Raw genomic sequence first — 1,141,837 nt, 5'->3', positions numbered from 1 at the left:
ATGAGTGATTTGGATTCTAGGGTCCCTTCCAGCAATAAAACGTAGTTATTCTATGCTTCCAAAGCTATATAACTTTAGCCACATTCATTGTCTCCCTGAATATGGCAACCCAGATGCTCAACCTTCTTGCCTACATGGCTCTCTTTCTTCCCATCTTCCTCGGTCAGATGCTGCTCACTCTTTAAGGCTGAGTATAAATGCTGCCTCGTGTACTAATTGGTTCCTGAGCCAGAATGAACCTCTCTCCCCACACTTCTTACATCACTGCTCATTGCATTCACTTCATTGTTTTCTATTAGTCATTTGCCCAATGCTTTGGCTCTCAGCCATATTTACTGTTCCTTGAAACAGAACAGTGTTTTATTCTTCCTTAACTACTCCCTGCTTCTAGTACTGCTCTCTGCATACAGGAAGGAGCACATACATACTGACTGCATTGAAATGAACGGGGTTGAGGGCTCTCAAGAGAATTTGGATAAGATGAGTCATGACTGGCTTTTCAAATACAGCAAGCAAGCATAGCATTCCAAACCAGTCAACAAGAGCACAGATATCATGGGTCTAATGAGGGTGACTCTGTTCCAAAGATTGATTTCAAAATAGGTCTAAGTCACATTGTCAATTGAAATCTATAAAAAGAAATTATATCACATTTTACAGTGGTTTGGCACCGATTAGTCACTCCTTAATTATTTAGTTGGATAAATTTTTGGATGAATATTGATAGAAAATTTTCTAGAAAAAAAAAGCTCTAGAAAACTAAGAATGTTTTCATTTCTACCATATATATGTATGTATATGATATCCTTTATTTAAATTTAATTTGGCTTAACCTTCTGCCAGATACACTACAAACTTCATCTTATAATCTTCATAATCCTAAGAGGGAGACAGTTTTATTCCCCCTTCTCTGGGCAAACTCACGCTCTAGGAGGTTAAATAACTTTCTCAAGGGCATCTGGCTAGAGAAAAGGCAGGATAAGGACCCACACTTAGACCTTGCAAGTCCAGAACTTTTACTCTCTCCAGCACATAAAGATGCTTGGTATTGCAAAGATTTCAAGAGATTTATTCATCTGTCTGTAGACTGTGTCTACTTCTCCTTTTTATATCTGTCATTACTATATACATTTGGATGGTAAGGTAACCAATAGAACTACATGGAAATGATTTCTAATGAGCCCTTTTTGAAGGAGAAATTAAAGCAGAGAGAAAAAAGGAGATGAGAACGAGGAGGAGCCTGGCCCATGTTCTAAGTACAGAGTGATGCATCTGCATTTGTTTGTCTGCTCTTTCTCTAAGAATATTATAGAAAGAGTATTTAAACTGCCTCTGGTGAAGTAACTCGCACACGCAGGCATCAACAACCTACGGCCACATGCCAAGGGCAAAGAGCAGAGGCTTCACAGTGATCTGCTGCAGGTGCTGCCACTGATGTGCTAAAGAAATCTGCAAGATATGTGAATTTTGCTCCCCTACCTCCCTTCATCAGCAGCACCACCAGCTCATATAGAGTGCTGTCTCATCTGCTCAGGCTCTGGGACCCTTACGTTTTTGGGATGTCTCCCTACAGAATCATTTTCTTCTTGTCTCTCTGTATTCCACATTTAAAAATGACCTGGCTTCTCCTCAATCTCCCATATTTATCCAGGACTTCCAATTTGTCATTTATACTAAAAGGTGAATGACTGATAGGCATTCCCTATTAGGGAATGTATCTGGAAAAAAAAAGACACATGATCTTAAATGAGTTTTCAATTGGTTAAACATGCAGAATTATTTTGAAAGGTAACCTTATAAGTGTATATTTTCTCGGAGGGTGGAATTCCCCAGATTCTTTCTTATCTAATCCTCGTTTTCCAGGGTAGAAAATTAATGGCCACCACTTCTACAAGGCAGGAGACTTTTGATCTGACTCAGTTCTCTGTGATAGGAATTTTGTTCTTAGGTAAACCAGAGAGAATCAGAATTAAATTCATCAATAAGTAAACTGAACTCAGAGAAACTGAGGTCAAAGTTAAGCATAACATAAGAACAGAGAGGAACCAGGGATGTTTAGGAAGGAAGAGCTCAGTGCCACAAAGGAGAGATGAAATGGAGCGCTGGAGTCAACCTCACCACAAACAGAAGTTGTCATGGAAACCCCTGTTGGAAAGCAGGCGGTTGGATTTTGGAAACTGGATGAAGCAAGACTTGATGGCAAGAGAGAGGGGGAAGTCTGAAGCCCCAGAATGAAGTCAGACATTGAAGAGGAAAGGGGTCATCGTGCTGCCGCTGTGCCTGTGAAAATACACACCACGGATCCGAGACTGGAGCATGACGGAGCTGAACAGCCGGTCCATCCGGCCAGGAGGTCTCTGCGTAAATGTGTTAGAATCTTTCCTTTGTGGCATTACAGTGCTCATGACTCATCCTGCAGAACAATGCGATAGGTGGGAGGAATCTCTTTTAAAAGATTTCCAAGAAGAATACGTGATGTGTCCATATCTAATTTTCAGCAAAAATTGTTTCTCCACTTAAATATTAAGAGTACAGGCAGGTAAAACAATTGGTGCTATGATTTCTTGGACTAAGTATTCCCTTTTGAATATGGACATGAGGATTGCGCAGGCATTCCAAAGATTGATTTCCCTGTTTTCTGGCTGAAACAAAATCCAAAATTATATGATTACATGGACTTATAACATTGGCACTTGTAATGCACATGGATTGGTTTTCCATAAATTACCTCTTAAAGAAGAGTCTGTAGTACTAAATGCACACATGTGGTTACAAAAATTTTCCAGAGAGGAAAAGCAGAGAGTGTGCCAGAGAAAAGAAAGAACTCTTTCAGCAACACATAGCAACTACAGAAGGCTGATTCAAAAGCAGACTATATGTGTATGTTTTGATACCTGAAAATGGAATAAGAGATTCTTCAGGACAGCAAATAGTATATATGAAGAAAAAGTAAGACCAGTTGTCATAATGTCATACATAGGAAAAATAGAGCAGGTGACTTCAGCATAATGAAGATCTGTTATGGGTGGGTCTGACCAGACTAACTGGTCTGTGCTACTGTGTTAAATAACATAACATCCATTCATTATGACCCTAGTGAATTCCTTTCGTATTGTGAATTATACTCGAACTTAAAGTTGAGTACAACAGAGACTTGAAGTGGAATGATAGGGATGGAAAAATTCTATACTTTTAAGTAACTGGTATGTTATTACTAATACTATACCCATGACAGGCTTGATTGAAGGACATGCTGGGACTGCAAGGTTAGACTAGCAGTAGAAGGAAATAAACTAGGACGAAACAGGGATAGTGTAAGGCCCAAGCCGTGGAAGCAAACCTGACTGTATAATGTGTCACCTGGAGAGATGGGGCAAGCATCCAGTGGTTAACCAACATTGATCGGAGTCAAGAAGTAAGTAAAGAATGACAGAAGTTTTCAGGCAGTAGTGAATATCAGAGCTGGGTGATGGCAGTCCTTTGAGTCCAGATGTTGTCTAATTTGGAGCATAAGTTCAACAGATAGAGTAGATAAGGGGCCAGAGTTAAGTTCCCAGATACAGAACCCAGCAAAATTTAGGAAATACCGGCAAGATGGGCTGGGATCCACAGCAAGGGTTTAATTCTTGCAGAAGATTCAGAATACAGCCCCGGAACTGCAGCAGAAGTGGCAACCACAGATGGGACAGAAGGTTGTAGCTCAGTGAGCTCCAAGCTGAGGCTTAAACACATTTCCAGATCATTGGCTACCTGATTTGTGTTTGTCAAGGTTTGATCAGGAAAACAGAACCTACTCCAGATATTTCCAGGAGAAAAAATTTCACGCAGGGGGTCAAAGGTTTACAAAACCTCTGGGAGGCTAAGGGAACAAAAGGCAGTGAAAATTGCCTTTGGGATTTAGGCAACGAGGAAGTGCAGGAATTTCAGGAAACGCTGATCAACAGTCTCAGATGCCTGCACTAGGGGACCTGCACGACAGGTGATCCACAGAAGCAGTCCTGGACACCTCACCGAGGTCCTCTGGTGATGCCTCTAAACCTGCCCGTCACTGCTACAGGAGGTGTTAAGGTCAAGTTGTCGCCTACCTTTTAATCTTGCTTGAGATTTTCTTTTTGGAAAAACCTATCTGGGAAACCTCTGGAAAGGCTTCTGGGAAACAGAGTTTCTGGATTTCATGGCCTGTGTGATTCAGGGAGCACAAAGAGTGGGGAGAGATGACCTGGCACGAGGCCTACGTGAGGGACACTAATGGTACCCCACTTGCTAATGGGATGTGATCCTGAAAGGGTTCCCTGCAATGGGTCAGATTGACCCAGGGACCGGGTAGGGCTGGGTCTGGGTGGGACTGATGCTGGGCGGCACAGTCCAGAAGCTTCTGCAGATGGAGCCAAATGCTGTGGGAGCGGTTGGGAGGGCGACCTGAAGAGGGTGCAGGGCCACCAGGGGAGGGATGAGCCAGGCCAGGGGTACACGGCAGGTCCAACAGGACAATCTCCCAGAGTGACACGCTCCAGGTTCTGTTTGAGGACTTTGCCTGGAGGACGGAGCATAAAGGGGAGACAGAAAGCACAACTGACTGGGGGCAGCCAAGTCAGGAGCAGCGTCTAGAGTAATCCAGCCACTCAACCGACAGTTCCTGGAAGTGCCCTATGAATAAAACATTATTCCCGATGAGGCAAAATTAAAATGGCCTGAATTAGGGCAACGGTGCTGGAACTGGAAAGAAAGAGGCAGAAATGTGAGACCTTGAAAAGAAAGTTGATAGGACATGACAACTCAGTGCAGAGTAGAGAGGAAGAGGCCAAAGAGGACTCCCTGCTTTGTGGTCTGGGTAACCTCGTGAATGGCACCACGAGCTGAGATACAGAGCACAGTCTACAGCTTGGATTTGAGTCGTTCTGTTTGGGGTCTGCTTACTGTGAAGCATGTTAGAATGTCTAAATGGAGAGGCCCGGTAACTCCCTGAAGATGGGGATGTGGTCCTAGTGGACTGACAAGGTAGGGGTGCAGGTAGCAATAACCTACATGTGTGACTTTGGCTATCCCCTAGTCCTATTCCCTAACCCAGTCTGATGTCTGAAATCCAACTATGAGCATTTCACACCATTAGCTTAAAGCCCTTTAAGCTTCTGCACACGTGTGCCCCCAGCAGGGTGGGAGCCTGGGATTGCCACCTCATCACCATTTAGCCCGAAGACAGTCCTGAGCGTTTATATGTCCCAGTTACTGCTGCTCTCAGATCGAAGAGTATGTCCAGGAAGGACCAGAAATAAAGGAACCTTTCAATCCTACACAACGCAGTGACACTCAGACACGTAAGTTTCTGTAGATAGAACATCCCTGCGATTTCTTTTGTCTTCAGAGGCTCCTTTCCTGCTTTAGAATTTTTCTTTCTTTATTAATAACTGGAATGCTGAAATCGCAGGAAATTCCAAGCCTATTTCTCCCAACAAAATGAAAGGAACTCATCAGATAGAATCATGAGTCCATTAAGGTTGAATGGTGCATCTCCATTAAACCATGATTTACATTGTAAAACAGATGAATAAAAATAGAGGCTCTCTCTTGGAAGAAAAATAGATAAAAGAATCTTCTAGGGCTATCTAAATTACATGAAATAACACTGTGAGAAAACCCAGAGAGAGAGAGAGAGAAAATAAAAGAAAGGTATTCACTGAGAAAAAAGCAGAACTGAAAACCCACAAGCCCATTACGTGGTATGACTCACAGCTCCCAGTTCTGGGTGGAGAACGCCCAGCCCTGCACACAAGCACTGAAGTCAGGTGTCCCGGTAGAGCACGGGCTCCCGCTGCAAAGGCCTCTCCTGCAGCTCATAGCGGTCATTTCTTGTATGTTGATTAACAGAGACCCCAAGAGCCCCTCCCAGCCAAAAGCAATGGATTTTACAAATGGCTCCAGGTGGACCAGAAACATTGCTCATTTCAATCTATTCCAAAGAGTTCAAGAAAACAATCACATGTCAAGAACTATGTCATACTTTCCATAGAATTCTGGTTGTTTCAAATCATTCAAAAGCGGGAAGAAACTGAAAGCAGTGATTCCTAGTGTTCCCCATAGTTACAGGATGGTATGGGGCCTTCCCTAGTCCCTCCATCCGGCCGGGGTTATTTTTATGTACCTCATTCATTTATATAAACAGGAAAACCTTTGACCAAATAACAGTTTGGAAACCACTGGCTTAAAGGATTGGTATGTCTGACAGAATTAGATGTTAGGTAGAAACAAGATACAGAAACAGACATGAAAAAGGTCAGTGGTCATATTTCTCCAAAAAGGGACCGTGTCCAGGATGTTCCAGAGCCAGCTCGTGTGAGGTAGCTCGTGTGAGGCAGCTCGTGTGGGGCGGCTTGTGTGAGGCGGCTCGTGAGGGGCGGCTCGTGTGGGGCAGCTCACAAGAAACAATCATGCGCACACATCTCTTCCCAACTCGACATCCAGCAGCTTGACATTGCCACAGCGGAAGTATTTACACCATCAAAACTGGCAAATGCCCCAAATCAGGGCCTTCTCTTTCCGTTTTCTCTCTAGAGAACCAGTTATACAGTATTTATCAGCATGCCACTGCAACTTAATCCAAAGATAATTTGGCCAGCAAAACAGCCACAATGCTGTGAAGCTCTGACCAATGGCCCTCGGGGTCTAGTCGAGTTAGGGACTATACGGAAGTCTGTAGAATCTGGGAAGAGGGAGGGAGTTCTTGGAAAACACACCTTTGTTAAGTAGTCATAGACATGGCCAGACAAGGGGTCTGGGAGTTGCTGTGGAAAGGACAGTGTGGCAGGCACTGCCCAGGTGTGGCCCAGGTGTGGAGTGGGGAACCTTTCTCACCAGATGAATGACCAAGCTGGGAAAACCAAGGAAGCTGGGCCTCAGATGGGTAAATGCAGAGGGCATCCTGACAGTCAACCTCTGCTTCTGCCAGACCCCAAACCAAAGAAAAGTGGGCTCCAACAACATGTTCCTTAGGTATCACAGAGAACACTCCTAGAGCGAGGATCAGCAAGCCGTGGGCCGAGGAACCGAGTGACGTGGCAGTAAGAGGCGCTGGGTGGGTCTCTTCTGTCTGAGACGTCTGCGGTTCCTGCCTGGCTGAAGCAAAGGCTGGCAAATCTCTTCTGCCCCCTTCCTAGGTCCTAAGACTCCCCTGGCAAGACGTGTCATGAACCATGAAGTGGCTTCCAGAGGGTGGAAGAAGAGCAGACGCTGTCAAACACAGGAAAAAAGACCCTGGAGGACCAGTGGAGGGAAGTTTGTTCACTCTGAGGGAGAAGCTGGTTTGTCTGAACAAGTCTGAGAGAGGCCTGCCTTTTGAGCCATCATCCCAGGCAATCAACACACACGGCACTGTGGGGCCACGGAGGGAGCTTCCCGTCTTAACCAGCTGCCTGGCAGTTGTGTGCCGTTGTCACTGGGCAGCCAAGCATAAGACTGCAGGCCACTGTGCCCGCTCATCTCAATCTTATGACCCAAGTTCAAAGGCAGTGTCTTCCCCAGGAAGGCTGAGCACAGGAACACCTCCCTGATGGCTTTATCTGGGAGAGTAAACTTTGCTGCCTCAAGAAAATACTGAATTATTTATGAAAAGGATTGGCGTACGTTGAGAGCAGCGTAAAGGGCTGATATTCAAAATAGTTCCGCTCTGGACACAGACCAATCAGCACAGATGCTCACCTCCGTGCCGGGCTCCTGGAGGCCCTGCCTGCCAGCTGTGACCCCTTAGGTGCAGGACTGTGGGGAGGCCTGAGGGTCCTGGAGCTGGAGCCTGGAGACAGCAGCAGGAGGACACTCTGGGAGCGAGGGGGAACACCAGGCGCTAGAGAAACACCGCAGTGTCTTTGCAACCAGTCCAGCTGTGCCTGTACATCTGGCTGTGAAATTCTGACCAACCAGGACTACACAGGTCAGAAGGGAAAAGTCACTTCTGGTTGTGTTTCAGTTTGTGTGGTTGATAATTAAGTGCCTGGCCGTGTGAGATCTGAGTTGAAGAGAGGAGGAGTCTGGAATTTGTATTCCTCATATACATGTTGGATTTCAGGTAGGTTCTTTATTTTCATATCTCTCTGACACTTTTCCATTTTTTTAAGAATACCCTTTGATGTCACTTTGATGACATTTATTTATTGTCTTCTCCAAACCTGCTATGACACTGGTACCTTTAGTCACAATACTGATTCATGCTCCTCCTTCTATATTTAGCAACTACCTGAGAGGATCTGAGTCTGCATTCAGCCCTAAATAGCTACAAATAAGGGAGCAGCAGCAGCAGCCCTTCAAAAGCCTTGGAGGAAGTGTGGTGCCAGGGCTGGTGTGACACCCAGGGAGCCACAGGTGTGCAGAACAGCGCTAGGGAAGTCCAGGTATGAGCTGACTACAGAAACCCAGTTGTGTACTATGAAGCAGATCCCCTCTTTGAGCTGGGTTGTAAGGGAACATTTCAGCCTGTTTGTCTGTCTGCCCAAGCCTATTTAGCGAAAAATGATTGCTCTTTGCTTCTTGCTCCCATGCTCAGATGATACTATGGCAACCAGGCTGCATAAAAGGGAAGGGGGGGAGGGAGATGCTGCTTAGCAACTTGAAGATTTTTAAAAGGCAAGTACTCATTTTAACAGCAACAGTTTTTAAAATGCCAGTTTTGAGGAGAGAAGAGAGAAGAACATTAGAGAATGGGAATGACACAGGAGAGGAATTAAAATAAAAAAGAAAGGGAGAGAGAGACATCTGCATGACACCTTTTCACGTGCATCCCCACAGGGTCTCTGCTCGCTGATGGGGAAACTGAGGCTCACCGGAATGAGTGGCGTCTTGGGGTCAGCCAGCTAGTCAGGGGCAGGGCTAGAACTAAACTGCAGACAAACCTGATTCCAAATTCTATACTGTTTATCACAAAAGGTTTAAAAAAAGATTCAGACAATCTGAGAAGAGGAAAAAATACAACTACAGGAAACTGTCAACAATGTGGAAAGAGACAGGCATCTGCTACTCAGGTAGAAACTCAAAGAAAGGATAAAAATACACTTAAATATATTTACAGAATTCAGTTCAAACTAAGGGGTGCCATGTATTTACTTACGAATTTAGGGTACAAAGTAGTGATAAGCAGGCAGTATTGAATTCCGGCATCCCTGGAAAGAACTGGTTGCTGCCTGTTTCTGGAAAACAGAGCATCTGGAGGAATTTCTGGACCTTGCAAGGATTCAACGCAGAGATGGGGGAGAGGAAGGGAAGGGAGGGTGGGAGGCAGGAAGACTTGCTCTGACTTAGGAGGAAACTGTCCCAGTGGAAAAACAAGGCCTGAAAATAGATGAGCAGGTTGCTTGGACCAGGACCACGTGCCAGAGGGGATGCAAGCTCCTACCCCCTTCCTCATTGCCCAGCATTACAAGTCACAGCTTCTCGGCCACTCCAGCCTCCACTCTTGAAAACAAAATACCAGACGACTTAAAAATCAAATAGGCCTCCAACATGGAGTGACTGTGGTGGGAAGCCTGATCTCAGCATCCAACAACAGGTGACAAGGACAACGTTAAGAAAACGTTCTCCAAGGCAGAACCTGACAGGAGCAGTTTCTATATATTTCGCTCTTTCCTTAGTATTGTAGGCTTTAGAGATGTCATCCAAGATCGAAGAGCTAAATCAGGACCAGTGGGTGGCAGTTTTGCCCCATCCTGGGTGCTCTGTGGGGTATGCAGATGCGGGTGAAGCCAGATGTGGGCTGAGTTTCCTGCTTGTCAGTCGTTCCTCCACGAGCATTTCTGGAGGCCTGCCGTGTGCCGGCCCCAGCACAGCCCCCCTGCCGGTTCTCTTCACCCTTGCACCTTTGGCTGCCCTGCGAGGGCTGGACCCACAGCTCTGAGGGCCTCAGGCCTCCTAGAAGAGGCCACCATGTCCTTCCTGCTCAATAACACAGTGCTGACAAGACAAGTGCTACTTTGGGTTCCAGCGGTCACAACCAAGTGATGCACTAGCTCTTCTTGGCACTGTTTCCACTTGCTCTTAATTGAATGGATGCAGAGGCAGCAAGAAGCAGTAAACAGACTGCTTTCTCCTGTACTCGTGGTCAAGTCAAAGGGCCTGGGTGATTCGTAAGGCTTCTAACAAGCAGATGCTACCTAGGATCCGTTAGTTCTAAAGAGCCAAGGGTTTGAAGGGGATGGGGTTGGAGGCACAGGGCTGATCTCCCTCAGGACACAACACAGGTGGGATGAGTCAGCTTCTAGGTTCCAGTTCCAATTTTGCCATTGGCTCTCCCGTCCAGCTTTTCATCACCCCCAACCCCAAACTGAATTTCTAAAGGGCCTCAATCATCCTTCCTTGCACCCCTTCACACTGTCCATCAGCCCACGCTGAGGGCTTTCCCCACAGGGCAACAGTCACTCCATCTTGGACACTGCAAATAGTAACAGTTAGAACTGACATTTGTACAGTATTTTCAAATGTACAACTCATTTTCAAATTCATTATCTCATTTCTAGAAGAACAGCTTTAGCCGTCTGGACAGCGACATCCCCATTTTAGAGATAATGAGAATCAGAGAGAGTGGGTTAGCTGGGCTTCTCTAGTTTCAGCTCAGCCGGGTGACTACTAGGGAGCTAGTAAGATTTGGGATAAGGTCCAACTCCAAATCCCCTGCTCTTTAAGGATTTGGAAAACTCCTTCTCTTGTGGCTTACATTAATTAAACCTAAACCTGCCTTTTAGAGCAAAGCAAAACAAATGCACTCTTTTTCAAATATTGGCCTTCCAAATATTTGAAGGCAGCTACTGGCTGCCCTCCAGGGCATTGTGTCTCACACTTGAAAGTGCACAGAAGTCACCTGGGAAGCCGTGAAGCTGCAGGTTCTGATCCAGCAGTTCTGGGCTGGGGCCTGTGATTCCCCTTCCTGGCAAGTCCTACCTCCTCCCAAATCAGTTGCTCAGAGGAGAAGCAAAAATCGTATAAAGTTAAGAAAAAGACTCCCCGTATTCTTGTTTCCTGTTTCCCTGCATTTATAAAAGCGCCTACCTTACATCAGGCACTTAATTGATGACCAATATGCTTAGCCAGAAGGGAGGCAGACATAGAAAAATGAAATACTTCCCCGTCCTTCATCCCAGCCTCATTCTTGGTTTAGAAAGAGCCTTTCTTTGCCTCTTACACGTTACGGAACTTACACAGCTTTCGTCTCTAAGCAGGGAATGACTGGTAATGACTATTAGGTGCCCCGCAGGTGCACGGGAGGAAGATGCCTGGTAAACCTAGTGATGATCCCTCAAACAAAACCGAACCAAAGAAAGCAGAAACTTTAAAAAATTGCCAAAATATTGTGTCCTCACTGAAATGAGACGGGAAAAACGCTTCCACTGAAAAGAACACGCTGCAGGAAAGCTCGTTAGGCCTCTCCCGAAGGGGAACCTCGCGGCTCGCGGTGCGCAAATCAGGCTGCGGAGGAGCTCGGGCCGTGCTCTGCTGCCCTCTGCTGGACGGAACGCCCGCCCGCGCCGGCGTGTCTGGGCGCATCGCCGCGGCTCCCAGGGGACCTCTATCCTCAGCCAGCAGGTTATGCAACACCAGACTGCAGTCAGAGCACGCTGGAGAAAAGGAAATCACTGACCTCTTGGCGTTTCGATTAAAGCGAAAACATAAGGGAAGGCAAGTGCCTTCCCAACAAAGAAGGTACTGAGCAATGTACTTGAACGTGGGTAGTCTGCACAGGAACCCCAGGAAGCAGGGGGCTCGCTTCTGTTTTGTAGACAAGGACCCTGAGGCTCAGAGGAGACTGGGGACATTACTGAGAAGAGCATGACTAGGGAGAGACGCAGCCAGGTTTGGAATGAGGTTCTTTCTTCAGGATACCCAGGACTTCAGGACACCCGGTTTCTACACCTGGCTCTTTCATTCCTTAGCTGTGGGGCTGTACCAAGTACTCAGTCATGCTGAGTCTCGGTGCTCTCCATTCTGAGTACAAGCCTTTGTTACTAATTGCTCTTGTTGCAGAGAAATAGATTATGGGGGGAGGTGCCCAGGGGGACCATGCGTTTCTCATCATCAAAGCTGCTAGGATCAGATCCCATCCCTACCCTGTAGCTCTCAGCATGCTGGGTCCCCTGGCATACTCTCCAGAGGTGACCTGGCTTCCCTCCTTCTCCAAGTTATGTCAAAATCTTAGAGCTGTGTTCTCAAAAACGAACCTTCAAGTTTTAAAAATCTGACCAAGATACACAGTTTATGCTGTTGAGAAAGGAATACCACCGACTGAGCAGGTCGTCCCAAGCCTGCCAGGGTCCAGGAGACGTGACCATTTTTACACTCTCTGGGGTGGGTCCCCAAGGTCCCACTTAATGAGCTGGTGGGACCATGTATATTTTTTTAAACTGCTTTACTGAGGTATGCTCAACATACAACAAGCAGTAGATATTTAATGTATACAACTTTGTATGTTTGGAGTAAGCATACACCTATGAAACCATCATTACAATCAATGCCATAAACTTATCCATCACCTCCAAAAATTTCCTCCTGCCCTGTTTTTTTGTTTGTTTTGTTTCTTTTCTTTTTTTCTCATTTGCCATTTGCTTCAGGCATACTTGTTTTCAGTCTGAATCATTCTTCAAGGAGTTTTAGTCTGGTTCTTTACTGGTGTGAAGTGGGTGGACATTTCAGTTCTGTCTGGTTTGGATATTGACTTATGACAGTCTTCTAGTTCATTGTGATCTTCAGCTCATAAAATATTTTAAAGATCTGTTTGTCCACATGGGGGTGTGAAGCATCCCTGCCTCTCAGACAGTTTAATGGAAAAATTCAAAATCCAAAAACAAACAAACTGGAAGACACCTTAGAGATTATTTGATCCCATTCTCTTATTTTATGGATGACAGTCTGAGCTATTTGTCCAAATAAGGAGAGTTCTCTGGAAACAATAAAAAGAGATAGACCAAGAATCTTTTCCAGGACTTCGGATGGCCCCTGCATACATTGGAGGAAGGCACCAGGAAAGCTGAGTCAGTACAGAACCAGGGCAGCCATCAGAAAGTTAGGATTCAGCCTGATTATTATATTCACCAGCTCAGAAAGTCAGGTCTAGTGCCAAAAATAAATTAGCCTCTTTTCCAGAACTCTCTCTCTCTGAACATGGCATCTGGAGGGCTAATCCAGTTTCATGAAAACACTGTACCTCACATTACCTAAGAAGGCCCAAATGATGTCCACTCTTGAACTGATGATAAAATACCAATCAAACCCTAATCAAACCCGCTTAGTCGGAGGGAGCCAAGCTGCAGTCAGAGATGGTATCTGGCCGAGTTTCCAGAGCGAGAGCACATGCCAAGTGTAATTGAATGTGAGTGTGATAAACAATGATTGGCCCCTGACAGACTGTGATGCTGTCAGGACAAGGTTCCCAGCCGCTCTGGAGTTACAGTGAGATGCAGCGAGGTCCAGCTGCATGCCCCAAATGCTGCCATCCCAGCTTAGAGAAAACGTCTACTCCTCGTCCCTTAAACAAATTCATTCTGGTTTTCTGTTTGTTTGTTGGGTGCTTTTTGGTTCCATACACTATTTTCCCTATTAACATGGAATTTCTGTGGCTTGTCTTTTATTTCATTCCATCTGGAGAAATAAAACTACGCAGGAATGCACAGCCCCCCAGGGTGACTGGAAGTGAGGGAGTGGGGCAGAGGGTTCTTGGAGCCCCAGGATGAACTTGGCCCATGTTCCTGGAACATATGTATAACTCACAGCTTTTATTTTTGTGGGGGAAGGAGGAAGAGATGGCACTGACATATTACGGAGTAGCTAGCAAATTTTGCAAGGATTTTAAAGATACAGCACAAGATTTTAAGGAAATTCCTTGTTTGTAGCTGACGGCTTCTAGCTATTGACCCCTGAGCCACTGGGGGCCCACATATGAAAAATGTAAGATTGGACATTTCATTCCACCTAAAATTTTTGCCTTAGAAATATGATTACAGCACGGCTACCATGACGAGTACTGCAGACACTGCTTACCACTCTTACTGTTAGTGCGATTAATACCCCTGCTATTACTGCCGCTCATAATAACATGCACTCCCATTTCCTTCTTTTTTTAAAAAAGTTGGAGAAATCCCAGGACTCCAGGGGGCTAGGACTGCTGCTAAGTTCTGCAGAGACTGAAAATATGATGCTTCCTTGGACTTCCCACCTGAAGACATATCTACATGAGAACTAATTAAGGCTAAAAATAAGAAGTACTACAGGGCATTCTGCCAACATGGTGGCCATCAGTGTCTGCAAGTGTGTCTGGACCCACCGTGGATGTCCCACGTTAACGTCTGTGTGACACACCGGGGTAGGGGGAAGAGGCTGTGCAAGGCCAGCGGCCTCGGGCAGGGGCCCAGCTACCCCCAGGCCTTCTCACGCTGAACGGAACGGGCCGCCACCACACCTATACCCCATCTGTGGCACACCAGAGCAAGATCTAATTTAGCTGCCTCACGGCTGCAAACAATTTTAACAGTTTTTCAGTTAAGAAAACAGAAGACGTCTCTTTGGACTGATTAATCACAGATGTGAAGGAGCTTTTATTGTGAGAAGGCTGCACGTGGCAGCCATCACACAGAGGTCTGCTGTTTTCTCTTCTGGGTTCTGAGATGCCACCTGCTGGTGTTTCCAAAAGGTTTGAGGCTGGGTCTGCTCTTCACTGGAAAAGAACATCATTCGTTCATTTGTTCATTCATTCATTCAACAAATACTTACTGAGTTCCCCCCACGTGCCGTGCACTCTACTCAGCACTGAGGCTACGAGTGAACAGCCAGGACATGTTTCCTCCTGCTGTTCAGAGAAGGACACGGATGAAGAAGCAAATTTGAAGCAAGAGAACAAAAAGAGAGTGCTACATGGCACATGAAAGCAGAGTCTGGGCCTGACTTGGGGGACCAGACAAGACCTCGTTAGGATGTGTGGTACCCCAGCCCAAGCTAAGAGCTGGCGGAATTAGGCAAGTTAGATGGCGGTGATGGTGAGGAGGCTGCAGGTAAAGCCGGCAGGGACTCGAAACCACAGAGAGAGGCTGACAGTGGAAGATGAGGATGGCAGCATCAGAAGGGGGATTCTGGCAAGAGCAGGAACTAGAATGTCACTGCCAGTGTCATCCTGGCCCAGAGCAGGGCCACCCCAGAGCAGTGCCCCTCCTCACCCTCACCATTGTCGGCTGGATAGATCAGGCCCGCCTCTCTGCTGTCTCCTAACTTAATTTGGGGCTGTCCTGCAGATCCACGCCCAGTTGCTGGGAGTAGGAGACTTTGTGTGAATAAACACAAGTATCCTGGTAGCTGGATTCACGTTGGCCACGTTCCTCCCAATCCAGCCGTCCAGGTGGGGCCCTGGCCCCGTATCTCAGGGCCCCTTTTCTGCCCTTCTCCCAGGACTCCATACTAAGACCTCTACTCTCCCTGAAGTGTCTTTCTTCTGGCCCGACCTGAGGCGTTAGGATCTTGGGAAGTCGCGGTTTACACAGGGCTTCCCTGGGAGGAAGTGCGGAAGGCCACGTGAAGGGAAGACCCTGGTCTCACTGACTCTGGGAATGGGGCAGGAATGGACAGGGAGATCATTTCTGGCGCAGAAACATGGATACACTCCGAGGTGAAGTGCAGCGTGACCCAGTGCTTTCGGAGACCCATGTCCTGGAATTACAAGAGAACACGTTCAAGATGGGGAGGCCACTTGCTCTTCCAACCGCACTTTCCGCTCTTCAGCTGCTCTCAGGGTCTGTTTTGCACATAAAAAACTCGTCCGGTTGCTTCAGAGGCAGGGACTGCAGGAGGCTTAAACTAATCCTGCCTTGAATCCTAACAGTTTGAATCTTCACTTAGCACTGAGATAAATCCACATCACCTCATAATGGAAGTTGCTGAGGTATATAAGAAATTGGAACACTTCCCCTTTCTCCATCTTTGATCTTGATGTCATTTTGCAGTGTTTTTCAAATATTTAAATAAATTTATTTTTAGTTACTTGAAGCACATCTTAAGGAATTCCTTTAATTTTTAAAAACTTTTTTTTTAAGTATTGCAGAAGTTAAAGAATTAAAGAAATTCGATTGTGTAGATCAGCGGTTCTCAATCGGGAGAGAACGCGTGCCCCAGGGAACACTAGCAGGCTTTGGGAACAATTCTGGCGGCCCCACTGGAAAAGGGACGCTACTGGCATCTAATGAGTGGGGGCTGGAGACGCTGCTAAACATCCTTCAACGCACAGAACAGCTCCGCACGAGAAGGCTCTTCATACCCCAAATGTCAGGAGGGCAGAAGCTGAGAATCCCTGGGGTTGGTAGAGCTGATGGGTGGGCATACCTTTTATTCGTTTTGAACATCAAAGTCTGTGGTTCAGACCGTGCACGCCAGTGTTCTGGCTTCCTCCCAGATAACAGGCATTGTGTTGTGGCTGTAGTTACTCAACTGGGTCTAGGCTATGTTTCTCAACAGTCAAGCATCTCTACCTAGCAGAATGCTCTATTTGAGAACTTTCAGGTTCATCCTACACTGCTTCACCTGTTAGCTTAGCTGGGTAACCAACTTTAGCTGCATTTACTCTCCAGGAGTCACTGAGCTAGATGTTTCACTTTATATCACTGATAAAATCTGTTACAGAGATGGAGTGTAATATCCACGTGCCTTTGATTAAGGATTTCACTTTTTCCCTTCAAAATCTAAACGTTTCTATTTTCTGAAGCAATCATAGTTGTGTTAATTTTGGATAATGGATGAAAATTATTCTAATTAAAAATAACCCCAAATCCATGTCTGGGCTAGTTCTCAGGCTATAAGTAAACTAATCAGAGACCACAGCAGCTTTGTAAAAACAGTTACACTCTACATAGCCTAAAAATTGATTCTTTTATTTTAATTAACTCTTTTAGAGGGGCTGGTAGATTGTTCACCTGGGTCTCAGTGAGTTGAATACTGCGGATCATGGAAAATGCCACCAGAAGAACTTTAAAGCATTGTTTTGTACAGCAGCCTCCACATTAAGACCTCTGGCTGGGCAATCCTAATAAAAAATATTACACAAAAGATTCATGGGACAGCTTTTTAAGACAATGCAGATTTCCAGGCTTCGCTTTCAGAGGCTCTGATTAGTAGGTCTGGGATGGGAGCCCAGAATCGGTAACAAGCCCCCCGAGGTGACCCAGAGCAGATTGAGAAGCCATGGGGTAGGACAGCATGCTTAGACTTCCTCGCTTGCCCTGTCAGTAACTTATTAAAGGGATTTCTTTTCCGTGGCTTTCACCGTCCCTTAGTGCAGAGATAAGTAATAATGATTTAAAAGAAGTAACCTTGACTAACCACTGCTGTGGAAACGTTTGGCCTTGGCACCACCTTTTCTTGCCAAGGCAAAATAAAATTAGATGTTACATGTGAAAATGCTTTATAAATTGTAAGTGGGAAAATAAGCCTATTTTCATGCACTCAGCAAATAGCTTATATGTTGCCTCTCACAGGACAAGGTGCTTAGTGGCATGACTAAGCAGAGACAAGCTACAGAATATCAGAATGTGACTCTGCATTGTCCTCTCTCATTTAAACGTTCGAAAACAAGGAAGGGTCACTAGAGACAGACTGCTGACGTTCAGGAGGATGTAAGGAACCCCCAATTCAAAGAAGTTTTGAATCCCGGCAGTCCATCAAAGTGGAAGGTCATCATTCTGAAGAAGACTCAAAAGGAAAGAGTACGTTAGCAGACTTTTTCAGGAAGACTCACACACTTGGATTTAGAATCTTCTGGGAGGCTTGGGAGCCTGGCCTGGCCACTTACTATCTTCAGTTCCACTCAAAAACTTACTACATGTCTGACCTTGACAAGATCCTTAAAGTCTCAAGATTACTTCCCCCTCTGTGGCAATGAGAACACTTGTTTTCACCTGAGACAGTTGCTGTGAATTAAAAGAAATAATGTGTGTTAAGAAACATCTGCACAATACAGCACCTGTCGCCCTCTGCTTGAGACCTACGTACCACATCGCAGGGTCCAGCAAGGCTCCAAAAGGACCAAGAAAAGCCACGTAGTACCTCAAATCCAATTTATTTTTATATACCATAGCAGCCAACTATGATGGGAGTTTGACAGATGGGTACTGAATATATGCAGTGCTGAAGGTCTAAATATTGGTACTTGAAGTCATATTCAATCTATCTGGTCCTCCTACTCTACCCTTCAACACATACAAGAGCACACGCAGATGCACGTGTGTGCACACACACACGGGGTGGGGGGGAGTTTTGCAGTAGTGTTCCTTCTATCTCTGAAGTCTTGATTATCATCTTTCCCCATCTTTTAGCTTCACTGAGAGGTCACTGCATCCTAAAACTTGTCAGTAAAAACCTGAACAGGGCTGCACCAGCAGTCAACTCTCACACAGTCACTCAATTATCACGGCTGCCCTGGAATTAGCAAGGCTTCGTAGGTGTTGCAAAGTACACATTTTTTTTTTTTTGCTCGAGAGTATGCTTTACTGGAGAAGGGTAGTTGAAGAGAAGAGTAGCACAAAGCAGAAGATTTCTATAGAAATCTTGTCTTAGCCAATTAATATGTGTCTGTGAGCTCTGCCTGTGTAGGATGGGGGCGCTTTCCATTGGGAATCAGAACGCTAGCATTTATTTAAAACCACCTTCAGAAATCGTTTAAAATCAATAGGAAAAGTGAGTCTCTTGATTCTACTTATACCTCTTTTAAAAACCATTTATGATACTACCCAGCTTCACCCATCTTAATCCTCTGACATGGCTCCAAATGCCAGTTTAAGAAGCCAAGTTCACCTTCACAGAATTAAGATTTGTAAGCTTTGAATATATTAAAAGAATGTGCCACAGGCTCGCAAAGAAATTCTTTAAAAGGAGTATTAGATAAGTTTTAAAATCAGGGTATGCGTGGACTCTTCAAGTTAACTGCTTTGAAATGTAACATTTATGTGGAAGGGATTTTGATTTGCTTGCTTAAAGGTGTTAGTTACATACCTTTTTTTCATAGAAGAATCATAGTTATATTTCTCCAAAGACATAACATCAATGATTCTTTAAGCAGCACAAAGACATGGAGTATCTTCTAGGGACTGTTTTTGGCGGGTTCAGGTGATGAAAGGGCACTTCAACATGGCTTCTTTCTTCCCAGAGAATAAAAATGTTCAGTATTGGACGGTGTCTGTTAAGAGTGCAGGGGAGTTCAAAGAAGGGAAAGAATGTGCCCGGGAGGAGTATGGAAGGCTTCAAGGAGATCGAGATGGACCTGGAAAGACGGCTTGAGTTGATATCAGCAAAGGGATGGAGGAGGACAGACCCACAAACATACGGGGGTGGGGCTCATGAATTGGCCCACCTGCTGGTGTGGTGTTTGCATGCTGGGGGTTGGTGAGAAATAAAGGTAGGATTGGGTCAAATTGTAAAATGCTTTGAAAGGTGGGAAGAGGAACTGAGCATTTAATACCTTAGGGAAGAAAAAGTCAATATGGGCACTGGAGAACTATCAGGATAAGAGAAATGTTTTCAGAAAATGAAACTAAAATGACATACTGGGTTTAGAGCATGAAATAGAGGAATCTGTTTTTAGCAATATAGGTATGAGAAGCCTAGAATAGAGTAACAAGCAAATTGCTCACAGGCTCCAAATTTTTATATTTATCCTATTTTCCTCAGAATTTCTGTAACATTTATCTCTACTATTTATGTGCCTCTTATGTACTACCTGTGTGATGGTCATCTTTTTTGGCATTTCAAGAGATTACATACTTCTGCTAGATTACACGTTGGGACTGTATTAAATGCTTATACTTTTTACTGTACTGATATACCCTTAAAATTGTTTACCCACAGTTGGAAAAGAAGAAAGCAATAATTATTTATGTTGACTAAATTAGAGAAATTTTTGAAAATCTTCGTAAGAGAGAAGTTAGGGGAGATGGTTAAAGTTTCTCTCCAAATTTTCTACCCTAGGAGATTAAGATAATAATGATATACTTAGAAAATGATTTGTTGTAGGAAAAGGTGGTGAGTTAAGTTTTAGCTTTGTTGATGTCCAAGTAGAAATTTCACCTCAGCTTTTGGAAACAAAGAATATAAGTGAGAAATTATTCATACTTTTACTTATCACTTATTACTATCTCTTCTTATGACATCATCCTATTGTGACATTATTAATTACCTATTCTGTTTTTTTTTTTTTGGTGGGGTAGGTCATTAGGTCTATTTATTTGTTATTGTTATTTTTAATGGGGATACTGGGAATTGAACCCAGGACCTCGTGCATACTAAGCATGCACTCTACCATTCGAGCTATACCCTTCCCCCTACCTATTCTGTTTTAAACAAATGTTTTATCTCTAAAAATGGTGAATGCAGGATCCACATCTATCTTATCTTCGTCAAATATTTAGCATAGTGAATTATCCGTAGTAAGTTATCAATAAACGTTTGTTACATCAGTGAGCAGATTGACAAATGTTTATCAGGGTTTCTCAGCTGTGCTCACATTCTGGGCTGGGGAGTTCTTTGTCGTTGGGGTGGACCTGTGTCTTGTAGGATGTTTTGCACCATCTCTGGCTCCCATCCACTAGATGCCAGTAGTGTCCTCACTCCCCAGGTTGTGACAACTAAAAATGTACCCAGACACTGACAAAGTGTGTCCCCTGGTGGGTGACAATGGCCCTGGTTGGAGAACCACTGGTGGAGATAGATGCTGGATTGGGGATATCAGTTTAAGAGTCATTTGATTAAAGATTATGTTTCAAGTCTCAGTTCCTGTAAGAAATGGAACATAGAGAAGAAACAGCTGGTGGCCAAGTACAGAGCTTTGTGTAATGAGTGTGAAATTAGAGTTGGGGGGCGGGGTGAAGCTAGTTACGGAGTTTCCAAACGAACTGCTAATTCCATGACACATCTACCTGCACCTCGTACTCAGTGCCAGCCAGCACCGTCCAAGAGAAATATGCGAGCCACAAATGTAAGTTTCACTTTCTTAGCAGTCCTATTTTAAAAAGTAAAAATAAATGAATGAAAGTGATTTTAAGAATAATTTCACTTATATACACAAAATGTTATGATAACTCATGGAGAAAAAAATGTGACAATGAGGGTGTATATGTCCACGAATGACTGAAAAATTGTGCTGAACACTGGAATTTGACACAACACTGTAAAATGATTATAAATCAATAAAAATGTTAAAAAAAGAATAATTTCACTTATTTAAATATATGTGAAACATAACCACCTCAAGATGTAATCAATATGTAAAAGTGATTAATGAGCTATTTCACATCCTTTTTTGTATGAAATCTTTGGGATGTGGTGCATATTTTACTCATACAGCACATAATTTGGTTACCTATTTCAAGTGCTCTCAAGCCACGAGTGACTAGGGGCTATCATAGTGGATGGACAGGGACAATTCAGTCAACTTAAACATTTTCTTGTCCCTTTAATTTACATTATTATCCTTTTCACAGAAAAGGTTACAAGGGCCAGTGATGTGACTGAAAATTTTTATAAGTTTACTTTGTACTTTATCAACAACAGATGTCACTTTTTTTGGCATAGAGTTCTGTGAGTTTTGATAAACGTGGGGGCATGTAACCATCACCACAGTCACAGTGCAGAACAGCTCTCTCACCCCCAGATTCCCTGTGCTGTTCTTTTGTAGTCAGATTCTCCCCAACCTGTACCTCCAGTCTTTTTTCTTTCCTTTTTTGGGGGAGTAATATTCTCCCCTTTACACACACACACACACATATACGCATACATATGGAAAAAAGATAGAGGGGAAACAGAAGCACAGAAAAGCGGACAGAGCCCCACAACCCATGATGCTGAAAGCCTGTTCTTTTCCAAAGCTCAGAGGGCAATGAGCCCTGCTTTACTTGGAGCCTCAGGAGCCCACTCAGCCTGGGGACCATGTGCGCTCCCTACCCCCACATTCATCTGTCATTCCTCCGCAGGCTGGTTACAGGAATAGGAAGGCTTCTCCCGGAACGCTCTGCGTGACAGATGGCCGATTACACCAGGAGAGACCCGGAAGAGGAATGCAGGCAAGCCCTCCACAGGTGGGAGCTTTCCGCAGCTAGGAGGAGGCCCCTATTGCCTGCTGGATATTCCTTGCGCTCCAGTTTATGGATTCTCCACTGTCCCCATCTTCTCATGGCCTCTCTGCTTTACTAACGAGAGAAACTCATGAAAAAATTGCCCGTTAGTGCACGTGCAGCTCATTAGTGGACAGGCCTGGACCGCTGCTCTCATCAAAGTGTAGATGCCCTGGGTCGTGCCAAACACCATGAGGGCAGGTAACCTCGGCCAACTGACAGCAGTGGCTCTGGCTCCACCGTGCCTCTCAGCATTCCGTTCTGCTCACAAAGCCCAGGAAGCAGATGGGAAGAGGCATGTGGAAGCACCTCCCTCACATACATGTCACCATTGGCACCCAGGTTGGGAAGGGGACAGTTGCCTGTTGGCTTGATGTCATTCCAGGAGCACTCGCCTCCTGCACTGTCCTTAGGATCATGCTCAAGAAATGGAGTTCTGCAAGTCACTCACACACCCACAAACACACACAGACACACAATACACACATGCAAGCACATTACCCTTAGTTCACACGGTTGAACATTTGTCTGCAATTTGCAGTTGTGACAACGCACTTACGGTTTATAGGGTGTCTATTCTTGGACATCCCCTTAGTGTTCTCCACATTTGATATACTTCTCCTGATACTTCTTTTTATCTCCCAGCCTCCCTCATATAAACATAAAGTTCGGGGGGAAAAACTCAGGAGGTTGCAATAACACAAAGGAAGGCGCTGACCAAAATATATATGCATTAATTGGCCAAGTTCTTTGAGTAATTACATTGCAAAATTAGAGTAGGAAAGCAATTCTATTAGAGCCAGAAAACCCTTCTAACCTCATATCTCATGCCTCCCACAGTCTTCCAGCAACATGCTTATACTGGAAAACCTGGGGGCCATCTGAAAGCCTGCTTGTCTACAGTGGGTGGCTATCAACTGGTTTATCCAAGTCATTTCAGGTTTACCATGTAGTTCAACAAAATCAAGTATCCTGATTGACATGAATTTTAAAAGAGGGAAATGACCTGTGGTCACTGGGACTTGGCAGGCAAACAAGAAAAAGAGGGAAGTAGTGGCAGAGGTAACACTATGTTTTGAATTTCCATTTCATTTTCCTCCTGGGCATGTGGGAAGGCCCCCTTTTTCCAGTCTCCCCTGCCAACTGAATTCTGCCTAGGAGATGTGGACTGGAAGTGTTGCATGCCCTTTCCAGACCCAGCCCAGAAAACCACCCACCAAAACCGCTGTGAACTCTCCTTGTGGGCCAACCAGACACAAGACATCCCATGAGGACCCAGAGGCCCCTGGAGATGGTGGAGCCATTCAGTGAAAGGAGCAGGGGTGTCTGCTTGAGCAGAGCCTCTACCTCCAATCCTCAAACCACATTGGACTGTGAGATGAGCAAGCAATCAAATTCTGTGAGTCACTGAGCTTCTGGAGATGTCTGTAACAGAATTTTTCATTTCCTAATCAACACAGGTACCAAACATGTGACTCCCAACTTTCCTCACCTTTGGTCTCAGGATAGGCAAATCATACCGGGTGCTCCTTTTCTTGGATGCAGCTATGAAGGACATGATGCTTTTGACTCTCTGGGGACCAGGGCTTGTCTACTGTTCTGTCCAATTTTACTACTGTTCCGTTTACTACTGTCTACTGTCCAATTTTCATTTGCTTGGTTTGGTGGTCTACAGGGGAAATCACCAGCGACAGGTTGGGTCTCCTAACATCACTGGGGCAAACCGTGGTTACACACTTGCTGAAGCCCCATTGGTGGTGTGCTGCTAAATGTTTAACAATCGGTTCTCTGGGAAGAATCATAGGCATATACATAAATACGTTAGTCTATTATTAATTTTACTGACAGTAAAAATTTTTAGTGTATAATTGACAAATAATAAAAATGTACAATACTTTTTATTGTACATTTTATGTAGCCAATTGATTCTCATGAAATGCTTTCATTGATTTTTGCCAAACTCTTGTATCCACGGCAACCTACTACTGCAATTCAACCATGATTTGACAAAGTTGCATCCTGGTCTGCTAATTCTTTCCCCAATACATTTATTGTTATTAAATCTGACACACAATCTATTTCTCAGCTTCAAATAAATTATATTTACTAAAATGAAACTTCTTTTAATTTCAGCACTACTTTTATGGGAACTTTGCTCATTTGTCAATTACGTGAGCAACTTTTTTTTTTTTTTGCTGAATTTGATAATACTTTTTGACATCTAACTGAATAGTTTTACAAGTTTTTATGCTAGTCACAATGCAATGGCTACATGTTTGACCTGTATTATTAACACTGTCTCCATTTGTTTCTTAAATCTAGATCACGGCTTGGCAAAAATTTTCTGTAAAGGGCCAGATAGTAAAAAAATTTTAGGATTTGTGGGCCAGATGTCACTCACCACTACTCAACTCTGCTGTTGTACAAAAGCAGGCTGTAGACAACACGAACAAATGGGCATGGCTGTTTTCCAATAAAACTTTACTGAAGACAGACCACAGGTTGAATTTGGCCCACTGCTTGCCAAACCCTGTCCAGGTAATCAACCAAACAATAAATCAAGGCTTGATATGTAGGGCTTGCCAATTTGTTTGGAGTAAATACTCCCACCTTGGTCAATTTCAGACTACTGCTGTGACATCATTGAATGCAGAGTTGTAAAGAGAGGTGCAGTAGCAGAGCATTGTATAGTATTTCCATAGAGATGCAGCAGAAATAACTGTAAGGCCATTGATAATACAAAGGTGTAATAAAATAATTAGGAAGTAACACTGAGTATTTATCACCTTTGTTTCTAATGTAATTTAATTGTAAGATTATGTAATTTAATTTTTAATAACACTGCATTTAACAACTCACTCAGAAAATTCCTGAACATTTATTAATCAGCTCTCACAAGACAACACGAAATGTTTCTAACACAGCACTTCATTCTGAACATTTTCTCTTCTCCATGGCTGCTGTATCAGAGCAGGGGCATATTTCCCATTGATTTATTTTCTTCTGAGGCACAGTTCGAGTTGTTAAAAGGTAAATATTATTGAAACAGTTATCTTGCTCAAAAGATAACTTTGTCAACACTTAAAATAAGTCTCAAAAATAATTTTTCACATGCAGTGTAATACACAGCTCAAGATAACTGGATCCCTGAGAAAATCAGTTTCAAATTCACCCTTCAGTATAAGCTCCTCCATCCCTCCTCTCTCGTTTTACACTAGAGGTCAGTGTTCCAGAAGGTGGCATGAAATGGTAAGGGTTGCCTAATCCACATTGAACTTTAAGGGATTAAGCTATGAGCCATTACCATTTTAAGCCTCTAAGATTTAAGGGTTTGTCTGTTGTAGCAGCAAATATTAATCATCACAGCTAATACCCGTATATATAGAAAGAACCTGTACTCCAATGTGCTAAAATGTTAATTGATTATTTTTGAGTGAAAAATTATATGTGAATTTTCATTTTTCTTTCTCTTAACTATTGTTTTTTTAAAACCTCTTTGAGTGATCTTTCCTTGTAGATTTGGGATTTAAAAAATAATACAGTGGTAAAATTAAAAAAAATTAAAATAAACAAAAAAAAATACAGGTGTTCAGTGGTATATTTTTATAACCAAATAGATGCAAAGGTCATATTAAGTACTTTAAGTTCAAGTAATATGTATGTTTGCATCAAAAATCTAAGTGGATCAGAGGTAACTTCACATTGATAAGCAAGAGAGACTATTACTGTCAGTCAGTAACTGTATCTCTAAGTAAGAAAGAGTAGTTGAGTCAAAATCAAGGATAGCTAATATTTATCCAACATTTACTATGAGTCAGGCACATCTGTTAACCCATTTACTGCTCACAATCATCTGTAAGACATATACTATTGTTATCTCCAGTTTCCAGAGGAGATTGAAGGACAGAAAGGTGCAGTCACTTGCCCAAGATCTCAGCCTGTAAAAGCTGCAGTGAGGACTACAGACCTGGTGGTCTGGGTCAGTCCTCACGTCCTTTCTCCCTTGCTACGTTAGACCCTACTTACAATGCACTTTTCTAAAGGAATCTCAAGAGAAAATATGTCTTAAGAGGTAAATCCTTCCTGTGGATACACTATCCTTGGGGAAAACAGTCCAGCATGAAGCAGGTCTGTTTCTGATTGACCAAAGTGATATTAAAGAGGGCAGGGAGGCTAAAGGTGTGGGGCAAGGTGCACAGAGCTGCCAGGTCACCAAGTCCTGATGAGAAGAAATGGTTTCTGCAGCTTTCCTAAGTGCGATAGCTAATATATATATCAGCTTGATTTGGCAAAGGGAACGCCCAGATATCTGATTAAACATCATCATTTCTGGGTGTTTCTTGAAGAGATTAGCATTTGAACTGGTGGACTGAGTAAAGCAGATGGGCCTCCCAGAAGTGGATCAGCATCATCCAATCCAGCGGGGACCTGAATAGAACAAAAAGATGGAAGGCAGTTGAATCCACCTTCTCTCCACCTGACTGATTTTTCTGAGACATCATCTCCTGCTCTTGGCAACTCCTGGTTCTCAGATCTTCAGACTTGGACTGGAATCTGCACCCTTAACTCTCTGGCTCTTAAGCCTTCCTTTGAATCATACTAGTGGTTTTCCTGGGTCTCCAGATGGCAGACTGTGGGACTTCTCAGCTTCTATGATTTCATGAGCCGATACTTTATAACAATTCTCCTTATGCACATATAAACACACAACATATATATCTTCTATTGGTTCTGTTTCTGGAGAACCCTAATAAACTATGCATATCTTGTTTATTTCCATAATGTGACCAGCCCAAGATGGTTGCAAAGACGCCCCACATAAATGTCAAGTCTAACAACGGACAAAATGGGGCTTAGATGTAGCTGGAGGAAGAGAATTCAGGGAGGGTCCATGTGACTTCCACCCTAGGAACAAGTGCCCCTGTTGTCAAAGTTGGCTACTTTGGGAGCGAGAAGAAAGGGCTGGGGTCAAGGGATGAAGAGAGTGATACTAGGTCTGTTCTCTAACATTTAGGACTCTTCATTTGATAAATAATTGGTATTAAGAGAGCTATCAGGATAATTCAGTCATGAGAGGGAACTAATAAGTATTACAATATGGACTGTTGGTAATATTTTAATTAATCCAGTGATTCTGCACAAAGCAGGCCCCAGGTGCGCTAAAGACTCTCAGGAGAAGCCTTGACAGCCCTTGACTAAATAAATCCCCGCTGCTTCTGAGCTGTTACACGAGTTGCCCACATGAAGCTGCTCAGTTCCAAGTGCTGTCACCTCCACCCACGACTCTGATTTAGGGCCTGTGTCTGAAGATGCATTCGTTTGGTTGGTCCATGGCCTTTCTGATGACTCTGACTTGCCCAACTGGTAGTCACAGCACTTGCTTTTGGCCTCATATCAATTGCTCTGGAGAACAACTGAAAATCTCTCTAAGATGCCCCACCCTACCCCCAAACTCTAACAAAGTGAATTTTGAATATATTCACAACCTATATTTTAAGTTAAACCATCCCATTGCTATCTCTTAATTTTTATAAAATTTGGTAACAAGTAGAAAATTGTATTTATAGATTTTTTTCCATTTAACATGTTTCTCCATTAAACATTTTGAAAAGACTGAAAAGAAATACCCCTAACATAATAAAACTGGTAATATCTGAGTGATAGAATTACAGATGGTTACCCTAGATTTTATGAAATGTTAGGTTACTTTAGTAATGGTAAGGTTGATTAAATAAGAAAGCAATCTGTTTCTTTCTTTATAACAGTTAACAGATGAATTCTTAAGATTATATATAAGTATAGGCGTATACACAAAAAAGTGCTACAAGTGTATGTGTATGTATATGTCTGCAAGTGTGTGTGTATATATATATATATATACACACACATATATATGTTTATAAACATATACACATATACATATCAACTCTCAGAGCTAGAAGGGCCTTAAGAAAATCTTACTTCCTTCACAAAATCTCGAATTATCAGTTGTGGTCTGTGGTCATTTTAAACCTATTTATACTTTAATTTTTTATATTAATCAGCTGGTTTGCTGGGAATTGCAGAGAAGCAGGGAATCATTGGATATTAGAGCCAGAGGAAACTTAACAGTCTCAATTTAAGCCCCTGCCAGGAAAATGATGAATTTATAATCATAATGAGAGGTGACTATGGAAATCAAGACCAATTTTATTAACAGGTGTATCTTGGGAGTAATTATGACTGGGCCAGAAGCCAATTTCAAAATACTCTCTTCTTCTAAGTAGAGTTTCATGTTCAGTCCCTTTGCTACGTTTTTGCAATGTCAAATTGGCAACTGAACCATTTCAGTCAAAATGCCAAAATATCATTTATTTAGTTGGTCAACATGATATCAAACCATCATATTAATAGATTTTTTTTACCCTAAATTGAACAGATGTTTTGGTATCTACTGGCATAGTCTTTCTACAATGTACGTTTAGGACTTTCACCTTCAGATGTCCTACACTCCAAAGTATTTCCCAAGTCAGTTCAGTTTTAACTCACATATACACCACACTCAGAAATCAATTAGTCAATTTCAGATAGCATGAAGACTGACTTAATTGTAAGAGATAAAAGAATAAAACTTTAAAAGATAATATGGAGGAATATTTTCATGACTCTAAGACAGGTGAAGATTTCTTGACAGTACCGAACAAGGCACTAATCAGAAAGGTAAAGATCAATAAACTGTAAATTTCTCATCTAAAGACATCATTTAGAGTAAAAAGGCAAACCACAAGCAGATAATTATTTTCAGTGACAGAGAGCTCATATCCAAAACATTTAAACCACTTCTACCTATTAATAAGAAACGAACAGATGACTTCAACAAAATATGGTAAAAAGATCTGAATAGGCACCATACAAAAAAGGATATCTAAAGGCCAGTAAATGGGAAAAGTTATTCAATATCTTTAATTATCAGGAAAATACAAGTTAAAACTAAAACAAGGTAGCACTGTATACCTAGCAGACTGGCTATAATAATTGGCTGACCTGACATTACCAAGTGTTGGTAAGAACGTGGAACAACAGGAATTCAAGTATGCTGTGCATGATGAGGGTATAAAAGATCCAGAGCTTTTTAGCAGTCCCTAGTAAAGTGGAACACAGGCATACCCTATAAGCCAGAAATTCCACTCCTATATACGCTGACATATATACAAAAAAAGAGACACTTACAAAAACCCCTATAACAACAATATTCATAATAACCCCAAATAGGAACTAACATAAATGTCCAGGAGTAGCAAAATGGACAGATAAATAGTGGTGTATTCATATAATGGAATACTACAAGGCAATGAATGAATAGATGATGGCTATACACAACATCTGGATAAATCTCACAAAAATGTTGAGGAAATAAACCAAATGCACACAAAAATACAGTATCGTTCCATTTATATAAAGTTCAATTCTGCGTTATACATCAATAAGAAATATTTACAAACACATACAAGCAATTTACCCAGGTACGTTCTATGATTGGTTACAATACAAACCACTTAAAAAGCATGAATCTCATGCAAATACAGAACCAACATGTAACTTAGATTTATAACTCATTAATGAGGGAACCGGTTAAAAGCGAAAGCTGGCTCAAACAAGAATTAGAGGAACAGGGTTATAAAATCCACCAGGAAAGACATACTGAAATAATTTTGAGTTAGAGACAAAATCACTGTCCAACAGGGACAACAAAATTAACTTTCATGATTATCAGCTCTATCAGACTGAAATATGCTCCAGCATGACACTGAAAGCACCCTGAGCTATCATTTGTGGGTATCAATGCTATTAGGAATTTGACTGATCATCTTGAAGGACTGTACGAAAGGAAGTGAACACTGAATAAGTAAATACGTCAATACTTGGAACTACTATAGATAATCAAAAACAAAGTTGAAATTTTGTAAACATGGCTTCACATTCCAAATTGTCTACAATACCTACTGGGCCATTAGCTGGTATATCTGAATGAATGATAAACCATTAAAACAAGAAATGGTACTTGATAAGAGGGTAGGGAAGAACATGGGCTTCTTGCTTTGCTAAGAAATAAAGAAACTGAGTGGGCCGTGAGATTGCTGCAGAAACAAGCCGCTGATATAGTAAAAACCACACAGCTCCCTCACCTTTCTGCATCCGCAGTAACCTTCATGAAATGTCTGATGATGTCATGTCACTTAAAATTTTTTTAATTTATAAAATTATAAGTTACCCCTTCTATGTGGTCTTAAGTCATTTAGTACTCAACAGTCACAGAAACTTTTCGGTGTGGCAGGCACAGTTCAAAAGCTGCGTGGTAGGAGTCAATGTGCAAGAAGTGATTGGATACATTTTGGATATAGTTTGATGGTAGAGGATGATTTTCTAATGGATTGAAAATGGATGGATAGGAGCAGAGACATGGATCGGGGGTGATCCTGGGGTTTTCTCCTGAGAAATTATAAGGATGGTGTCACAGTTTACCAAGATGGTAGAGAAACGTGGGAAGATCAGGCTTACCAGTTGAGAAAACTAGAAGCTCCCATTTGGACTTGTTAGGTTGAAAATGCTTACTAGATATCCATTGTGGTGAAGTTGATCAAGTATGAGCCTCAAATTTAGGAAGTGGTCCAGCCTGAACATATAGATATAGGTGGTTTTAAAGGACTGGATGAGATCACCACGCAGGTGTATATGGACAGAGAAAAGGACTTCGGAGTCAAACTTGAGGCACTTCAAAGCTTAGGCATCTGGACCATGAGGAGAAACAAGGCAAAGGAAACAGAAAAGGGACCAGAGAGGTAGCAAGAGAACCATGATAGAGTGAGTCCCGGAATAGGAACAGCAGGGCAGGCAGAGTTTTAAGACCCAGCTGTGAGCGGGTTGATTGAGGCCAGGTCAAAGTTCTCTCCCGCCTGCTTCTAGTTTTCAGTAAAATAGGAAGAAGAGCTATGTGCTAAGAGTTAGGGGAGGAGGGAGCAGGCGAGCCTCTGGGCTCCTCTTCACTCTGCCCAAGGCAGGCATGGAGGCTGATGCAGCAGTCGAGTTAGAGGAATCGATTACCGATCATCACTGCCTCTACAGAGAAGAAAAAAAGGCCTACGAAATTTTTGAAGTAAGTGCTAAAAGCTGGGAAACAGGAAGACCGTATCTGTCCCAAACCTTCCTGCACCACTGTACCACTGTCACTAACATTTCTAGTTCAGGTGGAAGTTTAGTCAGCTCGCAGCACAACAAGCCCGTGTGGTCTCTGATTAGAATGGCCATCGGGCAATAGAAGAAGACAAGACTCCTTTCTGCAGGGGGCTGAGACTAGGGATGGGAATTTAAAACCTTCTGTCCTGTTTGTATGAAAAATCAGGGTGCTGCCGAATAGGACTTTGGACACTGACCACTTGTCAAGGGGAGCCCACTGGTAAATGGATCCACCTGTTGTTTTTTCAACTCATTAGAAACCATGTGGATTTACAATTAATTAAAATTAATATCCTGCGTATCCAGAAGCAAGGCAGCTTTTACAGATGGCGAAGAGAGGACACCAAGTTCAGATGTGCCTATGGCTGCTACTACAGAAAGTAAAACACTTTGAAATATAGTGGGAAGTGGAGGAAAATGGAAACTCAGCCAAGAACAGAAAACTGCACTTTAAGTGGATAATGGATAATGGAGACCACTACTGTCCTAAGATGCTCTTTTCCAAAAAGAGTCACCTTTTAAGTGATTTGATTTCACCACTAAATTGTTTGCCCATGAGATAAGTGCTCAATTAAGGCAGAGAGGGAGTTGCATTTGAAGAGATTAATGTTTCAGGCTTTTAGATCCCATGCAGAAGAGAGAAAAACTAGGAATCAACTGTTTCTTTAACCTGACAGAATTATGCTTCCCTTCCTCCAAGTAATTGCTGCTGGGAGAGTCCAGCCTTCCTGAATTAACATCTAACCTGGACCACTTTCCTTAAAGCTGATACGGATAGGCATCAAAGGGCAGCTTTGGAGAAGGACTGAAATGGATTCACAGTGTTGCCTGACAGAGGTGGCACACTTTGCCCCAGAAAAAATAAGAGGGTAATTTGTCATTAATACTCCATGGCGGGCTGGAAATGTTTACTTGGTTTTTAAACCCTAGGTCAGGTTCCCTAGGGTTCTGGCATCTCATCTTTGGAAAGCAAGGTCAGTTTTATTGGTGGAAATTAGAATGAAGGAGAGAGGATGAGCTTCAAGGTGACGGGAAGTTTAAACATTCAGTGTTTACCTTCCCCTGATGGCTACCCATGCATTCCTGCTTATTCTGGGGAGTGGGCTGGAAGAAGTCCCATCAGTGGGGGGGGGGGAATCGGAAGACACCACTGCACACCAGTGCAGACATTAAATTTCACTTAAGCACTGGGTGCATTAGTCTCCAAATTGTTCTGGGCACAGCTACTCCTGCTCCCCTGCCTGGGGAGCTCATTACGTGGAAGCTCCCAAAGAACCACTGACTTGTGGTGGCTTTCCTTGTGCTCGCCCCTTATCAGGCTGAGAGGCCAAAAGCAAACTAGACATTAGTGACGCTATGCACCACCCATCGGGTTTCTACAACACCGGAGCAGGGTGAGATGGCATGATGATCATATGTTCTGAGAACTGTCCAGATGATAAATGAATAGATGATTTATTGCTGTGGAAAGCCAAGAGATGACTAACGGGAGCAGGACCTGGGAGATCAGTGACCAAACGACTTCCTAATGGCCTGAGAGAGTCACAGTGCCTCCGTCTGTACCTAATGTAACAGCAAAGGATGCCCTTTGGACCACGGAGAGAATCTGGATCATTAACCCTAGCTGGATGATTTTTAAGACAAGAAGAAAGAGGACTGAAGCTATGGGGTACTGCAGATAGTGGGAACTTTTTTTAACTGGTTGGGATGTATCACTGATTTATATTTGTGGATTCCTGAATCACGGAACACCTCCCTGCAAAACATAAAGTTCTGGACTCTTACACTCCAGGTGTCCATATACACATCAGATTTTACGTGCAATTCCAAAGAATTTTTTGTGCTTATAAATGACCCATTAAGCCCTGTTTAGAAAATTCTGCACTATGTAGATTATGAGGGAAATGCTTTACCTAAGAACAAAATTCCCACTTTCAGAAAGTTTGAAAATATTTAATTAAAGGGGGGGGGGTGAATATTCCTCATTAAAACAAATAAGCAAATATGAGTTTTTATCTCCAACTGAAGTTAAATTCCTCAGTATTTGTCTTTTGTTTCTCTTCCAGGCTTCCTTTTTCAATTTGTCACTTCCATAATTAAATATGGGTAAAACTTAGTCATCTATTAACAAAATGTGTATTTAGCATTCATAATGTACAAACAAATATGCTAAGAGCCCTGCCAAGTAGGCAGAGATGAACAAGACATGTTCTAGATGCTCAGAGAGAGTCTGAACGTGCTGTAAAAATGAGATATTTAGAAAGCAGCTCTGACACTACACAGAATGTGGCTTCAAGACAGGAATCCAAGAAGATCAAAGGGGCAAACTTAATTTCTGGATGACATAATCTGGGAAGGTTTCATAAATGTCATGCAATTTAAACTGATGTTAAAAGTGTTTTTCAAACTATTTCATCCTGAACCTTCAATGAGAAATACATTTCATGTCACAGTGTAGCATATATGTGAACTAAAAACTTCACAAAGAAATGTTTTCTTTTATTGTGGGTCAGTATAAGCTGTTATGTCCTATTCTCCTCTATTCTACTGTTCTCATTTATTTTCATTTAGCCAAAAACCATGATTGGAACTGTGAAGCTTATTTCACTACCCAATTATTGTATAAAATTTGATAAACACTGCCTTAATGGATGGCAGGGGTCGGGGTACTCTGCATGAGTAATGTCAGTTGATACTTTCAGAAATCCTATGCCATAGGTACCATCATTATTCCTGATGGGGAAACTGGGACTTGGAGAGATTAAGCAATGTGTCAGAGATTGTGCAGCTCTTAGACAGTGCAGTAGAAATTGAATCCAGCTCAGAGTGACTATGCAAAGTTCCAAGACCCTGAAAAGGCACAGAAGGAGAAAACAGTGTTTGGGAAATGTGCAGTTTGGCTGCAGTGCAGGGAGTAAGTAGGAAAACTGGGAGAGATGATTATAAAAGGAATCACAATTTTTCAAAAAATAATTTAAGTAAACTTCTTCATTGTCTTTAATCCCTTGTCTTTCTCAAAAATTTCCAGGAAAATCTCCTTGGACCTTTAGTCTAATTCTCCCATACTTGATTTTTAGTTTTATCCAGTAAGAAATACAATTGACTCATAGGAAATAGTTGCAAATTTATGTATTTTAATGCTCAGGAAAACAGATGAAGAAAACATGACAAGAAGCCTATTCTCAAAAAATCTTACTGGGCAGGCAGAACTTACAGGGTAAAAGAACTATAGGTATATGAAACACACATGCACATATAAAGAGAAATGTAATTTTTTAAAATAAAATGTATAGGACAAATTTCAGGTACAATTTGGTAGTCAAGAAAGGGAAGACATTTTCAATTGGCTCCTGGAATGCTTTAAGCAGTAGATGGGGTTAAGAAGGGCAATATGGGAGGAAGGCATTCCAGGTAAGGCAGTAAGTGAAGCCCGGAGGACACCTGGGCAATGGGCGGAGGTGGGAGGTAGAGACAGAGAGGGGTGTGAGAGGTGGGAGCAACTGGAAGATATTACAAGGATGTAAAGAGAGTCAAGGCTGGGCCCAGACTGCAGAGGGCCATTGATGTTGTCTTCGTTAAATGATCATCTTCTAGAACTGACAGTAAATGTAGACTATATGTCTGATATATCTAAACTGAGAATTTCATTCGTATACTAGCAGAGGGGAAAAGTCTAAGAATAAAAACAAACCCCAAACCAAGCTTGTGTTTATCATTTGAAAAGTTATTTATTGCAGCCTTTAAGTTAGAATTATTGCGATGGGAGCGCCCGCATTTTGAACTGCCCTGGGGAAACTTCAGAGTTAATATGCAGTGACTGTTGTACTCACATTACTAAGAAATAATGAAACACTCTCATTTTCATTAAATGCCTTCTAAAGTAATGGGAGGCATATACTTTCAAAAGAAAGGAAAGGACTTTGGATAGCTGTGTTCAGGTTCTTACTTATGATTATTACTGCAATGTTCATGATCCCCAGATAACAATCCTCTTCCTACTTCAAAAGTAAGCACTTTATTCTGTGTTAACTTGCTGGATTATTTGCCTTTTAAAAACTATATTGCCTGCTCAATAGAAAATAGATCTCAAAAGATCCCTTTTCATTATTTGTGCTTTACATTCAAATTCAGTATCATAGAACAAGTAATTCATGAAATAGATCCACTTTGGCTGGCTATTTGCAGAAAGCAAAGACATTTAAAAAGATACCTTTAACAACTTCCAAATTCTAAGACAACTGTCTTCACAGTTTCATTTGGAAATACACCTCCAATACCCCTATACTCTCCTTCCAGAATTGGTCCAGTAGAAAAGAGGCAGAGGGTTCTAAGCTAATATTAAAGCAACAATTTGGTTACTAGTTGGGGAGTGTGTGTGTGTGTGTGTGTGTGTGTGTGTGTGTGTGTGTGATTTTGAAGACAGTGTGTGTGTGTGTGTGTGTGTGTGATTTTGAAGACAGTGTGTGTGTGTGTGTGTGTGTGTGTGTGTGATTTTGAAGACAGTAACTACCCAGACCTTATTTTATATATTTTGTATGAATATACCTAGAAATGGGTTGACTGTCAAACATTTGTTCTCAAAATCTGCACCTGTTCGAAATACAGTTGATTCTTGTTTTTATGGTAGTTATGCTTTACAAAGTCACTGTGAATCCTGAATTAGTGAATACTGAATCAATGCTCCTAGGAGAAAAACAGGGTTGAGTTCCTCTGAGCCTCTGGCCACATTTTTATTAAGTGATTAATACATAAATGTTTTATGTGTGTTTAAAGACACATTATTTTAATATATATTACTGATACATTAACATTGAATTTAGCCAATAGAACTATCACTCATGCCTGAATAAAGCTTACTAACTTGAAAGGGTGTCCAATATACCTAAATATTGAAAACTAGAAGATAAAGAGTAATATGTTTAGTGTATCTTTTTCTTGTAAAAACAAAAAGCAAACAAAAAATGTGTATGCATGTGTTTGTGTTTGCATAAGCATGCAGAACATAGTTGAAATATAGAAATATCAGGCTGTTAGCATTACCCCAGGGCAGTAAAGAGGGGCATGAGGAGAAGCGTATTAACTTTTTTGCATCTTGTATTTTTTTACATGAAACATAAAATAAATATGTTTTATTAATGTGTTTAAAATAAATTGTGTTTTATAAAATTTAATTTCAACTTACTTATTTATAAAGAATACAGGTGCCAATAAAATTAATAAATTACTGGCTCTCTTTAATTAGGCAGAAGAAACCATAAATTAAACTGAGGAAGGAGGGGTTTTAAATTATTTAAATTAAATTAGAATTAAACTAATATAATGCTAATAGATTTGCAAATCTTGGTAAAAGTTCAGTTTTATAGAAATATAAATAATCAAAATGACTTGAGAAAAAAATAGAAAACCTGGAAAAATAATAACTTACAAAATGTAGAAGTTATCAAAGAATTACTACTCCAAAGAGACTAAGGCCTGATGATTTTAGCAGCCAGTGCTTTTAGATAGATTATTTTAATGCCATAAAAACAGTCGAGAGAAGGAAAAAATCTATAAAACTACTTTATTCATTCCACTGAAATAGAAATATATATATATATATGTATGTGTCAAACACACACACACAAATACACACATACCATAAAAAAGAATGCATCTATCACCTTGCTGGGAAAGAAGTATGAAACTAGAGAACCAGAAACTTCGAAAAATGTGTGGAAGAAAAAGCAGACTGGATCGGAAGGGCATAGAAACCAGAGAAAGAAAAATATCACACATGGAAAAGACATGTACAGACTAAAACCACACTTTCCCCTGTTGAAGCCCTTCGGTCACTTAAAGTTGGAAGGGCTCATGCAATTCATAGAGCAAAAGCTGACTTTGAGTTCCAACCTGAAAAATGCAACAATTTTAATCTTGTATGCATTGAATAATATATACTAATAAAATTTACAGGACTAATAATAAATAATAAAATGAATAACAATAAAAATGAAAGAACTGTAAGGAGAAGTTGATAACCCTGTTGAAACAATGGGAAACTTTTGAACTCTTGAATAATTGATAGACCGCATACAAAAAAATCAGAAAAGATATGCAGGATTTAAACAACACAACTAATAAGTGCAATCTAATGGATATTTTGATATTACTAAACTACTCACCCACATATCTGTTAGTCAGGAGCCAACCGAGAAAAGCGAAACCACATTGTCTTTAAAACAGGGGTGAGATTTAGTGCAAGAAATTGGTAACACGTGTGATGGAAGAGTTGCAGTGACAGATGGGTGTTGTTGAGCCAAGAGATTAGCAACAGCAGGAAGCCACTACCATGCCAAAGCTGGGATCAGCAATAATAGACAGCTTTGTAAAGCAGTTTTACCATAATTATTTGAAGAGGGATTTGGGGTCAGGGTTTGGTTTGCTTTTGCTTTTTTAAGGGATCTCTCCTCTTAAAAATCTCGCTCCTGGAGGAAGAGGTTCTGAGGCTCCTCTTTACTGCTGCTGGAGGTTGGGGTCCAAGGGGAGAACAACTTAAAAAAGAGCATATGGTCATCCAGGTCTGCTTCCTTAATTTCTTAAAAAAAAAAAACACTAAATATTTTCTATAAGGATCATTCTATGAAACAAATCTGCAGATTGAAGCAGGAGTATACTGTGTTGCAAAAAACTAATGCAGAAAGCTTAACACAGAGGCATATCCTGGTGAAGTGGCTGAACTTCAAAGATGAAGGATTTCTTCAGACATCCAGACAACAGTATCACATCATCCAAACAGAGGAAGCTGTCAGGCTGGCCTCCAACTCTCTACAGTGATGTTGAACGCCAGGAGGCATTGGTGCTGTGTTCTCAAGAAAAGAGTGACTAAGAGCTAGCATCCCCAACACCTTGTCTTTCAGGCAACCAGCTACATAATTTGGGGAGGGGGGCAAGGCAAAACAAAAATGTGAGGCTCCTCATTCAAAAGAATATTAAGAATTTCAAGACCGTGACAGCAGAGCACTAAGCCAAGCATGGGTCCTTCCCAGTGCAGAACCGTTCCAGGGGCACAAGCTGTACACGGATGAGGCCGGCTAGAGGAAACACTCAGGCATACATACAAAGTACAGTGAGAACCTTCTTCAGCAAATTATTTGATGACAAAAATCCAGAGATGAAGTAAAACAAAGAATTTAGAAATGAAGAGACTGCACTGGTGGTTAGCACTGAATTTATCTCTATGTAAAACAAATACTAAACAACTTCGGGAATTATGGTTACAGAATATAAATATTTGACAATTAGAGGAAGAAGGAAATTGCTAATGCACTTATCTAGCCCTGCAGGTAATCAGCTGATACTGCCTAAAATTGAATTATGTATTTAATGAGACATAATGACTCCACACTCTTAAGGTTTTATTTAGTATGTTTCCTTAATTTTAGAGGGATCTTTTGTTGGGAAATATCTCATGGGAAGAAGAAATATTTATGTGATTGTTAAGGGATCTCACTGGTTTTACTCAGTTTATTTTTCTTCCTTAAATTCAGATAAATTATGCTTAATACTGTTTATTGAAAAATATATGACTCTTTTATGAAAGTGCAAATGTTAATGATTATTCATAGATGATGGCATATGAGTATTTTACTTTCATCTCTGAAGTCTTTATAAGTCTTTATAAGTGTGTAAACAAAGGCTAAATTTATTTTTATTTTATTTAAAAAATTTAGTCAAGTATTCTCCCAACAAAAGGCTCAAAGCCAGAGGATTTTATTGGTGAAGTCTAAAACTTCAAGAAGCAGAGTTTCTATATTTAGGTTGTTTTAAAGCACAGAGTTAGAAATTTCTAATTCATCTACATCACTGACACCAAGACAAGACAATTTACAAATTTCCAATTCATCTACCTCACTGACACCAAGACAAGACAAAAAACTATATACCAATCATTTTGAATATAAATATAAATTGCTTTGAATATAAGTGAATACAACTATGCTAAATAAAATATTTCCAGCAGGCTGGACCCCTTCTTATCTGTGTGTGCGTGTGTATAACTGATAGCTATGTCACTGAGAAGTTGGACATTGAGACCCTAAGCCTCCTTTTGCCTGGAAATGCTGGAGGTGTTCCCTGCCCCAATCCCTGACACCTTGAAGAACCTGTGTTGGACCAAGGGATATGGAGAACCACAAGCAACAAAGAAGCTTCAGAGATGGGCGGAGCCTAGATTGGACTGATAGGATTCAAATTGTGGGGTCTTAATGATCACAACGCTCCTTCAGAGAGGGGATACCACCCTGGGTTCCCAGAGATGGCATAGCAAGTGGTCCCCGCAGAGTGCAGGCAAATAAGAGAGTGCATTGCCTGTAGACAGTTTTAAAAACTATAACAAAAACAGCTACAGCTACAGGTTAGTCTGCTTTTTATTATCACCATGTGTTTTCAGTTCTATGCAATGTCAGTGATAAAATGCTCCTTTGTGAAAAAATCAGTTCCTTTTGGAATTAATTTTATACATATGTACATTTTAATTAGCCTTCATTTAATAAACATGGCATTTTACATGGAATTTAACTCACACAGCTCCAAGTTATATAGGCAGCCATTAACATGAGGAATTAGCTACCTAGATTTTTTCAAGAGTAAGTTTGTCATGGTTTGGAAATTCTGAGCTTGTTTCAGGAACAATTTGTATCAGCAACCTAAGTGGTGCTACATAGCCCTATGTTTAAACAGTAAATTATAAATAAATAATGATAACACAATTATTATAATGAGAAAGAAACAAAGTATATTATTTCAATTCTATCAATCATGTGATCTCTTGGATCTTTTTTTTTTGGATTTAAAACTGTGTGAAACAGACAGCTCAATGAAAGGTGTATTATCTTTGGTAAGTGAACATTTTAATTCGCATATGAAATACACATATTTTTCTTCATAGTTATTACTAAAGATCATTTTGTAGTACAGAGATGGGGTGGTAAAAAGCATCCATCTCAGGTGTGAAACACTTCCCTAATCCTGAAACCCCTGTTACAATGGTGACATGATGAAGCAATTATAGCAGCAGCAGAGGAACAGAGAGAAGAAAAAAAGTCTTCAAGACATTGAGCACTATCTTCCTATCTCAGGTGACAGAAATCAGCACTGAGCCCTCTGGACTAAGAGCCCCAAACTATTATAAGGATCCCCTAGGGAAGAAAGAATGGCTTTCTCTACATTAGTTGGATAGAGTCTGGTATTCTTACTAATTTGGATTTTCTGTAATGACTTCTGTCTCAGCCATAGTAGGGTAACTGGAGGTGAATTTACTTTCCCACCACAACCAAACAGAAAATCAGACAAAATGAACAAGGCAATTATGTTGAAAGATTGGACAACAGGCAGTGTGGGACCGTGATTCCTGCGATTAGGGAAACAAATGAGGCGAGTCTCATCTTTCTTCTTAGAAAGACTTCCTGGATAACAAAGTGGGGAGCAGGGATGGGGGGATGGGAGATGTCTAAACAAGAGCACAGGGGTCTCCCTGAGGTGAGGCAACAGAGATGGGAGTTTGGGAAGGATGAAACATCTGGAATTTGTGGGGCAAAGTATGGAGTGGAGAGTGGTACACAGAATAAAATCCTACACACAGGCTTCCCCCAGAGTCTGAGGATGTATATGAAGTTTTAGATGTGCAGGAAATGCTATGGATTAACCAAAGAACTACCAGGGAACTTTAATGTGAACAAGCCTCAGAGCTCACAGAGTGAGAGAACTTCCAGTTCCAACCAGCTAGAGTGAAAAGCTGCATACCCGGCATTTGACAGACATCAGAGGAGCCAAGCTTTAGTGGTGGGACTTAGCTAGATGTAGAGTGAAGAGTGTTTTAAATCATCCTAAGAAAACACAAAAGTAAGCCTCAAAATCATCAGCTGGGTTCACAAGTAACTTAAACAAAGTCCAAAATCCTTTATAGGAAGATAACAAAACCCAGAATGCAGCAATATAAAATCCACTATGCCCAACATCCAATACAAAAGTACTTTATAATTAAATTTTTCCCATAGAAAAATGGCTTTACTGTTGAATTCTAATAATCATTTAAGAAAAAAATGATACCAACACTTCACAGACTCTTCAGAAAAAGACCCATTTTATGAGGCATCCTGGCATGAAACTGAAAAGCTTATAAGAAAACTGCAGACTGATATTACTCATGAAAATACTCACAAAAGCCTGAATAGTAGAAAATCAAATCCAGCAGTAAATTATATTAGCAGAATATATATGCATATATATTATACATATACACACATATACATATATATACATGCATACATATATAACTGACACACCATTTTTATATATTAATTTTTATATATTAATTGAGCTATACTGGTATATATTATGTCTCACTTACAATTATAAAAATATAAAGAGAATAAATTAATTGCAAAAAATTACAAATTCTTTATCTGTTAAGGGATTTCTATCTCGATTATATAAAGAACTCATGACTCAATAAATAAAAAGACAACCCAACTAAAGAATGGGAAAAGGATCTGAACAGCCATTTCTCCAAAGAAAAAAACACAAAAAGCCAATAAACATATGAAAAATGTCCAGCATTATTAGTCATTAGGAAAAAGCAAAGCAAAACCATATTGGGATACCACTTCACACCCTCTGGGATGGATATAATTAAAAAGTTAAATAATAACAAATGTTGGTGAGGATGCAGAGAAATCAGAACAAAACTTATAAACTTATACCTCATACATTGCTTGCAGGAATGTGAAATGGTGTAGACACTTTGAAATAGTCTGGCAGTTCCCTAAAAGGGTAAACACAGCCAAGCACTTGACCTAGTGATTCCATTCCTAGAGATATACTCAAAAGAAATGAAAGCATATGTTCACACAAAATCTTGTACACAAATGTTCATAGCATTATTCGTAATATCCAAGAAGGTAGAAGCACCCAAACATCCATCAACTAATGAATAAGTAAACAAAATGTGGTATACTCACACAACAGAATACTTTGTGTGTGTGCACTAATGTTTATAGCAGTGTTATTCACAACAATCAAAAGATGGAAACAATCCAAACATCCATCAGTGGACGCAAGAATAAATAAAATGTGGTATGTTCATACAATGGATTTGGCCATAAAAAGAAATGAAGTACTTATGTGCTACTACTTGGATGAACCCTGAAAACATGCTAGCCACAGAAAACTACATATTATGATTTTGTTCATAGAAAAAAAAAAAGTCCAGAATAGGGAAATCTAAGAGAAGGCAGATTAGTAGTTACTTAGGGCTGAGGGAGGTATGAGGGGATGGTGGGTTGCGGGAGTGACAGTTAAAAACAGTATGGGGTTTCTTTTCCAGGTGATGAAAATGTTATAAAATTGACTGTGGTCCTGGTTGCGAATCTGGAATATACTAAAAATCACTGAATTGTACACTGTAAATAGGTGAACTGTATAGTATATGAAATTATACCTGAGTAAGTTTTTTTAAAAGTCTGTTTTCTGAAGGCTCTTATTGAAACTAGGGCCAATAAGGTTCCTAGGCGACCTGCAAAGAACTCTTTGGGCCAGAAACACCTGTGCTCCTGAGAAGCCAATTTCCGGGCCAAGAACTGCCCTAAACCGCAGCCTAAATCCTTGTTTTTATGAGAAAACATGTGAGGTCAGAAGTCAAGAAACTGGGGACACTCTGACTTAGCCTCCTCTACAGGATGCAGCTGCCAGGACAGGCAGGCACTGGGGGCTGCAGGTGCCGGAGGAGCTCGGCCCCATGCCAGAGGTCTGGGGGAACCCTGGGCCTGTGGTGACCCCCTCCCCGCTGGACAGACTCCCAGAGGCCAGAACCAGGAGCCTCAGGGGCATCTCCCATGATGTGGCTGGGCCCCAACTGACCTCTGGACGCCACACAGCGAGGTCCAGGTGGGTGGAGACCTCAGGGCGGGCAGCAAGCACTTGCACTTTCAGCTCCTGCAGGGGCGCCCCCGCCGCTGGATGGGAACCACCTCCGGGTCGTTGTCCAAGTCCATCCCCAGTGTCCGGCCTCCTGGCCCTTGACGAGGAAGCTTCTCGGCAATGTGCTCAAAGCCCAGGAGACTGGCATCCCCTCCACAGGCTCTCACCCCACATCCACACGTGGTCCCTGTGACTGGGCACGTTTTGGACAGAAGGGGAACCCCGCTGGTGAACTTGCACTTCATCTCCATTTAGAGATCAGCGGCCTGGCGGAGGATGGTGAGCAAGTCTGGAATTCCAGCCAGCCTCTGTGCGATCCTCTGAGTACCATTACTGGAGCACCAGAGGCAGCATCTCAGGGTCCGCAGGGCTGACCACCTCTTGCAGGACTGCCCAGTCACACTGGCCCTGGGCAGATCACACCGGTAATCCTCAGTGAAATCCACCATGTCGCCAGAAAAGTCCACTGGGGTCCCTGGGAAAAATAAAATGGACCCTAAGCGATAAGGTCTAACTCCTTTTTCGGTGCTTAGTCTAGTTTCACTTGCCTATAGCGGGCCGTGTACAGAGGCACCTGAGGCCTCAGGTTAGAGTTCCCAGCACCGCGGGGCAGGTCCCCTCAGCTCACGGGGCCACGTCCAGGAGCGCGGGCGGGACGCCTCAATTCAAAATGGCGGCGGCGGCCGGCGTGCGCAGAGGTGCGGCGCCCGGTCTGCAGCAACGGGACTGCCCCGCCCCCTCCCCGCAGACGAGACCCCCGTGAGGCAGCCCCAGTTCCGCCCTTTGGGAGAATGTGGACTCTGGAGCGAGAGCTTGCACCTCTCACACCTCTCCATTCTTTGGCCCAAAAATAAAACTTTCCTTTGCTTCTGAACTGAACTTGGGCTATTTCTATCGGAGTGAGTGACACCGGGCAGGAGGACGCTTATCGGCACCCGACTCAGGAGGGTCGGAAACAGTTATACTTAACCTGCCTTCACTGATCAAGCTCGCTTTAATTGCTGCTACAGAAGTTTTGCAAGTCCTCCAAGCTCATGCAGCCTAACAGTAAGATGATGCACAAGCTGTTTTCCAGGAACTTGGAGTCTTCTGCATCTAGTTTGAGCTGGAGCCCGACAAGACGGAGCAGCACCACCAACTCTCTAACTGGGCATGCGCGAGTGGCCGGGACCCTTCTGACGTCAGAGGGCGCCAAATTCCACCCGCCTGCTCTCCCGCCTCCTCCCTTGGCTGCCTCCAGAATGAAGCTTTTCTCGGCTTCAGGAGTCTCAGCGTTTGGCTTGCGGCAAGTCGGGCAGGGCAACCTAGCTCGGTAACAGAAGGAGGACTCTTCTGGACCCCAGGATCCCCAGGACACGGCAAGCTCCAGGGAGGTAGGTCCCCGGAGGTCCTCAAGTTCAGTGTCGTGCTCGTGGCTGTGCAGGGCCACCTCCAGCTCACGGTGCCCGTTCACCCAGAGCAGCAGGTGCAGCGGGAAGGCCGACAGGCCAGGCCCACATCCTGGGTGGGTGGGCAGGGGAAGCTCAGCTCCCAGTAGAATATTATTTGACCATAAAAAGGAGTGAGGTAGTGACACATATTGCAACATAAATGACTCTTGAAGATGTTGCTGCACTAAGTGAAAGAAGGCAGTGGCAAAACACAACCTATTCTATGATTCTGTGTATGTGAAATATCCAGAAAAGGCAAATCTGTAAAGACAGAAAGTAGATCAGGGGTTGCCTAGGAGTTGAGGGATGGGAGGGTTAGAGTGGGAGGTAATAGCTAAAGTGTATGGGTTTTTTGGGGGTGGTGATATATGCATAACTCTGGGAATATAGTAAAAACTATTGACTTGTATAGTTTAAGTGGGTGAATTGTAGGATATGTGAATTATATCTTAATAAAGCTGTAATAAACAGATATCCAAAGAGTGGGTCAGAATGTGGAAAAAATTCGAAGTTTCAGGTACTATGCATGAGTAAATTGGGACAATCACGATGGAAAGCAGTTTAGCAGCACATAGTAAAATGAAAAATCACATACTCTGTGACTCAGCAGTTCCACTTTTACATGTGTGGTCTGGGGAAGTACAATTCAACCCATGATTCGATAAAGTGCTTGCACCAGAATGTAAATCAGTGCATCACTTCCTCGAAAAAAGCCCTGCTGTGAAATGTCAAGTGAACTAAAAAGTGTGCTTTGTGACACAGTTGACTTTTTCTGTCACAGACTCCCCATCTCACCAAGGACTATAATAATTTGTAGATGAATGGCCAGTTGGTGGACACACTTTTAAGTGGCACCAGTCTAGAGAAACTTGCCCATATGCAGAAAGGAAATGATAAACAATTTCAGCAGTTACAACGGTGACAAACTAGAAACCATCTAATAATAGTGAATGAATAAATAAATTGTGGAATATTGATTCAATAGAATACCAAATAGTCACTGAGAGGAATTTTATATATATTATATACAAACAGGTCTCAAAGTGTGTCATTTTGCACATAAAAAAGAATATAGTATCATTTATTTTTCTTTTTCTTTTTTTTCTTTTTAACATTTTTTATTGATTTATAATCATTTTACAATGTTGTGTCAAATTCCAGTGTTCAGCACAATTTTTCAATCATACATGGACATATACACACTCATTGTCACATTTTTTTCTCTGTGAGCTACCGTAAGATTTTGTGTGTATTTCCCTGTGCTATACAGTATAATCTTGTTTATCTATTCTACAATTTTGAAATCCCAATCTATCCCTTCCCACCCCCCGCCCCCTTGGCAACCACAAGTTTGTATTCTATGTCTAGGAGTCTATTTCTCTTTTGTATTTATGCTTTGTTATTTTGTTTTTGGTTTTGTTTTTTTTAGATTCCACATACTAGCGATCTCATATGGTATTTTTCTTTCTCTTTCTGGCTTACTTCACTTAGAATGACATTCTCCAGGAGCATCCATGTTGCTGCAAATGGTGTTATGTTGTTGGTTTTTATGGCTGAGTAGTATTCCACAGTAATTAATGATAGATGTGTGTTTATTGCCATTTAGAACTTCTCTTTGCAGTTGATTTGGTATTTCTGCTTTGTTCTTTTCTTCTTCCTTTTGTGGTTTGGTAATTTTCCTTTGTATTATCATGGATTTTATTTAATTTTTGTGACTCCCTTGTCATTTATATTAATTAAAAAATCCCACACAAATCAGTGCTTATTTATGCCCCTGGAAGCTTAAAAGTATTTTTTTTTTTTGATAGACTAGGAGATATATACTAAATTCATGACAAAGGCTACCTTTGGAGAGGAAAGGAGAGAATTCAGACTGGGAATAGAGAGCAGAGTGACTTCAATTTTATCCTTAATGTCTTATTATATTTACTTAAAAATTTGAATCAAATGTGTCAAAAATGTTAACAACTTTCAGTGCTGGGGGCTAGGTTCATGGATTATTGATATGTGTTATTTGTACTTTTCCATATTTTTAAATTTCTCAAGAAAAACAACACAATAAGGTGGCTGTACTTTTAGTAAATTATGACTGCATGCTACCCAGATATCTGCTCCAGTTATATTGAGAGACTGGAAGTGTGAAACTCCACCATCTGTTAAGGAAAGCTTGACATCCTTGAAAAGCATGGAGACATCAAAGACTGACGTTTAAACCAGATGACAGAGCAGATACAGCTGAGGACATTTGAATAACTGAAACCATTTGGGCAACAAATCCTGGAAACAAAAATCAGATTCCATCACAGAGCTAGGGAGGAGCATCTAGATCTGCAAGATGAAATTATCAATGATATTGATTAAGGTTTGGTTTGTGACTTCTCATTGTTTTCTTCTGCTGAGTGGGACTGAAAAGCTTTTTTAGTGGAATTAAACTTGTTAAAAGTGCAAGCTGTTCCAAGGAATCCTTATGTCTATTCCAGTCTGTTATTACAGGATTAAAGTGTTAAGTGTGGGGAGGAACCCCACACCATTTGAAGATTCGCAGCTTGAGCCCACCACCCCCCTCTCCACTAGAACTGAATTGTTTCTCTGACTCATCTTTGTGCAGACAAATGCATTAAAAGGCACTTGCATGACTGTGAGGTTATTTCCTTGCTGAACTTTTGAGCTGGAGACGTGCTGAGTACTGACTATGGTGCAAATTTCTGAAAGTAGGTGCTTGCTGGGTAAATACTTCCTTTGGTAAATAATGCCCCAAGTAACAAGTAATCATGCACTCATGCAGTCATTTTTTTCCGTTTAAAAAGTCAGATATACTTATGGTCCAATTCCATCCACTGGTTTAAGTCAGACAAATCTACGAACTTTAAGTCACTTTATTGATCTCTATGAGCTTGTAGATTGTAGAAATTTTAGATAAAATTAAGTTTTGGGCTTTATTTATTAATTCAGTTCAACCAACTTTATTTAGTCTTTACCAAGACCCAGATATTTTACAAAGCACTGAAAATACAAAAATGGAAATTACAATCCCTACCTTATACTAGTTGTCAAATAGTAAGGAAAACAGGAATGTAAGCATATATAGTTCAATGAGATGCTAAAAGATAAGTGTGAACACTTTTAAGCACCTTGAGGACCATGTTTTTCTTTTTCACAGCTGTATTCTCAGAACTTAGCCTAATGCCTAAAACATTGAATATACTGAATGAATGCCTTTTTATTAATGAGCAAAAGTACTACAGAAGAGAAAGTGATTATGATAGAAGCTCTTTTTATCAGATGTTATCAAGGACAGCCAGTTAATCAGAAAGTTTGGATGAAGTGGGTTCTTTCAGAAAAGAATATTTAACAAAACTTAGGCATTTTATTTGAAATAAAACATCATTTGGAGGTTTCTTTGTTTTGTTTTGTTTGTTTGATTGTCAATCCTCTGAGAAAGGGTCAAGCCTTTCTGCGTGTCTAAGCCCACAGTTTGGAAAACTGAGGCCTCCTTCTTTTGTAAACTATGTTCTTAATGAATCTTCAGTGATTTCTAGTTTCAGTGTATTTGCAGAGCAGTGAACCCAAAGGAACTCGTATGAAGCACTACCCTTCAAAAGAATGGGGCCGTGTCAGGGATAGGTTAAGAGGAGACCAGGGCAAAGGGGAAGGCTCACTCTATGGAAGATTCTGTAAGGACAAGAGAAGGGAGTGGGATTGAGAAACATTTAGAAGACAGTCCACAAGAGTTAGTCATTCAGGGTGAAGGTTAGGAAGTTAAGATCCCTGGGCAACTGGATGGCTTGTAGGACCACTCACTGAAATAGGGCAGTGAAGGAAGAGGCTGGGGTGAGGATGTGATATGGAGTTCAGTTGTAAACATGATGCTTATAGGATATCCAGTTGGAGATGGTTTGGACAGATAGATAAATGCAATATTTGCTGTAGAAGTTTCTATAAACAGATGGATAAAAATTGCCACATACATACACACACAGTACATCCACATTCTTAGCCATAGCTACATGCATGAAAATACGTGAAGATGCAGTTTTATCTTACATTCCTATATATAGATCCATTTATCAGTATTATTTATATAACCTTATATGAGAATTGAGTGCATGTTTAAATATTGAATTCATGCATATGAAAACAGAAATAACTGTATCCATAGCTTTATTTGTGTGTCAATATTTCAGATATAACCCATACATATTGATACTCTATAAAGACTGTAATATTTGCCAGTATATCCTAGATGGTTAATTCTGAGAAACCACAGTGGTAAAAAAATTGTTACATAATATTATTAAATGCTTAAATTCAGTATTCTGCAGAACTCTTAGATTAAATGTAAATATTAAAGATGAGAAATTGATGCAAAAAAGAGGGAAGGAAAGGATGGAGGAGGACTTTATTTGATACGGTGACTAGGTTGGATAACATGAGAATGCTAACCAGGGGCTAAAGCTTCTAAAGGGTTACTCCAGGGCTTCCCCCAGAACACAGTGACTCCAGGTTTCTAGTCTTGACCTGGGTGAGACTGAGAAGCAAATTTTAGTTGCCATATTGTGCCAATTATTTTTAGTGAGTGATTTTTAAAAATATGTGCTTTCTTTAATAAGCACGTTTTCTGGCTGGATATAGAGTCAAAGTTAACATTAAATTCTAAGGGAAGACAGGAAGGAAACCTCTTATGAGCCTAGAAACAGAGTCACTTTGCTTTAAAACCTGCTCTTTTTCAAGTTTTCTGCTTGTCAGCAGCTTGAGAATGGAAGATTATGTTGTATCCCCACCTTGTGGCTATAATGTGTACCATTACATATAAAGAGCTAAATCCACATTGGAAATAGATACATATAATTTCATTGACTTAATCTAAAATTTGTTATCCAAATGATCCCCCTTCACCAGACCCCTCACCTGGCATGCACTACACCACACACACATTAAAAACTAAAAGCCTTAATTTTGTTGACCTCACTTATTTATAGCTTTTCCAATTTTCAGTGGGCAACCTGCTTCAAGCAGATTGCAATGGAATATAAAATTCAGAAGTTTACCATAAGTAACTCCTTTTCTCCCCAAGTTTTTTTTTCCATATCCCCCACCCCCATCAAAAAATCTCCCCTTTAAAAAAATAGATATTTATTCATTCATTTTAGTGGGGGTACTGGGGATTGAACCCAGGACCTCATACATGCTAAGCATACACTCTACCACTGAGCTATATACCCTCCCCCTAAAATGTCTTCCTTCTTTGAAAGCTTAAGATTTAACCGGTTGGGTTTTGGAGTATTTGAAACTTTCACCTTCTCAAAAGCTGAATCTCCAACTTATTTGACGTTTCCGTATAGGTAGCCATGCACAGGAAAAATAAATGTAAATCTTCAATCTTTAGCACTGATGAACTGTGAAAATCAGGAAAACTTCACTCAATCTTTGTCATCCCAGAGCTTCACACCATCACCAGGGTGAGGATGGAAACAGCAGGGTAGTCAGGCACCATCTGGCAGACAAGTCATCAAGGCTGTAGTCATGTGTCTCCTAAGCCCACTGACCAATACACTAAATAAAAATAAACATAGCATAAACCGTGTTTTTTGAGAGAGACATCAGAGATTGATTTTGAGATGCATATCAATCACGGTACCCAAGAATGTGCAGATTATTTTGCGTAGAATCATTCATAGTACCTTCTGAGATCAGCAAGAGCAAACATATCTGTAGCTAATGAAACATAATTTTAAATCAATATGACTGACATGCCTTGGGTTGTGTGGCAGTGAAGAGAGTCGGGGTGGGAAAGGTGACAAGCAGTACAATTTTATATGAAAAAGGAAATTATTGATGTGTCAAAGTAGAGACCATAAAGCTTGAAATGAACTCTTTCTGGGTGCAGCTGTGAATCTCTAGAAGGGAGCAAAGATGCTGAGATTTTCCTGTTTATCAAAATGGGCCAGAAATTAAAAATATCATGAAATACTTGCCTAAGCATGGGAAACTTTCTGCTTACTTTAGGTTCCCTGTTTAAAACCTTCATTAGATTGGATAGATATTAGAAAGCTGGTTGGTGCCAGGTCCAAAGGGAATAATTGGACAATAAAAATGATCCCTTATTCTTATTTCCAAACTGCACAAGAAATCATTTAGTGTTTATTATGGTTTCCTCTGTGTTACGACATGTTGTTATTTTAAGTCTTAAAACTGCTCTGTGGCAGTGGTTTTGTGGGACAGACCTCCTTAAGACCAAAGCTGTTATAAAAGTTATTTTAAAAAATACTATCCATTTTATTTTATTCACAATGAAGGTAATAAATACTTAGCATAAACAAATAAATCCAAACATTTGATAAAGAGGAAAATGGATTTCCTCTTTCTGTTGGGTGAAGATTAGACATGGAATGAGGCACATGGCCTGGTGATGAAAACTCCCAGGAGTTTCACACTCTGGACCATTTTGTGGCAGCTCCATCAGAAAGCCTGTTATAAATATTGACAGGGCCTGCCACTAGGGGGCAGACAGGCTTACTTTCATGACTGAGTTTTATGGAAATGGGATTGAGGTTTCAAATAATTATTTGGAGATCTGATGAGGAAGCAGAAAAACATAAAACAAACCAAAAAGCCTTGTCATTTTATTAAAATAAAAAATAAACAAAGGAAAGCTCGACTTTGTATTTTTGCTCAGTTCAATTAAAAACACTGACAGCTATGCATTTTTATGTGCGCACATTAGTGAAAACCACACTAGTGAAATAGTGCCTAAGGGTGGAGATCCCAGGACAGTTGTCCCTAGGTATTGCAGGGGGTTGGTTCCTGGACCTCCGTGGATACCACATTTGAGGATGCTCAAGTCCCTTATGTAAAATGTGGTAGTATTTGCATATAACTTATACACATCCTCCTGCATATTCTTAATCATCTCTAGATTACTTATAATACCTAATACTATGTAAATTCTATGTAAATGATTGTAAATACAATGTAAATGTCGTGTAGACAGTTGCTAGTGTGCAGCAGCAAATTCAAGTTGTGCTCTTTGGAATTATCTGGAATTTTTTTCTCAAATATTTTTGATCCATGGTTGGTTGAATCCAAGGATGGGTAAGGAGGGCTGACCTTACAGCATGAGTGAGGTGAAAGAGCCAGGCAGCAGGGCACTGTGCCACAGCCTTATGTCTGAAGCCAGTGTGGCTGGAGGGCAGTGTCTCAGAGGTGAGTGGCCACATGAGGTTGGAGAGGTAGGCGAGGTCATGTCTTGCAAGATCTTGTAATCCAGTGTGAGTAGTAGTCCCTGGATGTCCAGGTAGCCCCCTTTCCTGCTGAGGAATACCTTTGTAAATGGCAGTAGGCTACTTTGGGAAGGGACAGGGCACTATTGATATGGACAGGAAGCATTATTGCAGACCCTGTTGGAGTGAGAACACATAGGGCGACTTAAATAAAGTCCTGGTCAAGGGCCAGCTCTCAGTGGGTCCATGGATCACACAGTGGCAGTTTCCTCAGTCCCAGATGTACAATGGAAGTGGACACAGGTAGGCTGAAAGAAGAAAGATGGGGAAAGTCATACCATGAAAATGCTAAGAATAAGAAAGCCGGTGTGACTAAGTTAATGCCAGATAAAGTAGACTTTGAGCCAAGGAGTCTTTCCAGAGGTATGCAGGGAAGTGTCATGATGATAAAAGAGTCATTTCATCAGGAGAACATAAAATGATAAATGTATATGCGCCAATAACAGAGCTTCAAAATACATGAAACAAAAACTGACATAAGTAAGAGAATAGAGACCATACAACCAAATTTCGAGACATAACACCATCTCTCAGAAATTGATAGAACCAGATGAGAAAAATTGGTGAAGGATGTTGAAGATTTTAACAATATTACTAACCTTGCCTTACACTCACAATGGCAGACTATTCAGTCTTTACAAGACAGCATAAAATGTTCACCAAAATAGAGCTCATGGTGGTCTATTAAATAAATTTTAATAAATTTCAGAAGATTACAGAGTATGTTCTCTGATCACAATGCAACTAAATTAAAAATCAATAACAATAATATACATTAAAAAGTCCCACATATTTGGACTCCATTGGTCAAAGAAGAAATTGGAACATATTTCAAACTGAATAATAATAAAAATACAGTATATAAAAGAATTGAAGGAGGCAACTAAAGTAGCACTAAGTGGGAAATGCTTATATTAGGAAAGGAGATAAGTTTAAAATCAATGATTTAAATGCTACTTCCAGGACTAGAAACAATAGCATCTTAAAGCTGAAGTATTAGAAATGAAATAGTAAAGATAAGAAATCATTGAAGAAAAAAAGGGCAACAATAGAGAAAATTAAAGCCAGAAGTTGGTTTTCTGAAAAGCTTAATGAAGTTGACAAAGAGTAATACCCAGAGAAAAAAAAAGAAAGAAAACAAAAACTTACAAACATCAAGAATGAAAGAGCTTATCACTGCAGATTCTACAATAATTAAAAAGATGGAAAGGAAATAGTATGAATAACTTTATGTCAATACATTTGAAAAACTCAGATGGAAAATAGTATCTCCCAAACCTAATACAAAAGAAAAAAAGTCTTTATTAAGGAGATTGAATTTGCTATCAAAAACTTTCTTACAAAGAATACTTCAAGTTCAGAACTGACTGTATAAGTAAACCATTTGGAGAAGCAGAAATTTTTAAAGTTGCAAATAACTGATCCATCTGTAGACAATTATAATGTAACAAGTATCCTATTCTTTGATTATCAAATCATTCAATTCATTAATGATTTTATCCTAAGGCTACTGAAAGCAATGATCGTGGCAGTTTTTTAGAGCAATAGGATATCTTACGGAAAAAAACGTACAAAGGTCACAGCCATATTTCCTGGTTTGCTCGGGTTGTTTGTGCCTTCCTGCTGCCTCAGGGTGAAGGCTAGGTCCAGAGCAGTGTTTGTTTCCTTCTGCTTTCCCAGACCCAGCAGAGCTGCTCAGGATGCCTTTGTTTGAGCTTCATTTCCATTGATTTTGGTCCCACCTGCCAATCCAGGACCTTCAGCCTCTGCAAATTCTCTCCCAGTTGTTTCCAGCCATTGCTAGAGCATGCTGTGTGTGTGCTCACCAGCAAGTTTTGTTCACTACTGCCCTGTAGCTCTGGCTTTCTGTTTTCCAGCACTTGTGCTCCGCCTGAGTCCTGCAAGGCACTTGGAAGGAGAATGGCTCTGGGCAAATTGCACAGGAAATTTTCCCCAGTCTCCCCCCAGGTGCTGCTGCCTGAAATCCACTGTGTGCTCTGTACAAGTAGGGAGACAGATTCTCTCCATCTTTTGCATAATTCTTTGTCTTCATGCCAAAGCAATGTGGCTTGTACCCAAAGACTTAACAGAGATTTTAGTAACATAGCTCTCATCTCTCCATCATCTTTGTTTCCAGTAGCTGATAGGTGTTCTGTGCTAAGAGGCAGTAGCGACATCTGCTGGCGAAGGGAAACATTTTCAATCACATCTAATTATTATTACTATTATTTTCTTTTTCAGTTTTTAAAACTTTGTAGTCAGGTTAAGATAACACTGACCAATAAGAACAGATCTAATCCCTGTTTCGCCAGAATTATTTTATTTTTAAAATGTTGTGTTGTATATTTTCACTGCCAAGTATATGATATTTGAGTAATTATAGGAGATTCTAACCTAAATGAGTGAGCAAGTCAGGGAACAGTCTGGAAGACCTCACATTTCTAGGATTTTTTAATGTTGAAAAATACTAATTTACCAGCTTCTTTGGTACTCTGTAGAGGAACTTTCCACCTCCAGTTCTACAAAGACACAAAATAAACAAAGGGCCAACAAACTTGTATCATATTCAACCGCTGTGATATAGAATTGTGATTAGACATGTGACCTTTAGAGCTATAGAGCTGGGTTCGAATCTGATCTCTGCCACCAACAGCTATAACCTTGGGCGAGTAACTGAATTTCTCTGTGGCTCAGTTTTCTCAACTACAAAGTGCGAATAAAGATTATAATACCTATCTCATTGGATTGTGATGAGCTAGTCTGTGCAAATATGAGTAAATAGGGTCCCTAGAATATTATAGTAAGCACTCTGTGAGTTTCAGGATTAGCATACTATTTAAGTCATGTTATTAAATGCTTCATATGAATCCTGAATGATTATCTGGAGAAGAGTTGAGAGTGAAATAAATAAAACAAAGAAATTCAGACACGTCAGATATTCATCATAATCACCATAAAAGCAAAAGAAATCTTGTCAGGTAATCCTAAAGCTTACAAACCTTGCAAATTTAAAACTAGAAATTTTTTGCTGTTTTCAAAGTTTTACAAATTGTTTTATTTTCACTAGCCATTGAATATACTGGGGCAAAAAGAAAAAATAGAAAATCGCTTTTTGCATTAAGATAGAATTTTTTTCCTTTCAGAATTCCAAATGAAAGTTTTTATTTTATAATTTAAAGAGTTTTATATTTTAAGTGTTCACGGGTATTACATCCTAGATTAAATATAAGCAGATCCCCAAGACTAGCTTATTACATGGCATTATTGGAGTAGCATTAATTGAAATTTTACCTAATACAATCACTACAAGAATGTTTTTTGATTAAGACTATTTTATCCCTTACATTAAGACACAAAACAAACAAACGGAAAGCCCAACCCAATGACCACAGTACCCACAGCACCAACAGAAAGAGTTGCCCTGTGGTCAGTACAGATTCAACCCCCACCTCTTTACTGTTTTACTGAGGTTTGCACACCTTTCAGGGTCAGAACTATGCTGAAGTACAGACTCACAGGAAAACAAAGTGACATCCGTCAACACTTCTTTTTAAATCAACAACATGGGAAATTTTTTTCTTTGTATTTTTAAGTTTTTATGAAACCTATGCACATGTAAAATTAGCAGAATTCCACAGCTCTGCATTTTCTAATGGAGTAATTCAGGTCAGTTTCAGAATTACTTTGCAAAACTGATGAAAGCTTGTACTAAAGTGCCTTTGAATCTGGTTCAGGTCAAAAAGAAGCAATCTATCAAAAAACCAAACAAACAAAAAAAAAACTTGTCCCATTAAAAAACTTGAACTGCAAATTTTAATGTGCTTCCAGGACGTACTTGAACATCTGATTGATAAACATGACCTCAAATCCAATTTTTACAATATTTGGATGAAAGCATGGAAATGAAGTACTGAGTGCTTTCCTGGTTTTTGTTTTAAATATGAAACAATTTTGATCCATTTGTAAGGGATTTTATGGTAAAACATCAAAATATGTGAGTTTGTTGCCTGTTTCTGATTAAGCTCATTTTCAAATGAGAAAAAGGAAAGAGATATTTGCAGATAGGGTCCATCAATGGCAGCAAAGCCTACATCAAAACACTCTACCAATCACTGCTTCATCCATCAGAAAATGTGTCTCTTGATTTTTTGGTATGTTCAATGGCTGGTAGAAATAGAACAACTTGTAAAACTTTTTGAAAGCAAGCAAAATTATCTCTGGATGAGATGCTCAAATGAGCACAGGCTGTGAGTTTCCCTGCACATTCAGACCAGCCCTGAAGATGTCAGAAGAGAGATGGAAGATTGAAGATATAGCCACACGAAATGCAGAATCAAAGAGAGAAATAACCTGAAGTATAACAGAAACTTTCTCCCCCCACCGCCATACACAGATACAGAGACACACACACACACACACATATCACAACAAAATTGCTATAACCTTGAAAATCAAGATGAAAAAGATAAATTTCTAGCAAAGATGATTCTCTAAAATTGGCATAAGAAGAAATAGAAATAGAAAATACAAATGGACTGAAAACCATGTTAACTGTTGATGCTGTGATAACCAAAAGCACCAGGCCAAAAAGGTGGTGCAGGTGCACCCCACCAACTTCTAAGAGGCAGATTGTCACCATCTTCTACAAGTAGAAGTCAGATGTTCTTTTCACTGTGCCATGCAGCCACCTTTGAATCTCTCTAGAAATAACAAACGATATAAATTACAATTTATATTGAAAGATTATACCAATTTTCTCTATAACTAGGCTCTTAGTGTCTGACTGATCTACTCTGTCCGAGGACCTACCATCAGCCTGGGAATATGTCTCCTTTACTCAGACCTGGTCCATTTGAAGGAGTGTGTGCTTGGCCACGCCCCGAGTTGAGCTGCTGACCCAACTAAAGCCTGTAGATGAGACCCCAGCCTTCTTCATCTGTCAGGTTTTATACAGGCACAGTTATTGATCTGCAGGCAGACACACAGAGAAGTTTCTTAGTGGGAGGATTTTTATGGCATCCTAATTATTTCAATAAACTGCAGTTATGTACTCTACCAGCTCAGCCTAATTTTCAAAATACACTCGTGAAACCTTGAAACTGTGGGCTGAGTTCTTAACTAATTCATAGGTGGATCAGTTCAGACAGTTTTCAAGTCGTCTTTGAGATAAAACACATCAGCTAAACTACTTACAGCTGTGGCCCATGAAAGCTGTGTGCTAAAATACTGTCTGAACCAGGCAGTTTTCTTATTGCTGAAGTGTCCTTGGCCCTAATTCATCTAGATATGTAAGATAGTACTGTGCTATCCATTAAAATGCTTTTGAAGTTATAAACATTTACTCATTCACTCCACAATCTTTTATTTGGCCAGCTGTAGACTAGATGGAGTTCAGGATGCCAGGGAGAAACTGATGAACAAAACAGAAAAGGTCCTTGCTTTTCTGGAATGTGTATTATACTGGAAGAAGATCAAAAAGTACAAATAACATAGTTTTATATAACAAATAAAATGTAAAAAAGAAACAGGATAATGAGATTTATTGGGCTCAGGAGGAAGGTTAGGTAGAGTGATATAAGAAGACTTCTTGGAGACGATGGCATTTGAATCAAAACAGAATGTGTGGTACTTGAGAGTCATTGGAAGATCAGGCCAAACCCATTTCAGGCAGAACGATCAACAAGCCTAAAGTACCTAAATTTGGAATGAGCTTACTGTGTTCTAGAAACATCCACAAGGCAGGAGGGCCTGGAGAGAGTGAATGAGGAAACAGGAAGAGAGTACAGGAAGTAGTTGGTGGTCCAATCACATAGGGCCTTGTGAGCCATGGTAAGTACTATAAAATATTGAGACACTAAGTCATGTGTTTTAATGCAAATTTATTTTTAAACAGTTTATCTTTATTTACAAATTATTGCAAGGAAGATATGGTTCTTAGATTTCTTCTTAGGTGTAAAAGAACCTGCAGTAGTCCTTTGCTAGGGGTTGATTTAATTACAGATAGCTGAGGGAGGTCAGAGTGAGGTAATGATCCCAAGGTTGGTGGGCAAAAGTCAATCACCCATGACAAAATTAGCTAACTTTAGGTGAACTTTTTTTTTTTTAAACAACAAAACAATGTTATAAATGTGATATCCTGTAGTAGGCTTTTTTAATCTCAAGGATACACACCAACAGTCTTGGAACTTTTAACCTTCCCAGCAAATAGACAAATGCAAATTCACCCAGGAAGACAGAAGAATAAGCAGAAATTTTAGTTAAATGTGTGGGTAACTCGTATGTATATATAGTAGCTGCATTTTCCTTGTACTTGTCTGACAACGAGAAATGCTAGTTGAGCAGTTTGTCTTCTCAAGCGCCCAAGTCAACAGCTTTCCGTTCTTTCAGGATTTCTTACTAAACTCTGAAAGTGGAGGCCTGTAGCTTCTAACTTCCATTACATTTTGTAAATGAACAACTATGTGGTTTATAATTTACTCTTTCTACAGAAGTTTGACTTTATGCTAAGTGTAGCAGAAAGCCACTGGAGGGCGCCAGAGTAGGAGAGCAACATGATGTAATTCTTATGTAAAAAGAACACCATAGCTGCTGTCTGGGAAAGGGATGTTGGGGTCTAAGAGAGAAAGCAGAAAGATCAGTTAAGAGGTGATGGCAGTTCACCAGGTCTCAGACCGGTGACTGACTGTGGGAGAGAAGTGGCAATAAGTGGTCAGGTTTGGTAAATGTTTTGAAACTGGAGCCAGTAGGACCTAGTGATGGACTGAATGGGGACCTGGGAGAGGTGGTAGAAAGAATAGAATCATGAATGACTTCCAGGTTTGGGATTTGAGCAACTGGCTGAATATGCTGGTGTTCTTTTTTTTGGCGGGGGGCGAGGTAATTAGGTTTACTTACTTGTTCTTAGAGGAGGTGCTGGGGATTGAACCCAGGACCTTGTGTATGCTGAGCATGTGCTCTACCACTTGAGCTATACCCTCTCTGCCCCCTGAATGCTGGTGTTCTTATATGAGATGGAGAAAATTTTCTGCAGGTGTGGAGCAGAATCAAACTTTCTGCTAGGTATCTGAGATTTAAAATGGTCCATGAGATATCAAGATGGAGGTGATTACTAGGTAGTTCATTATGTGTGTTTGGGAATTAGGGCCTATTTGGGGGCAGATATAAATTTATTTTATGGGATGGAAAGAGATTTTCTAGGGAGAGAGTGGAAATAGAAGAAAAGAGGACTGAAAATTTAGCCATGATTCTGTTCTGCATTTCCAGAACAGAATGGCAAAAGGGTCCAGTAAATCTGCAAAAAAGGAGACACCAATTGGGGTGAAGGAATACCAGGAAAGAACAAAGTCCCAGGAGGCAAATGAATAAACTATTAAAAATGTACGAGCTTGAGAGATTGCCTCTAGACACGGGAGTCTGTGTGGGCTAAACAGGACAGGCTCTGATAGGCTGCAGGAACAAATGGTCCAACAAGCACCTGTGCCCGCTCATGCTGTGTGTGCAGCTGGGTGCTTTGTTCATGGTAGTCACTCAGGGACACGGGCTGGTGGAAGTTCTGTTTTCCACAGAGCTGGAAATGGTTCTGTGATTGACAGGGCAGGAGAGAGGAACATGGTGCTCACACATTGGCTCCTAAAGCTCAACTTGGAAATGACATAGGCACCTTTCCTTCACATGTCATTGGCCAAAGGAAGTCACGGCCACAGCTAACACCAAAAGAGGTAAGCAAGGGCAATATCATCATGTTCCCAGAAGTGGGATGCAAATGGGGTACCTGTGAGCAGCCCTTGTGGTATGCAACGGGTAGCTTGTCATAGGAGGGGAGCAGTGGTGGTGTTCACCGCCATGGACATTTAGAGATGAGAGAAGAGTTTAAAGAAGGTTCTAAGATTTCTTTGCCCTTTCCCTGGCTTCAAAACTGACTAGGATCAGTGGCTTTCATCCATGACCTTTCACAATGACAGTAGAAAATTGAGGATTGGTGAAAAGTTCCAGTGTTCCCTCCTAAGACATAGGAGATGCAACACCGCCCTGGCTTAAGTATATGAGTTTCCAGTCTGTAACCCGTGTGTCAGGGTCCAGTCAGGAGTCTAGTATTTGAACAGAGAGAATTTAATGGAAAGACTTGTTGCCTGGGTGTAAGGCAGTTAACTACCAGAAGGAGTGAAAGAGGACTTGAAGGTTTAACAAGGGTAGCAACCATGGATGGCGGTTAGGAACACGAAAGCTGAGAAACAGTGACTGAGGAAGGATTTGGAAGCACTGAGGAGGTCTCAGCAGGGCTGAAGTTCAGGCTTCTGGGCTAAAGGAATGGTGGGTGGAGGGACATGCTGCCTGCTCCTAAGAGACAAAATTAAGTTCCTGGAGACGACATGCTGTAGAACGCTGAGAGCCACGGCCCCTGCAGTGAACTCTGCTGTTCTGCGGGGCCCGCCACCTGCCTTGGGAGCGAATCCCACAGGGAAGATGAAAGCAGAGAAGCCTCGTCTTGTGGGCAAAATTGTACCCCCCCCTAAAAAAAGACGTATCGAAGTCCTCACCCCTGGCACCTGTGAATATGACTTTATTGGGATATAGAGTTTCTGCAGGTTAATTAAGATGTAAGATTAGTTGAGGTCTTACTGGGTGGGGCTGGGTCCTTAATCCAATAGGACGGGTGACCTTAGAGAAGAGAAGAGACAGAGTCTGAGGCAGACAAGAAGGTGATGTGAAGACGCAGACATGCCGAGGGATGATGGGGTGACATGCAGTGATGGAGACAGAAACGGGTGATGCAGCTACAAGCCCAGAAATGCCAAGGACTGCTGGCGACACCAGAAGCCAAGAGAAAGGCATGGGACAGATGGTCTTACAGAGCCTTTGGTGAGGCGCGGCCCTGCCGACACCTTCATTTCAGACTTCCAGGCTTTGCAACTGCAAGAGACTACTATTCTGTTGTCTTAAGCCACCCAGTTTGTGGGACTTGGTTAAGACAGTCCTATGTAACGAATACAAGTCCCTTCTTCTTCCAGCCTTTCTGCCTCCTGCCAGGGCTACCTATTGGCAGGCAAAGAGGAAGTGACGTTTGTGGAGACCCCAGCTCACAGAGCAGGATAAAAAAGTGTGAATGTGGCGCTAAAAGACACTAAAATAATAACTGCTACAGCTTCTGAGACCTTGGACAATTTGAGAAACTTCTATGATGCTCAGTTTCCCCACGCATAAGCTGGGGAGAAAGGTACCATGAGGCCTCACAGGGGTGTCGTAAAAATAAATGCATAGCTGACTCAGGTTAGTACCTGCAAAAAGAAAACACATGATAAGATGCTTTTTTATGTGCTTAATATTTTCAGTAGCTGAAACTGAAGGAGAAATTGCTTGATTTCCTAAGGGAATTAATGGCATGGCCACCCTCCTTTGGGGAGATAACAGCATGGTAAAATTTCAACTTTCATGACAGCTTAAAACTCCTGCACACATTTGTAGCCCCTAAAAATTCATCCAGGCAAAGAATGCTACCTTTCAAGTAACTTCCCAAATATTTAAATCGACATAAATCCTCAGTCCTTTCAGTATCCCTGCTAACAAACTGAACCTGAGGAAGAAAACAGAGCAGTCAATTGAAAAAAAAGAATGTTACATAACAAACAGCAACAATACCAACACCCAAAACACTAGGCTGCTTTAGTTCTTCAAGAAAGTGCCTTCTGCTGCCTCTAACTTGTCTGGGTTGGAAATTTTTATTGCTCCCTGGTCATGTAGCACATTTCCCACAAAGCTGAGGGCCATTGCTGAATCTAGTTCATTCTCTTCCATTTATGTTAACAAGACAAGTTTTAAAATGGAAAAAAAAAGGTGAAAACACATTTGGACACATTCCAGGAAACATCTGGAGCAAATTTGCTCAAGAAAATAACTTCAAGGAGGGTGCAGAAATAGATTCCTCTGTGTTTTCCTTTAGCACGTTCATGCTCAGAATTCACAAAGTTGGACCCCAAAGAGAAGGGCAGCATGAAAATTCAGTGTCTGATAACATACTGTGTACATTACAGGGCCATTGCTGGGTCCTGATGACGCCCCACTAGGTCAGGTCCCATAGCTTGGTCCCTGAGACCTCAGCCCCCAAAATAATGACTCTTGCTTGTTCAGGGGCTGCTGTGCACCTGACTCTGACTAGGCATAGGGAAACCAGTGGTGAACACGAACTTACAGCCTCGTCGGGAAGACAGACCCTGACTAATAATTGCGTGTGTGATGATTCTTTGGGGCTTCAGGAAAGGACTTGTGTTCAGGTCATCCTGGGACTAGCCTTTGGTTCCTTGTTCGATCTTTAAAGGGTTCGCCTTTGTCCAGACTTCTTCCTGAGGAGCACGAACATCCAAGGCCCAGCGTGCACAGCTTAGATGCACACTGCGGACTGTCTGACTTCTCCTGACCTCAAAGCGCTCTTTGGCTAAATCACTGGTCAGATGTCAAATGTCCGGTTGCTCCAAATCTATTATAAATTCATCTAAGAAAGTGCTCTGCAAACACTTGCTTTTGAATCACTCCGCTGTGATTCCTGGGGTTCTGAAGGAGCGCTTTGCCAGAGGCAAACACCTCTTAGAGATCTCTTAGAAGTCTAATGGTGAATGTCCACCAACCCATGGCCACACAAACGCCAAGTTCAGCTGCACAGGATAAAAAGTGCTGGGAGCCTGACTGAACACACCACTCACTCTTCAACACTTAAACATTAAAAGGAAACTCATGAGCAAACTCACAAAAACAGCCATTCAGAGAAAAGTACCCCATTTTCTAATATCAAGAGGAGATGTGTAGGGTGTCAGCATTACCATCTCAAGCTCTTAGAATATGGCCCCCATGTTGCAGGAGGCAGTGTGGGGAGACAAAGCCCAAATGGGTACAAGATAGTCATTAGCAGAGTCAGAGGCAGGGGCAGGCAGGTCAAGATTCTATTTTTGGAAGGAGGCACCAAAGGACATGAGTGAAAATTCAGGAACCAGTGAGTCCTGTCAGACATTTGCAGAAGGAATGTTTGTCATTTTCTTCTCCAGAACAGCCTTCTCACTAAGAGCTCTCCTTTTTTCTCTGTTGTGCTACCCCTGGGTATGTTCAAATTGCTCTTTATCTTCTGACATATACTTTTGACCTTTCTCCCCAAGAGCCAGAAACGCTATTAAATTCTATTTCATTATGCATGGGGCCAGCATTGTTTCAAAGAAATGATGCGATAGATCAGTCCATTAGAGCAAGGAGGCATGATAAGAGAGACATAATAAAACACGCTAGTAAATATGGCGTCCTTGGCAGAACCAGCCCCAGGGGTGGGCAGAAATACTGGCATCCGAAAGACAAGCTTTGAGATCTGAAAGGCATCTGCCCCACCAGACGTCCAGGTCTCCAGTCCTGAGGGTTCCATAGAGAGCTCTACATTCTAAACAGGCTGACAGATTTGGAGAACTTCAGAGGGACAGCACAGTAAGAAGGCTTAGTTATGTTTAGGCTATCACTGTGGCTTATTGTAAAGCTGAAAATAGGGCTCTGAGGGAAAGATATCCACATAAGGTCTTTGAGAGGATTACTATATTGATCTCTTCCATAACTAATTCCAACTAATTATTGTCTGCATTACACATTTGGTACCAATAAAAGGAGATGACACATGTCAAGGTGAAGTTTGGGCTCTCGTTAGATGTCGTGACTTTCCTATTTTGGACCTGCCATTTTCCTACAGCTACGCAACCTGTAAAATTACTCATGATCACTGCATCTCATTACCTCATACGTAAATTGGGAAGATTTATAGGGCAAAGTGTTACTAGTTATTAACAATATATGATGTGGGATCTCAAAGCATATTTGTGCCACACGTAGAGCCTTTTCTCCTAACAAGACTGCGAACTTATTTCGGACAGGCATGAAATCTTAGATATTGTGATTCCATATTGCCTGGCATGGGATTAGGCACCTTGCAATGCCTGCCTTTTCCATATCCCTTCACAGTTTCCTTTATGGCATATTATTATATGTACAGTCTTAAAACTTGCTCAATCTTCCCACCAACCATGGGGTGTCAAGGAGGTATATGCATCTTTAATTTACCAGTGAGAAGATAGAATCCTCCAGAATTAAGTAACTTGTCTAAGCTCATCTGGTTAGAAATATCCAGAGCCAGACACTGAACCGTAGTGGTTGTTATTTCAGACTCAGGGGCTGCCCCGTCCGCATCACCAGGATGTTCTTTAGGAGGTGCCCCGTTAATATCTGTGGCCTTGTTTGGTTGACTGATGGAGACACGAGTCATGGGTGCCTGGGGAGGTCCCGCAAAGAGGATTTGCGAGACACTGAGGGTTCAGTACCTGACTTACTCCGGTGTTCTCCACTCAGCCTTGCCCACCGGACTCAGCTTCCAGCACCATGTCCCTGGCACCTGCTGCAGCCCAAGGGAGGGTAGGCAGCCCAGAGGGACTGACAGCAGGAGTGGAGGCAGATCCAGACTGGCCTTTGTTTGCCCTAGCACACGGGTGTGCTGAGGTCAGCGCCAAGGATGAGGAGGGGAGGGATGGCCCCTACTGTTCGGACCTCGGAACCCAACACACCGATCTCCTGAATGCAACAGCCTCGCTCTCATTCCTTGCTGCTGGAAAAATGGCAGTGGAGGGCAGTGAGGATTTGCTTCTGAAGCCCTCCACAGTACACAGAGAGAAAACTGTGGCTGGAATGCTGCTCACTAGAGAAACGTGTGCATTTGGCCCCAGGGTTATTTCTCTTGATATATCAGTTCATTCTCCAAAATAAAGTTAAAGAAGTAAGAAGTGATTGGCAACTTTCCTGTTATGTCTGAGGGGTCCAGATTATTTGCCAAGTCCTCATCTCTGGTCGTTTATAAGACAAAAGCTTGAATTGTGCATAGAGCTAGCTTAGAAAATGTCACTGATGAACAGACAACTTGCTATCTCAGTCCCTGAGGAAGGAAACCATGTTACTGCTTCCTCCTCCTGTGTGTGTGTGGTGTGTGTGTGTACTCAGTGCTGCAGAATGGCTCCTTTTGGGCAGATCTGCAAAGGTCTTTCTCTACGGTTCCCCTTTTGTCTCTCGAGGCATTATTATCTACGTATTCTCACCTTTGCGGATGGAAGGCCATCCACTGAAAGCCTCTAATAATCACACACATACAAATGCCATGTCCAAAAGACAGCATCACTCTGAGCTAAAATGGCCCAGGATAAATCAAAGGTGGTGGTTCTGCAACCTGAGACTCAGTGAGCTGAGAAGCTTAGGTGTGCACAGTCATTCAGAGATAAAACTCTACCAGAAGCTAGAGATAATTCAGCTCATTCATAGTTTATAAATTTGTTTTGCAACACAGAACAGGGAAGAGCGCATCCCGATTAGCTCAATCAAAGAAACCAAATTCGAAGTCTCCCATGACTTACAAACACAAGAAATAATAGCTTTCATGTTTCTTCCCAGCTGACTCTTCTGAAAACTTCTGATAACTTTTCCAAGGTTAAATCTGAGTCAGTCAAGCAAGTGATTTCCTAATTCAAGACCAGGGCTGAATTTATGGGCACGTGACTTCTGCAGTAGCCCAGAGCCCATGCTTCAAATGGTCACTCGTTTGACTGCGTGTTCTGCTCTTGCCATCTTGAAAATCTTAATAATGTTACCTTTGAACTTGTGCTTTGTAAGTGAAACATGATGGACCACGGAACAGGTGTATAAGCAGAGGAGTTATGTGTGACACATGCCCATTGCCATTCCCTGCAGCCCATGAAACAGCATCCAAGATGCTCAACAAGCAAAGAACACTGGGGGACCCACGGGACATGGGAGGTCAGTGATTCAAGGCAAGTACAAGGTCATTGTTAGGTCTGTGACTAAGTAAGAGGGGGCATTGACAGCCCCCAGAGGCCATGCTTTCTGTTTGAGCCAGAACTTGCTTTGGACCCAGAGAGAAGGCTCTGATGCTCAAATAAACATTAATGAGCATAAAAATGATATGTTAGTCTAAATAACACTAATATACCAATTTTTACTTGCTACTTCCCTAAATAAGCCAATGGCTTATACTGAAAGCAACAGCATCAAAAGAAAGGAAAAGATGGGGCAATTCATGATTATATTCCTTTCAGTCTTCCCTGACTTATCAGTGAGCTGAAGACAGAGTTCATAGAATGTGTGTGTGAAAGAGTAAAATAAAACAGCTGGGTTAGTTTTGTCATGCTTCCACTGTTACGGTAAAACTAAAATATACACACATGCATGAGCTTTGGAATGTGGCTTGTGTAATTTTGAGGATGCTTCACGTAAGTTGAACGCTTTTATATTTGCATTTAAAACTAATCTTGCATCATAAAAAGAGGAATGGTAAATTTCATGCTAATAATTTGAAACATGAATTTTTTCTCTACTTAGAATGACCTTAAATAGCAAAACAAAACAAACAACAGCAACAAAAAACACCATGACATTAAGAGAGACTGTGGAAGAAAGGAAAAAGCTTTATATTTGAATGCCTGTAAAGGCACTCTTCTCCTGCTATTTCCAGCAAGGAGCCCCACATTTTCACTTTGTAATGGCCCTACAAATTATACAGCTGGCCCTGCTCAAGGCCTAGTAGTGCAGAGGTCCCCAGTGCAAAAAGAGACTGCATTAAGTGTCCACTCCAGGTAATGATGTAAGGAAGGGACACTGTTCAAGAGCTCAGCTTAAAGGGCAAGTGGCTACAACTCCTGGGAACACGTACGGTAAAATCTAGGCTTCCCTGGGGCTGTTCTTCAGGCGTGCTTGGTCTGCAAGGTTGCTTTGAGGAGGAAAGTCTATCAGCATTCACTTCCATCCTCTCACACGCCCACCCCTGCTGCTCTCCACGCACCCGGCCAGCACTGTGATGTGACCACAGAGACCAAAGAAAATCAGGTTGGAAAGCAGTTGTGAGGGAATGAAGTGGCAATATTTTTCAAATAAATATGTAATAAAATAACCAAATATGGCGGTATTTCTTCACAGAATATCACTTTGAGATTTTGGCAACCTACTTGCCCCTAGTTAAAAATAAACTAAAACAGAAAACTCAGATATAAGGACTCAAAGGACGTCTAAAATGACCTAACCAGCGATCAGCGTGTTTCGATGTGGGGTGGGGGGTTGGGGGAGTTAAGGGAGGTTTGCAAAGGCCGGGAATAAACCACCTTTGAAGACGAGGTAGAGGTGAGTGAGTCCTTTTTCTCAAAGTGTAGATTACCCAAAGGGAGCTTCCATTGTCCCTTCAGTTATTACTGGACAATTGTAAGAATTTCACAAAAGTCTGGGTACAGTTAAACTCACAATTGGGATTAAAGCAGGATTTGCAATTAAAGAGGACCAAAAAATGTCCAATTTAATGAAATATCAATTTGGTGTAACTAGGAAGGGAAGAACAATAAACAGCTTAACAATTTTAACTAAAATTGTGGGTTAGGCACAAAGCAGAAAGGACAGACTCTTGTCTATGGAGAACGGAAGAAAAATTGCTATAATTAAATTACTTCCTTTTTTTTTTAAGTGAGCATGAAGTCAAGCCACTCTAAGATTAAACAGGGTGCTATCTTTACATCTGAGTTGCTTTGCATTCCATTTCAACCTCCTCTTATTCGCACCAACTCCTCCGCCTGCAGAGCCTGTCCATCATGGAGATGGACTTGTCTGACTTACTGTTCACAGAGCCCAGGCTAGTTGAAAACTATTTTGGTTTCCTTACTCAAATCAGATTTCAACTTTGATTTTTCAAAGGTTAATAGGTTAGTACAGTGGTCTGTTGTATCAACAGGGCTCTGGGAAAAAAATTAATCATGAAAGCAATACCAAAAGGTCAAAAGGAAGGAACTGAAAATGCTATAAGAAAGAAATTCCACAGCCTGTTATGGTTGTTTCTGAGGCATTTTAATTCAAACACAGAAGCATGACAAGTAAAATAAGAGAGTATTACTCAGTGTGGTTGCTGAAAGGGAAAAGTGACAAAAGACACTAGCAGGGTAGGGAAACAATTTCAATAGTTCATGATGGTCTAATGTTCTCTAATGAATCTAATGAAAGAGAAAGAATCCTAACAGAGGGAGGAAGGGAAAAGGATCTCCGGTAACAGATTATTTTTTTTACGTGTTAGGTGAAGTGTATACAATCAGCATTGGCTGCTGTGGAAAATGTAAACAATCATTACTTCACCACCAAAGAATCTGAATCTCTGAACCTCCATCAGGGTGTAGGAGTGCTTAATGTTCTGTTCACATGGTGAATAGAACCAGTTAGGGTACAGAAGCTGACAGCAATACTGGAACAATTTTCTTCTTTTTGCTTCAGACTTAATCATCCTGTGCTGTCGTTAGTAATGCCACTGGGGTTCACAAAAGTCATAAGTTTCATTACGGGTACCTCAGCAAAGGAGAGAGTGTGGAGGTGGTTTTACAAGATGAATGTCCATGTGTGTGCACGGTTGGGACGGGGTAGGGAGGGGGGCGGTGCATTCCCTCATGGTCCTACGAGGTTAAGACAAAGGTAATGTTTGTATGACATGCTGGTATAGTAAAGTTTCCCTTATTTGCTGAGTCATACTTCCCAACTAGTATTGTCCTGTCCTTTGTCCATGAATTATACCTCTTCAATCTTTTCTCCTCTCTTGGCTTTTTTTTTCCCCTCAGTCTACAATAATGCTTTCTCTATTCTAAGGGAAAAAAAGAATAAATAAAACTTTCCTTTAAACACGCCAGCCTTCAGGCTACACCCTTCTTTCTTTCTTCCCGTCACTCCTAACCACTTGTAACTTCCCACTTTACTCTTGCACTCGTTGCACAAACTGTCTGCAGCCCCTACCACGTGACTGAAGTGTTCTCAGGTCAGCAATGGTTTCCCAACTGCCCCATTCAGTCTTTCAGCTTAGTTTTCATTCAACTCTTGACTACTCTTTCCCTATGTCTTTTTCCGATGCTCAACTGATTGGATAGAGGCTAGTGGGGGACGGCTTGGTCTCAACTAGTAATTAAACCTAAAAGAACTTAGTATTAATCAAGGTCAAATGAGGAATCAGATCCATGGTTATAGTAATAATTGCCTAACAACAGCAGGCAATTGTGATAGCCTACTATGTACCTATCGATGGTGCTGTGCAAGATCCAAAGAGGCGAATATAAACTCCCTTCTCTTGGGCTATAGACAATTTCGTTGATTAGACACAACTCAAGTTTTAAAACCACTGTTGTTTATAACACTATCAAACAGTTTCAAAATGAATAAATGATGGACTGTATGGTGTAGACCACAAATATTCAGAGGAGATAAAAATATTTCTGGGCAAAGATAATCATCACAATCATCACAATCACAAGTCAGTATTTTGTTAAGCCTTGAAGAAATTGTAAGATTCAAGCCAGAAAGATGGGATGAGAAGGATGGTCCAAGCAGGAGACCCTGCACCAGTAAAGGCAAAGTGCTCATTTTCTTGATGATGGTTTTGTTTATTCTCTGGCTTTTCCATATCACATTTCCTCTAGTCTCCAATCTCCACTTCTCCCTGCTTCCATTGGTCACCATACTTCACATTAAAACTGCTCCCACACAGACTGAAAACCCCATCCTTAGCTGTGCCCACCCACTCTAGCCCTACTAACTGCATGGCTCTTTGCCCACCTAGAATACCTGTGCCACCTCCCAGATTATGCTGGAACTGGATCTCAGAATGGGCAGTCTAGTCAATCCTGTCCTAACAGTTCTCTAAATTCCCTAGGAAAGCCCCTTTAAGAAGTGGTCACAACACCACATCATTATGAAAACATTTAAATGTCATCGAACGATGTTCACGTAGAAGCATAGCCGGCGACTCACATTGGTACAGCAACACCATACTCACTCTTCTAAGAAACAAAGCTTTGAGTTTCTCTTAAGTTTTCACAACTAAGATCCCTTTAATCTGGAATTGACCTTAGAGAGTGTCTTGTCCAACCTCTGCTTTTCCTAGATAGAGGAAGGCCTAGAAACGGAATTTCCTTCCCCAGCTAATTGAGTCACTTTCCAAACACTAAAATTCAGGCCTCAAACTTCTGAGACTCTCTCTGCTATCCCATAATGTCTTCCTCCTCATTGAAGAAATGTGGTAGGAATCTGGAGGCATTGCAATAGCTGAATTTGTTGCCTAGTAGAGTATAGATCAAAAACTTGCTTTAATTAAACAGTTAATCTTCACTAAGCAATCTGTTTTAAGGCATTAGAAAAAAGTTAACTTTATTTTTTCTTTAAATCAAGACAATTCATTTCATGAGAGTCCTGCTGTCATAACAAGATATATCGTATGGTGGCCAAAGTTACCAAAAAGCCTGACAAAGCCATAAATGGTATTTCAAAATAGAGATTTTATTGTCATTCAGGTATGGTGAGGCCAACACATCAGGAGACGACAGCCATTGAAAAGGTGGTTTGTTATACTCACAGATCCCAGAGGAGGGGGCACACCACACCTCAGGAGATCACATGGGGAAGCATCAGTGTTGGTCAGGAGGCAGAAGGAGAGGGGAAACTGTGGTAGGATCCTTTATTGTGGTTTCTGTGGGAAGGACCAGCCAAAGCAGGGAATCAGGCTTAGGACTGGCTAGTTTGATCATTTCAGCAGGCCCTGGGACATTAAGGGCTGATCCTGTTTGTCTGGTACCTGGTCCTGGGATGATTAGGGGAGGTGGATGGTGGGCCGGAGTGTGAGATCCCAATAAAGAAGATGGCTGGGGATATGGGCTCTGGATTGGTTGGTTTGCATTTGACAGTATGCTCTCCAATGAGTTTAGTATCTCTAGGAATTGGCTTACTCGGAAAAAAGCAGTCTTTCCTGGGTCAGCAAGATGCCAGATATCAAAGCATCCGAATACAGAAAAGAATAGAGATGGTTAATACCATCTCATCAGGGATGACGGGGAATGATAACTGGGGTGGCAGGGGGAGGCAGAAATAGAATGGCCACATTGTCACAATGATTTGTTCCTTTCTCACTCAACCCTGAGTAAGAACTAAGACTAGTTTTACTATGTTACTCCTTCTTCCTCCTGCCCTTGGAGGATGCTGCTTGAATCTGCCTTCTCTGCAGTCTTACAGGGCTTTTTGGAGCTGGATGCTTTAAGATGTCAGTGCTTCCTAATTAAAGAAATTCTAAGTATCCAGATTATCAGGGAGCTAAATCCCACTCCCTGCTTCAGAGGAGCAATTGCAGCACATTGCAGGTGGCACCTGTGAATTTAAATGCTGGAATCCTGTTCTATTGGTTGCTCATTTTAAAAAAGAAAATGCATTTCTGAATCTGGGCAAGAGACCAATTTTAAATGGAAGTTAAAATTTACCCTTCTATAAGTCTTTGACTTAGGTTTGGTAAAAGACTACTTCAAGTTTCTAAATTTGAAGGTTAAAACATAGTGTAAATTAGTGACATCATTTTCTAAGGCAAGTTGTTTTCAAGATGTATAAATTATATTATTCTCTTTAATCAGAGATGTTTAAGATCGGTAGATTAGTTTTGTTTTTTGTTTTCCCCTGCAAATGACTACCCTATTGGTGAGGGTTTCAAGTTGTAGTAAGAAGCGATATTTACAGATAAACATTAAAAAATAAAAAAGACAATAGCGCATAAAAGTCATCTTGTTGATGGAGCCAATTCAGAGTGTTGGATTATAGCACATGGGTTTTTCATAGAGCAATGACTTCAATCAAGTGGCCCAGCTCCCCTTGGCCTGGTGTAGTCTGAACAGTGGGCAGATGCCTTGGTCTTACACAGGCCTCCCTGGCCTTGTGCTCAGGCTTGTCACTTGGACTGCTGTAACTCTCAGTGACCTCTTTTGTAAATTTGAGGCCATAGCAGTGGGGTTTTTTTTTAATAGAATTTTTAAAATTGTGGTAAGATACACATGACATAAAGTTTACCATCTTAACCATTTTTAAGTGTACTGTTGAGTGGCATTAAGTCCATTCATACTGTTGTGCTACCATCATCATCGTCCACCCACAGAAGTGTTTTCATCTTGCAAAACTTAACTCTGTACCTGTTAAACAAACACTTCCCACTCCTTCTTCCAGCCCCTGGCAATTACCATTCTATTTTCTGTCTCTGTGAATTTGACTTCTCTCAGTATCTCATATAAGCAGAATCACACAGTAGTTGTCCTTTTGTGACTGGCTTATTTCCCAGAGCAGTATGTCCTCAAGGTGCATCCACACTGTTGCATGTGTCAGAATTTCATTCCACTCTAAGGCTGAATAATAGTTCATTGTATGTACATACTTCATTTTATTTATCTATTCATCCACCTATGGACACTTGGGTTGCTTCCACATTTTAACTATTGTGAATCATGTTGTTATGAACTTGGGTGTACAAATATCTCTTTGAATCCTGGTCTTTGATTCTTTTGGGTATATACCCAGAGTGGAATTGCTGGATCATATGGAAATTCTGATTTTTTTGAGCAAACATCATACCATTTTCCATAGCAGCCGCACCATTTTACATTCCCAGGACTGGATATTTGTAAATGCCTCTTCCACACCTAAAATTCTAGGACCCAATACTTGTTTTTACATAAGCCGTTTAAGCTGTTTCCTCTTTATCTGGACATCTTGATCACCAAGGGAAAAATACTCAACTGTCTTTTCCTCCAGGAAGCTTTTTCTGACCTCTCTTTCTCTTACAATTGAGTTACGTTCCCTCACAGCACCCGTATTTACCAGGGTCAAACTCTAATGACTTTTTAAATGAATTGTTTTATCTTTCTCAGGGATATGAGTTCCAGGAAGGCAGAGATCAAGTCTCATTCTTCTTTCTCCTCAGTGCCTGATACAGAAAAATTGAGTAGCAAATGTCTGCTGAATGAATGTGTGGATGGATTAGAACAAAATAGAATCCAGTCATTCCAAATGAGGAATTGAGGAAGTGAGCAAAAATTGTAAAATTGGAGAGTAATTTTTCTCTGACTGAAGAATATTTCCGGGGAGAGGCTGGGACTCAACAGTAAGCAGGCATAAAAGTACCTGAGATAGTGCTGTGCCCGCTGGCAGCAAGGAGGATCTTCTCACCTGGGCTCTGGGATGCCAGGTTTAACACTCTTAACGTGCAGGCTGACATGGCCAGAGGGTGGACTGGTGGTTTTAATGGCCATCAAACATGGTAGTGCAGAAGGGGCATTTAATGCCCAACCACGGTGGGATGGAGAAAGGGCTTTCTCCACGTGTCCCCATTTGGCAAAACAGAAAACTCGGCTTTCAACCTGTCAGGGAACTCAGAGTCCAATGATTCAGAGCCCAGTTGTCTTAGATGATATCGCTGAGTTTCAGAGAAGGGAAGAGGCTGTTCCCAAATTATGGCAAGAGGGCTGCGTCCTACCTAGATCTGCAGATTCAGGCAAGTGCAAGAACACCTTTTGGGCAGTTTCGCGCAAAACCGGCATGGAGAGTATACAGAGATCCCAGGAGAGGCAGCTGCTGCCCCTGAGTTGACTGTGAAAGTGGGCGAGGGAGGATGCCGCCCTCCGCCTGCGGGGCGGGACCCGGGCCCTCACCAGCTCCGTGGGCTCCAAGCGGTGGGAGGGGCAGGGGCGGCGCGCGGGGCCTCGGCTGGGACCGTCCTGCCGCCAGGGCGCAGCCGCGCTCCGACGGCCGCTCAGGGCGCACGGCGGCCGCGCCTGGGGTGCCAGGTGAGCCACCAGCTGGGGGACCGGGCCCCGCCGGCGGGAGGGAGCCAGGTGCGGGGGGCCTGCGCTGATCAGGGAGTGCGCACGCAGGGCGCCCCGAGCCTGGGGGAACTGAGCCCCCGGCATGTCTTTGCAGCAGGACCCCGCGGAGGCCACAGCCAGGGCCTCCCCACTTCTTCTCTCGTGGGGAGCAGCAACACCCTGCATTCTGGTAGGGGGCGAGGGCGCATTTGGGGAAACTAAAAGCCCAGAATGACCGTAGATTTGTCTCAGTGAGCCTGGAGAAGTTCCAGACTGTTGACTTGATTTCATAACTTTTTCACGATCAAGCCTGAGGTTTTTGGGGGGACTTTGGGGACAGTCCCAAAGACTTACACGGATTGATTTATCTCTGACACGGATTGATTCCACCCTCGGGATGTGCTTTTTGCTCACACTGTGTGATTCTGAGCTTTATAATGTTAGCAATGTCCAAAGACACTGCCCCACAACCCCCTCAGCAAGCAAACCGACAAAACCTTTCCCCCTGAAATGCCTTTATTTTGTCTTGTTTTGTTTTGTTTCCTTGCTATAGACGAAGTCAACTAGTTCAGGATTGTCTCTAAGCCTCCAAATTGTACATAAAATTCTTGTGTGTCCATATGTGCATTTCCATAGATTTTATTCAGTTGGAGAACATCAAAGAGCCAATAGCTAAAATCATAGCTTTGGACCCCATCAACATGTCGTGTCCTAACAGTCGTCAGGGCACCTGAGTTGCAGATTCTTATTTGAAATTTGGGTTTGAAGGAAGAGTTGGGGAGAGGGATTCCTTCAGGGTTCAGGGAGGGGAACACTCACCCTCATCACAAACCTGTCTGGGTTAAGATTTGGTCTGCTTTCCACTGTGCAAAATCAGCTTAGTGTACAAGTATGTGGATGAGGAACCCAAGATGAATCATTGTGAATGAAAGGTCTATCGGAGCCTCTTTTTGGTAACGGCATGGAACCCCAGCTGCAGAGTTTCTAAGGACTCTGAGGGGTGGTGAGAGGAGCAGTCTTCCTAGTTTATACCTCCCTGGTCCAATGGCAACTTGGGAAAAGGAGGAGAGGATGAATGTTAACTTGGCCTTGGAGCAGCACCAGAAAAACCCAGGGTGCGTGTGGGAGGAGCTGCAGTGGAGCTGGGGATGGGGGTGGGGGGGGTTGTTGGATTAGGAGTTTACTACAAAATTATCAGATTTTTCTAGAAAAATAACTTCACATCATTCCTCCCACTTGACTTGTTCCCACCAAGTGGGCAAGAATCCACTATGGATGCAAAGTAGTATATGCTGCCCCTCGAGTAGATACCATGTGTGGTCCTGCTTTCTTTATCCACAGACGTTTGGAAACCCAGTCCATGAGGTTCCTGAGCAGAATGGCCTCAAAGTAGCAGTCCCTGAGCTTTGCGTTCCCCAAACCCTGACATCCTGCAGCTACAATCACAACCTCTTCCCAATTTCAGAGAGGAAAAGTAGAGGCTAAAGTTACAAGTTTTTTCCCTATAAAAATATTCCCCAATCTTTGGTGCTTGCTCTTACTCATGTGGCATCTAGCTTAGTTCAAACCTATCTCTATGTTGAAGCTTGACAGATCATCATTCCTAGTTCATAAGGAGTCCGGTAGTCCTGGGGGGTCTCTAACTGCCCTACGATTGAGATCCACTGTTGTAGCAAAGAGTGGGGAATACACCCCATTAGTCCGCAATGTCCTTTGTGTAAATGGCCCCTTTGTGGACATCTGGGCTCCACAAAGTGGAGCGGGAATTGGTTGCATGGGGCTCTGGGACTGTCGAGGAAACAGACTGCCTCATTCTGCGTGGCTCACAGCGCTGACCAGTTTTTGTCTCCCATTCTTAGCTTCACACGTGTTTTGTAAACTCAAACCTTTCTTTCAGTGAGGTTTGGGGAGAGGGGTCTGTTTCGTAGTTAACCCCTCCTGCCTTACAGCTGGTCCGTCACTCTTCAGTAAATCCCAAGTCACCCTGTTGTTTTTCAAAACAATAAGGTGGTTGTTTCTACCTACAGCCTGCCTTTCCCTGATATGACTGGTGTTTAAAATGGCCTTATAACATGGCAGGGGTTTATTTGCAATGACAGAAATTAATTTTGCTCCTTACTGTAAAAGTCATTAAAGAACCAAACTTTTTTTTTTAATAACGGTTGCTGCTTCACTGGCTCTTAATCAATTTTGCTGATGTTACTCATGATTCTCTTACTCAACAAATATTTATTGAGACCCTGTGTGTGTCAGCCCCTGGGGTCCAAGGTGACTTCATGTTTCTGCTTTCAAGGATCTGACAGATAGGCGATGTGATCTTGAATGTTGACTTGCTAAGAACAGACTTCAGGAAGTGCTTCTTCAGCGATTCCCTGACCTTGATCTTTTTCTTTTAGGTTTAAGTGACTGCCTTCTACCCAGGCATGAGCCCACTATGGTATTGGCCATGGGAAAAGCTGTCCACTGTGGTTTCCTGGCCTCACAGCACCCTGGCTAGTCAGTAGTGCCTGAATCCTCTCATCTCTCATGCTGTGTCAGTGGTAGTTCTATGAATAGCTTTGCCAGTGAGAGTAAATTACCTGGACGAGGAGAGAAACATTTGCTTTTGATCAGTAATACATGGTCCCAGGGTGCACTGGCCTCTCATGTGAGGATCCTAACATCTGCCCTCTTGAAATCCATCAGATCTCAGTGCCTTTGTGCATTCTGTTCCCTTTGCCTGGAATGCCTTTCCGCTCCTCTTATTAGTTTCAGCTTAAATGTTCCCTCCTAGATGATGTTCCTTCAGTGCCCTCTCTTGTTCTCCAAGTAGCTGTTCCCTCCCTTCTTTGGAATATCAGGAGCCTTGTACTATGTATCCATCAAAGGACTTAGTGATTAACTACCTAACATTTATTGAGCATGTATTATGTGCCAGTAGTGTTCCAAGTGTTTTTCTTGTCTTTTTTGTTTGTTTGTTTCTTTGTTTGGATACATTGACAGTTCCATGAAGTAGGCTTGTATTTGTGAAAATAATTTCTATGTCCGTCTCCCCGAGTAGACTGTGATAGTGGCTTGTACATCTGTGCGTGCTATTCATTTTGTATCTCTAGGACCTGGCAGAGTGCCTAATGAACACACAGTGGGCACTCCATAAATATGCAAGTGGATGCATTTTACCAACAGCTATTTACATCTGAATAATAAGCTAATTGTAAGTAATTCTGCTTTTATGATCTTCATGCAAAAAATTCACAGTCAAAATTTTAGACAACACTGATAAGCAAGAAGAAGAAAGTTAAAACCCCACTCCTCCCAGCTCTAGAAAAGTGCAAGCAACTTGCTTAGGGACATACAGCTACTCATTGGCTAAACAGAATCAAGGTCAGGCTGTCTGGCGATTGCACCCTAGCTCTCAACACTGCAGGGAGCTGCTGCTCCTCCTCCCCCTGCAAACACAACCCCTGCAGCATGAACAAATTACGTTAGCAGTTAAAATGGGTTGCAAGAGCTGAAATTTAAAAATGAAACCTACCAGACCTATAATGTTGGAATGCATGAACTCTATGTTTTAAAAATGTCTGGTATTAAATCTTTCTGTGCCTTCCCACTTCCTATTCCATCCATCATTTAGACTCATCCAGACTGAGAGGCAGCCGAGTGAGGCAGGTTAAAAAGAGAATGGATTCTAAGTCAGGAAAACACAGGTTCAAATCCTGGCTGTGCCACTAGGTGTGTTAGCAGGGACAAGTGACAGCTTTAGTCTCTTCTGTAAAACAGAGATAATGAGAAATACCTCTCAGCGTTTTGTCGGGTTTAGAGGTACCACAGTGGTGACGTGCCCAAACAGCAACCGTGCCAAATCGTGACCCACAGCTACACGTGGGGGTCTTCCCCCCACCCCAGTCCTTCATTTTAATTCTCATGGTAATTTCGCTTTTATCTTATTGTTACATGTCTTTCATAACTTGCCTTACAGTCATTTTCTTAGAAATTCAACTTCTCCTTTACAGGGTCTCTTTGGAGATTAAAGAGAAAGAAGTGGCAAATTTAGGATGTTAGAGCGATTTCCTTTCAAAGGAGATCATTGTTTTCATTACCCCATCATTAATGTTTTCTATTTTCCTTTATCGGCGAGTTACTTTCTCTCGATCGGTATTGCCAAACTGAACTCTCTTGTTTTCTTGCAAGATGAAAGGAGACAGCCATGAATGAGCCACTAGACGATTTTGCAAATGCTTCTGAGTTCCCCGATTATGCAGATGCTCTTGGAAATTGCACTGATGAAAAAATCGCACTCAAGAGGCACTACCTCCCTGTTATTTATAGCATCGTCTTCCTGGTGGGCTTTCCCGGCAATGCAGTAGCTATTTCCACGTACATCTTCAAAATGCGGCCCTGGAGAAGCAGCACCATCATCATGCTGAACCTGGCCTGCACAGACCTTCTGTACCTCACCAGCCTCCCTTTCCTCATTCACTACTACGCTAGTGGCGAAAACTGGATCTTTGGCGATTTCATGTGCAAGTTTATCCGCTTCGGCTTCCATTTCAACCTGTACAGCAGCATCCTCTTCCTCACCTGTTTCAGCATCTTCCGCTACTTTGTCGTCATTCACCCGATGAGCTGCTTCTCCATTCACAAAACTCGATGGGCGGTGGTGGCCTGTGCGGTCGTGTGGATCATTTCTCTGGTGGCCGTCATTCCCATATCCTTCCTGATCACGTCAACCACCAGGACCAACAGATCCTCCTGCCTTGACCTCACCAGTTCGGATGACCTCACAACTATCAAATGGTACAATCTAATTTTGACCGCGACCACTTTCTGCCTCCCCTTGGTGATCGTTACACTTTGCTATACAATGATTATCTACACTCTGACCCAAGGACCTCGGACTCACAGCTGCCTGAAGCAGAAAGCTCGAAGGCTCACCATTCTGCTGCTCCTTGTGTTTTATATATGCTTTCTACCTTTCCATATCTTGAGGCTCATTCGGATTGAATCTCGCCTGCTTTCAATCAGCTGCTCCGTTGAGAATCAGATCCATGGGGCATACATCGTTTCTAAACCGTTAGCTGCCCTGAACACCTTTGGTAACCTGTTGCTGTATGTGGTGGTCAGCAACAACTTTCAGCAGGCCGTCAGCTCCATGGTGAGGTGCAAAGCAAGTGCGGACCTAGAGCAAGGAAAGAAAGTCAGCCACTCAAACAAGCCTTAAAATACTCCATGTTCTCAGCCAGAAAGAAATGCTGGTACCTTTCCTATAACTTCTAAGAAGTCCAGACTATCTCCCTCAGTGGAACTCTTGCTAAATATTGTGCCAAAGCCAGGGCAGGGCTGCTGGGGGCTCTTTCCAGTCTGTTTATTGAGGTCCTCCCTTGGGTGAATATAAGAATGGATACATGCTTTTCAGTGAAGTAATCAGATGTAGAATTGGAACTACTGGAACTCAGGGCCACCTGGGAGAGCACCTAGTCTCACCAACTTTTATATATATATATATATATATATATAATGTATAATTTATAAAATTATATGTATGTAGATATTTAGATTGAAGTTCACCAGCTTGTCTAGATCTCTCAGTAAGTTAATGCCAAGATAAGAGACAGCCAATCTTTTTATTCATAGTTTCTTGCTTCTTTATTCTCAGGTCTGTTCCAGAGATTGAGCCCCTAAAGTACTCAAGGCATTATTTGTATATTTTTCAATATTCGAATTTTAAAAATTTTTATATCTTCAAAATTTTTTCCGACTTTGCTTTGAGATTATTAAACTGTGTTTTTCACTAGGCTTTAGTCAGTTTTGTTGATTAAAGCAAGCCAGTATGATACACTTGAGACAATTCAAACATGTCCACACAAATAGCCAAAATTAATACCTGCAAGATATTTGGAGTATTATGTCTTTATTGTTGTAAATTGTTTTAAAAATTGTTATTGGATTTATAAAAATTGTCAAGTTGTACTAGTAATTATCAACATGTCCTAGGGAAGGAGAGAGCACTTTTTGGGGGAACAGAAGTACTTTTAAATATAATGTGTAGATTGGATATTAAATAAAATCTAACATTGTTTTGATTTCTGTGAGAAAATATTCCAGGAAGCACTGATTCTCTTTCGATACCTTCTCTTTTGTGCCTCTCTTGGAAATACGTTCTCTATTGTAACAGCTAAAGCAGTTTTTGAACTGTGTATTTAATTATCAGTAAATGTAAATATTTGAGAAAATTCCTAGTCTGGATATTCAAAACCGTGGTAAATGTGTTGATACAGTTAATAAACTAATTTAAAGTCACTGAAGGGGCTGGTAATCGTTCTCCACGAAAATGTAGCTTTGCCATTATTATGTTTATATGCAGCTTACATTCTTCATGTTTACAGAGCAAAAATAATTTTAAGAATCAGTTATGGAATAAGGCTGGAATAGGTGATTTAAACAAAGAAAGGGGCACCAAAGGAACGCTTCGCGATTTTCAGGCTCTTCTAGGCCTTTCCATGTGACTCAGACCTAAGGGAGGCTGCTCCTCGGGGAAGTCCAGGCACGTGGGGGAGAAAGGGGAAAGGCAGTGGCCCTGCACGTGAACTTTTCTCCACCCACTGCCTTCTGAGCCGTCTTCTCCTGGGTCTCTCTGTGGCATATGGAATGAGCTATTTCACTAGAGGACCGGACTTGCCCATCGGTGCAGCTGCGTCATGTGGAATTACATTCACTGGTCCACTTGCAGCCTGGAAGCTGGGTGGTTGTCCTCTCTCCCCTCCCTAATGCCCAGCCCACCTCCTGGGCCATCGCCCAAGTGTGGCCAGGTTAGCCTTTGTACCCTTGTTGTTATTCTAGCCCTGGGCACAAAAATCCCTTTCCTTTCTCTCTCTCTCTCTATTTCTTATTCCAAAGATTTCACCCACCAGAGAAAAGCCAGCTCAGTCTCCTTCATCTCAATCTCAACTTGTCTCTGTAGCTTCTTTTACCTCTTCCTTCTTCTCACGAATGTACAGAACAACCAATCATCTCTCTTTCTGATGCTAATTCTTCCCCCTTGTTCTGCTCTCTTAGGGAATCGCTCCAACACTCAATTCCACTTTCTCAAATTTTTAGCATTTCTATCACTGTAGATGGTTGACCTTAGCTTGGGAACTGCATAATTTTCCTTTATCCTCGGAATACCTTCCTTTGAGTCAGCAGTTGGCTCATGTTCTTATCTGACCTGTTCCCTGCAGTTTTGGGTCAGGTGCAGATGACTGCCCTCCAGGGTTCTGACAGAATATAATCACAAAGATCCAAGCTAAATTGGATTCAAAGGGTCAGCTTTCTTTACCAGAGTCAAGAGTTCTGGGCTAATTGTGTTGGAGGATGCAGTTTGGAACTGTGGCCAAAAAAGAGATTGGTGATACTTCTGTGAGTAGAATGGGACCCGAATGCCCTTTGCCCCGTTCGCCTAGTTGTAGGCAGAGGAAGTATCAGAACAGAAGAGTAGAGCTGGGACTGCCTGCCAGCCTTGGTCTGTTCGCAGTCTCAGGACTGGATGTGAATCAGGTTGGACACACCTGCGGGCAGGGAGTCCTGACAACCCTGCCTGGAACTTTGGACACATTAACCCCTCCAGTTCATTTTTAACTTTATATTATGGAAATTTTCAAATACTCACCAAATTAAGGAAATTAGCAAGTGATCTCACATATCCACGCCTTAATTTCACCAATAATCAACATCCTACCATTCTTGTTTCATCTATCCCTTCCCACAGTTTTTTTGCTAGAATATTCAAAAGCAAATCCTAAAAAGCATAGTAGTTTCATGTATAAATACTTCCACATTGATCTCTTTCAAAATATATGAAACCAAAACAAAATTTTAAAAAGTAGTTCCTTCATATTGTCTACTATCTAACCCATATTTCCTTTCCCCTGGTTGCCTCCAAAGTGTCTTTTTGCAGTTGTTTTTTGTTTGTTTTGTCATTTGTTTTCAAATCAGGAGCCAAACAAGGTCTATGTATTACCTTTGGCTGATATCTCTGTTAAATTTCTTTTAAATCTGTTAGAGCCTCCCCTCTATTTATTGCCATTTATTTACTGAAGAAATCGAGCTGTTTGTCCTGTGAAATTTTCCACAGTGTGTGTTTGGCTGTTAGAATTCCATTTCATTGTTTATCATGGTCCTTCATGTTTCGTATTTGCTGTAAAGTGGAAGGTAGAGCCAGAGGTGAGATTAGGTACAGAGTTCTCCCTCTCTTCCTCCCTCCTTCTCTCCTTCCTCCTTCCCTTTCTTTTTCAGATGCACTAATCCACCCAAGGAGGTGCACAGTATCTGACTACCTTCTGCTGAGTGACTGAGCAGGGTTTCAGAGCATATCATCCTGATCCTTCTGTTATAAAACTTTCCAACCTCCTTTATCTTCGTAGCTTACCAGGCATTGCTCATTGTTGTCATGCCCCACTAGCCTTTCACAATCACCACTTAAAAAATTCTAACAGTCTTCTTTTTTCACTAGTCATGGCTTCTCTAAGAGATAGTTGACAAGTGGAAGATCTTTACCCCTTCCACTCTGTACAGAGCTCCCACTGATCAGATTTAGCTACTCCTCCACCTTTTCTTTATGATTACTTTGAAACATCTACTTACATCCATTTTAATGAGGAATTAAAGGATACAATGTGTTAAAGACATATTTGAAAGACTAGTTGTGGAATAAGACAGATAAATCAAATTTTATTTGGATAATTATAAGAGACTTTGGAAATGTAATGTAATTCATATTTTTTTGTTTCTTTACATTTCTTGTGTCTTCCCCCAAAACAAGAAGATATAGAAAAAAGCGATTTGGAAGAAATAGGAAAATAGAAGACATGGGAAAAAAAGATACAGAAGCTGCCTCTCCAGTATTTCCTCCGTGAGAGTGTAAGTACTGACAAATTTTAACAGAATTTCCTTTCAATATGAACCAAATTTTTGTTCTTTAATTCCACCGGGTAAGAGCTGCCCCGTTGGGAAAGGCAGTCGTCCGTCAGAGGGCCCCGCCTTCCTGCCGCCATGCTGCTCCTCCAAACCCACCTCAGTGCCTTTGTGTGTCCTCTCAGACCAGTGCAGGCCATTTTGTTTTTCCCCCAGAAGTTCGGAGAAGGGGTAGAACACGACATTAATATCTAGAAGGCCATGTAACACTTGAGGCCAAACACCATTCCCTGTTCTAACCTTATTCTTAAATTCAGCCCAGCAACACCATTCAACATAATCTACGTGATATTATACAGTTAGCCCAGATGCTACCAAATGATACAGGGACAGCAGCATAAAAATGCTTGAAGGGTGAGAGTCCCTTCTGTTAATTGAGTTCCCAGGAAGAAATTAAATCATAATATGCACTGATCTTTTTTTCTTTTTTCAATTTTCTTTTCTTTTCTGTGCTTCTATCTGAATATTTTCTATGGTTCCTGCCTTGACTGTATGCAATTTGCTATGAAAGCAACCCATCAGATTCCTAATGTCAGATATTACATTTTTTCATTTGTAGAAGTATGTTGGTTCTCTTTATTAATTCTACCATCTCAGTGAATTTCATTGTCTTTTAATTTATTTTGTCCACCGTTTCCCATGTTTTCTAGCCCTGAATAGTCATAGCTATTTTAAAGTCCTTACCTCCCCACTTCGGTGTCTGGATTACCTTTGGGTCTGCTTCCGTTGACCACCATTGTCTTCATGTTTATTGGTCACATGGTCCTGTTCCCTTGCTTATCTGTTAATTGTTGATTGAAGGACAGAAACTGCATGTGGTAGAATCAAAGAGGCTTTCCTGACAGTTTTTTTTTCCCCAGTTATTTTAGTTTTCAGCTGTAAGATTTCTATTTATCTCCACTTCTCTCTGAAGTCTCACTGCTCTCTTAGTCACCAAATAAATCATTTTTAAACTCTTTAGACATATTTCAATAGCTTCATTAACAACTGTATCTATTAGATCCAGCATCTGGCTTGTATTACTTTCCTCTGGACGCTGTAAGAGTTACCACAAACTCAGTGGCTTACAGCACAAACTTACTGTCTTTCAGAGGTCAGAAGTCTGAAACCAGTTTCACTGGGCCAACGTCAAGGAGTTGGCAGTCCTGCCTACTGGGGACTTTAGAGAAGAAGCCTTTCCCTTGCATTTTCCAGCTTCTATAATCCACCTGCAACCCTTGGCTCATGGCCGCTCTTTCCTCTTCAAAGTCAACAGCATAACATCTTCAAATCTCTCTGACCTGTGCTTCTAACTGCGTATCACTTCTTTCTGTCGCTGATTCTCCTGCCTTCCTTTTATTGTAATTCTTGCGATTACATTGGGCTCACCCAGATAATTCAGGATAATTTCCTTTTCTCAAAATCTGTAATTTTATCACATCTGCAAAGTCCATTTTACTCTGTAATGTAACACATTCACAGGTTCTGGGGATTAGGATGAGGGTCATTTTTGGAAGGCTATCATGCAGCCTTTCACAGTGGTTTCTTAAAGGACAACCAGCTTAAGTAACAATAATAACAATATAAAGTGACCTAGGGGTCAGTTTCTAATTGCCTTTTTTCTTTTGACTGTGGGACACATTTTTCTGTTCTGTGTGTCTAATGATGTTTACTTTATTGGAAACTGGGTTTTGTGAATAAATCATTGTAGAGACTCTAGATTCTGTTATTGTCCTTTGAAGACTGTTGACTTTTTCTCTAGCAGACACATCAATTACATGCTAAGCACCTTGAAATAGTGTTGACTAGGTTTTACAAATTTTTAAGAAAATGTTTATTAAAAGCCCAAGATGTTTTCCAAGCTCTTCTAACAAGCAGAACTCAACTGCCAAATTCTTTTTCTCCTATGGTTTTGTCTCAACTTGCTTTTAGGACTTCTTTCAAAGCCTATCTAAAATAGACTTACTCTAGGACATGGTCTTTACTGCCGTGGTACAGTTTTCTGTTGTCCTTGCAAATTAATGGTGTGTTAAAGAGATTCTTCCTCTCTTGTTGGACGTGAACACCAATGTTGACCACTCGTAGTATCTCTGATGCCATAACAGCCTCTTTTGGTTAATTGCAAGTAGTCTCTTTCTGCTAACATGGCCCTGGGCCAAGGAGTCACAGGGAATCTCCATATATTTCTGTCTTTACTCTCCCCATGCTATTCCTTCATCGTTGGTGCTCTGCATGAATATTTGAAATATTTCAAACTCTGACCTCTGCCTTCTCGGCTCAATGGGACTTCTGTGCTCTGGTTAGACTCCAGATCTCTGCACTACAGTTAGGACATTACACCTAGACTGTGAGCTGGGTTGATAGTGGGGCTCACAGTATTGTTTGATCTGCTGTCTCATGCCTGAAAACACTAGATTCAAAATTTTGTCCAGTTTTACTGTTGTTAACAGTAGGAGAGCCTCTTCCTTATGTTCTACTATAGTCTACGGCAGGTGCAGGGGTAGGACCTATGTAGAGTGCTTCCTGCCTTTTCCACACCAAGAGAATGCTAAGCTTTCATTTGGGTGAGGTTAACTCAGAAAGATTCTTGACATGAGGGCAGTAAATACAATTAAAGGCAGTGCAACAGTGAGGTCCTAAATAGTGGATAGAGATGTTTGGCTCCGACGACACAGGCAGCTCATGCTCACATTTCCTAGCAGAATATTGGTGGATTCTTTTCTAGGGAAATGGAAAATACAGCAATAACAGATACCATTTATACACCACGAGCCATGTGCTAGGCTCTGTGTCGACGATTTCTTCATGAACCCAGCCAGTCTGACTTCAGAACCCACGTGCAGAACCACTACACTATGCTGACTTACACAAAAGGAAAGAAGATTCTACATCCTTGTAGCCGGGGAGCGGCTCAGCCTGCTCACTCACAGTGGTGCCCACTAGCTGACTTGCCGTGTCAACTCAGATCCTTAGTGCCACTCTCTTCAAAATGAGCAGATGGCCACGAAAAAGGAGGCAACTGAGGAAAGCCTAGAGTAGGAATCAGAGACTCCAAAATGAACAAACAGGGAAGAACACTTGGAAACATGGGAAATATTATAGAGAGTATAAGAAAATCCCACCCCCCAAACTATAATTAATGCTCTGAGAAACATCCTTGAAACAGACCAGGAGAGTCTAAAGGAATGATAGCTCAAAGAACAAAAAAGAGCTGTTAGATGCTAAGCGGGGGGAGATCAGTGGGATTCCTCCAAAGGCCCTCCACTAACTGCCTCCAACTTGACACGGGCTTTGCACTGGGGAGTTGGGAGTACTCCTGGCATCTTCTTTCAATTTGTTTTACCTGTTTGGTATCTAGAAGAAAGTCTTAGAGTACCTGGTAGTATGAGGCCAGAGTTGCTTCCTGATTTTAGCGCAGGTGAGGAAGCATTCTCTGATTTTTGTTATTTTGTGTGCATTTGAGGTTTTACAGAAGTGGGATTTTTGAAAGTGTACCTAAGTCACTGCCTTTCTTGGAGTTGCTCTGTCTCCTTATTCTTATGTTGTCTCCATGATTACGTATTATACGATATAGGAGTATATATAGTTATATGGTAACACAATAATGTATCATTTGTTTCCCATGACTTAGAAATATGCCCATAGCCTGAACACATTGTTTTTCTTTTTGGAAATGCTCACTAACACTACATTAGTGCTTCTAAATGGTGCTTTTTGGATTAATCATGATACCTTCCACAAACATTAGAAGAATAAAATATAGACGCATAAAATATTCTTTCTTCAGTTTATATCTTTGCTTGTTGAACACAGGGATTTAGGGAACAGAGAAATGCATGGCCTACATGCTTATGATTACAATGTCAGTTTTAATTTCTATTCAGGTTAACTCACACCAACATCTTCTAAACCCCTACTATGTGCAAAGTACTGTGCTATGCCCTGGAGATATAAAAGGATTGTTATTAGTAATAAACAATTCTGCTTTCAAAGATACTACAATCATATTAATACAATCTTGTGTTATTTATATGTGTCTCTTAGGTTGAGTATTTATCTTGTGCTGCAATCAAATCTCAATGAAATGTTTATCAAGATCTTTTCGCCATTTATAGTTCATCATTATTCTAGTTGTATCTAAAGAGCTCAATCCACGGGGAGCAGTTCCAGAATATATATAATTATCTAAATCCCTTTCACCAATAACCCTAAACTGTATTCCAAGTGGTAAATCCACAGAAATTTCCTAGGGTGCTAATTGTACGTGATTAAATGCCCCATTTATCTACTTAAATCCATCTAGGAGATGAACACCACCACAGTATTTTTGTATTAATTACTTCATTTTATCCCATTATCAGAGGCAACATTATAAATATCTGAATCTTACATCATGAAAGCCAAGAAGAAAAATCTACATGTGTACCACAAATGATGCTCTTTGTATCAAATAATGAACTACCTCCCTCTGGCAACATTTTCTGGTCACATGGCCCATGGAAAAGTTTAATAACAGTGCTGTTTTCTTTTTTCTCAAAACTCAGGGGGCAAATCCAGATATTATTCATATTCAAGAATTAAAACACGGCCATTGTTAAAGGTCGTATCCAAACTTTAGCCATTCATGAAAGCACTTAAAGTTCAGCTTTTGTGAATTTGTCTTTAACCACCCAGCCCCATATCTTTCTTCTTATTCATGAAGCACACTGGGCACCTTATCTTATAGGACTTGGATTCTCTCTCTTCCATATCCATGTGTTCTTTTCTCCCCGGTGAGATTATTAACTCTTCCAGCCCATGGTCCCATTGTGTTTCCAGCACTTAACAATATGCTAGAAGTATAATATATAAAACAACAAACAAAAATGAACCTCCTTTAGAATGAGAAATACCTGCTTTTAACCTCAATTCTTACTCGCCAATTTCTAGATTTGGAAAATTCATGCTTAAATTGAGTCTTTGGCCTGCCTTTGAAGATGAGGGAAAAGACTTCTGTTTCTGGTAACATGCTAGATTAAATCTACTGCACAACCTTCCAGTTGGAAACAATGAAAATGGCAAAATAAAACACTTGCATAAACCTATAAAAATGCTCACTGAGCAGGTGAGAAACTAAAGAATCCACAAAGGGAAAAATTAAATATAAAGACGGGAAGCTCGAAGTCAGCAGGCAGAAAAAGCAGCAATTTTCCAAATAGTATCAGCAAAATCCTGGTGCTCTTGAGGCTACGTTTTTGAGCCTAAGGTATCTGCGTTGGGATGAGGAGGGTGATCACACTTCCTGGTTTACCCATGACAGTACTAGTTAACGTCTATTGCCCTGGTGTAATTATTAATTGCAACCACTTTTATCCTTAAGAGCGTATGGAATGATGTATGCTAAGTTCAAGAGATGAGACATAATGTGTGAAACTCAAAAAGGAAGGGGGTTCTAATAGGAGATCTTTACAAAATTCTGCACGTCAGTGTTAGGGGGAATGTTAAATAAGGATACAGAAGAATAAGAAGCAGAAGGAAACAGCATGTAAAATAGCCCACATTTACTCTGACACTGGATAGAAGGAAAATGAATTTGCCCCTGAGAAATGAGTGTCAGCATCAAGCTCTCATGCAAATTTGTTGTTACCTGCACGTTAAAATTGAAGTTCAGGTGGAGAATTGAATTTAAAGTGATTTCCAGATGGGCAGTACTACCAGGCAACAGGCAGAAACAGATGCCAAACCTCTCTGAGGCAACGCAACTTGAAACTTGATCTCCAAGAATTTCTGTTGGGAAAATTTCTAAGGAAAATGATAAACATGTTTAAAGCTAAATCACAAGAAGTGCCATCAAAAAGGCTCAATGGGCAAGATAGATCAGAATCAGAGAGAAGAATCAGACTGTCAAAGATTTCATATGAGAGAAATATCAGACACTGATTACAAAATAGAATGTTTATTTTCTTTAAAAAATTGAGTCTTGAGAAGAAGAGTGATGAGAGATTATAAAATTGTTAAGCAAAAAAACAGAAACAAAAACAAAAACAAAAACCAAAAAACCCTGACTTCTAAAAATAACAAATGTGATAATTTGAAATCAACATTTTAATGAACAGGTAAGACAGAAGATTTGACAGAGAAAAAGAAGATGAATAAATTGGAAATGAAATAATAAAAAATTGTCTAAAATACAACCCAAAGAAAGAAAAAAAAAAAAAAGAAAAATTTGGAAGGGTTAGGCCTGAGTAGTAGAAAATGAGAAGGCCCAATGTGTATCTGAGCCAATTTTCAGAAGCAGATTTAAAAAAAGAAGGGGGAAAAACCAAAAACATTTAGGTAATTAGATTACAAGTGCTAATTGTATTAACAAGCAAACAAATGGATTATAGAAAGGAAGGCTTTGAATAGAACAATGATGAAGATCTGTCCTAAAGCAAGGATATGATTAATTCAGTTTGGTTAACCTGGAAGTTATGACAGACAGACAGACAAATATCAGTTAATCCAAATGAAGTCAAGAAAGAAGAGGGTAAACGAAATAAAAAAGGGGGACAAACAAGACCATAAAATAAGATGGAAGAGCAGACACAAGTATGTCGGTAATCACAATAAACGTGAAAAAACTACATATTCCAATTTTGAGAAGATTTTCAGACTACACATGAAAGTAGTATAATCTATGTTCTTTTAAAGAGACACTTCTAAGAAGTAAAATAACTCTTAATTTATGAAAAAACAAAAAATGAAACACACTTGTAACAATGAAAGCAATAGATATTGTCTCAACACAATAGAAGTTTATTACTCATTTAAAAAAATCAGTGTAGATGTTCTTGGTCAGAAAGTGGCTGTTGTCCACACTGTGATTTAGGGACCCAAATGCCTTTCAAGTCGTAACTTCTGCACTGCTTAGGGCCGTGGAGCCGTCTTCTTAATCCCTCTCTTCTTAACCAGCTTTCTCACATTCCACTGGCAGTAACTGATCACAGTTCTTGCCAAATGGTCTGGTTGTAGGTCCTCATTATCTTCCTTTCTACTGTTCCCCACTGTCTAGGAGTTTCTTTCTCCTCTAAGGCAGTGGTTTCAAACATTAGTAAGGATCAGAACCCCCTGGAGGTCTTGTTACAACCCAGATTGATGGACACCATCTCTAAAATTTCTGATAGAATTTCTAGATAGTTTGCATTTCTAACAACTCCCTGGGTGATGGTGAGGCTGCTGGTTTGGGGACCACACTTTGGGAGAACCGTTGCCCTGAGGGTCTATTTGAAATGGGCTGGAGGGATATGTCCTCTTTGCAGGAAGGCAGAGGGGGTGGTGTGTGACCATTTTTACTGCCAGCTTTCTGCTGGGCCAAGTTTGGAGGCATGAGGGCTATTTTATAGTGACAGGCTTTCTAAGCCAGACTGCTGTTTAGCAAGACAATTCTCACAGATACTTATTAGGTTTCTCATCTGCTTGCTTGGGGAGGGAAAGGATTTTTCAATAAGTAAATCCCATGACTGGATACCCACATTAGTGCTTCCCCAGACATAATTCTTACCCTGATTCATATCTCAAGACTCAATATTTTAAAGAAAATAAACTTTCTGTTTTGCAATCAGTGTCTGCGCCCCACCTCCCACAGTTGCCTCTCTCGATTCAACGGCAGGTACCTTGAGGCCGTCTCGTAAAATAACCTTGAGTTGGAAAAAAGTAACCTTAATCTGATCTTTGGCACTGGGTCTAATCCCTTCATGTACCTGAGAATTCTTAATGGACTTGTGTTGCCCAAAGTCCTTTTCACTCTAATTTTTAAATCCTGATTTAGAATGCAGAAACAATCAGCTGTGCCAATCCTTGAAACTCTGAATTTCTGGACTCTTCCCATTCCTTTCCTTCTCTGCTCTCAATCCAGACACTTCTTGATGGGACTCGCCTTTTTCTTTTTGCACCTTGCTCAGTGCAGTGAATAGAAAACAACACACAGGAACAGTTCTAGCTCCTTCCAACCACTTCTTGCAGAGCCACACATCTGCTAGGCACTTGATCTGCTTTGAGAAAGACAGCAGGCAAGCTCTCGTGCTGCCCTATAACAAAGCTCTCTGGACTTCTGTCTTGCTTTATTTTTCCTTGCTGCCTGCCACCCATCCACCATGCCAGTGTTGCATATTTTAGAATTTGTTATGGCAGCTTCTCACTTCAAGATACCTATTTCCATTTTGGTCAAGGTTGTAATAGCTGATGAAATTTTTAAAAACCCCAGATATAGTGACTAACACAATAGAGGTCATTTTCTTGCTCAAGTGATGGCCCAGCATAGGGGTTCCTGGTGGGCAGCCTGTTTACCTCCATGCTGTGATCCAAACATCTCTGTTCCTTCCGTCTGTGGCTTCACCAAATTCAGAATTCTTTTTTTTTTTTGCTTTATATCTTTAATTTTTAGAAACAAAACATTACAGATCCAGCTGAATACCCTTTGTACCCCTTCTTTTTTTAACTGAAGTATAGTCACTTTACAATGTGTCAATTTCTGGTGTACAGCATAATGTTTCAGTCATACATATACAGACATATATTTCTTTTCATATTCTTTTTCATTATAGGTTACTACAAGATATTGAATATAGTTCCCTATGCTATATAGTAGAACCTTGTTGTTAATCTATTTTATATATAGTAGTGTGTATCTGCAAATCCCAAACTCCCAATTTATCCCTTCCCACCCCTTTTCCCCCCAGGAACCATAAGTTTGTTCTGTGTATCCAAATCCAGAGTTCTTGAATCTTTGTGAATGAGGAAAAAGAGAAGGCATATATTTCCTGTATAAATCTCACATCACTTCTACACATACTCCATCGGCAAGAACTAGTCATATGGCTTCAACTAGATGCAGAGATGGATTAACTGATGGCTGACTAAGCGGCTGCTTCCCAACAATAACTGTCCTCTGAAAAGGGACAGGGGCGTGAGAACTTGGCTGACAGCTTTCTTTGCCACCCACATGAAAGACAATACAGTAACACTTTAGAAGGTATAGGAGCCTATCTTTAAAATTTGGGGGAGGAAAGGACTTTTCAATAAGCTACCAACAATACAAACCATAAATAAAATATCGATAAATTCAATTCCATAAAAATTAAGAGCTTCTATTCATCAAAATAAAGAGAGCAACAAGCCAAGTCTCCAACTGCCTTTGAAGGCTTTGGCTTTCTTGTAAAGAACTTTGCTCTGTAAACAGCTGACCCTACGGATCCAGAATATATTAAAAACTCTTACAAGTAAATAAAGAAGATAATTCAGTAGAAGCAATAAGTAAAAATACAAAGATTGATAGTTCCAGAAGAAGTAGCATGAATGGCCAACAGATATATGGAAAAGTGTTTAAGTCGTTAGAATTCAGGGAAGTGCAACATTGAACGGCAGGGAGCAGCCACTTCACGTCTATCAGATTGGTGTTTAAAAGCTGGATGGCACAAAGCATCCAGGCAGCAGTAAGGAGATGCAGCGAGCTGAATTCTCTTACAGCACCGTTAGGAAAGGACATTCACACACTAATTTGTAAAACAGCTTGGCATTACCTCTCAAAGGTAGTAGATGTAAGGGTGTTTGTTGTTTCATTATTCAATAGTAAGCGCTGTGTGTGTGTGTGTGTGTGTGTGATCTTGTAATAAGGAAGAACAAATCTGACTCCGTATGGGATCTGTTTCTTTTTAACCTTTGTATTCTACTGTGTTTGCTACAAGTTAATCACTAAAAGGATGTTGCCTATCAGCTTAAATTATACACACTGGCCCATCTCTGGGAACCCTCCCTCCCAGATAATGAGCATTAAGCTAAAATACCTTTGTTTAGTTCACAAGAAACATTCTGCCCAGGCCCACCTGTGAATGAATGCAGGAAGGAAGAAATGAACACATCCCCTCTAGAGGCTGACAGGAGCCAGGAAATGCTTGCTTTACTCCCTTCACTTTTAGTGTAAAAGAAGCCTGAATTCCAACGCAGGCAAGGTGCTTCTTTGGGACACCATCTTCTTGGTCTGCTGGCTTTCCCGATAAAGTCAGTATTGCCTGCCTCAACAACTCATCTCTCAGTGTATTGGCCTGCCGTGCGGGAACAATCTATTTCACAATTAAACATTTAAGACAATAATCTTTTGAAAATATGATGCAAGAATCACGGAAAGGATGGTCTTGGTGGTCCCACTGTAACTGCATTGCACACATTTTGTAGTGTTTTATACTGCTTCTTCATCCTGCCCACCTATTTAGAACTGGTCCTCTGTTCCATCACTGTATGAGCAATGGATAGCATCCCTTCTCAGATTACTGTGAAATGCCAATCTGAACAAATCCACCTCATCATTTTAATCCTTCGGGGGTTGGTGAATAAAAGGGTGAGAGGGCAGAGCAATGAAATCTTTTCCAGCCCTGCACGCCGTCCTCTGGAGGAAACTCACAGACGAAGCGCACCTTCTGTTTGTGTCAGAGGGGTTAATTAAGAAGAGTTGGTGTCATTTCCAATAATTACTAGGGATCAAAATTTACAGAAGGCACAACGAGGGCCTGGCAGCTGTACCAAAATAAATCTGCCTCTAACCACGCAGCCGCAGCTGTTACATCTCAGAACATATTTTTCAAATCACCTTGGCTCTTTGAAACCTGAGCATGAGAATAGCTTGATTTTTACCGAGTTCACTGGACTTGAAAACAGGAAGAAGGGCCCTACGAAATGCCACAGGGCTCGACTTACTGGCCTTAAAAACTGACACGACTCTATCTACTTCTCAGAGGAGAGAATTTGGAAGCTGCTTCTCCAGGAGCCAGAATTTAAGGACAGAAACAGATTCTTCTCTGTTAACTTTTAAATGGAAATGATCAGTTCTTACCATAAACTATTAAATGTAGTCTAAATGAGATGGGATTTCAAACAGCCCTGTGTTGGGGAGCACAGGACAACAGGATGGAAAAATAAAGCCAAGTCTGCAGTTGTCCTTGTGGAATGGGAGGGGAAGTCATCCTAGAGTCGCCCCCTCAGAGAAGACTCCAGAAACGACTTCAAATACTACAGTGTGTGCACAGCCGGTCCCACTGGGTGAAAGTTTGCTCCCTAACTGTACATGGCCTTGCTTCCAATGCCAGAAACAAAACAACCACTAGAGGGCATAGAAAACCTTGTTAGAGATCAAGGTGTCTTGGAGAAAACCGTCTGTACCTGAAGAAATCAGACGCTTGAAATTCTCTCTTAGGCAAATACAGCCGGGAAAGGCAAAGTGAGGATGCTTTTGAAAAATGGGATCCCTTTCTAGGAAATCTAATTCTTCTTTTGGAATATGAATTAAATAGGCAAAATTAGTAAATACACCTATTTTCCCATTGATGTGAAGCAATTTCCAACTACTTTACAATTTAAATTAGCCCTCGGGTATCAGTGGTTTTTTTTTTTTTTTTTTTGAATTTTCATCCAGAAAGGTCCTTTATAAAAAGTAACATATTGGCTATTAAAGATTACAGCATTATTGGCTTACAAAACCAACACTTTCCTAACTTACTCTGCTTAGAAAAGATTCCAAGGGGGCCCTGAATTAGAAGACACAGGGTCTAGAGTGTGGAGATTTGTCTGGGAAATAGTCTGGTTCTCTTTTTCAGAAATTTGATGATGCCTGGCTCACTGGGCTGTAAGGTAATGATCGCATGTGGTGGACGAATCCTTCAGCTGGCTGGTTTCTGGCCCTGGTTTGCCCTGATGCAGGTGGTGGTACTTGTCGGTGATGTTCACCTCGTCTGTGTGTATCTCTCCAGAAGGTAAAAAATGCCTATCAGTTTTGGAATCCTGCTTTGTGATAAAAATGAATGGTTAGGTGACACTACGACTTCACTTGCCAACCACATGCTTCCTGTATCTGCTGAGGTACCAGATATCTCCATGTTACCTAAACCACTGTGCGCTGCAAGCTAACTCTTAATAAGCATCGATGCAGAAAGAAGATGGGAACCTACCCTGGGCCTGCACCTGCCTGGGAAAGGATGGAGCAGAGTATGTGGGCTGGAAGGAGACGTGGAGGGAAGTTTTGTTTATTCCAACAATCATTAGTTTGAAACCTGCAGGAGGAATAGGAATCAAGGGAGAAATTGTCAAGAAAGAGTGAAAAATCATCTTGTGTGTTATTTGGTTAAATGGGGCTCATGGCAGATTAGAAGGAAAAAGAAGAGTGAGAAGTGAACCAAATGAGACAACTCCTGGTAACAGAGCATATGTTGATACCATTTCTTTTTTGTCTTTGGGAAGAGAAACATGGACAAAGGGCAGATGGAAATATTAGGTGAGACCCTCATTCCCAGCAACGTACAGTCTCCAGACCAAAGAATTCAGTGGAATCTCATTTAAAATTCCCTTGGGTGTCAGAGGTAACGCCAAGTGAGCAGAAATCATGAGGACTAAGTTCTCTCCTAAAAAGGCAGCCTCTGTGCTTAATTATTTCCTGAATCCTTGGCTTGGCCTGTGCTACCGGGGAGGCATTTCAAATCACAATTCAGAGGAACATTAAACCATGTAATAATGAGGATGGCAGTGGCTAAGATGACGGTGGTGATGAGAGCAGATTCTTTATAGTGCTTGGTTGTAATCACCTTACGTATATTAATCATTTAATCCTTACAGGAACCCCAGGAATGAGTAATCATTATCACTGTCCCATTTTATAGGTGGAACTGAAGCACAGAGAGATCGGGGACTCACCCAAGTTTCCAGGAAGAGTAAATGGTGGAAATGGAGTTCAACTCAAATAATTTATCTCAGAATCTACAATTTTAACCACTGCTCAAACTGCTCTCTAAGGGATAAATGTACTTTGCTCGCATTTTTATTGTCCACTATTTTATTTTATGATATTATTATGTTTAATTACATTATTATATCCCATTATTATCCATTAGCACCTATGACTGTGTGAATGAAATGCGGAAATGTAGTCATCTGTAAACCCTGTGGTCAGGTGTCCCATACTGGCTACTTGGGCCCCTGCACTGGTTAAGAAAATGCCTCATATCAGGGTGAGTGCTATATGCATGTTAGTTCTTGTTATCCGTTCATGTGTGTATCTTAAAATATACAAGTAGTAGCTCACATAGTTACTTTTAGGGAAACAGATCTCAGTAGTGTCTTTCCTGTTATAAGGAACTGCTCCATAATTTTTCAGATTCCCGGTAACCGGGCAGGAGGTGTTTGGAACCATAGAAAGATGGCAAGTTTATTCACTGATGTTACCAACCTAACATCTCACCTCCTCCCTTCTCTCCTCCTCACTTCTTTCTTTTCCTTTTTTAGGCCTTTCATCATCCTCACGATTGTATAAGATTGCTCTTGTCAGGAAGTTCAGAAGCTGTAACAGGACTGATACCATGATATGTTGAGTCTTTCTCTGAAGATAAGTTTTCCTCTCATTAATAACTTTTTATTCGAGCTTTTACTTTAAATTTTAACTGCATCTCAGAATGTTAGAATAGATACACCACAAGGTCCTACTATATAGCCCAGGGAACTACATTCAATATCCTGTAATAACCTGTAATGAAAAAGAATATACACATGTATATAAATGAATCACTATACTGTACACCAGAAATTATCACATTATAAATCAACTATACTTTAATAATAACAATAATTACTTCTCAGAATGTCAGAAAGCTTGTATGAGTTGCCACAGGTAACGTGCCCAGCTCAGTGTCTGGAATACAGTGGGCAAGAAATATGTCATAGAAATATGTCTCTGTTTACCCAGGTGCCCTGTGTCCACTCTACTGTTACATCATATTGTCTTCAAATCTTTCATTTTTCTCCCAGTAGTGTAACAAAGAACTCTTGCTTATCTCTTTCCCAACTAAGAATCTTTCTAATGTCACACTGATGATGAACGTTGAGGGTAGGGGAGTATATATGTGTGGGTGGGAGGGCTATGTGCAAACTCTGTATTTTCTGCTCAATTCTGTTGTGAATCTGAAACTGCTCTAAAATAATAAGGACTATTTAAAAAAAAAGTCTTTCTAAATCTCTCCTCCTGACAAAATCTTCTAGCAAAAATTATAGCTTATATATATGTAGTGCTTGCTATGTGCTATAGATCTACAGACGTCATCTGTGTTAATTTATTTACTCCCCACAACAAATCCAGGAATTAGGAGCCATTATATTATATACAAATTATATATTATATATATACAATTTTTCACATTAATAAGCTGAAATTCAGAGAGCAGCTCAGATCGCACAACCAATAAAAGTTGGACTGAGGACTTGAACCTAGATTTTGTGGGTTTAACTTCTCATGGTACCGAAGATTCTATGATGGTTCCTAAGGAACTCTGTCCAGGACTCCACTGGTTCTGTGTGCACCCAGTTAATATATGACTGATGGCAGATTGACCTAATCACATCAATATTTTCTCATTTTAGAAATGACAACAGAGCCTTCTCTCCCCTTGCGTCAGTCTCCCCACTGCAAAACAGACAGACCTGCCATTGTTTAAACAGGCTCAAACCAACCAACCCACTCCTGTTTTTCCCAATGAAAGCTCTTCCCGACTGGAGTTTCTTAAACACAATCAGCTAATTGCTTCCGGCAGATAAACAGAAGCAATTTAATATTTTCCTTCCAAATAATTGCATTTTAATCAATTGCTTGCCCTGAGCCCTGATCATCAGCTGCTACTTGACAGCTTGTGTTGTCCATCTTTAAATTGCCGGGTGTAGAGAATGGGTCGTTGATATTTTTGCTTATATCAGCATGTTTGTATCCACTGATACTGGAACCTTTTTTTTTTTTAATAACATAGTTATGTAAATGTCAGATACACATTGTATATACACCCAAATAGCCATTTCAAAACACACCATAATTTTTAGAACAGAGGCAACACAAGTGCCAGATGAATCTGAACAAGCCATGGTTTGGTGCGGTGAGCACACGTGTCTCTGAATTTGCTTTTTTTTCCCACCTCAGTGTTAAACGGCTGTCATTATTTGAGTCATCTCCAGAGCCAAATCAAGTTCATTCATGGGATGAAATATTTTTCTGCAATAGGACATAACTTTCATTAGTTTCCCTAAGCCCAGGGAAAAGCTTTGATTCATAGAATAGGAAGGCGGTGAGGGGCCCGGTGGGATCATCTAGTTCATCCTGTAATTTTACAGGTGGGGAAGTTCCAGGTGTAGGGTTCACCGTGGGGCAGGGAGGCAGCAATCTGGAGTCCGGGAAGGATGGTATTTCTGTTCCTATTTCTTATTCTAAACTTCTTTGCCAGTTCTGATAACCCAGTTTCTTCGGGATTCTTTCTCCTTTGTTCTGTTTTCTTTGATCTCCGCCCCTTTCTCCCAGTCCTGGTGTCAACTGAAACAGGGTTCCTAGATCTGTCTCCTTCATACTTGAAAAGCTCCAGTCACGTGATGTTGCCACCACAGGGAGGAGATTTTGACTGGGGAGGAGTCGGGGACGGCATGGCCGGGGTGCATCTCCCGACTGCATGGTAGATGGATTTAAACTGAAGACAAGGTTCCTCTTTTTCATAAGTCTCTGCCGATCCTGGCCGCGTGCATTTCCACCTTCCACCGTGCTGCCTTTCGTCTGCGTAGCCCATCCTCCAGCCTCCCTCCCCGCTGTGCTCTCCCACCTCCATACGCCTGTGTGTTGTGTTGTTCTTGCTAACCCATCCTCTGGGGGCCTTACTTTCTGTTAGCTTCAGCTTTTCAGTGTGCTCTCCTAAACAAAAACAGTTCTTTCCCTAACAGAAACCCTGGTGCCAACAACAAAGCAGTAATCTTTTTTTAATCCAATTATATCATAACTGAAATATATGTAAAGGGCCTTTTGAACAACTAGGCGAAAGTGCCTAATTCTACGAAGGAAGATTGGGTGAGGGAGGCAGCAATGGCCCTGGAAAATAAAGGAGGCAAGACTGGGGAGGAAAGTGTATCTGACAAATAGAGTGACCTGGAGGTGAATAGGCATAGAGCAAGCCGCAAGCCGCGGGGCGCGGAGGGTGCCTGACGTTCACAGTTCCCATGGCAGTGGGAGAAGGTGATGTAGGAGCAGGTAGCAAAGGGTCTTGTAGAACCTCGTACAGTATTTAGATGGGGAGCACAAGGTTCCAGGATCGGTTCCCCTGGTTCTCTCACCCCTTTCCTAATCATACTTACTCCCTGCCCACTCTGGTACCATCTTAGTCCAGGCTGCTGGATCTTTTTCTTGGATTGCTTTGCACTGTTCTGAGGTACATAGACAAATAAGAAGCCAATATATTAGGAAAATGGATTGTAAACTCAGGACAGAGTAAAAATGTGTGGAGGAGCGATAGGAGATATGCTGAGGAGATAAGGAGGCACCAAGACTATTTCCAAGGTCGATCCTGCACCCACTCAACTCTCTTTCAGATCCCAGCTAACTAACGATCTACCCAGATCTATTTATTCAACCTCTGGAAGGGAGCATTCCACCAAGTCCTTTCTCCCATGCCCCTCTGAAAACAACATGAATGAATTAAGAGTCAAGCAAATTTCCAGTGTAACATAAAGTTTATTACAAAAATGAATATCAAAATAACAATATTGTGTTGATAGAGATCAAAGAAATTAGTAGAGACCGCTCCACATTTACAAGATCTGGTTATAATAACGTTTAGTTAATCCTGGCCATCTGTGCGAACATGGAAATAGCCTCGTTATATGTAAACACATAATAATAGTAGTTATTAAAATTTGATTCTCTTTGTAGTGTACTCAAACGAAATGAGAAGCAGAGAAGCTAAGGTACACTTTCTATGAATGTGGAATCAGGGAAATCATTAGGTGAAAAAAACCCCCTTGAGTTTGAAAATTCTTTCTAGGAGGCCTGAAATTTTTATTAGAATATCCAAGATACTCCGAGATTGACCTAACCGTTGTCTTAACCTGCATCACCCAGAGATGACAGTATCCCGGACAAAGAGGTCCGCTGTCACTGACGTCGGCAGGCAGCCTGTGGTCACGCCACGCCTTCTAGGCTGTGGTACTGAGTGTGTCTGTCAGAGTCCCTGACGATTACTCAGCCCCTAGTATGTGGTAGCTGCCTGCCCTGGACTGGGTGGGGAAAGAACTCTACTACCTCCATTTTAAAAGGATTTTTAAATTTACAAGTTACATTTTGACTCTCATTGTGGTTGTATAAAATACAGCAACAGTTTGTTGGGTCCCTAGTCTCTGCCAGGCACAATATTTTTGCATCTTCAGGTTCAATAACCTCAGCTGTGGGATGAGTGCTCGAGACTCTAGAATTAATAAGCTAAATAGCCAGTATTTAGCTCAGCTTCTTGGTTCTCCAAAGCGAGCCGCCTTCTTGCGTCTTCCGGTTCTTATGCCATGAGGGTTTCCCTGTGGGACGTGTACGCTGGTTAAAGCGCCTGAAAGCCTTTACTTGGACATACCATGAGGAAAAGACGTCCATCACTTTGAATCACCGAAGTTTGGCTCTCATAGTTGAAGCACACTTACTACTCACTTGTTCACACTTGAAATTCCTTTGAATACAGGTAGCCCTCATTTTGCAAATGCAAACTGAATCCGTGAAAAGTGATTTTAAGATTCCATGAGAGAAATGATGATGGCGTCTTGATCTTTAAAATTTTTGTTGAAACATTAAAAACTCTCTGTGTTGGTTGTAAACATAAAGGGAAATAACGAAAATAGTAAAATAATATGTATTTAATATACTGTAATTTAAAGCATTAGAAACATTGAAAATGAAAGGGTTTCACTTCTTTATGAAAAAAAATGTTTCCGGAGTAGTTTGGACAGAGCTTCCTTTCTTCTCATTGTGGACCTTACAACACGCACGGAGGAAGCACCTGTCCTTGCCTGGTTGAATTGTCAGACTCACGGCTAAGCTTGGAGCAGCTTTCAGCCTTGTGCTCCTTGTGCCTCTGATGTCATGAAATATCTCCAGGTATTCCTTTAATGTGAAGGGCTTTGGCCAGCATCCCTTCCTCTGGGACATCTTTATCTTCAAAAAGTTAAAACATAGAACTACCGTACGAGCCAGCATCCCATTTAGGGTATATACCCCTAAATAATTGAAGTCAGGACCTCTAAGCAGTATCTGCATTCTCGTGTCATTGCTGTTCTGTCTACAAGAGCCAAGTTATGGAAATAACTGACATTTCCCCCGACATACGAGTGGATACAAACATGCAGTATATACACACACAATGGAATATTTTTTAGCCTTAGAAAGGAGAAAATCCTGCCAGTTGTGACGACATGGATGAACCTGGAGTGAAGCAAGGCAGTAACAGAAGGATGCACACTGTGTGATTCCACTTCTGTGAAGTTCTAGATAGTCTAATTCAAAGAAGCAGAGAGTCGAAGGGTGGTTACCAGGGGCCAGAGGGAAAGGGAAATGAGGAGTAGTTGTTCAGTAGGGGTAAAGTTTCAGTTATGCAAGATGAATAGTTCTAGAGATCTGCTACACAGCATAGCGCTTATAGTCAACAACACTGTATCATACACTTAACAGTTTGCCAAGTAGATAGATTTTATGTAAGTGTTCTCACCAAAAAAAAAAAACAAATCCCCAAAGGGACATGAGGAAACTTTGGGGGTGTTGGATATGTCTATTACCTTGATTGTAGTGATGTTTTCATAGGTATATACGTGTATCCAAACTCATCAAGTTGTACACATTAAATATGTATGGTTTATTGTATATCAATTATACAATTAAAAATGTTTTTAATAAAACCTGTTAAATTCAGAAAAGGGAAAGTGAATTTCCTGGAGAACCTCAGAGCTCTGCTGCTGCTTTCGGTACCACATGAAAGAGTCGCTTTTAGTCCCTTTCTCAACACAAATCTTTAAATCTGTTCTTCAGGGAGTTATTCCCATGATCAAGTATTTGCCCAGTTCTTGAAGTCAATGAAAACACTGCTTTCACTAATATTTACTTACTGCTGCTAACAGATCTAAATGTTGAGTGGCAGCTGGCCACCTCAGCATCCACTGGGAGTTTTTATCTTCTTTTAGAAATGAGTTTGTTTGACTATGTCATCCCAGACTTTCTTTATGATAAGTCAAGATATTTGCTCATATAAATATTTTAGGAAGCAATACAAGGAGCCTTGGAAAGAATTCTCGAAGAGGAGGTAGATTTAAGTCCAGATTCTCCCCTTAAATTCTTTCTTCCTGTCCTTTAAACACAGTTCCCAAAGTACTTCATTGGTGCAATCTCTCCAGATTTGAAGTGTCTTCTAGAGGGGCCTAAAATGGGCCCTCCCAGGGGCTGACAGAGCAGCCACCCTTTGTGTAGAATGCGGCACGTGAAAGGACATCTCACTTCCATTGTTGTGCAGGGCTGTGTTGTGATGGAGCGTGGGAGGAGGCATTCAAAATGATCCTCTTGGGATTTTGAAGAACCTTAATTATGACAAAAGTGGTATTTTAACAATTCTTTCAACAATGTGGGAGAAAAAGGAGGCTTTGTGCTCAAATGACTTATTTCCTTGATTATTCTAAAGGTTCACTGCATGTGGAGAGGGTCTCTCCCCATGTGAAGCAGAGCACTTGGGCACTCGGGGGAAGGAGGCAGTTCTGTGTCCCCAAAGGCAGATTAGCCACAAGGTTGTGGTTTAATGAGAGGAACAATGCACAGGAGATCAAACTGCGTAGTCGTGATTGTAAACTTTATGCTTCCAAATTCCCCCACGCTTTGGAGTAGATGAAGTTCAGCGCTTGCCATCTGTAGAACAAACAGTAACGGTTCCAGCTGTGTCCTCTCCTATACAACCTACCTATTCGTCCAAAGAGCTGAGCATAGAAGGTGTCAAATTCAAATAAAAAGCACATGTCCTCTTTTGACAGATCAGGGGACATCTTGGTGAGGTGGATGGGCTGTGTGCCTTCCCTGATGAAGTTACACAGCAAGTCTGAATTCGTTGATTGGAAAAGGGGCAGTGCCATCAACTTCAGGGAATTTAATTCTTAAAGGATGCTCTAAAATTCTGAAAAGAAAATGTAAAGGAAAAAGAGGATTAGCAATAAAGCTATTAGTAAGTAAATGTCAAAACCAGGAATCATTAAAATGAATTCAACAGATATTTAATAAGCAAATACTTTGTGCTGGGCAGGGCTGCTCTGGATGTTTGTGCAGAGTGTAAACTGCACAAAAGCACCTGGCTACCTGCAAAGAAACTAGAGACAAGAAAGGTTTTTGGCTCTGAGGGTAAAATGGTGACCCCCAGAAGACAAAGTCTCTTTCCTATCAGAGCTCACTTTTCAGTGGGGGAGGCAGACACATTAATAGATGTATATAACAGTGTATTGGTTGTTACATGTGTGGAGAGCCCTGAAAGATTCTTTTAGGAAAACACATTCAGTCCATAACACACAGTAAATATTCATAATGATACCAAAAAAAAACCCTGATACACAAACAGACAAAACAAAATCATCATTGGTGAGTATTGGAAGATAAGAATGGATGCCTAATGGTAAAAGGTTCTTGAAGGCTTTAACCATATCTTAACTCTTTTTTCTGTATATATTTATTTTTTATTTGAAATATAGTCAGTTTACAGTGTTGTATCAATTTCTTGTGTACAGCATAGTGCTTCAGTCATACATGAGCATACCTATGTTTGTTTTCATATTCTTTTTTACCATAAGTTACTACAAGATACTGAATATAGTTCCCTGTGCTATACAGTATGAACTTGTTGTTTATCTATTTTATGTATATTAGTTAGTATCTGCAAATCTCAAACTCCCAATTTATCCCTTCCCACCCCCTTCCCCCACCGATAACCATAAGTTTGTTTTCTATGTCTTGAGTCTATTTCTGTTTTGTAAATAAGTTTGTCTGTCTTTTTTTTTTTTTAGATTCCACACATAAGCAATATCATGTGGTATTTTACTTTCTCTTTCTGGCTTACTTCACTTAGAATAACATTCTCCAGGTCCATCAATGTTGCTGCAAATCGCATTATTTAACTCTTTTTTGTGGCTGAGTAGTATTCCATTGTATAAATATACTGCATCTTCTTTATCCAGTCATCTGTTGATGAACATTTAAGTTGTTTCCATGTCTTGGCTATTGTAAATAGTGCTGCTATGAATATTGGAGTGTAGGTGTCGTTTTGAATTAAGGTTCCCTCTGGTTATATGACCAGGAGTGGGATTGCTGGATCATATGATAAGTCTATTTTCAGTCTTTTGAAGAATGTCCATACTGTTTTCCATAACAGATGCGTAAAACTACATTCCCACCAGCAGTATAGGAGGGTTTCCTTTTCTCCACAGCCTCTCCAGCATTTACCATTTGTAGACTTTTGAATGATGACTATTCTGACTGGTATGAGGTGATACCTCATTATAGTTTTGATTTGCGTTTCTCTGATAATTAGCGATATTGCACATTTTTTCATGTGCCTATTGGCCATTTGTATGTCTTCACTGGAGAATTGCTTGTTTAGGTCTTCTGCCCATTTTTGGATGGGTTTTTTTTTTTTAAGTTGTATAAGCTGTTTATTCTGGAAATTAAGACCTTGTCAGTCTCATCTGTTGCAAATATTTTCTTTTATTCTGTAGGTTATGTTTTTGTTTTGCTTATGGTTTCCTTTGTTTTGCAAAAGCTTATATACATTTAATTAAGTCCCATTTGTTTATTTTTGCTTTTATTTCTATTGCCTGGGTAGACTACCCTAGGAGAACATTGCTAAGATTTATGTCAGATAATGTTTTGCCTATGTTTTCTTCTAAGAGACCTATAGTGTATTATCTTATGTTTAAGTCTTTAAGCCATTTTGAGTTTATTTTTGTGTATGGTGTTAGGGAGTGTTCTAACTTCATTGACTTACATGCAGCTGTCCAGTTATCCCAACACCATTCGCTGAAGAGACTGTCTTTCTTAGAGCAATACAGCCAGTCCCTGGACACAGGGTCAGACCTCAGATTTAAGTAGTGTAACACATGTTCATGTGGTTTCTGTCTTGCAGTGCTTAGAAATCCCATTTACACTATGGGCTTGAGAGAAAGCTCTTTATTGCTTAAAGCAATAGGTCTCATTCATCAACATGCTACCACTTTTCCCATTTTAAATGAAACTGTAGCTCTCTTTGTGTACCAAAAATTTCCTAAGAAACTTCCATTATGTAAATAAGATTTCCCAATCCTTTAAGTGCATTGGACTTTCCAGTGTTCTAGAGAAACTGATTTCTCCAAGTTTAAATTTAAAAAGTGTGTCTTTCAAGATACAAACAGTGACAGCTACAGAAGTATACATCAAACATAAAAAGGCATTTCTTCCATTATGTAATTTTCAGAAATGGTCATTTTCTTACAGGCAAAAAAAAAAAAAAGACTAATACAGATTTTAGCTGACTGGGAAAATCTTGAATTTTGCTAATTTATGTCACCATTGTTCCTTTTCTTCTCTCTAAAAATGGCAGCAAAAATTAATAAAATTGTGAAGCTCTGCAAGATAAAATAAGGTTACCATGGGGAAACATATACAGAGTTGCTAATCCTATGCATTTAATTGGTTAATTGATTGCTTTCATTATATTTTTAAATGCAAGAAGAATGACATTAACTTCGGGATACCACAAGAAGCGGGAAACCTCAGAAGTGACCCTATTTGTATCCAGAAGCTCACATCTCCCATTAGCCTTTGCTCTCTCTGGTTTAAGAGAGTTAGCTGCTTGCAAACTAAACAGAAAAAGAACATCAACTTGCATTCTCAGTGCTCTTAATTAGTGTGTCTTACAAATCAATAAGGAAAAACAAATAAATAGGAAATATGTGCAAGGGCTATGAAGCGGCAGTTTGCAGAACAGGAAAGCCAATGGTAAATAAGCACATCTCACTTATGAAGGGAGAAAGAAGGACTAAACAGTCATGTGATGCTGTCTCACACTTTCCTAACAGACTGGCAAAGAATTAGAGGTCTGACAACAGAGACCGGGTGAGGACGTGGTGGGAGCCCCACTCACCGCTTGTCAGATTAGAAACCGGCATGTGTACTTTTAAGGAGAACTTGGCATCGTCTAAAAGAGGTGAATATTTTTTCTTTCTTATTACAACATATTTCGAGTATGTAAAAAAGCAGGAAACTATAATGAACATCTATGTATCTACCACCCAGCATGAAAAATCCACACTGAAAAAGTCCTGAGTGTTTCTCCTTCCCATTCTTCTTCTCCTCCTCCAGGCTGAATTTGGTGTTTGCCATTCTAAGGATTATGTTACTATTTATGCATGTGTCTACACACCAAGTCTTTGAACTTTATATAAGTGATTTTATATTATACATTCCTACCTAGAACTTGGTCGTTTTATTTTGTTTTGTTTGGGCTCACCATTATCTTTTTAAGATTTATCTGTATATTCATGATATACATGACTATAGTTTGTTCATTTTTAACTTCTTACAGTGTTCCTTTGATAAATACACTGTAACTTATTTTTCAGTTCCCTACAGATGATCAAGTAGTTTCATTTTTTCCAGTTTTTTAATCTATTATAAATAATACTGCAATAAGTTCTCCCATGTAGAAAGTTCCTATGAAAATGTGGGTGAGTTTTCTGAGTGTGTACTAGACTCTAGTGTGGCATAGACTAGCTCAGACCTTCTCAGCCTTTAATGTGCACTTGAATCTCTCTTAAAATGCATATTTTGATTCAGTAGGTCCGGAGTAGGGATAGGAATTCCGCATTTCTAGCAAGTCCCAAGGCGATGCCAACGTGGCTGATCTGTGGACCACCTAGGGGATTTATAGGATCTTATAGCTGTTTGCTTTCCCAGACAGCTCCTTAGTACATCAGAGTGCCCACCCATCCATCCGTAAGCCAGTAGTCTCCTCATACACACCATCAATGGAATTGGCCTCCTTTACTTTTTAATACTGAATGGACCATTTACCATAATATACCCTCCCCAATCAACTAAATTTACCATTGCAATGTTTTTCAGAGATGCAATGAGTTTCTCTACAGTCTTAAAGTTTCCATAAGACGCACCTTGATTTTCGTGTATAGATACATTATATGGAAGCCTTGGCCAGGCACTGCCGCTGGGCTGTCACTGAGCACATGCAGTGCTGCAGTAAGAGGTTATGATGACAATCATCAAGTGAACAAAATGCTTTGTCCCCTGTCTTATATTTTATTCTCTTCACTGTTTAGTGACATTTTGTTGTTGTTCTTGTTGTTGTTTTGTGTGTATGTGTGATAATAATAAAAAAGTAATTTGTGCACTTGGCAAAAAAAAAATTAAACTGAAAAATAATGAAAAGTCAATCTCCTCCTCGTTGTATATATGAGATTGTAGCACTCTTCTGTTTGAGTTTCTTGCCCTCTTGCCTGGCTTTGAGGAAGCAAACAGCCATGCTAGGGAACCCCATGTGACAAAAAAAATGCAGGCAGCTTCTAGGAGTTGCGAGTGGCTCCCCCAAGCCCCCAATAGTTGGTGAGAAGGGAAAACCCTCAGTCTTACAACCACAAGAAAGTAAATTCTGCCAACAACCATGTGAATTTGAAAGCAGATCCTTCTCCAGTCAGAACTTCAGATGAGAACGCAGTCCTGCCTGCCACCTTGGTCCTAGCTTTGTACAGAGCCTAGCAAAGCCTGATTCCTGACCCACGGAAACTGTTAGATGATAAATGTGCATTGTTCTTATTACCAAGTATGTGATAACATTGTTACACAGCAACAGACAATTAATAGTACCCTTCCGTAAATGGTGTACGTATGCAAAAGACTTAGACTTTATTTTCCTCCAATCTTGGAAAGTATTCAACATGGTCATATATACATCTGCCCTCAGTTTTAAAGTCTGTCTTATATTCCAGTGAATGAGTTTCCAAATTTTATTTAACCAGTCCCCACTGAATAGGCTTTTAGGTTGCTCTGGGCCTTCAAAAGATCCCATTCTGCAACCAAAAAATAAGTGGCTTCAAATGCTTAGGGACAATGAATCAATTTTTAACAAACTTCTGCTTGAGATACTGTTTACCAGCCCTTTTTGTCTTTCTATCATTTCTTCCAGCTGAGACTTTAATTAGGGTTACTAATCTTTCACTTTGCTCAGAATTGATTTTTTTTTCCCCTGGAATGCAGGACTTTCAGTGCTAATACCGGGATGGATCCAGGAAAAAAAAAAAAAAAAAGGGACAGTCAATCACCCTGATAGCCCTTTAAAAGTTCAAATAAAAGGAAAAGGAACCAGTCTCGACAATTGCAGGTGACTTCCTCAGACTCAACCAATGGTGAAGGGCCAACCATCCCTGAGGGTCTGGCCTCTGCTTGGAAAATGGGCCCGCTCATCACAGCTTGGAATTCCCTCTAAGGCCTCCACCAAAAAGTGAGTATGCAGAGTCTTTAATGCAAGAATGAAAGGAAAACTTTGGATTTTCAGAACAATAATCTACCTCTTATTATCAGAGCCATAAACCACTCAACCTAAAAGAACAAGACCCACACAGGGCTTGGATTATCCCCTCACAAAATAGCAGGGTTGTTCTGTTACCACCTGAATAAGGCTGCCATCAAGCTGGAACAGGCCAGGCAGAGAGAGTCTGAGAAGCAAGGGGCTGTGAATTTTAAAGGCTTCAGAAATGTGCTGCAGAGTGTTTGGAGCCAGACAGGCTAGAGGCCCTGAGCGGGTTGTTTCATGTCTCTGAAGCTCAGTTTTCTTATCTGTAGAGCCTCGTGTATGGTGGGTGTTTAATCCATGTGGGTCCCAGCCCTCTCCACCTCCTCAGAGAGGACAGGTGGGTCACGCTGGACAGACAGAGGGGGATGCACATTCCAAGAGGTCAGACCAGCACGCGTCCCTTGATGCTGCCCCAGGTATTAAGTGCCCTGGGAAAGAGAAGAGGTTGGAGAGAGCAGGTGACCATGCTCCCTGTACTCAGAAAGGTGAGGACAAGCCTCGCCGAACACCTGTGTCCTGTAGATCCAGAGGCAGAGCATTGCCAGTCTGTTCAGGAGCACATTTGAGTGTTTCTACAAGGGAGAATGGTTGGGAGACGCTTTCTCACGCCCAGTGGAAAGATTTCCTGCTCTGAGTTAACTACATCGTGCTTTGTTGGAGGCATTCAGAGCTCTCATTCTCCTTAGGAGGGAACAAACAAACAAAAAAACACTTTCGTATACTTGAAGACTGCAAATTAAAGCACCTTTAGCCTTCCCTTTCTTGGATTGGAAAAACCCAATTCACATACCATTTCCTCAGGAACAGCAGACGTATTTATGTGGCAGTTTGGGCCCTCGAACCACAGCTGTCATTACACTGTCACGGCGTTCAGAGGCTCGGGGAAAAAGAAAGCTGTTACCTGCGCTCGCCAGTCCAGCAGTCAGGCTAAGTGGAATGAAAAGGGGCCCCGGGCAGTGAGCACCCTCCTTTCGCCCATGTTGCTTCTAAATAGAGACACAGATGCCTGTGTGTTTGCTGTTTTTATTTCGGAGGGTCCTGTCTGCAGAAGGGTGTTTTAAAACCAACAAACATCTGTTGAGGAAGGAAAACAAAATTATCAGTTGAGGGTAATGATAACTTCCTGATAATTCTGAGAATCGACAGGAATCCGGAGTGTCACTCGTTTCACACAAGAAGGAGTTAGCAAAAGGAGAGCTGTGGTGAAACCACGGTTCCTGGGCCCTGGGGCTGAGGAAAGGAGCCAGAGAGATTGGGAAGAGCAGCAGACAGACTTCTCTTTGGAGGTTCAGACAGCAGGAGGAAACAGGGTACTGCGGGGTAGTCCTTTGTGATTCTTTCTGTATATTTTGTTCCTTCACCTGCCTCATTGCCCACTCTCACGCTCTGGCTCTGAGACTTTTTAGTGATGGGCTTCCTTGACCCCCGCAGACCTATAATTTATAAAGCCATTTTAGGAAGAAGCTAGGGTTGCATCCCTGAAAATGTCATTCGAGGTTTTTGCAAGAATCATTTTGGTCTCCTTGGTTACTTCAACCCAGCCAGATGACGTGCGCATCTTTCACAAGTACGTGCAGAGAGGGGGCAGTTGAGAACTCCAAGCTTCAGGCAAACAGGGTGAAAACTACCCACATTCAACAGCAATAGCAGGAGAAAAGTCAAATTTCCGCCGAGTTGATGAGTAACTCAAGAATGGTGCATGTTTCCACTTTTGAAATTGTCGCTGTCACTCATTTGCCAGACATTTCTTTAGCTTCGGCCATCACCCCTCTCATGTTCGCACTTTCTTTGCAAACACCTTCAATTCCCTTCCCCCTCTGTATCAGCCTGGTCAATACCAATCCTGGAGAAACCAAATATCCATTTATGTCACTCCTGCAGCTAAGTAGCCAAACATTGGCTTAGCAAACACACAATTTCACATGTTTGTCTCCCTTTAATGCATGTTCATACATTTCCAATGGGCATACAATGCTGCCTGCTAATCTCATTACAGATCCCTAGCATTCTCTTTCCCACTCCCTAAAGTGACTTTTTAACACATTGCCCTTGCTACGCAAACATCTTGCTTCCTCTATACCCCGCTCACTCTCAATAAAAGACCTTGCCCTAAAATTCTAAGAGAAATTAGATACAGTGAGATAGGAAATCCTGCCCCTCCCCTGCACTAAATTCCCAACCTACAGAACCCGAACCTTAACTCTTTCCCTTCCCTTCACCTGGAGTGAATAAGCCATCCCTGCTTCTATCAGTCACGAATCAACCATCTTCTCCTTCCTTCTCAAGGACCTCGCTCACGTAAGTGTCCCTTCTCTCTCCTGCATCATTGGTTCCAGCTGTGTATCAGATTATTCCAACTGTAAATAAAAATCCTCCAATCTTTAAACCAATACAAAACAGAACCGCAAACACCTCTCTTGACAATCTCCCAGCACTACCAATCCGTGACTCTTCCTTACCCTCCCCAAGCACACATAACTGGAGAGTTGTCCTGAGTTCCTGTCCTCAGTGCAGGTGGCACCTGGTAACACTGCTCATCAGAGACCCTCCCTTTGCCACATTCCTTTTCTATTTTTGCCTCATCCAATTTCTAGGTAGTATTTGGTACAGATGGACATTCTTTTCCTCTTCTTCAAACACTTTTTCTCCTTGGCTTCTGTGATATCACTGTCTCCTGATTTTCCCTTTATTTCATTGTGGCCACTCAGTCACACTCATTCACTCTTAGTCTCTTTTGTTAATTCTTGCTCGTCTGTTTGTCCCTTAAGTTTTGGAATATTCCCAGGGATATGTCCTGGGACCCCTTCTCCTCCCAGTCTATACTCTCCCTAGGTAGTTCTTTACGTCCCATTTAAATGTCATTTATAGGATGAAAAGTCTCACATTTGTGAATATTCAGCTCTTTCAAATGCCGGACCCTTATATCTGATTACTAGATACTTTTACTTAGAGACATACCTTCTAGTCTTTTCCACATCAGTAAGTGACACTTAGAACTGAAAGTCAAAAGCAGGGTGAGTCCTTTTTGTTTTCTTTCTTTCCCTTATCCCTCACATCTCATCCATTAGAAGGTCTGGGACTCTCCCTCCAGGAAGACATCCTGAATCAATCTGCTTCTCTGAACGCAAGCCACCGTCATGACTCCTCAGGGTTATTCCATCAGCCCCCTCAGTGGTCTTCCTTCTTCCATGGAGGTATCACCTGTGTTTTATGCATGAGGAAACTAAAGCTCAAAGTGGGTGAAATGACTTTATATGTTTATTCAAAAATCTTCCTGAGCACCTGCTTTGTGCTGCTGGATACGTGCCTAATTTGCATAATAAATAAGTGACAGCTCTTGTTCTGTCTGACACTAAAGCCCTGTTCTCAGTCTGACACCCTGCACTGCTATCAGGAATGTTCCAGAACATTCCCTCCAGTGCAAGAGAGAAATACATAGAACACAATGCCAGTACATTGTATATAAATATACTGGTGTATAAATATATCACGTGCTTCCTAAAAATTAGAACAGACTAACTCAGCCTGAGGGCTTTGGGATGGTTTCTCAAAGGAGCCAAACTGATCTATGGAGATTTCTCCCAAGGACCTTGAGCTCTTTTCCTTTACAAATGTGGCTTCCTCTACCTGGAATACCTTGCAGTTCTCATGCCTGCCTAACAGCAACTCAACTTTGCAAAAGCATCACCTTATCTGAGAAGTCTTCCTTAACCTCTCCGTGTCAACAGAGATCCCCTTCCTCTGTGGTCCTTGGTTGTCTGAGTTCACTTTTATCATGATACTTATTACTGTATCACCATGTTGGTTTTATACCTACAAATGACTTGGTCAAATGCTTTTAAAAATATGGGTACAAATGATAAATCTAGATATAGATACTCGAAAAATCCATAGGATAATCAGTCACCATACCAGCATGGAAAACAAGGACAATCACTTTCCTTCGATTTTTCCGATGAATCACTGAAGACTCGTTTGCCCTTCTTAGCAAAATGGTGGTAGGATGGTGGTGATGACATCCCCTTGGGCAAAACATAAGTTTGAAACAATTCTTCCCTCCCCTCCAGGAAGTGGAGACCCTGTAACTGTGTTGCTAAAGACTGAGCCATCCCAGCCCTCAGAGGATATGGGAACTCGGTGTTCTGCTCTTATACATATATAAGAACGGGAGTCTAGGGCCAAATGCAGATAAACATAGTCTTGCATGTGGTGTACTGGAAGGGTGATTTTTCCACGCATCTTTCTTTCAAATGTGTGCTTTGACACACAAACAATAGACCCCAGTAAAGCCTGCAAAACTAGCACAATGTTCCTATTTTAAGAAAGGCCAGCTTCCAATTCCAGGGAGGGGCTTGCGCAGCAAGCGTGAACGCTGTACATCACAAGGAGGGGCTCCACACACACTGACTCCTTGCTTATGAGCTTTAATGTCTTCTTCCGTCACTGAGGAGCATGCTGTTTACTCTCTGCCAGAGCTCTGGCTTCTGCCCTTCCACTGACCATAAAAGTAATAGCCAGTGTTTGTGCACGATGACAAATCAGACAAGGCAAATATTAGACCTGTGGAGTACAAATCCACCTGAACTCCTTTCGATCTCTTATCACAAGGTTATTTGGATGTGTCAGAGTAAGAGGATTTGGTTCTGTTTCCTTATCAGTGCAAATCTTACAGGCTAGCAGAGCAAATAGGCAAATATGGAGTTTGATTTGAGGGGTGCAGAGAATAGCCTCGGTCCCACTCCCCATCCTCCACAAATTCTGTCTCCGTTGGTCAATTGCCTGGTTTCAAATGCCATCCTTTAGGGATATTTGCATTTCAGGTCATGGCAAAAGTTTAGGTTGAAGGACTACATTCTTGGTTGTATAATTCGACATCATTTAGCCTGTGGTGGAGGTACTTGCTTCAGTGTGGCTGGTCAAAGTCCAAGCGTATTGAGTTACAGTTTACTATGCGTGTGATAATAGGTTAGGGCCCACTTGGATCTAACAATATAGACAATTCCTTTTAGACCATGTGCCCCACTGTGGCCACTAAATTCTGCTTTAGCTCTGTCGCTGGTTTATGATTCTATATTAGGAGCAAAGAGCTGCCAACATGGATCACGATGAAAAGAACTTAATTAGCAGCTTGATAGAAAGTCAGAAATTCTAACATCCCACCTCCTAAGAACCTATGCTTAGTTTTTAGGAGCACATTCCCAAATGGGTAAAATATCTCAGAGCTTGGAGATGCCTTTCCTAGGGCTGTGTTCTAAGGGAAGCCCATGCTCTGGCCTTGGGAGGTGACGAAATCCCATGTAGTTGCTCAGGGGTCACCTCTCCTTCCATAGGGTGAAGGCCATTACATAAACCACTGATGAACCTTGGACGTTGAGTTCTTAGATTTGACGGCAGAGAACAGATCCCCAGGAGGGACAGCTCCTCTGGCTTCTCCACCCCTCCTGAAGCTGCATCTGCTTCCCTCTCTACCCTTTGCTTTATGAGCTGACTCAAAGGGAAAGCACGGGTTGGACCTCAGCCGGTAAGTGGGTGTGTGCGTGCAGAGCCATTTTTGGTTGAGATCAGCGTCCCTTGTCTGCAGTTGCCAGGGAGCCTTGTCTTCTCGCTTGGGCACCCCCAGGAGAAGCTACCATGACCTTCCAGGGCTTGTGGTAACATGCAACATTCCAAACACACTTCACAAATCTTGCTGAGAGCCTTGGAAGCCCAAGTCAGCAGACAAATCTAACAGTGTGGGGAGGTCAGCAGCTATCTCGTTTTCTTAGTGATCATCTCTTTTGCTGAGAAAGTCTTCCAGCAGCTTTCCAAAAGAGGGAGCATGAGAGGGAAATTAGAAACATTGCTTGTGACTCATTCTTGTTGCCTTTTTTTCCCACTTAACAGAGGCACTGGGGATTGAACCCAGGACCTAACACATGCCAAGCACAAGCTCCTCCACTAAGCCAGACCTCCCTCCCACCCACTCACTCTTTATTGATCACCTGGTTCGTATAGAATTCTGGATTGAAAACCGTTTTCTGTTAGAATTTTCAAGGGGATGCTCCACTATGTACTGGCTCATAACAGTAGTGTTGAGAGTCTAAAGCCATTCTGACCCCTCGCCCTTTGCTTTTTGTCATTGGAGCATTTTGGGATATTGAATTACATGGTGGTGTTTTGAAATTTGACAAAGATATATGATGGTGTCCTTGTTTCAATTATGCTGGATACTCATTTTCTTCATTTCTTGGAAATTTATCATGTTTCATTGATAACGTTTCCATTTTCTGTAACCTCCCTTTCTAAAAGGCGTTTGCAGTTGGGTGTCATTATATCCTACATTGATTATCTAATCGGCTTATGTTTTTTCTTCCATCTTTTTGTTCCAACTTTTTGTTGTTTGATGTTTTATCAAGAGTATGTTTGCAATAATTTTTATCATGTTTTCATGCTCCTCGAAATGTCTCATTTTAGAGTTTACCCCTCACTTTTCACCTCAGCCTCTGTATGTTTCTTTTCAGTAGCATCTTTTCAGTCAAAAGATTCTTCAGTAGGATAAACAAACTAACCAAGCAGACAAAACCCACAAGACTACAAAAGTGTCTTAAAACTCTTGAAGTCAACACGACACTCTTCTGCTTCAATCTCCCCTTTGTGGCCACGTGGGTTGAGGTATTCTTGTGGCTCTAATGGTCCATGTTCAAGATTTTTGCCTACCTCTACAATTCTGATTCAACCAGAAGTTTCAGGAAAGAACCAAATTGTCACTGAATCCTTAAATGGAAGGAGTACACAATCCTTGTAACCAAATCAGTGAGCAAAGCCTGATAGTCCCACCTTCGAAGCGTAGATTCAGAATATAGATAATCAGCATTCCAGGGACGGGGAAAGTGTACTGTCATGACCCTTCTGCTCAATTCCAGAATTGTAAGCCAGGATGCTTCACTTTCACCAACTCCAGGGGATCAGAAAGACCATTTGGAAGTATCATTGCTACAGAAGACTTTCTGGCAACGCAAGCTTACAGTCGAATTGTTCACATATCTATGTACCTGTACTCTGTTGAGATTGTCATAAGGGAATTTTTTTTTCTGTTTTTTGTGTTCCTTTTGGGTATTAAGATCTGAAATTCCAAAGCCGTAGAGCTGGCAATGCTAATGCTTTTTCAGCACAGGCTGGCCCCTATTTAAAAGATACATCCCTAGTTGGCATTTATATCCAGTTGCAGAGTTGAGGGGTGAGTAGCAGAATGTAAGTGCCTCCCCGACAAAGACAAAGGGTTCCTTGGGTCAAGGAGACCAGGAGAAATCAAGGACAGAGGTTAGCAGTTTGGCTGGATTTATGGAGATTTAAATATGCACTTCTCTGTCCCCACAGATGCAATGGTAAAAGAAGAAGTGTTGAAAAAGCCCTATTGTCCCTGAGTAGGAGGACTCCTCTGTGTTGTGAGTCTGTCCACTGGGAAATCTGACTTCAGCAGGTAAATCAAGTAGGAGGTGTCTTGACAACTCTCATCTATCCCTTAACTTTACCCCAAAGATACAAACTTTTTAATTCCATCAAGACCAAATAGCTCCATCAGGATGATAATCTTCAGATCCCATAAATGTGTTACCACACTTCTGGGAATTTATTCTAAGGAAATAATTCTAGACAAGAAAACACAATTTTACCTATTGAGGCAAATTATTTATAATTGCAGGACCATTGGGCTCACCCTTAGCATCACACAAGGGGCATGGTAGGTAGATGATGATGCTTTGATGCATCATTGACAATAATTATTAAAACCAAGTAACAGTAAGAAAAAGGATTTACAGTTAAATTTTGGTGAGAAAACAAGAACATAAAATACCACCTCTTATGACTGCAAATTTTAAAATGTACTAATATGGATCAAGATGAGGGAAAAAAGCCAAAACAAAAATATTTATTTGAAGTTGCTGTTGGATGTTTGTTGACCTTCCTTTGTTTTTTGTTTGTCCTATGTGGTTACCGTGTAGTCTAATTCTGCAATGGCCGCCCTTCAGAGAAGCCATTGAGAATCCATGGTCTCTGACAGTCCTTCTAAGGTGTGTTTCGTGGTACCCTAGTTAGGTCTAGGATCTTTAGACATTCCATGAAAACAACACAAAACAAAATGAAAAAGACTTTTGACCAAATGCATGTTAAATCCATTTGTTCTCAAAATTGTCACCATAGGGCTCCTTAGAGCCTTCAATATGCTAATAAAAAACGTGTCTCTCCCAGAAGGGAAATAAATATACAGCTTTTTTCAAGACACCTCAGGTCACAGATGACATCCCTCCCGGCAACCCCACAGCGCGCACAGGACGTTTCCTGTATGACTGGCGTCCTGTTGAGCAAACTGCAGATAATTTCTGGTTCTGACTAGCATCGTCACTTTGCTCTGGCGGAACTAAGCAGACGCTTCTCCATTGAGTGTTCATAGTGTACTGTGATAGTTGAGCAATTTCTTTTCGTCGTTCAAGGTCTCTCAGGTGTCACATCCTCTGTGAAAACCTACCCAACCCTCCAGGCAGAGCTAACTCTACTTCTGCTTTGCTCACATCCCACGCTGCCTTTTGTTAGAGCGCATTGCCCTCTCTGACAATTACTTGCATCCGCTCTTCAGCTAGGAGAATGATTTTCAGTCCTCATTGTGCTTCAGAATCAACTGGCAACACAACCGTGTGCAGAATTTCAGTTTCACTGGGTCTGGGGCGAGACCTCCGCGAGGTCTGTTTGGGACCAGAGAGAGCATCAGCTCCTCAAGGCCAGCTGCGAGTTTTACTTAGTTTCGCGTTACTAGTGCCTGTCACGAGTGGGAAGCCACAGACTTTTGCTAAACTAACAGGCCACAGAGAGAAAAAAGAGATGCCTGCTTAAGCACTGATGGCCTAACTCCTCCTAGTGAGTGAGACTCCTTCACCCGCCATTTTGGTGGTGGAAACATGGCTGCCAAAGCATCCATGAGACCAGGGCAGAAAGGACGCAGAAAAGCCAGCATGTGGGAGACCAGGAAGAGCGAGACATTCTCTCATGAGAACCAAGATGTTTGATATTCAGTATTAAGTTTTCTGTTTTGCTTCAATGCCATACCTCACAGTTACTGTCAAACCTTAAGGGGTGAGTGCTCCAGCCTGCAGTTCAGCTGGTCCGGGCTTGCGATGGGTTGGCCCTTGAGTTACTACCCAAAAGGAAGATAGACCAGAGCTTGGATTAGGGCAATGTGAGTGTGATACTTCCCTTGGGTGCCAAAAACTCAGTAATCAAGATTAATACTATTTTAATGCATTAAAAAAATGAAAGCCAAAAAGCTGTAGGATCAAAAAAAAAAATCAACATTTTTTAACCATACCAGAACCTGAGGCAAGAGGAAAAATCAGTAATGCTGATCTTTCTTTTATTTAAAACTTTAATATTAGGTTCATCATGAATTTTTGCATTAATTTTGATTGTTTAATATGCTGCCTTAAATAGCACTTACCAAAACCGTTATTTATGTTGATCACTGAAATGTTTGGTGTCCACTTTGATTTTGTGCCTGGAGCAAGCACCTCACTTTTCACCTTAGTCCCTACCCTGAGATGGACACTTGGGAAGTTCTCTGAAATTGATCTTCCAACTTGGCAGAGCATGCTGTGTTTCAGAACATAATATGCCCAATTAAATCTCAAGGAAAGAAGCTAAATAGCAAATTCCTCCTATGTGGTGGTATAAACAAGCATTGATAACTACAGAATTTCTAACAGAAGTAAAAAGATTATTTTCTGAGAGTAGAAGGCTCCAGATGAATCTGAAATAGGATCCCCACTGGACTAGCCCACTTCATACAGACCACATCCATCCCCTATCTGGGCATCGCCTTGGGAGTGGCAGAAATTGGAAAAGAGGACATTGAAACATGGCAGGAGCAAAGCAAGGATCTGCTACAACACTAGCACATTGGCACATCTCTGAGACAGAAAAACGAAGAGCCCCTTTGCTGGGAAGCAACGTCTTAGAACTTTCGATGCTTCAGTGCGAGGAGTCATTTGCCTCCTGGCCCATGAATGTTTGTGAGTGTGAAATATAACCAGGACTTGTAATGTGCAAATTTGGACTGCATGACCAGAAGTAAGAAGAAAAAATCCACTGCTGCTTACTCATATCAGAGAGATCATTGCAAAGGGAACTACAACAGGGCTGTCAGATACAGAAGTGGACTTTTGAGACTAGTTTATGTGAAGCCTTTCGAACTAAAACAAACTGAGGTGGCATAAGAGATATACAGGAATTCCTGAAGTATTCTTGCCAGGGAAGTTAAACCAGGATAAGGGAGTTTGAGAAGCAGCCTTGGCTGCTTTTAGGAAAAATCCAGAACAGCAGAGTCAGCACTAAAAGTCCAAAGCAGCCGTCGGGAGTGGGAGTCATTGTAAGCAACATTCAGCGACGGGAGACTGTGTTCCTGTCACTGGGGGATGAGGTGCTGTGACAATCCTGTTCTCCAGTCATGGCGCTGCCCACTCTCTGCTAGAGCTGTGAGGCCAAGACATAGGACTGTAACTCACCGGGCCATCCTCCTCTCCTATTTAGGAGCCCAAGTCTGCTTGGAGTAGAAAAATGTAGAGCAGCTTGTGGACAGGGCCACTCAAAGCCTGGGGACTCAGTGAGGTCCCGGAGCCGGCTGGGTAAGGCTCCGGGTGTGGCAAGAGCATGCGGAGCTCTGAATGAGGGACGCTGGCCGGACAGAGCATCCAGAGAACCAAGAAAATTGTCAGTGGGAGGCAAGGAGAACTTCCGGTAAAGAAGGAGCCAGCCACGCTCCATGTGAGGAGTGCTCCTGGCTGCGAGCCCCACCTCCACGTGGAGGACCAGTGTCCCACCTTCCTTTGTAGAAAACCTGCTGGAAACTCACATTCAGTATGAAACAGGAACTCCTCAGAAAGAAAGAGAGTAAGAATTGGGACAGAAGAGCTAGTGTTTGGGGAGTGTGAGAAATTCACTTCATAGTTATGCTTAAATGCACTGCTCACCATCTGCAAAATTGGGGTGAAACATACACATTTTCTCTTAGGTATCAATGTGAACAATTTACTCAGGCTTCCCAAATAAATGTTTCTTTCTCTCCTCTGTTCCCAGGCATCATTTCATGTTGAAAATTTGAAGGTTAGGTGTCCTTGCAGGGGCTGCAAATTTATTGGTGAGAGGAGTATGTTTATGAAAAAAAAAAAACCTAACAACTAAACAATATTGTTGGTGTGTTGCCTAGTGGCAGACTTCCTGTTGGGATGAGGAAAGTTTTGTTTGTTTGTTTGTATCAGGATACCTTGACAAGCTGTTCATGGCCTCAACAGTCAGGGCAAACCAGAGGGACCTACTTTGCTCTGCCTTCTTAAGTGGGAGGTGCTGTGAGTCTCAGGAAGTCACCATGATGGATGAGATGCACTTGCTGGAGAATGAAAATGAAAGGAGATGTGATAGGGAAGGTTGAAAACAGGATGAGTGCCTGCGGGGCTTGGGGACAGAAATCTGCCAGGCAGAAACTCACTCTAGAATCTGACTGTCCAATGCCCCGTTTACAGTTATCTGCTGCACTGTGCTTTGTTGTCACCTCCAGCCTCACCCTCACTCTTCCACCGCCAACGGCATCAGTAAAAATCTCTCCAAACACAAGTGGCTTTTGTAAATTGTGCTTTGAAGGGAAAGCACAACAAACTCCGGAAAGGATTAGTATTCTGTGTTTGGGCTGACAGGGGGGTGAAAGGGAAGTGAAATGAACAGTCACTGAATGGGAGAGCCAGGGAAAATTGAGAATGAAACAGAAAAAAGAGAGAAGAAACAAAAGCCCTTGTAACTCCTTGGCCCATGGCAGTTGAGGGATGGAGGAACTGGGGACGATGTTCCTTCCTCCTGTGAGGCTGGAGGTCTGGCCATCTCGTTTCACCATTACAGTGAAAGGTGCCCCCCCAAGGCTGGCTAAAGCGAGGACTCTCAGGTGACTGACATAGACACAAGAGGTTAAACACCATCATGTGTCTCGTAATGGCAGAATAGTTTCTTCTCCCAGAATAATAATAATGCCCTTGACGAAAGGCTCTTACATGAGTAAAGAGAACATAATTTCTGAATATTTAATGCAAAATTACCATAGAATAAAATGATCATTAAATATGTAAATGCTATTTACACGTGCTTATTACTCCCATAACTCATCTCATATAATACGATCTCTGCGCTTTTATTTGTCATTTGGTCATGGGCTCCACAAATCAAAATCTGGGGCAGCCTCTCACAAAGAAGCAAGTAGATGAAATGCACAAAAAAACTTTCACCAATAACTGGAGGTTTCTGCGTTTGGCCCTGTTGGTCTTGATCAGAGGAAGAAAGTTGGCGATCAGCCCCCTGCAGAGGATGGATATGATGCCAAGTGGTACAGAGCCATTTGGATCAAAGATAAGCCCAAATATCCAATCTCAAGTGGAGACCAGTGGTCTCCATAGGCTCCTTTAATGTGGTGCTAAAAAAAGATTAAGAAACATTTTTAAATTACCCTTTGTTCATCACAAGTGAGCCAATTTTCTACTTTCTCGTGAGGGCTGCTCAGGTGGTATTTATTACTTTAAAAAGAAAATAAAATGAAGCTGGCAAGAGCAGCTCCCCCAATTCTGACCCTCATTGCTGTGCTTTTATTTTTTCCCTCACTTTCATTAGAAGAACCAAGGCCTGCTACCAGAAGCACAGTCTGCTGACTCACGGCAATCGCATCACACAGAGCGTGTTCAAAATGCAGACTCTCTGGCCCCACTCAGAGCTACTGCATCAGAATCTACACTTTAACAGCTTCTCCAGGTGGGTTGTATGCACATCTGTGCTGGTTTTATAAGTGTCCATTTGGATGAGCTAGAACGGCATTTCTCCATTTCCTGGAGGGCCCCAAAGTAGAGGTGGCCCCAAGAGAAATGCGCATGAGATTGACCAGGTGGAAGTGGAGCAGCATCCGTTGTTCTCTGAGGGTCCTTGTCGCTGCAGTGAGATCCACAAATGCCCGTCGCTGGGTCCAGTGTTTCCTCACTCTTTCCCACTCCACACCCAGGTCTCCTTTCTGACTGTCATCCCTGCCAATCAGAGGAACTCCAAGTCATTATCCCAACACAGAGGAAACAGGCCAAAGTATCAGGAAGTTTCCTTAGTGACTTTTCTCTGATTCTTCAGTTCCATTTACTGGACCTTACTTCCCAGCTCCTCCCGCAATTATAATAGCTCCAGTTCCCAGAAAAAACCTCTTGCTCCATGTTATTCATGGTGGTTCTGCTTCCTTGATGGAACCCTCACTAACAATACTTAAAGTTTGGGAAGCATTGGTCCAGGTTGCCTGCACGATTAACAAGAAACACTGCAAGTTATCCATTTTCAGCAAGGGCACTAATTCCATCCCTTATTAGGTTTATCTGAATGAAGTCTGTGCTTTTCAAGCAGGGGTGTAGGGAGCTTTGGGGTCTCTGGTAACTTTCAGTGAGAGCCCTTTACTGACATGATTAGAGTTAGTTAAGTGGGGGCAGTGCAGCCTGGGAAACCTTCCGACGTCCCTTCAGGTCGGTTGGATGTTTCAGCTCAGACGAGATAGAAGGCAGAAGTGAGCAGGTCTCACTTTGGACACCTCCTTTTTTGATCCTTATACATTTTCCTGGCACATTTCTGAGTGGTCAGCTGGGAGCTCTTTGAGTTCCGTGTTGATTTGGTCTCTTTCATTTGCAAGGGATAGAAACCAGCTCCAAACGAGCCTAAAATGGTTAAAAGCACTGTTTTTTTGCTCACTTAAATGATTTGTTTTGTTTTGTTTTGTTTTGTTTTGTTTGGGGAGAGATCAATTGAATTTCAGGCGTAACTTAATCCAGGACTTAGTGATGTCATGAGGACTGAGTTTCTTTTCATCTCTCTGCTCTGTATCCTCCTGTGTCAGCCTCATTTTTGACAGGATTTCTTTCTGTGGCTGCTGGAGACAGTCCACAGCTCTAAGTCCAATGGTACAAAAAGGGAACACTTTCTTTCTGGTCACCCAGGCAAAAATTCTAGGATCAGCCTGATAGGACCTGAAGAAATGGCTTGTGTTCCCTGTTTACACGTTTACCAGGAGAAGGGATGCTCTGACGGTCCAGGCCTAGGTCATAGGCCTCGGTCCACCCTAGCAGCTGCAATTGGGATGTCTCACCTGCAGGCGTGGGGACTGAGCACCAGTACAACAGACGGCGGTTCTTTACAAGAAGAACAGGGAGTAGCTGTAGGCAGGCACGAACAACCACCACTCCCGTAACCAAACCAATAGACAGCGACTTCAGGTTCATACTGTAAAGCACGTTGGATTTTCCTGTCTTAGGTTTCTAGAAAGCAAACATAACAGGACATCATGGTTTCCAAATTTTAAACTCACTAAACGTTCATTGTTGAAATTTCAGAAAGTGCAGGAACCATAAAAAAAGAGAAAAAAATTATGGTAATCTTACCACAGAGAGAAAACCATCGTAATCATGCAGTTGTGTAAACTTTTTTCCAGGTAATTTACTAGAGTATTTTCCATGTCATTAAATGTACTTCTACACTGTGCTCTTCAAGAGTTGCATAGTTTTCCATTGTATGTTTGCGTTACTCATCCAGTCTCATACTGAGAGACCTTTTTTATTGTTTCTAAATTATGAACACTGTTTCAAATACACATAAATCTTTGTGAATATCTATAATTATTTCCATGGGATAAATGCCAAGCAGAGAACTTGCTGGGTTAAAAGACATGGACATTTTCCAAATTTATGTTCCTATCAGATGTTCACTTTGCCGTGTCCCCATGATGATTATTTAAAGTATATTTTAAGCTTGCCAGTTAGATAAGCAAAAATAATGTCACCGTTTCCATGGAATTGCTTCATGAAGTTAACATACTTTTTAATATGAATATTGGTGCTTTTATATTTTTGTGTGTGAACAGCCTCTTCTGGTTTCTTACCTATTCTAAAAATTAGAGTATTTGTATTTTCCTCATTGTTCTAGGGACAGGAAATCTTTATATGTTAGAAATACTTTTCCCAGTTTAAGATGTACTTTTTAGTTATTTTTAATGGAAATTCATATTTTTCTTTTTTTTTATAGACCAAACAATCTTTCCAATTATACAACTTGCCTTTAATACCATCCTTAAAAATGTCTCCTTCACTCCGATAAAGGGCAAAAACAGAAGGGAAAGAAAATGGAAATTCCGAAGTCTCTTCAAGGCATCCTGTGCTGTTAAATAGATATTTTGTTACCCACTGGTGAATTACACCAGTTATGCTGCTGTTCCTCCCAATCTCCATAGTCACAAAGGCATAAGTTGTTGACAGTTATTTCTGATGTAAAATAATGTTATTTTACATTGCATTTCCCTTATGAATCTGGGTTTCTTTTCATTTGGATCTTTCATTTCCAGTGATATGTGTGTCTGTTCTAGGCTCAGAAACACAATGTTTGATAACCGCTCCTTGGTAGTGTATTTTATTTTCTGCAAGTGCAAGTCACATCTTATTATTTTGATTAAGTGAAATTTGACTCCTGCTTTATCATTTTTTTTTTGGATACACTGTAGGATAGTTTTGTCAAGCTACAAAGAGATTTTTATTGGAATTGCTTTAAATTGATGAATTAACTTAGGGAAAAATATTTCTTTCCATTGAATAGAATTTCATAGCCTTTTTTTTCCTCCAAGAGCGTCACCCCCTCCCCCCAGTTGAATGTGCTCTCAGCCCCTCAAAATCAGGACACCCCTTCCTCCGACATTTGGAAATCTCAGGCCTGGGGCTGACAGCAGTCAAGCAGCTCATCTTTCTTCTTCCTGGACGACCCAGTGATTTTTCTGGCATTGCCAAGGCTTTCCAGCTCTCTGTAAAAGTCTTCACAGCCAAATGAGATCCGAACTTGGAACTCCAGCCCTGCCGTGAGAAGGAGCGAGAATGAATAGGCCCCTCCCATGGTCTTTGCTCTTAAAGGGAAGAAGAGGATCTGCAGACACAGCCCACAGCCTGCTCCTCAGGGAAAACTGGCCAGAGCTCGCGGCGGCAGCACCGGTCATTTTCTTCTACCTCAACGCAAATTCTTTTCGAGCAGCAGGAAATGAAATGGTATTCACACTATCAATTACCCCAGCTGTTTACCTAATGAACTCAGCTGCAGAGACAGCCATTTTCAAGACCAAAAGAATATAATAAGCCCACAGTAACCCTGCAGTAACAGGCACCTTGGCAAACTCAGGGACTGAATTCACGCGATTACAGTCTTGCTGCCAGGAAGATGCCATCTCATTATTGACTTATAATGCTATGTTATTTATTGGGATAATTATGCTTTTCTAACCCTCAGGGGCCCAGAATCAGAGAAAGTAGGCAATTTATTCCTATTCATTCAGCATGTGAACAAATTTCAAATTAGAATAGACCCCTCCAAGACCTATTATACTATGAGGAGTCACCCTGCAGGCTGGGGTCCCTGCCCCTGCAGATCACAGGGGCTTAGATGGCATTGTGTGGCTCAGTGGGAAGTTGGTTTTTCTAACTTCAGTGCAACAAATTTCTGTTTTGTCAGAGCAATTTTGCCCGGAAGTCGCACTCCCCACTCGCAAATGTTAGCATCTTGTGCCTGCTCTCTGAGCTTCTTTATAATATTGTACGCACTAGAATGAAATTTAAAAAAGCGTTGCATATATTCCACATAACCCTGCAAAGACGTTATTGCAGGTGAGGAAATGGAGGCTCAAAGTAGTTAAATGACTTCTCTGGTGGACACAAGTTAATCATTTTCTCCTCACTGAACATAATTCATTGGTTTATTTATCTCATTTCCTCCCAGGCTCCCATGTCCTTGGAATCAGACATCTTCTAGTTAGATCTCGAATGCCCCAGGCTCTGACATAGGTCCTGATATATACTGGGAGTTTAATAATGGTCTGTTGAATAGTGAGAAAATATTGGGCTAGAAGTCAGTAGAATCAGGGGATCCAATCTCACTTCTAATAATTATTAGCCTTGTGAACGTGGGTCTGTCACTTTTCTCTGACCTTCATTTTCCTCATCTCTGAAGTGGAGGTAATAATACCAAACACTACTAAACTTTTCTTCCTCTTTCTTATAGGTTTGTTGTAAGAATTAAATGAAATAGAGTGTAGGAGAGGGTTTGAAATAAGTTAGGAAGTATAAATAAAATGAGGTCCATCTTCTTAAATACTTGTTAATGGAAACTGACTGGATCAGAAGAGACCATTATGAATCATGGCTCTCGTCCTCTTAACATGCAGATCAAAGTTGTGTTCATGACATCAGGGTTTATGGAGCCTGTTCCTGTGAATTCTTCTTTCTGATTGGCTGGTCTCTAGATTCTGGACCCTTTTGAGTGATGGGATAGAAAGACCTGTGCATACAGAGGCAAAATGTTCAGGTTTAGTACTTGTTTTGCCAGTACGAAACCATGCGGTCATGTTACTTAAACCCTGGACTTCAGCTGTTCTTCTCTAGGAAAGAGTGATGGCAGTAGAGTCAGTGATAGTATGTATGGCGGGAGGGAGTGGGGTGGGAGGCCCTTGTCCAGATTATCTCTAAATAATGCTACTGCTGTTTTATTCTGTGATTCTGTGTGTGCCTCTGCAGTCTCATCCTTATGGTCAAACTAGAGTTTAGAGAGAGTGGCGTGAATAAGATGAGGTGTTCAGAGTGTGAGTCATATGTATGCACACACTGGGTCACCGATAAAGAATGAACCTGGAATACCATCTCACCGTCTGCCTGGAAAAGAATGTATTTTACTTATGGCAGTAAGAAGTAAATCTGGACCCAGGCTTGGACCTACTTTCCCCGGTGTTAGACTCTGATTCTATCACCAAATACGGCTTCCTCCCTTATGAGCCACTGGCGATTGGGCAGCCAGACCAGACTGTCAGGACCTGAGATGTTGGCTTCTTCATTGGGGGAGGGTCCTCATGGAGATGTCGTCACCGGCATCCAGCGGGACCTTCTGAGGCCAGCACAAACTGTCAGCCCACTGCACGCCGTCCTGCTCTGACCATTACTCCTGTTCCTTCTCTTCCTGGAGGTGTCCCCGGCTCCAACCTTCTCCTCCATTTCCCTAATGAATACTGCCCAGACGTTGCAGTTCTCCTGCAACAGCTCTGAGAAATCCATCGCCCTTTCTGGCAGGCTTTGAACTTTGCTGCTTACTCAGAGGATGGGATCTGAAATAAAAACTGGCTCACTTAGCACAGTGGGAATAATACAAATTTCATAAAAAGCAAAGTCCCATTTTCTCTGTTGTATTTCACATGAGTTTCATGTGATTGACATGAGCTGCCGTACTTTACCCTAAGAAATGGATGCCTCGTGTGGGAATAAAAAATGTGCACGCACAAGGTTTTCAGTGGAAGCTTTTCCTACATCGACCGTGTTCCTGCACTTGCTCAGGACTGGTTAGTTGCAGACCGCGCTGAGGCCTGATTCATATTCATGGAAAGAGAAAACAAGCCTCTTAAGACATCCTTGAACTTAAGAGTGAAGGAAAAATGCTTTGAGGGGACATTTCGGCTCCAGAGTGCAGCTCAGAGGCACCAAATCTATGAGAAGGCTGATGATGAAAGACAAAAACATTTTTTAGTCATGGATTTTATAAGCTGAGCCTTGGGGATTGGTTCTTGGTGATGGAAGACTGGGAGAGGCCCGTGGGCAAACAGCCTGATGAGTAATTTTAATGACCTTTCCCACGAATAAAATAGTTTTATTACTTTGGACCTTTGCTAAGGACTAAGGCCTAAGAAAAGGCAGAAAGGGCAGGGAGAGCTAGTTAACTGTGACTTCGGTGGTGGAAATACATTTCCAAAATGATCGCACCAGACTGTGGCATGCCGCTGGGAGGACTGTTTTTTTTTAAATTGTGAATTACTGAGATCAAAACTCAACTGGGGTCTCAGGACTGCCCAGTGGCCTTCTGTGTCCTTTTAGACTGCTGTCTGCCATTGTTCAGACTGGTTATGTTAAGGCTTCTCCATTTATGTCCAAGCACCCCATGCCACCTCCCCAACAGATGCCCAAAAGATGACGCTGCGTCCAAGTTCATAGTAAAAGTAACAGCCATCATGTCAGAACTCCCTCAACTTCTTGCCTGTCAAGTGCAGGTTTTCTGTCACTGGTACCCTAATAGCCAGCCAGGGCTCCTGTAACAAAGCACCATAGACCGAGTGGCTTCAACAACAGAAATGTACTGTCTCTCAGTGCTGGAGGCCAGAAGTCCAAGGTCAAGGGTTGGTTCCTTCTGAAGCTGCTGGCGCAGGATCTGTTCCAGGCTTTGCTCCTAACTCCTGGTGGTTTGCTGGCCACCTTTGATGGCTTCTGCAGCATCTCTCTGATCTCTGCCTTCATCTTCAAATAGTGTCTTTCCTGTACGTGTGTGTCTGGGTCCAGATGTCCCCTTTTGTTAAGGACACCAGAAATATTGGGTTAGGGGCCTGCTGTGCTCCAGTATGACCTCAGCTTAACTAATTACATCTGTAATAACCTATCTCCAAATTATGTCACATTCTGAGGTATTGATGCGTTAGGATTTCAACATGTGGTTTTTCGGGAGATACAGTTTAACCCGTAACAGGTACTCATGCTTCATCATTTCAGAAGGTCTTTTCCTCTTCAGTGTGGCCACTCCCTCCACAGCTGTGCTGGTGTCCAACCATCCCTGTCTCTTCAGAAACACTACCCAATCAGGCGCCATTTCTGTTTTCAGTAGCTACAACTGCTCCTTCTATACCAACTCTTTCTCATCGACATTTAAACAAGATCATTTCTCTCCCATCTCAAGAAACAGGTGCAGCCCCATGGTGCTCCCAACGGCCCCACACCCCATGTCAGCTTTGGCCCTGTACTGTCTTCCCCTGCCGCCTCCAGCCTACATCTGCCCTCTCCACTGCTATCCGCTAGTCACTCAACTCACTGCAAATCAGCCTCCTTTTTCATCACTTCACTGAAACTATTCTTGCTGAGGATGGTGGATGACTTCCTTCCGTTTTCACTGGAGGCAGTGGCCTCAGCAAGCATCATCTCACTTGACTCTTCATCATGGCTTAACATCGGTGACCTACCCTGACTCCTGGAAGTGTTTACCTGTTTCAGCTGCCACAGCTCCCCATCCTTCTGACACCGTGTTGTCTTGGTTTTCTTCCTATCACACTAGCCGCTACACCACCATCTCCTTGGCTGGTTTCTCTTCCTTTGTTAATCCCTTAAAAATGCTAATATTTCTCAGAACCCCATCTTGAATACTCTAGACTCCAAAGCTCCCCAAAACTCCAATGACAATCTGAATGTGGTGACTTTCCAATATATTTCACCCTGGCTCTTCTGAGCTCCAGACTCACATAGCTCATTATTTAGGGGCATCTTCAGGTGGATATCCACAGCCAGCTTAAACTCAGCTCCAAACTGAGTTCATCACAGATTATTCAAATCCATTTCTCTATCTACGCCCAATCTCTCTATCAGTGGTCCTGCAATTTCCCACAGTGTTTAAATTGGAAGCTGGAATTTTTCTTCATTCTTTTCTTTCCCACATACCACATCCAGCCACACCCATTCTTTAGATGCTCTCTTGTCATCTCTTGGAATTCCCCACTTCTGCTTCGGAGCTTATTTCTGTTAACCTCAGCCTCCCTGGCAGCAGCCTACCAACTGGGTTCTCCCCTCTGATCCTGTGGTATTCTGTTCCAGTCTCCATACCAGTGCCCTAGTGGCCTTTAACAGTGTAATTCCCCCACCTGCTGAAAGATTTTCAATTGCTCTCCAGTTAGGATGTAAACTCCTTGGTGTGAAGTTTCACCATCTGTCCTGTGCCTGACACCTCAGTATCAGTTCCCTGTGTTCTAATGGAGAGCTCCCGCCATTCGGAAGTGTTTGCAGATCCCCAATGTGCTGTGATTTCACTCATCTTACAGCCTTTATGTGTATTGCTGCTACTGCCTGAAACATGTACTGCTCTCTCCTTTCCCCCTGCACTACCAGCCTTATAACTGGGAAATACACGCCCAAAGCTGGCAAAAAAATTTCTCCTCAATCTTCTTATACCAGCAGGTTCCTACCAGCCTTCCTAATTTTTCTCACGTTCTATATTATGTATTGCATACATGTTAATATATTTCTTGAGGACTAGGACTTTGCAATTTATGGATAAGAAACAGCCAGTCTCTGAGCACATAACACAGGGTCTGGCATGTCATTGTTTTTTGTCCTATGTTTATTTAAATGAAAAGAATGGCTCAAGCCTTCAGAGATATTCCTGAAACAAGCTGTATTTGACTTAGATAGCAAAACCAGAGACAGTACCTTAATCATATCAGTTAATCCCAAATCAGATATTCTCAAGTGCAGGTGAATTAAAAAAAAGAATTAGAAAGACCTCCCAAAGCTAAAGTGTGTTAATAACTTTTAAGAACCTGTTTTGTTGACAGTTTTAGATATTTGTCATGAATACCCAAGGTTTAATTTAAAAGAAAATATGAACTCCTCTTCCTCTGCACGTTGGCTAAAGTCCTCCTACTGTTCTAGGTAGTCAAAAGCACCACCAAACAGGCTTGTTGGGATCCGTGTGTCATGAAAATGAAGCCAACAGCAGATATACACTGCAAGAAGCACATTAAAAGCTGCTTCTGTCGCTGTCTCTGAAGCAAGTGTCTAGATTCTCCCAGAAGGTTTAGCCTAGCATAATTAAATAGCGGGACAAGTGTGACCTTATAATTCTTCTATTTATAACATACAGGGAAAGATTGTAATTGGGGGATTGCTTAAATCTGTAACTGCATAATAACCGATTCTGTCAGCTCTACCACCAGACTATGCCCCCAGTCTAGCTATTTCCCACTACCTCTTCTGCTACTCCTTTGGGTCTAATCACCGTCATGTGTTGCCTGGATTGTTTTAGAAAGGCTTCCTGACACCTTCCCCTGAACCATTAATGTGTATTCTTAATATAAAAAGATCCCGCTAAAACAGAAATGGGAACATGTCACTCCTCCGTATGACTCAGAGTAAAACCTAAATTGCACATAATGGGCTTCTATATCTGCAAGATCAACCTCTCTCACCTCCAGCCACAGCCCCTCTGACCGCCTCTCCTCCTGCCCCTCCTCCACTCTCCACACTCCAGCCATGCTAACCTCTTTGTTGTTCTTCAAACACCCCAAACACGCTCCTGCCCCAGGGCTTCTGCACTGCTTGGTTCCTGGTCTGGAGCACTTTCTCCAAACATCTCCCTGACTTGCTCATTTGCCTCCCGAGGTCTTTGCTGTAATCATTTCCTTTCAGTGGTTTCTCGTCTGTCCACTCTATTTTAAAATTACATTACCTTCTCACCATCAGCCCTCCCACTTTACCTTTCCTGCCTTAATTTGCTCTGTCGCACACAGTTCCATGGGCCATTCCATCTGCTTATTTGTTTATTGCTTGATTTGCCACATTATAAGCTCTTTAGGCGTTTTATCTGTTCTTGTGCACTGATGCATCCCCCAGATTGAAAACAGTACCTGGTACATGGTAGTTACTCAATAAATATACATTGGATGAAAATAGAGAATTCAGTTTGAAGACTTCTACTTTGGCCATAATGGAATGAGAACGACCAGGTTAATCTTCCCACTTAAAATAAATTAAGGTGGGCAAAGCATATGGAATAATGTTTTCAGACATTGAATAATGGGCAACACAGGGCAGTTAACTCTGAGAGAAGGACAAGAAACAAAGTGACCTTTGAAATTGCCCCCATTTACTGCCTCGAGAGAATTCACAGTGTGTGATGCGGGAAGGGTCCCACGGTATCTCGAGGAGACAGAATTTGGGGCGTCCAAGGCAGTTAGAACTTCCAGGGCAGAGCAATAGAGAGGAGAGAGAACTCTGGAAATTTACAGAGGATGCCCTTTGAACCTTCAGCTGAGTACTGGTCAGCGCACGCATGTGAAGGAACTATATGAGGCCACGGAAATATAGCAGGAAGGGTTAGATGAAAAAGTCGGCAAATTATACCTAAGCAAGCAGAAAAAATTGAAATAACGAATATAAGGAAATAAACTAATAAAATAGAAACCAATTTTAAAAAATCAGTGAAACCAGAAGTTGGCTGCTTGGGGAAGAAAAAAAAATTGATAAACCTCTAGCCAGACTGCTCAGAAAAAAATAGAAAAAGTGTCCATTATGATTATCAGGAATTAGAGTGGAGACTTCACTACTGATCGTACATTCATTAGAGCGATAATATGGAAATAATGTAAATCATTTTATGGCAATAAATTTGGCAAGTTAAATGAAATAAACACAGTTCTTGAAAGCCACAAACTTTATTCAAAAAAGTAGCCTAAGCAGCTGAGTACCTATATTATAGAGTTTGAATTCATAGTTTAAAACCTTTCTACAAAGAAAACTATGGGGCCACATGGTTTCACTGGTAAATCCTACAGAGCGTTTCACTGAGAGAATAATATCAGTTCTACATAAACTTCCCAGAAAATTGAAGAGAGAGAAAACACTTCCAGACTTATTCCAGGAGACCAGTATTATCCTATAAAACCTATCAAAGCCATTATAAGCAAACTAGAGACCAAGATTTCTCTTGAATGTGGATGAAAAATTAACTAATAAAATTTTTGCACATGGTAGTCAACAATGTATAAACGTATAGGACATAACGACCTAGTTGATTTTATCCTAGGAACGCAAGTTTGGTTTAACATTTGAAAATCAAAGTATTTAACCTCATTAAGAGAACAAAGGAGTAAAATCACATCATCAGCTCAACTGGAACAGAAAAGCATCTGGCAAAATTCAACACCCATTTATAAATTTTTAAAAATGATCAGAAACCTAAGAAGAGAGGAAATTTCCTCAATATATTAAAGGAGATTTTAAAAAATTGTACAGCTAACATCATCATATAAACCCAATGTAAACCTAAGCTAGGGTATAGAAATTCCATGCCTAGATATTTACTGAAAAGAAATGAGTTGTAGGAATTCTTTGTATATTCTTGATATGAGTCCTTTGTAGTATTGAAACGCTGCAGCATGCATTTTCTTTAATATGCCTTTGGATCAACAGGAATTCTTAATTTGAAAGTAGCCCTATCTACCAGTCTTTTCTATTTAGTGTTTTTTATGTCATGATGGAAAGCATATCTCCACAGAATGATACAATAGGCAAAAACCAGAAACAACCCAAATTCCTATCAACAGTTTACAAGATAAACAAGTTGTGGAATTTCCCATGCCTACTACTAAGCAATTAGTGAAATACCGATGCATGAGACAACACAGATTAATTCTCAAAAGCATTATAGCGAGTAAAAGAAACCAAGCACAAAAGAATTCATATGATTCTATTTATATGAAGTTCTAGAACAATCCAAACCATGCTCCTAGAAATCAGAAGGGTGGCGAGGATTGAGAGAAACTGACTCGAAAGGGCATGAAGGAAAATTCTGGGGTGACGGAAAGGTTCTCTGTCTTGATTGGAGTGGTGGTTTAGGGGAGCAAAATTGGTCACCCCAAAATGTGTCTCTTTGGCATGAGGATTATTTTAAACTGATGATTTTTGAGAAACAGAAGACTCAGGAAAGACTTCTTTTTACCCCCTTTAACTGCTTAAGGAATTTGGATAAATGGTCTGATTTAGGGAGGAAGCCCTATCTCCATAGATACTGACAAAGAATGTGGGCAAGGTCAGGGGCGGGGTGGGGGGACTCGGCAGGGCCTGAGACTGAAATCATCTCTGGGTCCCATTGTCTCTGCAGGGATGGCATAGCAAGTATTTGTTTACCTTTTTTTTTTTTTCATCTCCATGTGAATTGTCTTTTTCACCTCTGAAGTCCCAAACCCCTACCCCCTTCTCCTTCTCTCAATGACAAATAAGCCTCAATTGTCTAACTTGTCCTTGGGTCTTATTTTTCTTATGGGGTCCCCATACATACATAGTTCAGTTTGATTTTCTGTTAATCCATCTCATCATGTCAATTTAATTCTTCGACCCACCAGAAGAACCTAGAAAGGGTAGAGGAAAATTTTTTCCTTTGCCAACAACAGTTACACAGATATAAGCATTTGTCAAAATTCTTCAAAGTACAATTCAAATCTGTGCATTTTATTGTATGCCTCTTGTATACCTCTATAATTTAAAAAACGTTTTTTAAAGAAATGCCCCCTCTCCCCCATCAAGAACTTGAAGCCCTGGCTTAAGAGGAACACGATCAGTGTGAATGAGGCTCATAGAAGTGAGACAGGCAATTGTCTTGTCTAGCTGTTTAGGGCATGTGAGCCTCCTCCCTCTGGTACGTATAAGAAAATGCACACAAGTTGTGAAGATGACTAATTATTGCTCAATGGGGAACACTGTTTTTTTTAAAGTTTCTAGAGGTTCTTGTATATAGATTCTATACTTTGTGTCCAAGAAAGAAGTGCTTGTGACTGGGCAGACACTTGCCCAGCCGAGGATTTGATGAGAAATTAAGTGTCAGGCACTCCTTCGATGAAGTATATATTCTGCAGCCATTGTACACAAGTATTGGCCAAATGAGTAGCCTCCTCTCTTGGGAGAAAGGGTAAGATTTCCTTGAAGTGAAATAGAAATGGGTAGGATTTTGTCCTCCTTGCAGCAGGGTGGTTACACGGTTCTGCAATTAGCCTTACATGTGTCCTGCCTTAAGTGCAAACAAGAGCATTGGTCACAAATTTTCAATAGTTCTCTGGAGGTTAATGCTCTGGCTTTCAGCAAGTTCTGACCCCCCCACAGAACAAGGTGCTGGGTTATTAATGACTCGAGAATCACCAATAGGTTTATGGTGGAACAGATCTGATTTGGAAACTATGTAAAATGAAATGATCTGTAACCCATGTTAAAAAAAAATGACACAAATGAACATATTTACAAAACAGAAGTAGATTCACAGACGTAGAAAACAAACGTAAGGTTACCAGCGGGGAAAAGGAGGTAGGAAGGCATAAATTGGGAGTCTAAAATTTGCAGATATTGACTACTATCTGTAAAATAGAGAAACAGTAAATTTCTAATGTATAGCACAGGGAACTACAGTCAATATCTTGTAGTAATCTATAATAAAAAATATGAAAAGGAATATATGTATGTACAAGTATGACTGAAACATTATACTGTACACCAGAAATTGACGCAATGTAGTAAACTGACTCTTCTTCAATTAAAAACCAATGAAGTAAAATTTTAAAAAGACAGATATTAAGAAAACACTGCTTTGCCTACAGCCTTTGTCCTAAGGGGCAAATGGATCAAATCCTCATTATTCTAGCTTTCTCTCTGAGACCCTTCTGTAGTCTGAGTTTCTTAAGTCCTGGAGTTGATGAGAGTCAGACACAAGCAGAGTTAAGATGGAGAAATGAGATGCAGAACAGAGGGAAATCTTCGGACCCCCCTGATGAGGGGCGATGGTCAGTCCTTCCCCAGGGGGCATGGCTTTTACACAGAGCACAGTCCCCGAAGCTCCTCCCCTGCTGATAGCTACTTTTCTTATTCTTGCAGTTCTCCATTCTCACCATCTGATGCTCCTCCTCACTCCCCTAAGACAAGCCCCAAACGACTTCGTCTTTTCAAAAATTAGAGCTATCACTGATACGCCACAGGTAAAAGAAGCAACGTGACATATACACTATTTCTATGAACTCCTGTGAATCAACAATAGAACACAGATAATTTAGATAAACTAGGCAAAGGGCACATATGGATAATTTACAAAAGAAGAAATGCACATCTCAACTCACGTTAAATGGATCCGAGCGTCACCAGTGAATAACTTAAAACAAGCTGAGCGCGAGCTTTTCAGGTCTCAGTTTGGTGATTTGGGAAATAGTCATGAATGTCTGGTGAGACAGTCCTTGCAGGACATCTGGTCCGGTCCAAAATGTCCACATGTTGTTTGGCTCATGCCAAAAAGTCCTTGATGTTGGGTCCAGGCCAAAAGGTCCATGAGCACCTGTGGCCCACATCAAGTCGTAGAAACAGACAGTGGTGATGATTGGGCATTTTGAATATAATCAATGCCACTAAATGATACACTTAAAATGGTTAAAATGGCTAATTTTATGTTATATATATTTTACCACAATAAAAATATTTTAAGTATGTAGACAAAATATCTAGAAAAGGGTGTTACAAATTAGTGTCAGGGAGTTAATGTCAAGATTGCTTTTTTTTCCCCTGTTTTTTGGGATGGTTGAGGTAAATTTAACTTTTATATTTTGTAGTTTGTTGTGATTTCTTTTTTCATTTTGAATACATTTTCATATTGTTAAAAAAAAACTGGGTAAAGTCAATGAGTAGCTGAGATAGTAGTTACCCAAATGGTTCTCTTGAAGAAAAGCTGTTTGACGTCCCTGCATCTTGTTTAACCCTGTAGCATCCTTGGGCCTTAGGTACCAGTCTCCTCTTTTCACAGATGAGGAAAGTGAGCCCAGGAGGTGGAGGGACTTGCACTCAGTCCTAATCAGAAGGTCCCTCTGATTCAGAAGCCTGTGCCTAGAGTCCCTGCATGACATTGTTTCTCCTTTGAAAACTACTTTGGACCATAACACGGTTGAAAGAAATAATCACTGTGGACATCCCAGAGTTTCATTTTAAGCAAATATATGCAAATAACTGAACATTTCAGACTGAAAATAATGAGCTTTCCCTCAGAAAGAAAAAACTACCATCCAGTTCTGACTGAACCCCTGACAAGTCGCGGAGCACTGGTGAAGCCGTTTAGCTGCTCGGGGCCGCAGCGACAGCGTCTGTAAAAGCCACGTCGATAATATTTACTGAGTGGCCACAAGGCTCAAGACCTCGAGTGAGGCTCCGAAGGCCGCGGAGGCAGCGTCAGCAGCTCTGCTCCCGGTGAACTCGGGATCTAGCTGAGAGACGGGATCTAGTTGAGCAGAACAGAGAGACAGACCCTGAAAGCTGGCGGCAGCCAGAGGACAGAGCCATCAGTTCTGCCGGGGGAGGCCACGCTTGATGAAGTGTGAGACGGAAATCCATAGACGTGTAACTGAGTCCCCAGCCTTTGTTTCTTTAGGGCTCGGGTGAGGGCTTCCAGAGGCAGTCAGTGAAATCAGTTTTTCTGGTGAGCTGTTTGGGTGACACCCCCGACCCCCCGCCCACCGGCTTTGCTCTGTTTAGTGCTCATTGTCTGCACTGAATGATCTCACGTGCCCTAGGTGATTTATAGGGGATGCGAGAGGAGGTGATCCATTCTCCGTCCTTTGCACAGTACACGGTGCGGTGCACACATGCACGCACGTGGACTCCTGCAAAGGTGAGGTGCTTTGCGTTCAGTTCTCAGTAGTAGAGCGGCACTGCACAGAGCAGGAGAAGAGTAGGAGGCTGGCGGCGAGGTCCTCATGCACGCCCGGGGCGGCGCAAGTCTTCATCCGGGGCCTCCCTGCCCCGACTGCCCTGCTGCCTCCACCAGCAGACCAGCGCGTGGACTTCCTCTCACTTCCAGGCTCTGAGAAGTAACCATCAGACTGTCCCTCTCTCTCTCTTTCTCTCTCCCTCATGGCTCCATCCCTAAAAGCTGCTTTCTTTCTTTCTTTCAACCCCCCATCCCTTGGAGCCTTGACCTCCAGCCTTCTCTGGCTGGCCTGCCCTCACTGTTTCTCCTTGGTCTCACAAACCTTACAGTGAAGTGTGAGTCACTCTATCTGCCTTTCCCTTTGTTTCTGCTGTTGCTTCCATGGAGGTGGTTGAGAGGGAACGTTGGGTCCTAGGAATGCAGGAAGATAAAGGGGTCATTTTTAAAGACAGGGATTCCAAATGGCAGCATTTTGGTCTTTTCCTAACCTTTAATTATACCCCAAGCTATATTAAATTTATGTGCCTGTTAATTCTTGACCTGTTTTCAAACTTGACCCCTCAAAGAACCACAGATAAAAAAGAACACCCCAGCTCAGACACAAAGGAGAGAAGGGTTTTTTGGGCAGAAAGAACAGACAGAACAAAGACAAAGAGCTGAGGATGTACATGATACATTAAAGGCTTGGAGATAGTCTAGTCTCTGCGGCGAGCAGGGTCCTGGCAGACAGTGAAAGAAATGCATTCTTAGAATTAAGGTAGGGGCACTCTGTGAAAGATTTTGAGTGTTTCAATTAGACATGATGGTTTTCATTATGTAGCATATGGGAGGTGACCATGAAAGTTTCTGGACAATTGATTGTGTCTTTGTTGGGTTAATTCTGATGGTTGTGTAGAATGAATTAAAGGGGAGAGAATCTAGGAAAGTAATGTTTTCACTAATTCAGTATTTAAGAATTACCTACAATGTGCCAGTACAGTACTTGAGTACTGAAAGAGACAGAGAATAAAATGGACAAAAATTTCTGTCCTCATGGAGTTGAAGGTCTAGAGGTTAGACTGCTGTGAGGTTGCTGTGGTCCTCAATGGAGCGGTGACAGGAGGAATACACAGGAAAGAGAAAATAGTATTTTGGAAGTGCAATTAACAGGATGTCCAAACTTGGGGTATGAGAGAAGGTGGTAATATACCTGACAGATTTAACCTAAGTAAGATTCAGAGAATAAGAAAGTTTTCCACAAATGTATGTTGTAGACATTCCAAGTCTGAGTATTTTATAAGGTGTCCCTTGGTGGTGTCCAGAAGGCAGTTGGAAAGGCGCCCAGAGTGTGAGAGACAGGCGAGAACTACAGAGTTGAGAGACACCAGAATATAGGTGATAATGAAAGCCATGGGTAGGACGGAATTATCCAGAAGGAATATCTAGAGTGAGGAGAAGAGAAAATGAAGCTCAGACCTTTGGAGGAAATATACCTTCAGCGTCTAAAGACAAAAAATTAATGAGGGACTGAGAAAGAGTAATCAAAGAAGTAACAGGAGAAGTAGAGGAGATGGGTGCTTTGGAAGTCAAAGCAGGCAAGTGTTTCAGGAAGGGGCGAGTAGAGTTAAGTGCAAGAGGAAGCTCATGGTGGCTCAAGAGAAGGTGGAGCCAGGATAGAAGCCCTGAGGTGCAGCTTCATCAGAGGAGAAAGGGGCAGTGGGGATGCCTGATTTTATGAAAGGAGTAAAATAAAACAAAGAAAAAGAAGTACTAAAAGGCATTCTCCACTCTGTATTTCTTAACTTGTGTCTAGAGATATTAAAAGAAGGAGTTTAGGTGTTCTGGGACTTCCTCTGTGACACTTAATTGACAAAGTTCCTTTTCTGTAATTTGCCCTATGAATCCCGAGAGATTAGATGTAGGGAGTGGAAAAGAAGCAAGCATCGTCCCAAGGCCGACAGGAAATGTTTGAGCAAGGTCTTCTTCTCACTCCTCCCAGAGCTGAGCCTGGATCTCCCGCATTGTCCCTTGGAAGGATTTGAGAACTGCGGTTGACTGCATGCTGTCCCAGCATTTCCGGATGTGGCATGGATGTGTTTCCCTCTCCCACAGCAGTACAAGGAAGTGGCCTCAGATTAAAGACAGCATCCCAGTGAAGGCTTCATTGTGGTCAAGACGTCAAGGGGCTTTTTGACTATAAGGCTCTTGAACATCCTACAGAAAAAAAGGTCCCTTCAACATTTCAACATCAGTATTTCTGGGGCATCATAAATCAGTAAATAATCATCTCTGGATCAGAATAAACTGAGTGAACCTCAGCTGAAAGCTCTTACCTGGACAAGGTATGTAGGAGATTTAAGGGATTAATAACTCAAACTTCCTCCAGTCCACACGATGACACAGCTTGATGCTGTCATGGGGATACCCAGTCCCCTCTGTGTTTATTGGAGTCAAATTGCCTCTTCTTTCCTCCTGTGGCAGTTTTCAGTGGGTTTTGTGGCCAGCTCACATAAATGTATTTGTTCAAGTCTGCCCCCTTCAGCTTTCACAGAGGTTACAAAATTAAAAATTGTCAGTACCCATAACTTCCTGACCTTTTCAATTGGAAAAGTTCAGAGACTGGCCTGTAATTCTGCCAGGAGCAGCTGTGGCCTCAAAGAGTCAATCTAAATATTTCAACAGGTAAATAATCAGTCAGAGAGCTTGGGCCAAGTAAACTATAAATGTGGAGCAAGACACAGGATGTCACAGGTAGAGTAAATTTAAAAGGAAAGCTACAGAAGTGGTATTTCATTAGAATAAAATCTTGTTAGAAGAGGAGCTTTGAAATAGAATAATCCAAGTCCCAATAAATGGCCATTTTCAAGGCAACTCAGGAGAACAAATGGAAGAATGTGTGAGGGTCTCCCTTCATCCTGGACTTCGCACTGTAAGGGCCACATCATCACAATGGCCAAATTTATTATTTAAAAATTATGCAAAGGTTATTTTTCAGTCTTGTTGGACTGTTGGGTAGCACCAGTAGAAAAGAGGCCAAGACATGCTCTAGTGAATGAGAGAGGAATAATAAAGTTATGATTATGTGGCTTGAAGATCCCTCAAAAGTCTAGTATCCAAGAGAAAGAGACAAAATGGAACTGTTTGCAGCTGAAATATTCATCATGAAAGTGCTGTAAGTATAGAAGGGTATGAGAGTAGACAGTGCAAAAATATAACCACGCATCCATAGCCAGTTGATTTCAACAAGGGTGCCAAGACCATCCAATAAAGAAAAAGTAGTCTCTTCGACAAATGGTGCGGAGACAACAGAGTATCCACACGGGAAAAAATGAAGCTGAATATGTCCCTCGCATTGTGTGCAAGAGTTAGCTTTAAATGGACCAGTGACCCAAGTAGAATAGATAAAACTCAAACTCCTTAAAAAACACAGGGGTAAATTTTTGTGACCTTGGATTTGACAATGGATTCTTAAATATGACACCGAAAGCACAGGAAACAAAAGAAAAAATAGGAAAATTGAACTTCATCAAAATTGAAAACTTTTCACATCAAAAGGCATTATCAAGAAAGCGAAAAGATAACCTACACGTGGGAGAAAATATTTGCAAATCGTGTATGTGATGAAGGTTATGCAGAATAGCTAAAGAAACTTTACAACTCAACAGTAAGAAGATAAACAACCCCATTTTTTAAATGGCCAAAGGCCTTAAATAGACATTTCTCAAAAGAAGGAATCAAATGGCCAATCAGCACATGAAAAACTGCTCACCGTCACTGGTCACTAGGTAAATCCAAATCCAAACCACACTGAGATGCCACTTTTCATTCCCGAGGATGGCTATCATCAAAGTCAAGAAAATAACAATTGTTAATGAAGACATGGAGACGTTGGGACCTTTGTGCATTGCTGATGGGAATGTAAAATGGCACAGCTGCTGTGGAAGGCAGTTGGGTGGTTCCTCAGAAAGCTGAACATAGAATTATCATGAGACCCAGCAATTTCACTCTGAGGTATGTACCGAAAAGAATTAAAAACGGGTACTCAAACAAATACATGTACATGCACTTTCACAGCAGTGCTATTCATGGTAGCCAAAAGTAGCCCCAAGTTTGGGAAACAACCCAGATGTCCATCAGTGGATGAGTGGATAAACAAATTGTGATATATGCATATAATGGAATATTTTTCAGCCATTAAAAGGAATGAGATACGAACACAGGGTACAACATGAATGAACCTTGAAAACACTATGCTAAGTGAAAGAAGTCAGGCATGAAATGTTACATATTGTATGATTCCATTTATGTGAAATGTTCAGAACAGGTGAATCCACAGAGGCAGAAAATCGTTGAATAGTTGCCTGGGGCCTAGGGGAGGGGAGACTGGGGACTGTTTACTGGGCGCGAGGTTTCCTTTTGGGTGATGAAAAGGTTTTGGAACCAGATAGAGTTGGTGGACCACATTGTGAATGTATTAAATGCCACTGAATTGCTCCCTTTAAAATGGTTAATTTTATTTTATGTGAACTTCACCTCAAAAAAAGTATTTTTTAAAATAGAGAGGCATGATTTATTAAATGGAAGTCATGAATTCTCTACAGAACGACTCGGACTTTCTCTTTCAGGAAGCGTTCAAGCCTTGTCATGTAGAGAAACATGTTTCCATAAAGCTTGGCCCAAGGAAATACGTGAAGTGACTGTGGAGACTGGCTCGTCCCCGTTCCATCCCGCAGAGGCTGCGGTTGGACAGAGGCAGGCCTTTCCCCCCATTTCATCCCCTCCATAGTTCTCGCTGTCTTGTGTGCTTTCACTTGGACCTCCGCAGAGTGACAGCGGAGCGTAAGGGGCCCATCAGGTACACGAGGAGACTCATTCCCACGGCGGCCGTGCGTGTCTTCTAGGAGGTAATTCTGACCCCTCCTTCCAGGCTCTGTTACCTCTCTGGGAAGCTGCCCCGGTGTCCTTGGGCAGAATTTCTCCTTCTCTGTGCTAGTTGAGCTTGTTTGAGCTGCTAGTCTCACTGCTGTAGGCCATCTGTCAAAGCCCAGTGCCTAGCAGATTGCCTGCTGTATAAGGCACGTCAACGCAATGCACTTAGCCGGGAACGCCCCTGCCAGGGAACAGCATGTCTCAAACTCAGTACAGACGTACTTGTTCCTTAATAGTATATTCATCTGTGTGTGTGTGTGTGTGTGTGTGTGTGTGTGTGTGTGTTGGACAGAATAAATTAGCTTGTGGAAGCCTCTTCGTGAACATGGGTCAGACCATCTCACCAGGTGACCTCTTGTCAATGCCCGTGGGTGGCTCAGTCTTGCTGCCACAGAATTTCTGTCCTTCGAAGAGTTAATTTATCATTCAGAAACCAATACATTTAACTTCATTCTGCCTTCAAAGTAAAAGGGGAACTGAGGCTGGCTCTCTGAGATGGAGGCGGGGAGGGGCTGGAGAAAGGTGTTTGAGGAGCAGCCGGTTACCGGTTTCTGGAGGGCTGAGGCCCCCAGGAGTCGGTGGGGGGGGGGGGGAACTACCGACTGCTCGGCACCCGGCTGTGAGTCCGTCACCCCAGATGGGCTTTGGAGGGCCTGGGGAGCCATCGGCCTCTGGCAGCATCCTTCTGAGAGGAATCCAGGAGACAGAGAGCGGGGAAATGCAAGAGAGGAAATGCAGTCACTAAAGCAAAAACACCGTCCCCCAATTACTTCCATGTTTTTTCATTGTATATACAAACTCTTTGAAAAATGTCTGATTGTTCTGAGGGTGAATGACGGTGAATTGAGGACCTTGTGTGGAATGTAGCTGCTGGTGGTGGGAGGGTGAAGTCTGGGGAATGGTCTGGGTTCCTACAGCACCCGGACATGGGGCTCCACAGAGCAGAGTGAGGGCCAATTTATTTCATCTAAAATTTGAAATGTGGTGTTTTCCCATTTCACCTATCATTACTGTTGCGGCTGTTGCCCACAGAATGAATGCTTTAGTTCTACGGCCTTCCAGAATCATTGTAGTTCATCTCTTGCATAGTTCATCTCTTGCACTAACCCTAAGAGGATGAGTTACCCTGTGTGTGTGTTTTGCTAATAGGTTTTGGCATTGTTTTCACTGGATATTTATTTTTTCTAATTGAACAAAAATATCTTTATATAAACTGTTAATAGATCCTAAAACACAGTATGTTTTTAAATGCAACCATGTGTATATAATTGTATTCATAAAGTAAACTAATCCAAACTATACAACAACATTGACAGCAAATCCAAATATAAATGAAGATATTCCTCTGAATTCCACGTTTCATAGAGCATCAAAACCTACCAATATTTAGTCCTTTTCTTGTACATTATTCTGTATCCACATTCTCTGCATCAGATTGAATCTCTGGATTTTATTTCATTTTCTGTGTAACATTCTCCACAGATATACATCATTGGCTGCTGCTTTGGGGGTTGGATGTCTGGGTATGCATTGTCAAGCTCACGTAGCTCGGAGAACTCACTGAATCCTTGCAATGGGCCTTACCAGCTCAGACTACTGGAAATCATTTCATTATATGGCTTCCTCTTCCCTCATCTCGTCGACACTTCAGAAGAAAGCCTTTATGCAAAAACTTGAACCAAGTTTGTGGTATTGATATGAAAAGATAAGAAGAAGCTGGAGTATAGAGTGTGGGAGGAGTGTGAGCTACCAGAAAGAGGGTACATTGTCACTGCACAATTTTAAAACTATATAGGAAAACCAACATAAAGTCAGTCATTTTCGTATCACCATGTAGCTGCAATTCTGAGCCATGTCAGTGTTAACATCCTTCTCCCTGCCAGGGCAAATCAAACCATTGGCTTCAGTATATGACTGTGTTTAGCACGTTCCGGAATTGCTCACTGTAAAGTATTTTTGAATGTAGAAACATAGACCAAAAAGCAACTTAGATGCTCTCTTCATTCTTCCTTCCTTAGCCTCTTTCATTAACAAAATCTAAGTGTCTGAAGCGAGAGAGCATGTTTACCAAGTCACATTCCTGCCCTTGAGAAGCTTCTAAGTCAGAGAAAGAGCAGTTAATGACTTTCTCAAGGTCACCCGAATGCTGAGAGGCTGAATCAAAGCAGGATCCATGATATTTTCAAATGACCTTCCTTTCCTGAGAGGTTTAGAGAAGGTAGAACCACAGAAATGGCAGGGCCTTGAAACACCTTCCAAAAAAGTTTAAAATTCTTGGTATTTTTAATGGAAAATGTGTTCTCGGTTTTGCTTTTCCCCTTGTGTGCAGATATTTCCTGGGGCTTTGCAATGGCTTCTCCCATCCCCCACCACTTAGTATAGGGGTATTTTTCCAACAGCACAGTTGCATTTTGAATACAATTTCTGCTTCAAAGTTAAGACTAACACATGTCGCCCCAGGTGCCTGAACTGAGGCAACCCACACCCCACCCCCGCCTCACATCTACCCCCAAGACCTGCCCAGCACCACCTCAAATGACTTTTAATTACATCAAACTCAGTTGTTACTTATGCTCTGTGCTTCTGTTTTCTACATCTGAGGTTCTATTTATAAATCATCTAGTCATGCGGGCCGCTGGATTGGGAGCCTGACTAGAGCTGTGTATCATGGTATGGTAGCCCCAGACGTGGGCATAATTTCCTATGAGGCAGGCTAATTAATTGCTTGTGAAGGACCAACTGCACTTTCCTCCCCAGATTTGTTGAATCCATCTCAGAATGCATTTCCTCCAAAATTTCTCCAAACCACACACCACTCCGTGGCCATTTCCCTTTGCTTAGTGGTCGAGGTGTGTGTTGCAATCCAGGTAGGTTACAACAGCTGCTGCACGCCAGCCAGCGGCCAGCCGCCACTCTGGGTGGACTCACGTGCCTTGGGAAGGTCCCAGTCACTGCCCCAGGCTCTAAGACCCTTACAGCCTGCCAACGGTAACAGTCTTCAAGGTTAAGGCCCATCTCCTCCCATTTTGGGTAGAGGCCAGGATTTAAATAAAAGAAAGAATAAGAAAAGGAAGTCAAATAGAAATTCAACCACAGGAGTCAAGGGCAAGTGAAATTGATTTTAAAGGGCTGGCTTCAAGCCACAGAAACAAAGAGACCTGAGGTGAAACTGTGCTCCAAGCTCTTGGTTAAATCAGAGCCACTGCTGAGGGAGAGGGCTGCAATGAGAACATGGACAAAAAAGCTTCATTTTCAGCATGATCGGTGTCCTGAAGACTAAGGCAGTGACACGCTCTTTGAAATTAAAGAAAAATTGCTCCCAGAGTAGTTCTGTCTGCCTGAAACGTAAGCAAGAGGCAGTAAAATAGGGGGAAACTGGACGGTGGTGAGAAGAAGAGCACATCTTGAATCCTGCAACTCCACATTGCTCTTTATTATTTGACTTCTCTAAAGTCATATAATTTGCACTGTGTAAATAGGATATTTGAATTTAGCCATTATAACCCCACTTACAAAACTGATTACAAGCAATGTAAGATTTACCAAGAGGTGACATTGCCTTGTGGTTAGGGAAGCTGGTTCTAAAGCCAGAATGCCTGAGTTCAAGTGTTGGCTTTGCCACTTAACTAGCTGTGTGACATCAGACAAATTGCTTGACCTCTCTGAGTGTGTGTTCGTTAATCTGTACAATGGGAATTGTAATAATAGATCTAAGTTATAGTACATAAAATGACTGACATCCATAAAAGGTTTAGGGCAATATGAGCACATAATATGTGCTCTATAAAATGTTTTCTATTTTTGTTATTAAATATTAATATTTGCTGCTGCCTCTCTTAGTTTTCTATTTAATTTTCCTCAAAAACCATCAACACAAAATGTGGCATGTGGGAAAAAAATGAATTTTGACCCATACTAATATTAAATACAAAAATTAATTCCAGGTAAATTGTAGATATAAATACTAAAGTTTTCACATAAATCTTCTAGAGGAAAGTGAAAATAAACATCTTCAGGATTGTTGTAAGGCAAAAATAATTTTAAACAGGCCATAAAAAGTGCTAACTTAAAAAAAAAAACACCAAAAATTAGACTGTTTTAAAATGAAGAATTTCTGTTGCTCAAAAAACACATTGAGAGAGGAAACTGAAAGCTGCAGTGTGAAAAGAGAAAGGAGTCATATCCAGAATATATAAAGAATTCCCACAATTCAACAACAAAATACCAGAAACAATGCAACAGAAAATTGGACAAAAGACTTGAAGAGACACCTCACAAAACATAACATCAAAATGTCCCAAATAAAAACATATTCACCTTCTCTAGTCACCAAATTTAAATGTTAACCACATTAAAATCCTTTATATACTCACCTAGAATAGCTAAAAATAAAAAGGATGCAAAACACCAAGTAGTGGTGAGGATATAGGACAACTGGAACTCTATAGACTACTGATAGGAGGGTACCTGGGAACAACCATTTTGGGAAACTGTTCAGCAGTGTCTACTAAACATGACCCTTTGTGTACCCTATGACACAGAAATTTCACTTCTAGATTTTTTTATTGAACACAAATATGCCTCCAAAAGTATGTATAAGAATATTTTTATCAGTATTATTATTAATAGCCTCAAACTGGAAACAACTCAAATTCCAACAACAGAATGAATAAGTAAATTATGATAAATTATGATATAGTCCTACAATGAAATACTACACAGCAACAAAATTGAACACACTGTTGTTATCCACAGCAGTAGGGAGAAATCTCCAAAAAAATCACATTGGAATGAAAAAAGCCAGACACATCAAAAGGTAGCACTTATTGTATGGTTCAATAGCTACAAAGCACAAAAAAGACAAACTGATGTATGGTGTTAGAAGTCAGGATGGTGGATACCCGTAGGGAAAGAGGTTGGTTATCAGAGGAGCAAACACTAGGGCAGGACTGGGAGGCTGGTTGTAGTGATTTCAGTGATGGTGTCAGTGATGTGTTCTTGAGAAAATTCGTTGAACTATCCATTTATAATTTGTGTATTTCTTTAAAACTATGTTATATTTCATTGAAGAAATTTTTACTTGAAATGATTAAGGCTATGGAAGTTTAACAAATAAATGTGTTAAATAACACATTTAACTCCTTAGGTCTTAACATTTGGTTATAATCTAATGACATCTGAATTGAACTGAGCATATGTAAGTGTGTGTGTTTGTGTTGCTAGAATGTAAGTTCCATGAAGCCAGGAATTTTTGACTGTCTGATCTGCTGTTCCTGTCTCTGGCTGCTTCAATAGTGTCCGGTACATAGTGGGCACTCAGTAAATATTTGTTGGATGCATGAATGAAAAAAAAACCTTGCATTTGACAAATTAAAGGAAAGTTAATTTTATACTGGATTTGTGGGCCAGGAAAATAGAATGGGTTTCTTCCCGGGAGGTATAAATATTATGACTGATCTACTTTTATGTTTCCTCCAGCCAGTTTTTCTCAAGCAGGGTTCATAATTGGAGAGAGTGATATATGGGTAACAATCAACCGTGGGAACCAGTGTGCAAGGCCATGAAACATAAAAGAAATTAATTTCTGAGCCCACCAAGATATCTCAGTATCTATCACTTAACAGAATACATACATTCCAGGAAAGACAACTCTAAAGCAATTTCTTTGGTGAAAGGAAATCTATTTTCCTATAGGAACTTTCAAAAGAAGTTGAATGGGGGTTTTCACAGGAAAAAGTCCTGCAATAAATGAGAGTTAACACAAGTCTTTCTGTGGGAAAGGGTACAAGGTGGCAGTCAACTCCAGGAATGCTGGGCATTACAGTACCTAGGACAACCAGAGCGTGCCTGCTGGCTGTTGTAGTTTCCACCTTGTTTATTATTTGTTTGCATAGATTTCTCAGCCTGAACATTCTCTGTATCCAATCAGGGAACACGTTTCTGTGAAATTCTGGCTTCTTTCTCTCCTCTTTGGGCTTGGGTATTGCCTACATATAAGGAGGCTGGGGTGTAATAGCATGTCTCCCCTGTATCAGTTACGATGTCACATTCTAGCTTGAAAATCCCTCAAGTTTGAACTTAAAGGTTGCGTGAAAAAAAAAAATGAGCATGGTAAATTCAACAATCGGGTAAGTCGACCTTAATTTTCCTAACGGATGACAGATGAACTTGTACAATTTGCACACATAGATTCTAAAGCAACTAAGTCAGAGTGCCTAAGGGACCCTCCCACTCCCAGTCCGCAGTGGTCCTAGCCTCTTAGGAAAGTGGGTCAGTCCGGCTGGAGTCTGAATCCACGTCTGCTACTCTTGGTTAGGGAGTGACCATGAGCTTCATTTGTATAGCAGAGATTAAAGTTCCTAGCTTGACGTTTTAATGAGTTAGTGTATGTGCACCACAGATTAGAAGCTCAGTAAATGTATCACCATCATCATCACCATTTACATTCCAGACAGCCAGAAAGCAGCCAAGTGCTGTGAACCCAGTGAATCAACAGTTCCTGCTGGCTGCAGTCTGGATGGCAGGGAGCTTGACTTGAGCTTAATTCTAGCTGAGTTAGTGTCGCGCCCGGCCTGAGGCATTAATCAGTTGAAGGCACTGCTATTACAAATGCTGTTTCTGTTTCTGTCCTTGAAGGATTCTTCACTGTGCTTCGTATTTCCTTTTTCAAAATTTTTTTTATTGAAGTATAGTTGGTTTACAATGTTGTGTTAACTTCTGGTGTATATAGCACAGTGATTCAGTTATACACATATATATATGTATATTCCTTTTCATGTTCTTTTTCCTCACAGGCTATTACAAGGCATTGAATGTAGTTCCCTGTGCGAGACAGTAGGACACTGCTGTTTATTTCATATATAGTAGATAGCATCTACAAATCTCAAACTCCCACTTTATCCCTCCTCACCCCTCTTTCCCTCCTGGTAACCATAAGTTTGTTTTCTATGTCTGTGAGTCTGTTTCTGTTTTGTAAATAAGTTCATTTGTATCATTTTTTTTTAGATTTTACATATAAGTGATATCATATGGTATTTTTCTTTCTCCTTTTGGCTTACTTCACTTAGAATGACAAACTCCAGGTCATCCATGTTGCTGAAAATGGCATTATTTTATCCTTTTTGTGGCTGCATAGTATTCCATTGTGTGTGTGTATGTGTGTATGTATGTATGTGTGTGTGTATGAAATATATATATATATATATATATATATATAATAATTTCTTTATCTAATCATCTGTCGATGGGCATTTAGGTTGCTTCCACATCTTGACTATTGTAAATAGTTACTATACGAAGCAGCAATCCCACTCCTGGACGTGTATCTGGAGAAAATTCTAATTCGAAAAGATACATGTGCTTCATATTTTCATCTGCAAAATGAGAATGAACACCCACAGCCACTCACATCAGCAGTCATTTTAGCACCACTCATCTTGGAAACTGGCCGTGGAGTAAGCAGAATTAGCAAGGCAGGCAGCAGGGAGGTAGGAAGGCCCCTGGGTTGCTGGTTGGAAGCTGAGAGCTGGAAATAATTCTCTCTGATCTATTGCCTGGAGAACATCATGAGCCAGCTGGCCTGAGAAGATAAGAGAACTGTTCTTCTCCAGCCTGGGCGGTGCCATTACCTAACAAGGAGTTGGGCAAGATGCGTAGGGAGCAGTATTTAACTGTGTGCCAAACTCTACCCATGTTTCATCTGGATTCCAATTTTTATCCTTTGCCGCACTTTAAAAATTATTTTAGATCTTCCCTGGAGGAAGAAACCACAATTTCTCCAGCTCTTCTCAGACATTTTGTTCTAAATGTAAAGGATTGGAGGTGGGGATGGGAACAGACATTGAGTTAGCCTAATTTGAGAATGAAAAAAGTGCTTATATTTTAAAAAGTAACTTGGAATCACTTTAGAAATAACAGTAGCTTTGCGTAAATGCCATAATGCCCTGCGTCCCCTCCTGGGTTTCTGAATGTGTGCTTGTTCTTGCAGTCAGACTCTGCCTGAACAGAAGCAGAAGCTGGAAACCTAAGAGGAAGAAGAGGAAGCAATTGGTTTTCACCTCCGCTGGACGGTGGCATGAGAATGTAATTGAGCATTGTGATGGGTAATTCTGTGTTAACTTGACTAGGGTGTGGAGTCCATTTGTTTGGTCCAAGACCAATCCAGATGTTGCTGTGAAGATATTTTTTTAGACGGGATTAACATTTAAATCAGATGTAATTCTGACACTAATTCCAATGTATGGGTCTACCAACAATACTAAGGAATTCTTTGATCCTAGCTGGGTGTCCTACAGTTTAACTCAATTCTTGTATTATTTACCTGGAGCCAGCATCAGATGCTACACATTAAGGGCTCAATCCCACAAGACTGCTCCTCCCTGACACATGCCCATTGCTAGTCCAGGTTGTTACCTGTGCTTCTGACTTACTGGTTATAGACTGAAAATTCCCATGACCCACTCTTTAATACATTTGCTAGAGCAGCTCACAGAACTCAGAGAAACATTTTACTTACTAGATTACCAGTATATTATAAAAGGATATAATTCAGGAACAGACAGATGGGAGAGATGCATAGGACAAGGCATGGAAGAGAGTGAGGCGCTTCCATGTCCCCTGGTTGTGCACCACTCTCCCCAAATCTCCATGAGCTCACCCACTTAGCAGCTGTCAGCACCACATCCTTTCTGGTTTTTATGGAGGCTTTTTCATGCAGGCAGGATTGATTAAATCATTGGCCATTAGTGGTTGAATGCATCAATCTCCAATCCCTCTCGCCTCCCGAAGAGGTCAGAGGATGGGATTGAAATTCCAAGCCCCTAATCACAGGATTGGTTCCTCTGGAGACAAGACCCCATCCTTTGCTGGCACTGAAAAAGTCACCTCATCCACATAACAAAAGACATCTGATTGCTCTCATTACTTAAGGAAGTCCCAAGGGTTTTAGGATCTCTGTGCCAGGAAGGGGTCGAAGACCAAATATATATTTCTTCTTAGAAATCACAGTATCACAGTTGACTTTGAATAAAATAGATCATCCTCCATAATGTAGATGGGCCTCAACCATTCAGTTGGAGGCCTTAAGAGCAAAGACGGTCTTCCTGAAGAGAAAGGATTTCTCTCTAAGACGGCAGCATAGAAACCCTGCCTGAGTTTCCAGCCTGCTCCCCTGCAGATTTCAGCCTCAAGATTGTAACATCAACACTTATAGGTCATCTCGTACTGGTTCTGTTTTTCTGGAGAATCCTGACTATTACAAGCCTCTCACTCTTAGAGCAAAGGGTGGGGCACGATGGTCCCCATGTCACTGAACTCAGGTCCGGCTGCTCGCTGCTCTGAAGTCAATACAAGAGTTAAGTCTTGGTAGGAACGGAGTAAGTTGCTTTAACCAGAAAGCTAACAATCTGGGGAGAAGGAGGATTTGTGTCCCAAATCCAGCTTCATGGATTCTGCTTGGCCATGAACGTTTTTAAGGGAAGAGGAGCAAGTGAGCTCAGTTAATCATGGAGACAGAAGGTCACACTCGTCACCATCTCCCATTGCGTGCAGGCTTGCCGACTCCTTGTGATCTTTTTTAGATGCCATCTTGTTCACACAGTTTGTTCGCGAGATTACCGAAGGGAAAGCTGGGGAAAAGATCTGGTTACCTGGTAATTATTTCTTCTTCATTTCTGTTACTTTGATTTAAGGAAAGAACCAACAGGTTAGGCAAAGCTTTGTGTGATCATAAGATGTGAAAGATGTGCTCAGGCCGGAGGTTAGTTAGAATACAGCTTGGCTAAAGTAATAAGACAAAAGGGGCCTCCTGCAGAGAGCTCTTTTCCTACAAAGAGCTCTTTCCTGCAAAAATCTGCTTACACCCTGGAGCTATGACTGTGTGACTGCCAAAAGATGGCCCACCCCCAACATCCCTCTCCTCTCTTTACCCCCCAGCCTTTGCAGTTAGCCTGCAAATTCATCCTGGAAAGTCACCAAGAGGGACAACATTACCTACAGAAAAGGCCGGAGAAGTATCCTTACCCATTAGGCCATTATCTTGGCAAACTGCTCAGATTAGTTAGCTGGGCCTCAGACCCTGAAAAGAGGGACATGCTGCTGACTCCCAAAAATGGAGTTATATTCTGATAGTGACAAGCCCTGAGGGTCTGGGGCAGATGAGGACAGTCTAAACTGAGGGGACAGGAGCTGGAAGCGATGTGGAGAAGGAAGGTGATGAGGTCCAAGGAACACAGTTTGTTATGTTTAGTAATATTATGCATAATCAGGGTAACAGTACTGATAAACCCCAACCTGGCCATCCTGTCGCTGGGAGAAAAGTCTCAACTCACACACTTTTTGTAGCATTTGCAGCAGTGGTGAGCTGGGGCCAGAATGCCGCAGCGAAGCCCTGCGTTCCTGACCGCGTCCAGCCCCCTCCGCTCACCTAAGCTAGGAGCCCGACAAGCCCGTCCTGGTCCTGTCAGGAACACTCAGGGACTCTGCCGTCTCGCTCTGGGAAAAAGACAGCTCAGAATCTTTCAACTCATCCAATTTCTCCTCCTCCAAATCTCATCCCCGGAAACCTAGACGCTATCCTGCAGTGGGTTCTTGGCTCGGCGGTGAAACTTTTCCACTCCGCACCCCATCTTTTCTCTCTTAACATTCTTTTTCTCTTTAACAATAATTATCATTGATTTAGCTCCTGTTCTCTTACCCTCACTCATAGCCCTTTGGATTAAATATTACTCCATTTAGCAAATGAGACAACTGAGGCTGAAAGAGCTTTCCCAAATGTCAGAGGGCAGACAGGAGCCCAGCTTGGCTGAGGGCTGATATTCAAGCTGACCCACGAGAGATTCCAGAAAAGATAGAGAAATGCTGCCGCTAAGGCACCTTGGACCCGAGAAAGATTCCATGGTGGGGCTCTGTGCACAATAGGAAACAAGAGGAGAAAGGAGTTATTTAAAATGAAAACCAAGGGCTCTTTATTCTGCGAATTTAAATGCAGACATGACATTAACGACATGATAATCTAGGAATCCTCACGCGTTGCTCGTAATTAGACCTTGCGTGTCTTTCCTCTTTGACAGATGCAGAGAATTTCAAAATATAATTAAACCTTCCAATACCCTTGTGAGGAGGCGGCATCATATTCATTTTACAGATGGGTGAACTGAGGCCAACAGAGGACAAGTCTCTGAAAGTTAACTGAAGAAATTTGTAAGCAAACATTAAGGAAGCCCCGTGGCTCTCTGCTCCTCTGTGCTTCAGTTCCAACCAGCCCAGAGCAGTGGTCTAAAATTTTTAAGGAATGAATCAAGATTAAATGTCCTTAGGAAAACTTTTCACCTGTACTTATCCATTAAAATATCTAAAGCAACTCAGTGAGGCAGTAGACTAAAAGTCAGTTCGCATATGCTTTAAGCCATTGTGTAAGTTGCTGTGGGTTTATCCACGGCTTCAGCAGACTTCCTTGTCATAGGATTCCCTCGTGGTATTTGTTAATGATCTAGGTTTTCTGGCTTCTCCTCTAAAGATTCTGATTTGATATGTCTGGGTGGCTCCTAGGAGTCTACATTTTGACATGTTTCCAGGTAACTTTTTATAATGAGGGGAGTGTGGGAAACATTGGACTAATCATTCTGTAAGTCCTTTTGAAGGCTATAATTTGTGTGCCTAGGACTGTCTTAGGTACTGTCACGTATATTCAGAGTATAAGAAATGACCTCAAAAGCTCCTTCCTTCCCCTTACTCAATGTAATGGAGAATGCAACAAACGTTCATTGCACAGCTCTTCTGCCGAAAGCCTTAGCTCTTGGGTGGCGTGCTACGGCAGTCACAAAGATGAAGCTGGAAGAGACAGACAGCTAAACGCTAACTGTAATAACGGGCAATTATTATAACAATAATAATAATTAAACTAGAGGTTTGTACAAAGCATTCTGATAAGGGAGACAAGGGAGCTAGTAAATCTGGCTGAAAGGAAGACTGGGGAAAATGCAAGCAAGTGGAAGATCGATGAACTGGGTTTTGAAGGATGAACAGGAGTTTGTCCATTGGGAGCACATTACAGGGCAAACACAATAGCATAAGCAAAGGAATATATGTATACAGGTTAATGTATACACGTGTATTTTGATCACAACCTTTTGGAGGAGGGGCAGGTGATACAGCATGATGAGAGGGTGAGTCTATAAGAAGGCGTGGCAAGAGCTGATCTGCTAAGGGGTTTTTAATGTCCTTGTATGTCCTTTTCCTCCATTTAACAAATAGGTATTGAGTACCTGTTGGGTGTCAGGTGAAGTTTTATGTTCTGGTGATTGATTAGTTGTAAACTAATTTTTCAAAACACCTTTCCTTGTGAGTTTACATTCTAGTCGGGGGAGAAACTCAACAGACAAATAAATAATATGGGATGTCAGATGATAATAAATGTGGAGGAGGAATGTCAGCTAGAGGGAGAGGAATGGGGGTGTCTGGGCAAGACTCTGTTGACAAGATAGGTGATATTTGATCCTTGATCTGAAGGAGGTGAGGGAGGGAGCCAAGTGGGGGAAGAAGGTTCCAGAGTGAAAAGCAAATGGAAGGGCCTCAGGGGTGGGGTTTGCCTGGTGCCTCTGAGATTCAGAGAGGAGGCTGGTATGCTGGAGGGCGGTGGATGGGGGAGAGTGCAGGAGCCAAGCTTAATGAGGCGATGGCAGGCGGAGAGGCGGGGGTCCTTACTGTGAAGGGCTTGCTAGGCCATCTTACAGAGTTTGGGCTTTTATCTGAGTGAGAAGGTTCTAAGTAGGAATGACATGATCTAATTTTTGTTTTAAAAGCTGTCACTCTGAGTGCTGTGATGAGAACAGCATGTGGGCGCCACGAGCAGATGAGATGGAACCAGAGAGGAGATCACTGCAATGATCTTGGCACAAGACAATGGGACGGGGTGCAGGCGGTGGGGATGGTAAAAAATGGTAGAATTCTTGATGTCTTTTGAGTTTGTTAAAAGGGTGGAAATGGGGCATGAAGGAAGGAAGGAAGTTGAAGCTCTTGAGCCTCTTTCTAGAAACTATTGCAATGACATTATCTGATCTACAGCTTTGTGAAATCTTTCTGGTGTTACTTTGGATGGCAGGCAGGAAGCTATTATAACAAGCCAGGCAAGAAATAAGAGAAGTTGACTAAGACTGAGTCTATGAATCCTGAAGAAAGAATCATGGTGAGAGAAGTTTTAGAGGAAAAAGCTGCAGAATTTGGTGACAAATTTGGTGTTGGGTGTGACTGGTGCATGATGGACTGAGAGAGTGAAATTCACATTCATGGTAGGAGATAGGATGAGTTTGGCCTTGTTTGGTTGCGTTGATCTTGAGATGTCATTGATCTTTGGAAGATTGTGAGCAATTTAGCTCTGACACTTGGGAAGGAGGATATGGCTAGAGAGTTGTGAAGACAACTAGTCATTTTGGATATCGCATGCTAATTTTAAAATGAAAATTTTTAGATCTGGCCCAAAATAGTGATTTCTGCAATATATGTTGCTCAGATTTCTAACTTTATACACCTGGGGAGCTTAGGAAACACTTGGAGATGGACTAGTCCAGCAGGAATGAGCATGTATGTTGGGAATAGTGTGAGAAATTCCCCAGCCTCCTCAAAATGGCCCTACACTACAAGCAGACTTCATAACCCGAGTTTGTCTTTCCTTATGTGTAATAAACACGCGATCATAAACTGTCTTTGCATTTTTAAAGCTTAAAGTGGGGCTCCTCAGAGACATCTCCAAATGGGCCTTGAGGTCCTAACATGGTCCATATGGCATTATTTTTTTCCCATTGTTCTTATGGAATTGAAGGTTATTAATATTATAAATGTTTTCTTTTTTTAAATTCACAGACATTAAAAAAAATGGTTATACATGTTTTTTTGATCAAGGTAGGCTAAAAGTCAGTGCCCCTTTTCCTATAAGATGCCTGTGAGTTTACACTGGAGATAAATGAATAATTTATTCCTATTCTTTCTTTGAAGTTCCTTTGTTTGGGAAGTTTGTCTCCTTAATTTGCATACAGAGATTTGTCCCTTGTTCCCAGATGAACTAGAAGAAACATCTAATGGAAATTTGCTATGAGCCTTACAGGATTAAGCCATGGGGGAGGTTATTAATAGATTTCATTGTGGGCAGCAATCTTTGCCCCAGGAAAGGTTATTAAAAAAGATCAGGACATCCCCTCAGTTTGTGAGAAGAATTCCCCATTGGCACTCACAGTGGGGTGATTGTTGATTGGAGGTAAAATCCCTTTGTGTCCACTCCATCATTTAGCTATACCAGCTCTGGAGCTCAGATCAGTTCAAAATATCCATGAATTTCCCTTTTGTTAGAGAGCTGAAAAACGGCCCATCATATCTAAATATTAAAATTTCAATCACAGTGCAATTAAAAGAACCAAAGCCACTCTAGCCCAGAAAGGGGAGAGAGCTTCAATTTTGGTAGCCCTAAAAACCATCATTACCACCTGTTTGGAAGCTTTCGTGGCACTGGCCCATGTGGTCCCCCGAGAGCCTAAAGCAGGACAGTTGGTATGACTGTGTTCTGGTGGTCTGAGGCTCCTGAAGAAGGAAATGGAATGTGGGCATCAGTCCTGGCTCTGTCACCAGTGGCCTCAGGCAAAATCATCTCCACGGAGCCTGTAAGCAATAAGGGTCACCCTGCCTCACTCACAGGATTAGAGTCAAGGGAAAGTGAGAACACAGATCCAAAATCATTCGAAAAGGGACAGAGTCCTTTGATGTTTTCTTGAAGGGAGAAAGAAGAAAATTTTGCTGATAGTATTTGGAAGCTAAGGGTGGAATTAGCTGAAGAATTGGGGAAGTTTTGGGCCCAGAGGGAAACACAGAGTCAAAGAAAGAGCTGGCTTGGCTAATTATGAAGGGGGCCATCTAAAAATGGCTTCCAGTTGGGAGCCTTCTGGTCTTCACCCCTTGTGTAATCTCCTCGCCGTGACTGTTGATTGGATGGTGACTTGCTTCTAATGATGAAAGATGGCCAAAGCGATGAAATGTCACTTCTGAGATTAGGCTATAAAAGACTGTGACTTCATCAGCCTGCCTGCTCACTTTGATGAAGTCATCTGCCATTTTGTGAGCTGCCCGATGGAGAGGTTCATGCAGCAAGAACCAGGGGCGGCCTCTGGCCAATGGCCCAGGTGGGGCTCATAAGAAACTGAAGCCTGCCTACAATTACTGAGTGGGCTTAGAGGCACAGCCTGCCCCAGCTAAGCCTCGAGATAATTACAGCTCCAGGAGAGACCTTGACGGCAGCCTTGTGAGAGACTTGGGGCAGAGGCACCCAGATCAGCCATGCCCGATTTCTGACCCACAGAAATAGTAAGATAGTAAGTGAGTAATTCACTGAGCTGCTAAAAGTTAGAATAATTGTTTTACAGACTTGGTAAGTAATTCACCAATTAACCTTGGATAACCTGGAATGGTTCTGGAGGAAAAGAAACGAAAGGTCTTAACATAATGAACCTGCAAAGTTGTTAAACATGTGACGCTGACATGGAAGCTGCCAGTTGTGGGTCAGTGTTCTATTTTTATGTACGGGCTGGCCACTGTCCACTTGTATATTCAGTCTCTCAGAAGGTTATGAGGAAATGGGGTGCTTGGACTAAATTAAGGGGATTCCACAAATGGACTTAAGACAGCCCTAGTCACAGAAGGGAAAGGGATCGGGGCAACCTGCTGCTTTTTCACAGACTTGTAGATAAACCCACGATGAGTACCACAGAGAAAGGTTTTCCATAACATGTTCAGGAATCCGGACCCACGACAAATCACTGGTCCAATTCGAATTCCTTGCGACCAAGTGTTGGCCACACCTGTTTTTCCTTCCATCACCTGGACCTGAAAGCAGGTCTGCAAGGCTGTTTCTACAGTGCGCTTTATAGCCTTTCACACAGTTGGCTTTGCTCTGCCAAAACGCTTCTCTCCGTGGAGCCCCAGTATTCAAGTGGACTCTTCGCACTCCAGGTTTTTACTTTCAAACCAGTCCCCAGAGAGCCTTTACCTCCATGATCCTGAGCTGCAGTGGAACGGTCTTTACTGGACTCCGTTTAATACAACCTTTTTTCACAGTCAGACATTGGAGAGGCTTTTTTTTTTTTTTTTTTTTTTGCTTTTTGCTTTGCCTTTTTACCTGCTGCTTAACTGGAGAATTACCCTCCAAGTAGGAAAGGTAAACGCTATCTTCTCCTGTTGGTAGAATAAAAAATTATCTTGTAGTTTGCTCTGTCGGGCGAAACTCTACATCAGATCAACACTCCCTCTTAACAAGCGGTGACTTGCAGAAGGGGGACCGGGGCCTGGTTAATAACACCAGGGCTTGTAATCTTCCCTGGGCTAATGAGGGTCGCATCCTACCTGACTTGCAGGCCTTCTGCAGAAGTTCAAGCTTCTCCTGTTCTAATTAGCAAGGGCTGATGGAGGGGGAAACCCGCACCTTTAAAGGTATCCATCTGAGTGATTTGAACAATGCAGAGAACCATTATCTGCAGGCCCAATGGCAAAGATGGTTAATTAAAATAGTGATGATGCCGATAAGAGGCATGACAAACGGGCCCGTCATTAATGAGAATGGTCACAGTCTCTGCTCCCTTCTCCCCTCGCTCATCAAGAAATAGCGGAGCGGAGCCCCTGGGAGACTCCCGCTCAATTAGGCCCCGCTGCCAGAGGCTCTGTGAAGAGAACATTTCACCACCTAATTTGGGAGGGAAGAGAGAGGGCACAGACTTTAATGGAATCTGCTGCTGGCCCACCGCTGATGGGGCAGCCACTTGAAGCTGTTCTTGAAAAGGCAGAAGTGTGGCGTGAGGGAGAGACAGCGGTTTTGAAGTCACACAGGCCTGCACTGGGGTCCTGGCTCTAGTGATGTCACTCCACCACTCAAAGCCTGTTTTCTCCTTGTAAAACATAAAGATAACGACAGTGACCCCCATCCGGAAATGCTGTATGAGACGATCCGTGTGTGTACAGGAGGAAGAGGGGATGGGGTGAGAGCGCAGGGATCACACAGATAAAAATCGACAGCCTCCCTTCCCACCTTCCCATGGCCCAGAACACCTGCCCAGATGGACTTTAGCCCTCTCGGCCGTCTCTTTCTCCACCTGCCCCTCACAGCGGATAGGAACTCTTTACAGTGGTCCACACTTTGCCCCATTCAGTGTTACCTGGAAGATGATCCCAAAGGCCTTTCTTGGGCAGGATGTGTTATTCCTTCTAAGGACAGGCCCTGTTCCTTCTCTGTCTCTCCTCTTCCTGCCATCAATGCTCAGCCGACCCCCAGGGGTCACATGTGAGTTGGACACCACCCCTCGCCAACTGCTCCTATCAAGGGAGGGTCCTGGAAGGGACTCAGGGAGCTAAAGAACCCAACTTCTTGCTCTTTAAGGTTGGGGGGAACCCTCATTGGTGCTAACACCTACCTTTATAAAGCAGGATCACCTTGCTATCTCAATTTTGTTCTTTCTAGTAACCCCATGAGATGGACAGGCAGTTGGACAATTCCCAAAGCTGAATTGACTTAACAAAAATCTAACCTTTTAGGAAGAGGCAGAACTAAAAGTCAGGTAGTCCAAGGAAGAGAACTTTCACTTCTGGAATTAACCACCATTAGATTCTGTATCACTCAGGAAAGGTTATGAAAATCTCAGTGGCTCCAAACAACCCAGGTGGATTTTTCCCTCCAGCTCCATGTCTATCACAGGTCAGTTGAGGCTCTCCTGGCTAAGTCACCCCCTGTAACTGTCTGCTCTCTGAGGCCCAGGCTGATGGGGCGGGCACCCCTTGGTGCATTGCTGACTGTGGGGGCAGAGGGAGAGTCAGGTGTGCTTAGGTACATGCTTGCCTCTAAAGCATCAGCCTGGAAGTGACCTCCTTCACTGCACACACATCTCAGTGACCAGGCCTGAGTTCAGCAGGGCAGGGATGTGTGGCCCTAGCAGAGTGAGGGGCCGGGGCACTGGTGACAGTAACACAGCCTACCATCCACCTCATTGCTCTTGTCTCAGTTCCTGGGTGCTGTTGAAATGAGTGGAGGCTGGTCATGCTAGCACCCTGGGTAGTGACTGTACATCTAGATAGAGAATGTGGACCCCTCTTTGTGCCTGTTTTTGGCAGCAGAGCCCCAGGAAAGATATTCACAGTAGTGTTTACCTTGGAGGAGATAATTTAGAAGGCGATGTTTGACCTTGGCCATCAATAACATGTTTAAATCCTGGACCACAAGTTAACGTCGTAGCAACTACAAAAGCTACCTGGACTGTGTTCCCACCTCGAGCCTGTTGCCACAGAGAGTAAACCACTGTTCCAGGTGTGAGAGTGGTTCAAAGCCACATGCAAATGCTTTAAAGGTCTTTAGTAGGAAGAATATAAGATGTCCCACATTTTTGTTTATTTGTTTGCTCAAAAAAAAAGAGACCTAAGTAACTTGCTGGTGGCAGAAAAACACATATCCCCCCTAAGAAAAACAGAATCAGCCTTTCTGGCGTGTTCAGTGTTGACCCACAGAAGACGGCCAGGGGACTCAAGCAAAGGACCCAGTGACCGGGTTCTCCCAGGACTGGAGCGCTCCTCGCACAGGTCACGTGACCTCTCCATTTGTATTTGCAGTGTGTGGTTCATCTTCATCCTATAACACTGGCTTGTTTGCAAAAACATAAAAAATAAGAAACCACGGAGTCTCCTTCCTGTTCCTGCAGCCTGTTCCAGAAGGAAAAACATCAAATATATTTACTTACTGACTTAGACCTTGTACTTCACCTACTTCTGGGAGTATTTGCGGCAGGGTCTGCTTTAAACTTCATGTGAGATAGGACAGCTGCAGCTGACACCAGAGCAGGGACTGTGTGGTGGGAACAGAGTGATGGGAAGCAGCTAGTGGCCTGCTGTGCACTGACTTGCCTCCATGGGTCTGGGTGCTGAGACATAAAAGGACCATGCTGGCCTCCTTGGGAGTGTCATGCAGCTGCAGCCCAGGTGACTATGCAGGTGAAGTGTCACTTTGAGGGCTGTCCTCTCCTGCTTTGCTGGGATTACCTGTCCGCTGTCTAGGGGCTTAGGAAAAGCTGATTTATCAAGGATAGGGGGCCATGAAATCTGTAGCACCAGCCTAGCCACCAACAGTGTACACAGCCCTCTCTCCATTCTGGCCCCTCATTTCCTCCTAGCTGTCTTTCTCAGGAAGAAAAGGAGCTGACCCATCTTTATGTTCAGATGTTAGCCGAGAAGACCTTAAGACATGACCTGATGCAGGAATCTTTTTTTCAATTACGTTTATGTAACATTTATTTATTGACTGCATATCAGAGCCAGGGAATACAGAGAGAAAGAGGTCAGAGGGTCTGAGCATGAATACCCTTTGGACCCAGGCAAGCAGGGCCCACTTAGAGGGCCCACTCCGATCTTCCTCCAATCATGCCCCTCCCTAGGAGAAAGGATCCTGCAGGGCCTGGAGGAATGTGCCAGCTGACCCTCCCTCCTTCTACTCCATGTTCTGGGTATCCAGCACTCCAGAATCCCCTGCCCAAACAATCCATAGCAGCCTCTGGGACCTGCACAAACCCCTCCCCAAGGCCCCCCCTGGCCTGGTGGGAGTTCATCCAAGGAGGGGCATTGTGGGGAGAGGTGATCACAGCTTGGACTTTTGACTTGAGGTTTCCACAGGCTTGAGACCTTCCCCCTCACAGTATGGGACAGAACAAAGGCTGGGAGGTGGAGTGGGATGTCAGCAGGTCAGGGTCTCTATTGGAATGTTTGTCCTGGTCCTGTAAATGTGGAGATGACCCAGGATTGAGCAATCTGGTAGGTGATAGTAGAGAAGGTTAGAGATGGGCGGATCCCAAACCTAGAACAGGTTTCTTTCTGCCAGCAAGGGGTTAATCCACCCCCGTTACCTACTTCTGCTTGTTTACGGGAAGATTTGATCATGAAAGGCCAATGAAAGTGTTCAAGAGTCTGATTCTTCTTGTCTATCTAAATTACTATCTCAGGAGGTAAAGCAAACCAATTTACCTGGAGGCTTTCATCAAAGAAATCCGTACACAGTCCAGGAACCACACGTTAACAAGATAGTCCTAAAGTAGGAAAGCAAACTAAAAAGCCAAACTCAAAGTAAAAGATGCTGCTCCGTGATAAACTCCCACTTGTTCAGGCTAAAGCATCCAAGGGTAGTGGTATCATGGGAAATACAACTGAACCTTAAGCTAGGATTATCTATCCTCACAGAGTTAAATTGGGAAATATTTAAACGATACTAAATATATCCCTTCTTTTTTTGTCACCAACTCAGTGAATTTTGAAAGATTGCCTTCCCCATTCCCCACCCCACCCCCAGATTTCTGTTCTTTTTAAAGTTGCCAGTGTGTACTCAGGGTCTCTCTTCTAGAGATTGGCTAAGAAGAAGCAGGCCAAGAGGGTCCCAGTGGCCCCCTCCTTGTTATGACCAGGGACAGGCCAACAAGAACTTTTCATGAGGGAGAGTCAGAAATGGCCCTCCAGTGATGGCCTCCTGCATATAATTTGTGGCTTCATTGTTGTGGTAGTGCCTCAATATCAGCTTGGACTCTTCTCAGCCATTGTCATTCTAGAATGTGGAGCCCACCAAAGGATTCCCTTTCATTAGAGAAGTTCAGTCTTCTCCTATCTCCCTTCCACACTGGGGGCAGTATAACAGTTGCCCACTCAGCCAACATGGTCATGATGCTATTTGAGGTCCGCCACCTAAAGATTGTCCAGGTCCCTGTTATCTTTTAACATCTTCCCTTATCTTCTCAATTACCTCCATCCTTACGCACCTGATGATCCCCTTAGGCATTTTTTTCCCCCAGTCCATCTGGGAGAATTCTCCAGGAATTCTGTGTGACTGGTAGAATATAGGATGGATTTAGTAGAGAGAAGATAACATCAGAGAGTGTGTGTGGTGGGGATGATGGGTCCTAAATGCCACACTCAAGTATTTACTTGATCCTAAGGTCAACAGATCACCATTAACAAGGTTGAGCAGGGAAGTGACATGACCAGGTCTTTGAAAAGGCAGAGTCAGGCTGAGAGGAAAGGTTTTGGAGGTGGGGAGAACAATTCTTGCATGTAGACCTTGGGCTTTGGGTTGAAGCAAAGCTGACTTCAAATCCTATTTCCAATACTTATCAATTTTGTATCCATTAGGTACTTCTTATTCACTTTCTCGGATCCCCAGTGTCCAAATTAGACAAAGTCATAGTGCCTTGAAGTATTGTTATGAAGATTAAATAGTTACAAGAAGCTTTTACTGGCAAATGGGAATGTGACACGAAGCAAGTGTAAGCTAGGGCAGTTGTGGCAGGCATAGAGAGGAGGGGATGGGTGTTGGAGACAGTGTCACCAGGATGGGGAAGAGGAATGGAGGGTAACCAGATGTTTGACCTTGAGTGACCCCATGGCTCGTAGAGCTCATGGTCGAGCGGGGGTTAAGGAAGTGGAGAAGAAGAACAGATTTTATTCACATGGAAAAAGGGCAGATAATGAGTTCCATTTTGGATAAATTGAGGGAATGAGTGGAAGACATTTAGGTGCAGGTGGTGATTAGTTCACTAAAAATAGGGCTATCTAGAGAGCACTGCCTATTTCAGACTCATCAGCATGTGGGTCTTTGTGGGCACTGTGGGACTGCTGGATTCATTCTCTCACTGATTCTTTCATCTGCCAGTTCATTCATCAAATATACACTGAGTATCTACTATGTGCCACACTCAGTGCTATTGAACAATGGAGAACAGGCAGAAGTGGTCCCTGGCACTCAGAACTTATCCCATCCTGGGGTAGATGATTGAAGACAGCCACAGATGCCCCTGCCCTTTAAACCTGGGTGGCCAGGACCCCAAGCCTGTGTGTGGATGGAATGCCAGGGAGCTGAGCGGGACGTGGAGTGGGATATCGCTGGTCTGTGGTTGTGGATCATGGCACAAGGAGGAGGGAAGACCGTCTAGGCTGAGAGTGAGAACAGAGCAAAATGCCTTTCTGGAATAAACAACACAGGACCAGAAAGGTGGAATGTGCAGGTTCAGATGGGTGAAGGTGGGGAGATGCCCTGAGGTATTTCTGAGGGGCACAGGCAAGAATCTTTTCTGGAAAACCCGTCACTTGGCCTGTGGGTGCTAAAGAGGTTGCTGAAAACATTAGTATTTTGGATCAGAAGGATCATATTGTTTTAACTTCAGTACTAGCATCATGCTGGGTAGAACGTGTTCAGTTAATGTTTTGTAGAATGGAAAGAAAAAGGAATAATAAAATGGAAGAAAGTAAGGAAACTTGAAAAGTGCTAAATTATCATTCTGGGCTATAGACTTAGAAGGTAATAAAGATCTTGTAGAATCTCTACTGACATGATACTGAGTCATAGCCATTATTATGGGGGATAAAAAGCTTGGTAATCTGAGTTTTGGGACTGTTGAAAATTAATGAAATCATGCTCCAATGACTTTGAGTAAAATTGGTCGTTAATAACTCCAGGATGGGCCACGACATAGTACTATGAGTTAACTGTGTACCTTTTCTAAATTCCAGAGTCTCACCTAGGGGTTGATTTCTCTCCTAGAGAGCAAAGAAAGTGACATCAGCAGAAGATCACAACTTTTCATCTGAGACTGAGCCAACACATTGTCCTTGGTGGCTTCTGCCATCTCATGGGGAGTCCTATGGGGGCGGTTGGGGGATCACTGGCTGTGACCTGCAGCCGCACATGTGAACACTAACTTTCAGCAGTGGCTCCTTAGAAGGACAGTAATGTACATGCTTCTGCTTACAACTTAATTTTTAGGCTTCCTGGCAGAGCTTGTGGGAGTGATGCTCTGGTTTGCAAGGACTTAATGACTTCTTTTCGTCTAGCACCTGTAGGTATAGAGACAAGAGAGGAGGGTATTAGCACATGCCTGTGTCCCAGGTAGAGTGAGTACCATGGATTTGTGAAGGCACTATCTTTTCTTTCCAGAAAAAAAGTTCCTTATGTTATATGTATTTAATAGCTGTTACTTTGATATTAAGATTCAGTGTTCTTACTAAAAAATATTCAAAATTATATCCTTAAATTTAAAAAAGTCTGCTATTTACTACAGATTGTTTCATTCCCTCTCCCCTCCTTTGCGTATATTATGATGGGTTTAGTTAATCATAAATTAAACTTGAAAACAATTGTATTTCTAGAGTTCTGAGCAAATTTTCACTCCTTTAATATTTTTTTCTCATTGAATCAACATATTATTCACAGGAACTGATGATATCTTGAAAGCTAGCTGTCCCCATGGCTTTCCAACACCAATATGTGAGGTCCCAATTTCCTCTTAATCTTCGTATCTTCTTATTTCATGTGCAACTAAACTGTTTGAATAATTTAAATGATCAGATATGCAAGCATCACCCAGAAGTGTGAGGACTTCGAGTTTGAAATAGCTCAGTATTTCCAGAATAGGGTAAGAATAGCAGTGTGCCTAATTTTTACTCTTATCTCTTTTTGATATAGTTATAGTGCTAACAATAATAACAGTAGAACAGCAGCAATAACAATATAAATCTCAAGTCCCAGATTCCTTCTCATCCCGGGTTCTCACACAATTGGAAGTAGGGTGAGGGGAGCATTTAAATGAAAAACAGGTTCAAATTGCACAAAGGAAAGTCAAATAAATACGGTTGCAGTTTTAACACTGGTTCCAAAGAAATCATAGCTTATCAGGACAACAGAACAGAAAACAAAAAAGAAGCATACGTAGAGGAAATAAGAAAACAAGAAAACAATAGAAGATAGCAACCTTTAAGTCATAACAATTCTCACACTAAAAGACAAAGACTCAGACCATGTAAAGAAAAATGAAATTGCAAGTTAAAAATAGTTGAAAATGATATTAAAATGAAAGGAGAATTGAAAGCAAGAAGTATTAAATGATACAAAGGGGTCATTTCATGTGGAAAATGGTAGCTTAATCAATAAAAAATATGGAAGCCATATACCTTAACAGGTCACCAAAATATGTGAACTAAAAACTGTTATGAAATGATACAAGCACAGTTATAGTGGGAGATTTTAGCATGCATGCTGTCTTTGATAAATTAAATATATATATATGAACTTATGTGTGTATATACACATACATTATAATTTAAATGATTATATACAGGGATATATATGCAACATATAATTACACTATACTTTATATATATTTATGTTCTATATAGAGGTATCTCGATAGGTATATAATTTAATAATGCAATATATATTCTTTTGGTGTCCATGAAATTTTTATAAAAATTGAGCACATATGAAGTCCCCAAAGAACCTCAGTATAGTTCAGAAAATAGAAGTTATGCAGGCAGTATTCCCTGACCACATATTGATTAAAAATAGCAGGAATAAAATAAGATTTAAAATAAAGAAAAGGGATCGTTATAACCAACAGTGAGAAATTGAAATCAACTTTGATAGAAAACTTGAGTATAAACTGTCAATAAAAATGAAAGGTTAAGCATTAAGAAAGAGATAAAATTGGTGAGATTGAAAATAAAGATAAAAAATTAGACCAATGACATAAAGGCTTGAAAGCAGTAAACTTTTTAAAAAGATGAAGAAAATTAAAATAAAAAATCCAAACATAAATGTAAGATTCAAAATTGAAAACAGAATTTAAGAAGTGGAAGGGTAAAGTGAAATATACAAAATGTAAGTGTTAAGTGGGAAAATAAAAATATTATTGCACAGAATGAATACAAATAAACAGGTTTTGGAAGAGCTAAGCAAACAGGAAAAAATCCCCCAAAGAGGAAAAAAAATGAAACTTAATTGTGAAAATCTGCAGTCTCAAAATAGAAAAAAAATGTGACAAAGGGTGGAATAATGAAAAAGCAATAGAATCACAGAATCAAAGGAGACTAAAAAATTTAAGAGCAGACTTGTTTCTAGGAACCTGACAGACTGAGCTAACACAGATTCCTCTTTCAGCCACAAACAAGTAGAAATGTTGGACAAAATATGCCAAAATAACTTCTCAAAACATAGCCGAGCTCAAAAGACAGGAAGAGAAGCCTGCAGGTGCTAGAACAAAGAAGAAACACAGCAGAAGGTTGTGGAGGCTGGAACTCGGGGTTCCATGGCAAGTCTAGGTCCCTGGAGAGCAGGTTCTGTGGTGGAGAGGCGCATGCGGAAAACTGACTGGGGACACACCTGTTGTGGGGGGAGGGCTGCAGGATGGGGTGGGAGCAGAATGTGAACTGAGATGCTTAGCGGTGAAGTCCTCAGCTGAGTCTACAGGGTGCTTTAGAGTTGAGAAATTACCAGTCCAAAGACCTGACTTTAACCTCCACAGCAGAGTCATTCTACATGACCTGTCCCCAAAAGGTGGCATGACCCTAGGGGAGGACAGGTCCTTGAGAGACTCAGCTGGGAGCTGTCAGCCTGTAGCCAACATCCCCGGCATCTTGGGGAATGAGCGCTTCCATCCTGGGCCTAGGTGGCGGTTCTGGAGACACACGTGTAATTTTCTTTGATTACATGGATAACTTTTATTTCAATTTTTTAAAAGTTCATTTAGCTCCCTCTATGTAATTTTAACAATCTTGAATATTTTTTCTTTCCAACTTGTTGGGAAGATACAATGAAATGGTCCACTGTCCGCTCTTCAGTGGGTATACAAAGACACTTAACTAGATGCTACTTATGTATGAATATATTCATTTCAGTGTCATTTATATTCGTGGAAAAATTGAAAATGATCAGAATGCCCTTAAAATATGGGAATAATAAAATTACATTCAGTTATTAAAATTATGTTTTCAAGGAATGGGTGTTAAGATCTTAATGAATGTATTTACATTGCATAGATTGTGTGACTCTAATTTCCTAAAACATTTTTTATTTAAAATGTTATTCTAATTGCTAAGGCATAAAAAATATGAAAGGAAATAGATCAAAATAATGTCAGAGTTTGGTTCTATAATTTATAGACCTTTTAATGCCTTGTATTTTCCAAATTATCTAAGATCATGTATTACTTTGTAATCATAGAAAACAAAATGTTTATAAAATAAAGAAATACGCTGAGACTCCATTAATTTTCAAATATGTGTTTGATATGAAAACTCATCTGTGAGAGTGAAAGAGTATATTGAGAGCAGATTTTCAATATATTGTCAACATTTTTTTCAATCTTATTTTCAAGGGGAAGGAGGGAAAGAAGTAAGTGTGACTTACTTCTTGAGTGTGAATTAGTCCTTCTCTTAATTTGCTTGAAGTTTTTCCGGGAAGGTGAAAGTCCCCAGAATGTGTGTGTGTGTGTGTTTAACTTCTATCTTTTTGAGCCTTTCTCATGGATGCTTCAGTTACCCTCAAGTTAAGTTCTCTTTGCATATGATTCTCACAAGCCAGAGGGTCGGGGCTGAATGACCTTTTTTTAAGACTCCAATTTCACTAACCCTCAAGCAAGGCAGGAGTCCACAATTTCCCCTTGTACAGAACAAGAAGAAAATGATAAATTGTGTCATTCATTTTTGAATGAAGGAACATTTTATCTCTTAGAAGTTAATTTTGTTTCTTTGCTCATATTTTAGGAACCAGTCATTTAAAAAAATCTGACGAACCACACCTACTGAAACTACAGAGAGCCCCAGGTTAGATTCCATTGTTGTTTGTGTTTCTTTTCTTCCGTTCTCTGTCTCTTTTCCCTTTCCTCCTTTCCTCCCTTTCTCCTTTCTTTCTTTCAGACTGAATTCCAAACTCCCTTCTTCTAATTCTTGCTGTCTCCCATCACTCTTTCTCAAACCCCTTCCTCCTCCGTCATCTCCAGGTTGTTTTCTGCGTTTCACAGTGGATTTCCACGTGCTGGGGGGGCAGCGAGCAGGGAGTCTCACTGAGAACCATGGTTTTAGAAGCTTGTGTATTTGAGAGCCTGTGACATCTTCCCTGGCCTCAGAGATTTTAAATTGTTTCAAATCTATATTTTCTTTGTCTTTACTGCTTTTAAAGTTTCACATCCAACAACCACATTTCTAAGGCATGGCTTTTTAGAATTTGACAAAGCTGAATCCGTGGATTCAATTTCCATAAATCCCTTAAAGTCTTTAACCAACTTTTCTCATTTTGTAAACATGTCTAACAAAATCACAGGGGAAAACAGTGGTTCTTGACATCACAACAGTTTAATATGTTAACTTATTCATTAAATTGTGCTTCACATCAATGGAAATCCTCAGTTCTACAAACTATCATTTTTAAATAGCAATAAAGGTTGATAATCTCACAATACAATCTCCTAGTACCCGAGTTCATACATATTATTGCACAGAAACAAAAGGAAATACCTCTCAGGAGAAATAATTTACTATCTATTGGGTAACTATCTTTACATTTAAAATGGGACACCTGATAAAAGTCCAGTTTTCTTTCCAACATTTTTCATCTTTGATGTGTTCAATGAAAAATAATGCAAGCAAAACCCAGCAGGTGCTTCTGGGGGTGGGGGAAGAAGGAAGGAGAAGATGGCCATGATTAAAAAAAAAATGACAGGTCTGTGGAAGACAAATGTGGCAATGACTACATCACACACACTCTGCTCTGTCCTACGCTGCTTTCCCCGGCAAGAACTGAGGTTTTTCAGCTCTGACATCTGGCCCTTCGACGAGTTCCCGGAGAGCAACAGCACGTGTAACTCACAGAGGTTCCACTCAGTGTGCCAAAGGATGACAGTCGCAGTCTTTCCCATAAACGGCTTAGAACACAAGCTCAAGAAACATCTGTGCTTCCGTGTTCTCAGATCCGTCATTCTGTTAGGTTGCCTCAAGCCCTTGTTTGGAAGTTCAGGGGCTTTTGTTTTGCAGATGTTGCTGGTGTGCACGGTGAGGCCAGTGCTTGGAAATCTCAGCACCTCTGCAGGGTAGGTTGGTCCTATCAGTGTGTTGTGACGATGGGTCCATGTGCATTCCATCCATTAGGCTACAAAACGCACAGGCCTCAGAGCCTGCCCACTGGCCCAGAGGGGCTACTTCAGAGTTCCAGGGCATTCGTTTGGCTGTGTCCAGGTGAATGTGGTTAAGTGAACAGCAGGCTATGTCCAGTAGGGATGGAAGGAGGGGGTTAGAAGGAAAGTTGGAAGTGCCTTGGAGAAAGAACCTTTGCAGGCTCCCCGGAGGCGGCCCAAATGGGCAGAGTCATCAGACTCAGCCAGCCTGATACGACCTGCAGACTTTCAGCTGGAGCTCTTGTGACCAGTAGAGGCACAAGGACTATGGAAAAGAAAAGCCTTAGAGACACAGCTGTGGTCAGATCAGAGTGTTCTTTGCCTAAGTCTGACCCAGCTTTCTCTTTGACCCAACCCCAGTTCAGTCCCTAAACCCATCCCAGCGCTCTGGTCCTGTCTCATGAGCTTCGTGCCTTTTCCTGCTCTTTTCAACGGCCAAAAGAATCACAGTCTGCTGTCTCCAGAGGGCCCTTGTTCTTGAGGACAGAAACTGTATGACTCACTCTTCTATTTTCAGTATTCCCTGGCACATATTTAATTCCTCATCTTTCCACCTTTGAAAGACCCGCTTCCATTTTAGAAGTCCTACTTTCCTCCATCGCTTCCCTTCCTCTCCCCGCCCCACCTCTGCAGGACCCCGTGACACGGGCACTGCTTCTCCCCTGGGGGTCAGGGTTGCAGAGGAATCAGATAAACCCTCTGTGTGGAGATGCTAGCCTATGACAACTTAGAGCAATTCCTCTCCCTGGCAAATGTAGAAAGGGATCCATTTAACACCAAATCAAACTTTTAAGAACCAAAGCAGTAAGTTGATGATAAAATTCCAGGGACCTGGGGAAGAAGTGGAGAAGGAAGGAATTTTTTTTTTGTAGCAGGGGTTCTATTAACCCCCCTTTTAAGCTCCTCTATTTAGGCTGCTACTGATTCTAAATATTTCCACCACTGAGCTGCCCTAAGGAATTGTGAAACAGTGTTTGGATTGGGTGGGGTGAACCTCCAAGCAGAGGTGTTTGAGTGCTTGTGTTTCCTGGACACTTCACTCCTAATAAGAGGCTCCCTTCCTGGAGGCAGGGAGTCCAGAATCAACTCTCCCTGTCTTCTTGGCATTTTCTAAGTCACTGCAGTTCCATGGGAAGGTAAGGGGAGATACACACCAATAAGGAATTAGATTTCATATTCTTGCAAATCCCAGTCCCAGTACTAATGATGGGCAATAAAAAGTAGTAGAAAGTATGAAGTCAAAAGACTGGGGCTCTGAGCAACTGTCTTGTTAATAAACTAGACTCTTTGGGAAATCTTTCAACATCTGAATCTCCGCATCAAACTATCGAATGGGATTAATGAATAGAGGTCCTATTTAACATACAAGAATGTAGCGAAGATCAGGTGAGACACTAGATGTAAAAATGTTTTGAAAAGCATTAAATCCTATACAAAGTTATGAATTTTCATTTTAGCCTTTGCAAAATAGATGACGAAATAGATGACATTGAAAAGCACTTGAAATATTTTTCAACTCCCTTTTGTGTCAAAGACTGATAGTTTTGATCTGTACTAATTTTCACATTGTTTCTTTAGTAATAGAACCCTTACATTTATCAAGGCACATGGCAACCAATAATGATGACATTTCCAGGCCTTCTCTGCAGCTAGATGTGTCTAGTGGCTAGGTTCTAGCCCATGAGATGTGACTGGAAGGGCTATGTGCAGCCTCCCTCCACTTCCTCTCGGGTGTCTTAGATGAAAATGAGATGGCAGGAACTGCAGCAGTCATCTTGGAGCATGAGATGGTAGCTGCATATTAGGACTGAAGAGCAAGGAGAGAGGTCCTGGGATTCTGGTAATGTCACATACCAGACCAGTGTGTCTTTTAAGTAGGAAGGCAATTGCTTCAGTCTTTTGAAGTCACTGTTGTTTCGAGTTGCTCTGTTGAAACAGCCTAATGGGAATCCTACCTAATGGACTTCATTTTTGAATGATCTTTGTTAACCTCCTTGCTTAGTCTGTGGAGTAGATCATCTTCCCCATATTCATATTATCTCTCGTCAGACTTTTGTACTCATATTTCAAACCTTTGATCAAACTATTTCTGACAAAGTGACCTCCTTTAGATGATAAGGAACAGATTTTTATAATTTTTAAATAACATATATGATATCCTTAACTGTTGCCTAACACTGATTGCTAATGTTATCAATGATTAGAAAGAGTATTCAAATACTGCTCAGGGCAGGTTTTTCTCTATTTTCCAAGAGCAGATTGCCAAAAAATTAAAAGGAAACATAATATATAGTATGTATCTTAGTCCTTAATAATAATTTGAACAGACAGACAGATACCTCATCTCAGTCTGGTTACTGGAGCTGCGACTGCCAAGAAAAGGAAAGGAAGGTCTACCTGGGAGTCGTAGGAGTAAACAGGATGTAGAATCCTTAGGGATTTAAAAATTGGGGGGGGGGGCTCTTCTTGGATTTCACACTAATGTATCTGCAACTGATTTGGCTTTGGGTATTAAGGCTACTGGCTTCCTGATCCTTAGGTCCAGATGCCTTCTGCTGACATCACTTCCCCAAACATCACTTGGCATGGAAGTGTGCAGTCAATTTTCAGAGAACAAACTGTACCCCCACCTCTTCATTTCTATCAACACAGGACCCCAGGGGATAGGACGAACGAGCTGCTTTAGAATGAAATGATACCAGGGCGGAAGCCCGTGTAGGTCTTTTTAATTTGCTCAGCACTGGCCTCAGGCCAATACCAAGAGATGGTTTCTTCTCTGAACATCCTGATGTCGGGTCTCAAGTGGAGCCCCATACATCACGCCTTCAGCAGCAAGGCTGCAGAAAGCCTTTTGATATAAATCCCGAGGTGCCCAAGGAACAGTGTGAAGTTAGCAGAGGCTGCCTCCAAGTCTCAGCTATGCATGAATTCCCTGCCAAAAATGTAAAGTGAGTTTAAAAGAAACAATCTGAACGCTTTCGAACTTGTTTTGATTTTCCACATGACAAAACACTGGATTGCTATTGTGCGTGCGTGTGTGTATGTGTGTGTGAGCGTGCGTGCGTGTTTCACAGTGGCAGGCAGAAAGATAATTTGCAGCCCTGCCATTCTAGGCAGCGTTAGATCCTACCGTCAAAACGAGAAGACAGAGAGAATTCCGCTCATTAATTCCAGCTGCAATCCTCCTTCCTTCTCTACCTCAGAAACAAATCGCCAGGAAGGGGAACACTGATGTTTTGTGAACCTAATCTCTACCAACTAAGAAGCAATGTTTACCTGGCCCCTTTAACTCACTCCGTATATGACTCAAAAATTACAACTGCCTATGAAGTCATCAATCTCTCAGCTCCTTGCTGGGTCAGTGATCTGGAGGAGGCTGGGCTGAGCCAGGGTAACATGGCTCTGGGTCCCTGCTCGCTCGGTGTTGTCACAGTTGTGTCACCCACGTGGTTAGAGACAAATCCTTCTGGGCAATAACAGGTGGCTTCTTGCATGATTGGCAGGAAGCGTTTATCCCATATGGAAAACATGATGGAGGAAAAAGAGCTTGCACTTTGCAGTCAGCCAGACCTAACTCACACCCCTGAGGAAGCTACTGAGTGTCTGCAGGTTTCACTTTCCTTATCTATGAAATTGGGGCTAACAATATCTACCTTTTTGTGAATAGATTTGAGGTATGAAAAGGGTCTCCCCAAGTTCCTGCCACAAAGAACGTCCCAGTAACGCCTTTCCTCCCGGGACAGCGGAAGCCAAGGGTAGTGTAAGAGTCATCTGAGCCTCTTCTCCAGATCTCTCTTTGATGGAGACACCAGGCTCCCCTCTGTACAGACAAGCACTCCACGAATGCTAGTGGGTTGATTAACTCTCAACCCCAGAGAGAGTATTCTGGAGGCTGAGACGTGGCTTATGTAAAGCTGGCTTAAACATCAAACATGCTGGATATCAATGAAATAGGCTTTTCAATCTGATTTACGGGTTTTACTCATTTTGCCTTCAGCTTCTCGAAGGGATTGATCAGATCAATCTGTTGTGAAACTTTCTACTCACTCTGATCTCCTACTAAATGCTTGGCAAGGGCTCTCTATCCCCCTCTACCGTACTTCTTCCTTTATTATTCAAAAACTTTTGTGTTACTGTAGCTGTGACTGGGAAATGGTGAGAGTAAGAAGCACTTGGCAACGCAGCACATTTTCTGGTTCTGTTTTATATGCTCTCTAGCCTGAGGTAGTGGCGGTGGCCACAGCCTGACAACAGGAGAGATCAAAAAAAGTTATCAGGCGAGAGATATTTAACATGTTGGGAGGTAGGGTCTTTCTAAGCACCCGGGATAACCACCCCGCTGTGTTCCATGTCTCATGGCCCCAATCAGACCTATTTTGGGGGGAGTGTAATCAGGTTTGTGTATTTATTTATTTATTTATTTATTTATTTATTTATTTATTTATTTATTTATTTATTAGATATACTGAGGCTGGAACCCAGGGCCTCATGCATGCTAGGCATGTGCTCTACTACTGAGCTATCCCCTTCCCCAGAGCTGTATTTTTATTTAGTGATCTTGACTATGGTTTGTATACATGCTGGCCAAACTCCTATTCTTCAGACCAAATTATTTTTAAACGTCTTTTCCTCTGTGATAGCAGAGTTTCAAACTTGGCATAACCGTATCAAAGAAGATGACTGTTCCAAAGAGGTAAAGCTCTGAAATAGTCCTCAGAAACTAAGGTTCTGTAGCCAGACTGGAAAGGTTAGGCATATAGTAATCCTCCTGCTTTTTTTCCTCTTGATTTATCATTCATTCCTTGCACTGAAAATAAAATGGTAAAGGCTGATTTCTCTAGGCATTCATTGATAAGGACGGTTTCTCCTGAATGTCCCTACCAATGTTAATTTCCCTGGGGCCACAGGCACCCCTGTCCTCAATCCAATAGCTGTTCCCTAAAAGATAGGGGAGAAGGCATGACTTAGAGCTAAGATGCATGGGATGTGAGTCTCCAGTGACGGCCAGTAGTAGGGTCATCTTGTTGAAAAACAACCTTAGCAACAAAACACGTTACACTACTTATGATTAAAACCACATTGAAATAGAGTTCAAAGATGAGAGCCAACGGCCAAGCAACAGCTGGCGTTAAACCTCATCTAAGGGCTGAAAAAGCCTTCTTTTCCTTTCTCTTTACACAGCAGTATCTCCATTACAGACACAGTACCAACAGACCAGTTTCAGCAGAACATCCAGGCCATAATTAGGCTTTTCATGTGTGCCCTGGTGGGTTCCAGCTGCCCAAACTCTAACCTATGCTGCTGCAAAAGAGATTCCAAGGACTCTTTTCTTTGTGCTGCGTCTCCCCTTGACCTTCTAAAGTGGTCTATTATTGAACACATTCTGACCCTACTTAACATCGCGGATTGAAAAGCGTCAGGGAAAAAAGAACAAGACGGATCATCTCCAGCTGGATAAAGGTGACGACAAAGAGGAAGCAGGTGTCCAAATCAAGCCACCTACAGCCAGATGTCCTCAGCTTGGGCCAGCATTCTCCAAGGTAGGCCAGTGCACCTGCTCGTCCTCCCCGTCCCGGGGGAGGAGAGGGCAGGGGGTCACCATCTCACCACCTGGCTGTTGTAGTCCTCCGTGACCGCCCCCTCTGGGTTCCCCTCCCGTTTGGGCCACCGGTGGCCGCGGTGCTCCCGCTGCAGCCTCCGCTCCTCCCGTCTCTTCTGCCGGTCCCTCTGGTGCTCTAGCTGCTTGGTGCGGTGGTAGCGCTGCTGGAAGAGGTCCTTCGCGTACTCGTACAGCTGCATGTCCAGGAAGTTCAGCTCCTCGATGCGCTGGCGGGCGCCCTCGTTGATTTCCACGTTGGAAGCCCGCGTGATGTTGAACTGCGTGAAGGGGGAGATGAACTTGAGGTTGAATGTCCTCTCAAAGAGAAACTGTGTCTTCCTCTGGAATTCCGTGAGCCCGAAGAAAGCCATGTTCTTCAGGTTGCTTTTGGCGCTCTGCAGCAGGATGGCGCTCCTCTCGCTCTCGTTCATGAAAGTCAAGTTGTAGCAGCCCACCAGGCTGAGGTCCGCCAGCATGCGCACCTGGCGGTTGTTGGCCAGGTTGTAGGTGCAGTCCATGAACTCCCGCAGGCTGACCCCGGACCAGTCGTCCCCAGGGTAGCAGGTCGGCAGCTCATCGGGGGTGGGGCTTCTCCCATCACACATGTGGAGGGAAGTTTTCCACGTGGCCCCTCTCTGGACGTGTTTCCACTCGCTCAGGTATCGAGACACTGGATCCCGCAACATGGTGATGTAATAGAAATTCCTGCAAGAAATTAGAGGAAGAGCGTCAGTCCTCAACAACGATAACTCTGGTTTATAAACCTCTGTAGGTTGATAACAGCACTGAACCAATGGGCTCTTCTGTCAAATGGTTACATGACAATGTTTGCCTGGGTTTGCACCTGTCATTCCCCTGTGTGCATGTTTCCATAAATTCTCATGAACTGGTTTTCAGGACCATTTGTTGGGCTTTTCCTTTCTGCTGCAATGTGGGGAGGGTTGGGGTGGAGGGGATAGATCCTCCTTTCATTCAGCAATTATTCATTGGTAAATTACTACCAGCATTAACAATACCTTACATTAAGAGCACCCACCATGATTATTGAAAGTTATTACCCATTCAATGGTTTATCTGATCCTTAAAATGAACTTCTGTGGTAGACCCGGGACTATTTGACAGGGAAATAGGCAAGGAGGTTAAAATGAGTTATCCAAAGTCATGGGACCAGAAAGAGCACAGCTGGAAGCCAAGGCGCCTTAATCTTTCTGTTTACTCTGGTATTCTGGGTTGCGAGGTGGGCGGGATTGGGGAAGGGTGTGTTGTGCGTGGAGACTAATATTTGCTGAGCACTGGAAACTCTGCTAGGCACTTTATGGATTCTGGCACAGATAACTCTCGACATAACTTTGTAAAATAGGTTGTATCATGACTTAAAAAAAAAAAAAAGCTGAGAACACAAAAGCTAAGAAAGGTGAAAAATTCAGCCCAAGATCCTAGAGCAAGTTGCCGGTTGAACTGCAGTCGAATTTAGACCTATTTGATTTCAAAGCCTCTGTGCTTCCTTGGGCACTGTATTGATATTTTAAAAACAAAAATGTAACTACTATTTAGTGAATGCCTATTCATTGTCAGGTGCTGTGGCTATTATAGTCACAGGTCTCACCTCATCTAATGACCTCTAGTGTAAAGTTGGAAGAGATATATTTTATAAATGGTTAGCTTCAGAATGATCACGTGAAGGACAGGGTACCTCTAGCTTAGAAGGGCAAGAGAGGTGTGAAGAGGCCAGAAGAGATCCGGAAAAGTCAACAGATAAAGACATGGCACTAGCCATTAGAGGAAAGCAAATATTGATTCAAAGTAAGGACAGTGCTTCTCATCCTTTGAGCAGCTGTCCACCCCACCTCTGTCACCAGAAGTAACAGAGCTCCCCATGGGCAGACAAAAACGGTCCTGGAAAGTTCTGAAAAGAACACCAGGCTTTTCTTGACAACCTAAACTGGACTGAAAGATGCACAGCTAGTAAAAGCAATCACAAAAATAAGGAATTGAAAGGTACACTGTTTTTCATGCTGCTTTTAAAAAGAAATGGATGAACTCAAATATTTAAAACTGCATATTTACCGTATTCAATTATTTTTGAATGTCTAGCCGGACAGTTTGAAACGTGCTTGAGAAATTTCAAAATTTTATGTAACACTCGCTTCCCTTTAAATCAGGAGGAAAAAAGTACAGAAACCACCCCAGACAAGGCAGCCTGAGCTGTTGCTTTTCCAATCACCATTTCACATTGCTCTGTTGTCTTTCCCTGTGACAGGATGACAATTCCATCAGTAGAAGAAAATTTCCCAAAAGGTCAGTAGGAGAAACAGAAAATGACAGAGTTTCTGGGCTCCACATGGAAATGCTGACAGTAAAGTTTTTCTCAGAGTGGATATTACTATGGTTGAATATTATATGATACATCATTATTAATCCTGCTTTGGTCCTATGCTGAAGCTCATTTCAATTCTACAAGCAGAGACTGATTTTTATTGGACAAAACAATGGCATAATAAAGTATATAAACACAATGATGATGGTGGTAACTTAGGCGGGTTAAGGATAACAAACACGCCAGGACAGGGTACTCTAAATCAGAGAGATCTTTGATTGGTCAAATAAGACCGCAAAGGGGAAATTTATCATTTCCCTGTTAATTGGGCAAAAGTGAAAACACAAAAAAGGATTTAAACAAAAAAGATGATGACAATCAATCGATAAGGCTCAACCCCATTTATGTGTCTCAAATGTAGACACAGTCCAGATTCTTAAAATAATCAAAAGAGCTAGAGGATTTTAGGGCTGGGAATTACAATGGTTTGTAGTATGGAGTTTTCCTGGAACCTGCTGCTGGTATCTGAAGGCTTTTGTCTTACTTGGGAAAACTAATTGGCCATAGAGTTCCCAGTGCCTTCCTTCCACTGGAATTCACATGGTCTCAAAGCTGACTGAAACTGGCTTACACTGAAAATGGTCTTGGTTTCAAATTTAACTTTATTCAATGTAATGCTCCATTTAACAAAGACTAGCCAAATTTTAGGGTGATGTTTACATAAGTAAGATAAGTCCCAAATGTCTGCAATTTCTACTGGCTAAATAGGTCAGAGGTCCATTGGTAACTAAAGCTAACTCTGACATCAAGACACAAAAACATCCTGGTGCAATATTCTCTCTGAGGACGTACAAAGTTGTCCCATCTTATAGTTCTGGAACCAAGTGCCTAATAGCATTGAGGTCTTTCTTTCATCAGCCATATTCTCATATATGTTTCATTTGTTTGTCTGAATCCTGCAAAGCAGTCAAAACAGAAAGTTAGAATAATAGTAAAAATAAAACAGTAGTGTTGAAGAACACCTAACTATTGAAGAACAACACTTATAATTTGATTCATTAAGTCATTTTTTTCTCACCTCTATTTTTTCCCTCTACTTTCATTTGCTTCTCTCCTATCAGACGGAAGACTGCCAAAATTATTGATGAAATGATGCCTACCTCCAGGCCACACACCCAGTGTACAAGTTCACTCCAGGTTCAGGAATCTCTTCCCAGCTCCCAGACAACAGAAACCATCTTCTTCTGATCCCATAACTCTCAACTCAGTTTGTAAGGAAAATTCTCAAAACGGCTCAGTGCTACTGAAATCTGTAGCTTTCCTTCTCAAGCTTTATTAGTTCGACAGCACAACGGAGGGGCAACACAGAGACTGGAGAAGAAGGACAAGCAAAGGCCACTGTGGCCACATGCAGAGACCCTCGTCAACACCTGTGCCTTTTAACTCAGTCTCCTAAGCTGAGACAGAATCGCATCTGTTCAAATACCTGTCCTTGCGGTTAACTGAAACTCTCTCCAGACTTTGGAAACATAAATAAGCAAACTGTTATTTCCCCTTTTCATCCATCCATTCATTCACCTGTTAATTCTCCAAATATTAATCGAGCCCCCCGTATTGGCCAGATACTGAGGCTAGGCAGTGGGGACTCTGAGATCACCAAGACATTGTCCTCAAGGAGATCTCAGGCACCCACTGATTTTGGTAAAGTGGAAGAAATGCTAACCACCAAGTTAAGGGACTGTTCTGTCAGTCTCCCTGGACCAGCACAATCCCCAAGATAACTTTATGTCAATGACAGCATGCTGCCAGCAGGTCCTCCATTTGCGACCAGTTTCATTGAGAGTTTGGACTTACTCCTTTAAGAGTATCTGTAAAACAATTGCAGCTCGTTAGAATTGTGATTCTTGTGGCCCCAGGGTAATGATGGCAAAGACCTGTGTTCTCAGGAACAGTAGAGGACGGGGTGCCTTGGTTAGTTCAGTGATCATTTTAACTGATGATTATCATAGGGACCACCACGGCTTACTAAAGTGCAAAGACACAGAACACACACTTTTCAGTATCTTGCTTGGCTGTAAGGTGATCTTATTACAAAATTCTAAACCCAGCACAAGGACATGACTGCCTTCACTCAGCCTTTGCCTTTGCCTTTGCCTTTGCTCATTTGCATCCTACTCATCTTCCCTGGTCCGGCTCAAGCTTCGTCTCCATCTTCCCTGGGTTTACTACATGACTTATACTGCACTTTTAACTGCACATGGAAGTCTTGGTCACATCTACCCTTTAAGTTCCTTTTTGATAACTGGACCTTGGGCTTCATGGCCCACAGTACCTCACACAAAGTCCTGCTCACTGCAGGTATTCAATAAATGATGCTATGGAAAAGAAATGACCTTCATAGGCAATAAATGTATTTTAATAACAAAGTTGAATATTGCCTTTGATAAATAGGCCTTTCTTTTCTCCCCTAAAAACCGATCTGAATTTTTTGATTGTCCAAAATGTGTAAAAAGAGTAAATAAGACATATAATCTTCTAATACATCCATCATTTGACTGTGATGGTTGATATGCAGAAAGAGGCAGTCAATGTAGACTTTGGGTAAAAAGCAGAATATTTCATACAACAGATAATTAATAGTAATGAGGCTTTCTTTTTAATGTTGTACTTAGTAGTTTTCTTCCCCACTGTTTCAAGAACCTGTATTTCACTAAGCAGTTTATTGTACAATTGCTCATTTCTTTCATTAGCTAGTCATTTAATTAACACATGCTTATTGAGGGTTTATTATGTGTAAGGAGCAGCTACAGGAAATGTGAAGAACAAAAACAACAAGAAAAGAATAAAATGTCCTCAAGTAGTGTAGGTGGAAGGGTGGTGGATTAGAAAAAGAGGCATTGATTAGCAAGTTATGGAGGTAAGGAGTAGACAGAGAAGATTTAAGAAGGTACAGAGAACAGAATGGCCTAACGGACCAGGAAGTTCATGTTGTGCATCTCACTACATGTTTGCTTGATAAAGGAATGAAAGACGTAAGTAGAACAGGATGCTGAGGCCAAATGGTCGTGGACTCTGAAGGCACTTGTAAATTGCAAACTTAGGAAAAATGTTGATTTGGGAAGATTCATGTAGCCACAGAGTTTAGGATGGATCAAAGTAGGCAGGGACCAGGGGAGACAATTGTGGTGACAGACCAGCAGCGAAGAACCCAGAAAACTGTGGGTGCTGATGAGAAAGAATCAGGGATGGATTCTGGAAATATCCTACCCCCAGCTGACATTGCTTCCTCCCCTTCCTCACTGTCAGCTTCCTCTGAACCACCCTTTCCTCCTCGGTATTCCCTTCTTCCCTTCCATCTAACCCTTCTCTTTCAATCTTGTGATGCAAAAGAGGTAGCACTGATCTATGCATCAAAATGATGATATGAGGAGTTTAAGTCCCTGGAATCACTCTGCCTGCAGTGATTAAAAAATACTCATTGCATGAGGCTATGACGGGCCTACCGAATGAGAACACATGTGAAAGAACCTACAAAATGCTAAGTTCACAGGGAGGTTTAATAAGTACATTCCTTCCATCAGCAGCTTAACCCTTGTAAAATCAAGGCACACAATTAATATCTCCATACTCTGCAGTTCTAACTAACATTCATAAAAATCAGCTCAACTAGGAACTTCTCCCATCAGCCTTCTGTGATGTCCTCAGCAGCCCACCCCACCCCAAAACAGGTGCTGCTCCTTCTTTTATCTTCATTCCAGGGACCAGTGAACGTCTTATCCCTGAAACTGGCTTTATGCCTTACTCACCCTTCATCCTCCAGAGCACATGGTATGTGACCTTACACATCATGGATGCTCAATTCCTCCATGTTCGTGGCATTAGTAAATATACACATTTTATCAGCCGTTGTTTCAGGGATTCTTATGGTGATTGTCCCCGGAAACTGAACTTGCTGGTGCCTTAGCCAAGAGAAGTAGCCGAGGCTAATGATGTCCCTTAGTCTAGACCTTGTGACATGTATGGAAAGTAATCAGTTTCTCCTGCTTCCTCTTGCCCTATAGATTTTGAAATGAGTTTGCCCTACATATAATCAAGTTTTGCCAAAGCTCAGCGTCTTACAAAGAGCACCATGAGTGATTGTAAGGTGGACTTGGGGGCATGTGGAGGAGCTCTTTGGTCCTCACCAGGGAGTAGGCACAGATGACTGGTCCACCTTAAACATAAGCGGATGTGTGCATTTTTAAAAAGCAAAACTTAGCACTCCCTCCACCCTGCTGTACTGTGTGCAGGAGTCATTTTCCAAATGCTCAGGATGGAATTAATTTCTTGACTCTCTTTAGCGCACTCATTATGGGCTGCCCATTCTTCATTATCTCAGTAGAGTATTATCTGCACTATACTGTATCTGATAGGGGAACCGCAGCACTTAGAGCTTGGCAATCAGACTGCCCTCTGACACAGTGATGAAAAGGCCTTTTATTCGAGCCTTGAAAACAAATTAAGGAATTTAAGAATGATGTTAAGCAAATGGGAAATTGGGAACGATGATTGTTAAGTATTGTAATAAAGAACTTTAGGGGCTGACAATGGTGTGCGTCAGAGCAATTGGTTGCAAGGATGTCCAGTATTGTGATGAGAAAACGGAAACATTCACATGTCATTATCTTACCTCACACGTTATCTTACCATGCATCCCCCACCAACCTGCCTCCCTGACAGTGACTCATTACAAAGCAGCGAGACCCTTTTTGACTAAGGCATTTTCAATCTTACTTATTACCCAGAGATCTTGACTCTTTTCAGTTGGCAAGATAATGGGGAGAGGAAAGCCCACAGTGCTTTGCTCAGGAGAGGGTACCTGTATCCCTTTTCTTACCTGTGTACCTGTTAACGTTAAACGGAGAACACTTTGGAGGTAGCTGGTCTTTCTTGTTTGTCTTTTAATCATTGACTACACTGATCAGTGACTGCTTGTGGGGACTACATCGACACCACCAACCCCCGCTAGAAATGCCATTATGGGAAATAGGAGCAAAGTAGGACCGTAAAAAAGAAGAAGATAAAAATTACATAGAATCACTTCACTCAGCTATAACCACAGGTAAATATATATTTCTTTCTTTTACAGATTTGAGATCATAATGTATATTATAGTTTTAAAGTGTCTTTTAAACTTAAAAATACAAGGTACACATTTTTTTCCACTTTATTTAATATCCTTCCATAAGAGCATAATATTCCAATTATAGATGTACCATAATTTATATGACCAGTCTCTCAGATTCGGACAATTAAGCTGATTCTATTTGCGAGGGGCTAGTAAAAACAATAATATGGTGAACATCCTAAGCCATAAATATTAGTGCAGAGAATAAATTACTAGAGTTGAATTTCTGAGTCAAGAGAATTGCCCTCATTTCATTGTTAAAATCCTGAAATAGAGTGGATTATGGTCAGTATCGGCGAGGACAGAGCCCTTCCATGAGGCCTGACATCATCTGGTGTCAGGGGACAAGTCCACCTGGAAGTTAAGGGAAGGCCATGAAACAGGTTCCCGGCTCTGCTCCCTCCTGGCTGGACCAGGAAGATGCCCTGTTCAGATCGTGAGACTAAGATGGATGTTCCAGGACAGCCAGGTGGGGTTTGTGACATGGGGCTGAGGAAATGTTCTTCCAAAAACATTTGTTTATTTTGCACTTAATGAGCAGCTGGAATATCAAATTAGAGACTAAACGTTTGTGGAATCCAATCCCACTCATCAATGCGGTAGCAATATTAAAGCCGACATCTAGATGGGAAAGAGGGTAGATTCTCACCCGATTATACTCAGTGCAGTCCTCACAGAGACAGCCTCTTGAGATGCAGTTTTTCTGCAAGTCTAGGTATCAGCTAACTTTAATTCTAGGAAACCACACATGACACTAAACCAACCAAACAAAAGCATGACATGAGGTTTCCAGACGGTACTGGTCATTTCTCAGTAAGGATCAGTCTACCCCCCAGTTCCCCCAAGGAAGAGGTGGTATTTATCAATAAGATAAACATTTTAAATCCTGTCACATTGGTTCTTTATACTGACACGAAACCCCAGAGCCTCAGACTCACTAAAATGCCATGATTTTCAGGTGGTTGTCATATTTGCTTTCCGTTTCCCCCAAGTGGCTGCGGCAAGAATACATTTCAGGCATTGCGTGTTCCAGGGACTTGTTTCTGCTATCTTGCTGAGAACAGTTCCTCCCAGTACAGTTTCAAATGTGCCAGGGAGGGTCCTGCTCTCATGCATTATTCAGGGACGTCTGTGATGATTTGGTTCAGAGGCGCCCTGCTTTGCGCGGCCGCGCTGGGATTTGGGCACGCGGACGTCTTGAGGCGCTCTGCTCTGCAAAGCTGTAGTTTATGCATGCGGGCATCCACCTGGAGCCTGGAGCCACCCCGGAGTGAGATAAGGCCCAATTCAATCTCACTTGCAGCTCTAATCCCAGCCGAGCAAAGCCGAACACCAGATCGTACACTCAGATTGTGTTATTAGGCCATGCGTGTTCAGTCGTGCTCGCTCGTTAGCTAATCTCTCAGGCACTGCTTTTAGGGAATGTGAAAATTTGCAGGGTTCCAGTGAGCTGGTGTCTCCATTGCGATTGTTTCGTGGTAGCCAGTTTGGAAAGGAAAAGAAGTAAATCAGGGAATGCAAGAGCGAGGCACGTGTTCTGATATTCAGGTTTGTATCTGACAGCTTTGCTGCAGATTTTCCTGAAACATCACAAGAACTGAGGGAAATAAACCATCTGTGTCCAGATTTTGCCATGTTCTTTCATGAAGGATTCTTTCGGGTTAGAGTTTTCCTAGATTCTGCTATCAGGACTGGGCAATCATTTTAGCATATTTAACTGAATACTTGAGAGAGTCCACTTGACTCCCTCCCTTGTCAGTTTTCAAAGAAAAAGTACCTTGAAGACCACCTCCCAGGCAATGACTAAGGAGCAAGCTAACTTAAAGTACGGAATGTTCCACGTGAAATGAAAATTGATATTAATAGCAATAATAATAATGGCTGACATTTATTGAGAGCACACCATGTCCAAATACAGTTCTCAGCACCTCCACTAGCCAATTTAGTCACCAAAACACCCTTTGAGTTACGTAGGTTTTTAGGTGATGTCTGTAATTTTGCAAAGTAGTGCGAGTTCTGACAGTCTCCTCTATCATCTTGCAAATGTCAGGCTGTCTTAGAGGCACAGTTTGTGACTCAGTGCTGCAGCGGCCCAGGGTTTGTGGAAGTCTAAGCTCCAGGAGCAAAATGAGCCTCTCAGGACAAGGGATCCGTGCTTGCCTGTGGGAGGCAGCAGGCGATGGGAGTGAGGCAGCACGTTGCAGGGCCGGGGGGAATCCGGGGGCCTTCGGCTCCTCTTGGCCTCAGGAGTGTATGGGTCCAGAGGGCCCCTTCGATACTGACATCCTAGAAGATGCCCTAGAAGCAGTTTTCCTGAGCTCAGCACACCCCGACAACTGCATAACAAATTTACACTTGAGGAAGCAGCAGCAGGGACAAGGGGGAATTACTGCAGTTCCATTAGTTCTGAACACTCTCAAGCAACCTGGAATCGAAAAGCTGTGGTAATCTCAGGACAATGAAGGATGGTTAGAAATAGCTCGGCAGGAGAATTCAGATAAAGCCAAAGCTCACGCAATGCCATAATTCATTTTCTGGTTTTAAAATAGATTCCTTTTTTCTAACACAATGCTACAAGGACTCAGAAATGAGTTCAGAGGAGGTTATGGGATCCTGAAGTTGACTGTTTCTGATGCCCTTCATTCAGGAAGAGAAGAGTCAAGAAAAATACAAGCCAGGCTCTGCTCATCTGGATGGAACATGGGCACATAATTTCAAACATGTTGGGAACATCACCTGAGGTGCTGTGGAAAGAAAGTAAATCTGAAGTTAGAAAGTTGCGGATTTCAATGTCAGGTCTACCTCCTGTTCGGTGTGAGCTGGTTAGCTTGCGACCTCTGGGACCCTTAGCCAGAGTGTAAATGCTTACTTCGTAAGGTTGTGGGAATTAATGACTGAAATAATGACCATAAAGGGTCCAGCAGTAGCTGACGCCTAGCAGACCCTCAACATAAGGGCACACCCTCTACTTCAAAAGCTTCCCTTCCTCCTTGAAGATCAGAGCCTCAGAAACTACCCAACACAGTGAAATAGTTAAATATCACACACAGTTAAATAATAAACAAGCTATGTTAATAATTTTAAAAAACGATCGCTTTTCTATTTGTATAACTTATTTACAGTTTCCAGACACTTTGCTCATCCATTATTCCACTTGAGCCTCAGTGCAAAATTATCATCAGAGGCAGAATTTTACTGATGAGGAAACTGCTGCTTATACACGTGAAAGGATGCTCCCAAGATCAAACAACTGTGGGGCTACTATACTCATTTGTTTATTTTAAAATGTTTGTTGATTACGTATTTGATGCCGAACACCGTGTTAGATTCTTGGGATATCATGATACACACGACGCAGCCTGACCTCAAGAGCTGACCGTGTAGTCATCTTATTTGGCTCTAATGTAGTTCAGAGTTAGAAACAGAACATGGCACCAGCTCATTATTCTAAGTTTGGAGGTTCTACTGATTTGTGCATTAGCTCATTTTCTCTTTGAAACCCACTGAAAAGGGGAACCCAGAAGAACCAGCCAGAAATGCCAAGATATGGATACGTCTTCAGGTAATACTTAAAGCTGTGGAAGAAAGTCATTCTGACATAATGGACTTGTTTCTCTGTCGGCAGTGTTGTGGGCTTCAGTCTGGAGCACCCGATACCTGGTGGTTTCTCTTTTCGTGGTGTCAGGCCACTGATGACCTTGGAGGACTGCAAAGTGGTGATAGTCTAATTCCATCCTTTCGTCTTCAGTTATTAGCCATGTGCTTCTATAGGGACAAACTTCTCCCATCAACTGTTTGATACCCCAAGGTAGATGAATGTGTGACTCATTCTGTTAACTGGTTTTCAAAGTAACAGTTTGCTTCCCGAAAATCTGCAGGGTTTTTTTTTTTTTTGATGTTGTTTGTTTGTTTGTTTTTACATCATTATGAGCTCATGAATCTACATATTGAAGGAGTTTCAATACATTGCAGTTGTTATCCTTACTGATGGTCAGATTATCTAATCTTTGGCCAGTAGGAGTTTATTCAAGATGGAACCTGAGTTCTTGTGATGCAGCTCTTGTAGCTATTTATGCATATTCTTCAAGGATGATGCACCAAAGATCAAGAAAGATGGTGTTAGAGTTTGAAATGTTGTACAGGTCCTTCAGAACAAAGTGATTTCTGCTCAGAATCTTGCCCTGGCCAGCATGACCTGCACACCACAGTCTTCTCTCTCACTCCCTGCCAAGCCGTATAGCTGCAGCGTGTGCTAATTCCACCTGTGCATTGAAGGGGAAATAGACCAGGCACCATCTTTAAGTTTCATATGTTCCATTGAGGCCCAAGCATCAGGGGTTTTCTCTTTCATTTTCCTTTTTCTTTTTCTTCTTGAGCTCACATGCATGATATTTTCCTTTGTGCTAGGAACAAAAGGCAGGGCTAGTGATTCATTTGTGACCAGATGCCAATGTCACTCCACAAACTAATCTAGGGGAAACCAAATTATGCTGGAAGTAACGCAGAGCCCTAATCAAGTTCTCTCCAAAATCCACTTATTCACACTAAAACCCCGAGTTCCTTCCAGAATCCTAGTTTACCACACAGACACGCAGTGGAATCTTTCAACTGCAGTTGGTTCCAAAGCCTGGCTCTAATTCTGCCTAATTAATAACGCAATAAAAGAAATTTAGAAAAATACATGCATGATAATTTAAATCTCTCAGAAAAAAAATCAATTCGTTCTGTCTAAACTTTGCCTTGGGTGCTCCCTTCATCAATTCAAGTGCGGAGCACAGCGACCTTAAGTTGCAAATATTTTTCTTCAGGCATGGTTGGAGCATGAGAGAGGTAACAGCTTTCAATATCCATTTCTTAGAGATTTTGAAAATACCCAAATCAGGATACTTATCTTCTCACTTCCCTCTGCTATGTGTAAATCAGGGATAATAATCTTTAAGATGCTCAAAATAATGTAGCTTGGGGCTGTGCTAGACGGGGCTTTTACCTTTGTGCAAACAATACCTGGATTCAAATGCGAGGCATCATCCCTTAAGAAACAGAATAATGCATCTGCCATTCTGTGGTTCTGTGAACTTTCCCAAACACGCCCCCTCGGCATTTATTAGTCCCCTTGGTGATAAGAATCTGGGTTTAATAATCATACAAAACGAAGTCGCCTGTCCTTTTACAATTGACACGTGGCCACCACCTCTGAGTCTGCTGTTGAAATGATGTGGACTATGCTTACATTAATCTAAAATGAAAAACAATTCAAAACCCTAAATCAAGCAAACAAATGTAACTGAAAAGAGAGAGGAGAAGAAAAAAATCAACAAAAAACAGCAACAAATAAAACCAGCTGGAAGCTTTTCATCAGTTTTCAGGTTAGGTTTATTAGAGCCACAAGGGGGCTCTCAAATCTTTCCAAATGCAAGGTAAGTGCTGAGAGCTGTTTTCCTAGTAATTAATTTCCACAAATCAATATTACCTATTAATGTGCATCACAGAGACAAGCTACCGACTTTTGACACTTTACACTCAAGTTAAAGAGAGAATTTCCTATAAAAATTCTAGGGGCCCACAGTGATTGTAAGTCAAAGCCAAAATGAGTTGCACCTGTGATTTCCTGTGTCTGCTCTAGCATAAAAATTCCCAACACTGCAAATTTCATCAAAGGTTAAAACTGAATGGGAAGCATGGTGTATATAATGGGATACATTGACCTCCAGTGTGTTTTAAAGGCTGTCCACCTCCATCTGCCCCACCACGCACCCCCAAAACAGCCACGGACGCTGACACACAAAAGTTAAAACGCACTGACCCTTTCCTGGGGCAGTGGGAAGCTGCTGGAACCATTAGTTCTGGAGGTTTCCTACTCCTGCTGAGAGCTTGACGGTGCTGATGGTGTTTACAGCCTGCACCACAAAAGCCACTTGGAAGAAAGAGTGTGCTGTAATTTTCTGCTGCAGCTAGGGGACAGGGGCGGCATCTGGTGCTGCACACGGCGGAATGGGAGGCATCAGCAAATAAGGACAGACCGGAAACACAGCTTTCTCCCAAGCTCCGGCACAAGAGAGAATCTACCTGTCACCCCCACCACAGGTAACTATGGGACCAGACCAGAAGTGCTCCCAGAACATTCTGTCCGGCTAGTTAAAATATCAAAATCGCCTTTGTCCAAACTCAGAAAGCCCCTCTGAGCTTTGACATGGAATGACTCTGATGACATGGAATGACTCTGATGACTTCTCCACTGGCAAAATAATCCCGGAGAAAGGTACGGGCTGTTAGCAGTTCTGTTGCCACCGGGCAGGAGTACTTTCCTGGCATTCGGGGGACGTGGCTCTGGACAGCTTGCTCTCCTACAACCGGCACCACGAGCAGGGCTGAGGGAGGGAGGGACACCCCCTCCGGCAGCTCAGTTGTCCCTCCTGAACCGAGTCCCCACACCTCACGCTCTCACGTTCACTCATTCCTGAAGTTAAGAATGAGCAGAGTAAATTCCTGGTTTGGGAAAGGCTAGTGCTCTGCCTCTGACTCAGGCACCCAAGAGAGGCATTCTGGGAAAACAAAGTTCTCTTTCATGAACTCCTACATGGCGTGGCATGTGGCTCCGGTAGAGATGGCACTACACCTTGGTGTAGACTGTGTGGCTCTTCAGCTAACACTTTTTAGAGCTGGTGGTACCCCCAAGTTTGAATAGCAGTCATCCCTCTTAATTTGCCTTCATTATTCTTTTTTAGAATTTCAAATGGTGCCTTCTAGAAAGCATCATGTATGCTAAGCACGCGCTCTACCACTGCACTCTACCCTCCCCCTAGCATCATGTTTTTAGTTTTGGTTTTTGGGTGGTTCTAATCCAGATTTCCATTTCCATCCTTCCTCTTCAACACTTTGCAGGTTACTTCTCTGCTCTCCCACATTCATCCACTCTGTCCCACATCCTTTCTCTCACTCATGCACCCTCAGAATATTGCCCTTCTAGGGGGACAACCCTCATTAAATCATTCCAGCCATGACCTGGGATTCATGTTTAGTCTAAGGATTCTGTGTACAGACAAGAGCTGTCAGCTCGGTCCTGGCTCAGAGTCCTGCCCCTCCAGAAGGGCAGCAAGGACTGAGGCAGACCCTGGGGAGGAGGGGGGACTCCAGCATCAAGCAGGTAGAAACATCCAGATCCTTAACAGATCACAGGGCATTTTGGTTTTGGACAGAGCACATCGAGTCAAGTTTAAGTATGTGTCTTTGAAATATATTTTGATCTGTGTACTTAAAACACCTCAAGGTCGTAAAGAGAAGGAATTTCCCACCTCTAAGAGGAAGACAAGAGTTATAGGTTGCATGTTTTTGTCCCCCCAAAATTTGTATGTTGAACTCTAATCTCTAATCGGTGATATTAGGAGGCAATTAGGTTTAGATGAGGTCTTGAGAGTGAAGCCCGGGTTTTCATAAGAAAAAAAAGAGACCAGAGCTTCCTCTCTCTGTCATGTGGAGACAGAAGACAGCCGTCTGCACCCAGGAAGACGGTCCTCCCCAGACACGAATCTACTGGCCCCCTGATCTTAAGCTTCCCAGACTCCAGAACTATGAGAAACAAATTCTTATTGTTTAGTTACCCAGTATGTGGCATCTTGCTATGACACCTGAATTGATTGTGACAGCAAAGTGAGTGTTTTTAAGAAAATAGGGGAACCCTTTCTCCACCATCCTTCCCTTCTCACCGAGCATCTGGTTATAATAGTATGTGACCATGCTAACATGTGCTAGCTAAAGAAATTACATGACTAAACAATCCACTGTGATGGGTGAGGTTGGAGGACTAGTCTTTCTCAATTTAGAATTCACCAGCCCAAATGCTGGCCTTTACTAATCAACACAAAACCCATTAATGTTCTCCCTGAAGATTATGTTTTCCCCAGAGATGCTGAAGTCTCAACTCTCAGGACCTGTGAATGTGACTTCATTTAGAAATTGGATCTTTGTAGAGAATCAGGTTAAGAAGAGGTCATTAGAGTGGGCTCTAATCCCTTACGACTGGAGGGGAAATTTGGACACAGAGACAGACAGTGTGAAGACACAAGGAGAAGATGCCTGTCCTCAAGCCAAGGAATGTCTGCGGCTACCAATAGCCAGGGAAGAGGCAGGGACAGATTCTCCCTCACAGCCCTCGGAAGAGCCAACCTTGCCTGCATCTTGTTTTGGACTTCTAGACTCCAGAACTGTGAGGGAACAAATTTCTGTTGTTGAAGCCCCCCAGCCTGTTTCACTTTAGCTACTGCAGCCCTGGGAGACTAACGCAAAGGGAGGTATTTATTGGAGAAAAAGATGAACGTGGTGGCAGAGGAATTCTCATTAGCTCCCTGCATTAATAAGACTAGTTTCTGTCCATAAATATGAATGGATCATTAAGGATTATTAAACATTTGAGAAAAAAATGAATAAACAGAATAACTGCCTGGAAGATGTAGGCAATTTAGGAAAAAAAATATTATTATGACTATCCTGAGAAGTTACTGCATCTATTAAATAAGAATGGATAGTAGGAAACAAAACAAGAAGGAATCCTTAGAAATTAATTTATATCCCTATACATGTTTGGCTTGAAAAAAATCCGTAGATGTGATGAATGATAGAATCTAGGAAACTTGCCAGATGTGAGGGGGGAGGGGGAAGATGTGGGAAATATGAGAAATTCAATTAAGAGACAAGGAGATGGATTCGATAGGTCTAATGCCCATCTAGAAAAAGTTCCCACTAGATAGTAGAAAAATAAGAGACCACAAGGGAAAAATAATAAAAGTAAAACCAGAATATTTTCTAAGCCCCCCAGAACATGAAAAACTGAAAAGTTCTGTGGAATTCAAGGGGTGTGAGTGAAACTTTAGAACCGCAAAGATAAAAAGGGGGTCCAAAAAACTTCCAGAGAGGAGGGAACCTACGAAGAGTTAAGATGGAGTAAAAATCAAATTGCCAACAATTTTCCTGTAAGAACTCTGACAGCTGGAAACATTGGACCAGTGACTTCAAACTTCTGAGGGAGAATGATTTTAAACACTGAATGTTCTACTTAGTCAAGCTATCAATTAATGTAAAACAAAAAATACTGATATGCTTAGAAAATTTGCCTCCTCATCATTTTCTAGAAAAAGAGAATTGTGTTCAAGAAAACATCCCAACAGAAGTGAAAAGGAATCCATGAAACAGAAGTGGGATCTAAGACACTGGTATTAATGTCTGCAAGGGAAAGATTCACAAGGATAACAAGTCAAGAGACCTCCAAGAGGGGCACATGTGAGAAAAAGAGGTTCGTCCCCCTTCAACAAATACCAGAATTCATAAATCGAATGTTTGGGATAATAATGATGAAAGAGGTTTAGAATTCTTCACTCCACAAGATAAAAGAAAGACAGCAATTCCAAGAAAAACAAAAAGCTGAAAGTCACAACCAGATGTGAAACAAGCTAAAACACAGCAATATTTCAAGGACCAAATGAAATGCATGAGTGGCGAATCCAGCTGACTTTGGTGGAAGTTGGAGGAACCAGTGTCCATTTCCCTTTTTGTGAATCACACCACTTGCGAATATTTACATGGTCACATGATGCATTTGTTTATGGGCTTTTTAATTTTTTGTTTTTAGAATCATCCAACAGGACAAGTCCAGAAGCCTATGTCATCAAAGGCCAGAGTGCAAATGTTCAAAGCCTTACAGAATGAAGATGAGGCCAACAGATGCTAAGGGTGGAGTGAATTGAGGGAGGACAGAGGGAACAAAGTGCACATGAATTTCCTTTTTCCATACTGGAGAGTCAAGACAGCTCCGGATGATAAGAGAAAGAAGTAAAGATTTTACTTGTTGAGTCCAAATACTTTTTGAGCCATACAAAGCTGAGGCAGGCGTAGAAGCACACTAGTAAACAGACAGTGGTCCAGGGGTCTCATTCCTTACTGGGCAGTGACAGTATCGGTGACAGAGTCTAGATGGAGTAGAGCCTTCTCAAGATGGAAAGTTGCAGGTCGATGCCTTTTACTACCTTTACATTCAGCCCCAATTACATTACACGGGACAGCGTCTCCTAAAGTTGGATGTAGAGTACATACCAAACCCTTTTTTTCTCCATTTTTAACACTTTCTTTCCTATTTTTGCTTTCATTCCTTTTTTTTCCCCTCCAGATCCTAGAATAGCTGTGGGGCAGGCAAACCTGCACTTACATTCCTATCTTCCTGGAAGTAAATTGCAAAATTTATCTTGATACCTAACTAGCCTCAGAAGCAAAGGATTTATATATAGCAACTCTGCCAGACCAGAAATAAGATAAGAGAGGAGGCAGAGCTGATCTCACAGGTACTGAGATCAGAGAAGAGGAACAGAAGGAAGCAGGCCCTGCCATCCCCTGAATCGTAAGAAGCTGATAACCCTGTATCAGATTCCTTCAGGCTCAAATCTGCAGGAGTCACTGACAACATGGAACCTTCCAGCACACCCTAAGTCAGGTATCAAAGATACGTCTCCAGTGTCCAACACCAATGCCTTATGGGTCTGTGTGTGTGTGTTCATTTTTAAATACAAAGAAAATTCCTCATATTCAAAAGGAGGAAAGACACCATGATTGGTTGACAACTTTATAATGATCAGCGCTTCACCTAATTGTTGGAGTAACCAAAACCTCAAAGCCTGAAGAATAAAAGGTAATGGTTAGCAAGCTAACAATTTTAGTGGGAAAACTGCCCTCCTGTGTAGAACTTCCTTGTCCTCATGTGCTAGTTAGGAAGGAAAAAAACAATGCCAAAAGGCTAAGTTACGCATTGATTTTAGAATTATTTTCCGGAGAAGACCTGAATTTGCTGAGTAACTTACCTGCATCGGTGTGTGTTTTTATGTACCAGAGGCTCTGTGTTCAGCATGGAGGGACGGGGGCCAGAGAAAGTGAGGACTCAGACACTTTCTAGAAGAAGCTAACTTGAACTTGGAGTGAGGGGAAGGAGGAAGGAATGGTAAGTTTCAAGAATGAGAAAGACAGGGATGCAGCAACCATCACTGTGGAGGCATGCGGGGAAAGTTCGGCTGCAGGAAGCTTCTGGTGGCAGGGTGGTTGAAAGATTCGAAAACTAGAGATGACTAATATTAACTTTTAAATTTATTTCTGTGTGATTCTGTCTTGTAAGTCCTCTTGGCCACCCCAAATGATCAGTAAAGTCTGCTATACTAACACCTTGTGTGCCTGGTAGATTGGGGCCATCAAGGAAAAGAGGCTGAATTTCTCTGATCTGGGCCAGAGGTGGGATGTCACTGAATTCAGGCTGTCAGCCAAAGGAGACCTCGAAAAGGAATGAAGTCCTCACAGGGCATAGAAAATCTGGAGAAGGATATGTGTACCCCTGCCTGTCCCCCAGGCCTTGACTCCAGCTCTAAGACCCCATCCCATCTAACCCCCAGCTTCACTGCCCAAGCACACGCGCTCTCTGGCCCAGCCTCCTCCATTACCTAAGTCTGTTCCGAGCATGTTTTTTCTGATCTAATAACCATTGAATTTGCTAGCTTAGCTGTGACTTGGGCTTGAGACCCAGATAATTCTCAGTTCTTTCATATCTCCATCTTTAATTTCAAGCCTCAATATTCTTTGTATTTTAAAGGCTTTCTTTTGGTGGTAAAAGACTAAATTACAAAGGTAGGTACAAAGGGTTATTTATTATCTGTGTTCGGCTTTCTAATTTGTTTTTAATGAGGTCTCCTACTCTTTTTTTTTAAACCTATTAATTCATTCAATAGACACTTACAAACCTACTATGCTGCGGCCCCTGTATGTTCTATTCTAAGAAGTAAGTCCACCTTTTTGTACATTGTAATAAACGTCTTTGCTTCCCAGGATTGCAAAAGTTGAATAATATTAAGCTTTTCTTTGATATCATTTTTTACAAATAACTGCATTTTTCCTATTTACATAGAGCTCAAGACATTTACTGAACATTTTCCAAAGATTTTTTAACACTCCAGCCAAGTGGGAGAAAAAGAATTGCTATTCTGATTCAAAGATGATTTAGGAAAATGTCCAAGTCGTATCAGAAGTAGAAAAGCCCTTTAAAAATAGGACTATTTCTTCATGGTCTCTCTGCCAAAGCGGTGCAGGGCACGTCTCCTGATGGGACCTCATCACTTCCTCGCTGACACACTGAATGGGTATTTCCTTTGCAGCCCCGAGGTAAGTAACAGGGATGGCTTTTCATTCCTGCTGTTGGTTTTATATCAGTAAAAATGTTCACTTTACTTCATTAACGAGAAAAAGATTCACTCTGTCTAGGAGCCCGCTGCTCCTTCCTATAGAACATTGTTTTCTTATCACTCGTCCTAAACAGACCCGACTGAGTTGGGAGGTCCTTAGAGAATTTGTTTTTGGATGGTGCCTGTTATTAATACTTAGCATATCATTCACAGCACGGAGGCCTATAATTAAGCTGCAGGAAAACGTGAATTATAATTTCTTATTTTTGACTAACACAAGTCATAGAAAAATAAGCTATTCAGCGGCATTTTTGGTGGTCTTTTTGTTTTGCATTTCATGGGCAGTTTTTTTGTTAGATGAAGGCAAAGGAGATTCTCTCACCCCACAATATACACCCAAGGTTTCAGTTGGGAGCAAGTTCCCCAAACTCTGGGCAAATCATGTTTTCTCTCTATTTCAAGTTAATCCATTTTTAACATTGTCCTAAATTTGCTCATTAGACAGAATCTTAAGCTTTGACGCCACTTACCTGAACAAATTACTTAACCTTTCTAAGGCTTTCCTTTCCTTGTGTCTAAATGGTGATAAAAATAGTACCAACCTCACAGGGCTTCCTGCGAGGACTGGGTGAGACACAACATGAATAAATCTCAGCACAGAGTCGACCACATCGTTGCCACTGAATGAAGATCAGCTACTCACATCAGTCACAAAGCTTTACGATACTACTAATAATAAATGGTAAGAAGCCAAACAATGCCTTTCGTGGGGCCCTTCCGTGATGCCTGGTGAGGGCAGGAAGTAAGGCTGCTTTCTCCTTTCTTCCACCTCCTTGTCTCCCTCCCTCACTGAAGGATGAAGAAGGGATTTCTGATAATACTGACCAGAGTCCAGAACACGATGGAGCCACAGTTTTCTGAGAGGAAGGGCTACCATGCCTTCAGAGTAAGCCACCATAGTGAGACCACCCTGTACTTTCTTCTTAGGCAGCCAGGATGCCTCCCTGGGTCCTCCAGGTCTACACCACGTTCTCCAAATTAGCCTTTACCTGACTTCAGCCTTGCGGTGTACTGCCATCTCAGCCCTTAATCGAGAGGAATTTTGATTGTATTTGGCAGTTCTTCCTTGGTCAGGAATGTGGCAATTTTGTGTGCTGGTCGGAATACCATCATTACAGTACCAAGAGCTCACTCCAGATCCCTAGCCCCCGGCGCTGTGCCAAGCTCTATGGAAACCTAACCTCATTTAAGCTCCATATTCCTCAGGGAGGAAGGTGTCATTATATTCAACTTTCAGAGGACAAAGCCAGGCCTAGAAAGGTTACAGTCCTTATTCCAGAGCCAATAAATCTTGCAGCCAGCATGTAAATCCAGGTCTGTCTGACTGCAAAGCCAGTGTCTGTAAGTCTTACATAGCTTTGCCCCGAATATGCTAGGAATTACATTAAGTTTAGGGATACCAAGTAATTAAAACCCAGCCCTGCCTTCACAGAGCTCATGGTAGAGTCTAGAAGTGCAGGGTCAACACTGTGTCTCTCCAAGTGGGGTCTGCAGACACACTGCACGCAAGGCCTGAGCTACTTCTTAATGTGGAGGCTCCTAACCTCCTTGTCTTAGACCGTTAGAGCTGCTGCAACAGAAATACCATAGACTGGATGGCTTAAACAACAAACATTTATTTCTCACAGTTCTGGAGGCTGGGAGTCCAAGGTGAAGGCACTGGCAGATTTGGTGTCTGGTGAGGACCCCACTTCCCTGCTTGTAGATGGCTGAGTACTCCCGTGGTGGAAGGGGTGAGACAACTCTTTGAGGTCTCTCTTGTAAGGGCACTAATCCCATTCACGCGTGCTCCACCCTCATGACCTAATCACCTCCCAAAGCCTCCACCTTTCAATACCATCCCATGCAGGGTTAAGATTTCAACAAATGAATTTGGGGGGGGCACTCAGACATTTAGTCCATTAACACCCCTCCTCCCTTACTCATGCTGAATCAGTATCCTTCTGAGGTGGGCCTGAGGATCCTGCATTTTTTAATGTGTCCCCAAGTGATCCTAAAGTAATTAAAAGTTGAAAACTACTAGTTTCAAGTTTAAAAGTGAAAGACAAGACAGAATAAGAAATAACATATTCTTAGCAAACCCTCCTAAAACATTAATCCCTAAGGGTGTTCTTTTCACCAAACGTATCTGTCTAAAATCTTAGCCTGCATATTTTCTGGGGTTGCTTAAATCCACCAAACATAATTCTTAGGAAGAATCATGTTAGCACTGGATTACAATAAAAATTTTATTACTAGGCTTCACTTTAAAAAAAAGAGGACATTATTACAGGGCTAACAAGAACCATTACTCAAACATGATGAACGTGAAATCAGACGTCCAAGAGTTTTTTTCTTGTGTCTAAAATATTAGGCCAATAGCTCAAAAGATTAGAAGTGAATCTATAAATTCTCCCCAGATTAGCAGGTACTTTGTTTTGCTCTTTTTTGTGGTTTAAAGGAGAGTAATGCCACCAATTTAGGAAAACTTTTAACGTCTCCCATCTCTTCTGCATCCTGCAGTAGTCCTACTGGGCCCCCTCCTGTAATTCCCACGGACCATTGCCTTCCTATGAATCATCAAATTAACTTCTCACATCTAGGCTCTACTCAAAATCAGTAATAGACTGCTGAGAGAGGTCCCACTTCTTACTCCGACGTGCAAAATTCTCTACAATCTGGGCTCCCTCCTCTTTTTTTTTTTTCCCCAGAATCTACTGCTTTTCAAAATTAAGTTTTTTCAAAGAGTTGACCTACTCAAGATTCTCCATTCCCATATCTATGCTTTATCTTTTGCCTTTTCTCCTACAAGCGCTGAATCAGTAAGAACAGGCTGGGTTATCTGCGGTAACAAAACAACCTCTAACCCTCAGTGGCTTCACACAACAAAGGCTTATTTTTTTTGCTTACGTCACACGTGTGTTGTAAGTTAGCACAGGGCCGGCCTCGTCTTATGCACTACAGACTCAGCAGATGGAGTCGCTGTTTTGAACATCACTGGTTGCCATATCAGAGAATGAAGACAGCTCAGAGAGACTCAGACTGGCAATTAAACGCTTGGACCTGGAAGTGACACATGTCACTTCTGCTGTTCATCAGAACTAGCCACATGCTCCTGCCCAACTACAATAGAATCAGGATGTACAATCCCACCAGTGGCTCAAATGGGAAAAAATAGTGGTAAACAGCATTCATGAACATACCGGTTCAAATCCTAACAGTCCTGAAGGCCAAGCTCAAATCCCTCCTCTCTTGCTTTTCCCACAGAGCCCAGCTGGATGGCAGTGGTGTCTTTCCCCCTTCACTCTTAAAACCTTTATTTTTTGTTCCATTTATTTAGCACAGTCATATTTAAACATATTTTAACTTATTATTTCAAGCACATATGTCTTATCTCCTCTGAGACCAGAAACTGTGTCACTTTGGAAATCATTCACCTGATCTACCACAGTTAAGAGCACATAATAGATGTCTAATAGCATAGCTAGGCATTGATTACCTTTCCAAATTACATTTAAAATATGGCATCTATCACACTGTACTTTGATTTCATACCACTGTGCATTAGAGCTTTTAACTCCTTGTTTAACCAGTTTAATTTTTATGATAATCATTTCAAATACTACTTCCCTAGTGGTTGGATTTTTCAAGCACTTACAGTTTATCAAACATTTATTAAGTATTTTTTAGTGTTTTACATTGTATCCCAAATATACAGGATACTGCGTGAGAAATAATAATCACCCAATAAATATAATTATTTAGATATTTATTGAGTGAATATTGAATTATTCACTCTGTGTTGAAAGTGACCGTATAAGAAACTAATTTCATTTTACAGATAAAGAAATTGACTGAGGCTTAGGGAAGTCTGACAGACAATGCGGGATAGTATTCTTATACAAAGTAAAGGTCCTTTTATCAAGATGAATAAAAAGATGTTGTTTCCATTTAGGGTAGAGTTAATCTTTTTGAAACCTTTAAACTATAATTTGAGCTGGGTCCTTGATAGCAATCAGGAGAAGCCAATTTAGCTAACTTAGGCAGAATATGAATTTTTGGGGGGGATGAGGTGGGGAGAAGAGGTAAAAGAGAGCTTGTAGAGTTGATGAACTGGCTGAAGAATAGGTTCAGAAGGGAAAAGTAGGATTTAAGAGCAGCAAGGCCCCGCTGCAGTCCCACAGCAGGAAGTCTGTTGAGGACGCCAGCCCTGGTGCCCCTCCCACTGGCCCCTGGCACCACTGCTGCTGGACTTGACACTCTGCTGTCACACTCTGACCATCTTCAACTCACCTTGGACCTGCAAGCCACCTCAAGAACTGAAGGGCTGGTGCAAGCCTGGTTGAGATTTCTACATGTTTGTATCATAGATGCTCAATTAAGTGAGACAGGCCCTGCCTCTCTCCCATTTTGAAGATTCCCAAAATTAGAAGAGCAGTAAATAAACCAAACGGCAAATTTCCAATGCAGTTATGTGGGGTTAATTAGATCCCATGAGCTGAACTGGCATTCCTGATCTCAAATCAAAAAAACCATGATCATCACACTACTGTATATAAAATAGATAAACAACAAAGGCCTACTGTGTAGCACAGGAAAATAGAACATAATCTGAAAAAGAATATATATATTTATACTGAATCACTTTGCTGTGCACCTGAAACTAACATAATATTGTAAATTGGCTACACTGCAATTTAAACACACACACACACACACACACACACACAAAACCCCAATCAACTCATGTATCAGACATGAGTGTGTAGAAAGCGTTTACACATAAATGATCCCTTAGGGGTAGGGAGAACTGTTATTCTTATTTCACCATGGGAAAACCGAGTCTTGGTTAGGTTACCTGACCAGAACAGTAACACAGAGTACGTTAGTGGAGGCAGAGCCTAAACTTAACGTCTTCCTTTCTGCAGACACTGTGTTCATTTTACCACCTAAGACTACATGTCAACCTATGTTGGAATTCAGGGAAGATGAAACGTTAGAACCAAGTTTTGTTTAGTGAGAGCAATGCTTCCCAAATTCTTTCATGTAGTGGCACACGTAGAAAATGGTCATTATTATACAGCTCTGTGGGCTAAATGGATAAGGCGGCTTCAGTTACATCCAGACAGACCCTATCAGTCTCCCGCTGAAGGCACCAATATTTGAGATCATACAGTGTGGGAAGCTCCGATATATAAAACAGCTACATGAAAACCAGTACATTTTCCAACCAATGTGTCTGGTATATTGAGTGACAGTGTATGTTAAGTGACATAGCCCATGACCAGGGACAATCCCACAAACACTGATTTCATATCTGCTATGGGCCAAACTGAGTGGTCAGGGCAGAGAAGTCAGGTCCACGCAAATGAAGAGCTCAGATTTTCACAGGAGACACAAAAAGTAAGCAGAAAACTACTGTGCAGTGTGGTGCAACCACAGGTCAAGGAATGCTGACGGCCACCAGAAGCTGGAAGCGCCAAGGAACAGATCCTCCCCTAGAGGCTCCAGACAGAGCACGGCCCTGCCAACCTTGGTTTTGGCCCAGGGATACTGATTTCGGACTTCTGGCCTCCGGATCTGCCAGAAAACACACTTCTGTTGTTTTAAGCTACCAAGCGTGATAATTTGTTACAGCTCTAGTGTTTTATGGTCAATTTGGGAACTGCATTGCTCAGAATCTGTTTTTCTATATGGCCCCAGGTTAGCATTCCTAAAAGTGAAGTTATGTGGGATTTGGGGGTCTGGGAGTGGGGTAGCATCCCTTACACTCTGAAGGTCATCTGATGACAAGCTGAGACACGTCAGAGACCTGGTTCTCCCCTGGGCTCCCTCTTACCCACTCTGCACCCACTACTTCTCAGTCCCGACAGCTGGCCCCCTGACCGACAGTGCCTCCAGACGCCCCTCACCCTGTGCCAGGAACCCACACAGCTGACAAGCCGCGAGCAGTCAAGAACCTTCCATAGGCTTCCACACCAAACACCTCACGCCCCACTGTGTCTGTGGCTTGTGCCTGCCTTCAAGACCTCCTTTGCAAACTGTGAGTCATGCATCCATACCAGGGCTGAGCTGTGATGTTTCTTTGATTTAAAGTTTCTCCTTTTCAGATCTATACATTCCTGCTCTTCCCATAATTGTGAAAGCTCTTATTCCTGCAGTGTGTTCCTTAGTATGCATAGTAGCTTTGCCTCCCTGATTGAATCTTGATTGATCCGTATGCCTGAGCTGAGCTAGGCCTTAGCCAAATGCACTTGGAAGGAGGGGAGATATCAGCAAAGGTAGAAGGTAAGAGATCGGGGGACGGCAGGGCGTGGCCACCAGATGTGCTGGTTGAGCAAAGAGGGAGAGAAGAGGGCAGCCGACCCCCAGCTTCCTGTCTCGGGAGGGCATATGTTGGTTTCCCAGGAATGCTTTAACAAGGTATCCCACCCTGCGAGCCTTAAGCAACAGAAATTTGTCATCTCCCAGTCTGTAGGCCAGAGTGTGAGATCAAGGTATCAGCTGGCCGTACCCCCTCTGAAGGTGCTGGGGAAGGATCTGTTCCAGACCTCTCTCCTACCTGCTGGACGCATCACCTCCATATCTGCCTTCAGTTCACGTGGCATCCTCCTTGTGTGCGTGTTTGTGTCCAAATTTCTTCTTTTTGTAAGGACACCTTTTACATTGAATCAGGAGCCTCCTCTACTCCAGCTTGGCTTCCTTTTAACTAATTACGTGGGCAAAGAATCTATTTCCAACCAAGTTACCTTCTGAGGTTTTGGGGTTAGGATTTCAATAGATGAATCTTTAGGGGACACAATTCAATCTGTAACATGAGGATCGTGGTTCAATGAGGAATTTAGGAAAACAGGTAGGGGAAGACAGCAAGTTCATTGTCATTGTAATACTAGCCATCATCTTTTTGAGAGCTTGCTATGTACCAAGAACTGTGCTCATTGCTTCACTGATTCTTCACAAGGGATTCTTAATAGACGATAAAAATGAACATTTCCACTTCCTAGAGGCTTAGAAATGAAGCCATAGAGAGTTTAATTCACTTGAACAAAATCACACAGCTTATCAGGAGCAGAGATAGACTTTGAATCCAGATATTTCTGATCCAGAACCCTTGCTCTTGACCTTAATGACATTCCTTCTGTGGGGAAGCCCACGGAAGAGGGGATCTAATAGGCAGCCGTATCAGGTGAAGATACAGATTTAGCAAATATCAGCTTAGAAAAAGCTTGGACATTCTAGAACCTGTTCAAATCTAAGACTATGTGAATCTCACCTGCAATTGAACAGTCAACATTAAACTGATTCATAGTTATTTTCATTTCATAGTTATTCTGACTCGGTTAGCTAAGGCTACACTTCCCAATCTGATAACCAGGCAGACTGAAGGTGCAGTGCGTGCTTTACTGGCACTGATTATTTTTTTTAGTGACCCAGCTAAAGATTTTGTAATATTTACTTAATATGTTTTTTTCCTGAACTGAGGAATGGGCCCATAAACTGACTAAATCTTAATATTCTATTTTCAGCTTAAATGCCATTTCCTCAGGAAAGTCTTCTCTCACCTGCTCCCATAATAAAGCAGACACCTGTTAAGGATGCTCCCCATTTATGTACCACAAATCTATCTGATCATGGTTCTCCTGTGCTTTATTTTAGCTGCTTATTTAGTTGTCGGTATCTATTAGTAGATTGTACCCTCACTGATGAGAGGGGCTGGATCTGTTTTGTTTCCATTATGTCTCTAATACCTGGCACATCTCAATACAGTTTCTGTGAGTGCATGAATATATAAATTAATTGAACTTTGATTATTCATTATTCTGGGACTTGGAAACATTTCAGATCATCTCAATTTTTATGATGTCTGTTTTGGTTCCACCACGGATGTTCTCTGGGTGAATTTACAGTGACCTGTTTGCTTATGTGCCCTTGTCAATCTCCTCCACATTTACAAGATGGAACCTATCCCACCTCTATCTCTGAGCTGTATTTAACAAGTGACAGAGACATCTACAATTCCAGGTATTTGTCAGGGAGCATACTAAGAAAAAAAAAAAAAAGCTCTGAATTAGAATTTGATGATAGGATTGCTCATGCCTCTAGATATCCTAAAATATATCCTTGGACTAAAGCATTAGAGCCCTGCATACCTGGAAGAAAATTGTATAGCTTCTTATAGAAATTCTCTAACAAATTTCACTTGGATAAATGTAACCTTGTAGTGACTTTATGGTTTTTCTAATGCTGTCTAACTCAGTTGGAGTCACCAGGAGAATAGATTTGAGGGAACTGATCACTCTATTGCATTGTGACCTCTTGTCAGTGACCCACAGAGCAATATCAAGTTCCATATTATAATTTCTTTGGGAAATCTGTTTATTTCTGTCATATCATCCGGTCTTAGCTTCCTTATCTGAAAGGTAACAGTATCGACCTCGGAGAGTTTTGGATGAGATAAAATGGGATAACACCAACAAAATGCGTACTTAGCCCTGTGCTCAGCACACGGCAAGCAATTAATAAATCACAGAGAAAAAAATGTGACAATGAGTGTGTGTATGTCCATGAATGACTGAAAAATTGTGCTGAACACTGGAATTTGACACAACACTGTAAAATGATTATGAATCAATAAAAAATGTAAAAAAAAAAAAGTATTGTCACCATCACCATCATTACCACTCTCTTGGCATTTATGATTGGAAAGCACCAAGGCGTGTTCCCAACCACCTCTACCAAGCGAAATTACTTTATGGACAAAGCAACTTTTTCAATTTTTCCTACTCTTACTTTTCCCTTGAACTAATTTTCTCATTGATATATGTCTAGGTACATTTTCGTTCATACTTTTAGATGCTGGCTTACAATCTTTGTGGGACAACATGAGTTATTAGTATATGTAGATGTATACACGTTGATTTTCAGAGGGCAAAGATGGACCACAGAGAGGTGATGTGACTTGATTCAAAGCAGCAAAGCAGGGAGAATCCCTGTGTTCTAAATCGTAGCTTTCGCCCTTTTTGTCCAGAAGGCCACAGAAGCCTCCCTTTGGCTGAATTTCTATGCAGCCCCTTCAAAGAGTTTGATGTGATTTTTGCCACATTCCATGCTGCTTATGGTTGAAATGAAAGCTTTCCTTCTTATTTGGCACAGAAACTTCATTGAGGGAAGAGGGAAGGACCCTGAGAGAACAGATCACAGTAGCTGGAAAGGAAAAAAGGGACTCCGGGAGTGCTGTGTACTGCCTACGAAACCCAAATATCACACGGTGAACCGGTATAAATGGGGATTTTCATATTACTAATGCTAATCCAGGCAGACACAGAGCCCTAAGGATTTACGGCTCTGTGCATGTAATAAGCATACATTTATCAATACATTTGTAAGCCCCAGGCTCAACTCTTAACACTCAAGGCATTGCCCGCTTCCATCTTTATACCACGTGACCTTGAAAGTCACAGAAAGGACACTGGAGGTGCCACGTGCCCTGCATGCCTCTACAGAGACTGACCTTTCTCTGTTCTGACCACTTCAGCTGCATGTCTCTCCCCCCTTCACCATTACGCCTCCCATCTCTGCTTTCTGCTCATGTTTTCTCCGTTCGGATCTGGGAACTTGACTGAACAAAGTGTTCGCCTTGGCGCAGAGAACCGGAAACCCCACGTGCAACGCTGACACAAGCAACTGTTGCGCTGCTCAGCCTTCACGTTTACAATTCCAGGTTCTCAGGATTTGCCAGTAGGCATGCCCAGCCTCCTTCAGAGTCAGAGGGAGAGATGGGTCCTAGATATGTTTCCTTCGGATTGGCCGCAGCCTTTTGAAGGTGGGACCCACTTCACTCTCACAATCTGAGATTCTGTGGAGCAGAGATCTTGTTAAAAGTGTCTTTTTTGGGTACATTCTCCCCTACCCAAAGCCATCTAGAGTTATATTCCACATGACTTAATAAGTATTAAGCAGATTATTTTAAGCAGATTATAGAACAGAAACAAAATCATAATTTTCCTCTCTTGCTGTCAAAGACTCAGGATACTAGAATTACCACCCCTTCCAACCCCAGCACAAAACTTCTTTTCTACCCACTGTCCATATTGGTTCTAAAACTGTAAACAGATAAACAAATTCTGGCAAGCATTCAAATTTGAATATAGGCAGTATGCCAGGAAATAAGAGTTCCAGTCTTGGCTTTAACTCAGAGTCCTTTTTGGCCTTACAAGAGAAACAAAACAAAACAAAACAAAACACATTTTCTCATCAATTTGTGCAAAGTCATTCTCACCTGCCCCTCTGGGTACAGTGAGGATAAATGACTTCTATTTCCTAACGATACCCCAGTCCCTCTCTGGTAGTAAGTTAGGAATATGGGCCCATTAACTGCAAATGTTGCTCTAGTGGCCTTAAAGGATTAATATACCTCCCAAAGCCCTTAACTTACTGGGATAAATCTGGCTCAATGAGTTAATGGGCTAATTAGTTAATTGTCAACTCTGCAAAGATGAGAAGTATTGTTATTTTGCACTTTATTAAATTTTCGAGGATTAACAACTGTAGGGAGTAGATGCTAAGAGGATTTGAAAGAGGCTGGAATGATGGGGACACACAACAAACTATTGTCCAGCCTCTGCTGGGGGAGTGATGTGATGACTCCATGAATTAAATGCCATGGGTAACTCTGACCACCAGAGTGGTTGGAAAGAGATCGGAATCCCACCATGTAAAAATCGTTTTAATGTGAGAGTGCCCGTCCTAAAGTAAAACGAAGTGTCAGGGTGGTAGAATAATTGTCAGCTCCTGAGAGAGATGACGTAGTCATGTGTCAGCTGAGGCAAGGTCTGCCCTGCAGCACAACTGGATATGCAGAATGGCCAGGTACTTCATTGCGAGGCTTCACAATGCCACTTGAAAATATGGTGCACTTTAGAGCCAAAAAAAAAAAAAAAAGCATGGGGAAAATACTTGAAAATGTGAATATTCTATAAACAAGAATGAGACAAGACCAGTAACAGGGCATCTGGGCCACAGATACTGTGAACAAAGGGAAGTCACTAGAAGATGTTCAAATTGTTAGTTGCCATCAGAGCTTATCTAGCTTGGACAACTTGTTTCTAAGGTGAAAACCTGAAAATTGCATAAGCCTCTGGATGATTTGGGAATGTGTTCAATCCCTTTGCATACCAGTACATTCTGAAAAATTGGAAATTCTACACAGAATAGTCACACACCAAATGATGGATAATTAAGCATTCCTGGTTCCACGGGAAGCATGTTTTATTTAAGACTCTTGCCAATAAAGTAGCTCATTAGACTTTTGGAACAAAAGTAGGTACAAAGAACAGCTGAAAACTTTCTTCTTAACAAAGTGAAGTTTTATTCAAAGGGAAAAAGGCTTCAAAACGGAACAGACACAAACACAAATGTGCAGTCACAGATATTGTGCTTGATACAGCCCTTGAGAGATGGAGTAGACGTTTTGGTGGTCTGTTCAAGAGCCATCTTCCCTTCTTTCATGATGCCCAAGCTCTGATCTTCTGGTTTGCAGTCCTCTCTCCTTATCCATGAATCAGGCAAATTTTGATAATTCTTAGCCATTAGTGATGGTTCCATTGCTGCCAAGGTGGGTAGTTTATAGATGGACGTGTAGCCAGTTTTGTCAATGAGATGTGAGAGGATGGATACTGGAGAGCTTCTGAAAGTTCTCCTTCCTAATGAGTTTCATAGGTAAGAAGTATCTCCCTTTCTATTGCTGGATGATGTTCTGTGTTGGTGTGCTTCTGTAACTGCTTCAACCATCTTGCAATGAGAAGGAAAAAGAGTCGTTAGATGAAGCTAATACAGAGAGCAGCAAAACAGAGAGCTGGAAGGAGCCTGGATGTGTGATGACCTTCTTGAGCTTCTGATGTTACTGTATCATTAACTCTGGAGTCCCTTTCATTGAGATGATAAATTTGTTCCAGTTGACCTGAGTTCTCTTGCAGCCAAAGTCACTCTACAAATCCAAAAGAAATGGGGCCATATCCTGACCCTAAATTCCTGTTTGCTCTAGAAATGGTAAATATAACAGTGTACCTGTATTAAGAACACCAGTAATACAGCCAGACACAGGGGTGGATGCTGACTCTGCCAATGACTGTATGAACTTGGATAAGTCACTTAAATTCTCTAAGTGTCAAGTTTCTGTCAATAAAGGGATAATAACCACACTTTCATAAAGCATTTGTAAAGATTATGTAAGAGAAGGCATATAACGTGCACTCAGTAAATAATAACCAAAATACAAACACACATACATGCCAAAGGCAACTCTGACAGCTGTTTTCAAAAAGGAAACAAACCAAGTGAGAAAATAAACACCACTGAAGCAGCAGGATAAATAAAATGAGAAAGGCATATGGTATATCGGACAGCATCTGAGGATAGGACTTAAAGCCTATTTTTGTTTTACACCTCATCCAGGATGAAGTACAAAATATTTGTTTTTTTCTGATCTCTTAGGAACCTAGAATCTGAGGGGAGGATCCCTTAGGAAACTGGGATCTGAGAAGTACTTGATGTTTCAGGGCCATGGGATTGTCAGAGAAGGATCACACAATGAGACTGAGATGGAGTAGCCAGTGATATAAGTAGGGCAGGAAAAAATTGAACATGCTGATGTAGAAGCCAAGAGAAGAAAGTGTTCCTGAAGGATGGAGCAGACAACAGTGTCCAATGATGCTAAGAGACCAAGTACTGTAAGAGCAGAGAAGGGAACAGAGATTTCAGTGGAGGAAGGTGACAAAAAGATGACTGGAGTGGGTTGAGGAGTCAATGAGAGTTGAGATATTGGAGACAATGACTATAGATAACTCTTATATTTTACTAGGGCAGGATGAAAAGAAACAGGGCAGTAACTAGCAGGCCACCCAAGGTGTCTTTTCCCTTTTTTCTTTTAATATGAGCGATGCTAGAACACTTCTGTATGCTGATATGAACGATGCACTAAAGAGGGAGAAACTGACAGAGCAGAGGGAAGGGAGCTGATCACAAGAGTCAAGTTCTCAAGGAGAGATAATGATGATAAAACTAGCTTTGGGCAGAAGCTGGGTAACCGTATTCATTATAATAAGATGGGAGGTACTGTGTGTGCAGATGGACGCAGATACTTTGGTGAATTTGGTAAGATGAATGGATTTCTATCTGTTGGCTTCTATCTTGGACAACGGACACCATGACATAAAAGTCAAAAGAGAAAGAATTTCCCAGAAATGGAAAAGTCTTACACATTTACTTTGTTCTAGATTTCAAAGTTTTGATCTTGGGTTAAAAGTTCAGAATTCTGAGAAAGAAGAGCAGAATTTGCTTCTAACTAGAGACCACTCTACTGGCTCACTGAGCTGCTAGGATGAATATCTCTTTGGAGTAGATGCAGTGCAAATGCTTTGGCACAGGGCGGTCATGAATTTAACAGGAAAATGATTTCTTTGATGATTGGCCAACGACTTAGTGGCAGCACAATGAAACAGAACAAGTTGGCGCCAGAAGAAGTGAGGTGCACTCCTGGCTTTAAATCTGACACACACCGCATGATATTGGGTGAATATTTTACCTTCTCTGCATTTCAGTTTCCTGAACTATGTAGAAAATTATTCTGATAATAATTTGCATCTAACATATTTGATATGAGAATCAAATTCTATGAGAATAAGAATGTCCCTGATAGTAATAAGGACTATTCCTTATTGAGTGCCTGCTATGGTGCAGTAGTTCTAAACTCTGCTCTCTCTGTATACTGTTATGGCCCCTCAGATTCATTTGTTGAGGATCTAATGTCCAATGTCTCACGCAGATACTTTGGTGAATTTGGGAAGATGAATGGATTTCTCTCTGTTGGCTTCTATCTTGGACAATGTGACTGTATTTGGACATAGGGCCTTTATGGAGGTGATTAAGTTAAAATGAGGTTGTTAGGATGGGCACTAATCCAGTCTGTCCAATCTGACTGGTGTTCTTATAAGAAGAGAAAATTTGGAGACACAGAGATACACTGGGGTGGACACACACAGGAGGAAAGCCATGTGAGGCACAGTGAGAGGGTGGCCATCTGTAAGCCAAGGAGGGAGGCCTCAGAGGAAAGCAGTCCTGCCAGCACACTGATCTTGAACTTCCAGCCTCCACAACTGTGAGAAAATAAACTTATGTTGTTAAGCCACCCACTCTGGTATTTTGTTATAGCATCTCTAGGAAACTAATACATAGTCTACATATTATGTATAATCTCTTATCCTTACCTTAACTCTGCAAGACAGGCATTGTTATCCTCATGTATGGATGAAGACACTAAGACTTAGAGACATTAGGTAACTTCCTCAAGGTCACATATGACAGGAAAATTCTTACAAAGTGTATATTGACTACAGGATCCCTCTTAAAGATAATTGTAGAAAATTGAAGTCATAGAAACAGAAATTTGTAAAAAATCCTTTAATTTGTCTGTTTCCCCTTAAGCACACTCTAGATTTCTAGCTTACATGCCACAATTTCATAGCTTTGTTCCCTGTTGTTATTCTCAGAGGTCCAACACCACTGTATCTTCAAAGTTTATTAGAATTTTTTAAACATCCTTCTTATTAACGCAACTTTTGCTGGCCCCTTGTTGCCATTCTCTTACTCCAGCTCAATTAACCAGATTGTTTATTCCCTCAGCCTTTGTTCCCAGCTCAGCTGGGGTCACTCCAGGGGGTTGCAGCTTGCCAATTCTGCAATGAGGTGCTTAGGTCAGAGCGCTGAGTGGGACCCCATTTTCTGGGACAGCACTGCAGTCAGATGGTGTCTACGTCAGCGCAGCCTGGGACTTCACAGCTTTGCAAACATCTGCGCTCTCTGCTTTCCCCTGCAGCACTTTACTCCCATTAAAAATGGAGCTTCAAATCTCCCTTGTGTATCCATGCCTGGGCACTGGGTGACTTCCAGTAAAAGGGTCAATAAATCTAATTAAAAGGCTCATCCAACTGGATCTCATGCTCTGACTATCTCCCTTTGGAGGGCCAACTCTCTCGCTTTTATAAACAGATTTTTTTAAACATGAGGGCTGGGAAAGGTTGCAGATGTCCTCAGCCTATTGATTTGCATGGCTTAATGTCTGGCAAGTTGCATTCAGAGTCCTCAGACTCACAAGGGCACACCCTTATATGCAGAGAGTTAACGGATAATGTTTACTGCATTACTGCCTGTTCAGTGGTTCCCCTACTGAAGAAATGGTTTTCCACACAGATCTTCCTATAGATAGACAGGTAATAATTCCATGACCCATCAGGAAATAACAATGGGAGGAAAAACAGTGTCAGCCAGTTTCTTGAGCAACTAATATATGACAGAGCATTTCTTTGTATTCTTACACACTTTATTCCTATTTCTTCCCATAACCCGGCAAGCTGCCAATTATTAGGTCTGTCACTATTAAGGAGACCAAAGCTTGTTGAATTTAAGTAAGGTATCCAAGGTCTCATAATTATAAAATGCCTGACATTGTCCCTCCAAAGCTCATGTCTTTTCATTCTATTAAATTTTCTCTCAGCCAATCATCACGAACAGTCCTTCAAAATATGAGCTTTCTTTAGAAAGTTACTCTTTGAAAGTTCATTAGGTTGAATGGTGCTTTCTTATACTAACAGTTAGAGCTGCTCTCCTGCTTTTTAGAAGGCTAGATGTTCAGTGATCCTTTGAATTATTGGTTTATTGCCATATCATTCAAAAGAAATGACAGTATGGTTCATTTTGAAGATTTCTTTTGCATCTGAGGTTTTGCCAAGATCTGTTTATTGCTGTCATGTGGAAAAGGAAAATATGATGAGGCTTGAAATGTTCAAATGTGAAGTTTCCCTTTTCCCATTAAAATAAGGGCCAGCAACAAGTCAAAAGGCAAGATTTCATTTTCAGTGATTGACTTAGATGAACTAAAGGCTGAATAAACGCCAGATAAATTAGATGTGGTGACTTCTGCTTAAAACACATGGATTCTGATGCTTCTGAAAGGTAACAGAGAGATTAGAAACAGGTCTATCAATACTAATAGTAACATCAAGGATTCCTGATGGTGGTGATTTGGGTTTGTGTTGCTTTTCCCTTCCCACCATCTCAGAGCTATCAATCGATATGTCAGGAGCAAAGATACATACAATGAGCACAATTGGGCTGGACCACTATGCTTCATCTCCGGTGAGCAACAGCCCCACTAGGATATACAGCTCCTTGCCATTTGATGGAGATTGCAAAGAAAAATTCAGTCAGATGCTTGTTGCCATGGGGATAAGAGTCAGGAAAAGAGTCGTCTAATGAAAAGTGGTCTCCCATCAAAAAACCCTTCCCTTTAGATATGATTCTCTTTGGGTTCCCTAGGGGCCAAGTTGGAAATAATTTGCAAAAAAAGTCAGAAACTTGAATGAGTAAGAGCATAACATTTAAAAATATTTCTTATGGTTACACTTCTATTGCATTTTTATTTGAAAAATATAAGGCAGATATTAATGAATGAGCAACAGATTCATCAAGTTTACACAGTTTTGATAGCTTAACAGAAAGAGAATGAGAGTGGAATCCAGAGAGACTAGCTTCAAGTCCTGCTTTTACAACTCATTACCTATGTGGCTTTGGAGAATTTCGTTAACTCTTTTTGACTTTAGTCTCTTCAACCATGTGATGGAAATAATGTTCTACCTATAGAGCCTTTGGAAAAATTAAGAGTCATAAAGCATATCAGGTACCGAGCACAAAGACAATATTAAAAATGGGAGATTTTAATATTAAAATTGATTATTAGTATCATTATAGTATTGTGATGACAAGACTGGGTAATAGTGTCATCAGTCAGTTAACAATGTAGGTTTATAATACGCGCTTCCAAAGCAAACAAAGAGAATGAAAAAGAGTGAAGGATTTGAGATATAATAAAAGGACCTGTGCTGGAATGACTTTACTATAAATAGGCTTTTTGGAGGGTGGGGCATTTTAGAAGAAACTAAGCTGAACATTTTTTAAAAAAACCACACAGTAGGGAGCTAAGATGGAAATCACAGATGAAAATCAATATGCTTCACCAAAAATATAAATAAGAAAACTCATCAGCTGGAAGAAGCATTGCTACAATGTGCATGTTGCTTCCATCTGGAAGAAAAATGCCCGAAAGAAACTTAATATTCATGACTGACACATTTTCTTTGTACTGTCAGTCAGCTGGAACCAAAATACACAGCTGGTTAGAAAGCCCGTCTCTGCCTCATGTTTCATCTGCTGACCTTATACATCAAATCAAGACTTGGGGGCTGAAGCAACACTCTTCATCCTGGTTTCTTTCTTTCAGAGGGTGGTACAGTGACCAAAATCTGCCACAAGGTAGCCTGTTTCCTTTCACCTTTCAAGTTCTTATCAGAAATCAGCACCAGAATTCAAAAATAGATGTCCACTTATCAGCTCCCAAAAATACGAGAGGAAAAACAAGACACACTTGGTCAAATATCTTCTTTGCAGGGAAAGCAATTTGTCAAATAGAAGATTCATTTTTGTTTTCAGAACACTGAAGTTATGTAGAGATACCTTAAAATACATTTTTCAGGGAAAGTTGGCCATAAATATTTGAGAAATCTAAATGTTGGAAAGATCTTCATTGTTTAAATATGTCTGTTTTTTAATAGATTCTAAGTTTCTGGTATTGTATCTGATGTTTTATTACAGAATTTCCTGGAATTGTAATCTGTGCAGATTATTTATCTGACAGTTTTTCACAAAGTATGAAGAACTCATTTACCAAATTATAAGTTCAGGGCTATACAGTTTTACATCGAAGGGGATGTCAAAAGTTTTACTGTTTAATCTGTCATCAGAGATTGAAATAAACAAATTGACACATAAAGGATGACACTGAAGTGTCTGGTCTCAGAAAAAAGATAATCAGTGGCCATTGCCACTTGTCTGAGTGGAAAGTGTCATAATTGCAAAATCAGTAGAAATAAAAGTAGTCAGATAAATGCATATCTAAATCCTCCTCGAGAATTCCACTCTTTCTTAGTATGTCATGGTATCCAATCAATAAGAAAATGTTTGGGTGATGATGAAAAACTAAAATGAAATGCAATACTATCTTTAAACAATATTTTATGAGAGAAGTACTTCTTAGAACCATAATAATATTCTTATTCCCTCTGAAGGGATTACTTAAAACTAGCATGGACGTCCCAGAGCATTGTAGTGGAAATAAATTTCCAGCACTCTGTTCTTCCGAGAATTGATGGCAGATTTATGTGTCTTTGCTCGCTATGGTATGGAGCGGACTGCAGACATCCCCGGATGACGGAGTGTGGTTGTGATTCTGCGGTACGAGAGATTTAATTAGACATCAAATGCACATTGCCTAATGATGGTTGCTGAAATTATCAAGACACACACCACAATTCTCCAGCCCGCATGCTGGAAGGAAGCATGGGGTAAAAATCCAGTAAATTCCCTTTTGACATAATGGGATGCGGGGAAATACCATGTTACCACTGGCAGGCTCACAACTCACCACCTCTCCTTCCCTAATGCCTGGGCTGTTTTGTGTTTCACAGATGATTGCTGCTTATTCTCTGTCTCCCAACTACCCGCTCTGCTCTGCTCACCGTCACATAGAGTGATTTAATACTTTGACTAAATTCACCCCAGAATAATGTTTCTGTTTATAGAAGCCTAGCCGCCATGGCAAGGCACACACATCCAGGAGTTTCCAGGGAAGCAATGATAACGGATGCTGGAATGATGAAGAGAGGCCCCCCCAATCAAAAACCAGCCCCCACTTCCATGTGTGTCAGTGCTCACCATCCATCGGGAAGTGGTGATTAGGACCCTGCTGTGTGCAGCTGTACCTCTCCATACTGCTTGCTGGAGTCGGGGTACGGAGAGGCACCTCATTACCACGACTTTCAGACTGTAAGGTAACAGATACTGTGAAATGAGTCCTTTCAGTTAAAGGTCAGGGCTACTTGAGGGTGTCGGCGAGACACAAACTCACTTACTTCTCGGGACTAAGCAATGTGTTTCCTTCCCCTCCGTCCCTCTTCTGTACCAGGCATGGACCACGTGTAACGAAAGAGAAGCAATTCTTGGTCATCTTGACAAATGAATGTGGTGCCAGGAGGGAAAGAAAATCTGCTGATTAGAGAAGGATTGATGACTGCAAGTGTTTTCCAGCTATCAACCATCTAGGCAGGTGTCTTTTAACTAAGATTAATAAACATATGTCACTGCAAGTTTCTCATCACAAGATGCATGATAATGGAGAATCAAAGTTTTCGAGTCCAATTGCTAGGCTGCCACAGAGCAAAATCTATCCAGATAAACAAAGCCGTGCCAGCTGGGATAGGAAAAACTGCCCTTTCTGCATCTGAATAGTTTATGCCCAGGGTAAACTTTCTTTCTGGAAAAGTGAACATGGACCAGAGGTCTCTCTGTCCAGGCCAAAACACAGGTTATAAAATTTCCTCTCAACTGGCAGTCAGTGCTCAGATAGACCACAGCAACAGCCTGGCCTCCAAGTTAATGCCTGAAGCCAAGTAAGGGACTGTTTTAGAGATTCTCACCAGAGATTGGTAGCCAGGGGGCTGGAGAGATCAACAACTTGACAGGGCAACTACACAAAATTTGAAGATGATGGTGACAGATGTAGGAAGTGTTCCATGGTACACCAGAGGGGAACACACATGGTCAATTCAAAATTTACTTTCTCCCAGAATGTCAAAATGGGCCAGGGCTGTGAGCTCCCAGGAAACCATCTGAGCCATGGTTTATGTTTCAAATTCAGGATCAAAGTGTATTTCCATTCTACAGCTCATGTCTGTGCATCTATCACTGAACATTAGTTTGAGTCTTGCTGTGAAACTGAGGAAGCTCTTTTCACAAAGATGGTTGAGTGCTCAGAAAATAGAATATCTAATCTCCTTGTCCACAAAAGATAATTTTTAATTTTGCCATTTCCTTGAACTTGTTGGAGAATGGCAATTCATTTTTCACTTTAGACTTAGGGTAGTGTATGTGTATACAATATATATTATGTTATGTAATATATAATAATATTGATATATTATATACAAATGCATATGTGTATATAAGATATATGCATACATATGCATGTACATATACATAATGCAATATATATGTTACCATGTGCTTATGTATACTATTTATATATAAAAATATATATAGACATAGTGAAATAATAACCATATTATTTTGTTCCATAAAACTATTATGTTGATGAAAAGTAGACAGGCAAATCCTTAACAAAAACTTACAGGAAGTCATCATTAATTTCAAAATTATCTGGTTATTTTCCCAGGTTATACACATTATTGCCTTTTATGGCCTGGCATAGTTACATCAACTAAATTTCATTCCATGTATCAAGTCTGATGGCTTAATATGGCTGCCTGGACCCCCTGTGTTGAGAAGGATTCTGAGGCTGTATCTGGGCTCAAGGAGACTAAGCATGATCTACAAATAATGACTGCTCTGGCTGTAAGACTGGCAGATGGTGATTACACGACATATACTTGTCATGATTCACTCTGTACCTAAGAGGCGCTTATTAAATGTTTATTATTCATAATAAAAACTGGGAGAAAATATTTGCAAATTACATGTCACTCAATGACCTTGATTATAAAATATACAAAGAGCTCTTACAATGCAATAACAAGACAAGTAACTCAATTTTTAAATGGTCAAAAAATATTCAAACAGATATTTTAGTGAAGAAGATATACAGATGAAAATAAGCATGTGAAAAGTTTCTCACATTATTACTCACTGAGGAAATGCAGGTTAAAATTAAATGAGATACCACTACACACCTATTATAGTGGCTAAACAAGTAAGTGTGGATAGCCATCCATCCATGCATAAATGATAAAACTAAGAGCTGGTAAGAATGAGGAACAACTGTAATTCTCATACGTTGCTGGTGGTACAGCCACTCTGGGAAACACTTTCACAGTTTCTTAAGCTAAACATGCATTTTCCATTTCTATGGTAAGAATGACCTGACCCAGCCAATCTGCTCTGTGCCAGAGAAATGAAACTTTAAGTTCACACAGAAACCCGTATCCAAGGTTTATAGCTGATCAATCTATAATTGTCAAAAATTGGAAGCAACCCAAATGCCATCAACAAGTGAGGAGACAAACTGTGCTACAGTCATACAATGGAATATTACTCATTAATAACACAACAAACAATGGGCGCACACAGTAAATTGGATGGCTCTCCACAGAGCAAGGTTAAGTGTATAAAAGCCCATGTCAGAGGGTTAGATGGTGTGACTCCATGTGTGACATTCTGAAAAGACAAAACTGCAGTGATGGAGAACAAATGAGTGGTCACCAGTGGTTGGAGTAGGGGAGAATTTGACTGAAAAAGAGCAGCATGAGGAAGATTGTTTTTTTGTGGTTATGGAACTGCTCTGTGTCTTAGCGTAGAGAGCGTTACAAGAGTTACACATGTGCTAAAACCCAAAGAATTGCACATCTAAAAAAAGGCAATTGTATTGTATATAAGTTTTTTTAATTAAAAAAATTAAAAGTCTCTTCTAATCATATGTCAAACGTTCCTGTTTGCAATGTTTTCATGCAAATGTGTGTGTTTTATTGTGTGTGTTTTGCCTCTGTATGTAACTTTATTTATCTACATACCCACCAATAGGAGATCCTTATAGTCTAATGGAAGAAACACATGCTTTGGGAGCAAATCTGAATTTAAATTCTTGCCCCCAAACTTCATCCATATATACTGAGCACTTATGATATGCCAGGTATATGCTAGGTTCTTGGAACTAAAGGATAAATACAACAGAGATACAGACATCCAGGATCTTATAATCTGGTGAGTGAAATAAACAGTAAATGGATAAAGACTAGAACAGGTAACTAAAGATGATTGCAGACTGTAGTAAGCATGAGCCAGAAAATAAACAGGGCGGTGAGCTACGGCAGAATGAAGGAGGGCTGAGGGGACATTTGAGATCTGAAGGACGACAATGAACCATTCATGCAGAGAGCTCGGAAGAGGCATTCCTGCTGCAGGGAAGAGCAAGCGTGAGGGAGCAGAGGTAAGAAAGGGTCTGGTGCGTTCTGGGAACAATAGAGACGCTGATGGGGCTGGAGTGACGTGAGGGGCAGGAGGAAAGAGATGAAGTAGCCACATCAGAGCCCCATCAGCCATGGCATAAAGTCTGGTTGATTTTAAGAGCAATAGGGAGCCACTGATTTTTGTTGTTTTTCATCTTTTGTTTGTGTTCTAAGCAAGGGGATGACCATTATCTTGTTTATATTATCAAGGTGACTTTTGAAAAATTCTTTTAACTTTGATTCTCAGTCTCCACATATGCCAAGTGGGGATAATAATGCATTGAGCAAAATTTTTGGAGATTTAGATATAATTGTATATATTTATATTAATTATATATAATATCTAGAATTGTGCAGGTTATAGCAGGTGCTCAACAAAATTTGGGCTTCCCTTCTTCCATTGTGTGTGTGTGTTTATGTGTGTGTGTCCTTTTATTGCTTTTCTGTTTGTGTGAGCCCCTCAGCTCTGTCTGTTTTTTCTGCCATTCCATCCTTTGCTATTCTGTCTGATCTCCAGCACAAGCACAGCCAAAGCCTCTGGTTTCTGCAGTCGCTGCCCACCACAGTGGGCTGGAAGACAGGCAGCTCAGATTCTATTTGGTTGAACCATATGAAATGGCTATTTTGGTAGACCTCAACTGATTGAATGAGGTTGAACCAATTTCCCTTGATTCAGCTTCGTAGCACAACAAAACGTGACCATCACTGTTCTGAGTTGTTTCTTCATCTGCTAGAGATTAAATGATTTTTGAACCCCCTTATGGCTCTAAATTCTGCAAGCCTAGTCAAGTTCATGTTCATGAAAGACACACCTTTTCTCACTAGTGTAAGTGAGCATCTGTCTCTCTGGCTCACTGCCTCAGTGACCAACAGATTGCTGGGTTCTCTTTACAGAGTCCCAACATTAATATACAAAAGAGCTTTTCCAAACATCGCATTCTATATTAGTAGCGTTCAATCCTTGCTATTTTTTATTAGGCAAACTTTATGGTTTCATTGCATGAAACTCTATTTCTATCCTTGAGGATGGTCCTGATAGAAGGTACAATGAAATTAGAAAATCAAGTCTAACTAATATGGTCAGTTGATGAAGTTCTAGTTTGCATGTTCAATTTGAGGCACCCAATTTATAATTCCTTGAGGATAATATGTAACATCTGTAAAATGTATTTCGTACGATGCTTTTGAAGCTAATTTTTGTTTGAAGTAGAAATCCATTCTCCACCGCTTTTTAAGCAAAGCCAAGGCATGTTATCTGTCCACAAGCAAGAATAACATTATCACCCTTTACCTGAACACTGCCCTACACCATTGTGGAGGTATATATCATATTATATTTTAGCATATGCTATTTTATTCAGCTTTTTGCCTACCCCTTGACCAAAATACACAGATGAAAATTTAAAACTTACAAATCCTACAAGCTCATTTTCTGGAGAGCAGGTTGCAACTCCTTCCCTTTGTCCCTTTGTTTGCTGCATTTGCTAACTTCACTCTTTGAAGCACCAGCTTTCACCAGACTGGTCAGTTACCCAAGTCATACTCATTTCCGGAAGGGTTTTCATTCCCACCATTCATTTTCCCCCAGATCCTCATGAGGAGATAAAGCAGGTACTGATGCCGATAAACATGCAACTTATTTATTCATATCAAAGCTCCTTTCTTCTCAGCAGGAAGTGAATTTCAGCCTCAGTCCTCAATCTCCCAATAGTGATGAATCAAAAGTTTACGGCTGGAAGAGCTTGAAAATATTAAGATGAAGAGAGGCCTTCAGGGTCTAGCTGTCCTCGGCTCTTTCTACTGAGTCTTTCTTTCTTCAGGGTGTTGTCATTAAGCTCATTGGTAAGTGCTGGGAAGCAGCATGGTGGGAGTTTCTGAAGATCAATGAGGCATCAAGTATGATGGTTTTAAGGCACCTTCTCAGTGCAATCAATAACAGCTTTGATGTGATCTGGTGATGCAAATTTCTTACACTGCTGCCAGGCTCCTTCTAATCACGTCTCATCTTCCCGGTCAAGAGTTCCCACTGCTGAAAACTGCATTGCTCATTCCCCAGTAAAAGGAATTGGTTTATGTTGTCTCAGATTGCCTGACACAGCCTCATTGGTTCCATCCTGTCCATAAACTGAGGTTTCAATCTCTAAGTCTCTGGAGGACTATTTCCTTCCCTTCACAAGACAGAATAAATATCTTTATTTTTCTAATACCCCATAGTTTTGGGTGGTGGTGGTGGGATTCACAATTTTCTTATAAAAATATAAACCATTTTGAATTTCCAACTCAGAGACAGAAAGGAAGACAAAGTGGAAAATGTCAGAGCTTGCTACAGCCTGTAGAACACTAAAACACTGGATTAAAAAAAAAAAGAAAAATTCAGCCAGCCTTCTTGACGTTTAGCTGGTAGGATGTCTATGCCCTAATGGGATGAGAGGTAAAGAAAGCAGAGTCCTGACCCAATATGGGGACAAATCCGCCCAAGTCAGCAGTACAAAGGCTGGCGAAAGCTGTTGATTCCTAAGGAATGGTTCCCAACACAGCCTCCGTGCACCGAGGTGAGAGCTCACCAGTGCCATACATTCAGTTTCTTTATTTTTGGGGTCATAGCCATGTGTCCATCTACGATGCTAAATTCCTAAGACTCTTTGTTCCTTCAATAAATAATATGCTGTTCTGCCTTCATTTGATCACATGGCTTGACCTAACTTACTCAGCTATGAGCCACCAAAATAGCCATTTCACATGGTTCCACCACGTAGACTCTGAGCTGGTCTGGTACCTCTGCCTGTTGTTACTGGCGAGAATTCCTGGCCACTTAGAGTTCGTCTTTCCAGCCATAGACAGTATCACCCCATTTCTTCTCTCCCTTCTTAATAGAGATCCAGAAATTCCAGCTTGAGTTCTTTGGAGGGCTTCTCCTCTCTCTCCTTAGAATGACTGATTTTAAGCAAACATTGGATGAGACTGTTAAAAAAGCCTTCCAAATTCCAATTCCCTTTGTATGTTCACCATCGTAGAGCTGGACCGTGGCCACTCAGCAGTTCACTGCCACACATCCACGTGCAAGGAAAGACACGGAAACTCAGTAGGAACAAAGAAAATTCATTCCAACTGGCAATGATGCGATGTGTTCATGGAAACCATTTTGAAGAATATGGAGAAAACTAGCAATTCTTAACTCTGGGATAATTTTACTGCCTTCAGTTTCCTAAATAATTCAACGGCTTTCTTTGCTTAAACATTAACGTATATAAACCAGTGGAAATTGGGGGCAGCATGAGGGCTAGATTGAATTGATTGTGTTCTCTGAAGAAAAGTGTTGGGCTCTGGGGTGAGAACACTGGATCTGAGACAAGCTTGAAATTTCATAATCAATATGGATGCTAATACATCACAAAGTATGCCTTATCAGTCCTATTCATTTTCCTAACAGATTTCTAAGTTATCTACAACCATTCCTGTTTCACATGAGAAGTTTATATTAAGGCTAAGTAGATATTAGACACAAGATAATTATTTGGGAACATATTTATGAAAATAAGATTACTTTTTCAGGGTTTTAGTCCGTGATTTTCTCTTCAAGGTTTGACAGCTAACTAATAATAATGCCAATAAACACCAACAATAACATATTTGTCATTCCACTATAATAGCTTAGTGGAAGCAATTTTAGCTAAACATGATCATCTCTTAAGAACAAGATTTAGATTTGCGAGAAATGAAAAAGGAGTTCACAGTTTCCCTAATAATGGGAAAGAGATTATTTTTGAGGCCCAAAGACAACATAAGTTGTTTTGAATTGGGCTTCATCTCATTATTGATATATTTTCATTTGCTGAACAGAGTTATGATCTGCCCTGGTTTCCTGTTGAGATTTTTATCTTTCCATTTTTATAGTACATGCTTTTTCAAAAGAGTGAACTTCCAGAGCAATTTGTTTAAGATACAGCTTCTGAATATCAAGATCATGAAGAAACTGTCATGAATACACTACAGCTTTTCCTGAGAACAAAGCTTTGTCCTTGGCTCTTCACCTCTGATAGCATTTTGAAAAATTTGGCTCAAGGCAGCTATGTAGGGTTGGGCAGGTTGTTCACTGCACAAGAGCATCTAGCCAAGGGGTGAGGGGACTGAAATCCATCCCATGCTCTGCTTGCTCAGCTGTGTCCCCTGACATTGGGCTGCATCCACCTGGAAGAAGGAGGGCCTTTTACTAATTGTCACACAGGCATTTATGTGCTAGTGCTTATTTAGCTGGGCAGCTGACATCAAATAGGAAAACTCCAAAATGTTAAGATTAATATTTTCTTGGAGAAGGGCACAAGCAAGAATAGGAACTGGAGATATGGAAACGAGAATTCCTCAGTCAGAAAGATACAGTTATCTGCCTCTGGATAAGTCAAAAGTAACTCTTTCTAGACTTGGTTTCCTCGTCAGTCAAGTAGGTGTAATAATGTAGACGCAGCAAGGTAAAGTGTACCGTGTAGTGGCTGGTACTTAACAGGCCTGCAATGCTTGGAGGTAGCTGTTTCTTCTACTCCTGCTTCATTGCACTATGATTACTACCCCTGCCATCCCCCACCCCCTAGTAAGATTGTCACTCTTTCAAGATCAGCTCAGCCACTCACACGTGCAGCTAGGGATAATCAAGGGGTGAGGACACCGGGTCAGCTCCACTGTCTTCTGCCTGCTCTGCACATATAAGGGGGAGGCAGGAAGCTCGGATGTGCTTCAGGAGAACTGACTTATTCTCATCCTGGACTAGTGTTCTCCACGGAGGGCCGAGAGGAGTCTGCACATCCCTATTATTATAGGAAACATTTGAGGGTCCATGAGTCTTGGCAAGTCTCTGATGAGTGAGTCTCTGGCATTCACTCAATTCTGAAAGTGCCTTTCACCCAAAGATTAAGAACTGCGGCTCTAAACTAAGGAATGAGAGAGGGAAAGAATTAAGGATGATTACGTCTCCCTTACTCCAGGAAATAAAGTTCTTATCTGGAATGAATGTGTCAAGAACTCCCTTTGCCAGCTCTTTGCCCCTAACTTGGGCTGAAGCAAACACCTGGCACAGTATTGAGTCTTGCCTATTGCCTTCCATGGTGCTGTCAGTCTCTGTGTGTGGACATTTAATCCCTACTCTCCACTTCTCTTCCCAGCTCCTTACTTCTTGATGCCTATTTATGTTTTCCTTTTGGTGTATCCTTCTCCCTAGTTCTTATTTTCATGGTTCCAGATCGGAGCCCTGCGGTAGGAATTGAGCTCCATGCCTGCTGCTGGGGCCAGTCTCCTTCATGGTTGCCTTCTGCCTGCCCTGCATTCTGATCTCTTGGCTTGAGTCCCTTGCCCTCGTCTTCTGCTCTGCTCACCCTGATAGGACCAAGCACAGACTTTTAAAATTAATCATGTTATTCAGCAACACATTCCAATAACTGCACTCTGGGACTGGACAACAGGTCACTGAGGTCTGCAGTTTATGACTCATCTTGGCTTCTTTCCAGTCCCTCAACTTGAATCATAATCTTGGTGAGCTAGACAGAAAGGATTCAAATGCTTTTGCAAAAAAAAAAAAAAAACAGTGTAAGATCAGAAGTTTTAATTAAGCAAATACACCTGCTTGATCTTGGGGCAAGGCTGAAAGTCAAACAGTCATTAATTCTCTTACCTGTGCTCATTGATTGGATCACATGCTTACTCTTGCACAGTGTGTAGCCCACTCCACACCTTTATATTTCCTTTTTACAGCCTATATTTTCAACAACAATCACACCACTATGGATGTTCTGCTAGCTCCTCTGTATCAAAATGTCCAAATCCTCAATCTGCTATTTTCCCCCCAAGTGACCTCCAAACTCAGAAGCATTTTTCAGAGTATAGTCATAGTGATCTTTCCAATATGCTGCTCTGATGTAGTTTTTGGCTACCTCAAAAAGTTGCAATAACATCCCATTCCCATAGAATTAATACATGAGAAGCTCTCAAAGAACAAATTCCAAATGTCTTCCTTTCCTATAGAACAAATCCCAAACTTTTCAAGATGGCATTCAAGACTAATAATCATTCCTCCTTGAGGGCGAAGGACCATGTTTAGCCACAACAACTTGAAAGTGATGCTCTTCTTATTGAATGTTCATTCTACACCCATTCATAAACATTGATGTACCTACTCATCTGATGTACCTGAAAACTTGGTGCCCCTGACACCGTCTCTGGCTCATAGGTGATGCTTAATAAATATCATTTTATTTCCTCATACTTGTCCCCTTAGGACAAGGAATATTTAGCCATGATATTTCTCCCTATTTACATGTATTATAAATATATTTATATCATAATATTCTGAGTATTTGGTGACTATGCCCCCACAACCATGTGACTTTTTTGTTCTGGGGTCTGTTTTCTCCTCTGTCCAACATAACTCTAGGAGTTATTCACTTAGAGTATAAAATAGTGCTGGGATCTACCAACCATGTTCTCATATGCACTGAAATTAAGCGTATCACATACCACATGAACATAAGGCCTCTGGAAATTGAATCTTCGTACTGGGTACTGACAGGGAGCCAGTGACTGCTGGTCTAAGCAGCACCAATTCTGACAGCCTTGCTGAGTTTTACCCCCCCCCCCCCCGCCATGGGTCTCTCCCACCTTGATTAGTATGGACTGCCTGATGTGTGCTGTTGTCCAAATTAAAATTCTGGCCTATGCATGAACCCGAATATCTTCCCTCATTATCCCTTAGCAAACCTGAATCGCATGGATTTTTTTTAAAAAAGACTTCACCAAATATAAAAGGAAAATAAAAATATAACAAAGAAAGAACAGGAAGCATTAACTCGGTCATGACTGTTCCACACAGATTTGTAAAATTCCCCAGCTAGCATGTCAGCAGCAATACCCGTTGCACATCCTTGTTAGAACTAGAAGCTAGGGGAAGATGGCCCCCTTGAAAAACACTGTATATGTTTACTACTTCCTGGTACTGACTGTTGGAGGATTTGTTTTCTGTCAGGTTGTGACTATGAGTATCAAAAGCAGTCGTTCCAAGATCTTCTCTAACTGCCTGGGAGAGAAGGGAATGCCTGCTGTGTAACAGGGCAAAGCTGCCAAAACATTGGAAGGCTTGGCACCTGAGTGGAGGAGACAATGAACGTTTGTTTACTGCAACTTTCCGAAAATGCACATATGCTCTAATGATTTGGTTTCTCCTCCCCTAACCTTGATCTGCTCATGTTATGCTTCTATGAACAGCTGAGCAATTACATCATTTGAAAGCTTATCTGTGTTTCCCAAATTCTTTCAAAAGATGACTCTTGCTTTCGATATCTCATTCAATTTACTGATCCAACAAGAGCCAGTCTGCCAATGGATGAACTACCTACTACAGCACTACCCTCCTTTCAGAGACAATAACTGATTAACCTCATTGAGACTAGTTTTGATAGGGTGGCCTGAACACCGAAAAAGTCCCCTAAAGAATGGACACAGTTCTTAGATCCCTACTGAGACTTGGTAAAAGTGAGTACTGTTTCAAATTCTTCTATCGACTTCTGACAATTACTCTCCAATAATGAATCAATCTGTAATGTAACACCAATCTACTGAGAACTCATTGTGCCATATAGTCAACTAGGTTTTTTCCCCCCAACATCTCCTCTATTTCTCTTCCACCAAGAAAATCAAGTACTCTTTCTTTTGCACCAGTTTTCCATATATTACAGCAAGCATGTTTTTGCCTTACAAAACTCCTATTCATATATGTGTGTGTGTGTATATATGTGTGTATATATATATATATATATATTCAATTAAGAATTCCTTGGTTCTGTAAGCAGGCATGTAAGTATAACATGAAAGTGTTAAATCTCACTTATATTTGCCTAAATTTCTGGTCATTCGAAAAATGAGAACATGTCAACATTAAAATTACACTCAAGAGAAATTATTTGAGAATTGCTAAATGGCAAAAAACACCATCAGGATCCATTTTCAATTAAGTTCATCCACTGGAGCTCCAGTCTGGCTTCTACAAATAACTGAACTGCATTGGGCAGGGAAGCCAATATTTAGAGCCAATAGCTGTGCGCACATATAGTTCTGAACAATTTATTATTCTGTACAGTAAATGGCTGGCCCATAATTCACAAGCTGAGAGTTAATGAGAATATCTGTCCCTAATACCCATAAGAAAGATAAGGACTGGTACAATAAGGTTTATCCAGGACTCCTGAGCCTTTCAAGGGCAGGAGTGAGAGCCTCTGACAGCAAAATGCAACAAGAAATATTGCACTGACCTACAGACTTGCCTGTTCTCCCATCAAACCAATCCATGTGTACAAGCATTAAGGAGCCATTCATTCTGCATAACTGTCCCCAAATAACTAGATCCTTTTTAATCACTGCTGTAATTAACTTCGGGATATAATTGTGTGGCTCCAAATAAGAAAGGGGTAGAGTAGGGATGGTAATTTATTTCTTCCTCATAACTTAGCAAAACTGGAATATTTATATGCACATATATATTCAAAACTATATATAAAATAAATACATTCTATATGTATTCAAAACTAAATATCTACCAGTATATCTCTATCTATCTATCTATCTATCTAAGGATAGGAGTGAGACAAATTAAATAGGGGGAAAGTCCCCTAAATGACTTATTGTTTATCAGTCTAAGAGCTTTTAATACCAATCTTTACAAATTAAATATATGCTGGGGGTTTCATCAGAGTAGTAATAAATATTAATAATTACCAATTGACTAGAGGTTTTAAGTGGTCCTTCTCAAGCAATGTGTCAGCGATGCTGTGTTCCTGGTAAGCAAGGAATGGATGTCTGCATTGATGGTTTCTCCTCTGTTTGGGGTTTTAAAGTCAGGGATGTTCTCAGTGGTCTATCCTAATGGCCCTCTAACTCTCTCTGCTATTTCCTTGAAGGTAGTTGCAATGTCTTGTAAAGAAGATGTGTTACCACTATATCCTGAAATGAATCCACCAAATCCCCCGCCTTAAATAAAAGCAGAGAGAGTGTGTGTGTGTGTGTATGTGTGTGTGTGTGTGTGTGTGTGTGTTGTCTTAGGTACCGAACAGTAAGGGGCTCTCAGTGTGGGCCCTTCAGTCAGAAGCAGTGCTCCTCCAAGTGGCTCACAGGCCAACAGCATCAACGCCTCAGAATTTATTTGAGCTGAAAATTCTCAGGTCCCTCCCACTGCCGACCCACCACGTTTCTGGAGCAGAATCTGTGTTTAAAAGTTCCACAGGTGATGTGTTTACTCCCTAGAGTTTCTAAAGATTGGTCTAGAATTTTCCTGTGCTGTGAATAAAGTAGGTATAAGCAAGCAGATAATAGAGACTAAATAATGTGACTGCCGGCATTTTAGATTTTATATATAAATGGCTCATAGGATCAGTGGCATTGCTCATACACTAACCGAAGAGTTTGAATATTGCTTTTTATGAAGGGCAAGTTCATGGGATCCAAAAAAGTGGTATTAAGAATCTTTCTTCCCTGCACCTGCATTGCGGCTTACGGGGCAGGAAAGGATTCATTTTACTCTGAGTTTAATCATATTTCAGTAAGAATACAAAAAATGCAGTTTGAGTATCCATGTTAAAATTCTATCCCCTCGAACAACTGTGTCTGAGGAGACATGAAGGAAAAGCCAGATAAGAATGCAAAACGGACATAGTTGGAGTTTGTGATCATTTGCTAAGAAAGGTTTATGTATGTCCTTAAATGTCCTGTCTGCAGAACGCAGGCCCCAAATCACTGTTGGCAATTACTTCTCTACACGGTCAACTAGCTGAGGGAGTGATGCTCGCATAGACAGTGTTCACCCCCCTTTCCCTTAATCGGTTGCCTCAAAGGCGTTTAAGAGTGGTGTCTGCATGCAGAGCAAGTGTGACCTCCCTTCTAAGCATCAGCAAGATAAACAAAGAGAGGAGGCAGTTGCAGCTAGTGACTGGAAAAATAATGAAAGCATTCTTCTTCCCTGGCCCTTGGAAAAGACTGGGAGTCTTTAAGACTCTACTTTGTCCGCCTGAATGAGAAGACAGAAAAGAAAACAAGGGATAGAAGGCCCTCCAGGATGTTTTCCTCTCCAGTCCCCTCCCTCTTTCTTCTTGGCTAAAACAGGAAAGCAAAACTATTATGGCTTTTGATGGGGGGGGGGGGGCGGGGGCAGAAGAATGAGGAAGTTACCTGATGTTAATCTTAGTTCCATCCAAGGACTCAAGACTTTCCTGATCCTCAACCAGGCCAAGGTGATGGGTATCTCATTCGAAGAAGTTGGGTGCATGCTTTTTTTCCCCCCACTTTTAATTCAGGGCATGTACAATTTTTTTGACCACTTAATAATTAATTTCTAGGCTGATTGAGATTTGGGCAATATGTGAATGTGGCTGGCTCCCTGCCTCAGCCTGCAGTCCTCAATTCCCAGACTAATTTCTACATCCTGATCCATTTCATATGGCTTCAGGCACCATTTATCACCCACTACCACCCAGACCTCCCATGAGCAGAAATTTAGTCAAAATCCTATTTGCCTCAATGTGCATACATCCAGCTTTATCCCAGGGTTGCAATTCAAGGGTTTCTCAGACACACTTGGAAGCAGTGTACAGAGTATGTATCAGGTTACACACTTGACAACATTTTTTCCTGTTTTTGCATTCACACCCCCTTTCCCCAAGGAAGCCATAGTTTCCTAACTGCTCAATATCACACAAAGATTGAGACAAAGACGACCTTACCTTCATTTCCTTAAACTTTAAGGATGGGGAGCACGTGTGTTAGTGTGCCTGTGTGTTAGTCATAGAGCGTCACATAGAGGTATTTGGTAAATGTTTGTTGAATGAATTATTGAAAATATTTGCTGAATACTTGCCATATAACTAGCATTGTCCTGTAGTAGATGTGAAACAAGAAGGCCATGGAGAAGATTTTGATGGGAGTCTGAAGGCTCCAGGCCTGATGGCATCACCGCACTCTTATAATTAACAGTTACTTTTTAACTATAACGTAGTAAAGGAGCTCAAAGCCTTTGATGAATAGATTGTCCAAAAAATAGGGTAATAATTATACTCTGGATAAAAATACACTAAGCTTACAAATGCTTGAGGTACTCGACTCATACACTGGCTCCATCCAAAAGGCAGAGATCCACTGCACAACACTGTGCCTGAAATAAACAATATTGCATTGTACAATTAATTTGCTAAGACCGTAGATCTTATGTGTCTTACCACAATAAATAAAAATAAATACATAAGTAAATGTATGGTATTCGTAACAATAATTTTTTTAAAGAGCAAACTACCCCCGGAGTGAGGTAGTTAATCCTCTCAGATCCTTTCAGATCAGTGGGGTTCTAACGGGACCAAATTAGTACAAAATTTCTCGCATGAACCAGAAGAGGTCTCAAATAATCTTGTCGAAGGGCAAACATCCTAGTGGGGATGGCCTTGTAGCTATAAATTGCATTTTGGTGACAAAGAGGGGATTATTTTCATCAGAAAATAAAAAGACTGAAGCTTGTGCAAGGTTACCGCAGAAATATTTCTCTGTGACACCCCAAAGGAAGCTTATCCTTAGAGAAAAGTGCAGTCCTCTTGCTGGATTGCAAGTAAAAGGATTTCCCTTAAAGATGCCAGAGACTTTCCAGGTCCCGCAAACCATTAGCAGCCATCATGGAATCAGTCATCTCCAAATGTTATCCCTCCTAGGCTCATAAAACATCTGTTTAATGATTTTCTCAGGCAAATTCCACCCCCACCCCCCGGCCAGGGAATCTCTGCCTGAAGAAAGTAGGGGGAAGACAGACATCTGCTAAGAATCTCCCCCGTGAAGGGGTTGACATAACAGGCAAAAGACAATTAGCACATATAATCAGCACGTTGGAAATTTTCTGCGTTCAAGGTTTTAAAATTCCCCCTTTTAAGATGATTAACACCATATTGTCACATTTACTTTTCAAAGGGATGCAAATAAAAATTTTGCATTATGAGTTTTTTTTTAATCATTTGTTTTAGTTTGTAAACTGAGGTTCATAAATATTTCTCACTGGCTAATGAATTATTGTCCTGTCCTGTACGTAGTGGGAAAAGAAAGGGATATTCTAGCCTCCACTGTTTGAACCTTTATTTTTCTTGCTCTTTTTTCTTACTACCTCAGGGTGACAAAGAAGAATGGAGCAGAGACCAATTTGGAGTTCTGATTGATTGACAACAGGCTCTCCTGCCATTTATGCTCAGAATGTATACATGGAAATTTGGAAGAATTCGCCTCATACAATCAAATAAAACTCTGCTGCTATTCTGATTTCATTAACTGTAATAGCATTTATTACAGTGTCATTTCTACATCTCAGATGAAGCTTTTATCTCAAAATAGAATGTGTCCTCATCTCTTTCTGAGACCTGTTTCGTAGTAAAACAGCTGCCAACACTCGTAAAAGAAAAAAAAATGCTCTTTAAAACTCTGAGGCTATATTTAGTACACAAAGCTTTTGTTGAATACATTACCATATTCTTTGTCAAGCCCTTGGTTCCAACATACAAGGTGAATATTAGAGAGATACATTTTCACTGGAGGAAAAGAAAGAGAGAACCAGCTTGGGAGAGAGAGCCCCTGCTCACAGAATCCAAGGTAACTGCCAAATCCAGGAACAGTCCCTGGAAAAATCACAGAATGCTGGTGCCAGAGGTATCTCACAGTCACTTAATCCAGATGGGTAGGATGAGGCTGAAGCTGAAAGAGATAACATGTGGTTCTTGAGAGTTTGAAATAAAGCTAGTGCAACTCAAGGACTGAATTTTTAATTTTGGTTACTCTGAGTTCCAGCTTCGATTTCAACAGGTTCACACGGCTAGTGGCTACCCTACTGGACAACCCCATGGTGGCTATTCCTATATCCTCTATGACTAGGTTTAAAGACATGGCCAATGGTTTAAAACTCAAAAGAATTAGAAAAGGTCACTCACAATGCATGGAATCCCCAAAGCTTTCTGAAATCAACCACACGCATAGGCATTGAACGTGAAAGTGGTCTGTAAAACAAAGACCTAAAAAACCCAGAACACTTGCTTGGGTTTAAATTCTTCCTTGGGAGCTGAAAGGATGAGGAAGAGTGAAAGTGGCACAAAAGAACAAGCAGGGAACAGGCTTGTCATCCTGACCTCTCAACCAGCAAGAATCCTGCCTGAACAGAAACGACGTGAAGGAAGGCTCGTGGAGATGCAATCGATGATTAATAAAAGGGGAGCCAGTGAGCAAGATGGCGGGGTGGGAGAGATGGAGAAGATAATCCTGCCCATCTCCTCTCCTCACCATGCACACAATTGATGCCGAGAAGAGGAGTAGGCAGCAGACACTAATCAAGGATATTGGATTTTTATCGCTATGTTAGCAAGTTGGAGTATGACCTTGGGAAGCACACTTAACTGGCTATCTCACTTGCTTCATCTATTTAAAGAAATGATAATGAGACTTAGTTTCAGGTGCTTTGGGAAGCCTAAGATGAAAGTGTAAGATATAACGATTGCTTCTTCCTTTTTTCCTTTTCCATCAGGCCATACTTCTCTCTCCAGTTAATAAGACCAATCACTTTCAAACCACGGTCTAGTTTCTTGGTATAGAAGCATTCTTTGAAAACAGTCAGGCTTAACACTTTTTTTCAGCTTCTTTCAAAATATAACAATTGGATCTAAAATTAGTGTTGTTCCTGGAAAATATTTAAGGAAGGAGAAAGACTGTGAGGAAGTCCCTAGAACCTAACGAAGTGAATGTGGGTAAACATTGAATTAAGAACACTACGAACTATTCTTAAAGTAAAAATGCTTGTGATTCTGTAGGTATAATCGCAAGTCATTGTAATTTTGTTCATTTCTACTATTTCTCTGCACATGTTTTTCTTTGAAAATCAGCTTATGTTCTAATTTCAAGTTTATCCAAGAATAATTGTCTTTGAAAGCTTTTTGTTGCAATACGACCTGTAACTTACTTTCTTGACCAATTTTTCCCATTTATTTATTATTTTCTCTATTTAGGAAAATATGTAGTGCTTGATATGTGTCCAGCATTACTCTAAGTACTTTACAAATACCACTTCATTTAATCAACAATGTTTGAAGGTAGGGACCACTATTACCTCCCATTTCTAGAGGAGACAAATGATGCAAAAAGAGGTTGAGAATCTTGTCCAAGCCCTGCAACTCCTAAAGGTGAAGCCAGTTTTGAATCCAACCAGCCTGGGTCTCTCAATCTTAAGCCACGCTACCTCATTTTAGATAAACCCTCAGGTCAAATTTTAAAATAACCTAAGTAAGATGAACTGATTTGGAACTTCTCAGTAGGCCACTTTTCTTTTTTTCCTCCAACGCTGCTTCCCCACACCCTCTTTCCCTATTTACATTCTATTTCCAAAGAATCGAAATGGGTAATATACTACATCATCTGACATTTGCAAGTCATTTTTCTCAAAAAGAGCTAAATCACCACTTGGATAAGGGCCATATTAGGAGAGAAATTGGATTCCTATCTCTGTTTTGTTTTTTAAATGTTATTGTATTGTTTCTAAAACTTAAAAGGACCAAAACAGAGAGAAGGCAGACTAATAAAAAAGACAGAGGTGGAGGGGATAACTAAAAGAGGAGAAAGAAGAGTGGGAGGAATAAGGGGACATAGGAAAGATGCAACACCCCTCAGCTTTACAAAGCCTTGTGAAATGTTCGGCTCTCACAAGATAAATTTAGTAAGTGCTAATTATTTAGAATCAGTGACTTGAGTGGTTAAAGAACAGGTTGGGCTTTTAAATAAATATGCCTTATTCTCCCCAAAAGAAGCAGTCTTGAATAAAGTCATTGAGCCAATGAATAATTCTTTGTTAATTTTATTCGCAGAGTGGCAAGGGCAGCCTGAAGAGAGAGAATAAGGTTCCACGCGGAGTTTACACAGAACTAGCCTGCAAGAGGGCTCAGGACAACTGCAAACATCACCTGCTATCGGTGAGCAAATGCAATGTGACAGCTTTCGAGTTTGTGTTCTAACAATATTTAGAATATTTTTAAATAACTCCTCCATTCTGATTTGATGGTATATATCTAAATATCTACATAGTTCAACTGCAAGCAATGTGCCTTTAATCTTAGGTATTTATATACATACCTTATTATTGTCCAGTTTTATTGAGCTCTAACTGATATGCATCACTGTATAAGTTTAAGGTGTACGGCATAATGGTTAACTTACATACATTGTGAAATGATTACCACAATAAATTTAGTTAGCATCTATCATCTCATATAGATACAAAAAAAAAAAAGAAAAAGAAACAAACATTTTTTCCTTGTGATGAGCATTCTTAGGATTTATTATCTTAACAAATTCCTGTACATCACACAGCAGTGTTAACTATAATCATTATGTTTTACATTACACCCCTAGTACTTATTTCTCTTATAACTGGAAGTTTGTATCTTTTGACCACCTTCCTCCAATTCCCCAATTCTCCTTTTCCCATCTTCCACCTCTGGTAACCGCAAATCCGATCTTTTTCTATGAGTCTGGTTTTTCGTTGCTGTTGTTGCTTTTTGTTTTGTTTTTGTTTTAGATTCCATGAATAAATGATAGTGACTCCACAATATAGAAAAAAAGATAACACATCCTGGACAAAGACAGTTTGTCAGGGAATGGAAGATTTGTTTACATTTGAAAATGAATCAGTATAATTCAGTTTATTCATTAAATAAAGGAGAAAAAATATTATCTCAATAGATGGACAAAAATTACAGTATTTAATACCATTTATCATTAAAAAATTTCCCAAGATTACAAAGGTGGTTTGCAGTAGAAGTCTATACATACAATTCACCACATTAATATGTAAAAGGAGAAAAAAATCATATATCCTCGCAATAGATGAAGAAAAATTCGTGATAAAATTGATTAGCTCCTGATAAATATCATTAGTAAGCCAGAAAGAAAAGGAAATGTCCTGAATCCAATAAAGTATGGTTCCAAAACCCTAAATCAAAAATATCCTTCACAGTAAAACATTTGAAGAATCACTTTAAACTCAAAAGGAGTACGGCCACTATCTGCTTCTATTCAAGTTGTATTACATATAGGTTCCTGCTTGTGTAGTAACACATGAAAACTAAATTTAAAAATATAAGAACTAGAGTGGGAAAAACAAAAATGTCATTTTTCACAGATGATATAATCATCTACACAGAAAATCCAAATTAATTATTAAGTTAATGAGAAGTTAGCAATCCAGCTAGAACTAAGATTAATATACAATTGATATACCATCAATAACAATTGAAAAAAAGTAGGTCCTTTTTAAAAATAGCATTTAAAATAGCAACAGAAATACGAAGTATCTAAAAATCTAACAAGAGTTGCAGAAGACCATGATGGACGCAATTTTATGACTTTATTGAAAGACATTCAAGTCATAACTAAATGAAGAGATATAGCATGTTCAGGGGAGGAAGGCTTACAATCATAAGAGGTATATTTCTCTCCAAGTTTATCTAAAGCTCCAAATCCCATCAGAGTTGGCTTTTTTGTTCTTTTAAGAAACTTACCCAGGTGATTCTAACACGTATGTTAAAAAGCAAAATGGCAGAGGATACTGATAAAGATGAATAGGTTGTGAAGACTTTCCCTACAAGATCAATTTCAGTCTCCAACAATTAAAACACCGTAAGATAATTACAGGGATAGATTGAAAAAAATCAGTAAAACGGAACAGACAGGACAGATTTATGACAGAGAAGGAATGCAAATCTCTAGGAAAACAAATGCCTCTTCAAGAACGTGCCTTGGGACAACTGGTGAGTGACATGAGAAAGAAATTAAATTTGAACACTACCTCTTACACCATTCACAAAAATCAATTTTGCATGTTTTAACTAGAAAAGGCAAACTTTTCCAGCATTTAGAAGAAAATGTAGGAAAATATCCTTATACTCCAGGAGGTTGGAAACAGTTTTAAAAAGACACAAATGAAAATTTTAAAATTGATAAATTTAATTACATTACACTGAAACTTCTATCATCAAGAGATATTATAAAGATGGTGAAAGACAAACGAGGAGCAGATATTTAGAACATATGTAACTGACAAGATATCTAGAATATGTAGAAATCTTAAATATCAATATGAAAAGACGAATGATTCAGTAGAAAAATGAGCAAAAGACATGAATAAATATCTCAAACAGTGGGAAGCAAATGATCTAAAAACTTACTTGAAAATGCTCAACTCAGTTATCAATAAGAAGAATGCAAAATAAGATCTTAACAAGATTCCACTTTGCACTTACGAGATTGGCAAAATAAAGGAGTCTTACACTACCAAGTTTTGGAGCGTACGTGGAGCAACAGAAAATGTTCCTACATTGCTGATGGGACTGTTCATTGGTGTCAACACATTGGAAAAACAATTTGGCATCACTTTCTATACCTAGACTTGTGCATACCCTGAGAATGTGCAAGTCCAATACATAATGGTAGATGCATAAGCATGTTAGTCAACATCAAATAGCGAATGCTGCAAATAGCTCCAATATTCATTAACAGAAGAACAGATACATAAGCCGTGAATGCAGCACATGGATCAATCTTTAAAACGTTCATTGAATGATAAAAGCATCTCTGAAATGAAGACATTGACTACAATACCATTACATAAACTCAAAAGAAAAGCAATATAGTATTTAGGGAAACCTAGTTTTAAAAGTCTTAAAGAACAAGGAATTATTTTTTGAAAGTCAGAGTAGTTACATCTGAAGGCTATTCAAGGGCATGCGGGAACAAGACGACCACAGCAGTAGGTTCATCAGCATTAGCAGTAAACCTGCTCTTAAATTTGGTAGTCAGTTTGTGAGTCTCTGCTTTTAAATTATTTGCTTACATTTTTTTCGATTTCCAAATTATGCAAATAATTTTATATTTCTATAATCTAAATAATTTTATATAATTCTATATCTAAGATTATGTGTGTATATATATAATATATGCTTATATTATATGTATTATCATATAATCTTGTATATCACACATACTTTTTTTAAAGAGGGGAGTTACAGTATACTCTGTATACAATGTACAATATATATATATCTCTGTCTTGGAAATCAGCTTTTGTTCTTTTAAACTGAATATTCAAGAAAAAAAGCATTGCATTAGCTATGATTAGTTATACACTTACCTTTTTTCGAACATATGGGAAATCCAGGCTCCACTTACACATAGATCCACATGTGTCAATTTCTGTATGTATACAGGTGTTTAGTCTTCTAGGGCTGATATAATAAATTACTACAAACTTGGTGGCTTAAAACAGCAGAAATTTGTTCCCTCACAGTTCTGGAGGCCAGAGCCCCAAATCAAGATGGTGTTGCGTCTGTGTTCTCTCCAGAGACTCCAGGCCAGGTTCTGTCCCTTTCCTCCACAGCTTCTAGGGGCTGTCAGCTTTTCTGGGCTACATCACTCCAATTTTTGCCTCTCTCTCACCCAGCCCTCTCCTCTGTGCCTTTTTCATTTCCCTCAGCCTTTCTAGTATAATGACAAAATTGGATCTATGCCCCCCCTTCCCCAGACAGTCTAGGATGATCTCGACCTCTTTAGCTTACTTACATCTGCAAAGACCTTATTTCCAAATAAAGTCATAGTCATAGGTTCCAATGGACATATCTTATAGGGAGAGGCATCCTTCAACCCATGACAGTAGGTATATCTACACATATTTTATTTTAAATATTGTTTTTAAATCTGGGATAATATTCACAACATATAATGAGAGGGAAAAAAACAAACAGTTGTATGATTTCCTTAATACAAATATACATAGATAGATGTCTGAGAAGGGTATGGGCCAGGTTATGATTCTCTCTGGGTGGGAGAAAAATAGATCATTTTAATTTTACATTTTTCTATATTGTTTGAAGAGGTGCTTCAATGAGCCTATCATTTGTTATAAACGAAAAAAAGTAAGCTCTTTTCACTTTGGAACTAAAATGCTATTGACGTGTTTCTTTTGTATATTTTAAAATCTTCACCTACATTTCAACCTAGGTTGAGAGAATTTTAAAGGAAGCTAATGATATTTCACAGTATGCTATGTCATGGCTGGTCTCCCACCTGTTGGGCAAAGTTTCCAGTCTCTCTTGATTGTCTTTATGGCTAATCGCTTCCTCTCAACAGAAAGCAGAGGGGTCAGACTCAGATCTGAGTTCAAGGCCAGTGGAGCAATTCTTCTTTTAAAAATAGCTTCTTCTTCTTCCTTTATTTTTCTTTTTTTTGGTCAAAGACATACAAAGCATTTGAAAGCATTATCTCATTAACAATAACACTCCTGTTGATATAGTGAAAGAGTAAGGAGGAGGAGGCATGTGGCATGTGTCTTTATCTTCACTTCACTGTCAAAGACAGACAGATGTACTGAAGAAGAGATGTGGCTTCCAGTGAGGAAGGGGAGGCCCAGGACTGGACCCAAGGGCATGGCACCGGTCCTGTGTAGGCTGCAGCTGTGGGACACTGCTTCGCTTATAATCCTTATAATCCCAGGGCTTGTGCAGAACCAGGCTGCATGTACAGAAGTGATGTCGAAAGATGGTAGTTTCAGTTGGACCATGTAACTATTACTTTGTTGTTGTTGTTATTATATTATTATTATTATTATTATTATTTATTGTTATTATTATTACCAGCTGCCTGCCTTGCAATGCATGGTAACTGGTACGAGGTCTCTTCAATGGTACGGGGGTAATTTAAATATTTAAATAAGGAATTTGGAATGGCTGATTATTATGTCTTCTATTTATTACAGGCAAAATGCTTGTGGGATATCCCTGTGTTACTAAAAACTCTTTACACAAAATAATATCTTCTTAAATTTAATTATAGGAGACTGAGAACCAGGAATTTTAAGTTTGATTTGTTCTTATGCCCAAGGAGTAGGGTGATTGATAAATCAGTTTACTTATTAACTCGGGATTATGATACATAGAAATATTTTGAATTAAATGATAAATTAAATGCAGCAAAATAAAGCTAAAGAGAGAACAGAGGTAAACTTATGAAAGACAAAAGTAGAAACTGATTAACTAGAAGACTAAAAGACAAAAGAGGTGAGTAAATAAAAGTGTGAAACACACAAAGTTTTAAACAATCTGATAAAAAGGGAAATACAAATAAAATGATAAAAGTGGCATTTCTTCAGACACAAAGATGATTTTAAAAGTTATGGGAGGAAACTAAGTACAAACTTCTGCAACTACATTTGAAAATACACATGAAAGGGATAATTTTTAAGGAAAATATAAATTACCAAAATTGACTCAAAAAGATTTAAAATGCTTCAATGGACAAATGGCCATAGGTGCAATTAAAATTTAGTTAAATCTCTATTCCTAATTTAAAGGACCAACCCAGATAATTTTACAAGGGAATATCAAAAATAAAGAAAAGAGGGCAATGAAGAATACCTACCTTGCTTAAACTATTCCAGAGCTTAGACAAAGAGGGGACGTTTCATACTTATTCTACAATGTTCATATAATATTGACCCCAAAACTGGACAAGGGGAGTACTCATGCACAGCCTCCCCAAACACACACCTAAAAGTAACCTCATTTGTGAATTAAATGCAAGAATCTTAAAATATTAACAAATTATATCTAGTAGTGTATTAGAAAATTGATATACACATGCATTTATACATTTATTTACATATATGTGTAATTATATATATAATTATGTATATAAATAACAAGACTTATTAGGCTATATATTGTGCTTTTTTTCACTTAAAATGTGAAAAAAAATCTTGACTTATCATCTTCAACAATGGTATTTTATTAATTGTGTAGTATCCCATCGAAATTAACCACTTTAGGGCAAAGTAAAGACATAGTTTACTCCTGTTAATCACAGAGCATATTAGCAGTGATATCAGGGGGAAAAAAAACACTTGACAGTTATTCATTTTATGCTAATTTCAGTAACTCCCCAAGCAACTGCAGAATCAACGGTTAATTTCCTATCTTAGTGAGAGACTAACAGGGCAGAAAGACAAGGTGGGCAGTGAGAGGTAATTCTAAAGATCTGGTGAAATAAAAGTATTTCAATGTCTGGGCTATTTGTTTCCTAAACTAAAGAGCGATAAGAGAGACAGGGGGTAGGAGAGACCAGGAATTTGAGGGAGGATACCATATGCCAACTGAAACAAAGACAATTAAAACGGCAAGAACTTACACTGTCACAGAGCACCTAGCGCCAGACAGACTCTACCAGCTACTCCACACTGGGGAATAAAAGCATGATTATTATTATTCACTTCGCAGACATTTTTGAGGTTCTACTATACGCTAGGCAGTGCAATAGGCAAGACACAGTCACTTAACGAAGCTTGAAAATGTACATCGTAATGGATGAGACCAAGCCAAGCATTTCTGAAAAGAAGGCACTCAAGGAGGTATGTAAGTGTTGCATGGGAGACCCTTGCAAACTAGCTTAGTTTTGAGTAGCTAAATATAACAGCATGAGTTAGACTCATCGATTCTGCACAGGACTAGCTGTGATTAATTAATTCGGCAGGACCAAAAGCTTTTCTTCCATATTAATTGAGGATTTCCCTTTTAAGTTGTGGTCTTCCTTTCCAACCATATTAGAAGGTTTTGCCCCAATAATTCCCCTTTTCATAGGACCAAGAACCCCCAGGTTGCAGGGGTTGCACAGCCCTGACCCAAGTCTGTCAAGAAGCATTGGATCTCTGTTTCTCCATCTATAATGATTGGTCCAAGAGAGGACACAGGATCTGAGCAGGGCTACAGAGAATCTTGTCCTGAGAGATGTATGTTACTCTGGCTTTGTAAGACGTAAGTTCTCTTTATATTTCTTTGCTAAACAAGGAAGCTGGAAATCTGGGGATACCCTTGGCCATCTTTCATGCCATATGGAGAGCACTTGTTTGCAAAAGAAGTGGATGAAATGAACACAAGAGTGAAAGAGACAAGCTAAAGAGGGATCAAGAAAAATGACCTACATCCTGTTTGAAGTGGGATTCACTTCCAGCCCTCCCCTTATATGAGCTAACGAATTTGCTTTTTACATTAGTTAAAATTTCTGACGCTTGCAATCAAATGCCTCCTGAATATATCTTCCTGGTATCTAACGTGCTCCTGAGAGATTTCCATATGTGACTGATTTATGTAACACCCTAGCATCACCATTTTTCGATCGTATCGTCTCCATGGTCCTGAATCTCAATCTACTTCAAACACCACTGGACCCTTGTCACTACTCAGAACCACACTATAAAGTGCTATTCTTGAATAATTAGAGAGATACATGTATTCATTAGGAGCTGGATTATGAAAAATCAACAGTGACAGATAGCTTAATGTAATTAGGTATTATAAAGTTTTTAAAAGATTCTTTCTTATTTGGGGCAGTAATATTGAAAAAAGCTCAAGCGTTCTATATAATTTCTAGCTAAGCATATGGCACAAAAAAGAACAGCTCTTGTTAATGAGTTTCATTGCCCTTATTTTAAAACACACTGTATTCTTATATATTGATTAGTCTTTAACTAAAATAGACAAAAAGGGAAAACTGTAGTATCATTCCAGTCCTGTTGAAAGCTAAATATAATTGATCTTTTTTTCTTCACATTTCTTTTAAGCTTACACTGCATTTTTCGGAAGCATATAGAATTAACTGAATGTGATGAATGACTGAAGTGTTCTGAGATAGTATTGGGACAATAGAGAGGTAAAGAACTGGGCCACTGTTAATCATAACAACATCCCACTTAAAAGCTGGAATGCGTCAGCAATCTGCTGTTGCCATATTGATTCACTTAGCCCTTCTGGATGGACTATCAGGGAGATTTTCCAATGTAGAATCAAGACAGATGGTAGGGAGGTTGGGGGAAAATAGTCTCGCGGTATAATGGGAGTCAAAGCAAAGCATTTTGAAAAATATTATTATAATTCCTTGACAAACAACTGACATCAAACCAAAAACATCTATTAGCACCATGGCAAGAATCAATGGCATAAGAACCTTCCAGTCTTCAGTGATGCTCACTAGCTCTATACTTTTTCTCAGAGGCTAGACCTTGCAGGATTGTTGGTATGACTCTCTTATAGGTGGGTTCCTCAAATCACTTTAAAAATCAAGTGATATATTGCCAGTAATTAGATTGGAGTTTCAGGGGAAATCTTGACCTGAAAATGGAATTTTCAAAGTGACATTTAATTACAGAGCAAGTATTTAAACGTTATCTCTTTAATGAAAAAATAAATGATCACATTCATGAACCAAACATTTATGTTGATGCCTCATGATTTCCTCTGAGATTAATATAGAAGCGAAAATCCTGCATTCTTGTGCTAGAAAGAAAGAAAGGAAAGAAGGAAGGAAGGAAGGAAGGAAGGAAGAAAGGAAGGAAGAAATAAAGGAAGAAAGAAAGGAAAAAAGTCCAGTCTTACATAGGAAGCATCCATAGTTTTCTTTATTCTACCCAAAGCATTGGAAGTGACTAGTTTAAACTAGTTACCTCTGGGTAGTTACTACACTCTTTTTTTGATCTTTAGAATTTGAGAGGAACCAAAGTAATTGTTATTCTATGTACTTGCAAAAAGAGATAGTCCCGTGAAAAAAAATAGAATTTTGAGGGTAAGGGTTTTAATCCAATTCTACCACATATTAAGCCTTTGACCTTAGACAGTTTACTTAACCTTTTAAACCTTCCATTCCTCAATGCAAAATTAGAATTATATCAAATAATGCAAACATTATTAAGAAGATTAGACACATAATTACATAAAAGTGCCTGGCTTAGTCCCCTTTCTTTCCCCCAGTCTTGGCAAGAAGTACACTCTCTCTTTAAAGTGGAAGTGGGGTTGGATCATTTTCAAGTGAAGATTTTTGCCTCTTCAATGAATCTATGCATTGCTTGAGTCTAGTCCTGATCCTGGGGGATTGACTCCCTACTTTTTTTCCTACAGCTGACAATTTATGCCTGCGAGGAAAGCTGGTTCAACCAGAAATTGCTGCTCCAACACATTGCCTGGGCTTTGTATTTCTGAAGCAATGGAAAAACCTGGTGATGACAGTGAGGCACCAGAGACAAGGCCAAAGGCGCAGATGCAGAGTTTCAGGGGAAGATTGCTTCTGCATCAGGCCAGCAGCCAGACGACTGCAAGAGCAATCCTGGAATCAAAGCAGAACATTCCAGGCAGTGGGATCCAACTACCTCAAGAGTGGGTCAAGCCAGAGACCTAACTTAATGCACTGACATCAGTTCTGAGATATGAAATATGCACTAACTATAACTAGCCCACACTGGGAACTCTTTGCTCTCCACAAAGAGGTGGCCTTGTCCTCTGCCTCCAGGCTGAAGCCAGTTCACTGAGGGAACTGAGGTTACTTTCACAACCTTTGGTGCATGACCAACACTTTGTCTCCAGCTCTGCTCTGACACAGCTCCCAGCGAGCCTGGACTCAGCTCTTTTAAATGCACATGGACTCACGGATGTCCAGTGAGGCGAAGTCATCACTTTCACAACTTGGAAGGGTACTGCCTTAAATCCTAGCACATTTTGGCACCACCATTGTTTTGCCCTTTATTTGTCTGATCTCCTGCTTCCTCTAGAGGTAGGCATGCAGGTTCAAGTAAGTTAATTTAGGCCACACGTTTGAGCTGGAAGGTGCATTAGAAAACATTTATTTAAATCTCCTCATTTTTACAAAGGCTGAGAGGTCAGGTGACTGGCAGTGGTCAAATGACAGGAGCAGAACTCAGATGTTTTGAGTGATCTTTTGTCCCAGTGAAACAACGTGTCTTCTCTTGGGTTGAATCATGCAATTGGCCAGGCACTTAGTAGGCCTTCAACTATAAATTGTTCAGCAAGCAATTGTCATGTAAGACATTTGATCAGCAAGAATTTGGATTCCTCCGTGAAGTTGACATAAAGTAGAAAACAATCTGATTTATGTGTCATCATTTTCTTCCTGTTTCTTTAGAACTGAGAATTGTAAAACAAGCACACGCGAGTGGAAAGAGCTTAAGGAAAATGCATGGCAAATGCATGGGCAACAGATTTGGGTTTTCTTTCTCTCTTTCTTTCTTTCTCCCATTCTCCCTTTCTTTCTTTCTTTCTTCCTTCCTTCCTTCCTTCCTTTCTTTTAAAGATTAAGTATAGTCAGTTACAACATGTCAATTTCTGATGTACCAGATTTGGTTTTGATGGGCAAATACAGTCATGTTTTCCCCCTTTCTTCTTGGCTACCTTGCTGCCTGAGAAAGTTCTGCCTGCTGGATTACAGTGCATTTGCTTATGTGAAGTTGATATTAAAAATCTGGTTCATCAGAAGAAGGAAAATGATGATTGTCACAAGGGGGAGGCTTTTTAGAACTGAAGACAAGCTGCTCCTTTCCAACTGAAAATGTCAAACATTTATTCATACAGTTCTTACCAGACTTGATTTATATGAGCAACTGCCAATCCTCAACCTCCCCCTCCTGCCAGTGCAAATGGGAAGGCTGTTCTCTCTGCCATTAATATCACGTTTGTTTTGTTTGATATCCTGAATAGAAAATCATTCTTTCCTTTATATGGGAGTTATTGATTTACCCCGTCATTCACTTTAAAACTCTCCGAGTTTCTAAATATGTTTGTTGTTTACCTACAGTGTTGTAAAAAAAAAAAGGAGTATTTTCTTTATGGCTTTTGAGAAGTTTGGCATTAAAAAAATAAACATGGCTTATAACCTGACTTGTAATTTGAGTTCATATTTTCCAAGCCCCATGAAAATGACACTCTGCAGAAAGAGAAAAAAAAATCAAAATAAGAGAACATTTCATTTATACCATGTTTCTCGGCAATGATATGGAATCTCTGCATTTTCCTAAGGCCTCAAGGGTTTTCATTTTTTTAATTCTTGTATTTCTTAGATGACACGTGACTTTTACAGAGATAGTCTTTAAACGAGCATTCCCAGATAGTGAGAGAATTAAGAGGAAAAATGACAAGTACATGATTGGGACAGATGAAAACACGGCTTTCAGTGAAAAATTTTAAAAAGGAATAAAAGAAAAAGGGGCAAGTTTGGCCCAACCAGAATGAGCCACTTATTTCAGAAAGAGAAGAGGGGATCAGAAAGCATGATTTATAGTACCACGGTCCAATAAATCATAGCCAGGAAAAAGAGTTGTAAGGTACAAAACATTTCCTGTGATATGCTTCTTCAAGCACCAGATTGATAAATCTTCAAAAATTAGTCCCTACCCCCAAACGTATATTACAACCGAGAGCTGTCTTGAAATCTCCCGATTCACAACACCCTCATTGTCAAACTAACAAAGAAAAGACCGCAAGCTGTGTTCTGGTTTTATTTCACACAACACAAGGACCAGGAGTTCTAGAAAAACTATAAAGAAACATGCCCCCATTTCCCCACTTCAAAAAGAATAGAAAGATCAGTTATTCACTAAGCAGGATTTCCACTGTCATTATGGGATTTCACTCACAGTGTGTAGCACTCCTAAAGGGAAGAACAGAGGATGTTTAATGGCCGTGTTCTCCAGGGAAAGCTAGGTCATCGCAGTAGCTTTCCCTCCCAGTACAAATGCTCAGTCCAAAGACGGCCGGAAAGGCCAGTCAGTATCGGGAACACCTGAATGACTGTTCAATCTGTTCCGTGTCTTTAAGGCACAAATTTTGAACCTCTCCATTTTTAATTCAAACTCATTTTTTTCACCTTAAATGACTTTAGAGACATGCCTGATGAATAACTCAGAACAAAGAACTGGCTTGAGGCAGCATAGCTTAACCACGGGTTTGACCATAAGGAAACAAGCCACCTCCTCCAGGATTAATACAATCAGACCTGATTGGCCAAGGCTGGCAGTGAGAAGTATGGAAAGACTGAAGTCTCTTCAGAGATCTCACACTGGCTACCACAGCCATACGAGGAAATGTATTACCACTTAGAAAACCAGCAAGGTTTCACTGTAAGACTTGGAGGGTAAGAGAAAGGCCAAGGGGGACACTCCCTATTTCCTGGGAAGATTCTCCCTCCTCTCCAACACTGGCAACCTGAACTGGGTTTTATCAAGGAAGTTGCCAGTCCTCAGTTTTCCCTCTATTAGTGAAACAGGAAGCAATTTCCTACTGAAATATGTTTCATATAGAATGTGTTTCTTCATCTATAGCATTTTAATAAGAAAATGAAGTTAATATCTCTAGTCATAGGAATATAACTCTATTTTATGAAAGTAAACTTCGAAGTTGGCATTTTCTAGGAAAAAAACTAACCTCAGAATTTAAAACAAGCCTGACTACTCAGCTGAAATATCAGGCACCTGAAATGCTGGTATTTAATTATGTGTTCTTTCTTTTTCCTTTAAAATGTGTGGGAGCTGGAAATCCTGCAGCTTCGGGTAACAGAACAATACAACTACAGTGGACTCAAGTACATGTATGGTTAACATCATCTGGTATACCTTATTTCCTTCTTTCACTTTCAGTTTGTCTCTTTCCTCATGATTTTCTGTGTCATTTTATGTGTGTCACTTATAAACAGAACTTAGGTGAATTTTGGTTTTCTTTTATTCAAATTAATTTCTCCGTATTTCAAACTGGAGGGTTTGTTCCTCTTATACCCATTGAGATTATTGAAACATATTTAGAATTATTTTTAATCATCTTATTTTATTGTTCCCATTTGTTCTGATTTTATCTAGGTTTATCTTTTTTCTCTTTTTCTGCCATATTTTAGCTGTTTGTTTTTTTTTTTAATGGAGGTACTGGGGACAGAACCCAGGACCTCATGTATGCTAAGCATACACTCTACCACTGAGCTATTTCCCTCCCCTCTGCCATATTTTAGGTTCAGATTTTTAAATTCCACCCTTCTGCTTCCTGCCACTGGGTTAAGACATGACACACTCTATTTCTATTCTTAAGTAGCCATCTATATTAACTAGGATTTGTTCAGAGTAAGGAAGCCCTCCGTATTTTTTAACATCATCATAGCTACTGGCTCCACACATCCTCTTTCAGTGGGATGCTGGTGTAGCTTCAAAGGTGGCAAGGCCCAATCTTCTTTCAGAGACATGGGATATTTTGTCGGCCTTGTGAAACCACAGAATCACCTGAAGGCAAAGCAGCATAGGAGAGAAGGAAGTATGTCCCCCTTGCTTCATACTAATTCTGTGCTGAATTCATTCATCCAGCCATAGGGTCAAAGGGTAGATCTCTGTTGACCACCTTCATGCTGTCGGTATATTGCTTGTTAATAAAACCAAATTGCTTTATATATAAGGAGTTTGTCTTCCCTGACTATATTGTGCATTTCAAAGGAACAAAGGAATTGTCTCCTGTTTATTTTCCATCTTCTCATTCAGTAGTTCTCAAACTTCACTGAGCATCCGAACTATGGGGGAAGTTTGACAATCATGGGGGAGGCCTGGGGGACCAGCATTTTTAACAAGCACTCTCTCCGATGAAGACGCAACACCATCACATGCACATAGTCTGTCAAGACAATTCTGCACTTGAGGGTGCTCCACAAATATTCATCACAGTGAGGTAGATCGCTGCAGGAGAATGGGGGGAGTTTGGGGTCCACATTTCTGTAAACTGATAGCTTATTTATCAGTTGACAAGGCCTTCCTTGATAGTGTGGTGTGCAGAATAAAAGTTAATCAAAAGTAATAATAACCATGGTTACATTTTATCTTTATATTATTCTGACCCATTTAATCCTATAATTTTGGACCAAGAACGTGACTCTTTCAAAATCATCTCTGGCTGAGAAGCTCTCAAAATAGATCAGGCCAGGTAAGATGGCAAAGGAATCTTTGGGATTGTGAAAATCTTGCTCAATATCAAGGAAAGAAAAAATGCACGTGAAGAGAATTTCAAGACTTTAATAATGCTATGTAATATCAAATGGCAGCCAATCATACACTTTTTGAGAAGAAGACATATTTCTAGTGGCAGTAAGTTGTTTTCCACACAGAAAGCTACCTTGAAAAGTAACACAGAATGGGCTGTCCACCTTGTAAGTTTGTATTTCAGTTGAAGGGGAAAATACCTAATGTTAACAAGGTGCCTTTGCTTAGCAACCTCACAACTGCTACTTCTAACTTTTCACAATTACGTGCTAGCTGGTATCCAGCACTTGATTAATCAAGTGTTGTTTCTGCCCCAGTCTTGTTGCCAAGACACTGGGTGAGTCTGTTTTGTGAGCAGTTCCCCTTGTGCTCACCTGAGGTTGGCCTTTGTCTCCCCCTTAGAAGAGAAGAAGAAATCATTTTGCTGTGGCTCCAGAGATAATCTGACTTTTATCTCAAGAGCCCTGGCCATCTGGACACTACTCCTCTGCAAATTCTCTTAAGAAGTGGGGAAATGGAATGAGAAAGAAGGAATGAATGATGGAGAGTATCCCCAACTCTACTCCTATTGACATATTAAATTACCATATGACTAACAGAGACCTGTCCAGAGCAAAGAAAGTGATGAGTGACCCCAAATGGTAGGAAATATTTCACACATTTGGTTCAAAACCTGTTACTCCATCCCAACTTGCAGTTAAGAGTACAGCCTTTATCTAATATTTTTAAATTGTTTGTAAATGAGCTAATTTGATTATTTTAAATAGGTAATGCAGCATAAAAATCAAAGTTTGAAAATAGATTGCCCATTTGTCTTCCAGAAATCTGGTTCCCCTCCACAGAGAAACCTTTGTCATCATCTTCTTGGTGATCCTTCCAGAACTATGCTATGACCATATAAGGAATTAATAACACTTTCAGCAACTATTTATAGAGCATTCAACATATGTCAGGCATTGAACATGGTACATATATCAATGAACAAAAGAGTAAATATTCCTTGCCTTCAAGGAGTCTACATTCTAGTGTGGGGAGACAGACAATAGATAAGATAAATGTGCTGATTTTGTAGTCTATTAGAAGATGATCATTGCTATGGAGATATTCAAACAGGGGATGGGGAAAAAAGTCTTGGGAAGATGTAGAAATGGTGGCAACATTTAAGAGTGGTCAGAAAAAAGCTTTCCAAAGTGATACTTGAGCAGACTTGAAGGAGGACAGATAGTGAATTCTGTGGATATCAGGGAAGAGCATCCAGGAGGAGTGAGTTTGGGAGCAAAGAACAGGAAATGAGGTCAAGGTACATAGTGAAACAAATATAATGAAGTACATTAAACACAGCTTTATAATATAATAATAAACTATAATAAACTTGGCTTTGAATCCAAAAGACACAGAGAGCATTTGAGGGATTCCACGCAAAGAGTGACATGATCTGAGTTACATTTCAGCAGGATACCCTGGGTGCTCTGTTGAGAATTGGCCGAAGAGGAGCATGACTTGGGAGAGGAGGAAAGGACTGAGAACATTGCAAGAATATAGTCAAAAGATGAAGGCTGATAGCTTGGACTAGAAGGCAGCAACGGAGGTGGTTAGAAATGGTCAGATACACTTTGAAGGCAGAGTCAACAAGAATAGACTATGATTTGGAAGTGGGCTGAGAAAGGAAGTAAGGAATCAAGTGACTCTTGGGATTTTAGCCGGAACAACTGAAAGAACGGATCTGTCGTTACCTGAGACAGGAAGCCACAAGGGAGAAGGCTTTGAGGGAAAAATGAGAAGTTCCATCTTAGCTACCCTAAGCCTGCAATGCTTATTAGACATCAAATTGCAGATGCTAAGCAAAGAGTTGGATATATGGGTATGAAATCACAGAACAGACCTGAGCTCGAGATAAAATTTGAGTGAAAGGCAAATCAATGGTATTTGAAGCTGTGCGTTTGGAGGAGGCCCTGACAGAAGTGAACAAATGCGGAGAAGAGGAAGGAAGCGGGACAGGATGGAGCCCTGGGATCCCCGCACAGTTAGCAGTGAAAGCGATCATGAGTAAAAAGCAAACAGACTGAGAAGGAGCAGCAACGAGGAACACAGTGTGAGATGTCCTGGAAGCCAAGGAAAGGAACATATTTCAAGAAGGAGCCATGACAATTGTATCTAATGCTGCTAAACGATTTACCAAGACCAAGGTCAATGGTTATATTGATGAGAGGCATTTTAGTGGGACAAAAACGAATTAGAATGGATTTAGGAGTTAGAAGTAGAAGCGAAACTGGAGAAAATGTATATAGATTAAGTCTCTTGAGATTTGCTGTAGAAGGAAGACAAGAAGAGAGGTAATAACTAGAGGGAGATAACAGGCTCAAAAGTAGATTTTTTTTTTTAAATAGGAGAAATATAAAGCTTGTTTGAATGCTGATGGTAATGATCTAATAATGAGGGGAAATGTGTTTGCTTACACATACTCATTTTGTTATCCATGTGATATTTGGTTACACATTAATCTGAACTTTTTTTTCCAGTTAAGGACAGTATTCCATCAAGTTCAAGTTCTCACTGACCAGAAGACACACCATTATTTTACTGCTCTGAAAGAAAAAAATATTCTGCCATTTAAATTTGACAGGCCATTATCTGAAAGACACATCCTGATTTCAGAAATGTTAAAATGTAAAACAAAACAAAACAAAACAAAAAAACCAAAAAAAAGCAAAAACAAAAAAAGCACCTCTCCTAAACAATGACATCTTGATGATTTTTTCCATCTCAATACAAAGAGAAAAGCATCTTTCATGGAAGCCTGCAGCATATTCCATTTTATTGGTCTGCTGTAACTTATTTAACCAGTTCCTTTGGGGGGGGATAATTTACTTATTTTCAATTTGTTGATGTTACAAAAAGGCTGCAGTGAATACCCCATTATGTACACAATCATTTTTACCCTGTTTAGGTGAATCTATACCAGAAATTCCTGAAAGTGCAATTGTCATTTTACGGATAATCCAAATGGCTGTGCATCGAGGCTTCCCCAGTCCACAGCAATGTCTGAGCCTGCCTTTTGACCTGCCCTCAGCCAACATATGGTGCTGTCAGATTAATATTAATCTTCGGTAATATGGCATGGGAGGCAGAATAGTGGCCTCTCAAAGTCTCCCACACCCTAATCCACAGAACCTATGACTGCATTACCTTACTGGGCAAAGGGAGTCTTCATGATCAATTTGAAGATCTTAAAATGGGGAGATTATCCTGGATTATTCAGATGGGCCCCTTCTAAACATAGGGGTTCTTATAAGTGAAGGAAGGAGGCAGGAGAGTCAGAGAGAGGGATGGAAGAGAAGAGATGTCAGGAAAGCAGAGGCGAATGATGCGATTGGTGGCTTTGAAGACAGAAGGGACCACTAGACAAAAATGAATTCCTCTGGAAACTGGAAAGGCAAGGAAACAGGTTCTCCTCTAGAGATGAGAGCTTCATTAAAATCACATAGAAACTTTCCTCCATTTTTATCTACTCTGAAACAGTTAGAACAGCATTGGAGTTATCTATTATTTAACATTTCAGTAGAATTGTGCTTTGAAATCATCTCTGTTGCTGAAGTTGGTCTGTATATGTTTTCTATATATCCTATGTTTATTTACAAATTCATCCTCTGCATCCATATTCTTTATTATGCTTATATAGAGTTGAGCAACATAGAATCTTAGGATTCTTTTAGTTTGTACTGCGTTTGCACTCACTGTCAGGTTTTTGTTTTTTTTTATTTTCCTTACTCCCTTTTCTCTGATTAAGTCAGCTAATAATTTATCCTTTTTTTTTCTGTTACCCAACTTCAGATTTACTTCTTAGTCCTATAATTTTTCAATTTTCCCATTCATTACAATCTGTTTTTATCATTCTTAACTATTCCTTTGCTTTTCTAAGTTAGAAATTTATTTTTCTTGTTTATTAGTAAATTATTTAGTGCTAGGACTCTTTTGAGGGTGACTTTAGGTGCATGTTATAGGTTCTGGCATAGCATGCTTTCATCAGTCCTTCTAAAGGTATTACAATTTGGGGTTTGATTTCCTTATTCTCACAAGAATTAAGAGAAAAACTTTAAATTTCCACATGGCTGTGTTTTTTGTTGTTGTTTTTAAATAGCTATATTTTCAAATTTCTCCTTTTATTGCAATTGATCAAAAAATGTTTTTGGTCCTATTTTGGCTTTGGTGAATTTGCTGAAGTTATGTTGATGGCTAATACATTAATTTTTGCAAAATTAATTAATTATATTTCTTGAGCATGTAAAAAAGAGGTACCCTTCATTTTCAGGGTAGTGGGTTTAAAATACACACACACACACACACACACACACACATATATTCCATCTTATTAATTGTTACTTAGGCTTTCTATACCCTTAATTATTTTTTGTCCATTTGGTCTATTGACGACTGTAGTAAGTAGCTTAAAGTCTCCAATTTTGCCTTATAGTTCTGGTGATTTTTATAATGCTCTTGATGTTATATCATTTGGTGACTGGGTAGTCCCATTGCTTGAGCTTCATGGTGAGCTGTCCTCTATATCCTTATAAAGTGCCATTCTTTGCCAGATTTACCCTGGATTCAAATTCATCTGTATCAGCATCACAGTCAGTGCTTCGTGTTCGACTCCGCCTGGGCTGTCCTTGCTGATCCTGTGACTTCCTTCCCCTTGGCCACTCGGTTACAAGGGTCTGCCTTTCGTACAGAATATAGGTAGGTTTGGTGTTGTATGTTCGAGGAGTCTTTCTCTTAGTTGAGTTTAATCAGTTGAAACTTAATTAATGGTAGATATAATTATTTCATCTTGTAGCCCATCTACATTAAAAGAAATTACTCAGTATGTGGTAGGAGAGTGCACAGGCTCCATTTATTTGGCACAGGGAACTTAGGAGGTCTGGGGAAAGGGAGACTGGGCCACTCAAGCTCCAGAAATGAAGGTCCTGGCGCCCTCTACTGTTTGTTCCTCAGGATACAACATAGTGTTCAACGCACTATCCTTTCTATGTGTTGAACAAGTTTCACATTTTGTGTTTAATATACTTCATATATGCCACTGCTTCTTTTACACTGAATGCTTATAATAAGTCAGAATTATTTTATTGGCAATAAGAAGAGGTAACACCTATGGTGAGTCATTGACGTGCTTCCTGATAACTTTCCAATGATTCTCAGCATTTCTATACCTGCATGATTTCCTTCCGACGACCCTGACCCACGCCCAATACACAGAACACATCAGTGCTTCTCAGATTTTTAAAATAAATATAATTTTTCCTTTAGAGAGTCTTTGTGTTCCTCTGTGGGGTTTTTTTGTTTGTTTGCTTTGTTTTGTTTTTGTTTTGTTTTGTTTTCCTGTAGATGATGATTTTCATCATGCATCACCCAGGCTCTTAAATATATATATATATATAATATATATATGAATGTGCAAGTAGACAGCAATTAGAACTTTTTGGATAGTAAAATACACGCAGCTGAGCAGTCTACTGAGATGCACAATTGAAAGGTTGATGACTTTACTTTCTAATATATTATGTTTCTAATTTGAGGGAGTATAAATGTCAAAATCCTGCACCCAAAATAGTCCAGCAGCATCTCAACCTTCAGGTTTTAGGGAGAATGCCGGAGTTTGTTCTCTAAGATGCATCTTAACTGCTAATGATTAGCACCTCAAAGCGGGGAGGCACTCATGACTCCTCAGCAGGGAAAAAAAAATACCCATTAGCAGAAGCTACACTGGTGTGTGTGAGTCAAGGAAAAGAAATTTCTCCAGACACCGGGTCCTGGAGAGAGGATCAGATGGTGGGTGAGCTGTCACGTGATCATCCCCTGCGTTAATGCTGCTTCAGGCACTGCACATTTCAGTTTTCCATTAGCAAATAATCTTATTAAAATGATGGTCATGATAACGCTGATTGATGGAGAGGAAGTATGCCTGGTTTAAAACACTCATAATTTATAATCAACTGTGCTTTAACAATGTAAAAATGTCATTTAAAATGCTGTGTATATTTAATCTATTTCTGAGGGAGCAATTACGTCTATATGAAATTCTAATGATTTGAATGTAACGTTCATCAAAGGATTCTTCATTTTCATTCCAGTCCCCTCCTCTTTAACAAATAGTTACTTTCATCTACAAGAACTGCATTCTTGAACACTCAATGATTATTAAATGTCAGCGTCTGGAAAATGAAGGTGGGGAACCAACATAGGAGCAGTCATAGGCCCACTATTTCTCCCTGCTGGGTGCCTTTGAGCAGTCCATTTTAGAATGCTGACTTAGAAGGGGAGCATACGATCAAGTTGAGAGAAAAGTCTTTTTCCGTTGCAGCAACAATGCAGAGGATCCCCTTCATCCGGCAAATATTTGTGAGCGCCCCCTGGGTATTAGGCGATGTGCCAGATATGCTAGGTGTGGGTTGCACTGATGGATTGGTCCCTGTCCTCTCAGAGCTTGCGGTCTGAGGGAAGCAGCCTGATCACAAGTAAATAAGGGGGTTGGGTTTTATTTCAAGTCAGTGAAAAGTCCCTGCGAGGTTTAAGCAATGGAGTGTCAGGATCTGATTTGCGCTTATAAAAGGTTATCAGGCTGTTCTGTAGGCAATGAGCTGAAGGAAGTCTGGGTTGAAGCAGGGAGACTTCAAGTCCATTGCAGCAACCAGAGACCAGGGGCATGATACCGAGGTAGCAGTGGGTAAATGGAAGAAGGTGGCAGTGGGACTTGTTACTGTTTGCACGTGGAGGTGAAAGATGAAGCCAATCACAGATCTGTTCTAAATTTTACGCTTGCACAATGGGGTGAAGGGAACCATTTCCAGCAATCAGGGAAAGGGGACAGGGCTAGGTCCAGAGTCCACCATATCCCAAGAGTTTTCCTGGTGCATACGTACACTATGATATTTACAAATCCTCATATGGTTAAATGTGATCATCGTCATCATATGATCATATTGTTGATGAAGAAACTGAGGCTGAAAGGGGTGAGTTACATAACTTACTTGAAGCCCTTTGTCTCATGAGTAATAGTCAGAATTCAACCTTACTCTAGCTTCTAAACACAGACTATTCTCTTTTCCTTCCTGCCACTCTTGATATAATTTAGAACTTTAAAAACATGTTTTTTCCCTTTCTTTCTCTTTTAATTGTGTTCTCTTTTGTCCTATGCTAATTTGTTTTCTTACTGTAAATACAGATTTGTTATAAGAGATCTCAAATGCTATTAGGAAATTGGTAGGGGCTACAAGGATAATCTTTAAAACTGATTAACATTAAAGTTGCTATAGAATATATATATATATATTTATATATGGTATACATGGTATTTAGAGACCTTCCTCATTTACTATCTATTTCAGTGCCTGGATTAAGATAGTATCTAAACTATAAAAAGAAATAGAGCATCCTTAATTATTTAAAAGGATTAGAAATAAAATGCTAAAAGCTGTTTTTAAGCCTTTCAAAAGAAGATTTACTTATTTATTTATTTTTTGGTAAGGGTTGGGAAACCCAACACACTGAATAAAGCAAATAGCTGGCCTAGTGACCCAAGTTAGTTCTACTAATGTTTATCTTGTGCTTGTTATATGCAAGGGCCTCTACTAGATTCTGAAACACAGTCACAAAATTAATTTAAAGTGACTGAGTGTGGGCTGTATCTGGAGGATTGGAGAGTGGCTGGCAAATCCTCAAAAAGAACACCAAACCAAAAAAGAAAAAAAGCAAAAAAAAGCTGTGATAAAGGACAACGTGATGAACTAAGTGACCAGAGGGCACCGGGGAATGAATGTCAGCTGCAGTTTGAGCTACAACTTTATTAATGATCTGGAAGGAGATGCACATTAATGAAATTTCCAGATGATACTAAATAGGGAGTTGTCAAGCACACCAGTGAAAACAGAGAGAGACTGTTATGTGCAAAGGCTAATAATAGCAAGGAATAAAGGTGAGGTGTTCAGAAAAGATGTAACCGTGTGACAGTCTACATTAAAAACCACTGTATTTTACATAAAGAACAAAGACTCAAAAAATAAATAAACTCTAATTGAATTAAGAATGTACCAGAGGTGAGAGAAACAAGTAAAACAATAAAACCCAAAGAGACCAAGGTGTTACATACACAGAAAATGAAGAGGATGTTGGAAAACCAATTGCTAACCAAACAGACTAAAAATATTTTCTGATGTTTTGCATACAGAATGTACAAACCATTTTCAAAACCTCAAACAAGCAGAGAAACCAAAGGCAAGATCGAGAGTTTACTAATTAAGCATCTTCCACAGCGCAGGCTCAGCCTCCATCTCCTTTCTCCCAGTTCAGGTTGCAGAACGACCCATGCCTTCTCTCTGTGACTTGGAGGGCAGAGCCTCTTTTTTCACCCCTATCAGCTGAGATGATGGAAGGACAGCACTACTGTTTAAAGTCAGTGAAGGTTCTGCGTTCAACACCCCGCTGGAGGTTGAGATTCCAGCCCAGAGTGGGCATTCTGCTCTTCTCCCTAGAGGAGAGACGCCCTCCCCACATCCCACCCCAACTACGGGCACTGTCATCAGCCAGTAAAATCGGAAATCTCTTTTTTTCCCCCTCTTTCTCTTTCTCAGATATGCTAATGTTATCTAAGGCTGTCTTTGGAGTAGACAGAGAAAGGAGACTTCGGGCTTTGTTCCCCAAGCACCTTCTGTGTGTTCTCAGAGATGATTCACGGTGCTTGGTAAGGCATGTATTACTCACCTAAAGATGATAACTTGAAATTTGATATTAAGCAAATGACTGGCTCTTTTACTCACTCTCTTTCCCACTTACACCAATGGAGGAGGTAATTTCCATTACGCTGCTACTCTCTTTTATAGTTCGGTTGTAGGTTGAATGGTCCAAAATACCTTTTTTTTCTGAAAGCAGAACTAGCTTTCATTTGGCAACAATTATATGCCAGGCCTCTGGCACATATTAGCTCCTTTATGCCCCATAACAATCCTATGACATAAAGATCACCAATTCCATTTTTTGAAATCACTTTTTAAAACAAGATCCAGGAAAAAAAATGTGGCTCTTCTTTGAACATGATTGTTTTTCATGTATTGGAACAGGAATAGTTGATTTAAATGATGATTGTGGGAAGGTGCCACATTCATTGCATTTCCAGATAAAGCTTTTCAACATTTGAGCCTGTCATACTATGAGAATGGTGACAAAAAATAAGGTGAAGTCACTGACCCTCTAACACTGAAAAGGACTCACTATTATATTCATATTTAGCATAGTTTAACAGCTAGAAAAATATTCAAGTAGTGGTGGCCTCCTCTTTCCAGAGGACAATGTTAAATATTAGAAAAAAGAACACAGTCTTTATAAATATTAAGGCATTCCCTGAGTTATGTTTAATCTCAATTCTAGGGTATCTCTCTGTTTTATATTTTAGGAATACAGGATGATGCCATGGAAACCTGAATCCTGAATTTTAGACATGAGTCTGACACAAATTTGGTAAGTGAATATAATACTTGGGCTTCTTTACTCATTCAGTAAGTATTTATTGAGCACCAATTGGAACTCATCTCTCTCATTCCTGAACTTATATACTGAAAGTACATCTCCCTTATTTTTCCTGTATTTTCAGTATTTATATTCTGTCCTTTTTACTTTATTTTATTTATTTATTCAACAAATATTTATTGAGTGGGTACATTTTGTTAGGCTGTGTGCTATGTGGGACTGTTTTGGCCTTCAAGAAGTTTCATCATGATCAGTGGAGAAGACACATAAAAAAATAGATAATTACAACCAGTAAAACTGGAGTTATGGAGAGGACAATACATGTAAAGAAAAAACTATTCTAAAAGATTAGAGAAAACATCACTTGGCTTCTCTCTCAGGGCTGGGAATTGTACCTGTTCCCCTTAGTTAAACTGGATAAACTCAACATTCACAGGCTACTGAATAAAGTCCTATTTTCTGGTCCCCAACTACAAAAAATTAGATGTAAGAATTCCAAGTAACTTAACTGAAACAAGGTAGAAACTTTAAGAATATTTATAGGAATACAAAAATATCTGGCCCATCAAAGCAGAAATGACAATGCCTGGAAGCCACTCAAAAATTATCAGATTTTCAAAGAAGTGACAAAATGCCACCTATAATAAGAAAAATCAATCAAAATGGAACCAATACTGACCCAGATACTAGAGTCAGCAGACAAGTATACTAAAACTCTACTCAGGACACTGTAACTGTATTCAACATGTTCAAACACATAAGCAGAGACATTGAAAATATAAGAATGACCCCAAATGATCTTTTAGACATGAAAACAATTTACTGGATGAGATTAATCACAGACGAAAAAATATACCGGAAGAGATTAACCACAGATTAGAGACTTTGGGGGTTGGGGGCAGAAGGGTTAACAAATGGGAAGATATAGTAATAGGAACTCTCCAAATAAAGAGAGAAATCCTTTTTTAAAAAAAATCATGACTAATCTCAGTTTGTTTAGCATTTGGAGATACAGCCTATATTTCCAGAACAAAACTGTTTCCTGAGGAATTTCCCCTGGAAGATATGCCTTTAGCTTGTCCCCATCTCTCTCCAGTTCTTCTTCTTCTTTTTTTTTTTTTTCCACTTTAGGTAACTTAATTTATCTTTTATTTAAAAAAATTTTTATCAAAGTCAATTTTTATTGTTTGATTTAGAATTTTAGTTTTAGGTGTACAGCAAAGTGACTCAGTTATACATACACATATATGTATATATTTTTTCTTTTCAGATTCTTATTCATTATATGTCACCAAAAGAAATTGAACATAGTTCCCTGTGCTATACAGAAGGTCCCTGTGGTTTATCTATTTTATACATAGTAATGTGTGTCTGTTAATCTTCAACCCCTAATTTATCCCTCCCTGCTCTTTCCCCTTTGGTAACCATAGTATGTTAAGATTTTTTTTTTTAAGTGAAAAGTGTACCATTGAGCTACGAGACCTCTTTAAGAGGCTTCACATGTATGTAACTATAGTGCCTCCAGGATAAGGTGGAGAAGGGGAAACAGAAAATATATTTGAAGAAATATTGGTAGAAAATTTAAACACACAGATCCAAGAAGCTCAAGGAATACCAAACCAATCAAACCAAACAAAAACAAAATGAAGAAAACTACACCAAAGCATGTCATAATCAAATTGCTCAAAACAAGTGATAAAGAAGATATCTTAAAAGGAAAAAAGCACATAAAACATACAGAGGGAAAACGATTCTTTGTAAATTATACAGATGAGAATGCAATGAAGCAACAACCCTAAAGAACTGAAAGAAAAAAAAAACTAGCTACAGTGAAAATATACCTTTCAAAAATAAAAGTGAAAACTTGTTTTCAGTTATACTAAAGGTGAAGTAATTCATCACTAGCAGCCCCTCACTCCAAGAAATGTTTTAAAAGGTAACTTCCAGGCATAAGGATAATGATACTAGAAAGCAATATGAATTAAGAATTAGAACTGAAGAAGTAAAGTTGCCGGACATTACTGTCTATGCAGAAAACATAATGGATTTTCTAATGGATCCAATGGAATCTACAAGAAAAACCACTAGAATAATTGAGTTTAGCAAGGTCACATGATAAAAGATCTAATATTCAAAAATTCATTACTCTCCATATATTAGCAATAAGCACTGAGGATTTGAAATTTAAAAACAGTATCATTTATAATAATATTAAAAATATAAAATACTTGGGTATAAATCTGACCAAAGATGTGCAAGACTAGTACCCTGACAAATGCCAAATATTTGTGAGAGAAATTAAACAGAGACTTATGCCATGTTCACGAATAGGAATAATCAATATTATTATGATTTCAGTTCTTCCCCAATTGATCTATAGACTTCAAGTTATTTCAATTTAAATCCCAGTGGGCATTTTTGTAGAAATTTTAAAGTTGTTCTAAAATTTATATGGAAATGCACTAGACCTAGAATGGCCAAAGCAACTTTGGGTTAAAAAAAAGTTGAAAGACTTAACATTATTTGAACTAAAGATTTATTATAAGGCTACAATAATCAAGACAGTGAGGTATTGGCTTAAAGATAAAAAATACATCAATAGAATAAGAGAGAGTCCAGAAATTTCTCTCTCTTATAACACACACACACACATGCACACAGAAATTCAGCGGAGAAAGGACTGTCTTATCAACAAATGATGCAAGAAAAATTGAATATCCCTCTGCAAAGAAAATAAAAAAATTTTAAATTAACTTTTATCTACATCTTGCACCTGTACAAAAATTAACTTGAAATGGTTCATAGTCCTAAATGTAAAATCTAACTCAAAATTAAAAGAAAAAAGCAAAGGAGAAATTCTTTGTAGCCATAGGTTAAGTAATGATTTCATAAATATGACACCAAAATCACAATCTGTAAAAGAAAAAAATGATAACTTTTGCTCACTTAAAGTTTTTAAATTCTGATCTTCAGATACTGCTAACGGAAATAAAAGACAACCAAATACTTGGAGTAAGTCTTAGCAAATCACATATCTGACAAAGGATTTGCATCCAGAACATTTAAAGAACATGTAAAACTCAATAATAACAAAACAAATAATTCAATAAAAATAGGCAAAAGATTTGAAGAGGTACTTTATTAAGGGAGATTTATGGATAGCAAATAAGCATATGAAAAGATACTCATTAGTCATTAGGGAAATGCAAAATAAAACCATAATCATCTATTAGATACTATACATCTCTAATAGCAAACGTTAGGGCCAGTGTGGCATTAGTATAACTCTCACAAGCTACTGATTGGAACATAAAGTGGTACACCTGTTTCAGAAGACAGGGTTGGCTGTTTTTTTAAAAAATTCAAGCATATGCCCACTATATGATCTAGACATGCCAGGCTAATGTATTTATTCAAAATAAATAAAAATAAATGTTCATTTAGGACTTGCATAAAATATTCCTAGCAGCTTTATTTACAATAATTCCAAGACTGGAAACAACCAAATAGTCTACCAATAGTTGAACAGATAAATATATTATGACATTTCAATACAATGAACTACCACTCAAATAAAAATGAATCAACTATTAAATGAAACCAATAAAGGCTTGATCTCCAGAATATATAAGAAGCTCATATGACTTAATAAGAAAAAAACAAACAACCCAATCCAAAAATGGGCAGGAGACCTAAACAAGCAATTCTCCAAGGAAGACATACAAATGATCAATAGGCACATGAAAAAATGCTCAATATCACTAATTATCAGAGAAATGCAAATTAAAACTACAATGAGGTATCACCTCACACCAGTCAGAACAGCCATCATTCAAAAGTCCACAAATGACAAGTGCTGGAGAGGCTGTGGAGAAAAGGGAACCCTCCTACACTGCTGGTGGGAATGCAGTTTGGTGCAGCCACTGTGGAAAACAGGATGGAGATTCCTCAAAAGACTAGGCATAGACTTAACATATGACCCAGGAATCCAGCTCCTGGGTATATATCCAGAAGGAACCCTACTTCAAAAAGACACCTGCACCCCAATGTTCATAGCAGCACTATTTACAATATCCAAGACATGGAAACAGCCTAAATGTCTATCAACAGATGACTGGATAAAGAAGAAGTGGTATATTTATACAACGGAATACTATTCAGCCATAAAAACCGACAACATAACGCCATTTGCAGAAATATGGATGTTCCTGGAGAATGTCATTCTGAGTGAAGTAAGCCAGAAAGAGAAAGAAAAATATCATATGAGATCGTTCATATGTGAAATCTAAAAAAAAGAAAAAAAACCACAAATACAAAATAGAAACAGACTCATAGACATAGAATACAAAATTGTGGTTGCCAAGGAGGCGGGGGGTGGGAAGAGACAGACTGGGATTTCAAAATGTAGAATAGATAAACAAGATTATACTGAATAGCACAGGGAAATATATACAAGATCTTGTGGTAGCTCACAGCAGATAAAAAAATGTGACAATGTATATGTATGTTCATGTATAACTAAAAAATTATGCTCTACACTGGAATTTGACACAACATTGTAAAGTGACTTTAACTTAATAAAAAATGTTTAAAAAATGAATCAACTATTAATGCACAGAAATATGAATGAATCTCAAAATAATTATGCTCAGTGATAGAAGCCAACCCCCAAAAAAGAAAAATTGGAATGATGGGAATGATTAACCCACAGTTACAGATAGCAGATCAGTGCTGGCCTGGATGAGAGAGGCAGGGAGGGGTGGAAGTGGAGCCAATGGAAGAAACTACGAAAGGTGACAAAGAGACTCTTCGAGGGTGACAGATATGTTCACTGTCTTGATTGTGGTGATGGTTTCATGGTGCATGCATACACCAAAATTTATCAAATCATATACTTTAAATATGTATAATTTATTTTATGTCAACTATATCTCAATAAAGCAGCTGAAAAGCTACAGACAGAACCAAAGACTCCTCTTCTACCCCACTTCCCTCCCTACTTCCATTACATAGTCACCATTAAAGTCGATAATGTACTCAGTGCATTTTTCCTTACTTTTTCTACACTGTTGTGTACTCATACAATATATACTACTGTTGGGTGTTTTCAGTGTACATAAACGTTAAGTAACGTGCACATTACTTTTTATTGACTTTAATCTCTCCGGAGTGTGTTGAAGGATATATAAGCTTCACTTCTGAGGACTACCCTCACACTACCTCCTAGGAAGAAGCCAGTATAATCCCAAGAGAGGGATAAAGCAATGAAGAGAACATTTTTTCTGAAATGGAAAAATGAGACTTAAAAAAAAAAAGGAAAGAAAGAAAAGACATGATGAAAAAGTCAGAAGAGGAGGCAAAGAGAAAGTCTAAAAAAAATTTCACAATGAAGCATCAAAAAGAGTTCTAGAATTATAAAATAGGAATTAAAGGAATTTAAGATGAGACCTTCAAAAAGATCTTTAAGAGGCTGCAGAAAATGAAAGTAGGATAAAGCAGAAATGTAATGGAAAATGCCTTATGTAACAAACTGCTGGTTAAACCAAGATCATGTTGAAGGGCTGAGAGAAAGAAGACATCTGCCAGGCCAGGATATGGGGAAAAGGTACCCACAGCACACCGTAGGAATTAACCAGTAAGCCCAAACTGGAGGGTTCTAAAGACCTGCAAAGAGAGTCTATGAAGTCCAATAAGAAACGGATTGTGAGTACAGCTCAAGAGAACCATCATCTATTGAAAGCCTTATCAGTTAGAATTAGATTCAGCTGCAAGCATCAGAAAGTCCAAAATAACAGTGACTTAACAAGATGGACCTTGGCTTTTCTCTTGCATAAAAAAAATCCAAAAGTAGGCAGTAAAAGGCTGGAAGGTGGCTCCATATAGTTACAAGAGCTGTCCAGGTGTTTTCTGCTCATTACACCACCATCTCTAGGATGGAGTCCTCCATCATGGTCCAGGGATGCCTGCTGGAGGCACCTTGTGGGGATTCCAGGGTAGAGGAAGCAAGAAAGGGTAAACATCCACTGTTTCCTCAATTTTCCTGGATCGTTCCACCCAGCACTTCTGCTTTCATTTCATTGGCTGCAGTTTTGTGTCACGGTCATTCTCAGCTCCAAGGAAGGCTGAGGGATGGAGTCCTTATTTATAGTGATGATGAACCAGTGAAAAGTTAAGGTCTTGCCATTAAGCAAGAAGAGAACGGGGATATTGGGTACACAATTAGCAGTCTTTATCACAAACTACTTTAGGTAATTAAGCACTTTTATACACATATATTCTTTAACTCTCAAGTAAACCCTACAAGATACATATTATCACTCCCACTTTAGAGGTGAATACAATAAGGTATCAAGAGTTCAAGTAAATTATAGAAAGTCATAAGAGGATTAAAATCTAGACCTTTCTAGCTGCAAAACATATATTCTTTTCACTGTTAAAAATGGGAAATTTAAGAGTTATGACCCTGAGGGAAAGATTTTTGAGAAGAGCATAAATGTAAATGCAAAAACGAGGTGTAACAACATGGATGGAACTAGAGATTATCATATTAAGTGAAGTAAGTCAGACAGAGAAAGACAAATATCATATGTTGTTGCTTACACGTGGAATCTAAAAAAATACAAACTTTATTTACAAACCAGAAATAGACACATGAACATAGAAAACAAACTGTGGTTACTGGCGGTGGGGAGGAAGGGCTAGATTAGGAGCTTGGGATTAATAGATACACATTACTATACATAAAATAGATTTAAAAAACAAGGATTACTGTATAGCACAGGGAACTATATTCAGTTTGTTGAAACGAGCTGTAATGAAAAAGAATCTTTAAAAAATGTATGTGTATGTATACATATAACTGAATTGCTTTGTTATACACATGAAACTAACAATGTACATTGACTACACTTCAAAAATAAAGAATTACTTTTAATTTATTTTAAAGTTATAATTTATTAAAAAATAGTAATTTTAAAAAATGAGGCAGGAGAACCAAACAGAATGATTACATTTTATTAAAAATAGGACGTTATACTGATCATCTTATGAGGTTGATTTTTAATTAAGAAATTGATAAGTGATGTCTATGGAACACTTTTGGCTTTTGCTCGCGAAAATCTGGGCTTTTAATATATATTTTGTATAGAGTCACAATCTCTTATTTATATGACAAATCCCCAATCTCTGGGAACCAATTTTTCTTCCCTAAGTCATTCATTGCAGCAGCATCAGTGAGCGTGACTATGGGGACCGCTGTACACCCCTGGATGTCACGTAGTAATGGTGTATGTACTGTACTACCTCTAAAAGTCTGAAACCTTTTGTTTCAGAAATATACCCAGCCCCCAGGGTTCAGAGAAGGTAGTGCAGACTCTGTAAGAGCCTTTCTCACTATTGAAAATCAGATAAGGCAATATCTATGAAAGTGCATGGGAATGACTTGAAAAATTCACAAACGTGTAATGTATTCTTATTAGTTCACGGCCAGATTGGCTCATTCGCTTTTGGCTCAGCAAGTCAATACCTGAGGTATATTTTCTTCCATAAAAAAGAATGTGTCTGCAAATTTACCCTGAATATAAATTTCGTAGACATTATTATTATTAGATAAATATTGTGATTTATGCTAACATTCTAATTAGCCCCGTTCAATTTGGTTGTAGAAAAACCCTCCTCAGAGACAACACTTCATGTGTGGTTAATCCCTGAAGGCTCCCAACTAGAACACAAATCAGCCACAAAGGCAAATATGAGGTCATTAAGTCGATAAAGGTATAAAAGTGCTGTGTCTTGTTCTAAAATACTGCGTCTGAGCACCTCACACTCAGGTGAAAGGCACCATAAAAAGACACGAACATCTTGTTCTTCAACCAGAGGAATTACTATGAGCCTCAGAATATAGGCAATTGGCATGAGGGGGTTTTAAAGAATTTAAAACTTTGCTGCAGTCTGCTTATTAATTCAGTTTCTAGGTCTCCATGATCTGCTCATCATGTGTCTTTTTACAAATGGTATGAGTTTTCTTCATTTCCCGCAGTGGTTATCATTATGTTGTCTTTAATTGAGCATTTATAAAGAGATGCAGTGAGGAGAGAACAGGAAGATGTGTTTATGTGGATTGTTCTTTTAATGACACCCCTAAACGTGCGATACAAACGACATAAAACACTACTTACTAAGTGAGCAGCGAGCTTCCAGTGACTACAAGGCACATTTATGCCATCATCTTGGGAGCCAGAGGCCCATCAAGATGCAGGGATTATACACAAAAGGAGAAAATCTTTATGTCCATGTGGCTTTTCATCAATAGAAGAGATTCCTTTTACAGCAAAGGAATTTTTTTTCCTTTTTTTTTTAATCGTTTCAGGAGGCGGATATAAGCAAAGAATAGTGAAACAGTAACAAAACAAGATAGCAGTGGCTTAATCAGGTTCAACAACCATAGCGGACCCCCTACGTTAGCTCACCTAAAAGTCAGTGAGACCACAGGAGACCGCTAGCCTGTGACTGAAAGCTCTCTTGGTTCATTCTTTTCCTGATCCCCACCCCTACCGCCACCAAACTCCAAGAGGCAAAAGAAAGCTAGTGTCAAATTCTCGGATGGTAAGAGGATGGACAGGTGCCTCTCCAAGCATCCTGCAGGGTTAGAGCCTCTCTCTGTATTTCGTTACCACCTACTGTATACAATGAATAATATAAAAGGGAGGAAGATCACTGTGACCTCGTGGAGCTTATAATGTATTTTTCTGAGATAAAATACAAGAATAAAACAAATTCTATCGAAAGCAGTACCCATGAGCGACGAGCGACGAGCGACGACTGGGTCTTAGAACCACTGTACACTCTAGGCATTTAGAGGAGAGAGAGATTATTTAGGACTTCTCCAGAGGCCAAGTGACTTCTTTTATCACTGTCTCCAGTGTCCCAAAAGCCTAAAGAGGGAAGGAGGAGGGTTGGGGAGAAACAGGGGATCCAGAATGGATGCTTTGGCATCTGGGGGCCCAAAGACCACACCTCCAATTTCTCAGCACCTTGTCATTGAGGGTAAGAGGGTCCCCCTGCATCCAGGGAGAAATGGGGCTGCCTGTGAAGGTATGAGGTCTGCAGCAGACAGGGGAGAGGGTGGTAGGGGGACTGGGATCTCCAGACTGATATCTCCAGGGATATCCAGACTGGATACCCAGGTGTGGGCATTCTTGTTCTGGGCTTAACTCAAAGAATCTCTAGGACAACTTGATGGAAGTCAGATTCACAGCTATAGGTAACGGCATAGGTGCTAAATTATTTAACTACATTTTCTTTAGTCTTGCAGGCAAGAGCACTGTAAACCTGCAGAAAGACTGATTCACCGAAAAAGCCGAGTGCAGATCACATAATGTAAAACAGTAATTATGCTGGCAATTACTCATTTTAAAGTCTAAGCAAGCTGGCTTTAATAAACCACAAACCACATATCACCAATACTCTCCTTTTTATTACAATAAAATAGCACTTTCAAGCTTGTAATTGCTTTATAGACCTAGAAATAGAATGCTGATGAGATTATTTCTGCAGGGTTCAAATATTTATGAAAATCCTAATAATTTTTAAAGTCAAACCACAAACATTACCAAAAAAAATTCCCATAAAATAAAACAGCCTCTCTGTTGCTTTTTCTGTTGTCTTTAAATCAAGAATTAACACTTGTCTCACGTCGTCTGGCTTCTTCAAGTAGGAGCTTCTGAGCTGCCATTTCAAAGGAAAGATTTCATAGAGAAATGTGGATAGTATATGTCTGGGTTATTTCTAAAGGAATAAGCTTCCTTACAAAGGTGCACCTTTACTAAAGCTTTTCACTAAAAAGCTTTATTACTTAAAGGAAGATGTTATAGGTGAGAGTAGAGAGGAGGTAAAAAGTGAAAGAGAGGATGGACAGGGATGACTGATGAATGAAACGGAAAATAGTGGCCACAGTGGCTAATGAAGGCATTTTACCAAATGCTTAGTCTGTTCCGGCTCTGATAAGATACCATAGATTGGGTGGCTTATAAGCAATAGATATTTCTTTCTCATAGAACTGGAGGCTGGAAGTTCGAGATCAGGGTCAAGTCTGGTGAGTCTTCTTCTAAGTTGCAGCCTGCTGACCTCTCCTTGTGTCCTCACGTGGTGGAGAGCAGAGAGGAAATAAGTTCTCTCCTTACTCTTAAAGGGCACTCATCAAATTCATTAGGGCTCCATCCTCATGACCTCATCAAACTCTAATTACCTCCCAAAGGGCCCACCTCCCAATGCCATCACCCTAGAAGATGAGTTGCAACATTTGAATTTTAGAGGGTATACAAATATTCAGTCCATAACACCAAATATAGCATTAATTCATTCATTCATACATTCTCTCACTTAACAGATTTTAATTAGGGCCTCTTCTGTTACCAACATGATTTTTTGGAAGTTGTATCAGTAGTTACTCAATTCTTTTTCAAATTAAGTCTCACATTACATCTCATTCTATAAAATAGATTAGAGGTATGCCATGAAGCTAGATTGTATGTCATGAACTCAAGTTTATAATCTCTCTTTTCTATGGTCAGTCACCAAACAATATGGCTATTTTGATGGACCCCCAAATTTGACATTGGTAGTTAGAGCTGTCAGCATCCAATTTATTTTTTGCCCTTCCCTTTTTGTTGTTGTTGGTTCCATTAAAAATCTTGATTCATGCTGAAAAGAAGTCACAGTTGGTAACAGTTTCCTAACAGCATGACAGCATGTCCTGTAATCTCAGGATAGTCTTCAATTCAATAGAAACAAAAAAGGGCTTTGATCTGAGGTCTGCACAAAAATGATTTAATCTGGTGTTTATTTATAGACACAGTAAGTCACTGCTCGAGAGATGGTGGTAAGAAACTCTCTTTGTGAAATTTAAATCTGGCAGGGGAGATAGATATTAAACTAAATTAATTGGATGAATCATTATTTAATAATCATGATAATAAATGAGACCGAGTGCTATTTGAGTGTGCAGCTGGGATGCTGACTCAGACTGGGAGTCAGGAAATCTCTGTATTGGGTGACTGGTTGGAAGTGGAAGGCTGCAAAGAGGGAGGTGCCAAGGACTGTTGAGTGAAATCTGAGTCAGGGAACTCTGGGGTGGAGCGGGTTTGTGACCCTTATTTTATTTTGCAGGGTGAGGGGAGTCATATGTGGTGATCGCCAATGTGTTAAAGTTTGGATCTCACCCCTCCAAGTGTATTTTATTATATTTTTAATCTATGGTTAGATAGCACATTTAAAAATGAACTCTGCCCCCATACATGTGGAACCTCTAGAGCACCCCCCTGGGGTCCTCATGGCTCCCTCCTGTTAGAGAAGTTTTGGGGACACATGTCAGGATTAAGTCCCAGTTCATCTCCTCTAGCTTGACGCCCGGCAAGTTCTGTCTCATTTCTGAGTGCTGAATTCCTCACTTGGGAAATGAAAGCCATAGGCCTGCCTCATGGACTTGTGAGGAATAAATAAAAGTAAATACAAAAGGCCCCTCCCTCGCACAGTCCTTAATAACTAAGAGCCCCATAATATATGTTCATTTCCATTTCTTTCTCTCTTTCTCCTTTATCCCTCTGCAAAACAGGAATGAGGATACACACCTGCCAGGATTAATGTGAGGATTAAGTGCTGTGTTCCGTGTGGAAGCATGCAGTATATGGCATACTTTCAAGAAGTATTAGGAGGGAAAAAAAATTGGAAAAAGCATGAGAAATGTGGTACTTCACCCTTACTTGGGACCAGACACTGTTATTCTTCCCAGAACCTGCTCCCTCTCAACACATAACTTATCAGGTACAGAAGGGTCACTATGCTGCCCATCACCTACCTAATCACTGCTCACTGGGATGCATCGTTGGAGAACTGCTTCACGCAAGTGGACGGCAGAATCCTACGATCTGCCACCAGCATGTCCCTAGTCTATTAAACTCTACTCTCTTTCCTTTTCTTGACTACACCTTTTTTCAGATTTTTGGGTTAAAAAAAAACTGAGTGATGTACACTGTTCACAAATTACTCCTGGAAGTTTACTGACCTCCCAGACACAAGGACTAGAGATTTGCGTGCTCCCTGGCATCCATGCAATTTCCCATCAGAGCTCCACGCTTCAGACTTCGTGATTTGCTGCTGGACTCCAACGTCAGGCTCACCCAGGTGGAGGAAAGTGACACCAGTATTCTGTCACAGTCTGGTGTTAGCTCACTACCTTGGTGGTTACTGTTTGCTCTTCTATGTGGCCCACTCACCTGCACTAAATGGAGGGGTCATATTTTTCTTCTCCTTTTGCTTTACTTTGACTCCATGATGTCTTTTTTTTTTAACTGAAGTATATCCTTGGTTTATTACCAGATACAGAATTTACACTGTGCTCTTTGTTGCTATTTCTTCCAGAAAGATTTTAACCCCAGTTTAATAGAAAGCCAAAGACTCAAAAGTCCATTTAACATGTCATTTAATAATGATGGCTTTTGCTTTCAAGGAGTCAGACTTCTGGTAGGCTATTTTAGTTACCTGTACAAGATTCACTTTTACTTAAAAAAGAATCTTTCCTAATCATATCAGCCCCTCAAATGGGATGATTGGTATTATGGGATATCTGAATAATTTGCAGAAACAATAAAGGTAGCTAATTCAAAAAATAAAAGCAATTAAAATTTCCAGGAAAAGCAAGAAGTAATATGAGAAAAGAAAGAAAACCATGATTCACTGTTTGCATCTATTTTAAACCACATAAAATAATCGCAATGATATAAATATTCCTTACTGGTTTTGATATTTTAGAATTAGCTCAGAGACAAAGCACAGAGACTTAATTATGATCATGAGATAGAATGCAGATGCTATCAATCTGAAAAATGTATAAAGCACAAAAGAAAAGATCTCAAAGGTGGAAGGGAAGAAAAACTGTAAGAAGAACCCAGCTTAGAAAGTAGGGGAGCAAGAAACACGATCTATAATTGATATGACAAGAAATGAAGACAAGTAAAACATGTTTCTGAAAACTCAGTATGAGCCAATAAAAGAACTTAAAATCTTGATATAATTATGTTTAAAAATTGTGGAGGAAAGGTAGGAAGTGGTATAAGTAAGTACAATCATTGACTTTCATTATGGGTAATAGGTAATGTTTCAACTGGTAGGATTTTCACCTTAACTAGAGATAGAACAGTAACTGCTAGAAGAAATATCTAAACATGTTTAGTGATGGTTGCCTCTGGGAAATGGTACAAGGAATGGAAGGGAATCTGGAAGAGAACCATTGTGTGTGTGCGTGCATGTGTGTATGTGTATGCATGGATTTTTAAATTAGAAACATTTCAATATTCAAAAAGGAACAGGTAACAACAGAATAAACATCAAAGTACACCCAGCTTTATCAAATTTAGTATTTTCCCACATTTGCTCTGGATATTTTTCTAATTTAAAAAGTGTTTTAAAATGTTTTAATTAAAAACAAAAATAACACACAATCAAAGAACCCACTGTACCTATCTAATCCATCATCTACCCTCCATCCCCAGAGTTAAAAACTAGTTGAAGGTCAATGTCTTATTCCCTTGAATGTTTTGTTTTTCCCTTTGTATGTATAAATCCATAGCTTGCACAGTCTTCTTTTGTATGTTTTTAAACTTTAAATTTCCAGTTTGCCAATTTTTTCTTCAACATTACTTCTGGAAGATTTATCCATGTTTTATCCACACTCTAGTCCATTCAGGATGTTAGTTTGTACCATTTAGTGTATTTAGCAAAATGTTATTTGCATCTTATGACTATTCTACCATTTCTTTATTAATCCTTCCATCAGTGGAGAGTTAGGCTGTTTCCAAATCCTCACCATTATAAACAATCATGAATGTCTTTATCTACTTGTGTGTTGATGTTGATGCACACCTACAAGAGCTGTTCCAGGCTATGTAGTTGGCAGTGAGTCCCTAGAGAGACGGGATGCACACCTAAGGTGTTATCACATCTCGCCAAATTAATGCATCTAAAGTAGTGGTGCCAATTAAAATTCCTACCAGCAACATATGACTGTTCCTGTTGCTTCACCACCTTTCCAACTGTTGGCATTCTCAAACAGTTTAATTTTGCATGCTTGATGTGGTAAAATGTGGTAAAAACAGTTTAATTTTGCATGCTTGCTTCATTCTGCCTTTACTTGGTCATTAGTGAGAGAGAGCATCTTTTGACACGTTTGTTGGACTTTTGGGTTTCCCCCTTTGTGATGATCCTGCTTTACCCTTTGCCTACTTTTCAATTTCATTGTTTGTTTTTTCCTTAGTAATATGTGGAAGTGATCTATATACTCAGGATACTAATCCTCTGTTATAATTTACATGACAGACATCCTTTTCTTTATTGTTTTTCCACTTGGTACATAATTCATCTCATATAGATGTTATATATTTTAATATAGCCTAATTTATCTATATTTTCTCTTAAAGTTTGTGTAGGTTTGTACCTTAAGAAATCTACTCAGAGGTCATAAAATACCTCCTAGATTTTCTTCTATAATCTTAAAGTTTTTCCTTCTCCACATTTAATTCTTTAGTCCACATGGAAGCTATCTGGGGCCCAGTGTAAGGTAAGGGTACAATTTTGACCTTGTGGATGACCAGTTGTCCCAGTATCACTTACTGACTTGCCCATTCTTTCTCCACTGGTTTATATGCTACTCCTGTTACACCAAGTTTCCGCACATGTGAAGGAGCTTACTAGGAGCTTTGTTCTGTTCCAAGAATCATTTATATTTTAACATCAGGTCTTCGAAAATATGTATTTTAACCATGTATGTATATTAACTTCAAATTAACAAATATTAATAAAATAGAAAAAGATTTTTACAGCACAAGTAAAATTTTTTTTCCCTTTTCTTTTGAGCCTCTATTTTTTTTTAAAGTGATTTCAGTAAAACCATGGCTGGCTGCTTCTACCAAAGCAGCTTCCAAAGCAAATTACTTTTACAAATAGTCAAAAAATTGTTGAATGTGCATGGTTTGGAAAATATATTTTGTTCAAAATATTGGGTAAATTACTCAATAGCATAATCTCCTCCCTTGGTATAAAATAAAATTCATATACAGGAGGTGTGCAAGATCTATTCTTGGAGAGGAGTTATAAGTGGGCTCTAATGCATCTTTTTGGAGCCATTAAGCCCTGCCAGGTAAATAATGTGCATTTTAAACATCCTTGAATCTATATTTACAGTCATATGATAAATGGTAATGGCTCCAAAGAGAAACCTTAAGATCTAATGGACATTTAAAACAGCCCCTCAATATGTATTTATGCAAGGGGTCCAAAGAGACTCAAAAGCAGTTTAGTTCTATTTGATCAATGGCAATCAATGGTTTTGAAAGATGCAGAATATTTAGAGTTCATATTTAAAACTTCTGTAACAAGCAGGCCTACAAGCTTATGGTTATAAATGCTTCTTTGTAGCTTGGGGAAGATGTGGCATTTTGAAAATATCCCATTAACATCACACCAAAAAAAAAGGCCAAGAAAATTTAGCACAGAAAAAGATGACATTTCACAACAGTGAAGTTGTGGTACCAAACAAGAAAAGCTGGCTCATCCTTTTTATATCCTCAATTGGATTTTCATTTCATGTTACTCGGTAGGAGTCATTTTGAAGACAATTTCTTCTGAAAATAAGCTTTGAAGCTTTACTGTTTTTAAAAATCTCATTTGATTCAGCTTGCACAGGCCCTGGTTTTCTGTACCCATTCTTTTCTCCCTTTAGAATCGCTTACATTTCCATTGTATTGTTTGAATGAAAGAATCGAATCACACCTACTGTATCCTTTCAATGCACTGGGTGTGTGAGGAGGCAGAGGATGTCCCAGAACCAGAATTTGCATCAGATTCTTGGAAAGCCTTTTTTGGCTAAATAATGTCAGGAAAATATGGTGGACATTTGGGAAGCTTTCCAACAGTTGCTTATCAACCTATGAAATGCTTATCAACATACCAACCTCGATTGATTTGAACGGTAAGCCAATGCTTCTTACTCTGGAATAATGGCTATTTGACATTCCCAAAGCTATCAGGTGCAGTCCTTGTATCTAGCTCATTCTTTCCCTGGCCAGCGACACACCACCACCTTCATCCCCCATACTGGAATAAAAGAAACTGTGTGCTTTTGCTTAGGTAGGCCTGATATCTCAGTGAGTTCAACATATGGAATTCCAACCTAACAGGGTCTGTCACCGTGAAACTCAGATTTCCATAGCTCCATCAAGAGATGCCCAATCCACCTGCTCCCTCCTTTACCGGTGTTCTAAGATCTTACAAAGCTCTCACATTGGGAACTATCTGCGGAGCTACTGTTGTCAAGAAAGATGAATCTGTGTCTCTTAGTGTTCATGCCCTCAAACTCTTGTTTAATTCTATCATTTACCTTAGTTCAATTTAGTTCAATTTAGCCATTTTTTCATGAATTAAGCAGGCCTTACACAATCCCTAGTCTCTAGGTCACTGAAGAAAACTCTGGACTGATTCACCCAATAGACAAGAAATGAAATCAGCCCATTCCTGGCTTATACCTTTGGACAAATGTGCCATATTAGAGTGAAGCATCTGCTACCCCAGAAAACTAGAGTTCTACACAATTTATTTATTTTATATTCTACTGGGGCAGAGAATCATAATAAGAAATCCTAACTTCACAGATAGAACACTAACTGATCTACTCAATCTATTGCAATTATATTCGACGACATTCTTTATATAGGACACTCCAGAGATTATAAAACAAATTCAAAATGATCACAATCTAGATTATAAAATTACAAGGCATATAAATAAGTATGAAGTCATAAAGAAAACCCACAGAGAGAGTGTGGTACAAAATATATTGGGAAACACATGGAGAATCTGGAACGAGACATGCAATGACACATAAATAGAAAATATGTGGGAAGGCAGCCCCTGAAAAAGTCTTATGGATATGCAGGTGCTTAATTGATGCTTTAAGTGGTGGCTTAATAAAGAGACATCCTTAGAAGTTAGGAGGAAAAAAATATGTATGCAAAGTAGAAACTAAGAGGTTCATAGAAGGACGTGAAGTAACAAAAGCCAGAGAGAGTGAAGATAAGCAAAGATGAGAACCATCTTCTCATAGTTGCTCCTGTTCTATTTCCATATAGAATTCATACATAAAATTGCTTAATAAATTTGTATATTTCCCACATAAAAATGATTCACCTCGATGTTAAAATATTTATTTCTTCTTCTTATGTTATTACCACTTATTACTTTATTCATAAATTATACATCTATTTGGGAATTGATGTGTATGCATCATTAGCATGCCAAGTTACTTTATCTTCACCAGTAATTATATGACTGATGGGTGTTCTGGCTGGCCAGGCTCTGAGAAACTGAGAGAGTGAGTCATTCAGTATGCGTTCCGAGGGGATATAGGCTGAGGTGTGGCCAACCAGGGGGCAGACAAGTCAGCCTGAGGTTACTGGCCAGTGCAGGTAAAGGTCTAAGAAAGATGCTCAAGCTGAGTATGGAGCACAGTTGCTCCCCTCCCTTTGGACTGAGCAGGTTACACACAAGGCAGGTCTAGATGGAGGACAGACTTAAGATAAAAGGTACATTTTTTTTGTTGGTGAGCCCACAACATGGAATCAGTGAGAAGCCTGAGAGAGATGTGCTGTTCTGATACCAGCGTGGTTCATCCAGGGCCAGCTGGCTATATTCACTCCGAAATAGCTCCCACTTCATCTTCAAGGGTGGGGACAGTTCCTTAGGGCTGGTTTCCCAGGACACAGGGAGACTCAGCTTCCACCCAGAATTCTCCATGAGGTCCTCCTCATCACTGGGGGAAGCAGTTCTCTGCACACAGAGAACTTCTTAGGCCTCATCAGGGGTCTTTCAGTTTGGATTTGGGAGGGGCGGTTGCCTGGGAGGCAGCACCTGTCAGGAAGTGGAAGGATGCTGTGGGTACCACTGCAGTGGGGTTTGCCTGCTTCTCTTCATAGCAAGTGGAGGCTGGGGTTGGGACTCTGCCTGGCTTAGTAGGGATTTAATAAACATTTGTTGAGTAAACAGATGAAAGAATGAGTTATCTGCCTAATCTGGGCAGTTACTACAGAATCTCCCCTGTTATTTGCACTCACCTACAAAAGGCAAAGGCCCCATTTGGCCCAGTTTTATTACTTCAGTCTCTGGGACCTGAAGCAGCCAGCTCTGGGTGGGCTGTGCTCAGGAAGCCTTGCTGGCGGGTGTGGAGTTAGGGGTAACCCAGAGCCAGCTGCCTGGCTGAGTCAGGCTCCCCAGTGAGCATGGCCAGTGCAGGTTGGGACCTGCACTATGGTTTAATTTCTAAATTTACTGTTAAATGATGCTGCTTAATACTTCATCCTATTTCGTTTTGCTGTCTTTTCACCCTTTTTCAAAATCTTAAGTTGTGCATTTAGAAGGCTAATTATATGTAGCAGGAACATTAGAATAATAGTCATTGCAATAGACATTAATAGCACAAAGTGATATTACTCTGCACCAGAATTGTTTCAGCTACCATACCTACCTTAGCTTTCCCGGTGATTGAGAAGGGGTGCAGAGTTGCACTTAAGGACAGGGACGGCAGGCTCAAGTTCAAATATAACTGTGCCACCTAAAGTCCTGTGTTTGAATTATAAATTATTTTCTTTACATCTTCTCCAAGTTACAAAATGGTAATTATAATAAAGAAGATGGAGCTTTCAATGTCAATTTACCACTTCACATAGATATTAAAATTAAACAGCATCTTAAAATGTTTCACCTTGAGTAATCTGTTTGACATTTATTGATTGCTTACTGTCTTAGCTCAGGCTGCTATAACAATGTAACATAGACTGCGAGGCTTTGACAACCTTTACTTCTTACAGATCTGGAGGCGGGAAGTCTGAGATCACGGTGCCAGTATGGGCAGGTTCTCTTCCTAGTTTACAAATAGCCACCTTCCTGCTGTATCCTTACATGAAATTCATCTCTCCCCTTTCTCTTCTTATAAGGGCATGAATCCCATTCTAGAGGGCTCCACCTTCAAGACCTAATTAATTCCCACAGGCCCGACCTCTAAATACCACTGGGGCTTAAAGCTTCAACAGATGTATCTGGGGGGAATCAGAAACATTAGTCTGTAGCACTTATCTTTGGCAAAAGCTCCAATGATATAAAGATGAGTAAGACACAATTTCTGCACTGAAAGAAATTGTAGCCATGTGCATATGTGCTCATATGTGAGAGTCTGAGCAAGAAAAAGTGAAAGGGAGACATGCAGAGGAGAGGGGGGTGGTTAGGAATGGGGGGGAGGATGGGGAGCCACTGTTTTATCTCCTATCATTTCTTTCATCCTGTCAACAACTGAACAGCATCTACCTTGTAACATTGCCTTCATTGATAGGCTTATCATTTTGCATCTTCTCCCATGACTTATTTATTTTTTCCCTCCCCCTCTCTTCTTCTCCCATGATTTGTCACACTGGAGAACTATTCCACAGATGAGCTGAAAGAGTACACACATTCAAGTCAACTCCAGCTCAGCCCGTGTGGTCTGACCAGGATCCTTGCGTCCTTCACCACTGGGCTCTTCCCTTGGAAACCCACATCCCTCTGGAGAGACTCAGTCTCTGGGCTGTGTATGACAGCTGCTTAGTTAAACAAAAGCCTGGCCTACGTGTATGGAGAGGGCAGGGGCCAACTGAAGAACTAAAAGAGAGAAGATAGAATTATTGGTGATAAGACAATAAGTGAGGGATGTATTAGCAAACTGAGTATTATTGATATCATGCATCAGTATCTTCCGATCTTCCTCAGTGAGACAATTAGCCTAACAGAGGCTCAAGAAAGAGACTGGTGTCTCTTTAAATTGGACCGACCACGCCTTGGGAAGTCAGAATACTATTAGTGAAAATTTCACATTACCTGCTGCAAATACAAGGTCCAGACTTTCATATGGCCTCTTGTTTTTTTCAGAGACTTAATCCAGTCACTAGTTACTCTCAGATAATTATGGAAAAAAGGTAAAGTGACTTCAAAGGGCAATGTTTATTTATTTTCCACAAACATACTGTGAAAGCAGACGGGTAAACAAGAATCCGGGAATGATTTCTGGCCGCTGTTTCCTTGAACTCATGACACCAGCACTTAGTGTTTTTCTGCAGGCTGGCTGAAGGGTTCACACATCCAATATCCCCAGGAGTTACTTCATTAGATTGCCTAACTTGAAAGCCCATCCGGGATGCCTTTATTCCTCTGCAACTCTTATTGACTGACGCTGATTATGCCATCAGCAAACCTCACTAACTCCACTCCTTCATTTAGATCATTAATGGTCAATAGAGGGCCTGAGACGGTTCACTATTAACTGCTGTGCATTCAGAGGACCTTTCATTCAGAGGACTCTCCTTTGTGCTTCACTGACGGCTTAGCTTGGCTCTCTATGGAGATGAGTGTGAGATAAACAAATCCTGGATCCTCCCCTACACGCTTCGGGGACACGGGCCCTGGGATTGTCAGGGCACCTCTACGGGAGCTGAGTGCACAGAGTGGATCTCTGGAGGAAGGAGGAAGCATCCAGTGTGCCCGGCTCCAAGTGCATGCGCGTGGAAGCCAGAGGGGACACAGCCAACGTGAACCACCACCAAAACTGGCCACCGCACTTCTCCAGTGTCAGCTCTTTGGCTCAGGCCTGGTTGGAGGCATCACCATGTCATGGGGAGGCTTGAAACATGCAGATTCCAGGGTCCCACCTCTAGAGATACTGTAACAGTAGAAGTGTTACAATTCAGTAGAACTGAAGTGGAGCTCAGGAATCAATTTTTTTTAGCCCCCTCTGGTGATTTTAATGCAAGGTCAAGCTTGAGAACTGCTGTTCAAGGAAGTTTTCAACCTCTCTCTGCTGCCTAACAGCGGCAGGGGTGGGAGAGAGAAGGAAGATTATCTGTTGGTGCAGCCAGAACTACTCAGCCATGTGGGCCCTCTGAGCAGGTTAATAATTTGTCACTCCTCTAAACTAGTAGCTTCCCTAAACTGACAGCCTTGAAACAGTTTTTAAAAAATATTTGTTTGTGGAGAGGCAGAATGTTGCACAGGGGATGGCAGGAGATGATGGCTTCTTGGGGACAGCAGTCAGCCTAACCATCCTTGTCCAGATGCTTCAACTCTGGTCCCAAACTCAGCGCCTACCGCCTCCTGCCCTTAGAAAACAAAGCCCTCCAATCAAATGGACCCACTGTCCTGAGAAGAAATTTACTGGACCACTCGTTGTTACCAAAGCCTGTCTCCCAAGAGCCTCAATATCACCCCATTTATCCCAGCACCTACACTTTTCATCCTATCCAGTACTCTGCCTGGTATATATAAGACTTCTTCCTTGCTGTTACATTTGCACTGATGTTCTAGCTTCCAGATTTTTTTCATGCTTTTTGTTTGTTTGTTTGTTTGAAGACCCAGCTCTGCCTGCCCCTCAGTCCATCTGTGGGTGTAACACACCATGGCGAACACAGCTTCCAGGGTCTACCTGCTCATTTAGCATTGGGGATGATCCTGAGCAAAGAGAAATGTGGTCATTTCCTTTCTGCTCTTTGCAAACATACGTACTGAAAAGAAGTCACTTTCCTTACTTTGCAAAGAGTAAAAAAGACAACTCAACATTATATTTTGTGGAAAGTGTCACGAGGAAAGGAACCAGTGGATTTACTCTGAAAGAAAAGATTCCTGGATGAGATTGGATTTGGCAAAATCTCATACTAAGCAGAGAACTAGCTGGATCGTAGGAATAAAAGAGGACAAGAGAGTGAGAGCCAGTGCAAAGTGTCTGTTGCTGTCAACTTCCTTTGGGTGAAGTGAGCATGAGTTTAATGACGGGATGTCCAACTGGAGATCTGATGAGACCACGGTCATCTGTGTAGGTGTGCAGAGTGCTAGTGGAAGGAGAGACAGGCTGGAGTGAATCACTGGGGCCTGAGCTGTTCCACCTGCCTGTTAGGATTCTCATGCGCTTCAGGCAAAGGCTTGCTTTGGGGAAAAAATGCACAAACCAGCTCCCTGAGGATGTGAGTCATGGAGAGGATTATGCGGTTTAGCTGGAAGCCACCCACCTTCGAGTTTCACACATCCATGGAAGGGCCATCAACATCTGGGTGTGCGCGAGGAACTTTGAGAGTTTGGGATGCCCGAGTGGGTTCTGGTGTCTTTTTGTAGCACCCTTATGTAATTTCTGATCCCAGACAAGAAAAATCTGCTAAAACACAGTATTCCGTGAATGACATCATCTGGAGAATTTGAGTAAAAATCACACTGACAGAAGAGTTAACATGAATCATTATTTTGGCTACCTTTGCCCTTCTAAAAGTTATACTTACATTGGTCCAAATACAATTTAAAAAATCCCAAGAAGCTAGGGGGTGAAGGAGGGATAAACAGGTGAAGAACAAAGGATTTTTGGGGCAGTGAAACTATTCTGTGTGATACTGAAATGGTGGATACATGAAATTATGCATTTGTATAAACTTATACAATGTATAACACCAAGAATGAACCCTAATTAAACTATGGACTTTGGGAGATAATGACATGGCAGTGTATGTACATCAACTGTAATAAATGTACCTCCATGGTGGGAGATGCTGATAATAGAGGCGGCTATGCATGAACTGGGGGCAGGGGGCAAATGGTATATGGCAAATCTCTGTACTTTCCACTCCATTTTTCTGTGACCCTAAAATTTCTTTAAAAAATATGTTGCTAACCACAAAACACTGATAAAGGAAATTCAAACAAATGGAAAGATATCCTATGCTCCTGGATTGGAAGAATCAATATTGTTAAAATGGGCATACTACCCAAAGCAATCTACAGATTTAATTCAGTCTCTATCAAATTACTCATATTTTTTGCAGAACTAAAACAAATAGTCATAAAATATATAGGGAACCACAAAAGACCCAGAATCACCAAAGCAATCCTGAGGATAAAGAATGAAGCTGGAGGGATAATCCTCCCAGACTTCAGACAATACTATAAAACTACAGTAATCAAAACAGCATGATATTGGCACAAAACCAGACAAATGGATCAACAGAACAAAACAGAGAGCCCAGAAATAAATCCATGTACCTAGGAATTAATCTTCAACAAAGGAGGCGAGAATATATAATGGAGAAAAGACAGTCTCTTCAGCAAGTAGTGCTGGAAAAAGCTGGACAGCTGCATGTAAATCAATGACGTTAGAACACTCCACATTATACACAAAAATAAACTCAAAATGGCTTAAAGACTTAAATTTAAGACATGACACCATAAAACTCTTAGAAGATAACATAGGTAAAACATCCTCTGACATAAATCGTACCAATGTTTTCTTAGGTCAGGCTCTTAAGGCAAAATAAATAAAAGCAAAAATAACAAATGGGACCTAGTCAAACTTACAAGCTTTTGCACAGCAAAGGAAACCATAAACAAAACAAAAAGATGACCTACAGAATAAGAGAAGATATTTGCAAAAGATGTGACTGACAAGGGCTTAATTTCCAAAATATACAAATAGCTCATACAGCTCAATATTAAAAAAAAAAAGGAAACAAAACAATGCAATCATAAAATGGGCAGAAGACCTAAACAGTCATTTCTCCCAAAGGAGACATACAGATGGCCAACTGGTACATGAAAAGATGCTCAACATCACTAGTTATTAGAGAAATGCAAGGACCATAATCAAAAAGTCTATGAATAATAAATACTAGAGAGGGTGTAGAGAAAGGGGAACCCTCCTACAATGTTGGTGGGGATGTAAATTGGTCCAGCCACTGTGGAGAACAGTATGGGGGTTCCTTATAGAGTAACCATATGATCCATCAATCCCACTCCTGGGCTTGTATCCAGAGAAAATGCTAATTAGACAAAATCCATGCACCCCAATGTTCATAGCAGCACTATTTACAATAGCCAAGATATGGAAGCAACCTAAGTGCCCATCAACAGAAGAATGGAGAAAGAAGTTGTGGTAAATATATACAATGGAATATTACTCAGCCATAAAAACAATGTTAATTGAAGCAAAATGGATAGACCTAGAGATTATCATACTAAGTGAAGTAAGTCAGACAGAGAAAGACAAATATATGATATCACTTATATGTGGAATCTAAAAAATGATATAAATGAATTTATTTACAAAACAGAAACAGACACAGGGAAATGTACTTAATATCTTGTAATAACTTATAATGGAAGAGAATCTGAAAAATATATATAAACACACACACACACACACACACACACATATATGTATATGTATAATTGAATCACTTTGCTGTTCACCAGAATCTAACACAAAATTGTAAACCAACTACACTTCAATTTAAAAAAATGTTTTAAAATAATGTCCATTTTTCATGCCCTAACAGAGTCCTTTAACAAATTACTGTGAGGCTGACTTTTCAGATGGCTTCAACCTGATTTCCTACTCAGCCTGCTCTTTAGCCCAGGCCCTAGAGGACTCAACTCAAGAGCAACATCTTAATTCCGATTTTAGACATACTGCTTCTAGATGGATGTAATAATTTTAATTTTCAATCTTGACCTTGATCAAATGATTACCTTTCCACTTGAGGCTTCCACATCCATTTGGCCAATATAACTACTGATATTTGTCCTCAGCAAGATGTTAGGGCAGGGGTAGTTTGGGAATGAGTCCTGTAAACCATCCAGACAAGATCCAGATCATCTATAGAGAACTAAAAGACTTGGGATTTAGTCTGGAAAATATCTAGTGCAGAATCCCATCTGATATGTGGAAGGCTGAGCTTTCTGTCTGCTAATATTATAACCCACTGACCTCTATTTGCTTCAGGGCAGATTGTGGAGCTGCCTGAGATATTTGAGGCTGATTAGAAGTGACTTCTTAGAACTACTTTGAGAACAAGGACTGATACCAACATATTTAAATCAAGTTGGTTTTTTTTTTTAAATAACAGAAGACATCTAACATCCTTTGTTAAGTGCCCCAGTAGTGAAGTAAGTAATCCCAGCAAATCCAGCAAACAGAGTATAATGGAGCGATTATCAGTAAGTAGTGGTAACACTGATGCCTATGAATTTGCTGCATTTTCTTTGTTATCACCACGTTAGACGTGTGGAAATATTTGCAGCAATTTTGTGCTGAACAAAAAGCAAGCGCTCAATCAGGCTAAGTGCCTGTGATGAGAGCAGAGCATTATTTTCATTCTCCATTTTTAATTAGGATGCACCAGAAAATTACAGGTTGGTTACTCTTCTCACAACCTTAACAAATGCAGATGAGCGGAGCTGCTTCGCGGGTTAAAGCTAAAAGTTCTCAATGCCGTTTGTTAAATACAGTTCTTAAGCTAGCCTAGTGAAAGCATCCGTGATGGGCAATGCCAACATCAAACATCAACACATCATTTAGGAAAGTTGGTCTTTAGTGGAAGCTATCTCATAGATATCCATGGCTTGCTGTTTGGAAGCAGAAACCCTTCCTACAATAGAGCTTATGCCCAGCATTAGAATTTGATTTTAACATTAATGGAAGCAATTCAGAGAGCAAATATATCCAATAGACATGAATGTTTTAAACCTGGAAGAGACTGGGCCTTAGAAATCCTCTAGTTCAACCGTTTTATTAGAAAGAAGCCTCAGACCAGTTGAATGAGGTAGCTGTAAGTTACGGGGCAGAAAAGAATAATATCGCACCTAATGCTTTATTAAATTTTATACTTTAAAAACACTTTCCAGTATACCTTTCCTACGGTGAAGACTGAGGCTCAGAGAATTTAATTGATTTTCCCAGATCACTTACTCCCTTCATCTCTCACTCCCTTTGCTTCATGTCCAGCTAATAGGTCATGTGAACTCAAATATTCATGGTATTTCATGGGAGAGATCAAAAAAAAAAAAACCCTTAAAGAGATATAAATCCAGTGAACTTAGTTTATTTTCTCTTGGACACTTCCTGAAATTAAAAGACTGAACCCTCCAAAGTTTGTTTTTTTCCCTATATATACAAGCAAGAGATTTGTTTTGAAGGTTTTCAGTAGAGAAAGGGACAGAAGGCTTGATACAGTTATGCCGATGCCCCAGCTGATATTAGCAAGAAAGGAGTGGGCAATCCTCATTGGTGGCTTCAACATTAGACTTTAAAAGTAAGGTAGGAATATGTCTTACTGGTTAATATTATTGATGTGGCTCATTTGTACACTTATGGACAGTATTTCCTTTAAAAAGTGCCAACTGAACTACATGGAAATACTGTCCTCAAAGGGCCATTCTGAACCATGGAACCACCAGAACGGTTTGTCTGAAAGACCCTATAGACTATGAAAAAAGGCAGAAAGACTCCTGTTAAATGCCTTTTGCATCATCTTACTGGCACAACTGCAGACAGCTTTTGACTTGAGAAGAATGGATTACATGTTCTTTAAGGGTTTCAACTGCATCTGTGATTCTTCCCCACAAACTAACACGAAGTGAACAACCAATATTGCTTCTAATTGACTTCACCTAGATGTTGAATTCCGTAGACGCCGCACAGACATACTAACTGCACCTCCTATTCCCTCTTCACATTCTCCATCCCCTGTGAATTCCAGTGATCACCTTGATCCAGCCTCCACCCTTACATCCATTGTCCAGGCTACATATTGCTGTTTCCCCCTCCCTTTGCTTATAGGTAATTCTTACATCTTTTTTTGCCTTCCTCATTAAAGTATAAGCAATTTGATCATGGAGACACCTTTTTAAGTCCACCAAGTGCCCAGAATATAGTAACGTGCTCTGAGTATCAAATTTTGACTGACTTTTCTTCTGTGAGTTCTGTATTGTAAGATTTTATTTTCGTGCCCAGAAAAAAAAATTGATTTAACCACTTCCAAGTTATTTAAAATCCAGCCTTGTCTAATTTTATTCTTAAATACCATAATTAGGATCTATCTATACATAATGTAGAATCTCAATGAGCTTCCACATTATTCAATTAGTCATTCTCTACATCTTCAGACCAGTAATTAACACTTCACCTGTCTCAAATTGCGCACAGTGTCTTCGATGAAATGAAAACAAAGTGAAAGGCTGGTTTTAATAATACACCATGCCAGTTGTCATACAGAAATGTTGTGACTTCGGTAACTGAGGCTCACAGAATTTAACTGACAAAAGAAGTATAGCACTTCTTTTGTTAGATGCTAATTTTGATTGATAGACCAACCCAACTTTTTAAAATAGCTGATTATTACCCAATGTGTTTCTTCTCCCCAAATCAGCTAAAATACAATTGTTCTGCTTATGATGATAATCAAAACAACTCTGTGAACAAACTGTCCACCTTTAAAACGTGACCATGTCATCCCAGAAGGTGAGTTTACACTAGTGGGATTGTTTCTTTGGAAGAACAAAGTGAGACCCAGATGCCCCAGCGCCCTGGCCACACACAGGTAAGGAGTGTACACTCAGTTAAGTCGTTATCTTGCCTAATGATTAAACCCAATGAAATGAAAGTGAATCATTTGCTCTAGGGGAAATGTGTCATCTATTTTAGTCCAAAAAGAAACGATTCTGCAAATGACCTTTTCCAGTGTGACAAGCCATCCCTTTGGAGCCAGGAGGAATTAAGACCTCTTCTTCCTTATGGTGGATAACTTTTCCTCTCTCCTACACAGACCCAGATACAGTAGGATGACAAAACAAACAAAAGGTTCAAGTTGTTTCTTTAGCTTTAAGAAAAACAGGTTGATTAGTTTAGGTTTCATGTATTAAGATAAAAATCAGCATCCACAAAAACGTTGACAACATACACGATCGGCTATTCAAATAAAAATAATTGAAAAGGGATAATGCAAAGCTTTGGCCCTAACTACAAACAAACAAACAGGAAATAAACGCTGAGGTACTGAGCAAGAGAGACATGCCTTAGGGACAGTCAGATGAAAAATAGTTTGAGGGCCTAAATTGTCAGTCAGTTCAATAGGATTCAGCAAAAAGGCTAATGCAATCTTAGTCTACTGCTCAGTAGAAATAAAGTATTTAAAAGGAGTTATGCAATAAGCCTGCCCTATTAATCATTGACTAGGCTTTATATGGCATTTTTTGTTTGCCTCTGTGTATCATATTGAAAAAATATAAAAACATATTATACCAGTCTCTAGAGAATATTAGAGCAAAAATCTAAAACTACTCCAAAAACAAATAAAATAACCCATCACTCCATGATCCAAAAATAACCACCAGCTAGTAGAATTTTGTGATCAATATCATATCCTGTTATAGTTTTAGGTTCAAGGCTTTGTACCATTGTCTTCAAGCATGCATTACTGCTGATGAGACCTCCTTCAGAGGTGGCTTTATTTTGTTTAAATTTTCTCTCTGTGGAAACTTTCAGGGTATTTTCTTTATTTTTCTGGTCTAAAATTTCACATTGAGATGTCTAACTCTGGCGTTATCTCATTCGTCCTGTTCAATACTCAGTGGAAACTTTTAAATGGAAGAATTTTGTCTTCCTTCTGCTCTAAAAATGTTCTTACAGGGTCTCTTTTCTAGTTTCCGTGGCTATATTTTCTCTTCTCTTTCTGTGGAACTTTTCATTGTCAAATGTTGGAATGCACAGGTTGATTTTAATGTCTCTAACATTTTATCTCATATTTCCCTATTAATATTACTTTTACTATTGTTGCAATACATTTTCCTCTTTTTTACACACATGTACATATTAATTTCTGAGGGACTTTCTTGGGGGCTTCTCCATCTTGTTCATGGCATCCTGTTCTTATTTTATGAATGTACTATCTTCTCAAATCTCCCTAAATATAGTAGTTACAGTCATTGTACGTTACCTTTTGTTCCTTGAATATCTTTTTTTCCCTGGGGTGGTTTGTCCTTTTTTTTCTTCTTCTTCTTTCTTTCTTTCTTTCTTTCTTTCTTTCTTTCTTTCTTTCTTTCTTTCTTTCTTTCTTTCTTTCTTTCTTTCTTTCTCTCTTTCTCTCTTTCTCTCTTTCTCTCTTTCTCTCTTTCTCTCTTTCTCCCTTTTTCTTTCTTTCTCTCTTTCTTTCTTCCTCTCTCTCTCTTTCTTTAATGCTGCATTTGTCCTCAAGTGCTTAAAGATTCTGATTGGCCATTTATATTTGGACACGGAAGTAGAGGGGCTGCCTGAGAGGTGTGTCTGTGTCAGTGGACTGCACTTAATCAGTATGTTTTGCTTTGATGTGACCAGACCTGGAGCTCAATGTCAAACTAGGGGTCTCTTCTAAATGCCAAGTGACACAGGCTTTATTCACATCTGTCAACACTCCTGTTGCCCATCCTAACTCTTCCCAGATGTTGGCTCTGCTTCCTTTGAGAAAATCTCTCTAGTTTTTTCACTCCAGTTAAAAGGTTAGTTGTATGATATTGTACAAGGGCACAAAGAGAAAGCTGTGAGGAAATCAATAGACCTTCAGTAAATACCAACTTCTCTGCCCCACTTCCCAGTCCTGCCTAAAAGCTGTCCCTAGGGTTCTGCCAGGCTCCCTCCTCTGCTGTGGCCCCATCATTAAAGTATATACGTTGGGACTTCCTCCTCTCTGACTGATCAGAACACCTTCTTCCATGCATTTTCCATCTTCTGGGATGATAGGCAGTGTTATGGGTCAATTTGGCTTGGCTACACTTCCCAGTTATTCATCAAACATTAATCTAGCAGTTGCTGTGAAGGTATTTGTAGATGAGATTTCAAATCTCCAAACAATTGATTTTAAATAAGGGAGATTATCCTAGGTAATCTGGACGGCCCTGATTCAATTAGTTGAAGGGCCTTAGGGCAGAGCTGGGGCTTCTTTGAGAAAGAAGGTATTCTACCTGCTGACAGCTGCCTGCCTGAGAATTCCATCTGCCTTTCCTGACAGCCTGGCCTGTGGACTTTGGAGCTGCCTAGCAAGCCAGGACTGTCACGTAAGCCAACTCCTTGTACGACATCTCTTTCTATATGTATCTCCTATTATTTCTCTGGTTGGACCCTGACAGATATATTTAGAAATTTGTTGAGCTCTCTCAACCATGCAGAGATACCTCCCCAGGTGTATTTCTGTTTATTGCTATGGATTTATACTACTATATTTTAATAAGTTATGATAAAAGAAGATATGAACATATATTCTCAATCTACCACTTGGTTCCAGAAGCCACTGATTATTTAATTCACTCATTAGTTTTGGATAATTCAGTTTTTCCACGTTTTCATCATTATTATTAATGTTGTGCTGCAGCCAAGTGCCTGGACCTCAATATTTTTCTATACTAAGTTCCTATAAGAGGAACCGCTGAATCAAAGAGTAAGCGCATGTTAAAATCCTTTGTTATATATTGTCTAATTGTCCTCCAGGAATATAATGCCTATTTCCCAACCCCGCCTGCAGAGTGTGAGAGTGACTATCAAACTTTCCAAGGGGCCATGGAAATGGAAAACCTTCAGATGAGATTGTCCGTTACAAAGCAGAGAGTCAGAAGTTGTCCCATAGTCAGAAGAGCTAGGGCTGGTTGACCTAGAGAAGACAGATTCAGGTGGTACATGAGAACAGTCTTCAATATTTTGCTTCAGAGGAGTAAACTAGGACCATTGAACAGAATCTAAAAAGAGATGTTCTCTCTGGCCAACATAAGAAAGAATATTAAACTAAAAAAAATAATAATAATTAAAAATAATTTTTTGAAAACTATAATAATACCCTTAGATGAAATGGGTTTTCTCATCACCTGTCCTGTTCAAGAACTTAGCTGTATGTTATCAATCATCACATAGCTGGGACTTTGGACCAAAATGTTTTTAAGGATACCTCCAACTCGGAGTTTCTAGAGGTCTGTGTGTCTGGGCAGACTTTGTGTGTGTGTGTGTGTGTGTGTGTGTGTGTGTCTTATTTTGATACATTAAGTTGGTTTCATTCCCAGAAGATTCAATACTATAGACAGGGAGAGAATCTATGACCGCCTACAGAGGTGAGAGGGGTATTACTACTGCTTAAGATCAGTAGCTTTTAGACTTTTAGGTCTGTAGGTTGTAAATGGCTGTTGAGAGCAGCATGAATTTAAGGGTCAAATCTGGGCCTGTGTTACTTTAATCTAAAGAGGAGTCTCTGTGACAGGGTAGAGCCAATTTCCAAAATGAAAGACGGTCAGAGATTGAGAATGTGAACATGAAAGCAGCCCCTTCTGGTTTTAACCTTTGTGAGGGATGGTCTCACTCTAGCTGTGCTTAACCTCCCCCAAGTTGTGCCTATAGCCAATCATCATTTTACCATGAGAATGAACAGCTGAAACAATTTGGATTATGCAGTAACTCCAATGCAACTCTAAAGAATCTAGCTAATTTTTTTTAATGTCATAATGAAGTCACATATATCTGACATTAGAGAAAGGGGCTGTATATTCAATCATGAGGTTGGGATCTATTTTCATATTTTTTATTAAAAACAGGTGAAAGTGGACAATAAGCTTTCTTGTCTGTCACCTGTAGAGAATGCAGCCTTACCTACATAAAAGTAGGTAACAGATGAAGGATGAATTCCATCTTAGAAAACTAAAACAAAATTGTAAATTAGGATCGTAGGTGGACATCAACTCTTGGGAGCCATTGCAGCTGGGTGTGAAACTTTATTTTTTTTAATGGGGATTATCATTTGACCACAAACCTCCTTTTTGAGCAAAAATCCTAAGATGAGCTTGGTAAAACATAGACCGTACAATGTTCCTTAATTAGCACATTAAAAAATGCACCAAAAACAACATATTTGCTTTGACACAGTAATTTTTGAGACTAGTAGTTGTATTTGTATAATTCTGAATACAAGACATCAGATAAAACACAAAAGAATTAATAGGGGGACCAAAATTAGTAAACAAGCCAATGGGAAAATATACATTTTGTTTACTAGTTTGACCAATAATAGCTACGCCAGAAAAAGAAAAGACGTGAAAAATTAACATCTGCTATTCCATGAAACATTACTAATATTCACATAGAAATAGATGCTGCTGAATCATTCAGTATGGAATCTTAATGTAGTTTAATTATCTTCATCTTCAGGATTTGTACAAGCTTCCTGAAAGTAATCTATGAACAGAGATCCCAACAGATTTAGGAATCTGTAGCTGCCCTGATAGTGGCAAGTGTCCTTGAACAGACTGTGAAATTGGTGAGGCCCCCAAGGCTACGGAATTCTGCAGAAATGAAGAAATTATTTCTTTCCCAGCAATATTTGTTATTTGACTGAATCTGAAAATGTCAGTCTGAGCTGATTGCTGAATGATCAGTCTTCAGCATTCTAAGTATTAGTCCTTTGCTCATACCCCATATGATTTAGCTCAGTTAGGACAGTTGTAGTAAACGTACACTGTATTTAGGCTTGGGCTCAAGTTGGAATGCGGTTTCTCTCACTTGCAAGTGGTGCGACCTTGAATGTACATTGTTTACCTTCTGCCTTTGTTTTCTTTCTTCTGTAGAGTTGGAATATTAATATGTACATAATGGTGATTAATTGGGGTGAGAGATAAATGAGTTGAAATAGTGCCTTGATTAAGAATTAGTTAATAAATAATAAGGTCCTACTGTATAGCACAGGGAACTATATCCAATATCTTGTAATAACCTATAATAAAAAGAATATGAAAAAGAATAACTGAATCACTATGCTATATACCAGAAACTAACACAACATTGTAAACCAACTATACTTCAATAAAGAAAGTAAAAAATAATTTAAAAAAAAAGAATTAGTTAAGAGTAGATATTCATGCAAGGGTTAATTTCTTTAGGGCACATACCCACCAAATGTGCTATTGTTTTTTAAACTCATCTCTCTGCTGAGTTAATGTTCACATTGTTCCAGTAACATAGGATGCCAAAAAAAAAAAAGGACAAAAAAGAAAAGAAAATGAAAGAACTAAAAAGCATAAAAGGAAAAGAAAGAAAGATAAAAAGAAAATAAAGGAAAGAAAAGAAAAGGAAAAAAAAAAGGAAAAAGAGTTGCCTGAGCTGGCTAACAAACTCTCAAAAGACCAAATTTGCCATCTCACAGAGTTAAAAACTTAAATTATAATATGTTTATTTAAATTCCAACCAATTGTTCCTTTGGCCAGTTCTCTATATATGACCACCAGTAGTAAGAAAAGAGATGATGGGCTTTTTTTATTGGCCAACAATTTGAGAGATTATGATGATCAAATGAGTGGCACAGGCAAGCTGGCTACCAGTCTTACATTTAACAGCCCACTCTAAGTCCCTTATCTTCAGTAGCCTGTCACCAGAGCAATCATTTACACATGGCCCTCTGACAACTTATCAATCATGAGACAGCTGCAAATTAAATATTTTGGCTGAAAACACCCCCTCCTTATGTCAGGACACATTAATTTGAAATAAACATTTTGCTGAGATGTGAAGCGAAGCAGATCCACTAAAGGCTACAAGTCATGTGTTTTGATTTATTACTTTCTGATGTAGTATCTGCTGTTGGGCAGACACAGTAACAGTTGACCAACATGATGGATTTTCCATGGGCTGGGAGGGGAACTGTGAATTATAGAAGGCCAGCTGTGTGCCAAGGACTGCATTTAGATTTCCCTATAATAATCTATTAGGTGGGGCATTTATTCCCAATTTAGGAGTTGAAAGATTTGAAACCTATCATAGCTGAGCAGTGACAAAAAGAATGAAAACACCTTATTCAGATGTTTTTCTTATATCTCTTGGGGGTGTTCATTTCACAAGGAATAAGATCTTTTCCTGTATTCTGAATGGATTTTCTGGTTTCTCAATCCCCAGATAGTTTCCATGCAGAGTAATGATCTCTGCACAGAGGCGCTTTGAAATGTGATCCAAAAATGCATTTCCACAATTTCAGAAGTCCTTGACAGTGCTTGAAGGGTAATCTCTATCCAGGTAAATGGAGGTAAACATTACAAGATGCCAAAGCCAAGAGCACTTCTTCAGTATTCCCTTCTGGCCTGGGAGATGATTTTCATTTCAGATGATCCATGAAGGTCCTAGGGAGCACACTGGAGATGTCTGTGTTGTATTTATAAGCTATCCTGCTATCTGCTTTCAAATACCAAGTCGGAAGGGAGCCATGCAATAGTGTCTAGAAAAGCTTTTGTTATGAAAACTCAAAATACCAATCTATCAAACAAAGATGACTTGATTGCATTTTGAATAGTAAACCATACATAGCATACTTTCTGCATACGAATTACAGCCTAAGTAATGAAACCAAATGCTCTAGCATTCTTATAGTTTTGTCTAATGTTTGGAATTCGTCTATTCTTTGTTTCCAGGTTTTTTTAAGGATAATTCTCTCCTTTAAGTCTCTATTTCATTTAATTCAAAGGTTCATTCATGCTTTCAAATCTAATATCTTAAAATGAGATGGTATGAACCCCCACTGTAAGGACTGAGTCAAATATTTCAAATCTACAATGTAGCAAAGAGGGGATTTCTGTGCACAGTATTCATCAAAGGTTTTCTTCACTGTAATTCAAAACATAAACAATTAAAGGACACCCAGGGTCTTTCTCAAAATGGATCAATTTCCCTGCTTACACCCCCTCTCCTGGGAATCTTTAACCCAGTAGCCAGTCTATGGTGTAGCTAAATTTTGACGCTGAAACAAAATCAAAACTGGAAGACACATAATAAAAAAAGAGAAGGTAACTGTGGCCAGCACGATCTGAAGTTAATATTACATTTTTTGATAAATATCTGTTGACCAACAAACTTCTGGATGCTGAATAAAGAATAATCAAGGAAGCAGCCTTCTTCTTTCTAGGAGGAATATGAACCAAAATTTGTATTGCATTTTCTTCCTGCTTATAAAGTAGGTGTACTTATTTCCACATGTCAATCAGACACACAATCAATTTCCCCCCAAAATAAATAAATAAAAATAAAATCCAAAAACACAATCAATGATCCCAATGACAAAGCAACAAATTAATCCATTTTTGGAGATCCTTTTACTACATATAAGCTATGAAATTGTGCCTATTCTTACATCACTGGCAATAGAGTTGGAGACCTAGGGCATATACATAAATTACACCAGAATATAGCTAGTAAGGAAGACAAATTTGCTACAGATCAGTATTTTAGGACCTTAGAGGAGGGAAAGATACAGGAAACAACAAAGAGCCTGGATTTTATTGTCCCAATAATTTGAGTCTAAATTCCAGTTCCTCTACTTACTGGCTGCCAAAGAGACCAGTGATTCCTACCTTCCAGGACTCCTGTGAGGATTGGGAGTGATGATCATCTGCTTGGTGCTGACTATGTCCACTGGGCTGACCCTGATAGATGCCATTTTAGTTAGCCCTCAGAACAACTCAGAAAGGTTGTAGGTTGCACTTTGATGATCTCTGTTTTACATAAGATGAAGCTAAGAGTCAGAAAAATTAAATAAATTGCCCAGATGGGATTGTTAAGTAGCAGAACACAGTCAAAGTCTAAAGCATGAATCAATATCCATGGCTCTACACTGTCTTATCACCAGCTTTCTTGAACAAAATACAAGGACCTGGAACAGGTGAAGGTAACAGCTACTCTCTAAATGGTGGCCCTTCGACCAGGGTCAAAGGAAAGGCTTCAAGAAGGACAGGATTTCAGCTGGACTTTAAAGCATAAGTAGGATTTAAATAAACAGGCAGCAATAGGAGGATGCTTAAAATGGGGGTGGGGGGAGACTTAGTTAGATAAGGACTGACAAACTATCCTTGATATGTCCTAAGCTGACCACAGTGGCTGAGTGAAGGATATATTCCAGAGATTAGTGGGGCCCTTTGCATGGGGATGGGCAGCTTATTTAATGATGATTATAAATATATTTCATCACACTAAATAGGTCATCATAGAGGAAAGAGAGTTCATATACAACTGACAGATTCATAGGGTCAAGAAAAACTCATTAAGAGAAACACACTTAAACTCCAAGGCTGTGAGCTTGACAGCTGATAGAGTTAGAATAAACCTCTCTATCAAGTGACCATCTCCTCTATACTATTTCTTCAGCAATATCCTTCAAGACCTGAAAAAGATGGGGGCAGCAATTAAAAGCAGAAGGAAGGTGACACCTTTGATCTACTATCCTTTGGATCCACACCAAACTAATCCTACGTCTTCATGCCACTAGCTGGAGGAAGTCACATTAATCACAAAGAACGAAATCCATTAAAAAATAAAGCAAATTTTATTTGCACATAAAAGCATCGTATCCAGCTGAGCTCCACAGCTTAGCATAATACCACCGGGGAGAGGTTTGAAAGGTTTTGGTTGACAAAATTGGACCTAGAGAGAGTAGATATCTTTCAGGGATCCATTATCCAAACGATGCATATGAGGACTAAACTGGTGTTTGACTGTCTCATTCAATGCTTTAGCCAGTTTTTAGTGAGAAATTGCACTGTGTCAGTCATTGTGTCTCACCAGCTTTTTCTTCTTCATCCATTGCCAGTGCCCCTACAAAGACCCAGGGTCTCAATCTTTGCCATCTTTCTTAACCTTTTTCTACTTCATTCCCAGTGCCACCAATCAACACGCCCGCCCTCCCCCAGGATAATATTTAGATAAATCCAGCCCCTTGTGGGAACTGCTTCTTAGATTGACATGCACCCTACCGGATCATTTTAGAGATGGAAAGTGCTTCAGATTTCTCAGAGACTGGCTATATGTGAGTTGGAAATATATGATCATTTCTGCCCTTCATTTCCTACAAATCTAAAATACCAAAGTGAGCTCAACTGTGAGCATGGTTAGAGACATTCTGCATATTGTAGTCATTCTTTAAATTCACCCTGTCTAGCTGTGTTACAAACATAAGTTGCGCAAATTCAAAGTAATTGACTTTCAGCCAACTGTGACCAAATCACACAAAAAAAGAACATGCCGTGTGTTACAGCACCGACACCCACCCCACACTCAGAACTTTCCACCCCAGAGGAAACTTTTAATAGGCTGCCTTGAAATCACCCACATTTTCTGTCATGGATAAAAATAATGTTTTCACTGGGGGTGGAGGGTGTAAATTTGTCTCACTGCACAGATGATTTTGTAACAGAATTATTTTGTCTATTTGCTCTACGGAAAATGTTCACCAAAAAGGAACATTTTCCCATCATATGTGCAAAATAAATAAATAAATAAATAAATAAATAAATAAATAAATAAAGCCAGCCAGCCTCCTCTGGCTGTTTCAGAATGTATGTGGTATTTGCTCAGTGCTTTCTTTAACGCAAAGAAGAAAAGAGCCTGGAGGAAAGGGAGCGGCAAGCTCGCATAAATTAAATTGCACTTTTATCTCTCGTGACTATTAAATACCAAACCCCACATTTTAATATATCTGATTATCTCATGCACTGGACCCCACCAGGGGGGATGGAGTAAAAAGTAACTACAGACAATAGATGCCAAATAAAATGTATCTGTAACATATGGCTATGAATCCCGTTCTACACCACCAATGCTATATACAGAGCTATCTTCTAAGTCTGTTTCCACAATGGAAGCATTAAGCACCAAGCTATAATTTTACTTCGGGACAACGATTAGAGGACTGGAACAAACATATGGCATTTTAACTTTACTTGACTGTAAGCGTGCTTGCTTTATCAAGGAGCCTTTTCTATTTTACTATTTAGTTGCACAGATCATGAGCTTCTTGATGGAAGGGGCCGTCTTGTGCATTCAGTGTCTCAGGAATGGAAGTTATTAGATGTACTAAATTAAAACAACAACAACAGCAATAAAAAAATGACTATCAATCCTTCTCAGACGTGCCTAGCCAACATAAGACAGAACATTAAACCCGAATAGGTTCAGTTACCTTGCATTCAGTTGAAAACTACAATAACTCAGGACGTTTTTTAGATGGCTTTGGCCTCTGAGCCGTATGTACTAAGCACCATTTCAGCACTATTTACACAGGTAATAAACTATAATTATTAAAGGGGAATAAACGCAGTGCCGTGGGCTAAACCACAATCTGGTCTGCGCATCAATAAAAATACCTTTTCACTTGTGACCGTTATTTTCTTGGCTCGAAAGGTCATCATTTGCTTGAATAAATAGGCGAAGAGGAGACCTTTCAAGCTGTGTTTGTAAGGAAAATGAGACCCCAAACTGGAGGAGACGTGTATGGTAATGAGAAGGTGTGATGATGAGTTGTGTGTAACTGCAAGCAAACACCTTCTTCTTTGTATGAAAATTTAATGATGGGTTACTTTTCCAATGGGAAAGTAATAACTTAGGTGCGTACAGTTGCATACTCCCAAAATGAAACTCTTTCCAGTTTTAAAATATATGCCCAATGCCATCTACCTGTCTATCTGCCACTGTCATTAACCAAGTGCCTAAAATGAACATCTCATCTCTGAATTACGCTGGCCCTTATGAATTGGCAGGGAGTTTAGGCAGCTCGACCTGGACATGGGTCCCGTTTCTCGGCTCCTTGGAAGTTCTGGGAATTATTCTGGGCAAATGAGGGAAAACAGGAACGAACTGCAGTGGTTACCACCTTTCCCATGGTTTATCTGTGTTTAAGAGGTGATATTTTATCTCCGCGAGGTATAATTCTACTTCATTTCCCTCTTAACCCTGTCATGAAATAGGTGCCCTGTAAGATGAGGGGGGCATAACCCCTACATGTCACACACCTATAGAATGGACGATTTCAACTGCATGATGCCTCAAATACTGTTGATGCTTAGCAGAGGCTGATTGAATTAGTGAACGAATGTCATGTTTGTTCCCTACGCAGTAGCAAGCACACTCAGCATGTGCTGGTGGTGTGTGTGGAACTCACTACATAAATGATTAGAAACATAAATTTGTGCTTCTGGCGTAAACTTGAGTAAAGGCATAAAACACAATATGGCCCTTGTTCCAGCATAGTCCCAAGCCAGATATCTAAGAATTAGCACTTCTTCCACCACCACAATGAGTTGTCCTATTTCCATCTTTTCAGGACCCAAAAAAAAGAAAGAAAGAATGAGGTTATGAGAAGCAAATGATCAGCATATAAATCCTATTGACCTAAGTAAAATAGTCAGTTTCTGGTGAGCTTGGTGTCAGAATGACTGGTTTGATCTGCATTAGCACTTCTGATTGGTTTGCTTTGGAATCATGGCAAAGAGAAGAATAGCTAAATGGTATTTAGCCATTAAAAATAGAAGACTGTTGGATTAAGAGGACTAGCCCCTGCCAAACAGATCGCTTCTGTGTGCTGTATGCTGAATGCTCGTTTTATGTACTGGTCATTTCTTTTTCACCCGTATGTTTTTGCTGCAAGCTAAAGCAGCAAATAAAAATGCTGTATAAATATGTCTGTGTTGTGTGTGTGCAGAATACATATACAGCACATACATGTACACACGCACATATATACATACACACACAGCATGTTTCTACTGTGACTGTCCTGGTAAGCAGCTCTTAAATGCAGCCAGTAACTCCTCGCTTGGATGGGTCTTCTGCTGGCATCCTTGCTGTCATATGTCACTTGGAGTGCATGGTAATTAGCTGTACATTTCATGTCAGGGAGTGGCACTATCGAGTGATAACAGGTTAGGGCTGTCAGTTCAAGTGTCAAGTGTATGAAAGGATATTAAGTGCAGAGATGACAGCCCAATGGAAATACTTCAAATCCAGGAGTCGCTCAAAGTTTGGGCCTCGATCAAGCAACAGGCTACCTTTGCAAGAGAATCTATTTCTAGGATTAACTGGCCCTCCTCACACCCTTTGCTAATATGTGCACACTGAGAATTTCGTTCTCAGGCTTGAGTTTTGGAAAAGCCTCTAAAATTATACACACAGGTCCCCCAGTCCTACTTCCACTTATATTTCAGACTGCAAGTGAAGACTTCATTTCAAAAGTTTTGGCTGGTATCAAATATTAATGGTAATATTTAATTCAGCTGCTTAAAACAGCTCAAGAATTAGACATCTGTTGGCCCTGCATATGGTGTCTCAATATACAGAAATGCAGTTTTAAGGCAGAGCACCTTTTGGAGCATCCACGTAGAAACCAATGAAAAGTTGCATTACGGGAAAAAAAAATCAAAATATGAGAGAGAGATGAAAAGATGATTATTGTACACAGGTTCCTAGAAATTTTACATCAGAAAATACAGAAATTTTTACTCTGAGTGAAACAGTTTATTGGGACAACAGGTGTTTGTGTGAATTCAGTGTCTAATCTGTGCCACCCAGACCTGCTATCTCCAAAAGTTCAGCTGCTTAACTATTTCTAGGTAAGTGAGTATTAATGGACTTGTAGAAAGGGACTTCGCTCCCCACTTAACCTTTTAGGTTTCCCAGTACGCAAAGATCATTTCAGTTAGAGAGGTATGTGGAGTACTGTGCCTACTTCTATAAAAAAACAAACACTACACTTCAAATTCACCCACCCACATTTCGGTGGTTTTCAGATTCTGTGTGGTTGGTAATTCCCACACTACAAAGTTGCTATAAACTGAAGGTAGCAGTAATTGTCTTTATGCTAAACGACTTGAGAATTGTTTAGGTTTTGTTGTTATTATTACTGAAGGTTTTTTTTCCCCAACAGAAAAATGTAAGACTCTTTCTTGTGCAAGCAAGTAATAGTCCAGTAACACCAACAGAAATTAAACATATTATCAGAGGGTATTTCCCCCAAACTGAAGCTTGTTTAACAGCAATGCAATGACGTAGCCAAATAAACCAAATTCTGTTAGTACGAATGGCTACCAATCTTGTTTCCACAGTGCTTTGGCTGGCACTTGCTTAGGACTAAGTGACAACAATAAAGGAATTATGAATGCATTAAACTCATGATGAAATAATACCTTCCAGGATTCATGCTCTTACAATGTCTTAATGAACAGACAATAAAAAGGAGACTACTTTAGAGAACTGTCTCCATCAGTAAAAATTCTGCCAAAGCACAGCAAGGTTTAATTAAAACATCAAAATGTGGAGGAGAAACACAATTTGACAGATAAATGTGACTATCATGGCATTGTCACTGAGTTTTTCTAATGAGATTGGATTCCTTCTTTAATTGACATTTCCAACTGAGGCACAGATAAGACAGATTTAATGGCAGTGGTTATATATAGCTGGACTCTAGCTGGATGAACAAGCGCTTGACATTTAAATATCGTAAACGATATATGATAGGCTCCCCTCACTAAGGCACTGTCAATATTAAGAAGGATAAGGAGATATTTTAAATACACAAGGCACGGAGAATAGCACAAGTGATGCGATAAACCTTAGGACAACACCACCGCATCAGACGAACTTTCAGGAAATCAATTTCATTCAATGCATGTAGAGTCCTCTATAAAACAGGAGAAAGTCTCACATAGCATCCCTAAAGGTAATTTAATTTCGGGTTTATAAAAAGGAATGGGAGGATATAAAATTTTTTCTGAGAGCATGTCAAGGATTTTTTTCAAAAACTAATGTCAATAAGGTGCTTTTCTGGAATTATTTTCCTTTAGTACTAACAAAAGGCCTGGAGAAATCCATTAACTAATGAAAGGTTGCATCGCGATCAAGACAAAAGAAAGAAACCCATCATTTATTTTAAAATATCAATTCAAGAGCTTCTTTGTTTATTGGCCTTAACTGAGGTTTCCCCATGAATTCACCTTTAGCACTTTAGCTTAATGAATGAAATGTGCTATTATGAAGTCTCTTTGGTATCGGGTCTAGCATCCAGGTACTGCAGCTCCAGGATCCATGCGTGATCCACTGCCTTCAGTTCCCTTAAGAATCACTGGTGGCCTCTGGGGCCAAAGTCATTCTCCTCCATTTGCCCAATTTCTGGCTAGAGTTCCTCTGATAATTCAGCATGTATCAAAGGATCGCTGTGTTTCTACATATCTTTAACATAACTACATAAGAACAAAGGATGGACTAAACATCGAAGAGGAATAAAATATTCAGCTTCAGGAGGTAAGGCTCTACTGTGCATGGTGAATATAAAGAGAACAGAAACGATATGAAGATTGCACGCTCTGAAAAGCTGTTATTATGTCACCTAAATATTTATGCACAAGCACTTGTTCAGTGAGCTTGATACTTATTTGTGACTACGAAGAGGTCCTATATTCACGTAAAAAGACATTTATATCTGCATATGGACGGGTATCTTTAACATCTAGGCTAAGCCCTGTGTATTAATGAACATTTTTGGAGAGGAAAACAATAATAAAGTTTATGAATTTTGGTTTTTTAGTTCCCTAAATATTTATGAAGCACCCACTACGGTCCAGACACAAAGATAAGGAATATACATCACTCATCTCCGGCAGCTCAGTGTACGGAGGAGATAAGACTATATGCAAACAATCACACTTTGATTTTGCGCAGAGAGTCAGCGCAGGCTGTGCACGGGGGTACTGCTGAACTAAATTCCTGTACTTCTGATGAGAAGTGTTTTCCCATGGTTAGTGTGGAAGAGAAAAGAGAAAAACAGATTTCTAGATGGGGCATGAGAGAAAGAATTATTCAGTAAACGGCCACAGTCAGCAAATCTAGACTAGACAGTGGTTTAAAACGTGGGCGACATGGAGCTTCTTGGTGTAGGAAGAAAGGGAGAGGGGAGGAAACAGAAGAACTGGTGTGGGGGGCTCCTGACCCCCAGCCCACAGCTTAACTGGAACAGCTCCATTTCATTCATCTTTCACATCAGGGTTTAAACTGGATTTCCTTTTAGGCTGTGAAGAAAATGTATTTGAAAATTATTTCATTACAAGTACACAGTCCCCAGTGGGGTGTACTGGGGGTAATGAATAAAAAGAACCTAAGTTAATTAAGGGCCTTTCATGCCCATCCAAGGGGTTTGGACTTTGATCTGGGACAATGAGGCCAACAAATGGTGTAATCAGGTTAGTGATATGATCAGTTTTGATTGTTTGGAAGGTAAAAGTAGTAGCAGCAGGGTGAAGAATAGTTCTTAACCGAGGGTAGAATGACAGAAGCTATGAGATCATGAGAATCTCCTGCAAAGGAAATTGGGATGGACAAAAAGCATTTTCCAGCATCTGAACATGAGGAGGGAAGAACAGTCTACCCCAATTTCCCAGGTTTGACAAAGGTGACTGGTTGAAAACAGATGTCAGAATTTCTTATTTCACAAAATATTCTTCTCTTGAACAGCATAAAACATACTTTTTGTGCCTAGTTTTATTTCTAATATTCACGCATCTGATTGGTCCAGACAAAATTTATACAGTCAATTGTTTTTATTCCTGTTGGAGCAAAAATTGTGGAGACCCCTGTAAAGCAGAGCCCACTATCCCAAATAGGCAAAGGAGGGAACTGCCTATATGGCACATTTTGATGATTTTAAGGAAAAAAAAAAAAAAACTAATGATGGTAAGTAGTTTTCGCCAATTTTGCAGATTTTTAAACCAAAGCCCAGAATACTTAAATATCTTACCCGAAGTCATGTAGTGAGTTAGCGGTGAAGCCAGCTTTCCAAATCATGGTTATGTGACTCCAAATTCGTCACATACTTTGTCTCTACCTTTTCCCACCCTACATGCTCCCAACTCTGCCCTAGTATTTTTTATGGTGCCTGGGATTCCAGCAATGACTTTTATGAAGTACAGGGTCTTCTAGAAATTTAAATATCCCTAGAGTGGGAAGAAAAATATGCCCAGGGCTGGAGAAGGGGACAGCTGGACCAAGACGACAGCTCAGCCCCTGGTGCAACAGCCTTCTTCAGTGCTGACCATGGCTGCCCTCGCAGATACGACCAAGAGCTGCTGTCTAACTTCCTAGGAGTATGGTGGTGCTGGAAGCTTCCTTAGCTCTGCTAGCAGACGGTCTATCCCTCTGTGGAAAGATATTATACTGCACTTGTGCAATGGAAGTGTCCTCTTCTCTGTGTCCCCAGATGGGGGTGTACTAAAGGGTCTTATTACATAACAGTGTAAAGGCCCCTAAGAGCCCCACCACCTGGCTTCTAATAACATCCAGTCTAAATGCACTCTCCCTACCCTCTCACAGACCATACAGACGAGCAGGAGAATTGCCAGGTTACATTTATCCAGGCTGAAGGGGTTCTAATGTGGTACAGTACCTCCTGGGTTCAGGGAGAGGTTGCTGACCCAGTGTGATGATGAGATGATAAGATTCAGGGATCAAGAAGTGCAGAAATCATGAGGAGAACTCAGACTGCATGGTGGCCTGCTGGGATCCACTGTCCCCCAGAAAGTGATGTTAAGATGAGCCCAGGGCCTTTCACAGCCATTTCTCCCATCCATAGACACTGGCATCTCCCAGGCATCATACCCATCATGGAGGGCTGTGCTGGGATGGGCTCAGGGTGCCTCTCTTCACAACCCAGAACTGTAGCACATTTCCCTTTCTTGTACTCCTTCCCCATGCTTCTACCACCTCTGCTTTTAAGCTAAGAATAGGGCCTTTGGGGTCTCAGGAACCCCATTTCTTATTATGCCCAAAGTCTTCCAATGAATTTGAATGCTCTCAAGGCCAGGACCTAGTCTCTTGGGCATTTTGATCCCATTATTGGAACCCAGCAAATTCCAGATCCTTAAATGTTGGATGAATGATGTCTACCTCAAAGAAAGAAATGGCAGAAAACAATCTACTGCATACAGCACGGTTGCCACAGTAACCAGTGGGTGACCTCCGTGAAAGAAGGTGTCTGTGGGGGCAGAAAACTAGGGAAAAACACATTTCAAGTGAGTTCCTTACAGGAAAACAAAAAGAAAGCACACTCCAGAGACTAGTGAGCCCCGTCAGCTAAAGGATAAACTGTCTCTGGCTCTGCCTTGCAGTGATTGCTGAGGAAGGCTGGGGTTTGAAGGTTCCAGTGGGTGTGGGTGGGAGGAAGGATGGGCGTGGTAAGCAAAGGTTCCCTGGTCCTGTCTCTTGGGGTGAGGCAGGTGGCGATGCTGCAGTGGACTTTAAACAAGCCTCCTCAGAGCTTTGTAAGATGCTCATGTTTCTCATCATTAATTAATTAGTTAGTTAACTAGCTCAGCCATTGGTCAACTTTTGACTATTGTATTAAGATGCTGGGATGTGAGCATCCTGTACATACTATTAAGATACTGAGAACCCAGAGCCAAGTGCTGGTCCTCTCCAACAGCCTGATACTGGAACAGGTTGATAACTGAAGATTATATTCACATGGACGTGAAATCACAAGCACAGAAGAACTTGCCAGATGGGTGAGGGTGTGGCACGGACTCCCTTGGTCCCTCCAGGAGTGACTTCTCTGTCCTATGACCAGTGGAGAAAATAGATGTAATTTTCCACACTCAGGGTGAGTTTGGGGTTGACGTTTTAATAAATTGTTTTATAAATAACAAAAGCATCCATCTGAAATTGTTTTCTTCATTCCCTCTTCCTAAGGCTGTGAAGGCTGCATGAGTAGCTGAATTGATAAGAAAAATAAATAAATGATGAAGTGCACAGTGTGGTAATTAGTAGGTGCACAGCTAATGAGGTAAATCAGAATCTGAATCAAAGCAACTCGATTCTGAATTGTCGTCAATTCTTCACGTTGCTTTTGAGTTCAGAAGGCCAGACTTGCTTTTATCTCCAGTATAGCCAGAAAGTAACAATACTATATTATAAATAGGAGTACTACCAAATACTGTAGGCCTAAGTCCTAAAAAAAACTTCTCTACATTAGAGAACTCAGTGTGAAACAATAAATATTTTGACCAAGTACAATATTCACTTAAATTTGAAATGAGATTTATGTGAGTCTAGTATGACTCAACTTCTCAAGGAGAGAAAAGAGATGTGATCAAATATTTACAACACAAACTCGTACGACATACAAGAGAACGGAGTGCAAAGTGATATGGGCACCGACTTGCTAATAATATCCTGAAAATAAATATCTTTTGAAAAGATATGCAGCACAGAGAATGAAAATGACATGTAACCTCTCTCACTTTAATTTTTCTTGAACAACAACAAAACAGTGTGCTATAGATGCACACACACATACACCCACACGTATATACACATACATGCCTAAATGAAATTTGAAATGCCAGGGAAGACTCATAACCATGGTAGGAAAACCAGCCATTTACATCTTATTTAACAGAGGGGCTTTCGATCCAGCCCAATGCCACATCTGCTGACAAAAAGTAGGGGAGACACAAAGCCAATTAAAATGTAATCAACAGAAATCCGACTCATTCATCTCCCCTTTTAATGCTATTTCTCATCTTACATTTTATTTTATCTTTATTGATAGAGAACAGATATACTATCACAATGCAAACCAACTCAAACAACCTGCTTTAATACAGAAAATTCTGACCCTCAAAAGACAACATAGATGTTCTTGTACTTTACTTCCATATAATGTCATCTAAGACCCAACTGATGCGATGAGCAACTTTGTCCTTTAATCTGAAAATTTCCCCAACCATCCATACAGATGACCCATGTCCTAGCTCGCAGATCTCCTGCATGCGTCAGGATGCAGGATTTGACAAAAGGCAAGTATAAAGCCATCTCGTCTCTACCGCCTGTGACCTGGACCCCCCTTCCATTTCTAGTTCACTTGGAAAGATTTTCTAAGGAAGAAAATCTGCTGAATGCCACACCTAAGGAGAGGGTGCTGGAAGAACCAAAATAACTTCTTGAAGAACAAATCACCGTCATCTAAATTACTCCTCTGACAGCGTAAGGGATCTGACAGATGAAAGGGAAGAGAGGGTGTCATTTATCTTGACTTCACAAGACTTGTCAACTTTTCTTGGTCTTTTCTGAAGAACACAATCATAAATAATTTAGAAAATTATGACTTAGACCTCAAAAACGTTCAGGTAGACAACCACAACCTGGGAATGGGGACTTGATAAAAACATAGTTCTCTGAGTTTCTTAGGGGAGGAATGAGAGTCATAAAGCAATTTATCAGGGAAATTTACTGAGCCTGGCACTACCTACCATTGATAGGAGGAATTCACGTTTTGCATAATTTGACTTTAATTCAGGAAGCACACGTTTGTTTGGTGGAACTGTCATGAGGTTGAATATTGCACTGGGCATGTCACTAGGGTGTCTGCACCCTAAGAGCTGGTTTCTGGCTCAAACAGCTCTGCCCCTACAGAGCCTCTGAGAGTTGAATTCTGTCCCTCTCCAAAGATTAGAAGTTGAATTTCTAACCCCCAGTAGCTAACCCCTGTCTCCACTGCATTTTGGAGACAAGAGTCTTTAAAGAGGTAATTAAAGTAAAATGAGGTGGGCTCTCAACCAATATGACTGGTGTCCTTCTAGGAAATTCAAACACAGGCACATACAAGTGGATGAAAATGTGAAACGCAGGGAGAAGATGGCCATCGATCAGCCAAGGAGAGAGGCCTGCAATGGATCCTTCCCTTACAGTTCTCTGAAGGAACTAACCCTACCAACACCTTGATCTTGGACTTCTAGCCTCTACAACTGTGAGGAAATGAATTTCTGTCATTTAAGCCACCCAGTCTGTGGTACTTTTGTTACAGCAGCCCTAGCAAACTCACACAAGGCCCTTGGTGCACAGGTGGCTCTTACTGGACTGGGAATTACAGCAAGTGACACAAGGGTCTCTCGCGGTTAAGCTAACCTGAGCCCGTGTGGTGGCCAAGAGCACAGCTCTCTGCCCAGATAGACAATGATAGCGAGCTACCCAACCAGGCTGGCTTGCAACAGCATTCACCTGGTGGATACAGAGGACTGAAAGTCAAAATCTAAAGAGGGTGAAGATGCACACAGACAACAGTGATAGCCCTGGGAGAGACCACGTGAGCTATCAGTGAAAACCAGAAAGAAGTCACTCCTTCCAGGGGCTTCAGACTGATTTCCAAATCTGATTCCAATCCTCATTTAGTTGTACAATGACCTCTCCTGACTCACTTTTTCTTTGCTTTCCCCCTTTTTTCACTTTCCATATTTTATTTATTTATGGTGAGAATATTTAAGCTCTACTCTCTTAGCAAAATTTAATTATACAATACAGTGTGATCAACTATAGCCACCATGTTGTACCTTAGATCCTCAGGCTTTATGCATCTTATAGGTGAAAATTTGCACTCTTTTCCCCACCTCTCCCTCCTCCCAGAACTTGGCAACCATCATTCTACTCTATTTCCACGAGTCTGATGGTTTTTCAAAATTTTACATATAAATAAGATTATATAGTATTTTTCTTTCACTATCTGACTCATTTCACTTAGCATAATGCCATCCATGCTGTCACCAATGGCAGGATCTCCTTCAGTATGGCTGAATAATACTCCAGTGGGTATAAATACACCACATTCTCCTTGTCCGTCTATCTGACAGTGTGCACTGAGGTGGTTTCCAGGTCTGGGCTACTGTGAATAATACTGCTGCAATGAACATGAGAGTGCAGATGTCCTTTGAAGATAGTGATTTCATTTCCTTTGGATATATACCTAAACATGGGATTGATTGCTGGTTCATAGGGTCATTCTGTTTTATATTTGGCGGAACCTCCGTAATGTTTTCCACAGTGGCTGCACCAGTTTACATTCCCACCAGTAGTGCACCAGGGTTCCCATTTTCCCACATCCTTGCCAACATCTGTTATCTCTTGTCTGTGTGACAATGCCAACCCTGACAGCTGTAAGGTGATATTTCAGTGTGGTTTTAATTTGCATCTCCCTGATGGTTAGTGATGTCGAGCACCTTTTCTTAAAACACTTTTGTGTAACTAGATGTCCTGAGACACTTGATCTGACATTGTTTTGAAATGGGAAAAAAAAATTGTTATTCCAAATGATAGAAGGACAAACTTACAAAATGGAAATGAAATTTACTTTAGGGAGAGACCATTCTTTATTTGAAAAGAAATCTTTTTTCTCTTCAGAAAAGTGGGACCTTTCCTTCTGCAAATATGAAACAGTTCCTGCCCATTTTACCATTTTATTCTTGAGGAAGCCCCATACTCAGTGAAATAACCCAAATGTCCCCACTTTTTTTCAGAATGTAATAAAAAATACACCTTTTAGTATTGGAAATTGAGTATAAAAATATATTTATTTATTTATTATAGCATATATATTTATAATATAGTGATGAATTATTCCCCCTAAAATTTGGAAAATATAGTTCTTGATTTTCTCAAATCTGGATTTAGCTTCAGATTTAGGAAGATCTAAGATTATATAATTACATTTAAACCTAAGATTTCAATTTCTACTAGTGTGTATCTGTGTGTATGTTGATCTTTTGTTTGCATTCGTGTCCAAGCATTGGCTTCCCAGGTACCAGGAGTGGAGACTGAACTCCTGCCATAAAGGCGTGTAGCCCTGGACTTTTCTTCATCTTACCCGGAAGAAAGGCTAGACATGGTGCAGCCAAAGTTGGAATGGATTATTCAGATGCTACGTTTACTGTTATTTCAGACTAAGGTTAAGCATGGCAAGTTGAATCCATGCTTTTATCTCTGTCTTCTCCTGGAACATTACATTTGGCAGGGGGCGGTGATTAGGTTTGTTTATTTACTAACTTTCTAAATGGAGACACTGGGGATTGAACCCAGGACATCGTACAAATATAGAAATAGAACAGTTCAGTATTTTATTTAATGAACCAGATCTCTCAGCCTCCTCCCTCTGTACCCGTATGTGTGACTTCTGTCCAATAACCATAGATGAACTCTCCCTGGATGGATCTAGGATCAACACTCATATTGGATACAATCTCCTCCCTGGCAGTGCCTTGTTCTCTAGTGTCACCATTTCTCTCTTCTACGGAATTATTTCCACTAGTATACATTCTTGCTGTAGATGGCATTCTTTAAAAAAATTTATTCTTGATCTCCCATTCCCTTCTGCTATCATCCTGTTCTCTGTTCCTCTTTATATTAAATACCCTGAAAAGGATGTCTGTATTCAGTAGCTTTGCTTTTCATCCACTGCTCTGTCTTGGATTTACCTCAAATAGACTTTGCCCCTATTACTCCTCTAAAAATGGCTTTGCCAAGGCCAGCAAGGACCAACTCTTACTCAACCCCCTGGGCAGCATTAAACATAGCAGGCTGCTCCCATCTTCTGAAAGCATTTTCCTTATATGGTTTCTGGGACACTTCATTCTTCCAATTTTTCTGTTTCATCTCTGGCCTCACTTCTTCTGAGTCCTCTCTGCTGGCTCATCCCCCTCTTTTCAGACCTCAAAAAGCCAAAGTGCCCCAGGGGCTCAGTTTTTTTCTATATTAACTTCATCTTCTACATTTACTTCCTCAGTTGATCTCATATAGTCCCACAGCTTTGAGAATAACCTAAAAAGTGATGGCTATAAAATTTAAATCTCTAGCCTCAGTTTGCCTTCCCAATCCCACATTGGTGTATTCTGTGCTACTTAAGGCTCAGTTTTCTGCTCCTCCTCCCAACCCCACTGCTCTCCCCTGTCTTTGGGAACTGCAGCACCATTGGCTAAGTCAGTGTAACAGGTACGATGACAATTTTCTACTACTTTTGCCTTAAAACAGTCTTTGCTATGTACTTCTTATATTAGAGAATTTTCAATATTTTCAGATAATATCCCTTTCAGAGCAGGATCCAGAGCAAAAACAGTGATATGAATATAATTCTTTAAGCGTTAAAGAGAATAAAAAAAGGTTACTTCTACCCAAGTATAGGAGTCGAAGAACCATCAAATCAGGCATGTCCTCCAGTTCCCAACTCTTCAGAAACTAAATAAGAAGATACAGACTCAAACCATTGCTGGAGAGACTAAGAGCGGCATGGGAGAGTTTTCTGGATGTGAGTCCAGATGGGTCTTAACTAGAAATGGGCCACTAGGAAGGGGAGTCACATTGTCCCTCCAAGCACTTACAAGACCTGGGTGGGGAACAATCTGTTGCGGAAGATTTTAAGACAACACGTCTTCAGGGCAGAGAGAAAGAAGATCCAATGACCTCCTGAGGGCCCAAGTAACGCCTAGATTCACGTGCACCATTACCACCGCGCTTTGGCGACACAGTGCAGTAAACATATAACATTAAATCAGTCACCGTCTGGAGCTTTCTTGGCCTAGGCAAACCCAGTAGCCATACAGGGTTTATACCCAAAGAATTATTCACATACATGTGTGCCCCCAGCATAGTATTTTATTTTATTTTATTTTATTTTATTTTATTTTATTTTATTTTATTATTTTAATATATAGTGCCCTTCAAGTTTCCTTTTAAGTCTACCACAAATAACAGGTTTTAGCACATCAGGTGATATTTTGCTTCCTGAAGCATTTAAATTAATTTTCTATTACCAATGCAAATGTGTACTTTCCAATTTACCCAGTGCACAATAAAACCTAATTTAAAGCAATTAATGTTCATTAATGGCCCCATCTGCATGTTTATCGCTTTATCTTTAAATACTTCAGACATGGTATCCATATTTTATAGCTCACTTCTTATCAGCAAGAATTCTTATCCTGAAGGGTAAGTGTAAGACTAATGTGCCAGTATCTCATATCTCTGTAAGAAAACTACGTTGCTTTTTAAGTTTTTTTTGGAAAAATCTAGATGAACAGGTTGCATCTGCATTATACCAAATGAAAGTAATACAAAAAAAAAAAGTTTGTACCGTGTGCTCAGCTTCCTTCATCGTCTTTTTTACCCCCCGGAATTGGTGTGGCTGAGCAGTGACTGTGCACTGGCCAGTCCTGCAGCCCCTGACAGGATTTCTCCAGGCATGGATGAAGTGCAGCACCAGCAGCACCATGAGGTTTTCCCACCCTGCCCCCTTCAGTAGATCCATGACTTGTAGGCGACTGAGGGGGTAGGCGGCAGGTCTTATGTCACAGAGCATTCTGAGCATGCGCCTTATCATCAAACAGGCATCGCTTTGCAATTTATTAGTGTTAGTTGTGTGCACTTGAGGACACTGTCTAACCTCTCTAAGTGTCTGTTTTCTCATTCTGCCTGATCAGGTTTTTCTCTGGACTGAATAGTTGTCATGATTAAGAGAGTAGTCTCCCCTGGTCCAAGCTTCCTGGGTTCAAATTCTGACTTCCCCTTTCCCCTGCTGGGGGAGTGTGTGAGACCTCTCTGTGTCTCAGGTTTCTCACCTGCAAAATGGGCATCATGACAGTATCTGCAAAATGGGCATCTAAGGGTTCTTGTGAAAATTTAAGTGAATTAATACCTATAAAGAGCTTAAAACAGAGCTTAGCAAATAGTAAAGACTTGGTGAACATTAGGAAAAAATTAAAAACAGTAGGTACTTTGGAAACAACTGCTACTTTTTTTTTTTTTATTAAAGGCTTTTCCCTAAAGTCACAGTCTGTGGTGCAAAAATGTGGCTTCTGGGCTGAGAGACAAGAATCCTGGCACATGGGCACATCCAGGTGGCTGGTCTCACCGTCCCTGCCCCATCCTAGAGGAAGGCACAATAAGTACCTCTTCTGTGACACTATTATGTCAAAAACCCTGACAGCTAAATGCATATATAATTCTTGAAAGAGAGAGAGAAGGAAAAAAAAACAGAAAAAAATGTTAGAAGTAAATAATATGTTTACACCATTGTCAGAAGAAGAGCAAATGAATTTGGATGGGATGTTTTATAATGTTGCTTAACCACGATAACCCATCTGATTTCTCTATTCCTAAAAAAAGAAGTTAATAAATGTTTCCACACGTGTGATTTCAATGAAATTTACATTTATAAGTCATTATCATTTTGGTGGAAGGCAAAATGATGTTCAGCCTGTCATTGGAGGGGCAGATGGAGATGGAGTTTAGGACGTTGACACACTAACTAACAGAAATGAGTAAAATTTACGTTCCAACCAACATAATGGCAAGCAATTATCTCTGAACTAGGATAACAAATGTGCTTTTTTATCCTCAGAAAGTTGACATGCATTATAGAAGTTTCCAGAAGGCATATTTTCTGCAAAGAAGCAACTGCTTCTGTATTCAACATTTAGTTCAAGAATTTTAGTTGGATACTGACCCTTTCAGAAGATTTTGTTACAAATTGAAGTTAGACATTAAGAGAATAGAAAAATCTACCTGAAGTTGCCCACTACTTTCTGTTATCTGTTTCTCTGTTTAAATAGTGCCTTACAAATGTACTTTGACTTCACATTCAATACCGTTAACAGATTTTGGCTTTAACAAAATATAAATTGCTTTACGCACAATCCATAGTCATACTATTTTATGAGTGTCATAAATAAAACAAATAAAAGTGAGAATTTAGTGTTTATCATGGTTCAAAAGACTATCTTAGCATGAGAAAGACGTTTTTGATTCCATGATTAAGTGACATCCTACATAACAAAAAAATTGGTAAACACACCGGTATAATTCATCACAGATGATGTTATATAATTAAAATGTATTAATATAAAAATTAAAAGACAATTTAAACATCTTATAGTGTGAATTTTGAATGTTTTGACTCATAAATTTATTCTGCATAAAAAAGCAACCAAACTAGATGTACTGTCCTATCGACAAATTAGATATCTTGAAACATGATAAAATATTTATGCCAATGACTTTCACTTATCTTCATGAAGGTATAAAATATAACTACAATTTGAAAAAAAGTAAAATTTTGAAAATTAAATTACACAGAAAGTCCAGAAATATGCATACACAGCCTGTTAGAAATGGAAATGATCATAGTTATTTAGTTCAAATCTCTTATTTTAGAAATAAAGAAGCTAAAAGTGTTGCTACAATATTCTAACGGTGGCATTAAATAACAGCAAAGGTAAAGAAAAAAATGAAACTATCTTCAGCCCTTTGAAAAATTAACTGTAACTATTTTAATAGTATTAAAATCTTAATTTAACAAAAATACTGGAAGAAGGGCACACCAGAAAACAAATCAGCATGAATGTGATGTAGTTCAATGAAATGATGATAGCCCTGTCAGATCAAAGGGAAGAACCAAAGAAAGGTATAAGAAGAAAAGACATGACATTGATCACTTGCTATATACCAACATCACAGTAACATCACTTATTCAAAAAGACTCAGTCTAGAATCTGTCTTAAGAGAGTGTTATGTAAAGTATTAAATTATCCATGTGGTTTAGTAAGACCCTGCTGTACTCTCAGATCTTCAGAATGGTCCTATCACTTACTGTTGACAACCACACCATAGCATGAAGTCAGTGGCAGAACTGGGATTCAAATCAGACCTGTCTGGTCCAAAACTCAAGCAACTCTCATACATTTGGCCTCAAGATAGTTGTACATTTCTCTGCTGGGAATTCTTTCCCCACTCCCTTATCCTAAATCTTCAACTGCCTATTGACTCCTATTCGTCCTTCACAACTAATTTTAACTGCAACTTTTTTGGTGAACTATGCCTGGAGCTTCTATTATATGTTCTCTTAGTAGTCTCTTATTTTTTCCTTTGTTCACTTATTAAAGTTATTAATTCATCTTCCAGTTATTTTTAACTACTGTTTCTCTACCAGACTGTACACTCAAGCGGGGGTCATTTCTTTCTTGTTGACCTTCATGTCTACAACCCCTAGGAGAGTACACGGCACATTGCAGGCGTTCAATAAAAACTTGTTGATTACATCAATTAATGCAAGAATGGATAACTGAAGATTGAAAAGGAGCTTTGGATTGGCGAATATTTTTGTTCAGTTTTGTTTATTAATGATAGAATGTAATGAGATCCCTAAGGATTTCAAAGAATTTGATCCAGAGAACAGAAGCAAGAGTTGCCCAAGAAAAGGAAAAGGAACAATTTTGATGCTGTGGTAGGAAATCTGATGGTAAGATTATTGTAGATGCAGAAATCTTTTCAAAGGAGATCCCTTCATAGACGTTCTAGTCTCTGTAAAGTGGGAGGTGGTAGTCACATGTGAGAATGAGTGACTGGACGGAGATGGGGTTTGAAGAGCTTAGTGAAGAGAATGGGAGAAGGTTACTGAGAGACACAACTGCCAGGAAGCATCAAACATTCAGCCAGAGTTAGAGACCATGCATTTTTAATGTCACCAATCTACACTGGCTTGGGTAGTATTTCCTGCCGCACGGTTCTGCAACAAGGATCTTGAAGACAGATGGTTAGACTTAGTATAAAGAAGATGACGGTGGTGATGATGATGATGACGACACTGATTCACTGTTACTCTGCCAAGCATTGTGAAAAGCAGTTTTCATGAATTGCTTCATTTCTTACAGATGCATAAAATGTTGTGCATACCCATTTTTCACAGATGAGAATACTGAGGCTGCTTTTGTACACAGCTTTATTAATGTACATTTTACATAGCATAAAATTCACCCATTGCATGTGTAGAATGGAATAATTTTTAATAAATTTATGGAGTTGGCAACCATCACCACAAGGCAGTTTTAGAACATAGATGCAAACTCCTTGGCAAATATTAACAAAACAAATTCAGTAGCATGTAAAAGGGATTACGTACCATGAGCATGTGGGATTTATCTTAGGAAAGCAAAACTGGTTTTATATCTGAAAATCAGCCAATATAATAACCACATAAATAGAATAAGGAACAGAATCATATGACTATCTCGATAGACACAGAAAACACATTTGACATATACATTTCTGGTGGGGATATGTACTAGTACATCTACTTAAGAAAACATTTTGGCAGTTTCCTAAAAACTTACGTAAACTTACCACACAGTTTTGCAATTCCAAATTCTACTTCTAGAAATCTACTCAAGAAAAGTAAAAATGTCCACACAAAGAACTGTACGTGAATGTTCACAGCAGCATTATTCATAATAGTCCAAAACTGGAAACAATTAAAATGTCATGAATTTCAAAATGTGGTGTAGCCATATAATTAAATGCTACTCAGCAATAAAAAGGAACGAAATACCGATACATACTACAGCGTGAATGGACCACAAAATCATTATCCTAAGTGAAAGAAGCCACACACACAAAAAAAACAAGCCTCTATATTCTTTGATTCCAATTATATGAGATGTCCAGAAAAGGCAAATTTATTGAGACAGATAGTGCATCAGTGGTTGCCTGGGTTGGGGGTTAAAGCAGGATTGAGTGCAAACAGACCCAAGGGAATGTTGTGGAGTAACGGAAATGTTCTAAAACTGCCTTGTGGTGATGGTTGCCAACTCCATAAATTTATTAAAAATTATTCCATTCTACACATGCAATGGGTGAATTTTATGCTATGTAAAATGTACATTAATAAAGCTGTGTACAAAAGCAGCCTCAGTATTCTCATCTGTGAAAAATGGGTATGCACAACATTTTATGCATCTGTAAGAAATGAAGCAATTCATGAAAACTGCTTTTCACAATGCTTGGCAGAGTAACAGTGAATCAGTGTCGTCATCATCATCATCACCACCGTCATCTTCTTTATACTAAGTCTAACCATCTGTCTTCAAGATCCTTGTTGCAGAACCGTGCGGCAGGAAATACTACCCAAGCCAGTGTAGATTGGTGACATTAAAAATGCATGGTCTCTAACTCTGGCTGAATGTTTGATGCTTCCTGGCAGTTGTGTCTCTCAGTAACCTTCTCCCATTCTCTTCACTAAGCTCTTCAAACCCCATCTCCGTCCAGTCACTCATTCTCACATGTGACTACCACCTCCTACTTTACAGAGACTAGAACGTCTATGAAGGGATCTCCTTTGAAAAGATTTCTGCATCTACAATAATCTTACCATCAGATTTCCTACCACAGCTTCAAAAATTGTTCCTTCTCCTTTTCTTGGGGGGTCTATAGTTTTCTCTTCTTGTGATGTTTCATCTGGCTTTGGTATCAGAGCAATTCTGGGCTGAAAAAAATGAGCTGGGAAGTGTTCCTTTTCCATCCATTTTCTCAGTTGTAAAAACTGATATTTCATCTGTAAATATTTGATGGCATGCCTTAATTAAGACATGAGAGCCTGGGCTTTTGTTTGTAGGAAGATTTTAAATTACTAATTAAATTTCTTTACTTGTTCTGGTCTTTTCTGATTTTCTATTTCTTCTTGAATCCACTTTGGTAATTTGTAAACAAAATTATTTCCTTCCTTCTGCTTACTTTGGATTTAGTTTGCTCTTTTCTCCCCCCAGATTTTAAAGGTGAAAACTTAGGTTGTTGGGATTGGAAACTTTCTTTTTTGGTGTCATAAATATTTAAAGTCATAAATTTCCCTGTACACATTACTTTATTTGTATTCTATAATTTTCATCTGTTTTATTTTAGTTTTTATTCAACTCAAAACAACTTTTGATTCTCCTTTGATTTCTTCTTTGACTCATGGATTATTTAGAAGTGCATTAGTACCCAAGTATTAGGTGCAGATTTCTTTCTCTTGTGGATCTCCAATTTAATTTTGTTGTGTTTAGAAAACATATGTTGCATGATTTCAGTTTTTTAAAAATGTATTGAGAATTATTGCATGGCCCAGCATGTAATCCATTGTGAAGAATATTTCATTCTAAAGATGTCTATTCTGCAGTCCTTGAGTGAAATGTGCAATAATATCAATTAAGTATCATTGGTTGATAATGTTGTTCAGCCTTTTAAATGCTTGCTGATTTTTTATTGAGTTACTTATTATATCAGTTATTGAAATGGAGAATTGAAATCCCCATTATTTCTTTGTCTATTTCTCCTTTCAATTCTGTTAGTTTTTGCTTCAAGCATTTGGGTTTCTGTTATTAGGTGCATATACATTTATAATTGTTATGTCTTTCTAATGGATTGACACTTTTAATATTATGAAATGTCTTTGTTTCTAATAATATTAAGTTTTATTTTGTTTGATATTATCCAGATCCATTATTGTTACTGTCTCATGGTGTATCTTTTTCCAACCTATACTTTCAAGCTCTTTGTGTCTTTGCATCTAAGTCGCATCTCTTCTAGGCAGCATAGACATCACAAAACACCAAGAAAACTGATTTTTCCTCCTTAATTAGCACCTTGGGGTTTAAATTACAAAGCTAATAAAGACAACATCTACCCTAACCAAGCAATTGTAAGAGTAGGTAATGAGATACAGAAGTTTTAACAGTGTATTGTTAGGAAAATTTGCATACTTTTTCTTTTGGGTTGCTCTACAATTTGGAATTAAATGTTTAAACGGTTCTGGGGGACCACAGATGGATGATTTTGAGTTTCTCAGTCACTTTTTGTCTTCTTTGATTGTGGTTTTGATGGCTTCAGATACCCTATTATTTCTAAAAATGCAAGGAAAACTTAAAAACATTTCAATATTTCTAGCTTAATACTCCTTCACTGAAACTGAAGGAGAATGCACTTTTTTTTCATATTGCTTACTATATTATCAACCAAGTAAGTGACTAATGCCAATAGAGCAGGTGTTTGACGTCACCCTTAACAATTTCATGACTCTGTTGGGCACTGCACCTGTGAGTTATGACTCATTGCTTCTTTCCAGCCACAACATGTAGACACTTTGTCTTCTTCTTGCTCCCAATAACATATATTCTTCCAAAGTCTATGCTTTCAAAACACAAGTAATAATATACTGCATTGTCTGTGAATCCAATGGCATACAACTCCAATCATTAAAGTATTAGAAAATACACTGTTCCCATATCACTTACCTTGTTATTCTATCACTGGCTGACATATACTAACAGGACACTGTTTTGACCAAAACGGTAGGACTGAGAACTAATCAGTCGGCAAAGTCTGAGGATCAACATCTTGGAATGAGCAAAGGTATACACATCTTTGTTGATCTCCACCTTGGGCAAGCTGAAGATGTCAATGTTATCATGTGTCCTACAGACCTTTCTAAAATGTCTAAGAGGACCATCCTTCTGCAATGTCATTGTTGAAATTGCTAGTGTCCGGGCAATGCATAATTATCAGACTACAACTATGGTAAATTTATGAACTGTTTTATTCTCATCATTTTCCCAGTCTTTGAATTTATGTCTGAGACACCTTCATTGCTTTTTGCAATCTAGGCAAGCAAGTCTACCTGCCATGCCTAATCAGGTGATGACAAGGAGCACTGGGGAAGTTCCTCTTAAAGCTTCAAAATCATTTATTTGATTAACCCAACAATTACAATTTAGGAAGGCTCCAAATTTGGAGCTAGGGCAACTACTTAATACTTAAAAGGTTACTACAATTTAAAGTTACTGAAGACTGGAGGTCTCTTCTGAATTAGAGGCTTATCCTAGATAAGATTTAAAAGATTTTATGTTTGTCTAGATCTAAAATGATTTTATGTCTATCACATAAGCTAAAATGATTTTATGTTTGTCAAACATTATTTATCAATAACAAAAATGATGTATAACAATTTACGTTTTTGAAGGCATCCCCATGTTCATTAATATGCTTTATTTTTACAATAATTCTGGGAGGTAAGTGTTATTAAGCCCAAATTACAGCTGAGTTTTATTCTGTACAGTTAACAAGTGGCAGAATCTTGATTCGAATTCAGTTCTTCTGAAGCTGTATTAATATACTTCACACTATACAACAGAGGTTCTCTTCATTAAAAATTTAATTGTCTTACTATTCTTACAACATTTGAATGGAACAAACATACATAATGTTTCAGTATATGTGAGAGAAAAAATAAATTTAATAATTGAGTTCAAAAGCCATAAGGGATTAAGTAAATTTTAGTGCATCTATAAATTAAATCCTGTCTATTAAAAGGTATTCTATTTAATATCTATTATCATGAGACTGTAACCATAGTATACAAGCAGAAAAAAATTTACAAGACTGTGTATGAACAGAATAGACAGTCCAGAAATAGATACACACATAGAGAGTAAATTGCTTTATGACAAAGATGCCAAAAATTCAGTAGGGAAGGATTATTTTCAAAAAATGATTCTGGAACAAATGGATATCTACACGAGAAAAAAATGAACTTTGCCCCATTATTTCATATCACATTTAAAAATTAACATAAAATGAACCATGAAATTTAGCATGAAAGAAAAAACCCATAAAATTTCTAGAAGAAAACAGAATATCTTCATACCTTAGGATAGAAAATTATTTCTTAATTACAACAAAAATTAATATACATCAAAGAAAAAATGATAAATTGTATTTCATTAAATTTAAGGATAAGTTTCTAAAAAGACACAAAAAGAATGAAAAAAAATCCAAGAATGAGAGAAGATATTTATACAGTTGTTCCTCGGTATTTGCAGAGGACCCTCCATAGACACCAAAGTTCACAAATGCTCAAGTCCCTTAAATTAAATTGCCAGAGTACAGTCAACACTCCATATTGCATGGATACAGAGGGCCAACTCTAATAGGTATAGCCAACAAAATGCTTATATATAGTATATCTCAGCAATTCCTACAAATTATTAAGGAAAGAACTAACAAACCAATTTTTAAAAATTGGACAAAAAATTTAAACAGGCACTGTACAAAAGAGAATATCCAAATGACACGTTAGGAAAAAATCAATACAATTATCAGTAAAATGCAAATTAAAATAACTATGCAATAACAATATACTCCCTTTAGAATAGCTAAATCCAAAAGACTGAAGATACCACTTGCTGTCAAGAATGTGGAGAAACTGGAATATTCATATCTTGCTGGAGGAAGAAGAAATTGGTGCAACTACTTTGGAAAACTGTTTGCATTATCTATTAAAGCTACATGTATACCTTTACCCTGTGGTCCAGCAATCACATGCCTAAGCATATACCCAAGAGAAACAAGTGCATATATCCACCAAAGGACATATGCAAGAATATTCACAGAAGTCTTATTCATAATAGCCAGAGACTGGAAACAACCCAAATATTTATCAATAGAAGAATAGATAAATTGTGGTGTAGCATAGAGCAGTAGACAGGATTAAAATGTAACAAGTTAATGATAGATGAAATAATGAGAATAAATCTCATAGACATTATGTTGAGAAGCCAAAAAATAGTTCACATGTTATGATTCCATTTACATGAATGTCAAGAAGAGGGATAATTTTCATAGTCCTGATATTGATGCGGGTGACAGTTATGCGTAACTGCAAAGTCAGGTGTTGTTTCAGTTTCCATGTGCTTCCTTATGGCCAGTGCCTCTTAATTTTTATTCTGTTAAAGTCTGACTTCAGCTACTAACTATGGTGCGCTGCTTTTTGTTGACAGTTTTCTGGATGGTAATTTCGAATACTGAATTTCCACTGATTGAAACAAAGTTTTAGAACAGATACTCTCTCATCTTCCTCCCTTCACCTCTGTTCCCACATCTATGGCCAGGTGAGATTCTGAAAGACTGCACTGAACACTTTCTGGCATGACCATTGCTAGGCAGCTTCTTTCATGAGAGCTCTTTCTGCAAAAGTCACCAATAGCATCTTTAAACCAGCACTCACATCAGGGCACTTTATCCTTATTACGTTTATAACTTTGCTTTGCAATAAATAAAGGCAAAGAAAGAATATGTCTCTTTTTGTTTGTGCTGATTAAGTATTAGAGCTGGTTGGGGTTTACTTTTCTTCTTTTCTTGCTTGGCCATTGGAGGCACATCTTAGAAGAAAAAGAAAACCACACAGAGACACATGTATTTCTCTCTCTCTCTCTCTCTCTCTCTCTTTCTTTCACACACACACACACACACACACACACACACACACACACACACACACATTCATACACACACAATTAAAAGAGGTCAGAATAGTCCACTTGACCATGACACATTAAGGTTTTGACCACCTGTACCCAGTGAAGAGGCATCCCAAATGTGGCTTTAAAGCAACCATGAGACTGTTTTATGCATAATACACATAAAACCAGCCAGTCTGCTATGAAATTTAAGGTTTAGAACCCACCTAAAGCTTGGAGCTCAGGAACATCAGCCCTAGTTTCTCAGTACAGTCAACTTGTTGGAGAATCCAATAAGGATCCCTCTGCCACCCTTTCTGTCCCCTCCTCCCCTTCCCCCATTCCACTACAGAGGGGCTCGGAGTGGAGCACCAGCTCAACCAAATGAAAAGGCTGTATTGCAGCCCTGTCCTTGAGCTCAAAACCGTGGCCCCAAACACACCTCTTCCATAGAACATCTTCTGGTTTCAATGCCTCTCCAGTCCTAGCCCTTCTCCTAGCTGCAAAGTGAGTAGAAGTTTGACATATGGTCAGAACTAGTTCCAACAATGTATTTCGAGTCTATCTCTTCGAAGATGAGTTTACTATCTATTAACTTCTGGACCTGGACTTTTGATTTGTGGTAGGAATAAAATGAGGTTTCCCCTAATAAAAAAAAAGGTATGAGACATAATTGGGATACTGTAAAACAGCCTGAGAAATCATGGGTGGAAAATATTACTGGAGAATAAATTACTAAATGCATCAGGGTTCTGCTCTGCTCAGCTTAGCACGTAGCTTTAAACTATACCTGGCATCTAGGTCCATGACCATAATTTATTTTTCTTGCATTAAAAAAAATCACATGAATTATTTTTAACATTTTTTAAAGATTCAAAGACGATCTTTGTAATTATCTTAGTTTATGAACAAAGATACAGAAAATATTAGTCTAATATGGAAGTTCTTGAGGGGATTATATCTATTGCTATGTTTTATACATTATCTAATTGTCTCTTGGCAACTGAAGATCCTGAATTATGATTGTGGTCATCATCATAACAATGAAAATGAGTGATATCTTTTACTACCATAAACTATGCTCAGCTTCTTGAGATCCAGGATCTCCTTTCAGAAGATGTAGAGAATGAGGTATCACCTCACACCAGTCAGAATGGCCATCATTAAAAAGTCCACAAATGATAAATGCTGGAGATAGTGTGGAGAAAAAGGAACCCTCCCACGTTGTTGGTGAGAATGTAGTTTGGTGCAGCCATTACAGAAAACAGTATGGAGATTCCTCAAAAAACTAAAAATAGACTTACCATATGACCCAGCAATCCCACTCTTGGGCATATATCTGAAGGGAACTCTAATTTGAAAAGATACATGCACCCCAGTGTTCATAGTAGCACTATTTACAATAGCCAAGATATGGAAACAGCCTACATATCCATCAACAGCTGACTGGATAAAGAAGCTGTGGTATATTTACACAGTGGAATACTACTCAACAATAAAAAAGAATAAAATAATGCCATTTGCAGCAATATGGATGGACCTGGAGATTGTCATTCTAAGTGAAGTAAGCCAGAAAGAGAGAGAAAAATAGCATATGATATCACTTATACAAGAAATAAAAAAAAAGAAAGAAAAAAAGGAAAAAGAGGACACTAATGAACTCATCTACAAAATCTACAAAACAGAAACAGACTCGCAGACATAGTAATAATTTTATGGTTACTGAGGAAAGGGGGTGGGAAGGGATAAATTTGGGAGTTTGAGGTTTGCAAATGTTAACCACTGTATATAAAAAGAGATAAAAAACAAATTTCTTCTGTATAGCACAGGGAACTATATTTAATACTTTGTAATAATCTATAATGAAAAAATATGAAAATGAATATATGTATATATATGCATGACTGGGACACTATGCTGTACACCAGGAATGGACACATTATAACTGACTATACTTCAATAAAAATAAAGAAAGAAAGAAGATGTAGAGAGCCTTGAGCAGCCTGACTGAAGGTGAGACAAGTAGACAAGTTTGGGAGACACATCTCCACTGTCTACTACACTGTGGCCTGACTGTCTTGTCTTTTTCCAGCCAGCCCCACCCAATTTCCAGGGGCAAAATGTGCATCGGGTTGTCTGGAAGGGATAAGATCTGTGGGTGTTTGGTCAAGTTTCATTTTGCTCTTTATCACCCATGTCTGGCTTTCCATAGCACTAGCTGTAGTACTCTTCGTCAGCACACAATCAGAATTTTCTTCTTAGAGGTGGCTCATCACAGATACATCAGCTGTAACAATCTTGTAAATGAAAGGAGTAGTTCTTTTACAAGGCTTCCAAGAAGACTAACTACTGGGGGATAGAGATGAACGGAAAAAACCTCAGCAGAAATCAGCAGTCGGAGGACAGCTCATTCACCAGTTTTGAGTAAGAATTCAAATGATGATGACATTTTCTATCCTATCCACCCTCCTGGAGATAAATCATAATTGTGTGCATTCCAAACACTTCCATATTCCCTATTGAATGAGATTTAGCCTCCTTAGGGCAAGCTGGCCACCCACCCACTGTCAGGGATGGGGTCACAGTTTCTGGAGTCCCTGCCATCTTGACTGTGTTAGACGGAGAAATTCTGTTGAGCTGAAAAGCAGGAAATAAGGAACTAAGATGCTCATTTTGCTCTCCCCTGACAGATACTGGCAGAGAGAAAATATAAACTTAATAATGTCCTGAGGGCTCAGGTAATCCTTCCCCCTACACTGATAGACACCTTAAAAATAACAAAAATTGCTGGTAAGCCAGCCAAGACAGCCAAAAAATTCCTTCAACTCTTGACAGGGAAAAAAGTGATATTGCCCTTGTCAAATTAAATAATCACTTCAGACAGGTTAACTCTAGGTTTTTTCCTGATAAAGATGGCCTTAGAAATAGGCACATCTACCGTGTGTAAAAGAGATAAAGATGAGGCGTATGTTCTCACATCAATAATTAAAAATAAACCACAGAGGGGCTGGTTCACTACAGATTTCATTTGTTTCAACCAGGATATTTATTCTGTGTAGGTGGTCATTTTAAAAACAAAATTTGCAAAAGATTTTATACATTGCCTACTATCCAGCCTCTGTTTTTTTAGGGGGGTGGGGGGTAGAAGATAAAACTCACATGTACAGTGAACAGACGATGGGGTTTTCTAATCCTCTTGGTTCAAGATCAGTACGATTAAAAAAGTGAAGCTCTCCTGCCTTTACATTCACCTCAGAAAAGCAAACGCAAGACCCAAACAGTACAGACATTAAAAGAAAATTGTTTAAAGCATTTCTATTTTCTGGCAGAGCAAACAGTCGACTATAGGAGTTTGGGCATCAAATCACTGATGACTGCCATGATGTAATTGGAATTCTGTGACACCGTAGGAAGGTCCTCCCAGTTTCCTCTATCAGTGCTGCTTTTTTTCAATGATGCTTCTAAAAAGCAACCAAATATGAGGGCAAAGATGGCCCAGCAATGCCTTTTTAAATTTGCAGTTCTAGAGTAATTACGAGTCCTACTGTTGACTGCGTCAATATTTTCAGAAACGGTACCCCCAACAAACTCCCTCAAAGACTGGAGGCATATTTCACGCCAAAGGCGATGAAGCACCTGTTTGACTGTACTCAGTCTTCCCTGCAAAGAAACACACAAAGCAGTTTGTTCAAATGCACTGCGCAATCAAGAACAAATAGGTGAGATGCTTTCAAACCATAAGCCTGTATATCAACAACTCAGTACAGGCTGATGATGGTTATTTTAACCATCAGCTCCTCTTACTGTATGTGCCAAGCAAATCAAAGCAGTCATATCTTAAAAATCAAGAATGAGAAAGCAAGAGATAGACAAGCAGTAAGGGGAAGGAAGGGAGAGGAGGGCAGGAGGGAAGGGAGGGAGAGAGAAGACAGGGTAGAGAAGAGAAGAGATGGAATGGAAAGGGAAAGGAAGGGAAAGGAGAGGAAGCAAAACATGTGTTTGAGCATCTCTTCCTAAGCCTCAGACCACCTGATGACTGCCAGGGAGTGTATTATCCACGTTTGAATGAGGGGGATTCGATTTACGCTCAGGAAGTCGGTTTCTCACACAGAAAGGCCATCTGGCATGCCCCAGAACTCCCTTCCCCAGTGCTCCAGAGGGCCTGATCCCTTCCTGGACAGACAGTTGCTTCCCAGGATGAAAAAAGAGTCAGGAATTAACAAGAGGGCTGGTCCCACGAGCACATTGCCAGAACGTGTGTGACACAGCAATGAGGGCAATAACTGGAAAAACGCCACGTTTCTGGTCCCCATGGGGAGGCCTTTGGGATGCTCTCACAGCTCACAGCACGTGCCCTGTGCCAAGAGGCGTCCAAGGGGCCTGGGCCGACACCACTCACATGTCACTGCTTTCGTACACATGGCCCATGTCCTGCACTCAACAGCCATGACACCGTCTTGTCTGTACTTCCTATTAGTTAATGAGAGAATGTTCTCGATACATTTAGCCCAAGGGAAGGTGATGGTATTAAGCTTCTATTATGTACTAATGGCAGCATATAAAATTTTATACCTTTATATATATATATATATATATATATATACACACACACACATATATATACACTCACGTGCATATATATGTATACCAGTTATATACACACAGATGTGTTTATATATAGAGAGAGACTGTAACATATGGGTGCATTATACATAATAGAAGGATTTAATTATGTGTGTGTGTATATAATATATACACACACATATATATATATATGCCTGAGACTATATCCTAAGTGTTAAGCTTCTACATATCTGATATATGTCATGACAGTAATATACAGAGCCAAATATAAATGGATTCATTCATTGCACAAAAATTTACTAAAGACATTATGAACAAAGAATCAGACCATAAGAGAGCCAAGAAGAATATGGCTTCTGTAGTCCAAATGAGTTTCAAGCTGCACAGGGGGAAGGTATGTGCTTTTATTTATGTCAATAAATCACTGAATACCAGATAGTATGAAGCAAGTGCCCAGATCGAGATGAAACCAGATGCTGAGAAGCACTGAAGGAAGGAGGGATTATTATTGGATGGTCTGAGGGTGGATGGAGACAAGGAAATGTTTCTTCAAAGAGACGCTTTTGAGTTGATCTTAACAGCTGGAGGAGGAGTAAGAGTTCTGCAGGCAATAGAGAAAGGTGAGCTGAGCCTGCCACAAGAGAGGCTGAGGAATCACGAGGGTCACTCACCTGGAGAGGAAGGTGCAGCAGGGAGGAAGCCAAAACAGGGAGAGCAAAAGGGCCAGGGCTGTCTCACGTGGGCTAAGTCAGAAGACGGGGAAATTACGAACATGGTCAGGGATGACAACGTGGAACACAAGGCATTTTAACTAAGTACCGAATGATTAATACGATGGCTATAGCTAGAAGTGGGAAGAAAAACGATATTCCAGAGAAAGAGGGTGCGTTAAGAAAGGGGTGGAGACAAGAACATTGTCTCTACAATGTGGATTTAGGGAATGGTGGATCTACAACTAGGATAAAAAACTTTTGCTCATTCCTGGTTCATGCTAGGAGCTCAATAAATATTTGTCGAATGAGTTAAGAAATGATTGATCATCGGGAAGAAAGGGAGAAAGAGGTTTCAAAAACGGGGTTGGAGTCAAACCTTGAATTCTAAACTAAAGAGTCAGGGCTTAATCCAGTAGCCAAAGGGGAGATGCTAAGGATTTTAAAAGGAAAGAGTGACAGGCTCAACACTGTGAATCCGGTATTGAGATAAAGGATGGATTAGACGGAAAGAACAGCCTCGCCCTGTATCACAGACTCAAGTTAACAGGGATTTAGGCAATAGGAGGAACTGAATGAACAGAATGAGTGGGAGAAACATCAGAGAGGCCGCACTATCTACTGCTATTACGTAGCTTTCCCAGACTTACCCGCCCGCCACAGCACGGCTTCGTAGGCCAGTAGCGATACCCCACGAGCCCTCCAGGCTTGTTTTCGCCATGGTGTGGGCCTCTTCACCTTGACTCGCCTCTTGCATCGTTTGTATATTTCACTGTCCTGCCCCATTAGCTCAAGCCTGTTTCCCCACAAGTTTCCACACCCCCCTTAGACTTTAAGTTCTGCTTCCCTGATTTGTGATTCAGCTTTCATTCCTGTACTCTTTCTGTTTCTGGTAGTTTCAGGTAAACATTTCCTTCATCCCAGCCTCAGCCTTTGGACCAAAACCCCAAAGGTGACCCACTTGCTCAGAACCTACCCTATTTCTTGGGCCCCTTGGAGGTAGCTCCAACAAGGAAAAATTTAGTAGAAGAGGATTTCAGTCTAGATTGGATGTGGGAAGGAATAAAAGTCAAAGATAAACTACTTTCCAAGGCAGATCATTCATTCAGAGATATTTAGAGATTCCATCATATGCCAGTCAGAGCTCTTCCTGCTTGATACAAATCAGGGAGCAAAAGAGCCAACATTCCTTCTCTTGTGTAGCTCGACTTCTGGGTGGAGGAGAGAAACAATTAACAAGGGATGTGTCAAATATATAAATGATGGAGCCTATTTGAAGATGTTAAGTGCTATGGAAAAAGGTTGAGCAGGGTATGGGAGAATCAGCACCGAGGGAAGAAGAAGTGGGGCAGGATGCAACATTAAATGAGGCTGTCAGATGATTAGGAGGGCACCTGAGGACATGTTGAGTTCAAGATGTCCATTAGATATCCAAGTGGATGTTGAAAATGCAGTTGGATGTAGGGGTCCACAGAGAGGTCTGAGATGGAGATATAAACTGGGAAGTGCTCAGCACATAACCTGTATGTAAAGTCATTCCAGTGTGATGCCTTGTAGCATATGTCAAATGACCTTAAAAAATATTTTTGAGTATGTCTAGGAAACCGTATTGACCAGTTGGAAAATCCAAATGGTGTATGTGTTGGAGTATTTAGATATGCTAGTGACATTTTATTTTAGGGAAAGCTGAAAGTGGTAAATTTTTTCTTAAACAAGTTCAAACTGAAATCCTTATATAGATATGGTAAAGAACTTGTGTCTATTCTCTGAGATACTAAAAAGAAAAATTCTTATCTGAATCTGATATACTTTTACCCACCAGGAAAAAAGTAGAAAAAAAGGAAAGAGCTACTTTGCGACAGTAGCAAGGCGATCCTAGCTAGAAAAATTATTCTGGAATTTTTCTTCTTAGTTTGCTTTCTTCACTTGGAAATCTTCCCTGAGCCCTTTAACATGGACATTCATCCACATCTTGCCTTTTGTTTTCTCCTGTTTATCACAACGTATCCTCTAAAGATTTCATCCTTTCCTATGATTCTAATTATCTTCTCCCTAGAGATGACTTCTCAAAAATTTAATAAATGTTTGAGACTTCATCCTGTGTCTCTGGCTGCACGAAATGCTGTGACTTCAAGTTGGTAGCTCAAAATTGTCCATGATGGGAATATTTACTCTGGAGAAATTGGCAGATGCTACAAGCTACATCCCCTCCCCTGGAGTCAGCTGTTAAATATTTATCAGCACACTATTAACCGTCACCTCAATTTTGAAGTTCACCTTAAACACAGCATGCGTAAAATAAAACTCATTTATGGAACCAGCCATCTCTTACCACACTCAGATTTCCTCTTATTTTGTTTAATTTCTTAATGTCGAGTGTCTCTGGACCTGATCTTTGGTCCTCTACTTTTCTCTGCTACATGTACACATACTCTGGTAATTTCATCATATCTCAGCCTGTTACATGGATTAATACTAAGAAAAGCCACTAGAAGAAATTTGTATCTAGATAATTTCCTTTTTTGGTGTGCAATTAACCTCATTACTGAAGAATAGAATCAAAACAGTATGGTTAATTCTTAATTATTTAGATACAAATCATGCTATGGATGACTAGATGTACGTTAGAAAAATCAGACCCATGATATGACTTTTTAAAGGCCCAGTTTGTCTTTGAGGTTCAGCAGATGTGTACTAATCCTGTTTCTAAAATTTCTCAGGACTGTCTCACTGTCCTCCTAAATGTATTTGTCATTGTCAAACCATATATTCTTATTTGTTTCATTTGAAAGACATGAACACTGTTAGCAGATTTGCTTTGGGCATAATTAAATTTAGATTCCACCCCCAGTGTCTGCCGGATGATGGCCAGAAGAAGACCTGAGTCTAAGAATTCCACTATGTAGCGGGAAACACAGCAGAAGCTTAACCCACACGTGCTTTGGGTCTGCACTGTTAGGAAAGCTCAGCTAGTCCCAGCTGGCTTTAAGGCTAAACGTCTTCTCAAATTGCAGTAGAATGTTCGCCTTAGTTCTTAACAGTAGCTCTGGTTCAAAAGAGTTCTGTTCTTAGGACATTGGAATTATGACTTGAAAAGAAAAAAACAAAGCCCATTATTGCATTTCCTTGGATTGACAAACCAAGTGGAAGAGAGTAGCCCTCTTTCAAAAGGCAAGGGCGCCGCCCCACAGTTTGGGGTCCTTGCCAACAATGTCCCTCGGGGCCCACACATGAAATGAGGACAATACGGAGACCCGCGTGTTCACATAATTTATCCACTTTCATCCGCATAAAGGGATGAGAAAGTCTCAAATTTTTAACAGTCCAGTGCTTTTACAGCTCCCACCTACCACTCACTTACTGCTCTCAGATCTCTCCTAATTGAATTACTGAGAGCAGACCAAATGACCTTAGTTGTCCAAGCACTATTTATCACATTTTATTTTAAATGAATTACATTATTTAAAGAAAATATTCCCTTAAATCCATTTTCCACCTTATAGTGATTATATCCGTGATGTCCTAATTTCTCTGTGAACTTTCTTTTCAAGAAACAACTATTAATGTTCAACGGAGTGGGTGACCTTGTTTGGATGACTCTGCCCCTCCTGTGACCTTGAGGCAAAAATTACAGAAGCATCAATTGGCAAGTTCGCCTACATTCAGCAAAGTATGAAAAGGGTAAGAGCTCTTTACTTCCCATCACTGGTATTCATCATGGAAAGACACATAAAAAGAAAGGGCAAATTCCAATGACATGCATCCAATAAACTGGAGGCTCTTGTCACAGTAAACGCCAATTCAGCAGTTTATAATCACAATGCATAACATGGCTACATTACTTATTTTTTAACCCTCTAAACTGGGCATTTTATTACTGGTCCTCTGTGTCACCCTTTGCATAATTGAAAATCCTAAGTGAGTCTGCTATGAGATCATCTATCCGAGTCTGTTGAATTTCACCTTGGCTATTAGTAACGAGTCCTTTTGGCAATGGCATCCAATCAAGAATCATAGATTTTGTAGAAATCTGAAAGGTCACTTAGTTCCAAGTAGACCACTGTACAAACAGAACTAGAAGGGAAATAAACTATTAAATTGTTTCTAAGCTATTTGCAAATACAACAAACTCCAGAACTTCTCTTAGCAATTTGCAGGGCATTTCATCCCTTTCAAGCAGGTAAATGGGGTCCAAATTCTCTTGCCTGACCTGGAGTTAACTTCAAAACCAACAATCAATCAAGATGAATCATCATTCCTAAATATATTTATTTATGAACCAAGGGAGTGTAGTTCAACACAGGTTGCAGCGGTGTAACAGAGCGTCTACACTAAGTGATGTTCTCCATTACATGCGCTTGGGTTTTTTTTAACTTAGTATGTACCCTATAACCATAAGTGCATGTAATAAAGTCAAACACCCTTGTGGAGATTTCCACACCTGTTCACATACTCTCATTTTGATATTCTATTTGACTTAAGTGGAACATGTTGGGTAGGGCAGTAACATGGAACAAACAGTGGACCAAAAGGAATCACCTAAGGTTAAGGTCCAGCTCTCTGACTCATGAATTCCATGAGACAGTCACTCAGACTCCCTGGACCTGGTTTTCTCATTTACAAAACTGTTTCTGAAGTCATATGATCCAACAGGTCTATTTAAAGAAATTAACAGCAGGCTTTTGCCCATCCCCACTTCTCCTAAAATAAAACAAAGCAGAGTAAAAAGACAAGGACAAAAACAAAAACAGAAAAGGCAATGGGAACACAACTGGCTTTAGTTTCCACCTGAGATGGTGCTGAATTTCCCATCTTTGCAGTATTACCACCCCCACCCCCACCCCAAGCACTGTGAGAGTATTTAGCAGCAGCGAGAAGCACTACGGGGTTATTAACCCACAATCAGATGTTCTGATGATGCTTGAATCCCATTAAACAATACATTCCTCAAAAAAAAAAAAGAGTCGAGTTTCTGAATCTCTTTGTGGTTTATCTCTACTCACTGAAGCACAGATATTAGAATTGAACAGTTAGTGTTTCTGGTACAGGACTGATCCAGGTCATAAGGCAGACTATTTCCTCTACCTAAAACAGAATCTTCTTTGAGATCATCCTTCAAATAACTGCCAATTGTGGAAGTATGCCATCTCTGCAGAAAGAACCATAGAGGAAAACCAATTCTTGAGATTCATTTTCTGACGCATGGCTTGTCGATTTGCTATACCAGCAAGCAAACAAGACAGTCTGACAATTTTGTTTTCTTGGGTAAGATGCTCCTATGACATTACTGATCCTAAGGTATAGCCATTGGTTTCTGCTATTGATTTTCACACCCTATTCGGAGTTTGCTAGCCACATGTTAAAAAGCCAGTCTTCACCACATCCCACCAAGAATGTCAATCAGTTTTCCAGGCTACTTCTACTCTCTGCACACCACCCTCTGAGGCAGTGTCTTAAATCATCCCACATCAGCCCTGGCAGATCTCCAGGCCCACGGGCAACGGTGAACTCCAAACTAGACCCACTGAAAAACTAACATCTCCTGCTCATTTGATGCTATTTCAGGCATCTCAAGGCCTTCCCTGCTTTAAAATCAAAATTTCACTTTTCTCACTGCTGCTTCAAATACCTGTAACATGCTTTGGCCCCATGTACATTTTCCTGGGAGAGGAAACATATGACCTGAAATCCACACAATTGATTAATCTGACATAACTGATTAACATAAAATCCCTTTCTGAGGACAAACATTGATGAGGAGTTCCAATGGCAGGCGAGTAAAAGAAGGTGGAAGGCACTAAATATTTTGCTTTCTTTTTGCTCTATTTCATTTGCAATATAATAATGATGATGTTCATCTCATGAGGTTGCTGAGCTAATTGATAAGAGTAAACACCACTTACTGAGTCTTCCAATAGTGAGAGGTAGCATCAGTGAAAATGCTGGTAAGGACTTCTGCAAAGTTTCTCTGTAAAAGCAATGAGAACACTGGCAAAAACTGTCAGAATTGATATTTTTATAACTCTGAAGATTAGCTAAATGCTTGCAGCAATTCATACAGCATTTTTTTCAAAAGGATAAATTTCATTAAGAGCAAGTTTCATGGTGTTTTAACTTGCCCTATTCCCACCCCCACCCCCAGATTAGCAGTACCCTTGAAAACAGATACCCACAACCACAGCTAAAGCCAACAGTCTGGCAGCCACTGGAAGGGGCAGAGTGGGACTGGAGCATCTTCAAAGCCCTATTCCTAGAGAATTGGCCATTGTTTGACCTGTCTTACGGTTCCCTGAAAGATGCCACTTGCAAGGCTGTCTTTAAATGACATGACTCGAAGCTCATCCTATGTAAAAAGCCTTTTTCCCGGGGGTGTTTGAAAAAAATCAAAGACAATTATTTAACACTGCAAATACCTGAAGCAGCGGGTAACAGCTGAGACAACAGGTTAAACATAAGTTGAAAAAGAAAAGATGGAGAATGAGATGTCCATAGGAGGATCTGAAAATCCCCAACAGACCCCCGGGAATCCAGAAGCCTATGTGCATGTGTAGGGCTGTGCATCTGGCACCTTCTCAGTCACCATGAAAACACCAAGAAGAAACCAAAGACGGGATTTAAATCCAGGCTTTGGGGGAAAAAAAAAAGACTCTCCAAGAAGGCACCACCATTTTAGAAGGAAGGGAGAATGCATTATTATTTGTTTCCTTGTCTATTCTGTTTCTTCCCAGAAGGTATTTACTCCATAAGAGCAGGACATTTTTGTTCACCATTGAACATTCAGCATCTAGCAAATGCCTAGCATCTGGCAGGTACTGAATAAATATTTGAACCAATGACCATGTAACGTCTAAGGTCTTGCTCTTAATCACTATCTATTACCTGCCTCGATTTAACACTTTAATTTTCCTGCCTTCATAGCAATAATGAGTTATTCACAATATCGTAGGCATGATGTTATCCTAATTAATTGACAGAACAAGCTTTTGAGGTAATTATCCCCATTTTCCAGATGAAGAAACTGAGGATGGGAGAGATGGAGGAACTTGTCCAAGACCTCAAAGTTAATTCTGTATTTGTTCCACAAATGTGCACTGTAAATCCTTGACTCTATCATCCTTGTGGTACAAGATATCAGATGTTTGACAAATGCTCCTTGTAGAGATCGCTTCTCCATGCTTCCAACATTGTTCATCACCCAATCTGGCAAGCTAAGTATTTTTCTCATCTGACATAAAGACAGTCCCAGCTGGGCCCCTCTCCAATTGACAAAGTTCAAATTAACACAAAGTTACATTAAGGCTACAGTAGTTGTAATAATAACCTCAGAACCCATTAAGCACTGGCAGATTTTAGTCCACAATCACATCTTGCCAAAAGTTTTTTTCCAATTCCTAAGAGGCAACCAAAAAACCCACTTTCACCATTATTTTCTTTCTTATTTTATTTTATCGCTCATAATCAATATGGCTCTAAAACCTATCCTTTCTTCTTCTTTTTTTAAAAGAGAATCCTCAGGTGTACATGCATGATATTTAAACTAAGCTCCCTAAAGCTGAATACAATTTATCTTCAAACAGCAGGGAGGGAGGAGGAGGGCAGACATCTTCAAATGTATATAAAGTCATGGCTAGCTTCTCCCAAACTCCTGCTCTTGTCAACTTGTTTAGAACACAATTTTCCAAATGCCACTGCTTTCTGGGATTCAGGAGAGGGTAAGAGAGCTCTTTCATTTCATTAGATTTCTGTCAACTCCATTCTGAGTTTCTAGAAATAAGGGACTATTAGAAAAATATGCTGAGCTTCCCTTTGGGGCTGGGCTGCCATGGCTCTGGCACCACAAAGCAACAAAAGTAAATAAAATGGCTCACACTGTGTTCCAGGAACGAGGGGGCCCAAGAGATAGGATGAGAAATCCAGTGGATGCGCCCAAGACCCTACCTCCAATCACATGCTGCTGTGTTCTCAATCTTCAGAGCTGCAGCTACAGCCAAATTGCACGCCGGGAGCCAAATCCCCCCCTCAACTCTGTGTGGGCACCTCCATCCAAAGTCAGGAGGTGTACAGTGCGTATCTAAAAGTGACATTTGGTAAGAGTGCCATTTAGTTCTCTATCGGCCACGTGGCCACATCCTTCTATGCAGTAAGTGCCTTTTTACCAGCTTCTGCACAAACGTGAGCCTGTTTGCCACTCTCAGATGGCAGGCAGCGCTGGCTGTCCAATTTCCTCACTTTCTAAAGCTCTTTGTGTTGTTCCCGTCAGGAGCACATTTTGCAAGTCCCTGGCAAACACAAGTGTACTTTCTTCTTGGCTTCAGCACCGGCAGGAGCCAGATGAAAGACACAGCTCTCAGGGAAAGCTTCGGATTCCATCACCTCGTGGACGAAGGAGCCCTCTGCCTCTCAGTCAGGCTGTTAAGGGACTGTGTTTCCTTAATTGAAGAAGTAAAAGTGCCAACGAGGGTCAGCGAGGAAGAGTGAAGAGTTTGCCTCTTTTGAGGACTGTATTGGGAACCTCCCCTCCACTCTTCTCCCTCAGGCGAAGCTGGCCATTTCTGCCTCCCATGTGTATCTCCTGTCTCATCGTGGGGAGGTGGGATTTGCCAGGTACTGTCCAGGGGGGCTCTCCGAGGCAGAGCCAACGTGACGTTTATCTCCGTATTTCTGGCAGAGGGCAAGCAGTCTGGCAGTCAGGTCCAGAAACATTTGCTGTCTACTCTGGTGTGGGTGCCGCGCCTCCTCCCAGGGGTAGGATGGAGTTGCATACATCCTCCCCTTGAGGAACTTAGCATCTAGTCAGGACGTGATGCATAAGCACAACATTCATGCACAAGGGACTAGAGGTCACAGAGAGTACGATCAAGATGCCAAAGGGAACACGGCAGATGAGTTCGTAGTCCTGGTGGCACCATCAGGAAGGCCACTGGGAGAAGACTATGCCAGAGCCGAGTCCTGAAAATAAACAGGGCGTAAGTCAGGAATGAACAGGGACGGGAGGGGGTTCCAGGCACGGGCAGCAGCATGAACAAGGGCAAGAGGGCCTGGAACAATGTGCAGTTTGTCCTGCAAGGGCCAGGCTGGGAAGAGCAGGCCATTGAGACTGGAGAGGTGGGCACTGCCCAGGTAACCAAAGATTTTTTTTTTTAACAGTATCATTTTTGAGAAAGACAGACATTGGAAGATTTCAACACTAAGGCAAACAGGCTCATATCTGTGTTTTAAATGGTTCCAATTGTGAACTTCATTAAGGCGGTGGCTTTTATTAGTGTAGGATGTACAACAAGGAGCCCAACTGGGAAGCGATTTTAATCGTCTTGGGGGAAGACCATGGGAGCCTGTATTAGGGGTGTCATTAGGGCTGGGAGTGAGGCTATGCAAGAAATATTGACCAGGCAGAGTGGGAAGGACATTGCCCTGAGTCAGAGGCAGGCAGTGAGTGGCTGGAGGTGCTCATTAGGCCTTAGGCTACGTAAACTTGAAGCTCAGAGGAGTGTGAGAGAATAAGATTAAACTACTTGACTCCTAAATTTACAGGAATCGAAATTATCCTCGAGAGTAGATGAGATTTCCCATGAAGAATCTGTTAAAAGAGGAAAGCAGTAGCTGAGAATCTTTGGGGGAAAATATCATGTAGGGGGTGATTTGGGGAGCAGGTGCCTCTGAAGGCGATGAGGAGACATTTCAAAGACCACATGTGAGACAGAGTGGGAGGTCCTGAAGTCTCAGGAACTTGCAAAAGGTGTAAAGATTTTCATAGAGAAGACAGAAAACAGTGTCAATGCCTCACTGTGGTTAAGTCGATATAAATTAATGTCCAATAGCTTTGACAAGAAGGAAGCCTTCGAAGACCTTTCTCTGTAGCAGAGACACACATCCATATTGTTTGATAAATATATGAATGAATGAATGAGACCAAGTTTTCAGAGACTCTCTAACATTAGGATATAAAAAGTGAGGCTTAATTTGTTGGGTGAAGGTTGAGTTTCAAAGGACCCCAAATTTCTAACCTTATCAACCCGTATTATTATTGGTGGCACAACACAAGTCATTCTGTCTCAAGCCTTTTCTTATTGACTTTTCCTTCTCCATACCCCTTGCCACGCATATTAATAATGACAGATGAGGCAAGTCCTAAGGTGGAAATGCAGAATCCAGGGATATGCTTCCTTCATCACTTGTCACAAATAGGAGCCACTTCCACATTTACAAGTACATCCGGGGTCACAGGTCAGCAGACGTGTTTGGAAACATGGAGAATCAGATGCCTCTAGGGTCAGAGTTTTAGCACCAGCTCTTTCACAGAGCAGCCCAGGGATGTGAATTGAAGTAATAGATTAAAGGACTTCTAACTTTTCTTCCACTTTAAATTTTTTCTAATGTCTTCACTCTGTAATGCATTTGCAACATCCTATGTTCACTCAGCAAGTGCTCAACAAAGATTTCAGTCTCAGTCCTTTAAGACCAAAACTTTTATTCTTAAGCAAACAGAACTGTTTTGCTATTTGTCCCTGAACCAAGCTGGGATGGATTTTTGCTTTTTGCAGTTGCTCTTCACGTCTGCTTTCCCTGTTGTGTTGGTACATATGCCTTCACTTTATACTCCTGCCTTTCTCTCTGGAAGCCTGAGAAACACTGGTCCCTGCCAACGCGTTACACCCATGCTGACTGAACCATGGAATGGTACCAAAATCCGCTCCTCCATATTTTGACTCACTGCAGGGAAGAGGCATGCTGCCAATTTTGCAGTCTCCAGTGTTAGAAGAGTGACAGGAAAGCAAGATGAAAGAATAAGAAAAGAATTAGAAGAGGTTCTGATTACAAGTGTGGCTTGCAGCACATTGAGAGGAGAAACACAAATGACCTGCCTGATTTCACTGTCAACAGGCACATCCCGTTCATGTATTCCCAGATTTTTACATCTACTAATGTCTTGCCTGGTGTAGTCAGACGATGTGCCATATGGACAGAGGCAATGTTTTCCTTAATCCTTAGCGTAGTGTACAGCCTGAACTATCAAAGTTCCACCACCAACACGAACAATAAAAAGAAATGGTATTGCCTCTGAAAAGCAGCAATTCGCTTTCAGTATGAATCTGCTAAGGGCAGGAATTATGTTTATGTTATATACTGTTTTCAGAGCTCACCAGGCAGTGACAGAATGGCAAAACCAGCGAGCCCATCTTCTTTCACTGATATGCTACATTTAAGCCTTTACTGATCACCTAAGTCCCCTGTGTTTCCAAGGGTTAGTGTTTTGGAACTGCTTTACAAAGGTCTTTTAAAAGACTAAATTGCAGAAAACAAGCAATGTTCTCATGCTCAGAAATCAAGTTTTATTAACTGAAATTCTGGACCTCCAGGGCAACAACAGCCCACCAGCTGATATCCTTGAATTAAAAGAGCTCTCTAATAGGTTCAATCAATGGAACAGCCCACTTACTCCTATCTCAATGAACCTGAGCTACAACTGCTGTGGATTTTCAGATACATTTCCATTGGATTTGCCAAATGGCAGCGCCTCCCACTCTGCTTTTGCAAGCAAAGTCCCTTGGCTTTCTTTAAAGGAGATTTTCATGAGTACCAGACACCGCTTGTGACATCCTATTACTGCTAGAAATAGTTAAGAAATATATGACATCTCTACCAAACTGAACTGAAATTAATTGGCTTTTTGAGAAACGTGCAGTATTATCTGGATATATCTAAAATAAAAACATCAGCTGATGTTTGAGAAATATGACAAACAACCCAAGAATACAGAAGTTAATTGCATTTTAGGAATTTTGCAATATGCCTGGGATATCAGGAGATAAGTACAAGATGGTACAGACTGGGGCTGAGGAACAGTCCTTAACGATAACCAAATCTCCCAATATAATTACTGGTAGTAAGGGTTGGTGCAGAGAAAAAGAAAAATGGAATATGTAGCTATTTCTCTTTCCAAAGAAACAACATTACTTACTCTTAGAATTTCCTTGTTTACCTCATTAAGTTTTCAGATTGTTGGACAAAGTCACTGTCTTATGTTATTGGTCTTTTGAGGACGAAATTTATGGCATTCATAGCTATTATTTCATGATAAAACCATTCATTATTGCTATGCCCTTTGATCTAAACAGGGCCAGGAGCTGCTAAACTTTTATTTTTAGAAACAGAGAAAAATTGATAGATGATTCCCAGGCACAAAGGAGAGGACAGGTTCATAATCCATGCCTGAATAAAACCACTCTGAAGAAATGCTTAGGGAAAGATGAGCTGCTTTGTATATGCTTGACCTTGCCCTTGGAACTAAAGGGGCCTGCCTAAAATATTACCTCCACCTCCACAGCTCATTTGATTACAACCCAATTCTGTAGACCTTTATTTCCTCGTAGGAAATGAGCAAAAATCTTAATCTCATATGCATTTGTGCTCTCACACTGAGAATGCTTCTGCCTCGAATCTACATTTAACAGTGCTGAGAACCATTGATTTCTAATTATAATGGCGAACTGCATTTCTAAAAAATGTAAAAGTCAATAACATGAATTTCATTCATATCCTTTATTCCAATGGGCACTATAAAAAAAATTTTAAAAGCCCATTTAGAGAGAACTTCCCATTTCTAAAAGTATGGCAGGCTGAATTTTCTGTTTCCCTTTGAAAGCTCCCAAAACGAATGAATAAAATCATTTTTAAAGCATAGCTTTTTAAAGTCATCTTAGAACTCATGAGGGAAAAAAGAATTCCAGATGAACTGAATCCCTACAATGAAGTAAAAGCCAGACCCCTGAGAGGTAAGCTAGCATCAAAACCTCGACTGCCCTGAGGGCATTGGCCAAATCATGGGCCCTGAATTGTCAGGGCATAGCAGGTAAGAGATAAGAGTCAGGGTCTGCTCAGAGTCAGAGACTTCATGGAGTTTTAAATAAAGCTGAGATTCTAAAGTGGAAGGGTAAATAATAAATAATCCTTATCCCAGGAAAGGAGAGTAAGGGAAGTTACATGGCAATGACTATAATAAACTAGACATTAGGTATGGGAAAAAAATAAATCTCCCTGAGAATAAGTAATCATAAGTCAATCATTACGGACACTATGGAGTGTGTGACCCACATTAATGCTTTTTGTATGTATTGAAAAACCATGAGCATAGACAATATTTAAATATGCATCCAGATTAGTAGTAAGCTTGGGCATCTTCTCTAGAGGAACTCAGCGTCAAGCTGGAGCTCTAATAGTTTTCACAGATAATCCCAAGAAAAGTCAATCATAATCTTAAAAAAGATCACCACACACAACAAAAAGCGCATCAAGAATGAGAGATGGCAGAATTATCTACAAAGATCTTAGACACTGAATATATAATAGTCTTACTATAAAATAATTATGTTTAATATGATCCAAGAAATAAGTCTCAGAAGCATGGCAAAATAAGATACTTTAAAAATAATTTTTAAAGAATTACATTGGATTTATTAATTTTTAATGAAATTTAAAACTCAGTGAGATAAATTAGTACATTCAACATGGCTGAAGAGAGAATTAATAAACTTAAAGATAAATCTGAAGTAATCAATACAGAGAGTAAAATATCAAAAGTAGAGAAGCGTTGAATATAGAGAGAGAGGACAGGCCGAGAAAGTTTGGAGTACTTCTAAATGGAGTTTCAGAGGGAGCTAATGAATAAAATTGGGAAAAGGAACAATTGAAAAAATAAGAAGTAATACTTTCAACAATTTTTAAAAGATACTAAACTCACATCCAAAAAGCTCAATGACTTCAAAGTAGGCTAAATCAAAAGAAATCCACACCTAGACATTCTGAAAGTAAAAGTATGTAACAATAAAAATAAAGATGAGCTATTTAAAGAAAGCAGAGGGAAAAAGGAATATCATTTAAAAAGGAACAATTATACTGATGGCTGACTTCTCAGCACAGCAATAGATACCAGAATATAGACCACAATACACTGAGACAAAGCAACCAGAACCCTAGAATTTCATGCCCTATATAATGAACCTTTAAGAACAAAGACAAGATGAGGACATTTTAGAAAAGTAAAACCTGTGAGTGTTCATCAGATACATACAATTCTTAACTGTAAAGAAAAAATTTCCATTTGGAAGGTCTAAATGCAAGACAGGATTCTGAGCAAAGATATTAGTAAATGTATAATAAATAAAAACAATAATGTATAGAACAGTTTAATTTGTGAAGTTTAAACAATATAGAACATAATAAGTGGAAAAGAATAGTATATAGGTTGAAAGTGTAGTGATTAAATCTAAAGCATTCTAACGTTTTTCACCATTTGAGATTAGAGTAAAGTTATGATTAAACTATGCTAATTATGTATACTACAATATCTACAGTAACCACTAAAAAATTCAATAAAATAAAATAAAATAACCTATCCAGGATTTTTTACATATGTGTATGCCTCCTCTAATTATCTATCAATCTATCTGTCTATCTATCTATCTATCTACACACACAAACACACACACACACACACACACACACTCTCTCTCTTACAGGTGAGGTTGCAAAAGGATCACTTCTGTCAAACAACTACTATTACTAACGCAAAATATCACAAAGGGAATAGACTTTAAGGTGAAAAACATGTGTAAGCAGAGTTAAATAAAGTCTCTTCCTAATGATGAAAAGTTTAACTTACTTGTTAGGCATAACAATTTTAGACTTATATGAAACAATCTAATGTAGCTTTGAATTACAGACACTGAAAAATTACAGATACCCAAGGAGAAACTGAAAAATTTACCCACGATATTGAAAACCTTCAATATAACCACTTATATAGTGGTATAGTGATATAGTGATATATATAGTGATATAGTCTTATATATATATATAGTGATATATATATATATAGTGATAGATCCAGTAAACAAACAAACAAACAAAATCTCCAGTAAGGAGATGAAGATTTTTGGACAGCATAAACTTGATTTAAATGGACAAATATATTATAGAACACTGCATCAAACAACTTCAGAACATACTTTTCTTTTAAGAATACAGAAAATAGTTTTAAAAATTGTCCACATAAGAAACCATAAAATACATCCCAATATATCTCAAAAGTTAGTATCATTTAGGTAATAGCCTATAATATAAAATAATTAAGATGAAAATCAAAAACAAAAAGATATCTAGAACAAGAACTGTATATTTGGAAAATTTTTTCTTAAAAAACATGCTTCTAAAAAAACACATGGATCAAAGAAGAAACCATGATGGAAAGTTTTAAATGAATTGCTGAATAATAATTAAAGTACTGCATATTAAAACTTATGAAATTCAGCTAATAAGTACTGATGGAAATTTAGAGAATTATATGAATATATGAAAAGAAATAAAATATTTAAATTAATGAGATAAGTACCAAACAAAAAATTAGAGAAGGAACAACTGAATAAATTCAAGTAAAGCATGACATAGGAATGAATAAAGAGCAATAATTAAAAACTAGACAACAAACATAAAACAGAGGGGACCAAATGTCAAAAGTAATTTCTCTGAAAATACCAAGGAAATAAAAAAAATAACTGCTGGTAATATTAATTTAGAAAAAGAGAAATAGTACAAATAAAAAGTAGTTGGAATAAAAAAATACATAATTTGTTTTATGTAAATTGCTTTTTCATGCCCCTTGCCTTTTTGCATATAAGGCTTTTTGTTTGTTTTTAAACTATCAGTTTGTATAAGCTCCTTATGAAATATTCCCTTCTGAAAACTTTTTGGGAATGAGGCCGAGTATAAATAAATAAAAAATAACAATAACATTTTATCTCCCTTATTTGCTGTCAATATTTCTCTCCACTTGCCCCCTTTCAGTCTTTTTTTTTTAAATCCAGAAGATGTATATTTTTTTGTAGTCAAACCTGCTAATCTTTCCTTTTGATTTCACCAATGATTTCCAAGTTTAATAAAAGACATTCTCCCTTCAAAAATGAAGAAGAGGAAGAGGCAGAAGAAGAAGAAGGAGGAGGAGGAGGTGGAAGAAAAAGAAGTCAAGAAAGAAGACACAGTTTCAGGTGTGGAAGAGATTTAAATGACAGTGAAAGGATATTACAAACAAATTTATGCCAAAACATTTGAAATCACAGACAAAACTGATAAGCTTTTAGAGGACATAACTTATCACAACTGGCTCAAGAGAATTTAGAAAACCCAAAGTTATATAACCATTAATTCAATTAAACCCATAGTTTAAAATCTTTTCACAAAGAAAATGCCAGGCCCAAATCACTTTACAGAATTGTTTATTAAACACTCAAAGAATTTTGGGTCTGTCTCCTAAAGGAAAGAAAATAAAAGCAAAAATAAACAAATGGGATCTAATTCAGCATAAAAGCCATTTCCACAGTAAAGGAAACCATTGGCAAAACAAAAAGAATTTACTGAATAGGAGATGATATTTTTAATTACGTTACTGATAGGGGGTTAATATCCAAAATATGTAAACAGCTCCCACAACTCAACAGCACAAAAACAAACATTCTGATTAAAAATGGGCAGAAGATCTGAATAGACATTTTTCCAATGAGATACCACTTCACACCTGTCAGTATGGCTATTATCAAAAAGAAGACAAATATATGTTGGTTAAGATGTGAAGAAAAGGGAACCCTCATACACTTTTGGTGGGAATGTAAACTGGGGTAGCCACTGTGGAAAACAGTATGGAGGCTTCTCAAAAAACCAAAAATAGAACTACCACATGTCCCAGCAATTCTACTCTTGAGTATATAGCAAAAAAGAAAAAAATCCAAAAAACAAAAAACAAAGACCCAAAAAACACTAATTCAAAAAGATACATACACTCCAATGTTTATAGCAGTATTATTTACAATTGCCAAGGTATGGAAGCAACCTAAGTGTCCATTGACAGATGAATGGATAAAGAAGATGTGGTATATGTATACAATGGAATATTACTCAACCATAAAAAGAATAAAATTTTGCTATCTGCAAGAACATGAATGGACTTGGAGGGTATTATGCTAAGTGAAATAAGTCAGACCAAAAAAGACACATACTTTAAGATATCACTTGTATATGGAAACAAAAAAGTAAAACACACTAGTAAATATAACAACAACAAAAAAAGACTCACAAGATATAGAGAACAAACTAGTGGTTACCAGTGAGGCAAAGGAAGTGGGGAGGGTGCAATACTGGGGTAAGGGTTTAAGAGGTACAAACTATTATGTATAAAACAAGCTACTAGGATATATTGTACAACAGAGGGAGTATAGCCAATATTTTATAATAACTATAAATTTTGAATCACTCTATTGTACACTTGTAATTTATAGTGGAGTTAAGGTATTCCTGAGTTAAAAAGAAAAAAGATAATTATGGAATCTCCACAAGCCTGTGGCTGTTCCCTATCATGGAACAAACAGCACTAAATAAATGTTTGTTGAGTTGAACTTAATTAAAATTTGTATGCTACAAAGGGCAAATGTGTGACATTAGCTATTTTTTAATTTATATATATTTTAATTGATGTATAGTCTGTTTACAATGTGTCAATTTCTGGAGTATAGCATAATGCTTTAGTCATACATGAATATACATATATATGTTTTCATATTCTTTTTCACCATAGGTTACTACAAGATATTGAATATAGTTCCCTTTGCTATACAGTATGAACTTGTTGTTTATCTATTTTGTATAGATATATTAGTTAGTATCTGCAAATCTTGAACTCCCAATTTATCCCTTCCCACCCACTTTCCCCCCCGGTAACCGTAAGTTTGTTTTGATTGTCCATCTCAGCCCTGCATTCTTAACAGGATTCCAATTTTCATTGTATATTTATCCCTCACTCACACAATCTATATGCTACTGGGGAAGGTGACCCCACTCTTAGCAACTGAGTGGACTCTGACTGGGTTAAGCCTTCCAATTCTTAGCAACAGCATTTGATTCAAAACAGTTGATGAAACATGAGCCAATGAGATACAAGGAAATATTTACAGCAGGTTTGGGTTGTGTGTGTGTGTGTGTGTGTGTGTGTGTGTGTGTGTGTGTGCGGTGGAGGAAGTGAGGAATCCTCTTAAGTCTTCTGAAAGATACTCAGAGAGGTATTCGCCATGTTTATTAAACCTATGAACAAGACCGGCAACTGACACCTGCCCTAGAAGCTGCTGGAGCCACCTTTGTGACACCTGAGGGGCTAACTTTAAATTGAGCCCCAGGTAGGTCAGGGCCAGCCCTTCTGGTAATATGATTGACTAGGTAACCTAGAAACCCATTTGCTACAGACCACTTAGAAATGTCAAATAAAACATACCAAACATCCTTTTAAGTGTGTAGCTGAGCCCAAAAAAAGTAAGGGAAATCTCTCAGCCAAGCCAGTTGATGAGAGTGGAGTCACCTTCCCCAGAAGTATGTAGGTTGCACAGGTGAGGGATGAGCATCCAAATGAAAAATAAAATAAAGAAGGAACTGAAGACCAGAGCAGGAAGGGTAGGCTAGGCAAAGGGCAGACATGGTTGCCAGTCTCTATAACCAAGAAGCTTGCATTTTATAGCACATGTGGGTACAGGAGATGATGTCTTAAATCTGCAAAAAAGTCAGAGAGCTACACTTGGGACTGTAAGTGAAGTTTAATGCTTAACCCTCTGAAAAATGGTGGATTGATGGATTAAATATATATGTGTCCTCACCTCATGTAAATATGCGTACGTATATTATATAAACATATAATAGATATACACATACACAAATACACACACATCCCAGCAGCACAGGTGATATACTGATGCATAAAAGTTTATGCAGGGTTTATAAAAGTTTCCCCGGGAATATATACTCACATATATGCTCTCACATAGATATGGAGTATGAATCTTTACTACAGCATGATACAGGAACCTGTAACCTGGTAATTTAGCACACAATGTTCTTCCCAGTAATACTCCTGAGGTCCCCGCCTCCTACCCCAACCCTCATGTTCACCCAGGCTGCATGAGATTCCCATGAATAAAGCCCCAAGAAAAATAAGTTAACAATCCAAAATTACCAAACAAAACCAAAAAAGAAATCCATCATGTAAAAGTCAACAGATAACTAAGAACAGGTACCTGAAAAGAGATTTCAGATAACAGAACTACAAGACACAGATTAAAAACTAAGTATATTTTAAATGATTGAGGACATAAAAAGAGAAACTAAAAATGTCTAAAAATCATGAGCACAATCACAGAGCCAGAGATACTTGAAAAATAACCACCTGGGATTTCCAGGAATAAAATAGTTGAAATATGAAACCCAAGAGGCAGATTAACAGCTAAATAGGACCTTGATGAAGACAGAATTAGTGAACTAAAATATAGAGGTAATAAAATTATTAAGAAAGCAGGACTGAAAAAAGTATGAAATATGGAAGAGTCATGAAGGATGGAATATGAAGGCCAACACTTATTCACTACAAGTTCCAAAAGAGCTACATATATTTAAGATGTGGTCAAGCTAAACATTATAGAGACCCATAGGAAGAGAGAAATAAATATTTAGTGAGTTTTAAAAGTTGTTTGATCAAACCTTGCCTGAAGCCCTTTCAATTCCTCAGATTTTATGTTGTTAACCTATGTATTTTCTTAACTATTTAACCCCATTTATATTGAGCATTTTGCCCTTTGCAAGCTAAGTTTTCCGAACTGATACTGGAAGCAACAAAATAAAAATTAGACAAAGAATTTTTTTTAAAAAGTAGCTGGTCATTAAGCAGCTGGATTAAAAATGCAGATAAAGCCAGCTGAAAATTACCAGGAAACAGTACTTCTAAGTACATACTCCAGCTGTAAAATATCATAAAAATCTCCTTCTTTGGGAGATGACTGCTTTTTTACTCACTAAGGTGCTCTGTTTTCTAAAATCATTAACTATTAAAAACTTAAATTATATCAGTAAAAATGAAATATCCCACCCACTCTTGCCCCACTTTGACACAGAGGCAGCCTCTATCTCCAGCCCAGATGCAAAGCTTCGAAAGAGGGGTTTCTGGACAACACATCCCACATCTATCCTAACTGTAGTTTCCAAGGAAACAGGACCTTAGATCCACTTCACATTCCAGGCTTGATGTTAAAACCTTTGCACACAGCCTGGCTTTCCTCTGAGCCTATCCAAACACTACTTTATTTGAATTCAAGCTAAACTCTATTATCCCTCAAGATCCTATAATAACCTCTATCTCTTCTCTTGTTTGGTGAGCTGCCCCATGGTTCCCCATACAGTCTCCCCCATTGCAATGGCATCATAAACCCGACTTTGCTGAATCAAAGCTCATTTCTGGTGATCTTAGGCTGATGAAGCTAAGATAGAGACAGGGTAAAGCAAATCAAATAAACCAAAATATAACATTATATTTTTTAGAATTTGCCTAAAGAGAGTCATAGGGAAAGGAAGATAAAAAAGGTAAATGCTAGTTAGAACCATTCGATTGGACTGAAACCAGAGAAGATTTTCATTGATGATAGCTTCTCAGAGAAGGCTCGTCTTGAAGAAAGTTCCTTTATGCCCCATTAAGAACAGGGAACTAGCAGCAGAAGTGCTTAAAGTTAAAAAAAACAAAAAAACCAAAAAAAACCCCTTTGCTTCCATTTGCAGCCGCACGTACACTTTCAGACAGGGACAGTTCCTTGTTCAATGCAGGCGGCCCACGGGGCTCCCAGAAGATTGAGAGCAGGCTAAAACAAGTGCCAAAACACACTCTGGGATCCAGCTGCCTCCCAGGTCTGGGGCTGAGCTCCTGGGCTGTATTTTCCACAGTGAACTGGCAGTCATAAATGTCAAGCCCTGATCAGCATAATCCCTTTAGCTCTTCCAGCTTAGTTCACGGCGACTAAGGGTGGTATCAGGAAGATTTCTGATTTTGGAAAAAATAAATAAATTGCTGAATTTGGACTGGCATAATAATTACTAGTGTTAGCATTCTATATGGCTTTTATCTCCAGCAGGTTCAAGATTACTTAAGCATTGGTGGGAATTAGATTTCTTTGTAATCAAGACAAAACACAATATTTCCGTGCCTTCTCTGACTGCTAAGTATGGTTATTTATCAGGTGGGGGAACTAACGAGAACGTATCTGGTAATAATGCCACAGGAAAAATAAATGAAAAAGTGAAACATCATGAAGACAGAGCTCTCTGGAAGCCTCTGTTTCAAAACCCCCTGCTACCTCTCTTGCCTCCATCAGGTCCTATGGCTTCAACCTTGAATAAAGGTCAGACCCATAATGCCTAGGTAGGATGCTCAGAGTCTCCAGAACTCAGAGAATTTATTTTTATAAATGAACATGGAGGAAAACTACACATAAACGAAGCACAACTGCATTTTTTAATAGCTTGAAAACTGTTCTAACCCTAACTAGTTCAGCTTTAGGTCATCATAGCTTCCTGGGCTCTCCCAATCCATGTGTATGCTTTCCTAAGCAAATTTTAGTGCCAAATATGTCGATTTTCTTAACTAAAATCATACTGAATAAAAAGCATTAAAGTGTGTGTGTATCTGTGTGTTGAAAGGGAGAGGAACGATTCTAAAGCAAACATTGAGAGATTGTTCGAGGACACAGCTTTCTTTGATAGCAACAGTTTTTGGTGCTTAAATAACTCAGGTAGGTCATACATGGACACCCTCTATCACCAAACTCCATCAACTTTGCAGAAGATGCAAAGCGCCCCTCACCTGCCAATCTCTACAGGTGTCAGCCTTGCACAAAAACATGACAACCAGCATCTCAGAAAGGAAAGAGAGCTGCCAATTCACCTACCTTGTATATTTCACAGACAGGAAATTTGAAAAGGCTGCAAGTCCCGAAGTTTGGTTGTTTATACCAATCCTGCCACTGATATGTTGCTGGGGCCTGCCACCTGTCAACTTTGTCCAACCTACCCAAAAAGGAAGCTGTAAGGGTGCATGGCCATTACAGTAGAATGTGGGATATTAAAATAAAAAATATTCCAGCTCTTTGATTTCCTCTGATTTTGTGGGTAATACAATAACCAGAATGAGATAGCTGAAACCAATAAAATCTGATTTATAGCATTAAAGGCAATCTTTATAGCACTTATTTATGGTACATTACATCTAAAATCCAATTTCACAGGCTGCTGTTTGAAACTTTCTGTTCAATCATAAATACACTACATACACTGTACCTCAGTGCCATAGAGTTAGATTACATAAATGTCTGTATCCCCAGAAGGTATTAAAATTCGGTTACTATGGTGGTGAGTGAGCTTGACAGTAATTTTCCTAACCAACTCTTCAACCAAAAAGATCCAGTCAGCACTTGATAAATACTGAAACTGCTAGCACTCCTATCATTAAACCAAAAAAAAAAATCATTGCTCTGATAAAATGGGATAATTGGCGGTGCTGAAGGATACTTGCGTTCACGTCGTGGGGTGCATTTTCAAGCCAATGAGCAAAAGTACTTTCTTGCACGACACAATCGGTATTAAGAAGAGACACATGGCTAAGTCTATACACGCTACTTTGGAAATATAACCTTAAGTGTCTACATTCATACACTTCAATGGAGAAGACTATATTCTGTTCAATTACTATAATCATTGTCAAAGAAGGGCAAAGAATACAATCTGACTTCCAGAGAACTGTCATTTGAACCTTAAGCAACTTCCCATTGGTTTAAAAAGGTTTTTATCTTAAAAAAAAAAATCAACTCTCCTTACACTTTGCTTGCCATGCATTAGATAAATGTAAACCGAGAGGCTGGAATATTTGCCTGACCTGACAAGCAAGCAAACTCTTGTTCTGTGATAGACTACATCTCTCAGCACTTAAATGTTGTTTCCTAAATATATTTCAACCTCATTGTCATCCAGAAATATGTACCACACATCCATCCCCTGGCTTATATGCTATGCTGGTAAGTCATTCTAGAATGCAATTCAGGATTCAAATGCAGATAACAAAAAATGGCAGAAACAGTGAATACCAAACAGCATAATACCAAATGACATACACCTATTAAGCCTCCGGCACATGCCAAACGTTGCCCGAAGTCAGGAGTGCACTGGGATACAGATGGGCTTGAAGCTAATAAAATTTGAGGTCCTCCTTTAAAAAAAGAATACAGACTTCAAAACTTAATATTATTTAGAAGGGACTTGCACAGTGAAGGCCAGATACGTAAGCCTCATTGGCAACACGGTATAAGTATTTCTGGATCTTGATTTCCCCATATCATTTCTGATCCTCACAAAAGCTCGGCAAGGTCAGCATCATTCTTTAGATGAGGAGCCTGAGGGTTGGATGGCTCGCTCCAGATGACTGAGTTAGGAATCCGTTCATTGGCGTGCAGGCCCAAGTTTGTCTACCTTGAAACCCATGCACACTGTTCACACTGTCGCATTTCAGTTTAAGTTAATTGAGGCTTAGGCTGTGTCACCTGGAGTTCCCTGAGATGGGGTAGTGTTCTTTGTTGTTACAGCCCCCAGAGAATTCTCCAGCGCAAGGGAGGGAGTCAGCATAAATTAGAGTCACCTGGAGGGCTCATGAGCCACAGATTGTAGCCCCAGTCCAGAGTTTCTCATTCAGTAGGTCTGGGTAGGGTCTGAGAATTCCCTAGGTGATGTTGACGCTGCTGGTCCAGCACCATACTTTAAGCCACTGATGTAGTGAAACTGAGTTAACTCCAGCATTCAATTCATCCATTGCCTTCCTCCAGTGAAACCACAATGACTGTAGTTCAAGGGTACTTGAACCAACTCAGCTAAAATGGAGCTAAACCCCATCCCTTCATGAAAGACGTGGGCTGGAGAAACATAGCTGGAATCTAACAGATGAGAAGGAAAAACATTAGAGAAGAATTATGTTGGAAGAACAGATTGATTATTAAAATGCAATTCAACAAAGATAAACTCAATATATTTAAGTTAGCCTCAATGTAGCACAATTTAAAATTCTTAAGTAGCTGTAGTTAATGTAAACTCATATAAAGACTCTATTTTTTCTGTAAACTAATAGAAAAATAGAATCAATGAATACGGTGAGAAGCCAAGGAAAGAGAATCTCCAGGTAGGGGAGGAAAAAAAGGAAAACTAAGAGACTAAGGGCATGAAATGTCATTTGAAATTGAGTTAGTAGGGTTTAATCAAGGTATTTAAATGCATTCTACAATAGAGTACAACTTACATTCCGTATTTAAGCGAAATTCAATATAATAATGATGGACTTTTATTACAGGAAAGCTATTCAGTGATGCTTATGAAATGATTGTAGACAAATTATCTCTATGACATACTACAAAAGTCACATCCATAAATTAGATTAAGATGTCAGCACTAAGTATATTAAGGTTCAAAAGACTTCAGTTCACTCTGAACTCTTATGTCTCTTGAACATGTTTACGGGAAGAAGAGATGATCCTTTTGCCATTAGTATCTTGTGAATTATTCCATAGTAAGCATCCTGGGTACTTGTTCTTTGGTTGAAGTCTATGAGGATCTTTGTTTATTCAACAAAGAATTACTGACACTGACTAGGTGCCTAGGATACACAAACCAATAAGACACTGATTCAAAGAATTAGCCAACTACATTATTCTCTTTTTACTTTACTTAAAGAAAGGAAATAGAATTACTACAACTATTCAACAAGTCATCTCAAAGAAAAATAATTTGAGATTTGGGTTCATGGGATTTTTCTTCTGATGGGCGTGTGATCTATAGGAACAGATGGTCGGAGACCCATAGTTTTCTTACATAGTGATCTTTATATTGGAAAAAAGACTAACTTCTAAGAAATAATGTGAATATGGGCCCCTTGTTATAATAGATCTTTGCTTCCAGTTCTTAGGCAGGGCTTGTGCACACTGGCATTTACATAGGAATTGATTAGAGAATGGGAATTGGTGGCAATGCTGATAATGAGAAGAAATTAAGAGTTTTTCCAAATTAGAACACAGATTTTCAGAAAAGGAATCAGTGATTTTTCTGAGAAACTGATAATAAAATCTAGCCTTTGATCTAAGATGATATAAAAGAAAGTTCTACATTTTCCTAGAAAATGTACCGTCAGTGGCAATAAATCTTAGTTCCAACTTCTGTCAATTATCTAGTTTGTGGATCAGTGCACAAGAAAACAATGAATTCCCAACAATTATCATAGGATACTGATACCTTCACATACAAGAGATTCCATAAGAAAATAAATATATGCTCTACAATATCAACACTCGAAACCATTCTTGCTTTCTAAAAATGCCTTCTGTAAATTTATTTTTCACTCCACATTTCATAGGCAGATGGTTTAAAAAATACTCTTTAGCTAAATAAAATAAAATAAAATAAACCCCAAAACAAAAAAAGCTACTTTTTCTCACCAGGTCAACTGTATTTCGATTAATCCACAATATCTGGAAATAATTAATTTGATTCCCTCTTAAAGTTGTTAGCAGAAAAGTTTTATTCAGTATAATTGAGGGAAATTTCAAAATTCCTAACAGAAGCAGATCATTTAAATGATGCAACTGCCTTTTCCAAGTAAACTTCAGGTCACATATATCAAAAGGTGTCAATGTAGGGGCGGGTATAGCTCAGTGGTAGAGTGTGTGTTTAGCATACACGGGGTCCTGGGTTCAATCCCCAGTACCTCCTTTAAACAAACAAACAAACCTAATTATCTCCCCCCACGAAAAAGAAAGGCACCAGTGCCGATAGGACCCTAGCTTTTAGTAAGAGATGTTGGCCACCTGCAGAGTGCCTAGGATCCCCAAATAAGCTTCCCAGGTGTTATAAGGTCTTAAGACCTTCATGCTTCACCAAAACCTTCTAATGGATTCCTCTCATGGTTGCCTCTATTCTGTTTCATCTACTTTCAAGTTCACATCAAGTCTCAGTACTTTTAACTAGAAGAGGCCTTGGAGATGATTTAGTCTCTTCCCTTCCAAATTATTTTCAGGTATGATTAACTGAGACCCCTAGAAACGTCTTGTGATACGTCCAGGGTCTACATCCAAGTGATGAAAGGGCCAAGATTAATTGAAACCCTGGTCACATGACTCACTATCCATCAATGCTGCTCTCACTGTGCCACCTGATCAATGATCTTCCCTGTGTCCTGACACCTTCTCTGGAATTACATGCTCTCAACAGCTCTCTTAGTGCCTTGCATCAGGTCATTTGAAGAGCCGGTAAAAAGAGAAACAGGAATTTGTACGTGAAATTCTGAACTAGCTACCCTTTGTCTAACCTGCAGAACTCGTGTTAGGATCAACTAATACAATGCAGATAAAGTGATAAAGCACCAGGCCTTGTGCACTGTAAAATGTCATACAGATACAAGGAATTTTCAAGAACATAACACCTAAGATGTAGTTATATGAAAGTTTAGTAAAAAAAAAAATAAAAAAGAAAGAAAAAAGAAAAAAAAACCTAGACGTCTTGCCAAAGATGTATGGAATACCACAATGCCACATTTTACCCACAAATAAAATGATTGGATACATTTTAGAGACATAAATAAATGTTAAGAATAATCTTAGAGATGGAAACAATTCGGTCGCTTTGCAAAACTGTACCAAAGTGTCAATTCTAAGAGAAAGAAGTTAAATAAAACCATAATTCCACATTTTCATAATTAAAAGGAAATACATTTTAAGCCACCTTTAAATGATAACATTATTTCCTGTCAGCAATTTTATACATATGCAGTTCTGAGCCTTCAGTAGTCTTACAGCTATTTGCAGAGCTCATAAAAAATTGGATTCTCACAAATTAATAGACTTTTCTCCTCCCTGAAAGGCCAATTTGAACAAAGATTCACAACATGGAAAGTTTTTGTTATTCATGCTTTTTTTCTGTCTGGAAAGACTTCACCCCACCATTACCACCAATACCCCTGCCTTTACGTTGACCCCTAGCCCTGAGTTAGCCTTGCAAATACTACCTCTTAAAACGCCTGACATCCTCTCCTCCACCGAGCCTTTCCTGTCACCTCTCCCTCTTTACCCAGTTCTCTGAACACACAGCTCTCTGCTCCTGCTGTACTCTGGTAATACATGTTTTACTTATTTACAAGTCTATCACAGCCCTGGACTTTGAACTCTGTAGACATAGGAGTACCTTACAGGTCTTTCTGCCCACAGCACCGCACAGTTCTTGGCACTTGTGATGGTCAATATAAGCTTGCTCCGTCTGATAAAGCTAACATTCCTCAGCATATATCTTTTTATTGACTGTTTCCCAGAGTGCAGTTAAAAGGAGGAAGTTTTAGAGACAAGCTTTCTTTTGATTAATTTGCTCCACTCAGCACATGACCATAAAAAAGCAGTCAAGTATTTAGGATTTAGTATTTACTGCTGAGTTTACAATAACAGTGTTTTAATAGAAAACGGAATCATGTAGGCAGATAAAAAAATACAGAGAGTACTGAAAAAAAAAGTGATATTCTCAAAAGAAATAGTATACGGTTGGTGAACAAAAACAAACTTTCTGATTTTTATCTTTCTCTATTTCCACTGGTTTCTGTACTACTATCTGCAAGTAATACAGCCAAAGGTGATTTATTCACTAATACTGAGCCCGGCCACATCCGAGGTGCCAGGGAAGCAGCACAACAGCAAACAAAATGAGGTCCCCGCTTTCAAAAGACAGCACGACTTCACAGTGGGGAGGGTTTGAGTCCAAGCTCCAGCACATACGAGCTGTGACATCTTATGTAATTCACTTAACCTCTCTGGGCTGCAAGTTCTTAGATTATAAAATGGAAATAATATTATCTATGTCATGGGTTGTTCTGAGTATTCAATGTGTTTATGTTTGTAAAGCTCTTTAAAGAGTGCCTGGAAAGTAGAAGTGCTTGGCAACATTTCAAGGTGTAAAATTCTATCAAAAAGAGAGACACAAAACACATACATATGTAATTGGTCGCGTGATAATGAGACAGGAGAAAAGGGGGAAGGGCACAACTGTTGAAGGAATGACACAGCCATTGAGGGCAGGACAAACTGGTTAGAACCAAGATGGCAGGAGATTCGACTTCCAGTAGCCCTTGAGCCTCATGGCGCACCCGCGGGCGCCATGTCAGTCCCTAGGCTGACTATAAGAGGTTAAAAGGCAGGCGGAGGGCCCAATTTCTGTAAATCCCTGCCCCTTCCCCCAAATAGTTGGAATAAACCTCCTACTCATTAGCATATGAAATTACCAAGCCTATACAAACTAACAACCCCACACCTCCCGGTCGCTCTCTCTTTCGCCTTCCGAGACGGCCCCCACTCTGTCTAGGGAATGTGTATCTGTCTAAATAAACTTGCTTTCACTTTACTATGCCTCGTTCTTGAATTCTTTCCTGCGTGAGGCAAGAACCTATTCGCTGGCAACAGTGATAACTGCTGTGAAGAAATTAAGGAGGGGAGAGAATAGAGGATGGAGGTCATTGCTCTCCCAGAATGTCTCTCTGATAAAGTAACTTTTGAGCAGAAATATGAATAAGTGAAGAAGGAGCTCTGAAAATTCTGGATCAGTATTTTGGGCAGAAGAACCAGGAAATGAATGGCCTCTGAGGAGGAAGACCGTTAGGGGCACTGAGGGAACCTCAGGGGACTGAGGAGAGGGGCTGAAGCAAAACCAGGGAGGAGACTGGCCAGAGCAGGAACAGAGGGAGTAAACCCGGAGGGCCCCGCAGCCCATAGGAAGGCCCACACACAGCAACCTCTGTGAAATGGGAAACCCCTGGATGGTTTAGAATGGAAGGGCGATGGCACTGGATTTTTGTGGTAAAGGGATGTCTGCGGCTGCAGGTGGAGACAAGACCCTAAGGGGAGGGGTCAAGGGTAAAAACAGGAAGATCAGTGAGGAAGCAACAGACTAGGTGAGAGATGATACGTCTTCAGTGAAGCTGGAGGAGAACATAAGAAGTGGCCAGGTTTGGGTTATTTCCTAGGTCAGTCCCCAGGATGTCCTGACTGAGAGATGCTAGTGGCAGAGAGGAGTCCAGGATGACTCCAAGGTTTGGGGTCCAAGCCTCTGCAACGATGAAGCTGCCATCAACTGAGAGAAAGTTTTATCCGACACAGGTCAGATCATTTTCCTTCTCAGAAACCCTCAATGCTTAACCTGTGAAGTAAGCCCAGTCCCCTGGGCCTTCCACTCAAGGTCCCGTCGACACCACAGTCTTGTCTCCATCATCCTTGTCCGTGTTCTTTCTGCTCCAGCCAAGCCCAATCCATTGCCGGTCCCCACACTTTCACAATTTGATGACTTTTTCATGATATTCTCTTTCCTGGGAGCACTTCCTCCTCTTGTGTGCCTAAGAAAAGGTTGCTTAATCCTTCAGTGATTACCTTTCATTTCCAGTTCTCTGATGAAGCCTCTGATATTTCTTGGCAGAAGGTTTTGGGTTTTGTACTTTTGTCACACATATTTCATTTCACCTTAAATTATTCTATGCAGTTGTTTGTTTTATCAAATAGACTGAAAGCTCTTTGAAGGTAGAGTTCATAACTTATCTAGGTCAGTAGATCTACAGTTCCTAACGCAGTACTCCCATTAAATAAACACGTTTATATCGAAATAAAACTAACATGCATATCTCTTCAAATACCAACCAAACATTCTCTTTAAAATATGTTAACTTTATAACGTTATTTTTTTATTCCATGAAATAAATATCTATGTAAAATCTTTTCTTCATTTATAAAATGTTGATAGGTAAATTGGAGCAGAAAAGAGAAGAAAGTTGTAATGAAAGGGAGACTTGATGTGTCTCTGGTTTTTTTGCCTTTGTTTTTAAGCCTGGTACATTTCTTTGGCTGATCCTGAAGGTAATACCCTTGAGCTTAACATGATAAGGTTAAAAATGCTTCTATGGTATCCCGGTATATGGCTCAGGCAAAATGCCTCAAGTTTTTATTTTTTCTTTTTCTTTTTTTCCTTTCCTTTTTTTTTTTTTTTTTTTTTTTTTTTAGCACAGCTACAAACTTCTCTGGGGAACTGGCTATAACACAAAGATTTGGTACTATCTGTCTCTTTCATTTCAGAAAACTACAAATTATGTGCTTTGAGACATGAGGAAGTAAAACATTGATTGTACAGAACATTTCAGTAAAGTAGAAGGTATTCTAATTAACATGATCATCAACACAGGCCTTTTCATTGGAACAGATTATGTAATCGAACATTTTTATGGATTTTGATAAACATACTTTACTCTCTGTGGGATTTCAAGCTTCTGGTGTTAGTTCTCTTTTTTGGACACCGTGGTACATAATTAAAGCAAAGGAACAAAGGAGGAGCCCAACATTAACTTATCAGTCAGTTACTAGTGATTGATTGCATAAAGCAGTAACACCAATCCCTGACATTTCTGAGTGCTAATTAGACTAAATCATATGGGGGGCACTGGAAACCACTAAATGGCCTGAGAAATTTTCTAGCATTTTTGATAGTCATGCGTAAGCCTCATTCTCCATCCAAGATCTTTGCTTAAAAATTAGTAACTCTTCCTGAGGCAGGAAGAGCACAAACTTTAGTGTATGAAAACAGTTACCATTTATTTTGCCAGTGCCAGGCATGGAATTGAACACTTTGTATATAAAATCTTAATTTGCACAATAGCCCTCAGGGTAGCCAATTTTATCCCCAAATGCGTAAACTGAAACCTGGAGACATTAAGCATTTTCCTCCAGGCTACAGAAGCCATTAACTGAAGGAGCTGGGATTTGAACCCAAGCTCTGAGGCCAGAATCCATGCCCAGACTCACTTCCTTATGTTACTGCATTTCCTGAGATCTGCCTGTTGTCACTAGGGACACGGTGGTGAAGAAGAGAACAAACACTGGCCTCATGCAGCTCACCTGATCGCTCTGTAAGAGGGAGAGGGAAATGGCTTCTATCATGCATGCTTTCTTGAAGATTTAAGGAGAAGACTGTATTGCCCTTCCTAGAACATTTTCCTTCATCATATTTTATTAGAAACAGTTAAGTATTATATATTTCAAATTAAAGTATGTTTTAATGGAATTATTTCCATTAAATTCACAGAGAAATTTTCGCAGATTCTCCCCCTGTTATATTCCTGCTTTGTAATTGAAGAGAATGTCCCTATGATCTTGAAAATACGTATCTGGATCTCAGAGGACCTACTGATGAATCCCCTGGTACACACTGGGAGGCAGTGTCAGCTGAGTTCTGGTCCTGGCATCGCAACGAGGGACTCCGTTCTCTACTCTAAGATGTGCATTATATGCATTTGCATTAAAATGGGTTGTTGTCAATAAACACCCATCTATTATTTAAGCTTTGTAGCTCATGGACATATTTTGCAGAGTCATCTCTCTGACCACAGCCTCTCAAAAATATCCATATAGTCTATTTTGAAACTAAATTTTACCAGTATGTAAAAAATGAAAAATAAAAATCCTCTAAGGTAAAACCCACAGAGAAATCCTCTGTTTAGTTTGGTGCTATCCATCCAGACATTTTTATATTCATATTCCATCCAAACAGAAATCCTTGACTTCTCATATTGGACCATTTAAAGTATTGGCTTGCTTCATCTTTGTTTCTTTTTGGCCTGGCCTTTAAATTTCAATGGAAACTTCTCTTGAAAAAATTCATAATATAACATATAATTTATGCATTAGGATGGAATAATGCCGATTTTACTAGATATTCTGGTTAGTAATATGGGGAAAATTGGTTGTGGGAGAACCTATAAGCAATAATGTGAAGCCCAAGAGACTTAGGAAAACGTTAAGGATGTCCTATTTCATAGACAAATCCTAAGGAGTAAATAAAAATCTGTGGCTTTAGTTCATTCCATGCAACAGGAAGAAGATACATGAAATACGATGAGATGAAAATGTGTGCTTCTAAGATGGCTCATCTGCTTTAGATCTGACGATCAGTGCATTGTCATATTTTTCAGACTTTAGTCATAATTTCAAAATAATATTTATGTGGAAGAGGCTCCTAGAATCCACAGGAACATTGTTACTAATTATTTTCCATTCCCTCTGCACAACATACCCCTTATCTTTAAAGGGAATAATGTATCTCTAGTGATAGGTAAGAATACCCTCAGGTCCAAAAATCTGTAAGAACTGGAGAGGAGGCTTTTAAAAATCTGTTGATAAATTATTTAAAACTGACTGGGCTAGAAAACCACCAGAAGAGAAAATATTTGCTAAATGATGTAGAAATCTTAAAAATCAGCAATACTGGAATATGTTAAAGCCTCCTCCCTGTTCTTCTCCACTTCTCACCTCATCCGTCAGTTCTCCAAATGTCAGCTTGAACCCTCTGGCCAGATCCTGTTTCAGGGCATCTAACTTGTGGCTGTGTCACAGCAGGCATTAAAGATGCCATTAAACTGACACCTGCTCCTGGACACGTGAACTTTAAATGGCCTGAAAGCATATAATGTGCCATGCTAACTTATGAGAAATAAAAACAAAAAAGCAAAAAAAAAAAAGAAACAAATTTAAAATATACTTAAATGAAATTTTAATTTAAATGTGTGCACTTGTGTGCATGCACACACACATATACACACATTAGTGTGTTCAACTTGCTTAAGATTCATAGAACTGAGTATAGAATTGGAATACCATAAGCTCCATTCTGATAGTGGCATTTGTTTTGCGTTATTTTTAAAGGACTAACCCTTACACTCTCTTTGCCAAAGCGTTATATTATCATCGATGCCATTTACATCTCTGCAAACTTTGGTCAGCCAGAGAAAGGTGCTCTTCTTGTTTTTTTTTTCAAATAAGCCCAAACATACATATCTTACAAACAAAGATACACATCTTCTATATGCATTGTCATTCCAAAGAACTGGAATTCTTTTCCCAGTGCCTTGACCCAAAAGATGCTCTCGGTATCTCCGTCTCTAAAATGCACTTGGAATTAATGGAAAGCTGAATTACACCCACTGCCTCTATTTTTAAAAATATTTTTACAAAGTAGCAAATTGTTTCCACTCAGTAAAAATGATGGATTATTGTATAGTTAGAAAAAAATTAATGAACAGATGGAATTCCAACCCATTATTCATTAAAATATTTCACTGGGTTAATTCAGCAAATAAAAATGGAGAAGAGAGCAGATGGCCATTTATAGTTCTCTTGATTTCTTAAACTACTTCTTTACAGCCAGAACTGCTCCTATATTTAACTTGAAATGCACAGCTCTCACCATATGCACAGTAAGCAAGCATTCATGTGACCTCATAAACTTTTCATATAACACAGCAATGATTTTTATTATTTAGTTAAAGGAACACTGTACACTTACAAAGTAAGTTATTCCCATATCCCTAATATTCCAGGGATGATTTGAATTTCCTAGACTCAGTAGATCCTTGCCATCATTATCTGGCCTGAAGTAGGTTCAAGTAGGCACATGGGTAACATTTCACAAAAGGAAGTGATCAGCTTTGTTATAAACGCTGAAGTATGCCAAGCATGCATAAAATTATTTCACAGTAGGCAGTGTTTCTCTTAAGGCAATACTTCTTTTTTTTCCCATCATATCCTAATTGTATAAGTTACTGCCTTTAAAAAAAAATTCTATCTTCATGTAGAACAAATGGGACTCTGCCATAAGTAAATGGAATCAACATCTCTGGAAAACTGCTTGACTCTATCTATTACAGCTGAACATACACACACTCCATGGCCCAGCAATTCCAGTCCTAGGTATGTACCCCATAGGAATGCATACACATACCCACAAAAGACATTGATATGAATATTCATAGAAGCACTATCTGTAAAAGCTCAAACCAGAAAAAAAACCCGGATAAAATCAATCAATCAATTGTGACATATTCACACAATGGTATAATATAAGCAATGAAAATCAGCAGACTCCTACCACACAAACAATATATGGGAGTGTCACAAAATTGAGCAAAAGAAGGCAAACACAAGAGCATATACCATGTAATTCCATTTATGTAAATGTCAAAGGTTGGCAAAATCACTCCGGGATGATAGAAAGCAGCATAGTGGTTGCTTTGGGGGAAAGTGGGAAACGGTGACTGCGTCAGGCAGGGGGTGGGCTGGGCTGCTGGCTGTGCTCTTTTTCCTGAGCTGGGTGGTTGTTACATGGGTAGTGAAAGTGTATTGAGCTGCGCACTTACGGCTGGTAAATCTCTTAGTAGGTATGACAAACTTTAATTTTTTTAAAGTTTACTTTGGAAGAGAAACACTATGAATAAAGAAAAAAGCCCTCTTTATCAGTGCCAGGTGTAGAAAGAAATTATACCATCATTAATACAAGAATTATATTTCATCAGAGTTAACCCAAGTGATATAACACATGTTATCTAAATATTCTTTTCATAAAATGCTCCTACCTCCCTATTCAAATGAAGTCCTCAGTAATCATCTGTTGATACCATTCCCCTGCTACAGAAGACGTGCGTTGTGTTGTCTCCCAAGCTCCAGACCTTCCTCCTTCCGTTGAGTATCCTTTCACTTGTGAAACTCCTTTCCCCAATCCTCCTCCATGTGGTCTGTGCCCAGGGATGCTCTCCCCAGCTCTGTGAGTGAGCCATGGATGGCTCAACCTCGAGTTTCTCTTGGGCACAATGTTCTCATTGGGACAGGACAATTCTTTGTGCATGGAATTGACCCAGGCACTGTTCCATGGTTAGCTTCCCTGAACCTGAACCCAAAGATGCCTATAAGCTGTAAGGTCTGTAATTGTTATTACATTTAGTGTGGAGTTCATGACTGGGCTTCTCTCTAAGACATCAGAGACATGAGACGAGGCATAATGTCCTGTTCATTGTTATTCCACCTAAGCCTAACAGTGCCCGGGCACGTTACCTTTTCAATAAAGGTCATCTGAAGTTATTTGGCATGTATTCAATAAAAGTTTATTGAGTACCTTTATGTGCCAGGCATGGTTCTTGACAATAGGGGTATGGCAATGAATAAAACAGACCAAATCTTGCACACTGTTTGTCTTCTAGTGAGAGAGAAAGAGATGATAAACAAGTAACAGATAAATACAAACAGAAAAACTGCAGATAGTGTTAAGTGCAAGGAAGTTAGGGGAAAAGGATAATGTGATATAAATCAAGAAGAAGGGGGCTGGTTGCTTCATTGGTTCTCAACCAGGGGTGATTTTGCCCCTGGGGACATTGAATAAGACACAACTGAGGGGCTCTAGTGGGCAGGGGCCAAGGATGTTGCTGAGCATCTTACAATGCACAAGACAACCCCTCTCCACAAAGAACTGTCCAGCCCCAAATGTCAATCATGCAGAGACTGAGAAACTCTATTCTACATAGAGATGGGGGGAGGCCTCTCTGAGGAGGTCCCTTTGGAGCCAAGAACTTGAATGATGACAGAAAAAGTCAGGTGAGCAAAGTTCTGGAGAAAGAGCATTCCATGCCAAGGGGACAGTAAGTGTAAAAGTGCCAAGGTGCAAATCAGTCTGGATGGTTTGAAGAAAATAAAGAAGAGTAAAGGGGCTCAACTTAGCTAGGGGGAAGGCTAGTACCTTCAAGTCAAGTTTGGGCAGGTAATGTACATTCAAGATAACACTAGGCAGATATAGATCAGTGGAACAGAACAGAGAGCCCAGAAATAAACCCACACGCCTACGGTCAATTAATTTTTGATGAAGGAGGCAAGAATATACTGGAGAAAATACAGTATCTTCAGCAAGTAGTGTTGGGAAAGCTGGACAGCCACATATAAATTATTGAGCTTAGAACACTCTCTCACACCATACAGAAAAACAAATTTAAAGTGGCTTAAAGACTTAAATATAAGGCATAACACCATTAAACTCCTAGAAGAGAATATAAGCAAAACATTCTATGACATAAATCATAGCAATACTTTCTTAGATCAATCATCCAAGGCAAAAGAAATAAAAGCAAAAATAAACAAATGGGAACAAATCAAACTTATAAGCTTTTGCACAGCAAAAGAAACCAAACCAAACAAAAAGACAATCTTTTTGAAAGATTTGCTACTGATGCTACTGACAAGAGATTAATTTCCAAAAATACAAACACCTCATACAATTCAATATCAAAAAAACAAACAATCCAATCAAAAAATTGGCAGAAGACCTATATAGATATTTTTCCAAAGAAGACATATAGGTGGCCAATAGGCACATGAAAAGATGCTCAGTATCACTAGTTATAAGAGAAATGCAAATCAAAACTACAATGAGGTATCACCTCACACTGGTCAGAATGACCATCATCAAAAAATCTACAAATAATAAATCCTGGACAGGGTGTGGAGAAAAGGGAATCCTCTTATACTGTTAGTAAGAATGTAAATTGATGCAGCCACTATGGAGAAATGGAGCATAGAGTTTCCTTAAAAAACTAAAAATAGAGTTACCACATTATCTATCCCATTCCTGGGCATATATCCAGAAAAGACAAAAATTCTAATTCAAAAAGATACATATACCTCAGTGTTCATAGTAGCACTATTTACAGTAGCCAAAGTATGAAAACAATGTAAGCGTCCATCAACAGTGAATGAATAAAGATGTGGTATATATATATACACACACACACACACACACACACACACATACATATATATATACACACACACACATATATGCATATATACACACACACATATATACATATACACACACACACAATGGAACATTACTCAGGTGTAAAAAAGAACGGAATGAAATATTGCCATTTGCAGCAACATGGATGTACCTAGAGATTTTCATACTAAATGAAGTAAGTCAGACAGAGAAAGACAAATATCATATGATATCACTTACATGTGGAATCTAAAAAATAATATAAATTAATTTATTTACAAAACAGAAACAGATGCACAGACATAGGAAGCAAATGTATGGTTACCAAAGGGGAAAGTGGGGATAGGGATAAATTAGAAGTATGATATTAACAAATAGAGACTACTATCTATAAAATAGACTAACAACAAGGATTTACTATATAGCACAGGGAACTATACACAGTATCTTGTAATAACCTATAATGGAAAATGATCTGAAGAAAAATATATATATATTCTGAATCACTTTTGTGTGTACCTGAAATATTTCTGAATGCCCTTGCAATATTTGGGACATACTTAGACAAAAAATATTTGTCATTTTTATGAAATCCAAATTTAACTGGGCATCCTTTACTTTTATTTGTAAAATCTGGCAATTCTATGCATGCATGAATGGACAGGCATTTGCATAGGTAAACACAGAATAATATATATTTGGAAAATGAGTCAACCTGCTCTGTTTCTCAAATGCAAAAATAAAAGGTTCTGCATAAATAGTTTCTGTATGTGAAAGAGGGATGTGTTCAAATATATATTGTTTATACAGGAGAACAACTAAGTACCTAATCAATGTTGACATTTATAACTCCCTCTCATTAGTTTAAAATCTCCAGCCAGCTTCAGGTTATCCCTCCAGTATCTTAGTGGAAGCGGGATCATGTATATTAAATTGGTTCTCGTCACTCCCTAAGCTGTTTTCTGTCCCCATCAACCTAGAGCCCCACGTTCAAAACCTTGGGCTGGGCTTCTTGCATGACTCTTATTTTCATATGTGAACTAACAAAATATCCAAGTTCCTTCAATTCTTTTGTAAATTCTCTTAGATTTGATCCTCTTTTCCAGAGTCCACAGATCCAGTTTTGTCTAGATCTGATTCCTGCTCATTTCTTGCATTGTTACCAAGATCTTCTCTTTTATTCACTATTACCATCATGACCCTCTCAGATTTAAGCCTTCCAGTGTTCCTATCATTGTAAAGAATTGTAAGTTGGTAATTCTTAAGCTGTCTCAGGGCTAAGATGTCTTTAATGTGGCTCACCTAGTAGAAAAAACAGTCAATATTTAGGATTAAGAGCATTTTCTTTAAAATCTGGATGTCTGGCTGCACTGGAAAGATCTGGAGATTTGGCCACACCAGATCTGCAATTACTCTTGGTTCTAATGGGTAGAGTTGAATAGAAACTGTCTTCTTCAGACAGAACATGTAAGTCCTCACCTGCTTAGATGACCCAGCTGGCATCAGACACTGTGACTGGAAGTGGATTACATTCAAACACTTCTAAAGCAGGCATCGGAGACCTAAGCCCCTTCCCTGTTCCCCACTTCAGTCCAAGCTACCAGTTAGGCCAATAGCCCCCAAAGTCTCATTTTTGTCTCTTGCTCCTTCACCTCCAACAGCCACAAGAGCCTGAATCCACATTTTCTCTTTTTCAATCTCGAGTGTTTTTCCTTTAATTTGACTTTCAATTTAAAATTGTTTCTGTATATCTATCTCACCATTATTGTTCATTACCTTGATGAATTTCTTCCAGAAAGTGAACATCCATATATTTTTGAGGTGTTTCTTAGGTGCTTGTCTCATTGCATCAAGACTACTGTGTCAGCTCCCTGAGGAAGAGCCTTCCCTGCTACCTCCTTTAGCAGTTTGGGGAGTCCCAAAAGCACTCAAAAATAGAGGCTGTATGAAATGACTATAGAAAGGAAACCGTAAGAAAAACAAAATGAAAACCTACAGAATAGGAGAAAATTTTTTCAAACAATGAAACTGACAAAGGCTCAATCTCCAGAATATATAAGCAGCTCATCAGACTTAATAAGAAAAAAAAAACCTCAATCCAAAAATGGGCAGGAGACCTAAACAAGCAGTTCTCCAAGGAAGAAATACAAATGATCAATAGGCACATGAAAAAATGCTCAATATCACTAATTATCAAAGAAATGAAAATCAAAACTATGATGAGGTATCATCTCACACCAGCCAGAATGGCCATCTTTCAAAAGTCCACAAATGACAAATGTTAGAGAGGCTGTGGAGAAAAGGGAACCCTCCTACACTGCTGGTGGGAATGCAGTTTGGTGCAGCCACTGTGGAAAACAGGATGGAGATTCCTCAAAAGACTAGGCATAGACTTAACATATGACCCAGGAATCCCACTCCTGGGCATATATCCAGAAGGAACCCTACTTCAGGATGACACCTGCACCCTAATGTTCATAGCAGCACTATTTACAATAGCCAAGACATGGAGACAGCCTAAATGTCCATCAACAGGTGACTGGATAAAGAAGAAGTGGTATATTTATACAATGGAATACTATTCAGCCATAAAAAACAACAACATAACACCATTTGCAGCAACATGGATGTTCCTGGAGAATGTCATTCTAAGTGAAGTAAGCTAGAAAGAGAAAGAAAAATACCATATGAAATCGCTCATATGTGGAATTTAAAAGAAAAAAAAGAACATAAATACAAAACAGAAACGGACTCATAGACAGAGAATACAAACTTGTGGTTGCCAAGGGGGTGGGGGATAGGAAGGGACAGACTGGGATTTCAAAATTTGTAGATACTGAAAGGCATATATAGAATAGATAAACAAGATTATACTGTATAGCACAGGGAAACATATACAACATCTTGTGGTAGCTCACAGTGGGAAAAAAATGTGACAATGAATATATGTATGTTCATGTATAACTGAAAAATTGTGCTCTACACTGGAATTTGACACAACATTGTAAAATGACTATAACTCAATAAAAAAATTATTTCTTGTGAAAAAAAGAGAATAAAAGAATATACACAGAGGAAAGTGAGCCTGAACTTACTCCTTTTTTGAATGGTATACTTGTATAGCTTGAAACTGGTTATTTTTCCCAAAATCTATTATTTAAAAAAATAGCATGTAAGAAATGGAAACTAAATAAGCTCTTTGAAAGTTCTACTTAAAGTAATTTAATAAAGCTCTTCTATTAAACCACAGTATCTTATTTTATTCTATAGATATACTTGATTCTATGACCACTAAAAACTAAAAATTTCACTCATTTTGTTCTTAGTTCTTATGAGGTTATTAAAACTCAAAGACTGAATTTTCCTTCATTTTAAGAAGGCTGATTATTTAAATCTTAAAGGCTTAAGATGAGGAAATAAAACATTCTCTGGGTTTGTATGTATCTATTAAAACCTCAGGAATAGATAAGGAGCCTGAATTCCAAGAAAAAATTTCTAACTGTATTAGCAGATACCAGTATCTATTTAAACTTCTTTGTAAAAAACAGTGAGTTTTAAATAATTTATTTTAGCCATATACCTTTTCTTTAAAAGTTTAAAGGAATAAGATTTAAAGAGAGAGGTCCAAAAAATCACAGTATTTCCTCAATTAAAAATTATTTCCACACAGTAATTACCTTTAAAGAAAATTTTAGGAAGGTTCAAAGTAAAAAAATAATTAGTAAGAAATCCAGTCACAGTAGGAATTAGCAAACGATTTGTGTTTTCCTAAATCAGCCCCTCTTGATGTGTTGTCAGGATCACAAGGCATGACAAATTTTAAATGGGCTTACTGCCGAGAACTAATCCATAAGGTACAACCATTTCACTTCCACACACACACACACACACACACAACACACACACAATTCAAAGTGGTGAATAAAGTAGCAAACATAGATCAGCTGCTTCTATTATAGTCAGTTAGCCAAGATGAAAATAACATTATAGACAAAGCTTTCAGGAAAGGCTCTTATGTTAATATGCTTTGTGAAATATGTTTGCATTGTTCATAAATGCATATATATGTATACATATATATGAATATGCATCTTCCAAGCCATATGTATATGTTATTCATTAACAAATAAGAAAAAAATTGCTCAGTCAAATTGAATCTTTGGAAGCTGCCTAGAAGAATTTGGAAGGAAAAACATACATATATATATATATATATATAAAGAGTTTAGTTTCTGATTTAATTAAATCCTAAGATAACATATAGTGAATAAAAATCAGAGAAAATGTGAAGAATCACTAGACAGAGAAAATTAATTATCAACTCAAATATAAGATAGCAGTCCTCAATTATACAAAGGAGATTATATGGTTCATAACTCAGCCCGTAACTTACTGATACCAGAGAATTTGCACTGAATCATATCATATCAGATTAGCACTTGGAAGGAATCTTAATGAGTATCTAAGACCTGCCACCCTAGAAATACCACCAGGGAAACCCGAGAGAGTGACTTGCTCAAGGTCACTCAATCTGTCAGTGACAGAGGAAAGGCTAAAACTCGGGCTTCCTGCTTTAGGGAAAAATACTGATATTTTTCAAATTAGCTGAGTTAATTATTTGCCCTGCTGACATCTTGCTTGTTGTTAGATTGTTGGTTTCCTTGTTTGTTTACTTAAATGAGAGATTGCATATTCCACCAGTTGTAAGATCGCTGGAGAGAGGTGTAAACGGCTCTTTGGTCAGGGATATAAAAACACTGTTCTCATCAAGAGTAGACTGGGAGATACTGAGCAGAGAAAAGATTGGAAAGTGACTCCAAGAGATTCTCACTTTCATCCTTACCTAAACATCTATGAGCAAAGCGAGGTCTAAAGAGGTGACACTCCATGTTACACAGCTAGCTGGTGGCAGGAAGGGGACCAAACTCAGTATACCCTCATAATCTAGGGTTTTTTCCTCTGTACCTTGTCCTTGAGCTGTGTCTTCGGGGTGAGGCTTCACTGTGTCATTGAAAAGGAATTCTTTGAATAAGACAATCATATTAAATGTAATTGCAAACATTATACTCCAAAATCTGACATAGATGACTTTTTGATTATTTGGTGTTGTACAATGTGTCTATTACTGCTCCTTGTAATTAGAATGGATAAACAGCCATTGCTCACGTGTCTGTAATATTCCTCACAGGCTAACAGACCCAGGCAGCACCAACTCACAGAATTAAGAGATCTGTCAAGCACTGGCTGAACCTGTGCACTAAAGTTTCATTGATTCAGATCATTTGGGGGAAATCGAGTACAAGGTAGGGGCAAGCAAATTGGTTAAAAAAAAAAGAAATGAAATATTTCTGAAGAAATACATACCAATTATTTTGAAGTAAGTTAAAGTAACCATTTAAATACTGCCAAACATAAGTCCTGTAGGACTTATTTTAATAAATGAATAACTCATCTGTAATTAGCAGATAAATTGCTTATATGCAAACGGAATTACAAATCATTTGAAAATAATTTCACATATCAAAAATGCACCATCGAATCTTATTTATTCCAAATTGGGCATGAAAAACGTTTTCCTATGGAGAGTGGAGAGGTAAATTTTAGTCTAGTTCTAGTTAAATGGTTAACTCTCATAGTCATAATGCTCTTACTACCTTACGAAGCAATAATGATAGTAATGATCATTCATTTCCACTTCTCATAGGGAGTCCGTATGTATTTTTTAATTTGTGCCCTGTCAGAGCTCTGTGCACCAACTTGTGTTTTTTTGTTTTTTTTGGTGGGGGGGGTAATTAGGTTTAGTTATCTATTTATCTTAAAGGAAGGACCAGGGATTGAACCTAGGACCTCATGCATGCTAAGCATGTGCTCTACCACTGAGCTATACCCTCCCTCCAACTTGTTTGAGATTTAGAATCAACTAAATTCTACATCCTAGATCAGAACCCAGGGGGCCTCTGACCCCTGCTAAGCACCTTTCACTTTCCCACATGCTCTCCACATTCTTGGGTAAGCTAGATGAATGTCTAGCCTAACGTCATTTTTCTTTCGCTCCAGGGTCTATATTTTTATAGTTTTATATGCACTATGATCTCAGGTCACATTACACCTATGGGCAGTTGGGGCTTAAACTCACTGGATTCCAGGGACTCTGGATGTCCCTTCAGTGGGTTGTTTCCAGTGGTTTCATGGATCAGTACCTGTGTTCAATCCTTGCTGACATGAGATGGACATAAATATTCAAACTGTCTTTGGTTCCTCTGACTCTTTTTCCTAAACACTAGGTTTAATTTACAAATGAAACTGAATCAAACATCCCTTAGTCATTCTAATGGCAAGGAAAAAATGATAGCTCCTTATTTATCATTAACATTACCAAGACCTCAACTCATGGATAATCTCTCCTCAGGCAGAGATCACTGTGAGCCTCACTTTGGCAGGGATAGCAGAGACACCAAAAGAAAGAATCTTGGAGATTAATCATGTGCATTATAAAAAAAAAGTCTTAATCCTATTAACTTATTAATAAAAAGGAAGCGGAAATAAACAGGCACTTACGTCCAACCGCAGCGTCTCCTTCACCTTATCCTACGTGTATGCCGGTATCACATTTATTATCGACCTTACATGGCTATAAACATGAGCTTACACATGGCTCAGTTTGGTGTTTCTTAATAGTAAAATGTCACCTCTCAGCCTTTGTATATGCTAGAAGGGAGATCTGTTTTGACTGATGTGTGTGCACATGTGTAACTGCCCCGTGACAGCAGACTAGGATGACCAGATTGACTTAAAACTGATCAACATGTAGAGTTGAGATGCATACACAGGGAGGAGGAAAGAAGCCTTGAGCTTTTAATAACACTGTGCATGGATTAAGTGAGCATTCTTGACATCGCTCCACCAGTCCTTTAACATCTCGAGTTTTCAGTTTGATTTTTCACCATGCATATCTGCACCCCCAGGCCTCCCGAGCTGTTTACTCATGGTTGCTTCAACAGTTTTCCTACCAGAATTCCACTGCCAATCATGTTTTCCTGCCTGAAGTCATCCCTTCCTCCCTTCTCTTCTCCACCTACAGAATTCTTCTCATCTGTAAATACCCAGCTTATAGGTTCCTTTCTTAAAGTAAACGTATAGTTGTCCCTTGATATCGCAAGGGGACTGGTTCAAGGAACTCCGACAATACCCAAACCCACAGATGCTCACATTCCTCATATAAAATGGCACAGTATTTTCATATAACCTATGCACATCTTCCTGTATACTTTAAATCATCTCTAGATTATTCATAATGCCTAATACAATACAAATGCTGTGTAAACAGTTGCCAGCGTGCTGGCAAGTTCAAGGTTTGCTTTTTCAAACTTTCTGAATTTTTTTTCAATCTGCAGTTGGTTGAATCCACAGATATGGTACTGGCATATACAGAGGGCCAACTCTACACGCATCTGTATTCAAAAGCACTATGGTCAACGCTTTGCTGTACACCTGAAACTTAACACTGTGAATCAACTACACTTCAATAAAAAATAAAATTAAAAAAGTTTTAAGTGCTTTGGTCACGACATTACTATATTACAGACCACATGTGCCATAATTACTTGATTAGCTACTTCATCCATTAGACTGCACATGCCTTGTGGCTTGGGTCATCATGTCATTTCTTATTGTATTTCAGCTACTCCTTGGTCACCTGCGCCTCAAATTTTTACCCCTGCTGATACGTTCCCCTATGTCTTGCACACTGTTGGGCACAGAGAAAGTTCTATAAATGTTTATTGGCTGAACTAGAGTGGGAGCAGCCAATGGATAGTCAGGATCAAGTGGGAAGTTAGATCTGTGTGTTATGAAAATCCTCCTAAACATAATGTGTTGACCCAAAGTCTCAACTCCCCAGCCTTTCATTTAGGCTGCAAATCAGAGTGCACGAATCTTTGTTCATCCTTTTAATGTGCTATCCACTTAGATTTCAGCCTTACATTAATCTGGGATATTAATTCCACCAGCACTTTTGATGGACGCTATAATTTATATCACCGAGAAACCTTTCAGTAGCTTAATGTCCAGAGGTGTAAGAATACAAATGACATTAAACATTAACGAGGCAAAGAGGTATGAGTGCAGAAACTGTGCTGCGTGAAAAGTCAGGACCAAATGAAGGCTCAAACATTTCACAATTAAAACAGGGTGAAATGAACAAGTGTCACAGATCCGGCATTAATCAGAAAGGATATAAACCAAACCAGAGGCGCATTTATTGCTTAAAAAAAAATCCTCAACTCCCTGAAGCACCTGTAATTATTAATTATGTATAAACAACACTTGAAGTGTTGACACTGTATATCCCTATAAAATGAAACATAAAATAATAATGCCTCAACCTTATACCATCCCTTCACGTTACTGATAAGTTGGAAAGGAATCCTGTGAAGTTTTAGGTGGGTCAGCACGGAAGACCACTCAGAAATGGAATCTATTGTGTGATGACCAGCTCAGTCTCCACTCTTACTAAACACTCGTTCCCTCTGACACTAACACCACATAGAGTTAGTACAAAGTGGCCAATCCCACCCTGAGATCTAATCCTGACATGCCACAAACTTGATGAGTGACTCTGGGCAAGGTTTGAATTTCTTTGGGCCTAAAATTCCCAATTAAAAAAAAAAGGCTAGAATACTGTATCTTTATGTCCTTTCAATATGAATATTCAATCATTCATATTTCTAAGGTTTATCTGATTTGTTATCCCTGCTCTTACGCCTCATTCAGATGAAAATGTTGGTGGTCTGATAAAAACATACGCAATTTTTAGCATATTTGATAGCTGCAAAGTCAGTTTATTTTAAAATGTTATCCATTGTGATGCTTCCGGCCTCAAGTAACAGGAAGTCTTACTTCACGGAGAAGTATTATCTCATAAACAGGAAATCCAGAGTGTGGATGGGCTCAGGGCTGGATGAAAGATGTCATCAAGGACCCAGGTTCTCCTCATCTCTCTGCTCTGACATCCTGGGTGTCCGTCTCCTCTTCACACTTGTAGCAAGATGGTTGTCTTAGGTCCACGGGTCCAGTGGGGAATATGAAGACTAGACTCATAACATCAAGTCTCCTGGGACGATGTCATCATTCTCCTCCAAGCTAACAGCCAAGAGCTCAGCAAATCATCTTCTCCTCTTTCTCATATTATTAAAGTAGTTTGGGAAGTAGCTACTGAACACCAGTATGATGCTAGGAATTGTTAGTGATGCAGTAAAACGAAGTATAAAGAAAAACCCATTCAGTCTTTCATTGTGGAACCATGACTAATTCAAAAAATGAAGTACTGTTGGCCCTCAGTATCTACGGGGGATTGGTTCCAGGGCCCTGGCTTGGATACCAAAATCTGAGAATGCACAGTCCCTTACATAAAATGACACAGTATTTGCATGTAACATATACACACCCTCCCTATACTTTAAATCATCTCTAGATTACTTGTAATATCTAATAAATATAATTGCTATGTAAATAGTTGCCATCACATGACAAATCCAAGTTTTGCTTTTGGGAAACTTTTGAAAGTTTTTTTTTTTTTTGCATATTTTCCATCCAAGGTTGGTTGAATTCATGGACATGGAACCTGTAGATATAGAGAATCAACTGTAAATATGCTTCAGAACCTTAAAGCAGGACAAAAAAACTCTTTCCATGAGGTTAACCCAGCCCTAGCTGAATCTCCAGGAATGGTTAGACAGCATGACCTTTTTCTTACTTCTAGAAGAGAACAAATTCCATACTTATAAATTCAATACTGTAGTATAATTTTTCAAAGGAATATATTATCATAGACTACGCTGACCTTATTTTTGAAATGACTACAGCTCAGTAATGCAGAATGCATTTCAGACTGTAGTGGACTGCAACCAAGGGTTTTTTGAGATGTCTAGAATAAGATTTTCAGCAAGATAAGCATTATGTAACACTAAACCATAATCATAGCTGCTATAGATTCAAATATATGGTATATGGTATGTACAGTCCATTCCCAAACCCACTCTTCTCAGCTATAACCTGTTTTTGTATTGGTAAATATTATATTATGGTCAAAAATTGGACTATGTGATAAAATAATACTCATAATATCCAGGCAACTGAATGTAAAGATTCACAGAGTCAAATGACAGTATTTGTTAAAAGCACTGTAGTATGAATATATTAGAGAATACCTAAGCATGTCTCCATCTTATACTTCCAACAACACTGTAGTAACACTCACATACATGCCTTCTGGAGCATATGAGTGACAGTTTCTCCGCGTTGGAGACCTGGTAGTGGAACTCCTCCCGGGTCATAGAGTATGCACATTTTTCATTTTCATGAATGTTGCCAAATTACTTCTTAAATGGTTGTACTAATTCCCACCAGCTGCATATGAGAGTTTTTGTTTCACTACATTCTCATAAACACACGATGTGATAAGACATTTTAATTTTTACCAATCTGGTGGGTGAGAAGTGGCATCTCATTTTTCTCTTCATTTGCACGTCTCAGATTCCCAGTGAGATTAAACTTAAATACTTTCTTCCATGTTCATTAGTCACAATAAGCCTTTCTTCTTCTGAAAAATGCCTATTTGTTCTGCTTGCTCATTTTTCTATTGGGGTGTTTGCTATTCCATACTGACTTTGTACGTTTTTTTCATATACATGTTGGCTCCTGTGGATTAATGCTTCTTTTATTCCTTTACTCTCATTTTATTTTTTCCAGCTTTCTTGAGGCATGATTGACAAATAAAAATCGCATATGTATTTAGGATGTATTACCTGATTTTTAAAGGAATACAACATGATGATTTAATATATGTATATATTGTGAAATGACTACCACAGCTCACACACCCATTGTCTCACATAGGAGAATGGAAATTCCTTTGAGATACTTATTTCATTCCTTTTAGATATAGACCCAGAAGTGGGATTGCTGAATCATATAGTAGCTTGATTTTTTTTTATTAATTTGGTGGGGAACCGCCATACTGTTTTTCATAATGGCTGTACCCATTTACATTTCCACCAAAGATATACAAGGGCTCCCCTTTCTCCACACCTTCACCAATACTTGTTATCTCTTGTCTTGTTGATGATAAGCACCTAACAGGTGTGAGTTGATATTTCATTGTGGTTCTGCTTTGCATTTCACTGAAGACTAGTGATTTTGAGCACATTTTCATATACCTGTTGACCATCTGAATATCTCTTTTGGAAAAATGTCTGTTCAGGTCCTTGCTCAATTTTAACTCAGGTTATTTGGGGTTTTGCTATTGATTTTTATTTCCTTATATATTTTGCTTATATATTTTGGATATGAACCTTTTGTCCGATACATGGATTGTAAATATTTTCTCCCATTCTGCAGGCTGCACTTCCACTCTGTTGATTGTTTCCTTTGCTGTGCAGAAACTCTTTAGTTTGATGCAGTCTCACTTACTTATTTTTGCTTTTGTTGCCTATGCTTTTACAATATTGGCCAAAAGAAATCATCACCACCATCAAGGAGCTTTTCCTGTATGTTTTCTTCTATAAGTTTTACATTTCCAAGTCTCAATTTTAATCTTTAATCCATTTGTGTGTATAGTGTAAAATAGTGATCTAATTTCATTCTTTTGCATGTGATCTAAAAGTTGTCCCAATTCCATTTTGAAGAGACCATTCTGTCTCCATTGTGCGTCTTGGCACCATTGACCAAAATTAGTTGTCCATATATGTATGGATTTATTTCTGGGCCCTCTATTCTGCTCCATTGGTTTAGGTGTCTGTTTCTATACCAGTACTCTACTGTTCTGATAGCTAGTTTTATAATAAAAAAGGCATCCAAATAAAAAAGGAAGAAGTTAACTCATGCTCAATATAAGTGCTCAATCTTATATATAGAAAACTCTAAATACTCCACCAAAAAACTATTAGAACTAATAAATGAATTCAGTAAGGTTGCAAGATACAAAATCAATATACAAAAATTAGTTGTGTTTCCATAAACTAACAATGAACCACCTGAAAAATAAATTAAGAAAGCAATCCCACTTACAATAGCAACAACAAGAAAATACACCTAGGAATAAAGTTAATCAAAGAGGTGAAAGATCTATACACGGAAAACTATAGGACATTGATAAAAGCGACTGAAGGAGACACAAACAGTGGAATGAAATCTCACATTCATGGACTGGAAGAATTGAAATAGTTAAAATGTCCATTGTACTAAAAGTAGTCCATGGATTCAAGACAATCTCTGTCAAAATTCCAATGGCATTTTTCACAGAAATAGAAAAAATAATCCTAAAATTCACATGGAACCGCCAAAGACCCCGAATAGTCAAAGCAATAGTCTTCAGACAGAAGAACAAAGCTGGAGGCATCGTGCTTCCTGATTTCCCTTATTCTCATTTGACATGGGTTTTGGAAGGGGAGAGGAGGCCAATGTATGTGGCCAACCCACTATGTCGACCAGAAGTCCTGAGCTCTGGAAACTTACTCTTTTCACTCCATTATACATGCCAGTTAAGCGACTGTAGCTGCAGCTGGAATGTCACCATGGCCTTCGACCTTGTCCTTCTCATACAGCACCCACCACAGCACTTCTAATTTCTTCTCTCATCAAAGAGACAGGTGGAGAGAATGTTTCTACTCCACAAGTACACGTGAGAAATGGTTATTTTCCCATGGATTTAGCAGGAAGTTCAGTTACTATGAGTTTGTTAAGTAATTCGGGTTCTGTGTTTGTTCTATTCTTGGTATGTTTAAGCAATATCCCAGAAGTTAATTGAGTAATTACTTAGGGTCATGAGGAATAGCTTGCTTGCTTTAAAACTAGAGATGGGGGTGAGGGAAGATTCAGTGTAATGAGATAAGTCTGTCACTTCTGTAAATTTAATTATGGGCTCTTTATTTTAGATTTGCCCAGATCTTTCCATGGAAAAAGCATCCCCACGCTAATTCTCATGACCTTGTGCTTTCTTTTCTTTTTATTTTCATGTGAATATTGCTATGGTTTTAAAGAGTCACTCCAAGTCAAACAGAGAATTTCTTCTGCTTTTGTGACTAAATGATGCTTAAGCAGTGTGCCATTGAGACATTCATTATGCAAGGTGCTAAGGCAAAGCATCCAATGATCTGTGAAGGAAACAGAACTTCATCTTTGGTATTTTAAAAGTACTTTCCAAGACAGATTATAGCAGTTCACCACAAAGGGGAAAAAAAAGATAGTCACAAGTAATTTTTTAAGACAAAAGAATAGCAAGTATGTACTTTCTTCACTTAAAAAACACATAAACTGCATGCAGTCTGAGTTTTTCCCAAACAAAGAGTTCCTGAATAGGTAGAAGAAAAGTTCTACAAAATGCATCAGCCAGAGTCCTGAGCTAAATTGCCCAATTACTCATGCTCTAAAGAAACTTTCAAAATGCAATTCACCCCACTTGCTGAACTTGTTAGTGCATTTCCAATTGCAAGAAACAACAAACTAGTTTCTTTTTCCTATTTCTGGGCGGTGAAAAATGAGTAGGGTCATAAACTAGATACGTATCATTATCATTTATATCTGAAGAGGCTACAGCCAATTATATTATGTTTTATGTTATCTGCAGGGCAACAAATAGAGGCAGGAGAAAAGTCAAGATGATACTGGCACACAGGCTGGCTGTAGGGATGTGCAGCAGAGCTCAGGCTTGGGACCAAAGCAGTGGGAAGGGGAGGAGGGAGGTGTGCATGGAAGGACTCACTCCTTTTACAGAAGCCCATCATCCCAGAAGGAAGCTGCACCATCAAGGAAGGTGATGAATTTTGGCATCAGGCTCTCCAAAACATGGCATTAGCAAGTCACTTAACATTATAAGAACAAAAGAGTATGAGAATGCATACTTCAGAGGGACTCCATGAGGACTAAGAGATGCAACCCATGTCACATAGGCAGCACAATGTGCTGCACTTAATAGGTGTACAATCCCTCCTTTCATATTCCCTAGTGGGTCGCAGTCATTAAACTGGTGCCATCACCATGCTGGGATGCCACACCAAAGAGCCGGGCACATTTTCAAAACCTTTGAGCAGCTCCATAAAGTGACACGATTCTGTGGGGCTATCGCAGGCCCCGGATACCTGTAAACCCCATAGAGCACCTGCTGGACAGGTCTGTGGATTGTGACCTGCCCCCCACCTCCCTTTCTCATATGCTTCAGTTTCTTCCTCCCAAATGTAACTTGAAGTGTTTTCTTCCCACTGCTCTAAGGCTTCTTCAAGCATAAAAGTAAATATCTGAAAATGGAGCAGCTTTTAAAAAAATTTTTTTAAGACTAATGGGTGTTCATTCTACAGGAGCAGAATCAAAAATAATAATAACTTTCAAAGCAAAACAAATGCTCTTGCTGTGTTACCATCTAAGACACCTGGGGTTTGATTTCCTTTTCAGGTTTTCTTCAGTTCTTTATAATACACAGAAGTGTGGCGGGTCCACCATTTAATCAGGGATGGGCCTAAAACAACATGGAAGAAAGAAAGCCATTGCCAGACCGATGTCATGGGATTCTTTTTATTAAAATCTCTACGTAAGATTTGATTAGAAAGTTTGATTTATTGGAAAAATTAAATCCCAGTCACACTGTTCACCTACCTGTTACATGTACACAAGGACACACAACGGATTATTTTACTGAAATTCAATTGCTAGGTAAGTTTTTGTTGTTGTTGTTATTGTTATAATTCTGAAAGGGATTCTGTTTGTTTGGTCAGATCTTTGACTCTGACTTTAAAAAGTTTTGAGTGTCAAGAATGATGTAATAAAGACTATTTAGAAATTATGTGGGAAATAAGTCTAAATTCACTGGGGAAACATTGTCTCTGATGTTCAGCATCGAATTTTTAAAGAGCTACCATTTACTGAGCACTTGCTAAGGGTTCGGTGCTAAGGGTTTACTTAATATCAATCATGTCATTTAATTCTCATAAGGTCACATTATTCTCAGAGATGATTAAGAAACATGCCCAACATATAGTCACTATTAAGTGCACTGCTCGCTTTTGAACTTAAGCCAGCACACTCCAGCACCCTCATTCAAACCCACAGGCCAGCACCTTCTACAGTGAACAATTTATCCGTCCTTCATTTACTAGGTTAGATAAGCTTCAGGGTTGTTTCCAACTGTAAGCCTGTGGAGGGCCTGCGCTGAAACCCTCATAGATCTCAACTCAGGAATATGCACAAATAAATCTTGAATACATGCTTTTTGATTAGGATGATAATAATTAAAAATAAAATTATATGAATGATCGTAGGGAATACTGATTAGGCCAATTTAATAAAACCCGCATCACCACTCCACTAAAGATACATTTTAGCATCTCAATGATTTAATAGAAGATTGCTATATTGCAATTCCCAGCTGCACAAAACCTATTCTCAAGCATGATCATTATAATCTCGTGCTTTATTAAACATCTGAAAGGAATAGCATAATGGTCCTTCAAGGACAGCTCCATTAGGGGAAAAAAAAAATAGAATAATCTACAGTATAATGTGTTTAAAATGCTTTTTAAAATAGTGTTGTCATTAAGGTGATCAGCACCTGGGTTATTCTCATTGAAACAGCCTGAGGTCTGCTGATTAAAGAGAGAGCTACACTCGCCTTTCCTGGCCCATTAAATGAACCAAAGATATATCTACACACATCTTTCTACGGTCTAGTTTCATTAAGATGAAAATCTTCAAAAATCAGTTAGGTATCAGTGCAATAAACTAGGTTGGGAAAAGAATGGGATGACACAAAGCTTTATTGACCAATAAAATTTAATTGACTATCTATATACTCACTTAGAAATTGGTCAAAATGGCCCCTCAATTCAGCTGGATGCTAATAGAGCTTCCTTTTAAAGTCAGAACAGGATTTTCAAAAAGCACAAACCTACCATTCTTTATCTTTTCTTGGCCAAAATTATATCAGGCATTCTGAATGCATCTTGCCCAAGAGTAAAATAATATTCCCCAATCCGCATCTTCAATTACAGGTGGAAATCCACTGATCTAGTAAATGACAATAAGCTTCGTAGAACTTGCATTTCTATGGTGACATGAAATCTACACACAATTTTCCTGTTTCCATTTTCAAATTCTCACATGAACAATAGTGACTCCTATTTTTCAGATGAGGAAAATGAGGCTCCAAAAGATCACACAACTTGCCTGAGATGACACCGATCTTCCGTGGCTTAACGAGGATCCCAAGCCAGAACTACAAACTGGCCCAGGGCTCCTTCTATCCTTTTTAAGTTAAAAATTTCCCCTTACCTGGCACTTCCTATACTTCCCAAATTCTCCGGAACATTATTACATGCTTTGTAAATGAATCTGTAAATGGTTTGTGAAAAATGAACCTCTTACGCTCAGCAGGCAGCAGGCAGTGATAACTGTTATCTGCCTGCTGTGAGACTTAAGGCAAGTTAGTAAATCTCTCTGAAACTTAACTTTCTCTTCTTAATATCAAAATAATAACATACTTTCCTTTGAGAGAAATTAATGAAATAGCATGTCAGAGGAACTCTCTCAGAACTTGGCACGGAGTATGAGTTTGCAAAACAGCCTGTTTAATATGCATCTCAGCTTAAGCATTATCAGAACCTACATGATAATTAAAACTGTGAATGTAGGTTTTTTTTTTCAAAGACGGGATTGTTGTAGGTAAAATAAGTGGAGAGTGGATTTGATGGCTTGCTCAGTTGCAAAATAGGAAATAAAAGAACATTGGAGGAGATAGAAATAGGAAAAGAGCAAAAAAGTAAAGGCTGAGGGAAATAAAAAAAGAATTTAAAGAAAAATGGTATCTACACATACAGACGTATCAGCCTATGGATAACAGAATGACCCAAAGCAGAGAGAGCATTTATATACATATTATATCCTCCCACTAATAAGATGAGATATGAGATGATAATAATTATTATTGTCCCCATTTTACAGAAGAGTAAAGGTTAGGTAACTTGACCAAAGTCAGACAGCAAGTAGGTGAGAGAGCTGAGATTCAAACCCTGGCTCTCTGACTCCAAAGTCTGTGCTCTTATTCTGTGCTATTCTGCTCCTGGTCTGAGCTAAGAGTCAAAAGCAGCAGGGCAGTAGAGTGGATATTGAAAATACTCAACTATTCAAGTAGAGGACACCTGTCTTGAAGGCAAAAATGCACCTGAGTGTGCTATGTTTGGACAGACCCAGCCCGGTGCAGCAGGTCACTAGGATCTTGGAAGATGAGACAAAATGCAGACCCTGTCCTTCATGCACTTGCCAAGATTGTTGAGGGATCATTTAAGCTAAGTGGCTGTGGCTGAAAGTAGCTAAATTTTTCCCAGCAGTCCATTCCAGACGCTGGCTTGTGAGGACTGTCCTTTCACTGAGCACGTCTGGGAGAGCCGGCTGAATGGTTTCCCAGGCTTCTGCCTTGGCGTGGCATCCTGTGGGGCTTCTCTTAGGCTGTCCCCTGCCCTCCTTACTCATAAGCATGGCCACTTCAACTCATCCATCCCTCGCTGCTTAAGCGTCTCACTACTTGCCTTTGCCACATGGACCCCATCGGCTGAAGCCCTTCGGTACCAGCTCTGCCATTGGAACCAGTTCAGACCAGGCTGTACCACTGCAAGTTGCGTGATCTTTACACTGCTTGACATTTAACCTCCTTGAGTCTATCTCCATGTATAAAAGTTGGTACAACATGATCTAACTCCCCAGGTAGCTGCAGAGGTACAACAAGATTATACCTGGGAAAATAATCTGGTGCTCTATAAATATTTATTGACTGTAGATGTCAGTAGCAAATATTACTCCTGAACCCCTGGACTGACTGTTTCTAGACCCTCATTGTTGGTGAATCCATCTCAACTTTAAAGATGTCCTATAAATCACTAGGATTAAATAGTTGAAGCAATTGGATGTGACATCAGATCCAGGGCCACCTCTTCCCAGCACACCCAACAATGGTGCTTTGCTGGAGCTGCTACTGCTAACAAAAATGAGTGCAGCCAAAATATCCTGAGCCATTTTTATATCTCATTAATGTCACTTTTAGCATTGGAAAACTGCTTTTCTGTCATTTCTATGAGTTATGACTTAATCGTGCCTGGGACACAGTTACTACTGTTTGCTCTTCTCATTGAAGTGGCTGGTTGGGAACACACAAAAGCGTTGGTATCAAAATCAGGATAGACTCTGCCTGACGTGAGTTGCATAGTCCAGTCCTCAATGACCAGGATTAAAATACATTCACACTTTCAAAGCAAAGAACACTCTCAATTAGCCCCAAAGTGTGCCCCCAGCAGAAGTTTGTTTGTTTTTTAAATATGGCAATTCCAGTCGACAAATGTAGGGATAATGAGTTCTGGCCAAATCTAAGAGTGATTATGGACATTCAAAGATGCCCATTTAGATATCAGTTTCCAGGAAGGGACACATAAGAAAAATGGTAAAAACCTAAATGAAATATTGTCTATGCTGGAAAGGAACTTTATTTGAAAGCTAAGGAAGTGGAGTCCATAACTCAAATGACCTAGTTACACATATAGCTAGTTACACATATACACATATAGCTTTAAAACCAAGTCCAGTGTTATTTTTTTTTAAGCATCATAAATACAGGGGCGTGGAAATCTAAGGCATTCCTATTACTTTATGAGTAACCAGGCCCCTCCTATTCTAACACCAGGGAAAGCCCAGATGTATCTCTCTCTAAAATTAAGAATAGCCTAGGGAGAGCACAGGGTCAGCAGGGGATGATCAAAAATCCATTTCCATTGTACTAAGAATGGTCTAGATTCAAGGGGTGAAAGCATTCAGCCACCTCGACCTTCAGCCCCTTCCTGAAATTTTCCATTTCCCCTTAATTCATATGTACAGGAGATCAAGATATAATAATCTGTGGTACTAACTTAAGGTGGCTGAGCTTCTGGGCAAATAAATTGTTTGAAGGAATTTTCCCGCTAAAAAATCGAGAATTTATTGTTTCTGTCTGGCGTTTATTGTCACTGACATCTGTGAAGGTTTTCACACAAGAATGCGTTGTCTTCCACATCCCACTTCAGTTCAGTGCACTGTATTCCATTCAGGTTTTTTTTTTAAAGAACCATCTGTTTACAATGACTTTATTAATTCCTTTTGGTGTATTTTTTGACATGTCTACAAATTACAGATCATAAATTTTCTAATAACAAATCCTTCATAGAACTCTAGGCAGAACCTAACATGAGACTCTAAATATAGACGTGGTATTTACTTATGCACCCACATAACTCATGTACAACAGAAGCCATGTTTGCTAACACCAAGATCACCAGTAGACAAACCCGGATACCATGGAATATGATGCAGCTGGACAGTTTCTGTCAGGTCTTGTAAACTCTGCAGGAAGGCTACAATTTTATTCTCATTATACATCTCTATCTTATCTCATTGTTTTCTTTAAAAATATCATATTTGACTTGAAGCTTAAGGCATATATTTTCTGGGAAGTTTGCACTCAGCCCACTATTCTGTCACTGTGAACAACGGGATCATTCGCCAAAAGAGCAGAAAGAGAATTAGGTCTAATATTGTTTGTTTACAAATAACCACACAGCATCTCACTTTAGTCTGCAGACTGTAAAACTTTCCAGCTACCACCTCCATTAAATCCCACAGTGCCTTTTCCTAGCTCATGACCGGAAGTCCCTAAGGGAGGCTGGGACTGTACCGCTGGGCTACGTGTCTGGAGGAGGGCCTGGGCTGCTGATAATAGATGTGGGGGCTCCCATGCCTAGCAGCTGATGAAATGAGCTTCGCTGCCACCCTGCAGGGTTCCTTCCTTGATCCAAGACCCACATACAAGGAGACTGTGCCCTGACTCTTCACCAAAGAACACAAATAAGAAGTAATTTATGCAGTGAACACTGGTTTTGCTGTAGCAGACAGGCTATTTTTTTTTAGGTATTTACACTCTGAAAATGGATATTAATGGATGTCACATACTTGTTTGGCTATGATGCTCTTAATTCATCTTAATTGTTGACTTTTACTGTCCTATCTACAACCCATTGTAGTTAATTTACCCAAACATGTCTGTTACACTTTTTTTTTTAATTTTTCTTTTAACAGAGAGCAAGATATGATACCTTCTCCATGAAACTCTTATCCCTTGGCTTGGTGCCACTTACGCTTTCCTGTTCTCATCTATTCTTAATGGTCCTTTCTCTGTTTCTTATCTCCCTCATTTTTCTTCTGTCCCTTAAATCAGTATGAACTCCAAGGTTCTGACCTCTCTTCTGTCTTAATCCCTAACACATCCCCTGAGCTGTGACACTACATTCTAATTACCTGAACGTGTTCACATCTATTTCCAGCTAACTGCCTAATCAAGCTATTTGCATTTCAGTCCCGGGCATGCATTCCCCAGCCGAGTAAAGTGCACGCACACGCATGCTCACACGCAGGACCAACTCCTTCTCATTTCCCCAATGCTCTTTGTTGTACCAATATTCTCTGAATCAATCAGATTCAAACCTGCAGCCATTCTTGATTCTTTTCTCTCCATCATGAAATTGTTACCATCACGGGCACTTCATGACGGGGGTCAGAGTTGCACAAGCTTTCTGACATGGCTTTCTTCTTTGAAAGATCATTTAACTTACTCTGGATAAAACCAAGCATCTTTTTGATTGTATTAATCTTCTGCACAAAACACTCTGGAGCTACCCCACGAAGTTTCAATGTAATTTAGCGAAATTACATGCAGACCTCATTTTATTGCACTTTCCCTTAATGCGCTTTGCAGATACTGAGTTTTTTATTTTTTTTTAACAAATCGAAGTTTTGTGGCCACCCTGTGTTGAGCAAGTCTATCAGCATCATTTTTCCAACAGCATTTGATCACTTTGTGTCTCTCTGTCACATTTTGGTAATTCTGGCAATATTTCAAACTTTTTCATGATTATATTTGTTATGACAATCTGTGAGCAGTGATCTCCGAAGTTACTTCTGTAATTGTTTGGAGGCACCACAGACCGTGCCCGTACAAGGCGGCAAACTTAATGGAGGAATGTTGCATGCTTTCTGACTGTTCCACCAACAGGCTGCTCCCCCATCTCTCTCCCTCTCCTAGGGCCTCTCTACTCCCTGAGACACAACAATATTGAAATTAAGCCAATTACTAACCTGACAATGGCCTCTATGTGTTCAAATGAAAGGAAGGGTCAATCGATACAGAAATGCAGTTGTCTTACTTTAATAAATAACCTTTATTAAGTCATCAGCCATCAAGATAAAGCCAAGACCCTCCACCAGCCAAAAGATCACAACTCACTGAAGGCTCAGATGATGGTTAGCACTTTTCAGCAACATTTTTTAATTAAGCCATGGATTTTTTTTAGACATAACGCTACTACAGGCCTAAAAGACTACAGTATAGTGTCAACACAACTTTTATATGTCCTGGGAAGCCCCAAGATTTCTCTTTATTGCCACATTCACTTCATTGTGGTGGCCTGGAAGCAAACCCACAATATCTCAGGGTCTGACACTTAAGACTTTAGCATAGGTACGCATGAGGCACGTCTGTGCCAGGCTACCTTTCCATTCTAGCCTGTTGGGTCCTGTTCTCCTAAACACCAACAAGTCTAGGGAATGCCTTCCTATCTGTACACATGCTCTCTCCTCAGTCTTCTCTCCTTCATCTACAGGTACTGAAATTTTACCCTCCTCTAAGGTTCAGCTCAAACAAGATTTCCTTTGAGAAAACTCTGTATCTACTCCTGGGAACCTCTTTTCTGTCCCTAAACTGCTGTGGCCCTGCACGTCAGAGAGGACTCACTGATCCCTATCATCAGGCTGTCCTTTCCCAGCCTCCGCCTCACTCCAGTCCCTGCAGCTGGGCAACTCAAACCCCTCCCAGACTCCTAGGGTCTCTGCTGCAAGCTCTACTCTGAGTCTTTATTCTAGCCATTAAACCTGGCCTTATCTTTCCTAATGCTCCAGTTTGGCAGCTGGCTTGCTTTGCTTTATGCCATGGCTACATCTTACTCATCTTCCCTGTCCCCAGTCCCCTGAGTTTTGGATTCTAGTTTGTGTCTCTCAGTACCGTCCTCACACCTCCTTCGACATGAACTCCTACACTTGAACCTCAGCCAGGTGCCATCTACCTGCTGAAGTAGCTCTTGATACCAAAACCTGCCTCCTTTAAAGCCAAGGCCAAGCTCCAACCAGCCACGTGTCCAGCTACCCTTACTGGTCCTTATGTGAAGTCCCTTTTGTCCTGGCTCTTGCTGGCCTGGATGTTTCCTCTGGCAGCCGCACTGGATTTGCTCCAAGAGCAGGCAGCTGGATTTACATCCACAGGGCCCATAGCACCCAGGTGAGGAGCTCCGAATTAGGCCCTTAGACCCTTGCTCTGGTTGACCTGGCTATGACCACAGATGTGACAAGCTGACAGGAGGTCAGCTGTAGAAAACCCAGAAACACACAGCACAGGCATCGTGTCACCGTCAGAGCAGCGGGATCAGCCGTTGCCTCTGGCTGCTCCTGCCCTCAGGTGACCCTGTAAGGCTGTGGTCAGAAAAACACAAAGGAACCTACTTCAGAAAAATGGGCCATTTTTAAGAGGAAAGACATTGCAAGTATCACCGGAAGCTGCTGTACTTCCGTAATAGGTGTATAACATGCATCTAAGCAATAAATACAAGCACTTTGAATTGCTCCAAAACCACTGAAATAGACCAAATTTCATTTTTAATGCAGGCAATAAACTTTTTCCCTAGGATATCAGTTAAGATTGCTCTAAGTTTAAAAAAAAACTGACTTATTTTGTATTCCTATGACTCAGAATAAATAGATCAACTAACTTTAAAGTTGGCAGCTTTACAGCTCTCACAGAGAAGAGAAATTAAAGCCAAACTGAAGATAAAAAAGTAAGTATTTTTTTATATTTATGAAGTCTTAAAATTACAGAGCTGAACACACAAGGTCAATTCAGAGCTGGCAGAGAGCGGCAGTTAGACGACTCCTACATTAGCTCTTTTCCCCTAAAGTGAGGAACTGTGATCTAGGGGGTGGAAGGCAGCTAACAGGCCTGGGGTGGATGCTCCTGGCATCCTATTCGTCCTCTTCATCCTGAGTAAACAGCAAACATTTACAGGTAATCCTCCAACTCGAAGCTCTGGCTAAATCCTTTTCCAAAGATGTGTCAAAATGTGAATTGTGAAATATGATGCTCTCTTGAGTATTTGCAAATTATCATGTCTTTATTTTGTAGTTATTTTGTGTTTATTTTCCTAAGTGTTTGCATTTCTTCATCCACCAGCGGTAAGTTCCACGGGACAAGATTTCTGAGTGTCGAGAATACTGCTTGACACGTGGCCGTTAGATGAATACATTTTTATTCTTACTATGACCCCCTCAAAAGAGCTCACCAACCTTACCACCTATCTGATGCCCCCCCCAAAAAAGGAAAAAAATTTGCTTGTTCACTAAATACATAAGGACCACTGAAGCACTGTAATTTAAGGTGTCACTTTCAAAGGTAACATTTTGTTTTATCACTTTAAGAGCCTGTCTCTAAAGCATGAGAAAGAATATTAATCTTCCATGTATTTATCTCTCTGATCACTAGGAATTTATTAACATTTAATTGTCTTGAATTTGAATCTGGATTCTAGGAAGCTTCAAAGAATTAGCACACTCTGAGTAAATCCTTGTAAGATATTAGTTTTTGATCTCAAAGGATAGTTAATTTAGCTTGTTTACATGACAGATTTGGACAGAGTTAAAGGTTAAATTTCACCTTGGAAGTCTAAATATAACTGACAGTTGATATTAATAATTTTATAATTACTGAAACCATGATTAGAATTGTCTAAATATCCTGTGTTTGTAACCAGTGTCGTATGATTCTAACTCATTCTCCTGGGAGATGACCTGACTTTTGAATTTTCATTACCCCTAAAATTATCAGCTTCAAAACAGCATTTATGAAAAGAAATTAACATAAACCTTTAAATGAGGTTTTTCTGAAAAGCTCCTTGTTCATATCAAATTGAAAGTCAACAATGAAATTACTTAAATTAATCATCCCTTCATTCACTCAACACATAATTATTGAGTGCCTGGTGTGTGTTGTTCACTATGCTAAGTTCTGGGGAATGCAAGACAAAAGCAAAACCAAACACAAACCCATAAGATACTGTCCCTATCCTTATGGAGTCTAGTGGGGTAATTGTTTTTTGTTTGTTGACTTAATAAGTATTTGTATTTACAAAGGCAACATGACTTGGATTCAATTAGACTTGAAGCTCCATGAGGGTAGGAGCTAGTCTGTGCTGCTCACCACTGAATCTCTAATGTCAGGAATCTCTAATGTCAATAAGGATGAATTTCTGTGTGGCATTTTCCAAGGTGTGGGTGCAGTAGAAAGACAGATGTGAAAACAGAGAACAACATACAATGTGTCACTTAATGAGAGAATGCACAAGGAGCTTTATTCCCTAGGTAGAATGCCTCGTTGGCCTGCAGAAGCCCGAGAAACAGACACCACTGGGATGATGCATTATCATGGTGGACATGAAAGGGTGGTCCGGGCAGACAGAACCACAAGTGCCAAGGCATGGAAGCATGAAAGTACATGACAAACTCTAAACCCACAAAAGTTTTGTTACAGCCAGCAAGGAAATGTGAAGAGTGCTGTGGCCATAATCAGGATTTTTCTCGGGGTTCCTTATAAACTGTTACCTAAGCAAAAACAATGCTTTTGCAGGTAATCAAAGTGAAAAATTATTATTGGACTAAAGTTGACTTCTTATAATTATTTAATCAAAGGATAAAGAAATGTTCACTATTATCACTTGCAAAGTTGAAGAGTTTTCTTTTCAAATATTAGTACTTTTTGATTACTCTCAGAAAAACAGTTTAATGATTTTTATATAAGCCTGGAACCAAATCAGAACTGCAGCTGTTTCTGACATGATGAGGATTTAATAGTCTAATCTCCAATACTCTGAAGAAGCCAGCATGAAAAACTCCAAACCCCAAGCCACCATTTCCCCCAGTTTGATAAACTATCTCACCTGTGTGTTGAAAAACACCAATAAATTAATACGCACATCCCACCACCAAATAAATGGTGATTCTTAAGAGGTGGAAGAATTTCTTTATTTTGTGTGCACACCTGGGAATAACTTCTCCCGAGTGCCTTGGGAGAATAAAACTGAAAATGCAAGTGAGGCTGGTCACCTTTGGAAAAAATGGAAGAGAAAAAACAGCCCTGGTCCTTAGGGGTGGGACTGTGGAAATGAGGGATGGTGGGCACAAGGGATGGTTGGAACACGGTGCAGTGCAATTCACAGGAGGGTCACCAGAGTGCTCATGTGTCTGAAACTCAGCTGTACGAGGAATGACTGAAAGTCTAGGCTGTTTAGGCTGAAGAACTCTGTGTTGAAGGGAATAATGATAACTGTCTTTAAATGTTGTAGGGAAAGTGTGATGGTTGATTTTATGTGTTAGGTTCACTGGGCCATAGGGAGCTCAGACATTTATTTGCTCAAATATCATTCTGGGTGTTTCTGTAAAGGTATTTTGGATAGATTAAGATTTAAATCTGTAGACTGAGTAAAGCAGATTGCCCTCTCTCCATGGGTGGGCCTTATTCAATAAGTTGAAGGTCTGAATAGAAAAGAATGCTGACTTTTCCCCAGTTAAGAGAGGGCTTCTCCTGCCTGACAGTCTTCAGACTGAAAATATGCTCCCCCTGGTTCTACAGCAGCTTCCAACTTTTGGACTTGGGCTGGGACATCAGCTCTGCAGATTTTAGACATGCCAGCCTCCATAATCATGTAAGCCAATTCCTTAGAATAAATCTGGATAGATAGGTAGATGGATGGATGGATAGATAGATAGATAGATAGATAGATAGATACAGAGAGATAGCTGTATCTCCTACTGGTTCACTTTCTCTGGAGAACTCTGACTAATACAGAAAGTAATAATGAAGCGGGGACATGAGACAACATTAAGAGTTGAGAAAGTATAAGATATTTTGGGATGACAGTGGATAGGCCGGTTTACATGAGAAGAGTTCTTTCTTCTAGGGGCATTGTGGAGAAGATGGAACAGTTAAATTGGAGCTACAAAGTTGATTCCTGTAGATGTCCATATCATTGGATGTCTTTTGAGCAGGGTGGGGATATAATTAGTACAATGTTTTAGGAAGCTGTGTTTGGATGCAGTATATAGCCTCCTGGAGGAGGGAGAGTCTGGAGGCACTGGGTCCAGTCACATGCTGAGGAAGAGTGAGCTCCTCTATAGGAACCCAATTCTGAACCAAAAAAAGAAAAATATTTTCAGTTAAAAATTGGGTTGGACAGAGTGGAGAAGGGGAGCAACATTTCAATTAAAACAAAATCACTGAACAAAATTTAAGAAGACTGGATTTGTCCTTCACTAAACATTATAATTTTGCAATGTTTCTCTGCCTTTCTCCTAAATAAAGCTTCATAGTGGAAGAGAATTGTCATGGCTTCCTTGGGTGCCTCTGTGACAGCTTCATCTTTCAAACAAATCTCTAGGATAAAAAAAAGGATCTGCAGGCTTTAAACACCCTGTGGTACTGTAAGTCTTTTAAACCAAAAGCGAACTACTGACCAAGCAACACTAAGACCTGAAACTGGAACCTCCCTCATTACAGCAGGTAAACACACTACTCATAGGAAACACTGGCCAAATCCCAAACAGCTTAGACTATAAATGAAGATGAAGCACAAACCGTCAAGATGGCAGATAACGCATTAAGACTGCACAAAGGGCAGAATTGACGAAATTGAATTCTCTTTCTCTCCTCCTCCTCCTTCTTTCTCTCTGCCTTTCACTTTTTTGACAACAAGGGAACCTCTAAGGTTAATCTTAAGGAAAACTATTCTGTTCTATTTGTTTCTAAAGCAATACTAAGAAAGTAAAAAGTATTTCATTAATAGAGTACCCCCAGTTTGTCTCTAATGAAAGATTTCTACTGATGGTAGAGCTCTGTGACCAGTGGCTTTTAAGGAATAAAAAGCACTAGATGGAGAGGCTGGGCAAACCCAAAAAGGAAGAAAGAGATGCTAGAATGGCTGGTGGATTTGCTATGAGCTGATTTTGGCACCAAGCTGACAGCCTGATGTTAATAGATGCCTGAGCCACACCTGAGCTTGCCTTAACCTTTACCCATGCCCTGAATCCCCCAGCTCTTCTCTCCAGGTTTAATTTTTTCTAGAGGTTATTTCTTGTACCCCTACTGAGAGGAGCTCTCCCCAGAACCTCCTCACTTCTACTCTGCCCTACAGTGCTTGTTAGTAACAGCAAGCATTCACCTACCTTACTCCCATAAAACAGCCCAACTGTTGCCAGGGATGGCATTGCCAAAGGCTTTAAGAACCCAGATCACTATATCTTTTCACTTCTGTAATGTATCATTTTCTCTCTGGCATCAGCAGTGTGCTACCCAGATGATATCCTCCTTCCACGATTACTTGTAAAGGGCCACACAGCTAGAACAACTGTGGACACTGCTGGCCCTCTACGAATTTTCCTTACATGGTGCCAGGGTGATGCTGAAATATGTGTTTGAGGGTAAATGCCCATTGTGACTTGGGAGTTTACTTTAAATCGAATCCTTAATATGCAAATGTGAGATTCACCTGGGGCACTGTAAGAATGCAATCTATCTTCCATCCTGTCCTGTGCTCTTACATTAAAGGGAAGAGTAATTTTTAACACACCCCTACGATGGTTTTATGCAAATTCTTCAAGCTAGGCAAATTATTTTTGTGTTAAAATTTTTCAACCCCATAAAAACAGGAGTGAATTTATGTGGCATTTTAAAACGATGTTAGGCACATTGTAAAGCTATTCCATCTCATTTATAAAGAAGAGTGAACATAAAAACAGGCCACGGTGTAATTAATAGTGAAATGATTTATAGCACCAACTCCTTCTCCATACATATTTATGCATTTTCTGTAGTTTGGTGCAAGTTCCTCGCCTCCAGACCCCAATCCCTGCCCCTGCCACAGGAGAGAAATGGTATCGGGCAAAACTCACACTGTGGAGCTGAAACTCACTAACCTACCTGCACACACACATGCACCATACTCCTACAATGATTTTCAAACTTGGCTGCACGCTAGAATTTTCTGGAAGGCCCTGAAAAATACTGATATCCTGCTCCCACCTCGAGGGTCTCCTTTAATTGATTTGGGGCCTTGAGCTTTTTTAAAAGATCCCCAGTGAGGCTAATGTATAGTCCAGATTGAGATTTACTACATTCAAGTATTTTAAGATTATTAGGCAAAGCTACAACATGGAATTTAAATTCCCCTTTGAAATAACTTGAAGAGTGAATTCAGAGGCCATGCCATGAGGCTGTTCCATATCTGATTCATCCTGCAATTTATTATAGCAAGTTCAACAAATATTTCTTGAGCACCTACTATGTGTCAGGCATTGCAGAAGGTCCTGAAGAGTAAACAAGACAGACGTGCCCTGTCTTCACAGGGTGTAGAGTTCAGTAGATATTTGTGGGCAGCGTTCCCTACTCTCTGTATTCCAGTTAATATTCTATATGTTCTTAATATGTAAACTGTATCAGGTGGTCCTTGAAGCACGTATTGGATTTTTCTGTTTGGAACTTCTGTTTTTAAATTGCTTACGAATACAGATGAAAACCAATGAACTCATATATCTTCAAAACAGCAATAAGAACACAGGTAATAAAGTGATTTTGAAACTAATTAACATTTCAAAGAATCACCGGAAAGATAAATAGGAAACATGATCTCTTTATGAAGATTTGATCCTCTGGTGTGACACTTATGAGAAAAATAAAAGTTCGGCGCAAACTGTCCTTGCCACTCTTAGGATAATAATAGTCCGATCTCCATCAGAAGTACTAGTTGCATCACTCTTCTCCTTGTCATGATTATGGGTGTGGGTTTGAGTATAATTTTAAATAAGCTCTAAAATATTTCCTAAGCTTTTCAAGGGTAGTTTGGGCTGTAAAGAAAGCATGGAACAGTAATTATGCCAGCATCATTTGTAGAACATCATTTAATTTCTCTTGACTGTGGCTGAAAAGTCTGCTCACAATGGTTTGATGAGGTAAATTGAAGTAACTGCTTCATTCTTACATGGACACACTGAGCGAAGTTATCAAACTCACAATAAAAATACGTAGCAGAAATTTGGGCAGGAACTGATTCAAAAGAAAAACAAAATTTAGTCCTGCGCAGAGCCTACCACAGCTTTCTCCTGGCTACCCCAGGCTGCATAAATAATTCCAGCGAGACTTCGATAGCCGTATCCAGAGATGTTCTCAAACATTTCTATTACATATTCACCAGGCAAGGAGTGCATTTTCCATTTTTTAATTATCAAAGACTCATTTGATTCTCTCTAGAATACCAATTTTGAAAGAAGTTTCTTCATTGTTATCATTTCCAAACATTCCTTCTAGTACAAGCTTCGTTTCAAAGCAATACACGTGTGAATTTCTAACGAGGTTCATTTTTAAGTAGCATAATGAGCCTAAGTCACTCCCTGAGCCTTCCAGGCCAGTAGGGGCCCACTTACCACATCCCATCAGCCATCCACCAGCAAAGACGGCACCGCGGGGACATTATACATGCACAAGAAGGTAGAAAGATGAGGGATTCAAAGCTGGAAAACTTTCCCATTTTGGTTTTTTTCCATCTTGTGGGTCAAGAAGGAAGACTAACAAAGAATTGTCTCAAAGATCATAACTAACTAAAACAAAATAAAGATGACTAACAGCGATTTCCATCTGCTCCAGCTCCTGCTTGATCACTGTCAGTGACAGAGCGCTCAGCATTTCATCAGGGAGCTTGTTCCACGATTAGAGCACTCCAGTGAGGAACTCCCATCTCTCCACCATCCGTGCTCTACACAGCTTCTATCTACCTGTTCTTCCATGTGCTAGCCATGTAAATATTCCAAGAAACTTACTATGTTTACTATGAGCGTCTCTTTCTGAGTTCAATGCCTCAGTTCCAGAAACAGTTCACTGTATTACAGTTTTCAGATGTCCTTCCACTGGATTCAACCTATTTTGAATGCTCTGTGATTTGTAATTATCCCTGTCAGTGACTTTGCCTCCAAATTAGACACAATATCCCAGATTTGAGTTTACCAGGGCAGACACCTGTGGGACTATATCCTCCTCTGTGCTAGGCATTTGACCTTTTGTTGCTTGGCTACATTGTGGACATAGGGTAAGTTCACGGTCTACTGAAGCCCTCAGGGTCTATTTTAACACTAATCATTGTCAAGTCATGTCAAGTCTCCTTAGCTCTGAACTAATGCAGGTAAGGTTTAGAATTTAGTACTTTATATTTATTCTTGTCATATTTCATATCCATTTGAAACACATCATTCCATCCTGTTAAGAAAACATTTTTGATTCTGTCATCAATTCTTGGTCTTGGCCTGTTCAACTTTTTTTTCCCAAATAACTCATATGAAGACATGTTTTAAAATACATTTGCCATCCTTCATAGTTTGTGTCTTACACAAAACTCAGAACTGTGTTTTCTACATGTAACTGAAACACAATTTACCCACACTTCCCTGAAATGTTGCTTGGACAGAATAAGAATAGATTCTGAAACTGATTTTTTTAATGTGAAAATTTGAGGAGAATATCCTGGTCAAGAAATTGGCTTGGCTCTAGCATTAAGGGAAAATATATTAATTACAAAATTTCTGCTCAATGTTTATGTAGCTAAGAGTTGGTCCATATGTAACAGGTGGGTCATTTTTAAATACCATTACAGGTTGCAGTATAAAGAACAAACATGTACAAATCAATAATGTTCTCTCACGGGCAAAGGCAATGGTGAAGGTTGTTTCTCTTCCACAGCATGTGTTTTGCTTTGTCTTAGAATTGTTCTTGAGGCTGAGTGCCTATTTTGATTCTGTAACTACACAATGGATGACTACCAAGATGAGAAGACCTATTGTACTGCATGCTGGCAAGGAGATAGAACCACCAGACCTGGGGCAGGAGGGTGGCTAAGATGTCCTGGGTTGGGGTGGGAGATGGAGGGTTTGTTATTCTAGACTGAATAAATCAGGTATTGAGTATTGCACTGCTGATTATGCTGTGTTCCAGATTGTCTGGAGGAGAGATGGGAAGAGAGAATCCCGTCTGTGAGCAGGGGTTGCCTTCCCCATAGGGAGCCACGCGATGGATATGTGAAGATACGGATTCAGACATGTGAAGAATCAAAACACGTAGTCTTTATAAAATGTCCCTCTTTATCTTTCTTTATGGCCTTTGTTTTAAAGTCTATTTTGTCCGAAATCAGTACTGCAACACCTGCTTTTTTGGCTTTTCCATTTGCATGGAATATCCTTTTCCATCCTTTCACTCTCAATCTATATGTGTCCTTCTCCCTAAAGTGGGTCTCTTGTATGTAGCATATTGAAGGTTCTTGCTTTATTATCCACTCTGCCACTCTATGTCTTTTGACTGGAGCATTTAGTCCATTAACATTTACAGTAATTAATGATAGATGTGTGTTTATTGCCATTTTGAACTTATCTTTGCAGTTGAATTGGTATATCCTCTTTGTTCCTTTCTTCTTCCTTTTGTGGTTTGGTAATTTTCCTTTGTATTATCATGGATTTTATTTAATTTTTGTGACTCCCTTGTAAATTTTTGACTTGTGGTTACCCTTTTTTGTAAATCTATTAACCTATACCCGTTTTTAATAAACTGATAATAACATGATCTCAAACCCATCCTACTGTTAAAAAAATTTTAGAAAAGAAAGAAAAAAAATTCTATATTTCCCTGCCTCCTTCTCCCACTCTCAGTGATTTGTCTTCTTTTATAATTTCGTGTTTTCTTTATTTGTAATTCATGAGTTATCACCTTTCCAGCTGTACGTTTCTCATTTGTGTAGCATCCTGCTGCTTTTCTATTTAGAATAGCCCTTTCAATATTTCTTTTAGCATGGGTTTAGTGTTGCTAAACTCCTGCAGCTTTTTTTTGTCTGTGAAACTCTTTATTTCTCCTTCTATCCTAAAGGATAGCCTTGCTGGATAAAGTATCCTAGGCTGCATCTTTTTTCATTCAGGGCTTTGAATATATCTTGCCACTCCCTTCTGGCCTGTAGTGTTTGTGTAGAGAAATCAGCTGAGAGCCTTATGGGGGTTCCCTTGTAGTTCACTCTTTGCTTTTCTCTTGCTGCCTTTAGAATCATTTCTTTATCCTTGACTCTGGCCATCTTGATTATGATATGTCTTGGTGTGGGTCTATTTACATTTCAAAAATTTTCTCCTAGAAGAAATAAAAGCAAGAATAAACAAATGGGACCTAATGAAACTTACAAGCTTCTGCAGAGCAAAGGAAACCAGAAATAAAACAAGAAGAAAACCTACGGAATGGGAGAAAATTTTTGCAAGTGAAACTGACAAAGGCTTGATCTCCAAAATATATAAGCAGCTTATATGACTCAATAAGAAAAAAATAAACAACCCAATCCAAAAATGGGCAGAAGACCTAAACAAGCAACTCTCCAAGGAAGACATACAAATGATCAAAAAGCACATGAAAAAATGTTCAATATCACTAATTATCAGAGAAATGCAAATCAAAACTACAGTGAGGTATCACCTCACACCAGTCTGAATGGCCGTCATTCAAAAATCCAAAAATGACAAATGCTGGAGAGGCTGTGGAGAAAGGGGAACCCTCCTACACTGCTGGTGGGAATGCAGTTTGGTGCAGCCACTATGGAAAACAGTGTGGAGATTCCTCAAAAGACTAGGAATAGACTTACCATATGACCCAGGAATCCCACTCCTGGGCTTGTACCCAGAAGGAAATCTACTTCAGGATGACACCTGCACCCCAATGTTCATAGCAGCACTATTTGCAATAGCCAAAACATGGAAACAACCTAAATGTCCATCAACAGGTGACTGGATAAAGAAGATGTGGTATATTTATACAGTGGAATAATACTCAGCCATAAAAACCGACAACATAATGCCATTTGCAGCAACATGGCTGATCCTAGAGAATGTCATTCTAAGTGAAGTAAGCCAGAAAGAGAAAGAAAAATACCATATGAGATCGCTCATATGTGGAATCTAAAAAACAAAAACAAACAAAAACAAAGCATAAATACAGGACAGAAATAGACTCATGGACAGAGAATACAGACTTGTGGTTACCGGGGGGGGGGGGGAGAGGGTGGGAAGGGATAGAATGGGATTTCAAAATTGTAGAATAGATAAACAAGATTACACTGTATAGCACAGGGAAATATACACAAAATGTTATGATAAATCACAGAGAAAAAAATGTGACAATGAGTGTGTATATGTCCATGAATGAGTGAAAAATTGTGCTGAACACTGGAATTTGACACAACACTGTAAAACGATTATGAATCAATAAAAAATGTAAAAAAAAAACCACATAGTCTTCTTTTTCATAGCACTAGATTCTAACTGAAATCATCTTGTTTATTTGATATTTTTTGAGCAGGGTTACCCATCACATTTTTTTTTCTCTTGTGTCTTGGCATCCAGAACAGTACCTAGAGGGGCTCCCAATTACTATGTGAGACTATAAGGACCTGTTGAAAGACAGACTGAGACAGGGTGGGACTTTAAATTAGGAGAGCAATGACCTAGATATGTCCCTGAAGGAAAATCCCTGTTAAATATTGAAACTTATTAGTCCTTTTCCCTTTAGTGCACACCTGAACAGCCTGGAGTGATGTCATGTGAGCAGTAAAGGGATAGAGTGGTAGAGGGGAGTGCAGGCACCTCCTCATTACCACTCTGCTAAGTTCATGAGAAGAAGGATACAGCAAATATAGGGAACTATGGTCAGGAGGCGTCGGAAAGGGGCCAGGAATGAGGTGAATGTCCCTGATGATCGCATTAGGAATATGAGACCAAGTTCTCCTTTTCCAAATATGCCAGAAGAGGTTGACTCTTGAAATAGTGGGATGCTGTTACTTTGTTTAATCATGTATTTACACTATCATGAATAAAGATACCAAATGGGGCTACAGATGACCTTGCAGGTGACATGAATTGAATACTTTACATATAGGTATTCAATCACAGTCCATCTGACTCTATTATCATGCAATCCAATTTCTCCCTATTCACCACTAGTGCATCCACACCAGTAGAAAAGCAGTTGGATATCTTAATAAAATAAAGATACACTGTATCTATGGTTTATGAGTTCTCCCTTGAGCTGCCAGTCCAGTAATCCTGTCTACAAATGTGAGGAAGTAACTTTGTCTGTCTTGTTCTTAATGAGGCAGGAACCATCTTTTCCCTATGGAATTGTTCAAACATAATTTGTTATGTATTTGTTCCAGAAGTTGTATGCCCCTGGGGATCCTCGAATCAAAAAGGTTTTAGATCTACAAATAGGCATAACTAATCTGCAGGAGGTAAAAATATTTTGATCCAATAAGACTAAGGAAAAAGTAAAAAGAAAAAAATCCTCAGGAAATGTACACCGTGTCAAACCTCATTCCTATGGCATTATACTGCACTGCAATTGACATAAGAATAGACTTGGTAAATTGTGGAGCTGCCTCTAAATCAGGTAATACAATGGGTTCTAGTCTACCAAGAAAATCGCTTCATGAATAACTCAGCACTGATGATACCTTACGTGTTGGGCCCTTGGGTGACTATTTTGGGCATCAGAGTTGCACGTCATGACTAACGGGCAAACACTCCTATAGGTTCCATGAGGTCACACAGCATCGGTTGATGTGAAGCGGCACCTGCCAGCTGGCTCTGGGCAGACATCACATGATCCCATTTTCAGAGTTTTCTCCGTAAAGTTATCATTCTCTTTACATTGTGCATTTTCACAGACCCTGTAATCGCAGCTCCCAGGCATTATCCATTGTTAATTTATTACAGTCATTTCAGTTTCGCCAATTAACTCTCAGGCCTCCTTATGTGTGAAGCCCTAAAATTGGTAGGAAGAAGGGAAACTCTTAAGCACTCAAACCAGAGAACATTCTCAGGAGCCAGGGGCCCTGGGTTCTAACACCCGGTTTTCCACTAATGGTGTCTGTGACTCAGGGAAGTCATTTCTTATTTCTAGACCTCAGTCTTCTCATGGGGAAAATATCAGGGTTGGACTAAATGGCTTCTGATGTCCTCGTCAGCTCTAAGATTTTCTAGTTTTGTATATCAGCGCTCTCAGGAAGATGTGTCTGACATATGTCTGAGCATAGATATGGATTAATTAATCTGGTCCTGAGGTCACTCTTACTCCCCACTCTTTTAAGTGCGCCATCCATCCTGGTGCCTGTCAGCTGACAGCTCCCCGTGGAGGACTCCACGTCAGCTCTAATTCCTTAAGGTCCTCAGAACCAGAAATAAACAGGAATGCCTAGGGCTAATTTAGATGTCCCAAGCTAAGCAAAGAGAAGTGATTCCTTCCTGAGATTTATTTTAGAACAAAAATGGCTTGCAGAGCACAGTGAAGGAAATGGCATTAAGTTACAGGAGCATGTTAGTAACTAATGGTGGGGCTTAAAATGTCAATTTAGGAGATTATCCTCAGAGAAGAATCCATTAACTGAATTCAAACAACACTGACTAGGTCCCTTTGGCTAAGGAGGAATCGGGGACACTGGATTAGATAGTGGGGGTCAGAAAATGTCCCTAAATACTTCTTGCCTTTCACATGCTTATAATTTAGCAGATACAATAAGTCCAACATTTAAGAGAAGGGACAAGTTAACAAAAAAAAAAAAAAGAGAGAGAGAGAGAGAAAAGTACAAACTGACAGCACATGATAAATAGTTAGGAAATCTTGAATAAGTTTTATACTCAGTGCTCTGACAACCTTAGACTAAGCATTCAGAGAAAGTTAAAATTTGTTTTGGAAAGTGGCTTAGAAGAATACACACAAAATTATATAGTGAAAAGTATCTTGAAAGAAATGCTATCGGGTAGAACTTGCCTAGGGAACTGGGTATTAAAGTCTAGGGCAATGCTCACCATACGGCAAGACTCAACCTACTGGAAGATTTCAGAACTCTGCCTGGTCATCTTGAAGTTAGTTTTCCATGTTATGCCACCATAAAGGAATAGTCCACAGCCCCTGGGTTTTAGGCAGCAGCCACTGCGCCCTTGTCTGGCCTGTCAGTGATCTATACTCAACTCTTAACTCCTGTTATCCATCAGAGAGCCCCTGAGAGTGAAGGGATAAGGTAGATTCTCACAGAGAGAAAGTCCAGTCCCTGGGCGAAGGGGAAATACACCGAGCACATTTATGGGGTAGGCCACAAGGCAGAGGGCATGGTGGAGTAACAGGTGGGAAACGAACTCCCAGCAGCAGGTCAGGATGCTGCCCAGGGGACCGGTGGAGCAGGTGGATGTGTCAAGATTCCACCTGGAGCCACTGTGAACCTAGGAGTCCTCACAGGAAGAAACTCAGTATCTCTTATTCATCAGCCAATTATCCATTAGAGTGTTTCCCTTTTCAATTCCAGGAAGATATTAAAATGGAAGGAAAACCAGGAAGAACCACCTGAAGATAAATGGACTTCGAAATGGGAGCACCCAAAACGAGTTGTGCAAACGCCTACATTGGGTTGGATTTTACAGTCTTTGTAGTCATGTGATAGGTACAAATCTGGGCTCAGATTAAAGTTTGCAGAGAATACTAGTAACACAGTGAATGCTAGAAGAGGACATAAACTGATAGGGACATTTTTCAGTGTGTAATTTCCCTATTTCCCAACCAGTCTGCCAAAGTATAAAGCACCTACGGTGTGTCAATCAGTCTTTTTTTCTGGATGGCCTGGGCATTATTCTCTGCTGAGAAACACCCTGCTGAGAAACCTTGGAGGAATAAGCCACTCTCATGCCCTGATGGCATCACACCTACAGAGGAGCTGGAGCAGGCAAAATGTTGAGATCATGTGAAAAACACAGAACAGACCTGCCCAAATAGAACTTACAGACCAGCTGGAGATGCAGCTGGATCTCCTCTGTCCCAAGTCCTCTGTAACCTACCTGAACTGAGAAACAGTAAACTGGCTAAAAAAAAAAATTGACTGAAAATGTGGAACCAGTGAAAACTGAGATAAGATTTTTGATAATTTATAAGTCTTTAGCTTTCTATGTGGTCTAAATATTGCTGAAATCAATTTCCACGTACTCAAATATTTCACTGGGACATCTCGTAGTATTTTAAAACAAAACTATTTTCCTCTCAAATTGTTAATAAATTTATAATGCAAATGATCTCTATAATTAATATATAAGGCATGAGGCATGCAGAGAGGAGAGAGACACGGCCATTGTCTTTTTTTTCCCTCCAAAGTTGTGATTAGAATTACTTCATAAATTATTCACATGTTCTGCTAGAATAATAAAACAGCATCTCTTTCTACATAAATCATACCACTTATTTGGAGTGCGTAGTAAAATTCTCTCGAAATGTTGTTTTGATAACACAAGGTAAGACAAGGCACCTCAAGCTATGATTAGCGTTTGGTTCTTCCTATTTTGAAGTATACACTGTGGGCATCACATCCTCATTAGCATATGTTTCATCTGCATCTATTATATGCAAAGCATAACCTTTAAGGTATGCCAAGCCTTCGGCAGAAATGGGAGGTTGAAGGGAAGAGTCTCTTTATCTCACTCCCTCCACTTTTTCTGGTACCCTCTTTCCCATTTGAAAGCATCACTCCCCACCCACACCTCACACCCTGCCATACCTGTGTCTCACCATGAGCCTCTGAAACAGAGGCAGACCCTCTTTCTCTCTTGCTCATTTATAAAACAGATATCTGACATCTAACCTACCATCAAAAACGGATCAGTCCTAGCATTGGTTTATTTATGTGTCTCAAGCCAGAGTGAAATTAGCTGATCCAGACTAAGATGAGTTTTTTCCGTTGTATTATAATTAACATTTAACTATGTGATTAGCTCCCTACCGGTCATTAGATAAGTCAGTGATACAAGAGTGTACAAAACATGCTCTCTGTCCTAAGAAAAGCTTATGATCTTAAGATCTATAGGGAAAGAAATGCATGTATGTAAGTAATGGAATGAATGGTCTGAATGAAGAAGTAGCACAGAGAAATAAATGCTCAATATAGGATGAACGTGAAACAGGGAATGGAGACCTCTTTTCATCACAGTTTGTAATACAGAGTCTTCTTTGGGTCTTAGAGACAAGACAGAAGTTCTTTCGTCTAACTTTCAAACTGTAAGTTTCTCAGTAGCTTCTCACATCTCATCCAGAGCCAATGGGCTACAGATGTTTAAAGAATAATTTTTTGTAATGAGAAGAAGCTAAAAGGGAGGAGCATCAAGTATAGGTAAGTAGAAGAGTCTCGCCCCAAAAAGTAGGCCATTGGCATCCTGAAACCACACAACTTAGGTAGCATCCACATGGGATGGACCTTTTATTTTTTGCATACTCATTCGTGGAGAAAGCATTGCTCATCACAGACTTTTTGAGAGTCTCTAGGACCACATTCTACCTGGTTGTTTCCAATTACCCTAAAAAGAAGATGGTGAGTATCAACTTGTCCCTTGGGGACGATAGTTTTCCACATTGCTCGGCCAACCCAAGTCAGCCCTGCAAACATCACTTTGCCTCTCCCTTCCCCAAGCACAGATGGAGAAGAGCCATAATTTCCAGCTGTCTAGAAAGAAACTAACACCCTCAGCTAAGAATGCCCTTTATATTTGATCATTCAAGATCTTCTGTACAGAGTTTTTCTCTAAGCATCCCTGTGTGTGTGATGCATGTGGAGAGAGAGCATCTTGTTTTTATGTTGTCTATAATAAATTATAAGTGTAACAGCGGGAGCTTTTTCAATACTATTTGTAAATGCAGCCAGAGGCTATTAAGTGATTGGTGTATCAAATAAATATAATTAGTAAATAGCAAAATAACATGTTTGTAAACTGCCTTTGGAAATATGTGATTAGACCAAAGACGACAATTTTTTGCCAAAGCTTCCAAGTGTTTCTAAGAGATACCAAAAAAATGCTTTAACAATTTCATAACAACTTCAAAAAATTTCTATGTAAATCTAAGAAGGTAGACAGTATATTTACTTAGTCCAAACACTTTTTTAACGCTCGTGTTGAAAATTTAAGTGCAAGGGTATACTTAAGTGCATCATAATCTTTTCAGGGGAGTTAAGACGTGCTTGATTATTGACTATAAGTTTTTAAATTGGCATTTGATGAGGTTAAAAAGAGTTATAAATATACCTCCATGCACTGAGTGCTCTCATGCTGTAGAGTTTTTCTCAATTACTAACACTTAAAATTATTCCAGCAAGTCAGTCAGCTTGGAGTGAGGGGAGCTCATCCTGCCCTTCTCTCTTACAGGCATCATGAAAGGGAGTTTGCTCTTTACAGTGAGGGGCTTCTTCTTGCCAGGCAATGGGAACTGAAAAGTCACCCAAACCTGCTGATTCTTCCTCTGAGAAATGCAGGAAGATGCTCCTGTCTGTCCCTGCCTCACCTTCCCTTGTCTCAGACCTGGCTGCTGCTGCAACCCCTGCTTCACTCACTTCTCACTTGCAGCCTCTCACCCCTAATCCACATTCATTTCTCTTTCAAGAACCTCATTGTCCTATGTGACCTCCTGGTTAAAAAAAAAAAAACCTGAAATGGACCTCTGTGCACACATATCAAGCCACATGTTTAAACCCTACCACGCTGTCAGGGTTCTCCAACATTTAGCTACCCCCATATCTATACAATTTAATTTTCTGCTAACTCCTAATCAAACCTTCCACTCAGATTAGGCTGGTCTCCTTCATATCCCCTGGGGCTCACCCACTCCAAGGACACGTCCATTCCCCACGTCATTTGGGGCTTTAAGACCTGCATACTTCCCTGCTAACTCAGATTTCTCCATACACACCTGGGTAGGCCCTACTTTGAAATTCTGGGTACTTATGGTCTGTTCTGCATTCCATTTCCAACAACAGGTCTGTTGTTCCTGTATGAGCGTTGTTTATTTATTTATTTATTTATTTATTTATTTATTTATTTAGTCTTCCCAGGCACTTAGAAATTCCTTCTAGGTAAAGAGCAAATTTCATATGTGTCTTACCTCCTCTATGATGCCCAGACTGGTGCTGAGCAAAGAGCATGCAAATGATGACAATTGTGATGGTGATGACTTTGACTCTGATGGTAACTAATTTATACTGATTCTCTGTTTTTGTGGCAGGCCCTAGAAATCTTTACTTGATCTTTGCTTTTCCAGAACTTCCTATGACAGCTCTCCCAGTCACTTACCCAATCTGTCTTTTCCTCATACACCTCTTTCCTTTCTCATTATTCATTTTCCCATCAGGCTTTGATCATCTAGGCTCTAAAATGACTACGAGACCTTGATTGCTTTTAAAATGCTCCTTCTCTGGTGTGTCACGGTATCGCTACCCAATGTTAATAAATTACTGCATTTAAATCTTATAACAACCATATGGGTCAGATATGGTTAAATACATCATTTAAAACACGAGAAAATGGAGGCATATAAAGGTCACTTTGATTAGCTAGTCAGTCAATCAAACTGAGTTTCCAAGAGGCAAGTATACATAATTTTTCTTGAGACATTTGATAATATAGTCAGTGTATACACTTGGATCGAGTTCAGAAATTATTGCCTCTTAATCCTACGATCAGAATATGCGACTGACTTTCATAAGCATTCACTGACCCACTCATTCACTCAACAGACATTAATCAAGTCACTTTCCTGTGCCATGTGCTAATTTCTAAGTTCTGGGGGTTAAAAAAAATCAATAAAATATAGTTCCTGCCCTCAAACAGCTCACAGTTTTGGCATTCCGCAAAATGACACTGATAGTCTCATTTCTCATGAGTTGGAGCCTAGGGGAGAATATGGTGACACGCCAGAGAAGGAGCATTTTAAAAGCAATCAAGGTCCAACACTCATTTTAGGGCCTAGATGAATCAGTGCCTGATGGGGAAAGAACAGTGAGAAACCAAAGAGGTATATAAGGAAAAGACGGATTGGGTAAGTGATTGGGAGAGCTGTCATAGAAACTTCTGGAAAAGCAAAGACCAAGTAAAGATGTCTAAAAAAAATAATCTCTGGACCCCTGGGGCAGCGTGCTAAACCCATATTTATCTGTTCACAGCAGGGGTGTGAATGTGGGCAAAGACCTCAAGGCCAGATCAAATGAGACTGTGCTTCTTTCTAGCTTGGGGGCCTCTGGGGATGACTTTACTACTGAGCACTTAGTCATCATGTTTGATGGCTTCGGCGGCCTCATTTATCAAGGATCCATAGTTAAATTTAATTTTCCTGTGAGTAGAGGACAGCCATGGCAGCCAGGCTCCTTGCTGCTGATCTGTCCCTGCTGATGCCTTCTGAAGTGGAAATGATGGATGCCACGTGTTCTGCCTGTGATTAAATTTGCTTTGACAAAGCAGCATGGAAATCTGATTTTCAATAGACTTCTGCATTTCACCTAGTGCTGAGTAAACAGATACAGAACATAATGCTTACATGGCTGTCAGGCCGATAGCTAATTCATTGGGCCCATCTAATCAGGCTGTCCATTAAATTATTATTTGTCAATAACATGCAGGATCATTTTTGAAACTCTGAGGAATGGGAAGCTTGTTTTTAAGTAAATAAACATGGAGGGCTTGACGACGTCTGGGGATTTTCCTGGGCAGGGCCAAACAACCCATCAGTCTCCAGGTCCCCTCTCCCCTGAAGAACCAAAGCACCATTTAAGAAGTTTTCAGTTTCACTTCACTTGGCTCCCATTTCAAATGCAAACAACATCATCCAATTACAACAGAGAATGAAGCTACAAACATTGACACTTTAGCTCCCCAGTTTATCTTTAAAGGAGAATGAAGCAGAAAATCACATTAAGTATGCACCTTATGTTAGAGCTTTTAACCTCCTGCCTAGCAGTGCTGCGTGCCGACCACCTCCTGGAAGAAGCTCCTACTCTGGGGGAAGCACGAGAGCTGTCTCATCAGGCGAACACGAGCAGCAGAGAGAGTGACTGTCCACGCTTCTTCCCTTCTCTGATCAGTGGGGTAAGTAGGAAATCTGGTTCCCTGTCATATTAGGAAAGGCCTCTTTGTTATTCTAGCACAAGTTTCCCCCTCCACCCCTGTTCCCACTCAGACCTCTGTACTTTCAGTACTTTTTTACGTACTAAAATTCAGGCCAAGCATTTTCTCTCTCTTCTGTGAGTTCTTCTAAGGACAGCTGGGCCTCCATCAACACTCCCCTTTTAAACTGACTCCTGGCCATCCACACCCATCATCCTGAAATATATTTGCTGCTGGAACCCTCAGACCTCATACCTTTCATGTCACTCAGGGGCTGAGAGTCTGCAGCACACTTGCAAATCCTCACAAGCTGGAAGGACTTGAGCAAGTTTCCCAAGCTCTCTAAGCTGTTTATTTCTCACTGGAAAGATCGTATGTATACCAAAGTGCAGTGACAGGGAATTCGGTATGTGTCGAAGAAATCCTTTTTCCACTTGTTGGTTACCCCTTGTGACCCATCCAATAGGAATTTCCCTCTCTCACAAGTCCTGGGAGACCAGCTCTCAGTCTTCTTGTTGCCTTTCCGCTGAGAAGGGGTGACTGCACAGTGAGGCCTGGCTGTTCTTTGGATCTGGCTGGGGCGGGTCCTACCTCATAGGGCTGGGGTGTCTGGAATGGCTGGCAGTCACCTGTCTGGCTCACGGGCTTTCGAAGGTAGGCATGCTTAATTTAGGGGAGAAGGAGAAAGGATGAAATACTGGACTCAAGTCCAAGTTGTGTTTTTCCACTCAGCTTGGCCTGTCATAAAGCTGACATCCACCAGTTGTGTTTATTTCTCAAAGGAGAAAGGACTCAGGACAGAGGCAGCACTAATTATGTTTTACACATATTGCCCCGACAATGATGACTGGCGTACAGCGGCTGCTCCATTTCTAGTGGCTTTAGTAATAAACAAGTAATTCTGCGCTACACAGAATGGTGGTGATGCTTCTTGTCTCATTTAGCCTTCAGGACACCCTGGGGAAGGCAGGTTGGGCTAATAAAACCTCCATTTCGCATGTGAGGAAACTGAGTTTCATAGATATTTGGTGATTTGCTCAAGGTCACAAAAGTAGTAGAATCTGGGACAAGAAAAACCAAGCTTCCTAATGCATGCTCTAGGGCACTGTTCAGAAGCACACCGCTTTCTTATTTTCTGTATGTCCAAGAGGGGCAGGGTCCTGGCAGCAGTCCTCTGGGTTCTGAGAGTCCCTCGGCTCTTCCAGAATAAGCTTTCTTACAGCTTCCATGACCTCAGGCCACTGTGCAACCTTCCACACTCAAAAGCATTTTGTTGCCAAAATAGTTGCACCCTCTAGGAATCTGGCATTTCCATACTGCCTGCAGTAAAGATGGCCAGGGATTAGCTGATGACCTTGTCATGGCCAGAAGGTTGGTTTTAGCTGCAACAGCACTAGCAGATCACAGTCTACCCTCTGCCCTGCTGACCTGCACAATAAACATAACAGTTCAAAACTTGATGTGATTATCATGAATTGAAATTTATGCTAATTAACACCCAGCCAGCACTGAGGTGTTCCCATAATTCTCCTCTTCTAAAGTTTGGGCTTGTCACAGCAACTAATTGAAAAAAAAATCAAATCCCACAGTTTGTCTGAAAGGCAATGAAGGGACATCTGTAAAACACAGTTTAATCCAAGTAAAATCTTATTTTTCCAAATATCAACTTGTCACCAAGCCAGGAGAATTTGAATCTCTCAGAGCCTGGCTGTGCGGACAAGGTTGGAAGAAGGGGAGTTTGCAAACTTTAACTTTGTCGTAAATAAACTCATTGTTTATTAGAAGAATAACTAGAATAATAACGAGGGCAGAGAGGAGGGGGACAGTGAGAAGAGATATGGTTAGCGACAGAGATTGGAGAGTTTCTGATCAGCACTAAATGTAACTATGAAGATGAGGCATTCGTAAGCCATGTGGAGTGATCTAAAACCCTAGCTACTCAGTGAGGTCAATAAACAAGTAGCATAAGATTCATGTGAAAGTTATTAAAAATGCAGAATCATCAGATCTGCTAGATCAGAATCTGCATTTTCACAAGACCCTAGGTGATTCTAACACACATTAAAATTTAAGAAGTGCCCACTGGTTGTGGCTTTATGGATTTCAAAATAGTAATTGATAGTATCTATTCTCTTCTTCAAATCATGGGAGACCAACAAAAGGAGGGGGATAAATTATCATATTTTTCTTAATTATCTTACAAATTTTTGAACCATATCATTTGAAGCTCAGTCCCAACCTAATGTCTGGATTGTATTCTTGGATTCATGTTACTTCTTGAGGTATGGAGACAGACAAAACTTGGACACATACGGCCTTACTATTGGCAATTTCCATAATAATGGAGGGGAGAAGTGAGCATTGCTTAACATAAGGTAATTTGCTCCTATTAACTTGATAACTAAAAAGTAATGGTAATAGGGTGGCCCTATCTGAATTTAGCCTAAAGAAATAATTTGATAGAAGAAAGCAATTATAAATGTAAATGTATAGAATGTGATTTATCTATAATATTAAAAAAATAAAATCACTTAAGTCTCTTAAAGCAAAAATCATAAGTTATGAGTATCAGGCCTCCACATGGAAGAAAGTTTATGATAAAAAGATAACTAAACATTGAAGAATATAAATGTAAGATCACTATGGTTCCAATTACATAAACTCACGTGTGCATATGATTAGCAGGTAGAAAGGCATATGGATAAGAAAGAATGAGGTAGAGTATTACAGATATCTAAATCACCAGTAAATGTCACAGGCTCTACCTTCAGAGTATATTCTGAATCCAATGTATCCTAACCACACCTACCACCACTATTCAGATTTTAGACTCCATCTCTCCCAACTGGCTTCCATACCCTCTCTTGTAATCTATTCTGATCTCCAGTACCTACAGTAATATTTTGCATATAAATTAGATCTTGTCATATCCTAAATTCTACCTATGACGTCCTATTATACTTCGAATACAATCCAAATTTCTAACTCTGGATCAGCAGTCCTCATGTTAGTTTCAGCTCAAAATCTATCATTAGCAGCAATTAAATTTCTAAAAGTTATTGAGGACCCCAAAGAGCTTCTGCTATATGTTGGCTATATCTACTGCTATCCACTGTATTTCACATAACAACTGAGAAATATTAAAAATATTAATTTACTAAATAGCAATAACAAATCCATTACATGTTAACATAAATAACATATTTGGAAAAAAAAAACTATACTAACTTCTCCCACTAAAAAATCAGTGAGAAGAATGGCACTGTTTCATATTTTGCAAATCTCTTTAATGTCTGAATTAAAAGAAAACAGCTAGATTATCATAATTTCTTCTGCATTCGATCTGTTTTGATATGTTATTTTGGTTGAAGGATATGAGAAAATTTGGTTTCCCACAAATATGCAGTTGGAAAAGGGAGGAATATTTTAATGTCATTTTCAGATAATTCTGGACATTTGTCTTTGGTACTACATGCAACATGCAGATAAGGGATAGTGTCTTCATGGCTAGTTACAGTGTGGAATCTGAAGCTTAATCAGTGAAGTTTGTAAAATATCATGGCCAAATGCATGGGTTTGTCTTGCACTTTGAATGAATCTTCTACTCAGGCATGATTTTTGACATTGTACATTGGTTATTGGAAACTATCAGTTCATTGAGTTATTTAGAACCTCAAAATGTCAACATATTTCACTACATAATATTTAAAAAATCACATTTGTTAATATTACTACCAATCTCATCAGTAAAGTCTTGAAAGCCTACAAATATTGAGCACCTGCCTTGGAGATTGATACAGGTTTTCCAAAAATTCTAATTTTCTCTTGAGATCTCAAATTTTGTCATTAGCAACATATAATAGCCTTTGTTTGTTTTGAAATGATATACTCACCTTCAAAATAATAGATTAATTTTTGAGAAATTGTCTACCAGCTACCCAAGTCAGAATAGCAGCCATAATTTGTAAGACATCATTTCAAGTAAAAAATGACGTTCCATGAAAAACATTGCCAGTTTAGCTCAAAATCAATTGCACTTGGGACAACCATCGTATTTGGATCCGTGGCAGAGTTGTTTAAAGTGCACTTCCCATTTCATTACAAAGAACGTTAAAAAGATGTGTACTCACAGCTCAAGATTTAATGCAATTAATAACTGCACTGCTTTAGCAAGGTCATTCTTAAGTGAACTTGATACTACATGTACTGGTCTTGAATGGCAATGAAGAATACAGTGACTAGCACAGTTTAGTGCTCCCGCCTTGGTAGACACTAGGGTACCTCCATTGCTTTTCCATCGGGAGTGCAAACATTAACACAGTAAAATAGTTTTGACCTTGCAGAGGCCTCTGAAAGGTCTTGGGATCCCTAGGGGTCTATGAATCGCACTTTGAGAACAACCCAGCCTGCTTCTCCAAGGTATCTCTTAACCACTCTCCCACCTCACTTGGCCCCAGTCACACAGGCTTTCTTGCTGTTTCTTGAACAAACTGAGCTCATTCCTGCCTCAGGGCTTCTACATTTGCAATTTCTTCTGCTGCTGGTGCTCCTACCTGTGAAGTTTACCCAGCTGGCATCTCCTCATCACTTCTGGTTTCTGGTTAAGTGGTATCTCCTCCAAAATGCTTTTCTGGACCCCCCTATCCACACAGGTGCCATCTTCCCCAAAGAGCCTCAGGAAATTCTTGCAGCCCCTTACCTGCTAGTTCTCCATAGCACTCATCACCAACTACAATTCCAAGATGCATTCACTTGCTTATCTTTTGATTGTCTGCCTCCTCCTATAAATTATAAGCTCATGAGAGCTAGGACTTTGTTTTATTCACCACTACAACCTTAATACCTGGAAAAGTGTTTGACTAATCATACTCAACAAATACTTGCTTTATGAATAAATTAATTTACATTTTAAGAAGTTCTTTAAATGCTCTTCCTGTGTTATTTTTCAGTGAACAAACTCTTCTGAGTCAGTGCTGTCCAAAAAAAATATATAATGCGAGCCACAGATACAATTTTATATTTTCTGGAGGCCACATTAGAAAAAGTAAAAACAAAAAAAAGATGAAAGTAATTTAGTAATCTATTTTATTTAACCTAATATATTAAAATATTATGATTTAAACATGTAATCAATACAAAAATTATTACTATGTTATACTTTCTTATTTTTCCCACTAAATCTTTGAAACCTGGTGTATATTTTACATTTACAGAACATTTCCACTCAGATTAGCAGCATTTCAAGTGCTTAATAGCCACTTGTGACCAGAGGCTACTGTATTGAGGAACACAACCTAAAGAAAGATGGGCAGAAATGAAATCAAAGAATTTTCTTTCTCGCAAACCTAATGGAATGAAAAAAATATATTACAAACTGTAGTAAATAATAATTACCAGAAGCAATCAAATAAAGAATCCAACTTCATACCGTGAGTTTCACAAAACTGGTGGCCATGAATGAGGTGAAAATTTTGTCATTGCTCCACATTTATAACCATCCCCCACCTCAATTCTAAGAAATGGTACTGGGAAAGAAGAGAAGTTACCAATTTGTTGAGAATGTTCACTAATGCCTCCCAATTTGGAGAGTATTAGAAAGAGGACGTGAGCAGGCAGGCCAGCCCCTAACTATCACGGCTGGATCTCAGGAGAAATAAAACAAATCCTCCAGGACACCACACTGATTCAAGGCGAGAATGCTAAGTCTCCACACAGCATCCAGAGCGTCCTTTCTAAAGCACAAATCTGACCATGACACTCACCCATTTCAAATCCTTCACTTGTGCACCTCACTCCCGGGAGAAATTCCCAGTGGGTCAGCACATCTCACAGGCTCGTTGTGGTCAAGCTCCCGTGTCCTCCCAGGTTCTTCATCTTAACCTTCCCATCTGCATCACACGCTTTCACAACACCAAACAAGATGCAGTTTTTCAAATCAGGAAACAAGGTCACTTTGGCGGAGCTACTCCATTTGCCCACTGTGTATTCTACCTTCCCTTTTCCTGGCTAGCTCCCAAACTCCTCCAAATCCAACTCAGCAACTTACCGTAAGCCCTTCCTCATCCCCCTGGATTATCTAATCATGAGTCTCTGTCTACACAGCATCCGAGGAAACCTCTGCATTAGTGCACACACAGCACTGTAATTGTTGGCTCTGCTTGTACATCTTGCTGACTGAAGTACAAAATCCTTGAGATCAGGAATGATGTCTTTCACCGCTTTGAGCCTAACATAACGCTCGGTCCATGGCTTACACAATACATAGTTGTAGAACAAGGGAATTTATATGTTTAGATTTGTCATTTGCTGGTTCTCATCACATTTATAATAGGTACCTTACAAAAGAAAATTGATAATGAAACAAAAACGTTCTAACGAAGCAGAATAATAATTCCAATAAAGTTCTTTCAAAGTGACAGATTACATATGAAGTCACTGATGGAAAAACAGATCATGAAGGACCCAAAACTGAGTTTGGGGTGTGTGGGTGTGTGTGCGTGTGCGTGTCTGTATGTGTGTGTGTTTAGTACTGAAATATTAGTAATCTGTTTAAAGCTTTTGCATCAGTGTATTTTCAGTAGCTGGTGTGCCCTGTTGGCTGTAGAGGCAAGAGCCAATCTTCCTAGTGAAGCCCTAGAGGGACCACAAATTTCAGTGTCCACTGGTAACCACGAGGGGTGGGGAGTGAAACAGAAAATGATACAGGTAATTAAAAAAATACATTAGTCCCTAATCTCCCATCTCTACCCCTAGCAGGTGCTGACAGTGAGCAGCTCAGAAATCACCTCAAAGCAAAACAAACTAAAGACCTCTTTTTTTTTCCAGAAATTAAATAATTTGCCTGTGGAAAACTAGTATGAGTTGAGAGCGAGATTGATGGTAAATTTGCTAGCCTATTTCACACCTAAACACTCTCAATTTAATTGATGCTGGAAGAAACATAACTGAGACAACAAAAGACAACTTTCAAAAAAATGAACATTATTCTTGTAGATATTTAAGAAGATATTGTCACTATAAAATAAAAATAGGATGCTATGAGAAAGAATTGTATGTGAAAAGCAAAAGAATATAATTATGTTTTATAATTATAATATGTAATTATCAAAATAAAAATCCAAATAAAGCATTACAAATATTGTGTAGGAAATTTTCCAGAACAAAGAAAAAAAGAGCAGAAAACAATGAGATAAAATTTAAGAGAGAAGGAAATTCAATCTAGGAGAGTCAATATTGAACCAACAAGAGAGCCAAAAAGTTAGAACACACAAAATGGAGGGAAGGATACAATCAAATAACAGGGAAAAAATTGTAAAGTCCAGAATTAAAATTAAAAGATTCTGAATCTTGGCACATTCTTGTGAAGTTTCAGAACAATCAAGATTAGCAGAAAATCCTGAGTGTCCAGAGGGAAAGAAAACACAAAAATTATCTACAAAGTAATGAGTGTTAGACTTTTCACTATCCACAGTAGATGCTAAAAGGCAATGGAACAGGGCATCCAAAACACTGAAGGGACATTCCATTATCCTGGAGTGCTGTGCCAACCCAAGTCATCGGTCAAGGGTGTAAATAAAACACTAACGTACTCAGGCACTCAAGGGCCCAGAAAATCTCCCTCCCCAGCATCTTTTCCTAAGAAATTGTTAGCGTACATGCTCCAGCCAAGTGACCTACAGTTCTTGCCTGATTAAAATCACCATCCTCAATAAAAAATAAATGAAATATCAAGCTCCAAAAAGACATGGAGGAAACTTAAATGCATATTTCTAACTGAAAGAAGCCAGTCTGAAAAGGCTACATACTGTATGATTCCAACTACATGAAATTCTGGAAAAGGCAAAGCTGACAGTAGAGACAGCAGAAAGATCAGTAGTCTCCGTGGGTTCCAGACAAGTCAGGAAGGATGAACAGGAGCACGGGGGATTTTTTGAGGAGTGAAAGTGTGTGATGTTGTAATGATGAATATAGGACAATATATGTTTATCAAAATCCATAGAATGTTCACCAGGAAGAATGAACCCTTTCAATAGCTTGTAATAATCTATAATGAAAAAGAAGATGAAAAGGAATCTATTTGTATGTATAACTGAATCACTATGCTGTACACCAGGAACTCACACAACGTTGTAAATCAGCTATACTTCAGCTTAAAAAAATTTTTAAAAAAAGAATGAACCTTAACATAAACTGAGGACTTTAGTTAATCATATGTAAATATTCATTCATCAACACTAATTAATGCAAGATAATAGTAATAAGGAAAACTGCAGTGGGTGATGGTCTATGGGAATTCTCTGTACTTTCTACTCAGTTTTTCTATAAACCTAAAACTGTTCTAAAAATACAGTCTGTTAATTAAAACAATAAATTGTAGCCCTGCTGGTCTCCTTTACCCTGAGCCTCACTGTCTATTTTTTTTCCTGTATTACTCATCACCTCCTAGGATATCTATATAATTTACTTTTATTTTTCACTGTTTATTTTCTGTTTTTCTAGCTTCAGTGAAAGTTCCACAAAGGTAGGGATCTTGTCTGTTTACTACACAAGGGTATCAAAAGTACCTGGAAGAGAGCCTGGCATGGAGAAAGTGATCAAAAAATACTTGAATAAATGTAGAAACGACACAAAACCACCAAAAATGTAGAGAAAAATAAGAGCAGGGATTCCTGGGAACAGGAGACATTACCCCACGTATCAGTGAAAGCTATCCCCTGTAAGACTGCGGGCTGCAGGCCTGGAGAGAACACTGTCCACACAGAGGCTGCAGGTAGGTAGGCCTTGGAAGAATGTCTTAAGATATAAAGCAGATTCAGGGAGATGCTTAAAGTTTCACAGCCAATAACTCACCTAAACTCATTTGGCCTGACTCCAAAGCTGGTGCCTGTATTCATTATACCATACTGCCTCCTAAGCTATAAATCGACAAATCACTGTTGTCTCCCCAAGCAAGTTTAAACTGCCCAAGGGTAGAATTATTTGTTACTCACCTTTATATACCCCTCCGTGGCCAGCTCACTACTGATCACATCATCAGAACTCGATGAACGTCCACTGGTGGGACCCTGCCCAGAAACATTGATTCATTTGCCCCTCTGTCCCCAGTGGTAGGTCAGCACCAGTAAGAGTTCAGTTTAGACGCAGTCATTCAAGGTGTAGGGACAAGAGCTACCTCAAAATAGCCAATCTCTGTCCTATGATTTTCGTGGAGTATGTAGGTCTGAAGCCACAGTTCTTATCTGGCAGACAGACTATCAAACAGTACCGATTTCCCACCAGCCAACTGGGAACAGTCATTATCACCAACAGCTCAGTGAGAACTGAGACCACCAGTCATTAACAACATGATTCAAATGCAGCATTCACCATGCTTAGGACCCAGAAGATTCCCCCTGCCCTGCCCACTAAAAACACATCTTTGAAAAGCCAGGCAGAATGAACTCCATTACCTTGTGCTAAGTAAATAGCTTTTAAACAAGTGTTTTATCATTTCAGACAACTTACCAATAAAAAATAAAACAGAATGCACATATTTGGATCATAAACTCTCCATCTATTTTAAAGTCATTTTCAGCCAAAATGTGAAAATAAATGTTTTCTAAAGGCTTGTACATAGGAAGGATAGGGATAATGTTTCAGAACACAAAATACTTGTCCTTTTTAGAAACCAGTGAAATGATCTGAGCATAAAGGCTGCTTCATAAAACAACCTGAAAACTGTAAGATGACTTTGAATGAAGGATAGGCAGTATAAAGCACAGCCTAATAAATAAGAAGTTCAAAAATGTTATTAGACATTCCCTTTTCACAAGACGGTTTTTTTTCATAGGAACACAATATAGATGAGTAACTGTATTATTGCTGCCTGAATGCAGACATTCTAATTTCTGCAGCTTAAATATCTAGTTAACTACTCATTTAAGATAAACAGCTACTTACACCAAGCCAGTAATACTAAAGAAGGTTCGCAGAATTTATTTTACCACCTGAGAGGGAGGAGAGGTTTGGTGATGTACACAGGATAATATTCTTTTGTGGTATTTTTTAATAGTTTCAAAGTTGCTATAAAACATACCTAATATACTACATAGATTAAACAAATAGTACTGCTTTTCTGAACATCATGCTCTAAGCAACTGAATTAACTAGTTCTCTAACTTCTTCCCATAAAAGGGGAAATCAGCATTAATTTGCAGTCATGCCCACTACCTGATCTAAGACATATTTAATTAATATTTGAATGGCCTTAATCAGAAAGAAATTCATAATGGTCTAGGTCTCATTGTTTTTCCTTTAATAAAAGTCTGTTTAGGAAAAGGAAGCATTTCAAGGAAACCCAAACGGACCAGAGGCAGGAGAAGCTTTAATAAAGGTGCAGGGGTCACAACAATTATCTAAGCTTCTATGTCAAGAAAAATGCAAAAGCCCAAGGTGATAGATTGGATTTTTGTCCCTCTGTTCTGGCCCCCGACCCCGGCCCTAACCTCTGTGGGAGGCATACACTTCTCTGCCTCACTATTGTTGGGTTGGCCATATGATCTGCTTTGGCCAATGGCCAGTGGCACTAGCTCAGTGCCTCAAATGATGGTCTGATCCCCACAACTGGGGACGAAGGGAATCCTCTTACCGGGCTGCATACTGATCAGTCAGTATAATTGCCTTCTTCAGCTCTTATAAGAACAAGAAATTCAACGGATCTTATTTTTATCAGAGCTGCAAGTTAGTGATTTATTCAAGTTTACCAATATTTGGTATTCATAAACAAACGCTCTATTATTCCTGCAGTTAATGGGAACGCAAATGAAGGAGCAGAGCAAGGAGATCAGCTGCCACACCGACTGCAAAGCTCCTTCCTCCGAGGCGAAGGTGCGCAGAAAGATAGATGGAATTCTCGCCAATTTCAGAAATGACACTTTGTTTTTTGTGTACAATCAGTGTTGCCTTGAGGTAGCTCTGACTCTCAACTGCTATTCTAGGTTTTTTTTAATTATTATAAATTACTGTTAGTTTACCTTCATCATTATGAAGACTTTTTCCCTGCACTGCTTGCCACCAGACAACATCGCTTGCATGTCTAATAGAATCTCAAATTTACCTCGTCAAAAATCGAACCCTTTGATTAATCACACCACCTCAAAATACCTACATAAATTAATGAAAGGGACTTTATTCAGCATTACCTTATTAGTCTGCTCGGGCTGCCATAACAAAAATACCACAGATTGGGTGGCTTAAAAATGAGAAATTTACGTCCCACAGTTCTGGAGTCTGGGAGCCCAAAATCAAGGTGCCAGAAAGGTTGGTTTCATTCTGAGGACTCTTCTCTTGGCTTGTCAGCGGCCACCACATGTTTCTGTGCTCACATGACCCCATGTTTATATTCAGTAGAAAGAGGTCTCTTCCTCTTCCTCTTCCTCTTCCAATCTTGTCATATAAAGGCCCCACTCTTAGACCTCATTTGACTTTATTTATCTCCTAAAGGCTCCATCTCAAAAATACAGTCCCATTCAGGGTTAGGGTTTCAGTATGTGAAACTGGGGAGACACAATTCCATCCATAGCAACTGCCTATGGTAAACTGCATCACAATTCACTCCAATGATTGGGGCAAGAAAAACCTTGAAATTGGACTCCTTTCAAACTTTTTATATCTCACACTGAATTTATCACCAAATCCTGCTGGCTCTACCTTCAATATAAAGCCTAAATCCAGTAAGTTCTTCCCTGCTCCAGTCTCATCAAGCTAGTGAACTAGGTGTTACTGAGTGTCAGAATTATTACAATTGCTTCCTATGTGTACCCCCCATCAGATCCCCCCACTAGTCTCCCCAAATCTACTCTCTACACAGGAGCCAGAGTGATCCTTTGAAAAACAAATTATGTCCTATTACTCCCTTACTCAGATCCACATTGCCTTTCCATCCTGCTGAGAATGGAATCCAAATCCTCACCACATCCCACAGGCTCGTAGGCAGACTCCTGATCACCGTTCCAACTGCATCTCCTCCCACTGTCCACTCGCTCAGCTAAGCACAACCATGCCACCCTCCTTCCAGTCCCTACACACTTCAAGAACGTTCCGTCTCACAGCCTGTGTACTTACTGGTCCTTCTGCTTAGGAATCTTTCCCCCAGAGAGTCACGTGGCTTTGTTTCTCATTTTATCTCACTCAGTTCAGGTCTCTACTCAAAGATTTCCTCCTAAGAGATCACGTCCCTCTTCACCCTGTTTAAAATACTTGCATACCTTCGTTTTTTCCCAAAGTACTTTTCACACGCCAAGATATTTACATGTATGTGTGTATTTGTGTATTATTTAATCTGTCCCCAAGAGAACGAAAGTTTTATAAGGCATGAAGTTTCTCCTTCCTCCTTCCTTCCACCTCTTCCTCTGCTTCCTCCTTTTTCCCCACTATATTCACTTTACCCAGAAGAGTATCTAGTACTGTCTATTTAAGTAATATATATACGTATAGGACAAATGAATGGATTTGGTTGATTGTGTTTCTTAATTAGCCTTACAATGTGTAGTGATACATACTGCATCAGCATTATTTTAACCTATAATCTTTTAGTAACTAGACTTTAAGGTATCTGTGCACTATGATTCAAATGTAAACCATCCAATTCCTCAAAACTAAACTAAAGATGCTAACCTAATACTCCAAATTTGTTCATACCTTTTCACTGTATTTTTATTATTTTTCCATCAGAAAATAGAACCTGAGAGCATGGACCACAGATAAAACGTATGAGAACCACTGTGCTAACTGGTAACAAGAAAACTCTCAGCAAAAAAATATGCGTGAATAATCCTTGATAGTTGCATATAAGTGTATCCTTATTTGCACACATGTAGTCTGTGTAGACAATGCACGTATGCAGGATACTTCACAAATACATCTACACTGTGAAACCCTGACCAAGATGCAGATGCGTGCCTCCTCAGACCTCACGCAGGACACAGATGTTCTCCAGTTTACGTGTATAGTCCTGAAAGAAATATTCAAGAATCCTTGGATTAGAGTAATGAGATTGAGAGTTACGGCCACATACTTGAAAGGTGGGGGTAGATTCTGCAAATCACAATTAAAGATGGTCTGGAAAATCAGGGAAAGATTGCTGAAGGAGAAACCATGACACACAACTGTTTCTATTGCTTACCACCTAGCTTTTCCTCACGAAGGCTGTGGCACACAAAGCAGAGGGAACAAGAGAGAGGAACGCGAGAGTCACGTGACAGTAGTAAGATATCATTACCTAAAGAAGGCTGCTCTGACCCATGGCAGCCTCTTGAACGCCCAGCCTGAGAAAAGCAGCCCTCGTGAGACTGGGTGACAAGAGTCTTCAGATTGTTTCAGCTCCCTAAAGCCCCTGCTTTCATCGTCTGCATGTGTTTTCCTCCAGTGAACAGCAGTCCCTACTACATCAGCAATCACTTAAAACGATCCAGTAACACAATTATGCACAAAATCTGAGAGAAGAAAGGAATAAAGTAACACCAGCACACATTACAAGAGGCAACACCCAAGGAAACGGAGGCAAAGTTCAGCTAGCTCTCTGTTGCCTCAAAGCAATTATTGACAGTACAATGGCTCTAAAGGAAAGAGCTCAAGAAAGAGATACAGAGTTCAAAGAATAGTTAAGACAATGTAAGAAAATAAAAAGTGAGCTGGCAGAGCTCAGACAAGAAGCGGAAGGAAAAGAAACATAAAAATTCTAACACAAAAATTAGGACTCATATACATTGAAAAAGTCAGGATCATGGTGAAAATCATACACATACACACAAAAATAAAGTAAGCAAAGCTATTTAAATGTTTATAGCAATGAGCATAGACATGAAAACAAATAACATTCCAAATGAGTATTATTGGTATTCAGAAAGAACAAGGCAAAAGAAAAGAAGAAAAGAAAAAAGAAAAAGAAAAGAAAAAAGAAAAAACAAGTGTTCAGTAATGCAACAGAAAAAAAAAATTCCTAAAATAAAAAGTTGAATCCTTAGATCTTAGGGGGAAAAACACAGAGAAAGATCAAGGTCAAAATACACTGTGCAAAGTCACCGAACTTCAAGAATAAGGAGAGATACTATATAGATATCCAATAAGGGGTGGGAGAGGTACATTTAAAAGGGAGAAAATACAGTTTGATCTTAGATTTATTCAAAGCAACACACACTACTATATAATAATGAGGCAGACCACAGCGTTTCAAGGGGAAAAAAAGGTTTTACAATAATGTTAGAATCATCCAATTGGAGTAGCAGAAAGATAGTTTAAAGCATACAAGAACAAAGGGGAGACAACTTCCATGAAGCTTTTCTTAAAACCACTGAGCAGTACCATCACTGCTTCTAGTGGAAGACTGACCCACCCTCTAAGAAACCAAAAAAGGAAATGAGAGGTTAAAGATCAGAAAAACTGAGAGAAAGAGAAGAGGACACATCATTTACAGACGATGTAATTGGCTACAGATCAAACCAACAGAATCAACAAACTGCTGGAATTAATTAAGAGGGTTCTGTGAAGTTGACAGATCTAAGGCCAACTTTACAAAACCAGTAGCATTTTTCTACAACAACAATGAACTACTGGAAAATACAGTTAAGCATCAAGATATTCACAATAACAATAAGCTTATGAAGTGTCTAGGAATTTTAAAAGAATTCATAAATCCTTTATATAGAAAAATGTTAAACCTATTGAAGGACTTAAAGAAGACAAAAAATGGACAGTTTATACCCCCGAGTGAGAACACAATATTAACAAGAAGTCAGACTTTTCCCAATCAATCTGAAATGTAGTGCAATGAAAATAAAAGTTTCAGCTGAAATTTTGGAAGATTTTGATAAACTCAATCTAAAGCTTTCTTTTTTTTTTAAATTTCAATCGAAGTTCCAAGAATAGGCAGTTCAAAATAGCAAAAGAAAAGCAGGGATGAGGGCCCTAAGAGATATTTTTAAACTACATGAAAGTCACTGTAGTAAGTACGATATGATACTGGGGCAAGAAAAAGAGACGAAGTGTTTAACCATTTATCTTTGTATGTGATAAAGTTGGTACCTTAAATCAATTGATGAATAGTAGCAATGTTGAGAAAACTATCTGGAGAAAAAAAGAAAATTGTATTCCCATCTAACTGTGTGCAAAAGTAGATTTCAAGCCAAAATGTGGGGATTAAAGCAATAAAGCTAACAGTCAATGAAGTAGAAGGAAACTGTCACAACCTAGGGCTGCAGAAGGACTTCTCAGATATATGCCTCAAAGCACTGACATAAAGCAACACTGACGGATTTGATTAAATAAAAAAAAGGAGAATTTCTGTTCAACTAAGGACACCATGTACAAAGGCAACAACCACAAAATGACAGACTGGGAGATGTCTGCAATCGAACATCAGTAAGGGAATCATGTCAAGACTGCCCAGCAAATCAAAATCAAGCAAAGTATATCAAAAAACATACTAAGAAACGGACTATGCAGATGTACAGGCAATTCAATGAGGAAGAAACTCAAAGGTTATCAAGCTCAACTTCATTTGTGCTTAGAGAAATTCAAAATAAAATAACATTGAGCCACTATCAGATTGACAAAAACTGGAAAGCTGCAAATGTCAGCTGTTGGAGGGATGCGGGACTCTGAGAATCCTCCTGCACCGCCGATAAAGTTTACACAGCTGCAGCCATCCTGGAGGACAAGCTGAAGCTGAGCACATCAATAACAGGGATACCTCTGACCCAGCAACCCCTAGGTATAAATTCCTGAGAAACTCCTACATGGTTGCACGGGGGACATATACAACCATATCCATTGCAGCATGGTTTGTGGTGGCAGACAGCTGGACACAATCTAAGTTTCCATGCATACAGCTCTGAAAATACAAAATGTGGAGAAGGTACACTAAGGATAAAGTGACCACGCATCCTGGTGCCTGGATCAACCCCACTGTATGTCTACTATCTTGGGATAATTATTAATAGAGGCCCTTTTTAGCCTCAAAAGTATCCCATTTTGAACAATAAATTACACATGATACTATGCAGGGTTAAAAGCAACTAGCCAGATTATACACATACAGAAACATGTATAAAACCTAAAAATTTCATATTGAGTGAAGGAGCAAGAAATTCAATGAAGTTAGCACAGTAGCACTTACATAAAATGCAACAAGACACGTTTGACAAGGAAGCAAACTCATAGGCATCAAACACATTAGAATGATTATCTCTGGGGTAGAGTGAGCAGAATGAAATTAGGGAATGAGAGAGAATAAACAATAATGACAGAGTAAATGATAACAATTTTTAAAAAGAGGGATTTTGTCACACGAACTAAGGAACAGGATTAACTCATCCTCTACCATGAAGTTCAAGATGACAGCAGTCAGGGGATGTTACTGCTTAACAAATCCAGCCAATTACAGAATGGATCAAAGCAAAACATTAAAAATGGAAACCAGGAGTAGAAAGGCTTGAGTTGAGCATTCTATTAATTTCAACCTCCCATTACAATTATGAAACTATGGGGGTTACTATTACCCAGCAAAAGGTAAATGTTATAAACCTCAATAATGTAAAACCTAATCATGTAACTAATAAAAACAGTGGGTGGTGAGGGTGAAAGGGCAAACATACACTAACTTCCTCATCTTTCATAGCAGGGAGTGTACAGATAAAGTCCAAATTTCAAGCATGTCAGTCTAATAAGCATTGCAGTTTCAACTTTTAAAGATCTTCATTAACTCTGATTCTTAACTTTGGATTCCTTCCGTTTCCAACGTTCCTTGTGAAGAATGTGCCTGAATTTCAATTCCTTTAGGTTCATTCAGCTTCTTTCATTAACCTGACATAAAATTCAACTGAAGGGTTAATAGTAAAATAGTTTATACAGTATAATACATTCTAAAGTTATTTTAATTTTATTTTTTTAGCAATCTATCTGTTTAGGGCAACATCGGGAATGATGTAGATCTGAGCGTTTATGTTCATTTCCCTACTTTTTTTTAATTGCTTACATTTTTAAGATTTTTGTAGATTTTAAGATAACAAAAAATTATTAACATTTTTATAGAAACAATAAAGGTATTCTTAATAAAATAGAGGAAAATAGTAATGAGGAAGTGGTGACGCTGACTAGAACCTTTCTTATTAGCTACTAGGTTATGGAAGCAAGTAGATACAGAGGGAATGAGAAGTAGGCTCTATGTGCCAAGATTTTCTGGCATCATATATTAATTGCAGAAAACTGAAAGCAAATGTTTTATTTTGAGTGAGATCTCAGTCGTAAAACTCTACTCCCCTTCCAAGATCAGATCCATCTTCTTAGGATCTCAGAAAGGCACAGCCCAACCCGGGTCTGGCTTTACTTTTAGTGTTCATACTGGAATGGCAAAACCACAAGGGAGAATGAACAGAAACGGTGTCGGATTTGTCACTGACAACCAACCACTCTCTATTCTGCTCAGGATACACATCATTACACTTGTACATTAAAAGGTTAACCAAAACAGTGCCCAGGACTGATGCACCAACTTGCCACACAGAATTCTCCAACAGAGGCTGCAGTGCAGTCGTCCTTTAATATCCATAGTTATTTGAGTTAAATGAAGTCTGACATTTTCCCACATGGAAATAGTAAGGAGGAACATATTTTTTCAGTCTGCTAAATTTAATTCATTGTGTATGTTTCCCTTCCTTATCAGCAGTTCAAATTAATTTTTCTTATTGTCAACAGGCTGACAGTCTCTCACATCTTTAAATCCAAGCACACAACATTCGCCAGGACGATCTATACCCACGGGTGTGGGAAACAACATGTTCATTCCATTAGGTCTTAGCAAGGCTCTAACAATTACACAAAATAATTTATCCCTGGACGATCAGGTACAGCGGTATCTAACTCCTCCTGTCAATTTCTATTTCAGCAGCAGAAATTGTGATGTTCTCGGGAGAGGAGTGATTGGTTTTCAGTTACACACTGCCACAGGTGGAAGTCATCTGAAAACCGTAAGGCCCGCATATGGATAACCTGTGCAGCAGCATAATGATATTTGGACGTACTTCACAAGGGCTTAGCCAGGACTATAACAATGTAATCAGTTGTTGCCCAGGGGGCAGAAATAACCCAGATCGCGCTATTCACTGATTGCACTAAGCACTGGAGAAAAATGAACACCATCTAAATGGAAGGGTAGCATTCAATAGGAAAATAAGTGATGACTGCAGAGAAAGATTTCTTATCCCATTGCAGAGATGAATTAATGGTGGACACAACGTGCAGGGACAGGCTTCATGAGAAGTTTCCTCACTCCCCTAGAGCGTGCAGTTTGCCCTTGTAAGGTCCGGAAAAGCTCCTGGAATCAGAAACGCTGTTTCTGAAAATCAGTACTCATGCCAACACCTGTCTGATCCATCTTTTCACCTGCAAAATGAGAAAGCTGATACTTTCTCATTCTTGCCTCTTACGGGTATTTTGAGGACAAATGGAATAATAATATCACAGTGGTTTGGAGCTTTCGGAAGAAAAGTTCTCTGTTAATCCAAGCTATTACTATTATCACCGCCGACTACAGAGTGGTTTCAAATCCTAAATCTAAAAGCTTTTTCAGACATCTATTATTCAAATCTTATTTAAAAAAAAAACCTGCATTATTTAGCTCCTGATTAGAGGTGGGTAAACTGAGACCTGAAAAGAATAAGAAACTTTCTCAAGGTCACATGGTGGCAGAGCAGGTAAAGAAAGAAATATTGATTCTATGCACAACATCCCACAAAGACACAGCGGCAAGGTGAAACTTAGAACCATTAATATCAGAAAGAGCCTGAACCAGCAGCTTTTAAATTAAAAAAAAAAATCCAATTAAAAGCACTAATCCAGCAAAACTCTTAGAGAAGCCTTTGCAAAAAGAGTACGTAAAACCACTTTTCCCCCTGCCATTTCCTTGGTTATGTTTCTTGATGTGACATACATCTCATTGAGAGTAAACAAGAGAGATGCACTTCTCTGCATGTAGTTTTTCTGTGTGCTTATGAAAGGATCTTTTTTTAAAGAACTCCCAAAATTTCTTCCTTGAATAACTCGAGGTCTAACCACGTAAAGTTGTCTTGATTTGAAATGTGTATTTAGATGAACGCAAGTAAATGTCTCCCTGCAAATGTCTTTCCCGCAATTCATTTCAATCCAAGTGTTTCCAGAATGCTTTGCATATGGCAGTATTCTCTGGGTGATGGAGAATATAGGCAGATGCACGGCCGAAAGGCGTGTTGAAGCTGGGCAGCCCCAAGACACGAACTAGACGACACTCAATCCTATCCCATGCGACGTTCCAACTTACAGCATGTGTTCTTCTGCAAGAAGTCTTAGAAATGCCTTCCAAAGGCAGAACTCCCTCTAAAAGGGCTTATTCCTGGGAGGCGTGTGAGATGAGCAGTCCTACAAAGGGGCCCCTTCCATGATCCAGTGGCTGTTTTTACCGTGCTTTCTCATTTTAATGGAGGTCTGCCTGTTCATATTTTCTTGCATATTTTGATGGATAGAAACTGTAGCCTGCCCATCTTTGGGGAGTTCTCCCACATGGTTATACGAGCTGTAAAGTAGCAATTACAAAGGAATAAATTTGTCCCACATTAAAGATATTTTCAGTGGCTTGGGGAGATAATTTAGAAAAATTTAGAAATGTTTCCATCATGTTGCACACGCATTACTTACACCCTCATTGGGAGAACATCACTGGAATTTAGTATTTGAGTGTAGAATATAATACTTTGGGTCAGAGTTTTCTCATTTGGGGAAATATTTCCCCAAAGCGGCAGGCAGAGAAGTTGGACTTTCAGTCATTTATTATTTTGAATTTTATTTGTACATTTTGCAGTTTCACCTTGAAGTTCTAGTATTATTTTATTACTGTTGCATAAGAATTATAGAACAGAATTTTATACACACCGTGCATTTTTCTACACCAATCTATCATCACTGAATTTCTTTGTAGTTGTGGTCTGCTGTTCCAACATGCTCATAAGAAACATATTGAAAGCAAAACAAAAAATGAGCCCCATTTTCTTTTTTTCATTGAAATATAGTTGACGTACAATATTATTTAAGTTACAGATGAACAATATAGTGATTCACAATTTTTAAAGGTTATATTCCATTTATAGTTACTACCAAATATGGGCTATATTCCCCATGTTGTACAATATATCCTTGTAGCTTATTTTCTACATAACAGTTTGAACCTCTTACTCCCCTATCCCTACATTGCCCGCCCCCCCACCACCACTGGCAACCATTCATTTGTTCTCTATATCTGTGAGTCTGTTTCTTTTTTGTTATATTCACTAGTTTGTTGTATTTTTAGATTCCACATATAAATGATGTCATGCAGTATTTGTCTTTCCCTGACTTATTTCACTAAGCATAATACCCTCCACGTCCATCTCTATTGTTGCAAATTGAGCCCCACTTTCTAAGGAGGAAAGGTCGTATTTAGTTATGTTAGGTACTTTGGGACTAGATCAAAGCAACGGAGAACAAGGATGCCACTGAATGTGACAGAGGTGAAGGTCTGTGCCACCCCATCAGCCAGTAGTGTAACCACCCTTCCCCCTTTTTCCCTCCCTGTCAACCTATTTTCTTTGTGTGCCTCCTTATTTCTGACTCTGTCCCTGGATGTCGCCTTCTCTGTCTACATCCTATGCCTTGCTGAACTCTGCTGGCAACATGTATCGCTAAGCATTTGCCAACACATGTTCAGAACCTGCTTCAAATATCTGCTATTGCCAAGACTCCTTGCAACAGCACCAGCTAACCCCAGCCACTGGCCACCAGAGGGGCAAAATGGGGTAGCAGTTACAGGTGTGAGTGCTTGGAGCCATGGCTGCTTGGGTTCAAATCCCACCTCTGTCACTTATCAGCTATGTGACCGTTGGGCAAGTTACTTAACTTCGTTCATCTCCTGTAAAGTGGGAATAACTATAGCAACTACTTCATAAAGTTTTTGGAATCATTAAGTGTATTCAGAGATCTAGTATTCAGCACATGGCTTGACATACAGTAAGGGCTCAATAAATGTGAGCTATTATTATTAGTCCAATCCCTCTTTACTCTACTATTCCATTCAGGTTGGTTTCTCTGCTGTTCTAGAACACACCATGTTTATACACACACCCTCCCCAAGAGTGAACACTTACCCCACCAGACTGGAATGCCTTCCAACAGTCTTCCTCTAGGTTGTAAACCCTGCCCTTCTTGTGAGCTCACCTCCGCCATGAGCTGTTCTTGGGATATGTCCAATCATTCACCTCCCCCTCCTTCTCCTGTATCATTCACATTCTCATATCCTTTAATTGTTAATTAGACACTCTCCTGCATGTTTATCTTATTATTTTCCATGTATTCTCGCTGTCTTCATAGCTAACCGCCGGCATGGGCACATCCTGACCTAGGGCTCATGCAGCACATGCTGACCAGTGCACAGTTCCAAACAGGTGTCAGTCTGCTCCTTTGGGAACATCCTAGGGGGTAGTTGCTGTTCATTTAACAACAAGAAACAAAGCTTTCCAAATTTTCTTTTTCTTTTCATTTCATTCTGTCTTAGCATTTAGAAAACAAGCTACAAATGCAGGAGGGGTTTTCATCATCACACAAAATATGCACAAAGTGAAGCTCACTGAAAGCACATTTACCATGAAAAAAAAAAAAACTCTTTTGTGAACAGCGTAGATACAGCAGGTAGATAGAAGGTATGATTTAAAGTTATACTCAGTTGTAGTCAATTGGGGGATTCTAGCCCCAGGGATGGTAGCTCCCACCAGTCTGATCACCCCACAGAGGAGATTGTTATCCCTGCCTGAATCAAAGAAGCTTTGCTAAGTAGTCAAAATGGGTCAGAAATGGGTTTGCGCTGGTAAAATTCATGGTTAAGTCATCCATACTGAGAATGTTAGAACTGACTTCTCATTGATGTTTAAGATATGGGTTTGGCTAAGATATTTTAGAAATACAGTTGACCTTTGAACAACAGCAGTTAATCTTCATATGATTTACAGTTAGCCCTCCATATTCCAATTCCTTACATCCTCAAATTCAAAAATGTGGACTGTGTAGTGCTGGAATAATTACTGTTGAAAAATATCCACATGTAAGTGAACCCAGGCAGTTCGAGGGTCAACTGTATTCCCATCCTTAACTGAACAAAGTATAAAAAGCCATGAGGCCTCTAGTCTGCCCTATGAGGATCAGTGCCTGTTTCTGTTTCCAGACCTGGAATTGGAAGAACTCCAGCTGCTTAAAGGCACCTACAGAAACGTCTAGAGAATCCTTACTCTGGAATATTGGATATCTGATACCCGAAACTATTTTTGGCAAGGTCATGGTTGCTGCCCTTCAAAAACTGGAGAGTTGGGCCTTCACCAAACTTGCAGAGAAGGCTGTGTGTCTGCTTCATCCCTTCTTGCTAATAAATAGATTCTTTAATTAATAACGTTTTAAAAGCTCATTTGAGAGAAAATGTCAAGAAGAAACTAGTACTTTGAACCACTTTGCTCCACATGTTGAAATTTTGGATCCAAAACAGCCACATGAAAGAAAAGAATGTGATATAAACGTGCACACATACGGACAATGTAGGATGCGCTGGCACTTTCCTAACCAGAAAGCTGTGGAAACCAAGTCAGTCAATCAATTAATATTGACTGGGTGCCTGCGAGGTGCCCAGGACTGTGAAACTACAAGATATCAGAGACTGGCATTTCTGATATCACCTGAAATAAATCTCCCATCTGGTCAGGAACAGTAAGCCAACTGAATGCTGCAGTCCACACAGTGAGCTTAGGGTACCTGAGGGCTGCTGCAACACTGTTATTTATTAGTCCAGCTTTCCTTGGGGGGGAGAAGTTAGATATCTGTCATACAGAGCCTTAGCAAACAGTCATGATTTATGGTCCATATATTTGGTTATAGCTCCAAGGAGAGAAGAAAGGGGTACAACAAATGTAAGTAAGAGTATAAGGAGAAGCAGGAATTAAGTCTCATTTTCCCTGAAATCTTGCTTCCTTCACCATTACAATTTTATGCTGGATTACAAAAGTTTTGTGGTATATGTCAAAGGTCAAGTTCACAAACTGGCTAATTGGCAAACAAATCCAAATGGACTCAGTTGATGCTTTATAGACTATAGGTTCCTACATTCATCAGGATTTCTCAGCATATCAGGAGTGTAATAGATAAATTAGGAAAGCAATAAATCACGTGGAATGTGTTGTTCTTAGATGTGCTGCAGAGAAGCAGCATGCAAGGCGGATAGAAAGAACGCGGGCTCTCGGGCAGAACTTTGTTCATATACCGGTCCATGGAGCACTCACTATGGTCCAGGTCCTGCTCCAAGTGCTTTGAACGTATTAATCCTCACGACTGCCCCGTGTGGCAGGTTACTAGTATTATCCCCATTATAGGTAAGAAAACAGAGCACAGCACACTAACACAATGTGCGCAAGGACAGTGCCTATTAAATGGAATTTGAAACTAGGGAGTTTGGTCCCAGAATCCTTTCTTTTAACCACAGCATCTGCTCAGAGGATGGAATGAAAGTTAACGTGAAAAAAAAAAAAGTTTATAAAGTAGTAGGCACTCAATACATTTTACTCCACTTTCCCTTATTTAGAAGCCATTTCTATATGCTGTTGGGTGCTCAAGGAAGAAACACCCTTCTGTTAAGCAGACTATTAGGTTCTAAACAGCAGTATAGGCAGAATATATTAAAGAGCCACCAACCTTGGCCATCAGAACTCAACAGATGTGGGTTGGGACACCTCTCTCTCTCTCTCATCACCTCCAGAAGACATTTTATATCAGAAGATGTGTTGCCTCTATTTTTCCCTCTCTCTCTCCATCTCCTCCCATAATTCCTTCCACTCAAACTTTCACATTGCCAAAGAAAAAGAGAGATTGCCAAGACATGTCATAAGTTGCAGTGCATTTCCTAGCTGAAGAAGCCTACAACTGTTGAAAGCATGTAAAGAATGGCCACACATTGACTCTTTGCAAGTCAACTACAGTTACGTTTTATGGCTCTAATAATATTGAACAACAGTATTTTAATACATTTCATGTTGCTCCCGTACCATATCATTGGATTTGTGAATAGAAAATCTCTTTAGAAAACTATAGTGCTAACCCATTAAACATGGGGCTTTTCCTACCATTTCCAGGATGGCATTCATCCTGGGCAGTGGCTGTCACCAGGGGCCCATGGTTCAGTCATATCCTTGGGCTTGTGGCTGGTCAACACCACTTTATCTTGCAGTCACCATCCCTTCATCTAGATTACTGCAATAGCCTCTGCCTTTGACTCCCTTCAGTCCATTCTCAACACAGTAGACAGACTGATACTGTTAAAAACAGAAGTCACTCAGCTCACAGTTATATACCCAAGAAAACTGAAAGCATACATTCATAGGAAAACTTGCACATGAGTGTTCACACCATTATTCATAATAATCAAAAGGTTGAAATAACCCAAATGTTCACCAACTGATGAATGGCCAAACTATGGTATATCCTTATGATGAAATATTACTTGACAATAAAAGAAATGAAGTGCTGACATATGCTGCAACATGAATGGACCTTGAAAACTTACAACATGGATGCTAAGTGAAAGAATCCAGTCACATGGGACTGCATATTATATGATTCCGTTTCTATTGAACATCCAGAGTAGGCAAACCTACTGAGACATTCAATCCCAGAAGATCCCACATGAGCAGAAAATGCACAACCCAGTTTAGTCCATCCTAGATTTTCATTCACATGTCTGGTATCTCAGCTGGGATGGTTGGAAAAGTTGGAGAAGGGGTTGGAGCAGGCATATCTCTTTCTGCCTGACCTCTCCATGAGGCTCATTTGGGCATCATAGTCTCAAGTGGTCAGATCTTTTACTTGACAGCTAGCTTTCAAGAGGGAAGAAAATCCAGAATGTCACATTCTACTGGTCAAAGCCAGTCAGAAGGCTAGTCCACTCAAGGAGAGGGAATACAGACTCCCCCTCTTGTTGGGTAAGGCGGTGTGAGTGTACAAGGATGGAAGGAATGATGGTCACATCTTTGCAAACAAGCTCCCAAAGCTTCACAGAGTAATTTCTAGGAATTTCAGACAACCTCTCCTCACAGTCCCCAAATCTATTCCCAGGAAGAATGAAATCTGCCCAAAATCAAAGATGAAATGAATGCCAGGAATAAAACATGGCTACTGGAATCAGCGGTGGAACATTTAGGAGTGGGATGAGATGGCTTTTAGGTGAAATTCAGTTAGAGCCCAGCACCATCGTTGGAACCTTCTTTGGAAAGTTTCTTTGGAACTCACTGTGGAGTTGTCTTTGACTCACTGCCCTTTCTTCTCACCCTCGTCCTGCTATGGCCACCTCCCACTTAGGAGTCCTTCTGCCTCTACCCATTGCCCTCGGACAACCCAGTTACCAGGGGGGCTCAGCCAAGGATGTCTCGCACTCGGATCAGATCACTCATGCACACCCTGTGTCCAGGCCTCCTGCTGAAAGGGTGAGAGGAACCACTGTCTCTTCCTGAGGGTAGCAGGTATATGAGAAGTCCAAACTTTAATGAATTAAAAAAAAAGGCATGCTCTATTGTATATGTGTATTTTTCACAAATCTAGTATCAGTTGGATACAAAGTGATGTATTCAAAATTATGAAGATTCAAGTCTGGCCGCACATACACAATTAACAATTTGTGGCCCTATGAAGTCATATCAATTGTACTCTTCCTGCCCCAGGGCTAGAATATTAGCATCTTCATTAAATGATTCTTTAAGTAAAGAGGCAATATGCTCTCTTCATTAAGCTCTTAATAATCTTAGCTTGAGCAGAACTAAAGGAATCACTAAAAGAAGCCATCAACAAAACAAAAAGAATCTCTCCACTTACTCTGTGGCTATTTTCCTCATCAACTCTTTCCACCTAAGATGGAAACCACAAGCTCTCAATGTTTAAGGCACTGTTAAAATTCTAAGGATGTAATGGTAAAGTAAAGGCATTTTCTCTTAATGAAGCCTATTATAAAATATTGGCAATAGGGGAACTGCTAACCAGCCAAAAAAATACAAATAAAAACAAGAAAAGAGGGAGATTTCTTACAAGTGACAACCACTCTCAAGACAAAAATTCTCATGATAGAGCATCCTGGATGCTAGTACTGAAAGAGAGGGAATTTCTCATTCCATTAACAAATTCTGCACCAATAAATTCCTAAATCCATTTAACAAGAACTGGGTGTTATAAATGGGAGGTGGAAAAACATAAAAATCTCCCTCAGGGTGACTGTGGAAAACGAAACAGTATAACATCAGGCAGGAGGAGAGAAAGAGATATCAACACAGAATAAGGAAGAAAAGCAGGAGGCCAGCTGGGAGAAGGGAAGAAGGAGAATGAAGCTATGAGAAATGGAAGAGTTGGAGGAAAGTAACCAGCCCCACCACCATATGCAATCAAACTCCATTTGTCCTCATGGCAAAAATATTTCTAATTCTTCTTCTTATTGCTGTATTCCTTAGCACGTATCCAAGAGAGGTCTCAAAGAAAGGTTTCCCAACAATACGAGCCATATTGATGCACAGATGATTCGTGGGACCAGTAGCAACACAGCAGTCAGTTTTATGCCATTACCTCCTTGTTAATACCCCATGCTAATGGGATGCATCCAGGATATGTGCTGGGACATGTGCTCAAAAGCATACTTTCTCTTTTTCTTACCCCTTTCCTTGTGGGTGTGTATGTTTTGGTGTTTCCGAAACTCGATGTTGCAAAATCTCCAATGGCATTTGATGAAAGTACTAATTCCTGGACCTTACCTTCAGAGGTTGTGATTTAGTAAATATGTGACAATTTCAGGCATCTCTAACGACAATAAATTCCAGAGGGTATTCTGATACACCACGAAGACTAAAAATCTTTGGCACAGTAGAAAGACTTGAACAAAGATTAAGGATATTATGTTTGAGTCCTGACTCTAAACTAACAGCTTTTAAGTAATGACCATGAGATCTTAGGTAATTAATTATTATGCAAAAATTATAATAATAATTAGTCCTTATATTTGTTTAAAAATATGAGACATTGATATTCATATTTTAATAAATCATAATATTTCTCTCATAACTTTGTAAACCTGTCTCTTTTTATCTTTCTACTACTCTGTCATTTCCAGCACATGTCATTTGGAGTTTAAAAGACATAATCATAAGAGAAAAAAAAAACAACAGCAAAGAGAAAACTTACCCTTTTTTCAGAGCTTTTTGGCAAAGCAAAACCAGAACACATTTCATATTTTGCACTGACTGTTGACTGAAATAAAATGCACAACCAAAAAATGAGAGTTACGTTTTATTTGGTGAACATTTCCGAGGACTCAAGCCTGGGATGATGGCCTCTCAGATCCATCTGGGGGACTGCTCCGAAGAGGTAGGGGAGACAACAGGATATATAGGAGTTTTTACAACAAAAACCAGATAGTCAAAACATCAAAAGTTTACTATTAATTAAAGAAAATCAAGTTAAAGAATTTACCACTTTTCTTTGTATGGGAAGATGCAAAGGTCTGGGCTCATTGAAATCATTCCTTTGATATGCACCTAGTTATCTAGGGCCAGTATCCTGTTTTTTTCACATCCTGAATCCCCTTGGGGTACACTGTTAGGCGTGGCTGCAGAGGCCAGGCTGCCAGCTTGTCTGCATCCGGAGTTCCCTCCCCTCACTGTTGGGGGGTGGCTGTAGCAGCTGATGACTTGATGGCCACAGCATCCTTTGTTTACTGATACGGTTTGCAGTATTTTTCATTCATATGAGGAAACATGTTGTTCAGTTCATATGTTGGGATGTTAACTTTTTCCCCATCATATAGAAGAGAAAAGAGGGTAACATTAATGTATTTAAACTATTGTGACAGCAAGAAAAATCACCCCACACTGTGCCATATACTGTCACAAAGAAATATGATAGCACTGATCTTTAGAATGGTTATGAAGGATAAAATAATGAGTCCTAATTTAATAATGTTAAGCTCTGTAAAACATTCTGAAACCCAAACAGAAAGAGAAAAGCTGCTCAACCTCTAGGTACAGATCTCCAGAGGCAGTGAGAAAACAGTGGTTCCAGTTCTGACAAGGGATGAAGTTAACTGAAGAGCAAGAACCATGACCTTGGGAAGCCAAGTAAAGGGCAACTTTGTCTGAGCATGGCTCTGAGAAATTAAAGTTGTCCTCGCTCAAAAGTCAACACTGGCAGAGTGCCCTTGGCCAGTGTAGAGATGTGAATTAGCAGCATCTGTCAGAGCAGGGAGCATGATTTTGTCAACAGCCACCCAACTTGGCAGCCGCAAGCAACAGCATTAGCAAACTGAAGAGGGTTCAATCTCTCCTCTCTTATAATGGAAATTGAACTGAACTTTCAGGCTCCATTTGGACTGGATAAGCCCTCAGGTTTCATGGAAATGTTAAGAGAGGGAGGATCCCCAAAAGAGTAGCTACTATACTTCCTGTCAATATATAAGAAGACTCAGATCAATTGTAATTTGCAGGGAAAAGTCATGGAGGAGTTCAAACTCAGTTGTATACCTACATATATGTATTTGGGTCTCAGTAAAGGCATTCTTTTTTAAAAAATCCTGTTGGAAATGGTGAGGATACCTTAGGACTGATAATCTATCTGTGGACACCAGGAGTAAAACTCTCTGAGGAAGAAGAGAGATATAGAATGCCTAGAAAGACAAAGTACTCAACTTACTAAGGAGGAATTGAAGGACATGCATGCTAACATAGGGCTAGGTCAAGATCAAGGAGGAAGAGGAACCTCTGGCACAGAGTGGTATCACACATCAGCCTTAAGCCCAGCCTTTGGACAGCTGGTATCCATTCCTTAATAGAACAAGTTTCGAAGTGAAATGAGAAGCTAATCTCTCTAAGATTGGCTGAAAGAATTGAGATCCTGTCCAGAAACTGCAGAAAGAGTGTCACTTCCTGGGAACATGTGGATTTAGCAGGAAAAGCAGTGAGAGTGAGCCAAGCTCCTGGAGAATGTGGACTAACAACAAAATATCAGCATCTGTGAAGTAGGAGTTGGGATGTAGTGGCAGTACTGGGCAGAACACCACCATCAAAAGCAACCTGACCTATGTATGATCTACAGGAAACTGGGGAAGAGGGGAATCAGGAGGTTTTATCCTCTAGAATATAAATAGACCTTTGAGAAGGAGAAATGTAGAAACCCCAGAAACCTCTCTCTTAAGGGGAGGCAGAATTAGAGTCCCAGTAACAAAATGTGGGTTGAGACTAGGTCTGCCTACTCATTCTTACACCAGCTTTTAGTTTTTCCTAAGTCTGGTATAGTCTTTGGAAATCAGAGTTTAATAATAAATCTGTTTTGCCTGGGAGAAATAAATCACTGGTGAGGATGATGCCTACTGAGTTACTGAGAAAAGGAACATAAATGGCCCCAAAGACAGTAGCCTTCATTCTCAAGCCAGGCCTTCACAATATTAGGAAGCCAAGATGATCCAATGAAACACTTACTAAATATGAGATCTTTACTCAAAATGAACCATCAAGCCTATATACACATTAACAATGAGGGAAGTGAAAGAACAGTACAAGAATATCCAGCTACAATTATCGAGAGGAGTGAGATTTCTGCTGCTGAACGAGGAAATGTATGAGATTTTCAAATCAGTTGAACTCGCTTGGAAGTCCTTTAATTTCCATGTGCCAGGCACAACTAACCATGGACCAAGCACTTCCAAAGGAGGCACAGACAAAGAAGAAAGTTAAGGTGAGAATATCATTCGGGTGAATGTTGAACGCGATAGCCGAGCACTGGATAGAAGTTAGAATGAGGCATGACTCCAGGGAAATGGAAGATGTGTATTTGTTTATCTTGATGACCTAGGTAAGGAGAATAGTTGAGGGAGTAGTGTGGAAGGATTTACTAGTAAACATTAGTTATGATTCATATGGTACCACAAATTAATTATCTGGGTGGGAGACAACTAACAAATGATAACAAAGTTGTCCGGGAGATCTCAAGACACATTGATGAACAGGAGTGGATGAAACTGAAAGGTTTGGAAGTGAGAGCCAAACGAGCACAAGCATCGTGACCACGGTCTCACCGAAGGCTTTAGCATGTGACTGAGTCTGGAAGAGACCATGTGTATAACATGGGTTGGCTAATAGGAAACAGAGCTAACAGCTAAGGTATAACTTATTGCCAGAATACCCCACCCTCCCTCCAAGGGGCTCACATGCTTATGAATACGCAAGTAGATGGTGGCAGATAATCCATTTACAAAAGATGTCATATTCAGGGACAGTCAACAGGGAACCCCTAGTTTTACCATGCTTCTTTCAAAGTCTCATAACCATGTATCTGCATTGTTCTGGGTGTTTCACACACATTAAACTATAATTATAAAGTTACTGATAACTCTGTGCTAGGACAATTCCCTTCCTCCCTTTGAAAACACAGTATTCCTATGCTTTTTCTGCTCTTTTATTAATTGTATCCAGAATTGTGTCCCTGAGTCCCTGCATCTCACCACAGAGTACTAAAACAATAACCACGGGAAGAAACGCCAGATGGTATGCGCACGACTTTGGGAACAACTTTTAGCATCGGTCACTTTGGGTTTTTGGGTTTCAAACTGTGTTTAGTTAGCAAAAAAATAATAGGATAATTCCATCAAATAAATGAACTCTCCCTTGAACTTAATTAGCTGAAGTATAATACTCAGATTAACATGGCTCTTCTTCGAAACTGGTCCAAGGAAGTAAATTATGTTAAGAACTAACTTATATCCTGTGGTCCCCCAGCCTGATTATCAAGGAAGTCATCATGGCAAGTATTCAGAATGGCCTGCAAGCAGTCACAAGTTACACACTCATGTCTTAAACACACAGTAAGGGCCCTTGTGTGGTTCACCATAGATGGCTCACCCAGGCTGTCCAGATGTGATTCAATATTGATTGTGAGGACAATAAATGGCACAATATGCTCCAAGATTTGGAGCAGCACCGCCTGGCTGTGTTAGTACAATAACAGAAACAGCCTGCAGTTATCACCGAGTTTGCCTACCACCCTGAGAATGCTGTGAAAAGACCTATATTTAATGGGTTACCACTCTGTAGATATTCTGGGGAGTTCTATTTATAGACCGGATGATACAGGCGAGCCAATAAAATATGTCTCTCAAGTGACATCATAACCATGAAGTGCAATTGTTTGGTATTTGGAAAGACAGAGTCTGTAACCATGTCATTTAAATATCGTCAGCATTTCCAGCACTGAAATGCACGTATTAATATTTCAAATGCATCTGTAGTCTGGTCAATGCAAAATAGTCATCTCATAAATCTTTCAGCATTATACTACTGTTTTCATTTTAATCATTTTAATACCCTTAAAATTCTGCCCTGCCCATTTATTTTATTTATGGCCCTTAAAAAGACATTGAGCATATTTCTTTATAGTTGAACTACTTGGGACAGTTCAGACTTCGGTTCATCCTCTGAGGCTGAGATTCCCGTGCACGTGCTCTACTTTGTGCTTTAGGATCCCACAATAAAAACAAGGGTCAGACGCCCTTATTCTGTTGTACATCATACACGTGTAACAGGTCTAGAATTAAGCTAATTATGGGTGTTTTCCTGTTGAATTAAGCTCAGCTGTGGCTGAATCCAAGTATGTGTTAAAGAATCGAACTCCATGAAATTGTATGAATGATTCTAATTACTACTTATGTAACTGAAAGAACTACTCCTCAGAAATTTAATACATTTGACTCTGTAAGAAGCTATTGAATGCATTGCTGGGTTTCTTTACTGTACAAAGGGAGGCTCAGAGCTGAGTATGAGTGGAAGGGCTGGATGGAACTGATTTGCTCTACATCAGAAATGGAACGAAACGTTGCTGTTCATGTGAAGGAAGCAGCAGATGTGAGAAGAGAGAAAAAAGACTGGCCGAGCTACATGGAGGAGGACATTTTCAGAAGAGTATTATTTGATATGCTATGATATAAATGTACTTTCCCCCAGAATGTCAACAAAATCTGCTCTAAACAGACAAGTACAGGAGTACATGTGTGTGCATGCATGAATGAATGATTTAAAGAAATTAACATCAGTGCCTGGCACTTGGGAAACTCTTAAAGAATGTTAACTCTTATTATAAGTCCTATTAGTATTATTTACCATTTACCATATTGCCTAAATATAGAGGCTTAAATATTACAACATATATAAGCAGTGCTATTATATAAATGGATGGGTTTTTAGAAAACATGAAAAATCATTGGGAGAAAAAAAGAAGAATTTCACAAGGAATTACAATGAGCTAGTTACTGTAATTAAGAATAAAATTTAACTCTAAGTTTCTTAGTTGGTAGTCAAGAGTAGAAACACATCGTTTTTGTTTATATTTTTTACTAAGCTGAGGAAAAAATGTTTATTCATACAGAAAAAAAATCCCTGCCACAAAATCTTGTGAGTTTATTATGTGTCTAGATGAATTAAGAGCCATTGAGTAATATGAAAAGTTATTTACTAACTGTAGTTTGTTCCATAAGTAGTCATTTTGCTATAAAAAGCCTGGATAAAAGCTGAAGACATAACATTAAATCATAACTTCAAAGGCAGTTCTTCGGGGACAAAAAGCTAATAGAAGCTAGAAATACTATTTCCTCTTACTTTGATAATACAAAGATATATCTTAGAGAATGCAAAAAATGGTTTGGTTAACATGCCTCGTGTAATATAATTTACTATTTTTCATGAATATTTCTGAGTATAACATACTTTGCTAATCTGTCTCCTCAGTAAATAAACCATATAACCCCACCAAAGACGACGCATACTGTATTAGACGTATAGTACCATTATGCATATTTTCTTGAAAATTTTTGGTATCTATTTTCTCCAAGAAGTAAAGAAAACAAAAAAAGAGATGCTTTATAAGGATTCCAAAATTTGGAGGGGAGGTATGAAATATATTCATATCTACCAAAAGTAAGACTGATATAGAAACATTCAAAGTGATCAAGAATATTTTAATTACATGTGTCCTCTACCTGAAAAACAAAAACTACCATACAGATGGTAGGGATTATTCACTATATAAAAGACAATTTGATCGACAAAAGGTTTCATGATCACGTCCTTACTTACCCAGCACATTTTCCTGACCTTTATAAATAGCCACTACTTGATAAAGATGGAAGCCAGAAAACAAAGAAAGCTCAACTTGGAAACCATAAGAAAACATTGCCAACGTACATTCAGGCAGACGTTACAAGAGAAGTCAATGGGGAATGATGAATCAACTCCCAGTCTAATTTTCAGGAACCCAGCCCTCTTACTAAAATGCCTTGATATACAAATACCACACATGATCTAAATAACTCTGGATAGTGTATATCATCAATAATTTAAAGATTTCATCTTAGCAGCATCCTAAGAGGTCTCAGTTTTCAAGTTCAGGAAGATAGTCTCAGCATATTAAAGCACAGCAATGGAAAGGATAAGTAATGTTTCTCGCTAAATAAAAATGAAGCATAGAAGAAACTATAAACAGCAAAATTGTCCTTTCTTACCTGTTACAGGAGAGATGCAGCCAAGTTCACAGGGTCCATACACATCCAAAGAGAGGAAGCCGAAGGGGGAGAAAAAAGATTAAGAAGGATCATTTGGGGGTAAAAACTAAAAGGTAACAATAAAAATGAAACATTTTGCACAGAAAATCATTTTCCTCCTATACAAAGAGCATCTGATTGCATAGATTTGTCCAGTTAAATCATTTTTTTCCAGCCAAGTAAACTTGAATTAATTTGCCTGTAATGTGGCTGATCTTTTACATGGGACACTCTCAAATGGTATACAGCTGTGTCTGCTTACAACGAGAGATGTCCAAAACCAGTCTCACGCTTGCAACATAATTTGACAACATAGAAAATCCTAGCAAAAACACGAAACGTGCCTTATGATATCAATGTGCACACATTCAGCTGCAGAAACTCTGCAGTCATGTTCCAAAGCACATTGAAAAGGGATTATGAGTCAAGTGTGAATACAGTCATATGTCAGAGGCGTTGCATGTTAGGTTTCAGACCACAGCAATAGAATGAATATTGCAGCAAATCAAGTCACAAGTTTTTTAGTTTCCCAGTGCATACAAAAGCTATTTTTACACTACCTTGTAGTCTATTAAGTGTGCAGTAGCATTATATCTAAAAAAAATGTACCTACCTTAATTAAACAAAATCTTCATTGATAAAAAATGCTCAGTTATTTGAGCTTCAGTGAGCCACAATCTTTTTGTGATAATATCAAAGATCACTGATCACAACACATTATAACAAATAGAATAATATGGAAAAAGTTGGAAATAATGCAAGAATTACCAAAATGTGACACAGAGACACAAAGTAAGCAAATGCTGTTGGAAAGACAGTGCCAACAGACTTGCTCAACACCAGTTGCCTTTCATTTTTAATAAACAAACACACACAATTATCTGCAAAGATAAAGCGAAGTGCAATAAAACAAAGTACACCTGTTGTCTGATTTAATTACTGTTGTCAGGATTTAATTATTTGCTCCACTTTTTAAAAATACTGATTGTACCTCTAAAATATTCTGGAAGCCAAGGCTAGGAACCATGATATATAGACTCCAAACATAACCCTTTGTCCCTTAACAGTTAATACTCTACATGAACATGACACTCATATCATATAAGCAGGAGTAACTGGAGACCATCAAGGAGTTCTGGATTTGACATCACCAAAAGGGTACCCCGATATCAGCCCTGCCAATAAGCATTAGTCCATGGTAAAATTCATTTTTTTTTTAATTTGCAAGGATATTACATTTAGAAAAGAATTAAAGCACACAGTATATTCTAAGATTACTTAGAAGTTACCTATCAAACCTCTTAGGCAATGAAGCACCACTCACAACCCCAAGCCAACACAAGATCAATGTTGCTCTAGGAAACCTCAGGCATCCCCAATCAATTTTACGTTTCTAAATAACATAGCTGTATTAGAATTTTCTATTTTTTTCATATTCTTAATTATCTTATGTTATTTGGGGAGAGAATAGGAAAATTCACATGAAAGAAGTCAGATCTCCCTTTAAGAATAAACAGAAGTCAGCTCTGGTGGGTTTGAGATACTTCACAACAAACTGACCTTAATTAACAGGGTACAACCTTTCCACCTTATCCCTGTTCACCTTACATGGATCCTTTCCAAAGAAAGTTCTCAGTCCACCCTGTCCCTTTATCCAACTTTTGCCAGAGTTTGCATTCCCTAAACTGGAGATTCTGTCCACTTGTGGAGTCTGATCCAGTGGCATCTTTGCTACTGAAAAATACCAGTCATCCCGGTTGTATGGTCTATCAGTCCTCAGATGCCCTGGCATGCCCACCTCTCCCACCTCAACTCCCACTGCACCCGTGTTCTCTGATCTCTAAACACGCTGTCCAGCTTTCAGTTCCTCAAAGATGCCAGCCTCTTTCCACCACTGGGCCTTGGCACCTGCTGTTCCCTCTTAGTGGAACACTCTCCTCACCAGCTCCATTTTTCATCTGGGTAAGTCCTATTCACCCTTCAGATCTCTGGAATTATGTACTTGATTGTCATATCCTCGAAATCTGGTAACTTCCATGGTTAAATGCATTCATAAAATCATATTCCTTTCCTTCAGAACCCAGATCTCAGTTTGCTTTCATATTTTCATTAGTGTGATTAACTCATTAATGACTAAGTTCTGTGAAATGGTGACTAATCTGCTTTTGCTTAGTAATGCTATATTCAGTGCTTTGTACCTGGCATGATGTAAGTGTTCAAAAGACATTGCTTAATATCAGTTCTGTTGATAAATTAAGAAACTCTTTTAGTCTATGACATACTTAAAGTAATTCTAGGGAAAAAATAAACATTTGGGGGGAATACATCATAGAAGCCAGAAAAAAGTAATCAGTATTTAAGGCATGGTCATAACTGTAAATTTTGTTCTATTTAACAATTTTGATTAAGGTCTCCTTTGGATGCAATGAAATCAACAACCAAAAGGAATATATCCATGCAGACGAATCTCTCTGTTTAGTTTTATCCTTTCCTACAGATTTCTATTTTATCCACTTCCTTGGATGGAATGTTTGATTGAACCTGAAGTGGGGCAAGACAATTGCTATTCAGGACTGAAGGAAAGTCATTTTGAAAGCTGCTCAGGATCTAGACAGATTAAGCTGCCCCAGCGCAGGAAATGACCTTAATCAAGTCATTTGATTGTTACGGGCTTCTAACAGCGTTGGCAAGGAGACCAAATAGAAAGCTAGTCCCCACAGGACAGACAATGCTATATCCAAAGCTGAGCTTTATGGGGGTTAAAAAAAAAAAAGGCAGGAATGTGAATCCTGAGATATTGAAAAATATTGTCATATGAACAGAAAATACATTCTGTTTGGTTTCCAGGAGCCAGATTTGAAAGCTAATGATCTCAATATCATAACCAGCCTCCCAATCACTCTCCCCTGAGAGGTAAGTCGAAGAAAGCAGGTTGACAGAACATGGTCGTGAGCCTGCGTTTGCCCCAGGAGAAAGGACCCTGAAGATCCGAGTTATGGGTAACCAGTAAATATCACCGCTAGTGTAGAAATGGATAACTCTCTGGGTTATTATAAATAGGAATATTTATAAAGCGTCCGCAGCGTATGAGAAGCATTGCAAATAATATACTTGAAGACAAGAAGGGAAACAGAGAAAAGAGCATTCTGCTGAAACGTTCCACGGTGGCAACAGATTTTTCCCCATTTGTCTTCTTTCACTAGGGGAGTTGATGAAGCGCAGCGGGGGAAGATCTAAGAGCGAGGCGGTGAGCCTGCGGGGCAGAGGACAGAGGTGAGTAGGACACAGAGAAAAGAGAAAGGAAGAAAGAAACAAAGGTGAGCAAGATGACAGCGTGGCCAGAGAATTTTGAAAAACAATTAGTTTCCCTTTAGAGCTTGTCACAGAGTACTTTCCAGTTTCCAAAGCACTCTCCGCACACGACTTTATCCCTCCTCACCTCAAGCCTGTGAGACAGACAGGGCAGGGAGCATCACCCTCCTTCTCTTTTAGCTGATTACCTGAGGCTCTGAGAGGATGCAAGCTACCCAAGGTCTCAGAATTAGGGAGCAGAGGAGCGGGATGGATCTGCTTGGTGTTTCTGACAGCAGAATGCATCTGGGTTGGGGGGAGACAAAGAAACTCCACATTTTGCGATTGGTAGAGCATGAGTTTGTAAACTACTGGTTTACTATACTTTCATATTTTCATTAGTGTGATTAACTCATTAATGACTGTAAGTCCGGGGGTTAAGCAGAGATACTTCCGGAAAAGGAGAAATCCTTTATGTCTTGCTTTTCTACTCTTAACTCATTCTACAGAATGGTAACTCCACACCTACTCTAGAGAAAAGTTGACCCTGAACCCTCCCCGGAAGGCACACCCCACTTCCTTCTCTGTTCCCGCAAAAGGAAAAGCAAGAAGCACAGTTCTTGTTGTGATTGCTTTTTGTTATCAACAAACACATTTAAATTCTCATTTTACATCATAAGGTTTTGTCAACAGCCTCAACAAGAATTCTAGACCATGCGCTCTTGGATTTCAGAAAGTTTATCTGACTTTGACTGAACTGATGTCTAAGCACAGGGCAGAGATGTCTATGATATACTTGGTTGACTCAGATCCTGAAGTTCATTATTCAAAGGAAATAAAGAAATTCTAATTCCTACTAAAATGCTAAATCCCGTGTTATAAAATAGAAAGAAAGGGTTTCTAAGGTGGAGAAGATGTTTTTGTGATTCATCAATCTTATGTACGATTTGGAATGAATGCAAACAAAAGGCATCCAAATCAGTTGGTTCCTCTTTCAAGGGCATGAAAACATTTGACAAGCACTGGGCACTGTGGACCCCAGGGTACAGGGGGACCTCACTCAGATGAATCCACAATGTGGGGCAGTTCACACAAGGACTGAGGATTGCTGTTGAGTCACTGCTCAGTACTGCACTAAACTTCCCCATAAACCATTTTTAAAGGGAGACTTACATCAAGATGGCAGAAGGTGAGCAGGAGTGGAGTTCGGTGTAGCAAGATGGAGAGCACGAGTCCCAGAAGCCTAAAGACCCCAGCAGTGGGCCCTCTAATGACCATCGATTGTCTTGAAAACAAAGCAGCCAAATTTGGGGAAGCCGTCAAGATCTGCATGCCCTCCCCTGTCTTGGGAATCAGCCCCTTACTTAGAAAGTTAATCCACTGCTGCCACATAAACTTTACTTTCTTTCCATGTTCTTATTTTTAAAGTGCAGAATTTGCTAGTCCTTTTGGTAGATGATGCTAGTGCCTTCTTACATTGAGTGGACCCATGTGACTAGTTCTAGCCAATGAGATGGAAGCAGAAGAAACTGGGTCACTTCTGGGCTAAGGCAGTGGTGGGCTCATGCACTGCACCCGGTCCTCCTCTCCCCTGTCTGGTGGCTGCAGAGGAGCTCTTGTGTTGAGATGGAGCTAACACAAGACGGAAACAACTACATCGCTGAGCACATAGGACAATTACCTGTGTTGCCTAGACCTACAAGAAGCTCTGTGTGAGAAAGAAATCAGCTTTTGTTAGGCTAAGGAGAGTTGTGTACTGCTTTCTATAGCAGTGTAACTTAGTTTAACCTGACTAATTCAGTCCACTTGTCCATAAAATTAATCACCAAGTTCTCTTAATTCCATCTCATCAATATTTCTCAAATCCATCTAATTCTAACCATTGTCACTATCTTAAATCAGGTTAACATTCCCTCTTGGCTGTATTAATGGGATAGGTCTCTCTGCCTCTGGTCTTGATCCATTTTAATCCATTTCCTGTACAGCCAGGGTCATCATTCTAAAGAGCTGGAGCTTTTGTTCCTTTGTCTAAAACCATTCACTGGTTTCCCACTGATCCCAGGATGAAATAAGAACTCCTCCAAAGCCCTTCGTCATCAGACCCCCATTTGCTTCTCCATTCTCATCTCTTAACATTTCACTCATTTGCTTCGGTCCCATAACCATCTTATCTCCCTGGAAGTGCCAAGGTACAGACTCATTGCTGCTTCTTCAGAGAACCCTGTTGTTCACCCCGCTCAACTTTTTCTAGATAATTCCTTAGAAACCTGTTCAGGTAAAACCTCCTTTCCTGACATCTTAAGGTTAAATGGAATGTTCCAGGGTCAACCTCTGCTCACCCTTGTTAGTGGTCACTTCTTCAGGATATATAATTGTCTGTCCTCTTGACACTCTTCTGCTAGAGTAAGAGCTCCTTGACACAGGAACTGTTTTCTAGTCATCATTCCATCCTCAGGGCTTAGCACACAGTAGAGCTTTAACAAGTACTTGTCAAATGAAAAATAAATGAATGAAGGCTTAAATCCAAGATGCCTCTCACCCACCTTCCCTTCCCAGGTATCTCAGGCATAGAACAAAAGAAAAGAAAACAGATTTCAAATCTGATCAATCTGGCTTCAAGTTCTTCCTCTACCACCTGGAAACCATGTGACCTCAGACAAATAACTTAATCTTTCTTAGCCTCAAATCTCCATTTGAGAAAGGGGAGTAATCACATCTCCATCAGGGAGTTGTAAAAATCAGAGTTAGGAACTTAAGACAGCCACAGCATGAGAAGCACAGAGCAAATGCTAAATATAAATGGTAGGTATAATACTATTCTTGTTATTATTATTATTGATCACACAAAAACTAGTCCAATGACAGCAATGGAAATGCACTTACTTGGAAGTGAGATCAGCTTTCATTTCAAGCAGGAACAAAGAGTTAAACAATTAGACTGGAAATGAGTCCCAGGAACTGTATGGGGGATAATGGACTTCTACTCAACCCCCCTGCCAGCCTCCTCTCTCCTCCTCATCCTTTATATTTTCCTAAATACATAAATTTTTAAGCTACTCCCAGTGGCCCTTTCTTTTTCGTCTCTTAGATGTCTGCCATGACTCCTTGCATTCTCCAAGTTCTCTTTCTCCGTCATCCTTAAAACTCTCTGCAAATTTCCCTTCTTATATGCCTGGCCAAGAAGAAGCAGGCTGTTAGTAAGCACAAGTAAGACTGAGTAATCACTTAAAATACTAAGTCTTAATTCCAGGTCTTCAAAAATCCACATCAGGCATTCAGTCAACACCCGTGGAGGGCATAACTGAGCTAGGTGTTATTTTTTTTTCTCTAAACAAACATTAATTAGTTACAAACTAATGGCCATATCTAATTAGAATAAAATTTCTTGGAGAAAAGCCAGTCCCCTTCCACACAGGGGCCTCCTTGGTACACAGGCAGAGAGTGGGGGTTTATTTTGTCATTATTGTTTTTGTTTTTGTTAATAAAGCATGTAGCAAACTGGTAGTCCATCCAGTATTCCGTTTTCAGCATATACGAGAACTGGTAGTTAGTCATGAATTATAGGCACTCCTCTGATTGAACCAAAGATGTTAGGACATGCATGCACAGATATCAGTACTGCTACTCTAAGAACTTGAACTTCTCAATACATAAATGCATGTATCTCTTTAACCTAAAAATCTCATAGGTGTCAGTAAAGCATAGAGCACTGTCATATATTAAAGGACACGGTGATTTTTAAACTTTTTGTTTTGTGTAACTTGAGGTCATCACTGCTAAAAAGGTCTGATGACCAAAATAAAAAGCCAGTTTATAACCCTCTCTCTTCCCCATCCCATCCCCCAACACTGCCTTCTGTACAAACTAGATGAGGCAGTAGCTTCGTGGAGGGTATGTGAGTCAGGAATTCCAAAGGCTTACCTTCCCATACTGCCAGTTAGAGCGTGATATGTGGGGGGAAACTGGACTCCGTTAGTCTCAGGGTCCTCATGAGAAAAATGAAAAGAAATGCTACACGACCAATGGTTTACTAAAAGAGGTTGATTTTAAACAACAACAACACACACCCAAAGCTGAGGAGTTACCAACCTTTCTCAGTAACTCATGTACAATATGAAACAGCCCTGACTTTCAGGAAATTCCTCCTTACAACTTACTCCAACCCTCATTATGTGGGAAACGTTCCAAATTATTTAGAAGATGCTACCAAAGCCAGGTGTTGTCATTGTCAGCTGCCATCCACCATCCTTTGATATGAACTCTTCCTCAGAAAATGGTTTCCCAACATTAATTATGTGAATATATTTCTCTTTCTATGACTCAAGATAATACACCACAAATACAGCCCATCCCAGTGAGCCACGTTTGGCAACATTCACAAGATCTAATGTCACCACAGATAGGAAATGATCTCAAGGAATGATTCAAGTCAGTTCTCTGTCTCCTTGGGCAATTCATCCATCAGATTTATCTAAGGATCCTAAGTATCCTTGGAAGGAAATTAACCTAATTATCTTGGTTCTTGGAGTGTTAAGACTCCCGCAAGGATGAAGATAGTCTCTTCGTATCATGTCCATGTCAGATTTATTCCTAAATTTAAGAGTTTTCACTGGTTATGAAGAAGCACCATTCATCCCTTTCAACGAAAGAATAGTCATCTGTTATTTTCAGATGGTGGTTGTTTTCTTAGAGTAAAAATCTGCCAGCTGCCAAGGTCACTGTGCATCTCAGCAGGTGAGGTTGTGTTCTTCAAAGCAGTTTGAATATGAGGGATGAAGAACCAGAGTGGGGTCTCTTTGTTTGTTTTTGTTTCATTTCATGGTTCTTCCTGCCTTTATGCCTTTTGGCCATTTTTGGATGAGGATTTTTTAGATGAGGGTAAGCTAATTATCACTAAGTTCCATTTCAACTTCCGGATTCCTCATTTTGGAATATGACCACAGATGTCCTTATGTCCTACCAGGTTTACCAAGGGACAAAGTTATAATGATTTCATCTAATTTTTTTTTCCTGTGACTGTTGTAGGATGAGTAAAGTCCCTAATTAACCAGTACCTACCATCAGCAAAAAAAAAAATTTCAGAACAGTTCAGGAGTTTTTTTTTCCTTTGTTACACTGATTGATGGGTAATGCCAGTATTTTCTCAGGGCGAGATTCTAGCCAAATTGTTTCTGCTGACATGTGCCTTAACAGACTGCTGATGGTCAAGGAGCCGGCAGAGGTTTCCACGGAAATAAAAGATAACTTGTGAAAACTAGCTTGAAAAATATATTACACATTTATTATCAAGCAACTAAAATATGAGGTTTGTATTAGTGCCCAGGGCCTTAAGGAAAACGTGCCTTCATGGAACCCATTTTAATAACTGCCATCCACCTCCATCACCCCTGTTCCGTGTGCCCAGAGCTACATTAGTACAGGCTATCCTGCTAAAAGGCATTGCTTAGACCAGGGAGCAGACTTTTAAGTCATTGCCCACCTTCTTGGTCTAAAAGCAAAAAAGTAGAAAACTGAAGAGTAATGGTGGCTCAGAGAATTAAATACATTTTAAACCCAGGAGTATTCAGGACTCTTTGGTATTGAATACTGGACCAAGAGTTTCCAAATGCAAACTACAAATTAAAAGATCTATTTAGGAACAAGATAAATAGCCTTACTGGTAAGAAGATAAAGCTGCATTTTAGCCTTGAACCTTGCCTTTCCCTACTTGGGAAAATTCCAATATCTGTCAACCGCTTCCCTAGAAGGTAATGTGATTCAATAGTCAATCAATAGACAAAACATTTAGGATTCTGAGTTCTCATCCAAGCTTTGCATGTAGCTTCTATTTGATATTATGCAATTTTAAAATATATCCTGTGCTTAGTTTCTCATCTGAGAGTTTAAATTATGAAGGGCAATCCAATGATTATTTAAAAGAAATAACTGAAATAAGTTCTAGCTAGAGACAATAACTGTTGCACTTACTAAAATTTTCTTTTCATCCTTTTTGCATTAATTTGAACAAGCCTCCCTTGGGCAAATGGTCCAGAGAAGTCATGATCGCTGGGTTTCCAATTCCTCTTCATTACGGGCAAATTATTCTTTCACGTAGTATGGTGACCAAAACCATGTCAAGAAATCCAAATGATTAACTCATTATATTAAACCTATATTACTATGGATTAAATGCTATTTTTTTTATATTCTCACAAAAACATCAATGCAATAATTTTGTGTTAAGCCAAACATACCTTCTAAGCCCTATAATTAGTCCCACCCAGATTTGACGCTACTCACTTCTCTGGACCCTGTACTTACTCTTCACCTACAGAATCTGTCCCCTGACCTTTTTTCTTTTTTTAAAGTGGTTCCTATACATTTGAACATAATCACTCCAGTCTCTAAGCAAACCTACTCAATCCTAATACCAAGGCCCCCCCACCCATTTTCGTATCAAACAGTCTCTAATAAGAGGAGCAAGCATCATCTTTCCCAAGCCTCAGTCTCATCTCGCTGTGCTCCTCACCAAACCCGGCACACTGCCGTCACTAACAACCTCCGGTGAGTCAAGTAACTGTCACTCTCAGGACCAAGTCTGCCGCAGGGCAGTAACATTAAGATGTGCACAACCAGGGAAAAAAAAATTGAAGGGTGGGGGGGTATATAAAATGAAGAGGATTCACTGACTTTTGCTAGTCAGTGAAGCAGAAATGAACCATTTTCCTTGCATTGACTGTCACCGCTCGTTGTAGGTTGACAAGCGTAGCTGCAACTTTCCACTCGTCTTCTAGTTCCTGGGGAGGCCACGCAATGACACGGGAATGCTCACACACTTGGCCAGGCCCTTCCTGCTCCACTGGTTTATAACAACACACTGGAAAGAAACTCACACTGAGGAGCAATCGCAGTTCCTCATTTAAGAGTAACCTGCAGCCAGCACTCTGGTGAGCAATGTTGTCCTCACTAGATTCTGATGAAATCACACCAGGGCCTTTGCTCAGTGGCCTCTTGACTTTGTCTGGCCATGTTCTCAGTTATGCTATTCCTGCGAGAACAAAGACCTACCCCCTTCTGGACTCAGCCTCCTAGGATTCTAGAGAAATTGCATTTACAAAAAGTGTCATCCATCATCTGTGAAAGCCAGCAAGTTTAAGTCCCTGCCAAGAGCAGGGGCAGATATTCTGAGTAATTGGACGCTGCCTCAGTAGCTTCACTGCCGCCAGCAGCTGGAGACAAGAGGTGAGGTGAGGAGAAAGCTTCCCGGAAGAGGCTGCAAGGCCAGACACTTCAAATCCCATCTTGGAGGCACTCAGGTGTCAAACTCCCTACCTATTTTTAAACAGCACATGCATCCTAGGACAAGTCAGCGTCTACTTTTTTAAGGAATTATTTACCCTGATGTGCCATGCAGTCACTTAAGACTCTAGAGAAACTCAGGTAAAGATAAACTCCTTTGGATACCTGCCTAGAATATGGAGGAACTCATTCTTGGCTACATTCATCGTGCTTTCTTTTTCCAACAGCAAAATGATCTAAGAACAACTAAGTGCCCATTTCCTTATTAGCATCCCACCAGGGGTACCCAAGACTCTGCATTCAACTATTTATCAGTCAATAGCAGGGCAAGAGTGCTCCCATGTACCTAAACTCACTCACGTTCGGGCAGACATTGAGAGCAAGGTAGAAGCCATATAATACTTATAGGGAAGTGGGGAGGGCACAAACTTGGCTTTGGGAAGACACTGGCAGTTTAAGTATGTGCTTATAGTACTAAATATCGAAATATGCTCAATGAAAGAATAATGCCCACAAAATTGAGCTAACAATACCACATTGGTTAAAGTCCAGCATCTCTCAAATATAAACATCAGGTGCTTCTAACATAAGCTTACTGAATGAACTCAGTGGGTGAGCTGTGCCCCAGCTGACCAGCCATCACCTTCCCTTCCTTTCGTCTTTACTCTCCCTTCCCCAGCCTCGCCTCTCCCACCTTCTGGCCTTTTCATTCTTACTCTTTCCTTCCCAAACACTGATTGATTGCCTTTAGGTGCCAGGCACTGCGTTAGTTCCCAGGGACACACACTGATCAAGGTGCTGCCATAGTCTTGGAGGAACTTTCAGTTCTGTCTGGAGGAACAGAGTGCTAAAGCAACAACATGGCCCAGGAGGGTAAGTGCAATGAGAGAGGGAAACACCGGATGCTCCGAAACACAGAGCAGGACCACCAAGGTCAGCTTAAGGGAATCATGGGAGGCTTCTCGGAGGAAGTCTTTCCTTGGCCTTCATTTTAAAGGTTAAGTAGCAGTTAACTGGTTAAAGAAGGGGAGGAAAGTCCAAAAGAACAGCATGTGAAAAGGCAGGCAACAAGCCAGGTTCATCTAGATCAGCTTGGGTCACACTGTGCATCTGTGAGAACCCACGAGAGATGAATGAGGCTGGTGACATCAGCCGGGGCAGTTACAAACAGCCATCCAGCACATCAAGCAAAGGATTTCGAACTCTACCTTAAAAACTGAAAATCCACTGAAATCGTTTTGGCAGTTTAGGACTACAATAGTAGTTTGTGCTGTCTCTGGCTTTAAACAAGAGGACAGTTGCCATGTCTGAGCCCAGACTTGCAGAACCATCCCCTACTTCTACTCAGGATTCTGCCCATCAGCCCAGGTCCTGGGTTGATTGGACCCAAACCTGGTCACACCAAGTTCAACCACCCTCAGCCAGACCTCAGCTCCTACAGATCAACGAGCAAGAAAAAGAAATGCGTGGTACTGTAGGCTCCTGAGATTTGGGGCATTGTTCATCACACTGCATTATTGTAGCAATGACTGACTCATATAAGTGTTGAGTCCATTATCCCCACTTTTTAAACCAAAATAATAAGGTGACAGTCAACTCAGACTCCATAAGGAACTCATTTTAGATAAAAATAGCTCTTTTGATAAGGACAATATATCCCATTGTGGGAATAAAAGGAGTGTAGAGGAAGGTTGAAGCTCTGCTGGATAAAATCACCTCCTTGTCAGTGAGAAATATTAGTGTTTGGAGAGTTTAGATCGCTTAAGGAAATGAGAGAATACCAGGAGAGAGATTTTCAATCATTCACAGGATTTTTAAGTGAGTGTTGAAATGGACAGATATTGGAGTGCCTGCACTGCTCATGGGCACAACCCCAGACCCTGGTGGTGGGGGTGGTCTACCACTAGTGCCGGGTCCCCTGGCACAGAAGACAGGGATGGAGGATGCATCAACTCAGAGGAGGGCAAAGGAAGCTAATAAGCTGGGAAAGCTGGTCTGCAGAGGGAAAATAAAATGGGACCAAAACAGAGAAGGAAGCAGACACTCATAGTTATTTGGCCCTGGAGGGCAGAGTATGTCCAAGATAAATTGCCTTGGTTCCTACCATTGTCTCTTCCTGTTCTCAGTCCCCACAAGGTCTGGTGGCACTTCCTGCTTTTTGACCTAAGGTGTAACACTGAATCACAGCAATAAATCCTCTGTTTGCTTGAGCTCAAGATGTGCTCCTAGAAACCAAAAGAAACTTGAGGAAAATAGGTGTCTACTATGGTTCATACATGTGTGAGGCATGAGGGGTACAGAGGACGTAGGGCAGATAAATGAATAGACTTTTTCAAACAGTTCCTACCTTATAATGGAAATGCAGATGCTAGGGAAGTGTTTTCTCAGACTCGGAAGGGTCCAGAAAGTAAAATTGGAGGAACTGATATTTAAGCTGTGTATGAGTTGAATAGTTTACCAGAGAGGGTGTAATCAGCAAGGTCAAATGCCATCTAAGTAGCCAGTAAGAGTCTGAGAAATGGGCTCTCGGTTGAGCTAATAAGGTCATTGGCTAATCTGGACAGAACTTTTGCAGCGTGGTCAGGACAGAAGCCAGACTGCTGTGGGTGGAAGAGAAGAATGAGGAAGTAGAAAGGGAAGACGACTTCTACAACAGTTTGCAGAACCGTGACAATGGAAGAGGCAGGGCGTGAGGTGGAAGGGAACACGGGATGGATTGAGAAGCTGCATGTTGTTTTAGTCTAGGCGGGAAAGGCTTCCCATTCCAGACATGAGGAGCAGGCGAAACAGACTGACAGATCTAGAAGAGGAAATCTTCCATGGGAAATGATGAGCAGAAGGAACAATAGAATAAAATTGGAAAACGACATGTCAAGACGATAAAGGCAGTCCGCTCCGAATGAGCAAGTTTAGTCAAACTAAACTGTTCTTATTATAAACCAACTGTTTAGGAGGAAATTATTTGGGGGAGGGAAATGCATTGCCCTCCTCAAATGGAATGCCTGAAAACTAATTACGGTTCCCAACTTATTCATCCCCAGTGCCTCACCAACATGATCTTTCTGTAATAGATTCATATTTCAAAGTGTGGAATGAAAAAAAATGTGCCAACTAGCAATGACAGAGACAATACTCTCAGGTATAATAGCGACTGGAAAAATGAATATAGGGAAATTTTTAACACTACTAAACTTACAGAGTCGGCTTCCTTTTTACAACTCTTACTCCCCAAAGGTGCTAAATGTGTTCCGAACACAATAAATTGAAAATTTATTTTGTTGACTTTGAAGAATCTTCTATATGTATGTGGCATATTTGATAAAGACTTCTCTTGTCGAAATTAATTGTATTTTTAAATACAGAAAAATACTAGCATAGAAAGTGATCCACTCGTTGTGAAAGTGAGCAGAGCATAGAAATAAACTGTTGCACCAACCACATTTCTTAGAACCTTAATTGGAATGCTTTTAAGCCATGGCCATACCCTTGCCACCACCACCATCACTGCCATTGCGGTCAACACCACCATCACCATCATCACCATTACCATCACCACCATCACTACCATCCCCATCAATATCACCGTTACCACACCACTATCACCACCATCACTAACATCACCACCACCACCACTGCCATCACCACCTCCACCATCACCACCACTACCACTAGCCATCTCAACCAGCATTCCTACCACTGTCTCCATCACCCTCACCACCATCACCTCTACCAACATCATCACCATCAGCTAGCTTCCTGATATGATTTCTGAACTATGAATTGCTCTTTGAATCAGTAACTTTAGATATGGCTCATTCACCTACACAAAGTTCTGTGCCACTTTTTCTGCTGCAACTCCTTTCCTTCTCTATTTGTATAAAAGATATAAAAAACAGACAAATGCAGGCCAGTGGCAAGGGCAGAAGTGGAGAAGTAAGCCTCAGGGTGAGAAGCGGAGGAGCAAGATACCAGGTAACCTGGCAGCAAGGATGACCTGGCTCTCGACACACGCTGACCTGCTGCAAGATGGATTTTTGATAGGAACTTACAAAAACAGCATGTGCAGCCAGGGCTTTATTTTTAATGTCCCAGCATTGATCAAAATAAAAAAGGGATTCAACTAAGCCAATGATGGAGAAAACTAATTTCATGGTAAAATAATTCTAAAATGTATTTAAGGTGCACTGGCAGGACCATTTTCAAAGAAATCTGCATCACAAAACATGCATGTGAATTGAAGACTCCATTCAGACAACCTCCAGCTGCTAAAGAAAAACTGTTATTCTCTGGCTGTTTCCCACTGTTTCATGTAAACAGTTTTATGAGGGAGCAAAAGCTTCCTTACCACATCTGCCCTTATCAAAAGAAAGGCACAGGATGGTGTAAATATTGTGTTTTGTCTCTTCCATTAGCAAATATTTCTTTTGTCTAGTAAAGATGTGAATAAACAAGAAGAAAACAAGGGTGCTAAAATTATTTACTAGCTTCCTTGAAGGAGATCAATATGGAAAAAGTATTCGAAAATGGTCTTGTTTAGGTCTGGCCAAAGAGAGGAGCGCAGTGAAGGCATATCTTCCTGTGAACTGTTGTGTTTTCCATTTTACGCCCAAAGAAACAAGATAAATATTTTACTTCTTAAAAATACCTAAAATTCTAAATTATGGCTTCCACAGCCTTTATAAACAAGGCTTCATAGTGAATGCACAGTAGACTTTTCTTGTTGTTTAAGATGATAACACCTTGACCCAGCAGGTAGGTATTGGGTGAACTTAAACTTTCAGTGGGAACTATCACTCAAACACAGCTTTGTATTAGCGTGTCTTTTACTTTCAGTTTTCCTATTTGACTTGCAGAAAAAGGAGATGTGGTTGACTGCATAATGATGTGTGTGTGTGCGCGCACGCGCATACAGCCTGTTAAAATTCAAATGGTCACACAAAATCACTCAGTTAAATGATCACATCACTAAATAAATGTTCCATCAGTTCAATGTCTGTGTTCTTCTTCATACTTATTTCAAGTTAAAGACATCCAATTTCTTGCTTTCTGTTCTTTCTCAGAATTTATGAGAAATGCCCGCTCAAGATGCCTAGCAAGTCACACCATACATTGTTTGTCCATTTGTTTCTAAGCCTGATTTGTCATTTTCTTAAACTTAAGGCATAGGGTTTTCATTTAGGAATGTGCACCGCAATTTCTGACATCTTGAAGTGCAAATAGTTGCTGGGGAAAAAGTCAACATTAAGGTACGTTTCAAGAAAATAGATGTTTTAAATCACTAGGAAGACATAGGCCTTGGATGTCAGCATAAAGAACCACAGGACAGAATAACACCCACTATAGCACTTCAGGAATGGGTCTCTAATGAAGTCAGTTCCAAATTCCTGGGTTTCCGCTGGAAACTTGGCATTGACTACAGCTGTTCTCAGTCCTTATCCAGCTCTTGCACCAACCTTTTTCTTTGCTTTATTTCTCAGTGAACTTGAACACCGTCTGTCTGATGGGTACAAACAGTGAGTGGGTCTACAGTCAGGTTACCCAGTTTTAAAATTCAGACTGTACCCTTGAGTAGTTGTATAACTTTGGGCACGTGATTTGATGGCCCTGTCTCAATTTCCTTATCTGCAAAATGATACCAAATGGCAACCATGTGATGTAGTTGTTTGAAGATTAGATGACTAAATATATGAAGATGCCTTATAAGGAAAATGCTAAATAAATTCTGTGGTTGTCCTTATTATCATTCATTATAATAGTAATTATTATTATTTTAAATGAATATTATATATATTTAAGATACACAACATGATGGTTTGATACATATATTTAGTGAAATGATCAGTATAGTCAAACTAATTAACATATCCATCTCCTCCCACAGTTATCTTTTTTGTCTTTGTGTAGTAAGGGAACCTGAAATCTACTCTCTTAGCTACCAGTGTACAATGCGGTATTATTAACTATCGCCATCATGGTATACGTTAGATTGCTAGACTTATTTATCCTACGTAACTGCAACTTTGTACCCTTTGACCAACATCTCCCTATTTCCCCCACCTCTGATAACCACCATCCCACTCTCTGCTTCTACACGTTCAACTTTTTTGGATCCCACACATTAGTGAGATCATGCAGTGTTTTTCTTCATGAGTCTGACATTTAACTTAACATAATGCCCTCCAGTTTCATCTGGGTTGTCACAAATGGCATGATCTCCTTTTGTAAGGCTGAGTAGTATTTTACTGTGTGTATGTGTGTGTGTGTGTATCATGATTAATTTATCCTTTCATCTCTCAACACTTAGCTGTCCCTTATCTTGGCTATTGTGAATAATGCTGCAATGGCACCAAAAGCTCAGACAACAAAAGCAAAAGTAAACAAGTAAGACTATGTTACCCTGAAAAGCTTCTGCACAGCAAAGGAAATAATCAACAAAGTGAAAAACCAATGTATGAATTGGGGGGAAATATTTGCAAACCTAACATCTGATTAAAGGTTAATTCAAATATAAATATGTATGTGTATATACATATATATATCCAAAATATAGAATGAACTTCTGTAAGTCAATAGCCAAAAAAAAAACTCAATTAAAAAATGGACAAAGTTTCTAAATAAACATTTTTCCAATGAAGACATACAAATGACCAACAAGTACATGCAAAGGTGCTCAACGTCACTAATCATCAAGGAAATACAAATCAAAACCACAATGAGATACCACCTCACACCTCTTAAAATGGCTATTATCAAAAAGATAACAGATGACTAATGCTGGTTCTCGCAAAGCTGTGAAGAAAAGGGAACCGTCGCACACTGCTGGTGGGGGTGTAAACTGGTATGGCTATTGTGTAAAATAGTATGGAGGTTCCTCAAAAATTTAAGATTAGGATTACCAAGTGATCCAGCAATCCCACTTCTGGTAGATACCCAAAGGAAATGAAATCAACACCTCAAAGTGATATCCGTGCTCCCAAGTTCATTGCAGCATTATTCACATTAATTATTATTATTAACATGGCTGCCTGTCCCTTCTCATCATAGGTTCCTTGAGGAAAAGGAGTAGGCCCCGCATATTGGTGTAGTCTGAACAATCCCTTGTATATGGTAGGTGCTCTGTGACCTGTCTAGTCTCTGGTTTTTGCTAGAGGTAAAGATAATAAAAAAGACCACAGGCACAATTATAAAAGAATAATGAGAATTCCAAAAATATCCCATTGTGCAGCACGATCTGGCTTCTCTTTCCCCATGAGACTAATTAAAGAGAAACGGGACTAAAGACAGATTAAAGCAGAGGATGGTGCCAACTGCTAACACGGCATCCCTGCGAGTAGTTCTGCAGTTTTCCTTCACGTCGTATCAAATGACAATGCTTGAGAAAGACCTTTCCATTTAAAGGCAAACAGAACACAAGGAGACTTGGAAAGCACAATCACATTTGACACGTCCCATCAACAACAAAGGTGAGGCGAATTCCAACCAGCAGAGTTGGAAAAGTTGGTAAGTACAATCACTAATGTACAAAACAAGCCCCTAAACAGATCACCTAATGTCAACCCATACTGTGCCCCTTTCTGCAGCCAGAATGAAGCAGGGCATGGTGGCAATCTGAGTGGGAGAAAAAACCAAAAATGCAGAAAACAATCGCATTCCAAGTCCCATAAACTTGTCTTCTGTTCAACTTGCAAATGAGATTAAGAAAAAAGAAACGAAAATACACATGTAAAGGCGAAATCACTGAAACAAAAGAAACTAGCCTCCAGCGACACTGCATATTTTTTCAAAATTTTTTCCATAACATGTCTTGCTATGAAGGATGGAAAAATCAAATTCTACTAAGGGGGGGCAGGTGGACACAACCCTTTTTTCCCTATGACCTGGAAGTTTTTATATGTGATATATGTGCCCCTTCCCATTAAAGATTTTTTTTCCAGTTTAAAAAATAACATGCTGGGTGTCATTTCTTTTCAATTATCATTTTCATTTGAAAAACATACCAGAAAAACTCAAAGAAAAAAAAATCAAAATTATCTGTAATTCTATGGCTCCAAGAGACTGTTAATATTTTGGTTGTTTCATTTTTTTAATTTTTATTATTGTAAAACTGACCACACTGTACAGATCACAATACAGAGAGAACATATGATGATTTTTAAAAATTGTAACAAAGTAAACACCTGTGTAAGCAGATTCAAAAGTAGAAAATTGTACCATTCTTTAGAAGTTCCTTGTTGTGCCAACCCCAGTTACATCTCTCTTCCCCATCACCCGCCATTCTCTCTCCCTGAGCCTAACGTTTGTTTTGCCACCTGTGTTTCTGCATCCCTAAATAACGTATTAAAAGTTTTGTTTGTTAAGGATAAATTGTATGGCACAGAGAATTATAGCCATTATCTTGTAGTAAGATTTACCAGAGTATAATCTGTAAATACACTGAATCACTATACTGTACACCTGAAGCTAATATAACATTGTAAATCACCATAGCTCAATAAACAAATAAAAATAAAATAAAATTTCTGTTTGCTAACTTGACAGAAATAACGCTATGTATTATCAGAGGCTTCTTTTCTTTCAGCATTAGTTCTGTGCAACAGTCATCCACCTAAAGGCACAAGCTATGCTTCACTTATTTTCATTGCTCTGTACTGTCACACTGAATGGGTGAGCCCCCGTGTAGATTCCGATTCTACTACTGATGGCCACTTGGATTGTTGTGATGTTTTGCTGCTAAGAATATCTTATGCATGTTTCCTGGTGAAAATATGCAAGTGTGCTTGAGGGTTTCCACTTAATTATGAATTTGCTGGGTGAAATGGGTTATGTGCAAGTTCAGCTTTACTAATATCAAAATGTTATCAGAGTAGTTCTACCAATTTCTACTCCCAAATAAAGTGGATGAGAGTTCCCATCTCCAACCTGACACTTAGTGTTATCCAGCCTCTTGATTTTGGCCAAGCTGGTGGATGTGCGTCATTTAAATACTTGAAACTACAGAATTGGAGGATCTTTCTCTATCAGCTTTGCCACTTGAGTTTCTCTGGATGTGTGTGTGTATGTGTGCATGAGTGAAGTGTCTTGCCAATATCATAGTGTATTCATTATGGATAGTATGGATAACTACACACTGTTTTCAAATTAATCAAGAGAGATAGGAAGCACTTGAAAGGACACTTATGCCTTTAAAATTTTAAATAAATATAGAAATGATTAGAAAAAGTTTCATGGTCAATGGCACCACTATTGACATAACTGCTCAAATTAGAACTAGAAACCGCTCCTCCCAAGTACTCTACTTTCTAGAAGGTACATTCTCCGTTACCTTCTAGTAGGTGATCAAATTCTACTGAGACTGTTTCTTAATCCCATAAGCAGTTCTAGAAAACCTACAGTTCCTTTCCTTCCATGACATAAACATGTAAGTACTTATTTATAAGTTCTACTCTTGTCTCTCAAGTAGCTGTTACAGTCGATGATGCTATGAACATTTTTGTACAACAGTGTGTAAGTATTTCTCTAGAATATATATTAAACAGTGATATTTAGAATTATGAGAGTGTGTGAATGTTTAAAATTACTAAGAAATCCCAAAAGTGAATAAGGGTTCTTCACTGCCATCACAACCTCACACTGCTTTTCAGTTTGAAAGCTTTAGTGAGTGGGTAATGCTATGTCATTTCATCATGTTTTTAATTTTCATTTCCCTGAATAATGACGTTATTTCAAGTCCTGGCATACGTTGTGAGTCATCTTATTTTCTCTTCTTTTTTAATCTCTCTTTTTCTGTTTTGTGTTGGATTGTCTTTTTCTTACTGATTTGAAAAAAGTTCTCTTATGTTATCCAGATATTACTCCTTTGCCAGTTGTATGTGTTGCCAGTTTGTGGCTTGGTTTTTCACTCTGTTTACCAGCATCTTTTGATAAAGAGTATCTTAATTTTAATATGGTCAAATTAAATCCTTCCTTAATGGTTTTCATTTTTGTGCCTTGCATTCTTTGTGTCTTTATTTAAGAAATCTTTTTCTGCCTCGTGATAATAAAAGCACTTCTAGATTCTCTTCTAGACATTTTATAGTTTCCTCTTTCATGTCTAGAATTTTAGTCACCTTATTTTTTTGTAAGGAGATGGGCAACCAATTTCAGCCTTACTCTATGATTAACTAATTCTTTGCCCTATTATCATTTATATTTACCCCCATTCTGCAATGCTGTCTCTATAAATGAAGTCTTCACATATGCCTGAGTCTGCTGGGCACTCTGCATTTTACAGCATAGTTCTACGTATCCCACCCTGTACGTTGTCTAAATACGGTCAATGGGATATAGACGTAGATAAGCCTGATTATTTGGAAGAAGATGCCTCACCTTCTTCTTCTTCATGGGTGTCTTGGATGTTCCTTGAATTTTATTTTTTCAAATAATTTTTAAGTTTATCTAGCTATACAAATACACACAATTCTGTTGATGTTTTTATTAAACTGATGTTGAATCTCTAAATCAACTAGGGAAAATTAACATCTTCTGATGTAGGGCTCTGACATATGGCTCTCTATTTATTGAGATTTTCTTAAATTTTTTGCAATAAAATTTATAATCTTTCATATTTGTTCCCCCAGTTCTATTTGCTAACCTCACACATTGTTTAAATAGGAATATCGTATTACGAAACTACTATTAGATTTCTTATTACTCTATATATGTTGTTTTTTATCCAATTTTTCTTATTTTTTATTGAAGTGTAGTTGATTTAATATATGTTGTTATACTAACTTCTCAGCGTCAGCATGTAGGAATGCAACTCACTTTTATACATTGATTTTATATCCAGCAACTGGCAAAAAATGTCTTATTAATTCTGGTAATTTATTTATATATCTTTTTGAAGTTCCTACATGGATAAGCTTTGAACAATGACAGTTTTGCTTCTTCTTTCCAATTCTTATTTCTCCTTTGTCTTATTACATCAGCTAAAATCTCCAGAACAATATTAAACAGAATTGGTGACAGTGGGCATTCTTACCTTGTTCTTGATATTAAAAAGGGAGCTTTCAGTGTGTCACCATTAGGTGGGTATTTGCTGTAGGTTTTATATAGATTCCTTTTACCAAACTAATGAAGCTTCATTATTCTCTTAGTTTGCCAAGAATTATTCTTTCAAAGTCATAAATAGATGCTAAAGTTTACAAAATTCTTTCTTTTCCAGAATCCACTGGGAGTTTAAAAAGATTCTTTATTGGGTTTTGTGTGCTATATGACATGAATCAGCTTGCCAATATTAAATACACTTTGCTTTCCTGAGATAATATTATACACTACCTTTTTTAGATGTGTCTGGATTTCGTGCACTGCTACTTTAGATAGTTGCATCTATTTTCATGAGGAGAGTAGCCTATAACTTTTTTTCTAATCCACTTGTCCCTTCACCAGGTTTCTGTATCAAGGTTATGCTTGCTTCATATACTAAGTTTGGGATCGCTCTCTCTTCCTTCTTCTCAGAAAGAATTTATGTAACACTGGCATTACCTGTTCTCAGTATCTGGTAGAGACACTTGGCCCTGACATGAGAAAGTTTAAGGTCTCACAGATTTAGCAGAAACCCCTGGGGTGGAAGCCAGTTTTGGAGATCACCCAACTTGCAGAATTCCAGCTTTTGCTTGAGTTTTGGTCTCTTCAGATTTTTTCCTATTGTGTTAGCTCAGCAATGCATTTTTTTTTAATTCTTAAATTATTTTTCTCCAGCTTGGGATTATTTTAATCAGGCGGTCTTCCATAACATCAGAAATGGACATGCCAGTGGGTGTGCTCTGCTAATAACATGGGACTGTCCTTACTTCTGAGACCAGGTCTACTCAAGCCCTCCGACCCGTGCCTACCCGGGCATGTAGCAGAAGCTCATGTAACATTTATTAAATGAGCCAATGAATATTACAACTATGTTCAACATATTTTGTCACTGTCCTTATCCCAATACATTATAATTTTTACTTGAATGTTTATCACCCAGGCGGAACTGCCAAGCTTTTGAAGAATATGAAGCTGTTTATATCTGTTTATACGTCTTCTTATCCACAATGTCTAGCACATAAATTTACTGAATAGACGAGTGAATAAATACACAGATAAATCAGTTATTGTAGTTAATTTGAATATATGTAGGTTAAATTTTACCCAGATGCTTTTTAATCTGCTACCAAATAGGTAATTAATGCAGTACAGAAAAACCAAGAGGTAAATTATTGAATTCTGCAGCAAAGTAAATTTACTGTCATTTAATTGGGTGTATCTCCCATTTTTAGCGTTGCTTATGCAAATCTAAGATAATTAAAAGCCTCCAGTGTGTTGTTCAATAGCACTCATGATGCTTTTTTTTTTGTTTTTGCCCCCAGGCAGCTTGTTTTTGGCAGTAGATGTCCAGCCCACATGCATTATTTGAACATAAGCTATGCTTCTGGACAAGATGCTCTGAACCCCACCATTGAAAGAGAGGGGATAGAAGTAGATGGGGCCGGACAAGCACACTGCCAGACCTATTTCCTTAACCGAAAACTACCTGCAGGGAGAATTCAGACTCACGTGAGCTATCTAATTCTTAAAGCCTCTGCTATGTGATGTAGCGGCTTCCTCCCATTTACTGCTCAGTATAAAGACATGAAAAATCAACACCAGTGCACATGTGGTTTCCTGAAGAAAGGCAAGTGCATCTGCAATAACTTACAGCATCTTGTCTTATTATCTTATCTGTCTTCATCTTACCCATCTATCTTATCTAGTCTTATCGTGTAGAGCCCAGGCCAATGGCTGGTTAACCCTGCTGTCTTCAGAGTTGGAAAATAGCAACCTGTTTTCTAAAACTGAGAGCTCAGAGAACATAAACCAACTAAATATACATTTACAAAACATTATGGAGTCCTACAGAAAATTGATGAGCCCTAAGAAGGAAAATGTTCCAGAATGAGGCTTTGTTAAATTTTTTTTTAATTAATTAAAAGAAACTTCTTTCCTATATATAAAACCATCAACAACAGAAATAACAGGTGGAAGAATTCCAAACAAAAAATTTTACCAACTCCTTTCATTTGTTTAAACTCCTGGTAAATGTCTGATAGCTTGAAGCCAGACTACTCTGTCCATTGTTGGATTTGCTTTCTGCACCCCAGAAACACAGTGACTGGGTTAAAAACACACAGAACAATGGTTCAATCCTGGGGAAAACAACACCCTTTCACAGAAATTGTTTTTTGGCTGTTGTGTCATGAACAATATCTTGGCTCTACTTTGAGCTCAAAGGAAAAGAATCTAATGAAACTCTTGCCTTTAATAACTGCAATGTAGTGAATTTAGCTACTCAAAAGTATTTAAACTAAACCAATTTGCTCATTAATCATCATTACAGCTACAAACAGAATCAAGCAAATAACTTTTCAAAATGTTTCTCAGGTCAAACTTCAAGTCACTCCTGCAATTTTCAAACACTGAATTATAAAAGGCGGTTGACAAATATGTGCATATATTGTAATCAGTTAATTAAAGCAAGTCTTAATTATGCCATTATCAATTTGTCATTTTTAAGTTACAAAAGCAAATGTGAACCTGGTCAATCCCTTTACAGCTTGGAAGGCATCATTCTTGGGAAGAAGTTATAGTCATCTTGTTTGTGCGCTTAAAGCTAGGATTATGCAATCTTACCAAGAATTGTTGAAAATAAGAAGAAAATCAAAATCACCCTTTTATCCCAGTTAATATGCAGGAATGAACACATTGCAGTACTACAACGATGGAAACATCAGGGGCCACCTTTATTCCAAACTACATGCCTAGTCCTGATGTCAGGGATGTAAACTGACCTACTTAGAATTGTACCTGTATTTTGAGATATTCTCAGCGTTTCTCCTTATTGCTTTATACGCTACCCTGAAAGCAGTATGACTTTCACAGTTTGTTGGGCTTTTCCAATGCAATGACCAAGATGATCTTCATTACAACCAACTCATGATAATCTTGACATCTCTTTTTTGAAGTCATTCATGTCTATCAGGTTGGGAACAAGATAAAACGTACATATTTTTCTTCCTTTGCTTGATGACTACTAGAGAAATTTGTTTTTTCTTCCTTATTTATGATAAAATTGATAAAAATCGAATGAGTCTGAATTATAACCTCAGAAGAGCACTGACCACCAGGTTCCAGTGTCTCTCCTGTCAAGATCAATTACAAACTGTGAGTACTCTCCCCTTTTCACAGAAACTCTTTCTTACAAACTTCTTCATTTTTATTGGTTTCTACTGCAGTCTCTACTTCCCTGATTATTTTAATACTGTCCCAGCTCCCTCAGAATATGTATAGCAGGAAATAGAAATATGATCTGGGGATTTTAAACCTCAAACTGCAATTCAAAGATTTTTTTTTTTTTGTCTTGAGAACCTCACAAATGCAACAAATGGGGAAGGACTGTCTCTTAGAATCTACTCTAAACATTTTTTTTTAAAAAGTCAAATCAAAGCTAGAGCACCTTGAGTCTGAGATGCAGCTGCTTGCCAAAGCTTTGCCCCTCCTTGATTACTCTCCTGCTTCTTTGAGTGAGTCTGAACTCGAACTCAGCACTCATAGACATGGATGCATTAGAAGAACTAACTGAGCAGAAGACATCTAAAAAAACTTCCTTGGGTGTTTTGCCATAAGACGGAAGTATCATAAAGCAGACGTCACATAACCAATACATACACCTTACATAATTTTGTTACTGCAAGTACAATTATACGAATAAATGCTTACAATAGAAAAATATAACTTGGCATGCCTAATATGTAATGTATTCTTGATTCCAAGTTATCAACCAGTTACCCTTGAGTTAGTAAGGCTCAGTAAATGGGTTTTGAATGAATAGAGGTAAGATGCAAGAACAATACAGGATACAAAACAGAAGTGTGTTGACCTGGATAACAGTGAAAGAAAAAATTATCGTGCTATTAGCTAAAACAGTTCTTTTTTTAAATTCTATTTTCCTCCAGTTCCTAAAACTATATGAGAATACTACAGAGAAAAAACCACAGAGAAAAAAAAATGCTTCCACCCTAGCAGAACATGGTGGAATCGGGGTGCTCTCCGCTAGCTAATGCTATCCTCTTAGCATTCTTATTAAGAAAAAAACAAAAAAACAAGAAGAAACACCTGACATGTTAAAAAAAAAAAAGATAAAAAACTTTACTGTTAAAAATGCCTACATGCAATTTATATCTTAACTAAAACATTTTAAATCTTCTTACTCCAGAGTATCTAACGATGAGATTTCCAGGCCTAAATTAACAAAGCCACTTCTCCTTGATACAGAAATAGGTTCCTATTGATCAAATTCAGCAGAGGGCAAACTAAGCAGTCTTGTCTGCCCATCTGTATGTGTTTTGCCAGCTCAGAATATCCCTAAAGAGGAACAGAAGTGCTTGGAATCAATACTGTCCAATCCAATTTTTTTTCATGGCTATCAAAAAGAGTTCGGTAATTAAGAAGCAATTCCATTAAAATGTCTAGCACCTCCACTACACTCAACAGGGACTTCGATGATTCTCTGTTTCTGAAATACTATTTATGTGTTCACGTTGTACATCACATTTATAGAACTGCCACACTGTCACCAAGCAAATGACTGTTTTCTCCTTCTATCACCTACGCTACCAGAAGTTGCAAGTTAAGGGAATCATTTTATACTGTTTAAAATTTGAGACTCTTTGAAAGAGCCCTATTCTGGGATTCTAAAGCTTGTAATGTTAAGCATTTTTGCAACTTATGCTAAGTGTTTCCACTAAGTGTTTTAAAGATAAATATCAAACTGTCCACATTGACAGAAATTTTCTACATAAAGGATAAATAAGTGTTTGACCCCTGAAATATACTTCAGAACAAGGACAAAACAAGAAGACAGATTCTAACCAGGGCCATTAAATGAACTATAATCAGCCTCCACGTGAATGTTAGAATTTAAAGTTATACCCATCAACATTTTTTGCCTGTTATTTTTCTACTTTATTAAAATATTGCAATTATAAACTCCAGCAATTAAAAATTATTTGTATGTACTAGGGAGAGCTATGGTAATAATTCAAAAAGATTAATTTATTTCATAAATATGCAATCATTATAACAATATACAGTGGCTACATTTTCCAAAGAAAAACTCTACATAGCAACCAAATACTTAACCTGAGACTGAAAAAAATATCAAAAATAAGGACTGCATGGTAAAATCCATGACTTACACCAAAAAATTAGTTGTAAATGTAAGTAAAGTTTTATAATTTGATATAAATGAAGTTATAGGGAAAAGCAGATTCGTCCAAGAAAAACTCAGTTTAAGTACTACCATCGCTAGAGGGAAGAAAAGCTTTTGCAAAATCCCTAATTGTCATTTTTTTCAGATGACTTTAAAATAAATTAGAAGTGAAACTGTCCTCTAGGAACTTAAAATCTGAGACCACCAGAGCTGACAAAATTAAGGACATGTGTAATAGATATACATAATAAATAGGTACAGAATGTATAAACAAGATTAAATATTGAATAATTCATCACTAAGAAAAACACACTTGCTTATCATTTAGAAAAATGCATTTACACATCAGTAATTGGTGTAATTGGAGTGGAGGGCTACTGAACATTTGATTCTGGATACAGTGGGCTACTTGCCTCATCTATAAACTGATTACAAATGGATAATGCATGTCCTAACTAATCTGCTTGTCTTTTTTTTTTACACAGCAGAATTGATTATAACAAAGGGTCAAAATGCTGATTATATAGCGACATCCATCTGTCGTCTTCAGTTTTACAGCAGTAATCATAACAAAAGGATCAAAACACTGACTATACAGTCACTCCAAATATGTTATACTTACTGTATTCATTCCACCAAGTCCAGATAGTAGGACAGAAAATGAATTTGTTCTTTCAGAAATTTACCTAGAACAGTCAAGGTTTTATAACTCCATCCAAGTCTCAGAATCCAACTAAACAAACACATAATAAAAAGCATTCAGAGAAGTTGACTCTTCCACAAAAGATAACACAGCCTTGGTGCTCTGCCAGGAACAACTCCGAGATTACACTTAACTCATGAGGCCAAGTTCTAGTCACCAGCTTTTTAAAAGACATTTTGCCACACTTTTCTACAGCAATTGCACTGGCCTTTCTGTTTCCACTATACAACCAGCATTAAAGAGTTTTAAACTGACCTAAAATTCAAGAGATAACTTGACCGTGGATAAATAGTTCATGTTGGTTTATAATAAAGATAAAGTTCAAAATGATCTAACCACTAAAATTTTATTTCAAAACTATACTGAAAGGACTGAAAATAGCCAGTTATATGAGTTCAAGCACTACAAGCATCCAACTTCTTTCAATCTCGTTTCATCTGTCTAGTGCTAGGGACTTCAATGTATCCCCCGTACAGTCGACACTCAGTAAGTGTTTCAGAGGCTGATGTTCAGTCATTCCCCTTGCAAGGGTGAAAATACTAGTCTTTGAAGCCAGTACTCATCGTGGATCCTCCTACCCTGTTAAGATGCCTTGCTTCGTTTTACTTCATTCTAACATTATGCCAAATTAATAAAGTGATCTTTTCAAAGCAAAGTGATCTTAGTTAATATACATTGGGAAAATTAGTAGTCAGACCGACAGACAGAAATGTAAAGGAAAAAGGTCAGTCCTGCCTCAGGAAGCAGGAAAAGGAGGAATTTCTATCACTCATCCTCGCACACACAATTAATTCCTTGAACTTCAGTTTATTTCAGCGTATCAAGAATATCGTGTACTCCTCTGCTCGGCCGGCATGAAGGTAGACATCATATTTTTAAGGGTTCAATAATATCATTCCTCAGTAATAACAGAAGTGGCAGAAATAAAACAAGAGACAGACTAGATAATTAGCTACGAGACTCAAAGTTTTAAAATGCCAGGGCTCCTGCTGTTCCTAACCACGGTCCTCAAGGTATGAGGATTTTACTCTCCACGGCGATCCACAGTCAAACTGCCTACAGACATTTTTTTCCAATGCAAATGAGCCTCTCCATCCATTAAAAAACCCCAAATATTTTAAGTCGTAGGCAGAAAGCCCTGCTACTTTAGCAGACACCCATCCAAATGATGACGGAGCATCACACAGAGTGGATTTTAGTGTCAAAATCAATGCAACTTAAAAACATCGATCTGACGCATACTTAGTATTATGAATAATCATTGTGCTGCCTGGTAATTAGGAATAAATGCTAAGTTGTTCACATAAATGACTAAAATTAATGTTAGGTTTACACAGCAAAATCAAATTTTCCTAGTACTACACTTTTCATTAAATTACCCCCAAAATCAATGTCTGCTATCATATACAGTAACTCTCATACTCACACTGAAAGGGCAGGGGTCTCAAATCCTACTTCCTCATCTATGGTGGACGCTTACCCTGTATCTCCACAGACCCCACTATGAGGCCCTTTATGACCCAAAGCTGAGGCACATTTATTCCCTAACACACACCCTAGTCTCCAGACCCTTGATCCACCTTTAAAGTACCTAATATAACACAGTTAACTCTTGACAGTACCTACTGGCTCAAGACCCAAAAATATGGTGTCTGTCCAGGAGCCATGAGGAATCAAGGCAGAAACCCGGGCCCAGAAGACCACAGGAAAGCTTGCTGGAGGTCGGAGAGTAGGGCTGAGAGTAAGGGAGAGACTCTTCCCCTTTTCTGTCACCTTCTTTCAAAGATCTTATACAATTCCTTCCAATAATACCCAAAAGTAAGGGGAGGAGACCCAGAAAGGGAAGTGTAGTTATCCTTAAGACACATTTCTATATCAGTGTTTCAACCCAGCCTGACTCAACAATAGCCAGCAAAAGTTGGCCGAGAGATGTTTAAGACTACTCAGAGGAGAGAAAAGGAGGAGTTTTCTGTGCTAGGAGGTGCTGTGATACGATCCTAGTTTCCTGTCGTTCAGTTCCAGGTGCGTGATGACTTTGGCAGCCTTTCAAATGAGCAAAGTAACCAGTGGCCAATGAGATGACTTGCAGCTGCAATGAAAATATTATACTAGAACCAGTTTTCTTCTACCTCTATTTGCCACTGAAAGAACTCTGTTGATACACTATTTGTGGGGAAGCGGACACGGGTAGGACCCAGGCATTTTTCACTTGGTAGTGTTGAGAGACAATTCTCCAAGGTGTTTCTGCACATCTTGTCCCAGCTTTTGTTTGGCCTTCACTTTTCAAGGGTGTTTGTATGGCAAACAGCCCAAGAAGATAAAAAATAGTGTTTCCCTCCAGGGCAAAGGCTGGTCAGGTTTACACACAGTCTATCATAAAATATTGGATTTCCTATGCTCAAGGGGTGCTCGGTGGTGCCAAAAACCCACTGTGTACACAGCATCTACCTGGGCTGCTCCTCATCACCCCCATGGGACTTGGGGCAGAAGAAGTGGGTAGGAGGAAAGGGAAGCAGGCAAGAAGGGAAACCAAAGCAGCCATGAAGCTCATGCCCCTTGTTACGCTGTGAGTAATAAAGCCCTTTGTCTCTGAACCAAGGGTCTCATATCTTTTGTCAGCATCCACGAAATTGTGGCAGGCTCACTTTTTAGCTTGCAAAAGGAGTAGAATTTCCTCCCTAGAGGAATAAAGTCCTTTCCCTGGGAAGATAAGATTATCCTCCGAGGTACCAGGGTAGGAAATTGCTGTGGATTCTCCAAACCCCCTGGGAAAAAAATATAGGAGTACGTCTTATCTCAGCATAGGTCGTTCTGGTGCTGAAGGAAGAATAAATAGCCAAGTGAAAAAAAAAAAAAACTTCTCAAAGACCTGTCACATATATTGCTTGTCCCAAATAACTGAATAATTCCCTTTATTGTGCATTAGAAAAAATTGATATTATTTTAAGATGCAAGACTCCTTTTTTGATTCCTGATAGAATTAGAATAGGAGATAGTTCAAGTCAAATTCAGACCCATGCAGAAAACTAAGGTAATCTTCTTAAAAGTCATTTTTGAAAAGAAGGCTACAAAGATCAGATTTTTTTAATGCTCTATATTAATTTGCAGCCTGCCCACAAAATATTTACACTAAGTTCAATCATCTTCCTGTCTTTGTTTTCTGTCAATCTCTTGAAGTGAAAGGGAGGGACCTTTATAACTCCCTGGAGGATTAAAAAAAGGCTCCTTCAACATTTGGTTTCTGCTGCTCAACTGTGTCCTTCGGTTGGAGCACAAATTCAATGATAACTGTTTCAAAAGATGGCTATTTTACCCTCAAGTCCTGAGCCTCTATGAATTTCACAGGTTTACTATACAGATTCTGCTGACGATTATGGTTCTTCTTGGTTAATTAACGCTCTGCAACATTTAATTTTGCATTACATAAATACCAGTAAAGAGATTGAAAAAATAAAACTAGATGCAAATTTTATGCTCATTGCAATGCACAAATTAGGCCATAGAAAAATCCCTGGCTGGATTCAGAGTTTTCTTGTGCCAGCTCGAGCCTCGAAAAAAATGTGAAATTCTTTTTCGCCAATTCAACAGAGGTAAAAATGATCTCATAAAAACCAGACTAAACAAAAACAAGTCAATGAGGCTGCTACACATAAAGCTTTATACAAATGAAGTACTGTCAAAACATTTCAAAATGTCAGAAATTCACTTAGAAATTTATCATAGAAAGAAAAAAATAAAATAAAACCTCCTGGTATAAATTTGCTTTTCTGTAAATTTAGTTCCAACCTCTCATTATCACAAAAATATCTGTCTTTCAATCTCTAGAACTGCATCTATAATGTTAATTCGCAGAGTACAAGCAGTCTGCCAGTGTTAGGTCCCAAAGGTAGCCTCCTTGATCAGAGTGTTTGAAGAAGATGGCCTAGAAAGACAAGATCGTACACAAAAACAATACGCCCTGCACAGGGTGGCTTTTCAGAATCATTTTTAGACATGCATAAATCAGAGCTGCATTTGTGCTAGCTAATCACTACTAATGAAGCTTGAGCAGAGAATTCAAACTTCAATATTTAGCTAAAATTTCAAAATGTGGCATCTGAATTAAACTAATACCCTTACTTGGAAAGCAAAGACAAGGTTATTTTCACATTTTCTAGTTTTGATACAAATACACGGGGCTGGATAACAGGACCATGTGTGTTACTCCTTAGACTAGAACAAAACTAAAACACAAACAGATATAAAACTATCATTGCTTAATTTGGAAATTCAAACTAAAAGGGTATTTTCAGGTTCTTTTTTAATTAAGGATAAAATTATGTTACCTATGTCAACATCACTGAGGTTTTTTCTTTCTAATTGTAGAGAAATGGGTAATGTCACTATCATCTACCTCCTTTCTTTCCCCTCTAACATCAGGTGATTTTTAATCTGTTGAAGGAAATAAGGTTCTAGGAAACATGAAAAAGAGCCAGAAATAAAATGGCATAAGTGTAGTTGCAGCCATAAGAAACTAAATTTGCTTCCATAATGTTGGTGGGTCTTTTGACATGGCAAAAACTGGCTGTTGGTTCCAGCTGGGACCTTCACATGGGGCTGTGAAGAGTCCCCATTATGACTTTACAAGCCACAGCCGAGAGTATGTCTAGCGCCAGCATACTGGATACCCACCCAGACTGTTTTGCCAATAACATAATTCTACCTCTTTAGCAGAAACGCCAAATGCTCTGACAGGCTACAACTGCATTTTCAGCCACATCTATTTCACAATGAGCAAGAACAATCACTGCTTTTCCCTCAGGAGAAAATATTGCTAGAGTAAAATTTCTTATTAATATAGGCACTGTTTCTAAGGACAAGTTAGCCAGAAACTTCTCGGGAAATGCATATGCTCAAGACAATCATCTCAACTTCTTGTACGACTGGTAAATATTTGTACTGAAGAATGAAAGATAGATAGCCAGCCTCCAGGGTATGGACAAAAATACTCAATAGTCATTCCAATCCAGCCAGAAAAAAGAAAAGAAAAGCTTAGTGGTAGGCAAGCAGGGGTCTCTAGTCAACACAACATGTTTAAAAGACATCTTTATCTAAAAATAAACAGATCTCACAGTAATTCTGTAAACAGGTAGCTATGGTGAGACAGCCCACAAACATCAATGTTCTGAGATGAGCAGACAAGTTTTTTAATGTCTCAGAACAAATCATAAAAGTTCCTACGGCAAATACCAGTGGGGAAACAAGAAAGTAACACTCTATCAAAAAGGCTCATAAAATTGATAAAAAGCCAATCGCACACCCCCCAAAATGTGATTTTGTTCAAGCCAACACATTTACTGGCACTGCCTATCTCTCGGAGAGTGAAGCCCACTTTAAGGCAGTTGGGAGTGCCAAGTATGCTTTTTTTCAGAGGGAGGTCACACCACAGACCTTGTCAATCGTGTTCCCTTATCATTATGAAAGGAGAAAAATACTTCCACTTATAACCCTGGATCGGACTTGCCTTACATGGAGAATGCTTTCGTTATGAAACAACATCTATTCAAGGACAGTGTACGTCTCTGAAGGTGTTACTGTCGGGCAGGTCGATACACAGAGAGAGATGCTGCTGATTTAATTTGGCCTCAGTTCACTGGTCTAAAAAGAAATCCTATACGTTAAAAAAATAATAATTAACTTCCTCTGGAACTCAATTTTTATAAAAGGTATGGATGTTAAGATTGACAGCCATCTCACATGAATTCTGTAAACAAAATATTTGTATTTGAAAAATCTAACATCGTAATTTTAAACTATTATTTCTACCAAAGTGATATGAAGGAAAATATACAATACAGAGTACTCTCTAAGGGCTCATTTGAATCTTTAATAAGTAACGTTTTGGTAATACTGGATTTTAGTAGCTCTTTAAAAAAGGCATTTTAGGTTTACCCAAATAGGATCTACAAGACTTCAAATTATTTTTAAAAAAAAAATAAATGTTAAATATAAGCAAACAAAACTCACTTGGTTGTCATATGCTCTGGTTACTAACATTGATGTGAAGCATCCCTCTGACACACTTTTTGCCCAACTGATTGTTTTATTTCATAAAAAGCATAATAGCTTCAGCATTTTCTTCTTCGGTAAACACTGGGTGATACCTGGTTCAATGCTTTTCAGCACAAAATTACGCTGAAGAAAGGCCAATGTAATAGGCTTGACCTATTATTTTTAACCTATTTTTTTTCCAATTTCCACAACCTATTGTAGCATCCAGCATCTCTCATGCAGGGTGATTCATTTCTGACTCCACAATCAACCCCTAACTATGCTGAGGTCATTCATTGCACTTGATACCCATTTTCTTTACAACTTCTCTCTATATTTAGATTATGCTTTTATTTAGATGGAGTACAGTATACTCTAAATCTGATCTTCAAAGAACATGTTTACAAGCTTCAAGTACAGTTTGAAGTGAGGGGGAAAAAAATCTTTAAAAACGCTGTTTCTGCAGACACTGTCCATTCAGTCTATTTATAAGAAATTACCAGATAAAACCCTCGGTCTCACATCACTATTCTGAGAGATGTCACATATATAAACAGTAGAGTAACAATATCTGTTTTATATACTGTAAAACTGTATACTTGATCATGTTCAAATTCTTATATTGCCCATAAAAAGGTGAAGTCTACTAAATATATCCCAATAGAAGGAGCCGTATCATTCAGGTATTATACTGAACCCAGAAAGTACAGTATGAAATGTCACTTACATACAAATCCATCTGTATTCTATATGAAAATTTAAATTTCAAGATTTCAGCGTTAAGAAATTACTATTGATTACTTCATCATTAGGCTGTTCTTGATACTTAAATCCTGTGCAGCTCACAGAAACAGGAGTGAGACCTCACTGTTTAAGTCAATTTTAATTAAACATGTAATGTCCATTAGTGGGAAGCCCTCATTATAATAAAACTTCCTTTTTGGCTTATTTCCATATCAGGGTTTGTTTCAGAATATCTGGCTAGTGTTTTGAAATCTTCACGTCTTGTGATATAGGTTATCCCTCTGGTCATGCCCAGGAAGCCATGTGGTCCAATGGCATCAAACTGTATAGAGCACCCCAACCCTGTGCACCCACTGCATTAGGTAATTTTTTTTAAATTTGGATCAAAGTGCACATGCCTCTGATTTAAAAAGCAAGTAGCCCCAAAAGCTCAATAACTAAAAGCCCCACACTCTGTACTTATCTCCACCTCTCCTCATCAGTTTCTTCCAGCTGCGACCGAAATCTGTAATGTGGGAATAATCACAGTGCGACTAGTTCATAGTGAGGGGTAAATGAGTTTCTATATGTAAATATTTAGAGCAGTGTCAGGATCGTAGTATACACTGTGTCTAAATATGTCTGTGACGAGGATGACTTTTACAGCATCCGGACTGACAGTATCAAGATCTACAGTGGTTATACTCTGTCCTATAACTGGAATTACGTTTTGCCTACAGGTCAACTCGAGAAGCTGAACACTAGTAAAGAGCTCTTACTTTATTATAACTGTGGGGAAATTGTTTATTTCTCCATTCAAGCTACTTATATTTACTGACTGCCTGCTTTGGGCCAGACACTCTTCTACGTGCCAGGGAGAGAGTGGGGAACTAGACCAACCCGGTGCTTGCATTCTAGTAAGGAAGAACAAAAAATAAGTAGCCAAATAAATAACACAATTTTAAATAGAAATTAATGTTATGGGTCCCCTGTCGTGCCATGTGACTTTTGAAGGAAGACATTCAAAGAATTTTTCCTTTTTTTTTTTACAGTCCATGATGGCTCAAAATTAGCCAACATTCTAGTTTGCTTCTCATTTGCACAAAGCTTTCTTCTATGTTTTTCCTTCCTTTGTCCTTGTTTTTTTTTTTTAACAACTGGATTATCAATTTATTTAAAAGGTTGATTTAAGCATCTGCAATGGTGGCTTCAACCCCGACTCCTGGCTCAACACTGATGGAAGTAATCTTAACAATCTCACAAGGACTGTGTGAGTCAATGAGTTGCTTGTGGCTCCTCATCTGAAAACCACCCCAAGTCTTAGAACCTTCCCCTCACCCTCTCCTCTTATAGTCTTTAAGGCTACAGTCTTGAAGGGGCTCCTTAGGTCAAATCACTGCCACCTCCACTACTCTAGAGGCCACATATAATCGTAATATTTTATATTAGGAAAGGCATCAGAATTTTAACCACCGGACCACACAGATGATTTCTCAAGATTCTTGAGGAGTTTCATTAGAATCACCTACAGGCATTACCTGTCTGGAATAATGGTGAGGTCTTTGAAAGGAGTCAATATATTTTTATTGAAGTGGTGTCCATGGTAAGCCAACTCCTCTGATTAAGAAATGGGAATTGAAAACAGACATCAGTCCCTCGACACAATGGAGTATATACTGAACAAATGAACAAGTGACAGGAAATAGACGTTTAGAGCAGTGAAACTCTTAAAAGATGAATGTTGCTGGCATTTGTAAAGAGTAAAAAGTCATGACATCATAACAGAGAGTCCCCCAGCGAGTTCACTGTTAAAAGTGTTACTCCTCCCTGAGACAGGATAGAGAGTTCCAATAACATTTGTCTGTGTCTCTGACTGTCAAAGGAATTTATTGTGCATTTACACAAGCAAGAAAGAAAAATTAGAAAAGAGACCAATTCTCATACTTTTTAACATGAGAAGTATCCCCAGTAGAATTACTGGGAAAACAAAAGTTCCCCTTAAATAATTTAAGCACCTCTTCACCAGATGTATTGAACCATCAATATCAGTTCTCTTTTCCCTGGCAGATCATGAACTGACTACAGTAAGAAAAGACAAAGTTTTAGTCTAGCACAAAAAATCTATCTTTACATTCAAACATTCCATTCATTTCTTAGATGTTGGTGGTTATACCAGCCCTGTTTCTGATCACTTGTTTCCACCCCCAAACAGTCATCAGGAATCAGAATTGTCAAATCCTCTGAATTTGATTCAGTAAGTAAGCATCCAGGTGTGCTCAGTGGTGCACCAGCTCCTCTGGGATGGAGACATGGGCAGAGATGGTGGGGAAGGGGAGAAATGAGAAAGAGGTGATTGCACTCTCCTTGCCTCCAGAAAATATAAAATCTTCAAAGCAAAGAAGACATAACATTGAAGACGAGTAACAAAATGAAACTGAAAATGATATTCAGCCACATGAACAAGGGACTGAGGATGAGAAGAAAGAGATCGGTGCAGACTGGGTAGTCAGTGTGATCTCCAGGAAAGAGGATAAATTAGTGCCCTGCAGGAGAACAAGCCTGGTTTGCATGGGTGTGAAGAAGTGGGGAGGCAACTTGAGTTGGTAAACTCAGCACTCAAAGAGCAGAACTAAGGTTAGGTTAGTGAAGGGACAAAGAGGGAATGGATCTCAAGATGGGTTAAGTTGTTTGAGGAACATTCATGACATATTTGGTACCTACCATGGCCTTCTAGACCACTGCCATTGCCCTGAAGACTGTTCCTATGAAGAATTTGTGAGGATAACAAGAAGAACTAAAAGAGAAAAAGAGGAAGAAGATGAGGCCCTTCCCCTCCTTTAATATCCTCTACTTGGAACTTTATCAATAAATATATTTGAGTGTTTACTTTTGCTGCTGGATTGTTATTAGTTTGCTGGAGCTTCCATAACACAGTGCCACAGACTCGGGGGCTTAAACAGCAGAAACTTATCTCCCCACAGCTCTGGAGGCGGGAAGTCCAAGATCAAAGTGTCATCAGGTTAGTTTCTCCTGAGGGCTTTCTCCTTGGCTTGCAGATGGCCACCTTCTCACTGGGTCCTCACATGGCCTTTCCTCCCCACACCCACATCCCTAGGATCTCTTTGTGTGTCCCAATTTCCTCTTCTTATAAGGACTCCAGTCTGATTGAACTGGGGACTGCCCTAAAGGACTCATTCTGACTAATAAGCTCTTTGAAGACCTTATCTCCAAATACAGCCACATTCTAAATTATATGAATTTTGGGAAAAACAACTCAGCCAGTAATGTGTAGAACTTACAAATATCCTTCTAAGCTTTTTAAGCATAAGATAAACAACGCTGATAACTATATACAGCACCATAAACACAGTATATAAAACGGACAGAGTTGAAAATGTGAAATGTAATTTTAAAGCACAAATTTATACAAAAGTACAGATGAATACATTATAATTTGAATAATGAAATTCCCAAATCTTGCACAGCATGGGAGTTCCAAAGTAGACCAGGAAATGATAATGCTGATCTTTGATTACCTTTCCTTTGGACTGATGAATATCTCAATAGATACCTTTGGTGGTAAGAATTTTTGATAAAACAAATGGTGGTGTCCTAGAAAAAGATAGGGCAGGAGCAAGTAATGTAGTAGAAAGAGCTACAGATTAGGATTTGGGCATTCTGGATTCTAGTTCGAAACAGAAGAGGCATCCAAAGAGGATGAGAAAGAGAAAAGAGAGAAATTAAGAAAGAACTACATTTCAGAAGCAAAGAAAATAGAAATTCTAAGAGATCAGGAGTCCACTACTGTGAACATATCAGATAAATAAAGCCTGACAAAACCCTATTGACATTGCACTTTGGAGTTCACTCATGACCCTCGGAAGAGCAATGCTGGTAAAGTCGAAATGGTTAAAGGCAGATTTCATTGGCTGAGAAGTGAATGGGAAAGAAAATGTAGAAAATTTGTGATTTTTTCTTTTCTTTTTTTACATCCAGCCTTTTTTTTTTTTTTTAAGTCTGACCACTGGAGAAATATGGTGGTGGTTTAGGGGAAGAATAGATAAAATGAGTTTTTCCTTTTCTTCTTCCTTCTAGCCTTCCTTTTTTCTTTTCTTCTTTTCCTTCTTTATTTTTTTTTTAAAGATGAGACTAGAGTTTGTTTACAAGTTTAAGAAAGGACTCTGCCTAGAAGTTGGGTTTGAGGGTCAAAGAAGTGAAGGATTCTCTGTATATTCCTCTAACCCATGCATGAGAAATCCCAGCACTCTATCACTCCCCGTCTTCCCATCCACCCAGAGGTTTATAGATTAGTTGGGATACAGACAGTTACCCAGAGTTATGTGTTTTAATGGCTATATGTGCAACTGAAGAGACCACACAGGGAAAGGAGCACTTAAGTGTCATCAAGGAGTCTGAGAAGGCCTCTTAAAGATATTGGAGCTGATGCTTTCAGGACGGGCAGTGTATCAGGCTAACACAAGAGAGAGGGCATTTCATACAGAAAAGTCTATGCAAAATTAGAGTCATGGAAAATATAGACAGACTCCCTGGAGGGGTTCATCTTGGAAAGGAATGGAGACAGTTTTCTCTTGGAAGGTAAGAAAAAAAGGGAACATGTAAAGCTATATGGTCAGGTTTTAAGAATGAATGGAGGGAAAATTAGGGGAATTTATGTCTAAGGTCTTTTATTTTCTCAGTTGTCTTCTTAAATAACATTAGCTATTGGTCAAGTTTAACCACTTCATTTTGAATTTTCATTTTTTAAACTACCAAAGTGCTTCAAGGCATTGTTTAGCATCAAATATTGACACCCTCAGAAACAGAGAAAATAAATGGATTGGGCTTGAGGGTAGGTTTGAGAATTTACCTAGAGAGAAAGGCAGAAAATTCAAAGCAGGCAAACAACACTGGTTCTGTCCACCAAGACAAACAGCTCAGTTGTAGGTGTAAAAAGGCATTATTTAATCAAGAAGTGAGGCGTCAAATCTAGCATACTTTCAATAAACCTTTTTTTATAACTTATGAAGAAAATTAGTTAAGGGACTAATCATCTTCAGGGGAGGTAGAACACAAGCAAAAAAATTAGTGTACAAATTAGAACATGATAAGTATATAAAAGATAAGGAATGTTCAGTCCTCATAAAAGCAACCAATGTAAAGTTAGTTCTGTCTAGAGATTAGGTCACCCAAAAAAGCACAAGAGGAAGTGTAGGAAGCCTGGGGAGAGAATCATCCAACTTGGTAGAGATGGTAAGGTCAAGATCTTGTAAGATTAGAGGCAGAGCCACCAGCAACAGAAGGGACTGTGATATGGAGCCATCTGTCACCTTCCTGATATCCTTCAGAACTAGTCTTCAAGTCTGGGCAAACTTGACCTGAATTTGGAGGCCAGTAAGTCATCTGACTAGACGTCAAGGGTGCTTGAGGGAGCCATTCAGACAACTAAGTCCAAGGCTGAGGCAACCATTGGTCAACGAAGGCAAGGAACTGAGGCAATCGTAATGGTTAGGGTTGGTATGTAGCACATGAGAAGAAAGAAAACCCTGGGTGTTGTATTATTGTGTTAGAGTTTCCATAATGAATCCCATAGATTGGGTATCCTAAACAACAGAAATTCACATTCTCACAATTCTGAAGTCTAGAAGGCAGGGATCAAAGTGTTGGTAGGGATGGTTTCTTCTGAGACATCACTCCCCGGACTATAGATAACCATTTTCTCCCTGTACCTTCACATCATCTTCCCTCTGTGTATGTCTGTGTGTTCAAATTCTTTCTTTTTTATAAGTATACCAGTCACATTGGATTAGGACCCACCCTAATGACCTCATTTGAATATAATTATCTATTCAAAGACTCGATCTTCAATCACATTCTGAGGTGTCTGCAATTAGGACTTCAACAAATGGATATGGGAGGAACACAACTTAGCCCACAACCAGTGTTAATTATAAGACTCTTAAAAATGCACCAGTAGGGGGAGGTATAGCTCAGGGGTAGAGTGTATGCTTACCATGCAAGAGGTCCTGGGTTCAATCCCCAGTACCTCCATTTAAATAAATAAACAAATAAATAAACAACCTAGTTACCTAGCCCCTACCAAAAAAAAAAATGCACCAGGTACTCAATCTCCTGGTCTAAATTTAGTCATAGGCATACTTGCCTAGCATTGGAAAATATAGCAATATTCTGATGACATTCTCCACTATATAAAGATGTCACCCTTGCTCAGTTAAGGAACTAGAACACTAAGTACAACATTCTTATCAGAACTGAGAATTTTACTATCATCCAGTTATTTTACCCTGAATAAAAACAGAACACAGAATTGATGGAAAATACTTTTCAAAGAATTTAAATAGTCTGTGGCTTTGGCTAGTTCCCAGATTCATTTTTCTTACCATTTATTAGCCAAATAAGCCTCCTTAGGATTTAAAGTAAAAAAAAAAGGAAGGAAAATTGCCACACATTCTTCACTGATGATTTTCAATATTTTAAAAAGAGCTTAAAGACCTTTTATTTTATACAATTGCCAGTAATTGTCTTCATAGTTTTATTGGTATTAATTTCATACAGCTCATTTAGAATGTCAAGCCACATATGCAACACAGTAATAAAGTTATTATTACTGCATAGAGATATAATTATAAGTAATTTTGATTCTCTCATTTTTGTCCTCTCACTTTCTTCTCATTTCTGCCCACATTTTATAACAATGAAGATGAGTTTGCTGACCTTTTGTTAAAGAACATTTAGTGTGAAGAACCTGATGATTTCATCCTGACGGAGGCTGGTGAAACTTCTTTTCTAGTTCCATTAGCTTTCTCAGAGTAAGTCTGATTATAATATTACTGCATTACAAATAAACTTCTAAACTCGGAGAAGAATGCAAATGATACAAAACAGTAAATAATTCGAATAATATGGAGCCTTTTAACCAATGAACCATTATTCAGCACAATGGTTTTCTTCTTTATTAACAATATACTACAGAAGATATTATGTAAAAGAAAAGATCAAAGCACTAAGAGGAAAAATAAAATTTCTCATTATTTGTTAAAGATGTGATAACGTACATCATTAAATACAATATAATAAAGTTTCCCAGGATTAGGTCAGCAATTTAAAATATGTAATAAATGTAATCTATGCCCACTAAGGCAATTTGCATATTTCTACAGGCCTCATTAGCCATAATTCTGAAGGACTTTGTGACTCTATTAATTCTTCCGTAAGAGAGCACACTAGTGGGCCCAGAGTAGGGATAAGGTATCATTTGGGCAAATATTTTAGTCCCAAGTAGAAAGGGAAAAAGGCAAAAATAAGTGGGAAGTTCTATTTCCAGGACAAGTACTGGAGACGGAAGACACCAATGCTCCCTTCTGGGTAGAGGGATTAGAACCTGGAATCTTAAGAGGCGGAAAAACTCATTCATTTCAAAGCTTGTACCATGAAGGCATGAAATGGGATGAGAAGAAGGTACTTTAGTGTTGACCATGCTTTTGTTCTGAGAAAGATGCAGCTATAGACCATTCAGTTATGCAAATGTAAAACAAAGAACATATTGTACAGTGGAAAATTTGAGACGCTGGGGCTTTGAGGAACTAAGTTGTTCTATAAGAGATGGTTATGCAATAGGCAAGAGTTGCATCTCCACACAGGGTCTTCTATTTGGAGAATCAGCGCTTGCCAACCATTCCTTGTCCTTGTGGCATGTACATGTTTTAGCCCAGCTGTCTGCTCACGGGTAAGCAGAGCCTGAGAACACTCAGATGGTGGAAGATCTTTGAAAAGGAACTCAACTAGGCTGGATAAAACTCAACCTAGAAGTGCAACACGTGGCATTATGTAAAAGTGAAATCCACAGACACTGAGAAATTTCTAAATTAAAGGATCTCTGTTTGCTCTTATAATCAAGAAGGAGAAGATGTAAGGAAGAAGTTCAGTGTCATAGGACTACAGCTTTCAGGAGTGTGACTGTCTTTAAAACTACACCCCTGTGAGTAGAGGGTGGCATCTGAAGGAACTGGGCATTCCCACTGTCAATCACCTTGGAGATACAGCCAGTGAGACTTGGAGGGTGGGACTAAACTGGGGGGAAAAGGGGAACTCCATCCTCTCTCTTGGTATTGTTTTCTTAGGCCTGGACCCCAAGGAATCTACCTCAAGGGTAGACACAAATAGTGGAGGTAATATGCCTTTGAAAGATGGAGACAGGTTGGGGGTGCTGGAAAAAGAGCACGCTGTGATCAAGCAGGACAATATTATGTGGCTGAGCAGGGAAGCAGCACCAGATGGAATGGCTGAAGGGACCTGTAACCTATGAGAGGAGCCACAGCAAGTGGCCAGTGAGAATGCAGTCCAGATGGCGCACGTCCCCTGAGCCATCTCCGAGCTGCTGCTGTAAGTCCAAGGTGGCAGAGAGAAGAGCAGAGCCCTCTGAGACCAGCATAGAGGACAGCAGTCCAGGAGCAGGAGCCCAGGTGCCAACACAAGCAGATACTTTGGATGGAGGCTCTAATCATGGCACCAGTAAGGACCCCAGCCTTGGGAGAGCCTGAAGTCAACTCTGCTGTGGAGCAAAGGGCCGGACAGTGCCCAGCCTGGCATCACAGGCTCACGGAGGCACCATCCTGGAAAAAATACTAGACAAAGGAGGTAATTCTGAAGGATCCAGAAGGGAGGGATTTCACCTCCGACAGTTTCCCAGGCAAAGGGAGCAGTTAGAATTTAACTTACATGTGACATCATTTGTATTCCTCATGCCGGTGAGACCTGGGAGACACCTGCATACACTTAAAATTAATAAGCCCTATGAAGCCAGAAATTAGGGTTATTCTAATTTCATACACGGGAAATTGAAAGACTGTGAGATTTTCTCAAACTCAGAAGTGTAAGACCCAAATTAGAGCCCAAAGCTCTGCTGAGACGCCAGTGCAATGCTGTCCCAGAGAGTGAACACACAGCAGGCCAGCTGCATCACATTGTGAAGGCATAGTGCTCAATGTCAATTTGGATTCTATGAATGAGCCCCTAGATTTGCCTTTCGGTCAGGGTTTCTTATCTGTTAAGGGGTTTAGATCTACAATAGAAAAATATTTCTGTGAAATCCAATCATACACAGCAGTTAACCATAGCTGAATTTTATAAACTACGATTTGTCAAATAATTCATGCTTTTTCCCAAACACAAGCCCCTGCATTATTCTGATAGCAAAGAGTTTACCTAGTCCCTATAATTTTGCACTGAGCCGACAGCATATCTGCTTTACCTGGATTCTTAGAGGGTTAGGCTTTTAAGCCTCAAATCACTTTGTGATAGAAAATGTAAAGTCTTAGAGCTCAAAGCACTGGACTTCAAATAATACCGTATATACTAGTTTAGACTGAGCAGAGAAAACTGACTGTACTCTTTAGATTCATCTAAGAAAAGAAATCATACAGGGTAGTAGCAATCAATCAAACTAACAATTATTTGGTGGCAAGCTCTCTTCTCCATCTGCTAAATTTACATTAGTAAATCTGCTAAAATTACTTATAGAAGCTCATTCCGTTCTTAAAAACAATAATCCAATAGTGTTATCATTAAAGGATTAAGTTCTTTGTCCAAAATCGTACAGCTGAATGGTAGAGCTAGTATTTAAAACCGAGGTATCTAACTCCAGCACTAATGTTCTTTTTAACAATACCATGCTTCTTCCATCTGTAACCTGTCTGGTATTTAACCACCATTTCTGTCAGAAAATTTTTCTTCGATTCAAATCTAAATCTCATCCATTGCCATTTGAGCCTGTTTACTTGAAATCTGTTCTTGTGAAGTTTTGAAACAGCTGGTCACTGTCCTTGGTTTAAGAACTCCCTCACATACAGCACTCAGAGATAATTAAATCCCTCATCAGCAATTTCTTTTTTTGGCTGAATAAGCTCTTCCCAATGTTTCCTTAAAAAGATTTCTGGCCCTTTAAATATCTTGCAGCATCCCCGTATCATGTTGACTTTTATGGCCAGAACACTGGCACGAGATTTTTTTTTTCTAAGAGTCATTTATAACTCCAAGTACCAGCTCTTCCTCCCCTCCCCATCATGTTCTTGAATCAACTGTTTTCCATCTAATGCTTAAGCAGCTTGGTTCTCCCTTTGTGCATTTTGTCCGCACTGAGTTTCACTACGTGTGCTGTGACCATTTTCTCCAATTTGCTAAGAAGCTGCTTCTATTTCTAAGAAGTACTGCAGACCTGCAGTACCTAGCAGGTATCCTGGCATCCTGGCAAAATCCTTTGCCTCTTCTATGTCAGTGTATGTCCCTGCTTGAGAGGCACCTGTTATGGGCTAAATTGTGTCATTCTCTCCCTCCGAAAAAAACTGTATGTTGAAGTCCTAACCCCTCAGTCCCTCAGAATGTGACTGTGTTTGGATTTGAACATTTAAAGGTAATTAAGGTTAAATGAAGTCGTTGGGATGGGCTCTAAGCCAGTATGACTGGTGTTCTCATAAGAAGAGGTTAAGACCCAGACATGCACAGAGTTAAGATCGCGTGAAGACAATAAAGAAAGCCACCTACAAGTCAAGGAGAAGGGCCTCAAAAGAAACCGATGCTACCAACACCTTGATCTCAGACTTCTAGGCTCCAGAATTATGAGAAAATAGATTTCTGCTGTGTAAGCCCCCCTGTCTATGGTACTTACTATGACTAGCTCTAGGAAACCAATATAGCTCTCTTTAATGTCTCATTTCACTAACTCTACCACTAATTATGTAAAAAGCCCCACACTACCAATATCATGCACCCAATACTGAATAGGATGCATCGCTTCGGTGGTATTCATGCCAAAACGGCATCAACTCTACCCATAAGTAGGCATAAGACAATGCTAAATTATGAGACAGTCTCGAAAATAACTGACCAGTGCTCTTCAAAATGTCAAAGTCATGAAAGCAAGGAAAGAGCAGGAACTACCACAGAATATCACAGAATGGGAAAAACTAAGGAAATATGACAACTGAATACAATGTGGGAGCCTGGGTTGGATCCTGGAACAGAAATAGGACGTTAGTGGAAAACTAGTGAAATCTCACTGAAGTCTATTTTTTAGTTAACGTCATTGTACCAATGTTGATTTCTTACTCTTGATAAAGGTATTATCGTTATGCAAAATGTTAACATTAGGGAAAGCTGGGCAAAGGGTATATGGAAACTTTCAGTTCTATCTTTGTAATGTTTTTTCCTAAAATTGTTTCAAAATAAAAAGTAAAATAATAATAAACACATAACAGTAAGAGAAAATCATATAAATAACGCAAATCATAGATCATATAAATAATATTTTATAAAAATTATATATCATAAATATATATTATACAATAATATATGTTATATGTAGTAATATAAATAAATAAATAAATAAATAAACGAACAAACAAATAAAACATATGAACCTCTAAATAACCACCAGGGAAGAAAAATCACATATTTAATCACTGAAGTATCCTCTGAAATAAACTCTATATTAAAGAAGGTAGGAAAGAAAGAAGGAGCTAATATTACTGAGGTCTACTGGATGATATACCCAGGCATTTAATCCTCACAACAACACTGTCATCTGTAAAATGTAACAACTGATGAAACAGAAGCTCGGAAATATTTAAGTAACTCATCCAAGGTCACATACCAAGTGAGAGACCTGAATTTCAGACCCAAGTCCTTCCAAATCCAATACACCATGCTTGCTTTATGGGTTAAGTGATAATTTAGACACGTCCCCACCCACTAAACATTTTTTTCATTGTATCTGTTCAAACTCCGTGGTTCCCCTTCTCGGTAACACGTTGGAATCCCCTAGAGGGCTTTAGGGAGCTGTGAAAACCGCTGGGGCACTGATCCCACCCCAGGAGATTCTGATGTAATCGTTTGGGCATTCACCTGATCTCAGGATTTTAAAATCTCCCTAGGTGATTCAACGAGTAGAGAATAGTAACTCTACCAGTTTATCAGTCTTAAGGTCATACAGAACAGAACTAAAACCTTCCCAAAGACAGGGCAGTCATATTTATCTTTTGTCCGGGAATAAGCACGTATCATCAAAATAATTCAATTCAACCCGTGACACGTATTCCTTATGGGAACAAGAGAAGAAGAAATTCTTTAAAAGATACATGGAGAATAGGGACCAGCTGTAGAAGGCTGTCATCAGCTAACTGCACATAGTACCAGGAATTTAGAGGCAGCTGACTTAAGAAAGAAATCCCGGCACTCCTCCAAAACAGAAAGACAGCAGCAATCTCCTAACTGGTGGAAGTCAAATGACTTATGTCTTCGATTTTAACTATCAAGCTATGTAAGACTCTAATTGAAAACAAACATTTTCCTACTTTTGAGTGGAATCAAAGCTGGGGAAAAACTGAATAGCTTCAAGGTGAGGAATGGAACAGAAAACACCATCAAGAAGGCTGCAATGAGGGTATTTGGAAACTGTTCCGTTTGCTGAATTGTCAGCCATGCAAGCGCTTACAGACAATTACAACCCCAGAAAACAAATAAAAAGTGTGTAAGTAGGCACTTTGATACTTCTTCCTAATTATAGGGTTTACGAGCTGGATTCTAAAAACACAAATAGAGGCAATGCGAATACTAACCCTGAAATGAGGTTATGAAGTGTATTAGCTGTACTTAATTACACAGCTGTGACCAGCTGCAGAGACCCCAGCCTGAAGTCTAGGGCTTCCCTTCACTACTGGGTTTTAGAGCAAAGATGCCTCCTTTTTATTTTAGCAGAATTTTTGTCTTTTTAAAAACTACAGTTGAGGTTGAATCAGATGGAAATGCCCATATCTGACCTACGAAAATGGCGATTCCATATTTTGAGTGACGGTATGAAGATCTCCTTCCTCTCCCTTGGCTTTCTCAGAGGCACAGACATTTTTCTAGAGCCTTTGAAACATCCCCAGCACCAACCAGCCACAGAGCTGTGACTACTAGGGCGTGCTTACTTGGGGAAGGCATATGCAATAAATGAAAGAAGCTCACCTACCTGTAGAGAGAAGCTGTCTTTTCTACAACCTCATCGACTGAAAAGCCTTAGGAACCACTATTTGTGATATGCATAGCAAATGAAATTTCATCCTGGTAATTGGCCCAAATCTAGTAATACCAAATTGCACTGGCAAATCAGCTGACTGTCTGGGGTTGATAAAGAATGGTTATTTACTGGCCCTCCTAATTTTTTTGTTTTTTGTACAGAGTTTTGGAAAGCTGGTAGGTTACAGTTTCTCTCTCTCTCTCTCTCTCTGTCTGTCTCTCCCTCACTTGCAGGCACACACACACCCACAGGAAGGCTTGTAATGAACTATTTTACACATCTATGACTTACAAAGACTAATATTTGACTTCTCTTTTTTTTTTTAGCTATAAGAAAAAAAGTCTATAAAAAAAGAGCAATCCACAAAAAGGCACAAACTAATTCTTAGTCATTTATATTTTTTAAGTAGTGAAAACCTGGGTATGAACTCCTATGTCACACACGCATTTTGTCTTCAAAAAGTCAAATATGGACTTCGCAGATTTTTCTCACTAATGCCAAAGAGAGATTTCTCTAGGAAGTTTCAGTCGAAGAACTGCAAAGTTCTTCAAGGCTTCAGGCAGCAAACTGCAGGATATTATAATAAAAGCTCGCATTTATTTCATGCTTGCCATGTTTGCTGTTCTAGTGCTTTAAACATATTACCTATTTAATCCTCACAATGATTTTAAGAGGCTAGTACTATGTTTATTCCATTTACTGGAGAAGCGAGAGGCATCAATGGGTTGTTTGTCCCAAACCACATGCTTCTTCAAAGACACAGCCTGGGCTCGGTCCCAGGGTGGCCTCTCTGTGCGACATGTGCTCAACTCACCACTCCCCTGACTCACTTGGGTAGCTCTTGCCAGCCAACCTCCAACAATTCATCCACAATGAAATGCCAGAATCACATAACCCAGTTGTGCATTATTTTGATGTGTACAGTAAGTTATTAGGACCTATATAAAGTACTACTCATTGAAAAAAAAAGAGAGGCATTAATTTTCCAAAGAGGTATCCATCGTAAGTTTCTTTGATTATGTTTCTCACTCCAGGGCTTAATGCAAGTTCATGGTGTGAAAGAATGCGTGCCCAAAAAAACCCGAGCAAGTGCCCATTGCATTTGTACTGTGTTTCTAAATGAAGAGCTAGCAAACGACTTCAGAGTTGGTAATTCTTTTAATTATAAGTGATTTTATTGTTTTGTTTTCAGAAACTGACTAACTGAAAATCATTTACAGGTATAATCATTACATAAGAATTGGTTGGACTCATATTTTATCAAAATAAGAGTGAATACAAATTGAGATGTCTTCATCTTAATTGGAAATATTCCATTGTTCTGAAATTCACTTGTTGGGTAATGTCAACAGTGGGGAAAAAAATTTATCTGTAATAAATGTGGTCCGTGTAATCGGATTTCATGATACTGAACTAGCTGGAGAATGATGACACTTTATGGGAAACATGCTCTTGTAATATGAAGATGACTTGTCCCTGAGGTAGTTTTGAATCCAGTCTGTCTGAAGTGTGAAGTTGGGATAACAGGCTCAGAGTATTCAACGCACGTGAAGAACCTGGATTCTGGCAGCCAAGATACGATTGCGTGTTTGGGGAACGAGGTCAGTCTAGGGGGCCACAGCTTCTGTCATCACGCAGCTGGTCACCTGGAGGGCTGCAGCGGCCTCATAACGGGTCTCCCTAATTCCACACTGTTCGCCCGCTACGGTCTACTTTCAACACAACCGCCAGTAAAAGGCAAGTGACTCTCCTGAAGTGTACTGTCACAGGAAGAATAAAATACAAAATCCTCACCACGGCCAACAAAGTCCAGCCTCCTTTCTGCACCGGCCACACTGGCCTTTTTGTTATTGGTCCTTACACTGGCCACGCGGGCTCCCGTCACAGAGCTGTTCCTTCTGCCTGGAATGCTTTTTCCAAAGAATTCCAAATGGCTGGACTCCCGCTTCATCTGGGTGCTCAAATGCCCCATCCTCAGAGGTGGTGGTGTCCATCCACTTCATCTGAGTCACCTGCACCCCAGCCTAGCATATTTTCCAGACAGTTACCCTATTTTATTTCTCACTTTTCACTACCTACAGGCATATGCCATTTGTTTGTTTCCTATCTTCCCACTAGAAAATACATTCACTAAGAGCAAGGAATTGTTTTTTCTGGAACAATATGTAACAGGCATTCTCTAACAGTTTTTTAATAAACAAATTAATCTGAAAAATTCAGTGAAAGCCTACGAATGAATCACTCATTTTGACTTAAAGGGAAATATCAGAATTAGAGCAAAGATGGGCCCCTCAGCCTTCAAAGAAAGCAGAGTTTGTAAGTTCATAGATTCTTCGTGGATGATCACTTTCCAAAAACCTTTTGCCTTAGGGGAAAAAAAATATGTGTTCCTAGAATGTAAGCATGGGAGATTTTTTGTATTTTGTCTATTATCCATTGATGATTTTTGTTTCAGTTGTACATACATTTCATTTAAGTGCTATTTTTTAGTGTAAATACGTATGCATTTCTTAATATCCACATGAGAAGTAATTTACCTATGATGTTATGTCATATAAGCTAAGAGGTAGGGCTGGATGCTTAAGAAACCAAGCAAAAAGGAGAAAACATGCTTTCAAAATAAAAGATAAATTGAAATGCTACTTTCTGTTATTACTTCTTGCTAGTTTGTTATTTGGGGTCTGTCCTATCACATGCTTTACTAGCTTGCATGGGATGTGAAGAGCATACACGCACCTGATTTAGAAGTGGGAGTGGGGGATGGTGGGTGCGCTCCTGGAAATGGGCACTGAGAGAACTGGCACTAATGCAAGTCACATGAGATGAAGTCCCCACGGAGACCACACAGTGGCAGTTGCTCCTTCACCCTCCCCAAAATCCTCCTGGAATCACGACACACTTTCCTCTCTGGTTTCTTCCAGATGCCATTCGTAACTGCTGAACATCGTGCCCAGTCTACAGTGATGTATCTGTACCCTTCATAATGTCAGAGGACTTCCACCAGGCAAATATTATCTTCCATTTTCCAGAACATCATTTGGAAGACCCTTACACCACTTTATAAAGCCCACATTTCAACATTCAAAAGGAAACTCTTGCCCTGCAGAAAAGCTCACCAGAGTACAACACACTTGACAAAGAAAGAGAGCACTGCAGACCAAAGTTGCAGAACCCACTCAACTCAGAACTGCACATGGGCTCACTGGCTGGGAGCGTCTGTAGAACGATGTGCTAACGCAGCCTGGCCAGGAGTGCACGGTACGGTCCCCGGAGCTGTCAGTGGCTGAGAGCACACGGCAAAGAGCACATGTTAACAGTGTGCTGCAGTTTTGTTTTAATTACAAAAATAATTCTAAGATAAATGATGCTAAAAGAAATCAGTGTTGTGCAGGGAAGCATGAAACGTGCAATATATTCAGAAGAAGGTGATAATTATTTCACAGATGATGAAACAAATTATGTAAAGATCTGGAAAACTGAATTGTGGAGAAAATGAGCCAAGGCATGAAAACATGCATTCATTCAACAAACATTTACTTATCTACATGCCAGAAGGGGGCACTCAACCAATACCTGAATTTATAAACTAGATAGAGAAATTAGAAGACATGGTTCTTGACCTCAAAGAGCTTGCAATCTAGCACATTAAGACAGATTTGCAAACAAACAATATGTTAATTGTGTTACCTGAGCTGTTTGCTAAATACCACAGGAACATGGAGGTGGAAGACATCGAATTCCCTTTGGTGAGTCAAGAACACCTTTACAAAAGATTACTAAGCCAGAACCTAAGGAGATGAGTGCATGCAATTGGGCAAATCAGACACAGGGGGCTTCTCAGGCAGAAGAAACAGCATGTACCAAGGTGAGAAGGAAAATGGCACAGTCAGGTGACTGCACATCATTGAATACAGCAGATGTCAGATCATAAAAGGCCTTATATGCTATGCTAAGGAAGAGCTTGGTCTTTATCTTGAGTAAAATGGAGAGCTATTAAAATAGTTTACATAAAGGGGTATTATGATCAGATTTTCAGTCCAGCAGTCTGTCCTTTTCCTTTCACTGAGAATTTGAGACACTGACAATACCCTGAAGTTTTCCCCCAAGGAAAGAGGAAGTTGTGAATGAACGACTTACCAGTTTTACAAATCTCTCTTTTCCTCTCTTCTATCTGTGGTAACAAAGCAATACTAATTTTACAGCTAAACTATACAAAGGATGTTTCAGTGCAACAATCCCAAAAAATGAGGTATGAATAATCCAGTGGTATTAACACCTGTTATTAGCTTTGTGATGCAACTCTAATTTCTGCCCATAAATAACCTCCAGCAGTCAATATAGCAGAGTCTAGTACTGGTCAGGAACTGTCAATAAACCATCACAAAGGGTAAGTTACATGTGACTAAATTTTTTCAAAATGGCAGAAAAACAGGGTTAAATTGCATGAAAGGTGATAGTGGTGTAGAAAAGAAGGCCAAACCAGAACTAAGATCACCGAGGTTCAGGGCACGTCCTCATTCACTCACTTAGCCTGGGGTTCACACTGATGGGATTTCATTCCATCCAGCCAAAGTGGGAGTAACGACACTGCTCCCTGACTGCGTGGAACTGCTTCCCAAACCAAATGAAAAACATGCTGAGTAGAAAAGCACCAAATATCCATCGACGTGGCCTTCCTAGTATAGATTGTGAAGACCTGCTTATCACATCCATGTGTACAACATGTGCCAGAAGAGAAGGGCCAAACATGGACTCTCTCGTGAAGCAACAGTCGTAAACTCACTGCTAGTGCCTACTTGATCATCAAGAAGGAGCTATTTTTAAGTATTTAGGATGGATATTTGTTGGCTTAAGATAGCTCTTTCTCCGATATTCACCTACTGGCAAAAGAAACAAAATTTTCAAATAAAATTCCTTACCCAGTAGAGTCCTTCTAAGTGTTATATTACAGTTCGTTCAGCAAATTTATCATCAATCTGATAAAGAGACAGGATGGCTTAAAGGATAGGGGGCAAGGAAAGACCCCCAGGAAAGCAGACATAATACAGGGAATCTTTCAAACACAAAAATTTGACTTTCTTTTTTCCCACTGAACGATGTATCATACATCCCTTTATATAAATGCAAGTACTCATCAGATAATTCCCGGCACCCTTCCCCCCGCCCAGACAGAATGAAGTTGGTGAGAGTATAAAGCTCCAGGGAAGGCAAGTGGCAGCTGAGTGTGGATTGCTGCTGTTGGTGGAGAACTTGAGGGAAACCCTCAGCAGGAGGAGGATGGAGAAGCTGTGACCACAAGGTAAGTTATACACAAGATTCTCACGAAGGATACACCAATCGCCCCCTGTTACAGGGTGAACTGTGTCCCCCCAAAGATATGTCAACATCCTCCCCCCGGTACCTGTGAATGTGGCCTCATTTGGAAACAGAGTCTTTGCAGATGTAATCAAGTGAAGACAAGATCGTTAGAGGGGGCCTTAACTCAATACAACTGGTGTCCCAAGAAGAGGGAAGTGCCACGTGGGCACAGAGGCACAGGAGGTGGAGACAGCCGCGTGGCCATGGAGGCAGAGATTGGGGTGATGCCTTTACAGGCCAAGGATGCCAAGGATTGTTAGCAGACACCAGGGGCAAGGAAGGATTCTCCTTACAGGTTTCAGAGGAAGCCTGGCCCTGCTGACACCTTGACTTCGGACATCTGTCCTCGAGGCCTGTGAGACAACAAACTTACTTTGTTTTCTGTCACCCAGCTTGCAGTGCTTTGTTAGAGCAGCCTTAGAAAATTAAAACAGCCTCTTGTACAAACTCATCTGTCTCCTGACCTTCTATCTCTCTATGTATTTATCCATCTCCATCATCAAAATAATATGCCAAGTAGAGCTGGTGCTTTTTGTAAACACTACACCACAGCGTCCAGCCATTCTCTGTCCAGGGCCAATCCAATCCAAACTGGTCAAATTTACTTTTTTTTTAATTGGTTGTTCCATTTTCTCCCTATGCTTTGATGCCATTTTAGTATTAAGGTCTCCTCTTGCTATAAACACTTGAAGGATGGTTTCACATCAAACTAGAAAAAGAATTCAAAATTAGTAATTTACTTTTGTTGATTAATTATATTTTAACTGAAAAGCATTCACACTAAATTGTTATAAATGAATATTTTTATGATCTTTTCCTTGCCTCCATAATTACAGAATGAAAGGCTTTTCTCCTCAGTAAAGGAATTTCAGCATCTGCCTATTCAATTGACACTTGAAAAAAAAGTCTGATTTAAAGTCTGCAAAAAGCCTCAAGACAGTTAATCCATCAAGAAGGCATTTACGGAGGCTCTCCATTCTCTGGTGCTGCGCTTCAGGCTTCCAGAGATGCAGGCGTGGGTCAGATCACTCCTGCTTGGAAAGGACTGCAGGTCAGCTGGGAAGGGCTTGGTCTCCAGGAGGCTGGGCCAGCAGCTTCTGAAGTGGGCAGTGACTCAGTGAATCCTGGAGTTGCAGCTGAGAGACAGGAATCTGGCCCAAAACCTAGAGCAAGGCCCTGCTGCCACCTGAAAGTTCAGACAGTATATCTTCTTGAGTTTCCATACACGGTCACTGCTTGCATCCTCCCTTCCAGACATTTCTTCTCCAGTTTAGTATTCAGGGCTCCTGGGAAGTCGTTGGACCTTCATGGGGGGCTGATGGAGTCACTGAACCATTTGCATCTCTTGTGGTGCCTCCAGGGATACAGGCAGAGAGGGGAGGTCTGGATTGCTGAGCCCCGTGCTTGGAGAGAGGAGCTTATCTTGCCTCCTTGCTCTGAGCTTGAAACAGTATTCCCAGTTTTGGATTACAATTCGTCCAGAGCCAAATCCACTGCTCAGAACTCACTGAGTCAGACAGAAGATGCAATTTAATGTATATCTCTATATACAATCAATCCTCATTATCTGCAGATTCCATATTTACAAAATCACCCACTCACTAAAATGTATCTGTAATGCCAAAATCAATACTCCGGGTGCCTTTGTGATCATTCAGACCGGCTGCTCAGAGTGGCAAAAATTCTGAGTCACCCGATGGGCACATTCCCAGCTGAGGTTGAACCGGGCGACATTCTGCCTTTTTGTTTCAGCTCTCATACTGCAGACAAGCGTCTTTTTCGTGCTCTATTTATCGTCATGTTTTTTACATTTTTGTGGTTTTTTGTCGGTAATTTTGCTGCTTAAAATGGCCCCCAAGTGGAGAGCTGCAATGCCATGTGGTGTTCCTAAGCCCAAGAAGACTGTGATGTGCTTTATGGAGAAAATGTGTGTATTAGATAAACTTCCTTTCAGGTGTGAGTTATAGTGCCATTGGCTACGAGTTCCATGTTAATGAATCGACAATAGTTATAAAAGAAGTTGTCTTTGAACAGAAACATACATAAAACAAGGTTGTGTATTGATCAGTTGATGAAAATGCTGTGACCAGAGGCTGGCAGGAATCTAAACTTGCAATTAGCATTCACCAATTCAGTGTCCACAGCAACTTTATAGAACATAACTCCCACAAATGATGAGAAGAGACTCTCTCTCTCTCTCTCTCTATGTATATATATACACACACACATGTATATATGTGAAATTGACTCTATATACACATACAAATATACTTATATGTGATCATATTTATATTGTTATATATTATATTATATATATATGCTATGCTATGCTATGCTACGCTATGCTATGTTATGTTATATGATTTTTTTCCACCATGCTGGGCCCTATATAGATGGTGGTCAACAAAAGAGATAGATAGGGCTCTAAGTCTCATGGACCGTTAAGTCTAGTAAGGGAGTAACATATTAATTAGCAAGGCCCTTTGAGCTGCCAAATTGAAAGACATTCACTCATCAGCTTCATCAGGAGTAAAAGTTGATGTGTTTGTCCTCACTGTTAGATGCCTCTCTCTCGCTCTCTCACAACTGTCTGTGAGGTAGGGTGAGTTCAAGTGTGCATCAGGATGTAAGCTCAGTGTGGCAGGGCTCTTTGTTCATGTTGCTCTGAACCCCCAGCTCCTAACACAGGCATCTTGTCCACAGTGGTCACTCCATAAATGAATAAATTATGGGTCCACTGCACACACCAACAACTGGTCCCTGTGAGGAGGAGGAGCAGATGCAAACTGCAAAATAAAAACTAAAAAACCTATTCACTCATTTGATACTAGTTCTACTAATTCCTGTCTCGTTGCTAAGAACATATGAGTGTAAACTGGCAGCAGAAAAGTTCCCCTCATGCCTCTGCTAAAGCAAGCAAGCGGCCCTCTAAGGGATGGTGGAAATTAATAAATGAGCTATACAGAAACACGCTTGGCGAGTTTACTGTTCTCAAGGAGGATTCTTCTTTGTGACTACCTAATACCTTTATGTTCTCCAATCAATTTATTGAGCTCAGTTGCTCAATAAACTTGGCCTGTATAACCAGCAATGAAAATATTTTAAGTACTTCAGAGATGATCAATAATAGGAAATGCCATTAATGAAAAAATTATCTAGAAGTTGTCTGTTTTTTTTTATTCATAACCCTATGCTTACTGACTGTAAAACTTATACCCTTCCCACTATGAGTCTTAGTATTAGCTAAATGAGTATCATCCAGTCCAACTCTGCAAATGATTAAAAAATTTAAACAGAAAAAAATTTTTTTTTCAATTGATGGCAAGTGTATTTCAGTGCTTGCATCCCAAGATATTGGCAACACCAACTGGATGAGAAGAGGCAATCTGGCCAGGTGCCACTTTGCCACTAACTAAAAAAGCTAAGGACGGCTCTGCAAATCTCCTAAATAAAAAAGCAATCTAGTTTCTGGCAAGAAGATCAGCAATGGCCATTTCATATAAATGAATCTGTCATGATTTCATTTGCGCACAAGCTCGATCATCCAAAATAGCAGAAACAGCAGGCTGTGGTGTGGCTTTTCTTTATCTGTTTTTGATAGACTGCTTCTCCCTTTCCTGCCCCAAGTGATGGCTGCCCTCAATGAAAAACTGCCCTGTGAAATTACAAGAAAATTATTCTCCATTTTAATAGTCAACTGACTTAGCAAAGAGAAATTGTACCTTTTATTTTGTTAGGGCTTTACAGATTCCTAACACGAGATCAAGTACAAATGCGATCTTCCCTTTATATATCTTCATCAAAGTAAGATAAGCAGAGTATGACAGACTATAAAGCACAATCTTTGCTTATTGGTATGCCCACCTGTTCCAGATCATTTGCAGGGCTGCCAGTAACAGAAGGAAGTGGCATAAATGAAACATGTCTTTTTTTCAGTAAGATTCTCTTGCAAGATCCACACAGAACATCAACCAGTATTTTCTAAAGCCAATCAAAGGTCATCTGTGCCCATATGCACATCTTGACAGGGTCGCAAGCCGGTCTCATTTGCCCCAACTCTGGCTATTCCAGGCACGTGGTGCCTAAGCTGCTTCATTAGGCAGAACCAGCAAAGACAGGGTTCGGAAATCGTGTGCCCTTCATTCCAAATAAAAGCAGAGCACTTGTTTCTTTCTTTCCTTTAAAAGGCAATGAAAATTGCTGTAGCTTAGCAAGAGGGTAATGGAAGAGCATAACTGGGCTAGGAGAGGCTTAAGAGTTGTATTAAACTGTGTCCTTTTCATCAACGCGACTTGGGGGCTCCTCACAGATTTCTGAGATTTCCCAGGCGAAGGAGTCAGATGACTCTACCTCCCCACCTCTCCTCATCTGCTCCCACCCCATCTGCACCGAACATCATGTTCCCAGACAACTCCCCTCGGGAACTGTAATTTTCTGATTAATGTTACATGTGACAAGACTCAGAATGGTTGAGCAGGTCACCCCATTCCCTAAAGAACCATAATTGCAAAGGCAGAAATATCCCAGCCTGAATTTTCTCAGTTATGTATAAAGTATTCTATTGATAAACCTGCCTTTTTGAGTAGTTAATTATTATAACTATGAAGGCTCAGCTAAGAAAAATAAAATTTGTTGAATCCTCAAGAAATGTTTTGGGTTGTGTGCATACTTTTCATTTTTCTAAGGAAGGGGGAGTTTGTAATTTCATGCTCCAATATCATGGGGTTCTAAGAACGGCTCCGTCACTTTTTATAAAATATACTTTTTTTTGGAACAACTAAGAGTCAGTTTGGTGCAAAATGAAAACAAGCCCATATTTACTTAGCAAGAAGCAGCACTGGATTAAGAAAGAGCACTGTAACATAAATCAAGGGATCTAAGTTGAAGCTGAAATCACAAAACTACCTAAAATTTGGCTTTGGGTAAATATACATTTTGGGGCCCCATACCTTGTATATGTAAATTAAAAGGCCAGACTAAATGATGTTAAGATCCCTTCAAACTCTAAAATTCTGCTATTCTAATCAACTAAAAATCACATTTTAATTTGTTTTAACACTGAGTAAACCACAATGAAATAAATTTTCTCTCTGAAAAAAATGGTCTATGTGAAAATTTATTTTTTTAATTTATCTCCTTAGTACATATTATTAAAATATCTTATTTCTTAAAGGTGGATGAGAATTAAACAAGGCCATTAGTGGAGAATTCTAGAAGAAATGTAACCAAATAAGCAAAACTCACCACGTGGGTTTAAAGAGACATTGAAGAGCCTCTTATTTTTTGACTTCACCAACCTCCATCCTCTGAAGGAAATTTGGCTATTGTCCAGTTTAATTTACATAATACGTTGTTGCTGTGTTTAACATAATTGCAAACATAATATGCATTCATAATTGAAACCTAAACTCTAACAGTCTATTTTTCATCTCATCAAAAGCTAGCTATTAGAAGAAAGGAATTTCACCATGGATTTTGCTAAGTCAAATGCTAGCCAGCAGCAGTATCCAAAATTATTCAAGGGACAACTATGTGAGGCATCATTAGCTGGTAAGGTTCTAGAATGTTGATGAATCTTAAGAGATGGATTTAGACCCAAAACACAAATCATAACGATTATCCCATGATATATATTCAGACCTTCAACACACACCAAATACTTTATCATTTGCACAACTGTAAGCTTCATAAGCCAATTCAAGAAGAATTTGAGAAGTGAAATAAAGCCAAACATGTTGTGAATACCTGAGTGCTGTTGAAATTAAATTGTAAAGATTCCTTCTGAAAATTAAGTTTTGCTGCAGTATCCTCTATAAATTCTCAAACTAAAAATTCCGTAAGTATTAATGGCTGATTTGTAAAGTCTTACATGATATTGCATAAGGTAATGCACTGGTTTTTCTATCTCTTTCACCCCCAATTTTCTCTGACCTCATCCTTCATGACACAGAGTACTATGTTTTTTCTGCTCATTCTAAAGCTACAATTGTGTGCTTTCATCTATTATTATTAAAGTTCTTTCACCTATTAAACTATTAAAGTTTATACAGTGTATACTCATTCTCTTCACTTCCAGATGACTTTCCCTTCAGAAGTGCTCAAGGTCTTAGTAATCATAAACTTAAGAAACACTTTGTCCAATCGATGAAAAATATTCATGCAGAGATGAAGCAATATTGAGTCCAAGGATGGAATCTCAAATTCCAATTAAAAACAGTGTCCGCTGATAATGAAAGTGAAACACAGAGAACATCCCTTCAAATAACAGTTGGCTCATATAACGTGCCCATGTGTCCATGTGACCACAGTTGACGGACATGTTCTCCAGGCCAGAAACAAAGGCAGTCCACTTTCACTCCCAGGAGTAGATGGAAAGTAACAGAGGGAGAGAGGGATTTGGGAAAAGGTGGGAAGAGGGGATACTGCGTGAGGAGTCTATATATTTCATTCTTTCTACCTTCTTCAATTGTTCATTCAGTATATCTTCATTAAACACTATAGGGAACACTCCTACACTGTTGGTGGGAATATAGTTTGGTGCAGCCATTGTGGAAAACAGTTTGGAGATTCCTCAAAAACCTAAAAATAAACTTACCACGTAATCCAGCAATCCCACTCCTGGGCATGTATCTGGAAGGAACTCTAATTGGAAAAGATACCTGCACCCCAGTGTTCATAACAGCAGTATTTACAATAGCCAAGACATGGAAGCAACCTAAATGTCCACTGACAGATGACTGGATAAAGGAGTTGTGGTGTATTTATACAATGGAATACTACTCAGCCATAAAATAAGAATAAAATAATGCCATTTGCAGCAACAAGGATGGACCCGGAGAGCATCATTCTAAGTGAAGTAAGCCAGAAAGAAAAAGAAAAATACCATATGATATCACTCATATCTGGAATCTTAAAAAAAGAAAGAAAGAGAAATGAATCTGTTTACAAAACAGAAACAGACTCACAGACATAGTAAACAAACTTACGGCTACCAGGGGAAAAGAGGGTAGGAAGGGATAAATCCAAATTTCCAAATATTAACTACTATAAATAAAATAGATTAAAAAAGAAATTTCTTCTGTATAGCACAGGGAACTATATCTAATATTTTGTAGTAACCTATAATAAAAAAGAATATGAAAACAAATATATGTGTGTGTATATATATATGTATATATATATATATGACTAAAACATTATGCTGTACACCAGAAATCAACACATTGTAACTGACTATAATTAAATTTTTTAAAACATGAAAAAAACCCATGCTATATCTAAGGCTTATGTTTATATATATATATACACACATCATTTCCATATGAAAACATTCTGAAATGGAAATTTATAGAATTTAACAGAATTTATTTCCTATAAAAACCCCATTTCAAATTGAGCTGGACATGTTTCTACTGAATGCCTATAAATTACTGGAAGCAAGAGATCCATTCAAAACAATATTTTTCTCACTCACCTTCTCTGTGGCTTTTCATACTCTTGTAAAAATTCTCTTTCTTACCACTTCTATAATAGATTCTCTTAAATGCCCCTCTTAGCCCTCTGGCCATTAAGCCTGACCATTTTTATCCAACAACCTTCTTAATCCATCTTACGCTCTAAATGTCAACTGTTTCTGATAATTATATCAGCCACCCTCTTTTCTACAGAAACTCTCCCTAGGATGTGCTCTCATTCTTACCGTTGACTTGGAATCTTTATCACCAATCTAGATTTTCTTCCTGGGTCCTAAAGGTATTTTCAGTCCACTGCTAAACCTCTCTTAGAATTCCTCATGCCCGCACCATGTCCACTATCATTCTCTGTTCCCTAGTCTGTTTCTTCTTCCACATTTTCTGTCTGTAGGAAGAGCTCTACCTCACTCCCAACCCCTCTCCTGTAACCTAATCCTGAAACTTCAAGTCATCTTCTTCCCTCCTCCCACTCACCCCCCACTTCTTCATCCACCATCTAGCCTTGTTGATTCTACCACTTTTTATATTTCAAATCCATCTTCGGTCCATCCCCATTGCCACCTAATTTGTTTATGTCATTATTTCTCATTGGAATTTATGAAATATCTAACCAATAGTCTTGCCTCCAATCAATGTCCCACCCATCCCTCTTCCAGGTTGGTAGTGAAGCAGTCTTTCTAAAACATAAAGCTGAGTGTGTCCCTCCTGTCCTATGAAACCTAAATTGGCTCTTGTACTTTGCAAGATGAAATCTAGGCTCCACACAGGAATCAGATCTGGTTCACTTCTTTGACTCATTGCCTACCATCCCCCCCAACTCCAACTTCTTGGCTGCAGCCCCACCAAAATTCTTGCATTCCTAGAATTTGCCCTATCACCTCACCCATCTGAGCCTTTGCAAATATCTTTCCTTTGCTTAGGATGTTTTTCTTCCCAGTTCAGCCTTTTTAAATCCTAAAATATTTTCCATGAAAACTTTTCTGATTCCTGTGTCTGGTTTAAAAGCATTTTTCTCTGCAACCACCTGCTCCCTATGTGGTAGTGGAGGTACTGGAGCAGCAGCTTCCTCACTGCTCCAGAAAACTACATGATAATCTTCCATGAATGTTGGGGGAATTTGTATTCTATTCTTCCCCAAATGAAATCATTTGCCTTTCATTAGATTTTGAAACTGGCTAAGATCTTCAAGATGTAGACTGTCATTTTTAAAAATAAGTTTTATTTGATTGTCTGAGAATAACCTATCATGCCTCTCAGTTTTAGTCTTGAACTCTAGTTGACTTCACTTGGTTGCTTTTGTGCCTACATCTCACCAACAATGGTTTGTGTTCTCTGGCAGTGACGTTGAAGAAATTTAATCTAGAAATTCAATATCTTTGTTCATAGCTTTGAGCTCCAAGGTTCACATAAAATTTCAAATTGTGCAGCGAAGCATTTCTCAATACTTATTTTTTAAGACTTACTGTTTTATTCTCCTGTTATTTCTTAATTGTAGTGAATTTGAAAAATGTGCCCTTCATATTGTAACTAAAGTTAGACTACCATGGTTAGCATTTCCATATATTTGCTTTCAGTCTTTTTATTTATCTGTATTCCTATTTTAATAAGGTGATATTATTCCTGTGTATGTGCTATTTGTTTAATATTACATGGCATTTTCTGCATCATTAAATATTATATCTAAATGTGGCTAACTAGTATTCCATTGGATATAGTTGAAATGATAAGCAATAATTACGATTAAGAAACTATAATTTAACACTATCCTATTAAAGACATTTAACTTTTTTCTTTTTCACTCTTGGAGGTAACATTCCAACAAATATCCAAACACTTATTAGAGTGGCTTTTTTTTTTTTTCACAATTTCTCCCCAAAACAAGGTGTTAGGTGTTTTTTAAAATCTTTATCAATTTGGTGGATAATATGAGGCATCTCCTTATGGCTTTAATTTTTGTTTCTTGGAGTATCAGTGAGATTTACATATTCTTACACATATATTGTCAATATTATCATAGGCTATTTTATTTTGTGTAATGAATCCTTTCAGGAGTTTTCTGTTTCTGGGCTTATTTTCAGGTCTTACTGATTTTGTGTCCTTGAGTAAGTCAGTTCACTTCTTGATGTCTAATTCCATTATCCGAAAAACAGAGAGAGATCTACTTGCAAATTATTTTAAAGATTAGAGATGATTCGTATGAAATGCTTATCACAGCATATGGAAAGTTAGAGCTCCATAAATAGTGCCAACTTATGATTATTTTTTAATTGATCTATATCTCATTTTGTGCCAGTCACAGAATGACAAACACATTTTGAAATTTACCATATGCTCTAACACATCAGCCATGGGAAAACTCTGACATGTTTATTTACCATATCAGCCTAATTATCAACATCCTCTACCCAAGAGTCATAAATTTAACAAATATTTGGGCACTTACAATGTGCAAGACACTGTATTAGGCACTGGAGGGGATACAGAAATAAATGAGAAATAGGAATGCCCTTCAGCATTTTTCCAACCCCAGTGTGCTTCTGTTATGCACAATGTATTTATTCAACCAAATATTTATCAGCCCCTGCTATGATCAGATGTAGTACTGAACAAATATCCCCCATTTGGGGAATTCATTGAGATAATTTTCCAACAATATTCTACTCAAATACCTTCTCCTTCATGAAGCCTTTCCTGATTTCCCCATTAGAGGTCATCATTGTTGACTCAGAATCCTCTTGCTACTTCTCTTTGTTTCCTCTTTTTATAGAAACCCATGTATCACTGAATTCCTCTGGTCTCCCAGAGTGTTTGTACAAAGTTCTCTTTGAGAATTCTTCGTCAATACTGTGTCTACCTGTATGCCTATCTGGCACTTACCCTCCTTTGGACTCTGTCCTCCTCAAGGTCAGAACTGTATCTTTTCACCTTGGTAGCCCTAGCAAGCACACTGCCCATTCAATAATGAGCATGTACAAATGATGCTGAGTTTCTTTCATCATTTAGTATTTGTTAGTTGAATGAACTTATCATATTGCATCTCATACTTAAGTTATGTATTTATTTTTACAATGTGCTCCAGGTTAGGGAATATTTTTAATTCACTTTTGTGTGTCCAATATGCCATGTTGGTCCTCATTTAGTGAAACATATATACTTTATTTATAAACTATCTACTTTGAAATATGAAAATTGGAGGAGGGAAGGAGAATAGAACATAATTACCATGATCAGTATTAAAAATCCATAAAATCCCAAATATTATCAAGATTGAAGTTTGAGTTGTAACTAAATCTTCCCTGAATTCTGAGGCTTGAAATTTCACTTGGCTCCTAAGATCATTTTATCTCCATCACTTACTAGAATCTACTTTTTTAATCGTTTTCTTTAATCATTTCGCCTGTTATCTAAATTCAATATAATTCTTGAACTTTTCAAATGTTCAGGTCTTATCCCCCCCGACCAATAAAGTAATAAAAGTTCCTTCAAAAGAAGAATGATTTCTTACCTGCTTCACGTGGCCCACAGTGTCTCGATCCTGCTAGGTCATCAAACCTCCTAGTTACGATTTCAGTAATTAGCACTTCACTCAGGAATACATTTAAAAGATTACCAAAGTGGAACACCTATCCAGCTAGGTGTTTCAGAATCAATTTCGTTCTCAGAACCCCAAAGGACTGACCTATTTATTCAATAAGTAATTTTGAGCATGTGCTAGGTCTGGGACATAAAAGATGAATGCCTATTGAGCTCCTAATATGTGCATAGTATTAAGATTCCCTTTCTACCAGTATAAGAAAAACAGAAAGGTTTAATAAAGCTGCCTAAATTTAAACAGGTAGTGATGTGCTGAGCAAAGATATGATCCCAATCTATCCAAGAACCAAGATTAATGTCTTAACCACTGCCCTACACTGCCTGCAGAAGTATATAAGAATTTATCCCTGAAGAGATAATTATGGTTTATCTTTCATCACATGAAACTGATAGAAACTTTATAAATAGCTCTCCCCTTTTAAGCTTAAAATTTCTCAGAGAATATTTTAAGTTTCAATATTAACAAATTATTGCGGGGGGGAGGGTAAGTAAACTTAATTACCTCCCTGCCAAAAAACAAAAATAAAAATAAATTATTGCAGTAAGTTTCAATATTAACCAACATATCCATTTCAAAGACATTCCCTAGATTTAAGTCAAATACTTTAAAGTAATGTCACTTTTAATATTCAATACACTGTAGAATGTTAATACAAAAATCTAGAGGCTGAAGTGGAGAATAATTACCAGGATGCAACTTCCATTATTTGCATATGGATCTCATCTACAGAAAAGGCTTAATAAATGTTGACCTAATGAGTCAATATGAGAACACAGGGGACTTTCTGTCCATTTTTGCCTCTCCTCCACAACATCCCAAGAAAACAGGATGGACTGTGCCAAATCAAACGCCTATTTAGAGTCAACTTCTGACAACAAAGATTCTAAATACCTGAGATGCACCGTTATCTGACTTAAAAGATCTGCACTGTGCCCATCTCCTGAGGCAGGAAGACGCCCTAGGCTTAAATAAGTTGCAGTGTTGCTCTCTTACATTTCACAGTTCTTCTACCTGAAAAGAACACATGGCAAAACTCAAGCCATTCAAAAAAAAATTGAGACTAAATATAGAGTCAGTTTCTACCTTCTTGTTAGATCCCTGTAGGCTGAACATCTCGCTGGCTGTGAAGTGCGAATCATAACTAAAACTGGCTAATTCCAAAGTTCCAAAGCCAGACGGAGCCACATCGCACTTTCGTGCTTCAGTTTATAGCTAAGGAACAGCACTGGTATTTTAACAGATACGAAAACAAAGAGCTATCATTTCATGAACCTAAGTAAAATGTACAGAAATAAGTAATGGTCGTACTCTCTAATACTTGAGAATAAGGAAATCACTATCAATGAGTCAGAATTATGGTACAGAGGAGTCTTAAACTCTTCAAAGTACTAGTTGGATGTTTTCTCTCTCTCTCTCTCTTTTTTTTTTCATATTAAGAAGCTGTCATAATTATCTCTGTGTGATACCAGATTATTGTCTGAATAAAAATATAAAACGATTAGAAAAGGCTGAGATTATAATTAAACTGAACTAATCCAAAATAAACACAACAGTTTAATGCCATTAGTATTCCAGCTCTTTAAACAGTCGTGGAACCTAGCTTAAACGGATTACACATTTCAAGAAACTAAATTAACCACATAGCTGAAAAGCGAAGTGGAAAAAAATATTTCCCAGAGTCTTATTCAGCAGGCTTGAGAATTTTATTTTCTATTGCTTTAAGTTTCCCAAGTTGGAAAGTTCATTTTCTTGCTGGAAAAGTAAATCGGTTCAAACTTCACCCCTGCGAGTTTATGAATGTGAATGACCCTTTGAAAAGTAACTAAAGACCACACCAAAGGCACTTGCAGGAAAATGTAAACGGACTCTGAAATCCTATTGTTCTTCCTAACTTGCCCCTTTCCGTACTGCCAGGCCTTTTAACACCTGTGAGTGGAAACAGGCATTGCAAAGAGTCTTGCCTTCCTTTGCCCCGGGTAATCTTTTTGCATTAGAAAGGCAATTTACAGCAGCAGAGGAGCTAGAAAATGTAGCAACCCTGTGGACTTATTATTTCAGTAAAAGGGTTTATTGCACTCTATCAAGAAAGATCATTCTTAACAATAATTATAATTATGTCATAATTATTATTATAAATATTGTTATAATTATAATATAAATATAATCATTATAATCAAATATAATAATAATGACTATTATAAATACTAGAGATATAATGTACAACACGATTAAAATAATTAACGCTGCTGTATGTTATATACAAAAATTAAGAGAGTATATCCTAAGAGTTCTCATCACAATGAAAAAATATTTTTTCTTTTTCTTTTATTTTGTATCTATATGAGATGATGGATGTTCATTAAACTTACTGGGACAATCATTTCATGATGTATGTAGATCAAATCATTACACTGTGCACCTTGAACCTATATAGTGGTGTATGTCAGTTACATCTCAATAAAATAAAAAAGCAGTAAAAAAAAATGAAAGAAAGATCATTATGAAGAAGTACCCAAGTTAGGTAGAAAGCTCCTGTTTCTGATTTTATTTTATCAACTGATGTTCTTCGTGTATCTAGAAGCAAGGATGGTGTCAGACCCAGAAGGTACAAAAATGAAGATGAAAGGAAGCAGAACCCTGTGGGCCCCCAGTCTCCCAAACCCTGCCTCTAGTTTATAGAAAAGCTGCCATCTCCCAGGCCTCCCTGCGTCACAGAAGAGCAGGCTTAAGCAGTTGATTAGGACAAGCCTGCAGGCACTAGGGGATAGCAGTGATTCTGACCACCCATCTCAACGATTAACTGAGATTATTCCTTCATTTCCCTATAAAACTTTCCTGGCTGAACAGAATCTTTGGAGATGGTTTTTTAGGGGTGATGCTGGGTCCACTAGATTGCAGGCATTCTGATTAAAAGCAACTTTCCTTTCTGTTACCAAGGCTGTTGCCCCCAGGATCATACCCCTGCCCCTCCCTCAAACAGAAACTAATTACTCTTATCTAAGTCTCAGGAGGCAGCTGCAGAGAGGAAACTAGAACCGGTTAGAACTGCCAAGTCCAAGATGATGGAGGATCTGACTTCCAGTGGACCCTGAGCCCCATTATATACTCACTGTAATATATTAGCATGCTAAATGGAACACCTACCAGCGCCATGACAGTTGACGATTGCCATGACAACTGGTAAAGTCCACACAAGGACTGAAAAACTCAAACAAGGACTGATTGGCTCCATCACACCTGGAATGGGGACATGATGGTGGAAGCAACTTGTAAATTCCAACCCAAGGGGGAGCTGTCCCTACCGCCCACCTTGGGTGACGGCTCCTGGCGCGTGCACCTCTTCCTCACTCAAGTGCTTCTCTTCCCTTCTACCTGCTAGAGCGCTTTCCTTCTTTTCCCCTTCTGAGCAATAAAGCAGCTGTTCTCTTCGTCCCTCTGCCTCTGCTGTGCGAATTCTTTCACAGCCGACGGCAAGAACCCACACTTTGGTGGGCCTCCTAACTTAGGGGTCCCTCCATCTGCCAGCAAAGAGATATGGATCCTTCCTCCAAGGAGCTCTTATCAACCATGATCTAACACGGTCACATCATTTTTCTACATAAAATAGATAAAATCCACTCAAAATAGAACATGAACACTTGTTAACATACAAGTGCTAATCAATTAAAAACTTACACTGCTGTTTGTCTGAACTAAGTTTTCAAATGTTTGGGTAAGTGAGGTATATATATATGGACATAAAATATAGAGAAAGAGCCTGTGGACAAAGGATGGTAACTGCCACATCTGTGAACAAAGGGTGTTTTGGCCATCAAGACCATCAAGCCATCAGCCTCTGCAGCCATGCCCAACGGTGTGTCAGAATGGAGGAAAACAGGGTACTGACCCTAGGTAGTTACGGTGCATATCAAAGGAATGATTTCAATGAGCCCAGACTCTTGCATCTTCCCATACACGGAAAAGCGCTAAATTCATTAACTTCAGATGTCTGTTTTTTCTTTAATTAGCAGTAATCTTCTGATGTTTGACTACCTGGTGCTTTGCTTTGTTTTGTTGCAAAAACTCCCATTTATACTGGCTCATCCCCTACCTCTTCAGAGCAGTCCCTCAGCTGCTATCTGAGAGGCTGTTTTCTGAGCTTAAGTCCTCAGGAAGTCCACCGAATAAAATGGAATTCTCAATCTTTAGACTGTGCATTTTTTTTTTTCAGTTGACAGGTCTAAACTTGGGGGGGAAATGCATAGACATAATTAGGATACTCAGATGTTCCCTGTCCTTGGGTCCCTCTGGACATGGTACCGCATTTTATGACCTGACCTCCTTTCCCCAGCCGTCCCCACTATCCTTCACTGCTTTACTGTGGCGTTAGTGTGAGGGATTGGCTGCACTGTCACTGTTTTTAGGATGCTGACCTTTTGCGAGCTTCTTGGCTTGATGTTGGCCCCATTTGGCACTGAAGAACTCCCCAACCTTTTCCCAAACTTTCCTTCCTATACAGCTGTATCAAATGTCTCCCATGACTCTCATGCCACAATTCTCACTTGCTCTAAATTTTTTTTCCTAATCCTTCATCACACTGACAGATGAGAGACAGCAACAAAAGATTCAGAAATACATCAGCCCACTCTTTAAAATGTTAAGTAATGTCTCTCACTGCTGTCAAGTAAAGAGAAATATTGAGCTGGGTCTTTCCAGGACAGGTGCTGCCTCCTGAGAGCATATTAGGCTCTTCTGGAAACTACCTTAAAATTTCTGGGTCACAGTATAACACTAAATTGTATCCTGGGGGCATATAAGACACAGAGCAGCCTCCAAAGTAATTCATCTTTCTAGGGAATAGTTTTTTTTTCCCTTAAAAAATTAATGTTATTTAAAATGAAATCATCGGAGGATGACTTCTCCAGTCCTTCCTATGGGATTTGGAAAGAGAGTTGAGTGTTAAAAGTTATAGACTTTTTAAAAATGTTTCATAATTGTAACCCTTCTCATATGAACAACAGATGCTGAAAAAAAAATCACTATTCTACAGGAACAGTTTATTTTAAAATAAATTAATTAGAAGACATTACTGAAGACAAATAAAAATATCAGGATATTTCTCATTTATATTCAAAGCTAAGGATTAGGAGAATATCCCAATTACTCATCCAATCTGCCCATTTAAGCACCTGTCAACTAGAGGGATTAATACGCCTTATGTTTATGGAATTAGGGGCAGCTCTGTCACAGTCTTTGCCTGAGAACCATTAACAAATACATTTTCTAAGTATGTATTAACATTTCTTAGCTGTCACTACTGTAATGACCCTGATACAAGCTAATGAAAGCATTCAAATTTCACAGCTACATTATTATACATAGAAGGTAATGCTCTCCGCAAAAAAAAAAAAGGCGACAGTTGCTCCCCCCACCTAAAAAAAAAGGTAAGTTTCAAATACCCAATTCATGGAAACTAATTGTTCTCCTATTCTCACAGGGATTTTTTTCCCCCCTTGAACAGACAAATTAAAACAAGTATAGGAAGAGAATGATTAAGTCACAAAAGTGTAAAAATGTAGAGCGCTACGTTATGTAGAATCTGAGTTACTAGAGATACCATATGTAGCATCTGCAAATGATTATCACTCTCAGATGGTAGCAACACCTGCTTTGGCTCTGGTTTTGGTGTGAAACTCTGCAATAAAGGTATTGATACTTGACTGAGTCTATTTGAGGATAAGTAACCCACTCTGGCAGCGATCTCCTTCCACTGACAAAAGGAATAAATACATAATGTATGTGCTGTATGCACACAAAGAATTTGATTTTTATATAAGTATTCAAATTACATAAAAGTAACAATAAAAACGAATTAAAAATTGGCAAAAGAGTGGAATAGATGCTTCACAAAGGCAGATGCATGAATGGCTAATAAGCACATGAAAAGAAATTCCTCATCACATGTCAACAGGGAAACGGAATGGAAAACTATAATGAGATCTTCCCCGCATCCGCAAGAAATGACAGACAGAGGTCAGTGAAGACATGGAGTGACTGGGAATCTCACACACTGTTGGTAAGAGGAGGAAATGGTGAAACCGTTTTAGAAAAAGTTAGGTAGTCTTTAAAAGCTGACATGTACCTATACTATGATCCAGAATTCCACTCTTAGGTGTTACCCAAAAGAAATGGAAGTATATGCCACAAAGGAGGACTATAAGAATATACGCTGCAGTTTCATTCACAAGAGCCCCCAAACTGAAAACAACCCATACATCCACCAATAGAAGAATGGATAAGAGAATTATATACTCATAAAATGAAATGGCACTCAACACATGTAACAAACAACATGGGTGGATGTCAAAAATTTAATGCAGAAAAACAGACACAAAGAGTACACATTCTATGATTCCATTCACCTAAAATTCTGTGACAGACAAAATAAACCTTTGATAATAGAAATCAGAATGATTTTGTGTTCTGGGAGATGGGATTGACTACAAATGAACTACACAAGGAACTTTCTGGGGTGATATAAATTACATATCTTAACTGAAATGTGAATTACATGAGTGTCTATGGTTTTTGAAAGTCATAAAACTACACACATAAAATTACCCTTTTTATTCTATGTAAATTATGCCTCAAGAAAAAGATCTAATAATGATCACTGCATTTATATTGACCATTTTAAGTCACCTGATGATAAATCCATATCTTATATAGACAGTTAATATATCTGAACATACCTTGCATCAACTTTCAAGAGTCCTGAGTAGGGTTCAGAGTTTGGGTTGATGAGCTCTTTAATTTCAAAACTACTGAATTATCATTATATAAGGTTACATGGTAAATAAAAAGGTCATTATAGAGTATTTCTGATTCATGAATGTGTGTGCTTATGACAACTGTAACACTTAATAAATAAACATATAGGAAACTGAGAAAGGGTAAGTTTTTACCAAGATTCACTGAGTACATTCAGGCACTTTCAACCTGTACGGACAGGACAGATGGGTGTAGCTCTGGGGAGGTTATCAATATACTAAGGGACCTCAGCAAGGGGATTCTGGGGTCTGATATAGCTGGCATTTTGAACGATGACTTGGATGATGAGAAAACAAAGAATGCTTATTAAGTGTGTACTGGCATCCAGCTTGAGGGCTTAGAGTGTCAAACGCAGTTTTAAACAACTCCTACAAGTTGGAGTTAAAATAGAATGATGTTCAACAGCAACAAAGATAGGTCTTTTCGGCACTGGGCTTACCATCTAAAACACTAGAAGCTAGTATTTGGTGGACTAATACCTACAGACCTTTTAAAAGCAAGGGCTGCAATCTAGGACTTTTACACCTGGGTGAGGTACCATTCACCTGCACAGATTTAAGAATGCAGAAAATCAACTCTCACATGGGAGGTACCGTAGCTGAAGAACAGACTATAACCAAACTGCCAGTGAGTCAGAACAGGGACATCACAATGAAGATGAAAGCAGGAGAATACATGGTATACAATTGATCTTATAAAACATACAGTTAAATCCAAATAATGACACAGTGGGGAATATATAACTGATAAACAGGTTGTTATGACTTAAAATAGTAGCATGTGAAAAAATAATAATAATAAAATAAAATAAAATAGTAGCATGTGAAAAAAAAAAGATAGGTCTTTTCAATTAGGGAAAGAAAGAAAAAAGGTTCAAAAGATTAAAGATTTTCAGTCATAGGAGGGTGTAGCCTCTTGCGTATTCTCCCAGTGTCCACACCATTTTAATCACTTTGATGTCTTCCCTATACTTGCTTAAAATCAACATTTGATAATCAACATATTTTAAATTAGAGATACTTGGTTTACATTTCAAGAATTTTATTTCAGAAGGTATGCTTTAAGATGATTTTTTCCTGGATTTTAGCCCTTTACAGTATCCATTTCTACCTTCGTTATCTTCAAATTAACACTCTGAGTCTGGAAAATGGGGGTAAGGTTACTCTTAGGAGGACAAAAAGAAAATGCTCTATCATCTTGATGGAGTATATCTCAAGGATATTACAGTGACAGATAGATACATACACATACATATAGATAAAAGAGAGGGAAGAAACAAATCATATATAAACCACAACATATTTTTCTGCTCCCAGGATTATCAGAGAATTAGGCTACTCTCCCAATTCCAAAACCACAAAGCCCTGCGCCAACGGTGGGACTTTTCTTCAGCCTCCAGCCTCAATGCCTCTTCCCTTGTCAGCTCTTCCCCAGCCTCACCTAATGTGCTAGTCTTAGTAGGTCTCTAATTACAAATATTACCAACTTCCCACTTCCCACCAACTGTGAGATGTTCCTGTTATCAGCCCTCTAATTATACCCATTACCCACTTCCTATCCACACTAACCAATTAATTAATTAATCAGTTAACAAACATCAAATTAAAACCTATCAAGGCATATTACTGGATACTGTGGGGGATAAAAATTGGTATATGACACTCTTCCCTAAACTAAAGGAATTTGCAGTCTATTTAGGAAGCCAAGAGTAAGACTGTGTGTGTGTGTGTGTGTGTGTGTGTGTGTGTGTGTGTGTGTGTGTGTTTGATTTCAGCACTACCACATCAAATGGAGCATCTCAGTGTGTTGAAAACAGCAGAGGCAGCGATGAAAGACTTGAGCTTCCCTGTCTGAAGGTAGAATAGAGTTTAAAGTTGTAGTGAGTTGTGTGCACAAAACCCAGAGGTGGAAATGATAAGGCCAATCTTCCTTGGAAAGAAAGTTGGAGTCCTGCAGCAGAGGGTCAGGGAGCTGAAGCAGTAAATTAGGCCAGATCACTGAGAAAAGACCTTAAACAGCAAGCTGTAGAGTTATTACTTACTCTACAGGCATTGTGAGTCAATGATTCAACTAAATATTGCATCCTCTACAGTACACACACAAATAAACTTATTAAACTTGAGTCTCCTGATCCTAAATCAAGAGCCAATCTATTGATAGCCCATGAGAAGAAAGGTGACATGACTGATGGCACCAGCCAGTGAATACAGATGACTCTTAGGGACTTCCATGCGTGTCTCCACTCTGGTAATTATCAGTGATGCTCTATAATGGATAGGGCTCTGGCTAACATTAAATACTTTCTTAGTATTTGTACAAAGCAACTTTGGGCATTTCCTCACTTCTATAAATAATCATATAAAGGGTATTTATATAAATTAAGGACCTCTTTCATGCAGTTTTACAACAATCTCAGTGAAAATTTCATCAAGCACAGAGGCCATGGAATGTAGATAAAGATGATTCAATTTTTGTATCTATAAAATAAAAGGATTAAGCTAACTCCAACATCTCTTTGAGTTTAAAAGGGTGTTTTAGCTGTGTAAGCTCACATTTAAAATTTGTAACTAAAAATTATCACTGGCTCTTTAAAAACTAAAAAAACTAGCTTGTAAATGAAACTTAAGATGTACAAACAAAATGTAAGATGTACGTTAATGTCTAAAATCAATGTGGTGAAAATGAATCAGTTAGACATGTATGTATTCAGAAACTTGAACAGATGCATGTATTTTTTATTGACTGCTGCTTAACAAAGTACCACAAATGTAATAAACGTGGCTTAAAAAAACACACTTTTTTTTTTTAATCTGGCAGTTTCTGGGGGTCAGAATTGAGTATGTTAAGTAAATAAGTAAATACTTTAAAAATCCTGTCTTCAAGGAGTCAACACTAATTGAGACTGGGAGAGAGCAGGGGTCAAGACAGCCAAAAAATACAGTTTTAATGAGATCAGTACACTGGGGTAAAGCACAGGAAGTGAGGGTCACTACCTAAGTCAGCTTCCAAAGTCTGCTCTTTGAATGCTTTCTGTTAATGTGATGCTAAGGACAGTTTCACACACTGGGAGGAAAGAGCCTCTTAGGACCCAAAAGAGACAGAGAAAACATTCATATTCTAAGAGCAGACTTAGCAACAGACTACCTACTTAGAACTGAAAATAATATCTAGTCTGCTATTAGAGATAAATTTGACTTAACTAGTATTTTTGTTTTTGTTTTTTACAAAATAGGAACGGTTACAGTTGCTAGAAACTTCATGGGAATGCTGGAACACTAGTAAACATCCCTCTTTGATGCTCTCCAAAAGTACTATCAAAATTTTGCAATAGTATTATTATAACAAAAACATAATTTATCTTTCAATTCAGATGCTAGAAAAAGAAATAGAATCTCTCCAACATCATCTAAAGCAAACAGAAATCTTCCAAATAGTATAAATGCATTAGCCAAAGGCTTTCCTTTTGAGAAGACCACAAAGCAGTAAATGAACAAATAAAGATTTAATAGAAAGATTTTCTTGGTATAAGTAGGAAGACACAGTAGTATTTTAATGTTTTAGTCACCCTCACCACTTAATTTTTTCCCGAGTTAATAAAATAAAATAATAAAATATATCCATTAGTTTTCACACAGTGTATAAAGCTGAGTGATTCTAAGTATTTGCTATCACAATCCTCTCACATTTGTGTACATTTTTTTCTTTAAAATATCTAAGCTTCACTTGGTACAAAAATTAGTTTGAATTTGCAGTATTCTTGTACAATTCTTAGCATAGTACTAAACAATCTACCATAAGGCAGGGAAAATTCAAATAATAGGATCATATTCTAAGCTCTTTATTACAAAGATTAATGGCAAAAAGCTGTGTTCATACATTACTTTGTGTTCAGCACAATGAGGATTAAGCAATTTTATACAAAACATACTTCTACCAGATGTGCACGGCATCACCTCTAAAGTTAATTTAGCAAACTTTGGGCATAGCTTTACAAAAATGATACCATGCTGATGTAAAACTGAAACTAGAAAAGATAGAAGAGCTCCTACCTTGTCAAGAGAGTTAAAATGAAATCAGGACAGACTGGAGGAGAAGCGTAATCCCTTGTCAGAGCCTGAAAGAAGGGCTATATCCCCTTATCCCAAGATGCATTAGAGCCCTAAATAGCGCTGAACTCCTCATTACCAGCTGTGGCCATTCCATTTTAGAACAAATCAGGAAAACTGGCTGAGCCTGCCTCCAACTAAAGCACTCCTCTCAGTGGGCCTTAAGGGCCACAAGAACAGCTGTGGGGAAGTTTCAAGCCATAAAGGAACCTCAAGTACAAACAGACATCTGGTCTACCCCGCTTCCACTGCACAGACAGTAGGGAGAGGAAGCTGAGAGAGCAGAGATTACAATCTGCCAAGAGAGGTTGAGAATACTGGGGAAAAAGCATATTTCAGCTTCTCTACATTTGTCTAATCATTTAAAATGATTACCTTAGAAAGGTGTTCATAGGACATAGGACTAAGACCATTCCTTCCCCACAATTACTTCCATTATTCAACAATTTCCTGGCATCACAGGCTAGGAACAGTTACCAGCATCTGGGATGCTAACCTGCTGGCCTCCTGCACGAAGCAGAAATTTTGACTTGTTTAAACTCTGGCTGGTTCATTTTCCTCACTCCAACCCTAAAATTTTAGTTTTGACTTGGAAGAGCACTACTATTTTATAAGGATGACAAGAAATTGTTTTCTTGCTGTCTCTAAACAAGCCCATCGCTCTTCCTTGTCACAGCTTCTGCAGGCTGAGTTCTTTTTCTAAAAGAGTAACTTAGATTATTCACTACCACAACTAAAAGGAACCCCAAAATTTAAACTCTTAAGTGATTAACTTTTCCTTCTTCAAAAGTTGGAATTATCAAGAATTTAACTGGTAAGCAAGCAACCTTTTTATACTCTTCAGGTATTACCAAACACACATACTTGTCTATGAGCATTATTTCAGATAGCATAAGTTCTGAAGGTAACAGTTATAAACTCAGCCTTTCAAATTAAAGGGAAGACATTTAACTTTATTTAAAACGTTCACTTCCTAAGTAGTTGCAAATTTTATAGCAAATCTTCACACATTTAGTAGTTTCCTGGATGATTACAATAGCCTTCTATTTGGGGCCTCCCTAGGTCACCTCTAGGTTTCTCCCACCCCTCGAAGACCCATTCTAAATACTGGAGGCTGGGTGATCCTTTCAGAACCCAAATACGCTTCTGTAACTCCCATCCTTATAACCCTGAATGTGTTCCTACTGCTTGTATGGTATTGACCAAAACTATCAACATTGACTTCAGGAACTTGAGAGTCTGCTTCCTCCTATATCTTTAGCCTCTACATCTATCAGTCTCCCACTTATTGACTGCTCTTGGCCATATCAGTTATTTTCTATTCCTTAAATGCCCCATGTTCCATCCCACCATCAGGGCTTTGCAAGGGCTGTGCACCCATCTGGTATACCCAAAACTCTCTCGTCCCCTCATTCCAACTTCATTCACCAAGTTAGTCCCCACCTAATCCTTCAGATCTCAGATCACAAGTCACTTCTTCAGGACACCATCACTTCCTTCAAATCCACCCTCTAGATAAGTTATCTTTCCTCTCCTTTACTTCCTATTTGTTTCATTAGCATGGCTAATTATTGAGAGTCCACCCCTACTGTGGATTAGGATGAGGGCTTCATTCTCTCCCTGCTTATCACTGCATCTCCATCACTGACTATCATGCCTGGTACAGTAACTATTTCTTGAATAGATTAGTGAACCAACCAGTCATTCCCTGTGCAGTTGGACCCAGGTCAAAGGATAAGGTAACAGTGGAGCCCCTCTGCAAATCTGTAAGGCAGTCAGTCTGTAAGTATGAACTGAAGTAAATTGTTTATACCACATACAAAATGCTTAAGGAAGTATTGTTTCTGTGAGGGTAGTCTTTCTTCTTTAGTAGAGAGTGTGAATAAAGATGTCAGAAAGAGAATGATGAAGGGAGAGGAATGGGCAAAGTTGGACAAAGAGTTGCTGCAGCACAGACTAGGGCTTACTCAGACCACTCAAGCTGTAAATATGCAGGAATAATGTATTTTCACGTTTGTGCAACATGGTTCAAGTTACACATCGGTTATTTCACTCTTCACTCTTTCTCCTCAACAATTGGGTGAGCAAGGCAGGGTCGGTATTATTCCCATCCATTTTATGAATGATCAAATAATCTTAAAGAACAATTTCACCAAGGAAGGAAATGCAGGGCTCGAGCCAGATCTTCTTCCAAGCCTGGTTCCCTTCTCTTCCCATGCACTATGCTAACTCATAAGTGTGTTGCGTTACTTCATTTGAGAAACATGTAAAACGACTATCCATATTTGCAGAAAGGAGTGTTAGCAGGTTTCTTCAGTGAGATTGTTTGAATGCAACTTGTCCTCTCATGAACCATTAAACATGGAAGGAGGAGAGCTATGGATGTGACACATTTATTCATTTGGCCCTCCATCAAATATTTACAGTAAATTCTCATTATGCACGGTAGTTCTCTGAAATAGTGAATACTGAATCATTGCTCCTAGGAAAAAAATGCAAGGTTAAGTTCCTCTGAGTCCCCGGGCACAGTATTTTCATCAACTAATCAACACAAATCTTTGTTTTATGTGTGTTTCTGTTTAAAAGTTCCTCATTTTAATATACCTTGATTTGTTAACATATGAATTCACAACCAACAGTATTATATATCCTGCCTTATTTTACACACATATTTTCTCCATAAGACACATCACAGCCTTCTTGTGCTTAGAAACACTAGACGGCACTTCAGCATCATGTTTGGGGGCCATTTTAAAAAGCAAAATCTCCAACAAAATGGACAAAATGTGAAAAGGTGGCACTAAAGAGACAGTTAAAAGGACATTTATTTACAGTATGCAAGCTGGGGAAAAAAAAGGCAGAATGTCACCTTGTTCAAACCCAGCTGGGGATGTGCACTTCAGGCAACTCAAGTTTTTGCCACTCTGTGCATGTCTGTGAATGACCGTGAAAGCACCATGAGTATTTGTCTTGCAGTTTCCAATAAATTCTAGCGAGTAGGCAAATTCTCAAATGTGGAATACACATATAATGAAGCTCAACTGCATCTGAGCTCCTCAAAATACAAGACAATGATGATATATAGCCAAAAAAGTAAGTTCCTGAATTTATATATACAGAGAGTAAAACATCATTAAGAATGCAATTCTAAGTGAGCATAGAGGAAAATGTGCATCTTAACGATGAAGGTGTTTGCTGGCCTCCTTGGTCGAAGTAAGGAGGAGGGGAATTGGAGAGAAAGTCCAAAAGATCACAGGAACAGAGATACGGGGTGTGGCTGGAGTGCTACGTATCAAGGATCAGGTTGGGGGAAAAGGTAGAACGTGGAGTTAAAGAAGCAAAGACTGTGGTGAGTGGATGCAATGGAGCTAGGACTTTAGCCTCTCAATGATGGGAACAAATGACAGATTTTAAGCCATGCAGTGAGTGAAAGATATAAAAAATAACTTGGTTATGTGAAGAAAGCTGAACTGCATGGAATTAAGAGAAGAGGACAGAGATTGGTGGCCAGTTACAGGCTGTTGCAAAAGTCATCCCAGGAGTGATACAGCCTGAATTAGAGCAGTTTGGGGAAAAGGGTAAGGAAGGGGGCATATATTGCCATATACTTAAAGAGGTAAAAACTGACAGAGTTTGGCGACAGGCTAAGCATGGTCGATGAGAGTAAGGGAAGAATGATGTAAACATACCGCATGGTACCTTTAATAATTGACAAAAATTTTTTACATCTATGAGCCCTTATATATAGATTGCGAGCTTCTCTTGGAGGAAGATCATTCAAATTCATCCTTATTGGACTGAATTAAATATCCTATGCAGTATTTTGAGTAATATGAAAGTTACAGATAACTTTAAATAAACCTTTAAGTAGTTTGTAATTAAAATGACAAAGGAAAATAAATTATTTCAGCCCTGAAGAAATACTGTCATCAATACAATCATAATGGGTGAAAAGCAAGAAAAGATATTATAAGCCAAGTTCAAAAGTGACAGCTTGGTTTTAGTGACCTGTCTCTTGGTTAAGTTGATCCTTAGAGAGCATACGATTATTTAAAATGTTCTGTTTCTCTCCTGGAATGTGGAAAGAATAATGGCTTCAGAGACAGGAAACCAGAGTTCAAATCTGGACTCTGTCACTGTTAAAATCTTGGGCAAGTCCCTTCAGCCACACAGTACTGAGTTTCCTCACCTATAAAATAAAGGGTTCCAGCCAGATGGTTCTTAAGATCCCTTCTATTTTTACCAATTTTCCATCCATTGTGCTACTTCAGAGCTTAAATATTATACACTCAATCTCATACATAGTGCTTTTTGTAGAGAAAAGATGAGTTTAGAGGAATAAAATTCCCTAATTAACTTACTAGATAAATGCTTGAAAAATAAAACCATATATATATTTAATGCTAGACCTCTGTATCAGCTTGTTCCGCATAGAGGAAAAAAATCTTTTATATATATCCCCTGGGACAGGTTTTTTAAATAACAATTATTTATATCAATTTAGTATACATGTTTATTTTTAACCTACAAGTTTATTGGATATTCAACAAATCTATAAGATTTCTACAAATCTTTCCCAGGTACATTAGGTTAAGGATGTAGCCAGTTGGAAAAAGAGTTCAAATTTGTGGTTATCAGAGGTGGGAAGGTATGAGGGAGGGGGAATTGGAGGAAGGTGGTCAAGAGGTACAAATTTTCAATTATATGATAAATAAGTACAAGAGATCTAATGTACTACATGATAACCATAGTTACCACTGCTGTTGATGAAAGTTGTTAAGAGAGTAAATCCAAACAGTTCTCATTACAAGGAGAATTTTTTTCCTTCTTTAAAAAATTTCTTTTTATTATATTTTTAGAGATAATGTTAACCAAATTCATTGGGATTATCATTTCACAATGTATTAGGTCAAACCTTTATGCTGTACACTTGAAACTCAGTGGATGTATGTCAACTTTATCTCAATAAAACTGGGGGAAAAAGGATTGTAGTCAATGGTAAGAAGTTTTAGAAACTTTTAAAACGTATAGGGTAAATGACATTTTTTTCTTTTTCTATGGTCAGAAATTATAGCCATGATAACATTTTTCATCAGCTCTAGTGGGCCCATTCTAATTCAAAAGTTTGTTTACACAACTTGCTTTGTTTGCAGAGGCATTTGAAATCATTTTAGTTAATTATTCCTTATAACCACCATATTGTTCAGTAAATTAATATTGCTTTAGCATATTTAGGAGGAATATATTTATTAGGTATCATTGTGATGGCAATCTTTCAGAAATTCCATGACACACCTCCCTTGTGAATATTAAACTCTTCTGATTACAATCTGTGGACTCACTGCTCTTAGAACCCAGTCCAACTTATTACTCAAATAACTCAACATGGCTATTTGGATTCGTTCTGGATATTCACATAGAATTTTTTCACACTTGCTCCATGATTAAGCTCCACAAATGCAAATGTAACACACATTGTTTGGATGTAACCAAAAGTATATGATTAAATACCTTAAGGTTGTTTTTCTAGCAAACAAACCACAGATAAAATCTGTGGCAGTTAAGGAGGACCAGAGGAGAGTTTTCAGTTTAAAGACCATCAAAGTTGGCCAAATGGTTGTTTTATATCAGAATGGCTGGTAAATCCATGGCTGGGGTCTCTATGGCTGTAAGACTTAGAGGCCAAGGCTGTACCAGATGGCCAGCCATCAAGAGACCTGGCACAGTCACCTGCAAATGGCCTCTAATGCATAAAGTGGGAGAAAAGATAGGCTGCTTGGAAGTCCCTGTTCAGAGCATCACGCAGAGCTTCTGTGGGTGGGTGGATCCAAAATAAACAAATAAACGGATGAATAAACAAACAAGCAAACACACAGAGCAGAGCAAGCAAGTTTCACTTTTAGTAACTGACTGATTCTGCATGGGGCGGACAATATTGGGGCCCTAGGGTAACTGGAGTGATCCAACTGGTCCATGACTATAAACATGCTTTCCCCCCAATGTAGAATAATAAAGTACAATGCAAAATTTAAGAATCCTTTATAAAATACCAGCCTCCCCACTGGATTCTATTCATCATGGGTTTTGGCCATATTATAATTCTCTGCATTCTGAGCCATCTTTTTGATTTCCAAAAGAAAATGTGTTAACCAACGTGTACAGACGGATGATAAATAGCTCCACAAGAAGAATGATTCCTGTATAGAACAGCATAACGGTTCAACCATCTAATCTTACATGTAGACGAAGGGTTTAAATGATTAATTTTGTACGTGTGGATTATTTGCTTTGATGATCACCCACAGTTAATTTAAAAATCTGAATCACTCAACAGACTCCTGATTATCTTTCCACAGTGTTCAAGTTTATACTCGAGGAACTGATCATGGTCTTAGGCAAACATAATGAGGGTGATACAAAAGGATGATTTTTCAAGAGTCATGTAATGCATTCCAAAGCTATATATTAATGTATTATCTATGCCACGGCTTCTTTCCAATGCAGAGGACTTTCAAGAATTACCTTCATTTGAAAAAGAGGCAAAAGGCTTTCAAATGAGGAAGGCATTACAAAAACAGAAACAACTCGGAAACATTTCTGAACAGTGCTGAGTTCTGTAACTGACAAAGAAAAACGTGAAAAGGCATATATCGGCCTTAAGAGAACTTCAGAGTCTTATTGGACAGTAAGGCTTGTTCAATACATTAACATACAATTTTAAAATTATAGCATATTACAAGGCTGAACATTAGTAATCAAAGTAAATTTACAATTCATAGACTATAGTGCTATAGAAATTCAGGAAAGGTAAGATCACTGCAAATAGGATGAATCAAAGATTCCCTGGAGGCTGTGGATCATAAGGCTTCCCTGGAAAAAGATTCTTCTGCTTCCTCCATACCCCCAGATCACCTAGCACAATACAAGGACCACATAACCATCTTCTGAATTTAACTGGAGTATGGGGTTTGCCATAACGAAATGGAAGTGAGAGAACTTGAGCCAAGAGAGCAACGTAAGGAAAGAAGAAATGAAAAAAAGTAATGTTAGTATCACCTATATAGTATTTTCACCAAAATGTTTAACCAGAACATAATCATAAGGAAACCATCAGACTAATCAAAATAGCGGGTCATTCTACAAAGCATTCCATGTATACTTTTCAAAAATGCCAAAGTCACAAAGCATCATCCAGGAGTGTTCTAGATTAAAGGATTCTAAAAAGACACAACAACCTAAGGCAATGCAATTCCTTGATTAGGTCCTGGAGAGGGAGAAAAAGAGCTATATAGGGCTTTTTTTTTTCCCCTAAAATTGGGGAAATATGACTATAGACTGCATTTTTCATGATATTATGGATCAGTGCTGAATTCTTGGATGTGATAATGGTTTTGCAGGAGAACCACCGCTTTCTTAAGAGATGCAGCTGAAGTATTTAGGGGTGATATATCGTGTCTGCAACTTAGTCTCAAACGGTTCAGTTAAAAAAAGAAACAGATCTATAAATAAACACACACCCATGAAGAGAGAGAGAAAGCAAATGTGGCCTTGGCGAATCTCAGTGAAATAAATAGTTGTGGGGAGAGAAATAATGAGTCAGATGGGACTAGATTAGGCAGATGGATGACACTAAGAAGTGATGGGACCGGGGCTGAGATCTGTGAATAGGGAAAGAGTAAACAGCTGATAGAGATCTTTGAATTATTAAATGAGGAACTTGGCTTTGACTTGAAAAACAACAGGGACACAGAATATAAAATCAGCTTTGACTTAGAAGTAAAACAATGACTTTTACATGTCAAGAGAATAAATACGGCAGCATTTGGCAGAAAGCACTAGAAAAAGGAATGATTTAAAGGCCACTTAGGAGAGCCTCTTACAATAACCAAAAGAAATAATGACAGCTTGGATTCCATGCAAGCAGATGAATCAAAAGGTAAGGACAGATTCAAGAACCAGTAGGAAACAGTGGTTGTGGACGGATCGCTTACATAGATGATGAATTCATCTAGGATTGATTCCCTTACCATCCTCCCCCAAAACCTCCAGGTAGTCCTCATCATCTCTCCTGATTCCGCTAGAATCTGACAATAGCAAGACCCTACTCTGGCTAAGATCATCTTTGCAGGATTCAAAGCCTCAGCTAAAATGAGCCCCCAGTAAACAGCAAGCTAAGGAGACAAGGTCTGTGTCTACCTGGTTCAACACTGATGCCCAGAATCTACACCAGAATAAAAAGGAAAGTGACCAACAGGAATCAAAGGCAGGAAGGAAGTCAGAAATGCCTATGAGATTTCCAACATGAAAGCTGGGAGAAATGGAGACACTTGGAAGGAGAGCGTGCCTGGGGAGAAGATGTCATTCTCCATGTTATTTCAGAGGTGAGAGTGTCTCTGTGGATGGAGAAGACCCAAGTTAAATCAGAAACTACCTGCAGTAATAGTTTTCTTTCCAGATTGTTTTTGGTGCTGCTTTGCTTAAAATACAGTAGATATACTTACTCACATAATTAGTTTGTCTGACTTCTGTCAAATCAATATTTATTCATGCAAATCAATTTTGTTGCTTTGTCCCTGAAGGCATTTGGTCAATCTGTGTCACAATAAAGCAACTTTCCAGGGTTTTTTTTTTTTCCTATAAATCTTTTTTCTTTTATTTTCTATGTAATTTATTCCTTTTCTTCTCTTTTCTTATTACCTAATTCAGTTTTGCTTAGATTTCAGTTTCTTTACAGCTAAATCATGCTAGAAATTTGATTTGTATACTTTTCTGCATGTACTATATGTAGGTAAAAAGAGCCCAGATGTAAATGGGCTCCCTACTAGATAAATGACTTAATTTACTTAGTCTCCTGTGAAGAACAAGTGACTTAACTTCTATAAAATGATATATTAACACATATCTCATAACATCTTAATTAAACAAGATAATTCATGCAAATTACAGTACCTGAAAAATAGGAAACATTGAAAAAATTATTATTACTATTATAGTTGTCATTAGTATTAATTCTACTTCACCACATAAGACAATAATCCTGTGACCAATGATAGCATTACCATACACTTACAAATTAAGAGATGGACAAAGAACTTCAAAGAATAAATTTTGAGGACCATTGTTCAAACCCTCTAATTCCATGAATGTCCATAGAGATTAAGTAACTCCTCTGTAGTCACACATCTTATAAGTGGTAGGATTCAGCCTACCCAGGGTCATCTGTCTTCCACGCCAAGGAACGCTTCATCCACTTTCTCATGATGCTATCTGGCTGGGAAAGAGCTAGAATTACTACCAATGTCCACTGTGATTGTAACACATTTCCACACCCAACGTTGTGCTGCAGGGAGAACAAGATAGCAAAGGGGGATGTTCACTGAGGTCTCACAGACATGAAATAGGTGCTGGAGCAGAAGATGACTTTATTTTTTAAGGGCAGTGAAATGTCTTTTGACAAATATTGACACAGATTGTTTTCTGGAGCTAGAACTTCTCCTTAAGGAAAACATTTTAATCTTGAAAGAACCACTTTAAGAGCCCTTTTTAATTATACAAATCCAAAGCAAGTTCTCAATGCTTTATCTTTGGGGTCGACAACAGGAGTTAACTAGAATCTGGGCTTGAGTTAGTAAGTGGATGGAATCACTTTGTCCCTCACCCATGGCTTTTGGGATATGAAGATCAGAGGTTGTTGGAAAGGAGCTGTACACACTTGCGTCTTAGAGGTCTTCTGGGATGGAAGGTGCTGAGCCTTCTCTCTGATGCTAAATGTTGTTGAACTCTGTAGAATTAGCCCTGACTAAGTTCGAGAAGTCCCTAAGATCAAATTCACCATAAGACAGAGGAGCACTCTGGCTAGACCCAATACCAGAGAAGGGAAGGAACACTCTCACCCACAGCCATGGCCCCAGTAATGAACAGGGCTACTTAGCAAGGGCAAAAATTCTCATTGGCAAAAGAAGAAAGACTCCCAACTTCCCAGACTTAGTATAAGACAAGACTGTTGAGGACTAGCCTTTTCAGTAACCGCCCTTGACAGTCTTGGATGTAACATAGAAGATCCTGAGCAGGAGCAAAATTAGACTTACTGCAAGTAAGGTAGGAGCTCAGAGTTATCATTTGAATATTAAAATAAATATATAGCTTTACTTGTAGTCACAGGCTGAGAGACTCAGGAGAACTCACTGTAATACCATATGAGATTATATTATTAAACCTAATGATGGCTCAGTCAGAGAACCCTTTCCACAATACAACTTCTGGGTCTCAAATAGCCTCCACTTTTCATGGTTCTCTTCTGCCTCTGGTAGCTTAAGAAGTTCTCAAGAGGTGTCCCCCATTTGGTCCGAGTCCCCCAGGAGCTCAGTGCCACCTTTTGCCCTGGACTGTCTTTCTTTCTCCAGTGTTTCTTCCCAGGATGCTCTGGGGCAAGGGAACCTCTTCCCAGATTGCTGATGCCCTCTCAGCCTCCACTGACCTTCCTTATGAGGCTCTTGAACTTCATCCTGACCTCAGATCTCCCTCAGACTAGTGCACTATCTGTCCACGAACATTCACCCTGCAGCCAATGTGCTTTACTTTGTGTTCTTGGCCAGCTGGCAACTGCTCCCCTTCCTCCCTGTTCTCCTCTCTTTGAGAGATTACACTGCAGAGATGTTTGGCCCCCAGGATTTGGCCATTTTAGGATTTTGATCAATAGGTATTCACCTCGCAGGTTGTACACAAACTATCAAATGCCTGGCAAAGAGCAGGATCAATAAAACAACCCCACACCTGACCCAGAAACACAGCTCCCCTCTGAGCTTCAAATTCAGTTGCCAACTACGACTCACCATACCAGAAAATTCTTCTCCCAGAATGGATTCTCGAAACCTCTTTGTAGTTGGGTTCCCTTGAGTCCCTTTCTCCCATCCGCACTCCCATTCATCACTTCTCTGACTTGCTCTGTGTGGGCCCCATAGTCCCATACAAGTCAGTTGGTACTCATTTACATCACGATGTGGGGGTGGAATGTTGGCCTTTCAGACCTAGTCTGCAGATTCAGCAAGGATTTGCTATTCATATGCATACTCGGACACACAAACATACACAGCAAAAAAAAATTTTAAATATACATGTGTATTCTTTCACTTTTGTCTGATTATTCATTTTCATTAATAGAATGTACCAAAAAAAGAAAAAAAATCGAATTATAAATTAATCCTAGTTTGAGGGCAGTAGGTAAGTAGAGAGGAAAAATGTCCTTAATTACATGCTCTTCATAATTTTGACATTATTTGTCAGATACAAATACTGATCTGAGAAGTAAACCCACATGATCAGCCAGAAACATTAAGTGATGTCTGCTGTCTACAAGGTAAATTTTGTTAGCTTCACCCTTTTCTAGAAGTTCTTAGCCCTGGGGCTGCAATTACTAAAGTGATACGACTAAGTTTGACAGTTGTGTTCGTTGTATTATCACAAATCTTACTAAAACTCATTAATTTTCTATATTGAAACATAATCCTTGACTCTAAAAGAAAGAAAAGAAGTTTCAGTAAGAATGTGAGAAAAACCTTGACTTATGCCGTGGAGTTTAACAAAATATTTTTTTCAGAACATTATAATCAGAATGCAGTAATACTTTGTAAACATATTCTGTAATAGCTTATTTAATAACACTGCGTATTTGTGGAGTAGGTAGATAATCAGACACATTCAGTTTAAGTCATATCTCTCTTACAGAGGAAGAAACACATGCACAATGAAATGAAAGTGAATTTCTCAGAATGAGAGTGTGGTGTAAGACCTAAAATTAAGGTGCAATATTATGTGCTGCCTTGACACCCGGTAAAATCAGGAGGGCCCTGAATGGCCTCACAGCAAGTTCCCCTCCCTTCTCTGCATCCACAGAAAACTTCTTTTAGCCAAACAGCCCTCCTTATCAAAGGGACCAGGCACAGTTCTTGCTTCTCCCTGAGTAGCGGGTTTCAGTCCCTTCCCATCCACAAAATTATTCAAACAAGCCAATCACTTCCTCTCACGGGAGCCAGGAGGCACCCCACCGACTTGATACTACAAAGCCTGCCTCCCTCCCGGAGCCCCTGGCTGTTCATTCTGTTCCTGAGTGCAGCCCCATGTAACCCTGCATGGTGCTCTCCCTCCTCCTCCTTGGGCTGTGAGTATATGTAACTAAGAAACTGCTCTCCACCTCATGTGTTTGGTGTTTGCCACCCCAATAACCCTGGGCGAGGGATCCTCCACTCATCAAGGGTGAAGAGAAGGTGTTCAAAACACAGAGCTGGGCACATGGCAGAGAGGATGCTCCAAGCCAGGCTTTCTGACTCCACAACCACTGCCCCTCCACCCCCTCAGAGCTATCCTCATCATGTGATGACAGTCAGCACTTAAGGAGAAATTTCTATGTGCCACACTCTCGCTGAGCTCTTTACATGAATTATCTCATCTAAGCCTCACAGCTACTCTGGGAGGAAGGCACCATTGTTTTTCCCATTTTACAGATAATGAGACTGAAGCATAAAGAAGGTGGGGAACCAGCTAGTGTGTGAGAGAGCTGAGGTCCCCTAGCCTGCCCCTGCCAAACCCCACTGCCAAAAGGAACTACTGGCCTCAGAGTGAATGAATCCTCCAGTAAATACATTTTACAGAAACACTCTGTCCCCAAATAGAAAGAGATGAATGCAAAGTTGGATTTACAAAGGTCCCTCTGATTTCAGTTCTGCTAACTACCACTAAGTAAACAGTGGTGTCTATTGTATGCACAAACTGAAGGACCGGCTTGCCTCAAGCATGGTTAAGGAAGAGCAGCACGTAACCCAGACATTATTATCCTCTACAGTCATAATTTTTATTAAATATTTGAAAATAGCCTAGTGTATTTGAGGTCCTTTCTTTTCCTAAACTATACTCATTTTCAAACACAGATATAATTACACACAATGACATCTCTAGCTCAAGCTACACCTGCTCAGATTTCTTGAATCCAGTTTCTGTGCTTACATCCATCTGCTGAACATCTCAGGATAATTTAGCATATTTCATTATGTCCATGCCTTTCTCCCTAAACTAGACTATGATCAGCTTGTAGAAAGTAACCAGGTTTAACTCACTTCTTTTTCACATTGCCAAAATCTAGCTCAGTCCCTCAATGTTTTTTTGAAAACAAACAGATAAATAAATGTAAAAGTAAACACAGACAAGCAAGGAACCATTTATTTTTAACAGTGTCAAGATAGTAGCTACTTGATGTTGTTGAAAACTAGTTCTTCATTTAAAGGTCAGATTTTTTTTTCTGAACACTTTGACAAATCTTTTGAAGAGAATTTAATTTTCATTCAAAGCGATAAAGCAGTTCCCTAAAAATAATTTTTTGAAAATGTGTCATCTTAAAAAAAAAGTGTGACAATTTGGAACCAATATTTGATATACAATTCATAAGCCATTTATCAACACAAACACACACACACGCACATGCACATGTAAGGTCAACCAACCCAAACTGCTGATGACCAACATTAAGACAGAAATCTTCTAGGAAGCAGTGCGCTCCTCACTGAAAATAAAGCACTTGACGATCACTCATCAAGGATGCGGAAAAGAAAATTTCTGCCCAAGTAAGGGTTGAATCAAAGCTCTCTCTCTAAGCAGTTTTAATTATAAGACTATGGTTTTAAAGAAACCACAAACACCTCATTATTCTAATATAAACTGATTTTGGAATATTTTCCTACTTTCCCCTTGACTCTGTTCAGCCAAAAAATTGTTCCTTTATGTACGAGGCTGTACCCTAATTCTAGAAACTTTGCTTGTAGGAAACTTTTTAATAAAGACAGATCCATTTTAGGCAACAATTAACCTAAGTTTGTAAGAATCCCCTAGGGAAGTTATTAAAGCGCAGATCCTAAATCCCACTACAGCCCCCACATACCTCATACCAGAGACTAATTCAGTAGATCTGGAACGTGGCTAAGAACTCTACATTTTTATCCAGAATTGCCTTATTGAGGAAGATGTAAGAACTACACTTTGAAAAACTATTGCTTTAGAAAATGTGAAGTCAGTTTGAACAGCAAAGTGAAATTTCAGATTCTTCAAGACTATGTGGTGATGCAGAGAATGATTTCAGGGGAAAGAGGCTGCAGTCAAGAAAATCTGTTACAAAAATCCAGATGAAAGTTTATGTGGGGTTGAAAAAGAACACAGAATGGATAGGATAGTAAGAAAAATATTTAAGAGGTTCAATATTCACAAATTAAATCAGCAAGACTGGGTGATTCAATAGTTAGGCAAAGTTGGGTAGAGAGAGATGGAGTGAGAGGCCAGGAGTAATGAAAGACAAATTAACTTCCAGAATTTCAACTCTGGAGATGGAAGAGCTGGAGGTGCCACTGAGACAGTTTCTTAGTATCAGGTTATCAGTCAAGTTTGGGACCTGTGCAAGCTGGCAGGGACACTGCCTATTCATACAGTATCTTTGTAAAAACTAGAAAATGTCATTACCTTTTATGTAGAAGTACACCTCTGGGTGCAGCTTGGTAAGTGGAAAACTCCTTTGAGTAAATTAGAAAATGCTCCTATCTGAGCAGACACAGCCCTGTGCCAGGACCCACAGCTGGGAAACCAAAACAACGGCTGGATTTAAGCCCCCACTTACCCCTCAACTAAGGGCCCAGATCAGAATGTGCCCAGTGAGGTACTAACAAGACTCGGGATGCAGCCTCGGGAATGGATGGTAAAGTCACTGGATGGAACAGTTCCTAGGAATCATAAGATTAATTGAGGATGGGTTGACTACATGCATGATGAATTCTTCTAGGATTGTTCCTAAAAGGTCCCTTAAAGTCTCACAGAAGCCCTCATTACCTCTCCTGATACTATGTCAGATATTACTGAAGCAAGGACCCATTTGGGAGGAAGGGTCTTTGCTGCGGGATTCACAGGAGTAGCACAGGTAACTTCCATTAGACAGCAAGATGGAAGAGGGCAGGGATGGTGTCTCACTCACTGCTGTATGCCCAGAACCTTGGACAGCACCTAGCACATGGTAATCATGATGCCTAAAATCCATTCCTCAATAATATTCTTCCCCTCATTTGTGGAAACATGATTTGAGGCTCTCTCTTCTTGTTCTAATCTTTCCCAACACTGTAAAATGGCATGAACAAGACTAACTTTATAAGTGATAATTCAGTCTATCAAGCCCATCAAAACTCAGCAAATAAAGTAAAATAGGCTTCCTTCAGAGATTTCCCAATTGTAAGGGAAGAAAAATTCTGCAGGCATCTTATTGTGTGTCTCTTCCTGTTTACCCAAGTTGCATGTTACTCTGTAATAAATCGTTTGTCCAATTTTGACTACCTCTGGTCCTGAGACACATTGCTTTGTATACCTGCTCTGGATCTCCTCTTGCTCTTTAATAGTGTCACTTTTTTTGTCACAGTCATTTAATTTCCTTGTTCTTTTTATAACAATACTTAAATTGTTTTGACTGAAGATGTGCATCAGACCGAAACAGCACAGATGTCAGCACCTGTATGCTAAGTCTGTGCATTGATCTATCATTTGGTTCATCATTTTACAGACTGTATATCCATGGTAGGAACTGTCACTTCTTTACTGGAAGAAAATATCTCAAGAACTATTGTTTTCATTTCTTTTATAGGACTCCTACTATCTGTTAGTGTTCATAACTCCATACCTAGGAGATCTCATTAAGTATAGCAAAAATACTTGAGAACTATCACCAATAATTATATATTATGTGTGCACACATTTTCTTTTTTTAGCTTTTAAAATTAAGCTCCATTTTCTTAAGAAGAACAAACCCTTAGCTTTCAAAAGTCAAGGTTTCTAGGGAAAGGTAAACAAGAAAATAGGGAACAAATAAGTATTTATGTACTATATTTCAGGAATTTATAATACTTCTCAAAACATCCTCACAATAATTCTGTGATGTTCTCCCCATTTTATAAATGAGGAACTGCATAAAGGCTAAGAAATTTGCTGAAGATCATAGATAATGTCATAAACAATAAATGTCGAAGATGCTGGAAAAACGTAGACAAAGAATTCAGTCCCTGATACATCAGGATCTTGCTGTGCTACAAGGCTTGGACATTTTCAAAGCAATGCAATTTTGCCTAACAAAATATTACAGTCCATTTTGAAAATGCGATATATCAGTGTCACGTGACTGTAACACTAAAGAACAAATTTACCCCAGGATTGAATCACTCTGTTATCTGATCCTTGACATGAAGGAAAACACAATGGTTCTCAAGCATTTGTCTATCTATCAAGCATATCTTACAGGACATAACAGTAATATACTAGCATGGGTAGACTAATAACTCAAAAGCAGTTTTAGATATCAATCCATAAAAAGCACAAATGATACTTGTAGCATATTTCCACATATGTTCTATAAAAGATAAAACACACTTTTATCTTAGTTAGGCCACGGAGGCAAGTTTTTTTTGGTGTTTTTTTTTTTACTTAATTAGTCTCTAGGATATTATTATCCACTCTTTTTAACTCCATCTGCTCTTATGACTCAAGTCACATCACTACTTGGTGGAAGCCTAGATTATGTTGATCATTCAGGGTTCCATACGCTTCTGAGGGCATGGTTACCATATTGCCTGACTTGTAAAGCTCAGAAAACAGATTATTAAGGAAATGAAATGCCAGGAACTCAAAACGCAGAAGACAAAATATGTAAGTAAGTCCAGAGAGAAATGTTGGCTGGAATTACCATAGAAATGTAGCCTTAAAACATACACAAACAGAGAAGCTTTTATCTTCCCAGGACCTCTGTCATGACTAATTAGGTGCTAGGACAACAAACAGTAATAGTCATTAAAAAAATCTTCACCAGTAACATCTAAGTTGTTTAAGTCCACGGGATATATTTTCCACATCAAGTAAATACCAGCATTCAATTTTCATTCAAGGTCAAGTGTAGTTAGTATATTCCAATTTTCTAGTGTTTCAGTGGCACATGTTAATTGGCTTTTATCTTGTGTTGAGAGATATTAATAAGCAATAAAGACAAATAATTGAGAATCAAAATAAGCACCCTGCTATACACACTGACCCAGGTCACAGGCTTGAAGATAGAGATTCTTAGAGAGATCATGTGTTTTACTCAAGAGCAATTTGATTATTCAGGAAAATTACTGCAGTCAATGAATATTTTGGGGGGCTATCTATCTATATACTCTTCTAGGCATTGGAATACAGCAGAAATAACCTGGAGGAGATTTCTACCATTAAAGTATTTATATGCTGTGATGCAGAGTGGAGTTAGACCATTAAAAGGAAACAATGAAGCAAGATTATTACAGACCATGATGAAGGGTGTAAAGAAAATTAGCAAAGTGGTAGGAAGCAACTAGAAGTTGGAGGTAAGTGGATGAAGAGGCAGGTCTTTACAGAGTGGTCAAGCAATGCCTACTGAGAAGGTGGTATATTTGCCAAGTCTCCTAAAAGGAGAAGAAAAGAGGCAAGATAACAGCCAAAGAATGGTGTGTTGAGCAGAGGGAACAGCAAGTACAAAGACGGAAGCAAGAAAGAGCTCTCTATGTTAAAAGAAAGGAAAGGGTATCAGTGGGGTTAGAGTGTGACAACCAAGGAGGAGTTTGGCCTGTGATGAAGTTGAAGAGATGGGCAGTGGCAGAGCTTCCTGGTGTGATATGAAAGACTTGGAAATAATAAAGATAAGTAAACGGTCCATGTAACTTGGTTCATATATAAATTTAATGCAGTCTATCTGGGCCAACCTAGTGAATTAGAAGAAAATGATAATAATATTTTAGAATTGGAGGGGAATTTATAGATTATCTGTTCCATTCCTTGTTTCATAGATATTGACCATAAGACCAAGAGGGGTCAGTGTGGACACGGGTCAGAACTCCAGGTTCTCTGACCTCTAGTGACATTTTCATGATGCCCACAGGTTGATGGTTTTTACTGTTTGAGACTCTAATGGCTTTGTCCTAGTCCTTGTCCCACAGCAAACATCTAGTGAAGTAGAAAGCTACTTGAATTCTTCTCTGAAGATGGAAATTAAAAAGAACAAGAGAGCAGTTCCGCTTGCCTACAGGAGGGATGTCTTGAAGGCCCTTGTGATTTGCTCTTTCTTAGACAAACTACAGCTTTGAATAAGATCTATAGAAAGAGACAAAGATTTTATGAAATTACAGAGAATGAGAAATCCCACAAGGTGAAATAGCCTTTAGTAGTAGATACTAAAGTCAAAGTTGAAAACGACATGAGTTTGCAAGAGAAATAAAATAAACATAAAAAAACACATTAAAAACAACCTTGAAAACTCAATATTAAAAAAATCTCTAATTATGGATTATCAACTGGGTCAGATTCTCTTTCCAATGCATTTTAAAATTCTTTTCAGTTCTCTTTTTGACTAATCAATATAATAAACAAAAATACTATAGAGAGTAAAAGCATAATATATTAATATAAGGACACATGGTAGGATACTCGCTTGAAGAATAGACTCATAACCCTGTCTTCTGGAGAGACAGAACTTGGATGGTCAAGGTGTTTGCCTGCTTGGGGACAGAAAGCTAGACTAAGTAATTTTGTAATTAATGCTCCCCTAACAAAACTGAATCATTATGTTCTCCCTGAATGCAGAGCATGACTAACAGGGTCAAAATTCTGTAAGACTTGGAGAAAAGGGAACCCTTCATACACTACACTGTTGGTGGGAATGTAAATTGATTCAGTCACTATGGAGAACGGTATGAGCACTCCTCAAAAAATCAAGAATAGAACTACCATACGATCCAGCTATTCTACTTCTAGGCATTTATCTGAATATGAAAACACTAAGTTGAAAAGACATATGCACCCCTATGTTCATTACAGCATTATTAACAGTAGCTAAGAAATGGAAACAACTCAAGTGCCCATCAATGGATGAGCGAATAAAGAGAATATGGTATACACACACACACACACACACACACAAACACAACACACATACAATGCAATACTACTCATCCATAAAAATAGATGAAATCTTGTCACTTGTGACAACATGGATGGACCTTGAGGGTATTATGCTAAGTGAAATAAGTCATGGAGAAAGCAAACACTGCATGATTTCAGTTATATGTAGAATATAAAAAACAAACTCAAAAACAAAATAAATAAACAAACCAAATCAAAGAAAAACAAACACTTAGATACAGAGAACAGAATAATGGTTACCAGAGGGGAAGCGGTGTGGGGAGGGTGAAATAGGTAAAGGGGGTCAACTGTATGGAGATGGATGGAAACTAAGCTTTTGGTGGTGAGCACGTCGTAGTGTATACAGAGATAGAAATATAACCTTGTGCACATTAAATTTAAATAAGGTTACAAATCAGCGTTACCTCAATAAATTCAGACACTTTTAATTCTGTAAGAGAGAAGGAGAGCAGACTTAAACTAACATCATGACAAAATAAAATAACTACAACTTAGAAGTTGTGATAGACAGTGGTGTCTTTAAAGTCGTTAACGGTGTGTCGGGCAAACAGTGATTTTTATCCCCCAGGGATTACATTGGGGAAAACCTCGCCACTTATTCCAATCAAACTGATGAGAAGAGACATGATTGAAATAAGCAGAGAATGCTTGAGGAAGATTCTACTTAACATTCACAGATTCACATAAAAGAGTCCTCTTCCATCTCCTTAAATCACATATTTGTTAACAACATGAACGAAAATCTAAACGGCCCCATTTCCAAATTGGTGAGGAAGGCAAGTATGAGATACAGAAAACAGAAAACTTAGCCTTCAAAAAGCTTCGTATCAAAGTTGGACTTATAAATTATTTAAGCCACAATCACCATTTTTACCCATTCTTATCCTTTTAACAAAACAATACATAGCCAAAGCCCACTTAAATATGTTGTTTTAAATGTATATATGGTGCTGTTCAATTTATGTGTACATTATCCATGGTCTGAAAATACTGGAATATTTGAAGATACTGTACTGTAGTTTCAGGAAAGTATGTGCCTTTAGTGGTTTGAGTGGTGGCCCTCAAAATGATATGGGCACATCCTAACCTCCCAGGGATCTGCAAATGTGATCTTATTTGGAAAAAAATGATCTTTGCGGACATAATTAAGGATCTCAGGATGAGATCATCTTGGACTATCCTAAATCCAGTAACAAGTGTCCTTATAAACACAAACACACACACACTCACACACAGAGGTAAAATATGGGGGGATGAGAAGGCCATGTGAAGAAGGAGGCAGAGACTGGAGTGATGCAGCCACAAGCCAAGGAATGCCTGGAGCCATCAGAAGTTGGAAGGAGCAGGAAGGGACTGCCCACCACCACCCCGAGCCTTCAGAGGGAACTCAGCTCTACTGACACCTTGATTTTGGACTTCCAGCCTCCAGAACTGTGAGAGAATAAGTTCTCTTATTGTGAGCCACCAAATTTGTGGTAATTTATTACAGTAGCTCTAGAAAAATAATACAGCTTCTTTCTGCTCTTTTTTTTTTAATGCTTCTATAAGCACTATTGCAGCATTAAGAAAGGTTTGACCAGAAAATCAACATAATCATCTATATAAGCAATAATCTAATGAACAGGTATTTTAATTTTGGTACAGTCCTGTGGACTCTGTCCAGGTATGTGCACTGTTGTACCCAAACTGAGCACATGATATTTTATTGTCATTTATTCACTAAACATTATGTCATAGGATTTTCATTGTGTCTTTAATGGCCTTCAAATGTATTATAATTTATGTATAATTTTCACTGAATTGATACACCATCAATACACCACATATTACTTAAACATTTTGCAAGTTTTAAAGATCTGAACTAATTCTTACAGTAATAATAAATGACCTTCTGTTATAGTCAGACACAGTCGTAGATATTTTTTATATAAAAAATATAGATATGGCTTGAATCATGCATAGAAAAACCATCAGTCAACCATTCAAAAAATATTTCTTGAGCACCTTCTAAGTATCAGGCACTGTTTCAAGTTTTAGGAATGCTGAGGTAAACATGAAGAAAGTATATGGACTTTTGGTTTACATCACAGCCAAAAGGTAAACTGATAAAACATGGTCAACATGTTTTATAAATATTATAAAGTAATAAATCTGATTAACAAAGAAGGAACAGAACTCTTAACAAACTAGAAATGGAAAGGAACTTCCTTAATTTAATAGAAGGCATATCTCAAAACTCTACAGCAAATACCATGTTTCATTGGTGAAATGTTAGGAGCTTTTCCTTTAAAATTGGTGACAAGAAAAGGATGCCATATATCACCACTTCCACTTAACATGGTACCTGCAGTCCTAAAAGCACTAAAAGACAAGGAAAAGAAAATACAGGGGGGAAAAAAAGACTATCATAATTTGCAAATGATATGACTATCTACACAGAAAAACCCCAAAATATATTCAGATAAATTATTAGAATTAATGAATCTAGCAAGATGGCTGGATATAGGATATGAGGGTACAGAACAACTTCTTGAAGTACAGAAAGCATAGTTAGAAAAGATTGATGATTCTGACTATGTTAAAATGAATCATTTCTCATCAAGACACCATAGAATGATATTAGCAACATATAAAATTGATGTTTCAAAATATATGGCTTGCTAGGACTTAATATTAGAAATGGATAAAGATGTACTACATGCTGATAAGGAAATAAAAACAACCATTAGAAAAATGGGCAAAAACTTGAACTGGCCTTTCATGGAAGTGAAAACTCAAATAGCAAAAAAAACATGGTAAAAGACGTTTAGTAATCAGAGAAATGTCAATTAAGACCACCATGAAGTATCAGTTTATACATATTAGATTGACAAAAATTCTAAAAGCTTACAATAGCATGTGTCCATGATATGGTATGGAATAGAGTTTATCCAATTTTCATTGCCAGGTGGATGACTTATCAAAATGTGATATGGTCACACAAATGAAGTATTACACAGCAATGAAAATGAATGAAATACAGCTATGCACAGCAAGAATGACTCAAAGACAATTTCAAGTGAAAAAAAATTGCATAACAGAGTATATTATTTTTATAATGCTCAAAATCCAGCAATAGCCAACAATACAGATAGTGTTTAGAAATACATGCATAGAGTAATAATGATAAATATTTTAAAAACAGAAATGATAAAGACAGAATCCATAATGCTGATTACCCTTGAGGGAATCAGGAGATACGGTGGGACTCTAGTTCTTAAGTTGGATGATTTGTTCATGGGTTTTCATAGTATTATATTTCATAACTTACATATATGTTACATAAATTTTTCATATATTTGCAAAAATTACAAAGAAAAAATTTTAAAGGAAAAGTAGGAATAAGCAAAAGAATTGACAAAATTTCATTATTCTAAGGGAAGGAAGAAAAAAGTTGCAAATAAACAATTGCAAAATATTTCAGCTGAGAATATCTTTAACTCTACATCTCTGGTTTCCAACCCTAGCTGTATATTAGCACCTCTTGGGTGGTGGAAAGTTTTAAAAAGAGCAATGCCTGGACCTGACATGAATCAAATAAATCAAAATTTACATGGCTGGAAGCCAGTCATCAATTTGTTTGTTGGTTTTCTTTGGCGTTTGCCTTCACCGTTTGCCAGATGATTTCTAAGGTGCAGGCAGGATGATAGATCATCACTGCACTGCACTGATCTAGACATAGCCCCCACTTTCCTATTGAGAAACTGAGGCCAGGGAGAAGTGGATTGCTAAATTAGTATTAGTGGAAACCCCAAGTCTTCAACCATTCATTAACTCATCAACATAATTATACTATCAGGAAATTTCATCAAATTCTATTTTTTTTTTAAGAGGTGGAAAGAGGACAACATTTTTTAAAAAATCCTTTTCTGAAAATAATCCCCAGTGCCTGGCATTCTTGCTCTCCCCACACATTTTCTCCACGCAAAAATTATATAAAGCTTCATCTTTTTTTCCTCCCTTTTGTGAGTGGGCAGGGGGAACTCACCCTGCTGTATATCCTTTGCTCCACTCTGTACTTATTGAAGTGCAGCGAAGCCCTAGAAATCACCTTGGAGAGGGGTCTAACAGCCTCCTCTCTGGGCTCATCAGTCTTTTTGTGCATCCGCTGCCCTGATGACAGAGGCCAGTGAGGTGCTGACAGATGTGCAAGGCTGGCTGGAAGGAGCACAGATTAAAAATATAACTTTCAGCATCTTCTTTCCCCGGGCTTTGCCCAGAAAGGCTTCCGTGGCAGCTCAAACGATGGCCATATCGCAGGATCCCAGATTATACTCTTGCGGAGTCATCAGACATCTGTTAACAATCCCTAAGGCAATTGGGTATGTTAAGGCGTCTGCTTTCTGCTTCACTGTGCAGAAAACTGGGCAAGGAGGGGGTGATCTTTCGATTCAATAGCCAAATATCTTTCTGCTCGCTCTCCTGCAGTTGGTTCTGACCGGGAATCAGCCAGTCCCTGCTTGGTAGTTTTGCTCAGAGAACTTTCAGTCCCTTTCTCTAATATGCTGCAAGACCGTAAGCCCCCAATAACGGAGGGTTTGGTTTTTGCTCTAGGAGAAGGGATAACCTTGGTGAAATGCACTGGGTCCTTATCCTTCCATGATTATGAGTACACACACTCCCACCTGCCAGCTCCAACTGCACAACTTCAAGGAGGCACCATTTTTCTTTTACAGACTTAATTCTCCTAAGTCCAAGCACAGTAGACCGTGATGAAACTAGATGCCTCTTCTAGGTCTCAGTGATATCACGATAAATGTTTCCTGGGAGTGAAACATGTCCTTTACACATTTACACCACGAAATAGGAATTAGGAAGTTTATGAAGACTTGGATCATTAGTAATGATAAACATTGGCATTTGCCAACAGTTTCAAAGCATCCTACAATTGAGCTTTGATACAACCCTTACAATATCATAACTGACTTATTATTTAGTCTCTTTTCATTTCTCTGGAGAATCCAGAATGTTCTGTCTAACCTCAAAAATAAAACAGAAAGATGTAAATGGATAAAATAATGCCCAACACAGACAAATTCTAAATAATTGACAGTTGACTAAGAAGAGAAAATGTATAAATGTGACTGGCAAAAATTGAATTTTTACTCCATTTTATTACGTTTCTGTTAAAATGAAGAATTATACTGTGGATCCTGAATTATACCATGTAATTGAAGACAAAAGAGAAAATGATGGTTTTTTAAAAGCTCTAAACATCATCAAGCTTTCTGGCTAGAGTCTAGATTAATGCTTATGGTGGGAGAAGCCCTTTTTTCATGGAACATGCCTACCACCTGGACAGAAAGCCTAGCTTCTTCAGATACAGTAAAGCTTAACATAATAGGCATTCATATACAACATTCTTTGATACAAAGCAGCCATTCTTTTATTACTGGGTTCTGAAAATTTTGTTAATTATAACCCCACCTTTGATACAAAAAGGGTGGCCTTATAACCGGAGAGCCCTGTATTTTGGAGTGAGTAGCGGGTTTCCACCTGCAGGTGTAGAAGGAGAACCTGGATTTAACGAACTATTATGCATAATAACAGAGAGAAACCTGAGTGTGTCAGAGGAAAACAGAAAAGAAGTAGCAAGCAGTGTCGGGGAGGGTGGGCTGGGCTGGGCATGGAAGGGGTGTTGAACAAAACCACGTGAGAAATGTAGGTTTTTGGAGTGAAATATTGTGCTCAGTGAACTCTCTTTGACCTCACACATTTACAGGGGGAAACAACTAAAGATCATGACATGAGTTTTTAATGAATTATCAACAGAAAGTTGCTTAGTAATGGATGTAGAGCCAGACCAATTATTGGGGGGGCGAGGGGGGACATAAAAAAAGAAGAAGAAGAAAGTGGGCCCCTGGTAAAGGGATCAGGTTACAAAACAAGATCTCCAGACAAGAGATATTACCAGCTGCTTCTGTCTGTAACTTCAGTGTAACTGAGTTCTAGAACATTCCAAGTTGTCTGCATCAACAACAATAATGAGTGATGTGGTTTTGTTCTTATACTTTGCAAGGAGCTTTAATATTACTTCATTTTCATCATTGTTAACATCTAAGAAGTGAACTGGTCATAAAGAACAGGAAAAAGAGCCAGTAAGAGCTGAGAAGCAGGAAATTAGGAGTTTATCTCAGAAAATAAGCATAGTAAGGTTGTACCAGCATCACAGTCAACACCTATGACTTAAGTAAAGTGTGGATCAATATTTAATTAAATACATTAAGCACAGGGAGCAAACTATGCAGCCATCAGATTTGAAAAAGTACATTTGAACCCTATAATGCTGTAACCAAAAGATTTTAAAATTCAAATCTTTTTATCATTCCTCAATAAATATTGCTTTTATAATATCATTGTGTAAGAATATAATCTTAGAGTTTTATAAAGTTTTACCTTACAGAATTAGAATATTTATTTTATTTCAGCTTTTGTTTAAAAAATATTTTTAAATGTTGCTATTAAATCTGTGTTATAACAAGTATCTTCCCTTGCACAACAGGAAAATACAAATTGCAATTATTTGAAGCTCATTTTAACAACTTACTATGAGTATGGTAAGGTGGAAAACTTGAGGGTTAGTAAGGAGGAGTTGTGGGTTCCAGCCCCAGCAAACTACATCTAAAATATCTCTGCCCAGACTTCTGTCATTTGACACATGTACATTCTGATCCAAAATTTGACCTAAACTTCACCTAGCCAAAGAGAGAGCCTAATCCTAAATCACTTCGGAAGGAAAGGACGAATCTGTTTCAAAGTACTTGAAGCATGTCCCTTTAAAAAGGTACTTATAAATTTTTTAAAAAAATAACTTTTCAGCCCTTGGCAATTCTGCATTCTGCAGTGTTTACTACTTAGAATGAAGATTATGAATGACTTTTAACCTATTCTTTCCTCTTGGTCTGACAAAATTCTGTGTTATATCTAGGATGAGCACAAACAGCCATTGAATTAAAGTCTTAAAATACTTTTCTTCTGGTATTTTTCATACATACTTCTTTTTAATTGTGATAAAATATACATAACATAAAATTTACCATTGTAACCATTTTTTAAGAGTACAATTCAGTGGCATTAAGTATATTCACAATGTTGTACAACCATTACCTTATCCATTTCCAGAGCCTGTTTATCATCTCAAGTGAGAAACTCTACTAAGCATTAATGCTCAGCCCACTCTCCCTCAACACCTCGTAACTTCTATTCTACTTCCTGTCTCTATGAATTTGCTTATTCCAGAGACCTCGTATAAGCAGAATCATACAATAGTTGTCCTTTTGTATCTGACTTCTTTTACTTAGCATACTGTTTTCAAGGTTCACCCATGGTGTAGCATTTTTCAGAATTTCCTTCCTTTTTAAGGCTGAATCATATTCCATATATATACCACATTTTGTTTATTCATTCATTTATAGATAGACATTTGAGTTTTTTCCACCTTTTGGCTACTATGAATAATGTTATTAGGAACATTAGGTATACAAGTATCTTTATGAGTTCCTAAATTCAGTTGTTTTGGTCATATGCCTAGAAGTGGAACTACTGGCTCATATGGCAGTTCTGTGTTCAATTTTTTTTTGAGGAGTCACCAAACTGTTTTCCATGGAGGCTACAGGATATTACATTTCCACCAGTGATGCACTCACATTCCAATTTCTCCACATCCTTGCCAACATTTATTTTTCTTTTTTAAATAATAGCCATCTTATATTTTTATAAACTATTTTCTCATTTCAAGCATATTGAGTAAAATAAATTCTTGGCTCACTTAACTTTTCCAATATTCACCAAAATAAAAATTTCAAAAGATATTTTATGAGGGTGGATATTTTTTCATATATTTTTCTTTTATGTTACAGTTTTTAACAATAATGCCAATGGAGGAGGAGAATTTCAAATGGTATCTTTTTCCATTTCCAAAAATATATAAAAGTTGATTATGTAATATTTATTAAGCTCTAAAATTTGCTGAATGGACCACATGCAAATAAATATATATGTCATCTATAACTTGACAAAGTATCATGATAAAAAAATACCTTAATCTTTTGACTTTTGCATTCCTTCTGAACTTTATGATGAAAGGATATGTCATGGTGATGTTCTCAAAAGGTTGATAGCTGATGTTGGATACATGTAACCACACAAATGCTTAGAAGATAAGGCTTTAGGAGGAATACACAATAAAGGGAATGTCATATAGACTGGGGAGAATGCCTTTGGATTTAGCAATCTGTTTTCCCTGGGAAATTAGTATTTTTTGTTGTTGCAGAGAAGGCTCGCTGCCTGCCAAAATCCTTTCCCTCTTCCATATTTCACAGCTGCCCTTGCCGCTATGTAGAGCCATACAATTAGTCCTTGTGAATTAAGTCTGAGGGAATGATGTGTGCTGCTTCTGGGTCAAGTTTCTTTTCCTTAAACTTTTACTTTTGAAAGAACTATAGATTCACAAGAAATTGCAAAAAAAAAAATGTACAGGAAGATTCCATGCCTCCTTCACTCAGCTTTTCCTAGCGGTAACATTCTGCATAACTCTAGTGTAATATTAAAAGCTGGAAATTTATACTTGCTCTTCATATTTGTGAGCAGACCTTTGTAGGGGGAGGAGTTCTATGCAATATTATCACCCACGTAGCTTCCTGTAATGGAAGGGGTACCACCCCAATCAAGTCACGGAACTGTTCAGTCACCCAAGGTATAACTTTATAGTCACACCCTCCCTCGCTGATCCTTAACCCCTCCCAACTACTAATCCATTCTCCACATCTATCATTTTGCTATTTCAAGAATGCCTTATAAATAGAGTCACACAGTATGTGATCTTTTAGGACCAGCTTTTTTCACGCAGCATTATGCCTTTGAGATTCATCAGATCTGTTGCATATAGATCAACAGCTTAGTAGTTTTTCTGGCTGAGTAGTAGCCCATAGTGTGAACATATCAGTTTAACTATTAACCCATTGGAGAACATGAGGGTCTTCTCCAAATGCTGGCTATTGTGAATAATAAAAATGCTATGAACATTCACCTGCATGTTTTGACATGCACGTGTGTTTTCATTTCTCTGGGATAGATGGCCATGAGCTAAGCATTTTGATAAGTGAGTGTGCCCCCTCCACTCTCTCCTTCCCTTCTACCAGTGCCTCACAAATGACAACAGGGCACTGAGGATGACAGAGAGAGAGAGTCACAAAACGAAAGGAGCCTGGTTTCCAAATCACCAAGTGGAGCAGAGTCTCGCATTGCTCAGGAATACCCACAGTGAATTGTGCAATGAGCCAACTTCTGTTGTGTTTGGGTCTCTGTTACAGTAGCTTCTCATCTAAACAACTAGTAAACTAAATGAATCCCAACGAATATAATGCATTCTAACCCAAGAATTAAATATATTTTCTGCAAATAAATTACACTGAAAACTTTTTAAAAATGTTAACTGTTTTGCTAGAATCTTTATAAAGCTTTTATGTATGTATTTATTTACTTTATATTTTATTTATTTATAGAGTAAAATTGCTACTGCACTAGCACAGCAGTAATATGGATTGTGTAGGTAATCCCTGTATTAAATGATTCCTCATCTGAGGATTCAACCTCAGATCATATAGCACAATAATCTTTTTTTCTTTTTTTTTAAATTGAAGTATAGTTGATTTACAATGTTATGTTAGTTTCAGGTGTACAGCAGAGTGATTCAGTTATACACATATATACAGATTCTTTTTCAGATTCTTTTTTATCAAAAGTTATTATAATATATTGAATATAGATCCCTGTGCTATACTGTAGGTCCTTGTTGTTTATCTATTTTTCTTACAGTAGTTAGTATATTTAAATATTGAATTTCCAATTTATTTCTTCCCCCCTCCCCACCCCCATAACCACAAGTTTGTTTTCTATGTCTGTGAGTCTGTTTCTGTTTTCTAAATAAGTTCATTTTTTAGATTCCACATGTATGTGTCATCATGATATGTGTCTTTCTCGGCCTGATTTCACTTATTATGATAATCTCTAGATCCATCCATGTTGCTGCAAATGGCACTATTTCATTCTTTTTTTTTAATGGCTTAGTATCTACTTTTGAAAAAAAAATCCCTGCATAAATGTACCCTCAAAGCTCTAACCCCTGTTGTTCAAGGTTCAACTGCAGCTGAAGTTAGATGGGAAAAGGGTAGTTAGGTGTTACTTTAAAATGGTACAGCTTAGGGTCCAAATTCACACATGGGAGGATGAAGCCATGTTAGCTTTCCCTAACAGCTTTTTTAAAGGAATATTTAAAAATTTCTTACTCGTGTTTATTTTCTATTCCACATTATTCAAAGAATAAGAGGAAATAAAGAAAGTCATTTCAAAAGAGCCAAAAACATTTTTTATAGTAGGATCATCAGAGCCTTGTGATAAAGTAAGGCATCAGGAGATTAGGCTAGAATCATAGTCTTCTACTGATGAATCATGACATTTCGTTATTGTTAGCCCGCACCTCTTCATTTGCAACATGGAGACAAAAGTGTACCCCTTACTACTCACAGTAATGTGCACCACATCCAAAAATGTACAACAAAGCACTCTCTAAACTGGGATAATCAACTCATCAGCTATGAACAGCCTAATTATTCATGTTATCTACTTTTCTTTAACTAATATACCATTCTTACATAGTGTTTCCAATAATACTTTATAGTTTCTTGGCTAAGCACTCATAAATATATGGTATATAAATGCCCTTTTGGATCCTCTTGCATTTTTTTAATTATACAAAAACATCATAAATCAAGGCTGTCTCTGTGTTCTGAGGATTTCCAAATAACAGAACATTCTCTACCTCTTTTAACCTCTCTATAGCTGTCCATAATGATGGCTGCCCCAGTCTGAAGCCTACCTTAATATCTATAGAAGCTGAGCCTGACAGGATGTTAGCAGCTTCCTTTCTGACAGAGGGTGATTGGCATTTTCTCAGTGCCTTCGCTGGCTCCTCCTGCTTGTATTAGTATTAGAGATTTGCCTCACTTCTCTGCTTCTTTCCCACAATCAGCTTGAAGGTCTGACCTTTCCCAAAGCCCTAGAGAGATTCAACACTAATCCCATTTGTCCTGCATCCCAACCGAAGAGCACTCAGTGAGATGATTCCCCCCTCCCCTACTTTCGTCAGTTTGTCCTAAAAAATACCTATCTTTTGGTCCCTATGACAAGGTACCCTGGGTCTTTTTGTTCCCTCCCTACAAAGTGGAGTCTCTTTTAACCTGAAACATCAAGCTTCTTTTAACTTCAAAGTGTAGTCTCTTTTAACCTCCCCAGGAAGGTCCCTAGATGCTTCTTCCTTTGAATTGTGCCAGCACCCAATCCTTCGACAATGGGTCCAGCTCCTCCTCTCCCAGACTGCTTAGGAGCAGCTCTGAGCTGACCAGGCACACTGTTCGCTTCATATCTGCCCTGCCTTCCTGAAGTGTGTCCTCATATTCGATCAACCACCCAGACTAGGTCCCTTTCCAGAGCTGCCCTTGGACCTTCAGCCCTACCTAGTGGTGGCATGAGATGGCTGTGGTGTGTCCCTGTTCCTCCATCCCACACCCACTTCTACTTTTCTGCTAGCTACTCCTCTGCCAAGTCTTCCCTGGCCCACGTTGGAGGGGCTTTACCAAACTCTGCTGGGGCTAATATAATGGGTAGAATTGTTTGGCAATCTATTATCTTTAGAGGTATTAATCCACATTCTGCTGTCCTACGATATTATGCTGTCTCCCAAAAGTTTTCCAGCATGTTCAGACCAATGGTATAAAGAAATCCACAATCTGTGTGATGTCCCCCCTCCCTCTCCACAGCAGCAGGAGCACTGCTGGTCATTCCTGACATCCTGTGTGTCAGTGAGGGGAACCTGTCGATTTCATTCATCCAAGGCCTTTTGAAGCCAGATTGCAGGACCCCACTCCCAATTTCCAACGCATTTGCCTTTCTAACAAATTTCCCAGGTGATACTGAAGCTGCTGGTCTGAGAAGCACATTTTTAGAACCAGTTCATGGTTGGAAGAAAAACTCTGATGAGGAACCAAGGTTTTCTCAAAGTGCACTAATTAATTTGCCCACGTAACTAGATCATTTTCCACATTCCTACACAGAAATCCAATGCAAAACTTTTAAAAGCAAATGTGTTTATGATAAGCTGTTCAGTACTCTGACTGCCAGTCAATTAAGGAGCCCAGATAACCCATCAAATGTATAAACAGTTTTAGGAGGAAAAAGTGACCATGGGTAGAGCTGCCGCAGAAACACATTCATTCACACTAACAATCGTAATTTGTTTCTAGTGAAAATAAGAGCCCCATTCAGCTCTCGTAGTTAGGTCCTTCCCGAGTATCCTCCCCAAACGTTGTAATTTCACCCTGAAGGCAAAGATGAAGTCAGCATCAAGGACCTACTAACACATCCATCAGAAATGTGCAAGTAATTAACCCATATTTAATATTTTTCCTTTCATTTTTCAAAATTTATAACCTAGAGAATATTATAGTAAACACCTTAAAGTACCTTCCCTTAGATTCCTCAATTACCATTTTGCCACATTTGCTTACCTCCCCCTACCTCCATACACAGCTTACCCGTGAACAACTGGAGTTTGAGCTGAGCAGATCCACTTACACACAGATATTTTTCAATAGTAAATACTACAATACTACATGGTCTGTAGTTGGTTGAATCTGCAGATGGGGAAGAACCACAGATACTGAGGGCCAACTATAAATTATATTTGAATTAACCCCTGCATTGTTCAAAGGTCAACTCTATGTTTTTTTTTCCTTTCTATTGCAATTTCTAAGAATAACAATATTTTCATAACTACAAAACCATTATTATACCTAAGAAAACTAACATTAATTTAATTATGATCCATTATATAGCCTGCATTCAAACTGTCCCAGTTGCTCTCAAAGCCCCAAAATGTTTTTTGCAGATATCTTTTTTTTTGGAGTTTTTTATACTGAAGTATAGTTAATTTACAATGTTGTGTTAGTTTCTGGTATATAGCATAATAATTCGTGTGTGTGTGTGTGTGTGTGTGTGTGTGTGTGCACGTATACATATATACATACTCCTTTTCATATCCTTTTTCAATACAGGCCATTACAAGATAATGGATATAGTTCCCTGTGCTATACAGTAGAATCTTGCTGTTTATCTATTTTGTATATAGTAGTTAGTACCTGCAAATCTCAAACTCCCAATTTATTTCCCCACTGGTAACTGTAATTTTGTTTTCTATGTCTGTTGAGTCTGTCTCTGTTTTGTAGATAAGTTCATTTATGTCCCTTTTTTTTTTTTTAGATTCCACATATGTGATATCATATGGCATTTTTCTTTCTCTTTCTGGCTTACTTCACTTAGTATGATGATCTCCAGGTCCATCCCCATCCCCATTGCTGTAAATGGCATTATTTTATTATTTTTTAATAGCTGAGTAGTGTTCTAATATATACACACACAATAACTTCTTTTTCCAGTCATCTGTCAATGGACATTTAAGTTGTTCCTATGTCTTGGCTGTTGTAAATAGTGCTGCTATGAACACTGGGGTACATGTATCTTTTCAAATTAGTTTCCTCCAGATATATGCCCAGGAGTGGGATCGCTGCATCATAGGATAAGTCTATTTTCAGTTTTTTTAGGGAATCTCCATACTATTTTCCATAATGGTTGCACCAAACTACATTCCCACCAACAGTGTTCCAGGGTTCCCTTTTCTCCACACACCCTCCAGCATTTACCATTTGTGGACTTTTTACTGATGGCCATTCTGACCAGTGTGAGGTGATACCTTATTGTAGTCTTGATTTGCATTTCTTTTTTATAAATAGAAATGAGCATTTTTCTTGTTTATAAACCCTCAATATTTCTTGCCCATCACAGTTTCTGTGATTCTTCATTGAATTATGTCTTTCCTTTTTTATTTTGCAAGAACTCATTATAAATAAGGAAACTAGAGCTATGTAAGTTGCATAAGTGAAGATGTATCTCTCTCCCCAGTTTGTTATTTATCTTTTGATTGCTTACAGTAAATTTTGCCTGTGTAGTCAAATTGATCACTATGTTGTTATGTGACTTATTGGTTTGGAGAGTTTTTCCTACTTCTTACTGAAAACAGTTTGGTAATGTTTTCTTCCAGTACTTTTAAGTTTCCATATTTTTATATTATAATACTTTATCCTTGGAAGTTTTATATGAAGAATGATTAAAGTTAGTTTTATTTTTTCCCCAAATGGCTGGCCGGGCTATGATGATATCATTTACTGAATTTTCCCTGTTAATCTGAAATGTCACCCATATTGCACACTAAATTCTCACATGTATTTGGACCTGTGTCTGCACTCTGTTGGGTTCCAATTTCTCTTTCTGTTGCCATACCAGAACTATTTTATTATAGTAGATTTAAATCTGTACTGAGTCTAGAAGGTACTCCCACCCTTTCCACTTAGAGTTGGGCTCTAGAGCCATACTTGCTTGGGTTCAAATCCTGCTTCTTCCACTTACTGTGAGACCTTGAGCAAGTTATTTAAATCTCTCTGTGCTTCCATGTCCTCATCTGTAATGAAGATAATAATAAAAACTACCCCATAAGGATGTTAGGAGGCATAACTGCTATAGTTCATACAGAATGCTTATAATTGTTCTGGTAAAGAATGATTTTTAAGTAACTATTAACTTTTTTATTCCAAAAAATTCTCAGATTTTTACTTCTCTACATGACCATGAGGACTGATATTCTAATTTTCAAACCTTCTGTGGTAGCCAGCCTCCAAGATGGTCCCCAATGATCCATGACTCCTAGAATTCATGCCCTTAGGTAGTCCCTTCTCACAGTAAGTAGGAATGACCTGTGTAACCAACAAGTTTTGCAGAAGTGACACTGTGGCATTCAGAGCTAGGTTACAAAAGACTTTGATACCTCTATCCTAACCTCTCTCTTGGATCATTCACTCTAGAAGGAGCCAGCTAGCATGTTGTGAAGACATTTAAGGAGCCTCTGGAGAGACTCAAATTGGAGGAACTGAGGCTTTCTACCAACAACCGGGGCCATGAGAGTGAACCATCTTAGAAGCAAAGCTTCTAGCCCTCGTCAAGCCTTCAAATGACTATTCCCTTAACTGCAACCTCATGAGAGACTCCAATACAGAATCATCCAACTATCTGCTCCCAAATTCCTGACACATCGAAACTCAGTGAATTAATAAACATTTATTGTTGTTTTAAGACACCAAGTTTCGGCTAATTGGTTATGTGGCAATGTATAACTAATACATCGTCAATCTGGCAATTTTATTGAGAAGGCATTGAACTTATAGACTCATTTATAGAGAAAAGAACTGAATATTGAACATTTCTATCCAAGTAGAACTTCTTTTTTTTCCATTGAGTTGAGTTTTTTTTAAAAAAAGGTAGATATTTCGATATTTTAAGTCTTGATCATCTATGCCTGGCACATTTCTCATATTATTTTTGTTGCCATTCTTCTATTTTATTCTCTAAATTGTGTGATACTATCAATTTTAATGCTATTACTTTTTAATTAATTTTATAACCAGCCAACCTGCTGAATTTTATCATTTCTCTAGTAGCCAGACAACTGATTGTTTTGGATTTTTCAGGGATATAATCATATCATCTACAAATAATGATCATTTTGCCTCATATTTTCCTTTTTATAGGTATGATTTCTTTATAGCTATTGTTATTTTACAGCTATTATTTTGCAATTGCATTGGCTGCAGTAATAAATTTTAGCTCCAAAAATGTATGATGGCTGAAGACGTTGTAAACAATCAGTATTTATCAGTTTGACTTCTTTCATTATTCTGAATATTCTTGTAGTTAAAGACTGCCAGCTTCCCCAATTTGGCTGAAATGGTTAAAATTTTTATTTTGCAACATCTCATTTTTAATAGAAATATAAACAGTTAAGTTTTTTAAATTATACCAAATCAAATCTTGTTTTCAAGTTTTTAGTAATATGACAAAAATGCAAAAAGATGACTAAAATTGACAGTCACCGTTTTCACAGTTCACTCTTTCATTCACTATCCTTAATCCTACTTGATCTTTAATCAAAAGATTTATCTCTCTAACCCAAGGAAAGTAGAAATCAGAAATAAGTAAAAACATGCTTCCAAATGAAAAAGGTTAAAATGGAAAGGAAACAACATCTTGACATTGCTTAGGAAACTAAAGTCTCCCCAAATAAATTTGCCTTTTAATAACTTTCAAAAGTAATGCAGGTTTCAAAATATTTAAGGTTGGTAAACAACTTCAGGATGAAAGAGGATAGGGAGGAAGCAATGAGGAGCATTTCTGAGACCCAGGAAAATGAGAGCACTACAAGGTAACTGATAAATTGATTTTTAATAATATTAGAAGCTTGCAAACCCTCTCTCTCCACTGTGCTGCACTAAGAGAATGCACTAGCAGGTGTTTAAACGCCCTCCAAGGATTTTCAGTTTCATTATTATACCCACGTAAAGGAAAGCCTAAATAACACCGAGGTAAGTAAAAGTTCATTATTACCTAGAGTTGTTCAGTATCTATCTTTTTTCCCTTATCTATGTCTAACAGAAGAAAATCTAGCACTTTATTCAGTAGGCAAAATTAACATGTAAGTTTAGAGTTGGAGAGCTTTCATTTTATAGATTCTAATTCTAGGAACATTATCTTGCATGTAAATGATAATTCTGCTCCAGAAGACCCTTTTCTGTGCTTTTCAGATGAATGTTATGCCAAGACTTTCAAAGTGACTTATCACAATGCCAGATTGATAAGCAGGTTTGATCAACACTAGCAGAATCATCTCACACCAAACATTACAGGATTTACGAGAGTACAGACCGTGACGGCAACATGTAAGCTGGCTTTTTCTGTGCTTAACTTGGAACGGCAGACGTGTTCGGCTCAAACCTTTTCAAGTCTTAACATCTGTTATGAGCATGATGAAAAACAATAGACTTGGGAAATTGGATTTATTTCAATACTGATTTCAATAGCCTGACTCAATGTCGCTACAGGATTGACATGAATAATGGCAAGAACAAGAAAGACTATTTAATCCGGGCAAGGAGATCTGGGGTTCCTAGGACTCTGCAGATTTGAAGTCCACACTGAGGACAATGCAGAATAGTCTTTTCAAATATTCAGCTATTCCCTTTAGAAGCCCAGGGTAAACTCTGTTGCAGCACCTTAGTCAACAACTAAGAAGAAAGGGTTTCATCTTTACTTCCTGTACCATCTGAATTGGGGTTATATGATTTCCCTTGAAATAAATACTTTGTTGATTTTCTCTAGCCCCCACCACAACTCCAGTCAACATTTACACCAACATTATTTGATTTTCATATTAATAGATTACCCTCAGCCTTTGCTGAACAAACATATCAAGGTCTTGGTACAATTCAACCACGTTTTCCTTGTAAAATTTTCTCTTCCTCTGTTGCTTCTGCTGAACTGAAATGAACAAGGTGGTTTAAACTTTTGTCTTATGTTGCAATAAAATCCAACAACACATATTCGAAAACTAAACTTGCTTTGAAGGAAGATGACTGGCAAGCTAAAACTTGCACTAAGCTGTGCCATCAATATACACTCAGAAGTGGAGTGAATCTCAATCTTCATGGGGTTGAAATATAATACCCCTGGATATTTCTTTTTTCAGGAGGTGTGACATTCCATTTAAATTTTTGAAAATGCGATACAGCACTTTTGGAGAGAGCTATTTGGAAAGGGAGAGAAATAAACTTATTCACAGAAAAATATGACTTGAAAACAAACAGATAGAAAGCCATCACAATAACATCCTTAAAAATCTAATATAGAATACTCAAGCATACCTGACTCTTGATTTATTTATTTCAAATATGGAGAAAAGCCAAAAACCTGAGGATGAATTGTTTCCCTTTTTTAACTTAGCAGATCAATCCCTAGCAATAACAGAAAACAACTGAATATTGTACTAGTACTTTAAGATTATTGCAAATTTAGAGGAAAATTAAAATCAAGCATTGGACTGAATATGAAATCAGATCCTTCATTTAAGTTGACAAATTTCTATTTTCGGGAAGCGTAACATTTAGGGTATCAGTAATCAGTCAAGGACAGAGTGTTCCAGGATATAAATTGTTCTGAAATTTTAATTTGTAAACCCTAAAGCTGTTGCATTTCTTTCCCTGTTGGTTGTCTGTATTCAAAATATCCCTGACTTTTATCTATGACATAATCAGTAAAAACCAACTGCCACACGTGACAAAGGACATTTTGGTTACTTATCAGTGTTTTCTTCGCGTTTATTCCTCTCTGAGCAAAAACTGCAGTCTTCCAGAGCATGTGGGGCCAAAATGGATCTGGACATAAAGAGATTGGCTGGTCCCGGAAGTACCCACCACTTTGAAGAGTGCCTTGGGAAATCAGCTAAGCCCTTTCTAAAGCTGGGCTATTCTAACCACCCTGGATGCCTGTTCTCTGGGTGGCAAAATAGACGTCTGCGGTCCTTGTGAAGACAAGCTGAAGTCCCTCTGTGAGAAAGCCTTTCACAACACAAGTACACATGCTGGTTTCAGTAACCTTGACAAATAGTTCTTTGGGAAAAATGCCATGGAAGGCATATTTGCCAATTATGTCACATTCAGAGTCACGTTTCATCTTACATTGTGAGTCATTGATTAGTACTATTTCAAAAGCTGAAGTACTTTGAGGCACATTCCTCAGATCCTCTAAATAGGATACAACCCACGGCTTTCAGTGATATGTGAATAGCCAACACCTCCTGATGCTGAAGTAATTGGAACTACAATGATAGGTCCTCAGTCTGACTCTAATGGATCCTGAATGTTACACTTCCCTAGGTGGCTTTCTCTTTGCAGAGTCTATATCCAGCATTCTCGAATTTTCCAATAGAGTGCTGCTGTAATACTACAGAAAAGCAAGTGTTAGTGGTGCTCCATGATCTGGAGATTTTCCCAGGCAAGCACCTCCTCCCATATTTTTGCTAATCCCACTGGCAAGAATTCTTTGATTGTGTATTACAGACATTTAAGTTTATTTCTTCAACAAATACTTACTGAATGCTTACTCTATATCAGAGAGTATGCCAGGTGCTAGAGATATGGGATGGATAAGAGATGTCAGCTCCTTGCCTTCAGGGACCAGAAGACTATAGGGAAATACCAATAATTAAACAATATCTCTTCAGCATAAGCACTCTAGAGTAGAAAGCACATCGTGGGGGCACCCGGCCCAGTCACGGGGAAGGGGCAGTGAAGAATGGAGTCAGGGAAAGTATCTGGAAAGAGTGCCACTTAATTGGGATCTAAAGGATGATTGGAAAAAAAGAGATAGCAGAAGATAGGAGTGGAATTTTTCCTTATCACAGAACATGTACAATATGTTCCTCTGAATCCTAAGGCCAAAAACAATGTGGTATCACTGCCCAGCATCTATTCTGATTGTGCTATTAATTTCTACTAATGTTACCTGTGGCCTACTCAGAAGGAAGAAATGTAGTATAGATTCCAAATATTAGGAAATTCTGCAGTACAAAGTTTTAAAATCCCCCCAGATTGCAAAGTTGGACTATATACATAGGGATACTTTGATCAGGCTACTGGTTTTATTTATGAAATTAAATTTTCTGAACAATGACTGATGAAACAAAGATAATTTCCTCAAGCTGGTGTTGTAAGTGCTAAAGAGGCAGCAAAAGAATGCAATGAGGCATGAATATGGTTGGGATGTATGGTCAACCATTACATGCTCGTATTGGCATGACCATCAGATGTTTCACAACAGAATGGAAGTATGGGCAGATAAATCCAGAGTAGCAGGGTATATTAGTTACCTATTTCTGCACACACCAAAAAATCACAAAGCTTAGCAGCTGAAAATAATGCACACTTATTATCTCATAGCTTCTGAGGTCAGAAATTCAGGCACAGCTTCTCTGGGTCCTAGGGTTAAGGGTCCCTCACAGGCTGTAATGAAGGCATCAAAGTTGGGTCTCTTCTGTAGCCTTGACTTAAGAAGAACCCAATTCAAGCTTATGTAGTTGTTTGCAGGACTGAGTTCCTTGCTGGTTGTTGACTGGAAGCCACCCTCAGTTCCTTGTCATAGAGGCCTCTCCAACATGACCAGTTGTTTCATCAAAGCATACAAGCAGAGAAGCCAACAGAGTACATTATAAGATAGAAGTCATGATCTCTTGAAAGTGACATTGCTTCAGTGTTACCATATTCTATATGTTAGAAGTAAGTTACCCAAAGGGAGAAGATTATTGAAGGCCACTAATACCTGGAGGCTAGGGTCACTGGGGACCATCTAAAAGACTATCTGCCTTACAGGCTGCTGACTGATGGTCCATGCTTAATGTGTCCCCAAGTACTCAAGTTTTAGCACATTTCCAATTTTCTAGCAATAATATACCAACAAGCATCTGTTTTTCTTGGCTTTGTTTTTTAAAGTAATATTTAGTATGGTCACAAGTGCAGCTGGTTCCAACAGGAAATTTATTATAGATAAGAAATCAAAAATAGCTTACTCTTTCCATATAGGATACAAATGAATAACATGATAAACACTGTCCTCTAGTAGACATAAAGGAAATAATAGGAAATGCAAATGGTAAATATGGGTGTAGCCCAAATGGATTCTACTGGCCAAATAAAATCCTGCACACCTAGTGGTTTTTGAAATCCATTGGCCACATAACCTCCTCAGACTGTTCCAATAAATAATACTGGGCACTAGATATATGCACCAACACTTAAAAATTAATCTAGTTACCAAGACAAACATTCTTGAGAAAAAAGCTGTCCAGCCTGATAACAACAAAGCTCTGAAACAACAATATGAATAGGAATATTTCAGGTAAATTGCTAGAGGCTATATTTTGTTTTCTAAGTAATTGCATTTCTCAAGGATTGATGATAGCCTTATGAAAAACAAGGCACTGTGAGCTCACTTTAAGATTTCTCCCAAAGGCTGCCTAATTCCATGCAAATATATCTCTAAACCAGAACAAACAGCAAAATGTCTCTCAGCATCCCTCCTTCTAGTATATTTCTCAAATTCTGCCTTAATTCATGCTGCAGGGTGAGATTATTACTAACCCAAATGTTTCTTCAACATGAAACCTAAAGATAATTTTATGAGAAAACCTGACTGGGTTCTATTACTTTTGTTCAAATCTGATCCTCACACAATTGAAAAAGAGTTTCCTGTTCTGTCCTTATTACATGTGGACAAGCAAATAATAAGAGAGAAAGCCAAGAGATCATGTCATAAGATTCCTCATCCATCTACAGGCAAACAGGCATTTGAATAAGACCTCAATCAGCAGGCTCAGCACGCTGTTTCTTAGGTTGGTGTTCTAGAAGACCAAGGTCATTGTTCACAAGCAATGACCTTCATTAAGCAGAAACATCCAGTGTGAAAGTAACATCAAAAGGAGGGCGTGAACAAACCAAACACTTCTTTATAATAGAGCACAGTTCAAGGTCAGTGTAAGTTACTAACCACCACAGGAGAGGGCACAAATTCAGTAAACATACCAAAATGCAATATGCCTCCTCACCATGTTTAAAAAGTAGCCAATCAACAACAAAGAGAAAGAGCAATGCATAACCAAATCTATAAATATTCATCAGGCAGCACAGTCTCATCTGATACAAAGATAAGTTTGGCATCCCAAGTATTATCAACAACCAGCAGCCTGACCTTGGGCAAGTCTTCTTAATTTTGAGACTCATTCTAGGAAATGACAACTATACTTACCTCTCAGAATACTGAAATAAGCATCCTTTCTTCCTGATTATTTCTATGATTTTTTTCCCAGTTTCTTTTCATCATAAGTAAAATGTATGAGTAAGAAAGGATTATATTGATTATTGAAGAATTATTTTGACAAATAGATATTTCCCTTGAGCCCTAGTTTCTTCATCTGTAAAATGAGGATGAAAGTAGTGCCCATCTTAGGACAACTTTGTAGAGTTTTTACGAAGATTGAAATGTTAATATTTTTTTAAAAGCTTCATCTGGCACCTACATATCCAGCACTTATAAAACATATACTATATAGGTGTAGGTTAAATAAAGCAAAATAAATAAAACATAATAGATGGATCAATAAAGGCCTCTATGAATAAGGAGTAGCAGGGAAGAAGGGAAGTGGAAGGATAATTAAAAGTTTAAGAGTTAGAACAAAAAGGGAATGGGAGGCATGGTCATGATGCAAATAACCTTGTCCCCCTCCCCAGCAAAGTTGCCACTGTCCTAGCTCCAGAACCTATGAATATGTTATGTGATATAGTGAGGGAGAATCAAGGTTGCTAATCAGCTGACCTTAAAACAGAGATTTTCCTGGACTGTCTAGATGGGTCTGATGTAATCTCAAGGGCCCTTAAAAACTGGAAGACAGAGGCATTAGAGGAGGTCAGAGTCATGCAGCGTGAGAAGGACTGGACCTTCCATTGCTGGCTTTGAAGATGGAAGGGAGCCACAAGTCGAGGAGTGTGGGCAATTTCTAGAAGCTGGAAAAAAAACAAGAAAATGAATTCTCTCCCTGAGCTCCAAGAAGAGAATGCAGACTTGCCGAAACCTTGATTTAGCCCATGAAACAAGTGTTGGCCTTTTGATCTACAAATAATACATCTGTTTTGTTTCAAGCCATTAAGTCGGCAGTAATTCTGTACAGCAGCAATAGGAAACTAATACAGGAAGGGTGAGGAATAGCAAAACAGCATATCTCTCGGGCAGAAAAGGAACAGACTAATGAGTCTGGTTGTTATTGATGCTGATGAGCAGGAAACTCCTGCTATTAGGATACAGTTCCTTTCAGATGAAAGGGAAGTTTCCATGGCTCTCTGGTTAGTTTGGCTGCTATGATGTGACTCTTTAAGAGAAGAGGGAAGCAGTACAATACTGAGTATAGAATATAGATGTGGAGTTTGTAGACATGGCATTTAGCAAGGAAATACTTAGAAACCCTTTCTGAAATATATCAGTTATCTCTAAATTAGAGTCCCAGATGGAAGCATTCCTTCCTGAATAACACAAAGCCCAACAATAGTGAGAAGAACAGAAATGTGCCCAGATAAATGATCTGTACTTGACACAGCATGGCTTCTCTCTAGATAGGGTAAAAATTTTAGCTGATAATTAAGCACCAAATGAGCCATTTGGAAAATTTCAGTGCCATGAGCAGAGGAAAATTAAATTAAATCAGAATTAACATATTAGGTCTGGGTTGAATAAAGACAGATTATTGCTTTGTCTGGATTCTGTCTTGTTAAGGAGAAGCTATTCTTCAAAACATCCAACTCTAAAACATAATTGATAGGATGGCATTAGCAAGTAAACATGATAATTGAATCATTTAAGTTCAAATTAATGTGCAACAGAATGTTCTATTGGTTACAAGGGCAATGCTTCAGGGTAACTATAGGAATGTGTTTGTTATTCAGTTCAACTCAACACCTACTGTTGAGCCAGGCGTGGTATTAGACGTTTAGACTTTAACGCAAATAAGACACAATCCTTACCCTTCATGGAATTCATAGTCTAGAGGAAGGAGCTCTCAATAAGTCAAAATGTAAAAAGTGACCACTTGCTTGTTATGGAGTCCCCATTCTGTGAATGACAAAGTTTAAAATTTTTAATCAATAAGTTCTTAATTCAGGATGTTCATCTGAATTCCTGACTTAGAACAATCTATATCAACCAAGATCTGTAAATTACAAATCCCCTGTAGGACATTTGATCCTGCCCAAAATGTCCATAAGACATTAGGTCCACACTAAAAGGTCCTTGATATTCTCAGGACCATTTGGTCCTGTCCAAAACATCCATAGAACATTTGGTCCACTCCAAAAGGTCCTCGATATTTGGTCCCGTCCCAAACATCCATGGAAACATTTGGTCAACACTGAAACGTCTTTGATATTCAGTCCTGTCCAAAACCATCTGGCACGAACCAAATATGCTCATGGATGTTTTGGATAAGATCAAATATCAAAGGCTCTTTGGCATGAAGCAAATGTCTCATGGACATTTTGGACAGGACCAAATATCTGCTAACCTACAAATCACTTCTACATAGAGTAATTAAAATAGGCATATTAAATACTCAGTTTAGCAAAGTTTATTTAAAATGTTACAGTAATGGTAGAGGAGAATGAAAATACATCTCACAGAGGTTCAGAACCCTACTCTTAAGCAAGACCTATTTTCTAAGTCTCCATTTTCAATTTTTAAAGTCCATAGAATTTTTATCTAATTACATAATATATCTAGTTTTTTACTATAAAAATATTTTAATTACTTACCGTTTAAGAAATAGTTAATATAGCCCTTCAATCTCCATTTTTCAGACCCCATATCTCTCAAAAAACAAAAAATTCTGGTAAAGTTGACACCCCTGGTGGATAGCCGAAGGGTCATATTCACCTGAAGGCCTCAGAATAACCCAGGGTACCTTACTGTATATCCCCAGGGTACGAGTTTCTCAGTTTGAAAAGCACCACATAGAATTTGCTAGAGTTATCTTTTCATGGAAAGGAATCTGTACATAATATAATTTATAAAATACAATAAATTTATATATAAACTGCATCTGATATACTGAAAACTATCCACGTATATATATATAGGTATATTTATAAAGTCCTTCAAGATTCATATAGTTCAAGGTTGCCCACACTGGAGAAAAACTAGCCCTGCAAATTGAAATTAGAGTATGCTCAAGAAAGTATGCCTCAAGTTTAAAATAAAGTGATTTTTTTAATTGAATTACATTTAAAATTTTTTTTCATTGTTTGAATCTGTATGTTGAAAATGTGATTTAAAAATTAGCACCATTAATATTTTAAACCATTTTTTAAACCTAGTAAATGCTTTTCAAAGCAGAGCATCACATTTTCTCTTCCCCATTTGAAAACAGACCAAATTCTGCACACAGATCTAAATTAAAAAGAATGTTTTGACTGAAAAATTGTGCTGAACACTGGAATTTGACACAACACTGTAAAATGATTATGAATCAATAAAAAATGTAAAAAAAAAAAAAGAATGTTTTATAGATTATTTTTATTCCACAGACAGTGAATGCCATTTTTCCCCATTACTGTAGAAGCTTACTTGGGAATAAATGGCTGATTTTTCCCAGAAAATCATGTAACCAGGAAAGACAATTTCAAAGACCTTTTTTCTTTCTTAGTTTAGCCAGTACTTCAGAATAAAACATCCAACACTTCTCTTAAAAAGTAAGCTGGAAGCTAAATTCAAAACTTTTTTTTTTGCAAATATTGATTCAAGAATGGAATTAGTGATAAGTAGATATTCATTCAAAAACCATTTACTGAGCATCTGTTATACAGCACTGTATTAGGCTCTGAGACTAGAGCTGTAAAATGCATGGGATGCGCAGGCAGAGGGTTTGACAGGAGAAACAGACTTGGAGAGGAGAGGACAACGTGGGAGAAGTGCTGGCCTGCTTCGGACACTCTAGCCTGATTCTGAGGGCCCCCAAGCGCGCCCCTAGTTCTGCGTATCTCCGTACCTGCCTCTGCAGTGCGATCGCGGTCACAGTCGGATGGACATAGCTAACAGGGACTGCATGCTCCTCTAAGCCAGGCGCTCTGCTAAGTGCTTCACATACACTGCTTCGTGGACTCTTCACATCAACCCTGTGAGATAGGGATTACTATCATCCCCCTTATATTTGAGGAAAACGCAACTTAGACGGGTTAAGCGTGCACAGTGTAAACAACAGAGCTTAGATTTGCACCCCGGTCCGTGTATCTCCAAATTACCCGCCCTGAATCAACCACAACTGCCCCTGATATGCAGGGTACCTTTTGGATTGTGGTGTTATTTGTTTTCCTACACTGACTTCATTTCTGTAACCAACTCCAAGTCCAGGAACTCTGGGTGACACGCTGCCCACTTCTTAGATCATGATAGAGTTTTCTACAATTCAGCAACACACGGCTAAAGGATAAATGATCTATTTCCAACACACCTCATATACAATAGTCAGTAAGGGTCCAATAACAGCAATTTTAAAAACATAATTCAGAAGAGGGGAGACTGGGAAACACCACACAGGGCTCCCTGGTTCACATTATAAATCATACCCAGCTGGACAGAAAAAAAAAAAAAAGAGCCAGGGCTTTCTGTCCTGGATGTGAGAGTTCCTTCTTCATCAGCGAACTTGTCTGCTCTCTGGAAAGGCTTCTGGGAACCCTGGCTTTCAGAGTCTGTGGTTATACCACAGGAACATCATCATTTTCCACTGTCCCCCACACCAAAACACAGATGGTGATCAAGAAACCTCTTCTCGAGATTTAGTTCACAGTAGTAACCCACTGACAGTTCAGTTTTGAGGGCTTGTGAGGACAGGGTTAAGGATTGTTTTAGGAGATGAGCAGTCATAGGCTATTTGTAATCTACTAATTTGCGTTTCTTTAGCAATCAATCTACTTCTTCAATTACTTAATAAACTTGTGGTCTCTGATTCCTGGATAGTCTTTGCTTCCGGAAACTGCAGTCTCCCTGCCCCCAGACCTCAGCCCCTCCCTTGGCTTTCCATGTAAAAGCCTCTGCCTTGAGGCCGTTAGAAACCAGAGCCTTGGGCAAGGAAGCACCCCCCATACTGCATCCTTTCCTCTCGGGCGTGATCACTTTGCAGGGCCAGATGCTTAAGAGGAATCTGGGAGATCCTGACAGCTCAGGTTCATTTTTTGGCCCATTTCATCTTCTGTTAAGCATCCACGTCCCTGCCTCTGCTTGCTTTAGGGAGAAAATTTGGCTTTTTAATCAACTGACACAGATTTCAGGCCCTAGCCAAGGACAGTATCTTTTAGAAAAACGAATTATTCTTGTGCATCTTTTTTGTTGTTGCTAAATAGACCATTTACATCTCAGTCTTTTGTCTTTCTTGCAGGATATCACACTAACGGCTACACAGAGGAGCCAGCACACTCCACAGTCTGAATTTTCCCTACTTTTCCTCTAACACTTTACTTTTGATAGACACAGCATCATTATCCCCAGGTGGAGCAGGCAGTAGTTTGACTGACTGGTGCAAACATAACCAAGACCACTAATTTTTGAACCCAGAATTAGAGGGCTATTCCTTACCCTTGACTATCCCGAAAGCAAGGAACTTAATTTTGAAAGAGAATTTCAGTGTATTGTAGTTCCTCTGGAAATGTGACAAATGGAACTGCAGTGGGTACCACCAGTCTCTCCTGAATCCCACAAATGACAAGAAAGAGATACCAGTGGTGGAGCCTTGCAGCCACAGAGCATGGAGGAGAAACATTCTGGTGTAACTGACACTTGAGGAGGTTGACACCTAAGATGGCAGGAGGCAGCCCCGAAGCTGGAGCTGTCATATCATCTGGAATTAGAGGGACCAGAGTCCCTGAAAGCAGGGGACCATGTGGACAGCTGACAGCCATTGGTAATATTGGTTGAAACACTCAGGTCTCCAGATCATCTCTTCAACTCATCCCAGCCAAGTGACTATCTCTCTCATCCTCTAGCAGAAAACTGGAAGATTACTCTGGGGTACTGAAAGAGAAGGACTCTGAGCTCAGATAAGTATTGTCCCCTGAAACCAGCAATGTGTGGAAGCGCTACAGAGATCTCTGAGCAGCCCCAGAGTCCTCTTTCCTCACTGGCTCCCAGAACACTGCAGCCAGGCGTAGACCTCCCCTGTGAACTGACAACCGAGAGAAAAAGACCTACACATCCTGAAAGTCGAAGTCCCCCCCAACAGGGCTCATCAATCACTTCTAAAATTTTCAATTAGCTTTTCACGCCTCGCCCTTAGATAGCAATTTCAGAGACCATCAAACATCTGAGGAATGCCTCTAGAAAAACTGAGGCCCAAAGACATCAGAATAAAATAGGAACCTATAGGTGGCAGAGACAATGGAGAATAAATCTTTTAAATTCTATTATAAATACCCTCAGAGAGATAAGAAAAAGTATCACATCTAAAAAATAGAAAAAAAGAGGTTTTAAAAATATTTGGGAAACAAGTGCTCCCGGAGTCCTGATGTCCACAACAGAAAAGAATTCTTCAAATTAAAATGTGAGAGCACAAATGGAAAAATTACTTAAAGGATTGGAGGATAAAGTTGAGAAACAAGGAGTTCTAGTCAAAAAGTTGGAAAATAGGGGAGAAATGATAAAGAAATTAGGTTATCAATGCAGGAATTCTACTGCCAAATGATAGTGGCTCCAGAAAAAAAGAAAAAAAAGAAAAAAGAAGAGAGAAAATGGAGAGGGAGAAATTAATAATAACAACAACAAAATTTTCTAAATTGTTCCAGATTTTAGAAGATGAATTTCCAAAGTGGGAGAACTCATCACATGCCCAGCTAAAATGATGAAAAAATACCTACCTCAACACACATGGTCTACTGCACATGACTATGAAATAGTAGAACGCTGAAGACTACAATTCAAGTGAGAAGATACAGGCAAGGGCATACATAGAATCAGAAATGAGAATCTCCTCACATACCTCAATAGCCACCATAGAAACCTGCTTTCTAAGCCAGAATCAACTGTAAGAGTAGAAGAAAATTTTCCGTACCGTGAACCCTTTCTCAGGTTGATACTAGAGGATTTGTTCCACCAAAATGAAGAAGTAAGTTTTAGACAAAGTAAGCCCAGAAAATAGGGGATTCAAGATAAGCAGTAGGTCATGGGAAGTGCTGGTACAATAGAGAACAAGGACTCTAGAATGAAGCTGGCAGCAAAATCCAGTAATTGATCATGAAACTGTTCAATTACTTCACGTATCTGGATGTGTTGAGGGAAAATTCATATTTGTGTCAGAGAATGAAGTAGTGCCTGGTCATAGAAAACTGCTCAAATAAGAAATGAGGCACTTACTAATTTCAGGAAGAACAAAATGTTACATAATTATAATATACTTCTTGGTTGACCTGTGAGTAGTAGTTTTTATAATCCCAAAGACTGACTTAATAATATTATAATAATATAATAATTTGGTTTGTTTATCTACATTCAGAATGGGGATATAATGCTTAAATCTTATCTTGCTTCCATATCAGTATATTGATTTCCTAGGGCTATGCGAAATAATAATAAGAAATATATATATACACACACATATATATATATATATACACACATACATTGGTCTCTGCACCTGGTCCTGCCAGAACTCCTAAAATCTTTGTAATTTCCTAAGTGTTAAGAGCATGAGGAGCATCCTTTGGTCTCTGACTCTGGTTCCTGATGCAGAGCTCCTAAATCCCTTGGAATTCCCTGGGTGATGGCTGAGTCTTTTGTTCTCATGAGCTTCAGAATGAAGGCTGGTCACCAGAAAGACCAAGCTATGGTTAGAAACTTAGAACTTTCCATCCCACCCTTCATCCTCCAGGAAAGAGAGAGGGAGTGGAGATTGAGTTGACAATCAATCATGCCTGTGCCATAAAGTCTGTATAGAAATCCCAAAAGTATGGGGTTCAGAGAACTTCCAGGTTGGTGAACACATCCACCTGCTAGGAGGATGACACACCCCCAACCACTGGGACAGGAGCTCCTGCTTTCTGGACCCTTCCAGACCTCACTCCATGTATCTCTTCCTTTGGCTGTTCACCTGTATCCTTGATCATATCCTTTATTATATAATAAACTGATAAATGTAAGTAAGTGTTTCCCTGAGTTCTGGGAACTGTTCTAACAAATAACTGAATCCAAGGAGGGGTTCAAACCTCTGATTTGTAGCACAGAGGAGTATGTCCTTCCTACCCAGGCTGCTTTCACCAATTCCACAGACTCGGGGGGCTTAAACAACAGAAACATATTCCCTCACAGTTCTGGAGGCTGGAAGCCCAAGACCAAGATGCTGGCAGGGATGGTTTCATTCTGAAGCCTCTCTCCTCACCTTGGAGATGGCCATCTTCTTCCAGTGTCTTCACAAGATCTTCACCCTGTGAATGTTCACGCCCGAATCTCTTCTTATAAGGACACCAGTCAGATTGAATTATAGCCCATCCTAATGGCCTCGTTTTAACTTAATTACCTCTTTAAAGACCCTATCTCTAAATAAAGTCACATTCTGAGGTATTAGGGGTTAGATTTCAGTATGTGAATTCTGGAAGGACATAATTCATCCCATAATATCCTACAGGTCAGTAGATAATAATCTAAAACTGAAAAATCATGGTATGAGAAACATGAAAGTTAATTAGAAGAAGCTCAAAGAATTCAAATTGTCTCTGCAGAGTGGGTTGGAACAGGGACTGGTAGGGAACTTTTTTAAGTCTTATAGAACTAGTTGTCTTTTTTTAAAGCACTATTTAAATACAATAAAAATAAATGACTCAGAATATTTCAATATAAAAATAATTATAAGAATAATAAAGAATATCATTACCAATTAGTCAAAACTTTCAGTTTATTGCCAGATGCTTGAGGGTGCAAAAATTTATGACATTTAAAGCCTAAACAACTAAGGAAAATGGCGAGAAACTAACCAGAATTCACGGTGTTTTAAAATGTCAAACACTTAGGTTTATTACTTCCCAGGCACCAATAATTTAAAGAAAGGCTGTGCTTATAAGACATCATGAGCACGATCAAAGAAGAGATTATTTTACCACTGACACCTACACAAGGAGTATCTTTCTTTGTTTTCTATACACCTTTTGAAAAAAAAAAGAGTGAATTATGCAAGCCATTAACACTGTATTAAAGAGGACTCTATCCAAGAGGCTGGAGGAAATAAATCTAGAAAAGAGCATTATCCCCATCTGATTTATAAACCTATGCTCCATAGGAGCAACTTGGTCAACTGGGGCCACGTGGACCGGTTCAAACTGCCCCTCAAAGATGCCTTAGTTCAGAAGTCAGAATCACTATGGAAACCTCCACCCCAGCTAGAGCTAAAGGAGAGCTGGTGTGGGTAGTAAGTAGAGTCCTATTTACAGTGGTACCAGAGAACCAAGCATGTCACTAGGGCCACACTAGCACCCAGGCTGATCACTGAGGTCTGTTCAAACCACTGAATGACAGGTATAGCACTGATGCTGAAGATGCCATCACTTGGGACATGCCCTTGGTCAAAACAGGCTTGGGTGAAGCCAGGGACTTTTCAGCCCCTTTCAACCCACAAGTTTTCCAACAACCGCTTACCCTGAATACGTTTCTATATGATCCACTGGCATGGTCCCAAGGCTCTCCTGCTCATGGGGATGGCCCTCAATAAGCACAAGACACCTCCTGCACCAGCCACTCCCAATTAGCAACAACCAATACCCTCCCATGTCAACAAGATCCTCAGGCTCCATGGGATGGCAAGATGCCCAACACCCAACCTACATGCAAGTATTGAGTGGTGTTGGGTGGTGCTCTCTATAGTTGTTGAGTTCCCTAAATATCTGTCCTCCTCACCACCCTCCAATCACGGCAGAGCCAAAAAGTATCAACTAGGTATTCAAACAATTATAAAAAACTAATGTATCTAATATAATATAATTTTTGTTTGTTTGGTTCGTTTTTTTGGTTTGTTTGTTTCATTTTGTTTTGTTTTCTACTGCTGTCTTGATCCACTTTTAAGGTCCTAGCTAGAGGCCAGTCAGCTCCTCTTCTTGCCCAGCTAATGAAGCCCACACCCCAACCATTTCCCTCACTGGGCTCTCACATCCTGAGCTACAATTGCCCCAGGGCCAGGTACCAGACAACTAAAGACAGACCCTATGCCCTGGAGCCTACAAAATGATTCAGATTATCAAATCCACAGAGAATCCATAATACCTAGCTAATACTATCCGACTCATCCTAGTAGGCTGCCTCCTGCAGCTCAACTTGCTCTTATCCTGTCCCTGCGAACAACCTCTCTTGAAGCCCCACCTGGCAGCCTAAGCCTGCGCTTGTTGGGAGCTGTAAGCAACAGAGTTCTGCTTTCATCTACCTGAGGGTCAATGTCCTATGTCCCACCACCAAAAGAAACTATAAATCTTATAAAGCACCTACTCCCAAATCCACATCTTGAAGAATTTGCTTATAATAACATACTGCATCCTTCTACCCTGGACACAACTAGGGCTTCCAACCATCCAATTTCTCCTGCAAATCTCAGAACCACTGTTACTCTAAAACCTTATGAGCAGCTGGGAGAAGATACAAGTACCATCCAGCACTGCAGACCTGCAAACAGAGAAGAGGGACTTGATGCCCAGACTGCACTCTGTAACCCGTCCCCATCACCTTTCCTTTGCTGGTACCTGATGTTTACAAGTCCTAATAGGAAACAATTCTAAAGAGTTGTCTAGGTTAATGATCTGCCAAGAAAGGACACAAGCATTCTGTGGAAGCCACCCTGCACCCTGGACCCCGAAATATAAACATGGAATCTTTGCAGAGAGCTTTCTCCGCTTTGTTTCTGAGCTCAACTGTCATGCACACAGTGACGGTCCTAAATATCGACCAATGACCCAAAATAAGTACCAGCAATGTGCCTGCACTTCCATTTCCTTTCCAAGCAGATGTTGGCAAATGCATGCTTACCTCTGTGTTACTGATGGGACATTTAAACAGGCACTTTGCAAGTCAATGCATAGTTTCAACACAAAGCAACCCCCTGTGCAAATGTGAAGGGTCTTCAAGTCTGTTTCATTGCCATCCTTAAGTCATGGCAGCATTCTCCAGATTCTCATGGATCAAGCCGTACTTTTTCAAATGAGATCTCCTAAGAGAGCCTGTGCTGATGAAGGGACACTAAAGCCAGTAGCAGAGCAGGACAGAATGTCCACCTGAACCGAGAGAACATTCAAACGGTGCCTCGCAAACTCTTAACTCATCGGGAGACAGAACCACATATCTAAACTTTGTCAGGCTGCACAAAGACATGGAGAGGCCAATGAAACAGACTTAGAGTTTTAGAGGTGATGAAAATGAAATCCAAAAGGTGAAGAGACTCTCTCAAGGTCACCAGTTAGTTGGTAGTAAAACTAAAGCTAGAACTGAGATCCAAACTGCTTACAAGAGTCACATATACTCAGACCCTCGGTGCTTTAATGTATTACACAAAACTGCCATGTATCAAAAAAAAAAAAAAAACTGCCATGTATCTTTAAGTGAAACAAAATTTAAAACTATGATATAAAAATTGGAGAAGAGTAACCTGGAACGTGAAAGAAAGTAATCGAATACATCAGGTATGTTTAAAATGATGGATCTTCAAAAAGAGAGCCAGCTGGATGATGTTTGATGTTATCACTTGGGTACAATTTTCCCATTGTCTCTAGTCGACAATTCACTTAGTATGCAAGGTTCCCTCCAAGTTCATTATCACTATGGAATTCTCAGCCACCGTTCTCTTCTTAGATCTTTCCTTTCTTACAATAATTTCAAACTAAATTAAGTATTTAAAAATATAGTCTGTGTATATTTTACCATATCTTAAGATGCATAATGAATACAGGAGGGAAAAAATTATAACATAAAAAACCATTTCTACTAACATTAAAGTCTGTCAATTTAAACGAATTTCACAATGTCTTGAAAACTCTCTCCACCAATTTAAATGACCAAATTTAGCCCCTCGAAGAGTAACACTTACTTCCAGACTCTATTCAGAGTCCCAATAGTTAGTGTTAGATGTTTAAAATTATGTACAACATTACCTTACCTCAGAAAACCCTGAAGGGGTATCATTTTTATGGATTGCACTTATAAAGCAGTATTTACTAAAAATATTTCTTAATGTCTAGCATTAAATAGTTAAACAGAATTTGCCCTTTAATTTGTAAAGTCAGCCCTCTAAGGAATGCATTTAAAAAGCAGTAAAATTATATTCCTTTTCATTACATGTTTGAGAATGTTACCATACACCCTATGATTTTATTAGTGAATAAGTGATAGATGGAAATTTTCTCTAGATAATTAAAATCTAGAGCTTTGGGAATTAAATAAACCATCAGCCCTAAAATAATATGTCCAAGCATAGGCAGTAATAAAACAAAAATAAAGTGATGTACTAGTTTCCTAGGGCTGCCGGAACAAAGAACCACAAACTGGGCGGCTTAAACAACAGAAATTCACTGTCTCATTGAGTGTAGAAATCTGAAGGCAAGGTGTTGGCAGGGTAAGTTCCTACCGCGGGCTTACAGGATGCGCTGAAGCCTCGTCTCCCGCCTTCCGGCAGCCTCAGCCATTCCGCTGCTTGTGGGTGATGCTCTGCCCGTGTCTTCACTTCATCCTCCCTCTGCCCGTGTCTGTGCTCAAATGTCCCCTTTCCAGAAAGACACAGTCCTTGTTAGATTAGGGCCCAGCCTAAAGCTTCATCTTAACCTGATCACTTGCAAAAAACACCAGTATTTCCGAATACCAGTATTTCCTGCCACACTCACAGGAACCAGGGGTTAGGACTCCAATATATCTTTTGGGAGGGAACACAATTCGACCCCTAAGAGGTATTATCGTGAAGTCCCTCAGCATTGGCAAGCATTTACCTTAGAGTCTTTTACTTTACTAAAATTAAAATTTTAATTTATTAAAATTAAATTAAGAAGAAGAGTACTTTATGCCCCTATCCTGAAATTTTTTATGAGGCCATCGATCCTACTGGTGAAGCCGTCAGCCACACGATACAGCCTTTGAAGACGTCGAGAGAAGGAGTTTCTGAAACTTCTCTCAGTCCATCTGTGCTCCATCCATTTCCTCCTGGGGTCCAGTTTTCTACCTTCTATTGCTGCGAATCTTCGTGGTCAGCATGGAGGCACAGGGAATGGATAAGGCAGCCTTCAGTTTCTCAGTGTGGTTCACTTAAAGGAGACTTGTCACTTCATCTTGTTTGTGAAAAGAAGTAGGTTATAATAAGAAAGAAGGTCCAATTTAAATTTACCTGGTATTCATACAGAAAATACTTCCTGAGTCCTTTCTGTGCCCAGCACTTTTCCCGGCATTAATGAAATGGACAAAAATCCCTGTCCATAAGAAGCTTATTTTCTGCTGTGGGAGCAGGTAGAAAGTCAACAAAATGTAAACCACCTAGCTTGTTAGAGGTTATAAATGTTGTACAAAATAAAGAAGAAAGGAAAATAGAAAGTGCCAGAAGGAAGCAGATTGCAACTTTAAATAGGTTCTTCAGAGAAGACGATGCCATGTAAGGAGGTATGGGAGTGAACACTCCAGGCAGAAGGAACAGGAAGAGAGACGTTCCTGAGGAGGGTTTGTGTTCCAGAAACAGCAAGGAGGCCTGTGTGGCTGAAGTACAGGGAAGGGGCCACTAAAAACCCCAGGCAGAACAGCGCTACAGTGTGTGGGACCGTGCTGCCCTGCGGTGAGTAAATTATAGGGAAGTGAATGTGGAAGTGGTGAGACCACTTAGGGCGCTATTGGCTTAGACTCGGCGGTAGTGGTCCAGGTGGTGAGAAGTAGTTGTATCTAGAAACGTTTGGATGCCCGAGTCACAGGTTTGCTTAAAAGTGGAATCTGAGGTATCAGAGGAAGAAAGGGTTGAAGCTGACTCAAGAATTTTAACCTGAGCAACTGGAAGATAAAGTTTCCATTTACTAAGACAGGAGAGACTGTGGGAAGGGTCGATCTGGAGGGCGGCCCAGATGTTCGATTTGGACATGAGATCATCCCTCGGTTAACAAAGTGAAGATACGATATATGCAATTAGATATATGAGGAGTGGTGGAAAGATATGCAGGCTGAAGATGCTGATTTGGAAGCATAAAACACAGATGGTATTTAAAGTCATGAGCCTGGATGAGACCACCATCAATGGGAGAAAGAGGGGAGGGGTCCTAGCACCGAGTCTTGTGATGCACCAATAAAAGGAGGCTGAAGAGGTGAAGGGGGACCAGCAGGCGAGTCTGAGAAGAATTAACTGGTAGGAGGAAAGTCAGGAGAGTGTGGTGCCCAGAAGTGAAGACAGTGCTTCCAAATGGAGGAAGTGATTGGCTGTGTCAAATGCGCTGATATGGCCAGATGAGAACCGGCAACTGTCTGCTGGGTCTAGCTATATATTGAAGTCATCAGTGGCCTTAACCAAGCAATTTTAATGGAGTGGCAGAAAGGAAGCCTGACTAAAGTGGCTTCATGAAAGACCAGAAGGAGTGGAAGGGAGACAGTAAATTCAGACAATTCTTTTTAGGAGTTTCGCTATAAAGCGGAAAAGAGAAGAAGAGCAGAAGCTCGAAAGAGATATTGAGGCAAGGGTTGGTTTCCTTTTCAAAACAGGGAAAATAAACAGCGTTTTTATATGTTGATGGAGATGACCAAATAGAGAGGGAAAACTACTTATGCAAGTCAGGAATTCCTGGACTTCTTGAATAGACAAAGCGGTAGAAATAACTGGGTTGAGAGATTGGCTGGGTTTAGGTGCTAAAATGTTTGTTTATAGTAGTTCTTATAAAAGCAGACTATGTAGATAGTAGATAGAGGGGTATGTGGGACTCTGGAAGTTCTTTTCTGATTGCTTTGTCTTCTTTCAGTTAAGTAGAAATAAAATCATCAGCTGATAATGAGGATGGGAGAAAAGGTATTAGGGGTTTTGGGGGAAAAGTATGAAAGTGAGTAGAACAGTAGAAATTGAATGGACTAGACGCATGGTACAGGCACATCTGAGGTTCACGGTCATGACTTAAAGTGAAACTGATCTACCTATTTTTTACATGCACCTGCATGGGTACAGGTGCAGAGAACTGAGTATATCCAGGATAGTGGCTTTACCAACCAAGTCCAATGAAGTAACACAGAAGCCAGACACTGGGGCAAAGGGTAAGAGAAAAAATACAATGATTGGTCATGAAATTTACCCAGCATACTGGAGGGAAGGAAGGGCATGAGGTGGGTGAGAGACAGTGAAAAGGTTGTGGTCAATGGATTTTAGTTCCAGAGAAGTTCTCTGGAGCCATGTTACAGAAAAAATAAGTTGGAAACATAAGACATGGTGATCAGAAAATGGGATTCTTGAAATTAAAGATGTGAAGGAGTTGAAATTAACAGTAAGAATGAGAACAAGGCTGGACCAGCTGAGGAAGACAAGAGGAGAAAACTGTCAGAGGAGGAGAAAGAGTAGTGATCAAGGAAATGAGAGGCAAGAATATAGAAAGAATCATCCTCATGGACACAGAAATCACCAAAAAAATATGACAGGAATAGTGTTGTAAAGATAGACAATGAGGTAGAGGCTCAATCTTCGAGGACTGAGAAGAAATGATCTGAGGATAGGGAGACAACTTCAACATGGAAAGATCATGAACGATTTAGTTTAAAAGCATGAGATTCAAAGTAGAGGGACTAAAGAATATTTTTTCCTTAGTAGTCTATGTATTAAATAAGAAAGCTCAAAGAAGATAAACCTATGTTTCTGTTTTTTAACCTGAATTTATTAGAAAGAGTCAAAAAGAAAGCATGCTGATTATTCATCATAGCCAGGAAAGGATGGAAAAGAGTAACTATGGGAAAAATAGGATCTGTACTAGGGAAATCAGCCTTAGAAATAGCCAGGCTCTAGGCAGGGGTCAGAAATGCACATTATAAAATTCAAAGACATGAGGCAAATATCAGTCTGATCTGGACCAGCATCAGTACCCAACTGAGCTGCCATCATGGACCTGGCACAGAGGCAGCAGTCTCTGCAAAGAAGCAGGCTCACCAAGGCATCAAAGGCTATAGACCAAAGATTGACCCAAGATCCCACCCCCTGTGAGAAATGGGGTCCCAGCTTCTGTTCCCTAATGCAGGGATGCTGAAGGCCACCCTGCAGCCCTTCAGCCAACTGCTGGGCCAGGCTGGGGCTGGTGGCTGCTGACAGTGTTGAAGTCAGCTAAAATGCTGTCCTGAACAGAAATAAATAAGACAGAAAAAACTTGAAATGGGAATCAGCATTGTGGCGTATCTCACCCCAACCTCAAAGACAACACGGCTCATTTTCAAACCTTCTGTGTTTCTTTGTCAGCTTTCTGCACACATTGATGCCTCAACGCAGTCTATTTCCATAACGACACTGCTATGCACAATTGTGAAAAGTGAGTAAAACTTATTAGAACTGAATGTTCTCACATCTCAATGAGAACCTCAGGGTGGGAGACACTATAACGCCAGGCGCTGTGAAGGTTTGAGATCTCTTCCTCCAACAGTTCAATTTTGGGTCAAGAAACACATTCAAACCTACTTGGAGCTGTGAATGAGAAGTAAACAACAATTTCAGAATCCAAAGCATCTTGCTAAGAAAACAGTGAGTAAAAGATCAAAGTGTTCACTTACGCATGAGAATGACTTTTCAAGACAAAAGGAGTTGCATATTCATTCTCCAATGCACAGCCTCAAGACACTATGTCAGGGAGTTCTCTGATAGATTGTTGTTTTGTTTTGTTTTTGAAAGGAGTCATTTGAGGAATGACCAGAGAACCCCACTGTCCCTGAAGCACTCATGGCAAACCTCATCAGAAGCCATAACCACAGACTCATATCTGATGTCCTCATAGAACAAAGGAATGCAATCTGTGGGGCAGCAATCTTGTTTTCCAGTGTTCAAAGAGCTCTAGTACTGGTAAATTTTCTGACTCCTAGCAAAGAGCTCTAGAAAGACCATTCTCAAGTGCAATATTTCCAAATCTTAAAATGCACCAGCAAAAGTAGTAACAAGTTTGATGGACATTGGTTCTGGTGCTGACATTGTAATATCGAGGCTAAGTACAGACTTTTATTCCAATGTGGCTCAATGACAAAAACCCAATTAAAGCTAAGGACAAGGAGCCACTGGAACCTACATACACTGCTGGTGGGAATGGAAAATGCTACAACAACTTGGGGAAACAGTTTGGCAGTTCCTCTAAAGGTTACACATCGAGTTACCATGTGACTCAGTAATCCCACTCCTAGGTAGAGACCCAAGGGTTGTGAAAACATACAAGACCTTGTACATAAATGCTCATGGCAGCATTATTCATAATAGCCAGAACATGGAAATACTCTAAATGTCCATCATCTGATAATGGATAAATAAACTGTGGTACATCCATACGGAGGAATCTTATTTAGCAACAAAATAAAGCATCAATATATGCTACAACACGATGAACCTTGAAGACACTGATAAAGAAGCTAGTTACAAAAAATTACATTTTTTATTCCATGTATATGAAATGTGCAGAATTGGCAAATCCTTAAAGACACAAAGTAAGTAGATTGGCAAATCCATAGAGACACAAAGTAAGAGACACTGGTATTATGTGGTCTGCTGGGTGCTGGGGAAGGTTGGAGGGAAATAGAGGTTTCTTTTGGGGCTGATGAAAATGTTCTCTTTGCAGTGATCCTTGTAAAACTCTGAATATACTAAAAATCATTGAACTATAAACCTTAAGTGGATGAAATGTATGATGGATGAATTATATCTCATTAAAATGTTATTTTAAAAAAGCTAAGGACAAATACTAAGCCAGAATTAACATTTACCTTCATGAATATCTATATGCCAAGTATTGTTTTTCTTTGAATGTCATCTTTAGAATTTGGACTTAACAGGTGACCAACATCTAAAGAACAATTGTTTGTGATTTAAGAACGCCTGTCCATTTTCTCCATGTTGCTGTATAGATAAGATAGAAAATTGTGAAAAACGAGAAGGGGGATAGGCATGTTTGTTCCTATGAGGAGAAGAAATGTCCAGAAGCCAGAAAAGTAGCATCTGCTCCTGCTGGCTGTGACTAAAATTAAGCTCTAATTTAGCATTCAGCTAAAATTATCATAATTGAAATAAAACTAACAAACTAGATGTGACTTGCAATTTTCTCATCATTTAGGAGAGGAGAGGCCCAATGGGAGCTTCAGACGACTGGGCTTCTCCCCTGCAGGGGGACCCTGTGATTCCGGATGAACAAAGGCCATTGATGGAAGTATCCTTCTTCCCAGATCCTCCAAATCCAGGATAAATTAGTTGTATTTGGAGACAACCCAAGGAGGCAATGGAGATGAGCATCTTGGGATTGCTTGGAACTTAGGGAAATTATGGGATTTTTTTTTCTTTATTTGACTGTTTTCTCTTAAAGAGAGACTTCCACCTACTTGGAATCATACTCACACCCCCATATGGGTGTATGTTTTCTGTGTGTGTGTGTGTAACCTTATACCTGTCGTGGATCACACATACTGATTTAAGAAAACAAAAGAGCACTTACTATAAATATATGCACCAAATATGTGTTCAATACAAACTGTAAATATTAACACAATAATGGTAACTTAAAAAAAAAAATACAACCAGTAGCAAGTGCCCCAGGGCTCTGGAAAGAAGCCAAATGCTGAAGTGTGTCTAGCTTGCTCCACAATGACGTCAACTCCTGTTTTTCTCACAAAAGGAAAAAAGGGACCATGGTCTTATTCTAAAGAAAACCCACTGACTTCAGCCGCAACTTGGAGAAAGTCACATCTCTCCTGGGTATCTGTTTTACCTATTCAAAGGACTAGCAAGCTTGCTACTGAAAATGCAGAGGAGCAGAAATGTCCTCAGCTGAAAGGTACCAAGTCTGTGAAAATACATATGATTAGCACAACCAGTCCTTCGTAAACAAAATGGCATTTTCGTTTGTTATACTGGCTGACAAGGAGAATCAAGTAGAAAGAAAAGAAATTAGTGCATACAAATGGGGAAATTACATTCTACATTATAGAAAGCTGCAATTTCATCATGAGCTTTGACACATTCTGTATAAGAAGACGTGTTGGGTTTTTCTCATTTTTGATCTCTGAAAGCATATCCTAACAAAAACCCAAAGGTAAATGGTGGCAGTTGTTGGACTGAGTGTAAAGAACATGTTTAAAAGCATATTCTTGCACTTCAAGGAATAGATCCCTAGCTCTTAGGTTAAATCATGTGTCATGTTTATTCTTATTTATTCCGCATTAATAATAATTGGCTATAGTTTAACTTTCCAATTCCCACATAAATGATGATGGTCTGTTTCTTTCCATTTCTTTGTAATGGGCTGGGTCACAACAAACCACTATCAGTTGTTAAGATCTTAGAGAAATATGTCTGAACCTCCCACGAATAATTAATCTAAATCCTTTGTGCAGACACTGGGTGTAGTAGGATATGAGTCACTGAGTTTCTCCTCTACAGTTGATATATTCAGCAAGAAGGAAGATTTTTTGTTTAGCAGCAATTGTACTTTATTTTTTTCCCAAGGTCAAATACATTTAGGTAAGATTTCTTCATCCACAGACAGATCTAATGCCAGACTTTGGAAATTTAAGAGTTTCCAACAGTCTGCTTTGTTGATATTGGTGTGTTAGTGTTATTTTATTTGTGTTTTGCTTTTGTTGCCTAATTTTTTTTTATTACACTCTGAAGTATAGCCTTCGTACAAAAGAGTATATGCAATGTATAAAAGTAATTGTCGAGTTTAAGGAACAGTAATAAAATAAAATACTTGCATCTGACTCTCAGGCCAATAAGTAGAACATTCCTGTACATCCCCAAATTACTTTTTTACTACTTTTGTAGGTAACCTTAAATAATTCATAGTTTGGTTTTACCTGTTTTTATACTTAAAGTGAATACTACTAACTATATTCTCTTCTGAGATTTGTCTCCTTCACAGTATGTTTTTGAAATTCATCCATGGTGATGAATGCAGCTATTGTTCATGATGTTGGTTTATTTCTCACACAAAATATATGCCCCTTGCAAAGACGTATAAACTGATTTGCGTCTTGGGAATAGAACAAGCATTAGATGAATGGGCCCAGTCTGCTGAGTTACATGATTTCAAAGACATGAAGTATGTAATTCTCCATGTCTGTCTTTCTCTTTCTCTGCACCCCACCCTCACATCCCTGCTCCAATAAAAAAGCCATTCTTTGCAGACCTATTCCAGTTTTTCTTATTTTGGAAGGCTTAGAACAAAGAAAGGAACAGCGCCAGGATTCAGAAAACAGGTAGTGCCAACTGAGAAAATGCTGAAAGCATTTTTGCCGTGTAGTTCTTTTCTCCCGCTCAATCACGCCGCCAGAAATAGCGAGCAACAGCTGCGTGTGGCCACCTGGGTTCTCACCTCCTAGTGACCACCCTGCTATGGGAGGGCTGGCAGGAAAGCACGGAGCTAGCGGCAGGCTGCTCAAAGAAGATGTCTCTGGGTGAGGCCAGAAGTGAATGAAAATGCTCTCCTCTGAACAGCTGCCCCAGAGATTTGGGTTTAGGAAAATACCTTGAGAGGTTACTTGAAGGATTAGTTAGAGCCTGAGATGACAGAAAACAACTCAAAGTGGATTAAAGAAAAATCCACTGATGGATCCACTAGTGGCTGATGAAGAAGAAAAAGCTAACAGATTACTGAGGAGTTCAAACAATGTCCCCAGAACCCTCTGTCTTGAAGCCTACCTTTCTCCACATGGATTGTACTCTAAGTTCTACTTAGTGGCTAGACAGTTGCCAGGAACCACAGGCCCACATCTCCTTGAGATTTACCCAGCCCCAGAAAGATCTCCTTGCATTTCCTGTGCCATCTCTGAATCAATTTCTCCACACAGGACATTGCAAAATGTCCTATTTGTGCAGGCCTAAATCACATCCACCTCAAATATATGATATATGTACAGAAGAGTATGGTTTCTCAAAGGAAATTCAGTTTACTGTTACCAGATGGGGGAGGGATACCTTCCAGCCAAAACATGAACAGCCATTTCGACCTGCGCTCAGCCCACGTTTTCTGGGACAACTCTGGTGGTACAAAGAAGGGGTGCAGCGGTGGCCTCCTCGTCCTAACTCTCTCTCTGACCTTGCCCTCTTCGTTCAAGACTTCTGCAAAGTGTCCCTCCTGCCAACTGCCAAAGTTCACATTTTACGTGTTTTGATGACTTCAGAGATACCTATGTATATCTAGACTGCCGCTGCACAGTCACAGAGGCTGCGGGTGGTGAAATGAGAGGACAGAAAAAAAAAAACACATGGGCTATCAATGTTACCGAGGTGCTTCTTTAAACCTGACAACCCGGTCTTCCCTGACAATACCGTGGCTATGGGTGCAGTTCCACTGAGGGCTTACATGGCCATGTAGACACTTGATTCCTTTCATAAATATGGTATCTAATGTGGTGGGATTTTACAGTTTCATGCCAAATATGAAAACTAGTTATCAAATTCACTCATCAGGATAATTTTTGTTCACCTGTCCCCTTGGTTTCATTAGCGTTATCTGGACCTGGGATAAAAATATTTTTGAATTTCCATTTATAAATCTGATTCCATGATCTTGAGAGGGTTTTATTTATTTTTTTTTTTAGTGGGCAGCGGTCATTCAATGTATACTGGGAAGGGTCGGTACAGCACAAAGCAACATAATATTTGCTAGGAACTGTCTAGCTTCCAAAAAACCAAAACTACATTTTTATAAGTCAAATACAATGAAATGAATATCAAGGGTAACCCTGTAAGGGAAAAAGACAGAAAGAACTTTAAAAAATGTTCATGCAATATTGAAGGCTATGGAGAGTGTCCTTGCTAATTGTACGGATAATACAGGAATCTCCGATTTCATCCTTGGCTGGTAAAGTTAACGTATGTTTTCCATCCTACCTATTTTCTGAATCCTTGCAACTTCCAACCTGTGCCCAGAAGGCTGAGACATCCCTCATCCCACTGCAAACCTAGTACTTTGAAACAAAGGATAAATTCATTGACACTGGAAGCATAAGGTCCTCAAAACACAGGGATAAAATTTTCTCTACCAGTGTTCCTCTCATTTAAAGTCTCAGTATAGCACAGGGAAATATACACAAAATGTTATGATAAATCACAGAGAAAAAAATGTGACAATGAGTGTGTATATGTCCATGAATGACTGAAAAATTGTGCTGAACACTGGAATTTGACACAACACTGTAAAATGATTATGAATCAATAAAAAATGTAAAAAATAAATAAATAAATAAAGTCTCAGTATAGTTAAAAGTAGGGATATGAACGTGTTTTTAAACTTTGAAACATTGAATGGTGTTGAACAGGAACATATGTTCTTATTTAATTTTTTATCAAAATTTAATTCAAATGATAAAGCAGAGAGAACATATGATAACTGACAAAATCTGGACTGTTCACCAAAACAACTACTCTCTGACTCAGTCATTTTTAATCTTGCTTAAGTCACAGACTTCTTTAACAATCTAAAAAAAGCTTTGATCCTCTCTGCAGAAAAATGCACACGAATGCAATATTTGCAAATCATCTCAAAGCGTTTGTGTTAATAATAAAACCCACCTGGGGTGCCCCAGTGGACTCTAGAACTTGGTTTAAGTTACCCTGAAACATGTGAAACATTTGCTGCTAAACAAACTAACATTACTCAGAACAGGAATTCAATAACATACTTCAAATAAACAAGTTAGCACCAACCCCTTAAAATGTTGTATTTACATTCTTATCACAGTAAAACTGAAGCCGCCTATCATTTTGATTATCATTAATGCTATCAACCTTCAATTTAACAACATTTTTTGAGCACCAGCTATGTGCCATGCTCAGCATGGAACCAAGCAGATGCTAAAATAAATGCCCCCCTCCCTCCAAAATGTATGACTAAGTGAGAAAAACAATAAAAATCACGAGGTTATAAATGCTAAGAGTAGATCACAGTACTAAGGCATCTCAATGCTTCACTTAGAACAATATTAGAATAAAAAATGAGGAAAATAAATATTTGCAAACTATGCCAAGTATATATATATTTGATCAGAAAACTCACTTAGAAAATATTTTAAATTAGTTTTTTTCACAATGGAAGACTGAGCAAATATTTTGTACAAATACAGGAGAAACATGCCAAATAGAGTTTTTTTTTTTCCTTTCCCTCTAGGCAAAGGTTAATTTTCATAATCTTCTCAGGAAATTCCTTAATTTCCCATCAGTAAAACTCTCTTCAGTCAACATGTGCATGCAATTGCCCACTGTAACAGGCTATATCATGTGTGCCACAAAACAGCAAATTGTCATGGGCAGAATCTTTGCTTTCCAGAATAGCACACATATTTATGAAGCTGTGAACTTGAAAAGAACAAGCTAATCTTAACCAAACATGGCTGTTGAGAGGGGCTCTTGCTGGCTCCCAAACATAAGAGTGCACAGGAAGAAAGGATTAAGAATGGAATGGAAATGGAAACAAGAATGAAAATGGCACCTCAGAAATTACCTCTACCCATGACTTCCCCGAGTAATAACACAGATTTAAATGTCTTGCTCTCTTTTTACATAAGCCTGATGTAAACCTACTAATTAATTATAGACAAGTGAAAACCATGTTGACTCTTCTAATGACTTTTCTATCTAATTTTTAAACTGCCTACAACTCAGGTGGCTTGTTTTGGATGTTGTGTTGCCTGTATTTTCTGTTTTTCTAATGCCTCACATCTACAGCATTGTCTTGGTACCAGCAGTAAATATTTTCTGTCTCATTATGATTATTTGACTAAGAAGAACTGAAATGAATCTCAATTACTCTTTGAAGTAGGATAATGAATACCATATTCAAAGATCATCACAAATGCTTTCAAGGAAGCAGTAAAAGGAATCAATTGTGTTCCTTTTAATGTAACGTCTAACATTGTCAGTTACATAAAATGAAATTATCTAAGAAACCAGTCCTCTAAATATAAGAATAACTATTTTCTTAAAGATTGAAAAGTATCTACAAAGTGCGACACTAACATTTTAACACTTTCTTTCATCTTGCTGATCACCATATTAAAGTAGCAGTTAAATGTCATTACTTCTTGCTATATTGATACCCCCGATTTTTCATCTTATCTCTCTCTAAAATAAATGAGTTCTTCATTTCTCAACAACTGATGGAAGTAATGTAAATCCCAAAAACAGCAATTATGCAAAAACTAAAGTCAAAACCATTTTCTTTTTTTCCCCCCTCTCTAACAGCTTGTAAGCATAATTAATCAAATCAAGCTTCCCTCTCATCGTGGAGAGCTGTAATTTCAAAAAGCAAATTACAGCATTCTTGCAGTAGCACACATAAAGTATATTAAGAATATATGTATATGAAGTAGGAGTTTGTTCTTGGTGATAAATTTTATTTTATTAAATCTCATTCTGTATCATGAATCCATATTCATCTGATATATACTGCCCATTGAAGGAGCTATCTTATTAGTAGGAATTTTGAATAATTCAATACATAATAAATTAAAATATTTCCTATGCCACAATAAATCAGTCAAAAGAACAAAATTAATGGACACTTCATCCTCAAGAATAATCTCAAACACATCTATCGAATTATGTTAATAAGTATACCTTGGCAGTTTTTTTTTTAAACAGACTCATCACACACATGTAGAAAATTTAAAAGTAGTATATTTTAAAAGCTGTCTATAATATTCCAAAATGTCCACAATCAGAGTATTACCAACTTCCAGTGAGATAAGGGTTTTTTTTTCAATTTTTACAGGAAACAACATTTAATAATTACTGCTATTATTTGCAGAAATCTTTGGATATTAGTCCCCTGGTTTTGAAGATTCATGTCTATGCGTCTAAATAATTGCCCACGCCTATGAATGCGAGCAAAACACTGAAATAGTAATTTGCTGTTGAAGATATATTAGCAAGAGCATGTTCTTTCACCAAAACATATCTTTTTTTTTCTTTTTTGGGGGGGAGGGGTTGTTTATTTATTTATTTTTAGAGGAGGTACTGGGTATTGAACCCAGGACCTTGTGCATGCTAAGCATGCGTTTTGCCACTAGAGTTATATCCTCCCCCAAATTTATTTATTTTTATTTATTATTTTGGAGGGGGTAATTAGGTTTACTTATTTACGAAATATATCTTAAAAGCTCTCCTCTTCCTTAAGGTTTCCCTAGACTAATTGAATGTTGGAAACTAAAAGAAATTTCATGGCTTACCACCACCTTTTCCTATATAATCATTCCCCTGGGAGTTATAATGCTATTAAATCATCTATTTGATATACACATTTTTTATTTAAACATTGACTGAGCTGTCTGCATCTTCCTTGTATTTATTTCAATCAATGTTGCCCATCGACTTTGCACCCAACCCAGGACCAACTCCAGATAAGGCACTTTCAAAGGCTGCCTGGTATAAATGATGATGACAAAAATTATTTGCTAAAATCAAGATTTCTTATCATCTAGAATCCAGTTTTACAGGGAAGTAAATACGTTTTCTCTGAAAAGTTAAAAGCTTATTTATTTACTATAAACACTTCTTGATGGAACTTCTGGAACATGAAAAGGAGCTATAGACTTGCACACTGAAGCAAGAAGGGCATTTTTGCACAGAGCAAGCACACAGGCAGGCTTCCTGAACTGAACAGAGACTGACTCCGTCAGTGGGACTCCTCTGGTCCTCCTGGAAAAGAAAAACTACCAACTAGCACTTTCATTCTAAGAGGAACAGTATTTAATTTACCTTCATACAGATCATCCAAAGCCAAAATACTGTGGGCTCATTTTAACTAAGGGGTATCAGTAAACCATGAACCCAACAACAATTCATATGAAGACAAGAGACAAACCAATCTTGAACCACTTGTGTATGTCCAAGGTATATTATATACATTCTTGTGAGATACATGTAGATCGCAGTACAAATCACTGATAATTATTTTATGTATAAAAATTGCTAAAGATAGTTAACTATTTATTTTTTAACATTTTTTAATGATTTATAATCATTTTACAATGTTGTGTCAAATTCCAGTGTTCAGCACAATTTTTCAGTCATTCATGGACATATACACACTCATTGTCACATTTTTTTCTGTGAGTTATCATAACATTTTGTGTATATTTCCCTGTGCTATACAGTGTAATGATAGTTAACTATTTATAATTTACATGGGACTTCATATTAGAGGCTAAAATTAGTTATATATCATTTTACATAAATATAATAATATAAAGGAACTTACTTTAAAATTTTTCATGTATATTGGAAATTCTGTATGCAATATGTATATTTACACAGGATCTGAATAGATCTTAAAGCATAAATTGTATCATTTGTGTAAATACTGAGCTGTCTAAAATTTGACAAGAAGAATAAAGAATAATGCAAGTTAGAAAACTCCATAAATGATGCATTTTATATGTTCTTTGTAGTTCAAGAAAAACTTGCTATCAAAGTATACTATCCATCAAAGAATATAAAAATTAAAACATTCATGAAGTACTTTAAAACTAAATATTTACTTAGGCAATAAATATGGAAATATTTATGACTATCTCAAGCAAATATGGATGATAATATTTGACAATCAAGTTTATCATTGTCAATAGTGTTCTCATAAATTTATTTTTTCCAAATAAAAAAGCCATTAAGTTTTCCAGCCATAATAAGATCCAGGTACACATGCCTGCAATGTAGAGATGGTTATGAATTTCAAAGGAATTATCAGAAATCTCTGTTCTCTTGATGAGTAAGTAAACATGGAAGGATGGAAATATGGAATACTAAGAGCAGGAAAATCATTAGAAAAATATCCAGTAGTGACTCTCATGTGGTTGAGCTTTGAAGCCTTCCAAAATATATACTGTATAGATGTTATTCTCTCTCCTCTTGCCCAGGCCATCAGTAAGTTCACAGTGCCCTCCAAAGACATCTCCAGCTCCAAAATGATCAACCCTCCACCCTCCCACCATCAGCGTTCCCAACAACTAAGGCAGAACTCCATTAGATGGTCACTTGGTAAGATATTGGCACTAATGTGTAACAAATAATTCAATGCTCCTTAGGTCTAATCACATTTTAAATCAAATAAACATCTAAATGGAGATGAGAAGAGTTCATATTGTTAAAATGGCCATACTATCAAAAGCAATCTACAGATTTAATGCAATCCCTATCAAAATATCCATGACATTTTTCATGAAACTAGAACAGTCTAAAATTTATATGGAGCCATTAAAAGACACTAAATTGCCAAGGCAATCTTGAGGGAAAAAACAAAGCCAAAAAAACAAAGTTGGAGGTATAACCCTGCCAGACTTCAGACTATACTACAAAGATACAGTAATCAAGACAGCATGGTACTGGCACTGGACCAGACACATAGATCAATGGAAAAGGATACAGATCCCAGAAGTAAACCCACACACCTATGGTCAATTAATCTATGAAAAAGGAGGCAAGAATATACAATGGAAAAAAGACCGTCTCTTCAACAAAAGGTGCCAGGAAAACCGGTCCACTCCACTTAAAACAGTGAAATTAGAACATTATCTTACACCATATACAAAAATAAACTCAAAATTGATTAAAAGTCTAATTGTAAGACCTGAAACCATAAACTCCTAGGAGAAAACATAGGCAGAATACTCTTTGACATAAATTGCAGCAATGTTTTTTTCAATCTGTCTCCTAAAGCAAAGAAGGCCCCCCCTCAACTCTTCAATGTAAGAGTCAGTTGAATCTTGATCTTTCCTGACCTAGTGAATTTGATATTCACAAAATTATTTAAATAATATGTAGATCTCTATAAAACTTCAGGTATCAAAATTTATCTGAAATAATAATATTAAACTATATTTTAACTGAGTTTGGTTTTTTTAATGATGGAAATTTCAGATTCAACATCGTAGAAAAGGGGTCAGAAAACTTTACTCTGTAAAGCGCCAGATAGTGAATATTTTAGGCTTTGTCAGTCATATAGTCTCTAACACAACTATTCACCTCTACCATTGTAGCAGGAAAAGAGCCAAAAGTAATATGCAAGTGACTGGGCATGGTCATGTTCCAAAAAAATTTCATTTACAAAATCAAGTGGTAAGTCTGAGGGCAGAGTGTCACAACACCTGTTCTAAAATAAATTTATAGGATCGCAGAACCTTAGAACAAGAGCTAGCACTGTTAATTATCTAGTTTAGAAACTTCTTGTACTCAAAATTATTATATAACAATTATTGTCCTTTGTAAAATACATAAACAACAGTTCACTGAAGAAAATTTCTAAATGAAAGGATTAAAGAAGAAAGCAAGTCACGTCTACTCTCACACACTGAGATAGTTACTGTTAACATTTTGGTACAGATTCTTCTAGTCATTATGTAGAAATCTCATATGTATAAGTTTCACATTTTTTCATATTATATATGTACTTTCTTGCAAAGTAATTACCATACTACACATGCAATTTTGTGAACCATTTATCTATTCAATAACTTTACATTAGCTTTTACTCACGTCCTTAAATAATCTTCAAGAGTATAATTTGAAAAGGCTACATACTTTTATCATCAGCTGCATATGCCATAAGTCATTTAATCAGTCCCTTAATACTAGATATTTCTTTCCAGTTGCTATGCTATTATAAATAACTAGACAATGGATCTTATTGTGCATAAATCTCTGTATGACAGTCTGTTTACTTCCCTATGGCACATTCATAGAAAGCAAATTCTGAATCAAAAAGCATGAAAATTTTTCTTTTTATTTAGTGACTCTTGATACACATTGTCAGAATGCCCTCCTGGGTGGATTTATCCATTTATACCTCCATCATCAGTAAACAGCAATAACCCTTACCACGCAATCTTGTGATAGCCTCTCTTTTTCTTCCACGTGCCACTTTGATGAGCTTAAAATAATATCAATAGTTAAACATGCATTTCTCTCATTAATGAAAAGGCTGGGCATTTTTCCTAATTTTGGAAAACTATTTTCTTACTTTGAGAAATTTTAGAACTCATTTGAAAGGAGGATACTGCGGTTTAGAGAGGTTATGTATTGTCTCATGATCACAAAGTTAGGAGAGAGTCCTTTCCACTGACTGTGCTATTCCCACATTACCCATCTATAACTTGCACATTTGGATCAGTCTAATAGGACTCAAAAAATTGCTTCTAGTTCATTTCACTACTTAGAGGGCTTAAGTGCAAGAAAACAAATAAGCTTTCTTTTTCCTTTGTTCTTTCCTCTCGCCCAAGTGTTTCAGATCGAGGACTGCTGTAAAGGCAAATTTTATAGTGTGTTGTTTAATATTTTGTTTTGTTTAATATGTATATTGGAGAAGGATTAAAACTAATACTGTGAATAACAAATTTATCAATTAAATGTATATTTCCAATGCTATCTGGGTTGTTCTTAGAGATGAGCATACGTCTTGGTTTAGCCAGGAACCTCCTCAGTTAACACCTCTTATCCAGTATAATAATTAATAGGACCCTGTTTCATTCTCAAAAGGTTTCTCATTTGGAAAAGAATGCTAATCAAAGGTGTACTTGGCAATCATTGCATAGAAACAGCTAGTATCTCTTTCTTCTAGAACACTAGACTTTAATGACTTCTTTCTAATGATGCTTCTGGTATTTTTCCACGTCTATGCAAACTGTAGTCCAATAAACATTCTAAAAGTTATTTCTCATGAAGTCATTACAGTCTTACTATTATTGAAAATCTTTCAAAGTAAATTAAATTATGTAGTGTTACCATTAATTTTTAGTTTTACAAACTAATAAAGAAAATATGACAATTTTGTGAACATATTGAGGTGTATGTGTGTATATATATTTTTTATATATAAAACCCTAAAGTAACTTGTTTAAAAAGACCCTAGATAAATAGTCAGTAAGTATTTCTTTTCCCTAAGATTTTCTTTCATGAAAGAAAGACTAATCTGATCCACTGATTAAGGAGTTCTGGAAATTTTATCTCTGTAGGTGAGGCTTCTCTCACAATTGGCAGTATTTTACTTGTCTGGTCTACATTATCCCATTATCACCTTCTTTCAAAATATCAATGTCCCAGTGACTTTTTTCTTCAGTGCAAACCTGAGTATGCCACTCTGCTAAGTACTCCATGGACCCTGGTAGCCTTCATACTAAAGTGCAATTTCTAGCTTATCCCCCAAGTTCTTCCATAATTTGGACTTGCTGCCTCTACAGTCTGACCCTTGGACACTCCATCCAGTACAACCATTGCATGCCTTCTCATGCTATTGTTTTCCCATTCTGTTCTGTCATCCTGGAGTGCCCTAAAAAATCAGTCCCATCTGGTGGCCATTTTTTCTAAGCATGGTGACATTTACATATCTTTCCAGTGCTCGCTTCGGCAGCACATATACCACATATCTTTCCAGACTTCATTCAGGTGGCACCACCTGGGGGAAGCCTTCTATGAACTGGGTCAAGCACCATTTCTCCAATTTCTATCTCTGCAAAATCACCCAAAAGTATCTAACACATTTATTCAGCTTCTGCCACATACAAGTCACTGTGCTAGATGCCAAGTAATGCAGCAGTGAATGAGATACAGTTCTGCCTTCATGGAGTTTTACATCCAAAACTTAAATTACGTCATCGTATTCTCATTACTGCTCTGCTTGCTTACCTTAGCCAATAGATTGCAAATTCCATGCAAGTGGAGATTGTCTTGTTTGTCTTTAAATTTTCCAAGGTCTGGATTTAGTAGGAGTTTAACCTACCATGAGAAATAGCCCAAAGAAACAAAACACCTGGATTTTTAGTTTTTCTAGGGTAACAGATTCAGAAACAGTTATTTAAACAGGAGAGTTCGATGAATTAAGTTTATTTAAACTTCTAGCTTACTTAAAACATTAAATGTTCCAAAATATATCTTTCTCTACCACTATTGGATTTACAGGTTGTAAAGGTATATTGTTTTTCCCTCATCTCCAATAGGTATTCCTAATCTCCATTTTTCCCCTGCGATATGAGATTTCTTCGACTTAATTTCAGGTGTTTGATAGAAGTGAAAGCTGCCATGACAAAGAATAGGTATTCAGCTTCACTTCTGCTGAGCTGTTAGTTCCTGCCCTTAAAATAGGCAGAAGACACAAAGGTCAATCACCATCACGTCGTTCCTTGTGACAGGTCAACTAATATCTATAAAGTTGAAATGGAGTTCAGTAATAAAAAAAATTTTTGCAATCACTGTAGCACAATTTGGGTGCTGCTTTATCTTGATTTAGGTAGCAGACTATTAGAGACGTCTCTGGATTCAAAGTAAGTGCACAAGAAGAGAGCAAAGCGCCCAGCCTTACAGGACCCTCTGGGAAATGAACAAATACAAACCAGTGTGTTTGATCTCAGAGCTAGTGTTCTTTGCCAGGGAGCCTAAGGAGATAACTTACCTCGTTTTAATACTCATCTTAGCACCAAGCCTTCTAACAACCTGTAACTATAGTTTTTTATTGTCTTTCCCATTTTCCATTTCTCCATTTCCTTCCTCCCATCATGCACTATGTGTTTTGGATGTGCACATGCAAAACCATGGTCATATAAGTGCCAGCACACCTCTGTTTACTTCATTATAAATCCTGACATCTTAGCGCTTAAGCACACCAAAGAATCCATGAAATAACCACTGGTAAACAAGATATCACCCTATATTTAAATCTGACAAACATGAGCATTTCTGCAATTGTCTAAACACACCATATCTAACTAGTTAAAATAAGAAATTAATCGCTCCCTATCCTAATCCAGAGATTGGTAATGGAGCAGCCAAAATAGTAGGTTTCTCTAAACTTTTTCATTTAAAATAGGTGTAGTTTTGTAAATAACACTTACAATGTTTACACTTGGAAATAAGTGATTTCATTCATTTATTCATCCAAAAGACATTTTTGAGCATGTACTGAATACAAGGTTATGTGGTGAGCATTATGGGGAAGAGAAAAAGCTGAATTAGCAGTAAATTGTTACCAAGAGCTCCCCTTCTAGGATACGAGATGATGAACACCAGTGGAAGTGATGATCAAGTGTTCTAGGAGTGCAGACAGGTATGAGCCTTGCACACCAGGGGAATCAGAAATGCCTTCATCTGCGACACAGCTCTTTTCTGGATGCTCAAAAATCATCATAGATGAGGGAGAAGAACATGACATTTAGAAGAAAGACCATCAGACAAAGCAAGAGAGTAAGCAAAGCCAGGCACAGAGAATTAATTCCATCTGTGTGGACGCTGAAGGAAGGAACACTGTGAGGACTAACCCTGGTAAAGTCAGTTTGGGCCAAATCATGGGGCACCTTGAATGCTAAGCAAAGAGCTTTATTTACTTTGAACTATCCTCTATGGGGAAACTACTGAAGTAAGAATGCAGAGTTTGATTTTAGTTCACTTAATTTGATAGAAGAAGAGATATTTCTTCCTCTGAGAAGAGTGGGAGGAGGGGAGAAAGCAGGCAAAATATAGAGAAATTTAAAGCTAGAAAATCAGGAAGTCAAGAAAATCACCTCAATTTTTACAGTAAAATTAGAAGTTCATTGCAGAGAGCAAGTAGATACGGAAGAGGTCAGGAACCTATGCAGAATGGAAAAAGCTGATTATAAAGACCTTTGGATGTAATAAAATTATGTTAGAATAAGAGGGAAGGTAGCAAAAAGGGTTTGTTGGAAATGTAATCGGTAGATGAGAGCCAGGCTGTGCTCCGCCATTGGACAAATGCTAATGACTCTGACTCTAACTCAGTAAGTCATGGGGATATAGCAGAACATGACAGAAGATGCATTTTAGGAAGATAATCCTAGTGGCAGCACTGGGGATACCTGGCACAGGAGATAAACAGGAAACAACAAAGCACTTGGTAGGCTAATGCAATAAAGGAAGTGAGAAGTGGGGATAGTTAATTAATTGCGTCAATAAACCAAAGCATAATCAATCCAGAAGTTGGAGAAGGGTAGATCCAGCGAATGGAGCAAAAGTGTTCCTTGTCAAACATTTGAATGCAACTATGTAACCTGAAAAGGTATTTCACGTTCGTTATAAGGGAGACGCAAATTGGAAAACTGGAAAATACTTGAGCCCATTCACTCAAAGTAGGCAAAGAAAGGGATTTCAGGGTAAATTAATCACAATCTCATCCATTTAGAGTCATTTTAACAGTACGTAAATAGGAAATTATTTTATTAATTAAATAGCATACCAGAAATAATAGCCTGGAACATGCTGGTATTTTCTAAATACCAGGAACTTCGTGCCAGCTTTTCTCCCCATAGTTCTGCAGTTCACACAGATATGCAGACCGCCATCACCTTCTCAGAGGTCTCTTGCTAAGGGTTATCCAACTATCTACTCCAAAAAGTCGTTCTTAAATCTCTTAGTATAAACTGTCACCCAAGGACTCAAACATTAAACTAAAAGAAATGGGAGCGGATCACTCCTCTAGGGAAAAGCTGATACTTCTGATTTTAATACTGTAAATTTAAAGGAATTGCAAACCCACTGAAGAAATTTTTTTAAGGATATAGAGTACAAATGGAAATTCTGCAGCATACGGGTTAGTCAGGAATTTAAAGATCAGAGCAATACTGTCCAGGAGAATTTTCTGCAATGATGGGAGTGTTCCATGTTGGCGTCATCCAATTCAGCAGTCACTTACCATATGGAGCTACTAGGTACTTAAAATGTGATCGGTGTGACTAAGAAACTGAAATTTGAATTTTATTTAATTTTCATTTAAATTTAAATAACTGCTTTTGGCTAGTGGGTCCCCCATTGATGACTCAGATGTATACCAGAGTATGGACACCCAGTTGGAAACCCAATCCCAACAACTTGATAATAGCAGAAAATTCTATGAACAGGCCTCCAAAGGAAGCAAAGTAGGTCCTTCATTAGCAACTTGTTTATGGGAAATCAGAGCCCTTCTTAGTTGTGTAACTACAGTCGTTCTTTAATGACAATCAGCTAATCAAACCACAGTGGTTCCCATTTCAAACTCAAGTCAGCAGCGAACATCAGACATCCTCGTCAGTGTGCGCTAATGCTTCCCACTTTATACGTACTAGACACCAAAACTGTCCATAGAAACGCAAAGTATAAACACAAGGTTCAATAAAGCCTGGCAAGCTTTTAATAAGACACACGGGAACATACTAATCCAGATTTCTGTAGGCGGATGCTTCATAAAAGGTTAGTCGAAGTGCCGGGCAATATGGGAACATCTGTATCAGGCTCAGCTCTATTTTTTTTTTTTAAAGAGAACCCAACATCTGCAGCAGGCCAGGATCACTCCTTGGGGACAACCCTGAGCCTTAAAGCAGAAAGATTTGCAACTCCATCAACTGTTGTTACGAAAACATGGCTTCTCTTCAGCAATTATTTCTAAATCATAGTGACACTTGGGGGGAAAAAAAAGAAAACATTTCTACGTTCTTACATTGAATATTTATCTTTGTAAGAATAATAACTTCAGTGGGCATAATCCACTAAATACTAAAGATATATTATCACTGTTCAAAACCAAAAAAGGAAAGTATCTGATATCATCAGGTTAATAAGATTTAAGTGGAAGTATTTTCATTCTGTTATGTGTAACCTGTTTAAATGGTACAAAATACCTGGCTATGGCCATCTGGTGAGACAGCTGGGGAGTAAAACCTGTCCATTGATCACCCTCTGGTGATAGTTATCACAGCTCTGGTTTTAACCACATACCAGTTACTGAAAAACAAAAAGCCACTGATTATAAAAATCCAGTTGTTTTGTTTCTTGCTATGACTCCATTAAAATAACTTTCATTCTATTTGCACAACCAACACAGGAAATTTTAAATGAGGGAGCATTACAGAAATGCTATTAAGAACCAGGTAGGACTTCTATCACATGCTTTCATTCTATGTGGTATTTATATAAATTTACACTCCTCATTCAGAATAAAAGCCCATTTTCCTTACCAACATCCATATTTTTACAACCTAAAACATACAATATACATTCAAAGAATCTGTAGAGTAACCCTACAAATGGTCACAGAATAAAACAGCCTTATTTAGGCTATTTTACATAAGAATCTAAGCTTATAATTGCAGTATTTTTTCGCAAATTGTAATTTGAATGCTACTTCCACCAATTTTTTTCACCCAATCTGTATTATTCTGTTTAGGTTAACTCCACTGGGACAAGGAATCATCATTTTTTTTCCTTTTAACTTAAGGTATTGCTTATGAACCAAGAAATAATAGTGTAGTAACTAAAGCCACGTTGAATTATTACTTTATGCCATAAATTAGGAATATAAAAGCACAGATGAATTCCCTGAAATATTAACAGAAGGGGCTCAAGATACACAGCACTGTCCTGAAACTCACCAAAATGTTGAATTAGTAACAAATAACGATGGTAATATCAGTTCCCTAAATAACCATGCACATTAAAACAATGCAAGTATGTAAGTAATTCCCTGCATAGAATTCTCACTGTACAGAATCTTGTCTATAGACAAGAAGGTTAAAGTGCCAAAACAGCGTTACCAAATCCATCTAAGTTTGAAAACCCAAGAAAGGTAATGTCACTCCTCTGACATTACTTGTCCCATAATTGGCTCCATAAGCCACAGTAGATCTTCTATCTTGAACTATAATTTAAAGGTACTGCCCCAGCAAGACTCCTGAAAATGCCAAAAAAAAAAAAGTGTATAGACAACTAATATCCTCTGTCATCCCATTTTCCTTAATTTGGGGAATTTCTAATGGAGATGATATGAGCATCATTTTCCTGTGAACCAGTTACATCTCAGCACCCCCCCCCCTTTCTGCATCATGGAGACAGTGGTTTCTGGACCATTTCCAGTTTATTTTATTACCAGTATTCTCCAGGGATGATCCCAGAATTAACCCTAAACTGCTAAAGATTTGGTTGTGACATAAATATCTGAGAATCAAGTTTCCATAATCTTGTTAAAGGAAAAACATTAAATGTTTATTAAATATTACATGAATGATGAAATAGTGATCCTGGATAAATGCTTCTACATAGGCAAACACGTGAGTGGGGAGTGGATAGATAGATAGATAGATAGATAGATAGATAGATAGATAGATAGATATAGATATGTGTGTGTGTTGCGTGTTATTAGCTGATGTGAGCTTATGAGCATTATATATGTATATGTACTGTGCATGCATGTGGAGAGCTGTTATGATAGTCACCTAGAGATCAGTTTACCTAAAATCTCTATATGAAAATATGATGCACTCTGTCTCTACCTGAAGGAGTCCCTGAAAAGGTAAGGTAAGTTCGATAGACCCAACTGTTAAGTGCTGAAATCTACAATGACCCTTACTTTGAGCTTCAAAAAATAAGGCATAAAATTATAGACAAGCTCTAAAAGCACCAGTGCTGGAGTAGAAGACCATCAGTAGCCCTGACCTTTAGAAACCATCTAATAACAGAGTTGCTATTTTTTTCTGAAAAAAATATCAAAAAGTTGTTGGATAAAATCCCGTAAACATATTGAACGGTTTAGCTCCTAACTGAACTTAATTGTTTAATTTTTTTTTGTTCTTGCTCCATTTCAAGGCACTGTTGCTTCATAAATACCTGTATTGCCTTTAATTAATAACATAAATGTTGATTGGAGGGAACAGTTTTCATACTTTCTTAATAGCTCTACATTATCTCAGTTTTAGAGAGAAACTGCAGGATTTATTATCACTGAAAGTCATCATCCAGTAGTTGTAAAATAAATCTGACTTGAAAATTAGAACATGATAATACAACACATAAAAGCAGTAATCTGTGTTTGGCATAAATTACCTTGTCTAAGAAATATTTTAAGTAATTTAGAATTTTCATTTTAAAATTTGAAATCATTTGAAATGGAACAAAACAGAAAACTTTTTTCCATTATAGTTAATAATTAGGAGGAAAATTAAAGTTATTCTAATAATCTTGCTATTTATTCACCAGGATGATTCTGCACTAGAATGAATTCACCTTGGATACAGAGATGTTCTCTCTCCTGGTCCCCAGTGCCTATAAGACCCCTGGCACAGTGGTAAACTCACTAAATATTTGCCAATCTGTTGACTATTTAGCAGAAGTACTGCAGATATACTTTGTATTTTTAACATAAATTTAACTAAAATTAAGAATTTTAAATATATCCATTTCTTTCTGTAAATTAAAAAAAAGTCCTGAATAATCAAAAGTGGTTTGGCTTTAATAAAACACTTTTAATAACAAACATTTGGACAGATATACCCCCCACCCACCCCCCAAATCCATGATGAATCATTCTGTCACTTGGAGGAGGATGAAAATTAAAATTACTTTACCAAAACTTAGCTTGCTAAAATAAAATAAACAGATTACCCCTGTCTTCTAGGTAGAATCGTCCTAAATTAACTTTCATAGAACACCATTCTCAAATAAGTTATCAAGTACTGCATAATAAAAGTGTATCATGATATGGGAGCTGTAACATTTCAAAACTCCTCCTGGATATTCAATCTCCTAAGTCAAGGTTTTCTAAACATACATAGTCACAAAATTTTTTTGTGCAGCATAACTCTTAGCAATCCTGCAATATCACTTTCCACGGAACACCAGTTTGACAAATGCGGCAAAGGATATGTACTCAATCCTCAATGGTAGGAACAAGAATGTGCTTTCTGCCCAAAAAGCCCAAAACAAAACAAAAAACACTGGCATCTTCCTGGATACTGAATCAGATCATTACTTTATATTGATTTCATTTGAATGGAATTCTGCCTAGATAAGCTTTTCAAAATCAGTCATGTTTTTGTTTCGGTTTTGCTAGGAGCACTTCTCTTCCCAGTTTTAAGCCATTAACAGAGGCTCCATCACAGCACAGAACGATATTTCAATAACTCTTCATATGATCAGATCAAGAAATTTTTTCTCTTCTGAGAATATAATTTTTGTAATAAACACAGTTATCTTATTCACTTGTCAGGACCATCAATATTTTATTGAAAACAGAAGGTTATTATCAAGCTAAATCCAAAAAAGAGACTTTATTTTCCCATCAAGACTTTCCCCACCTTCTCCCAACACACAGATTTTCCTTATTCCCTCACACACATCCAAGAAGATAATAGTTCCTATCATATTACAAAACATGGCCACATCAGGGATGCTGAGGAATCAGGAGTGCCCCTTTCCAGCTTCTCACACAACCACCAACCCTCACCACCATCGCCTTGTCAGACTTCTTTGATTATTATTATGATTATTGGTTACATTTCATAACATTGGAAATAACTAGCTAATGTCAGCCTATTGTCTTCATAGCATCTACAATACTCAAATTTTTCATCTTTATTTAGCCAAAAGTTCTTCAATAGCTTCTAGATTTCTTGTCCTAGTAAAAAAAAGTCTTTGTTACTACATGAACTATTAATTTTTTCTAGAATTTTATTTTTAAATTTTAAGTCTTTCATTCAACTGAAATTAATTTATGTGTATATGAAGTAGTGGTAGCCATTTCATGTGATTCCCAGTTGTGAGAGCACAATTTATTAAATAAAACATGTTTCATAGTGAAATAAAATGTCAGCTTTATCATGTATTAAGTTTTCTCATATGCTGAGATCTATTTCAGGGTACTTATTCTAGACTACCCATATATTCCTACCCCATATTTTTGTTATTATGTCTGTTTTATAGTATGTTTTGGTATCTGATAAGAAAAAAAGCTCTTCGTTATTCTTCTTTTTCATATTCTAAATTTTTTCTCTGATAGTCATTATTCCTAACCTAGAATTTTTAAACTAAATTCCAAAAATAACTTGAGATTTTGAATGAAATTGCACCAAGTTCATGTATTAGGAATAGAATATTAGTCCTTCTATTTGTTCATGTTTTGTCTTATGTCCTTCAATACTACTTTGTAATTTCACTCAGATCCTAATTATGTGATTTTGTTAAAAATTATACCTAAGTGTTTTACATTTTTTTGTCATTCCTGTGACTGAGATACTTTTACTATTTCTATTTTAAGTGGTTATTAAGAGTATAAAAAATTTTATTTTTTTTTTATAACCGGACTCTTTATAAAGTTCCCTTATCAATTTTAGTCACCTTTTACTAGCGTATCTTGGGATTTCCATGCATTAAAAAAAAAATCTTCAGCAAAAAAAGACATTACTTTTTTCTTTATATTTATACTATTATTTTATTTTCCTGACTTTCTGCAATAAAACAATGCTAATAATAACAACAGTAGAAGACATCTTTTCTTTAACCTGATTTCAGGGGATGTGGATTTAGTGTTTTTCTATTTAGGATGATGCCTGCTATTGGTCTCAGCAAATAGTCTTCATCATACTGTAGTGTTTTCCTTTTATTCCCATTTTGCTTAATTTTTTATGAGGGATGGCTGCTAAATTTGTCAAAAACTTTTTCACTGCATGTATGAGTTTTTCTCCTTTCATTTGTTAATGCAGTGAATTAATATTTTTCTAGATACTGACTCATCCTTATAGTCCTCAAATTAACCATAGCTGGTCACAGTACATATTCTTTAAAATACACTACTGCATTGCCGGATTCTAGCCAGTAATATTTTTGAGTAATTTATCTAAAAATACAATATATTCTTTAAAAATCACAGGAATAAATAAGAAACCTATTTAAACCTAAGGGTGTTCAATAATTTATTAAGAGGTAAAAAAGTGTAAAACAACCTACAAGAACAAATTCACATGTGTATACTTATAACACAGAGAAAAGTCAAGAACAAAATTTTCAGGTGGAGTTGAGAGAAGAATGATGTCAGCGGTTCGCAAACTTAGCGTGGATCAAAATCACTCGAAGGACTTATTAAAACACAGATTGGCAGGCCCCACCTCCCCCAAAGCTCCTCATTCTGTAAATCTGGGATGATGCCTAAGAATCTACGTCTCTAACAAGTCCCTGAGTGGTGCTGATGCTGCCGGTCCAGAGAGTGCACTTGGAGAACCTCTGCAGCAGAGCACACGGGGCTTTCGACTTTGAAGCTTCCACCTCAACATCTGACAATCATCGCTCGTCATAGGATTACTGTGAGAATTAAATACTCTAGGGTATGCAAAGGATTTAAATGAAGCCCAGCGCATAGTAAACATTAAAATAAAGGTCAGTTGTTGTTATTTTTCACTAAGAAAGAATGAAAGAACAGAGAGAGGGAAGAAATAAGAGCTAAGAAGAAGGAAGACAAACACAACACTCCACATCTGTTAAATATTGCCATTTTATGTTGCCATCTAACATATGAAATTAACGGCAAAGAATTAAATTAAGAAGAAGAGTAGGAACACTCATGTATGAAGTGAGGGTAAGAAAATATTGCAATGATTTTCAGTCACTGACTCTTAAATTCTCTGATAAGAAAAAATAAATCATCAATGTTACTTTAAATTTGATGTTAGGTATTATTCCATTTTGAAATATTCACTAAATTACTTTCCACACATAGCTCAATATTAAGTAATGACATATTGAGCTATACGTGGATAATGCTCTTTAATGATCTTAAAATATCTCTAAAGAGATAATGCTCCTTAAGAATCTTAAAATAGCCAAATATTCAAAATTTCAAGGTATTATATAAAATTTTCCTGTGTATTTTTCTGGTTGGAAGGACTTGAAACGAGGTAACTCAGATTTATTTCACAGACATTAAACATTTGGAAATACACCTTAATAAAAAAGATTCATTCAGATTCTTAATTAGGAATTGGAAAGGGACTTGTAGGGTGTTATACAGAAGCTCATTAGATTTACTTTTATGAGAAAAACATTGGGGACTAGGGAATATGACTGTTGGGGTCAATTTCTACTATGTTGTGCCTTGGTCACAAAGACCTCTTTGTGTTCCAAGGTCCTCCAGAGTAGAGGCTCTGCCCTGGGGGTGTTGTCACAGGGGCTGGGGATTCACTTTCTCTACCAGATCTCTTCCCCTGCTTTGCACAGCTCAGCCTGGCACTTTCTCCCCACAACACACACACACACACACACACACACACACACTCCACACACAAGTGCACGTGCATACACCCCATCTGCACACATGCATACACCCCATCTCTCCTGAGGCATAGTTAAAGGCAGGAATCTGTACCATCCTTAAACGAGGAGCATTAAGTGAACATTTACATACCCAGTATTAAAGCTCCCAGTCTTCCTCTCCACTCATCTCCTAGGGTCATGGAGCCAAGCATACACAAGCATATCTCCCTAAAAGAGAGTGAAGGGGTCTCTTCTGGGGAATGTGAACTGTTCCAGAGAAAAGACCTAAGGAAACTAAGCCAAATGTTTGGAATTAACATTTTCTTGACTATAATCAATATTAATTCTTGAGCATTCTCTAGAGTTACCTACTGGCTCTCTTTTCTGTTACCTATGTATCATTATGCCTATAAATCTAGATATTTTACTTGTGTTTTAAAAGATATCACAGTCTGTAACTATTTTAGGATCAGCTTTTTTTTGCGGGGGTTGCTGAGGGAGGTAATTAGGTTTATTTATTTTTTAGAGGAGGTACTGGGGATTGAACCTAGGACCTTGCACATGCAAAGCATGCACTCTACTGCTTGAGCTGCCCTCTTTCCCTTAGGATCAGCTTTTATACTTAGTAAATTGTGACTATTTTTACATGATGTTAACCATTTAATAGTGTTTTAAATGGCTACATCAACAAACACTACCTCTTCCCTATGCACACACATCCAGAGCTTTTAATCATCTTAAGTACACAGAGAAAGAGAGGGAGTAATTAAGGAAAGAAATAGGAAGACATTCTAAATGAGAGTGATTTAAGAGTTAAAGAATTAAAAGCTAAATAGTTAAAGGACAAGAAGAGAAGAGGTTAAAATAAAAGATAAGAAATAAAGCACTAGCTGGTAAGCTGCTCAGAAAGCAGTTCACTCTCCTGAGACAGGCACTCAGTAGACAGTGTCAGCCCGAAGCTGCAGATGGCCAACTTAGCCACTGTCTGGGAGGAGTGAAGCCAAAACCAAGGAAAGAAGAACTAAGCTGCAGAGAGAGAGTTAATAACTTGAGTAAGCCCTGGATCTAGCCATGCCTGAAGCTGGAAAACCAGAATATGTCAGTCATATGAGCATAGACATTCCTCTTTCAGCTTTTGATTTGAGATGCATTTCTATCACTTGTCCTTTAATTAAACTTCAACTCTTCTATCTCTAAACAAACCAGAATGACCCTCAAATCCGTAACACACCTATCAAATTCATCATTATTTACAATAATGGTAACTATTGTGTGATAGTTCTGCCTTTTTCTTCAGAACACATTTCTCTCACTAAGGCAGACACCCATCAGAGCCAAAGAGCCCAATTCCTTATTCTAAACCACTTCATTAAATAACATGTAATATGTGGCTGTATTTTCCATTTCTTAAAGGCTGAATGGCTCTTCTGAAAGTGGAAGCTGATTGTGGAATTTCACAGCCTAACATTATGAATTCAGAAGTAGAATAAATAGCACAAGTATCTTTTAATCTCTCTGACAGTAAAATTATTGCTAAATAGTGTATCTTTAAGAAGATCAGACATGTCAGCTGCTCCTCGAAATTTACGCACTGGGGAACACAAGGATGATAAATCACCCACCTATCGGTGCTAGGATCTTTCGGCTGAATCACACTGAAGAGGGACTGAATGTTCAGGCACCCGGCTTCCTGTTCCTCCCTTCCAGGTTGAGTATCTTTCACTATTAAGACCTCACCGAAGTCGAAGATTCATGAAATGAGAAAGTATGTGAATAACAAGTGGAAACACACCTTCAGTCCTACAGCCCTCATATATCAAGGCATCCAGAGTCAACAGACATTATCATTGCCTGAAAGCCCTAGTCTTCCAGAAGAAGATGACCAGTATTCTCACTCCAGGAACTGTGCTAGAAAAGCACCCGACCAAGCACCCACAGGAGGAAGCTTGGTTTAATATTACCCAAGTGGTCTATAAACAAAGACACGGCTCATCATTGTTCTCAGATCAAAAGGAGCCAGCCCCAGGATTCTTTCCACAATCTCCATCTTTCCAGTAAGGTTTGGGGGAGAAATAAGTGTAATGAAAATGTATGCTTTCAGGAAGGTACGCCTGCACTTCTTTATTTGGGAGCAAGGCACCATCTATTAATTGTGAATATTCCATTCCCTCTATAACTTTGTTGGTCAAAGTGTGATACAAACCAGAAGCACCAAAAAGACCTTGGGGCCTTTTAGAAATGCAGGGCCTCAGGTCCCACCTGAACGTACTGAATCAGAATTCAGATTTTAACAAGCTCCCAAGGTGATCTGTGCGCACGTTAAAGTTTTAAAAGCACTGCTCCAATAAGGAGCAAATCACGGAAGTTTCTCAGAAACATTATTTTGTCTAAAAAAAATAAGAAAATCGTAGAAAATCATATGCATCGATATCCATTTTGGTATTACAAAACAAATGAAACTAAATGGTATATTGTTTAAAGATTCAGACTTATGCAAGAAAAATAAATAAATTATAAAGTAATTTAGGATACTGGCTACCTCTGGAGGTAGAGGAGGTACAGAGATAGAGTAGGAAGGGAAGACAAGTTAAGACAAAACAGTATCTTTCTAGTTCGTAGTAGCCAGGGTGGATCTACAGGTGTTTTTTTATTATTATGCTACATATAGTAGGTATATTCAAATGTTATTTGTAGTCATAAAATAACAGCTTTTGCACAGGCCACGTATATGGAGAACTGAAAAGGACTTACTTAGCAACCTTGCAGGGCATTACTAAGCAAGAAGATAGGTAATAAAAATGCTTTATTACTTAATAAATAACAAATATGTAAATAAACTGATAGATCGAAAATTTGTTTGTATTTATCTTCAACTTTTTTAAAAAGAAGCCCACCCTGCATCACTAACATTTCTCTGAGACATGAGAAGCAAATGGTGCATCTGGGACAGCAGATGCTTGGAACCAGAGAGGAAGAGACATTCAGGAGACGCTGAGCCAGGTTATCCATCAGGCGCTTTGGAACTAGGGACAGCTGTGGAGTGAATGGATTTTCCAGCCAACAGTGATGCCCTCAGGTAACCAGGCATGTGTTCCTTATTTGCAATTTTGCATTAAACAATAACACATTTTTAAAAATTCATGCTCATAACAGCCCTTCGTGCACACCCTGAATTCTAACACTCTGCTTACAAGGAAAGCAGCCTGAGTAAGCAAGCATGCAGCCTCAGGTTTCCATGCTACACATCCTAACCTGCAGACCTCTCCACAAACTTGCTTTCAGGTCTGGTGCTTCGTGAGAAAGTGAGTCTTCCAACCATGGATCCCTTGTTCCTCATAAAAACTTTACATGAGAATTAACATATTCTTTAACATACATAGAGTGCCTTGATCCTGAAACTGAGAGGTAGAGAAGAAATGAAATAGACATTGTACTCAAAAGATGTAGGTTTAATTCTTGGCATCCCATTGTGTGGGGAACAACCTTGGGTAAGCTGTTGACCCTACTAACCCTCATGTGTTCGTCACTGATTACCTGAGTAAAGCACGCTTTTCCTGAACATGTGGACCCCACATTCAATAGGCATAGATGTATCTCCTGAAACATCTTCTCTGATCTTGACCTGCTTCACTACTTCTTGATCTCTTGGATATTGACCTTCACCTGTTGTTTGTGCTTCTGCCAAAGCACATGCAGCTGGACTCCTCCTGGTCATCTGACCTTGGCTGGACATCCTGACCACTGATCTTCTTTCTCTCCATGGGATACTGACTCCAGAAGAGTCACTTCCCCCTTCATCCCTATTCAGAGCCCCCATGCTTGGGTATGATTGGCTCCAGATGAGAACTCATTGCATCCTCTATTTCCAGGCTCATTTTTGTAGACAGAATTAGACACTAGGTGTGAAGGCATTTTGAAAAACAGAACAATTAGGAGATGAAAATACAGCAGAAGCTAACCTATCTATGGTATTCTTAAAATTTATTTAAATGGACGATTTTCCCAACTATGACAGAATTTTAGGACTTCACATAAGTATTTTCACGACCAGAGGTCCTAAGTCCAGCTATGTCACTAGGTGGAAGGTTCTTACTGCAAATTTTCTTAAGCTTTTCCTGGAGCATTGATGAGATATAATCTTAATTGCATGAGGACAACACACAGTTATGCTAAATACAATGACCATAGTTATTTGAGGCTTCATGAGGGAAGTCCAAAAGAACTTATGGGTCTAATAAACCTTGGAGAGAATCCAATATAACTCCCTTGTTTTCCAGTTTGGGAAATATACCTATGATCATGTAATCACTACCAGAACCAGAACTAGAATCTAAGTCTCAGTCCAAAAATGATTCCAGTAAATATGACGTCTAATAAGGACTTCTGAATGCAGGTCATTTAACCACTGGTGACACCATGCTACTTTTAATGCCATCAGGACCAAACTTGCATGGCGGCCCTCAGAACCGCTGTAGTGCTAGAGCGATGAGAGGACTGCTGGCCTTTCCCCTCACAGCGCTCTAAATCACTCTTACTGTCACTTTACTTATTTTCTTTTGTTAACACTAAAAACAAGGCACACATCTTTGTTTTTACTCCTCACCAGTGTAATACTCAGATTTATAAGAAACTGGCCAGAACTCAAGGTATTAACCACCTGTAACGATATAAATCCCTGTTGCTTCCCAGGAGTATACTAACCAGAGCTGCCCTCAAGAGAAGCAGCCCACTATCAGAAACCAGTATCTACAGTTCAGGAACATTAGTCCTTCTTTCTTTGATTTGAATCTAATACTGAAACCACCACTTGTTTTATAAAGATATGGTGTCTGAATATGTGTTTTGTTCCTCTGGAATGTCACTCACATGGACCTCTTATTCTATCTCAATATTTAGCCGTTGCTTCAGAAAATGACTATCATATTGAAGTGCACCAGCATACATTTTGCTTAGGACACAAAGCTTCTTTTAAGGCAGACTATACTAGACCTATCCTCTAGATTACATTTCAGCTAAAAATACGTCCAGCGGGCTTTGCAGTATATGATACAAGACAGACAAAAACAATTCATTTTATATTGATTACAAAATACATACTCTTCCACAACTCTCTGATTGTTCAAACAATTTAGTAGAAATCCACTTTCTATTTCATTTGGTGTTGAATGGAACACATCCTGAATTTGTCATCTCTTCTTTCTCTACAGTGAGTCCCTCATGTTGGAGGTAATCGGTCAGTCGGTTTACAATATAATGCCTGACTGACTGCAGCGACACATCACTTCGCTGATAGAAATAATAAACCTAGAATGGAGAAATGGTAGATATTTTTTAAATGAACAGAAAAAAAATAGAAGGTTTCATTGGCAGTATTTTGGCAAATATATCATCAAAGACTAGAATATATGTCAAAGAAGAAATGGTTCATTTCTTGAAAAAAAAAATATTTCATCACAGCCATTAACCAACAGGTAAGAAACATGTCAAAAAAGAAAATTCCAGTGGCACATCATTTTGCAGAACCATCCACAAGCTAATACGGTGCACTAAACGAGCTGTGTGTTGACAGACAATAAGAACCAGCTGGTGTAACATGCTGCTGAGTTATTGAACACACAAAGGCAAAGAACCAACAAACCCGGAAGCTATGTCTACATACAACTGCAGCTACAAGAGCGAAAATTCACATTTTAGGGAGTTGTAATTCCCTGTCTTTTTTTTTTAAATATAATTTCACCATTTTCCAAAACCTATTAGATCTCTTATAAAACTGAAATATGAAAAATCTTTAAAAATTAAAATTAAAGTAGCACAAGAATACTGTTTTATGAGGTGACACTGAGAAGAAACCCCTAAGCACCAAACTTCTGGAGACACAGTTGAGACACAACTGGAGACACAATTTCCAGCCACTGACAAATTATGCCCAACACAGAATGAGAGAAACATACTGATTGAATGCTATGACTATCCTTTTCTAAAACTGAAGTATAATTGACATACAATATTATGTTCATTTCAGGTGTACAACATAGTGATTCAACATTTAAATACATCACCACAAGTCTAATAACCATCTGTCACCATATATTATTACAGTATTACTGATTATATTTCTTATGCTGTATATTACATCCCCATGACTTATTTTATAACTGCAAGTTTGTACCACTTAATCCCATTCACCCATTTTGCCCAATCCTCCACGCTCCCTTCCCTCTGGAGGCCACCAGTTTGTTCTCTGTATCTGTGAGTCTGTTTCTGTTTGTTTCACTCATTGAAGCATATTTACAATGGCCAAGATATGGGAGTAACCTAAGTGTCCATCAATGGATGAATGGATAAAGAAGATGTGGTATACATATATGATGGAATATTACTCAGCCATAAAAAATAATGAAATGTTGCCATTTGTGACAACATGGTTGGATATAGAGGGTATTAGACTAAGAAAAATAAATCAGACAAAGACAAATGACTACCATTTTATATGACACTCAAAAGACAGTTGAGAAGCTATGAGATAAAGAGGACAAGAAAAGAAAGGGAAATAAAGTAGTGAAGGAAGAAGACTGGCAGCTAACAGAAGCAGCAGAATTCACTGGCAGGATTTGCCATATATGGGGTCTAGACAAATCCTACTTGGCTTTTAGTTCTCAATTTGGCAATTTACTTTCTGAAACAAACCCTTTCTCGTCTCTCTAGGTGAGATTAAATGTTCCTCATAACACTTTCATGGTGCTCTCATATAACCTGAAACTTACCTTTGTATCACTTGTAATTTGTATAATTATTTGCTTAATGTTTATACTGTCAATCCATCAATTATAAAAGCCATAATGGTAGAGACCATATCTATCTACAAATCCATAGTACCTAGCATCTAGTATACATGCTCAATAAATATTAGAATAAATGAACTAAATATAATCATTAATGTAACTATTTAGAGAGGTAGCATAGCATGATGATTAAAAGCAAAAACTCAGAAGCCTGACTGCCTGGATTTGAATTCTGTTTCTGCCATTCACTATCTACATGAACTTTGGCAAGTTTCTTAACCTACCTATGACTTTATTTCCTTAGTGTGAATTAAGGTTAATAACAGTATTTTCCTTACAGGGTATGGGAATTAAAGACATCAATATGTGTCAAGTGGTTAGAACAGTAAATAGCCATATGGATCATCATATGTATATTAGTTAAATAATTATATTTGAATGTTAATAAGACCTATTTGTTTGTAAACAATAAGAAGTGAATTTTTAAATATGTTAACTTTGAATCCAAATTTGGTATTCCCAAGCATAGCAGACTACTATGTTCTGCCCAATATAATTGTAAAGAGTAAAAGTAAAATTTTCCACTGTGATTTCAAATACCTTGTTAAAAATTACCTCAAAGTGCCCAAACAATAATAAGTAATACCTAGAAAAAGCCATAAAAGTGGATGAGAGGGTGACTGCAGCAAAAATGGCAAAATAAAGACCTCTGAAAATTTTCTTCCATGAAAGTAATGAGAAAATTGGCAAAAATGCCAAAAACAACTTTTTCAGAACTCTGCAAATTACCCAAATGCTTCTAAGAATGTAGAAAATGTTTCTTCGAGGAGAACAATAAGAACTTTGTGGCATTACTTGCCATCCCCTGCCCTCCAGGTCATTTTTGGGTTGAAAATCAGTAACCTGGCAGCCACCAAAGGAAAGCTGGAGCGCTTTCAACACCACATTCCCACAGATTGTCATTATTTGACTGGCGTGATACTTTCCTGGAAAACCCACTTTAAAGGCTGTCTTCAGTGCTTGACCTGACTTAATGCTCACACAGAGCAAAAACTTCTCCCCCATCCTTTACTTTTGAGGGTGTTTTTCAATAGCAATTACAGAAAATTGTTCAACTCTGTGGTTGCCTGAGGTGGTGGACAATAACTGGGGCAAAAAATAGGCTAGTTAAAAGGTTTAAGAGGATAACCTGGGGAATAAGATGTCCATAGGGGCTTTGAAAAGCTCCAACATATCCCTGGGAAACTAAATGGGCATGTACATTTGTAGGGCTGTGCATATGTCCTGGGCTGAATGTGAGCTCAGGAAACACACATGAAGCTCTCACTTCTGGCTGATCTTGAGGCTCTAAGCAAGCAGGAACTGAAGACTAAGGCAGAGTTGTAAACTGCTTAGCTGAGTGGTGAAGGCAGGCCCCAACACACACACAGACCACCTAGGCAAAAACTGGGAGATGCACTGGTTCCAGGGATTTAAGGAACTCTCTAACCAATCATTTGCTGATGGCTAAGCTAACTAGGCAGACTTTACATGACAAAAAAAATACAGAATTTATATAATTCCTTCAAAAAAGATCACTAAATAAACAAACAACCACCACAACAAACAGTAAGAACAACAAATCCTGGGAGGGGGAAGGAATTTGATTTCTTGATTTGCCACATTATATTACTTAAGTTGTTAAATTTTCAGCAAAAAAAAAATGTGAGACATGCAGAGAAATAAGAAAGTAAGTTGCATACACAGGAAAAAAATCAATCAATAGAAACTGTCTCTGAGGGAGACCAGATTTTGGACTTACTACAAAGATTTTACATAAGCTGTTATAAAGATGTTCAAAGAATCAAAGGAAACCATGTCTAAAGAATTTTTAAAAGTATAAGAATGATGTCTCACCAGGTAGGGTGAGATAGAAATTATAAAAATGAACACACAGACATTCTGGAGGTTGAAAACTACAAAAATTGAAATGAAAAACAAAAATCACTAGAAGGGCTCAGCATTACATTTCAACAGAAGAAGAACAAATCAGCAAATGTGAAGATAGGTCACTTGAAATTATCCAGTCTGAGTAACAGATAGAAAAAGAATGGAAAAAAATGAACTAGAGCCTCAGAGACCTGTGGGACACCATCAAGCATACCAACATATGCATATGGCATGACCCAAAAGGAAAGGGGAGGGAGAAAGATGAAGAAAGAATATTTGAAAAAACAGTTATTCAAAACTTCCCAAATTCCATGAAAAACATTAATCTACACATGCAAGAAACTGAACAAATTCCAAGTAGGATAAATGCAAAAGGACTCACATCTATACATATTATAACCAGACATTTGAAAGACAAAGACAGAATCTTGATAGCATTGAGAAAGAAGCAATTCATCACATACAAAAGAGCCTCAATAAGATTAACAGCAAATTCCTCATCAGAAACCATGAAGTCTAAAAGAGAGTGGAATGACATATTCACTGTAGTACAAGATGAAAAAAAAAAAACTATCAAACAATCGATATCCAACAAAACTTCCTTCAAAACTGAAGTTGAAATTTAGACATTCACAGATATACAAAAATGAGAGGACTCATCACTAGCAGATTTGTCTTACAGGAAATACTAAACATTTTAGGCTGAAATGAAAGTATAACTCACATTTATATAAAGAAAGAAAACTAGTAAAGGAAACTGCATAAGTAAATATAAAGACATAAATGTATTTTTGTTGGTGACATGTCATTTTTTTCTTATCTGATTTAAAAGACAACAAAGCATAAAGCAATGATTATAAATGGGTACAAAATGTATGTTTGTATATATGTATATATATGGAGAACTGCACAAAAAAGGGAGTGGGAAATGGAGCTATATAGGAATAATAGGAATAAAGTTGTTTTACAATATTGAAGTTAAGTTGCATTAATCCAGACTAGATTGTTATAAACTATGATTTTATCATTGTAATCCCCAGGCCAACCACTAATTAAATAACTCAAAGATATATAGTAAAAAATATGACAAGGGAATTAAAATGGTACACTAGATAAAATACTTATTTAGCATAAAAGAAGGCAGTAATGGAGGAAGAGAGGAACAAAATGGTAAGACATATAGAAAACTAAAAACTAGAAATAATCTTTGCCTTTATTTGGAGTATTCAGTCCACTTACATTTAATGTAATTACCCATGGTAGGATTTAAATCAAAAAAGCTAGAATGACTATATTAATATTAGATAAAATAGGTTTAGGACAAAAATTATTACTAGAAACAATGAATGACATTTTATAATTTCAAAAGGGTCAATTCATCAACAAAATATATGAAATATAAGATATTATAATATATGAAAATATGAGGAATTATAATCGTACACTAACTTAACAGAGCCTCAAAATACATGAAGCAAAACTCAACAGAAGCGATTGGAGAAACAGACAATTCAGCAATAATAGTTGGAGACTTCAGTATCCCACTTTCAATAATGGATAGAACAACTAGACAAAAGATAAAGAAACAGAAATTTTTGAAAAATACTGTAAACAAACAGACATCTATAGAACACTCCACACAGTAACAGTAGACTACACATTCTTCCCCAGTACACCAGGATAGACCATACGTTAGAACGCAAAGCAAATCTCAAGTTTTAAAGGATTCAAAACATACAAAGTGTATTTTCTGACCACAATGAAGATAAATAAGTAATTCCTATAATTTTATTCACTGTTTAATATAAGTGGAGACACTCTGAGGTAGAAACTAATCCACATCCAGGGCCTCTGTTCCTGCTGTTCCCTTACATGAAAGGGGTCCCTCTACTCCTCTGCTGATCTAAATTCCATCTACCTATATTGGGACACAGAGTTGGTTACTCTAACAGGAAGACTCAAAATAATAATGGCTTAAGCAAGATATTCATTTATTTCTCTTACATATAAAGTCCTCAGCTGTCATGACAGCTCTGTTGGATAAGGGTGACAGGGGCTCAGGCTCCTCCTATCTTGTTCTCTGACATATTCACCTGACTCTACCATTATGTCCCAAGAGGGCTGCTCTAGCTCCTAGCTATGTTATCTGTGTCCCTCCCAGGAAAAAGGACAAAAAGTAGTAAGGGATGAATATACTTCTTGCCTTAATGGTTTGATCTGGAAGTTACAATCTATTGTATAGAACTTGGACCTATGGCCACAAGTAGATGCAGAAAGCTTGAGAGGTGTAGCCTGTAGCTGGACAGCTAGATTCTATTCCTATGTAAAAGGGGAAAACAGATATTGGGAAAAACTAGCAGTCTCAGCCACACGATCCCTCAAGTATCCATGCAAGTTCTGTGTCCTCTAAGGAGCTCAAAGTCTACTCCAGCTTTCTTATTTTTCTGAAATTACTTTATCTACAGTCACTTAACATCACAGTTTGAAAGTCAGTTATCCTCTGATTGTTTTGTATATGCCCAGTCTGTCTCTTCCTCCATTTATACTGTAAGGTCTTTGAGAATAGGATCTGTGCCCTATGCTGCTTTTGAATCACTTCTCTGCCTTTATGGTGCCTGGGAATATACTGGGTATTACTATGTTATTATTTGATGGTTAAAATAAAACAAGTAAAATATCTGAAGAACATAAAATTACATTAACATTTCAATCAATGTGTTCTGCAAAGGTATTGAAAATGTGATTGCTGAAACTCCTGAGTAAATTGATAAGTTGTAGTCCCTCCAAAATACAGCTAAAATCATTGACAAGGCTTTGAATAAGTTTAGATAACCCATTACTTATATAATTTTAGCTATTAAAAAAAACTAAGGTTAAAATTACAGTTGATTCATTTTATTCACTGCTGATTAATTACAAGACTTGATCAAAAATAAGCAGTTGATGTGAAACTTCAAAAGAAATTATTGATTCTTCTCATGAGCAACAGCCAATTAAAACGGTATGGTGCAAGACAGCTCTAGTTCTTAGTGTTCTAATTTTGGATTTTTTCTCTTCATTTTTTTAAACAAAGAACATTATATAAAGACTTCAAATTAGCTCTTGGCTTTTCCTATTCAATATTAACCACTTACTGTGAGCCAATCATCTTCCTGAATCTTCTGTTAAAAAAAGAGTTTTGCCAGTGGCACCGCACATAAAAGCAGATGATGAGATAATCATAGCAAAATCTTACTCCAGTGTGCTGCCTTTTCTTCCCTGATGAAAACCTCACAGGACATTGTTATGTGGGGAAAAAACATGATGATTCAAACATCGGAAACTGTTTCTAGTCACATAAACAAAATACAAAAGCCCCCAAAAGATGCAGATCTTGAACAAAAGAAGGTGAAGGTATTAAGATTGTCACTGGTCTTGAATTTCAGATATCCTGCTGGCAGTTCTACTTTGGGGGGGAAATTGAATTGGAGCTTACTATATAAGTGGCAGGATTCCAAGACTGATCTCCTAAGACATGGTAGCTGTGTCTTTAAAGTATCTCTTATATTGAGTGAGTGTTCATCGTTGTTTAACATAAAAACTAAAGCACAAAGCTATCAGAATTAGTTCATGCACTGAAGGCTCTTGAAATCTCTGTATAATTCATTTTATTCTCCATTTCTGGAAGCTTAGTACCTTTTTTCCATGGCTGACCACAGTCCAAACTGTCTATCACTGTATGTTTTTCAATTATTATGAAAAGAATATCTTCATATTAAAATTAAGTAATTTACCCATTAATCTATCACCAAAATATAACTCTTTTCATATCTGCATTTTCTCCCAGCCACTGACATCTACCTCTATAAAGCACCCCAGATGATTCTGATATTAAGCTAAAAAGCATAGGAACTTTCTACATGACGTAATGTTATGTCAAACATTAAACGTATAAGACCGGCATAGAATTTCCTAAGAGAAATTAGCTAAAGAAGATTATAGAGACTATTTTTCAACAGAAACCTAGATGTAAACCTCCAATGAAATGAAATAACTAACCTCTACACAGCAACTTATACAAGATGCTTTCACATGATTTACTGTTTTGAGTCTGTACAACAAGTGTTGTGAGGTAGATAAGGTGAATGTTTGTACTAGTCCCATTTTCTAAATGTGGAAACTAAGGTTCAACTTGCTGAGCATCACTCAGCGAGTTAAAGTGCTGAGCTAGAGCTCCCAGCCAGGTTTGGGTTCATGCTGAATAAATGTTTGCTGGGAGCTGAAGGTCAAAGCTACTCAGTGGGGAAAATTAGGTGGTGGGATCAGAGAGTGGCAATATGGTTCCTGATAACTGGCTTATTGGGAGTAGGGTACCAGTGAGGTCTGGGTCCTGCCAGCAACTGAGGGCACCAAGGCATGATGGGAACAGTGGGCTGATTCTAACAAAACCAGTCCAACTCACTCTTACCCTACATCCGCAAGGCTATAGCTAGGCTGCGTTTAACAGGGACAAAGAGACCTTGCAGATCTAATTTTATGTGGGGAAGTAATTCAGAACTACCACCAAAAAAAAAAAAAAAAGAAGAAGAAGAAGAAGAAGAAGAAGAAGAATGTTACTGGCATTTAGATTACTTAACTTCACAGCTACTGACATTTCAGAAAAGCCATGATTGTCACCTTGAGCCTTACATACAAGCTAGGGAAAACAAAGGAACACAACTGCAGTAAACAAAGACTTCAAAGAAGAATGCTTTTAACCAAAATGATAGCTTGTGGATGTGTGTTTCGGTCCCTTTACATATTGAAATTTTACTCTTGATAACATATCCATTCTTAACATCATGTAGATAACCAGAGAAAGTAGGATGTCATACTTTTACTTGAGAAACATTATTTTATTGGTTAGGAATTTTAATAGGAATAGGGGGAAATGAATACACAAAAATACTCTGGAAATGAGAATGGAAATGCATTGCCTATTGTTGTATGACTCAAATTCCCCAAATAATTATCGGTAGGGTCCATTGCCATCTAGTTGTATAAACATAAATGAGCCCAAGATAACACCCAAAGCTCAAAGAGTAATGACAAAGGTGGAAGAGATGGTCTAGTCAGGCATGAAATTGATTTTATAATAACAAATATCTGTTGCCTTCCATGTGCTTAAGTAAATAATTCTGAAGCAGGGGGTAAAGATAATAAAAACAAAATCATTAACTGCTTCCACTAAATCAAACACAGAAAGAAACCTATTGTCATGCTGACCCTGAAGTCGGTTTAATGGCTAATTAAAGCAATTATTTTCATCACGACGCAGACCTTAATCATAGGTACCTTCAGAGCTGTAGGAGAGTTTGGCTGGCAACTTTCTTGGGAGGAGGTCTTCTCCTATACCTCCGAAATTTACATTGAAAATGTGAATGTCACTGCTCAGGTGAGGGAGGAGAGAAGAACAGTAGGGCATGAACCCAGGGCTGGAGCCTGCAACCTAATCATAAGCCCCATAATCTAACCTTTGAAGGCAGATTTAAGATGATGTAATCTAACTCTTCCGTTGTTTCTTTTTTTTTTTTTTAAAGGACTAAGTTAACTAATTGCAGATAATGGAAGTTTATGATCAGCTTTAAAAAGTCACTTTGAATGTCATAATGTCATTTATGTTCCCACAGCTCAGCTCGGTTGATTAGAATATAATTCTATGGAGAGCAGAATTTCTGGTTCAATGCCCAGGTGGGTCAGTTAGCTTTACTCGGTTCCTTGGCCCCATAACTCATCATTTTTCCACCCAGCTATTTTCAAATATGAGGCTTTTATCTAAAAGGAATCATAAAAGAGAGTGGGGGGTGGAATTTTTTACAAATGCCAGCAATAGCTTAAGAAAAACTCTAAGCAAGTGCCTTATGAATGGTGTCTGCCCACATCCATGAGTGCACATGAGGTTAACATCCACTGTGTTTTGTCTTCCTAGCACCCACTTTTCTTCTAGAAGCCGTTCCTCTCCTTTTCTCAATACAGTTCCCAGGGACACTGCCCTGGTCCTAAATGACTTCAACTTCCTGGTCTCAGCCTGGCTAAGAGGTTGACATCTTTCCAAATCTAAGCCAAGCAGAAATCCTTTCCTGGGATTTTTAAAATTGGATTCAGAGAACATCCTTAAGTCAGTCCTTCTTGATAATGGGAGCAGTCAGATTTAGAATTTAGGAGCTGTTGGCGGCCATCGTTTGCCCCGCTGTGGAGGAAATTTGGCTTTAATGAGAAGCAGGTAGGCTCCACATAGAGGGAAGCAGAGACAGAGGGTGGAAGAGAAAGGTCTGACAGCATTCGCTCCCATCTCCTACTCCGTGTGTGCCTGAGGCTCAGCTCCATCTGTGCACTAATACTGTTTCATTTTTTAGCCTTTCTTGGATTCCAAGTGCTGCAAAATTCCTTTGTTTTTGCTCAATGAGCTTGAGTTGAGGTTCTGTCACCTGAAATCCAAATAATACAAATATACTCATTTAAAGGCAATAAATCAAATATGAGAATGTCATTTTCAGTTCTGGCATTGACTCCATATATCAGTCTGGATAGGAGGTTATGCTGCAGTAACAAACAGCCCCAATTTCAGGAGCTTAAAATAACAAAAAATTCTAAGTGATGATACGTCCCAGTTTGCTTAGGAAAGTTCTGGTGTGTGTGTCTTGCCTCAGCCAAATTATTAATAGAGCCTCCTCTAAATCTCAAAAGTGATCTAGTTTGAATGAAAAATCATACAGTCACAACATTTATTTCTCACTTATCTTACCTATCCAGCACACAAGGCCCAGGCTGAGAGAATGGTCATTATCTGGAACGTTGCCAGTGAAAACAGTAGAGGGAAAAGAAATTTCTAGTGTCTTACACTAGCAATTAAATGCCCCAGATCAGAAGCACATCTAGAAACATCTTGTCTCATAACAACTCACTGGCCAGAGCTGGTCACAGCCCCACTTCTTGGCCTAGGGCCAAGAATTCAAATTATTTGGTGAAGAGTATGAATGACTTCCAAACTCTAACTCTGTCTTCTTGTATATCAGTTTTCCTATTTGTAAATCTACAATTCTTATTTTCTCGAATGTAATATCATGTGGGTGCTTAGGTTAGATTATTTTAGTTTGAGCTTCCTTTTCTAAATTTCTCTCTTTGACAACCGCATTATTTCATTTGACAGTCATTGGATGCCTGTTTGTTAAACACAGTGCTAACTCTTGAAAGATGACACAATGAATAAGACATGATCCCTGCCCCCTGAAACTTAAAGCCCTTTTTAGTATTCTTTGGAGTATCTTTTAGTTCATTGTACCAGTAATTTACTAAGTGATTCCTTTAAGAACTGTCAGAGTTAATATCCCCACGGTATGGTTCACTCACCTGGTAAGACCTACTACAGAAGATCTCTATGCAAATTTGACATAGCTTATTCTCCTAATTTAATTTTAACTGTATAACTTATATATTTTTGCAATGAAAACTCTGATCTTAATTAAATAAGTATAATACAGAAAATGTTAATATAAAGCACTTGCTTTATTCTGTGTAATATCATAGATTCTATGTAACATCCCTTATGTAGAATTTACTTTTCCATTATAGCCACTAGAACTCCTTCCCCTACACAGAATTTACTATCTACTACTACTAGGAAACTCAGAACTTAACATCCTTTGTCATGACTAAAGCTGAATCTGCACCAAGATATTCTATTCCTATTGCTTAAAGTCTAAACAGGCATTGGAGAGGAGGAATTCATACACTTGTTGCCAGAGATGCAAAAGCAAAAAATGTGGGTTTGGGCACCACAACTGGAACTTGAAGTATATTTTCTAACAGAATATTCTGTAAGGTGGTGAGCTATTATATTATTAGTGCTATATTTCAGCAACATTGTGAATGAAAGGGGCTTTTATGGACCCATCTAGGGACCTCACCACCATTTATAGGCAGAAATATGTTTTAAATTCCAAGCAACTAAGTTACAAATTAACTTTGAGAATACTATATCATAAGCTGGTTTATATGAATGCTACAGGTACTAGGGGAGGATAATTGAATGAGATGTCCCAATAAATCCTCTGCTTTCAAGTTGAATATTCTTTATCATGGCTGTGTTAGATATTCTCAACACCTGGGAGTCAATCATTTAACCAACATATACTGAGCCCATCCTATGCACAGTGAGCAAGAAAGAGAGAGAGAGCAACTTGGTATCATCCCTGCTCCCTTGTGCAGATTCCCTGTATTGCAAAGGAAAACATTAAAACCAGATCTTCAGAGTAGTCTTCCAACATGGCGCCAGGTGAGCATCATCCAGTGAGAGGTGCCCACATGGAATTTGGACATCTCTGGTGGAAGTTGCAGGAGGACTCATGGGCAAAAGCCTAGTTCTTGAGAATCCCTAAGACCAGTAGTATCAGTTCCCATGAAGACTGGGAGAAGCTGAGATAGCTTCTATGTCGGTTCCTAAGAGTCAACTGCACCCAACCATCTGCTTCCATGACCTTTCAAGGTGGTATAAGGTTCCAGTTCCTTGTATAAAGCCCTTTCCTATTTGGATTATCTAGGTGGCTTTTGTTGTCCCCACTCAAAATGACTGATAAAGCAAGGCAAACACAGTCCCTGCCTTTCCATGCTCACATTTTCATGGAGAAGGCAGATGTTAAACAACCAAGTACACACATAATTACATATCAGTGGTGTGCAGGAGCCAGTTTCTACCAGTTGTCAAAGCTGTTTGCTAAATTTTCAGAATTTTGCAAGCCAGCCATTAAACACAGTCAATATCAAAAATTAAATTATATAAACTTTCAATTAATTATATGAAAGACAAAAGGAATACCTTAGGCTCACCATTTCCTAACTAATTTACTGCTTTCTATGTTCTTGAAGTTACTTAAATACATATTTGCACCTTTCTAGTGGAAATTCTATATAAATGGTTTGCTACTGTGCATCTTCTCAACTCTGCTTTCAATGGCATCACAGTGGTAGCTTGATTATCACTGTGCTGGGACTAGGTAGACCACTGAAATCAGCAAACACCCCAAACCAAAGCATCTCCTATCCAGTAGAACTGGCTGTTAAACATTTACCAAAATACCACTAGTAATGGTGATAAATACCAGAAATATAAGTACATACACACATAGAATAGGAAGACTCCACCATAATCAGGGGTGTCAAGGAAACTTCCACAAGGAAGTGATACTTGAGTTGAACTCTGCCAGGCGGTCGGGTGAAGGGGTAGGGGAAGAGCTTTCCAGGGAAATGAAATCATATGTGAGCTCTGTGAGGAAGGAAAGATCTTAGTCCTGGCAAACAACTGAAAAGCTGATGGGGAGAGAATGCAAAGGCAGAGGGTCTGTCATTTAGCTCCATTCTGTCCAAACTTCCTTTCTTGATCGGCACCATGGTCTGCCTTCCAGTGTTGTTATTTGTGCACTTCCTTTCCTTTTCACCCAGCAGACAATTTTGTTGAAGACAGAGACCATGTGTTCTTCATCTTCCCTTTGCCAGATGCCTACCTCAGCTTCTTACATCCTCTGAGCATATTTCTAAATGAGTGATTGAATGAATCCTCGTAACACTTAAACTCCGTAAACATGAATATTTAAATCCCCAGAAATGAAGATAAAATTCATTATTCAACTTTTTAAATTAACAAAAGCAATATATTTTAAGTAAAAAGAGATCATTGAATGTGTATAACTACTAACTATAGATTGGAAAATAAAAACTGAAATCATAACTGAAACATATTCAATATTAAAGGATGATATATGCATGAATCTTCTTGGGCTACCATAACAAAATACCACAGACCAGAGGGGCTTAAACAACAGAAATTCTCACAATTCTGGAGGCTGGGAAGTCCACGGTCAAGGCGCTGGAAGGTAGGTTTCATTCTGAAGCCTCTTCTCTTGCCTTATAGGCAGCTGCCTTCTCACCATGTGCTCACATGACTTCTTCTTTGTGCACAAGTAGAGAGACAGAGAGCTCTGGTTTCTCACTCTCTTTTGTAAAGACACCAGCCCTGTCTGTTGGATCATGGCTTCATCTCATGATCTCATTTAATCTCAATCATCTTCTTAAAGGCATTAATTACAAAACAAACACATGGGGGAGTTAGGATGTCAACGTGCGAATATTGCAGGGTGGTAAGACATGCTATAAAGAACATAACAGAACATATCATATAAGAATAAATATATCAGATATTTGGTTTGAGAATAGAAAATAAATGCTTTCTAAAATTACATCAATAATCATGAGATCCATTACTGGATATAGATATGACATTCTCTATGACGCAGAACTGAAATACACCAACTTAAAATGGTATAATTTAGTTTTTAGATTGTATATACTACATCTGGTAAATTACATGTAATTTAACATGAAAAATTCGAAGTAACACAACCCTATACATGCATGCACACACACATACTTTAAAAACCATCCACGAATCACATCTCTTCAAAGCTGGCAGTTGAGTAGGCTGACCACAAAGAGCATCTTTTTCATTCCCACAAGGCAGCAGCAGTTTGTCTGATAAGCAGAAATATCAGAAATATAAGTATCTCATGTACCACACTTGAATTTATAGCCTGAGAACATTCCTGGATTTATTTTGTGACTATTGTACTATTCTTTTAATGTTCAGTGCTATTCTAATTTATAATTGTTTTTATATACCATAACAGTAGCCCAGAATGCCTGGAATGGTGACGCTGTTAAATGCACCTCTCAAATCAAAACCCATGGTGTGAAATTAGATGTGATAAAAAGCTATGAAAAGGGTCAAGTTCTTATGGTTTATTTATTCGTGTGTTATTTTTATGTTATTTGATATACATAAAAAGTATATTTAAAAGTAAAATTATACTCCCAACGTGGTAGATTTATGAAGTCTGGGAACGCATCCCCCTGCATTACAATTTATTACAATAGGAAAATTAGTGTTGAATTATGTGAGTTTTGAAAAATGCAAGGTCTTTATAAACCTATTCCTCACATAAAATGTGACTGCCTCATGCATACAACTGAGAAGCATGGACATCTTGTCAACCCAGAGACAGGGTGGGGGTGACCACTGTGCCTCATTCCATGAAACATTTGTTCCTGCCTGTTAAGAAATGTATATCTCTGTGATTATTTAAATAATCTATAATAGAAAAACTGTCTATTTCCTTGAAGTAGCACCAGGATAGAATTGAAAAAATAATAGGGGAAATATTAGACCCAAAGGAAAGTTGTCTTCAACTCTAGCTGAGCCTTCCTTCTAAAGTCATTGAATATGTGAGACACACCTCTCTCCAGAATCATTCATGTGCAATTTTGCCAAGAAGCAAGAGGATAAGCAAGATGATCTGATGTCCTTTGCAGCCTGATAAATGTAGGTAATTCTTGGCAGTTCAAAACATAGCTATGTTAGATTTTATCTTCTGTTGAGACAGCCTCTGCTGTTCTAATCAACTACCTCAGCCACTCAGAGAATCATTTGATAAGCCTTGTTGGTCTCTGGCTCCCTGCGCACAATCCCTTCCTCCCAGCAAGACTTATGAAAATGCAGCCAAGGGCAACCAGACTCTGTTCCTGGGTCAGGGGTGGGAGCCCAGCTATATCTGATTATCTGTCTTAGAGCCTCATTCTTCTCTGCTCCCAATTTGTCCTTTGATAAGCCCATTCCCTTGGGCTCTTTCATGACCTAAAATGCCCAGAATCTACTTCATAGCAATTCCTTCCTATCAGTAAGGTCCTCACATGATCACTGTAAAAGTAACCAATCCCCCAGCAGGGATAATGTGCCTCCCTGCCATCCCCACCCTGACACACACACACACACAATTTCTGATGTTTCCGCCTACACAATTTCTCACCCTAAGTGGAACCATCTTGCAAATGTTACAATATAGCACTCACAAAACCAATCTCATACTCTAAATTTTACAGAACAGTTTATATTAGCATGAAGAAAATTAAAAGATGTAACCTAACAGTTGAGTTCATAATGGTACTTAAGGTAATCACATGGTATTACACTTTGCAGTGTCTTCACAAAGCCTGACAGATTTTTTACTAACATAAAAGATATTCATGTAGTCAGAAGGGCAGATTTTCTCCTTCCCCACTGAGAAAAAAAGCAGAAGGGAAAATGCTTAAGTGGAAACCAGAGGAGGTTGAGTTAGATTTAAAGATTTATAAATTGTTGTATAGGATTAGGTGAACAAATCTAAAATATCTTGTTGATGGATGAGAAGAGAGATGCTCGTCTATCAGGAATGCTTAGTCAATATAACTCAGGACAGCCAGATTGACAATTCCATTGAGGCAGGCTCCATATTTATTGTGTTCACTTTTGATTCATCAATAACTGGAATGTATGTGGCAGACGGACATTGATCGAACAGAGATACAATAAATATCTGTTGAATGAATAAAGACCTCATCGAAAATCTGAAGTCAAATATGTTAGTTAGACTGTATCCATTTCAGCCAGTCCTCGTGACTATTCAAAGTAAGAGAGCTCTTAGAAATCTCAAGTGACATGCCCACAGTCAAACAGGGAAATAGAGGCAGAATGAAACTTGGATCTCCTAAGTTCTGTAAATTAAACAACCACGGAACTCTGTCCAAAGAAGAATTAAGAACTTACATTTTCCCTAGAACATCAGATGAATCAACATATGAGTGCCCTGAGTCCCAGTAATTGGCAGTAGATTCTGACCAACCAAATGAGAACACTTTGGGTCCAGCACTAGCCAAGCATCACTGTGGTGCTCCTGCATACCTGCTTGTGATGCAAATGTCTGGACTATTCTGTGAGGTAGGGATTGTTATCTCCATTTTAGAGATAAAGAAAAAGCCACAGAGAAGCAAATGGCTTCATGTTCCTCAGTTAGCAGAGACAGGATGTCAAATGGTTTGATTCCACTTCACCTGCCCTTCTACCGCATCTTGAGAAGCCATGGAATTCATTGCACAATTAAATGGGCTGACCATCTATTTCATCACCCACATGAGGACAGTTTTTGAAAGAGCTATGACAGTAAGCATAAGCTGGCTCTGTACTGGGCAAAACTGGAGGGAGATGCACCTGGTCCTATCCCTGGATCCCTCCCTCCCACAGAGCATGTCAGCAAGTTCACTGTAATCCTACGTTGCTCCATCGCTTTACTGCTTCTGGATCAGCCTATATGTCTGTGGTTCTTAAGATTTCCAAGTAGAAATTTTCACATTGTGTACCATAAAAGTAGCTAGAGTGTGTCAATGGACTCTAAGTGAATTAGAGTCAATAGTGTTGTGGTGTAGTAATTAAACTAGAATCGCTAAAAGTCGAATTCTATTCAAAATTTCCAAGGAACAGCAAATCCTTCTTCTATTTAGGGTGATATCAATAGTGCTTAGCGGGCGGACTGAGAGAGGGGTGGGAAGAGGTTGGATGCTCAGACCCCAATTTCCTACATAGCACCACAATGTCATTCTATAGTTATATAGTGGCTTTGGGTTGGGAATTTGAAAAGAGGGGGTTATCAGCTGGGTAACTTCTCAGTGAATGGTAGAAAATGTCAATTCCCACTTATTATTGCTTAATTAGAACTTTTTAAAAGTTATTTTCAAATTTCAGCGTTTCGAAATGTCAGCCTGTAACACTTGCAAATAATTTTTTTGAAGCTGTGCGAACAAAGCCTTACACCTTCGCCTTTTAGAAATAACCTGTGGTGACACCGGGTGGCTTCGGAGAACAGGAAAGCCTCTCATCTCCCCAGAGCTCACTTCCCTGTACTGTAAAATAAAGCTGAGAAAAAGGGCTTGAACTGGAGTTCCATAGGTTTGAGCTCAGAGTCAATCAGTTTACTTTCTGTTTTCAGCCATCCGTGAGGGTCAAGCTCCACTTTACGGTCAGGGCATCTTTAGAGAGACTGGGTTGTTCATTATTTGGGGGGACCGGAAACAGAAGTAATCTAATTGGCTATGCTCCATGTTCTGTGTGAATTGCCCCTCAGGTGTGGACACACCAGGACCAATCAAAACACTTCCCTAGAAATCCGAGGGTTTTCTGTAGTAAGGGAGAAGTTGGCACTTTAATATACAGTGGAGTGCCTTTCAGTGCAAGAGACTTAAAAAAATGGCTGTGCAGGAACAAAAGGCATATTTCCTTCCCGTGATCTTTGTTCTGGAGATCTCACCCATCTCCTCACCTCCATACCTCTTCCAGTACTTCCACAGTCAGTTCAAGAAGCCACAGTGATATATGTATGGATGTGGAAGATGAATTCTTAACATTCTTTACTGCAAGAAACTGCATTATTTGACATTTAAAAAAAATCACAGGCATAGGTTTGTGTTCCAGGTATGATGTCTACCCAACTGCACCCCATCTGAACACCTAGATGCAGCCACTAACTCCCTAACATTCTCATACAGCTAGAAGTAGGGAGAATGAAGGTGCATCCTCCTCTCTGGCCAGCTCCCAGAACCTTGAGGGGGACCACAAAATGGCTCTCACTCCTCAAGAGACCAGGCTTTATCTTGAGACCAGACATGGGGCTGTCACCACACGGAATTTCTTGAACCTCCTACCGACTAGGAGCTCTTTGTCAAAGAAGCTGTTTTTCCCCTTGGGAATGCATTAATCAAGCAAGGTTGTAAATCAGCATGAAATATCCAGACCTGGACCTGGGTCAGTGGCTGCTCTGTTCTTGTCCAGATCTGTTGTTTATAAGCCAATAGTCTACTCATGTAATAAATGTCTGAATCTTGGCTCCTGCCATCCATAATCTATACCAAATCTTTTGTGAGTCATTAAATACTTAAGAACTATCCATTAAGTGGATGAAAAATTCTAATTTTCTGAAAGTTTGTTCACAGTTTTTTAATAACCCAAGCTATATTAATGGTCTTATAGCTTAAGGAGAAAGCTAGGGCTAGAGAGGTATACACACCAACATTTTCTATCACGATCTAGTGTTCTGATTATAGTAACTATTACAGGATTGATTTATTTTCCATGTATTGCATTAATGAGGGCATTTATTTCCATTTTCCCTTCCTCTGCGAAAGTTAAGCCAGCTGTAGAGTACAGATCAGGAAAAACTTCTAGGTGAATAGTTCTTAACTTGGGATCCTTGAACAATCAAGGGGTCCCGCTATTTAAACCAGGAAGTTCACTGATATGGGTAAGAAAAAAAAGTATATCTTTATTTTCTCTACCTCAGGTAGAAATTTAACATTTCCTTCAGTTATGAATGTAGGCAACACATCATCACAGTATTAGTCATTCCTGTGATTGTGTCACCAATAGAATTTACATATATTTTCATAACATGTTCAGTTGTCACAGCTGTCTCACTATACCAATTATATTCACCAGTACTTCAAAATCATGGTCACTAAAAGAGATCTACCCCCATCACATTTTTATTTTGTACAGTGTATTTTCAATGTACAATAATTTTTTAGTTTATAATTTTTCATTAATTTATAAAAATAATTTTTGAAATCTGTATTTTTACTAAGGTATAATTGTCATATAACATTGCATTAGTTTCAGGTATATAATGATTTCATAGTTGTTTGTATTGTGAAATGCTCACCACAGTAAGTCTAGTTAACCTCCATCACCACACCTAGTTACAAACTTTTCTTCTTGGGATGACAACTTTTGAGATCTACTCTCTTAGTAACTTTCAAATATGCACTATAGTATTTATTAACTATAGTTGCCTATTTTGTATAACTTTGAAAACAGTATTTTAATATAAGTGATTTCTTTTGTTAGTCTGTGTATTTTATTTTATGCACTGAAAACATTATTCTGAGAAGTCACCATAGGCTTCTGCAGACCAACACAGAGGCCCAAGGGACAGAAGAAGTTAAGAATCACTCTTAGGTACTCATATTTAAAAATATAAATAATATTATATTAATATAAATAAATGCAGGGAGATCACACACAAAAAAGTTTCTGTATGTTCAAGTGCTTAAATAAACAATATTTGATATCATGGGACCTATTTTGAGTTAACTACAAGTTACAAGTCCCATTATTTCTAGTTCTTTTAAGAGCTATCCTCTGTTGAAAGTTGAAGAGAAGGGGACCCTCCCTGCTCTCTGGTAGATACATGGTACAATAGTTAGGTGGGCTGGATAAGGATAAACTTCTTAATTTATCCTGTGATAAACCCAAAATGGGTGAATGAATACGTAACTGACCATCTTGCTCATAAACACTTTGCAGAGGATCTTCCTCTTGTATTTTCTGCTGCCTGATTTTTCATTTCATTAAAGCTGGTTAAGAACCAAATCATTTATTGTGTAAAGGAACAATTGGAATCAAGGTTTGGTCATAATTTCATTGATTCTTCCCCAAGAAAGCACCTGCTATCCTCAGACACGTTAGTCACAAAGGGCAGAAATATGTACCTAGGCTCCTCGTGGGTTTCAGATTTACTCAGACACTTAAAAGCCTCTGTGACTGTCCAGCCAAAAGTCCAGACTAGAACAAAAAGTCCCTCTGCCCTAACAGTTTAAAAAAAAAAAAACAGAAAACATTTGCCTTCTATTTATCCTATTTTTCTTTATATTTTTCATCTGCTAATAACTATCCTTTTTTCCCCACCTTCATTTCAGTAGAGCCAAATATTTTAAATGGCCCTTAATATCCTGGGAATGAAGGTACCTAGTTGTGATGTTGTTGACATCTTACTTCTGAAACTTGCTTGAATGACAGCTGTGTTTCATCATTCTGATGACCTCCACTCACCCTAAACATACACCACAAGGGATAATAAATCTTTCCCTGTCATGGTAATGTACACTTACTTTCTAAGATGATTCTAGGACGTTCAATAAAGCTTTTGAAAGTGCTGTTGATCTTTCTCTCAGTTTCTACAAGAAACTTGGTTCAGGTGACCCATGTACTTGCTGTAAAATCCTAACACATTCACCAGACCTCGCTGACGGGGATTAGTGTAGTACCATAAGGTATCTTTTTTTCATATTTCAATGTCAAAGAAAAAAAAAAACCAGGAACCATTTTCCCCACAGGTCCACACCTCTATGTATTTCTATGTTATCAAGCTTTGAAGAATAACATTCTGAAAGACCCTAAAATTCAACAGTTTCATCCTCCTGACTTCAGAGACAAGAAAGGCAGCCCCGGACAGCTTGGGTGACTCGTGCAAAACCACTCAGCTGCCAGAGCTGAAGAAAACACGTTTCTGTGCTTTTCCAATGTCAGTATGCCATCTCCCCGCCCTCAACTTGGAGCTGCTGTATTGTCTTGTACACATGCATGTTTAACACAGAAAAATACTATCATCAAGGATATTTACTAACATTTTAAAACAGCAGTGTATAGCCAATTTTCCCTCTTCACTCACAGGTCCTAGCCCCCTTTTTCAACTAGTATATTCCTATATCTTATTTTAGCCCATTAGTTTGAAGCCTACCATTATTTATAAATATATACATAAAAAATGTACTACTTTAAAGTGTATCTACTAGCTTTCCAAACTACTAAGCAAGAAATCAATTCCTGTTACATTTTATTAAAACTCATTGGTATTTACTACTGAATTTCTGTGAAAGAAACTAAATATAAAACTTTTAGGATACAACTCAAATGACATTTTGATAGTGATAGATTTGTTCAAGAAAACAATCTTCAAAACATAAGGGAACTTGACAATAAGATGACCTTGTTCAGACCACTGTGAAGCAATGATTCTCATACCACTCTATCCAGGATTTAGAAGCAGTCAACCGCCAGATTCTGTGCTGTGCTGTCAATTCTATGAATGTTCAAAAAACTAAAAACAGACTTACACTATGATCCAGCAATCCCACTTTTGGGTATATAACCAGAGAGAACTCTAATTCAAAAAGATACATGCAACCCAATGTTCATAGCAGCACTATTTACAATAACCAAGATATGGAAGCAACCTAAATGTCCATTGACAGATGACTGGATAAAGAAGCTGTGGTATATTTATACAATGGAGTACTACTCTGCCATAAAAAAGAATAAAATAATGCCATTTGCAGCAACATGGATGGGCTTGGAGATCATCATTCTAAGTGAAGTTAGCCAGAAAGAGAAAGAAAAATATCGTATGACATCACTCATACGTGGAACCTAAAAAAAAAAAGAAAGAAAAAAAGGATACTATGAACTCATCTACAAAATAGAAACAGACCCACAGACATAGTAAACAATCTTATGGTTACTGGGTAAAGGAGGTGTGAAGGGATAAATTTGGGAGTTTAAGATTTGCAAATGTTAGCCACTATATATAAAAATATATTTTTAAAAAGTTTCTTCTGTATAGCACAGGGAACTATATTCACTATCTTGTAATAACCTTTAATGAAAAAGAATATGAAAGCAAATATATGTATATATATGTATGACTGGGACATTGTGCTGTACACTAGAAATTGACCCATTAACTGTTTAAAAAATTAACTTAAAAAGTTCTATGAATGTTTCTACTTTCCTGTTTCATGCAGAGAACTCAACAAGAGACATACTAAATTCACTATGGTCTCATCCCAGATTTCAATAAACAACTATCCTTTCAACACCTCTAAGTCCTAAGGCTGGACCACTGTATTTAAATGACATAATGAGTTGCCAAAATCAAATAAAGTTTAATATTTTACAATAATGATTAAAGTATTGATGATAGAGATGATAATACTAACAATAACAAAAAAGATCACAGCGGCTTCCCTGCAAAACTCAATGACACTCGAAGCATAAAGCAAAGGAAAAATTACATTTGTCTCTTGGGTTCATCAGACCCGATAAAATACTGGATCTTCCAGGAGAGAGATTTCCATCCCTAAATCTTCTGAGGAATGTATTTCTTCCTTCTCTTGATTGCCCCAGTGCTGTCTAAGGCCCTCACTTTTCTTTTGTTCTTTCTTTTACTGTTACATTTATGCCTGTGAGCATTTCAGGCTTAATATCACCAGCACCAGATTATATGTAGAAGCTTTACTTACATTTTTGCTTACAAACACTTTTATAGTTCTTGCTAAGGGTCACACACTGTTATACGCATTTTACAAGTATTCGTGTAATCCTTACAACATTGCTATGAAGTAGGTACTATTATCATCCCTGTATTAATAAGGAGGAAACTGAAGGGGAAGAAAGTAACTTGCCAAGAGTCAGAAAATTGATGTGGGCAGAGCAAGGGTTCAAACCCAGGCCATCTGGCAGCTAGTCTTGGCTCTAACCAACAGACTAGGCTGTCTCTCAGAGAAATATGATTATCCATCTAGCAATCCTGGAAAGGTATACTAATGGGGATAATTGGAAAACTCTAAATAATATTTGAAAAGTCTTTGGCTTTGAATCAGACGCTTATATTCCAGGTGCTACTGTGAGAGGGATTAATCACCTCCCGTGGATACACAGTCAGTAGATGGAGAAGGTGCTTCTCGGGGCAGAGGTAATAGGATTAGGAGAGAGGAATCTTCTGATCTCCTGATAAACCCATTAATCTCAAGGTCCTGGTACCATTGCTCAATGAAGGACAGGCAGGCAGTGCTAAACACCTGCCTCCAGAAGGATCCTGTCCTCAGGAAGGAGTCCATTCATACTTAGAATCCAACAGAAACAGGAAGCCCTTTTGAGAACTGCTCCACCTAAAATTAAACCAGATCCCAAATGAAGAGCATCAGCCACAAACAGGATGACCATCCAGCTCTGTTGGCCTGGGACAATTCCAGATTTCAACTGTGTTCCGGGAAGAAACATCCAGAGAACACTCCTCCACTTTCCGAAGCACGCTAGTTCGGGTGACAAATTGTGTTGCAACCCTCACCAAGGATAACCAAGGGTTGGATGTAATTCAATACATCAGGCAAGCATTATGTCTGCAGAGGAGCAGGTACAACTTACCTAAAAATCTCTAAAATTACCATAACTTTTCCACAACTCTTTATCTAAAATCCAATTCAATTGCTAAATCATCTTCAACATCCTGACCAGGGAAAATAATCATTAAAAATACTTCTTAACTATGTAACACGTGTACAAAACCCCACAGAGGAAGGATACACATGGTACCTGCTCACCAGGTATGCACCACCCACTGGCTGAGAAGACCCTGAAGTCCCACTGCTGGTTCCCCCCGTGTAGCCAGCACTGTGCTAAACCCTGTAAGCATAGAGCTTAATCCTCACAGCAATCCTGTGAGATAGGAATCAGTGCTCTCTTTTTAGAAAAAAGAGAAAAACTGAGGCTTAGAGGTCACTGTGGAACTGATAAGGTAAATTAATAATTCAGACACAGCCGAAATAATATGGAATTTTTAGCTCCCATCCCTACTGACTTTTGACATGATAGAATGTTTTAATATACAGATGACAAGAGTCTTTAAGATTCATACAACGTTCATCTTTACATTCATCTATTATACAGTGAAACTCCATCCCTCTCTAGTACCAACTCCATGGACATAGATCACCTGATAAAACACCAGGCTAGGATATGGCCTGACGGCACCACCACCGTCTGTACAGCAGCGTTCGTGTACTTGAATATTTAGTCGCTTTATTCTTTTCTGTTTTTATTCAGCAGAGTAGAAGGCAGAAAAGTGAAAATGCTGATCCTGGCACTAATACAATTTAGGAAATGCGTGTTATCATTAAGCAAGCCAGAAGCAAGACATCAGAAGCTCATGGGACATGAGCTGTTCAATTATGAGTTTATTTGTGAAGGAAATAGCAATTATTCAATGACATACATGAAATGATGGAAGTCAGGTCAAACACTGTGTCTACAATTTGAGGTACGGGGGTAGAGAAAATGGAAAGATTTGTAAATTTGTGAATTAAGAATTGATATTAGAAAAGCATTTAAGTGATTCAGACGCAAAGAGAAGTGCAGAAATCACTAGAGCTGGTGGTGTGGATAAAATTTTCCAGAGATTTCTTATCAAGAGAAGACAAAGGCTGGTTTCAACTTTCTCTGAGAAAATTTTGTCTGAAAGTCAGTAAGTCCCCAGTAAAGGCAGCATCATAAATACCTGCTGAATCCCCTAACAAAATATAACCCAAAAGCCCGCCCCACTGTTAAAAACACTTCTCCAATCTTCTAAAAATCATGCCAAGTAAGTTGAGAGACCCAAAACCTTAGGTAAGAAGTTATTTTTTTAATAAGTTCACATTACACGTATTCAATATGAATACAATTTTTAGGGTACTAGATAAACACATATACATTGTAAAATTTAAAATGAAAAACCTAGGGCCCATATTCCATACTTGAGGCATGATTAGGGATTTTATAGCATTTTCGCTTCCGTGAGATTGTTCTCCATATCTGCTTACTCGTAACCTGCCAGTCTGTGTCACTGAGCTTTTCCACATGATTTCCATCCTCGTTTTCAGGAGGATATTCTGCAATAAACTAGGATAAAATGAAAATGACTTGCTTTCACAGTAATCCTGCGGTAGAGGAGGTCCCATTGCCCTCATATGGACCATAAACCCGTGTGGGGGAAGGTTCTTTTATCTCTCGGTCTGCAGTGCCTCGTCTTGTTCCAGCTAGGTGGCAGGTATTAATTGCTTGTTGAATGAATTTTTAAGAGAGTCGGGAAAGTTAAGAATCTTTACAAAAGTAAGAAAAATAGAATGTCTTTTCCAACCTAACTTTCACCACTTACTTTAACTCACTCCTTTTGCAGTTGGGTTTTTAAACAGCTGAAATCCACTTATAATTCTGGCTGAAAGTTGGCTTTCTATTCACTGTGTGGAGAAAGCTACAAGGTCAGGAATCAACCTAGTCAGCTTTTTTCTTTAGGTCTTTAGAACATGCAGCCGTTGCTTTTCTAGAACAACTTGAAGTCCCTTCTTCTAAGGCAAATTTTCTTTTCCTTTGAGGCAAAAAGTCTCCTTTCTTTGGTTCCTCTGAGCTAGACAGTTTCTGAGCTTCTCTCTGGAGTCTGTCCATCCCTTTGAGCTTATCCACATCTTTATACCTTAGAGGCCGAAAATGATATCACTTTCTTAGGCAGATTCCAACTGAGCTTTTTCCGGTAGACACTGTGAAGATTAACTACCAATTGTCTTTGTAAAGCGCCAGGCTTTTTGGAAATCGTAAGGCTGATCGCTAGGACTAATCAGGAGGGCTGTCCATGATGTATTTGAAAGGAAAAAGTACACTGCAGAGCAATATGCCTTTTTGTGGAAAAAATCTATTTATAATAATCTACACACATCCAGAAAAATGCAAGTATACATTCCAAACGTTGGAATTAAGGTCAAGACTTGTCCTTTTCACTTTCTATACTTATGCAATGTTTGAAATTTTAATAATCAACACATAGTTCTTTTGTAATTAAAACAATAAAGAAGAATGGTTAGGTTTTTTCAGCATGCGATGTCTTCTTTATGAAGGCCGTGCCCTAGAGACCAGAGATAGAGGGATAAATTAAATGTGAGCCCCCCGGGAGGAGTTCATGATCTCAGAGAAATGGACACACACACAGTTAGCAACACAATCATCATTTTGCTCTGGAACCAAAACAGCAAATAAATATTAGCTATTTAATACTTAGAAAGGAAATAATTTGTTCACTGATGTCACTGAATCCTATAAAACAATTTAGAGTGAAAACAAAGTCAGCTGGTTTTTGGTAGAAAGAATACAAGCTTTCTAGACAAGCTTTCAAACCCTCGCTGCATGTTTCACCCACCATTAGACATCACGCTGATCACCTAGCTCTCTTAGAGCAGTCCTTCTGGAAATCTAATATGTATGAGTATTACAGGAAAATGATTATAAAAAATGCAGATTCCTGGAAAATATCCCTCAAGTTTCTGATTCATTAGGTCTTGGACAGGACTCAGGAGACTGCATTTCAACAAACTTCTGGTACAGATGGTCCCCGGATCACACTCCGATAAGACACTGACAGGGAGCCTCAGTTTCCCCATCTGAAACCACGTATGTTGATGCCTACCATCTCTGGGTTTCTGTGACACGTGAATCAGGACTAATAAATGTGGTTTTATTTTTTTTCTTTAACCCAGAAGTCAGTGGATGCCTTCCAGATGCTGATGGATTCAGCTGAAAGCCAATCCTCTCTGCCATGGGAACTCTTGCAACTGCCTGATGACTGCTCAGACCTTCCAGAGCACAGAGGGGTTGAAGGTTGTATCAGTTTCCTGGAGCTGCTGTAACAAAGTGTTTATACACTTGGTGGCTTAAAACAACAGAAATTTATTCCCTCACAGTTCTGGAGGCTGGAAGTTCGAAATCAAGGTGTTGGCGGGGCCACATTCCTCTGAAGGCTCTAGAGAACTCCTGCCTCTTCCAGGTTCCAGTGGCTCCAGGCACTGCTTGCCATCACTCCAGTGTCAGCCTACATCTTTACATGGCCTTCTCCTCCCAATCTTCTCTTCTGTCTCTTAAAAGGACACTTGTCATTGGATTTAGGGCCCACTCAGGTAATCTTGTGATCCCATCTCGAGATCCTGAATTACATCTGCAAAGACCCTTTTTCCAAATAAGGTCACATCTGCAGGCTCCAGAGATTAGGACATGGAGGTATCTATCTTTCAGGGGTACCATTCAACCCACTCCAGGGGTTCTACAACTCAACCTCTGCTGAAGTAATTCCGTTTCTAGATCATCTTTCATCTAGAGCCCAAGGCATAGCATACAGCCCTTATCTCCATATTTTAAAATGTCCTTATTGTGGTAAAATATTCATAGCATAAAATTTACCATTTTAACCATTTTCAAGTTACAGTTCAGTGGCATTAAGTACACACACATTGTTCTGCAACCATCACCACCATCCATCTCCAGAATGTTTCCATCCTCCCAAACTGAACTCTTTAAATATCCATACCTCTGAAACAATAACTCCCCATTTCACCCTCCTTTCACCTCCTGGTAACCTATAATCTATTTTCTGTCTCTACGAATCTGACTACTTTAGGTATTTCATATAAGTAGAATCATACAATATTTGTCCTTTTGTTTCTGGCTCCTTTCTTAGTATAATGTCTTCAAGATCCACCATGCTGTAACATGTACAAGAATTTCATTCCTTTACAAGCTGAGAAATGTTCCACTGTACGACTATAGCACATTTTGTTTATTCATTCATCTGCTGATGGACAATCTGGGTTGTTTCCACCTTTTGGCTATTGTGAATAACACTGCTCTAATCTAATTATCTCTAGATTTTGACGTGGAAAAATTCATGCATAGAAGGCCACTGTGTATGCAGCAGATTGTGCGGAAGAGAGGAAGACATTTATACTGCAAAGAATATAAATAAACTAAATTTGTCTATCGAACTAACCTGTTGCAAAGTTTTTTTCTACTTCTCTGTAACTTTTCCAGCCGCTTTCTTCCTTCCCTCTCTTTCCTCTCTCTTTCTACTCCTTTTCTCTCCTTCGTGTCTAACTTCAAATCCCCATTTACTATGTATTCAGGGTGATTCAGTTACCTTTTCTCACCTTGTCATCAGTCAACCTTTTCTTTCAGGGTCTCAATTTGCAGCATCAATTGGCTTCCGGGGCATTTTTCTAGACAAAGTCCACTGCCTCCCAAATGGGATTTCTGGGGCCCACTGTTAAGATCATATATTTCCTCCCTGCTATGTTATATTTGAAATGGCACTGGGGCACAAATGTAGAAAAGCCGTTAGATGAAAATGGGAGACAGGAGGATAAGAAAGAGAACAGGGTTCAAGATGAAGATTTCATCAGAGGAATGAGATCAAAAGTTGACTTCAGGGAAGAGAGGAAAGAGAAAACCTCAGGGCACTGACCCTGGGGAAGACAGGTGGAGGGAATGCAGCCAGAAATCAAGAAAATTTTTAAGAAGTACGCAAAAGGTTATAAATGTACAGTTTGATAGAATCAGTTGCCGCATCAGTTACACTAGATGACAAAAGCGAGGGTTAGTCACGCAAACAATTTCAAGATGACTACAATAAGCACCTAAAGAAATTATGCGTGTGTGTTCAGAACAGAAACATAGGCATCCCTCATCTGAATTCAGTTCTTTTCTGAAAATACGTTACAGAGCAGTTTTCAGAAGGGTGCGAGTCTACCACCCTATTATTTTAATGGGGAAAGTTAATACATTCCCAACCCACCCAAACACTCATCCAGTTTCCCCAAATATCAATAAAATGGTTGCAAGCATCTATCTAGCAATCCAGATCCAGCCAGGATTTCTGAATGATATAAATTAAATCATTTGAAACACCAATTACCCAATTCTTTAACACATAATGAAGTGTTTGGAGGGTATGTTTGTATACAGTACCCAATATGAATTATATTTTCCTTTTACAAGTGCAAAGAATATATACCATAGCTTCAGTAAATACTGACGTAGCATGTTAGGTACTAAAGATCCTGTCTAAATTAGACCTTGGTTGGAATTTGCTTTCAGATCCTTGCCGAAAGGAACTAAGAGTCAGGAAGGAGCCAATACTCAGGGGGAAAAAATGAGGATGATCATTAGAGACAAGGCAAACACTTTGAAACCTCCTGAGCAAAGGACTTAAGACTGCAGCCCACTCACTCGACATCCTCTTGCCTGATTTCAGCAACAAATGGTTTTTGTTGTACACACGTGCATATCGATTATGGTGAGATGTTGATTCTGACAGTGAGCTTAGGGTAAAAATGTCTACAAATCCTTATGGCAAATGTCTGAATGATGAGAGTTTACATACACATGTATACCTTAAAGGGGAAACAAACCTCTAGGGAATTAGGGGGCTAATCTTAACTATTCTCACGTTATATCTATTCTGGGTTAAATCCCAATTTGAGGTTCTGTCTCTAAGAGATTAATGTTATGGAGTTGATATAGAGTGAGAACATGGCTGGAAGGTATATTGGAAACACAATTAACATTATTATAACCTTAAGAGATCACATAAAATTAACAAGTTCCCTCAAATTAGTTGAATATACTGAAATATGAAGCTGCAGTATATATTTTCGATTCCCAAATTCAATAAAACTATGTACTTTAGATTACCAGATTCAACCATATTGAAAACAGTCTATTACAGATGAATAAAGAAAATGTGATACACACAGAGAGAAACTGGAGTGTTATTCAACCATAAAAAAGAAGGAAATCTTGGCATTTGGAATAACCATGGAAGGACCTTGAGGGCATTACGCTAAGTGAAATAAGTCAGACAGAGAGAGTCAAATACTGTATGATCTCATCACTTATATGCAGGATCTAAAAAAAAAAGCCAAACTCATAGAAACAGGGAGTAGAATGGTGGTTGCCATGGGCTAGGAGGGTGGGGGAAATGGAGGTGATGTTGGTCAATGGGTAGTAGCTTCCAGTTATGAGATGAGTAAGTTCTGGGATGTAATACACAACCTGGTAACTGCAGTTAACAATACTCTATTGTATACTTGAAAGTTGCTAAGAGAGCAAATCTTAAATGTTCTCACCATGAAAAACAGTAATGATGTGAGTTGATGTGTGATGTATGGGTTAAGTCACCTTATTTTGCAGTAAATATGGGCATCAAATCATCACAGTGTACGCCTTAAACTTACACAATGTTACATGTCATTTATATCTCAATAAAGCTGGGGAGGGGAATAGGTTGTATTATGTTATCTTGTTATTTGATGTTGGCAGTTCAAAGTCATTCACTTCAAAATAGGAGGGGAAGGAGTGAGGGAAAGAGGGAGGGAGGGAGGGACTGAATTCAAGCAGGTGTTTCCCCCAACCCCCAAAATATCCTGTTAAAGACACAGTGCCCCCAAAAAGAAAGGACCCAAGGATGAGGAGGTGCCCCTGGTGTGCAGTACGGGAAGGATAAGTCCTTCTGGACAATTTTACCTGAAAGCTAAGATTTTACATATTACCATAGGAAAAGGAAATGCCTGCTAGGCTTTCCAAAACGTAGCTCTCACCGCCCGGGAGTAATGAAAGACAAAATAATCTCTCCAAAATCTATCTAAAATGTGTAGACATCCTCACAAAAACATGAATACTTTACTCTTTTATACAACACGGTCCTCCAGGTTTGTTTTCAGCAGACACCAAGCGAAATCAATGACCATTGCCAAGAAATAGTCCCACTGAAAAATTATTCCTGAAGCCTGCCACATCTTTCACACTATCTGGACCATGAAGTTATAAATCCTCCCCCAATAGAAATCTACCCCATCAGGAAAAAGAAGCTAAAGTTCTATACACCCCAATCTTCTCCAGGGATCCGAAGACAATCTCACTCGCCTGTTTTTAAACATCTTGAAAAATCCTTACTCTTGCTTGAAAGGGCAGATTGATGTTCCCTAAACACACACACACACACACACACACACACACACACACACACATACACAGAGGAAATAAACAGTTGAGTTTAGAGCAGCTACAGGGGAAGCTTCTGTAAATATTTCAGTCAAGTCTATATTTGTAAACCTTTTTCTGAAGCATCTGCCTTAAAATCATGTAATCTAAAAACCAGGGTAAAGAAACTGACATCAGTAAGCCATATCATCCCTGATCCCAGAGGACTGCCCCCAGGCCAGAGCAAAAAAATGTAGCTGCCAAACCATTTTGTTTTAAATCACCACTGCAAATGTCCTTGATAATGAACTTCACTGTTTCAGCGTATTAATATCAAAAAGTTCATCCTGATAGCTAACCCAATTCCCTTCAATTGCAAAATAATATTCTCAAGCAAGAGGGAAAGAAATGAGCAAAGATTTTGAGTCAGAGAACCTGGCTTCACATCCTGTATATGCCGTGTGGCTTCACGCTTGTATGGGTCTCTCTTTCCTAACTGTGAAAAGAAATGACTGGACTAGGCGGTATTTATAGGTATGGTTCTGCTCTAAGAGAGAGCAACTAACTGGTTAGCACAAGTCCAACAACACTCATTCATATATGTATTATGACAAATACAACTGGTATTTTAGATAGCTTTCTTCTACTCAGACTGACCAACCCTCATCTTCTTTAACGTTTCCAAAACTATTCAGTTTGTTTGTTCTTGCAGAAAACATAGTTTTGACATATCAACTGATGCAGTTCTTCCCTCTATTCAACCACGTGGGTTTGAACTGCATGGGACCACTTACAGGCGAATTTCTTTCAAGAGTAAATACTACAGCACTACACAGTCCCCCAATGGTTGGGAATCAAGGATGTAGATACACAGGAACCATGGATAAGGAGACCGACAGTAAGTTATATGTGGGTTTTCGACTGGGCGGAGGGTCAGCACCTCTAAATACCCCTCCTTCATCTTCAAGGTTTAACTGTATTTCCTACTAGCCCAGGACACTTCCCGCCTCCCACGTTATTGCAGTCTAGCAGACAGCTAGGCATTTGGGAGTTTCTATTTCAGAGAAGAATCAAAGCAGCAAATTCTCAACTTTTGCATCTGAAAAGCCAAGGACCTAGCGTGGACTAGAGGCTTACTATGGCAGCCTGCACGGGGCGTCTGGGATCCCTCGATATGCTCAAGGAGTACCAGATGGGTGTGAAGTGGGAGAACTAGACTCTGCAGACCTTATAATCAGAACAAAGAAGGCTTGCAGCCAACTGTACAGACCAACACAGAGGGTCCACAGGGAAGACCAGAATGGATCCTTATGTCTTGGCACCTTCAAGGTTCCTAGAAATTATCTGGCACATATGAGAACATGGAAGCCACAGACTGACTTAGGAAACTCTGAATTGACAGCTATTACCTTGAATTGTCAAAAAACTTCAAATGGAAAAAAAAAATTAAGTCACATCTATTGGAGACCCTAAGGTTGTGGTCTTAATGCCATCCATACCTCCTGCACTTTTCTCTGATTGATTCAATTATCTGAATCTTGTACAGGCAGGAAGCTCCAAAACAGACACGATGACCAAGGGGCCGGCTTTAAGTCAAGTCCAAGAATCGCTTCATTGTTTGCAATGTCATGTGTTGATTCCAAATCAGCACTGAAAGCCTGATTTCAATCATCTGAGATAATTTAGCAATAGCACACAGAATTAGCGCCACAGTAGCCAATCTCATTCATCTAAGTGGCTTACGGAGTAAAATTTCACTGCTGCTGGAAGAGATTAAAATTAATGTTCAGTACATGCTGTGACTTCCTAGCATAGACAAGTGAATAACATTTAAAGTTAATAGGTATTAGCAGCAACGACAATTTTATTTTCAAACACAGTTATACCTACCTTAGAGAGAAAATGCACTATATCCATATTTCCCTTGAGGGAAACTGACAACAGTTCATTATCTATGTATGGAATATATCATATTTTCAGACTTATGTTACAGGCCACCCATAGGCTTCAACCCCTAGCAGAATGCACCTCATAATTAGCACCAGAGGCTCCAAATTTCAATTCTGTTTCTTCTGGTAAAAGTTTAAAACTAGCTTGCATAATTCTCTTCCCATCTGTGAATTACCTAGAACTAGATGAAGAACACAGTTGTTTTTTTCCCGTTTGATTAATATCAAAATAGATAGAACGCATGACTACTCTATTTGCTTTGTATTGTGATAGGGTTAAACATTTCTGATTCATCACAATGACATCTCCTATTCCCCTGTAAACCTTTTAGGAAATCAACTGCATCAGTTAGGAGCAAATTAGCACATCTTCTTGACTACTTTAACATCGTGGTCATCATCACAAAAAAAAAGAAATTTCCCTTTCATGAAGAAGATGTTCACTCTGCAGTTACTACAAGGATTTCTATTACAAAACTGATTTGGATACCATAAGTTTATTTTGGCATCAAGTTATTAGGACAAAGTGATCACTTTATCAACCCTCCTTTCTACTCAATACGCCTCAAAGGTTTTCTAATGTCATAGAGCTGCAATTCAAGAATTTACATAATTGAATCCATATCACTGCAATCACAACGGTGGAGGCTAAAAAAAAAAATTCCTACCACTTGGAATAATTACTGTTTTTTTAACTGACCTTGCATGTAAGGGTGATGTAATTTCCCCAAAGGATTGGTTAAAATACTGTGCGAACATTCAGACCAGCTTTTTAAAACAGCTTTATTATCCTCCTACATTCATTTCAGTTTGAACAAATTAAGATTCTCAAGAGGTCCCTTTTCAGTTTGTTTATCCTTGAAGGCCATAGCTCTCAATATAAAGACTTATTGAAAGGAGATAATGTTACATTTCCAGAATCTAGGTGAATCCTTCCCCTCCACCTCCCCTAAAAAAAAGAAAGAAAACTTTCTAAGGGACTAGTTGGTACAGCTCAACCAACTTATTTTTAACCTAGGTTCTCAGATAAGTCAAATATAAGCATGATAATACTAACCAACTTGACAAGTACCCCAGGGAAAATTTACACTCATGATTTTTTTAAAGCGCATCTAATAACTTCCGAAGAACTATCAATTTGTATGTGAAGATGTTCATACTTAAAATAAAAGCTGTTGTGACTGGATGTAGCTGAAAAGACACCACAGTCCCGCCCCCAGGATGCTCACAAAATTAAATGATTGTCTAATTACACAAGCAACAGCTATTAGCAGCCTTGTCAATTATTTAAAACTGACAGCTTTGTTGTTCCAAAAAGAGCTATCCTATTCTCGAAAGGCCAGTCAACAGACTGCTATCGTCAAAGTGGTTTAACAGAAAGTTTCATTAGTCAAAATAATTCAACAAATATAGTGCACAGAGATAGCTTACCATGGCTGAGCATTAACAGCTGAGCACCTTAAGAATATCCAAGAAATTTAAAATAAGATCCCTGCCCTTAAGCATCTTACAGTCCTGCTAAGGAAACCAAGAACACTCAAGAAACAATCAGCAAATAAACTGAAATTTTTAGCACTAACATTTGTCATATAGACTTTCACTGTCCAATACAGAAGCCACTAGCTTAGCACTTGAAATGTGCCTGGTTCAAAGTGAGATGTACTATAAATGTAAAACACACGCTGGGTTTTGAAGACAGTACCAAAAAAAAAAAAAAGGTTATAAAAGACCTCATTAGTAATTTTTGTACTGATCACATATTAAAGTGACAATACTTCAGATATATTGGGTTAAATAAAGCATATTGAAATTAATTCCAACTGTTTATTTTTACTTCTGTAAACGCAGCTACTAAAAAAATGAAAATTGCACTTGCGACTTGCATTTGTCATTTGTATTCTCTTTCTCCTAGACAGGGCTGGTATAGAAAAATTTTATAAATTTTTCAAAAAATCAACAAAGGGACTGGTCTTTAAAGGATGCAGAGGATTTTGATAGGTGGAGTTAGGAGGGAGGCATGTGCCAGGCAGAAGCTGGAATATTAAATTCTAGGGGCAGAGGAGAGATTTGCCTGGAAGTGCATACAGGGTTGAGGGGGGTTTGGACATTTGGATTGAGATCAAGTTCTGAGGTCAGGCAGAGGGGCACACACACACATTTTTCCTAACCTCTCATCTCACGTCTGGTGTGCTTTATAAGCAATCTCAGTGTAAGAGATACCAAAAGGAAATACAAAGTTAAGTTTATAAAATCTTCAGTGGGAAAGCAAGAAGCTGAGATTCTATTTGCCATTCCCAAAGGTAATCCTTATGGTCCTTTAATATAATGTAATTTCTAGTATTTTTTAGTGTCTATGTTATCTATTGACTTTAAGAATTCCTGCCAACAAGCACATAAAGAGCATCACATACCAAAGAGATTGATATTACTCGAGGATCATGGTCAGCCAACCTCGAGACTAGGTTCTCAGCCATCAGTGGAAGCTCCCATTCTCCACAACTGCGAGTTCAAACATTCAACTCTTTGGATTGGTTTCCTTCCTGTTAGTGGGACAAATTTCCCCACCCTGCTGCACTCTCATAGAAGGTTTAATCTCCAGTCCTATAGAGACAACCTACAAACGGACATCCAGCAAGCCTTCTCTTGCTTCCTTTCCTTGTTACATTGGTGAAGGTAGAAGGATCTTTGAATAATGATGCTTCTGGAGACTTAACCTCTTTTCCCTTTTCACCCTACACCCTCCCTAGACCTGTGATCCTCAAACTTTTATTCTTATATACCCACTAAAATGATTCTGAAAAAACCCTATCATATTTTTAAGTTGACATCCAACAATTACCATCTAATTCGGTATAGGATATTACTGGCAAAGGATCTACTTGCCTCCGCTTTGTAAATTTTGTAATGATTTTTTTAAAAATAACTGTTACTTCATTCTTTTAAACAAGTCCCATGTTTACAATGTGTGAAATCACTACAGTGATTTTATTCCCACCTTCCTCCAGTTAAAAATTGCATGAATAAGCTTTTCTTTAATGTTAGAAAAATGTTAGATCATTCCTTTTACTCTTGAAACTCATTATTCTGTTCTATTACTCCAACAAAATTTCAACCTAATGTGATATATTGTATGCTTGAAAGTCTTTTATTGATCACCTTATCATGCATCTTGGCAAAAAAATACATTGGGAAATTTAATTTTTTTAATCTCCTGCAACCATAAGCTTCTAAGTGATAACATTTTCCTTCCAGGTAGAGTTCTCATTAAATTACCATTATATACAATTGATAAACATAATGTAACATAATTTACATTTTGACAGATATTTATTCATTATATCAAACAGAGTTTAAATGGAACTATTAATTAATTAAAATCATTTTTTATTTTTTCTCAATTATGGGTCCATGGATAATACAAATTATTTCCAGAATGAGGCAAGATTCTGCATCACGTTTATTTCTGTTTTTCACTTTTTATGTAAGTGCATAGAACATTTTTTACATAAATAGGTAGACAGAAAACAAGTTTATTATCGCAATGTCATTCAATTCCTTAAACTCCTGAGTTATATGACAAAAATCCAATAGTTATCTAGCAAGCAAAATTATTTTTAATGATCTATCAGCTGACAGTTCTATTAGGTATTCCTTTCATTTCATAAAAAAAAAAGTACCTGAATTGCAAAAGGATTTATAACCTTTATTGCTCATTTGGGTCATTCACTGTCTCCATATAAATGTTATTGCTTTTGTGTGGGGTCCAGGGAGGCATCGTAGCAAGTAAGAATAAAATTCAAGTCTACCCCTTAGGAAAAGAACTCTGTGGAAGGAAGAAGAACCTACATGACCACAGAAAGATTCTCAGGAAGTTGATCTTAGGAAGACAACATGTGGAACTTGTGGACCTAGCAAGGGGAGTCCCTTAAAATTATGTTATTTCGATGCCCACATAAACCTTGGAGTCTTTGTGAACCCCCACAAGAGCATGGACCTCAGTTTGCAGACCACAGATGTAGGACTTTATTGATTCCCATGACTCCCATTAGAATATGTCTAAATGCTGAAAACTCAAACATACAAGTCAGTCCACTCTCCTGAGATTTAGAACCACCTATCTAACAAGCTACTGACCATTCTAACTCATCAACATTTCCTGAATTGATCCGCTTGTCTCTTACCACCTCCCACCCTTGTCCAAGAAAGTCTCCAGGCTTTCTTGTCTGGAATGTTGTATTAACATCCTCCCTCACTCAACTCCCTGCATCCAGTCTTATTTCCTTCCGGACCATTCTCCACACTATAGCTAGACTGGTTAAAAGGATAAAATAAAATTGGACCACATTCTGACTCTCCTTAAAATCTTTACTGGCACCTCAAAATTTAGGTTAAGGTAAAAACTCCTTCATTATGACTCACAAGGCAGTCCAAACCTTTTCTCAATCCATCTCCTGGGTGTATCTCTGTCACTTTTCTTAACACTCTAACACTCCAGCCAGTCTAGATTTCTTTCCATATTTCAAAGGCTCCCAGACCTAAACCTACATACATGATCTTTCCTCTGACCTCTCTGCCTAACTTCTCCTTAAATGAAGGGCTTAGTTCAACTGTTACTTCCTCCAAGAAGCCTTCCCTGATCACTGTGAGGTTACAACTTCACAGATGAATGCTCTTGTGGTCTTCTTAATTTCTCTATCACAGCATAAATCACATGTCACTGGAGCAATCTGTCTAATCATTTGTTTCACCTTGAGAGTATTAACTTTATACTGCAAGGACTATATCTATCTTAAACATCTAATACTGAACCTGAAATATTGTAACTGCTACATAAATGGTTAGTAAATAAAAAACATCTTCTTATTAATTCATACTATAATTTTATCACAGGTATAGTCATCATTCCCTGAACCAAAATTTGTTTGAAATATGTCATTCTCAATTATCACTTGAGGGCAAGTTCAGAATTCCGTTCTGATGACTTGTGAAAGCACCAAATACTCCCAAGTGGCTAAATATAGAGATCTAAGCACCAAGAGTTTGCTTGTCTATTGTGTTAAAGATGCTGTTAAGGAAAAAGCCAGTTCTCTTCAGAGGACACTGATTGTAACTTTCACCACTATTCCATTTCGACAGAATCACGTCCGCCATCTGCGTGGACCCAGGTAGGAATTCCATGACTTAAAGGTTTTCCTTTCCTGAAAGCTCTAAGGAGACTTAAAATAGAAGTTATTAATTTCTGACAAATTTCCATATGCTATATTCATGTCTGCCTTGTCTCTTATATATAAACTCTTTGTGTGATAACATTCATTATTTTTATCTGCATGCTCACAGTTAATTGACTATTAAGCATTTCAAGTTCCTTTCGTACAATAAAAATTAGCAAAAACAAATGTATAATTGGCTTTAATAAAATAAATGAATGCACGGCAAAAAGTATTGTATTTGCTAAGAACACAGTTAAATTGTATTCTTTTAATAGTGCTTGCCTTATTAAACCACTCATTACAAGTGCCTTTATGGATAGTATCTTTCATATAGAGTAGTGCAATATGATAAGCCAACAGCCGCTGAATGATTGATTTCATTTATGTAGCCAGATGAAGGGTATGTCTTTCATACCAACACTCTAAGGCATAAGACAATCACCAAGGGAATTCTCTGATAATCAATAAGCATCAGTCATGAAAATAACCTTCCCTTTAACCATTTCCTTGGTATGCGTTCATGTACTGACTGGCACACACGTCGATACTGAGGACCTAATACCTGCACAACCTTTCTCAACTCTAATGTCTTCATGATTTCTGTTCTGTATCCTATCCTGAGTGGTTTTATGAATTCTATTTTTGAGTCAGATTGCCGGGAGATATTTCTTTAAGTATAAGGTCTCCCACAAAAGGTAGAGAATACTGAGCTCCCAGCATTTTTTTCCTCAGACCTTTCCACTGCCCTATTTCCTCATCCCAGCAAAGATATAATCATCTTGTCATTTTTCAAGCTTTAAACCTTGCTGTTATGTTTTTCATTTCCCCACGTTGTGCCGCCAATCCTTACCACTTATCCTGTGTCACCCAGGCACCACGGTAATCATCTTACAATCTGGATCACTTTTATCCTTTCTCTTCGCATCAGCACCAGATAGAATCAACACTTGGCAAACATTCATCTATTCATTCAGTTCACAAATACCTCTTGAAAGCATACTATCTACCATGCACAAGCACTGCGCTAGTTTACTGGGGTAAAACAGGGACCAGAGGAGACTTCAGCTTGGACCTCAGGGGGTTTTCCAGCCTAGCAGAGGAGACACACAAGAAACATGTAAATATATATATATAGTTGGAGATCATCAGTGTTATTAAGAAAACTAAAATAGCTCTGTGCTAGAGAATAATCATGGCAAGAAGATCTACTTTCACCAGGAAGTTGAAGAAAGTCTCCGGGAATTAATTACATTTAATCTGAGATGTAAAAAATAAGGACTCAGTAGCAAAGAGATATCACAGAGGTGCAAAATGAGGCGGGAATGACAGACCAAAGAGCCTTGTAGCACATGGTAAGAAACCCATAGTTTATCTAAGAAGCAAAGTCAGATTTAACTTAAAAAAAGAAAGCATTTTGGCTGAAGAACGGGTGAAAGGTGGCAAGGCTGGGAACAGGCAGAGAGGAGACCAGTGGTGATCCAAGTAAGGGACTATGTGGTGTGGCTTAAGAAGCTGATGATAGACATGGACAGCGGTAGAAGGTTTTGAGATATATAGAAGGAGACAGCTATAGATTTTGGTGATAAATTGGATGTGAAAGGTAAAAGGGACAAATTAAGGCTGACTCCTAGTGCTTTTCTCAAACAGCTGGGTAGATGCTGGTAGTCTTTATGGAGATAAGAAAGACACAAGAGGGACAGATTTGGAGAAGGATGGAATCCAGGATTCCATTTCAGACATGATAAGCTTGACAAGACTGTAAGACAATCAACTGGAGACTTTAAGGTGGCAGTTGGAGACAATATTAAATTCATGGGCAGAGAGTGAGACCTGTAAAGGGGAAAATAGAGAGACAAAGGAGAGGGTAGAGGCCCAGATTTAGCTACAGAAACACCAAAACTTTGAGGTGGAAGAGTGAAAAATCATCAAGTGAGATAAGAGTAAACCAGTAAAAAAAAAAAAAAAAAAAAAAAAAAAAAAAAAAACCCGAGGTTAAAGAAACCAGCATGAGATAGTATTTCAAGAAGGAAGTGGTCAATGGAATCTAGTGCTGAGTGAAGTCTTATAAGAAGAGCAAAGATGTGGCCACTGAATTAGGCCAGGCAAAGGTCATCCGTGACCTTGACAAGAGCAGTTCCGATGCACGGAAAGGAAAAGATCCATCTAAAAACAGTTGGAGAGAATGGGATGGGAGCAGGGTATACAGCTCAGTGGTAGAGTGCGTGCTTAACATATACGAGGTCCTGGGTTCAATCCCCACTACCTCCATTAATAAATAAATAAAAAACCTACTTACCACCCCCAAAAAAGACCTGATGAAAGAACAGGGGAAAACATAACCCATGCCTCCTCATACTCTTTTTTGTTTTTTCACATGTTATTGAAAAAAATCTGGGGGCCTTTGCATAAATACAGGAATTTGTTTGCCACAAACGGTGATCTCACCATCGCCCTGCTGGAACCAGCACATGGTTTCCTCTTTCCTGATTCTGTGTTTGGTCCCAAAGCAGCCTGTCCCGCCTTTGAGGTACTTGGGTTATGAGTGAAAAAGCACCTTCTCAGCTTCTGCTATGGAGAAGTCCACCTTCCAAAGTGAATTTGACTGCCTACCCTACATAGTACTAATCCTTGTTATCTTGTAGCTCAACCACAGGACTCCTGAAAAGTCAGATTTTCAGAGAGTCCTCTAATATACCTTTTTCTATTGGTAACCATAATGACAAAATACTCAGTGTCCATCCATACATTCAGATGTATATTTTTTGCCATATTGTACAAATGGTTTGAGAAACTACTTTTTCCACTTAACAATGTATCATAAAGATTTTCCAACAACATCAAATATTCTTCTACAACATGATATTAATAAATGCATTGTATTACATTGGATAAATCAGCAGAGACTTAAAGTAACATGATGTTGTTGTCTGTCTAGGTTGCTCAGGTTTGGGGGACACTATAAATAATGGGAATGAGATGTCCTCAAAGAGTTATGCCTATGGATGTTCATTACAGAATCATTCCTATTCTCACTGTCTATTTCACTTCACATCTCTTTTCACATGGATTTAAACAATGGATTCTTTAACTTGTTTCCCTTACCTACAGGATTAAGTTCAAACTCCTAAATATGACAGGAAAGATCTTTCAAAATCCTAATCCTCTTCCCTGGTTCCTCCTCCTCCTTCCTGGGGTGGCTAGAGAATTAATGTGGTTTGGGGTTTAGTTTTTAATTAAATTCTGTTTATAATATTGATATGGATTTGAGCAGTTGACTTTTCCTCCATCTGAATGAGAAGTTCCTTGAAGGCAAGGACAACACTGAATATTTTCTGTGTCCACTCCAGTGCTAATGACATAGCACAGAGTTTCATGAAATGCATTAGAACTGGGTGGACCATATGGGACTCACAGGCCAAAACTGGCCCACTGCTTGTTTTAGTAGGACCCCAAGCTGAGAAAATTTTTTACATTTCTCACTGGTAGAAGAAAAAGGAGGAGGAGGAGGAGAATATTCATGGCTTATGGAAATTATATGAAATTCAAACTTCAATATCCATAAATAAAATCATATTGGAACCCAGCCATGCTTATTCACGTACATACTATCTGTGATTGCTTTCACATCACAACAGCAGTATGTAGTTGAGACAAGGACCATATGGCCCACAGATCCTGAAATATTTATTATTTGATCCTTTACAGAAAAGATTTGCTGATCTCTGCATTAGAAAGTTGAAGCAACTGAATGAAGTTCACTGGATTATTGAAATATTCCCCCAAAACACCTCCCCCTCCAAAAAAAACTTCAAAAAATGAGTAAGTAAAGGGGAAAAAGAATCACAAGTCTTCTCTTGGAGTCCCCAGTTGCAAAACTGTCCACAGCATAATCTGGTACCGTGAGATCACAAAGCAACATGACTTCAGGGGAGAAGGTCATGTCCCTGTATCATTTTGCACCAAAAGTCCTTCTAAATGGGAAGCAGTGAGCAGTGAGGGCATCCTGCATATTCATTACCTAGACTGTCTATACTGAAATTCACGTAAGAGGACATAAAAGAGCTTTGTTTCCAGCTGTTTAAACCCACGTTGTGCAGAAGGAATATGAATCATGGATTGGAAACAATGAGTTTTCTTGTCTAATTAATCATTTTTATGCACTGGTCTCTCACGGCAGGATAGGGATCAGTGGGGAAAAAAATGACCCGAAAGAGCTGAAACTTCCATAGCTGCCTTTGCCTCCTGCGACACCAGGAACAAATGAAAGTTAAAGCCAGCGGTGTCGCAGCACAGAGATACTTTGATCAAACGATGGGAAATGCAAAACTTGGAGACCTGACTAAGTTAATAAAGTGCTGCCTTTACCCAGTTGTAACATCTGTACTTGTCCGGCCATGGCCAGATAGGTGCCAATGCATTAACTCAATCGGCTTTCTACCTGAAGTCTCAGCTTAATTAGGACCATTTATCAAAATGACACCTGCTTTAGAGGCCAGATCAAATTGATTACCACTGTTCTGCTGGATCTCCACAAATGCTGTTAAGTACCTATTTTCAGAGCAGAGGGTGGGCAAATATTCATCCCAAAGACAGCAGTAAATACAGTATGTTGACAAGAAGAAATATATCTGATACGTGAAGAACATTCACACTTAAAAAGTAAAAATCCTACTTTCACTTTTGCAGGGAACCTGCAAAATATGAGATTCTGCAAAATCAATGTTTTCGGGCTTTTCTTTCAAAGAGATTGGCTAAAAACACTGCTGGCTTGTATCAAGGTAAAGGGACTGATCTCAACAGCTAGGGAATTAACTAGATACAGCTTTAAATACAATAAAAATATTTATGCAGAACACTAGCCAGATGAAGTCACCATGGAGCACAGAGAAGTTACTGACTGCCTGAAGGTTAGTCAATTAATACAGATGACGTCAAGATGAGTTGGCTCCTACCAATAACATCCATTGTTAAATCGCTTTGCCTGTGATGTACTTGGCAAAAATATCCTTTCAGATCGTGGTTTAATGTTTCATTTTACTCTATGTATGTGCCACCAACGTGCATTCACGCCAAGGTGTCTAACGTAGGTTAAGGCCTCCAAGGATATAATTGTGCCGTTATATTTCTTTAAAGAGAAAAACACTGTACTATGTATGGCAGATATTGAAACTGTAGAATATGTTGTTCCATTTAAAAGGTATGTGTTTAGAAGAGAGTTCCCGTTTTTTGACAAAAATATAAATAGCAACAAAATAAAAGATAACGTAATGTCTTCATTTCGTCATGTAATTCCTGAAGTTGTTCAAGGTACTTCTGACTTGAAATAGATACAAATCCAGCTGTGTGTTGTTTTTAAAGGCTCTAAATTCTTTAAGCTAGTCCACAAATCCGTCCTTAAGAGTGCCATCCCCTCTCCAGAACTGGTCCTCCTATGCCAACGTGGTACTTCTGGTTGCGTCTTCAGTTAAACATTCTTTCCATGACCAGTGAGGGGACAACAGAAGTTCAGAGTCTCAACAAAAAGCACTTACCAAGATCAGTCAGGTAGTGACAAGACAACAAACCAAAGTGTCTAACATGTTATCCCAGGTTTTGCCACAATTAATGATTACATGCTTATAAGGTACTTTTCTACAAAGTCTCCTTGCTCTTCTCATTCTCCCCCCAGCTCAAGTACATTTTCTCTTCTTTCTCATATCCTAAGAGAGTTAATACTCATTTAATATTCAATAGTAGTATTAGCATGATCATATGTAAGTGAAATATACATAAATAATTAAGTAGAATAATAAAAAAGTAACTATATAAGTAAAAATAATATGTAAGTAAAAAAGACACTTAATAATTTTGGTTGTTCACCAAGGCAAAATATAGACATGAAAACCAAAAAATCTGGGTAAAAAGAGCTAACATGAAAGAAAAGTACTAATCAATTTGTACACTGAGCACTTACTAAAATAAGACTTATTTAAATGAAATGCTGTATCAATGATATCCTGATATTGTTATAAGAACCTTAAGATGCACTGCTTTATCTGTTCCAGTATTGCCTCTTCCGTTAAAAAATGGGAAAAAGGAACACATCCACCATAATTACCTAAAATAATCCTATCTATGCAATGAGGAAAGATATTAAAAAGTGTTGATCTTCATTTCCAGTTAAATATGTTCCACTTTTGGAAGAAACATAACTTTTAGAATATTGAAGTCGGCTGTTTCTTAATTTGTGGATTTGGGAAATTATCTGATAATTCATGAAGAGGTTTCCAAGAGGACTAGTCCTGGAATAACTCATGTTTGCACCTCCTAGCAGAGATAATTTGTAATAACAGCATCAGCATCTCCACACGTCCCCTGGATAATTTAATTAGGTCAAACTCGATTTTATACACATTTACTTGTTAAATGGCCTTGCATATGGGTATACCTGTCAGGTACGAGCAATTAAATCTCCTGTCTACATAGGATGTTTGTGATCAAAATTCACATTTAAACTCCCAAAATACTTATGATGCTTGGTGGAAATGTTTTATTCTTAGTGACTCCCTCAACTGCCAACTTACAAGCTAATATATTGCTGTGCATAAAGTATGCATTCAACTTCAGAATAATTCAATTACCCTTTGGAAAAATTAAATGCACTCCCAGTAATAATGCAAACATGCTCTACTTAAACAAACATAAAAGTCTGCCCAAATTATTTAAGAATGGCCTAAAGGAAATCTAAGTAATGGCTGATGGAGAAGATGTTTATTTTTAGAGTGTGTAAGATTCTTACCAGAAGAACCCTGTAGAAGGATCACTAGGGAATCAGGAAATCATTAGCTGGCCCTGTAACCTTGGGCCAAGCTAGCCCTATCCTGGCTATTTCTAACCCTCTATTCTTTTTTTAATCAAAATATAGTTGATTTACAATGTTGTGTTAGTTTCAGGTGTACAGCAAAGTGATTTGGTTGTACACATATATACATGTATATTCTCTTTCAGATTCTTTTCTATTATCGGTAACTGCAAGATATTGAATATAGTTCAATGTTATACAGTAGGTCCTTATTGTTTTATCTATTTTATATATAGTAGTGTGTATGCGTTCTTTCATCCTAAAACAAAGATAATTTATATTCTGCCTAGAACATGAGACTGTGAACATATACAAAAACACAAGATTGTTTTGTTAATTTCTAATAGATGCCAAACAGCTATCCTTAAATTTCTCATGTTAGAATTTGGTACAAGCTTCAAGGTTTTACTCTTCCTTGTCCAAACCAGCAGTGCTCACAGCGATGCGGCCCTGGAGTCTCATTTGCAATCATTAGCCTTATGAACCACGGGATAACTGAAAGCACCAGAGAAGCTAATAACCTGACATAGAAATTAGAACATCTTGAAAGCCCACCGGTAACATGTAAGAAGAGTTATGTATATCACTAGGACGAGCAGCTTGCTGCTCCTGGGCTGAGTCATGCTCTTACATACTCAGTTAATTTATATTCTGCACAAAAGGAGAAGAAGAAAGGGGAAGAGAGGTGAGGGGAGGGGAGAAGAAAGAATGAAAGTGACTGGAAGATTCTGCCTGACATTATATGGAGAACTAGCTTCATCAGAAAGAAGCTGCCATGGCTTGGAAAGAGAGAGTGGAGTCTCTGGACCAGATATCCAAGGATGGCATTTTTTACCTTCTATGGTAGTGACTATTAGGGTCTGTTACATAGCTATTATCAAAAATTGTAGTGTATATGTTATTGCAACGTGAGCCATCTTCTCCCTTCTCTTTCCAGCCCCAAGTTAGACACAAATGAAAGAATAACCTAAAGAAATGAAAAACAGAAAGGTTTTGTTTCCCCTGAATTCATTCCAGAAAGAACATTCAAGGGGTTATTTTGTGTCACCGCAAAGTATAGGTGTTTTGTTTTGAAAGCAATTGATCTGGTCCCATTCGTGAATGTCAGTACTAGAGACAGTTCTTGGGTTCAGGCCGAACTGGGGTTCTGTGTACCTCAACACTGTCCACACCACGGTGGAATTGGCTGAATGGTGTCAGTGGCAGGTTGGAGCCACTGTGGGGGCAGCCATATTGGGAGGGGCACTGGAGCAGGCTGTTTTGTTCTCAAGCTGGGGGCTGCGCTGCCCAGTGCCACAAGAATGCCTGTGTGTCATCACCTGGGCAACGGGCATTGGCTAAACAGCCACTGTCACATTTCTGATGGCAAAAGAAGGGTGACTCCTCTCCATTTCTACTTCCTTCCTCCAACTTAACTCATGATTTAATCCCATTCATGTCCTGATTGGATTTCACAAGTAACATACTAACACTAAACATTGAAGCAGGAGAAAAAAAAATTTTTTTCTTTGCTGAAATCAAATATTTCAAAACAAGCATGGTTTACAACAATAAGGGGTATACTTAACACACAAAAGCATCCTACACATCATAAACAAACACTAGGGCATGTTACATGGTTACACTCCATTTCTAAACAAAACCACATCACACCTTCAGTTTTGCCGTTTCAAGATGTAACAGTGCCACGGAAGCTCCTGGTTTGACACCTTTCACCAAGTTTGTATCCATAAACCCTGTGAAATAGATATACAGGAAGAACCACAGCAAGAGTTGTCCCTCCACCAAAAAAAAAAAAAAAAAAGAGTCCTACCATTAAATTGTATGAGCGAAAACATGTTTTTGGATAAAAAAGAAATTTCTGAAAGGAAGGGAGGGAAATCTAAGAAATTAATGGCATTGAGGTCCCAAGTTTTAAGCTGCCTAATTATTCATGTAAAATCCAGTAGCAAACACAATAATTCTCTATGAATACACTGATTTTGATTATTCCATTACTGGTTCTGCCATGGGAGCAATTATGAGTTGGTAAGTCTGAATAATACATATACTCCTATTCTTTAGGTTATGCTTTCATTTGTGTCTAAGTGGGGAGTGGAAAGAGAAGGGAGAAATAGGAGTATATATATGCTCCAAGAGGGAACTCCTCCGGGAATGAGGTAAAATGAGTAAGCCCATTTGCCTGGTAGTTCAGTGGGCAACCTTCACTAAAAAAAGAACAAAACTTGGGCGCTGGTGTTAGCTCTCACTGATCTTGTTAACTCCTTGCTTAGATATTGACCTCACTCCAGCTATTTTGCCTTTGGTTTTCTCTGAGCTTTACTACATTCTTTGATTTCCTGTGTGATTAATCTTCAGCCCAGGGAAAACGAAGCTGAGGTACCCTAAGAAATGTTGCTCATCACCTTTCCACGCAGACATCTGCAGCACCTTCTAAGGCTTGGAAATTATTAAAATCCATTTTTAAGGCCGTTACTCCTTTGTCTTAGGTGATTCGTGCCTTATTAGAAAGGAAATCAATTTATTACCTGTTATGTCATAAAGTGGCTAAGAGGAAACTCATATTTATTTCAGCATCTCTAGATTGTCTTAGAAAGTTTTAAATAAGGAATTGAGAGTGGTGTTTTATGGTTGCCCACGGAAAAGTAACCTTGATTTTATCCCATCATACTGTCAATTTCACCATCTGTATTTTAGAGTTTGAGCAATTTTAAACTCAACATGCTACAGTTTATCATGCAACCATCCAGAATCAATTATAAAATTAAAAATAAAAATTCACTCTCCTAAAAGGAATTTAATATTATAACTAAAGTTGATTTTTTTTTCCCACTTGGAGGGAGAGAAACAGGGTTGAACTGCATGGGTACAGAGAGACGTGGATTTTTTTCAATACCATAGTTTTTCAATACTGCACAGTCCCATGGTTGCTTGAATCTGTGGATGAGGAACTACAGATATGGAGGAACCACAGTTACGGAAACCCAAATATACGTTACACTTAGATTTCTGACTGCCTGGAGAGTCAGCATCCCTAACCCCTCATCGGTCAAGGGTCAACTTTAACCATTTTTTTTCAGTCATTTATGCTCAAGAGACAAATAACTGAATGTAAGGGGCTATGTCTTATAACCGATGAATCCCGTCACCCCAGGACGTGTAATCTCCCAGGTTGCTTACATCCTACAACCTGTTGATAGACATTCCAACTGCCTAGAGTTCCAGGGGACCAAGTGTCTATGACCTCTTTCTCTCTGACCCATGAGATTTTGGGAACCATCTCTTACCTTGCTAGGCTCTGGAGGCCACAGTTTGCCCATGCCACTCCTTCCTGCCTGCACCAGCTCTCTCCTCTTCTGTTTGCTGTCTGCTGAGTGAACTTGATTTAGGGCATTCACCTGAGTCTGTTCCCCTTAATCCCACCTCCCCTCACAATCCTGAAGTTCAGAAGAACCTGGATAACAAGTTCACTTGATAAATACTTATTAGAAGCTATCATGAGCACTGCTCTCTGGGCCTGGAACACTATACTGTTTAAGACAATCACAATCCCTAGCTTGAACTCTCCAGATGGGAATAGTTAAGCAGTGAAGTTAATAAATAAGTGACAATTTCAGGGAGTCGTGATCACCTAGCAATGTTCCAGGATTGATACTGCTTTTCCCTCACCAGTGATTTGAGTAATAGTCATATGTGCCCCACACAGAGAGATAGTAATTTGATTATTATTTCCCCAGAAGACCTTCCCTGACCCTAACTGCTTTCCAATCAATCATAAGGGAAGGGTGTCACAAACCAGTTTCACATCAACAAAGTGGCACCTATTTTCCCCCATTAAAAAAAAAAAAAGTTTTGGCTTGGTTTGGTTTTATGGTGAAGGGAAGGCAGGAGAATTATCTGAGACACAGAGAAGGTAGATTTTCTTCTTTATTAGCTCTTTCTGTCCATTTCAACCTAATGTGTACTAATATTTAGGATGTTCAAATATTAACATATTTTAAATTAAGTGTATCAGTCAGAATTTTAGCAGGGAATCTAAGAAACACTCAGGGCAAGTGATGCGAGGGAAGTTGGGGAAAGGGGTCTCTTACAAAGACGAGTTGGGGTGCAGGGCAAACAGAGAACGCACAGGGATTGCAGTACCTGATACCAGCAACAGCAAGGCTGTCCCCACCCATAGGCCTGAAGGGAAAGAGATGCAGTGGTTATGGGAACCTGGGGTGAAAGGATGCGGGGAGAGGGCTGACTGACAGGCCACGTGACTTTGGGTCAAGGGGCACAGCCAGCCCATGACAACTAACGCTTGACTTCATTTGTCTCCCTCTCTCCATCTTCTACTAATGCTCCCCATTGGCCAAACTCAACAGTAAGCCAGAGGCAAAGAATGCCTCCATATGATCTCTACAGGTCAGCTGCCCAAGTGTTATGGACTAAATGTTTGTGTCAAGAAGGCTGCCGTCTGCAAGCTAAGAACAGAGCCCTTACCAGATGCCAAACCCTGGTGGACCCTGATCTGGGACTTTCCAGACTCCAGAACTGTGAGAAAATAAATCTCCACTGTTTGCACCATCCAGTCTATGTTATTTTGTTATGTAGCCCCAGATGACTAATACACCAGGAGACAAAGCAGGTGGAGAAGGGCAGAAAGTGGACCTCGAGAGGCAAGCAGACAATACTTAGCATGCTCAGATGGGTTTTATAAATTAAAAGTTATCAATAGTATTGTTCAAAGAATGGGCTGGTGGACTAGACTATTAACCCAGTCAGATAACATGTTATTGCTAATATGTTATGGACTGAGTTTCTTTCAGCCACCTAAGGACAGAAGACCTCCTCAAAAAAAAATTTTTTTGCCAGATTGCAAATATCACTAATAGTCAAGAAAAATTTTTTAAAGAAGTTGGAAAAACAAATGTTCATTTGTGCTCTAGTATTATTAGAGTTTTAAGAATACTTTTTCATATTTAATTTCTTAATGAGATTATTGTTTTACAGTAGACTGTCAGGGTTCCAGTCACCATGCATTTATCCTGAACAGAAGGCTTCAACCCTGAGGCATAAAAAATCGGAAAATTATGACATTGTCAGACCACATTAATCAACAACTACAGAATGAAATTCACAAAGCCCATGGAACAGCCTTAAATTTTTACATCATATGGCTTAGTTATCTAATCCGTGAATTTATAGAATCCCTGGGCCAGATAAAATGTCACAGATTTATTAGGGGTATAAAATTATGAGAAGGGAAAGAAGTTAAAGTTTCATTAAAGTTTTTCTTTTTAAGATAAAGTCTCTGTATGGAGCAGATCGTCACAAACAAACTAGCTGGCTTGGATAAACTGATAGTTAAGAAGAAAAAAAAAGTCACCACCATTTCTAATTAAAGCTCTTTAAATATCAGGGGAAAAAAATAGATGACTTTAGATGTCTGTGAGATAATTCCTCTATTTGACACTATTAAAAATGTGCCTGGCTTTATAACTTACAAGCCAAGAAAACAAATCAGAAAATTTAAAGCTTTAGAAGATGCTTTAAAACTGTCTATTTACAAAGGTGTTTCAAAAATATTTTCCATCCAGATGATCTTTTGCAAGAATCTTATAAATGTATCTAATACTATTATTACTATCTGCAGGGAAAGGATGACAAGATTTATTAAGCAACTACTATGTGCCAAATTCTATGTTATTTGCTTCACATATATCATCTCATCTCATCCTAAAAATCACCCTCCAACACAGACGTTATCTTCATGATCTCATAAAGGTATCTGCAGTCTACTTTGTGCATCACCAATTTGCCAGAGCCTAAAAAAGTGCATGGTACTTAAGAGGCATTCAATAAATGTCCTTGGAATGAATGAACGATGCTACCGGAGCTTAAGAATCCTATCTATACTAATGTGAGCTCAGGTCTATCTAACTTCACTGTCCATGCTTTTATCCACATGCCATGTTGAAAGAATCAGGTTCAAGATAGAGTCACAGATCCAAATAATCACCACAAAATAGTGTTCTCAGGAACCTCTATCATACAGAGCAAGTCGTTCATGTTATTTAGATGATGTTCTTTTAAAATATGTTCACAAGGATGGTAAGACTATACTGGCAGTTAAAATGGACGAGAGAGAAGGAAATAAAAATGCCAAGAATCTGACAGAGCCATTATCTAAGGTAGGACCTTTAAGCAGAGGTGAAAGAGAGTAAGCCATCTGAGATCTGAAAACATATACTTGTATTAAAGGGCCTTAATTTAGGCAGACTATTCAGGGGGAAGATGTATAGGAAGCTACCACAGGTCAGAGCTGGTCCCCAGGGCATTTTCATGGAAAAAGATGCAGCCCTGAAAGGGGAAAGTTTGGGGAGTCATTGGTGTCTCTGTGGGAACAAGAAAATGGCAGACCAGACTCAACCATGAGCAGGAGCTCCGGGCTCTTGTCTAAAAACGTCCCCTGAGAAGTAGTGTGAGCCGGGGACCAGAGGGAAAAACAAAATTGATGATGAAGACTGTCCCTGCCAAGAGCAGCCGGAGCCGTGATGGAGGAGGAATGGTGCATATTCAGACTTGATTCAGCACCAGGAAAGCCCATCTGTTAAGTGATGGACAGCAGCAAATAACATCAGGGAGCACAAGACAAAAACACTCAGAAGCTCCTTACGCCACAGCCCTTTCTTGAACAGATGGCTTCCTAATTTGGAGAGACCGTGCGGCATTTCTTCCTCGCAGTCTCCATCTCTGGCCAGTTCCTGACTTAGGCTTTTAAACATCCCCCTAATGCTTGTCTTCTCCCCAAAAGGCAGCAAGAGACATGAACAGCTGACGTTCGGTAACGGGTCTGTTCCCGGAGGAAACACGAGGTTGTAGAAACAGCCAGATTAGCAGCGGGAGAAGGACACGGTCCACAGTCAGTCTCTGCCAAATCCCATCCCTGGGCCCGTCCAGCTCTTTCCCCGGCTCTCCGCACTGCTGCCTGTCCCGGAGGCTCACCTGTGTGGACTACAGCAAGGGGCCCCCTCTCCTCGGCTTCCACTTGGGTTTTGCAGATGCGGAGCCCTGGCGGGACACTAGAGAAAGGGAGAAGAGCAAGGCCCAGGGGTGTGTTCTCCTGACTCCTTCCCTGTGGGGCCCCCTCTAGCTGGGGGTCCCTCACTGGACAGTCCTGGTCCTCTCAAGCTGGCCTGCCCTATGCAGCTCCCTCTCCTCCGGTTTCAGTAAACCCTTTCCTCCCACCCCTCACCCTCCCACCCTGGCCTCTTAGCTCTGCAGACACAGAGATGGTGAAGAGGACGGCTGCTGCCAGTCCTGAACCTCCAAGTCATCCGTGGATCTTCCCTCCTGCATCTTTATAGTGAGTCATTTCACAAATGAATTCACCTTGAGTTATTTTAATTTGAGAGCACCATCCCCTTCATAGCCTTCCTACTGGGACTCTGACTTATATACATGTATTCATTCAGTAAGTAAGTATTTATTAAATGCCTACTGTGTGGCAGGCATTATTGTATGTGTTGGAAATTCAGCAGTAAATTAGATGGACAAAGATATTTATATACATAGACATGTATATACATATTCATATACACACACATACACAAACATAGTTACACACATACACAGTCACACACAGACATGCGTACACACTGCTTCACCACAATATAACACAGCTATTAGCAGTACAGACCCTAAAGTTAAATTACCTGTTTTCACACCTCTGCCCTAGTCTTGACTAACTGTAAGAGTCTGTGAGAATCTGCTTAACCTCTCTGTGCCTCAGTTTATTTGTGTGTAAAATAAAAGATAGATAGACGGATGGGTGGACAGACAGACAGATAGATAATAGGACCTATCTCCTTAGACTGCTGAGAAGATTGAGTAAGATAACACAGGTCCTTAGTGATAAGCATTCAATAAGCCGGGGATGAAAGCCAACGTTTTTATTGTCTCCTGGAGCTTCCATTCTGACGGAGAAGGGTAAATGAGTAGAAGTAGTCTTGGCTATGCTGTAAACGGGTAATGGTGACCCTGAGCTCAGTGCTCTAATTCTCCAAGATTCAGTTTTCTCATCCATCTAGTGAGGAAAATAAACCCCATCTTGCAGTTTGGGTACGAATTCAATTAAACTATATAAATAAACCACCTAGTAAACAGTACATCACTCAATAAATGCTCTTCTTCTATGTCTTTACTTCTTAATCAGATGTCTCGCATCTTAGGCTGGATATGATGTTCAAAACCAGCTTCTCCAACACTGACCCCTGAAAATTGCTGCCTGCAGTCTCGTTCCCTGATATCTCACAACTGCACCAGAGGAGTAGGGCTCCAGAAACATCCTGGAGTTGCAGGGGAGCCCAGAATTACAGAGAAGACAGAGCAGAGACACAAGTGACTCTGTAGGCAGAAGGACCCAGGGGAGTCAGGGCCCAGGGGCAGGAGCCCAGAGGTCAGGAAACACAAGGCAAGCATTGACAGAAAATTAGGATGTTTATGCTTCTTGTGTTTTCTTTTCCTTCCCCTTTTGTTTTCCCTTTAATTTTAGAAAACTCCCTTTGAAAATGATAAGCTGTTTTAGTGTGCTGAGAAAAAACAGGAAATGGCAGACCATCCATGCCCAGGCCAGGATAACAAACAGTGAGAGGGGGAGGCGGGAGGAGGCTGGGATGGAGGCAGCCTTCAACTCCTTCTAAAATAAGCTGTTGCCAGATTGTGTCCCTCCCCCACTTCCATCTCCCTCTCCATGCCATAACGACATATCCCTCCTGAGCAAAGGAAAAATCTACAGTAAACATGGTAACACATTAATTTGCACTCATGCTTGCTGAGTCATGAATGTCTAATATTATTTTCTATACTCATTTGTATATACGAAATACTGTAAAAATTAAGATGAAATCTACCCTAGGAAAAGAACCAGAATTGTCAACAAAGGGTAAGCATAATAATATGTCTCTATTACTTGTCAGTAAGGAAAAAGGAAAGGAAAGAAATCTTTAGGGATCAACACTGAGGCTTAGTGAATCCAGGTGTGCCCATTCGGTGGAATATTACGCAGTCATTGAAAGGATTAAGCTTACAGTGTGGATTATGTGGAAAAGCAGAGCAAGAAAATTTATATGCAATACAAACAGATAAAATGTGTTAAATGTCAGCACTGATTGCCCAGAAATTGCACAATAATGATAATAGCTAACATTTACTTAGTACATATATAGTAGATTTTATTTCACTTTGTTTACGTATGTTTAACTTATATAATTCTCAGAACAACTTTATGATTAAATACTACTATTATCTCCATTTTATGAGAGAGGAAATTGCAAAGTTAAAGAACTTGACAAAGGTTATACAGGTAGCAAGCAGCAGAAATGGGAGTTGAGCCCAGGCAGCTAGCTCTGGAAACATGCTCTTAGCTGCTAGACTACATATACCACCTCCCAGAAATAGACTGATAATAAAAATGGCTTCCAATTGTTAAAGGCAATGATCATCTCAGCTAATCCTCACAACAATCCTGTGTGTAGACATTATTAAACTCATTTAAAAAATGGAGAATTCAGCATTAGAGAGGACTTTACCCAAAACACAAAGCTAGAACTAAGAAATCAAATTTCTCTCCATAGCTCACATCCTAATGGTGACACTATACGTTCATTCTTCTTAGCACTATTTGCTAAATCTTCTATAATAAGTATAGCTTACTTTGATAAGAAAAAAAAATAAAGGAAGAAAAAAGAGCAAATGAAGTCCAAGAGAAAAGCTAATTTTAACAACAAAAACAACTTAAACTACAAAGTAATAAAACATTTTAGATAAAAAATGAAATTTAAATGCCTATTTTATAGCTCCCCTTTAAGTCTTTTTAATATTCATTTCTCACATTACTCTCAAAGAGTACATACAATTTTATATCACCAAGACATCATTTTGACTGGTAACACTTGGGAAAGGCAAGATTTCTTTATATGATCGGTTGGCTAAAGGCACTGCCATCGTCAGTTCACATCTAGAATTCAATTTAATGGAATGACCGATGATTTTCTCTCCAAGCTATCCAAGTTGTGTCTCATTACCCACTAACAACCAAGAATTACTTGGTTGTTAATTACGGGGTGAGTGGAAAGCCATATGTAGGCACAGGACACATCACAAAACAGAGCCCTGCGTCTTTGGAGAACACTGCTTTCATGCAGCATCACAAACTGGATGAAACAGGTCCCAGCTATTTAGAAACTGCTGTTGCGATGCAGTCAGAAAGTAATGCAGGGTCTGAAAGGGAAACTGCCATCACCACCATCCTCACCGCATCCTGAAACCTTGCTCCACCTCTGAACACCCCCTCCCTCCCTCGCCAGTAAAATGGGCCTTGAGGTGGAGTGGAGGGAAGCGAAGAGATGGCGATTAGGTATAATTTGTCCAACAAACTACATCCTGTCTGGCACCAGACGGCTGCCTCTGTCCTGCTCATATTCTAAGCAGCATGTCTTTCTTTCTCAGAATTCAGTTGTATTTCAATAGTCTAAACCTCAAATCCTTAACTTTATCCCTAAAGTTGTAATGCTCTTCTTCATTACTTTCATATAATAAACCTCTTTGCCTGATTTCCTGTTTAAGATTTTAGAGATGGATATTGCTGCTATGTGTAGGTCTCCTAACAATGCTAGCTGGAGAGCGATTCAGGTCACAACAAGGTTACCCACTCACAGCTCCAGGCTCTAGTCATAGTTAGACCAGTTCCGTGCTCTCAGTAATGTACGTCCGCAGTATTTAATAAACTCCTTTAAAGTGATGGTTTTGGGGGCTAGGTAGTCCATCCTTAGAGGCAATCCAATTAACATAGACTCCATAAGCAATAAAGCTTTTTTTAAATTGTAATAATACGGTCAATTTTATTTACCAGAACTTCAGGGGGTGGGAGGAAACAGACCACTGTGGCAGGGCTACTTCTCAAGAGAGACATAGTCAGAGATGAGGTGAGCTTCTACTTCCTGGGGCCTTAGTGGGGTCCATGAGCAGCTATACCTCCATGTAATTCCTCCCTACCAGAGCCCCCACCCACTCCATCTCCAAAATGAAATCTCGCAAAAGTTATTACTCACAAAAACACTGACTGTGAGTAGATTTCCTGAAGAAATGGCCAACAGGTAGAATTCTGGAGCCCGACCTGACTGGTGCAGACTTACACACTTGTGACACACAGTTTACGAGATTATAAAAGTGGAACACCATCACAGAAATACGAAGTAAGGAAATGAAAGAGCAGAGAGTAAATGTCTAGGAAAATTCCTTAATGACTTTGAATTAGGGAATGATATCTTAAACAAGGAACTAAAAAGACTGATGAAATAGATTAACAAAATGTAAAAATTTCAGTTCCTTTTTTCTAATCATTCGCTTGACTGGATAAAACTGCAATGGCCTGACTCCACGCTAGCGAGCCGGGCTTCGCATCCATCCAAAGTCTGGGAACACGTTGAGATCATTTTGGCCGCAAGACCTCTAACATAGTTCTTTTTTTTTTTTTTAATACACTTCATTTTTTTAAAGTGAATAGAGAAGCTACAGATTAGGCACAAGATCTTTGCCATATATGTAACTAAGGATTAGAAACCAAAATGTATAAAGAATTCTTACCAACTGGTAAGAGAAAAATCACCTGACTGGACTGACTATGTGTACACCCCCCCCCTAAAAAAAATTTCGTATGTTGAAATCCTAACCCCCAAAGTGATAGTGGTGGGCGGTGGAGACTTTAGGAGGTAATTTGGTTAAGAAGGTGGAGGCTTCCTGAATGGGATTAGGGTCCTTTATAAGGTTCCCTAGCTCTCTCACCATCATGTGAGGATGAAATGAGAAACCCCAAGTCTGCAACCCAGAAGAGGGTCCTTACCAGAACCTCACCATGCTGGCACCCTGACCTCAAGACATCCAGCCTCCAGAACTGTAAGAAATTAATTGCCATTGTTTCTAAGCCACCGAGACTACGGTATATTTGTCACAGAAAGCTGAACCAAGACAATCACCAAAAAAGGCAAAGGCTATTTTAAAAAAAACTCATTGAAGAAAAGACTTTAAATGGCCAATAATCACATGGAAACATGCATGGTCTTATTAATTACTAGGGAAGAGCAAATAAAAAAATAAAATGAAATACTATTTCATGTGCACCAAACTGACAATTGAAATTAAAATTTAAAAGTCTAACAATACCATTGCTGGTGAGGATATGGGGTGACTGAATTCTGACACACTGCTGACGCAAGCGTAAATGGGAGAGGAATATATAGTAAAGTCAGAGATGTGTATGCCCTACGACGTGAAAATTCCACTCCTTAGATGGATGCCCTAGAGAAAATCTCAGACTCGTGCACATGGAAATGTGCACCAACTGCCTGTACTGGGAAAATCTAAATGCTCATCAACAAGAGAAAGGATAAATAAAATCTGGTAAATTCGCACGATGCAAGTGTACGGTGTAATAAACACAAATAAACTATACCTATACGTAGTAATGTGATCGATCTCTAAAACACAATGTTAAGCTAGAAGGCAGATTGTGAAAGTATAACAGGCATCGTGACATCTTTTCTATAAAGTTTTTAAAATATGTAAAACAATCGTTATCATTTTTGTTTAGATGTGCACACTTACACAGTAAAAATATTTTAAAATGCAGAAAATGATCACACCACACTGAAGTTAGCGACTGCAGCTGGGGGAAAAGATCATGAGAACTGGGAGGATCCAAATGGGATCTACAACTGTAGTTGTGGGGTTTAATTTCTTAAACTGGGGATTTAAGAATGTTATATTACCCTCTTTACTTTTTTATAAGTATAAAATATTTCACAACAAAAATCAGAGAGCAAAAGAGCCCCACCCATCAGGGTAGGTATAATGGGTGAAACAAGGACACAGAAGTCTATGACACACAAATCCTGTAATCATATTTCAGTGTCAAAATATCCAAACTTAGTTTTTGAGACCCATTTGCAAAAGTGAGTACATTTTGCTTATTTAGGAAAATAACTAAATGTACGTCACTTGAACACATATGCACTAGATCCCCATACAAAAGCTATTCCAGGAATTTTCTCAAGTTTCTCTTCTTTTTTAGAACGGCAATGTTTTGGGGTGAGACAGACATACGCTGAGATTCACTATTCACTTGCATCAAGATGTCCTGCACTTAGCCAGAAGTCAGTTACAGACCACAGAGCAGGGGACACTCATTCACTTACCATGGTCTCCACTTCAACTGTCTCAAGTAGGAAAAAGGAGACCCCACAGAGGCACAATGCACAAAATCTTTAGGTCTGGACAGAAAAAAATGGATAAGAATTCATCCCCAGCAAACTCACAGAAAAGAGCAAAGGAATACAAGGACCACAGAAAGAGTACTGTAGGGGGACAGAGCAGTGGTGGATTCCAATACTGAACTGTCCCCCTCTTACGGCTACATGATGGGAAATAAATGACAAGTACATGTATACAAGGTGGCCAAAATTTTAAGGAAAGTGTGGCTGTGTTGTGAAAACCCCAATGCATTAAATTAGATTTTTTTTCCCTTTGAAACGTCAGTATTTGGATTTGTAAAGTCCAAGATAAGCCAGGACAAAATAGCATAAAAATCCCTTGACCCAACTCACAGTTTATACAGTAAGTCAAACTGAAAATAAGTTATCAGCTGCTCTGTCAGTATAGAAAAATCAATATTTTCCTATCATACCATCTGCTTTAGTGGTACAAGTTAATAAATTTAGCTGGTGAAATTTTCTTCTCTCTTTGGATTCTAGAGAGAGAAAATATATTTTCAATAGTTAATCTAGTCACTTACTATATAGAGCAATGAAAAATGAAATACTATTATTCGAACATGTGGGTTTGCCATGTTCAGTAATAGAATTCTTCGCCACTGAAATTCCTCACCTGTGTTACAGCTACGATGCAGTGCACTCCACCTGGGTCCTCCTGCCTCCTAGCTTCTTGACTTCCTTGCCCTCAAAATGCATCTCAACCAATCAAGAGAATAAAATAATCTAAACTCTAGAAAGTAACTTCGCATTTGGGACCCATTTTCAAACCTGAATATATTTCAGGTTTTCTCTGAAAACGTAAAATTGGCTACATTTATGTAACTTGAATGCACATGGACTAGATCTGCAAACAGATTCAGAGAATTCTTCTAAGGTTCTCAAATTTTGTAAGGAGACATTGTTACCGAAAGACACACACACACCCTGAGATTCATCAGACCCTAGTAGTAGATACCTTTTGAAGGAAAGAAGCTAAATATGACTTTAACTTTTAAATGAGAGGCAGATACTGCACAATGGAAGTAGACTTTCAAAGGGATTTTCAAAACAATGGAACACAAACTGAGTACCTACTACATGCCTAGGAGATACAATGACTTCCTGGGTTTTTTTGCATATACTGCTACGATACCCAGGCATCAAAACTGACGCATTCAATTCCTCTTTCATAATAGTTCAAAAATTCTGCAAAAAGCTTTCTTTTAATTTGCACCCTGGAGATATTTCCCTATTAATGTGCCTGGCAGCAACTGACCAGTCAGATAAAAGCTCCTTTTGATGTGGGTTTTTAAATTAGTAGGACATCTCCCGATTGGTAGAAATACTCCTCAGGAAATGGTCTGTTTTGAGAAATGGTGAAGTTAACAAAACTCGCTCGCTTCTGGTGTACTCTGCTGTCAAGAGCATTGTCTATCTGTTTGTAACTTTCTGCCCAGTTACCATTTATCCCATCCTCTGGGGTTGTTGAGAATTAATATCTAAGAAAGGTTTTGTGTTTCCTTGACCAAAAGAGGGTAAGTGAAAGAAAAGCAGCAGTGTATCGCTGCAATGTGTAAACATTTAGGTGAGTTCCATGCAACATGGATGTAAGATTTTGTTTCCCAGAAACATAATATAAAGACTGTCACCCACAATGCCATACTTCCACAAGTAAACAGCATTCTTTTTATTATCTCTTTTTTTTCTCCTACAGGAGAAGAAAATAAAGATTTTTGGAGTAAGAAAGTATCTAATAAAATAACAGAAAACAATATATTTAAAGGGTATCAACATTCTCACAATATAATAGACATTTAGACCATGCATAAATCTGGTCTCTGGAAACTGGAGTAGCTAATTCAGTCCTGCAAAGTATGGAACTGGGATTCAACAAGCCTGTTGGACATCTATTTATGTAAACATAAAAAAGCAAACTGAGAATTGTAGCCGTGGTATAATCACTAGGAGTGGACGCTGGTGACCCACTTCAGATGTACCACGGATCATGTTTGACGCGGGGTAAGCAGGGAACACAGGACTGGCTGAGGTTTAAGAGTGGGAAGATTTCCAGAAGCCTAAGGGCCAGAAGGTTATCTCACCAACCAGATAATAACCATAATAATAAACGTAGACATAATAACAACAATAATGATAATGATGATATAGACAGACAATTAAGTTGGTGTCATAGGAGAAGACAGTATTTGTTTACTCTGACTTCTACTAAGGCTACGGATATGCGAGCAAGGGGATTGGTGAACAGTCCAGGGACCCAAGAGCACACTTCAGGACATGCCAAAGATGGCAAAGTTGACTGTGACTCCACAGTGGCTATCAGGGAGGTGCCCTCCCTGGGAAAGCTCTAAGGAAAAAATTCCTTCTCTCCCTGGCGACCACAAGCTGGGTGAAGGACAGTCAACTTCCGAAATTTTATCAACATGAAAATACTTCAAAATAGAAACAGTCCAGCTTACATTTGTCATTTCCTTAATTCTTAATATAAATGCCTTTCTGCCTTTCTCTGAAAACTCGTCCTGAGTATTAGCAAGCATTTGGGCAGGTCATGTGTGACCTGCATAGAGAAACAGTACACGTGGAAGAAGAGAGCTACCCCAACCAAAGCAGCATTCCGTTAAGACCATTCAACACTGGCTAGTGTGTTTTGAGTAAAACATTCAATGAAAATTGCATACTATCCTTATAAGGTGGTTCTCTCCAAACGCAACCACATTAAATTTTAAAACGTTAATTACTAATTCTTAGGCCTCAACAATAATCAACCTAATCATTAAAAGGAAAGAAAACATTTCCTAAAATACTTGACACTATTTAGTCCCTAAAGAGTCAGCTGAACCTTAGGAAATTAGGCGGGATATTAAAAAGTTAAATGTACTTCTATAGCAAGCTCATTTCTGATCATTCATCTCACAGAAACAGTTGTTTAGATATGTACACAGCTACACACAGTGATGCGCAGTGCAGCATTGAAAGTGCCAGCAAAAATCTAAATACAGCCTGAAAGTCCACCAACAGTAAAATGATTCAGTAAAGTGTGGCATATACATATAATAGCTTCTTCGCAGCCATGAAAAGAATGTTTTTTTACATGAAAATGTCTATGATATACTAAATGAAAAATGCAAGTTGAAGACCAGTATATCTAGCATGACTGAATGTTGGAGGGAAATGAAGAATATGTAAAAGATGGTGCTTCAATATGTTATTATTTTAGAATTATAAAATTAATGCATGCTTTTGAAATATTCAAAAAATAAAGCAACAGATAAAACTATAGAAGTGGTATGGTATGTATCATCTATTCTTTTTCATTTTTAAATGATTTTCCATTACATATACATTTTAACCAAAATTAAACCTTATGATTCATACTAATCTGAAACTTGCTTTTAAGCCTCAATACCACCCTCTTTTTTGCCATTTTTATTGAAGTATAATTGATTTACAATATTGTGTTCGTTCAGGTGTACAGCAAAGTGATTCAGTTATTTTTTTTCAGATTACTTTCCAATATAGGTCATTACTATATTGAATATTATTCCCTGCATTATACAGTAAATCCTTATTGCTTATCTATTTATGTATAGAAATTATGTCCCTTATTTATTAATTTATAGTAGTTTGTCTAATACCACCCTGTCCATAGTCACGTAACAGTTTATAGTATGAATGTTCTCAAACTTGCTCAACTGGTCTCCTTTTGATAGATATGAATATCTAGCTTGCTTCCTTTTTTATACCTTACAAGCATATGTATTCTTTTAAGATATGGGTATGAATATAAATACTATACAGACAGTAATCTCTGAGATGTGAGATTAGAGGGATGTATAGAGACTCTGGCTTATTTCATTTCTTTATATAATACCAAAAAAGAAGTGGAATTCTGAGTAGTATTTCCTACTTTTGTGTATTTTTCAGGTACTTTAAATTTTAACCCTACTTTGAACTCATCGTCACTAGGAAGGTATACAAAAGTAAACCCACTGCCCCTGTGTTCCTCTAAGCTTCATCCAAGGTATTTGATGTACAGTATATGGCTTCTTACTAGAAGCCCTTCTCAGATCAGTAAGTTCTCTCTCAAGAAAGGAGTCCCAGTAAGAAGGCGGGATGAGGCTCTAATTTGGAAATACAGAAAGCAGATGGTAGAAATAAATTAATTTTAAAACAGACTAAATCTACTCTAAGATCGTTCAATAGGATTGGAGTTTACATTAAAAGAAAGGATCAAACCCAAAATCCTGGATCAGGAGAAATGTGGCTGGCACCATAAAGAAAGAGACAGTAAAATGAATGAATAAATAAATGAATGAGATGAATGAATTGGGTGGAAGAATTGAATGAATCGGATGAATGGGAGGAGACCTTTATCACTGATCAGTCTCTTGAATTTTCTCCATAACCTACAATGAATTTGCCTCCAAATTCATCTTGGAGCTTATCACACGCCAAAAAAGATCTCAGAAAAGTCAGAGGCACAACAATAAAGAACAGAACTAAGAATTTTCCAGAAACTGTTCCAGGCTTTCTGTTCCAGTGAACTGTGTAATCCCCATAACAAGCAAGTCGGTTCTAAATCCCCAGCAATTCAAGCAGGATTGGACTATCTAACCTTTGAGGTTGGTTCCTAAAGTTGTGAAAGGTGAAGATTTCTTGAGAGATCTTGGGAATGGTAAAGATGATGGAAAGAAAGTAACACAGATCAGAGTTGTCTGCCTGTTAGAGGAATCCTGGAAGGAGCAGCTGTAGGTGGTGGGACTGGCTGTTCCAACTCAGTACACAGGGTTGTATCAGGGATGCTGAAGCACAAATGATAAGGCAGTGAGCAAGGCACCACAGCACCACGGGATGGAAAGGATGACATGCGACGTCATTTAGAGATGGGACACCGGTGTTGACGGCTGTAGGTGATTAGGGTAGGGAAAAAGGAGTGAAGCATTTGAGGGAATTCATGCAGTGAATTACAGAGGTGATAGCAGGTAGAAAGCATTAAACACTTTGATCAAAAATCTCAGATTTGTGAAATCATAAACTTTACAGTGACACCTTTCACTACATTTTTCTTGTATACAGATATAAACACAAAAAGAAAGAGGCAAGAAAAATTACCATTAGACAAGAATGGAGAAAATGACATTTTAGTTACAACCCCCCCCTCTGACAACTCCCCCTCCCCCAACCGACACTGACTGGATAACTGACCAATCCAGGATGTCAGCTGCTGGTTGGGTTCCAGGTGGAATGTTGGGGTGTTCCCTGGGGCTTGTTGTGGCTGGTGGCTCCACGGTGACTGGGCAGAGCCCTGCAGTGGATCAGTGCCATGGAGGGGCTGCTGTCTTCTGTGGCACTTGGCTTTGGGCTGATCCTGAGGAAGCTGAGTGCAGTCCTGGTTTCTCTGCTGCCCAATGGCCTGTGTTCTCAGTTCATGTTCCAGAGCCTCCACTGGGAGACAGCGTTGGGTCTTTCTGTTCTCACCTTGTTGGTGGCTGTGTTATTTACTTTCAGACTTATTCAGTCTGTTAGAAGTCGACTTAATAGAAGACATGAAAAGCAACTGGCAAAAATACTGGCTGCACAGATCGAACAGAAGTGCCACCTCATTGACAAGCTTTATGTGGCTAAACAGGAGTGTGCCAGGATGGAGACAACTCTAAAGAATGCCAGGCTAGAGAAGGAGCCAGTAAGTGCACCCAGCCTTGCTGACGCTTACAGGGAGTTGATGATGGTCAACCTGAGCTTGAGGAAGGAAGTCGATTTTCTTGTCCGAGAACTGAAGAGAGAGAGATCCCTGCAGTCTATACGAGAAGAGATGGCAGAGATGCTAACAGTGCTCAAGTTCCTGGAGGAGGTCACGAGAACCAGCACATCACAAGGGGCTTTTACAAACCAGCCAGGGGACCACGCACCAAGTCCTGATGGCCTCTTTCCCAGGAATGGGCCCTTGTGTTAAGGCTGTGCTGTTCCCTCCCCTTCACTCAGGCCTCCCAAACTGCCAGGCTGCATTCACTCACTGAGTCAGGTCTCCGCCTGAGCTGCACTGAGGCCAGTGGGTGGAGGGCAGTCCCCTCCTCTGGACCAGAGTTCCTCCAACTTGACCAGTGAGCACAGCAGTGAGCTCCTTCGTGGTCAGCATCTCTCATCTAAAACATACTGGGATTCCCAGAACACACCACGAAGCATGGGACTTTTTCTATATTCAGCAAATGTTTGGATTATCTCTTATTAGTTGTGAAAGAAATGTTGTAATTGAGACTGAACTTCTACTTAGTTTGAATCCATATTAAGCCTCATTTCTCAAGACAGTTCGGGTAACTATTATAGATCAGCAATGTGAGTGAAGTGCATATATAGTTATTCTGTGTACAAATATTGCATTATAATTTTAAAATGTATGCAATTTGTCAGTACAAACTTTTAGATGGCCATAACATTTATTTCTAGAGTTTAATTCTGAAGTCATAAGTTTAAGTCAGAGTCTTTTTTTACCTGAATATGTATAGTTTAAAAAAAAAAGATGAACTTTTTTAAGATGAAGTTCAATTGTACCCTTAGAAGAAAATTTTATCATTTAGTTTTTATATTCTGCTATAACAATATCCATAATAAAAAATTAATTTGATAAACAAAAAAAGAATTTTGATTAAAAATTTCAAATGGACTTAAGGACTACTTTAATAAGGAATACACACTTCCCCTTCACCCCCTCCAATAGTTTCATGGGGCATCAAGGCATCAAAATGCTATTCTCTGGTGTGATTCATTATAACAAGTTTCATTAGTGTCAGATCAATTCATATTTAAAAAGACATTAAAAAGAGGATTTAGGGATGAAATAATCTTTTATAGCCCCTGCAATGTGTCATGGTACTCAGTAATATGCAGGTGTTACTCAAAACAGATCTATATTGAGATGGTTTGGATGTTTAAACTCATCGCAATTTTAATTTTAACTAAATGCTTCATTTTATTTCATGATATACAAATTCTTTGATTTGAAGGTCACAATTCTTTTGACACAAGCATCCAGTATTTAGCAAAAATAATCTATTTTATAGATAGATAGTTGACAGATGGATGGATGGATAGATAGATATGGAATATGTATACATACATATTTATACAAACAAGTATTTTTGTGCACTTACAGTTCAATGAATTTATAGATGGAAATCTATTCTGCATTGAAACCTGAGATGAAACTGTGCCACTCTTATTCTCAAATAAATATTAAATACCCACCCTCATCAATTTCATGAAAAAGCATTCATATAGTTTCCACATGGTGCTTGCCAAGTGCTATAAAAGCAAGTGATACAGAGAGTCCTCAGCTCATTATTCAGTATCTTTCCATTGATATATGAAGCTTACACCCTAGGAAGAGGGCGAACACCTACATATGGTTCACAGAGCCATGAACCCTGAGCACTGGAGGGAGGGATCCTGTGGGACAGGGATCAAAAGTTAACATAGCATTATTCATGCAATGGCACCAAAATATGACTCTCCATAAAAATGAAGGATGATCACTTTCTCTATCAACTTCTAAATTTTTCTATTTTGTTAAATTTCTTGTGGATTTCACAAGTAAAGACCAATATTAGTCACAGAAACCTGGGGTGGAAGACATCATTATTCCAACCAGCCTAATCTGGGATGGCTTCCTCCATGCGAGGGATTTAGAAATTTGAAATGGAAACTAACTGGAAAGCAGATCAGCTCTCATCTGAAATTCTGATGATGCCATTTTACAGGCCAAGCTTCCTTTTAGACAAGGAATTCTGCCCCTTCCATCAGGTCCCACATCGCTCCATCTATTTAGCCGCCATCATCAGAAATTCTGAGACACGCCAGAGCTCGGAGTGAAACAGGTGCATCTGCATAGAGCTGTCTGAGGATGCACACCCAGTCCCATGCACAGCTGGGATGTGGTAATAGATGCTTGGCAGGCTGTCATTCATCAAGTGTGTCTCTCATCTCAGAGATAACCAGGCAGAATACCATGGCCACCTGCCATGAACTCACAGCCTTAAGTTTCCTGGCCTGAGCTGTGTCCTTGCAGACTCACAGGTAGCCCCTGAAAACACACAAAAAGGGGATCATGGGATCAAGCTAGGAATGAATGAAAGTCACAGCCCAAGGCAAAGTCAGATCACATAGCAAAGAAAAGGTAACTTGTGAGGAATTCAAAATGAGAGGCATCCCGGATGGCACGTAAAGAACGCTCTGCAGTCACCCACTCAATACATACGTCCAGGTGCCGTTCTGGGTACTTGAGATACATTAGTGAGCAAAACAAAGAACTGTGCCCTCACGGAGCTTGGAGAAGACATACAAAAGAAGATATGATAAACAGGAAAACAATCTACTTATAACATGGTAAGTAATACGGCAAAATGAAGCAATAAAGCAGAATGAGATTTGGGTGTGGTAGGCTGGGCTGGAGAGGAAGACGGAAAGTTGTAACTTGAAATAGGAGAGTCAAGGGCAGGATAGACCTTACTGTGAGAATGTGATATCTGAGCACAGACTTAAGGAGGACTTAAGGGAATTAGCCTTGCGACTATCAAGGGGGAAAGTTTTCCAGGTGGAGGGAGCTACTGGTGCAAAGTCCTAAGACAGAAGAATGGCAGGCCTGTTGAAAGAAAGAAGGAGGCCTGGGTGGTGTAGTCTACACAGTAGTGGGGGAGAGAGGTAGAAGATGAGGGCCCAAGCAAACAGGAGTCAGATCATGTGGGCCTTCAGAACCATTGGAGGGGTGTGGGATTTTACTGGGAGGGCAATGGGCAGTCTTTACAAGTTGACTCTATACCATGTTTCAATGGTTAAGTTCACTTGTTGGCTCCACCCTCAATATGGAGACATTTTGGGGACACTGGGGCACAGAGATGAAACATCTTTGCAAATTTCTGGTCTCATCCTTTATCTCAAGGGAAGTGATTTTTAAGTGAGGTTATGGAACTAAGCATGATCTGTAGTTCTTGAAGATGTTTTATTTGGAGACTTGAAACACACGGATGTAAGTCATTATCAGTGTCAGAAATGTGTTTGCATATGTTTGTCCTAGGTGTGACACAGACGTCTGCTACTCTGAGGAAGTTTAATTGTAATCCTATTCTCATTTGACCTGCTAACAAGCTATTCCAATAATCACATGAAACCAGAATCTGCATATCCTTTGATTCCAACACAGACTAACAGAGACCCACACGCTTTCCCTACCAAAAATGAATACAGTTGTCAATGGGTTGTTTCCTGGTAGGCCTAGCTTCTCCATTTCAGGGCTAACTTTAAAAGAACGTATATCGTAGCTTGCAAGAGCTTCAGCCTTGTCTTAGAACAAGTCCTAGTCCAGCTTTTAAAATTAAACATAAAGTGATATACACAGAAGCAACGCAGAAATCAGAACTGAAAAAAAAAATCAATAGATGTTTAATGATTCTCATTTCTTTATAGCTAATATTCAGTTATTAAAATGAATTAATGATGACTAGGCACTTGGCTACATAATAGCATACTAATTCCAATCCAGTGAGCTTATAATTAATTTTTAAAATTATATAATTGAGATCCCAGGGAAAATATGTAACTCTCAAGAGATCCTTTGTGGCTGTTCCTTTTTTAACTAAAGCAATCTCTACCCTATATACAAAAATCTCACCTTCACTGTAATTGTTCAGCAATATACATGAATACATTTTTGTGTTGCCAAAGCTCTATTTTAACTCAGTGAAGCAAATTAATTTATATATTGTTCATGCTTAGATATACTTTAGCCTTAGAAGCCAAAGACAATTTCTATCATCTTCTTATCAAATATATGTAAATCACCTGTCATAGTGTTGTCAACGAATCAGTCCTGCATGAATCATATAGATCCATTTGGAGGTCACCCATAGAAACAGTAACAGAGCCAGTGACATGAGCCTTAGGATGGTGCACAATCGCTGGTCAGAAAGTTGTATTTCAGAACAAGGAAGGCACTTCCTACCCTGAGAAATAAAGGCGGTGAGGTGATTGGCAGCTGCCCATTAAGAGGGCTGCAGAGAAGCCACATCCTTGGGGCCCAGCCAGGCTTCAGTTCAAGTCAAGCAGATGAGGAAACTATCTGGAGAAGGAAAAGTAATAAGGAGAAAGAAGAGCAAAGGGTTGATTCATGAAGACAATAGCCTGGTCGTGGTGAGTGACCAGAAGGCCTAGTGCTTGTACCACTGATCAAAGGAAAACAGGACTGTGGAGCATGCGTAAGCTTAGCCCCGTGGTACCCGGGAGTGCTGAACAATCAAGTTTGAGGGGGCCGCACCACGGCCCACGCTGGGTCCTAGCCAGCGGCTGCAGCACAAGGCCAGGCTTTGGCGTCCGCAGTATCTACCGCAGCAGTGGTGGCTGGCAGCAGTGAACAAATACAGGCCACGTGGGCCTTCACCCATATGGCAGGTTGTTGGCAAATCCGGCGGGCAAAGCCCAAAGCTGGGCCCACTGCTGTCACTCTCAGCGGCCTCAGGGGTGAGACAGAGATTGGCTCAGCCTCCGCTAGCCTAGCGCTGATTCCTACATCCTGAACCCAGTGGCGGCCGGTACAGGAAGTCACGCCTATTTCCTTTCTACCTTGAATTCCCGAGTGCCCACGGTTCCTCTGTCCTTTCCTCAGGACCTGTGGTCCTTGGGTAGATTTTCTGGTGGGGTTTTTTTGGGAGGGGGATGGCCTTTCTGCCTGTTGGCACTGTCCCTTGTGCCTTTTCTCTCCTATCTTACATTTTTATAGTTTTCGTATAGTTGTCATTTTGAGTAACTGTAGACTTAACGTAGACTTAACCATGCTTCATTATGTGTATTTAGTGACAAGACAGAAGCTTCCTAAGACATAAAAGTAGTCCAGGGGTATGACAGCTTTGCTGTCCCTGGGGTCCCATTTCCCAGTGCGTGGCAAGATCATCATGTCTGAGTTGCAGGTCAGAAGGAGGGAAGTCAGGATGGAGAAGGGCATCCTACTGAGTCAGGTCCCTTTAGGCAACGTTCCCAAGAGCCTCACACAGCACTTCACTCAAAACTGGCCAACCAGAATCATGACATGGCCACGTTCAGCTGCAAGGGAGGCTGAGAAAAGCCGTCCATCTCAGCTGGCAGTGTGGGGCGCTGGCAGCGGGGGTCCTGTAACAGAGAAAGAAGGGGAAATGACCACTGGGTAGAAAGCAGCTGTGTCTGGCACATCTGTGGAGCTCTGCTTCACTTGTGATCGTCTTGAGAAAGAGTCCTGCAAGATCTCTGGTGTCCGCCTAGGACAGCTCTCCTGCAGGCGGCACCACCACGTCTGGGAAGGAGCGTTCACAGCACTGTCCACCTACGTCCCTGCTCTGACTCACCAACCACCGTCAGCACCATTCTCAAGACCCAGCGCATGTCATTCATCGGCCCTATGGGCCCCCGGGAAGGTATTTATCTTCTCTGTGCCATTTACCACCAGCTGCACACGAGGATAATCAATTCTGTCAAGGCAATACCTTTCCCCTTCCTGTCTGATTCACCTTCCAGACAGGAGACAGTCAAGAGGACGTTCTAAGAGGAGGCTTTTAGGGAGAAGCCAACCAAAAACCCAACAGACAGTATGTGTATACGTGGGTCATAATCCAAACAAGTGAGGCAAAGAGGGACAGAGCAGCTAAGAAACCAGAGCCACGAGGACAGCAGAGAGCAGAAAAGAGAGCAGATTTGAGCAGAAGGGTGAGAGGTGGCCCTGGCAATTCTGTGGGCCGCTAGTAGTGGCTTTCACAGCCTCTTACAGGGGCTGCAGAGAGGAAGCAGTTAATGGGCTGACCCAGCGTGACATTCATACTACATGGCTCTTCACTTTCACTCACATCTATGCTCTCGGAAATGTACGGGAAGTCTCCTAAATTACGCCTTGTTCTTCAGGAAAAAGCACCCAAGTAAAAGCAGATCTAAAATAGAAAGAAATCATTTAGTTTCTGAGATTGATGAACTCAAGCCCATTCTTAAGAGCAAAAAAAAAATGCTTTCAACCAACATTTGAGAGCATATTTTATTATGTGTCATGCTCAAGACGTTCTGGGTGCTTTACTTCATTTAATCTCATAATAACTTTATGTGAGAGATACAATAATACCCTTGTTTGGCAAATGAGGAAACGAGACCCAGAGAGGTTAAATTATTTTAAGTCATCTATATACACTTGGAGTCATTGTGGGGTGGATGAGAATTTATGGAAATGGACCAAGCGATGCTCTGCAGGCACCAGCTCTACAACAAATGTTCAGTGATGTTCACCAGCGTGGCGAGGAGTTCACATCCAACCTTATAACCCTAAAAAACTAAGTGCAAAGTGATCGTCTGGGGCCAGGTTTTACATCAAGCAGTCAGAGCCCCACACACAATGCTGCCTGCAGTTATTCACAACGAGGTCGAAGTCCTTTCCCGACAGAATTTATGCACACACTTGAAGAAATGTAGGACTGTGAAGATGGATTAAGCATGCCACTGGGAGTGCACTTATGCACAGAGACGAGAAGATGCTCTGGAAAGGATAAACTATTTCTGCAAAGAGTGTTTTTTTTTAAACCTTCGAAGCTATAGAGTAGTTCTTTTTATCAAGCGAAAGCTCAAAGATGGCATTAAAGATTTTCTCTGTTATTCATTGCTATTTTCAGGAAGCAGGGATGTCTGCAAAAAAACATGTTCCATCTTCCAATTTGACATCCTCAAATAATATAATTTCCTACGTGGGTCTGTTAATGTTGTTTTTGTTTCCCTTTTTAGTTTTGACATTTCAAAAAGAAAATCCTTGAAACCAGCAGACAAATCTTGAACTAGTAACAGTGAAGGCATCATTTTTCACCCAGCTACTGCTCTCTTGAAGGAAGTAATGCTTTTATATCTGAAATCAATAAAATTGCATTTTAAAAGAACCATTACACATAATATTCACATTAATTCCATGAGTAGCACATGACCTCTAAGTTTAATCAATAACAAAATGTTAATTAAAGTTTGGAAATGGGATCAATTTACCTAATGGGAATGACAGATAACTGTTATAAGAAAGGCTAAGGGGAATTAAAAGAAATAAGAGGAACATAATAAGATTAATTTTCTGGGCAAAAGATAAGTATAGAAAATAAAGATCTCCATGCTTCCCTGGGTTTATAATTGACAAAATACATCAGAGGGATTATATGAAAAAATTTAGAGAACAGGACTAAATATCTTCAAATGTATTCTGTCTTTTTTATGTCTCATTTTTTGGTTTGGTTTCATGGCCATCAGGTTTAGGCAGACACAATATATTTCCTGCGAGCAGATTTCCGGGTCCTCTTCGTTTTACAATTTCATGTACATAATGAGATGAGGACGCCAGAGAAACCGTTGCAATATGTTTGCAGCAAAAATGGCAGCAAATAAGGGGAACCAGACTTTGGCAACGGGCTGGGGAAAATCCTCCAAATAGGATTGTCGTGCGGATTAAAGGGGAATTGTATGGAGCTCTGAGCACAGTGCCTAGCACATTGTAAACGTCCATAGCTCGTCTATTGTTATTATGACTGAAAAGCAATAAAATTATTCCTGAAATACACATTTTGAAGCTTCAGGGGCTCCTCAAGGATTTCCACTTAATGAAGTAGCAGATTACCAAGTGTATTAATTAGCTCCAGTGTCCTGAAAGAGTTTATTCAATTTCCAAAATAATAAGATGGCTAGGAAGGGGTTTGTTGAAATCCCATAAGAAATTCCACTACTCCTCTTTCTAAATGCCCTGTGCACTCAACACAATGCATGCCCAAGTAGTACCAAGGCAACTGCCAACTTGAAGACATGGGCTTGGTCATTACTGCATTACTGTTTTCAGCTTTCCTCTCTTCTCTCCTCTCCCCTCCTCTTTTTAAAGTCATAACATCTTCTCCAATTTCAGAGTATGCCCATAATCACATCAGCCTACATACATTCAGGACACATCCGCGACACAGTCTCTGGCCTCTTTAAATCGATTGCCATTTGGAGAGTTGAGCACTTTGTTTATCCTTGGTTTCCCCATCACCTGTTTCATGGCTCTCTTAGAAAACTTACACCAAAGCTCTCTTCACTCTCTATATCCTCTGCTTCTACACAACCACATATTCCCTCTAGTGCTTTAGTTGTTTACGCTACTTCACTGACATCCTCAAGACATACAGAATCGAGTACCCAATGGGAACTTGAAAATGTTGGAATGGAACTGAACTGTCAAGCAATGTTCCTTCTGATTTCTTTAAGCTTTGAGTAGATTTCTACTCCAGCAATAAAACTATGAGCAGCTTGGTTAGGGACAGATAGAGGTTGGAAAATCCATGGGGTTCACCTAAAACTTGGGCCATAACAACCTTGATTACTCTTATTTGGCTCAAAACAGAAACCTGGAGCCAAAGGCATCAGAAGAACCAGGGGAAGTACTAGACACAGGGCTGGAGTGGAGGAAGTAATGGACTTGGCATTTCTGCAATCTGCTGGAGAGAGAAGCAGCAATGAAGGAGGCAGAAGGATGCTCCCAGACCTCCCAGCAGACTCATGAGGGCCATACTACTTCTGGCAGAGCTGAGAAAAATTTTCCTTCAGCCTTGCCACATGTTGTCCCATTCTTCACTTCTCCCAAACCTTATACTCATTCTAATTGAGTATTTCTATACTAACTTACTATCAATATTGCCTTTTAAAAATGGAGAATGTCATTCTAAGTGAAGTAAGCCAGAAAGAGAAAGAAAAATACCATATGAGATCGCTCATATGTGGAATCTAAAAAACAAAAACAAACAAACAAAAACAAAGCGTAAATACAGGACAGAAATAGACTCATAGACAGAGAATACAGACTTGTGGTTGCCAGGGGAGCGGAGGGTGGGAAGGGATAGACTAGGACTTCAAAACTGTAGAATAGATAAACAAGATTATACTGTATAGCACAGGGAAATATACACAAAATGTTATGGTAGCTCACAGAGAAAAAAATGTGATCATGAGTGTGTATATGTCCATGTATGACTGAAAAATTGTGCTGAACACTGGAATTTGACACTACATTGTAAAATGATTATAAATCAATAAAAATGTTTAAAAATAAATAAATAAATTAATTAATTAATAAAAATCATATTTGGTAGACAATATAACCCTTGATGAAGATATTCAAATCTATATTTTCACTAATGATAATGGTAGTAATATTGGTCAGACACTTTTCTAAATACTTTCACTACTTCATTTACTCCTCACAGCAGTGTCAATGCTAAGTGAAATAAGCCAAAGAAAGGCAAACACTACATGGCATCATTAATATGTAAAATCTAAAAAAAGAAAAAAAAGTCAGATTCATAGAAACAGAGAGTAGAAAAGTGGTTGCCAGGGGCTGGGGTGGGGAAATTGGAAGATGGTAAAGGGTTCAAAGTTTCAGCTATAAGATGAACAAGGTCTGAGGATCTCACGTGACCATGGTGACCATAGTTGAAAGCACTATACTGTGGAGCTGAAATTCGCTAAGAGGGTGGAACTTAAATGTTTCCAACAAAATAAATAAATAAATAAAAACGTGAGCGATGCTCAAATGGAAAGGAACAATACAAAAGGCAATAAGGACGCATACAAGAGATAATAAACCCAGATTAAGTTGTCAGGGAAACATACTAGGAGTTGGAGGGTGAATCGAAGTCATTCAGGTGTGGGAACACAGAGGGAACAGAACGCACAGGGACTACCCCTACCTAATCGTGGAGGTAGGAGAGGCTGTGATACCTTTAGAGAAGGCGTAGGTAGCCCAGTAGGGCTGAAAGATACAGCTCCTGTGCGTCTGTGCGAGGTGGGGGTGGGGGTGGAACGTAAGACAAGTGGAAGCACCAGAAGCCTTTGTGCTGGGATTGACTTGATCAAAGTTCTGTTTCAGAAAGACGACTCTGGCAGTCAGGGAGGATGGAGGGCGAACTCTCAAGAGCTGTTTGATACAAAATTTGTCTAGGAAGTCCTTGTCTTTGAGGTCCATACTTCTTCGCTTTCTCAGATGCATACATATTCCCTTTCATTAACTATATCTAAATAAGAATCATGTATGTTATTTCTGTTTCAATTATGGGGAAAATGACTCAAAAAAAGATTTAGAAATTTGACTAAAGTTTTACTTAATTTTCCAGAAACTTTATTTTGATTTTGAAACAAAAACATTATATATAAATTATAATGAAGGCTGATACTCACTTTATCTGAAAATTACTAAGAACACTGTACTTACTAGACTATAGCCCTATATAACATACCAGGTGATGTTCTCTGAAGTTTGTTCAGTGAAACAGAATCTGTGGTGAGCAACACTTGTGACAGAGGATCATTCCAGGGATGTGGGCCAGATGCAACTCCCATGACCCAGTGCTGCAGAGGGAAAGGGGGCACACCAGAAAACAGGCATATGCTTGTTTTCTACCATATATACGGTAAGTAGTTCGCTGTCTAACCAGCAGCACTCTACAAATGAAATGATTAGAACTTGAATGCTGAAAGCCGGCAGTTGCTAGAGGAGAATCAACACAGACACCAACCTCTGCTTAGAAGAATGTAAACTCATTTACAGGTGATCATTATCAACGGAAAGAAAGACATCGTCCCTGAATTCTGCTACCTGGGGAACAAGCACTTTGACAGCAGCTTGACAGATAAAGAAGTCGCCAGCCAAATCAGAAAAGTCAACATGTCCTTCAGCAGCCTGGTAGACAGAACAGGACACCAACATGCCATTGATCTACCAATCAAAGGGCACTTCCTGGTGTCAAATCCACAGTGTGTCAAGGTGGTGGAGATCCTCCATAAATAACACACTTAGAGCCTTGCAGACTGCTCGTAGGGATGACTGAGCCATGCTCAACTACAGAGAGTCCTATCGCCAACAACCAAGTGCCAGAACCTATCATGTAACCCATGAGCCATGGGGCTCTGCCGTTGCATCATGGAGTCTGATAGGCCTGGGTCCTGAACTGGCTCTGTAGGTGCAAATGTACTAACTGGAAAATATCAAGCTGACATTCTGAGCCTCAGCTTCCTCATCTATAAAATGGGGACAATGCCTTGCCTTTTTGGCAAAAAATAACTGAGACAGCATAGGTAAGAGGCCTGGCATTTAGAAGGTACTCAGTGGATGACAGTTACTCATGTCATGAATCATTTGATCAGCTGGAAAGTGGTGTTCTCAGCAGTATCCTTCCTCTTAACCAGATATGGGCTAGAAATGTGGTATCACAAAAGTTGCTGCAGGGTGAACAGAATTCAGGCACATACAAAGACAGCAGAAAAGTGTTTTAAAAGCACGCTGAAGCACAACCTCAAAGAGTATGCTTTTCCCTGCAAACTGCTGATAAGCAGCTACAGCCGCTGCCACCAAGCCAGAGAGCGTGTTAGGATGCCTCCCTCGTAGCGGGGGTGCTGGGTAGACGGTGAGAATGAAAGCGGGGCTCCCAGTACGTCAGATCTGATCATAGCCCAGAGAGTCCTGTGCCACAAACCAAGAAACAGTTTTCATAGCAAATTACATCGCAGAAACTGTTAATCACAGTGGCCTCTTCAATCACATCCATGCACACTGCAAGCATCATCACCGACAGCAGCATCTTTGAACCTGAAGGACAATGAAATAAAAAATGTTCCATCGGTCCATTGTGAGTAAAGGTGAAGAACACACGCAGAGCGGTATGAGTATTCACCCTCAGACCTACAAAAACAGGAAAAGGGACTTATCTATCAGACAGGCTGATTAGAAACAGATATTTGAAGAAACATTCAAAGGGGGGGGAATGTAGCTTTTCTCAGAAAAGTGTTTTACACATTGGCCTACAGAGTCAAAAATAATAGAAAATAGTGACTGTAATGTGCACAATTTACTTGGATTTTTCCAATACCTTTAGATAAGCTGTAAGTCGTCGGGCATTTTATACCCACACACAAAGGCCTCTGGAGTGAGAGGCATACAGGCATTATCTTGAATTACATCAAACTTTCAAGACCCACCCACATAAGAACCACCAGGTGCGTGATAATGTAAAGTCAAACTTTAAACTTGCGGACGTGGGCCACGAGGCTCCCCAGGAGGAAGGTCACTAGGCACGAGTCAGAGAAACATTCAGTCATCGTCTACAGTCCCATGGGCCTTCTCTCTCAGGCTTCCTGCTGGTCTGGGAGACCTGGGAGGGCAGGTTCTGATGAAATCCCCAAAGCTCCACCCTTCTCAGACCGTGCACCTGCGATGATGGAGCTTGGATGCTTTGTGCTCTAAGCCATCTTACTTTTCTTCTTTCTTTTCTCACAAAAGGAACACACTTTGGACGACCTTGTCTGTTTTCACTGCACATATGAAAGGTGATACCTCAAGAAAAATAGCAAGACTACTTTGTTCAGTGTCAGGAAGAAAAAAATTATATATGCACATATATATGTGCATGTGTGTACACACATACATATACACACCTGTATGCTCTGTGTATATACATACAGATATGATATACATATATACACACAAAACATATATGCACACATATGCAAATATGTATTTCTGTATACACATTATATACATTTATACAATATATGCACATAAATATATACATACGTGCATATACACCCACTCATACACATAGACACACATATACATACATATGCACCCACATACACATCCAGGATATGACTTCATTTAGACCTACTCCACTCTTTTTTAGCATCTCTGCCCATTTGGGGAAGAGCAGATGGACTCCATATGTGTGAATAGATGTTTCCAATCGCAAACATCACTTGGTAAATACCCTCATACGGCCAAAAGCATGTTCAGCAAAAACAAACAGAGAGAGGCACAGAGTCAAATGCAGGAAGTTAAATGACTTCAAATGTCTGTATTTTCTCCATCTCTAAATTCAAGCCCAATACACAATTTTGCAGTTGAATAACTGCTGTTAAAAAAAAATGAGGTGGAGCATATATGTGTGTGTTTTGAATATTTCACAGGTGCTTAATCAGTCTTCATAATAATTTATACATAACGTTTTTATTTCAAAATCAAAGTAAAATTTCTAGAAAATTAAGTAAAACTTTAGTCAATGTTCTTAATTTTTTTTTTAGTCATTTTCCTCATAATTGCAGCAAATGTATACAGGTAAAACTTACCACTATTAGAATTCTAATGATACAAATAAGTGTTTTTATAGCCCTTTCAAATGGCCTCTGTCCCTCAGCTGGGGTACAGGAAGTAAGCAGCTGTCAAGCCAAAGACAGAATAACAGACACGCAGCCAAGGAGCCTTGGTTTTAGTCCACCCTTGCCCCTCTCTAGCTCTGGAATTTCAGAAATGCAGCTCCTCTTCTGTAAAAGACTGATAATCATACCCACTTTGCCGAGCTGCTATGAGGCATAAATAAGAAAACACTTTGTAAATGTTAAAACTCTACAAATAAGAAACAGAAAAACATAATCTTTATAACTACCCTAAAGTGGAGGGGACAGGTACCATCAGCCAAATTTCACAGTGAAGAAACTCAGTCTGGTCGGTCAGGTGACAAACTCAATGTTCTGCAACATCCAAATTGCTTCTCTGAAAGCACAAGTTTTCATTTTGATTATTAGCTATTAAGAGCATATGTTTTGAAATACATTTGAAGCAAACTACAAACACATGATTTCTTCAAATCTATGTTTTTATAATTCATGAGGAACTACATATCTCAAACATTTAAGGAAATTATTTTTAAACTGTGAAGGTGAGAAAAGTTGTACAAATGTATTTTTTTTGTTCCCTCATTCAATAAATTCACTGAATATCTGCCATGTTCTGTACCCCGTCCTGGGGCTCTGGGAGTTTAGCAGAGAAGATGAGATCCCTGCCCTCGTGAAGCTTGTACTCTCCTGGAAAAGACAGTCAATAATCAACCAAACAAACAAGAAAAGGACATCATGTGATAAGTGTGCAGAAGAAAACACATAGGGGTTGAGAGAACAACGCACCTGAAGCTAGGGTAGCAGGGCAGGGAGGAAGACGTATTAGAACCGGAGAGGCCACCTGGGAGATGTGAGATAGAACATCTGGGAGATGTGACCTTTGCAGGGAGACCTGAAAGGCCAGCCTAGTGAAGTAATGGAGAAAGAACGTTTCAAGCAAGAGGAGCTCCCACAAAAAGGTTGGAAAAGACTTAGTTGGAGACCAGCCAGGAAGTTGCTGCTGGAGCCCAGGGGAAAGAGGATGGCCACCTAGTACAGGATCCCTGTGGCACAGCAGTTGACGGAACAGAGCTAGATATATTTCAGGAGTAAAGTCACCTGGACTTGGGGATAAACTGGGTGCGTGGCAGGAGAGAAAGGGAGGGAACAAACTCTGCATTTGAGTACCTGGGGGAATGTTTTGTAGGTAACAATTAGACAAGGTGAGTTTATGTAGCTGAGTGGGGAAATTCTAGATACAATAGATGGCATAATTGAAGAATTTTTTTTAATTATTTTTAACTGTGGCAAAATACACATAACATAAAATTTACATCTTAACCATTTTTAAGTGTACGGGTCACTGGCATTAAGTACATTCACACTGTTGTGCAACCATCACCCTCCATCTCCAAAACTCTTCTCATCTTGCAAAAAATGAACTCTATCCATTAAACAATAACTTCCCATCTCCCTTCCACAGCCCCTGGCAACCACCATTTTACCTTCTGTCTCTACCCATTTGACTACTCTAGGACCTCATATAAGTGGAGTCATACAGTATTTGTCCTTGTGTGATGGGCTTATTTCACTGAGAATAATGTCCTCAAGGTTCATCTATGTGGTAGCATGTGTCAGAATTTCCTTTAGAAGAGATTTTCACAATGTGGCCATGGAAAGAGTAGTGGAGCCTGAATCGCAGTCTATCAGGGCCTCAAACTGGGAATTTAATAGAAGGAGGATGGGGGCTAACACATAACCCTTAGGACAGGGGAGAAGAAGTGAAAAACATCTCCAGGTATCCACAGTGATTGCTTCTAAGACACACTGAGTCAGGTGAAGATCACGTGAAGATTTTTCCCACCTGAAGCATCTAAGTCTCTCTGGGTCACCGGCACTGGGGTGGGACCCTGTGGAAATCAACATGCTTCACCTGAAGTCTCTCCCACCAAGCAAGAAGCTAGACCCAGACAGTACCAAAAGTGAAGAGAAATCAGCCTCTCAGCAAGTTTTTCTCCCCCCACCCCCAAAGGCTTTAACATAGCACTCTATAATTTCCAAGCTTATATTTCCAATTCAATCATTTTCCAAGAAAGTGGAGGTTATCAAAATGATCGTTATTATCCACAACATTCCATAACAGGGCCGTGTCCCATATCGGTCTCTGTTGCCATCTAGAATCAGCGCTCAGGCAATTTCTATCACTTCTTTAACTCACCCAGGAAGAGCCTCCTGACAACAGCTCTCCTCCAACAGAATGGAAATCCTTAATCTCCAAATACTGGATAAAGAAAGAAATTGCAAAATACTTTGAGAGGAAGCTAATAATTTAGGTTTGAATGACTGGGCTGGCTATTTTTCTGCTATTCTATTTTATTTGATTCCTAATCTCGCAGAGGTCTGTGGTTCCGACGAGAGCCTTCAGAGATAAAGAAGGGAAGACTGTGACATTATTTTGCAACTAAGTACTGGTACGAGGAATTTTGTTAAGGACTTTATTTTGCTTATGCACAACAGGTATTTGATGTTACGTCTGCTGCATAGTGCAAAGAATTCTGTGCCTTTATTCACAACAGCTACTGAACAAGAAGAAAAGGCAAAGCAAAATATCAAGTGCTTTGCAACCTGCAGCAGATATAACAGCAAGTGTAGTAAAATTAAAGTAAAATAAAAAATCAATACTCCTCCTCATTAACATTCTACTTCACAAACTTTAGAATATTACCCATGAATATCTAATTGCGGTTTTCCCTCACGAAGTTCTATTTTGAAACCTCGGTCAAACTGAAATTGAGCTCCCTGATCACATTAGTGAGCAGAATTATTTTAGGAATAAAGGATTCTTGTCTTAAGTCATTAAGACATTGTCTTTATGGCCAAGCATACTTTTAGAAACTGTTGGAATCACTGTGCCCTGGAAGTCATAATGAATTGCAGGGTTCGACACCATTTTAGCAGAAGTCAAGGGGCTGACGATACACCAAAGCCTCAGAAACTCAAATTAATTGAAGGCATCAATTCACAAAAAGTTGTTATTTTGAAAATGGTTTATATCCACAGCGTGGGCTAGTCTCAAGACCAATGGTTACAATTCTAAGTCTGATGTTCTGATTCCTTTGCCAACCAGCTGTGTCGTTACATGAGTCCCCAAACTTCTTCCGGGTTAGTTTCTGGTCTAATAGAGTTTCTTCTTCTAATTCATAGGCTCATGGAGCAGAAAAAACAAAAGAGGCTAGGCGGAAGTGCTTTTAAAACCAGAAATTACTAAACCTACAAGGTATTATTAAGTTAAAAATAACCACTTGGTAAAAATCATCAGTAAAAACCATATGCTAGCCTGCAGTAAGAATAAATAGATAAACTGAAACAAACCAGGACAGAGGTGTGGGTATAAATCCAGAGATTGTTTTTAGTCTAGAGAAACAGCTTTCAAGGAGTGTGAGTTCTAACCAACCCTCAGCCATTCTGTCTGAAGGAACCCAAGGTCAGCTTAGAGGCATGGATTCTGTTCCAGGAGAGTGTCGGGTGGGCACAGGAGCTCTGAAATGGAAGTGAACATCTCCCTCTAGGATCAGCCTTCCAGGATACACCACACCTCCTGGGTCAGGGATGGCCAGCAAGAGGTTCTGAAAAGCAGACTGTCTGCAAGGGAAGGTCTGTGAGGAGTCTGGAGGACAGCTGGATAACCTGGAAGCTTCTGACTCCTGAGCTCAAATAAGGCAGAAAAAAAGTCTCGTCTTTCGTGAGGAAAATATTTGGAGGGAAGTTTTTCCAGTCACTGCTAACTATGATAATTGCATTTGACATTTTAGGAGCACGACTCAATAGCTAAAACATGGAAATGCAAATGACTTGCAGTGAGAAATATAAATGGGCACATATTCAAAGACGAACTGCTCCTCCTCTGAGGAAATGTGCCTCCAAAGTTTCTCACAGTTGCAAGTTTCTAAAAAAAAAAAAAAGTTCTATAATATATCATGAATTTTGAGTAGGAATTTTTTTGAATTTTATAAAAAAAATTATAGAAAATAAAATCTCTACATTCGAGTAACTTATGTAATAGGATAATGACATATTTCTCTACTACATGCAGAATAAAATTTAGCAACTGATATCCAGTCAGCCACTACTGTTCACTGAATAATAAATGCACATGGTAACAGGACATTAATATTATTACCTTAAGCTGAATTTTTTTAAATTAAGTGTATCATGGTAAATATACTCTCTTCACAGCACCAGAAGGAAGGAAGGGAGGGAGGGAGGAAAGAAGGAAGGAAGGAAGGAAGGAACGAAGGAAGGAACGAACGAACGAACGAACGAAGGAACGAAGGAAGGAATGAAGGAAGGAACGAAGGAAGGAAGGAACAAAGGAAGGAAGGAAGGGAGAGACGGAGGAAGGATTATATGTGACACTTTGATACAACCGTTACGGTTAGTTTAAACGTTGGACTACCACTTAATCGCTATGACCGTATTACTTAATGTCTTTAAACCACAGAGTCTTAATCTGCAGTAAAATAGAGGTAAGAAAGGTACCTGCCCCACAGAATTGCTGTGAGGACTAAGTAAGTTACTCCTTATAAAAGACTTGGCTCAGTGCCAGGTACATACACATATTCAATCACTCTTACTGTTCATATGTCAAATGCCTGCTACAAAGCAATTAATATCACGGTTTTCAAGATACTACTGATACCATTTAGAACAGTTAAAAAGGTTTTTTAAATAAATATTTATTAACCCTTTCTTGTTTCTGTCTTTCCAGAAGGAACTCCTAACATTTTATGAATAGAAGCATTCAAAAGCAAAAGAAAAAAATTAATCACTGTATTTGAGGTGGGAGTGTTCTAACAATAACATTCAATATCAGAGAAGGGACAGGGAAGCAGACATAATTTTCACTCTCCTCTGGCAGGAAGCTGACAAATATGGAGGAAGGTCATCAAGTCGCCAGCTGAGAGACCCACAAAGTAGCATAAGGCACCTGGTCACCAGCTTTGGAGCCCCTCACTACTGCACATGAAGGGGGTTCTGTTGGTTGGCTGGCTTGGGTTGTGTGCGGGTGAGTGTGTAGTTAAGTCTTACAATTGCATCCTAAAACCAGGACACATAAAACATATAAATAAGGGTTTGGAAGGTGACAAAGAGTAATGCATAATAAATGAATTCTGTTCCTAACCTAATGGAAGAGAGAGACACCTAACTATAATCTAAGACAGACTTCGGTAAGGACTATTTTAGAGATGCCAGGTAAAAGGTGATAACATGGGGAGAGAATGACTTAGTGGGAGTCCCCTGCATATTGGCTCAAGAGAGAAAAGGCCATGGGTGATCTCTGCAAGACTCCATGGGTGCAGACACCTGGTTTATCTCATTTATCACAGTGTCCCAGCACCTAGCATAGAGCCTGGTAGATGCAGACAGTGATAAATGTGTTGAACAAGTGACTGGATATATAAATTATGTCAAGATTATGAGCCCAAGTAGTGGAAAGACAGCATTATAGGAACGTCAGTGGAAAAACACAAACATGATGCTAGTTTGCAGCAGGGGGATTGGAAAGGACAGAGTTTAGTTCTTGATGCAGTAAATTTGCTGATGTTTTTGCAGAATGCAGAGCTAATGGGATCTTTAACAATACCGTCTCATTAGTGTGGTGACAAAATCCAAGGTAAATGGGATTCAGACTATTAAAAATATAATCTAGATTTATCTTTTTAAGGATACTTTCCCTAGGGCACAGTCACCCTCAACTCATACTTTTCTATTCACTCACATAAAGACTTTCTCCATTTAGCCCGACCATCTTACCTTTTTACTACTTAGTGGAGTCTGTCATTTTCCAGTCTGAAAATTTCACTGTTCAAACCTGTTTCTTGATTACCTTTGCGAAAATCTGAGAATCTCTGCACTCATATTTTATTAATCTGCTGACTTCATCCATGGAAACACTCGTTTATCACCTTAGTGTTACCCAATATCACCATTTCTTAGTATTTGGCCCAAAGTCAATATAATTCAGCTTTTCAAATATTTCTTTATATAAAACCTAGCCAATAACTCCTAGAAATCTAAATAAAAGATCCTGCTTTAGTTTTAAATTCATCAGACATGGACTTCATGAGGCAATAGTGTCTTTTCCCAGAGGAGAATTCCAACCTTCCCTGTTCTCTATTCCCGCCTGTAGAGAATTCCTGGTCTGCAGAAGGGCAACAGCAAAGCCATTTCCTGTGTGTCTGACAGAAATGATGCTTGGAAACAGAAAGATTTACTCCAAACTAACAGATCTCAAAGTAGAATGCATCCCCAGTGGGCTAACTAATGGTAATCAGACTAACTTAAGATGACTTACTTTCAGAACACTCTCATCCTCATACAGAGACCTATAGCCAAGACATTTGCCCCAAAATGAAACCTAAGATCCTTGATGCAAAAAATTTACCAAGGCGGATTATAATTCCAGGGCTGGAATGGGGGCACCCAAAGCAAAGCCCTCCTTCTTTTGGCCTTTGCACATGTTAAACACCCTTGAGTAAAGTCTGCCAGTTAAAACTCCTATCTACCTACATGGAGCTCAAAGCTTCACAGGGAAGAGGTCTGATGGCGAAAAAGTCCCACTGAATCACCAAAGAAATCCATGCTGGTTACTTATTTTTAACCAAAACAGTTTTTTCATTCTTTATTCCTTTATACTTGTAATTACGAAAATTTCCAAACATACAAAAGTATAGTATAATACACCCCCATGTACCCAACACCCAGCTTCAAAAGTATTAATTCATGAATTCAAGAACAATCTTATTCTCTGCATACCCCAACCTATTTCCCCAGTCCACACAATTGTTTAGAAATTCCCAGACATTATGCTACTCCATCATTGAATGTTTAGGTATATATCTCTAAAAGACAAAGATTCCCCTTTCAAATCATAACCATAATATCTAAATTACAACCTCCAAAAAACAATTCCTTCATGTCATCATTCAGTGTTCAAATACTTGATTGTTCAATAAATGATCTTTTTAAAAATGCAATTTGTTTATTTGAATCAGTACCAAAACACAGAGTAAACGTGACTGGTGGTAAGTCTCTTGATTTCTTTCCTATTGGCTGATAAGGCTCATGGGTGATTTGGGACAGTTTATCCTCATGTGATTATATTGCCAACTGAATATACAATCAGATTCGATTATCTGGTTTTATTACTGATTCAGGGGGATTACCTTGTAACATTTAACTTTTAATTATATAATCATGCAAAACACGTACATGGTTCCAAAGTCAAATTTACAAAATAGCATAACCTTATTCCCTCTCTGCCCAAAAGCTAAGTTTTTTAATATATTTCACAGTTTATCCTTCCATATCTTAAAATATAAGCATGTGTGTACATTTATATTTACATCACCTCTTTCACAGTAAATAGTATCAGGCTATACATATTTTTCTTCACTGTGCCTTTTTTTTTTAACATAACAGTGTATCCTAAAGCTCACTCCATAAATATATATAGATCTTTCTAATATCTTCTTTTTGGTATCAGATAGTATCCATTCTGAAGATGTTTCATAGCTTATTCTACCAGTCCCCTATTTACAGAAAGACATTTGGATTATTTCCAATGTTTTCCTACTACAAAAAGTACTGTGAATGACAGCCTTGATAGTATATATTTCCATACTCCTGTCATTTCCAACAAGTGGGTAGCCCTCTGCTTTAAAAGGTAAACAGAGAAATCAATGTCATCAAAAAATTGAAAATAAAACGCAAAACACAAGAAGACTGAGAGAAAGGGAGAAAAACTGGCTCCAGAGGAAGTGAAAATAATTTAAATTAATTAATATCCTCAGAGAAAATCAAGTGAATATTGCAGTCAGAAAAGAAGAATAAAACGTTTCAAAAATGTGAGAAATGAGAGAAAAGAGTAAAATACTACCTGAAAGATCTGTAAGATCAATTCCTCTTTCATGATCGGGATTCAACAGACACTGTCTCAAGTTGATAAACGAGGGGAGAAACATGTAACCCATAATATACATACAATATTAACGTATAAACAGAAAGATCTGGAAGGGATTGCCTCTGGGGAATAGTACTAGAATTAGGAATCACTGTGTACTTTTTGTTTAATACCACTCTGTGTGCTTAGAATTTTTTCATAATAACATTTTAATTAAACATAAAATACAAGAATGAATAAATAAATGTGAACTGACATTTATGCGCTTTCATTTGTAACGTGTTTCCCGGAGCACTGAGGAACTGAAGACTATTCTTATCTGCTGAAAATCTTCCAAGAGTACTGTTAACAGGTGATAATTTACTCTGATGCCCAAAACACAGTGTGACAAGCGTGATTTACTTATAGCTAACACATTTTCCCGTGGAGCTTCTTCAGACTCCTCCTATCCATCACTCTCTTGCTCTTTTCCATTTTACCAGTCCTAATAATGATAAATAAAGTCTATAACTATCCCTTATATGTTGGCTTTCATATATGACCCTTTTTCTGTACTTAAAAATTCAGAGAATACAGACTTGTGGTTACCGGGGGGGGGGGGGGGGCGGGGTAGAGGGTGGGAAGGGATAGACTGGGATTTCAAAATTGTAGAACAGATAAACAAGATTACACTGTATAGCACAGGGAAATATACACAAAATGTTATGATAAATCACAGAGAAAAAAATGTGACAATGAGTGTGTATATGTCCATGTATGACTGAAAAATTGTACTGAACACTGGAATTTGACACAACACTGTAAAATGATTATGAATCAATAAAAATGTAAAAAAAAAAAATTCAGGTGAATGGAATATTCTACTTTTCTTCCACAGAAAGTGAAATTAAGTTGTTTAATTTGGAATGTGATTCCCAATTAATGATTCATATTAATGTGAATGAAAACACTCTCTCTTTCTTGAATTAAATAAATACATTTTCCTCCAGATCCCATTTTTTCCCCAACCTGAGAGTTTGCCTCTTCAAAGAAGCCAAGTCTTGTTTGTCCTCAGAGAAATCATTGTGCAACTACCCCACCAGATAACATTTGCTTATGTATTCAGTGATCCCACCCTCATGATAATAGGTTGTCCCTCCTTAATAAGTATGTAAATGAGACTGATCTTTCTGCAGTTCTCAGTTCTTTATAGATGTGAGTTAATGTCAGAAAGTCTCAGGTACTCGCAACGATATATCAACGCATAGATCTTCACAAGCATGTTAATAATTTTATCTTTGAATTCAGCCAAGACTCTTGGTTGCATTGCTTCAATTCCTTGATTAGAGTTACCTGAATCTCAGCTGAAGTCTCTATAACTGTGCTACCATAGTCAAGACCCTTAACCTCGGTACGAGTCAGCCACTTTCTCCTAAAATGAGGATACCACCACCTATTTCACAGTTACATCCCTGAGCACTCTGCCTAAAACAGCATCTCCATCATGCTCTTTCCCCTTTATCTGATTTATTTTTCTTAATCATTGCCCTTCTCTCCATTTGCTATTACTCTATACTATTACTCTATACTCTGTTCTTTCCTTTGTTCATACCTGTCTGCCACACAAGAGTATGTTTCTTGAGGCCAGGGCTCCACCTGCTTCTATTAATATCCGCAGCCCTTAAAACAACACTTAGCACATGGCAGCTGCTCAATAAATGTTCTTGAATGAAGTGTATTGCTGAGTGATTCAACTGAAATAACGTATGTGAGATGTATGGTTGGTGCCTTGGCAAAAAGTAAGCACCTAAGGAAAGGTAATATTCACCTTATAAACAGCCACACTTGACAGAACATAAATACTCATTAAACTGTCAGAACCTAACTATTTAATAAGTAGAACCATTAAAGTGTGTGTGTGTGTGTGTGTGTGTGTGTGTGTGTGTGTGTTGGTGGGGTTGGTGTTTGCCTAAGAGCTCTAGCAACCAGTGAACTTTGGGAACCTTGGCTATATGAGTGAATGAGCAAACCACATTATGGCACGTAGAAAGCAAAACGTGTAACATGCCACGAAGTTCTGATACGTTGTGAGATTGGCTAGAAACCCACTGAGAGAAGAAAGCTGTCAAAGAAAAGACATTCAAGAAACCAGAGAGCCTGAGCAAGCGTCCTGGATGCTGAATCAAAGGGTGTGCAAATGAGAGTATCAGGTTCCATAAGAACAGCCCATGCAGCTCGGATCTGGCCTCCCTGTGACCACAGAAAGAAAGGAAAAACATCTGAACACAAATGCCAGCTCTGAACGGTGAAACCACCCATGCAGGACAGACGCAGGAGGTGAGAGACGAGATGAGGTAAAGGGATGGAGGGGCCGACAATAAATGTGCGGAAATTCAGGATTTCCCGTTCATTGCTACTTTGCCCTCGGCCACCTTTAGTAAGGTTTCACATTAATGAAATAATATTGGGCCTTCAATTTGACATCTGGGCATTTCCTGTCATTTTCGATCCTAGAACGATGTGATTTAGTGGTCTTAACTGAAAAATCGAAGTTCTACATTTCTTCATTAAAAAGTATTCATCTAATCTATACTTAAGTCCCTCTTATTACAGCCTGGCCTCAGATTAAATCTCTCACCATCTGTTTTTTAATAATTTCAGTACAATCTCATTGCCTCTGTGTGGTATGTGTACGTGTGCACACGCATGACTTTTAAATAATATAAACTTTTCTATCATTCCTATTTTCAGAAATTCAACAGGGATCCCTCAGCTAGTTTCTGTGCTACACCAAGGCCTTACTTTCTGACAATTGCCGGACAAGTCGTTTTGGGTTTTTTAAGCTTCCGGAATACAAAACCCTTCCTGCCACTTCCCACACTTATCAGACACGCAGTTCAGTGGGTTCACTGGTTGCTCCTGCCCCTTTTCCTCCAGAGCATTGCGTTCCCCGGGACAGTACCAGTGAGGCCTTTATCAGTCTGTGTCTTCAGTTTTTCCTTACTCATCGGCTTTTCTCCAGCTGTTAGCTTTTTTATAAAAGCCATTCTCCCACCATTTTTAAACTGTAAGAGATCCAAAACTTTAAGAAAATTCCTGGGCTGCTTCTTTGCTTGGGCAGGAACAGCTCACATGAAGTGACTTACCTTTAGGCAAGAGGAAGAAAATTTAAGTAGGCTGAACTGCCCTGGTACCCAGTTGCTCTTCTCTGTTTGACGTTTGATGTCTTCTCTTCCCTTGGAGGCGGCAGACCAGGCTGAAATCCGGCCATCACCATTTATTAACCCTGTCACCTTAAGAAGGACATGAAACTTCCTGATTACCTGTGTCCTCATCTGTAACATGGTGACAATAATATCTTTTTCCCCTGATGGTAAAGATTGAATATAAATGACCGACAGGTTGAACACAGGTCACAGTAGCATATTCCCCTTTTTCCTTCTTAGGTTGTTTACTGTTACTATTGTTAACGAACTGCTCATCAATTCAACACTTAAGTTATCAGGATATGGATTTTGTGATGGATCATGTGAAACAATGAAAGTGGACTGACTAAGACAAATCAGGTCGTTTTATTTTTTACCATAAGCAAGTTCTAATTTTTCCTCCTTCAACAATACTGTAGGCAATCATTCTAAGTAGGCAGGTTAACAAAAATAGGATAAGTAAGCAAAAGGGGCTTCTTTACACAGATACCTTTGCTTCCGAGCTCTGCTCTCCTCGCACACTGTAAGAGCTCATCATCGGCAGCAGATAGCAGAGAGCATGTGTGTTATTAAAAGCACTCCTGCTGGAGCCTGGGGCCAGCATGATGGATTACACACTCGCTCAAGGTTCCTTTCCACTCTGTGATTCCATAACTCTAACAAGACAACTTTAAAAATTCCAACGCTACCAAACAATTTTCCTACAGGGGTGTTATTTAAATAAGGACTTTGATTTACATGGAAGAGGCAGGATTGTCTCCAGTCCAAACCAGAATGATGAGAAAAACACTACAGTTGGAAATCAGAATCTTGGAATTGAAATCTCCCTTCTCTGATCATCGGTCACCTGATCTGAAAAATGTGGGCTGAGCTCAGCACACTCTTATGTTTCATTTCAACTTTGAAATTCTGATTCTGGGATAAGGCTGCAGCCCATGGCGGCGGTAGGTACAGCGGCAGGCCATGAATAAACATGTGTGAACTGCTCCCTTTTCGGAAGTGATCTGGGACCACTACCACTTTCAGCACCGGTTACCTCTGAGAAAGGGGTGAGGGTGGAGAATAAAATGAAAGAAAAATATTAACAGACATGGGTGAGGATCATTGGGTGCTCCCTATTCTAAAAGAGTAACTTTAAATAACTGGTCAAAGATGTGCCTTTGTGCGCCAGAAACGTTCAGAAAAGGACTTGGGTATGACTTAAAGATAATGATCCTCCTTATCAGTGATGGTATTGGCTTTTGGTCTCGGAAATTAACCACACTGCTGGCTGGCATAGCCATCCTTTCTTCCAGACAGCACGTACATTTCCTCCTCCCATGCCCTGGAGAGCAGCTAATTAGCACCATCATGGGCCCAAAATAAGTAGGAGACTAGTCCTCACTGTCTAAAGGCCCAGATTATTTTAATATTCCCAGAGTAACCACGGCAACCAAAGTTTAAGAAACAGAATATTACTGCCAATAAAACTTTCTGATGCATTCGATTTTGTAAAACAGTTATTCTTTAAAACAACAACAAAAAAAATGGTGTTAAGTTTTAATGACACTTGGAAAAATTTTCCGTATTAACTTCCAGCTTTATAATCTAACTAAGCCTACACCAATAAAATCTTAATCATCATCAAGCACTTCACACACACACACACCCAGTATATTTATCTATCGGAGATACCGTATCTTTAAGCATACATTTATAAATAGGCCCAAAGAGAAATTTTCATTGAAATGTTCATAATTTCCAGAAAAATCTTCACATAGCATGACACTTGCATGTAACGTTTTAATTAATTTCCTATTCATGAAACACTTGGGTACTTGCACAGTTCAGATGATTAATGAGCAGGAGTGTGAGGACGCAGTAAAGATTGTCTAATAAACTCTTCCTCAAGATGCTTCATATGTGCAAAGCACTGCAGTTCAGTAAATGACACAGTGGCCTGGCAGAAATGCTCCAAGCTGTTCTGCCCAAGATCCGGCCTCTTTTGGCCCTGTGTGATTCAGGCCAGGCAAGTGGCATGGAAGATCCTCGGGCTATGAGGAAAGACAGAGCAAGAGCATGTGGCCCTCTGCAGCCCCCAGAAGCCAATTTAAAAATAGACCAGTGTCCTTCCTCCTAAACAAATACTGGAAATGTGATTGCTGTGGAGAAATCACTGTGGCAGAGGGGAAAGACAAGGAGTAAAAGATGTTCCTTTCCGAAGAATTGTTCCCATTTACTCGTCCCTACTACAGACATTATCTTACACAGACTCCAAAACTCTCTGCAAAGTATGTATGGAAACTCCATTTATCTGATGGGAACCTGGAGCTCAGGTAGACAAGGGGCAGGGACCTGAGCCCTAGTTTTCACAACTTCAAAGACCTCTCCTGTAAAAGAACTGTTAGCAAATCTGTACTCTTAAGAGAGATTTTTATATCCCTAGTTATAGATACGAGAGGTTTTGAGAGCCTCACTCGACCATTCACTCCCCCTGACACTAGGTTTGGCCCATGAACTTGGTCTGATCAATGAAGAGCTGAAGGGATGTGCCACCCCAGGCAGAAGCTCTGGGACCTAACCTGCAGTTGGCCCCGTCTACTCTTTCCCAGACAGAGGCTGATCCGTCCACTTGAATTCGAAGTGAAGACAACAGGAACACAATCAGTGCTGACCCATATGTGCAGGATGACCAAGAAATACATCTTGGCCGTTGTAAGCCGCTAAGAGGGTATCATTTATTACCACAGCACAACCAGCAGTCTTGACTAGTCACAGCTCCTTTCTGACATTCACCTGGAATGAACCAACTGTCTCCAAGAAGCCTGCCCTCTGACATTGCCTTTCATCAGCGAGCAGTGAGCTTCAGAAGTCCCTCTGGATGAGCTACCCCAGAGGAAACACAGGGGAAACAGTCGGGCTTTAAAAGCAGCAAGTACACTCCACCAAAGGAGGTAAATCTGTATGAATAAGGGGCCAGCCAAGGCCTCTGGACAATTCCTGGTAATATTCAAGGAGGCCTTTTTTTCAGTGTTATTCAAAATGCTCTACTCACCTTCCCCCACATGAATTCTGAAAAAAAACGCAGCCCCTTTACATATATTTAAGTTGTCACCCTGAAATTTTCATCATAAGTTTTAAAGTTATTTTTTGTTAGTAGGAGATATGAAATATTAAATATTTTATAAGACAAAATAAGATGAGGATTGACTTTGAAATCAATATTTCATGACATGCTTTGATAAAATAGGTTTTAACTATCATATTGAAAACTGCCCTGAATCCAAAAGGAAACACATGAAATATGTATTTGTGGTTTTATCCAATATATCTCTAAAACTTTGGTAGTCCTGGAAAACATTGCTAATTTTAACAGAACCAGCCCCGCTAACCTACATTGCAATGCCCAGTTTATCCTTATCAGAATTATACTTAAGATGCAGAAAGGCAAGAAACCATCAGGTTTAAATTTCTTTGATGAATCATTAAAGGAGCCCTCCTCCAAAACAAGTATTTCTAATCATCCTTTCTTTTTTTTTGATGCATGGGAGATTTCTAACTCCGGAGCAAATGTGCTAACACATCAGATGGGTGAAGAAAGGCCTTCACTGAGGGAAGAAGTGTGCAAAGCAGACACTTTTTCTCAGGCAGTTTTAGAAAAGAGTAAGTATGGAAGTTGAGAATCTTGAAAGCAGCATGTTATTTTAAGCCCTTAAAACTATCTGTGCATTCGTACCCCTGGAAAGGGTGCACACCTCTATTGCAAGAACATGTTTTACACACATATAAAACACGGTTGGTGTGTATGTGACGAAGAAGCCAAGGAGCAGGCTAACCTCCTGGGTGCTTTCTGGATTCAAAAAACAAGTCTGAGCAGAAAGCCTAAACTCAGTTGCAATTACTCGCCCCCCAAGACCAGGGGACAAGGCCTCACTGTGATGGCACCAGCAGCAGCTCCAGTAAAGCACCGGGAATCGCTCCTGGGGCCCCACTGAAGACCGAGAATTGTGTTCCCAGCACTCAAATCGTGTATCTTAGAATGCCAACAAGACCATAAAGTGTTTTCCAGTTTTATACATATTTAAGAACTCGTGGGTAATATATCTAAACTCTTCTTCTAAAAAGACCCCTGCTAGCAACAACACTTTTGAATAAAGAACTGTCAACACTGGCAGATTCAGAACTTCTGCTGAGAAGAATTTACCACAGCAGAGCGATCTAAGTACATCATGCCATGCAGTGGTGGTTTCATAACGATATATTCCCAGGCTGGGGGATGGGAGGGTTTTTATTAAGCTATGGATACATTAAATATCATTATAAAGTAATCCTCTACTATTATTTCAATGGCATTTTCTGAACACAGCATTATAGTTCAACAAGCCACCTGGGCAGGCACCAAAAAAAAAAAAATACTGTGTACTGGTCTTATTAAAAAAAAAACTGTCTCAAAAAGACTTGCACACCAAATGTATTGAAGTGGCACAGAACAAAATATTACACTTATACACCCACTGTCCCATGAAAGCCGCATGTTACTCCAAACACAAAAGAGCAATTTTATAAAAATCAATCTCTTTCCTCCTCTCTTAAAAATTGATGACTATGATGATTCTAGCCTTGTTAGAAGTGTGGGTTTGGATCCTACAATAAGGTTGTGTATATGTTAACATCAGACTTTGGCAGGGAACTCTTATTTGAGCAATGTAGTAGCCATGATCATTTTAACATATTTCTTTTCGGAAGGCGGTGGGGAGACAAAAAATAAATCCGTATTATGGTGTATATGGAAAAACATTAAAAATAATCTAACATAATGGTTAATTAACAGATCAAGCATAAACAACATAATCCAAACACAAACATGAAAAAGAACCGCCAGATAACAAAACACATTGCCTTTCATCTTCACTGTGACACATTTTTAATGAGGCAGACCTCTCTGTATCACAATCAACTTTGATTTAATAAAGTTAAACCACACAATATAACAATTGTATATCAAATAGAATTCTTCACACCACATTTTATCGCATTTTCCATCATATTATGCACTTGAATTCCTTCAAGTACTGCCTCTGTGATCTCTTCCCTACCTCTCCTCTGAGCTTCCAGAATCAGTGTCTAGTACTGGCTAAGAATGTCCACATGGTTATTTCTCCTGCATTGTCAAACCCCTCCCCCCAAAAAATCCAAAACCAAATTAAAACACTTTGCCCACAGCTTTCTTTTTCTTCCTAAATCCAGTAGCATCATCACCTATTTACTCCCTTAGGATCCTCTTCAAATCTTCCATCTTCACACTCTGTATCCAAACACTTGATGGGTGCTCCAAGTTTCTCATATGTTCAACCACTCAATGCAACAATTCAGTTCATTCTTTTGTATTCCCATTACTCCATTCTTCCTCCCTTCTTGTCATTTTTACCTTCTGTACTTTCATATCGTTAGACGGATGTTGGAATTTATGAATCCATCTTCCACGTCTCTTAAATTTTACATTTTCCATCACTTTTTCCATATCTTTGTCCCTGCACATGCTGGGAAACTTGCTTAGGCTGATCTTCTAAATCACTGGCTCACTACTAAGCTGTTTCCAGGCTACTGTGTACTCTATCAGTTATGTTTTTATTTTAATAATTTATTGTTTATTTCCAAGACCTCTAAATGTCTATTCTTATTCTGCAAACCCTTGTTTTGATTTTATTAATGTCAAGACATTTATCACCCTGAAGATATTAAATATTTTCATTTTACAGTCTTTTTCAGACTACTTGATTACCTCTATTTCCTCGGGAGCTAATCGTTGTGTTTGTTAAAGAATTGTGACCTCTTTCAGGATGGCATCCTTTCTCGGGTCTCTGTAATTCCCTACTGACTTTCTCTTTTATGTGAGATAATTTTCCCTTGTGTTCTTTTGCTTAACCTCATCTACTTTAATTTTTTTTTAGAAGATATGTAATCATTGGTTTTTTAATCACCTTATCTTTTATGTATTTCTCTGAGTTTTCTGTGGGAAGGGAAGATTTTCATGCATGCTTTCTTCATCACTCTTGAACTCAAGGTCTCTGATCACCAGTCCAGGGGATTTGGGCACCAGCCCCCTAACTCATCTCTCCTCCCCAGCCTCTTACGTCACACTGCAACCAATACCATCCTCAGAGGACCTGATCATTGAGTTTGGTGTTATTCTTTTCTCTAAAGTGTGGTAAAACACATTTTTTAGATCCTTCACTCTCAAGAGGAAAAAGAACTCTATAGTAGAGATCTTAGCAGAGATTACAAAGGGTAAAACCCCTAAATTTTAGCTCCATCCCCTATTCCAATCTACTTCCCCACTTCATCTTTTAAAAATCACTACCCTCTAGCCATTCCAACCACTCAGAGAATCTATGCAATTTCATGCTTCCCTGCCTGTGCTGAAGCTCACTTCACTTCCATGTCCCTTCCACTCACAAACATCCAGATAGAATCCTACTCTCTGGTCTAGAAACCCTCGCATACACTATGGACATTTCACTATGTGGCACTCATATACATATTACCCATATCCCTGTTGGTGTACTAGATCATTCTGCCCTAATGCGTTAGAATCCCTAACTAGGTCATAAATTCCTGAGGACAAAGGTTATTTATTATTTCTTTCCATACTTCAGGCAGCACCTAGCATAATGTTCAGCCTATACTAGGATACACTCAACAACATTTTGGAAATGAAAGATGACATGACCCCTGTTCCAGTGACTAGCTGTGCTATTTGGCAAATATATATTCATAAAATTAAGTTCAAGGAATTAAGGAATTAAAGGAAGTGAAGTCATTCAAAGTAGGATTCAGTATCATAGCTTTAGATGGTAGGAAAAAGAAACTTCGGCTTCTTGAAACTCTGAACCTACACCAGCCTCAAGTACCATTTTCCTTTCTAAAAAGCCCCCAGTGATAGCCCGATCCTCTGGGTTCTACTGCCTGCCTGCCTCTTTGATTGCATTTACTACAGAAAGTGCAACTGTCCGTGTCTCCGTCTACCCTACTAGATTATACCTGCTGAGAGCAGAAATCAGATACAGTGTTTATCAGAATAAATAAAAAAGGCGTTGACTATGTAAATGTTTAAATACCACATTTTCCCTTATTTGTCCACAGAATAGTCTAAAGCAATAAGGAAAGCTGTTATTCTCATTTTCCAATAACTAACTAGAGTAAATAAATGTTAAATGGTCACGGGGAAAGGAACCTGGTAGTAGAATTTAGGTCTTCTTGAAATTCATCACCGCATTTCTAAATACTCCTACATACCAGGAAGCATCCATAGTCAGGAATATAAGAATGGGACAATTTGGAGCTCTTCAAATAAAGGAAATAGTCCTTACAATAACATAGTGGACAAAACCAACCTTTAAAAAAAAAAAAGCAGAGCTCTGTTCTAAGAGCTTCTAGCACATAATTAATATTACAAACAAAATCATCATCCACACACTGATCAGCCCAGCATCACCATTTCTACATGCCCAGGGTGACCGTATTAATTTATCCTGTTCAGAAGGACTTTAAGCAGCCATGAACATCGCCAGATTTAGCATATGTTAATTTCTACCAATACAGCATTTTCATTACGCACAACCCCCTCTACTACCAACAAGATGCTTCCACTAAAATCTCATAGAACTACAGAGATTTTAAGTTATTATTGCTCTTACTATTCATTTTATTAGCTATTTACTGAGTGGTTACTACATGCCAGGCATGTTGCTAAGAGCTACATAAATGATCTCATTTACTCCTCATAAAAAGATTACAAATTAAGTAGTATCACTACCAGATTTTTAAAATGAGAACAAGGGCTCAAAGACAGGAAGCAAAGCACCCCAGGTCATGCAGTTAGTAAGGGGTGGAGAGGGGAATAGCTCCTAGTCCTTTCTGGTGCCACAGTCCCGGCTCCTCCCACGACGGACACTGACCCACGTTAGTGTCCACTGGAAGGATGTGTTTGCTCAGATATTCTCATAAGTTTGACATTATCATCACACTGAATTGCATGAAATTGCTATATTTGTAGGTTCAACCTAATAGAATGTTAATATTCTATTCTAATATTAGTATCTGTAGCTTTTGCTTCCTTGAAAATGTACTGTTTTCTTTTTATTTTGTATAGTACATATATTTCACAACTCCAACAATTATTATTATTACAAATTATAGTATAGCCAATAAGATAAAAACACCAGTCAGTACCTTAAGTACTTCCCCAATTCTGATCGCAGGTTGATTATATGAGAAACACACTGAAAAGAAGCAGCCAGGAATCCTCCCCCTAAGAAAACCATTTCCAGATCAGCACAGTCTAGAGCTATGGACAATGACTGGTTTCTGCAAACCCGCAATGACTTAATGGTATGAGATCTCTATTTCCTTTAAAATGTAAATTTTTTTAATTAACAATTCCAAGAGGAGAGAATAAAATAAAATAAATGCTAGCATTTGGGAGTAAATGCTCCCTTTGGTAAGAGAGTTTAGAAACTAGGGCATTTGCACAATCCACTCTCCTCTTTTTCACCTCCATCCATCTCTGTGTCTTTCCTTCTGGTCTTAGAGAAAAAAGTGTCCCGTTTCTTCAAGAACCAGTCCTCCCATTCATGCTCTTTATCCCAACCTCTGCGACTTCCTCTGGAAACTTCCTCTGTAGATCTTCCCCTCTCTGTATCCTCAACTGCTCCCTCCCTCCTGGCTGCAGCTCTCAGAACAAATACAAACGTGCTCAAGTCTTCTGTATCTACATACGCTCAACACTGTCCCTCAGAACACCCTTCCCTTTCTTTCTCTCCTCCTCCCTGCCAAGGATTAAGGAAGTGATGTGTTCCACCTACACTCCCTCACCTCCCACCCACTCATCATTCCAAAGTAGCTTGGCTTTTGCTCTCACTTCTCTGAAATCATCTCAACAATGTCACTAGTGACCCCCTACCTACTGGACTCTCAGTTCTCATTCCACTTGACCTCTCCCTAGTTTGTGTTAATGCTGTCCCCTCCCTCCTCAAACGCTGTCTCTGGGATTCATTAATGCTAAACTTTCCTGGTTTTCTTCCTACCTCTATGACTGTTCCTCTCCAGCCCTTCCTACTTTCTCGATCTTATTCCTTTGTTTCTTCCTTGGCCTTTCTTTCCAAGAATTTTTCTTCTTGTTCTAGTCTCTCCAATATACGCTTCAAACTACTCAAAGCTACGTTAGCTTTTCTCTCCTCAAACCCACTCCTTCTTCCTTGGCCCCACCCTAGATCCATTCCATTTCCCAGGCAGAAAGCACCCAGTCATTGCAAAATCCTTTCCCAGCCTTCTTCTGCAGCAATCATGGAGGGGCACCAGAGTCCTAGTCCTCGTGCTGGATGGCCAATAGCTTTTTTTTTTTAAAGGAAATTATTATTATTTTCATAGACTGCAATATTCTACAAAATCAGGGAAATTAAAGAGAATTCAGAGAAGATGGCCAAAGCCCTTGTACATTCTCCCACAGCTCCAGGAACATCCAGACTTGATTAAACACAGAGAAGACGGAGAAAGAACTAAGAGTTACATGATGATTCTTTATAAAGGTTTGTAAGAAAAATAGCGCCCACATTTGTCAAGAACCAATGTAAAGAAAATGAATTTAAGCTTTAGCCAACTCTTCACCTTTCACTCCTTGACAATTAGGGCAGTGACAGTTGGGGGAACCAAAAGATTGGTTCTGGACTTCTTTACAAAGAGGACAGTAAATAGAGCAGATACTGTTCTGGTCTTTTGATATCATCACCTGCCTGAGGAAAAAAAAAAAAGATGCACCAAATTTTTGCTACTCTTGCTATGTGAGTCTCAATTTTTTATTCTCTGATAGTTTTATACCCTCACACATATTGTTTCCTTCACTTGACAAAGCCCTTAACCTTCAGACTTCTGCTCAAATGTCACATACTTCGGGAAACTTTCTCTACCTTTCCTAAGAATATTCAGTTCCTCCTCAGTGATCCCAAAGCACTTTGTATACACCAGTAATTTATAGCATTTACCACTCTGGTAAATGTATTGTGTAGTCCTGCCCCCTTCACTCTTGTTTCTGTCTTCACTGTTCCTTGAAGGAAAAGTCTGTGTTGTTTTCCCCTCCATACCTCGTGTAATATGCTGATTAAATGCCTGGCTCCTAGTAGGTCTTCAAAGATGTCTGTTTCCTTAAGTTGATCGATCCATCCCTCTGGTCAGGTTCATCTATAATCCTGTTCAGAGGTAAGGGCTTTTATTAAGTGATTTTTTTTGAGTCCCTCTGAATGCTAATAATTCATTATGTAAGACACCAAAAGAAAATTCAAGATGTAATGAACGTTTTTTTTTCCTCCTGAAATAAATACGTTGTCACAAAACATGATCCTTTAAGGTTCTTATTCAGAGAAGGTTACCTGCACTGAACAAGGCAAACAGATTCTCTTGACAGCACCAATCAGTTTTCCATGTCAGCCAACTGCTCACTTGTGCTTTCTTAACTCCCACTTTAAAAGTCCAAAATGACAAATTATCTCACAGTTCCCTGGGCAAATACTTCATTGCTTTTTCCAAAATGTCAGTGCTGATTCCTATTCCTACTCAGTTTTGCCTCATTTTAAACCAATAAAAATATTTCTTCCTGCCAGCTTACATTTTGTTTTATAATCCTTTTTTCTCCTCTCTTATTTTTCAGGATATAATTTCTTTTTTATGTTTATTTTTTCTATATATATTTTTTATTGAAGTATAGTCAGTTTACAATGTTGTGTCAGTTTCTGGTGTATAGCATAATGCTTCAGTCATACATGAACATACAGATATATAATTTCTTTGATAAACTGCCCCTAATTTCTAAACTTTGGGAAATTAAAAACTCTATAATTTCATAATCCCACTGAACGGGAGAAAAAAGAAACTGAGTTTCAGGTAAGCCATACAATGAAAACTGGGAAAATCATAGCCAAAGAATTTTCCATTGGTGTCCTTTACTAAATGGCGTCAAGTACTAAAGAAAAAAGAAAGTAAGTTAGCAATTAAAGACATTATTATCTGGCTTTAATCTTCCTCAAAGTAAATGTCATTATCCTTGTTTAACAGATCAATACACTGAGATTCAGAGGGGTTCAATAATTGTCCAAGGTTACCCAGAATAAATGGTAGTCTTTTGCCATATGTTGGAGTGACCTGCGGGAATTTTCTTGGGAAAAACTGACCTGCCTGAAGGTCACTGACTCTGCTCACCGATAGGCAGTTCCTGGTCAGTCACCATTATTCCCATAAGAGAACATCAATCCTATACTTGGCCTGCATTTACACCGAACACTGTGCTAAGAGCCTTCACAAGCTTTCTCACTTAAGTACTGAATGAATTATGAATGGGGCAGTGTGATGTATCACCTTACAGAGAAGCAAGAGGCTCAGGACCTGAAGTTCAGAAAAAACTCAGCATCTCCCAGTTAGTGAGGCTGCCTAACTATGTTCTCAAAACCAACTCTCCTGCCTCCATTGACTGTCAACATGGCCAGTGCTGCCCTAAATCAGCAGGACCCCGCTTGAGAATTTCACCTGGAATTCAGAGCTAAATTCTGAAATTTTGCTGTAACAAGTCATACTTGATCTTATTGGTCTTCCGGGTGCTCTAAAATATATCCGCTTATCATGCCCCCTACTCAGAGAGCTGTGTGCCTTTCACTCTCTGGGCTTCTCATAGCAATGCCTGCCCTCGCTGAGCCACCTCCGAGTTTTCAGCCACTGTTTGCACTGAGGGGCACTGTAAGAAACAGGAGGGTGCAATGGTAAAGCACCAGCCTCTAAAACCAGGCTGCCAGGTTCCCATTCCAGATCTCCCATTTACTGTGTGACTTTGGGTGAGTCACTTAGCCTCTCTGTGTCTCAATGTACTCATCTGTAAAATGGGGACAATGACCCTACCTACCTCAAAGGGCTTCTGTGATTAATTAGCGAGTTAATACCTACTGAGTGCTTACAATAATGCCTTCTACATCATAAAGTTCATTAAATGCCCACTAGATCTTTTACAGTTTGTTAGATGACTCCAAATATTGTGAGAAGAGAGAAACAGAAGGAAAATCATGAGAATGTAGCTTCATGGAAGCTGAAGGGATGGCATCTCTTAAAGAGAGAGAAATTATGTGCCCGATCCTTTCAAAGGTCTGCTTGGGCTGCCATAACAAAATACCCCAGACTACGTGGCTTAGATAACAGAAGTTTATTTTCTCAAAGTTCTGGAGGCTGGAAAATCCAAGATCAAGGTGCCAGCAGAGTTGGTGTCTGGTGAGAGCACCCCCCTTGGGATGAAGATGGCCACCTTCTCTAAGTGCTCCCATGGCCTTTCCTGGGCGCATGAGTGCAGGGAGAGAGGGTTCCAACTCTCCCCTTATACCACTAGTCCTATCAGATCAGGGCCCTATCCTTAAGTACTTCCTCAGCACCTCCATCTCCCAATACAGTCACACCAAGAATTAGAGCTTCAATTTATGAATTTTGGGAGAACACAAACATTCAGTCCATAACAGTAACTGAAAAAGTGACCTTTGGATTTGGCATAGAGGAGGTTTTTGGTGAGTTTAAAAAAAAAATAAAAGTTTTCATGACTCTGTGACTTATCCACCCAACAATGTAGCATGTTTACAATTCTTCTTTCTTCTAATTCTTCTTCTTCAGGGAAACATTTCTGGAAGATTAAACACAATCCTAAATCTCCTATGTTTTGACAGAAAAGTAGTATTAAATTGCAGACCAAGATAAACTAACTTCACTTATGTTCTTGGCCATGGAAGACAGAAGCACTTGGCATATGCAGAAACCTTTTTTCTGTTGTCAGTTATTTATTATTAAAAATTACTGACATTCTTAGCTTTAAAAAAAACCCTCAAACTTTTTTAGAGGAAAAGCTGCCACAATAGCATGGACATGAATTTTCATTGTATAAATCACCCTAATCAAAATCTGTATTAACCTCTGACATCTTCATCCTCCCCTAGTGCTGAATCTAGGGCTAATTAATACCTATTTAAGCATTTGACTTTTGCTTTGACCTGGAGGTCAAGATAAACCTGTCCACAAGGGCAAGAATATATTTGGTCAAGTCAATCTCAACGAGAAGAGAATCTTTTTTTTTATTTCATAAAACATTTTGTATAAAATGTAAGTAGTACAGCAATGAAAATTTGGGGAATGTACAAAGGGAAAAAATTCATGACACCACAACCACTAGGTAATCACAACCATTATTTGGGTTTTCCCTTCAAGTTTTTTTTTCCATGCATATTTTTATAAAACTTTAACTATGGTGTACTTATAACTTTTCAGAATAATATATTCTGTTTTTCTCAATTAACGCTACTACTGGAATATATAGATATACGTATGTAAGTGACACGTGTTGACTACACAGTATACAACTGAAAAATTGACTTAACCATTTCCATGGTAGCGGCCACTCCCATTGCTCTAGTCTTCATAATTTTAAATAACAAGATGATGAATATTTCCTGCATATACTTTTTTCTATCCTTCTGTTGTTTTCTAGGTTTAATTTCCAAAGGTAAAACTAGGGGTCTACAAGTTTAAATATGTATAAGGCTCTTGATAAGGGAGGAAATGGTTGCACCAATTTTACTGCCAACCGTAGTCTAGGTGAGTAATCAGTGTCACTAGACCCCAATTCTCTGTAGCAAAAACTTTTCCTATCACAATAGATGAGAAATAAAATAGTCACTTTGCTGTATTCATTTCTACTTCCCTCATTAGAGAACGTTATTCTTCTCGTGGTTATTTTGCAGTTTTGCTTTTCCTTTGTGAGCCATTTATTCATTATCTTTATCTGTTTGTTCATCTATTAGTACCTTCATTTTTTTCATTGATTTGTGTGAGGCTATCTCCTTTACTCATAAAATTATTTAATACTGAAAGTAAGAATACCAGAAGGATCCTTGACATTTTGCTGATGTTACACGAAGTTGAATAGTGAAATCACAGTCACTAATATATGAAAATTGAAGTATTTTAGGCACCATTTGCCATCAAGTTCCTACATTATTTGAGGGACAATTTGGAGGTTTTAAAAGTCTTTAATTTCACTGACACTCACCTGTTATAATTACACTTATGTTTTGAAATTAAAATAAAGGGTTTGTTCCCAAACATGGCATACCAGCCAATTAAAGATAAATTTTCTCATTCTCTATCTTTCCCCTGACCTTTTAGTGCATTGTTGAAACAATTCAATGAATGCAAATAAAATGGATGATTATGCCACTGCAAAACTGACGCTTACACTAAATCTCAAATTACCTGACATTATTTAATACTAGCATTATTATTAATCACCTCCATTCACTGAAAAATTACTAAGCACCAGATAGTATACAAAATGTTTTAGATAAATTGTCTCATTTTATCCTTACAACAAACTTTTGAGGTGGGTATTAGCCTCTCCACTTTACCACTGAGAAACGTAGGTTCAGAATGGCTAACCACCTGGCCAAGCAGGTCCGCTGGCAGGTGATGGAGTGGAATGCAGCCCCGCGACCTGTGCCCCTCACCACTAGGCATCTGGCCTTATATTCATAAAGCCCTTGCCGTGGCAGTATTCTGCACTCACTAATACGAACAGAAAGAAACTTAGAAAACAGATATTTTATCAAGTGCATTTAGTATAGATATATATATTCTACTTGGAAATTCCTCAAATGATACTCCATTAATAAGAGTCAGCACCACTGATTACATTTGTGAAGTTTAGTCCGCGTAACCTACTAAAATTTAAAACAGAATTTTTTAATACTGGTGGTTTTAATAGCAGAATATAGCACTTATGTAAATATTATAAAATTCTCAAATTAACTACTTTGCTTGCTTTTGACATATTTTGCATACAGCACATTAGGTTGATGCAGGTAAACGATATGTCCTGGAAATTGACCCAAATGCCACATGTTCTAACCATTTTTAGAGGAAGCACAACCCACCCCCCACACAGTACGGGGAAAGGACGGGCACAAGAAGCCCCGCCCAGCTGGGGGGGAGATGTCCCAAATGAAAACCAAGGTGCAGTCCCCTGCAGGGCTTCTCAAGGCCTCCTCAGCAGAATAACCCTGGCAGCCAGTGGACTTAACAGGTTATTCACCACGTTTGGTAATTTACACTTCAATTTCTGTGATTGAATTAGTGCTTCTGAACTCTACCTCATCCTCCTGTGTGCTCTCATCAGTAACAACTCAACACCTGTGATGAAGGCTAACAGGGCCAAGACAGCATCTCCAGCCACTGTGGGGAGACAGCCAGGACGTCCTGCCTTCAAGGGCTTTGCAGTTTAGGGATTGGTGGGACCATGTGTGTCCACGAGCTCACCTTGGGCAGGGATGTGAATAGAGTGAGACTTGTTACAAGATAAATGTCTCAAGTCAAGTACCCCAGTGCACCTGCGCTCTCAGATGAAGGTGGGAGAGCATAACTGGTAGAAGTGGGAGAAGCTTCGAGAGGTGACGGTGGTTCACGTACCAGGGAAGAGTGGTCGATAGTGTAACAGGCAGTGAAGAGAGAGAGGGAGGCAATGAAAGCAGCCAGTACGATTTAAACTGAGGATGCAGAAAAGTGCAGAGTGTGCTTTAAGAATTGTAAGCAGTCGTGCCATGCTAGACCACAGCATATATATGTGAGAATTATGAGAGGCCGAGGCTGGAAAGGGAGGGAAGAGACAGGTCATGCATAATCTTGACTGCAGAGGTGAGCTCTGGAGAGTCAACTGAGAGGAGCCATTGGAGAAGCCACTAGGGGTGTTTCAACAAGGGAGCATTAAGGACAGAGATGCACCTTAGAAATGGAATAGATCACCCTGGGAATCACACAGAATAGACTAGTGCTATGGGAATGTAGAAAAAGACGGAAGGTCCAATTAGAAATATACTCTAATATCTCAGCTAGGAAGAGCAAGAGTCTGAACTGAACAGGGCAGTAATAACAAAAAGGAGATTTAAGAAACATTTTATCCCATCAAGTCTTGGTGATGTGAGGCTACCTGGATATAAGGGGAAAAGGAAGAGTCAAAGAAACCTGATGATGATCGAGAGATGGAAAGAGAGTATTCAAGAGCAGACTGTTTTGTGATAATTGCTGGAGAGGGTGTGGAGAAGAGGGAACCTACCTACACTGTTGGTGGGAATGCAGTTTCATGCAGCTGTTATAGAAAACAGTATGGAGATTCCTCAAAAAACTAAAAATAGACTTACCCTACGATCCAGAAATCCCACTCCTGGGCATATATCCAGAGGGAACTCTAATTCGAAAAGACACCTGCACCCCAATGTTTACAGCAGCACTATATACAATAGCCAAGACATGGAAACAACATCAATGTCCATCAACAGATGACTAGATAGAGAAGTTGTGGTATATTTACACAATGGAATACTACTCAGCCACAAATGAGAATTAAGTAATGCCATTTGCAGCATATTAATATGGATGGACCCGGAGATTGTCATTCTAAGTGAAGTAAGCCAGAAAGAGAAAGAAAACGTCTATATCACTCATATGTGGAATCTAAAACAGAAAGAAAAAAGAAGACAGTGATGAACTTATCTACAAAACAAAAAACAGACTCACAGACACGGTAAACAAACTTACAGTTACCCGGCAGAAAGGGGATGGGAAGGGATAAATTGGGAGTTCGAGATTTGCAAATATTAACTACTGCATATAAAATAGGTAAACAACAAGTTTCTACTGTACAGCAAGGGAACTATATTCAATATCTTATAGTAACCTAGAATGAAAAAGAATAGGAAAGGAATATATGTATGTATACATATGACTGAAACAGTATGCTCTACACCAGAATTGACACAGTTATCTGACTATACTTCAATTTAAAAAAGAGTAGATTGTTTCAGAGACAAACAGATGGTTAGATAAAATGTGAATATGGTTATTGCTATGGGTTGAACTGTGCCTCCCCCACCAAAAAAAAGATATGTTGAAGTCAGAACCCCCACTTCCTCAGATTGTGACTTTATTTGGAAATAAGGTCATTGCAGATGTAATTAGTTAAGATGAGGCCACACTGGAGTAGGATGAACCCTTAATCCAGTATGACTGCCGTCCTTGTAAGTCGAGAAGAGAAACACTCTGGGAAGGGAAAGCCATGTGGAGACAGAGACCCACGGAGGAAGAGGGCCGTGCGCAGCAGAAACTGGAGAGATGCAGCTGTAAATCAAGGGTCCCCCAGGATAGCTGGCCAACCCCGGAAGCCAGAAACAGCAAAGCAGGGTTCTCCAGTATAGGTTCCAGAGAAGAGCACAGCACTGGGACACTCTGATTTCAGACTTTTGACCTCAAGAACTGTGAGACAATACAGTTCTGGTGTTTTAAACCACCCACTTTGTAGTACTTTGTTACAGTAGCCTAAGAAACTAATAGGGGATTTTTTTTTTTAATATTTACTGGGGGTTTTTTTCCTAAGTGCAAAACAGTCACCTGTCATCCCTCCATCAAAGGATAGCCACTATTGGCACCGGGTGTAAACCTATCCAGACCATGTGTGTAAATCTATCCGGACCGCGTGTGTGTGATTTTAAACATGGCAAGTACGTTGCTCATATTATTTTACATCCAGCTATTCTTATTTAGCAGATGGCTATCACACGGATGTCCTATAACTTAATCAATTTCCTATAGATGGACATCTCTAGTGTCTATGAGGCATCTACTTAGAAATATGTTCAAGCCATTAACCTACATGCCAAAAAGAAATGGTAATAGAGTTGTTATCCACATTTCCTCATTCCACTTCCCCTTAAAAAGATGGAGAGAGATTATATACATACAGACACACACACACACATAGACACACACACACACAAGGTTTGGTACATTCAGATCTTTTATGTAGATTTTTTATCACAAAATTTCAAAAAGAGAATTCAAAAAAGAATCAGAGTGTCTGAGAGGGTCCCTCATAGGCACCTAGCCTAGGGCAACACAAAGGCAGAAAATGGGAGTGTCCTGCGCAAAGTCACAGGGAGAACCACCCGGACGGGAATGCAAGCTCAGGTCCAGTGCGGTTACTACTCGTTGTGCCGATTTCACGGCACAGGAGCTACTTTCAAAAACCGTGTGGAGCTCTCTCTAGAGCTTCCAGATGAAGTGTAGAACTTTACCAGAAATTTATTTCTGTTTTACTAATTTAAAAAAAACTGAACATATGCAATCAAACTGCCAGTGAAAATAGTTGCCTTCAGATAACTAGTTGCCTTTAGACAACTAGTTGCCTTCAGATAGCATGGCTTATCCTCCATGGGATTGATTCATGCTCAGACATCTTAAGAGAAAATGCATATTAAATTATGTGTATTACTGATGAGTAATCTTTGCAGCTCTTCATAGAAGTTTGCCAGGTTCTTCAAATCCCTGTAATTGTAAAATATAAAGTTGTACATTGTATTTTGTCGTGGGCATGATAAAAAGTTGTCTTTACAGGGAAGGATTATATAATTTTTAAAATAGCATACATTATATATTTTCTTTAATCAATCCAAATAAGATGTTGGCTTTTTAAAAATAAGACGGGAGTGTAAGCCATTATCTTTAATAATTAATTACCTTGTAATAATATAACAGAGTATAATCAGCAAAAATACTGAATTACTACGCTATACATCAGAAACTAATACAATATTATAAATCAATTATACTTAAATAAAAATATTTTTAAAGACTGGGGTGCTGTCATGAGTTTATCTTTTGTTTCACTGTTCCCTGATGCCCTGGCAGCTTTGGGACACAGACTGGTTCTTCTCACTTGAGATATTTCTGTAATTCTTATTGTGAATGCAAATCACTTTAAAATGAGATGAGATTTTTCCCATAGTATCCTGATACAGGAAAATGGGGAGTCACACTAGGTTACAAAGAAAAAAGCTATAAAAATGAAGGCACTTTAAAAAAAGAAAAGATCATGAACTACTTTCATAATAAAAAATAAAACTTCATTTTATGTCCTTTGACATAAAGCATAATGAGGCAGGCACTAACAGTTCACAGTGATCTAAAAATCACTAAGAACAGTTTTCTACTGTAGCAAAAAGGTGTTATTTTTAGCACCTCCGAGCCAGAGTCATCAATAATTGGCATTCTAATTTGAATGTCATCAGGATCTGTTTGTTTAAATGATCTTTGATCAATTCCCTGCCAAGTCTAGTTTGTTTCCCTGCCCTTCAACCACATTATTTCCTGTTCCATTTCCCAAATTACACACTATGTTTTATCACAAAGGCTAAATTTTCTTAAAGAACAACTGACTTCTGCTTTCTGTTTTGGCACCAAATCTCTTTTTCTTTGCATCTAATAGAGGAGATGTTTTGTCAGCTTTCCTTGCATCTCATACGTACTTAAAGATTTTTTTTTTTTGTGGTCATTTTGGGTGCATTTCACATTCTATTCAACATACGCTTCCTAGTTTTATTCTTATGTGCCATCACTCATATGTGTTCTTTCTGGTCTAACAGTCCTTTCTAATCCTTACTCTTTGAGGCCTTTTAAATCTACAGCTCTGCATAGCTACCCAGTTTCATCCTTTCCTATCGTTCCCTTGCTACCCTGACCCGTGTTGCTTTAAGAAACAACCCAGTTTGCCTGGATTCCTTCACTTACAGGTCCTTTTCTCATAATTTATTTAGGCTTACTGAAGTTGACTTTCCTGAAATTCATTTTCTTTACATTGCTGTTTTCACTTCTTTGAAGTTTGCACAAAGACTAAAACCAACCTTTAAATTGAGTTTCTTAATTAACTGAGATGTTCATTAAAGAAATAGCTTTAGTATGCAGGGCAAAAGTCAAGAGAAGCCAAATACAGCACTATCTCAACTTTTTTCTCTTCTCACTCCCCAGAGCCTTCCCAGCAGTGTTTCTACCCGACCATGTTCCAGACATACCCTTCCATCATTAACCCATTAACCGTGCTGTAACTCTCTTGTTAAATAAATAGTTATGTCCAATAAGCATTCAGGATGATGGTTAGTGAGCCTTCAGTCTCATTATGACTTATCCATGCAGCTGAAACTTGGCCACATTCGTAAAAGATAGTTAATAAACTAAACAATGGATCAACAAGGGATTTTTTTTTAATAACCTGACAGAGTAAAATGGGAAAAACACATAGCTTTCACCAATTAGTGAAAGTGGATTTTTTATGAGTGACACTCCCTACAGTGATTAATAATTTAGCTAATCCTTCATTACATGCTCCATCGATCACTACCAAGAATGACAATAAACTGTTGTGCCCTTTTTTCAATTACAAAAAGGGATGTATGTACAGAAATTTGGGAAAACAAAAGTTTGACTTTTAAAAGGTCCCTCAACCACACTGAATCACTCCGTTGGCTTTTCTGTGTCTCTCGGCATCTCAATTCCTTATCTGGAAAATACAAGGACCTTTCCTTGTACTGCTGATGATCGATGGTACAGCAACCCTCTTCTGCAGCACGATTCTCCCAGTCAACACCACCTCCTGCCTGATTGATGGCTCAACTCCATTTAACAAGTCAACACAAGCGAATGCAATTGTCTCCTATTAAAGGAACTAAGCCTTGTGTTCTTTGAATTTTTTAAAATAACTTTCAATAAACTATAATATATTTGAAAAACAATTTTTTCAAGAAAGTGTCTATACCTGGATATGAATTAGTTTATGAAACTGCTTCCATCCCAGGCTAGCATGAGAGCCCTGGGAAGCAGAGCCAGGCAGGAATAAGAAGAATGAGACATAATCCCTGTGACATGATTTATAACTATATCTTGAAGAAATCCAAAAATATACTAGGATACATCTATCAGAAGATTCTGTCTGATTTCTTTGAGCATCAAGGTTTTCTAATATATTTAAATTTCTACTTTTTAAAAAGAATTTTATATATAACCAGTTCCAGGATCACATCTAGTGCATAAGGTACATAAATTGAGATCTTCTTCTACATAACTACTTGACAGTGAACACAACCTGAAGGAAACCTAAGGTCTCCAGAGTTCTCCCTTTGAGCTTTCTCTTCTGTGTTTGTCCCCTAATTCGTGGAAATCTGCTATACATTAAATAAACCTGATGCGTGCTTTTCTATGATTTAGAATTGCCATCTTCATAGGATTATCTGAATAATGGTTCATTACATTTATGTATTAAAACATTAAAACTTTGGCCACTGATATTTCTGATAACTGCTTTTCACAATATACTTAACAGCTTTAATATAACCAAGCAATGGGTCTCTGGTATTGAATATGTTCTAATAAACTGAGAAACAAATCAGGTAAAAATTGTGACTATGCCCTATACCAAGTTTTAGCATACATTATTTTAATTATCAAGATAACTCTGTATAACTGATATTCTCCACGAACTGATGAAGAAATAAAGGCTAATAAATTAAAACTATCTTGCCAAAGTCATATGGTTAGTAATGGCAGTGCTGGGATTTGAACCCCACTGTGTCTGATTTTAAAGCTTTTCACTAAATCATGCTGCCGTTACTTTTCAATTAAGTTTAGGATTCCCTAAGTTACTGCAAGACACACACACCATAAACTAAAGTCAACAGTACATTGAAAACCTGATTTTAACTAACAGCTTTTGGGCAAAACGTTTTGCTAACGTTAATAAGAAAAACACTGACTCATCTAACTTCTATTTCTTTATGCCTTTCGCCTCTATCACCCAACCCCGTTCGGATGGTGTAAGCAGTAATACGAACAGAAGGAAGACAGCAGCTAGAAGACGATGAGAAATAGAGGGTCTGAATAATCTACAAATGGGGCAGGCAACTCACAAGCAATCAGGAGTAAACTTCATTAAATGGTTTGTTTAGAGTATGTCTAGAAAGGGAAAGCAATCCATTTCAGTTACAAAGCAGTCTTCATTATTTTTTCAGTAAAGTGTATTCATTATAAAAAGTGAAAAATGATCTCAAATTCTTTTTTTTTCTGAGTATTTAAAATATTCCCATTCAAAGAGGTAAATTTTTTTAACATTTTTTATTGATTTATAATCATTTTACAATGTTGTGTCAAATTCCAGTGTTCAGCACAATTTTTCAGTCATTCATGGACATATACACACTCATTGTCACATTTTTTTCTCTGTGATTTATCATAACATTTTGTGTATATTTCCCTGTGCTATACAGTGTAATCTTGTTTATCTATTCTACAATTTTGAAATCCCAGTCTATCCCTTCCCACCCTCTACCCCCCTGGTAACCACAAGTCTGTATTCTCTGTCCATGAGTCTTTAGATTCCACATATGAGCGATCTCATATGGTATTTTTCTTTCTCTTTCTGGCTTACTTCACTTAGAATGACATTCTCTAGGAGCATCCATGTTGCTGCAAATGGCGTTATGTTGTTGGTTTTTATGGCTGAGTAGTATTCCATTGTATAAATATACCACCTCTTGTTTGTCCAGTCATCTGTTGATGGACATTTAGGCTGTTTCCATGTTTTGGCTATTGTAAATAGTGCTGCTATGAACATTGGGGTGCAGGTGTCATCCTGAAGTAGATTTCCTCTGGATACAAGCCCAGGAGTGGGATTCCTGGGTCATATGGTAAGTCTATTCCTAGTCTTTTGAGGAATCTCCACACTGTTTTCCATAGTGGCTGCACCAAACTGCATTCCCACCAGCAGTGTAGGAGGGTTCCCCTTTCTCCACAGCCTCTCCAGCATTTGTCATTTTTGGATTTTTGAATGACGGCCATTCTGCCTGGTGTGAGGTGATACCTCATTGTAGTTTTGATTTGCATTTCTCTGATAATTAGTGATATTGAGCATTTTTTCATGTGCTTTTTGATCATTTGTATGTCTTCCTTGGAGAATTGCTTGTTTAGGTCTTCTGCCCATTTTTGGATTGGGTTGTTTATTTTTTTCTTATTGAGTCGTATGAGCTGCTTATATATTTTGGAGATCAAGCCTTTGTTGGTTTCACTTGCAAAAATTTTCTCCCATTCCGTAGGTTTTCTTCTTGTTTTATTTCTGGTTTCCTTTGCTCTGCAGAAGCTTGTAAGTTTCCTTAGGTCCCATTTGTTTATTCTTGCTTTTATTTCTTCTAGGAGAAAATTTTTGAAATGTATGTCAGATAATGTTTTGCCTATGTTTTCCTCTAGGAGGTTTATTGTATCTTGTCTTATGTTTAAGTCTTTAACCCATTTTGAGTTGATTTTTGTATATGGTGTAAGGGTGTGTTCTAGCTTCATTGTTTTACATGCTGCTGTCCAGTTTTCCCAACACCATTTGCTGAAGAGACTGTCTTTATTCCATTGTATATTCTTGCCTCCTTTGTCGAAGATTAGTTGACCAAAGGTTTGTGGGTTCATTTCTGGGCTCTCTGTTCTGTTCCATTGGTCCATATGTCTGTTTTGGTACCAATACCATGCTGTCTTGATGACTGTAGCTCTATAGTATTGTCTGAAGTCTGGGAGAGTTATTCCTCCAGCCTCTTTCTTTCTCTTCAGTAATGCTTTAGCAATTCTCGGTCTTTGATGGTTCCATATAAATTTTATTATGATTTGTTCTAGTTCTGTGAAATATGTCCTGGGTAATTGGATAGGGATTGCATTAAATCTGTAGATTGCCTTGGGCAGTGTGACCATTTTAACAATATTGATTCTTCCAATCCAAGAGCATGGAATATCTTTCCATTTTTTAAAGTCTTCTTTAATTTCCTTCATCAATGGTTTATAGTTTTCTGTGTATAATTCTTTCACCTCCTTGGTTAGATTTATTCCCAGATATTTTATTACTTTGGGTGCTATTTTAAAGGGGATCTCAAATTCTTAAACCCTACTTTTTTAACATATCTCTTCAACTTAAATAATTTAGGGAATCAATTCTAGTCACTTGCCATAAACCACATCCCAGTATTTAAAGGTTATTCTTGAAACTACCCTATTAATATATACATATAGAATTATTTGCTTAAAGATAAAGCGGTTAAGGAATTCATTTATGTATCACTATTTTTACTCCAAGTTTTTGTTTTGACCTGTGAAAAGTTTAGGGGAGCTCTGTGCATTTTGAGAGCTCATTATCTTATTTCATGGTGAGATTAGCTCCCTTATGCAATGAGAATGAGGCATTCAATCACTGCTATCAATAGGTTCTGTGTTCAACCACACAGACATTCCAAATGAAGTGAAAAACATTTGCAGGCCACATTATGTTATGATAGTGAATGATTTTAAAAGATGTCAAGTTCTACTTAAGGAGTTTTATATGAAATAGCATTTACATTAGAGAAAGGTTTGAGGGGAGGTGAAAGATGTAAGTCATCAGACTTTCACTTATTTTTAAATACAATTAAGCTCTCAGAGAGCATCAGCACTTTAACTTTGAAATACCTTTTTTTAAAGACATTACTGAAATATCGTATTACTGTTTCTTGATCTACTAATGCATCCCTGAAAATGAGTTCGCTTTAGTCAGTGGGAGGATTAGTGAAGAAAACTGGACTAGAGGCACAAAGGGAGGATAAATGTTTAATTGCATTAGCTGTACTTTCGTGACTTGCCTCTGTTTCTGACATATATATTTACCACATTAATAACCTTCCAGAACAGGACTATGGTAAGACGTGGTCATGTGCATCAGAAATGCCCATGGTCACGATTCATACACCTTTTTGCCACAGGTAAGGGGAAGTACAATATATACCCTTCCAACTGTGCAAACTGTCAGTCATTTCCTTGTGCATATTATATTGTATGCAATACTGGTTTACACTTTGGTTGAGGACTGAAATAACTGCCTTAGGAGTTGTTGACCTGATCCCAGAATCAGTCTCATTTTACCTACACTAATCTGGAATTTGGATGCAAAATAATAAATCATTACTTCTTTGGAAAAAAATATTTTGTGGAGAATGACTTAACCAAAAGTAGGAAATAACAACAGTACTAAAAATAAGTGAGAGAAAAGTTTTTTGTGATTTTCATTTTTTTTAATAGAATACAACCTTTTTTAAAATGACCTAAACACTAAACTTTAATGGAAATTGACAACTATATTGATCTATGCTGTCACTTGCATTTCCTTCTGGTAAACTAATGGATGCAAATAAGACTTGCAAATACTCACTTCTTCAGGCTTAAATAGTTAAGCCTGATACTTGGTTTAAAGTCTAAGTACCACCAAAAGAATGCACTAAACTTTTATGTGCCTTGTGACCAGAGATACCAGTTGTTCATTTTTGTCATTTTTATAGCACTGAGCAGAAGCCTACGGACACATGATAGGTGATCACTATTTTGTTAAGTAAAGAAGTAAAAATAAATATATAAACTTTATAATTCTTCTTTATGTTACACATGCTGTAAGTCCCATGCAAAACTCAAGGAGAAAAATTACTCTTTATTATGAATATTATTTATAAGAAAATGATAATTTGCTTAGGTCTAACAACTTAATTGATATGTGATTTTTGCTGAATCTTGCAGGATTTCAGGAAAAAAAGTTTTTATTCTCAACCGACAATAGGAAACAGCAGCTCATCCTTAATTCATTAAATGCCATTTTTTACGCACTTACATTTGTCAAATTGTAGGATTCATTATAACAGGGATGTAGAGTTATGGCTTTAGCTCTTTTTGTTCTAATCCTTTTTCATATATTCTTTCTTTTGATTTGTGACCTTCATTACCCAGGAGAGCTCACTTAATGCTTTCAGTTCAGTTCCAGGAGGATAAGCAGTTAGATACTGTAGGAATTATTCTACATACCATAGTTATTAACGTGATTACTCGGAGAAATTATATTAATATGCAAGGCACTCCATACTTCCAGGAAAAGAAAAATGCTTTTTATTAGAATTTTTCCTTTAGCACAGAGCACACATTCTTAACTATTTACCATTAAAATCCCCAAGTGATAGCTTCCTTAGCTGAGCAGAAATGCATTATAAAGAGTTCATTGCAGAAACAGATCCCCTAGTTCACAGATTTCCTTATTTTGATTTTTTTCACATTGTAAAATAATGTATTCCGATTATACGAAATTTAGAAAGTAGAAAACAGTATCGATTAAATAAAATCACCTGTAATACCACTTACCCAGAAATAACCATATCATTTTAATGTTTCTTTCATCTTTTTTCTAGTCATGTTAAAGGTATTTTGCATGTGTAAATTTAAGATTATTCTGCATTTATAATTTTGTATCATTTTCTACCTATCTTATGATTATTTCCCCTGTAATTAAATATTCTTCAAAAGCATTATTTTGACAGAATATAAATGTACCATAATTTATTTTAACAACCTCTTACTAAAACTCAATCAAAGGCAAACTAGTACTTAGTGACAAAGCTAACCAGTGGTTACTGAGGGTAGGAGAAAGGGCAGAAGAGAAAAATTTTAAAGGAGCACAAAGAAACCTATGGAGATTACGGATATGTTCATTATTTTTGTTGTGGTGATGGTTTCATGGTGCAAACATATGTCAAAATGTATCACATTTTATAAACTAAATATTCACAGTTATTGTATGTTAACCATGCTTCAGTAAAGCCAACAAAAATAATTTTTAAAAATTTTCTTATCACACAGTAGGTTGGTTCCAATGTTTAGCGACTATAAAGTAGCAACAAATATAATTCACCACTTTATTTCAAAGAGAATATAACTTTGTACATTTAAATCTTTTTCATAGATTTGATAAAGAGATTTCAATGTACTGTGCAACTCGCAACAGGTTTTTCTGAAATTCATTTTACTAACATATTTACATACCAATAAGTTTAGAACTAAAAAGTATTTGGGGCAAAATTAGGTAAACTGCTGATTGCTGTCACTAGAGCTCATGTTCTTTGAAGACCTTCCATGAACTAGACACTGTATTTGCATTTTATATTGTACAACAATTATCTTCTTACTTCTTTCTTTCAATAAAAATAGGGAAAATGGAGTGAAAATATAACTACTAAGTAATAAGGTCAGGAGAAAGCTTACCTGCAGAGCACAAAGCTCTTCGGAAATGTTCGACATTGTTCCCCTAGGTTTCAAAAAACAAAATCTCCAGAGGACTGAATGGACAATGAAGCACAATAAAAAGGAACCAATTACTGATCCTGCAATGACACAAATGATGAACCCACAGAACATTACAGTGAGGGAAGAAAGCCAGACTCAAATGGCTGAAGGTTGCATGATTTCACTTACACGAAGCCCTAGAAGAGGCAAAATTATAGCCACTGAAATCAGACAGTGGTTGATCTATGGGGGTGAGGATGTGGAAGAAATCACTCTAACAGGGGCATGAGGAACCGCCAGGAAGTGAATACACAGGTGTACAAAACTGTCAAAACTCATCCCACTAAACGTATAAAATTGTGCATTTTATTATCCATGCTTTACCCTTCTAAAAGAAAACTGAGATAAAACCAACCTCCAGATAGCTAGGGATTAGCTCTAACATGATTCCAATCCAGCGCTCGTATCTTTTGTCTAGCATGACCCAAACTTACATTCAGTGGATCCTACTGGATACCAGGACAATGGCCACCACACGGAGGACATGTAACCACTGATGATGCTAGGAGAAAGGATTTCCTTCTCACTAACAAAATAATCAAAATTAGATGAGAAAGCCTATTTCCAACTCAAATGCCCTATTTGAAATAAGCTAATCAGATCATTTAAAATCCGACGTAAGGCCAGAGGTAAAAATGAACATAAGGCTAAAGAGTCACAGAAGCTTCTAACTTCCCTCTCAAATTAGCCCACCGTGGTCCATTCTGAAGCAGTATGGTAGGTGGTTGAACAGTTTTCATATTTGAATTGTTTTTCTTCCACAAACACAGCCAAAGCTGGCTCCCTGTAAATGTCACCCATTGCATCTAGTTCTGCCCTAGTTAGCGACCCCCTCTTCCGTGGCAGCCTGAGGGATAGCCGCCAATAGCAAGCAAATTTCCTTTAAGTTCCTGTTACAATTAAACAAAACAATTCCCTCAACTGTTTCTCACGTAGAATGATTTTTAAGTCACCTCACCACTCTATTTTGAAAATATATGTTCAAGACCAGATTCGTGATTACCTATGTGGTCTAATCAGAACAAAGAGCAGCTGAATTCTGCTTTCATTCACCCATACTTCTATTTGACGTTTTTAAAAAGGAAAAGAAAAGGAAACCTCTTAGTGAGAATCACAGCCCCTGTGTTCCTCAAAATGTGAAAATGGAGGAAACAGACACACCCAGGAGTCTCCCACAAACCTGCTCTCAAGAGGGGTGGTCGGTCAAACTCAACACACAAAGCAGACTGAGGTAGACCAGATTCCAGGAGCGCGACAGTGGTCTCACTATAAAGCCTCCTTCCAGAGTGGTCTTTTGAAAGGTTTCGCAGCTAAGCCAGGCCTCAGAGGTGCCCTTGCCCTGCTGTCTTCTGTTTTGAGTAGTGGATACACAGTTTAGCAACTGCCAGTCTGAATGCTTGTGTCAGAGAGAATGGTTGTGAGAATATCCAGGTCCTTAGTAGAAAACTGGCCAATGTGAGATTCAAGGAAAGAAAAACTTACTAATTTTAAAATGTGCCCCTTCCATGAAGAGGATCATTAGTACCATTGGATGATAAATTTAACACATGTAACTCTGCAGGTATCAATGATGATACTATCTTTCCTGGTACATCAACCCTGAAGGGAAATATAGAGATATCCTACAAGCCCAGAGGAGCAACTGCTAGGGACAGTCAGGAGAAAAACATCCAAGCTCTGATTACTGAGAAGAATTTCTTATTAGAGTCCTCATCCCTAACAAAATGCTTATCTGTCTGTAACTTTTTTAGATAATAATAATGAATTAAAGGACTATAACAGAAAACAAGAAATAGACAAGATGAAAAGATTTGGAAGATTATAATGCAAAGAATTAGTGAAATTAAAACCTGTAAAACAGGTCAAATCAAAACCTCAAAACCTGCTGCTGTCCAGTTCTCCCAGCACCATTTGCTGAAGAGACTGTCTTTATTCCATTGTATATTCTTGCCTCCTTTGTCGAAGATGAGCTGACCAAAAGTTTGTGGGTTCATTTCTGGGCTCTCTGTTCTGTTCCATTGGTCCATATGTCTGTTTTTGTACCAATACCATGCTGTCTTGATGACTGTAGCTCTATAGTATTGTCTGAAGTCTGGGAGAGTTATTCCTCCACACTCTTTCTTTTTCTTCAGTAATGCTTTGGCAATTCTAGGTCTTTTGTGGTTCCATATAAATTTTATTATGATTTGTTCTAGTTCTGTGAAATATGTCCAGGGTAATTGGATAGGGATTGCATTAAATCTGTAGATTGCCTTGGGCAGACAGCAGCATGTAAATCAATGCAGCTAGAACACTCCCTTATACCATACACAAAAATAAACTCAAAATGGATCAAAGACTTAAACATAAGACAAGATACAACAAACTTCCTAGAAGAAAATATAGGCAAAACATTATCTGACATACATCTCAAAAAATGCTCTCCTAGGGCAGTCTACCCAAGCAATAGAAATAAAAGCAAGAATAAACAAATGGGACCTAATTAAACTTAGAAACTTCTGCACAGCAAAGGAAATCATAAGTAAAACAAAATGACAACCTATGGAATGGGAGAAAATTTTTGCAAACGAGACCAACAAAGGCTTGATCTCCAGAATATATAAGCAGCTCACACGACTTAATAAGAAAAAAACAAACAACCCAATCCAAAAATGGGCAGAAGACCTAAACAAGCAATTCTCCAAGGAAGACATACAAATGATCAATAGGCACATGAAAAAATGCTCAATATCACTAACTGTCAGAGAAATGCAAATAAAAACTACTATGAGGTACACCTCACACCAGTCAGAATGGCCATCATTCAGAAGTCCACAAATGACAAATGCTGGAGAGGCTGTGGAGAAAGGGGAACCCTCCTACACTGCTGGTGGGAATGCAGTTTGGTGCAGCCACTGTGGAAAACAGTATGGAGATTCCTCAAAAGACTAGGAATAGACTTACCATATGACCCAGGAATCCCACTCCTGGGCATATATCCAGAAGGAACCCTACTTCAGGATGACACCTGCACCCCAATGTTCATAGCAGCACTATTTACAATAGCCAAAACATGGAAACAGCCTAAATGTCCATCAACAGATGACTGGACAAACAAGAGGTGGTATATTTATACAATGGAATACTATTCAGCCATAAAAACCAAAAACATAACACCATTTGCAGCAACACGGATGCTCCTGGAGAATGTCATTCTGAGTGAAGTAAGCCAGAAAAACAAAAATACCATATGAGATTGCTCATATGCAGAATCTAAAATAAATAAATAAATAAACACAAAACAGAAATAGACTCATAGACATAGAATACAAACTTGTGGTTTCCAGGGGGATGGGGCGTGGGAAGGGACAGACTTGGATTTCAAAATGTAGAATAGATAAACAAGATTGTACTGTGTAGCACAGGGAAATATATACAGGATCTTGTGGTGGGCTCACAGCGAAAGAGAATGTGACAATGAATATATGTATGTTCATATACAACTGAAAAATTGTGCTCTACACTGGAATTTGACACAACATTGTAAAATGACTATAACTCAATAAAAAAATGTTTAAAAAATACAAAAAAATTATAAAGAATTGTATATCTTTTGTTCAAAAAAAAAACTTCAAAACTAAAAGAGAAAAAATACTACACTGATAAAAATATGAATGGGTAAAATAATAATCAGGAAAAAAAGAAAAAGAAAAATAGCAAAGATACAAAATTAAAGGAAGATAAATGAAGGAAAAGCCAGAGCATCAAAAAAAAAAGAGGGGTATTAAAAGAATACAAAATTATGTATTAAAAATACATAAAACCATAAGCTGAGACATTTGAGTGTAAATGTAGTAAGATACTTCTGTATAAGAGATATGTATATTAAGAATTTGACTTTTAAAAATTAATATAATAAAACTCTCAACAAACTAAGTATAGAAAGAATGCACCTCAGCATAATAAAGGCCATAGGTGACAGCCCACAGCTAACATTATACTCAATGGTAAAACATAGGAAAGTTTTCCTCTTATCAGGAATAAGGCAAGGATGCTCATTCTCACTATGTCTATTCAACATAGTACTGGAAGTCCTAGCCACAGCTATTAGGCAAGAAAAAAAAACAATAAGAGGCATTTAAATTGAAAAAGAAGTAAAATTGTAAGAAGTTAATATATATATAAAAAATATGATATGATGTACATATATAATACATGTAATGGAATACTATTCAGCCTTTAAAAAGGAGGAAAGTCTGCTATATGTGAGGATATGGATGAACCTTGAGGACAGCATGCTAAGTGAAAATAAACCAATCACAGAAAGACAAATACTGCATGATCCACTTACATGAAGTATCCAAAATAGTCAAATTTATAGAATCAAGGGAGGGAAAACAGGGAGTTACTAATCAACAGGCATAGTTTCAGTCAAACAAGATGAATAAGCTCCAGAGATCTGCTGTACAACACTGTACCTGTAAGTCAACAATAATATATTGTATACATAAAATCTGTTAAGAGGGTGTATCCCATAAGTGTTCTTTCCATAATAAAATAAAATAACAAAAAACTAATATAATAAAAAATAAAAGAATAACAAAAATAAATGGAAAGATTTTTTTAACTTAAACTAGAAAGTTTTTTTTTATTTTTAAAGAGAAAATATCCTAAGCATTAAGTGGATTAATAAACAAAAACAAACAACCCTAAGGAGAATAAACGGAAATAGTTCAAATGAATAGAAGAGATTCTTTAATTAGTAAAGTAAGATACATGCTTCTTTTAATTTTTTTTTAATGGAGGTACTGGGGCTTAAACCCAGGACCTCATGCATGCTAAGCATGTGCTCTACCACTGACCTATACCCTCCCCCTAGGATTCATGTTTCTCTTCAATGCAGTTAAGAACTTGTTTTGAGTTCAATGCAAAGGCAGTAGATTGTCTACATATTTAACCTTCCAAGACTTATAGTCCCTGGCAAAGGATTTCAAGATGGTTTTAATGGAAATGCAGGCAGTGAGCTGCCTAGAAAGACCAGAATCAGGACTCTTCTCAGAGCAGATGCTCATCCAACCCTGATATCAACTGTCCCTCAAATACCCAGCTTGGGGGTAAGAAGAGGGAAATGAGGGAATGACTTTAAAAATTCAGGGAACTGAGATGGGCTGCAGGGCCATTAGAAGGTGTGCTGGGGTTTGGTAAACTGGGTAAAGCCAGAACATTTCGAGTAACTACAGGGAATAAGGCACCAGAGAGGAGAAGGTTGCAAATCTGAGAGCAGTGATAATTGAAGGAAGTTCCAGACTAGATAGGATAGGATAAAGAGCTCAGAGAAAGCTGCAGAGAAATTCATTAAATGTAAATCCTTTTATAAGCAGTTTTTAATGCAATACTACAGAGCTCACTGAAAAGCCCAAGGCTTAACCAGCAGGGCCAATGATGAAAGCAAATTTGGGGACAGAGTTGCTCCTGGCATGACTTCAAGAAAAAGGAATCAGGGAATGACACAATAATTGGTTAGTTATCTCTCCCCATGATATTCACCTCATGTTTCATGGACCCTAAAACCTTCCCCCACTAGGACCTGATAACCCCTCCCCCATTATAGCATATATAATTAATCACTTTCCTACAAGTAGTATTTTGCCTATAGGACCACGTAACTTATTACAACGGTAGCAACTCCTAACTCATGCAGAATCTAATTAACCCACCAGGCATGGTTCTTTCTGGGTCAATTCATAGTAGTAGCCCATTGTCTCTGTTTGGTTTTTTTTTTTTTTGTATGTATATTTTTTAATTAAAGTATAGTCAGTTTATAATGCTGTGTCAATTTCTGGTGTACAGCACAATGCTTCAGTCATACATGAACATACGTATGTTCATTTTCATATTATTTTTCACAAGAAGTTACTATAAGATATTGAAGATAGTTCCCTGTGCTATACAGTATAAACTTGTTGTTTATCTATTTTATGTATGTGTGTGTGTGTGTGTGTGTGTGTATATATATAATATATATATATTAGTTAGTATCTGCAAATCACGAACTCCCAGTTTATCCCAAACGCCCAGAGTTCCAGGCCACCTAAAGGGAACGGAGGACTCCAAGGAGGGACCACAACCAACCAGTCCCCTCCTCATATCACACATGCCCTTTCAACCAAAGAAAAACATTTCTGCTATTATCTCCTTTCAAACTCTTAAAAAAAAATTCCCTGCCAAATAAACTTTAGAAAATCCTAGGATAAGTTACTAAATTTACCAAAAGTTTTCCATCCTTCTCCCATAAATTACATACCCTTCATTTTTGGTGGAAATACCTTTGAAACTCTTTGTTTTTATTTTCCCTCTCAAACTACAGAGCTAGATTAGGCAGTCTAACATTCTGCGTAAGGAACTGTAATTTAAGACATATTGTATTAGTTTGGTAGGGCTGTCATAACAAGGTACCACAAACCAGGTGGCTTAAACAACAGAAATCTATTGTCTCACAGATCCAGAGGCTCTACGTCTGAGATCAAGGTATTGGCAGAGGCGGTTCCTTCTGAGGACTGCGAAGGAAGGATCTGGTCAGGTTTGGCTTGTACACGGCTGTCTTCATGTTCACATGGTGTTCCTCCTGTATCCACGTCTATCTCCAAATTTCCCCTAGTTTTGAGAACATCAATCTTACTGGATTAAGGTACACCATAAAATAACCTCACTTTAACTTGGAAAAGATGCTATCTCCAAATAAGGTCACTTTCTGAGTCCTAACTGGGGGTTAGACTTGCAATATCTGAATTTTGGGGAGACACAACTCAACACATATTACTGTATATGTAACTACTACTATTCGTTAAGATATTAATTCAGATACATTTTTAAAGACAGGAATAAATGCTCCAAATTAACTCTGATGCTTGGTTCCCAGTCATTTTTGGCTTCATACAAACTAACACAGATACAGATCTCAGGGACTTTAAATGACTTCACTGTAATATAACCACAAGAATCAGAATACACTATATGTCAACAAATCAAACTCCAAATTATGTAAAGAAAAACTTTAAGCTGCAGCTTCCACCCTCTGTAATTTAGTCATTAGATTATCTGAATGCAGGCTTGCCTGCCATAGCATCCTCCCTGAGAAGTAAGAAATGAACTTCTTGCAGAAATGGAACAATCATGGCCAGAAGAAACCACTCACAGTCTTGGCTGTACCATCACCAAAGTTGTCATGTTTAAGAAACAGCTTTGAAGGAGACATCTTAGAAAGTGAAACAGAGAAAATGGTATTTCCCAAACTGCTCTTAGGAAGAGGACAGTAAAATAAAAAAAAAAAAAACTTTGAAAAACCTTTTAGGATGAAGGGAAAGTTTCAAGCACACTCAGATTTTAAAATCACCATAATTAAGCTCTCTGCATCAAATGAGGAGGGGAATGTGTGTAGCTCTTAGTAGACAGAGGAGATAAGAATGAGGGGAAGACAGAGAAAGGAGAGAAGCAAGGAAAGGGGAGAATCTGGAGACACAGAGATGCTGCAAGGCACAAGATGGAATTTCCACTTGAACGTCCAAATCGCCAGGAAACTAATGAGCAGAAGTGGGGACTCTGGTGCCTTTGGATGGCTTACAAAGTTATAAAAAAATGGCATAATATGATAAATTTAAAGTAGGCAACAGAGGTGGAGCAATGGGTTAATAAAGCTAAGCAAGCAAGATGGAACTGGAATTGAGATTGGTTTATGAAGCTTAATGCTCTTTAAGATCAATGCAATAAACTTCTTAGAATTTGGTGCCAGATGAAAGTTTTCTCCTAACACACTGTATATTTCCTACTTTTAAACAAGAACTATTTAATTCATTACATTTCCTTTTAGATCTTGATACTAGGAAACGTTAAAGTAAATCCTTTTTCCAGTTGTAGTTACTATCCTTAATCCAGATTTTTCTATTTGGACCAATACCTTCCTTCATTATTTATATCTTCATTTATCTTTGATTTAATAGATTTTTGTGGAATTTTTAATTGCGTGCTACCTCAAATACCACTGGCGTAGGTGCAACATAATTAAAAGTATATATTCAGAAATCTTATTGCTAATTATGATCCTCACCTTTGTCTAGCCACTGGACCTTTATTTAAAACTTCCAGCTCCATAATTAACTTCAAACCCTAAAAATCATTTCTCAACATATCCCATCATAAAATCTATTTTCTTACTTTTCTACATAGTGGCAGAATGTGACACGGTGAAACATCCTCCATGAGTCTGGCATATCACTACATTTATCAGTTTATTTTCAGAAGTGGGGGATCATTGATAACACACTGTACTTAGACCTACCGTAAGTTGTACTTGCTTACCAGCACTCTAGACTACCTGCCACTATTTATCTGTATCCTGTCATCAAAAGCAAGAATCTGTAATAGCTGGTAGTAAGACAGGTGGGGTTAGGAAAGGAAACTGCTTATTTATACCATCTCTTAATATGGATGATTCATTAGATCAGCAAAATATGTCTTTTCCTGGTGATGCCCCTGGCATGCAATCCATGGGCCTCTGGCTCAAGAGTAGAAATTCAAAGTAACCCCAAATACCATATCAAAGGATTATCCATCGCCACTGCCATTAGATGCTTATCGGACTTTTAGGTCAAGGTTGCTTACACATTCCATTATTGAAAGGGAATGAAACAATATCTACTTTTGTTCTCTGTCTAACTTTACTTATTTATTTTATTTTAGTAATTTTAATAAGTCCATAACAAATGACCCCACTAAGTGATCCTGCATTTGTTACAAAAGCTGCAAGTAAAAAGCCTACCATCATGTGGCTTATCTTCATTTTGTTTACACTGCACCTTTATACTATGGAGGATCTAGATGGGTTTGACATATATTCAATTAAACAAGAAATGGGAAATGCCAAAGTTAGGAAGCTGACTGGTGGGACCCGTCTGCCAAAGTAGCTTGGCTAAATGATATTGTCCACTGGGACCCTTAATGCCTGGAATCAGCTCTCCAATTCAAGTCCCTAGCGGTCTCCTTGTCCTAAAGGATAGCCCTCTTGAGATGGTTAATAACTTCACAACTAAAATCGCTGTTCCTGGCAATTCAGTGGAACAATGGGCTAGAAATTGCCATCAAGAGAGCAATAAGCTCCACTTCTAAAAACTATTAAGGAAAGCTCCTGGACGTTTTACTTTCTTTTCGTTTTAATATCTGGTATGATTCAGTCCCTCTGTGACAAATATGAGAGCTTAAATCCAGGATCTTCAACAAGCTTAACCTTAACGCTTTTGGCCAAACCTCCTAGTCAGCCCAGGCACGCAACAACTAACATTTTGATAAGCTCTGCATTTTTAATTTTCTAAAACAACCAGGCAGTCCTTTTCTATAATGTTTGCAAGAGGGAAGCACAATAAAGGATCCTTATCCACACAATTTTGAATTCTCAGCAAACCACCTTTTCCCGAATAAGCTTCAAAAGGACTTTCCATCATATAAATCTTTTATCTGCATTCTTCATTCATGAAAATTAAGAGATAGCTGGGTATAAAGGCAATCAAAGCCTTGGCTTTGCCCTTTTCACAAAAGCTATCATGCCAAAATTCCTTTGGTCATAAACATAGTGGATAATTCCAGACCCCTTCAAGGGAAGAGAATTTCTATGTACTCTAGTTATATTTAATGCCAGCTTTCCAGGAATGTTTTTCCTCTGCAAAAAAAAAAAACTAATTGAATAAAATAGATTAACAACAAGGTCCTACTGTATAGCACAGGGAACTACGAATATATATGTATATATGTGTATATATATATATATAACTCAATCACTATGCTGTACACCAGAAACTAACACATCGTAAATCAACTATAGTTCAATCAAAAATAAAAATTGAAATAAAAGCAGTTGAGAAATTTCTTTACCAGTTGTACAGCTTTTATAAGGAGGACAGGTCTTCCCGAGTTGACATGAAGCGGTTCCAAACAAACTAACAGCATGGAGAACCTGAGCATTGGTTCAATTCTCGTTTTCCAAAACTTTCACCAAAAAATGTCATTCATTCACAAGACCGTTTGTCTAATGCTCACTCTGTTCAATCTAAATACTTTTTGCTCACCAGCTGATGATAGGCGAGAAAATCTACTGCTCTTGAATAATATGTATGTCCCCTATTAGTTAATACTACTCAATTCTTCTAAAAAAAAAAAAGGCAAAACAGGCAAAACAAACAGAATATATGGAACTCAAAAATGTTATGCGTAGAAATTAAGTAAGCTAATAGCATTAAGTGAAGAGGCAAAATTCAGAAGATGCATTAAATACAGATAATGAGTAGCTTGTAAGACATAGGCATATGATGATTTCAACAGTAAGTTAATAACCTGTAAGACGCGTTCAAGACAGAATAAGTGGAATGGGTGATGGAAAAAGTAAGAGTGTTACTTTTGGATTGGAAGATTCAGAAAAACTAAGTCTTAAGGTAAAATCACACCATTCTGGGCTGACAACCACATTATCCTTAAATCAGCCGTCTAATTGGTTCATTTCTGGCCCCACAAGTGTTCTCTTCAGAAGAACACAGAAAAAACCCAGAGCTGTTCAGCAGGCTAACTGGCAAGCGAAAGCTATTGGCAGGTACATTTGCCCTTGCGTCTCTTTGATAGAGCAAGTGTGTGCCCCAAGACACCTTCCTCCCATCTGTCTATTGGGGCCCCTTCCTCAAAGCACACTCTGAGCCTCATAACACCACCACCAGTCTGGAGACTGACTCAGCAAAGAAAGAGACAAGATACATGAACATTATATAACCCAGAATTCAGGTTGTGGGTTTCCCTTCACCCCAATTGAATACAATCCTAAGTGCATTAACTTACCCCATCTTTTCCCTCTTGATTCTTATTACATGTTTTAAATTTATTTAATAAACCACGTGATTGCATCATCTTAATTCTATCCATAAGCCTTTCTGTTCAGTGGTCTCTGGTAGTGTATTGGGAGGCTACCATTGCATCGGTGTAATTTCCCATACAACAATGTGAGTATGGAATTATATTAGGTTAAGCAGAAAATATATATATTTGGTTACAGGGTTTGTAAAAGTATAATCATGAGATCATGTTATTAGAAATATAATATACTATAATAACAGATTTAGAAGAACATGTCTTTGTATCTTGTAACACCTGAAGATGATGGTCAAAGACATAACTGGAAAGAAACAAATGCATATAGCTAAGTTTCTGGGCTATTAAGATCAAATGAAAATACATGTGGGTAAATGCATAGGCTCCTGAGATCAAATCCTGGCTTCACCACTTCCTATCTTTGTGACTTTAGGAAAATTTCCTCTCTGTGCCTCAATGTCCTCATCTGCAAAATGGGATAATAATAGTAATAAAATAAATAACAGTAAAGCTACCTGAAAGGGTTATTTTGATGATTAAAGGAATTAATAGCATATAACTCTCTTACAATAGCCAGATCAGAGGAAATGCTTTACATTCTTTAGCTATTGAAAACAAAAGGGTGAAAGTTAGAGTATGACCACAAGGAACAAAATCTTGGGTGAAAATGGGTTCCACAAACATTACTTCTCATTGACAAGACTCTTTTCTTATGCTAATGCCATTATTAATGAGTACAAATCACAGCATATAAAGCAATAGTAAGTCATCAATATACAGTATTATGTAGTCTTTTGAGAGTTTCTCTTCAGGGCTGGGATGAATTTGGAGAAAGCTGGAGTACTGGACAAAGAGTAAGCGCATTTGGGGGAGAGCTTGGTTGGTAAATGAAAGGTGATTCAGGGAGTCCAGCATCTGGAAAAATTGGGAAGTAATTTTAATGAACTGGGGGAGAACTGAGCTCCCTCTTTAGGTGGCTGTTATGAACAGGCCCGGGCCATTAGCAGTTGTGGCCACCGGCTGCCTCATTTGCTTTCTTCACTCCTTGGTGGCATCAGAGAGGCTTTAGCTACCCAGAGGGAAGGAGAATGGCCACAGATGTCTATATATATTGTAACTGAATAATAGCAATGAGAGTGTACCTTTTCTACAGACAGCTCCATTCTGCACCTCTCAGGCTGACACTCACCTCAAATATCCTAGCCTCACTGTGCATTTGCTTGACTCCTTAATAAACCTCTTATAAACTATGCCAAGAAGCCCGTAAAACCACTCACTTGGGTATATCTCAATTCAGCTAAATTAAATTGGTCCAAATTCAAAATATTAGTAAATCAGTATAACTCTGAAATGGCATACTGTTAAAACCCCAAAGGGAAATGAAGGCATTTTTAAAACCTTAGGGTGGTCGGGAACACACTTACAAATAACCAAAAATATTCTTTAGATAGGTGTGCAAATGAATTTAAATCCCCTGTGACCAATTTTAACAGTATCTATTTTAGAGGGTCTGGGATTTGGAAAATGAAATTCTTGGTGCCCAAGTTTTATTAGGCACTTTTCCTATCCAACCCAGGCCAGGTCATTTCATTACAGGCCAATGAATCTCCATTAGTTTCAGAAATCCCCACATTCATCCCAAAGCTTATCCAGTTTCCAGATGAGACTGACCTGATATGTTTTAACATACAACTTTCCAACTTTTTTTGTAGGACATGTCCTTTAGATATTTTATACATTCTAAATGATTTGTTAGTGTTGGGCCCTTTGCATGCCAGAGCTGGTAATGGTTCTGCCAAGCTCCATGCACAGAAATTTAAATTTCAAAAACTGCTTATAATTATGTATTTTTCATAAGAGAGCATAATTGCCTAAGTCACAGGAAGATAATGCCAAGTAAAGTATATTTTTCTTCAAAGAATTAACGTGTATCAATTTTTATCTCCTTATAAAATTTGAAAAATTCAGAAAAATATAATGAAAAAATATAAATTGTCCAAAATGCCCCTTATCAGAGAAGACAAGTTTTAACAATATGGTGTAGGGAAGATAAATTGGAGGAATCTACATAGGTCCATTTATGTATTTTTTAGATAATAGGAGTCAGAGCATACAGAATAGTTTATAAATTGCCTTTTCAGTGATTAATATGTTGCATTTTTCCATATCCTTAAGATAATCAAGAATATGCTTTAAATGACGTCAAAAACTGCATAGTCCTTGAATTAGTTTCCCAGGGCTGCTGGAACAAAGTATCACAAACCAAGGTGGCTTAAAACAACAATGTCTTCTCTCAGTTCTGGACACTGGAAATCTGAAATCAAGGTATCAGCAAGGCCAGGCTCTCTCTGATATCTGCAGCGGAACCCTTCCTCACCCTATTCCTAGCTTCTGGTGTTGCTGGAAATCTTCACCATCCCTTGGCCTGTAGCAGCATAACTTGTCTTTCCCTTTGCTGTGATATGTGTGTCTCTCTGTCTTCACACAGCCACCCTCTCATAGGGACATCAGTTACATTGGATTAGGGTCCCACCCCGCTCCAGCACAACCTCATCTTAGCTAATTGCATCTGCAACCACCATATTTCCAAATAAGGTCACATTTTGAGGTACTAGGGGTTAGTACTTCAACACATGTTCCATGAGAGAGGACACAATTCAAACTTTAATTTTTAAAGTCCCCTTTGGTAAAGCATAATTTCCTCTTTTTTTTTTGGCTATTATATTTAATGCAGCAAATAGTCTGTGAAAGTAATTTTAATCATGATATAATATTTCAAGACTCTTCAGGCCTCGCAACAACCTCATCCCCATTTCATAGAGTGAAACTGAACAGAAATATTAAATAACTGCCCAAGGGCATTCAGATAATACATGAAAGAGCTGCCAGGCCCTCTGTTTCCACAGACTTTGAGATTAACCATACTATACAATAGGGAATGGAACACAGATCCAATGCAAATTTCATTTAATTGAGGAGTCAAAATAATTGATCACTGAGCAAACAGGCATTCTTTGTTGATCTCAATCCTTAAGTGAGTATTTTAGACTATCTTAAAATCTACTTTCCCCTAAAAGTTATCTTAAGTCTCTAACTTTGCTATCCTAAACTCTAATGATAAGAGAATATCTAGCATCTAAATTGTTTATAATTTATAAAGTACATCAATATCTACTATTATATTTAATTCTATTTAATAAAGAGATACTGTAATCATTAGCATATTTAGTAAGATCATTCTGGAGTAAAATATTTCTCTTTTCACAGTGTTTTTAATGTTTCCCATTATTTTAAATTTCCTTAAATAGTTTTCATATCCTGCATAAAACTGACAGTTATTTAATACAAATTTCTATTTATAAAGAAGCTGATTCTTACCACATTTCATAGGTGTATGAAGCACTAGAGACTACAGATTTATTTTATATTATAATTGTGCTGAATTCTTATTACTATAATGGTTTTTAGTTGATTTTTCAGTTGATTTTTATGATGTCTGTATTTAGTAACATACGTTATTCATTGGGTCCTTCATATTTTTTTCCACTCATAGTCCTATGGCAAGCATTTCTAATACTGTTAATAAAGAGTATTGATAGAAGGCATTTCAACATTTTTCCTAGTTCTCCTTTCATAATTTCTCCTTTTCCAGGCTAGAGGAAGTTTCTACTTCCTCCCTATGGTTTTCATCAACACTTTTTCTTTTGGTGTCTGGATTGGTTTGCCAGGGCTGCCATAACAAAGTACCACAGACTCAGTGAACTAAACAACACAAATTTATTTCTTTGCAGACCCGGAGGCTAGAAGTCCAAGATCAAGATGTTGGCAAGGTTGATTTCATTTTAAAGCCTTTCTCTTTAGTTTGTAGATGGCTGTCTTCTCCCTGTATCTTCACATGGTCTTCCCTCTGCATGTATCTATGTTCTAACCACAAGGACACTAGTCATATTGAGTTAGGGTCCCCCTAGAGACCTCATTTAACATTAACTACGTTTTTAAAGGCCCTATCTCCAAATACAATCACATTTTGAGGTTACCAGGATTTGGACTTCAACATATGAATTTTGGGGTGACACAATGCAGCCCATATCAGTATCCCTACTCGTTACAGATTTATCTCAATCTATTTTCTAAATGCATGCAGTCTATTATATATTTTTAATCTAATCATTTAGTGTTACAGTTTAGAATTTATGTAATCTTCAATCCAGTGCTCTAAGCCTATCCTTTGCTTCCTGTCTTGCTTTTTGGTATTTCTGCAGCATTTCCATGTGCTACAGTCATTCAACATCACTGCATGTTTTTATAGATATTATGCCTTTTTTCCCCTGTCTTCTCAATTGAATATCATCATTCAATCTCACCTCTTTGTGATTCTTAGCATTTCTTTTCCCCCTTACCAGGGCAAATACCTGGTCCTGCAAATGCATTTTTCTTTGGTGTTACACTACTTTCACAGTGAGATCTGGTTTTTTAATTTTATTTTAAATTTTCATGTATTGTTTTCAAAGGTTATTTTCCCCTTTTGGTACTTATTATGATTTTTGTAATTCTCTTGCTATTATTTTGATATGTTTACACCACAGGGGGCATCTTACCATATTAATCCTTTACGCATTTTCCTGGAATTCCTTGTCTTATGAAATATTCAGGCCAAAACAGTCTCTTTCATGCTACATAAGTCAAGACTCTTAGGACTCCATTCAGAAGAACTCTCAAAGCACTTAAGGAGGTAAGAAGCAAGGAAAGAGAAAAGGAAGGCAATTAGATTACTAATACCTACTACATCCTAAAAAACTCATTTCACAATCTTATGTAATACTCAATCCTAAAAATAGGATTAAATTATCTGTCTCATTTTGCAGATGAGTAAATTGAGGCTCAGAGAACTTAGGGACTTTCTCAAGCTCACATATGTATAAATGATAAAGCTCAGGGGCAAAATTAATTTGTGTGCTCCAAAACCCATGCTTTTCCCATAACTTCATATAAACTCCCTTTGATCCCTAAGTACATTTTTACCTACCTTCCAGTTCTCCTAAGCCTGTCTGCATAAGTGGGATGATCAGAACACAAGTCAGTTGTGCCAAAATCACAACAGGACAGTGATTCTGCCACCTGCACCTCTCTAGCCTTCCCCTTTAATCAACAGTTTAAAATAGTGGTGTGCAGGTGTTCATTGGAAAATTTAGTGCAATTTAGCACTTGCTATGATGAATGAACTAGGAGATATTTGAAAGTTCAGTTCAATAAATATACACTGAGCACTTTCTGCCAGCCAGATGCCACACCTGTAGCTTAGAATATGTGGATGGATAAGACACCCATTTGCCGTTGAAACACTTGTGGCTTGGGAACTGAGTGGGAAGAGGAGAATGCTATCCATTAAACATGTTTGGAGAAGTTTGTCGTGCTGTTGTTCCCTTCTCAAAGAACCTGCCCCAGCTACTTCTCTGCTGATTAGGAAACAGCTATGTGCACCACCATACTCCTTCTCACCACTCTCACACCCCAGCTGGGTCAGGTGAAGTGGGCCAGATTTCTCAGCTGCAAATTTATAATTAGGCCTATGACAAGCAAGTCAGGTAGCAGCAATATAAAAGAAGCCAACAAATGAAGAGAAAATGTAGTCACATCAATGAAGGAGAACTAGGGTTAATGCATTCCTGCTGCCCAGTTCCTGAACTTGACCACATTCTTAAGACTCTTCCTGACACCTGTTGTTTTACTGACCACTTTCCAGAGATGTTGCTGTGGTCTGCCAGCAACTTAGATACTGCTTTTCATGTGAGCTAGTTTGACTGATTTCTGTCACTTGGAAGTAGGTAAGCTCCAACTAATGCAAAGTGAGTAGAACGGAGTTATGTACATAGAAATCAGAGAATGCACATTTTAAACCAACATTCTACACTGTGTTTAATAATAATAAAGAAAAAAAGAAATGAAATTAAAATTCCCTGCCCTTAAACATTATTTTTATTTTATAATGTTCCCTTATAGAACTTGACAATAGAGCTACAAAGCTGGTCACTGAATAGATAACTATTTTGTGTTCTCCTTAATCTAACAATGCCTCAAATCTTCCTAATGTGCTGATGTTCATAATTATCGTTTTAATGGGCATCACAGTCCATCAGCTGGTTGTCCATAGTTTAACCATCCCCAAACCATCCAAAGTCCTAGGTGCTCCCTGGTTTTCCATTTTTCTGCCACTATAAATAATGGTGGCATGAATATCTTACTGCACATATGTTTTTTCTTCTTTTAAATTATAGTCTTAGGATAAATTCCCAGAGGTGATATCCCTGGTATAAATATCCACGGGCAGTTTTTTGATTCCTGATAAACAGACTACTTTCTAAAAATCAGCAATGGAAGGTTGCAAACTTGCAAATGAACACATAATGTGGGTGTAAGGTGTGTTATTTTTTCAGTTTATATTTTAGTTGCATTGCTTACTAATGAGGCTAGTATTTTCCTAGTTGTTTACTTACTAACAGGTTCTTAATGAGAAAATTGTACATAAGTTTTACCCAATTATCTATTGAGAATAGAATAGTTTTTCTACCCATTTGAATGTCTTTAAGAAAGTCATTAATCCTTTCCTGTCATACTTTAGATGTTTTTCCTCGGTCTGTTTATGAAGAGTGAGCTTTCTAAGGTCCTGGAAAGCCAGGCACTAAGACACTGCTGACCACAGGGCTCTGAGTTGGCTTTTTCCTCACAGACAAGGCTATGATGTTGAGGAGGTTGAGTTTGGCTCAAGAACCAGGAAGGACTGATATTTGGAAATCCCTCCTTAAATTTTAGAGAATCAATTTTAGTGCAATTTATCCCTGGATGGCGATTTAATCCCTGATTTTAAAAGAACTGAGGGGAAGCAGGACTGGAGCTTCTCAGATCTGGGGAGACCCCATGGGGCCACCAGTGCCACCAGCAACAGCCCAACACCTGGACCTCACCAGAAGCTCTGAAGACAGAGGAGAGCTGTTGGAATCCACTGCACCTGCTCCTGCTCTGTGTGCCCTCCTCATTCCCAAAAAATACCCTGTATCCTTGGCTAAATAAAAATCTAATCTTCCAGTGCGTATGTGTATCTGTGGTATTTCTACCAACCCCATCTGGTATTTCCTCAGGAAACCCAGCTTTCTTTTCCATTTTATTTCAATTCTGTTGTTTTCACTGTACACATTTCACATTTTTAATATAGATAAATTTTTCAGACTTTCTTTTGGTGCTTTCCTTCCTCCCTTCATCTTTTGGAAGGGATCACTCTTTCCAAGGCACTCAAACATGCTCAATTTCATATTATCCCAAAGCCTATAATATATTACTTTTTTATGTTTAACTATTGCGTTCACCTGGAAAACATGATATGTAATACGTAACATGAATCTAAAAGAGTTTGCTGTGTTTCTAAATGTTGCCAGGAAGCTGGTTATGAAATGAGTATTCCTTTCCCTATGGTTCTGTGATAACTACTACATTACACACTAAATTCATAAATATAATCATATCAATTTCTGGGGCTTTCCATCCTATTTATGTATATTTCTAGCTATGCATCAGGAGAGGCAGTTTTAATTACTGTTCCTAACATGATTTATATCTGGGACTAACTCCACCTCATCACTCTTCTTTTATAATATTTCTGTTATCCTGTGATTTGTTTTTTGCCACAATGTTTTAGAGTGCTTTTTATCAAGAAAAGTTCCCTAGTAGATTTTTTATTCTTAAATTTATAAATTAACCTGATAAAAATTTACAATCTTTATAATATTTGTTCTTCCATTCAGGAAACACTTCTCTATTCATTCATGCTTCAAGTATATTTCCAATGAAATGCCATAGTTTTTTTACATAGTTCACAGTGATCTCTAATAAGTCTAATTCCTAAGTATTTTATATCTCTGTTACTCTAGCAAATGAGATTTTTTCATTATACTCTTCAGTCATTTATTGCTGATATACCAAAATCTTTGTTTCTACAGAGTTGATGTAAGTAACGGCCTTTTGAAGAACGTTCTGTTTCTCCCACAAAACTATTGTGAAAACGTTCTTCTTGATATCATCCCAAGCCCTCCTTTAAGCAATAAATTCCTTCCGGAAGTCAGAAAGGTATTTTTCCTCTGAGACAAACTTAACCCAATGACAAGGGCTCTTTAAGTGCTTTGTTTTTCTTCTTAGCAGCCAAGATATTAAAAGCTTAAGTTCACATTTAACTGCACAAGTAAACTAAACTTACATGTCTGGCACACACATTTTTCTGTTCCTTTTAAATGGTTTCGGTTTTACTCATCCTTTAATTGTCCTATTTTAATTCTGTAATCCACCTTAAATTGTCTTTGGAGAGAGGCAGTTAGCCTAGGAAGGTTATGTACCTGAATATGCACATTCACAAGTAATTAAGCTATATGATAATTGAATAGTATTGTTCATCTGTTCCTAATTATATATGCTAAAAACGGAGTAATCAACCTTTTCCTTTCAGGACACATTGTAAATCTACCCCTTTATATCCCACTCAAGAAAGTATTACAGAACATAAGAGTTAATCCCTCGAGTCACCCTGGGTCCTCTTTAACTTAAAAGAAAAATACAATCATTTTTCATAAACATGAACCTAAAAGATTCATGCACTTCCAATTATTTTTGGTAATAAATCACTTATGGTACAATTTAGTAATTGGTCAAAGTGCAGCAAGCAGCATGTCATCCAGACATAAATGGATGAGGAATGGTGAGAAAATGATTTTGGAGAAGCTCCTTGACGAGGTTAAGTCAGTCATGCATGGCTGTGAGTCCTCACCACACCCTTCAGGCAGAATCACTCACGCTGTATTCTAAATTCTGACAACTCTTTATAATTACTCCATTCCCTCCAGGGAAGCCTTTCCTGCCACTGCAGGCTCTGCCTTTTCCCTCTTCTGTGCTTGCACTGAACCTATGTTGCAGCACATCACTTGCTACGTGACAAACTACCCCCTTTTTAGTCTGTCCACTGTAAGGTCCTTGAGAACAGGGACAATGTCTCAGTCACCTTTTCTCTGCAGTGCCCAGCACAGTACCTAGCACTTGGAACATCCTTGCGCTGTATCCCAGCTCATATTGTTACCTCCCTCCCCCATCACCCCATCAAGAAAAAGAGCTTTTCTAACCAGTAGGGCCTCAGCCACCTCTGCACGCCCAAACATCAAGGGTAAGGGCTCAGCCATTAACTGACTGTTGTGCACCTCAGCCATCTGTACCTTCCTATTCCAGCTTGCTTGGGCCATTTTTGGATCTTATTCCTAGACCCCTCCTTGGTCCCTCTCAACATGTCCGATACCTCAAAGTCACTAACACCAGTGTAAATTATTGCACTGCCTCCATCCCTTCTGCAGAACAAGGGGATATCAGGTTCTGAATAAATGTAAGTAAGCTCTCCAAATGTGGAAAGAATTGAGCTTTAGATAAAACACAGCCCAATCCATCTACGGACAAAGCCCCTTCCACACAGAAGCAGTGCATAACCTTTTGGAAACCCAAGTAATTATCCCCTAATGCATCCTTCTCCCAGTGCCTCTATCAAAACCACAAGTGGTTTGAAATAGTCTAACCCTCCTTTATGAATGTGAGTTGTCTCCTCGAGAAACCTTTTTTCTCAGAAAACCTATCTACTACTCAGATACTGACATATGATCTGCTGAGTCATAGTTTCTTTCCGGATTCTAGGGTCCAGCTCACATCCATGCTCAGATTTTATTTCCTGCGAGGTCATCTGTCCACTGGAAAATCTCACGCATCCAGCAATACAGGGACGGAACTGTCTTTCACGAGGGAAGCTTTCACATAACAGAATCTCAGTCCCTTTGGCACGGAGGCTAAAAATAAAAACTGCTTTGAGATAGAAAACTTCACAGGTATTATTCACATTTCTGCTCATAAAGGGAGAATGCCAAACAAAACGTAACAGTTTTTTGATAACTGTGATTAAGTGATATTTATAAAGGTAGTGGAAATTATAAGACTTCACCTCTCATGAAATGCTGCTCTCTGATCTTACTATCCTGGAGTTTCTAAGTCCCTAATGGACATGGAAGGAGGAGGAGCTTCTGCCCTTCTCTGCAGAGTAATATTTGGGTTCTTCTACTTCTTATTTAATTTGTTATCACTACTTTTCTCTCTTTTTTTTTGCACTTAAGTATAGTCAGTTTACAATGTTGTGTCAGTTTCTGGTGTACAGCATCATGTTTCAGTCATACATATATGTACATAGACTCCTTTTCGTATTCTTTTTCATTATAAGTTACTACAAGATATTGAATATAGTTCCCTGGGCTATACAGCAGAAACTTGATGTTTATCTATTTTACATATAGCAGTTAGTATCTGCACATCTTGCACTCCTAATTTAGCCCTTCCCACCTCCTTTCCCCTCAGTAACCATAAGTTTGTTTTCTATGTCTGTGAGGCTATTTCTATTTTATAAATAAGTTCACTTGTGTCATTTTTTTAGATTGCATATATAAATGAGATCATAGGGTATTTTTCTATCTCTTATTTCACTTAGAATAACAATCTCAAGGTCCATCCATGTTGCTGCAAATGGCATTTTATGGTTGAGTAGTATTCCATTGTATAAATAATATCACAACTTCTTTATCTAATCATCTATTATTGCTACTTCTTATCTCTCTTCTTTCTATTTTCTGCTCCCTTCTCTCCTCTTTGTCCCTTTCCTTCTTGGTTCATCACAGTCCTGAGAAACTCAACAACTTAGAAGTCTGACTTGCGGATTACATGCCCACATGTCATTCTTTGTCACGTTTTCCCACAATGCTGTCACCGTGAACCTCCAGACCTCCCTGCCAGGCTCCCTACTTTCCTCTTCAGCTTGGTTTTTATCACCATTCTTGATTTCAACATTCACATGAATAATCCATCCAATGTCTTGTCTCCACCATTCTTTGACCTTCTTAGCTCCAAAGACCACTTCCTGCCCTACTTCAGGCTCCCACTCACGTGGATCACACAAGTTACAGCCCTCACTCCAGCATCTCAACTTCAAACACCCTGCTCTCTGCACACCATCTGCCATCTGTCCAGCACACTTACACCAGCACTCCAGTTCTCCTACCCAACTCCCCACATAGATCTCGACCAGCAACCCTGACACACACTACTGGTCCTACCACTTTCCTCTCATCCATCACCAACCCTTGTATCCTCACTTTTCTCCTGACCAACCTACATTACATGATCTGTTGCTATAAATGCTTCCAGGCAAACAGCCATAACTCTCCTGCTCCTCCCTTGTAAACCCCAATCCTGGTTAAACTCAGCTGTGTATTAACTCCAAGCCTCCACCAGAGCAGCTTAATGTCGCTGAAGAAAACCACAGAATCATGCCAAATGGACTGGTTTCAAATTTATAATCCCAGGTCTCAAAACAGAATTCAATACTGCCACACAGCTTACTTCCCTAGGAAATTTGTTTTTCCAACTTCTGAGATAATTATTCACACCTTCTCTGCTCTCCTCAAATTTCCAACATTCCTTCCTCTCCTCCCCGCTCTCAGCTAATGATCTTGCTTCACGCTTCATACTTAAGAGATTCAATCACACTAGAACCACCACATCCTTCAACTGTCAATTCACCAACCTTCCCAGATTTGTACTCAAATGTTCTCCCTTTCCTCCCATTAAAAAGGGAAGACAGATGAGATCCTGTGTTCCGGGATCAGATCATCTCTCATCTTCTTAAAAACATCTCTCCTACCATCACCCCTCTTTGCTTTATCATTCCTGTGAACATCAAACCTGGCTCAGGGTCTCCCCCAAGGCTGCAGTCTCTGAAGACTAGACAGGGCGGAAGGACCCCTGCCAAGCTCATTCACAGGAGGCTTCAGTTCCTTCCCACATGGGCCTCTCCATAACGCTGCTGAGAACACAGCTTCACCCAGGACAAGGGATCCGAAAGAGAGAGAGAGAAAAACACCTTACAGAAGCCACAGTCCTTCTATAGTCTCACCTCATCCCTTTGATTGTATCTGATTCATTAGAGTCAAGTTCCTGAAGTCAATACTGAGGGTGGAGAGAGGAATTAAGCTTCACCTCTTGAGAAGAGTATCAGAGAATTTATGGACATATTTGTAAAACCACCACTGTGTAAGAATTTAAAGTTATTCTAAGTTATTCCAAGTTTGATACTGAATCAAAGTCATCTCTTCAGTCCAGCATACACTCAGGGATCTCTCTAAACATGCATCCTAGCACCCACCCCAGTATCACTCAATTTCTTCAGCCAGTTCAAACCCTTTATCACATGCCTTCTTCACTCCTGCAAACATTCACACTCCTTCTTTCTTTTAGCACACCTTCTTCAGAACTTTTATATCTAGTTCTGATTACAATACTATGAATTGACTTAAATGCTGTGATGTAAATACATCTGATTCATTTTGTCTATGACTTACATACTGTGATTTTATTCCTTGAGAGTCACGACCATGTCTTCTCCTCAATCTGTGTCTTCCACAGTGCCTGGTATTGGGCGATGTACAATCACGAATGACTCAATCCTTCTAGCTAGCTAGCTATAGAAAGAAAGGGACCTCAAAATAAAACTGGGTATTTTATATCTCTCTTGTTAATCAATGTTTTTACAACATTGTTTACATTATAAGGAACTGGCTGTCTCAGGTTTTGCTTGGTGTTGCAGCTCAGCCCTGCCTTTTCTCTCTGCCTTCACTACATCCATGTCCTCCTACAGCTTAGAAGCAACTGGCATGAAGACTTGGTCCCACTCTCATCTCTGGAACCAATCCACAATCCTGACCTTGGATGTGAGGGCACTGATTAGTCTAACCCTGGACTCAGACTCAATCTGACCTTGCACCTGTACTCTGACAGTTGGCTTCTACACTATTTTAGCATCCACTTTTTATCACCTTTGTGCTTCTGATTAACTAGATTCTTTGTCCTACGTTTGCGTTCCATTCTTGGTGACCATTTTAAGGATACGTGGGATTTGTTTTAATCAAGTACGGTAAGACAAGTAGACACAGAAATGACGGCCATGAAGGAAGGAGTTTTATATATTCACAGATACCTAGAAATAGGAAAAAGAGCAAGCCACAAAGGGCCATACACGGAAGCACCAGGGTCCTCCAGGAGCCAGAGGAAGCAACGGGGAATCATGGGTAAGAGGTTTCCAAAGGAAAGAACAAGTGAGGCAGGGTAAGTGGGTTCAGGACTTGCTAGTGTGAGTAATTCCAGTGGGCTTTGGGGAATAAGGGCTGTCCCAGGTTGTCCGGTACCGGCCCTGGGGTGATTTAGGGCAGGGGAGGTAGTGACCTGGAGTAGACGAGCTTGAAAAAGTAAGTAGTGGGGGGATCAGGGCTCTGGATTGGTTGGTTTGCATGTGAAGACACGCTCACAGCCATGTTCATTCACTATCTCAAAAAATTAGCTAACCCTGGGAGAAGTGAGCCCTCCAGGGTCAGCACGGCCCCGGATGTCAAAGCATGAAATATAAAAACTAGAAAACAGGACTATTACAGTAACCCACGTCAGTCTGCCTTGGTCCTGCTTTCCCCCTGCTGGTTCGACTTACTCAGATAGCCGTCAAATTTACACAACATCAGCACAACCTCGGGAGGAGAGAGCTGGTTCTGAAACCAGATACACCTGGGTTAAAATACCTAACTGCTCCACCAATGACTCCTTCTGCAACTATGGACAAGTCCCTAAATATCCCCGAACGTCATTTTCTCATCTGTACAATGGAGATGATAACCGTGCCTACTTACTGCAGGTACTAACATCCATAAAGCTCTCTGCCTAGGGCAGAGTAAGCAGTCAAAATGTGTCAGCCCTAATTACTATTCCTTCTCCTGCTCATTTCCCTGAAACTGTACTGTATGTGATTGATACACAGCAGACATTAATAAATATATGTTGAAAATGACTGAACCAACAAAAGAGAGAATAAAAAAAAAAAGTCAGTGAATAGTTCCAGTTCTTTGACTAATCATAGAAATGCAACAATTTTCAGGCATAGGTGAGAATATCTGACAGGCTGGACCTTGGAAGTGAGGCCTGGGTTTGAAGCCCAGCTTTACAATTTAATCCCACGTCACTCTCTAAAACAGGACGGAGAGGTTATTGGTACCCTCTCCACATCCATCCCTCCTTCCCCTTGCTGGGCGAGCCCCCATTTTGTTCTGCTGTCCAAATGTGACTCAGGGGAGGGCAATCCTACCTCTATCTTCAGGGACAAATCCTGGAGGGCCCATTCCCATTGCCAGTGACTGGCTTACAAATGGGAACGTGACCCCTTCTGCTCTAGTTGTTGTTCATTTGGCCGGGAAAGTCTCCCTGTACAGCCGCAGCCTTCTTGCAACCATGAGGGAGGCAGCCTATGGCCCAAGTTAGCAAGCTCAGGGCGGCAGAGTAAACACGTGGAAAAGCACCTGGGTCCTCTGTACAATAACAATGGCTAACATTTAATAGGCGCTTACTCTGCTTTAGGTATTCTTCTAAATGTTTGTGCACATTAACTCATACGATCCTCATCACTAATACCTGGTGGGGATGTTTTTATCACTGTTTTACAGGTTGGGAAACTAAAGCCTGAAGAATTTATGCAATTTGTGCAAAGTCTCAGAGTAACACGTGTTAGACTCAGGATTTTAACCTACAGTTGGGTTTCAGAACTTATGTTCTTTGCCTCCTTGCTTTACTGGATCTGGAAAACGCTACTGAGACAGAATCAACCAATTCCCTCTGGGCTTGTGATGAGATTTAAAATGTCTTATTAAGCCAACACGAACTTGAGTTTTCGCTAAATGCAGCTGATGGCATCCTAATACACATACTCGGATCCTTCATCTTTAAAACACGGATACTTCTCCATGCCTCCTGGGGTTACTGCTGAGATTAAAAGTTCAATTAATGATAATGCTCCCCCCAGTTCTTCTGGATCACCTCCTACTGTCAGTCATCACACCTCTCAGGGTTTTCCATCAGCTTCCTGAACTTCTTCCAAGACTCCACCCAGCCCAGGAGTGATGTGTGCCTCCAGTCTCTGCCCAAGCAAATGTGTATAACCTCCTGGAAGCGACCAGGCATTGCCTCATGCATAAAAACCAACTCATTACTAAGCAAAATTATTCTCCTAATAGATACTTATTATAATGCAAACTTGACTCTGGAAGATTTTATTTTCTATTCTTGCTTTCTTCGTAATTAGCTGCAAAACCCAGTTGTGCAGTGAAGAGCTCAGTGGATTCTCACATCCTAAATCAGCTCAAATGAAGGACAGTTACATTCTCAGCTCACTTTCAGGACATATTAACCGACAGCTCTAATTTATAGCTGTCATGTGAAAATAATGGAAAAATTATGAATACAAAATTTAAAATATCAACTTTAGGCTAACTTCCCCACAAGGGTAAAACAATGGGAAAGAAAAAAAATTTTGTACCTTGATCTGTGCCAAATTCCTGGAAGAGAAGGTTTCTTGATGGTCTAAGGAAAAGACTAATGCCTTCTGACAAGACTTTTAAGATATATTACATCCTGTTTTAAAAGAAAGTGCTCATTACTTTAACAAGTTGTTGAGCTGAATGTGTATTTTGCATATTTTCCAACTGCATTTTTGTCATTTCCGATTTTTAAAGCTCTCTATAAAAGCTAAATGATATATGCATTGCACTTCCAAAATCCAACTTTCCTTGCTTTCCATTGTATAACAAAAGGCTTCTTACTGTCAGTGTAAATTTAAATTCCTACAGTACTTTATACTTTACAAAGTGCATTCCTAGTCATTTCCTTAATCCACAACAATTCTAAAAGGAGATAGGACATATATTCTTATCCAGATTGTCCAATAAATTTGTAAACTTATTTATGCTTGTTTTCTTTCATTTTTTCATTTATTCAGACATTATTTATTTGATAGCCATTATGTACCAGGCACTGTTTTAGGCACTGAGGATGCACAAGGGAATAAGTCACCATCTTCAGGAAACTTAAATTTTGGCAGAAAGGCCACACAATAAATAAGTACACAAATCAATGAGGAAGCCTAGATTCAACTTTAGAGCTTTTTCAGGACACCACTTTGGTCCAAATTCGCTGATGCAAACATTTCCTTTACCACGAATTTTGGCAGTTTGATTTCTTGGACGCGAATCTCTTTTGGGTTTCCACAAAGTCTCCTACTTTTTCATTCCCCTGAAGTAATCCAATGGACAACCATCAAAACGATATTTAATAACCAGCACATTCAGAGCACTATTACATTCCTCCAAAACAAAAGAACTGTGGACTTAAATATTGACTTAAGGAAGACACATATGCACAGGTAAGGGTTTATGTGCATTAACTCATATGATCTTCATCACTAACTGACACAAAAACTGGACCCAGCAATCAGAGGCCCCTCCCTGACTCCCCTGTCCTTGGAAACGATGTTCCATCCACTCCCACCATTCCCTAGAAGCCGTTTCAAGGATGTAGCCTTGAGAGAGCAGGTGTTGTTGGGACCATCTGGACGGCCTACATGCCTGAACCCCATTAAGGTCTCTGCATGAATTCTTAAGATTCTGGCAGGTGGGTGCAGAGATCTACTTATCTTGCGGCCACCGAAGACAAACCTCTTGTGTAAGTTCCCTTGCTTATTACACTGGCCACCTACCCATCCAGAGTGATCTGCCTCTTTCTTCAGGCTCTCCCTGCCCTCTGTGCATAGCACCAGCTTCAGATTTCACCCGAGAAGTACCCTAGGTTGCGAACCCACACTAACACCAGGCAGGAATGTTTTCATCACTGTTTGACAGATGGAGAAACTGAGGTCTGGAAAACTTGTGCAATCTGTGCATGGCCACATAGTAATCAGTGGTAGAGTCAGGACTTCAACCCACAGCTGGGCTTCAGAACTTCTGTTCTTTGCCTCTTTGCTCTACTGGATCCAGAAAACGCTGTTGAGACAGAATCAGCCAATGCTAAGACCTTTTTTTCTTTTAACCTGGAAAAATACATTTCACATTAAATTTTGAAGTACAAATTAATATCCTGCAAGAGTCTACCCATTTAGTTACCAGCAGTTGTCTGGCTACACAGGGTTTCTATAGGACAGCATCTCAAATGACTGCCCTCGCCTGTTTTCCGTCTCACAGCGCTCACTAGCTGGTTAACTTGTTCCATGTGTCATTAGTAATCCATGACTTATTTGTGAAAGTGCAGGGACAGCACTACTACAGACCTAACACAATGAATATCTTATTAGGAAGAAATTAACAAATGAATTGCTGCCGATCAATAGGTGTTGAAGAGAAAATTACAACGATAGTAAAGCTTAAATAATTTATACACAACATTGATTTTTTCATTACATTAATTATTTCTTTATAGCACACATAGGGAACTTGGAGAATAAAACTTTCAAAGCAAAGAAATTTATCTGTGGTGGTACTGTAGGCTTAGGGCTGAACTTAAAAGACAAAGAATGGACCGTGATCGTTGACGAATATTTTTAAGATTAAAAATGCGTCAGGTAATAAATTTGATACTTCCAGTGTAGCTAAGTTCCTTCATGTTGCCCGACGTTTTTAATACATAATACTTTACTTATTTATTTATCAAGAGAAGTACCGATAGAAATGTTTATAAATAGAACGATCCATTAATCCATCCCTTCCATCACTTATGGGGAAGGCACAATGACAAACTTGATGAAGCTATATGGGAAACATCACATTCTCTGAAACCTCTCCCAGAGTCTTTCAGTTAACTGGACTTAAATCCAGTAGAACAGAGTAGAGGTTCCTTATTGCTAATAACTTTCATGGCTGCTAGAAAACAATCCCCTAAGGCCATTTTATCACGGCAAGTAGCTTTCCTACAGATGTCAGGGCCTGAAGATGATCCTCGTGATTACAGACCATTGCTGACTCCAGCCACACCGCAAAATGGTGTCCCAGAGAACAGCAAAAAGGTGTTGTGCATAAAGGGGGCTGTGAAAAGAGGGTGGAGGTAGATGTGTTCTTCGTGGATGTTGGTGCTCCCAGCAGCTCCAGATCCCCTCCCACAGATGGGAGAAATGACACACGTGCATCGGTCCCAATCAATGTGCTAGGTACAGACACTGCACTGAAAATGGCTTTGTCATCTACAAATACATACGTTGAAGAGCATTCTGCTCATGGCATTTTGACTCTGGAAGTTAAAAAGGTGAATTAATGGTTCTTTTTTTAATCTTCTCTGAGTTTTCTCAGATACCAACTTCATTTAACAATTTTTCAGCATCTAATATTGGGCTCCAGGTTCCTAATATATCATACAGAGTTGCACGAATGTATACTTTCAGGCACATCCTATCTTCTCCCAACAAATAAATACAGAAGTAGGGTTTCAAAAGTCCTATAAAATTAAAACTAAAAACATTTGAATAGTTTCAAGTGTGATATAAATATTTTTCTTCCCTCACCTGTTACCTTCAGAGACTTAGAGCCGCATTAATATTATTCTTAATGTTCTGGAAAGTACATCTAAGCAACAGAAAATATCTCATCTCATATATGTGCTTTTGCAAACTATTGCCAGTTCTGCAAATTATTTTGTCGTGTCTTAACTAATACTGTTATGTAACTTCAAATCTACGAAATACCACACAGATACAATATAAAATGTATTGCCCACTCTGCATCATAATACAGATCTAACTCCCAATATGTCACAATCACCCACAGACCCTGAGGCACTAGGGTGACCAAACACCTGAATTTAGGATCATTTTTATTACTCAGTGAAAAGTCACCTCTTCACGGTCATGGTTCCATTGCTGAGGGTCCTTTATTGCATCCACCATTCTTTGGGTGGAGACTGATTCCATACAGAAAACAGTAATTCCATACAGAAAATATATGTACAGGTACTAAAATGTTTGAAAAGGAGGGGGGGGGATTTGTTCTCAGTCTCATTTGTAGAATTGAATGCAGCATTCATAAAATGAATTAGAAGAAATTTCAAACTGTTTTAAGTCCCTGTACAGGTTACTCTCCATTTTCATCCCCTCTGTCCTCCCCCGCCCCCCCCCCCATATCCATTCTCCACCTCTCTCTGCCTCGGTGAAGTACGGGGAATGAGTAGCTTCGGGTAAATTCAGCCACAGGAAGACAATGGAAGGAGGCAAACAGTTGGGAGAAAGAAGTCAAGCTGTTTCCTCCCCACCCTTCCTCTTGGTCTCAGCTCCAAACTTCCAGCCATGCTGCTTTCTAGGAACAGCTCCAGGGATGGGGGAGCCCTTCCTACCACTGAGACCGTAGCTCCTGTCAGGCTCCTGCAGACAATGGATGCTGATGCTGCCTGCCTGCCTCTGCCCCTTCAGCCCAGGGTGGTTAATTGTTTCCCCTTGTTACCAGCTGCAAAGAACCTCACGTCCAGTGTGGGTACCCTGACCCAGTCCATCCCTCTGTAACTAGCCCCGTGGCAATCCCAGACGGTGCCCCTGTTTGCTGCCAGGACCTACAATACAGCTACCAGCGTTTTAAAGCAGCAACTGGATACAGAAAAAGAATGCACAAGTGAATAAAAGAACATCAGCAGCATTCGACTACACCAGCACTGCGAGTCGGATCGCCTCCTAGACAGAGGATTACGTCCCATAAATGCACTAATGAGACAAACCATGGCATACGAGGCGCATTTCTGACCTCCATGCTCACTATCACCTTCTTCCTGATTCAGTTCTTTAAGGGATTCATTCTTCACTTTGATGACTTTTCCTCTCCTTTTCTCCTCCTCTGTAGCATCCTTCTAATTCACACTCCACGCCATCGCTGTCTGTTCTCCCTTCTTTACATGCCACCTGGTTCTTTACCGTATTACACGGGTCCCACCTGCAGATTTCCACACACAGGCTGTTACCCCACACCTATGGGTAAGTCACTTTTACTCTTCCTCCTGGGTCTATGTTTTCATCTTTGAACTAAATCTATAAAATTCTACAAGTTTCTAATTAGAGCCCACAGAATATAGGAGCTATCATCCAGGTTGACAGTCATATATCCATAACCCTGAGTTCTTTGGAAGAAATATTCTGTAAAATCTAATAAATAAACATGGTGGACAGCAACATGGTTAGCTTTCCTACCCTCTTATGTTTATAAAGAAACTAGAATTCAGGGGCAACCGTGAACACATGGTGTTAAATGCAAGGTTCTGACAATAAATGACCCAGTACTTACCAATAAAAGCATGGTACACTATTCGTAATAGCAATGAACTACAAATATTTATGTGCCCACAGGCAACTAATTCAATTTCACTGCAGGATTGCTTCATTTATGAATTTAATTGTATGTGTTTAAACATTTTTTGTTGCTGTTTCATTAATATCCCATAAAAAAATAAAATGATACGCTGAAGAAAAGAAAGAAAGTGAGTTTCCATTCAACTAGCATTCATTAAATGCCCACTGAGTGTCCATGGTATCCTAAGAATTAACATTTACTTTTATCATTTATGGCTTTTCTTCTGCACCACAGCTGGCAAATTCATTTTTGCATCGTGAACGATGAAAAGTTCCAGATTCAAAAGGGGTAGAACAGGTTTAAGTATCATTTTATTTTTTCACACAAAACAGCACAGATGTATGAGACGAGTCCCATGAGACAATAAAAATGGTGACTTTTTCTGTGTCAGGCTCTGTTTAAAGAATGCCACGTGCATTGTTAGCACTCACCATGAGATAGTACTATTATTTCTCCCATTTTCCAGACAAGGAAATTGAAGCACAGAGCAGTAACTGACTTAGTCAGGGTTAAGTGACAGCAAGTGGCTGAGCCAGATTAAAATCCAGCTGGTTTGGCTTTGCAGCCCATGCTCTAAACACCACCCTAATTACATCCACACGTTGGCATCAGTACAATTTTCAGTGGCTAATACATTTGTCATTGACTTCCTTCCACTTCTCTTGAGCACTTTTTTCCTGACTCAGGGTCTCCTCCCACTGCTCTGCAACATCACAACCTCTAACCAGAACCACCTCAACCATCTGGCTTTAACCAGCAGTAATCCAGAGTCTACGTTATGTTTCCTTTGCTCATCCTCCCATTCTACATCAGAGCTCCAGTGCTCTCCATTTAGGCTGGTATTTTTTCCATAAGTGAGAATGAACGATGAGATTAACCTTTCCAAGAGGCAAGAACATCTGTTTGTACCCAGATAAATTTCTGATTTGTGGCATACTCTAATAGGAGAAACCTTCTAGAATGTTCCAATAAGCCCTGGCCTCTACATTTATGTTTACTCCTCTTCTAGAGAATAAGGGGAATTGACATCTTGCTAATTATGGAAGGCAACTACTAACAATCAGAATGTACATGACACAAAATAAGAGAGGGAGGACACAAAATGTTTGAAAATTTCGTCTTTTAAAGAACCATAGCCTTGTCAAGTTATACGGATATGTTTACAAGGTAATCTAGAGCATGGAGTATTACTTTTAGCTGACATTGATTGAACATCTTCTATAGGTCAGTCTCTGTGCTGGGAACTTTACATATGTTTTGCTGAGCAACTGTATTTGCGAGAGGAACATATAACAAGTAACGCCGTCGAGGTTAACAAGTGTTTAGGATACTTCCCAAAACATAGTTAAATACTTAGCTATAATTAAAACAAAGTTATATTAGCCGATTAAAATCAACAGAGAATTTATATATGATATCCATAATTTAATAAACTCAAAAATAAGATAATTAATTACTATAAAATATTAATTTGGGCTCCCCCTTTACTTGTTTTCATACTAAATCTATTTCTTGGCCCAATAATTTATTTCATGACTCTTAAAATCACATTAGGATTTGCCAGTCTCAATTAAACCTGTTTAATTCATTATCAAGCATAAACAACTTTCAAATGGCATACACTTCTGATTGTCCTTAGTCAAGATGAGATGATAATAATTAGCTTTGGGGAATAATAATATAAAAGTCTAAGATTAAGCAAATCCACACTGCTACTGCCTAAATTTACCATTTTCCATGAAAACGTATATTTCTCTGAAACCAGCTCTTTCAAAAATCCCAAGGTAGCCAGCAAGAAAAAAGGTAGAAAAATAAATCATCTCTTACCATTTACCATTTCCAGTTTTACCTTCATAACTCAAAAAGGGAAAAAAAAAACCTGAATAGGTTTAATTCAATCGCTCTCTGATTTATAACAAATACTGGTGGTTTGAACCAGAAGCAATACTTTAAGAGGCCTTGTAATGAACATACAAGTGGATATGGCATTCAGACAGAACAATCTCTGATCTTCTTGGTTTTATACTGAACACAAACCTGGTGGTGAAAATTAACCTTCTGTGCAGTTCAACATTTCTAATTAGAAGAGACATCAAAAAGATTATCCCTTAGAAAGCAGTAGGGCCCTAATATTCCAGTCTTTGAAACAGAGCTCTGCTGCCTCCTTATATATTGTAGCCTGCTGTCTAAAGGAAGAGCAATAATCAGATGATGTGTCAAAGTGGTTATGGCTTTTTGTGGCAAGTTGTGTTATATTTTCTCATCTTACCTTTTTATACTTATTATTAAGAACCAGGCATTCTACTACACAGGAACTGTTTATTGCTTTTGACTCTGATGTGTAAAATGCTTTACCAAAAGTTTCCTTGGTAGAAATGTTTGCAAATCTTTGAGAATTGACTGGTAAAGTTCACTTATAATCCTTGTGTGTGTGTGTGTGTGTGTGTGTGTGTGTGCGCGTGTGTGCGGTGGAGGTTGTTTTGTTTCCTCTGTATGGGGCAAGAAAGCGCAAAAGAAAGATACTCTGAGCTCAGCTTAGACTAGAACACAGAACCTTAAAATGAAAGGCCGTACAGCCTAAGCCCTTGCTCAGGAAGAAATTCCTTTTACAGAATCAGTGATTAATTAGCTACGTCTAAAATGTTCACTGCAGTGGGGGGGGGGAGGGAGCGCCACTTCACAAGGGTTAGTTCTCATGGTGGGCAGTGATCAATTTTATATTCTTTCTTACTTTGAGCTGAAATCCTTATCCCATCACTTCTGTCCTACTTATCCTAGTTCTGTCCTTAGGAGAAATACAGAACAAGTCTCCTGCACCTTCCAAATCTCCCTGCCTTGAATATTTGAGGGCAATTTCTATGTATTTCCTGTATTTTCTATCTCCATATTAAATACTACCAGTTGCTTCAATTATTCGTCATGTGACATGATTTCCAGATGCTGTGAGTAAACGGGAGTCGTAGCCTGACTCAAAATTTTTCCCAAAATTTAAAAAAAAAAAGATCTGAAGGCTTATTTCTCATTTATTTACAACTGTAATTGACATAAGTAGAAGGACTGTCCAGAACCCAGTAGTCCTCCCAGGAGCTGTATCAGTGCTAGCTCCGCTTCATGTGATAACACATACACACACACACACACCACGCATGGGACGGGTCTGTGACACAGAGTGGGTCAGAGAACCTCATTTCCCTGGCCACACTGATTGGCAGAAAGAATGGTCCCAAGTTTCAAGCCTGACAAATCAGGCATCCCCACAAGGTTTTAGACAAACTCAGAGAAGTCTTGCTTTCCCTCTCAGCTTGTAGAGCTATTAGATCTGACAGCCATTTACTCATTTTACGGAATAAATCAATTTGATATAATCAGTTCGATACACAAAGGGGAATGGGGAGAAAGTTTGCAAATCTCCAGTTCCAACCATTCTTGAAACCAACTCAACCCCCATCTTTCCTGTGGTCTGGCAATTAAGCCAGTTATTCCCCTCTGCCTGAATTGAGTTTGAGTCAGGTTTGTATCATCTGCAACACAGAGGATCCCAACTAATACAACATTCCTAAGGCTCCAACCACTCTAACAGGATCAACAGAATGGGGGTCATAAAAGAAAACAATTGCCATCCCACTCTACAAAAGGCATGGCTGGAATCTCTTTCCATCATTATTTAAGAATGAGAACATACTCACTTACTGGAGAAGATCAAGGTCTATCTTTCCTAATAGCCTAAGCTCTTTGGGCTGACACTATTTACTTAAAACTGTATTTCTTGAACTGTCACAGTGCCTGGCCCATGGTAGGTGCTTAAGACACACTCCATTATACCTGTCATAGTAAAACAGAAGACACAGTAGGCAAACCATCAACGATAAACCACCAAAATGATGACATGAGTTCCCTGGGGAAAACGTAGACATATCATTTCACCTCCTTAGTATTACATTACCCACTTGCCATGTAAATTATGGGACTAGATTATCTCTTCAGTCTTTTTTACCCATAAAATGCTATCCATACTCAATTATGGTAAAGAAGAGTCTTCTAAAGACCTGGGCATACAGATCAAAAAGGGGAAACACACTGTAACAATGAAGGAAGCACAAAGACAATGAGAAAGAATAACCTACCAAAGAAATAACAGAGAAAAGACAGGAAAAGAAAAAGAATGGGAAGAAGTCCTTACTAATATGATAAATACGTCATGCAGATAAACCATCTTCCTGTTAGCTTTCAGTCTCATTCTAACCAAATTCTGTGGTCAGAAATGCCCTCTGCACTGGATCCAAACTTCCAGCCCAGAGCCTTGCCCCTCTCTGGGCCTGGATAACCCAAAGGATGGCTCCTTCCACTCCACCAGTCTCCTTTGAGAGCCAGCTCCCTGCTTCTGCCTGTGATGTTAGAGGTTCCAAACTCCTCTGTCACCAGTCCAAACTGTTTCTCTCGTCACCAACAGAATGTACACTCCATTATACTGTGTGCCTCCCATCCCTGTTTCTCATCCTGTCCCCTGCAATGACTGATGCCCAAATGTCCACAGCTTTCAATTTATTGCCAAAAGTTTAGAACTCAGGATTCTGTCTCCATACAAACAATCATAAAATGGCATCTGTATTAATTAAGGTGGCCCATTTATACTGGGCTGCTCTAAGGAATTGACCACATTCCTTTTGTGAAAGAAGGCCTCGATTAGGGCAAACATTGTTATTGCAATTGACAACTAATATTTAGTATTACTACACACCTGCATATCAAGTATTGAGCACTATGTACCAGCATACTACACTATGCGCAGACACTATGCCAAGCAGTTCACATGCATTTGCTCATTTCGTTCTCAAAACACCTCTAAGAGGGAAATACCAATTATTATCCACATTTAAAGATGGAGACTCTGAGGTTCAGAAAGAGTCACTTACTAACTTACACAACTAATAAGCACAAGAGACTTGTCCATCTGACTCCAGAATCCTCACTCTTACGCCTTGCATGGCCAACAAGGACATTGATCCCTGTGAGAAATGGGGAGGGGGGACCTTGGGAGAACCAAAAGCAAAGAGAATAGGGAACCAAAATCAACGAGACTAGGGAACCAAAATCAACATGATCTGCTTCTCGGTTTGGCACAGAGTCAGCCCTATTTGAAGTAGAACCTTGTTTCCATTATGTAGCCAAAGATTATCTGCCATTTTGCATTGTGGAAATGTACCCTCTATTATTCAGGCTAATCTAGTTGACTGTAGAATGCTGTACACAGACATTCTAAAGACAGACAACTAATTCAATCTTCTCTGCAGGGAAGATGCTACTGAACATCTCTTCAACTTTTTCCCTATTGCTTTTGATGCAGGGCACTTCACATAAGCCACAACTATTTCTTCCTAAGGCATCTAGAGGAGAAAAGTAATTGAGAATACCAGGAAAAGAAGAGAAGGTGAGGATGAAGAGGAAGAAGGATTACCAAAGATGGTACCCAAAAAAAAATGACAAAAATTTTAAAACAATGTTTAAAAAAGGGAAACCAGTGCAGGTTATTATCTGACAACTTGCAATTCTGAGAGAAATGAATGTTCATGGTCCATCACCAAACAAAGAAAGGCATTTGACTGTGCAACAGAAACCGCATGTTCAGATAGCCAAGAGGTGGCATTATCCTAAATCAGAGAGTAGAGAGATGCTGAGTATTTCCTATAGAAGGAAGACCTCATTGCTGTAATCTATGCAGGGTCTGTTGTAGCAACAGCATTTCATCACTAAGCTAAAATCCAGTTTTCGATTCCATAATCTCTAATTCCTCCAAAATCTTCATCTACTCACGAAGACTTTCATATTGGTAGAAAATAATGCCAATCCCTACTGAAGAATCACTAGATATTTCTACGTAATACTTAGTCTTTAGTTTTAGTGAGATAGAAGCTGGGAACCAGATTAGCAAACTCTCTGGGGTCATTCAGGAATTAATACATAAAGGTGTAAATGCAAAAAAGTACCATTTGGGGTGAAATATAACAGAGACTGTCTCTCATTGAAATAATAGTCTTGTTTGGTAGGAAGCTTGAGAGTTAATTATTCATTGAAAAACTGCTTTAAACAAAAACAGAGGGGCAGGATCTAAAATACTACACAATTAGAAATCTTTAAAAGTAAAATGTCCTTAAAATATACTAAGGAGCTTACTGCTTTCAATCCAAGTCCAACCAGTTTCTTATTCTAACTAATTTCCATTAAACAGGGAAAGGAGCAGGGAGGAGAGAAAGTATTTGAAAAACTGCCAGAGTAAAAAATCCCATAATGAAATTTTGCTCATTCTTGAAGAAATGAGGTAGAATTAGATGCTTCAGTGGTGGTGAATTCCAGAATCTGGGCAGCTTCCAGTAAATGAAGCTTTTCCATAATGTCAAATGCAAAAGCTATCTGATATCAACATATTGAGCTCGAGTTTTTAAATTCCTATTTCCTTACACCAAATTGTTTGAAACCTTTGAGATAAAAACCTCAATAAACTACTGTTCCAAGCTTTTAATATTTTAGTCCCTTGAGCAAGCATGTCAGATTAATCTTCAAATTACAATGGGCAGAAAGAACATTCAACCAAATTCTTAAGCCTATGCCTCTCTCGAAGGATGTTAATAAGGTAAGCAGTTTCACTGGCTATTAAAATTTCAAACTTTTCCTGATTCTCAGCAACATTACTATTTAAAAGTGGGGGTGGGGTGGGAAAGGAAGCCATTCTGTCCTGGAAGGAAGAAGTTTCACTTACTATCTTCGTATTCACTTAGCATTTAGCACACTGACAGGCACACAGTAGGCATTTAACAAATACTTTCAGAATGAGATGATGGATTGGGCTGGGGAGGGGGGTGGAAATCTTGCTGAGAACAGAGTGAGTCCAAATCCTGGCATTGCTCAGCAACAAAGCCCACTTGCAGAATTAGGGTTATCGAGGTGAGCAGGAATTTGAACGGGTATCTTCAAAGCGGCATCAAGAGAAGTGCTTCCTGAGCAGGAGAGCAGTCACCCTACTAGAGCCACTTAAAGACGGAGTAAACTCATCTCTGGCTTCTCCATGACCGGAAAACTCCTGCCCTGCCTCCGTGCAGCTCCCCCTGCCTTTTACCTGGTTTGAGTTTCCCCTCATAGAACTTAGGGACAGGATTCGACCTCTCTGATCTAACCCAAGCCTCGCCGTTCCACGGTGTTCCGCGCGTCTGCTAAGAGAGAGGCCACACCGTACTAGGCACATGGAAGGACACACACAGGACGACTGCTACCGAAACCTTTGCGGGCGGGGGGACGGCGCGGGAAGCGATGGGGGCGAGGGGAGGAGCGAGTTCAAGACCGGGCACTATCCAAAGGTTTCTTATCTCTCTCCCAAAGCCTCGGCCCAAACCGCTGGAAGATGCTGGGGAGCCACCTGCACGCCGAGGGAGAGCGGGATCGGGACTAGGGGGAGAGGGCGGGGAGGTGGCAAGAAGCGAGACGGGGCAAGGGACAGTACCTGGTGTGGCTGTGGTTGCGGGGACAGTCTTTCTTCTCCATAATGGCCGGCACGCAGTTGGTGAGCTCCGTCCAGTCGGCATGCAGTCCGCAGCTCCAGCCGGTGGAGAAGCGAGAGAAAAGCCACGTCTCCTTCTTGCCCGGCCGGTGGCAGGTGCACTTCTTCTGGCCGGCTTTGCAGCTACACGGCTGCTCCAGCCGGATGTTCTTCACCAGGTGCCGACCGAACGTGGTGCCCCCGGTCTTCTGGATGTGCAGGAACACGATCACGTCGCGCCCTTTGATGTTGAAATCCACGAAGCGGGTCAGGTCCTTCAGGGTGAAGTTAAAGCGCGGCACGAACCGGGGCAGGGAACCGTTCTCGGGGGCCTCCGGGTCCGGCTCCTCTTCCTCCTCCTCAACCTCCTCCTCCTCCTCCTCCTCAGGGTCCCCCGGCTCCTCGTCCTCGTCCTCCGGCGCCGCGGCCCCCCGAGACCCCTCGGGCGGCCCCCGAGGTGGCGGGGGCAGCTGGGGCCGTCGCTCCCACTCCTCGAGCGGCGCCTGTGCCCGGCGGGCGGGACTTGGGGCGGCAGGCTGGCCGGCCTCCCCGGCGCGGGGCTGCTCCCCGAAGTTGGCGCAGGAGCTGGTGCAGGAGGGGGACACGTACTGGTACATGATGACCACGAAGAGGAGAGTGAGCACCGGCGTCAGCAGCCACCTGTTGAACCTTTCATCCATGGTCCCGCTCTCAGGCCGGCAGGCAAAGCGGCGGCGGCGGCGACGCGGACTGGCGCCCGCTCGGAAGTTTCGCGGACTCCGGGGCGCGGCTCCGAGCCCGCCGCTCCTCCATGCCCCTGACGCCGAGGCGTGCGGCTGGCTGGTGGCCCCGCGGCACTCCGGCGCTCCGGGGCTGGCAGAGCCGGGCCTGCGAATCGAGAGGGGAGGCAGGCGGCGGCGGCGGCGGCGTGGGGCGCCCTGCGCTCCCGGGGGCGCCCGGCTCGGCCGGCTCCCTGCTCCGGCCCCGGCGCGGCGAGGCCCTCAGGCGGCGCGGGGCATCCCGCCGCCGGCGCTCAGGCGCTGGGGAGCGCGGCTCGGGTCCTGGACCTGCCTCGGGCAGCCGGGCAGCTGCGGCCGCGAGCGAGGGGGCTGCATGAGGCTCCACAGGGCGCCGGCCAAGGGCGAAGGCGCGGCCCGGCCCCGCCGCCCGGGCCGCACGCGGGCCCCACGCCCCGCACGCGCGCCCCGTGCCTCTGCCCTCAGGTCACGAGGCGCGGGAGCCGCGAGGGCGGACGGCGCTCGCCGCAAGTTTGCAGAGGAGCCCCCGCAGCGGCTGCGGGCGAGGCGCCGGTGCGGAGCCGCCTCCCCGGGCGAGGCGCACTGCTGCTGCGGGTCGGTCCGCCCAGGCGCGAGCACGCAGACACACTCGCACACACTGGCTGGCACCGCCACAACCCGCCAGCCGGTGTGACAGGAGCCCTGCTACCCGCAGCAAAAACCTGCCCTAGGTACGGAGCATGCGCCAAAGCTTTCCACAGCCCCGGAGGAGTTTCCAGGGGAGGAGTCCGCTGCTCCGCGGGGCTCGGAGGAGGCAGCCGGGGGTGAGAATCCCTTCAGCCTAGAGCCAGGAGAGATCTGGGGGAAAGGCAAAGGCGGAGCGAGGAGAGGACGCCAGGAGATCTTCGCTGGCGCTGGCCCGAGACCTCCAAATCGGCAGCTTTCTCAATCTGAGAGCGGACAGAAATCTGGCCAGCCTATTCGCAGGGATAACACCTGCCTATCGCTGGGCAGACTCACCTAGACTGGACTTTACAGGAGTTGGCTAGCCTCTTGGTGGCAGCGGGTATTGGCTCTAGACTGCTTTTAATGTCTACCCAAGACATTCTGACTGGCGCTTAAGTTTTTTGGTCCTTCCTTAACTACAAACTTGGGGTGTTCAACTCTTCGACTTCATTCAACCAGCTCCATTCATCAATTACCCATTAGGCGCCTACAGTGTATGAGGCACTGTGTTCAATGCACACTTCATTTCTTCCAGCACCAGACAGTTCAGCCCACAACCATGCAGCACTTAGAACATAAGAGGAGTTTAGAGGTCACCTCCTAAAATTCATCCTACTAATACACAGTGAGCCCCTAGATGTGCAAGATTCATCCCTTCCCCCCAGTGTGGAGGATAAGACCTACACTGAGCTGTATTTCATAAGCTAGAAAACTGTTGTTTGGGTGCGGATCTTTTTAACTTTATTTTCCAAACATCTGAATTTTGCATTTATCTGAGAACCAAATCTTTGTTTAGTAACAGTTTCTGTTTTTCAGGTAATGAAATCATCAAATTGGAGTAACTGCCCCTCTACAATCCCTGGACTTGCTTGACTCAAACGGAGAGTGGCAGTGTACTGAAGGCAGACACCATGCAGTTTGATTCCCTCCTGGCTGCTCTGCCAGTCCTGGTCTCCTACACCTGACATCCATACCTTCATAACTTCCAGGCTTCCTTCTTGGCCTGTTTATGGATCTATGAGGTAATTGTCTCTTCCTGAGATACTGTGCTGATTTCTATCATTTGTCAGACTGTCCCCTTCACAGCCATCAGTTAAGATCCAGATTTCTTTCAGGATGCTAACGCTGGCTCGTAAGAAATTATTTTTATTGTTCTATACAGATTGGATTCTTCACTTAGTATGATCAACAAAACTTCCCTCCCCTGCTTCCTTTCCTCTTTTCAACTCTATAAACAACCACAGTGTCCTTCCTGGTACTGTATGAGACTATGTTAGTAAAGAAGGTGAGATGATTCAGTTTCTTTAAAGCTTACTTGATTCTATTTCTTTTTCTCTCACTGAAAGTTTAAAATCTTATTAGTGGCATCACACTACTCTCCAAAGCAAGAAATTGTGATAGAACAAAAACCCAGTAAAACCCAACGATTATTTCCTGAGTTCATCTAGTTAATGGTGTTACTTATTTTTTTAAATATGCTTTTGCTTTAGCAAAGTTAAAATCTATTATACCTTTTCATATTACTTTACTTGAGAAGTTTGTCATTTTCTATAAAATCACTTGATATCACATGGATAAATATAACCTCATTAGCTACCCAAATGTATAACCTGAGTGCTGGTGGCAATTCGTATACTGGGAAGCACTTTCCTAGCCATTATCTCATTTGCTTCTCAGAACAACACTCTAAGGAGATGAGAGAATTACAGTCCTCTCACTCTATGATTGGGGGGGAGGGGATTGGTTTTAAGATCCCTCTCCAAAATCCTGGGTTACTCAAGTCCCTTATTTAAAATGGTGTAGTAGTTGCATTTAACCTATGCATATATTTTGGTTTTTTTAACTGAAGTATAGTTGATTTATAATATTGTGTTAGTGTCTGGTGTACAACAGTGATTCAGTCATACATATATATACATATTCTTTTCTATTATAGATTATTATAAGATGTTGAATATACTTCCCTGTGCTATACCATAGAACCTTGTTGTGTGTCTATTATATATATGATAGTTTGTATCTGCTAATCCCAAACTCCTAATTTATCCCTTCCTCCCTTCTCCCTTTGGTAACAATAAGTTTGTTTTCTATGTCTGTAAGTCTGTTTCTGTTTTGTAAATAAGTTCATTTGTCTCATTTTTTTAGATTCCACATGTAAGTGATATCATGTGATACAGCTGTCTTTCTCTATCTGACTTAACTTCACTTAGTATGATCATCTCCAGGTCCATCCATGTTGCTGCAAATGGCACTATTTCATTCTTTTTTATGGCTGAGTAGTCCCGTATACTTTAAATCACTCTAAATTACTTATAGTACCTCTTACAATGTAAATACTACGTAATAGCTGCCAGCACACAAAAAATTCAAGTTTTGCTTTTTGGAACTTTGTGCAACTTTTTAAAAAATATTTTCAATCCTCTGTTGGTGGAATCTGCAAATGCAAAACTGCACTATAGAGAGCCAAATGTATAATATCCCATTTGAGAGATGAGGAAACTTAACCAAGGAAAACTAGATGAAAGCAGAGGCAGGATTAGAAACCACTTACACCACTGAATGTATTCAAATCACCATTGAAAAAATCCCATGAACAGCAACAACAGAGCCCATAGTTTCCTCTCTCCGCTCTTGAGGTCCTTGGAGCTGAGGCAGAAAGAATCGCAACAGAACAATTAAATCATTTTTCCTGTCCCTCCGGCTTTACAGGCAAAGCTGAGCGATCTCTACACCCTGTGTTATTTTGGAGCCTAGCCTGTTACTTTCCAGACAAACAAGGGAAAGACAAGACAATCTTCCCATGATTGTATCATTGTTAAATTATTTAAGAGAATTCCAGAAGAAGATGTTATAGCAAACAAATGTAACAGCTTCTGTTGCTAACAAAATGTATGTTTCCATAAATAAGTGCACCTTTCGCCTTTTTCAAAGAATGTTATCCCAGAAGATCTATTTTTTTGCTTTCAGTAAAATCACAACTCATGGAGTGCCATCATTTCCTTGAGGTAAACACAAGGAAAGCAATTCATAGAATCAAGCAATTACATAGATAATCCAGACATAGACCCAAGTGTTCATTTTCGATGATAGGTAGCTTTGGCTGTGTAAACAGTCTGTCTCAGGTGTGGTCTTCCTATTCTAGTTGTGGAATTTGGTGTGAACTAATCAAAGCTCTTAAATCACATGCAATAAACAGGCTTCCTTATCTACAAGGGCAGACTTCACATTCAGGCGAAAATGAATAGAAAATTTCTAAAATTGAATGCTCTCCAGGTAAAAAGGAAAAACATGTTTGCATTCAGCCTACTATAGTTACTCCACCATGACACCAGCTGGCAATTGTTTCTGGCGAACAGATTGCAGCTACTATGATTCCTACACAAATTATTAAAATAATAAAAATAATGTTTTCAAAGAGCTTTCTTCCACTTCCTTTACCAGTCTAGCGATGAGCTTGACGCTATCTGAAGCAATTTGTTCACCTAATTTTATGCCTTAATAAGCTTTACTACAATTATTTTCTTGCCTGATTCCTTCTCTGCCCTAACTTTAGTACACTTCCTCCCTGTTCTCAAATATTCCCCAACCCGTGAACAACATTGCACTCCCCTAGGATTTAAACTTTTGATTAGAACAGTCCCCATTTAATCAAGTTCAATTGGGAGATAAAATTGCATCTCAACTTCTCCATTTTCCCTTTGGTGCCAGAAACTGCCTTTGAGATTGTTGAGGAAACCCTGGAGAGATTAACAGTCCAAACAATCACAGAGAATACTTTCAGATCCCCTACATTTGCACACAGGAGTATATGGATATGAATGCCCTTCAATACAGATGAAAAACAAACTAGACTGTGTAAGTCATTGACAGCGTAAATCTCTCCTTCAAGAATTCAGTGTTCATACACACTGAAATGTCTTCCTTTTTTTTCATTTTTGTAAACAAACCAAAAAAAAAAAGCCCCCCAGAGTGAGCAGTTTTGCAAATAAGCAGCAAAGCAGTAGCTTTATTTTTCCGGAGGAAGTTAAGCAGAAGAGTTCGAATAGACATTGAATAGACCGGGCAAACTGCAGAAAGAATAGTGATGTATACCGAATGTATTCCAGTTCACTACATGATTGTAACTTTGGGGCAACTATAACCCTCTATACTGCTTCCCATAAAGTTCTATTTGTGTGAACAGTTCATTCTTCGCTTTATTGTATAATACTCTTCATCCACCGTTGCCAGCTGCCAGCGAGTGATGAATGGAACTATGCTACCTGTATGCACAATGTATTCATTAACTTCGTATTGTGTAAGCAGATGCAATAGTCTTTTCAGAGGAGATGTTCATTTATTTCTTTAACAAGAATTTGTTAAGCTCTTTCTATGCACCAGGTGCCCTTCTGAGCGCTTTGGATACTGCATTAAACAAACAAGACCAATAGGGACCCTGCCTTCATGTAGCTTATATTCTAACCATGGAAAAATGAACGATGAATAAGTAAACAAAATTCATTCATTTAATCCAAAGGTATTTATTAGGACCCTGCTATGTTACCAGGTACTTTGAGGTACTTGGGATAATTAAAGAAATAATTTTTCCCCTCAAGGGTTTAAATGCAAGCAGGGTAAAATAGTTGGGCCTTGCCGGCCACTGTAAGACATTTACCCTGAAAGAAATGGGGAGCCACTGGAGGATTTAAACAGTTTTTAAAGGACAGTTTTGTTGAGAAGAGACTGTAGGAGGGCCAGTGTAGAAGCAGGAAAAGCAGCTAAGTGGTATTCGGCAACCAAAAGAGGTAACAGGGCTCAGCCCAAGACAGGGTGGTAGCAGAGGGGGCGGAGGGAAGTGGTCAGATTGCCTGCGTTTTCAAGACAAGAGCTGTCAGTGTTGGTGGGTTGAATGCGAAGTATAAGAAGAAGAGGGAGCCAAGGATGAAGCCAAGGTTTGAGGCCCTCGTAATTGGAAGGATGGAGCTCCCATCAGCTGAACTGAGGCCCTTTCTGTCTGCCAACCCCTTTGGTTCTTCTACGACCTTCTCTCAGGGGCATCTTTGCATCTAAGCCAGTGGTTTTTCAACCCTTAACAGACCCAGCAATCATTTTTGTTGAACAAATATTTTTAAGTAATCCCTTTAATAATCCCAACTTAAATATCATAAATAATAGACTCTACATACCCACATAATTTGCCAGACTAACAAAAAATGTTTTAATTGTAATGTTAAGGAAATACAAAAAGAAAGTAATTAATAATGGAGCACTATATATTTCAACATGTAAATGCTCAGACCTGACTACAGTAGACAACATTAAAATGTAATTGGATGCCTGTGTCTCTTAAATATCTTGTGTGGATATAAGAGAATTAAGATCAGAAGCCATCTCTTTCAAAATTGAAAAAGCAGAAGTGTTAGTGGATACTAGAATTAAAAATAATGTTAGGATAAGTAAGAATAGTCTTGACTTATAAATAAACATATGATAAGAAGAAGAAGCAAAGATCATGCACCAAGATAAACTAGATTTTTAGAGTGAAGAAAACAGGAAAATATGATTCTCATAAATGAGCTAGGTTTTCTTTTTAAATGTTGGGTCAAAATGCTTCTCTGTAATATAAAATATCTCAAGATAACAGACTTTCTGTCTTGAAATACTACTACACATCAAGGCCAATCTGATTTCTGAAAGTAGTGGAATATTTGAAAGTCACATGGAGCCAGACAATTCTATCATTGCAACCACCAAATAAACGCAGTAGGGTCTCCCCATCATTGTGAGAAGCCCAAACGCCCCTAGGCATTGATACCACTCCCACTCCCCTGTCTTTCCCTTGTCAACGTAAGTCAGTATGAGGAGATAAAGAGACTGAAACAGCACACATTTTTTCCACGTTCAGTCAGACTTTGGTTCTTAATGGGTAAAGACACACTTCCAGAATTTTTTTTTCCATGATACCTATTTTTTCTTCAAAAAGTCTGGTTTTGCATTTGAAACCAAAACTTGCAGATACTAATTACTGAAGGTCGCATAGTTAGTAAGTAATGCTACTTGGATTTAAACCAGGTGGTTAGCTTTCACAGATGGAGAAAGTGACTGGATTCCAGACAGATGTTGGAAGCCAAATCAACAGGACTTGCTGAAAGATTGGATAAGGGGGAGTGGACAAGAGATGAATCAGGGATAGTTCTGAGGTTTGTCATTGGAGCTGCTGGAAGGCTGACAGTTCTATTTACTGACAAGGGGGACGTGAAAGAGAAACCAGTTGGGAGGCTGAGGATTCAGGAAGGGTGAATTCTGAGTTCAGCTTTGGATAAGTTAAGTGTAAAATACTAATGAGACTGTAAAATGGAGATATTAAATATATGGTTGTATCTAGAATTTTGAGCTTAGCTATGACTGGAGAGGAAATAAAACTGTGGTGGTTTTAATAACATAGGTAGCATATAGCAATGAGTGCTCTATAAATATTTGTTAAAGGAATCAGTGAAAGACTCAGTAAGCAGTTACTATAATCCAAGAGAGAAATGAGACACAAACAAAAGGAATGGCAGGGGAACTAAAGAGCAGAAATTTGAGAAATATTCCACAGGTAGAACCAACAGGACCTAGTGACTAAGTATGAAGGTGTGAGAGAAGGGGAAATTGAGGATGACTCAAGGTGTCCCAGATTGAAAGTTACATGATGGTAATACCATGAATATGGGAGGAGAAACAGAATAAGGTTGGGAGTGAAATCAGTATAATCATTCATTCAGCAAATTTAAATGTTTGCATTTTTCAAAAAGGTTTAAGCTTCAAAATATTTCCATTTCATTTTAAGGACGAAAGCTTTGAAAATATACTTTCATTTTTCAGCAGTGAGACAGATAAACTTAGTTTAATTATTAGCTTTGGAAAGAAAAGTCTAGGTAGAAGTATATTTTGTAAAGACTGTTTCCAGGGGGGAGGGTGTAGCTCAAGTGGTGAAGCACATGCTCAGCATGTGCAAGGCTGTGTGTGGGTTCAATCCCCAGCACCTCCTCTAAAAGATAAATAAATAAACCTAGTTACCTCCCCCCAAAATAATAATAACTAAAAAAGAGAGTTGTTTGTAAAGACTGTTTCCTCTTTCCTAATATTTCATATGATACATCAGAATGCAATGCTCCTTTTTTCCACATTGGCAATGAATTTTATCTTCTCTCTCTGGCACGCTCTCTCTCTCTCTCTCTCTCTCTAAGAGATCTTAAATGCACCTCTATCTCTCATAAGAAATCAAATATCTGAAGCAGCTCTAAAAGATACTGTAGGTAGTTGTTCTTTGCTCTGTTAGGATGGGATTTTTCCAACAACACAGAAAGGTGGATGATCGGAAATCCCCCTGAGCGTAGACTTTAAGTAACACTCTTTTTAAACCACATTGCACAGTATTTTACACTTAATAAGTAATAATACACTGAATATTTTACAATTAATACACTTACACTTATTTACACTTAAATCTTCTTTAAATAAGTTACAAAATAAATATGCTCCCCTTTTAGATTGCCAGATGAGTTTCCACAAACCGGTTTGCTAACATGTGCCTAGGCTCAAGTCCCTGACAGGTCTTGTTCAAGTCTTAGGTGGGGTGAAATAAGCATCTATCCTTTTGACAAATCATTCACCTTTGTTCCTTCTATGGTTGGCCCTTGGTGTCTGCAGGTTTCCTATCCAGGACTAAACAAAATTTCAGTTGGTTGAATCCCCAAATGTGAAACCACAGATACGGAGGGCCAAATGTACTGATAACAGTCTTTTTAGTATGACCTTTTGCCACCATTTTGATTGATGGTCTGATGAATTTTACCATACAAGAGCCAAGTTCTATTACATATGTATATATACATACATATGTATGTATGTATTCATCTATCAAAAAGACTGGTCACCTTAACCACAGCAGCATATTAGTTATTGGGCAAAATTATTTTTACCACCTTCTAATAGTTGTTATATAGAGTCTTATTATCTACAGAACTTTAGTAATTATCTCTTTTTTTCCCCTGAGCAGTTAGTAAACACTTACTGTCCTCAGAGGATTTTCTTAAATCTTTCAGTTCCACTCATTATTGTTCTAGTTTTCTATTTTGTCAAGAAAGCATATTCTAACTGTAAAAAAGAAAAGAAAAAACCCAGTTTAAAATAGCTATAAACCTGCCTACCCAAACCCTAGCCAAGGTCCTACATACAACCTCAGAAGTGCATATCTATCTTTATTCAATTAAAAAGATAAGTATTTGTTTTAAAAAATCATGCTTTGAAATACATGGGGTTTTATCCAATTAATTCTTAATTGTGCTCCAGATATCCAAATTCATTATACTTTATTTTGCAGCAAAAGTCATTTCAAAACAGTTGTTCTTTATTCCTCAAAAGATTAAAAATAGACTTACCCTATGATCCAGCAATCCCATTCCTGGGCATATATCCAGAGGGAACCTTAATCCAAAAAGATACCTGCACCTCAGTGTTCATAGCAGCACTATTTACAATAGCCAAGACATAGAAACAACCTAAATGTCCATTGACAGATGATTGTATAAAGAAGTTGTGGTGTATTTATAAAGTGGAATACCACTCAGCCATAAAAAAGAATAAAATAATGCCATTTGCAGCAACATGGATGGCCCTGGAGAACATCATTCTAAATGAAGTAAGCCAGAAAGAGAAAGAAAAATACCATATGATATCATTCATATATGGAATCTAAAAAAAAAAAGGCAAATGAACTTATTTACAAAACAGAAACAGACTCATAGACATAGAAAACAGCTTATGGTTACCAAGGGGGAAGGGATAAATTGGGCGTTCGAGATTTGCAGATTCAGACTGATATATACAGTATATACAGTGCAGATATATACAGTATATACAAAATAGATAAACAAGCTTATACTGTATAGCACAGGGAACTATATTCTATATCTTATAGTAACTTACAGTGAAAAAGAATATGAAAATGAATATATGTATTCTCACGTATGACTGAAGCACTGTGCTGTACACCAGAAATTGACACAAAATTGTGAACTGACTATACTTCAATTAAAAAAAATTTTTTTTAAACAGATGCTCTTTCATTTTCCTCTTTCCATGGAGTGTAGCTGTCTACTGATAATTCTTCCTAGTGAATTGCTCTTCAGCATTTACTGCTAATTCTTCCCAACTATTGTTATTGAAATGTTGTCCTTGTGATTTTATAAGGCAATGATACACCATTTAAGTGACTAACACTAACATGCTGTTCTGTGTCCTAATGTAGCAAATGCAGAAACATCCCATCCCCCTGGAAAAAAAAATTGAAACATCTGTCTTTCTGGGCTTTTGTTATAAAAACTTCTCTTTGCTAAAAGCACAAATTGGCAGAGCAAGATAAAATGATCATGTGCTTCACATGATGACTACTTATCTAAACCACGTTGCGTCACCCATGCTTGGGGAGGAGTGGGTTGGAGAGGTTTGTTCACTTGTGGAGAATTAAAACAAACACTAGACCTTGACTACTGCTCTTCCCTGAGTCTACTTTACCAGCTTCTGTTCCATCACTTACCTGTAGAGATGAGTCTGTCTAGACTCTATCAGCTCCCTCGTCTCACTCCACCACACTCCAGTGGCAAAGACCCGTATCTCCCACCACCTACACGCACTCACGCACGCACACAATCCCCGGCAACCGTCCAACAGGAATACTCTTCCAGCTCATGATCGATCTTGTCACTCATGACCTCGTGATCCACTCAGCTGAGACATCTCTTCTGTAAAGCGATTGGGATACTCCGTAAGCCTTCTGATACAGGTGAAGTTGTTTCTCCTTCCTCTGTTCTGCCTCACTACAATTATGTAGCTCTATTACCATTCTGTGTTTAAATGATGTTTACATGACTGATTATTAAAGTGAGACGGTGAACTCCTTGTAGGCAGGCTCTATTGATTACTGATTTCTCCATCCATCTAGCTGAGGTAGGCAGAATTCCAACGTGACTCCCAATGACCCTTGCCCTTGTATTGTCCCATCCATCCTGTTGTGTGTGGGCAGAAGCTGTGATTCTGTTATGTTATATGGCAAAGGGAGATAATGCAGGTTAGATCTCAGGCCTTTAAAGGCAGAAGGTTTTCTCCAGCCAGTTGCAGGGGAAGAAGTCTGAGAGATTCATTCCCACTGACCTGGAAGAAGCAGCAGTAATCATGTTGTGAACAGGTTAGGAGGGACCGCAAGGCAAGGAGTTGCAGGCAGCCTCTAGGAGCTGAGAGCAGGCCCTGACCAATAGCCAGCAAGAAAACAGGGACCTCAATCACACAGCCTCTAGAACCTGAATTCTGTCAAAACCTGAATGAGCTAGAAAGCAGGTTCTTCCTCAACAACCCCAGGCAGGAAGTCAGCCCAGCGGACACCTTGACTTTAGCATGGTGAGACTCCAAGTGGGGAGCCCAGCCTGGACTTACTACTTACAGAGCTATGACCTACAAACTGTCTTGTTTTAGGCCACTATGTTTGTGATGATTTGTTACATTGCAATAGAGAAATTATACACTTGCCCAGTGCCTGGTTCATAATGAAATATTGGCTGGTTAGTTATTGAGTGGATGGTTTGAATTAATGAATGAGGTTATGGAGGGAAGGAAGGAAGAAAGGAAGGAAGGGAAAAAAGGAAAAAGGGAAGGTAGGAGGGATTAAGAAATATACTAATTAGAAAAAAAGTTTGTATTGTGGTCCATTCAAGGACAAATGAATTTTCAGAGAATGAATAAAGAATTTGTTACAGTGATTGATGGGCCTTTCTGAGCTGAACAAGTGTGGCAGACATATTATGTCTGTTTAGATTAGTTTTTTTTTCTACTCATGTTTCCTGAGTTTCATCCCATTCCTCATCCCTAATCTATCCTTGACCATTTTGTCATCCCTCCCCTGACCTGACCACAATTTGTCCGGTGAGAAAGGAAAACACAGCCCTGACAACTGTCCGCTAGTAGCTGGCTTTGTTGCTACCAGCCAGGCCACAGTGTTTACCTGTTTTATATAAACAGCTTTCCGTAATATCAGCATCAGGTGAGGACTCCATGATTATAAACAAAACAAAAACGGGAACACTCTGTAAACAAGCCTGAACAGAGATCAAAACAAAGACACCATGCAACCACAACATGATCAAACCTCTCCTTCTCCCAGAAGATATGAATAACAGCATCTTTTCCAATGACAGCGCTCGCTCTGCCCCAATCCTGCTGCCCTCTGAGTAACAACTATTGAGTTATTCGTTCACCTAATCATTCTGCTTTCTGAAATACTCCGACCCAGACCTCTGCTTTTTTGCGTTCTCCCCCAAATCACTTAACACATGCCTAAGTCTCATAATAAACTCCTCCTGACTCCCCCTTCTCAGGATAATTCCAGCTTCCCCATGATGTGTGTGGTCTCCTTAGCTACCCCAAGCAAGAAACTCATCTTTGTTTTATTCCAGGGGTGTTCCTGGCGGTCTCTAGTTGGCGGGCCTCCGTAGAGATGAGGATATCTCTGTTAGAACTTCTTAGATGCAAGTCAATGAACATTTAATGATTTCTTGTTGGGGCGTGTCAAAGCCAGAACAGCTGAACCAAAAAGTTTGCATCAAATAGTCAAGAATCCCCATCGCTAAAGCTGAGGGCAATTGAGACTTACCTGTAGATACAGGCTGTCAGGGGCTTCGTTTCCCCTGTTTGACAGTAACCAGTGGCAGGGATGACTATCATAATGGTGCCTCAACATCAAATTAGAATTGCAGGTAATCTGCCCAAATTCTGAGCCTTCTGCTTTCCTGAGCCCCCAAAACTCTCTACCCACTAAAGCTCCAGAACACAATCATCCTTGACTCTGCTTTGATACCCATTCCCAGATGCTGAGAGTGGCAGGAATTCCCTGAGTAAACTTCAGAGTACATAAATTGCAGAAATACAGCTGCTGTTATTTTTAGTTAAGGAGAAACTTAGATTGTAACTATGGGCTTTGCTAAGAAGGAAGGCTTCTGAGAAGAGTCAAATAGACAAAAATGTGATGAACAGAACAGTAGCTAGGTGACCTACTACCTACTCAGATTTGATGGACAATTAAAGCTCTGTTCCAAGTAAGCATATAAGGAAAAAGCTGGTAGGGATGGGGGATAGTAAATTTTGAGTTTTGATTGCTCTAAACCAGAGTTTCTCAACCTTGGAGGAACAGTATAGAATCATATTGGGAGTTCTTAAAAAAAAAATCTTAATATTCAGGCTGGACCAACTAAGTCAGGATCTGGGCATCAGAATTTTTTCTCAACATTTCTATTTGGTTGTTTTACTAATCTCTCCAACTCAAATGTCTATAAACAAAGTCATGATCTTTCCCTTATATATGCCCTAAGTCAGTGGCATAACCATCTTAAGCCAGAAACCTGACAGTCATCTCTGCCAATTATTCTTCCTCACCCTTCATATTTGATCCATTATCAAGTCCTATAGATTTTACCTTCTAAATACTTCTCAGAACATTTTTCTTTCCATTAGCATAACAAGCTAAGGCATAGTTATTCACTGCTTTCTTTGGCCCACAATTTATCCTAACTGCTCTGTTTCTGCATCTTTCAATCTATTCTTCACCCTGAAATCATAATATTCTCTTCATATATCTGACTGTATCATTCCCCTGTGTACAATGTTTCAATGGCTTCTCACTGCTTTTAAGATAAGAGCCTAAATCCTTAACATGGCTCTCAAGGCCCATCTCATGCCTATCTCACCCCTCTCATTCTCTCCACTATAATCATGCCAGTCTTTTTTTATTTTCTAGAATGTACCATGGATATTGCATCTTGCCTCAGGACCTTTGCATATACTATTTCTCTCCTCAACCACAACACCCACCCCCCACAATTCAGTAAGTTAATTTCCGTTATCCTTCAGATCTCAGTTCAAATGTCAATTCTGCAGAGAAGTTCTTGATCCATTCCACCACCATATCTAATCTTTCTTTTATATAGCACCTCCTCTTCTTGCACTGTGTACCTTCATTCCATAGCATTTTAGTTGTTTTTAATTGTACATTTATTTCTGTGTCATTTGATTAATTTCCCTCTTCTTTACTAGACGTATGTCCCAAAGAGCAGTAGTGATGCTTTTACTCATCATCGTTACTCCGTTGGCCAGCACAGTGCCTGGCACAGAGTGGATACTGAATAAATATTTGCAGAATGAATGAATCTAGACTTTCTGAATATCCTTACCCTGCTCATCTAGAGAGACAGCTTTTCCTGTCTTGATGTACACATAGTATGAAGGCTGACATTCCTTTTTTGACAAGAGACTGCTCAATTCATATTTGGATGAAGGACATTAAGAAAGTCTCTGCATTTTAAGGATGTCTGTTTGTTGTGCTCTGAAGTCTCCTAGTCTTTGTTGATAGCTCTTGTGTTGTAGGTGTGTTACCTGCCCTGTAAACTCCCCAGAATTCCTCACCCCTTCTTCTATATCTTCTATGGTACAAATGCCACTTGAGAATCAGACTAATTTATTACTGTATCCCCAAGAACCTCTAGGGGGCACCAAAAACAATAGCTATTTCAGCATAGCCCTCTAGGAGTTTGCTCAGTGTTCTCTAAAACAGCAAAAAGGAGGCAAGCTTATATAGTACCACACGCTACAGGTTATATTATAAATACCCCTTTGCTGTGTTCGGAGATAAGGCATGAGTCTACTCTCCCTGTTGGTTCAGGCTACACACCTCTCTGCCTCCTTGGGACTTGCCAGATTCTTTCTCTGTACCATCCATTGCTGCAGAGGACAATGAATGAGCATCTCGTGTGGTGTGGGGTCAAGTTTAAAACGGCCCCTGCAAACAATAACTTTCTTGGCAAGATTTGTATTTTATCTTAGAAACCTCATCCAGATGCTTTGTTTTATTCCATAAAATAATCCAGTATGCTTTCATTTTCAAAGGTTTTGCCCATAGCACTTTGACTAAAAATGCTATGTCTATCTTGTAGTCTTGTATAACCTTTGACACAAGCTGTTATATACACACCAGTTTTGCAACAGGGCTGTGAAGTCACAGTATGTATTTACTTTTAAACATTAATTATATCCTATACACAGAAGTGTATATGACAGGTACAATTTAAAAAATCCACTCCCCAACTTGAGAAATAAAACATCATTTGTATCTTTGAAGACTCTCTTTATTCCTCCCTAAATTTACCTTCCCTTCTACCTCTTCAAAGTATGAAGATCAGTTATTCAACTGTGCATTAACATTCCCTCTCTTCTTTATGTTTTAACACTATACACGTATCTCTCCACAACATATTGTTTTGTTTTATCTGCTTTTTAACTTTACGGAAGGGGGCTCACCCTGCCCATTTTCTTCTCTGATTTGCTTTTCCACTAATCAATGTGTTTTTGAAACTCATCTGTGTTGATAGATATAGCTGTATGCTTTCATTTTCTCTGGGATCTCATTATTTCTTTCAAGCAGTGTCTCAAGGCAGAACTCCTCTTCTTACTTGCCAGAGGGCACAGGGACAATATAAAACTGAGAAATGCGCACAGCCATACGTTTCCATTCTTTCCACGAGGGAAATATGAAAACCACCTCTAATTATCACCTCGAGTTACTTACGTTTTCTGACTCTGGAATGTTTTGCATTTTGCAGTTCTTCTTTTAATTTAAGACAAAGATAGATAACAGCATGCACCCCCTTCCGTTCTCATAAAAAAATCTTCAGAATGACAGTTTTGCTGCCTTTCACTTCCACACAATTTTAGTTTGTAAATACATTTCCCAAATGGATGAGCACCTATCATAACTCAGTTATTGGAATACAAATGGTACCCTCTACAGGATTTCTTGATTATCTTTTCATCTTGTCTGTTTTAGAGCTATATTGATTTGTTATTGTTGCAATTTGTTATTGTTGCAATTTGTTATTGTTGATGCTACCTTTCAATGTTGTACCATGGGAAGGAAATTTTACCCACAAAAGAGCTTTTTAAAAAAAATTACCCATAAATGACAAAAGAAGATGCAGGCAAAAAACTATAGTTGGTGAACCAAGCACAGTATTGTTCCATAGATGTTTACCAAGCACCTATTAAGGATACTGATCCAGGATTTAGGTGGGACACAGGGACGCACAGAACAGAATACCTTCACAGGAGCAACTCACATGCTCAGTAGACAGACACACCCATGTGGCTGTAATACAAGGCGGTGGGTGATGAGGGACTTGAAAGAGCTGCGGACAAAGAATAAGAAGTAAAGATAATTTCCAGCCAGGGAGTCAGAGAAAGCTTCAAGGGAAAGATGGTATATAAACTTTGTAAGTTTAGTAGGATTTTGACGGCCGAGTGGAACGGAAGTGATGCAGGCTCTTAAGGCTGAGAGGCCAGGCACAAAAGTGAAGAGGTTAAGAAGGGGCACAAAATTCAGGAAGCACTGAGTAGTCTCATTTGACTCTAGTAGATAATTTAGAGGACAGTAAAGGAAGGGATTCTTGGTTTTAAATAATTTTTCCATACTATTTCTTCCATGGGCCATAACAGGTCAGCTCTGCTTTTACCTAACACCCAGACATAACAGATCTACAAACACAGAGAGAGAGAGAGACGGGGGGGGGGGGGCAAAATTCATTAGTTTGGCTGGAAATGTAGACACAGAGATTACATCATGCACCCATAGCAATAAATATTTATGATACATTTCCTTTCCCCCAGAAGTCCCATCTGCCATTAAGCTCCACACTTCTGTAGACCTCTCCACCTGAACCTACCTTTCGCTGTCCTCTCCCTCCCTCCTGCTGGCCGTCACAACTGCAGCCTTCAACCACTTAGCTAGGAGTGGAAGATTTTTCCCTCTGAAGGTCTCCTTCCCTGTTCATCATGAACACTCATCTGGCTTTAATTTTTTTTCCAGTTTTTCTTCCTATCCAGCAGCAAAGAAGGCCTAGTAGCTTCAGAAAAAAAGAAGAGGAGGGATGTAAGGAGAGAAAAAGTAGGTGGAGGTGGAGAAGGAAAAGAAAAGGAAGGAAGGAAAGAGAGGAAAGAAAGGTAAGTAATTTCTTCCCTAGAAAGGTGGTCGAGCAAGGATATGAAAACTTTAAGACTTTGAATTTTCTCTGAACAGTCACAAAGCTTGGTTTAATTTCCAGCACTGAGACAATTTAGATGAATCAGAGGTCATCAGGGTCCTCCAGGTATCCAAGGGCATTCACTGATATTATAACTTCGGCACTGGAATCAAGTTTTCATTTTGTAAAATCCTCCGCTAATTCTCTCTGCCATCTTTCTGGTTTGTTTATCCTTTATTCCTACCACTGCATTTGCAGTAGGCTTTGCTGCCCATGACTTTCTATCACATACATTGCTTCTTGTTGATTTTTCCCATGGGTGGCGTAGTCAGGCAGACCATGTTTTGAATATTCATGGCTCAACCTGTGCAATGAAAACATAGAGCAAGTAAAACAGCTGTCAAGAACTTCAGAAAATTCTGTTTCTTGGATTAAGACCATAGGATGCACCTGCAGATAAATGTTATTACATCTTTTTTTCCGTTGCGTACACCTATTAAGCAAAGAGATATTGTGCTCATTGATTCCCACAAACTCTGTTAATAACCGACAGCATCAGGTGCACGCAAGTCGAAAGTAGTTAAGCACAACCTGCTACTGCCAAGAACAGTCCCCTGGAGCCTCTCTTACCTAATCGTTTACTCTTACAAATACACCAGACAAGAAAGTCAGTTGCAGAACTAATGTAAAACCCAGGGGGCAGAAAGTAATAGGAAACTCAACTACTTAAGCTTCCTGGATCTCTGGAGAAAATCACTTCTAAACAATTACAGTATATTTTGTTAGCATCATCTCCTCCAAGCCAAGAAACAGAATAGTTTTGATTAATGAGCAAAAGAGAAAGCAGACACAGTGAAATTAAAATAGCAAAGTTTGCGTTGTATTTGTGGATTAAATTAAGTAGATCATGGTCTGTTCCTTTTTCTAAGATCAGCTTACTAGAGATTTTCCAAATTCAGAGAGTGCTTTATGTAATACCAAATTTTTGACAGCTTCAGTGGGAGCCTGATCATTATTGGTTATCATCGTTTCAAAATACGTATTATCCAGCTGCTATGCTGAAAAAGGCATTCACTGGCGTAAGCTGACTTATTTAAGAATATCAAAGACACCTAGGAAACCTGGGAAACACCAATTAGCAGACTGTTATCACTTTTATGACTTGGGGGGTGGTGTTTGTACACGCACGTATCCCTGTACTATCCTAAGAAAAGGAGTCTTAGCTGTTGCCGGATCTGAAGGAAACAATATTTATGGAAATTGTTAAACAAAAATCACTTTATCCCTGAATAAATATTCTCTTAATATGAGAGGCTCTGTGAGGTACTAGAGAAAGCACCTGGCTTGGAGTCAGACAGAACCAAGCTCTGTCACTGACTGAGTGATCTTGACTGAGTGAATAAACACTTTTGCTTCCTGAAACGTGGAGATAGCTCTCCCTGCACCACAGCAGGATTGGAAGGATTAGAAGAGTTGACCTTTGAATAGTGTCTGTTCCCCTCTTTCCCTCTCTTGCCTATCCTTGACCGGTTACCATGTTCCAAACATGTGCATTTTCTTGGTGAAGAGTGGAAAACTTGTCTCCAGAGTGGGAGTAACCTCTGTGTCGTTAGAAGATTCTCAGAGAAACACAGGAGCTGTTAGTGCAAGAATGTATTTGCCAGCTTGTTTGTTGGTTTGTTTGATTATGGGGGCAAAGGAGAGAGGTTACAGGTTGGTGTGGTTTTTATTCGGCCTAAAGAAAACCAGAAGATACTTTATCTTCCCTTCTCCTCATCAGGAATCAATCTTAGGTCTAATATTCAATTATATTTAATCACCCAGAGAATAGGACGAAGACAGTGGGGGACAACACAGAGGGTTTCCACCTTTGTTTCGAACCCTCTATTTAAGGAGCGGACTGGCACCAGGGATACATAAGAAATACATATCAGCTAGAAAAGTTAGATTTTCCTTTCACATTTCAGGTAAACTGACTGCATATTTCAGGTAAACATTATGGAACTGAATTCTGTGAGTTCTTTCAGGCAAAGTATTGAAAAGTAAGTACTTGATCACTATCTCCTTATGTCTTTTATAATTTAATTTCCCCCAATATTTCCAAAGTATTAAATGCAGTAAGACCCTCTCCATTTTTTGAGCCATTCTGTAAATATCATAAAAATTAGATTATCCTAAATTTTTGTCCCGTTCCCTAGTAGGACATTTCAGCAAAACATTCATGCTAAATTAATAAAACCTCTCTAGGGACAAGTCCTTCAGTGGTTTCATTGGTCCAACAGATCACATTCAGTGGAGGGTACAAGGCCATTGACATAGATCTTGTTCCAACTTCAGCCTTAAAATGTTCACACATCAAATCCTCAGTACACCCTTTTGCATTTCAAATAATTAATTTTTCTTTATTTTTTGTTGCCTTACTCACAATAACCTAAGTGCTTTTATTTACTTTTTTATATTGCAGTAAAATGCACGTAACATAAAATTGATGTGACCTTGAGTGAGTCACTTAACCTCTCCCATTTCTCAGATTTTCTCATTTGGATTCCAAACTCGGCCACTTATGTATGCCTTCAATTATTACATGGAGAGATGGGCTAAGCAGGAATTCAGCTGACCTTGCAGGCCTTATGGACCTAGTCTATAAGTTACAAAAGCCCTCAAAGACTTGCCTTTGGTGGAGATTTTATCTAAGTATCTGGAGACAACAGGTTATGGCTTCATTATTCTTCCATCATTACAAAGCACAGGCCAGCATCACTTCACCCATGGTAAAGAGGGAATTCTCACTGCCCATTCCCCTGCCCCATCACCACAATCAATTCCACGTGTCCTCTGTTGTGTACTCCCTGCTCCTGGTTCCAACTGATACTCATATTTTGGTTGCAAGGAACACAGAGTCCATTCACTTTATATTTGATGGAATCCAGAAGCCAGACAACCAGTCTTCATGAGAGGATAGGATGGACACGTGGTCGAGGTGACTCAGAGACAGATCAGTGTCCGAGGGCTTCCAGAACAAAGTACCATAAAGTGAGTGGTTTAAAGCAACGGAAATGTATTATCTCCTGGTTCTGGAGGCTGGAAGTCAGAAATCAAGGTGTCTGAAACCTGCAAGGGAGAAACCTTCCCTGCCTCTTCCCAGCTCCCGGCCGTTCGCTGGCCATTCCTGGCGTCCGCTGGCTTACAGCTGCAGCACTTCAAGCTCTGCCTCCATCATCACAGGCCGTTCTTCCCTTCCTAAGAGGACACTGGTCATATTAGCTTAGGGCCCGCTCTAACCATCCCATCTTAACTTGATTACATCTGCAAAGACCTTTTTTCCAAATAAGGTCACAATCAGAGGTACCAGGTGTTAGGACTTCAACATTTGTTTTGAGGGGGACACGATTCAACCTGTAACAGAGTCTGACCTAGAAGGTTGCATAGGACCAGCTCTAGCAACTGGCTTACCTCACTGCCACCTCAGGGAACAAGGCTTTATGAATCCTTGTTACATAGTCCCCTATCGACATGTTTCAGCTTCTTTCTCCTCATCTTTTTAATTATTTTATCCTATCTACCAACTGCTCAGCTCTCTCTGAATCTCACATTCCAAATCAATGAGAGAATATGATTATTCTATGATTTACCTGCTCTTCTCTTGTGCAAAACCCTCAATTCTGATCACCTTTCAGGCCCTTGACAAGTCCATCTGTTGCGGAAAGCTGGGTAGGGTGTCCACCTACTCTTTACCTCAGCTGTGCTCAAAGGAACAGGATCGTGAGATGTCATCATAGCCACTTACACTTGTGTAATCATCTTGGGCTACTTTGCTTGGCAGGGAACCCTGTGCAGGGGATGATTGCCTGTCTAGGACAGAAAGAAAGCCTTTAAATATAGAATAGAATTATTAAACATAGAAATCTATGCCTAATACTTAAAGAATGTAAGTTATGAAATTTAAAGAATTCACCACATATACCATAAATCCACCTTGCCATAGAGATGGATTGTGATATAAATTTAACATACAATGCAGTGATTCATAACTATCTGTATGTTAATGCTGCCTAGGGAACCGTAATTTTTAATTACCTGAATTTTACACATTTAAATTTGCATATATATTGTTATATTATTTCAGCTTTAAAGACTATATATGCATTATATGTATAGGTGAAACATTATAATGTGTATGTGTATAATTATAATTGAACTCAAGGGATCCCCATAATGATTCAGTAACAGAGAGGAAAAAAAATCAAAGCCAAAAGCAATAAATCCATTTTAATTACATGTTTAATAGCTTGTGGCTGCAGTTTTTTTATACTTACTCATTCATGTGTACCTTTTATATTTGGCATCGATTTTAAAGTTGTTTCTTAGATGTTTTATAATTATGACCCCATGTAAATCAACTCAGTTGAAAATTTTACATATTCACATTAATGGGAAAAGATATAAGATGTTCATTTTCCATATTCAAATTAATGGGAAAAAATATAAGATGTTCATTTGCATTATTGAGAAGTAATTTTTACATGTTCACCATAGTTATGCTCAGTATAAGCAATTGCATGGACTCAATGACTAAATGGCTGTAACTTAAATGCTGTGTTTAAAATCATGAAAATGATAAGTTGTTATATAGACTCAATGTTTTTGAGATGAAAGTATTTAATTCATAAGGGACTCTTTAGTCTACCAATTTGAAATGCTGTAATCAGAGTGTGACTTACTGTGTTTCTCAAAGCATGAATCAGATATCCTGACTGCCTGATAATGTTTTGGTCTTAGTTATCAGCATGTTTTTTGGTTTTGTTTTACTGCATTTGAAATATATGAGGATTTGATTTTAATAGGGGTATGAGTTTCAATCCTCATTTGGTTAAAGCCGAATATAATCCTAGAACTTGGGCAATACATCTTTCCTGTACTCGCTGGAAATTCAGCACCCAGAAATTGCAGTGTTGCATTGAATAGCAGCAAATGGAGAATAATGTTACTGCTTGTTTTTGCTTGAGTCTGGTGTAGTCTCCATTTATACATGGCATGAGAGAGCCATCTACAGAAAGTTAAGAAAAGAACTGTCTCCTACAATAAGACCAGAAAGGCTGAGGATGTCTGTTAAGAGACATTACTTTGTGGTGACGTGTTAAACATCCTGCCATCACACAGTGGACACAGAATTGGAGCCTGAAAGAGGCTCAGATAATATTAGGTGACTTTTGGAGGGACTTAAAACCACCTTGTCATAGTAATACAGGCCAACATTCGCACTCATCTAAATCCAGAAATACCTGATGTCAGGCCAGAGAGAGCAGGCAGGCACCAAGAGTCGGGGTGCAGAGGGGTGTAAAATCAGGGAGCAAAGCAAAGGACATAGGAAGCCCTGAGGTTGCATGAAGAGGATTGTTTAAGACTCCAGCTTATCTTTGATGCAGTCTCCCTCCCAATATAGGAAAGCCTAACATTCTGTGGTGGTGCCACTTTGGGTGGAAATGTGAGTACAACTTTCTCAGAATTCTGGTAGTGTCTCTCTTCTGTTGCCTGGGGTCAGCAGCTCTCTCCTGGTTCCCTGGTGCTTTCAGTGGAGTCTTGGAGAAGTGGCTCTGTGACTACATTTACTTCATCAGTTATTTTTATCATTGGCTGTTAATCTTTTACCCCAACTAGACTGAATTCCTTGAAGGGAAGGGGTTTGTGTTTGTTTTTTGTTTGGTTTGGTTGTTAGCTTGTTTGTTTATATATTTGCTTGGTTGGTTGGTTGGTCATTGAATCCCCATGGGTTTGCTCAGGGCTTGTAGTAAGGGTTCAATAAGTGTTGAATGAATGAATCCTTGCAGTGTGGGTATGGAGGTGGCCCCCTATCATGCCTAAATCCAGAGTGATCCAGGACCTAGACTTGACTGACGGCAGGAAGACAGCAGTGCCAGATAAACTAAAAGCCAAACACAAACAATGCTTGGGGTGCAAATACATCAAGTCCCCTAGTTCTGCTTCCAACCAGATTCCTGTCCCTCTCCCCCTTCTTTTTTTTTAATTGAAGCACCATCAGTTGCAATGTGTCAATTTCTGCCTCTGCCCTTTCTATGTAGAAACTCCAGAGGGGCAGAAATCATCAAAATGATGCCCTTTATTATAAATGAGCGTGAACACTTGCTGAGGGTTATGTTCTTGAGGCAGCAATGTTATTTTGCCTATTCTACAGACTCATTCATTTGAAAAGTATTATTTGGTGTAGATTATGCATTTTTCAACATTATTCACCTGGTTTTGATCCTCGTGTTATGGTTATATAAGAGGTTAACATTTCATGATGCTGGGTGAAGGGTAAATGGAACTCTATTATCTTTGCAACTTTTTTGTACGTCTGAAATTTTTTCAAAATTAGAAGTTTTTTTTTAAAGTACTATTTGAGCACTCTCTGTTGTCCAGGTGTCTAAACCCTGAAGACACAGTAGTGAAAAGAACAAAGTCCTTGTTCATGGAATTTAGAACAGAAACAGAGTACTTACTCCAGAGCCTGTATACGTCATCATTAAGCTATGGTGTACTCATAATACCATATAAGAAAAATTAAGTATGCCTGTGCTGGAAAATTAAATTATGCAAATAGAATTCAAGAAATAACTGAAATGGATAGAGATTATGGTTCATTTATAAATATTATGAGACAAAAATGGCACAAGATGATTTGTTAGGCTCAAATACCATTTTAAGCTCTCTCCTAGCTTATAATATTTTTACATCTTTATTTTGAAAATTTCCAATCATACAAAAAACTTGAAAGAATAGTGCAAGGAATGCCTATAAACCCTCAATTTAGTTTTTACAATTTTGCCAAATATATACACCTTTTTTGTTGAATCATTTGAAAATGTGCCACTGACATTTTAAACTTCAAGTACCTCCAAAGAATACATCTATTCTCCTAAATACCCACAGTTTCCTTATCACAGCTAAGAAGATTAACAATTGTACAGTATAACTAAATATCCAGTTTACATTCAAATTTCCTCCCAGTTTTCCCCCAAAACGTCCTTAATAACGATTTGGTTTTTTAATAGGGACTCAGTCAAGGCTCACACATTGTGTTTTGTCCTTACCTCTCTTGACTCTTTTAATGTAGGACAGCCCCACCATTTTTTTCCCATAAAGCGCTATTAACCTTCAAAAGTCCAGGCCAGTTTTATTGCAGAATGCCCCGCCTCCCGAACTTGATTGTTTCTTATAATGTTGTTTAACTTGTTCCTCTCTTCCCCGTAGTTCCTGTAAAGTGGAAATTGGGTTTGGAAATTGAATAGATTCAGGTTTAATATTTCGGCCAAAAACACTTCCAGAGTGATGGTGTATACATCTGATTGCACTTCCTCAGAAGGCACGACTCACTCTAGGAGATTCTAAACTAGATTGCTCGGTTCAGGCAGTGTCCCCAGACCAGTCCGTTGTAAAGATACACTTTTCCCTTTGTAACTAGTAAGTAAACTCCGGGGTGGTACTTTGGCACTGTTCAAATATCACGTTCTCCAGAATCGTTTGACCCAGTGGTTTTAGCTTCTGTTCATGAGTCGTGTCTGAATCAAGGATTATCAGAGGTTTCAAATGTTGATTTTTTTTCTGATGTTGTCATTCCCTCTACATGTAATAGCTTTCCATCTTCCAACCACCTCCACTCCTATTTCTTCTCTCCCTCTCTCTTTCTCGAGTATCACTATGGATCTGAGGATGTTTTTCACTCCATCTACTATAATTAATTACTGTCATCTTTCATCTCAAATTATCATAAATTTGGCTAACGGGAGCCTCTCCAAGTTTTCTTGCCTGTTTGAAATCCAACTCACCCTGTACTCTAATTTCATACTATTTTATCTGTGACAGATTCTCTACTGGGAGTATTAAGTGCCTTCTTCCTCTATTCTCTTACTGTGTGCTGCTTATATCTCCTTTATCATAATTAATATTTTTCATGATAATTATTTACAGGTTTTTCTCTCCACTAATGTATAAAGACCCTGAAAGAAGAGGCATATTTATACTTGGTGACCCCAGTACTCAGCATAGTCTTGGTGAGTATGTATTCTGACTGGTGGAATGAATCAGTGGTTTCTCTTGTCCAGTTTATCATTCCTCTTCAAGTTTGTTCTTTTTTTACTTTTCTTTTCTTTTCATTTTCTTTTACTTTAGTTTTATTGAGGTATAATTGGCACATAAAACTATAAGGTATTTAAACTGTACATTATGATTGTTATACGTACACATTGTCAAGGAATTCCTCCCATCTACTTAATTAACACATTGATCACCACACATATTTATCTCTCTTTCGTTTTTATTATTTGGTGAGAACATTTAAGTTCTACTCTCTTAGCAAATTGCAATTATACAGTACACTGTTAAGCTATAGTCATCATGTTATACAGTAGATCCTCAGACCTTATTCATCTTATAGCTGAAAGTTGGTACCTTTTTACCAAATTCTCCCTGTTTTCCCCATCCCATATCCCCTGGCAACTACTTTTCTACCCTCTGTTTCTATGAGTTTGATTTTCTTTTTCTTTTTTCTTTTATTTCTTAAGAATCCACATATAAGTGATACGATGCAGTATTTGTTTTTCTCTATCTGGCTTATCTCACTTAGCCTAATGCTGTCAAGGTCCACCCATGTTTCTGTGTTGTTACAAATGGCAGGATTTCCTTCTTTCTCATGACCGAATTTTATTTATTTATATATATATATGTATGTGTGTGTGTGTGTGTATTTATATATATATATATATAAACCTTACATATACATATGGGACTTGTCTAAAACATCCAGTGATGTTCTTACAGAGCTTTTTCAGATTTTTCTACTTAGTCTAAGAACTTCAAACTCAAGCACTACACTACTTTCTTATTGATGCCTCCCTGGTTCCCAGGTGAATCACCAGGATCAGAAAATGAAGGTGATGTCAGTGTCCTCTTCCTAGTTTTCAGTGACGGAGCAAAAAAAAATTCCTGATAACAGGGCTTTTTACTCTGGAGTATAGAAGAATCCTCAGTTCCAACCAATTACTGACCCAACTAAAAGCAATTTTTTTGTGCAACAATTGATAGTAACCAATTTTAAAGAATAAATTAACATCCCTTTCTTACAGAATTGAATTGCCTCACAGTTACAATTTAGGTGCATAATTTCTGATGAACACCAGCTGAAATGGCTTCTAAGACTGGCACGATGCCATTGTTATCAGTGACACAATGCTGGTGTCTTCTTTTACCTCCACAAAACCGCAAATGATGTTTCTCTTCCAGCAATTAATCATGGGCTAGTTGGCTATCACTATCAGGGCTTTTCAAACTGAGTCAACAAAAAATAATAGCTAATAGCAGTCTGTGGAACACTCTATACTTTCCAGGGTGGTCTAAAATATCTTATTTTAGTCTTCTTCTTCTTCAAAATATCCATATTTTGAGACCAGACCCATCATATATCCAATTACTCATAACCTATCTCTGTTCAGATTCCTCACCAGTTCCTCAGGCTCAATGTGTCCAAAACTCATGAGCTCTCCTGGCTCAGTGATTGTCAACTTGCCCAAGCCAGAGGCCTGAGGATCATCACTCACCTGGTTATTTCTTTAATGTGTCCTTCCCCCACACATGGAATCAATGAAGACATTGTATTCTAACTTCCTAATATCTTGAATACTACCTATCTCCTTGCCACATTGCACCTCACAGTATGTCAGTATCTCCATATTCTCAGTTTGTCCAGTAGTGAACTCATTTATTTTCCCCCTAAAACAGGCTCCGTCTTCTTGGTGAATGGAACCACCTCCATTCCCAGTTATCAAAGCTAGAAAACTGTTTGTCAGTCTGGACCCTTCCTACTCCATACAAACCAGACACACTTGTGCTTCTTCTTTTCCAGGTCTACTCTGCTGCCTGTAAATTCTTTATCCTGCTCTACATGAACTATTTCAATCATCTTTCTCCTGGTTTTGGGGGCTCAAGTTGTTCTTCCTGCTGCTGCAGGATAACCTTTCTAAAACATACATCTGATAACCCACTCTCAAAACTGGCCTAAAATTATGTTCAAACCCAAATACAACTTCCACAAATGACAAATGCTGGAGAGGCTGTGGAGAAAAGGGAACCCTCCTACACTGCTGGTGGGAATGCAGTATGGTGCAGCCACTATGGAAAACAGTATGGAGATTCCTCAAAAGACTAGGAATAGACTTACTATATGACCCAGGAATCCCGCTCCTGGGCATATATCCAGAAGGAACCCTACTTCAGGATGACACCTGCACCCCAATGTTCATAGCAGCACTATTTACAATAGCCACAACATGGAAACAACCTAAATATCCATCAACAGATAACTGGATGAAGAAGTCGTGGTATATTTATACAATGGAATACCATTCAGTCATAAAAACTGACAACATAACGCCATTTGCAGCAACATGGATGTTCCTGGAGAATGTCATTTTAAGTGAAGTAAGCCAGAAAGAGAAAGAAAAATACCATATGAGATCACTCATATGCAGAAACTTAAAAAAAAAGACAAATGAACTTATATATAAAACAGAAACAGACTCATAGACATAGAACACAAACTTGTGGTTGCCAAGGGGGTGGGGGGTGGGAAGGGACAGACTGGGATTTCAAAATGTAGAATAGATAAACAAGATTATACTGTACAGCACAGGGAAACATATACAAGATCTTGTAGTAGCTCACAGCGAAAAAAAAAATGTGACAATGAATATATGTACATTCAGGTATAAGTGAAAAATTGTGTTCTACACTGGAATTTGACACAACATTGTAAAATGACTATAACTCAGTAAAAAAATGTAAAAAAAAAAAAACCCAAATACAACTAATGTACTGTGTAAGAATTCAGGTTAGTGATTATCTTTGGAGAGAAAGCTATGGGTAACGACTGTCAGGAGGCAGGAGGAATACTGCCAGTATGTACTATATTTTGATCCTGGTGGATGTTACAGGAGTGAGATAGACGTATGAAAATTCATTGAGCTGGATGGGTATGATGGAGCACTTTTCTGTATATGTTTTCCTTCAATTAAAAAGTTAATTTTAAAAAGTCAACTAAGTACAAAAAGTAATGAATTAGCTAGTTACCTTCCCATTAGGATTGAGCAATAGTTTCAGGATTTTTTTCATAAACACCTTCATCACAGTCAGTTTTGGTTTTAATCACACTCAAAATCAAAAGTGTTCTGCTCTCAATAGTTTAGCATCAATGACCAGTCACATACTCATTTATTACAAACGGCTGGTTTGATTTGTTTCACGTCCTTGTGATACCGCACCACCTCACTGTGAAACATCCTCTCTTCGAATGGGCAGCCATGCATCCACTCTACGCGGTCATTTCTACCCGCTCCCTTGTGTCCCCATGCTGTTTAATGCCAATGTGCAGCAGTTTTGTGAGACAGAGAGACATTTTGGTGTTGCTAGCATCAATATGCTGATGCAGGAACATCGATATGCTGATACAGGCTCTGCTCTATGCCAGCTGGTATTACTATTCTACTCTTCCAGCCTGGCTGAACTTGAGATAAAAATGAAAGCCAAATGCTTAAATATAAATCCAGACAAAACAGCAGAGAAACTGGGAGGCCAAGAGACACCCCCTGACTCAATGACAGAAATTATTCTGACATTTTGAATTATAGGAACTTGGAATATTAATTTTAGGTATAGATATGACTTCTTATTCTCAGCAGGATTTAATAAAAACCCAACTAATGTACCCACCGGTTAGGGAAATGTATGAATAGAAAACTGTTGTAGAGGAACACAAGTCATAACAATAAGAAACTTAAAGATAATCTCATAAAGCACCTGTTAATGATAAAGTGGTATAACGCATTATAATATGGTGTAATTATAACACAATAAGTGTATAAAAAGTTAATATAATTATACATTTGCATTTTAGTGACTTCCATGTACTAGGCATGCATGAGACATTTTATAGGTATTATTTTATTTAACATACTTTCATACCTACTTCTTGTGATGCATTCCAAGGAAGTAAAAAACAGTGAGTTCTCCTAAATCAGTGCCATTGTTCTTGAGTTTTTATCCTCTCTTTGTTTTTTTTTTTTTGAGTATCCATAAAGTGATCATAGTGGCAGTCATTATATATATATATATATATGTAAATACATATATAACATATAGTCACATATGTTAATATATTAACAGAATGCACTAAAATACCCAAGTCCTGAATCCAGCCCCCTAGTAGGCAACTGTCAAGAAATTTTGCCTGCTTCTCCCCACCCAGTCATGATGTACCCTCTGATCCATATTTACCTATTGTCTAGTCCCCTTTGAGCTATTTCTGAGAATTACATTCTTATGCATTCCACCTATCTTTAGAAGCTCCAGCCCCATGTATTCTGGATGTCAAATTATTCAAAAACAAACAAACAAACAAACAAACAAAAAACTCTGGGGCAAAAGACCAAAGTGCTATTCTACTGAGAGCTCACACAGTCGGGGAAGAGAAAGCAGGATGCTGAGCTGAAGGTGTCGATGTGACGCTCTCACATCATCCCTGAACTACAGGGGAAAGAGTGTAGAAACCAAGGATGGGTAAAGCAGGGACCTTGTAAAGCAGAGTAACCTGTATCCTCTCAGGTCATGTCCAGGTCCCTTTTCTTCCAGTGTAGCTGTCAGTAGGAGCAGTGAATGACCTCTGAACAGACCAGACAGCTTTCCCAGATAGCACTCTGGCAACTCTAGCTTACGTTCGGAAATGCATTCACACTAAATTAAAAATGAATGATATCAGATTAACAGTGGAAGGAAGATGAAAAGAGGAAGAGATGGGAAGAAAAGGCAGTGGAACCCAAAGTATAATGGAAGCATAATGAAAATAAATAAAAAGGTTTATCAGGTTTTACATTGTAAAACCTCCTCTCACTTTCTCTCCGTCTCTCTGCCCTCTCAGTATCTCCATCTGACACAATATACACAAAAAATAAATTCTCTATTTGATGTGCTACTTGAAATGCCTCTATGTTTCTTTATATTCCAGAATCCTCCTTTCTAATTCTAGAGCCGAATTATGCATTCAGATCAGATGGGGAGAGTGAATGTCTCTGATCTTCCATTAGCTGGGCAAGAATAATCAAATTTTGGTTTTGAAATGAAACAAATTGTTGTTTGATTATATCAAGATCAGTTGCTGGGTCAGGAGGATTTTTAAGCCAAAATAACACAAATGACGTAAGTTTTCTTGGCTCATGATACTTGATAGAACTAATTTTAGACTTTTTAGCACTTGCAGCTGCAAATATAACAGATTCAAGATAATAATCAACACTAAATTTTGATATTTTTGTAATTTTTGAATTATGGTATTTTTAAAATAAAGGCGTATCCTGACTTACTGCCATTTGACTTTCGAGTGATTCTGCAACCAATTAAACCCACATTACGGTACTTACGTTAGGCTGAAAGATACTTACTTATGGTAGACAGTGCATTAGTCCTTTTCCTACTGCTGCCTTACAAGCTGTCCTTTGGCTTCTAGAATCTAACTCTCCCTGTTTTCCAGGCTAATTCCTTTCCTCAGAATGAAACACTGAAAATAGAAGGGATACATGATACAGCAAACAGAGCCAGTTGTCTACACAATACACATGACTTTCTGATTTTTAGTAACAGAATCCCAATTTTGTTGGAAGAAATAGGGAAAATGTGCCAAGCATTTCCCAGACCAAGGGGCGGCCAGGTGGCAGAGAACTAGTTAATGAGAGGTCAGAGGAAGTCATTTGCTAGGCCTTCTGCGAAAGTTTATTAAATTTAGCCAGTTCAGTTGGCATCCAGATTTTGCCTTTTATCCTTTCTCTTTCCTCTTCCTCCTGCCAAGAAAATATAAATGATGCCAGGAGCATAGGAGTCATCGATGATGAGGTTAAAATCCACACAAATAAAGAGGGCAGAACAAAAAGTCACAAAAGATTCGGCAGCTTTGAATTGTCAGATAGCTCCAGATTGCATATTTCCAGTATCATGAGAAAAAAATACTACCTCTTACTAGCTCAAGCTACTCTGTTGGGGGTGTTGATAACTGTCAGCCTAATTCAATCTTTTAGGTGATACATTGAGAGATAATCTGAGTAGAGCATTGACAAAGGGACAAAAACAAAGGAGAGCGTTTTGTGCACCCACAATTATGGAATTTACTTACTTGAGTAGCTCTAAAGTTAACGTTAAAACTTGTTTCAAAAATATTTTTGACCAGTTTATGAAATGCCAGTCCAAACCTCAATGAGATATCACCTCATCCCCATTAGGATGCCTACCATATATATTAAAAAAACAAACAAACAGAAAAACCAGAAACCCTTATGCACTGTTGGTGGGAATGTAAAATGGTGCAGCCACTATGGAAAACACTATGTCAGTTCCTAAAAAAATTTTAAATAGAATGTCCATATGATCCAATAATTCCACTTCTGGATATATATACACACATATATATATACATACAATATTGAAAGCAGAGTGTCCAAGAGACATTCATATTCATAGCAGCACTAGTCACAATAGCCAGAAGAGGAAAGCCACTCAAGCATTCAACAGATGAAAGGATAAACAAATGTATATAAATCCAATGTCATATTATTCAGCCTTAAAAAGGTAGGAAACTTTGACACATACTACAACATGGATGAATCTTGAGAACATTATGCTAAATGAAGTAAGCCAGCCATAAAAAGACAATTATGCACGATTCTTATGTGCGGTGTCTAGAGACAGAAAGTAGAATGGTACTTGCCAGGGCCTGGGATGGGGGAGAAATGATGAACTGCGGCTTAATAGGTACAGAGCTTCAGTTCTGCACGATGAAAAAGTTCTGGAGATGGGCTGCCCAACAATGTGAATGAATAGTCTTACTACTGAACTGTACACTTAAAAATGGTTGAGGTGCTAAATTGTATGTATGTGTATTTTACCACAATTTAAAAAGTACTCTTACCAGCTGTAGCATTTGATAAAGTACATAACCACTGGAGTGGGACTTTCTAGGATATTTGTTTCAATAGGTAAACTCTAGAATGTGTGCTTAAAAAATTAACTTCATTGTTTAGCGTTATTTTGTATATTCATTTCATTGACAGCACTGAAAAATAATTGACAAAAAGAAAACTGAAATATTCTAGAGAAGTTACCATTCTATTCCATTTCTCACCTAATATTCAGGATATGTTAGTTGAGCACTAACTATGAGCTAAACCCCATGCCAGGAACTGAAGATAGGTGGTGGCTAAAACATTATCTCTATATCCTGGTATAATAGAAAAGGTAAGGGCCTTGCTGCCAGACCAGATGGAAAAGAATGAAAGTGAATTCTAGCTAAAAGACATAACACCCACATCCACAGCATACACAAAAGGGCCTGGTAAGTTAAGGAAAGGGGAACTAATTTTAAGAATAAGTAACATGGTCACGAGATTGAGGACAAAGATGTATGGGTGTGGCAGGTTCAGAGTATCAGATTTTTTTTAATGTTTGTCTTTTTTAAACACGAAGAAAATAAAATATCTATGGAAAGATTCACTAAAATTTTAGATATTCCAGGAGAGGGGATTTCTTTATTTTATTTCACTTTTAAATTTTATTTTATTTTTTATTTTTTGTGGGGGAGGTAATTAGGTTTATTTATTTATTTATTTAAAACAGAGGTACTGGGGATTGAACCCAGGACCTTGTGTATGGTAAGCACTCCAGGAGAGGGGATTTCTAAACTGCATTGCAGAATTTAGAACACCAGCAGAGGGTCTTCCAGGAAATGAAGGAACCGTAATCAGTATTCAATGAAACATTTAAAATCTAAAATGTTTCAAACAGTATATATGTATATATATACAAGGAATTTCACCTTAATCCTGTAGGCGATGGAGGAGTGTCAGGGGTTTTTATGCAAGTTGTTGACATAATTGGTTTTGTGATTTTTTATTTCTCTTTGTAAAAATTATGAACCATATCACCAATGAGTAAAATCCATGTACCTACCACTTTTCTTAAGACTTAGACTATTACCAATATATTTTTCCCCCAATATCTTTAGAGCTTTCTGTGGGTCCATCTTTGATCACCTTTTTTTTTTCTTCTCACCCAGAGATCATAAATATACTGAGTTTTGTGTTAATTGTTCCCTTACTTTCATTACAGAATGCATGTATCTCTTAAGTTTATATTGTTTGGTACTGTCTCTTTTTGAACCCTGTGTAATAGATTCTTGGTATATGTATTTTTTTCACGACTTGCTTTTTCACTGACCTGTTTTTGAGATTTTGTTTATCTATATAGCTGTGACTCTTTCTTGTCACTGCTGTTAGTATTCCATTGAATGAATAAACCACAGTTTATTTTGTCAGTCTACTTCAATGGACTTTTGAGCTGTGTCCAGTTTTTTGTTGTTGTTACAAACAACAATTCTATGAGCTTTCTCGCACAGGTTTTCTGAAATGTTTTCTTTAAAGCAAAGGCTGGCATACTATGGCCCATGGGCCAAATATATATGGCCTGTGAGTTAGGAATGATTTTTACATTTTTTAACTTTAAAAAAGGCAAAAGAAGAGTATTTCATGATATGTGAAAATAGGAAATCTGGTGTTCGTAAGTAAAGTTCTTGGGAGCATATCCACATCCATTTGTTTACATATTGTCTATGGCTGCATTCAGGCTACAATGGCAGAGCTGATCTCTGAGTCATCTGTGCCCTCCTCAAAGTGTAGTCACACCACCTATTCCGTGAGGCTTTTCCTGAGCCAGCCTTTTTCTTTCATTTCTGCCACAGTTATTGGAATATGCCAAACGTTCAGATCTTGTCACATAAAACTTCTTATTTTTATTTTTTATGTATTGTACTACCTTCCCAACCAAATGACAGTGTCACTGAGGGTTTGAGACCATGTTTCATGACATAAATGTAAAGTAGCTATTCTACAATGCTTATTTTTGTCCTTGATAATCATGACAGTATTTTTTAGATGCTTCCCCAGGGATTGAAAGAATTTGTGCAGTTTTTCAAAGTGCTATATTTCAATTCAGGGAATAGTGAGAAAATTTGCTAAAGCTGTTAGTTCATTTGTTTATTGGTTCAACAAGATGTCTTAAAAATGTGTCTTCTTCTGGACTTTCATAGAATTTTAGTAACTTTTCTCTATAATAATTAATTGACATATATTCTTACTACACTGTAAACCCTCTGAAGATATTGAACATTTTGTTTATCTCAATATTTTTCCCAATTTTGATACAGTCACCTTCCCACGATGATATACAACATATTTTAAGAAAATAATGAGTTTGTGCACGTAACTATACAAACTTCTACTAGAAGATGTAAAAGCAGAATATATGTCTCTTTGTCTTCCACCAACACAATTCACTCCCATGTGTTTCACTGAAGAAATAAAATAAATAATTTAAGCAACAGATAGTGACTTAGCAAATTTTGAATGCATAATTATAAAATACTGACCATGTATATAAGTATAGGAAGTTGTTAAGCAGCAGATTTCAAGTTCTAATATCATCCCAAAGGACTGATTTAAAAATAACATGTTTCACATAATTACTTGGCTATTTGAAAATTTCATCAAACACACGTGGAGTCAGACATTAATGAGGTGTTCGAAATCTATTTTAAGGAAAATATGCAAACCTATGAAAATCAAACTTACTGATAAAATTGTAATTTTATCAGTTAAAGGACATTTTATTAACTGAAGGAAACTAAACCATTACTCATTTAATTATGATTTTGTTTATTTGCCTAGGGAGGAATGTATAACAAATAAGTCAAAGTCTTCTATCTGCAACAAAGATTAAGATTTTCATGTACAGTAACCCCCTCTTGTCTGCAGTTTCCCTTTGAGGTTTCAGTTACCCTTGCTCAACTGTGGTCCAAAATGTTTAATGGATAATTCAAGAAATAACCAATTAATAAGTTTTAAATTGTGCTTCACTCCCAACAGAGGGATGAAATCTCGAGTCACCCTGCCCAGGCGGTGAATCATCCCTTTGTCCGGTTCGGTCAGCCTGTTGGTCACTTAGTAACTATGTGGGTTATCAGATCAAACTCTAGGGTATCTTAGTGTTCTGTGTTCAAGTAATCCTTACTTCACTTACTAATGGCCCCAAAGCACGAGAGTAGTGATGCTGGCAATTTGTGTATGCCAAAGAGAAGCCAGAGAGTGCTTCCTTTAAGTGCAAAGGTGAACGTTCTTGACTTAATGAAATAAAAAAATTCATGCGCTGATGTTGCTAAGATCTACAGTAAGAAGGAATCTTCTCTCCGTGAAATTGTGAAGAAGGAAAAGAAATTTATGCTAGTTTTACTGTCACACCTTGAACAGCAACAGTTATGGCCATAGTGCTTAATAAGTACTTAGTTAAGAAGGAAAAGGCATTAAATTTACACAGTAAGATATTTTGAAAAGGAGAGAGAGACCGTATTCACATTACTTTTATTACAATATGTTGTTATTATTGTTCTATTTTATTTTTATTGTTGTCAATCTCTGAGTCTAATTTATTGTATGTATGTATAGGAAGAAAACATAGTATTACAGAGTACTATCCATGGTTTTCGGGATTCACTGGAGGTCTTGGACCATATCCTCTCAGGATAAGGGGAGACCATTGTATTAAATATATTCAAATTTAAAGATGAGAATAAAGCCTTTCTTAATAAGGGAAATCTGGAAGACCTACCAGGTGATATTTTTAAAAAGCCATTTCATCTGTGAGACATGATTTAGGTGGAGAAAATTAAAGTTTTATTCTATTACATGATAATTTGGCAGTAACTTTATCCTTACGTAGCACCACTATTTTCATTAAATAAATATAGTCAATGCTGTACCTAAAAAAAATTCAAGATGATTTATTCTATTAAATACAATATTCTTATTATAAAGCACTCATTAATCACTTCTTCCGCATACAGTGAAAACTGCTATCATCAATTTTCATTCATATTACCCTGATGTGAATAACTTTGAATAACATTTTGCTAAGAAATATCAAAGTATAATCGTGTCCCTGAACTATATTCAGTTCACAGCCAATCTGTGCTAAATGGTTATTTATAATGGATGTTAGAATGCTTTGCTGCTCCACTAACTTGAGTGACCTTTGCTGAGTTACTTAATTTTTGCATTTTAGTTTTTCCATCTGTCCATAGAAATGACCTATGGAAGAGACCTTAATGCTAGTTCACAGCCTCAGGAGTTCCCCAGGTGAAATTAGAATATGGCCTCCATACCCAAAGAACAAGGAGAGACCGAAGAATCAGGAAAACCACTCCAAATTGGTAGGTGGACAGTTTTAATAAGTAAAGGAACTTACACATGAGGCTTATTTTGGGTGCCCGCAAAAGGAGTAGATCTCTGCACCCACCAGCAAGACTCTTAAACGTTTGTAAAGAGGCCTTAATAGGGTTCAGGCATATATACAGTCCAGATGGTCTTAATAACATTATTTTCTCAAGGCTGCTTCTTTGAAGTGGCTTATGATGCGGGAGCAGTGGGTGAAATGTACATTTCAAGGACAGGGGAGGGGGTAAGGAGTCCCCAGGTCCTGCTCGACGGTCAGCTGGTGGTCATATCCTCTCGATATCGATGACCAGTCTGAGGAATATTTCAAACTCATTTCAATTTCTAGGAAAATACTATATAAGCTAGAATGTATAATTATGTAAATAAATAGCCCTGCATTAGATTCATTTCAATCTCTTTAAAAAAGGAATGTAGTATTTCTTACTATTCTGAATTCAAATGTACTGGAATGTATACGTTTCAGCAGTGTTCTTTAATAGTGTATTTCATGTGACTTTTTATACGGAAAATCATTTCTTAAAGATTTTCAACACATCAGATATGCTGCTGACATTTAAGACATTCACTGCTGATAGTTTATTTCCTTTTATGCACAATCTAAGTCAAAAATTCAGTCTAAAAATAAGTGGAAATGAGGAGTTAATTACAGCAAATACCCGTGAAAGATTCATAATATATTTTTTCATATGTTCTATGGATAGAAATGAAGCTCCTTACTCATCTGCCTGAGATTTCTGCCTACCAACCGATAAAAGAAGGACTATTCAATATTTATTGTGTCCCAATAACATGTACTGTGCTAGGTACTGCAAGGAATGCTAAAAATGAATAAAGCATGAGCCCTCAGGGAAAATATCATCTCCAGTAGGAGAAATAGATAAGCACTGTATTCAAATTCTAAAGTGAGAATTATAAAGGGGATATGACAGTTAAAATAAACAGCTTATGGGGATTTAAAGGAGGGATAGATCATACCAAGTGAGAGAAATCAGGAAATGAAGGCTAAACTTAGGAAGTGAGACCTGTGTAGAATTTCCAGACCAAGATCTTCTAAGGAAAGATAATACTAAGGAAATGAGGGGAAATGGAAAAGTGGAGCGATTACATTTCTGAAACTTGGAGAGACCCAGGTTCCCTATCGGGACAAGGAGTAACAGGAAAAAAGAAATAGATCAGGGCATCCCCTAAACTAGTTTTCCCAGTTACTGCTTCTCTTTATCACATATTTTAATACTTATAATAAATTTACTCTCTTCTGAATAGTAAAAGAATCATTCGTGACTAGGAGCCAGAATCCTGAAGCTCCTCCTCTGCCCAGTTAAATAAAATTGATTATTTTGATTGATGAATCATTGTTACTGGAAAAGCAGTCAACTCTGTTCCAAGGTTTTGTCTTTCAGCCTGATGTTAATGCATGAGCTTTGAGGTCAGTCCATGGCTAAAATCAAGATTCAATTATAGCTGTGTAATCTTGACTGATAATGACAAAAAGCAACGATCACTTTTCTATGCATTTTCACCTGTAATCTTCTAAAACAGCTCTTCTTAAAACTTGAAGAGCACAGATTATCACCTGGGGTCCCTGTTACACTGGGGGTTTGGATTCAACAGGGCTGGGGTAGGGCCTGAGGTTCTGCATTTCTAATGAGCTTATTACATGTGATGCTGACGCTTCTAATCCGTGGACCACGTTTGAGGACAACGGCTAAAAGCATGTATACCAGCCAGCAGTATCAGCATCACCTGGGAACTTGATGGCTGTGAAATGCAAATTTTTGGACGTCAGACCTACTGAGTCAGGAAAACTAGGATGAGGCCCGGCATCCTGTGGTTTAACAAGCCCTCCAGGTGATGTCACTGGTTTCTGAACATGGTTAAACGCTCGAAACACCTGGGGGCAAAGTTAGGTTAAATACTTTCCATGACCGAATCTCACCCCGAGAAATTCCCTTTTAATTGTTGCGTGCTGTGGTCTGGGCAATGGGCTGTCGAAAAGCTTTACCAGGTGACTCAAATATGCAATAAAACTTGAGAATCCCACAAGATGAGTACACTGATAGGCCTTATTTTCCGCCTGTGTAAATGTGGATAATATCCACGCTGGTTCCTGCCTTCGCTTCCAGATTTTGCCATCTCCAGCCAGTCTATTCGGCCAAAATCCCAGTTCAGTCTTCCTGTACCGTTCCCCACAGCTTCTGCGTGAGCCGCCACGGAGCCGCCGGAGCATCAGTCAAGCTCCGCACCCGGGCGCCGCCCGCACCTACGTGGCTCGGAGGTCCGCCCTCGGGGGCTCCCGAGAGAGCGCGACGCGCATGCGCCCGGCGCAAGCCAGGCCCCGGCCGGAGTAACGGACTTGAGCTCCCCCCACCGGAAGTGGGCGGCCACGCGGCGGGAGGAGTCGGAGGTAGAGGAGCGGCTGCGGGCTGCGGGCTGTGGGCGCGGGGTCCGAGCGGCTCGAACTGCTCTCTCCGCGCCATGGCGAAGGCCGCCGACGTGGTGCGGTTGCTCCTGGGCTCCACCGCGCTGTGGCTCTCGCTCCTCGGCGCCCGAACGACCTCCGCGTCCAAGGCGGTGACGGCCCACTTGGCCGCGAAGTGGCCCGACACGCCGCTGCTGCTGGAGGCCAGGTGGGTTCGGGCCGGACCCTCCCGCCGAGCTGCGGGGCGTGGGGAAGGTCCGGCGGGGTTGTGGGCGCCCTGGGACCCCCGCCGCTCCTCGGACGCCGCCGCCTAGCCGACCCGGCCGGCCGTTCCTTGCATCCGTCGTGCTTGGTTGGTCCTCAGAGCATCACCTCCTCCCTTGCTCCCGGGTGCGCCTCACTTGCAACTCCTTGCCTCGCCGTTCGTACTTTGCCTCACCCATGGTTTTTAAAACTTTAATTCGTTTGGATTTTATCAGCATTTGCAGAAGAGAAAAAGATGGGAGGTAGACTATGGAGTTTAACGCAAGCGTTTCAGTTGATGTAGGCAGGTCTTCTTAGGAACCGGTACTTGAAGCACCTACTTTCTTAGTGATAACATTATTCGATCAGCTCCTGGGCTTCTTTGGAGAAGACAGTTTCCAAAAAGTTATTACTTCTTTCTGAATATCCTCCTCTGGAGTGAGTGCATACGGTATCTTCTACTGAGAAGAAACAGAACTTGGAGTTATTGAATTTTGCTCTTAGTATTCCAATAGTTAAACAATATTTGAAAGTTCTTTCGTTTAGCCAGCTTGAAAATTTAATGCCAATTGCTTTTGTAGTTCACCAGAGCAACTACTATGGTTACAAAAAGAGACTTCGTTACCCAATATGCCATTACATATATTAGATACTAAAACAGATTTATTTTTTATTGAGATAGAATTGATGTAACAGTTTCAGGTGTACAACTTGATTTAATATATTCATATGTTGTGAAATTATCACACAGTAAGTCTGGTTACCATCTGTCATCGTACATACTTACACAAGTGTTGTTTCTTGTGATGAGAACTTTTAAGATCTGCTCTCTTAGCAGCTTTCCAATATGTAATACAGTATTAACTATGGGCCATGCTGTACATTACATCCCCATGACTTACCTGTTTTGTAGCAGGAAGTTTGTACCTTTTGACCTGCCTTTCGCCTCTGGCACCCAGTCTGTTCTCTGTATATGAGCTCATTTGTTTATTGTTGTGTTTAAGATTTCTTAAGGTACTTGTCTCTGTCTGTGACTTATTTCACTGAGCATAATGCTCTCAAGGTCCATCAATATTGTTACAAATAGCATTTCCTTTTCATGGCTGAATAGTATTCCTCTGTGTGTGTGTGTGCATGCATGCAGACCACATTTTCTTTATCCAGTCATCATTCAGTGGTTACTTAGGTCATTTCTGTACCTTGGCCATTGTAAATAGTGCTGCACTGAACATAGGGGTGCATACATTTTTTCCAGTTATAGTGGTTTTATTTCCTTCAGATAAATACCCAGAAGTGGAATTACTGGATCATATGGTAGTTCTTTTTAAACATTTTTGAGGAACCTCCGTACTGTTTTCCACAGTGGCTACACCAGTTTACATTCCCACCAGCAGTTGACGAGGGTCCCTTTTTTTTCACATCCAGGCCAGCACTTGTTACCACTTGTCTTTGATGATAGCTATTCTAACAGGTGTGAAGTGGTATCTCACTGTAATTTTGATTTGCATTTTCCTAATGATTAGTGATGTTGAGCACCGTTTCATGTAGCTACTGGCCACTTGTATGTTGTCTTTAGAAAAATACCTGTTCACATTCTCTATCCAGTTTTTAATCAGCTTGTTTGGGATTTTTTGCTGTTGAGTTCTTTATATATTTTGGATATTAACCCCTTATGAGATAGATGATTTACATATATTTTCTCCTATTCTGTAGTTGTTTATTTTTGCTTCCGTTGCCTTTGTTTTTGTGTCAAGCACAAAAAAATAATCACCAAGACCAATCTCAGGGAACATACTGCCTATGTTTTCTTCTAGAGGTTTTATGGTTTCAGGTCTTATGTTCAAGTGTTTAATCTAATTTGAGACAGTTTTTGTGTGTCATGTAAGATAGTGGTCCAGTTTGATTCTCTGGCATGTGATCATCTGGTTTTCCCAACACCATTTATTGAAGAGACTATCCTTTCCCTGTTGTATATTCTTGGCTCCTTTGTCATAAATTAACTGACCGTATATGGGTGGATTAGATTGTGGGCTCTCTATTCTTTCTTATTGATTTATGTGTGCCAATACATACTGTTTTCATTATATAGCTTTGTAATATGGTTTGAAATTGAGGCACATGATGCTTCTAGCTTTATTCTTTCTAAAGATTTCTTTGAATTCTGGGAGTCTTTTGTGGTTCCATACAAATTTCAGGATTGTTTGTTCTATATCTGTGAAAAATGACATTGAAATTTTGATAGGGATTGTGTTGAATCTGTAGATTGCTTTACATTGTGTGGACATTTTAACAATATTCTTCCAGTCCATGAGCACAGAACATCTTTCCATTTATTTGTGTCAGCTTCAGTTTCTTTGATGAGTGTCCTGCAGTTTTCAGGATATAGGTCATTCACTGCCTTGGTTAAATGTATTCCTAGGTTGTTTTTGTTTTTGTTTTTGTTTTTGAAGCAGTTGTAAGGAGAATTGTTTTTTAAATTTCTCTTTCTGATAACTTATTAGTGTATAGAAAACCAGCGGGTTTTTGTGTATTGATTTTATATCCTGCATCTTTACTGAATTCATGTACTAGTTCTAACAGTCTTTTAGTGGAGTCTTTAGGGTTTTCTATATATAATGTTGTGTTATCTGCAAATTGTGACAGTTTTATTTCTTCCTTTCTGATTTGGATGCCTTTTATTTCTTTTTCTTACCTAATTGCTTTGGCTGCAACTTCAAGTACTATGTTCAATAAAAGTGGAGAGTGGACATCTTTGTTCCTGATCTTGTTCCTGAAAAGGTTTTTAGCTTTTCTCCATTAGGTATCATTTTAGCTGTGAGCTTGCTGTATATGGGATTTATTATGTAGAGGTACAATCCCTCTATACTCTGTTGAGTTTTGAATCTTAATGGATGTTGAATTTTTCAGATGCTTTTTTTTTTTGCATCTATTGATATGAGCATAAGATTTTTATCCTTTAGTTGTTAATGCAGTGTTTCACATTTGATGATTTGTGAATATTGAACCATCCTTGTATCCATGGAATAAACTGATTATGGTATATGATCCTTTTAATGTATTGTTGTATTAAGTTCGCTAATATTTTATTGAAGATTTTTGCAATTATGTTCATCAGGAATATTGATCTGTAATTTTCTCTTCTTGTTCTTTTCTGGTTTTGGTATCAGGATAATGCTGACCTTGAAAATGAGTTTGGGAGTGTCCCTTCCTCTTTATTTTTTCAGAAGAGTTTGGGGGTTGGTGTTAATTCTTCTTTAAATGCTTGGTAGAATTCATCAATGAAGCTGTCTGGTCCTGGACTTTTGTTTGTTGGGAAGCTTTTGATTACTGATTCAGTCTCCTTACTAGTAATCAGTCTGTTTGGATTTTTCCATTTCATAGGTCAGTCTTGATAGGTTGTATGTTTTTAGGAGTTTATCCATTTCTTCTGGGTTGTCCAACTTGTTGGTGTATCATTGTTCATGGTAGTCTTGTATGATGCCTTGTATTTATGTGGTATCAGATTTTCATTGAATAAAGTATTCTAGTTTAAAATATGCCCCCTTCCTCTTATCTTTTATCCAGTTTCTCCCAGAGCTTGCATGGATCTTATCCCATACTAAGTTCCAAATCTGTCTAACTTCTTCCGGTCTTGGACTGGTAGTTGCAATGTTTCAGTTTCTACTTGTCTCAGGAGTCTTAGAGCTGGAACTCCTGTGGGATGCTCCTTAAGGTTCTTCACAATCTAGACCCACTCTGTTGTACCAGTTGCATCACTTGCAGTGGGTTGAATGGCAGCTGCCATGAAGATATGTCCACATCCTAACCCATGGAACCTGTGAATGTTACCTTATTTGAAGAAAACAAAAATCTTTGCCAATGTAGTTAAGAGTTTTGAGACAAGATTGTTATAGATCTGGATAGGTGCTAACATCACTATCCTTATAAGGTACAGAAGATGACACACACAAGGAGGAGAAGGACATGAATAGAGACAGAGATTGGATTGATGTAGTCACAAGCCAAGGAACACCTGAAGCCTCCAGAAGCTGGAAGAGGCAAGGAAATGTTCTCCCCTGCAGCTTTTGGAGGGAGTATAGTCCTACCAGTATCTTGATTTTGAACTTCTCCAGAACTGTGAAACAATAAGTTTCTGTTATTTTAAGTCACCAAATTTTGGGTAATGTATTACAGTAGTCATGGGAAAGTAATTTGATTTTGTACCTTCAGGTTGGATGCTACTGTAACAAGTACCTAAAAATGTAGAAATACCTATTGAATCTAGTAGAAGCTGGAAGAGTTTTGAGAAATACGGTAGAAAATGCCTAGATTACCTTGAGGAGACTGTTGGCAGAAACATGGACATTGAAGATGATTCTCGTAAGGACTTAGAAGAAAGTGAGGAGCATGATAGGAAAAGCTTCTATCAGCTTGGAGAATACTTATATTATGATGAGTGAAATGTTGATAGAAATATGAACATTAAAGGCACTTCTGGCAAGGGCTTAGAAGGAAATGAGGGACATGTTATTGGAAATGGAGGTGACCCTTGTTATATAGTGGCAGGAAGCTGGCTGAATTGAATTCTATAGTTGTGTGAAAAACAACATGTAAGTAATGTACCTGGTTAGTTAAGAGGATTTCCAAGCAAAGCATTAGCAGTAAATCACCTGTTGTCTCCTTGTTGCTTGTAGTAAAATGCAAGAGGAAACAGAAATTGAAGAAGAAACTGGTAAGGAAAAAGGAAGCAGTCTTTGGTAATTTGGGAGGGTCTCAAGCCTATTCAGATTGCAAAGGGTGCTAAAATTGGGGAACTCAGTGTTGGGAATGCATGCTCTGTAAAGCAGGCCAAGTGTGTGGCTGGATACCTTTTGTTGTATAGGTAAGGTGTATTACTCGTGGATCCATTCAATTATCTCAGCAGAAGCCAGGAGTAAAGAGGGGCTTATTCAGGAGAAGGATCTGTGGAGGATCCTTGTGTAATGGCATGACCCTGGTGGGATACACAGGAGAACCACAAGGATTTTGATTGTTGCACCAATAGAAATACTGCCAGTTTGGCTCAAAAGGGATAGAGACACAATAAAATGAGGGAAGCCTTCCAAAATTCTATAGGCAGGAAGTTGGCTGGTAGAACTACTTGCCTGCAAATGTGCTACTCTTCAAGAAAAAGGAAGAATGACACTAAGGACAAAGCCATGGCAGTCAGCACAGAGGATGGAGCAGTAAGACATGGGGTTATGCCCAGAGCTTGAAAACTGATAGAATCTTCTGCTGAACTTTGAATTTGAGGGGGGACTGATGGCTCATTTTCATTCTACTTTCTCCCTTTTGGAATTGTAATGTAAGACTGTATTTGGAATTTGGAATACCTATCTCACCATTGCATTTTGGAAGCATATAATTTGTTTTTTAGTTTTACAGGTCCACGTATGGAGAAGAATTTTGCCTCTGTATGGATCATATAGGGCCTCACTCATACCTAATGTAGATGATTCACATGATGCGATTTGAGACTTCTGATGATATTTACATGAGATTTTGGACTTAAGAGTTGATGTTAAATTGGGTTGAGATTACATTGGAGGATGCTGTGATAGGGTGAATGTATGTGGTACAAATGTGGATTTGGGGGAACCAGAAGGTGGATTGCAGTGGCTTAAATAGTGCTCCTCCCAAAAGATAAATCCATGTCCTAACCTCTGGATCCTGTTGTGTTAACCCTGACAACACCTGGAATCCAGACTTTTGAACTCTAGAACTGTGAGAGAATAAATTTCTCTTGTTATAAGCCACTAAGTTTGTGGTAATTTATTATGACAGCCCTAGAAAAGCAGTATGTCGCTCTACTAGAATTCTTTCCTCATTGGTACCTTATTTGTGGACATACCATATTACTCTCTTTGCCGGGTCATTTCCTCTGATAAAACTAATGTTTTTCTATTATGTTCTCACACCAGTTGGTCAGTTCTTCCCTAATAATTCTTATTTCAAGTTATTATGTATGCTAATCTCTGTTGCTTAAATATGATGTTCAGGAGACCAGAGTATTTCTTATTCATATTTATTTTTCAAAGGGACAGCGCACAGAAGTAGGTACTCAGTAATGCTGATTTGATGGTAGCGACCTTATATAAGGTAGTGTATACTTCAAAGCACCATCAGAGTTACCTGTACAATATAACTGACCTGTGAAAACTGGCCTTTGCTTGGTTAATCCAGATAGGATGCTCAGTGTTCTCTCATGCACCTGCTTGTCCTATTGTGAATAAATATAAATTGTTAGTAGGTCCTTTATTATATAAACTAAAATCTTTTATCTACTGGTCTGATTTATCCTTCTGAACCAAATCTGTTTCTTCTTTGTGACAGTGTAGCAGACTGCAAATCTGTAGTTTCTTTATTTGGTTTTCTAGACTTCATTATTCTGCTCAACTTCAGGTTTTTAATGTTTTTCTTAAATCAGAATTTTAGAAAATCGAAGAGGTTGAGGGGAGTAAGTGGAAGAGGAAGAATTGAAGAGCATTAAGTAGATAGAAGGAGCTTGGGAGATAGAAAATTAAATAAGAGCTTTCTTTTGGGAGGCTAGGCTCAGTTTTTTTTTAATTTAAAGCATTATTCTTGGGAATTTCTCTTACTGTCCCTATCAATCTATGTATGAGTATATTTTAAAAGTATATCTTATAGTCAGCCTAAAAATTTGAGTGCCTGTTTTGGGCATGGCCCTACAATGGGCACTATATGGGGAACAAAGATGAGTAAGTTATGTCCCCTACCTAAAAGCATTTATAATTTAGTATGTTTGCTAGGGATGATTATAGGCTGATGAGGCTAAATTTTTGCAACACGTATAATGTAACTTACATATCTAAACTGTATTTATTCCACTGGTGGTATTCTTGCTGAAAATATTTTTTGGAATAACACTTAAAATTACTGTCATGTTCTTTAGTATATGTAAAAAAATCCACTATAGAAATAATTTTTTCCTCTTTTTTAGGATTTCGGGGGGAAAACGTTATTTGGAGCTCAATCTTGTATAAGACAAATGAACAAATTGGAAATGCCAGAATTTAGGGTTTTTTTCCTTTTTTAAACTTTGACCAAAGTAATATCTTTTGGAAGGTGAGATTCTGATTTAGGTACTGTCTTCTCTAAGAGTAATGATGAGTTACTGGCAAATTGCCCCTGAAAGTAATTCAAAAAGAGTTCCAAAAGTGTTTAGAGCAGTACTATATTGAGAGAATAAGTGTTAAGCGGATACTTTCTTAAGGTGATCACTTTGAAGGATCATACTTGGATGCATAAATTCTGGCATATGGAAGAAGTCTTACCTATGGTTGTTCAATGTATGAACATGTCAGTAGTTGTGTGGTCAAGTCAGTTAGCTAATGTGTTGCTCTCTACTTTTCTAAAGGTTTTACTTTTATATAACATTCTATTGCCTTTAAGTTATACTTCTCAGTGGTATTTCATGTGGAAAAAATAAATTATCCATTTTTTCAGTGGTAACTAATAAAGAGGAAAGGCCAAAAGTAATTTCCCATGCAGTCTTTTCCAGTCATGACTATACTATTGTAGTTAAGAATGATACTTCAGGTAAGAATCATCGATTTGTTCTCTTTTCGTATTACAGTAAATGGAAATCAGTAACTTTAACTTTGTGTTTTTACCCTAAGTTGTAATTCGGTTCTAAAATATAGTTTATAGTATCAAGCCATTTTTCATTTCCATCTGTCAACTGATTACTTTTATTTTTTTTAACAGTGAATTTATGGCAGAAGAAAGTAATGAAAAATTTTGGCAGTTTTTGGAAACTGTACAAGAATTAGCAGTTTATAAGCAAACAGGTAGGTGATGTGCATATTTCAACTTTTAAGGTCTGTGTTCATATGCCTATATTAGATGTTTATTTTTTTTAATGGTAAAGTTTAAGTGTAAATGCTTAATTGGGTTAGTAAATCTGAATATTAAATTTGAGAAGATGTTTTAATGGAAACTATTCCAAGCATCCATTTTCAAAAATATAAGGCTTTAATACTTTCATTGTAAGAAAATATGTAATTAGCATTGTTTGCATATTCCATTATAGTCAAGAAGAAATAGAAATTGTGGAATAATGAGGTTTTTTTACCTAAATTTCTTTGAATTAGTATTCATCTTACATGTAGTAATATTGAAATTTTTTGCCAGAATATTTTTACTCCTGAACTCTTAAAAGAGATTTTTAATACTTACCCTTAACAATCCAGGTAACCTATGTGCTTTCATTTCACCATTAGAAAATGGGGTTAGTTATTCTTACTTTGTTAATATGTATGAGAGTATCTATCTATATATATACGTATTCTAACTCAGTTACTTATAACTGAGAACTGGGTCTAGGGTAGGAAAATAATTGCTTGAAGATAACCCTAGGGTAGTATTTGGGAGTTATCAACGTCAAGGAGGTAGTTGAAGTTATAGGGAGAAGATACAGAATGAGTAGAAATATGGTCCCAAAGGTAGAATCCTAAAGAACACCAGTGTTTAAGAGATTACCAGAGAAGAGCATGTGGCGGAGACTAAGGAGTACCAGTAGAGGTAGAAAACCTAGTGTGATGTCTCAAAAGCCAGGGGAAGTGTAAGTGGTAAGTGATAGATGTTATCAAATACTAAAGACAGATCAAGTAATATAAATACTAAGTTTTTAACAACAGAAAAATTAGTGGTGACTTTAAGAGCAATTTCACAGGTATAGTAATAAAAAGTACAGCAGGTTGAGGAAGTAGAGAGAAATATTAAGTCTTTCAAGACTAACTATGAAGCGAATAAGACGAATCAGTCAGTATCTGTGGAGACTGCTGCCGCTTTTTTTTTTAAAGATGAAAATGATTCATGTATATTAAATGTCAACAGGCAAAAATTGAGTGAAAGGTGAAGCTGAAGATGAAAGATATTGAAAGGGCGAAATAATTATCAACATGTTAGTTGGTGAGCATGGATTTAGTTATTTTTAAACGTTAGCTAAAATAGTCCAGCACATCCATGATTAATTACCTTGCAGGTTAAGCCTAAGACATATGTTTACTTTCTGTAAACCCCTGAATCCTACATCCTTTAATGTATTAGAGACAACCTTAACAGTGACCTTGACGGAGTTTGATGTCTTTGGTCAGGCACCACTCACATCTGTTTTCTGTTGACTCCCTTCTCTGTTTTCATTGATGACCAAATCCCATTTTGACTGCCGTAGTCTTATTTTTGACATGTTACTACATTAATTTCAGCTATATTCTTGTTGGCCCAATAACTATTGTATCTTTTATCTCTTTTGTGTTACTTTTGCTATTGAAGCTGTGTCTTGCATTTTTTGTTTTTGATTCTTGCGGGGAGCCTCACCATAACTTCCTGAGAAATCACCTATAGTTGGTTAAAGAAGTAGAAGTGAATGAGCAGACCTACTCACATATGATGACTATTTAAAATTACTGGATTAGGAAAGTATTATTGCCCAGAGTAAAGAGATCTACTCACTTCTTAGATGTTAATTCCAGAAATATGTTAAAATACCTATTTTGTGTGCCAAGAGTAGAAAGTTACAATTGAAAGGCAAGAAAAGATTCCTGCCTTCACAATTTAAAGCCTAATAGGAAGGGCAGCATTAAGCAAATAATTAGACAAATAATTTTTATTAACAGTTTTGAGAATTGATCTGGAGATAGTATAGAGTGCTGTGCTATTCTTAGTCTCCTCTTTAATTGTAAGTAGGGGCTGTATCTTATCCAGGTATTACAACTTCACAACCTTAGAGTGAATTGGTCTGATACGGTGGAGTCTTTCGAATAGATTTTAAGGAGATTATTTTCATATAGACTTGTGATAGTTGTTTGGACTTTACTGGAAGATCCAAATGAAGTAAATAATAAAACAGAGATCTTAATTTTCACTTTTGCTCCAACACGGTCCATAACCAAACTTGAAATATGATTATATGACATTAACTAAGTTAGCTATACAGTGAGAGATGTGCCAGTGTATTGAATATGAAATACTAACATCCTTTTCTTTTGAATTATTTTTATAGAGTCAGACTATTCTTACTACAACTTAATCCTGAAGAAAGCTGGACAATTTTTAGACAATTTACATATAAATCTCTTAAAGTTTGCTTTCTCTATAAGGGCATACTCTCCAACTATTCAGATGTTTCAGCAGGTATGTAAAAATGCCAAAACAGTATTTGACAAAGAAGCATGCTAGCTGTGTACATAAATCTGTCTTAATGTGAATACCTTTAGTTCAAAACGATCTATAAACTTGTAATACCTGGTTCCATAGCCTATCATTGGTTATGTTTTCACTGTTACCATTGATTATAATATAACTGAATGTTACGTAACTTTATAGATACTAGGGATAAGGAAATTATGAGGACAAATGACCATGGAAATGAACTATAACAAACATTTTAATTTAAATGGAACTTTAAAAACAAGTTCAAAGCACGTATTTTCTACTGTAAAGGATTTTGTTAAAATGTTTGATTCTGCCTGCATATAGATACTTTTACTTTAATTAGAGCAATAATTTAATAGTTGCTAAGTTGTTTTAATCAAAATAATGTGTGACTTTTTAAATGATATTGTAATTATCAACTACCGTAGCTAAATACAGTCTTTGAAATCTTAGATTGCAGCTGATGAGCCCCCACCAGATGGTTGTGATGCATTTGTGGTTATCCATGAGAAACGCACCTGTAAAGTTAATAACATTAAAAAGCTGCTAAAGAAGGCAACTTCAAGGTAAATTAATGATAGCCTACACTACACTTTCACTAAAGAAGTGGTTTATAAAGAGATGAGAGTTGAAATAGAAATTTCTTATAATAAAACATTTTAATGCTTTAAGACATTGTATATTAAAGAATGTGCTCTGAATATGAGTCTTAAGTCCTTTTCTAAAATATATTAAGTACTTTCAATATTTTTGTCTCAATAAGCTTTTGATCTTAGAATTCCAAAATACCATAAAATATGAGATGTATATTTTATATAAACATAAATTGTTTTTTCAAATACAGGCATTCCTCAAAGATATTGTGGGTTCAGTTCCAGACCACTGCAATAATGTGAATACTACAATAAAGCTAGTCACACGAAGGTTTTGGTTTTCTAATGCATATAAAAGTTATGTCTACACTATACTGTAGTCTGTTGAGTATGCAATAGCATTATATCTTTTAAAAAGTACATACATTAATTAAAAAATACTTTATTGCTTAAAAGTGCTAACTATCCTCTGAGCCTTCATCAAGTCTTAATCTTTTTGCTGGTGGAGGGTTGAACTATGGAGAGAATTTCAAAAATATGACACAGAAACAGGGAGTAAGCAAATGCTGTTGGAAAAATGGCGCCAATAGACCTGCTCAACACAGGCTTGCTAGAAACCTTCAGTTTGTTAAGAACGTAATCTCTACAAAGTGCAATAAAGCAAAACACAATAGAATGAGGTTTGCCTATAAGCACACAAAACTGGATTTATCTGAACTATATCTCTTTATAAACTGAATGTGTACCTTGGGAATAAAAAATTAATAATAAAAGTAATACAGAGTTGCTTTTTTGTAATGCATTGTTCAAAACTTTTTCCTTCTTCCAAGTATTTAATATAAATGAGTATGAGAAGTAGCAAGAAAATGCAGTAGTGGTTTTTACAGAGTGACAGCTACCAGTGTATGCTTTACTGCCTGATTGTTTATACTTTAAAAATTGTTTAAGTTTCCCTTTATATCTTAAACAGTAATATATATTGAGTAATTTTATGTTAGTGCTTCTCTTATTTGTTGGAAACCTTTTCTAATATCTTCTTATATTTCATATTTTAATATACATAAGGCTTTTATTTTTATGTAGCCAAATTTTTCCTTGACGTGTGTGTTTTTATACTGACACAGTTTTTCCCTAACCAGAGTGAGAGATTTTACTCATGTTTTCCAGTAGCTTTCTTAAATTTTTTATTTTACCTTAACCTTTTGATCTATTTATGAATTTTCATCAGGAGGCAAGAATTCAATCAGATCTTTTCCCCTCAGGTGGCTAGTCAATTATCATATTCATTATATTTATATTATGGTCCTTTTCATAATGATTTGTTGTATACTGTTACGTTTTTTGTAGCAGTATCATGCTGTTAGTATTTATTGCTTTATAATTTATTCCAGTGTCTCACAGGACAGTTTCCTCTTCATTGCTGCTTTTTTTCCTCCAGAATATCTTAGCTCCTTGCTCTTGTTGATGCTTTCAAACTAACAGTAGAGTCCTTTTTCTCCTGCCAGATTACCTCCCTAAAAAGCCTTGGTAGGTTTTTAATTAGAATTGTGTTAAACTTACTAGTTAATTTTAAAAGAAGTTAAATATTTATTATATTGACTCTCTCAATGCATTTCATAGTATGTCTTTCATTCCTTTTAAAAATTTAAAGTTTTATAATTTTCTGTGTTTTTAAAATAGGAAATAATTGTTTCGTTTTATCAATTGTTTTTCATCTATTGAGGTGAATTCAAAGTTTTTGTCTTTGAACATACTGTATATTATGGTAATATATTTTAAACTATTATACCTTATTTGTATTTCTAGAGAAAACTGTTAATGGTTTAGGATTATCTTAATTTTTTGAATTAGATTTCTTATGCTTTTATTAAGACTCATGTTTCTATTTTAATGAGATTAGCTGTTATTTAAACTATTTCTGCCATTTTTAATGTCATTCTACCTTCGTATAGTGAATTAGGCAACCGTATTATTCTGTAAGAGTTAATATAGCATAGGAATTACCTGTTCCTTTAAAGCATTAATAGACTGACTGTGAAATTGTCAGCCCTAGTGTGTTTTTATCTTTTCCTAGAAAAGAAAATTTTAAAGGCCATTCTGGTAACTTTTAAAATTCATTATTATTACTGATTTCCAACTTCTGATGTCTGACTTTATAATTTCTCATAGAAACTAATATTAAATTGAAATTAAATATTCAAAAATTAAATCTAAAATTAAATTAAGATTATAAAAATATTAACATCACGTTGCTGAGAGAAGCAACCTACCATAAACCCTTTGAGTCCTTGCATGTTCTTTCTTGGTCTCACCAGTAAAAAATGCGAGACCTGTACCGCTCTTTACCTGAGCCATTTTTCAGGGTTGTATTCACAGTGATCATGTTTCTTTTTGGAAAGAAGAGTGGGCTTGCTTTCTACTTGTTATAAAGTGGTGGTTCCCCAAGTACAGTGTTCCTCAGCTGCAGCGTACCCCACTGTTTGTGTAGTATCCATTTACGTCCGTATTTTGTCGCACCGTGCTTTGTGGAACTTGGGGGAGAAGTATAATGCTTACACTACTTGCTATGCCGTGAGCAGTAAAGTCCTTTGTCTTTGACCCCAGAGTCTCATGTCTTTTGCCAGAATCCATGAAATGATAAAAGCTTAATTAATTACTTTGTAAGTAGGCTAAAACCAAGCCTTAGACTTTTTACAGTTCTTGACAGTTTTAGAAACAGGAGTGGGATGTTGATAAACACATGGCTTTCTGGAAGAGGAAGGACAGGGGCCCCCTGAGTTGGGGAGACAAAAGCTCAACGCTTGAATTTCAACGCTTGAATTTCTCTCCGACTGCCCCGTTCTCTGTCCCCTGCCACTCTGCTGTGCTGGCTGGGTGATAACAGTCTTCACATACAATTTTTGATCTTTATTCTTCAGGAAAAGGCACCCAAACTCAAGATGGGGTTTGGAAGGCACTCATAATGGAGAAGGGAATTTAAATGATCTCTATATCAATTCAGTGTACTTCCATTGTTTTGACTCCCGCATCTGAATCTATAACTGGCCCTGATACTGTTCATGTATGTACTTTGAATGCTCATGAAATCTAAAAGGAGATACTCTCGTTCGGGAGACCACCACACGAACTGTCTACTCCCAGGTGGTCCAGGAGAAACAACATAGAATCCCGGGAGGAAAAGGGAAAGATCACAGCTTTAGTTACAGACTGAATGGCTGCTTGAATGCCCAGAGAGGCAGTTTCCAGGTTCAACAGCGCCACCTGCCTGACTCAGCTGTCAAGTACACCCCTTTTTAAAAAGAAATTTAAATTGCTACCAAGCTTTCGTCGTAACTGAACACCTGACTCAGGAAGCCTTGGGACTCTAATGTCTGGTGTTTACATTTTGGCATAGGTCAGCTGGGACGCGAGGACTAACACTGTGGAAGGGACCCAACTAGTCTCTCTGGTCAAGTGGAAATGGTATATTCAAGAGCAGTTACTTCGACCTAGCGTGATCTTAGGGTGACATGTTCAAGTGGCAGCAGTCCCCTTTTGGGAGAAACCAGATGCCTCGTTCCACTACCTGAAGTAAAACTTCTGGCTCAGTGGGGCCCCCATTTCAGTTGTTTCCCTTGGTGCCTGTGTCAGGTTATACATTGAGCCGAGTTAAAAGCTGGTGGTGTCCTGGGCCTGCTGTTGCTGTTCATCCAGGCTGCAGCTGCATAAACCCAAAAGCACATGTGGTCACTCCATTCACGGGCAGAACGCAAGGCAGTCCTCATACCTCTGATGAATCCCTGACCGCTTAATGACACTTGCTACACTTACACTAACCCTGGGGCTGTTGCCAGGGGCCTGCCTGGCTGGTCTGCCACTTGGGAGACAGCACCTGGCAGATCAGAGGCACCACTCCTTGGGGCTGTACGCTGCGAGAGTAAGCTGCACCTGCCCATCTGACAGTCTGGGTTGTTTGTGGAGATGCACACAGTCCACAGTGTCTAATGAGTCCAAGTGGAACCGAGCTGCATATCCAGACCGCAGCATCCAGATTGCCGCCGCTGTTTCCCCGATCCACCACTGCACAGGAAGTGCGCCATTGCAGACGGGGAGCTCAGTAAAGGACCACCTGTTTCTGGTGTGAAATCTACCACAGCATACCTGACTTGTGACTTCTGCCCAGACGTGGTTTATTTGTCTTGTGGTAAAGGAGGCCACGTTGCACAGGGCCCTCTCCTGCTCCTGGCAAACTGACTGTGTCAGACCTTTGACCTTGCTCTCGGTGCTACCACTGGTGCCTCATCCCTGTTGATACTTCTTCAGGTCATGGTTTTGCTATTTAAGTCCAATCGGCTAACTCTGGCCACACCCCACTGTAGCCCTTGGAGCTAAACTTATTTTTCTGGCTTTGTAGATCATCTGTAGTCTGATAATTCTTCACCTTATTTCACAGAGGCCACCAACCCTAGTTCTGTAGTCAAAATATTCACTGAACATTCCACATTGTCTACCATCCACAGGCATCTGGGTTCTGAGCACACTGGAATGGTCTCGTCAAAAATAAATTCAGCCTCCCTCACCCTCTGACCCACAGACTTTAGTAAGGCGGTTTGACCTCTCAGAGTGACCATTCTCAGAAAGGTTCCGTCCCTCAGCCACCTCCTATGAAATGATTAGGGTGGAAGGGGTAGGAGGTTGTATAGGTCTGTTCAGGATTCCGTCGTGATTGTTGCTGGGCGTGGTGTATCTTTCCTTCCCTCTACAGCAACCTCAGATCAGCCTGGTTGGTACAGCCTCCATGTGGTAGCCCAGCCGAAAGGAGTTTAAGGGATTCAAACTTTAATTTTGGTCCAGTTGCCTGGATTGTTTTGTTGAAAAGATGTTGTCCTAGATCATGAAGAAAACCACGTGGTTGAGTCCACTGCTCACCAAGTGTTCCTGCAGTGGCCACGTGAGCCTAGGTGAGGGACGTAATGGGTCTTTGTAAGTTTCTTAAAAATGGCCTTGTCTCACTTGTGCCTGACTCTTCCAGATGAAAGGTGTGGGTGTAAAGAGAGGATGAGTAGAAAATAGGTGAAATTGTGGGTATTGGGATGGGACACATTGATTTCATGGCGACTGACCTTAAGCTCTGGAAGGTGTTGGAAGGGGAAAAATTGTTTTCTTTGATCCTGGATTCAGCACGGCACCCTGCCAAAACAGTCATATTGTTTGCCTGAGTCGACCAGCAGCTGTGGCTGACAGCCTGACCTGCTGCAGGGTTTGTCATTCGCTCTGCCTGCTGTGTGAACATGGCCAGTCATGAGCTATCAGTTGTGCCGGGCCCCTATCAGTGGCAGCTCCTAAGCATAGATCCCTCCTTCCCCCCAGTTCGCGTATAAATATGTGGGCTGGCACAGCCTTCTTTTAATCTTAGTGATACAAATTTATACATACTCTGTCCTCTGAGAGCAGCCTTGGGTTAGGCCATGTATGGTGGTCGGTGCTGCAGCTGCTAGGTACAAGTTTAACAATTTTGGAAGTGGAGTGACGTGTGCCATTCTGAGGTTATATGTTTGTATTTCAGGAAGGTAGGCACAAAATGTTTCCACTGGGGTTAGGGGTTGCTTTCTTGGCCCATTTTTTGGCCCTAGTAGATACTTGCAGTGACAGCAGAGATCAGCAGGTTGGTATGGACTCCCTGTGCAGGTTGTAAGAGATAATAGGTGGACCTTAGACGCCTGCTGTCTGTCTGAAATGACATGCTGCTCCCCTGGGGACTTATTCACAGTTGGCTGGCTCTAGTACCCTGTGGGTGTGGTCCAGATTAATACTGCAGATGGGCCCTGTTCTGCTGCTTGCAGTCTTGTTGATAGTGGCCTTCATTAAATGCTGTATGAGACAGATTGAGCACGTTTAATCCCATCTCCTGTTGGTTATCAGAATGGTGGATGAGTGGCATAGTCAGAAGCATTTGAGTTTGGTCAAGAATTTGTCAGGCCCAGGGGTGGATTGTTGGGAGAGGTGTTCTGCCACAGCCTTGGGTGCCCTCTGGGTGTGGCACGACTGAGGACTCGACTGCTCTGTACCCGGCCACTTCCCAGGGTTGTGTGCCGCAGACGACTCGGAGGGATGAGCTAATGTCTCCCCCGGGACAAAGAGCAGGATGTTTACCGCTTGTTATGAAATGGTGGGCTCCCCCTGCTCAGTGTTTCTTAGCTGTGGTGCATACCCTTGGCATGTGTGGCCATCTCACGGATCCTTTTTCATCCCCGTGGAATGTGGGGGCCACAGGGAGCTGATGCAGACATGCTAATTAATGCTCATTGCTGCTGGTGTGCCATGAGTAGTAAGGTTCTTTGTTTCTGACCTAGGAGTCTCATGTCTTCTGCCGGGATCTGTGAAACAGTAAAAGGCAAGCTATTATGTTGTAAGTGAGGTAAAGTCAATTCCCTAACCTGACAGAAGCTGAATGTGTATGTGTGTGTATACATACACATATATATGTATACATATACACACACATATAGAGTATGTGTGTTTTATATGCATAAATGCACATACACACAGTGTGTTGTATATAGTACATTTGTGTGTATTTGTATATGTATATATGTGTGCATGTACGTATATAGCGTTAATGTACTTTTTTCTTTTTGAGACCCTTTGTGGCACATAATTCTTGATTTATGTCACACTATCAACATGATGGTAGTTTTTTCTCATTTAAGCAAATAATGTGTTTACATACATATATACAGTAATAGGAATATTTTAATTTTTTTCCCTCTCTGTAGATATCTCTCATTCCTAAGTTTTCTTCAGTTTTCATTTTCTTTTCAGTTTTTCCAGATTAGATATTTATATATTTTTAAAGAAATAACTGATACATTTATTTATTCTACTTTTTTGTTGTTCTAATCTATTACATTTTACATTCATATTATTTTCTTCTTTTGCCTTTCGTTGAACTAAAAACTTGGGATTTTTTCCTTTTTTTAAATCATAACATTATCATTTAGGGCATCAAAGTCACCTTTCTTTCCTATAGGGTATTCTCATCCCAATTTCCTAAAAACTCCTTTTCTTTCCCTGTTAGGGGCAGAAGGGAGAATGTTATACTCATTTACGATGGTGATGACTACTGTCTCTTTCTCCCAAATAAATGACATTTTAGTGCAATATCTGTCAAGTTTGGGACAGATTCAGAGTATGAATCTTTGAACAATGGAACAGGTGGTAGGAAAGAGACAAAGAATCATACTATCATTTCTTTTTGGCTAGTATGTTGTTGTATTTCAACAGGTAAGGTGTATTACGTTTTAAGTAGTAAGACATCAGTTATGATTCTAAGTTAAACTTCATAGATTTTTATAATTAGTGGATTTTGCTCCCAAATTATAGTATAAAGTTATTATTAGTTTTCAGCTTCATTAAGAGATACCTTAGAATCTTCTCCCACTGAATTATACTTCCCTACATGCCTTACATATAAATGGTATGAATACAGGTATATGCTTTGTCACTGTGGAGCAGGACCCATGCATATAGTGTGTTGTGTTCCCACCTGACACATGCTCAGTACTTATCAAATGAATGATACCATAGTTAAATGAACAAGTATATTTAATCATCCCACCCCTTGTGATGGATGTAAGGCATTTTATATTTTTCCTCTACTGTAAATAATATCTAGTTGAATGTCCATGTATGTATATTTTTATATATACGTATCTTTATATAGTTATCTTGGTATTATCTTAGATAAATTTCTAAAACTAGAATCAATAGGTAAATAAGTGTATGCATTTAAAATTGGTACATACTTCAAAATTGTTCTTCAGAAAGCTGGCCATATTTCATACTTTATTTCTAGCATTTTCACCAATGCTAATTTGTATTATTTCCCTTTGTAATCTTAGTCAAATCAAGAAATGAAATTTTCTATTTTTAAATGTAATCTGTTCAGTTTTTAAAGACTGTTTTCCCTCTTACCCAGTAATTCCCCATGTGTGTAGTGTAATTTTTTTAACCTGTGAAATATCCATGTGGTTTCTGAATTAATTAAAAAAGCAAATTTCAGAAGGTACATGTATTAGGGTATAGGGACATGGTCGCTACTGCAGGCTCTTGAACAAATGGTGTATGAGCCCTTACCTTTGTCTCTGGCAAATCTATTTCACTTCTGATTTTTTCTTTTATGTTCAGCCTCAAGAGTTATCTACTAGCATTGCTTCATTAGCAGCCTTTCCAATTACCAACAGTAGTAAATTATTTTAAATCATTTATCGTTAATATTAATATTAATTTCATTGTGAAGACAGACTTTACTAATATGTAAGGAATCTCGCATAGTGCCTGGCAGGTAAGGCGTCATAGTATGTTTATGATGATAGGCCAGACCATAGGACTGCTCTGTTTGTTTGATTATCCTTGGGGATTTAATGAGTTGTTATTCATATTAAGTTGTGATAATCTTTATATAATATATTTTGTTTTTTAAAGATTTGGAGCCCATTTTCAGGAAATGTGAGCTGTAGTGAAAAATTATATTCTTCTAATTGAAGAAAATATAAATTGTATTTCATTGAAAAATATGTTACCATTTATGTTATTTTGAAGATAGTGAATACAGAAGGAAAATAAAATACTTTTAACACTCAATTTTGGGTTAACCACATTTACTTTTTTCATTTCTGTCATTTAGAAGTTATGTGCACAAAGTGACTACAGGAACTTTAAAGTCTTTTCTGTGATTTTTCTGTGTGTGTGTTTGTGTGTATATATGCATAAATATATATACACATTCCTGTAAATTTGATAAGCAGAAACTATAAACAGTTATGATATATTTTTCATACAGCCTTTACTTTCAGTGCTTGCTTGTGTTTTGTTTTCATTTTAGGCCCAGACCTTACCTGTTTAAAGGAGATCATACATTTCCTACAAACAAAGAGAACTTACCAGTGATTATCCTGTATGCAGAAATGGGTACCAGAGCATTTCATAAATTTCACACAGTATTGTTGGAAAAAGCTCAAAATGGGGAAATTCTTTATGTTCTCCGGCATTATATTCAGGTACATGTTTGTTTTATCTAAGATTATTTTGGCTATTAAAAATACATTTTATGAAAATTTTCCTTCTAAATTTTACATAATAATTTCCACTAGAATAGTTAAAGATATTTTAAAATTAACAACTGTCAAGTGTGAGTTTTATGTGGAAAAATGTATTGTGATCCCATGTCTTTTCTGGGAGTATCATGTTTATATTTTTTTTCCTTATTTCTCTGAAACAGATTAAAAATTTGGGTAAAAACAAAAGCATACTGCAATAGCATGCATAATATTTTGCTAGGACTCATAAATAGAGTTATTTTTAATGAAAATGGATTACAGTGAGGAAATCTAATTTACTTGGTATGTTGATAGTATGCATGTATTAGTTCAAAGTGCTAAGCATGATATAGGAATGCTCTTAAACCTATTTGTGTGAACAGCTGACTACTTTCTTATTCAAGTTTCACATCAGATGTGTTGTGTTATCTCTCATTGTTACCACACTGTTCTGTTTTAATGACTTCATAGCACTTATTACAGTACTATCTCAAATTTTATTTCTTTAGTACCTCCACTCTACCATCAGCACACACATAGACACAGACACAACCAAACTCTCACATGCACGCACTAGAGTATAATGGCCATGAGAGGAAGGGCCTTGCTTCTTTACTGTTACATTCCCAACATGGAAAGAATGATTTAATTTGCATTTTCCAAAATATTAATGATACATATTAAAGTTTAAAGTAGTAAAAGCCGTAGAAATATACTTGATTGCCTATCTATATCCTTTGCTTGTTTTTATATTGGATTCTTTGGGATTCCCCCCCATTTACATATTTTTAAAAACATATCCTGAATACTAATCTTTTCGTCCATATCTGAGAAATATCGTATTTCTCAGTTATATATGGAATGTAAAAAAAAAAAAAAAACAAAAAGCCAAACCCATAGAAACAAGGAAGTGATTGGTGGCTGCCGAAGTTGGGGTTGGGGGAGGTTAATGGGTGAAGGTGCTCAAAAGGCACAAGCTTCCAGATATAAACAAGTTCTGGGGATGAAATGTACAGCATGACAACTATAGTTAACAATAGTGTATATTTGGAAGTTGCTAAGAGAGTAGATCTTAAAGTTCTCATTACAAGGGAAAAAAAACCCATAGCTATGCGAGGTATGGATGTTAACTAAATTTACTGTGGTAATCATTTCATAATGTAGTTGACCCTTGAAGAACTTGGAAGTTGGAGCACCAACACTCCACGCTTTGTAAATCCTCCTTTAGTTTATAGTTGGTCCTGCATATATACAAGCTTCTTCCTTATCTGTGGTTCTGCATCTGCAGATTCAGCCAACCACAGATTGTGTAATAGTGTAGTGTTTACTAGTGAAAAAAATCCATGTGTAAGTGGACCATCACAGTTTACACAGTTCAAAAACCTGTGTTGTTCAAGGGTCAACTCTGTATACATATATCTAATCGTTATGTTGTACACCTCAAACTAATACAGTGTTATGTATCAATCATATCAGAAAAGGAATGGGAGATCAAAGTATATATCATTTTAAAAAATATTCCCAGGTGATTTTAACATGCCCCCACCCCCCAGTATGGTATGCTCATCTACTGAGAATCAGTGTCCCAAGTTATTCTTTGGAGAATGTGACCATTAAATATACTTCTGTGAAAGCATACTCACCAACTATCTGGGTACTCTGTAGCATCAAATTATAGCCTTCTGTTTAATTAATGACATGTTGTACATTCAAAATAGTTACACTGTAATCTAGTCAACATGTAATTCCAATAAAAAATAGACTTATTTGTGCTACCTATTGAACAGATGACTTTTTGGGTGGAAAGAAGAAATAGGATAATGAAGAAAGATTCTTTTCACCAGTTGATTTAGCCTATGAGCATTTTTGGTTTACAAATCCAAAGCTATTAAACTACAATTCAAATTTTATATTAATACATTTTCAAATAGAGAAAGTAAATATGAATTTAATAAACATATCTTTATTACTGAGGAGCTAATAACATTCCAGAACTGATAATGGAAATTGGTTATGTGAAATTGCATTTCTTTTATGAACTGTAACAAAATATGTGGGCTTAGCGCTTCAATTTGCTTCACCACCAACTGATTGTCTTTTCAGTGTAGAGTCAAAAATGTATTTTTAAATTGAGCTGTATGAAATTGAAAACTCTTTAAAAGATTTTCAACTTTGTCAGGTTACTAAAATTATAAACAACCCAATTTCCTCATGCTATCTTTCATTATAGCATGTGCCTGGGAAATTAGCAAATTAAATTTTAGCGTAGGCAGCAACGTTAAACACTTGTCTGCATGTCTGAAACTAATTCTTACATCATCTTCCTTGGAAATAGAACCATCCAGAAATAGTCACTCTGGTTGTATACTTATTTTTAAGGCTGAGGGAGAAGTTGAGGGAGGGAAGGAGAGAATAAAAGTTAATACACTATTAGGGTTCTCCTTGCGTTTGATCTCTGCCTCTTCCTCTCGTGTGCAGGATTGCAAAGCTGCTCTCATGTAAACCTTCTTTAAGCAAAGATACGTAGCATCGTCACAGGAGTTTGCTGAGTACTAGTAAAACTGGTTTCCTGACCCGTGAAAGAATATGCCAAATGATAATGATTATAGCACAACTCATAAGAATTTCAGTTTAGAAGCTAGAAGTAACCTTAGACATCTTCTGAAGCATTACATATACTCATCCATGTTGTTTACTTTTTGAAAAAATGTGACTTCTCTTCCTTGACAGGATAACTCTAGACGTACATACTGTATTTGTCCTTTATAGAAAGGGGAAGATAAGGTACCAAATTCTGATCACACATACTGCAGACAAGGCAAATTGTTATCTCTCATTGCAAGAATGGGTATTAATTTGTGGCCTTTGGTATAGTTTAATCATTGAGAAACAAAGAATTAATGAGGTTCTTTAAGGCACTCAGTTTTGTTTTTTTCTTTTTGTCTCCTTTACCTCTATTTTCCAGTAATTGACAACATTCTAGTTGTCCTACAGCCAGACAGCTAAGAAATGAATAGCATTTACTGGTTTACCAAATCTTGTGTAGTTTCCCAGAAAGAGTACAGTTTTGCTGAAACTTGATTGCATTGGCTTCTCTATTTATTAACTCATGGGAAGTATGGGAAAGTTGCCATGGTATAACAGAAAAAGATCTGATTTTTTTTTTCATTGTAAAAGAGTAATTAAAACAGTAGAGTCATGACAGAGTGTTTAGAAAGTAAAGAAGTGGTCATCAACCAAATTCTAGCTCCTTGATTGTCTAGAGAGAGTATAAATATCCCCCAAATAATTGTATTTCACAGTGATTATGAAACTTCAGCATTGGTAATTTACCCTTATGTCCTTATACACGTAACACTGAATTCAAAAGCAGATGTTTGACTAAATATTTTATTTTTTTTTTAATACTGTGTTTGAACAGAAACCATCCTCACAGAAAATGTACTTATCTGGCTATGGTGTGGAGCTAGCAATTAAGAGTACAGAATACAAAGCGTTGGATGATACCCAAGTCAAAAGTAAGTTTATTCTCTGTATTTGAGTAGAATAAAAATTTGGAGGCTTACATACTTCATGTAAAAAAACAATGACTGTAATCCTATATGCCTTAATTCAAGGCTGGAGGTGGGATTAGACATGTTCCTCTCTAGTTGGAATTTAATTTTAAGTGAAAATAAATATATTTAATATTATTGCCCTTTCAAAAATGTCTTCAGAAATTGAGAGTAACATATTATTTTGCTTATACCCAAATGGCTTCCCAACCACTTTTTGCAACATATAAAAATTGATGATATGTGTAGGTTACACGGAGGCAATAGGTGTGAGGCTGCTTATGGCTAGAGGTAACTGACCCAGGAGCTCAGAAGGGCCAGTGATGTGCCCAGTCACCCCCTGGAGGCAAGGGCGGGAAGGCTAAGGGGGCCAGTGTCTCAGTAACCCTAAAACCCGTTGGTAACACTGCCTTACAAAGCTTAGTCTGAAGTATTTATTCACAGAGAAGTTAGGATGATGGTGTTGTGTTTCTGTTTCCTTTTGAAGTGGAATGGGAGAGGACAGTGGATTGTTAGAATGAAGTACATGATTAGATTTGTGGTCTAGAAATCAACACCCGTCTGTGTTCTGTGTGCTAAATGCATGCTCTAGATGAAGGACTGCTGAAGACCTAAAAACATCAAGGACTTTTCAGATTCTTATGGAAATCTTTTATTACTTGGCTCATTGGAGATTTATTTATACCTGATTCTGGGTAAAGAGTTTCTAACTCATTCTTTTATATGCTCTTGGATGTGGCTCTACTTCAACTTTGTTTTTATATCCAGGATCTAGTGCTGGAGGCCCTGCCCTGATTATGACCTAGCTCTAGCCACTTCCACTGAATGTGCTACAAATAAACATCTGTATTATTGTGATTTAAATCCTGCTGGTTAAAGAGTTACTGAAAAAGTACAGCACAAATAATAATGTCCAGATTTAAATATTTCCACATAGCTTCTATATAGCTCTGCGTGATTTATGATTTAGTCTTTCATTTAATAGTCGTGGTAGTAACTTAAGGCATTTTCTAGCTATCCTTGGGCTTGTAGAATTTTCTTTAAAAGTCGTGTGATCATATGTGTTACCTATGTTACAAATTGCACACTAAATTTTGTCTTATATTTGGAATGTATCTTCTCTCCATTCTGGTTGCCACTCCTTTAGTTCAGTTCTTTTTTTTCCCCTCCGTATGTGTGTATCAGGCTTCTAACTGACCTTCTCTCTGATCTTTGGTCTTCAGTGCACCTAGTCCCCTCGTCCCCAAAATAGAACGATCAATTTGTTGTCCACAGTGCTGTCTGATTGAACCTCTTATGATGAAAATCTGACATTGTGACTCCACTGATGAAAATCCTGTACTGATTCCCTGCAGCTTCCCTCCTAAATTCAAGCACTTAGCAGAGCAGAGAAAGCTTTTCACCCTCTGGCCTCTTTCTGCCTCATCACTGTCCCTCAGCCCTCTCATTTGTACCCTGTGCTCCTGTAACACTAAACTACTGTACAGAATAATTTTCTGTTCCCTGAATGCCTCCTTGTTTGGCTCCATGCCTAGCCTTTATGACCTCTATAGAATACTTTCATTCCTTAGCATACACTCTTCCTTCTGCCTGAACCCTTCTTTCTCCCACCTCTTTTATTCATCTAAAGCCAACTCATCTGGTAAGACTCATGTATCAGTCAGTACCTCTGAGATGGCTCCCTGTCTTCCTGCTCTGTCAGAGGAGGGTTTTCCCTTTTCTGTATTCCACATATTCTGTGCTTTCTTTCAGAAAAGTTTTAAACAGTCTGTGAAAATTGTCTGTCTGCTTTTCCACCAAGTGAAGTATCTTTTGCATCTCACTTCCAGGTGTCTATCCAGCAGGCATCATAGAGGGAGTCAGTAAATGTTTGCCTGATGAATGAATGAAATGGAGGAGTAGGAAGACTGGATCAGAGCACTCAGGGTATTTAGTTGTGGTCCTAGCGGCCCAGATCCTCAGATGAGTGGAGGAGAGAAGTATATTTGATGAGCTCTAGTACGTACTGATTGAGCACAGCCCCACGCTGTAAGAGGTCACAGATTCTCAGAATCCCAACGTACCCTCACACATACCACTTACCACACTATGTACTGTAATTATTTATTAACTAAAGGAGAGGGGAAGGGGAAGAGAAAGAAACATAAAATATACCTTTATCCTTTGAGGCCATGAGTTTTGCTGTCTTTCTAAAGATTTCTTCATTATGTCTAAAGGTGTCAGAAACATGCAAGAACTCCTGTATCTGTTAGGATTTAGATCTCTTTCTGACTTAAGAGCTAAGCCCGGGGTTTGTTGCAGGTCTTTTTGTTTATCATTCTGGTTATAAAACAGAACTTGACTATGAAACTATCTACAGAGCATTTATTATGGTTGTTAAGTATTTAATAATCTTGTTTAAAAAGAGAGAGCACACTGATGTATCGTTACACGGATCCATGAAAGAAAAACGAGGTAAAACAAATGGAATTTGATTTTGAGTTCTTCTAATTTATAATTACATATTCCTTTTCTAATCTGCAATGTTTTTGTTTTATTTTGTTTTTGTTTCCAAAATGTAGCTGTGACTAATGCTGGTGTAGAAGATAAGACTGAAACAAATGAAGTCCAAGGATTTCTCTTTGGGAAACTAAAGTAAGTTGAATCACAATGATGTTGTATTACTATACTCTTAATTTTGTTTTAAAGGAATTGATTCAGTATGCTGTGTTGGCCTGTGTTCCACATTTTGAAAATAGACATTGTTACAAAAGTAACACATGGTTAATGCAAAAAAAAAAAGCAGAAAATTGAAAAATAATCACTAATTCCACAGGATAATGAGTATGATTAGAGAAATGGGAATTGAAAATGATCAAAGTTGTCTCTGGCTAAAAACTGAAACAGAATTTTGTAGAATCTTTTACAGATCCTCATGGGTTACAAAGATCATGGTTAATATTAGATTTTTTAGCATGAAAAAATAAAAAATTTTAATGCCTTAAAAGAAGAGAAAATACTTAGTTTCCTAAATTTCAGTGCCACTGAGTGCCACATTAAAAATCTTTTAACATCTGGTCTTAATAATTACTTGTACATACATGTACAAGTAACTTCAAAAATTAAAGTTCTGCCCCTTTTCTTTCCCGCATCACTGACTGAAGACAAGGAATGGAATGGTGAGTGCTCTCTGAATGTTGATGGATGGGGACTGTCGCAGTTTTGTGTGTAGTTTCTCTTGGTTACAAGAAGGGAAAGTTTATGATTCCCTTGTAAAGGTAAAATTAATTGAAAATAAAGAACTGTTTCTGTTAATATCTTTGGCTCTTATTTAGTACTAGCAGTACCTATATAGGACACTGAGGTCACTTCTCTGGGAGTAGATCATATCTTGGAATCTATAATTCTATTCTTTTTTTAAACATAACTATTTAGGAAAATAAATTGCATGTCCTCCAAAAAGCTGTTGGAACCCTGGAATATTAGTTTTTTTAAAGAGGAAATACTCAAAGTTAGTTATTTACACAATTAATTGACTTAGGCAGAAACCTTTCTTTCGCTTTGAGATATTGTGTGATAATGTATTTTTGCCTGAATTACATAAATAATTTTAGCAGTGAAGACTATCATTAAGCTTATAAAGAACAATGTAACAACTCTTACAAACTTAATATTACTCTGTAACTGAAAATACTGAGAAAGGAAGGGTTAATCTAATTTGTAGTGAACTTATTTTCAAATAAGTTCTGTTGCTTTGTCACTATAAAAGCAGTCTTGATTCATTTTCAAAATGTGGTCCCGCATTGTAATAAAATTGCAAAATATTGAAACTGTAGTACATTTATTTATTTTAACTGTAAAATTAACCTATTTCTGTGTATATGTTCTGTATATTTTTCATTTCACTTTTTAAAATATTCATTTCTCTTTACTGTTGAAACTGTTTTACTTAGTGTGCTGGTAGCTAGATAAAGTTTTTTCGGAAAATAATTCTGTCTAATAATATTAACTGGCACTATGTCTTGATTTCATGAGGGAAGAAAGAAGATTATAGTTTTTGTTGTACGTATAGTAAATGTCATCTACTATATTGTTATTTAGCACTCTCTGAAAGATACCTAGATATGTTTAATTAGGCAAAATTATCTCAAGCTTTTTATAAGTTTCAAAGAAATAGAGTAAACTCTAAAATTGTATAGAAAGCATTGGTGTCTTTCCTTATAAAATAGTTTTTGTTTTTAACTATAAATGCAATACTTGTAATTTATAAAGTGTTAAAATAAAAAGTATATAACATAAAAACTAATAATTCTGCCCTCACCCTTGGGTCCCTTATAGGTAGTGTTAACAAATGAGAGCACATCCCCCCAGGTTTGGTTTTGTTTTATACATTGAAAAAGGTAGACATGCATATCTCCCTCATCTTCAAGTTCTGTGGATATAGCTACATCACTCTTTATTATTAACTTGATAAACAATTAGTTTGTGTCTAAGTATTTGGAGGAGTTAATTACAAAAATATGCTGCTTGTATTGTAATTTGTAGCAGGTGATGATAATTAACATTACTTAATATTCTAATACAGAGAAAGATACTCAGATCTTAGAGATAATCTGACAACATTCCAAAAATACCTGATTGAGAGTAATAAAGAAATGATGCCTTTGAAAGTCTGGGAACTGCAAGGTACAGTATTTTGGTCTACTTTAACATGGCATATTGGTAACTGAGCTCTGTTTTGTTAAATAGGCTTTTAAATAATGTGATATTAATTATTTCATAGACAATAATAATTACTAATGATGTGACTAATGTAAATTATTCCATTACTTTTTGTAGAAATACAAATTTAATTAAAAGGTTATTCATCAAACAAATCATATTTTTATGTTTATAAAATTTAACATTATATAAAGTGCGCTTAACTGATAACTCGTGTGTGTTTAAAGCATACATGAGTTACAGGTTTAGCTCAAGTATTAAATCACATTTCAGAGAATCTGTAGCTCTGGTTAAAAATCCTAATCAGGAGAAATTCGAACAAAGTCTTAATTTTTTTCTCTTTAAAATTTTGATCTTAACAGACCATTGCCTGTTTCACTGTGAGCTTAAAATAGCTTCTGTACTGACATCCTATAAGCAGATACTTTGAGACCAAAATTTAGTTTGAACTATAATTCCTCTTCAGCTTGTAATTTTCTTTTTTATTATTTTTAAAAATTTTAGTAAGTCATGGAAACATGTCATTATTCTTATACTTTTATCACAACTCTCATCAAGCTTTTTTTAATATAACAGCATATTGAAATTTACTTGACATACTATAAAATTCACCCATTCAAAGTGTACCATTCAGTGCATTTTAGTATATTTTTTAGAGCTCTTTAACTGTCATCAGTCAGTTTTAGAGTATTTTCATCACCCCCAAAAAGAAATTAACATACCCATAGACAGGTACTCCCCAACTTCTCCAGCTGTAGACAAGCAACAGTCTACTTTCTTCTTCAAAATATTCTCTAAGGGACCCATAATTTAGAAAATTTTACGTGGAAGGGTACTTTGGAAGGCTTGTAAACAGAACATGCATACTTAGCTTAGTTTGAATTAATCTCCCTGATGTCTATATAAGATATATTTGAATGGATTAGAAACAGGAAATCTAGTTAAGACATCACTGAATTAGTATAATGTAAGATTGGACTATGTCTGTGGTAGAAGGCATAGAAAGGAAGGCTGAATTTAGCAAATATTTAGACGATACAGAATCAAAGATGACTTTAAAATTTCCAGCTTTGAACTCGAGTTAGAGAGAATATAAAATATGTAAGTAAGTTTGGGGGTTGAATATGAGGCCCAGAAATAAAGAGACTGGCCTTAAAAAGATGGATGTGTAGTGATTAAAAGGAGAGCATTTAAATGTTGAAAATCTTAGCATAAAGGTTTTAAAACGGAGAAGCTGAAACGTTAGTGACCAAATCAGTGCACAAGGGAGGGTGCTGTGGTGCTCATGCGCTCATGGAGAGTAGACGTGGTGGAATGATGGGAAATGGAGAGCACCGTACAGAAGCCAAAGGAAATAGATTCAGGAAAGAGGACGTGATAGTACTTTTTCTTTTTCTTTTTCTTTTTTGATTGATTTAACAAGTATTTATTGAAAATCTACTTGGTGTCAGTCATAGCCCTACAACTATGGTTTTAAATTTTGGGCTGAGACTTACGGTAGGATATATATTTTACGTCAAGACCCATAAGCAGATGTATAACGTACGAGTACATAGATATGCTGAAAACTAAAAAAAGCTTCAGCATAGATATGTATGTTTACTATATTTTATACGTTCTGATAAAACTTTCTTTTATTCTGCCCTATTTCATTCGAGAAAACTTCACATTACCCGTTAATCTGATTTCACTGCTAACTAATGGGTTCCAATTGACATGTTTAGAAACACTATATTCTGAAGATAAAATGATGAGCTAAAACAGATACCATGTTTCTTCAAAGGATCTTAGATAAATATAAGTAATTTTAAAAACCAGTGTAAAAATTACCATTGTAATTACTGCAAAGGAAGGAGACACGATTAAGACGAGTATATATGCCAGAAAGATCTGACTGGTGGGATGGGGGCAGGGTAGGGGTAACAAAAAGTGGGGCCTTCCTCAAGAAGTGGTGCTTGAATTGAGATTGGAGGAAGGGTTATTTAGAGAAACTGTTAAAGATCTTTGTGAGGGGTTGGATGTGGTGTGTGAGGGAGAGGAGATAGCAAGAACAACTGCTAGATTCATGGTTTACCCATCTGGATGGACAGTGGTGAAAAAAGAATAGAGAGGACCAGATTTGGGCAAAGATGGGCAGGAATATTATAGATTTGTTATTGGACATGCTGCTTTTGAAGTATCCAAGTGGTAAAACCAAGAAGACAATTAAATATGGGGATCTGGATATCAAAGGCAAAGTGAAGGACTTAAATAACAACTTATGAGTCATCTAGGTTTAGAAAAAAGTGAAAAAAAGTTTATAGAATCTGATAATACTATATTCATTTACTTGTTATTTACACTCTCTGATTTCATCAGCGAATTTTCAGGGGAGTTCAAACAACTTATGTGAAGGAGAATTACTTTCATGTTGCCAAAAAATTTAAAAGGCTAGTTGTGTTACAAACCTGAGTAAAAGATAGTAGTCCATGATCATGATGATGATTGGTGGTGATAGAAACATTAACCAATACTGTTTGTCTGGCATAGTATTAGACTCTTTATCTGTATCATCCTAATTAAGTGTTAAAAACTCACAAGTTAGATATCCTACTTTTCCAGATGAGGAAACTGAGGAACACACACATAAAATAATTAGTCTGAGGTCACAAATCTCATAAAGCACAAATCAAGGATACCTAAAATGAGCAAGTCTTTCTCATTTTAGAACCTAAATCCTCTCTTTTCCTCTATGTTGTACTGTTTTTAAGTATAACTTTGTGTACCCAAATACTCTTAGTCAAGGTCTTAGTCATCTTATAATTTCCTCAAAAGAAATAACTTGTTTATAACTTCTTATACCATATCAATCATATAAGTAATGACTTTAAGTTTTCTCATCTAAAAAAGCATATATTCCTAAATATATACACACCAGTTAAAAGTCATGTTGCTTATAATTGCCTTTAATAGCAATAGTACAATAAAAAACATAAGGGATCTTATTTGTAATTTTGCTGTTCATTCACTCATTCATTCATCAATATTGAACACCTGCTTATGTATCAAGTACTTTGAGGGGGTTAGAACATTTAAATTCTGCCCTCTTAGCAAATTTCAATTATACAATAGTGTTATCAACTATAGTCACCATGTTATACATTAAATCCTCAGACTTTATTAGCTTCATAGCTAAAAGCTTGTACCCTTTTACCAACCTCTCCTTATCTCCCCCTCCCGCAGCCCCTGGCAGTCACTTTTCTGCTTTCTGTTTCTATGAGTTTGACCATTTTTTTTTCAGATTCCGCATGTAAGTGTTTTTATACAGTGTGATTTTTTTCCCCTCTGGCTTATTTCACTTAGCATAATACCCTCTAGGTCCATCCATGTTGTTGCAAATGGCAGGATCTCCTTTTTTAAGGCTGAATAGTATTCCATTGTGTTTTTATACACCATAGTTTTCTAGTTTGTAGATTTCTCTTCAAGATATGGATTTCATTTCCTTTGGACATACACTCAGAAATGGGATTGCTGGATCATATGATGGTTCTATTTTTAACTTCTTGAGGAATCTCCATGTTTTTAGTAGTGGCTGTGCCAGTTTGTGAGTTTCTTGTATATTTTGGATGTTAACCCCTTATCAGATATAATGGTTTACTAATATTTTCTCCCATTCCATAGGCTGCTTTTTCATTTTGCTGATGACTTCCTTGCTGTGCAGAAATTTTTTAGTATGATAGTCCTACTTGTTTATTTTTCCTTTTGTTGCCTTAGGTTTTGGTGTCAAATCCAAAAAATCATGGCCAAGACCAATGTCAGGGAACTTACCCCTGTGTTTTCTTCTAGCAGTTTTGTGATTTCAGGTCACAAGTTCAAGTCTTTAATTAATTTTGAGTTGATTTTTATGTATAGTGTAAGGTAAGGGTCCATTTTATTCTTTTGCATGTGGATATCTAGTTTTCCCTGCACCATTTATTGAATAGAAAGTCATACTTTTTCTTTGCATGAGGTGATCCTATGGCAAAAGGATCCTAGTAGGGTGAGGACTGATGAGCGTCCGTTGTGTTTGCAGTTAGGAGATACTAGGGAACACTGTTAGCTCCACTAGTGCTGGGATTGGAAACATGCTAAGGTAGGTTGAGGAAGTTACTTAGAGTTATTCAGCTAGAAAGTGACTTAGAGCTGGGGTTTGAACCTTGATCTGTTAGACTTTACCAGCCCATAAGAGGCTGCCCTGGGAACATCTTTTCTAGGCTTTGATTCCAGCCCAATTCGCCCCTTCACACTGAAAGGTAGAAACAAAACTAGTCTCACTATGATAAACTGGTCCTTTTACTAGTATTTGACAAGGTAGGATTCCACTTATGGGGAGATGTTAAAGAGAAACAAAATGCTTCACTATTAAGTAATGAAAGAATTCAATTTTAAAGTCTTTTCTGACCCTTGACAAAGTAATGAGACAAAAATTGTTGCTTCTAGCATCCTTGAGACTGACTCCAGTAAGCCACACCCATTTTTCTTTTCATAGAATTGCCATTTCAGGGAAGTCATGCTAAGTTTAGGATTTTATTTTTACTGTTGTATAAATGTAGAACATTTTATTATTGTATAAAGGTAGAACAATGTTGAAAAAGAAAGTGAATGTTTATATTTACTTAGTTAAACACAGTGGGTCTGAAGTTCTTTCCAGAATTGGCTTTTCAGAGCTCTTTTTTCCTTCCTATTGTTTCTTTTTATCAGAGCTTTTTGTTGTCTGTTTCATTTAACCTCAGTATAGAAAAGATAGCTTTGTGTCAGCATTTCTTTTCATATCTCTTTTTGAAGTTATATGTAATTTGTGGAAAACAAATAATAGGTATTAAATGGTATGTTCTCATTCATAAAAATGTAAGGCTTACCTTAATTGGATGTAAGTGATATTTCTGAATAATGCTAAATATGAGTGTTTGTTAATGTGTCTCTATGTGATTAGATGGTAAGAAGTGTTATTTAAATTATGTGGAAATGTCTGTTGAGGTCTAACATTATGCTAAATTCCTTAATGATACTTGTTTCCTTCCAGATCTTAGTTTTCAAGCAGCTTCTCGAATAATGTCTGCTCCAGTTTATGATGCCCTGAAACTAATGAAAGACATTTCACAGAACTTCCCCATAAAAGCCAGGTATATTAAAGTTTATTGGTTTGATTATATATAGCCAGAATTCTTTCCATTAAATAAATTTTATGAAAAAGGCTGATTTCATTTAATATAATGATGTCAATTAATTCTAGTGTATATGGAGTTTATGAAATCAGGGTGTCACTTCATTATGTATGTTGATTTATTTTTTTACTAGAGCAGAATATTGGTTTATGCATGCATGTGTACATGCTGTGAAATAGAGCTCTTGAGTTAGAGGCAAATGGAAAGGGGAAAATAATTTATTTTAAAAATTGTTTAAACAATAGACATGGTAATCCAAGAAAAAACTGGTTTCAGTAACTTAACATATAAAGAGATATTTTTCTCTTTCTCCTAGAGAGGATGATGAAAAGTATTAATCTAAACAAAACAAATATCTGTATATGTATGCATGACTGGGCATTGTACTGTATACCAGAAATTGACACATTATAATTGACTACACTTAAAAAAAAACAAAAAAAGAAAACCCCAAAACTAAATAGATCTATGCCCAAAGTGTGGCCAAATCATGTTCTTGCCCTTTCAGATTCCAAACAATTAGTAATGTGTTAATTGTATGGAATATTTTGTGGAATACTTTTTTGCCAATAAGAAATCTAATTGAATTGCTTTCAGAAATATTAATGTTACATTAAACACATCTTCCAGCTCAATAGATAATACATTTGCATATCCAAAAGTAACTAATAGATACAACTGAGGTTATCATATAAGGATTTTCAAAACAACAAGACTTCGATGCATTTATATTCTGGTCAGGAATCACGATAAAAAAATATAAGCAACGAATGAAATATAAACTAAATTAGCTTATATTGAAGATACAAAACATGGGACTAGTGCAGCAATAGTGTTTCACTGAGAGGAGTCGGGGAGCATCCTTGTGCTCTCAGCATCCCTTCTTAAGCGGTAGATGATCACTAGGCCTCTGTCTCAGACACTTTGGTACATTTATCCACAGAACAAATTACTGAATCTTAATCCTAGACAGTCTTTGCCTTTGTAAGATAAATAAATAGTGTATGGTTGGCCACAAGATAACAGAAACCTTTTCACAATACCCTGAAAATAGAGCGGTTTGTCACCTTATTTACAGATTAAGAATTAATATATTGATACGACTTTCAGTCAATTTTAGTTTAAACAGTCAAGAATTTGATAAGTCAGTGTTTATATATTAAAACATGAAATACATGTGTGTATAAATATATATGTTTAGCCACACTGCTGTTAATTATCAGTAGCTTTTGAAATTACTAGATCAAATACCAATAAAGCAAAATTATTTTAGTTTTCAGAAGATAACTGATTAGCTCTTCTGACAGTAAGTCATTATAACTGTTCAAGGGTTTTGTTACTAAGCTCTGCCCTTAGTTTGTGGTTGGTCATTAAAAAGAAATTTACCAACTATGTAACGCTGCTTAAGGGCTAAATGGTAGGCTTGAGCATACTGCTTTCCCCTAGCCCCATCAGTGGTGCAACCATAATTAGTGCCCACGCCTCAAAGTTCTGCTTCCATGAGATGTTCAGACTTAATAAATGGTGTTTGGTTTTAATTTTTATTAAATAAATAAGTCACTCTGTAGACAACCAGTAAATGTTCATTGAAATTAAATATTTGATGAATGAAAAGTTTGCATTATCAAATTTTCAGTTGTAATTTCTCTCAAATTCTGCCAAATTTTAGGAGATAATACACACTCATTGTGGATTATTTTAAGGTACCCCTTTCTGCTTGAGTTTAACTTAAAGCCAAACTTCCCATTATCAATCTTTAGCTTTTTAGATCATTTTCTTCTATACATAAAATTGAAAGATAAATAAACATTCTTAGTAGTTATAAGGTCAAATAAATATAGTTAATAGACTTATTTAAGTGACATTTGTGCTCTGTTTTTAAATTATAAGGGAATTATAAGTTCTTCAAGAATGAATATGCGAAGTCACTATTATCAGTATTTTAGAGCTTACATACTCTGGTAAAGATCCCAAGTTAATCAGAATTCTTTATGTACAGATATTTCAAAAATTGCCTGTTTGCAGCTACACATATAATGATCTTGATGATTTCATACAGAATTTCTCCCTGTGGGCAAAACAACACAAAATAGCATTTTCAGTCAAGTATTCTTGAAAAATAAATATCCAGCAGTAAAGGAGGTTTGACAATACTTAGAGTATACAGTTAGTGCGCATGAGCTTCTGACAGTCTCTGTTCCACCTGAATCAAATACCCTTGTCAAGTGAAAGCTGTAGTGTCACCTGTCAGATAGGCTAGTGGAAATGTACACTTCTCAGTTGTGAAGCCTTTAGGGTTTTTAATTTCTCATACAAAGTATTACATTATGTTGAATTATAGATCAGTCCTAAACATTTAAGGAAGAATGAATTATATCTGTTTATTTTCTCAGATCTCTGACCAGAATTGCTGTAAATGAACGCATGAGGGAGGAAATAGAGGAAAATCAAAAGGTTTGTTTGAATTCCTTTTTTTAAAAATTGCTATACTGATAACATAACATTAGACTTTGGATCTTCAATTTTTCTACAAAAAGAAAGTGTTAACTTGCACTTTTTGATTGCTAAAACAGTTCAGGTTTTTCCATTTTTATATTGTCTACTTTATATAGTATACAGTTTGTGATTTTAGTCAATCTTCCCTGATATAGATCGTACTTACTTCCTCATTAACCCTGTATACTCCAAATTTTCTGCCCACGTTGTATGGTTTTCTTCACAAGACAGAGAGAATAAAGGCTATGAGATAATTCTTCAGTTTCTTATTATTATTTTGCTTAAAAGTTTGTGAAGACTGAGTCAAGTTTACACCACTGAAACATTATTAGAATCCTATAGCATGTAGTACACTATCACTAGTTTGATAAGATTCTGTTAAATGTCCTCTTAAATTACCTTAAGACCCCAAATGATCTTAATTGTGTTAATACTTAGGAAGTGCTTGAGAACACTGCCTGGTTTTATTACATGGGACTGGTTTGGCTTTAAGTAAGATAATATCAGACATGCAGGGCCCTAAACAGTAGGAGTTCATTTTTCTCACATAAAAAGAAGTCTCAGAATAGATTGCCACAGACATGGTTTTTTCTTTTATGGTTGCAAAATGGCTGCCACAGCTCCAGACCTCTTACCTGTATTCAAGACAGAAAGAGGTAGGAAAACGGTATCAACCACATCCCTCCTGACTAAAGCTTTCCTGGAACACTTTAACTGATTTCCACTTCCATCTCATTAGCCAAAATTTTTATTCCTAGCTACAAGGGAGACTAGAAAAGTTAATATTTTACTATTCTAGTAATTGAGGCAAGCAGAGGAGAAATGGCTTAGGGACAGTGCAGGGTTAGCCAGTCAACAGCACCTGTCATACTGAGACAGAGTAAGCTGTCAGTAGACGTCAGCTGTTTTGATGATGACAGACAACTACAATGATGACGATGTAGATGCACAGTTCATTGGAGCCTGAGTGATAGAAACCACAACAGAGCATCCCTACTTGGGATGGTCTTTGCTGCATTGACCACCTAACAAATTCTTGCTTATCCTTCAAAACTGAGTTGTGGTATTACTCCTTTCTGTAATTCTCTTAATTGCTCTTACCATTCTTCAATCAGAATGGATTTTTTTTTGTAAAAGAGTTTTTATATTTGTTTGTTTGAATAATGCCACTTGCAATAAAAAAAGAAGAGAGTTTGGGAAAGAAAAAGGAGGGAAAAGAAAAGAAAGCCTGAGTATTGTTGGCATCACATAATCCGGTTTATTTTTTGCTCAGTTAACAATCCAAAGTGCATGTTCCTGGTCATCAAAGCTTTGCTCTGTGTGGTGATGTTGGTTCCAGAGGCTGAAGAATTTCATGAAGTTAAAGAGGAGATATTGTGGGAATAAAAGAGATAATTGGGGAGACCAAATGGGATAATTCCAAAGGTAGACCACTGTGATGACATAACCATGGAATGACAATCAAAGCTAGCTGCTGAAGGAGAGTAGAAATGAAAGTTAGTGGAAATGAGTAAATCGGAAACTCCGAACCTAGGGGCTTGAAAAATTACAGTACCTGGCACAGAGCTTCCTGTCAGAAATATTTGTTGAAGGGAAAACTTCTGAATGTTTAAATGCTACCTGTAAAAACACTCTATATTTAGCAATGTATAGTTTGTAAGATGTTTTATATGTTGTAGCAGTTATTAATATCCCAATGTATAAACTGAGATCCAGTGATTTCTTCTGAGTCACAGAGTTGGTTCAAGACGGAACCAGAATATGTGCACTGGTTTACAGCTCATTTCTGAACAATTTAATAAGAATTTTGAATTCTTCAATTGCCAATCACTTCACCAGGTGATTGGAAAGATATCTGAGGAAATTAAGAAATCTGATGTAGTCATCTTCTTCTTAAAAATTCTTCAATGACTCCTATTTCCAGAAAACAACATACGAAGTGCTAGAGAGATGTATTTAAATAAAATAGTTGTGTAGGGGGAGTCTGGTGCAGACTATCCATTCCCCAACAAAAACCCACCACAGAAACCTGTTGATCATGCAATCCTGAATTAGTAAACTAGCTGCAGTGAGGGAGAGCAAGACCTTGGTAGACTCTCGTTAGTGTCTCCAAAGGAGGACATTGGGGTAGAGTATTTACAGGGTTTGTGGGATCGCTGTTCATGTGGTGTAAATTGGTCTTTTGAAGTGGGGAATGGTTTGGGATTGGGTAGAGTTTGTAACACAGTAGTTTAGGGCGGGTGATCATAAATGTGATAGGTTTGGTGAGCAAACTGTTGTCCAATAAGCAAGCTCTTTGCCAAAGTGAGATAACTCTCCACATTTGCAAACCAGACTGTTCCAGATTTACCTGGGAAAAAAATGGTTTCCAAGAATTTTTTGAAGCAAATGTTTATGTATTCAGTTACATTTTTATCATTATTATTTTACAAGAATTCCCCAAAATACTTAAGTCATGTTGGCCCAGGTGATCTCAGTTCTCAGCCCTAGTAGTTGAGTATGTTGACAGAGGTGGTCTCATTTCTCACGGGGAAGGTAGGAGATGATTAAAGAAGTGGACAGTAGCTGGCTAGAAAGCGGGGAGAAGCAGTGTTCCTTTCCCTACAGTGCTTCATGACCAAGGTGTGATCTTATTAGTAGGTGGTAACAAGTCATAGGGAAGGATTATTTTAAAAATTTAAGTTCCTCGGTTCATACGTTTGCAGATGGAAGACATGAATTTCTGAGATGGATTATGCTATTGTTCACAAATAACCACTCTCTTCCCTGTGTCAGAGGAGTCCACTTTTTTTGCCCCTGGGGTGTTGGTTGATGCCATGTGACTTGCTTTAGCTCATATAAAATGAACAGATAATGTCATATCCAAGCAGAAGCTTTGAGTGCAGCTGAATGGTTTGGTTGCAGTCTTGTTTCTACCCTCTATCACAGAGGCATGTCTCTGCTCTCCTGAAATGAAAAAGAGCCAAAGATGACCTGATCATGGGAATATGTGATATGACCAAGAAATAAATGTTTCCTGTAGCAAGCCACTGAGATTTGGCCACATAAGATTTTCAGATTCTTTATATTAGGAACTTGATTACAGTAATAATCATCAGATATGTCAAATTTTATATGTTACTTTTTCATTTATTAAAATTTTATCTTAGGCTCTTGAACTATAAACATGCTTTTATGATTGAAAGAAATTCGTAATAATTTCTGTTGCTCTATGTAACCATTTTGAAATTCCTTGGAAACAAATTGAAAGTAAACAGTGATTTTAGGAATATTAGAAGAACCAGAAGAATAAAATAGCTATAGAAGAAATGACAGGCAGAAGTTCTTGGTTCAGTATTGCTGGTACATTTACTAACTTTGAGAAAGTTACCTTCTACAAATGTCTCCTGTAAAATGTAACTAATTATATAGTTTAACTTAGAATAATCTTTGGACTTACTTTGTAAATATACACAAGTGTAAGATGGCAGAAATAGTGGAAACATAGTCAAAATGACAAGTTTAGGTTGAAGTTATTACAAAAAAGATTATTCTAATATTACATCTAAAAATTATTTTTCAGTTACATTATTCAGAATTCTCTCAATCCTGGTATTTGCTCTAGTCCCTCATTTTTTCAGGAATTATTTGAATCTTGTAAATTTTAGTATCTTTATTATTTGTGTAGTTTAGCATTTTAATCTCAACTTGGCTAGGGGAGGCTAGTTATAGTTAATTTTATTTAGCCATATCATAATTTTAATCAAAGCTAGCCTAAGCAAACTGATGCTTTATTATTCAGTTAGGAATACAATTGATCCTAGTAGGAGTATGAGTGTAGTCCACTTCAGAGTGGTCCTGTTCATTCTCCTAAAAGTCAGAAACAGCAGCAAAGAGAGTGAGTAAAATTCCCACATAGCTAGAAGAATGAAACAACCTTTTCAGCAAAATTAGCGGAAAGCAAAACCCCACACGCTCTTAAATTTTATGGCATGGTGAAACATGCTCAAAACCAGTAGAACTGAAGTGTTAAAGCTACAGTTGTGCTGAAGGGAAGAATGAGTTGCAGGGATCCTGGCGTTGAGAGCCCCAGGAATCAGCAGCAGGGGCTCATCCTCAAAGGAGAGGGCTCCACTCCAGGTGGGAGCACGGCGGGCAGTGCTGACACCAGGGCAGCACATGCTCTGGGGGGACTGAGAAGAGGAATCATACTACGTGCATGAAAGTGACACATTTAAGAAAACCTGACTAGTAAAAGGGGACAACAGCCCACCCAGAAGACAGGGCAGTATCCCTTGATGGCAAGGGAAAAAGTGACTGATGATCAGAGCCTCTAAACCAGGGTAATGTTTGAGAGTCTAAGGAAGACTGACTGCATTAGGTGACCCATCTTAAACTGTTCATCTCTGTAAGGAAACTTAGAGCCAAGAAACCTGGAAAGCTGATTTTGCCCCTTGTCCCCCAAAACAGTATCTGGTCTAAGAAAATCTGATTCAAATATAAATAATCGAAAAGGCAAAATTGCTGCATCTGGTAAAGATCTCACTGTATGAGGGGGAAAAGCAGTGAAACTACACTGTAGATGAAGAAACTTTACTAAGCAGAAGAAAACTGATGTATAACATTCAGACATGTGCTTAAAAAGTTGGTGAAGCTGAGAAAGCAGCACACGTGCAGAAATAGAGTAACTCAGAGTGAAGATGGACAGAGAATAGGAGATAATGCCTAGACAACCAGAGAATGTGAAACCAAAACTGGAAGGACTTTGCAAAGGTGTAGAAAGTAAGTGTAAAACCATTTCTGAAATAAATACTGAAATTACAAGTGGCACAGAGGGGAACTGACCTTATAGAAAACACAGTAGAAGTCCTCCTTTTCGCTGCTGGACCGCCGCCATCGTGAATCACATGCATGCTCCCAGGAAGGGCCTGTCCCAGTTGGCTCTGCCCTACCGCCGCAGCGTCCCAACCTGGCTGAAACTGACGTCTGACGACCTGAAGGAGCAGATCTACAAACTGGCCAAGAAAGGCCTGACTCCTTCACACATCAGTGTAATCCCGAGAGATCCACATGGTATTGCACAAGTATGTTTTGTGACAGGCAATAAAATCTTGAGGATTCTTAAGTCCAGGGAACTTGCTCCTGATCTTCCTGAGGATCTTCGTCATTTAATTAAGAAGGCTGTTGCTGTTCGGAAGCATCTTGAGAGGAACAGGAAGGATAAAGATGCTAAATTCCATCTGATTCTGATTGAGAGCCATATTTATCGGTTGGCTCGCTGTTATGAGACCAAACGAGTCCTCCCCCCCAATTGGAAATATGGCTCATCCACAGCTTCTGCCCTGGTTGCATAAATTTGTGTGTACTCAAGCAATAAAATCATTGTTTAACTAGGAAAAAAAACACAGTAGAAGACAGAGGATAGAAACAATAAATGCAAAGAGTAAAAAAGAAATAGAGAGGATTCAAGGGAAGATGATAAAGTAAAGGCAAGTAAAGGAAATCTAATATACCTGGACTAGAGTCCCTGAAATAGAAAAGTCAAACAAATAGGACAAATGTTTAAATCTACAATTAGGAAACTTTCTGAAATAAACGGTCCAGATCCGCAAATTAAAAGGGTGCAAATTAAAAGTAACCAAAAATGGGCAAAATGAAGACATTGGCTGTTGAACTTTATAGAAAACAAAGGGAATTATTTATGCATTTAGTAAAAAAGATCATAAGGAAAGAAAATTAGACTGGCAGACTTTTCAAGAACAAATTCAACACCAGGAAACAAGCTCCACCTACAAGATACTCAAGGAAAGAAGAGCTGTCCTTCAGGTAGATACGTATATACAGGCTACAGAAGTGTTGAACATCCAAGGACTCAGGTAATACTGCTCCCAAGAGCACTTTCTGAGGAATTTCTTCTGACCAATAACTGATTGAAGATTCTTGGGCAGAACAGCTGCCTGTTGGGCATTGAATATGTGTCAAACTGAAACTGAAAAGCGAGGGGCAGGGTGATAGTGTGGTGTGTAAACAGTACTTACTCTAACAAAGATAAAATACTGCAACTAATAAATATAGGAGGGGAGGTAGAAAATAGAGTAAACCTTCTGATTGCCTTACCTATAATACTCGAGAGTCAAGGAGGTGATTAAAGCTAAAAAATCAAGCAGTGGAAGCCTAAACTTATTAAATATAAGTCCGTAGTTAACCACTAATGAATATAAAACTGTTGAATAAAATTGAGCTGTGCAAGAGGAGAGGCAGCAGAAAGGAGTTAAAAGTTAATCTTATTATTTTTTGTAACAGAAAATCATTAACTGTTGATTAAAGAAAGAGATGACTGAGGGTCATTACATGAACATACATGCTTAATAGTGACTAGTGAAACAGAAGTTCAAATCTAATGAAGTATGCAAAGAACTGAATGCACAAGAAAAGAAAGAAACAGACATTTTAAAAAATCTAGGAAAAGTAAATACGGCAGGAAAGAATGACAGTTGAGGTTAACCATGTCTGTGATACCAGTAAATGTAAATAAGCTTAACTAACATTAGCAAAAAGTTTCAGTTTGGATCGTTAGGCACATCCAGTGTATATGAAGTAAAAACTCTTAAAGTAAATTCAGAAATGTCAAAAATTAAAGGATGTGCAAAGGTATACCAAGCAAACACTATGTTTTAAGAGTAGTGATCTTAAAATACCATAAAGCCAAAGTCAGGCCTAAAAACAGTAGTGAGCTAAAAATGTCCCTTTATAACACTAAAGGCTGTAATTCACAATGAAAAGATAGCCATCTTAAATATCTTTACATCAAAACACTGCAGCAACATTCATGAAACAAACTGAAAAAATTAAGAAAAAAGAAAACCAAAACAAAGCAGGAAAAATTAATACAGGTAAAAATTAAAAGTTAAAAATAGTAAAACTAATAAAATGATAATATATCATAATTAAATGGAGTTTATTTGAGAGATATAAGGATGGTCCATAGATTAGGAAATCTATTCACATAGTATCATTAGATCTAAGTGGTAAAATTTTATGATTATAGATGCTGAAAAAGCATTTTATAAAATTCAGGACCTATTCCTGATTGCAAATAATACCCCAAAACACTATAAGGAAATTGATTATACTTCCTTAACATGATTAAAAGTGGGCATGTGCACATGTATTTGTGTTTATCTCAGCTTTGTGTCTGCTCTGAAGCATTAGCATCTTACTAACAGAAAATTACTAGAGGCATATTTACTAAAATCAGGAACAGGACAGTGAAACTCATTATCATCACTGTAATTATTACTGCATTAGTTACTAGCCAACATCATTAGTCAAGAGAAATATATTGGAACTATAAAAATGGGGGAAAAGTGAGCAATATATGAGACTCAACTAAAAACAAAAATTAGAGGTGGAAACTGAATATAACTCAATAAAAAAATAAATAATAAATAAATAAATAATTAGAGGTGGAAAAGTGTATTAGTTTGCTAGGGCCGCCATAACACAGTACCGCAGACTGAGTAGCTTACTCCACAAACATGTATTTTCTCACAGTTCTGGAGGCCGGAAGTCCCATGTCAAGGGTTCAGCAGATTCTGTAGCTGGTGAGGACTCTTCCTGCCTCTTGCTGTGTCTTCACACAGCCTTTCCTCAATGTGCACACAGTGTGCCAGCCTTATGACCTAAATTACCTCCTCTGTGTAATTATCATCCCCAAAGACAGTGTGTTGGGGTGGGGGTGATTTAGGGCTTCAACATATGGATTTGGGATGAGAGGACGCAGTTCAGTCCATAGCAAAGGATAATGGAATGCACAATTGAAATATGTCATTCAGTAGGCTCCATATATTGCAAACAACTAGTTAAAAATTAAAATGTAAGGAAAGACTCCAATTAAGCAACACAAAAAGTATCTAGGAATAAACTTAACAAGTACGTAAAGCCTATATAAAGAAAAATTCAACACTCTACTCAAGAGCATGTTGAAAGACATAAATATCTTGTATTGGAAGGTTATATTAGAATGAAGTCAATTCTAAGTTAATTTGTAAATATAATCGGAACATAGAGTGTTTTTTTCTCCCCCTGAAACTTGACAGAATGAGTCTAAAATTTCATGTAGAAAAAGTGGGCAAGGAATAATAGCCAGGATTACTCTGAAAAAATTTAAAAAGCGATAGTTACTTTGGCCCCGTGTGGACACCACCACAGACTGTATCTCCTGTGTCTGCTCGCCGCCCGCTGCTCCAGCCTGCTCAGGGGTGCTGGCGCCACCTACTGCTACCACCTTTTCCACTTCTCATCTACTCAGAATTAGCAGTGAAACAGTTTTGAAAGAAGCTTTGATTTCTGAACGAGAAATCTTAAATTTAATCAGTAAACCAATCATGACATTATTGTGATTGTCTTGTTTACTGCCTCCTTCAGAGCACACTGAGAGAAAGACAAGGAAATAATGGCTTTCATGTCATTAATCACAGGCAAATGTGTTTGGACTAGTAGTTCACGTTGCCCACTACCACATGATTTAAAATTCAGTGTCAATCTAATATGTATTTCTTATTGCTTACCATAAGACCTGTTAAAGTCTATTTCAAGACACTTTTTGTTTTGGTTGTGGGAAATAGGGATGGGAGGGTCAGGTAACTTTCTTTTTGCTTCAGTAGTGTGAAACAGATTGTTTCAATTATGTAATTACATGATAAACCAAATGCAGGTATTTAGATACAAAATCCAAATAAAAGATTACACCTAATTCCAATAAAAGCTTTCACTTTTCTAATTACTTAGAATGTATGAAAATTTTACCGAGTTCTAGAGAAAATTCTTAGATTAGAATATCCTCTCCAAAAGTGTCTCTGTGAAATATTTTTTGGAATCTTATTTTCTCTCATCACTCATACTGAAAAAAGTAAAACCCTTCCTGTATTAAGGTTTACATCTGGTTGGACTTCAAATTTTAAGTTCAAGATGCATTTAGTTCCAGCATGGGGGCCTCCAGATAAGCTTATAAACCAGCTTGCTTCTGTAATGCTTAACCGGTCTTCTAAAATCCAGTCAGCTGGAATTTTTTTATCTTCAGCTAATGGCCCAGCTCCATTGGTTGTTAAAGGGGTACATTTCAATACATTGTTCCCTCTTTTTTGAATGAGGTCATATTTCTCTGTGGGGATTTATCTTTGTTTCTGCTCAAAGCCTATGTGCACTCCCAGCTAAATTCCACTTTAAATTAAAATCTTTTTATATTTTTGGACCCCCAAAATAGTGTGAAATTGGGCCTCAGTCTTACATGAAGATAGGCCAGAGGCCATGAGTTCTCATGGAAGACTTGTTCTTCCTCCATCAAGAGCCGTGGTGCATTCAACAAGATTCTTGCGGTTTCTGCAGGGCATTTTGTTTTCTGGATCATCTTTTCACTTCATTGTGAATGTAGCACTTCTCTATGTGCACCAGGATATCTCTGAGCCTGCTGCCTGCCCTCGGTGGGCCCACGGCTCTGCCTCCCGTCCTTCTGAGACGGCCTTTAAAACCCAAGCTTTAGGCCACCTGGGACGCTCGCGATTTCCTTGGGGCAGAGCTTTCAGCGTTTATTACATCCTTGGACTCATGTTCCTGCTTCTTCTCTGCTTTTAGATGAAATCTTTAAAAGGCTGAACTATTCCTTTAGAGAGCAATAGTAATATTTTTAATCTAACATATTTGATATTTTTCTTAGTAGAAAAATTTCAGGATCTCTGGTTCATTATATTGCTAGAAACCAAATTCTTACCCCTTGATTTGAGAAAGGCTGCCTTAAATCATACATTTGGCGTAATTTTCCAGGATTTAAGGCTACCGTCTTTGAGGGGGAAAGAGAAAGAATTTGTCAGCACCAATCTCCAACAGTGTTTCAGCGTCAGGTTCGCTGAGTTCAATTCATTACCCTTATTTTGAGCATCGTGTTTGTTCAAGACACTGTGCTTGGCATAAATAGTCTTGCGGGAATTAGCAGTTTAGTATAGATCTGTGTTTATTACGCTTTCTACTTATAGTCGAGATGCCTAAAATGAAGGAGGTGCTGGAGAGAGTTTAAGATAATGCACATGAAAACAGGTAGTGAATTCACTAGGCATCTGTAGATTTTGAGGTTGGAATGCAAGTTTCTTAGAAAAAGTACCTATTTGATAGAAAAGTACAGCAGTAGCTAAAGACAAATCAAAACTTTACCTTTGAACCTCTCATATTAGAGTTTAATCCCTTGCCAGTATTCTGCATAAAGCAAATGGAAATATTTTATTTCCTGTTACAAATTTAGTTCCTCCTCTCCCCTCTCTGTATGTAGCTCATCTGTCATGGTGAGTGATACAGAAAAATTCACCGCTGTAAAGCCTCCTCTGAAACTCTTTAAGTTAGTTACTTCATCTGCCTTTCCAGAATAATTTATACAAATCTTTTTAGGTCACTTACTGTGTGACGTCACTGAAATGCACTGTTTTGAAATTGTTTTTCCTGCTAAACCGATTTGCCTACTCTGGTACTAGACATAATAAAAGCTTAATTTGTGAGTGCTTTATATGTGACTAAATACAGATATACATTACATTTAAACTTTATAACAAACTTCTGAGTATTTCGCTTTACATTTGAGGAAACAGACTTATGGAAGCTAATAAGTCAATTTGTGTAAATCTCACCACTAGTAAGTAGCAAGACTAGGATTTAAACCAAATCTGACTCCCTTACCATGGTCTTACTGACTATTCTGTGTGGCTAGAACACTGCCTGTTTTTCTAGTGCCTGGACTCCTTTCTAGCGCCGAGTAGGCACTCGGGAGATACTTACTTAATGAAAAGTTAGTGAACATTGAAACACTGCTTTAATGGAAACTTTTATGAATTTAGTGATTGCCAAATATTTACACATACGCCGAAGTTTTGAATTCTGGGATATCAAAGAATAGGAGTGTGCCAGCTGTCAAATTCTAAGTGTGTGTGTACGCATACGCACAGTACAAAATGTAATAGGTAATTAATTGTCATAGCATTAAAAACTTAATATCACATAATGCAAAATCAGAATACTCAGGTATTATGTCTCTAACCTAATCATTAGATCCCCATCACTTAGATTAAATGGGCAGTACTACCCACATACAGGCCGAATCTGGCCTCCCTCCTGTCTTTATAAACAAAAGTTTCATTGGAACATAATCATGCCCATTTGCTTGCTGCTGTGGCTGCTTTTGTGCTGCCAGGGCAGGGTTGAGTGGTTCAGCAGAGATGATATGGCTGGCAAAGCCTAAAATATTTACTTTCTGACTTAGTGGAAATAGTCTGCCGACTCCTGACGTAGATCCACTGTTGTTGTATCACTTGGTGAACTATTATTCTTTTCTGTTTCCAGCATCTTCGAGATAGATATGAAATTCGGCCAGGCGATGCTTCTCTGTATATAAATGGGCTTCACATTGATATCAATGCTTATGATCCTTTTAGGCAAGTATTGAATTATTTATATAAACTATGGTTTTACATATGAAGGTAAGCATTGTCCTGAATTTGGTATTCATCGAAATGCAAATAATCACATTAAACATAAAGCAAATACACTTTTTTGATTGTGCAGAACAGCTCTGTTATTTTGGTAGAATATTCTCGTAAGTGTTTCTGAACATGAGAACTGGAAAAGACCTTGGAGACGTTTGTTCGGATGAGAAAATTGAAGTTTCTGAATCCTAGACCTATTCTTCCCCTATTATTTGAAACTGTCTTTAATTGACACATCATTTTGCTGTAATATTTCTTAGGATGAGACTCAGTAGCCAGGAAGCTGTACCCTCCAGAAAAGAACTGAAACGAATATGAGATGTTTTCCCAGAATAAAGAAACTTAACAGGAAGAAGTTAAAGTGCTTATATCTGTCAGACAGGAAATTTGAAATTATAGATTGCTGGATACTATCTCCTAAGGTCAAAAATGTTCCTCAAAAATGCTCTAGTGCAGAATTAGAAAGTCTTGTATTCATTGTGATCATTGACCTGTAAATTTAAGTCATAAGCCAAACAGAAGAGAAATCAAACTAAATTTATTTTATTTTTAAAGAGAATCATAAAACTACTTTAAAAATTCATATTTAGACTATAAGATGAATTTAGTAATAAACACAATACTTTAGTTCAAATATTCAGTTTTAGTTGAATTGAATTTGCTTTTATTGAACTTAAATTAACTATTTGTTTCATTTTCTTAGTAGTTTGGAAATATATAGGAAAATACAGGAAAGATTGAGAAGTATTGAGTAGTTCAGGTGGGGCTTTTTTCTTTCTTTAGTTGAATCTTTGGACCTAATGTTGGGTAAATTTCATCTAAGATATAGAGGGTAAGTACTACACATAGAGAAGAGCGGTTGTTAGCTCCTGGCTGTAAAATTCAGAGGACAAAAATTGCATCTGTGCTCAGAAGCAGTGATAATAGGCTTAAAAGAGGGCGGAAATGGTAGGTAGATTTTGGAAAGTTTTCTGTGGCATTGTATGGGGAAATTTCCACAGCAAGAGCACTCTGATGTGTAATTTAGAAAGGTTGGAGGTTATTCACGAAACAGAACCACCTTGACTCTTCTACCTAGTACTTAGTGTTTGCAGGATGCATGATGCATTTTTGTTCCTCATTAGTGGGATCACTAGTTGTAGCTGCTATTAATTCCCTTAAAGGAGAAAAAAGAAAATATGTGAGGATATTTATATCTTCTGACATTTTTAGCACAAAATAAACAAAGTTTCTCAGGAGAGATCTGAACATGTAGAATAAACACAGTGTGAAGAAACTGATGAATAAAAAAAATGATTCAGGAAAGAGGAGAGGAAGGAAAATGTCATATTACTGAAATTATATCTTGGATCTAGAGAGAGGTCCTATGCAACTAGTTCTTTAGAATTGTCCATTTAGGGAAAGAACACGAAAGAAGAACTGTTTTTCTCTTCCTTCCTATCCTGTCCCTTGCTGCATTTTTGGGTTGTGGAGAACTGATGCTCTGCCTACAGCCTAACCTTTCTTCCTCTGATCCCAGAGGATCCAAAGCCTCCATGCCTCAGGATCAGGTCAGCATTCGTTCAGTCCAGGCTGTGCCCAAACCTAGCTCTCGTCTCCAAGGAGACTAGGATGATAGGAGGCAGTGGCAGTGACCAGGGGAAAAGGCAGGTAGGACCAAGTAAATTTAGGGAGTTCCATAAATGTGTCTTACATATCTACCTTAGATACATCTAGCTTAGAACTACTTAATAGTCACCTCAGCCATAGAATGGACCAGACTCTGGTCAAGTACAGCTGCTCAAGAAATGACTCAGGTACAAAGTGGATGTTACACATTTTGATGGCCAGTCATTTCCTGCTTGAGTAGTGTCACTGCAATATAACTACCGGAAAGAGGTAACAAAGATGTCTTGATATCCCACTTGTGTAGTTTTTCTGTAACTTAATGAAGTTGTCTGATTCAGTTCTTTTGAGCTCTTGATAAATACGTATTTGTAATGCAAGCAACATTAAAATTCAGTATTATAAAATCAATATTAAAATTTGATTTGGTAAATATCTGAAAGCTTACTACGCTGTAGACTGCTAGATATTGGGAGCATAGTGATGAACAAGACAGAAATGCCTTGCTTAAGTAAGATGTACAGTCTAGTAGGATAGCTAATATTAAATAATTGTATTGTGATAAGGTTTATAAAAGGTAAATGGGAATTTTTAACTCCAGAGATTTAAACTTGTAGAACAGGAGGGACAATGGATATCACATTTCTTCAAGGAAGTGATACTTAAGGATGAATCAGGGGAAGTGAAGAGTTGAGGTTCTGCAAGAGTGACATATTTGAGAAAATGAATGGAATAGTGTGGCCAGACTGTGCAGTGGGGAGGAGCTGGAAGAAGCTCAAGTTGCGCAGGTAGGCAAAGATCAGATTGTGGAACCATGTTTCAGATTTTGGCCTCAAGGAAAGGAGAAGCCAATGAAGGGATCTAAGCAAATTTAAAGGTAGTAACTATTTAGAAGAGAGGCATGAGAAATTATTTTAATTATTTAACAATCCAGAGATATAAGGAGTTTTCCTGATAAATAAACCTAGCGTATTTCAAGAACCAGGTTTTTTTCCAATCAAAATCCAAAATTCAAGATTTGGAAAGAGCAAGGAAGAAACTAGTGTCTGTTGAGGACAACTGTGTGCTCAGTAGTAAATTTACTTCATCTTAATACCCTATAAAGTGATTATTAATATTCTCTTTTTATACATGAGGAAATAAATACTCAGATTTCACATAAAGTTGGGATGCAGCTAGTAGCAGGATTTGAAATCTCATGCCCTTTCAATGTACCACACCATGTAACTCTAGTTTTTCTATTGGTGGTTTTCTTTGGAAAGCAGGTCGAGATAACAAAGATGATAGTTAAAAAGCTATGAGGAATATTACAATTCTGTCACACAAAAAAGTATCTGATCTATAAGCATCATAAAATTTTTAAAATGGAAAGAACATTTGCAATGCCATCCAACATTCTTATTTTACAAATGAGAAAATTTAGACTAAAGGGATTAAGAACTTGAAGAACCCACACATGAAGTAGTGTCAGAGCCCCAGCTGAATCTTATTATTAGGTTGGTGATTTATGATTTATCCCAGTTATCTTCTAATAGGTTGGGGCAGGGTGTAAAAAGTCTACTTTAAAGCGGTGATCAGAACTGTCTAGGATTCAGACGTCCTGAGCTGGTGTAATACAGGCCAGCTTGAAACACTTCTAAAACAGCCTTCTTCAGAGTTTAGGTATTAAATCTCTGCTTTTTAAACGTGGATCTCTACAGTCCTCTGTGAGAACTGTATTCTAAAACCCATATATTGCTTTATTCTGATTCTGCTTATTTCTGAAAGGCAAAATGATTTTCATGAATGGATTTTTGAATGAAGCTCAGTTAAGTATAATAAATATGAATTTTAACACTTGGTTTTAAAAAGTAATAGTCAAAATTCCTCCTTGCCTGGTAGACTTTTACCTTCTCAAACACGAACACACTTTACCATAGTCTGTAAAGTGTTCTCTTTACGGATATAGGGAAGCAGTTCATTCCTGTAGCCTTTGTGTCCCAGCTCCGCCACTCCACTGGCTGGGTGGCTGGACGGGGCTTCACCTCTCCGAGCCTCAGCTGCGTGGCTTGAGACGTCCTCAGGTGGTTATGGGACTTGGAGGAGCTCTGTTTTTGTTTTGTTTTGTTTTTTTCATTTTACATTTTTTTATTGAGTAATAGTCATTTTACAATGTTGTGTCAAATTCTAGTGTAGAGCACAATTTTTCAGTTATACATGAACATGTATATATTCATTGTCACATTTTTTTTTCGCTATGAGCTACCACAAGATCTTGTATATTTTCCCTGTGCTGTACAGTATAATCTTGTTTATCTATTCTGCATTTTAAAATCCCAGTCTGTCCCTTCCTACCCCCCACCCCCTTGGCAACCACAAGTTTGTATTCTATGTCTATGAGTCTGTTTCTGTTTTGTATTTCTGTTTTGTTTTGATTTTTTTTTAGATTCCTCATATGAGCGATCTCATATGGTATTTTTCTTTCTCTTTCTGGCTTACTTCACTTAGAATGACATTCTCCTATGGTAAGGCTATTCCTAGTCTTTTGAGGAATCTCCATACTATTTTTCACAGTGGCTTTCCTTGCTTCCCTCTCCCACTCTTAATGATTTAGAAGTCTTCTTTTACAGTTTTGTGTTTATTCTTTTTGTAATTCATGGCAGTTATCTCCTTTCCAGTTATGAGTTTCTCATTTTTGTAGCATCCTGCTTCTTTTCTATTTAGTGTAGACCTGTCAATATTTCTTTTAGCATGGGTTTAGTGTTGCTAAACTCTTTTAGTTTTTGCTTATCTGTGAAGTTCTTTATCCCTCCTTCTATTCTAAAGGATAGCCTTGCTGGATAGAGTATCCTAGGCTGTATCTTTTTTTCATTCAGGACTTTGAATATATCTTGCCCCTCCCTTCTGGCCTGTAGTGTTTGTGTAGAGAAATCAGCTGAGAGCCTTATGGGGGTTCCCTTGTAACTCACTCTTTGTTTTTCTCTTGCTGCCTTTAGGATCATTTCTTTATCCTTGACTCTGGCCATCTTGATTATGATATGTCTTGGTGTGGGTCTGTTTGGGTTCTTTCTGTTTGGGAACATCTGAGCCTCCTGTACTTGGATATCTGATTCCTTTAGGTTTGGGAAGTTTTCAGTCATGATTTCTTCAAAGACCTTTTCAATCCCCTTTGTTCTTTCTTCCCCTTCTGGAACCCCTATTATGTGTAGATTGGCATGCTTTATATTATCCCATAGGTTCCTTATATTGTTTTCATTGTTTTTTATTTGTTTTTCCTCTCAGCTGTTCTGATTGGGTGCTTTCTGTTGTCCTGTCTTCTAGGTCACTTATTCGTTCCTCTGCATTATCTAGCCTGCTTTGTACAGCCTTTAGGTCAGCTCTCATCTCAGCAAATGAGTTTACTAATTCTACTTGGTTCTTCTTTATAGCTTCTATTTCATTTTTGACATATTTGATATCTCTAAACACTGTTTCTTTTAGTTCCTTCAGTACTTTGATCACTCCTTTTTTGAAATCTTGATCTAGCAGGCCTTCAACGTCTATTTCCTTGATCATGCTTTCAGGGAATTTCTCTTGATCTTTTAGTTGGGAGTGGTTCCTCTGCTTCTTCATATTGCTCATATCTCTCTGGCACTGTGGCTTAAGGAGTATCAGTTATCTAGTTCTCCTGGAGACTGTGTGCTCTAATGATTTTATTGAGAGGTCTTTGCATCTTTGCCCTGTTTTGCAAACTCAGCTTGCTGTTTCCAGAGGCCCTCTGTTGATGCCCTCATCTTTACTGCTGCCGGTGGCTGTCGGCTGGCAGATCGTGCCCTCTCCCAACACTGGGTCAGGTGCTGAGCTCTTACCCGGTGGGCAGGCGAGTCACTCCCCTCCCAATGCTGCAGTCAGATGCTGTGCTCGGGCAAGGCAGGTGGACTGATCACACCCCTGGAGGAGCTCTGTTTGAAAAGTACTTGGCAGTTATCTGGATCCAGAGTGAACTTCATAAACAGTAGTTTAAGGAATCAAACTGCCCCAACTTTTTGTCGGTAGAGTTATTTATTGATGTTGTTGTTATTTTTAGCAGTAATACTTCTGTCATGTTTAAGAGCTATCAAATTGTTATATATAAATTAGAAATTTTAATATGTATTCTAAACAGATGTGAACTTTCATGCTTTAATAGAATTTCCTCTGCATTAAAATGTTATATATTTATGTCATATTTTCTGCTATTAATAAAAATACCAGTGAAACTTGTTTCTAATGCTTTGAGAAATCTATAAACTTTAAAGGATTTAATAAAAGTTTTTGGCAAATCAAAATAAAACTTTTTTCTTTTCTTTAAACATAAAGTCTTTTAGATATGCTGAGACTGGAAGGAAAACTGATGCATGGCCTTCACAATCTCGGGGCTGACAAAGAAGATGTGAGTGAACTTTTAAAATTAAGCTCACATAATTGGGACGATATCTATGCATTAGATATTAGGCATTCTTCAATAATGGTAAGTGCCCATGAAATTCACCTTTTTAAAACCTTTAGTAGACTTAAGACTTAACATAAAACCAAATATTGGCAGGCTTTAGAATAAATTTAAGCGTTTTGAAAGAGTTTGTAGGAGAACTCAGAAGAAAAAGTAAAAGTAGATTCACCCCCTCTCACGCTTATATCTTCTTCCCCCTTCCTCATATTCTCTGTTTCCTCACAAGAGTACGTTCTGAATCTCATTCAGTATCCTTTCTACCTTTAAAGAGGAAAACAAAACAAGAACATCAGAATAACCACACAAACAGCAGCAACACCAAATGGTTAAAATCTGAGGAAAGTAAGAATATCACCTTAATGTAGTGAAAATCTTGCCTAACAATTTGCAGTGGCCTCCTAACATTCTGGTCCAGGTATTACAGCCTGAGTGAATTTTTTTAAATTTAATTACATCACTTTTCCTTGCTTAAAGCCCAAAGAGTCCGTAGTGTGGCCTATGAGGTGTAAACGGCCTGCCCTTCCCTTTCATTTCTTAAACTATGACATATTCTTTTTACCACTGTCCTTTATCCCATGCTCAGAAAGCAATTCTTCCTCTCTCTTTCCAGTTAATGCCTACTCCTTTTTCAGGCTTCAGCTCCACACAGTACTTCCTGAGAGAAGCTTTCCTTAACCATCCAGATTAGATAATTATTTTATGTACCCATTGTGTCAAGGAATCCCCAAGATCACCCTCAGGCTGAGGGGTTCACTAAAAGGACTGACAGGGCATAAGAAGTTGTTACACTTAAGGTTCCAATTTGTTAGAGCAGACGAATACCAAGCAATACCAGAAGTGGAAAGGGCATGGGGTAAAGTCCAGAGGAAACCACGTGCAAGCTTCTAAGAGTCCACTTCAAGTGGAGCCTCACAGGACATGCTTAATTTGATGTGTGACAATCTGTCCAAAGTGCTACCTATTAGGGAAGCTGGCTTGAGCCTGGGAGTTCAGGATTTTTTAAAGGGGTTTAGCATTTAAGCACGTAACGGCACGTGACTGATCTCAGTCACAGAAGCTCCAGACCCTGAGAGGAAAATCAGGTGTTCATCATAAATCATGTTGTTTGTATAAACTCCGTATACAGATTGCTAGAGCATACAGCAAGGCCCTTAGCATGCAAAACACTCTTATCAGTCAGAACATTCCAAGAATTCAATTCCCAGGAGCCAACCTAGAGAAACTTTATCAGGAAAATAGGCCTTTCTTAGGAATGTGCAAGGTGTGGACAACCCAGGCTTGCTAAGTTAACCCTCTCCCCCTCACCCCCTCTCTCCCGCTGTCTCCCTCTCTCCTATATTTTTACTATATGACGACAGAAGTCTCTGTTATGTTATCCAATCACCTGCTAAATTTTGGACAGAGATTTTCTTAAATGCTTCGAACCGAAAAAAATCTCCCAGTCTTTGCAGAGGGGCTCTGTGTGTGTGGCACATGGAGAGGAGGAGCAGCACGTGCTAAACACTCAGCCAGGTAGTCTGCATCCCTGCCTTGGCCTTCAGTTCTTGCTTACATAGAGCTTCGAAGTTGACCCGTGGTGCGAATGCCGGGCCTTCTCAGGTCTTTGCTGAGCATGTGCATGTTTCTGGGCATGCGCGTGGCCTTTTAGATCCTAGAAGTATGTCAGAACTTCCCAAAGCCCTGTTTCCTAAAATAGCTCATCCCCCAGCCTTTCCTCACTAGGTCTATGGTTACTCTGTTGTTTGCCCCAACTGTTTTCTGTTGTCTCCGGCAGGAGCAACTAAAAAACATTTGCCTGTAAATGTTTTCCACAAATTAGGGTAGCAGCTTTAACTAGGCAAGTTATAAGTTAGGAAGGATAAAGACAAGCCTTTTCAGTGGATTTTCTAGGGAATCAGCAGACAGTTCAAACAAAAAATTTCAATTCCTTCAGAATAAGGTCTCTTCTGCTCCCTTCAGTGTTGGTACTGGAATGTGAGCTGTTATTTTCAAGCTTATGGATAAGCTTGGAAACAGGAGATGGGACTAGGGTAAGTTATAACACCACAGGTCTCACTGTTCTCACTGAGATTCAGCCATTTTTCTTGAATAAATGCTCAGGGTTGTTACAACTTTTGGTTAGTTTTCATGGTTCTTAGAATGTTGATTCCCAAAGAGTTTCTTGTTTTTCTGTTTTTACATAAGGACATAGTTTAGGAATTCCTTACTCAACTGTTTTAGCTAATGTCACTCCCTAAAAAGAACCCAAAAGATGTGAACTCTAAGTCTTTTAAGTTCTTTGCTTCTCTTATAAAGAGATTGAGTCTCTAACAGTGTGACCCATCTTCTACTTATTTGTTGACCCATTTAGCTCCTTGGACATTGAGGAGATTGTCTTACAGGTCCTAATCTATAACTGGCAGTGATTTTTTTTCAGTATCTTGGTGCCCCAGTAGATAGAAAGGCCCGAGTTATGACCAGCAGAACTGACGGAGGTGGGTCACTGGAGTGTCGGTGCCACGTCTGCTTCTGTGTATTCACCTGAGATTGAAGAAAGGGCTGTTGAGTGTTTCTGGGCCTGGCCTGGATGATTACTAGTGTTGCCTCAGGAGTTCTCCAAAATGAATCAGGGTATCACCGCAGTTCCCTCCCCCAGCACCCATGCTGTAACTCAGGCCATTTCTTGAGCTTTCTAACTTTAGTGTTTGTGATTCTTTTCTTTTCTCACTGAAGGAGATAAGTTCTTCCACTTCTTAATTACAGACACGCTTTTAAAATTCTAGAATATCTCTTTAACTCTTTTTTTAAATAGGTTTTAGTTCTTTTAAAATTTTCCATCTTTCCATCTATTTTTGTTCTTTGTAAAAAATACATTAATTGTAGTTATTTTAAAGTCCTTGCCTAAGTCCCTTTCTATTGTCTGGTTTTTTTTTTACTGCATTTTGATATTTGGTCTTTTTTTTTTTTTAAAGGACAGTTTTTGGTAAAAGCCAGAAATTACTGATGAAAAGTTATAGAAACAAAGAGTTGTAAGGTCTGTTCTGGCAGCCCAGATACCAGATGCCGACTAGATTCTGGTGAGGCTTGGTTTTAGGCTTCGTGAGAGCTCTTCTATTTTGTGTCTTACTCCTAGGGTCTGAAATGAAAGTACAGTGGTTAGCAAAGTGCCTCCACCTTGAACTCCAGCCTCTGTCTTATCAGTACCACGTTAGTCTGCAGCTTCAACCTCCCAGTTTCTGTTTTTCCTGGCTTTTTTTTTTTTTTTTTGAGGCAGGGGGAGTATTGCAGATTAGTAGTCAGCAAATGAGAGGAATTTCTATGGAGATTTTTTGGTTTCTTCTCTGCAGTTACCTCTTTTCTGAATTTCCGCCCACCTCAAATCCCACCAGTTTGGTAGCCTTAACTGACTTCTGTCTTTCCCAATATGTATGTCTTTCCCATAATGGGACAGCCCAGTATGACATCACCCTCTTGTTTGAATTCTGTTCCTCTAGGCTGCAATTTGGAAAATGCCCACAGGGACAAAGTTGTGAATATGGAGCTTTCCTCTTATGCCTCCTGCTTTCAAGGATTGTAACTTCTCAATTATCAATTGTTGATTGACCCTAACTCCATGCCTCTAAACAATGGTTTATGTGTTTTCTCTACCTTTTATCATTGTTTCAAGAGGGAGTGTTAGTCTTATATAAGCTATTACATCTTGATTAGAACTGAATGTCCAAAGTGTAGGTTTTATAATTTAACTTTCATAAGTCGTTTTATGTTCCTTTTGTCCAAGTCTTTAAATTTTAGAGGGAACGTGGATGACCTCATTGCCTCCTGTACTGCTGATAATTACGATAATTGCTTATCTCTCTTAAATGGTCTATTGAGAGTACTTTTAGTACATTTTTATTTTTTAATATGAGGAACAAACGTGTGAGTAAGCGAAGTCAATTGTTTTGGAGGGAAGGCTTAATGTAAAAGGCTGTGGGAAAATAAAATTGTTGCACATGATGTGATCCTTAAAGAATATTCAACTAGCTTTTTGTGCTTAATCAGAAATATAGAAAATCCTGTGTATATCTCACTTGCTATTTGAAAGAGTAAAATCTGGCTTTGAAAATGATTCAAATATTATTTTAATATAGCTTTCACAGATTTCTTGATTCTTTTGTAGTGGATTAATGACTTAGAAAGTGATGATTTGTACGTTTCGTGGCCTGCAAGTTGTCGGGAAGTTTTGAAGCCGGTATTCCCTGGAAGTGTACCTTCCATAAGGCGTAATTTTCATAATTTGGTGAGTTTCATGTTTTGACATTTTGCATGCATCTTTTATAAAGATACCAGCATTCCTTTTGTACTACCTGCTCTCGGTAAATAGGCGTCTGAGGAATAAGGAAGGAAATACTTGCCTGATGCAACAAGCTTGCAGTGACATGGCTGACTAGGTATCAGGAGCTGGCAGTGTCATGGAACCTTCCTCTTATTATTTAACCCTCATGTGTTTTTTTGTTTGTTTTTTGTTTTTTTTTCTTTCCATCAGCTCCCCTGCCAGGTTACTGTGGCCAAATGTGAGGCAAGGACAATGCAGGCGAGGCTCCTGTCTTAATCGCCTCCCCTGTGCGGAAGGGCGCCCGGCCTCTCTGCTCTAGGCTCCTGTGAAGGGAGGTGAGGCAGGCTGAGCCCACCCCACCAGGAAACTGAGCCAGCCCTCGCGTGCTTTTCTTAATATCAATATTAAGTTGAAGGGTTGCTGTTACATTTTCTAAAAGGAATGTATGATCAAACTTTTCTTCCTTCCATATTATGAAGGGCTAATAAAGATCAGTACATTTCAGGGGAAAAACCTAAATAAATATGTAAGTAAATTTTATCATTTATGCATAGAAATGTTCGTTATTACAATGTTAAATAACATCATAGAACTTTGAAATATGGAGAAAACACCTAGGGCTTTATATATTTTTCACACAGGAAGTGAGTATCTTATTTCCTGCAGCAACCTAGAATGAGCAGATGTTAATGTTGGGTTTTTTGGTCAAAATTCAATTTCTGTTTCCTATTAAAAAAAATTTATGACAAAAATCTATGAACATTTAGAATAAGGTATTTCATTTCTTGTAAAAAATTATTTACTTTGTGCTATGCTTCAAAAAGAGGATGAGTAATCTGAGTACATTTCATTTATTATTATATTTGGATGTGTAGGTTTTAGAAACTCTTCTTAAACTGTGAAATTCTTTTCTTATATACGTTCCTCAGAATTCTTTAGAATTGCTAGAATATTCTTTAGAAAATAATTGTACCTTGAATTTCATACTATTAGCTACAGAAATTAAATTTCAATTTCATGAAAATTCTTAAGCATTAAAACAAAGTAGTGATTATAGACTGTCTACTTTCTTTCAGGTTCTGTTTATTGATCCTGCTCAAGAATATACCTTGGAGTTTATAAAACTTGCTGAACATTTCTATTTTTATAAAGTGCCTCTTAGGTAATTGTCAATTTATAACAAATTGTCAGCTTAAGGAAATCTAATGATGTTCAGGTTGTGTTACACAGAGTGTTAATGTGGAATTCAGAGCAATGGTTATCTCTAGTGCTTGACGCAACATGCCTGTGTGTTGTGAAGTATCGTACACCCTTATGATAGATTCTGTTTATCAGAGCTGCTTGATAATTTTGTTTACCCTGTTACCTTCCTGAGAGAATGATCGTATCACTTTGGGTACTTAAAGATGGATCCATTTCATTCCCCATGGTTGAGTTGAGAGTACACTTCGCTCTTCTTATTTTCTGGGGGAAAAAAAGTCATTTGATAATGTCACCACCAGAGAAAGTTCTACATTTTCGAGGAATCCAACAGAGATAAGGATTTTGGTGAACAGGCATTACAAATCAAACCCTTTCAAATAATGATACTCCCCTTCCCCCCATCTACTAACATATTCCCTTCATCCGGATGTTCTAGCTTAATGTTTAAAAATTGTAGTTTATTATGGTTCAAGAGGTAGTTGTAACATTTCTTACTCATCTTCTTTCCCAGAATTGGTTTTGTGTTCATTGTTAATACAGATGATGAAGTTGATGGAACAGCTGATGCTGGAGTTGCTCTTTGGCGAGCTTTCCAGTATATTGCAGAAGAGTATGATACAACACAAGCATTTATTTCCATAGTAAACGTGAGTTGATGCACTATGTATAATTTCTTTAGAATATATAGTGGTTTTTGCAGTACTTACTATTATTTGTTATTTTAACATTTCAAAGTTTATAAAAACTATCATGGGGATTAGTACACGTGATGAATTTGATTCTTGCAACTCCCAACTGAAGTACATGGTATTATCCACATTTTATAAGTAAGGCAACCGAGGCTCTGCCAAAATAAATGAATTTATTTAGGTTAACCCAGCCAATAAAGAAACTTAAATTGTATATATATAAGTTTAGAGGAAACATATTAATAGAAAATAATTAGGGAAGAATTCTTGAACTGGGTCATAAATAGAAAAGATTATTTCAAATTTAAATATTCTAAATAACAGGGTATATCGCGACTTCCTAGAGAATTTCAGAGGAGGAGGAAAACTTCATGACAGCAAGTTGGTATTGAAATGTTAAGACTGATACTAAGTCTGACAAAGAGACTATAAGAAATGTCAGAAATTAGTAATCTAATTAAGTAAGAACAAGAGGTAGGAATCCCACTCCTGGGCTTGTATCCAGAAGGAAATCTACTTCAGGATGACACCTGCACCCCAATGTTCATAGCAGCACTATTTACAATAGCCAAAACATGGAAACAGCCTAAATGTCCATCAGCAGGTGACTGGATAAAGAAAATGTGGTATATTTATACAATGGAATACTACTCAGCCATAAAAACCGACAACATAATGCCATTTGCAGCAACATGGATGCTCCTAGAGAATGTCATTCTAAGTGAAGTAAGCCAGAAAGAGAAAGAAAAATACCATATGAGATCGCTCATATGTGGAATCTAAAAAACAAAAACAAACAAACAAAAACAAAGCATAAATACAGGACAGAAATAGACTCATGGACAGAGAATACAGACTTGTGGTTACCAGGGGGTAGAGGGTGGGAAGGGATAGACTGGGATTTCAAAATTGTAGAATAGATAAACAAGATTATACTGGATAGCACAGGGAAATATACACAAAATGTTATGATAAATCACAGAGAAAAAAATGTGACAATGAGAGTGTATATGTCCATGAATGACTGAAAAATTGTGCTGAACACTGGAATTTGACACAACATTGTAAAGTGATTATAAATCAATAAAAAATTTTTAAAAAAAAGAGGTAGGAGGATTATTTCATAATTGAGGTTTTGAAACTATTTATGGCCTGTGATGGAAATGTATATGTATTAAAGAACTATATTGTTGTTATTAAGAAAGTCAGGTTATAGCTTACAAAAACTTCTATTCATTTTTATATTTATTGTTCTTTGGCTTTTCAACTATTATTATAACAGAGAATGATTCTTCTTCAAGCAAATAGTCATAAAATTTACATGGAATTACAGAAGACCCAGAATTGCCAAAGCAATACCGAGGAAAAAGAATGAAGCTAAGGGCATAACCCTCCCAGACTTCAGACAATACTACAAAGCTACAGTAATTAAAACAGTGTGATATTGGCACAAAAATAGATGTATGGATAATGGAAACAGAGGGTTCAGAAATAAACCCACACACATGCAGTCAATTAATCTTCAACAAAAGAGGCGAGAACATACAATGGAGAAAAGACAGTCTCCTCGGCAAGTGATGCTGGGAAAGCTGGACAGTCACATATAAATCAGTGAAGTTAGAACACTCCCCTGCGCTATATGCAGAAACAAACTCAAAATGGCTTAAAGACTTTAGACATGACACCATAAACCTCCTAGAAGAGAACATAAGCAAAACATGTGACATAAATCGTTAACAGTGTATTCCTTGGTCATTCTCCCAAGGCAATAGAAATAAAAGCAAAAATAAACAAAAAATGGGACCTAATCAAATTTCTCAGCATTTGCACAGCAAAGGAAACCATAAACAAAACGAAAAAACAACCTATGAAGTGGAGAAACATTTGCAAATGATGCGACTAACAAGGGCTTAATTTTTAAAATATACAGACAGGTCATACAACACAATAATTACAACAACAAAAAAAGCCCAATCAAAAAACGGGCAGAAGACCTAAATAGACATTTTTCCAAAGAGAACTTCCAGGTGGCTGATAGGCACATGAAAAGATATTCAATATCACTAATTATCAGAGAAATGCAAATCAAAACTACAATGAGGCATCACCTCATATCAGTCGTAATGACCATCATTAAAAGTCCACAAACGATAAGTGCTGGAGAGTCTGTAGAAAAAAGTGAAACTTCCTACACTGTTGATGGAAATACAATTTGATGCAGCCAGTATGGGAAACAGTATGAAGATTCCTTAAAAAACTGAAAATGGAGTTGCCATATAATCCAGCAGTCTCAGTCCTGGACATATATCCATAGGAAACTCTAATTTGAAAATATACATGCACTCCAATATTCATAGCAGCACTATTTACAATAGCTAAGAATGAAAGCAGTCTAAATGTCCATCAACAGGTGATTGAATAAAGATGTGGCATACACACACACACACACACACACAAAATGAAATAATATTCTGCCATAAAAAAGAATGAAATATCATATGCTATCACTTATTTGTAGAATCTAAAATAAGATACAAATGAACTTTTACAAAACAGAAACAGACTCACAGACATAAAAAATAAATTTATGGTTGCCAAAGGGGAAAGGTAGGGAAGGGATAAATTAAGAATTTGAGATTAGCAGATACAAACTGCTGTATATAAAATAGATAATTAATTAATTAAATAGATAAGCAACAATATCCTACTATATAGCACAGGAAAATATATTCAATACCTTGTGATAACCTATAGTGAAAAAGAATATGAAAAAAATACATATGTACAACAGAATCAGTGTGCTGTACACAAGAAACTAACACAGCATTGTGAATCAACTGTACTGCAATTTAAAAAAAGTAATTCATTGGTAGGAAAAAAAAAAACCCAATTTAAAAATGAGCAAAGGACCTGAATAGACATTTTTCCGAAGAAGATATACATGTGTCCAACAGGTATGCAGTTAATTGCTCAGTGTATTTAGTCATCAGGGAAATGCAAATCAACCACAGTGAGTGGTGCTGTTAATCAAAAAGACAAGAGATAGCAAATGCTGGCAAGAATGTGGAGAAACAGGAACTCTGTACACTGTTGGTGGGAATGTAAACTGATATAGCCACCATGGAAAACAGGTGGGGGGCTCCTCAAGAAATTAAAAATACGAACCAGCAGTCCCACTCCTGGGAGTATATCCAAAAGAAACAAAATCAATATCTCAAAGAGATAACCTGTACACATACATTGTAGCATTATTCCCGATGCCCAGGGTTTTCAAACAACCTAAGAATGGATGGATAAAGGAAATGCAGTGAGTATTACTCAGCCTTATAAAAGAAGGAAATCCTGCTATTTGCTACACCATAGATGAACCTGGGGGGCATTACGCTGAATGAAATGTATCAGAGAAAGATAAATACTGTATATCATCACTAGTATATATATTCCATGATATAAAGATTTCCTACAAATCAAAAAGAAAAATGCAAACAACACAGTAGAAGAAATACATAAGAGATTTTTAAAACACAAGAGTCTACATTACTGGTAAATTTAAATTTATTGAAAGTATTGAAGTAGGTAAGTATTTATTACAATTAATGGTAAACAAGATAATTTTCTCAGAAAGCAGAAAAATGCAAATAAAGCTTACCCTGGGCTGGATCTTATACCCTGCAATTTGGCAGTAATTAAGAAAACTGGCAACATCATCTGTGAATGAGGATGGAGAACAATGTGAACTCATTAATGCTGTTACACTGCCTGTAAGAATATGAATTGGCACAACCACTTTGCAAAACAATTGTAGTAATTCAAAATTTAGAGTTAAATTTGCGTATGTCCTATACACACACATACAGACAACACTTGAGAGAAACCTTTGCTGTAGGAAACTGTTAATAGTGGAATCATCCACAATGGGAACAAACTGGAAACTACATATATATGTAAACTCCGAGTTACGCGTACAGTGAATTACTGCACACCTTTTAATGGAATAGGTTACAAAGTTTATAGTGATAGAAGGAAATCAAAGAAGAGTGCTGATTCCTTATTGTGAAGAATATGAGGATTGTCTAAGGCAATAACAATATAGTGAATTGGGACTAAAAGTAACATTCTTAATTGCTATGTCAAAATGCTGCCTAGTGGTGTTTGTACTCACTAGTTGTTCCCTCTGTTTGGTATGTTCTTCCCCCAGAATGTCTTTATGTTAGCTCTGAATTCTTATTTCTGTTTTGATAAGTCATCTGCTCAGAGATGCCTTCTCTCTTGAGGCAGAGCAGTCTGTTTTCACCATTTGAAACAGTGCCTGGGTCATAGTAGAGGATTTATAGTGAAGGAGAAACAAGAATAAACAATACAAGAGTAACAGCTTACATTACAAGCATGATTCGAACGTTTGAAATTGGGGAAAGAATGGAGGTACAGAAGTAATCTAGCTATTTACTGAAGAGCAATCAGAAATGAAAATAAAGCATTTCAGAATTAAGTCATTTAAATATTTTATACATACCTTTTTAAAGGTAACCATTATTTTATTAAGAATCATAGTGTCCTGTTTGATCAAATTAGAATATAACATACAAATTTGTTACATTATCCCTTTCGAAAGCTGTAGAATATTCACAAAACCATTTTTAACAGAAGATAATAGATTCTATTGTAAAAATGGTTTATTTATCTGTATATTGTGGGGAATTGCATATATGTATGTGTTCATGTGCTTATTAGATTTACAAAGTATAAAATATGTTCTTTATTTTATAAATATGCATGCTAAGGAAAAGAAGTAAAACTAATTGCTATGAGATGAAAATTAATTATAGTATCTTTATCTCCTCAGATGTACAAAAAAGTAGAGAATCGAAATATACTCACTGTGGACAATGTGAAGAGTGTTCTCCAAAGTACATTTCCTCATGCTAATATTTGGGATATTTTGGGAACTTATTCTAAATATGATGGTAAAAGAGAGGTAAGTAGGAATGAAAATGTTTAAAAATGTGATCAAGAAACTTTTATTATAATATGAATAAATGATCTCAATATAATTAACTCATGATTTAGCTTTTAGACCCTCAGAAAAAAGCCCTTAGACTCTCAGAAATCTATACCTTTGAATAACACAAATTGTATGCAGAATTTAAGTTGCCATTATTGACTTCAAAAGTACAAAAAAAGGTACTTCTCAGGCTGTACAGGATAGAAAACTACAAAAACAATCTTAAAACAATTAACAAAGTGGCAAAAAGTACATACCTATCAGTAATTCCTTTAACTATAAATGGACTGCACAGGGAAATGTATTCAATATGTTGTAGTAGCTTATGGTGAAAAAGAATATGAAAATGAATATATGTATATTCTTGTATGACTGAAGCATTGTGCTGTACACCAGAAATTGACACAACATTGTAAACTGAGTATACCTCAATTAAAAACAAAACTAAATGCTCCAATCAAAAGACATAGAGTGGCCAAATGACCCACATATATGCTGCCCACAAGAGACTTCAGATCTAAAAACACATGCAAACTGAAAGTGAGGGAATGAAATAGATATTCCATGCAAACGGAAATGAAAAGAAAGCCAGGATATGTGGGAGGTAATATCTTAGTATGATGACAGATTGTAACAAGACTTATCGTGGTGATTTATTTTGAAATGTATAGAACTATCAGGTCACTATGTTGTGTAACAGAAACTTACATGGGTAAATTATACTTCAAAAAGAGAGAAACAAACTCATAGAAAAAGAGATCAGATTTATGGATACCAGAGGTGGAGGTTGGGGGTAGGGATAGTTGTGTGAAGGCAGTCAAAAGGCACAGACTTCCAGTTGTAAGAAAAATAAGTACTAGAGTGTAACGTACAACATGATAAATATAATTAACACTGCTGTATGTTATATATGAAAGTTGTTAAGAGGGTAAATTCTAAGAGTTCCCATCACAAGGAATACTTTGTTCTATTTCTTTAATTTTATATCTGTATGAGAGGATGATACTAACTTATTGTGATAATCATTTCATGATGTATGTCAGTCAAATCCTGATGCTGAACACCTTAAACTTACACAGTGCTTTGTGTCAGTTATATCTCAGTGAAGCTGGCAAAATAAATTAACGTAGAAATAAACATAAAGTACATTCCTAAGAACAGTTGGATAGGAATTTTTCAAAGAATTTATTTAACTTTAATATATTTATTTAAAATTTAAAATATTGTTCATAATCTAAGTTGTATGTGGAAATAAATGGATTCATTTATTCGTATCTATTCTAGGTAAATGCAGCAGCAACATATGATGATACAAATGAATTTAAGTTGAGAAATTTTTTTAACATTTTTTATTGATTTATAATCATTTTACAATGTTGCGTCAAAGAGAAAATTTTATATAACCAGAACGTACTACTTACTATCAGTTGCCATAAAAATACCTTCTGAGTAACACTATGTTATCCTCAAGTACTGGTATTCACAACCCAGTATGACTGTTTCCTGTTAACTGCCTTATTTATACATACTATATTTAGATGTAAATGTCACTTCTAACTGGACTGTAAGTACTTCAAGGAAAGGAATCTTGACTACTTATTCTTTTGTATTCCTCGACTTTGCACATGTCTTAACTTTTAGGTGTTTGTTATTTGTTGAGATTCTGTTATACTAATTGAGGATTCAGGTCTCTTCCACCACCTGAGCTTCACTTGGTTTCCTCCAGTCCCAGTAGTATTACTTAATGATACTACTCAAAATATTTTCAAACTGTTGTGGCTTCAAGAGCAAACAATCAGAAGGAATCAGTCAGAGCAGATTCTCAAACTGGAGTAGAGTCTTGGAAGCCCTCATGCTGAGGCAGATATTAACCCCCTTATAGCTGGATCACGTTGACGTAATGTCTGGGAAAGAGGTCAAGGTGGTGGTTCTCATGTGGGAAATCGCCATCCCAAGACAGCAGTTATTTACCAACTGGTGCAAAAGTATTTCAATACGGTAAGAATTGGTAAGGCCTGTACAGTTGCAGACCAGCTGATTGTCAGGTCTGTATTTAGTACATTTTGGTTAAATGAATAGTGAGTGAGTGTGTGACTTTCTAAGTGTTTTTTGTTAGTAAGTCAAGTACTATGATTCTGTTTTTAAGAACTTATTTTTTAGCTTTAAGGGTTACTCCATTTTTTTACTTATTCACATTGTTTTCCACCTATTGCAAATGTATCTAGACAGGCAGGAGATTGGTCATATTACCTACCTAGAATTTTCCTTACACAAAGAAAGATAGCCATTAATAAGCCAGCACTTTTCCCCACACAGACACAACCCCAAGAATGCCGTTCTGTGGCCACCCTTCTCATTCTTCAAATGGGAATGCTTCATTTTCCTCTTAGAAGGAACATACGTGACATATGGAAGGGTATAGATGTGGGAAGTGAGGGGACAGGATATGTCTAGAGATAGGACATGGTAACAGACTGAGCTGAAAGAATGTGGACTTACCTCCAATCTCCTGTCTGGTTTTCATCCTCTTTTTCAGTTTTCCACTATACCAGGAATCCCCAAATCTAGAGCCTGTGTGATTCAGTCTCAACAGAGAGTAAAAGAAAGCAGAACAGTTGGCTTTTCAGGGTTGAGAGAGGGGCCTTGATACGCACCTGCTCTGTATACAGACTCTCAACAAGTTTCCACGTTTTCTACTCTACTCCTTATCCTCTCCTTCTGAGGTGCTCTCAGGGCACCCCTCAGGAATTCTGAGATCCTTCCTTTCTGTCTTCTCGACAGTGATGTCCGTTTCTACTTCGGTCATCTGCTCTTTATCTTTTTCTCCCATTTTTCTTTGTGGGCTCGTATCTTATTACTGTTGTTATCATCATCACTGTTGTCATGACTTTAACTATTATACTCTCATTTTGGTGAAATTTGTGGAGAAGTGATAAGCATGGTAGACTTCTACCATGTTTAATCAGAAATCCACTTTTACTCTCTGTCAAGTTAAGCTGCAAAATAAATTCTAAGGTGTTACCATTTTAAGATAACTTCAGTCATTTTCTCCTGAAATCGTGGAAAACATTAAGAATTTTTATGAGGATTAAGAATTTGATGCACTCCTCAGAAATATTAAATTCCATTTTTTTTAGTGTGTGAATGCAGTCTTCTGTTTGCTCCTTTTTCACTCCTCTCTCCCCCTAAGACTGTCTTGTAATTATGATGTCTTCAGTTACTTAACTTCTCCATTTTTCCCAAGTCTGCTTAATCTCCAGTTTAAACTGGGCTCTGTGTTTTAGTCGAGCTTGATTTTCTTCCTTCCCTGTTCCTCCCAAAAGTTATTCTAAACATTCATCAGTCCTATGAGCCTCCTTTCCACCTTCCTTTTCACTCATTGAAAATCATTCTGACTCCTACGTCACAAAGAAAATAAAATGTTTAGGCCTTTATTCCCTAAACTTATATTCCTGAAAGTTATCCAAAGTTTGCTTGTACTTTCAACAAATATTTAGAGTACTTACAATGTTCTAGAGACAAGAGATAAAAGAATAGAGTACAAAGATCTTTTGAAAATTAGAAATAAAATAAAAATCTAATAGAACAAACAAAAAAGACATGAAAAATAAGGGTAAAAGTCAAACAATTGGAGATTCAATCCAGAAGATTCCGATAAAACATAAAACAAAGAAAAGAAAAGCATTAGAGAAATGATAAAAGAAATTCCCCAAATTGATGGACATGAGTATTTATTGAAAGGGACTCACCAAATACACAACACGTAGAATGAAAGAAGAGCTTTCTTGGGGGTTGGAGGCTGGAGAATAAGGAATACTTCCTGAAGCAGTGACCTGAAAGCTGAGTCCAGAAATAGAAGGAATAATCGTATGAAAGAAAACAAAGCGGTGGGACAGTGGGAGATCAACCTTTCAGAGAGATGTTAGGAGGTCCTGAATTGTGAAGGAACCAAGAGAATTGGTGTTGCTGCTGATCAGATATAGCAAGTATGTGATGGGTTTGTGTTGTAGAAGAAAGTTTGTAAGATGAGGCTGGAGGTGTACGCAAGGGGCCTAATTACATAGGATCTTGTTAACAATGTTTACTTTGAACTCAGAACAGTAGAAGACCTTGGCAACAGTGAAAAACCTGAAAAGATATTAAGCAGTGAAGTGACAGTGACATGCTTTTTTTTTCAAAGAGCGTTCTCCATTGTTGAGACTAGATTGTCGTAGAGTAAAGTGTATGTGGCGAGACGGACAGGAAGCGTGTAGTTGAGAGATGGGCTAGTAGGCTTTTGGAAGAAGTACAGGCAGAGAAGAATGGACACAGTCGTGCTATTTGGAAGGTACGATCTAGGACCTGCTGCTGGATTGGAGAGGGGAGAGGGGAGGAGGGAAATTGTCGAGGATGGCTCCCCAGGTTCAGCCGACTAACTGAGAAAGTTGTGATGCCATCGCCAATACAGAAAGGAGTAGAAGAGAAACCAGGTGGGAAATAAGATCAGAAGTTCAGTTTTTCACATACTGAATTTGAGGTGCCTGTGAAATTTCCAGAAGAGATGTGAAATAAGTGATTGGATATATGTGTCCATAGCTCAGAAGAGAGGTGTGGGCTGAAAGTATAAAATTCAGTGTTACTGGCTTATTTGTGGTAATGGAAAGGTTGCCTGATTGAGAAATGACAAGGTAAATCAGAAGATAGCCGGTATTTATAGCAGCTCTATCCTTCTAACCCTAACCCTGAGGTCCAAATCTGTGTATTCAGATGCCTGGTGGGTGGCCCATAAGCATCTTAAGTGAATTTAAAAGCATGCCTGTCATCTTCCCTTTAACCCCAAACCTTTTTTCTTCTTTATGCCCTATCCTAGAGGGTGGCACCATCATTCTCCCAGGGCACTCTGGCTATGACTTCTTTCCCCTCATACACTTCCAGATAATAGACCATCGAGTGCTGCCAGTTCAGCCAGCTCAGTGTTTCACAAACTGCCCCATTCTCTTCTTGCTTATCATGACTGATTTCTGTTCGGCTCCTGTTTTTTCTTTCCTGCGCTTTTGCATTAGCCCCTGGCCCACTGTCCCAGTGCACACTCTCCCACCCTCTTCCTTCTCGTTGTTGCCACTGTGTTCTTTTTTTCTAAAAAGCAAATCTGATCGTATTATTTGTCATGAACCCTCTTCCTAGATAGAGTTGACCACGCCCTCCATGATATTCCTGGATATCTATTCACACTTGTTTTTAATGTATCCATCTTTCCCCCTATTAAACTGTAAGTTTCCTTAGGACAGCGTTTGCATATCATTCATATGCATTCATAAGCCTAGTACACAGTGCCCAGTAAGTGCAGAGATAATATAGTCCAGTGGTTAAGACTCTTGGCCAGACAAATATAAGTACAAATTCTGTTTCTGAAATACAGTAGTTATGTGGCATTGGAAGTGACTTCATCTCTGTATGTTTCGTCATCTGTAAAGTAGTACTTAGCTTCACAGGGTTATTGTGAATATATTGGCTGTAATAATGGTTCTAATAATATGTAGTGTTGACTACTGGATGAATTGTTTAGTGATGTTTTATCTCTCACAAGATAGAATCCAGCTGTTGAGGACCCTCATGCTTTGCGCTGTCTACTCACCCCTCTGACCCCATATCCCCTCCCCACTGTGAGCCCAGAAAACTACTTGCCAGCACCTAAATATACCATGTTCTCTCTTCCCCTCTATTCTTCTCAGTGCTCTCTTTGCACTTAGGGTTTCTTTCTGCGCTTTTATCTCCCTAGCAAATTTTTGCTCACCCTATAAGACTTTGAGTGTCTCTCCCTAACAGAGGCCTTCTGTGATCCCCTCTTCGCCACACTCAAGCTTAGTCACTTCTTTTCTGGACTCCCACAGAGCCTGGTATATGCCTCTGTTTTGCTTGTAAGTATGTGAGACCCTTGAGGGCAGATTTTTCAGCTCTGTGTTCACAGGGTCTAGCCAAATGCATGAATTCAATAAATGTTTACTAAAAACTGAATACAGGGGATAGATGAATCTCTTATGCAGGTAAATGCATTTTTTAAGTAATGTCATACTCTCTATCATGAGCAAGCAAGCTACAGCCCACGAGCCAAATCCAGCCCTTCCACTGCCTATTTTTATCAATACAGGTTTTTGGAGGCATAGCCACATTCATTTGTTCATGTGTTGTGTGTCATCGTGATTGAGTAGTTGTGTAAGAGACCAGATGGCTCACAAAGCCTAAACTATGGGTCTTCCCCTTTACAGAAAAAGTTTCCTGACGTGTTCTGTGTAGGTAAATTATTTTCCTTTAAATAATGTTTGGAAAGGACAGATAAACTTATCAAAATTAACATTTTTTCTGTGGCGTACACAAATGTGGCAGTGTCCCTTTTTTGTGTATTTCTTTTTCAGACAGGCATATTCTGTCTAACACTCTGGTATTTTAAAATTATTTTTTAATTGAATAGGCAGGAGCAAACTTTTATAAGATGACGGGCCTGGGTCCTTTGCCTCAATCTCTTTACAATGGTGAACCCTTGCAAGATGAAGATTTTGCAGAACTAGAAGTGGCTATTCTTCAAAGAATGGTGGATACAACTGTAGAGTTACAGGATTACGTTCTTACGGTAGGTAAGCATGTATGAGAAAATACATGATGAATAATGCCTTATAAATGATGTTTATGTTAAAAATATCTTTTAATAGCAAAAGTTAGTTGTGTAAAAATTTCCATTCTGATAATTTAATAGTGATTTTTAGAGTAATAGTTAATTTTATCTGTGTATAATTACATCTAAAATTGCCTAATAGGAAAGAAAATTCAGTTTTATAGGAAAATTTATTATAAGAATTCTAATAGCATATTATTTTTTGACTTATGGTAGATTAAATAGTCTTTAAATGTATTCTCTGCATCATTTTAAAACATATGCATATAAATTGTCTGTATTACCTAAATAATATTTGTTATTGTAGGGCATATTAAATGATCAAACAGATACAGTTGACTTCCTTATGGTTATGAATAATGCTGTACCCCGCATAAATCCTTTGATTTTGCACACTGAATGGCGGTACCTTAATTTAATATCTACATCAGGTAAAATAATCCTTCCATATACTTTTCTACAAATGACTACTGAATTGTGAATGTTTCATTAATTCATTATTTAACATTTAATGTTAAAATTTTCAGTAACTGCTGACATTGAAGATTTTTCTACTTTTTTCTTCTTGGATTCACAAGATAAGAGTGCTGTAATTACTGAGAACATGCATTATTTAACCCCAGAAGGTAATAGGCATATTTTATTTTCCTGAATTTATCCTAAAGTAGCAAAAACTTGTAATTTTATTAAATGCTTGCATAACACATTTGTAAATGTTGATATTTGACTAGAGACCTGGTTTTCGATTTAAGGGTTTGTACATTGTCAGGATATAAGGATTGTGCTTAGAAAATGATGCCTCCTAATTAATGCCCTTTGGTTAAATCCCTTGCAATTTAAAAGGATACTTTGTTAACTGAGAAACACCTTATTTCTTTATTTGGATTTATGTAAATGTGTAAAGAAATAGTAGAGTTGTGAGAAATTTACCTAACACTTTTGAAATACTTCTCAATTTACTAATTGTAATGGTAAAAGTGCTGATAGTAAGAAGGCATCAGAATTTTTTACCTTTTCTTCTTTGAAAAGAATGTGCCACTGCCTTACTCTTAAATCGCTTATGAAGGTTTGCAAGTAAAATCAATGTTATCCTTCTTATAATTTTTTACATAGTTTTTTGCATAGTTAGATATTATTGGATATGGTACTGTAACTTCACATCTATTCAAGTGTAAGTCTTTGGTATAGCAAGTTTTTACAATTGTTTTAAGTAGGTCATGTGATCTAAAGGACTAATTCTTCTATAGGTTATAATGATGGCCAGACAAGTATTATTTTAGGTCTTGTATGCTGAGGCTGGATGAAAGTAAACCCATTCAACTGTGACCTCAGAATTTAAAATTGTTTCTTCTTTAAAATCGTGGCTTCCAAATTTTCAGATGTTTCTGAAAAAAGGATTACATTGACGTTGATGGCAGAAGATGATGTGAACTAGAGCAAGTTAATAATAGAATTTTTGAAGTAAATGAATTGTAAGCTAATAAAATATTGTTTTCAATATCTACTAATAATTTATTATGTCTAATTTTACATATATGTAAGGTATAAATATCTTTTTTCTTTACAAGTGTAACTGGAAGGCAGTTTTGCTTGCCAACACTGGAACCTGATAAGCATAATACAGTCTTCTGTACTGGCTGACATACCCCATGGATGTGTTCCTTGGGGACTGTTCTCTCTCTTTGGTATCTGAGTTTATGTAAGGCTTTTATAATGAATTACCTGTCTAACATCTTTATATGTATAAAATGTGTGTGTGTGATTTTTACCAATATTTGCCTATTTTCAGAAAGATTAATTTTAACAATTATATTATGTATTGTGTTAACTGGAAATATCCTTGCCTTTAGTTTGATGTTAAAAAGAATTTGTTTGACTAAACTATTTGAAACTTTCAGATGATAGACTTTCTCCAGTTACTTTCTGGATTATTGCTGATTTTGACAAACCATCTGGTAGAAAACTCCTTTTTAAGGCATTAAAGCACATGGTGAGTATTTCAATATTCTTACTACAAAAATTTTAATTTGTTGTAATTTTGAAAAAGGAATATGAAGGACATGCAGTAAATTTTAATTCCCCTCCATGTTAACATTTTCAGCACCTTAACTTGGTTAGAACATGGTGCTAAGGAGACTAAAACAGGAATTCAGATTCATTCTCCAGGTAAAACAGGTAGCTTTGCCCAGGAAAAGAAAGACCTACGTGTCCTCTGTGACTCGTGGCCTGCATGTGTTCCGCTAGCCCTTGCTGCTGGACACACACATACCTGTCTAAAAGTGTGTGTGTGCTGAATGCTTGTGTCCCCCCCTCCAAAAACATTATATGTTCAAATCTAATCCTCAGTGTGGGGGTATTTGGAGGTGAGGCTGTTAGGAGGTAATTAGATATAAGGGTAGAGTCCTCCTAAATGGGACTAGTGCTCTTACAAGAAGAGATCAGAGAGCCACTCTCTTTCTGTCGGATGAGGGTACAAGGAGAAATCAAGTCCGCAGCCCAGAAGAGGGTCCTCACCAGACCCTGACCATGCAGGCACCCTGACCTTGAACTACCAGCCCCCAGACCTGGGAGAAATAAGTTTCTGTGTTTATGAGCTACTCAGTCTATGGTGTTTTGTAATGGCAGCCTGAACTGACTAAGATTCGTGGTTATAAACAGGCCGTTAAAACAGAGAATTGTTCTGAATCCCACCACTAATCTCAATGACCCCAGATCTACTTTTTGCTAACAACAGTTCGTACTAGCAATTTTTCATCACATTAGGCAGCACTTTCTCTGATCATTTAAGAAAAATTAAATAATTATTTCTTACTGAAGAGTATTTTAAGCCTTAAATCAACTTTGATTTTCTTGTTATTAGATAATTACAAATATACTTTAGTTGGATACTTTTATATATTTATTTAAAAGTACTCTTTTATAACCTTGTAATATTTCTAAGGGAACATATAAGTCTACCTAGATAAAAACACCTAAGAAACATAGACAAGAATTTCTTATAAAATGTAAAGTGTAAATTTATTGCTAAAGAACAAATTACTCCCTAATGTAGTGACTTAAAACAGTGAACCTTTATTTTCTCACAGTTTCTGGGATTTTAGGATTCAGCAGTGACTTTGCTGAGTGGTTGTGGCTTGGAATGTCTCACGAGGATGCAGTCAGGACTTTGGCTGCAGTCATCTGGAGGCTTGACTGGAGCTGGAGGATCAGCTTCCAGGAGGGCTCACTTGCATAGCTGTTGGCAGGAGGCCTCAGTTTTTCCCTGAATGTTAACAGAATGCTTCATTCCATTGGCACATAGACCTCTCTCTAATGTTGCTGAAGTGTCCTCGCAGCATGCATCTGGCTTTCCCCAGAATGAGTGATAAAGACATAGAGACAGAAGCCACAATGTCTTCTATGGTCTAGCCTCAGAAGTCACACACTACTTTTACAATATTCTGTTGTCCACAGATGACTTCTATTCAGTATGAAGAGGAACTATACAAAAAGGCTTGAGTACCAAGCAGTGGGAATCACTGGGGGCTATCCTGAGGGCTCACTACCACATTAAAAATAATACATTTTAAATGAAACATGATAATGTCTTCCAGGAGAATTTTCATATATATTAGACAATCTCAGAATATATTGTCGCTTTTCTCAGTGCTCTGCAGACCAGCTCATTTCAAAAAGGCTATTTGGGATCCATGGAGCCACAGTCACTTCTGCCTTCTCTTTCTTCTCAACACTTTCTGGGAGCATGTTCTTTGAGAGGCTCACAAGCTGCATTTCCCCAGTAGTTACAATGTTTATTGGCTCTCCTTTTATGCATATGTTGGTATGTTTAATGGTGTCCCACACTTCTCTGAGCACCTGTTCATTTTTGTTCATTCTTTTTACATTCTGTTTTTCAGATTGTATAACCTCTCTATTTATCTTTAAATTTGCTGATTCTTTTTCTGCCAACTCAAATCTGTTGAACCCCTCTGGTGAATTTTTCATTTCAGGTGTTATACTTTTCAACTCCAGAATTTCCATTTGGTTCTTTTTTAATAATTTCTATTTCTGTTACTATTGCATATATAATATTATTATCATGCCTTCCTTTAGACACAGTTTCCTTTAGTTCTTTGAACATCTTTATATGTATTAAGTCCAACATCTAAGGCCCTTCAAAGACAGTTTCTAATCCCTCCCTTTTTTCCCCTTGTATGAATCACACTCTCCTGCTCCTGTTTCATGTCTCATAATTCTTTTTTTATTGAAAACCAAGCATTCTAGATAACACACTGTAGCACATTTGGATACTGACAACTCCCCTCCCCTAACCCCCAGGGCTACTTCTTGTTGTTTGATCATTTATTTGTTTAGTGATGTGACTAATTCTATAAAGTCTGTTTCCCTCTCATTGTATATCTCTGATGTTCCTGCTCAGATTCTTCCCCCTGTTTTTATTTTTTATCTTGGTTTCCTAGGAACTGCCTCTGGGTCAGCAAAAGCCACTTGTTGGTCACAGGTTGTGCTTAAGTCCAGTAGACAGATTTTCACCCTTTAATGTTGCAGGTGCATTTGACTCAGAGATGACTGTCATAGTTAGGTGGTTTTCTGATTTTCCCCACATTCACCCATAGAATAGTATCTTGGAATTTCTCTTTTTAATTTCTCCTGAGAAGATTGAACCTTTGGCATGTGCACAGTCTTCCACACTGCCTGGGTTGAGTTTAATATTTTTTTTTAAGCCTGACTTCCCAGGAGTCACCTCTGTGTCAGAGGAGCTTTTTATTCAGCAGAGTTTATTCGGGGAATGCTTTCAAGTCTGCCCCATGCCTCATTCTGATTGTCCTGCGTGGGGCCAGTGTAGCAGATTGCAGTCGCACTCAGGGATGCATGTGATCCCAGAACAGCTTTTCTTGTCTCTTTCTCTAATTCTCTCTGTGAAACTTCGGGCTTCTCTGCCATTTTATGTAACATTTGCTCCCTGGAGGACCATGTGGAAACAGGCCCCAGGTGGGATTTTGCCCCCAGGCTGTGAACTTGCTCACTCCTGATCCGGTTCATTAATTGAAATTTCTGTTCCATCAGTTCTTGTTTTTATTCTTTCCATTATCACATTTTGAATCTCTGTGATTTTTATTTCATTTTGGGCAGATTGTTTTTAATTTCTACCTGTGTCTTACTTGAGCCTCCCACTGTAGCTCCCTGGGTCTGTTTTTTGGAGGCCATGTTTACTATTCATTGCTACACAAAATTCAAAAGACTAATATAAAGAGTACTTACATACCTAATACCTAGACTCCATAATTGTTCTTATCTTGCCATATTTGTTTTATATAATTATCTGTTAGAGGGTAGAGGCAGGAATGGCCTATATTATTTAAAACTAACTTGTAGAAATCAACATATATCCTCCCTTAATACTTCAGCTTACGTTTCCCAAAGTAAAGATATCCTTCTGCACAACTTTAATACCATTATCACATTGTTAGTACTAAGTTGTAATAAATTTTTCCCAGTTGTTCCCACAAGGATATCTTTTCTTTTTTCAGACCAAGGACCAAACAAGTTTCCCACAGTGCATTTTATTTTACATTTCAGTAGCTGTTTTTGTGGTAGAATAGTCCCATTCACATTTTTTTCATTGACTTTTTAAAAAGATCAAAGCTACTAAATTTGTAGAAAAATCCCACATTCTGAATTTCACTGATTATTTCCTTTTAACTTGTTCTTCTGGCCCTTATATATCCTCTATACTAGAAGTTACATCTACAGCTTAATTCGTTTCAACTTGAAAATGTTCTGGCAAGAAGGTTTCATGGGTGATGCTGTATTCATATGCATGTATTGAGCCTCTTCTTGTGACCTTGTTGTTGAAGCACATAACTGTCAGGTCGTCTCACTATACATTTAAAGAAGAATGTGGTGATAGCCAAATCTCTACTTTGTAAATGTGTTTCTTCCTTTTTCAAATAGGAACTAATCTGCCAAGGAATATTTTGATGCTGTGTGAATATCCTGTCACCCACAACCTTTTACCTAGTGCTTACCTAGGATCTATTGTTGATGCTTGCCTGAATCAGTTATTTTATTTTCAGTTGCAAAAGAGAGATTATTCTTCATTAATTAGCTGGCATTCTTCTGAAATAAGAGATTTTTTTTCCCTTATCAATTTAGGATGACCTGAAATAAAATTCTTGCTAAAAATCCAGAGGAAATTCTTTATTCTTTACATTTAGTTAATAATTTTCAGAGAAAGAAGATGGTGTTGTCATCTCTGTTGATGGCACATTATACTTTTTTAAAATTTATTTTCAAATATCATTTGGCTCGTGGATTTTTCTCAGTGTCTTCTGTCATTTACATATGCTATTCTTTCAGATGCTTATTTGCATTGTCCCACTTTGGCTAGTGAACACCTTCAGACTGACTCCTGTGCCCCTTCTCTGAGCACTTTCTTGATTTCTGACAGGCAAGATGCTCTTTTCTCACCTTGTATTCTCCTTGTCTAGATCTGTAATCTTCCATTTGTCTAAAGAGTTCTAACTTCTTTTAGTGGAAAGTGGTACTTGAAAAGCCAGATCTGGGCACTAAGAGTGTTCATCATTATAAGGGTATCATTGCTTCCAGGCCATTTTAGTAGCCGCAGAGTAATCTGGGTTTTGTACAATTTTTTTTCTTGTAGAAGAGCATTTCAGTGTAATTCACCTTGGAGGATAGGCTGAAAGTATATGAAACAGAACTTGACAAAACTTCAATGAGAAACAAACAAAACCATGAATCATAATATAAAATTAACATTCCTATCTCAGTAACCAGAAAAACAAGTACACAGAAGATGTATAGAAATTGGAATAATAAAATCGTGAAACTTAACATATGGATATTGATAGAAAAGTACACATTGCATAGTGTATGTTCTTGCAAACAACATATTTAAAAAACATTTGTAGTTGCTGGGCTATTAAGCAAATTTCATAAAATTTTCAAGGATTGGAATCATACGAAGTACAGTGGACCCTTGAACAATGCAGAGGTTAGGGCCACTGACCCTCCAAGCAGTCAAAAATCCACATATAACTTAAAGTTGGCCCTCTGTATACACTATTCTTCCATATTCAAGGTTCTGCATCTTCAGATTCAACCAACCACGGATTGTCTAATACTGTAATATCTACTATTGAAAAAAATTGTGTGTAAGTGGACCTATGCTGTCCAAACCTGGAAGGTCAACTGTATATTCTCTGACCACAGTATAATTAAGTTAGAAATCAGTGAACAAAAGAAAACTAGAACATCTCTGTATATTTGGAAATTAAGAAATGTTTCTGTGTAACCTATTGGTACAAAAATGCACATTTGAAAATATTTTTGAAATGAAAATTTGAATGGCATTAAAACTTGACAGATACAACTAAAATGTGTGTTATATATATAGTCTGAAAAGGGGGCTGAAAAATCAATCATCCAAGCACAAGTCAAAATTTAAAAACAGTATCAACTTCTATCAAAGAAAGTAAAGGAAAAGATAAAGATTAGAACAAAAAGTAATGAAGTAGAAGACAAGCATGCAGTTGTTAAGGTCCACAAAGCCAAAAGTTGGCTCTTTGAAAAGGCTAATAGAATTGGTAAAACACCTGGTAAAACTGGTCAAGAAAAATGGAGAAGCAGATGCAATCATGGTTCTGATGGAAAGGGGGGATGTTACTCAAGATCCTGTGGCCATCAAAGAAGTAGAAAGAAGATGTTTTTAGTTATTAAAGGAATTAAATCTACACCAGAAATTGATACATTGTAAACTGACTATATACTTCAATAATATATATATATTTTAAAGGAATTTAAATTTAAATCTATTTAAAACATTCAAAAGAGAAAACTCCAGACCCATATGATGTACAAGTAAATTGTACCAAACATCAATCTAACACAAATTTTTTTCTGGAGACTAGAAAAATAAGCAGTACAGCCTAACTTATTTTACAGGATCAGCATTACTTCAGAACCAAATGCCTAAAAAAGTGTTATGTAAGAATTGAAAACTCTAGGTCAATCTTACTCACAAACAGATGCAAAAATCCCAAACAAGTGAATAAAGGAATAAACAACATAAAAATCAAAAAGGAGAAATTTTAACTTGTCATTTTTCCAAAATTTTTATACAGAAAAATACATGTAAGTCCACATAAAAATTATTAGAATTAATTTTTTAGCTTAACCAGGTTGCTGAATAACAGGTAAATATACCAGAATTAATTCTAAGAATTGCAACAAACAAAAAATGCATTTTAAATAAAAATATCATTTACAGTATCAAAAATATCAACTACTAGGAAAAAATGTAACTTAATATGTTTAAGACTTTTATACAATAAAATACTGAGAGAAAATTCAGAAGTCCTTTATGAACAGAGAGATAGACCATAATCTTGAATTGAAAGACTCAGTATTAAAAAGTTCTCCCCAAACTGATGTAAATCTTCAGTGCAATTCCAATATGAATCTGAGCATTTTTTGTGGAAATTGTTGAGCTGATTTCTCCAGTTTATATAGAGATTCCAAGGACCAAGAATAACTGAATTACTCTTAAAGAAGAGGAGGGTAGGGTAATCGCTCTGCTGAATATCAAGATCTTTCATGAAGCTATGTAACAGAAAGCAACTTAGTATTGGTACCAAAACAGACATATAGACCAATGGAACAGAATAGAGAGCCCAGAAATGAACCCACAAACTTTTGGTCAACTAATCTTCGACAAAGGAGGCAAGAATATACAATGGAATAAAGACAGTCTCTTCAGCAAATGGTGTTGGGAAAACTGGACAGCAGCATGTAAAACAATGAAGCTAGAACACTCCCTTACACCATATACAAAAATCAACTCAAAATGGATCAAAGACTTAAACATAAGACAAGATACAATAAAACTCCTAGAGGAAAACATAGGCGAAACATTATCTGACATACATTTCAAAAATTTTCTCCTAGAAGAAATAAAAGCAAGAATAAACAAATGGGACCTAATGAAACTTACAAGCTTCTGCACAGCAAAGGAAACCAGAAGTAAGACAAGAAGACAACCTACGGAATGGGAGAAAATTTTTGCAAGTGAAACCGACAAAGGCTTGATCTCCAAAATATATAAGCAGCTTATATGACTCAATAAGAAAAAACTAAACAACCTAATCCAAAAACGGGCAGAAGACCTAAACAAGCAATTCCCCAAGGAAGACATACAAATGATCAAAAAGCACATGAAAAAATGCTCAATATCACTAATTATCAGAGAAACGCAAATCAAAACTACAATGAGGTATCACCTCACACCAGTCAGAATGGCCGTCATTCAAAAATCCACAAATGACAAATGCTAGAGAGGCTCTGGAGAAAGGGGAACCCTCCTACACTGCTGGTGGGAATGCAGTTTGATGCAGCCACTATGGAAAACAGTGTGGAGATTCCTCAAAAGACTAGGAATAGACTTACCATATGACCCAGGAATCCCAGTCCTTGGCTTGTATCCAGAAGGAACCCTACTTCAGGATGACACCTGCACCCCAATGTTCATAGCAGCACTATTTACAATAGCCAAAACATGGAAACAGCCTAAATGTCCATCAACAGGTGACTGGATAAAGAAGATGTGATGTATTTATACAATGGAATACTACTCAGCCATAAAAACTGACAACAATGCCATTTGCAGCAACACGGATGCTCCTGGAGAATGTCATTCTAAGTGAAGTAAGCCAGAAAGAGAAAGAAAAATACCATATGAGATCGCTCATATGTGGAATCTAAAAAACAAAAACAAAAACAAACAAACAAAAACAAAGCATAAATACAGGACAGAAATAGACTCATAGACAGAGAATACAGACTTGTGGTTACCAGGGGGGTAGAGGGTGGGAAGGGATAGACTGGGATTTCAAAATTGTAGAATAGATAAACAAGATTATACTGTATAGCACAGGGAAATATACACAAAATGTTATGGTAGCTCACAGAGAAAAAAATGTGACAATGAGAGTGTATATGTCCATGAATGACTGAAAAATTGTGCTGAACGCTGGAATTTGACACAACATTGTAAAATGATTATAAATCAATAAAAAATGTTAAAAAAAAAAGTAAAGCAACTTAGTATTAGCACAAGGATAGAAAAGTAGAGCAATGGGAAAAGAATAGGGAATCCGGAAGCAGACCCATGCATACACTACACGTGATTTATAATTGAGTTGGCCTTAAAGGGCAAAAGGGTCATCTTTTAAACTTTCTCCTTTTCACATCATGCTCAATCAGTTCCAGATGAATGTGGATCTAAACATAAAAAGCAAAATAATAAAGCTTCTCTAAGATAACAAGGGTTATCTTTATGACTTCGAAGAGGGGGAAGATTTCTAAGACAAAACTCAGTAGCCATGAAAGAAAAACACTAGTAAATTCAGCTACATTGAAATTAAGGACAATTTTTTTTGTCAGAACACACCATCAAGAGAATAAAAGGGTAAGCCACAGAACAGCAGAAGTTATCTGCATACATATAACCCAAAAAGCACTCAAGCCTTAGAAATCAAACCCTTATAAGTCAGTAAGTAAAAGGCAGTTATCTCCAGTAAAATAGTAGCGAAAATTGAACAAGCAAATCGGAAGAGAGGCCAATGAACATGTTAAAGGATGTTTATTATCATTAGTGATGAGAAAAAGCAAATTAGACCTGATGAGATAGCTTTACTTATTCACCAGAATGACTTAAATTAAAAAATCTGACAGTATAAAATGGTTATGAGGCTATAGGGTAATGGAACTTTCATATGTTGCTAGTGGGAGTGAAAATTAGTCCAACTGTTTTGAAAAGCTCTTTAGCATCTCCTAAAGTTAAAAACATGTATATTCTGTTTGTAGCACACCAAACTAAAAAAATGCAGATGTCCAGCATCAGCAGAATGGATAAAAGAGTATATTCATAGCATATGATGTTCATATTATACAGCAACAAAAAAAGTAACTATAGCTACTCGAAACAGTGTTAATGAATCTTAACAATCATTATGTCTAATGGAAGAAGAGCACAAAAGAGTATATGCTATACGATTACATTTATATGAAGTTCAAAATCGATTAAATGTTTAACAATATCAAGCATAGGTGATTATAAAGAAAAGCAAGAATGTTAGTACTATAAAGGATAGGATAGTGGTGTCTTTAGGAAAGTGGGAAGACATAGTAAATGGGAAGGAATATGAAAGATGTCTGAGTTGCTCACAGTGCTCTATTTCTTGACATGGGTGATAGTTTCATGGATTAGCTGAGCCCTACATTTTTATTTTGTACATGTTTTGCGTGTGTTATTTCACATACACACAAAGAGGCTTAAAATCATTATTATGCAAAGAGGGGAAGACTTAAGAGTTACTAAAATGATAGTTTTTAAGCTTTTTCCATAGTATACCACATTTAGTACGGTCAACAGAAAGATTTTGACAGTGAAAGATGCTGTATGATAAAGTGACCAAACTTAATTGGAAAGAAGAAAATGCAGTTGTAAAAGGTTATGTAATATACTGATCTTTTTCACCTATAAATGTATTTTGCAGAAAACAAGTGTTCATAGTCGGTTGGGAGTTATTTATAATCCTACATCAAAAATAGATGAAGAGAACACAGCTATTTCTAGAGGAATTCTTGCAGCTTTTCTTACGCAGGAAAAGCGCTTTTTGAGAAAATTTCTCAGGAAACTGACAAAGGAAGAAACTGCTACAGCTATTTACTCTGGAGTTAAAATTAAAACATTCCTTGCTGAGGTAAGTAGCTATTTATTTGAAATACTAAGTATCTGTTACATATTTCAGAAATCAGTGTGCTTGGAGATACCATGTTACCAAAAAAAAAACCAATAAATACATATAATCAAATGGGGATAATAAACTTTCCTTTACAGTGGGAAAAGATAAATGTTAAATGATATGACTTTGCTTAGATGCATTTAACAAATGAAATTTCGTATGTTTACTTTTTATGATCCTTAAAGTTGATGGCATTCTGGTTAGGCTATGTACTTAAGTAAGGAATTAGGAGTTAAAGGATTATGTAAATAATCCTCAGGAAATTCACTGAAGGGGTCCAGTGCAGGGGAAATTCTAAAGATAGAAGCTGATCCTCTGGAAGAAAGATTCATTAATCCATTCAAAAAATATTTATTGATTGTCTGCCAGCCAGTGGAGATAATACTTATGGACAAGGCAGATGGAGTCCCTGTTCTTTTGGCACTTACATTGTAATGGGAAACACAAAGTGGTATTGGAAAAATACAAAGAAATGTAAGAAGATACACAGTTTGAGGGATGTGGAGTGGTCAAGGGAAGGCATCTCTAAAGAGCTGATGCTTGCACAGAGCTCTGAATGAAATGAGAAATCAAGTTGTGGAAAGTCTCTGAGAAGACTGTGCCAGGCTCAGGAGCACAGCAGGTCTAAAGGCCTGATGCGGAGACAGTCTTGCCAGGTTGGAGGTACAGGCAGAAGGTGCTTATGACCAAAACAGAGTGATGTGGAGAGTGGTAGGAAGTGAGGTCAGAAACACAGCCCCGGATACTTCCAGCACTCATAGGCCGTGGTAAGGAATTTAAATTTTTCTGAGTGTAATGGAAAGCCATTGAGGAATCTTGGGAGGTAAATAATCCTTAAAAAAGATGACTCTGGATGCTGTGCGAAGCTTTGATGGTAGGTAGACAAGAGTGGAAATAGGATGAACAATTAGAGTGCTATTGCAACGATCTCGGCAAGAAATAATGGTGTCTTGGACTAGGTAGTAGTGATAGACATGGTGAGATGATTGATACATGGTATTTGTTACAACGGTGGTCAACAGGATTAGCTGATCAATTGTATGTGACCTGTGGAAGTAATACTCTAGGATTTTGGCTTGAACAGCTAGAACTGTAGTGTCTTTTCTTGAGGTGGGGAAGTCTAAATGAAGAGAAGATTTGGACACATAGGTGATCAGGACAGGCATGTTTGAACGGCCCTTCCTCCTAAGGAGCTTGCCTTCAAGGTTCCCTAAGAGCTGGTGTGCCTGTGGATTCTATAATGAGGAGGGGTTTGTTTGTTAAAAGATCTTTTCAGCTTTATTGCTTAACTCAAAGGCGACAAAGGGATTGGGGGCAAGAAGAGAATTATTCTCCTTTGCTTTCCCAAATTGACAAAATTTAAGCTTTGTCTACAGCTGCCCTAAACAGCAGCCAAGACAGTTTTAAGAATGGGAAGACAGAACTTCTAGTCCTGCAGTGGCCCCTAACCTGCTAGATGACCAAGGCAAACTTTCCCTCTCTCTGGGCTAGAGTCCCACATCTGTTCAGTGAGAAGATGGGAACTATTACCTGTGTCTCAGATTCCTCATCTGTGCAGTGGGCATCACAATAAATATCTGACTCTACTCTCCTCGCTGTTAGAAAGATCAGCATGGAATAATGTAAACTAGAGCTGAGAAATGAAGACTTAATTCTGACAGGGGACATGTTAGAATGATGAAGCAGCTGCAAGTTCTTATTGGCTTTGAGATTTCCTTGGTGATGGCCATTAACTTCTTTGTACAATGCATTTATTTTACTTAAAAACATTGAGATCAGCATTGGCTGCACATTTTTCTCCAACTGTCTTAACACTGTTTGGATCCATTTGCAGAGTAAACAGAGTTGTGTTTAACCAGAATTGAGGTTTTGCCGGGTGAATATGGCTGAGGGGAAGTGTTCAAGGGAACTGAACACGAAATGTTTTTGTTATAGTAAAGGGCTCTGGAGAATAACATGGCTAGGAGGAAAATGATGATATGGAAAGTATGATGGGCAATAAATAAGTGGTAGGATCAGTGGACTGAAGGGTTGAGTAATGGTTGGCCTGGTGACACTGGAATGAATGAGCTGGAAGGTCAGCAGCTTGTGGTCAGAGAGGGGTTGACTGAGATTTTTGGAAAGAAAGATCTAGGGCTGTGCTGTCTGATGCTGTAGCCACTGTCTTCATGTGGCTATTTTAAACTTAAGGTAAAATTAAATTAAATTTTAAATTCAGTTTCTCAGTCATACTAGCCACATTTCAAGTGCTCAGTACACATCTGTGGCTGTGGCCACCGTATTGGACAGTGCAGGGGAGCATTTCTGACATTGTAGGAGTACCCAGGAACTTCTTAGAAATTCAGGATTTAAGGCCCACTCTGGATCTACTGAAGTGGAATCTGTATTTTAAGAAGGCACCCAGGTGATCTGAACGCATATTGAAACTTGATACATACTGAGATGGAGACAGTTTTAATATGAAGGAATTAAGAACATATTCATGATTTATTTTATGTGAATATCCATACTGTTTCACTCTGACCAAAGATTACTTTGTATTTCAGAATTTGAATGCACTGTTACTAAATTGGCTTTGTGGGATTGGTGTAATGGAATGAGACAGGGTATTTCTATTTTAAACACTATTTTTTTGATCGAGCACACCAAAATAGAGGTACTGAGTTCATAATTTAATAAACATATTTCATTTCTTTAATGTTAAATTTTATTTGAATTATTATTCCCTAGTGTTTTAGTCATCAGTAATGCACCTAAACTTCTCAAAGAATGGATAACAAAGTTCTTAAAATGAATGGATAGGGGAAAAAAAATCTACTTATAGCAAGGTTTCAAATATTGTAATTGCCTTGGCAAAGAAAGATTCTTTTTTTAAATGTAGTTTCAGAAAAGAAAAGGTACTTTTTAACATCGTAAGTTAATATAATTTTAAATTTTATTGTAATATATTAAAGTAGGCTATGTTCAGAAAATATTTAATGTATTTACTATTCTCTTATTCATTTTGTCATTCTTAACTTATGCTTTAGGGGATGGATAAGAATGCTTTTGAGAAAAAATATAATACCATTGGACTGAATATTTTTCAAACTCACCAGTTGTTCTGTCAAGATGTACTTAAATTGCTTCCTGGAGAAATAGGTGTTGTCAACAATGGGAGAGTAAGTAGAAAAAGCAATTACTCACTCTTCTCAGTGGCACTGTGGCACAGGGGTCTCGAATGGTTTTCTGTCACAAGACAGCTGATGAAACACAAACAAAGGACATGCTTATATGCTAGACACACCAGACAGGTCTCAGCGTAAGTAAGAAGGCCCCTGAGATGTCCAGCTTGTGGCGCACGGCCTGTCTCTTTACCCCTTCCCCGACTGACGATAGCATCAAGTGCGGCCAAGGATGTTCCTGTGGGGATGGCTTTTATTTTGTCTTACTACAAGTATTAGAATAAAGACTTCCGTATGCACCTCAACATTGTAATTGACAACCACTGTGGTAGTAGGTGTAGAAAGTACATTCTGGTATCTTTTTCTTCTTGTAACTTTTTTCTGCAGTTGCTATTGATTATGTTCACTAACAATACTTTTGTAAGTTTTGAAGTATAAAGTAGTATTTAATATAATCTTTTTAAATCTACAGGAAAAATTACTCTTACTCCCACCATCCTAATAAACTTTATTAATAGTTTATTGTTTTACCTTCTAACTCTCTTTTCTACCTTACATAACCATTTCTTTTTTTTAAATACGTAATTATAATGCTCTTTTATATATGTATAATTTTATATCACTTTTTTCTGAATATATCACAAACATTTTTCTATTTAATTGAGGGGTTTAATAGATACATACAAAATTAATAGATGATAGCTACTTACCAATATTTTTAGTATGATGGTCTGGTTTTCTTTTTCAGGAGTGATTTAAGTTTTAAAAAATTGAATCTGGTGTTTAGGTATATCAAGAAATCAACTAATGCAGTGTGTTTGACATATCTCTGCTTGAACCATCAAATTATATATCCCTAAATAATCTTCAAAGCTCTAATATTGTCTTTGTCTTCTACATTTTTATGAGCTCTGTTCACCTGCATCTTTCATTCCCATATCATCATTCCCTTAAAATTATGCCTATTTATTTCTTGCCTGAATGCATAAATAAAAGGAATTGGGGAATAGTGAGAGATTTACATCCCCAAGCATCCATAAATCAAATATTTCTGCTTCAGTATAGCAGTTCTTGAGCTAATTGTGTTAGCTCCTAACCATAGGTAGACTAAGGTTCCTCGGTGTACAGTGCTATTTTAAAATCGATGACAAGAGTTACCATTTATTATTACAATAACATAAAGTATCACTGAATTTTGTTAGTGAGCTATGTGAAAGCCCCAAAATGCCATTGCTTTTTCTCTATAACAGTTGTGAAAAATTATGGCTTTCTAAAACAGGTTTAAAGTACATGACTACTTTGCCTCTGTCGGGCTAGTACTTGCCCTTTGGTGTTATACATTAGGGAAAAGCGACCTTATGTTTTCTTTGTCGTTGTTTGATATAATTCAGATATTATTATCAATATTAGCAGTAAGAAATATTATACTTATGTTCAACTTACTTCTCTTAGAGCTACATTTTCTTCTTATTTTCTTTGAAATTAACAAAACATTTTGATATAATTTTGCATCTGCCATGAACCAAACATTCTTCTAGATTTTCAGAGTAGAGTAGTGAACAATCATGTTTTCATTGAGTTTACGTTTTGGTGGGCAGAGGCTCAAAGCAGATAACGGCCTTACTGATCAGGTGTTACTTGGACAGAGAACAAAAAGCGGTGAAAGAGCAAACCCTGTTGCATATCTAGAAGAGGAACATTCCAGGGAGAGTGGGCAGTGAGTACAACACCGGAGATGAGACCACAGCTGAGTGCTCTAGACACAGTCGGTCTGAAGAGAACAGCCAGGAGAGAAGTGGCTCGGGGCAGGTCGTGCGGGGGGTTCCTCTGAATGAGTTGCGAAGCTCATTGTTCTGGGCAGGGGACTGACATGATCTGGCTTGTGTTTTATTTGGCTCACTAGTGGCTGTTACATTGAGAACAGACTGTAGGGGTCAGGACACCAGTTAGGAGAGGGGGTAGCAGTCCAAGTGCAAGGTGATGGTGGCTTGGACCAGGATGGCTCCAGTGGGAGAAGGGAGACGTAGTGGCGGGATATATTTTGGAGGAAGGGTAAACAGGAATCGCCGGCCCACTTGCTGTGGGGTGTGAGACAGCTACGTAACTGGCAGAATGGAGTTGCCATTGCTTTAAAGAAAGGAAGACTGTGGCGGGGTGGGGTTGTTCAGGAGGGCTGGAAAGGGGAAGACAGAGAAGCTGTAGCAGATCGTTATAATTCTGAGCCAGATAGTTTAACGCCTGAAATAATCCTGACATTTTAGACTCAGTCTCCATTCTGAACCTGTCCAAATGTTTGTTAGAATTGAAATGTATTCAAAGCTAAAATTGTTTAAAAAGGATCAAAACTGAGGTGCAATGATGATCTCATACTTTGTTACTGACATACCAAAAAATTAAAAATCTGTTTTTTTAATATCAAACAAAACCCTAAATAATGCTATTGCTATAATTATATTTATTTTTATTATACTACATATTTACAAATTGCTGAAAGACATGGTATAGCAGAGAGTAAAAAACAGGCAAGGACTTTCCTTTTTAGCCAGATAGATCTGGATTCGAATTCTAGTTGCACCGTTAATTATATGACCTTTGTGAGACTTCTTCATTTGGACAATGGAAAAGGTCTGTTTTACAAAGTTGTCAGTTAAATTTACTGTTACATGTAAAACACACAGAACAGCCCAGACACAGAGTAAATTTTCAGTAAATATTACCTTCTGTTTTCTCTTTAAATATTAGAAGGCTATCATGGGGAATATTGGGTACATTTCTAGACTTAATTTGTGTTACATTCACTGAGAGTCAGTATAGATTCGAGGCCAACTGATCAAACTTCCATGAGTAGAGAGAAATTTTTATCTCAGTATATGGATGAGCATTCTAACAGAGTTTTCTAAAATTTTAATGATCTGTCAGAGGAGGTAGTGCATTTCTGTTATTCTGTGTAACTGAAAAATCACATTTCCAAAATGTTGTAAAGATTTAAGTTCCAAATGGGTTTTATTGTAATTACATGATTTTCAGATTTAACTTTCCACTTCCCAACTTGGCCATTATATGATTTTATACTATTTTAAGTTACTTTATTCCACAAACATTATATTCAAATGTAAGTAGAACTAAGACACAAGAACCAAGTTTCTCCTAGCTGTTTGACACTGAACTTACATAGGTTCTCTAGTGAATTTAATTAGTAAATATACCCAATCCTGTTAATCCTTTAGAAAGATAATTTGAGATTTCATTTCCTTATTCTGAGTTATTAACAAAACTGCTTGAGTCACTAGAAGTGGTGTAGATTAAATTCAGCTATTTTCCAGGCCTCTCCTATTCATAGTCTTAAAAAATATAACATTGACAGTGCTTTAAAAGTTACTGTAAAAGTGATAGCAAGTCTTAAGGAAATGAAATGCTTATATGTGTACTTACAGTTGTATAGTGCCCTTTTTTGTACTTTTAAGAACCCAGGTTTTATGTTTAAAGTGAACATGATACTTGTTTAGGTGGAGGCCAGTATTCCAGCTAATACCACCTTTGATATGAACAAATGAGAAAAGAACTACACTTCATTGATTTTTAGAAAATATTAACTGCAGAAGCATATGAAGGGGAAGTAAAAGAATCCACTGCAGCTATTTCATTCTGGTCTTTTTTCAAGGAAAAAAAGTATTCTGGTTGACACGTTTTCTAATTGATTTTTATTAAGTATAATTGTTGGTGCTTAAGACTCTGTCAGGCTCACCTTCTACATCAGAGCTTATGTTCGTAATACTATGATGATGCATGTATTAGCTTCCTTGGAAAATGATAATGGTAGTAGAGTTGGCGATGGTTGTGATGGGATAGCTATTCTGAGAAATTAGGTATATGGCAATTTTACAGAGTCCCCCTCTATAGTTACTGGTTTAAAGCTAACCTACACAATCTTGCTGTGCTCCAAACAATTTAGTCAGCATCAGTTAGATGAAGGTTGGTTGGTATTATTAAGTAATTATGGGATTTGTCTCTTGGGTTATTTTGCTCTTTTATGCCTTATTTATGTATTAATTCATATCTATATACTGTAGGCTACACTTTACAGATGAATAGGAAAAAATCGAAAAGATTTGTGAAATATAGACAGCTGATTTCATAATTTACTTTAGAATGAAAAGCCTTAGGTTTTTGGAAACATTGTGTTTCAAAGTAAAACTTTCAAATGAAAATAACTTGCTGCTTTTTAATTTTGCCACTCTGATTTTTGTGTTAATGCAAATGTTGTTTGTAATACCAAAGTGAGGAAATACTTTTCCCTTTTTTTTCCCCCAGTGGATTTAGTAAATGGTGGGATTAATAGCCACTATCTGTTTTACTTAAAGAAATATCTATATGATAAAAAATATTTATCCCAAATTGGTATTCTATAGAAGATATAAAATAATATAACTGCTTTTATCTTAAGTTCTTAGGACCTTTAGATGAAAATTTCTATGCAGAAGATTTTTACTTGTTGGAAAAGATAACACTCACTAGTTTAGGAGAGGAAATTGAAGACTTTGCTCAAAGTACAAAAACTATCGACTTAAAGGTGTAAGTATGTAAGAGCAATTCATTTCGGAGTTTGGTGTTTTGCATCTGATTTTTGTCTTTTTAAGTTTAGAAAGTGTTTTAAATACATACACAGCTATAATGAAAGACATGTACAGAATGTAAAAAATAATAATAAAAGATATCCATTTGCTCACCACCATCAAACTGTTGATGTTAACGTTTTGTTTTATTTGCCTTGGATATGACTGTTTCTTACCCACCAGTCCTGTTCTCCTCCCTCCCCAGGAGGGAATCATTTTCCCAAATGTTGTGTGCATAATTCCCATATTTGTGTTTATACTTTTATCACGTGTAAGTGTCCATTATTAGTGTTTGTTGTGTTAAAGCCTTGACTTCTTTAGAGAGATGCTGTTACACATAGGCTCCTTTTGCAGTCTACCTCCATAGGAGCTTTATCCATGTTCATGTATATAGAGTGAGCTTACTCATTTCAATTTCTTTTTAGTATTTCATTTTATGAATATACTGCAGTTTACTTGTATACTCCATTACTGAAGTGCAGTTAACTTTGGCTTTAGTTTTTTACTGTTACATAAATGCTATAGTGGACCTGGCGAATGTGGCTCCTTGTGCAGTGTGTGCGCAGAGGAGTGTTGTTACTGGGTTGTAGGGTAGGCATTCCTTCAGCTTTAACAGAGATTGATAAATTCTGTCCTTCAAAGGAGTTGCAACAATTAGCACTCCCACCAGAATTGTGTAAGAGTTCTTGTTTCCCCGAGTCTTCACCAGTTCTTGGTGTTACCCAACCTGTTAATTTTTCCTGTCTGATGGATGTGGAATTACATCTTGTTTTAAATTGCACTTCCTTGACTTCAGGGAAAGTTGAGTATCTTCTCATATGATTATTTTCGTTCATGTTTGTTCTTCTGTAAAATAATCTATTCATACTTTTTGTTTGGGTTTTCTTTTAGTGATTTGTAAACATACTTTCTATGATTCTGTTTACTTTATCAGTTATATATGCTAAAATATAATATTCCAACTAGTGGCTTGGCTGCTTACTTTTTAATTGTAATTTTTACCACATACATAGAAGTTTTTTATTTTAGTATCCAAATATTATCAGGGGTTTTCCTTCATAGTTTGTGATCTGTGTGTGTAAGTGAGAGAGAGTGTGTGTGTGTGTATGTTTAGGATGTATAAGAATTTTCCTTGGTCTGAGTGCATAAAGATTTTCTACTTTATTTTCTTTTTAAACTTTTACAGTTTTTTTTTCAAGGAAACATTCCTTAAAGTTCAACCAACATTTTCTGTCCCAACATATCATTCAACATATACATGTTCTCTGTCATGGATTTTTTAATTTGGTTATATTAATCTAGGTATTTATTTCATGTGATCTTAATTAGTTTTCAAACTAATTTGAAACCACAGAAATATGAGCTTCTTAACTATTTTAAAAATCTTTGAAAGTTGATATTTTATCATTTACTTTGTTCTTCCTGCTCTTCTTTCCTTCCTCCATGGGTCCCCACTCTTGGACACATAACCAGCACGAAGCAGATATTGACTTGAATTGAATAATTCTCCATATTCTTGTAGACACTATTAAGAACACTATGTGTTTAAATATCTTATCAATGCTAAGAAAAAAATAGGATGACCTTAAAAGCAGCAGTAATCTTACTTTGACAAATTCTACAAGTTTGGGAGAAAGGTCACTTATATACAATTTGTCTATTGGAGACATTTTAAATTAAACTTCCCTTTCTTGAGGCGTTAATTGTGACATGAAATACAGACCTTTCTTTTCCCCAAAAACCCATCCGATGTTTATTTTGTTTCTCCAGCATGAGTGACTTTGTTATGAAATTTGATGCCCTCGTTTCCTCTTTGCCTCAACCTGCCTCTCGGTACGATATCACATTTCTTAAAGAGAATCACAGGTAAGAATGTATTAATGCTGTGTGTTTTGTCACTGTACCCTATACGCAATTATGGTTACCATTTATATTCATAATAGAGTAGAAGTTAAAGTAGGATTAGAAGTTGTCAGAGAATAAATGTATTTGACAAGATTAGGAAAAGAAATTTTAGTTAATTATATTCACATAAATAAAAGACTATATATGTGTGTGTGTGTGTGTGAGATATGAACTTGGATATGAAGTTCCAGGCAAGTCAGACTGAGTATGAGTTGTCTGATTCTCATCTTTCTTCCACGCTTAAGATCATTTGGAATTTTTGTACTATAATCATTATAAATAATGATATCTTTACATTCTCAATGTGTAAAAGACTCAGTTGCTGAAGAATTCTGATGAATAAAGTGTAGACATGGACAACAGCATGTCCCAGAGTGTGTTCTATGGAACATTACTCTGAGATGGTGACAGATACTCTGAGGAAGAAACTGTTCTCTAGTCAAGTAAGTTCAGAGAATACTGCATCCTTTGGGGTAGAGGAGTGAGATTTTCAGTGTGCATCAACATATTGACAATTATACGATGTGGTGTAGTTACAATAAAAGTTCACTTTAATAAGATCTTAGTCTGTAAAATATAGATGATGATCCCTACCCTTCAGGGGATTTATGAGATTCAGGCCTAACGTCTCGAGTACGGTAGATATTTAACATATTGTAGTTACACGAATGATGAGGTGCGTCTCACAACTTGGAAATGAGAGCTCGAACCCGAAACCATAAAACCAACTCACGTTAATCATGGGACAAGTGTGAATATCTTCCTTAAATGTAGGATCCAGGTCAGCAAGACTTAACGATAATCTGATTGAAGGCCTTAATTTATTGACAGAACAATGACTTTGTTGGCGTTTATGTGTGTTGGAAGCCTAGGAAAAGTAGAGAAGAGCACATTAGCCATGCTGGGGTGTACAGCAGGGTCAGTCAGAGCAGTAGATCACTGTTATGTGTGTGTGCGTCTATGTGTATACGTGTGGGAATGTATAGATAACAATTTAGGTATATATGTGAGCATGTATGAACGAATGAATTCTTACAGGATTCGACCTTACACAGTTGTGGGAGCTGGTTAAGCAGTCCCTGTAAGGCTGCTGACTTCTGATACTGGAGCTTGAAGTTCACAGGGCAGGCAGTAAGGGAGAGTGGTAGCTGTAGAGAGGGGAGATCGGGAGCAAGCTGGAGCCCCACAAGCATGGACTGAATCCTGTGTCGGTCTTTGTTGCTCCTAGCCTTAGGACATAGCGGGTGTCCTGCAGAGGATGGGAGCCCTCTGTCACGAAGCTAAACACACACATGACCTGGGAGTCAGAGAGCAGAGGGAGGATCTTGGGGAAGGTAGAGCCAGCAGGGACCTCATGCCAACGACGAGTGTAAGCAGATCAGTGAGAGTGTGGGAGCTCCAGAGAGGCTGCTAGCCCTCCTGCCCTCCAGGTATTCTGAGCATCTCTCTCGCGGCCCACCCACCAAAAACGTGAAGGAACGGAAATTCTGGAAAATGCCATTCAGCCTAGCCAGCACGCATACTGAGTAGATGTTGGGAACTACGGAATTCTGATTCATAGAACCTCACAAAACTGGCAATAGTTGGGGTGAAAAACCTAAAGTAACAGTAAACATTTCCCTCTTTTAGCCATAGTAATGTCTCGTAAAGCAGTTTTGACTAGTGCTATGACAGTGATTTGTAAAATTTTTACCAAAATAACTAAAGGAATTAACCACTGTAGATAGTCTCTTCAATTTAAAACATCTGATTTGTAGCTCTTATTTCTAGCTAGGAATTATCCACCAGGATCTGCTCTCTGATCCCACCACTCCTATTTTAACGTAATTAAATCATATCAACTACATAGAAAATAAAATGTCTTTAATCTCTCAGTGTCAGAAGACACATATTTGAAATGAATTTTACATTAGCTTTTATTTGATTTTTGAGAAATTAATCCTTTCAACTGCATAAAGTCTAGGTATTTATAGTCTTTCCGTCCCAAAGAAGACTAATATCCCTGTGATTTTACAGGAGTATATTTTGATTTGATAATCTTTTCCCTTTGTAATATGTAAAATATTTTATTCATACATCTCAAAAAAACTGACATGTTATTGCAGTGTTAAAAACAGTAATTCAATTGCACTCTTCTGTACTTTTAATTAAATATATGCTTTAAACTTTTCATTGTGTTAAATATAGAATTGGCTATCTCCTCCTGGCCTTCTATGTGCTTTTAATGATTTTCCCAACATTTTCCTTTAAAGATTAGTCCATCTTCCAACTTAGAACTTAGATCAGAGAAAGACAAAATGGAGAGGATGACTAGGGCCAAAATAATACGATAATTTGGGGTGTTTTCCCCTAATTTTCCTGTTATAATATATTGGGTTTTTATAATACTAAATTTAATTAAAGAACTGAATAATTTTATCATTCTCAAATCTGAGAAAATATATTCAACTAACACAAAAGCATCTTTGTTTTATTTTTTATATTGTGTGGTCCATTATAATTTAGGAGGCTTTTATCGGAGCTTTTTTCACTATAATAGCACTGTTCTTTGAAGAGACTTTAAAATCACTCATTCATAAATCTCACTTTTATTTTCTCTCTTTTCAGCTTTCTAATTTGTTGAACACAAACATTAAACTATTAAATTTGTGTTTTCTTTGTGAAATAACCATGATTTTTTAATGAGAGAGAGTGAGAGAGAAAGCAGTTAATAAGACTATACATTGCTAAGATTAAGATTAATTAAGGAATTGAATAAACTTAACTCATCTTTCATCTTATTTTTTATTTTTCTAGCGTTATAAAGATAAATTCTCTGGAGGATGATATGGTCTTTGATGTCATTGCTATTGTTGATCCATTGACAAGAGAAGCACAGAAGATGGCACAGTTACTAATCGTAAGACAAGACTGCGTCTTACTAAATACTATACACATATTAGATGATTACTGCTTTCATTATGAAATTTATAATTAATCTTTTCAGGTCTGTTTTGAAGTATCATCAAATGTTTGCCCTTGGTTCTTTATTTCTTAGAATAGTTTAAATAGAATGTGATATTTCATTGTAGAAAGTGAAGTATAGAGCTGTGCCTGAGGCATTGTGGCAGTGCCAGGGTTAGGTGCTAATATGGATATAGTCATTGTCCTAGTCACCCCAAAATTCATATCTTCAAGCCCTAACCCCCAGTGTCTGGAACTGGAAGTAGGGCCCTGAGGTTAAATTAAGGTTAAATGAAGTCTGATGAGTGGGGCTGTAATCCAGTAGGATCAAAAGCCTTAGAAGAAGAGGAGGAGGAGAGAGATCTTTCTCCTCTCCACATGCGAAGAAGAGGTCATGTGAGGACACTGCAGTGTGGCAGCCACCTGCAAGCCAGGAAGAGGGCCCTCTCCAGAAACTGAATCTGCCAGCACCTTGACCTGAAATGAATACACTTCTGTTGTTCAGGACCCTTGGTCTGCAGTGTTTTGTTATGTCTGCCTGAGTGGACAAGTGTCTTCCTGTCTTCATCTTTCTTTCCCCAGCTGTGGAGGATGGCTTCTGGAGATGCTGATGTCTAAGCTTAACTAGTAGAAACAGCTCAGAGTCCAATAAGTAGTGTTAGCCAAACAGGTGAAGCTGGTAGAAGGAACATGAAGGTTGTATTCAGTAGGTTTGGCCACAGTAACAAAGCCAAAGTAGCAGCACCTTCAAGTCTGCAGTTTCTCTCTGTCCTCTCACCATCCATGTGTGAGCTGTCTGGGGTTGCTAAGGCAGCTCTGCAGTGTGAGGGGCTGAGGCACCTTCTGTGTCGTTCAGCATCCTTATGAAGCAGCTTCTTTCTGGTGGTCTAAGATGAAGCTCCTCACATCCTCTCTGTGTTTTTGCAGCAGGAAGGGGGAGACAGGGGCACAGCCCTGGACATGTTCCATCCAGTCACATTCCATGACCAGAATGTCGCCAGCCAGCTGGCTGCACCTAGTCACAAGGGAGGGTGGACACTGTGCATAAACCTGAAGATCCTTCACTAAGAAAATAGAGGAGAGTGAATATTAGAAGACAGTGGACTCTGAACGAGCATTATGTGGTTTATCGTGGTGCTGAAAATATTAAAGCTTCACATTGTGGTGCAGCTTTCAGTAGTTCAATTTGAATAAGCTAGTCATATTTGAAGGCAGTATTTTTCTCTAGCGATGTTCAAAATCTGGGGGTACTCCTGTTTGAAGTTACTCAATGCCTTTTTTTTGTAAAGACACATCAGAAAATATTCTCAGAAGTGGAAACTATTTGTCCTTTGACAGTTTACTTTTGGAAACAGGCAAACATAATTAGATACTAAGTACAGTGAAGCTGTAAAGGGTCAAACTGGGTCACAAGTGTGTATCTTCTGTCAGAACGTCAAGTGCAGTTTTGCTCAGAAATTACTTTGCCCTGCGAAATCATATTGGAAAAATGGATTTATAGGTATGTTATAAATGTATTTATTAATGTGCACAAGTAGGATCAAAAGCCTTAGAAACCGCTTGCGCATTCCACCTGTTCAGTGTATGACTGGGGAAAACTTAATTCCATAGTTGACTTACTTGCCTCATTCTATGTTTCAGCATTTGTATATCTGCAAATCTTAACTTCTTCAGGTACACTATTCATATTATTTAGAAAACAGAAATCAGTAATCATACCTGTAAGGGATGGAAGTAGTATGATGCTTTTTAGTGTACAGATTCCATGTGCCTATGGAGATTCATTATTCAGAAAAAAAAACATTGCTTACCTATGCAGTTTTTATGTAAACATAGAATTTAGGAACTTGAAATATGGATTATATAGAAATATATAATATTATATTGCATTCCAGTTTACATCATTAGTAATAAGAGCATACTTTATTTCTGAGCAACCAGAACTTCACATAACTTACTATATCTTCCTATAGAGAAAACGTATGCTAGAAATTTATGCTAAAGGCATAAATTAACTTACTGGAAGAGAGGGATAGTGTCTTATTTACCACTTGGGAGAAACAATAGCTCAGCAACCTCCACTGTAGCTAATGTGAGGAGTGACAGAATGAGAATTAAAACTCAAAAGCTCTTAAACCCTTCGTCTGTATATTCTGATTTCTCTTCAAACCTGTATCCTTTCCATTCCATGTATCTTGTTTTATTCTTCTCCTCTTACCTGTGTCATTTCTTGTCTTAATATCTTTCAGATCTTCACCGACTTGTTGCCTGTACAGAGGTGGGGACTAACTGAATTAATAATTCTACTTCAATGCTCTAGGGAAATAAAAAGAAAAGAGAGTATTTTATCTGTATGTAGCCGAGAACTTCCTACATCTCTCACAGTGTAGGTGAAATTCCAAAAGGATCAGGGCACCCTTGATACTATTGTTGTGAGGTGACCACTTTATATTTGCAAGTCAAGATTATAGTAATTATTCTTGTTCTGCAATAGTAAGTAAATTCAGATACCATGAAAGAAAGTCACTTTAAGCAAATGTAGGCAGCATAGCACTTTGGCAGTGAAATCAGCTGGGTTGAAGTCTTAACCTCTGCCATGACTTGGGCAAATTACTGCATGTCTCTGTGCCTCGCCTGTAAAAGTAGGTACCTCAGAAGGATGTTGGGAGGACCAGATAAGATAACAAATATCAGGTGGAAATGTAGTGCCTGGTACACAGTATATGCTCAGTAAATGTCAGCTACTAATATTAATGTCAAATGTGGGAATTTTTTTCTAATAGGTACTTGGAAAGATTATCAACATGAAGATAAAGTTGTTCATGAACTGTAGGGGTAAACTTTCAGAAGCCCCTATAAAGAGGTGGGTCTATGTGAACATAATTTCATTTTGAAAAACTTGCAAGTGCTAAGAGGAAAAAAAGGAACATAATTACTGCACCCATTTTTTTTCCTTCACAGAATGCTTAACTGAGTAGATCAGAAGATCAGAGATAGTTTATTAACCTTAATTGATATAAAATTGAAGTAACCTAATCAGTAAAATTGATCCAGTCTAATTGCAAAGTTTATACGGATTTATGTTCATCTGTGGGTATTTTTGAAAATGTGATCTAAGAATACCTATTTAAAAATATACAAGGGGGTGGGAAGGGATAGACTGGGAGTTTAAAATTTGTAGATACTGACAGGCATATGCAGAATAGATAAACAAGGTTATACTGTATAGCACAGGGAAATATATACAAGATCTTGTGGCAGCTCACAGCAAAAAAAAATGTGACAATGAATATATGTATGTTCATGTATAACTGAAAAATTGTGCTCTACACTGGAACTTGACACAACATTGTAAAATGACTCTAACTCAAGAAAAGAATACTTTAAAAATATATATATATATATACAAATGGGAAATAAGGTTGAATGAAACCATTTTTGATTTAGCTATACTTTCAGTAATTCAGAACTGAATTATTAAAATGACCTTTATTATGTCATCATATTTATTATTTGGGAGTATTGAGATGTAATTAGTTTAGAATAATCCTTCAATGATATAGAAGATTTTTAGTTATATGTGAAAGTGCCTCATTAATACTGATCTGTTGGAATAACACTGTCTCTCAAGTAAGTACAAAACACCCTGCCTGTTCTTTGTGGCTCAGATCTGCTATCATTTTGAGCCATTCTTACTGATTGTAATATATACTCTCCCTCAGGTGTAAAGGGGCAGAAAGGCTTGTTAATGTGCTTTCCTCTGTGTAATTCTTTTTTTTAATTTATTTATTTTTTAATTTTTATTTGTTATTTATTTTGGGGGGTGATTAGGTTTACTTATTAATTTCTTGGAGGAGGCACTGGGGAGTGGTACAAAGCATGTGCTCTACCACTGAGCTGCACCCTTCCCCCTCCTCTAATTCCTTGTTTACTTATTGAATAGTACTTGTTATAATTGATAAACATACTGTAGATTAATGCCTTGAGCAGATATTTTAAACATGGTATTTTTAGTATTTGGAAAGCAATAAAGTAGGAGATGAGGAAATTTTAAATGAAGGTTTAGGGTACATTCATTCCCTACTGAGATTTTCGTCCTCATATTTCATTTTTCATACTTCTTATTTACCTTTTGTATTTCAAATTTTATCACATATGTTGCTAAATCTGAACAATTCATCTTATGTTAGCTACTAATTAAGAGGTCTGTTAGCTCCATGAGTACAGAATTTTTACTCATACAAGTAGGAACCCTTTCCACAGTATCTGGATAGAGCTTTGGGGTACATGATAAAGAGTAAGAATGTTGAACATAAGCCAGCACAGTCTGTTAAGAAGAAAGGAACTTGACTTCTCTAAGGTGAAATAACAGCTGATGTACCAGAGAGATGCTTTGAGGGGTCACTAATGGTGCACAGGACAAAAACTAACAAGCTAGTTTTAAACCATGAGTTCAACAGAATCTTACTCAGTAGCATGTATCAAGCAAACTAGTTGACACATTAATTCTGTTGACCTGAGACAAATAGACTGCTAGATATTTCTCCAGCAAAGGTGGATTATTTAGGATCAGCAGAGAATTGCAATTCAGGGTCGGCAACCAAGATGAACCACATAGAAGTCCCCATGAGGCAAAGGAAAGATAGCTGTTTTCTAGAGGGAAAAGGAAGCTGGGAGGGCTGTAGTAAGTAAAGAGCCCGTGGCTTCTCATGGCTGAGTCCTTGCCAGGAAGGAAGAGGCGTCTTCTTTCTTTTGGGCTCTGTACCCATCACAAGGTGTGAGTGCTCCCCAGTCTGGTCTCCTGACACTACTTAACTGAGGTTTCTGTTTATTGGTTTTTTGTTGTTGTTTTTTTTTTACAATTCACAGCCCTTAGCTTTTAGAATACTGTCTCATTCTTCTCAGAGATGACAGAGGTTCTGGGCAGGAATTCCCCCAGTTCACGCCTGTCTCCTGTACCTCTCCAGCCGTCCCGAGTGGTGGGGGAAGAATTGCCGTCCTTCCTTCCTCTTGGTTGAGGGGATCCCGCGCTTTCCCATTTGTTGTGGATCCTTGCTGTATCACATCGTCCCTTTGTTCCATATGTCGCCTCTCTACTAGTCCTTTTGTTTCCGTCCTAAGAGTTACTGTTCAAGTTTGAAAAAGAAGTAAACTGTTCCCGTCACTTCCCCTCCTCTGGAGCCACAGCTTCCCTCCTCCTCTCCACTCTGTCATCTCAGCTTCTCAGAAGTGTGGTTGCCCATCTTCAGCTCTCACTCCCTGTGCCTCCCAGGGAAGTAGGGCTTTAACTTTCTCTTTGCCACTGAATTGTTTGTACTGAATCACAAAGAAATTGCTCTTGGCCACGTCCATGGGATTCTCCTGGACGGTGTTTCTGCTGCATTTGACAGGACCAGGGGCCTGGTTTGCACTGTTCTGTCCCGGGTTTCCTCTCACTTCTCTTCTTTTTTGACTCTGCCTGCCTGCCTGCCTGCCTGCTTGACGTGGGCACGTCAGACAGGGCTGCCAGTGATCACCACCCCCCGGGATTCACACTCTAGATCGTCCCCGGGCGCGGGCTGCGCCTAGTGATTTGCTTCTCATGAACGGAATATGGCAAAAGTGATGCAGTGTCTCTCCTGCAATCAGGCTGTGAAAGACCGTTACTTTTGTATTGCTGGCATTCTCTCTCTCCTGCCCTCGTGCGCCTCTCTCAGCTTGCTGGAGGTGCCCTGTGGTGAGGACTGGGGGCGGTCTCCAGCCAACCACTAGCGAGGGGCTCCCGCCCTCACTCCAGCGGCCCTTGAGGAACTGAGAGGTGGATCCTTCCCCCTCAAGCCTTGAGACAGCCACAACACTGTTGACACCTTGACTGTAGTTTCAAAATAGTGAGAGTCACCATTCTTAATATTACAGCTATTTCTTATTACATAAGATATTGGGGGATAAGGCTAAGATACATTAAAATTGCAAGTACTTCTAAAAGCTCTGTGAACAAGCAGCTGCCTCAACGCAGTCCTATTTGTTCTTCATTGTACTTTTTAAATTGTTACCAGAATTTTAGCTTAAAGTTTACTTGCTTCCTGATTATCATTTTTCTTCATGTTATTAGAGGCACTGAGAGCTAATGAAATGGCTAAAAATAGACCATGGTCAAATTTGAAGAAGGATCAGTGAGTTAATACAGATCGTAAACTGCTGGAACCTGCATAAATCAGTATATGTTAAAGAGATTCTAATCAGATTCATTGAGAAATAATTAACAAGGGTGTATAATATACACAGTCTTAGAATAGATAATAGTATAAACAAAATAATGATTGTCTACCATTTACATAAGCATTAACTAGTATAGTGTTTTTATTCTTTTTAATTTAGACTTTGTGGTCATGTTTTTAAAACTTTCTCAGTTTTAAAATATTTTAGACAGAAGAAATCTCAATTTTGGTCACAGTGTGTATTTTATTTCTGTTCTGTCAACAGCTTTTACCGTTTTGTTCTGGAACCGGAACGGATGTTAACGGCTAATGGCATTGTTGGACCAGCAGCAGAATTCTTGGGTATCCCTGAGGCACCCCTTCTAACCCTCAACATGATTACTCCTGAAGGCTGGTTGGTTGAAATAGTACGCAGCAACTGTGACCTTGATAATATTCATTTAAAGGATGTAAGTTACATAAAGTTATATAAAGAAAGAGGAATAGGATCAATTCTCATGGGCGACTATAACCATACCAAGTGGCCAAGCCACTGCTTACCAGAATTTTCTCCTTTAAGATTCTAGTTCCAAACCCAGTCTCTCCTTCGTCTTTTGAGTTTCCCTGACTTCCAAATTCAGCATCTCTAGTTCTCTGGGTTCTTAGATGCCCTCACCTTTTTTATTGCTTCCCAGACTCCTGGTTCACAAATGCTGCCCTAAGATGAACAGTGTAGAAACCAGAGAGATGGTTGAGTGGCAACTTAGAACAAAGCCATTAAGTACCTTTGCCCTTCAGGTCTCTCTTTTTTTTAACTCAGAAAGGAACAGGTTCACCTGAAACTTTTTGCCCCATAGCTCACAGCCAGAGAAAGCAGTCCTAATGAAATTAGGGTAGACAGCAGGAAAGAGTTTGCACGTATACTGCAGGCTGGCACACTGCTTCCCGCCACCTCCAGCCTGACCCTTGTTCAGTAAATGACCAGACTTCTCTTTCCCATCTGTTGTCGTCCAACCCATAGCACAAAAGATATGGGAGGAAACTTTTATAATATATGGAGTCTTTCTGAACATTCTATTCAAAATGGGAAAGGGATTCAGAAACCGCAAAAAGCAGAAGCATTTAGGAGAGTTTACCTAGAGAACAAGTATCCAGAACCCGGAGGGAAAATACTTCCTTCTCGTTGTCCTCCCCTTTGCCTGGCTCTGCACGACCTCTGACCTATTTCCCGCTCTGCGTTTGATAGCTCCTTCAGAATGCAGCCATTACCCTGACCTGGGGACACACATTTTACCTCTCATAGTTTGGTTAAGGTTGTTCATCATTTGTTTCCAATGCTTTTCATGTGTTACCTTTTGTCTAAAGATTTTCCTTCTCGGTAGGTTTCTTCTGACTCACTCGTGTAGATTCTGTGGGATCCTACGTCACCTCCCTGAACATACTCACCCGTACCCCCAGCTTCACCTACCCAGAGAAGAGCTTAAAACTTAGTCACAGCAATCATCTCAAGTCAGTCTATGGGAAAAATAGGAAGACAGAAAAATAATAAAATCTATGAGGGAAAATTCAGAAGTGAATTTGGCATGAAGTAAAAAAAAAAATCCTGTTTCCTCCATGATTAGTTGGATCTCTGAAAAGGAGTCTCTTGGATTCTTCATTAAGAGAGTCCAACAATATATATCAATAAAATAACTTTAAAGGTTCTAAAAAAAAGGTAAAAAGTTGTGGTGGAAGAATTAATGCACCATGGAGAAGATTTTAAATTGAGTCTGCTGGTAAAAAAAGTTCAGCCACTATTATTAAACAGTTAATTGAGACTAAACGTTGTGAGTAACAAATATAGCAATGTCTTTTTAGAAGCTATTTAAATGAACAGTATTTTAGAAGGCTAAAATAAACAGAAATAATTTCTCCTGTCTTCATAGATGATATGAATAAACAAAAGGAAACTAAATTCTAGCAGCTGTAACAGTGAGGCCAGCTGCTGCTAAGGCTTTTCTCTCCCGTTGTGTGCTCTACGTGCGTACTTAGAATATTACCTGAAAATATCCTAGAAGAATATGAAATAACAAATAAACACGTTTGCCAGAGCACAAAGAAGGAGTTGTAGGGAAAGGGAAAAACTAAAACTAATAACGAGAGATGTCACTACACGCTAGCTTGTGCAAGCTCTCCGTGCTACATCTAATTCCTGGACATTATACAAACACCTGATGAAAGCTCGATTTAGAAAGATTCTTCCTTACCAGAACTTTGTTCAAATGGCTTATTGCACAACCAGCATTAATGCCATTACTGAAGGTGACAGAAGTGGTTCCACGAAAGCTTAAAAGTGAGACAGTGACTTTTACCTGGAGTTCAGATGTGCTTCTCAGAGCTTGTTACTAGGCCCACATCAAAGGCTCTCCAGTTACATTTAGCTACAGTTATATTTAATTTTTGGTGCAAAGCAATTAACCATTAATTTTTTTAACTGCAAGAAAGATGATGATGATAAATGGGCTTTCTTGCTAGGTCTGAAGTGGGAGCTCTAGGGCACAGCACACGATGCGGATTCTTTGAGGAGTTTCCTGTTTCAGTCTGTCTTGCAGAGATCTCTGCGTGCTGCAGCTTCCCAGGCCACCCCCGCCCCATGCTCACCTCTCCTCCTTGTGGTGTTGGTGCTTATTTCACGAGGTTGGAGTAGAGAGGATGTCACGGGAAAGGAAAAAAATCCATCATGGGCTTTAGTGTTCAGAAGTTGATTCAACTGTTAAGTTCACTCGTCTAAAAGAAAGGCTTGAAGTTCCCCCCTCAAATATATTGGCTAATGTTAAAATAATCACATACATTTATTATAAAATTTACATTATGAGAATTACTAACACCAAAAACAATGACACATTTCCCACATAGGTTGAGAGAGCTGTCACAGCAGAATATGAACTAGAACATCTGCTACTGGAAGGACATTGCTTCGACGTAACTACAGAACAAGCTCCTCGGGGTCTGCAGTTCACACTGGGCACAAAGCACAGGCCTGTTGTGGTTGACACCATAGTGATGGCCAACCTCGTAAGTGTTATACGTACTCAGTGGATATTTAATTAAATGTCTTGGTGAAATCATCTAAGTTTTCCTAACAATAAGATGAAATTATTTTTATCCTACTGTTGCTGAACAGTTGCCAGAAAAAGAAAATCCTTCAATAAGGTAATTAAAGAAAACAAAAATGAAGGGAGTCATACTTTCAGAATCTGTTTTTACAAGTTATTGCAAAATCTTCTTCCTTGGAATTCATTTATAGAAATTATTCATTCCACAGTTAGTAAACACTTCCTTTTAATATTCATGAATAATCTCTCTTGAACAAATGGATATCATTTTCAGTAATATAACTGTTGTCATGTTTTTCTCATCTTAAAAGGGATATTTTCAGTTAAAAGCAAACCCAGGTGCTTGGATATTGAAATTACGCCAAGGAAAATCTGAAGATATTTATCAAATAATTGGGTGAGTTACATAAACCATTTAAAAATTTTTACATGTAAGTAAGTTTTCAGTGTGATATAACCAAGACCATCAAAACAACTAAAATCTTCACAAATACCATTACTGTAAAATAAATCTACTTATAAAACTGTGACATTTGTTCCCATCTTGTTTTATTTCAAAAATATATTATGCCTAAAGTATATATCTTGTTCTTTGCTCCATCTCCTTTACTTGATATTTTCTATAGACTTTCATGTGTTAGCATAATGAACATATTTATCATTTAATGACTATATAGTATGTATTGTATCTTATATAGCAATGCCATTATCTGTGAGTTATGTTCAGTTTTTTATTTTTATAAATAAGAGTTAGTTACTTTCAGAGTAATTTTCCTACCCATCAATGAGCCTAGCATGAAGCAGGGATCATAAAACTCTTTCTGTAAGGAACCATAGTAAATATTTAATGTTTGAGGGCACATACGATTTTTGTTAATATTATTATTTCAACAACCATTTTTTAACGTAAAAATCATTTTTAGCACGGGGCCATACAAAAATAGCCCCACCAGCTTGATTTTACTCACCAGCCATAGTTTGCCAATACCTAATAAAGTCTTTTTTATACCCCTGAATATATCTCTAGTTTCCATTTATTTCAATAAATACTTATTAAGCACCTGTTACTATAACAAGCAGTGTGCTCTACAAAGATAATATAGGGGTAGGAGTTTTTGTACCTTTTTTTCAATGCTTTTTCTCTTTTTCCTTATAGTGCCTAGAACATAGTGCCACTCAATAAATATGCTTAATAATTTATGTGTACAAAGTTGGGAATGATTCTTTTTTTATCTTTTTTTTCTTTATTGAATGAAAGATTTTTTAAATTCTGTAGTAACTTACAGTTTTCAAAAGTTTTACACACATGATTTCATATAATTCCATAAAATTCCTTACCCCACCTTACCCTATGCTGCTCTCCCCCCTTCCCTCTCCCCACTGGTAACCCCCAGTTTGTTCTCTAGATCTGTGAGTCTGCTTCTTTTTTGCTTTGTTCACTAGTTTGTTGTAGTTTTTAGATTCCACATGTAAGTGATACCATATAGTACTTGTCTTTCTCTGTCTGACTTATTTCACTTAGCATAATGCCCTCCAAGTCCATCCATGTTGCTGGAAATGGCAAAATTTTCATTCTTTTTTATGTCTGAGTAGTGTTCCGTTGTGTGTATATACCACATCTTATTTATCCATTTTTCTGTTGATGGACACTTAGATTGCTTCCATACTTTGGCAATTGTAAATAATGCTGCTGTGAATGCTGGGGTGCGTGTATCTTTTTGAATTAGTTTCTTTCAGATATATACCCAGGAGTAGAATTGCTGGGTCATATAGTAGTTCTATTTTTAGTTTTTTTAAGAAACCTCCATGCAGATTTGCACAGTGGCTGCACCCATTTACATTTCTACCAGTAGTGTAGGTGGAGTCCCTTTTCTCCACATCCTCACCAATATTTGTTATTTGTGTTCTTTTTGATAATAGCCATTCTAACAGATATGTGGTGATGTTTCCTTGTGATTTTGATTTGCATTTCTCTGATGATTAGTGATGTTGAGCATCTTGTCATGTGCCTGTTGGCCGTCAGCGAAAATTTCCTCTTTGGAAAACTGTTCAGTTCTTCTGCCCGTTTTTTAATCTGGTTGTTTGCTTTCTGATGTTGGTTGTATGAGCTGGTTTATATATGTTGGACATTAACCCCTTATTGGTCATGCCACTTACAGATATCTTCTCCCATTCAGTAGGTTCTCTTTTCATTTTGCAATGGTTTCCTTTTCTGTGCAATAGCTTTTAAGTTTAATTAGATCTCATTTGTTTATTTTTGCATTTGTTTCCTTTGCTTTAGGAGGTGGAGCCAAAAAAGTACTGCTGCAGTTTATGTCAAAGAGTGTTCTGCCTGTGTTGTTCTCTGGGTGTTTTATAGTATCTGGTCTTACATTTAGATCTTTATAATCCATTCTGAGTTTGTTTTTGTACGTGGTATTAGAGAATGTTCTAATTTCATTCTTTTACAAGTAGCTGTCAGGTTTTCCCAGAACCACTTTTTGAAGAGACTATCTTTTCTGCACTGTGTATTCTTACCTCCTTTGTCATAAATTAATTGGCCATAAGTGTATGAGTTTATTTCTGGAATCTTTTGTTCCACTGACCTTGTGTCTGTTTCTGTGCTAGTACCATATTGTTTTTATTACCATAGCTTTGTGATATAGTCTGAAGCCAGGGAGTGTGGGAAATAATTAATTCTGTGATAGAGAGGGGTAAGGCAGTATTGACATTAGAAATGAGATAGTACCTCGAGAGAGTTTTGAAGAAATACAGGAACTTACTACTAATTATATCACAGGCAAAACATTCCAGGTAGAGGGCTGAGGTACAAATCTCTCATCTAAAGCTCTTAGGGCTATATGTGTTTTAGAATATAGAATTTTTTAAATTTTAGAAAGTTAATATAGTTCACATATCATATATTATGATGTATTAAGCAGGATCTAAGAAAGCACTTTATTAAATATCATTTCTGTTGCAAAATATGTGAGATTCAGACTACAGGAATATTTAATGATTATAAAAGAAAACAAAAAGACAAGGCACAGACTGAGAAACAATCTTTGCAAAGCATATGTTCAGCAAAGAATTTATATCTAAAATATACAAAGAACTATCAAAACTCAACAGTAAAACAACTTGATAGAAAATATGCAAAAGTCTTGAACAGACACATCACCAAAGAAGATACATGGATATCAAATAAGCAAATAAAAAGATGCTCAACATTGTTAGTTATTAGGAGAATGCACATTAAAACCACAGTGAGATACTGTCACACACCTATTAGCACATCTAACATGTGGTACAGAAGATAAGCAAAATAATATACTGTGTCACTTGTATTGACTCTTATAAAAATCATGGTTTCAAGGTATAATGTTGCTTTATCTTCTTTGGTCTTTGCAAACTATACTGCCAGGAGCGTAGTGTTTCTAAATCTGCCACCATTGATTCACTGTTGTTTTTCGCCTTTGAGATTAGGTAAACTGTTATTCAGATTTCTTCTCTGCCCCCAGCTGTCTGTTGACTTTGCATAAGTTTCTTTACCGCTTGGAGTCTTTATTTCCTCATAACAAGAGGGGATAATCCTACCTGCCTTGTGGATTCTTTGTAAGGACTACATGAGATAATCCTCATAAAACGCGGTGTCTCAGGTCTTAAGTAAATGTCCGTTTCCTCTCCACTTATTCTTTCTTCCTCCTTTACAAGTTACAGTTACATATATTGAGATATTATATATGTATATTGTGTAATATATGTATAAAATATGTCACATGCAAAACAATACACTATGTGAGGTTCTGTTTTATCTTCTTTATCATTGTTTGGTATCATATACAGTCTATAAATGGATGGTTTAGGGAAAAATAGCCCTCGATGTTATATTTAAGTACCACTAACATTTTAGTACAAAACTAATTTTTCTCATTCACAGTAAGATAATTCTTGGTGATAGAAGTAATTTCAAAATTGTTTGTATTTCTTATTAACAATATAATCATAAATTTCTTTCAGTCATAATTTACTTAACTCCAAATGTGATTAATATGCCACTAGACAGCCAGATTAGAAAAAGCATAAATGATGCTACTCTTTGATTTCTTTGAAATTAAAGTATCAGTAATGAAAAACATGTTAATATGAAATATGACAAAAATGGAAATTGTTTATCCCAATTTTTGATTTAGTTCTAATTGTTATTATATTTATATTTAGGGAAGCTAAGCTAACATAATATTGACGTGAGCTTCTAAGTCCAGTTTTAAAACCATGACTGAATAATTTGGTATTTTTAAATTTGCCGTCTTGTTAGGCATGATCCTCACTTGTGTACTGTTTGGATCTGTCCATCTTTATGTGATCTTTAGCTGCAGTCATACATCCATATTTGGTGTTGACTGCTATTTACCTTGAATTCAAAAAAAACTCAATAAAGTTATTCTCTTCTAGAAAGTTTTTGTAGTTCTACCAAAATTAGAAAATGCTTTTCAGATTTTCCTAATTTAATTGCAGAGGCTTTCAGATGCTGTACATACACACATATATTTTTATATATGCCTTCAATATGCTAAATTATTTTGTTCATCTTTTCTCTTGAAATCCTCAGAAAAACAGATTACCTAATTAGTAGTTGTACATAATTTTAGTTTGATACCTCTGAGACTGGTCTGCTTCTCCTGTGCTTTATATAGGAGCCAAAGTTTTGCGCTCTGGCCCTGGCAGTGAGTATCACTCACTCTTTCGGGGGCCCTTCTCTGTGCTCTTGGAGGGTCTCTGTTGCTGCAGCTCACTCTCCTAATTCCCTGGTCCCACTTGGGGCATCTCTGTCCCAGTTGGCTTCTCTGACATCTTTCTCGTTCTCTGGGCATCCTGTGTTATTATACCCACGTCCTATTTTTGCTGAGGTCTTCTCGTATCTCCATGTTGCTATTTTGGCAGGATGCATAACCACTCCATAACAACAAAACTAGATCTCTCCTGCTTGGCTACGTATGATCCATGAGAAATACTGACACATCACTTGGCCAGCAAACTCTAGGAATTCAAGCCCATCTCCAAGGCAGTAAGGAGCACTCAGTCTTGGATTCAAGTGACAGTAGGTCAGTCCTCAAGGATCAGTCCACAGTCCACTTTAACTTCCCCAGACACAAGCTAAATGCAGTTCTCTACGTCTCCCAATTTCAGAAAAAAATGTATTGCAAAGTGCTTTCCCCTTTAAAGCATCTACTTTACTGAGTTTAGTATTAAAAGGTAATGCTACCCACGCTTGCCCAGGGGTGTGTAGCGGTGTAGACTCAAGGCCTGGCAACAGCTTCCTCCAAAGACACTGTTCAGCCTTCGTCTCGCGCGGTCCTTTCCCTGAAAGCTGTCTTACTGGTGCCTCCGTTGAACCATTTACCATCTTTTTAGTCCCCCTCCCCAAACCTGTAGTTCTTTACCATCGCACCACCATTAGTTAAATATAAGTCTGACCAAATACACTATTGATCATAGTTTTTGTATATGTCTTTTGTCTTTCACATTCGTTTTTCGTTTGGGTGGCTGACTCCGGTATCAGAGAAGGAGTTAACACAGGGAAATGGATTTTGGACTGTACTAGGAAGGGTCAGGGGAGCAAGTGCCCCAGGAGGGCTGGCTCCCAGGACCAGCCAAGGAACTGACCAGCCAGAGAGAGCTGCTGCCTCCCCCGGGATCAGAGGAGTGAGAAAGCATGGGGCTGCTCCTACCGATACGTCACCTTGCTCTCTGTCCCCAGAAAGCTGAGTTTATACACTGGAACCCTGGTGTAGACACCTCTATGTCTCCATGACTTTCCCTGCACAAAGAAACTCAGCAGACATCACTACACTGACCCTCCCTCACTTGTAAATTCCAGAGCACATGCAAATGTATCTGTTTAGCAGAATCTAATTAACCAGAACTTTAGCTGTAAAAGCACCTAGGAATAAAAACAGACAAAAAAAAGCTTTTAACTTTCTGACTTCTGCAGATAAAGTAAAAGGTAGAATAGATGTTGCCTGCCATATCATAATATGTACCGCATTTCTACAAATATTCTTTGTAGAAACCTTAGAGGTGTATTCTTGATTTTAAAGACCTGAAAATTTTTTAGCCTTTCTTTTGCTTGCTTTTCATCAATATTGATAATAGCATTATAGTTGGCCTCAGAAAATACTTGAAGCAAGACTTCATCATCATCTCCTACCATCCAATGTTTTGGATTTCAAAAGGAGAGGCAGTGATTTTTTTCTTCCTCTACAAAAATCAAATAGTATTTATACTTAGAATTCTATAAAAAATATGTATGTCCTTTTTTTTTTAAGTAATGCTTCCTGACATGCAATGAATCCTTTCATTTTGAAGTGAATGACTTTTCCTGAGAAATATTCTCTCAGATATCATTGGGAATGTAAATTATTTGAATGCTCCCCTTTTTCCTGTATTAATTTCTTACCATAGTGAAATCCATGTCCTCTCACTTCTTGGCTTGTTCCTTTCATTTCAGCTGCTGACTGTCCTCACGTATCCAGTTACTGTTAGTTGCTTAGCGTTACTTTTAATGGTCTAACAGTGTAGCTGTGCAGAGGCAGACTACCTGGGCTTAGTTTGGATCTACGGTTATTACTGTACCTTCCTCAAAGGATAGTTTGGCTGAAATGAGATATAAATAATATCTAAAAGTGCTTAAAATAGTGCCTGAGAGAGACTAAGAGTCTTCATCACGGCTGCCTCCACGGCCTGGGATGGAGGAACGCTGCTTTAGATCTTGTGTGGGTCGAGCTGCAGTGTTGTGCTGGCTGCATCCTGGTCTCAGTGGACAGTGGTTCCGATGGCTACAGTTGCAATGCCCTTGAGCAGTATTTGGGACTGGAGGCTCTTGAAAATTTTTAAGGAACTTGACATTCATACTGTGAAAGTTGGAACGCTTTCTATTTTCCAGTGGTAAATGTTGGGCAAGGCTGTGCCTCCTCCTGTGGCTTAGCCACCTCATCTGGGGAACTGAGAGTGGGAGTCAAAGGCGTGTGTTAACATGGTCCTAGAATCCCCAGATTTTCATTTTAGAAAAAGGTTCAAGTGTACGTTGGGCATCTGACTGAATGCAAAGTATCTACTAACGTGACATATGATTGCTTTCCCTTTTTGACAAAATATAGTTTTATGGTAAATATTTTTTACAGTGGCATTTTTCAGTTCATGGCGAAAATAGTATCAAAACATTTTTATTTATTTATGCAGTTTTGAAAATTAGACAATGAAATACATACTGCGTAATATAAAATAGATCCAAGTAATGCAGATGGACATCACAGACACATTTTCAGTCTTACAAGTTTTAACAATACACTTCAAATTTTGGTATTTGAAAATGGCGGATGGATGTTGAAAAGTAGTTGTATGGTGTAGAATTCTTTTGATTGTGCTATGTGAACAACTTGTTTTAAAGTCTAGAAAATTTTTCGTGTTTTAATTACTGCAATATAAAACAGGTAAGATTTGGCTTGTGATAATCTTAGTATACAACAACAAAGATAAGCAATAATCTGAACGTTCTGAATGACTAAGTGATATCAAATATAGTGAGTTCCTTTTGTACAGTCTTAATTTGTATTAAGTTAAAATTGGATAATTTCAAAAACAGTGTATTGCAGCATACCTTAATTGACTATAGAAACAGCAAATACAACATATACGTGAGTGTTGTTATACTTACGTTTACTGCAGAATGAATTTATTTAGGTATTTATACTATCATAATTGCATGTCTGTTCTTGTATTTATTATAGACATTTGCATATTTTTATGTTTTTAGGCACAAAGGAGCTGACTCTGAACCAGACCTAGGAGATGTCATTGTTGTGTTAAACAGCTTTAAAAGCAAAATACTGGACGTACAAGTGTGTGAGGCCAAAGCTCTTTATAGGCTTTGTTCTTAATATTAAGAATTATCTTTTTTACCCCTAATTAATTAATTTTTATTTTACAACTAACTTCACAAATCTACCTACAATGTTGTACTGGAACTCTGGTAGTGAAAGGAAGAGAAGGATTAAGTTCATAAAGGGAAAGCAGAGAGCCTGAAGATAGAAGAATAGAAATGATTTTTTTAAGTTATGATGTATCTACTGTATTTGTAGACAAATAATGTTCTGAATTAGGCTTTAGAGATGAGATCAGGAACATGGGTGAAAAATTAGCCCTTTCAAAAGGAAAAAAAGTGATGTTTCTTTCCTTTACAAAAACAAAAGCAAAAAAACAGAAAAGGAGCATTTAAGATGGAAAGTTTAGTTCTTTTGAACCAACCCACATACTTAAAATCAATAAAAAATATCGGGTTAAATGTTTTTTAAAAAATCTTAGAAGCAAAAATGAGCTAACAATAATGATAATAAGGAAACACAAGAACAAAATTAAAGGGAAAATGAGAGCCTAGTGAAGAAGCAAGCACGGAAGCTTCTCTTGTCCCAAGAAAGCTGCTGTTTTCCTGAGAACATCTGTCCATCCTGTTACACTTGAACTATCAGTTTTATTTAATTTGCAGGGTGCTGGGGACAGAAATTAAAACCCTGGACCTACATAAGATAGGTAATCTAGTAGAAGACCCTTTCTGGCCATAGCTTCAGGGTAAGGAAGAACCATAGCAAAGTGTATGCATCACACAGTCATTAGCCCAAACTTGTCTCACCTCAGTAATCGAGGGAACCCTGAGCCTTGAATTTTGCACTAAAATAGTCCCAGATTGATAAGATTGTACAAGCCTCTGGCGGAAACATCCATATATCTATGGAATAAGATTACTATATCCAAATACACAAAGAAAACCAGCAGAAACAGTAAATAACAGAAAGCAGACACGCAAACACTCCATATGTTAGAATTACTAACACAGAATTATTAACTACTCACATTGTTTAAAGAAATAAAAGATAAACTTGAAGACAATTGCAGGTTATAAAGAACTATAAAAAGTGCATATCTGATTTTTTTATTTTAAGTACAACTTCTAAAACTGAGCAATACAATAACCAAAGAATTCAGTGGATAACTTTAACAGGCCTGAAGAGAGTGTTAGTGACTTGGAAGAGAGACCAGGAGTATCCCAAATGCAACAGGGACATTAATAAAGAAGAAAGGACAGTAGAGAAGTATGAAAGGCATAGAGCGCGCAGTGAGAAATCAAGATACCAGGACTGCATTTACACCTGGCTCTGCTGCTCACCAGCTGTGTGCCCTTGAGCAGATGGCTTAACCTCCTTTTACCTCGTCTTCCTCGTCTATAAAATTGAGTTAATAATGGAACCCTCCTAAAGTGTCTGCTAGAAGGATAATTTAGCTGTATAAAGTACTTTATGAGTATTTAGTAAATAAAATTGTTTTAAATAGAGTTCCAGAAGGCGATGAAAGACAGAATGAGGTACAGGTAATATTTGAGGCAGTAATGGCTGAGAATTCTCATGGTTGATGAAAGGTACCAATTTGCATATTCAGGAGGTCCAGTGATTCCTAAGCAAGATAATTAAGAGGAAATTCACACCTAGGTTCTTGTTAATAAAACTGCAGAAAGCAAAAGACAAAGAGAAATCTTGAAAGTAACCAGAGGAAAAAAGAAAAATGACCTTCAAAGAGCTACAGTTAGCCTGAACAATGGATTTCTCAGCAGTATGGAAAGCCATAAGATACTAGAATGATATTTAAAAGCTCTGAAAGAAAAAAGGAATGTCAACCTCAAATAATTTACCCTGGAAGCTATCTTTTAAGAAGAAACATAAAACAAAGTATTTTCAGACAATCAAAAAACTGAATTTGCCACTAGCTCACTCACGCTGTAGGAAATTCTAAAAGATGTATTTTAGGCAGAAAAAAACTTATCTCAAATGGAAGATCTGAGTTTAAAAAAAAGAATGAAGAGAAAAGAAAACTGCAACAACGTGGACGAATCTATGAACAGTGAATAGGTAAAACAGTAGTAATAATGTCTTATGAGGATTTTTAAAATATGTAGAATTTAAAAACGACGGTAGCATTTAAACCATAAGATAAATAGGGGTGTTGGCAATAACACAGAAAGTTCTTATATTGACCAGGGCAAGAGTTATGGCTACTTTTAGACTTTAGGCAAATCTGAATGTTTTAAATTTCTGAGATGACCACTAAAACAATAAAACAAGGCATAATGTCATAGTTAGTAAAGAGGAAAATGGAGTGAAACGAATTAATATAAATGGACTAAGAAAGAAAGAAAGCAGAACATATGGGCCATAGAGGAAGTGCAAAATCGTAGGCTAGAATTTAATCCAATTATATTAAATGTAAAATACATGTTCCAATTCAAAGACAAAAGATTATCAGACTGGATTTTTTAAAAATTACAACTGTGTGCTTGCAAGAAAGGACACTAATACATAAGAAAACTGCTTCAGGATGAGGATGAAAATAATATACAAGTGTGGCAGAAGTATACATAGGCCGATACTGACCTAACGGAAGCCTGGGTGGCTGTGCTGACATCAGAGAGATCAGACGTCAAGACAGCGTTACTAAAGATAAAGAAGGTTGCTTTATATGTATAATAGAAATAGAATTACCAAGAGAAGCTGACAATTCTCTAATATTCCAGGATATTTTTAACATTCGTCTCTCAGTACTTGATACAGCAGGCAGACCAAAAGCTCAGTAAGGATTTGAGCAGTGTGGTTATAAATCTTGACCTAATGGATGTATGTAGAACACAATACCCAGTAACACAGTGAACAGTCTTTCAAACACACAGAAAACATTAATAAAAATTAGTCTACATTTAATTGAAAGTTTCAACAGATTTCAGACAAAGGAAGTCATATAGAGTATGTCTCTGTCTGCAGTGCAGGAAAGGAGAAACCAATATCCAGAGATAACTAGGAAACACCCACGTAAGTCAGGATCTCTGTGGTCTAGTACCAGTAGGCTGCCAGAGCCCTCTCGTTACGTACTGCAGAGACCCTGAACCTCCAAGTCATCAGATTCTGCCCTGCATCCCACATCATAAGCTGTTCCTTGTCAGCCCTGCTGTTTATCCAGTGATCAGTTATACGTGTCGCTCACACTCACCTTTGATACTTTTTCCTGTTTGACCTTGGCTTCCTTTCTCAGCAATAACCTATACTCTGTCCTTGGCGCTTTTGCTTCTGGCCATTCCAGATGAAAAACCCCACAAACCCAGACCGGCCACTTAAGTTACTAAGTAGACTCAAGCCCTTTAAGACCAGCATTCCAGCTAGCTTTATCCCAGCCCTGCAAACAGGACAGAAAAGTACTGTTTCCACTGGGAGAATGGGGTATTTTATATTTGAGGAATTTTGACCACTGAAAAGTTGTTTCTTTTTCTTGAACTGAATTTTTTCACTCTCTGTATTGGCTCTAATTTGACCTGTTCATCCCTGGTATAGAGCATATCTGACTCTTTGACCAAAGCCATCAGGTCTTTGAGGGTAATAGTCATGCCCTACCTGAAGCAAACATTCTACAGCCTAATCATACCTAGGTCCTTCAGTTGTCTTCTAATGACACAGTTTTATCTCCTCACCATCCTCCTCTCAGAATTACGCCAAAGGACAGGGAAAAAGGAGAAGAGATAGACAACCTAAAAGATCAGCCCATGAACCCCAGTGGCCCACGATTAGGAATTCCAGAAAGGAAAAACAGAAAATAGAGGAAGGAAAGTTTCCCACAAATAAGGATAAAAACGTTTACGTCAGAGGGTCCACAAATTAGAATCAATCTAATAAAAATGGCCCATAAGATCCAGGGAGAAAGCTTTTTGCAGAGATGTTCTGATTTACTTTCTTAGGTGAATGAATTTTTGGAATTAAAGGGGTCCTCAACCTGTCAAAAAAAAAAACTCAGGGAGAAAAGGCAGGTCACTGCAATAGAATGAGACTAACACTAGCATCAGACACTTCATTCTCAAGACAGCAAAACGAAGATTTTAATGTTTTGAAGAAGATTATTTTGAACCTAGGATTCTTTAGGCAAATTCTTAATCAAATATGAAGGCAAAATGAAGTTATTCTCTGAAGCATGAAGATTAGAAAAATTATTTTTCATACCCCTTCTTGAAGGTGTTTGTCAGCACAATGAAGATGAATAGCAGGAGAGAAGAAAATAGGTATCGCAGGAAGTGGTGAAATTAATCAGAACTCTAATACGAAGAAAGCTTGAGAGGGACAGGCAGTGAATTGCTAAGCTCCAAGAAAAATGCCTTCAAGAAGACAAGAGTTCCAGACAGCTAAGTAACTTGAATAATAAACTGGAAAATACTAGGTACGTGGCAAAGAAGAAACATATCTCACCACCAGAAAAAAATCAGTAAAGTTGCAAGAAAAAAAATACTTCTCTCTCGGTGAAATGTGAAAAAGCAGAATGCGTGTGCAGCGGGGAGAGCCTCCCAGGAGCAGCACGGTGGGCACGTTGTCGTAACCTGCGGGGGGAAGGCAGTGGTGGTGGCCTTTCAGACTCTTCAGTGAGCGGTGCTTACGTTGTCACAATAAGCACTTTTTGCTGATTGTCAAGTTGCAGAATAAAAATAGCACAGTGCAAAGATGTAATTGTGTTTACCAAACTAAACATTGCCTACATTTACCATGCTACAGTAAAGGTTTAGCTAACATAAGCTGGGAGGCAGAGGGAGAAGGTAGATGTTAGTATCTTTGTAATAGGGTATGCAAGAGAAACTTAAATTTGTTGGAATAAAAAAAATAGATTTAAATATTAATTCAACTTATGAAAATACTCAGTTGAACTAATGATAAAAATAGTATTACTGAAACCTTCCCTGACAAAGAGGTGGGGGAGGGATGGTATAAATAAGCTACTCGCCTTTCATTACCACGAATGAATAATGTCCAGATAAATAGTCAGTAACATTCCAAGCTGAAAATTCAGTAATTACAAGTTTAAGAACATTATTCAGGAGTATGGAGATAACCACCAGAAGAACTAAAAACAAGAGGTTGAACTGATAGTTGAAACTAGATTGTGTCTATAATGTACTAAGATCTTTCTTGGCTTTATTTACTATAACTATCTTAGATTTACAACCATCACCTTACCTAATATATTTCTAACTACGCAGCATAATATTTAAAGCTACAAAATTGTAAAGTTTTTCTTTAACCATGCTATCTAGGTGCAAAAAAAGCCAGACAAAATTAAGGAAGATGTCCTTTCCAGTAAAAATGAAGAAAAAAAAAAAGGAATGTGGGATTCCATTAAAAGGTAATTACTAATGAGTATTTTAACATGTAACTATAAATTCACCAGGAGTCTAGTACATGGATGCCCTGCAGATGGTAAACTTTGAAGTCAAGCACAGATCTTCTCTAGAAGGGATAACGCAAATACATAAATGTTCATAATACAAGATAGCAAACTGGAGCTGTAAGACAGCTGAACATAAAGTGCTGTTCAAACCAAAGGAGAGAAAGGCTATATCCAGTTAGGGGGAACCTCAGAAAAGACTCTTTGGAGAAGCGTGTTCTAAAGGGTGGACAGGAAACAGAATGAGGGTACCTGGTTATGTGAAGTCAGAAAGATTGGGTATGTTCCTCAAGGAGCAGGAAGTAGCCCAGGTTGGCTGGGATATTGCCTATAATGGGGAATCTCTAAGTTAGACTGGGACCTATATTCAATTTAAAAGGAGTACACGCACGCGCGCGCGTATATTGGCTCACATACCTAAAGAGTCCAGGGCAGAGCTGACTTTGGGCATTCCGGTGATGTGGTCCAGAAATTCTTTCTCCATCTCCTAGTTCTATTATTTCTGCCTCCTTCATTTTCAGACTAACTTTTACAAGGAAAAAACTTGCCATCTCCAGTGGGAGAAAATTGCCTCTTTCCAAATAGTACCAGCCAAGTTCCAAGGCTGACTCATTGGTCCAGCTATAGCCACATATGCCAGACTGGACTGACCCTTGTGACTCTAATCACCTAAGCTTGGGTCACGTGCCTGCCTCTGGCGCTAGGGAGAAGGCCCGCCCCACCGGAACTTCGGAGAATGAAATTAGAGGAGGGATGGTTATCCGCCCACTCACCCACAGTACCAGGTTATTGTGACTAGAAGTGTAAAGGGTGTTAAGTGGGCAAAAAAAAAAAAAAGGTCTGCTGTAGATCCAGATTATAGAGACTCTGAAAGTCCATTTTAGAGATTTGAACTTAATTTGAACTATGATGGAGAACTATTGATCATTTTTATCAAGGATAAGAAATAGAAATTTTAGGCAGATTTTGTTACACCAATCACATTCTGGATTCTCATCATTTTGGATTTTGCCCAGTTTAGGTCTCTTTTTCTATAGTTGACCCCTTACTTGGTAAGAATCATGTTACTGTTCCAGGATGTGCCAGGGTTGAACTGGTTACTGACTGAGAAAGGCTCAGATTCACTCACTTTGAGATGATTTGGAGAGTAGGTATGTTTGACAGGGGATGATGAAGCAGAGCCTGGGCATGTTAAAGAGTGTCTGTCTGTCCATGACCTTCCATCAGAACCAGACGGTACAGACTGAAAGGAATAAAGGTAACTGTTAAACTATGGCATTGCCACTTACTCTACAGATGAGAAACCAAAACCAAATAATGCTTCATTAGGAAGAGAGAGCAGGTAAGTTTAGGGAATGGTAGCTCCTCCAGATACATGAGTATTTTGTACATTACACTGTTCTCACTTCTTTTGTCTTGTTTTTAATCCTAACTTAGAGTGATTTTTTTTTCCTCCCTGAGTCGACTGTGTATTTTTCTTATTTAGGGGATTACAATGAAAATAGTTGTGAAAAAATATCTCTGTATAACAATTCCTATTTGGCAGAATATATTCCATGTTGATTGTGAATTATTTAGCTTTCCAAATTTTAGTCATTGTAAATATCTGTGTATATAAAATTGAGATTTTTATTTAAATAAAAATTTTAAATAGGAAAAAGAAGAAATGATACATTATAAATACCCCAGATAAAAGATTCAGTCACTTTTGTGTATGAGATGGGGCATATCAAAGTCTGGTCTGGGTCCAGAAATTAGTGACAGTGACAGCCGGGCCCGGATGAAGCTTTTGTGATAGAAACCAGTGTGCGGACGTGGCTCCCTGGTGCTGTCTTACTCCTTGTGCAGGGGCACCCACGGTACAGAAGCCTCTAGCCTACGTGGAACGGAGGCTTCCCCACCAGAGGGGCTCTGAGCTGCAGGCGCCTTTTACAACATTTTATCCTGGGGACTCTGTGTCGCAGCACTCAAGGATCTACGCTGTCACCACATACGAGAAATCGCCACAGTTAATACTTCATGTTCTGTTTCTTCCCTCACTGTTGGCCTGTTTACATGAGACATAGCCATGGTGGGTTACCACTCATTCTGTGTTCTTAAAGCAACTCTTGTAATTCACAGAGATTCAAAGATACTGCCTCACTAACCTAGAAACAATATAATTAATATAATTGCATTCTGTGCTGTACATTTTTAAAAATCATAAAACTTCAAATTGTCACATGTTTAAATATAAAAAATTTATAATTTTTAGGATAAGTATTTGTTTACAATGTAATTCATTATGAAAAGCATCCCTATTTTTATTTCTTACCAAATTTATTTTATGTAGGTATGTAAAGTCTGCAGATGTATATTAAACTGTTGATCATTCTTTTTTATTCCAAGTTTCACAAGGAGGTTGCATACAAAAAGAGACACTCAAGAAACAGACATTCTAAACATCTTTTCAGTTGCTTCTGGCCATTTATATGAACGCTTTTTAAGGTAGGTATATTTTTTAATCTAATGGTTTGAAAAGTAACACATTTATATAGCCCAAAAAATTTTTTAAAGTTCAAAATAATAAAAGAAATTACAGTGGAAAAAAAATCTCCCACCTGTTTCCTTGATACCCAGTTACTTCCCCACAAGAAACCAATTTTATTATTTTCATATCCTGCCAAAGATATGTATAGACAAGCAGATATATATTTTTAACTCCCTTTTACCTAAATAGTAACAAAGTACATACTGCTTTGCACTTTGCTTTTTTTTTACCTAAAATTATGAGGGAAGTATATTTTCTAAATACAATAAAATTTCATGAGTTTGATTTGAAATGTTAGTGTCCTTTAAGGTTAGAAAATGGACAAATTTTGTAGTAGGATGATAAGTGAGAAAAAATTATATAGTGAATTTTCCTTTTCTAGTGAAGAAATCCTCCTTTGTTCTGTAAAGAGGAGAGACTGAGAGGAGGAAGGCAGTATTAACAAACACAAAGGGCTATTTTCTTTAACTGTTTATATAGAAGGATCACAGACAATGCCTCAAAAATGTTTGAATATGTGTTGACATTTTAAAATGGTACTTTAGATATATCCCTGTCTTCTCTGATTCAGGGATGCGGGATAGGAAAAACAAGTGACCTGCCCAGTGAACGTATCAATATAGACAGTTGCTCAGCCCTTCGAAGTGCACACACCTGCTATTAATGACACAGTAATAGAACCAAAATTAGATTCTAGTTTAGTTAAACAAGACTGTTTCAGACTACCTTCCTTCTCTTGTTAGGTGGAACAAACAAAAAGCAATCAGTTAATATATATCAGGTATACATATATACACATTTATTCTTACGCATCACATAATTGATGTGCAGCCATGATATCTGAAGATACTTCACTCTGTTTCTCCATAATTCATAGTGAGAAACTCCTAATTAATATCTTTAAACATTTAAAAGCCTTAAGAGAAGTAGGATGAACTCCTATTAATGTTAATTTATTGAATTTATTGTTCTCTTATCCAGAATTATGATGCTTTCTGTTTTACGTAACACCAAAACACCAGTGAAGTTCTGGTTTCTTAAAAATTATCTCTCACCGACATTTAAAGTAAGTACATTAATTTTTTTATAGAGTGGCTAATATTTGAATAGTAAATTCTTTATATAATTGTAAGTTCACGTAACATTTCTCTTTTGAGAGTGAGTCTTTTGAAATGTATATTTACTCAAAGTACTGTATTTAATCAATTTAAAACTTTGGTATTCGTTATTTTTTTATCTAGCTTAAGAAAAATTCTGTGCAACTTCTATTTAAAGAGGTAATTAAAAGGACAGCAGGAGATGCTTTGTTTTGAAGTAAACTCAGTAGGTTTTCATGATAATGAATAATTAAATAAAGTTTGGCAATGAAAAATATGTGCAAATTGTCAATTAGAAGAATTAGATTCTGTCACATTTTTACAAAGAAAGGAACAGTAGACTCTAAAAATATGAAAACTGCACCATAGAAAATCAGTGGATAGTGCCCAGAAAAGTGAGGCTCCTGTGTCATGTGCAGTGCATCGGTTGCTGTGGTAATGTGGGCAGTGCGGCAAGTGTCTGCGGCATTTTATATTTAGACGTTTTCCAATGGCCAACATTTGTTACCCTTTACTCCTGCCACAGAATGTGCCCTGTTTCTTCCTATTAATCAAATTCCAGGCAAGTTAAGGTCTCACTCAGCAGCAGTTCAAAGGCGTTCTCTTCCTAGACCAAAACCAGTGGTGAAGGCAGAAATAAAAGCAGCAGCCATGCTCTGTTCCCTAGTATTGCCAGGCAGTGTGCTAAGTACTTTACCTACGTTACTCAGTTGCTCTTCATAAAGTCCTGTTCCCAGAAAACCAAGACTCAGAAGTTACGTAACTGGCCTGCACAGTTGGGAGGCATCCAGGACCACCCTGAAGCTCAGTGACTCACCAGAAGAGCTCACAGAACTCAGAAAAGCAGTTGTACTCACAGTTACAGTTTATGGCAGCAAAAGGATGCAGGTTAAAATCGGCAAAGAGACTCATAGGGCAGGGTCCAGGAGAGACCAGACCCAGGGCTTCCCGTTGTCCTCTCCCAGTGGAGCCACGTGGCCAGAGCTGAGCTCTCCCAGCAAGACTGTGACAGTACACGTGGCGTGTTGCCAATTAGGGAGCTCACTCAAACTTTGGTGTCCAGAGTTTGTTTTGGAGGCTGGCCACAGAGACCCACCTGACGGCCGCCGTGGCTGCCCTTAGCCACTAGCCCCTTCAGAGCTGGAGCTGGCGTCTTGAGGCCCAAGGTCTCCATCGTAAATCCCATTGTTAGCACAGATTATCTGGTGTGGCCTAGGTCCCCCAGTAAATAAAGACGTTCTTACCAAGCAGGACATTCCGGGGGTAGCAGTTACTTCCCAGGAGCCACGGGCAAAGGGCACAACCATTCTTTGAGTAAGATTTGTCCCTTATGGCACAGGCCTGGATCAAACAGCTAATCAGTAGCTGAGATATGAACCCAAGCATCCTGACCTCAAAGCCCGGGTGCTTAACCCTTAAATGGTAGCTCCTCTGCCCCCCCCACCACCAAGAGCGCTGCCTCCTGTACGCATTTGAAAAACTGAATAAAGAAACCACAGATACAGACAAGAAGTCTTACTAGTTTGTTACTAAAATTTTAACATGTTATCCAACACTGCATAGAGGGATTTTACTCTGTGTAAATTGAGGTGATACAGTCTGAAGGTTCTCTTAACAGGAAATTACATCATTCGCTAGAAACATAGTGCTATGTGTGGATGGAAGTCTGGTTCCACTACGTGGCCAAAAGTAACACTATGTCTGAAATAATATTTCCCTTTTTGTAATTGATTCTTCTCCCTCAAAATTTTTATCTTTAAAAAATTTTTTCAGTGAAATACAGTGTGCACAAATTGTAAATGTGCAACTTTGAATTTTTACAAACTTAAAACACCTTATAACCAGCAGCCAGTTATAGAAACAGAAATTACTAGCACCCTAGATCCTTTCCCTTCAGTTTTAAAAAAAAAAGCATACCTCCTGTCTCCTGCCAGATCGTCGCTGAGCATTACCTACTCTGGGAACAATCCTTTCCTGCTGCTCTGTATGAACTGACAGTCCCTTCTGATCTTTCACTCTGTTTCCCTCCCATTTTTATTTTTCTCCATAGCACCATCTTCTATAGATAACTAATTTTGTTTATTTTTTCTAAAATGTAAGCCTCATGAGGGCCATGATTTTATGTTTTGTTTCACTGCTTTATCTTTAGAGCTCAGAATATTGCCCGGCACAAAGTGCTTGCTCAGCGAATATTTTTTAATACATATTTGTTGAATAAGAAGGTTTTTCTCATTTCTCCTAATTTTTTTTAAAAAAAATTTGAAACAGAAGCAGTGATTCTCAGCAACTGTTCTAGCCATAATTTCACCATTTTGCAACTCACAGATAAAACCAGTGCTTACAGTAAGGAACATAATTTAAATCTACACTATTCTTACAAAAGCAGGGAGACATAAAACCAGCACCTAGCTGCAGGTGAGAACTGAGGAGACAAGCGCAGGTGCTGTCTTTACCCCTCCTTTTCCATCATCCCTCTCAGTCTTTGGGCTCTTGAACCAACTGCTCTGGTTTAAACAGAGTAAGATACTCTAAGCCTGTAAGACACTGAATCAAATGTCAAATATTCATACTACTGTAACTACCTTGCATTTTTAATCCTTGAATTAAGTAGTCATAAATCTCAAACATGGAACTGATACAGAGAATCTGATTTATCAGTTTACAACTCATTTTGTGTTCTCTGTACACCCTTTTCATCTTCGTATCTCTGACCAAACGACATGTTGCCATGGTCACAGTGTCTGATGCACAGATGATCCAGATGCAGAGGCTTTTCTTTCTATCATCAAGTTTTCTCAGGTCAAACACTAGTAGTAAAAGTAGGGGAACAATTATCTTGGCTAATAGTTTTCTAATTAACATACTGTACCTGTTTTTGATGTCTTTATATAGTTTTACGTGCAGTTGTGTTTTTATATTTGTCAGCGTTTTCCTATTTCTGATTAAGAGGTGTAAGTTGTAGAAGTACTACTTAGACATTTTACCAGTTCATTTGTAACAATTTATAGTAAGCTCTAACTTTTGAAATGTTAATTTTTTCTCTAAAACAAAAACTACTCTCTGTTCCGTGAATGTGTTCTTTGATTTCTGTGTGCATTTTAGGAGGTGATCCCTCACATGGCCAAGGAGTATGGATTCCAGTATGAACTAGTCCAGTACAGGTGGCCCCGATGGCTTCATCAGCAGACAGAAAAGCAGAGGATTATCTGGGGTTATAAGATTCTCTTCCTTGACGTCCTCTTCCCTCTCGCAGTGGACAAAATCATTTTTGTTGATGCTGACCAGGTAATAAGATAACGGTTGTTTTCAGGAATGCTTAAACTTGTGTACACTTCTGAGTAGAGGGACGCAGTTTATATCGCTGCTGTTTATTACTGTCTTTGCTGCCATGCTACGTAAACATGACATGATTGTGACATATAAGCAAAGTGTCTTTTAAAAGAAAAGCATCAGCATTCCAGGGAAAAATCAAAGGTGTTGCCAGAAGTACCATTTATTCCTTAGGACATGGCAGTTTTTCCTCTGAAGTAGTAGGGTGGTGGGTTTTTTTTCTTTTTTTTCTTTTTTTTTGTATTTTGGTAATTAAACAAATACTTGTGTTAGTCATAATAAAAGGAGTTATATGAATTGAATGAGCTGAAACTTGTTTAAAATGAACTGTTTCTTCTTGCTGGAAAGTTAGTAATCACACACATCCTCTCCTTCCTCCGCCTTCAGCAGCTCTGGGTCTCTGGCACTTAGCCATCATTCTACCACCTAAAGAAAAAGCCCTACATTTGGCCAAAAAATTTATAGTCAAAATTTATATATCCAAAAATGTTTATGAGTCTCCCCTTCCCTCCTTGCATGCCTTTGTAACATTAATGGTAAAACAAATTTTTTTTAATATACAGAATTTCTAAGAATAGTAATATGTGAATATAAATGTCATATAAATTAAATGTGCAAGTTAGTGTTTATATTTAGGACCAAAAATATATTTTCAAATCCTGTTTTATAATTTGTATTTTAAATTGTGTATTTTCCAAATTGATACATATGAACCATTATAATTAAAAACTAAGATTGTAGACCTATGTGTAATGAAGTAAATATTGCCAAACATACCATCTAACATAAAACTTATTTCTCCCAATATACATAGTAATATTTTGCAGCAGGCTAGAGTCTATTAAGCAATGAAGCATACTGATGTTACTTCATTGAAGCCATGGAGAATAATCAGGAGATTTTTCTTTATGATTCAAACTAATATTTGCCAATACACAATAATGGAGCTATAACATAAAAAAGATTTTAAATTATTAATCTGTACCTTCAGAAGTTAAGAGCTATGTACTTATATATTTAATTCCTTCCCAAAATATATTTTGTTCAAAATACCTTGATTACAAATCAAAACCATAGTGAGATATCACCTCATACCTGTCAGAATGGCTATCATCAAAAAGAGTACAAATAACAAATGTTGGTGAGGATGTGGATAAAAGGGAACCTTCCTATTCTCTTGGTGGGAATGTAAGTTGATGCAGCCACTGTGGAAAATAGTATAAAGGTTTCTCAAAAAACTAAAAATAGAACTACCATATGCCCCAGCAATTCCCTCCTGGTATGTATCTGGGAAAAAAAAAACTAATTCAAAAATACATGCACCCCAATATTCATAGCAGCATTATTTACAGTTGCCAAGATATGGAAGCAACCGAAGTGTCCATCAACAGATGAATGAATAGGGAAGATGTGGTAGTATATATATATATATATACACACAATGGAATGCTACTCAGCCATAAAAAAGAACAAAGTTTTGCCATCTGTAGTAACACAGATGGACTTGAGGGCATCATGCTAAGTGAAATAAGTCAGAGAAAGGCAAATATTGTATAGTATCACTTACATGTGGAAACTAAAAAATACAACAAACTAGTGAATATAACAAAAAAGCAGGCTCACAGACATAGAGAACAAGCTCAGGGTTAGCAGTGGGGAAGAAGGGGGAGGGGCATTACAAGGGAGGGGCATAAGCTGTACAAACTATTAGGTATAAGCTAAGCTACAGGAATATATTGTACAATATGAGGAATATAGTCAATGTTTTATAGTAACTATAAATGGAGTATGACCTTTAAAATTGAGTCACTATATTGTACTTATATAATATTGTACATCAACTCTACTTCCATTTTAAAAACAATATTTAAAAACCTTGATTAAAAATGTTACAACAAGCTGTTCTTATTAGTGAGTAAGTCCACTGTCATACAGACTAGGTATGTAAATTACAGGTTTCTTTTAATCTGTAAGGACAAGAGGAAAAAACTAGAAACTTGGTAAACTTGTGCAACATGAAAGAACTGTGGGGAAAACTCAGTTCTCTTGTCTTTCTACAACAAGGTAATGATGACTTGAGAGTCACTTAAAAAGGGCTCATATTTATGATCTTCATCAAAGAAACTATTCTAATTATTCAGATTGTGAGACATGACCTAAAAGAACTTCGAGACTTTGATCTGGGTGGAGCTCCTTATGGGTACACGCCCTTCTGTGACAGCCGCAAGGAAATGGATGGGTATCGTTTCTGGAAAAGAGGATACTGGGCATCACATCTTTTAAGAAGGAAATACCATATCAGGTAAGAAAATTCATATTCTTACCTTTTAGTAAATAAATAACTTACTGAATCACAATACTCAGTCTTCTTGGAAATTATACCATAGTGGCAACCAATTATATAGTGCTTATTGCATGCCAGTCACTCTTATAAGACTTTACATACATTAACTCATAAAATCTCTGTGACAACCTTTTGAGATCATTACCATCCCTATCTTACAGATGTGGAAACCAAGGCACACAGCAGTTACGTACCTGGCCCAGGCTTCTGCTGTTAGTGCATAGCTGAGCTAGAAGTTAAACAGAAGTAATACGGCTCGACTCTGTTCCTAAGTACTAAAGAAGATTTAAACTTGGTTTGTCGCAGAGCAAGATGAAGATACTGTCTTTACAGCTGTTAGTGTTTTGCAGTGCCATGAGTTTCAGGAGATCTTAGAAAAACTTGAGGTGACACCCTGGAAACAGTATTAGACACTGGGAGGAGGTTATGAAAGGATTCATTATAATTAGACTTATCTAAAGTGATCTAAAGTTAATACTGTGGCTGTAGGCAGTAACTGGAGGAAAGTAGAAACACAAACAGCATAGGCTGTCAAGGAGTGTTCCTTTTTTTTTTGCAGTGCCTTATACGTAGTAGATCTCAAGAAATTCAGGAGAATTGCAGCAGGTGACAGGCTCCGGGGCCAGTACCAAACTCTCAGTAAAGATCCACATAGTCTTTCAAACCTCGATCAGGTAAGTAAAACATTCATAGAATAATTTTTAGTACATAGACATAGACTGCTCCAACTCCCTGCTTATAAACTTTGAAGTCTTACATTTTCAGCTTCTTCCTTCCCTTCACACAATTTCATAGTGGATATTTTAACTTACATGCTTTTTCACTTCAAGCCCAGCATTCTCAGAACCAATTGTGTTTGACCTTCACTTTTCCATCCTTAAATCTCTTCTTTCCGCCGTACACCCTGTCTCACTTTCCACGGTCATTTAACGTCTCCCTCCCTCCCTCCCTCTCCCTCTTCCTCTTTCTTCCTCTTTCTCTCTGATCTTCAAAACAAACTCCCTCCATTCTGTGCCCTACCTGGCTACGGCCTTACATCTTGTTTTTACTCACAGATACTTTATTTCTCATTTTCCCCTAATTTCCTCATTGTTATATCCCACTAATGTCCTCATTTTCACAGTTTAAACAGATGCAGAAGACCTGCAGCCCCCAGTTCTCACTGTTCCCTCTTTCCAGGAATAAAGAATGTAGGTTCTTACTAGAACCGTGCTTGCTTGTCCACTCACTCAGCAGGCATCCGCTGAATACTTGCTGTGTGTCAGGATGTTCTCCCAAGCCCTGGGCCATCAGAAAACACAACAGAGACCCTTAGTGCATGGTGCTTTCATTCTAGTTGGAAAATAACTAAATAAATAAGTGAACAATATTTAAAGGTAATGAGTGCATTGGAGAAAAAATAAAACAGGAAAACATGATAGAATGCAGAATGGGGAAGAGGGGTTAGGGTTTGCTGCTGCAAATTGGAGTGGCCGTCTGTCCCTGTGAAGGCGACGTTCAGATGGAGGCACAGGAGCGGACCGCGCAGGTATTTGTGGGAACCTCACGCAGACAGAAGAGCCGCCGCGGCAGTCCCGGGGCGGGGGTAGAGGTCACAGAGGGTCTAGGCAACGTAGTTGAGGCCCTTTGAAAATCAAGCACTGGGGGGGGGGGGGGGGGGGCGGGGTAGAGGGTGGGAAGGGGTAGACTGGGATTTCAAAATTGTAGAACAGATAAACAAGATTACACTGTATAGCACAGGGAAATATACACAAAATGTTATGATAAATCACAGAGAAAAAAATGTGACAATGAGTGTGTATATGTCCATGTATGACTGAAAAATTGTACTGAACACTGGAATTTGACACAACACTGTAAAATGATTATGAATCAATAAAAATGTAAAAAAAAGAAAAGAAAAGAAAATCAAGCAAATGGAAAATCGTAGGTCAAGGTACTAATGATTGATTCAAGTCCACACTGGGGAAGGGCTGATTTTTTTAGAAGTCATTCTTGGAAACTGGGAGAACCCCAAGTGTGCGTGTGTGCGCACGCAGCGTCCTTTCAGTACTGCCAGTTAGCGGGAAACAGCCTTAGAGGCCTCAGTGAGCCCCAGCGGCCTCCCGGACGTAGACTGCGAACGCTGCGTTTCTGTCATTCTTGGTGCAGCTCCCGGTGGGTTCTTCTTAAGGAGCCCTCGGGCTCACACACAAGTGAAGCCTGCGAGGCGCCGGGCTGCCCGCGGGTGACCGGCGGCCGGACTCGCGTGTCAAGCAGACCAGCGCCGTCCGCGGGGCCCCCGGCTCTGCGTCGCCGCGCTTGGCGGGGGAGGGGGGTCCTTCTGCAGCGCCCGTTCCCCCCAGTCCCCTGAACGCGTCCCCCCTCCGTCAGCGTGGCGTCGTCTTACCCAGTGAACGCGTCCCGCTGCTTTTCATTTGCCTTTCTTGCAACGCGAGTGGTTTTGTCCTCTCCTTTCTTGGAACTCCCTTGGCTCTGATAACACCAGTTCTTCCTGGTCCCTCGCTGATGTCCGCGACTTTCCCACAGTACTTTATTTGAGAACTGCTCCTTTTCTGTCTCTCATTTAAACCTTGCTGTCCTCTCAGTTTCTGCCCGTGGCCCCCTTCCCATTCTGTACCCACTCTATTGTCATTCTTACTTACATTCAGGGTTTTAATTTCCAGCTGTCCACCAATAATCCCCAAATCTTTATCTCTGGCTCTTCTTTCTCCTCTCAATGCCAGTACCTCCGTTATAAACAAACAGATAGATAAGCCTAGTTACCCCTCCCCCCCAAAAAGAAAGCAAGCCCTGAGTATGCAGAAATAAGAAGGTATTCAGTGAACATAGTTCCCCAATGGGGAAGTGAAAAGCCACCTCAGAATCCGGGGAGTGTGGTGGTGACCGCGTGAACAGTAACTGCAGGCATGATGTGAGAACCTAGTCCTGGTGTTTCGAGGCAGACAGAGAGGGGACGCGGAGGGGTGGGAGGGGAGGTCCAGGGCAGGCGTGGGCTTAGCTTCAGTGCACGGGTTCATTCATGACACAGAGTGCTTGGGTCAAAATAAGGATTTAAGGCTTAAAAATATAGGCGTATCTCAGATTTGAGTATTTTTTAAGGATCTGTTTATAATCTAAATGACACCATCACCACCTTTCACTCTGACTGTAATTTCTGCACCTCTATGTTTAAATCACTTTTTTTTTCTGTAGGATCTTCCCAATTACATGATTTACCAAGTTGCCATAAAGTCTCTTCCTCAAGACTGGCTGTGGTGTGAAACCTGGTGTGACGATGAATCCAAACAGAGAGCCAAAACGATCGATCTGGTGAGTGTTTGCATTTTCATTGGTATAAGCAGACATGAAAATGTTCCAACAGAAATCTTTTCTGCCTTACAGATGGGGTGGCACACGCAGGGCACCCTGCCACCCAGCGTGTTATTTGCTGTCATATTCACCTAGGTTGGCAAGTATGGGGCTGTGTCAGGGGCCCCCAGGCCACCCCCCAGGTTTGATGACTCACTAAGAGGACTCAGGACTCAGAGTCACGGCTGTGATTTATCACAGCAAGAAAATGCAAAGCAGAATCAGCAAAGGGGAAAGGCACTTGGAGTCAAGTCCAGAGAAAACCAGGTTCAAGCTTCCAAGAGCCCTCTCCCTGTGAACTTACCTCCTTCGGCTGCGAGAAGTACAGCAGCACGTGTGGACTGTGGTCCGTCAGGGACGCTGACCAGAGACCCAGTGCCCAGGAGCCTTACTGGGGTCTGGTCGTGTAAGCACCCCTCTGCCTGGCATGTACCGAAATTCCCAGCACCCAGCAGGAAAGTCAGCAGTCGGCATGAACCATTGTTTGTGCTATTTAGGGAAAGTGAGCCATTCTTGTCAGGGAATGGTGGGAACACTCCTGACACCCAGGTTCCCAGATGCCAGCCAAGGGTCAGCCTTGCCAGCAGACCTTTCTAAGAATAGCAATCTCAGGCCAGCTGTGTTCATTCTTTTGGGCACAAGGCCTTTTGAAAGAAAGGCCATGAGCTGGCTGAAACGTTTATGGATTAGCTCTCATCTTAACATACCAGTTTTGTTCTCCTGCCAAAAATTTTCTCACGTAAAGACAACCAAAATAATTCTGTCTACTTAAATTATCCTATACATGTCTCTGTTTCTTCATTATTTTTGAGAAATTTTTTCTTTAGGTTTTCATTTTAAGCAGCATATGCTACAGTTTAAATCTCCTAGACATGAAATATTTCAAACTAATTTATTGTCCAACTGTCTAGAAGCTACATTCCCATACTATGTATTATTTTTAATAGCTACAGGGTATTGTCATTCTTTTTCTGACCATGTTGTTTTTATGTGCGAATTTAAGTGTAATTGTTTACAAGATCATCACTGAAGAACAAATTGTCAAAATATTAGAACTCATGGTTTTGAACAAAATAAGCAGGACAATAAAATATAGAGACCTTTTCCCAGATATGTGTAGAAAGGTACAGGGAAAAAGGAGCATGCCAGAATGTTAGGATGCAGTCATGGGTGACAGAATTCAGCAGAGACGAGATGGCATTCGTAAGGAAAAAGCAAGGGAAATCTCTACAGAGAGGTCAAGAGCATTACTGAGCACAACTCATAGGGTTGTGACTCATACGTTAGCGACATGAGTTCCCCTTGGGGTCTTTAGTGCTGAGGTTGACATGAGCTACCCTAACAAGTGCCCAAAGCTCAGTGGGCTCACACATACCCAGGCACGGACCTAAGCGAGGGTCCTGCTGGTGCGCGGCTCCCCTGTAGATGGCAGCAGCGCCCCCCACCCCTCGTCGGGACCATCAGAATGCCTCAGACCTTGCTGAAGCCCCCCTGGGGGGCATGGTCACCTTGTTTCAGCACCACTGACAGAGACTGCAGGGGAGGAAACTAGCGTAAACTAAGGAAAACATAGTATTTTTGTTTCAATCATCTCTGAGACAACTAGAAAGTAGTTCCATTATCTTTACTTTATAGAGCACATTGCCCGTGAAGTTCATTTCTACAAAGAAGATCCTGTTTCCCACTTCCTCCAGAGATACATCACTGGAGAAAAAATCCACAGTGGAAGGAACTGAAAATACTTAATGAGGATGAGGAAGGGATTAAGGCAGCAGCCTCAGGGCTCGTAACTGAGGGATGAAGGGGAAGGGAAGTTGGGGCAACCATTAGAAAACAGCACGTAGAAGTGGCTTCAAGACATGCTCTCTGTTAACGCCTCGCAGAGGGCAGGTGAGATGCCTGGCTCCCCCCACAGTCTTTCCTGTCTCAGGGGCATCTCTGTTCTTTACATTGCTCAAGCCAAAGACATCAGGGTCATTTTGATGCCTCTCTTTTCTCACAGTTCACATCCAGCCCATTAGCAGGTCTTGTCTGCTGTACCTTTAAATACATCCAAAGTCAGATCCTTCTTAAACTCCTCCTATACTTTTTGCCTTTTAACCTTTAATTTCCCAAGAAACACTATAGTAGGACCAATTGCTAATTAAATAGTTGAATCAAATATTAGAGAAACCTTGCAGATGATCTTGTTTTAATTTCCTCTTTTGCAGAGAAGAAATTAAGATTCTGCATGTGAGCACGCACACTTACACTCACACAAAGTTGTGGCGTTTATAGGTCTTACTACTAGTAAGCGTGGACTGTCTGAGTCTTACTAAGACTTGGAACCATGAAGACTGAGTTTTTCCGCTGTGCCTATAAAACAGACTGAGTATGTTTAAGGCGTGGAGATTTATGGACTACTCCGAATTTCACAACTATCAGTATTTTGACAAATAAGCTCCAATTAACTGATTTTTAATATCATAGCTGCTAGTTAGAACAGAGGCATATGAAGGAGGATGAGTATTTCTGCCAAAGAAACTCAAGACATTTCTAAAGGATAACAAATAGTTTTGTCTATGGAAAATATAAAGTATATAAACGAGGTTTTAGCCCAGAGAAAAGGCAAGAAAATATTCATTATGTGTTCTTTTACAGGATGGTCAGTAATTGGATCTTCTGTCAAAACATTTTACAGAATTGTTTGACAAACTTCTTATGAACCATCAGAATGTCTTTAAATGATTTTTGTTTAAATTTCTGATTGAGGTTGTTTGCATTAAACACCTACTGCGTCCATAAACTATGATTTGCCATTTCATTTGATCCTTTCTCTGTTAAACTAATTTTAATATTTCAAGTATTTAGCACTTAGGGCTCTGCTTTTTATAAAATTTTGTTTGCTCTAGTGACGTAGAAGTGTCCTCAAGTGTTTCCTTTATGTTTCCTGGAATGTGGTTTTTCATTAATAGAGCTTTACTTAAACTTTCAGTGCAATAACCCCAAAACGAAAGAACCTAAACTAAAAGCTGCTGCCAGGATTGTCCCAGAATGGGTGGAGTATGATGCTGAGATACGGCAACTGCTAGATCACCTTGACAACAAGAAGACAAGTGCAAGTAAGTTATCACTCTGCAGTGGTGTGTGAACCATGTGTTGCATTAAGTGAAATTAGAATAAATTACAAACTGACTCCTTAGTGATCAAATGATTAAGTCAGAATTTCTTTACGAAAGTTTGTGACATGACTACAGATTTCATTTTTTTGTGGACTAAGCTCACAAACTTAAAACATGGATAGAGACTCTGTTCCCCCATGGATATAACTTCAAGTCCTGTCACCACGTAGAAGGGTGGTATAGCACTGTCTTTAGAGGTTAAAAAAAAAAAAGGAAAACTTATCTTTGAGACACACTGAATTTCCTAAATGTGAAAATCCAAGCCCTAAAGTTTAATAAAAGCCTTACATAGCTAACCAAAGTATTACCTTCTGTTTCCTCAATTAATCTCTTACATAACGTAGGTTTCCCCATGGAAAGCTGGTTCCTGCTTCTAAAGCCTTAGTCATAGACTGGAGGGTGATTTGGGTTAATTTGTTTCCATTTCCTAGATTTAAAAAACCGTGGTGACCTTAGCATTTCATCACCCTACATGAACCTTCAACACCAATAAGTATTATGTGTTGGATATTCTTTTAAAGCTGGTATAATTTCCTGATTCCCTCATAATTCCTTTTCCTGGTCAGTGCCTGTCTTTCTATTGTCCTTTGCTCTTTATTAAAAATAGTACTAAGCTTCTATTGTGTTCCAGTCTGCATGTTATCGACTTTCACAGGTTATATTAGTTAATCCTCACAGCACTTTTTTCCAGTTCAGAATATAATTCTTATTTTCCTCAGTCTTACTTTTTAGGGAGGCTGAAATGATTATATATTAAAACTTTGCCATATAAGCATGAAATTGTGTTTCATCTTGACTCTGTTTTCCTTAACAAAACCAATGTGTGTTGTCTGAGAATTTCAATATTTAAAATACACCCATGTATTTTTAATAATCAAGTATAAAGATGCCATTTCAATTCAGAAGGATTATTCTGTAAGTGGTATAACTGTTTTCAAAGGGAGAGAAAGATCAGACAGAGGGAAGAGTTAGAGAAGGAAAGAGAGCAAAAAGAAAATTCAGATAATTACCTCAGAAAAAATTTTAAATGCATAAAACATTGATTGAGATGAAATGTTTCTCTTATCAAATTGGAAAGAGTTAAAGGATTAATAATACGCAGCATTGGCGAGGACGTTGACCAGTAAGTGCTGTCCCATGCACAGACGTACGGTAGCAATTAGGGAAATTTTGTAATATGCATAAAAAGTTATAATACATATGCCCTTCGGCCTAAAATTCATAAGAAATTTATATTTAAACAATAAAATGACATATGTACACAGTTTGTTACAGCATTGTTTTTAATAATGAATAGAGTCTATCCATCAATATAGGATTGATTGAATAAACATTGATACATACAATGAAATCCAACTTAGTGTCTCAAGAGAATTAAGATAGGTCTGTGCTGACAGCGCATTTTTAAGTTAAAAATAGGTTATAGAATATTTACGATTGACCCACATCTTAAAGAAAAATGCATATCTGTGTGTATGTGTTTGTGTATGGTTATGTGTATAAATGAGTTTTACCAAAGAGATTTTGGGGTTTTTTAATTTTTAATAACAAATTTAAGACATGTTCATGATAAACATTAAAACAATGTGGAATTATATAGAGTGAAATTGGAAGTCCTCTTCTACTTAAATCCAAAGAGGCAGCTATTCTCTGTCAAGCAAGTCGACTCATCATCTCCGCTGTGTGCTCTGTTTTCCACTTTCAGAAATGTATTAATGCCTTTCCTCCAGTGTTGTGTCATAACCACTTCCTCCACTGTCATTATGGCTCTCCCTTTTCTGTTTCATATCTTTCCAGTGGAATTTAGTGAAGACAGAAACATAGTCTGCCATCTTGAATTGTGGAACAGGATCTATTTAAGTTGTATTTTAATTAATTTCTCCCTGAAAATATCATCTCGAATTCTTGGTATTCTTAAATCAGCTAGTATGTGACAGCTCAGTGATGCAGGATAAGAAACTGTTTTGATCTCTAAGATTCTCACATTTGTGTAGCAGTTACATCTGTGTTTGAATGCTCTGTCCTCCCGTCTTAGATGAGGACCATACATTACATTAATGACAGGATATTTGGCACACGGTGAGTAATCTATTAGCATTTTTCAAGGCCTCCATATAACAGATGCTGTAATGTACAAAGAGCTGTTCTCATGTCACGTAATGAAGCAAGTAGGTATTAACTAACAAGCAAGAGGATCCTCAGCCAGCACCTGTGCTTTTTATATTATTTCATAAGTCAGTGAGATTTAAACTAATTTGATATTTAATATTTCAAGAGCTAAATAAAGTTTCCTCCCCTACAGTTTTGACACATGATGAACTCTAGCACTGGCTTCTGTAAGAAGATGACAAGAAATCTGCCACCTGCTGGGGAAGTGTAGAACTACTGCTAAGACTTCTGGAAGTTTCATTAAGGAATATTCTTCAATTTAAAATATATTAATTATTTAAAATACATGTATTTAATGTCTTGACTGAGTTTAAGTTATATAAGCAATGACCATTGAGTACTTAAAACTAGATTGTTCCTCTTTCCTGATTGCTTAAGACACTGGGTTTTCACCAGTTAGTGCTATTTTGCCAGATAACCAAGTAAAAGAACATATCTGACGAGCTGGTCCTCATGGGGATTCATCACACCATCTACGTCTTTGGATATTCCAGCCCTAAGTGCATCTGTATTTCTTTATTCACAAGATGCATTTAAAATTAGAGAAACCTATTTTGTGTTTTCTTCTTCTGAGAAAATAAAAGAACTCATGGTTATCTCTGAATAGCAATCTAAAAAATTTAAGCTCATTTATATCTTAACTATTATTTTTAAATGAAGTAGTGTCACACTGTAATCGCTTACTTATCTTAAACTATATGATGTTTTAACCCTATGCTATATTTATATTTTTTAATGTTTCTAGTTTTTATTTCATAAAATGATGTTTCCAGGCTTATGAGGTGAACGGCTAGCTTTATAGAAACTAAGTTAAGAATGTAAATAGTTTCTTTTTCCTGCTGTATATTAGATGAGTAGGAAGAGTAAAACTATCCAGCTATTCTAGAAGCATGGGCTCTTGGGATCGGAGGAGACCTCAATGTCATTTGGACCCCGTCCCCTGAAGAAGCTGACTCGGTAGAGCTGAGGTGAGCGTGGGAATCATAACTTGTTTAAGCAGCTCTCCAGATGACTGTTAGTAAGTGAGGCTTGAGGACCATCTAATAGACTTTAACCTGTGTGCCAGCCCCCCCTTACACGGCCCTGCCGGGTAAAGCCTCAGGCCGTCTTGGAAACCCCAGACCCATATGGAACCGTCTGCCCCTAGAGACTGGCGGGTCCGTCTCTGGACAGCTCCACACCGAGCACCCAGCGAGCCAGACGTTGTCTCCTGGCAGCCTCTACTCTTGCTCCTTCGAGCTCTTCTGAACATATCTAATCCTTCTCTATTTGACGGCACAGCTCCTTAGCGTATTTGAGAATAACTACTCTGCTCCCAGCAGCGTCATTCATTCCTAATAAGAGATCACAAGGCCACTCGCACTCTCTCAGGAACCTCCCTCTGTAACTTGTTAGTGTCTGTCTGTGATGACACGGAGTGCTCCGGGTGTGGCCTGCCTGATGGAACGCGACTATTCCTGTGGCTTTCCAGGGTCCCAAGGGCTGGAGTGGTAACCTGCCCTGGGCAGCCAGTTCCATGGGGTCTCTGGCTCATTCCTCTTCAGAGTCGGTGTAACGTCAGGCTTGGTGAGAGGTAAGAGACTAAGTACGCTTCTCGCTGAGGCCAAATGCACCAACCCGGCTAACTGAGCTCTCCTGTGACGTTCTGGGCAGAAGCCCAGCCGACAGTTAGAGGGCACGCGCTGGGCAATGGCACCTGATTGCCACAGTCACTCCTGACTTCCACCTCCAGTGTGCATGAGCCTGTTTCACAGACTGTGAGCTCAAACTGCAGAATAATGTAAATAGCCTCAATGGCTCTCCTCCCAGTTTGTATCTTGTCATTTGAATGGTTAAATTTACATGTCTTATTTCCAGATAAATGATACCTTGTATCTGAAAATCCAGATTTATAAATGTCTTTACAGGGCGGTTCTCCTTTAAGGTGGCTCACTTTAAAATTTTTGTGTCAAGTGCATATACCTGCTGTGACACATGGAAATCTCCCGTCCTCAGGGACACTTCAGGGAGCTGAACCGCAGGCCTGTGGTGAGCATGTGGCAGGAGCCCGAGGGCACCAACAGATGTTCCCCCTCCTGGATTCTGGTTTTCAGACCTTGTATCAATTTTTAACAAAAATCAAATCCTGGGAGAGAGGAAAATTGGTTATTTTCTATCTGTGAGAAGTTACAGTCCACGCCCTCCTCCTCCTCCTCAGAGGAAAGTCAGAACAGAGTTCAGCTGAGAGCTAGATTTCGGAGCTTTAACCAGGTAAAGACATGTAAGTTTTAGGTATAAAGTAAACCCAGAATCTGAGGCTAAAGACAATCCAAAGTCTTCACGCCTCTCAGAGGCTCCAGTACAGGAGGTTAGACTCCAGCGGTCCTCAAGTTCAGAGCCTAGGACCTCCCCCCAGAGGGAGAGAGGACTTCCAGGAAGCACAGGCTGTCAGCCTGCAGTTACAGGTAAAATCAGGCTTTTCCTTAATATTAAAAGTGCAGTTTGCCACGAGTGGGAACCTGCCCAGAGAAATGGGTGTTCCTGCATGCCAGGTCCCAACTCCAGTGCCTGAGATGCTTTATACCATATACCTTTCACAAAAATGTGCATGTTATGGTATAAAAGAGAGCATCCTCAAAACCAAATTAAGTATTAGATTTCAATAGTACTGAGAGTGAAGCACTGGCCTCTCACAGGCACAGGCCACGCTGTCCTGGACTGCAGGAGTTAAGAGCTCTTGGGATCAGGGAGAGCCCTTGGCATCTCAGTCGCAGATCACACATAAAGCAGAGGTGGAACAGACTCCAAAAGACTAAAAAGGAGTTGAAGGCAAGAAAGTACTGATTTGACCATAAATATTTTTATTAAATGTGAAAATACACGGGCATAAAAATAGTACCCATATTTGGTAGACATGTCTGAAACCCACTTCAATTAATTTTCAGTGTCTTTTTTATTAAAACACTAAGTTGAGATGGAGTAAGTTACTTAGTCTTGTTCATTCAAACCAACTACAGCCTTGCAGTAGGAGGAGTATTTTAACTTACCGAACATCTCCAATTTTTACCTGCTCTTCGCTCTGCTCTCCACTACAGGTAAGAGGTTCAACCACAGAGGAGGGAAACAAAACCTGTTTACTATACACAGAGCCACGCAGTGGCTAATTTTACTCTTAAATCATTCAGCAAATGAGATCATCCATTAAACACAACAAATTATCTCCACCTATTAACAGTATGTGCAATTACAGAATAAACTCTGCTACTAACAAACAAAAAAGGAATGATCTGATTTAGAGTAAGGCTGTTGTTGACAAATCAGTACTTGGCTTCCTCCTTCCTTAATAAATGTGGGAAAGTCAACTACATTCAGCAAAGGTGCATTACTTTCTCTGGGTTACCCACTGATATGCAGTCAGTGAAGACTCAGCACAAGGCCTGTCACCAGTGCTCCATCCCTTGAAGGAGGCACAACCCTGGCTTAGGAGCCACCTTCAACTTAGGCATCTTGTGCCCTCTTTTCATGGTAAACATCACACACAACTTCTGACCAATTTCATGCTTTAAAGGTGAACTCTTTCATACTCCACCATGCATAGCAAATCATGCCAATTTCAAAGTGTGATTCTAGTTGCTTTTTTTTCCCCTACTTGGTTATCAGTAGTATTTTTCTCTTAAAAAAAACGGGGGGTAGTTTTTACATTCCATTATCAGAGTCCCAGTTCTTTTTTTATACTGATATTTAAAATGAACTTTTAATACTACCTAAAGAGAAAGAAGTTTTAAAATTAGTACATCCAATTCACATTTGTAAACTACTGAAGTCGTTTTCCAATTTTCATTTATCCATGATGAGAAAGCACAAACTTTCAGAAGGGGGCATTAAATTAATTTATGCTCTCTTTTAGAACTTTTCTTGTTTAGAGGCTGATATGTTTAATACTTGCTGCTGTGGAAAATACGCACAGTGTACGGACCACTCCTGGAGCTCACTGAGGAGGGAAGGAAGAGTTTGAGACAGGAACGCCATACAGCCAAGGCTAGCTGCCTTATTCTCCTCTTCCAGAAAGAGCCAGGTTACCAGGCACCTGCGGTCTGGGGAGCGGTCCTGGGAGTAGCCCAGGTCAGGGGCTCTTCCTGCTCCGCTGGTAACATTTTCCTCCACCAGGCTGCCCGGACCGATGCTCATGCTGCCACACTCCCAGCACTTCTCTCTCTCACTGTGAGGGGGACCATTGGGTGGCCATCTTCCCACGCAGGCAGACACCGGAAGACTGCTGGTGACCCTCCAGGCTGGAACTTAAAGGTCCTTATTTTCTTCATCAATCAGCAAAACCAGAGTCCAGAGAGTTTCTCAGTGGCGTTGGCACTTGGCACCATAGCTGCTTCTCTCTCATCATGAAAAGTAACCCTGCACGTTTGTTACAGTGACCAAAATAAATCCACGGTGAGACTTTAGGAACGGGACTTACAGTTATTACAGGTGGAGAGAGAAATGAAGCCAGCAACCCTCTAGGCAGCAGGGGGTGGCAGTCAGCGAGGTGACAGGTGCTGGGGACACACGGCCCACGTGGCCCAGCCCCCAACCATCTCGGCTCCCTCTAGCTCCTCGTTGGCAACTTTTCACCCTCTCCTCCCAATGGAGGGGCACATGATTTGATACTTCCTTTGTTCTGATTCTGTGTGAAAATTCTTACTTGTCAAAAGTAGGAAGAAGCCATCGCTCAATTTCAAAGAGGTCACAGTGACATCGTATACAAAAGAACCAGACTGAAAGAAACAGTGCCGATAATAACCGATGAAGTAATCAGAATGAAGAATAAGCAAATGTGAATTTCCCTTAGAAATTATTTTCACACGGGTTTGAATTTTAAGACAATAAAACAAAATGAAAGCTGCAAAGCTGTTCACTACTTTTCAAAATGCAACGTTGTTTATTGGTAAGAAAAACTAAATAGATGCAAAAAGCACTTGTCTCAGTTTTTAAAAAATTTTTTGCCACATATGTTTCAGGATGACTGCAGAAGAAAACGATTTGTGCTTGGCTGGCTGTTGTGGGTATCAGCGGTCAGGATGGCCCCCACAACTCAAAGAAAATGCTTGATTTCCTACAAACAATATATTAGGCTCATAGTGCTTAAAATGCTTCAAAATGCTCTGACGCAAAAACAAAAACCTTTCCAGAATAAAGGTAATAATTCTTATCTAAAGTAACTCTTAAATTTTAAATGCAGCATCAATAGTTCCATAAATATTTAATGCTCTTCATTAAAATAACTCATTTTTTAGGGAAAAAATTACCCAATATATAAAGACTGAATAATTCATTTCTTAAAAGGTAAGAAGGAGGTATCCCAAGAAGAGATGCCATCTTGATGGTGGGAACCTGCCAGCGCTGACAAGACCTGCACACCTGTGGGTTCTTCTAGGCAGGAGGACACCGAGAGGCATCAACGTCTGGCAGGGGGTGGCCTGCCAGCTGACGCCCACCTCAGACAGTCCCATGTGGCTCCCCACACACAGTCCACGGTCGGTCGGCCAGGGGCCAGGACGTGAGAGAAGCTGCCGGCTGAGTTTTTTAAAGTGGGAAAGGGCGTTCTTTTTGTTTATGTTGAGCGAGCAACTTTACATTTCTAAGTCAATCCTGTTACAGGAAATGCTGTTTAACTCACAACTTCAGTTGTTAAAGTATTTCATTCTACACTTTAGCAATATTATTTTAAATACCACTGTTTTATTATCTGAACCTATTTTGCATTTTACCTTTTAGTTTGTTGTGTTTCATATTAAACAAAAGGGCCTGTAGGTTTTTACAATTAATTCTATTTCAGTGGTTTTCAGTATTCTGCAAGTACTGAAACAACAAAAATACATGCTTAACATCAGCCCAGCTCTAACCCTGGCTCCAGTGACTATCATTTGGTAGGAGGTTTTCTAAGAGAGGGCTCAGCCTACCTTCAGTGACAGCCACACTCATGCTCTTAGAGATGGAAACACACACGGATTAAGGAGGCCCTGTAATTTAACATATTTACAAGTGACTGGACTGACCAAAATCTAAGCAAAGTTGTCCCTAAGAACATACAGCTCAGAATTTCATATTCTCTCTGAGAATCCTCCTTACACACGCAGGCACTGACATACTACGCAAGGATATGGAGAGAAGAATTTCCACGCGCTCCAGTGTAGAAAAAATAACAAAATCTGCGAGCCTGCCTCAGACCGTTTCTCCAGACATTCACCACAGGGTCAGGCTGCTCTGCCAGAACCAGAACCAGTCCCGCCTCCCTGCCTCACAAACCCATCAAGTCTAAAATGGGTAAGAACGGCTATTTCCTGTTAAAACAATTCTTTGGTCATAGACAAACTGAAAGGTTGGAAGATTTTTTTTCATTAGGATCCCGAACAAGGCTTTTTTGTTTTTAATCTTTAAAAAAATTAAGGAGGAAGAGCAGAAAAACAGCGGCTTTAATTGAAGTGGAATTTAAATCTAAAAGGTCCGCCTGAGCTGAAGGGATTGAACCCTTGCCATGAGTTCCAGCTTCTGTGGAAGGGGCTGCCGCCACCTCCTTGTTGGCTCTCTGCATCCAGGGGGTCTTCTCCGTCGTCAAACTTCTTCCTCATTTCTACAACAGAGACCAGCACATTCAGACCCAGGCGCTGACTGAGGTCAGGAAAGGGTGGGTTCTGGGGACTACACCTCCCAGTTGTCAGAACAGTGGTACCTCATGCTCAGGTCCTGGCTCTCCCTTCCCCACCCAGCTCAGAGGTTTCGTCTCAGGAGAAACAGACTAGAGAAACCAGCCACAGAGAAGAGGGTGAGGATCAGGGTTGAAAATGGGCACTGATTAAAATTCTGACCCCCTAAATCTCCCCTCGCAAGAAGCTACCCAAGGAAACTCTTATCTGAGAAACATGAGTGACCACAGAGAAGGACCTGCCAAAGTTACACGGGCGCTTCTGAGCCAACAGCCACGACACCATCCTAACCCCAGACGTTGAAGGCGGCCAGGCGCAACCTCGTCAACCTGTGAGGCGTCTGATCAGCTTCCTGGTGCCTCACCATCAAGTCTGAAGAGGACGAAGGTTCCCTATTGTACGAACCAAGAGGCCACTCCTGCGCCTGTCAGTCCTGAGGTAAGTCCCTGATGAGACAGGCCAATGCAGGCAAGTCGGGGAGAGGCATCAGACGAGCAAGCTCATATCGTCAGAGATTAGAAAAAGCTATTTCACCTTTAAAACAAGGACAGGGGCCAATAAAAAGGAACGGAGCACAGAAAAGAACCCTTAGGAGTTAAGAGGGCGGCTCTTTTCTCGACGCGTGCCGCCCTGCTCCTCAGCCCTGCTCGCCGCGGCTCAGCTCCGGAGCCCCCTCCCGGCCGATGCAGCCGCCCCCGTGCCACACAAGCTGAGAGGACACAGCCCATCAGAGGCGCTGCTGACTGAAAGAGCCACCAGCATGCACCCTCCTGTGCTTCAGTAATCCCAGCCTCCCTCCCTGGATTATAAAGTACTTGAGAACAAACATCATTTAATTTGTTTCATAGCGTAAGTGATACGTTCAAAAAGTTGTCAAATGGGCATAAAATTTAATTTCCTTCTATTCTGTTGAACTTGTCTAGCTCAAGTCATAGTTTGTCCTACTGACATGGACAGCCACAGAAAAGCAGGAGATACTAGCTTACCATGAAGTTCCTTCTGAAAATGTCAAAGCATTGTTCAACAGTACCTAAATTCTTAGCTGTCGCCCTCTTATTTGCAAGGTCATTTTAGCTTATAATGAAATAACATTTATAGCAGCCAGTAAATCTAATGATGGCTTGATTTCGGGCAAGATTCCCAGGAGCCACTCAGAAGGCGGGGCAGCCCCTCGCCCACCACGGTGCGCCCCGGCTGGGCAGCAGTGGCCAGCTTCCTAACCTGTAAGCTGGTACGAGGATTCACGCTGCGGAGCTGGAAGGAACCCAAGAGGAGCCCTCTGATTCTTGTGCTTTCACACCACAGGTGAAAACCACTGAGGCCCAAAGAAGTCCTAGGAATTTGTTCAAGAAGAGGTAAGAGTTGCCCTTAGGTCTTCTGAGTCCACACCTAGAGGTCTTTCCCCTGCACCGAGCATGGGAGGGGCCCGAGTCGGACGGGGACAGCCACAAGGACGGACTTATGAAAATGCAAGGCCGGGACAGTCACCGTCTCCGGGCGTCAGCCCCCCAGGCCCACTGACCACGCTCTCCACCGTCCACTTCCGACACAGCCTCTAAGACGGGTGAAGGCACCAGTCTCCGATTCAGCCATTTCAAGAGAACAAAAACATTAAAGGTAGACAGTACCTGGATCAGAGAGGACTTCTTTAGCAGCTGCTATGTCAATGAACTTTTTCTCAGCTTTTTTCTTTTCTTCTTCATTCTGAAAGTTATCCGGGTGCCACTGCAGTGCTAATTTTCTGTATGCTTTAATGATTTCTTGCTTTTTGGCATTTCTGAAGGGAGGTAAAATTAATTAACAATCAGTAGTTAAGAAATGTCCAACACACACTACCACAGAAAGCTAAGAGACAGGTAAGATCCCACTGGCAAACGAGCAACCTGGTTTTCTGAACGGAGCCAGCAGTATCAGGCTGAACGTCGGACACACAGAGCTCTGGACGATCATTAAACTGGCTGGGCTTCCTGGAATACTGGCTCACATTAGAATCTCACTGGGAATAAATTAAAGTACTCCTGCTCTTTATAATGTTCCTATAAAAAGTTGCATTGATGCATTTTTAAACTTTCCAAATTTCCAAACTAGCATGATCCAGTTCTTGACATTAAAATAGACACCTGACTCTTTGAAGCCTAGTTTCTATTTTGCTTCCAGATTAGCTTAATTAGAAAGAACAAAGTCTCAGACTTCTGATTGAAAGACTGATGGTTCCCTTCTTCAGGGAAGATGGGTCATATAAAACCACATTTTGAGTACATTACCTTTTCCCTGTGCCTGCAATTCATTCTAAAAGTGCCACGTTATTTTTAGGCCTAGAGAAGTTTTCTTTTCCCCAAACGCTCTCTCCCTCCTGTCCCCACCAAAAGAAAGTTCACTCCTACCTTCTTAAAAAAATCTAGGCCTAGGACCTATTCATGCTACAGTGTCCTGTCTTTGTTAACTACTGCTAATTCTCCAGCATTGCATGACTAGTCTCTGTCAAAGAAACGTATCTGTGATACAGTCAAAATAGCTTTATGATGTTACAGATTGTTAGGGTTATGATGGAAATAACATAAGGAAATGAATCAGAGAGGGGAAAAAAGCAACAATTAGTTTAGTTAAAAGTACCAATGCAAATTTTATATTAATAATTCACCTTTTTACTCCCAAGATTTTATAATAATCTCGTTTCTGCGACTGTTTCAACAGCCTCTGTGCTTTCTCTAGACCTTCTCGAATCTGCTGATCATTCTCATTGTGTTCCTGAGCAGTTTCATAATCCTGAATAGCTGTCAAAATATATTTAAGATAATGCTGTTAAGAGGAAGTACAATTTGTGACCTTCACGTCCCCTGCAAATACCATAAAGTCACCATCCCCAGCACCTTCTCTGGCCTTTGCTATGAGCCTAAGAAGTGATACCACCTTAATTTTGTTCAAGACTGCAAAAGGCATAATTAAGGCTGAGGTTAGGTAGCGTATTGCTCCCACTCAGTAAAACCCACTGCTGCCTGCTTCCCTGCCACCCTCCCAACATGATCTCCCCTCAACCAGGAGGTGTTTTAGTATCAGCCCTAAACACAAAGCATCTTACCATCACTGAGACTGAGGTGACTGTTACACAGGGAAATAAGACAGCAAAGAAAATCGCAGTTAGCTCTGGGGCCACAGGCCAGAAGAACCAGAGGCTCAGGAAGGGAGCGGGAGGAATCGTCGGCAATCCGAATGACTCTTCACCCACCGGTGTCAACACAAACTAGCACAAACCTCATTTTTTTTTAAAGTGTCAATCAAAACAGAAAACCACAGAAGCCCTGGTATGGGAAGTCTGATGACAATCCACACCTTTTATTTCAGATTAAATATTTACAAAATAGAAGGCATCTGGATATCTAACGTCAGCAGGAAGTCTACACAGCAGGCCTGAGACTTACCCTGCGGAGGGGCTGCTGGCAAGGCCGGCCCTTGCCCGATGACTGGGAAGTTGGATTTCAGCAGCATTCTCACCACCCCCTGATAAGAATGGCTCGCTGTACATAAACCATTTGTACAAACAACGTGGTCTCTGCCACACATCTCGCCTCCTGGGAACCTGGAATTTTCGCATGGGCTAGGCAGAAGGTGCCTACCCGGCAGCCCTACTAAAAGCCCTGGTACCGGGTCTCTGCCGACCTCCCTGGCAGATAACGCTCCACCCGTGCTGAGGAATTACGCTGGTCCCGCGTGATTTCACAGAGACACCTGGAGCCTTGCACCCGGTTTCCTCTGAATTTCACCCCAGGCACCTTCCCCCTTTGCTCATCCTGTTTTGTATCCTTTCACGAGAACAAACTGAGCCCTAAGTACAACTGCATGCTGAGGCCAGTGTGTCCTCCCTTCAAATCACCAAATCTCGGGGCGGGTTTGGGAAGCACCAACACAAATTTTTCTCAATGTTCTCCCTGGACAGATGATTCAAATAATGAATTGTTGGCTTCAAATTCTAGTTTTTTATGGAAATGGATTTCACTATGGAAAAGACATCTCTCTGGATAATGTCTCAGCATTTGCCTTGGCAACAGCTAATCCTGGAAGGGGTTTAGGAAGGCACCTTGGGCAGATTAAAATGAGAAATACTAGAATAAGATGGACAGATGTAGTTATCCTGCACTGCCTAGAAAAATGAACCAACACTACCCTTGGTTCATGAGGGAAAGGGGGGGCACTTCAAGCTTTTATCCCAATTTCTGCCTCAATGCATTAATATTAAATATTAATATGAAACATTAAAAATTACTGTCACCCAAGTGACATAAAATACCTTTCCAATTTAGTACACAAACACAAAGCCATTATAAATAGTAGTGAGGTTTGACTTGCAATACTCATAGCACTTGATATCACAACCTAGTAAGGCAATGTACTTTGAAGGAGTTTAATACAAGGGGAAAATGCTTCAATATACTCAATTTTACTACTTATGCAAACTCTACATTTAAAATATGTTTTCAGTCTTAATTGTTCAGAATATCTCCCCCAAAGCAGTCTTCCGTCTCTTATCTTTTAACACTTAAGAATGGAGGGTATAGCTCAGTGGTGGAGTGCGCGCCTAGGAAGCACGAGGTCCAGGGTTCAATCCCCAGTATTGCCATTAAAAAAATCAATCAGGGGGAGGGTATAGTTCAAGCAGTAGGGCACATGCTTAGCATACACAAGTTCCTGGATTCATCTGCAGTACCTCCTGCAAAAATACATCAGTAAACTTAACTACCTCTGCCCCCCCCAAAAAAAATTTTTTAATCAATTAAATAAACCAGATTACCTCCCCCCACCAAAAAATTAAATAAATAAAAATTTAAAATTAAAAATTTTTAATTGAGGTACAGTCAATTTACAATGTGCCAATTTCTGGTGTACAGCACAATGCTTCGGTCATACATGAATATACATATTTTCATATTCTTTTTCACTATAAGCTACAAGATATTGAATATAGTTCCCTGTGCTATACAGTATGAACTTGTTTATCTATTTTATATATACTAATATCTACAAATCTCAAACTCCTAATTTATCCCTTCTCACCCACTTCCCCTCTGGTAACCATAAGTTTGTTTTCTATGTCTGTGAGTCTGTTTCTGTTTTGTAAATAAGTTCATTTGTCTTTTTTTTTTTTAGATTCCACATATAAGTGATATTTGTCTTTCTCTTTCTGGCTTACTTCACTTAGAATGACATTCTCCAGGGCCATCCATGTTGCTGCAAATGGCATTATTTTATCATTTTTATGGCTGAGTAGTATTCCATTGTATAAATATACCACAGCTTCTTTATCCAGTCACTGTGTCAATGGACATTTAGGTTGTTTCCATGTCTTAGCTATTGTAAATAGTGCTCTATGAACACTGGGGTGCAGGCGTCTTTCTGAATTAAGGTTCTCTCTGGATATATGCCCAGGAGGAGGATTAAATGTCCATCAACAGGTAACTGGATAAAGAAGCTGTAGTTTATTTATACAATGGAGTACTACTCAGCCATAAAAAAATAAAATAATGCCATTCACAGGAACATGGATGGACCTGGAAAATGTCATTCTAAGTGAAATAAGCCAGAAAGAGAAAGAAAAATACCATATGATATCACTTTTATGTGGAATCTTTAAAAAAAAAAAGAAAAAAGACAAATGAACTTATTTACAAAACAGAAACAGACTCACAGACCTAGAGAACAAATTTATGGTTACCAGTGGGGGAGAGGGTGGGAAGGAATAAATTGGGAGTTCGAGATTTGCAGAATCTAACTTATATATATATAGAATAGTTAAACAACAAGTTCATACTGTATCACACAGGGAACTATATTCAATATCTTGCAGTAACTTATGGTGAAAAAGAATATGAAAACGAATATATGTATGTTCATGTATAACTGAAGCATTATGCTGTGCATCAGAAACTGACACAACATTGTAAACTATACTTCAATAAAAATATATTTTAAAAAGCTTAAGAAAAATATTTCACATTATAGGAAAAATACAAAATTACTGATTTTGAAAATTCACATGATTACGGATAGGTAACTAATTAGGAATTCAATGTGGATGACGTAAGATTTCTCACTGACATAAATTAGATAGCTCATTTTTAATGATGTTTTCTCAGATTCCACTTTCTAAGGGGGAATCTTCAAAAAAAGTAGATGACATTCAATTATGTTTATCCCATATATCTGAGCAGCTGTAAATATATAAGCCAGAAATATTAAGGCCCTGAATACATAGTATATAACATACTAGCCAATTCATTTTCTAACCTCTAAACCTAAAAACATTTCACCTTGCCCAAATTATTCTTCTTTCGTATTCCCCTCACCCAGGTCTTAAGGAGCAATACAAACAACCAGATCAAGATGGCAGACAGCACAGGACTGTGCTTGCCCTCCATCCGACTAAAGTGACAAAAATTAAAAAAATGACATAACCATGGCAGCCCTGAAAACTACCCTGAAAATTTCTGGAAGAGAAAAGGCAAATGAGCTCATACTAATAATGAATAAACCTAAGTAGAGAGAACCACAATCCAAATACACACTGAAAGAGGCCCTGGCGGATTTGGAAGCTATTCTTTTTGGCCACGGATTCTCAGTTTAGCAAGCAGGAGGAGCTTTAAAGCAACCATCAGGTTACTTCCTGAGGTGACCAAGGAATAGCTGGGCAGACTCCCCCCTGCCACGTGGAGCAGATGGCTGCAGCACTAACCCCAAGCAGCGCCCAAGAACCAGTCTCTAAGCAGAACAGAAGATGTGCCTGTGGAAGGCCCCGATGTGCTGCTGGGACCATGAAGAGAAGTAGAACCAAACCCACGGATACTCAAAACCTCTACAACAGACCTGAAACAGACACAGGAAAGGCAGTTCCACCCAGAATTTAAATATACCAAAGGACTCCACCTGAAAAGTTAATGTGTAACTTATGTGTAAACTCCTGCTCATTCTGGCAACTGGACAAGCACCGTAAGGAAAGTCTCCCTGTGAGCAGGCCCTACCCTCTGAAAGCCAGCATGAGCTCCCCAACGCAGGAAAATACCTGAAAGACAGATAGGCACTTGCTGCAAATGGCTCCCCTTTCCCTCCCACCCCACCAATCCATTAGCAAACCCCAAGTCAGCTTCCCTTCAAAATATATCCAGAATTTAACCACTCCTCACCATTTCCACACTCACACCGTGATGCAGGTCATCTTGAGTACACCTGAATAGCTATAACAGCTTCATAACAGATGTTCCCAGCTTCCACCGTATTCCCCTAAAAGTCTATTCTCAAAACAAGGACCTTAGAGGCTCTTTTTTTAAGAGTTCATCAGATCACCAGTATAATATGCCCCATGGAGCACCAACTGTCTCTCCCTGGATATCATACAAACAAGGTAAATGGCGGGGGGTGGGGGGCACACTTCCTTTCCAGCACAACAATTCAAGGAAATTGTACAAGGACTGCTAAAATTAGCGAGTATCAGCCATGAATCCAAGATGAGAGGAGGAAGCAAATACTGAGAAAGCTCAAAGGGGAAAGATCACAGAAAATGCCGGCAAAATATACTTTCTCTGAGTATGGGCTCACCCTGCAGCGAGGGACAGCCTGCATCCTTTACCTAGTACAAGCAGCATGAAATCTGGAGCAGACACAGTGCAGATAACGCAGAGGCCCTGCTGGGAAGGAGACAAAGAAGGAAAACACAAGCGCAAGAAGAGCAAAGAGCCCGGGCAGCACCTCCCAGGCAACGCAGTGACTGTGTGCTCTCTACAGGTGACGGGCTCACCCCAAAGTGCAAAAGATACACCCCTTTGGTGTAGCAATGGAAGTGGGCAGAGGGGCAGCAGGGGTGGCAGCAGACGGCCTCCTGGACACGGTTTGGTTCAGAGAAGCAGAGAGGGCAGGGCTATACAGAAAGGCCATTTTAGCAGGAAGCAGAATGTCTGTGGAAACAGTGAAGCAGATAGTATTGCAACTGTTAAGCACAGAAACTGCCTGTCCCTGGCCCTGCTTTACACACACATGCCCCAAAGGACTGTCACACAAATAGCCAGGGTAAGGTAATTCAAGTCATTTTAGGATGAGCAATAGCTCTTTTTATGACATAGCCTCAGTTCAAAGATACTTAAATTTTAAATTAAAACCAGGAAAAGAACACCAAAACTTATCTGAGGAACATGCATCAAAACAACATAGTCAAAGAATATATGAAAATTATGAGCAAACATTATGGCATAAACTTTTAAAACCTAATCCAATCACCTCTATTAAAGGTAATCACAAAGCAGAGTAAGAACTCAGCAAAGAGATAATGAGACAAGAAGGAGATAAAAATATTTTTCTTGAGTTCTGACTACTCATAGGAACAAATTAAAACTACCATGGAAGTGAAGATGAAATGAGAAGGAGCAGAAGGGAGAAGAAGCATATAGAGAAAAAATAAGGACTTAACAAAATGAAATGAAAATAGAGTTTAAAAAACTAGAGGAAAAAAAAGTTACAGCTATAGATGATGAGCAAAGAGAATACAGCTAATACAGCACTGAACCTTTGGAGCAGAAAACCAAACCCACAGAACAGAACAATTCAGATCAAATTTGAGAAAACTTTCCTAAAATGAAAGGTGAATCCATGTATTGAAAATAGGCCAGGGCAAAACAGCCGAGAATGGCCAACACTCAGACACATACATCCCAGTGTAATTAACACCCCTGACAGACAAGGGCTCCTTGGATGGCCAGACCAAAAACAAAACACACAGCACCAGATTCCCTATAGCAATATTCAGTGCAGAAGAGAATGGGAAAACAACTACAAGGTATTCAGAAAAAGCATGAACAAAGGACTTTTTCACAAGCAAGCCATCTTTCAAGTATGAAAGGTACAAACAGCTTTGAAAACAGAAGAAACCAGAAAATAATTTTCCCAGGAGTCCCTCAAGGAAACTGCTGTAGGATGAATTCACCAAGAGAAGGCTAGAGAAACCACAGTCAAAGAAGGGATGGTATACATTGAATATTTTAATGTAGGACTGAGACTAAAACAAATCAGGGGAATTACAGTGACAGAGTAGAGTGTATGCCCTGGCAATGCAGAAGCGATAGAGCTCACAAAAAATGGAAGAAAGCAGAGAAAAGATGAGAAAGGAAGTTCATTAATTCCCACCAATTACAACTGAAGCAATCAGAAAACATCACCCACTGATGCATCACAGGCAAACATTAGAGAGAACTTCGCTGACAAGTATTAAATGGAAGGGGAATGTGGAAGAGGAGGAGGAAACACGCAACTACTGTTCCTCGCTGTAGGAAACTCAGAGATATTGCCCAAAGAGAGAGGGCTAAGTTAGTAAATCTATAAAAACAACCAAGAAGAAAAATACAAACCTTCCTAAATCTCAAAATAGTACACAAAATAATAAAGGCTAAATAACAAAGATTTTTGGCAAAATAGAATGACAGTACTCAGACCAAACATATTTGTCATCTCAACAAAGATGAATGTGCTTTAACTCACCTACTTAAAAGAACTTCACACTAGATCATAAAGCAAAATGCAACTCTGTGCAACAGACACACCTACAACAAGGTGATTCCAAAAAGTTTAAACTAAAACTATGGTCGAAGATTCGCCCAGCAAGTGTAAATAAAGGTTTTTGGTTCATTATCTTAACATCAGATAATGAGAATTTAGGCTTAAAACATTAAACAGAGCAAAAAAAAAAAAAAGGTAGAAATCATAATGAAGACACATAATGAATATCTGTGCATTAAATGAAACAACAGCACCATTCGCAAAGAGAAATTAAAAGAGATACGAGGAGAGACGTAAAGGTGCTGGTGAAGGAAGACGACTTTCACCTCTCTGTTCACATCAGATCACGTGGACCCAAAACAAAGGAAGAAAAGGAGACCGCAGTAAGGCTGATCTGACTGGTATGCCGAACTCTGTTCCAGAAACGAGAGAGTACATCCTCTTTCAAGTTCCTGTGACTCAAGGAAAGTCAGCCATTTGAGGTCAAAAAGAAAACAGTAATAAATTTCAAAAAATGGGATTGGTAAAAACGTACTTCGATCACAAATGTTGTAACACTAGAAATTAATAATGAATCAGAAAATAAAAGAATTTTCCCACCTACACTCTGTGCATCATTTTTAAACTCGCCAACAACTCTTAAGATAAAGAATATGAAAATCAAAATTGCTAATAAAAACACTACCTTTCAGAATCTATGGAACATAGCTCAAGTGGTGCTAAGAGGGCAATTCATAGCTTTAGTGGTTCAATAAAAGTTAAAGAAGAAAATAATCATGAGATTCAAAGCTAGGGAAAAAACTGAAGGTGAATTGTAGGACAAAAACAGAAATTAATGAAACCAAAAAAAGAGCAGAACTTGTTAAGTCAAGCTTATCTCTTGACAAAAATCAATAAACATCTCTAACCTAGTCAAGAAAAGGAAGCTAGCTCAAATACAAAAAATAAGAAATAAGTGAGAAAAATCATAAAGACAGGAGAAATTAAAATAACAAGACTACTTTGCTAAATTCTGTACAAATAAATTTGACGACTCAAGAGAGTAACTCACACTAAGTCCAAAAGAGACAGAAAATCCAAGCAGAACAATTTTCAGAAAGTTGTGAAAAATCCACGTCCCAATAAAGCAGCACACTTTCCATGGAGACTCTATAACACTAAAAAAGGAAAACCTCCAAATAAGTACAAAAAACGACCCTAACAGTTTGTTATAAATAATAGTTTGGGTTAAAAATCATTTTTCCTCATAATTTTTTGAGAATATTGCAATGCTCCCTTTTGGAACTGAGGGAAAGATGGGGAGAGGAAGTCATCAGGAGAATTTACAGTCATAAATGTGTAGGCTGCTAAAAGCAGAGCTTCAAAATGTACACAGGGAAAAAAATGGACAGTATTAAAGGGAAAGGTAGGAAAGTCTGCAATTTCCACAACAAGTAATTAAAGTTCTTAACAACTCATCCATCTCAGCAAATGATGAGGAAACTAACTTTAGGTATAATCCTAACTAGAGCCAGCATTTTCCAATGAAGACCAACCTTTTCCCCTTCTCCTCCCTATATTAGGAGCCAAGGGCCCCTAGCCACAAACTTGAAAACGCAGCAGACATGAGAAATCTAACTCACTCAGAGAGAACGATCTCCTTCCTGCCTAGGGATGAGCCCTGTAGCCCCAAACCTGCCCCGCTAATGCTGCCCAGTGTGTGTGGTGTCACAGGCACTTGCCTGAAGTTCCGTTAATCTGATATTCTTTGAGGTTAAAAATGCTCTTATCAAAAGGAATAGAATTGGGAGTTCTTGATTTGCAGATACTAATATACATAAAATAGATAAACAACAAGTTTACACTGTATAGCACAAGGAACTATATTCAGTATCTTGTAGTAACTTATGGTGAAAGAGAATATGAAAACGAATACATGTATGTTCCTGTATGACTGAAGTATTATGCTGCACACCAGAAACTGACAGACTGTAAACTCACTATACTTCAATAAAAATATTTTTTTAAAAAAGGAATAGATTTGACACAATATGGTAAAATGACCATAACTCAATAAAAAAAAGTTAAAAAAAAAAGAAATAGAAATCTACCAGTGTTTTATACAAATATCTTAATTTTGGCCATTTTTCCTAAAATACAGCTGTTTGGGGGAGCATAAGAGTGCTGAAACAAGGAGGTGGTATGAACTTTGCGCACAGAACAGTTTTGTGGGAGAGGGCAGACTTAGTGTCACTGGTAGAGTCCTAGGATAAGCAAAAAGGCACAAGACTCTGGACTTCATGGGATATCAAAGACAAAATACACCAATTTCAAATTTTTGCCCAGGCTGGCCCTTCATCCAGAAAAAGCTGTGGTGTCTCCTGTTTTCAGAATTCTGGATACTATTGGCAATACTAAAATAATAGCTGCATCAAATGGAGTTAATACAGCAGCCACAGTTCAGACCTAGAAGCCAGCTATCGCATTAAGTATTGTTCGTACAGAAAAGTCAATGCTAGTTCCAAACAACTATCCTGAAAATGAATATAATGGAAACCATTTACTAGGAGCACTATACTGAGCATCACCTTCCTTAACTGTCACACAATTCTGAGATATACACTATTCCCATTCCTGTCTTACAGGTAAGGAAAGTAGAACATAACAGGCCAAGCTACTTGACTGAAACCACACAGCAAAGATAAACAGCAAACTTCAAAGGTATAGAAATGGCCAACAAGCACATGGAAAGATGCTCATCGCTAATCATTAGAAAAATGCAAACCAGAACCACCAGATATCACTTCACATCCATTAGGATGTGTATTATCAAAAATGGAAAACAGTAAGCGTTGATGACATGCAGGAATTGGAACCCTTGCAACACTGCTGGTGGGAGTGTGAAACGGTGCAACCACTATGGAAAGCAATATGGTAGTTCCTCAAAAGATTAAAAATAGAATTATTTTATGATCCAGCAATTCACTTCTGGGTATACATCTAGAAGAACTGGAAGAGGGGGGTTTGAAGAGGCATTTGTACAGTCAGGTTCTAGTGAGTGGAATCCCCTAATATCTTTCTGATAATCCTATCATAAGCCCAAAATTAATAAATCTCCATGTTCCTCTATTCACTAACCTAAACCTGTTTCTCTTCATTCATTACATATCTACCATCATTTTAAATTGCTGATTGAAAAAAAGGTAAAAATCAGCAAACAGAACATAGAAAGCCTTCATATATTTGGCAGCCCACAAGATTAAATCTTTTTTTTGAAACAGCTAAGCTATTTATTTTCTTCTGCAGCATCACTAATTTCAGTTAGAGCTGAGGGTTTTCATACAGATGAAAAAAGTATGTGAAGAAGTGTTCCAATAACGAACTGGAACACAAAATCCTAGAGTATAGCCACACGGTAGCTCAAAAATGAAGGAACACATGTGCTAAAGGGATCTTCTGTGTAGACCACCTGCCTTGTTGACACATTCTTACGAATCTTAAAACTTACCATTTTGATCACATACGTTTCAAGCCTCAACCAGATTTCAAAGACTATACTACAAAAATGTCCCACAAATAGTGTAACTAAAGTCATCACTCCCAGGGAACTACTTAGAAACAAGGTTCTTCTCAAGTTGAAGAAAGCAGGAAAAAAGTAAACGATCAGTTTGCCTTGAAAATGAGTACTATAAACCTTTTTTCATTTGTAAGTGTAGTTATTTCTTAGTATAGGTTGTATCATTGCTGTGATGCATTCTTACTACGTTTAAAATAACAGCTGCACCCTTCATTAAATAAATAGGCGGCAATTAATTGGGGGGAAAAAAACAGGACCACAAACCAAGTTTCACCAAAAAAAAAAAAAAAAACATTGTTTTCAGTTTAAAATGCTTCACCTGATTTGAAACAAAAACTTTTCAATAAGGGCCATAAGGCTCTCATTTAAATATTCACAGCATATTGTCACATGAAAAAAGCCACAAAACAATATATATGTAATGATTCTATACAGTCACTGTATTTGTATTAGTTACCTTTCAAATATAAGGCACTGTCTTTACCCAAGGTCCTTACAACATCTAGCAGGAAACTCGGCTACCTCAACTTGAACCAAGTAGGATAAAGCAGCCATCCTAACATTTACTAAGCCGCTTAGGCGTCACAGAGGCTCATTTTATATTTAGACATATATGTCACGTATTTATCTGCTGTATATATAATATGTATACTGCTACATGGATAGAATATGTATTTCATACACACTCACACATATATACATATGCATGGGCAAAAGTCTGAAAGATAAAAATCCAAAATGAGCGGTGATTACCCTTGGATGATATGAGATCTACAGTAAGTCTTCTGTTTTGTTATTCATCTTCTCTAACTTGTCTACAAAGGAAGCTAAAACTTTTATTATTTATATTCCACTCTATTGGCTTCAACAGCAGAACTCTGTCCTCATATGGTATACTTTTCATGTTTCACTAACAAAGAATGAGTTTCAGGTTCTCTGCCATTTTCCTAAAATTGCCAACATTTCCAGATATTCTGGTAAACTTGTTCTAAACAAAAGGACGTTAAACATATGCTAACTGCACACATAACTTTTAGACATCATAAGTCAAATTCCATAAAGATTTACCTTCATCATACATTTCTTCTATTAAATAGGCCTCTGCTCGATCTTTCAGAGCATTCACATTGTCAGGCTCCATCTGTAAAACTTCCGAACACACTCGAATAGCTTCAACAGGCTTCTCGTCCTAAAAGTAAATGTGAGAAAAGGATTTACGGTTGTTATTCCGTAAGTCAAGTTCTTACAGTTCTGGGAATAAGTCAACTGTTACCTTAGAAAAGCAGTGGCAAATCCTTTCTTTTGAACGAACTGTATATTCAGAAACACTTGGCTCCATATTCATGACAGATTCATATTTGCTGGTCGCATCTGTATACCTGTGAAATGAGCAAATCATGATGAGTAAAATGAAATTCTATTTCCAGAGCGAGAGAAAGGACCCTCTACTTTTCACTATATGTTGCTTAATCAATTGACCTGAATGAGCACATGCCTTCAAAGACTGCTTCTACCTTTTTAACCTAGAGTAGCAAGAAAGGTTCTCTCTGCACTTAAGAGTTAGGAGATATAACACATGACCACAGTAAATGCATACAGATAAATCAAAACACACCTGTGAGTACAATCAAATCAAATGATGGATTTCTTTACAGAAAAATGTTCATAATTTTGAAACTGAGGAAAACACCTTGTTAAAGTCTGACTACACAAAGCACTTTCAGCAAAACAGAGCAGGCTTTATTTACTCCACACTTTCATAAAGTAACAGTCCACTAATTGATATTTTATATGAAAAATAATCAATATTCACAACTAAGTACAATGTAATTCCTTGCAGAAGAAACCTGCTTAAATTCCCAACTTTATCAGCTTTCTAAGAATAATAAAAGCTACTTCAGCATTTTTGTAAACTGGTGAAAAGTACTAGTCATGTTTTGTACTGTCGCTGCCATTTCAGTAACAGCAAACTAAAAGACACATTTACATGCCCTTGTAGCATATTAGTCCCAAAGTGCTGTAATCTTCACATTTAAATGCTGATGTATTAAAATACAGATTTAAATACAACACTTAAAACAAAAGCTAGCCATCAATGTCAAACTCCTAGCTGGGATATTGCTCTGTAGTTTTCCAAGATGATAAAATTGTAAGAAACTGCACAGAGTATGTGAGACCACGCTTTATTTCTTAAAACTACATGTGAAACTACAATTAGTTAGAAATTAAAAGTTCAATTAGAAAATACTGTGCTTCACTTTAAAAAAAAAAGTTAGCTTCTGGGAAGGTAATGTACTTTCCCCAATTCCTCTAGCTAGACACCTGTGTAAATACCCTAGACACTATATGTAATTTTTTAATATGAAAAAACTCAGAAGGGTGGAGATAAGAAAATTATGGTCCCATCCCCACCAACATCAGATCAGCAGGTCAAATGGAAAGCCTAGATTTCTTCCCTGGTGAGCCTGTAATGAGGTGTGTTCATACCCCTACCGAAGTGGTGTCCGAGAAGGCTAAGTTGGGAGCCAAAACTTTCATCCATGGCCAGAATTAAGTCCCCAAAACTCTCACCTACACCAAGCAGTAGCAAGAATCCCACACACTTTGAGCAGCAATGGAGACCAAGAGGGAAACTTCTACCTCCATCTAGCAGTGACTCGGCGGTGCCCACTCTCCAGCCCCTCTCCCTCATTTTGCTGGAACAATGTCAGAAAAAAAGCCACTCAAAACAGAAGATTTAAACAAAAGCAGAATCTGATAAAATGAAAATGTCTAGGTTTCAATTAAAAACCACTCATGGCAGGGAGGGGCAGGAGGAAACACTCATCACGGGAAGAAACAGAAAGATCTCAAATCAACATCAAGAGGACAGAGATGTTAGAATTATCTGACAAAGATTTTAAAGCAGCCATGAAAAACCCAGCAATAACAAACATGCTTAAAGCAAATAAAAGAACAGAATGCCTCAGCAAACAAATGGAAAGTCTCAGCAAACAAATAGAAGATTTAAAAATTCCAAATAAAATTTTTAGAACTGAAAAATATAAAAACCGAAATAAATAGCTCACTGAATGTGTTCAACAGCAGACTGTAGGGGACAGAGAAAACAGTGAATTGGAACAACAGAAATTATCAAACCCGAACAACAGAGAGAGAACAAATGGGGGGGACCCTGAACCTCAGGGACTGTGGGGCTATAACAAAAAATCTAATATTTACGTTAATCAGAGTCTAAAAAGGAAAACAGCAAGAGGGCATGGCTAAAAAAGTATTCCAAGAAATAGTGGCTGGAAACTTCCCAAATTTGACAAGAGACATAAATGTACATATTCTAAAAGCTAAGAATACTCCAAATAGGGTAACACAAAGAAATCCATGCTGAGATATATCATAATTAAACTTCTGAAAACAAAGGGCAAAGTAGCGATCTAAAAAGCAGTCAGAGGAAAATGACACCTTATCTTGAGGACAAAAACAATTAGAATGAAAACAGATTTGTCATCAGGAACCGCAGAAGCCAGAGAGAGGTGGCACAATATTTTTCAGGTGCTGTAACAAAAAAACTCTTAACCCAGAATCCCATACCAAGGGAAAACTTCTGCATTCACTGTATACATCGCTATCACTCTAGACATCACACTACCTTTCAATAATCAATTTATACGCCTATCTCCCACACTAAACTATAAGCTTCTTAAGTCTAAAAACTACAGTCATACTCATTTCTGCACCCCCAGTACATAGTCAGTGCCTGATACAAGAGAAATTCAACAAATATTTGGTGAAATATAAATAAATCTGTTGGTAAGAATACTATGCAGTTATCAGTACTGATATTCCGCTTTATTCAGTAAATGTACAATTGTGGCAGTTTTGCTGAGGCCCAGTGCCCTCTAAGGTCCTCTACCCTCGACGGCGAGGAACAAAAGAGCAAGCAGCTCAGTTGTGCTGTCGTGCCCACCAGCAGACACGTAAGGGGAGGTGAGGTCGTCTGGACAAGCATGTTCTTACCTGCCATCTCTGATGAGCTCTTCAGCTGACTCAATCAGCTTATTGAGTTTCTTTACTTGTTTATAGTGTGCAAAACATCTTTTATGATCCTGGTCAAGTTTAAGACATTCACGAACTTCACTGTTCACATATTTAAAAAAAAGGAAAATACTCCAAGTCAAAATAATCAATAAGTAGTTATTCATACTAAATAGAGAAATCACAACTAAAGGTATTTTTTTGCCTGTAACAATTACACAACACATACTGACTTAATAATTTACCATATACTTTAATATATGGCATTGTATTATACACACACATTAATTCAAATTCAAATGACTTAAGTAGAGATATATATATTAAACACTGTATTTTACTTCTTTAACTATAATAGCCCTGTTACTTATTTTAATAAGCATACTTCATGAAAATAAACTATATGGAAGCAGAATAACTTAGAGGTAACACAAAATTATAGATATACAAAAGAAGCCTTAACCATAATTTTATTAATTTAAAATTAAAATTAAAAAGAAAATGGGAGTATTATTCTACTGCCAGCAATAAAAAAATGATGACATGTGTATGTCACCAGAACTGACCTGAGGGACAGTTCATGGTCTCCTAGTTGATAATACAGTGTGCTGATTTTATAAAATGCCTCAGTATTATCATTCTTCAATTTCGATGCAGCCTTTAAGTCACTTATCGCTTTCCTAGGTTCCCCTTCTTTAATAAAACATTCAGCTCGAAGTTCCCGTAGTTCTGCATCCCAAACACAAACCTTGAGAAACAAAAGAACTAGACTTAAAGAAATAGTAAATTATGCACATTTGTACTTCACCCCACATTTTATCTACATATGTATCAACATAAAACATCCTCAATTAATATATGAATTCTACACTGTAATTCATTTTTTAAAGTCCGATACAAAAAAAAAATCTAATACAATTTAGATGTGACAAAATAATTTCTCCAAGGAAATCTTAAATAAATTCCCATGGGGTAAGGGATGTATATACTAACAAGGCCCTTTTCCTGCCCTCTTCAATTATGTAATTCTAAAACTTTGAAAATAAGAAAACATGGCATTTACTATCAGAAGGTGTTTCCCAGTGAAGCATATTTGATTTTGAAGAGAATATCCTCTAACCAGATTTTTGTATTTAATCAACAATTCTAATTTCTAGTTTCAAAAAATAAAATCCAGGCTCTAAATTCACAAAATATTTTTATTCTACTAATAACTGAATGAAATGCTTTTGTAAAATGTCACCTCCTTGAATTTAAATCTTTATATCACAAAGATAAAGAGAAAAACAATGTGAGAAGGCTGAGGCTTCGCCATTTGTATTTTATCAAAAAGTTGACAACGTTTAGTAAACCACTAGTATTCTTCAAAATATAAACCCAAAAGCTCACTAACAACACCTGTATAATTATCTTTACATATTTCTTAGAGCTGTTCTAAAGTCAAGTGAACGTTTCACATACAGTAAGAAATCAAAATCAACACTGTACATAAATTAAATACCATGGACAACAAGCTAGGTCAAGATGGACAGTCTATTGGAAGGTAAAAATTATAACTTTATATTTCCTTAATAAAGCATTAATGAAATAATTGATTGAACCATGAATTCCTCGACCACCTCACACAATTTCTTCTCTAAAACTATCAAAAAGTGGCCATTCTACATACATCACAAGTTTATTGCCAGCATTAAATGAAACTACAAAAGCGCTGTGAAAAATGATAAATATGAATTATGACTGCCCTCACTTGAATACTTTATTAGACTTCCTTCTGAAATCATTATGTCCTTTGTCATTAAGTCCTTGCAGAGGCAGACTTAGATTTGCCTCTCTAGAACCCTCTGGACCCTATCAACTCTTCATCTGCCTTCTTCCCTAGAAACTTCTCACTGTAAGTATTCCTCTTTCCTCCCAAACCTTACCGTTTCTTCAATGAACTCTTTCATCTTTTACCCCATTATCTAACCTCTAGAGTTTTCTTCCCCTCGAAAGATGCAAAATCAAACAAACAGCAAAGTAGGCAATGTATAAAAATACATAACTACTACACGACAGCACCTTCAGTACATTTACTGAAATTTTCGGTCCCAAATTTTGTTCCACATAAACACCACCTTTCAGTTAAGAGCGGAAAGCTCAAGGGTCAGTCTGATTTCATGCCATCTAGGTTTTTTGTGGTATGCAACACGTCAAAGAGTATGAACCTGCCTTACAGTAAAAAGCAGTTAAGCTTAGGCTTGTCAGCTGCAGTATCTAAGACACTTACCTCTAAAATCTTATCAAGGAAGATTATAGCAGCAGGATAATCTGAGCTTGCAAAAGCATCCAGTGCTTGTGAACGCAAACGCTGCATCTCATCCGATTTCAGAAGCTGGGACTGGGCTTCCTTTTCTTCATTTTCACTTGGATTTGATTTGAGCTGTAACAATAAAAGAAATTAAACAAGGTTTTTCATCTCTTGAGTCTAACAACCATAATATATCCAACAATCTGACCCTTACAAGTACTTTCATTCGTTGGGGGAAAAGGGCAGAGAGACACTGCACAACTGGCTTCTCCAATGACTTGCCCCCTGGTGCAGATCACCATGGGAAGCAGCAGCAGAGGCATCTTTTTTTCTCTTTTGAAGGACAGTCTTTATTCCCACCAACGTGGTCCACAAGAACGAGCAATTGAGCTAGAGTCAAAAGACCTGGGTTGCCAAAACTTCCCAGGAAGCAAACATATTCAGGAATATAAAAAGGTAGAGAAGAATTAAGTAAGGAAAGCACCTTCCTCACGTATATCTCTGCAGAACAGCTTGAGTTTTCTGTGTTTTGCTTTCTAGTTATTATTTCTTAAGTATTTTTAAGTATAAAATAATTTTACCAAAATAATGAAAAGTATAAGGAATCTGAATAAAAAAAGATTTGATACCAGAGGGGTTAAGGTCTAATAAGAAAGGAAGACCTTAAAGGGAAAAGTAAGAGAGTAATAGCTTATTAACAGGCTTATGTGGTGGTTTTAGGAGGTTTATATATTGTCTCTTTTTTCAACAAGGAGTTACCAGCTCCATTCCACACTCTAGAGGAGAAGCAATGTGATATAACAAAAATACATGTCTAAGTCTCAAGTAGCTCATTCTATAAAGTAAGAATATTAAGTTATAGGAAGGCATTATTTAACTGGCAGCATTATTTCTTTTAAGAGCACATTGATGTTTCTTACAGTCGATGGCTCCTTATATTTTGTGAATTATGGTATATGATCCAGTATTATACCTGATTCAAAGAAAACCAGAACAATTACTGAGGCATAGCACATTAAATTATAACCAAAATTTTTTTTAATTTTCATAATTTCTGATTCAATTATCTTGAGGCAATATAATCATCCTTTCTGCATTATACAATTAAAGTTAAAAAAAAATGCCTAAAGTTATGTCGATATATAGTGGATTTATGTTAGTTTGACTTGTTTTTAATTAACACAATCTACAAGCTACCAATGGAGAGTTTATTTATTAAATCTTACCAAAGGTTTATACCTTTGATTTAAAAATCCAATTGCAACTGGAACTGATATTTACCTAATATATGGTTCTTCACCACAATCAAAACACACATTGCTAGCTCTGTCAGAATAAAACACGTAGAAATGTAAACATTTAAATTGATCATTACCTTCATTATATTTGGATTTTATGGAACACTGCCTAAGTCTAAATATTTTTTCACTTAAACCCAAAGCATGGATAGCAAAAATAAAATAAAGATAAGCAAAGACAAGTAAAATGCTGAATATCAACAAAAGACAAGTTTAAACTGTATATTTACTGTATGTTAGATTTTGGAATTAAAAAGGAAGAACTCAAAGATTACAAATTATTAAATGAGTTGCTAAAAATCAGTGAGTTTTTATAAGTATAGGAGAGCCGTATTTTTCTCTACCCTTCCTTCTCCCCTAAATAATTTCTCTCTGGCTCCTTCTCAGGGAATAGAATGGACATGAATCAATTTGAACAATCCAGAAACCTGGGCATCATACTTAATTCTTCCTCCTCCCTTAACCACAATCACTGCATCTTTCTTTAACCTCCTAAATGTCCACCTATATCTCTTAATCCCTACCTACTCTAGCCTCATCTTTGGCCTCCGTAAGGTCACTCTTAGATTACTTACTGCAACAGCTCTATTACCAGACCACTGCTTCCACCCTTGTCTTCCTCCAGCCCATTCTCCAGAGCAGCCTGGATTTTACCAAAGTGAAAATCTGGTCATGACATTCAATATAAACCTCCCACGGCTATGAAGAATCAGCCCCTGGCACCGCATGTGTCCTTCCTGCAAAGAGACCCCGCTTCCCTGTCCAACATTCTCATATCCCGGCTCAATTTTACCAGAGACATCATCTTCCTAAATGAGAGGCTCTTTCCTTCCTCCCGCTTTTGCACAGGCTGCTCACCTTCCACCTGGATGGTCCTCCCACTTACCTTGCTAACACAGATTCACTCTCAATATTCAGAACTCAAGCACTTTCCCTCCTTTAGGAAAGCCCTTCTTGACTCCAGATCCCCAAATCCCAGCTAAGTTAGGTGACCCTTCTGTATGTTCCCACAGGGCTCAATCATAGCACTGATCATATGGCATCATACTTGCCTGATTAGTTCTGTCCCTGGTATAATCAGTCCAAAGGCAGAGACTAGTTTTCTTTGTCAGCAATCCTCTAACACCCACCACTCTGCCTCACAAATAATATGCACTGAAATGCTCGCTGAACTGACAAATGACCGTAGGCACTGGTTACAGCTGGAGTCATTGATAGCTTGAAGACAAACCAAACCAATAGATCTCGTGTAGGACTAGGCCAACCAGCATGGACCTGGGGTGACACTTGTTTACAGGAGACCTACTGGCAGCAGAGTAACCTGTATACTTAAAGTACGAGACCCTCATGTAGGCCAGGAAGGGATTAAGCATATTCAAACCTCTGTTTCAGTGTGTAAAATTTGTAAGTGAATGTATCTACCTCACTGTTTACAGGACTTTTATCAGTAAGATGAAAATCTTTGATATAATTTATAGGTAAATTACAGGAAAATGCTCTTAAAAGCTATAAAAAGCTTATTTAAGGGAATATACAGAAAAAGCAGATATCATGTGTATTCACAAATCACAAAAATTAAAATATAAGAATTCTTTAATTGGTGATTAGTTCTTAGAGATGACATCTAAAGTACGATCCATAGAAGATAAAAGAAAATTGATAAATTGGACTTCATCAAAATTTAAAACTTCTGCTCTGTGAAAGACCCTGCGAAGAGGATGAAAAGACCAGCTGCAGACTTAGAGAAAATATTTACAATCACGTATGTGATAAAAAAGCATATGAAAAGATCATTAGCCATTAGGGAAATGTAAATTAAAATAACAATGAGTTATTGCTACACACCTATCACAATGGTTAAAATAAGAAATAGTGACAATTCCAAATGCTGACAAGGAGGCAGAGGAATGCAAAATGGCACAGTTACTCTGGAAAGCAACTGGACAGTTTCTTATAAAACTAAACAATTACCATAGAACCTAGAATTACACTCCTGGGCATTTATCCCAGGCAAATGAAAACTTACATTCACACTAAAGCCCGTACAAGAGTGTTCACAGCAGTTTATTCATAATAGCAAAAAAGTAGAAACCACCCAAAATGTCCATCAACTGAGGAACAGATGAATAAAATGCATCATATACATACCACGCAACACTCAGCAATTAAAAGGAACAGCTAAGTGATACATGCAACAACCTGGATGAATCTCCAGGGAATTATGCTGAGTAAAAAAGTCAATTCCAAAAGGTTACATAACACTTGATATCATGTTTGCAACATTTTTGAAATGTCAAAATTTAAGAAATGACTAACAAATTAATGCTTGTCAGATATGAACGAGGGGCTGGAGCAGGACGGCAGGGAGGTGAATGTGGTAATACATGGGCAACAGAAGGGATCCTTGCGGACTGTTCAGTATCTTGTTCAGTATCTTGACTGGGGATGGACACGGGAAAAAGTGCACAGAATTTAAGACACAGAAAGAAATGAATACTAATAAAACTGAGGAATATGAATAGACTGGTAGATTACATTCAACATCAATATCCTGACTGTAATACCATACTACAGTTTTACAAGATGATATCATTGGGAGAAACTGGGTATCAGGTAAAGGGCACACAGGATCTCTCCGTATTATTAATTACAACTGCATGGGAATCTACAATTATCTTAACAAAGACTTCAATTTAAAAGAAAATATCACTCAATACAGATGCACATACTCATGGAAGAATCCTATGACAATAAGAGCAAAGGCAATTTGAAGAACACACTGTCAGAAGCATGACTGTCAGAGAACAATCTAAAAGTGTAAAGTCTCATGAAAGTTCCCTTCTTATTTCTAAGAGGTTTTAATATTGATGACAGAAATGACAACTCCAGAAATAGTCACACTTTTCCAAAAGCATACAGCCAACGTTCCATAAGAATTAATTTGTGCTAAAGCTTTATTCTAAAATGTGCTATTTCTACTCTAATGTTGTAACTGGAAAAAAAATTCCAAGTAACAAATGTAAAGCATTGTTAAAAATAAGGAAACACATTCTTACATTTTATCATTCATCCATTCAATGAATTTTTACACAGCACTTGCTATGTACACAGGACTGACCTAGGGAAAGGTTACTCCAGCACCGTTGCCTCCCCATCACCCGTCCGTCAGCCTGCTCTCAAGCAAGTTCCCAGGTAGCAGAGAAGATCAGATAAACATAAAATGACACTAAATTTTATTAAGACCATGAGATAGCTTTGATTCAATACAATTAACATCTAATGTGTTTTGGATTTGTCTGCATATGACTGAGTATTATGACAAAGGTTATGAAACATTAGAAAGTTTAGTTTTATTTTCATCATGGTTATTGTCATAGTAACTAAGCATTTTAATAAACTACGGAAATGCAAATAATGAACAAAGGGAGATATATATATATATATATATACACACACACACACATACACACACATAACTACCCTTCCTAGACCACTCCAGAATCAAATTCATGTGGAACAAAAAAGCAGGTCTTAAAACAAATCCAATGAGGGGATAAAGACATCAGCAAGTTGCTTCCCTCAAATCATTTTTCAGGATAAAATTTCTTCAGCTACATGTAATCTGTAACATCCTCCTGAACAAATCCAAAACCTTTATACTGCGTAAAGTAGCCATGCGGGTGGATTGCAAAATTCCCTTTTAAGAATCTGTTTCATTATTCCTTTCAAATCAAATAAAGGGTTTCCCAAGTCACTCAGACGACTTTTAGAATAGCTCAGCTGACATCTCTAGATTCTTATGGAGAACGTGAGCTATATGAACTGAATCGGGATTACTATCTATCCCAAACACTTCCCCTTCTATCTGTTAAAGTGATGCTTTGATGTCAGCCACTAAATATTAATTCAGGAACTATGATTCTTACATACACAAGTTACCTTTCAGGTATGAAATTATTATTAAATGTCTTAATATAAAAAAAGTCCAATATGTTCACTCAAAATAACATTCACAGAGCCACATACAAACTGAACTTACCACTTTTTTAAAATCATCTTCTGCTTCATCAAGTTTTCCTTGTTTGAGTAGTAAGTGACCTCTCTGTAATCTTGCCTAGAAAAAAAAAAGGGTATCCTGAGTACTACGAATTCCTAAATTTTCTTTAAATACAAAGAATAAAAGTAAATAAGCTAATGAAATATTCATTTTTCCTATGCCTATTTGACTTGGCACTCTGAGAATAATTCATAGAACCAATGAATGTGCATAAATTTTGTTGAAATATGCTTCCTTAAAAATACTTTTTACTATATCCAAAAGATAAAAATAAAAACATGTGTTCTTACAAAATCTTGTACATGAATGTTCATAGCAATAGCCAAAAAGCAGAAACAACCCAAATACCCATCAATAAATCAATAAGCAAATGTGATGCATCCATATAATGGAATAACTTTCAGCCGTAAAAAGGAATGTGAAATACTGACACATGCTACAATACGGATGAACCCTGAAAACATTATGCTAAGTGAAAGAAGTCAGACACAAAAGACACATATTTAATATGAAATATCCAAAACAGACAAATCCATAGACAGAAACATAAGTGGCTGCCAGGGGCTAGGACAGAAATGGGAAGTGACTACTAATTGATACAGAGTTTTTTGGGGGGGGGTTCTGGAACCAGATAATGGGGATGCTTGCAGAACTTTGTAAATATACTTTTAAAAAGTGAATTTGATGATATGTGGATTATATCTCACTTAAAACGTTAACTTACGCCATCATAATAAATTTTTGCCACTATAATAAGAGTTGTATAATCTGGGGCTTTACCAATCAAAGCTCTGGAAATAGTTTTGGTTTTTTATTAACTCCTAATGTGCATATTTACTCCAAGAATAAAAATGCCTCTTCCTTTTAACATGCATCAATTCCTCCCCCTTCATCTCTGACATTCCCTTTCTAATGTGCATAATCCCATCATCTCTTCTAAGAATTCCAACTCTCTGATGATCAATGTCTACCAAAATCATATCAATATTCTACGAAAACTTCTACATTACCTTTAAAGTACATAAAAATTTCCCTAATCCTGTTAAATGCATAAACACAAATAAAAAACAAGATTAAAGCCAATTTAACTATCTGAGAGCTACTTTAATACTAGGAAAATGAGCTACTTAACCTTTGTGGAAGGTTATGGTTAGCTAGGTAAAATAACAGATTAAAGAAAAATTTGACACTTGTGAATTCCACCTTAAAATAGTAATATTTCAAGCCAAATATTTATCCATATCTAATCAGTCATCTCATAGCCTTTCTGGATTATGGCAGGACATAAACAATAAATGAATTACCAAATTAATTTTGAAACAGGATAGTTGGTTCTATTATTTTAAGCCATTACAGTGAAGCTGTCAATTGTCAGGATATCCCATTAGACTGTAAATTCCTCCACTTCTGAAGCTTGAGTGTTCGTTCAGGGGAGGACTCTGTCTAATTCAGCATTGTATCCCCATCACAAACCACTGCTTCACTGGGCTACCCCTCTTCTTTATTCTTCCCACTACAGCCTTAACTGCAACTATCATCAGTCACCTGACAGCCTCTAATTCAACAGCCTCTTCATCAGCTCATTTCTCAGCCTCATGTCTTTGCTCTACACTCCATCCTCCACACAGATATCTTTCCCAACCACGAAGCTAACATCACTGCCCAGTTTCTAAAAATCACCCAATGGACCCACTCCACTGTTCCTTCTTCACACAGACCACCTGTGATTCCAGGGACTGAATTTCTCCGGTTGCACAGTCCACTACCCCACAGCAGCTTACTACATCCTCCAGCTGTGCCTAGCACGCCAGTCCTCACCTAAGCAAACAAGTCACCTCTTCCAAGTTCCCTTAAATTCTCCTTTAAAGAAAGTTGAGATGCACTTACTGCAGTGAAGTCCATCTTCAATTCAATCACTTTAGTCAAATCAGGAAGTGCTGCTTTTGATTTGCCCATAGCTAAAAAGACAGTAGCTCTCCGATAGTAAGCAATGTAGTTATCAGGGTCACCATCTGAAAATGAAAATAATAAATATTAACACTCAGTATTTTATTCAAAAAAACCAAAAATACCTGGACAGTATTAAGAGTTTTGCAATTCTATTAAGAAAAGAATTTCTCCATCAATACTGGGTCATTTTGCTTAGCAAGATCACTGCAAATAAATCCAAAACAGGGGTTCAACAAACTGTAGACTCTGAGCCAAAAACAATCCACAGACTTCAAGTTAAGAATATTTTTTACATTTTTAAAGAGTTAAGAATTAGAAAAATATGCAGCAGAGACTATGCAGCTTCAAAGCCAAAAATATTTATTATCTGGCCATTTACGGAAAAAGTTTGCCGACCTCTGATCTAGAATATTAACTGTATTCAACTCTTAACTTTAAAAAAAGTGACTGCCTCTGAAAACAGAAGGAAACTCACTTCACGTCAACAGTAGTTATCGGGGCAGAGAGACTGGATTTTCTTCTTTATATTTTTCATATACATAACAAACTGTTTCAAAATGTTTCACAATGAACATGGATTACCTTTATATTCATTAATTTCTTTTTAAATTTAAGTTCTCCATGACTTACTTACACTAAGGAAAGAATTATTAGAAATAACAGAATTTAAGACCTAGAGTTTACACCACACACCATCATCTTCGTATGTCCAAATTCTACTCAATCTGAGGCACAGCTCAAATGACTTACTAGATTACATATATGAAAATAAACCTTTCATTCCTTCAATTTCCATAACACTCTATAATATATATCTCTTACAGCATCTATGAGTACCCCCTGATGTCAATTATTTGTATACTTACCTCACTCTATAAAAAAATTAATTCCTTGAGTGAATTCGTTTTTGTGTGTCTAAAGCACCTGGAAATCAGATGAAAGGAAATGGAAACCAATTCCTGATAACTGCAACAAGGGATACTCCCACGTCCCCGCAATACTGAGACCTGCATGGGACAAGCCAGGGACCCAAAGAAGTGAGCACAGACATGGCTCTCAAAGAGACATACTGCCCCAAGACACTCAGATCATTCCATTCTCCCACATGAAATTAACAATGAGATTTAAAAAAAAACAGATGTTGCTTATATTGAATTCAGTATGAAACTCTGTCAAGAAATGAAAAATGCTTATTGCTAACTCTGGGAATTTTATCAAGAAGGCATCTTCAGCAAAAAATTGCAATGGACTTCTATTTGGAAAAAACCTGATCATTTCCATCTACTCCAAAAACCCTCCAACGAGTATGGTGTATGACAATGCTTTTTATTAAGTATTTGATTATATACATATAAAAATGTCTATGTAAAATACTTCTGGGGCATTCACTTTCACTTATCTTACTATTCAGCTTTTAGGTATTTTTGAGATATGAAATGGGATTGGAACCCCAATTTATAACACTGAACCTATAAAAATAAGGAATCATATGTCAATGGTTCAACATATGAATCAAGAATCAATGTGCTTAGTGGTACAGTCACTTGAACGGCAAATCAAAATAACCTTCCGTGAACCTTAATTCAAAAAGACACCTGCACCCCAATGTTCATAGCAGCACTATTTACAATAGCCAAGACATGGAAGCAACCTAAATGTCCATCGACAGATGACTGGATAAAGAAGTTGTGGTACATTTATACAATGGAATACTACTCAGCCATAAAAATAATAAAATAATGCCATTTGCAGCAACATGGATGGCCCTGGAGAATGTCATTCAAAGTGAACTAAGCCAGAAGGAGAAAGAAAAATACCATATGATATCACTCATATGTGGAATCTAAAAAAAAAAAAAAAAAGACAAATGAACTTATATATAAAACAGAAACAGACTCACAGACATAGAATACAAACTTATGGTTACCAGGGGGAAGGGGATGGGAAGGGATAAATTGGGAGTTTGAGATTTGCAGATACTGACTGGTATATATAAAATAGATAAACAAGTTAATACTGTATAGCACAGGGAACTATACTCAGTATCTTGTAGTAGCTTATGGTGAAAAAGAATATGAAAATGAATATATGTATATTCCTGTATAACTGAAGCATTGTGCTGTACACCAGAAATTGACACAACATTGTAAACTGACTACGCTTCAATTATAAAAAAAAAGTAAAAAAGTTAAAGATTTTTTAAAAATAACCTTCCCTAGCTCTTCATCTTAAAATGCCATCAGTTCCTAGAACTAGTGTCCATTCCTTTATCATTATGCATGAAGTAGCAACTGAACAAGAATTGGTTTAAGACACTCATACTTAGTTTCTCACAAGATTTAATAACCTTGAAAGTAATCACTTTTTGTGTTATCCATTGGAATACAATATAGTTCACTATTTAAATTACATGCAAGCCTACATCTGGAAATACTAGACTTCATTTGAAAACATGTCATTCAAACTGTTACACCAGTTTATTCAAAATCTTAACATGAGAGAGAGATTTAAGGTCTAATCCTAAAACTATCGAACAATTCAAATACGAGGAAATTAGCCCTAATAAAGAAAATACAACTACCATCTGGAGAAAAACATCAAAAAAGCCAAAAATTACAAACAATGCTGTAAATGGCAGCAGCGGGAGGCAGACAGAACACCACCCTCACTGAGGTACAGAAAACTTTCCATTCTTGCTCCCAGCTAACCTAACTCTACCCCTTCATTCATTCAAACTTTAACTGAGCACCACCAGAGAATAAAATAATAATAGTAGTAACAATAATATGATAGTACCTATCCTTAAGAAGTTCACAATCTTCTGAACTAGAATGTGACCTTTGGAAAGTCACTAGACCACTCTTTGTTTCCTTTTGTGTAAACGTGAATAGTAACAGCATCCCCATCTCACAAGTGAGGTTCAAACGCAATGAGAAAGCACCGCAATACGTTTAAGCATCAAATGAACGTACATGGATTTTGCTTTTGGATTTAGCAAAATTACGTAAGTGTGAAACTGGTTTTCTTAACAAGCAATTGGAGAAATCTGTTATTTCATTCCTGCCCACCGTTTAATTCACCACTTTAGACATTCATTCACGCCAGATATACCTAAGACATTCTGTAAGGGCTACCAAAGAAATGTTCTCAGACCCTCCAATTCACTGTCCCCATAAGACCATGCTGCAGGAAAGAGGCAGGGCATCCTCACACCCACACTGTGGTTTTCTCTAATGATAAGTCTCTAAACAAAGCTTGTGTCTGACTACTTCATAGTAGTGAAATAGATGCAACTGCCTCAGAAGACTATTTGGAAAGTGATACCGACACTCTTCCTTAAATCATTTTCTAACAGATCAAGAATATTTCCCTAACTGTTGCAAATCTTAAAACTCCTACCAAAAATGCCAGATTCAAAACAATTGCAAACCAAAATACCAATAGGTCTGTACCACATAGTAGAAACATTTGTGTTGCTATTGAGTTTTAATAAACTCTTTACTGTGTGAAAATGTAACCATAAAACATACCATGCTTAAGTAATTTTCAAAACATAACCAAGTAATTTTCCAAAAATGAAAATGGAAAAAGGGTGTCACAATCATAAATAAGGCCAGCTGCAGGACCATTATAATAAAAAATGATCCATCGACAGTCCTACTGCCACTTGCCAAATTTTATTACAAACTCTAACATCAATTTCTAATCACAGGAAAAGTTGAAGAAATAAAGTACATCATAAAATTCCTAAGTTGGGAAGTATAAACATTTAATGAATTTTTTATACAGTAAGTTTAAAGCAACGTACTAAAATATGGGCGATATTTTACCACACAAGATCACCATACATTTCACAGCAGCACAGCTCTTCCGTCTACAGCTGTAACTACAACAACGGCATAACTTGTTCGTCTAGAAGCCAGGACACCTGCACTAACTCACTGGGTCACCTGAAGCAGTAAACCTGGCCAAACTCAACATGAGGTCTGGTAAATCAGACGACTGAGACAGAGGGTATACAGGTCTTTTCTGGTAAACACACATCTCATAAAAGATTCAACAGGCCATGACACCACATCACCCCATCACTATCTACTATATATTTCCGTCAACTACAACTTAAACTCTATTTTCTATAGTTAGTTATGAACAACCAGTGTTTTACGTAAGCTAAAATGATGAATGTCTCAAACTACACAGGTCTTCCTCAAATTATTACCAGGATAACTGCTACTTGCCAAAATACAATGAACAAAATGATACTGCTATTCAAACCTGAATACACTAGCAGTGTTCTACTCTCTCCCTTTACTGAGTTTCACAAATAAATCACCACATTTTAGCTTTACTAAAATATGTCTTTTCAGTATAGACAATATTTTATTGGGTACTTTGGGGAAGAGCCATCTCTAAAATTCTTGTGTGGCAATGAAGCTAAAGAAAAATAGGCAGTCATTTTAAACTATGTTTAACAATATGCCGTAGCCCTTAATGTTCCTAATGATTTGTGAGATTAAAGGAAGCAAATAATGTAAAATAAGTAGAAGGTTATGTTTCTGCAAATATTCTTGTGGTAGCAAGGAACAATCAATATTTTTTAAAGACATGCTTTATCTAAGACAGTAACTTTAAAAATGTTAATTTACCATGCTGCAGCACTGAAGACAATGCAAATCACCAGAGAAAGTGTGGACTCAGGAATGACATGATAGGAATGACATGGTCACACAGCACATGGTCTCTAGCGAAAAGGAACTAGTGCAAATTGTCAAGCCAATTAACAACTTTCCAAGGTGAGATAATCACTGAAATGAAGAAACCTTTCTCTTAGAAACTCCACATAGTTCAGAAAACCCTATTAACATATTAAATATGTTTTTAGAAAAATCTTAATTTTCAAAGACACAATATTTTTATACGCTTTATATGTGTGATTATCCCCTTCTCACTTAATTTTCATTAACAGTCCTTTTTCGGGCGGCATGGTGAAAACTGCTGGGAATACGCAGTTCACTTCTTTAAGCCTACATTTTCTTACATAACTGGCTCAATGTCACAGGATTATCAAGTGGTAAAGCCAAGATTAAAATCTAGGTTTCTTACCATTCCAGAGAGCTAATAACATCAGTAATAAAAATCCGAGCTTAAGAAAAAGCACAAAGGAAAATATCACTGAGCCAAAAACCTATTTTTTGTTTGTACAATAAATTACAATAGGACAATTCTTCTGGTGAGCGGAACGGTATCTTATTAAAAATACACCACTTCATTACCCTGCAGGTTGACTTGTCACTCTTAACTATCTCAAATAAAGGTGAGAATATATAAGTAAATAAAAAAGAAGTCAGGAATGTCAGTGTCAAAAAGTTTTCACACCAGAAGTTTATGTACTAACTCATAAGAAAATCCTCACTTATGACCTATTTACTCTGGTCATCTTGTTTTTCAATCCCAGTAGATTAAATACTGCAGAGACAGTTTATGCTACAGAAAGATATAAGTGAGCAATAAAAAGCAAGAGTCTAAGGGGCAGAGGGAGTCTGACCAACAATGAAGAGGCAATGAACTGCAGGATCCCCCAGGGCCTCAAAGCTGCTGTTACACTGATGATCTCAAATCATCAAGAAACTCAGCAGTATTCAGAGAAATCTGTTTAAGGCAAAAAATATACACCTCAGGCTCTCTGTATCTGCAGGTCCCGAAACCATAGATAGAGAGTATTTGGGGAGAAATCTGCTGCACAACTGCTTACATAGTATTTGCATGATACTCACAACTATTTACATGGTCTTTGCCCTGTGTTATGTATGATAAGTGATCTAGAGATGATTTAAAGTACACGGAAAGAGTGCGTAGGTTATATGCAAATACTACACCATTTTATATAAGGGACTTGGGTATCTGTGGATTTTGGCAACCAATGGGGGGGGGTGTCCTAGAACCAATCCCCTGTGGATACCTGGGGACAACCATAATACATTCAGAAAAGTGTTCTGTCAAAATTATCTTGAATTATTCTCGGTACTTACATTTTTAAGTCTCAGTTACATGGAAAATTATATGTTAGATACATATGCATTCAAATGTTATGCATTTATTTTACTACTCTACTTCACCCAGAATCCTGTAAATATTTTTAAATATTTTACTTAAACAGTAAATAATATTTATTTTAAATATTATCCCATAAAAGGGATATAAATTAGAATTCACTAAGATAGCCATTGAGTGTTTTGGTTCCAAGATACAAACCTACTGCAGCATGGAACTGAGATAAAGCATCAGCCAGCTGTCCAGCTGCAAGGAGTTTCTTGCCCAATTCAAGATGTTTTTCAACATCTGCATTTACTCCACATTCAGCACCTAAAAACAAATTAAAAAATAATAAATCAACTTTCCACAAACCAAGATTTAATTCCAAAGAACAAAATGTTAAAAATATAGTTATCTGCTTCAGCCACCTATTCAGATGAAAAGTCACAGAAGCTGAAGAGTGACCTAGGCAAAGTAACCATGAAGTACAAACACTGCTTCATTTTAGAGTATAAGCCACCCCAATATATACCCCCACCAACCTAGTCAGAAGAATGTACCCAGTCTACAAAATACAAGGAGAACTAAACTCAGTAACTAGTAAAATCAGTTATAATTTATTGTTCAACATTAGAATGGCTTTGTTAAACTAGAGTCTCACTTTAATGGATATTAGAGTCCACTATAATATTCAAAAACTTATTGAGCATCTACAGTACACCAGGCACTTTTCGGGATATTTAGGACAAGTGAACAAAACAAACAAAAACCTCGGTCCCACGTGGCACCTGACATTACAGCAGCAGGAGACAGACATAAGAAATAAGTAACTTACAGAGTACGGTTAGTGAACAGTGGAGCTGTGTGAGGCGGGGCGGGAGCGGTGGGACTTTCAGTATTACATAAGGTGGTCAAGGACAGGCCTCACTGGGAAGCTGGCATTTGAGCAAAGACTTAACTTGAAGAAAGTAAGGACTCACCAGGTAGGTATCCAGCTAGGAAAAGAGCTTGCCAAGAAGGACCAACAAGTGTGAGGGCCCTAAGTCAGGAGGATGCCAGGTATGTTCCAGAAACAGCAGGGAGGACAGCATGGCTACCACACAGCCAGCAAGGGAGACAACAGAACAAGATGAGATCAGAGTAGTAGAAGGCCCGACTATGTACAGCTTTGGTTTCACTCTTGGCAAAATAGGGAGCTAGCGAGGAATTGTGCATAGAATAACATGATCTGATTGTCTGGGCCCATTATCAACGTGCTGCGTCTCAGCTCTGAATTCATCCTTCAGTACTGGACTCTATTAAGAGACTGGAGTGTTTAAGCATTCTTCTGTACACTGAGCACAATGCTATGCTTTGTCAGTAAAGGGCACTGAAAGGGCACTGCAGGAAGGACACCTCCTGGTTCCTGTTGACACCATTACTTCTTTCTGGCCCCTGCTACCCAGCGTTCTGGGGCAGCACATCCAGTGCTGCCCTGCCCTAGCCATATGCCCAGGGGTCCAGTCCCTCAGCCACCTGGCAGCCTTGGTCACACACCACCTCCCAAGGGGGACACCTCACATTCCAGGCTTCATACCTACAGCAGCACCCCAACTCCCCACACACACAGGCCGACCAGCTGGGTCTCACCTACCCCTGAGGTTGATTCTTGCTTCCCCAGCTACTGTAGGCCATCTCTAGACCTGGCAACTCAGCAAATTTTCCTAACAACAAACTTAGGCTTCAACTAAACTGTCTCCAATGAAGTCTGAACCCCAACCTTGAGGAGGGAATCCCCTTCCAAACTGGCCCTTCCTTGGGGACCGTCTGTCAGCCCCAGACCATCCTGTAGTTCTCTTTACATCATTAAGTTCACCCTCCTATCATAACAATTCTTTATATTGAACTTTCCCTTTTAAAATTACCCTGTGGTTTCTGTCTCCTAAATGGACCCAGACTCATACACAACTGGTAGAGACAGAACCACAAAAACGGGATTTAAGGATTAGTTTGGTCATGCCCTTGAGCTTGAGTGCAGTGCTGATTTCCTTGTCAATGAGAAAGAAGATGTTAGTAATCCACAGCAGGTATCAGAATCACAGTTAACCATGATATTTGTGGTTGACAGTAATGAAGTGCTAACTAAGGCACATGCCTTGGAAGCCCAAGTGGCTGCTGCACTTGATTACAACGGTCGTAATGATGGAAATGAGAACTGGGACGTGGGGTGGATCCTCTGAGTGCACTAGAGCATTCGGAGGAAATAACAAGCTCAGGTCGAACCCCCAGCTCAAGTCAGTCTGAGAAATTCCAAGGCAGCCCCAAAACAATCTCTTACCTTTCATAGCCACAGAGCCAATTTAGCTGAAAATCAAACACAAAATGTAATTTTGAGGGCTGCTGAATTAAAATAGTTGAATTCACAGTCTCCCCTGCAAGCTTCTTCTATGAAACTTAGGACCTGCGTTAGTAAAGAATAGGATCCTCAAACTTAGAACGGAGACATCTGGTTGTACCTAGATGAAACTGACCAACTCAAACCTCCAAGTCCTTCTGAGCCTCCCTTACCTACAGGAGTAGCCTGCCTTCCACTATCAGTGGAACCTCACTTTCCACTGCTTGAAATTCCTAAGATAACCTTACCTAGGGCAGATGCCATGAAAGGAAATGCTCACTGAGACCCAACCTAAACATTCTAGATGTCACTAGGCAAGTATACACTGACCTAAAGAAAACAGTTTACACACCAAAAGAATTGTTAAGACTTTACTGATAAACTAGGAGAAACCCACAGGCACATGTGCAAGTGGATTCTAAAGGTCTTAGATCAAGGAGAGTGGAATATAACAAGAGAGCTGACCTCATTAACTGATATGTGCCCACTTACTGGAGCAGAGGTCAGCAAACTGTATTTGTAAATAAAATTTTACTGGAACACAGCCATGTCCCTTCATTACACATTGCCCAAGGCTGCTTTCATGCTACAACGGAAAAGTTGAGTAGTTTCAACAAAAACCGTATGGCTCATCAAACCTAGAGACAACTATAGTATATTGAGAAAAGCTTTCTGTCAAAATTATCTTGAATTATTCTTGGTACTTATAGTTTTAAGTCTCAGTTACATGGAAAACTCTCTTACAGTAGATATATATATATATGCATTCAATGGGGAGGGTAGAACTCAGTGGTAGAGCACGCATGAAGTCCTGGGTTCAATCCCTAGTACCTGTGTTCGAAAGTAAATTAAAATAAATAAGCCTAATTACCTCCCCCCAAAACATAAATAAATAAAAACAAAGTTGTATGCATTCAAATGCTGTGCATTTATTTTATTACTCTTTTTCACCCAGAGTCCTCTAAATATTGTTAAACATTTAAACAGTAAATAATATTTGTTTTGTTGTCCCAAAAAAGGGATATGAATTAGAATTCACTATGATAGCCACTGAGTGTTTTGGTTCCAAGATACAAACATACCGCACATGAAAGCATCAGCTAGCTGGCCAGCCGCAAGGAGTTTCCTACCAAGGGGAAATGTGGTTTGCTGCTATACAATGACGGCAAAGAAGGCTACATCTGGAACCCCAAGGAGTCTCCTAGGGGCTTAGTACTTCCATGCCTGATTCTAAACATTAATTAAAAACTACAGCAGCCAGAAAGAGAAAGAAAAATACCATATGATATCTCACATGTGGAATCTAAAAAAAAAAAAAAGACAAATGAACTTATTTACAAAACAGAAACAAACTCACAGACCTAGAAAACAAACTTATGGTTACCAGGGGGTAGGGGGTAGGAAGGTATAAATTGGAAGTTCAAGATTTGCAGGTACTAACTACTATGTAAATAAATCAACAAGTTTATACTGTATAACACAGGAATTATATTCAATATCTTGTAGTAATTTATGGTGAAAAAGAATATATGTATGTTTATGTATGACTGAACATAATGCTACACACCAGAAACTGACACATTGTAAACTGACTATACTTCAACAAAAAAAAAATATGAAAAAATAAAAGTAAAAACTTTAAACTTACAATGTTTAAAGAAAAAAAAATACAGCAACCAAAAAACAGAACAATTAAGCACTCAGACCCTTCAGAAATGAAGGTTTGGGTTACACCATCAGGTAAAGAAGCCAGAGGAGCTAAGGTTCTAGCTGAGGGCAGGAGAAGCGTGGAATAGGAAGGTGAAGAAGGAAGCCATACAGATCAGCTGTGACCTCGTGACCAATTAGACACAGGACTGCAGTGGTTTTACACATTTTCTCTCTGCTCATTTATACATGTGTTTATTCGTATACAGTCAATTCTCGCAATTCACAGATTCTGCATCTGAGAATTTGCCCACTCACTAGAACTCATTTGTGATCCCCCAATCAATACTCAGGCGCCTTGGCAGTCATTTGAGGATATGTGTACGTGCAGAACAGTGACACACTTCAGAGTCACTCGAAGCGCACATTCCCAGTTGAAGTCAAACAAGATGATCCTCTTCCTTCTTGCATCAGCCCTCATTATAAACAAGTGTCCTTTCTACAGTGTATTTAGTGTCATATTTTTTATTTTTTTTGGTGATTTCACTGTTCACAATGGCCCCCAAACACAGTGCTATCTAGTGTTCCTAAGCACAAAACACTGTAATGTACCTTTCAAAGAAAATGTTTGTTAGATAAGCTTTATTCAGGTATGAATGATAATGCTTTTGGCCATGAGTAGTTCAAAGTTAATTAATCAGTAATATAAATCAGATTACTTTAAACACAAACATACACAAAGTTGTTCTGATCTGTTGACAAAAACATAGTGACCTGAGGCCTTGCAGGATTCTAACCCTGTATTTCCTCCTTAGGTACAATGATTCAGTATTTGCTATTTCAATATTCATGATGACATATGTAATATCTCTACCGTGAATAAGGAGAATCAACCGTACTTTGCCTAATTTCCAGTTTTCATTTTATATACAAGCTGTTGAAATTAACTTTACAACTTAGTTTTCATACAACTGAATACTGAGTGGGACAGTGATGGAATAAGAGTAGTAACTAATACAGCCAGTAATGGACAAAGTAACTGTTAGAACTGTGTCTTCTTAATTGGGGTACCAGTGAGAATTTCTCCACTTAGATGAAGAATAGTTGTAACTTGTTAGGTAGAAAATAGAGTCATTTTGTTGTTCTGAAGTTCAAATGTGTGTAGAAGGTGCATATGGAAACATGTTACAGCGAACATGACATTCAGCTTTTCGGTGTGCTAAAGGGACACTGCAGGAAAAAAATTAGAGCAGTTATCACTTTAGAGAGTCGGAGAAAGACTGGGAAGGAACAGGAGGTAACTTTCTGGGGTGCCAACAGTGTTCTAATCCTGACAGGAGCGTGGGTTACACAGGTATATGCAGTTATCGAAACTCAGCAAATACATACTTTAAAATAAACATTTTATGGTATAAATTTTAAACCCCAAAAAACTGTTGATGATACGCATGTTAAAGTATTTAGAGACATGTGTAGTGATGTTACTTTGGAATACATTTTTTGAAAAGAATGGATAAAGAAGTGCCCAGTTGAATATTGTTAAAAACAAGTATAGTACTTCATTAATGGCAGAATTTAGGTGATGCATGTAGGATTATACACTACAAAATTGTTTCAACTTCACAAAATGTTTAATAATAAAATGTTGGGGAAGTATACAATACAGTAAACACCAGGATGGAGGGCTACACACATGGTGCTGGGAGGACACAAGACACCTAACAACTATAGTTAAAATTGAATAAAATCTGAAATTCAATTTCTCAGTCTTAGTAGTTACAGCATAAATGCTGGATAGCATCATCACAGAAAGTTCTATTGGACTGCACTGGGACGGGGACAGGGGCAGCGGGGTGCGGTGTTCCCTGGGGTCTCACCTGAAACCTGAAGGAAAGACAGACCGGTGTGAAAAGGCTGAAGAGGGAAACGAACATTCCAAACACAAAGAACAGCATATTTAAATGCCCAGAACTCAAGACTAATGAGGCTTTCAGAGAAAGCCAAGTCCAGTGTTTCAGCTGCTCTCCTCTCATCATCGTTTCATTACTCTGGAAGGGGTCACTTTCACTGACAGATGATTCTAGTAAACAGCCAGAAGGGAAGAGGGAAACCAATAAAGTATCTGTTACAACAATCCCGGTGACATGATGGTGACTTGACATGGAGTAGCAGCAGTGGAAATACAGAAAAATAGACTGTTCAGAAAAATAAGAGAGAAAGAAGCCTACATGTGATTTACACACTGACTGGACGTGGAGGTCAAGTGAAGAACAAGCAGAAGCTCAGGAAGATACCCAGGACAACTGTCTGAGCAACTGCCAGCCACTTCGGTCGTCAAAAGCAAGTGAATTCCCAATTCCATCTAACAGCAAAAAGCCAAATGAGATTCACTTTACCTCACTATTTGCCCTACTAAACAAAGCAGCTTCTTAAGCTTTTCATATCCCTGTTCCGCAGTTTCTGTGCAGTGTTTCATTGCCATGGCTGCCTGCTGGAGCCCTCTGTACACGGAAGGAAGGGAAAAGGGGCAGAGAGAAGGAGGAAACTTAAACGTGGTGGTCTCAAAACCTCAGGGTCCTGCAGAGCCCTATTTGTTTTGGACAACAACGTGAAGATGTCTGAAGTATCTAAGAGTGTGTGGGTAACATTTGGAGGAATTAGCTGGGGGAGGGGTGTTAATGGGCTGGGAAAGCACTATTACTTTTCCCATTTAAAAGGAAATTACAGGCTCCTGCTCAGTGAAAATTCACTATGCAATATAGAGTTAGAAACTGATTATATTCAGAATGTGAGGCTCACCTGTGGTTCCACCTAATTCTACACAATATCCAAAAATATAACCTGCTTTTCACAATGAAGATTATGGGATGAATGTATTTCATTTAAGAAATGTTACTGAATATATAGTAGGTAAAAAACTGGCCATAACAGAAACAGCAATAAGGTCATCTCTCCCAAAGAGGCAAGGAGGAGAAACCTACAGGCTTTAGCCTTACGAGAACTCCCTCACCTGCAGGGCAATCATTGACTCTGGAGAGAGAGGGGCTATTTTCCAGCATTAGGTTGGAGTCTCTGTCACATACTGAAGTATTTACAGAATATGTAATCTGCAGAATGGGACTGACTTCAAAATAATCTTGGAGGGGAGGGTGAAAGTACAGATGAAGTAAGACCGAACAGGTGTTGGTAATTTTTGAAGGTGGGTGACAGCAACAGTGGTACATGATACTATTCTACTTTGGTATATTTTTAAGATTTTCCAAAAACAAAATTTGTTTAACTTAAATCCTCTCAATGAAGACAAAACTGACTGATAAAAACTACCTCTTACATTAAAAAAAAAGTTTTGAAGAAAGTAGTCCATGGGGACAAGAGTAAGACAGTCAACTAAGCACATGAGCCTATCTCCCAACATGCTCAAATTCTAGAAATGACAGAATTTATTTAAAGAGATAAATGCATAACCTTGCTGGAAACAAAATTTTTTAAAGAGGACTATCTGAAAAATAGAAATTTTAGAAAAATTCTCAAAACTTAAAAAGGACAGGATTTGATGGGTGGGCAAAATCACATCCAAGCAGTCCCCCAGGGGAAGTGTGCCACGGAGGTGACTGCAGTTCTCTGAGTGATCCAAACTCTGACACAAGGGAAAGGAAGGGGCCCTGGAGATTTCCCAGCCTTCAGACAGGCCAGGCAATCAGCCTTTTCCCACAATCAGAATTCAAAGACTAGCAATGAGCAATTCTGAAAAACAAAGATGATCATAAAGTCAATTCATAAGAAAGTAATACCATATAAAAGAATTAAGGAAACAAAATTAATGAAGCCAATTTTTTAAAATTCTAAAAATGAATATAATTGGCACTCTCACAGATCCACAAGGATGCAACTTACACTAAAAAGCAGACCAAGCGTCTATGCACTGACTGCTCAGCAGTGGGGATGCAGTGGAGAAAAGGACAAAACCACTTCTGAGCGCCAGGGTAAACTGCCAGAGGACAGGAAGAGCACACCTCGTATAGCACTAAATACAGTCAAATCAGCCCTCCCTGCGGAGATACTGTCTGAGTTAAAATATGAATGGGAGGGGGTGGCAGGGAGCAGTACTGAATGACAAGAAGCCTCCAGCATGCCAAATATGACCAGGCAAAGAGACCAAAACAAGTGCAAAGGACTTGGACTGGACTTCAACTTCAAGGAATCAAAAGGAGGCTCCCAGCATGTTAGGAATGATAGAGGATGCAGGCAAGATACATCACAGTGGGCCTTGCAGGCTATGGTAAGAAGTTTAGGTTTCATTTTGAAAGCAAAGGGAAATCATTAGATAGCTTTTTAGAAAGGAACCATCTGATTTACATTTCAAAAAGATCACTTTGGCTGTGGTTTGGAAAACAGATTAGAGGCAAGCAAGAAGGGAAAGAACTGTATCTCACAGCCATGTGGAAATTTAAAAAACATATTTTGCAAAAAAAAAAAAAAAAAGTGAAAGAACCGTGGTGGTGTGAACTAAGGACAGCAAGGCACATTATAGTAAATATATTCAGGTTTCATTTATGCTTCAAAAAGAAGACATGTATGTATTTCTGTATTGTTTAGTTTTTTCTAGTAAGGACGAATTCATGTGCTAATACAATAAAAACTTAAAGTAAACTGAAGAATGTGTTTTGTTAAAGATGTTACTGAGTAAATAATCACTTGCAGTTGAAAGCTCTTCAAGAATATTTGTAAATACTACAGACATATCATATTTTATAATTCAGCAGCCAGTTAAGTGAGAAAAGAAAAGCAAAATAACCCTGTCTCTAATATTTTTGTTAAACTGTAGTTCAAAGGTATATCAATATAATCAGATACAACAGGAATTATACATGATATAGACTCTAAAATTTAAAACAGTCCTTATCTTTTATAAACACTAAAATATTTATGAATGAAATGATGGCATGTAAAATGTTTCAAAATAATCCACGGGTATAGATGAAATAAGATTGCTCATGGGTTGGCAACTGTTAAAGATGGGAGATGGGTACGTGGGGGGTTCATTACACCAGTCCTCGCCTTTGTAAATAAGTGAAATTTTCTGTAAGATTTTTTTCTTTATTTTTATTTGCATCTTTTTTATTGAAGTATAGTCAGTTTACAATGTTGTGTCAGTTTGTGGTGTACAGCATGTTTCAGTCATACATATACATATATATACATATATTCACTTTCATACGTCACTTATACATGGAATCTGAAAAAAAGACACAAATGAACTTATTTACACACAGAAACAGACTCCCAGACATAGAGAACAAACGTATGGTTACCAGGGGTAGAGGGGGTGGGAAGGGATAAATTGGGAGCTCGAGATTTGCAAATACCAACTACTATCTATAAAACTGATAAACAAGTTTATACTATATAGCCCGGGGAACTATGTTCAGTATCTTACGGTAACCTATAATGAAAAAGAATATGAAAACGAATATGATGAGGTTTTATTTTTAAATCTTTAAGGGACAGGGGTGAGGAAATTAAAACAACGATAATTCATTTTGATTTTATTAGAGATAAGTTCTAATATAAACTCTACCCCCATAAACATTTACAGTTCTTAATGCAAAATATAAAAGACTGCATCACTCATGCAGAAGCAGGTACAGAAACCACGTTAAAATGATGCTAGAGAATAAACTAGGGATCAAATAAGAATGGTGAAAATGCTGTGTGCTGGCTGTTGAACCATCAGCCTGCTACAGCTGGTACAGTGAATCACAAGGCAAGTCAATGGGTATCTATGTGTTTCCTATTCTCAACATATGAGGGATCAGGGGCGGAGAGGTAGTCTTTAAAACAACATGAAGATTTCAAACATCTCCCTTTTTTTTTCTCAAAGGGAAGATCAGATCAATGTACTGAATTGAGGATTCCAGACTGCTTGAGGAGGTAAGAAATTTGGGTATGAGATAAACCATAAGTCACTGTACTTTCCTTATCCAGTCATAAAAATGTTTAACAGGTCAGTTGTAACAGAAGACAATTAAGAACTTACAATATGCCAGATACTTTTAGTATATTTGTTTCACTTAATTTGCACGAAACAAACCTAGAAAGTTAACATCTTTTATACTTTTATAACTGAGGAAACTGAGGCTCAAAGAAGTTACCCAATCTGCCTAAAGACTCACAGTAACTGTCAGAACGAGACCCAATTCTAAAGCCCAGCTTTCTTTGCAGCACAGCTCATGAACCTTCCCCCCATATAAAACAGGCTAAGCCTTCCACAGTCCCCAAGCCTTGCACGCTTCACTCACCCAACCCATCATTTAATGTAACATTTTAGCCCCAATCACTTCCCACCTCACAGGCTGAACCTGAAGTCTAGTGGGAGCCAAAAATGCATTTGCAAAGTTCTTTGAACGGTTTGTCCAGATGCCTCAGGCCAGACATTCTTCACCCAAAGTCATGGCAGTTTCCTGCTTGGACAGTGGCGAACCAGCACTCCAACACGTGCTCACAGCACCCTGGGTGGCCCCTCCTCAGCTGCCTACCACGATGATCGGGTCCCCCTTGCAGGTGTGCCAGAACGACCACCAGGACTCGGAGGCCACCATCAACTGCCAAATCCACCTGGAGCTCTACACCACCTACATCTCCCTGCCCGCGTCTTCCTGCTTTGACTCTGATGGTGTTGCTTTGAAGAACATCGTCAAATATTTCCTTCAGCAGTCTCATGAGGAGAGGGAATATGATGAGAAACTGGTGAAGCTACAGAACCAACAAGGTGGGTGAATCCCAAATTCTTCAGGATATCAAGAAACTGAACCATGACAACCCAGACAGCAAGCCGACTGAATGCAACAGAATATGCATTACACTTGGAAAAAAAGAATGAATCAGTCCCTTCTGGAACTGCACAAACTGGCCACTGACAAAAATGATACCTGCTTGTGTGACTTCACCGAGACATTACCTGAATGAGCAGATAAAATCCATCAAAGAATTGGGTGACCACAACACCAACTTGCACAAGACGGGGGCCCACAAATCCAGCATGGCAGAGTATGTCTTTTACAAGCACACCCTGGGAGACAGTGAGAATGAGAGCTAAGTCCCAGGCTGGCTTCCCACAGCCACAGGGTCACTTTCCTGTCACCAAGGCAGTGCACGCATGTTGGAGTTACCTTCACCTTTTCTATAAGCTGTACCAAAACATCCACCTACATTCTTTCATTTGTATATTCCTTAAACTAAAATTTTGGCATCCTCCAAAAAGTTATGTATACTGTCACTCCAAAGGTTGAATTTCATTTCAAACTATGTTTCTCTTGCCTTCTACGATTAAAAGAGGCATCCAGCATTTCTATGTCCCTTTTAAATAAAATTCAGATCTTTATTATGTTACAATTTTATCCAACAGAATTTCCATTTAATAAGTAAATACCACTTCCTCGACAAAAATTTCTTTGGCACACCCAAATAATCCAGGGAGAATTCATTATTATTCCTCCAGTGCACCTCAGTGACTTCTCCATAAGAGAACTTGCCACAGTGTAAGTGATGGTTGTATAGGTCCCTTTCTCCTCATAACAGTGGTGTGTCTCCTAACTGGGATCTTCTCTCACCTTCCTCCAAATGTAGCCCCAATGTTGCTGCCAGAGCAACCCTTCCAAAATGCACTTCTAATAAAAATTCTGCAGTATTTTCACATCGCTGGCTAGATTCAATCAAGTTCTTTCAGATCTAAAGGGAAATAAGACCATTCATGACCAGGTCCCTTGAAGTGGTCCAGCCTCATCACCCTCACTCCTCCCCCTTACTGTACACTCCTGTAACACAACGAGCTGGTTGTACTTCCTTAAACACACTAGTTCTCACGCGGCATCCCTAGGCACTTGCTATTCCATGAAAAGGCCTTCCCCACTTGCCCACCTGGAACACTTCTACTCCTTCATCAGGACTCTGCCCTCGAATGCTGGTTCCTTTGTGAAATCCTCCCTAACTGCTTCAGTGAGAAAGTGGGCAACACTCCTTCTCTGCTTCTCCTACACTGTGCATCCCCCGACTCACAAGTACATCACCTCACTTAACTATACCACAGTCTCAGTAAGTTGACCTTCACTATTTGCCTGCCTCTCACAACCTCCAAAGTCCCAAACCTGATTAAAAGCAAGTTTGAGAGAATGAACCGTCTTTTCTTCTTTATATCACCCAGTTCAGTAACAGGCACAAAGTGGGCACTCGATATTCAATGAAGGAATATAACCAAATTCCTTCTTAAATGTATTATAATTCATCAGAATAACAGAACCTAAGATATATAATAAACAATTATAAAATCAAATTGATACTACCAAAGACTTATAAAGACACTAATTTTTTTTAATTATAAATATGGCTGTTTTTGCAGTATCTCAATTGTGTACTTAGAGCCATGGATAATTTTTTCCTTTGCCACATCTTGGGAGACAGTGACAAGGAGAGCTTCCTCCTATTTTCTGAGAGATCAGGCAACCAAACATCATGCCATCTCCTGAGCAAAGTTAAACAACAGATTTCTTTCTCCATAGGTAAGTATCAGCCAAAGGTTAGCAAAATATATAGGAAGGGCAGGAGAAAAAGTGGAATAGCTAAGTCTTTCACTGAAGTACTATTAGAATCTGTCATATTCTAGAGAGAAAAAAATAAACAATTTTAAGAAACATGAAGTTGAGGGGTTAGAAATACGATGTGCTGAGAGTCACAATCAAGAGGGAAAGAACCAGACTGAAAAAGGCAAGACTTGGTGGTCAGAGATGCTAAGGCCAGGGGCAGAGCAGAAGCAAGCCCGGGGGTGGCTGTTCAGGCTGCAACACTTGGAATATGAGGGAGGAGGAAAACGTTAAGGTCATTCTAAAAAGGAACACAAGGCCGAAAAATAAAAAATACTGTCTGTAAAAGGTCCTACTTAAATCTAAGATCAAAGCAAGATGGGGCAGAGTCTGAAAGAAGTCTCACGGCAAAAACACAGAAAACAGTAGAATCTAGCCACAGAAAGACAGAGCAAGAAGTTCATTATCTCAGCAATTCCACAGTCAAGTGAGGACCAATGACAGAACAGTTTAAATAAAAATACCCTCAACAGGAAACCCTAGACATTATAAGCATCTCTTTCCAATCACCCTAACCTAAAAAGTGTTTTTTAGTATATACAGCCAAACTGAAAGGAAAAAAGGGCTGAGTAGTTATGTGGCAAGTACATGTGAACAGTGACTGCTCCAAAATCTTCCCGGGTAAAACAGGAAAATAAAATCTATTGTAACCAGGTTTGCTCAATTTGAATGGACATTAGTCTTTGCTTCAATTAACTATAAAGGTATAACTGTTGTGATAAGAGTCCTTGCTCAAGGAATTTCAACTTGGAAAATAAGTTTAGAAGGGTCCATACCAGACGAAAGTAAACAAACAAACAAATTCACCAGTTAAAACAGCCAACCTCACTCATCCATTTTGAAAATATTTATTGCACACCTACTTCATGTCAACATGTTTCAGGTACAGAGACAAGAGCTCTTTCCATAAAGTTTATATTCTAGAGGAACAGACAGACAAGAAATACAAAGGAGGTAATTCAAGACAATGTTAAGTTTTATGAAGAAAATACAAAAAAGTAAAAGGAGAGTATTAACTGATCTAGAGAGTGCTTTTTTACATAGTGTGTCATGGCTGCAATATGACTGCACATTTGAAGCTCACAGAGAATAGCTTTCCAGACTGTAGGAACAACAAGAATAAAGACGCTTAGTCAGAAATGAGTTTAGCACTTGGAAGTAAAGCGGTAAGAACCTAGTGATGGAGGAGAAGATAAAGATGAAAAGAGATGAAAGTAAACAGGAGTCAGATAAGTAAGGCTTTGCAGTATTAGCGGAGGACTGTGTTGAGAAGAGAACAGAAGATGAGGATATACAGACTACCAAGAACTCTTTAAAGTTCTGCTGTCAAGAGAAACAATGATACTGTTCAGTAGCTGAAGGGACACATAACATCAAAGGACAGTTTAAGATGGAAACACCACAGCATGTTAGAGTCCTGATGTCAATGACCCAGGAGAGGAGCAAGTGAAGACGCAGGAGAAAACATAAGTGTAAAAGCAGTATTTTCAGGTGCGAGGAAATAGAATCCAGGGCGTAAATACAGGAATTGGATTTTGCCACGAATAGAGATGCTTTATCCATTAACATAAGAAAAGTAGCAGAGAAGGTACAGATGCAGGTAGGCCAGTAAATTTAGTGGTAGAAAGAAGAGGAAACTTCCCTGTGATGGCTTTCATTTTCTCAAAAATGACAAGGTCTAAAACAACGAGGCAATGCAATAAAGGAAAGGAGGGTTTAAACTGGAGATTTAAGGAAAGAGGAAAAGGTTTGAGATACTGATTCAAGAACAGACATACCAGGAAATTGTAAGAATGTTAGCAGTATCGCACGTGCATTTGAAATCGAGATTGTATGCTTAAAATGAGACCAGTCAGCAAGGTTATTTTCACTCTTCTCCATGTTCAGCTCTGAGGTTGGACAAACAAGTTGACTTTAATCAGTTCAAATTTTGCTAAGTATAACAAAAGAATACAGGGGCAAGAAAATTAAACGGTGTTTTCAGAGTGACTACAAGACGGATCACTAAATCTGAGAAAGGAGGAAAGAGGACATGTATACGTCACAAAGCATGTTTTGTATCCCCACGTGGTCTATAAACTCAAAGACAAAAACCTGTGAGTCCCACACTACATATCCTCACCGAAGAGCAGTACCGTGAAGCCTCTACTGACCAATTACATGAGTCTTCTACACATTCTGCAACTCCAAATAGCACAAACTCATCAGATTGTTTACATTTACTTTTTTTTAAAGCAGCATTCTAAAGATCTTGAAAGAAAAATCAACTTATGGTTTAAATGGTATTTTTGTTCTTAAGAGCAGGTGACGGGGTTCCCATGATATTTCCAGATAAACAAAGATCAATAGCTGGACAATAAGCAAAGAAACATGACGGCAATAGAAGTTAAGCTTAACCACAATTTAATTAGCTTCAGATGGGACAGCAAAGCCTAACTGCTACCGGGCACCCCATCTCAGAACAACTCCCCCTGACCCACAGGATCAAAACTGCTGCATTTCCGGGCACTCACTCAGCTAACTAGTCAAGGAACTGAGACTTGGACACTACTGCTAACTATAGCCTATATCATTAAGTGAATTTAAAATAATTCTAGAAGCTATCTGACCATCCACTAGAATACTCAGCTTACAAGAGTCCCCCCTTATCCTCCAGGAACACATTCCAAGGTCCCAGGTGGATACCAAAACTATGGATAGTTCTGAACCCTTATATACACTGTTTTTTTCCTATACATACACATCTACGATAAAGTTTGATTTATAAATTAGACACAGTAAGAGACTGACAACAACAATAATAAAATAGAACAATTACAACAATGCACTGTAATAAAAGGTGTCAATGTAGTCTCTCTTCTCAAAATATCTTACTGTACAAATGTGATACTTTTTCCATCTTAACCTAAGCACTTATCACACATTGTGGCCACAACTTTTGCAGTCTGGGGTGTGACAGACAAACCAGCACAAATTTCTTTTTCCTTTTTCACAATTTCACAGATTGAAGATTCATTCTTATCATAGGTCTTAGCAACCACAACATACAATTTTTTTCTCTCCTTATTAAGTCAAAAACTCACTTTTTCACTTAAAAGAAGCACTTTATGGCTTCTCTTTGGTATATCCAAATTTCCAAATTGTCAGCATCACTAGGCTTGCACTTTGGGGCCATTATTAAGTAAAATAAGGATTACTTGAACACAAGCCCTGTGATACGGCTGATAATCCAGATGGCTACTAAGTGACTAAATGGGCGGGATACATGGGACAAAAGGATGATTCATGACCAGAGTGAAACAGTGCAAGACTTTATCACGCTACACAGAAAGGTTCACAATTTAAAACTTATAAATTGTTTATTTCTGGAATTTCCTATTTAATATTTTTGGACCACAGTTGACCACAGGTAACTGAAATTGAGAAAAGTGAAACCACAGATAAGGGGGGAACTACTCTACATAAATTACTTAGTTATTTGTTTTCACAAATAAGGTATTCACTTTTTCCATATTTAAATAACATCAAGAAAGTCATACAGAACACGAAACATATTTTTAGTAAGTTAGGTTCACATAAAAAGTATCACCATCTTTTGTACTCAGGAGATTTCCAACTATTCTTTTCCCAATGTCCAAAATATATGGTTTAATCAGATCAGTTCAGTGAAATAAAGAAAAATTGGGTCCAGAAAGAATGTTAAAGAAAAAAAAGAGATAAAAGGTTTGGTTCCCAGGTTGTGTTCCTACTTAGGTCACCAAATAGAACAAACCATTAGCAGAGAATTAAAATAGCTTCCTTATCTATAACATGAGAATACTAAAGTAGATACTACTAAAGTTTTCTCTCTGCTCCAAAACTTCTATTCCTAAAGCAGTGCTTTGGACTTCCCTCTTTCAAAGGCCTTTTTGAAAAGGAAGGCTATAAGATTTAACCTTTCAATTCATGAACCTATTACATAGTTTCCTTCCCTGAATTACAATTAATAGAAAAGCCTAGAGGAAAAAAAAAAGATGAATATTTCTAAATCAGAAAAAACTAGGCCAGCTAAACTAATTATTGGTGACTCTCTCCTTTGTATGCAGCTCTTTGCTTTACATCCACTCTTCTCACACCCATTCTCCTTTATTTCTTCTCTCTCCAAGCCTCAGGCCTAGTAGTGCAGTCCTGAATGCCTCCCAGAGGACTCTGAGGTTAGAGAACCGAGACACAGAATTTATTTGGGAAAACAGTAGCTGATGCTAAGGAAAGTCAGAGGTTCTGCCTCATCTTTATATCCCTATCACCGAATACAGTGGAGTATATTAACAGATACCTAATTTAACTCCTCTGTACAATTTATTACACCAGTGATTCTCACCAGTGATTTTTTTTTAGAAATGCAAAATTTCAAGTCCCACCTAGACCTACTGAATCAAAGTTTGGGAGTGAGGCACAGCACGCTGTTTAAAAAGCCCTCCATGTGAGGTTCTGACGCACACTCAAGCTTGAGAACCACTGTATTAAACACGTCAGGAAATCACCTTCCTATTCATTACTGCTAGTGACAAACAAAAACGCTGATTTTTCTCAGCTGCCACCACTTACAAATGTTTGGGCCCACCTGATGCTGTCAACTACTTAACTTCTGTCTCCAGCCTGCACACAAGATGAACTTTAGAGTCAAATAACTTATGGCTCTGAAAGTTAACAGCTATGACCTTATCCAAGTTAATGAAACTCTTGGAGCCTTAGTTCCTTCGTCTATAAAGTAGAAATAACAGCACATACCTCCATGAATAAGAGACAGCCTACAAACAGGCCCCTAACAGAGCACCCAGTACACAGCAGACCTTCAGTAAATTTAAGATCTTTTTCTTTTCTTCCCTACCCCCCGTACCCAAGTCCCTGCTACCTTACACAGACAACACCCTAAAGAAGACAGCTCTCTGGTACTCCTCTGAGAAGTGTCACCAATGCCTCCTATACAGAAAAGCTCTCTGGCAAGCTGGGTAGTTTTTGGAAAATATCACAGGAGAGAAACGAAGTGTGAGAGTCCTAAAGAATCATACACAGAACAGCAATTCTAGAAAGGCAATCCACAAACAAATCATACAAAAGTGTGTACTTTGGTAACTTAAAAAATAATTGACGTTAAACACAATATAGGCAACTTTCTCTTACGTGGCCAAATTTAAGGTAACTAGATATTAATGCTACACTTGATGGAGTGGGAAGTCTTAACACTGGAAAATGCAGAACTGGTATACATGACCCATATTACAGTGGTCCAGGCATTCAAATTCCAATTCCAAAGATTTTCTGGGGCAGCCTCAAATTCTTCATCCCGATGTTGTCATGCTACATATTCTGATTTTTGGTTCAAAAAATATATATGGTCCCCAGGGGGAACCCCCACCCAAAAAACTGCCATGAATGAGACCTAAAAACTGGAGAGTATTACCTTTTCCTAAGTTGGTAACTTTGAGGGTATTTTATCAGAAAAAAATTCCTGACTTCAGCCCCTCACTCCCTCTAATAGTAGGTACAGTATTAAAAAGTTTAATTTAACCCGCCTGACTAATAGCTCTGTTCGGCGGGATGAAAATAGATCAGTGCAGGTGATATGTCATTAAACTCGAATATTTCGCACGGTAACCAAGCTAGGAGCATCAGTTCAACGTGCACTCGCACCTTTATTTCTTACTTCTCCCGCTGACAACTAAGACGGGACAGCCCTCTATTCTTGCTGTAGAGGAGCCAACATTCCAAACTGCAGGACTGACGTGAAACTTAAGCGTTAGTATCTTTTTAAGGGGAACTTTTTTCAGAGAACTCGGAAAAGGAAGGTTGAAAGATACCAGGCTGGTTATTGTAAAACCACAAACTTAATGCCTTGCCCGCCGGGAGCTTGAATTCCGGCACCCGCTCCTTAACGCACCGACCTAACAACTTCCTCACACACCGCAGAGTATGGTGGTGTGATAGTTACTCACTTAGCAGTCAACACTGCCCCCCTCACTTCACTCAGCCGGACACTCTCCCCTCCACCCTCCGGAACGCGAAAGTGAAGGAAGCCTCCCCTCTGGCCACCTTTACCGCCTCCTCCCAGCACCGCTGACCGACAGAGTCCCCAGGCGCCAAGCGAGGGTCCCGAGCGAGGCCGGAACCCGACAGCTGCGCAGGACGCGTCCCAGGACGCTGCAGAAGTCGCTGCCCGGTGCCCCGCTTCGCCCCAGCCCTTCGGCCCCGCTCGTCACTCCAAACACGCCGTCCCGGCCCCGCGGCCCGCCGCTCCCCGCTCCTCTTCCCCAGACAAACCCGGAACCGGGCGCCGGCCCCCTCCCAGGAGCGGGCTCAGGCCCAGGCCGGGCCGCCCAGTCCCGGGCTCGCGCCCCAGCGCCCGGGCCGCCCCGAGACTCGCCCAGACGCAGGCTGGGGAGCTCCGGGAGGCCTGGCCGGGGAGCCCGCTCCTCCGGCCAGGGCAGGACACGACTCACCTTCGTACTGCAGGTCCACCAGGACCAGCAGGAAGGGGAACACCGAGCCCAGCCGGCTGGTCACAGAGCCGGGGGCCACCATGTCCGAGGGTGCGGGCGGTGAGGAGGAGCAAAGGTGCGGGGCCCAGCAGCCCCCGCCGGTGTCCAGGCTGCAGCTGCGCCCGCCCGCCGTCGGCTCTCGCTCAGGCCCAAGGCGGCTGGCGCCCAGCGGAGGAAGGCAGCGGTGGGCGGGACCCAGGCGACGCTACGCCCCGAGAGCCGCTGCTGCCCAATCGCCTTCTTCCTGGCCGCTCTCCTACTGGGCGCGCCGGGGTCGTGGTTGGCGCTGATAGGCTGCGGAGGCCGCCGCCCCGCCCCGTCTCTGATAGGATAACGTGGAAGCACGAGACGAGGCTGCGTCCGCCGGTGGTGGAGCTGTCAGGGGCTCGAAACCGCCGCGGCCGGCCGGAGGGAGGCAGCCGGGGAGGCTGTGTGGCAGCCCCGAGTCCGCATGCGCAGGCCGCAGAAGCCTTTTTGGGTCGGTCCCCTCGCGCTAGATTAGTGAGGAGAAGGATGTCAGCATTCGAGGTTTTCTGGTGTGCTGTCTGGGGAGGAAGATGAAGTCGCCACGTCCAGAATGAGAAGCCAAACTTGATCCTGGGAATCCGAGGGGATGGACTGGAGAACATGATCAGTCCCAGAGCCTCCTGCCTCCCGCTGGAGCGTCTCGGGGACCAGTACAGACCGAACTGAAGAGTGCTCGAGAAACGGGCAGGAGAAGCTGGGGCTCGGAAAAGTGGGGTGAGCTGATGGAGGCGAGAGCATTTCAGGGACAGTCAGGTACATTAGGGACCTAAGGCAGGTAAGTGAGAATGGCACGGAAGCTTGGGACCCATCCCACAACTGCCCAGTGGACCAGCGTGTCCAGAAAAGAGCAATGCTGGAAGATTCTGTGCAGAAGAAACCAAAGAAGCACAGCAGCTAAGAAAGCAAAGGGCTCTAGAGTGTGCAGCCAACATCAACGATAATGGAAAAAAGACCTGTTAGGACGGATCTTGTATCTTGCGCCCAGAGGAAACTCAAGAGAGATGTGAACTTGAACAAGATAAAGTTCACGTTACTAAGTTTGGCACACTATACACCAGTGATGTTTTACGTGGGATAAAACAGTAATGCCTTTGTGTGAAGCATTGTCAAGTGCAGACATTACCAGTGAACATGCATTTGTTACCTTGGTGCTACTGCACACTTTAGAACTCATGAATGATAAATAGGAAATCACGAATTCACTACCCTAACATACACTAAGGATGGTAAAAAGCTTTCTAAGCTTCTACCCCAAAGGGAACTAATGCAAAGGAAATGGTTTGGAGAAAGGGAAAAAAAAAAACTTTAGTCCCTTCGTAGTTGTGGTGGAAAGCAGTACAGTATGTGAATAGCGGAGGACTCAGATCCAAGAAATGTTAATTCCACATCACAGCTATTATGTAACTTATCTTTATCTGTAAAGTGGGTATGATACTAGTCAAGGTTTGTTTTGAGGTTTCATAAAGTGGGTAAAAATTCTTGTAAATCATAGTGTTATACAAATATTACTCATCCTTCTAACAAAAGCAGAATCATGAGACTCCTCTTTGGGATTTCTTTAGGAATTTCTTTTTTTTTAATCGTTTTCCTTATTGACCATCACAAGATGGTGTTAGTGAAAAAATCACAGATGATTTCAGTGTCCACAAGTAGTGAAGACATTACCCAGATACCATACCGTGGCCAAGGCAGCCAACAAAATGCTGAAGATAATGGGGAAAGATTTTTGTAAACAAATAATGCTAAATGATGAACTATCACTAGAATGCTGCTTGTGATTCTAGTCTTAAGGAAGAAGCAGTGCTAAAGAAGTTATGAATGGAAATTAAAAATTATTAATGAGGTGATAGACCTTGTGCTATAATAAAAATAAACAAGGGGCTTCAATGTTGAAGTGATTTTAGAAACTCATTGATGAAATTGTATAACCATGAATCCTGAAGTCTTCAGGTGAAGATTTACAAAGTATCCCTTGAAAGAGGTAATTTTCAACAAAGAAGGAAACATTATTTTAGACAGCAGTAAATGTATAGTGCTAAAATTATCTTTACATGTATAAAAACGCTTAGGATGTTTTCTCCAGTGTTCATCTCAGCATAGTTGTCACCTGAGCTCTTTTGCCAATAAAACCAAAGTAATCCAGTGATAGTCAGGAAAGTTATAAATATTGTTTGTGCTTTTCAGCATTTATTTATGCAGTCCTTTTTTAAACATATGCATAAACACTACTATAATCGATAGTACTTATTCATTATAATAGTAAAAGACTTAAAATAATGGTAGAATGTTTAAATGGTGGTGTATCCAAAACTAGAAATATAATTTCTACTTTATTTAAGTATATTGATCTATGTTTATTGACCAGGAAAAATAATGTTGGTAGAGAGTAGTGGACACATCTAGAACACATTTTGGAGGTAAAGGAGGCAAAATTTGGTGATGGATTAGCTATGGGGAGAAATTAATATTCAAAAGCAGGCATGATACAACATCTTTCTGCACCAAATCAAAACAAAATAGACAGCATTATAATTCACATAATGCTGCAGTGTACATCCTTCTGCATTTATCTTTATGAATTTGTGCTTTCACACAAAGTCCAATGCAGCTCCTATACAGCTTCCAACAAGTAGGGAATAAAATCTCCAAGCTTTTGTGGCTCTGCTACAACACAGCAAGTCTTGTGGTTGCCCAGGAATGGAAATAAAAATAGAGCTTGAATCCAGAAGTGACATTTACATTTCCATTAGCTATAGCTAGTGACATAACTCCCCATAACTTCAAAGGAATGGGGAAGTTTGTTGGGACACCCAGATAATTAATGAGCCCTAATATATCTGTTACAGTGAACAAAAGTGTAACAAGTTCACCAGTTAGAAGAATATTATGAACAAAATTTAACATTACCAATGCTGTTATATTGACCCCATGTATCCCTGATACGATGTCATGAGAAGGGCACTTAACCTCTGTGATATTCTTTCCATTCTATAACCCAGTCTAAATATGAAAAAAATCACATAAACCAAAACTGAGGACCATTTTTTCAAATACCTGATGAATACTCCTCAAAACTGTCAAGATCATGAAAAACAAGGAAAGGCTAAGAAACTATTGACAGACCAGAGGAAACTAAAGAGACATGATGACTGAAATGTGCTGTCTTAAACCAGATCCAGAAATAGAAAATGGACATTACTGGGAAAACTACTGAAACCCATATAAAATCTCAAGTTTAGTTAGTAGTGACGGACCATTATCAACTTTCTTAATTTTGACAAACGTACCATGGCTATGTAAGATGTTAGCAATAGGGAAAAATAAATTAGTATTTAGGACCTCCCTGTAGTCTCCTTGCATCTTTATGCTAAAATTATTTCAAAAATAAAAATTTACTTTAAATAATTGTGAAGGGCCTGAGTAATATTAATTAAAATAATTGTAATGAATGTTTGTGTCAAGTGAGTTTTTCTGCATCTAAAATTTCTCCCTTTTCCTTACAGAAGGAAGAGAATTAGGACTTACATTTTCTTAGTAGTCTAAAACCAGCTCCTCTATTTTTTTCCTGTTTTCCCTCTCTTTCCCCCTCACATGGGAAATCAAGTTGATTACTTGATTTAAAAAAATAATCTGTTGATATGTACATAGTCTAGGAACATTCTAGTCCAGACAACCTATCAAAATGTCTATAAGAAAAAGTTCATAAACTATACTTCTTGTTTTTAAAATGTGAACAAGTGTGTGTAAATGATAGAATGTGTTACAGTAATTATGAAAAAGAAGTGGTAGGACTTGGAACATATTTTGGAGGCAGAGCCAACAGGATTGCTGATAGACGTGGGAGTGGAGAAGGGAAGGCGTGAGTGAGGCCTGATTTATGAAAAGAGCCAGTCACTTTCGGAGCCTGACAGAGGAAACTGAAAGCACAAAGGCTTTGAAATGGAAGTATCGTGTTTTAGGAATAGTATGTTGAAATTTAATAAACTTGGGGGACAGTAGTATGATCTGATGTCAGGAGGTAGACAAAAACCAGATCATATGGTGCCATTTAGGTTGTTAAAAGGGAGTTTTTATCTCATTCTGTTGAGAACAGGAAGTCATCAGAGGGTTTTAAGCAAAAGGCTGATAGTATTAGATTTAGATTTTAAAAGAAGTCACATTGGCTCCTGCAAGAAAAAAAAAAGGATTGTAGAGGGTTAAGCCATGAGCCACATGGGAGGCTATTGCTGTAGGCCAGGTAAAAGATGATGGTAGCTTGAATTACATAGTGGTAACAACAGAGATGGAGATAGAAGCAAACAAATTTGGCGCGAATTTTGGTGGTAATAAATGGGATAGTGGGAGTAGGACCAAAGGAGTAATCAGCTTACCTTCATTCAGTTAATTACTACTTAATTGCAATACCAAAGTAGAGCCAAAATATTTCTGATAGCTATGTAGGCTCTGAAGAGACCACCTGGCACATAGACACAAAGGTTTCCTTGCCGAACCTTATTATAACCAACTCGTAACAATGATACAGAAACTAAAATGAGAAAACAAACAAAAGGAACTTGCTGGAGTCTAAGCCAAGATAAGTTATTTCCATGGACTAGAAACGGGGGGAAAAAATCCCACAAAATTATGTGCAAGCAGAAGCCAGGGGAATGCTAGCCTCTGTTCTAGGGACAAAAGGTAATCCAGAGACAGTCTCCTTGTTCTCCTGGGTGCTCGGCACCACCAGCAGGGGCTCTGTTATGGCTTCTTGTTTACACGGAATTGTAGAAACCTAGGAATGGGGACTCAAGCTGCCCCTGGCTGGCTCTGCAGCATTAGCTTGGAACTGCCATTACAGGACAGGAGAGAGTAAGCACAGAAAGAAAAGTGGAAACACAAAGAAGCAATAAAAAATGACCTTCCCACTCCTCGTGGAACTGCAAAATAATATTTCAAAATACAAGAACTCTACTGCTCAGAAGGACAGGCAACAAATCAGCAACTGAACCTGAACTCACTTAAGAGGAAATTAATGATAGAGACTAAGGGTGCTTACAGACATAAAGAAATCACATCCATAATTACAAGAAAGAATGAAACAAAACAGGCATAAATGAAACAAGGACAGGTGGATGTAATAAACAACTGTATTAGTTGCCCAGGGCTGCCGTAGTAAATTATCACAAACTAGGTGGTTTTGCTACCAAACCAGGTTGGTTTGCCCACTCGCACAAGCCGAAACGCCAAGATGAAATCTGCAGTGGAGCGTTTATTAGCAAGGCAGCCAACCGAGAAGAAAACAAGTCTCTCACCTGCTTCCCGAAAGGCAAGGGGCTGGGGTATTTACGAGGTACAGCAGCAGAATGGTCCGAGGCATGGGGAGCGTGGGGAAAGGTGATTGGAAATTTAAAAAAAGGTGAGGTAATCACCGTTTCACGCAGGTGTAACTAAGCTACAGGTTTCTTTGCCCGAGGCATGTTCAGAAAAGGTCTTGGCGTTGGAACATTCTGAGGGTGGAGTTTTGGGCCCACTGATGCCAGGAGGTCAGACAGCAAGACAGTTGGGCATGCCCAGGTGGAGGGTTGGTGGTCCTCACCCATCTTAACCAGCTCAAGCTCAAACTAGACACAGCTGACTCCAAGTTCCTGGAAAACAACTTGGGCAAACACCTTGTTTAGACTACGTGTCCCTTGGAGGACATGCAACAATTAAAATGACCTTGATCAGGGAAGGCAGGTTACAGGTGTAATGGATTTAGGCTGTGGTTTCAGTTTAAAAGAACAGAAATTTATTCTCTCATGGTTCTGGAAACTAGAAGTCCAAAATCAAGATGTTGACAGGGCCACACTCTCTCTGACGGATCTAGAAGACTCCTTCTTTGCTTTTTCCTCATTTCTGGTGGCTCCCAGCAATCCCTGGCATTCCTCAGCTTGTGGCTGCATCATTCTAATCTGCCTCCATTTTTGCATGATGTTCTGTATATTCCTCTCCTTTCCTTCTTGACTAATTACATCTGCAAAGACCCTCTTTCCAGATAAGGCCACATTCGGAGACTTCCGTGGAAATGAATTTTGGAGTAAGGAGCATTATTTAACCCACCGTGATAACTGATAATCTTTGAAATTAAAAGTAGTCCCTGAAATTAAAAAAAAAAAGAACATAATACACACACGGAACCTAATTGATGGAATAGGCTCTAGAACACAAAGTAAGAGAATATTAGAAGACATTTAAAAAGATACCACTGTCAGAAACTCTAAAGACCAAGCATACACACAAATTTTAGTAAGAATTGGAAACCCTTAGAAAATATTAGAAAATTTGAGCAAAAACTTAACAAGCTTTATCCTACTCTGTATCTAACAGTTCTATATGTGGAAAGGTGATGACCTGCCTAGTAAAAAGGAATTTTTTTCAAGGACTCATAAAAAACTTTTAAAAACCTACCAAATACATGTTCACAGAGGAAGTTTTACACATTCCTAAGAATCATTATCATACATTTTATCTCCTCTGACCATAATGCAATTAAATTGAAAGTCAACAATAAACAGATATTTTACCAAGTCCTGGAAACAAAAAATGTATCTTTAAGTTAGCCATGGTAAAGAAAAAGTCATCACAAAAATTTCAAATTAGGAAAAACTAGATGATAATGAAAATGCTACATTATCCCAATTTGTGAAATGCTGCTAAAGCAAGTATTTGGAGAGAAATTCAGAACCTTAAATGCTTTCAGTTAAAAACCAAAAAAAAAAAGAAAAAAGAAAAAAGAGGGAAATGAATGGTACACTCATCTCTGGATGCAAGAAACACCACAGAACAAAAATAAAGAAACAGAAAGAATGAATGAAAAAATGAGCAGAAACTAGTGTGTTGGGAATGGTGAAGAAATTTCAGAGTATTTTTAAAAAGGGAAAAATCTCTCCAACTCAATTTAAAAGACTTGATGCTAAAACTGGAAAGAAAAGAAAACCATGAAGTGAATTTTGAGGATAGATAAAGCAATCTTAAATGGAATATTTCCAAATCCAATTCAGCAGTTAAAAAAAATATATATATATATATATTTATATATATATATATATATATATATAAAACCAAGAAGAAATTATCCAGGGATACAAGGACAGATCAACTTCTAAACATCTTTTAATGAAATACATCAAATTAACAGATAGATAAAAATCACTTTAACAGAGTCAATCCTTAGATAAAATACAGCATTCATTCATTCATGTTTAAAAGAAAAAAAATTCAGCAAAAAAAAAAAAAAAGAAGGGAGGAAGCAAACTGCTTTAACTTGGTAATTGGTATTTATCAAAACTTCTATTTTAGGACGGTAGTGTCAAATCACTACCTCCTTCTTTCCATCTAGGAAATCACCCAAAGCCACAACAGCAAATAAGATAAAGAAAAGCAAATTACAATCTCAACAAAATGTAGGAGACTGCTGAAACTCCAATTCCCAAAGCAAGCAGGAGGGATGCAAAACAGGAGAGGAATCAGAGAGAGAATGCCTGCTAATGCTCATCTCAGAAAAAGACAGCAAGATACTTTTTCAAGTGTCACCCACCTGGGTTCTTGGATTCCTTAATCAATAGGAATTGATAAGAGGCCAGATGAGGGATTCAGGCAAGGCTTTGCAGTACAAGGAATTAAAAACAAGTAATAGGTTCACTTCTCACTCCCTGAGGGGTGGCAAGCTCGTTCCTTTAATGGGTTAAATGTGAGGTTAGATGGGTGGGTTGCGCTAATGTGGTCGGCCCACCCCCTTGGTGGTGCTGTGTGCAGGGATCATGAGCAGTACCCTCTTTTTGCTCCCAGCACCTCTGAAATAGCAGTTGGCTTGTGGCCTTTTTATATTTTATTGTTCATACTTTGCCCAACTGCCCATGCATATGGTCATTTTCAGTCCCTTAGAGCTTCTTTGTATTGTGTTGCTTGAGGAGATGTTTTTCCAGGTGCAAGCACTCCAGGAAAAAGTCCAGGTCCCAGGGCTTGGCCTGTCTCAGCAGGTTAGAGTTATATCCTGTAGTGAAAACCCCAGAGATCTTGTTTGCAACAAGAAGAATGAGATGCACTGGTTGGGGACAGAATCTACTTAGGACACCATTTGGTTTCATGAAGCAAAAGGTATAGGACTGAAAGATGATTTATTTCTGTATTAATTATTACCTCCAGGAAGCAATTTATCCCCGTGGCAGAAGAAAAACTTGACATGATGAACAGCTTTATGGCTGTATTTGTCTCCCTTTGCAGAGGAGAAACAATAACTAGATTAATTAATGCAAAAACTTGGATCATTAGAAAAATTATGGCTAGTGTGGCACACATTCCAATCTCTTCCTCCATACAAACTTCCTACAAGAGCAGTTTTTGGGAAAAATCATCTTTATCAAAAGTAAGTACAATTAACCCTTGAACAACTGAAGTCTGAACTGCCTTGGTCCTTTTATATATGGATTTCTTCAGTAATAAATACAGTGCTACTTGGCCTGTGGTTGGTTGAATCTATGGAAGCGGAGGAGCCTCATATATGGAAGGCCAACTGTAAATTGTACTCAGATTAACTCCCCGCATTGTCCAAAAGCCAATTATAATAAAAAAAAAAAGGACAGAATGGAATAGCCTGTGTTCACATGAAAAGGTGCTCAACATCATTTGTCATCAGAGAAATGCAAATTATAACCATAATGAGATTCCATTACATACCCACCAGAAGGGCTTAACAATGAAAAGCAATTCACAGTACCAAGTATTGTAAAGCATTTGGAATGCTCATGGTTTGCTGGTGGGAGTATGAAATGATGCAACCACTTTGGAAAACTGTTTGCTAGTGTGTTAAAAAGTTAAACCTATATCTAATTGATGACCTAGCACCTCCACTGCTAGGTGTTGATCTCAGAGAAACAAAAATAAGTGTCCACAAAAACCTTGTATAATAATGTTCATAGCAGCTGTATAATAGCCAGAAATTGAAAATACTTCCTTCTCCATCAACAGAAAAATGAATTTTTAAAAAACTGATAGATTCATTAATACAATGATTTTAAAAATGCAAACACATTGTACATTATGTGTGATTTTCCTGGTACAAAGAGTATTATTTTAATGTACAGATTCAGGTCCTTCTTTATTCTTGGGAATTTTTCCTATATGTTGATACATTTGTTCTTTTCCCTTATTTCCATTTTCTCCCTCGGGAATTCTCAAACTCATATTGTTTGTCTGTCTTTCACATCAATTCTTTTTCTGCCAATCCTTATTTTAATAAACACTTAGAATAGATCAGTCATTTCTAAACATTCAATGCCATAAGACAATTGTGCAAAACTTATTTAAGAATAAAGGCCAGAGATCAGCAGTTTTGGATATGCAAGAACACTAGAAAAATCATTCCTATGAGTCATTCTTAAAGAAGCTTTTTCTAGATCCATGTATCCTTATATTTGCCTCCAAGAAAAATAGTCTCATGAGGGCTACACTTATGATCAGATCTTTCCCACCCTCTTTTGTCACAATCCTAAATTTCTAGTCCTCCGCCAGATCTGAGTGGATTCACCACTGTCGGGGCCCCAATTATGATAGCTAGCTGATATTTAGATTGATTTCATTTAAAAAGAAATGGTTTTACACGTAACTGGTTTTTCTAAGGTTTTATTTTAATATAATTTTAGACATAAATGTTATAAGGCTATTCCCCTCCTCCTCCACAGCTTCTAGAATTATTTCAAGTTCATTTAATGAGTTGTGATTGTGGGAACTGCAGCACCCATCTTCCACCTCAAGGAGGTAGGACACATCCAGGGTTGAGCTGGAAGAAGCTTGGGTGACTGGTAGCTTTGTGGAGCCACTACACAGACCCACACTGCCTCTTTCTGGACTTTCTTTAAATGATACAAATTTATACCCTGTTTTTTTTTTAAGTTACAAAGCTAGTACAAAATATCCTCATAGATGCCTCATCCAGACTTCCCAATTTGCTATAACTTGCTTCATCCTTCTCCCATTTCTGTCTGTGTGTCTCTGTCTGTCTCTCTCTTCTGATCTCTTTGGAAGTTTCAGGCATTATGCCCTGTATTCCTAAAAGCTTCAGTGTGTATTTCCTAAAAATATTCTCTTATAGAACACAGTACAGCTATCAAAACTGGGAAAATAATATTGATAACAATACTCAGTACTTTTGATATCAGATTTTACTAAAATTTTGTCATTTGCCCTAGTAATGTCCTAAATAGAAAAGGAAAATCCTAGATCATAAATTGTATTCAGTTATCATATCTCTTAAGTTCCCTTAATTTGGAACAATACCTCAGTCCTTCTTGGCCTTTTTTGACTTTGACACTTTTGATGCATACGGGCCAGTTATTTCGCAGAATGCCCCTCAATTTGGGTTTGCAAATTAATTACTGCAATTATTTTGTACTTAATTTTCCATAAAAGAGGAACATTTTCATTTTCTTAATGAACTTAAAGGGATATTTTAATGCATCAGGATACGTTTAACTACTAGATCCTTTCAATTCAACAACACTGAATGCCTTCTTTCAGGGGACTGGTTGTTCCGTGTCCTACCAGCAATTCTGATGATTTTATCTCACCCCAAGTTATCCATGCCATCCTTCAGGGTGTTTTGTTTTGTTTTTATCAGCTCCTCCCCTGATGCTTTATTAGATCTATTATTGTCATCTCAATAATTGAGCTCGAAGGGGAGCCTGATGTGACTATACACCTTGGCTCATGTGTGGACAAAATTTTCACCCAATTAGTTCAGCTATATACTGAACTTGTTTTAAAGAAATACTGAATTTGTTTTAAAGGCTCTCTCCTGGAAAGCTAGGAAGAAAAGCAAACACTTCCCCACCAAAGACTGAAAATACATCAACCTAGACATGCTGAAATATTTTGAGCAATCTCCTTATTCTTGCATAATCAGTCTAGCCATAGTGGTCCGGATGATAGAAGTTATCCATCAAACAACTGTAGTCCTTTCTCTCTGCCTTAGTGCTATAATGGGTGAGTTGCCTATCAAGCGGCTGAATTTTTTTGCCTGATGTAGTTTCAGGTTGGCGCTATGCAAAATTTAAAATTTTCTTCTTTGTAGATCCCGAGTAGTTCTTCCTACCCCTGATTAACCTTATAGTTCTACAGTAAATTGGATTATTGTTCCCGTTATTTGCCCCCCTGTAAAAGGATTTACATTCCTGTCTGCAGCCCTGTGATTTTCAGTGACTTTCTTTGAGAAAAGTATACCTCCCTGGCCTATTCACATTGGGTTTTATAACATGATTTGCTTTGGCTACTTGAACGTGAGTAGAAGTGATATACTTCTCAGCAGAGATTTCGAGAGCCAACGTATGGCTCAGCTATTCTGCCAAAAGGAAAGCATGTCCCAGACAGTGCGCTGGGTCCCGTGAGGAGACCCCATGGAGCAAAGCCACAGCAAACATACAGCTCATATAAAACACAAACAATATACCTTTCTATCGTAAATATGACATTTGGAGATTACTTCTTACTTCAGTGGAATCTGGTGAAAGGCAACGATGAAGTTTCTGCTTGCCAACCACTCTGGCATTACTAGACTGAGACCCATCTTGCTCATTTGGACTTGATGTGTTTGCTTAAGAAAGAGAGAGTCTTTTAAAGGGATCAGAGCCAAGGATCAGAACCAGTTCTTGAATCCTCCCCTTACTGTTCCAAGTGAAGATAAAATTGGAAGGCAGGAGAAAAAAAGAGAAAGAACTGAGCAATGGCATGTATCCCTTTAAGGGTGGGGCAATTCCTATGAAAGTGTTTGGTTTTCTATCCATTTCTAAGCAGCAATGACTGTTCTGTCTTATGGAACTGGTTAGAATCCTAGAAGCTGAATGAAGGAAGTTAAATCTCAGAATCCAGTTAAAGAGACTATAGGTTGAGGAGGAAATTACCTCCCCAAGAGAGGGAAATCCAGATTATTCAAAGGGATATAAAGGTGCTATCTTTTGTTCTGCCTTGTACGCATCTTCAAACCTTGAACCTTTAAGGAGAGAGAACATTATGAGGAAAGTATCAGGATACCTTTCCCAAAGTCCAGATCATTACTTATTTGGCTAATATGAGGCAAAAGGATCTGAGACTCCCATTAAGATTCATTGGAACAATTTGTTCACTAAGCTTGGGGCTAAGTAGTTTTTGCCACTGACCAGTTTGGAGGGATGAAGAAGGCATAGTTGGAGGGACAACTAGGCATAATGATTTTTTTTTTTACCTTATGTATAACTTAAAATAAGAGAACAAGATCAAATCTCAAAATCTCACTTTGTCAATATTCCAGTTCTTTCTGTGATTTTGATGAAAAAAATCAATTTTTATCTGAAGCTTTAAGACAGGACATACAAAACCAAACCCAGAAACTGATTTTGTGAGTTGGGTTCACAGTCGTTTTAAGTCTTTTCATATGAAGTTGGAGGACTGATCAGAAAACAGTGGCTCCTGACAAGCGGAAAGGGAAATTTTTAAGAAGATTTGTAAGACTGAAGCAGTAGTTCTCAAAGCAGGGTCCCCAGACCAGTGGCATCAACTGGGAACTTGTTAGAAGTGCAAAATTTCCAGCTCCAGCCCAGACCTACTGAATCAGAAATGCTAGGGGTGGGCACAGCTGTCTGTGTTCTAACAAGCCTTCCAGGAGAATATTTGAGAGCAATTGAGACAGAGGATCCGAACTCCCCACACCATCCTGAAATAACTCCTCATTCTGCTTTCTTCGGCTGAGGACGCTGTGCCACCTTTGCAAGTGAGAACTAGTAATTTCCCTCTCAGGAGCCAGATCTGAGCCAAGCACTGCTGCTATGGTAACTAGAATACAAATTTAGCATGTCCTGGGGGCGGGGGGTGGGGAGGACAAGTGAGACAATCCCGCACATTTGTATGGAAGAGTTAGAAATCTAGATGTTGTAGGAATTTGCTAATTTACATCTACCCCAAATTGGGAGAATGTTTGTAGGAACAGATTTTAAGGTTGCTAGATCCAGGAGCATGGTCCCTATTTTGGATCAGGCCGAAAGTATAGATAGATATTGGCCTTTCCCAGAGATTGTATATTCAGCGTGTGACAAGCTGGGGGGAAAGACTTCAATGTAAATGTGCGCTGAACTTTATCCCACAATCAATTACATTCTCAAAGTAAGAAATCACAAACAAGAAAGGAATTCAAAGACTTTAGAAAAAGGGAATAAAGGATTGGATAGTTTATACTTATCTATTCCAGGCACCTCCTCACCACATCTTTGATATACTTTCATTTTAGTAACAAAAAATAATATAGATTGGTAAGATGTATTGGTATGACTTTAGTGCAGGAAGTCAAAGCCACTCTAGGTAGGAGAGGAGAGGAGAGGAAAGGAAAGGAAAAGGAAAGGAAAAGGAAAGAAAAAAGCCTCTCTAGACCTGGAATTCTAGGTGCAAGAGCTGCCATTGTAACGGACTCCCAGATCTCACAGGGATGGGAGGAGCCCAGGATGCCTGTGCCCTTGTAGAAGCTCTTAACCACCAGTAGTAAACCCAGCATAGTCCTACCGTGGTCATGGCAACCAAATTCTGATAAAAATAGTCTGTCTCTCCCTCATGAATATCTGGTTGAGATAAATTAATCAGGGGCTCCAAATTGTGGCATTTCATAAAACCACAAGTTCTTTTCTGATATGTAGCACCCCTCCCATCCCACCACAAATGCCAGGACTGAGCCACCTTCCATGAGTTAGGTTTGGGGTTTTGTTTTTGGTTTTTAGCCCATCTTCCAGACCCTAGTCAGTTCAAGGCAATACATAAATGGCTCAATTGAATTGTAGGTTGAGACTGCCACCAAGCCATTTTCCCCGCTTAAGTCACCAGGGAACAATCAAAGTCCTGGTTGCTGTGGTGGTTTCAAAATATGCCCTCAAAATCTTTGATGCTTCCTTGCCTCAAAAGGCAAATCTAATTTCCTTCCTTTTGGGTGTGGGTAAAACTTAGAGACTCACTTCTAATGAGCAAATTTCTAAAACCTACTTTCAGTAGGTCTTAATGTTAATAAGTTGTGTTTTAGTTCCAAATATTTTAAAATTTCTCTTGAGATTTCTTATCTGACTTATGCATTATGTAGAAGGGTGTTGTTTAGTATCCAAATGTTGGGGGATTTTCCAGCTATCTTTCTGCTACTGATTTCTAGTCTAATTCTGTTGTGGTCTGAGAACAAATTTTTGTATGATTTCTATTATTTTACATTTGTTAAGGTGTGTTTGATGGCCCAGAATGGGGTCCATTTCCTGAACGTTCCATGCAAGTTTGAGAAGAATGTATACTTACCTGTTGTTGGATGGAGTATTCGATAAATGCCAATTAGATCAGATTGATTGATAGTGTTATTCGGGTCAAATCTGTGTTACTAATCTACTGTTAAAATAGGGATGTTGACGTCTCAAAGTATAATTGTGGGTTTGTCTATTTCTCTTTGCAGTTCTATCTGTTTCGCCTCATGTATTTTCATACACTGTTCTCATGTACATACATACATATTAAGGATTATGTCTTCTGGGAACGTTGACCCCTTCATCATTATACACTATTCCTCTTAATCCCTGATCATTTTCCTAATTCTGAAGTCCACTTTGTCTGCAATTAACATAGCCACTCCAGATTTCTTTTGATTGGTGTTAGCATGATATATCTTTTTTCGTCCCTTTACTTTTAAACCAAGTCTCTATACTTGAAGTGTGTTTCTTATAGATAACACATTGTTGGGTCTTGTTTTTTAAAATCCACTCTGACAGTCTCTGTCTTCTAATTGGTTTATTTAGATCATGCACATTTAAAATAATTGTCGATTTAATTGGGCTAATATCTTCCATGTTTGTAACTGTTTTCAACTCATTGCACTTGTTCTTTCTTTCTTTTCCCCCCATTTTCCTGCCTTTTCTGATTTTAATTGAGCCATTTATTTCTTCTCTTAGCATATTAATGGTAGTCTTTTATCATTGTTTAATGGTTTCCCTAGAGTTACAATACACATTTACAACAGCCTGCCAGCAGCATCACATTTCAAGTTACTCCAAGGCAGCTGAGGCTGCAAAGTCAGGCTTGGATTTAGAATCCCTGGACTCTGCCAAGCTCCCAGGCAGCGACTCTTCTCCTACTCTGGCACCATCCTGACTAGAGAGAGGCCTTGAGTGTCTGTGGGCTGTACCTCCCAACCCATATATCTGCACTATTTAGCACTTCTGTCTAGCCTGCTGCCTGTGGCCACCCCGTGTGCCTAGCCATAAGCAATACAGTCCATCTTTGAGAAGACAGACTAAGGGAAGTAGCCCATCCAGGCTCTGGAAGTTGGCACGGACTGTATGTGCAGGGAGTTCTGGATTCTATTTAGTATGGTCTAGAACAGGAGAGCACTGGCTATGGGAGGACCTGGTTCATTAGTGTCTTGGATTTTTCTAAAGGGTCAGGCCAGAGTGGAAGCCCTCTTGACTTAAAAGGAGATATGGAGCCAAATACTTATCTGACTCATCTTTACACAATCTGTGCTTGCTACTCAATTTTTCAGAAGTAAATAATAAAATGCCTATATAATATATATAATATGTAAATAATATAATGTATAAACTATAAGGAAAAAGGAATGATTTAATCCAAAAGTTAGGACAACTCTTAAATAGAAGGATGGAGAGGGATGTGATTAGAGAGGTGCACAGAGAGGAGTTTCCAAAATGCTAGAAATGTTTTATTTCTTAACTTGGGTGGTGAGTATACAAGTGTTCATTCTATTATTCTTTAAATTGTATATGTATATATTTTGCACCCTCTTCTACATACTACATATGATATTATAATTATAATTAAAAGACATTAGCCAGGTGATCAAGAACAAAGGGTAGAAATGACATGTATTGTCTGATTCAGTACCTTTTAACTATTTTGCTTCAAAGTCCCACTCAGGAGATCTAATCTTTGTTTACTCCTATAAGGCCTGGTAATAGTTAATAATAAACACATATACCATGCTAACCACCACCTCTAACTGCTTGCCTTAATGTGATTTTCACTTTCTCACACTTGGTGTTTTCAAACAGGAGAAACTAGACAAAAAGTTGAAATAAATTCACCTACATTTTTATTTACTAACTATACAAAATGATCAATATCCACCAATATTTCTATTTTTCTTTTTTAGGATCATTTCTGTCTTGCAAAAACACACATTTATTTGAGCATTTACTATGTGCTCAATGTACTAGAAGACATGAGGTTCTCAGAGCCTGATGGAGGACACAGATACCTAAATCATTTTTAAATTTTAATCATTTAATTATCACACCCTGTCCCCCACTCAGCTGTGAAAACTGGTATGAGGTTTGAATGGATCAAAAATGTGTGATTGCTGCTATGCCATGCCAAAGTCAACTGGTTCATCTTATTTCTTCCAATTCTGCATATGTGGAGTAATACACTGACAGTGGGGGATGGGGACTACCATAACTTAAATGGTGTATTATCAAGCAATGTTAATTCAAAAAAAAAAAAAAACCAGAAATACAAAACAGAAACAGACTCATAGACAGAATACAAACTTGTGGCTGCCAAGGGGGAGAGGGGTGGGAAGGGACAGACTGGGAGTTCGAAATTTGTAGATACTGACAGGCATACGTAGAATACATAAACAAGATTACATTGTATAGCACAGGGAAATATATATAAGATCTTGCGGTAGCTTACAGCAAAAAAGAAAGCGACAATGAATATATGTATGTTCATGTATAACTGAAAAATAGTGCTCTACACTGGAAGTTGACACAACATTGTAAAATGACTATAACTCAATAAAAAATGTAAAAAAAAGTAATGTTAATTAAGCAATCATCCTGCACACACACACACACCCCATAGAGGTCTATAGAGTATAGATCTTGCAAAGCAATGGACTTACCTACCTTATATTGCCTCAAATTTCTACCTAGAAATTGTTACTATGTAACTTTGGAGGATTTTCATGGGACCTTAGATTCTTTTTCAAATTTAAGCATTAAATTAGAATTAGATAAATTTTTAAAATCCCACCAAAAGCAAGGAATACAAGATAAAGACTTAATGAGCTATTACTACGTTTGAAGACTTGTGCTAAATAAAGTTAACTTAGTTAAGGGGAAACACAAGGAAAGCCGTTTTACAGTAACATATTATTATCCAACAAAAATTCTGTAGTTACTCCTTTATAATTGAAGAACAATTTTGTTACAGTAGACACTAAGATTTTGCAAGCGATGCACTTAAATTCCTCAATCTGGGTCAACCTCGTGGTTGTAGGAATGGCATGTGCATACTTCCTGGATTACTCATTTAAAAATATGGAATTTTGCCCCATTGTTAGACCACGTGTTCCAATTTTAGGTTAAAAAATATTCACGTTACTCCTGACCCAGACTCCTCTCCCTCACCGCCCAACTTTCTACCATCAGAGATCCGTGACTTTCGTCCTATATAATCTTTACTTCTGTTTTCCATGTCACTCAAGTGCAGGGCTACATTAGATAGCCTCTTCAAGGTCTCTTGCATCTGTTTTCTTCTGCGATTAAAACGCACCTCTTCTTAGGATTCACATAAAGTCCCTGCCCTTATGGGGCAGCTAGCTGAGGGTTAGGCCAATCGCAGGGTTGGAGAGACTCTGTCTTCCCATTGAAAAGCCTTCCTGGGGCGAGCATCCCACGCCAGCAACAAAGCGCGCCCCGGCACCACGTGTCTGCACCAACAGCGGGATTGGCTGAATGCGTTTTAGCGCTGCAGTCTAGACGCGTACGGTCCCGCCCAGCTGCCAGAGGAGCTGGGACGCCGAGAGAAGAGGCAGGAGGGAGATCGCGGAGGGGAGGGGGGGCGGGAGGGGGGTGGGGGAATCCCGAGGCGCCCGCGGCCTGGAATCTGGGACCGCCCGGAGCGGCGCCAGGCGGCTCTCCTCGTCACAACTTGCCCAAAACGGACAGGCCTCATCCTGTGCCCTGGAAGAAGGAGCTGGCCCGCCGCTTCCCGCTCGACTGTTCCTCGGCCTCCACGGGCCCTCCTGCGCCAGCAGCGCCCCTGGGATCTGCGTCCCCAGCCTCGACCCCGTCCGCCTGCAGCGCCCGGCGCCCGCCCAGGAGCGCGCAGCTGGGGTGAGCCGAGGCCTGGGATGCGCCAGGCGCCCCGGGGGAGCGCGAGGCATCTCGGTCCCCCCGAAGCCGAGCTCTCTTTCTTCTTCCCTCGCTGCGAGCCGAGGCGCTGCAGACCCCGCTGGCTTGGTTGCCGCAGCCCCCACTGGAGCCTTGCCTTCTAAGGGGCGGCTCAGAGGCCCTACTGGAGCCCGCTTTTCCCGGCCTTTGTCTTTGCGGTTTGGCGGGTTGGCCCCGCTGTGCGCTCGGGGCTGGAGGCGCTGCGCCGGGCTGGCTGTGCTTCAGGGGGATGGCGGGGGGGGGGGTGGGGGGAACGGGAAAGTGTGACCCCTTCTTTCCTGTTCCGGCCATCTTGCGACTGAGAGTCAGCCGACGGGCAAGGGTGGCCAGCAGCGCAGCGCTGGCGACCGGAGTGGTGGCGGCGAAAGGAGATGGGCATCTTGGGCCCCGCAAGCCTGTTCCCCCGAATGCAGTGGGGGCGCGCGGATAGCCGCCCCGCTTCAGGTCCAAAGGATTGGACCCATAGCCTGGGTGAACTCCACTAACAGGCCAGAGGCACATAAAATATAAAGAACAAGGGCTGGGAGCCGACATTTACTTAACTAAGCGCCTAATTCATTCGATGATTCTTTATCCACGTGTTCTTTAGACAAATTTCTAACTCCTCTCTCTGCCTGACCCGTGCTAGGTGCCGGGGATATAACCGTGAGCAAGAGAAACCACGGCTCTTGTTCCCGCTGATCCTGCAGCCCAGTGGATGGAGTCCACAGTACATAGACCTGCCAGGTCGGTATCCAGATACCCTTTAAACAAACAGGGAAACTGAGGCCTAAAGCTGACGTGAGTTGTTCTAGGTCAGGCAAAAAGTAAATGGACGAATCAGACTTTGAAGCTTGAAGCTGTAAGTCTTTCATGCCGGCTTCAGTGACTTGTAATAGCTCTTTTCCAAAATCCCATTCCAAATTATTTGTATGTGTGGTTTCTGTGAAGACTTACGAAGCATATGTTTAATTTTCGGATGCTTTCATATAGGCTTATTTCTAGTTCTCTAAAGGCTAGAAATAATTGATATTACAACTTTGCTTCCAGTTACTCTGAATTGTATTTTCCTTTCTTTTGATCTTTGGCTGTTAGGAAAGACAAAATTTTTCCTGATGATTGGTCCAAGCAAGGACTCCCCGGTGGACTGAGGAATGTCTGGCTTTTCCTCGGTTCATCCATCTCTGTGGTAGCTACAAGCAGCCCCCAGAAGACCTCAAGAATGAGAGGCCTGAGGTCTACAAGTTGCTGCTAGGAATATTTTGGCGTCTCCAGAAAACAGAATGCAGCTGCCACACAAATTTATAAGGTAAATATGGGGCCACTGTAAAACTTGATGGTAAAGCTGATGTAGGGGGAACTTGATTGTTTTTATCTTCTCATTTTGAGAATGTATCCTTTTGGAAAGACACAAAGTTTTTTATATTTGGGCAAGTTCTTTGGTTTGTACTTCTGTCAGAATATTATATTTAGGCGGCCAACCCATAGAAGACAAAAGACCATTTAAAAAAGTATCTTGGATGTAAGAAATTTAGGAAACCTGCCATCAAATATAATTAACTACACTATAAATTTAATTTTTAAAACAACTTAATATATTGAGGTATAATATGACCGTTAATTTTCAGTGTACCATTCAGTGAATTTTTACAAATGTATATGCCCGGGGAAATCAACAGCACAATCAAAATGGAGAACATTTTTTTAAAATTATACCCCGGAAGTGTCTTCCTGCCCTTTTACAGCCAGTTCCCCCTTCATCCCATTTAATTTTGCATAGGTTTGTTGCTTAACGTATTCTGAGTTGTGTGTGAAAGATGAGAATGAATAGATATTTCTAATCTCAAAACCTAAGGCGAGGATCAGAGGCGAGCAGCTAGGATGTGGCTCCCCACGCCTTAGGGACATGGAATATCCGGCCCAAAGGCCGGGGTTGGGGGGGCTGGTGCTGTCCCGGGAAGCCGGCTCTCAGGACAGGTGGACGGGTGTGTCCACTCGGGCTCTCCCACGAGGTCTTCTCTGGTCCCGCAGGGCCCTGGGCGCACGCTGACTGGGCGCTGGCGGGCGCGCCCTTTGCTCCGGGTTCCTGCCCCGGGCGCTGCCATAGCAACGGCCTGGACGCCCAGACTTTAGGCCGCCGCCTCCCGGGACCCGGTCTTCTCCCGCTTCCAGAGGAGTGGGGCGGCGGCGGCCCGGGAGGCGGCCCGGGCCGGGTAGACGGGCCCGTCCCCTCCTCCGATGCCAGCTGAGGCGGCGGACTTGCTTCCAAGCATGGTAAGAGGCCGGAGGCCGGGGATTCTGGGCTGGGAGTGGCAGGGGCTCCACGGGATTCTCAGCTCCCCCTTTCACTCTGGTTGGTCTCCATCCAACAGCCCTTTCAGAAGCACGTGTACTACCCGCTCGCCAGCGGCCTGGAGGGTCCCTATGCCTCCGCAGCCGCCCCCGCAGGCGGGGCCGCCATGGCCTGTGCCCCGCCCAGCGCGGCTTCGGGCCCCCTGCCCTTCTTCCAGTTCCGACCGCGCCTGGAGAGCGTGGACTGGCGGCGGCTGAGCGCCATCGACGTGGACAAGGTGGCGGGCGCCGTGGACGTGCTCACGCTGCAGGAGAACATCGTGAACATCACCTTCTGCAAGCTGGAGGACGAGAAGTGCCCGCACTGCCAGTCGGGGGTGGACCCGGTGCTGCTGAAGCTCATCCGCTTGGCGCAGCTCACCATCGAGTACCTGCTGCACTCGCAGGAGTTCCTCACCTCGCAGCTGCACAGCCTGGAGGAGCGGCTGCTCCTGAGCCTGGCCGACTGCGAGCAGAGTAAGCAGCTCCTTTCCAAGCAGGCGGGACAGATCAAGTTACTCAAGGAAGAGTGTAAACGCAGGAAAAAGATGATCTCGACCCAGCAGCTGATGATGGAGGCCAAAGCCAGCTATTACCAGGTGGGAAACTGCCTTGTGATTATCCAATAAAATCCTCAGTTCCTACTGTCTGGGATATTGAGAGTCCTTTCCCTATATCACGGTTTTGGTTTTTGTTTTTTGTTTTTGTTTCTGTTTAAGATTTGTACTGTAAATCAGAAAAAACAGCGTATTTAAGCAAAACAGTAATTTTAACCAACAGGTGACACGGTTCATTACCTTCTGTAGACTACCATAGGATTAATAATTAAACAGTAACACTGTCCGCAGTGCTTTACTGAAGTCGTCTAAATGCTGGTTGTTTAAAAGCTGTTTCCTTCTAATCAATGTAATGAAAAATAAATCAGGTACAATTTGCTGCTGGGGTCGGCCCCCAAATGGTCTGGAATGCTTAAATTTGTGATTTTTTCCTCATTTTTAAATTTCAAAAATTTTCAGATTTACAGAAAAATTGGAGTACAGAGATCATATATGTACCCTCAGCCAGACTCACCAGTTACTAACATTTGCCACTTTTGCTTTCTTTCCTCTGTCTTTATATACATAACTATTATTTTTGACCCATTTGACAGAGTTGGAGACTCCTGAATATTTCAATGTGTATATTTCCTATGAACAAGAGTACTTGCTAATATAACAATGGTATTTTATTTATTTATTTTAGATTTTATTTTTTTAAACTTTTTTTATTGAGTTATAGTCATTTTACAATGTTGTGTCAAAAACAATGGTATTTTAAAATAAAAAGTTTTGCCTTTTTGTTCTTAATCTACAACTATTATGTGGTAGACATTGAACCTAAGATAAGTATTGTAATTTTTCAGTGTAACAGAAATCAGCATATATATTTTTATCAATGAGGTGAAGGTAGCACAGAAAGTTTGATAAAGATATTGAAGTAAACAATAGACTAACAAGATTGATTTCATGCCCTTACACTCCAGTCATTTTGGCTAAACATGGCTTAAAAGGCCTCAGCGGACTTAGGCAATAGTGGAACCAAAGTGGGAGTGAATGTGAAGTGAGTTACAGGGTGCAGAAAACAGTGGGGTTAATAGTGCTTAGGACTGACCCAACAGGAGCTTTGAGACAAGTGTATTTAAAAGACATGAACAGCTAGAAAGTCTTAAAGTTTCATCTTGGGTAGACAACATTTGCGGGTCATCAAATGATACTTTATGTGGATAACTGCCTATTTGTTTCATAAATGCTATTTAAAAACTAAATATGAATAGTGCTAAGATGGCTCTTTATAAATGTATTCATTGTAAAATGGATAGAATGGGTTCTGTTTATACATTAAAAAAGTTTATCTGGCTTTGGTATTAATTAGTGAAATGTTAAAACCTGTAACATAAAAATTTTATGTTTATAAACTTTTTTTCATTCTTTTGGTTATCATAGAAATAGCTGTTAGTTAATAAAGATTTTCAAATGTGAATGATATATAAGAATAAAAAGGTGATGGCTCACTTTTATTAAATGAGTGACACCTGCCAACTTCTGGCCACTCAGCAGACTCTGAATGTGAATGACAGTGATTGCTGTATGATGTGGCCAGATGTGACGGAGAAGAGGTAGGAATGACCAGACCATCTTTTCCTACTTAGCGTAGTACAGGTATACTTTGCCTTTTATTAAGGGGCTTGCCATTGTCTCTTTATGGAGTTCTTCAACAGTGTGAATCCTTTAGGGTGACAACTCCAGAGTTAGATTACCTGGGTTTGAATCCCAGCTATTCCGTTGTACAAGTCATTTAACTTCTAAACCTCAGTTTCCTCCTCTGGAAAATGAGAATGTTAGTAGTAGCTTCCTTGGAGGGTTGCTCTGAGAATCCTGTGAGTTAATGCGTGTGTGGCATGGGGAAGGCTCAGTAAACAGCTTCAGACACGTGGATATTGATTTCTGCAGTGACTTCCGCGTAGTGATCTGTGGCTACCTGTGATCTCTCTGCATCCTCAGACCTTTTCTAGGAACTCACTGAATAGTAGAGGTATAGAAAAGGCCAGAGGTCACAGTGCTGATGCTGTAAGAATCAGTGTTTCAGGGAGGGGAAATCAAAGACAGCTGCTAAGAATAGCTGGCATGTAAGCTAGCTGAGGTTCCACAGTGTCATAATCTTTGTAATTCCAGGTTCATAAGCTAGGAGTATTTGGCCTATAATAAAATTTATGGGAAGTCAATTGATTTTAAAAAGTTATTTGACTTTAGCCTGCAGTCATGAATTGTTATTTAAATAGAGACCTCCAAAGCTGGGCAAGTCTCATGGCCATGTGTAAAGGCCAGTGTGTACCAATGTTCTGGCTATCAAATTATTTTTAAAATATAAAAAATTTTAAAATGCCAGTGTATTGTAACAAGATTCGACTATTTCTAAGAAGGTCTTTTGTCTTCATAGCTGGAAGTCTCAGATTCTTCTCTATACTCCAGCAACACAGACAGATTTTGGAATCCCATTGGTATACCTGGTTATTAGTTCCAGGAATTTTTTTTGTCAATTCTTTTGGATTTTTTACATAGACTGTCATGTCATTTGCAAATAAAGGCAGTTCTGTGTCTACTTTCCCAGTCTGTATATCTTTTAATTTTTTTTCTAGCCTTATTGCATTAGCAAGGACTTCCAGCACCATGTTGAAAAGCAGTGGTGAGAGGGGACATCCTTGCCTTGTACGTGATCTTAGAGGGGAAACTGAGTTTCTCACCATTAAGTGTGATGTTAGCTGCAGTTTTTTGCAGATCGTCTTTACCAAGTTGAGAAAATTCCTCACTCCACTGGTGTCTTTAACTCTCAGACTTCTCCACTCTAAGCCTCCAGAATTTGTCAATTACAGTTCCGGTCTTACCCTGCACTGGTTCCTACAGGGGGTTTTGCTGGTGAGTCTCTGCTCTCATTAAGACATGACTCCCTGTACTCTGTCCAGGCTTGTGGCCACTGGTTTACCCCGTGTCCTCCCCTCTCTTACAGATCCAAGGAGGGTTGTTGATTTCAGTCTTTTCAGCTTTTTACTTATTGTTAGGATGGAGTGGTGATTTTCAAGCTCCTTATATGTAGATCCAGAAACCGGAAGTCTCAGCTTTGTTTTGGTGTTTTTTGTCATGGAAGTTTTTTATTTCGATGTAGTCAAAATGTCGGTCTTTTCTTTTTGGAGTAGGAACACCTTCTTACTTTGAGCTCATGGCTCTTCTGTATTATTCCAGTAGTTAAAAATACATGTTTTCTATTTTAAGAGATAAAAAGTTACACTTTCTGGGTTTCCTCATCCTTTCCTTTCTCCAGTGCTGTGCATGGCTCTTGAGCCATACTCACATCTGAGTCAGTGTGGGCAGCCCCTGAAGTTTTGAGAGGAAACCAGAGCAGTCATCATGGGCAGAGAAGGTGTAAAAGATGCTTTAAAGATCCTCTGAAATGTAATGCTGAGAAATATGCCATAATGTTAGTTTTCTGGGAAACTAGAACCTGAAGTTTTGATGCAATTATACTGATTAAGAGTAAGGCAAACCATGAATAGAAGAACATGTAAATACAGATGAAACAGCAAAATCCAGTCTGAGAGAAACTCTGCAGGACAAATGTTCAGTTTTTCAGCAAAAGAATTATAAAGAAAAGAGAGCTGGAGGGGTAGCTGTAGAATAAAGAGAGTTAAGAGACACAACAATGACCTTATTTGGATTCTGATTCAAAACAAACTGTAAAAAATGTTTTCTAAGACAATGTGTGGAGTATTAGAAAAAAGTAAATGGTTGTATATTTGTTGATAATTAAGGAATTTCCTCATTTTAAAAGGTGGAATAATAATATTATGATTATATTAAAAGAAAGTCCCTTTGGAGCTAGGTTCTGAAATATTGACAAATGAAATATATAATATCCAAGATTTACTTCAGAGTAATCCAGAGGGGAGGATGTAGATGAAACAAGTTGAATTCTTTGCCTAAAAGCTGAATGTGTTAAAGTGGAGAATAGAGATGTTGATAGGACTGATTTTTCTTTTTTTCAGTAAATTCATTTTAGGAGGCCAACTATTTCTAAGCACGTGCTCAGTGATTTATTAATGCTGGGCTGTGGGGATAAAGCTATGAATAAGAGAGACAAGTCCGTGCTCTCAGGAAGCTGACATTTTCGAACCTAGAGGGATTGGGCAGGAGACAAGAAGCAAGTAGAGTAAATAAGCCTGAAAGTATTAACTGGTGAGATGTACAATGATGAAAATGAGACAGTGTGATGGGACAGTGACTGGCGGGAGGATCATCTGGGAAGATTTGTTGAGGACATGCTGCTCCGCCCCAGCGTGGAAGATGCTCTGTAAATGACGTCTTGAACATCAAGAAGGAGCCAGTCATGCGAGGGTCTGGGGAGGATTCGGGCAGGGAACCAGCTAATGTAAAGAGTCTAAAGCTGGCCTGCTTGAGGCACAGGAAGAAAGCCAGCATGGCTGGAGTGCCATGAGCAAGTTGGTGGTGACCGGCTGGGAACCAGCAGTCTAGGGGGGCAGCAATCAGGGGTTCCCGAAACCACCATGACGGGCTACTTGATCCATCAAGAGATGGTTTTCACTGCCCTGCGTTCAGTTTGGGAAGAACACCCTGGTTTTATATGTCTTTTTAGTCATGCTTTCAGTAGTACTTGCTGGAATGGTATCTCTGGGCGGAAATTTCCCAAGAGGGCAGTGCTTCAGGTACCCAAATTTTAATTCAAATTAGGTGGAAGGGCACTTGTCACAGACACTTGGATGTGCTGCTCTCTCCCTTTCAGTGCCATTTATGTGACAAGGCCTTTACGAATCAAGCTTTTCTACAAAGTCATATTCAGCGCCGCCACCCCGAAGAGTCTCACCTTGGTAAGTCATGAGCTCCACTTCCAAGAGCTATTTACTGTCTGGTATCTTTTTTTTTTCAGTGAGACATGGTCCAGTGCCTCTCTCAATCCTTTTAAAAGAAAGCATCCTAGTCTTTGGTCATTCACTAAGTAAATATGTGCCTACTATGTGCCATGCACCGTATCAGGGGTTGGGGAGAGAGCTGGGAACAAAACAGACCACGTCCAGCTCTCTTATATACTAGTGGGAAGGGTGAAGGATTCACATTGACACAAATGAATGAATGATTCTTTTCAAGTGGTGGCAAATGCAGTGAAGAAATAAAGCAGAAGAAGGGGATGGAGAGTGAATCCTGGTGGTCAGCCAAGACCTCGTTAAGGAGATGTTTGATCACAGACCAGAATGATGAGGAGGTCCCAGCCTGGGGAAAATCTGGGAAATGAATATCCCAGGCAAGGGAATCTCACACTGTGAGGGGTGTGAGGAGGAGAGAGAAAAGATAGGAGGCTGCAGAGCAGAGTGAGCAAGGTAGTGGTGGGTTAGGAAAGGCATGGTCATGGGGGCCTTAAATGACCTGGGCAGAAATGTGGGTTTTTTTTTATAAGCATAATGGGAAGCCACTGGAGGATTTTAAGGAGGGAGGGCATGAGCTAATTTGTACCCAAAATGACCCCTCCAGCTGCGGGCAGAGAACAGACTATTGGAGCAGTGTTGGAAGCAGGTGGGGGAGTGAGGAGGCTGCATGAGTAGCCCAGGTGAGAGCAGGTGGCAGCTTGACCAGGTTGGTAGCCGGGGAGGGGGGAGAAGTAGAGATGGAGAGGATTTATTGTGGACACAGAGCCCACAGAAATGTGACTCAACATGAGAGCAAGAGATGAAGCAAAGACGATCCTGGGCTTTTGTCCTGTACAGTTGGGTAAATGATGGTGATGTTTACTGAGATGGGGAGTAGGAGGGGAGAAGACTGAGGGAGGAGGGAGATTGAAGAGTTTGTGTTGGCTGTGGGTACACTGAAGCCACACATACAGTCGCTATGGAGGTAGAGATGCTGGAGGTCTGGAAGTAAAAGCTGGGAGTGATTGGCAGAGCTGGGCCAGATGAGATCACCTGCAAAGGGAAGGGAAGGTGGCTCAGGGCCAGCCCCACACTAGGAGCTCAGGAGGAGCAGCTGAGGAGAGGGAGAAATCGCAGTGATGGGAGGTAGGAGGGAAGCTGGGAAGTGTGTTGTCATGGAAACCAAAGGGCATAAGTGTTTCAGGAAGAAGGCAGTGGTCAGTTATATCAAATGATCTTGAGGCACAGAGTAAGATGAAGACCTAGAATTGACCATTGTTGTCATGATGGCTGTTGGTGACCTTGACATAGCAGCTTCAGGGAATTGGGGACGAAAGCTAGACTGGAGTGACCTGAGCTGAGAATCGGGTGAGGAAGTGGTCATGTGATTACAGACATTTATTTCAGTAACGTTTGCTGGAGGGAAAGCAGAGATAGGAGGCATTACTTGGAGGGAAATGTGGGACCAAGGGAAAACTTTTGTCTTGTTTGATGTGGCAGATACTAAGATAAGCCTGGGTACCGATGTGAGTTAACCAGTGTATAGAGGAGAGAACTGAAGAAGCAGGAGAGGGGAGGGGCTCTGTGGCTTACCAATAGTTTCCTACTATTTAAATGTTTTCAAAAAGCAACGATCTGTTTCTCCATGAGCAGATCAAAGCATTCTGCAGATTGCCACAGTGATCCACAGAAATTCTCATCATGATTTTTAAATATTTTCAGTATCTAGGTGTGTGTATTTCTAGACTGTTACTCAGTACCTGCTTTCCTCTCCCTTTTGGACTAATCTGTTTCCATTCCTTCCTATTCAGATAAATAGATTTATTTAGGAAACAGCTACGCTTTGTATAAACAGTATGAACAGCGTAAAACTCCATTTATAAACCATGGACCTCTGATACAGTTTAGTAGTATATTGGAGAAATTGGGAAGATTAAATATTTTAATTAATCTATCATTCTTCAGTGTGAAACTGACCTTCTTTCTCTTCTGTTTCAGTATCTTATTCTATCTCATACTCGTTTCAGAGAGTATTTCAGACTCTGAAATGAGTATTATTTCTTCAGGTCATCTTTGAGGTTCTGACTTTCTACTTTGGTTTCCATACCTTTCATGTCTACACTCACAGACACATGTATATCCATTCAGTCATGTGTACATCTGCATGTAAGTACATGTACATAAGTATTCTTCCCTTCACTTGTTGCTTCCTTTTACAACTTTTCAGTAGCTCATTTTTGCCCCAGGGACAGGTTATGGCCCAAGTTTGTATTTTGAATGCTAGCCTCTGCTTGTCTTAGCACTGATGGGGTTCTCAGGAGAGTTCAGTGGGAGCCAGAAGGATAGTGACCATAGAGATTTCAATATCGTGGTACCCGCAGTGGAAGCTATTGCCTCCCTTCTCTGACTGAGACAGGCATCTCAAAGAAGAGCCTAGGATGATTCTTGTCACCATTTTTGCTCTGTGAATGGGCTCTCACCTTGTCTCTGTAGGAGAATCCAGTCTCAGCACAGTGGCTGAAAGAATCTGCTAAAAATAATTCAGCACCCAATAATATGACGGGCTGAAAGTAAACAGTAAAGAGTAAAAGTTGATTCATGGGGCATGAAAAAAAGTAATAGAGCAGTTAGAGCAGTTTCCTTTGTCTTTGATCAATAGAACTGCACCCCTTAAGTTTTCAGGTAGGTTTCCTAAGAGATGGTATGTTAACGAGATATTTCTGTTGCAGCGGAGTATAAGAAAAGGGTGCAGACTGATAAGCTCCAGAATGAGATTGACATGTTGAAGGAGCAGCTGCAGCTCACCAAGTCTCAGCTAGAGGCTGCGCAGCACGCCCACGCGGTCCGGTTCTCTAAGGTATGGTACCAAATTCCGAACCGATGGTCTGTTGGGAAGGATTGGCTTTCAGTCCTTTTAAATGTTCGGTAGAACTCACCAGCAAAGCCATGCAATCTTGAGCTTTTCTTTGTTGGGAGTTTTTTGATTACTGATTCAACCCCATTACTCATTCTTGGTCTGTTCAGATTTTCTTTTTCTTCATGATTCAGTCTTGGTATGTTGTATGTCTCTAGGAATTTATCCATTTCTTCTAGATTGTCCAGTTTGTTGGCATGTAATTGATCATAGTAGGCTATCATGATCCTTTGGAATTCTGTGGTATCAGTTGTAATGTCCCCTCTTTCATTTGTAACTTTGAGTTCTCTTTCTTTTCTTGGTTAGTCTAGCTAAAGGTTTGTCAATTTTATCTTTTCAAAAAACCAACTCTTAGTTATTTGTTATCTTTTCTATTGTTTTCTTGTCCTGTAGTTCATTTATTTCAGCTCTAATCTTTATTATTTCCTTCCTTCTGCTAATTAGGGCTTAGTTTATTCTCCTTTCTAGCTCATTGAGGTGTAATATTACATTGCTTATTTGAGATCTTTCTTTTTTCTTAATTTAGGCATTTATAGCTGTAAACTTTCCTCTTAGAACTGCTTTTGCTGCATCCCGTAAGTTTTGGCATGTTGTGTTTCCATTTTCATTTGTCTCAAGATATTTTTGGTTCCCCTTTTGATTTTTTTCTTTGATCCATTGGTTGTTCAGGAGTGTGTTGTTTAATCTGCATATGTTTGTGAATTTTCAAATTTTTCTTTCTGTTTCTGATGTCTAGTTTCGTAACATTGTGGTCAGAAAAGATACTTGATATAATTTCAGCCTTCTTGAATTTGTTAAGACTTGTTTTATGACCTGACATATGATCTCTCCTAAAGAATGTTCTGTACATGCTTTAGAAGGATTTGTAATCTGCCGTTACTGGATAGGATGTTCTGTATACGTCTGTTAGGTCCATTTGGTCTATAATGTTGCTCAAGTGTCCTGTGTTTCCTTATTGATTTTTTGTCTGGAAGATCCATTGTTGAGAGTAAGGTGTTAAAATCCCCCGCTATTATTGTATTGCTGTTTATTTCTCCTATGTATTTAGTTTCTCCAATATTCGATGCATATATATTTACAATTGTTAGAACTTCTTGATGAGTTGACCCCTTTGTCTTTATATAATGACCTTTTTGTCTCTTGAGAACTTTCTTTTTTTAAATGTTTTTGGTTACTTTTTTTTAAAAAATTAGAGGATTTTTAAAAATTGGGGATTGAACTCAGGACCTTCTGTGTGCTAAACATGCGCTCTACCACTGAGCTATACCCACCCCTGAGAACTTTCTTTTTTAATGTAGGCTCTTACAGTTATAAATTTCCCTTTTAGCACTGATTTGTCTGCTTCCCTTTTTTGGTATGTTTGTTTTAATTTTTATTCATCCCAAAGTATTTCTGTATTTCCCTAGTGAGTTTTTCTTTGACCTATTGGTTGTTTAAGAGTATATTGTTTAATTTTCATGTATATGTGAATTTTCCAGTTTTCTTTCTGTTAATGATTTCTGGCCTTATTCTGTTGTTGGAGAAGATACTTTGCATGATTTCAATCTTTTAAAATTTAGTGAGAATCATTTTATGGCCTAACATATAGTCTGTCTTGGTGAACCTTCCATGTACATTTAACAAGAATATATATTTTGCTGTTGCTAGGTGCAGTGTTCTGTGTGTTTATTAGGTGGAGTTTGTTGAGGTCTCCAGTTAGGTTCAAAAACAAACAAACACTGAAGGTTGTGAAGAAATCAAAGGCTGATTGACTAGACCTTGAATTTAGCTTATATAAAATGCGTTTGTGTTTAATGGGGCTGAGGTAGGGCTACTCCACCCAAATTGGTATGGTATCAAGAAAGGTTCTTCTCAATAGATTTTTGAAGTATGTTTACATTTTACACACGATTGTATGTCTACTCTACAAGTTCACAGATTATAGAACTTTTTGAGACTTTGGGCCTCTTTGTATTTAAAGGGATGCAAGGACAAAAGGATGCTGTGTGCTGCCTCTGGTTTGGAAAAATTATTGTACATAGACCTGCCATTATATGAAGTGTTTTGCAAAAAAACAAACAAACAAAAAGCCTAATTGAAATATGCAAGAGTAGCTGACTCATTTGAAGTGAAGCTATGTCCATTTATTTAAACTTCTGCACACTTGATTCCTATCAGAGCTTTTAAAGTCATGTATTAAAATCAATTTCAGGAGTATGAAATGCAGAAAACAAAAGAGGAAGAATTTCTGAAGTTATTCGATAGATGGAAAGAAGAAGAAAAGGAGAAACTAGTTGATGAAATGGAAAAAGTCAAGGAAATGTTTATGAAGGAGTTTAAAGAACTGACTTCCAAGAATTCAGCATTGGAATATGTAAGTATCCAACCTAGGAGTCCTCAGAGCATTGACAGAGTTGTGGCCTTGGGCGGCGGCGTGAGAATGGCAGTGTGGCCTGTGAATCCAGAAGTTCCTTTTGTGCCCTGGCCCAGATACCCCTCCTCCTTGAGAGTCTCGGGAGCTTGAGGCATATGGAAAATAGTAAGTCAGAAAGTCGTTCCCTGGAGAGCGGGAGTTTTGGCCCCAAACCCAGTGCTGAACACTTGGTACATTTGGTTGGATCAGAGAGGATCTTTCTTAGCTGGTTAGGTTTAGACAGACCAAAACCATAAACCTCCCCTTGTGTTAGAACATTCCAAAGTTCCAAAGGAACTTTCCAGAAAGGCTGACATAAATCACCAATGTTGAAGGAGAAGGAAGCCAACTCAGAAGGACAGAGAACCTTTGCCAGGCCCCTTCCTCCCCCCAGGCCTGGCTGGTGAGGAGGAAGGGGGTTTGAGTGAGCTGGATGTGGCTAAATGTGATCCCTTTCCTGTGGGAGCATCCTGGGTCACACAGAGAAGCAAGGGAGATGAGGGAAGATTCTTGAGCTCCCTCTAGGGGCCAACATGTTTCACAAAGTAAGATAGAGGGATGGTTTTGGAATATTGCTAAGATCCTTCTCTAAAACGTCCTGAACTCTATCACAGGGATCTGCAAAGTATGACCTGTGACCCAAATCTGGCAAACTACCTGCTTTTGTATGGTACTCGAGCTATGAAAGGTTTTTATACTTTTAAGTGGTTGAAAAAAGTCAAGAGAAAAAATATTTCACGACACATGAAAATTGTCTGAAGTTCACCTTTCAGTGTCCATAAGTGAAGTTTTCTTGGAACACAACCATGCTCTTTCCTCTAAGCTTTATCTTTATACGGAACTTTCTGCTGGAGCCATAGAGTTGAGTGATTGTGACCAAGACCTTATGTATCTCCCAAAGTCAAAATACTGTCTGGATCTTTACAGGAAAAGTTGCTATCCGCTGTCATATCTTTATAAAGCAAATATGTTACAAGATTAACAATTGATGAAGGTGAAATGGGTGTAATATTCTTTCAACTTTTCCATAAATTATAATTTGCAAGTAAAAAGTTGAGGGGAAGTTAACTTGAGATGGCTCATTGTATCTTTTCTGTAGGGCTTCCTTCAGGCAACTCCTTGTTGGTTCCATTATCCCCATATCATTTCTCTTGGTTCTAAGCATCAGAACCCTTAGGCAGTAGTTATTTTACCACCCCTGTTCCAGGGGCTTCTCCTGAACTCACACCTGTGGCCCCTTCTCAAAGTGGGATGTCACATTACCCACAGTAATGGATTTTGATACTAACCAATTAAAGGCTGGCTTATGTCTTTTCCATCCAGCCCACAATCATTTTTTCCCCTTGTGATAAAACTGCCAATTACAGTTCTTTTGCCTGAGATTCCCTCCATGGTTATCCCTGCCCTCAGAATCATAGTGGAATTGGACTTTTCCCCACATAGGACTTTTTTTCACTCTCTGTATCTTTAAAGAAAAAAAACAGCTTTATTGTGATATAGTTTACATTCCATACAATTCACCCACTTAAAGTGTACAGTTCAGTGGTTTTTTTTTTTACTGCATTCACAGAGTTATGCAGCCATCATCAGTCATTTTAGGACATTTCATCACCCAAAGGAGGTACCTTGTACGCATTGGCACTGCCTCCCCAACCCTGGCAACCACAGCCCTGCCTTCTGTCTCTACGGGTCTGCCTGTTCGGGACATCTCATATAAATTGAACCATACGATATGCGACCTTTTATGGATGGCTTCTTTCACTTATCATAATGTTTTCAGGATTAATCCACATTGTAGTATGTATCAGTATTTCATTTTTTTAAATTGCGGAATGATTTTCCATTGTATGGTTATACCATATTTTATTTATCCATTCATCAGTTGATGAACATATGGGCTGTTTCCTCTTTTCAGCAAAGACGGTTTTAAAAATTGTTATTAATGATAGACTTTATTTTTTAGAATAGTATCAGGTTTACAGAAAAATTGAGCCAACAGTACAGAAAGTTCCATGTAAATCCCCCTCTTCTACTCTGTGCACAGTTTTCCATATGACCAATGTCTTAAATAAGTATGGTACACTTGTTACAATTAACGAACCAATGCTGACACAGTAGTATTAACTAAGTCCATGCTTCATTCCGATTTCTTTAGCTTTTACGTAGCTTTTTTTTCTGTCCCACGATTCTATCCAGGATACCCAAGTACATTTAGCTGCCGTGTCTCCTTAGGCTCGTCTTGTCTGGAATGGTTTCTCAGACTTGTTTCTGATGACCTTGACAATTTCCAGGTGGACCTGTCAGGTGTATTGTAGGATGCCCCCTCTATTGGAATTTATCTGATATTCTTATAGTTAGGCTGGGTTTATGAGTTTGGGGGAAGACGTCCTCAGAGTTAAAATACAGTTTTCCTCACATCGTGTCAAGGGCACACACCATGTATGTGATGTATGACTGCTGACGTTGCCCTTGACCACCTGGCTGAGGTGGCGGTTGTCAGGTTTCTCCACTGAAAGCTACTCCCCCATCCTCCCCGCCCCTTTCCATACTGTGCTCTTTGAAAGGAAGTCTCCGTGTGCAGCCTGGACGTAAGTGGTGGAGACTTACTGTGCTCCCTCATCCTTTTGTTTTTGAAGTTAACAAATTACCTTCTGTGCTTTTCTGAGGGTATTTACTGACTGTCTCTTTGGGAATAACATACAAGCAAAGAAAGTTAAAATGTTTTGTCCCTAGTGGTCTCTGGATGATGCTGACCTTGTCACTAAATTATCCTGAGAATGAGCTATACCCAGTTCCTCTGTTTCTGGTGACCGGGACATCCCCGCCACATTTGTAAAGCCCCATTGTCCAAGATTAGAAACTTGGGTTCTCCTTTCCCTTTTTCACCCTGTGTGCATTCTTCTGTTGGAAGAAACGAAACAGGGAAACCGCTGGGAAGGAGAAACAGGATGACAGTCTGGGAGGAAAGTCAGATGTGCTCCAATTTTGTGTTCTTTTTCAGTTTCATAAAGCTATGAACATTCATGCCAGTGATTTTGAATTTTATTTTACAGCAATTGTCAGAAATCCAGAAGTCCAATATGCAGATTAAGTCTAACATAGGCACGTTAAAAGATGCACATGAGTTTAAAGAAGAACGTCCTCAGTGTCCCCAGGATTTCCAAAATGTGATGCAACTTCTTGACAGTCAGGTAGGTAAAAGTGCGTGATCACTGCAGTAGAGGCCTAATCTCTCTTAGTGAAAACCTACAGGAAGCATCATCTACGGGAAGAGTGTCTCTTTCAGTGACGGCGTAGGTAACTAAGTCTTTTTTTTCCCTTCTCTCCTTCTTAAATTGAAGGCTAGTTGATTTATAACGTTGTATTAGTTTCCAGTATGTAATTCATAATAGGTGTGTGTTCATTAGATAGTTGCTGACTGATGTGGATACAGAACAGTTTGGCAAAGTTGTTTAACTTTGCCTTGAATACCTATTCGAATTGGTTCCCATTACCTTAGTATTTATTTTTCATATTTCAGATGTTGCTCACTTTCAAAAGGCATAGAATGGCACACTGAAGCACTGACCTTTTTTGAGAGCTTAAATATACAGCTGCATTGGTGAACTGATGATCTTTTACATTTGTCAAATGTAATTGCAATTATCTGGAAGTGAACCTCAGTAAACAGTACAGCCTTTATCCTGGCTATTTTAGTCACACTGTTTTAGGGGAATTTTTTTAAAGCCAGGAACCAAATAGAGTTTCATAAGCTTATGAGTTCAGGACTTTTTTTTAAAAGCAATATTATGTTATTTTTAAAAGTAAGTGTTTTTGCATACAGACTACTACCACTGCTGCTGGTCTTGCCTCTCTCCCCCTCTTCTACCTTTCGTGTTGCAGCCAGGCTGCCCACGTCACTATCCTGTCTAAAATCCTTCAACGGCTCCCTCTTTTTCACAGAACAAAGTCTTGAACCCTTAACCAGCATTCAGAGTCCCTGAGGATCCGGGCCCTGCCACCCCACCCCAACCCCCTCCACCATCCTTGGCTTTACTGCGACACTCTGGCAGCACCAAACCAGTCACGGTTCCTGGGATGTGGCCATCTTTGTCACCACCTCCCAGTTTTTAGGACCTGTCACTTGCTCATTCAGCTGGGACGGCACCTCTTCTAGAGGGTTCTCCTGGACCTCTGGGTTATTGCATTACTGTAGTCCTCCAGGCAGGACCTGGCCACTTACACATCACGTGGGAACCCTCCATTGTTGTGCCAACTTTCCTCCTGGACAGGGCAAGGCCCGTCTGAGTTCTCTCCCAGCCTGCCAGGGGCTGCCCAGTGAGGAGCCTGGTACTCAGGAGGGGACCAGGAACTGTGTCCTGAGCTGAGCTGTTGGCAGTTGCTCCCAGAAGGCTGCTCTCTCGTGAGGTGAAGGACTCAATTATGAAATCCTCAGATCTCACCTAAATTTCTTCTGTCTCTGTCCTATAAGCTCTGTGAGTTTCAGACCCCATGGGCTCAGAAACCTTCTAGCTTCTTAGGTTGGCAAGCCAACACTCATTTTGTTTAATTTAGGTTTTACTGGAGCACAGCCACACTAGAATGTATTGTCTATGGCTGTTCTCCTGCTAGTAGGAGTGGCTCAATCATCTCACCCCAGGGCCTAATGTGCTTACTGTTGGTCCCTTAACATTTCTGAAAACGTTTGCTGACCGCTGCCTCAGAGTATAAGATTAAAACCAAGTGCAAATGTGTTTAAACATTTCTGACTGTATTTATATTTTTTTTAAAATGCCTGCTAAAATTTTACCCAATAAATAGTTGGGTTTCATAGGTGCTCACTAAAAAGGAAGCTTTCATTTTGAGTAGATATCATTGTTACAGTTGCACGTAAATTTCTCGTTTTCCTGTTTCCTAGGAAAGCAAGTGGACAGCCCGAGTGCAGGCTCTACATCAGGAACACAAAAAAGAGAAGAGCCGGGTAAGAGTAAGAAGCCAATGGCCTGTAAAAAGTGGGTCTTTCTGAAAAGAATATTTCCTAATTCTTTACAATAAAGGTAGTATTTGTCCACTTTAAAAAAATTGTGGAGAAATATGTAACAAAAATTAAAATTATTTTATTTCCAATACCAAAGATAACCAGTATCACTACTTTGTTATAATTTCTTAGTCTTTTTTCTATGCTGTAAATTTTGTTTCTGTAAAAACAGAAACCCAAGCATATAGTCCCACAAATGTTGAATTACGCTTTATGCCTATAACTTTATACATTTTTTAATTTAATAAAGCATAATCATTTCCTATGTTTTAAAAGTCTTCAAAGTCATAATTTTTTAATGGCTACATGATGATCTGGATATATCGGCGGTTATTTAATCACTTCTTCCTTGTTGAATACATTTCTAATTTTTTTCGCATCATGGAGTGGCAATCTAAAGTTTTAAATACAGGCATACCTCGTTTTACTGCACTTTGCAGATAACTGCACTGTTTACAAATCGAAGGTTTGTGGCAATCCTCCATTGTCAGATGATGATGCATTTTTTAGCAATAAAATGTTTTTTATTCAGAATATACTTTTTTAAGACAGTGCTACTGCACACTTAATAGACCACAGGATAGTGTAAATATAACTAATATGCACTGGGAAACCAAAAAATTCATGTAACTCACTTTATTGTGATATAGGCTTCACTGCCATGGTCTGGAACCGAACCCACAATATCTCCGAGGTATGCCTGTGAAAACAAGGATTGTTCACATTAAAGTCATTTTAATGGAAACAAAAATTAATTAAACACTGATTCTCCTTCATCTGAGTACATCAGAAATTTAGGTGTCAGAATGCCTCTTACAATAGTGCAGAAAATCTAAAGTAGGTTTATTTGAGGTTTTAAGATAGGAAAACTTCTGTTTATTTTTTAAATTTAAATTGTATGGGTTTTTTTTTTTCGTTTTCATATTCTTTTAACCATAAGTTACTACAAAATACTGAATATAGTTCCCTGTGCTATACAGAAGAAACTTGTTGTTTATTTTATATATAGTAGTTAGTATCTACAAATCTTGAGCTCCCAGTTTATCCCTTCCCACTCCCTTTTCCCCCTGTGTATGGGTTTTATAGCCCTTTGTATCCCCTTTCAGGCTGCTGTAGCAAAACAACATAGACTAGGTGGCTTATAAACAGAAATTTATTTCTCATAGTTCTGGTGCTCCAGGGACTGAACTGAAAGGATTTGTTAAAGTGGAATAGTGGCTCTGGGTGGAAATAATCCCGATGTTTATTTCTTCAGCCTAAGCTGGTCCCATCTGATCTCCAGATGAGATAGCCAGCTTTATACTTGACATCTCCACATTCTTAAATATAGCACATCTAAAATGGTTTGTTCCCAGAGGTGATTTCCTTTTGGTTGGTGGCATCCTAGTCCACTCAGATGCACGCCTCGATTCCTGTCTCTCCCTCAATCCCCAGTTCCAGCCTATCGGCAGGTTGTACTGCATATCTCATATCCATGTCCCTCTGGACATTTCTCTTGCTTCTACCTCCACTGAACTCCCACCATTTCTAGCCCCACAACTGGTCTCCCAATTCCAACCTTCCCCTTTCGTAACCTGCTCTCTGTAGAACAGACGGAATGGTCTGGCCACTGGCCACCACTGTAGCCTCATCCTCATCCTCCCTCTGAACCTAACTCTTTCTAGCTTCGATGGCCTTCTGGTAATTTATAGAACATGCAGCCTTTTTCTTTTTTTACACGTGGTTTTCACTGCTAGGAGGTCCTTCCGCTTGCCCTTTATCTGGCTGGCTCCTTCACCTCTGATTTAACTTTCTCTGCTGTGTAGCAAATTGCCACAAATGTATTATCTCACAGTTTCCAAGGGATAGCAGTCTAGGCACGGCTTGGCTGGGTCGTCTGCTCAGGGTCTCATGAGCTACGTTCAAGGTGTTAGCCAAGCTGTGTTCTCACCTGGCGCTCCTGCAGATCCTCTCCCAAGCCTGTTTAGATGATCATGATGTGCAGTTCCCTATGGTTAACGGTGGAAGTGAGACCCTCAGGTCTGCAGTTCACACCCAGGCTGTGACTTCTTTAAGGCCAGTAGGAGAGCATCTCTCCTGCTTTCATTTCCCTCCTTTAAGAGACTTGAAGTCACCAGAGAACATCCAAGTAGGTGGTCCCCTCCCTTTATTATTCTCATCACAAGTGTAGCTCTGATCACTATTTTAAATAGTTCATTAGTTTATTTATTTATTGTCTATCTTTCCAACCAGATCATGAGCCCTGTGAGGGAAAGGCTTTGTCTATTTACTCCTCGTTTTTTTTTTTTTGTTTTTTTTTTTTGCATCCAGTAATGTGCCTCAAGTGTGGTTTGCGCTCATTAAATATTTGCGGGATAAATGCAGAAGGTCAATAGATAGCCAACAAGGGGATCACTCAGACTTTTATTTTCCTTTTTTTGTGGATGGGGAAAACGTTGATTGTAGGGTTCAGAAGAGAAGGGTGGAAGGAGCCGTCTGTTGGTATGAACACAATATTTGAACCCAGGCCTTCTCAACCTCAGGGTCCCGCTTGCCTGCCTCGCCGCCTTGCTCACCTGTCACGCTTTGGGCGCTTAGCAGCAGGGGAGGGGAACAGTCAGTGACAACTCAGAGTGGTTGCTTTTTGTAGGAACGTTGAATCTTTCCTCTGAGATGCTCTAAGGTAGTAGTTCCTAACCAGAGGCGCCCTTCAGAATGACCCGAGGCTCTTTTCTAAAATGCTCATGCCGAGCTCCACCCACTGAGCGTTGGTTCAGTAGGTAGGTCTGGGACATGCGTAGTTTGGAATTAATGCCCCCAGGCCCCAGAAAACTGTGTTTTGGATACATGCTTTGAAACACTGCTCTTACAACTTGAAGTTTTACTCTTATTCTTCAGGGCATCTTTAGAACATTGGTATTTAGAGACAGGATTCAGGCTCCCTTAATAGGGGGTGATTCTTCGTCCTTGCTCCTTCAAGCCTCCTGTGTTCCAGGCAGCTGGGGGAGTTTCAGTGGCCTTCTGGCTGGAATACAATGTAAGGCGTAGGCGTTTACTCGGCCACTGCAGGTGGTGATAGAGAGGAAGACTGGCTGCTGGTGGTTCGGAGGAAGGAGGAGGGGTCTCACCTGGTGCTGAGGGAGGCACCTCATCCCATGTGCTTGTGTGTGGAGTGTCTGTGCAGCCGCCAGGCTACGCTGCTCCCTTGCCTGTTGGTTTTGCTGGTTCAGGAGCTGCTTACTTCTTCCTCCATTTCTCTTAAGCCCTAACAGAGGGGCAGATTCAGTCAGGTTGAGTAATCTGTGCCCGAGACCTATTAATTATTCCACATGATTGGTGCCTACTGTTCCTACAATGCACATATTGTATTTCTCTGTTTAAGGGAAATTGTGTTTGCCAACTTTTTATTGCTTTACCTAGATTCTTGGCAGTCTTTTTTTGGTTTTGTTTTTAAATAACATTGGTAGGAGTTCAAAGGGAACCACAAATAAATGGTGGCATGCCCTTTTTGACCCAACAGAAGGCTCTTTAAGCTCAGGGCATTGTAGAATGGTCACATAATGAAAGGAGGACGGGGTAATATGGACTGATAGAGAAAAAACCGTAACACTTGAAATAGTAGAAAGTCACAAGAAATGAGCTCAAGGGCCACAAGCTTTTTGAAATAACTTCTGGTGACCCCTTGCTTCGACTCTCATTCCTCGCTCAGCAAACTCTTTTCTGTACCTTTCTGGACAGTCTTGAATTCCGGTATCAAAATGATGCCCCCCCTTAGTTTTTCTTATGTCCCCTTTTACTTGGGTCCTGGAATGAGCCCCCATATTATTGACCCTAAATCTCCACCCAGACCCCTGGACATTTTTCCTGGCTTTTCCTTGTATTTTCCAGCTCAGCGTTTCCCAAACTGCTTTTGAGGAGTATTCTCCCAGTGGTCTGTAAAAATGTGAGGAAGTTTCTTGACAGTCTTCTCCTGGGGAGAGATTCTTAGCATCCACTAGGATATGAAAGGTTCTTTTTAGTCTTTTTAAACTTTTTTAGCTTGGTTCAACCTAGTGTTTGTCCAGCCTCATATGAGCACAGAACATTTCAGAGGGAAGACTTTGCAATGTAGTGATTAAGAGCATTAACTTGTTTTTATTGTTTATTTGTCTGTTAAATGTAAATAGATTATTTTTAGAGTAGTTTTAAGTTCACAGCAACATTGAGCAGAAAGTACAGAGAGTTCCCAGATACCCCCTGCCCACCCCCGTGTGCTTAGCTTCTCCCATTATTAACATCCTGCACCACAGCCGTGCATCTGTTTCAGTTACGGAACCTACACTGACATGCCCTCTTCACCTGAAGCCCCCAGTTTACACTATGCTTCACTCTTGGTGTTGTGCATTCTATGGGTTTTGACAAAGGTATAACGAAATGTGACCATCCTTATGGTGTCATACCGAATAGTTTCACTGATGTAAAAATCCTCAGTGCTCTGCCTATTCATCCCTCCATCCCTCCCTACAACCCCTAATTTTTTTTTCAATATCTCCATTGCCTTTTCCAGAATGTTATATAATTGGAACCGTATAGGTTTATAGCCTTTCCAGATTGGCATCTATCATTCAGAAATATGCATTTAAGGTTCCTCCATGTCTTTTCATGGTTTGATACCTCATTTCTTTTCAGTGTTGAATAATATTCCATTGTCTGGATGGACCACAGTTTATTTATCCCTTCATCTGCTGGAGGGCAATTTGGTTACTTCCAAGCTTTGGCAGTTATGAATAAAGCTGCTATGAACATCTGTGTGCAGTTTTGTGTAGACAGAAGCTTTCAGCTCCTTTGGGTAAATGCCAAGGAATGCAGTTGCTGGATTGTTTGGTAACAGTATGTTTAGTTTTGTAAGAAACCTCCAGACTGTCCTCCAAAGTGGCTGTGCCGCTTTGCATTTCCACCAGCAATGGATGAGAGCTTCTGCTGCTTCATATTCTTGCCAGCATTTGGGGTTGTCATGTCCTGGATTTTGGCCATTCTGATAGGTGCATTGCTGTTGCTTTTTGATTTGCTGATTGATTTCTTAAAGCGCGGAGGCTGCTTGATTATTTGCAAGTCTATTTATTAATAATGCATTTCATGACATAAGTTTGAGAGCATTGACTTTGAAGACAAGAAGGTTCAGTCAGTGCTCTTCCCCCTCCAGCTGTCTGCATTTGAGTCAGCTACTCATTCTCTAGACCTGAGTTTCCCCATCTGAACAACAGGGTGGAAACATGTATCTGTGAGGTCGTGGTGTGGATTCAACAAGATGAAGTGCTTAACACAGCCTCTAGCATGTGTTGAGTGTTTTTAAAAACACCTAGCCAGTGCGGAAATGCTGCTCCAGGCATTCTTTGTGGTCCTCTCACACATTCCCTCCTCCCTTTCATTTGATCTGCACATCCCTGTCTGCACTTCCAGGCCATAGGCTTGGAATGTCCTTAGTGTCAATTACCAAGGGTTTTTTTTTTCCTCCTCTATTTAAGCAACTTCAGAAATCGCTTTAAGTATCTTTCCATAACTAATTGAAAACAAATTCTTGAATTCTTATCTACTCTATGATCTTCCCTGTCTCTAAAGATGAATCTGTCTGAATCTCTGGATCTGTCTGTCTTCTGTGTTTCTCCCTCTTTCCCTCCATCTATTGCTTCCTTCCTTCCCCCTCCCTTCTTCTTTTTCTCTACTCTCAACCCCTCTACCTCCCATTTCTCAATAAATATCAATAAATATGTGAGAACCTGCTAAGGGCCAAAGACTGTGCTAGCTGCTGGGTGTGTAAAATAATTAAGGTGGCCTGTGGCGTGCACATTCCAACTGGATGGTGTATATGGTCGTGTGAGGACCGGACCGCCTGGGGTCGGAACTGCTCTGTAGGAGAAGCCTTGATCCTTTATCCTTGCTTCTCCCTGTATGATTTCACGTCATGGCTCATGTCCCCTCAGCTGTTCACATTATCAGTGTTGTCAGTCTTGGGCCACGAGCTCCCTGGGAACAGAGATGAAGCCCCTCGTACAGCCAGGGCCTTGGTACACAGCGATCAGAGATGTATTCAATGTGCAGATAACACAGGCCGGCAAAGAAGGCTGGGCATGTACATACGAAAGGTAGACATTTACCTGCAGTTCGCAGATGGATGCCTTTATTGTTTTCTTCCCAGCTCCTGTCACATATAGAGAAACTTCGAACCTCAATGATAGATGATCTAAATGCAAGTAATGTCTTCTATAAGAAAAGGATAGAGGAGCTAGGGCAGAGACTCCAGGAGCAGAATGAGCTGATCATCACTCAGAGACAACAGGTATTTGGGGGCATATATTGGCACCGTTTTTCTTTAAGTGGTGCAATTTATCTAAGAACATGTGTTTTCATTTTAGAGTATTTGTTAATTTGGATAAGGTAAAGAAAATGGAACAATTTTCCCCCTGTGGTTGTTTGTAAAAGTAAATCCAATAAAATAATTTTTTAAAGGTATTTTAAAATATTGTAGAGTGAGCAGATTTATTCATTTAGAATTCAGAATAAATTTGAAGGTTGATAAGAATTTCTTTTGGTAATTACTTTGAGAAGCAGCTCAGTCTGAGTACGCTTTCATAAAGTATTTGCCTCCATGTCTTTAAAGCCCGCATGTCCTGTGTCTTTGGGGGGTTTAGTGAAAAGGTTCGTTTACTGAGTACAGTCTCTGTCCATTTTCCAGTATGTCCCTGTCTAGTTTCAAATGCGTATCGCTGAATGATTGTGTTTCTTTGCAGATTAAAGAGTTTACCAGTAAACCATTAAACAGTGTCAGTGAACCCAAAGGTAAGTGTACCAGGATCCCAGCGCTGGAGGCACGGCAGGCCTCCCTAACTGTGCGTTGGACAACAGGAGAATGTGGGGCCCTGTTGGTCCACTGTGCTAAGGTGGCATTCCTCTGGTTATTTTAATTTGGGAGACCTGTTACCACAACCCAGAGAGTTGAAGAATTTTAAATACTGAAACTGTAACTGAATGGTCTCCTAACATTTTGATTAGAATATTGTTATGCAAATAATACATGCTCGGTCACCATACCTCTGGATGGATGTGCAGTGAGACGAATTATGATTTAAAGTACAGGGTCGAGGCAGACTGGGTTCGAATCTCATCTTTGGCACTTTGTAGCTGAGTCTCTGCCCCCGTTTCTTTAGCTCTAAATTTTGAAGATTAATAGTAATTGCATCTCAGGCTGTTTAGACGATTAAGTGGGAGAACATGCACAAAAAGCACCTGTTAAACTCTAGTTAGTGTCAGCCGTCGTTACTGGCGTTAACTCCTAGTTGTCCTGAAGTGCCGCGGAGGCTTGCTGCATGCGTCTCCATTGTGGGAGTCCTGCGTTAAGGGTTTGTTCTAAGCATAGCAGGGGGATATCCAGCCTACTGACTGTAGCAATGACAGCCACCCATCTCCGTACCATTCAAGAGCTAGTCTAGAAGGGAGACTGGGAGGCAGAAGTGCAGGCTCTCCCAGTACACCAGAAAGCTTGCCTTCTGCGTGGTCTCCTTCCGAGTAAATCCCAGTCTTGATTCCTGCAAGTCTCAGGTTATTAAAGAATCTCTGTCTGCTTGATGGCTGCCAACTGGGGATTGGTAATGGGTGTGTGAGCTAGGTTTCCTCCCTGTTTCTGGGGGTCACAGGAGATAAGGTCATATCTCAGACATAGGCTGGGTTCAGTTCCAGACTATTGCAATGAAGCCAGTAATTACAATAAAGCAAGTCATATGAATTTTTTTGGTTTCCCAGTGCAAATAAAAGTTATGTTCACATTATACTGTAGTCTATTAAGTGTGCAGTAGCATTATGTCCAAAAAAATGCACATACTTTAATTAAAAAATACTTTATTGCTAAAAAGTGCTAACCATCACCTGATAATACAGAGTTGCCACAAACCTTCAATTTGTAAAAAAATGCAGTAGCTGCAAAGTGCAATAAAAGGGAAGCACAATTAGTGAGGTCTGCCTCCACAGCGACCTGCACACTTGTTTCCCTCTCCGTCTGAGATGAAGGTCTGGGAGGGGTGGTGCTTCCCTGTAACTCCTCTTGGAATAGTGAGAGTCCAGGTAGAGAGGAATACCTGTATAATTACTTACGCAGCATAAATATTTGACTGAAAAATAATTTTAAGAAAAAGTTAGCTTTAAAGGGATTTTTGTTAAACATCTTTTTTGGGTGAGTTGGTGTATGCTGGTAAATTTCATTTACTGTTTTCTACGGGAAAATATTAGGATATGTGCTAGCAAAATATAACCCATAGCTTGTGATTTTTGTTATTAATTAGCTTTTTTGTTATTTCAGGCAGTCCTTTAACCTGGCAAACTTTTGAGTCTAAGCCAACTGCCCCAGCTGTGCCTAGTAAGTTTCTATAATAGGCTCAGGGTTCTAAAGATATTTTTAAAGTGCTACATAAAGCCATACATAACTTCGACTTCTTATTTTTAGAGACTTTTTGAACACCAGTGTGTTTGGAGCTTATATAATGACCTATTTTGATTCCTGGCTTTGCCCTACATCTAAAACCCCACATTGTTAATATCCATGCGATTTTGGGGGTGGTTTTGGTTAGCCATACCTGTTATCTTACAGTTTGCCTAATAAAGGGACGACTAAAAACTCTCTGGCATCGCTCCAGTTTGTACTCTTGGGTTTCCCATGGTAACACACTGTGGCAATGTGACAGGGTGTGGTGGCCGCCACATTTTGGCATCACTGAGACACAGCACTGCAGGGTTTGTTTTGACCTGATGCCCCCATAGTCACTCAGTTGTGGTCAGCTCAGCACAGCTGTCTCCCGGGGCTGTCAGGATTTGGCTAGAGTCCAAAAAGACATAATCTGTACAGTTTAGAAGTGGACAGATTGTTTTCTTAATAATTAATGGTTGAAAAACTTTTTTCTAGTCAAGAAAACGTAAGGGCGAGGAAGTAAGGGAGCAAGTGATGGTGGGCCAGAGAAGACGGAGGTGTGAACAGGGTCTCAATACTCAGGGAAAGCCTGCACTGAGGCTGGGCCCTGAGCGACGATTCATATGGGCCCGGGACTGTGTGGTGATGAAAGGACTTTGATGAGCATGTTTGGGAATTTGGCACAATTGACTGGAAAATGCTAATGGTTTTAACTGTTCAACTGCTTCTTGAGGCCTCTTCATGTTGTTTCTGGAAGCTGACAAGATTGAGAGGTGCTGAGGAGGAGGGGGTAGTTTGAGTGTCAGGAGTAGGGTTGAGGAGAGAATAGAAGCCTGAACTTTTATGAAACTTCTAAAAAATGCATTTCAGAGAAGGATGGAAAAATTAAAAGACACTCAGTTTTTATCATTTATATTTTAACTATATTTGGCACAATATTGGAACAATAATGTGTTCCAGTAAAACTTTATTTACAAAAAACAGCTAAGGGCTAGTATGTCCCACAGACTGTAGTTTGCCAAACCTGATCTAGATTAGCAAGTTGCAAATGGGTTTAAAGGTCATATTTCCAGAACTGTTAGCAATTTACCCATAGATAGGAGTTGAATACTTTGACCACCAGCCATTGTAGAGGCAAAATTTTATGACTCTGGAAGTAGCTGAGGTTTGTAGCTACGGTGTTTTAGAGTAGGATTAGAATTGAAGCTCTATCCTAATAAACTAGGGGAAGAGTTAGTAAATAGGCAGACAAATAGCTAAGAGAAGAACCTCAGACAGGAATCGTCAAACATTGGGAGAGAGGCTGTGGAATATAATTTTCCGAGGTATTCTGAAGTAGAGTGTTAGTCTTACATGAATTGGATACACTCCTCTCTAAAGGCTGTGGATGAATTCATGCCTTCTCACAGTGTCCTCTGGCCCAGTGACTGGGGTAGCTTTTTAAACTGGCTTATTATAAATGAATATTCATAGTATCACTATTCATAGTAGACAAAAAGTGGAAACAACCCAAATGTCCGTCAGCTGATGCTGAAGCATGCTACCCCATGGATGAGCCTTGATAACATGATGCTGAGTGAAAGAAGCCAATTACAGAGGACCGCATATTGAACTGCATGATTCTGTTTACATGAAAGGTCCAGAATAGGCAGATCCATAGAGACAGACAGTAGATCAGTGGCTGCCAGAGGCTGGGAGGAAGAACGAATAGGGCTAATGGTACAGCTGTTTTGAGAGTTCTCCAATGTGATGAAAATGTTCAAAAATTAGGTAGTGGTTATGGCTGCACAACTCTGTGACTATACTCAAATCCACTGAATTGTATATTTTAAAAGAATGAATTACATTTTAATAAAGCTGTTAAAAAAAGTGGTTTAGGTTTGTTGGTAATATCTTTGTCATTTGAAACATCTGCCCCTTACAGTCTGTATAGATCTTGACTAATTTAGTGAATATTTAGTTATCACCATGTTCAGATGCTCGCACTTTAATTACAGAACCTGTGAGCTTTTTCTTTTTATGCTGTTTCAGTGAGTGCCCCAGCCCCACAGACTCTGGATGCTAAGTCAAGTCTAACAGTGGCACATGGTAAGTTTCAGCAAAGTCTCAGCCTTTTATGTACAGTTTCTGCCTTGAGTTAGATAACCTATTAACTGAAAGTGCTTCTGTGGGGGTGATTATGCAAAACAAAACATTTTAGTGAATGCAAAACAGTTAATAAAACTGCAGTCTTTGGATGTAACGTTACTGTAAACTGAACATACCTACCAAAGTCATAAAGTATAAAATGTATCTATGGCTCGGCTCACAAGTAGAGGTTTTAACTCAGAGTAGTACTTTGATCCTTTGTGGTTTTTTTTGGTGAAAAGTAGTAGGTGCTGGGTGAGAGGGTGACTTTCTACTAGACCAGCCAACCAGCACATGCCACAGGGCATATGTGACTGTTTTTATAACTTTGAATGTGGCAGCAAGTCACCTTTTTTAAACAAACAGTTTCAGCGATTGGTTGGGAAAATCTAGAACACATGTGATGGAAACGAAAGGAAAAAAATAGAAACCAATGGACGAAATTGCTGCTGAGATCCAGTTCTTAGACCAGGCCACAGGGTGATAATTGTTAATATGATCTGGTAGATAGGGTGAATATTTGTAGCCATATTTTATTTTTATACAATTAAAGTACTAACAGCTTTTGTTTTGTGTTTTAATATGTTGCTTTCCTATGGTCTGCTGTATATTAAATGAATTAAGATATGAAGGGGACCATCTTTTTCCTATCTTACTTAGCTATAAATACTTCTGGAATCTAATGATTACTTCATTCCACTTTTCCTTCGTAGCCTTTTAGTTAGGACTTAAAGTCATGGTCAGTCGAGTTGGAATTTTTGTCTTCATAAATATTATGGTCCATATACGATGGCCTTTTGTACTTATCCTTTTTACTCACTGACTCATGAAATGTTTATTGCCTTTTATTTTTTTCCTAAGATCATTTTAGTTGGATTGATTCTCCTGGGCATGTGTTCACAACATGTAATGCATAAATTCTCCACATATTGGATGTCATTATTTACAGATGTTTAGAACATGCAGGTTTTTTTCCTTTGGACCAGGAACAGAGCTAATGTGTTTCTTGGACCTATATAAACTTACTTTAATATTGAATATGAGGAAATTATCTCTGGCAGTTACTCTCTATTCATATTATTTATGTCATGTCTTGCCTCTCCTTTTTTAGGGTTGATTTTATAACGTGTTGATGGCCACTTCTCTTTTGTAGGTCAAAATGTGTTTTTCTTTTTTTTTCCTTCTTTTTTTTTTTTTTTTTTTGTTAGCCTTCTGTCTGACATTATACAAAGTCTGCTTTTTTTTGGCTTTATATTTTTGGTGCCCTATTAAGGACACAAACAGCAGGCATGCTATGCTATCTAGAGCTAATTCAAGTGTCCTGACAAATCTGTCAGTTCTGGAGCACTGTCTTCCCTGTGGACCCTGCCCTGACTGGGCCAGGGCTGCATGAATCAGCCATGCCTCCTTGCTGGTATCTGCTGGGATTTAAATGCCAGCCAGACCTGGCACAGGGCCTGCAGCCCTTGGATTGGGATCAAAGCTGATTTGTGAGCATCTCAATGGGCAGGAGCAAGGAGGATGCATGGCTGGGGCCCACTGCCCTGCCCCCCACCCCCAGCCATGACAGCTTCCCCAGGTCATGGGGCGGGGGGTGCACAGGGAAGGTTAGTCACATATTGTGTAATGTTAATTAGCCCAACTACCTCTCTGTCTTTTATTTTGTTCTCTCAAAGAACCTTGATGAGATTCTTTACCACAAAAAATCTCTTAATTACTCACTTCTGAGGTTGGGTTCCCTGGGAAGGAGTCTCTGGGGTGGAGGTTTGCAGGTGAGGTTTAGGCAGTGCCCTTTAGGCAATCCTCCTGTAAAAGAAGTAGGGCTGGGCGTTAGGGGATGCTGAACTCAGATGCAGCGGCAGTGGAGGCCTCAGCAGACTGTTCTGGGAGCCTCAGAGCTGGAATGGGCACTTTGGAATTTTCCTGGATTGAGGTAATCAGTTACCAGATATGAGTTGTGCCAGGGAGGGGTGCAGGCTATTCCCTTCAGCTGAAACAAAGCAAAAAGTAGGAGCAAAAGGTAGCAGGAAAACACCAGATGAATTATTGGTGCAGACAAATTATTTGGCTGAGCATCGAGTATGCAGAAGAGATCTGAAGGATGTAAGGCTGGTTGAGGTTTTTCATGGGAACTGCTGAGTGCCAGACTGAAGCTGTCTGGGTCATTCTTGTAGCTGCTGAATGTACTGAGGTGGGCATGGCAGGATTGGAGAGGCGGGCTGTGGGAAACTTAGTCTGACCAGTGTGTTCAAAGAATCAGAGCTGGGAGATGGTTGATGATGTTAGCCTGTGTGAGATTCCTTACCTAGGAATCAGGGTTGTGGTAATGAAACAAGAGGGAGTAGACATAACAGCTGTTCAGTGGGATTGGGAAAGGGCTATGCTAGTGATTGAGGGGCAAAAGTGAGGGAAGGGTCAGACCATGAGCTCAGGTACTAAGTGGATGGCAGTGCCATTCAGAGAATTCTGGAAGACAAACCCAGTGAGTGCCAGTAGGGAGGCACTGGGGCTCTGTGGCCAAGAGCCTGGGCTTTAGAAGCAGACAGTCTGGATTCACGGTTGACTTGTGAAATCATAGGCTTAGGTTCCCTTGCCTGCCGAATGGGGAACAGAGTGTGGCTGCTACGGTGGGCTGTGGTAAGGACCAAGTGAGGCAGGTTCTTTGGAGCAGAAACCACTGAGCAAGCACTAGCTAAACGTTAGTCCCCAGGGTCAGAGTGATGAAGTCCAACAAAGTCAGCCAGTGGACAAGGGGCTGAGTGGAGATCTGGAAGTTTTTCTCCTGGAGGTAATGGTGGGAGACTGACATTTAGGATTTTTCTGGAAGCCTTGGACCAGTTCAGAGGGGAGACTCAAGCCTCTGAGAGTTTCAGTTCTTATCCTAGAGATCTCAGCTCTGGACAGGAACTGGGATGTTAGAGGCTGGACCTGTGGCTTATAGAGCATAAGAATGGTGGGTCTTCCCTCCCCACTTGGGATATCAGCCTGCTTATTTTGGGAGCTGGGATCTGGTCAGCCTCACCTCCTCAGCCTTTATTATTGTGGGAGCCCAGGTTCAGGAATCTGCCCCTCCCCCTCTCTGCACCACTGCAGGAAATGTCAGAATTTCAGCAATTAATCCTGACTCAAGAGAATCAGTCATAGAATTATCCCAGTAATATAATGATAATAAGTATACAAATGATGATTTTGTAAGATTTTACAGAACTTTTCCTCATTATTCTTGTCATGTTCATAAAGTACAATAAAATATAAACCACGTGATTTAAAAAATGAAATTAGCTGTCCTCCTAAACTCTCTATTCTCAGCAGTTCAAACAGCAGAATAGTCTACTTTGTATAACTTTATTTTTTTAATTTTTAAAAATTTTATTAAGGTATAATTGACATAACATTATATTAGTTTCAGGTATACAATGTAATGATTTGGTATTTGTATTTGATTTGATATATACTGCAGAATGATGACTGCAGTAAGTCTAGTTAACATCCATCGCCACACATGGTTACACATTTTTTTCTTTATTTGAATAATTTAAAAATCTTGATGCTGAATAACAAGTTTGAAAGCACATTTTTGGCATTCAGCAGTTGTGTCACATGGATGGAATAAAATACTCCTTTGCAGGGCCATGTTTATGTTTCAAAATTAAAGTGGGCCCCTCTTTACAAATCAGCTGTGTTCTGAAATTTCATTTGAGAGTAAAATGCATTTCTCCCATACAATGTTAGATATGGACTAGGTTGCTGAACAGTCTATAAGAGCCTATTTATGTATATAGTATATATATATTTATTCATATATACCTTTCTCTCTCTATGTGTGTGTGTGTGTGTGTGTGTGTGTGTGTGTGTATTTGTATATGCCTAAAATAGAGTACCAGAAATACCCTTTAATAAATTAAGAACCAGACTGTTAAAGTAGGGGTATTAAATTCAAGATAATAGGTGCAAAGCACTTGATCTGTGCCCGGCAGCCCGGTGGACACTCAGTAATTATTGGCCATTATTCCCCTCCCCAATCATCCGCCCTGGGGTCTGGTGGCAGAATGAAATGACCTCCATTCTGTAGGTGCATGTGGAGGGCTCTCTGGGGAGGTGCCCTGCGTCAGGCTCCAAGTTGAAGATGAATGAACCAGGAAGCCTCCTGAACCAGACTTCTGGTTGCCTTTCATTCCGTGTCTAATGCCTGAATGCTGTGGTTGGACCTTTAGCCAAAACCTGACCTTCCACATGAAGGAACTTTCCCTCTGTTGATAGGATGGGGTTTGGCTTTATCCGTGCTGCCCACAGTTTTCCTTGTGTGTGCACAGTGACATGTCCCTGGGAAGTCACGCAGAGGCCTCATCTCCCCCGGCCAGTGATCGGGGTGGGATTGGGAAAAGCCCATCTTCATGTGTTATTTGTCTGCATCTTCGCCCTGGTGGCTTCCTGGGAGCAGAATGAGGTCTTAAAATGTGGCTTTGGGTCACGGAGGTGTATAATAATGGGTCTTAGTCCTCCTGCTGAGCCCAGGATACCTGTCCCTGCCCTTTTACCATTCTGGTCCTCCTAGTTGAAGACCCTGGGGCGAGCAAGAAGTGGGAATCCCACGGCCGTGGGATTTTTTTTAATGCTTTTATCTTTGCAGATTGGAATATTTTCAGTAATTTTCTATTTAGCCACCTGATCAAGATATTTTACAAGGAAAATATTTTTAGGGTAGGTGAAGAAGATATTCTGCAGTCACGTCCTTGTACATTAAAAGAAAAAAGAATCATATCAGGCACTAAGTTGATAAGTGAGAAAGTTTAACTTAATTATTTAAAAATACAATCTCCGCAGAGTGGAGTTAACAGAAAATACATAGAAAGGGAAGATACTTTGGAAAAGCAACCAGCTTTTACTGACTGCCTTAATGTATTTTCCCCAGTAAATTCTTGCTATTTTAGGCATAATTAAAATACTATGGAACTGTATCTTTCAAAAGTGTTTGAAAGAAACTGACTTTACTCTGCTGTTGTCCTGTTTGTACTGTTCTTATTTTTCCTCATTAATAGAACAGGCATTCTCATCGCACATACTGGAACCAATAGAAGAAGTTTCAGAGGAAGAAAAAGGTAACAAAAAGCTTGATCAGGGTTTATATCTGCATCGATTACATTTAGATGCTAAACCCAAGCCTTGAAAGTATGATCCAGTGGTTTTTACTGTAGTGTATTGAAATTAGGGAAGATGTTTAGGTTTGGATTACATTTTCAATCTATATGTAGTATTCTGTCATCTTACTCCCCTAATATGCTGTTATATTTTCCCGTTTTACTGTATTCTTAGCATATGAATAAGAAACTTCCTGTGTCAAGGAACTTGAAAAAAAAATTTAAGCCTTAAAGCCAACACAGAGATTTTCTGATCAGATAACAAGTCGACACACACGTGCCATGTGCCAAATGACACAAAAATACTCCTATCACAGTAGTTGTTTCTCATACCCTGAGTCTATGAAGTGAATAGGTGAAGAGCCCGTTTCAAAAGTTGTTTTTAATAGCAAGGGAGACCTAATGTCTAAGCTCTGAGTGTGTAGTATTTATGTCCAGAGTATCTTTATGGCAGAATTTGGGAGCTGTTACAGGTTTGGGGAGATAAATAAAATTATTACTCTTCCTCATTTTATTTGACAGTTCTAAAAATTATTCTCTATCAACTAATTTTTTGAAGTTTGTGAATATTTATTTACATTATTAAGAGCATTTCTAATGCTGTACTTATCCTAAAACAATTATATTCAAATCAGTTTATCATAATTTTTTCCTTTGTAATAATAATGCTTTACCATATGTCACTTCTTTAGGAGAAATCAAAATGTTTATGTGGGCTCTGATTTTGTCATTTTTGTTAGGAAGAGAGGTAAAAAATATATATTCTAATAAATTCTTAATATTTGTTATAACTTCTGTATTCTGTAGACTTGTTTCAAAAAATTTTTTTGTTTTCACAAGGCTAAAAATTGAGAAGAGACTAAATCAGGCATATCCATAATATCTATGTGATGTGTATTTTCATTTTACTTGCATGTAACATGCTTTCTCTCTCCTACGTAAGTATCATTTATCAACGTCTGTAACACAAAATCCCTTATTCTTGGAAGAATCTATGAAATGTGTCAGGAGGGTCATAGATAGGGTCCAAAATTCTGAAACTGGGATCTTAGGTCATATAGTTCACCCTCATTTAAAAAATGAGCCAGCTAGGTTCCAAGAGGAATCCTGATTTGTCCGTCATCACCACTTTGGTTCCAGGTTCCAGCCACTGCGTATTCTGCCTGTCCTTCTTTTAGGATTCTTCTACCAAGATGTTATAAGGCATGTTAGGGACATTGACAGCAAACACCATTGTTGGTTGTTGCCACATTTGGGGGGCTGGGCTGGGAAAGAAAATAGTCTTCATCACCCTCCTCGTGTTCAGACACAGCTCTGGTGGAAGATGGGAGAGCGCTGAGGACAGCTGAGAACACCCAGGTCCCAGCACACTGTTACCAAAACCAGTGACCGCATTCTTCTGGTGCCTCCATGGAGCCAGCATGCTGGCAACAGGTTAATTGCTGTCAATAAATTCCTCATGCTAACATTTTGCAGACAAAATGCCTGCGCAGCTAAATTTTGACAATAGTTTGCAAAAACACTACAGCTTTTACCAAGAAGTAACTCATACGTGACTATTTCTGCATCCTTACTTTTTGACAGTAAAGTAAGGCAGACTTGATCTTGTTCTATAGGATGTTAGAATGTGAGGGCCAGGAGGAATCCTAGGGACTATTTTATTTTCAGAAACATGAAACACGGGGGGATTAGGAGCTTGCTTTAGGTCACTGAGTTTAATTAGAGCCAGTGCTGAACTGAAGTCCAGGTTTTGTGCCTTCCGTAGTTTAATGCAAAGAACAAAATGGGGGAGAAAGTCAAGCTGGTCCCGCCTCTGCAGGACTATATGGGTGGTTTTGGGGGAAGTCTCTTTACCTCTCTCATTTTAGAATCTTCATTTGAAAGATGAAGAGATTGATTACTAGATGAACAAGTTCCTTCCAACTTAGAAATTCTGTTGTGTTTTGTTTGTGTGGGTTTTTTTAACTACTTGCTTTGCACTGCAATTATTTGCTTACCATAAATGGTGTGTTGTAAGTCTGATATAACTGATCACACGTGTGGGCTATTGTGTGTTAGCCTGGCTGTCGGCTTGGGCATGCTTTAAAATTTTTAATTAGAGGAAATGCTGATCTCAAGAATATTTTTTCTTGTTGATCTTGGTGAGCAGTACATGCTTTAACTAAATTCTTCAGTTCTGATTAGCTTTCAAGTGATTGATTTCACCTTTACATAAAAACTTAATTTTTTTTCCTATCCACGCTATCTTCTTTCTCTCAGTTCCGCCGGCCAGCCTCAGCCTTGTAAGAGTCCTTCCTGTCAAGGGTTTTCTCATTATTCACAAATGGCTTTCCAAAGCAAGCATCAATGTATAAAGTGAATTTGAAGACTGAGGCAAATGTTTAATCTGCAGTCATTTGGAGGAACTCGGACATCAAAATGAACCTGTCATCAGAGTTGAGGGTGAACCTGGACCAATCAGCAAATGAATTCAGTTACTGCTGTCAAAGGCCTTACAACTCTTCTAAACCATGGCCAAGCCATTCTGAGCATCACTTGACCACTGCATGTCCTGGAGCAGACAGGATATGCAGCCCCTCTTCAGGCTTTGCTTCTGTGTTGTTCCTTTTATATCTAAGTTGCTGGCCAAAGAATTATCTTAGCATAATTGGGGCAAGAGGTGCATGTATTTCAATGGTAGCTCGATGACTTCCAGGCTCTCTTGGTATTTCTTTTTACCTTTAGCCTTAGAGTTGCAGAGTTGATGGCCAACTAGCAGTCAAAGCCAGCGACACAGTCATGGATGCAGCTAAGCCCTCTAGATACTGATGGATTCAGTTCCTGGGACAGAAGTGCTTTTTTTTTTTTTTTTTTGATGGTTTCAGAATACTGGGAAAACGGCAACCTGAATGCTGAGAATATAAAGTTTAAGAATATAAAGATTTTGTTCGTGTAGAATCATATAAAATTTTATAATTTCAATTTAGCAAGCCACAGTACCAAAGTATAGAAAAGCATCATCATGTAGAATTTTCCCTCCTATTTAATGCACAAATAGTAATTTGACTGATTTTGCTTTCAACAAAACTCTTAATTAATGAACAGAAATACTCTTTACTACTGGACTTGAACCAGTGTTTAGAAAACATCTTCACAGAGGGTCTGAACTGCCCAGCACAGGGTCTCTTTCCTTGAGTCTTTGGTTTCCTTTGACATAAGGACTCAGTTCTTCAAGGTCATGTGATCATGCCCCTTTCTCCAAACCCTCTTGAACTAGACATTTTTTGGTGAGGAATAACAGGAACAAGGAAGGACAAGTTAAGTGAATCTGGCCTGTTATTTTTTCTTTATTTTTAATTATAGGTTGTTTTAAATAAAAGATACTTTTCCTAAGACCTTTGTTAATTTCTTTTTCATTTTGGTAAATAGTTTTAGGATGATAATTTTCACCTTTTGAAATTTTATGTGAACTTAACCTCCACTAAATTTATTATATGAAAACTTAGTTATTTAAATTAATAGGTCTTTTTCTTCATTAAATGATACCTAAAGTCTAACTGAATTTAGGAGAGATGAATCTTTCAGGAAGTAGCAAGATAATTTTAGGACAAAACGTTAAACTTTTAAATAAGTTTTTTTCCATTTTGCTTTCTAGAGGCATGTTTTGTACATTATTTATCTAGTTATAATTTGGTTAAGTTATCAAAAAAAGAAGTCTTTAAGGATACTGAAGTTTTGAAGCAGATTTAAGATAGTTTTAAAAATTACAATACTTAAGATCCTGTATTGCATTGAATGACTAAAATATCCAAAAACTTTAAAACACTATAAATGCTTGCTTGCTGTTTAGAAGTTGTGTTTTGCCATTTTCTGCTTAGAGGTTTAATGCATTTGTGTAATTCCTTTTTAACACATTTCTTAAACCTTATTTCAGGAAGGGACAATGAACAAAAATTAAACAACACACATTTAAGGAAAGCTTTGAGGAATAATCCCTCCCTCACCAAGGAAGTAAGAACAGTCTTGGAGCAGAGTTTGGTGGAGAAACTGGAAACGCTGGGGATTAATGCAGTAAGTTCACTCACTTTGGGAATATTTGCCGGTTTTGTTTTGTTTTCTAAATAAGAAAGGATCAGAGAAGAGAAGAAGGCATGTCAGTTCTGTCACATTTGGAGACTAGAGGCTAAGGTGATTTGATTCATTAAACACTTAGCTGGAATTCACATGTGCTTTACACCTTTCAGAAAGCTTTCCAAATATTATTCAAACATAAAAACCAGTCTCTGAGGTAAGTGACAGCATTATCTGCATTTTACAGCAAGGTGAAGTAATTTGCTTTAAGTCACACATTAGTGATGAAGGAGCCAGGGTTTGCATCTAGGCAGTTGCCGGGTTGCTTACATCTTGATGTTAACTCCACATTATTGCCTATTACAAAATCAGCACTTAAGCAACACTGATTAGATGAATGGGTGAATGAACTGTATTTCATACTGCTGCCAGATTTAGTAGTTCCAGTCCATCATGTTATATATACTCTCTGCTTTTTACAGTTTTCATTGCACACATAAAATACACAAACTTAATTGGACAGCCTGAATTTATACACTTATATGTGTGTTTATGTGTACACACATCACACGTGCATATGTTTGTGTTTGCAAAAGTATGGATACATGTGCATGCATGGTATACACATATGCATGTGTGCATTATGTAATGCAATGCATGTGTGTTTGTGTGTGTGCATGTGTATAGCATGTTTGTGTATGCAGGTCTGTGTATATGCGTGTGTGTGGCTCTGTGTATTCAGGTGTGTGTATATACACAGATCTGCGTGCATACATGTGTGTACATGTATATACATGTATACCTACATTTGTGTGTATCTGTTTGTATGTGTGTATAGATACATACTTGTGTGTGTGTGTGATCTGTAACCACCACCCAGATTAAGAGACCCATCATTTCCAATACCCTAGAAGACTCTCTTTTGCTTTCCTTAGTTCGTATCACCTGCTACTCCCCAACCAGAGCTAATGGCTATTTTGACTTAGTTTCATTTGTTCTTGAACCTCATTTGAGTGGAATCATACACTATGTAGTATTTTGTGTCACTTCTCTTTGTGATTTTGTCTGTAAGACTGATACTTACTGTTTCTTTAGCAATAGTTTGTGGTATCATATTCTATTGGCACAGTTAATGCTGACAAACATCCATGAAATGAAAAACAACCCAGGACCACTGATTAACTTAACATTCTATTCCTTTAGGATATACGCGGTATTCCAAGTGATCGCTTGAATAGAGTGCTAAGAACCGTGGAATCAGCAAGACATGAGCGAGAAAAACAAATACCCAACATTCAGCAGATTCGCGAATTCCTTGAACATCAGGTCAGCTGTAAAATTGAGGAGAGAACACTACTAACTGCAGGTAAGTCTGTTACCAACTGCCATGTCATTTCTGCAGACGGGAGTGAAACAGAACAACTGTTTCATAATTTTAAATGGTTCACAAACTTCGACACTTAATTATCAACTCTATTACTATTTGAACAATTAAATGCTGGGTCTCAAATTTTGTTTTTACATTAAAAACCTCCTGTAGTGAGGACTCTAGTCCCCAGAGATTGGCTGGGCTTGTTCATTTCAGTGCCACTGTAGACAGTGTTGTAGTGTTTTCTTTTGCTTTTCATGCCCTGGAGACTCATGAGTGACACTGCTATTCCAGATAGGTACAATGCTTCTCAAGTGGATACCCTTTCAACTGGAGAAATACCCAAAGCAGTACACCTTCCTCCCAAAAGCAGACAGTTGATTAGACAAAGACCTGTTTTTACTGATAAGACATCTCTTCCGAAGTGAGTATTTTCAACCTTGAATTTTTTTTTATTGATGTTTGTCTCAGTCAGCTTGGGCTTCTGTAACAAAATACCATAGACTGGATGGCTTTAACAATAGAAATTTGTTTTCTAACAACTCTGGAGGCTGGAAGTCCAAGGTCAGGGTGCCAGCACAGTCAGGTTCTGGGGAAACTTCTCTTTTGGGGCAGACAAACTCCCTTCCTGCTGTGCCCTCACAATGCAGAGAGAGCGCGAGCCTTGGTCTCTCTTCCTCTTCCTACTAGGACCCTAATTCCTTCATGTGGGCCTCACCCCCATGACCTCATCTAAACCTTATCACCCCATCTCCAGATACCATTACACTAGGGATTAGGGCTTCAACATATGAATTTTAGGGGGACAAGCATTCAGCCCACAGCAGTGTTTGATCCAATGGAGAATCACACTTGGAATGCCTCCCTGTCTCTGTTAGCTGCTGCTCACTCTCTAATAAAGCAAATTCATAGATATTTATTTTAAATTCTGTTATTTACTCATGCTGGAAATATTTTTCTATTGTTTTTAGAGTTAAGAAAAATATCATGGAAGATCATTTTCCCAGAAAGTCCTCAACTATTGCGTGAGTACTGAGAGAGCAGCTGGTGGTGATTTTAAAAAATTCTTTTCATTGAACATTCCTTTCATTCCAAATGAGTATGCTCACCGTGGTTCACTGGACCCATAGTTACTACACGTAATATTTAATTTGTGATTCCTGTGTGACATCTTTGTTTCTTTATCAGATATTACCTAAGTCAACAGCATTTATCCCATGTGGCCTCCGTAAACAAGTAAGGCCATGCCTGAGTCATTTCTGTTACCCACCCCCCGCCCTGTCCCCATGTCCAATAATTTTCAATAAGCATGATAAATTAAATGCATGATGTTGCTGAACCCGTGATAGTGCAGTCAGATGATATTTTAGTGTGGAAGTTGATAATGGCCCTAGACTTTACTCTCTTAGGCTCTCTTAGGATACTAAGATTCCCAGCTCAATCATTTGTTAACTGTGCCACCATTTCAGCTGCTTACCTGTTTTAAGCCTCAGTTTTCTTATCTGCAATACGGGATGCTGCTGCCTTTTTCACAGGATAATTCTATAGATGAAATGAGAACATATGAAAAGGGCTTGGCCTCAGTGCTTGGCACTTGTGGCTACTCAATAAACTATAGGTATATTACTGTTGTTATGAGTAAAACTAATTTTATAATAATTGAATTTCATCATTGGCTTATTCTGGAAATGATGCTTTATATCTTCATTAAGGCATTATGTATATGTAGTAGAGGCAGTATATAATATAGTAGAGACTATAAATAATAATTCACCCTTCAAAACCACTTTTCATGTACATAATCTCATAGGAAGAGCCTATTTCACGGGATGTAGTATAACTGAACACTATCTGGAATTTAGGTGCTCAATGAATATTTTTTAAATGAATGAATACAAATCTGAATTTGTTTCACTTTAAAATAGGGCGATAATTCATGTGATAGTACAAATGAGATTGTGTACTTATGTAAAAGTACTTGGTAGGGTGCAGTGTAAAGGTAAGCTGCAAGTAATGACACTATTTTAAAAGACGGTGTATTTTATTGCAGAAATTTTTCTTCCCCTGCAAAATGTTTTTCTTAAGTGTGTGAAAACCAACATTAAGAATGTACAAATTTGATATGCATGACTGGGACATTGTGCTGTACACCAGAAATCGACACATTGTAACTGACTGTACTTCAAAATAAACAAACAAATAAATAAGCAAATAAAAATTTTTTTAAAGAATATACAAATTTGGGTTTAGAGGAGTAATGTCATCACTTCAGTCCATTTTGGTAAATACACCACGTGGTTGGCAGGTCTGGATTTGAAGTGACTTTTTAGCCTTTTGCCTAAGTCCTGGACCTGTCCGCTGTCTTGTTCCATGGCCACACAGTCGTTTGTGATGCTCCCTGAGAAAGTTCCCACCACTTTAAGGGGTGACTCCTGAAACAGGAAACAGTGCCCCTTATTTCAGTTCTGATTTGTGTAGGACCCCTCCCTTTAGTTCAGAGGAAGAGCTGGATGATGACGACCTCATCCGGGCATATGCGTCCCCAGACTTACTTCCTGTGCAGTCGTCTAAAAGCAACAAGAGTAGCCTGGGAAAGAGCACCGCCAAAAGCGACACTGACTGGACCGAGGGAAGTGAAATAGAGGACTCTGACATTTCTCCCAAGCCCACAGGTAAGCTTTTATCATTGAAAATCTCTCACATTTTATTTAGGACAGTGATTCTCAACTGGGGACACCAAGCACTGGGACTGGGAGCTGAGAAAGTGCTCAGGAAAGGAGGAGGTTAATCCAAAAAGCTCCTGCTGCCTGAGGAAAACAGACTGGACTTGGCAAGTCACTGATGTTCAGGTGGGAGGAGAAGAAGGAGTTGGGGAGGCCTGGATGTATTAGTAACAAATACAAGGGCTGCTATAACAGAGAACCATACACTGAGTGGCTTGTCTCACAGGAGCTGGAAGGCCAAAATGAAGGTGGCAAGGTTGGTTCCTTTGAGGGCTGTGAGAAAAGGGTCTGCTCTGTGCTTCTGTCCTTGGCTTGTAGATGGCTGTCTTCTCCCTCCACCTCATCACATCAGCTTCCCTGTGTGTGTGCATCTGTGTCCAAATTTCCCGTGTTTGTAAGGACCTGGTGACCTCATCGTAACTTGATTACCTCTTTAAAGGTCCTTTCTCCAAATCAGGTCACATTCTGAAGTACTTGGGGAAGGACTTAAACATAGGCACTTGGGACACAATTCAACCCCTAACACTGGGTCACTGTGAGAACAGCTGTTCTACTACACAGTGCTGCATTTTGGAGATGGGGCAATCCTAAAGAAACAAAAGGTCCAAGTTTATAACTGCTGATAATTTGCTGAAGAGAACTGAAGCTAAAGGGTCATTTCAAAAAAAAAAAAAGAAATTCTGTTTAATGCAGTTTAAAAATTACATATTTAAGCATATCAGATGTAATTTACTGTGTATAATTTGTATATACCATGTATTTATATAATTATGTAAAATATAACTACTCGTTTAAAAATAATTGATTTTTAAATACTGTATGAATATACTATTCTGTAGGCTCCTTCACTAGAATTATAAAGTTTCTGACCATGTACCTGAATGAGACCATCCTTCCTTGATTTAAAATAAAAATTATATTCTTCTAGTCTAGAGGACTATGATTTTTTTTAAAGGAATTCTAAGTGTTTAATGTAACCTTTTTAACCCCCAAAATACATCAGTTGATTTAAATTTAACAACGTATAATTACTTGCAAAGCCTAGACTCTCAAATTGTTTGTAAGGTTATTTTGGAACTGAAGATAGATATTAATTTTTTTCAACTTCACCTAATTTCTATTGGTCCTACAGGAACCTCCATTAAAACATTAACTGGAAAAGTTGAAAAGACGGTTTCAAATCACAAAAATGTGAATAAGCCAGTTGGTGGGATTAATGTTGCTGAGGCATTCATCAAAAAAGAACTAAAAGAAGATCTAAAGGTGAAATCACTTTTACTTGCTAAACATACACAGACAAATCATCTTTTAATGAATACACCTTAATAGTTGTATTTTTTATAGTGAAATGTAAAACAAATATAATTGTTACAGAAACGACAGGCTAGCCAAGAAACAAGCACCACTTGGAGGGTTGGTGTACTCAGATGTATTACACCGGCAGGCTCAGAGGGGCTTCTGCTCCAAACCTCTGAGCACCTCCAAGACGTATGCATGAGGTTTTATAGGGCTAATTACAAGCTTGGGGTTATTAGCCAACAAGGTACGAACAGCAAAAGCAGGGAATCAGTACACTGGAACTTATCTAGTAGGAACGGATCATGTTACTGACACTTGTTGAGCTTGGATTTAAGAGTTAGCTTGTTATCTGACTAAACTTCAGATTTACGAGTTAGCCCAGCAACACTTAGATCAGTAAACCGACACTTACTACATTTAATTTACGAGTTAGCTTGTTAGTCCAGCCTGTCTTTTCCTTCTCATAATTATTTTAGTATAGTAGAGGTTGGGGTTTTTACCGTGTTTTCAGTATTGTTTCTTCCCATTCCACAGAGAATCAGAGATATTGGAAGGATAACTAGTAATAACGCATCATACACTTACCAAGTTTTACAGGTTTTCAGAATCCTGTCCCATGCATCATTTGACTTTTGCAGACATTAGGTAGTTTATTCACGGTCACTTGTGGCTGACCAGAACCTGGGGCCTTCGGGTCTGAGTCTGGGGACCTTTCTGCTACTGTAGGTGACCTGGAAGTAGGGGCTTTCCAGGGTTTACTCCCACTTTGGGAGCCAGAGTCACAGGAGAGATGCTTCAGGGAGACTAAGCAAGCGGAGGGCAGGGCCGCGCTCCTCTGAGGCTGATGGAGGCGAGGCCGCACATTCCGGCGGCTCCGGCACCTGGACGCCGGAAGGGTTTCCGTGGGGTCAGTCCCCGCGCGGCTCGTCTGTGTTTACCGGGTCTTCCAGTGTAGTTGCTCTTTTTCACTTAAAGCAGACGTAATTCTTCCCCTGTTCACCTACGGAATCCAGAGCTTTCGTCACATTACTTTTGTAAGTTAGCACCACCTGTGTTACACAGCCTAGAAATGAGAGGAAGTGACGTCATGGAGAGCGCGCCGACGCGTCCTACTCAGAAAGGGCGCCGGAGAAACAAGCGTGCCTTTGGTCGGGGGCCGGTTCTGCAGGGCCTATGTGATGTGTCCTGCAGTTAAATGTCCTGTTATCACAAAGGTAGGAGCCCCAGAGCCAGCCTAGCTCCTCCTTGGGGAGCACCCTGACTTGAGTTCTGCAGCGTAGTGTTTACAGGATGTTCTAAATTCGTGATTGATGAGTAGGAAACGTAACATTTCCATGCAGTGAAACAGACAATAAACATGGTTCGCTCCACTTTCACAGCACAGATTTCCATGTCATTGCCCTCCAGAGATGACCAGATAGGGGATCCTCCGAGGCTCCCGACTTCTTATCATGTGTGTCGGTGGCTCAGTCTGGCCAACAGAGTGATTGAGGGGCTTGAACATGCAGTTTCTTTAAGAAACATTCATTATCCTCCACGTGTTGTTTTTTTTTTCTTCAGTGTGCAGATGTGGATGACGACGACTGGGACATATCATCCTTAGAGGAAGAAAAATCTTTGGGGAGAAGAATCGGGAGAGAACAGAGGGAACCCCCACCTGTGAAGAAGGAATCAAATTCTATTCAAGTGCCAAGTGCCTGGGGTGCAACTAACCTGAAAGGGCCAAAGGGAGAAGGTTCGCTCCTTTGGTGTCTAGTAGAAGCCTTTTTAAGTATCTAATTAAACTATGCTAACATATCATCAGACAAAAAACACTCTGTGGGCATAACAAAGAATGTTATATTATTCTAATACGGACTGAATGCAAGCAATTTACTTCTTTCTATATATTTACTAACTAAAAAAATTTAACTTTAGGTCTAATTTTTGGTTTTTAAATGTTTAAAATACATTTTTTGAAAATGCCCATACAAATACTCACTTTATGCAGATGCCTCACAGAAATTTAAATTTCTGATCTATACCTAAATGAGGCCATTTTCCCTGACCAACTTCCTGTATTCATCTGTTTACATAGTAAATATTTTTCTTGATTTTCTTCTAAGGAAGGTTTCGTTTCGTTTTTAGCATTGGAGCCAGTGGGATAAATTCATTCACTGCATTTGTTCCTATCCACCCAGTCTAGAGTCTGGATAATAAGTCCAGTAACTTAACTCTCAATCCATTTGATTTTAAAAACCAGAAAACGTCATTTGTGTTCTTTTACTCAAAGTGACTCTTCTCCATGCCACGCCCAACCCCCGCAGTGCCTCCTCTCAGCAGTTCTGCAACAGTGCATCTCATGAGCCGTGCCTCTGAGTAACTGGGCTCAGACCCCTATTTCCAGACTCATCAGCTTTAGACGTGACCTGTCAATGTCCTGCTAAGACAGATGAGGATTTGGCTCTTTTCCCCATTCCCTGCACCACTCATGCCCCTTCTTCAGTACTTTTGTTCCCCTTTCTGTAATTTTAAATGAATGCACGCACATCTCTATATTTGCTCTTTCGGTTTGCAGCAGGATCTCCTGCTGCACTCCGCCCTTTGTAAGATAAGCCATTGCTGCTCTACCCTTCACTTTGCCTCTTCTCTCCACCAACATGTCATTCATAACACTGACCTTCTGTCACCATTGTAAGTTTTCTGTGCAGCGTCTGAAGATCGATCCTAATCGTTGAAAAACCAAAAGACATTTTTTATGTTACAGCGACTCTGTAAGGGCACAGGACCAAGAGGACACCTTGAGTACATTTCCTTCCTCCTGCAATTCCGTGACCCCAGGCGCTGAAAGGAAATACTTCTAGAGACATACTCAAGTGGAATTCTCTGCACTGTACTATTTCAGTGGTGGCTCAAGGCACTTTTGAACTAACTTCATATTTAACCTCATCTATCCTAGAAAATCTGTCTTTACCACCTAGTCCCTCCTTGGACTGTTAATTTTGTCCTCCTCTCTTTACCGCTGTCAGCCTCCAGGCCCTGTACTGAATGCCGGGAAAGAGAGGCTGGGAGGAAGCTTCCTTACAAGGGCCCCGCGAGGCTGCCCTACAGACGTGGCCATCCTGTGGCCAGGTTGTTTCCTGCCTCTGGCACTGTCTCCTGTGGGAGGTGGGGTGGCGAGCAGACTCACTCAGTGACAAATTGCAGTGTGAAGTTATGGATTTTTACGGGCTGGACAAGGTGCTTGTTTAATCACTGGGGCCTCCCCTCCCTCCCTCCTCTCTTTCTCCACAGGACTTCAGGATGAATCAAGTACACTGAAAAGCAGCTTAGTCACCGTGACTGATTGGAGTGACTCTTCAGACGTGTAACTGTCATCCCACACGTCAGGAGGTCCTTGCAGACGCCAGCAGTATTTCAGTCCTCAGCCTACAGGACTCCAGTGCTCCTGCCTGACAGTATTTCCCACAATAACAAGGAAGCTGGTTCTGAAAGAACAAGAGTCTCTTTTATGGCACCTAATGCAGTATTGAAAAACAAACTGTCAACAGTATTTTGAAGCATATAAAGGTGTTTAAGACCGCTGCTGCTTTTAAAAATGACGTGTCATTGAAGTCATAAAAGTTTTTTCTTTAGAACGGTACTCTAGTATTTAAGTGTATTTTTTTCAACTAATATTTAAGTGAATTTAAAAAAAAACTTACAGCAGGTTTTGGTTTGAATTAAAACTTTTTTTAATATCTTTCCTGTGTACATTATCACATTGGAAGTGTTTTATTATAAAATTCTGTTAGTATCCTTAGAATTGAATTAGTAGAATCAGTGAAATTCCAAGTGTAGACTGCTTATTTTTCACATAGAAGTAAGTTTAGAGTTACAAAAATGTAGCTAGGCCCATGTTAACTACACTTTCCAGAAGCACCTTTACCATGTGCCACTTTGAGCCATTGCAAGCATGTTGTTTGTTACTGTTAAACAATTAATTTAGATCTGTACTATTTCTGCAGCATAACCTTGACCTTGGATATTTTATGAATAAAATGTAGCAATTTTAAATGTCAATTAATTTATTGGAATTTGAATAGAACAGATCAAGTCAATACTAAATTTGTATGTGTCTGTAGTTTTTTTCACTTTTTTAAAATGTCCAACCGTATTATAAAATACCTCAAAACTAATTTAGTTCTTAACAGTGACATTTTCAACAGTCAGAAAGTTCATATAAACTGTTTTTTGCATTTTTTATACTTTGTGGTACTATGTGTACTCTGTTTGCAAAAAAAGTAACATTTTAACTAAATGGTTTGTTGGGTTTTGGATCTCTCTTCATTTTGTCAACCTTTCAAGTAAAGCCCTCCATTACATCCTTGTGACTGTGGCTGAGTTATTCGAGCTGATTTCTGAGTTAGACTTATCTCATTAGGGGCCTGTAGCTTGTCTCGGTAGCTGTGCCATGTTTGCTGACTTAAAGTTAGAACAATTTTTTATGTTTCTGCCCCAGCTTTTCACTTGTGGGCCACTGTCACTCTTTTAAAAACTTCCAACAAAGACCAGCTTATGTAAATGTGCTCGCTTTCTGTATAAGTTTCTAAAAGCTCTAACAAATGTGCTGAATCAAATTTTCACTGTAGTAGGACAGAGATAAGCAACCTACAAAACACCTAAGAGGGCACACAGGCGCCTGTGTTCACTCTGTCACTTATTCCAAAGAGATCTGCTGAGTTTCCTGAGCTTATTTTTTTAACATGCATTATTAGTTCATTTAATCAGAACAAATTTGAAGTGTAGTAATTATAATCTTCATCTTAAAGATGTGATAAACTGAGGGTTACACAATAACTTGCCAAAGGCCATACAACTAGAAAGTAGCATGAGCAGGCTTTAAACCGGGTCTCAGATCCAAGTTCTGGGTCTGCCACGTCTTCATTCCTGAACAGAAAGGGTTGGGGAAAAGTGATGAACTTCCGCTAAGTAAATTCAGCATTTAAATGAAGTCAGTGCATCTGTATCATAAAGGCCACGTCTTTATCCGTTTATTCCATTTTTAGATTGGACCAGAATTCGTTTGTCCATTTTCCTCTGGGCCATCACCTTCAATTTCCTGTTACTGATGCATAGCTAATGTGTTTCTGGCTCCTGAAAGAGCTTTTCTGTACTTTCACCCTTCCTCTCCCTAAATTCTGCAGGAACTGGAATAGTTCAGTACAGTCGAAATATCACCTTCACCAGTACAGCTCTGAAGTATAAAAAATGGTCTTAAACACACACTCACAAAGGCCTGCCGCTACACTGGCCTGTAACACCTAACCTCCGTCCATGGCTTCCAATTCATTTGTATCCCTGGGAACGGTATTCAAGTATTATAGTCTAGTGTATATATATATATATAATACATATACATATGTAACAAACCTGTTCGTTTCCTTTTCTTTCCTTTCAGCACCTCTAAACAATGTGATTTTCCTCTTTAAGCCTTTCACGCTTCAGGAAAATGTTACGGTCACCCATGCCAGTTAGTATTGGAAAGTGTCTGACTCATAGATGACACGGATGCCAGTTCTTACCCAAGGCTTGAAACTGTATATTTCACCCTAGACTGCCTCAGTTCAAAGTCCTGGTTTTGTCACTCGCTGTGGCAAGTTACTTAAACTCTGCTTTCATGTGCTCCTCTGCCGATTCAGTGCTCCGACCCTAACAGTGCTCTCCTCACAGGCATTGTGAGGGTGCAGTGAGTCAGGGCACATGTAGTGTCTGGAACAGCGCCAGGCACCAGCACACGGAGGTAACCACTGCCCTTACAGACATGCGGTAAGAAAGCCAGCTCTAGAAATAAAACACTGTCTATTCAGAGGTCAATGCAGCATCTTACGTGTCTTGAAAAATGCGTAAACTCTCCATTACCACTTAGTTCCACACACAGGACCTGAGCGACACGTGGGACGCAGCCGTCATGAGTGAGGCAGGCACCACGCAGCTCCAGGCCTGCCTCTGCTGGCTCCGAAGGCAGCCACGATCAGCATCTCTCACTTGCCTTTTGCTGATTCCCCACCCCGGAACCTACTTTCTGTATCAGAGAAAGCTGAGCAGGTATTTAAGGCGGATGAGCCAGGCAATGGGCAACAGCGTCTTGGCCCCGTTAGCCCTTCCTTGAATAGTTGCTGAGGAGGACGGTGGTGACAGACAGGTGTGAGAAACTAGAAGTCGGCTCTATACAGCCAGGAACGTGTCCGTTCAACCCAAACATCTCGAAGAAGAGTGTTAGATCTCCCCCAGACTGTTTACAAGACACCACTCCGTCTATACCTTCTGTTTAATATATGAAGGAAAAGAAACATAAAAAACGGCAAATACTGCAAGGTCTGAATGATTAAGAAGATGACATTATGAATACTTTTGGAATCTTTGGTGCTAAATACATTACAGGTTTTTTGGATGTATGAAATATATACAAATTCTGTAAATAGCCTGTTTATTTTTTTAAAGAAAGCCACAACAGAAAATGATTAGTATGTAACTAGGTCAGGACATTTACATCCAAATAATCAACAAATTCTTCAAATTCATATTTGAAAAGTAGTTTGAGTGTTAATTATAGGAGGACCTCGGGATCATTTTGTGAACAGTTCACGTTTGTCACGAGCTCAAGACACAGCTTGTGGCTGTGCTCTTTTCAGACGTAAGCATTTTTATCAAACTGTTTTGAAGGGTTTGTGGTTTTAAAATCTCCTTCTCCGCCAGGATACTTTGTCCGAGAAGACATGACAGACGTGGCCCCATTGTACGTGTATCCCATTCTGAAAGGCAAAACAGTTTCATAGAGTCTCTTATATGGAGGGCAAACAAAAACGGGAAGAAACCACTTTCCCCCTATTTCTGTCATCGCTAAGTTTGTCTTTCCCTGATTCCTGTTCACTTTCTTCCCTCTTCTTTCTCGCTTCAAAAACTACATCAATGTCATTTCCGAACAGCTGGTGTGATCAAGAGAATCTGCAGAAGAAATGGCTTATCTGTCCTGTTACTCTTCTTCAAAGCTATTATTTTAAAACTCATCTTCCTGGAACCTAGGAGACCAGAGTGACCTTTATCAGTAATTTCTGCCTTTGTGAAAATTACGAGACCAAAGTGAAGAATATGCCCCCAGAGTTAGACCTAATATAATATAATACAATAATATAATATTCAATATAAAATTTGCTATACTTAACTATTATATTTACTATACATTCCTAACCTTTCCCAATTCTAGGTTTCTGAAGTTACTAAGAATCATGTGAACTACCTATAATTTGTCCTACAGGTAACAATTTAGAATACTATTAGACTTTTTAACAGGTCATTTTTGTCTCTGTTCCATACCTGGGTGTTTTGCTGTTGTCAGATATTGAAAAGCAAAATATGACACCACCAATTATGCAGAGTGAGGCTCCTGCCCATCCAATAAACAGAGCAGCTCCTAATTCATACCTGTGAGGAAGTATTGCACAAGTATTAGGGCTTACTACTTATTTGGGGAGAAAACAGCATTTAACACTACTAGCCAACACTTACTGAATGCACATAACACATTTTTGCTGTTGGCGCTTGTACAGGTCATCTGAACACCTCTATCTGTATAATGCTTTAAACATTTTCTCAAAGAGTTTTTATAGCTATCACTTGACTGTATCTTCCCCACATTCCGAAAGGAAGATGAAGGGATCCCAGCAAGCAAAGCAGAAGCAGTCAGCAGAAGCTGGGAACTCCTGGCTCAGCCAGCAACTTTCCTCTGGGCTCTGCCGAAGCTCACAAAGCTTTCTATCTATTTATTCTGTTGCACGGAGCAAATTACTTAGACAGACTCCAGTTAGAAAAAGGACAGTTGCCTCTGCTTTCATTGCAGCTCAATTCAGTAGACGTTCATCAAGCACCCGCTGCGTGCAATCACGTGCAAGGTGCTGAAAGGCGGCACAACACGTCACCCCCAACCACAGCACTTAGGCATAAGGATTATTTTGAGCTGAAGGCAACTGAGAAGAAGCAGATACAAGAAAAGCTCTCTGTCCTCCCCACTCCATTTGCCTAAAAGCAGGACATGAATTTGCAAAGCTGTCCCCGCTTTCGCTCTCTGCCAGGAAGGACAGAAGTTGATTCCCGGAGACACTGTCCATCCTGATCAGACCACAAATGACACCAGAGAAATCCATGTAACAAACTTCATTGACTCTTATCTTCCGTTGATTCCCTCGTTATCTGCATTCCCATAGTTTTTGCCCCTGGAAGCTCAAAGTCCTTTTTCTTTGTCTTGTCACTTCTCTAGCGTTGTCCTTTTTGGGGGGTTGAGTTCAAGTTCAAATTCTAGCCAGTCTTGTGAGTTACGCATCACTGGGCACTCCCTCGTGTATGTGTGATTCACATGCTAATAATAAACTCTGTTTTTCTCTTATTAATGTCTTTTTTCAGTCTAAAAAAATTTTTCCTCTTCTAAAGTGTCCATGAAAGATCAGTGACAGATACAGCCTCTTTTTGCTTCTTACTACAATCCAGTGGGAGGTGAATAAAAAAACAACTATAGCTTAGTGATATGAAGCATCTTCCAGACGCCAGGCCATAGGACTCTACGGGTAATCAGAACAGATCTAAGAGAGACAGCCCAGCCCTGGAGAGGTCACGCTACAAAGGTACAAATCACACTACTGAGAATAACAAAGGAAATCACTTACAGCAGAGGGCTGGAGGAAATCCTTTTAAGTGTGTGTGTGTTTATGTATATATGTATGTATGTATATATAATGTTTCAGAGAAACAAACAAGGAATGAGAAAATTCTACTAAAATCTCAGGAGCTGTGTGTTCTCACGTCTGCTTGTCCTCTTCCTGAAGAACAGGATTTTTTTTTTTAAATAAAGAATTGATTCTCAGCCTTTTTTAGCCCACAGACCTCCATCACAAGGCAGAAACTGATGGACACCATTCCCCACCTAACGCCGCTGAAGTCAGAGAGGGATGGGTCTGTTTGGATGACACAGACTCCAGAGAGGGGCTGAGGAAGAAAAAGAAGAAGTGAGAGTAAGAAGGGAAAGGATGGGGCCAGCGCAGCCCATCCCCATGGAACAGGGTGCAGGACCAGGCCAGGCTTGGGTATCACAGCCACATGCACAGCAGCTGGCGTGAGTGGCCTGGGCCCGTCCTTCACCTCATGCTCCATGCCATGTTGCTATGTGTGAACTCCCGTCCAGGCAGGGGCAGGCTTCCCAGTGTGGTGTGAGTTGCAGCAGTGGTGGTATGACAGTGTGGCCCTAGCGAGTGGGAAGAGGAAGCAACATTTACACAAGATGAGGGCCTTGTGGTCCACCTGCCCATTTCCAGATCTGGCTGCCAAGGTAATTTCACAGCCTCCATCTGCAGTTGGGAACGGGAGACAGACACGATACACGCTGCCCTGGGATCCCTCCTTTTCTCATGCCTGTGTTGCCTCTCCTGGGAAATCAAGGTGCTAGCTGAAGCACAGAACAGCTGTGAGCTCCTCATCCTGCACTGCAGCACCGATCAGGCTCTGGGGACTGAGAAACTCCTCCAGCTGCTCCCATCAGAGGCACCGGCAGATGCAGAAGTTGGTTGGCGTAAGTGGAGGGAAAACCCCTTCAGTCTGCACCAAAAAAGACAGCTCCAAAGAGCACTGAAGAGAGAAGTGCACCGATGAAAAGAAAAGAGCTGGGTGGATCCAGAGTCTTAAACTGGTTGTTTTATAAAAGATTTCTTCATCACATATCATGTTACACATCTGAAAAGGATATCCTGGATTTCCACAATCAGCCTTTCTTGTATATTTGAATGAGATTATACAAATAAAATGAGCAGAGGGCCTGCCAAGCTGTAGGTGCCTGTCACTGGACCTCTTAAAAACATCCGCTAGTCCCCTAGTAAGCGAGCATCGAACCCGTCTGCTGCCATCCTTTCACTAAAAGATGAGCATGCTCGAAGTTTCTACCCGGAGGACATTACTATAGGATTACAATTTAATGATACTTCCTACGTCTCTTCATTTTTTTCCCCTGGAGTCTAGGCTGTCTTCTCTCCTGAAACTACGCATTAGTATCTGACTCTTAGTGCCCACACCCCTAGAAGAAACAGTTTGAGATTTTTTTAAAAACAGTTAGCTTTCTAAAATAGGATGCTAGTGCTGGGTACCACAGTTAAAAATGTCTCTAATTATTAATTGGAGTCAATTAGAAGTGAAGGTGGTAGAAATCATAAACCATAGCTTGGCACTATGAATTCACTTAAAAAGGGCATACGAATGTGTACAAATCAGAGGATAAATTACCCAGACAGCACAAATGTTGGGAACTATGTCTTTATATTCATTTAAGCATCCTGAAACATTCTGAAGGAATTAAGGAATCATGAGTTTGGCTTATATTAAAAACTGGTTCACTTACTCCTGTTTTTAAATATATTTTTAGATTTTCTTGAGGTGACTAAATATAGACTCTATTCCAAGGAGAATATCATTTCCCTTTGAATTCCTTGTGAATTCTGTCAGAGACAAACGTCTAAGGAACAGCACCAGTTTAGAGCTGAAGTCTTTGAGCGACTCCACGTCTACGCCAATCATTGTTAACTATTTGGATTGAGGGCTTCTGTGGCTTGGTTCTTTCTTTTACAGACTTTTTCTTCTTCATTCTGTTGAAAGACACGTATAGCAGTGACTTGAATTCACACCCGTCAGCGTGTGTGATCTGGCAGGAAGGACTTGTCTTATTGAAAGACAGGACTGAGAGTGAACCGTGGAATAGCCACTCCAGTTTGCTCTGGACTACGCCTCCTTTGACACTCATCGGGAAACTGTCTCTGCCTTTCTTCGTTTTTGGTAACGCTAAGCAGCTGACTTCAACATCTCAGATTATTATCCAGATTTCAAACGATCCATTGCAGGTCTTTCTTTGGTTAACAATACCCTCCTGGCCCTAGACCAGAGCCTTTCCCACTCAGAGCGAGGCCTTTTTATTAAGCTGTTACAATCGCCAAAGCTTCTTCACTCTTCTGAAAGGCTATAAATCTGCTTGGCACCAGACAGATCCACGACCGTCAGGCTGAGGACAGAACTTCATTTTACAGATCGGAACACTGTTCCTGCAACATCTCTCAGACATTCTGCTTAAGGGCTAGGACTCCACAAAAGCTGCCTCATGACCTTAATTCATGTAATTTACGTGAATACAGTAAACAAGTCAATAGGGAAAATGTTCATTTCTATACAGAGAGAGTAGAACACAGATTAATCACTTAAGATTTCCTCCCCACCCCCCAAAAAACCATAAAGGTCTAAGGCATTAAAATGGACTCTGAAACACTGGATGAAGTTACTCTCATCCACCTGCTGTACCTGGGGCTCCTGGCCACTGCTCATGGCTTTCTTTCCTGTTGAGAAAGCTGGGCAGAACCACACTTGGCGGCCTTAACTGTGATGCACTTCACTCTTCACCTTGTACCTCAGCCTTATGACCTGCACAGTAATGCTGAGGGAATGGACTGAGGAACACCCCTCATTTTCACCTCCTATTTCTGTCTTTCTTGCACCCAAACCCCTGTGGATGACTTGATGTGCCCTCCACGGGGAACAGGTGTAGTTCCCTGGTCACCACCACAGAAATGACAGGCCAGGCATTGTGCTACTCGTATTTCGGGGCAGATGAGGGCACAGCTCTGTTCTCAAGGATCTCACAGTCTAGCAGGGATGGTCAGATATTAAGCAAATAATTCGAGTGTGATGAAACATAACAACAGAAGCAGAAGAGCATGTTTTTGCAAAGTAAACATGACCTGTTCTCCCAAATCCATATAGACGTGGTTTAAGTAAAAGTCCACCATAATAACAGCTATGTGTACCGCCAGGATTTTGTTTTGTGTGCTGGGTCTTGTGGGGTTTTTTTGCATATTTTATCATATTTGATCTTCATTACAAACCTGAGAGATAGGTCTTACTACCATCATTTTACAAATGAGAAAACTGAAGCTGAGGGAGATTAAAATGATTGCCCCATATCTCAGCTAACAGAACCGAGACTTAAAACCCGAATCTGTGACTCCAAACCCTGAGCTTTTAACTGCCACTCTTTCTTCCTTTTATGTAAACCTTAGCTAAGTAAAAGATGGTATCAATATGAAAAAACACAATCAATGCATCATGGGGTTTTTCTCTTTGTTTTTTTTGTGGAGTTTGTGTGTGTGTGTGCGTGTATTTTCGGCGGGGAGAGGTAATTAGGTTTATTTATTCCTTTACTTATTTAAAAAAAAATTTTTAATGGACATCGTGTTTTCAGTTGTCATTTCAGAAAGATACGGGTTTTCTCTCTCCCTGGCTCATTACCTTCTCACTGGCTCTACGGTATGGAATTTTTTCTGAATTCCCTCAGGCTGTCTTTTCACCCAGCACAAAAAGAGGTGAGTGTTGTCATTAAAATCAGGACTTGCTGGGCTTGAAAAAAAGAAAGTGCAGCTTCTCCCAAAACAAGACAAAAACCGTTTAACGAATGAAAATAACCTCATCCTTTTAACGTCCCCAGAGAACAGTGAGTGACCTTGCTGATGGTCCCAGGGCGAGAAGCCAGGTCTTTTGACATCTAGGATCATCTTTTTTTCAGACATATTTGCCTACTTCTCATTCGAATCAAGGGTGGTAGCAGCCAAAACATTTCAGTTACCTTAAAACAACTAAATGGGGTTTTTTTTTAAGTTTAAAGTTTAGTAAGTGTACCCATATATAATCAGTGTTAAGTTTAAAAGTGAATGCTATTGGTATGCCATTCTTTTAAAGATTACCATCTCAAAGAAACTTTCCTCAACTCATAGGCTTAAGTAATCCAAGGTCTGTATAACTGCATGAATGAATTTTACAGAAATAAGCCTTCTACAGGTACTAGCTACAAACACACATTTCCCCCAAGTGCTCCACGTTCTTTTGGGGTCCCAGGTACCAGAAGCAGGGTGTTCAGTGCCTGTGTCCTCCCCGAGGCTGCTGCAGTCTTGTCTCCCTTATACAATTCACATTAGTTAACAGTTCTCTCAACCCCTGGAAGATGCCACAAGATTTCCTACCCAAGGCTTCTCAAGGCACTATAAACTAGTGGCAGATGCCTCCCGAAAGGGGGCTAGAGTAGAATGGGATAATTTAAATAATAAGCATGTAACTTGCATATGGAACCTTCATGGAGAATTCTCACATCTAGGAAATGCAAAAGAATGACTGATTTTGTGTGTGTGTGTGTCAATTCTAAATTGCTTTGCAGTGTTCATAACAGACATGCATGCATCATCTTTTCATGTGTTATGAGTTTATCATTAGGATAGTTCAGAATACTCCAGACGGGATATGTTAGTAACAGGTAACACTTACTAATCACTACCATGTGCTTCTGTGAGGGGTGCTGTATATATGTTGTTTCCTTTAATTTTCCCAAAATTCAGAAGCAGGGGGGTGCTATTCCTGTTATCCAGACGAAGCAACTGTGTCTTCCCTAAGCTCACAGAGAAGCAAGAGCCGGGAGCTGAGCAGAGACCTAACTCGAAAAACTGCCTCTTAACCTCTCTGCCTCCCTCCCTCGTACGTAAAGTGTGCAGTGGATACCTTTATAGGAGTTCTAATTGTTGACAGTTGTTCAAGGAAATTTTAAAAGCCATCTTTGGTACAACTTAATATAGTATTAGCCAAAGTAAATTATAATTTAAAAGGAATATCTCACGTCCCCACAATTCCACAGTTTAACTCAAAAACAAATCTGTTATTGACCGACATCCATGCCATCGATCTCCATTCGTGTGGATAACTGGGGATTTACTGGGCTTGATTTTAAGTGAGAAACCATGTGCTGAGTCACAACACTCAAGGTAGACCCAATAACATGTTTTCACGCAAACTTAGATGTCTGAATACGCTGACACTGCAGAGAGGGCTGTGCTCCGACACAGGAGACTCCTAAAACAACCAGTGCTCTCCTGTGACACGTGAGGGAGTGACCGGCAAAAGTCTGTGTCTGTGGAGGTGGGTGTGCACATCTGTCTGTGTTGAGGGGAAAATATACAGATGCACTTGCAGCAGAACCGCACAGGTCAATTAAAAGCATATCCTACATCATCTTCAGAGTCCTCCGCAGACCACCTGAAAACACTTCAGAAGCGAACCTGGTGTTGGCAAGCTGCACGCAGGGTGCGTTCTCATGGGAAGGGTCTCACGAATCTCTCTCCATTTGCCAGTTTCAGACTATCATGTATCTCTAACTCAGTGCTGCGACGGAGATGACCAGAAATGAAGATAAGGAATCACACGAGTGTTTCTTTTAAATGGGCTCACGTGCCAGGTCTCTTACAAACCTGCCTTCCACTTGTGAGCCAAGAGTCTTAACGACAGTTACCCTTTCACTAGGTCTCCAACATTTCAATACACGTTTCTCTGTGACCACCCTTAATATGTCATATAAGTTAATACACTACTACATTAATAACCTCTGCTTAAGGGTCAGCACCCTTAAAAACAACAGCTAACATCTACTGAACACTGACTACATGCTAGGAACCATTCTAAACAGCTGAAAAGTACTATCTCATTTAATCCTCACAACCTCGTAGTCCCTATTATTCCCATTTTACAGGTGAGGAACACAGGACACAGAAAGGACAAGTAATTTCTTTGAGGTGATACAACAAACAAGTGGCAGAACTGGGGCTTCCTCCCTGGCAGCCTGGATCCAGGGTCCTCAGAGTTAAACAGTGTGTACGCTGCCTCTCCTCCCCATTCCTTTAACCCAATGTCCACAAGCACGCTCAGTCTTTCCACTCCAGGAGAGATGCAGACAGACAGACAATCATGCACCACTACTGATCATCCTTGCTATAAATGTCACGGAGTACAGTTAGATTGCAAAACCAGTAGGACAGTCTCTGCTTCGAGATGCTCCTGGTCTGGCTTGGACAGTGGACCGATAAGCAAGTGCTACTGCCTAATGGGGCCACAATAGAAGCAAGGGGGCCAAAGGGAGCACCCGGGAGTGCTCCTTGCCCAGAACGCAAGTCCTGAAGGGCTTCACCAGGATGTGAAAAGGAGAGGGACAGGGGTGGGGGTGGTAAAAGCTGCGTCACCAGAAGGCACGGCAAACTGGAAGGAACGGTGACTTCATATACTGGTCAGTGAAAACAAAACACAGTTGCCAAACACTTGGTTTCCAAGTACATTTTTAAGTCATGCTGGCATAACAAAAGCATCAGAGCACTTCTGGTGATCTGAAGCGGCCAGTGCTACCACAGAAATCACGGAATAACACCTTCTTAATATTTAACAGTCGAATTCTGTTTTGTTCTTAACACTTAGCACTTCTATGGAATCCCTTATCCGAGAATCTCTGAGCTGTTTACCACTTAATTCATTCTCCAAATAACCTCATGATTGGAGTAAGCTTAAGTAAACAAAACACCTATAATTCATTAAATTATAGTAAGGACAGAAGAGAGAAGTTAAAAATCTTGGCAAGGCCACCAAGTGAGACTGATATTCCTTTCACCGTCACCCAGGAAAATGTGTGTCATCTAGAAACGTACTTCTTGAATTGTCTATTGTGCATTTTACTTGACAGATAACAAGAATGAGAAAATTTACCAGGAAGAAGACAGCTGTTTATTTCTAACTACTAAATAACCACAATGGTGAAAAGATTTTTCACCTAAGTAAATTTAAACTAAATTAAATTAAATCCTAAAGTAGAAATTAAATCTATGCCAGGAATGAAGAGGTCCAGTGATAAATAATGCCATGGTTTTACAAACTCTGAAAATAAAAGGGCTGGAGAATAAGACCCAACATGAATGTATGAGCCAAAACATCAACAATAAATCTCATGGACTAGAAGCGAAGGCACCTAAGATGACAATGCCCGGTTCCCTCAAGTAAGGAAATCGCTTCAGTGCTCCAACTTTGCATGATGTGAAAAGAAGTCTCTTTACGCTAATCAGTTCTTCCCTGGAACAGTTTATTTAAGGAAAAACAAAGCAAGACACTCAGGAAGTTAATGGTTTGGACAACAAAGCCGCGGTGGAAATAATGTAATTATATTTCAACACCGTGATAGGGTGCTTGTGACCGTAAGCTTGCAAGAAGAGAGATTTCTTTTTTAAATTTGGTGGGTTTTGCTCTAATAAAGACGGGGAAGTTGGTTTGAAACAGCCCAAAGGGAAGAGTTGAGAAATAGCTTTCAAGGCTTTGCAAGAGCCCACCCCAGAGCCATAAAACATAATCACAACTTGAATGAAGGCGAGGAAGCAAAACAAGAGGGAAAAAAATGGGGAAACAGCAGAACACAACCACAGTCAGCTAAAACTGGTCAAAGGCTGCGATTCTGTCAAATGATTGTAGGCAGGAAGAAACATCTTCCCAGCTAAGTTGAGGGAAAGGAGGGGTTTCGGACACAAAGCCTGATGCTGTGTGCAGTGCTACTGCCACGATCTTTATTTCCTCATCAATAAAGTGCCTGTTGAGTTCCCTGCACATAGTAGGAATGTGGTGGGAACTTTGTTGATGAGCTTATTTGTGTATTTCTAACTTAGGAAACCAAAGTGGGCCTTACATAGGGATGTTCTGGAAACCCACAAATAAGATCAATTAACGTAGCAGAGAATTATTAAGGAAAGCAACAGCCACAAAACCAGGTTTTGTGGCCTGTTTTCCAGTGCATTTTAGAGCAAGTATTCGCTCACCGGAAATTTAAACCAGGGCACATGGCAAGCAGCTGTTCCTCACTGCCCTTCCCAAGGGCCAAACACATGCGTGCCGGTGGCACAGTCAGGACATCTAGGGCTGGAGGGAGAGGTGTTGCTTGGTGGTGGAATCACTTTAGGAAGATGAAAGCGCAGTTAAGGATGAGAAGAGGAGAGTGAGCCCGCCTTCTCTGTCCATCCTCTCCGAGGCTTCCTCAGTCTGCTGAGATAACAGAAGGCTTTTTTTTTTTTTTTGCTAATCCTGGAAGGGCTAGTTCTATGGATAAGGATTTCAATTACCAGGCACCATGCTAGGCAAATAAGAGATGAAATAGATGTTCCCTGACCTCAAGGAATTCTCATGCAGATCAATAAAGACATCAAGAAAGCCGTCAGGACCTCCCTAGAGTGGTACCCTTATCCCAGCTCCTCTAGGGTAGGTCCTGCCTTCAGCAGTGATTCTCCAACATATCCCTCTCTGAGTGCAGTACAAACTACATCACAGGTGCCAACTACTAAATTCTAGCAAATGCCAGCTAAGGAAATGCACTGCCCTCACATTTGCCAAAATCAAAATCTTACTTCAAAAATGATGATGATATTTTAAGACCTACGGAAGCAGTTTATTTTGTGTTGACACCCAACTTGCAGCTTATTAATCTTCCTAATTTTCATCTCCTTCTCCTCTAGGTGTTGATAAAGGGAAAACAGATGACATCAAGTTAGCTGACTGGTTGGTTTTTACAGAAGTGAGTTTTATTTAAGTGAAGTCTGTGAATTCCTGTAGGTGTCCCATGTCATCTTCATGCCGCCTTTCTCCCTTTCTCCCACGGCGAGTAATCAGCATCTGATCGTATGTACGATTCTCAACAGGCGCTGATGATTCCTTGATCCAGCTGGATTTTACATAAGTTACGGAGGGCCCTTCCTGTGCAAGGCCCTGCCAGGATGCAGATGTGAGTGGGCTCAAGGAGCTAACAGGTCCTCCATACATGGGGCTTTTTTTTCTTTTTCTTTTCTTTTCCTTTTACTTTCTTTTTGAGAGGGTGGGGGTAATTAGGTTTTTTTAAAATTTAATGGCAGTACTGGGGATTGAACCCAGGACCTCATGCACGCTAAGCACAAACTCTACCACTGGGCTATACCCTCCCCCCAACTCTTTTTTTTTTTTTTTTGATAGTCTATATTTTTTTGGTGTGAAGGGCCTGTAATTTGTAAATATTACCAATCTGTAAGCTGTGGTGTTTTTCACAACCCCTAGCCCTTGCGTTTTTAATGACATATGGTAAATTGGCAAACTGTAGGTGTTATATTTTTAAGTCACTGCAGAAAAGAGCTAATAAAAACACCCATAAAGGTAAGCCACATCTGAACTGCTACACACAATTAAAAAGCAGTCTTAATAACAGCTAACACTATTTAGTAGTAGCTAATACAGGGGTTTTGTGCTTTTCTAATCAGTTCTAAGGGTATATATACACACTCTCTTAACTCACACAGCAATTCTATGGTTAACCTGATTTTTCAGACGAGAATACAGACAGAAAGAGAGTAGGCCTAGACAGAAACAGGGCTGCTGGAGGCTCACAGTAGGGATGGGATAGTTCGACATAGCACCAAGAATGCAGGAAAAAGGAAAACCTCTCAGAGTCCATAATTACTGAACTGACTTTAACCAAAATCTAAAAGAATAAGAAATTCCAATGGTACTAAACTGGAGTTAGGTGACTGAGCATATAGCAAGCACAAAAAGAAATCACAAAAGGGGCAGGTTTAAGTTACCGTGCACACAGGAATTGGCTCTGGCCTTGTGAGGAAAAAAAATTGATTTTTAAGAATCTGACAAAGACATCATTAATAATGGTCAGGAAAATAAAAACAGTGATGCAGACAAGACAGTCTAGAAAAGTTAGCAATATCTTTAATAAAATAAACCATGAGAAATAGGACTTTGTGGTATATTTATGATACCAAACCCTGAAATAAATAAAAATGTAGCATTTAAATAGCACTGAAATATTTCTAATCTTCAATAGAACAGTCTTCATCCCCATGTTTGGTGTCATGCACATCTGTGCAAATTTCATTATCAAAAGTTAGGAGAAAGTTTATAAATCAGAACATATTTTTCTAACACAGGCAGGGGAGTAAACGTTATACTGGGGTCTGAAGCAGTCATTTTTGTTTTCCATTTAATAAAATTTCAGAATAAACACTAACGTACAAAAGTAACTTCCTTGATGAAAAATATATGTGGCATATGGTCACAAAAAATTACCAAATAGTGTAACATTACACATCATGTATTTTAGAGTAAATGTTCTAGAGTTTGGCTGCCTGGCTTAAATCATAGCTCAGTCAGCCTATTAGTTTAGTCCAAGTTATCTCGCACACATTACTTGAATTCTTTTCCAATTTAAAAAAGGGAGTCCCAAGAGAACCTACTTCATAAGACTGTTGTAAGAGTAAACTAAAATAAAGTAAAATAATATTTGCAATGCTTTACTTGGTACGTAGTAGGGGCTCAACATGTGTTAGCTGTTATTTTCATCATAATTTCATCATTTAATTTACTATTAATGCATAAATTATAATAAAGATAGTACGAGAAAAATCATCTTCTAAAGACCCCTAAATCCACCAGAAAAAAGAAATGGACACCCCACCAGCCATTTCAGTAATTGCTCTTTTTAAATTCTGTAATATTGGATCTGAAGACTGAAAGAGAATCCCAGCCCTGCTGATCGCAGTACACGTGCACACACATGCGGCTTCCTACAGAGGTCTGCGGGAATACTCTCACGGGAGACAAAATACCTGATCTATTATTATTCCTAATTTGGTATCCCTTGGATTTTCCCAATGCAAAGAAATAAGCCTAGGGAAACTATAAAAAGCAATAGCCCATGGTTAAAAACCAACAACAAACAAACTGGTCTGTAAGTGCCAAAGCATTCACCCACAGCTGAGACCGGTCACATCTGGGTGTCTGCACCACTCCTAGAGCATTTTTTAAAGATCCTGCATCACAGACAATTTCTTTACAAAGGTTTATTTGGTGGGACTTGGTAAGGCCGTGGTTAACAGGACAAACATAAAAGGCTAATTAAAAATGAAAATAATATTTGTAATAACATATAATGGAAAAGAATCTGAAAAGAAAAAATACATACATGTATATGTATAACTGAATCACTTTGCTGTACACCTGAAACACAACATTGTAAACGGACTATACTTCAATAAAAATGTTTTTAAATGAAAATAATATTTCATTTAATATCATTGAAATGGTTCTAATTTTCAGGATCACAGTCTCAGCTTTAATCTTAATGTGTGAGATGGAAACTGGCCCAAAGACCAGCACCTGGTAAATATCATTTTGGATGGTCAACAATCAAGGCAAACTCTAATTTTGCTGCTGTTTCACTGTATCATTCTTTCCTCCCCATCGTATACCTCTCTTCCACTTTTCCTCCACTTGACTTCAATTTTACGATGTACAGCAGGTGACATTTAAAGTTCTAAATCCTATGCCTTGAGCTATTCAGAGACAAGACACTTTGTAAGACTAAAGCAGTGATTCAATGCATCGTTTGCCAATAGAGCAAATAAAATATTTATTCTTGAATGATGTCATCAAACACCACTTATCAGTATGTCTCACTTTCATTACCAATGGAGGAAATTTATGTATCTTAATTTGGAAGGTGACTTTATATACATTTCCTGCGAGCACAAACATACAAAGAAGTGTACTTACTTTTGCTCCACAAAGAAAGGATCAAAGAATTCTGTTGTGATTTTGTTTGCATACAGCGAACACCCGGTCATTGAGCATAGCCCTAAAAAAGCATCAGAGGGAAAGTACTAGGGTTAGTAGCGTTCCATTAACATCGTGAAGCAACTTGTTTGGAAGAAAGTTACTATTTACCTGACAGTATGAATACAATCCCAGCCAAACAAGCAATTTTAGCTTTGGCTTTATCTGAGCCTCCGACTTTGGTACATTTCATTCCAAAGAGGGCAAATATGGAACCAAAGAAGCCCAGGCTGACAGCGGCAATCATAAGTCCTCTACATGCCTGGATATAACCTGCAATTAGAGTAGGTCATTTACATTAACATACATGTGGTTGTCCAGGGAGAAACCCTCATTTAATGTCATTCCTCTGAATGATTGTTGTTTTCCAAAAGAATAACCATAATGGTTAAAACACGTGGTAAGACAAGCAGTGAAGGGAAGCAAGGTAATCTATATGGAGTGCCTGTTTTATGTCACACATTTTTCAGTTTGGCATATGCGTGATCCTCAAGACATATATATCTCTGAGTGTTACTGTTCCCATGTTTGCAGATGAGGAAACTGAGGCACACAAAGGTTATATAATATACCAGAGATGAGTTAGTGAGCAGAAATGGATTCCATCCAGGTCTGACTATAAAACCCATGCCACACTGCCTTTCACCGTGAGAAACCTCAGCAGGCACTCTCTCAACCCTCTTACTCATTGGCACATAAGACTTTTTAAAAAGATGTTTTAACGGTTTTGTATACTTTATAACTGAGCAGCAAGAGCTCCAAAGAGTCAAATCTTCTCATATTAGTGAAAGATTAATAAATGAGACCAGCTGGAATATCACCATGAACCATGAGGAGTCTAAATCAAGATGTAGTTCAACAACTTCTTAAAAAATTTTCAGGGCACATACAAAATTGGGTTTAAATAAGCATTGGTTGGTTACTTGAAGACTATTTTATAATTCTGAAATTAACTGTTTGTATATAAATGGATGCTTTCAAAGTATCCTAAAAACGTGTTCTGTTGGTTTGTTTGACCATTCCTCCTACACCATTCATTGTCTTAGTCACATATTTTTATTTGCACAGCCAGGGTGATGGTAAACTTCAGCCTGGCTTTTGTCCAAACACTATCAAATTTTAAATTAATGGGACTCAAACTGATGTATTTTTACCACACGGCATTTTCATTTCAGCGTGAAACAGTGCCATATTTCAATTTGAAATTGTGATGGCACACACTAGGCGTAAGTAAATATTTGTTAAGCAAATGAACATATATACATATGAGGTTTACATCTGGAATCAAACTTTTTAATTTGAAAAATCTTACGAGTGCCAAGATACAACAAGTCATTTATTATTGTGTTCAGGCAAAGCCTATGATAAATAATAATTCTAGGGCTACAATAATCATAAACTCAGGGAATAATGCTGGAAGGTGGCCTCCACTCCACATTTCTTTGGGAAAGAATAAAAATTCAAGTTGTAATCCTATTTCTAGGATCCATTTTTAAGGTATACAGAGGATGCTCTAATTAACCGAACAAATTTTGGCCCCTGCAAATATAGAAAGCAATGACGAAGATCTTCTATAGTGTGAACTGTTTTCAGACAGAAAACAATTTCACTGATGGCGAGGCTATCAAAAACAGCAAAAGAAACATTTTTAGGAAAACAGGATAACGGAGGCTTATTTTGGTAGCAATAATAGTGCTGCAGGGCCATCTGTGTCTCTGCTGCCAAATACCGACCCAGCTGTATGTTATACGTCAACCCTCAAGTCCCCCGGCCAGACCCCAGTGGGCAGGAGCAGCACAGGAGGAGGAAGCCCATTAGCTCCTTGCACGATTAAAGAGAGTCCTCCCAGGAAAACCACAACTGGCTCATCAATGGCCAGCAGAGCTACTGGGACAGTGGTGTGGTTTCATAATTTTTTGAGATTTATTTTAATCTATGGTTTTGAGGTATTTTAGCTAACTCTGACTGCAAACCTAAACAGACAATAAAGTGTATATGATGTAACCTTTATTACATATATGTTTAAAAAAAACCCCAAACTATCCTAGAAAACTTTATCATGCACCCTAATTTGCATTTACTTTAATAATCTTATAGGCTTTATGTACAGAAAACATGAGCCTTGCAGAAGGTTGTCTACAATCTGATCACTCAGAACTCGGAATGCATTTTCCCAGAAGGTAGGTACACAGTGGTTAGAATTCCAAGCTGATGCATTCAACCTTTAATATGACTGGGAAGATAACAGTAGGCTTGAAACTTTAACCTCTATTCATACTATTTTTTTCTGAGATTCTCACTCAGTTCTCCCGTCTAAGCCCTAGTACCTGCAGCAGGACTGGCTCTGCCCTCTCGGCACAAGAGGAGAAACAGAAAGAGCAGGTTCTCATGAGGCCAGGTCCTTCCTCAGAAGCCACCAGAACCCTGATGTGGGGAGAAGGTTCCTCTCTCTGGCATGAGAACAGTAGCAATAACTTGCTAACGCACATGCACAAAAGAAGGCACTTCACCAGCACTATCACTGGCTAGATTTTCTGAAACCAGGAGCAAAGATCAGGGTTCGGGGTTCCTGGGGATAAACTCCACTGCCAGCCATAAATGGAATCGACTTATCGGTAAGCCTGAGGACTTAAATTAGGGGTTACCAGCCCTTATAATACCCACAAACTCAGGCCATAGGTAACTTCTAACAAACCCTCTCGGAGTTTATCTTCTGCAAGGCAGACCTCAACAACCTTGCTTTTTAACAGTTCCAGAGGTCAAAACTTCTAAGTAACACCCTCAAGTGAAGTGGTGGTAAAAACCTAGTCAAGGAGGCCATTATTTTTGACAGGCCTAATTTACTGACACCGTTAATAGCTAATTAACACATTAAAGTGCTGAGGCATGAACATATTTGCTCCGAAGTTCTCTGAAGTATAATTTATAGTTTCTTCCCTCGGAAGAAAGGGCAAACATTTCCACTAACAAAAATAGATGGCATACACTAAAAACAACCTGGCTGAAAATGCTTCTCAGCTGCAGTTCAAGTGGTGCTTTGAAAGGAATATGGGTGAGCAATAAACAGAAATCACCAGCTCACTCAACCGTGAGTTTTTCAATTAGTAAAATACTGAGTCTTTAAGTTAATGAATTCTGTTGGAGGAAACCTCCAAGGTGTCCCTTAAAGGTTAAGTGTTTTCCAAATGTACCTTATTTTCCATTTCCAACTAGCAAAAAATGAAAATACCCACTTGGTGGAGACAGTTCCCTAGGAGCACGTGTGCTAGCTGCAGAGGGAAGGAAGGAAAGAGAATGTGCTTTTCTCATGCTAGTAGCTTTGTGCACTTTTTGCAGATCCTCTGAGGGAAGCATGAACTCTGAATTTCAGCTCTGGTTCTTCCATATCCCTGCTGCGTATCCTGGATCACATGACCTAATCTCTCCAAGCCTGTTTCTCATCTGTAAAACAGGGATAATAGCACTTGCCTCACAGGAGGAATAATATGAACTAAGTGTCCAGTGAGTGGTAAGAAACACATCAAAGCTTCCTTTTCATAACACTAAGATTGATTCTAAGTAGAAATAAGAGTTGGAATCTTAACAAGGCATAACATTAAGTCTACACAGTTAGCTCTTTCCTGAGAGGGAAAACTGGGGTAACAGCGATACCCTCTGATGGTGAGGAGTCAGAGCTTTGACCTTATATAGGAAATACAGAATAATGACTCCATCTTCTGTGTCTAAGAGGCATGTTCTTCCACCTAAGTCTAGACAAAAGAGAGCCATGAGCCTTCTCTCTCCCTTCTTGGATTTTTCTGCCTGTTTTAAGGGGAGGACTGGCTTGCTCAGGCCTGTGGCCACCAAGCTTCTGGTAACATAGCTTTCTCCCGCCACATCAAATGCAGCATCAGAAGTCCACGTTCAGTGTGCTATCGACAAGACCTGCCTCAGGACCAGAATCCAGCAGATGCCCGGAAAATTAAAGGCAGGGTGTGAACAAGCAAAGGTGCCTGCTCTTGGAAGTACCACTGGCAAGCAGGGTAATCGACTTCTGTCTATGTGAAAATGTAGCTGTGTGGTTGAACACTCCCCCGGCAAAATATTACTCTGGGAGATGCTGAAAAGTGTTTATCACTTTGGGGGTAGGCAATGCCTTCCTAAGCCACAAAAGGCAGAGCCAGCAGAAAGAGACTAATAAATTCGATTACAGTACACATTTCAATGTTTTGTATCAGAAAAGACATCAAACAATTAAAGGAGAAGCAATGGCCAAGATTACAACATATATAATGATTGACATCCAGAATTTTTAAAAAAATCATTTAAAGCAAGAGAAAACAACAGAACCATGGGAATAAGCTATGGACAGGAAAAGTACACACAAAAAAATTAATGGTCAGTAAGTACATAAGATGGTCAAAATCACAGTCATTAGGGAAATGCCAATTAAAATGATAACAGGATGTCAGCCATTATACTGGATGAAAAACTTAGCGGTGAGAATGTATAGAAACAAGACTTCTCATATGTTGGTGCGATGTAATTTGGCAGTATAAACTGAGCAATAAAATGATTATTTTACTGCTCTGACAATACTATTTCTCAGTCTCTACACTATAGAAATATACATATGCACAAAGAGGCAAATAGAAAGAATTTCAGTAAAGCACTAAACAATAAAAAGCTAGAAAGGGTCCAATGTCCAACACGAGTAAGTGGTTAAATAAACCAGTCTGTCTAGACTTACGATACTATGCAGTCATTAAAAAGAGTTACTTCTATATGCACTGACTTGGAAAGATAAGTTATTAATTTGAAAACAATGCAGAACAATAGGTGATGTCATTTACGTTTTTTAAAGTCATTTTCAGGACACATGAGCACACATGGAAGGCCAGTTTGTGAGCTGGGTTGTAATATAAACATCACTCCTCTTCTCTTCGCTCCCTCTAAAGCTGGAGAGTTGCCGGCTATGCCCTCCTTCCTCATCACTACTGCACCTGCCCCCACATCTTGAGACCAGGATGTCCATTCTCACCGCAGACACTGAAGGTGAGAGCGTCACTATTCTGCACCCAATTATCTTCATGGAGATTTATTTTTCTCAACCCTCTCACTTGTCCCCCAACAATAGAAGGAAGTGTACCTATCTGGCAGGCTGTGTCAGTAACAACACAGTTACAACAGAAGAATCTGTTCAGGACAGTAACTGTCAATCCCATATTCCTGAATGTAAACTACAGAAACAAAAGTGTGCCTGTTCAACATCTCCCTGGATGTGTGTTCGGCAGCAAAGGGGAAAATCAATGGTAATTCTAGGGAATCCACAGTGTCCTGGCTACTTGCTTTACACAAGAGGACACAGACCTGGGTGTCACCCATCTAAAACCAGACACGTATTCCCTTATAGAGTTTCCATCAAATACCACCATTGAGCAACAGTTTGCTTTTCGTGGCAAGCACCATCTTAGGGGAATTAAATCTTGTCTTTTATTTACTCAGCTATGCAAATAAAAATTCGCAGGGCAGTAATAGAAGAAAAAGAAAACACCTCGAATCGAGAAATAATGTAAATGACTCTCCTTAAGTTTCTGCCGGGATCCATCTAGTCATGTGCTGTGAAATCCTGGAAGAAAGGAGGCTAGAACTTGAACAATCAGTGTGACCGGGTTGACATCTACTGTTCTCTTGAAACTAAAGAGAGCCAGTTTTCTATGTGAACATCTACCTGTTGCCCTATACATCATAGAGCCTGCGATAACAAGAACAGTCTACCAAAGGACAACACGAGGGAGACGCGGAGAGCAGACTTGGCAGGCAAGACACAGAACTTGTCAGGCTCCGGTACAAGTCTTGCCGACCAGGATTCTCTACCCTCTGCGGCACAGGCAAGGACGTTTTATTCTTCTAAAATTTGGAAGAGGAGTTGACGCCCAGGCAGACTCATCTGTAGATACGTGGGATTTTGGGGGGGAGGGTGCGGGACCCTGCAATATGTTTCCTTTTTCCCAGCCAGCTTTTAAAAGAACTAACGAAACGGCTAAAGGGAGTTCTGAGCAAGCGGATTCGCTTTGACAAGTCGATGATGCCATTCTAATCAGAATCCAGCTCCCAGCTCCACCGGGGAGTGCTGGATGGGGAAGACAAGACCGTTCTGCGTAACTCAATGTCCTAACAGTCCTGGGGCGGGGGCACAGTCCTGTCCTCGACTCTGGGGACAGCAAAGCCGCTTCCCTCCATCCCAGACTCCTGAGAATCACCCACCCTACCCAGGTCTGTCTGCATAACCCCCTCCCTCGCCCCAGGGTCCCGGGCTCAGACTGGCGCCCCCACGGGACAGACGTCCGGGGAGACAGGACGACGCGCACTGGGGACTCTCCCCGGCTCCCTCAGGAGGTGGGGGGAAGCGGGGCCGGACCTCGGAGGGGTCTGGCCCCGGGGTCCTGCCGGGGTCGTGCGGCCAGCCGGCCTCCCGCTAGCAGACCCGGGAGGAGCGAGGGCCGGGAGCGGGGGCCCAGGGGATGCAGACCGTCCAGAGCCAGCATGGAGGGGAAGTCCTTGCAGTTGGAGACGCCCGTGGAGTCGGTAACGCACGTCTTCCACAGGTTGGCCCAATAGGTGGCGGTGGTGATGACCGTGCCGTCGATGGTGGACACCTTCCAGTAGTCGGTGGGCAGCGTGGAGGACACCAGCACCCAGCCCGAGATGGAGACCATGAAGGCAATGATCTCCGACGCCGTGTTCGCCATGCCGCTCGCCGCAGCCAAGCTCGCGCTCGCGCTCCCAGTCGGCGCCGCGACCCCCGCGGGCCCCGCACCGCGGCTCCGCCTCCGCCGCCCCGCCCCCGCCCCCGCCCCGCCCGCCCGCAGACCCAGCGTTAGGGGGCGCGCGCGGACCCCAGGACGCGCCCTCCCGGGCAGAGAGGGCTCTTGGGGCGCTTTTACCGTCGCTCGCTGCCCGGGTTCTCTCGAGTCAACTGGCCCGGCACCCGCGGTCGGGAGGCTCACAAGCCTGTGCGCCCCTGCACCCCTACTCTCGCATCTCGGGAGCCAAGGGACCAAGGAGAATGGCTGTCCTGTTGGACAGACTGGCAGCCGGATGTGGACAACCTACTGCATCCATCCCCCCTCCCTCCCCAGCCCTACCCCTTGGCAATAGCTTGGCTTCCAGAGTACCTTGTAAAAGCATAGCAGAAAAAAGCCTTTTGTGTTCCCGGAAAGGACACGGCCTGCTAACGCAGCACTCGGCCTGCTGAACTCTAAAGGTTTTCATGCCACGCTCTTTTGGGTGACCCTGTTCGGCTTGTCAAGGAGGGATCACTGCAGTTCTGGGCTCAAAGTCGGCCTTGCCCTAAAATTCTGCAGTTCCTTTTGGCCCGGCGGTATGCGGAAGGTCACCATAAAGAGGTGCGTGACGCAAACCTAAATTTAGGACAGCAGCGTACGGAGAGCACAAGGTGTATCAGCGCCTTCCTTACAATCTCGGTGGTGACTGTTCTAGCCAGAATGCTGGCCTGCTGATACCAATGAGCTGCACGTAGGACAAGCAATTAAGACTCTTCCTGTGGGTGCCGTCCAGCAACTAGTTCTGTGAGTCTAGTCTATGAGCTAATGGTCTGTCGCAGTCAAAACGGCTTTGTATCTTGTTTATTTATTTATTTTTTTTACCATCTCCTCCTTTTGCGACTAATTGAATAACTTCATTCATTCCTTCATTGATGTCTTAGAGTAAACGTAAAGATCAGGGTGTACTTTTTGGCTCCTGAGGTCACAAATTTGGACATAAATGAGAGAACAAAGACTTGGCTTTATTATGGGGTTATTATTTGTCCATCAAAGTTCTTGCAGTTCTTCATATGAGCTTTCAAGAGTCAATTCTTGCCAAAAGTAACCGAAGGTCTAAAACCTCTAAATCAGCCCTGCTATAATAAAGCTGGTTGCTAGCCCTCTGTTTTACAATCTTTATGCAGAGACACTTTGGTTCATTGTGAGAAATTTCTCAATACCCCTTTGTCACTTAAAAAAAATCGGTATAGAAATTAGAGGTGATTAGACATCTGTGGAGAAGAAAGGAGGTTGGACTACAGAAACATCAAAACAGATTGGGAAGGACCATAGGAGATCCTTAGGACACACTTCACACTCAGCACAATCATCCTGTCAATTTCTAGAGATAATGTTTAGTTTATGCTCTAACAGTTCTGTGGGTTCAGTGCCTAGCAAGGTGTGTATATCTGGTTTGGCTTTGTTTTGTACTGACAGCCTTTTAGCAAGTTTTCCTTTGTACTGAGCCCAAACCTGGGTCTCTTTAACATCCACCCAAATGCCATCATCTGCCCTGAGACAACACAGGTCTAAGTCCTACTTTTGGACCCTGCAGCAGCCCTCGGGAAGTGTGCTTGTGTGTGTCTGGCCATCTCACGGCTTGTGTGAATGGGAATAAGGGTGAAGACCGCTGGCCTGAAGGGATGCAGGCATGGTTACATTACTGTACTGCTCTTGGTCCCAACTTGTCCTGTTGTGTCATGTTGGGTTCATTGGGAGGGTCAAGCTTAAAAACAGTTTGGGAATCACCTACTTAACCTCGTCCTTCTCATCCTCCCTGCTATTCAAATCAGTCACCTTTGAGTATTGACCACAAAGTGTCCTCTATTCTTTCGTATGATTTGCCTTTTTTAAAGTGCTTTTATTGTCTGATTTCTTGCCCTCCAGCATATTTCCACTATTACTTCTATGCCATATTTCCTTCTGAATGAGTTGCCTATTTCTAATCCAGTTTACTATTCAGACAACACGAAAAAGTCATGAACGAGGACATATTCTATGGTGTTTCCTAAAATTAAAAATTGCACATATGTTGGTTTTGTACTTTATTTCCTGGCCTTGTTTGAATGTCTTTGTTTGCTTGTGTCTTCTTCATGTTAGTTACTCACTAAAATTGTTTATTCTTTCTCTCTCTCTTTTTTTTTTTGCAAGACAAAAACCTGATTTAGTTTTGACACACAAAAAAATGCAGTAGTGTGACTTTAAAGACTCAAGCAGTTACTAATTTATCAACAGATTGGTTATAACTTTCATTGTTTGGGACCAAAGGCACATTGTTTTACAAAACAAACTGTGAAGAATGGTTGGTGTTTTAGACCAGTCCCCCAAATTTACTCAACAGATAATGTAGTTTTACCTACTGTACTTAAAATATCCACAAACCCACCATTGCAACATAGCTTCCAGAGGAAACAAATTCTGAATTCTAACTTGGATCCCCAAGAAAGACTCTCTGCTGCATCACCAGACCGTTTAAACCAGAATCTCTTGGGGGGTGGCTCTGGCAGTGATTTTTCCAAACCTTCTAATGTACAGCCAGGTTGGAAAGCACAGCTCTGATCAGCTGAGATTCATGCCTATGTATATAAACAGTTAATTTAGCAAACCAGATGGTGTGTATTATAGAGAAAATATTCATCTCTTGGTTGAAAACTTTCAGAAAAGAAATCTTCTACTGTAGAGATTGTAACGCACAGCTTAAACTTAAAAGGGGCTGAAAATACCACAAACGGTCCATAAATTATGACCTGGATGGCAGCACTATTAGTTCTTTTGCCAGCTGAAACAGACTAGGTCGTCATGCCTATGGACTTGATTAGTTTTCTTTTACTTTTATCCTTTGTCTATTCTATGAGGTTGGACAGCCCCAAACTTCTCTTCCCTGGCATGTACTGCATATTAACTATGGAGAGTTAGAATTTAAGGGCCACAAGTACCTGACCAAAGGATGAAAAATGTTAACTTTCTTTAATACGTAAAGAATATTATGTAATAAAACAAGCATTTACTTTAGAATGTCTTTTATCTTAAGCTTTTCAAAACCAGTTTAATCAGAAGAAATCTTTGTACAGACAACCACCTAATCCAACATAAGAATATCCAGAAAAGGAAAAGAGACCGAACAAAGATGTTTAAAAAGAATGGATAAATGGCTCATTTCACTTTAAGATTCTACCGTCCCAAATAACCTTTGCAGTTAATCTGCAAACCCATTTACAGAGTACCGTTCAACTGATAAATGCTTCCTTATTTTCCTTAGGATTCAGTTCACTGAAATTTGTATTTAACTGTTTATAACAAACCATTCTTAATTTAAATATAAAAGTGAACACAGCTAGAAAGTTACTTCTCCATATTATTCCAAGTAACATCTTAATTAACAATAAGTCTTCATAAATTTTTTCCAATATGAAAAGTACTAATTTCTCTATAATAAATTTGTCATGAAGACATTTAACGTTCTGAAATATATTTTGAGCCTTTCTACTTTTGGGGCCTAAGACACCGAGATTAGCATTGGAGGTTATTTCTTTGGCATTATTATGGTTATTAAGGAAAAATAGAGAATTCCCCCACCCCAGGGTTGTTCAGTAGGAGAGAAACCAGTTTAGCCAACTGAACCAGAGATTTGCAGAAGCTCTTTACTTGAGATTCAACTCACCTGCCAAACAACACAGGTGTGCCTTTCAACAGCTCAAGGATTTTCTAAGCATCAAATTTGGTTTCAGTATACACTAGCTCCTTCCTAGATTCCAGTAAGGTGGCGTGCTGCTGATCAGGTGGGGAGAAACTAAAGTCCTGATAAATACGGTATTCACTAAAAAAAAAACAAAAAACAAAAACTGCCCAGGAGCCGAACATTGTTACAGCACGTTAAAGAAGGCATTCGTGCTGATACTAAGATAGTAAAACAGCGCATCTGTGCTCTTCTCCTTCATTTTCCCTAACACTCTTAGTTTATCTTAATCTACACTAATTCTATGATGCTTGTAATCTACTTAGCATGAAAGCTACGGAGTGAGAGGAGTAGATATGGGAATGAACACTCATGCCTATCACTGCATCATTGATCATATGTATGTGTGTGTATATATAAATTTTTTTTTTTGCAAATTTTAAGGAAACAGTGGCTTATTTTTCTTAGGACTATCTAGATTCCTCTTGAGCACCTGGAGAGGTAAATTTGGGACCCCAGCAGCTCACAGCTGTCTGGGTGAATACCCCTCCAGCCCAGAATAACTCTCGCTCTGGGTAGGTCTTACAGATGGGTCTTAATAAGCATCTTATGAGTATTAATTCAATCTACCCACCCAGGTTGGGCAGGAAGTAAATCTATGTGTTTGGGGCAAGTCATTTTATTTCTCTGAGTTGAAGCATCCTCATTTGGAAAATGGAGTCTCACGCTGTACGCAGCCAGGCCTGGAAAGTCTTCTATCACCATGCCTGTCCCAACTGTACTGCCCTGTGGTTAAATTCTATAAAAATGGTTCAGAAGCCTGAACTATGTCTATCTGACTTGGTACTAAAATACAAATTGGTCCCACGACCCGCTGCTGATACCAAATCCGCGATTGCTCCAGTCCCGTGGTCGGCCCTCGGAAACCCGCGGATACTAAGGGCCAGTTGTATTTGTCTTAGTTTGTTGTTGTTTAAAAATAATGTGGTACACATGTTTTATACGTCTAGCATATGGGAGTTAGGAAGTACTTTGAAAATTATTTAATTCAACATTTTACAGATGAGGAGACGAGGCCACAGGTGACTTCTTAATGTATATTAAACTATAAAGTGTATTTTGGAGTATTATATCAATTGGAATAACATTTATGTGTCTTATTCTTCAAATCTGTGTGAATTTGACAAATAATCCGAGTTGAAGAAGAATCTGAATTATAAGCAAGATTTAAATATTTAAAAGTTGAAAACTATCATATTTCATACAGATTCTCCTCAATGACATGTATGTGCCCATAAAATATTTACTAGTATATTACTAAGAGGTTTTTGTTTCAGGTTAATGCCGAGTCATCTGTACAAAGGGCTTTTGAATAGTAACATGTAAAGAAAGGAAATAACAATGGAACTGTTTGCTGATAATACAGTGGACAGGTAGTAGACACACCTCTTTTTGCGGTTCAGAGCAATAGCTGTTTCTGTGTTTGCTTTGGGTTTGTAAAGAATTAATAAAAAGATCTAAAGAACAAAGTTGATGTCATGTTTTGCCTGTGATTATTATAACTGCCACACCTCTAGGATTTTGGACATAAATCTTTCTGACAAGCAAGCATGCCCTGAGACAACTACTTCCCCACCATAAAATTCACCCATGTAACTTCCTTTTGAGTTAAGCAATGTTTTGTTTTCCAATCAAAACACTATATGAAAGATTATATTGTAATTTTTTGACATTTGTTAAGCAAACTGAATGATACTGTGTATGTTTGTTTATAGTATATAAACTATAGAGGAAAAGCAGTTAATAAAGTGCTATTATTTCATGTTAATTTCCAGATGCCATTGAGAGGATCAATCAATTAAAACATGGATGTTATAAAACTGGATATATTATGGGTATTTGATAAGTAGTTGTTGAATTTAATTTTATTAGTCAAAAAGGATAAATGACTTAAAATATTGGATGGCCTGTTAAGCGTAAACTCTCAAAACCTACCCTTCAATGTCAAATTTTTGTTTGCTCTTTCAAGTAAATAATCTTTTTTAAATCAAGAAAAGTCATATCCTTTTAAATTATGATCTTGCAACCAAAATGGGGCCTTACTCTATACTTCAAATGATCAAATTAATCCTCAACTAATTGCTCTTTTTTGTCTTTTAAAACTTATTGTCTATACATATTTAAATAATATGTCTGTCACTAAACAGTTTCTATACATGGTTTGGAATCACACCATATGAATTTTGGAAAACACAGTGTGTTTCTTCATTCATTTGTTTCGTTCTGTTTGTAAGCAGAGTTGACAACCTATCACCTACCAGGTAAAGCTACATGGAATTTAACTCACAGATTACAATCGTTAGTTTCTTGTGTCCTCCTTCCCAACAGCCAATTAATTTTGATTTCAAGATGCTTGTTCTTCACTGGTATGGGAAAAGCCACGCTCAGCTCTAAGTAGTATGCACCTCCACAATCCTACCTATCAAAAAATGCACTACTCTTCTTTCCCCACCACCTGGAAAGCTCCAGCGGACCCAGTCTCAGGACAGAAGACTTCTCAAAAGGGTGGATTTTAGACCCCCATATAGACTAGTGTTTGCTTTACCTAATCACTGGACAAATGTGGGTCTTTACTGATTATGACTTTTTATAAAAATTTGAATTGAAGTGTAGTTTATTTACAATGTTAGTTTCAGGTGTATAGTAAAAGGATTCAGTTATACATATACATACATATGTATTTTTTTCTTTTCAGATTATTTTTCATTTTATGCTATTACAAGAAATTGAATATAGTTCCCAGGATTATAACTTTTTTTACAATGGTTATGACCATAACTCTAATTTTGACTACAATTTTTTTTTATTATTTACTGAATATAACACACATATTTCCATGGAAATATTATTTCTGATCAAACAGGGCCAAAGATGAACCACATTTGTGACTATAATTCAAAATCACACTTTTTTTTAATGGTTAAAAATTTTTTTTTAATTTTTAATTTTTTAAATTGAACCTTAAATTTTTTAAACTTTTTTGGGGGGGAGGTTTATTTACTTATTTGTTTATTTAATTTTTTTTTTAATGGTGGTACTGGGAATTGAACTCCAGACCTCATGCATGCTGAGCATGCTCTCTACCACTGAGCTATACCCTCTCCCCACTCATTGACTTTTAAACATTTTTTTGCTTCCAATGGGGGGAGGTAATTTAAGGTTTTTTTTTATTTATTTATCTTTTAAACAGAGGTGCTGGGAATTGAACCCAGGCCATTGTGCATGCTAGGCATGTACTTTACCACTAAGCTATACCCTTCCCCCCACCACTGACTTTTGAAGAACATACATTCATGTTCTAAATCAAATTAATTCTTATATACATGAAAAAATGGAGTCTAAATGCCATCACCTCCTCCTCCTGCCCTAATTCCTATGGTTCTAAAGTAATGAACATAGAATATCATTTTTACATATGAAAAATATAAGGTCAAGGCAGCATTGGAGGTTTTGGGGTGTTTTTGGTTTTTTTATTATTACACTTGGGTGCAGTGTATGGACATAGCACTGGACTGGCATTTAAAGGACCTGACAACTACCTCTAGCTCTGTCACTACTTTGTTAATTTACATTTACTCAGGCCCATTTTTCTCATCTAAAAAGTGAGTGATTAGACACAGACATAGAAAACAAACTTTTGGTTACCAAAGGGGAAAAGGAGGGGAAGGGATAAATTAGGAGTTTGGGATTAGCAGATACACACTGCTGTATATAAAACAAACAAGGGCCTACTGTATAGGATAAGGAACTATCTTCAATATCTTCTAATAACCTATAATAAAAAAGAGTCTGAAAAATAATATATATATGTATAACTGAATCACTTTGCTGGACACTTGAAACTAACACAGTATTGTAAATCAACTACTCTTCAATTTAAAAAATAGTTTAAATCAGTGGGTTGGAGAGAGTCTGTAAAATTCTGCCTACCTCCAACAATAGAGGGAGGAAATAAACAACGTTATGGTACTGTTTCCTCCTCCCCTTCAAACAGTGCTGACAAAGGACAAATAAGAAGGAATGAGAGAGACAGAGAAAGAGAGACATAGGATCGAAAGGCAGGTTCAAACACAGAGCCAAAGTGGTAAGAGTGTGAGGGAGTCGTTGTAGACATATGGAACCAGCAGAAGAATTAGAATCATCAAGACATCTTTCTCATCACCCTACAGATTTACCCTTCAGTTCTCAACGTTGTGCTTAAGTTTTGTTCATCCTTACCCCCAACTACCTGACTTTCCTCCTGGCTATCGTCACCTCTTTTAACTGGAAGCAAAGAACAGTAACCTGCAGCCTGGTCGCTCCCTGTCCCAGTAGTGTCAGAGAGAAAGGCAGGGTGAGTTTCAGTTTTATGTGCACACAGTCTGATTCCCTTAGCTCTATTCTGGGGCACTGGCGCCTATGTTTATTTTCATGGCTGGAATTAAGCAATTTGTAGAAGGTCCTGCAGCAGGTTAATGATGGGGCCAGAGTTAGCACGCACAGCTGCTGATTTCTCAGTGTGGGCCCTGAGCCATGGGGCCATGTGGCTCCTCCACATGCTGTTCCAAATCACATACTTGTCAACTGCAGGGGACTTCCTATGCCGGTTGTTGTGAACAAGCTTTCTTAAACATAACGTGTCCGAGAGAGCCTAAATGCCAACACCTCGAAACTTAAAAAGAAATGCTACATATCTCTTTCAGTTCTGAACAAGAAAGTGTCATAGGGTAGTTAGTACACTGATATTGTCAATGTTGGTGGGGAGAAGCAGAATTCCAGCAAACACGAAACATCACTCAAGCTCCTAAGTTAGAGATGTGATCATAACAAAGAATGCCAATTCTAAAAATTAATATCACTTCTCAGAGCCACTAACCAGCAACTAATTTTTGTTTAGTTTTTTTCTGATATTTTCAAAGGCTACCTATATTCCATGCATTTCTTATCTTATTCAGACTAGCAGTTAAAAGTAATCTTTTGTCATTTAATATATATCCTGCTAGATTTCAGTGGTAAACAGTTCGTAAAGGTAAATGTTTGTCAAAGGATCTGGATTATCCTTTGGAAGCTGGATAAGACCCAAAAGAATCATAATCATTTGAGCTCAAAATAATGAGCATCATCTTAGTCCCACAGTTTTTCTCAAAAAAAAAAAAAAAGGGAATGTGCAGATATTGTCATGACAATATTCTGGAAAGGTAGAAAATGTAACTTCCATAAGAAAGAAGGCCATCTTGTAGTTAGCTTTTTATTACCCATTTACCTTTATATGTTTTAGGGGTGGGGAGGTAACTAGGTTTATTTATTTATTAATTGTGTAATGGAGGTACTGGGGATTGAACCCAGGACCTTGTGCATGCTGACCACATACTCTACTACTGAGCTATACCCTCCCCTTTCCTTTATATAATATTAATGCTCCTAAGTCACACAACAGATGTCTTCTAGCTGCATATTTCTAACTGAATTAAAAAAAACTTTTATTGTGAAATCAGATTCATTTTCTAAACAGATTTATGTGAGTTTTATACCAGTGAATGTGGCATACATTTTAAAGTCATGTACCAATTGGAAAAGGGTCATTTCAGAGAAGGTATATTGAAATAATACATATCCTCAAATGTCTCAGTAGAAATACTGAATGTGAAAACAGGTTCAAAATCCAGTCCTATCACCAGGTGCCTCAGGCTTCCTTCAGTATTGTTGTAAGATGTGCTTGTGTCATAGACTCCTTTGTACCTTCCATTTTCACCTAGCTGTCCTTAAACAGTTTTGGTGATTGATTGATCTGGTTTCTATTGTTGGAGAGCAAACAGAAAGTTTCAGGAATGCAGCAAAGTTTGGCATCATCAAATGAGCTGAGTATTTAAAAACTGCCTTCTTGGTGGAGTCTACAGGAATGGAATCTAAAGGCGTTCAGGGTGTTGCTATGAGGGGTACAGCAGAACAAGGGTGTTGGCTAAGTCAGGGGCAGAGAAAGAGGAGGAGTCATGGGCCCCCAAAATCCAGAAAAGAGAATGTGGTCCACGCTGTGCCCTAAAGAAGATAAGATTGAGACCTCTGGTCAGAAAAGGAGGAAGCTGGACAAGATGCAGTATGAGAATTTCAAAGTGGTAAACAGTTGGATGGGATGCATGATACTGGGAAGTTACGGCCATTCTCCAGCAGAAATCAGTGTGATGAGTTAAATTATAGCACTCTGATCCTATGAGGCGGATAGATATAAGCACTTATTAGTAATTCTTGGAAATAACGTGACAACGGCTCATAGATTTTTAATTAAATAAAAACTGGAAATAATGCTTGATTATTGTTGTCACATTGGTTCCCTATCGAAAAATGTATGCAGATCTTCTTGGCAATGTCCTTTTAGAATTGTACATAAAGAAGGACTATGAATTTAGCTCTTGCCCTCATTTAGGGCTTTTCATATGTTGCCACGGGAGGATAGCATTGTTTGGGTCCTAGTTAATAGCCACCAGTGACTAATCAACTCACAAGTAAAGCTTCGGTGATTCTCTGCTCATCATTGGTTTCATTTTGAAGAGCTAGAAACCAATCAAAATGGTGTTGTTTTCCCTGCGTAAGCATTCACTATTACCACACACCATCAAATGACCAGGCAGTCAGGGACCATAAATACAGAAGCTGGAATTTGGAATCCAAGCCAGTTACAGAAGCAAGAATAAGCTAATAAGTGCACAGGACTGTCAGAACTGGAAGTGCCATTCTGTGGAGTGAGGTTGTGCCTTAATCTACACATTTCAGGCATAGAATTTGGTTAAATGGATTTCTGTTAAATAAGGGATGCCTAGAGTACATTACTACCATTGTGTTTTCCTTCTATTTCCATAACGTGAATTTATGAAACCCACCAGCACTTCAGCACATCTTTGGCACATCATTCCCCTGAGTAAATACATACAAATCATGGAGACAACCTGAAGGACCAGCTGAGATTGGAATTCAGTTATCCCCTCTATTCACACTCATACTCCTTCTTCTTCTCCTTCTGTATGTCAGAAGAGCTGTCTATACCGAGTGTTCAAAATATGAATAATTCCAGTTATGGCCAAAGGAAAAACAAAACCCCACGATTACCTATTAACCACCCACACACAAGGTCTGAACTATATTGCTTCACCAGTCATTCTTTAAGCCAGTGGTAGAATGCACAGACACCCTAAAATTCGAAGAGTGTAAACAGTTTTTTAAATCCCATTGAATGCTTAATTTTAAAATGCCTATCTTAACTTGATTTGACTACCCCAAATAGAAAAAAAAAATGTTAGCTCCAACTTATTTCTTTACTTTGCCAATAGTCTGGCTCTTCCCTGAAACTACTCTGAAGAAGAAAAAGGTTCTTAATAAGCACCCACACAATAGGACTTAATTCATGTGCACATGCCGCAAGAATGTTTCTGCATTAAATTACAGCAGCTGTGAAATTTAAATACTACCAGGAGCAGGCAAATTTTGTGAAATACTGTGCTATATTTCATGAGAAATTTGCGCCCTCTTTTGGATAAAGATTGTTAAGACATTTCAAGGTGAACTTTAAAATGCAGTCACTGGCTTAAAAATAAACACAGTTTTGTTTTTAGGACCGTGGGAAAGGAGAAGAAGGAACAGATGTGCCAGACGTTGCAAAGACAGCGCTAACAGGGCTGCAAGGCAAAGATTTTGAGACTGCAAGGCAAAAATGGCCATCCGGACGACCCAGAAATAGGAGTCCATAGTTTCCTTTTGGTGAAAATGTGTTGGGAAATCCAGCCAATTGTAAAATTACAAAGTAGAGTTTCTTAGGGCCAGTGTTCTCTAGAAACAGTGGTAAGCCCTTCTCTCCCTCTTGAGACCATACTTTTTGTACGGATAGGGTCAAATTATCCCTTGGGTGATCTTTCTGCTTGGATGAAGCAAATCTCAAGGAGTGGTTTCTTTCAGATTTAGAAAAAACACATAAATATATTTAAAGATATCTTGGGGGACTCTTTGCGGAATGTTTTCCTTTTTCTTTTCAACCAGGCATCTTGGTAGAGTTGTCTGTTACCACTGTCTCCCTTTCCATCATCCCATTCACTTCTCAACCCACTGCAGTCTAGGTGCCTACCCTTCTCTCTCCACTGAAACACAGTAAAAAATCTAAGTGGCTTGGCACTCTCTGATTCAGTGGACATTTCCCATTCCTTATCTTGTTTGACTTCTCTGCACATTCTGACACTGTTGCACAGTTCCTCCTTTGTGAAATACTTTCGTCCTTGGGCTCCCGTGACCCTATTCTCACTTCTATTTCTCTGCCTGTTCCATGGTCCTTCTCCATCTCACCTCTGTGGGCTACTACACCCAAAATTCTGTGCTGACACCCCTTTTCACATACTCTTTCCCTGGGCAAACTGGTGACTCCAAAATAGTATTCCCTGATCCTTCTGATTTCTAGTCCCTATTGGACAGCTTCTCCTTTGTCTTGGTGGCTCACAGGGACTGCAAACTCAAGCATATCTAAAGTCAAACCTCTCAGCTTCAACTCAGCTTCCCTCTAACCCCCACTTGCCCCTTCTTCCTTCTGTACTCTCTACACTGCTTCATGGAACCGTATTTGTTTATCTACCCACTCCCTCCCTCAAGCAAGTCATGATTCATGGTAAGTCATCCTGGAGCCCTCAGTTTCCTCTATACACCCCATCTGGTTGACTCTATCCCTGAACTGTCTCTTGAATCACTCTCACCTCTCCATGTCCACACTGCTCTTCCCAATTCAGGCCCTCATCACCTCTCTTATTGTCTATCACGATGGCCTCCTGACTGGTCTCCCTGCCTCTAGCCTCACACCTTCTAAACCATCCAACTTTTGACTTCCCAGGTGATATTCCTAAAAGATAAGTCTGATTGTTTTTCTTCCCTTTTTAAAGCCCTTTACTGGCTCTCCACCATGCACAGTGTGAAATCCATGCATTTGATCATAAGGTACAGTATACCCCAGGAGGTGCCACCCATCTCCTGCCACAGCCGACTGGAATATTCTGCTGGGATCACACCCAAAACTTCTTCACAGTGTTCCTCTGCTCAGAACGTCTTTTTTTCTTAATCAGCTTGGGGAATTCCTTCTCATTAACTTTTTTGAGCCTGACTCCTTCTCCAGCAGGCCAGGTCTGAGAGTCACTCTCCTGTTCCTCCTGGGGGCATGCTTCCATTCCTGCCTCTACTACACAGAATGGGAGTTTCTATCTGTTTTTCCGCTGGGCTGTGAGCTATTTGAGAGTAAATGCAGATTCTTATTCATCCTCACTGTGGTTGTTCTAAGTATTGACTACCATTTATAGAATGCCAGGAGAGAAAAACCAAGGTTTGGAGATACTGAGTGAACCATACACCCAGTTAGTGGTAGAGTGATGATTTAATCCTGATGTTTTATGGTCCAAAACCTGCGCTTTTTTCAAAATAATGCACTACAACACAGAGGAATTCTGATAATATTGCTACCACCACTAATAATTATTGTAACTATTACGGTGAATCAAGGACTGTACAAAATGCTTTATATAATGATCAGTTTCTGAAGAACTGAGAATCGATCTGGTTTCAGTTCTTTCAGTTTGACATAAATACATCTTAAAAAAAAAACTTACTTTAAAAAAAACTTACTAAAGACACTCATAAGATTGGCAGGAGCATAGTGGAACATTAAGTGGGCCAAATGACCTACAATATCGCTTCCAACCTAAGATTCTGTGAACATAAATATGAACTGAATCAAATGCTCTCGAATAAAGAACTACTGTCCTCTGAAGCTGTATAACAAAGAATCTGATCTGTGCTCTGGGTCAAGGAGAATGTTCCTGAGGAAATGGGCTGGGGCTGACGAATGAGGTGGAACACGCCTGCGTAGTTAGGAGGAGAGCCTTGCAGACAGAGCCAGCAGTCTGTGTAGGGACCCATGGTGGCAGGAAGTCAGAGTGTGATCAGTGTGGAGGGACCAGTCGAGCTGCGGCTAGCCGCCAGCACTGCTGAGCCTTGAAGGCTCTGCTGGGCATTTGACTATTTATCCTTCACCTGCATCCGCTTTGGATCGGAACTTTGCTCCATTCTTCAGGGCTTCCCAATGAGAGTGTGGCCCCTGCAGGTAAGATCTAGGTCTTCCTTGACTTCATGTCCCACAGGGTGTGCAGATAGTGAGTGCTCAGTGGATGCTTAATTTATTTGACCCAAGGATTTTTCCTTCCACCTTCTTATACCTCTACAATTACTGGAAGACTCTCGAAATACCAACCTGAATTATCTTTTAATGGATTGAACAAAGTCATCATTTATTTATTGTCAAATAGTCTCATCAGAAAGCAGTTCTGCAAATAGCATTAGGAAGGTGGAATAGCTAAAGAGCACTGGAAGACCAATCCTTCTCTTTAAAAAAATCTACTTTTTTCTCAACATTTTCTTATGACAATACGTAAATATAGAGCATTGCTGAAGAATTTTACAGCGAACACCCATCGCTGTGGATTGAATTGTTTCCGCCCTTCCTCCACCCCCAATCTGGATGTTGAAGCCCTAACCCGCAGTGTGACTGTATTTGGAAGAAGGGCTTTTAGGTGGTAATTAAGGTTAAATGAGGTCATAGTAGTGGGCCCTAATCTGATAGAATTAACGGTCTTATCACTGAGAGGAAGAGCAATCTCTCTGCCATGTGAGGACACAGCGTGAAGGCATCTGCAACTCAAGGAGAGAGTCCTCACCAGGCACCTGCCAACTAATCACCCGATCTTGGACTTCCAGTCTCCAGAACTGCTTAAGCCACCCAGTCTGTGGCATTTTGTTAAGGCAGCCCACGCTGACTAATACACCTGTATATTGTACCCACTACCTAGATGCCACCATTAACATTTTACTTGCTTTCTCCCTCTCTTTTTCTCTCTCTTTCTCCATCCCTCTCTCCCTTTATTTATCCTTCAATCTATCTTATTTTGGGGGGGGGGGACACTTTAGAATAAATTGTAGGCACCAGTACAATTTCTTTAAAATACTTCCACATGCATATTGTTAGCTAGAGAGTTTTTTTTCTTTTGATGTAACATTTATTTATTTATTTATTTATTGAAGAGCTATTTATTTAATTAGTTTTTTTGGGGGGGTAATTAGGTTTATTTTTAGAGAGGATACTGGGGATTGAACCCAGGACCTTGTGCGTGCTAAGCATGCAATCTACCACTTGAGCTATACCCTCCCTCCGATGTAACATTTAAATACAACAAAATGCATAAATCTTAAGTGTACATTTACTGACTTTTGACACTGCATACATCTTTGTAAGCAAAGCAAGCCCCTATCAAGGTAGAGAACACTACTGTCTCTTCAGAAATTGCCCTCACACCTCTCCCCAGTCAGCCCCCACTATCATTTTTATTTTGTCCCACAATAGATTTGTTTTGTCTATTCTAGCGCTTTATCTAAATTGAGTCAAATAGTATGTACTCTTTTGTATAAGGCTTCTTTCATTCAATATATTTTTAAGATTCATCCATGTTGTCATATGTATAAGTAGTTCATTTCTTTCTCTGTTTCTTTTCTTTTTTATTTTTCTTTCTTTCTTTTTTTTTTTTAGCTGAGGAATATTCCATTATCTCGAGGTATCACAGTGTCTTTATCTATTTTTTTCCCACAGATGAATATTTCCAATTTTGAGTTATTACAAATAATGTGCTATGAATATTCTTACACGAGTCTTTTTGTGAACATATGTTATCATGAATAAACCTAGAATCAGAATTACCAGGTTATAGAGTAGGAGTATGTTTAGTTTTGTAAGAAATTACCTGACTTTTTCCCAAAGTATTGTACTATTTTACATTCCTACTAACAATGTATGGGAATTCCAGCTGCTCTATGTCTTTGCCAACATTTGATGTTAACAGTCTTTTATTTTAACCATTTTAGTGGGTGTGCAGTGGTATCTCATTGTGGTTTTAATTTTCATTTCCCTGATGACGAATGATGTCGAGCACACCTTTGTGTGTTTATTACCCATTCAAGCACCTCTTTTGTGAAGTGTCAGTTAAAATGCTTTGACCATTTTTTGTTGGGTTATTTCTCTATTATTGTAGAAGTTCTTTATACAGTCTAGATATCAGCCCTTTGGCAGATATATATTTAATGAATGTTTGCTCTCAGTGTGTGGCTCATCTATTTTCTTAAAGTCATCTTTTGATGAGCAGAAGTTTTCAATTTTGATGAAGTCTAATATGTAATATACAATACTATATAAAATAATATATATCCCCATTCCTTCTTATAGTTAGTGCTTTTTGTGACCTGTTTGAGACACTGTGATCTACCCCTAAGTTATGAAGATATGCTCCTATATTTTCCTCTAAAACTTCATGGTTTTAGATTTTCTATTTGAGCCTAGGATCTACCACTAATTAATGTTGGTGTGTTTGGTGTGAGTCAAGGTTCATTTTTCATAGACTCTCCCGTTATTTCAACACCATTTGTTTAAATTCCCATTGCTTTGGTGCTTTTGTTGAAAATCAAATGCTTGGATAAGGGTAGGTCTATTTACTATCATTTTTAAAAATGTAAATACTAAGCAATCAACCTCTAGAAGTTTCTTTCTTAAAGATTATCTATTTAACCTTTGCACATTTACATTACTTAACCATAATCTGAATAAGAATTTCTTAAGGAGGGTATAATGACTTCTAATAGACTGTTAGAAAAATTGAGACCCTGTAACTTTAAAGTATCCAACAACTTCTCTTTCAGGAATTTCATATTCATATCGATAATCAAATATATTGGAATCTCTATTTGGAAATGAATAAGGCCTTAAAAATGCAAAATAAAGAACTAGGTTACTACTACCAGGGAGCAAAGGGGGTGGGAAAGGATAAATTTGGGAGTTCAAGATCTGCAAATATTAACTACTATATATAAAAATAGATTTTAAAAATTTCTTCTGTATAGCACAAGGATCTATATTCAGTATCTTGTAATAATCTTTAATGAAAAATAATATGAAAACGAATATATGTATATATATATGACCAGGACATTGTGCTGTACACCAGAAATTGACACACTGTAACTGACTACACTTCAATTAAAAAAAAAAAAAAAGAACTAGGTTACTACTACTATATCCTAATTTAAAGTTCACCATATTTTATTACTTAATCAAGATGATCCATTTTCTATTATTAGAGTCAAATGTGGTCCAAAGGCAAGGGTTGTTTCTAAGAATTTAGTAAGTAAAGTATATGAACTTAGATAAGTGACTTACTTGCTCCCTTCATTTTTTATTTTTAACAGAAGAAATGTGCAAAAGAACAGAAAGAAAGAAAGAAAACTATGTATGTGGGTAGATGTTAAATAGATTTATAGTGGTGATCATTTCACAGTATATACAAATATAGAATCATTATGTTGTACATCTGAAACTACTATACCTCAAGAAAGAAAAAGAAACAAAGAAAGAAAGAAAGAGGGAAAGAGGGAAGAAAGTAATTCTTAGTTCCTATTACAATGGGATAATGTGAAGACAGTGAGTTCAGGGAAATACTGTAGTGAAACATACAGATAAAATAGTCAAAAATATATAGTATGAGATAGTTGAGAAAAACAAGGTGTTTTCATTGAACATCGTGCAGCCCGTATTCCCCTCTATGTAAGAGCTTTTAACCAGTGTATTAACATTCCCCTTTACATAAGAAGACAGAGAGAAACACTCTGCTCCTTTAGGTTGGATACACTCAAGCAGGTGAGGGGGAACAAGGATGTCAGTCCTTCTTGGCTGTCTTGGCCAAGCTTACCAAGCCAGGTGGATTTGCCTGCTCTCAACTCCGGTAATTCAATAACCTCTTTCCTTCCGGTAAGGGTTGCCTGACCACTTACACCCTGCCACAAGTCTCTGTCTCATGCCACTCACAGATGTTGTGGTTTAAGCACAAAGAATCTTAACATCCTTCACATCTCAAAATAAACAGCAGCTCTGGAAATGTCACAGGGCTTTCATTGCACAGGAAATGGATTTAAATAACTCAAGGGGTATTGTGGAAATTTTCTGATGCTCCCCTCCCCCTCCAGCTTTCAAGAATAAACAAATATAAGTGCCTGGAAATAACACACTTTCTAGTTGGTGTTGACGGGCATTAAAAATCATTCTATGAATGTGGCCTGACATTTTAGGATATGAAATTTATGCACTCCTAATATCTTTTTTAAAATTTAAGTATAACAAACTCAGTGTTCTAAATAATGAAAGTGACCTTCCGTAACAATTATATTGGATTTGACTGTAGGATAATTTACAATGTTTTCCTCCTCATAATTATCAAAAACAGTACCAGATGATCAGATCTAATAAGTTAGTTTTTAGGGAGAGCTATCTCTTGCTAAACCAAGAAATAACAATGTTAAACCCAAACTATTTGAAATAAATAATAGCAAAATCAGAATCCTAATTGTATTTATTATTTGTATGTGATCTCTTGGTATATGCGCAGGGATTTCTGCACACTTCGTGCAGAGAAGTAGGGAAAGAAAGATGTCAGTGTCCTACAAAAGACTTTTGGGGAATGGAAAAGGACCACTTGTGCATGAATGCTGCCTCATGAAGCTAAAAATAATAAAAGTTACAGGAAAGTCAGGTGACTTAATTATTCCAGCCTGGAGGCAAGCTCATCTAGCAGCTAAGAATTCTGCTGCAAAAGACTGTAGTTCCCAGTGCCCTTGACAGCACCAAAAAATAACATTAATAAGGCTAATGGTTCTTAACAATTCCTTTCAAGCCCTGTTTTCTGTGCAACATGGCACATTCTTTTGAAAGAAGCGTGTTTATTCACTTCAATTAGTTGGAAATCTCACTTGCCATGGAAGAAATATTTCACGAGCTCTGATGGAAATATCCCCAATCATGGAAAAAAGAAAGCACCACTAACTTACTGGTTGAAGAAATAAATCCATAAGCAAAGCAAGAAGAGATTTTAATAGCATCTGTTGAGTTTTCTTCTCCTAATTATTTTGAGGACTTTGTTTTTGATTTAGAAATTTATAGGTATAGCATGTGTCCATAGGATCAAATACACACAAAAAGGAATAAACGAGGTGTAGGCGGTAATATCTCACTGACTCAACCAGTTCCACATTAAAAAAAAAAAAAGCAAAATCCAAACAAACAAAAAAACCTTTGTTTCCAGCTTTGCTTCAAAAGGAAAAAAATGTCCCAAATTGGCCACCAATCAGTCATTATGTTGGCACCTTTTCTAATTCTCCCGGGACAATCAATTTGTGCTGTGTTCCAGCTCTAGAGATTAGTTTGTGTGTGGTCTTAAAGACTAGCTAATTTCTCTCTTTAACTCAACGTTACCAACTTGTTGAATGAACTTTATTTTCTTGCCAACTCCCCATTCAGTACAATGGCCCATGAATGCAGTCAGTGCTCACTGAACGGTTATGCTGCAGGGTCTGTTCTCCATGCCATGAGCTCCGTCCTTCACTGATGGGAACGTGCTCCCGTTGCTTAGAGTTTGCTCCATTCAATTTGGCTGTCAGCCCTTTGGGAGATGAAAATCATCATATTCATTTCTATTTGACCTTATTTGTTATCAATGTCTTATTTGAAGTTAATTTTTAGCAGATGGTTCATTCATCCTGCCTCTGGCTTCATTTACCTGATCACCTTCTTTGCTGTACTGGATGTGAAAACCAAGAAGAATTTGACACCAAAATGTATGATTCACTTGCATACGTGGCATGATAGAAATACAGTCACACCACAGAAGAAAAAAGATTTTGAAAAAAGTATGCAAATAAGTACTTCATGTAGCCCCAAAACACTTCCAGATCACAGCACTCATCATAGGACTGGAAAACCTCCAGGTTGCCACTGATCTTAGAAGCCAGTGGTTCCGCATACCTCCAGTTCAACTACAGCAGCTGATGAGCAAAAAGCTTTTCCCTACAAATGCCACATTCCTCTTAGACTGAATGGCTGTAGCTGATACTGGATGAAAATGCGCTTTGTGTTTGGATGCAAAGAATTGCACTTGGTCATAGGGTGATACACATTGACCGCAGACTTTTTTTTTTTTTCAGTTAAAATGTTGAAGAGAGAAGATAAACTTCTGGGTAAAGATAGTAGATATACATATTTACATTTGTTTCCTCCTGAAACTCCACCAAAAAGACAGTAAACAGATTTTAAAAAAATTATTGCATAAAACCATCAAGACCAAAGAGGTGATAGAGGAAACAAGAACGTAAAATTTTGGAATCTGGAAATAAGATTCACAAATGGTAAGCTGCCTAACAGAACAGAGAGGGTTGAAGCCTAGGTTGGCAGTGAGGAAAGCCAAGAAACTACCTGAATTATACTGTAGACTGCCACAATTAGATGGTCCCGGGCATCTTTGGAAGAAGACAGAGTTAAAAACAGAAGGAGTGGTTGAAAGTCTATTTAGAAGAAGTCTGGCACTCATATTTCCTGCTCAATCCTGCTCAATAGGGCAAACGCAAATGGGGTGTGGAACAGTGCAGGTGCACAAAGCTAGATGCAAGTGGTTTAGTCAATTTTTGTTGTTATTCTGCAGTCAGCATCTGCCCAAGACTTGCAGTGGCTTTCAACAATAAAGGTTTATTTCTTGCTCACATTACATGTCACTTTGGATCAGCAGACAACCCACAGAAATGGAGAAAATATGTGCAAATCTGATAAGGGACTAGTATCCAGGATATATAAAAAGCTCTTGCAACTCAAAAATAAAAAGACAAATAACCCAATTTAGACATGTGCAAAGAATTTAGACATTTCTCCAAAGATACATAAACGGCCAAGAAACATGTGAAGTGATGCTCAGTATTGTAAGTCATCAGGAGAACGCAAATCAAAACCACAGTAAGATACCATTTCACACCCACTCAATATGACTTCACTGAAAAAAAAAAGGAAAATAACAAATGCTGGTGAGGATGTAGGGAAATTATAACACTCATACACTACTGGTCAGAATATAAAATGATGCAGCCACTGTGAACAATAGTCCCCAGTTCCTCAAATAGTTAAACAGAATTACTATATGACCCAGCAGCTTCCTCTCTTATGTACATACCCAAGGGAACTGAAAACATGTTCACACAAAAAATTACAAACAGAGGTGAAGGGTATATATAGCTCAGTGGTAGAGCGCATGCTTAGCATGCACAAAGTCCTGGGTTCAATCCCCAGTAACCTCCAGTAAAAATAAATAAATAAACTTAATTACCTCCCTGCTAAAAATTGTTTTTTAAAAAAGTTATATACAAATGCTCTTAGCAGCATTGTTCATAATAGCCAAATGGTGAAAACAACCCAAACTTCTATCAGGTGATAAATGGATAGACACAATGTGAAACTTGGAAATTAGCAAAAAATGAAATTACTGTTATTCACAGACTACATATAATTGTATAGAATATCCAAGATAATCTACAGATAAGTTATTAGAATTAGTAGAAGAGGTTAACAAGTTTGTTAAATCCAAAGTCAACATTTAAAAAATTAACTGAATTTCTATGGAAATGCAGCCAACAGTTAAAAAAGTGATTTTTTCCATTAAAATAGAATTTAAAATATCAAATAACTAGAAATGAATTTTAGGAGAAATGTTCAAGATCTTCATGCAGAGAGCATTAAAATATTATTGATTCAAATTAAAGGTTAAAATAAAACTAAACGCCATCAGTCCTGCTCTGACTTTTTGTGGGAACTGAGGCAAGACATAAATGGAGGTCTGTATATTGTATGTCTAAATATTTTAAAGTGATAAATGTAGCCAACACATGGTTAAATAAAATATAATATATTTTCCTACATTGACTAATGTATTTTTATAACTACCTAGAAAGCCGCATAGTTTGGACTCTTCAGAATTCCTGCTGGGATGCAGCCCCTGACTCACAGTCTGTGTACTCTAGGGCCCATTTCTCCTTCCACCCCCGGCTCCATCCCACACTGTACCAGGAAGTACTTTCATGTGCATGTGTAGACACTCTAATGCACACATCCAAGCTTCATCCACAGCACCTGCATCCCTTTACCACTACTTGACCATCCCTTAACCAGTCCTCAGGCCTAAGGGTGTACGCTGATGGATTTCTATGCCTTTGGGAGGACAGCACCAGGGAAGAGGTTTGTGCAGGTCCTGGAAATGGGTTTGAGGCTCTTGGGGCAGGAAATTCCAAGATTTGATACCCAGATCATAGTCCAGAAGGAGGAAGTGCTGGCTCTGAGTGACACATTCCTTTAACCCAGTGGACTCTTAACTTCATGGAAGGAGCACAAGCCACAGAGTCCAGGGCAGAGACCCTCTTTCTTTGAATCTGAGGATTATATTTTATTTATATGTTGTGTTCATTAATTAGAAGAATCAATAATATAAAAAATGCAATTCTTTTCAACTGTTTAATAAATTCAGTACTATCTCCAATAAATATTCCAACAGGTGGTTGGAATCAACTGACAAATTGATTCTAAAATTTACATTGTAATGCAAAAGTCCAAAATAGCCCAGATACTCAAAGAGAAGAACAAGTTGAATCCCTTACTCTACTAGGTATCAAGACTTACTACATATCTACAGGAATTAAGATGGGGTGGTATTAGTCTAATGGAAAGGAATACAGAGTCCAGAATCAGTCCTGCGGATAGATAGATAGATAGATACATACATACATACATACATACATACATACATAGATACACAGATACATAGATACATAGACAGACAGACAGACAGACAGGTGATAGATACTTGATTTTAATTAGCAAATTTGCAATAAATGCTGTTGGGGCAGTTAGATAACCATACAGAAAAAAAAATGAAATTACTCTCTACATTACATGATACACAAAAGTAACTCCAGCTGGATTGTGCACTTGAAGTGAAGGGCAAAACAATCCAAAATGGAGGATAATCTACAAGAGAAATGATTAAACTTTGATTTATGGTAAGATTAATTTTTATGATGATCTCTAACTATGATGGTCCTCTTCCATCGATTTAAAATACACAAAAATGACTCTTGTTACTGTGGGCATATTTGATAGAAAATATTTATTTAAATGTTGCTTAAATCATCTCAAAGGCAATGTATATGTAATATACCATATAGGAAATCTATTTTAAAATAGAATATTTTGAATAAAATCAATCTACATGTGCTGAAAGCTTTTATTAATCTAGAAAGCTTAATCTGGTATTATTTCTGATTTTGTTAACATGGTGGTATATACTGTCAGACACACTGATATACTCACTTGAGCCCATGGATGCATGTTCATCTACACACACACACAATATTCTTCAAACTACATTTTGAAGGAAAACATAGTCATAACCATAAGAACAATTCTTTCTTTGCACCTTAGATTTTCACCCGCTTTTCCTATCTGAATTTCATAGATGATTTCCATAGATTATTTTCATATTCGACTCTCATTTACTTCCCATCTTAAAGTTCTGCCCCTCCCTCTCCTCTTCACTGTATGGCCTTGAATAAATTTTGTCACCTCTCTAGCCTCAGTTTCCACATCTGTAAAATGGAGATAATACCGCCTATGCCTACCTCCATAGCTATTAGGAAGATTTGGTGTGATAAACTGCTAGATAATTAATAGCTAACTGCAGCGAAGACTGCCATATCAATTCTCCTTCTTTTTAAAAAACTAACAGACCCCAGACTTTGATGTTCCTGCTTAAAGCACAAAGCTTGCTTAAAGCACAGAGCCTTCTTGTGACCAGACATGACAGAAAGGCCCAGAGAGTTACAGAGACCCAGCTTCTGCCTTCTGAAGCTTCTGGACCAGCCCTGGGCCACCAACCTTCTTATTCGGTGAGAGAAAAACAAACCCCAGACACTGAAGGCACCATTCCCTGTGTTTTCTGTTATGTGTAAGTAAACTCAGTGCCTACCCAACACACTAACCTTGAATGAGCTGGTATTGTGTCCTGAGCACTGTGCTCAGCACTGGCCTGTGTTATGCTCTTTAAACCCCAGGACAGCCCTCCCACAGGAGACTGAAGTGTAGAGAGATTAAGCAATTTACCCAATGTCAATGGCTTTGCTGAGGGTTGTCACGTACTCGAGGTCTCAACAGTTGATTCAGTTATTTAATTATTGTCAGAAATATGATACAAGATCACACCCTAAACCAAAAATATTTTTCTGACCAACATCGCCCAACAATTCTGTAGCTCTGGTCACATCAGCATGATTGTGATACCTGGGGTCTGTTTTGCGGCTACTCTGTCTTACAGCAATGCCACCAGGAAGTTGCACTCTTGAAAATCAGACGTTCTACATACGGAATTTTTTTCCTTTGTGGCTGGAACTGTTAAGTCTAGGTTTTGCAAATGTTCCCATGTAAATAACTAGGGAGGTGAGCTATGACTGAACTTTGGGAACTGGCTCATCAATTTTTCTAGGTGTTAGAGTAGACCCAAACCATTTGAGCAAAACCTTGGCCCTGCCTTCAAGGATTCTCTGTGAGGATGTGATAATGATAAAAAATAATGGCTTCTAAACATTTATTGAGTGCTAAGTATGTACGAGGTACGAATCTAACCACTGTACACGCGTATACTCATTCTATCTTCACAACAACTCTGTGGCAGATAATCATCTCCAGTTTTCAGGTGAGGAAGCTGAACCCAAGAAATGTTACTTGTCCCACATTTCTGAACTACTAATAAGTGACAGAAAAACGAATTTGAACACTGGAAGCCTGGCCTTAAGAATACAGTTGTCCCACAGTGTCTGAAAGGGGTTGGTTCCAGGAGCACCACAGATACCAAAATCCAAGGATGCTCAAGACTCTGATATAAAATGATGTAGTATTTGCACATAACCTACACAGATTCTCCAGTATACTTTTAATCATCTCTAGATTACTTATAACACATAATACAATGTAAATACCATGTGATTAGTTGTAAATACAATGTAAGTGCTATGTAAATAGTTGCTGGTAAGCGACAACTTCAGTTTTGCTTTTAGAACTTTCTGAAACTGTTTTTTTTTAATATTCTTGAGCCAAGGTTGGTAGAATCCGCAGATGCAGAACCCACGAATACGGAGGACCGACTGTACGGCCTGTCATGCTCCTATTAGTTGTCTGTCTGTGGAAAAAGCTCCCAGAGGGCAAGGGCTGCCTCATTCCTGTTTCTATCTGCAGCTCCTAGCATTGTGCAGGAGTAAGTGCTCAATAAAAGTCCACGAAAGAAAGGAAGAGAAGAAGAAAGGATGAAAGATGGGGAGAAAGGAAGTAAGGGAGAAAGAGAGGGAGGGAGGGAGGAAGGAAAAAAGGGAGGAAGGAAAGAAGAGAGGAAAGACGGGAGGGAGAAAGGAAGGAAGGAAAATATCTATTAACATAGAACATGGCTTCATCACAATGACTCTATGGATAAATACTGCCTGTGGTTAGTGGATGTGGTTAGTCACGTTTCTGGCAGAAAGAGACCTCCCCAATGCCACCATAAGTTCTGTTTAATTTCTTAATTTGTATAGTAAAACATTCATAATTTAGGTACGAAGACCATAAGAAGATAGGATTCCCTTTGGTGCCCTTCTGTGCACACACAGAGATCCAAAGTCATTTTCTTAGCTGCCTGACCTGACAGGTTTTGTTGCCATCCCCAAAGAGGTCCTTGAGAATGGCAGAGGGACCAGAGTCTTTGTATAGTATTTGTTCGCCTAACAATAGAGGCTTTAAAGGTTTTTGAAAATTGGTTTTCTTTGGGACTAAATCACTTAAGTTTCCGATCTCCTGGTAAATATTTTTGGTAAAAACATTATCCTCTTGGATTTCAGAGGAAGTTAACAAAAAAAAAAAAAAAAAGAAAGAAAGAAAGAAAGAAAGAAAAAAGAAAGGAAAGAAAGAGCTTGAAAGCATTCACAAAGCAACGTGCTCTCCAAACACAGCCACTGATTTGAAAGTATGTCTCTCTAGTCTAAATCCAAATCCTCCAGTCAAGCCTGAAGTCTACTGTTCCTTCTCTGTGAATCCTTTCTCCCTCGAGCTATGATCTTCAAAGTTCTCAGGGGGTTACACTTGCATGTTGTTTCTTGTATTTTGTAATACTGCTTAAACTGTCTGAAGATTTAGAACATAATGATACTGTGCAGATATCATGACTATGGGCCAACAGATACAGATGAGAAATATTCTATCATTGTGAATGAAGTTCTAGTTCTTTCTACCGTTTAGTCAATATACATTTATAGCAATTATTTATTTGGATATTTTAACATTTATTATCTTGAAGTTATAAAACAGATCTTCATTTTAAACAACTTTAAAAAGACAAACCGGCTTGGGATACCTGCTATTTTCCCAAGTCGATAGGTATTAAGAATGCACGTCTCTGACAGTTAGAATGGCTATTCCAAAGGAAAAGCCTTATAAAAACACCACTACACCATCTTCCCTCAACTAGCCTGCCAACGCCTCCTTATCCAATGCAAACAAAAAACAAAAAACAACAAACTCCAGGCCCTTTTTTACGAAGTTTTTTTCCAAGGAGTTGAATATTTGAAATATATGTCAAATAGCAGTTTGGGACCCATTGTCTGCCTTGTGGCCACCAAGGACCACAGTAGCTTTGGTTACTGGAACAAGGAACACAACATCATTTTCATAAGTAAGTTTCCTCAGTGGAGGGGGGGTTATAGCACTTAGTTTTAGTGCTTACCTTTCAAAGAGAAAAAAAACTGAGTTTCTCTCAGCAAAGTGATACGTAAAAGTAGGCTTTTAAGCCTTTTAATTGGGAGCCAAATAAGCAAAGTCCAGTGGAGGATTGGAAACTGTTCTCACGCCTGTTGAGGTCCAGGGTGTCAGCAGTGGTGCTCCTCCTGCTGGACCAGTGCTCTTCAAGACGCCATCAAAGGAACTAGGCTGGAACGACCGCTTCCCTCCAACCCCCTGCGCTTGGAATCCAAAGTAAAGGCTGGGTGACAAAGCAAAGAGAAGGCAAGCTCTGAGGTGAACCCAAGGCCCCTCAATTACCACAATTCCTTATCCTTAGGGTGGCTGGCTCATAGCCTCACTTCATGCAGAGGAAGGACTCCCATTCATGCTGCAAAATGTAGTCATTCTGTTCTTGCATGCAACATTTTTCTTTCTTAAAAAATACTAGCAATTATTGCAAAGTGCAGCCAAGTCTCTTGCCAGCTCTTCCTCCACAGTTTATCTCAAATCTATCTACTCTTTTCCATCTGCAGGGCCACTCCCATAGGAGTCCATGTGACATCACCACCTACCTGAGATACTGCCTCAATGCTTGCCCCATCCATCACCTAAAATTCATCCCACACGGTAGCCAGAGTGAGCCTCTTAACATAAAAATCAAATCAGGTCACATACACCTCTTACCCACTTAAAACCCTTCAATGGCTTTCCATTTCTCTAGAAAGAACATCTAGATGCTTTGCCTTGACTTACAAAGCCTCATATTATCTGATCCATAGCTTGTCTTGGCCTCTGTCCTCTTCACTTACTGCTCTCTAATCACCCCCATCTGCTCCTAATTCCTAAAAGATCCTTCAGGTCACCAATCTTACTGCCTTACACTTCTTGAACCTTCTCTCTGAAACACTTAACCAAACTCTTAACAGGTCTCTGTTGAAATGTTATCTCCTTGGACAGGGCATATTACATTTAAAAAAATAGCCCAGTTCCTCTACCCAGTTATCAGTGGTGTGCTGGTAAATGTTTCATCACGGGCTCTCAAGGGAAGGGAAAGAATCCCTGACTGCTAGCATTTGCTTATTTCTGAGGTGTAAACACTGCTCCCATGGCTGATTTCAAGCTACTCATGTGAAGTCCATGGGCTGGCAGAACTTCTGAAATGCAACCATCAGCTCTTGTGCGCAGGTGTGAGCTGGCTCCAGCCCACCACTGCGTTACTCTGCATCACATGCCTGCTTCTTCGCTGACTGGCACCCATGGAAAGCTGCAGCACTGTGTGTTTGTTTGCATATTTGCTTTGTTTGTATCTAAAGCTTATAGACAGAGATTAGAATGTCTGGTCTAATAGAAAACAAACTGACAGTTAAGGGGGGGAAAGAGGGTGAGAAGGGATAAAATGGGAGTTTGAGATTTGCAGATAGTACAATATATAAAACAGAAAAACAACAAGTTTCTACTGTACAGCACAGGGAACTATATCCAATATCTTGTAGTCACCTATAATGAAAAAGAATATGAAAAGGAATATATATCTGTATGTGTATGTATGACTCAAACATGTTGTACACCAGAAATTGACACAACATTGTAAACTGACAATACTTCAATAAAAAAAAAAACAGAACCAAAACAAACAAACAAAAAAAACAAAGCAAAAAAGAATGTCTCGTCTAGGAAGGAAGGTTTATCTCAGACCTAGCCCAGTTCTTACTGATTATAAGTTTTCAAAAAATTGGTATGAATTAATGCTTAGTGCTCATTCCATACACAAGGTTTTTTCCCCTACAGCTTTTCCTTTTCTTAGCTTTCCTAAATTAAAAAGATTATTTTCTTATTTCAAGGAAAAAACTTTATTTTACTGCTTTTGGAATCCAGCAGGCCAAGAAGGAGATAGGATGTTGGGGAAGGAGGCCATGGAGGGAGGAAGGGTTGAGAGTGGAACTCAAGTTAGAGGGTGCCGTGTGGGAGGAAGTGGATTGAGTTTACAGTTTGGAATTCTCAGGTGAAATGATTTTTAGTCTTTATGTTAGTTAGAAAACAAAACTATCTTCAGTGGGGAGCATGTCTGCCTTCTGCTGTGTAAAATGGAAGTTTCTCCTTCACACTGCGTGTCCATTGCCCAGCACAGTGCCTGGCAGGCGCAGGGACTCACATGTTTACTGAGTAATGAATGATGCAGAAGCTCCTGACCCTGAATTATCAGGGCCACTCTACAAGGTAGGAGAGTTCCCAGTACACGTTAATAAAGCACTGACTGAGTGATACAACACCGGAACTGGGCTATTTTTTGAAGTGTTAGGAAACTGACTGAGTGTGCATCAGATATTGGTAGAGCACTTTAGGCACTTTGTGTGTGTCTGCGTTCTTGTTCAGCACCTCCTCCTAAGTAAGTCTGTAGACACACGAAGCCCAGACCCATAAGCACCACTTCCCAGCTCACCTGAGAGCACAGGTGGTGGAGGTGGCAGAGAGAAAATGGTACCAGCGGTCTGGGAGCGGATGGGCCCCTAGGAAACTCCCAGGACAGCGTCCTGTGTGGCAGAAACTAAGCTATTGTCCCTGGGTGAAATTACCTGCCTCAGTGGGAATTAAAATATTCACCATGCTGCATTTGCTCATCTCTTCCTTTAAGCTTTGTCATGGGTTGGCCAAACACATGGTTCCCATTTCCATTACCAAAAGGAAGAAAGAAGGGGGAGAGAGAGAAAGAGAAGGAAGGAAGGAAGGGACGAAGGAAAGAAGGAAGGAAGAAAGGAAGGAAGGAAGGGAAGAAAGAGAGAAAGAAAAAAAGAGAAAGAGAAGAGTGAATTTTTACATTCAACAGCCTTTCCTAAGATATCCATTGTCCTGGGTCTGAAACACCAAGAGGGTTTCTCACCTCCTTCTCTCACCTTTGCCCACTGCAGAAAATTCTGGCACAAAGGAGCGCTTTTCTGTGAAACTAGTTCCCTTCACATCATTCAACTTTCTCAACACTTGTTTCTGTTAACAAACGGACGCAGGTGTGAAAGGCCCCCTTTGTTTCAGGCACCTTTTTTCTCTTGCCTTTTTCTTCTCTGCCATTCTATCACTGGTTTTGCTTTTGTTTTTCATCTAAAGAGGACCCCACAATGGCTTGGACAAATGATACTCATCTGTGTTTACAGTATCTCACTTTACTTAATGCTGCTTGGGGTTCTTACAGCTGACTGACTTCTGGATGTATGAAAAGATTGGACGAGGTTCTTGTAAAACTGGTTGTCAAATCCTAAATTTTGTAGACGCTCCAAGAAACTTTGAGCTTTAAAAAATGATCCCTGCACTGCAAAATGTTTTATATCCTATAAAATTCTTATGCTTGACAAAGACATCATACTCAGCAGGTACTTTTACATTAGAGTTCACCTACTTTACATTTTTTGGCTGACAGAGCCTTTCCAACACCCTGAAAGCTTTCTTATTACCCTTTGTTTATACTTGGAGGCCTAAGACCTGAATAATTTGCCTCAGGTAGGACAGCAGCCAGTAACAGGGAAGTCTCCAACGAATCTTATCACTTTGATTTCCCAGAAACACAATTTACCAACATTGAAGGATTTCTTCACTGTGCAAAGACATTTCACACGATTACAAAATTAGTTAAATTTTCATTGTATGTAAAACAGAATGTATTTATATGGCTTAATATTTGGCTATGAAAACAATTTGTTAAATGCAGGGCCTAGTAAAGATTAGGGTAAGGCAAATCAGAGAAAGGCTTAACAAGCAGTCAATCAAGTGTTTGAGAATCAATCACGTGTAGAGATAAGATCCTTACCCTTAGGTTTACCATCAATCTGAGAAAACAGAACATTCTCTAAGTGATGCTAGCACAAAGAAGTGGTGCCTTTGTGCAAAATCCAAGGGTCTGCAAAATGGCAAAATAAGGAATGAATTCATAAACATTAAAGTGTGCTCAGAGGGGTCAGAAAAATCCAGAGGTTTTCTAAAAAGGGCATAGTGAATACATTCACTGAGAGGGAAGAGGAAGACTGACCAAGGCAAAACTCGAAGGTAGACATTTCCGAATTTCATCCCCTGAGAACAACCTCACTTGTAAGCCAGACTATTCATTTCATTCTAGCTTCTCTCCCAAAGGAAGGGACGGAAACAATCCCGCATTCAACGTGACTTCTCCGTATCAGAAGCAGTGGCGTGCTGGACCCCGCACAGAGGCTTAGGAGAACTAGACCATTGCTAACATTTTAGGAATTTTGAGAGGCCACTGGCAATATGTCACCAAAAGTTTACAATCTGCCCAGTGGGGCGTGATTTACTCCACAGAAATTGAGACGGTGCAAATCAACCCCCCATGTGCCCACCCCGCCCACTGGTTGTTAAACACATACCAGCGCACCTGGAAGATCGGCATTTATGGTCGGGGAGCTCTTAGGCTAGTTGTGTGTGAGGAGGAGAAAGGAGATTGACAGCAGCGGGCAGGAGAAACGGGTGAGACGTCAGAGGTGGAGTAACAAAGGCAAAGGTGGAGGAAACCACCAAGCCTTCAAGAAGAGTGAGAGCGTGAGCTGGGCATCACAGGACAGAGATCTTTCTATGTTCGTTTTTAATTTCCATGAAGAGCTGTGTTCATTGGGATAATTCTAACACTGTGTGGAGGCTTTGCAAGTACACGTGACAGGATAGCATCAGGTTCCAATGGCCCATGGCGAGAAAATAAAAAGCTAGGTACTTGCTGTTCTCTGTTCAGACCTGCCTCTGTTCTTTAGGCCTGCTGAGAACTTCATTCCAAGAGCTCTGCTGCCCCCAGACCCCCCACTCCCCCCATCCGTGTCAGAGGAGGACTGGGAGAGAGAAGGGAGGTCACCTTTTGGGGAATGCTGAGTTTGTGGAATGGCAACCCTCCCTTTTGGGGAGAGAGGGGATTTTTTTTACAAGGTTGGTGGAACCTAGTCCATGTCTCTCATCAAGCTGAGACTGATGACCATCTCTTACCAGAATGCTGCTGAGCACTGGATGGTCTGAGTGCAGAATACTGCTGGGATGGGAAGAAAGATGGCAGCACTGGGACAGAGTGTGATGGGGGCTGCCTCAATGCCTGCCATCTGGTATGGCAAGGAACCATGAGTTCCCCGGGGGCCACTGATAAGAAAACAATGTTTCTTTGCCTAAAAAACAAACAAACAAACAAAAAACCCATTGAGACTCTGAGTTTTACCTCCAGAAATAGGGCATCTTTGTTAAGAGACCCCTGTTACTGAGCATAATGCACTGAGAGTGTATGCATCACCCTCACATAGAACAAGCTCCTAATTTGCTCCACATTGTGAGCACCTGGGGCAAATATCTAGAGAAAGAGGGACGGGGCTGATTCACAAATTCATGTAACTACCCACCTGGGGCTTCTCAGACATTTGAAAGGAGGGAAATCCCAAAAGACCAGACTTCCTGTAACCAAGCCAGTGGGAGGACAGAATGTTAAGATTTGGAGTATTACTATAATTATGATCTCATTTGTACACTCAGATTAATGATTTTTTAAGCTCCCTTTTTCTGGATGAATTGCAGATACTATGCCCAAGTCAGGAACCCAAGAATTGAACTCCTCCTTTTTCATCACCTCTAGAATCTAGTGAGCAAGTACATCTATCATTTATAACACGTGCAGAAGTAAAATACTATAGCACAAAGAAGAGGGAGGGTGTAAACAGAACACTACTGTTGTGAAGTTCTTACATTAAGTGATATAAATTTAGGGCAGACTGTGCCAAGTTAAGAATGCATATTGTAATCCCTGGAACAACTATCAAAAAAAAAATACCAAGAGGCATAGCTAAAAAGGCAACAGAGGCAATAGAATGGAATACCAAATTAACTCAAGTAACTGAAAGGAAGATGGGTAGGTAGGAACAAAAACAGACAGAATCAATAGAAAAAACCTAGCAAGATGTAGACTTAAGCCTAACCATAATTGGTGATTGCATTAAAAGTAAATGGGTCAAATATTTCAATTAAAGGCAGAGATTATTAGACTGGATTTTTTTAAAGAAAAGCAAGACCCAATTACATGCTGTTTATAAGAGACTCACTTTAAATATAAATACACAGACAAGCTGAAAGTAAATATATGAAAAAAGGTATCCATGCAAACACTAACCCTAAGAAAGCTAAGGCAGCTCTATTGATTTCAGACAAAGAAGACTTCAAGACAAGGAAAATTATTAAAGATGATTAGGGTCACTTCATAATGGTAAAAGGTCAGGTCCTTAAGAAAACCAAGTGAATCTGCCAGTGATAGTATCTGCCTCCTGTGCCAACTCCTCTGTACTTTTCTTATCCTTTAGCTCAGTTCAATTCTCTTGGTTCCTTGACAAAATGATGTCTGTCCCCCATTCCAATCCATCCCAGCTGAAAGTTAATTTTTAAAACAAAAATAAGATGACTCCTTTAATTAAAAACCTTTAGTGGTTCCCAGTCACTACCTGGATAAAGTTCAGATTCTTTCCTTAGCTTGTTGTAGTTGTCCCAACCCAACTACCCAGCTTTGTCTCTCATTGGTCATCACTCATCCTTGACCCTATTCACAGCAGTTATTCCTGTTCCAGAACAATCAATGGTTCTCTTTGTGCACCCTCCCTCCACCTGCCAGAGATCCCCTCCTCCCATTCCTCCACACATGAATCCAGCATCCTTCTGTGCTTGACTGCAAGCTATCCATGAACTGTTATCCTCCCACTCCTCCCTCCCTCACTGTGCTCCAGCCACATGGCCTCACATACACCACACTGGGTCCTATTTCAGGGTCTTTGAACTTACCGTTCCCACTTCAAGGTATGCTCCCCTCCTTGATCACTGCATAGTGACCACCATTCAGGCCTCAGACCAAGTGATTGTCCCCATAGAGTCAAGTCCTTCCCTAACCTCCCATTCTTAAGCAGCACCCACCCCCTTACCCACTATGCATCCTGCTATTTTATTGCCTCCAAACTTCTCCTCTTTCTTTGCCTCAAATACCCTGTTCATTTATTTATTGTTTTTTGTTTTTGTTTAATTTATTTTGGTGGGGGGAAGGGAATTAGGATTCTTTATGTATTTTTAAATTAATTTTTTATTTTATTTTATTCATTTATTTATTTAATTTTTGTTATTTTGTTATTTGTTATTTTATTTTTTAGTGGAGGTACTGGGGATTGAACTCAGGACCTTGTGCATGTTAAGCACACATTCTACTGCTGAGCTGTACCCTCCCCCTCATTTATTTATTTATTTATTTGGTGGGGAGAGGGGATGTAATTAGATTTGTTTGTTTGTTTATTTATTTTTAACAGACATACTGGGGATTGAACTCAAGACCCTGTGCATGCTAAGCACACACTCTACCACTGAGCTGTACCCTCTCCCCATCATTTATTTGTTTAGTGTGTGGCTGCCCACCCCTCTGGAATGTACACTCTGTGAGAATGGGGATTTGAGGGTTTTATTCACTGATACATCCTCAGGCCCTAGAACAGTGTCTGGCACGCAGTAGGCAGTCAGTAACAATGAATGAATGGTAGATGGATGAGATGTGTGGTGTAGGGAAACTCTGTACTAATGTTCAGTTCCTTTCGTGGGCTTCAGGCAGCTTTGTCAGGGCCTCCAGCAAGCATATTCAATGTCGTGTCTCCTGCTGCTGATTCCATCTGCTGCCCCCTTTGGCAGTTTCCCCACCGCCACACCCCCACCCCCCAACTCTCAAGGTCCCCTGTGAACCCTCCACCTCCACCTCCAGGGTTAGGTCTACATCAGTGTCTGTCTGTCTGTCTGACTGTCAGACTACAGCGTAAATCACTTAGATCCTGTCTATTTTCAGTTCTTGTCAGAGGGGCACTAACAGAAAGGTGCTTAAGAATTGCTGCTGGTCATGAATTGTGAAGCCCTTTTAAACACAACACCACACATATTTACAGACATTGTAAAGAGTATCACCTGGTCCCTTGACAGATGAATGGATAAACAAAATGTGCTATATACATACAATGGAGAAATACTGAGCCTCAAAAAGGAAGAAAGTTGTGCCACATGCTACAATGTGGATGAACCTTGAGAACATTAAACTAAGTGAAAGAAGCCAGTTGCAAAAAGACAAATACTGTATGATTCTACATATATTGAGGTACCTAGAGTCATCAGATTCCTGGACTTTAGAATGATGGTTGCCAGGGACTGGGGGAAGGGCCAATGAGGAGCCATTGTGTAATGGGTGCAGGGTTTCAGTTTTGCAACTGAAAGCGTTCTGGAGGTTGGTGGCAGGACAATGTGAAAGTACTTATCAGTCTTGAATGTATACTTAAAAATGCTTAAGATAATAAATTTTATGTTACTTGGGGTTTTTTTTTTACCACATTAAAAGAAATGGTTAAGGTTGCAAATTTCACCTTATGTGTATTTTACCATAGTTAATTTTTTAAGGGGGAAAAAAATGTATCACCTGTACACATACTGTGTGTGTACTTGTGCAGAAACCTCAAATTCTATTAAGAACTATTTTCTATCCTGATTCTACTTGAGGAACTCCTAAAAAAACAGGGATCTGGAGTCTGGCATTGTGGATCCTCTGAGAATTCAGTTAAATAGCAACGAGTAGGGGCAGGGGGTGCTGTAACACTAGGAGATGAAAGCCGCATCGTGAGCTCCAAGGAAGAACTCGGCTCATGACTTTGACATTTTAGATCATTTCTCAGGAAGAGCCTGGCTCCATAGCTCTGAGTGCTGTAAGGATCTAAGAAAGAATCTCTGCTTTTGTTTCATCAATCCAGAAGTTAACAGATTGTAAAATTTTCTCTTGGTTGTCTTTTAAAACTCAGCTTGTATTCTGTTTCTCTCTTTGTGTGTGTTTTTAACATTTCAAATTCAGTATCATCTCAATTTAAGTTCAACATCATTTTGAGTTTCCCTAGGCCCCCCTTCCCTTCTATTCTTTAATTTTTTTCAGAATCCCCCTGTCTAGTATTTACTCAGTGGCCTGCTTTCTTTTGAGAGAGAAATGTTTAGCAACTACTGTTTGGCTGCAAAAATGCTAAACAGGTTTTAAACACTTGGATTTCCTGGTTGGCATTGATCCCTTACCTTGTTACACAAAGGGACCCCTCTGCATCCTTGAAATTCTGGGGAAGTATCTGTGTTGAAGTTTCACTGTTCTAGGATTATTGGGTAATTGCTATGCAACTCAAAGATGACGCAAACAACAGTGCTATTTACAGCGAGTACGAATGTGTCTGCCCCGAGCAGGAGGTGACGGGCAGGCCTGCCGCCCTCGTTGTGCAGCTGTTCTGTCCTTTACAGAATCACAGCTCCGCCTCCTGCCAGGGCTGTGGCGGTTGGCACGGAGTCTTGGCACTGAGAGCAGCGGCCCCCTCTCCTTCAAACCCAGCCTCACCACTTCACATTCCTGGCACACGTTTCCGAGGTCTCCTCTTAATTATTTCTCTCAGGGCTACTTGGCCCTAGGAGTCCGCAATCTAAAATAGAGTCTTGACATAACAAAGGACAAAATTTTGCCATTTGCAGCAACATGGATGGACTTGGAGGGCATTATGCTAAGTGAAACAAGTCAGACAGAGAAAGACAAATACTGCATGGTAGCATTTATATGTGGAATCTGAGAAATGCAACCAACTAGTGAACCAAACAAAAAAGAAGCAGACTCACAGATATACAGGACAAACTCGTGGTTACCACTGGGGAGAGGGAAGCGGGAGGGGCAATAGAGGGGTAGTAGGTATAAACTATTAGGTATAAAATAAGCTACAAGGATATATTGTACAACACAGGGAATAACCTTGAAAAATTGTGAATCACTATAGTGTATACCTGTAACTTACATAATGTTGTACATCAACTGTACTTAAATAAAAAAAATAAAATAAAATACAAGCTTGACCCTGCCCTGATGGTAAAACGCAATATTCAACGTAAACAGAAATTAAATGTTGCCAACTAATAAGTGTTAGTAATGATTAATACGTTTAATAATAATTCATACAGTAAACTGGGTACTGATACAATTCTTTAGCAATGATAACATTTCAGGATTGTAACTGACACGTTTTGGGTGCTTACTCTGTGTTGCAGTCTACTGCTCTGTATCACACCCTATGAGGTGGGTACCATTATTATGCCTGTTTTATCGGATGAGGAGACTGGAACAAGCAGAGATGGAGGAACTCATCCAAAGTCCTACACTCAGGAAGCAGGGAAGCTGGGATTGAATTCGAGTGTCTGTTTTCCAACTCAGGTAGTCTGACTCCACAGCCTGTCCTGGAATATGTGTCCCAAGGTTTATCTCATAACACACTACAGATGATGCAGTGAGAAAAATGAAAGAGGGATGTTACTGCAGACTGAATGTTTGTGTCCCCCCAAATTCATATGTTGAAGCTTGACCCCCCAGTATGATGGTGTTTTGAGACGGGCCTTTGGGAGGTAAGTAGGTCTGGATGAGACTTGCTTCCTCTCCCTCTGCCATGTGAGGACACAGCAAGAAGGTGGTCACCTGCAAGCTAGGAAGAGAGTCCTCACCATGAGCCAAAATCACCAGCACCCTGACTTTGAACTTCCCAGCCTCCAGAATTGCTGGAAATAAATGTCTGCGGTTTAAGCCACCCAGTCAGTGGCATTTTGTTACAGCAGCTCCAGCTGCCTAATACAGGGGAGGGTGCTCTTCAATCAAATCAATTTGTAAAATACTCTGTACTCACTACCTTTAAAGGACTCACAGTGCCTATTAGGAAATCAAAGGCTCTGAAAAGTCCTGCAGTAAAGAAAGCTATTTAAATTTGTTTAACTAATTTCTTCTCAAATTTTTTGACCACGGAACATCCCCCACTTATGAATACTTCACACAACACACTTGGAAGGGGCTACAGGTGGGACTGCCTGCTTGTTTCCAGGTGGGATGTAACTGCCCAGTGAAGTCAGAAGCTTTTGTAGGGGGGAGTTTCATAGGTTAGCCCAAGAGGAGAGAAACAATGCAGGCAGAGCAGAGGGCTGCTTCCAAGGGGATGGCGAGTGGCCCTGCGGGGAGAAGAATCCAGATATTCCAGAACATGGGGAAGATCTACTATGAGGAAGGTGGTCTTGGGGTAAATCTGGTGAGAATTAAGTTTCAAGAGGAAACTTTAGGGCCTGCCCCGGACAAAGGACTTGATTCTAAGAACAGAAAGGACATTTCAGTCTTGTGTTAATTTGAATATAGGAAGAAAGGATAACAAATGACTCTCAGAATTACTGTGTCATCTGCTGGAAAGAGCTGTATCTGCTGCCCATTAGAAATTAATACAGGATGATCTCCTAAAGTTGTCTTAACTTCTTTCTAGAGAATTTGAAGATGGGAGCTCAAATGGAAGACTCAGCTGAGCAGAAGAACAAGATCTTGTTTGGCCATAGAACCCAATGAACATTTGCTGAGTATATTTAAAGGACAGAAAAGGGGAGGATTAATTGCACAATTTGGGTTTTATACAAATGAAATACTCGCATCAAATATTCCATTAAATATTTGCATGTATTTTATAAACGTAAAATATCTGCATTAAAATAAAATGTTAATTACTACTGAGTGGATAAATATTTTTAATAGTTTATGCTGATTGCAGAGTAGGGAGGGAAGATGGGGAGATCACTGGCAGAAAGATGGCACACTGCACAGAAAACCACTGAGTTGCTGTGTGATTTCATAACGAGATTTCATGTCTGCTGTTAGCTGAGGACGCTCGACTCGATGGCCTTAAAGATTCCATCCAAATCTCACATCCTGACTCCTTGTTAACATGCTAGAGTAAGGTTGGAGAAGAAATTGTTTCATTCAGGGGTTGGCACACAATACAATTCAGACAGTACCTTTGGATTGGATATTTAATACACAGATCAATTGTGCAAATAGATTCGATTTGCTTTTTTCTTAAGCAGAAGACTATAAAAGACATAAGGGCCTCCATTATTTAACACTTAAGATGTTGACCTAGTAAAAGTAAACCTCAGTATAGAGAAATGGGCTTCCCATGTTCTCTTTAAAAAAAAATTGAAATTTGTTTTAACATCAATAATTTTTCCTTGAAATTAGAATTTATAGAGGTTTATCATGTTACAACAGAGCAAACAGACTATTTTCAATTTTCATGTTCCTATACTCACCTATCACTGCAAATTGCGTACAAATGACGTTTTCTCTTGTGTAAATGCCAAGCAGTTAGCAAATGTCAAGATAATTAGTGCCATCTATTGGTGGAATGTAGTATGACAACATTTATGGGGTGCAAGACACTGAGCCACTGTGGGGACAGGGCAGAGAGTAACAGGGCAGATTAGACAGCGATTACATATTTAAGATGGTAGTAAATCTATCTTCTATAAGATAATCAGAAATTTGAACACTAGAAGGGTATTTGATGACATGAAAGATTATGGCTAATTATTTTAAGGTGTGATGTTGGTATTGTGGTTATGTTAAAACACCTTTATCTTTTGCAGATTTGGGGCCACGCCTGGCCCACTATCTGTTTCTTATGGCCCATGAGCTAAGAATAGTTTTCACCTTTTTAAATGGTTGAAAGAATCCAAAGAAGAATATTTTGTGTCACAGGAAAATTATATGAAATTCAATTTCAGTGTCCAGAAATCAAGTTTCATTGGCGCATGGCCGCACACATTCACTGACTCTTGTCTGTGGCCCTCTCCATGCTGCACCAACAGAGCTGATGAGTTGCAGAGAATACACGGCCCTTTACAGAAAACTCCGCCGATTTTGCCTTAGGGCTGTTTAAACTAGGTCTGTGGACCGGAAGCATCGGCTTTGTCTGGGAGGCTGTTAGCAAAATGGAATCTTGGTCTTTTACCCCAGAGCTGCTGACTCGGAATCTTCAGACCCCACGTGAGTCCTACTCACATTTAAGTTTGAGAAGCGCTGGTTTAGAGGGCCCTGCTGGGCCATCCTGGGGTTGCACCCTCCCTGAAGTACAGGCAGCCAGAGAGGACAAGGGGGTGCATTCCCCTGGAGTCCCCTTGCCCACCTAGGCCATGCTCTGAGCACCTCAGACCTAGACTCCCTGCTCCCAGCGCCAACGCCTGCCTCCTTCCTGGGGCCTGTCTCCTAGCCTGAGAAGGTGGTCAGGATACAGCTGTTCATGGGGTGGGAAGAGGGTGGCCTGAACTTGGACTTGAAGCCTCAATGTCCTCTTGCTTGAGCAGCAGAGTCCTCATGGTAAAAAGAGGGTCAGAGGAAGAGGGGGACGAAAAGGGGGAGGGCTAGGGGCTGGGGTGGCTCTCCCTCTGTTGTCCTGCCCTCTGGCTTAGAGCTCCAGAGTCTTGGAATCCCAGCCTGCCAGGTAGGTACAAAGGTATAGTTGGCAGTTTGTTTGCTTAACTTATAACTTTTAAATATTTAAATACGTGGTGTGGGCCCATTTATACTCTTGACCCAGGGCCCACAGATGTGAATGGCAGGTCTGTTAAATGCTTCTCAAAGAGTGTTCAGAGGACCACCTGCATCAGAATCTGCTGGGTTATGAAAAATTCAAATTCCCAGGCCCCACTTGTGTGACTCCCTGAATCAGAATCTTTGGGGTGGAGCCTAGGAATCTGCATTCTAACCGCTCCCTGGTGATTCTGATCCACAGCAGAGCTGCAGGAGCGCTTGTAATGGGGGCAGCATGGAGAGGAGCTGCCCTGAGTGGCAGGAAGTGTCAGGGGAGGAGAGAGGGAGGTCGTCAGGTCAGAGGAAGATGCTGACCATGAGCTTACACTGCTGCCTGCTTCTCTCATTAGTTGTCTTCATGACCTGGCCTGACCCCACCCCTGGGAGTCAGCTGCAGGGAGAAGCTGCTAGAACAGGGCAAGGGTGTCCTCCTGGTGAACATGGGCACTCGGGGCTGCCCTAACCCAGTCAAGTTGCAAGAGGGAAGGAAGGAGCTGCCGGTGCTTGGAGGGACCACACAGACTCAGCGGGGGAATCAGGCTGAAGCCGTTGTGCAAATCTTTGGGCAGGAGAGGCATCCAGGGTCCTGCAGGGGACATGGGAGGGGCTGGGACAGACTGTGCTGTCCCACCTCCCTGGGTCCACAGGCTGCATTACTTGTGAACTGTATGACCTTGAGCAAGATCCTTAAACTCTGTAGGCTTGTCTGTAAGATGGGGATCCTAAGACCCTCTAGGCTTGTGTTAGAATTAAATGTGATAATTAAGTAAAAACACATCCTTGCCACACAGACGTGAATAAGGGGCAGCTGTTGTTTACTGCGACACTGTTACCTTATACCTCTGCACTTCCTGATGCTTGATGTCACAGGCACTTGTCCCTGGCTGATAAGACTAATTTCCTCAAACCCAGAGCACAGAAAGTTTCCGGTCCCAGCACTGGGCTAGCTCCCTGAGCTTCCCTGTGAAGGAGCAACTCCTGAAGATACCACCAAGCTGATCATCATGTAAAGTTCCCAGGATATTCCACCCATCAAACCATACCTTGAGACTCAAGCTGAAGATTGTGGTTAAGGAACATTGGACGCAGGTGTATGAAACCTCCAGGGACAGCATGCTATACTGAAAACCACCACGAGGTGGAAGCAGAGTCCAGGCATCTAGGCAAGGAGCATGGAAAGGCCCTGGAATGAGGGGCCAGGAAGGCCACACCGGGGTGGAGAGAGGTGGGGGGCTCTAGCCTCACCCTCCCCGTCTCCCTCACCCTCCACACACAGAACTGCACATTCCTGCTTCTGCACTCGCATCATCTGATCTCTGTTTACTCTTTCATCATCTAGGTTATTGTTCATCTTATCTTAAATGTAGCAAAGGCCAGTAGTTTGCAAATTTGGCTGCAAATTCGAATCACGGAGCGTAGTTCTGTAAAATCCCAGTGCCAAGGCCTTATCTCAGTTAAATCAGAATCTCTGGGGTGGGGAGCCAGGAATCAACACTTTTAAAACACCGCAGGCGATTACAACTCGTAGCCAAGTTTGGGAACCACTGTTGTGGGCAGAACATCTCATTTCTTCCCAAATGACAGCTGGCTTTCCTTGCTAGAGGCTCCTCCAAGAAGCCTTCCTAACTCACCACACATTCTTCTCCTCCATCTGTCCACGGGTCTCTCTGCAGTGTTTCCAGCGCTTCTCATGTTTGCATGTGCCTATGGATCACCTGGGGATATTGCTAATTTGCAGATTGGGACTCAGGAGGTCCAGGTGGGGCCGAGGTCCTGCATTGCTAAGAAACTCCCAGGTGCTGCCCCCCTGCTGATGCGGGGCCCACAGGTAGCAGGGTTTGTAGGGGAGCAGCCTGTTTCTGCGCAGGCGCCTTTGCGATCATTCTCGAGCTGTTCAGGGCTCCTTTTCTGCCTTCCGTGCCGCAAAGGGAGAGTGGCTGGTTTCCATCTCTTTCACATCCTGCCTCTAATCCTCTCGGGTCCCCACTACTCTGGCCCAGGGAAGGAGCAGGGGAGCCCACAGGTGACAGTGCACCGTCGGGGCAGCTGAGACAGGGCTGCCGCAGGCTCGGGCACTCAGAGAATGGTTGGGGTCTGATGAGGCCAGGGAGTGACCCCGATACTCCTGCTCACACCATGAGGCACTGGTGTGGATGTCCTTGACCGCTTAGCAGAGAGGATCCAGTTCATCCTGTCAAAGCCAAAAACCCAGCAGACCTGTAAGGTCTTAACACTTCTCCACCAAGGCTGTGACTTATACTAAAGTGTCCCTGGGATACCATTGGCCTCAACCCTTCTCCACCCACCTGAGCTCAGACCCGTTATCTCAGTTCCCGTCCCTACGCCATCCCCATTTTTATACCTTCACCACCTGAATGATCCTTCCAAAAGGCAAATCTGGTTAGGTTTCACCCCACCCCCGGCACACCCCTTTATCAGTCTTTGAGGGGCTCCTCCATACTCATCCCTGGTCACTTTCTACGAGCACCCTCCTCCCCAGTTCCACTGAGACACAGGCCATTGCCGGTGGGCCTCCTGCTCTTTCTGTGCATGTGGCTCCTTCCTGGTACTGCATCAGCTCCCCATTCTGGAAGCCCAGGCTAACCTGCTTTTGGCTCCCCCAGACTGATGGGGGCCATTCTTCTCCATGCTCAACTGAACCTCTTCTAACCCCCATTAGGGCCTTGTGTTATTGCATTGCTTTATATTACTTTCTTTTTATTTCGGTATCCTCCACTAGTGGGCAAGCCCCTGGAGGGCAGGGATTTGCCTCCTTCAAAGCTTAACACAAAGCAGCCCTTGAACAGTGCTTGTGAACCGAGTTCATCAGCAGTTCTCAAAGTGTGGTCCCTGGACCAACAGCAGCAGCATCACCTGGGAACTTGTCACAAATGCACATTTACCACCCCAGACCTGCCGAGTCAGACTTCAAGACTGGGGCCCTGGTTTCACAAACTGTCCAGGTGATTCTGATGGACACTTGAGCTTGAGGTCAGCTGAATTTTTTAAAAATGAGAACTTAAGGAAATAGGATGTGAATGGAATTTGCTATTAGTATTCAGCCTAGACTGAGACATCACAGGGAAGTGGCTGGTTGAAAGAAGAGTCACCTCTGGTCCCCGTCACTTGGAATCACTGGACATTATGGCACCTGGGGTACCCGTTGTCCATCTGTCCCTCAGCCCTTGTTACATCGTCATGTTTTACTGTCTCCCCTGCCAGGTGTTGTGAGTTACTCAAAGGTCTCAGGAGTATCGTGATGTGGAACCCAATGCCCAGGGAGCCCTGGGTTCTAAGTGCCATGCTTGGTACCGTCAGGCTCAACTGTGTGGTCGTGGGGCCGGGTTTTTCACCCACACTCTGAAGTTAAATACATTCTGTCAAAAACAAACAAACGAATAAAAAAAACCCACACTCAAATAGAACTCCTAGATACAAAGATTGGTGGCTGAAGTTGGGGTGGGAAGAATGAAGTGGGTGGAGATAGCAAAAAGGTATAAACTTCCAGTTATAAAATAAGTCACTTCATCTCCAGACCTTCTCTCTCTCTCCAGCCTGAGCTCCAACCTGTCTGAACCTCTTTCAGTTCCTCGAATTCACCAACTTCTCTTCTGTTTGGACCTTTGTACTGTCTTCCCCATGCCTGGAAACTCCCCTTTCGTGTTTTATTAAGTAGCTTTTTCTCTTTTATCAGGTCAAAAGTGAAACATCCCTCTGCCCAGCAAGCCCGCTCCTCCTCCATGAGATGATGACCCCACTCCTCCCTGTCCTCCCTCTCCTGGACTCTCCAGTCTCTGCTCCTTTCTCACCTCCTTCCTCCTTCAGCCTGGAAGAGCAGCAGCTGTGTCTCCTCCCAGTTCCCCCAGCACCCCTCTTGGAGCCTAGCAGCTATTTGCTGGGGCTCAATATTTGTTGGGTGATTTTGAGTGCACACAGGTAAACAACTTTCCAGGTCCCGAATTTGTACACTTGCTTCTCTTTTTCCCTTGGACTAAGAACTTAGTGGCTAATAAACCTCAGGCAGGAGGGGATATCAGAAGAGTCAAGATTTAAACAGAAGACAGCTAGAGAGAGAAGGAAGAAAAGAAGTCGGCAGCGTGGGAAGTTCACAGCCAGCAGCAAGTTGCTGTAATTCCCACAGAGCCTGTCCTGTCATTTGTGAAGGGAGCGCCCTAGGATAAAAGTGTCTTGGAGACGGTCCCTAAGGGCTCACTCTGGCTGACTGATACACTGAGATTCTGTGGGCAAAGCTGTAAAGGGAAACTGAACTTGGACGGAAAAATGTGTTGTGTCTCTTTGTATAAATGGTTGCCGCTCTCCACCCCAAACAAGCCCCTTTAATAGGACATCACACAAATTACAGTGTACAAATCTCTCCTCCGCTCCCAGAGTTAGAAAGGGCATGGGTATCACTGAGTCCCACCCTTGCACCTCGCAGGAATTCCCTCTGCAGACTCTGACGGTAACGCACAGCCTTCAGTTCCCCGCGTCACTCACTCACAAGGCAGCCTGTTCCGTATTAGGAGAGTTCTAGCTGTTGGAAAATCCCCCTTTAGCCCAGTGCCTTGTGCGTGGTCGTGGTTTATTGAATTAGATAAACACAGGCAACGTCTGCAATCAGAACAGTGAAAATTATTTTAAAGTAATGTTGTGTTGTTTTTTTGATTAAAGATTGTGCGATAATTGTGTCAAATGTTTGAAGTAGAGTCTCCTGTCTTAACATTGTACCAATTGGATGTTCTCTTCAATTTATTTCCTGGACTGTGACCAAAAAAATAGACAATAAAGGCTGTCTTGCTATTTACTCAAAGCCAACTACTAAATAATTACCAAACAACTGAGCAAATTCTCATAAACATTGATTATCTTGAATCTTGAGGTTAAACTTTCAGACTGGGTCCTCTTTGCTCATTGCAAAGATGACAGGACCCTTCAACATTCACCCCAGGGGGGAGGCAGCAGAGCACAGTGTGTGGAAGGGTGATGGCAGATTGCTTTCCTGTTCTGCCCCTACTGCTGACTAGCCGTCCAATGTCAGGCAAGATACTAGACTCTGCTGGATCTTAGTTTCCACCTCTGCAGACTGAGGTGGTGACACCAGGTGACCTTGTGAGGTTCAGTAACACACCAACCCTCTGTGGCTCTAGGACTTTGTACTTTCCTCCTGAAGACAAAAGCCTCATGAGTGAAATAAGCTCTTAGCCAGTTGGAAAACTGATCATTAGCAAGGGTCTAACTCCTACTAAACATAGATGGTTAATTTAAAGCAATTATTATAAGTATAACTAGGTATATATCATTTCCTGAATTAGTAGAAACTTGAGTTAATAAATTGACTTGAGTTGGCTACAGCACTGAGATCATAACCTCTCCAGGGAGTATCACTTCTGCCTTCAAAGTTGGCAAAAGCTCCCTGGGTGTCAGCTGAATCTGGACTTTTCTAAAGCTTCTATTTTTAAACCACAGTAATTGGACTGTACAGTCCCAGTAGGGCATGTGTCAAGGAAAAAAAGAAAGACAGCAACAACACCAAAACTACAAATAAATCCAAAATGGTTTCCAGTAATTTACTTTTTAGCATGATATTCCCCTGATATTATGTTTTCTGATCGCCCAATACAGTTATTAAACAATAACATACTGAGTAGCAAAGGAAATTAGATTTTTTTCATTAGGAAACAAGATGTTCAGTGTAAGAAAAAAAGAGATATATATCAAATCAAAGAAGTTAAATAAAAACCTTATATCCTAAGTTTGAGTTAAAAATATTAGTAGGAAGACATGTATTTTCTATTTTTTAAAAAAATTCTTTCTAGTTCTGTCTGGGGTGGTACCTTGACCACCTCAGAACAATGAGCACCCTTAGCACCTAGACTGTGCTACTAAATATCATTTTCCACTAAAAGGATCTGAGCTCCTTGGAGAAATGGTTAATTTTAGGTCAGAGATGAGCCTGGAACATCTTGTCATACCAACAAGCCAAGAAGCTATCAAAGACCACAAGATCATGCCCCATGACTTAGGAACCAAATTCAAGAACCCATAGACGAGAGATTGTGCACTTTTGGCACCAAAAAGAATAACAACTGAAAAGGATTTAACACAAGGAATATGTTAAAAATCTATGAGTTCATACAATTACCACACACACACACACCTTTGAAGGAAGGCAGGAATCCAACTCATGATTCTGAAAACTGGGAAATAAAGAGAAAGGCAAAATAATTGCTGAATCCTTTTTGTCCACAGAACTATTCTGAAATCGTTATTAAAGGGTCGCCAGATAGTTTATGAAGTAAATTTCTGCTTTTAGAAGAATTTGAGCTGATAAATGCAGAGGAATATTGCTATTGTGCAACCTCTAGTGAAGTAATGGATCAAGGCAAATGGTTTACAGTGGCTGTAAAATGATTAGTGAAGCACTTGAGAGGGGATTTTACAATGAATGGACCAGACTGTGACACCTGAACACACCGATGTTTCTAAACATGGCAGAAAAAACAACCAGGCTCCATGAACCTCTGACGAGATGCAGTGAGAGTTCACAACACTATGAAGCATTCTTGCCCAACAAGTCAAAACAAACCTGAATATGAGGAAGTAAGCCTAGATATAACTGTCAGCTTGAAATATTTGTGGGTAAAATAATTTTGATAATATTCAGTAGAAGTAGGAGTAAGGGTGAGGAGCAGAGCAGGTATAGGAAAAACAAAAACTGTCATGTGTTGGTAATTGTTGAAGAATAGAAGATGAGAACATGGGGGTTCACTGCACTATCTTTTCTCTACTTTTGTATATTATTTCCATAATAAATTTTTTACAAGAAATATTTTTTAAGTCCTTTCCTCTCCATTGACATTTATTAAGACACCAATTAAAATCTCTTCCTTTTTTGTCTACTGAAAACACATGTTTTATTTGCCTCCCAAACTCAATGATTGTTAGCTCTCTTCCTCTGTCTCATGAGGAGGGCTCTCATTTATTTTGTCATATTTACCTGAAGTGACTTTTAAAAATTTATTGAGATACATATTCTATAGTGTAAGCTTCAATATTTCCTCAACACCTTGTGATAAAATGCAGATACCCCCTACTTTGACAAAGCCCACCATAATCAAACAAATTCTTCCAAAATATAGAGAAGAAATACTCTAAAACCCATTTTATGAGGCCAATATTACCCTGATACCAAAACCAGAAAAAGATGTCACACAAAAAAGAAAACTACACACTGATATCTATATTCAATGTATAAAAAAATTCTCAACAAAATACAAGCAAATCAAATCCAGCAACACATAAAAAGAATTATACTCTTGCGGAGAGGGTATAACTCTGTGGTTCAATTCCCAGTATCTGTGTTTTAAAAAAATAAATTAAATAAATAAATAAACCTAAAATTACCTCCTCCCATTAAAAATTTTAAAAAAGAGAAAAAAGGAAAACATTTTTAAAGAATTACACTCTTAAACATGACTAATTTTATGTGACATATATTATCACAATAAAAATAGTAAAATAATAAAAATAATTATACACCATCACTAAATGGGATTTATCTCAGGGATGCAAGGATGATCTAATATCAGAAAATCAACCAATGTAACACATCGTATCACAAACATTACATGATCATCTCAGTCGACGCAGTAAAAAAATATTTGACAAAATCCAAGTTCACGGACCCATAGATCAAGAACAACTATCTGGAAAGTCTTTAAACTTAGCAGATGATAAATAATAGAGAAGAAACCCCCAAGAGCTAGAAGGCGGATCTTAGGGGTGCTACTTGCAAAAAAAGTGTTCTCTTGAATCTATTGGAAAGAGTCTTCTTGAATCTTGATCATGAGCAATGACGGTGGGAATGGTTTATCTAAGATGTAAGAGGGGCACAGAGTGTAAACTCTTAAAGGGCAGATGTGTGTGTTCCTTCTGTGCTGCAGTCTTAATTATTCACCTGCTAGACGGGCATGAGTATTTTTGTGGTGACGTAATTAAAGGGCCTTGGGGAGAGAAGGCCACAGCCAGTGGTGGAGTGTGCTTAGCATGCATGAGGTCCTGGGTTTAATCCTCAATGCCTTTATTAAATAAGATTAACCTCACTCTCAACCAACCAAACAAACAACAAAAAGTGGAAACTAAAGAAATATAAAAATTAAACTTCATAATTAAAGGGCCTTTGAATGGCTTGGAGATTTAGGGCAAGTACTTTAGATTTAGACTTAACACTAGCTGTGTGATTGTAAGTCAGTTATTTAAACTTGAAGTCTCAGAATTCTTTTAGTTTTTATTCATGTCTGAAATTAGGATTCTAAGAGCATGAGATGAGAATCTTAAAAGTAATACCAAGAAGTGCTGAGTGCCCGGGCCATGGAATTATTCATCATGGTGAATAACGTTCAAGACTGTGTACACCATGGGTCTGTCTGGAGACTATTAAGTCTGCCTCTTAGACAGACAGATGTCAGACTAGAGGACTTCGTAATACTAAGTTAAAGGGACTAATTGTCTTGTTCAAGGACTAAACTTGTTGCTCAAATAACCTTGAAAACCGAAGAAAAGCTTGGTTACAGAATGAAATTTAATTGGGACAACCTCAGCAGTTGTGCAATTAAAGTAAACACATAAATGGTACACAAAAAAAGGTGGCACTGGCTGGAAGTTGCCAAAAAAGGAGGTTTTGCAGGGCAAGTCCTTGGCCTGCGTTTTAGGTCTTTGCCAGAGGGATTTTGTTTCTACAGGAGCAAAGCTTAAACTTAATGCAACTCTGGCTAACTGCCAGAAATACTGTTGCACCATTAAATCTGTGGAAATTTCTTCAAAAATTGCTTAAAGATATAATTATTAGTCAAGGGTGCAAACTCAAATGTCTCCATGGGTAAAACAGCTAAGGTGCACCATGTGGGCTGTTGTAGAGAGAAGGGGGCCTGCCACTGGAGAGCATACCCTGTCTAAAAGCATTTATATTCCAAGCATTTCCAAAACATCTGTCTCTGCAGTCCTGGAGGACACAGATTTTGCCCTGTGTCTTCCCCTCTCTTTGGATCTAAGGAGAATTGTTGATTTTTCAGTCTTTTCAGCTTTTTACTTGCTTCTGGTGTACAGCAAAGTAATTCAGTTATACATATATATATACTCTTTTCCATTATGGTTTATTACAGGATATTGAATATAGTTCTTTGATCTGCCCCCACAAACCAAGCAAAATGCCTGACACATAAAAGATACTCAATGGATACTTGTTGGGTGGGTGGATGTGTGGATGGGCGGATGGGCGTATGGATGGATAGTTAGATATGCAAATGTTCTTGAGCAGAGGCTCTACCTTTGCTTCTTGGAGTTCCTTAGAGCAAAGTGGGACAGGACAGAAGAGCAGAAGTTGGAAAGAGGTTGGGATCTTTGTGGGGACAACAAAGAGATGTAAAAGATGAGAAAGAAGAGTTGGCAGAACTTAAAAATAAGTTGTGTTTCAAGAAATAAGGAATGAGACTAAAGATGACTCAATGGTCTGCTTGGTGTGCAAATAGCAAATGTAGTTTAATATTTAAAGGATGTGAAATTAAAGTTTAACCCCAAACGACACAGAATTTTATTGCTCCTAGCATCACATTAAATAAGAGCCATTCTAGCTTGTTTGCACCCGTCTCTGACTGCTTGGCCTGATGCAGTCATTTTTATTGCTCTAGATGGCATCTGTTTTCCTTATCAAACAGGAGACTTTCTGCTAAGTCATCTGGAAGTCTAACTTAACTTGCACAACATGTTGTTTCGTAATTAAATTAAACTCGCAGGATGTTTTGGATTAGAGGAATCTTCCTTCAACCAGATCCAAGGTTGGTAAGAGAGTGTGACCTGCCTGGGATAGAATTCCCTCAGCCAAAACATCCAGAACATTTCACTGGATTAATTTGCAACTCACTGGGAGATTTGGAGTCTAATTTGCTGAAGATTTTCTGTCTGTTTCCATTTCTGTTTTCAAATCAAGTCAGTATGCATTTATTCAGCTCTCTTATTGAAAATGATATAAAAGGTATTACTGAGTCCAAAGTGTAAAGAAAATGGCAGATAAAATGCAAGGAAAGGAAGAAAAGTAATGAGCGAATAAATCAGTTCCTTCATGAATGAAGAATTTATTCACAAATAAATAAATTCATTCATCCAACAAATGAACTTACAGGGCTCTTATGTGTACCATGCACAGAGCTAGGTAAGTACTGTGCAATAGAAAGAGAAATATAAGCCACTGTTTCTGTTCCCCAGGAGCTTAGAATTTATTTTTTATAAAAGATTTGCCATTGGACAGTTTAAATTCAATTTATACTGGTGTTTTAATCCAATCTAAAACTTCACAAAGAAGTAACCATGAACAATTTCCTTGCACCGTTGAGGAGATGTGGAACATTCTACGAGGGAAAAGGCTAAGCAAATCACACAGCACTGCTGGAAAGAGTGTGTGTTTTGGTTGGATTGGATCCTGTGGCCCCTAGCCAGCTGGCTACAGGGAGAGAATTTTAAAAATATTTTTTCCATTAGGGGGCTGCAGAAAATAATCCTTGGTCCAGTGTGTTAGGTATATGAGGTATACTTTTTTCTTTGAGCATTGCCATGGGTCTGTGTAGCTTTAGAAGGAATGACCTTTAGCAAAAAGTAAGTGACAAATAGGGCCAAATGTTTTTACAGTTCTGAAACATAGGGAGAAATTTTCCATTTAATCCATCTACGCCCCAGCCTTGGCTTCTTGTGGGTGAAACTGTAGTTCTTCAAGATTCAGTGAAAGAAAGAATGGGAAGCAACCAAAATGCCATGATGGAGTGTTACTGAAAGAGTTTAGGGAGATGAGGCTGATGACATTCATTCAGAAAGGATGGTTATTATGTTAATGGCATTTGAGGGCTGTTCCCCACTGCCCCCATGTTTTATCAGTTCAGGCTGCTATAACAAAGTACCACTTATAAACTTACAAAACAGATATGTGTTTCTCACAGTTCTGAAGCCTGGAAGACCGAGATCAGGGTGTCCGCATGCTCAGGTTCTGGTGAGGACACTCTTCTGGGATGCAGTCTGTCAGCGTCCCACTGTGTCCCCACAAGGTGGTGAGAGAGCTCTCTGGGGTCCCTATTATAAAGGCACTAATCACCTCCCAAAGGCCCCACCTCCTAATGCCACCACATGGGGGGTTAGAATTTCAACATATGAATTTGAGGGGACACAAACATTTAGCCCATGGTACACCCAATTTCCCCTGCTCCCACTAGAACCTAAGCTCCATGGGGCAAGGATTTTGCCTTGTTTTCTTTTGTTTAATTGAAGTATAATTGATATACAATATTAGAAGTCACAGGTGTACAATATAGTGATTCACAATTTTTAAAAGTTATATTCTATTCATAGTTATTATAAAATATTGGCTATATTCCCAGGGTTGTTCAGTATCTCCTTGTAGCTTATTTTATATATAATAGTTTGTACCTTTTAACCCCCTCCCCCTGTATCACCCCTCCCCCCTTCCCTTTCCCCACTGGTAACCACTAGTTTGTTCTTTATATCTGTGCGTCTGCTGCTTTTTTGTTATATTCACTAGTTTGCCGTATTTTTTTAGATTCCACATATAAATGATATCATACGACATTTGTCTTTCTCAGTCTGACTTACTTCACTTGGCATGATGCCCTTCAAGCCCATCCATGTTGTTACAAATGACAAAATAGCATTCTTCTTTATGGCTGAGCAGCATTACATTGTATATGTACCATAGTTCCTTATCCATTCATCTGTTGATGGACAGTTAGGTTGCCTCTATACATTGGCAATTGTAAACAATGCTGCTATGAACTTTAGGGTGTACGTATCTTTTCAAATTAGTGTTTTTGTTACTTTTGGATATATACCCAGGAGTGGAATTGCTGAGTCATATGGTAGTTCTATTTTTACTCTTTTGAGAAACCTCCATACTGTTTTCCACAATTTGCATTCCCACCAAGAGTGCACGAGGGTCCCATTTTCTCCACATCCTCACCAACATTTTGTGTGTGTGTTCTTTTTGAAGACAGCCATTCTGACAGGTGTGAGGTGATATCTCATTGTCATTTTGATTTGCATTTCCCTGCTGATTAGCAATGTTGAGCATCTTTTCATATGCCTGTTGGCCAACTGCATGTCTCTTTTGGAAAAAAATATTTATTCAGTTCTTCTGCCCATTTTTCAATTGGGTTGTTTGGCTTTTTGATGTTGACCTGTATGAGCTGTTTATATATTTTGGATATTAACCCCTTATCAGTCATATCATTTGCAATTTTTTTCTCCCATTTAGTAGGTTGTCTTTTTTGTCGGTGGTTTCCTTTGCTGTGCAAAAGCGTTTAAATTTAATTAGATCTCTTTTCTTTATTTTTACTTTTACTTCCTTTTCTTTAGAGACAGATCCAAAAAAAATATTGCTATGATTTATGTCGAAGAGTGATCTATCTATATTTTCCTCTAGGAGTTTTATGATTCCCAGTCTTACATTTGGGTCTTTAATCCAATTTAAGCTTATTTTTGTATATGGTGTTGGTGAATCTTTGCCTTGTTTTCTATTGTGGCTCCTACCAGCTCTCAAGAGCCAATTGCCAAGTCAGTTTCAAAACACAGCCACTTAAAAAAATATAAATTTACAATTAAGTAACTTATATTGAAAGCAAAAGGTAATAAATACTCAGAATTCATCACTTCCTAAATCATCTGTGCTCTTGAGGTCGATTACAGCTGTGTAATTATGTGCTACTGCACATGCCTCCCCAACTCCACATTCAGTGACATCACATTGGTAGCTTGAAATTGCCATGGAAGAAGTATTTACCCCAGTTACATCACAGAAACTGGCAAATGCTACAAATTGGGACCTTTTCATTCTTTTGTTTTCTAAATGTAAGAAATGGAGAAATGTTGTAAACGTCGATTAAACTGAAAAGGATGTCACGTCTAAAGCCATTACATTATGAATAGCACAACAAATTTGAGGAAATATTCTTGCAATATTCAAAACAATCATCCAATGCAGCAAAGAAGTCACTCATGCTGTTGACCACCAAGTGCTATACAAATATGCTTCTCCTTGTTTGGCTTTCACATGACTTGTTCTAGATCAGCCAGTGATCAGGTAGGAATTACACTTAATCATCAGTTGCAACCATTAGTTGGCCCTGGATACAAAAATTTAGCACAAATCTAAAAGCATTCTGTGAGAGTCAACTGACTACATGTAATTTATGATGAAGAATACTGTGCATCTTATTACTATTTGTAAACTGAGTGTTATGTATCTTTATATCAGTAAAATCTACCATAAACATACATATGTATTTACACATGTACACATGTGCATGTATGTATATGTCTCTATATCTTTATATCTATATTTATACATGCATTTTTAGGGGGTTGTTAGCATTTACCTACACACCACTGTCCAAAACCAAAAATCAGGGTGGACAGTAGTAAATGCCATAAGAGAGTTGCCTGAGGCTGTGGGAGCAGATGCCCCGGGAGACGGGCAGCTGTCACAGGCTTCATGAAGAAGATGAGAACCAGTGGAGGCCTGAGTTCCTGGGGGGGAAGGGAGGTGCCTTTCTAGTAACAAGGAGGCCACTGCTTGCCTGAGGCTGTCACTGTGCTCTGCTTCCTGGAAACTAGAAAGAGACAGAGGCTCTGAGAACCACAGAGGATGTGTAAGAAGACAGGCTGAGCTCGGGACTCGTCAAAGCCCCAGAAGCAGGAATGTTCACCTCCCCTGTGGCTCCCGGGACCGGTCAGTCAGTACAGAGCGAACCGTAGAGACAATGGCCAAGTCTCACCAGCAGAAAAATGCCACGAGCCATGGGTCTCTGTAAAGGGACTTGTAGGCTTGGAATTCCAACTTTGTGGAGGTCAGGGGATGAAATTAGGCCCCAAAATGTCCTTTTGCATTACATGTAATTATTACATGTCCTATAGAGCTGGACAGCATCTTTGTCCTCAATATCTATTCACAGTCATAAATTTTCACTGGAGTCAAATTTTCTCAAGGCATTAGGACTCTAACATCATCCCCAGGCCCCCTTCCATCCTTCCATCCTCACACACCACCCACTCTATCTTCAGTGAACCTCTAAGATGAGGCCAGCGTGTAGAGAAGACAGCACTTTCCATCTCTCCCTGCCATCAACCCCATGAGAGAGTGGGCAGAGAGGGAGGGGAGCCTATTCAGTGATCTGATCTCAGCATCAATCTTCTTTAAATTGTTGGAGAGGAGGACAAGTGTCTTGGTCCAATGTGGCACCAGTACTAGAACGTATGACTTGGCCATCCTGGCTGTGGGTGTGTTTTGTGGGAAAAACTTACCCTTGGTGAATTGAAATTGTCACCTCTTGAAACCCTTGGGACAAGTCTATCTGCAGTTGACACAGGAAGGAAGGGAGAAAGAGACAGGGTGGGTGCAGAGGTCAGCAGTGGTAGAACATGACCTTGAGGGAGAAAAGAAGGCACTGGAGTTCCAGGTGGGAGGAGCTTATGCACAGACATGTTGCAGGGGGGTTGCCTAGGGGTGTTTTCTAGAAGCCATGTTTGCATAGAAAACACGGTTTTCACTCTCCTTTTACTCAGGGAAAAGGCTGATGGAGTTTGAGGTGGAAGTGGTAGTGGTTGGTGGTGATCATGGGACTTGAGCCAAGCTACAGTGCTATTGCGAAGAACCCAAGCTCCCCCTGAAGACAACAGCAAGTAAGAGATGAGATCATTACAAGCATTGCCAGGAAGTTCAGAGATATTCAGGGCAGGGGCCCCTGGCAAAGTCTGGAGTTTCTGCCTGGATTCCATCTGAATTGGGTCAGAAATGTAAAGATACAGCGTTTGTTCCCATAGGCTGATGTAGTGTAGAGCATAGCTTTTACACATAGGAAAAATAAAATAAAATGTTTGAGATACAAGACAGGTTAAATTTTTTGGGAAAAAATTGCTGGCTGATTACGGGAAGAATCAAAATTTATAAATAGGAAGAGAAGACCTGCCAAGTTAATAATCAAAGATATTTACAAATATTTTGAAGAACTAAGGAAGCATAGTTGAGTTGTGGGTGTGTGTGTGTGGTCAGGGTACAGGGTAACTAAGAGAATCCTGACGGGAAAAAAATTCAGGAAGGAAATAACTTATTGTTGGAAAATGATTTCCACTCCTTATCTCAACCATTTGAGTTCACATAAAGTAAGATTCATGAAAGAACAACTATTCAAAGCAATCATCCGCACACATGTTTTGGAACATAGATAACCTGAGTGGTACCAGGCTATCTTGAGAGGGTTATGGCTTGTAATTTGTTTTGCTTTCAGTGAATGACACTTTATGTTTACCCTGCACTTTTTATCCAGTTGCTTATAACCTGCAGAAACCTGATCTCTCATACCATCCAGCCACTCTTCAGAATCCAGCAGATGAGAAGCTGGAGAGCTCTTTTTTCTGCTGACTGCGGTCATGCATGGCTGGATGATTCATGGTCAAGACTAACAGCCACATCCATGTCTCAGTCATTAATTACCAAGAGAAGGGCTCAGCCCAGAACCACTCAGAGGACGGAAAGTCCTCAGAGAGTGAGCCTATTCCAGTAAGCAGAATAATAAGAGCCAATTTAATCACATTCTGATTTCTCAGCTGCACCTTTCAAATACAGGCTGTTTTCTATGGCCCAGAGGAAACTTGTGAATGGTGCCTGAGATTTTTCATAACGTTAACATCTGAATGAAAGGACCAGGTGAAATCTTAGAATGGAGGCAAACATGACTAGGGAGAAGGGCAGGGGTCAGGAAAATGTTCCAAATTTCGCAAGGGTACATTTCAAAGCTTGCCATTGGCAAGCTTGGTAGCAAACCCCAGATAAATTCTAGTACAGCTGATTAAAGGGATGGTTTTAGAGACCTTTGTAAGGGAAAAAAAACTCCCAATTGGACCCAGCATGATTCCATAAGAGCAAGAAACACCATGTTAAACAATGTCTCTTTTGATGAGTTTGCTAGGATGCTTTGAAACTTCTATCATGCTATGCTGTTGGACAAGAAGGAGAAACGTGAGCCTGGTCACCATGGAGACAGACTTAGTGATGGCACCAAGGATGCTCTCAGCTCTAAGCTCTAAGCTGAGCCAGGCGCTGCGGTCCTGTCCTTACTCCCATTCACCCCTCTCAATAGATAATTCACTAATTCAACATAAACCTTACAGAGCACAGATTTTTCTGGATTTTATATACTGGGAAAGGGACAGAAAGAAATTGTGCAACCACTGTCCTCATGGGGCTAATACCTAGTGATGGGAAAGGACAAGTACACAGGTAAGCACAGTCCAAGCCAGAGAAAGAAAATTATGGGAAGAAAAGCACCAAGTGCCACTGGGGTACCAGTGGAGACAAAGGTCCCTTCTGGTTAGAAGATGCAGAAGGCTTTGCTTGGGAGATGGCGTTTGGAGTATGAAGGAGGAGAGACATGGAGGGTGATGAAGAAAGGCAGTTACCCCAGACAGTGTGAGCAGAGGCACAGACTAGGGAAAAGATTAAGTGCAAAGTCCAGTTTGATGGAAGCAGGGGGACTAGAAAGGCAAGTCAGGATCGTTGTGACGCATTCCTCTTGCTGGGAATCAGCCACGGGGAGCCCTTTAATCAAGCGTTTGGGTTCAGGAGTCACACGGTCTGGCATTTGAATTTTGCCATGGCCACCACCTTCCCCATGAAACTGAGCAAGTTATGTAACTTCTCTGAGCTCTAATTACCTACAGGACAGTGTTGGAGCTGCAGCTGAAACAGGAAGTTTCCTGGGGAGGGCGCTGTGGTCACTCAGGCTCCAAACCCTCCCTATACTGACCTGAATCTGGGATAGAGGGAGTCAGGAGGATAACATGGGTATTTCCCCAGATGATATAAATGAATTCCAGATAACTCTCTAACAGCATCTTCTGGCTCCCCTTTGTGGCTCCACCTCCAACCAAGGCCAGCACCAACTGCATTTAGCTGTCAGCTGGGCAGTGAATGTGATTCCTGCTTCACTCCTTCCCTCCCTCTTCTCCCTTCCCCCCAAATTCTCACAGCTTGGAGATATGCTCCGATAGTCCCTCCCAAGGCACAGGGTGGGAGAAGAGTGCCTTCTGGTGAGGAGGCAGAACTAGGGATAGAGGAAATGGGCCAGCCAGCAGGCAGACCAGTCGAGTCTGGAGCTTAGAGTTGAGAGCAGGCAGTGGGTGAGGACTGAGCAGCCAGGTGGGCTGGAATTAGCGGGTAAAACAGTCATAAGACAGATCTACTGCCTGGAAGCCAGACATCTGCTGAGGGGGAAAAGGTGAGAGGTCTGAGGTCCAGATTTAAACAGGAGAGAGAGCATCAGCTGATCTCCAGGACCTGGGAGGCTGGGCAAAGCAGGAAGAGCACAGAGCTGGGGCACAGGGCCAAGGAAAGGTCTCAACCACCAAAGCAGAGAATTAGCTCCGTGGGGACGTTTGTAGGGGTCCTATAGACCATCCCCAGATGTGACTGGCTGGAGGCTTGTTGGTGGTCACTGAGAGCATCTGCTGTAGTCAGATATCCCCCTGCCCACCTGACAGTCGGCACTTCGTGTTCTGGAGAATATCAGTCTCCCAGTAGGGTGACTGGTCTGGTTGTGATACATGATTTGGTTTGGATCCAAAGAAATCCAGTTAAAGGCAGGACTTGTGCTCTCAAAGCTCCCCCACCCCCAGCACCTAGCTCTACATCTGGATTTAGAAGGAGTCAGTCCTTCCTCTGCAAAGGTTAGGTGGCACACTTCTTGGGTTTGCTTAGGACCTTTTAAAATATCAGCTCAAGGTAGAAAATTACATATTCATCATTAACGCTAACATATATTAATATATTGATTTAAATATAATAACAAAAACATACCCATGTATATGATGACATTTACTACTTTAACTCCTGTTCCATCTAGACTGTGCACATCTCCAGGGCAGAGACAGGTCTTTTTATTGTTACGTCCCCAAATGCCCAGCGCAGAGCACAAAAATATTTAAGTCAGTATGAAAATCAGGAATACTGATGTTTAAATACTTTTCTTTTTATATATTCATAGAATCTCAGATCTGAAACTGGGAATGACTTTAATGATCGCCTAGTCTGTCTACCCAGCCAATGCAGGAATTATTTCTACCACCTTTTCAGCAAAGGATATCTCCTCTGGATACTTCTAAACAATTCTTTGTGGGACAGCCCATTGCATGGTTGGGCAACTCTGCTAGAAATTTCTTCTTCATAGCTCTCCTAAATCCGATTTCCTAGTTACATTCACCCCGTGGTCCTACTCATCTTCTTACCCACCCTTTCCCCCCACACCCATACCCACCATCTTCTTTTCCTGTTTCCCAGATGAAATAATTACCCATGTTAATTTATTTCAAGACCTCTCTTCCTCCTAGTTACCTTACTCTCAAATCAATGAATGTGATCTATATTCATGTCCCTTCAAATATGGCGCCCAAGACTAGCCCTGTGCAATCTGACTACAGACTATGGGGAGCAGGCGGCTGTTACACCCTCCTAATTCGGATATTCTTAAGCTACTAATGGCACTTTAGATTGCATTTATCTTTATGGCTATTACCTTTTCCTATTGGTTTTTACCAAACATCTAAGAAGCATAGTTTTTTTTTTAATTGAATTCAGTCAAACTAGTCTCTTTCATTCTGTCCAATTGATTTTTTAAAGCCAAACACTAAGTTGAGAATCTGATTACTTAAAATCTTGGAATGTATTAGAAAACACTGCCCTGGGAGAATGGATGGCACGTATAGGTCAGGACCTGCATTGCAGCCAGCTTCCTCTTTCATGGCCCACAAGTCTCCAGGCAGGAACCTTGGAGCATTGTGACCCCTTCATCCCTCGTGAGTCACCAAGTTACTTGGTCTTCTCAGTTTCTCCTCTAAGTTTCTTCTTTGTCTGTTCCCACTGCAGCTCTAAGGTCAGATTCTCACATGAAGCACTGCAGCATCTTTCTGAAATGCAAGCCCATCAGGGATTCTCTGCTCAGAATGTGTCAATAGCTTTCCAGCTCCTCTAAAACAAAGTCTAAATCCACTCATAGTGCTTAAAGGTCCCTTTGCAAGTTTCCCTTTATCTGCATCTGTGGCCCCATTTTTAAGCTCCCCCTGCACATCCCAGGTGTCAGCCTTTCCAATGTGCCTGCTATTCCCTGATGCATCTGGCTCCTTCCTGAGTTGAGGTCTTTGCTTGTATGTGCTGGCCTTGCTTTGAATGCTCTTCACAGATTAACTCACTTAATCCTCACCACCACCCTCTGAAGTAGATAATATTACTCCCATTTTACAGATAGGGGAGCTCATTTGTTAAGCATTTTGCCTGGAGTCATATAGTTAATAAGTTGTAGAGCCAGATGATTCCCGTAGCCTGAAATGCCCTCTCTTTCTTTCTCCTGGGCAAACTTCTACACAGCTTTCAAGACGGTTCAAGCACTGGGTTTTTGGGAAGTCTGCCTACCCTGCTGAACTTAATCAGCACATGGCACTTACCATTCTGGGCTATTTGTTTGCTAAATGATTGTCCCCCTCTAAGAAGCACACCCACTAAGGACAGGCTTGTGTCTTTTTCCTCTCTGAGTCCCCAGAGCCTACATTCAGCATCAGGAATCTAATGAATGCTTTGATGAAAGGAGCTCATTCATGAACAAGTGAATTAACTACTTACAGGGTTCCTCTTGTCGTTGTAATGTGGTATCATAGCCACTTGCCAAATTGTCAATTTTGGGTCATCAGTTTTTCCTCTAATGCAAAGCTTAATTGTAGACCAGCTGTCTCCTGAAAATCAGCTCAATTATCTTGAGTCTATTTAAGAGAAATACTGCTTTCTGAAGTGTTCAAGAATTACCTAAAAAATGCAGAGGGGCAGGAAATTTTAAAACTACTAATTCCAGCATGCCCTTTGCTCAGAAGAAGTCCTTTGAGTACATCTCCCTTAGGAGGAGTAAGTCTATGAGTAATGGAATTTTAGCAGAGGAGACTCAAGAGCCCCACCTTGCTGCATGTGTGGCCAGACGGGCAATGAGACAGAGAAAGAGAAAGGGAGAGAGGGGAAGAGAGAAGCAATGGACGCTATGAAAAATACTCCTGAACCTTTCCTACACAAAATATTCAGTGCATGAAAACAAATCCTGACAATCAGATAAACATGGGAAGCCATAAAGGGGAGGCTGAACTACCTGTGCAAACACCACCAAAGGATCTGGTAATGCATACTGTACTCACTGCATTTTTCTCAGTTCCTGCCTTCTCCATGCTCTGGCATCTAGGGCCTCGCAGTGATAGGTGATGGGGGAGGAGACTGTCCTCCCAGGGGTAGCAGATTCTTAGAGGTAACAAACAAGCGCAGCTTTCCTAGGCAAACTGGCTAATCCAAAGCCCACCCTGCAGTGACCTCCTTTATCAAGCTTTCACACATCAAGCCAATAGTCCTCTGTCCTGACCCAGGGCTGCTACCAGACAGCTCAGTGAAGGGTCTTGTCCATGCTTTCCTCTCACTCCTTCTGCCTTCTGAGCGACTCTCGTGCTTCCCGAACCACGCCTCCTGCTTCTAGGGATCTGTGCAGATTAAAAACTTGCTCCTTGGAAGGGTACAGCTCAGCGGTAGAGTGTGTGCTTAGCACACACGAGGTCCTGGGTTCAATCTCCAGTACCTCCATTAAAATAAATAAATAAACCTAATTACCTCCCCCACCCTGAAAAAAAATGCAATAAAGTTTTAAAAATTAAAAAAATAAAACTTGCTCCTCATGACAGCATTTTATATCTGTGTCTTGCCATCCCTGATTGAAATAAATTCCAGGTACATTTAAAAACTCATATTCATCTATTTCATGTAATAGAATTCTTTCCCTCCATCTTCCCTCAAACTTTTAAAGTATGTAACTAGAAATCACCATCATCATTTTATAGATAAGAAAAGGAAACAAAGTGAATTTAAGTGACTTATTTAAGGTCATACGAAAAGTTAAGTGGCAGAACTGGGACTTAAACACAGGTTTTGGGCTAGTACAAAATGCTGAACATTTCCCCCCAAATGCCTGTAGACAACCACACAAAGTCATGAATACATTCTCCTGGGGGAAAAGATATAGCTCAATTGGTAGAGTGCCTGCTTAGCATGCATGAGGTCCTGGGTTCAATCTCCAGTAAGTAAATAAATAAACCTAATTACCTCCCCCCTCAAAAAAAAAGAAAACTTCATAAATACATACATACATACATACATACATACATACATACATTCTCCTGTGAGCCTCAGTTACTTTGTCCGTAAAATGGGGGTTACTGAATACCATCTTTTGGATAAATATGACTATGTATGTGAAAGCACTTTGTAAAATGCAGATATGATTCAAGTCAATATACCACTGTTTGTTACAAAGTTTCTTTCAGTCCTTGGGGCTGGGAATATTCCAGTAAACCTTTGGCTTTTTTGACTACCCAGCATACAGACACATCCCAGGTTTGATGAAGCTCTACCTCCTACCACAGAGCCCAAAGGGGGCCTTTTCTCCCCATCTCCAGCAGATGCAACATGTGACTGACACAACGAACATGTGTGGTGAGAACCTGACTTAGTGCAGTGTGGTCTTGCCTTATGAAGTATAGCAAACCCCAAGCCTAAACTGTAGTCCAATGAGCACAACATCCTTCACGTCATTATAAATATGACATAAGCCATGCAACAGGGGTCAAAGGCATCCTCCTATTAGGTTTTGGATTCCAGGAAGCAGCTACTGTAGTCCTGACGTAACGGTCACCCTCCTACTGTTGAGATGTGGGCTTTTCAGGCACTTAAAGCAGTATTTGTAGGAATGATGGCCACCCTTTATGGTGAGTGTCTCTCTGTCTGGCATTGCAATGGGCACTTTGCCTGTTATCTCGTTTCATCACCATTTAGCAGGTAAGAAAATTGAAGCGTAGGGAGATTAAGACCCTTAGTTAGTAAACGGTGAGTCCATCATACTAGAAGTCCAGGCTCTAAACAGGATTTTTCATCTTTTAATGTGCATGGGAGACCCCTGGAGATGTTGTTACAGTGCAGATTCTGACTCTATAGGTCCGTGGTGGGGCCTGAGATTCTGCATTTCTAGCAAGTTCCCAAGTGGTAGAGAAGCTGCTGGTCTGAGGACCACACTCTGAAAAGCAAAGCTCTAAATCATTCTGCTTCTTGAAAACTGCTCCTTGAATCCTATCGTAAAAAATACTCCTGGCTCCTTTATGCCTTCTAAGTACTTCCCTAGGGCCTTCTCCCTCTGCCAGAGCTGGGTGAAATGACAGGAGATGCCCTCTGCATATATAAAATTTGCAGAAACTGATTTAACTTGGTGAATGATTTTTTCTTCCATTTGTTCAATCCACATGCCTTTACTGAGAGCCTGACAGGAGCCAGCCACAGTGGTGGGTGCTGAGGACACCAAGATAAATAAGATAAGATCCTGGCCTCAAAGAGAGGAGTTATTGATGGACACAGGCTGTCCTGAGAACCTCTGATGCTTCCCTGAAAGAACACCCTGCAGCAGACTGACTTAGGGTCAAGTCCAGTCCTGGGCTGCCTTGGCTCCAGTGCCATCTTCACCACCACGAGGCATGGGCACATTTCAGCAAATGCATCCAATTCTCTGGGCACAGAGACAGTTTTATGCGAAAACGCAATTCACCTACTTTGGGTCATGGACTGTGTCAGTACACACATAAAATTATGCCTTTTTTTGTTAGGATTAAAACACCTTGAATGTTTCTTACACTTACTTTTGGGGTGAGAACTGCCAAAGACAGAATTTGAGCTTTTCAGCATGCTTTTAGGTAATTTTATATGCATTTGGAACACAGCAAAAAAAAAAAATCTGAAAAGAAAATTAACCTTAGTCTTAATTAATGAAATTAAGTCTCAGAGATCAGTTAGATTCTTAGCAAATGGACACCTGTCCTGAGACTAAAGGTAAATACCTTCCAAGGGTGAGGTGATCTATGGAATTTAGTGTTTTTGGAATTATTTTTGAAGTATCTAAATTATTCAAGTCAATTTTCCCTCAGGGATACTGTAATTACTTTTTATTTATTTATTTGAGATTTATTTACTACTGTTATTGAATCGTGGACTAAGGCATGCATTTCCACCAGGAAGAAATCTAAAGTTATGACCTAAGGTGGCTCCCAACTGTTTCCTATACGTGAATAAACACCCATAGAAAGCCCCTCTTCTCTAGCAAATGCTATCCCTCCCCCCTCCCCACTCCTGCTTCATCCTGATGGCCTGGCTGATAAGGGAATGAGGAGAGAGAGGTGAAGGTTTGGGAAATGAGGAGAGAAGATTCATATTTCTACAGGCAGTCAGCGTCTTGTGACTGCCAGCTTCCAGAAGTGTTTGGCTTCATTCCACCGAAATCCTGGCACCTTTACTTGGGTCACATGGTCACCTGAGGTCATTTAGATCCAAATCCCCTCAGATGCAGATAAGATTCTAAAGTCAGGAACACAGGAAGCCAGCCAACGTAATGGATAAGGGGAGAAAAAGAAAAAGAAGGAGACTTTTACAGCCATCATTCTTTACTGACCTTCTACTGCAAGGTGGTGAAGGTCTGTAAAGTTCTTGAGTTGAACTTCAAGTTGAAACACACTTTAAGGGACTCCTGGCATCCGTCTAGCTCTCTCAATATATGGAGGAGGAAAGTTATGAATGAGGCACAGAAAGTTTCATTACCAAAGTCAAGCTGTCTGACTAGCTAAATAGGAGTCAGAACTTGAAGCTCAGTCTGCTGAATTGCAGTCCCGTAATCTTCCTTTTTGTTGCCTGAGTACATCCTAAACCACTCCACAGTTCAGACACTCCAGCCTTCCTCCAGGAATACAGTTTTGCTTTCATCACAAACTACCTGTCTCACTCATTATTTTATTCATTCAGTCATTTTGCAAATATGCAGCCAGAGCCCACTGTGTGCCAGGAGGACAAGGAGAACAAGGAGAACATCACAGATCAGGTCCCCGTCCTCAAGGTAACCGTGACTCAGCACTAGAGCAATGCTCTCCGGACACGGGCTTCCCCATCAGAAACTACTGTGGCTCTCCCCGTGAGAGATGCTCCACTTTCACAGTTAAAACATCTCTATTAACATCGACAAGAGCGAAAAGCAAAACATGACAAAACCAGATACACAGCCTAGAGTGGATATTGTATCTAAAAAGAGTGGAGTGCTTTTGAAATTGAGTCAGGAAGCTTTGAGGCCCCAGTGAGTGCTGAATTACAAGTGTCCCTATGGTGTTTTCCTGAAATTGACTCCACAGAACACTAGTTGAGGGGAACCTGTATTTTTCACAACTGGAATTGCCCCTTATCCAAAGAGGTGCTGGCTTACATCAAGTCTTTAAAGAATGTAGTCACTATTAGCCTAAATGAGTCCCTTAAAAACTGGTTATATTGGGGCATCTCAGAGGGTTAATAACAAGAAGGTATTGTTGCAGCAATGTGTGTTACAGCTCAGTTGTGACAGCAACCTGGATCCAGGCGAGAGACCAAGCAGCGCTTGGAGGGTTGAAGAACTCAGGTTTATTACGCCAGCGGGCCCACAGGAGTTAACACTCCAAGCTCTGGACCCCGTCTGTAGGTTTATACAGGCTTTTATAGGCTACCAGTCTAGACTGCAACATTTTGCAACATCATATACAAATAAGGTATAACAAAGGTGACTAATTAGGAACAAGATTTGTAGAAATGGATCAATCAGGAGTGAGAGAAATGGGCCAATGAGGAGTTCGCTTCATGCAAATGAAGCACTACAAATGGATCAATCAAGAGTTAGCTCAAGGAACCAATAGAATCTTAGGGGTAAGTTCTGCTTTCCTAGAAGTAAGCCATTTCAGAGTTTAAAAAGCGAAATAATGCTGCTGGGCCAGGGAACTGAACGGTGCTGCCTGGGGGTCCTGCCGTCTTTTTAATGGGGCTTTCCACCTCAGTATGATTTTGACAACAAAGTTATGTAACCAGAATGGGGGAAAAGAAAAGTCTCGCAGCTTAAAAAGATTTTTCTGTTTTTCTTTCTTAGAGGAGGCTTAATCTGGCCTAAGTCTAAGAAGATTTGTCTCTAATTGACAATGTAGGCTTAAATTGTTTATTATTTTTAAATGCGGTAAGACCGTTTTCATTCCTCTTTGGCTTATGAGTTATTTTCTCAATTTTGAATTATTGTGATGCTTGAGAGCCTATTAGTATAGAAAGCTTTCTCAGCTCCCCTACTGCTGTTTTCAAGTAGGAATAAAGGAAAGCAACCAACATCACCGGCTAATGACTCCATGTGAACAAGGAAATGCAAATTTGTTTCCATTTCCTTTGGAAGTATGAATCAGTGTTCCTGATGCTATAAATAGATTTCCATAGTAACTTGTATCTTTGATAAAGATTTTGATCCAGGATGAAGAAAGTGGAGAGATCATGTTAAATTAATTTTACATGTTCTAATTGAAGCATTGTCAGTGGACAAGGTTTTCCAAATTACCTCTCGTGTGCAGGGTACACAGCAGACACAGAATATATGATTTTTCCTACTGAGAAGCAAAATCAGGGGAATGAAGTTTTAAGGGTGGAAGATTATTTGGACCACCACCAACTCTGTTTAATAACAATATTTCTAACTCCCCGTTTTCTAAATTGCAGTTGGGGAAGTAGCGTTGAAGTCACAACAGAAATCTATGCTCGTTCTTTAGTCTAGCTTGGAGCTAAGGTTGAAGGCCTATTTTTCACAATAACTGGGTTTCACTAAGGAATAGAGAATGAAGGATAATAAGTCCAAAAAAGATTTTTAAAGGATGAACCTGGTAAAGAACAAAGAAATACACTTACCCCCATGACAGATCTTCCACTTGGTGCCTAAGATGGGAACGGGCCAAGAGGTCTGTGGAATGACAACAGTGTCTCCACAGCACTCTTCTTCTCACGGTACAATTTCCCCTGTACCGAGGGAAACCTTCTGTAGTAGAAGGAGCAGTTTTGAAATATCCCGAAATAATTGTAAAGTTGGGACTGGAGAGAGACATAGCACTGATTTCACTAATGGGTGCTTAGAAAAGTCCATGTTATGTGAGGGCCTAACTGGCATATCTGAGCTTGAACATTTCCTCTGATTGTCATTAGGAAGCTCCTGGCTTTAACTGAATATCCCTTCTTTATCCTTTGGCATGCATTGTCGACTAATGATGTGAATACTTGACACAAAAATCCCATAAAACATTATGCTTTAGTAACTTCCTAGTTAAAATTTTATTTCATTTTCTTCACTGGGGCCAAGGTACAGTTTTGCAATTTGACTGCAAACAGTTTATATGTTACAAAATACTAGGGGCAATTTTTAATATCATAAACCCACAGGCAGATAGTGGAGGCACATAGTGATTCTTATAACAACATACAAGCAAATAGCAAATAGTTGTTTCCTGGAGGTATCCTGAGATATGAAAATGCCTTTTTTTTTGAAATGCCCTTTTTACAAAAAGTAGAGTTGATTTAAATATTGTATTAGTTTCAGGTGTACAACATAGTAGGGATTCAATATTCTTATGGATTATACTAAAAATGCCTTCAAAATTTTTTCCCTCTTTCAGATACATGCACTTGTAATAGTTTCTAACATACATAACGTTGAAAGCTTGTTTATATATATATTTTTAATAAAACCTAATAACAAAAAGTGAAAGTTCATGGGCATTTTATTCCCCTTGACTTCTTTTAAAAACTTTTTTGCTCTGCTATTTTATCACTAAACATGATTTTTTCAAAAATATGGGAACCCTCTAAAAACCCCATCCTCTTTCAACACTCTCCATCTTCTATGCTTCAATCAATGTGAATATATATATATACGAATATATACATATGTGTGTGTGGATTTCATGCTCGGATGGTCTGAGGAAGTACAGGGATTTAGGATAACATATGATCTACTGACAGCGTGTGTGTGTGTGTGTGTGTGTGTGTGTGTGTGTGTGTGTGTGTGTGTGTGTATCTTAGACACAAGGCAAATCAAAACTAGTTTTAAAACAAGCCAATCATTTCTGCTCCTTTCCTTTGAAGTCTGTTATTCACATTAGGTATCTCTAAAAGATCTGTAAAGTTATTCTCAAATTTCATTTGCCATATAAAAGACATGATTTAATTATTTCAGCCAACATTCAGACACCCCATCCATCCTAGGCAAATCTTGGCACTTGGATTAAGCACTCAGTTAACATCCGACTGTCTACAGCCACTTCAGCACAGCGAGGGGAAAAGCAACGTTTTACTTCCACCTCAAACAAAGCTATCATATTTACCTTCTACTTTGAAGATAGTAAAGTGCGGTCGGCAATGGAAAGAGCCCAGCGCGTTACCTGCGCAGTTCATCCACAGACCCTGGTAAACCCAAGTGGCCGTTATCACCGATGACGCTCGGGTGGTTACTTTCCACTCGTTGGAGGCGGTGGCAGCGACCAGAGCGCCGAAGCCCCCGACGCCGAACACCAGAGCCGAGATCTGGGCCCTGGACATGTCGCTCCGCCGTCTCCAGGGACACTGTCCGGACAGAACACCGTGGTGGACTAGGCATGCAGAGGACCAAACCCGCGTGGACCAGTGTTGCAGCAAGTGAATGCGGGTAGGTGACAGTACTTCATGCTCGGATGGCCTGAGGACGCACCAGAATTGAGGATAAAGTCTGATTTACCGATAGCATTTTAACGGTAGCCTAAGATGATATTCCTAACGGCCTAAATGGACATTTACTAAAATTTGGTAGATGGCTCCTAAGGTTTTGAGTTCACAGATTTTTTCCTGGCACCATAGTTAATGCTTAATTTTCTGTTAGCCTGAAGCTTAACGAACCATGCAACGACCAGATATTACAAAGTACAAATTATATAGTAACAGTGAAGGCTTATGTGACCCCCTGCTTCTTCAGAAGTCTTGTGTGCTTCTGAATCTTTACATAAATGGAATCCCAGTGTAGGTTTCTTCTGTAATCTATTCTTTCACACATTATGCTTGTAAAATTTATCCATCTTCAGGAATGTAGCTATGGTTCATTAATTATTACAGCTGGATATAGTATTTCACTAAATACGTTACAGTTTATTTATGTGTTTTCCTGGAGATGAATATTTATTTCGTTTCCCCCTCAGCCTTCACCCCATAATAATTGGAACAGCTATAAACATTTTTACGCATTTCTCCTTGTGCACAGGGTAAAACCTAGAAGCAGAATTGCTAGGATGTAGGAAATGCCCATCTTCTATTTTACAGATAATGCTACATTGCTTTGCTGAGTATGCAGTCACAGCAGTATGCAGTCCAGCCCCTCCCTCCTTCCCGTGGCGGTGTCTTCATTGTGCTACTTCGTAACACCTGGTATCACGGTGTTCTCAGAGTTGCTTTTTGATTTTGGCCGCCAGTCTGATGGGTGTAAAGGTACCACCCTATGATTACTACTCTGTACTCTCTGATTACCAATAAGGTTGAGCATCTTCTTGTG

General features: G+C 39.2%; 7 protein-coding genes, 2 long non-coding RNA genes, 2 other non-coding genes and 1 pseudogene across 17 annotated transcripts; 7 read left to right on the top strand and 5 right to left on the bottom strand.

Annotated features, from left to right (window-relative positions):
* Positions 1-44,555: 44,555 nt before the first annotated feature.
* On the top strand, positions 44,556-79,870 carry OXGR1 (oxoglutarate receptor 1). 2 transcript variants are annotated; one of them, XM_072937381.1, is made up of 2 exons: positions 44,556-44,644; positions 77,847-79,870. In XM_072937381.1, the coding sequence occupies exon 2, from the start codon at positions 77,863-77,865 to the stop codon at positions 78,874-78,876; it is 1,014 nt and encodes a 337-aa protein (XP_072793482.1). In that variant the 5' UTR covers positions 44,556-44,644; positions 77,847-77,862; the 3' UTR covers positions 78,877-79,870. The 2 variants fall into 2 exon arrangements, with proteins under 2 accessions (XP_072793482.1, XP_072793481.1); XM_072937380.1 differs by lacking the exon at positions 44,556-44,644 and adding an exon at positions 73,614-73,658.
* A 27,901-nt stretch (positions 79,871-107,771) lies between these two features.
* Positions 107,772-134,624, top strand: LOC140685547 (uncharacterized). The gene is made up of 4 exons (XR_012058807.1): positions 107,772-107,926; positions 115,355-115,457; positions 120,674-120,811; positions 134,542-134,624. It is a non-coding gene; the product is annotated as an uncharacterized lncRNA (long non-coding RNA).
* A 39,692-nt stretch (positions 134,625-174,316) lies between these two features.
* HS6ST3 (heparan sulfate 6-O-sulfotransferase 3) lies at positions 174,317-751,138 on the bottom strand. The gene is made up of 2 exons (XM_006211000.4): positions 750,325-751,138; positions 174,317-175,552 (listed from the first exon to the last, which is right to left on the bottom strand). The coding sequence occupies exons 1-2, from the start codon at positions 751,038-751,040 to the stop codon at positions 174,844-174,846; spliced, it is 1,425 nt and encodes a 474-aa protein (XP_006211062.2). The 5' UTR covers positions 751,041-751,138; the 3' UTR covers positions 174,317-174,843.
* On the top strand, positions 474,671-474,742 carry TRNAG-ACC (transfer RNA glycine (anticodon ACC)). The gene has a single exon. It is a non-coding gene; the product is annotated as a tRNA-Gly (tRNA).
* A 38,506-nt stretch (positions 751,139-789,644) lies between the features above and the next one.
* Positions 789,645-926,689, top strand: UGGT2 (UDP-glucose glycoprotein glucosyltransferase 2). 2 transcript variants are annotated; one of them, XM_072976460.1, is made up of 39 exons: positions 789,645-789,878; positions 797,660-797,742; positions 799,959-800,089; positions 800,564-800,676; positions 809,567-809,741; positions 813,202-813,298; positions 815,896-815,968; positions 817,899-817,999; positions 823,077-823,176; positions 825,612-825,672; positions 837,076-837,167; positions 843,141-843,213; positions 847,409-847,528; positions 848,641-848,726; positions 849,279-849,414; positions 854,300-854,431; positions 860,907-861,065; positions 861,415-861,538; positions 861,635-861,733; positions 863,006-863,097; positions 872,681-872,887; positions 875,959-876,090; positions 880,538-880,665; positions 882,477-882,572; positions 885,408-885,510; positions 888,338-888,417; positions 892,017-892,200; positions 894,626-894,784; positions 895,137-895,222; positions 902,621-902,705; positions 907,973-908,061; positions 910,492-910,590; positions 911,615-911,699; positions 914,833-915,015; positions 917,202-917,362; positions 917,964-918,078; positions 920,600-920,716; positions 923,730-923,856; positions 926,219-926,689. In XM_072976460.1, the coding sequence occupies exons 1-39, from the start codon at positions 789,727-789,729 to the stop codon at positions 926,239-926,241; spliced, it is 4,458 nt and encodes a 1,485-aa protein (XP_072832561.1). In that variant the 5' UTR covers positions 789,645-789,726; the 3' UTR covers positions 926,242-926,689. The 2 variants fall into 2 exon arrangements, with proteins under 2 accessions (XP_072832561.1, XP_015100510.2); XM_015245024.3 differs by having other exon boundaries at positions 843,141-843,291.
* Positions 830,598-831,076, top strand: LOC102533854 (small ribosomal subunit protein uS15-like). Its single transcript, XM_072937379.1, has one exon. It carries the CDS (start codon positions 830,601-830,603, stop codon positions 831,045-831,047), a length of 447 nt encoding a protein of 148 aa, XP_072793480.1. The 5' UTR covers positions 830,598-830,600; the 3' UTR covers positions 831,048-831,076.
* LOC116283243 (small Cajal body-specific RNA 21) lies at positions 847,799-847,939 on the bottom strand. The gene has a single exon (XR_004192804.1).
* Positions 926,690-930,974: 4,285 nt separating the features above from the next.
* Positions 930,975-984,876, bottom strand: DNAJC3 (DnaJ heat shock protein family (Hsp40) member C3). The gene is made up of 12 exons (XM_072976462.1): positions 984,643-984,876; positions 965,726-965,836; positions 959,411-959,535; positions 957,506-957,580; positions 952,148-952,300; positions 950,445-950,626; positions 949,861-949,980; positions 947,123-947,228; positions 946,918-947,038; positions 935,404-935,536; positions 934,391-934,539; positions 930,975-932,689 (listed from the first exon to the last, which is right to left on the bottom strand). The coding sequence occupies exons 1-12, from the start codon at positions 984,722-984,724 to the stop codon at positions 932,532-932,534; spliced, it is 1,515 nt and encodes a 504-aa protein (XP_072832563.1). The 5' UTR covers positions 984,725-984,876; the 3' UTR covers positions 930,975-932,531.
* LOC102537242 (ferritin heavy chain pseudogene) lies at positions 975,945-976,623 on the top strand (annotated as a pseudogene).
* Positions 984,877-1,002,586: 17,710 nt separating the features above from the next.
* Positions 1,002,587-1,050,445, top strand: DZIP1 (DAZ interacting zinc finger protein 1). Of its 4 annotated transcripts, XM_072976456.1 has the most exons (23): positions 1,002,587-1,002,842; positions 1,003,528-1,003,625; positions 1,003,974-1,004,187; positions 1,004,910-1,005,152; positions 1,005,251-1,005,808; positions 1,010,541-1,010,625; positions 1,013,388-1,013,515; positions 1,015,764-1,015,925; positions 1,019,018-1,019,155; positions 1,020,862-1,020,924; positions 1,027,136-1,027,276; positions 1,027,728-1,027,776; positions 1,029,290-1,029,346; positions 1,031,426-1,031,482; positions 1,036,561-1,036,620; positions 1,040,573-1,040,709; positions 1,041,913-1,042,075; positions 1,042,373-1,042,502; positions 1,043,050-1,043,103; positions 1,044,557-1,044,750; positions 1,045,934-1,046,064; positions 1,047,661-1,047,835; positions 1,049,374-1,050,445. In XM_072976456.1, exons 4-23 carry the CDS (start codon positions 1,005,117-1,005,119, stop codon positions 1,049,448-1,049,450), a joined length of 2,595 nt encoding a protein of 864 aa, XP_072832557.1. In that variant the 5' UTR covers positions 1,002,587-1,002,842; positions 1,003,528-1,003,625; positions 1,003,974-1,004,187; positions 1,004,910-1,005,116; the 3' UTR covers positions 1,049,451-1,050,445. The 4 variants fall into 4 exon arrangements, with proteins under 4 accessions (XP_072832557.1, XP_072832558.1, XP_072832559.1 ...); XM_072976457.1 differs by lacking the exon at positions 1,029,290-1,029,346; XM_072976458.1 differs by lacking the exon at positions 1,036,561-1,036,620.
* Positions 1,021,603-1,047,236, bottom strand: LOC140701166 (uncharacterized). The gene is made up of 4 exons (XR_012080079.1): positions 1,046,686-1,047,236; positions 1,043,556-1,043,620; positions 1,033,244-1,033,327; positions 1,021,603-1,021,681 (listed from the first exon to the last, which is right to left on the bottom strand). It is a non-coding gene; the product is annotated as an uncharacterized lncRNA (long non-coding RNA).
* A 2,001-nt stretch (positions 1,050,446-1,052,446) lies between the features above and the next one.
* CLDN10 (claudin 10) lies at positions 1,052,447-1,141,075 on the bottom strand. 2 transcript variants are annotated; one of them, XM_006211003.4, is made up of 5 exons: positions 1,140,645-1,141,075; positions 1,066,735-1,066,896; positions 1,066,564-1,066,645; positions 1,053,436-1,053,543; positions 1,052,447-1,052,873 (listed from the first exon to the last, which is right to left on the bottom strand). In XM_006211003.4, exons 1-5 carry the CDS (start codon positions 1,140,856-1,140,858, stop codon positions 1,052,750-1,052,752), a joined length of 690 nt encoding a protein of 229 aa, XP_006211065.1. In that variant the 5' UTR covers positions 1,140,859-1,141,075; the 3' UTR covers positions 1,052,447-1,052,749. The 2 variants fall into 2 exon arrangements, with proteins under 2 accessions (XP_006211065.1, XP_031540292.1); XM_031684432.2 differs by lacking the exon at positions 1,140,645-1,141,075 and adding an exon at positions 1,073,135-1,073,460.
* Positions 1,141,076-1,141,837: the final 762 nt, after the last annotated feature.

This window comes from Vicugna pacos, chromosome 14 (genome assembly GCF_048564905.1).
Source record: "Vicugna pacos chromosome 14, VicPac4, whole genome shotgun sequence".
In the NCBI taxonomy this organism is placed as follows: domain Eukaryota; kingdom Metazoa; phylum Chordata; class Mammalia; order Artiodactyla; family Camelidae; genus Vicugna; species Vicugna pacos.
Note: the sequence above shows the minus strand (reverse complement) of the source record. Positions and strands in the feature narration are given on the sequence as shown.

Bases quoted from the DNA above. Each gene is read 5' to 3' on its own strand.
- DZIP1 (XM_072976456.1), top strand. From the start codon at position 1,005,117: ATGCCAGCTGAGGCGGCGGACTTGCTTCCAAGCATG. The intron at 1,040,710-1,041,912 runs GTAAGTTCACTC...CTATTCCTTTAG, and splicing joins AAACGCTGGGGATTAATGCA to GATATACGCGGTATTCCAAG. The intron at 1,042,076-1,042,372 runs GTAAGTCTGTTA...CTGCTATTCCAG, and splicing joins GAGAACACTACTAACTGCAG to ATAGGTACAATGCTTCTCAA.
- HS6ST3 (XM_006211000.4), bottom strand. From the start codon at position 751,040: ATGGATGAAAGGTTCAACAGGTGGCTGCTGACGCCGGTGCTCACTCTC. The intron at 175,553-750,324 runs GTACTGTCCCTT...AATTTCTTGCAG, and splicing joins CGCAACCACAGCCACACCAG to GAATTTCTATTACATCACCA.
- DNAJC3 (XM_072976462.1), bottom strand. From the start codon at position 984,724: ATGGTGGCCCCCGGCTCTGTGACCAGCCGGCTGGGCTCGGTGTTCCCC. The intron at 965,837-984,642 runs GTGAGTCGTGTC...ATTTGTTTTTAG, and splicing joins GGTGGACCTGCAGTACGAAG to GTGCTGAATGTGGAGTAAAT. The intron at 959,536-965,725 runs GTTTGTATCTTG...TTTCATTTTCAG, and splicing joins TCAGTTCCATGCTGCAGTAG to ATGGTGACCCTGATAACTAC.
- OXGR1 (XM_072937381.1), top strand. From the start codon at position 77,863: ATGAATGAGCCACTAGACGATTTTGCAAATGCTTCTGAGTTCCCCGAT.
- UGGT2 (XM_015245024.3), top strand. From the start codon at position 789,727: ATGGCGAAGGCCGCCGACGTGGTGCGGTTGCTCCTGGGCTCCACCGCG. The intron at 809,742-813,201 runs GTACATGTTTGT...GTGTTTGAACAG, and splicing joins TTCTCCGGCATTATATTCAG to AAACCATCCTCACAGAAAAT. The intron at 843,292-847,408 runs GTAAGTGCCCAT...ATTCTTTTGTAG, and splicing joins TTAGGCATTCTTCAATAATG to TGGATTAATGACTTAGAAAG.
- LOC102533854 (XM_072937379.1), top strand. From the start codon at position 830,601: ATGCATGCTCCCAGGAAGGGCCTGTCCCAGTTGGCTCTGCCCTACCGC.
- CLDN10 (XM_031684432.2), bottom strand. From the start codon at position 1,073,354: ATGGCGAACACGGCGTCGGAGATCATTGCCTTCATGGTCTCCATCTCG. The intron at 1,066,646-1,066,734 runs GTAAATAGTAAC...ATGCTTTTTTAG, and splicing joins GATTGTATTCATACTGTCAG to GGCTATGCTCAATGACCGGG. The intron at 1,052,874-1,053,435 runs GTATGGAACAGA...TTTGCCTTTCAG, and splicing joins GACAACAGCAAAACACCCAG to AATGGGATACACGTACAATG.